The sequence below is a fragment of the Chelon labrosus genome (assembly GCF_963514085.1).
Source record: "Chelon labrosus genome assembly, chromosome: 1".
In the NCBI taxonomy this organism is placed as follows: Eukaryota; Metazoa; Chordata; class Actinopteri; order Mugiliformes; family Mugilidae; genus Chelon; species Chelon labrosus.
The window spans coordinates 20,763,641-21,889,726 of record NC_140337.1 but is presented as its reverse complement, the minus strand read 5'-3'; the positions used below and the strand labels follow the sequence as shown (position 1 = coordinate 21,889,726).

At 43.8% G+C, this 1,126,086-nt stretch overlaps 9 protein-coding genes across 17 annotated transcripts; 4 read left to right on the top strand and 5 right to left on the bottom strand.

The window, feature by feature from the left end:
* Positions 1–8,270: 8,270 nt before the first annotated feature.
* Positions 8,271–31,292, bottom strand: LOC311485724 (serine/threonine-protein phosphatase PP1-beta catalytic subunit). Its single transcript, XM_084541315.1, has 8 exons — positions 31,145–31,292; positions 14,174–14,305; positions 13,840–14,070; positions 13,593–13,697; positions 13,334–13,405; positions 11,315–11,466; positions 10,981–11,115; positions 8,271–8,941 (listed from the first exon to the last, which is right to left on the bottom strand). Exons 1-8 carry the CDS (start codon positions 31,194–31,196, stop codon positions 8,837–8,839), a joined length of 984 nt encoding a protein of 327 aa, XP_084397441.1. The 5' UTR covers positions 31,197–31,292; the 3' UTR covers positions 8,271–8,836.
* A 2,740-nt stretch (positions 31,293–34,032) lies between these two features.
* On the top strand, positions 34,033–49,387 carry rela (v-rel avian reticuloendotheliosis viral oncogene homolog A). 2 transcript variants are annotated; one of them, XM_084548736.1, is made up of 11 exons: positions 34,033–34,166; positions 35,946–35,981; positions 36,190–36,335; positions 39,475–39,620; positions 40,652–40,743; positions 42,435–42,569; positions 43,299–43,403; positions 45,798–46,013; positions 46,111–46,191; positions 46,285–46,368; positions 47,286–49,387. In XM_084548736.1, the coding sequence occupies exons 1-11, from the start codon at positions 34,160–34,162 to the stop codon at positions 48,155–48,157; spliced, it is 1,920 nt and encodes a 639-aa protein (XP_084404862.1). In that variant the 5' UTR covers positions 34,033–34,159; the 3' UTR covers positions 48,158–49,387. The 2 variants fall into 2 exon arrangements, with proteins under 2 accessions (XP_084404862.1, XP_084404861.1); XM_084548735.1 differs by having other exon boundaries at positions 47,283–49,387.
* Positions 49,388–51,210: 1,823 nt separating this feature from the next.
* Positions 51,211–51,963, bottom strand: LOC311490959 (UPF0696 protein C11orf68 homolog; the record flags this gene model as incomplete). Its single annotated transcript, XM_084548757.1, has 1 exon — positions 51,211–51,963. Exon 1 carries the CDS (start codon positions 51,955–51,957, stop codon positions 51,211–51,213), a length of 747 nt encoding a protein of 248 aa, XP_084404883.1. The 5' UTR covers positions 51,958–51,963.
* A 3,193-nt stretch (positions 51,964–55,156) lies between these two features.
* LOC311493888 (UPF0696 protein C11orf68 homolog) lies at positions 55,157–56,898 on the bottom strand. The gene is made up of 2 exons (XM_084552696.1): positions 56,827–56,898; positions 55,157–56,363 (listed from the first exon to the last, which is right to left on the bottom strand). Exon 2 carries the CDS (start codon positions 56,328–56,330, stop codon positions 55,587–55,589), a length of 744 nt encoding a protein of 247 aa, XP_084408822.1. The 5' UTR covers positions 56,331–56,363; positions 56,827–56,898; the 3' UTR covers positions 55,157–55,586.
* Positions 56,899–57,271: 373 nt separating this feature from the next.
* drap1 (DR1-associated protein 1 (negative cofactor 2 alpha)) lies at positions 57,272–65,339 on the top strand. The gene is made up of 7 exons (XM_084546889.1): positions 57,272–57,501; positions 58,107–58,179; positions 58,380–58,473; positions 59,080–59,202; positions 61,699–61,789; positions 61,942–62,030; positions 63,190–65,339. Exons 1-7 carry the CDS (start codon positions 57,460–57,462, stop codon positions 63,371–63,373), a joined length of 696 nt encoding a protein of 231 aa, XP_084403015.1. The 5' UTR covers positions 57,272–57,459; the 3' UTR covers positions 63,374–65,339.
* A 30,266-nt stretch (positions 65,340–95,605) lies between these two features.
* On the top strand, positions 95,606–126,939 carry LOC311493279 (mitogen-activated protein kinase kinase kinase 11). Of its 2 annotated transcripts, none has more exons than XM_084551847.1 (10): positions 95,606–97,419; positions 97,569–97,749; positions 102,731–102,879; positions 103,758–103,933; positions 106,339–106,585; positions 109,824–109,940; positions 112,792–112,963; positions 114,046–114,158; positions 114,360–114,974; positions 117,166–126,939. In XM_084551847.1, the coding sequence occupies exons 1-10, from the start codon at positions 97,410–97,412 to the stop codon at positions 117,765–117,767; spliced, it is 2,382 nt and encodes a 793-aa protein (XP_084407973.1). In that variant the 5' UTR covers positions 95,606–97,409; the 3' UTR covers positions 117,768–126,939. The 2 variants fall into 2 exon arrangements, with proteins under 2 accessions (XP_084407973.1, XP_084407972.1); XM_084551846.1 differs by having other exon boundaries at positions 95,606–97,443.
* A 40,877-nt stretch (positions 126,940–167,816) lies between these two features.
* On the bottom strand, positions 167,817–801,635 carry nrxn2b (neurexin 2b; the record flags this gene model as incomplete). Of its 3 annotated transcripts, XM_084551818.1 has the most annotated exons (21): positions 800,839–801,635; positions 688,028–688,057; positions 644,536–644,553; positions 564,983–565,284; positions 550,574–550,618; positions 540,441–540,602; positions 529,903–530,341; positions 527,510–527,893; positions 525,669–525,872; positions 522,074–522,100; positions 496,356–496,475; positions 495,104–495,485; positions 493,692–493,882; positions 470,521–470,694; positions 467,007–467,126; positions 279,618–279,799; positions 212,704–212,875; positions 198,391–198,480; positions 186,196–186,518; positions 178,331–178,409; positions 167,817–168,115 (listed from the first exon to the last, which is right to left on the bottom strand). In XM_084551818.1, the coding sequence occupies exons 1-21, from the start codon at positions 801,566–801,568 to the stop codon at positions 167,817–167,819; spliced, it is 4,473 nt and encodes a 1,490-aa protein (XP_084407944.1). In that variant the 5' UTR covers positions 801,569–801,635. The 3 variants fall into 3 exon arrangements, with proteins under 3 accessions (XP_084407944.1, XP_084407943.1, XP_084407945.1); XM_084551817.1 differs by lacking the exons at positions 198,391–198,480; positions 522,074–522,100; positions 644,536–644,553 and having other exon boundaries at positions 167,817–168,712; positions 550,595–550,618; XM_084551819.1 differs by lacking the exons at positions 198,391–198,480; positions 550,574–550,618; positions 644,536–644,553; positions 688,028–688,057; positions 800,839–801,635 and having other exon boundaries at positions 167,817–168,712; positions 564,983–565,171.
* A 273,064-nt stretch (positions 801,636–1,074,699) lies between these two features.
* On the bottom strand, positions 1,074,700–1,116,022 carry LOC311488298 (RAS guanyl-releasing protein 2-like). 5 transcript variants are annotated; one of them, XM_084544921.1, is made up of 17 exons: positions 1,115,586–1,116,022; positions 1,103,569–1,103,711; positions 1,103,278–1,103,380; positions 1,102,634–1,102,690; positions 1,102,266–1,102,397; positions 1,101,018–1,101,168; positions 1,100,025–1,100,198; positions 1,095,602–1,095,718; positions 1,094,886–1,095,167; positions 1,090,980–1,091,057; positions 1,090,626–1,090,748; positions 1,089,022–1,089,137; positions 1,088,790–1,088,931; positions 1,082,631–1,082,667; positions 1,079,324–1,079,482; positions 1,077,663–1,077,725; positions 1,074,700–1,076,869 (listed from the first exon to the last, which is right to left on the bottom strand). In XM_084544921.1, the coding sequence occupies exons 2-16, from the start codon at positions 1,103,636–1,103,638 to the stop codon at positions 1,077,667–1,077,669; spliced, it is 1,800 nt and encodes a 599-aa protein (XP_084401047.1). In that variant the 5' UTR covers positions 1,103,639–1,103,711; positions 1,115,586–1,116,022; the 3' UTR covers positions 1,074,700–1,076,869; positions 1,077,663–1,077,666. The 5 variants fall into 5 exon arrangements, with proteins under 5 accessions (XP_084401047.1, XP_084401048.1, XP_084401049.1 ...); XM_084544922.1 differs by having other exon boundaries at positions 1,090,626–1,090,745; XM_084544923.1 differs by having other exon boundaries at positions 1,095,602–1,095,715.
* A 1,394-nt stretch (positions 1,116,023–1,117,416) lies between these two features.
* On the top strand, positions 1,117,417–1,124,597 carry LOC311510036 (alpha-protein kinase 1-like). The gene is made up of 13 exons (XM_084574961.1): positions 1,117,417–1,117,839; positions 1,118,267–1,118,421; positions 1,118,553–1,118,751; positions 1,118,996–1,119,055; positions 1,119,137–1,119,223; positions 1,119,317–1,119,393; positions 1,119,511–1,119,606; positions 1,119,755–1,119,859; positions 1,121,163–1,122,600; positions 1,122,870–1,123,017; positions 1,123,097–1,123,259; positions 1,123,520–1,123,706; positions 1,123,798–1,124,597. The coding sequence occupies exons 1-13, from the start codon at positions 1,117,719–1,117,721 to the stop codon at positions 1,124,010–1,124,012; spliced, it is 3,051 nt and encodes a 1,016-aa protein (XP_084431087.1). The 5' UTR covers positions 1,117,417–1,117,718; the 3' UTR covers positions 1,124,013–1,124,597.
* Positions 1,124,598–1,126,086: the final 1,489 nt, after the last annotated feature.

The window sequence follows — 1,126,086 nt, the reverse complement described above, 5'->3', positions numbered from 1 at the left end:
AGATGGATGTCAGGCGTAGCAGCAGATTTAGATGCGTTGGATTTAATTTATTTATCACCATCGGTAAATTTAAATACTGACAGGTGGTTTGTAAATCCTTTCCCGGAGTCAAAACTCACATCATGTTATATTTTTAAAAATATATAATTTTTAGTATAGAGGTATAAAATGTGTGATATTAACTGACATGTAGACAGACAACCAGGAGAAAAGTCAGTGAATTTTAGTAAAAGTCATGTTTATTCTGTGCAAATATGCCACGTTTAGGGGTTTAATTTTTAAATCACACGATGCCTCCAGGTACGAATAAGTCTTTTGACCGATTACCAACAAATCCAGATTGGTTCGTTTCTGAAAATCCTAACAATGAATAGAATGAATGTCAATGTTAAACTGTCAAGTCTGTTGACTGTTTAAAGACCAAACTGTGGTAGTTTGAAAAAAAAAAAAAAATAATAAAATCACCAAAACATTAAAACCACTGACGGGTGAAGTGAATAACTCTGATCGTCTTGTTACAAGACAGTGTTGGTCCCGTGAGAAGTTTGTTCTTGCTTCTCGCTCTCGTTTTGGAGTTCTCGCAGCATGTTCTCCACATATCAACCTTCTGATTCCTATTCTGTGATTGGTCAGAAATTAATTTCGTTGTACCACAATGACAAATAAAGACATTCTAAATTGGAAGTGGGCGTGGGACAATGCGAAAAAGCAGAAATGTTAGCGGCCACTTTGTGAGCTCCCAGATGCTAATATTAGCAGCGTGACCGCTAATCTCTAATCACAAAGGAAGTGTCGGTCAATCTCCCGCATCTCCCACATTGCTCAGCGCGTGTGACGTATGCTGCAGTGGGAGGGGCATGTGAGGATTTCCTCGAGTTGCACATTCAGCAAGAAGCCAGAAATTTTCTCGGGCTGCGAGAACAAGAAAAAAGTTCGCCAGGTAATTTATACTTAACGAGAAACTCATGAACGTCTTTGCTGAGGCAAGACAACCCCCACAAAAGACAAACGAAAAATAGTTTGTGGACTGAAACTCCCAACATCCTGGCGCTGGACACCAACAGGACATCCTCAGGAGGCCATTCTCAAATCAATGAGAGGTGTTTTGGAGGCACAAATAAGATGTACACAACTGGAGGCATGTGGTTTATAGGTGGTAAAATGTCTTTTATTTGTGTTTCCCGGCTGTAGACCTGTTTGAAAAGTCTCTATTAGTGACTGGAGGCTGTCACGTGTACTGTGCCACGCCCCTTTTCTGCACCTCCTCCTCTGGCCTTGCTGTGGAGGAGGTGCTTGTGCTTGATTACCTTAACCAGCCACACCTGAGAAGATGTGTATAAATGGGAAGGGCGCTGTTGAAGAGGACCCCTCCTCAGCTGCAGAAGCTCCACAAGTCTCACCTGTTGCCTTTTTGTTTTTCTTTTAAATGAACTAAACCCTTGTTCCTGCATATTTTTGTTGTGGCACTTGAGCCGGAGTCGTAAGTGCGATATCTTTTGGTCTAAACTGAATAAACAGATTCTTCTTAGGAGTTAGTCGGCTCAAGCTGAAGTTGCCACATGAGGCAGATTTGATTTGTTTTATGACTTACCTGGTGTAGAAAGACTTATTTATTTTTTGTGTGCGGTAACTCTGGGGTGGCCCCTGGCGTGCCCGGGAAAGCCAACGAAGACTAGTCGAGGTCCAGTTAGTACACAGGTGTCAAACTGATCCATGAAAGGGCCATGTGTCTGCAGGTTTTCATTCCAACCATGCAGCAGCACACCTGACTTGGCTCAATCAATCAACTGAACTGCCTTCACGCAGTCAATTCAGGTGTCCTCTTGCTTGATTGGAACAAAAACTTGCCAGCCACACCCACTGCATGGGTGCTGCATGGTTGGAATGAAAACCTGCAGCCACAGTGGCCCTTTCACGGATCAGTTTGACACCCCTGAGTTAGTATGTCCATCTACATAGAGTCAAGCATAACATTATGACCACCTTCCTAATATTGCGTAGGTCTCCCTTGTTTCCTCCAAAACAGTTGGGACTCATCAGAGAATGGACATGGGCCATCTGAGGGTGTCCTTTGATCGTCCCACAGATACTTGATCAGTTTGGGATCTAGTGAATTTGGAGGCCAGGTCACCACCTGGTGCTGTTCTTCATATTTTTTAGTTGTTCCTAAATCGTTTTTTTGTGTGTGTCTGTGTCAGGCTGAAGTTAATTATCATGGGATGTTAAAATATTAACTTGAAATGTCTTGGGGGGGGAAAAAAAAAACAGGTTTATATTCACTTGCTGTTGTCAGGTTGCATTTCAAGTTTTCCAGGTTCATCTCATTTTACAAGCTGAAAATAAAAGTACCACGTGCAACCACCAGGAGGCGCCAACCCCCGCATTTTTTGTTTTTATTTCAAAAATAAGAGGCTCAATGTTACTGAAGATATTTTCATCCAAGGTGGAACAGTTGCATCAGATTTAGCAGACGATGAGTTAAGAGGATCTTTTTTAAATGATTCAGATTATGTTAGCCTCCTTAAGCCATGTTAGAATAACTTTAGCTCGCCAACGATAATCACGGCCGTCGCTGTGTTAAGAGCAGACTTGAAGCATTTAAACTTCAACCTGGATAAATGTTATTTGAGGCAGTAAAAGGGTAGAAAAGGTTAATATCTCAAATATAAATGTTGAACTTGGAGTCATTATTCGACATAACGTTGGTTCTATTTCGTCCCTCCTGACCGCCAGAGGCGGTGCTTTAAGCACTGGATAACTCCGCTCGCGCTAGCGCATGTCGAGTACGAATAACAACAACGTCACCTGTGACCCCTGCATGACCCCCGGGAGGCTATATCTTCCGGTGTCAGCAGGTGATCGGCTCCTTCATTCTTCTCGTGACCGCGCGTAGAGGTGTACGTAAGTAGAGTATAGCCATTCAATTGTACTGGTATGGTTATCACTGCCGTGCTGCTGGCTTGTGCAGTCTCGTGCCTCTGTAGCGGGAGTAACGGGCAGACGCTCGTCCTCCCAGAGGCTGTCGCCAGCAAATTGCACGCTGTATGTTACCTGCTCTGTAAAGGTGGCTGGCTGGTTTGGTGGTGTTTCCGCACCTCACCTTCCAGCATTGCATACAACTTTACTAGCAGGATGATGCTGTTTTGTGCTAATCTCTGCTTGTTTTGTGTTCTCTCTTTAGTGTTCACAGTATTATTGAAGGATTCAACTGTGTTATTGAGGTAGGGTTCAGCCCCTCTTCGAGCTCAGTTGGGTGTAAAAAAAAAAAAAAAAACTAGTTAAACTACTGACCTTGTTGGTGAAGGTTGCGCACCCGCCCCCTCTCCCAACTCGGCTTGGCGTTTCAAGGTGTTGGCGTTTCCGTCCCGGCGACGCGACACTTTGTCTTCTCTTTTTGTGTCTTTTTGATTTTTTCTTGGCTACCTCTCCATCCGGTCCCGGATGGAGCATGCTTGTAGCAACTGTATGGTGTCCCTGGAGCCTGAGGATGGCCATGATCGGTGTGTGTCCTGTCTTGGCATGGATCACCTGCGGGAGGCCATCACAGATGAAGCCTGCATAAATTGTGCCATCATGCCAAGATCAGTAAGGCTGGCCAGGCTGGCCCAACTGGACCCACTATCTTGCCTGCCTTCATTCCAGTCTGGGGGGGCGGATTCTTGTCGGGATGCACACAAGAGGTCTGCCTCATGGGGTGTGGATAGTGTCCCCGCAGGAAAACGACGGAGGAAGACAGACGATCAGCTCTCCTCTAAGGTTGACCGTCTGGCAGCTGATATGGAGGAGATGAAGGCACTTCTTCTTGGCCTGCAGCCTGCTGGTAGGATGCCACATGCTGCTGGTGCAGCTGTTCAGGGGTCACCGCTGCCAGTGGACGATGCCATCTCCATTGCAGCTTCGTCCAGCCAGTTTAATGATTCCCAGGCTGAGTTGGCGACTCCGACGGCGGCAGGCTCCTCACATTCTTCAGCCTCGGGTTCCCGGCGGGGCTCTGAGGACTCTTCCATGGAGGCAATCATCCGAGCTGCCCTGGCGCGCCTGCAGCTTGATCCTCCGAGTGAGCAAAAGGCTCCTAGCGCTTTCTACAGGCGCAACCCCCCAACGGCGAAGACTTTGGTGCCACACTCTCCTGATTTTTTGAAGGAGCTGCACTCCTGCTGGGGAGACACGTCAGCCCTCACCAGGCCGGGGTCGGACGAGCGGGCCTTAGCCGCCATGGAGGGTGCTGAGGCAGTAGGCCTTCTCCACATGCCATCGGTGGAGCCTGCGATTGCTGCCCTGATCGTGTCTCCGGATGAGGCAATGAAGTCGGATCCCCGGTGTCCTTCTGCCCAGTGTAAAGTTACGGATGATTACGTCTGTAAAGCTTACAACACGGCAGCGCGCATCGGCCGCCTTGGGAACACCCTATCCCACTTCCTTCTGGCTCTCTCGACTTCGCTGCAGGGGGCTCAGGTGGATGACTCCGTCCGTGACATCTGCGATGCCTCACTGCAGACTTTTGCCTGCCAGACGAGAGAATTGGGTCGACTCATGTCCACGCTCGTCCACACTCGTCGCCACGTCTGGCTGGCCCAATCACCCCTGACGGAGGTGACTCGTAGGGCCCTTCGCAGGGTGCCGGCGACACCTGGTGAGCTGTTTGGCTCTGCAGCGTTGGATGCACTGGACCGCACGGCTGAGGCAGATGAGACCAGGAGGCGGCTTGCAGGCCTGCATAAGAGAACGCCTACCTCCAGCGGGCCGAGGGCTTTTCCATCTGCTCCCCCACGTCCTCCACAGCTGCCTCCCCGGGGTGGTCGGCAGCCGTCGCGACGGGATGCAAAGAAGCCAGCGGATGACTTTCGCTCCACCGCGCGACGCTCACCTCGTCAGCAGCAGGCCTCCAAGCCCAACCACCGTTCTTCCGGTTCCTTCGGGGCCCGGGGGCAGCGGCGCTAGGGCCACGGGGCCGGTCGTCGGATGCTTTTCCCAGCAGCAGCTCAGCCACTGGGCTGCCTGCTTATCAGATCCCTGGGTAGTTTCCACCTTGACCCGGGGCTACGAATTGCAATTCCGACACCGGCCCCCTGCCTTCGGCCGGGTGAGGATGACCTCTATCGGCGACCCTGCCAAGGCCCAGACCTTAACCCAGGAACTGTCGTCCCTCCTGGACAAGGGTGCCATCGTACCGGTGGACCCCCTCCTTCATCCCGGGGGGTTCTACTCGACGTACTTCCTGGTCGGCAAGAAGGACGGCGGACTTCGACCCATCCTGGACCTGCGAGGCCTGAACAGGTACTTAAAAGTTCTGCCGTTCCACATGCTGACTGTAGCAGCTGTTCAGCGTGTAGTCAGCCCCAACGAGTGGTTCACTTCCATAGATCTGAAGGATGCATATTTATTTACCCGCTGTGTTGCAGCGGCCTTGGCACCTCTGCAGGCGGGGGGCATGAAGATCTTGCCTTACCTCGACGATTGGTTGGTGTGTGCGCCTTCCCGGGCCCAGGTGATTCGGGACACCAACCGTCTTCTGTCGCATGTGTCCCGACTGGGCCTCAGGGTCAACATTGCGAAAAGTTGCCTGGTTCCCACTCAGCGGGCTGCCTATTTGGGTCTGGTTCTGGATTCAGTTGCCATGAAGGCCTACCTGTCAGAGAAGCGCGTGAACGACATCCTCCAGCTCCTTCCTTCCTTCAAGAGGGGCAGGCGGCTGCCTTACATTCAGTTCCTGCAGCTTCTGGGCAAACTGACGGCCGCATCGACTGCCATACCTTCCGGCCTGTTGCTGCTCCGCCCGCTTCAAATATGGCTGAACAGCTTCCGTCTGGACCAGAGGCTTCACAAGCACAAGCTCATCAGAGTGTCTCGGGTGTGTGTCCGCGCCCTGGAGCCATGGCAGGACAGGGCGTTCCTACTGGGGGGTGCGCCTCTGGGGGTCCTTCCTTCATTCCGAGAGACGGTTGCAACAGATGCGTCCCAGATAGGATGGGGTGCAGTTTGGCGTGGCAGATCCGCCCAGGGACGTTGGTCTCGTTGGGACTGCACACGGCACATCAATGTGCTGGAGCTGCGGGCTGTCCACCTGGCACTCCGGCACTTTCTACAGCACCTGCAGGGGAAACATGTGCTGGTTCAGTCAGACAACAAGGCAGTGGTCTCCCAGATCAACCATCAGGGGAGCACCAAGTCGGCACAACTGTTGCAGGTGTCCCAGCGCCTGCTGACATGGGCCACGCCCCGTCTGTTGAGTTTGCGAGCGATGTGGCTTCCGGGGGAGCGGAATCAGGTGGCAGATTTCCTTTCTCGACACAAGCTTCCGCCGGGGGAGTGGAGACTACACCCAGAGGTGGTCGAGCTGATCTGGGGCGTTTTCGGCAGGGCAGAGGTGGATCTTTTTGCCTCGAGGGAGTCAACCCATTGTCCCCTGTGGTTTTCCTGGATGGAGGAGGACAGTCCTCTGGGACAAGATGCCTTGGGACACGAGTGGCCCAGCGTGTTCCTGTACGCCTTTCCACCGCTGCCTCTGATCCTCCCGACGCTGCAGCGGGTCCTTCATCGGGGCCACCGCCTCCTCCTGGTGGCCCCGTTCTGGCCAGGGAGGCTTTGGTTTCCACTGCTGCGGGAGCTTTGCTGCAGCTCGCCATGGCGTCTCCCAGGGAGGAAAGATCTCCTATCACAGCTGGAGGGCCGGGTTTGGCACCCCGACCCCTGCCGTCTCCAGTTGTGGGCCTGGCTGTTGCAGGGCCCGACACGCTGCTGAGCGCTTGCACTGAGCCTGTTCGACGAACCATCTCGCATGCTCGTGCATCGTCCACCCGTCTCCAGTATGAGAGCAAGTGGAGGAGATTCTCTGCCTGGTGCGCTGACAGGGGGGAGGACCCCACTTCTTGTCCAGTGGCCACCGTTCTGGACTTTCTTCAGTCTCTCCTGGACGACGGCCGAGCACCTTCCACTTTGAAGGTGTACGTGGCAGCGATTTCTTGGCAGCATAACCTGATAGACAATGCTACCGTAGGGAGCCAGCGGTTGGTGTCCCTATTTCTGAGGGGGGCATTGAGGCTGCGGCCCTCTGTGTCCCCCAGGGTTCCAGCGTGGGACCTCTCCCTGGTGCTGGAGGCTCTGTCTTCTTCACCCTTTGAACCTCTCGCCCGGGCTGACCTCAAGTGGCTATCATTAAAGACAGCCTTTCTTCTGGCTATCACCTCAGCGAAACGGGTGGGGGAGTTACATGCTTTGTCTGTCAGCGAGTCCTGCCTGCGTTGGGGGCCTGAGGGGTCAGGGGTGACCCTGTGGCCTAATGTTGCGTTTCTGCCGAAGACCTTGCCCCGTGACCATGTCAACCGTCCTATCCGCCTGGCGCGATTTGATCCCCCAGTGGCTGATGATGGGCTGCGTGTTTTATGTCCTGTGCGGGCCCTGGTTGCCTATATCAGTGCCACTGCACATGTGCGGCAGACAGAACAGTTGTTTGTTTGCTATGGGGGGCATAACAGGGGTTGTGCCCTCTCCAAACAGCGCCTTTCCCATTGGATTGTGGACACCATCTCTTGTGCTTACAGGGTCAACGGTCGAGCGTTGCCGGCGGGGGTCAGATGCCACTCCACTCGTGGTGTCTCCACGTCCTGGGCTGCCCTGAGGGGCGTACCCCTGGATGACATCTGTGCAGCAGCTTCTTGGTCTTCGCCCGGTACTTTTCATCGATATTACCGGCTTAATGTGGCCGCTCCCCACCCGCTGGGCGTGGTTCTTTGCCCTGGGTCTTCGACCTCTCGTTAGTAGGTGGGTTGTGGGATTCTTCATGACACTGTTGGTATATGTCATCCAGTGCTTAAAGCACCGCCTCTGGCGGTCAGGAGGGACGAAATAGAACGAAAGTTACGATGTAACTACGGTTCTATGAGTCCCGGATGACCGCCAGAGCGCTCTGTCACTCAGAATCCTTGCGCGCTCACGTGAAGATTTTGGGAGCCGATCACCTGCTGACACCGGAAGATATAGCCTCCCGGGGGTCATGCAGGGGTCACAGGTGACGTTGTTGTTATTCGTACTCGACATGCGCTAGCGCGAGCGGAGTTATCCAGTGCTTAAAGCACCGCCTCTGGCGGTCATCCGGGACTCATAGAACCGTAGTTACATCGTAACTTTCGTTTTATCTTTTCAACCAGTGAGGGATCACAACAGTAGAGGCTTCTTCTTCTTCTCTTGTTGAGCCCGTCAGTGTTTATTTTATTTATTTTAATCTGGAGACTGATTTGAAAGAACCACACAAACATCCAGGCAGATTTCTTTCCCTGTATTATTTATTGAAAACCCAGCAGTTGTCATTAATACCTGTTGTATCTGTACAGGCGGGGGAGGGGGAGGAAAGGGAGGGAAGGGGGGAGTAAGGTGATGTGGTAAACTAAACTAGCTGTCATTCTGTTGTCAAGAAAATAGGCAAAGGACAAAGAGACAAAAAACAAAAAAAACACTCCGATATGCGACAGAATGACACCCTGGTATCGTTTCTCTTTTTTATATTTATATATATATATATATATATAACACTCGTTTTTAAAAATGTTACACAGATGCAGAGGGAAGAAAGCGCTGAGGGGGGAGGAAGAGGAGGAGGAGGGTGTGACAGCAGTTCAGGAGATAAGAAAAGTTTCAATGAAAGACTGTTTTTTTAGGGGGGTGGGGGTGGGGTGGGGGCGTGTCTTTTTAAAACAGCCGACTTCCTCCTCTGCCGCGCGTGTGTTGCTTTTATTTCATTTCGTGTCGTGAAAAGCCAACAGGAGACAATCGTCGACAAGACAATCCGCTCTCTCTCTCTTTCTCGTTCTCGTTTCTCTCCGACGCCCGCCGTCCTCCTTCATCGTTTCTTGGGAGGCTGGGCTGTGCGGGGGGGAGTGACGGGCCGGCCGGAGTTCATCCCTCCGTACTGGTACTTGGCTTTCTTCTCAGAGGGCTTCAGGATCTGGGACACAAAGGGGCAGAGAAAGGCGTTAGAAGCAAAATGGATAAGACTGGCGACCTGTCCAGGGTGAACCCCGCCTCTCGCCCAATGACAGCTGGGATAGGCTCCAGCCCGTCCCATGATCATTTACAAGCGGTTACAGAAAATGAATGAATGAATGAATGAATTTTATCTCTCTGAGCCTGATTCTGTAAAGTATTAATTAGGGATGCATGATAACTTTTTTTAAAAACCGATACCGATAACTTTCCGCTTCCAAAGGCCTATACCGATAACAGGAAGACTAAGGAGCAAAAGCCGCGCGCTGGCGCCCTCATACGCCTTCGAAACCCCATCGAATCGATGGTTATGTTTCAAATGACTTTTCATGTTCGAGGTATTAAAGCTGGCGCTGATTTTTCCACCTCGTGGCACTTTTTCTTTAAACATTTATTACAAACAAGCCAGAGAAAAGTCATCCTCGGAAACTTTGAAAAAGTCCCACACCACACCACCGCCACCGCCGCCGCCATGTTGTTCGTTTACAAACGTATGCACGTTGTGCCGCATTCAAGTGGTGACGGAAGTTCCCCGTTCCCAGTTTGAGAGTCGTTTTTCCGACCTTTTTATGTTTCTGTGGTTTATGTGTAACATCCTGGGTAATGGCAGCTACTACCAAAATCATGACCGAGTTGACGAGTTGCTCTCCGACATGAGGGAGTATTTTAATGATTTTTTTTTTTTCAGCCAGAATGTTGTTTTTCCGATTATACCGATGCCACTTGAACGCAGCATTCACTTCAGGCCGTTCAGGTCTCATGTGGGAGTTGGAGCGATTGATTAAAACAACCACTCACACCACAGTACTGACAAAATATATATTATATATTATCGGGGCCATTCGTTGTGATATCGGACTTATCGGAATGACGTCATAATTTCCAGATATTGGACCGATAATTATCGTGCACCCCTAGTATTAATACTATATTCCACTTTTTCACTAACAGATCTAACCCTAAATCATACAAAGTGGACCTTTAAAGCAGAGACAGGAAACAGCTACAGAGTCTCAGAGGGATGTATTTATAGTCCTGCTGTTTGTATGAACTTTATCTTATTTAAAAATATGTGCAGCTGCAGGATGAGTCGCCGGCGTTGTCGTATTTATGTACGTGCATTATGGCGTCAGACGACAGCGGAGACTGATGCTAATCCAAAATAAACCAGTAGCTACGACTTGACTTGACAGGATGACTTTTATTATGAATTATTTTGCCGTCCTTCTTAAAAGTCACATTTATTATTAATAGCTACAACAACATGAACGTGTCGGGACTCGGGTTCAAGTAATCCGAGTGTGAATTACGAGGCAGTCGTGTCCTGACGCGTAATGGATCTCGACTTAATGACGTCTAATAAAGTCTGAACCTTGTTTCTAATAATAGCAGCCTGAGGCGCCGCTACAGGAATGACTGGTGGAGAGATAAATGAATGCACAGCCTGTGTGAGAGGTGAAGCACTAATGCACCAATGAGGCATAACATTATGACCACCTAATACTGTGTAGGTCTCCCTTGTTGCCTCCAAAAACAGTTGTGACTCATCAGAGAATGGACATGGGCCTTCTGAGGGTGTCCTGTGGTGTCTGGCAACAGGATGCTGATAGTGGGGGGGGGGTCCTTTGAGGGGAGGGGCCTCTGTGGATCATCCCACAGAGACTTGATCAGTTTGGGATCTAGTGAATTTGGAGGCCAGGTCAACACCTTGTGCTGTTCTTCATGCATGTTTTTTGAGTGGTTCCTGAAGTAATTTGTGTGTGTGCATTCTGCTGTGGGGTTCCTATGGGGTGGGGGGGCCTGGTCTGGTCTAGGTGGGTGCTACATGTCTAAGTAACATCCACATGAATGAATACCAGGTCCAAAAGTTTCCCAGCAGAACGTTAAATTGTCACAAGATGGTTCAACGTTATTCGCTTCTCCTATCAGTGGTTATAATGTTGTGGCTGATCGGCATATGATGTAATGTGGTACTACTACTACTTGTTCTCGGTTTAATACCTGGAAGGAGCACATCAGGGTTTCATCCACGCTCATCATGCCGCCTGCGTTGTCGAACTCTCCGCAGTAGTTTGGAGCCGAGAACAGAGTCACCAGCTGCCGCTTGGCAAAGAACTCATACCCATCTTCTACCACCTGGGGGCGCCACACACACAGAGAGAGAAACACCACACGTCACTGCTTGACTTCTTTCAGCGCTCCACGCAGATATGTAAAGTTTATGATAACACCACAAATGGATGTGTGTGTTTCTAGGAAGCTCGCGGTTAGGGAAGTAGCGCCCCGTGTGTGTTTGAATCGGCGGACAGGACAGTTTGTGTGTTTCGTTTCGTACCTGGTGGGCTCTACAGATGAGGTCCAGGTCGTGGCGGTTGAGGAACTTGCTGACCACGTCGGCGCCGAAGGTGAAGGAGACGCCGCGGTCGTTCTCCCCCCAGCCCTGGACGTCCTTGTCTGGGTCGGACCACAGCAGATCACACAGGAGGCCTGGAGGAGGAGGAGGAGGGAGAGGAAAATAAATAATATAAAGTAAAATACACAACACGTGAACCAAAGCTGGACAATAAGACGTCTCCGTGTGGATCAGACTCTACAGGAAGGAAGTCACCTTTATGTTACAGTTACAGTTTATCGTAAATGCAGACACACACACACACACACACACACACACATTCTCCACATCCACACACAGTCACCCTGAAACTCCATAAGAGGATCTGAGACAGCGTCTGCCAGGGTCTGAACACTGGCTGCCTTATAAGGACAAGAACAAGCAGGTTTAATGAAGAGGGGGGGGACAGAGAGGCTTCACGTCTGCCTGTCTCTCGAGATAAAACTTATTATTATTGTTGGAGAACAGTCGGTTTAAAAGCGTCTTTCTGAGCTAAACCAACCCACACCGACGGACCGTTAGGACTTATGGCAGTACAGGGAGAGACGGTCTTCAGGTTCTCACCTGGTGTTAACACCAGAGAACATCCACCGTTTGCCGAGCTGGAATCAGAACCTGTGTTTATGAGCCGCCTCAGAATCAGAGAGATCTACGAAGCTTTGTGTCCTGACCTTCAGTGAAGGAGGATCACTGCTCTGAGACAGTGGGACTACGCTTTGAGCCACAAACTAGAGATTATGATATTTTATTAGGTTGTCATTGCTATGGGGTAGGGTAAGGGTGAGGGTGCCTGGTCTGGTCTGGTCTAGGTGGGTGCTACATGTCTAAGAGGCGGTTTAGGCTTCTGTGTCAATTTGGCGACAGAGCCAGAGCAAGTGAAAGTAACTACAAGAGCTGTGATTGGTTCGCTTGGTAGTAGCGTGTTTCTGCTTTAGTATTTCCAGCTGCTTCTCAATTTTTTGCAATTTTTGAATTGATTATTTTGGATTAATAAGGATGGAGCACATGAAGGAAGGGCTAATGGACGAGGTTCGGCGATACAAACATTTGTACGACTCGTTTTTTCTGAGAAATTTCGGCTAAAGTTTCAGTCGCCAACAAAAATGAACCCGACGGGTAAAAAAAAGACACAGCGCCGACACATAGACGCCTCATTGAGCGCTGGACCGTACGTCAACGTCGCCGCCATATTGGAGGAGGCAGCTCTGTCCCACGAACCAAAACGAGTCAATGGAGTGAACTTTATTAAGCGTCTTCTACTAACGTACTATAATCATTTACACATTCACACACGAACGTATATATTCAGGAAACCAATAGGAACCAAAAACAATGTCTGTAATATTTAGTTAATGTTACAGACGTTTTTGGTTCCTATCGGTTCGCGGGACAGAGCTGCCTCCTCCAATACGGTGGCGACGTTGACGTATCGCAACAACGGGCCAACCCGCTCAATGAGGCGTCTATGTATATACGTCTATGGCGCCGACTATATGGCGTCAGCGCACAAGTATAAATGGCTCACACCAGCGTAGGTTACGTATCAACGTTATCCACTTCTCCTGTAAGTGGTTTTAATGTTGTGGCTGACTGGTGCGTCACTGCTTACAGTGTTAGAGGGGCTGCAGCAGCCTATCCCGGCCGTGATTGGTCGAGAGGCGGGGGCACGCTCGGCACACGTCGCCGGCGTTATCACACAGAGACACAAACAACCATTGACACCCACCACGCCAACGCCTACGGCCAATTTAGAATCGCCAATTAACATAACAAGCGTGTTTTTGGACGGTTGGGAGGAAGCCAGAGCACCCACGCATGGGGACAGGGGACGGGGGACGGGGGACAAAATGCTCAAACTCAAACACAAAGACAAGCCTGTGATAGACTCTCATAGATTAGACGAGTCGAGTTAAGCAGCAGCTTTATTCGCGATCTCTCTTTCGGGTCGTTTCTGAAACACACCTGTGTCAGGCACGTCTGTGGGTCTCATGATGCGTCTGATCTGTTCCATGGACTGCAGGTCAGGGGACAGGCCTGTGAGCGGGACAGGGAAATAAAAACAACACTTAAATCTCTTCAATCTCCCCCCAGGTATTAAATCACATCAGCTCTGACCCAATTTGCTTCACGTCAGATTAGTGAATCAAAAGATACCGGAAGCTTATGCAGGTCAGGCCAGATCGCCTACTGTCCGATTGCCAAAAACCCAAAAAAAACGTACCTCCGTGACAGCAGAAGATCTTCTCGTCCACTATGGCGGCGATGGGCAGGCAGTTGAAGCAGTCGGTGAACGTCTTCCACAGCTTGATGTTGAATCTGCGTTTACCTGCAACATCAACAGAGCAGAGCGTCAGCGCCCCCCCTTAAAAAGGCGATGTCTCCGATGTTTTTACGAGCTCGGGCCTCGAGTCTCTCCAGGGGATTCGTCATCCCGGAAATGAGGGAGCGCACAGCCGGCGTGAACTCACACTCATCGTAGAAGCCGTAGATGCGGTTGATGGAGGCGCACTCGTGGTTGCCCCTGAGCAGGAAGAAGTTCTCGGGGTATTTGATCTTGTAGGCCAGCAGCAGGCAGATGGTCTCCAGGGACTGCTTCCCTCTGTCCACGTAGTCTCCCAGGAACAGGTAGTTGGCCTCGGGGGGGAAGCCGCCATACTCAAAGAGCCTCAGCAGGTCTGTGTACTGTCCGTGGATGTCGCCTGGGATGGAGGACGCAAGCAGAGAGGTTAAGAGTTCAGCTGGCGACTTTTAAGATTGTCGGGGAATCTGCGACCGAGCAAAGAGGAGACGGTTGGTACCGACCGCATATTTTGAGCGGAGCCTCCAGCTCCAGGAGGATCGGCTGACTGAGGAAGATCTCCCGGGACTTGATGCAGAGGCCGCGCACCTCCGCCTCCGACATCTGCACGATCTTCCCCGGCCGGCATCCTCGCACTGGGTGTAAAAGAAAGAGTAGGGTTAAAGAACTTCTTTTCCCTGGATCGTGCTCAGTTGTTATAACCCCCGTGTTGTTCGTCACGCCACCCCTCGCCGCGATGAGTTTTTAAATCGAGCTAAATACGGGAGGAAAGGTTTAGGCAACACACGGAGGATAGAAATAGCCTGTGTGGGTATTGTTGATGTGTCGGGAGTGTTTTTGGAGGCGCTTCCTGTTGTGTAACACGGAGGAAAAGAGAAGAAGGGGGGAGGGGGGAACCGTAGTATCGACTGTGTTTAAGATTGGTATGAAAGTCAAGTTCAGCCAAGACTGGAGGATTATAGGCAGGGGGGCAATTAAGAGTTAAAGTATCTCACTAATTTGATCTTTACTTTATGTATGTTGGGGTTGGACTGAATAAAAAGGTCTGAAATAACCATATTTGGTGAAAGGAAACAAGGAAGTATGCAAATAAGACGTAAACTAAACTTAAACTGTGACTAGATGCCAACTTCTAGACCTTGACAGACACCTTTGATACCCGGAGTCAACTACAGCGGAGTTTACGCCTCTGCAGGAGGAAGACGGCGTAACCTACGTACGTAGCCTACGCTGGGACGAGCCATTTAGTTCAGTAGGGCCCTATGAGAAAAACGGAATCTATTTTTTTTTAAACGCGGAATTTGACATAATTTGCCGTTTTCATGTGCGAGAGGAACGTACGTCTGGGGAAAATTGCACGGAGGGAAGCAAATCTGGGCGGCACAACAAGCCCCTTTTCCAAAAGACTGAGCCCCTCCCCCTTCAAAACATTACGGCGAAGCGGCTGCTTATGGCTCCGTCTTCGTCGGCGAAAAAAACTGCGAAACTCGACGCTAACCCCCCGGTAGTACAGAGCCGAGCAGTTCCCTTATATAACGACTTATATGTGTCAGGCAGAGGTTGCGCTAGACTTTTTCGTTGTCGGTCATTTTGACTATTTTTACCCGTCACTTTAATTTTTTTTTTTAAATGATAATAATGACATATTCAATAGCATTTAATTTTCATTCATTTTTAATTAATATAGCGGTATAGTTTTATTACTTAAAACTTTGCTGCTTGTTTTTGACGCACTTTAATTTTGCCACATTGAGGAAAACGTGTCGTCTGTCACCTCAATAAAGTTAATTTCTACTTAATTTGTGTACATTTTAGTCATTTACGTTAAAAACACACTGTTTTTGATAGTAAAATAAGAGTAAAAGGTAAAAAAAAAGATGAGATTCGCAAAAACTATAATGGAAAAAACGGAATTTGGGAAAAAATAAAACGTATTTTATAGGGCCCTAGCTCAGTCTGGCTCGCTCTGTAAAAACACCACCCAAATGGCAGTCGGGTTCATTTTTGTTTCTACTTCCTGCTTCGCTTTCAACAATGGCGACTGAAGCCATCGCCGAAATTTGGCCGAAGTTGGAGTCACACAAATGTTTGTATCTCTTTTGTATCTCTTAACTTTTTCTCAACGTGTTCCATCTTTATTGATCAAAAACAATCAGTTTGAAAATTGCGGAGATGGAGAAGCAGACGGAAATACTAAAGAGGAAACACGCTGCTACCAAGCGGACCAATCACAGCTCTTGCGGTCTACGTGTAGCTACGTTTCTGGGAAGATGCAAATTAAAAACTGTCAAGAATTGTCCATTTGTACTCTCACCGACAAGATTTGCTGGTTTTCTGTTTCACAAAAGCCAGTACACTGAATGTCTTTGGATTTTTGTTGACTAGTTAGCTGCTAAGTTACATATAATGTAGGACAGGGCTTCAGCAACACTTGGACGTCGTCACATAAACACGTCATTTTGGTTGGAATAGATATCGCCGCGTTGCAATGTTTGTCCCCAACTCTATAAAAAGTCCAAAACCCAGCCGCCAAAGTATGAAGACTTTAAACAGAGATCTAGAAATAGGCGATTTGTAAAAAAAATGAGTTGTCCCACCACAGCAGGGCAACAAGAAAACATCCTGGGGCTTCATTGTGTACTGAACGAGCTCTCCACAGACGTCTGGTACGACCGCTTGTTGTGCTTGTTTACACACTTATCGACCTATAAAACTAAACGACTCCGACTTTCACCAACATTAATCAGCAAGTTGCATGATCAAATTCCATTTAACCTACTTTAACTCAAAAACCATCTTCCACACTGCATGGCCGACACATTTAACAACATTTTACAACACTAATTAACAGCGCTTCTGCTCGTCCGGTGCGAAACAGTCTCTGGACGACTCGCGTTTAAATGCAAAAGAGATAATGCATCATGCAAAACCTGCGACAACAACCACACGCGGCTCTTCCTGATTTGACTTTTTAAACTTTTCCCTGCATTATTTCCTCCACTGCCGCCCGCCGTCCTCTTCTTCTTCTTCTCTAGGTCGTAAAACCCAGAGAAGTGGGTCAGTTAGAGCTGACTGAGGCGGCCGCTTGACAGACGACACCGCGGCAACATGATGCAAATCGAATGCCGCCAAACATGCAGCGCAAACGGACGTGGTTTGGAAAAAGGAGAAGTTGAACGTGAGGTGGAATTCAAGGTGAATCCCTGCAGCTTTGACGGTGTGTGACGTCCACCTCTTAAGGACAACAGTGTGTGTGTGTGTGTGTTTGTTTGTTTGGGTGTGTGTGTTCAGCAGCAGCAGCGGCAGCAGCAGCAGCAACGTGACCTTGCTATTTCTGCCCCGGAGACCTTAGACGGGGACGGAAAAACGCTGCTCCGGCCGGCCGCAAGCCAAACACAACCTGCGTCCACGCACGTCCCCCACCTGAGACGGGCTATATTTAGACCGTCCGAAAAGGTAGGACTGTACGTTTGCGTGCGGCCACCTCTCCCTCAAGAGGTTACAACAACACGCGGCAGGCGAGGAGTGTCTGCGGCCGTCGGGAGTGATTTCACACCCCTTCCTTCTTCAAACATGACGCGCCCGCACGTCTGTGCTGCTGGCGGCTCAGCTGACGGGGGGGGGGAGGCTCGGCCTGATATAGGACTGACAACCTGCGCCACTCGCCTGGGAGTATCCCCTTTCAATCATACGGTGAAGTTAAGGCAGAGCAAAGGGAACACACTCCCTCTTGCACAAACACACACACACACAACGTGATCCGGTGACCTTGACTTCAGATCGTACCACTCCGGGGCTCGTGGGGGTGGTTTTTCCCCAGCATCCTTTTTAGTTCGTCCCGTCACCACCGCACTGCAGCTTCACCAGTAAACAGAAAGGAAAAGAAAGAGAGAGAGAGAGAGAAAACGGGAGGTTACCCCACCACCCCGCCTCCACATCTGATCACCATGGCAACCCAGCAAGACCAATTTCCAGCCTGCAAGGTGTTTGGGCGAGCGGAGCGGCGGCTGCTGCTGCTGCTGCATCACCGAGGAGGGAAAGGAGCCGATTTGCAGATAAAGCGGCACCTTTCGCCGGCCCACGCCCTGCATACTAACGCCAACTGCAGATGACTCCCACAGCAGATGACACACACACACACACACACTTATATATATATATTTAAATAAGTATCTCTAAAGCTCGCGGTTCTGCTCAAATGTTCAACAGAACACCGAAGCCCCAAGCACATCACCTGGAGATTACGATCTGACTCAGGCCGAAGCTATGATGATTCACCGAGACATACTCTAATATGATGCGCAGTCTTTCATCCCACGTGCAGCTCTACACACAAAACACGTGGAAGAGGAGCGGCAGCGACGGGTAGCGCCCAACTAAATATTCTGTTTTGGTTTCGGATCGATGTTCGTGGAGTCGAGAGAGCGCTAGACTCAAGCCTCCCATCGCACGAGAGAAGCAAGTGTTTGGGTTTATTATGTAATCATTCGTCGTAAAAGTTGTGTGGGTTCTCCGCCAGCTTCACCCTGTGAGGTTCAATTTAGACGTTGTGTGGAGTTGTAAACAACAAGGGTTTCAGAAATGCAGGAACTTAATCGTGCGTTCAATTAGTTTCGGACTTTTTGTAGCACTTTTAAGCAAATACGGATATTTTTTACAGTCTACCATATGTATGTCATGGACTGATCCCCTTGTTGACGTGCAAGTACTGGAAAAGTGTAGCTCAAGCGTCCCACATCAGGAAACGGGACCAGTGATTCACGCTGCGTTATAGAAAAGTGCAGGATTCGGGCGCATATCCCAATATTTCCATCCGATATCCCGAACCTGAAACTTAAACTCTGCTGCAAACGGTTTTGTCTCCACCGTCACACTAACATCTCTGATCTTTCTTAGATGTTGGTTCTTGTTTAGGACTTCTGCCAACATTTCAGGGTGGTGCAGGAGTCTCTCGTTTGTGTCCTTGTTCTGGCATTTTGCCTGTAGCTGACAGGCGACAGTAAAGAGAGAGAGACAGGGAGAGGAACTAAGGGCATGTCATGCAACAAAAACCCCCCGTGGCAAAAAGCTATTTTTTTCCTGCGACAAAGACCTAAAAAAATAAATAAAAAAATCCTACAGTAATATAGTTTCATAATCAAAAGATGAACCGGTTTATGAGTTGGATTTGTTGGCGGGTTTCTGAGAAGGGCTTCTAAATTTAGCACGTTAAGGTAAACTAACGATCACAACAATGTACACACAAGCTCAAAGACGCTCTCGCCATGACAGACGACCCCAAGCAGATGCGCGGCGTTCCTCGGTTGAGCTCTCCGTGAAAGATAAGTGAAAACCTCGTCTTTGAGGAAACCTTTTGCGCTCCGGTTCACGTCTCCTAATTTGGTCAGGTGTACATCTCTCTGAGCCTCTACGCCGTTCGGTCACACTCTGACCTCCTATTATTTGTGTCTCGTTCCCAGACCTCCCGTCCACCAACCCCCCCACTCCCCAGCTTCACCTCTTCCCTCCCGTCTATTTATCTTTTAAGTTGCATTCCTGTCTGTGGCTGAATTCCTGGGTCGCAGCCTTGCCAGTGAACTGCGCTTACGTCAGAGGCCCGGGCTCTGCCTAGAAACCCCCCCCCCCCCCCCCGCCGTCCCAGAGGGCTCTCTGTATTTTAGGCAGCTATCAAACCCTCCAGACCCAAACCAGCTCTGCTCGTCCTTGGCTTTCCTGCAGCCTCATATACCCCCCCGACCATTTCGTGCGTCTAGCCAGACCGCGTTTGCGTGACTGGTTTTGCGAGATCGAGCAAAAAGATAAAGTCTACGTGTGACGGGGGGGAGATCCAAAACACGCCAAGAAGCGTCAACTTTGAAAGCTGATGTGTGACCGTGTGATGACAGAAGAGCTGCACAAAAGCACCAGTAGCAAACACCCAGCTGCACATGTCGCTGGTTGAATCCAAATAAGGAAATAAATAATAAAAAAAAAAGTGACTAACGTGGTACGTCATTGAAGAAGCATGCTCGAGGAAACCACAACATGTGAACGGATATAAACCTGTACCGACACAACTGAAGGCAGCATTTAATTGGCGTTCCTCGGCTGAAAGAGTCCAACCTGCCGTCTATACACGTCTTGTTATGTCAAAACCGATCGTCCAAAACGCAAAGACATTTAGTTTACGACGACATAAAAAGAGATAAGTCATTTCTTTGCTTGAGAAATGACACTGAGAACGAGTATTTCCTGCTCTTCTTGGTCTTATACGAGCTTAAAATAGTTTATTGTCCTATATTTGGACTGCTTGTAGGATTAAAAAGAGGGCTATAATGATATTTTAGTTTCTGACAATCAACCATGCGATTTGTACATTATTATATTCTTATTTCTGCTCACTAAGCTCTGCTAACACCGGTTGATCTTTCCTACAAACGAGCCAGTGTTCTCAGAATAATAGCGGCCTGGAAACTTTCCAAGATAGCTGACTAAATATTTGGGAGGATCTTTGATTGGCGAAAGGGACCGGCCCACCATTGTGCTGCAGGTCGAGCCACGCCACAGAAACGTTACGACACACAACAACACACAACAACAACAAGGTGACAAGTGTGTGTGTGTGGGAGCACACACCTAAGCTGTGACAGGGTGAAATTAATCTGAAGGTGAAACCGGCGTAATGGCAGGGACGGGCCAGTCGGATCAGTTTTCCAGACACGACTGTAGACTTACAAAAGGGCAGGAGTTTAATCTTTAAGCTCTACGTTTTCTAAAAAAATGACCATTAGTCTGACGTTAGCCAGTGAAAGATGTTACTTAATGATTAGGAACATAAAGACGGTAGTTTTTAAGGAGTGCACGGGTGGTTACACAAAAAAAGAGTGAGTTGAGCTGTCAGTCATTGTTCCCTTTGCTTCACACGTTGTAAAAACGCTCACTAAAAGGTCATAGGGGGTCAACTGTTTTTCCATTCACAGTTCAGTTTGACAATGTGTTTAAGGGCCAAACACACAGAGAGAGAGAGGGAGAGAGAGAGAGAGGGAGATAAGTCAGATTGCTCCTGGAAGGCATTGCCATATATGGGCACAGCTGTAACGCAAGCAGGAGGAAGTAGTCAATCAGGACCAGGAGCTTGAAGGCTCCACGGCGGTACGGGGACGCAACGAGAACCAGACCAGTGAACTAACGTCCAACAACAATGTAAAGTCTGTCAACAGTACACAGACCAGGCGTAAGATTACGACCACCTTCCTAATATTGTGTAGGTTTCACTTGTTGCCTCCAAAATGGTTGGACTCATCAGGACATGGACCTTCTGAGGGTCATCCCACAGATACTTGATCAGTTTGGGAGCTAGTGAATTTGGAGGCCAGGTCAACACCTTGTGCCGTTGTTGCGTCGTTGCTATGGGGTGGGGGTCCCTGGTCTGGTCTAGGTGGGTGCTACACGTCTAAGTAACATCCAAAACGAAAGAAAGCCAGGTCCAAAAGTTTCTCCAGCAGAACGCTGAATTGTCACAAGACGGTTTAAATGTTATTCACTTCTCCCGTCAGTGGTCGTATTGTTACGCCTGATCGGTTTACGAGACGGTGTCTAGTTCTATCTTAGAGGTGCTTCGAAGGGAAGTGAGCAAGTCCTCTACGCTGCAACAAGCCCAAAATGTTTCCAAAACTCATCTAGGTGTGGCTTCTTTAAAAATTCTTTAATGTTGTGCAATTTGCTTTGGACCCAACCACAAAAATTTTGCTTATCTCTGACACCTGATATTAAGAAAGAGAAACAAACGGTGTGAGCCGCGTAACTCCCTTGATCTCCTTCATTTGTTCTCTGTAAAGCAAATAGAGAATTTTTACTTTTCAAAAGGTCTAAACTAAGGTTTGACTCTTTGTTTTTTTTTTGCAGAACACCTGGAAACAAAGTTGTCGAGACCGGATCAAAATGCTAAACTCGGTGCTCGGTAAGGCTGCGGTCAGTTTTTTTTCCTCAGCTCATATAAATATATCGATCGGTGAAGTCATTTATTTTTTCCCCCCGGTGGAAGAAACGGCCGAGATCAGCAAAAGCCTGATTTTTTCATTTCCTCTAGTTTCCAAGCAAAAGACATTCAAAGCGACGTCTAACGGGTCAAGCAGACTTCATGAATTTTAAGCAGGTATGACTGTGCATGTTTTAGTCAGCAGCACCAATAAAGATGCCCCGTCAGACCTTTTCAGCTAACCACCACCGCCATTCTCTCCGACTGGGCGCGAGGCCAGCGACTCCCCTCCACTCCACTCCCCTCCCCGGTCTAACCCTCTCCCACGCATGGGCCGATGGAAAACAGTGACCCCCCTCAGTGAACAAGAAGCGCACAGTAACTCGGAGAGCGACTCTCGAGGCCGAAAATCCCGACGAATGCGATGGCATTTTGTGTGCGGGCATTTTTTTTTCAGAGGACGTTTTGTTCGGGCCTTTAAGTGAATGGGTGTCTTTGTGGGGGCAAGAGAAAGAATGAAACCGAGAGGAGAGACCGGGGGGGGGGGGGGGGGGGGGGGAATAAACAGGAGGCTATAGACTTGGAAAGTGGGAGAGATGGCGAGGAGTAGAAGAAAAATAAAGAGAGAGAGCAGGCAGAATGAAACTGAAGCTGGAGACAGCAGGCGAGGGAGTGAATAGAAGGGAGGGTTTATTGGAAAGCCTACAGCAGGGGCAGCTGAAAAGCCTGGGTGAGCTCTCAGTGCCACGTTTGGTGCCAGGGGGCGACCGCTCCCCCCCTGCTTGCCGCCCCCCCCTCCGTCACACAGGCTCCACCATTGTTGTTTCCATAACAGAGTGCCACGCCAGCAGCCTGAACACCGCGCAACACAGCAGCAGGCCTCGGCATCCGACGAAAACAAGCAGGGTGACGCCGATGTGAAGTGCACAGGGGAGGTGCAGAATAAGAAAAAGTTGAGAAACCAAGACGAGTTCGGGTCCTTTAGGCTCGATTAAAATTTTGGAAAGGCTTGAAAAACCTTTAACTTAAAGACTACGCAACTTTTGAAAGATAAGAGCACGTTCCTCAGCAATAAAATATAAGCACTTTTACTGTTAAAGCTTGTTACATGCTCCACAAGAAGCAAGAAATTTATTCTCTCTCCTAGGGCTGCGAGAGCAAGAACAAAGTTCGTTCTGGCCACAGGTCCTTTATACTTCACGAGAAACTCAAGCGCCGAACTCCAGGGGAAGTTCCTCATAAGGCCCCTCCCACTGCAGCATACGTCACACACGCTAAGCATTGTGGGAGATGCGGGAAAAGGGATGTTGAGAGGCACCTTTGTTATTATTTTTCGGATGTCGGATCACGCCGTTCACCCACGCGCTGTATGCCAATCTCTACCCAGGAGAGATTAGCGATCACACTGCGAACATTAGCATCTGGGAGCTCACAGAGTGGCCGCTAGCGTTTACGCTTTTCCGCATTGGCCACGCCCACTTCCAATTTCCGACCAATCACAGACTAGAAACCGGACACCACAATTAGATTAAAAAAAAAAAAGTTCTGCCCGGTTGATGTGTCGAGAAAAAGCTGCGAGAACTCCCGAACGAGGGCAGCCTTAAGCCCGGGAGCCAGCTCAAACTTGCCCCGCCCTACGCTTTTCCGCATTGGCCACGCCCACTTCCAATTTCTGACCAATCACAGACTAGAAACCGGACACCACATTAGATAAAAAAAATAAAGTTCTGCCCGGTTGACGTGTCGAGAACAAGCTGCGATAACTCCCGAACGAGGGCAGCCTTAAGCCCGGGAGCCAGCTCAAACTTGCCCCGCCCACAAGTCGGTTTGTGATCTGGAGTTGCTCCGTTGAGAGTTGATTAGCCTCCTGCAAATCAAATTATCCGGGCGTTGATGGGACAGTGGCGTAGTCAGCCGCGTCATCCGAACGCCGGCAAGTCTTACGGCAAGATGTTTTACGACGTATTCAATTTGTACGTGCCCGTAACGAGTCATTGATTCATTGATTCTGGCAACCCCGGGCTACCTAGCTAGGTGTGGCTAACTGGCTGAATTTAGTTGATGTAATAAAATATTTTAAAAGAACTTCATGCCAGAAGAAATTTTAGCAAAGCATAAAAACAGAGCTGAGAGCTTTAAGTTCGCTATAAATGGCATTTATGTTTAAGGACAATTTTTCTTTTACAATGTGCAAAGTGTCGCCTTTAGCAACAGTTACTGGCCATTCTTGACATTTTTACACTTAAGCGTGAGTGGCCTTTGGGGATTACATGTTTTCGGTCATTGAACTCAGAGATTTTGTGGCGTAAATAAATAATAATCCAACTTTCCGTTTTTCCAGCCAGTCCCTGCTCTCACTGGTCAACGATCGGGGGCTGTGTGGCGTCGACGGTGCCACCTGTGCCGTTGGCGGGCCCAGACAGAGGGCCCGTTGTCACCAAAAGCCTGGGCCGGCGTGGGCTTAGCAACGGGCACGCTGGAAAAGCTGAGGACTGTAATAGCTCACTGCTTTGCTGGATCGCAGCACATGCAAAAACACAAACACACACAGTACAGCACTCGTAAAAACTAATGAGGAGGAGGAGGAGGTGAGGGAGAACACATCCAGACAAACAGAAAAACACGAGGCTGGTTCGGTAAACTGTACACACAAACATGCGGGGCAACACTGCTGAGGCACGCGAGAGTCGTTTCTTTCTGTGAAAAATGCGACGTCAGCTCATATGCTCAATACGCGCCGCAGAGATCTGGCCGAGCCAATCTGCTGTGGAGGGAGAGTCAAACCAAAACAACAGACGGCTGATTGATTTCCAACTGTGTCCTGCGGTGCAATGTGGTTGTGATGGTATTGATCTGTTCTCACCGCAGTGATAGCACGTTACACCCCTGTGTTTAGACATCCATCCATCCATCAATGAATGAATACCTTCAGAGGGAACCACCAAGACATTATGTATGACACGCATGCAGCTTGTTATTTAACACAATAATGTTATTATCATTATCATCGTCTGATCTGTGATGCCACATCTATGCTGTGGTGCAACCGCACGTTTCCTCGCCTGCCTATCATTCATCAATGACAGGAATGACGTTTGTGAAGCAGGCTTAACTTGTAGACTGTCCGTCCGACACACACAGACATCTGAATACCATTATATTACATTCAAATGGGTCCGGTAAGTAAACTACACACCGCTTTCTTGCGTAACTTGTCAACTGTGACTCACGAGATTGGTCGCAGGACGGCGAATGACAGGCCGACGTTATTCGCGGTGACACATGAAACCGGAGAGGCCGGGAACGTGCGCGCTCAGACGGCTGAGGAGGCCTCAGTGATTGTAAACCATGTTGTCGGTCGATCAGGTTTGGCCTGTCGGCTAGACGACGCCTGTCAGCCCCTCCTGTCAACCACTGAAGGACAGGCGCGCTCGTAGGCGTGCACGTCCACAGATTAGGGTTGATGCAGTTGACAGGCGGCTTTTTCACAATTTATTTTTGGAATAAAATCCGCAAACACAGGGGGGTTAGATGAGGAGAAGATAAAAAGTATGAGTGCACAGATAAGGTGTAGGGTGATGTTAAAGTCAAATTTCTGACCAACCGACTTCTCTCTGTTTAAGCTTTTTGCTGCGTTAGATGTTTTTTCTTCCTTTTAAAATTTGCACTGTTTGCAGCCGTTGACTTAAACTGCCCCTTGAAGGTGCTTTAAAATTATATTAACACCGACATAATCAACCCTTCAAAGGGAAAAGCATCTAGAAACAACCTGACAATACATATTATTACATTCATGTCCTATTCATGATAACAACTAGGACTAGTGGTGCCATTTTGAAGCAATTGAGAGGCCAAAATTACAAAAATGAACCCGTCAATACACTTTAATATATTAATTCGTTAATCATGAGTGCATGGCGTTTACAGGCTACAAGAATAATTTAATTTGTCGCATGAAATAAGGACTATTATTGAATATTTCACATAAAAAATGGCGGGAAAACAGTTGTGCAGTTGTAAACTCGCAAAAGGGAAAAGTTGATTTTGGCATTTTGCCCCATTTTCTACGTCTTCAATTAAGAATCAATCAGCACTGGGCCCCAAACGCGGGATTCCCCCGGACCTCTTATCTGAACAGGTGTGTTGCGTTTTGGCGTTGTCCGGCAAAAAGGGCAGCGTCGTCGACCTGCCAAAACAAACACTTGTAGGCGGTTTACACTTCTGCGTTAAGCTGACGCAGAGGCTACGGCGACAACCCAGACGCCTGCCCTAGTGCCGTGATTGGTCGTAGCACGCTTCTCCATCTTCGCAGTTTTTTTGAATTGATTGTTTTGGCTCAATAAAGAATCTGTAAAGTTAACTTGGGAGGTTTGGAGATAACTTGAGACATTTGTCTGACTATGTGTTCAAATATTTTTGCCAAAAGCTTCAGTCGTCGTTATTGAAAGTGAAGCAGGAAGTGGGAAAGTGAAGCGACTAGACTGGCTAGGCTACGTAGGTATGTCCCTACGCCGTCCATGTCCCCGGCAGAGGCGTAAACTCCGCTTTAAAAGGATCTTCCACGGCTCAGTAGATAAACACAACAAACTCACACAACTCTTAATGTATATGGTGTATTTAAGGGGTTTAATTGCACCAATTTGAGGGATATTCAAAGCAGAAAACAACAAGTCTACTGTATTACTGTAGGGTTATTACGCTTCATCTCCCCCCCCCCCGCGCCCCGCTGTGTTTGTGTCACCAAAAGGGTAGGTTAATTTCTAGCAGGGACAGCTGTGCATGTTGACATTTAATAGGAGATCAGACAGTGCTATGAGAGTATGTCTGGAACCCAGCGCTCACTGGAAAAAGGGAACATCAACGAGCGGTTGAGGAAATCACTACCGACATTGGGGAAAAATATGATTTTTATTTATGCAGAGAAGAAAAAACACACAAAAAAAAAACACGCGTCTGCAGCGTGGCGGTGTAATAACTGAGCTTCCTCATGTGACTACCAGGAAAAAGCCACAGATTGTGAGTAATAGTAAAAAAGAGTCTAATAGGGCGCAAGCTTGTAGATGCAATCTGGTTAAGTAAACCAAAATACCAAGATTTCAACACCGTGAAAGGTGTTTGTGTTGTTGAAAGGTCAAGTCTTAAAATAAAAAAAAAAAAAAAAGGTGGCCCTTACGAAGACATGCTGATACGCCAGGGACAAGATGAGAGCTTGAGGATTTGTATTTCTGCTGGTGAGTGGCCCAAATCTGTCTCTTGGTGTTTGGGTAAAGCCGTTTTGTCTTTTTGCTGGAGAGATAACCCCCGGCTCGTGAGCTCTATCCGCCCTGAAAGGTTTTACTTTGGAGAAACTATCGCTATGACACTTAGTACAGGGCCTGGAAGCAAGACAAACTTCCTGGAGTCTCTCCCCGTTGGGAACCGATTATGCTCCAGCGTAGATCTGTCGGACCAATAAGGGACTTTATGCAGCGGCGCAGTCGGCAACGTCATCTGAGAGCCGTAAAGTAAAATTTGTTTACAAGAAAATGCTGCCGATTGGTCGTAGGACGACTAGGGTGCATCCGAATAGTCAGTACATACTAACGTCGGTTAGAACGTACTACTCAACCGTCAATTTAGTACGTTATTTATGTATGCGAGCGAGTAGTAGGCATACAATTCGGACGTACTGGGCAGCCATCTTGCCTGTCCTTTGACCCCGGATGTTTACATGTGACGCCGACACATATGACGGATGCCGCGAAATTTTAAAGCCACCTCGGAGAAGTATTTTCGAAACAACCAACATTTTAAACTCAACATTTATCCTAATATACTTACATTTATAAACTTGGGTTGTCGTAGCTGTAGCTGTCACTAGTGTTGTTTTTGGCGGCCTGTTTTAATTTTAGTTTTAGTCTAGTCTTTGTGTCAAGCTGTCATTTTAGTTTTTATTAGTTTTAGTCATGTTCATACTCTTTTTAGTCTAGTCAAGTTTCAGTCAACTAAAAGTCTGAGCATTTTAGTCTTATTTTAGTCAGAATTATCCATGACTATTTTCGTCTAGTTTTAGTCAACGAAAACTGATGACATTTAGTCTAGTTTTAGTCAATGAAAATTGTATTTTAGTCTCTTTTTAGTAATGCAATTCTATTTAACCTAGTCAATATAGTATAAGTACCTTGTAGTATAGACAAAACCAAAATTTTCTTTTAGCCAAACCTATTTCAAACAAGGTTCTTATTATCTTATCTCCCTATCTTTCACCACAAGACATTCGGTTTTATTTTCCACTTCGATGTATTTAAAGTTTTTCCAAATGTCTTCTCTTCTTCTTCTACCAAAGACCCCCGGCTGGCCGGCCATCGTTCCCTTTCTCTGTCACGCTACTTCTAACTAATGCCGCGAGTGGAGCTTGAGGAAGTGACGTCGCCTGCGAGAGAAACGGGCTCTGGACACAGGAAACAGAAAAACTACAAAATAATAATAATAACGCGACTAAACAAGACAAAATTACGTTGTAACATTTCGTCTCTCGTCTCGTTTTGGTCAACGAAAATGGAGAGACATTTTAGCATAGTTTTTATTTTGTAAACCACATTTAGTCTCGTTTTTATTCGTCAACGATATTGCATTATACATTTAATTATAGTCATCGTCGCATGACCAGCATTTACGTTACGTCTCGTCTCGTTTTAGTCACGTGATAAAGGTTCGTTGACGACAATATTTAGTCATAGTTTTCGTTGACGAAAGCAACACTAGCTGTCACAACCGTCTCAGCCATTTTGTCTGATTTGATTTTCCCGGCGGCTCGTCTTCTTCTACGCTTAGCGGGCTCCCGCTGAATTGTGGGATAGCGTAGTGAGCTACCGTTGTATACTGTACTACTGTGACGTACTGCGTCTCGCCTACTGAACAGTACGTTAGTATGGGTATTCGGATGCACCCTTAGTTTGCGTGCAAAGATATTTTTATTTTCTTTGTACCGGTTGAAACGAAACACGTCCCGTGATGACATCCAAATGACATGTTCCTCTGATAACTAACCTCAGGCTGACTACTTTACTGCGCTGCAACGACACGAGATGATTCCGAACTCTCGATTTCCGAAAAATTAACTTAGGAATCGTTTAAATAAAACTGCCACAGCCTGGGACATCCCAACGCCAAAACAACGAGAAAGCAGCACCAGGATTTTGACCAACACTCCTAGTTTTGTCCCGATTGTCGTCTCGGGCGTCGCTGCCGTGTCTTTTATCTGTCGTGTGACAAACCGATTCCAACGCCACACTTTACCGCAACATGAGCGCAAACTTTTTATTAGCGCTGAACTCTCGATTCTGAAAAATGATCTTCGTTTAAATAAAATTGTCACGGCCTGGGACACCCCAAAGCCAAAACAACGAGAAAGAAGCAGCACCGAGTTTTGTCCGATTGTCGGCTTTGGGCGTCGCTGTCGTGTCTTTTATCTGTCGTGTTTCAGACAAGAACTCCCCGGGGGCAGATGCTAACGGTGCCGTTTGCTAGCTGTAAGCGGCTCGTTCATGCACGTGTAGACCTACAAACCTAAACAACACAATCCTACAATGAAAATACACTTTCTATATTAGGAAGTTGAATACCTTCAGGTTCGGTAACGCCATTTGGACGTACGTACAGCGCATCGTCAGAAGCAGCTCCAGAAACTAAAACTTACATCATCTAACTCTGGTCTTGTGTTTGGACTAACTTTTTTTTTTGGAGCCCTTGCAGAAAAACATTCGCAGGCTGTGGCACGCACGGCAAACTGCTGACATCAGATTCTTCCCCTGCTCGGACAAATCTTAAAACTTACAAGAAAAGGGGGAATAAAGCATTAAGACAACCAGCAGCGTTTCTGCTTCTCCTGTCCACAAACTTGGCTGTAGATGTGGAGAAAGTGACAGACGGGGAGACGGACAGACTCAGAGCTCACATCTGGAAGCCTTTAGGGCACCTCAAAGTTTCCTCCGCTGAGGGTTTCCTATTTGCTGCATTAAAAAAAAAACATAAGCAGCTAACCGAGCTACGGTACAGTACTGACCAGCCGCCGTGTACAGCTGCAACACTGAAGAAGCAGTATTACGTCACCGCCTCCCTCCAACCAATCAATCCACGCGATTGCGTTGTAATCAATTCATTAGCATACGGCTGCCAAAACCGAGTGCGTTTGACTTTCAGCACGTTGAATCCGATCGGTAAACGTTTGTTCGACACCGCTTCTGCGTCTTCTCCGAGTTCTCCAAAGAAAAAAAAAGAAAAGATCAGCCCAGTTAAGTCAGAGATCCCTTATTTGGCGCCGCCAAGAAAGTCACCCACTGTCGGTACCCAACACATAACAACAACGACGGAGGAGCAGGAACAGTCCTTTCTTAGAAACTACTGCTGACTTCTGCGCGGCAACGGACCCAAAATAATGGTACGGGTGTGAAAGAAAACAACCCACATTACACCCAAGCATGAAAATATACACAAATATATATATATATGTATTACAGGCAAAATTATGAATGATTATGATAAAATCCGGACGACACAAAAAAGTAAAACGTGAGTTATTGTGAAAACCTTTGTAGGGGGTCAGCTCGAGTCAAAACATTACAAAACTTATTACAAAACACAAACACACACAGGTTAAGGTTAACAAAAGTCAGTTTTGAAATTCAGTCAGGGTACAAACTGTGCAGGTTCACCTAAAAGTGGAAATATCATCAATATTTGCGGCCTGTGTAAACATTTAGCAATGGTCACAAAGAAGCATAACATAACCCCCTCCTCGCGCCAAACCCCCATTGAAAACTTGACGTTTTTTGCCTAAAATCGCAGCCAGACCTTGTGTATACAAAATTAAACTGACATTTTTTATCTCCTCGGGGGTGAGGGAACTTTGTGGAACATTTCGGCTCACTTAACTCAACAAGCTGCACTTTTTTATTTTTATTTTTTTTAGAAGAAATGTCAAGTTTTGGTGAAGACGTGCACCCGGGGGAGCTACCGCCCACCGTTGTGTGTTTTCTTAAGAGCAGCAGCTATTAAGATTAATGTTTTTTCAGATATTAAAATTCATTTAGGAAGTATTTTATGTTCTTAATATGAGTATTAATGCAGCATTAATAACTGCTGTAGTTTTAAAAACGACGCTGGACACAAACAGTCCTCTGGCTACAACTTTTCTCACCACTTCACAGCGAAGCTACTGTTTAACACTCAAACCGCCATGTTTAACAACACTTTTCTGTCTTTTAGCGTGAATTAGTTGTAACTTTACGGTATAAAGAGGCTAACTGAAGGCGTGCCCCCGACTACCGACAGACGGGACCGGTCCTGTTGGCTCCCAGCACCGGGGCTACGCTAGCAACTAAAGAAGCGGGGCCTTTTTTTTTTTTTTTTTCTGTCTTTTTTTTTCTTTCTCCTCCTCTTCTTCTCAACTCGCGGTCAAATCTTCAACCAAAACCCCACGTTAATACCGCGAATAACACGACGGTGTAGCGATAAAAAAATGTGGCCGCGAACTCACCCTCTAAAAGCCTGGAAATCAGCGAGTCGACGTCCAACTCCCCCTCCGCCATTTCTGAAAACGAACAGCTCTGCCCGCCGCAGTAGTCTGGAGGAGCAGGCACCGCCTCGCTCGCTCGCTCGCCGCCGCCGTTGTACACAAACGCACCGCCAGCCCTCCTCCCGTCCACGGGCCTCCCATTTAGGAACACTGCGCCGCGTTCAGGGGCTCCTCGGAAATTCCGGTTCGCCTCAGTAACGGTTAACAGCTTTAATCGTCTACTTGAAAAAAAGCTAACATATCGCCTACAAAAACATAATATTTCCAGTTAAACTTCAAGGATACAAACTAAAAGTATATTTTTACACAACTTGCTGTGTATATACAGTACATAATTTCGTGTTTCTTTCCAAATATAGCTTTTTTTTGTGTGTGTGTGTGTGTACAAAGTGCTACAACGACTAAATAGCCCAACCATTGTGATCAGTATTAACGGCTACCAAACAGATAAATAAGTAAAATAACAAGCTGATTTGCAGCTACTTTAGACGGTAAAGTATATATATATATTATATATATAATAGCTGTGAAAACAGGCGGACAACACTGTCAGATCGGTGCATTTTCTTCAGTTGAGCATGCGATTTCCGATAACACAAAAACGCCTCTTAAAGTGTTGCCATGGATGAGCCTTTGCAACAAGTTGCTGTAAAATGTAAATGTAAAAATAATACTAATACTGCAAATTACAACAATACTACTACTAATAATAATAATACTAATAATATTAATAATGAAAAGGCAACAGAAAAAAATAGTTAAGTCTACAATTTATCAATGTATTCATAAGATAATATATATATGTGTGTGCGTTTATATATATATATAAATACACACACACAAGGATATATATAAACTTAACAGACTTATTAAGACACAGTTTCATCAGACTCTGATTTATTTACCAACAGCGCCTCCTCCTGGTCTGGATGTGTCAACGTTTTTACGACTTCAGGTTTTTCTATGATTTTAAAAAAGTGATTAAAATCAAAGATTAACCTTATTTCCTGCAGAATAATGAAAATAACGAGTAAGTAACAGCTCATAAGGAGAGTTTGGAGCATTTTTTGTGTGTATACTAAATTAAAAGATACATATTTACAGTTACATATTTTTTTTTTGTCAGTGAAATTGAAACTGTAATCTAGGTCAGTGTGTGAAGAGGCTGCTTTGAGGCGCCAATAAAAACCCTGGTGAAACTACTGCAACCAGCCTGTCTACAGAAATCCCTGACAGCAGATTGAGCTGCTGGATACAGTCTGAAACCCGCTTCCAGGTTATGACTAAATTCTGAAGTTATGTTTTCGCCTCTCCCACTCACAGCCTATTTTTTTCTGTTCCTTTCTGGTGCGTCATCTGGGTATTTCCGCACTGTTTTGAGTGGGTGGAGGCAAGTTGCGCTGCAGAGGAAAAAGAGGCGCAGCCGAATCAAGCTGCCCGAGGGTGAAGGCCGGAAACACACACGTTGTCCCTTCAAAATAACAGCATGCAGCAAAGCCTCGACGCAGCAATAATGCCAGTATGCAATCACTGCAGCTGCAATAATAACAACAAAGAACGAATATTAATAATAATAATACATGCTATTAACTAATATCAGTCTATAATACAAGAAGAGAAAAGACATTTTTTTTTCCAAATTTGTAAAATTGAGAAAAAGAAAAGGAAAATAAAAATGCATCAATTTCATAGTCCTCAAGCTGAATTTGAAGATATTTTAACATCTAATTTTTATTTATATTCTGATCTGTTTTGCAAATTAAGAAAATAAAAATGTATTTTTAATGGTTAAATTCTGGCTGTAGTCTGGCGTAAGCGGCATTATTATTATTTATATGCCAAAATATTATTTTTTTTTAACATTTATGTTTTATAATATGCACAGTAGACTGGTTTTATTTCATTTAATTATTTTTTGTCATTTTATTTTATTTAGTATTTTATTTTATTTTATTACATTTTACTTTATTTTATTTTATTTATCGTTTTATTTTATATCATTTTATATTATTTATTATTGTATTTTATTTGATTACATTTTATTTGATTTTATTTATTGTTTTATTTCATTTTATATCATTCTATTTTGGCATGTTATTGGCATTTTATATTATTTAATTTTATTTATTATTTTATTACATTTGACTTAATATTATTTTATTTATCGTTTTATTTTATATATTTTTATATTATTTTATTTATTATTGTATTTTATTTTATTACATTTTACTTTATTTTATTTAATTTATTGTTTTATTTTATTTTATATCATTCTATTTTTTTGGCAATGTTGCTGGCACTTTATATTATTTTATTTTATTTGTTATTTTATTTTATTATATTTTATATAATTTTTAGTTATTTATTTTTGGCATTGTTGCTGTGACTTTATACTGTCACAGCACCGGATTTTATTTATTATTATTATAATTTTTTTTAATAAATATATATATAAACATATCTAATATTCAATTCCTGCGTTTCTGTAATTCTATCCCAAGAGTTGCCATGTCTACACTGCATGTGTGGCAGGTGTGCAGTTTTCAAATAAATCAGATGAATCAAAGCGAGAAACAAATAAACCACCATGAGTGTGACTAAGACACAGCGATGATGGGGGGGACAAGGTTCACGGACTGCACGGTTGCTGCACAAATCAAGGCCAAATGTTGACTATGACAACAGCGCATTACGCAAAACACCAAAAAGCTGCAACTCTCTGTTCCCCAAACACTCGCTGCGTCTCTGGAGACGACGCTCTTACCGGAAAACGCGCCACCGTGTCAGCAGAGCATCCCGGCGGCTTTACTATCTCGCCTCAGCTGTGGGTGGAGCGAAGGAGACCGAGCGGCGGCTCTGTCAAGAAGTTTTTCTGGAGTCCTCGGTCGTGTTTTTTTGCAAAACCAACAAACAAACAAAGTGCGGAGAAACCCAGCGGCTGGCGCGGAGAAACGTGAGCCGGACCCGGACACAGCCATGGATGGTAAGCGGAGCCGCTTTTATTTCACCCGGCCCTGTTTACTCAGTCCCGGAGTCTGGAGGTGAAACTGTACAGGGAGTTGTTTTTGCGCACAGGGGGAAAGCCCCGCTATCATTTTGAGTTTTGCGCTAACAGGAGGAGTCTCTTCCCGGAGAGTGAGCTAACGAACAGAAACACGTTTGACTTTATTGTTTTTTTTTTTAATGAAACAATAAATAACGAGCTAAACTCAACCCTGCTTTAATTAACCCACCCCCACGCTGTGCGCGTTTAACACACCTGGCACGGGGAGACCATACAGTGTGTCTCGCGCTGCCAGGAGGCCTGCCTCGTCCTTCCACCTCATGGATTCGGCTCTAGCCACCAGACACGCCGAACCCCATTCACAAATCTCTAAATTTAAAGTTTTCTAGGAACTTGAGCAACTACACCACGCTTAACCTGAATTTTAAACACCTCCCGGTTATTAACGATATATTTTCTCTTATTCGGCTGACAGTTAACCCGTCAGGTAGCTTTCGTATCAATTAATCTTGTAATTGGTCCTCGCTGCTCGCAACCGCCCACCTCAATTTTAATAGACGGAAATCATTTAAATAGCAGGGAAAAGAAACGCATTGTGGTAAGACGTGGGCCGCTTATGTGAATGTATATACAAGCAGATGTTAAGGATATGTTGTAAAGATAACATTTTACAAATGTGGTATTTTATGTCACATTTAATGTGTATTTTAACTGCAAAAACATTAAATTGTAAGATTTTACAATGGAGTTTTGAACGTAAGTACAAAAAAAAGCTTGAAACCGTTGCTAAGCGTGTATTCTCATGTGGAAACGAGCGAGACGGAAACAAACAATGTGTTTGACAGTCATAATAAGATGCCTAATGAAGCATTCGCTCAGGCAAACCGGAGCGAAGGTGACTCACTGGGTAGCCTCTGAAGCTTCAGCTGTGTTATGGTATTAGTACATTCAGTGATTTATGAGCGGTGGCGGCGTGGTACTTTCACATACTTTCACTTTCCGGTGCTAAATGACTACCCAACGGTGTCTTTTTACATAACAAGTCAGAACTGCAGGCCTCACATTTTGTATTTGCCTGCGTTCATTTCACGTTAATCTCGCGCTGAGTGACTGATTTTGGCCCTCGTTGCCTTGCTCTTGGAGAGCGGGCATGTCACAGCCCGGATCCTGCTTCATGCCTTTGCCTTGAACTAGTTCTGCTAGCCGAAAGGGTGGAGCTTTGACCACCTGATCTTTTGTCACATTTCACTCCTGAGCACATGAAACCAGAGCGCCGCCTGAGCCGCCAAGCATCCGGGCGGGTAACATGACACCAACACTGTCTGCCTGTCTTTGTTTGCCTTCTTCTTCTTCTTCTGTTTTTTTTTTTTTTTTTTTTTTTTCTTCACGCACTTCTTCTTCTTTTTTTTTTTTTCTTTTTCTCTTTCTCTCGGGCCGGGGCAAGTTCACGAGCCGGCAAATTATATTTAGCCGGGAAGCCCTTGCTTGTTGCGTCCCGGGCGTCCTTTGACCTCGCTGAGCGCTCTGCACTCCGTCTGGTAGATTTCCATCCCGGACCACGCCACAAATGACAAACTCTTACAAAAACCACAAATATGTGCTAGAAGCCGGCTTCTGGGTTTTGTCATGTGCGCTGCCACTGCGTAACTGCGTCCTGTAAACGTAGAGGCAAACCACAACTTCGCTGGGAGACTCTGACTAACTAACAAGCGGTTGCATTATTGTTTTTTTTTCCTTTTCTTCCTTGTTTCTGTCTAGGTGTGTATGGATGGAACCTGGCTCCACTCAACCCAGGTAATAAAACAAAATAAACAAGTTTCCTGTTCACAAACCGTCCCTTTGTTTGAGTTTGCCTGCACAGATTTCATGAGCAAACATTGCTTCACTGGTTTGTGCTGGTGATCGATCACCAGCACAAACCAGTGAAGCAATGTTTGCTTCTTTTGTGCCGTGTGTGCCAGACCTCAGCATTGTCTCTGTCCCGTGTCTCTTCTCCCCTCAGTCCAAGCAGTGACTCCCTTCATAGAGATCATCGAGCAGCCGAAGCAGAGGGGCATGAGGTTCAGGTACAAGTGTGAAGGACGTTCGGCCGGCAGCATCCCTGGAGAGAAGAGCAACGACACAACTAAGACTCACCCGGCCATCAAGGTGAGTTGTTGTATGTTTTGTGTACGCCACCCTACAATAATATCCTACACTGATCAGCCGTAACATTATGACCACTGACAGGTGAAGTGAGTAACATTGAGCATCTTGTGACAGTTCAGTGTTCTGCTGGGAAACTTTAGGACCTGGCATTCATTCATTCATTCATTGGTGTGGATGTTACTTAGACATGTAGCACCCACCTAGACCAGACCAGGCACCCCCACCCCATAGCAATGACACTCCTTGATGGCAGCGGCCACACACACAAAGACGATTTAGGAACAACTCAAAAAAACGTGAAGAACAGCACAAGGTGTTGACCTGGCCTCCAAATTCTCTAGATCCCAAACTGATCAAGTTTCTGTAGGATGATCCACAGAGGCCCCTCCCCTCAACCCATAGGACCCAAAGGCCCCTACTAATAACATTCTGTTTCCAGACATCACAGGACATCCTCAGAAGGTCCATGTCAGTTCTCTGATGAGTCACAACCGTTTTGGCGCCACAAGGAAGACTTGCACAATATTAGGAAGCCGGTCATAATGTTACGCCTGATCTGGATCAACAGTCCCTAATATTTACACAGTTATTGTGTACTTAGTTTGTGCGAGCACATCGGGGCAGGTCGAGACTGATTAATCTCTCGCTCCGACTGGAACATTTTTTGTCTGCTTTGTTTAATTGCCGCCGACTGACAGTACGTGATGACAGACACGAGTCTGGTAAGAATTGTGGGAAGAAAAAAACACCACAGAAAGTGTTGACAGATAAGCCAGTTCTGCGTAATCAGGTGTGATCAGCAGGCGTAGATGTGCGTGAGGGTGTTTCTGCAACCAAGAGCGAAGGAAAGTGAATGAATCTAATGATAAAGATCAAAGAAGCAGGGGAAAAAAAATTAAAACACGTGTCGCCTGTGAGTGTCAAAGCATCTGCTAGTAGATGAAGGTTAAGACCTTCAGATTTTGCACAGCATAACTAAATATATCAATTGCACTGAGACAGAACAGAGAACGTGTCACGCGCTGTATATGCAGTTGAAAGCGCATCAGGTATATGATTGCTACAGGAACATGAGACCGAAATACACTTGTGCAAAAGGTATAGGTAAAAAAAGAAAAAGAAAAAAAGTATAAAAACCACTGTGCATACTTTAGATAGATGTGCCCCAAATAGTTGAAACTCTTTTTTATATGTGCCCATCCGCCAGACATTATAAATATGGACGGAGGAACTGCTTCTTGAAAGTGAAGCCAAAGCAAGTAGAGCTCCTCCTGGTGGCTGGCTGCAGTATAGGTCAGAAGCTCCGCCCCCCCTTCATGTTAGTGGGCGGGACTTGAGCCGAAATAAAACACTAAAATACACGACAAATAAATTTTTTTTTACAAGGATGGTTTCTGTCATTTAAGGTAGTTAATATAATGTTGACGCATGTTCAAGTTTAATTTTAGTTGTTTGACGCTATAAAAACAGGATGTGACATAATGGCGACCGCTAGTTGCCATGCCAACCGCTCCGTAAAGCGTCCGTGGGAACGTGATAGTTGTAAAAACAATTTTTAAAAATAAGTGCAGCGTATAATCCAACATTTCCTTCCAACTGGTGGATGTAGGGCAGAGAGCAGTAGTAATTAAATGAAACGCAAGTGAGTCTGGAGGAAGTGTGGGCGGGGCATCGATATCGCGTCCTGCCCAGACTCCTGTCTCCAAAGTCGCAAAATGGCGCCTCCCGTATCCCCTGGAAAATGGCGTCAGTTTGGCCAGTGTAAGGAAGGAAGTGGCGCCGCATTGTCCATATTTATATACAGACTATGCTCTGGTTACATGCACTTGAAACCCTTTAAAGGGGAACTACTGTTTTTTACAACCTGGACCTTATTTCTGGCATAAAATACAATCGTTTACTCACCCACATAATTTTGGTGTTATTTGGAGTCATTCGGACGATATTTAGATCTGTATACATTCATATAGTGGGAGTGAATGGGGCACCGAAATGCAGCCTCTAAATAACGCATTATCTGCCGTGAAACTTGTTCATTTCACTAATATTTTGTTATGATACGCTAGTGCTATTCCCTGTTGAGTCCGGAGTTACCTTTAAGGGGTGCGTTTCAGACGATACAGAGGGAAAATAAATCTCTTTTCTGAATAGTCTTAACAGAATCAACTCCACGGTGCTCAGGTGACGAGTATCACTACGTCGCTGTTACCCTTCTTCAACACGATGCTGATTTGCTGACTCCAGAGAGACTCCAGACTAACTTTCTGCTGCAGATATTTTGTGGGCAGGGGCAAGGCAAGTTTGTCTGCCACGCTACGGTGCAACATGTGGCACTTGTAGTACTCGGTTTAGAAGTTACTTGACGCTCTTGTAAAACTTGCGGGTGAAGCGTTCTCAACACCAATATCTTTTTGGGCCATGGAAAAACAAGTGGTTGTGAAACTGCTGTTTATTCTTACATCGTGTTTGCCCAAGTGTCGTGGTAATCGCAAGTCAATAAACCGCTCGTAAACACGGCGGTACATATGGAGGTCAGGGTAATAATGCGTCGGATGAATGTACCGAGATTGGATCAAGAGTTTTAAGACATGCAATGGCGACGGTGTGCGATTTAAAGCAAGCATTTTGGTAAATATAAGAGTTGGATGCAGCTTAGCGCAAAGGAGAGTGGCTAGCCTGGATCTGCAAATAAAAAATGACTAAACCGGATCTTAATCTGTACAAACCAGTAGAAAAAAAAAAAGTGTGAGCAGATGGAAGTCAGACAAAGGAGAGCGGAAGATGGCCAAGTAGTAAAAAGCTTGTTAAACGGTAATGTTTGTGGCTTTGCTTCCCTTTGCACAGAGCCAGGCTAGTTGTTGTGCCCTATTTTCAGATAAATCTGCCGGCAAAGGGAAACCGCAAAAGGTCAAACTAGCTAAAAGCTTTTACTAAAGACTGCTGCAGCTTGTAGACGGTGAAAAAAAAAAAGGTGCAGCCAGTGCCGAGATCTACTAAATGAGGACTTACTGAGAGGCATTCCTGCAGTTTGAATAGTAAATAGCACCTTGCATGCATGTTTGTCTAGGCTGGCGGCGTCCCTAAACTTAACCTGCACCTTCGTATCAATAAACTGTGGCTCTTTTTCCCCCCCGGACAGGTGCACAACTACAGCGGGCCCCTGCGCGTCCGCATCTCGTTGGTGACGAAGAACGCGCCGCACAAGCCTCACCCCCACGAGCTGGTCGGCAAGGACTGCAAGCACGGCTACTACGAGGCCGACCTGCAAGAGAGACGGATACACAGGTAGGTGCGAGGGGAATGGTTGCAGGAAACGCCACTTGGTGCCAACTTACGCAGAAGTGCCTCGAAGAAAAACTGCAGTTTCGCTTTAACTCAAGGTGGCATGTTTTATTTTTGTGAGTGACCTAGATAAGGAAATCATCAGATTTCAGGGAAATTACGCGCTGTGGTGAAACTAGTCGCCGGACGTTTCTTGGGTGTGGAGCCGAGTGAAACATTAACAGAGAGAGTTTGACTGAGTGGGAGGCCTTGCTTCCTTTTAGGTCGCGTACGACGATGGCAAATTGCAAAAGTTGAAAGCAAAGAAGTGGATTTGTAAAGAGGGGCTTCGGTAAATGACGGGACACCTCTCGTTACGTAATGTTATGTTTAAACTTAGGTCTGCGTCGTTTGAACCAGTTGACCTAGCTGTGTTTAATCTGTGCCTTTATCACGAGAGCGAGGCCCAAATCAAACAAACAGCCTGTACAGCACACAATAAGCAGCGGTGTGACGCAGACAGACTATATTAGTCATTTGTTTTCACATTCAAGGATTTATATTTAGCTCCTGTCTGCAGTACAGGTTATTAAAGACACGTCTACGATAAAGCCATTGGGTGGCTTATGCCAGTTTGCAGGAAGATAGGAGTCTAAATAACATGCCTATCGTCTTTTAAGCGAGATAAACGACTAGATTTTCAGAGAAGAGGCGTTCACTACAGTATGTGGACATGGACTACCACTCGGGGATATGAGATCAGCAAATTCTTGACTAATGAGTTTAACGAAGAAGAAACGCAGACTGGGTTAAAGGCGGATGAATCAGTGCAGTCTTAAAAAACTAAAAGTTAATAAATCATATGCTCTTGAGTGCTCACCTCCCACTTGTCTTAAGCGATCCTCTGCTCCCACGAATGCAGTCATCAACGCACATTCATATATACTGATGTGTGGCTTTTCTTAGGAACTGGTGCGACCAATTCCTAAGAAAAGCCATGTCCGAAAACAAGTCTGAACGTATGCTTCAGTGGTCTCTTACGCTTTTGTCTGCAGTTTTCAGAACCTGGGCATACAGTGTGTGAAGAAGAAGGATGTGAATGAGGCCATCACTTGCAGACTGCAGACCAATAATAACCCCTTCAACAGTAAGTACTCGGGACACAAAGCCCTTCCTGTGTCGTTGGCATTTCTGTAAAAAAAGGGATTGTTCTGTGTGCAGAGAGATTGTCCCACTCATATCTAAAGAATGTTATTTTGCTGGAGTTTTACTCAAATAGACGGGGTTTTGTTTGATAAAAGCAGAATTTAGTGACTTTAAAAACACCCGTCACTCGCTGCTATAAAGACAGATCGCTAAACGGCAAATGGAGCTCGTGGGTTTGTGGTTAAGCCGAGGAAGACCGCTGCTAGGCAACCGTTGGCATCTCGAACAGTTCAGCAACGGCCGGGTTACCTTTACGGTGAGAAATGCGAAGGCAGAATTAAAATTGACTTAATAAGATGTCTCTGGAAACGTCAGCAACAGTTCAACACGTGAACTCGGACGTTTCCTGCATAAAATTGCCTCCATGTTAGCTTGCTAACTGTTAGCCTTGGTGGCTTGTAGATGCCAGCAGCGGTCATATCACGACTTGTGACTAATGTTAACACCTGAACTGCAAATATTCTGTGTACACGACGACGTCCAAAGTCCTAACCACAAGTTCACAAGCTCCATTTGAAGTTAACTGTACTCTGTTTCTGTCAGTTTAGCCTGAATTAGCTAACAAACTGTCAAGTACTGTCGGCGTATAAAAGCTTTTTTAGCTAACGTTAAGCTAGATACGCTAAAGGATGCATGAGGAAGAATGCAAACTCTGGAAATTACCATTTTTTTACAACCTGGACCTTATTTCTGGCATGAAATACAATCGTTTACTCAACTTTATAACTTTGGTCTCATTTGGAGTCATTCGGACGATATTTACATCCGCGTATATCCATATAGTGGGAGTGAATGGGGCACCGAAACGCAGCATCTAAATAACGCATTATCTGCCAAGAAACCCGTTCATTTCACCAATATTTTGTTATGATATGCTAGTGCTATTCCCCGTTGAGTCCAGAGTTACCTGTTTTCTATTCGCGGACGTGCAGCAGTTTGTTGTTCTTTGGCCAGCTGTTCCTCTCTCTGCCTCCACATCCTCCTTTCAACGAGCTCCTCATCCGTATACTCTGGCTCAAAATGGTAAGGACATCCATCATAAACAAAGTCGTCGTCCAGAATCGGAAAAATATTCAGCCATGTTGCAAAAAACTAGCAGTAGCAAATTACAGGTAAACAAACCGACCATCGCGGGTGTACATGGCGCTCAGAGATGACATCATCCAGGTCAGAGGTTAGTAGGTCAATCTACAGACCCCGGATGATGATAACTCCGAACTCAACGGGGCACTAGTGCATCAAAATATTGTTGAAATGAACGAGTTTCGCGGCAGATAATGCGTTATTTAGAGGCTGCGTTTCGGTGCCCCATTCACTCCCATTATATGGATATACACAGATCTAAATATGGTTCTAATGACTCCAAATGACACCAAAGTTATATGGGTGAGTTAAACGATCATATTTTATGCCAGAAATACGGTCCAGGTTGTAAAAAAAAAAAAACAGTAATTCCCCTTTAAGCTAGTTTCACTCTTACAAACTACCAAACTGACTCATTAGCATGAAAAGTAACAGAGAAACGGTGACCCTCCTATTTGCATTTTGAGCTAACGTGTTGCTGTGCTTTTCCAGACTGCTTTGTTGCCTGATTGTGCACCCCACCCTTTCCCTTCTCTTTCCTGGCTACAGTTCCTGATGCAAAGGTGTGGGAAGAGGAATTTGACCTGAACTCAGTCCGGCTATGCTTCCAGGCCTCCATTACTCTGCCTAATGGGGAGCTGTTTCCTCTGGAGCCTGTGGTATCACAGCCCATCTATGACAACAGTGAGTTCACAAGACACATACATAGAAGTGTTATCAAGATTCATGTGTTAAATGAATATTGATATGTGGCGTAGAAGTACTGTTTGTGTGTGTAAAGCTGATAAACCAACATCTCTGTTAGCTCTGTGTAGCCACACCATCACACGATATGAATCTCATACCCATCCCGCAAACTTCAATTCCCTCAGACACTCTTTGTTCCTCTTTTCTTGTCAGCCCGAAGGTATTTACAAGAAATTTAACCTTCGTTTTTTTTCAGTCGGCATTCAGCTGCGGTCCATTTATTTCATGGCAAGCCCCTCCCCGACTCGCTTGCTCAGTAGTGACAATTCAGTTTGAGCTTCGCGTGACTTTACATATTGCTTTTTCTTCTCAAAAACACGGTGATCAAACTTCCTGCGCATTCCCCTGAGGTTTGCATTTGCGACCAGGATGCACGCCACTTGGGAATTGACTACGTGTGTACAAATCACTTCAAATATCAGAATAAATGAACGTTTTTCCGTGCAAAATTTGTTCTATGAATTAAAAACTCAAAAATTAGCAGTAGTCACAATTAATCGAAATGGTATCACGCAAGTTGTTTCAGTAAAATGTGGTAGAAGATAAAGAGGTAGCGTTGACTTGTTGGCCGCAGCCCACATTCCTCTGCAGTAACCATTTGTGTGGTGTTAATCTAATGTTTTTGAGGTTTTTGTTTTTAATTTTTTTTTTATTTCTGTCTTCTAGGGGCCCCAAACACCGCAGAGCTGAAGATCTGCAGAGTCAACCGCAACTCCGGCAGCTGCAAAGGGGGCGACGAAATCTTCCTGCTGTGTGACAAAGTGCAAAAAGGTTAGAATGTGCCTGTGCTTTACTTAACGCCGCCCACCCCCAAACTCTGTACTTTCTATTTGATCCGTCTATAAATAGCAGCCAGGGTCTGACTAAGCAGATATAAAGCTCGCAATACTAAATCTAAATGCAGAAAAGGAGTAAACCCCTCCCGCCCACGCGAGATCAGGGGGGAGCTGTTGTACACAAGAAAGCACGCTGGCTCATTTTGAGTAAGTGAGCTTAATATAGAGGCCTGACTCTCACGACTGTAGCGGTGCGGGTTTCGCAGTGTGGGTGACGAAATAGGACGACCTTGTGAATTACAGCAACGACGCTCTTTCCAAATCGTGTTTCCTTCTTCAAAAGTGAAAACAAGTGGAAATGTGTGTAGGAAATACTGAGGCATGAAGGTTTTAACAGTTTGGTTTTTAAAGAATGAAATAAGAATAAGAGTTCTCCTCTTATGAATGAAAGGAGATTTGCTGCTACCCAGAGGTTGTGCTAGACTTTTTCGTCGTCGGTCATTTTGACTGGCAAGGTCATAAAAATCCCGTCATAATCTATTTTTATCCGTCACTTTAATTTTTTAAAATGATAATAAAGACATATTCAATGGCATTTAATTTTCATTAAAGTTTCATCAACTTTAAGTACTTTTTTCACAACAGTATTGACTTAAAGTGGTAACAAAAAAAAGTCTTGTCCGTACTCGGAACGGGACTGCTAGCGTAAACAGCTCTTAGACAGTACCGTAGGTTGAAGTGCTTCGGTGGTATGCAAATTCCATTTTGGTAGCCGTTAGCCGCATAGACATAGACTTAAATACATATTGTATTGTCTATGGTTAGCCGAGCTCTGACGTGTGCATCAGTGTAATCGGTGTACCAGGAAATCGTGCACCGACAAAAGTTCTGCGATGTTTGGAACGCAAACTGCGATGAGAGACAAGAGCAAATTAATAAGGTCACTCGCCACCAAGTGGTCAGGGGTGTTAATTGCAATCTGTCAAAATGACAGACGGCCTTCAGACCAGACACCTCCACCCCATAGCAATGACACTCCTTGATGGCAGCAGCCATCCCCAGTAGGAGAACGCTTTAGGAACAACTAAAAAAAAATAAAAATAAAACGTGAAGAACAGCACAAGGTGTTGACCTGGCCTCCAAATTCACTAGATCCCAAACTGATCAAGTATCTGTAGGATGATCCACAGAGGACCCTCCCCTCAATAGGGCTCCCCACTAACAACATCCTATTGCTGGACACCCTCAGAAGGTCCATGTCCATTCTCTGATGAGTCCCAACCGTTTTGGAGGCACAAGGGAGACATATATAATATTAGGAAGGTGGTCATAATGTTCTGCCTGACTGGTGTATATCTGTGGTATCAAATGATCCCATTTGCTAGTCGGTACCTCCCTCCAGTCCATTTGATTCATTAAACAATGGCAGCAGTTTTCAGTGAAAGAAGCAACCTACGGGGTCCGGCCCAAATTAATCAACCTGCTGATGAGTAAAGTAGAGAATTGGAAACTAAATAAACCATCTTTGTCAAGTTTCCAACTTGAACCACTGCGGCAAAAATAAAATAAATAAAAAAAAAAAATAACTGCGGCAACAAGTCTGAACAACCTTTGGTTTCAGATAACACGACTTTATTGCACGTGTGAGGTTTAGTTGTCGATGCAAAGCCCGCCTCGTTATCTCTACTTGTGGTTTCTATCACAAAACATATTTCTTCCTTTGTCGGATCTTCACTTCTCAATTTTCCAGTGTTTTTGCTGACTTTGGGAAAAAAAAGTGTTCTACTTTATTTAAAACGTGCTTGAAAAAAAAACTGGCTCACATGTAGACAGTTTCCTGTGTGGGTTGATCACAAGGCCAAAATCTTTAACCCTGAGATTTCCTGCTCCTTTGACTTTATCTCTTCCTCTGTTTCCATTCTTTTGTATTAGCTCTTCCTAATTAACACTCACACAAAGGAAAAGTATGTGAATGCTTATCAAAGATCACGCTGTGTGCTTTGTATTTTCAACATGGGAGTTGTGAGAAAATCCCCTGAGTACTTCATGGTGCAAGGATTACATCATTGGACTAATTTATAACACTCTAGGTCCTGATGTCTACTGGAGACAGCCGTTTTGACAACGAGCCAGAGCCGTCTAATTTTTACTTGGAGTCTCCCTCCCTTTTGTTTGAAGTTGTACATCTGAAGCCGGTTGCGAGGATTTCTGTTGCGCAGCGGCGAATGTGATGCAACACTCCTTGGGGGTCTTTCTGTCTGTTAATCATGTTCTTCAGAGCTGCTTGTGCGTTCAAGCTGCAGAGAAAAACGCCTCCGTGGGGCCGCGTGTTTGACGTTTGTTCTTCTTAAAAGTGACGAGTCCCATGTTTTTCTGTTTCCCCCCGCAGAAGACATCGAAGTGCGGTTCTTCCAGGACTCCTGGGAAGGGAAGGGCACTTTCTCCCAGGCTGATGTGCACAGGCAGGTGGCCATCGTGTTCCGCACGCCGCCCTACCGCGACACTAACCTCACCGAGCCCATCAGAGTCAAGATGCAGCTCCGGCGGCCCTCCGACCGAGAGGTCAGCGAGCCGGTGGACTTCCAGTACCTGCCAGCCGAGCTAGGTAAGAGGCAACGTTCCCACGCTTCCTGGTACTCTTATCGTAGGATTCATTTGTTGATCAAGTGATTTATTTATTTATTTTTAAATGACCCCTGCAGATGAATACAGGCTGAGCGAGAAGAGAAAGCGTACAGGAGACATGTTCCAGAGCATGAAGCTGGGTCCCATACTATCAAGTGGTACGTTTTTTTTTTTCCCCTCAATTTTTTAGTTTTTTACTTACTTTCGTTGTTGTTGCAGTGCAATGCTAACCACGTGTGTTGGAATTTCAGTGTCCATTCCACAAGATAGACGGCACATAAGCCCAGCAAGGAGACCAGTGGCATCCAAGCCTCCGTCAATCACCTCGCAAGTCGGTGAGTCCGTTTGATTTATTCGTGTCAAGTCTGCTGAGACTGTCTTTACTATTTCAAACTGAAGCATTAGGACATATTAGTCGGCTGGAGAGACAGCCAAAGGTATTAACTCCTTGGAAATTGCAATGGACCTTTTATTATATAGACTACTTGAATATTGATGTGGTTTTTTCATCTCCTTTTCTTTCTTTTCATGTGCTGCAAACATATACAACCTTATTTCTGCCATAAAATACGATCGTTTACTCACCCATATAACTTTGGTGTCATTTGTAGTCAATCTGGAGATATTTAGATCTGCGTATATCCATATAGTGGGAGTGAATGGGGCACCGAAACGCAGCCTCTAAATAACGCATTATCTGCCGCGAAACTCGTTCATTTCACCAATTTTTTTTTATTGTACGCTAGTGCTATTCCCTGTTGAGTCCGAAGTTACCTGTTATCATCATCCGAGGCCTGTAGATTGACCTACAGTAATTTGTACTGCTATGGTTCGTCCACAACCTCAGAATCGGAAAAAATATTCAGTCATGTTGCCAAAAACTAGCGGTAGCAAATTACGGGTAAACAAGCCGACCGTCATCCAGGTCAGGATAACAAAATATTGATGAAATTAATGAGTTTCGCTGCAAATAATGCGTTATTTAGAGGCTGCGTTTCGGTGCCCCAGTCACTCCCACTATATGAATATACGCAAATCTAAATATCTCCCGACTGGCAACCAATGACACAAAAGTTATATGGGTGAGTAAACGATCGTATTTAATGCCAGAAATAAGGTCCAGGTTGTAAAAAACAGTAGTTCCCCTTTAAACTGATCATTATTAGTAGCATCTGTATGAAGATTGTGTTGTACTGTAAGGATTTTCGGAAGTGGAACTCAAAACCGCTTCTTTCGTTTCTGTTTCCAGCAGGTATTTTGCCCCATGGTGCCAGTGGGGGGGTCAAACCCCAGCCCACCTACTCCTATGGTCAGCCAGGCCAGCTCTTCTCAGCCCAGCCCAAGGTGGAGACCTCCTCTTCCATCTCCGCGGCGACTACAAGCCAGTCATGGAAGATCATGGAGACTCTGAACCTTGGCCCCAAGCCCAAACCCAACCCAGTGGCCTCCTTCACAATGAGCCAGGGAGCTGCCCCTTCATCTTCCTCCTCTTCTAACACCACCACCACAACCAACCAGGACTACTCAACAGTCAACCTGTCAGACCTGCATGAATTCTTCCCCAACATTTCCTCGGCCATGGCCCAGGAGCCGCCGGCAGCTCCTCAAGGAAACACGGCCACCTCGCAGACCAGCAGCAGCTCCTTCACCCTCCAGGGCTCCCAGTTCAGAGTGGATCCAACAATCGATGAGGATATCCCAGAGTTCCCTAGCTTTTCTGAAGCCCAGGTCCCGGTCACCCTGGACAGCCTAAACATGGATGACTTTGAGGACCTTCTCAACCACCGGCTCATGAACGAGGGTGGCAACGGCGCGTCAATGTTGGCTCAACCTTCCTGCCCACCAGCTGCCCCATCCAGCACCTCTGCCGCTGTCCAGAACAGCGCGCCACCCCAGAACTCGTCCGACCCCGCCAGCAACCCAGGAAGCACCTGGATGAATTATCCCAACAGCATCGTCAACCTGCTCCAGGCCGAGGGCATGATTGACATCGCGGCCAACAACAACCACAGGCCCGCAATGCTGGATGAGTTTGACGAGTTGATGTCCGCTGATGAGGATCGTCTCATTTCCATATTCAACAGCGGAAGCCAAGCTGGGTTCGTCTCAGGACACCAGACTTAAAGGTTGTCCCTGTGATTGATTTTTTGTTTGTTTTTTTAGACATTTTTACAAAAACCACTTGTATCTCCCCCCTTTAGCCTTCAGAACTTAAGCTCCCTTGTTATTACTGACAAAAATGGAAAGTGGACATGAAGAGCTGGAGGACACAGAATGTAGCAAACCTCCTCACTGTGGACGTAAAAAGCCAGCAAAGACTTGTCGTGGTGAAAACGTATCTTGCCCTATTTCATATGCAGTTTCTCTAACGAATGACGCAAAACATATTCAAATTTCATCCCACACGTAGCGCCAGCCGCTAGCTTTTTCGGTGTATGTCGACTCGATGTTGGAAGACGTTGGTTTAAAAAAAATATATTTGGATCGGACGCTTTTTAAGGGCATCTGTTGCTTTTGGTGAAATGTGTCAAGCTTCGTCTTTTTGTGCTGTCATTATACATGTTTTGGTAGCTATGGTCACAGACGCGTTGAGGTATGATCTGTTTTTTTTTTTTTTTTTTAGGGATGCACCGAAAATTTTTGGCCGAAAACCGAAAATGCACTTTCGGGCCATTTTCAGCTGAAAATTTATCGCCGAAACAGGATGTTGAGATGATGCAAGCAACAACCGCAGCAATTTTCGTCCGAAAATGGCCCAAAAGTGCATTTTCGGTTTTCAGCCGAAACTTTTTGGTGCATCCCTAGTTTTTTTGACTTTAATCAAAGGACCTCGTATTCCTCGAGATTGTAATCCGATCCAGAGGCAAGTCTAAGCGAGTTAGGTCCACTGTTATACATATATATATATAAATATATATATATATATATATCCCTTTGGAATATAAATGTGTTTGTATGCGCTTGAAATGTTTGGCAGTAACCGTCTGAATGTGCGAAGAACCAAATGAAGGGCTACATGTAAATAACTATCAAACAAGCAATATAAGTACTGATTACAAAAAATATATATTTGTCTTTGTCTGGTGACGTAATTGCCTTTACGCTTTAATCGTTTTTTCTACAGTTTATTCACATTTTATGAATAATAGCTGCAGTCTAACTCAACGGGGTTTTAGACCTGTAGGTCGTCTCGTTATACGGTGTAGTAAAAGAAGCTTTATTGAGATTTTTTTTTTTTTTTTATGATGTAAGCAGACTTTTTTTTAGTATGATTATGTGTTTTTGCTGTCATGAATAACTAACTCTGTCAACATCCAGAACACTTTTCTTCACAATAAAAACCCACACCGTGTACGGACAGTCGTCAGAAGTACATTTTATTTGGCAACTCTTGTTCGTGATTGAGCACAAAGCAAAAAAAACAGAGGACGCAGACGTGTGTATTGTCAAAAAGAAGTGCTTCAACAGGATAAAATTATTATCCTCTGAAAGTGTGCGTACAAATCAAGAATTTCGGCTTCCCTGCCACTCAAGGTAATCTAATCTCTTGATTTAGTAGTGTAAGAGTCGGTTAAGTTTCGTTTCTCTGCCGGCCGAGTGAGTGGCTTCTGACTCGGTTAAGCAGGGATCCACGAGCAGCGGTTATGAGTCAGTTAAGTTTCGTTTCTCTGCGTATTGTGCGTAAGTGAGTGAACGTCTGAGTGCCTTAGTTTGCTAGTGGTCAAGTCGGGTAGTACATTTTGTTTCTCTGCCGAGTGAGATGTAAGATGTTGCCGTTTATATCAATCAAACACGGTAGGACTCAACTGAGCCGGTTAAATAGACTCTAGATTCATGATTCTTGAGTCGTCTTTGATGACCGGTTATATGAGCCGAATCTTTTTTTTTTTTCCCACCGCTACTGAATATTAATTAAAAATTAATGAAAATTAAATGCTATTGAATATGTGTCATTGTTATCATTTTAAAAAAATTAAAGTGACGGGTAAAAATGGGTTATGGACGGGATTTTTATGACCCTGTCAGTCAAAATGACAGACAACGAAAAAGTCTAGCGCAACCTCTGATCGTGAGGTACACGGCAGCAGTGCCATACGACAAAACATCAAAGCGACGGATGCAGTGGCGTATCATTTAGTGAAGGACATGTTCCCGCTCGGCACAGTTGAGAAGTCTGGGTAGAATAGGTTAAAAAAAACGAATCAATAATTATCGATGGTGCACTATTTGATAGTGTATACGTGATATGAAACACGTATATCGTGATACATTTTTCAGCCATGTCGCCCAGCACCATAGTTCGAATTACGGGCGGTACTGGGGGGTACTGTATCCCCCATTGAAGACCCAGTACCCCCCAAAGAGACAGAAATATCACTTTTGGGGGGGGTCAAGTAATTTTTTCTGATGTTGTGAAAATAATAATAATAAAAATAACAATAGCCTACAAGTTAACTCCCATTTTCACTGTAGGGATATTTTAATGTTGCTATTTCGGAACCCCCGTTTTGGACCATACCATTTTTCACCTCTGTGGCGTTATAAGCTTCCGACGCAGATGCCGCAACTTTCTCAAGTGCAGGAGGTAGGTATCATAAAACGCGATAAAAACGCCGGGTAAATTCCTGCAGTTGGTTGATTTCACTGCTGAGCCTGATGTGCATGGGTAAATGTAAGTTGCCAGCAGAAGTTTGGCTTGTTGAAAACGCGTGATTTTACATTTATTAAAGTGTTTTGTTCTTTCATAGCTCATGTCACGTCTTGGCTTACACTAACTACCACCATAGAAAATATAATAGAAATGTAATAGATATAATAGAAAATTGGTTTCAGTTTATCCCAGCATATGAGAAAGTTCTGCCTTACCTCCAGGTCTAATGATAGCCTATCTAAAAATGAACCAAATCAAGATTTCATGAAATAGGCAGTATTATACTCGTTAGAATAGTATTTCAGTGTATTCAACTATTCTAACTTTTGGAAGTTGATCAAACAGATCTCTTTGGATCTATAATAGCAATAATGAGATACTGATGATCAATTTGTCGCATGTTTAGACCTTGGATGTGTTTTTGCGATCATGGTGGGGGTTGATACAGTAGTAGACCATGATGGTCATAGAAGTGAAGGAGCAGTACCCCCCAAATATGGTGGGGTAATTCGCACAGTGCCCAGCACTATGTCACTTCAAGATTGGTGACTTTGTTGGTGATGTGGGAACGCCTGGGTACGCGCTCCAGGTCAAATTTGCTCTCGTATATGGTGGGGCAAAGCTTCCAGCGGTTCTTTCGGTAGATCCCCAGGTAGGAGTACGCGTCCGGCTTGTAGTAAAGGGGGCATTTGACCCCCGTGGCACGAATGACAGAATCCAGCTCCACAACTTCGCGCTCATCCGTGAAGTTTGTGTTGTAGACACAAATGATGTGCCTCTCATCGCCGGCCGTCGGGTCGAATGGACTGACTTTAGTGGCAAAGATCTTTCCTTCTAGGGTCGCTCTGGCCACGCACTCCCACGCTCGGTCCACCTTGAACCCAGTGTCCAAGTATATCAGCCACTTGCCTGAGAGCACTTGGTGGTTCAGTGCCAGCTCCTTGATTGTCTGGAAGCTGACCGGCCGGGAGCTGGCCAAGAGGTTCTCCCAGCTCTCCTGGAGACCCTCAACGTCCCCAGAGTCTGGGCAGTAGTGCGGGCCCTGCACGTAAATCCACCCCACAGGGCCCGTTCTACCCTCCTCGTCGCCATACCTCCGCACTTGAGAGGGCATGTTGCTCTCCAGCCAGTCATCAAACTCGCATCTGGGAGTTCTTCTCGAGTCAAACACAATCCAGGGGTCCATGTCCGCAGCCAGGGCCTCAGCAGCATACGTCTCTGATGGGTAGGGGGTCTCCACGTGACCTTCCTTGGGGGCCTCTTCCTCCTCCATGATGCTGTCAGTTCAGGACTACAACACCAAGCACTGGAACGAGAGCGCTGGAAGCTTGGTGTTAGTTTAAAGCACAGACAAGCTCTTTAATGGGGAACACAGCTATTTATACTGAAGCTAGCTAGTTGGTTAGCTAGCCGGCTACAGATTAGCAACACTTATTCGGCAGCCTCAGACTTTTCTTTGAAATAAAACAAGTTGCCATCTATCGCGTTCCGTCTACACCTGACGTGTAACCACAAAAAACACAACAACTAATAATAAACCGGAAGAGGCTTCAGTTTCATTATGACTAGCCGACCAGCTAGCCTAGCTAATTAACGTACACAATCCTCTTCTTGGCTCAGTTGGAAATAAATATAAGCCATTTACAGGAAGTAACACGAATAATTTCATCTAAGGAAAGTCGTCGTAAACTTGAGGCTTAATTTACCTTGTCGAAGTTTTGTCGTCCAGTGTTGATGTTGCCCACAAGAGCAGCTGCTACATTTGCTCCTGTCTGTCAAACGGAGATAGGACTGAGTCCAATGTTCGAGCCATTAACGCCAATTTATTTATTTATTTATTTATTACAAGTTCGTTGCACAAGTAGTATAATAAATTTAAATTGTTAATCCTAAAAAAATAATGAGGAAAAATAAAAGAGCTATTTTTAAGTCAAAGTTAATATGTATTTTTTTTAAAAACATGTTCTTCGATTCTGATTGGCTGGAGGGTGTAGGTTAAAAAAGTGTTAACGTAGCACTCCGAGGAAAGACGTCCCGTCAAATTGCCTGATGACAGCCCCGGCTCAAACGCTAGACGGTAACCGTGGCAACGGAGACTCAACGTTATTTCACAGTTTATTCACCACAGCAGCAAGACAGACAAAACATGAGTGATTTTATCACTTCTTTGAAACAAAATTTCGCAAGTAGTGCACGGTTCTTCTGAAATGATGCTTTGTATCACGTAACGTAAGGTTAAGCCATCATCTCACTTCCCATCACTGATCAACTGCTGCGGTCGGGTCGCTATGGCCACGTCGCTTGGTAACGCCTGCGACTTGTAAAAATAAATAAAAAAAAAATTGTAAAAATAATAATAATAAAAAAACCTCACGATTTTAACTCTAAAACACATTAAAGTATTATTAATTGATTAAATATTTATTTCTTTCGTGAGTGACCATGGTATAAGCGGGACAATGCCCTTCGAGGTGTCCATTAAGCTAGCTAAATTTCCCCCTTTTTTTTTAAAAAACAATTTTTAACTATTTTATATTTTTATTATTTTATTACTCTGTTTCTGTACAAAGTTGCGGGACTGTAGCGTGTAAGCAAACCCGACCCCGCCAGCAACCCAGGGAGCACCTGGATGAATTATCCCAACAGCATCGTCAACCTGCTCCAGGCCGAGGGCATGATTGACATCGCGGCCAACAACAACCACAGGCCCGCAATAGAGAGCCGAAGTCCCGCCCCTTCTACTTCCGGGCCATGGGACCCATCTTTCGAAAAAATATGAATGATGCCTTGGATTATACATATGTTGTTTTTCAGAATAAAAAATTATTTCACATGTCAAGAATGTCACAGTTTGTCGCAAGATAGTTAAGTAAAACGCTATGGAAAATACGTAATTAAACGAACTACAAGTCCCGCATGATGGCGCGTACAGAACCGACCAAAACTCCCTTCGTGTAACTACAGCTCTCGACATGACCCGATTTATAATGATTTTCACCTCGTTTGATGCTTCTGCCTTCGTCCTGGAAGAAGACGGTAAAGCTCAACAAGGAGACAGCCGTAGTTCTCTAGTGACGTACATTGTTCGAGACGAGAGATGTAGTTCACTAAGCGATCTCATACAAAACCTAATGTTGTTCAGCTTATTTACGTCAAATAATTTATCTCTTGACGTGAAAAATTATCTTTTAAACTCACACACATCATATGTGAAATTCATGCCACAATTCGAACGGGACCAAAAAATAATGACGATCTCTCCCATAGACTGCCGTTCATATTTGTTTCGAAAGATAGGTCCCATGACCCGGAAGTAGAAGGGGCGGGACTTCGGCTCTCTATGCTGGATGAGTTTGACGAGTTGATGTCCGCCGATGAGGATCGTCTCATTTCCATTTTAAACAGCGGAAGCCAAGCTGGGTTTGTCTCAGGACACCCTAGTTTTCCCTGTTTTTTTTTACTTTAATCAAAGGACCTCATATTCCTCGAGTTAGGTCCACTGTCCTTTTAAAAAACATATATAAATATATATATATATATCCCTTTGGAATATAAATATGTGTTTGTATGTGCTTGAAACGTTTGGCAGTAACCGTCTGAATGTGCGAAGAACCAAATGAAGGGCTACATGTAAATAACTATCAAACAAACAATATAAGTACTGATTACAAAAAATATATATTTGTCTTTGTCTGGTGACGTAATTGACCTTTGGCTAAGCCCCGCCCCCCTTGGTTACTGTTGCTACGTCCGACATTCTCTTCTGGGCTGTGGTTTTCTGGTTATCTATAAGGCTCTGGTATCAATATCAAGGAGCAACACTGTTCATGCAAAGCTGGGTACGTCTCTATTCACTTCTATAATCGTTATTACGAAGCAAACGGACTAACGTTACGCACGTATAACGTTGTATTTCTTCAGCGTGTGCTAGCGTATCAACAACTACGCAACTTAAGCTGTAACGGTGATGTTTTGGTTAGCTCCACAGGGTTTTGCGCGCACATCATTGGGCTTATCCATACCCTGGATGCTGGATATATACCGACAGTATAGCCTGCCGAGACCGAAAATATGAGACGCCTGCGTTAAAGTCAATGGAGCGCTGTGGAAAAAGTGTCGGACCCTTGTGGGAGCTCTCTTGGCTTTGATTGGTCAATCTACATTCTAGGGCGGGGCTTAGCCAAAGGTGAATTGCCTTTACGCTCTAATCGTTTTTTCTACAGTTTATTCACATTTTATGAATAATAGCTGCAGTTTAATTCAACGGGGTTTTAGACCTGTAGGTCGTCTCGTTATACGGCGTAGTAAAAGAAGCTTTATTGAGATTTTTTTATTTTTATTTATGATGTAAGCAGACTTTTTGTTTGTTTTTTTTTTTAGTATGATTATGTGTTTTTGCTGTCATGAATAACTAACTCTGTCAACATCCAGAACACTTTTCTTCACAATAAAAACCCACACCGTGTACGGAGTGTCGTCAAAAGTAGATTTTATTTGGCAACTCTTGTTCGTGATTGAGTACAAAGCAAAAAAATAAAAAAATAAAGCAGAGGACGCAAACGTATGTATTTGTCAAAAAGAAGTGCTTCAACGGGATAAAATTATTATCCTCTGAAAATATGTGCGTACAAATCAAGAATTTCGGCTTCCCTGCCACTCAAGGTAAGTGTTAGTGTCGTGTAAACAGAACCACTTTTATGCCAAAAATTATGAATACAATATATTCAAGATGTGGCTGTATTTCAGGTGATATTACAGCATGAGAAGACAAAATGAGAGTGCTTTAATTCGAGGTTTTTTTTTTTTTTTTTGCAAAAAGGAAGAACTTGAGATCAAACGTCCACCACGGAGCTTTCCGTATAGCGGTAGCTGTACTGCAAAACTACACTTGTTCGTTCCGGCTTATGTCACTTCAAGATTGGTGACTTTGTTGGTGATGTGGGAACGCCTGGGTACGCGCTCCAGGTCAAACTTGCTCTCGTATATGGTGGGGCAAAGGTTCCAGCGGTTCTTTCGGTAGATCCCCAGGTAGGTGTACGCGTCCGGCTTGTAGTAAAGGGGGCATTTGACCCCCGTGGCGCGAATGACAGAATCCAGCTCCACAACTTCGCGCTCATCCGTGAAGTTTGTGTTGTAGACACAGATGACCTGCCTCTCATCGCCGGCCGTCGGGTCGAATGGACTGACTTTAGTGGAGAAGATCTTTCCGTCGAGCGTCGCTCTGGCCACGCACTCCCACGCCCGGTCCAGCTTGAACCCCGTGTCCAGGTGCATCAGCCACTTGCCTGAGAGCACTTGGTGGTTCAGGGCCAGCTCCTTGATTGTCTGGAAGCTGACCGGCCGGGAGCTGGCCAAGAGGTTCTCCCAGCTCTCCTGGAGACCCTCAACGTCCCCAGAGTCTGGGCAGTAGTGCGGGCCCTGCACGGAAATCCACCCCACGACGGTTGCTCTACCCTTGTTGCCATACCTCCGCACCTGAGAGGGCATGTTGCTCTCCAGCCAGTCATCAAACTCGCATTTGGGAGTTCTTCTCGAGTCAAACACAATCCAGGGGTCCATGTCCGCAGCCAGGGCCTCAGCGGCGTACGTCTCTGCTGGGTAGGGGGTCTCCACATCGCCTTCCTCGGGGGCCTCTTCCTCCTCCATGATGCTGCCAGTTCAGGACTACAACACCAAGCACTGGAACGAGAAATAAATCTGAAATCACCACAGCTTCAAGCCTGGTGTTAGCTTAAAGCGCAGACAAGCTCTTTATTGGGGAGCACTGTGCTTTATACTGAAGCTAGCTAGCTAGCTAGCCGGCTACATTAGCAACACTTATTCGACAGCCTCAGACTTTTCTCAACCACAGACTCTTTAAAAATAAAACAAGTTGCCATCTATCGCGTTTGTCTTCCGTCTACGCCTGACATGTAACCACAAAAAAAAAAAAAAAAAACAACAACTAATAATAAACCGGAAGTGGCTTCAGTTTCGTTATGACTAGCCGACCAGCTAGCCTAGCTCATTAACGTACACATTCGTCTTCTTGGCTCAATTGGAAATAAATACAAACCGTTTACAGGAAGTGGCACGAACACGACTGCCGAATAATTTCATTTTATAAAGAAAGTCGTCGTAAACTCGAGGCTGCTGAATTTACCTTGTCGAAGTTTTGTCGTCCAGTGTTGATGCTGCCCGGACAGAGCAGCTGCTAGCTTTGCTCCTCTGTCTGTCAAACGGAGATGGGACGATGCTCGAGCCATTAACGCCCTTTTTTTTTTATTTATTTATTTATTTATTTATTTATTTATTTTTACAAGTTCGTCGCACATGTAGTATAATAAATTAAAATTGTTAATCCTAAAAAAAATATGAGAAAAATAAAAGTGTTATTTTTAAGTGAAAGTTAATATGTATTTTTTAGAAAAACATGTTATTCGGGTGGTGTATATTCGCAATTAGGCTAGCGAAATTTTCGCTATTTTTTAAAACAATTTTTAACAATTTTATATTTTTATTATTTTATTACTTTATTACTTTATTATTTCTGTACAAGTTGCGGGACCGTAGCGTGTAAGCAAACCCGACGGCGCTGTGACCCCGCGGAACCAAACTGCCCTGCCAGGCAACAAGGAACCAGTGACGACGACGACGTGCTAACGGGTTAGCCGGGTAGCTACCGCTATCCGGTGTGTGGATACACGGCGGCGGAGGCGAATTAATACATGAGATAGATTTATAATCCGGAAGCTGTTGCGTTTTATTTTTGTTTAGCCCTCCAGGTAGTTTAAGTATGCCCAGCAAAAAGAAGAAATACAACGCCAGGTTCCCTCCGGTAAGGTTGAACTTTTTCTCAAACCCGGCGTCGCAGCTAGCTAGCTAGCGTTAGCTAACTGTGAGCGAGCTAACTTGTTTAGCTAGCTAGCCGCAGTCGGATTCGGCCTCTTTTGTTGACCAGTCACCTAACAAACTTAACTACAAAATGCAAGCTATTTATCACACATTAAAAAAATAAAAAATAATAAACATGCATTAGTGGGACGTCTTTGGCTTCACCGAATTCGCTAGCTAACTTACCCAGAGTTTGCTAGCCTCTCAAGTTAGCTTGCAAAGCCCGTTGAAATAACGTTGTTTTTAGCATTTGATGCTAAGCCGAACAGAATGTCCTCAGCATTGGCGGGTCTGCTGTGTGTAGCTGCACAATGTTGCTATCGCTGGAGGTATTTACAGAGCACACGCTGCACAAAAAAGTCATCAGCATACATAGCATGAATGGGGTACGTGTTGGTCATTTAATAACGCCTCGCACTCTTAATTTAAACGGGCTACAGACACGTGACACACACACACACACACAAATCTGTTTTGAAGCGAGTTTGTGTTTGTTTTAAAAAAAAAAAAAAAAAAAAAAGTTTATAATTGGATGTTTTCTCTTTTCAGGCAAGGATTAAGAAGATTATGCAGACCGATGAAGAAATAGGCAAAGTGGCTGCAGCGGTGCCGGTTATCATTTGTATCCTTTCTGCCATAAACGTTGCAGGATCTCGTGCACATCCTCACGCATGCAAATGTTCTGAACTGAAACAAAAGGCCAGGTTGTGGCGTGACGCTCACATAAAGGTTGTAAAGCTGTGGACAGCATGTTTACAGTTTTCACAATCTCATAATGTTTTGAGACGTTGTCGTTAGTTTCCCTAACCGAGACGACGCCAGCGAGAGCGCTGGAGCTTTTTTTGGAGTCTTTGCTGACGAAGGCCTGTCAAGTCACCCAGTCCCGGAACGCAAAGACGATGACCACGTCGCACCTGTAAGTAGACCTGCAGGCCCGCTGACTGAATTACACAGAGAGACAGACGACCATTCACACTCACACCTACAATTTAGAATCGCCGATAAACCTAACTAGAGTGCCTTTGGACGGTGGGAGGAAGCCGGAGAACCTCGGAGAGAACCCACGCAGGCACAGGGAGAACACGCTGCGTCGGTACAGCCTCCACAAACGGAAACGCGATCGAATCAGCAAGCTCTCGGCGCTGATTCGATAATCTTTGCGAAGCTGAGATTTAGCGCCGCACGAGAATGCGCCGGTGTACCTAATGAACTGGCTCTCTTATCACTCCGCATTTCACTCTTTGAGAGACACCAAGCCGCCTCCTGCTCTGTTCGAGCGCAGATGTGAACTCGGGCCCAAACAGGAAATCTTATTTAAGTTATTAGTAATTTGATTTTGCTAGCTTGCAGCTGGAAAGGTGTTGCGGCGCCCTTTTCTTTGGATTTACATAAGGAAGCTTTAAGACACACTATTACATATCGCCTTAGTAGATTCCTATGTCCATTAAGACGTTGAGAATACATGTCGTTGAAATGCATACATCACTAATCCCCCTGTCTTGTTTGTTTTGTGCGTTCACAGAAAGCAGTGCATCGAGCTGGAGCAACAGTTTGATTTCTTAAAAGACCTGGTGGCGACGGTGCCCGACATGCAGGGCGAAGGGGAGGAGAACCACATGGAGGGAGGAGAGAAAGTCCCACGCAGGTATAAAACACACACACACACACATTCAAGACATGTTAAACGTGGCGCCGTAACACGGTTAAAACGGTCCAGGCTAATGTGAGCTGTGCTGTGTGCCGGTAAATCTGACTCGCATTCTCTGGAAATACGCCCCAGCCACAAAAAAGCAAAAAGAGAGCCTCTGTTATCAATGCAACGCTGCGTCATCATAACCCGATTTCGTTTAATTCTGTGGTTATAGATTAGCTGCCCAGCTTCAAAGAGTGAGAGCTAATTATCTGGTGGCGGCGGAGAAGAGAAAGCGGCATTGACTGTCGAATCAAAACGCTGGCGCCGCCGCTGATTTGTAGCAGAGAGCTTTACAGAGGATAAATTAAACGCCTAAGAGGGTCTTGTTTTCACCGAAGTCCGCGGCTGACTCGGTTCAGATTCAGTTTAAAGTTGTTGCCGCTTCCTAACATAGTTTAGTGTCTGCTGTGGGTGTGAGGCATGTGAAGCCAAAGCAGATGAGAGTACTCTGTTAAGTTTGTCCCCACAAGATTTCGTGAGACCCTATATGCAGTGTATGAAATTTCTGCGCATGAAATAAGAGCATGTTTTTTTTTTTTTTTATCAGTCCGTCTTTAAAGGAACAGTATGTAGGATTGTGACCAAAACTGGTACTGCAATCCCTTTCAAAATACTGTAGAACGGTGTATCCCCTCCAACCTCCCCCCTGACTCGAGGTTGCCAGGTTACCGAGGTAACGTTAGGCTACTCGATACGTTTCACATTGCCATAATCGACGTGCTAATGTTGTTTTCCTCGGCGTTTCAGCATAATGACAGAGAAACGGGCTCATAACGCATTGCTAATGTTAGCAATGACGACTCGCGGGTTTTTATTTCCCAAACAATTCCTTACCTTTTCAATTCGATGACCCACCCCCTCTGTATGCGCTAACGTAACGTTACTTTGCACGAACATGCATAACTTTGTTCGACTGTCGTGAATATTTGAAATGTCCATTTACATTATGTACAAGTAAGTTAGCCAGGAGAAAATTAGCAACGTTGGCGTCTGTCTTCAAATTCTTCTCCGTTTTCAGCCGTCTCCATCTTTCAAAGGCATCTCCTATACAAATCCTTGTTTTATTTCGGACTTTGTCACGACGTAGTTCGGATTCATAACGAGGTCTTAGGTTTCGTAACGTTATACATGTTTTATCCGACACGTTCGTAGCTGCAGCTGCGGTAACTAGAGCAGAGCTGGCAACCCGGATGACGAAACTCTACTGACTTCGTGATTAGTAGATAGGTGGAGGGTGGCGCCTCAGGCCAAAACACAACATGACAACAATAACATCAGTTGAGGGCTGCAACTCTCAATTTTAAATGACAATATCCTGGCCACACCACTGTTGTCAGTGATATAAGTATTTGAAATGAACATGATTTCTTCATGTCTAGTGACATATCAGGGCCATTTTATGATTAATTGAAATACATTTCTTACATACTGTTCCTTTAAATTACAGTAACAATTAGCAGCAGCCTGTGCAGCTAATCAGTTCACGTACAGGAATACTAAGCTGTTGAGACGTGGCGTTCTATGGGCAAAGATTAAATAAAGTATCAGCGAATAAATCTAATTTATACTAAACAGTTGACTTTTAATCTACCTTTGCTAGCTCTTATGAAGTTAAGCTAGTTCACGTTACGTCTGGAGCCGTTTCATCCTGGTTTTGTCCGGGAGGAAAGGGAGAGATGCTTTCAGGAGCGATAGGAAAAAAGCACAACGCTGTTTGAAACCTGCAAAAATATTTCTGATTCGTCATGAGACCACGGCGGAGTAAATTAGACCCTGGCGGGCCTCCGTAGTAGCAACACTGTATGGGAAACCCTGCGAACGGCTCGATCAGTCAGCACTGACTGCTACCAAGTCGACGCCAGTGGAGAAGGCAAGTAGCGCTCCAAGGCTATATTGACAACGAGTGAGTCATCTCATGATGCCAAACAGCAAAGAAAAAGTCTCAGAACGCAGGTTTTGTGTTTTCCATCCGTACTGTCCAAGTGTTTCGCTGTTTCCAGAACAGCTGAACGTCGCGTCACTGCAAAGTACGAGATTTAGGAGAAGTAACATGAACCCATAAATCTCTGTGAAGGTGATCGCCCAGCCTCTTCTAAAAGAAAGCTGACGTGGCAGTACGTCTAAACCGTGGCTAATGTTCGCATGTGGCCGTTTAAAACACGGAGGAGCGTTTTCAGAGTCTGCTCTTTGGTTTTGATGAAACTAAATCGGAGCTTGTGTTCTCCTAAACAACTAATCTGAGCCATTTTGTTGTGAACTAATAAGCTAATAAGTCGACGTTCGTGACTCTGCACTGTTGCTCTTACTGTCCATCACCTCAGACCAGCTTTCTACCGCTAAAATAAGTTTGTGCTAAGAGGAAGTTGGCAGCTTTTAGTAAACCTTAACCCACGACTACTTTCACACATCACCACGGCTTTTTTTTTTCTTTCTTTCTTTCTTCCTCAGGGGTCGAAAACCAGGGTCTGGTCGTAAGAATGGAGGGGCTGGCTCCAAAGGGAAGGACAAGAAGCTGTCTGGGACGGAGTCGGAGCAAGAGGTGGGAGAGGGTTTGCACACCGAGGCCTGACGCTTTACATTAGTGATGATTGTTGCGTCGTCTCGTCGCAGCCCTAGATTATTATTATTTTTGTTGTGCGTCTGCTTTGAGCCGAGAGGACTCACTTTTTCTGTTCCTTGTGGTGTAAACAGGACGACTCCGAGGACAGCGAGACAGACGGGGACGAGGAGGACGGCTCGCAGTCGAGCACAAACCTGCAGGCTGCGTCCAGGTTCCACAGGTACGAAACCTGACCTCGCCGTGTTGCGTTTAGAGCCGCGCGAGACCCGACGGCGCCGTTTATCCGCCGTTATCGTCCCAGGCTGCGAAATCGGAGCCAAGTGCTGACAATGTCGGTGTGTTTTTTATATTCTAGTGTCCACAAAGGTCCCACTGCGTTAAAATAAACCAACACGCTTCCCTTTACTGTCATTTTAATTTGTATTTCAATGTCAAAAAAAAAAGAATGACCCGTTTCTCATCCTTAAAACGTAAAGAATAATGTCAGGTCGCCCCTTTCTCCTAATAAAAAATATAATAACTGTGCGCCACCTGTTCAGACTGGATGACATTGCAGCCAAAATCAGGAAGAGGGCGCCGTTTTTCCACTAGTGCCAACGCTGCCATGTCCCAGATTCAAACTCACGTTAGTTCGAGGTGCCACATACGGCCTAATTTGACCTCAAGCGGGCCGGACCAGTAAGATACAAGCATAATAACCTATAAGTAACGACAACTCAAGACATTTTCCGTTTGTTTTAGTGCAAAGAAGAACAAAATATCCTTTAAAAATATGAGATTTCTTAAGAAAAATTAGTGTAACTTGGGCACGTTGCTGTCTGTCGTCTAGTCCTGAGTCTCAGTGTTGTGTTCTCTTTCTAAAACAGTGGACAAATTAGGGACAGCAGTTGTTTTCATTCATACTTGCCGGCCAGATTAGACCCTCCGGTGGGCCGTGGGCCGTATGTTTGTCCCCGTGTGCCCCACGCACTGATTCAGAGCAGGTGTATGTTTCTTTGTAACTGCACTCTACTTGCCAGTTCATTAGTTACGCCAGTTCTGCACTGAAAGGTGGTGATAATTTATCTGGATGATAAAGACTGGAGCGTACGTGTCAAACATAAGGCCCGGGGACCCAAAAAGCGGCCCGCCAGAGGATCTAATGTGGCCCGCGGGATAAATTTGCGAGTTGCAACAATTACGCCGAAGACATTAAATGCAAATTTTCCAATAAAAGTAATGATCTGGAGGATGTAGTTTGGTTCGTGGTGCCGTTAAACCGGACTGGATTAAGTGTTTCTGTTGTTTAGCTTGCTCCACTGACTAACGCCTGGTTTTCCTACCTCTGCCCCTCCCCCTCCCCCACCCCCTCCCCTCCCCTCCCCTCCCCATCCCAACAGCTCAAACGCGCCCCCTCAGTTCATGCACACGGGCAACATGGTCTCAATGGGCGGCATTGCTCCGGCGCAGCCCCCCGGCGGCATGGCCTTCGCCCCCCACCCCTCCATGGTGAGCGTGGTCCCGCCACCCCCAGCCCCCGCGCCGCACAAAAACGAGGACGACGATGAAGACTATGACTCTTAGCTCCCTCTTCTCCCTTACCCGCCACTCGCTCTCTCTTTCTCTCTCTCTCTCTTTCACACACACACACACACACACACACACACACAAACACACACTCTCTGTTTTTTTTTTTTTCCTTCCCTGAATTTTTAAGTTCTTCTTCCGGCGGCTGCTCTGAGCAGAGGAGGGAAAGACTCTTCATCGCAGCCCGCCGACGGCCGACCGACCGACCGCCACCGCCGCAAGAGACGGAAACATTTCTTGTACATGTTTTAATTTTCTTTTTCTTTTTTTTTTTTAAAAAAAGGTTTTATTTTATCGTAGAGGAGAATCCAAAAAAAAAAAAAAAAGGATTGTTTTTTAACGAGTCAGTCGTCAGATTTTTGACTAGAAATAATTGCCCCGCCCCCTCGCCGCCCCGCGCGCTGTTTCCCTCCCATCGCAGACAGGACAGGTGTGGTTTGTGTTTTTTTTTTTTTTTGGCACTTTTTCTTTTTGTAGTAGTAGAAGAAGAAGACACAGCTCAGTGGACATATCGGTCGTCACTCAGGCCTGAAGAGACGTAGAAGAAAGAGGTAGACGAAGCCTTACTCCTTTACGCCCGGCATAGACGAGCGAGTTCACGGCGGCGGTTTGTTTGTTTGTTTGTTATCGATCGGCTGTGAAATTTAAAAATTTGAAACGTGAAACACCGCCGTCGGGCTTTTGCCACGACTCGCCCCCTTCAGACCAACCATTTGTCAGGCTGTAACATAAACAAGGAAGCAGGTGTATTTTTACTGTAGGTTAGAGATAGCTGCCGCCGCCGCCGCCACTGCCGATGCTTTATCGAGTCCGTTTCTATTTTTAAGTCACGTTTTTATCAAGAGAACTGTAAAACCTCCACGGATCCATATCAGCAGGTTGATGATTTCCATTGTGTTTGTTGTTGTTGTTTTTTTTTTTGGACGACGTCATGGGGGGGCGGCGGCGGCAGCGTGAGCTTGTATATTATTTTATATGACCATTAAATTCCCCCTTGAATTGCCCCATCAGAACCATAACTTTGCTTTTAGAAAAAAAAAACCTTTGTCCTCTGATTTTCTATTCTGGCCGCCACCTCCAAACTATTTTCTAGCTCCAACATTATTATTATTATTGTTATAAATACATATATATATATTTTTTTTTTCCTCCTCCCCTCCCTATTTTAGATTGTTTTAAATGTATTCCTTAAAAATGCAGACATGGGGCTCCCATTCACGTGTCTCGGTATTAAATGGTTGCGAACAGGCAGTCGACTCTGTATTGTAAACTTTTAGCATTCTTTTTATTTTGTATGGGTGAAATAAAGTTCATATTTCAAATGAGAAAAAAACAAAAACAAAAAAAACTATAATGAAACGGCAGCGACCGTTTGTGTCGGTTTGTTCTCTCCACGCCAAAGACAAAAAGCTCCTCGTGCGCCCGATCCCGGCGGCATCTTTTAGGAAAGTATTTCAAAGTAGGGCTTCCCCTTTTTTCTTTTTTTCTTAATTCCCCACTTTCACAGGACATCTTGTGTCGTCCAGACCTGACTCTGTGGCTCTTTGCACTTCTGGTTTCCTCCCTTTATGTTTTTGCAGAAGTAAAAAAAAAAAAATGTTCCCATGGATTCGGTGTGTGTTGATTCGCGCAGAGTGACTCACGCGCGACCTGAAAGACAAGAAGCTGCTGTTTTATCTGCAGCCATCTCCTGGTATTTGGATCAGATAAGCGCAAGACGGCACAGGTTGTGTGGAAAGGCGTTCACAGGGAGGCGATTGTTGTGTCGCCTTCGTCCTCCCGAATGGCCGTCGCACACACACTCGTCCCAGCCCCTTTCCTCTTCCTCCTGCCTCCTTTATTTTAACGAGGAGTGTCGCCTTCTCTACCCCCCTCTCCCTCTCCTCCTCCCCGGCTTCACACCCACGCCTCCCGACTGACCAAGCAGCTCGGATCCGGGGCCGCAAAAACAACTGCATCCTTCCTGCGCAAGCGTTGACTCAGCGGACTGTGAGGCGGGTGGGGTTTCGGTGTATATGTATGTATGTGTGTGTGTGTGTGTGTGGGACGGGTGTAGGTGGTTGACTTTAGGAGGCTGGCGTCCAAACAAGCGGCAGCCGTGGGGAAGGAGGGGGAGGGAGGGGAGCCATCAAAAGGCCAACCGGAGGAAGCGCACTGTTTCCACACAGCAGCCGGCGGGGGTCAAAGGTGGCGCTCTGATTCCCATCCCCTCCCATGAGGCAGCGGACTTTTAAGACTTTTGGAAACATGGGAAAATGTACTGACCTTTTCTTTTTTTTTTAAACAATAAAAGCCTTTTTCATCGCCGGAGCTACTTGAAGAGCACATGTTTAAAATGCACCTTGTGTTTCAGGCCTCGATCAGAGGACGCTCCGGGTGCCGGCTCAGCGATAAACTCTCAAGTCTGTGCTGCGGGATTTTTATAAAGACTTTCAGAGTCTCCTCTCCAGGTGGTGTGATGGATATTTTGTCCCGTAATGCACCTGTATCGTCGGCTGCTTCTGTCGACCACCAACTAAAGTTTTATGTCTCTATAACCTGCACGTTAGCGGTGTCCTCCCAACAACGGACTACACATGGAAATTAGCTTTAAGCCGTATTTAACCCTTGTGTACCGTTAGAAAACACTGCCCCTTCATACCGTTAGCTTTGACTGTTGTAAAAATATATCAGATAAATATTTTTTTCAACTTTTTTTTGCTTAAATCTGTTAATCAGCTTCAGCCCTGATCAAAACTACTAAATATTAAAAATTAAATCAAAATTTTAACCCTTTTAATGCCAATGTAGAAAATAAAGTCACTGATATGGGGAAAATTACACACAAAATGAATGATTAGTGGGTGTGTGCTTGTAAGAGTGCATTTTGTGTTTTGATAATGTTTGCATGAAAGGGTAGTAAATTTGCCCACAGTGTATTATTGGCCTATTGAAAATTTTGAGATCATATTTTCAAAATTGATGTAAAATTAAGGTTCCTCGCCAAAAATCAGTCCATTTTCTGCAACAGAGTGAAAGTTATGGTCAAATTAAGAGCAGAAAGTGACTCCAAGTGGCTGTTTTCATCCCCAACGGTACACAAGGGTTAAAGAAATACCTTTTATTTTGACACAGACGACTAAATCACATATTGCAGCTATTGTAGTTTTTCACGGAGATGGTTAACATGGTTGTAGATTAGTCTCTGGAATCTACATAGTGATTAGTATCCGTGGAAGAAAGTTATTATCACCTCAAGATAACTATGAAGTACCAAATGGAGTTTTGTACCTTAAAGGTTCATTTAAATTTTAAAGTACCGGGGGACTCGACGCCGTAACCTACGTACGTAGCCTCCGCCAGTGCTAGCCATTTATACTTGTGCGCTCGTCAGTCTGGCTCACTCTGTAACAACTCCACCCAAACACTAGTCGGCGCTGTGTCTTTTTTGCCAGTCAGGTTAATTTTTGTTTCCACTTCCTGCTTCACTTTCAACAATGGCGACTGAAACTTTCACTGAAATTTCGCCCGAAGACGAGTCGTGCAAATGTTCGTATCTCCGAACCTCCTCAGTTAAGCTTTTCCTCCATGTGTTCCATCTTTATTGATCCAAAACCATCGATTCGAAACAGCCGGAAGTAAGTAAAGTGGAAATGCGCAACTACCAAGCGGACCAATCACAGCTCTTGTGGTCTGCGTTGCCTCATTTCTGGGGAGGTGGACGTCAGGCTACGGCGTCAAATTGACACAGAAGCCTAAACCGACTTAGATAGACTTTATTAATCCACAAGGGAACTGCTTGGTCACAGTAGCTCTGTTGCCCTTAAAAAGTATTCATAAAATAAACTCTTGAAAAACACATTCATTCATTCATTCATCTTCTATAACCGCTTGTTCCTGTGAAGGGTTGCCTGGTCTGCTGCAGCCTATCCCAGCTGTCATCAAGCGAGAGGCGGGGTACACCCTGGACAGGTCTCCAGTCTATAGCAGGGCTAACAAAGAGAGACAGACAACCATTCACACTCACACCTACACCTCACCAATGAACCTAACCAGCATGTCTTTGGACGGTGGGAGGAAGCTGGAGAACCTGGAGAGAACCCACGCAGACACAGGGAGAACATGCAAACTCCACACAGAAAGGCCCCAGTCGTCAAAAATAAAATATAAGCAAAAGATTGTATAAGATTTGCATTCAATTCAGTGTATTAGCCAGACTAGACGCAGTGCTTGGCGGACACCAGGCTCTGCACGTCCCCACCATGGAGCATGGCGGTGGCAGCATCATGCCAGCTACTGAGAAACCACCAGTAAATTAAGAGAAAGTCCAGAATAAACTTTGTATTCACAGAAAATGCCAGTTATGTTTAATAAAAATACATATAATGGAAATGGAAACTATATAACTGTATATAATGGTGATGAATTTAATAAAGAGATTTGTTTTTGTCTTTTTTATGGCACAAATGGGCTTCCGTAGGTTCAGCATTAAGTGTAGTAGTTAAATATCACAGAAGGCTTTTAGTTTAAATGCGTCAATTCAGTCCACTTTAGAAGAAACTCCATCTCACACTGTTAAAGGAACCGTTTTTCATTAAGAGGATCTGCTGAACCACTTACCTGAGCCGTAGTGCCTCCACAATAGGAAGAGGATACTGAAAGCACACCGTAGTAGAGCTCTCCCCCCCCCCCCCTGGGATAAAAGTTTTAAATTGCCTCCTTTGGCTTCATTTTAAGTCAAACAGAAAATCAGTAAATCCGACCCGAGCGAGTTTTCACCGGCAGCTCCTCCACCCCAGACGGCAGAGTATATCCACCGCATGAATCCAGACGAAGCTGCAGACTTTTAAATGTGTTGCCTTCTTTTGTTTAGAGCAACAGCAAAGAAACAGCAGGACTTTATCTTAACCCCATTTGCTGTGTTTGGGCGTTGGGACGCTTACTGTGAACTTCTGTCCATCATTAAGGAGTATTTGGACTGAGTTTGTGTCACTAAAACCCAATAACTCAACAGGAAGACAATTTAATATTGTGTTTAATAGCAGATGAGAGCAACAAATGTATTTAAAATGAACATATAGCTTATTAAATACCGAATATTTGTCATGTGTGGAATATAACATCACTGTAAGAACTTAATGTAGTTATTTTTTCATAATTATCAATAAAAAGTCGTGTTTGTAATATTAAAATACTTATAAAAACAGTTTTCGTGTTTTCTCTTTAGTATATTTTCTCCGTCACAAGTTCATTTTCCACCTGTTACCACAGTCATGTGAAAAACACGAGTGACTTTCAGAATAAAAGCTCGATTAAAAAGAGCCGCCAAACTAAATCTGATCTTGTATCAAAAGTTTCGCTTTTCTTCCCAAAATACCATAAAACGAAAATGGCGGTGTGAACTGAATATTCTTACCGCTTCAATACAACAATAGCTTACTTAATTTTTTGTTTTACTGTTGTTTATTATTTTATTGTGAAGGCGAACACTTCCTCTACGTCGTTGTTTTTAATAGGTTGCTTCCGCTAGCTTGGCGCACCGCAGTGGCTGTGTGGCCCGACGGCACTGTCAAGTTAACATGGATGTAGCCGCGGAAATACCGGAAACGCGTGACGCGTAAAAATAAAAGTCTGATGTATGAAAATTGATAAGACGCTTCATTTATTTATCCCGTGGGAAATTCGGTGTCTAGTAGCATCATTACACAGAGAAAGGAGGAATTACAGTCAGAAAAAGGGGCCAGAAATAAAATAAAAGTGAGGTACAATGTATAAAAAGTACGTATAAAATACAGAAGAATATACAAAAGTGTATAACAGCAAAATACAAACTACAAATATTTATAAATATACAATATATTATATATATGTATGATATGGTTGTGGAGAAGTCCCTTATTTGTAGATAGGGCACTGATTTTTTTACTTTTTCTAATAAATTGCTTACTATTCTGATTCTGCTGAAATAATATATTTGTACTGCAGCGAAAGGCAATAAAACTAGGTTTATTTAAAGTATATCTAATCTGACAAGACATTAGTATTGTCTTGTTATAGTATTGTTACATTGACGTTTCGCTTCCCCAGTTAAACGGCTTGTTTGCGGCGCTTTTATTTTGAAAGCCGAGCAACCCGGAAGCGCGGTTCGTTTCTCATCTCGCGCACCTTGACCGCGCGCTCCGCCTGTCATCTGACTCTTTTTCCTGTTGGGAGCAAAAAAAAAAGTTTTGAAACCCCACCCTCTCCGCTGACTGCAGGCACGGACGTAGAAGTGGTTCGAGGACCTGACGAGTGAACGGCGACCGAGGAAGAGGAGCGTAGCCGAGGAGTTATGATGGAGTTGTCGAGCCGTTTGGACACCAACGGTACCGACCGTTGCCCCTAGCTGTGGACCAGGCCACGCGCTGAACCCCGACCAGGAACTAACCAACTAAAACTATAACGGGATTTTTGTTGTTTTTGTGTTTTTTTTTTTTTATATAGTCCGTGTTCCTCTCGAGCAGATCTGGAGCGCTCTTCCTGTTGCTCTCTGCCGCAACTTTTTTTTTTTTTAAATTGCGTGTTTAATTCACTTTAAATGGTAAAGTTTGGACCGCTGCGCGCGCCGGGCTCTTGAACTCGCGAGCATGGATACGCTGGCGCGGCGGGATGCGGGATTTCCTGCGGGAGCGCCGCGGTGCTGCGGTCAGACGCGGCTGTTATCGGGGATTCGGGCTTGATAGCGCGAACTGGTCAGCGCCGAAGCTCGTCGTAAAACACTGGTTGGCTGGACTGAATGCTCCTTTCCTGCTATTCTTCTCCGCTTCTCGGCGCTTCCTGCTCTGTGGTGGCCACTGCACTTAATGGCTAAAAATACATAAAACCTGAAAATGGACAGCTAAAGTGTGTGGGAACCTGATTTATTATTATTATTATTTTTTTAGAGTTGCATTTGCAGCACTTTTTTGTTTTCTTCTTCTTCTTCTTCTTCTTCTTCATTCTTGTCCTTCAAAATCAGAACTCAACAGGTGGCAGCTTTTTGAATGAAGGGGCTTGAAGAGCTAGTTTAGCCACGATGAGGTGATTCCTCCTAAATACAAGGCCGGTGAGATGATATTGCGCTCAAACCATGTGTTGGCAAACCACACACCACATCACTTGAACAGAGAGAAATTCAGCGGAGACGTTGCCGCCTGTCTGAGCCGTCAATCTCTTAGCCCCAATCAAACATCTCTCGACTGAAATCCACCCCCCCCCCCCCCCCCCCCCCAATCGATGGAGAGGTTTGAATTCTCCCGTCGAGGCGAATGAAAGACACCTCGCTCATCTTCGAATCCTCTCCTGTGAGCCTCACGTGTTTGGGTCCAGCTTTTGAACACATTTCACTGGTCCCTGATGAGCCAACAAGAAAGACAGGAAAGGGAGCGAGGCGCAATAAAGTACTCCTTTGTACTTTATTTTCAAACCCTTGGGGTGCAAAGTCGGATCCAGTCAAAACATCTGCTTGAGGCTCCATGGAGCCGCTGAAGAACATATTCAGTCGCGGCCCACTGTCGAACTGGAAGAATCTGGATCAATCGCAGAAAGGGAACTTCACCAACCCCGTGTGGACGGCCTTGTTCGACTATGAGGCGTCCTGCAAGGATGAGCTCACCTTGCGCAAAGGTGACCTCGTGGAAGTCCTCTCTCTGGACTCTGAGATATCAGGGGACGAGGGCTGGTGGGCGGGAAAGGTCAACAACAAGGTGGGTATCTTCCCGTCCAACTACGGCTCCTTCAAGCCGAGCGGATACGCCAAACTCCCGGGCAGCGCCGTGGTCGGCGAGCTCAGCCCGGCCGTGGTGGGCGACTTCGAGCCCGAGGAATTGGACTTCCGGGAGCTCAGCCTCGAGGAGGTCATCGGGGTCGGCGGCTTCGGGAAGGTGTACCGCGGCACGTGGCGGGGCGGGCTGGTGGCGGTGAAGGCCGCCCGCCAAGACCCGGACGAGGACATCAGCGTGACGGCGCAGAACGTGGTGCAGGAGGCGCGCCTGTTCGCCATGCTCACCCACCCGAACATCATCGCGCTGAAGGGCGTCTGCCTGCAGGAGCCCAACCTGTGCCTGATCATGGAGTACGCCTCGGGCGGGCCGCTGAGCCGGGCGCTGGCGGGGCGTCGCATCCCGCCGCACGTCCTGGTCAACTGGGCCGTGCAGATAGCCAGAGGGATGTTGTACCTGCACAGCGAGGCCATCGTCCCCGTCATCCACCGGGACCTCAAGTCTAACAACAGTAAGTCTTTGTCAGTGAAAGCCAATCAAGTCTTGTCTGTCTGTCTGTCAGTGTTTGTGTATATAAAGCTTATTGTTCACAGCTGAGAACAAAGAGACGACTCACGCCAACAGCCTTGGAAACTGAATCATCTCTCCACCGTAATCTGTGCAGTATTTACAAGCTTTATCTAGACTAGAGTCCAAGATCATATAAAAGCACTTAGGAATAAGATTAGAGGTATAACAACAGCCCAGTCATGTGACTCCCAGGCCAAGGCTACACAGACTGAAAGGCCTTCAGATATGTGCTGGTGATTGGATAGAAAATGCCAAGCCAAGGATTAGGAATTCAGGAGGATGCTTTTCCATCCCGGGGCCCCCGTAACAACTCACACTTTGGACTTTGATGCCGTCCGTGCGGGGGGGGGGGGGCAAGCAGGAAAGGCCTTGCGTCGGTGTTAACGGGCCCTCGCGGCCGACACGTACGCATCGGACCTTATCGTTAAAGCCACGCTCCAGGGAGATGTGCTGCTGATAAAGAGACCTTTTGTCTCTCAACGGCGGTCTTTTACCCTTTAACGCAGAGCCACCTGAAGTTTTTTTACACGGCGACGTCCTCTCTGTTATTATCATTCTTGTGCATCCCTCTCGCGGCCCGGAAAAAAAAACCTTCCTCGGTTCATCCCGCTCATCTTTTATAGCCGCAGATCCCGATCGCAACCAAAAATAGAAAACGATCCCTCCTCGTTTGACGGGGGAACGACTTGACACGGCAAAGTAGGTTTTTAAAAATCTGGTTTTGGCCGGGAGCGCTGGAAGGTTGACTCCCTTGATTCAAGGTTTGCTCAGAGCAGATGACCCTTATTCAGATCATCCTAGGGACACGTAAGACTTTTGTTTCCATCGGTCGTTTCACTATCGACTTTTTTCCCCCCCACACTCCATTTCACCCCTCGCTGGCTTATCTTCACCCCTGTGTCAGGTTCTTCCCCAGCTGGAAACGCGTCTCCTGTAGCACAAAAGAAAGAGGAGTTACGTTAATAAAGTGTTTGTATATGAGGCATGCCAAGGGGGAACACAGTCCCTCGCTGTGCACGCCGGGAGATCGTATCGCTCGCCCGCCTCTTGTTTTTTAATTCTTCTCCGAGTCTTTGTCCCCGGCCTGCCTCTACATGTCTCCGTAACCCTGTTGTGCCGCTGAGCAATATCCTGTGGTGGTGGAAGAAGGAGGAGGAGGAGGGGGGGTGGTCTTTCAAAGAGACACTCTGTCAGTTAGGCTGCAATGTGCCGCAAAGGCAGTGTTGGGCGTTGACAGGTTTGACACACAGGTGCAAGAGCATCCCGACACGGGGCGGGGGGGTGGGGGGCGTCTCAAAAGGTAACAAAATGCGCCGCTGACAAATCTGAAAAATGAGGCAGCAACTCCGACAGGACAAAATGTACTTGCGCCTCAGTAGTAAACCTCAGATTATGGTGTCACTTCCTCAGAATAATGGTGCAAGTTCTTCTTTCTCGAGCTGCCATTTTGCGCCGGTTGCTCAGCCGTCGCACGGCGGGGCGGCGGGGGGGGGGGGGGGGAGGAATCATGTCGTAGAGGAGGCAGGACCCTTATTTCCCAGCCGTAGCCACAAGCGCAGTGGGTCATCCAGGTATGGGGGAAAAAGTAAGTAAGGAAACAATAACTCTTTGTGCGACGATTAGATTATGTAATGCATATCATAATCAAAAAGGCCAGGTGAAGAGAGCAACCGCCAGGGCATAACTTGAGATTAAAAAAAGAAGATTACTTCTCATAATTAGGACCATCTGTTATAGTGATGGATTAAGGCGAATAGTCATTATCCCCTGAAGGCCTTGTAAACCGCGGACAAGAGTTTGCTGTTGTAGCTAATGGCCAGCAGAAGATGCTGATTAAACAGGAGTGTCGGGGGTGGTGGGGGGGGGGGGCGGGGTCCTGGGTCGAAGCCAGCGGCCATGACTGGAATTCCGCCGAACACAAGTACACAACAAGTAGAGTAGAGTAGAGGCTCTTTGTCTTACTGTTGTGTCTGCAGGATGATGGGGGGGATTTTTCGCACCTTCTGTGAACTCTTGTTTCCTGCTTTGATCAGATGAGGTGTTTCACACTTTACATACAGTTCTGAAAGATAAACATTGAACCCTTTAATGGGAAATTGTTTTTTTTACAACCTGGACTTTATTTCTGGCAGAAAATACAATCGTTTATCCAACTTTGGTGTCATTTGGAGTCGTTCGGACGATATTTAGATCCAGTAGAGTGCCGCGTATATCTATGTAGTGGGAGTGAGTGGGGCACCGAAACGCAGCCTCTACATAAAGCGTTATCTGCCGCGTAAGAGAGTTACCTAGTAGGTCAATCTACAGACCCCGGATGATGATAACAGGTAACTTCGGACTTAACGGGGAATAGCACTAGCGTAGCATAACAAAATATGGGTGAAATGCAACCTGGATCTTATTTTGTTTACTCACACCAAAGTTGTCATTTGGAGTCGTTCGGACGATATTTAGATCCAGTGGAGCACCGCGTATATCCATACAATGGGAGTGATTGGGGCACCGAAACGCAGCCTCTAAATATAGCGTTATCTGCCGCGTTACGGAGTTACCTAGTAGGTCAATCTACTACTATCAAACTCCGTGCTCAACGGGGAATAGCACTAGCGTAGCATAACAAAATACTGGTGAAATGAACAAGTTTCGCGGCAGATAATGCGTTATTTAAAATATAAAATATTGGTATAATGCAACCTGGACCTTATTTTGTTTACTTACTATCGTCCGAACGACTCCAAATGACACCAAAGTTAGTAATGGCTAACTTTGGTGTCATTTGGAGTCGTTCGGACGATATTTAGATCCAGTGGAGCGTTGCGTATATCCATATAGTGGGAGTGACTGGGGCACCGAAACGCAGCCTCTAAATAACGCGTTATCTTCCGCGTAACTCGTTCATTTCACCAATATTTTGTTATGATACGCTAGTGCTATTCCCCGTTGAGTCTGGAGTTACCTAGTAGGTCAATCTACAGACCCCGGATGATGATAACAGGTAATTCCGGACTCAACGGGGAATAGCACTAGCGTATCAAAACAAAATATTGGTGAAATGAACCAGTTACGCGGCAGATAACGCGTTATTTAGAGGCTGCGTTTCGGTGCCCCATTCACTCCCACTATATGGATATACGCGGCGCTCCACTGGATCTGAATATCGTCCGAATGACTCACACCAAAGTTTGTAAAGGCTAACTTTGGTGTGAGTAAACAAAACAAGGTCCAGGTTGCAAAAAAACGGTAATTCCCCTTTAACCATCATTGACTGAATAATGGCCAGCGACGATGATTCATTCATTCATTCATTCATTCATTCAATGATTTGTTCTGTCACTGCTAAAACATACAGTCCCAACATTTCTAAAAAAAGCTTCTTGATTCAACGGGATGACTCTCGGGATTTACATCAGTCTTAAAGTCTTAAAGCAGCAACTGATGTTTTCTTTTTCTTTTTTTTTAACAACTAGAAGGCCAGAAGAAGAACAAAAGTGACGCACTGTGCACTTAGCATTTATTTTGAGTTATGTGCTTCGGCATCAAGGGAATGTAAGGCCACTATTTAGACCGCCGCCGCTCCAGAAAAGTATCTCGCTCTTTAGCTCCTAATTACCCCAATATGTTCAGCTGTCTGGTGTTTCAATATGCAGCGGGATTATCGGGGAATATTTACTGAAAACATCTGCCAACTGCAGATTTAAAAACTGAGATTTAAGGCAGGGGACACACACCGAGCCACTTTCAAAGAACCGAAGAATTCACCGGCTTTCATGTCGCCTCATGTCAGAATTTCCACTTGAACACACCGCAAAGAGTTTAGAGACCGGCGAGCGAGCTCATGCGCTCCGAGACCGGAAAAACCGAAGAGCTGCTATTGGCTTAGGAACCTAAAAAAGTAAAGTGTTGAACGGAGCTGGCCTCTCCTGAATCGCGCCAATCAGTTGGTCTACATTTTATTCGTTCTGGAAGATGCTGTGGTGAAAACATTCGTCTGTTTGAGCGTTTCAAGTTTGACGTTTTGTCTACCGGTCCTCTAACTGATCGGCTAATCGGAGCGATCTCTCCGACTGACTTGTTCTGCCACTGTTTAAAAAAACGCCGCCGACGGCAATCTGATTTGCGCCAAAAGGTTCAGGGCACACCCCGAAAAAATAGACGCACTCCGATGGTCCAATCCGGCAAACGGGCGATTGCCGTCGGCTTGTTGTGTGTCGCAGCCCTTAACCGGAAAACTGTGGTTGCGTGCCCTTTAATCCAAAACAATGCGCTGAAAGACGCCAAATCTCTCTGTGGAGAGGGTTTTCCTTGTAGAGCCCTTTCACGTTGCACACAGCAACTTGCACCGTCGTTTCTATAATAAAAATATATTGATTAGTGCAGCTTTAAATCAGTCAAAACCTTATTATCGCTAATCAACCTTCAAGAATCGCCGTCGTCCTCGCAGCCGTCCGCACACAAAGCCTCCATAGACCCAAAAACGGCTATAGGCATCACCGCACCGCCATAAAACTCTGCAGAGGCTTTAGTTAGAACCGGCGGTGGGGCAAGTGCCAAGCTAAGCACATGCCGGGCTGGAACTCACAGGCCCCCGTTTTTTTTTTGCTTCAGGAAGAAGCCACAGTTAGATCTTGGATCAACATGTCTTTTTTTTTTTTTTTCCACGAGTGGACAAACATCTGATACATGTCTCTACCAGCATGTTTTCATTCAGGGCCCCTAGTGCCCCACACTGCAGCGCACTCAAAACATCCCGTGTGTGTGTGTGTGTTGTCTGAGTGTGTACCGGCGGCTGGATGTGTGATCTTTGCATGTGCGTGGTGAACTGCGCCCACACATCACCGTTGCCTCTTTTAAGCAGCAGGGATAATAAAGGCATGTTGGTGTTTTTTTTACCATTTCTTTTGCCATTTTTTTTGGCCATTTTTTTGATTCTACAGATTTATATTTTGATCTGTGTTTTGTTAAAGCGGCTGTTTAATGCCTTATCGCCCAAACTAAACATTAGTTTGGGCGATAAGGCGAGGCGGTAAGGTGGGGTGGAGCTGATCCTTGGAGGAAAAGCGGGATAATAAAAGTTGTGAGCTTGATTTTGTTCCTTAGTCAAATAATTAATTGATTGCCGCTGTGTACTTCCAAACCAGTTTTAAATAACACAGAGGTATTTCTGTTGACTCCCAAGGACGTCTGGCCTGCACCGCACCACTGAAACTCCTCTTTGTTGCATGCGTTTTGCACATTTTGTGACTTAACTGTGATTTGGAAAGTGGAGCCATTCTGCTATACGCTGAGCCCAACGCAGCTGTCGGTTCGGAGCAAACCGACCATGAAACCTGTCCCCCCTTGATGAGCTCTAATAGTCTCTTTAATAGGCCGCTTTTTGGGAGTCGCTGTCAAGATGAGCTGTGGAACAAAGGGAATTGTGGTGTTGAGAAAAAAGGGCAGCGTTTCTGCACGACGCCGAGGCCTTGCGTCAGACGACAGCTATGCAGAATACACAGTCGCAGCAGTCCTGTGTGCAATACTGCGTGGAACGTCCTTTTATTATTTGTAAAGTCTGAAGCAGCACCTGCTGTATGCGCAACGCTCAGCGCCCCCGCCATTATCCTTAAACGGATGTCATCACACCCTCAAATCCTTGTGTCATAAGGCAGCAGCTGTGTAAAGACTGAACTCATGTTCATAGCACGATAAAGCACTGAATTTATGATCCAAGTAGATTAATGTTTACTTCCTCTCACTGATTTGAGTGTAAAAGGTGACTTTGAAAACAGCGACGTCATCTGAGCGCCGTGGAGTTGAATTTGCTAACAAGAAAATTGCTCTGATTTTTTGTAGGACTAACCAATTGCAATTCCAATCGATTGATAAGAACACGATGATTAGTGAGCCTACGTACGTCCCGCTGAAGAAAATGCAAACCAAACATTTTAACTGGCCAAACGCAGGTTGACCTTTAATATGAAGTCATTACCTAGCACTGGCTAGTGAGCTTAGCATGTACAGCTATTGTTTATTAAAAACAAAACAAAACAAGAGTTGGTCATTTTTATAAAGGCATATCAGATCAGGGAGTAGCGGATGAAGAAGAAGAAGCTAGGCTAGGTAGCTAGGCTAGGCTAGGCTAGGTAACCAGCTCCAGAACTCAAGCCATGACTTAGCCTAGCTTACACAGGTTGACCTTTACTATGACGTCGTCACAGTATTAGCATTAGCTAGCACTGGTTAGTGAGCTTAGCATGCACAGCTATTGTTTATTAAAAAAAAATGACATGGTCATTTTGTAAAGGCATATCAGATCAGGGAGTAGTGGATGAAGAAGAAGCTAGGTAGCTAGGTAGCTAAGCTCGGCTAGGTAACCAGCTCCAGAACTCAAGCCGTGACTTAGCCTAGCTTAGCATAAGAGTAAAGACTGGAAGGAGAGGGAAACACCTAGCCTGAGGCTGTCAAAGATGAGAAGATGAGAAAAGCTTCAGTTATGCTAAGCTAGGCTAATCACATCTTTTTTTTTTTTCCCCTGCTAAACTTGAACGACATGGTCAGTTTGCGATTAACTCACGTGCTTGCTGTTGTTTACGTTCTGAAGCACCTAAAAGTGAAATACAAAAGGTGCGTTAACAGACTCGTATCACTCTGATAAGAACGGACTCTTGCTACACCGCGTTAGCTGAGAACAGCAGTTAATTTGACATTGTAAACATAGCGTGACTCATATATGGACCTCTGGCCATAAGTGTGTCAGGATCTCATGGGACGTGGCCTCGTGAAATGTTTCTGAGATCTACACAGTGAATTGTTATTAAAAAAGAGAGAATTTTTTGTAAATTTTTCAATCATTCAATCAAGTGATCAAAAGATCTCCTGGACGATCGTTAGAAGCAGATGTGGCTATGACATCGACCTGCGTTGATACCCTGCACGGTTACGGTCTCCTTAAAACCCGAACGCTTCGGTTTAAAGAGGTCACGCAAATTCCCCTCCTTGATGTTATCCGTATCTCTGCCTCGCTGTCACTGCTTGATCACACTCAACTCAGCTGAGCTACACATGGTGTCAAGAATCTGTAAAAAGACAGGAGCCTTTTACGCCGTATATATGTCCAGTGGCTTTTGTTTTTTTGTTTTTCTAGTGTGGGTCAGCAACTGCTTTGCAAAGATGCAAGACAATAATACGTAATTTAGGTGATAGTACCTGCTTCTCCTTGCGGGTCTTGCTGGTTTATTCCATTTTAGTAAAAAAAAAAAGATGAATTCCCAATTGGCTTGACCTAGCCTGACGAGCCAGACCCACATTAAATGTAGGGTCTGGGCACTCTCCATAGACAGGGCTCAACCGGAGGGGTGGAGAAAAGCTTAACTTCAAGTCTTTCAGAGTGGCGACCAAAGCCGATTCGAAAGAAAGTTGTTCGCTAGCAGCGGCCATCGCTCTGGTAGTTCTAGCAGGATGGGGAATTCACGCGTAATTCACGGAACTTATGGTCGCAGGTCAGTCGTCATCACGTTAAGCCCGCCCACCGACTCGTGATTGGCCCGGTCCATCTTGGATTTTTCGAAATCTCAAGTCAACGGAGAGTAACTAGACTGCCCCTGGAAGCAAATGTAATTTGCTGCCGCTAGGGGCGCGTCTAGATTCTAGGCTAGGCTTGACCGCTTTCAGGTCTGGAAATCTTCTCTAACAAATGCTCGAGGTCCTGGAAGTCTGTTACAGAGCAGGGAACCCGTTTTCACTAAAGCAGACTCTTATTTGCATGCAAAGGCTGACAGCATCTGCAGTTATTTCCCGTCCTCGCGCACGGGTAAAACTGCCTAAATCAACGATAAGAGAGGATTTTTATATTGCGAGTAACGGCCTGTATGTTTTGCACGTTGTTGCCCTTTTTTTTTTATGAAACGGGCCCCGGCTACTGTACCGTCCTCTCCAAATAGCACGGCTGCGAGTAAAGTAGTAGCTTCTTTTTTAAGGTTTTGTGCAGTTTCCCGTCTTTCCAGAAATGTCTGCACTCTGGTTTTCTATCCGCTTCTGTCTTGCTACTGGTGGACATTGAGGTGTTTGGTGTCAGATTTATCTCCGAAAGGCAAATTGCTTGCAGGAGTGTATACTTTACGTAACGCAAAGCGAATTAAAAGCTGAAGTGCTTGGCAAAGGAAGGCAGCAGTCAAGTCAGTCAGTCAGCCCCGCTTCACATTGGTGCGATCTGCCTTCATTGCCAAAGCTTTAGGCCATGCGTAACAAACTGCTAATTAAAAACATCGTTTAGCATGAAAATTAAAACTTACTGTGACGGAAAAAGGGAGAAAAACATTTATCTACACATGAAAAAATAGTTTGACAACACCAAATGCAAGAAAGGAGATGCTTCTGAAGAGATCTCTGGGAAATACGTGAACACTGAACGTCAACCTAAGATGCAAAGTTATAAATATAAATGAAGAACTTGTGGATTAACAGTGAATTTCAGAATTAGAAGAATCTGCCGAACTAATTCTCAACTTCTTTAAATCTTCCACACTAAGAAGAGCAAATTTATGCACACGCTAAGTCTTTTTTATTCAGCATTAGCCCCCGAAGTGCACCTGAAACTGCATTGTCAGGAAGCAGCCCATCCATAAACACGGCTGCGTCCTCATCTCAGACTCTGCTGACTGGCACATCCGAGGGGGGGACCTTGGGTGTCCTGGTGGGGCAGGGCGGGGGGGGGAGTCGAGAGAGAGAGGTTCACCTGGGGTAAGGCTCAGCTGCTGTGTTGCTCCTGGCTCCAGAGTGTGTGTCAGCGGGCGATAAGGCGGGAGAGGGGAGTTTGCAAACCTAGCTCGGCGTGCAGCTTGGCGAGCCGCCTGGCCGCTTCGGTTTCCTGCAGCCTTTATTTTGCAATTTGGAAAAGACGGCCGGCCGGTATCCTGGGCTTACAGTGAAGAGCTGGGTGGATATAGAGGTTTTTAAAAGTTCATACAGGTTCAAACAGATGTCAGATGTAGGTTTTCTCAAAGCTAATACTGACAACAATATCAGATTTATGGTGCATGTACGTCTTTGAGGTTCAGTTGTCTGCTTTGAGAAGATTAATATTAAACTTGTGCCTTTAAAGTGGCAATCCTGACCATTTCCAAGTAAATACATACACCGACCAGGCATAACATTATGACCACCTTCCTAATATTGTGTAGGTCTCCTTTGTGACTCATCAGAGAATGGACATGGGCCTTCTGAGGGTGTCCTGTGGTGGAGGGGCCTCTGTGGATCATCCCACAGACACTTGACCAGTTTGGGATCTAGTGAATTTGGAAGCCAGGTCAACACCTTGTTCTGTTCTTCATGTTTTTTGAGCAGTTCCTAAACCGCTTTTGTGTACCTGCTGGGGATGGCTGCTGCACATCAAGGAGTGTCTTGCTCCTATGGGGTGGGGGTGCCTGGTCTGGTCTAGGTGGGTGCTACATGTCTAAGTAACATCCACACCAATGAATGTCAGGTCTAAAAGTTTCACAGCAGAACATTGAACTGTCACAAGATGGTCAGTGTTATTTACTTCTCCGGTCAGTGGTCATAATGTTGTGGCTGATGGATGTACATAGCGATATATGTCACTAGATAAGAACACAATGATTAGTGAGCCTGCGTATGTCCCGCTGAAGAAAATGCAAACCAAACATTTTAAACTGGCCAAACGCAGGTTGACCTTTACCATGAAGTCGTCACAGTATTAGCATTAGCTAGCACTAGTTAGCTTAGCATGTACAGCTATTGTTTGTTAAAAAATGCGTTCATCAAAACAAAACAAGACTTGGTCATTTTGTAAAGGCATATCAGATCAGGGAGTAGTGGATGAAGAAGAAGCTAGGCTAGGTAGCTAGGCTCAGCTAGGTAACCAGCTCCAGAACTCAAGCCATGACGTAGCCTAGCTTAGCATAAGAGTAAAGACTGGAATGAAAGGGTAACACCTAGCCTGAGTCTGCCAAAGATGGAAAATCACACCAACCAACATATCCAGTTTCGAGAAAAGCTTCAGTTATGCTAAGCTAGGCTAGTCACATCTTTTCTTCCTGCTAAACTTGAATGACACGGTCAGTTTGTGATTAGCTCACGTGCTCGCTATTGTTTACGTTCTGCTCCCTCTTTAGCCAACAAATGACATCGGCTTCCAGTCCGTACACTCCACACGTTCAGACGCTAGCTCAGTTCATTACACTTCAGCCGAAGCTTCAGATTCTCTCGGCCCTTTCGCTTAAACCAAAGCACGCTCTTAGCTCGGCTCTTACGCCAGAGTTTCATTCGGTGCCCTTCCTTTGTCGCTAATCGTATTTTGACTGCAGTTTGATTTGTTTCGGATATGCAGCTTTAACAGGTGCAAATTCTTTGTTTGCCTTTTCAAATGAAGGCAGTCGTGACATCTCTCTTCTTTCCAAGACAACACAAGACAAAATCAGTCGCTGCGTCCACGGAAAGAATAAAATAACGTCCGCGCCGTGTGGTGGTGTAACCTGTCTCTTAGCGTGCTCTATAGACCGCGTACTGCGAGTGTAAAGTGAGATGTGCCCACACACAATGGCCGCACGCCCACGCCTTGTCATGAAAAGCTGCAGAATATGTCTGGATTTGTGTGGACGAAGCAGGATGAGTGAAGGGGGGGGGGCTGAACAACAGAACTGCAGGGGAGGAAGAGGAGGAAGAGGAGGAGGAGGAGGAGGAGGGGAAAGAAAAATAAAATAAAAGCAGACACCAGAGGGTCAGAGCTCACAGGAAGCAAAGAGGTTTCCAAATCTCAGCCGGAGTGAAATCTGTTGTTGTTGTTTTTTTTTTTTTTCTCCTCCCCAATCTGAAACCTCATTCTCTGCCTCTTCCTCACCACACAGATCACAAGACAGCTCCCATGCGAAACGAGCAAAAAAACCTGCGTGTCTGTTTGCGGAAGAGGAAACAATCATTTACGAGGGTTGTATATCTCTGCAAAAAAAAAAAAAAATACATACATAACGGAACGATACCGACGAGAACAGATGTTGTCAGCGCAAAAGAATAATGAATAATACCCCGAGCTTATTTCCATTTCCATTGACGCCAAGTCCGCCAGACTTTATCAAGATGAACGCAGCGTTCGCTATCAGTCATTAGCATAAAGTAGATTATAGAAACTGTAGAACAAATTAAATGTTTATGGTAAAATACATCATAAACACACAAAGTCAGATTAGTTATACTACAGGCTCGTGTTTCGGTTTATTATAAGTTGCATAATTGCTCAATAATAAAGATTGGTCGAGCTGCTTCATAATCTAATGTCTAACGTGACAATAAATGTAATTACGCAGCAATTTGCCGATTGATTAGCACTGGATTACGTTGAGTAACCACAGCAAGAACCTTGGCAAGAACTCAAGGACCAAAGCTGTGTCTAAATTTAGTTCCCGAGCTGCCTTTCCTGGTTTTCCCGAAAGGCTTTTACAATTACAGAAAGATGGGTTTACCGTGGCGAGTGCCGCTGATTGGTGCTACGGCGAAACTGCGCGCATAGAAACTCAAATCTGTGCGGCTTTATAATGACTTATTCAACTGCTTCGTACAATGCGGTGCGTTTTTTTCTTTTGTGCCTTCCTGTGTTTGAGTAATCATATTTGCCCCGCTTCCCACCGCTGCCTTGACCCTCCGAGCTTCTGGGGTCAACCCAGTAATGACACCCTGTCTGCGTTTCTAAGCGCACGCCACTAATGAAGGTTAAATTTCAACACATGAGCTCCGGAGGCTCGTTAATGAGTGACCACTTGCAGAAGCGTGCAGCCTTTTACCTGGCACAGGACGCTTTGCACAGGGAATCATTTATAACCCCCCTCTGACAGTGTTAACGTGGGTGCCCAGAAACAGAATACTCCCTTTTGTGTGTGTGTGTGTGTGTGTGTGTGTGTGTTTGGACTCTTGTAGCCTATATGTCGGAAAACGCTCGATACAAGCAGGTTTGTTTTGGTCATGCAGCCAGGTTTGGTTGGGTTTTTGCGCCATAATTAGCTGTTGCATGCTCAAGTCTTAAAGATTTTATTTCATCTCTACTACAACAACCTGGTGGCCTGATACCTGGACCTTTGGCGTCACATTGGGTCACTGGTTACATCTGTCTTATAATTACGGCTTTTTGAGGTTGTTGCTGTCTTATAATTACGGCTTTTTGAGGTTGTTGCTTATACAAAACAGGACATAGGTTACATATTGTAACCCCGGTCTCTACGAGTTACAGGCAGTTCAGGCTTCTGCGTCAATCTGACGCCGTAGCTGACGTTCACCTCCCCAGAAATGTAACTACGCATTACAGGGACGCAAGACCGCAAGAGCTGTGATTGGTCCGCTTGGTTGTAGCGTGTTTCCGCTTTACTATTTCCGGCTGCTTCTCCACTTTTGCAATTTTCGAATCGATTTGTTTTGGATCGATAACGATAGAACACATCGAGGAAAAGGTTAACTGAGGAGGTTTCGGAGATACAAACATTTGTATGACTCGTCTTCTCGGCGAGAAGTTTCAGTTGCCATTGTTGAAAGTGAAGCGGGAAGTAGAAACAAAGAGTAACCCGACTGGCAACAAAGACACAGCGCTGACTTGCGTTTTGGGCGGTGCTTTTATTTAGAGCAAAAGTATAAATGGCTCGCACCGGCGTAGGCTACGTACGTAGGTTGCGGCACCGGTACCTTAAACGAGCCTTAAGGCGTAACCCTCTAAGCCTCTGCAGGCAACACCGACTCCCTCAATGTCAGCTGAACAAGAATGTTGGCTCACTGGGTACAGCGCTCCGGTCGTGCGGTTTTTTATAAACTACAGATTCGGACCGAACGGCCTCAGGATTGTGCATTCAAGGATGGATAAACCCAAGAGCAACAGCTCTCAGACTGCTGCTCCTTATGCCCAAAAATCTAAGTTTGCATGCATAACCTGAATATTAAATTAAGGAGCAGCAGACTTGGAGGGAATCTGCAAAGGATGAAGTGGTTTAATTTGAAGTAATTGCAGGGGTTTGTGCATAATGAAGCGCCGTTAGACTTGAAAAGTAGCCATCAATTGTAGTATTTTGGCATAGATGAAAACTGGTTTCACGTCGTGCTTTGTCTGGTGTGCCCAACTGAACTTTTACTTGATTGTTTTGTTAATATGAGTCATTGCTGAGAGGGCGAAACCAGAAATCAGTCACTTTATTTCTGAAACTGAATATAAAGATCGGTGTTTTCTCTTGGGACGGCACAGACGAGTAGCTGCAAACACGATGGTTGTAAAAGAGAAACACGGTGCGCTGCCAAATAAAACTCATTTAGCTTATACAACTGATTATAAACGCGACTGGCACACCTCCTGGCCTGTCAGTCACATGACCCGTCCCGTGCAGGTTGTAGCTGAAGTCCAACGTGTAAAAAACAAAAAAAAAACAGTTATTTAAGTTTCTAAGCGAGCTGTCCGCTTCATTTAAAACAGATAAATAAAAAAACAAAGTGCTGATTACTCATGACTTTGTAAGCAATGACATTTTGGCTGCGTTGTCAACAGGTGTGACTCGGCAAACTGATATTTCACAACAGGTGTCTTGCGGGAAGTGATCTGTTTTAATGCGCTTCCACATTCCCCGTTAAGTCGGGGGTAATAACTGTATTCTAAGTGGGGATTTCGGATTTAACCAATAACTAAAAGTGGCGCAGAGGGCGACCGGTGAGTGCAGTTGAACTTGAATCACAGCTTTATCTTCGCACTTATCAAATGCGGAAGTAGAGCCACCTCACACTGACTGCTGAGTCTTCTAATCATAGTTATCAGTCGCTCACGGCCTGGTATGCAAGCTCACTCAACTCAAGTTCCTACGCTTGGTAGAGATTTGACTGTACGTCCTCTGAGTTTAGGTGAAACCCCCAGAGGAGCGAGCAAGCGAGCGCTAGTTTCTACCGTGAGTTGACATCTTCTGCACTATGATTATGCCCTATCACTCTCTCTCTCCCTCGCCTCTCCCTCGCTCTCTGCCTGGTCAGAGGTTGCCAGACTGTCTGTCAGCCTATGGCCTCGTCCCTCGGGGGACAAAGCTCCCGTTCTTCCTGGGAAAGCCCCCACCCTGCCGGAATTCTCCCCCTCGCCTACGGGTGCAGGGCAGAGCGCAGGGAAAGGGAGGAAGGTAGAGAGAGAGCATTGACGAAGGCTTGGATTAACCCGATGTGGGCATTTGAAAAAGCCAGTGCAGATATTTTGAGCCGTGATCCGATATTGAGAGCTTTTAAATGTTTCCCCTGTCAAGATTTCTTTGTCTCGTCTTTATTTTCTGGTTAAAACAAAAATAAAAACGAAATACTGCATGGTTTTTAAGCTGGTATCGGCCTGGATATCAGTGCGACCTGGCCAGAGGCTGGATGGGGTGAGGAATGATAGCATGCATAAAAAAAAAATTTAAAAAAAATGCGGTGAGAGATGGAGATGTAGCTCCAGTGTGGAATTAAAGGGAAAAGATAATTAAATGAGGTGCAGAGTGAAGAGTCTGGGAGCTGACTTTTGCATCTGCCTACCACGGCCGCATGCTTTCTGAAACGTCCTTGAGCAGGGCGTTGAACCTTTTACTCTTTATATTGTGTGTCAGGTGCCGTAGATGTAATTGATGGTATTTATAGCTTTGATGCATGCGATGGTTTCTGTTCCCACACTGCACGCGATGCAGTGTCACAGCACGGTAACAGCGGTCGAGTTAAAACACTACGTTTCTGATCATTTCTGCAAACAATGGATTCCTTGAATTCAGACAAACGGGACGTCCGCAGACTTCCCATTTCTAATGAACGGCCGTCGAAGCTAAAAGTGCTGATTAAATTGTCAGGTCTTGCTCGCCGGTTAATTAAAGCGGCGGCGATGCTGCCTTTAAAAAGGAGCTGTGGTTACAGCGTGGGAAGTTGCGTACGGGAAACGGTAGCCACGTAGTGAAATCAGCTGTAATTTGTGAGAACACGGCTGCTAGGCAACCGTTGCCGTCACCAAGGCTAGCAGTTAGCAAGCTAGCTACAATGTGGCCTAATGTAGGAACTACGAAGGCATCGGCATTTTTCATCAAACATGTTGAAAAAATTAAATGAATAATTAACTTGCATGACTTCAGCCATTTCTGAAAATGTACTTTTAGGTAAACTTGTTAAATAAAAGCCCATTTGAAAGAAGTTTTCCTAGATGATACTGCACAAGCGGTGAGATTTAACCTGTAACCCGTCTTCCATTGCAACTTGATGGCTGGTGGTTAAAATACTTCGTGTTCAAGTGGTGACATTTGCCGTGAGGCGTGAGAACTGTCGAGGCTAACAGAGGCTAACAGTTTAGCATGCTAACTACCAGGTAACTTAAAGGGGAATTACAGTTTTTTTACAACCTGGACCTTATTTCTGGCATAAAATACGATCGTTTACTCACCCATATAACTTTGGTGTCATTTGGAGTCGTTCTGAAGATATTTAGATTCGGCAGAGCGCCGCGTATATTCATATAGTGGGAGTGAATGGGGCACCGACATGCAGCCAAAGTTATACGGGTGAGTAAACGATTGTATTTTATGCCAGAAATAAGGTCCAGGTTGTAAAAAACTGTAGTTCCCTTTTAATGTAGGTAATAAAAAGACAGAATAAAAGTGTGGGGTTGCCTTAGACTTTTTGAATTATAAAATTATGAAAGATGCATGACTAACTTACAATATATTAGCTTAACATTCACTTTAGCCATTTCCGCTAACATGTTACGACTTGAGAACAAGGACATCTCTAAAAAGTCCCAGTTATGAGCTTGTGAATAACACAAGAGGGCGCCGTTCATATGAAAGTTTACTCGTGAACACGACATATTTGAAGGCGTCAACTTTGTTTGTGACGTTGCGCTAAAGCTAACCGGTCGAGTTTATTGCTAACATTGGGCTAAAGACCAAGACTAGTAGATGTGCTGGTCATGGCAATTAGTAGATATTTTCTTCTAAAAATTAATCTCTCAATCTAGTTTGTCCCAGTAACAGTCCTTTCAAATGTGTTTAACACCCTCTTGTGGTATTTACAACCTCATAAGAGGAAAAATTGTAAGTGCGTTTGCTGACAATTTCAGAAATAGAAGACGTGGCTGGTTAATCATTATATTGTAATTTAGAAATATTAAGTTTTTCTAATAATTGTATGTGTGAGGAAAATGTCTTATTTCCTACATTAAGCGACTGGCTGTTATAGCTATAGTCTAGCTTAGCGGTTAGCCTCATTAGCTTCTAGATGGATCCATAATTGCCTATGACTGATAATGCCAATCGCTTTGTACAAAACAATTTCCGTGTCATGACCACGGGCTCGCAAGTTCCATTCGGCGGCGGCGTTAGTTAATGACGAGCTCGTTGGCCTCGGAACTACAACAAAGACGTAAGCTAATTAGCCGTGCATGCTAACAGCTGTAACGTTTAATTTGTTGTTTTGCAGAAGCCTTCCACAAATGGTTAGTTTAATAGTTTAAAGGCATTGCCAACCAACTGATTATGGATATGCGGTGATGCCGGAGCGAGTTTTTTTATTTTTATTTTTAGCGTCACTTGGAAGTTTTTTTTCTTTTCCAAAAGAGTTTGATCTGATTTTGCACGCTCCGCTGCATCTTACTCAGCGTGGCATGAAATTAAAATGGAACCAAAATGACTCGAGGAATGTGGGGAACGTAAATAGTTCATATTTGCCCGGGATGCACGCCGTTACTTTATCAGTCAGAGTAAAAAAAAATAAAAAATGGAGAAAGAAAAGCATAAAAAAAAAAAAATTCCCTGACTCTGGGATCCTCGCTAAGTTAAACAGTCGCAGGGTCTGAGTCAGTCCCGGCACACCGAGCTCATATCTAGGCCGCCTTTGGCAGGAGTCACGTCTGCAACTGACACACACACACACACTCTTGTCTCTGCACAACAAACAGTGACAAAACAGAGTCCCGTTGCCGTGGAGACCTGTCACGGTGTTTTTGTGGCGACATTGTTGGTTTCGCCTCTCGATCAGGAAGACGCTCTGTCTGGGCAAGACTGATCTAGTCCAGATTGCTCGCCCGTTACCCTCCGAAGGAGACGTGGATTTTTTTCCCCGACCGCGCGGCACTTTTGGTTTTAACGCACCTCGGAGATAACGGGGAATGCAGACAAAGAGAACGCCCTAATCCCTCCGCGCATTAGCTCGAAAACAAGTCATTCTTTGAAGCCCTGACACACACGCTCATCATACACTCGAGGCTATTTGTGTTGATATTGCCTCTGTAGCTAACCAGACAGCACACAGGTCATCAAGGACGTGAGTGTTTTTTTCCCATGGTCTCTCCCACTGTGGCCTGGAGCTACCCCCGTCCAGACCTAAGTCCACAGCTTTGGACTTTATTCCCCCCCTCCTCTACAAGCTTTGAAGATGTCAGCGGCAGACTTAATGTTATGTGGGTCAGCGGCGGCTGATTTGGACACAGCGGCGTTGCCACATGCCGTCCCGTAAGCAGCTGACTAATGCCGTCAGTTGCCGTCAGTCAGTGTGATGGCGGCGGCAGCAGCAGCAGCGGCGGCGGCGAGAGGAGGAAGCCTGAGCGCTCGCTCTGAACTGTAGATGCACTCTGCCTCAGCTCAGGAAGTGGAAGAAGAAGAATGTGGCGTGTATGTGTGCTGAGGCTGCTAAAACGATGTCGTGCGCGTGCCTCTGTGCCGTCCTGTAAGCGCGGACGCATTTATATAGCGCAGGTTACGTGGGTTTGTTGTGTCTGTTAGGAAACGAGCGCTTAACGCAGTAAATCTATCTGTGCACGTGTGTGTGGTGGGTTCATGCACACATCCGTTGCTTAAATTTCTTGATAAGTAACCAACCATACTAGTTTTTGTGTGTAGTTTGTCACGTGAAGCCAAAGCAAGTAGAGCTCCCCCTGGTGGCTGGCGGCAGTATAGGTCATAAGCTCCACCCCCTTCATGTTAGCGGATGGGACTAAACTAAAACACTAAAATACACGTCAAATAAATTTTTTTCAAAGATGGTTTATGTCATTTTAGGTAGTTAATATAACGTTGATGCATGTTCAAGTGTCAGTTCTTTGGATAAGTTTGATTTTAGTTGGTTATTTGACGCTACAGAAACAGTTTCCGCCAGTTTCCATGCCAACCGCTCTGTAACAGGGTCACCGTGAGAGGTGTAAAAATAAATACAGAGTATATTAAAACTAAAAGTACTGCACAGACCCTGACTGTAAACTCGCAATGGCGTCAGTTTGGTGACAGGATGACAGGAAGTGGCGACATATTTATATACAGTCTATGCCTCAACCAGTTGATGACTTAGTTACTGTTGAGTCGTGCAACTACACCGACAGAGCCTGGCTATCTCGTCCCCCCCCTCCCCCTTTTTGCTTTCAATCTATATGCTAAGCTACGCTACCTTATCCGCTAATGTAGTAGTCTGGAAGCCAGAGCAACTTCCCCAAAGTTGAGTCTCTCTGTTGGGAACTGATTATGCTCTGGTAAATATCGTTGCATTAGGCCTCTGATTGGTTGTAGGACTATCAAACACGCCCCTTAAAGAAATCCCAAATGCCGTGTTACCAGACTCATATTCTAATAAAATCTGGGAATGTGTGAAAACATTAACGACTGATCTGGATAGCCAAAGCTAATTTCCAAGCATCAGAAAGTCGTCACTGTTATTCAACAATGTCTTGAATGTAGCATAGAATCAAACAATGAATTTAAAACATATTTAACGTAAACAAGTAATGACTCGTTGACGTTACGATTGCAGCTCTAGTCCGGCTTCAATCTGGACTTAACTCCACCTAAAGGCTGATTTAGAGTACTGCGGGACATAGACGACGTAACCTACGTACGTAGCCTACGTTGGTGCTAGCCATTTATACTCGTGCGCTCGTCAGTCTGGCTCGCTCCGTAACAACGCCACCCAAACACTAGTCGGCACTGTGTCTTTTTTTTGCCAGTCGGGTTAATTTTTTGTTTCTACTTCCTGCTTCATTTTAGCTGAAATTTCGCCAAAGACTTCCATCTTTATTGATCCAAAACAATCGGCTTGAAAATTGCGTAGATGGAGAAACGGCCGGAAATACTAAAGCGGGAAAACACGCCAACTACCAAGCGGACCAATCACAGCTCTAGTTGCATTTCTGGGGAGGTGCCTGTCAGGCTACGGCGTTAGGCGTTAGGGTTGAGGCCTAAACCGCCAATAAAGTCACAAGTGAACTCACGTATTTGACTTTACTATATCATATAGGGCTTTGACTCCGAACTTCGTTATCCGAATATAATTCGATTATTTAAAAAACTGAAGATATTCGAACGAATTTTAGGGATCTCTTAATATTCGAACCTGTATGGGAATTATTTTTTGTGAATGTGTTTGCTTGTAAACGTTGTTTTCAATTCAGATTCCGAGTTTTTTTTATTTTTTTTTCACGCCTGGTGTGACAGTGTTTTTCTTCCGAAAGCATCATTGACTTACGAAAGGTTCCTGTAAGCTTGTGTATTTCCGATGGAGCGTTAACTGTGTCGTAACAGCGTCTTCTGTTATATTCTGCTCGTTACATCTTCATTCCGACACTGCATATCTTGTTTGCTTAATAATAAAAATTTTAACACGCATAAATACTCAGCCTTTCGTGCACGTAGTCTATTAACATTGACCGATACACTGCCCTCTGGTGGACAGAACATATAGAACTTAAGTTTGATACCAATATCAGTCTTACTGAAGACATTTAATGGTCAAAATATAATTAATAAATATTCGAATATGTTCGAATTTTAATATTAATAAACAAACGAACTTCGAATATGATTTTTGGACAAAAAGTCAAAGCCCTAGTCGGCGCTGTGTCTTTTTTTTGCCAGTCGGGTTAATTTTTGTTTCTACTTCCTGGTTCACTTTCAACAACTTTAAGCGACTGAAACTTTATCCGAAATTTCGCCAAAGACTAATGCCATCTTTCTTGATCCAAAAGAGTCAGCTTAAAAATTGCGTAGATGGAGAAACGGCCGGAAATACTAAAGCGGGAAAACACGCCAACTACCAAGCGGACCAATCACGGCTCTGGTTGTATTTCTGGGGAGGTTTCACATCAGGCTACGGCGTTAGGGTTGAGGCCTAAACCGCCAATAAAGTCACAAGTGAACTCACGTATTTGACTTTACGATATGACACACATGTTTATTTTTTTTAGCGTTAATAACCCGGGTTGTGAAAGTATTAAAAAAACATGTTGAGCTAAACTGGTGAGACTAAAATATTACACAACGATGAAAAGCTAGTTTACAATTCTGCAAATCTGTCATCAGCCTTTTGCATGTGTCACCACGTGTCATCCGTTATTTAGATAAAGGACTCGTTTTCCGTCATCAACAACGCAATGCCAGTGAAAGAAAAAACAAAAAACACCTTAGTCATTTAAATTATGTGAAATCCTCTCGACATTTTTGAACCACGTTTCATAATCCGTACCAACTCTGTGCGTCAAGTGTGAAGCGGGTGATTTTTTTTTTTTTTGGGTGTTTACGGTTCAGTTGTCACAGCACGCCCTTGCACCCGTGGGGACTTCGCCTTCGCCACGGTTTTTGTGGTGTGTGTGTGAAGTAGGCGGTTGGTGTGTAACCGTCCGCGTTGCTCAGCTCTACCTGAGCAGAGATTTCTCACGTTTGCTTTTTGTTCTTCTTAAACACGGACGTTAAATTCGATTCGAGTGAATCTGTTTAAGCTGTAAGAACGAGCGCTTTGTGTGTGTGTGTGTGTGCGCGCGCTCGCCATTATCTATAACTCTAGGCTTTCTAGGCCCGGAGCCACTTTTAACTGAGCCCTGTCTCACTCCATCATATGATAACAATCAGCATTCACCACCTCCCTTTCTCTCTCTTTCTCTCTCTCTCTCTCTGTTTCGGTGTGTGTCACCTCTGCCATGATACCTCCACTCCCCCCCCCCCCGCTAGTGTCTGTCGCTTGTCAGTATCAGGAGCCACGTGACCCCCTCTTAACCTCGGTTTTACTAAAAATAGCTCGGCGCGACCACAACGGCAAACGCTGGTAATGGTCTATTTTAAAGAATTAAACAAGATTTTTTTATTTTTTTTATTTATAAAAACGCAAAGGCCCGACTTGCCGGAGGAGAATTTAATTTGCCGCCGATGACGACGGCGTCACTTCCTGGAAGTGCGGTCGAAAAGAGGCGCGAGCGAGCTAGCATCCTGCTGGAAACAGGGGTGACTGACCGAGGCTTGTTTTTACCAGACGCTGACCGGTAGGAGGACAAAAGAAGTAGAGCAAGGGATCAGGGCCTGTTGCAGTAAATCCACTCCCAACACCATCACCCCTCCCTCCCCCCTTCATTTCCCTGAGGGCCTGTTGAACTGACAGAAACAATGACTCAGACGCAGAGCGGACAGAAATTGATTTTCTGCAGAAAGGTTAAACGAGCAGACGCTGCGGAGGTTTGTTTTTGTTTTTGGCCATCGGCTGCTTTTGCCATTTTATTATTGTTTTTGTTTGCATCTTCTTTCTGCGAGAGAGGTCGATACGAAAGTTTGCGATGGACGTGCCGCGTTGCGCGTATTTATTTTTTTTTCTTCTCCTCTCCTTTAAGAGGCCGCCCGGCTTTTAGACGGAAAACAAAAAAAGGGAGGCCTCTTGAGAACGGGAAGTGATGCACCTGTCGCCAGAGTCGGAGACGGGGTCGGACGAGGGGCGCGTTGATGGGTTTAGCAGAAATTTGTCGTGCAAGTGCGTTATGAAAAGAGGCGAGCCTCCCATCGCCCTCCGACGTTCTCACACACACACACACACACACACACAGCAGCACAGCAGCAGCAGCAGCAGCAGCAGCAGACAACACAACCTCTTGTGATGCATTCCTTTGTGACGTCAAACCCCGGCCGCTGCCTCTGGGCTGCGAGGCACAGCACAGGATGTCTGAACAAGAGAGACAAAGACAAAGAGAGGCAAGAAGAGAGGGAATCGTTTATATGTGTGTGTGTGTGTGTGTGTGTGTGTCCCCCCGAAAACAAAAAAAACAAAAAAAGAAAAAGCTTGAAATTCATATTTGTGTGGTCGAAGAAAAGAGAGAAGTTTTCAGCGAGAAGAGAAGAGAAGAGGAAAAAATGAAGGGAAAGAGTCGGCGGAGCTCGGAAAGTCGGAAAGTGACTGCAAATAGCAGGAGGCTCACTTCCCTATAATAAGTCAAATTCTTCGCTGCCTCTCCTCCCTTGCCTTTGACAGCCAGCCTTGCCCTGAGCGATGCCCGGCCTGCCAAGCAAAGGGGAAGACAGACAGAGAGAGAGAGAGGGAGAGAGGGAGGCACGGCTGCCGTTCATACTGAGACATGTGATACAGAGTCACACCGCAGCAACCGACATCCTCAGCGTTGTATTCTATTTTCACAGAAACTCGCTCGGCAAGACTTGCACCGCCACGAGATTGCGCAACAGCCATATGCTTATCAAAGTGTGTTTACTTGTTCATTTATTTCTCTTTTTTTTTTTTTTTTTTTAAGTTCTGTCTTTGTTTAAATGTCCCAATTAACCACATTTCGCCGGCCCCGCACACGTTAAACCCGCCGTGGAACCTATTTTTAACCGGCTGCTGCTGCGGGTTCGATTGAAGGAAACATTCTTTATCTCGCCGCGCACATGTCGCCCGTTCTGCCTGGCCTTTGAGCGAGCGAGCCTGCGTCCCGGCGTTGGCCAAAGTTATGACTACGGGCGAGGAGAGGGAGAGGGAGGGGAGTTGGGGTTGGGGGGAGGTGGGACATCAAATACGCTCCAGGAAATGCTTTGTCCCGTCAGAGCACCTTCCTCCCTGCGTGAAACCAAAAGATACTTGAATTTTCATGCGGGGCGAAACGGACAGTTAATCCTTTCTTCCTGAGGAAATCCACATCTCTTGCCTGATAAGTTGTAGGCACATGCATTTTTATTTTACTTTATTTGTATTATAAAAACACGCCACACACATACGCCCAGATACGCATGAGTTTAAAGTAAACAAGAGCTTACGTGGGAAGCTTAAAACATGAAATGTGAGATAATACACAAGCGGATACAGAATAAGGGGAAGATATGAAAACCGCAGAAAGCATGAGCCGAGCGAAGCTTGCCACATCATCATCACCACCACCACCATCATCATCATCATCCGTCAGTTGGTGTAGCAGAACAGAAACTCCGCAGGACGCCCGTTGATCTAACCCACCACGGTGGTTTCTGCTAGCTTGCTAGCGTGCATGTAGCTCGGCGGCCGCACGATGGTGGTCTGCAGGCCCGAGATAAGATACAGGAAAGATGAGTATCGCTTTGCTTTGAAGAAATAATGGGCCATTAGGTTGTCGGTCAGTTTATAGTCATTTGACCGACAGATTTGTGACTCTGTTGTGTTTCAACACTGAATGGCTTTTTCTTTGTTGGATATACATTTTGGGATATGGACGCAGGATGAGCGGTTGTGATTAGAGGAACAGTGTGGGTGGGTTTCCGTTTAACAGGGCAGCAGGATAGAAGACCTCCATCACATGTTGAATACAGTTAAATACCTGCAGCCCTTCATTTAAAATAAAAAAAATAAAAATCTTGATCTCTTATCAAAGCCAAATATTACAAGCATTGCAACCACAAAAAAAATAAATGTCTGCTTGGGCTGGTAAATATGTACCATGCTGTACCAGACAAACTGTAAAAATATACCTAAGTCGAGTATAATCGTGGAGGAGAAGCTTTAAATTTAATGTTTAGACCATGTATCGTTGAAAAGTGAAATGTTTTTAGCTTGTAACCTTCGTTTGAATAGAAAACAGTGACTACAGAACAGATTACAGATTTACAGAAATGTGTTTTCTTGATAGCCACTTAGCAACTAGTCGCCTGACAGCTAAAGAACAACAGTAGCTACCTACTTAGCTGGCTAACTAGCTAATTTGGGAGTTATTTTTATAAATTAGCATCAACTTGAAGTTGGAGCTAACATTAGCTGCTAACATTGTCTGGTTAATTCTGAGTATCCTCAGGTAAAGACAGACAAGCTGCTAGGTAGCAAAGCTAAGTTAGCCTCTAGTTTGTTAACGTAGCATTAGTATCGTTCTAGCTAACAAGAGTTTGCTAAGCGTGGTTGTAGTTGTTGAGTTTACTTACAGGTTAAGAAAGATAAGAGTGTATTACTGGTAAGAATAATAAAAAAAATACACACGATGAAATATATTGTAGAATATGTAATATTTATTGTCTTTCAGCAACATATCACCTATTAGCTAGAGCAACAGTGGCTACCTTCTTAGCTGGCTAACTAGCTAATTTGGGGTTTGAGTTATTTTTACAAATCAGCATCAACTTGAAGTTGCAGCTAGCATTAGCTGCTATCATTAGCTGCTGTCATTAGCCTGGTTAATCTGAGTATCTAGCTAGCAATGCTAACACTGGCTCTTCACCTTGTGGCAGGGTAACAATGAGGGCTTAAGTTGGCACAGCTAGTTATCCAGCTCTTGTTAGCCAGAACAATACTAATGCTATATCACAACAAAATTGAGCTTTGATTTAGTAGCAGCTAATATTAGCGGCTAACATTAGCTGGTTAAATCAGAGTATCCTCAGATAAAGACAGACAATCTTCTAGCTAGCAATGCTAACACTGGCTCTTCACCTTGTGGCAGGGTAGTAATGAAGGCTTAAGCCACCCTAGCTAGTTATCTCGCTATTTACAAAGCATAAGCCTTAGCTAACTCTTGTTAGCTAGAACAATACTAATGCTATATCACAACAACTACAGGCTAACTTACTGTTTTAATCATAGACACAAACTAAGGCTACGTGTGTTAGTAGACAGGAGTGTTTTACTCACAAGGATAATAAATAAATAAAAAAACTACACATAGCTTAAGATGAAACAAAAGCATCACCCTTTAGTAGCAGCTAACATTAGCGGCTAACATTAGCTGGTTAAATCAGAGTGTCCTCAGATAAAGACAGACAAGCTGCTAGCTAGCAATGCTAACACTGGCTCTGCACCTTATGGCAGGGTAGTAATGGAGGCTTAAGTCACCCTAGCTAGTTATCCAACTAGCATTAGCTTGTGTCTGTGATTAAAACAGTACGTTAGCCTCTAGTTTGTTAATGTAGCATTAATATCATTCTAGCTAGTCTAGTTTACTTATATCTTAAGAAAGATGGGAGTGTGTTACTGGCAAGGATTTTTTTATTGAAGAATATGTAAATATGTGGTAAACCTTAAAATAACAGCAGTTTTAATCATGTTTTTTCAGTATTTCTTACCTTCTTGGTTCATTTTAAATAATATTTTATTATTTGTTGTTGCACTTGTTGTCTTTTATTTGACTACTCTCTTTGCTGCCTCTCAGTTCTTCTGATTTTGGTTCATGTTCTGGTAACACAGCAGCAGAAGAATCCATTTTTTTAAAAAAAACGCCGTTTCCTCTATATTTCCCCATGTGACCAACGCGTTGAGCCAGTCCGCTGACGACACACAGCTTCGGTTCATTCGGGGTTAGACCTCACAGTAACTGACCCCTCTCCCGTTCGCGCACATGCTCGCCTCGACATTGCCGCACTTGCCAAAAACATCTAGACGCGTTTCCTGCGCCTTGTAGTCGCCAGCCACCCACCGCTCATAATTGAAAGAGGCAGAGATTTATGTACGTGCATCAATGAGTCGAAGTGGAATGTGGAAATGTGTTTTGTCGCTGTCAGTTCGGATTGTAGTGGCCTGAAAAACAAGAGGAAGAGGAAGTGAGAAAGAAACTGAGAATGCATGAATGTGTGTACGGGAGACGAAACTTCGGTCTGCCACTTTTTTTTTTTTTTTTTTTTTTCTCCTCGCAAAATTAGTCATAATAATTTAACTGTTTACAAGCCTAACAAGTATTTTTGCCTTTTTCTTTTCTCCCCTTTTCTCCCTACCTGAAGTCCTTCTGGCTCAGCCCATAGAGAACGAATGTATGGAGGGTCTGACGCTGAAGATCACCGACTTCGGCCTGGCCAGAGAGTGGCACAAGACCACGAAGATGAGCACGGCGGGCACCTACGCCTGGATGGCCCCGGAGGTCATCAAGTCCTCCACCTTCTCCAAGGGCAGTGACGTCTGGAGGTCAGTGCTTATGGGTTCACAATGTGATTCAGCTGAACCAAATCCAGGATATGTACTGTGTGCACATGTATAAGAACAGGTGATATGGATTGACCACCTTAATGGAATATATACCATATATCAGCCACAACATTAAAACCACTAACAGGAGAAGTAAATACCATTGACCATCTTGTGACAATTCAATGTTCTGCTGGGAAACTTCTGGACCTGGCATTCATTCATGTGGATATTACTAAGACATGTAGCACCCACCTAGACCCGACCAGGCACCCCCACTACGGGGTGGGGGTGCCTCCAATGACACTCCTTGATGGCAGCAGTCATCCCCAGCAGGATGCAGCCTGACCTCACACAAAAACGCTTTAGGAACAACTTAAAAAACACATGAAGGTGTTGACCTGGCCTCCAAATTCACTAGATCCCAAACTGATCAAGTATCTGTGGGATGATTGATCCACAGAGGCCCCTCCCCTAAACCCATAGGACCCAAAGCCCCCCCACTAACAACATCCTGTTGCCAGGACACCCTCAGAAGGCCCATGTCCATTCTCTGATGAGTCCCAACTGTTTTGGAGGCACAAGGGAGACCTACACAGTATTAGGAAGGTGGTCATAATGTTATGCCTGATCGGTGTATATTTAAACGTATTTGAATTGTTGCTTTCTTGCAGACTGACACCAATCTAATATCTGCATGCTAAATATAAAGCTGGAACCTGCAGGCTGTTAGCCTAGCTTAGCATAAAGACTTAATAGCATATGTCAGTCTCGTCATCTAGGCCTCAGCGAATAGTGAACTGGTGAATGCTGGTGAATGTAGTGCTACATAGTTTTCCCCGTACATCAGGAGATTAATCCAAGACTGCCAACGGTTTCCCTGATGTGTTTGAAGGCTCTGATATATAATATATAGAACAGAGTTTAATAAAAAAATGCCGTCAGCAGGGCCAGAACTGAGCTATAATGAGTGATGATGACTAATATTATTCACTTAGAGTTGCTAAATGACTAATACTAGTGCCGTGAAACGCTAGGTAATGAAATTTAAAGGAAAATGCATGTTTTGGAGTTGAAACTGACAGCTAATCCAGCCCACCTTAAAGCCTGTTATTTCAGTTACGCTTCGGTACCGTTTCTTCATTTTTGGCACAATCGTTCATTTGGGCTTCGAGGATGGCGTGATTTGAAACCCGGAGGGGGGGTCAAGGTCACCGTGTCCTCACAAAAATACAAAATGTTTGGCCCGAACGACAATTCACGCAAACTTTCAGACGTGTCCAACGAGATAAGATGATGACGTGGTGACATGTTAAACGCAAACGGTCACTGTGACAACAAGATGTTCCTCATAAGAATAAACAGATTCTTCACCACATACACTGATCAGGCATAACATTATGACCACCTTCCTAATATTGTGTGGGTCTCCCTTGTTGCCTCCAAAACAGTTGGGACTCATCAGAGAATGGACATGGGCCTTCTGAGGATGTCCCGTGGTGTCTGGTAACACAATGTTGTTAGTGTGGGGGCCTTTGGGTCCTATGGGTTGAGGGGAGGGGCCTCTGTGGATCATCCCACAGACACTTGATCAGTTTGGGATCTAGTGACTTTGGAGGCCAGGTCAACACCTTGAGCTGTTCTTCATGTTCATTTTTTGGGTGAAACTCACATGACCAGGGTCTGTTGAGGTAATGATGACATACTTACCTGTGACCGGTCTTGGATGAGTTTGGGAAAACCCTACAAGTCAAGCGACCCTCATCTGAGGGTTTTGTTTGGACATACCATGACCTGGATGACTGAGAATCATCACAGACGTAACCTTTATCATTTTATCTCATTTACGTCAATGCTTCTTTTTTTTTTATTTACACTACTCAGACTGTGAGCACAGACTTTCTAAAAAAGTCTCAAAAGTCTCAGTTAAAGCTTGAAGTGAAAAGTTTAATCTCCTGAAAAACATAAATGACTTATAGCATTGGAAAGTGTAGTAGTCGGCGATTCTGTTTCCTGATCGATACCATCCACGGACTAAAGGTCATTTCCCCATCGGGACATTCAGAGCTGATACCAGTCCATGAGTCGCACTCGTAGTATTGCTAGGTCTGAGCGCCGCTCGTCCTCGCGGAACAAGTCCGCGATAGAAATAAGGGGAAAAGGGTGAAAGTGCAGAGAGGTGGCGGTGGGAGAGTCGGGGCGATGGAGAGATTGAGGGCCGGAGTGATGGATTGCGGCAAGGCCGCGGCGACCATGTGATGGCGTCCCTTCAAAGAGCTGCTCTGTGCTTTGTTGTGGGACATATGTGCTGCACACTGTCCCATTGTCTCCAGTATAGACAGAGAAGGAGGCCACACACCAGACCTAACCACAGCCCTTTATCTGGGACTAGCTCTGTGTGTGTGTGTGTGTGTGTGTGTGTGCGCTCTCCTCATATATCTATTTGGCCACATCTACACAGAAAGAGAAGACTCCCTTGATTATGGTTTGCGGTGTTATGATAATGACTTTAACAGCTGTATGATTTGACGAGAGGGGCTTGTATACTAATTTGCATATGGAATAAAGAAGGATGTTTGTACTCGGCAATAGGGGCGTAAAAAAAGTAAATTATTAATACGATAACACGTTCACAACTTGTGTTTACAGCAGTTAACGCTCACAGGCTACGGTTTGATTTCAATCCTGAAGATTTGGACCATTTCATCCGCCCTTGAATCCACACGGAGGCTGTGTGAAACCAATTGAGCGCGTTGCTACAGAGAACTTTTTGAAGGCGTCCTTGAAATCATCAAAAAAGGATTCAGACGTGGCGCGAGGACATTTCTGGTCGCTGTGAGATTTTACCGCCTGAACGTTCCCACCAGTGCCATCTCGCTATCTCAAACACGCAAGCGTCTATCGACAACAAACCCACGCGTGCACGTTTTCGCAGTAATCGCCGCGCAATCTGGAAAACAACAAAATGAGCGAGTAGCAGGCAGGCAGGCAGGCAGGCAGGCAGGCAGGCAGCCCTGCTCTGAAAATGAAGGGTAATCTTTGTTCTAGTACTCTTTCTCATCTGTCCACGGGCCGCTCGTCTCCAAAGCCGCCACGCTGAGACGGCGGCCGCCTCGGGGGCGAGCCGGCGAGCGGCGCTTTCTGCTCAGTCACAGTGTGTGGAAGTTGTAATTAAAGAACTAAATAAAAAAAGGCTGCGGCCTGCGCTCTCCACTTAGGGAGCCTCCACAGTGCGCTCAGTCAGGTCCGGGCGAGGGCTAATTGACAGTGTGGGAGATCCAAGTCCTGCGCCACGCTTCATCTTCTTAGGACACAGGGCTGCTCCCATTGTGTGGGCTCAAAAGTCCCATGTGTCTTGTGTGGGTACGTGTTTGTGTGTTTGCACAAATCTTGCATGCATGAGTTCACGTCGACTTTTTCAAGTTTCACGAGGCAAAAATATTCTGTTGCTGTGCTGTCAGGCAGCGGTACGTATGTTCATGAACGTGTGAAGTGTGATCTGCAGTGCGAAGCAAGAAAGGCAGTTAAAGTTAACACTGACTAGAAATTCATCTAGTTCATCTGTAAACACAACAGACAGCCCAGTGTGTGAAGGAGCTAAACTGTATTTAAATAGTCTGGTAGCAGGCATGACTTGATTTGGAAAGTTACACCAATTTATTCGACTTTAGTTGCGATTTTAGTTTGGTCTCCTTATCAGCCTAACTTTTCAGCCACAAAAGGAAGAAGTTTTCACCATAGAAGCTCTGATAATCTCACCAAATAGCGGGCGCCCAAAGTCGGGCATTGGTCAGACCATAGACTGTATAAAGATGGACGGCGGAACTGCTCTAAAGTGAAGCCAAAGCAAGTAGAGCTCCCCCTGGTGACTGGCTGCAGTATAGGTCATAAGCTCCACCCCCTCCATGTTAGTGGGCGGGACTTGAGCCGAACTAAAACACTAAAATACTAAAAATATTTTTTTTTTCTGTCATTTTAGGTAGTTAATATAATGTTGATGCATGTTCAAGTGTAAATTTTTTGGATAAGTTTCATTATAGTTAGTTAATTGACGCTATAGAAACAGGATGTGACATAATGGCGATTACCAGTTGCCATGCTAACCACTCCGTAAAGCGTGAGAGTAGTAAAAAAAATAAATAAAAACACAAGTACAAGTGTATAATCCAACATTTCCTTGTAACTGGTGGAGGTAGAGCAGAGCGTAGTATTGATTAAACAAAAACTCGAGTGAGCCTGGAGGAAGTGTGGGCGGGGCATCGATACCGCTGCTCAGTGTGGCTCCACCCTCGGATCGTACTAATCAGACTCTCGCTCCAAAGTCGCAAGATGGCGCCGCCTGTATCCCCGGGAAAATAGCGTCAGTTTGGCCAATGCCAGGAAGTGGTGACGCGTAGTCCATATTTATATACAGTCTATAGTGGAGACCAAAACAGAGCTGAAAGGAGAAAAAACTATTAAAGTTCATTAAACTATGGAGGACCAGAACGGTCAAAAACAATATAATTAATAAATTCAAAGGCCTTAAACTAACAATAAAAATATTATTAAAAGTAAATGTAAGTTATAATTAATTTATAACTGAGACGTTAGTAGATATTTATGTATTTCTTCTGTACAGCACTTGAGTGGTTTTTAAAGTGCTCCATGAATAAAGTTGGACTGAATTTCTGTTTTGATTTTGTTAGTTTCGATCCTGCAGTCTGCAAATAAGCTAATACCAATTTAAATTATTATAAATATAGGACATATGGAGCTATTTGCTGGAAAACTTCAACTGTGAAGCAGCTCCGTGAACAACACACACACATAAAATTAGCCTTCTGTGCTAACTCTGCCAATACCCTGATAGCTATAACGGTATGTGCTGCATAAATATTATGTCACGAAGCATGTTCCAGGATACATCCTGTGTCTAATATTAGCCCGACCACGCCGCCTCACGCTTTCTCATCTGTGTTTTTTCCCCCAACGTGTTCAGCTACGGTGTCCTGCTTTGGGAGCTGCTAACGGGAGAGGCGCCCTACAGGGGGATCGACGGACTCGCCGTCGCCTACGGAGTCGCCGTCAACAAGCTCACCCTGCCCATCCCTTCCACCTGCCCCGAACCCTTCGCGCAGCTCATGTCAGGTGGGACACACTGTGTTTTGGAAACCCAAATGTGAAGGCCGTGACTTTCAGTTCGGTGTTTTTTTTTGTTTGTTTTTTTGTGCGTGAGATCGAATTCGTGCCCAGAGCACGAGCTCTTTCCATTTCCCCAAAATTGCAATGAAATTGAGAAAACCAATTCCTATGTAGCGTTAATAACGTGGCTATAGAGAGGAAGTGTTTTGCGCTGCAGCAGCCTCCTTGTGCAATGTATTTTCACGCATTTATGTTGATTTCCTGTTTAGTTTCAAGTCAAAACAAAATGCCCCACGTAGCACTCCTTGATGTAAAAAGCAGACAGCTCACACTCTTTTTACTTGGACCCCTTCCCTTGATGGTATTTTTGAAGCTGTATTTAAAAATCAGTGCAGCAGTAGCCACCTCAGAGGATTAATTAATTATCGGATTGGTTTTTGATCTGCTTGTAATGCCCAGAGTTTAACGGCAAATTATGCAAAACTCCCCGCAGCGTGATAATTAAGCGTAACACTCTGAATAAGTGATCAGCTTGATTCTAGATTGTGCTCGTACAAGTGCCTGAAACAGTAAATAATAATTACAGACGTCGCAGGGTACCCATTCACCATTGCGCATAATGTGTGCAGCGTGTATCGGTATATGTGTGTGTGTGAAGATTATGGCTCATGAGTGGCTGATTTCCTTCTTTCAGAGGCCTCGATTCAAAAAAAGTCTAAAAAGAAGTGAAACTGTGCTGGAAGCAAGTGAATCAGTCGGATGTTTGTCTCACATTTTACAGAGAGGAGAGAAAAAAAAAAACATACCACACTAAATACCACTGTGTGTTGTACTGAGTTGTACTTATTATGACCCCGAAAGTGTCCGCCGTGTGTTTTGAACAGAGTGCTGGGACCAGGACCCCCACCGCAGACCCAACTTCTGCTCCATTCTGGACCAGCTGACGGCCCTGGAGCAGCAGGTGAAGGAAGAAATGCCGCAGGACTCCTTCCACTCCCTGCAGGAGGACTGGAAACTGGAGATCCAGGACATGTTCGATGAACTCCGGGCTAAAGAGAAGGTGAGGGTTTGGTGAGCGTGCTGCGACGTCGGTGCTATGAAATAATAACAACGTTAAGGCTAACTGCTGATGCAAAAACAATGCGCTTTTAACTTTAAACAGATCAAAGTATCTTGACATTTAACCAATTTTGTTTCAGACTTGGCCATGTAATAAATACGGTACAAACCACATTATTAGTACAGCAAGTGTTGCCGTTGTACATTCTCCACAGCAGTGGTGGGCCGTGCATTTTCCACCTAGGCCTTCATTGTCAGCCAACCTTATTCAAAACGCATCTTAAAGGGGAACTACCATTTTTTTTTTACAACCGTGACCTTATTTCTGGCATAAAATACGATCATTTACTCACCCATATAACTTTGGTGTCATTTGGAGTCGTTTGGAAGATATTTAGATCCGCGTATATCCATATAGTGGGAGTGAATGGGGCACCGAAACGCAGTCTCTAAATAACGCATTATCTGCCGCGGAGCTCGTTCATTTCACCAATATTTTGCTGTGATACACTAGTTCTATTCCCTGTTGAGTCCAGAGTTACCTGTTGTCTATTGGCTGACGTGCAGTGGTTTGTTGTTCTTTGGCCAGTTGTTCCTCTCTCTGCCTCTGCATCCTCCTTTCAACAAGCTCCTCATCCGTATACTCTGGCTCAGAACGGTAAGGACGACATATCATAAACAAAATCGTCGTCCACAACCTCAGAATTGGAAAAATATTCAGCCATGTTGCAAAAAACTAGCAGTAGCAAATTACAGGTAAACAAGCCGACCGTCGCTCAGAGATGACATCATCCAGGTCAGAGGTTAGTAGGTCAATCTACAGACCCTGGATGATGATAACAGGTAACACCGGACTCAACAGGGAATATCACTAGCGTATCATAACAAAATATTGGTGAAATGAACGAGTTTCACGGCAGATAATGCGTTATTTAGAGGCTGCGTTTCAGTGCCCCAGTCACTCCCACTATATGGATAAACGCAGATCTAAATATCGTTCGAACGCTCGAAAGTTATATGGTTGAGTAAACGATCATATTTTATGCCAGAAATAAGGTCCAGGATGTAAAAAACAGTAGTTCCCCTTTATTACGATTGTTGTGGCGCCACTGCTATATCAACATTGTGCAAACACGCAACAAAACAGGACGTTGCATCGTAGAAGGGTATCTCAAATAGAAACTAAAGCTCACTGCAGCGGAAAATCCAGCAGAAGCACCAATGTCGACCCAATAAAATATCACAAATACACATAAAAGGTGTAAATATAATTCATTTTATTCACCAGAACTTAAGAAAAAATTTTGACTTCTCCTCTGAGCCCGTCACCTAAGGGTAGTGCTCATAGTTGCTGACCTGAAAGTGGCAGACGCTACCGTAGGCCACAGAGAAGGCCTAAGAATACGAACTTGAAATGTGATTAGTTAAAGGAACAGCGTCATTAGGATGTGTTTCAAGCTTCAGCCGCCTGCAGTTTTAGCTGTGAAGGACCAGGCAGATTTTTTTGACTCCGGCAACATGTGAGGGCTGAAATATGATTGGATAAAAGCTCTGAATGCAAAGTTTTGCTGCCAGAAGCACCGCAGCTGAGAGACAGGCGAGCCATAAAATGAAAAGCGTAGACTATTGGGAATAATTTAATAAGATTAATGGGAAAATATTAAAATGTAAGTCAGTGATTTTGATGAAGTTTAAGCCAGCAGCCAGCCCTGACGGCCCGCCACGGCTCCAGACACATCTTTGAAAGTTCAAAGTAAGGTTCCTGCTTAAACTGAGCTCAGACTACGGTGGTTTTTGGTCGATTTATCGCCGCTATTCCAAGCTTCTCGACCAGTCAGAGGAGAAATCCGGTCCAAAATCTGAATGATTGTGTCGGTACTTTCAAGAGAAGTTAGCCTAGAAGGACACGGAGCGGCCGAAGGTGCTGTTTAGCTAACGTGCTAGCTCTTGAGGCTAATGTTAGCTAGCATAGCACTGTAGACCGTTCAGAATGATCTCAAAACTCTCTCCATATATACCTAATCTTCTTTAGCATCTTTCGATAGATTGGTGCGTAGAGGAGAAAAGGGGTGGTGCATAGAAATTATGTTTTTAGCGTTCATGCTATTAGCAAACCTGCTAGTTGGGAGGGAACTGTGAAACTACTAAAGTCACAAAAACTTGTTTTTAGCTGAGCTAGCGACTGTTCTTTGATTATATATGGGGTCAAAGGTCGTAGGGTTGAATTAAAAGTTGAATCAGTGCAGTAAAAAAGTGACTGCCTTGTTATTTCCAGCAACTTTTCATTGATCCCCTATAAAATATTTAATCTAATATCTCTGGAGAAGATCCTGCATAACCTCAGTCGCCCCTGCTGGCATTGCTTTTACCTGACTCCTTCTCCTCCTCCTCCTCCTCCTCCACCAGGAGCTGCGATGCCGCGAGGAGGAGCTGAAGCGAGCGGCCCTGGAGCAGAAGTCCCACGAGGAGTTCCTGCGGCAGCGCGAGCAGCAGCTGGCCCAGTGGGAGCAGGACGTGTTCGAGCGCGAGCTCAGCCTCCTCATCCTCCACCTGAACCAGAACCAGGAGAAGCCCAACGTCAAGAAGAGGAAGGGCACCTTCAAGAAGCACAAGCTCAAGAGCAAGAACGGCGAGAAGATCAGCCTGCCCCAAGGTGCGTCTCTCCTCGGCTTTGTGCTCCGTCAGAAATGAGCCGGTCCTGACGAGAAATCCCATTTCAAGGCCCATTACTGGCTCGGTCTCAAGAAGCAGCAACAACAATATGAAAGAAAAGAGAGCGGTGGATGTGAGGGAGTTTGCGGTATTGTATTTTTATAGCTCGGCCTTGCTGAACGTTCCTATCAGGGAGGTGCTCGTGAAAAGTTCAAAGGCTGATATGTTGAAGAGGCATTTGGTGCTGCTTTCTGCTGACACGCAACAATCTTTTAAAATATCCAAAACAACTGACCCCTCTTCTTAATGTTTCCTCAAAATATATATATATTCTGGTGATCAGAGCTCTGGCTTTGTGGTGCGTTCACTGACCAACCCTCACCTGCCCAAAGGTGTCTTTCCACCGTCACAGAGTCACACGTCCCGTAGGAGTTCACATCCAGTGTTTCAGTGCATGTATGTATGTGTGTGAGTGTATTTTGGGGCTGAGCAAGCATGCGTAAATGCACCGTGTGTGTGTGTGTGTGTGTGTCAGTGTGTATGTTTGTGTGTGTTGTGGTCAGGCCTTTCCCAGCAGCAGCAGGGCGGTGATGTGGTGGTGGTGGTGGTGGTGGTGGTGGTGGTGGGGGGGGGGTTGATGAGAGGGGAGAGTGAGCCAACCACGCCTCGACACTTCCTGTCCATGGATCCACTGCTGGCTGGCCTCTCTCACTTTCTCTCTCTCTCTTTTTTTAAGGCATGCCTTCCTCACCCTTTCTCTCTCTCTCTCTCTCGCGCTCTTTTCCTCTCTCGCTCCCAAGTCAGTGTTTTCATTCTCCTTTTAACCCTATCTTCCTGAAACCCTTCCTTTTTTTTCCTTCCCCTCCCCTTCCTCTTTCCACCAGTAGTATTATTATCTTTCTTCTTCGTCCTGTGTTGCTTCTGTCTTCATAACCAGCAGTGACTTCTTCTATAGCGTGCTTCGCCCTCCAGAAGAGGAGATGAAGCACGCTCACGACGCTCAGTTTCAGGATTTGTTCGTCACGTGCGCAAACGTTGAAATGAAACAAAGGTCTTGACTTTGCGAGTGACAAGTGTGGCTCTGTTCACGGTTTGTCTTGTGGCTGAATGTGCAGAGAGAGAAGTGAACGTGCCTTTTGCTGCTTTTTATCTTTAGCCACGAGTTTCCACTTCTGTACTTCTGCAACACAACATTAGCTCCTCTAGGCTAACGACGCGGCTAGCTGCAGTAGTTTAGCTCACCAATATTAAACCTGACAAGAACGTACCAGCTCGTGTGTCAGCTAGAATCACAATATTCTTCAGTGTAAATCTACTTATTCATCCTAAATTAACAATTTGTGCCCTTGACTTAGACTCATTAAATAATTACCACCTTTATTCTATTTTTATAGGATTTGTCTTACATTTAAACACAGTGTTATATCATAGCATAACATGTATTTTTCCCACTTAACAGATCATTTAACCCATAAAACTGATGATTTAATGCTGGAACAATACACTGACAATGGTTGATAGTCTAACGTATTAATGCAATAGTACATTTAAGGAAATAAAAACAAAGTACGACCAGAATCAACACCACTAAATAGAGAAAAAAGCATAAAAATGACACTAATGAAACATGCTAAGCTTTGTATCTGTTACCACTTTTGCACAACATGTTTATATAGTTCGTCCTCTGCAGCAGTTCTTGCATAGTAGCATTGTTTACCAGTAGACAGATAGATAGATAGATAGATAGATAGATAGATAGATAGATGAACAGATAGATAGATGAACAGATAGATAGATAGATAGATGAACAGATAGATGAACAGATGGATAGATGGATAGATGGATAGATAGATGAACAAATAGATAGATAGATGAACAGATAGATAGATAGATGAACAGATAGATAGATGAACAGATAGATAGATGAACAGATAGATGAACAGATAGATGAACAGATGAACAGATGGATAGATGGATAGATGGATAGATGGATAGATAGATGGATAGATGGATAGATGGATAGATGGATGGATGGATGAACACATGGATGGATAGATGGATAGATGGATGGATGGATGGATGGATGGATGGATGAACAGATAGATACAAAAGCAGATAGATAGATAGATGGATGCATGGATGGATGGATGGATGGATAGATTGATGAACAGATAGATTGATAGATGAACAGATGGATTGATAGATGAACAGATGGATGGATGGATGGACGGATGGATAGATAGATAGATGGATAGATAGATGAAAAACTACATCCTCCAGGACGAACATCCAGTTAAGTCACCACCTTTAACATAAACCAAACATTTTAACAGTCACGAAGGCTCAGAATGTAGCGCAGGACCATTATATTAGAGTGCACCCATCTTCACTAGTGTACCTAATGTTTTGGCAGGTGACCAAGCATCTCCAAGTTTATATGGTATTCTGTGTCATAACAGAAGAAAAGAAAAGAAATAAAGAAACCAAATGTCCATATGTGTAAATGAAAATACTGCAAAATACTGAAAGTATTAACTGACGCCTCACAAAAAGAAGGTTCTGGGTTCTAATCCGTTCTCTCCAGGTACTCCAGCTTCCTCCCAACGTCCAAAGACATGCTGGTTAGGTTCACTGGTGATTCTAAATTGGTGTGAGTGTGAATGGTTGTCTGTCTCTCTGTGTTAGCCCTGAGAAAGACTGGAGACCTGTCCAGGGTGTACCCCGCCTCTCGCCCAATGACAGCTGGGATAGGCTCCAGCCCCACCATGACCATTCACAGGAACAAGCGGTTACAGAAAATGAAAGAATGAAAGAATGAATGAATGAATAAATGAATGAAAGAGTCAAGGGAAAGTTGGAACAGGAATTAAATGTTATAATTACAGATAATGTATGGGAATGTGTATTACTCACATGTATTATTGGGTATTACTCTGTATTTGGATGACTGATGGATGACTATGTGTTATTATAGGATTGTTTTGTTTCTCTATCATTGGTACAAGTATCTATTTCCCATTCTATTGCATTATATTTACTAGTATCTTAACTCATAGGGTCCTATGAATGTTTTGTTTTGTGGAAAAATAAAGATATCTAAATAAAAAGTTAAAAAAAAAAATCCCCAAATGCGAAACCAGGCTATTTCAGAGAAATAAGGAAGCTAAAAAACAAATTGTGTCGCAACCGTCTGACATCTTGTCCCCTATGTGTGTGTGTTTGTGTGTGTGCGCTTTCAGATTTCATCCACAAAATCACGGTGCAGGCGTCCCCCGGCCTGGAGAAGAGGAGGAACTCTCCTGACCTGGGCTCGGGCTCCTCGCCTTCCTTCGGCCCTCGCTTCCGTGCGATCCAACGTGAGTGCGAGTCCTCCTTCTGGGTTCGCGTGTTCGCGCAGGTGCACGCAATGTGTGGAAACCAGTCTTGCATTGCACACGCGGTTTGTTGCGGCGCATCTCCCGAGCCTCCAAATTCACTCCTTTCATGTGCTCTCAACCACCCACTCGTCTTTTTGTCTTGCCCTGTTTCCCTGTGGGCCCCAGCCCTCTCTCTCTCTCTCTCTCTCTCTCTCTCTCTCACACACACACACCCTTTTCCCTTTTCCCTTTTCAATAGTCTGTTCCAGTCCAAATATTATCTGACTTCCTCTGAGCAGCTCAGCACTTCTCAGCAGCATTTTTTTCCACTGTAGCCCTCCTCTGCTTCCCCCAGCCTGCAGTTCCCTCAGTGCTGCAGTAGGGGGAGCCATTCAGCTATACTTCCCAGCCCAAAACAGTCCACGGTTTTATATACATGTAGTGGCTACAGTGCGGTTTGCTGAATTAAAAATAAGCAGGGAGGAATTCAGGGCTCTGAGAAGGGTTGCAGCAGCAGCAGCAGAAGCAGCGGCAGTGGCAGTAACGGCGGCGGCGGCGGCAGAGATTTACTGCGCTCCTCTGCTCGTCAGGCTCTCAGCCAAACGCCCCGAGATCTTCTCCTTTTCCCTTCGGAGGGGAATCTCCGAGGCGGCGGGTCACGGGGGCGTCTCAAACAAAACCCAAAAGGAAATTTGTGGTGCGGCGTCAGGCAATGAAATGGATTTTCACTAAACAATTACCACTAGGGGGTTGACATAAAAGCACACATCTCAGTGGAAAAAAAGAAATGTGGTTAGTAAATCCAAAAACATCTGCTGGCTTCATTTATTCATAAAATAGTGAGGCTGATTTTCTTTACTTCCTAATGACTCTCCTTAATGGCAGCCACTAAGCCGTGAGTGTGCCCGTCATTAAAATGTGTTTAGTGCGTATTTATGCTCGCCCTCTCAGCGGGAGTGGTGATTTATCACCGGGGGCCTCTCCAAACGTGTTTGTCCAGAGAAGTGCCAAATTGATTTGCATTAGTCCACGTCCCGTTCAGTTGATTCCACCAAATCGGACGGCAAGGCAGTTTGAGAGACACGTATATTTAGAGACTTTTTTTAAACTCTGGCGCTGTAGACGTAGCGTTTTTAGCATCTCAGGAGGTTGGCAGCTTATGGGTGATGACGCCAACGTTTAATTTTTCTGTCTGCGGGGGCAGGATTGGATTTGGTTCTTGTGCTTCTTCTGGTGTTCCTTGTTCCTTGTTGAGAAATCTAAATACATAGAATAAACTAAATGTGAGCTTTGACAGCGATGCTAATGACCTAGCTCACCACCTAAAGACTTGATCCTCATTAGATGAACCATATCGACTTTGGTCACTGCAAACCCTCCAGGTTAAAGTTCAACTTCATCGATTTGAGTAAAAGGATTATTTGCCCCAACACTTTGATTTACGACCAGATTCCTACAAAACTAATGAATTCCCCGTCAGCGTCAGTCGTGCTCTGTTTAACGGATAATTAGCAAATGCTAGCATGCTAAATGAAGATGGTGATCAGTGACAGGAGCGTCAGCCAGGAGAGGTAAATAGCATTGACCATCTTGTGGACCTGGCATTCATTGGTGTAGGATGTTACTTAGACATGTAGCACCCACCTAGACCAGACCAGGCACCCCCACCCCCACCCCCACCCCATAGCAATGACACTCCTTGATGGCAGCGGCCAAAAACAGTTCAGGAACAACTCAAAAAAACATGAAGAACAGAACAAGGTGTTGACCTGGCCTCCAAATTCACAAGATCCCAAACTGATCAAGCATCTGTAGGCCCTTCCCCTCACCATAGGACTCAAAGGCCCCCCCTCTAACAACATCGTGTTACCAGTCACCACAGGAAACCCTCAGAAGGCCCATGTCCATTCTCTGATGAGTCCCAACTGTTTTGGAGGCAACAAGGGAGACCTACACAATATTAGGAAGGAAGGTGGTTATAATGTTATGCCTGGTTGGTGTATATTCCGTGTTGGAGTTTAATGAAACTGCAGCGTTGACGCCAATCACCTCCGATCATCTCTGTAGAGGCCAGAGAAACTGATGCAGCGTGTCCGTTCAGACGGCAAGTTTACCTTTCGCCCGTTTCTGAAGCTGAAGCGTAACGAATGTGGGAGTCACTAAAAAAAAAAATAAGCAGCACCAGAACTTGGTGAAATAAAAAAGCTTTGCAGTTTTCTCCTAGATACCTTTGGTACATTACAAGGATGCTCGTTCCGATCTGTTCGCCTCACACCGGCGTGCTACGTGCTATGCCGAGAACGATTCCCACAGGCTGTGCTATAAGTTGCAAGGTGTGACGACAGGAAGCCCGGCGCTCGCGGCTGAACGCTTACGCGCCGTTCGCACACTTTTTTTTTTGCGTTAGCAGCCCGAGCCGCTTGGCGAGGAGAGTGCTGCGATGAGACGTGTTGCCAGAGCCTGGCAGGTGCAAACTTTTATTAGAGCATCTGCATTTTCCCCTTCATCCTCTCCCAGGTGACTTTGGCTGCTTCTCCTTCTCACACGTCTCCGTCCTGTGAACTGCTACGTTCGCATGATCCGTTTTTAGTTTTAATTGGGACATAAACTTTGCATAAATATGAGTCGGGGAAATAAAAAAAAAAAAAAAGGCAAATTGACGTTTCATGAATTCCAGCTGCAGCAGGAGTCATTTTAAAGGTCGCCGTGTTGCAGATGATTGCAGGGCTGCATTGATTTGTTGGTGAAACCTGGCTTTTAAAATACTCACCTCATTGGAGTACAGCTAAGCAGTGTGCATACGAATGATATGCAAAAATATTAATGTTTTTTTTTTTTCTTTCCTCTGCAGTCAGTCCCAGTGACAACAGCAGGACGTTTGGTCTGAGTCCGGTCCGGCCCCTGGACTCGCCTTCTCTTAAACAAGCGAATGGAGACTTGAGGCTGAGCTCCCATTGGAGGCCCCAGAGCCCAAAAAGTCCCAAAAGCCCCAAAGTCCTGCGCCTTAGTCCCCAGGAAAGCAGGTACAGCCAGATTTTATTATTTTTTTATATAAACATTTTTTCATATAAACATTTCCAATTACTTACTTAAAGGGGAACTACTGGTTTTTACAACCTGGACCTTATTTCCGGCATAAAATGCGATTGTTTACTCATCCATATAACTTTTGTGTAATTTGTAGTCCTTCGTTAGATATTTAGATCTTCGTATATCCATATAATGGGAGTGAGTGGGGCACCGAAACACAGCCTCTAAATAACGCATTATCTGCTGAAATTAAGCATCAACAAACCATTTCAGTTGGAACCTTAAAGGGGAATTACCGTTTTTTACAACCTGGACCTTATTTCTGGCATAAAATACGATCTTTTACTCACCCATATAACTTTGGTTTTATTTGAAGTCCTTCGCTGCATATGTCCATATAGTGGTAGTGAATGGGGCACCGAAATGCAGCCTCTAAATAACGCATTATCTGCCGTGAAACTCGTTCATTTCACCAATATTTTGTCCGGAGTTACCTGTTATCACCATCCGGGGTCTGTAGATTGACCTACTAACCTCTGACCTGGATGATGTCTTCTCTGATCACCGCGCTTGTTTACCTGTAATTTGCTACAGCTAGTTTTTTGCAACATGGCTGAATATTTTTACGATTCTGAGGTTGTGGACGAACCATAGCAGTAGCAAATTACAGGTAAACAAGCCGACCGTCACGGGTGCACGTGGCGCTCAGAGATGACATCATTATTTAGAGGCTGCGTTTCGGTGCCCCAGTCACTTCCACTATATGGATATACGCAGATCTAAATATCTCCCGAACGATTACAAATTACACCAAAGTTATATGGGTGAGTAAACGATAGTATTTTATGCCAGAAATAAGGTCCAGGTTGTAAAAAACAGTAGTTTTCCTTTAATTCATTACTGTTCTTGAACTGGAATTCTTGTTATTCAAAATGCGTCCATTAACGGGCTACATGCATTTCTGATGTTCTGACGGCGAAACGTCTCCTCAACTCTACAAGACCAGTCACCCATTTTGGGTACGCCATAACCTGGATGACTGAGAACCTTCACTGGAGCTCTTGTTGTGTTTCAGTCTGTCGATGAGAGCCAAGCTCCTGGAGTCGGACAGCAACGAGAACGGAGAGTCCAAGGACGACTTCGAGGAGTACCGACCCTCCACGCCCAACCATCCCCCTGCTCTGAACGGTATCCCAAACGCCCTCCATCACCAGCCTTAACCAGCAGCCTCGCGTCGTCCATTAGCCGCCGTCGTAATTCACATTGGCACCAATGTGAATTATGAATTGAAGCTGAATGAATAATAAATATCTTAAGTGTTCCTTTTCTGTCTCTTTCTCCTTCTGTCTTTTCACGATACTCTTTCTCTCTCTCTCTCTATCTCTGCAGGCTCCTCAGTGAAGGACAGCCTTCGGCTTCCTATTCCTCCGGGAGACTCTGGCAGCGAGGAAGGGGGTTCCTCTCCTGCTGGCTCCCCCAGGCCTGAGAGGGGTTCTCTCGGTGGCCTGATTAAAAGCACCCACCGGGCCCTGCTGGGCAGCGGCTCCCTCCTAGCCTCCATAGGACTAGGCCGCTGCCTGGATGCTCCCCCCAGGGTGCCACCTCGAACTAACCCTTCTTCTCTAGAAGACTGCACCCACTGCGAACTTGAGATCTCCCTCCCTAGGCCCCTCATTTCAGACCCCCCGGTAGTGGATGATCTCATTACCTTCTCCTCCTCTGAGCCGATCCCCAAACCGCTCTGGGATTTAGCCCTGCAGTATCAAGAACTTAAACCTCTGCCGTTGACGCCGCCTCCGCCGAATCCCCGCGAGCGGAGCGGCCACCGGACCCCGCAGACGCCGCACAGCCCCCAGAGCCCCAGGACGCCGTGCAAGGCCGCGCAAGCGGAATGGACGTCCAGCTCCAACTCCAGCAGCAACGGGGAGATGAGCTGCGAGGCCTGGGAGCACAGGGCCGAGAGGAGGAGGAGGTGCAGCCAGGGTCTGAACGCCTCTCAGCTAGGTCAGTCTGAATCTGCTTCTCACCTTAAAAGGCCGGTTTTACAAGTCAGAGCCGGTTAACCTCTCACCAGAGGAACATAAACATCTTTCTAAGAAAATCTGTGTTATGAACCTGGGCTGTGCAGTTTCAAAAGAGCAGAGGAAAATATTCCATCAAAGTGTAGGAGTTTAGAATATCTCTCGCCTCTTGCTGGTTTGATTTGGATTCTTTAAAACATGTATTTCATGCGTGTCTCCCCGTTTAATGAAAGTGCAAAACTTAAATCACTGCGGTGCTCTTTTAAAAAGTACAGCCTCTTCCCAAGATCGGGTCGATGAGTTGGTTTTTAATTTATCTGCGTTTCCTCAAGAGCTGTTTTCGGGAGGCTCTCTACGGCGGAAGAATTCGGATCCAGCCTTTTAGCTCGAATAATGTACCTCCTCAGCATGACAGTCTCCCCTCACGGTTTCTTGCAGAATTTATTATCGTTTTTTCTTTTTTTTACGAGATCTGTCTGGCACGAGGGAGGAACGCCGCTCTAGCCTTTTTCATTTACATCAAAGCTATTCTTCGGCTATTTGCATATCTCAGGTGACAGCCGGCCCCTTCCCTTAGCTTCTCCGCTAACGCCCGCTGAGCAAACCTAGCGTGCGACCTTCGAGTTTTCTTTTAGCGCAAAGTTAAAGATGAACGCAGAACATCCGGATTCAAAGCTGCTAATAATACGTTCTTGACGGCGTCTTTCCGGGAGTTAGATGGGGCTCGGCGGCCTCAGGTTAGAGGACGTACGTTTATACGTGTTTCACGTGTTTGTGATGCGGTTTGTAAAGCGCACACATGACACACCGTAAAATATCACATTCAAGAGAGATTAGCTTTGATTTCCCCTCGTAATAATGTGTTTTTAATCCACGCGTCGAGATAAAGGCCTTCGTGTTCGGCGCTTTAGCATGTTTCTTTTTGTCCAAAGACTAATATACATTTCTTAGAAGCGCTGGCGCCGTTTTACAGCCGTAATGACGGAGGCGTGAGTATCGGCTGTTTCAAAAGCGAGTGGGCTTTTCAGAGGGCTTTAACAGCGCTCCCTCCGGTGACATTTCACAACCGCGTGTCTGCCCGCGATTGACGCACAAAGCCGCGGATTCTCCACGGAGAGAGAGGTGTTCTCGCGGCTCAACCCCCAGGTAGCGAGCGTGGCGCGTTCGGCTGCATAACGGCCCGTAATCTCACAAACCGCATGTGCTCATTACATCACACGCACGGGAGGCAAAGAGCCACGCATAATTAAACAGCGAGTGTTTTCGGCTTAAACCTCTTATTACGATTATTGACTGTAATGGCTCAGATGCATAGACAGGCTGCCACAAGGTTGCTGGCGGTGACTGTGCGCTTGAAAGAGAAAGAGATGAATTCCTTCCCTGGCTTCTTCTTCTTCTTCTTCTGCTCTCATGCGACTCCCGGTTGCTCTTTCTCCGTCAGCCGAATTGCTTCGCAGCCTTCGGAGAGTTGCTGTTGATGTAAATAATGCCATTTGGCAGACGCGTCACACTCGGAGACGGCAAATGTTCACTCGGGCTGATTTATTCCGAGTTTAATGTTCTTGTCGGCGCTAATTCACACTTTCTGTTTGCCGCTGTCGCGGCTCTGTCAACTAGTTACGCGGCACTACGTTAAACGTAATTTAGACTAATTGCGTCTGCGTTCTGGGCTCGTAATTGTTTCATTCCTTTTGGCAACGCGCCGCTCTCGCGTTTCAACACACAGGTTTACGTGTTTTGCAGAATATTAAGCGGGTGCAGAGCTGCGATTGGCGGGCGGTGCGTTACAGCACCACCAGAGCAATATTCCGGCCTTTTCTCCGTTTGAATGGAATGATTTTACAGATGAAGTTAACTTCTCACGAGGGGGGGGAGAACAAAGCTGTGAAAACTGCTGCTGAGTTCTGCGAGCCGGCGCTTTCTGAAGTCCAAGAAAATAACTCTGATGCTGCTTAAAGACTCGAGGCTTCAGATGCTCGACAGCAAAACCGGTCTTCTAAAAAATGGGCCTTGCATTTTTCATGCTCATACTTGGGAGTAAAAGTCAGGATATCTCATCCTCTTTGATTCTGATTCTGTTTGCCTTTTCCTCGTAAGCTCCTCGGTCTTATAGAAGTATAATACTGAGTTGCTAGAGCGCCACTGATCTTTATTTCTTTCTGCGTTCTTTCCAGTTTTGGATCTGCCCCTGTGCCAAGACACCCAGGACTCTGAGGATAAGCCTTCAGTGCCCTATGCTCTCCACCCCAACCCCGCCCTCTGGAGCCCCAAAACCCGGCGCCTGGAGGTCAGCGTCATTCCCAGGCCCCGCCCGTCGCCCATCCGCCACCGCATCGACCCCTGGAGCTTCATCTCGGCCGGCGGCGGGAACTCGGCCGGCGGCCGGAGCCCGCACCGCTCGGACAGCAGCATCCTCGGCTACCAGCCCTCGCCCACCAACCCGTTCACCAACTGCGACCCGTTCCCCTCCCCGGACTGCGACCCCTTCGCCCTCAAGGCCGACCCCTCGAACAGTTCCGACGCGGCCTCCCCCTTCGACCCCTTCTCCGCTCCCTTCCCCACCTCCCGCTCCGCCCCGTGCTCCGCCAACGGCTCCCCGACGCTGCCCTCGTTCCGCGTAGCGCCCATCAACGCGGCCGACTCGCCCCTCATCGACCTCGGCTGGGCGGCCTGCGGCAAGCCCCTGGACGGCGCCAAAGAGAGGGCGCACCCGCGCAGGACACTGGGGCTCAAGCCCTTCAAATCCCCGACGCAACTCAGAGACGATAGGTTCTGAATCCAGCCTTGCCTGTGCCACGCGGCCGACTCTCATCACTGGATGTTTAGAACTGCAGGTTTCCACGGCAGGAACACAGTCCAGGACCCTTTTTTTTTTCCACTACTATGTCGTGCATCATAACAAGGATTTGGAGTTTTAAAAAACAAAAAACGCACACTCATCCCACAACCCATTTGGATTTGGGGGCGGTCTCCATCGTGGGAGCACCAATAGTCGCAGATCTTATTTATATGCCGCCCTGCTGCTTTGGAAACCAGAAAAAGCCAGTGAAAGCCAGTGAAAGGTGGTACATTGAATCGTGGGATAGATGCCTGTGAACCAATAGCTGGTGCCCATTTCACTCTTCCTCTCTATCTCTGTTTCTTTCTCCCTTTGAAGGAGCAGAATACAGATCACTAGTCCCATCTTGAGATTCTATCAGACTGCTCGTATTACCTGCTTTCATCTACCCCCCCTCCCCTCCCCTCCGCCCCTCCCACCCAGCCACCCACCCCTACCTTTGAAGCATTGTGACAATGCAGAGGTGGATAAGGCGACTTGCACAGCTTCATCTGCCTCTACCTCTCTGCAGACTGAAAGCATTCGGGACAATGGAAAAAAAAAAAATTGGAGTGCCTTATTTCGTGAAGTGTTTTTTTTTTAATATATATATCTTTCCAAGGTTCCTTGAATGGTTAATCTGGTGCGTAGGGAAGACGCTATGAATTTGGCTTAAATTTGCAAAATCAGCTTAGCACCGCTGTGTGAGAAAATGTCGTCCGCGCGTACGTCTAGACTCATTGTTCAAGGAAAGCTTACGTTTTGTTTGTTGTTGTTTTTATGTTATGGTTTTTTTTTTCTTTGACTGCGTCCGCCTGTTGCATTATGGGAGAAAAAAAAAGCACTCGGGGTGGATATTCTAGGCCTCTGGCGCAATCCGAGGCGAAAGAAACCGTGACCCAGGCATTCCACTTTGAAGCAGATAACATTCCAGTCACATTCCCCGGGAAATGCCAGGGATTGGACGGATTCGCCGGGGCTGGCAGGCGGCACGGCGGCACAGGAAACAAGACGGGGGGGGTGGGGGGAGGAGGACCCCCTCTGCATTCCCTTCATATGCCAAAGAATGCCACTGTGACGGTGTGAGGGCCGGGACAAAGGCTGTTTGCAAATAAGTTGTTTTTAAAGCTCCGCAGAGAGAGAGCCAGACGGGGTCGGAGGATAGGAGGGCCGGCCGTCGAGGGGGGGTTTGCACACAGCACAGCACAGCACAGAGATCATTGGACCAGTCACAGATAGTCTTTAACTTAAATATACTTTTTTTCTGAGCTCATGTACTCGCACCGCCCATCCTTCACAAAGGTTCAGCCAGTTAAGTGTTTTCAAAAACTACAATACCCAGGCATGGAAGCTTTCATTTTTACATACCCACCACTGGTGTCTCGCAAAGCTAGCCCACAGTTTTCAGAAATGAAAAAACTGATTGACCAAGCGTTCGCCGCTTTCCAGAGTTTTTGTCGTCGTTGTCGTTGTCGTCATCACACTATCACTATTTTTGTGTTTTATTTATTTCCTCCTGAACAGTGGCATCAGATTTAGTATTTAAGACAAGAAAAACCCTTCTTGCCAAGAGTGAACTCACAGGATCAATAGTCAGGAGAGCAGTTAGCTTAGCATAGCTTAGCATAGCTTAGCTTAGCTTAGCTTAAAGTAATCGGAAACCGAAAGGAAAATCAGTACACGCATCTCCGAAGGTCACCCGTTGACACATCGTCCGTTTTATTCAATCAACAGTCACTTCTGGTCAGCCATGGTCGTCGCCTCGAGGTTGCTAGGCAACTAGCCCAGACTAGCTCTCAGAAGTCAGCGTTTCTGAGCCAAGAAATTGTTCCCCGCGTAAAACCCATAGCGATGAAACTCTCTGTGATTTACACTTAAGCTTTTCACCTGATTAACCTACGAAGTCGTGGCGTGTTGACTCGTGGCTTGTAGAGGTGCTGGTAGGCGCTAAGCTAATTGGCTTCATCTTTGTCCGTGCTCTATGTGGTGTTTACGTTCTAATCTGAACCGTGAAGGGAAATAATATCAGACCCCAAAACGTTTAAAATAATGCAGTAAAATCTCAATAATCAGCTGATTTAGCAGATGTTAAAGGCCTTGCAAGACTATAAGTAGCAGCAGTTTTGTTTTGTTTGATAGAAAGATCTGGTGGCTTCCTGTGGAATAACTGTGATGTTGAGATATTTTCCCGGAACAGAAGATTTTTAGACCCGCAAAGCACGGCAGCCGCAGAACCGAGGAACTCGACAATTATCACCGATCAGTCGACAAGCTAAATATAACGGCCCCGACACTTTCTCAGGGTTTTTTTTTTTTCCTTCTTCTTCTATTAAAATCATCAAACTCGCAGACAAAACAGTTCTCAGACTGATGAAGCAGAACAGAGTCCGAGGCGCCTTATATTTATTTTTTTTTATTAATGGCAGTCAGCAGGTCCCAAAGCGAGTAGCCCGACAGAGAGACCCACATACCCTTGTCTTGGCACGAACCCAAACGTCACAGAGCGCAAAATACTGATCGGCTTTGTCGCTGACACCGTGTCATTGGAAGACAATGACGTCTTTGTCCTGGCGAGGAGCGAAAAACGTCGTCTCCGAAGGGGGGAAAAGCTTTAGATTAGCCTAATAATCCTGCTGAGGAAACAGAGGAGGCTGATAGTGATAATTAGCCTCTTGATAAGAGCAGGGAGCATTAACACAAAGGGTTCGGATATTTTGGCTTAATTAATTTGCCCAGACGTTACAAAAAAAAAGAAAAAAAGAAATGTCCTGCATACTTCCTGGCTCATTCTCGTCTCGATTTAAAGCCCCTTCTCATGCATAAACTTGGTTGATCTGTCTTTCCTCCCTTTTCTATGTCTGTGTCTTTGTTGCCACTGGCTACAGCTACCGACTCCTTCTTCATCTTCATCGTCAAGGAGGCTCATCTTTTCCTGAATCCTTACCCCGCGGGTGATGTAGGAGATAGTTTCCCCCCCCTCCTCCACCCTCTTCCGATTTTTTTTTTTTTTTTTTTTTCTTCTTCTTCCATACCTCACACCCTGTAAAAGTTTTACTCGAGGGCAGTTCTGTCCTGACGCCGCACAGCATTCGGTTTCGGCGGCAGAGAGAGCGTTTAAAGAGAAAGTAATGGCGTTTGTTCTGGGAGGCAGTCCATTTTTACAGAGGCAATTTAGTTTGGAATTGAAACGGGAGCTTTTGCGCTTTGGTCCAAGTCCAAGTAATATTCAACAGTAATAAAGAGACAGTGTCATTATTCTCCTTCCTGCGTACATACGCCGATCAGACATAACATTATGACCTCCTTCCTTCCTAATATTGTGTAGGTCTCCCTTGTTGCCTCCAAAACAGTTGGGACTCATCAGAGAATGGACATGGGCCTTCTGAGATTGTCCTGTAGTGTCTAGTGGGGGGCTTTTGGGTCCTATGGGTTGAGGGGATCATCCCACAGATACTTGATCAGTTTGGGATCTAGTGAATTTGGAGGCCAGGTCAATACCTTGTGGCGTCCACACCAATGAATGCCAGGTCCAAAAGTTTCCCAGCAGAGACTCAATATTATTTACTTCTCCTGTCATTGGTTTTAATGTTGTGGCTGATCGGTGTATGCGTATTTTTGGACCTGTCCTCAGTTCAGCGTGAGGTGAATCGGCGCCGTCGAGAAAGCTTGACAAATTTTAGAGAAGCGTTTTTAACACATCTTGACTCTCTCCTCGATGGCGCTCGCGGTGAGTTGCAGTTTGAAAATCTATCGACGTGTCGAGAATGAAAAATGGGGAAATCTGTAGAGTCCTGAGACTCCCCGCCGTCACACCTCTGCAAACCGGCCAAATGTCAGAGTTCGGGAGTTGGGAAGCTTAAACCTGCTTGATTTTAACAAACGGACAAGCAGCTGCTCTGGGATTGCTGTATTTCATGTTACTTGTCTCGGCATGCGCCTAAAAAAACCAATGAGGGGGAGAAAAAGTGCATCCCGTGATCCCAAAGACAAGAATCGACAGTTCTGCTTGCCTGAACCTTGACGTCTGGTCAAATTGAACTACTCGCCAGCCGTGACCCGAGCGTAAGCGCTGCGTTTATATTCTTCATGGCGAGGCAAGCCCAGAGAAGTCTAATCTAGCGTTTCTGCCTCTCACGCGGCGTCCCCTACCTCCCCGCTCGGGCCTCGGCCCTCACCGTCAACATTTTTACCGACATGACAAAGTGATGAGTTATTGCCTTGTCTCTTCGCGTCAACACGCCGAGCCACGAGAGCTATCCTCTGATAGACATTACGCTTGGACGGCTGTTATTGTCAACAGAGCTCTGTGAGCAGAAGAAGAAGAAAAAATACATGAAGGGAATTGAGATGATTGAAACGCCCGGCAGATTATTTCTGTCACAAATTTCTGCGTACGTGTCAAGTATCCTCTTCAACCTGCCACTCATGTCTCGTCAGTGTGTTCTCTCAGAGCTGGGCTTTAATTTCTCCCTCCTCGGACGGTTGATGCAGAAAAGCGCATTTAGGAATGGACTACTCTAAATACTACTTGCCGTGACGGGAGTCGGTGGGCTTTTCACAAATTATCGCCACGTTATCACATGTAGTCAAGAGTGGAAGAGGTTCATTGAAGAGGTTCATTTGAGGTGGCGAGAAACCGTCCCGACCTGCAGCTTTTGAGGCGTCACCTGAATCAGACAAATACAGTTTGTTAGCGGCAGGAATAAACATTGCACATTTCGGGAAGACTTTCGAGGACAGGGACGTCCGATCCTTGGTTTTTGCCTGTCAGCTTCAGGAACAATAGCCGCCACTTGTCTCCCCGAGCTGACAGCCGGCACTCCAATAAGAAAGTCCTGATGAGTTGTTTGCGACGCTCCGCTCTTCCAGGCGGCGCCCCATCCGTCACCGCAAATCACCGTCCCGAGTGCAAACTTGACAGGGAGAATGGAAATCTACCGCGGGCGAGGGCTGATATCTGGCCCCTGGCAATCCACCTCCGCCGGGGGGAGCAGACTTGATTTGATGATCTTAATTCGAAGCTCTAGCGCCGACCGTTGCCCCTAATCAGCGAATGTCAAATGGTCGATACGTTACATGAATGAAATCTAATCAGACGGCACAATGGAGAAAACCCGAGGTCCTGACCCTCATCAGGCCAAGAGGCTACTTGTGTCTTAAAATTGTAGAGGTGAAAAATACGAGCCATTATCTTGAATAATAATAATAAAAAAAGTTATTTATTGGCTTTGTGAAAGAGTAACAGAAAGTCCAACCACGGGGTAAACTCGCAGTGAAAGCTCAATTTGGCCCTGAACAGAGGATATGTTTACATGCGCACTTATTACGTGATTTAGCTTGATTAAGCCATTGATTTGTAGCTGTAATCATATAAAGTCGTGAATGGGACTAATTCTGTTTAGGGACATTCACTTACCTGTAATTCTTTTTTTTTTTTTTTTTTTAAATAATAACAGTGAGACCTTAGAGACCTTCCACGTCTGTAATTAAAATTACTGCAACCGCCCAGTGTTGGAAGTGAAGCGTACCTTGATAATTCTCGTCCGTACAAACAAACCAAACTGATTCGCATTAGTTTAAGTGGTTGTGAAGTCAAAAGCCCAACGAAAAAAAAGAGGGTCAGGGTTAACTAAAAACAGCTCTATTTGTTTCCTGTACCTCCAACTGGTTTTAAAAATCAAAGAAGCAAAAAATTATTTCTTTCAGAAGCTAATTCTTGGCTGTGTGACTAGCTGGCTAGCTAGCTTCAGCGTTAAAGCAGCTAGCTGTCCTTGATGCTACGCTAAAGACACTGAGTAGCAGCGATTTAAGCTAACGTTAGCTACTAAAACCAACCTTTTTAAGTTCCATTTAAAATTAGTTACCTGTCGACATTATGATTTATTAGTATGTATTTAGTCATATTTTCGCTAGTTTCTGGGCTTCATAGTAGAAATGTCCCATCTTGTCGGCCAGTTTGATTTATTTTCAGCCTTTTAGTTTCTGGCAGATACATCAGTCGGATTTGATTAACTTTTAGAAATGTGTCAGAACGGCTACAGGGGGAAAATGACACGAAATTAAGCAACAAAATCATGCCTGGAGAAAATCTTATTTCAGCAACAGCCTTCTGGGTAAATAGTGAAGTCAAAAGCGCAACGAAACAGAGGGTCAGGGATGTACTTCAACTTGGTTTTAAAAATTAAAGAAGCAAACAGTAATTTCTTCCAGAAGCTAATTTTCGGCTGTGTAACTAGTAACAAAGCTAGCTAGCTTGAGCGTGAAAGCAGCTATCCTTGATGCTACGCTAAAGACACTGAGTAACAGCGATTTAAGCTAACGTTAGCTATCAAAGCCAACCTTTGGCATTAAACTAAACCAAGGTTTATATGTCCTTTTAAGTTAGCTAGCTAGCTTGAGCGTGAAAGCAGCTATCCTTGATGCTACGCTAAAGAATCTGAGTAGCAGCGATTTAAGCTAACGTTAGGTACCAAAGCCAACCTTTGGCATTAAACTAAACCAAGCTTTATAGTTCCATAGCTTCATAGCAGAAATGTCCCATCTTGTCGGCCAGTTTGACTTATTTTCTATCTTTTAGTTTCTGGCAGATACATCAGTCTGATTTGATTCACTTTCAGAAATGTGTCAGAACGGCTACACGGGGGAAATGACACAAAATTATGCGACAAAATCATGCCTGGACAAAATCTTATTTCAGCAACAGCCTTCTGGGTAAATTAACCGAGCTCTGGAATCAAAACATTTGAACCTTGGCTGCCCATCAAATCGTCCCGAATGCCTGAATGAAACCGGCTCCTCAGAGTAGCTGGAGCTTTTTGTCCGTAAACATCAGCTTGAAATTCACCAAGTCTAGTCAGTTGACGGTACGCCTCAAAGTGCTGCAGCTCCAGTTAAGACTTTTTTTATTTATTTTTTATTTTGTCCTTCATGGTTATTTAGAAAATTAGGGAGCGATTCAATAAGGATGGATGAAAAAACCCAGACTGAACATGTGTCGTATTTACTTTATTGATGAAATTTTTTACCTTGGCGGGTCAGTGAAGAGTAAATTCTGAAAACCACAAAATAGATGGCCTGGCATTTCAGTGGCTCTCACCCCATTTACCTTTGCTGCCTTCGCTCGCTTGTGTTCAATTAAGTGGATGTTACAAATGTACCTGGTTTTCAGCCTCGTTTCAGTTGTCTCACAGCAAGCTTGACCGCGCCAGAGACACATTATTGCTCGTTCTGGCTTATATTAAACCGCAACACCTGCCGGGGCCTTTGTTTGGCCTTAATAGGCCGAGACCGACTGATCAAATATGACCTTTTGTCGTACGTAGAGGAATTGCACGTCCCAGTAGGGATGCGGACAAAAGCCATGTCCGCAAGAGACGGCGCCAGGTGCCCAAACTAACGCTCAGCCTCCGAAACTGTGAATATTATTTCTAATTCTTTTCAGTCTGTGCATCCAAGGTCACCATCTGCTGTCCTTTTTTTTTTTTTTTTCCTCCCCGGTAACAACAAAAAACCGAATGAATAGCAGCCGTGAAAGGAGGACCGATTCGCTTCCAAGACCACAGCGATGGCTCTCGCAGAAAGCTGGCGCTCTGTTTAGAAAATAAACATGGATTTTATCTGCGAGGTTATTAAGTCCAAGGCCCACATACTCGTCCCCTCCCCGCACTCGACAGGCGTACAACAGCCCCGTGATTGTGATTACTGCTCTGTCTGGCTATTGACACTCAATTACCTTGTGATCTTCCTCCAATAGAAGCCGTTCACTCTATATATTTCTGTTTCTGGAGTGTCGAGTGGCGATGCTGCACACCAATTGGTTTCATAAACAGCCCCTCAAACACAGAAACGGGAAAACGATTTGTTGTTTGTCTGCTAAACGGTGTTTGCTGATAACAAGAGTAGCTGATGCATTTGGCATTTTTTTTCTACCGCATGATGTCTTACTACAAATCAGGGAGCATAAGCTAGATCTACATACAGTATGAAGCCTTAATCATACAAGAGGGCACAACTTACTTTGGGACCATTAGGCTTGGTGAACATTTACAGCTGCTCCAGTTTGCTCTTACTCTTCAGTACTGCTAACAACGGTTCAAACTCAATTTGACTCAAACGTACCCCAAAACCATTTGTTCCTATTCTTAATAATGCTAAACTACTGACACTACATTTAAAAAAAAACAATGTATTGGCATTATTTAGACTACTCTTTTTTTTTAGGAGGTAAAAAGACAGTTGCCGTGTTAGCTAGCCCCTGAAAACTAAGCTAGCTGTTTGCTGTTATCCGTATTATTCGTATATAGATCTCCGTTATAGATCTGCAAGGAAAAAAATAATTTGAATTAGTCAAAACTGCATAGATTTTGTTCGTATCCAGTGTAGACCTCCCTTCTGACGTAAGTTTTTGGTGCTAGCTAGCGGTCAGATTTTAGCCAAATGAGTTCAAATTAAATCAAACGCCTTCTTATAGTCTAAGCAACGCCTTAAAGCTTTGTCAGTGCCAGGGACAAATTATGAACAAACCTACCTACCTGCCTTTGTTTTGGCCTTAACGATCAAATGTGACCTTTTGTCCGCCGTACAACAGGAACGTTTTTATGTCAAGCGTCGTTGGGTCGATTCTAATAAAACGGATTGATCTCTCGTAGGCGTTGACGAAACTCGCCAAGTAAGGAAGGAAGCTGCTGAAAACTCGCAGGGCTGAAAACAGAGACGGGCAAAAAAAAATAAAAAATAAAAATGTGAAAGCTGCAACGGATCACTTAGCGCACTTAGCCAACAGCAGGTGTCCTACTTTTTTTTTGTAACAAATCAGTGTTATCAAATTTTCCGAACGCCTGAGCGAGCGGCTCGGCGAACGTCTTCTAGCAGATACAATTTGTGGCTGTTCGACTCGAGGCTCGGGGGGGTATTTTAACAGTAGGTGGTCTCTTTCAGGTGCTCATGGCTGGGCTTAAGTGACTGAACTCTAAATGATCCACAGAGGCAATTTGAAACGGTTTGGATGGTACAAATCCACAGCTCGGTGACCAAATCTCTTCCACTCACAGCATCTCAGTACTGTAAAGGCCTTTTCTTTCTGACGGCTTCCTGCCAGCCGGTTAAGGGCGTACAGAAAACTTGTACTATACGGGGGTGGGCGGGGGGGGGGGGGGGGATAGTGGATATTTATAAGTGGCCATCTTTTTGTTCTACACACTGGATTAAGACTGTTTTTCATTTCAAGATGGCCATGGACGCAGTCTACTTTAGGATGATGGATTGATTGCTTCACGTGAAGAAAAGCATTTGTTTTTATTGTTTTTTAAGGTTTTCACTGGAGTATTTAAGATGCTTGTATGGGTGCTTCACTCCGAGGAAGATGAAATTTCAATTTCCAAATAAATTCTCTGTTGCAAGCCCAACCTTGTGTTTGAGTTTTCCCGGTAGAGCTCGGTATTCCGGCTCTACGCGGACATCGCGGCAAAAACCCGCAAACTCCCAAAGCCTTAAATGTCCCCTCGGGGCACCCATACTGAAATTTTATGTGCATAAAACTGCTCGATTGGAGACGGAGGTGTTTGTTGACTACCTTTAAGGTAGAAGACAAGGTCCTCCTCTCCCGTCTCTGTATCTATTTGCTTTTTATTGTAATTGTTCCAGATTCGTTTTTCCCTTACAACCTCGGCGATGTGATAACGCCAACTGTTGCATTGGCGTTATCGCCTCCCCTCCCCCGCCTCCGGCAGCCGTTTTGACATCTCTCTCAGAGCTGTCTGCGCTCATGCGAGTTGGAGGTTAATGCAGTCCTCTGGCTTTTTTCTTTTTTTCTTTTTTTGTTTTTGGAAATTCGTTAAGTGTTGCATTTTTTGTGAAAATCTCGCACTGGGCTGGGCCTAATCAACTGTTTTTATTGTACGTTGAGAGGATTATTTCTGTATACAGTATGTGAAAAAAACAATGTTTTTATTTCTCTTGACTATTATAATGGGTTTTAACCTGTGGAAATAATTAAAAAAAAAAAAAAAAATACAAGGAAAAAAGCTCAAAAAAGAGACGAGACCAAATAAAATGTAACACTCCTGCTGATTTGTTTTGTGAACTTCTTGGTGTCGCAGAAATAAGAGAGTTTTTTACGATCTTCCTATTGTTCGGTCAACCATTAAAAGTTTATTGATTGCGCCGAGGCTATTATAACTGGCGTTGTCGTTTTAATGCACATCGCTGCGTTGTTAAGACGCCAATTAGGAGCGTTGGAAACCTTTTTCCGCCGCCCCGCTTCTAATCGGCTACGGAAAGGCTGGAGTGGACACGTATGTAATTATCCCGCGTGTGTTGTTTTACGGCGCCGTTATTACTTTTACCGTGTCGACATGAAAATAATGGTTACCTCCTTGACGCGATCATTTATTTTGTCGTTGGACGATAAGAAGGCGGGTTTGACAGCTTGTCGTAAAAAAATATAAAAAAATAAAAAAATAAAAATTGGAGTAAACAATCAAAAGACATTGTCTGTTTTATAGGAGGATTCAGCTGGAGATGGAGACGTTATATAGCTGCTGCTCTTCAGAGAACAAAGCAGCAGCAGCAACAAATGACTTGGTAATAATCTAACAATGCAAACACTGTGCAACGCCATCTATACTCATGATAACACAGACAAAGTGGAAATAGACATTGGAGCTTGGAAAAATAAAACCCTTTGCCAGTAATTATACTGTGCCAGTCAAACGTTTGGACACATTCCGGATACACCAATCAGGCATAACATTATGACCACCTTCCTAATATTGTGTAGGTCTCCCTTGTTTCCTCCAAAACAGTTGGGACTCATCAAAGAATGGACATGGGCCTTCTGAGGGTGTCCTGTGGTGTCTGGAAACAGAATGTTGTTAGTGGGGGGGCCTTTGAGGGGACCAGTTTGGGATCTGGTGAATTTGGAGGGGGTTTCCCAGCAGAACATTGAGAGGAGAAGTAAATAATATTGACCATTTTGTGACAATCCAATGTTCTGCTGGGAAACTTTTGGACCTGGCATTCAGACCAGGCGCCCCCCACCCCATAGCAATGACACTCCTTGATGGCAGCAGCCATCCCCAGCAGGATGCAGCCTGACACAGGCACACACAAAAACGATTTAGGAACAACTCAAAAATACATGAAGAACAGCACAAGGTGTTGACCTGGCCTCCAAATTCACTAGATCCCAAACTGATCAAGTATCTGTGGGATGATCCACAGAGGCCCCTCCCCTTATAGGCCCCCCACTAACAATATTCTGTTGTCAGACACCACAGGACACCCTCAGAAGGCCCATGTCCATTCTCTGATGAGTCACAACTGTTTTGGAGGCAACAAGGGAGACCTACACAATATTAGGAAGGTGGTCATAATGTTATGCCTGATTGGTGTAGATCATTATTAATATTATTTTGGTGTATGTTAGAGCAGATTTTACCGGATATGTACTGATATTCAAATAATAATAATAACTTATTAGGCAGGTGTTTTCTAATTCTGCTTTTGCAATGTAAAACACATAGAGACAAATAAAACCATTCATCCTCCCGGGCCTGTGTTTAGACCCGTCCCAATTATCACCTAAATGCCTGATTTCCAATTATTTGAACAGACCGTGATCAGCTTTGCATAATGTTTTCCATTCACCTGTATTTAAATGAAAACAGACATTTCACCGATGTTTTTTCTTCACATTGTTTTCCATCATTCATAGTCGAAGAAAGGCAGCCGGTAAATACAAAATGCGGCTGAAAGACGTTAAGAAGAAATGTGGTTAAACATCGACAAAGTTAATCACAGTTATTAGTCCTGACAACTTCTTGTCAAATAATATGTCAACGATGGTGACGGCCTAATTGCTCTGTGGTAGGACAAACGTACCAGCTGCAGGTGCTTCGTCCTCTGTGGACAATGACTACAGGTATGAACTTCCAGCCCGGTCGTTCTTGTAGTTCTTGTCCACATTTCTAACTAGAAACTAAATTGAAATCATGAAACTGCCTAGAAATAAGTTGGTTCTTGGTTTCCGTTGTCACCCCTACAGGGCGGATGGGGCCATTTTCCCTCCAGCTGACACCTCTGTTTGAAACTAAATATAACATAAAGCCAATCCTGCCGCGGAAGTGAAAGGAATTATTCTGTTATCACCACATTACAACGTCTTTTCACATCGTTCACGGCCCATAAAATGAAATGAAGACAAGCACGGTTCAGTGGAAATAATAGCCCCCCGCACGTGTGTTTATGTGACTGTTGTGTCAGCAGTGACACCCGGTTGGTTTACAGCTACATGACAAGTGGCGATAGGGCGAGGACGGCAGCGCTCCAAGCAACACACACATTTTTTTTTGTTATTATTTTTTTTTAGTCCACTCGCACACTTTTCTGTCAGAGCAGATGGTGTGCGTCTTGCACTGGGTGACGTCTCGAGTCCAGGGAGAGTGGAGAAGGCGGTATAGCGGATAATGAGGGCCTTCTTTAAAGGGCTCACCTCGAAATGAGTTCAGACCAGATTTTAGTCTGACACATGAAATACTTGTCAGAAAATTTAATTAAAAAAATAAAATAAATAGTGCTTAGAGAACTTTTAAATAATAATAATAATAATAAATTAAAATTTACAACCATGTCCACATGATTTTTTTCCCCACATCATATTTGATAAATTGGGCATTTATGTCAACTACAATTTTATTACTAAATAAATAAATAAATAAATATTTTTTATTTATTTGTAACATTTCAAACAGGTCTGTATTTTCTTGTATTTATTTATTTACATTTTTAATTAGTTTTTCATCTCTGAATTAGTATATATACATATTAAAATATAAAATTAGTAAAAATTAAAAAAAAAAAATTAAAATGATATTTTAAATAAATAAGTCACACATGCACATCCAAAAAAATAAAAATAAAAATCCACTAATATGGGAAAATGAATGCACGTTTTAAGATAAAATTTTAAATAATCTGTAAAATTAAATTGGGGAAAAAAGTCCACTGAGGTAAATTCCCATTTCCTGATTACGATTTTTACCATAATGTATAAAATAGTGCTTCAGTTAAGTAAATATAATTATGTATAATATATATTATTAATAATAAGATTTCTCTACACAATACTGGAAAGCTGCTACTTTGCTAACAGGTTTTCCAGTATTGATTATTTGGATAGTGTAGGGGCAGGTGTGTTTACATGTACCCCCCTCCAGCCCAGAGAGAGGGGTCATCGCCTCACGACTGAATCTGTCTGAAGAAATGGGTGGGGTGCTGCACTTTTACTACGCCTCCCCGCTCTCATCAGGACCGTCAGTCAGCTGGATAACACAGAGAACGGTGGTGATGGTGGTGGTGGTGGGGGTGAATCAGCAGCGTCTCTGCAGCGCCTGACCCTCCTCTACCCTGGCGCGGGTCTCCAAGGCTCCCGTTGCCATGGACACTGCGAGCGAGAGTCAGTTAAAGCGCAGTGGTGTGGCTCTGCAATGCCTTCACTCTGAGCACTCTTTTATTTTCCCCTTTATTTAGTCTGTGGAATTAAATGTCACGCATATGATTTGTTTTTGTGTATATATCCAATTCGGTTTAAACAGAGTAAACGTAGTAGAACATTTAATTAAAAAAATTGTCTTCCGCAAGTTTAGGCAGCAGCAGTTTTTATTCATTTGTTGACTTTTTTTTTTTTTTTTTTTCATGACTTGGGGGCGAGCAGAGTTCAGTGTCACCAAACTATTTCCTGTGCACACATCCAGCAGACACAGGACAACATCAGCACTGAAAGGAAAGTGTTTCATTAATTTTCTGTAACTGCTTGTCCTGTGAAGGGTCACGGAGAGGCTGGAGCCTATCCCAGCTGCCATAGGTGGGGTACACCCTGGATAGGTCTCCACCTACGGCCAATTTAGAATCACCAGTGAACCTAACCAGCATGAATTTGGACGGTGGGAGGAAGCTGGAGAACCTGGAGAGAACCCACGCAGGCACAGGGAGAACATGCAAAGTCCGAGGAGGGATTTGAACCCAGAACCTTCTTGCTGTGAGGCATCAGTGCTGACCACCACTCACTGTTAAGCTGTATTTTTAATACTTTACTAATTGCATTTTTCTTTTCGGGAACATATTTATATTGCTGTGAATGAATACATTCAAGCGACTTTAACTGCAGCTGCATTGCTGATAATGTGTCAATATTATATGAACAGTCCGATTTGCTGCCCCCCAGTGGCCGAACATGAATTCGAACAGCTTTAATTAAGCGAATATTTCTTTTGTGCCTCCACGTAGCCGTTGAAGATCAAACAACTTTTAACGTTTTTATTTTTTCCTTATGTCCAGGGTAATATTTTTAACTTCGGATCCTTCTCAGCATCAATTATTTGTACAGTCTGGTGTTAGATGCTCTGACATTTTGACTAAATTAAACAATTAGATCAGACAGCCACTGGTACTGGTACTTCTAAAGCACCTTTAAAAACTAAAGTAAAAACCCATTAATATAAAAACAAATAAATATGAGCTAATAGGCAATAAAACATCAAATAAAACACCTTTGGAACGCTGTTACAGAGTTTGGGGGCCACCACCAAAAAGGCTCCATCGCCTCTATGTCTGAGCCTCGATCTGGGCAGGTGCACCTGGGGAGTGTGGCGACGAAGTAGTAAAATTATATAGTAATAAAAGTTTTAAAATGAATCCTAAAATGGTCTGGAAGCCAGTGTAGTGATGCCAGTACCTGTGTAATGTGGTCTCGTCATTTTTTTCCCCACTTAAAAGACTGTTGCTGTTGCATTCTGGACGGTCTGCAGGCGACATATTGATGATTGGTCCAGCCCGACGTACACAGAGTGACAGTAGTCTAAATGAGAAGTAATAAAAGCATGAATTATCATCTCAAAATCATGTGGGGGGGACGTAGGACTTACTCTGGCACTGTCAAAATCATCTAAGAGAACAGGGTGTCCAAACAATATAATTTCAGTTTTGTTCTTATTTAGATTAAGAGGTTTGCCTCCATCCATGACTGCACATCCTTCAGACAATTCAGCAAAGCCTGTATTGAGGCATTGCTGCAAAACAATGAAACAAGATGTTATACTTTTTAAAAATGGGCTCCAATGGCAACGAAAAAAGTATGGGGCTCAAGATAGAGCCTTGAGGAACGCCACAGCCAAGAGGGGATTCTGTTGAAGGATATTAATATCTCACAATTTTGTAACTTTACCACTTTTTAAAACTGCTTTAGAATCTAATTTTTTATTTATTAGGGGATCAGATTCCCAACCACAAATGCGTATGTGCTTGTTGAATATGCAATCGACCAGTCACCAAACCTTAACTTTATATAATGAATAATGTTTTTTTTGTTTGCGGCCTCCAAAACATAATTAAAACAGCTTTAATGAAGATGATCCTTCTTAAAATGTTAAAATTCCACAAATTTTATTTAAACTTTTCACATCAAGGCTTCAAAGAGATAAAACAGCAAGCAACAAGCAACACCGCTTCACTTCTATATTAAGTTTCCTTATGTCCAGGATAAAATAGTTTTCAGAACGTCCTATTCAGCGTCTTTTATACGTGTCAGATGTTCTCACTTTTGGCTCACTTCAGTAATCAAGTCAGACAACCTCTGATCTTCTTAAAGGGAACATCTAATCAGCATTAATGAAGAGGGTGAATGCTCTTTCTGTCTTTTGAAGTGAAACACATTTCGCTCTGACAGGGAGACAAAACAAAGCGCTCCTCAAGACGGGATTCAACCCGATTCTAATCTCGACGCCTCAGAGATGAGTGTCTCAGATGTTCATTACTTTGTGACATTGTTTGGGCACTCGTATCTCTCTCAGTCAGGGAACCGCCGGCTCTTTAGCTGCCAATTTTCTGTTGGGAACGAGTGGGGAAAGGATAAATATAACCTGAGCCGAGTCACACCAAACAAGGCTGTGTATTTGTAGTTGTGAGGTTCTTAATGGTACATTAGGTAGGCCTTGGATTTCTGCGTCAATGTCATTCAGCTTGCAGAAAAACTAAAAAAATCTAGAGTAAAAGAACAAACATCTCGTATGCTTTTTACATATTTAGTTTGATTTAAAGACCTCTTTTAAGGCTGCATGCTAACCTTTAGGATATTGACTTTTATGAAGGAAGGTAATTGGAGTCATGTAAAACAATCATCGTCTTGACATTTGGATATTTACGTACGGGCTAAAGGTTTCTTGTTCGCCAAGCAGAGTTAAATGTGTCCTGATCAGGCCAGATATCAGAGGTTGAGTCTCAGAAGGCGAGAAATGGCAACACGAGCCACCGTCAAGACCCACGAAACAAACGGAGGAAATCTACCGCAGCCGGCCCAGCTCTCTTTGGGACGTGTTGTTCTGCAAGGGCTCACCGCAAGAGCTCAATTGAGATCTCAGTGTGACCAATCTGCAGCCTCGTAGAAATTCTGCACCGTCTAGCATCTGCTTCCACCGGTCCACAGAGAGAAAAAGAGCAATTGCACTAAAGCGGTCCTGGATTCACCACAGCGAGCCGTATCTGCAGCCAAAGCTGCACTTTAGGTAAACAAAACACACTAAATAAGTAAAAAAAATAAATAAAAAAGAGTAACGCTTATCTACCTGTAACCTCACCTTAGAGGTGAAAGTGGGGATTAGCTCTGCTGCTAACCTGCAACCAATGAGCCATCAATAAAATCTGATATCAGGGCAACAGATGACTCATCCCAGCATAAACACGAATTTGAGAATTGTTTTGAAGCTTTTAGAACTAGGATTCAGCTGAAAATCTCCATTCATGTTATTATTAACATATGCATAATCATATATTAGTATTATCTCCACTGAGATTAGTTAAGTGAATGTTTTTTTTTAGTTTTTAGGTTAAAAGCCTTAAAAGGGAATTACTGTTTTTTTACAACCTGGACCTTATTTCTGGCATAAAATACGATCGTTTACTCACCAATATAACTTTGGTGTCATTCGTCGTGCGGGCGATATTTAGCTCCAGGGGAGCACCGCGTATATCCATATAGTGGGAGTGAATGGGGCACCGAAACGCAGCCTCTAAATAACACATTATCTGCCGCGAAACGCGTTCATTTCACCAATATTTTGTTTTGATACGCTAGTGCTATTCCCCGTTGAGTCCGGAGTGAACTGTTATCTATTCGCGGACGTGCAGCGGTTTGTTGTTCTTTGGCCAGCTGTTCCTCTCTCTGCCTCCACATCCTCCTTTCAACGAGCTCCTCATCCGTATAGTCTGGCTCAAAACGGTAAGGACGTCCATCATAAACAAAGTCGACGTCCACAACCTCAGAATCGGAAAAATATTCAGCCATGTTGCAAAAAACTAGCAGTAGCAGCGCTCAGAGATGACATCATCCAGGTCAGAGGTTAGTAGGTCAATCTAAAGACCCCGGATGATGATAACAGGTAACTCTGGACTCAACGGGGAATAGCACTAGCATATCAAAACAAAATATTGGTGAAATGAACAAGTTTCGCGGCAGATAATGCGTAATTTAGAGGCTGCGTTTCGGTGCCCCAGTCACTCCCACTGTATGGATATATGCAGATCTAAATATCTCCCGAACGACTCCAAATGACACCAAAGTTATATGGGTGAGTAAACGATCGTATTTTACGCCAGAAATAAGGTCCAGGTTGTAAAAACCGGTAATACACCTTTAAGAAAACACACACATTAACCCATATGAGACGGCAGTGTGACGCTACAATGTAAACGCAAAGAAACAAGTTATACCGTTCTCATTTAAATTCTCCATATTATATCTTTAATCTTCTTGTCTCACAAGGGGGCAACCCGAAATTTGGATTAAGTAATAAGAATGTGGTCTGGTTTTAAGAAAAAGGCCCTCTGATGGATTGCTACCCAAAACAATATCCTGAAAAAACAATTAGATAGATGCAAAAAGTACCGATTATCTACAGTAATGATGATGTTAGATGAAGCACATTCTCCACAGTCGACAGTTAGGAGTTATAACGTGAACCATGATGTCTGCATCATGAGCAAAATAAATTAATTGTTCCAAAAAAACAGAAAAACTATATATTTAGATTTCTGGTTGTTAACAGTCTTGTGACTTTCAGGTGGATTTTTCGTCATACAACTGAGAAAGCTACTTGGACAAGTGTCGGAGCATCTTCGAGAAACCCTTCAGGTCCCGCTGTCCTTGTTTCAGCTTTGTTTTTTGGGATATATCACAACCTGGATGACTGGGAACCTTCCCATACAGACAGAACTGCTCATTACTGTGCAATCAGGTCCCGGTGGACGGCACTGGAGGAGGAAGAAACGCCTTGTTCGGCCTTACGATATTTACTGCAGGCTTGAGATTCAGCAGGTTATTGGCTTCTATGAGAGAGCAGCAGACTGGTGGGTTTCTATAGAAAAGAAATGGCTCAGTATTGGAAATAAAAAGCTGCTGTGCACCGATGTACCTGGAGTGAACATTTACCCATTAAATCATCTGGTGGTACATGTGTTTGGATTGCAGACGCCAAGTAATGGCTAATGGCACTACGTTTTTTTAATGGACACAGACATATTTTTTTTCCAACTGTGTGTACAGTCTGTTTTTCCACTAATGTAAGCGATGTGGTTTGCAGCTATTACACGATTAGGACTGCAACTACCTTTTTTTCCATTGTCGACAATTTGGTTAGAAAATTGTGTTCAGGATATCTCAGAAGATCTGGATGGAGCAGGTGTCTTGTATTGTCTCGGAACCGTCCAAACTAGTTGATTTGAACCGCTGGGTTTGTTAGTAGCTGCTGGTGATAACAAAAATGCAGCAAAACTAGCGTTGTTTTATTAAATAATTGTCCTTTTCTATTATTTCTTATAATTAGGATCAAGCCATGTGCAGTAATTCCCCAAAAATGTCTCGCCGGGCGCCGCATGGTCAGCTGCCTTATTGCTTGCTACGCTTCATGTGCACAAAAAGGGATGGACTAAATGTACAGAATAAAAATTTCAACATCAAATAACTCAATTGAAACTGATCCCCAGTCAAAAGACGTACAAAACACGTCCAAAACAACTTGGACTCAGTGCTAGTTTCTCTCACAAATGCATTGAATTTGCTGTGATTACGTCACAATAGAAAAGTGTTGCTAGTTAAAGACGAATTACCATTTTTTACAACCTGGACTTTATTTCATTTACTCACCCGTATAACTTTGGTGTCATTTGGAGTCATTCGAACGATATTTAGATCCGCATATATCGAAACAATGCGAGTGAATGGGGCACCGAAATGCAGCCTCTAAATAACGCATTATCTGCCGCGAAACTCATTAATTTCACCAATATTTTGTTATGATACGCTAGTGCTATTCCCCGTTGAGTCCAGAGTTACCTGTTGTCTATTCGCGGACGCGCAGCGGTTTGTTGTTCTTTGGCCAGCTGTTCCTCTCTCTGCCTCTGCATCCTCCTTTCAACGAGCTCCTCATCCGTATACTCTGGCTCAAAACGGTAAGGACGTCCATCATAAACAAAGTCGTCGTCCACAACCTCAGAATCGGAAAAATATTCAGCCACGTTGCAAAAAAAAACTAGCAGTAGCAAATCACAGGTAAACAAGCCGACCATCGTGGGTGCACGCGGCGCTCAGAGATGACATCATCCAGGTCAGAAGTTAGTAGGTCAATCTACAGACTCTGGATGATGACAACAGGGAATAGCACTAGCGTATCATAACAAAATATTGGTGAAATGAATGAGTTTCGCGGCAGATAATGAGTTATTTAGAGGCTGCGTTTCGGTGCCCCAGTCACTCCCACTACATGGATATACGCTGATCTAAATGTCTCCCGAACGACTCCAAATGACACAAAAGTTATATGGGTGAGTAACCGAACGTATTTTATGCCAGAAATAAGGTCCAGGTTGTAAAAAAAACGGTAATTCCCCTTTAAATGCTTTTAGCGTTAATTGAACTAGCAATTGTCTGATGTTGATTCAGCATTGTGCATTCATATCCAGATATGTATTTTTAGAGAGAATACGTTGGCAGTAACCTTATATGTATTTTTCTCAAATTCAAAATATTTCATCATGGGCAACAGGCTTAGCTACAATTTAGTTGCCTTATTCTGTGATATGTAGTGTCTTAAAAGATAATTATTCAAAGGAAAATCAGATTTTTGGGTCATTCATTAATTAGAAAAGAGATGTTTTGTCATTGTAATATTCAAAAATCGACCGATTTGTGGTGCAGACATCATCATAACTGTGATTTTATTGGCGATTGCGGTCACATCATCCTGTTTACAAACTTTTAAGAATAGTAATATTTGCATTAGGAAAAAAGGGATCTCAGTGCCACGTTCATTTACTCAAATCGGAAACATTTGCTAGGTTTTCTTTTCCTTTTTTTCCATCTGGCTGCTCCTCTAGCTGCTGCATCTTAAATTCCCTCTGCTTGTGCGGCGTGACCTGAAATGAGCCTCGAAAAGCGACACATCACTAAATTGCCAACGAACCGAAACCGTCTTTTGGCGATACTTCCCACTGACGACGAAATAAAAAATAAATAAAATAAAATCCTTTATTTTTCAACCCAAGGCTGTTTTCTTTGGCGGAGCCTGAGCCAAGTGTTTCCGTCAGGTACGCAGGTAATTCTCAGGAGGTCACGAACTCCTTCTCGGAAAGCGACGCCAATAAAATCTGCAAACTAGTGTTAAATAGAAATGAAAAGCTTCTTATACCATATTTTTTTTAAATGTCTGAGCTCCTTTTTTTCTGCTTTGAAAATGGCAAAAAAAAACAACATTCGCTTCACAGTTTGGATTCCAACTGAGTTTATTTTTTCCGGGTCAGTAAACTGATATTAGCATCACTGTCCAGCGGTGCTGAGTGATTCCATTTGAACAACAGCATTAAAAGCAATGTTTTTCTGCGTCCTATAGCGCCGAGCAGTCGGCTCGTTGAAGTGTCCGCATTCGCAAATATTTATCTCCGGCCCCCATCAGATCCGTTGAACACACAGCCACTGCAATTTAGAGACATTTGTCCCCGTGCCTGATCGTTATTTTGAGAATAATAATGATAAATAAAAAAATAAAAAATAAAAAAACACCAGTGTGCCCTGCGGCAGCACTGCTTCTATAAGAAAATTCATCCATAACGCCTCTGCCATTTGCAGACTGTTAGAAAAATGTCAGATCCCCGGGCTTTAAATCGGTAATGTGCCAATCTGATGTGTGATATGCGCTCGCGCAGCCAAATTACACAAAGTGCTTCTGAGGGGAGCGAGAGAGCCAGAGCAGGATGAAAAAAATATATATATAAATAAAGAAAATAAAGAAAAAGCCAATAGTCTGATAAGGCTGGCTCGTGGCAAATTGACACTGGAACAAAGATGTCCCTGGAGCTGCAATAATGAACAAAACCAAGACATCTCGAGCCGAGGATAACGGTTCAGCTGAGAGAGAAAGAGCAGTCATTTAGCCAGTGGATTAATGTGGTTGTCTGTTACACTGTATGGAACTATACTAATTTTAATGTCATGCTAAAGGTGAAAAATGCCACTGAGACCAAGCACATTTAGCCGTGCCCTGAAAACAGCATAATCCTCAGTCAGGGATGTGTGTTTGTGTGCAGGTGTGGCCACCAGAGGGCAGTGTGTAGGTGCAATGATCACATGAGACCTCGTGCACTGATCTATCATGTTTGTTGTCACTGTAGTAGTCTGCCATTTTGCCTCTGCGGGTTTCCATCTAACGCAGACGGCAGTGCATCAGGTCAGAGGTTGAGGCTTGTGATTCCTTTCTCCTCACTCATCTGGAGCCCAGCCTTTGATGAGGCTCTGTCAGAAATAACTCTGCAGCAGCGGCGGGAGTGGCGGCGGCGGCGGCGGCGGCGGCTGACTAATGATGTTTTTGGGGAGAGCGAGTCCTCCCACGTGTAACCGAGGAGGCCTGATTGACAGATTGAGATCACGGAAATTACAGACAAAGGGTCTTTATGGAAATGAATGCGGAATTAAAACGTTACACGGTCCCTCACTTCCTCGTCGTAACGGAGCGGGAGAGAGAAAAAAAAGGCTGCGCGACGAAAAGAGAAGTCCCGTTCAATCCGAGCGACTCCCGCCGTCGGTAAAATCGCACACTCTTTATTAGAAATGGCTCACTTCAGCCGTTCTTGAGGTGGCGATAGTTGCTGCTGCAGCCTCTCGCTGATCAAAGATTCATTTTGCAATTCGTCTCAAACATGCCTCGGCTGTCTCCGTGCCAAATTGCCACTGTTCTTGGTTGCCTTTGACATTCCTACATTGTTTTATATATATATATTTATATATTTGTGCATATCATCCATCCTCTTGCTTGATTTCACAACTAACGCGTTCCAACAGGAGCATGTCCGAGATAGTGAGTGAGACGTGCATGCCAGCCGGTGCACAAACAGCAACAAAAAAATAATAAAAAAAAAAAAAAAGAAAGAAAACCCTGCCTGTTTTGCAGAGGCCGATAAGAGAGCCACGAATAAATGTGCCTGCATGCATGAAAGACTTGAGAGAGAGAGAGAGAGAGAGAAGTGTTTGCAGGGTAAACATCGTGGTCGGCCTTCGTGCATGTGTACAGAACAATTACATGCTTCATTGTTGTAGCAAGAAAAAAATAAATAAATAAAAAGCAGAGACAGCAGCTATTTGCTGCTAATTTAGCCCGAGAAGTCCCCAACAGCAGGGGGGGGGGATAAATCTCATTGGATACTGCATAAGTTGCTGCAGGCTGCTGGCTCAAGTAGATCCACTGTAACTGTGCAGGACGAGGGGTTAAAATGACTGTATCCACCGTGGATGATCATATCTTTTGGTTCATTTTTACTAATTGCTGTGAGTTTAATGAGTTTTTCTGCACTGGGCTTGCCTTAAATCGGTTCGGCAACGACAGCAGAAGCAGAATCACCAAGACAAGGCACTCTAACGACTCATAAGTTATCTCTACTGTAAGTGATGACGACTATAAATCAAAGTGTCGCCATATCTCGCCTGACTTTTTGTTTTCCTAAGAGACGAATTTTCTTACAATCATTTTTTTTTTTTTTATGACAAAGAGTCCATTAGGGCCCGGGACACAGTTCCTTTTCTAATCACGGATGTGAGCCCGGAACAATCAGCTGGTACACTGACAATATCCGCACTCGATGTTAATCAGGTGGGTCAATCACCAGACTAACAGCGGTGTAAAATTAGCAGATGAACTGTGGTGAGGCGTGAAATATGAATCAGCGTGTGACCAATACGGGATCTTATTTTTTTGGGGGTGAGACGAATAAAAAAAAAAAAAAAAGGACGAAAGGTTTCAGTTGATGTTCTGAGCTCATTATTCTGTTCTGTTAATAAATGTCAAAAACAACAATGTTTATACTGGAGACGTCGGACAGAAACAGGAACATTTTGACGTGCAACCTGAGAACGGGAGCTTGTTAACCCAAGTTGTAGAACATATAGGGAGGTGGGCAGGTATGACGCTACCTAAATCACCAAGGCTGTGTCTCCTGAGGGGATCAGACGGAACTGCAGAATATTTCAAGATATGACCTAGCTGTAATAAATATAGGAGTTGTCACTGCTGCTTGAATGATTCTCAGATTCTGGGAAAACAAACTGGCCTCTCTGGATTTGAAGAACTGGACGAGATGTGTGTTAGAAATTGTATTATTTGAACACATGCTAGCTAGAGTAAATGATGAAGGGACCTAGGAGGTGGCCTTGCGGTACCCCACCTCTCGCCCAATGACAGCTGGGATAGGCTCCAGCACCCCCTGCAACCCTTCACAGGACAAGCGGTTACAGAAGATGAATGAATGAACACATGCTAGCTAGAGTCTATGGTGAAGGGACCCAGGAGGTGGCTCTGCGGTACTTTTTTTTTTTTTTTTTATTCTTATTGTATTGTCAAGAACTTTTAGTTACCGAGAGTTTTTGGTCTTACGTTACGTTTAAGAACGATGCCGTCGGAGTGCTCGTATTTGCAAGTTAACATACAAAGTTGAACGGCAAATGTCCGAAACGAGTGAAATCTGTGCAAAGAACAGTTCAAAATGATACGGTAATCAATTTAAAATAATATGTGGTATCAAATCAACGCATTTTTGAAACCGTAAGCGGCAAATTCACAACATTTTTGCTCAAAAATTGATCTAAACTTTGGCTAATGATGATTTTCTTTGTCAGTGTTCGTTCGGGTTTTGAGAAACGTTTGAGAAAATATTGACCATTTCAGTTTGTCTGAGCTTTGAATATGTAATTTTTGGAAACTTATTGAATGTAGCTGCTCAGTAAGTCAGTAGTTGTTTAGCTAGCTTTAAATGTGAGCAAAACACAGACCAGTCTTTATTTTTGAACAACAAATATTTTTATTTTGGCTAAATAAAAATATTTGTCATGAATTTACAGAGCAGAGAACGCACACGGTGCTCAAATAAAATAAAATAAATGAGAATAAGTCTCGATTTCTCTAATGTCAAAAGAACGAAGAATGGGACGATATCATCACCGCCGGTGCGCTGCGTGACTGCAGAGGGGCTGATGGTGCAGTTAATTCCTCTCCCCGAGACTTTGTCCCGGGGGGGGGGGGGGGGGTTATTCGAGAGTCCGTATCTTGATTCACGACCAGCGGTGGTGCAATTGAACATTTTAAGAGGAACCAGGGGTATACAGTAGAGCGTAAGCCTTAATAAATGGCGTTCTTAAGAGCCATTCACGGCCTGTCCTCAGCACGCGGAAATGATGACGGATCGGTTTTCTTTGCCGTGCCTCATTTCTTATCCAAATGAAATCCGGGGAAGTCCATTCATCCCCCTTAGGAGATAATAAATTGGCTGAGTTGTTGGCTGTATATATAGACCTCATGGGTTGACCCACCTCTGTGCTTACCGTGCGCCGGTATTCTTTACCCTCTTCCTCTGCAGTACCTCCTCCGTCTCTCTGTTGACTTCCTCCTTATAAATACTACTTAATAAGTAGTTCGGAGTGGCATTTATATCATACACACAAGAAAGACGAATGACCTACAACAGTCATTGCTGTTAAACCTCCCTGATGCTACTTAATCACAGGAGTGGTGGTTTTACTTTTGCTAGTTTTGCTACTTTTGCTACCATTTAACCTGCTGAATCCAAATGACCTGGATCCTATCCGACCTTGCGTTTGGCAAGCCTGCTAATCTCTGCACAAGCGCTGCGCAGCGGTACTTAAACACAACACTTAGGCCAAAAATACTACATTTTAGGCTTAAAACTCTAGATTATACACTGCAACAGAGACACGGCTGACCTGCTTCAAATGAATAATCCTCCTTTTAAAGTCACATGCGATTAGAGACGTGGCAGAAGGGTTAAAAAAAAATTGCGTGGTTTCTATCAGAATCTGTGCCCTTGTCAAAATCTATCACTAAATAAAACCGTTTCCGATCAAAGGGCTCCTGCTCTTACTCAATAAATCATTTCAGCCGAACTTGTTGGGGATGAGAAAGCCGGCGATGAACGTCTAAACACTGAACGTCTGGAAGGTAGTGTAACGGAGTTTATTGTTCCTAATATGACAGGTAAGTACAACAGATTCTTCTCACAGAGATGAAGGTACAAACTCTTCTTCACAAGCACGCTCTCTATAGGCTACAGTCGGTTCGGCTTTCATACTCAAAAAGTAGTTTTCTTTAAATCAGACGCTTCAGATAAAGCAGAGTGGCACACATTGCTGTATATGTCTTGACAAACAATGCAGATTAGTTGAATCATTGTATTTGAGAGCATGCCAGGTATCTATGGTGACATACACCAATCAGGCATAACATTATGACTATCCTAATATTGTGTAGGTCTACGTTGTTGCCTCCAAAACAGCTGTGACTCATCAGAGAATGGACATGGGCCTTCTGATGGTGTCTAGTGAGGGGACTTTGGATCCTATGGGTTGAGGGGAGGGGCCTCTGTGGATCAATCATCCCACAGATACTTGATCAGTTTGGGATCTAGTGAATTTGGAGGCCAGGTCAACACCTTGTGCTGTTCTTCATGTTTTTTTTTGAGTTGTTCCCAAACTGTTTTTGTTTGTGTCCCTGCTGGGGATGGCTGCTGCCATCAAGGAGTGTCATTGCTATGGGGTGAGGGTGCCTAGTCTGGTCTACAACATCCACACCAATGAATGCCAGGTCCAAAAGTTTCCCAACAGAACACTGAATTGTATTGTTACATGATGTTCAGTGTCATTCACTTCTCCTATCAGTGGTTTTAATGTTATGCCTGATTAATGTACACACTTTACATCAAGCAGCAATGGCAGCAACCAAGAGTACTGCAGAGCCTGAAGCCTTGTCCGCATATAGGGCAACTGACATTGTCCATTGCTGATGAAAAATGAAATGATATTAATAAAATAAAATATTGCTAGAGCCCACTATCAGCTTGGTGAAATTTGCTGGAAAGAAACCAAAGTGTTAAATACTGGGAGGAACTCAACTGTATCTGTACACAGTACACGGCCATCCCAAGGTTTTTTGCCCAACCTTGGTACATACAAGGTAAATTTCATGGTATCTTCCTGTGTCTGCGCCCATTTAAGAGTTACTAATGTAACCACGGTTCTATGAATTCACCACCTCTGGCTCAGGAAGTATAACACACGCTAGGGATAAAACAAAACACTTGTTACAATGCAGTATAGAAGACTTTAACATTCCTCAGTTGGATACTTGGAAACAAGCATTCATGCGACATCTCCATCATGTTCCACATCATGTAGCTCTCCAAGACATGGCAGCGTAATGGTGACAGTTTTCTAGTTAAACAATCACTAATTAATAAAGCTCATATCTTTGGTATGTTGTTGCGTGAGCGATGTTATTAGCGTCCTAAAAGACATCTTGATTCCGCTGAGTTTAATTATGTTTTTGTTGTGAATAACCGTTAATAAGTGCACTTCATCACGTTGGTGATGTATGTGCAACAGGTGGAGGAGTTGACAATTAAACATCCGGCAGTAGCTCAACATTAGTGAGGCACCGGTGATGAAATCCTAGTAGGTTTTTAATGAAGCAGCTTTCACTCCTTCATGTTTTGCTGCATGTGAAGCGTGCGTGATTACATATGGAGGTGATGATCAAATGTTGGAGTAAATGAGATCCCAGGAGACATGGGGCTGAGGTTTTACGTGATATTTATGCTGATTTTGATATATGGTAGACAGGCACAAAAGGGAAGACAAAGGGTTTACCAGTCTTTGTAAGTCAGGTCTAGTGTTTCTGTGCTGAAAAAGATAAACGTCCACACGAAACAGAATTATTCTGCCTTGGTTGCACTGCTTTGTCTTTATATTACGGTGTATGGAGGCTCTGACTTAGCCCTAGAAGTGTAGGGTTAGTTTATCTTGTAAATATGACTTTGTCTACCTCTGTGTTGACAAAAGGCGCGGCTGAAGGCATTATGTTTTACGGTATCCATCCACCTCTACTGTCCATCTGTGTAGTCCGTTCTCATGGACACAATATCTCCTTGATGCCTTGGGGAAATGTTTTTGAACTGGGAAAGAATTAACTGTTTAGAATTTGATTTTCAAAGGTATGAAGGGTCAGTGTCCCTGTGACCTCAAGTGAATCCCATTGTCAGAAATTTCACAGCTACACCTTGAAATTTGGCACAAATGTTCCCTTTTTGACTCAAAGGATAAAATTATAAAAACTCCAAAGATAAAAAGATCAAGGTCCAGAGATTTATGGTCAGAACTTAAAGGAGAACTACCTTTTTTGTACAACCTGGATCTTATTTCTGGCATATAATCGTTTACTCACCCATATAACTTTGGTGTTATTTTTAGTCCTTCGGAAGATATTTAGATCCAGCGGAGCTCTGCGTATATCCATACAGTGGGAGTGACTGGGGCACCGAAATGCAGCCTGTAATATCACATTATCTGCCGCGAAACTCGTTCATTTCACCAATATGTTGTTATGGTACGCTAGTGCTATTCCCTGTTGAGTCCAGAGTTACCCGTTATCATCATCTGGGGTCTGTAGATTGACCTACTAACCTCTCTTGTTTACCTGTAATTTGCTACTGCTAGTTTTTTGCAACATGGCTGAATATTTTTTCTGATTCTGAGGTTGTAGACGACGACTTTGTTTATGATGGACGTCCTTACAGTTTTGAGTCAGAGTATACGGATGAGGAGCTCATTGAAAGGAGGATGTGGAGGCAGAGAGAGGAACAGCTGGTCAAAGAAAAACAAACCGCTGCACGTCCCATAGCACTCGTGTATCATAACAAATTATTGGTGAAATGAACGAGTTTCGTGGCAGACAATACATTATTTAGAGGCTGCGTTTTGGTGCCCCAGTTGCTCCACCTATATGGATATATGCAGCAAATATCTTCTGAAGGACTAAAAATTACACCAAAGTTATACGGGTGAGTAAACGATTGTATTATATGCCAGAAATAAGGTCCGGGTTGTTAAAAATTATACTTTTTCTTTAACATGTGATCTTCAGAATTTTGAGAAACGTGAGGGAACTAATTCAAATTTGGGTCAAGGATGAACTGATTGGATTTCAGTGGTCAAAGACCAAAGGTCATTGTTGCTTCTCAAACCATGAATTCAAGAATTTATACATCAATTACGACATGAATTTATCACAAATGTGTAACATTTTATATTGAAAAGGACGAGAGTCTACTTCACTTTGAAACCAATGTATATAAAATTGTAGAAAAGCAAATATATGAGTCTGGATAGTCATAGAAAACAATACGATGACTTGTTGGTGGCATAAAATATGATCGTTTACTCACCCATATAACTTTGATGTTATTTGGAGTCGTTCATCAGATATTTAGATCTGTGTAGATCTATATAGTGGGAGTGATTGGGGCACCGCGACCTCTAAATAACGCATTATCTGCCGCGAAACTCGTTCATTTCACCAATATTTTGTTATGATACGCTAGTAAAAATCAATAGTTCCCCTTTAAGGGAGTATCTGAGGGTTATTGGCTATTGGTTAGCCAATACAAGACATTTTAAGACTGACATTAACCACTAGTTGCACCATTATATAATATTTATATTCCTTCAAGAAAAACATCTAAGATATTGTTGTTTTAAATCACTACGAAGAAAATACAGACATATTCTATCAAACATTAGTGTCAGAGCATTGCAAATGAAACAGCCCTTCTCAGGACGCTATTATCCAAAGACAATTAAAAAGGAGTTTAGCTTTCAATGCGGGGTTTAACTAATAGATTTAAAGATTAAAGCTTGACTGTGACTTTTCAGATAATTTAAAATAATATTTGGTCACAATCACAGCCTAAAACCTAAACGCCTGGTTAATTAATCGCTTTCTGTTTCAGTAAATCAAACCGGCACACCAGTTCGACTTTGAGCACCCCGCTGTGTGGTTTTATCAAGGTCATGTCAACAAAGCAGCTCATTCATACACTTGACTTTATTTGAAAATCCATTTTGCAGACAGGCCTAGTGAGAAAAATCAGGATAATTAAAAAGCAATATGTGTGATATGTGTAAAAACGATAACACAACTGGGGCATATTATGGATTGGCTATGGTAGCGCCACCAACTGTGATGTATAAGCACTTTTCACAATGTATATGTAGTTTTTCAAAATAAATTGTCAACCAAATAAAACCACACATATTTACCATCCATTAAATCTGTTATACATATTTTGTTTTAAATTACGGCATCATATTAATCCCAAGAATCGGGACTTAAATCTTAGAAAACTTTCTGTTACTGTCCCAAAAACCCACAGAAACAAACACAAAACCTAATTTTGCTGGTAATCAGGGCGAAGCGTCTGATAAATGGGACTCTCACTTAGTTTTGGTGCTTGTAAATGGTCGCAGTCAATAAGCCCTTAAGTTGAAATGGATAAACTGAGACGGGAAGTCTTTTCGGCTGAAAAACAAATCTCCGACGGTGACATGTGAGCTTCGTGAAGAGCTGTGATAAACAATCCCACACCGAGAAAACACAGCAGCGGTGATATTTCTCATTTTTAAGGTGTAATTCAATATGGCACGCCAGAATTGATCCCCATCCGGGTCTCGTTCAGCTTTTAAATCTCATCATTCCCTTCTGCTCAAGTGACTCATGTGTTTTCGTTCTTATTCCCTTGTGGTATTTTATCGAGAACATCTTGCAATTATGTCTTTGTCTGCAGAACCGTGTGTGATAAACTTACAAGGACAAACACACAAACAGATTGTAAATATAAAATAACACGGATGAAGTCGGCTGTGTATGTAACAGTTAAGAGGACAAAACATGGCCACGATCAATATAAGGATATTGTTATGAATCATTCACAACATTGGTGTATGGTTTATAACTCAATGCTTTCAACAACCGCTTAATTCAATGAACCAAGGCTGGGTCATAATGGCAAGACACATGCTGAAGTTGCATGAGGGACTTTAACCAGTCAACTTCTTAAAGGGGAACTACTGTTTTTTTACAACCTGGACCTTATTTCTGGCATAAAATACAGTCGTTTATTCACCCATATACATTTTGTGTAATTCGTATTCCTTCGGGAGATATTTAGATCAGCATAAATCCATGCAGTGGGAGTGATTGGGGCACCCAAACGCAGCCTCTAAATAACGCATTATCTGCTGCGAAACTAGCTACTGCTAGTTTTTTTGCAACATGGCTGAATAGTTTTCCGACTCTGAGGTTGTGGACAAACCATAGCAGTAGCTAAAAAAAAATATTTAGCCATGTTGCAAAAAACTAGCAGTAGCACATTACAGGCAAACAAGCTGACTGTTGCAGGTGCGTGCAGCGCTCAGAGACGATATTATCCAGGTCAGAAGACATCATCCAGGGTCTGTAGGTCAATCTACAGACCCTGGATGATGATAACAGGTAACTCCGGACTCAACGGGGAATAGCACTAGCGTATCATAACAAAATATTGGTGAAATGAATGAGTTTTGCTGCAGATAATGCGTTATTTAGAGGCTGCGTTTCGGTGCCCCATTCACTCCCATTATATGGATATAAACTGATCTAATTATCTCCTGAAGGAATACGATTTACACAAAAGTTATATGGGTGAGTAAAGGATCGTATTTTATGCCAGAAATAAGATCCAGGTTGTAAAAAAACGGTAGTTCCCCTTTACGATGACATAAAGAGTTCAGAATTTTCTACATTTCTACAAACAAAATTACCAAACTGAACTAATGAAAGAGGAATATTCCACTTGTGCTTTTATAAATTCAAGAAAATGTATATATTTTTTTTTACATTATGTGAGTTGCAAAAGTGTGTGAACCTTTGTTTTGTCACCTAAACAGCTAAAAAAAAAACAACTAAACGTTGCTGATCCAAGTTGATGCTGACACAATTTATTTATCTGTATAAGAATACAGCAAAACAAATAAAAAGGATTGGGGAAATAAAAAAGCAACCAGATACAAAAAGTATGATCCGTCCATTAGCGTGGTCTTGCCATGCCTCTGTCTTGCCACAGTAGTTCTATGAAAATTGTCAGCTCTACTTTGCATACAAAACAGGATTTGATTAATGTTTGGTAATTATCTAGGCTGGCATAACCAGACTTGAATCTTATCAGAATATGAATCTGGCATGTCACCAGACTCATGTTCTTATCAGGATATTAGTCTGGTAGCATGCCATTTGGACTTCATTACGGGTGGAGTTTCCATCAATACAGAGGAGAAAAAAATACCACTGCATGCAACTGGATAGTCCTCCAACCCATCAGAGCCATGTAGTTGTAAACAGCTTCATGGTGCTCAGATGATGTGTACGACTATGTCCCTGTTACTCTTTCGTCCAGAGATCTTTGCAAGAGCATAATCAGTTACCAAAGGGGGGAAAAAGGGAAAGTAGGGCTGGTTGCCAGGCAAGTAATCATCAGTAATACCTGATAATATATTGGTTGTTTGACACCAAGACTAATAAAACATCTAAACATCTGGATGCTGATAGACGTAATGATAGGCAACCCTGACCCTAAGATCTATTTGTAAGGAAGATCAGTAGTTTAATTAAGGTGTTGGACATTTTAACCTATAAATGTCTTAAGAGTGTCATCATTTAGTTGTTATACATGCAAATTATTCACTGCTGGAACTCAGAAATATTCACTTGCAAATGCAAACATCACAGGGAGAAGCGCAGGAAAGTCTTCTTTATCAACCAGCCGGGTCTGCGGTACAAAGTGAAACCAATTTCCAAAAAGCTCTTCACCCTTGTGCACACAAACCACTCACTCGTTAGCCCAGAGAGAGAGAGACAGAGAGAGAGAGAGAGAGTGCAGGGTGGTAATGAGTGGATCTTGGTAGGGCGATAGAGCTGAAGTGTCTTCAGAGGCGTCGAGGTCAGCTTGATGCTGCTTCAATGCCACAGCAGTTTAATTAGAGCGCTCTATTACGGTGGGGGCGGCGGCGGCTATCTGGAATAGGCCTTAATGAGCACCTAGTCATTCTATGTGTCCTTAATTTGTTCCACATAACTGAGGCCGCGAATAATCTCAAGCTGTGAGTGATTATCTGAGGCCGGTGGGTGCCGGTGGTCGAGGGGAGGTGGGGGGTGGGTTTACGGGTGAGGAGCGTTCCTTGGTGGTCACTTCAGAGCCGGGCGGGGGCGACGCAGCTTTTCGAGGTGTGGACAATGCAGTTACTGTGAGAGTTGACTTTACATTTCCCCCAAACACACACACACAAGCATAAGCATAAGGATGACGGTCGCCATGGCAACTGGGCAAAAATAGTAGGGGAGGGATTGGCGGCGGGCGCACACACACACACACACACACACACACACACACACACACACACACACACTCATCAACACGCAAACGCTCGCAGAAACGGAGTGATTATTATTTATTTCTTTCCCCCTATCGCTCAACACGTTTGTCTCCTCCCCCCTGACATCTCTCCATCTTTTTGTTCCTCACCCCTCTCTCTCTCTCTCTCGCGCACTCTGTGTACCGTGGGCGTGTCGGCGTAATCTGCCGACAGCCAGATTGATAGGTGAAGTGCGGTGTTGTTGGTACGGCTTCATTCCAGCGGCGGAGGTTTTGGAGGCAGCTACCTGTTCATCCATCATCCCTCCTCTCTGCCCTGCAGCCTGGCTTTTTTTTTTTTTATTATTTATTTATTTATCCCCCCCCTCACCCCCTGCAGTGACAGCCACTCTCTCATGCACGCACACACAGATGCTCGTGTCCCTATATATTATACACTCATGCATGGACACACACACACACACACCGCCTACTGTATAAAAGCCGTACTCTTGCACACCTAATTTCGCATGCATGCATCAGTGCCCATGCGCTCACGCTGACACGAGCACACCCACAGTCATAAATACAGAAGAAAACCACACTTCAAAAGACAAACTTCAGTGAGCAGCCTGCACACATTCCTTCTCACTGTATAAGACTTCCCTTACTCTCTCTCTCTCTCTCTCTCCGTGGCCCAGTTATAGCCCCTGCTCACCATATTGTATCCGGTTATTTTATTCAACACCCTGCCTTCACCCCCTTCCCCACTGCATCCACAGCTCCGCCTTGGCTCCCTTCCATTCACGCGCCGTTCCTTATACATATTTGACTTGTAAATTGAGGCTCTATTTGTGTCATGCCCGAGAGGTGCTGTCAATTAGTCTAAACACCGTGACGCAGCTTGTGAGCGGGAGAGTGAGAGATGAGAGGGGGAGAAGAAGAAGAAGAAGCCGGTGGAGGGAGGCAGTGCGACAGTTAAGAGGAAGACCAAAGAGCTGGAGAGAAAGTGAAGCAGGAGCAGGAGGCTTTTGCTCGGTGTTACTCCACAGAGAGACCTCCTGGCGTCAGAGCAGATCCCAGATCAGTGCGGGTGTCACCAGACAAAAGCCCCACTCCAGCCTGCTGAGCGTCTTGGCGAGAAGCGCCGATTAGACGCTCACCCACGAAAATCTGTGCTGGAAATTCCGCTCTGGAGAGGCGGCACATGCTTGACAATCCACCAGCATATGTTGAAGAGGGCCTGCTTGCACCAGAACGTAAACATTTAGTCACACTTTTAATAAAGGGGAAGTACTGTCTTTCACAACCTGGACCTTATTTCTGGCATAAAATACGATCGTTTACTCACCTATATAACTTTTGTGTGATTTGTTGTCGTTCGGGAGATATTTAGCTCCACTTATATCCATACAGTAGGAGTGAACGGGGCACCGAAACGCAGCCTCCAAATAACGTATTATCTGCCGCAATGATGTCATCTCTGAGCGCCGCATGCACCCACGACGGTCGGCTTGTTTACCTGTAATTTGCTACTGCTAGTTTTTTGCAACATGGCTGAATATTTGGTTGAGGACAAACCATAGCGGTAGCAGTTTACAGGTAAACAAGCCGACTGTTGCGGGTGTGCGCGACGCTCAGAGATGACATCATCCAGGTCAATAGGTAACTCCGGACTCAACGGGGAATAGCACCAGCGTGTCATAACAAAATATTGGTGAATGGCTACATATTTGGAGAACACAACAATCAACTACATCATCACAGACGTGGAGATTATACTGTTGGAAGAATTTAATTAGATTCTTTATCACACCCAAAATTAGTAGCAAATACTCATCTGTACCACAGCCATATCGGAGAAAATGTGGATATAAATGTAAATCATTCTTATGTTTTTTTGGCTCTGTCCTAAAATCATGGACTTTTGGGAAGATGTTCATCTAATTATTGTCGGAATTCTGGGTCATGGTATACCTAGGTCATGTATGCTACTGTATTTTGGCAGTATGACAGGAAATGTCATAAAGAGGACAGATATTTAATGAAAATCTTGTTAGTAGCCTGTAAGAAAGCAATCTCGAGGAAGTGGTATAAGCCAGACACACCAACGCAAAACGAATGGCTGAAAATTTTGAATGAAACATATGTTATGGAGCAACTGACTCATAAAATAAGGATTCAAGAGGAACAATGTTGAGAAAAATGGGAGAAGGGGACTACGTATATGTCAACGACAGGTCAAGGTCTTTTACACTGATCATAATAGAAAACAATCTGTAGAGACATAGCAATCCAGCTTGTTATTTTCTGATGTTAGTATTTGCTTTTATGTTCTGTTTTTGTCGATGTCTATATGTTGGAAAGGAAAAAAGCAATAAAAAGATCAAAATATTGGTGAAATTAATGAGTTTCGCGGCATTAAAGGCTGCGTTTCGGTGCCTCAGTCACTCCCACTACATGGATATACGCATATCTAAATATCTCCCGAACGACTACAAATTACACAAAAGTTATATGGGTGAGTAAACGATCGTATTTTATGACAGAAATAAGGTCCAGGTTGTAAAAAACGGTAGTTCCCCTTTGATGAGCAATGGAAAATGGAAAACCATGCATATTCCACAGACGTTCGGAGACTGTCGTGGCAGTGAAATGACCTTATATTCTGGTTTCTGCAACATAAACTGGCCTAGTTGCATTACTGTGTCCTGTGCAAACACTGGTCGCTCAGATACACTTGTTTATCTTAGAGTCATAGAATCCTACTTGTTAGCGTGTCATCATTGATCAGTCACCTCCACATGTCTGGTTGTCATCCAACCATAAAGAGCAAGGTATTCGCACCTTAAACAGAAGTGAGAACCATAAATACATACTGTACGTGCCATGCAGTGGAGCTCACAGTCAAAAAGTACAAGAAACGTCCCTGAGGAACCTTTTAACAGCAACCTTTTCAGAAAACCTTAAAAAATAGACACGTCACAGGAAAGAATGGACGGGAAATAAAGCGGAGAGATCTGGAGAAGCACAGGTCTAATAACATTTGCGATGGCACTGTTCCAATCACATGTTGCAGTAAGCCATGACAATGAGCTAACGTGCTCGGTACTAGGACCATGACACCGGCAAGCTTTAATGAAATTCATCCACGATTCGTCATTACCAACTGTCCTTTTCCTGCATTGTCTAATGTGGAGAACGTCGTTATGGGTTACAGCAAGAGTGGATGTGTCGCATGTCTAATGGCGCAGTAGATACTCCCTCGCTCCACTGTTTGATCTGTAGTGGGATGTATTTCTTCAGCACAAACTAATTAGCAAGCACCTATTTACAGTCTTTAACCATTTAAAAGGGTGACGAAACATCCCGCAGTTGCAGAAGCATAACCACGATTATGCAAAGGTTTTATTGAGTATTTAATGTTCTTGTGAATGCAAGGTTGGAGGAAAATGATACCATGAACAAACCATTAGATTGTGTGCCTATTATCATATTATCAGTGCTCAAAGTCATGCTATTATACATATTTTTTTAAACAAACTAAATTATAAACTAAGCCCTGATAAAACGTTGCTCCCTAGCACCCCTGGTGGTCAAAAACCACAAAAGCGTTCCTTTAATGCAAGGGCGTCAAACTCACTTTAGTTCAGGGGCCACATACAGCCCAATTTGATCTCAAGTGGGCAGGACCAGTAACACAACAGCATTACATTTAATGAATTATCCTTTTACAAAAACATTTATTTTTTGATTCATTAATTTTCTGTAACCGCTTGTTCTCTGGAGGGTCGCGGGGGGGCTGGAGCCTATCCCAGCTGCCTTTGGGCGAAAGGCGGGGTACACCCTGGACAGTCCATTGCAGGGCTAACACAGAGAGACAGACAACCATTCACACTCAGACCTACATCCATGGATGATCGGAGGAAGTAACTGGAGAGAACCCAAACTCCACACAGAAAGGCCCTTATCGGCCGAGGGATTCAAACCCAGAACCTTCTTGCTGTGAACCACCACCGACCTGAGATTGCTTTAGAAAAATAAATCCAATTTGCTACCATCCAGAGTTTAGATCTAGGTCTCAGTAAACAGTGTGAACCCTAGAGCACAAATTAGGAGTAGCAGTTATGTAATTTTTGCAAATTAATTCCACAGGCCAGGTTGGACCCTCTAGTCCGCGGGCCATATGTTTGACACCCCTGCTTTAATGTGTGGTGCAAGCCGACTCTGCATCCGTCTTTTCGGGTTGCAGTCATTGAACTGAGGCTCAGTGTTGAGTCTGTAGGTGTCTGTGGACTTGCTTTAAACCTGGTTTCCTTCGTGCCAAGACACAGAATATGAGGATTACCTTAAGTTCCTGGTTGTCTTTAGGGACTTCAAACTAAGTCTGTTCCTACGGGAGCACCCCCCCCAATCTCTGTCATAAAACACCGCTTTGGGGTGCACGATCACACACACGATTAAACTCTGAACAAGACACACACAAACACACACACACACACACAAGAGACTCACAGCTCATTTGAGGTTTTACTCAGGGAGGAGAAAATAACCAAATTGAGTCCGCGGCGGCGTCGCCTCCTCTGATTCTCACATGCGTCCACACGTGCTCAGACACACCACACACTCTTGCGCAGTGCTGATAATTTGCACGGCGAGAGCGGTGGCTGAGATTGCGTTGCTGCCTAACCGCTGACGCCACATTCGTCGTGAAAACCGAGCATCTTTGTCGAAACCGAGGCTCCGTCTTCGCCCTGTTGCTTTTTTTTTCTGATTTGCCGAACGTCGAGCAGAACGGGGTGGGAGAGAAAAAAGTCTGTGGGAGGAGCAGCAGGAGCGAGGAGGTCGTCTCATTTTATCAGGGGAATATTTGACATGTCTTATCAGGCTCTGATCCACGCATGTGTGCACATCATATTTTATAGATTGGCGAGTAAACTCCAAGAGTGGCCACGGAGTACAACTCACAGTGGGATAGGAGATTGGATGATGAAACAGGGAGGAAACGCCACAGTAAAATGGAGCAGAGAAGTCTCAGTCTTCTCTCCTTCCTTACCTTTAACGACCTCTGCTCCAGATTCGCAAACAGAGCCTTTTGATTTGCGTCTCAAGCTGATTCGATCCCTGCGGAGCGAGGGCTGCAAATACTTTTGACTGTTTAAAACTTGATTATAGGGGAGTCTTTTTAATCCCTTGGCGAATTGTTGGCGCAGAAACACACAAAACGCACGGGCCGCTCACATTTATCACAGTGAGCGATGACGGGACAAACGGCTTTAGTATATAACACGCTCTAATTGCCTATGATGAATTCATTGTGTTCCTCAAACAATAATGCATCAGACTCCTTGCCGGCTCTCGCCGTTTCCTGTGCTATAAATTGTCTTCTGAACTCCAAAGTTGTAGTAATGACACAGCATATTTACATTCACTCACATGCCCCGCTTTGTGTATAAATAACAGGACTCGTCTCTGCTTTCAGGGCCTGTCCAACTTTAGGCCGTATAGCGTTTTTAATGGCTTCATTTAAAAGATATACATTGTGTGCCGGAGGAGGCCTCTTCTCTGTTGCCAGCACAGCACAAAGTAGCTCTTACCAACTTGATCCTGAAATATTAATGCAGTGTGTACAGCTTGATTAAAGAAGACTGCAGCTCCTCGTCAAAGTGAGGGGAGAATGATGGACACCCTTGGACTGGTGCCCCCCCTTGTAGCCGTTCAACTAGTTTGCTGACGAATGAATTGCAGCAGACTAAACTTTTACGAAGTTGGGACACGTGTCTCCAATTTAAACAAAGAAATCAAGTATTTACTTGCTCAGTTGTGTAAGCAGGGATGCAAAGAGTATATTCTACCAATAGTTGGCTAGTTAACCCAGTGCTAGCTCAATTCAGCTACATTAAGAATCTAAGAATCTCTCTAAAAGTACACACAACCTTACTTGAATTATAAATCAAGTTGAGCAGAAATTGCATTAAAAAATGGTTATTAAATAATTAGCCAGAAGAAATCAAACGTATCTGCAGTTTTCCAAAGTAAATAACCTATAATGTATTAATGCCATTGCCAACATTTAGTCATACTGAGAGCAGAGAGCATAGCTGATATGCTTCATGCAGTTTTAAGGTTGTTGAAAGCGTGCAAGAGTCCGGCCGACCCTGAACGTTACCAACTGCGGCTTCTCTCTGTTCTCTCTCACATTAGCCTTAGGCCTCACGTAGCTAACTAACACTGGCAGCCTTTTTCACAACTTTTTGCATTGATGGGACTTTAGTCTTACTTGTGAATGGCAGGGAGGTTTCACAGCGAAAGACACCTTTACGTCTCTGACGTTAAACAGGTACAACTTGTTTTCCTGCCTCATCTGTTGAGTTTTTCTTGATCTGTTTAGTTATTACCAGCAACTATTAATGTATCTATGTGTAAACTGAATTGACAGCTGAAAAAAAAAGCCCCTGTGTTAGTGGTCTCTGCTGGACTACCTATGTAACGGAGATAGTGTTTCTGAATGACCTCAGACATACGCTGCCTGGCCAAAGAAAAGGTCGCCACCTGGATTTAACTAAGCAAATAGGTACAAGCCTCCTGTTGGATAATTATTGCATGGGTGATTATCTTTCAGCTGGCAACAAGGTATTTAACCCCAACTGATGCAATGAGTAGTTTCTCATTTCTTAAACAATCATGTCTAAAGACACATCCTGTGGTCGTGGAAAAGATGTTAGTCTGTTTGAGAAGGGTCAAATCATTGGCATGCATCAAGGAGAGAAAACATCTAAGGAGATTGAAGAAACTACTAAAACTGGGTTAAGAACTGTCCAACGCATTATTACAAACTGGAAGGATAGTGGAGGAACCATCGTCTTAGAGGAAGAAATGTGGTCGGAAAAAAATCCTGATTGATCGTGATCACTTAAACGTTTGGTGAAATCAAATCGAAGAAAAACAACAGCAGAACTCAGGGCAATGCTTAATAGTGAAAGTATTAACATTTCCACACGAACAATGTGAAGGGAACTCAATGGATTGGGACCGAACAGCTGTGTAGCCTTAAGAAAACCACTAATCAGTGAGGCTAACCAGAAAAAAGGCTTCAATTTGCTAGGGAGCATAAAGATTGGACCCTGGAGCAATGGAAGAAGGTCATGTGGTCTGATGAGTCCAGATTTACCCTGTTCCAGCGTGATGGGGGCATCAGGGTAAGAAGAGAGTCAGATGAAGTGATGCATCCATCATGCCTAGTGTCTACTGTACAAGCCTGTGGGGGCAGTGCTATGATCTGGGGTTGCTTCAGTTGCTCAGGTCTAGGTTCAGCAACATTATGTTGCCCAAAGAATGAGGTCAGCTGACTACCTGAATATACTGAATGACCAGGTTATTCCATCAATGGATTTTTTCTTCCCTTTGAACACATTTCTTTCACACATGGATTGTCCACCACAGAGTCCAGACCTTAACCCCATTGAGAATCTTTGGGATGTGCTGGAGAAGGCTTTGTGCAGTGGTCAGACTCTCCCATCATCAATACAAGATCTTGGTGAGAAATGAACGCAACACTGGATGGAAATAAATCTGGTGACATTGCAGAAGCTTATCGAAGCAATGCCACAGAGAATGCTTAAATCAAAGCTAAAGGCGGTCCGTTTTACTTAGAAGGAGTGCCAAATAATGCAAATTGCAGCAAAAGAGAACTGGACTGGATCTATAAGTAACTTAAAAGACTGTGTTCTGCAACTGTTGGGGCGTGTTGGTCAAATCAAACTACAGTAAATTCTCAAGAGGCATGCTCGTCAAATTGACAACTTATGGCTCTTGCCAACAATCTGGACCATTGTTGTAATTTACAGCTTTTTACAGTCAAAACCCTTTTTAAACAAAATCTATAAATTGCATGGAAAGGCAAATACAAAGAATGCATTAGATTTGTAAATGGATTTTGTACCCAGCGTAGTTTCTGAGGTTTCTACAATTTGGAACAGATGGGAACAAATACTGCTACCCTGCAGTTTGATAGAAGTGGTTTCATCGTTAATTCATCCGTCGAAATTATACTTCTAAATCTGTTATATATAAATATATATATAAGCAAAAGCAAACAGGGCAACATGTCGCTCTTGTCTTCTCTCATCTGGCCATACAAGACATCCAATCAAACCACCAGATGGAGATGAATGCAAAGTATACGCACTGTAAGTGTTAAGAAATTTGTTTCAGAATCAGCAGGCTGAATATGAACTTGATCTGGATTCAAGAAATTATGCAGCCAAAGCTTCATCAAGAGCAAATATGGCAGGTTTTGTTAGCCAAAAAAACAAACAAACTGCAGCACATGAGAGGTGTGGAATCTCACATAAGCCCTGGTGGTAATTGATTTGCTTTGGCAAGTTCTTCTATTTTTGTTTTTGCTACATGTTTCGCTGCTTGTGTGAGAGGTCGCTTCATTTTTTCCAGAATTCTGCTTCTCCTCAGTCCTCGCTGCCTCGCTCAGCGTCAGTATTTATCTGCGTCTTGATTTTGATTTGGCAGTAATAAGATCCAAATGTATAGTGTGGACAGGTGGAATTCTAGCTTATGATTCAGGAAGGACAGAGTAATTGGTCTGCTGTTGGAGGCAGGTGTTTTCGTCATGTCTGGGGGAGTCTATTAATTGCTCTGCATCCACCCAGGATTGGATGTCGAGCTTGCTTTACTTCTGTGTTGAGTGCCGGTTGCAAATTATCTCATCAAAGTACAGACCACTATGCTACAGTTAGTTTGCTATGTTGTGAGCACCCTGGTGAGCGGATCAGGGAAAGCAGTTGGACAGCTTGTCTCTCAGGGTACAGAGGGAAAGCCTGTGTCAGGAGAACATCAACATCTGCTCCCACTGCAATCCTTCCTCCCGAACAGTCGCCATGGCAGCATAGTGTGACTGGGCCCTAACTGAGATCACCAGCAGGTGCTGCATTTATATGGACACTAGTATTCCAGTAATAATCAGAAAAACTGCCCAGGCAGAATATAAATGACTCACGTAACCACTCCAGTCAAAACAGACCGACCCAATCGATATGACCGCCTATTAACCGTGTTCTCTCCATGTTTGCGCTACGTGGGGTAAAGATGGGGGAGACGTGACAGAAACACGGTGGTTGCAAAAGGATCGAGTTGTTCAAACATGTGCACGTTGGAAACATGGGTGCATTTTGGTCACATTCTTCCATCGCGTGGGCCATGTACACCGATCAGTCACAAGATTAAAACCACTGACAGGAGGAGTAAATAACATTGACCATCTTGTGACAATTCAGTGTTCTGCTGGGGAACTTTTGGAAATGGCATTCATTGGAGTGGATGTTACTTAGACATGTACCACCCACCTAGACCAGACCAGGCACCCCCACCTCATAGCAATGACAACTCCTTGATGGCAGCAGCCATCCCCAGCAGGGACACAAACAAAAACGGTTTAGGAATAATCAATAAGGCATTGATTCACTAGGTCCCAAACTGATCAAGTATCTGTGGGATGATCCACAGAGGCCCCTCCTCTCAAACCATGGGACCCGAAGCCCCCCCACTGGCCTGACACCACAAGACACCCTCAGAAGGCCCATGTCCATTCTCTGATGAGTTACAACTGTTTTGAAGGCAACAAGGGAGACCTACACAATATTAGGAAGGTGGTCATAATGTTATGTCTGATCAGTGTAAAGTATGTCATTTGCTGTGCTTTTGCCTTTGACCAAATATCTGCAAAAGTACCGGCTTTCGCTTCTACCTCAGCTGGATTTTGAGTTTGTTGCAATCAGCAGATGTTAGCATGCTAACATGCTAAACCAACATGTTTACTCCGGACTCAACAGGGAATAGCACTAGCGTATCATAACAAAATATTGGTGAAATGAACTTGTTTTGCGGCAGATAATGCGTTATTTAGGGGCTGCGTTTCGGTGCCCCAGTCACTCCCACTATATGGATATATGGGGATCTAAATATCGTCCGAACGACTCGAAATGACGCCAGAGTTATATGGGTGAGTAAACGGTCGTATTTTATGCCAGAAATAAGGTCCAGGTTGTAAAAAACAGTAATTCCCCTTTAATCTGGGTGTTCTGTGAATAAAGCAGATTCAGGACAATGCCATGGCTGCTAAATACTTTTTATTCAACTTGCTTTTTTTGATTCTCTTACTGAGGCTGTTTCTGGTACTTATCTTAGGATACACAGCACAGGGAGACTGACGAATGAATTAGGTATTTCAGTAAATAAACGCTATGTGGACAAGTTTTGCTGCATGTAGATAAGGTAATGTGTGTAGTTATACACTTCTGTTGCCTAAAATGCAGCATGACAGAAAGATTAATCGTGCATGGTAAGTAACGGCTCATAATGGTTTGTGTTCTTAAAATTTGACACTCACCAGGAGACCTGTCTCAATTCTTCTCAAACTAAATTCACCATGTGCTATTTTGCTTTCATACCCTCCCTGGTCCAGTGAACACATAATAGACTCTTGCCTGTCAAATAAATCACCAACAAAACATTAGAGCTCTTACCTGCGTCTTTCAAATACAGCCTTACATCCCCTGCATGTTTGATTGGAGAGGTGGTGAGGACCGTGCTTGAGTTGGGTGATTGCTCTTTAAAGTTTGGGACATTAGCATGATTTCACCGTTACACTGACACATCTTCACCAACTTGACTGGTGATGATCTCCGTATCACGCTGTGAAATGCGTTTTCATTTGGAGGCGCGGGGAAGGCCGATCACGAGGGCTCGTATCTAACCGATCTGAATTAAAAACTCATCAAAAGTGGCTGCCGTAAAATAAAAATCCGCAACTGAGCTGAAACTAATGTGCGTGGGATTTGTGTGAATTTAAACAGCGGCACTTAAGAACAAGGAATTTATTTTAAGGGGGCTGGAATCTGTTCGGGTGTTAGGATTAAAATTAAAATTAGATGTTTTTTTTTTTGTTTTTTTTAAATTTCTCCCAGTGGTATCGCAGCAAAGCAACACCTTCAGAATAACACTCCTGACTGAACATCTGTGCGCACGAAGGCATGTAACACCTTGGCAGGTCACAAAATAAATTAGTGTATTTAAAAAGCAGCAGCAGCGCCATTAACGGGAATAAATAAATAAATAAATAAATAAGACGGATTTTCTTTGTCCTCGGTTCAAAGAGAGAGCAGCTCCTCAGTGAAGCTAAAGTGATATTTCAGCACTAGAGTGAATCCCTACCAGCTCCAGACGTGCTGTCCTGCTGCTCCACCAGTCCTCTCTGTTGGAGTAAGTGATGCTAATAATCCCTCATTGCATTAATCTAAGAACCAGTTTCTTCAAACCGATTAAAGAATGATTAAAAACTCTACAGTACTCTGCAGCAGGGGATTCTGGGTAAGACACTTTGGGTCCCTCTTGTTAACCATGGTGTCAGTGTTGGTTAGCCGTGGGTTACAGATTGTACCACATTTATTTAAGAGGTTCCTTCCTTCAGTGGCCTCATGTGTGTTCAAACAGATATCACTGGATTACTTCGATAACCAAGAACATCTGGTCATAGGGGATGAAAGAAATCTGCGCTGAGTTAACTAAAGCAGCCACAAGGCATTGAGTAAGATGTACTCGATAGACTACTTAGCCTAAATGAAGTATAAAAAGACATAAAAGGTAGCATATTCAAGGATTATGACCTGATTATTTTTCTACTAAAATGATAACAGACTCAGAGCTGACCACTGTACCTGCTAGGGGCTGCACGAGATTGACTGTTTTATGATGAAAGTCAAGTCGACTAGTTGCTGATGACGTCACTAATAAAAACACAATGAAAAGTAATACTTTGCAACACTGACTGCGTTTACATGGTCTTTAGTATCCCGAATTTGAGGCTTATCCCGGCTTTGAGCATATTCGGGATATGGTGTTTACATGGAACACAGAGAAACCCGGTTATTCATATCCCCGTATACATGATAAATAACAGTATCCCGTTTTCCGATCGCTGCATCCTATCTGCGCATGCGTGTTTTACGTCTTTTTCAATGTTTTCCAACGCGACCTAACTTGTTCAACGGAGCGAGGTGGAAAACCAGCGTCACGTAGCTTTTCCGCAACAGATTTGAATACATCAGCATGTCGGTGTTTTCTGCCATCTAAACACGTAGTTGTGTTTAGTTCTTTCATTACTTTAAGGGAAAATTCTGTCTCTTCGTCGCTCCAAAAGTGAGACGTTCTCTCGTTGCCGCCATGTTGTTTGTATATCTAGTGCGTCACTTGGCGTCACTCGCGCCTGCGCAGACAGTGGGCAGCCGTCAGAAATCGGGATAAGGTGTATACATGCTTCAGTATCCCGGCTTCTATCGGAGTACTCCAGGTAGCAAAGCCGGGTTTCTTGAAATCGGGAAATGAGCATATCCCGATTTCTGAATTCGGGATATGGTGTTTACATGGACAAACACGAAATCGGGATACTTCAATATCCCGATCAAATTCGGGATACTAAAGACCATGTAAACGTGGTCATTCATTCATTCATTCGTCTTCTGTAACCGCTTGTCCTGTTAAGGGTCGCAGGGGGGCTGGACCCTATCCCAGCTGTCATTGGGCGAGAGGCGGGGTACACCCTGGACAGGTCTATTGCTAACACAGAGAGACACTCACACCTACTGCCCATTTAGAATCACCAGTTAACCTAACCAGCATGTCTTGGATGGTGGGAGGAAGCCAGAGTACCCAAAGAGAACCCACGCAGACACAGGGAGAACATGCAAACTCCACACAGAAAGGCCCCAGTCGGCCTGGATTAGAACCCACAACCTTCTTGCTGTGAGGCATCAGTGCTAACCTCCATGCCGCCCTACTTCGCAACAATGAAATCTATAGTCTTGACCTGAATAGAACAGACAGCTCAGGTGCTACATATGCACTGCAGATATGTATAGCCTGTATAAATCGTCACCATCAATAGTGTTTAATAGTACTCCACAGTAGCTGTTGAAGGACTTCAGATTATTTAAAGTCGACTAAAATGTCGTGAAAGCCGACGTTGGCTAGTCACTAATGACGTCACCAATAAAAACAAGTATGAAATCTGTATTCTTGACCTGAATACATATTGTCAGGTCTCACACAGAGGAAGCTACGGAAAGCTCTTTTCTGAAGCTTGAACACGGGCTACTGTCTTCCGTAGCCCACGGCAACGCCATAAACACTAATAATATGCGGCTCTCGCTCTACCGTAACTTATCGCGTGGTGCATTCACTGACATAAAGGACATAAAAAACACGCTCTACGACCACAGCAACAACGTCAGCTAATAGAACACAACAGAACTGAACATAAAGCTTATCAATACTGCTGCAGATATGTTCTGTCTATATAAATCGGCACCGTCAGTAGTATTTAATAGTACTTCACAGCGTGTTGTAAGACAGGATAGTGTTTTAGCAGATAAAGGTCTAATAACTTAAAGACAGTGATATTCGTTGTTAATTGACTGCTGTCGAGAGGATTTGGACCGTTCCTCTGCTAGCGTTAGCGGATGTCTTTTCAACACGAGTCTACATTGCATTAGTAGGCTACGTTTCATGAATTTCAAGATTGACTTACATATTCTGCATGCCACGGTAGAATGAGCTTCATCTTTAGTGAAGTATTTCCACACACTCGATGAACCGCTGCTACTTTGCCGCAACGACCCACTCATGAGCTCCTCACCTGGCGTCCGCGTTGTTATTGTCACGTGATCAGCGACTAGTCGACATGCTGCTTAAAGCGACACGGCACAGCAGTGAAGTCGACTAGTCTGTACGACCCCTTGGTGGTATATTTCTGGTATGTTCACATTCAAAGCCTCAAACGTTAAAACAAAAGATCTGTGCAACCACACTGCAGTTATCTGACATGGTGTTAATTAGTTTGCTCTGAAATTCAGCAAACATTAAATAAGTTAGACCACGTTTGTTTGAGTTCTTTTTCATGAGTATGGATTAGCTTTTTTCTTCAGGAAACTAACACCAAAGATTGTCTGACCAATAAAAATGTGGTCATATGAGAGTATGGCCGATCAAATTAACCAAGAGGCTTGCAGCCTGAGACACGTTCAGGAGTTATATGGAGCATCTTTTCCCCCCCTATGTTATGGATGTTTATTTTCCGTGCACTGCAGATATTTATATCGTCTGACGGCGTGACGTAGAATACCTAAAAATACGCACATCAGGTCTGTGCGCTCAGATATGACTGAGTTATGACGGTTTTTCAAACACCAGTGCACACCTTCATCTTAAGCAGTATCTTTGCCTCATGCCTCTCCCTGCACGTCCTTCTTGGTATGTATGCCTCATATTTAGAAAACCTGAACTTTAGAGACAATCTTACAGACATCACATTAATGCAGACCTATCTCGTCTACCGCTACTTCTGAAAAAGGACGACGCAAAAATGGTTTTTAAAACCTGAAAAACTGTTCATGGTTTGTAGATAAGAAGCAGATATTGTCTTCTGAAGTAAATGCTGTCACGGTTCAATATTTGCTCATTGTATTTTTTGACAATTTCTGACAAAAGGAAGATGAACTAAAACACCTTGTGGTTACCAGTCCAATCATCCACCCTTGCACTGCAGTGTGAAATATTGCAAGCGCAAACGTCCTTGACCGGATCCATTTTCTGTAAATACTCGCCTCATTTGGAAACCTTAATATCGCCAATTATGCCACTAAGCTACATCCACTGTGGAGTTATAAGATATGCCAGGATTGAAACCCACGATGTAAAGAATTTTATGTGATTATAGCGTCTCTGTAATTAGTTTGGTATTTAAAACTGTTGAAATCCTCTGCAAATGTCTCACACTTAAAATCAAATTAGAAGACTTTAAACAAACCACGCAACACAGGGAGTAAGAAGTATATAACCAAGTGTATTCCCTCTGTTAATGTACACATATTTAGAGTCATCTCACTGGAACACTTTACAATAACATTTAGAAAGAACAGGAAGATACTGGGAGGAGTATGCTTGGAGTGGAGAAAGAGATAAACCGGACAAACGTGGCAGGAGAGTGAATCGATGGAGCCCGTCAAACGAATTGGCTGCCATCTTGTCTCTCGCCGTATAGACAGAAATAGATAGAAGACAAATAAAAACCGGAGGATGGATAGGGCCTGTTTTCTCCACGGGGGGTATGGGGACATACGATCTGCCATACAGAGAAAAAGGAATGGATGCTGGACAAAAAAAAAAAAAAAAAAACAAGACTGAGGATGACGGATGGAGAATGTAAAGAGAAAAGAGGAACTTTTCTCCCTCTGGAAAAGGAGAATGCATGGTTTCATGTTCATAACCCAAATCACATTTGCTCAATTACCAAAAGAAAATACATAGAAATTTCAGTTTCCCAGAATCATGGTCTTTTTTTTTTCTCTCTCTCTCCAAACAGGAATGGTAGTAGGGAAAACACATTTCTCTTAGTAATGGGATGAGAGTCAAATATTTAGACATTTCACAAACTTTTTTCAGGATTTTTCTTTTCTTTTCATGGTACAGTTTTCTTTTTTTTTTTTTAATAGAGTTGAGAAAATTGGAATACTAGAGTTCAGTTGTACATCTTCCGGGGAACTGCCGTTCACCTTTTTATTTGTGTGTGTGCTCTTCCCACAAAGTTTGCTTTGCCCTTTGGCTGCCGTCAGTCCAGTCAGGCTAGAGAAGGGGCGAAAGACACAGTCGCTTATTCAGCTGCAAGGTATCTCTCTCCACAGTGGAACTCCAGCAAGAATGAATTCAGAATTTTCCCTAAAGTGTCTCTCATTTCTCCGGAGAAAATAATCAAATAATAAAAAAAAATAATAATAAGAGCAAAACATAGTGACTGAGTCTTGCAGCAACGCATTCCATCAGCCATACTGTTCATGAGAGGGGCGAGGGTCTAGGGATTGGGCGGTGGAGCTGTTCCGACGTCAAAAATCCTAAAGTCCGTCTTCGCTGTGCACTGTCAGCAAACACACTTTTAGACTCGCTCGCGATTTTAGGTCCATAGGTTTCTGTAACGTCTATACATATATTTATAATTATATAGAACAGAGTTCATCTTGTTTGCTGGAGGTTTTTTCTGTTTTTCAGTGATTAGTAACTGTGAGGGCGTGACAGTTTTTCTCTGCTGGGCCCCACTAGAAGGCGCCTCGGAGCCCCAGAAACACATGACACAGATCTGCTGGAACAAAGGACGACCAAGGGGTTTTGGCCTCAACGAGTTTTTGGCGGCTAAACGTACAAGTTAGCTTCCGTTAGGTTGGAGCGGTTGGTGTCTCACATAGTTGCTACGTTTAACGTTGTTATGATCATCAATCATCGTATGTTTTTTTTTTTTGTTTGTTTTGTTTTTTTAAACTCCACAGAAAGGTAAAATCAGTTTTTTATCTCTTTTTCGTAAATGAATACTACATGCTTGAAACACGGCAGAGTTCACGTTGCAGTCGGCTGCTGGGCACCGTAGACAAGGAGAGAAACAGAGTGCACGAGCAAAGCGAGGAGGAAGAGAGAGAGAGAGATATAAAGAGAGAGAGAGATACATATCCGACGAGAAGATCAAGAGATGTTGAACACTTCCAGAGGTGGGAGAGCTGGATTTGACACGGTGTTTCTGTAAGCTGGCAGTATATTGATTTTACAGAAGGATGTCAAGTTGCTAATTCGAGCCCCGGTTGGAAAATAATATGTTGATACTGTCTAAGGTGACGCATGCACCACGAGCTCGCCTCAGAACGAAGCACAGACCTTGACACAAATACTGATGGTTGTGCTTTCCTACAGTACTCGAGATATTAAATAACCTGTCTAACGCTCAGCCATAAATCACTGCTTTTATCAGCATTTGCGACACGGGTTGTTGGCACAGTTGTGTGTTTTGGGATCGGAGCCTTTTCGTTAAATCCGCACCATGGTTCGCGTTTAATCAAAGTTTAGTCAAATTGGTCAATCGAGGCAATGCTGAAAGGTGTGATCACGGTGCCATCTTATTTTGAGTGCAACTGGTAACACGTATGACCACCTGACAATACTGAGTTTTACATGAATTAGCCACTAGGTTTTGTTCCATATACTGCCTTTTCTCTCTCTTTCTCCCTCTCTCTCTCTCTCTTTCTCTCTCTTGTCTCTTTCCTTTTCTAAGTGTCTGTCTCCGTGTGTCGCTGCAGCACTCCCTCAGACGTAGTACTCTTTGTCTTTGTTCTTCTTGTTCTTGGTGACTGTCTTGGCAGTGGTGGGCTGTTTCTCCTTCACCAGGGCTCCGTTGCTCTGCGTGGCCGAGTTGCTGATGTAGTTGCGGCTCTGGTCCACCTGATAGGAGCCCTCGTCGCGGTTGCGGTACTTGTACATGGCGTATAGGAGGATGAGGATGCAGAGGGCGGCCGCGGCCACGATGCCCACCACCATTCCGGTGGTGCTGCTGGACTGCTGCACCTCCACGGCGCCGGGGAGCCCTCTCTCAGGAGACGTGGGGTCTGGAGTGGGAACATGGGGGAAATTAGGGGGGTAGGTTATTCCCGGGACTCTGCGGTGGCCTGGGTCGGACGAGGGGTGGGCCGGCGGCAGCAGCACCTGGTCCCGGGTGTTCATTTTCCCTGCGGGGATGTTGTTGTTGCTACTACTGCTGCTGCCGCCACCGGCCGGCTTGATGCGCGGGCCGAGCTGGTCGGGGTTGGCCGTGGGAGTGGAGGAGAGAGGTGGGCGGTGGGAGTTGGGGGAGCGTGAGAAGTGGCGGTCTCGGGGGTTCTGGACGCCACCCTCGACGGCCGGGGGAGGAGGGAGGACAGTCCTGTCGGTGACCAGGGGGGAGTTTTTGTAATAGTCCTCGTCATCCGACTCGGTCATCTCCCCCGAGCCGTACGCCGACACCTCGATGGTCTCCTCGCAGTCCTCCTGGTCCAAGGGGCATGGGGGCCGGCCGTTGGGCAAGGGGAGGGACTCTTTGGTGGTTTCAAGCAGGGTGAGGAAGGGGCGGTAGGTTGTAGGGGGCGGGGGGATTACTGGGTAGCGGGTGGCGATGGATGGGGGGTCTAGGGAGTCCACCGTTATTATGGGCAACACTAATTCACCTCCTAGGACAAGAAAGAGACAATGAAGAGAACGTGTTAGAGACCGCCTGAGAGAGAGGGACCACCTCCAAATCAACAAAAGAAAAACAGTTCAAATGAATACAGCAACACCAGTATTAGAACAGCACTACAACTTAACATGAGGTTAGTTTTACAAGTTTAGTCTGTTCTATTTAAAAAACAAATCTGTTGGCTAACTCTGAACTGCACTACAATACAAGATGCTAAGAAAGTACTCTATCCTGCACCTGCTCCTGACTGCTCTCACCTATCTCCCTGTCCTGCACAGGCCTACAATGCTACATCGCTAAAACAGGATAAAAGGCAGACTACAAAGAACACTGAACAGCTTAACATCTATTGCACTACACAAGCTATCCTATCACTGCTAGCTTTCTACAGCTCTTGCCTACGCTTGCTACGCTAGCGCTGTGATGTTCCTGCTGTGATTGGTTAAATAAGGTAGCAAACCACGAGGTTCAGGTCACTTACATCGACAAATTGGCCGCATGATTTTTGCATGAAAAAAAAAAATTACAAAAAGAAAGCTGTGTAAGATTGTTCTCGGATAGTGATAAACAACTTCCCCCCGCCCCCCACCCCCCTTTCTTCACCTCCTCTCCTCGTTTATTTCTTTTTTATTAATGGGTGAAAACTAATCATAATGTAAAATAGATATAGATATATTCACTGTGCCCCGCCCGCCTGCCACTCCCCTTCCTCCCCTCCCGGCCCCTAATTCTCATGAAGAATTGTCTCAATCTTATTCTCCCCCCTTTGGGGCATGGTGGCTTCTATGGCTCATTTCTAATTAGCTTAATCTGTATGCAGACCCCAAGGAGCAGCTGCGGGAAACTGATGCCCCTAATTTTTAACTCAAACTCTCAGCACGTCACTACACTACGCTGAGAGAGGATGGAGTGTTAAACGCTGCTCTGCTCTCGCACACATGAGCCCCTTTGCGCCCACATCCCTCCCAAACACTGCACATAAACATGGGGCGGTGGCGTTCTTCTCGAACGGCCACCGACACAAATCAACAGTTCATCTATAGAAATCATCCTAAACGAGCTGAAATGTCTCGTCACGCTTTCGGTTATGTAATCCAAGGCTGCATTCATTCTATCACAGGCTAAAACATATTTAGTGTGTTAACAGTACATAGCAGAACATCACTCTGTTTACACTCTACATCCTGTCTTCAGGCGGAGCAAATGTGTACGTAGAAAAGGGGGTCAAAGTCAAGGAAACAGTTAAAAGAAACATGGCAGAGGGGATTAGATTATACACCTTTTTTTTTTTGGAGGGGAGGGGGGGAGAAAAGGGGAACAGCAGCAAAACATGACGGAAGAAATGCCAACATCACCAGCATAAAATCATGACTCTGGCTCTTTGTTCGATTGATGAGGTAAATCAGAGCAGGGGAGAGAGGGGTGGGATTGGGCGGTCCGGGGATGATGGATGGGGGAGGTCGGGTCGGGGGTGGGGGGGGGGTTAGAGGTTCTGGGATTTGTAAGGATTCCTTCTGTGGCCCCTTTTTCAGTTCAGCTCGGCAAACACCCCAAACCCCCTTGTTAGTTATACAACATTTTCACTCAGAGAATGGCAGTGGCTTTGTTAAAAGGGTAACTGTAACACATTGAGTTAACAAAGCCACTACGACATGTTATCAGGAAATAACAATACACTTGAGGAAAAACAGGCCTTGAAATAAAGCAAAGTGTGAGAGCTGTAAAGGGGAAAAAAAACTTAGTAATTCTTCAAACCTTTCTAACTTCTTATTTCACTACTATTGCTGGAATGGCTAGTTTCCATGGCAATGCTCAAGTCATTTCTCTCCATTATGTATATTTATATATATATTCTTTCTGTGTTTGAAGGATGAGTTTCACCTTGAAGGCTAGAGGACAGCAGAGCGAGGTGGCACATTCAAGGAACGGAGAAAAAAAATAAAATAATAAAGAAAACAGCCTCATCGAGTAGGATCTCCCAAAAGGGGATCTTTGGTTTTGCGAAATAACTTGTCAAAGTCACAGAAGAAGGGACAAAGACAAAAATAAAAAAAAAAGATTTAGGGACCTCAGAGATAACTCCTCAGAGATACAGGATGTATGTGTGACTGAGGGTGATGAGACGCAAGCTTCACTATCTTTGCTCTGCCATCTGTCCGTGTGGCAGAGATGCTGCAAGTGCAATTTCAAGCTTTGTACCTGCTGCTCGGCGTGCAGCCCGGCCATTACTGAGGAGTAACTTCCACTCATGGTGTGCCCTACTTACAGGACATGCAGCTGACGCTGCAAACGCCCTCTTTTTATGCTAAACACTCAATGTAATCCTTCGACAATGAGGCACGCCGTGTTATATATGAACCCGAAGATTAGTTAAAAGGATTATTTTAGATATCGGAGAGGTATACATTCAACACTAATCTCTTTAAATGTATAAGATTGGTCCAAGAAATCACTCTGCTGTGCTCTCAGCATTTAATGAAGCCAAAGCCTGAGGGCCCTATGGCCTCATCCCATATGACTGGCAGGCAGCGGCTACTGGAAAAATAATGAATCTCAGCCCTCATACACAGAGTGAGCCACATCTCCACTCCAGGCAGTTATCAAGAGAACCATCTTTTCATTTCCTGTTGAGTGACCCAAGCCTACTGCACAAAAAGTTTAAACCAATCAACAACTTCATCTTGCTCTACCCTTTTCCACTACTGCACCGTATTGTCCCCGTATGCAGCTTTGATTCTTCAGTTGACACCCAAAAGGCAGGCCCAGAGAGTTGATTTGAGCTCAGGGAAATAAATCATGTCACCTATGTCCGCATGGATGGGTTCACCTGTTGAAAACTGCCAAGAACCCTCAGGCTGAATGTGTAATATGTATAAGAATACATGTAGATGTACTGTGCAATATGAGTAAGTTGGGTTTGCGATTTGCTAATGTATGAGCCATTGTTTTGTAATCATATCACAATAATACTGACCAAGGAAATGGCAATATCATCAGCATATTGTTCTTATATTGTACTGCATTATGGCACACCATCATCTCATCGTATTGTATCGTATCGTATCGTATCGTATCGTATCGTCCATTCATGTGTTCTCCTGCAGAAAGCTGCCAAGAACCTCAGACTGAATGTGTAACACATATAATATTACACATACGTAGATGTAATGTGTAGAATTTGTTACCGTGAGCTGCTATATTGTGTCATTTTGTTTATATGCACCTGTGTCCAAGACAAATTCCCCCATGTTGACTAAGTATATCGTATCTTATCGTATCATATCGTAATCATGTATCATATAACATATCTGTAGGTCAAATGTGAATAATTTTTGGTTGTGATCTGCCATAGTATGTGTCATTTTTGTATATATGTTATTATTTATTTGCGTTATATTACTATAGTGACACTTACATGGCACTAAAGTGTATCGTATTGTATCATGTCTTATCGTGTCATATTGTGTCATAATGTATCGTATTGTGTCATATCGTATCGTAACATATCGTACTGTATAATGATCGTATCGTATCATACGGTATCGTATTATACTGTATTGTGTCGTATTATACTGTATTGTATCGTATCATACTGTATCCTGTATCGTATCCCATCATATCGTATCATTACGATCAAAGAAATGCTAACATCACAGGCTTATCGCATCGCTTATTGGTCCACATTGTAGGACACCATCTCATATTGTATCGTGTCGTAATGTTGTGTACCATAATGTCACATATCATAATGTCCATGCATGTGTTTTTCTGCTGAAAGCTGTCAAGAATCTCAGAATAAATCTATAATAAATATAATATTACACAAAGATGAAAAGTGAAATATACGTAACGTAACGTTACGTAACGTAACATATCGTACTGTATAATTATCGTAGTGTATCGTATCGTATCCTACTTTATCGTATTATACTGTATCATATCGTAACATATCGTACTGTATAATTATCGTATTTATCGTATCGTATCATACTGTATCGTATTGTAACACATCGTACTGTATAATTATCGTATCATATCATACTGTACCGTCTCGTAACGTATTGTATTGTATCTTATATACTGTATCGTATGTAACATATTGTACTGTATAATTATCGTATTGAATCGTATCGTATCATATCATATCATACTGTATCGTATTATACTGTATTGTAATATATTGTATCACATCGTACTGTATCGTATCGTAACTGTACCATATTGTAATTGTACCATATTGAGGAAACGCAGGGTTTGATAGATTAGTGGAAGTGAGCACAATGTATTTGACAAAGCTTAACACGATGGAGGCTGTGTATCAGCCTTTTATTTTACATTAAAGGCCCGAGATTGAAAGCCTTGGAAAATAATACAGATAGCACAATTCCAGTGTGTGGGTGTTTCTTTAGGATTGCAACACCGCTTTAAACAACAAAGACTAAATGGTATTCAGCTTGATTGATTGAGTTTGACTCCATTGATTTGAGCAGCTGAGGCAGTGGAACCACGTTCGGTCCACGTGATGAAATTTCTTTATCTTTGCCCTCATGCCACTCCACCGCGCTGCCTGCGTGAGTCATCTGCCTTTTATTTACTCGAAATGAGAACCAGCCAGATGGATACTGATGCACGTATGTCGGCCTCCTGACAAACATCGCTGCCGATCAGGTCGCCCCGCTCGCATCCATTTGAAATATTTAGAGCAAAAAGGCTGTTTGGAGTTTGAGCGTTCTGTAATTCAGTTTTGATTAGGCTGCAGATGGAAAAATCCAACAGCGTGTCCGAGCATAATATATTTTCTCCTGCTTGCTTTTGAATCATTCTACAATAGGTACAATTATGGCCATATAATCTGTGCGACGGGGGAACAAACCTGTTTCTTCATACATGGGGCTTCATAAACTGTTTACTAATGCAGATTTTGCTGCTGTCGCTTCCAGGCAAAGTGATTTATTTTGACAAAAAAGGAGACAATGCCCTGCTCACGCTGTGTCTCACTCCGAGTCACATGTTGGCTACAGTCAAAGTCACCTCCCCACAGCGCTTTAGTACCTGGATCGTCTCCATGAACGTGGCTGGCTTTGTTTTTCTTGTGTTTCTACCTCACTGGGTTATAAATCTTAGACGTGCACAGAGAATATCTACAACTTCACCACCTAGAATGGCATTTCATCCTACATCACGGTCTTTCTTCATGGTCTTCTCATCATTGTGTTGCAACCATGTACATCTGATTCCCCTTTAAGTATAAGTGTTAAATTGCACTTTTGTTTTTAAAACCAAAGCTAAAGAAGAAATTACTAGGTCAGGTTTTTTCAGACAACCTGTGAACCGGCGTCTCTCCTCTGTGCTTCAGGGGAGAAAACTACAATATTTGCTTAGAGCTTGAAGTGCGAGAGGAAAGAGTCCCTGCAGAGAAAGCACAAGCGACGAGGAAAAAAAAAAAGAACCCATTCTTCATCCGCTGCTCTCGGTAAACACGAGAATTGAATTATAATTTAAAGCAGACTTTTTCCTTTAGTAAAAATGCACCACTGACCAGTAATGAAATAAAGTGAGTACGAGGCATGTGAATATTATTGAGTAATGAATTGTTCGTTTTTTTTTTTTTTTTGATAAGTGCATTTAAGGGGAGGCTGAGCACCAGCCACTGGCACAGCCCATTCCCCTGACTTATCTCCGTGAAGACTGTAATCCCTGTTTTTATTACCCAAACGCATCTCCAAGGTCTAAATAAAGACAACACCCCGAGGCTCGGTGGTAGCTGAAGTAAGACAAGGCTATATCAAAGCATCAGGTATCAGTAAAGGAAGCCAAACATTTTTTTAATTAGAGGTTTACGTAACATTTCTGTCTCACTACCAACCGTAAATACCGTATATACACACACAAATAGGTGTTTAATATTCATTAGCCATGATTAATTCAGTTTGTCTTTGCTAAATTATGTAATTAGCTATTAATAGTGTATGATATGATCTGAAATAATGAAATGAAAATATTATTTACATTTGATTTATTCATTTGAAGTCTTTTTAAATCCGTTTCTGCGTCCTCACGCTGCTTTGTATTTCTTTTACATGCCTGACTTACGTAACCGTTGCCGCTTTTTTTATTGAAAAGCTACTCACACAAATCGTCAACCGTTTTTCCTCCTTTCAGCGCCGCTGGGGGTTTGTTATTGTGCATTTATTACGCAAACCTCAAGCAGTTATCTTGTTATTTTTAGGAAAATGCTCACAAATCTGCACAATGGGAACAGAGCAGCGGCGGCAGCGACGGGGGGTTCGGGTAGGAAAGGTACAACGTTGAAAACCTGCTTTTCTAAACTACGGAAGGATGGAGTGCTGCTTGGAGATCATCGGGGACGCTGGTTCAAGCCTCATCGTTACTAAACGTCCAACCTGTGCAACCCGTATAATAAACCATGGGTGTGGGGGTATTTGCTCGTGGAGGATGGCTACCTAAGGGGGATCGATAAAGCATCACACTGACAAATAACCGACACCCAAACCCCGAGCTGGGCGTGGGTGGGTGGGTAGCGGGGGGTGGGGCGGGCGTAGCGCTGCGGGTCGTCCCTCATCTATCACCCAATCTCTTGCTTCTCACTCCTCGACCTCAAAACGAGCATTCGCGGGTTGTCTCCGCTGCCGCGTCGCCCGATGAATTATTGAGGAGCTCCTCAAAGCTCTGATCTTGTCAGAGTAAAAGCGGTATAGCGCCTACAACGTCCTAGGACTGATAAGTAGCTCGGAGGTGAGCGCGAGAAAAAAAAAAAAGGGAGGCAGGGTCACGCTGAGGTAGAGAAGAAGCAGAGAGAGAGATGTGGAAATGGAATAGGATCTAACGAGCAGAGCGCGTTGAGCAGAGAACGTTTGTGAGCGCGTTGCTGTGTAGATGTAGATGACTTCTTTTTATATATGTGAATTGTCCACACCAATATACAGATGTGTCTTCAAGTGTCATGTTCACTTTGTCGTTCTTTCCTGCTTTGAAATCTGAGTCCAGATTTCCAAGCTCCTTCTGACAGACGTGCATTGCCAGCGCCGAAGGATCCAAGCTAAATTGGGCTCTAATTAAAGCTCTCTAACAGTCAAAGCTTAATTAGCCTGGTGGGAAAAGCAGGAATGGTTCATGGGAATTTTCCCTCGGCTCGCTTTCTCAATTTCTTTATTTATTTTCTGCATCCTCTCCTTCGCTTCCTCTTCCTCCTCCCTTCTTCCTCTCACAAACCCCCTCTTGTATCTCCCTTTCTTTCCTCTCCCTGTTCCCCCGTTCTGCTCTGAGCGCAAAGGAACGTGACACCAATCTCAACGAGGGTCAGTCCATCACAGCGAGGCCCCTTCCCCGGGCCTCTCTCTCTCTCTCGCAGGCGTCCCGCGCTTTGACTATTTTGCATCCACCGCCGGCGCCCACAATCACCGTTCCGAGTGTTTCGCGTAGAGGGTTATCGCTCAGCGTTAGAAACTCCCGGGAGCAAATGGAGTTGAAGGAAAACAAGCTGAATCCCTTGAATTGCTGTGTGTTGGAGAATTACAGCTGCAGGTAAACACATCTGTAAAGCAGATGGGAGCTCCGCTGGCTGCATATAGAAAGGAGTTGTATTGATCCCCACAAATTCACAGCACTCATATCTAGCTCAGCTTAATGGAAAATCTACAGCTGTGCTTAACATTTTTTTTCCTCCTTCCTGAAGGCAGTTCAATAACACCGAGCCCTGTCCTCACATGTAATTGAAGACACGGGGAATCGGCCGTATCGCGCGACGGACGGCTTACGGGCCCGCGTTTGTGGAGCGCGGGACAGAGAGGGGACGGCGTCGGCCCTTGTCCACAGTTTTTTTTCCGTCGAGGCTTATCCGGGCCCCGCCGGCTCGCCTCGCCTGAGCTCTCGCGGCGCCTGGAAGGTGCGATACGGAGCGAGCGTGAATTTGTTGTTTCTCGAGAGAGTCGGGAGCTGCAGGGAGGAAAGTTTACACCCACAGAGCGAGCGAGACAAGTGCTCGTCTGGAGAGGTGAGCACGTCTGCCGCCGTATATGTGTGTGGGCATACGAAACACACAGACAGAGAGAGAGAGAGAGTTGCATTTCCTCATGGGAGATTAATCCTGGGCGCAGGATCCACCGAAAAACTCTCATTTCTCCTTTCGATAAGAGTGGAATTGAGTCTCTATTTCGGTCCCAGCCGCCTACAGAGAAAACCGCAGGAGAGCGCTACACTTGAGTTTCTCGACGCAGGTTCAGATCAGTTTCTCCTCACAAACACTGATACGTTCGGTAATCTCTTGCTATTTACAGTCTGACAAATTTGAACCGCTAATCCGCGTTCCTGGGGAAAAAAAACTTTTTTTCTTGGAAAGTGAAGTGCTTTTCTCAAAAAAAGGGCAAATTTTTTGTTTATAAAATTTTCCCTGCTGCTATTTCACCCCCTCAGGACATTAGGCTAGATTTTGGGCAAATCCAAAGCTTTATGCATAATTCATGGTGCAGCCATGCTAAAATTTGTAATACATTTGTTTATCCACAGTAGTTGCTACCACGGATGTGTTCAGGGAAGAATTGCTTATATGCAAAAATAAGCATGTTTAAGATTAGGCGTAGTAAAATAAAATTTTATCTCCAAATTCTACATTTTTAAATCTCAAATAGAGAAATACCCACAATAACACTCAGGGGCATCTACGTGAAGGCATTCAACCCAACGGGATTTGTGGTGATGAGCTAACCCTTCCCTTCACATAAAGCTGCACTTGACCGCTTGTGGGACGAAGTTGCCGGGCAGCAGTATGCAAATCGAAATGTGCATTTAAAAACCCAATTTGCAGTAATTACTCGTGCCCCCCAGGTGTCATTAATAATTTCTGCTACTTTAATTCCTAGACGTTATCGCCATAGCGGTGTGTATACCGGGGACGGTCCTGATGCGTTTCATCCCACCCACGGCAGAGTTAAATCTGTAAACCCATTTAACAATAAAAATCTTGTCAGTCAGGATCTTGCAGGATAAAATGTCATTAAACGTGGATTTGCATATCTCCCGGCTCCCTTGATTTTTCGAAGCCCCAGCGGTAGGAGTAATTTGAATCGCACCGCTTCACCCTGCGCACACGGTTCTTGGCAGTTTTCAAGTACGGCCAGCTTCGAAGAGCTGCTAGAGGCAGGGAGTACAACACGCGGCCTTTAACTTCCACCCCCTGTCATGGTGTCAGAACATTACTTGACCCGCTGTTCAGACTAGCCACCAGGCCTGCCAGGCTACAGCTGTGCGCCGTGCAGAACAAGCTGCGACTCCACGTTGAAACTGTCCTTCCTCGTTGAAGTCGGGGGCAGGAGATTGGTGCAACAGCTGGGAAAATGCCAGGTATTACCACTGGGCTGTGCAATTGACGGGACACAATGCCGCCGACGGCCTGCTGCTTTGAAAACCAATAAGAAATAGGCTTGCAGGGTACACATCTGGTCAATCAGAGCTGCATACAGGGGGGCTGTGCAGTCGCAAAGTGTCATTTAGAAGTGGAGTAAGGGACAGAGCAGTAGTTTAGGTAAGTCGCTGCCCTTTGTTTCTGGATAAAACACAACAATGAAGACAGAAACTCCCTGAGTTGACTCACCATTTCCAGGCTCACACTCCTCCAAATCTTCGTCATCGCTAGGACATTCAGCTGACGCTACCAAGAGGTCGTCCGCATTCTGGAAGAACAGATAGGGAGGAGGGGGAGACAGAGTCAGGACAAAATGTATGTGTGCAGAGGGTACAAAGAACATCTAAGAGGATTAAGTGTTGGCGGCAGTTAGGGTGAAGGTCTTTGTCTCCGCCGATACCTGCTTTAACAGAAGCTGAGGCAGCCACAAACTTTAAAAAGGCTGTAGGTGAAAAAAAAAAACTCTTTCTTCTTGCAACTTCTGGTTTTAAAACACGGAGATTCATTGTGAGCCAGTTTGTCAGCAGCGGCAAATATGCTGAAAATATTGGAGGTGGGTGTGCTTTATGAGTAGCACCTATGTGTATTTATGTAAGCAGAGATGGGGAGCTTGAGGGAAACACAATGTTCCTGACCAAACACCACCACCAGTCAAAAGAGATGTCTAAACAGTTGGTGTGGGCAATGAATTCAAACACTATTATCTACTTTTCACTGTATATACAGTACCGGTCAAAAGTTTGAACACTTTGTTTTTTTTTGCACAATCCTTGCATTCTCTGATTTGGCTTCATGAACTAGTGGTGTGGTGCAGAGCTAGGGTTGGTACCATAGACTGTATATAAATATGGACAATGCGTCCCCACTTCCTTGCATTCCTTGCGATTTTGGAACCAGAGTCTGATCAGTACGGTCCGAAAGTAGAGCCACGTGGAGCTGCGACATTGATGCCCCGCCCACACTTCCTCCAGACTCACTCGCGTTTTTGTTCAGTTTATGACCTATACTGCAGCCAGCCACCAGGGGGAGCTCTACTTGCTTGGGCTTCACTTTAGAGGAGCTGTTCCACCATCTATCTTTATACAGTCTATGGTTGGTACGCAGTTCTCTAAAGTCAATAGCCCTATTTTGACTGTTCCAATACATGTTATGGCAAGAACTACTCTTGCTCTCGAGAGGAGAGACCAAATCTGCTGCAGAGGAACACTTCATTAGCGTTACCAGCCTCAGAAACCCTTAACTAACAAGACCTCAGATTACAACCCACATAAAGTGGCAGACACATCTCAACATCAACTGTTCAGAGGAGATCTGCAAAGGAGCCACTTCTGAGGAAGGATGAGAAGAAGAGGAGGATTGGTTGGGCCAAGAAGGAAATCCACGAGGAATGGATGTTAGACCAGTGGAAATCTGGATTTAGTCTGCTGAGACTTTCGGTTCCACCTGCCATGTTGTGAAAAGGTGAGTGGATGGTTTCTACATGTGTGCTTAGCTGGTGACACTTAACCAGCAGAGACATGCCACCCCTTTCCCTAGTTGGACCAGTATTTGTTGGGACAATGGACGATGACCCCAAACACACCCCCTGTGTCTATTTGACCAAGAAGGAGACTGATGGAGAGCTGCGTCAGATGACCTGGCCTCCACTATCACCTGACCTCCAGGGGATGAGTTGGACCGCAGAGTGAAGGCAAAGCATCCAACGAGCACTCCACACCTCTGGGAACTCCTTTAAGATTGTTGGGAAACCATTGTGAAGCTCACTGAGAGAACGTGCAAAGCTTTCATCAAAGTAAAAGGTGGCTACTTTGAAGAATAAAATATAAAACATATTCTGGTTTGTTTAACACCTTTTTTGTGTACTACATAAGAGTTCCTTCATGGTTTTGACGTCTTCATAATATCTACATCTATATCAGGAGCCTTGTTTCACCACGAGGGTGCAGACATTTGAACAGACCGATAAGAAACTAGACATGAAGTCTGTGGTGCAGGGTTTAGGAGTACAGCAGATACAGCAGCGGGGGTCTTGAGAGGAAAACAGATTAAATCTGACAAGGTGGTTCCAATTTAGTAGCCGAGGTTTGTCCTCACTACTGCATGACTCATGGAGCTGCATGTCTAGACACCCAAACTCCCTCCCTCCCCTCCTCTCTCCTCAGCCTCTGGTTGTTATTCAAGATGGGGTCATCCGATAGAAAATGGAGGGCTTTTATCAGCATAATTGATTCGAGCGCCACACTGCTTCGCAGAGTTTTTCCCTCTCTGTTATTAATCCGCGGCCTGGCTGTAATCATTTATTAATTAGATCGTGTCAGTTTGAGTGTGTGTTCACATCACCTGGCTCCGTCAAATGGGCCTAATGATCTTGCGTCCGTTTCCCGGCAACGTTTCTATCAAGCGTGCACTTACATTTCTATTCCGCCCGTGCAGGCAGCTGCTCCACTTTTCCTAACTCGATATAAACAGCACATAATGAATTGTTTAAAATGTGCACTACTATAAACTATGGAAACATCAGTAAATGCGCACAGCAGGGTGTATTTGTAGTCGTAAAAACATGACATAAATCTTTATATGCTGCGGTGTCTTACTGGCTCAACGTCAAATGGCTGTTTTAGCCTCATGGATCTATCTGTGACAAACTTGTGCACCCCAAATCACAACCTGCCCCCTCCATCATCTAAAGCAGCCCACGGTGGCAGCAATGACTGTAATTTATCAGATGGAAAATTGTCACACAGCCCACTAACCCAGTGTACTGATTAATGCTGAAGGGGAACTGAAGGAGCAGCCCCCGAACTCCGGTCTGACCTGGTCAGAACTTTCTCCCGGCAGAATCCGCCGGCATGCCGCTTTGAACCATCCTGCATCCATCCAGACAAATCAGAGACACCGCAGACGCCCGGGAGAGCTCTCAGCTCAAGACAGCAGCAGCTAGCGAGGGCGCAGGTTGTGATGTTAGTTTTGTAACACCCTGACACCAATTTTGGATCGGCGCGAGACAAGCGGCGACTCCGACGGTTTGATGGAAGCCCACGGTATCAAGGGTTGAAGGAAAGAACAAAATCAGACCCCCGCATGCACATCAAAAGGTAGATCTTTTATTCAAAGCATCAAAGCGCATTATTCCTCCACGATCAAAGCTGCTGCACGGAGGATAGCCCAGAGCGTTTGGGAGAAATTGAAATTTAGGTTTCTGCTCGCTTGCTTTCTGCCACCCTGGCCCGTCTCAACTGTGTCTTGGTGGGTGATGGGGGATATTCATTAGGGCACTATAGTCCTTGTTACTTTTTTATCTGTCTGTGTGAGCTATGTGAGTGTCTGCATGAGCCGCTACTGCAATTTCTCTTCTCAAAGAAAAGCCTGGGCCTTTCCTTGGGTTACCCTGAACTGACATCTTCTTATTGTTTACCGTTCACACGCTGGCTATAACTGGTATACAGTTTAAATAACCATTAGCGCATTATCCTTTTCCTCTAATGTGCTGTATATGTTTAGATTAACAACAGCTAATTCAAACCAATCTGCCACCTTCGTTACTTAATATAGAAATCTTAGGGCTCTCCTGGAGTCTTAAAGATGTATGTCGCCATGGCAAAGATGCCAGTCATAGCTGTTTATTGATGTGGTAGTCGCCTACATTAAAGGGGAACTACTGTTTTTTTACAACCTGGACCTTATTTCTGGCATAAAATACGATCGTTTACTCACCCATATAACTTTTGTGTAATTTGCAGTCAGTCGGGAGATATTTAGATCTGCGTATATCCATATAGTGGCAGTGACTGGGGCACCGACACGCAGCCTCTAAATAACGCATTATCTGCCACGAAACTTGTTCATTCCACCAATATTTTGTTATCGTACACTAGTGCTATTCCCCGTTGAGTCCAGTGTTACCTGTTATCATCATCCGGGGTCTGTAGATTGACCTACAGACCCCGGATGATGTCTTCTGACGTGGATGATGTCATCTCTGAGCGTTGCACGCACCAGCGACGGTCAGCTTGTTTACCTGTAATCTACAGACCCCGGATGATGATAACAGGTAACTCAAGACCCAACGGGGAATAGCACTGGTGAAATGAACAAGTTTCATGGCTGATAATGCATTATGTAGAGGCTGCGTTTCGGTGCCCCAGTCACTCCCACTATATGGATATACGCAGATCTAAATATCTCCCGAAGGACTACAAATTACACAAAAGTTATATGGGTGAGTAAACGATCATATTTTATGCCAGAAATAAGGTCCAGGTTGTAAAAAACAGTAGTTCAATCGATAAACCGCCCATTAATGGCACACACAAACAGAATTCGAAGCTTGGTGACTGCATTTTTCTTGTACCTTGGAGGTGGTTGTCAGCTTCTGTGGACACGGGCATTTAAGAAGAACCAAATTATTTTCAAGTGGGCTATAGTTGTTCATCTTTGGGACTGATGATTTAACCGAGTCTCATGTTGTTCCATTCACTTAATGAATGGATTGTTCAGCCCTGTGGCAAGACTCAATTTATAAAAGATTGGATTTCACAGATCTTTGCCAGAACATAATCAGTTCCCAAAGGAGCGACTCCAGACCAACTTTCCGCCACAAACTTTTGCAAGCTTTGTCTGGCTTCCAGACTAGCACACGACAGCCTTCAAGTAATCCCAATTAATCAATACTGTAACCTACTTTGCCCATTCAAAGACACTGTTAATTTTAAAGCTACTTAAACGCTTTCCCAATGTGACCTACGTTGAACGATTGTAATTTTGATCGAGTTGCGTATAGTCTTCTTCTTTAGTGTGTTTGTATTCGGCCATGATACACACCGCCGCTCATGCAAAATAACCATTATCTTCCACTCTTTTCCAAACTACTACTGTATCGCTGCCACACATTTCAAAACAAACAAACCCTTCTCCTGTGCACCGCAGACTTTTTTTATCCCAGGACGCCCATATCAGACGCCGCTGAGTGTTCAGAAGAGCAGCTTTTAAAAGATTTCACACACTGTCTGGTGCCTCTCAGCTGTTTCAGAATCAATGGAAACCCTCAGCCCTTCACGACTTTTTTTTTTTTTTTTTTGCTTAATTTTACCAGAGTGCAACTGTGTCTACATTTATTCTTTTCGCCATGCTCACTGAGCCATTTCTGTTTGATGCGCTCTCTCTTCATCGAGGGGGAACCAGACGAGCTTGCCAGGCCTTCAAATGCCTCCCGGCAAATTAGAACAAATTTCAAGATAACAGAATTTTTACTCACTCTGGGGGCATCTGTATGAATGACAAGGGGTATGCTAGCCAACTGTGCACTCAAATAATGCTTTTATGTTTTTTTTCCGCGCACAGAACAATATCGCCTGTTTGTTTATTGCATGCGTGAGTGAGTGAGTGAGTCGTTGGGAATATCTGTTTATTCTCAAGCACATTTTCCTTAATGCAATTTCAGGCTTTTGCAATATTACACTATGTTCAGCTAGGGCCATAATAATAATACTAAAGAAGAAGCGTTAAAATATGTGTGCGCTGTTTATATAAAAAAAAGATTCTTAGCAATATAAGCACTCTAAAGGTGGAGTCTTGCTTTTTTTTTATGACCCAACATCAGTCAGCAAATGCAATGCACATTAAGGCTTGTAACAACAGAAAGGCACACAGCACTCAAAGCCCTTTGCTGTCCCAAAATGGTTCCAGATAATTTATCAAACGGCACTGTCTGCGGCTGCCAATTTCACATCACAGACCGCCGCTGTGAAAGCTTGTTTTACGCCCGAAACGCTGAGGGACGTTTCCGCCAGGAAGTCTGGAGGCCAGAGATATGATACTGAAGTGAGTGTATGGTCACATGCGACGTCTTACAGTCAGGTTCCACTGATCTCACGTTTGCGGAAAAGCCGTGGAAACGTTGAAATCACAGACTGTTCGTTTAAAAAACAAAAAAACAAAAACAGTGCCAATTGGCGGCACTTGAGACAACGTTGTCCGTAAAGGAGCTCTGGACGGCCTTTAAGTCCTAAATTATTCCTTGCTTGTAATTACATGGGATCCTCAAGCATGACTGAAAGCAAGAGCTTGGATGAACATTTCTGAACATGGCCTACCTTTCGTATTTTTCCCTAAGAACACTAGTTTCATGAGGCTGTGGAGGATTTATGAAGTGACTTTTAGAAATGTAGAAAAGGAAAAGGGGTTTGCAATACAAACTTGGCTGAATTGAGCCATTGTGTCATCACCGGCCTCACGTTGACTTTACTCTAATTGGTACTGCTGCGTTTATTCAAAATGAAAACAGATGGGAAGGGTTTGATGGTGAAAGGACAAAAATTAACCCCTTGACGCAGAGTGTCGCGAATTGTCGACGCACTGTTTCCGCTCAGACTGCAGACGTAATAACACATGTAATCCTCCAGTGTCGGTTTGTGCACATTCAATACACACCTAGGAACCTTTTGCAAGCACTAGTTTCTCGTAGGACCAGTCGGAGTGGGAAGTTCATTTGTGAATTAACGTTTTAAAGTTTAGAAGTCCTAAGTGAAACGCTTGAACTCTGTTTTAAATTGGATTATAATAGTTGGTGTTATAGTTTATAGTGTGTAATTTGAATTTGTAATGTATTTGTACATTACAAATTCAAAGTCGATTTTGTAATTTCAGTTAATGTTTTACCGTTTTTACCTTTCAAATTAATAATCTCCACTTAATTTAGCATCAGCTTCAAAGCACAAACACAAATAATTATTTTTTTTTAAATAAATCAAATCAGGCGTCAAGGGTTTAAAATCTATTTAGGATCAGCTGATCATGGTTGGCTTGCCGAGAGATCCCAGGTGAGCTTCTGTTGACGTGAATAATTGCGACTAACTTGTTTTTTTTTTTGCACCGTCTTGCCGTGCCACTGTTTTACCTTCACTTCCCCATGGGGATCAATACCTAATCTTATCTTATCTTATCCCTTAATCCTAACAAACACATCCGATGAAGAGAAATGCGCCGGTAACTGCCAGAGCGTCTTGGCGTTGCATGCAACAGTTGAAGTCGAAAGTGTGAATTGACACTTTTTAAAGGCAAGAGCTTCCAAGTAGTTCAAGTACAAAGTATTTGCAGTAACAGAAACAGCTGACATGACGCATACGAGCATTAACGTGGAAGAGAAGATTGCAATTTCCATTTCAACGGATGGTGTACATCACACGTGGTCTGCAGCAGATAGCAGAGTCTTTTTGCACAGCGCACACAGCTTGTGGCTAATGATACTGGGCGTGAACTGGAGGACCCCCCCTTCCCTAGCAAAATGGATCCTGCTATTAGATCTTTTTTTTTGGAGAGAAGCGGGCCCGGATGACCCGCCTCTTCCATCTTCATGCATGTGGGCAGCAGCGCTTCCCCGCTGTTCGCTAATTGTTGCCTTCCACGATGGCAATGCGTGCCTTTAGCGCAAGCGGATAATCATCAAACCATAAATCACAGCCTCTCACATGTGTGTGAAGTAAAGTTATAAATACGAGTTTATTGTACTTATTGCACCCTAAATTACTGTTTGTGCCGCTGGATTTCCTTCTCATGATGTTCCTTCCCTCCTCCTCCTCCAGCCTTTTGTTGATCTGCTATAATTTTCCAGCGTTTTCCTGGTCGGACGTATTTTCTTAAAGGAAATCAAAATTGTAGCGTGTATTGGTCTAAAAGAAGCAGTAGCTCTATGAGTCTCTTTCAGGCTTACGGCTGTTTGAACATCTGAAGTCGCTGGTGGCCAACAAAGAAAGGCTCGCAAACAACCCGGGGCTGAGGACGCGGCTGTTTGACCTTGAAGCCGAGTTGCGATTTCTTTTGAAACGCACATCTACTCGTTCAAGGAGGGCCATCTGGTAACTCAGCCACGCTGTTTAATCTTTCAAATATTGTTTTCAGCACTTTGCGATTTTTGGACGAACTTTAGAAAGCCAATTAAAAGTATCTGGCAGCGTTCCATGACCGAGAACAGCAGCAGAATATCTCTGCATCTCAGAAACTCTAACACCAGCCTTCTTTCTGGAGATTCTCGTAGCGAACCGTGCATCACTGCTTACCTGTGTGACACTGTCCCTCATGGTAGGCGAGCGCTGTTTGCGGGTGGTGGTCGTGGCCATGGTGGTGGTTGTCTCCATGATTGTGGTGGACATATCAGCGAGAGGGGTGGTGGAGGTGGTGTCGGTGGTGAGCACCGAGGGCACGTCGCCCACCAGCCGCAGGTTGCCCTGGGTCTGGACGTTGGGGTCGCCCTCGGCCGCCAGTTTGAGAACCTGCAGGCCGTTGTAGTACAGGCCTGAGATCTGGCCCTGGAAGTGGCGCCCCTTCTCTCCACCACCGATCTTGATGAACGCCTGGCTGTTGAAGATGGTCAACTGGCGACCTGGTGTGTCGAAACGAGGAGAAGAGAGCAGAGCAATGCGGGGAGAGGAAGCATGAGAAGAAGTGGAGAAGCCATGAAAAAAGAAGGGAAGGAAAGGAGAGAAAGGGCAAAGAATACAAATCAGCCCGTGGTCTCTGGGTGAGCTTTAACAGGAAACACAAAGTAATACACAGGCACAGTGTGAAACAAGGGAGATAGAGGGGCTGTTTCAATCACATGGGATTTCCTGGGTAACACTTTAGGGATATTGGACCTTGGCTAGCTGCAGCTGCAGCTATTATTGAGCTGGGCACGTGCCACATTTCCCCCCCGAAAGACAGCCCGAATCTGGCAGTCAAATAGATTGCAGGGGCAGTTTCGGATTGACCCTGAGACTGAAGGTTCACAGCGAAATGCATCTCATTTGCCCCGAGATGGAATATATTAGAACAATGCCGGGTTTGTGTCATTGACCTCCAATGCACCTGAGCTGCACAATGATAAAGTACCTCTGCCGGCAGAGAGGAGAAAAAAAAATAAATAAATAAATGTCGCCCCGGCTCTGCCATCCAAAGGAGGAAAATGAGATCCTCATTGGAAGGAAATGTTTAATTCAGCAGGGGCTGTTCCTCTCTGCGGTCATTACCATTCATCTGGATGGATGGATAGATGGATGGATGAAGGGAGGACGGGGCCGACCATTTAACCAGGGTCCAATACTAATGTGTTCCCAGGACTTGGTGGTGAAGGGGTTGGGTGGGCGCGGCTTGACAGGTGTGGTTTTTCTCCCTGTATTTTCTTGAGCTGATGTCTGTTTAGGTTTTATTTATACTTTTTTTTTTTCTTTCACCCCACATTTGCGTCACCTTCTCCTCGAGGACCGCTGCGAACGACGCAAACCTTGACCCCGCTATTATGAGTCGTGTGGATATGGGAGAACATGGAGGGCAGAGGGACACTCTTGGAAGGACGAGGGTTAAAAACAGACCTTATGAGGTAATTACTCAGGAGGAGAAGGATGGGAGAAGCCAAAGAGCTTTTTTATGGATTAATCAATCCCTGTAAGGAAAGAGGGAGTGTGTTTGTTTGTGAAAGGGATACTACACTAATGTGTGCAGTTGAGAGTGAAATATCGACTCTCTGGAGATGGCGGGCTACGAACGAACTTCTGAAATGCGAGAGCTGCTCCGCGGCCTGAAGGGGAGCGCGTCGTCCTGGATGCGTCTTTGCATGCACGAGACGACTCCTCTCCTGCTTGTGTTTGCGCATTTGCATCTCGCGCGCATGCCGTCTGCTGACAGCTGCCTCTGTGTCTGTAAATTGTGTCGAACGGTGACAAACGAATCCTCTGAATAACTTCTGAATGCCGCCATTGTTCTCGCCGGGCAAGGACGGCTCGGAGACGCTGGAGAAAGGCCCGGGTCCCGTTTGTCTCGCAATTAAGGGAGCTGAGAGGGCACTTCATCACTGTAATTATGATTTACCCTCCATCTAAATGGGCGCGCTTGTTCCGACACGCGTGTTACACCCAGGTGGGCGGGGACTATCGGACAAATAATGTCTATTAGCGCACGCGAGTTGGTTGCGGACGCATGGGCGTAAATCCACATGTTCGCTTGTATGTGTATTTGTGACTTTTCCGCCGAAGTGCTGGAGAGATAAATCTATTCCACTGAGATGGGCCATTACACATGTCAGCCCATTATCAGATCATTAGGCCCGTCAGGGACCCACAAGAGACCCAGCTCCCGTCCCCTAACTCCATAATGATGAGACTTAATGTCTGGCATATGCACTGTTGACATAATAGCCGAGTCTCTTTCTGCTATCTCGTCACTTCACGCGGTTCGGAGTGGGGATGCGGCGAATAGAAGGAGTGATGGACATTTTGCAGTTGTTGCTGTTTGTTAAAACTGTGAACATCAGCCAGGAAAGCACAGGGGAGAAACCAAGCTTGTGTACACACTTATACACACACACACACACACACACAGAGAGGTTAACATCAAGATTGAGAGCACAATGCACAAAAACAATCTCAGTGCACCTCACGCCCAGGCCCCTACATACATACATACATCCACATCCACAGTCAGCCCCGAGGGTCTCCCATTTCAAACCGCCTCAGTTGGTCCTGACTCTCCACTCAAAGGGTCATGGAGTACGGAGAGGACACACATCACGATCTATACTCTCCTATATTCTGTCAGTCCTCTTGGTTTTCCCATACAGCTCAAGTTCCCCCCTCCCCGCCCGCCCGCCCTGCGTATGAGCATCCAAGTTAGAAGATGATCCATCCAGGCAGGGCAGATTACTCCGGAGGAGAATAATGTATTGGTGTCGGAGTTCCACTCGGAGCCAGAAACGGTTATAAGTCAGCCGTATTGACAGGCGTCTTGTGGTTATGATGCAGACTAAGGGAGATTGGTAATACCTCCAAGAGCCACGTGAACGCGAATATTGTGACACGTCCCAGAATCCACTGGGGGGACCTATTTAATGCCGTCTCGTTTCTTAAAAAAAGAAGAGAAAGAGAAGACGAGCCTTGAGCGCAGGAGAGCACTGTGGCTCCATTTATGTGTTCATCCTATCTGAACGAGAGAGAGAGAGCGAAATAGAAGAAAGGTGCCCTCTAGACTAGATGAAGGGAAATCAGTGTTTGTTTTTGTCGCTGTCTGGTCGGGATGAGACTCTAACAGGGCCTGATGAAGTTATTGTTTCAGGGTCTGCCGGGTCAAATCAAAAGTGACATGCGGTTTTAGAGGCAATTTTGGCGGGCGGGCGGCCACGAGCGGGGTGGGGTGGGGGGGCGAGAGGCTCCGCGTGACAAGCAATCACGGCGCTTAATATGACAGAGCTGGATGTGGCGTCGCTGCGGAGAAGAGGCCGCGGAGGAGCGTGTGTGCGCATGATAACTTATGAAACGTGTCAATGAAATGACCTTTATGTGTGCGATCGTTGGCCTTTTCAAGCGGTTGTGTGTTTGCCCGACGTTTATTTACATGCGCCTCTCGATTCTGCGGGCGTTGCGGACAGGAGAGCACTTGGGGTTTGCACATCGATGAAGACGAGGGCCCGTCGGTCCAAATTCATGGTCGGCTGCTGCCTCTCCTTTAAGGTGAATGGCATTTAATGGGCAGAGGCTTGGGGATGCGAGGGGGAGGTGTTGCTTGTGATGCTGACAGCCAACCATTCATTATAACGGGCATTTGCAGGCATACACAAAGCCTTAATTAGCTGCAGTGCAGAGATCAGAATGGTCGGGATTCAGCAATGAGCCTCTGCAGATACAGAGCTGATACGTCTGTCTTACTTGTTTAGCCTTGCATGCATTAATCTGTCTGTGTGAAACAAAACTTTAGGCCTAAAACAGATGAATAGGAATAATGAAAGACCTGCATAAATGGTTATGCATATAAAAAGTACCAAGAGTCTACTGTAAGGCTATGTTAAAGCCAATGCAGTTGTTTTTTGTGTTCAAATGATTAATTCAGCGTATTTTTATGCTATCCTTTGCAAATTAGCATCACCCATAAAGTGGAAGTTGCGTCAGTCAATCTATCCGTCATTTTTTTAAGCTCTGTACATGCCTCCCCTGACTTCCTTGAGCTCCACATTACATTTAAATCCGCCGAGTATAGACTTTAAATCCATAGGGGGAAAGCGCAAAGCGGCACACATCGGGTCTTCGACTTCGTCACTACAAAGTGGAGAAATAAAAATAGCTCCGGGTGTCGAAGGGATATGCATTGGAAGAAAAAAATAAAATAAAAAACCCTGCAGGAAAGTGATATTGATAGTGAAGAGGCAGCCTGAAGAAGACAGAGCAGTCAGACAGTGCGTAATACTTTTTGTGTTTGTTAATCCCTTGTCACCCATAGAGACGGGCGAGGAGCATATGTTCGTTTTAAAGGTGGATGCTGCAGCTCGGTGAACGTTTGCTCCCGTTCCACTGCCTGCCATGTATCCTGTAAAGAAGCCAGTGCGCCCTTTGTTTCTTAAAGGGGAACTACTGTTTTTTACAACCTGGGCCTTATTTCTGCCATAAAATACGATTGTTTACTCACCCATATAACTTTCGGGAGATATTTAGATCTGCATATATCCATATAGTGGGAGTGAATGGGGCACCGAAACGCAACCTCTGAATAACGCATTATCTGCCACGAAACACATTCATTTCACCAATATTTTGTTATGATACGCTAGTGCTATTCCCCGTTGAGTCCAGAGTTACCTGTTATCATCATCTGGGGTCTGTAGATTGACCTACTGATGTCTTCTGACCTGGATGATGTCATCTTTAAGAGCCACGCGCACCCGGTCGGCTTGTTTACCTGTAATTTTCTGCTGCTATGGTTCGTTCTTCTGAAAAATATTTAGCCATGTTGCAAAAAACTAGCAGCAACAAATCCGGCGACAGATAATGCGTTATTTAGAGGCTGCATTTCGGTGCCCCAGTCACTCCCACTATATGGATATACGCAGATCTAAATATCTCCCGAAAGTTATATGGGTGAGTAAACAATCGTATTTTACGGCAGAAATAAGGCCCAGGTTGTAAAAAACAGTTGTTCCCCTTTAAAGAGGGTCATCTGGGAAAAAAAGGAGGCTGGCACGACTGTTTCTAAAGGCATTATCATCCGCAATCACACTCGCCTTCGGTGGGATCACAGGGCGTGAGGAAGGGGGGGCTTAGTGGCTGATAGCCCAGCGAGAGCTGTGGAGGAATGAAAAGCGCTCCGACTTTGATTTCCTCACAGAATCATCATGGTAATGACCCCTGGATGTCACAGCATCTTGTGCAGCTGGAGGAGAGTGGTTATTTTTACGTTTGTAATGCACAGTGGAACGCTCCTCACTAGTTGGCAGGTAATCGATATGAAGGGAGACTGTACTCCTTACGCCCGTCTCTCATTTTCTCGTGAGACTTTCCTCAGCTAATATGTCTCCGAATGTAGGATTTACATACAACATGTAATTAACTTTTTCCACTATCTGGCCACAGGGCAGCTCCCGACTCACCTATCCAGTGCTCGAGATCGATAAAAAGAGAGAGAGGGGGGAGGTCCGACGTGGACGTGAGAGATGACAGGAGCGAGGGAGGATGACGGACGAGGATTTTCAGAAAGAGCGAGCTCGCATGAGGGTAGAATGTCAAAGAGACGGCGCGAGGGCACGGAGGGAGGCTCGATGAAAAGAAGAAGAAGAATGACGCAGTTAAAGACAGTAGCTGGGAAAAAGAGAGACATACGATAGCAGATGGGTTAGATGGTGAGAAGGAAACAGAAGAAAGAGTAAGTGAGGCGGAGAAAGAAAAGGTCGAGGAAAGTCCCCTGCGTTTCTCCCATGTAAAGGATACTAATTGCCTGGTGAGTCACCACTAGCTTCCCACCCTCATTTTTGAGAACTGTCAGGTCGCTCACATGGTTAACTTTAAGGTAGTGATAGGGTTTAATGGTACGCTGATCAGGCATAACATTATGACCACCTTCCTAATATTGTTCAGGTCTTCCTTGTGCCTCCAAAACAGTTGTGACTCATCAGAGAATGGACATGGGCCTTCTGAGGGTGTCCCGTGGTGTCCAATGGGGGTCTTTGAGGGGAGTGGCCTCTGTGGATCATCCCACAGATACTTGATCAGTTTGGGATCTAGTGAATTTGGAGGCCAGGTCAACACATTGTGCTGTTCTTCATGTTTTTTTTTTTTTTTGAGTTGCTCCTAAAGTGTTTTTGCTGGGGATGGCTGCTGCCATCAAGGAGTGTCATTGCTATGGGGTGGGGGTGTCTGGTCTGGTCTAGGTGGGTGCTACATGTCTACCTAACATCCACACCAGTGAATGCCAGGTTCAAAAGTTTCCCAGCAGAACATTGAACTGTCACAAGATGGTCAATGTTATTTACTCCCCCAGCAAAAAAGATGCTCATATGGAGGAAGTAGGTATACGTTCATTTACACAACTCCCGGGAACGTTTGCCAGAAGACCACCTGGACCACCCTCTTTAGCTCGGCTCAGCTTGGTTCATTTGTTCCTGAACGGAGCGCAATTGCTCTGTTGACACCAGCCCAAAGGAATCAACCTGAGGGATAAAAGCTCCTGGTTTTCAGAACAAGGATTGAAGTGTGAAGGCACCCTTACTGTAAGAAAAAGTTCAGAACGTAAGTTGTAGTTGGAACATCTGAGGGGACTGAGATGAATCGTCCAGAACAGCCTATTGGACGCTGCAGTTTTACGAGCACATTGGTCAGAAGGGCCTCCCAAAGCATTGTGGGCAAGCAAAAAAAAATTAAAATTAGAAGCAGTGGTGGAACAGGAAGCTCAGTCTTCACCAGCGTCAATAAATGTCCATGGAGAGGACGAGTAATAATGCTAATAGGAAATGAACTGTAGTGTATGATTGGATTTTTGAATGTCCCTCACCTTACAGAAGGGCCTTCACTGTAATAAAAGTCAGGTGTCCTCAGTTTTACGTCCACATAAACAGAAATGCCTGCCTAGACTTTCGGCGACCAGATCTCTTGGTCCCGCATCCCAGCTTTTACTTTGAGTGTATTGTTGTCTGTCTGGTTTCAACAAAGATTAGAAAGGTTATGAGTTACTTTAGACATTTTCTTTGTCCGCTCCGTCTCGGCGGCTCTAAATTTTACAACCAACAATAATTTGTCACGGAGAAGATAAAAGGCGCCGCTTCTTTCAGTGTAATGCAGCTGCGTCACTCTCGTCAGTTACAAGCAGAAGGCGGTATTCGGTTGAGATGACTTCTTTGCACAAAAGCGAACAGCCCTTACAGCTGCTGCAGTTACAGTAAATTTCTAGCTGCGGCACTGATGCACTATCCCCCTCAACTTTTTTTTTTTTCTAAACAGAGAGAGAAATGGGTTGTCTCAGATGAGCTGTGGTTGGTAATTACTAGCTGAGCCGAGCCAAACTGACGAGTGGGCCGGGCTTGGGCCACGCTCGGCTTGCTAATGCACAGATTGCTTGTCGGAGGCTGCGGAATAATGGCTGTATGTCTGGACGTAGGTGGAGAGGAGGGGTGGGGGGAAGTGATGGTGACTCGACGCGCCGCTCTTCCCCCTCCCCTCGACGCGAAACCTCGGCAAACCCGGGGGCGATCGCTGGAGGGAGGCGAAGGGGAAAGAGAGGGGAAGGCTAATCGAAGTGCACACATCTCCAGCGGAAGGGGATGCGAAGAGAGCTGCATCTTTCTCCCGCCGCCGCCATCGTTACGCCTCTCTCATCCAACCTTCCAGCTCCTGTTATCTCGCAGACGGGAGGGATGCCATATGGTTTTGCGAGGAGCGTCTATCTGAAATGTTTTCTCTTAGTCGAGTCGGAGGGTGGGAGGGATGGCCCAGATTTCACCTCTGTCAATAAACGGCTTTGTGAACAGAAAGCTGGACTGCCTTTATGTTCAGAAATCCTTCATGCGCCTGCAGAACTTCTAGTATCTGCATCAACAAACAAGAACTCCCCCTATTTCCGTTTTCTTCCCATGAAGAACAAAAAAAAAGAGACTAAGGAAGGAGAACGTCAAAGAAGACTAGAGAACAATGGGGGTGGGGTGGGATGCTGACAAAGTCGATTATGACGTGTTCCCTGAGTTATCTCCTCGGCACAAGGCTCTCTTTGGTAATTAAGAGCGTTTTGCTTTTTTACTCCTCAGAAGTTGGGCCGGCTCGGGCAGAACGCTATGAATTAATTGTGTTTGACAATGGAGATGAAGGACCAAACGCGCCATGAAGATAGACCGGAAGCCTCGGGAGGCGGCGAAGAGCCTCGAGGCCCCTCGCCGGCCTCTCCCGGCTCGGGGCGCCGAGATTTGCGGTGGCGAATCTGCGGTCCTCTGGAGACGGCAGATCGGATTCAATCAGATGTGCCTCTCCTATCTGATCCTATATATCTGTATGTAGATCTTAAACCGGTGATACTGTCGAGGGAGACACAAAGACAGATAGCACGCCGGTTAGCCGGGGACAATCTTCTCTCTTTTTATTCTCCCGCAGCTGCGACTGTGCTGCTTTTAGGCCATTTCATGGTAGGGGAGCATGAAATAACAGTAAAGAGTCCCCTCTTTCCAGCTGCAGAGACGCTTTCGTGCCGCTCACGTCGCCGCTCGCGAGCAAGCGCGTTAAGAATTCATTAGTTTTCCGGCCCCGACTTCTTCGGGAAAAACCGAGGTAACAGCGCGGAGTGATCATATGCGAAACCTAGATGGTGACTCTGCGGGACGCGGAGCTCATCATGGAGTTGCCTCTCTCGTCTGTTGACTACAGCCAGATGTGAGAGAATCTCTGAAATGAAGCTAGGCATCATGAATAGCAGATCTGGACCAACGCCTGGCCTGGAGATTTGATTTAGGCTCTGGCCCCGCACCAAGTGGGAGGACTTGATTGCTTTCGATTAGGGAATGGGGGAGCTCACACCAGACCATTAGGCACTGAACATTAAACCTGGTCCTCCAGCCTGCTTTCCAGGCCACAGAGACCCGTTGTCCTAGTATTCATCCTCTTTTCTCCTCCCTGCACTCATGTAGCTCAACTCGGAGCTTGATCGTCAGGCTGTTGGAGAGCTCTACGGGGACAGACTCCTCGCCAGAAGAAGATGTAAAGCCCTAATTCTTCCGGGTGCTTTATTTGCTTCCTCGCTCATCCGCTAAAAGAAAAACACCTACGGGAAATCGATTCTTGCTGGTTATTTGTAATCTTTATTTTCGAGTGGAGCTCCCTGATGAGATCGCGAAGCCGCAACCACCTTATTAATGTTTGTAAAGAAAGAAAAAAGCTGCATTGACGTAGGGGAGCGCTTGCCAGGTTTTTGGCGAGGGCCGGGCGCTGAAGGTTTTTCAGAGGAAAAAAAAAAAAGCAAGGCGGGATAAAGAGAGGATATAGAGAGGAGAAAACCTGGGATGACAGATCCATCACAAGGAGGAGGGGAAAACGGGGATCTGAGCAAGTTTTGCCTTGGATAGAGCTGTTGAAAACTTTTGGGACTTGGGATTTTTCGCCGCTCCATTGGGTCCCTGTAATGGCTGCCGTTTTGGATTTTGTCAGCGGGCACGGGGAGTCCGGCGGAGATGCTCACTCCGATCTGCCTCACACACAGCAGGAGAGACGGGATAAGGGCTTCGCAATGAGATGCGGTGAGACAGCGGCGCAGCTCTCCTCTAGGACACACTGCTGGCTCCGATGACTTCCATTACATCCCGGTGCGACCGAAATACTGATTTGCGAGAGTGAAATGTGGCGGTGGCGATTAACGTTCTTATTTGCCTCTGCCCACACACGAATGCAGTAATGGCTCGAGATTAACGACAATATGTGGAAAGATGTGCTTGCTGAATTTTTCACAGAATTGATGAAACGCTAAAGGCACTCGAGGAGGAGACCCACGGGGCCGATTGTTCTCCGCACTCCGGTCAAGAACCCTGAAGCATGTTAAGACCCTCTGAGGCATTAATGTAAAAATCACCAGCAACTGGAGACCCAAACCCCACACTGGAGACGCAGCCTGGAACATTCGGAGGCCATCTATTACCGGACGAATGGTCCAGGCTGTTTACCACGCTCCCATTCAAACACACCATTCACCCTGCACGGGAAAACGACATACAAGAAGAATACACTGAAATACAGTACAATTCATATCCACAGTGGTGAAAACAATAAACGTTAAAGGGACCTTAAGTCTTCAAACACAGACCGCCTGAATGATCCAGAGCGGTTGTGTCGTTGCTGAATTTGGGCTTTCGTTTGCTTTGTTTTAACCCTCTGAGTTTTGCATTACATGGAGGTGAGGACAAAGGGAGGACACTTGGAGGTTTGTTGTTTTAGCAGGAGTTAGAACATGGTTAGCTTTTTTTGTTTAGTTTTTTTTGTCCCGAAACGGCTGCCGCAACCTGTCCAAGTTCTTCCACAAAAAAAAACAAACAACCGGTAACTTCCAATTCAAATGTTAGACGTCGTTTATAACAAGGTTAGAAACTGAGGGCTCTCCGAAATTTGCCACCAGCGGGGCGAAGCTGGGAAACATCGGTCGAATCGGAAAATTTACGGCCCGCGGAAGACGGAGAGTGACGAGAGAAGCCCTCAGCGGTTAGTGTGGGTGGAGTTTGGTTTGCTGTTAGGTGGTTAGATTCTGCTTAGAGGTTTCTTTGAGCTTTGAGATCTACCCGCTTCCTCATCGTAGCAACAAGCAGCTTTAACCCTTTGAGCTCAGAAATGTCCACTATCCCCTTCATTATCTAGACTAGCATGTCCTTCAGACACAAAGCAATCCCCTTCGCGTCTTCAGCCCATGACGCGCCGACGAAATTTAGTTAATGAAACCGATCATTAACAAATCTCTGTACGTTTCTTCCCGTGGATGCTCCCCGATCAAAGCCCGCACTCCAGATCTGAAGGGGTTTATTTGCTTATTTCTCCCGCCTACTTTCTCCCAGAGTGCTCTCATCTAAATGACTGGATACGGGCTTATTTTAAAACTATGGAAGAAAGAGAATAATTCATTCGCTTTCAAACTCGTTCTCCTTGGAGTTTCATGGCATGCACAAATCATTTCATAAGTGGGTAAGTCATTTTTTATTGATCCGCTTCTTCATTCAACTTTCATCTCCGAAGCCTTTTTAATTCTGATTTGTGTCCTAACTACTCTCTGCAAAAAAAAAAAAAAAAAAAAAGTGCATCCCAAGATGCGACAGAGGAGAAGCCAGCTTAGTTTATAGGAGCTGGAGATGAACGCAAGGATTGTTTTGTAGCCATGAAATAAATATGCGAGCGCTTCATTTATCTTGTTTGTCTGTCACATGAATACTTCATTTTGCTCGCTGAGACTAATTTTATCTTCTGAATTCATCCCAGCATGTGTTATCGGTTCACAATGCCGTTTCAAAGGAGCCCCTAAAGCCAGTTGGCTCGAAACGCTTAATTCATGATAATCTCGATTCGGCTCTCATGCAAATGGGAAGGCGAACGCTGCTGTCAGAGCTTTTAACATTCTGACAGTCTGCGACCGGAGCTGTCCGTTATTTCTGCTGTTCGGCCACGGCGAACGGTCATGTGTGTCGCTTTTATTCGATTGCGCTTTCTTTTTTCTTTTTTTTTTTTTTTAAAGAATCAACCACCTTCAGCAGCACAAACACACGGCACAAGACAAAGAGGTCGGGACATTCGGCACTCAAAGGGTTAAAGACTCCTGACTTCGATGGGACCACATTCGAAACGTTGGGCGGTAAAATGGGCGCCCACGCGCTGCAAAGAATGTAGACTGAACAAACACTCAACAACAGTCCCTTTAACTTTTAGTGACTTTCATGGGGGGAGGGGTGGGGGGGTTCTTTTTCTTGAAAATCCAGTGATATAATCATCCTCTTTTTTTTTTTGATTAAATATAGTCAATACAAGTTCACATTCAGTCAACAAAAGACACAGGAAAGAAGCAAACGGAATCAGTAGGCTGTTTACATGTGGTCAGGTTATTGGGGGTTATGTTGGGTTATTTGGGGGTTAATTCTCTGAAGGAGATGCAGCCCCAGTTTGAGGTGCTTTCGGAACGAAGGAGTCCCCTGGATATCTGCACACCAATGCCTTTTCATAGAAGGCCAATTGGTTACACATTAAAAAGCTTTAGCGGGTGAAATTAAACATCTTCTTACGATGCCTCAGCTCGGTCTCCACTGGAGATAGAGGACAACCGAAAGGAATTAGTTAATGAAGCATCAGCCAATCGGTCTCAGACTTGTTAAATCTGCAGTGGATTATTATGAGGGACCTCGAGTTAAAGAGCAAAATCACATTCAGCCCCGTTGTGTGGCACTGCACCTCCTCCAGAGTTGGTGGTTAACGGTAGGTTAGGCGGTTAGATCATTAGTGGAGTTAAAGGGATTTTATTACCTTTGTCGAGTAGCCACTCGTCAACTACCCGACCAAGTCGGTATGGGATTCTTTGTCTAGCAATAGCCAGGCGGTCATTATCAAAGTTCCCTTTAAGAAATTTGGAGAAGACAAATTAAGAGAGGTTACAAAGAAATCTGGAAGTTGAAAGGTTAGAGGTTAGAAGGGCAACATGGCAAATGTTTAGCAAGTTATGTACTTTAAATCAGCTTTAGTTAGGACAGGAAGAACTTGAGGATGTGTTTTTGGGCTGGTTTGTTCGGTTAGACAAGTTAACAGCATTCTAGTTACCTTGAGTTTAAAAATGATTTATTTTAAATGCACTAACACGTTAAACAGATTTATGAATTATTTAGATAGAGCATGATTGCATTTGTGGAAGTGCTAACTTATGATAGCTGTCCGCTCAGTGAATACAACTTAGAGAAGCATTAGCAGTAATGAAGTAATAATTCAAGGTAGAATCGCACACAGCAAAACCAGCAAATCACTAAACAAGAGAATTATTACACTGTGGAGGAATAAAGCAGGGAGAAAAGGACATTTCAAAGTCGGCAATAAAACAGTATTTCACATGAGATAATCACACAGTATTAAAACACATTTCATGGTTGTTTCAGGGAAGACATGTTTTAGCTCCCGTCGCGCAAAAAGAGTTGATTAGCAAATCACCACCTCTCGAATATCCAACGACGCGGCGGCATTTTTGCAGCGTGTATCATCACTCCTCCATTCAATCCTCCACTTCAGCTAAAGCGAAAAGGATGTAGTGAAACTGCACTCTTGTTTTTTTTCTTCCCTTTCTCCCTTACGCATTAATGGAGCACTTCTCAGTGGCACTTGGCAATTAGCATCACTTCATCAGCGCGTCAGAGAAGTTTCATCGCTGCTGTGCAAACTTATTATCCCTCACTTCACTTCAATCAACCTCGGGGTCACGCGGCGTACATTCTCCAGCGCCGCCAACGGAGACGGGAGCTGGAATTAGGGGGAGATGAGGGCTGATGGTGCCCAGGCTTGGGGGGTAGGGGGGTGGAAGGGGATAGTTTGATGAAGTCTAATGCGGTGGCAAAGTCAGAGGATTAATTAGGAGTTATTGTCCATGTCAAGCGGCAATCTTCGCAGATTATAGGCTAAAAATCAAAGAGCCGTGCCGGCACAGTGACTCCTCGAACTGGGGATCCCCCCGGTGTCCTTGAGGAGGGATGAACTTCTGGAGAGTTCCAAAAAAATTATGAAACGTGCTAATATTATTATTACTATTATACAACAAGGCAGGAGTGATCCAGTTTGGAAAATGAATGAAACAGAAGCCGGAGCTGTGTCACTCGCTGCAGTTTAATGTGATCAAAAGAGACTTGAACCACGGGAGCTTTGTGACGCAGAAAAGGCTGGATTTATTTGCAGAGAGTTTGGGGGCCCACATCCAAGCAGCAAAAAAAAAGAAAAGAAAAGAAGAGGCCTTAAGTATATCCTGCATCCTCCCTAGTACACTTTGATTTTGCTCCCCTCACCCCTCCCCCGTCCCCCCCACTGCTCCGCGCTGCTGCAGTGATCTAAAATAGACCACCACTCAGCTCTGCAGTACCTACTTCCACTCCCCAGGGGTCTCCCTACCCACGCCTGCCTGCGCAAAAAAAAAAAAAAGAGAAAAGAAAAGAAGAGGCTCACATAGGAAGAGGAGAAGCAGCGTTTGCACGTGTGCACGGCGTATATGAGCAGACGCAGCTGCTTGTGCGTGGGGACGAGGGCCGCTGCGGAAAAGGTAGCGAGAACAGGGACGGGCAGAAGACGTGAAAAAAGGTGGGGACGCAATTAACATGTAAGAACAGCAAGGCTCACATGCTCCGGATGACACATGACACTTGCGTCTGCAGACATCGTGTTGGGTGAGAAGTGAGTCACGGGCGCGGGCCAATGAAATATGAAAAGCGGTGCGTGTTTTGATCTTTCTATAATGTGTAATGAAACCTCAATTAAGCCCTGAAGCGGATTCAGGTTTCACTGAAGTCTACATGTGATTACAGATGTTTTTTTTGTTTTTTTTTGTTGTTGTCCTAAATTAAACAGAAACTGCACATGTTCGCATGGCACTTAAGAAGAGCCAGGTACAGCCTCCTGGAAAAGCAGTTCAAGCAATTACTTTTTTAGTAATGACGCGGGCGCTCTCCCCGCTGCAATCACCGAATTAGGGAGAGGAGAGGCAGACGCTGCCGGCAGCGGAGAGAGGGAAAAAGGCGGGAGACGTGGAAGGGGCGTGGCGGAAAAGGCGGATTGGGGGGGAGGGGGGCTGCAGAGAAAAGGCGATCAAAATTACAACGGGAGCGAGAAGGGAAAACAGTGGGAGGCGGTGGTCCTTGGTGAGATGAATCAATCCCGCGTGTCCCCCCTCCCCTCCTACGTCCACATCTGCTGTCTCGTCCACAGGCCCTGACTAAGTCTCCTCCCTGCCTCCTCCTCCAACTTTCTGAATCACACCGAGCGAGGCAGCAACTTCCAGCAACTTAATCCCAGGGAGGATCCATTTTTTATCAGACACATAATTGTTGACAAGGATTATCAGCTGTGGGGGAGATGTAGTTCTCCCTCTAGTGGCGGGGGTCAGGCGCTGCAGGCATTAAAAAGCACTTCTCTAATGTTTTGTTGTGTTGTTGTTGTTCGTGGAATTTCTCATCGCTCGCTTCCGTCACTCTTTCCTTAATCCCTTTTCCTTGTCTTGCTCACTTATTCATTCCTTCCGCCTCTGCTTTGCTCTGTCCTTTTCCTCACTCGTTCACCTTTAAGTCTTTGCGGCCTCTTCCTCATCCCTGCTCTCTCATTGTTCCTTCCCCCCTCTTCCTCCCGCACATCCCTCACCTGCCCCCTTAATTCCAGCTTTTAGTTCTGTTTCTTCGCCGTGTCCTGGTAACACAGTGAGTTTATTACTGGGATATTAAATGTAGTACATTGCATCACCGGCGCTGCCATCCATTACGACTCTCTCTCTCTCTCTCACACACACACATACACACACACAGTCTGACTCAGTACTTAGCAGGCAAAGTAATAAATGCTGAGGGTGAAGAGTGTTTGTACTGTATGCTAATGTGAGCGCGTTCATTCCCTCGCAAACGGCGGTGAGTGACAACACCATCAACAACCGAAGACAATGCAGGAAACGTCAAACAGCGGCTCTGCGTCTCCGCTCGAAGCAAAAGAGACAGGACGAGGTGAAGAAATTTTTTCCTTTGTTTTGTTTTGTTTTGGCGTGTCCTCTACGCCGCAGTGTCAGAAAATCTAAATTCCTCCGCGCCCTGCTTGTTTGTTTGCATCTGTTTGCGCTGGGATCCTTGGAGAAATAAGTCATTCCGCGTGAGCCGGGCGAAACTTCTCCCTTCCCCGCTCTTCTCTCCGCCAGCCGAGGCCTGCTCTGCATGAGAATGGGGAGGTTAGATTAAACAGCTGGGCCCCCCCTCCCCCGCACCTCCAACCCCCGCTCTCTCTCCTCCCCTATGGTTGCCGTTGCGCTCGCGCCGTTCCCGAAACTGTTCCTTTCTTTCTTGATGTGAAAGGCGACAAGGCAGCACTCTAGAAAAACTGATGTACGAGACAGAAAAAGACAGAGTAAATCTGACAGTGGTCCTAAGCTGTAGAGGTGAGTATTTTTTTTCTTTCACGACCATCCTCCACTAATGGACACCAGAGATTTGCATGCACGCTAATGTTCCCTTAAAGGTGTACAAGAGCGAGAACAAACTTCTCTAATAATGCAGGTTGAACATGATGGATGGGCTCAAAGGAAGGATCCTCTTGGCTGTATCACGACAAACTGAGGCTCTTGGGATCTGGAACTTCATCCATGCAGGTTTATCTCTTTGGCACCAAGACTTAAACATATAGTCCTTCATGTTTAAGAGCTGGATCTTTCTATAGTTTGGCTGCTCAAATAGCAGAAGGCGACACTAAAAGTATTTTTATTAATGACCTATTACAGCTGAAATAATCTGTTTAATTGAATAAAATGGAGCGCACGGTATGAGTCACGCACTAGCAGACTCTTTTCATGTCAACATCAGAGGGTGGTCCACGCTGTTCATGTATGTTTGCCCAGCCAACACGCCCGTGGCTCTGGACCACCCCCCGAGGCTGAGACATCCTGCCATTTCCACTCTGGAAGCCAGAGACGAGTCTGTCCTCCCCCATGTTTGCCGCCTGGAGCATCGTCCGGATTAACAAGCCCTGATGGGGCCGGTTCCGGGTGGGTATCACGGTTGCGGTGCTAGGAGCAGGGCAAGGGCACGTTGATTGACTGGCACCTCGGGGAGGCGCAAAGCAAGGTGGAGGACGGGTGAGAGTACCTTTTTCTGTGCCTGTCTGGAAGAGCTGGACCTGAGTGTGATGATTATCCCACATATGAATCATGTATGTCTGTATGACTACATGCGAGTGTGTGCGGGGGACTCTCCAAGGAGCCAACTGTATATCATGTAGCTCTGCAGGCAGCCAGATGCCCTTGTACAGGACACCCACATCGGAAATCCATCCACAAGAATGGAGATTACATTGGAGACGATTGGCCGGCGGCCATCGCGCTCTCCCTCCCTCTCGCAGAAACCTCTCTCTGTCAGACTAGCCTCATTCTGTTTTTCATTAGGTAACTTCAGATGGATCGCTCTCATATCCACTGGGTGTTTTTGAGAGCAGATGGGTCGAAGAAAACCGCTGGCCCGTGTGCCGTAACCTTGCGCTACTAAGTGCACCGCTGCAAAAATCATGTTTTGTTTGCAAAGTTTCTGTTTGAAAGTGATCAAATCTGCCAGTGTGGTAGAATACACCAACCAGGCATAACATTATGACCACCTTCCTAATACTGTGCCTCCTAAACAGTTGTGACTCATGTGAGAATGGACATGGACCTTCTGAGGGTGTCCTGTGGTGTCTGGCAACAGAATGTTGTTAGTGGGGGGGGGGGGGGGGGGGGGGGCTTTGGGTCCTATAAGTCATCGCACAGATACTTGACCAGTTTGGGACCTAGGGAATTTGGAGGCCAGGTCAACACTTTAAGCATTTTTGGGTTGTGTGCCTGTGTCAGACTGCATCATGCTGGGGATGGCTGCTGAACATCAAGGAGTGTGATTGCTCATTGTCCCCCCACCCCATTGTCACTGGGGTGGGGGTGCCTCGTCTGGTCTAGGTGGGTGCTACATGTCTAAGTAACATCCACACCAAATGAATGCCAGGTCCAAAAGCAGAACATTGCATTGTCAAAAGATGGTCAATGTCATAATGTTGTGGCTGATTGGTGTTGACCTAATAGAGAGCTTTCGTTCAGTTTCAACAGTGTCAGTATCTTGACAACTGACAGAAAACATCACAAGTAAAATAAAAAAAAAGTCATGCCATCGTGGAGGATAATTGAAATAATGAGTCGAATTTGAAAGAACAAGCATTTCGGTGCTCGAAAACGGATTGAATTAACGCGATAAGATGGAATTTTTTTCGTCAGCCAAGGACTTCTGACAAGCCGTTTCATGATGTGAACCGCCGGGGAAAAAGAGAGCGAATTACCCTGCCACCCCACTCCTTTGTTCAAACGTAAATACACCACTCATGCCTGCGCGCATTCGGAACCAGCGGTGTCTAACTGTTTTAACTGCTACCTCATCATTCATGTATGCGGCAGTTATCAATCCAGCGGCTCGTTTTCATTTCCCCCCACTCCCTCTCTTCTCGCTTCGACAGGATCTCCGCCACCTTTCATCTCGGCCACGGTGGATTTGTGCGAGGGTGGCTCCCCCCCCTCCTTCACCGCCGCCCCCCCTCTAACTCATGTGGAAATCAAAGTTGTCACTTCTCTAATTACCCAAAGCAATCTTTTCCCTTTCCTGATCTGCACTACTTAGCTGCCTCTCTCCACTTTCTCTCCCTCCTCATCATTACTTCCGTCACTATTTCCCTATTCTCTCGCTCTCTGTCTCTCTCTCTCTCTTTCCATCATCCCATAGCCACAGGCCAATAATTGGAGATACCTTCCAACTGTGCACGATCCAATCAGAAGAAGTCGCAGAGCACCAGAGGCCCAATAAGAACCAGCAGAACAAGCGGGGAAACTGTCATCAGTGACAAGTGACTAAGCTGGCTGACTTATATTAACGCTTGTGGACTTTTTTTTTCTTTTTTTTTTTTTTTTGCTGCACTCTCCTGAATATAATGAACATAATAAAAACCCAAATTATGACAAATGTCAGCCACGCATCATGTCACATTAATGGCCTCAGAATACTAGCATTTTTCTTTCTTTCTTTTTTTTTTCCAGTGGCATCATTAGACCAGAGTGTCGCTTAAAAAAAAAAAAAAAAAAATCTGCCTGTTTTCGTCAATATCCGCAAGAATAAACTATATATTTATGTGCTAATAGAATTTGAATCAAAATGATAACGAAAATACGACTTGCAGGGGACCAATGCACTTCTTGGATACCTTTATCTGCTGCCTTGTATGGACTCTGACACACTCTGATTATAACTGTAAATGATTTGTGCTTTTACAGTAGTGCCAGGGACTGTTGAAACCATAGACTGTACGTACCATGGTCGTCAAACCATAGCAACGTATCGTCACGTCCTTGCATTGGCCAAACTGACGCTATTTTCTCGGGGATACGGGCGGCGCCATCTTGCGAGTTTTGGAGCTTGTAGTTGCCTAAACTAAAATCTAAAAGGACAGAAACCATCCTTGGAAAAACATTAGTTGACATGTATTTTGGTGTTTTAGTTTGGCCCAAGTCCCATCCAGTAACATGTAGGAGGCGGAGCTTATGACCTATACTGCAGCCAGCCACCAGGGGGAGCTCTAGTTGCTTTTGCTTCACTTTTCCGGAGCAGTTCCGTCGCCCATCTTTATACTGCCTATGGTTGAAACAGTAAATGCGATAATTATCCTACCTAAAAGGACCCTGACTCTGCTGTTCAACTTAGCAAACCAGTGTAAGGAAAAGTTAACATAAGTGAAGAGTTTAAAAAGAAGAAAATACGGACCAACGGGTCACTACGGCCCCGTCAAGACCTTTACAATAACATGAGTCCTGGGAAATCTTAAAGTGCAGGTGTGAACACAGGTGTGAACACACTCAGGACACATCTACGCATGCGCTGTCAGTGAGTGAAAGAGACGCACACACAACAACAGCTGTTTGTGGTTCTGAAACAGCAGTAGAGATCCATTAGAGACGGCAGCCGTTACATTATTCTACTGCTTTTCAAAAGATGTCAACTTTTATTTGCGTACAGAGCGAAAAAATTAGATTGGACCTCAAGTACTGGCTAGGGACGCATGTGGAAACGCATTTTGATGATGCCAGGTGTGACCACAGGAACTTAAAGCTGGCCACTTGCCACTGGATTGCCCAGGTTGTATGGTAAAGCAAAGGTCTGAACTGGGCCTACAGCACAGGAGAGGCGAGCTAGCCCTAGCTCTTTGGATTTCCCTTTTCGTATGACAAATGCACTGGCATCTGCTGGTGTGGAGAGTTATATCCTCTCAGGATTGTTAAACAGATGTCCAGTGTAGTCTTTGTGGTGTCTACAAGTGCAGCCTTTCCGCCCAGACACAGACGACGGGAGGCGATGCAGCCACGGTCGGCCTTCGCTGCCATTTCGACGCCGGTTTTGGTGAGCCCTAACCCTCGTCTGTCATCTTCTGTTTGATGGACCGTTAAAGCCACGCTACACTGCTTCAGTTCAGACGCCCGAGCTAGTAAAGTGAAATCCAGTCCATGTTCAGCTAAAGTTGCTACGCCTCCGGTGATTTATTCGCCTGCGTTGTCTTTTACAGAGTGCCCCCCTCTCCTATCTTAATCCTGCTGCTATCCCCCTTACTTTTAGCTTCTGTAACTACTTTTAGAGTGCTCTCGTATTGCTTTTTCGCCAAAGGGGAGAGCGGTGCAGATCTTCTGGGTTGCCCATCTTCCTTGCGTCTTCACGGTTGGTTTTCCTGTCTTTCTGAGTGTGGAGGTCAGAAAGACAATGACGGATACCGTGAGACATAAAGGCGGTGATAAAAAAAATAAAAAAAGGGGAAAGAGGAAGGAAAGAGCACAGCTGAGAGCTTTGTTGACCCCTTTTCTTACACCATTTATCTGAGGAGTAAGAACATCTTAACAGCTCAGTCGGAAGAGCTGCCGCTGACCTCACCGGCACAAAGAGTCTCCCTTTTCATCTGTGAATCCACATCTCTCTCTCCTTCCTTTTTCTTCCCTCTAATGGCCAGCCTTCACGCTGAACCGATCCTCTAAATGCCTCGCCGAATGAAAACAGGGAACGACAATAGCCCTGCCTTTGTACTTCGTCTACGTTCCTGCTTCCTCCTCTTCCTTTTTTCTCTCCTTGATTTATGATCTGTGTTAGCTGGTCTTCTCAAAATTAACATAAGCGCATCCGGGTGCATTTAAAGCAGCAGGTAATGCTGTGAAGTTACTCTTGTCTTATGTATGTACAATGCATTGCATGTATACGTGCGTGCATGTGCAGGCTGTGCATGCGCTGCATCATGCCGTACAGACGATATGTAATCTTCCCCGCTGTGATGCAATCCAATTTGCGAAGCGCTTATTATTTCGTAACATGCGAAGCCTCATCATCCATCACAGCGGTGACAGTAGCTTACTTCCAGCATGTGTGCGGATCTCGCCTGTCTTTTTTTTCCCCCCACCAAACATCCCCTTCTCTTTCTCTTCCTCTCTCCATTATTCTTCACCGCCAATCCATCACTCTCCAGCGACGCATCCCCGCCACTTTTCTGCTTTCCTGCCTTTCCGCCTCCCTGTGCCGTCATCCCCCCCCTTCAGCCCACTGCTTTGCAACCGCTTCCTCTTCCTAATTCTTCCCCAATGAAGCCCTGTCAGAACCCAGAGTGACAACCCTTTTGTAGATCTGCCGCTTGTAAATACTGACGAGAGAGTGGGAAACGGTAAGTGCGGGAGCAAGACGGCACACTGTGCTCTCTCATTGGTCATAATGGCACTGTTATGAGGCAGCAAAATATGGTAATCGCAGCCAATAAGCTGCGGTGGTGACGATATAACCACGGTAGTAAAATGCGTAATGATTATCCAAAGCTCAGGGGGCACCGCAGTCAGGTCCAAATGCCAAGTGTGCTGTAAACCCGCAGGAAATGAATGGATTTTTCCAGAAGCCCCCCTTCTTTCCTTAATGTCATCATTTACTGGGGTGAATTACTATGATGACAAAAAAAAGGAAATGGAAAGTGATTTGCAAAGAGGATGATGATGAGATGGAGTGTAAGACGAAGCCTCAAAATAAATAACAAAACTAAACACTCAAGCTATCGCATACACTAAAGTCCTTTCAGCACTTAGAAACATTTTGTCCCTTGAAGCCTTTTCTTTTTCCTGGCCTGTTTCTTCAGGGCACAGCAGCAGCTGAAAATGCAGCCGGCTCCTGGTAAGATGGGGATTAATGCTGTAGCAGGCCCCCACTCAGTAAATCGGACCTCCCCTCTGAGTGCCTGAGCGCTATGATCAGTGCGGGGGTGAAGCAGAGGCTGCAGGGAGAGTCAGAAAGCCCGGGAGAGAACAGCCTTAAAAATAATGCGCGGTTTATATGTCTGCGTCAATTTGACCTCACGCAGACCTCAGTGCCACAGTCTGACGTGCACCTCCCCAGAAATGTAGCTATGCGTCACGGCGACACAGGCCGCAAGAGCTGTGATCGGTCCGCTCGGTGGTTCCATCTGCTTCTCCATCTCCGCAAATTTCAGTGAAAGTTTCAATCGCCATTGTTGTGCGTAGGTTACGTCTTCTATGTCCCACAGAGGTATAAACCGCACTTAAGAAGCCTTTCACTGGAGCCTATCCCAGCTGTCATCGGGCGAGAGGTGGGGTACACCCTGGACAGGTCTCCAGTCTATCTCAGGGACCGAGAGACAGACGACCAGTCACACTCACACCTACGGCCAACTTAGAATCACCAATGAACCTAACGAGCACATCTTTGGACGGTACCTGGAGAGAACCCATGCAGACACTGTGAGAAAATGCCAACTCTACACAGAAAGGATTCAAACCCAGACCCTTCTTGCTGTGAGGCATCACCAGTGCTAACCACTACACCGCTGTGCAGAGAGTTACCTTTATAGATACATCAAAACATGTTTTTTTAGTTCAGAGAAAGAAATTCTGCTGAAAAAAAAAACATAATTTATTTATGTTTTAGCATTTAGCAAGGTCAAATACATTTTGTAGTGTTGTTACCAAACTTGGCTAATCAGTTATACCGCAAAACAAAAGCAACTGCTAACACTAGACGCTACTGCTCATCAAGTAAGGTTGTAAATAAATGAAACCTTAAATTTGCAAGAGGAAACATATGTTTTTCTTTCAAAGGCTGCCAGGTTACTTTCAGGGGAATTCTGTCTGATGCAAAATAATCTAGATCTAATCTAAGAGAAGTCAGGCACTCTCTAAATTTTGGCAACTGCAACTCACCATAATCAACATATATATCAACATCCTCGAGGGCAAACAGACATTAAGGGTTTCTTGAAGACGTAGCTTGAAGACTGGTGGGGCGTTGGGTTTCAAATACGATCATCTGGGTGTTTCCCACCTGAATATTGACTGGGTAATGACCCACAAACGTCCAGAGACTACAGTCTTTGAAACGTGTCGTGTAAGTATAAGGTTAACGTTAACAGACACCACTCAAGGAAGTTGCTGATTGCACCATTGACAGTATATAAATATGGACAATGCGTTCCCACTTCCTTGCATTGGCCAAACCGACGCTAATTTTCCCGGGGTTGCGGACAGCTGCATTGAACTAGGAGGCGGAGCTTATGACCTATACAGCAGCCACCCACTAGGTGGAGCTGTATTTGCTTTTTCTTCACTTTTGAGGAGCTGTTCCACCGTCCATCTTTATACGGTCCCGTACAACCCTAACGTAACCCTAACCGGTCCTTTAGAACTGTAGAAGATACTTGGATGAAACGCATTCAAGAAACTCTTTACCTTCTTTAACATTTTTTTGGCTACAGTCTCAAGGTGTAAATGGAGGTGAAGCATTTTGGGTAGACAGACGTTAAGACTATGTAGTAAACTGATGGCAGATTATATCTCAGTCCACTTCCCTTCCTGTTCAGAAAGGTATTGTCCAATCTGTCGTAGATGGCCTCCATAGATGCTCTCCGCTTTTAGAACCAAGTTAGAATCCAAGGCTTCTTTGCATGCTTTGGTCAGTCAGAAAAGAATACTCTTAAAGGGCCTAAAATTATAAAACGCACCACTGCAGACTAAATAATTAGCCACATCCGATCTGCTACCTTTCTCACAACAGATGACCAGTAAATAAAGGGAGCCGGGTGTGAAACGCCGCAATTACAGTCCGTATGGCACCGCTGCTAACATCTGCCGGCTTATCTGTGACCAGGTTGAGTCGCTCAGCGCGATGCACGGATCCTTTTATTGAGCCATTGTGCCCTTTTGAGAAAACGAGAGCCCGGGACGGTGCCAATAACCGTTGCTGCGGGACCCACCGGGGACACCTGACACACCGGATTAGCTGTCCGGGGCGAGCCTCTGACACTTTTTGTCTGCTCTCTGTCCGTCAACGGCGTAAAAAAAATGTATGATACGCGCACAATGAGCCGTCAGACACGCACCGAGACACCCACAGACACGCAGACTCCCCCGGGGACGGCAAACATCACTTCGTGGGACATCAGGAGACGTGTTGCTTCGCCGTCGAGTGCGCCTGACCCGTGACGGCCGTGTTTGCTGTCAACATCTTGTCTCTCCGCATCATCACCTCGCAATGGCCTTCTGTTTATAAGTCGGCTGCTGGCAAGCCCGGGCCTTAATGGAGGCTTTGTGAGTAAAGGAACACAAACACTAATGAATCTAAGAGACATTTTTGGACCGAGGCCCCGGTTACAGTTTGTCGGGAGAGGATACACAAAGACAACCTGTTACTGTCTTTCTTGTGACAGGTGACACATTCCTTTAATCTCCAGCATCCTTCTCCTCATCCTCTGGGAATTTTAGGAGCCGAGGAATTGCCCCGCATGTAATTCTTTACACAAAGTTTTAGGCATCGCTCAAAACTGCAATGGCAAACGACGGGGCTGTCTAGTGTGGGTCGAAGCAATCCCTTTGGGGCAGGAGACTTCACAGGAAACTGCACTTCCATGTTTTGTTAGAAGGACCAGACAAATGTGGCACCTGTTACGCTTACGAGAAAACCCCATCGGAGGCGTCTTCCACGGCAGCTTGTTCTATTTTATTCCTAAATCTGGTTACAAGGACACTTTAAGATGATTTTAATGTTCTACCGGGACAACATGACAATGATGTTGCATAATGTGAGCGCGGAGGAAATGAAGGGGGTCTGAAGGCGTTCCGAAATCGCGAGTAAAGAGTGTTTTGCCCCATTTAGAGAACGGCGACATGTCTCCAATCTGGGTCACAGGAACTCGCGTCGACAAGGGAGCTCCTTTATTTTTTCCACCTCTCCACAAAATACATCCGCCATTCGCTTTTATTTCCGCGCCTCGCGTGTCAGGTCGGATGCTGCAATCCCCCCACACCTTCACCCCTCACTCACTCACTCTCTCTCTCTCCCCCCTCTCCTCCGCCCTTTTGTGCCCGAGCCCCATCCGAGGTTTTGCTTTCCTAATGTGTAACATCTCAGCCTCCCCAGGACGCCTCCCCCAACCAGACGATGACGACTGGAACCTTCAAAGCGGGCGCCCCAAAAATAGTTTGAGTGTATCTAGCACACATAAATGAATCAAAGCCATTCTGCCACCAGCTAGCCCTCCCCCCTCCCGCTCTCATCTCCATCCATTTCCTTCCCTTGGCCCCGATAACCTCCTAAAACTTCAGACGGGCAAACACAAAACTCATCAGCTAAACTAACAAACGGCAACAAAATAACACTCTTCAATTCTTGATCAGCAGAGGAAAAGGAAAGGAGCGTTTGATGAGGACAACAACAGCGGCGAAGGAGGGCGGAAGGGAAGAGGAATAAAAGGAATACAATATGGGCCGTGCATTAATGTTTCTTGATGAAACAAAACACAGATCTGGATGATGACACTCACTTGCCGACGCGAAACCGGCTCCTCCGCCGTTATTTTTTTCCTGAACGGCTCGTACTATTGTGAGGCGAAGGCCCCTCTGCGGAGCGCGTGCGGGGAAAAGGGCTGCATTTCCATCATAATAACAGCTGAAAAGAGTGAACTGTCACAGGGCGCTTCCTCCTCCGGCTGTGATGCATGCCCCTCGGTTGGGTCTCACTGTGCTGATGGATGAGCGAGAGAGCGCGCTCCTCTCGGAAAAAGCCAAAACAAAGCCTCAAAATATGGGATCACCGCTGTGACAGAGAATGTCACGGCCCCGTCGCGCTATATGTCAAAGAGAGCAAATATCAGGGCCACATTAGCGGCGCTCTCCTCGCCGCGTGAAACAATGACAGCGCTTTTTAGACAATGGAGACGGAGCGCGTCGACTTCTGCAGGAATGGAGATTTACAAGTTGGACAGCGACCGGTCCTGATTTTGTATTCAGGTAGCATTGACGCAGGGAGTCTAGCTTTTGCCTGGTTTGTGATGGGAACACAAAATGTCTTCCTTTGAAACAACCATGAACATTGGGGTAAAACACATTGGAGAGAGAAATTAAGCGAGAGCCTCTGTATGACCAAAAATAGCCTCGTAATTCCGGCCAAAATAGAATACCGTGATTACAGTTAAACAATTAGCATTAGGGAATTAGCTAACACTCCCCAGCAGTGACTCACCGGGCGTCCCCCCCCCCCTCGTTTGAAGCCTGTAAAGATGTTGCATCTTGAAGCCAAGGTCCAGCCGCAACCTGACCGGCGTATTCGCGGCACACCCTGGGCTATTCAGGGCCGGCCTCACAGTGCCAGGAGCTACAATGATAGACTAACTGCAGGGACCTGGGGATGCTCTTAGACAGGAGATTGCTTGCCTCGGGAAGGCTGTTTTTGCTCTTCCTGCCTCTTAGACCAGAACCCGACTTAATCGCCCACAATAATACAGGCAATCTCTAATATGAATGTCACGATAAATAAACCAGAATGTGTTTCTTTAAAAGGATCACTTTTAGAGGCACATTGCAGGCTGAAGTAATGAATATTTCTTTTCCAGGGCTCTCTCTTTTTTTTCTCTCTCCACTGCGTTATTCAGTTTATCAGAAAATTCAACACTGTGAAAGTTCTAATCAAACGCTGATTGCTCCCTCCCTCCCTCCCTCCCTGCCTCCCTCGGCTCAGAGATGAGGGCCCCTCCTCCTACCTGTGGGGAAACGTTCGATGACAGGCTGGTTGTCCACCTGTAGCGTGGCGTTGCCGCCACTGCGCGTGAATCGCACCACGTGGTATTTGCCGTCGCTCACCATCACCGCGCTCTCCTCGATGATTATGTCGTCCGTTCCCACGTTGAAGATCACGCCGATCTTTCCCCGTTCCTGAAAAATACAAAGAGGATTGTGAGGGGAGTCCACCAAAGTACAGAGATAACAGGTCTGGAAGATTCACCCATCCCTAACCTAACCCTAACCTAACCCTAGCCTATCCCTAACCTAACCTATCCCTAACCTATCCCAAACCTTACGCAAGCCTATCCCTAACCTATCCCTAACCTATCCCTAGCCAATCCCTAACCTCACCCGAGCCTATCCCTAGCCTAACCCTAACCTATCCCTAGCCTATCCCTAACCTAATCGTAACCAATCCCTCTATGTCTAAAGTCCTAGCTTAACCTCCTGCTTCAAATGACATTCAAACATTTTGAACGAAATATATATACATTTTTAAATCAAGCTTCATGAGATTGTGACATCTGCCCATCAATACAGATTCACTGCTCTGGTCTAAAGGTCATGTTCGCTTTGGAATGTAATACTTCTCATGATCCCTTAACCCCCCTAAGGGTTAGTGATGGTTATTTTTTACCCATCAATAACCCCGTCGAGTGTAGCTAGTTTCTGGCTAGCATCGCAGAACGACAACCGATTCACAAATGCATGGCAGGAATCATCCACCCACACCTGAGGGACAAAGGACATTCTCTTGAGGGCATCAACGTACACATTTTAGCCAGAGAAGACAGATGTTTTGAAAGAAAGAAGGAAGGAAGGAAGGAAGCCATCTATGTCCCCCCATTCACACCTTGAGACTGGGTTGTTAGTGTACCATTCATTGGGGGAACGAAGGAAAACAAGTACAGGTAAGTGGGCATCACCAACAGATGTTCCCAATAAAACCTCAATCTCTACCAGAACTGAAGATGCTGCTTCATGGACCGGCAAAACATCTTCTCGAAACCCTAGAAGTCCAGTTGCCAACGTTCCAGATTGTTTTTGGATAAAGCCAATCATGATGTCTTTGTGTACGTGAATGCATTACACTGGAGCACTTCCACTGGCAGCTGAACACCACTTACATAGCAGTGAAATGCAACTGAATTGCAGTCATCCGGCCGTGTAACAATCCCTTCTAACGCACACGGTTGCTCTTTTGTCGTCCCATGACAAAAAAAATCAAAAGATATTTTTCTTGAGTGAACAGAGAGACCTCACACACATCAGCCTGGTAAAGAACGGAGTACTTGCTGAGGACTCAGGCACCTTTAGTATTCATCAACCGGGTGACCCCCTCCCCTCTCCCATCTATTAGTGTTGACAGCCGCCCACTGCTTCGAGTTTATTACAGTCAACCGCCTACTCTACTCTCCTCTCCCGCCATCTCTCTCCTCTCCCTCTATGGTTCCTGTCCTCAGTCCCGGGAAAGGTCAAAGTCATTTACAGAGTTACAGTCTGAGAATGAGGCGCAGAACAAGGCTGAGAGAGAGAGAGAGAGAGGCAGAGAGAAGAGAAAGGGAAATGGTACATATCAGACAGCACCATTACAGACAACTTCTCTGTCTGGCTGCAGTAAATCCTCCGCTGCAGTTTTGTTCTGCACAGACCCGGCTCCGGTAACTGCCGCCCATGCCACAGACAGGAACACATCCCGGCTGTCACTATAGGTCAAGCTCATTTGCAGACGGGGGTCACATTTCCAAGGCGGCTATCTCGCTCGCTGCAGCTACAACTCCACCCCGACCCCATTACCTCATTAGCAATGTGCATTTATTTTACCACTCTCCATATGCTGATATATTCGGAGGTGAAACGCGTGGCTTTTTCGCCCGGCGGCGGTTTTCCATTATTCATGGCCGATTAGGCATTTTTAAAAAAGAAAATAAAACACCCTAATGTTAACAGAACTTTAAATAGCCAGTTAATTGAGTAAATAAGTGCAGAGGTTGTACAGTAAGTTAATGATCAGGATAATAAGACAAATTTATGTGCATCCTAAATGCTCTTTGGCGGCGTATAAAGCGGCTACAGTATTCAGCCAAGGCCACATTACGGCCATGCACCGATGACGGCCGTGATTAGGGTATTAATTGAGCATGCTCAGATAGTGGTGCAAGCGGACGTGCTGGTGATTAATGCTGCAAAGGTGCCGGGAAAAGGATGAGGAAAAGCAACTCACAAAACAACGGGAAACAGCTCTCCGTGACATGAAGATCCTAACTGAGCTAGACCTGGATGAGCTCCTCAGGGCGGACCTTGATGGACTGCTCAACAGATGATCTCACCCTCACAAAGATGCTCGAGCGTCTCAAATGGCAAAGTGCTTCCAGCGTCTTATGCACTCAATCAATTGATTCATGTTATAGACTGACTTTCCGCCCGCTCTCCCCATGCACGTCAGAATCCAATATAGGTTCTGAGACATGAATATGAATACAGTCGGAGAGCGATTAGCCAGGCGCGAATGAATGAGAACTGAATCAAAGCTTTGACTTTTGATACCTTTGAGATATAGAAGAGAAAAAAAAACAAAATGGAGAGGGCGAGCGAAAGGCTCCCGGACTGGGCGGAAATGCCAGGATCATCTCCATTACAGCCCACGCGCTAGGAAGCTTAGAATAATCATAACACCTTTGCTTGGAGAATTAATTTAATTTGCCGGGGCAAAGCAAGAATGAATCCGCGCCATTACGACTGAAAGGCAGAAGGGAGAGTGAATTTGAGTGATATTTACAGAGAGATTAGCATTTGTGTTCCGCAACATTAGGGTTTCTTCGCATTGCTGAGGGAATGTATCGAGCCCATTACGGCGGGAAGCCGCTGGGAAGAAGTCGAGCTTTTTTTTTTTTCAAAAAAAAAAAAAATGGTTTTAGTGTAGCGGTAATGACATTTTAATGGCCATTTCCCTTAAGCGAACATATCTCTGGAAACAGAGGGGGTAAAAAAAAAAAAAAAAAACCTCATTGAATGAGTGGAAGCAGTCAAGCCTGCAACATTGAAATGAAGGGACTGGTAGGTAACTTACAATAAGCCCCGGCTGCTCTTTAAACACCGCCGCTTCTCAACTGCCGCTTAGCCGTCCTTAATCTGCTGCAGCTGTCGGCTAATGTCACGAGTAAAAACGCTACGTCGTTTTCCCTCTCACATCTCCGAGGCTGGCTCACCTTACTTTCCCTTCTCCGGGGTCGATCTGTGGCACAGGTAGGGGGTCCACTCTCGACCAGAAGGAGGGAGCTCCACTGTATGATTTATTTTCAATTACATACGATTTAAACCTCAACTACCTGAGGAGGAGCTTCCGAGCTGCAGTTCAACGCTGAAAAAATCTACAATGGCAGAGGGTTGAAAGATATACCCACAATTAGTTTGGTGTTGTTGCACAGAGAGAGTTTTTTCTGGATTGAAGAAAGAGCTATGTATGGAAAAAAAAATAAAAAACATTTCCTCTTAAATATCAGAATAATTACTCAAGCACAAACTTGTTGTCCTTAGTACCATGGAAAAGATGTTTTTATTGCAGAGCGGGAACTGCCGATCCGCACGACGGTGAGATGATGGAGTTTCCAAAACAAAACAAAAAAAAAAGTTTGTGTAATTCTTTGATTAGACTCTCCACTTTCCTTTTCGCTCAAAGACAAAGAAAATTGGCTTTTGAATTCTGTGCAGCGGGCGCCGTAGCGGTAGAAAGAGCAGTTCTGGAATACGGAGAGCATTTCCGTCTGAAATATTTCAACATGACCTTGCAGCGCGCGAGTGCGCGTCGAGGTAAATGCTGCCGTCGAGAGCGGAATGAGAATGAGGCAGGGGGCTGCAGTGTGTGTGTGTGTGTGTGTGCATATCAGGGTTATCAGGCAGCCTCAGAGAGAGCTCTCGCTGATCACGTCGAGCAGAAGAGGAAGAGCGAAAAGAGGAGGAGGAGGAGGAGGAGGAGGAGCAAGGGGCAGAAAGAAACACCGTGCGATAAAAAGGACACAGGGAACCTTGATGATCCTCCAGGGCCTCAAGGTGCTTCGAGATCAAAGCTCCTTTTGAAGATGTCGAGATCTCGTTCTCTCTGCTCTGCACACACTGGTAGTCAATTAAGAAGTGGAGGGGTGGACTGGGAGGGAGGGAGGATAGACAAAAGCGGAATGTAAGTGCATTTTTGTAGGATTTGTTTTCTTGTTTCATTTCTTTACAGACAGCTCAATCACTGCTGCGTCTCACACAGCCTACAGCTCCACGCACGTCTTCTTGATGTATCCGCATTTCCTTTCCCCCCCGAAGTCTCTCCGCGTTTCCCTTCTTAGATCTGATACGCGAACGGCAAACAGGCGAATTAGTAAAAAGAAAAACAACAGAGAGACGACAACGACGCGAGAGAAGGGAAGTGGATTCAGCGAGACTCGGGCGGAGGCTGTTGTTTAAATCACTCGAGGTACGCTGCCTGTCCAAAAAAAAAGTTGCCTCCAAAAAAAAAAGGTCACTCTAATATTTCGTTGGACCGCCTTTAGCTTTCATCACAGCACACATTTACTGTGGCAATGTTTCAATAAGCTTCTACATTGTCACCAGATTTATTTCTATCCACTGTTGCATTCATTTTTCACCAAGATCTTGTATTGATGATGGGAGAGTCTGACCACTGCACAAAGCCTTCTCCAGCACATCCCAAAGATTCTCAATGGGGTTAAGGTCTGGACTCTGTGGTGGCCAATCCATTGTGTGAAAATGATGTCTCATGCTCCCTGAATCACTCTTTCACAATTTGAGCCCCATTAATCCTGGCATTGGCATCTTGGAATATGCCCGTGAACATCAGGGAAGAACAAATCCATTGATGGAATAACCTGGTCATTCAGTATATTCAGGTAGTCAGCTGACCTCATTCTTTGGGCAACATAATGTTGCTGAACCTAGACCTGAGCAACTGCAGCAACCCCAGATCATAGCACTGCCCCCACAGGCTTGTACAGTAGGCACTAGGCATGATGGGTGCATCACTTCATCTGCCTCTCTTCTTACCCTGATGCCCCCATCACTCTGGAACAGGGTAAATCTGGACTCATCATACCACATGACCTTCTTCCATTGCTCCAGAGTCCAATCTTTATGGTCCCTACCAAACTGAAGCCTTTTTTTCCAGTTAGCCTCACTGATTAGTGGTTTTCTTAAGGCTACACAGCTGCTCAGCCCTAATCCCTTGAGTTCCCGTCTCATTGTACTTCCACTATTAAATATGGCCCTGAGTTCTACTGTTGTTCCTACTCAAAGACGATGGTTCTCCACTATCCTTCCAGTTTTTAATAATGCGTTGGACAGTTCTTAATCCAATTTTAGTAGTTTCTACAATCTCCTTAGATGTTTTCTCTGCTTGATGCATGCCAATGATTTGACCCTTCTCAAACAGACTAATATCTTTTCCACGACCACAGGATGTGACTTTAGACATGGTTGTTTAAGAAATGAGAAGCTACTCATTGCATCAGTTGGGGTTAAATAACTTGTTGCCAGCTGAAAGAAAAATCACCCAAGCACTAATTATCCAATAGGAGGCTCTCTTACCTATTTGCTTAGTTAAATCCAGGTGGCGACTACTATTTTGCATTTTAGCTGTATCAACACGCCTCAAGAAACACGGCTGACCAGTTCAGGAACTTGCTGATGCCGATGATTTGGTTTGACAGACTTCATATTAAGAGTCCCGTGGGTGGTTGGAAATGCGAAGCATTCGTCGGCTTCTTTCTCATTTCCCAAATAATGATCTATCGCGGCCCGCATCTGAGCTTGAGCTTAACTTGACGCGCCAGTAGGCCGTTAGTATTTATTAGCTTATGCATCAGCCAGTGGAGCAGCATGGATAGAGTAATGAATGATAAATAGACTTTTACTGGACGCCCCGACGAAAAGCAATCAATTATTATATAGATGCACGCGTACATCTGACACTGGCTATGTGGCGGAGGGCGGCTTAATATTTCATACGCGGCCCGGGCAAAGCATTTCTTCTCGTATGTCAACTCTGCACATTAATGTTGATTTTTATGTCTTGCCGTTTTGCAGATGAATATCGGTGAATATTTTCCTAAGATACCCCATGGGCTTCTGCAGCTGAGCCTCCATCCTATAGTATCTCTGCATCATCTTTTTTTTTGGGGGGAAAGGGGGGTAATTTGGGCTCTGTACGACTAATCAGCTTGTCAGCATCTATGCATAATGCCTGCGAGAGGCGATCGGCTGTGGCATCTGCTACAAGAAGTGCAGCACAGCAGGGCTAATCTTCCACTCGGAAGCTGCAGCGTTATGTAAGAGAGGGAAAAAAATAAAAAATAGGCGGTTGCATAACGTGTAGACTCGGCTAAATCGCCCAGTGTCCGTCCGCTCAGCGTCTTAAGCGTGTCTGTGTGGGACAGAAGGAAGAGGGCTGAGGGCCAGGAGCCATTTTGAATCAAGAAACAGTTATCTGCCTCTCAGATTTCATGTCTCTCCCTGTCATCATTCACCTCGAATGACACGAGGCCACAGTCGAGCTACGTATGTGTGTGCGTGTGTGCATGCGCGTATGTGTGTGTGTTTGAGCAAAGAGCAAAGCAACGACAAAAAAAGTCATTTTCCGGGGAGGATTTCATTTACCACACCTTCTCTCTGTTTCTAGTCAGCCAGCTCATTTGTATGTGTTTGCCGAGATCCCCTGCAGTCACCTTGAGCAAGCCCCCCCACCCCTCCCCCACCCCCCAAACACACATACATACACACATCTCCTCATCTTAATAGCACTTTATCTCCTTTTGCCTCCTTCCTTCCCTCTTTCACCCCGACGACTCTTCCCTTTCTTGCGACAGTGGTTTCTTGCGACCATGTGTACGTCCGTCCCTTCCCCCGCCCAGAACTGACGAGTGGCCCCACCCCCGGCATTGAGTCAGATCTCATTAAAAAAAAATTAAAAAAAAAAACCGATGACTTAGGCAGATGAGGATGTGGGCGCAATCTCCCATCAGAGCGTGACTCACACCGGCCTCACCTATTCGCACCGGAGTTCACGTACACGCTGGCAGCCAGCCAAAAACGCCGCGGAGGGAAAAAACGGCATTTATGTTAAAGAAAAAGAGGGAGAAGCCGTAGCACTGTCCTCTATATAATCCCGACGATGTTGCCGGCTCGAACCGATACTCTCTCGTTCACTGTGAGTCAGAAAAACAACATACACAGCAGCGCACGGTGAGTTCATACAAACACAGTGGGCACCGCTGAGACTGTTGATGGATGGCGTCCTTCAGCGCAACGACCACCTGCACCTGTAGGTCTGAATCCGGCCCGCTCTCGCTCGCTACCAACACACACTCGCATGCAAACATGGGAACGTCCTTGAGCGAGGTCGCGCCGAGGCCCGCCGCGCACCGCAGCCTTGTTTACATAGCTGCTGGGAGCCGGTGGATGCATGAACACACACATAAACACACAGAGATGCAGGGATTTGTGGCCGGGATCCAAACGATTGTACAAAAGGTGAAGTGGGGTCGCTCCTGCTTTGTGTCTGACTGCCAATTGAAACCACGCTCAGTCACCGTTGTTCGTCTAAACGATAAAATTCACACCGCTGTTATTGGAAAAATCATATTATGCTGCGCCTGTGAAGCCGGTGATGCCCGCGTTTAGTTTATTTGTCGTCGGGTCACGCGGCACAGCCGGCGCCGTCCACTCAATCCAATGAGTGCAGCGATTCCACGGATAAAAATTGATTTTGCTGTGAATTATTATTATTATTTTTACTTAAACCTGCATCCACTGCTCCTTCAGCGGCGCTGTGTGTAACAAACCGTAAACAAATACGCAGACATATTGAATTATAAAGATGGATCGCTGTAAAGCAGGTATGCGGAGCTCAAATGATCGGCAGCGCCGGGCGTCGACTCTCAGTTGGTTTGTCACTGCGAGGGACACCTTTCACGCTGCACAGATGATATTAGATCCATTTTTCACATAAACATATCGATTCTAGAGGCTATAATAAATGATTGAGCGCCGCGTGAAGCCGTGCTCAGACCACAGGCGCTTTAAAATCCTACTAATACGACGTTTTGGTTAGACAAAAGCACCTCTAACCCCTCTTCTATCAAGTCCACTCTGTCCCCTTCAGTTTTTTTTTTAAGTTTGCACTTAAAAACAAAGTGATAAACTCGAGGAATCCATCAAGTGTAGCCGGTGTGTCCTTTTACCGACTTAACACGTGAAAAATTAGTAAATCATAGAGGTGATATTAAGGGAATATGCCACCTTAGTGCATAAATAGAATCATCATTTACAGCTCTGACTCCCTCGACGCCAAGAGAAGCGTTAAGACAGCTTAAACTTATCAAGATGTGCAAGAAAAAAAAAAAAAGCTGAGCGCTTCAAAGCGCAAAGATGTTTCGTGTCAGGTGTTTCAAGCCACTAACTGGAGATGGATGGAGGATACGGGAGATAGAGTCGACAGAGGAAGAGCATGCAGCGATGAACAAAAGTGCACGGGAGCGAGTAACGACGGAAGAGGGCGGTAGTAAGACGCAGGGCGATATGAAGAAAGAAAGGGCACAAAAAGAGAGGTTGCGGGGTTGGGAGCCGCCGCGCCCCGAGCCGCGGGGGGCGTACTCCCTCAGGCGAAGCCAGAAAAAGATCTCAGTCACAGTGGTGGTAGCAATCAATGTCCATCCACCCACCGATCACCGCTTTACCAAAAGCCCTGGCAGGCCCAGACACTGACAGATATTTGTCAGTGTGTGTGACTTATTATGGGACAAAGAGGATTACAAGACCAATAAGGTTTCCCATGCATGTCGATTTATCCCTTTTTGGTCTTTTTTTTTTTTGTATTCAATTATGCTTCGCCTTTACCAGCTCTGCATAATCCTTCATCTATTCATTAAACTCTAAGATATGGCTGTAATCCTTGTATCTGCCACCAGACCTCATTATACTGACAAAGCAAAGCAATAACTGATGACTGAGATGACATTTTATCAGGTTTATAAAACTATTAGACACTCAAGCAGCAGTAATTGTGTCGTTGCTATCTTGGTTTCCAAACTGGCGACACTGAGAGTGAAATTTCAGACATCGGGACTTTCAATTATAACAATGAAGGTTTTTAAAATCTTATTCTTGTAATAACAAGTGTCTGTTGCCTCACCTTCAGACGTCCTCAATTATAATTTCTCTCACTTTGGCATGTTCCCTTTTCTCTCCCTTTTTCTCAATTTTCTAATCTGTCTGCCCTCATCACCGGCTCTTTGACTCCCCAGAGGCTCATTACTGTGTTGACTGGAGTTGCTCACATGAGTTTGCTGGAACTCGATTGATCCGCGCATCCTCGTGAGCGATCTGAGACAAAAAGAGTCCACGGCTGACGGAAGAAAAGGCGCGTCGGCCCGGAAAAACAACACGGGGTTTGTAGATCGTTCCCGCCTGGCGGCGTAAATCTACTCGGCAACCTGTGAAATGAGATAGTCGAGTCCTTGAATAGTGCGTGTAATCCGTCTTTTGTTTGGTAGCGTTGTGCAATAATAATCCTTTGTGACATTGTATGGGTTAATTCTGTGGTATTAATTGTCTGCCTTGCTTGATGCTGTAACAAGGCCCAAAAAAAAAATGATGCTATGAATAAACCCTTATCACCGTGGTGTTGATCCAAACTGAGACGTGAGCCTTGACGGAATTAAACAGTTTTAACAGAATTTGTAAGAATTTGTGCCATTCTGATTATCCAATATTTCATGTTACACTCCAAAAATACAAATGATGTGGATACATTTGTGCGGGAAAACCTTGGACCTGGGTCAGAACCATAGACAGCATAAAAATGGATGACGGAACTGCTTCTCTAAAAATAAAAAGCAAGTAGAGCTCCCCCTGGTGGCTGAGTGCAGTATAGGTCATAAGCTCCACCCCTTCCATGTTAATGAATGGGAGTTGGGTCTAACTAAACCTTTTTTTTAAAGGATAGTTTCCGTCATTTTAGACATTTAAAATAATGGCGATGCATGTTCAAGTGTCAATTTATTGGATAAGTTTCGTTTTAGTTATTTGATGCTATAGAAACAGGATGTGACATAATGGTGACTACCAGTTGTCATGCCAACCGCTCCGTAAAGCGCTAACCGTGGGACTGTGAGAGCTGTAAAAACATATTTAAAATTTAAGCATAGCGTATAATCCAACATTTCCTTGTAACTGGTGGAGGTAGAGCAGAGCGTAGTATTAATTTAACAAAATCGTGAGTACCCTTAACAGGAATAACCGGGTATAGAAAATGAATGAATGAATGAATGAATGAAAAATCGTGAGTGAGTCTGGAGGAAGTGTGGGCGGGTCATCGATATATCGCGGTTCCATGTGGCTCCACTCTCGGACCGCACTGCACAGACTCTGTCTCCAAAGTCGCAAGATGGTGCCGTATCCTGTATTGCCGGGAAAATAGCATCAGTTTGGCCAATGCAAGGAAGTGGGGACGCATTGTCCATATTTATATACAGTCTATGGTCAAAACTGAGGTGAACAAGGCCTGGCTGAAACTAATGTGCTTGAATTAATTGTCAAAAGAGGACAGATTGGAAAGAAACCTGAGAGCAGTCAGAAAGAGAAGCAAGAATCCATGTTGGAAAAAAACATCTTCTTAAGTTTGGGCTGAGTTAATGACAAGGTACCAAACAGACACATGAAGACCTAAACTTTGAGTTACCCTGTCACCTGCAGCTGATCAGAGATGTCATGTGGCTGATTTCTTCCCATTGTTTCCTTTCACCTCGTCCTTTACAAACGTCCCCAATTCACTTCTACCCCAAGAAGAAGTTATTATCCTTTTACTGTATGCTACATTATGTTGGCAAATTGTGGCACTACAATGAGCGACTGTGCAAAAAAAAGAGAAGAACCTGTGGGGAGCGAACGAGAGAAATTACGGCGTTTTGCTGAGAAAATAGCAGAGTTTAGCGTGAAAGAACAGAGCCGAGACAGACAGGCAGACAGCGGAGGAGACGACGACTCCTCTGCTGTCGCTTTTCATCTACAGTTTGCACGAACAATTTGTCACGCCCGAGTATACACCGCGAGAAAAAGGCGATTATTTCAGTTTCTTTTTTTTGTTGTCTTTTTCTTTTTGATGTTTTTTTACACTTTGACTGTGTGACTTCGTGCGCAGCTACGGGCGAGACATGTGTATTAATGCTTTGTTTCTGTGAGCGCGTCTGCGTTTTGTGGAGCGGCCCGTTTCCTCTCCGTTGAAGGGAAGCGAGGCCGGCAGCTGGCCCCGAAATTGAAGGGAATGACTGCGACCTTCGGACGAAATCAAGAGCAAAGAGCTTTTTTCCGCGCCCATTGTTTTCACTCCTCTCCGCTTTTCCGTCCTCGCCGCATCTTTTCCTCCCTTCCCCTATCTCTTTCCTTCCTTTGCGCTCCACGGCCCGAACCTGCGCATAAAAAATAAATAAGTAAAAAAAATACGGAGCATCTGTTTTCTTTCCCTCACTTTTCTTCTCTTGTGGTTCCAAACTTCCTTCGATTGAAAACAGCAGTGGTGCATTTTGTGAAGGTGGCGGTTTGAACAGACTTAAACAGTGCACTTTTCCTGGTACAATAAAGAAAAGCTCTCAGACTGTAAGAGCAGGAAAATAAGTGGCGTGCTGTGCTTCCATCAAAAGACCTGAAATAGACATGCGCCATAAACTGCAGGCGTATGAAAGGCTATACATAAGTCCTCAATATAAGATCTATACCTAAGTACGCTCTGACTGTAAAAATATGGTTTATTTTTATTTGGACCTCAGAATGCTGGACGATTTCTCACATTGCCCTCTGTCAAACTCCTACTTCCTCTTTATTCTCTGCCATCATTTGGTCTCTGTTTACTTTCTCTTACCTACCCTTTGCTTCTCGCCATCTGTTACCCTGATAACTCTCCAACTGTTTCTCTTCCATTCACTCTCGACGCTCCCCTCGCTCCCTGTTCTCTTTTTACCTTTTTTGCTCTCGGCGGGGCGGGGCGGGAGGTTGAAGCCCAGCAGAGAAGAACGGCTGCCGAGCACATGGGCTAATATTTGCCCTGCGCTAAACTGAGCAAACACGGATAAAGCGAACACAATCTCTTTCTCCGTCCCTGGCTGTCTGCCTTGTTGTCCTTTCATTCTCTTCCTGTCTGCCCGCCGCCGCTGTAGAGACGACCGCTGGTTAATCAACGCACGCACTGTGCGCTGTGTTGTTTTTGAGCAAAAACACCGGGCGAAGGATAAATCTGATAGCATAATCCGTTTTCCGGCGTATGTCTTTTTACGTCAGCGTGTGAAGCTTAGGCACAGCTGTGCAATCCGATGTCTTCCAATCCACCTGGTCTGCGGTGAACCCTACATTTACGAAGCTTACAGTGGTCCGTTGCTGGTGGGAAAAGTTTCCCGGTTGTGTGCGTTCATAATGGACAATTGTACACCTCACAATTTATGGCCAGTGCCAACGTGTTTATGAGGATTCTCAGTGATCCTGGTCATCATCAAAAAAAAGGCAACTGGACATGCTTGAGATTGTTACTTGATCAGTTTGGGATCTAGTGAATTTGGGAGGCCAGGTCAACACCTTGTGCTGTTCTTCATGTTTTTTTTTTAGTTGTTCCTAAAGCATTTTTGTGCTGCTGGGGATGGCTGCTGCCATCAAGGAGTGTCATTGCTATGGGGTGGGGGTGCCTTGTCTGGTCTAGGTGGGTGCTACATGTCAATGCCAAGTCCAAAGGTTTCCCAGCAGATCATTGAACTGTCACAAGATGGTCAATGTTATTTACTTCTCCTTTCAGTGGTTATAATGTTGTGGCTGATCTAAGTGAAAGGCAACCGACTTGCTTGAGATACTTGAAGACGGCTGACAGTGACCCAAAGGTCTTCTTTACCTCTAACTGACTAGTGTAGTTCCTTGCCTTTATCATGACAATCCAGAAACTTAAGAAAGCCCAGATCTAAGAGAGACGTTTCACCTCTCATCAGGAGGTCTTCCTCAGTTCTAACCGACTGGTGGGAATACCCAGGAAATGATAGCAGAACTGTTCATGACAGACCATCGTGTCTAAACAGAAAAGGCTGAAATTTACACAAGAAACTCCGGCGGATGGCTTTTGTGTTGCACTCAGATATGTCCGATACCATTATGTTTGTAAAGATTCTCAGTCATCCAGGTTTACTGCAGAAACAAAGGCGTCTGGACTTGCTGGAGATTCTTGAAGACGTTTCACTTCTTATAACTGATCGGTGGGATACCCAGGAATTTAACATGACAAAAAACAGTTGAAACATTCCGAGCCAATGTTGAAAGTAATGAGACTATGTGATGGTTGAAACGGGAAAAGCAAGGGTGTGAGGCTGAGGCAGTAGATGGGTGTATAATGACTCACAGATGTAGGCTGTAGGGTGGTGTGGACTCGGAGGCCTGAAGCTAACATTCACCTTAACTATACCTATAGTCATCTTCTAACCTTTGGCTTTGTTTTGTTTAACCCTAGACATACCGAAACCATGTTTTGTTTGTTAGCCATATCTGCTATCTGCAGAATATTGCCGGCAAGAACATGGAAAATGTATTAACTCCCACTTCACTTCACACACATGATCTACCAATGAATCAAAACAGAAGAGGATGAAATATTGCAAAAGGTTTACATCCTTAGCTTCACTGGGAAGAAAAAAGGTTACGAACGGCCTTTTGCATCTTTACAAAGACTTGTCAAGCCATACTGTGGGACGTTGTTAGATCTAATATCTAGCAAAGCATAAAAAAAAGATGTACGTTTAGCGTCCTCGGGTTAAGTCGCCGCAGGTTAAATGTGGATCAAAAGAGACAAATACATATCAGCAGCGAAATGCCATGACAGAGTGGAGTGGCTTACTCTTGAGTATATTCACACAAAGGTCACGGAAGTAAGAAGGCTTTGCTTCACATTTTCTTTAGCCCACATCTGACGCTCAACATTTGAATGGAAATACCACTGTTGATTGGTGTTGTAGTGAGGGTTAGGGTTAGTTTACAACATGCCGAGTCAATTAATCAAAGGAAGTAGACCAAAAACCGGAACGAAAACCAGACTATTACATCCGAAAAGCAGCTTCAACACCTTGAACCAACAAAAACAATAAATAGACCACCTAAGGAATCAGACCTTAAGTGTTAAGTACACAATATTGATCAAACAACACAAAGTGCATTTGATTTAGTTGACAAATACACATTTATTTCTTCACTTGGAAGAAACCCAAGTCTCAACCCAAGGCTCAGAGTTTCCCGTACCTTTAATTCGTTGACGGTAATTGTCTGTGAAGGTTCTCAGTCATCCAGGTCATGGTATATCCAACAAAGGTTAAAAAAAAACGCAAGTGGACTTGTAGAGTTTTTTGAGAAGACACCACTCATCCGAGTAGCTTCTTCAGTTTTTAATGGTCAGTTCTTAATCTTCAGAGAACTGAAGAAGCTACTCGGATGAGTGGTGAAACGTCTTCTCAAAAAACTCTACAAGTCCAGTTGCCCTTTTTTGAACCTTTGTTGGGTTGACGGTAATTAAAAACAAGTGGAAATTCCTCACTTAACTACTCACTGTATTTCATATACGTGATGTGCAATCCTCTCTGGATACTCAAAATAACACTGCAGCCCAGACCAAGACGTGGGTTTAAATTAACAGCCATGAATCCAGGAAGAGAGAGTTGATTGTCAAATTTCTGATGCGAGATATTTGTGAAATGCCACATGAAGCCATTCGCTTGGATTTTTCAAGATGTTGCTCGGAGCGGGGAAAAAAAGAAGGTAATCTGACGTTATTTTATGCAAAGTGAGATAATAACTATTAATCACCGCTGTAGATGATTAGAACACTTGATCAGAAGAAATTGCTTGTTAAAATCTGCAGAGGCATATGAGAAATCCAGTGAGCCATTAGAAATATACAGAGAGAGTCAGAGAGTTGGGGTAACAAGAAAACACTAAATTTTAACAGTTAAATTAAAGTTAAATTTTGCAGGTTTGTGAAATTTTATGACATAAAAAAAAAAAAAAACCCACAAGCACAGTTAACTGACCACTATCCATTAATTCTCTATAAATGTTACGGAGAAATTTCACAGACTACTGATGAGAGAAGCATTAGTGGGAAGCTGCGGGTTTGCGGCCAACAAACAGCGCGTTGTGTATTAAATAGCCGCTAATGATCTCATAAATGTTCAGAGCCGAGGAGTGCACACTTTAAAAAATGAAACAAGCGGCATATCATCATGCGGCAAATTGCAACAGATGATGAATAATTAAATGTATAAATTGCTTTCTTCTAACCTTTAGCCTTTAGTGTCTCGCCGGGGCGAACACTGCCACAGTCATACATAATGTGGATGAAAAATTAACACCCACCGCGTTGACGCAATCACCCCGAGAAGAGGCGCGCGCATTAATATTGTACTCGCGCCACTCTCATTATTAGTACATGAACGTGGCACGGCGTTGTGATGCATGCCAAATCATTAAGGTGTATTTTTTTATTTATTTTAAGGCAGCGGTGAACACAAAAGAACAAAGCTGTTTGTTGACTGCATGCGAGCGCTTGTCTCTTCACAAGTGGCGGTTACAAAGTTGATCATCAAGTAGGCTTAGGCTGTCTCCTGTTCTTTCTTTTGTTTACAAGGCGGCTGCACAGTCTTCAAAGGCCTCAGTATGAACTAAATGAAAAGAAATAATCAAAGAAAAAAAGAGAAAAGAAAAGAAGCTCCATATGGATGTCAGGTTTTGTGCATCTTATTTGTCGCCGAGATGACACACAGTGGCAGGGTGAGAAGGCGAGACCAGACATTCACACTAACGACCTGTTTAAACCCGCCAGCTCATTAACAATAATGCTTGTGACTTTGTTTTAAAAAGTCTGATGATATGTTGTTGTAATCTTCAGTAAATGCAAAAACTTTTTTTCTCTAAACTCAATGCAGACACTGTAGATGAATGTGCAGCACTCATGAACTAAAAAAAAACAAACAAATTTCATATCATTTGACTAAGTCCTGGACACAGAAAGCCAATATTAAAGAGTTGTGATGTTCGCGAACGAACCAAATCTATCGACCGGCTCTTTAAAAAGGAACCATGGGAACCGAGTCGCAGTTGCAAGCTTTTTTTAAAAAAATTTTTTATATGCTTATGTGAAATGCAAATATCTGAGTTCTCCACACTGCTTTGACATGAGGTTCCACAGTTCGCAGCGGCTTTGAGAAGGGGGAGAACACATTTGAAGTGAGTGGCTTGCAATTCAAAAAGATAAAAAATTAGCCATAGTGAACGCAGCAGTATGTGGATGCACTTTTGTGATTCCCCGTCAACGCACAGGTCTTTACCGGATTTCCAACGGGATAAATCTATCTATCTAGAATCAATATTTCAAAATAATTCAAACACAGATATATATATTAGTGGGATATCTGCGTTTGAATGATTCTAATTCAGATATTACCCTATCATTCCTCCCAGTGATTATTTCCAGGATAAGATCAGTTAGCCCCATCTCAGGTGGAATTTTATAAATTTGTAAATATCAAAACGAGCCACTCTTTTGAACGGCTCTCTGAAAGGAACTGATCCACAATATCCTGCTCTCTTCACAGAGCTGTAAATCCCATCTCCAGTGTCTGCACATAGGAAAATAACACCTCATACCAGCAGGTGGCAGTAGTCTGTATTTGTCTATTAGTGTCTATGAGCTTGGAGGCTAGGAAGCTAGGAGTGTGAACTGCCTCTCTTTGACCGACTCAAAACGCTGAATCGGCTGAAAACAGGCTGACAGGGGTCAGACCAACGCCATCTGTACGGGACGCACAGCTAAAGCTATTGCCACAGATACTCACCCGACGGCCCAACACAACACTAGCCAACAGCCAACCATCAGCTCTTTTTTTTTTAATTATGTGAAAACATAAATCACACAATTCCCTGAACCTATTAAAAATGGTCTAACAAATGATATGTCAGGTTATAGCTTTTGTTGACCTTTTTAAACTGGACATCAGCAGTATACACTACATACACTCAGTTATGTTTCTCTTTTCCTCTTTGAATATCTTCAGTTGACTTGTAAAATTCTAAATCTAACTGTTTAACAAGACATAAAGCCAGCATTTCATCTAATTATTTCAGTGTTAAATGTTTAACTAAGGAGTCCAGAGACGACGGACCACAGCATCACGATTTCTGCACAAGCATTCATCATCTCCTGAATGGGCAAGCAACTCACCGTCTGATATCTTACATTTGCTCGAGTGCTGAAAACCATCAACGGCAAGTGTCACTTCATCAAACGACAGACGCGGCCTCGTCCGCTTTCTTAAACCGTTTTGTAAAAACCCTTCCATCTGAGCGAAGCGCGTGCATCCTGCGCGTGGCGGGTGGCCGGCTCGCCAGGTGCGACCCCCGCATCCCCCGGCAGGTGATAAACGCTGCTGTCCCGCCGGCCGCAGGTGCTCTTCCCTCTCTCGCTGCGTCGCCATAGCAACCCCGCCGTGTCAACTCAGAACGCCGCTGGCAGCGGGCCGTCAACCGTGATGACTCACGGGCCGAGAAAATGATAGGATAGTGATATCGAACACCCACGGCCTGGCCTTCAATTTGTTTCCCTCCAGGTTTTTCTTTTACCTCACCGTCCACATACCATAAGTTATAGAAGGTATATATATGAACACACACACTCTGCCTAAACACTAAATATCATCTATAGAAGAATTAGTGGCCGCACTAAAAATGGAGAGCAGGGCGTAAGTCAGTGCGAACATCATCTAGATTGTGCTGTCAGCAGGCAGCGACAATTTTCCCTAAGTGTCAGGCTTTGACACGTACACACATAAACACCCTTCATTACAGATAAAGCATGCACACACTCACACACACACACTCACACACAGCCTTCTCTGCTATCTGCAGCTACAGTCTGCCACTTTCCCTCCATAAGGCCAAGCCTGGTCAAGAAATATCCGTTTTCCATTTTCGACATCGAATCATCTGCACTTTCAAATTGTCTTCCATTGACTTTTACCAAACTGACTGTGGTAAAATGTGAATGTTCACAAAAAAAAAAAAAGACACTTCAATAATGCTTACCCCCATCAGCGGTTATCACGATGGCCTAGATAAAATGTTAAGGCTAACAGCACTGGGCGTGTGTTATTTTTCTTATTATTACATTCTTCTTCTTCTACTTCTTCTTCTACAGCAGCTTATTGCCCTCCCATGTCCTGGTGAGCTGAAAATGTCCCTTAGCCGCGTTACCCCAAACGTGGTAAATCGTGTGTAATTTTCCTCGCCACGTGTGCAAAGCATCCCGCGCCAACGGGCAACTTCATTACAAGCCACACGCGCGCCCTGCTCGTGTCCGGCTTCGGATTTACGCACCAGCGGGGCGAGCCCGCCTGGATCAGGTCGCCGGGAAGGACGCCAGCGACCGACTGCGCGCACATGTGCCCGTCTGACCTGTGATGGCGTGGAGCGGCCCAGACCGACGACCGGAGTGCGGGAGGTGAAAGTCAAGGAGAGGTCACATCCCTTTTGCTAAGAACTAAAGCCCTCGCTCTAATGGACACGCACACAAGCAGGTAGCAAAGCCAGGTTGGACAACTGGGGATAAATGTACACAAACAGGAAACATAAGGAGTAGATTTAGGGTCAGGGCTGATTATAATTAGTTCGCAAACACCTTTAAGCACACAGCTGCCTTTGTGGACTCATGGGTTGTGTGTGTGAGTGTGAGAAAAACCCACACACACGAACATACAAAGGATTTATGAGTCTGTGTTGTTGGTTATTTACAGGTAGTGCTCTGCTCTATTTACTGTCCATAACTGGGGACTGTTGGCCTTGTTTAGCACTGCTGGGGCAGAACCACTTACTGTACAGTCAGTGTGTGTGTGTGTTGCCCCCACCTTCCTACCTCGAGCTACAAAACCCACCTCTCCATAAATCCAAGATGATTTAACGCAAGCCCCTGCTTACTCTCGTGCCTTCCGCGTGTCGCCGACTTCGCCACATGTCTCCGCACGCGGGAAAAAAAATAAAAATACAAACGGCATTCGAGCTCGAAGGGTGAAAAGAAGAAGAAAAAAAATGCAATCGCACATCAAATATCAATCGCACGGCCAACCCAAACGGCTTCAACTTCCCCCATTACCGTTCCGAGGAGTGTGGGAGCGCATATGAAGTGAGGGTCTCGCTCGCTCAACAGCCAGACAGTGCCCCCTCTAGAAAAAAACACCCCAACCAGACATCTTATCAGCCAATCAAGCAGACAAAGCTCCCCCAGACTACACATCTCATCACCAAACCCAGAATAAATGTCGTCAGCAGCGGCAGAGGGTGCGACAGACGGATGGAGGGAAGGAGCATGAGGGAGAGGAAGGGCGATGTGAGCAAATGAGACGCTACAGGAGAGGAAGAGAAAAGGAAAGAAGATACTGGAAGAGATTGCATTTTCCTCAAACTTTCTCCCTCCACTTACGAGCGGCAGGAGTTGAAAAATGCCAGTAATATCATCTCTGATATGAACACTCACCTCTGAACCTTTTCGTGCCCGTGTCTGCGGCTAGGCTTAATGAAAAGGGAGGACGTTTTAAAGTGCAAGGTGCGCAGAAGTGTTTTGTCCTTGAATCACAAAAGTAAGCTACCTGAAAGCCAGAACGCCAGATATTCAATAAATTAGGGTCGCCTGCGAAGAGCTGCACGGCGAGGTTGAAATAAATCATATGTCAGGCCCGTTTCTTTCATTAACAACTGCAGCAATGGCCATTTAGGTGTGCTTACATTTTTGTCGCCAATTTATTTTTTAAGATTTTGCAACTTTCGTATGGAGGATTCAAATTGTGCAGTAAAAGAAAAGGGAAACATGCTGAATGTGAGGCTGATTATTACTGAATCTAACGACCAGGGGTTGTTTCTAAACCAGAAACGACCTCCACTGAAAGATATTGTGTTGTGTTTTTCGTTGCTACCTTTTAAAATTTTGCATATTTTGCAACGGCTCTGCTAAAAACAATTAAAGGGGAACTATGTTTTTTTTTACAACCTGAACCTTATTTCTGGCATAAAATGAGATGATTTACTCACCCATATAACTTTAGTGTTATTTGTATTCCTTCCGGAGATATTTAGATCCGCGTGTATCCGTATAGTGGGAGTGAATGGGGCACCGAAACGCAGCCTCCAAATAACCCATTATCTGCCGCAAAACTCGTTCATGTCACCAATATTTTGTTATGATACGCTAGTGCTATTCCCCATTGAGTCCGGAGTTACCTGTTATCATCATCCGGGGTCTGTAGATTGACTTACTAACCTCAGGTGATAATGTGTTATTTAGAGGCTGGGTTTCGGTGTCCCAGTCACTCCCACTATATGGATATACGCGGATCTAAATATCTCCTGAATGACTACAAATGACACCAAAGTTATGTGGGTGAGTAAACGATCGTATTTTAGGCCAGAAACAAGGTCCAGGTTGTAAAAAAAACCCAGTAGTTTCTACTTTAAATAAAATCATATCTTCATGAAAAATGCTCCAAATCAAGATTTGCCTCAAATGCTCTGCACCTCCTGCATAAACATCTGACGCATTTACGTGCAGTGGAACCTATTTTTCCAACACAGTTTCGTGCAAGAAATCCAGTTTGACATTAAAAATTTAAAAAAGGAACAACAACATCGGCTGGGGTTTAGACTCCTTAATTGAGATCATGCAGGGAATGTTACGGGAGATTTGTACGGTCGCACGGCCAAGACACCAAACACAGATGCTATGACAGGACCGCAGCTGATCGTGTGCTAATGCGTGCTGCGCGTTTCCTCCGCGTGCAAATCCAAACATGTAAACAATGCCACAGCGTTGTCATGCTGAGGTCTCTGGGCTCAGGCGTCGTTCATGATCTCTTCTGACATCCAGAAGTAACTGAATTAGATACCCATGAATACCTTACATGCTACAGTATATCAGCTTCTGTGGTAACACTAAAGGCCAATAGTTGGGCGGTAATGCAGTGGCCACAAACCGCAATATGGAAACCAACGAAAAAGTGGCAGCACATACTCATCGAGATCAGTGCCGGCCGTGATGCATCGTATTATAACACACTCTGTGGAGCTGAGTGAGCTTCTATGACAAGTGACAGGCCGTAAGAAGATGACGGCAAAAAGAATAACAGCTACAATGCTGGTCCTGGGGGAGCAAACTGTAAACTGCGGCGCCATATGCGAGCTAAACTTGCTTGGAAGCAAAAGAAAGGCGTCGCCAGAGGGAATATTTGATCAAGGGGAGGGGCGGTCTGCACACATCTTGTAGAGGGGGAGGAAGGAAAAGAGCAAACTAAAGCTAAAATCATAAATTCGGTGTTTTTATTTACTTGTGACCGTTTTGGGGTTATCGGCTCAGTTTTGATGCTCGTCTCAGAGAAACACGTCCTCCGGGACGGCGAGCTATCAACAGTACCTGAATGCGCGTGTGCTGAAGAGATAAAGACCCAGGGAGGAAAAAAAAAAAAAAAAGTGGAAATAGACTTGAGCCGACAACTCCGCCAGCACACATCATCGCCTATCTCGCACACGACACCACAACCTCCACTCAGGCCTCGCGCACCTGACACCCCCCCATCCCCCGCCCCGCCGCCCCACCACCCCCCACCCCCGCTGCACCAGCCACCCGTGACACACACCACCTGCTGCCTGCTCACGCGCACACGCTGATGGATGAAGACAGGGAGGCACGCCAACATGCTGTTATGAGAGGACCTGCTGTTTTTCTGCTTTTGCTTTCACTTTGATCTGAACCTAATGCACAGAAAATAACAATAAAACAAAACAACAACCAAAAAAACATCCTATTTTAGGGAGCGTTTCATTAGCGTTAATATCACAGCATCCTGTTTGATCTGTTTGAACAGAAATGCCGAAATTCTAATCCCAAATAAGCCCCCTTTGCTAGTTTACACACAAATGCATTACTGAATACGCTAAAAGTTCTTGAAAAACTGTTTCACACTGTAAAGTCAACTTTTATAATATTTTTGCGTGCCACTTTTAAGTTAACAAAACTTACAACTTCCAGATGTTTCATATTAAAAAATGCTGGCAGGGGAAGGAGGTATTATTCCCTCTGAGACTCTTAATGGCTTTCAAGTTAACCAACTCTGGAGGGGCTGCAGCGCCGCGCACGAGCAAGCTAGTTGGACGTGCTCATTTGTGACTAATGGGGGTAACGTGTTAACATTGTTAACCACTGCGAGTGCTAATGGCGCTAATGCACGGTGAAGCCAGCTCCTACGAATATCTGAAAGAGTTTTGTGGACAAATTAGTACAAATTCTTGCAGAAAAGAAAATCAGTCTGTGCACGCAGAGTCTCTAAAAACGAATCCAAACAACGGAACAGACACATCTGAAACGACATGTCGAACTGAAGCATCAACCGCCCTGGCTTTCTGTCTGTGTGGATCATAAACAGTATAAAGATGGACGGCGGAATTGCTCCTGAAAAGTGAAGCCAAAGCAAGAAGGGCTCCCCCTGGTGTCTGGCTGCAGTATAGGTCATAAGCTCCGCCTCCTCCATGTTAGTGGATGGGACTTGGGCCAAACTAAAACACTAAAATAACATTTTTCAAAAATGGTTTCTGTCGTTTAAGTAGTAAATAAGTACAGTGTATAATCCAACATTTCCTTGTAACGGGTGAAGACAGGGCAGAGCGCAGTATTATTTAAACAAAATCACAAGTGAGTCTGGAGGAAATGTGGGCGGGTCATCGATATCGCAGCTCCTCGTGGCTCTACTCGCGGACTGTACTGCTCAGACTCTGGCTCCAAAATCGCAAGATGGCATATCCCCCTGGAAAAATAGCGTCAGTTCGGCCAATACAAGGAAGTGGAGACGCATTGTACATATTTATATACAGTCTATGGAGTGGATCCATAATAGTAAACTGCTTGGGTCATGGCAGTGGATGTGTTGGAAAACAAAATGGACTGAGAAGTTCAAAATTCAGAGCAGCGAACTATGAGTGTGACCTAGTCCAATTTAACCTGTATCAAACAGAAAAAGACTGGTAAGTAATGTGAGAGTATTGTTGTTGCACTGACACAATCACTACTATGGAATATTTTGCCTCAGTAAAAGAAATTATTATAAAATATGATGCATATAACAAATCCCCATTGCCCCGTCTGCAAGCAGCAGCCAACATATTCGGGAGAAGATGAAGGCTAATGGGAGAGCTTTGGCAAAGAACACAGCAAGGGTATTTTGAGAGCAGGGTCAGTAAACAGAGCCAAAAGTTTCCAAAAAGCAAACAAAGAAAGATGCAAAGAGACAACAAGTCAATGAGCATAACATCAAGACCACACTCGGCTCCCTCTCGAGCGGCCGCGGAACAACAAACTTCTCCCCGGCTTGTTAGCTGCGGCGGCGTTTGGCAGACTCGCGTGTGTCTCTTTCTCATTAATCCATTTCTTAATTACACAGCAGAAGTAAAAACGCAGAGGCGCTTCTGCCCGGATTTCTCCTAACGAGCCTCCTCCCCCCTTTCTCCTTCCTTCAGCCCCCCCGTCTAATCCGCCTCGGCCTCTGGTTCTCGCCGCACCTGTGCCCGTTTCACGCAAATGCCAAGCAAATCGTGGGCGAACGCCGCAAAAGCGAAATGCTAATTAAATGTATTTTTATCAGGTAATCAGGCGGATTGATGAATAAACATTCATTTCATTTCACCTGTAGGAAGAGAGGCCTTAGGCGTGACCATATTTTATGTCGCTGAAAGAGTCGTAGAATTTGATTTCGGCTCCGTTTGATGCCTATCACATACAAAAGCTCATCTACGAACGGTTTTCTTTTTCTGTCCCGTCTTAATCATCAAAACACCCCTCCGCTCAAGCGACTGTAAGCACACATTTTCTTTCTTTTGTCCCGCCGGAGCCGTCTATTCAAAGTTTTCGGCTCCTGTTCTCCTCGGTTCGTTTTCATAAACGCTAAATGGAAATTTGCATAACTACTACCCAGCTGGTAGTTCTCTCCCTGCCTCTCTCTTTGTGCCCGTTATTGTTTGCGTCTCTCTTGAACTCTGTCGCCTTCTATTTATCCTTCTCGAAGCCTCCGTCTCTTCGGCCCCCCCCTCCTCCTCCTCCTCCCCTCTCTGCACCATTGTCATTAAATAATAACTCAATCGCGGCTCGGATTCTGGGAGTAAAAATAGCGTTTGACGCGCGAAAAGTCGGCGCTTCTCGCCTGTGGATTACTGCACATGTAACTGCAACAAACACGCGTCCACGTCAGGTGCTCGTCCGGTTTCTGTTTGGCTCCGGCAGACTGAACAGACGTTCTTTCTTTCTTTTATTTTTTTTGTGATTATAGATTAGCTGCGTCAGTGTGCATCGTGCAGTTCATTTGGTCTAATAAACAGAGCCAGATTGATCAGGATGAGCGCGTGTGCGTGCGCGCGTTTTACTTGATCGCGGAGATTATGCGTAATGGAGATTGATTACTGCAGCACTGATCGAGGCAGCTGATCCGATAGGTTAGTGTCTGTCCGTCTGTCTGTCTGCCTCTCTGTCGGGGCGTGGTTGGAAGCGCTTTACTGAGAGTTGTTTACGCGTAGGCTCTGTGACCGCACGCCGCACGTGTCTGATGTTCTGCCCCGCTTGCAGAGGCGCTGACGGCAAGCAGAGAAGAAGAAGAAGAAGAAGATAAAACACCTGATTGCTGCTTCTGCCTCTGATCTGTCTGAATGGGATGTGAGGCGAGCCGTGCATACGAATATGAAACAACATGCAGACACCAAATCATGTGCTCATCACGGCAACAGCAGGAGTAATGACACTCGGGACCACTACAGGGGGAAAGAAAAAAAACCAGCAACAACACACACACACAAAACACACACTTACGTGCTGTTTTGCGAGGCGATGACAAACACGAGATAAAAGTCCTCCTTTCCAAGATAACCCAGATGTCTCAGATGTGGCAGCGTACTGTAAATGTCCTGACAGTGTTTGTGCGCGCTTCTTTTCTTCGTGTCAGAGATAACGTCAAAAAACAGCGCCAACGCGAGGCGCCTGTGTTCGTGTACCTGCGCCGGTGTGGTTCCCGTGCCCTTTGGATTGTGCATTTGTGCGCCACACGTGCTTGCAGCAGTGTGTATGTGTGTCACATTAAAGGCCCTCTCCCCTTATCTTTCCGCGAGGATTAGAGTGCATAAGCTAAGCCCGAGGGCTCTGATTCCCCCCGTATCAAACGCTATCAACAATCGCTGGACGCCAGCAATGAGCTCTCTATTAAAGACCCCCTCATATCCAACTGACAGCAATCTAGCAAAGGTAATGGGCCGTAGATAGCCCGGCTGATTTGTGGCTGCTGAAATGGGATCATTCAGCCCCATTGTGATCATCGGAATAAAGGAGAAACAATGGGCCTCGTTGGCGGTTCGTGATAATTTGTCATTTCGGTCGGCGGCATTAAGTGAATTTGGATCATGCCTGACCAAGCACTGAACTCATACTCTAACTCAGGGGTGTCAAACATGCGGCCTGTGGACCAAAAACCGGGCCCGCCTGAGAGTCCAGTCTGGCCCGCGGGATGAATTTGCAAAGGAGAGTAAGGAAGGAGGAAGATGAAAAGGAGAAGCAAGGAAGAAGAAGAAGAAGAAGGGAGAATGAGGAACAGAAGGAATAGAAGATGAAGGAGGAAGAGGAGAAGTAGATGGGGAAGGAGGAGAAGAAGAGCGAGAAGGAGGAAGACGAAAAAGAGGAGGAAGATAAAATGAGAAAGAAGGAAACAGAAGAGAAGGGGGATTGGGTGGGGAAAAACAGGGGAGAGTAGAAGAAGGAGGAAGAGGAGGAAGATGAAGGAGGTGGCAGGAGTGGAAGGAGGAGAAGGAGGGGGAGGGGGATGATAAAAATGAGAAAAGAACGAAGAAGAAGAAAGGAGGAAGAGAGAAAAGAGGAGGAGAAGAAGGAAGATGAAAAGGAGAAAGAAGAAAGAAGAAGGGGAGGAGGAGAATGCGGAATAGAGGGAATAGATGATGAAGGTGGAAGAGGAGAAGTAGATGGGGAAGGAGAAGCGGAAGGAGAAGAAGAACGAGAAGGAGGAAGATAAAACGAGAAAGAAGGAAATAGAAGAAAGGGGGAGGAGGAAGAAGAGAAGGGGGATTAGGTGGGGAAGAACAGGGAAGAGTTGAAGAAGGTGGAAGAGGAAGAAGATGAAAGAGGTGGCAGGAGTGGAAGGAGGAGAAGGGGGTGATAAAAATGAGAAAGAAGGAAGGAGAAGAAGTAGAAGGGGAGGAGGAGGAGGAGAATGAGGAACAGAAGGAAAAGAAGACGAAGGAGGAAGAGGAGTAGTAGATGGGGAAGGAGGAGCAGAAGCAGGAGCAGAAGAAGGAGAAGGAGGAAGACGAAAAGGACGAGGAGGAAGAAGATGAAATTAGAAAGAAGGAAACAGAAGAGAAGGGGAGGAGGAAGAAGAGAAGGGGGATTACATGGGGAAGAACAGGGAAGAGTAGAAGAAGGAGGAAGAGGAAGAAGATGAAGGAGGTGGCAGGAGTGGAAGAAGGAGAAGGAGGGGGATAATGATGATAAAAATGAGAAAAGAACGAAGAAGAAGAGAGGAGGAAGAGAGAAAAGAGGAAGGGGAGGAGGAGAAGAAGGAAGATGAAAAGGAGAAAGAAGGAAGAAGAAGAAGAAGAAGGGGGAGTAGGAGGAGGAGGAGAAGAAGTTTCAGCAGCAGCAGCTTTTTTTGAAGCTACCTTGAAGCTCTGTATCATCTCTGGTGATCATACAGAATTCATAGAACCATGGTTACATCCATAACCCTCGTCTTTCCATCTTAAGAGTTCAATCATACTCCTGGACTGTCGCCACATGTGGCAGATATTAAATTTGGTATATTGGAAAAGACGGGGAGTTGTCTGGAGCTGATTGACTAAATAAGGCTTGTGTGATCATATTTGACAAGGGCTTCAAAGTACCAGATGTTCATTGGTCATGTAGAATTCCTGCACTCAAGTTTTAAGGTTATCGCAATGTTACTCTTGACAAGAAGTGTCAGGTAAATAGACAAGCAGCACTTTGCTCTATACTACATTGAGTTGTTGGATGGCTAGGCTGCGGTTGTGGCCGCAGAACCTTAAAAGATATTTTTAAACATGGACGCGGAAGGAAGTCGAGAAACTATTGGATTTTCCAAAGCTGCAGAGCTCTCTTGTCCGAGCGCAATGTGACTTTTGGTCCCAGTCCTGCAATGATCCGTCTGCACACCACACAACACTTAAAAGCAATAGGACACTATTGAGCTGTTATTCAGTGACAGAGGGAAGCTGGAGGGGCTGAACAAGTTGTATTCTGTGGAGGCTGAGTTGCGATCCCAGCACACCACCTCCTACTGGGGCCACAGTGATCTCAACATTACTGCGATTCAGAGGGTTCTTCTTTAACCTAATGCTGCCTTCCGGCCAGGCCCAGGGCACTTGGGGCCCAAGGCAGAGAGACGGGGCATTTCTGATTTCGGGGTTCAGATAGCCTTTTGGTAACGTGCACACCTGCAGCATGAGTGACCCTTTTCCTGGACAGCTGAGGCTTCAAAACAGAAGGCACAGCGACGAAGAAACAGAGGCAAAAGAGGGAACAGAGAGGAGGAGGAGGAGGAAGCGAGTTGAAAAGACTGGATTTAAACCCCCCGGGGAAGACATGTTTTGTGAGGCTTGGCCATAAGCGGGGACTGACAACACGGATAAATCCACCGCTGTTGACGCTGCCGGTCCGGGACGAGACTCCGCCCGCTGAATATTTCAGTATAGCTGTAAAACTTTGGGTTGGCTGCATAGCAAATGACTTTCAGTGCGCATTTTTGGGGCTATTTTTTGCAAAATCTTTTTATAGGACGGGTACAGCTGTCAGAATGAGTGATGCGTTTGTGGAGTGAGTGCATTGTGGGGCGGCACTTGAAAATGGACTGAGCGAGCCCGAGCGCAAGACTCGGTTTGCCGGCACCCAAACAGAAAAAAGTCCGGGGGAATAAACGTGAAATTGATGGATCCGAATGCAACGACTGTCACACCTTCTCCAAAAACTATTACTCTTTCTCAGACTTTATGGTTCATCTGTAGTTCCCAGATTACCCAATAATGTCGCCACTCAGCGTGGGCCTGAGTAAGATAGAGTTATATTTCGGCTGCAAAGCATTCTGGAAATGCTCGAGCAAAAAAAAATAAGACAAAGGCGCAATTCATCCTGCCTGCAGACATGAAAGGATGCTCTTGATGCCACTCTTCCTTCCTGCACGGACGTTTCAGCTTAGGCTGAGTGGCCATTAAAAGGGGGGAGCTGAATGCTTTTTGCCGTCTGTATTATGCTTCTCCTGGGACGTGCAGGTCCGGTGATAAATGAACAGCCACCTGGGAAATATTGCAGCCGATGGGAGCCATTTTGGCTCCATTATTCTCAATAAAAGGCGGGTCAACGCGCCTCCCCTCCCTCCTGTCGCCTCCCCCACGTCTCATTAAAAAGACCCCGGTGAGTGGTGCAGGAGGACGCCATTAGCCGGGAGATGAAAGAGAGGGCAAAGTGTCCTGAGAGGGAATGCGGTGACACGTCCCTCAGACTGACGCTCACACCGAATGAAAGACTCTGGATTTGTTTTCGGCGAGAGCTCGGCGTTTGCGTCGAGTGTGTGTGCATGCGTGACGTACGAGCTCGTGTGTTTGAGGAGGATTTGGCCCGGGAGTTATTGGTTTCTCCTGCCAGTGTTTTGAGCTTTGAGTTCCCCGCTGAATGCAGGTGTGCTCCTGCATGTTTGTCAGAGTATATATTTAGAGATGTTTCTCCAATCAGACACAAACACACACACACACACACCGCTGCACGATGCGTCGCCTTCGTGTCAGCGGCGGTGAATTGTTTTTCCTCCGCAGCCTCTCTCGCCGTGCCGCGGCTGGAGATTGGAGTCCTGACCCAACGTCTTGAGACCGGTCTCTATCTCATGCTGGCATCTGACAGCCAGTAATGAAAGCATTTGATGTCTTCATCTGAGACCTCTGTCCCTTCCTGCAGCATTTTTTTTTTCTCTTACAGTTTCATCTGCGTCCTTTGGCTCACAGCGACTGACATCATGCGTCTGTCCATCAGTCTCCCGGACCCTTGACTACATCCTCACCAGTGGAATAGTCTGTCTTGCAAAGTGTTGCCTATCAAAGGGCAATGTGACTCCCTCCTTTGCATTATTCCAGAATGTGCATCAGCGGAATATTTTGGAAAACCTCTCTTATGTTCCGCATGTAGGCTTCTACATATCAAACTTCAGCGATAATCCACTGCGGTGTGACATCCTGCACACAAGAGCCTTCGCAAGTCTTGAAGTGCAGCCACCGCTGAGCTGACAAGAACCCTCACGGCAGAAAATATCCCCTCCGGAGCACATATTGTGCTTCCACTGAAGGAGAATTGGCAAAAGACGGATCACCTGGCAAGCTCGATCCCATTTGGACTCCCATTTGCACCTGTCTGCTCTGCAGAGAGATTAAGTCATAAATAAGGGCTGCTTGCTCAGTCTGGACACACTTTTTTAAGGTATTAAAAAATACAAATGCGTCTTTAGGGTGCGTACTTTAGAACGGTCCTGATCTGTCCCTAGGTTTTAAAAGTCATTATCACAGGATGAAGTTTGATTTGGGAGTCAAGTTCCCGGGAGTTAGTTCCCGGGAGTTAGTTCACTGGATTCATTCACACTTTTTTAGGTATTAAAAAATACAAATGCGTCTTTAGGGTGCGTACTTTAGACCGGCCCTGATCTGTCCCTTGGTTTTAAAAGTCATTATGACAGGATAAGGTTTGATTCGGGAGTCAAGTTCCCGGGAGTTAGTTCACTGGAGTCATTCAGTTGTCAACTCTGATTGGACAACTGAAGCGTTACTGTGGCAGAATGGCAGTCGTTCAGGTCCTGGAATATCCTCCCAAAAAGACAAATAAAGCTAAGACAAAGGCAACTGGACTTTTGGTTTATGCCACATATGATCAGAAACCTCAGACTCCAGAAACAGGCCGATCTTGTTAATGCAATAAACTAATTTCGCAATTTTCAAGCAATTGCATTTGACTAATTCAGAGTTTCCTCTGGGAAAATAAATCCGTCTACGGGAAAGATAATCTGCGACAGAGACGTCTTGAGTTTATTAAAATTAGAACAATCAATTCATCTTTTTTTTTTAAGTTGATTACAGTTATAATCATCTAGTCTTACACCCACTCACTAATGTACTACTTACAGGGACATTTACGCCATGACGGCATGGCATCTTCGAGGCGGTCGATGAATGCGGCTTGACTAAATGCTTTGCGGTCGAGCTCCAGCGGTGCAGCCATGTTTTCCCTTGGCTGCCGTTCAGAAACAGCTCTGTGACAGCTTCAGCCCCAACCATGGTGAGCTCGTTTTGAGCATGTTTTGTTTATGTAATGAACCCCCCCCTCGCCACCACAACCGAAGCGCAATTATCATTTGGCTGACACCAAAATGCGCTCTCTCTCGCCTCCGGCCTCTCGCGATGCTATTTAGAATTTCTCAACTTTAGGCGAGGGAGCTTTCTTACTTTCTTCCTCGCTCTCCTGTCGTCCTACTTTTTGAGGGGGAGCCGGGAAGGAAGAGAGGGAAGAGCTACAAGAGAAAGGAGGAAGGTGAGGAGGAGGAGGAGGAGGAGGAAGGGGATGAGAGAGAAAGAGAAGCGAGGGAGAGTTTCTGGGAGGCGATAATGAGGACGGTTAATTCAGAAACAGGGCTTGTGAGAGGCAGAGATTAAGCCGGCAAGCGGGGCGATGCAGTCCACAGATTTTCTGCTCTGAATGGCTGTCAGTGAGGGGCTGAGGGGCTGGGACGGGCCATCGAGCCAAGAGGAGAGGAGCGACGGTTTTTAATTAAGGGAGTGTTTGGGTAAATATGCATTTCCAGGTCGCCCCGCACTGCATGGGAGGCGGGGAGGGCTAAGAGGGACAAGAAAGGCTTGGAAAACGATGAAAAACACTTTAATCTGTGCAATGATCCCTCATACTTTTACTCCGATTTACCTGGAAACCACTGACATTTTACTTATAACTAGATTCTTCGTTGTCTGTGAAAGCTCTCAATCATCCAGGTCATGGTGTAGCCAAAAAAACAAAGCTAAAACAAGGGTGACTAACTGGGCCTGTTGGGTTTAAAGAAGCTTCTTTAGTTCTAAAGCAGGACTAGATGATGTAACCTACACCAGTGCGAGCCATTTGTACTTGTGCACTCGTCAGTCTGGCTCGGTCTGTAAAAACACCCCCCAAACACTAGTCGGCGCTGTGTCTTTTTTGTCAGTCAGGTTCATTTTTGTTTCTACTTCCTGCTTCGCTTTCAACAATGGCGACTGAAACTTTCACCGAAATTTCGCCGAAGACGAGTCGTACAAACGTTTGTATCTCCGAAACCTCCTCAGTTAACCTTTCCTCGATGTGTTCCATCTTTATTGATCCAAAACGATCAATTCGAAAATTGCGGAAATTGAGAAGCAGTCGGAAATACTAAAGCGGAAATATGCTACTACCAAGCAGACCAATCACAGCTCTTGAGAGAAGCGAGGGAGAGTTTCTGCGAGGCGATAATGAGGACGGTTAATTCAGTGTTGCCGTGACGCGTAGTTATATTTCGCACGTCAGGCTACGACGCTAGGGTCTACGTAGGGTCTGGACTGATGACGTAGCTACGGCGTTATACTTGTGCACTCGTCAGTCTGACTCGCTCTGTAAAGACACCACCCAAACACTAGTCGGCGCTGTGTCTTTTTTGCCAGTCGGATTAATTTGTGTTTCTACTTCCTGCTTCACTTTCAACAAAGGCGACTAAAAGCTTTGCCGAAATGTCGCCGAAGACGAGTCTTCAAACCTCCTCAGGTAACCTTTCCTCAATGTCTTCCATCTGTATTGATCCAAAACAATCAATTTGAATATTGCGGAGATGGAGAAGCAGCCGTAAATACTAAAGCGGAAACACTACTAAAAAGCAAACCAATCACAGCTCTTGTGGTCTGCGTCGCCGTGACGTGTAGTTATATTTCTCACATCAGGCTATGACGCTAGGGTCTACATAGGATCTGGACTGATGCCTTAGCTACGGCATTGAATTGACGCAAAAGCCTAAACCGCCTTTAAATGACTAGAGGAGTGTTTAGGAACATCTGTAGGTGGTGCCCACCTGACTAAACTAAGCAGAGTACCAAAGAATGGTACTCTCATCAATTAATAGCCAACGACTCCAGATTTAAGACGTCAAGGGGGATGAAACCTTTTGGGGACTGATGCTAAAATGACGTTGCGTCCACCACTTCTAGCTTCTAGCTGAACGTAGAGAAGATTCTATCTACTTTTCAAAATTGAACCACAGTCTTTCCTTTTCCTCTCCTGGATGGATTTATTTTTCTGTTTCATGTAGTCTCGATGCAGTGGGGGGGAAAGTTTGCCACAGGAAGCCAAACAGCCATGCCTGACAGTCGGATATTTTATTTACTCAACTGGGAAATCATATAGGGTGCAGTGGATGCAAAGAAACAGAGCTTATTACTTAATTAACGAAAATGCATGCAGCCTGCCTCAGCTCAGCGGTTGCCATTCTCAGCCCCGACCTCTATCTGTTTATCATTCTGTAATTGCAACCTTCCACAGTCGTTTCTTCTTACACTAAAACCCCATGACCTTCACCAGTGTTGGAGGGCAAACTTCCGTCTCTCACGCGTTCCTCTACATCCTCCGCTTCATCCCTTTATCTCCGGCTCAATCCTCCCCTCGCTCGTCTCCGCTTATTGTCCCAGGCCTGTGCCTAAATGCAGCTCTTTCATCTTTGTTTTTATCTGTCAGATCAGTGAGGCGCTAGTCCCACTCCACACAACTCCTCAAAATATAAAGTTAGAAAGTCTCCCAAATCCGGGCAGATCAATGGATAAGGCTTGGCAGGCCTAGCTAATGGAATGCAGCTTGTGCCCTAGATTAGGATGTTTTCTTTTTTCGCTTGGCTGTCCTCAAACCACCATGATGCCATGAAAAGAAAAAAAAAGAAAAATGTCAGCGGCGGTGGAGTGGGAGAGGAAGAGTCAGACCGCGGGCCGGTTACTTGCTGAGACAGACAGGGAAATGGACGGACTAACAAGCGGAGACATTTGTAATCCAGCCACGAGCCAGGAAAATGACAGCAGACTTTAACTACAGCTAATCACAACATGCACAGTAATATTAATCTTGATCTATTGAGCACTTTTTAAAGCACAGTTACAAACCCATATGAATAGATAGCTCTTATAAATTAGAAGTAGAAGCTGTAAAAGCAATAAATGCACTCTCCCCATGAAAAAGTAGTTCTTCCTTAGAGGAATCAGTATCACTCATATACCACAAAAGCACCTTACCAAAAACAAAAAAATGTTTTTTGAAAATGAATTTTGCATTAATATTTTTGTTTACATGCACCAGGATTATTTTTCCTCTAGTGGCAACGTGAACCATAGACTGTATAAATACAGACTGTGGAACATCTCCTCAAAAGTAGAGCTCCCCTGGTGGCTGGATGCAGTATAGATCATAAACTCCGCCCCCTCCATGTTAGCGGATGGGACTTGGGATGAACACAAAACACTAAAATACATGACACGTCAAATGGATATCTTCCTTTCACCCCTTCTATTCCTTTCACTTCATCGCGCCGCTAAGAGCATTTCCAGGCAGGGCCCGAGCAATGAATGCATACTCCTGCATCCGCATTAATATTTTTATTTACATGCACCAGGATTATTTTTCCTCTAGTGGCAATGTGAACCATAGACTGTATAAATACGGACAGTGGAACAGCTCCTCAAAAGTAGAGCTCCCCCTGGTGGCTGGCTGCAGTATAGGTCTTAAGCTTCACCCCCTCCATGTTAGCGGATGGGACTTGGGCCAAACTAAAACACTGAAACACACGTCAAATATACTTTTTGTCAAGGATGGTTGCAGTCATTTTATGTTAAAATGTATACCAGTTGCCATGCCAACCGCTCCGTAAAACATCCTGTAAGTGCAGTGTATAGTCCAGCATTTCCTTGTAAGTGGCGGAGGTAGAGCAGAGTGCATGAAACGAAAACCAGAGTGAGTCTGGAGGAGTCTCGCAAGATGGCGCCACCCGTGTCCCCGGGAAAATAGCGTCAGTTTGGCCAATTCAAGGAAGCGGCGACACATTGTCCATATTTATATACAGTCTATGATGTCAACACAGCATTGTTCACTAACTCCATCGCGCGCCTTCTGCAAAAAAGTCGGGATATTTGCACAGATTTCTTCAAAGTAGTGGCTATGTCTCCCTACATCTGACCAGAAATTAGAACAGAAAGAATTTGCAAAACTACCGTGCATGAATAAGACACAAGGCTGCAAAGTAATCCAGAGAGGAAGATTTGCTCTGTAGGCTCCCAGGAATGAGAAGTGTTGCTAAAAGGAACAAAAAGCTTAGTTGACTACACGCATAAAAATACAGCGACAAATACGTGTACAAATCCACAGAGGCGTAGGCGGACAACTAATTGTCTGTAACACGACTGGACAAGACAACCCATATGAGACCCAACGAGGGGAGGTGAGTCCGACTGAAGTCAGTAGGAAATAAAGTGTCTTCGTGATGTAAGACTCTGCCACTGAGCCCACAAAGGAAGCGAGCCGGGCAGTGGAGAGTCCACTGGGCTTTCCACGATTAGATTCTTCCCTAAATGGAATCAGGGAAGACGTTATACAGTCGAACACACTCAGCCACTGAAAATCTCTTTTAAGAAGTAGGAAATGCTTGTAAAAGATGGATATCTTCCTTTCACCCTTTCTATTCCTTTCACTTCATCGCGCAGCTAAAAGCATTTCCGGGCAATCCTGCATCCGCAGTGCGGCTCCGACGCTAGGATTCGTTTGTGGGACAGAGGTCGGTCTGTCTGTGCCGGGAGGAGGTTCGGGTGCTGCAGGAGACCTCGTTGGCGTTCAGACAAGCTAATGCAAAGTTTCAGAGAGCCTCCTTAGAAGTTAAAGTCTAACAAAGCTGGTGCATTTTGTACATTTCCTGCAGTCTCTAACTCAAAATGAGTTTTCGAACAACTCTGTCAGGCTGAGGAGTCGCAGAGAGACAGAGCGAAAAACAGAACACTCTCCTTTGAGTGACTCTGAAGCTTTACTGTATTAATTAAATCTAAATTGAATGCTGAAATTGAGCACGGGGCAATGCCTCAGTGAGCAACACTGATGGGAGAGGAGAGACAGTTTCTTTGTGTTATATACAGTATTTAAATGGAGACTGGTAGAGTAGCCAATTTAAGGAAACAGGTACCTGTTAATTTAAAACTAAATAGTGGAGAATATTCTTAAGTGGGTAGGGGAAGAACGGCGCTGATGGGAACGATTGTCCAAAAACCCAAAACTAAACTAGGCGAAAGTCTTAGACCGCTCATTAGTGGGTGCACTCAGCGTGATTTGTCAGGAAAATTGTTTTCGGTCCGACTGACCTGGAATTATGGCACATTGTTCAGGAGCTCTAACAATTTCAGCGTCTAATATTTCAAAGGATGTCAAGTGCTTTTGTGGTCGGATTGAGAGGCCTCCCACTTCATGATCAATTATCCGGACTTCTTAAAAAAAAAAAAAAAAAAAAAAACCTCAACCACCGACGAGGATACCTACGCTCAAGGATAACAAGAGTGGGGACAAACTAGATACAAAATTGCGCGTGAAGTGGACTCTCGCCAAGATGCGAAGCCACTTCAGGTTTTGATTATCATCCCAATCAAGTAAACCGCTCTCGACAGAAGAGGCCTGCGTTGTCTGACGCGGAGTGATGGCGGCGGAGAGCGGAGAGAGGCAGGGGAAACAGAAATGAAAAGGATGATGACGAGGGACGGAAAGACTCTTGGAGCGGTGTTAAAGAGAGTTTAAAAAAATAAGTGTTAAATTTAATAGAATATGAGTTGAAATAAAAACCTACACACGAAGTAATGTTGAGACGAGGCAATGTGGAGCGTATCTGATATTTTGGGGAGTGAAGTTAAATTAATGCACAAATGACAAATAAACACCGATCAGGCATAACATTATGACCACCTTCCTAATATTGTGTAGGTCTCCCTTGTTGCCTCCAAAACAGTTGTGACTCATCAGAGAATGGACATGGGCCTTCTGAGGATGTCCTGTGGTGTCTGGAAACAGGATGTTGTTGGGGGGGGGGGGGGGGGGGGGGCTTTGACGGGAGGGGCCTATGTGGATCATCCCACAGATACTTGATCAGTTTGGAATCTAGAGAATTTGGAGGCCAGGTCAACACCTTGTGCTGTTCTTCATGTTTTTTTGAGTTGTTCCTAAACCGTTTTCCGTGGCTGCATCCTGCTGGGGATGGCTGCTGCCATCAAGGAGTGTCATTGCTATGGGGTGGGGGTGTCTGGTCTGGTCTAGGGTGGGTGCTACATGTCTTAGTAACATCCACATGAATGCCAGGTCCAAAGGTTTCCCAGCAGAACATTGAATTGTCACAAGATGGTTAATGTTATTTACTTCTCCTGTCAGTAGTCATAATGTTGTGGCTGATTGGTGTAAATGTACTTTAAGCCAGAATCAGAATCAGAATCAGATCTTCTAATTCTTTATGCAGCTATGCACCGTCCCGTGATCATGTGAATCAGTGTATGTGTGAGATCTCTCAGCTGTGGTGGGATGTGTCACCATGTTATCCTAGATATTAGTTGGTAGCCTGTTGCAGATAAGAGAATCGTTAAACATTGTAAAATAGTTTCTTTCAACTCAAACTGTAGCCAAAAAGACAGTGAAAACTAAAGTAATAATCCAAAAAGTTAATAACAAAAAGTCAAATACGTGAAGCGAGTCCCCGTAGCCCGCCGCAGTTCAAACGAAACCCAGCGAAACCAGAATTCCGCGAGAGTGTGGCGGCGCCAACGACGAAGCAATTATCACCAATAAATCCAAATCAATATTTTCAAATCCGAGTGATGTATTTCCCGACGCCGTTATAAATAGTGAATGAATTGTGTTATGAATTGGCACTGGAAGTGCAGCTGCTGCTGCGCCGAGGCGATATGATGTAGCGCTCCGCTCGCGAGGCTGGAATTAGTCAGCACAACTGCCACCGCACTGACTGGTGAAAATGAAACCATTATTCACAGCCTAGTGTATGTGGCGCGCACGTGGAAACGAGGGATGGGGGGGGGGGGGGGGGGGGGGCAAAAAAAAGTAATAAAAACAACCGACAGGGAGAACGTACGGAGCATGGACTAATTTCTAAGTATGATTTTTGACTTTTTGCAGCACTTTGCTGTTTCATTATTTCATTTTTAATCATTTTCTTTAATATAATTACGTTTCCTTGCTTTCTATTCAGCTACTGTGACTGTTTTATTTTATATCAAGCCCATTTTTTATGTCCTATTACTCAGTACAGATTTGACTAGTCCATTCATAATAGAAAACAGTGTGTGTAGTCTGAAGTAAAGAAATAAAATAATAATAATAATAAAAAAAGATTATTTAAAGCACAGGAGAGAACATTTATCCATCACAGTTTCAAATAAACCAGCCATAAAAGATAACTGTGTGTGACGTGTACCCGTTTCTAACGAAGTTATTTTAACGTAGGAAGTGTAGATTAACGACTGGAGGGAAATAAGGTGTCTGGAACGAGCCATTCAAGCTCGGGACATGTTAATTTCCTGCCTCAAAGAGACAATTAGGACATGTCCAGGTTCACATTTAGCAATAGAACCATCTTTAAGGTGTGCGCTGATACGTTTCTGATGCGTGCTCTCTGTGCCGACTGTTTGATTACACAGTGATGAGGGGAGTGCAGCGGACGCCGCTCGCCTTGATGGGCCGTGAATGCGTTTGCCGAACTGCACCTGCACCTTATTCTCGTCCTACGTTTTACGACAGGAAATGAGAACAGCCTTCCAGTGCCCCCCTCCCCCCTGCCGGTCCACGGGCCATCGGCGAGCGTCATCAGAACGTGCCTGCTATCGTGTTTGATCTGCAGTTCAAAACTAACTAAGCGAGGCTGTCCTTTCGGCCACGTTCTTCAGGGAGCGCTGCGGTCGGCGCTGGAAGCGAACCGGCGGCAGACTGACACAGCAGAATCATAAACAACTTATTTACATTAAAGCATTTAGCAAAAGCTCTCATCCACAGTGACTTCTGCTGACTGGCTGCGCAAATTTGTACCTGGGACGGCTCCATGATTACACAGTGAAGCCCAACCGTGCACTGTGGCCCCTTTCGACTGCCCTGATCCTTGATTAAGGTAGTGGCCTTTAAATATAGCAGAAAATGCTCTGAACCAGCTGCACACCAGTTTTACTTTATTCCTGGACTCTAAACCACCCTCACAATATTATTGCGTAGGTCTAATATTGCGTAGGTCTCCCTTGTGTCTCCAAAACAGTTGTGTCTCATCAGAGAATGGACATGGTCCTTCTGAGGATGTCCTGTGGTGTCTTGCAAAAGGGTAGATAGTTAGTGGGGTCCTTTGGGGTGAGGGGAGGGGCCTCTTGTGGATCATCTGTGGATCATCCCACAGATACTTGATCAGTTTGGGATCTAGTGAATTTGGAGGCCAGGTCAACACCTTGTGCTGTTCTACACATTTTTTTTTTTAGTTGTTCCTAAAGTGTTTTTGTTTGTGTCTCTGCTGGGGATTGCTGTTGTCATCAAGGAGTGTCATTGCTATGGGGTGGGGGTGCCTGGTCTGGTCTAGGTGGGTGCTAAAAGTCTAAGTCTAAGTCTAACATCCACACCAATGAATGCCAGGTCCAAAAGTTTCCCAGCAGAACACTGAATTGTCACAAAATGTTCAATGTTATTTACTTCTCCTGTCAGTGGTCATAATGTTGTGGCGGATCGGTGTATATTCCTTGCATGTGTGAGCACATGTTGCAAAAACATGAGCAGATTTTGGTAAGAGATAATTCTGTTTATCCAAGTTCTTGGGCCGATTATTGTTGATTTGCGCTGCACCTCTCTTTGTCTAGAAAGTAAAACATGCAGCCGTTACAGCATACAACTCAACAGCGAGGGAGAATGAGATCACCTTCTGCCTATCTGAGATAGAGAGGGAAGTGTTTTTATAATTGCAATCCAGCAAATTGAGGGAACGGATCTATTATAAAAAAAAAATGTAGTTGGCTGCAGACTGAAGTCTTTGTCTCTCCGTGTTGCGTAAGCTGACAGGAATCGACGGGCTCAACTTCAGGCTGTGGTCAATATTTACGAGTCTTTACAGAGTGTGGTTGACATAATCATTTCGTATTTATCTTTCCCCGGATCAGAAACCGAAGTAATATACACTTCCAGATGGGGGGGGGGGATGAAATAGTCCTTTTGTAGGGGGCTCATTCATTTTCTGAGTGAATCTAAAGGGCATTGATATATGTTATGATAATCACCCTTGGGGCGCCATTTACATTTAAGCTGCAAGTTGGAAAGGTTACTGATTCACAACGGAATGAACTGTCGAACCACCACCGTCCTCCCGACTTGCGTTCTAGGTTTCGTCTCAATCCAAAACTATCAATCAAAGTAATTAAAAAGACATCACTGAAATGCCAATGTGCTGTAATAAAGCTTATTAATGGCGCCCACATTTTGTGGCGGAGCCGTAAAATGATGCAGGGCCAGATGTTTGTGGGAGAGCGAGACCGGGAGATGAGCAGTTTAAAAGAACTGTGATCACTAATGGAAAATATCCTAGAGCCTTTTTTTTTTTTTTTTTTTTGTTGCTCTGGCTTAGATTGAGGGAAATGACAATGGTAAAATGTTTCCGAGAGGAAGCGGTGCCGTGTTGACGTGCCAGAGGCGTTCAGTTGGAAAAAGACGTGAGTGGAGAGTGAAGGGATGGTTGTCTAACGTCCCTAACCCAAAGTCACTGCATCTTTTCTAAGCCTAGAAGAGCCTGCATGTCAGCACCGCTACCTACCACATAGTCCTTTAGCAACAGGATCGTCATTAGTGATAAGACGGGAAGAATACTGCTCCGACACAATCGATCGGATCCGAATAAATTATGTCTCCCATTGGTGGAAGGAATGGTCTTCTGAAAAAGAGGAACAATTGGCAAACTATTGTACACTGCCACAACCAGTGACCCCCGCTTTGTTTGCTACCCTTTCATTGCTTGGGCCAACAAACTCTCCTGATCATATTCCTCTCCATGTGGTCAACATAATGTCGGGGAATCATTGTTTTCCGGTGGTACAAAGAGCGCTCTAGTCTCCTGAAATGCACTTTGCATTCTCCTGGTGGGTTTCAGCTTTGCTTAAAACTTTCCATCCCAATTTCCATATTTTCGGTGAAGGATTACCGGAAAGAATAGACTCGGGCCCACTGAGCTACTTTGTGCTACATGGCTTGCCAAGACGATCCTAAAGCGGGGGAGTCTGTAGTGACCGGTCTCAATGACGTGTTGCTCTCACAACACAAAAACAAAAACCTCCTCTTCCACAGCTGTTTGTCAAACCTTCTTTTCTTATCAAACTCCCACCAAGGTGTTGGGAATACCCTGGTTTATGAATCACTAAGCTATATAGCTATAAGCTTCTGGACTGTGTAGACTAGCTTTTTATCTTAAGGTATTTGTCAAACATGTACACATACGCATACTTATCTAGCAAACGTGGCACAATACGGGATTGAAATACTGTGGTTTTACTTGACTTTGAGATATTTCTTATGGTATAAACTGGAAAAAAAAACAAAACACAAAAGGTATTCTATAGGGAAAAGGTTTCGGCTCACATCATCATCCACACACACCTGCCACACGCACACACATGACAAGGTTTCGCAACCCCAATTACTCGACTGGTAAATATAACCATCCTACAGCCTGTGCTGAATAGGCTGGAGCCAGATGCTTCCATTTTGGCTCCAAGTAAGGACAGGACAAAAGCACGGCAGACGGCGCCAAGCAGCATGATGAGAAAATAAGAGCCAGGGAGCGAGGAGGGGGGGCGGGACGTGCGGGGTGGGGTACAGTCGAGCAGATGATGCAGCCTCAGTGACAGACCACACAATCACTAGAAAGGACCTGACAGATTCAGAGCACACGGAGAAAGCTCGGACGAGGACCGGATAGTACGGTGTAGAGCTGTGACGTTAGCGAACGAACCGAATCTATTGACCGGCTCTTTAAACATGACGGAGCTGGTGTAGTGGTGAGCACCACAGCGGACCAGGTTTTGATTCCCAGTCGGCACAAAGGTGTACCTAAGTTCTCACGCGATAACTGAAGCATCTGTCGATCTAGAATCTATATTTTAGCTAATATCAAAATGAGTCAGTCTTTTGAACGGCTCTTTGAAAGGAACCGATCCACAAGATCCAGCTCCCTTTAAAGAGCCGTAAATCCCATCTCCACTACAGTGGAATATGCTAAAACCTGACCAGCTGGGTTAAAAATACTTTTACAGTAACAACACGTGATAACATAATATGCAAAGAGACATCATTTTGTATAGGAGCAAATTGCCTTGGACTTGCCGCATTGTGGGTACATTCCTCTTATTGTATGTGTGTGGGAGAGAGAGAGACGCATGCTGCAGGGCTCTGCCATCAGGCCCTAGTGTTGACACTCTATTGTGCTGTAGTGACAACAGGCTCTTAGGGAGAGCACACTCACATGCAGTTACGACCATATACAGTGCACAGCGCCGTCCCTCTAAATTTAGCAGTATACGCTCTTTTGTGTTTTTTTTTTTGTGTGTGTTTTTGTTTCTCCTGCAGTAAAAAATGACATATCTGGAGATCAGTTAATGAGCTCATGCAAGTGATATGTTGGTGGTTGTCGTGTGACATAGGCAGCGGATGCCAGTTAATAGTGGAATGGCATACCGAGACACAAGGCACACGGAGAAATCTAATTTTACATTTTGAGTTTAACACTTTTGCCTGTTTGTCAGTTCCGTGAGGCAATCAACCTCGACACTACTGCAAAACCGGTTCCACACGCCCGTTGAGGCAAACACTTCGTATTTATACATTTGGCAAAAACGCATACAAGCGTGAAAGCCAACAGCATGGGAAGGTAAATTATATCCAGTGCTCCACTTGATTGTAAAGCTGCCATTTCCAGTGTGCAGCAGTTTAGAAAGGGTATCATTGCATGGTTAGTTAAAAAAAAATATGGTGCTGCAGATACGCACAGACAGTGCAGTACATCAGACGATGATTGCTTAATCCATTGAATGAACGTTTGGGAAACTCAATGAGACGTCCATAACCAGCATTTCCAGGCAGGCCGGCGGTGGGATGTGCCCTGTAAGCGTTCTTGGAAGCAATAAAGGATTATGCGTCGTCTCAAACATGCAGCTCACTTAAAATCAAGATTAAATTCAAAACAACATCCTTATTCCCTCACCGCTTCTCTTGCAACACGTGCACACCTATGGATATCAGACCCAAGTGAAAACTGAGAAGCCTTCACATGCACATGCATCCCAGACACATGCTCAAGGCGCTGTCCTCCCGACAGCTCTTATTAAAGCGCGTGTTATATCTGAGATGGCAGCGGTGAAGTCGCAGCCCAGGGCTCATTTATTTAAGAAGGGGAATAATGAATTCTTTGTGGCATCTCATCTTCCCATCACTATTAATCTGGCTTTCTGCAGGTATCTGCACAGCGATCCATACCGCACGAGCCTCCAGCCCGGCGCCTCACACACTCAGACGCTTGATCCTCACAGCAGATTTACGGCCTCTCACCCGGAGGATGCTAATTGTGAACGGGTTTCACAGTCTCCCCAGAGTTCCCCAAGCTGTTAAAAGTGTGATGCGCCTGTCGTCCACCTCACATTGTCTCAGCAGAGCGCACAGCTACGGTCGTTTCATGTTTGCAGCCTTTCATCACTACCCCAATTTTGCTTTTGCTTTTTACAACATGTGAGAATACCTGCGGCCTACCCTCATGTTAGAACCTTTGGAGTGCTATAATCTCTCACAGCGTGCACAGCACACGCAAGTACACACTGCGTGAACCAATTTGTGCCACCGGCTGACGAAGAAGTCATTTACCCTCCATTGAAAGTGGCTAAAAAGAAAGGCAGGGATTAACCACAGGCCAATTACAGAGTTGGCTAAACCCTGTCTAACTGGAACAAATACATGGCAGGCTGAAGGCTTTCTGAACATGAATTAAGTTGACCATCTTCAGGAGAACTTGAATAAAAGCAAAGGGAAGATAAATGAGGAGGCCGGGCTGACGAAAGAAACGAAGGACAATGTGGATGGAATTTCAGGGTGGATCAATAGATGTTTTTGAAGGACGACATAGTTTTAAACTAGCTGTTTGAAGTCCAACTCAAATTAAATTGCCTCTGTTTCTTTTTTTTTTGTTGTTACAGCATGCAGATTTCAAAACCTTCTCTGCCTTCTCTTAAGAAAAAATGAGGCCCCAAAGGAGTTATAGCCATGTGGTTTTTCCAGTGGTGGCAGGTGGGAGATTAACGATGGCGAAGCCTGTCTGAGCTCGAATCGGCCCGAGTGCTGTTGTTTCGCTCTCAGAGCAGCGAGAGATCGTTGCGTACGTACAACAAGATTATTTAATTTTAAACTATTTTGCATGAAGCAGTCACGTCACCAATGAGCTTCGAAGTCAGATAGTGGCCTGCTATTAGGGGGTTGAACCGACCGGTAGACTAGTCGACGTCACTGTTGTGCCATGACGCTTTAAGCAGGAAGTTGGCTAGATGACGATCACGTGACAATAACAACATGGATGCCTCCGAGAAGACAGGTGAGGAGTCCAGTGGGTCATTGCAGCAATGTTCAGTTTTGTTGCGTTCTATTAGTTGACATTGTTGCTGTGGTTGTAGAGCGTGTTTTTTTGTCCATGATGTCAATGAATGCACCACGCGAGATACGGTATGATGGTGCTGAGAGTTTGCCGAGCGAGAGACGCATATTAGAAGTGACAGACTGATGGTGTTTATGGTGTTGACGTGGGCTACGGCCGACAGTAGTTTGCGTTCAAGCTTCAATTATTTTGCAGAAAAGCCTCCGTAGCTTCTTTTGTGTGAGACACTACGAAATGTAGTACTAATCGACGTCGACTCGACTTTCACCACATATTAGTCAACTTTACAATATCAGAAGTCGTTCAACCCCTACCTGCTACACGCACTTGTGCAGGTGAAATGAGAATACAGTATAATCAAGGCACAGGGCAAACCTCATTTAGCGGGATAGATAATCCAGTTGTAGTACATTAAATGGCTTAAAGGAGTCGATTTCATACGGTGCATCTTAAAGGCAAGTTCAAGCAAAACTGCTGACTCTGCCCTTAATTGTAAGCTACAGTTACAAGTGTGTTTACATTGGGTTTATGTGCCTCCCTGTCAATGAAACACGAGTCGGCCCACTCATCTTTCACTGACGGTCCCAAGGTTTGGAGGATAAAGGACGATATTCTGTTATAATGGATCCCTCAAGACGTCTCCCTTCTCCTTTTCGGTTTTTGTTTGATACAGTCAAATGCGGGCTGTTATCACAGCAGTGTACGTAATTGAACAAGCAGTATCAGAGCGTTTGATCAAATGAAAATCTCAGTCGGATTATTTGAGCTACCTGGTAGGAGGAAAAAAAACAACTTCTGGAGTAAGTTGGAACAGGGAAACGGATGAGAAGCGATACGGCAAGATGAAGATGAGCGGCGGTGACAGCGTGTCGGTGTAAGTAACCCCAGGCAGGTAGTATTCATCTTGACTTTGATAGCGAGCGAACGGTTCCGCGACACCCTGACCCCGGCTGACACAAACCCATGCGGAGTGACACCGAACGGGGCGAGAAAGGCCGAGGACGAGGCGCCGCCGGAGGACACCCTGGGTCATGATGCGTTACGCACCCGAGTGACATGAAGGTCAACGACAGACGCTCGGCAGAAGACGCTGATTCGGTGCTGTGGGGGGTATCCGTCTGTCTGCTTTACGTCTATAATATGCACCATATTTCACCGCTCAGAGACTGCCCGACTCAAGCTGCATTCAGTCACAGGTAATGTGCCTCGCTTTGGCACTCTTGTCAGCTCATATTTGGATGCGAGCTGGGGGAGGAACAGACAAAAAAAAAAAGAATCTGTTCGGACGGCTCGATTTGCGCGCGTGCTGAATCACCTATGCTCGCTGGAGAATACATTCAGGGGCTACCGCTTTATCAGACGCGGCCGAAACACAGCGGCGGTGACATTACACGATTCCCATCAGATTCAAAGTCAACTCTCTTGACATTTCCCTCCCCCTCGTCTCGGTTGCAAAATGGCTGCTGCGAACAAATGCCCCGAGAGCTCTGAATCGAGGGTGTAATGGTAGCACCAGTAATTACAGAATCGGAGCCTTCGCAACAAACATACTCTCGTATTATAGCTATTAGCGCCGAAGCAACAGATTAAGCGTGCCGCAGGATGCACGGAAGAAGTTTACGGTTTAATTAAGGCTTGATTTAACCTTTGCGTTTGATGAGGAAGTTGGTGCTCGCTCTCCTTCAGTGGCCAACAGGGAGCGAAAGAACAGCACTGCATCTCTAAGTGCGAGCGTGAGAAGAAGCCGGCATATGCTGTTAATATCCTTGTAGAATAAAAGGAGCTGTAATGAGCGTCGCGGCTGCATACATTTATTGGAGTGTATGGGATTGCACCTTGAGGATACTGTAATGAAGTATTAAGATTCTGCAGCTGGCACATTTTAGGGGGGTGTATTTGCTGAGCAGGGGCGAGTTTAAAATGGAAAATGATTCTTTGACCTTTGATACTGATTGCACGCCGTGGATTGGATTGGCCTGGTATTTTCGTTTTACTTGTTGCCGTCGACACGCAGCAGTGTCCAAAAGGCTGAATATAATCAGTAAACGATAATTTGCAGGTCAGCAATCCAAGTAAAGCAATTTTGTGGCATTGACTCCTTGTACGATATAAGCATCCCTTCCATCCAAGAACATGTCTCTTGGCATCAGATCGTGTCTTTAAAAAAAAAAAAAAAAAACGAGGCCAGTGCAGAGAAAGTTCTATTTACGGCCGGAACCGAGCGTGAGATTTGCGGCTGTAGCAGAAGGGTGTACATAGAGACACGAAACAGGAGAGAGAATGATACCACAATATATCAAATCAGCAGAGAAACATGGCGCTGGCAATTTTCTAGTCCGCTCTTGAGTCAGACACCTGCACTGAATCAACTCCACCCGGACCAAGGAGAAATAGCACCCAATTCCCCAGAGACACACTAGACCCCGCCGGTCGGCGTCTTTGCGGGGAGAAGGATTCACACCGCGGAGGGGTAATGAGCAAAAAAAAAAAACGCACTTCAAAACTTTGCAGGCACTCGTCGGAGAGCAAAGAAAACCAGGGAGTGCTGGCTGTCCTCCACCGCGATCACTTGACCTCGGCGCCGCCGAACATCTTCGGGAGCGCTTGAAGACCGAGGAAAACAAGCGCGGCCGACAGCACAAGAAGATTGTTGGAACGCTGTCAAATCATCCTGGCACAACATGGCTTAGCAGCACAAAATGTGCACAAAATGTGCTGCAAGGCACTTTAATTTAATGTAAATTCTTTTGGAGTGTCACGTTTTTAGTATAAGATTTTATACACCAATCAGCCGCAACATTATGACCAGGTAAAGGGAAGAACATTGATCATCTTGTGACAAGACAATGTTCTGCTGGGAAACCTTTGGACCTGGCATTCATGTGGATGTTCCTTAGACATGTAGCACCCACCTAGACCAGACCAGGCACCCCCACCTCATAGCAATGACACTCCTTGATGGCAGAAGCCATCCCCAGCAGGATGCAGCCTGACACAGACATAAACACAGCTTAGGAACAACTCAAAAAAACATGAAGAACAGCACAAGGTGTTGACCTGGCCTCCAAATTCACTAGATCCCCAACTGATCAAGTATCTGTGGGATGATCCACAGAGGCCCCTCCCCTCACCATAGGACCCAAAGGCCCCCCCACTAACAACATCCTGTTGCCAGACACCATAGGACACCCTCACATGGCTCATGTCCATTCACTGATGAGTCCCAACTGCTTTGGAGGCACAAGGGAGACCTACGCAATATTAGGAAGGTGGTTATAATGTTATGCCTGATCGGTGTAGCTATTAGGACTCCTCTGCACGTAGGCTTTAATATAAGGGAATTATTTGTCGCCATCTAACTATACGTCTCCCTGGTTGACAAAGTGAAAGTGTGAGGCTGGTATGTGTGAGCTGCCGAAGCGAGTTGCCTGACACATACATGTGAGACCCCTCCCACCCTCCTCTCTGCGCCTGTCACGATATGTCGCCCCCGATAAGTGGCAGATTAGGTCGACCTTACCTCTCTCTCTCTCTCCCTCTCCAGACAGGCATTAGACTTTCTAATATGGCTCCAGACCGAGCGAGGGATCTCATTTTATAAAATGCTCGGCTAAATGACCCGCCAGCCTTCACGGCTATGGCTCCATCTTTACTATTTCTTTTTCATTTTCATCATTCCAGGGGATAATTAAGAGCCCGGGACTTGGCGGTGGCAGAGGGGTGTGCGGGTGTTTGAGGTGCTCCCCTCCTCTCAGCTTCACATTATGCCCCTTTAAATGGCCATTCAGGCCGTGCAGGTATACATCTAATAAAACCTCTCTCCTTTCAGATTCTGCCCTCTGAGAGCTGAGGGATGTGCAACACTGTAACTCAGGCATCATGCCAATATAAGGATTTAGCCTCGAGGGTGAATTCAAATGATGAGCTGCCTGAGTAACCCAGTTTAATAACGCAGTCCCTCATTTGGCTTCACTGCTACTCTAGGTCACTTGGTTAGTTCTTCACTACTGGCTGACGGTACCACTCACTTGGTATATTCAAGCAAACCCCTAGTCCTCCTCTAAAACTATATTTACAACATTTTAAGAAAGAGCAGACATTTAATACAGTCGCATGGCTCTGATTTATTAGAAGCCATTCCGGTTTTGCTTGTAGTACATTTTAAAGGACCACAGCACTAATGGCTATCATTAAAACGTTGTCTAACGCTGGTTTTAGATTAGATTAGATCAGATAGATACTCTATTTATCCCGTGGGAAATTCAGTGTCCAGTAGCTTCATCACAAAGAAACAGATGTAAAGATATTTAAGTTATATAATAATATGAATGATGTTGTGTAAAAATACACAGTATTGGTAAGTAAGTAAATCTAGTTGTTTCCTCACAGGGAGGCATTGTAGAGTCTTATGGCCTGAGGAACAAATGACCTCTTCAACTTGTCCATGGAGCAGGAGGACAGAGACAGCAGCCTGTCAAGCTTCTCTGTCTGACTATGGTGTAGACTGGAGGGTGGTGGATTTGCCACGAACAGCTTCAATCAATCATGAGCAACTACTCCTTCACCCTGCTTAAGGCTTGTTTAGAGTACTGCGGGACGTAGATGCCGTAACCTATGCACGTAGCCTACGGCGTTGCGCTCGTCAGTCTTAATTTTTGTTTCTACTTCCTGCTTCACTTTCAGCAATGGCGACTGAAACTGTTGCCGAAGTTTCGCCACGAGTCGTACAAATGTTTGCATCTCCCAACCCTAGAGGAGGGTAAATAAAAATTTGCTAGGTTCATTTTTAATGTAAACTGAGTCTAATTCGGATCAGTATCATGTTATCCTGTTGTATTTTTGAGGAATCAGAGACTGGGGTGTCAACCTTCTTGTTAAGTTGCCCCACTTTATGATCTGAAGCTAACACAGCTAGCTTAATTTGCTTCGAATCAAATTCATTCTTTCCTAAACAGTAAAGAAAGATAGATAAACTTTCACTTGAAATTTCTGAATCTGTTGATTGCTTTCTAACTCCTCTGCATCCCCGCATCTTCGGTCGACGCCCTCCGTTTGCAATGACATAGCGCGTGATAAAAATCTCTGGGTATGCATGAAGGCTAACTGCGTCGCCCCCACGCCCGCTCAGATTGCATCTGCTCTCAGTGTTTCAGGGCCCTCCAGAATCACACATTAAACACTAGTAGTGCTGCACCAGGTCGACTCTCAATCACCAGGCCAGATGTTCAAGCGACTGTCAAGGCAAGCGCTGCATTTCAACACCCGCCGTGTCAGCCTCCAGCACGGAGAGTGATTTATGTAGCGTGCGTCTGTATGCATGTTTGTGTGTGCATGTGATGTTCTGGGCGTTAAAACGTTCGACAATCTAAACACGTTGTCGCCGCTGAGCTCTTTTCCGATTATGATAGGCGCGGTGGAAGCCTGATAGCATTGGGCTTTTAGCCTAGCCTGGAAGGCATGAGTACACAAGATACCTCACTCACACAACCGCAAACCTGGCGGGAGGGGAGGGGGGGTGGGGGGGCACTGTGCTGAGAAGCACCACCCCCGGGCCATCTGACCCACCATAGAAGCCTCACTGATCTGGGCCTTGTTAAAACAGCAGGTGGGGCTCCTCAGAATAGCTCCTGGGTTGCTCTCTGTGTAACGGGTATCACAGTCAGTGCTCAGACCATCATTCCCAGGTGGGCTGAAATGTGTCTGTGTGTGTCTGTGTGTGTGTTTGATGCAGCCAGGAAGTGCCTGTTGTTTACGCATCTTATTTTCTGCCGGATGACAATACATCTGCTGGTTTTGGAAGCCGACCACTGTACGCCATCACGTCTGTTGATAAGCTAGCCAATTGCTTTTGATCAAGTGGATCCAGGGAAAGGCATTACTGATGCGCAATACGTCCCGCCTTATGACCGCCATCGCAAACAGCTTTGGGACTCGGCTGTGAGCGATTGCCGCTAATCCATCAGGGAAATGTTCTCCCCGGCCTCGACTATTGCTTTTTTCCTAATTATTGAGACTGCCAGCTTTGATAACTACACCCTATCCGTCACGTATGTATGGATTGCGCCCCGCATGACTGAGCGAGGATTGCATATGAGCGGAGGGCAGTGAGCAGGTGGAGTAAGCAAGACGGGGAGGGAAATAAAGCTTAATTTGTCAGCACAGACGACTGTGGTCTGCCTCCTCATCCATTTATCACGCTGCAGTAGCGGTGGTGTGGATCATGCAAATCCAATACAACTTTTTTTTTTTTTTAAACACAACACTCCCTATATGCCGTGTAGATGGATCAACAGTGGCAATTACGCAGGTTGACATCAAACCTGGTCACATCAGAAGGGGTTTAGACGCAGCAGAGTGGCTTGGAGAAGCTAATTTTCATCTGTGTATTCATCAAACAGGCATGTGGGTTCAGCTAATTGCTCTGGGAAGACGTCCAACGAGCGAGCCTTTTTTTTTTTTTTTTTTTATTTTTTCTCTTCCTCCTGGAGTTGGCCCCGGAGAGAAACAGCTTGACAGCTACAGCCCCAGTCTTAGCCGAGCGGGAAGGATCCGCGTGTCCGCTGGATAATTGTCGGAGCCGGTGAACCCTCTGTCGTGTTTCTCCAGCAGTCCCTGCGAGCCCGTGCCATCCCTAATAGCGGTCTTTAAATGTGCATGTCTGCTCGGGAATGTCAGATTCTCTAATCTGCCCCTAAACGCCTCACGTCGCGGCTGAAACAACGTCAGGACGATTTCTTTCTGTGCAAAAAAAGCCACTTTTGATGGTAAAACTGGGGACTTCTCCTTCCCTTGCCCCATCTCCCCCTCAGCCTTTTGCCATATCAGCTACGGATATAAGGGTTCTTATTCAGCATATCGCTTAGAAGCCTGGCTGGGTGTAAGTACAACCACTGACTCAGCAAGTGCGGAGAAAAACTGACATATAATAAAAGAACCGGAGAGGCCGAGTTAGAAAATGTGCAAACAAACAAGAATCACCTTAACCCGCTAGCCGCAGCTATGAATTCTGCTTGCACATTAAAGTTTTAAAAGGAGTTGAATTGAATAACGCCTGTGCTCGGTGGCGCGGTGACGTATAAGCTCCTAGTTTGCATGCAGGAGATAACCCTTTTGCTTTTTCCTCCTTCCGGCAGAGTGGCTTTTAATTTGCGCTCCACACGAAGGAGAGGAAATTTTGAAACTCGCACGTCAAGGTGCGGTTACAAACTAAACGACTGACAGCTGCTGATTCTGGCGCCTGACTATCCTGAAACCCAACCGGATGAAGTTGAGAAACCGTAGCACACCCAGTTCCCGGTGGCAGCAGCCACTAAATTAATGAGGCGCTTTCTTCTCTAACTAGATTGTGCAGGAACAATACAATGGCACCAATCCTTCAATCACTTCATTAGAGGTTCCTCCCTTGGGGCTTCGCTTCTTCTAAATATAAGCCAGGGAACATGTGGTACAGTGCGGCTCAGTGAGAATAAAGAGCCCGAGGATCGCCTTGGTTCCCGAATTCTTTGAATATCCTCAGCCCGACACATGTTTTTTGTTTTGTTTGGGATTCTTTCTTCTTTTTTTCTCCTCGCGTCTCATCTCTTCGGGTCCTGATCTCGAGCTAAGCGATACAAAAGCACGGCATCATTTGCATTTTTGGCCGCTCGTGGAGTTCCCTTCCGACTGACCCCCGTCCCAGGAGAAGGAGGGAGATGCTGAACGGCAGCTGGAGGAAATCAAAGTAAGTAAGGGCTGCACTCGTCTCTCTCTGTTTTGATCAAATTCAGGGCCAATCTTGACAGAAAAACTGACACAAGAGATGATATAGCTGATGAAGAAGCACTGTTGTTGCAGATGGAGATGGAGAGAGGGGGATTTAATTAGAATAGAAAGCACTACGCCGCTGCATAATTTTGGTGTTGTAACTGTTTTTATGAGATCATATGTAGCTCGGAATAGTGAACAGCTACAGACATACATCAGTTTGTTTATATTTGCAGCTCAGCCTTTTCATATTCTTTCTTTTTCTCTCTCTGTCCCTGTCCTCATCTGTCTCCAGCTGAATCACCGCCTTCTGTTCAAACCCAACCTCAAACACTCTTTACAGCAGATCCACCAAAGCGACACAGCAGCTGCAGCGACCGAATCCTATTTGCACCTTATCTGGCAGGTGATAGCACATGAAAGATTCAGCAGCGAACATCCATAGGACGGTCTCCACCGCCGGTTTGCACAGACCACGGGGGCCCATCACGCTCCGGTTATCGCCGACCTGACAGAGGGATTTCATCTCTCGGGGAAAGAGAGAGGAAGGCGGGACGGTTGACTTCTCCAGCCGCTTGGCGAGCTGAGACCCCTGGTCACCCGTATCAGGGAGGATGGATTACTGGTGAATTACTCCTCGACCCATAAAGAAGACGAAATTGAAAAGAGGAGAAGAGGGTCGCGGGTTAAATATGAAGCATGGGTGGACATTTTCATGGAAAATCATGACTATTTTCTTGGATCCGGCTATTATTTCTGACACTCAAATAACCAGCGGCGATTTCACCACAAGCAAATCCAATCAAGGGCAATTTGTCATTGGACAATTAAAGCTGAACAGTTGAGGAAGAGTTAAGAAACAAAACAACAAAAAACATGTCCTGGCACTATGGCCTCTTAAGGCTTTTGCATACTCTGCGAGAAGCAAGAAATGTGTTCTCGTTCTTAGGCCTGCAAGAACAAAATTACGTCATTTTACTCTCGTAGCCATCGTTTGGGAGTTCTCGCAGTTTGTCTCAACACATCAACCGGGCAGAACTTTCTTCTCGTGCGGTGTCCGGTTACTGTTCTGTGATTGGTCAGAAATTGGAAGTAGGCGTTGTTAATGCGGAAAAGCAGAGATGCTAGTGGCCACTCTGTGAGCTCCCAGATGCTACCGTTCACAGTGTGAGCGCTAATCTCTCCTGGGTGGGAATCAGCATACAGTGTGCTGGTGCATGCTGAATGAACGGCGTGATCCGACGGACGCGGCTGTCAAAACGACTCGCCGAGAATCCAAAAATAATACGAAAGTGCTAGAGTTTCCCGGGAAGTATAAATGTCCTGGCCAAGGAGCAGTCTTAGGAGCAGTCCGAGGAGCAGCCCAAGAAGCAGCCCAAGGTGCAGCCCTAGGAACAGCCCAAGGAGCGGCCCTAGGAACAGCTCAAGGAGCAGCCCAAGGAGAAGCCCTTGGAGCAGCCCAAGGACCAGCCCAAGGACCAGCCCAAGGACCAGCCCTAGGAACAGCCCAAGGACCAGCCCTAGGAGAAGCCCAAGGACCAGCCCAAGGACCAGCCCTAGGACCAGCCCAAGGAGCAGCCCTAGGAGCAGCCCTAGGAGCAGCCCAAGGAGCAGCCCAAGGAGCAGCCCTAGGACCAGCCCAAGGAGCAGCCCAAGGAGCAGCCCTAGGAGCAGCCCAAGGACCAGCCCAAGGAGCAGCCGTAGGAACAGCCCAAGGAGCAGCCCTAGTAACAGCCCTAGGAGCAGCCCTAGAAACAGCCCAAGGAGCAGCCTTAGGAACAGCCCAAGGAGCAGCCCTAGGAGCAGCCCAAGGACCAGCCCAAGGAGCAGCCCAAGGAGCAGCCCTAGGAGAAGCATTAGGAGCAGCCCAAGGACCAGCCCAAGGACCAGCCCAAGGAGCAGCCGTAGGAACAGCCCAAGGAGCAGCCCAAGGACCAGCCCTAGGAGCAGCCCTAGTAACAGCCCTAGGAGCGAGAACAAATTTCTCGCTTCATGCGGAGTATGTAACAAGCTTTACATTTTGTGATAACGTGTCCTCCCAGATCGCAGCGGCTACTTTTATCAATGAAACGACGGCTAAAACTCTGAAGATATGACCTCAGCTGTGACAAACCATAAATGCATAATGTGCACTGTTCTTTTCATCCTCCCTCTGTCCCTTCCTTTTGCTCCCTTTTTAATCACCCCTCTTCAGGCAACCAAAATTAATTGGCAACCGAACAACTGCTCAAGTGAGTGCGTATAAAATATATTTGGCCTGTAGACTAGACTGCGCACGTCAACCTCCAACGCGGCCACAGAGCGCATGTAACAGCGCTGATTTTTACCAGCGGTGACGTAGAGGTGCGACAAAATCTGCATACCAGAGACGCATCACGCAGCAGTCACTTTCATGCTTCTACCGCCACCACTTTTCCTTCTAGAGGGATGCAGCGTGGAATTGAACTCACTGTACAACACCTGCTGGGGCATTTATTAAGAGCTCTTTTACTCCTCTAAAGGAATTACAGTTAACAAAAAGGAAAAGAAAAAAGCTTTATCTCCTCTCCGCACCGGTCGCTTTTTAAGAGCTTCGCTTCTCCTTTCTAACCGAATTTATGCTGACGGCTCCGCGCATTCATTCTTAATGGCGTTCATTTTCAGAACAACAAAAGCACTGAATAATGAAACTCTTTTCCTGGCGTGTCAACGGCGGAGCGGTCGGCTCGGACAGGCTTGCAAAGTTAAGAGTGGCGACGGTGAAAAGGCGCATTCATCATTTCTGCCCTGAGTACACCACCAAAGGCAGGGAAACATAGACATATGCGCTCTGCATGGGTGAGCAGATGTAAACATCTTTTTTTTTTTTTAGCCTCGCAGCCTCCGAGACATTCTCTTGTAGTCCATCAGTCTCTCTCCGCCCCTCTTGATTTAGCTTTTTTTCCTGCCTCAGCCTGGAAGTCCATTTCTCTTTCTACGTTATTGTCCTTTCCCGTGCTGCTTTCAGTCTCTCCTTTATGCCTAACTGTGTTCACGGTAGAAACATCCTCCCCCGAGGTGGTCAAGTACGCTGGATTAAATACGAGAAAAACAGAGTTCGGCCCTTAAAGTGGATGAAGGTTTTACGAAAGGTGGAGAAACTCTTAAGCAGATTATGTTTGACACCGAAAAGTCAGACGATGTTGATTCTCCTCCCAGCGACACAACAAACTCACAAGGCTTGGGCAATAAGCTATGGATTAGCTTTTTTTTTTCCTGAGATGCAGGAGGCTCATTTAGAGGTCGATTGCGATATTAAAGGGGAGCGTGGACTCGTGGCGGCTAAACAATCAATAGAAGACATAAGATTTATTAAAAGAGTGCAGAAAGTCAATAGATAAACTTTCACGAAAAGGGCAAGAATAAATTAGGGATATGGTTATGAATCAATGCGGAAAGAAGACACGAGGGTCAGCCAAAGTCCAAGAAGTGCTAGATGAAACCCAACAGCTTTCAACGCTACTCAGTGTGAGGCGCAGCTGGAAGCCGAGAGACGGCATTAATTATGAAAATCAGGGGTTTGCGTAGACTGTGGGAATGTGTTGGTGTTGGTATGAGGATGTCTCAACCAGTCTGAAATTCAGGCATGTGTCAGCTTTATGAGTTAATCACGGAAGAGGAAAAGTTTCTAATGAGATTATTCGGAATAGTAACGGCACCTGTGCATTCAAACAGAAAATGAGTGTATTAGTCTCGGAGGAGCGTTAATAGCGGCGGCGGCGGCGGCAGCAATGTAGATGAGTCAGAATGCAAACGGAGGCGTCGCGTCCAATGACGGCGGCCGTTGAGCTGCATGAATTTAGAGCTGTGTTAAATAAAACGGGTCGCCCCGTCTGGCCCAGTGCTTATTGGAGTGAGTGAGGGGAGGCCTGGCTAAAGTGCATCCAGAGGGAGCTGAGGGCTGAATGTGCGGCGGTGACATTTGGAGAGGACTTCACAGTGGTCTTCTCCTCAGGGCACCTCACTTAAGACAAAGTAGACGAGATAAATGTACTCTTTTTTTTTTTGTCTCCCCCTTCTCAAAAGCTCTTAGTTCTTTGCTCCCCTTATCATCCCGTTCTACCGTGTTTTCATTTTGCAGAAGAACTATTTTCTTCAGGTTTCCATCTGAGTCACGTAGTCGCGTTGTTACCCCTGACATGTATTTGTTCAAATTCCCATCTCCAAAGATTAAAATTAAAGTGCCGAGCATCAATTCTTAAATAAAATGACACGAGCGAGTCCAATGCATCGCAACTCCCGGAGCATAATTAGTGCGGAGAAATTATGAAAACAAAAACACATGCATCATATTAGACGGAACACAGACAGGCGTTTATCACGCCGTGCAATAACAGAGCACTCACCGGGAGTGCGACGATAATCGCGTTGCGTACACACTGGAAATATGCAGACAAAGGTAGGTGAATGGGAGAAAGGAGTTGGCAGAATGGCAACGGAGCAGTTTTGCCTTCCCAGGTGATCATTAAAGGCAGGACTGAAACCATAGAGACAGGCCTGCTCTTGGACCCTAATAGCTTATTGATCCGGAAAAACCCTTCCACTACTCTGCTCTCACCGGATACATAGCCGGTGAGAGCTGCAAGTACAGTGACCTATGGGCACTTAAGGTAATTGAGGGCACCATGTTAACAAAAATATTTTGTTTCGATGGACTTATCATCAGTCAGCTGCAGTATTCCAAGTGATACCAAGGGCTAAGGGCTAATCCTGGCTTGCATACATCAACCGCCATCTGATGACTTTATACCTCTGGGGGCACCGGACACTAACACTAACACATCGATAACTCCACTGTACCTCCTTCCCCTTGGACGTCATCCTTGACAGCGCTTTGTCACTAGAAGCCCACGTCAACTACGTCACTCGGTCCGCTTAATCGACTTCGCCCATCCCTAGCACAGAACACCACTGCCATTCTTATCCAGGCCCTCATTCAAAACACATCTTTTTGTTCTAACTTCCAAATGTTTCCAGAAACTTCAACTAGTCCAAAACTCTGCAGCTCATATCATCAGCCGAACTTCCTCCATGGACCTCATCACCCCAGTTCTTCAGCAGCTCCACTGACTTCCAATTAAATCCTACACTGAGTACAAGATCCTTCAAGGCCCTTCACCACCAAGCTCCATCATATCTGTCTAAACATGTTCCCTCACCATCCACCATGGGTTCTAGAGCATTCAGTTGCTCAGCTCCACGCCTATGAAACTTGCCCACCTGACATCCGAAACATGGAGTCTCACTTATTCTTATGACGTCTCATGCATTGCTGTTTTAGGGAATGGAGTTGGAGTTGAGAGACGGCGCCGATGACTAAACAACTTTTAAACCACTACAACGGCTAAGATTAAAGCAATTGATTGACAAACCTGATGCGTTAGGTTCCCTGCCAATCTGTACGGCAGGGATCTCCTTTTACTTGCACACAACCAAAGCCTGCTCAATAACAGACTTGGGACGGAAACCTGAAAGGTTCTGGTGCCAGAATACCCTTGCTTACAGACATATTCAAATACAGATATATGTTCACAGAGAGTATCCCTTTTTAGAACTGGAACAAAGAGTGATGACTTAGAACCACCACACCAAGAAAATGTCCCAAGTGCCCTTGATTGAAATTTCTTACATGACGCTTGGTGGATTCGATCCACATGTCCTTTAACAAGACACTAAACCCCGAATTGCTTCCAATTTGTGAGTCAATTTGGTGGAAAGCATCTGGCAATTTACTCTATTGTAATGTATTGCTTACTTTTACGGGGCTCACGCAGACTAATGTGTAGTAAACCATGGCGATGGTCTTCCAGCTGCAGCTTAGTGCCGATCAACCTGTTCGATCTATATTCACCAACAGATAGGCAAACAAGTTCACCTGTATTTCTTCCTCAACACTTTTACAGGCCTCCTCTGTGCACGTGTTTAACCATGTTACGCCTCTGACACATCAATCAGTGGTTCTGAGCTTTTTCATCACCTGTCAAAGGCTTTGCACGTTACTGTTTGGGTGTAATACTGTATTTGCTTGAAATGTTGCACCAATCCGGTGCAATCGAGTACATTCCAGTAGTCTTGTGCGGTTGACAAAGTTAAAGACATGGAAATTTACATTTAAATTAGGCAAATTAACAAAATCACTCAGAGAAGTGAAGCCTGCCGTACGTTGAGTTACTTCCTGGATCTGCAGAGCACTTTGCATTTGAAAACCAAGGCGACGGACGAAGTTACGAGCAGAAGAACCGGTTTGAAGTGGTCGTCCACGGTGTTGCTTTGAGACTCTTAGGCAGCAATTAAAGCCATGCTGCGTGGTGCGCTCGAAGTCGAATGAAGGAATTTTCGTCAGACTTGAAAAGCGTCCACCTGTCTAACTGTCTAACTGAGCGAGCTGGAGGAATCTCCTAATCCCTTTGTCCGACAAAAGTTAGCCACCCATTAAGAAACCTCTAACACAACACCTGGCCCCCACCCACTTTCAGCTCACGTCCCGACTCCCCTCCGCTCGTGGGGACAATTAATTAGCGATGCGGAGGGGGAAGGATTAATCGATACGCTGTCAGGCTCCCGCCGGCTGGGGAGAGAGACCCTGCCAAACCCACCCGGACCCGATCTCATTACCGACGGTGGCCCGCGCTCCCCTTTGCGAGGCAGCTGCATTCATCAAAGCGATGCCTCCCTTTCTTCCTCAACCGTTCTCCGCGCTTCATCCCTCCATCCCTCCCCGACAAGATGGAGGAGAGAAGGTTGCAGAAGTGGCACCCATTTAAGAAAGGAACGACGGGGGAGGGGTGGGAGTTATAAATAAAGGGGGGAGAAAAAAAACAACATCACGATGTGCGGGGAAAGATTGTGCAGGTCTGTTCTTGTAGATTGCAACAGTGCATGGATCAAAGTGTGCACAAGGGCTAATCATACTTGTTTGTCTTGTACGTGAAGGTGTCCTTGCAGCAATTCTAGGTGAAATTCTAGGTGCTCACTGAGAGCAGTGAGTGACTCTGTGTGTTTCTGACAGCTAGTTAGGAGTAAAGGCATACCGCATGCCGTATATATGTGTGCATGCACGTCCTTGTGTGTGTGTGTGTGTGTGTGTGTGTGTGTATGTGTGTATGTGTGTGTTTCTGTATTACCAGGAGCTGGGAGTAGTGGATAAAAGCTTCTGCCTCTCCCTGACAGTTTTATCCGCATCACCATCTGCCTTTATCTGACGCCAGCATCTCTCAGCTCCCCACCGCACTCTCCATCCACCCCGTCCTCTCTCGCCACTCATCTTATCCCGGGCCGCCGTCGCGTGTCAGATCATATTTTTCAACCCGTAATTAAACAGTTGCCGGCTTCAGCCCTCGACAGATAACCTGTGGCCCCTCATGAAAATAAAAGCGAGGGCAGGCGGTAAATCCCCAAATTTCCTCTCATTCACCGAGATTGATGGAAAAAGATTCGCAGTGAAGTTAACATCTGAGCCAATGCGATGCTTCACGTTGACTGTGGGAATGCCGGCCCCGAAAAACCCGGCGTGCAGAAAATTGAATGCAGGGGTGCTTTATCCCTTTCTCAATCAGCATTTTTCACATGCTGGGAGAGGGGTAAGGGTGGGGTCAAGAGAAGAAAATATAGCCGCGTCCCTCTTGCGAAGCCCCCCCTCCTTCCTCTCTCTGCCCCTGCTTCAAAGCAGACAGTTGTGGTGAAGGATGACTCCCGAAAGTGTAATCAGAGGCAGCCCTTATTTAATGCTATGAGCCAGGACCGGACAAGCCGGTGATGGAAGTACTCGGGGAGGCCCGCTGAGCGCTGCGCACCGGCCCATAACTGCAGATGAGACACTTCCCACAGAGCAGTTAGTGCAACAACTTGCCAGCTGTAAATGTAATGACAGCAATGTGAGAACAGCAATAAATACAAACAACTCTGGAGGAAAAAAAAAAAAAAAAAGATTGTGCAGGTCTACGTTTGAAAGGTGCATCGTAACCGCCGCAACTTTATTCACCCATCTGTCAGACCATTTAGGAAGTTTTATGGGCAGCTCGTGAAAAGAGTGGCGCTGATATTTGCCCCTTTCTTCATTAACGGCTCATCTCCCAGTGCGTAACAGATGACCCCAATCTGCTGCTCTGTTATTGCGCCTTTATGGCTCAGAGGGAAAACAGCAACGTGATGTTAAGAAAGGAACATTTAGCTCTGAACCTGCACGGTAATTTCTGAAGATAGTTGAAGGTTTGTGACGTCCCACACTGTTCTGTTTCCCCCATGTTTAAACATTTTTCGGTTGAGGAAAGCAAAATTGAGAGACGGTCTCTCAATCTCGGTTTACCTCAGTGCTTTCAGTGTTTACCACACTGCCCGCAGTGCTGTCACCTGAGCCAGGGTAGCAGGGAGAAAGACAAGGCATTCCACCAGGCTAAAAATGCAAAGTAACACCTCTCGGGTTGCCCGGTTTTCAAATTGCCAATGTTTGTGCTGAGGCAAAAAACATGGACGAACTCCGAGACTATCAAGTCAGCACGAAGCAACCAAATGTTGCACTTTTGTTTGCGCTGAGATACAACCGCGGGGCCAGACATACAAATGCAGCTTTCGCACTCAGTCTGGTAAAGCTGAGACAGGAGGACCGTGTATCCTTACCACACTCAAACCGACTGGTACACCGACTGAAAAACAGTGTCACCTGCTTGCAAATCTGTTCTGGAAGCACTTGCATTTGATTGCAGGTGTTAAATGTTAAACTATAGCTATTCTCCCTGCACAGTTTTGGTGCAGCAACAGCGTATGCAGCTGAATCGCAAGGCTTCAACATGTTCCAAATCTAAAATATAACATGTTGCTTTTTATGACCAGCTTCCAAGGTCTTGCAAGGACATCTACCTTTTCCAGCAGCCACAGATGGGAGATTTAGCTTTCAGCCCACTTCCATATCTATCAGTACCCTTCATTCCCCGACTCCAACACCGCAGGCCCTGATGGTGGAAATGTCATGAAGATTGGCAAAAATGATGTCCTGCACTCCCCAAACGACCGCTTTTACTCCAGTAGACCCAACATCCTGTGAAATACGTAGTAGGCACAAGAGGACATGCCGTCCACGAAATGGAGAGAAATAAGAGTTCCTATTTAATTAATGTTTTGGGCGGTGAAACCAAAGAGTATTTTGAAATTAATGTAAGATTCATAAGTGATGAATCTGTAACATTTTAGTCATAACTTTTGATTTGGAATTCTACATGAATCAAGCTCATCAAAACTTTTCACAGATGAGTGGATGTGGACATAGAGACACATATCAATCAGGCATAACATTATGACCACCTTCTTAATATTGTGTAGGTCTCCCTTGTGCCTCCAAAACAGTTGGGACTCAGCAGAGAATGGACATGGGCCTTCTGAGGGTGTCCTGTGGTGTCTGGCAACAGGATGTTGTTAGTGGGGGTTTGTTGAGTTCTATGGGTTGAGGGGAGGGGCCTCTGTGGATCATCCCACAGATACTTGATCAGTTTGGGTTCTAGTGAATTTGGAGACCAGGTCAACACCTTGTGCTGTTTTTCACATTTTCTGAGTTGTTCCTAAACCGTTTTTGGGGTGGGGGTGCCTGGTCTGGGCTTCATGGTTGCTACATGTCTAACTAACATCCACATGGATGCCAGGTCCAAAAGTTTCTCCAGCAGAACATTGAATTGTCACAAGATCAATGTTATTCAATTCTCCTGTCAGTAGTCATAATGTTATGCCTGATTTGTGCATATCTGTGGCGGATATTCTAAAGGCAAGGCCCACTTCATTGACCCTGTTCAGGTGTCTTTAAGTACATTGGGTCTCAAGACCAAGGGTGTTCACAGAACTTCAGGACAGAAAAGGTTTTTACAGCATCGACTGGTAAAGTCTTGGCGAAGAGAAGGATCAATGTATTTCACTAAAAGTCTTTCATTAAATGAGTTCTCGTACTCAGCTGATGCAATGGGCAAGGTTTATTTGCTGTAGAACACCTTGAGGTATGCTTTAAAGATCTAGGAATTGTAAAGTAAGTATACTTTACTGTTCTAAACATAAAAAAAAGTCAATAAGGTCTTGCTTTTCGTCTCGGCACAATTAACTTGACGTGCCAGATGGTTTGTTGCAGAGGGCCATCTGAGAAGTCGTATTGGGAAACTGTTTGAAAAAGGGCAGGCACTCAGGAAAAAAATATAAAAACCGATTGGGTGAACCATCTGTCGATCATGGGCTAAAGACAACAATTGGCAGTGGATGAGAAGCTCCGAAAGCTGGCAAGCAATCAGTGCTGCTAGCTGTGTGTGATGATAGACGATCCCTGCAATTTTGGTGAGGAAGATTTGTGCAAGAACTACTTACTATTCTTATGAGTGACACCTAAAAACACAGCAATAGCTGCCAGTAGTTCCTCACAGGACATTCGTTGATCGACTCCTCTGAGGATCAGCCACAAGTTCCGAGTGCGCACTGGCGATCTCATTTGGTTTTCAATGAAGACGAACTAGGAAGGATAGGCATTAACATTTCATAATGCCTAGATAGACCAATCTGACAATACAACACCCACAACAGTGACTACCTCTCACAATAACACAACACAACAAATGCACTTCCAACTTGAGCTACAAGGTACCAACAGCACGGTAAGAGAAAGGAGACTAGAAGTTCTTTGTATTCTTGAAAATGTTGCGTCGTTCGTCCACAAAGCTTAAATTAGCTCTAGTGACTCTTGGGGAGCTATGTGGTATTTAACTTTTCTGGGCGATTAAATACAGGGAGCATGAGGGCTGATTGATGAACAGCAAATTGTCTCCAAGACTAGACCCAGATGTGCTTTGTTTACCACCACTCAATATTCTCTTTCCTGGATGACAGAGAATCTTTACAGACGACGCTGCACCGCAACAGGAATATGCACAGTCATGTCTTGGGTGGCTCAGCAATGATTCATTCATGTGGCATTTTCCAGATAATGCATTTCAAAGCTTTTTCATCTAGAACTTTCAAAATGTCAGCGAGAGAGTTTGCAGCACTTTTCAGACACGCCCAGGGTAAATAATTAGGACGGTGCAAGACACGAGGTTTTACGAGGACGTGATATGTCCCTTTTAAGGCAGCAGGACTCAGCAGATTCCGCTTAAGGAACATATCCCACAACCTCAACTTTACATCTTCTACCCCGGGGGCCCCGATGACAGCATGTCAGGAAGACGTAGTGAGTGATGTCCTGCCCTCTGTCAGGTAAACAGACAGAAATGGAAGGAGGGAGTGGCATGAAAGAGAAGAATGCCTGGTAAGGGAAGAAGGGTATATAAAGAGACGGGTGGCTTGTGCAAGATAAGGAATAATGCTCTATCACATCCTGGTGGCATGTTATTATCAGCCGTGCCCACCAGTGCCAGCATTTCTAGATAGACAGGCCGAGACAGCATCCGTCAGTGTTATATCATCTCCTGCAAGGACAAGATATTGTTGTGATTTGAGTCTGTGGGTCACCGGCTTAATGATAGAAGGCTCAGGGAATCCATGAGCCGTTTGATGAGCAATGGCGGATTTGCAAAATCTTTGAAATCTATGACTGTCAAATTTTAAATATGTCAGTCAGAGTAAAGACCTTTGAAATCAAGGCGGCCCGGAATGAAAAGGACAATGATGTTTTTGAACAACCAGCCAAAGCTAACGAGTAAGGGCCCCAGGTATTGGACCCCAAGGCCACCATCGCTGTTTGAACCGGCAGCTATTTTGTACTTTGATTGGGTCCGCGAGGCCCCCATCAGGTGGGATGATACGGGGGCCAAGGCTCGCAGGTCCTCGGGTCTAATTTGCCTGTACTTCTCCCCTCAAAGAGAGACAGGCATAATTAACAGGACCAAAACACCCACCACAGGCTGAACAGAGTCATTTAGGGGAGCGACTCGGGAGGAACGGCAGCAAATGAAATGTAATTGCAATGGGAGCACAGGAGCTGGGCTGGCGTGTCGGAGGCACTGGTGTGTGTGTGTGTGAGAGAGAGAGAGGACGGGAGAATGAAAGAGTCAGACATGAGGGAGAGAGGGAGTAAATGAAAGGCACAGAAGTTAGATAGAGAATATGCACTTGAGAGAAGAGCGAGCAAAAGAATGACTGATGAGGGATCATAAGCGACGGGCCGAGATAAACAACGACGAGCCACTCCTTCAGTTTGGGGTAAAAAACAAAAACAAATGCATCACCTAATGATTCACCTAAAAAAAAAGAAAAGAAACCCTGACATCATCTCATCATCCTCTATTCGTAGCCATGCCGAGAGTTCTGGTTTCATTTCCCCCAGGTGTTGAGATACGTGCTTCCGAGGTTTAGTGTAACACCCCCAATGCAATGAAGGCAAATGGAATTTTGTTGCAGCGCTCACAGCTTTTTGAAAATTACATTTAGAAATCCAACAGCAACATCTCATTACGGAGACTACTGCCTTGTTACCTCGAATAAACCGGAGAACACGCCGTCAAAGGTTCTGACAAGGATTAAGTCCTTCGATTTGGGAGTAATTTCAGTCAGGGTATATCTAAAAGGAAAAAAAAGGTCCGCTCATCTGAGTAGCTTCTTCAGTTCTAAAAGACAGGTAGGGATTGGGGTTTAAATAAGAACATGCTGGCTCATATGTTCAGATGCTCCTGTTAAAGCCCCCAACTCCCCACCAGTCTTTTGGAACTGAAGAACCTACTCAAATAAGTGTTGATACGTCTTCAAGGGGTCTGGTACCCTACAGGGTATAGGTCAGGTACCGTACGGGTACAGTAATCATATCCAAAAAAATGATAATGGGTCATTAGAGCACCATTCAGAGGGAAAGAGGACAGGGACAAATAGTCCCCCCTCAACGACAGGTAAGTATCTAGCCGTTAATGGACACTAGTCGTGCCAGTTTCTGGTCATTAACAGGAACAAGTCAATCCAAAAAAGGTTCGAAAGAAGGCAACTGGACTTGTAGAGTTTTTGAGAAGATGTTTCACCACTCATCCGAGTAGCTTCTTCAGTTCTGGGGGTCTCCCTAACAGTACGTCTGTGAAGGTTCTCTGTCATCCAGGTCATGGTCCGAGTACCTTCTTCAGTTCTAGGGTACTTCCTACCAGTACGTCTGTGAAGGTTCTCTATCATCCAGGTCATGGTCCGAGTAGCTTCTTCAGTTCTAGGGGACTTGAAGAAGCTACTCGGACGAGTGGTGAAACGTCTTCTCAAAAACTCTACAAGTCCAGTTGCCTTTTCTCAAAACTTTTTTGGATATACCTTGACCTGGATGTCTGAGAACTTTCACAGACAAGAAACAAGTCAAGCAAGTTTCTGATGGGCTACACTCACAGATGTTCCTATTTAAACCTCAACTCCCATCAGTCCCTTAGAACTGAAGAAGCTACTCGGATGAGTGGTGAAACATCTTCTCAAACAACTCTACAAATCCATTTGCCTTTTATTTTTGGATATACCATGACCTGGATGACTGAGCACCTTCAAAGACGTACAGGAAAGGAATGATGCAGTCGATTTCATTTGTGAGCACAAGGAGAAAATTCAATTCAATTTTTTCAAGTGATTGCAGGAATGTCCAAAAACATCCCGTAGCACAGGATACACAAGCGGCAAAAGAAAAAAGGTGTTTGCTTCTGTAATTTGGATAGACCAAACAATTGTCGCTCCGTGTTCCATGCTCGGGTCATTTTTTTCTAGTATTAAAAAGCAGCCGAACTACAACAACAAATTACAGGAGCTGACCCCGGGCATCGTTTATCGCGTCCATCGCATTTACAAGAGTAATTTTTCATCATTACAGTCATTATCATTATTTACCACCAATGTTAAAAGCATTCAAATTGGCCTTGACCCAGCGGGGACTAACCACCAGCTCTGGCCCTCTACTATTTCACCCATCCCTCTCCCTTTCCCATCATCCCTCCTCCTGTGACTCTCGTGTTCGGAGCACTGGATGAGACGTGACCCGGGGTCGACTATGTTCCTGTCGCTTCCAGGCACGGGCGGCCCAAACAAATTGGGGTCACTGGGATGTTGGAGTGGTGATGTGATCGCAGATGGCTGTGCGTGTAGATGACAGCGGCAGTAGTGTCTTATAACTGCGTACTTTAAGTGAGTGTAAAGGAACTGCCGGTACAGTAACAGCGCACAGTGCTTTGATGGTGCGACTCCGCCGACATGATTAGTGGATCGGACTAACCAGGTGTGGTCTGAGTTGGTAATTAACAGAAACCCCACCATCAAATTTTACCCAGAGCCCGGAAGGTAATATTGTGCAGAGGAAGCACAGAGGTCAACAAGACAATTTGGAGCTTGTGTAAATGCATTTTTAAATGCCTGCTGTCCCTTAATTACCATTTAAAGTTACCATTAGAGGTGGCTGCAAATGACCTTTTAGCCTAACATATGAAAGCAATAAAAGCAGAAATGAGGCTAATAACTAGTGTGACAGGGGATAAAACAAAATGCCAGCGCGTGATTAGTCATTTTCTGGACTCTGCACACGCTGGTTTTCTCTCGGTGACCCTCGCGACTGCACGGCTAAATCTAAATGCCACTCAAAGGGAATTCTTTAACGCTTGCAGGAGCTGGGCGTTTTCCACGAGCAAAGTCAGGTTGTATTTCCCAGTTATTTTTAAAAGCAACCTTAAAGGGTCGTTCCCATGCAAACGTGCAATCTGGGACTTAGTTTCATCATTCTGATTCTGACACTGTATTTAATTCCTGAGATTTAGAAGTGCATTGTCGATGCGTCGTATTATAAGCAGCAAAACAAAAGGCGAAAGTTGCAACACAAACCAGAATGATCCTTTAAGCCCCACAAATTCTGCTGAAATCCAGCCTATAAGCCAACGGGGTTCAGAAGAATCACGATTAAGCAAGTATATCAATGTGCACATATATCAGGCTTGTACTAATACCAGCCTAAAACATCTCATCCCATGTCAACATGCTGCATGTGTCACTTTATGTACAGGTTCATTCAAACAAAGTGGCTTTATACTTTCACTATACTCATTCTGCATCAATTACCTCTTGTTCAGCTCTGACTTCCATTCCCTTTTCTAAACCTTCCACCCCACCTTTTTAATCTTATCTGACTAGATTCTTCCCAATCCCCTTTTGTCTTTCTGGATTCTCCCCCTATTAATCTGACTGAACGTACAGTACTTCGAGGTACGTTAACACCCCTCCCTTTGTCATTTAATCGCCCCATAAACATCATCAGTTCGGTGTCTTACTATGTGCAGCTCCAGGTAATCGCCCAGTCCCTTGGCACTCTCCACCCTGACCAGAATGGCCTCCTTCAGCTGCGTGCTGAAGCCCACCGCCAGCCGGTCTGCCCGTGTGCTCGGCCGGTCATTGGGTGGCCAGGTGTATGTGATGAGGGCTCCGCCTCGCCCGAAGATGTAAGTTGTCCCAGCTGTAAAGAAAAAACACAACAAAAAAAACACAAGGTGAAACGATGAAAGACGAACGCAGAAAGAAAACCAGGGTGAAGATTTGCCTGCAAAGAAGTCTGTGAAGGTTCTCAGTCATCCAGGTCATGGTATAAGCATTTAAGAAAGGCAACTGGACTAGTAGACAAGTCCAGACAAGTCCAGTTGCCTTACTGGATAGTGCAAAGAAGTGTTAACGCTGACTTTACGGACGGAAACGTTGCCTTTTCCACCTTTGTGAGTTGTCTGTATGCATTCTCTACTGCTGGACATTCTTTTGTTGATGTGCACTTAAAATAACCTGCCTTTTTAAGCTTTATTAACTTACTTAAATTTGCCTTGACAGATATGATTTGGAAAAAAATGGGTTCACGGCAGTGGACTGGATTTTTATATGAAAGAAAGGGCTCATTCTGCTTAATAAAACACATGTGTCGTCGTCTACATCGGCATCATGTGAAGTCAGAACATGAGTGCTAGCGCTCCACTGGTGCTGGCTGTCACTCCCCTTTGTAATGGTAATTGTGCCAGGCCACTGTAGCTCCATTTGCACACAGTTGCCTGCAGTTGCGTTGCATTCAAACTGGGGCGAACTGACAAACTTTGTGCCGGCTACGCTGTCAGCATAACCAGCACCTCTCAACTTCAACAAAAGAAATTCCTCAGATCTCGCTGTCAAAGGAACTTTGCTTCAACAGTATTTTTGAGTTCTAGGTTGATAAAAAAAAAATAAAATAAAAAAAGCCTACCCGCCCCATACGCTGACGGATTCCGTGTCTGAACTGTAACGGAGGAGTTAGGACTTGGCTCGCCTCCAATAAGCCCGGTGGTAAATGAGAAATGACGGGCGTTGGCTGCGATTAGCATAGAGTAATGAAACCACGGTGAACTGCTCTCAACCCTGTGGGCTGTCGATCCTCCACGGATCATAAACACACATCCACGCAAGCGGTATGTCTTGATGCTAATGCGCGCACGTGTACGCAGATAAGACAGCCTGATTAAGACACATGTTTATGCACGCCCACCGCCTCCCCCCGACACACATTTCAACGTTTTCTTTCATTTTCTGCAATTTTGGTGATTCGGTGACACTAATATAAGGCTTCCCAGTCGAACTGAACCGAAATAATATTTGGAGAAAGCATTAAATCCGGCACGTGCTCCAGTTTTGTGTAGTTTAGCTGAGTATAGATCCGTAGGCTATATATCGAGCACGGTCATGCTAGCACACAGCACAGGAAAGCATATCCGCTTCCGTCTGCACGAACACAAAATGCACATCTTTGTGTGTTTTTTTTCACGCCCCACAAATCTCTCTCTAGGTGCGCTCGGGTCAGAGACGATGGAAAGCAGAGGCTGGGATGGCTGCGGGGGCAACAAGCCATCAAACAACAACCACTTCAACAGGCCGCGCACGCTCTTAGTCATACGCGAGGCTAAGAGAGCTAGCCGATAACGAATGGAGACACGAGCTCGCACAAACGCATACACGCCCTCAGTCAGCTACCTGACACTTTCATTATCTAACAATCCGCTAGCCATTTGAAATCGCCCGACACACACACACGCAGCTCTCCTCCCATCCCCTGGCCTCCTCTCTCGCTCTTTCTGCCTCCCACCACCCCTCGCTTCCTCCCTCCTTCCTCTCCTCTCCTCCTTCCCTCCCGGCGGAGCTAAGCCCTCTGCTCAGCTCTTGTTGTTTTCTCGAGGCTGTATTATTTTAGCGCTGACTAATTATCGCAGCATGGCAAGGAGGGCTATAAAGAGGTTGTGTGCCGGAGGAGGAAGGGAAGGAAAAAAAAAAAAAGAGAGAGGATGAAGAAAGGCAACAGGGTATGGAGGCAGGGGAAAGTGTGAACTGTGGATGGCGGAGGGAAGAAGTTATTTTTTTTTCCTTTCCTGTGTTTATTAACAGTGCAGCACAGGAGCTTCGCAGAAACTGGGCAAGGAAAAAACTCGGCAGGAAGGGGAGGAAAGATTTCTAAAATGGCCGACCGACTGAGAGGGAGGAGGGGGGGAGCCGTGCTGTAATGAATGAGAGTGAAGTCATGTGGGAGAAAAGGAGAAAATGGTCAATGAAGTCGGTGCTTATCAACACGCTCGGAATGTGGGAGAATTTTCTAGGGCATTTCAAAGGCAGGGACAGTTTAAGAAACGACTCTATCAGGCTGCACCGTGGTAAGCGTAGGATTCAGTATCTCAAAGTCAGGATATATCTGCAACTACTGCAGTCATTTTGGCCATTCTTGTTTATTAATTTGACTCCTTCTCAACTTCAATAATGCAGCAGTCAAATCCTGGAGTACCCAGCTTTTAAATACTTAGAGGGAAGACTATTTATTCTGTATTATAAATTAACAATATGTCAAATGTAACTCTCACGAGTACTATAAAATCCCTATCTACCCCTTGCTACTTGTTGGCGTGTAATTCAATGATGTGAAACAGTCATTGACAAACAGCTGTTTACTTGCTAGACAACATAAGAATAATAGACAAGTCTGATTGCTTCTGTTTTTGTTGTATTGACATCGTTTTGAGATTTAATTTGACTGTGGTTGGGCCACGAGTTGAAGATCGAGCATCGAAAAATTGGCAGGGACTCCAGTCTGAGACACAACATATCCAAACGAGGGGGGAAATAATTACAAACGGGTAACAAAGCTGACTTTTTGTATATGACACCCATTTCACACGTCCCATAGTAGACTCTGTTAATGCCCCTACATTACCGATTAGTAGTAACTACTTAGCCCTGAAGCCAAGCCAAACTTCCCCCAACCATAAAATTTCACCCTGTTTTCACCCTTTTGGGAACTGATTATGCCTGGCCAATAAAACTGTGTAGTTGGACCATATGTGGTGATAGACGGTGGTGAAGCAGCATGTATGACTACATGTCATCTGAGCGCTGTGGAGTTGAATTTGTTAACACCAAAGTGGCTCTGATTAGATTTAGGACTATCCAATTGCATGTGGAGGTATTTTTTTTATCTGTATTGGTTGAATCACGCCCCACACTGACATCCAAATGGCAACCTAGGTACTACAGAACGCAATTTCAATTTCAAATTCAACACCCAAGGCTTAAGAAAATATCTCATTCCTAATGGGAACTTAGGGTGTACCACGAATTAGACATGCAGCACGTATCATCGCTGCATATCTTATGTGTGTTCTCGCAAGTGAACTAATTCTCATCAATTAACACCCCTCTCATGCATGGCATCCACCATATGCTTTGCCTTCCCCAGCGAGTTGCATCCACGCCCGACGCACACGTCACACTTGTCACTTTTTACTTTGTCTTTATCGTCAGCACATTCACATTACTGGCATGGAAGTCCCAAACTGAGGCACCGATGTGTCACGGTTCCCGGAAAAAACAACATAAAAACAAACTAATAATAACTTCTACACTGCAATTATACTCAGAAATACTTTCTGCTTCCCTCTACATCCATCCAATGAGCTGGTGTTGACTTTGCCTGCTTTGATCTGTCTGGCTGATAGTGGCCACCTGCCGCTTTGTGCACTTGTATACGTGCGCGCACATGTTTGTGTGTACATTGACTCCTCTCCCCCTCTAAATGAGGAGACAAAGGAGGTGCAGAGTCTCTAATGAGTAGTCTGACAGGGCGCATCCATGTGTCACTGTTTCTTCCAGCAAACACCTGCTGCTCTGGTTGAGGTAAAATCCATTGAATGCTGCAGTGCAACACACACCAACGGCGGGAAGAAATGGAGCGAAGAGGAGAGAGAAAAGGTGTTTATCAAATCCAATAAGAAGGGTCTGGAGGGCATTCTTCCCTGGTTATCTTCAAAACAACGATCTGAAAATCAGGGGGCATATAGCTACTGTATATACTTCGAGGCGCTCGGTTTGCAGAAGATCTCTGAACACACCCAAAAAAGGAAGTCAAAAGAGTCACTGCTTGCTACGTATCTATCAAATGACCAACAGGAGATTCTGAGATTTCTGTCTGAAATAACATGAAAAGAAACACTAATATGGACCTTTAACTAGTCTCTTTAATCTTAGTGTGCTCAACACTTGACTATAATGCCACTAAGCACACATATTCTATAATAGATTTTAGTTAAAACTGAGGCATATGGCTCAGATTCTGTCAGGCAAGTCACCATGTGGTGCAAAGTTGACACAGAATCATATGGATAGGCTCAAAATGACCAGGTAGAAAATGTCAACAACACTGTGACTGCTGCTATCCCTAACTCATTTGTGATGAACTAAAAGAAGAAATCTTAATTTCTTATCCTTGCCTAAATTTTCTTACAGGTTAGACAATAGAAAACACCCTGACAACAAAGATATCATGCACACAGCTAAACTCATTCAAGGCCGCTAAGCACATATTTTCTATAATAGATTTTAGTTAAAATTAAGACACACAGCGTTCAGATTCTGTTAGACAAGTCACCGTGTGGTGCAAAGTGAAATTTTTGGTTTAGCTGTGTGTTTTTCTCTGTTGGATGAGGCTAGCTGGTTAGCGCTAGCCTTGTCTTCCATGTTGTCCAGCCTCACTTTTTGAATAAAAATACTCATAGAGAATTGTTTATTCTTTAAAGCAAGTTTAAAGCATGGTCTTTTGGAGACATTATAATATGTTTTCTTTATGGTCACACGGGTATTTGGATGCCATTAGCAAATGCCGTGTTTTGCTGTAAGGTATTGGACTTGCAGGCCCTTGAATAAAATGTGTACATAATCCTAAAGAGCAAATATTTGCCTTCACAGAAAACTAGGAGTTAAAGTAAATTAGTGCTGCTCTGGGAGTTGTCAGCACACAAAACGCTAGCTGAGTATGGATTCCTCTGACCTTCAGTCCACCATGTCAAGCAATCAGCCTGCCCACTTTCACTAGAGTAACAGTAATGATGGAAATGCCCTGTTGCATGTGTTTCATCTCCTCTACGCAGATGTTCAAAAAGAGAGGCTAAATATTTATTACTTTCGTCCAATTAGCTCTGGCCCCATCGATCCGACCAATCAATTCTACCTGCTGCTCCAGAGGTGGGGAGACTGCAAACAGATGAATCAAGTCATCGTGGGATGCCCCTTGATTATTACTGCCATTCATGCAGGCAGACTAGTAATTTGGTTTGAAGAAGAGCGGACAAAAAAAAAAAATAAAATACAATTTTCCTTTGTCCACGGATCCGGTGGAGAAATAATCAGAAATACTCATGAATCAAAACGATAATAAAAAACCTATTGATTTTGATTTTTACACCCCTCCCTCTCTTTCCTCACTCTTCTTCTCGACACTAGGGCAAGAAAAGACTGTTTTCAGGATTGAGTCTATCATCCGGGATGCTTTCTCGGCGAGAGGCCATTGATTTGGGATAGTGGATTCTAGGCCACTACCATCCACCGTGGGGATAAACAGGTCATATTGGAGAAAGCAGACACCGCAATTTTTCATTAAGGCCCGCGGTCAATGTTGCAGCGTCCAACGCCTGTCGCAAAGCCACATGGGAGCTGACAGTGTAAAAATTGCAATTTTTCTTGCGATAAAATGAAACCTCCGCAAAGAAAAGAAAAGAAAAGGACTGATAGTGGTGGAGTCAGTTTTTTCAGAAGCAATAAGCCCCAAGGCATGCACTGTATGCTCATGTAAATTTATACACACTTCTTATTTTAACCTCTCAGACAGGCTCTCAAACAATAACCTAATAACACAGAGTTGGTTCCTCCAACCTTCATACATTATTGCATCAGGGCATGCTGATTCTTTGAAGCAGTTAAGGAGAGAGACGGAGCTATTGATTCCTTTTAAACGAGGAGTCTGAAGCCTTTTTTCTGCTATTTTTTTGACACAACATACATTTCTGAGACACTTACAAAGGGAAGCGTAGACAGGGATGGAGAAAGGGGCTGAGATGAGACACTTGCCAAAAGTTTTCAGACTGCTGTTGATCTTTGAAGTCGCGGAGTTGCATGCACACATACTCCGACGGGAACTTGGCAAAGAGGCACACACTTTAGCTGACACATTTTAGCGCCTTTCCATGGCTTCCCCTTACTTGTGCGGGCATGCACATCAAAGGCCATTGGATGCAAACACTACTTTCTTTGTAGTCCAACAACCATGTCAACATTGCCACCCTTTGTCTGGTGCTTTTCACTTTGGCTGTATATAAGAAAATTCAGAAAGACATTGCAAAGGCTGGGTTCAAATCCATCATGGCTGACTGGGCCTTTCTGTGTGGAGTCTCCATGTTCTTCCTGTGTTTGCGTGGGTTCTCTGGGTATATGGCTTCCTTTCACTGTCCAAAGACATGCCGGTTAGGTTAATTGGTGATTCTAAATTGGCTGTAGGTGTGAATGGTCTGTGGTTTTACAAATTTTGAACCTTGAACTACAGTTGCACCTCAACCGACAATGCCACCAAGTAAAGCATGTGAGAAGATATGGTTTTGGTTGCTGGTTGCTGGTTAAGAACCCTGTGGAAACTGGACAAATAATCTAGGATCTGAATCAACAGGAAGCTTACAGCAATCCACATTGACAAGCAGAAGTCAGCTACTTGGACATGATCCCGCACTGTCTTTACACCTAAAATATAATAGCCAGTTGTATTTGTAGCAATCCACAATGAGTAACGTCTAACCTTGTGCCACCAATATATGCAATGGTGTATATCAGTGTACTTTATTTGCCCTTCATCCAAATTTATGTTCAAAAACGACAGGTTACAACAGGAGAATAACAGCGCAGCCTTGAGGTTCTGAAGAAAATTGAAATCACATAACTACAAATAACGTGGACAACGCTGGAGTGTTTGACGTCAGATGTGAGATACACTATATTACCAAAAGTATTCGCTCACCTGCCTTTACTCATTCTATGAACTGAAGTGCCATCCCATTCCTAACTCATAGAATTCAATATGATGTCGGTCCACCTTTTGCAGCTATTACAGCTTCAACTCTTCTGGGAAGACTGTCCACAAGGTTGAGGAGAGTGTTTATAGGAATTTTTGACCATTCTTCCAAAAGCGCATTGGTGAGGTCACACACTGATGTTGGTCGAGAAGGCCTGGCTCTCAGTCTCCGCTCTAATTCATCCCAAAGGTGTTCTATCGGGTTCAGGTCAGGACTCTGTGCAGGCCAGTCAAGTTCATCCACACCAGACTCTGTCATCCACGTCTTTATGGACCTTGCTTTGTGCACTGGTGCACAGTCATGTTGGAAGAGGAAGGGGCCCGCTCCAAACTGTTCCCACAAGGTTGGGAGCATGGAATTGTCCAAAATGTTTTGGTATCCTGAAGCATTCAATGTTCCTTTCACTGGAACTAAGGGGCCAAGCCCAGCTCCTGAAAAACAACCCCATACCATAATTCCTCCTCCACCAAATTTCACAGTTGGCACAATGCAATCTGAAATGTACCGTTCTCCTGGCAACCTCCAAACCCAGACTCGTCCATCAGATTGCCAGATGGTAAAGCGTGATTCATCACTCCAGAGAACGCGTCTCCACTGCTCTAGAGGCCAGTGGCGGCGTGCTTTACACCATTGCATCCGACGCCTTGCATTGCACTTGGTGATGTGTGGCTTGGCTGCAGCTGCTCGGCCATGGAAACCCATTCCATGAAGCTCTCTGCGTACTGTACTTGGGCTAATCTGAAGGTCACATGAAGTTTGTAGCTCTGTAGCAATTGACTGTGCAGAAAGTCGGCGACCTCTTTGCACTATGCGCTTCAGCATCCGCTGACCCCTCTCCGTCACTTTACGTGGCCTACCACTTCGTGGCTGAGTTGCTGTTTTTCCCAAACGCTTCCATTTTGTTATAATAGAGCTGACAGTTGACTGTGGAATATTTAGGAGCGAGGAAATTTCACGACTGGATTTGTTGCACAAGTGGCATCCTATGACAGTTCCACGCTGGAATTCACTGAGCTCCTGAGAGCGGCCCATTCTTTCACAAATGTCTTGTTTCACAGTCTGCATGCCTGAGTGCTTGAATTTATACACCTGGGGCCAGGCCAAGTGATTAGAACACCTGATTCTGATCATTTGAATGGGTGAGCGAATACTTTTGGTAATATAGTGTACGTCAGTAGCACGCACTTCTGTGAGTCATCCCCCAAACTGTCGGTTGATGATGATTGTTCTGCTCCCTAATTCCGTCAGCGGAGACTTGATAGACAACTGTATCTTGAACAATGTGAGGATTCAAATGTTGTTTTTGATGCCAGTGATGCGCTCGCAATGCTTGTTCGAAACATTTCAAAATTGTTGTTATGTCCCTGGAGAGGATGATACTATCAGAGGGTGATTTTTGTACAAAATACCGTTCCACAGTGAGACGCTACCCTTTTCTTTTTCTTTTTTTCCCAAATATCTTTAAACGAAGGGCTACGGCGGGAGTACTAAAAGAAAAGCAGTGGGGGGGTTTGGTATTAGAACATGGAAAGGGACCTTTGGAGGTCGTGTATTTATGCTGTTTTACACTCTGATAAGGAGAGCGTATCTGGTGAGAAGGACGGCACATCTACCCTGCGTATACATCATCTGGAAAGCTTATTGATCATCCAAAAATACCCTCCTCTGTCTGATAGCCTGCTCGATAGTCTGACGAGGTCCAGACAGTGATGCCCAGCAGAGCTGCTCGGACGAGAAAGCAGCAATTTATACATTTGTCAAAAGGTCCACATGCGCACACTAACTTACTGAGGTTTTCAGATTACACAGTGTGTAAAGCATTGTCACAGGGCTATGGAAAGACTAGTAATTTATTCCAATGAACATTTGCATAATACCCAAGACCTAAATGTAAGGACTAAATTTACTTGTGGACTCAAAGGCCTTGATAGACCAAGCCGACAGTCAGCTGTTGGTCAATGTAGGGCTGTCAATGATTGTCTAAGGTCCTAGGTTATGAAGAGTTCACACAGCACTGACACTAATCGGACCCCTGAGGCTGGTTTAAGACCAGATGAGGATGTTGAACCTGTGAGAGACTGAAGTTAAGCTTTGCAAATTTATGCACGAGAATAGAAACGAAGTGATGACGGCAACCAAATGTTGGGTAGCAATCGGCCCGATTCAGAAGAAGCCAACCCTGAGGAACAGTTTGTATATCCACAGCCCTAGCTCTTTCGGATTCCGGAATGTTGTTGCCTATTTGCCTGTTGGTCGTAGTCAAGCACAATTCTTTTGCCCAGAAACACGCCACGTGAGGTGACGTCACAGTCCGCCCTTCACTTGCGCTAGTTCGTTTGCCGTGTCCGGGGCCAACAAAAGAAACAACAGCAGCAGCATCGGTGGTAATAATGACTTTGCTATTGTGTATCTGTGATATTTGAATCAATGCTGCAGGGGAGGAATGCAAAACTATCAAAACGGCTCGAGGTGCTTCTTTCATGTTTGTTTTGCTGCGATTCACAGCAATTACGAAACTTTTGATAAAAGTTTAAATGAATGTCATTGTCTGCTTCACTTCTGTCGCCCTATTTAAACTACAACCCGGAAAAAACATTGCAGTTGAAAAGTCCCAGCGTGCCTCTGGAAAAGTTTTTCACCCAAATTCTAAACGTGCAGGATCGATTTTGAGGCTCGTGGGGCGGTAATATTATCGCCTTGCATCTCCGCAAAAAAACAAACTAAAGCCAAACAAGACTTGAGTGAGTTGCCTCATTTGGAAGTAGAACTAGCAAATTTGAAGGGCAATTTCTCTGTTTATCATAAACAGACTTCGCGCACGCAAAACCGACCCGATAGCACGACACATTAGTGTGCCATTTATTCGGCGGAGTGTTTTGCAGTAACTCTATTTACCGCGCTTTGTTTGCGTATGTCGTTCACGCGTGCAGAACATTTTTTATTTTTTTTGTTCTCCAGCTCTCTTTGTGCAAGGCGAGCTCTGAAACCTTTGTGCCGCTTACTCGCAATCAAACCAAGCCCCGGCTCAGAAACACATGCCGGAGCGCGCAAACCAACATCCAGTGCTGCAACAACGGCGGCATCTTTCCACATTAGCTGCTCTAATAACATGCCAATCAAACAGCACCAGCAGACAGAAACGTGTGAATATTTCAGCTGCTTGTTTTGCCCTGGGACTCCGCTGTTGTTTAATTATTCACCGTGTTTGCGGGCCGTGCGTCGACAGGCTGACCCCACCCTTCCCGACGTACCACCCCCTCGAATGCTCAGCCTGCAAAAATGTGATGAAAACAAATAATAAAACTGCAAGACTGAGACATAGCGGCGAACAGAAGCTGCAGCTGATAAATAAAAGGGGGGGCAGTCTTTGGAGAGCGAGAAAGAGGAAGGAAGTCATACCTTGCACATAAGGCACGGCTGAATGAAGAAATAATAGCGGACCTGCACGGCACAACATTATTTCCCACACAGAGTCATTAAGCTGTGATGCTCTGAAAAGGTCAGGCTGTTTTGTTGCTGCCGGGCTTGTGGGGATACAGGTGTGCGCTCTCGCGTGTGCGAGGCGAGCGGCGGGCGGGGGGGGCGGTTGGGGCGAATGTGCAAGCAAGTGTGTGCACTTCTTGATAATGTTTAATAGCCACGGGCCCAATTAGTGTTAACATCATCCTAATTACACCGGAGTGGCCTTCACAGTGCATAAACAAACACAGGCTGAAGCGGGTGTTAGCCGCCGCGTCCCCGAAAGCGGTGACCTTAGGAAGCGGTGGCTCGAACGGCAAGGAAACACAACGGGCGGAAAACTTTTTGTTTTTGCACGAGCGCGCGCGGGGGGGAAACGGTTTAAACGGATACAAAAGGGGCTTTGAGACGTTTTAAAAGCCAGAAACACAAAGATTGCAAATTAGTTTTCTTTTTTCTGAAGCTGTCAGAATAAGACATTAAGCACAAAGGCTAATGACTCTTTTTGTCGGCTACGAAACAGGAGATGATAATAATATCAAGGATGCAATTTGCAAAAGATGCAAAGTGACAACTTAAACAACAAACAAATTAAAAAATCATCTTGTTTATTTAACATGAAGCACTTGTGTTCCACCGGGCAAATCCCGACGAAACTACTTCTAAACTACCAGAACCTCCACACCGTGCCGGCGCTGCACACCGGGGGAGAAAAAAAAATGAAGTCTTCACCGACATAATGGCCTCTCAGAGAAACCACTTGTCAGAAATAGAGCGAGGGAGTCAACACCTCGCACAGCCGCTTCGTCCGAGCAGGCATCATCCTCCACTTTGGCAGCTTGCAGGCGAACATGAAATGGACCCCCATGCAGAACACTTGACCGGGGGTTGGAGAAACAGTCTAAATGGCTCTTTAATGAAATGAGCCGAGCGCCCTGCAGGGCATCAGTAACATGTTATCAGCGGCGCTAGGAGTGCGGGAAAGTGGACCGGGAGAACAAAAGGAGCGCGCGCGCGTGCAGCTAATGGAATAATTACCTTAATCTGGGACGGGTAGATGTTGAGGAGTGGTGGAGATGATGTAGGGAGTGATTGAAAGCAACAGAAAGAGGCTGAGAAAGAGAGAGGGAAAGGAGGGGGGGGATCAATGGGAAGCCTCTTCCAAGGAGCAAGAGCACAGATCCACTCTGTTTCATTCCCCAGGACTGTATTCCTCAGACTCTAGGGTATCCCACATCAAAGGCGGAAGGCGGATGAAGCGAGGAGATGAAAGAACGACATAGTCTGTAGTCGAGGTGTGAGGCGCATGCATTAAATGCGGCGTGCGTGCGCGCCAGAAGACACTCGGTTGAGCCGGCGCAGGTCAGTCCGCGCAGGATTTTTTGGGGGGTTTCTTGTGAAGCTTTGAGTGTTGTTGACACATGAAAGCCGCTGGGTGGAATTCAATATTGCACGGCCGCACAAACATTTTTTTTTTTTGCCCGCATAGAGGGCTCCATTATCTATTCACTCAGCTGTAAATATAAAGAGCTTGCACCCGTGAAGATTAAACCCTCGGAAGAAAAAGGGAACAAATACGAGCGAGGGTCTTTGAAGGCTGAAGGTGGTCCGGCTAACCCTCTGATCTCGTGAGACTTAAAATGTGCCACACACTGCTCTGGTGGTTATTGAACTGAACGGGCCAAAAGCTAAATGCTAAAAAAAAAAAGTAATAATAAAAAAAAATAAATAAGGGGGTTAGACCCCGCAGATGCAGCAAAGAGGCCACCGCACAAAATATCCACAAGCCAGCTCTCTGAGGACCCGGAGCAGTCGTCTGAAATGTCATTGGCGCCTCTGCTCTCTGATGTCGAGTCAGTGTTGAAGTGGCCGAATAAAGCCGAGGCGGTTGATTGTATTCTTTTCGTCTGTCTTCCCTCGTCTCGCGGGGCTCCTGAACGGGGACGGCTGTCACAGAGACGATATTCCACGTGTGTGTGTGTGTGTATAGAGGTGGGGTAGGGCGGAGGGGGGGCTGGCAAGATGGATGAGCGAGGCGAGGGAACAGGGAGATACCGAATAAATGACTGTCTGTACTTTTGCCGAGAACCCTTCCAACGGAAATAAAATCAAGCCGGACCGATAATGCGCCCAGAATGAAAAAGCGAACACGGGCAAAAAGTCGAGCAGATTTGCCGCGCCGTGTCTGGAACCGCGACATTTAGCCGAGGGCCCGTCGCTTACTCTCGCTCTCCTTCTCCAAACCGCCCGCCCTCTCCGTTCCCTCGTTCCCTTTCTTCATCCTCAACCCTCCCCTTTTGTTCCCCCATCCCTTCTCTTCCTCGGCAGGTTGGCGAGCCAGACATGCGGCTACGTAATAATCCGTTTGTTGGTTTGCGGCGAGAGGCTGCTTGGGCAGAAAATAAGGCCCCTTAACGGGGGAAAATGAGAATTCACAGACGCAAACAAACAAACACAGACGGAAAACAAACTGGGGTTACCAGCGGAGGGCTTACGCTTCTTCTTCTTCTTCGCTGGTGCGTCATCTAAGCCGAGGAGCCAACTGGACTCTCAGGCAATCTGTTGGACTTAATTATGTTCTGCCACGGCCACTGACATTTATCCTACTACAGTTTAATCACTGTTGCATATAAATACATATATGTATATAAAAAAAAAAGGCTGCTACAAACAGGAGCTGTGTATACACCGATCAGGCATAACATTACGACCACCTTCCTAATATTGTGTAGGTCTCCCTTGTGCCTCCAAAACAGTTGGGACTCATCAGAGAATGGACATGGGCCTTCTGAGGGTGTCCTGTGGTGTCTGGGAACAAGATGTTGTTAGTGGGGGCCTTTGAGGGGAGGGGCCTCTGTGGATCATCCCACAGATACTTGATCAGTTTGGGATCTAGTGAATTTGGAGGCCAGGTCAACACCTTGTGCTGTTCTTCATGTTTTTCTGATTTGTTCCTAAAGCGTTTTGCGTGGCTGCTGTCATCAAGGAGTGTCATTGCTATGGGGTGGGGGTGCCTGGTCTGGTCTAGGTGGGTGCTACATGTCTAAGTCCACACGAATGAATGCCAGGTCCAAAAGCTTCAAAGCAGGACATTGGATTGTCACAAAATGGTCAATGTCTTTCCAGTTCTCCTGTCGGTGGTTTTAATGCTGTGGGTGATCGGTGTATAAGTAGTTGTGGAAGGCGCAGACAACCACTATTGGAGAAAAGGGGGAAACAGTGTGACATAAAGGGAGTCCAGGTGCTCAACAAAAGTTCGATTCTTCCGATTCAGGCAGCTGAGATATTTTGGTTAGGTTACGAAAAAGATCACGGTTCGGGTCAAAACAGGACTTTTTGCTAACAGAAAAAACAAAAAACAACGCAAACTTCTCCCATTTAAGAGACGTTTATTAGCCTCTATTGCCCTGGCTACCAGTCTAATGAGTCCGACTTCGTCCAGGAGATTTTACGCTCAAGAATCGGTCACACATGTAAACATTTATGGTTTTAATCCTCCTTCCACAGTTGTGCGGGTGAAGTCAGGCTGCTGCTGTTTGTGTTTGGCTACTCTTTGTGGTTTCTGTTAACAATGACCATGACCGTACTGTTAACAACCCCATAAGTTTACGTACCTAAACCCAACAATATTGTTCCACTTGTTTCTTGAACCAAAAAGAAGAAACTGAATAAATTAAAAAACAAAATGGCCGCAATGTCGCCTTACAGAAGGCGTCAGAAAGTTTTTAAAGTCCTTGCTCATTAATCAAACGCACCTAAATTTGTTCAGCTACATGCATCTACACGCTTCTTCACCAAACACGCTCGGGGCGGTCTAACCTTCTGACCGTTCACATGTAATTCCTTCTGCTCGCAGCCCGGAGCGCTGCTTAAACCCAAAATAGCGCCTTTCGAATACAAAGACACTGGATTTTCATGAGGAGGGGAAAAAAAATAAAATAAAACACAGGCTAGTGTTTAGCTCCGGGCTATGTCCAAGCCTGTTGAGGGTGTTTGGACGATGCTTGGCAGCGCTGGTGAGATGGGCCGCGGCTCTCGCGAAGCCATTTACAATTCCTAAATGTCACGACGGTGCAATTCCGTATTAAAAGGAAGAATTATTCCAGCGCTGGAAACGACCAAACTGTGCCTCTCCCGTGCCAAGACATTTGTTCTCCTTGGGTGTCCGTTAAAGAGCCTTTAAGTAACAAAGGTCTGCTGACTCTCTCTCTCTCTCTCGCTCTCTCTCTCTCTAAGTGAAAGCAGACAGGTTATAGGAATGAATGGGAGCCAAGATGGCTGAAAGAAATGCTCGGAGGCAAATAAAGCCGCAAATCTTATTTCATCTCTTCTTATTAGTAACAGCAAGCAGATAACAGCGCGGTTGCCCCCAAAACACAAACAGAAATGTGATTTGATGCAACCGGGCAGCCATTCCGGCGTCCGCACACTCCAATGGCATCTCCGCCACTACTCCGGTACCCACGGACGACCCCGAACTCGTCGCTTTCCCGAGCTCATGCTTAAACCGCGTGCGCCGTGGGTAATGAGGGAAATTAGACAAATAACGAATACAGTTCACCCTGGATTTGAGTCAACACATCGCAGACAACAGCCAGTCTGGGAGCCCCTCGCGGTGGCAGGGAAATAGATTGTTTCAGCCAGTTCTCGCTGGTAAACAAACAGCAAACATTTTCTCTGTAATTAGCCGAGCCTCCCTGCCAAAGCGCGGACAGGAAGTGGTGATTACAGTGATCACAGCAATGCTCCCGAGCCTTCGAGACGGAAGGCGCGCGAGGTTTTCGTGGCTTATTTCTTAAATCATGCAGGGGAGGGTTGTATAACCGTCTCCCTGCTTCTTTTTCGGCGCGGCGATGCAGAAAGTTTGTCTGAGCACAGCTGCCAGCACCGAAAGTACAAGACCTCCTCTCGTCTGTCTAAAGAAGATGCACGGAAACCGAATGTAAAAAAAGCGAGTTAACACTAAATTAGCGACACATGTCTTCAGGCTCATCAAAGTAACACATCCCTTGCACAGTGCATTGACTCCTGCAAGGATTAGGATATCCAACCTTGCAATAAATGATGTCTGCTTTAAAAAAAATAAAAAATAAATTGCACAGGCATGATGGCTGAATGCCCATCTAGGCACGACCAAAAGAGGTGCCAGCAACACTCGCCTAAGCGGATCATTTTCAAACCGGAGCCGATTTTGTGCACGGAAGATTCAGGCAGCTCCTCCTCTTCCTGCTTCCTTCCCTTCTACGTTTCCTTCTCCTTCCCCGTCACTTTCAGTCGGCAGATTAAAACGGGGTTTCACGGATGTCAGGAAGTATTAGCTGTGAGGAAAATAGGGAGGGACCTCATCAGCTTGTACTCTTCTCTCTCTATTCCCTACATCACTCCAAAATGTTCAGTGCATGTACGTAGCTAAGTGGCGGCCCTCTAGCTTCCACATTGTAAAAGTGCACAACTATTCGTTTAAAGGTTTCCTAAGGGACAAAATAATCTTAACCCTTCATAACATACGCACTATATTCTGCTGTCATTGAGCTCTGACAGATTATTTACAGTTTGAGCACACAACTAAACTGAGCGCACCCTTTGACAATGTTGTCGCAATGATCACAAAGTGTTTTTAGCTAAAGACCAGGAGGAGTGAGGCCAAGCGGTGAAAATGAGAGGACGTGCTGATGTTTTTAAGGGACAGACTGAATCTTCCTTGATGTGGATGACATTAAAACGCACCAAAGTTTCCAAAGTTGTTCAAATGAGTCCAGGCTAGGCCACTACTAAAAAGCAAGAAAGGAAATTATGGAAAATATTTGTGCAATCAATTTTTAATCATTTATCATTTAAGCCAGGGGTGTCAAACGTATGGCCCGGGGGCCAAAACCGGGGTGCCTGAGGGTTCAGTTTGGCCGGCGGGATGAATTTGCAAAGTGTGAAATTTTTACATTTAAAACATTAACTACAAGTTTTTCAATAAAACTAACTGCTATTCCTGAATTGTCTACTAGTTTTAGTAAGAGTTGCAGACATGACACATCACAGAGACCCGGAACTAAACCGCAGATGGCAGCAGATGTGCTGAAATTGTGCTTATATATCTTAAGAAAGTTTCAGTCATTCATAAAATATTTTGTAAAAGAAGAGTTCATTAAATGTAAACATTACATTTTCATAGTGTACTTGTACTTCTATGCACCAGAACAAAGGGAACGTGTCCGGCCCATAGACCGTATAAAGATGGAAGGCGGAACAGCTCATCAAAAGTGAAGTCAAAGCAAGTAGAGCTCCCCCTGGTGGCTGGCTGCAGTATAAGTCATAAGCTCCGCCCCCTCCATGTTAGTGGATGGGACTTGGGCCAAACTAAAACACTAGAATACACGTAAAATTATTTTTTTTCAAGTCGTTAATATCATCAATGAGGCATGTTCAAGTGTCAATTTTTTGGATAAGTTTCATTTTAGTTAGTTACAGAAACAGGATGAGATATGGTGACCACCAGTTGCCATGCCAACTGCTCCGTAAAGCGGTCCAGTGGGACCGTGAGAGTTAAAAAAAAAATAGTTAAAAAATTTAATAAAAAAATAAGTACAGTGTATAATCCAGCATTTCCTTGTAACTTGTGAAGGTAGAGTAGAGCAGTGGTTTTCAAAGTGGGGGCCATGGCCCCCTGGGGGCCGCCAGGGGGCGCTAGGGGGGCCTCAGACAATTGGATGGAAGATAAGAAAAAAAAATTGCAAAAATAAAAAAATATAATCTAATTATTTTTAATCATTATATTATTATATAGTGAATAAAAGTAAGAAAAAAAGATTCTAAAAGTTGATGTTTCTTTACATATTTTGTAGCATTGTCTGTGGGTTTGCCAAGGGGGTCCTTCGGCCAGAAGCTAATGCTGTTTGGGGGGCCTTGGCATGGAAAAGTTTGGGAACCCCTGGAGTAGAGCGTAGTATTAATTAAAAGAAAATGCAAGTGGGTCTGAAAGAAGCACAGTCGGTTCGTCGATACTGTGGCCTCCACTTTCGAACTGCACTGACTCTGGCTCCAAAGCTCTAAAAAAGATGGCGCCGCCTGTATCCCCGGGAAAATAGCGTCAGTTTGTCCAGCGCAAGGAAGTGGGGATGCATCGTCCATATTTATATACAGTCTATGGACTCGGCCACTTGGGATCAAATTAGGCCCCTGAACTAAAATGACACCCCGATTTAAGTGATATTGCTCAGTTACTGTATATTACATACATACATATATATATATATTAATCAGGAGTCTGTCTTTCAGTACTACAGGCTCCATAAAATCAACGTCTTGTCTTGACCTCCGTTGCAGCTACAAAACCTGGGCTAATAAACGCACCGCATGCATCACACAAAATGTGATTTTTGTCATTCGGGGGAGGTCGTTAAGAATACATTTACAGTGACAACATGGAATGAATAGTTGGCACTAAATTTCATCTGTTTCGGTTACAAAAAACAAAACAAAAAAAAACAAAAAAAAACGTCATTAGCTTGTCACAGTGCTGGCTTCAGGTGATTGTGAGAATATGAAGGAAGAAGAAAAACGGAAGAAGATGGCAAACAGAGTTTATCTCTTGCATTTCAATGAGGGACCCAGGTGAATAATTTAGGCTGTTTATAAAACATTATCAGGTGGAGCGCTAGCAAGAGGAGATATAATGAAAACGAACGCCGCTCCATGGGATATTATAGAGTTTATGGAGCCGCCTTCACCATGTACTGCTGCTACACCCTATAGTCAGGGTACAGTATAGAATATGAGAAAAGAAAATTGCGGGTTCTAGTGATAGCAGGTTTGTAAGGTGCAGATTATCTTATATAACAAAACGAGAAATGACTATGCGGAGTCACAGGCGGCAGAATAAAGGACGGGGAGCGAGAGAGAGAGAAAGAGCTGGTGTCAGCCACGACACAGGAATGCTAGCGGTGGGTGCAGATGGAGCAATGAGGTGACATTTTGTCCCCCGTTTCCTCCCACAGCTGCTGCTAGCAGCCGGCGAAGACAGAAGGAGAGAGAAAAAGGGTTCGGGATGGAGCGTGAAAAGCAAGAACAGACGACGGGGAAAGGGAGGGAAAGACGGGGACGGGAGACTGATAACCTGCGCTTTTTACCTCTCGCTATTACTCCTGCCTAACCCGACCTTCAACTACCGCCGCCGCCGCCGCTGTTCTCTCTACTCTCGCCTCCTTCCCGACCCCGCTCGGCCTCTGCCCTCATTTTTATGTCCGGTCTCGCCGCGGAGCGCCGACACAAAAGGCCGCGCTCGGCTCGACCGGCAGTTGTGCGGCGAAAGGACTCGCTGTTTCTAATGAGACGCCCTCGGTGAGGTATCAGACGTCCTCCCCCGTCCTTTGCTTCCAGCGACGCCGGCACAGAGCAGGAGTGGACGGGAAGAGGTTAGAGTAAGGACTGGAAAGACAGCGGGATTCAGAGGAAGGGACGGAAGAGATGAAGCGTGAGATCGAAAAAGGGGAGGCAAGGCGGAGGGAGAGGCGGAGGGGGGGCAAGACCTTGTGTAAGGACAGTCAAGCCGGGTCATGTCCAACTTTTTTTTTAGTGGGAAGATGGAAAGTTTAGTGTAAAAAAAATAAAGAAACAAGCTGAGAACAAGGATACAAAGCGGTCCTCAGGTCTACAGCCAAACTCACTTAGAGATCTGAGGCTGCTCGCTCGCTCAGAGAGGGTTCAGAAGTGCACGACAGAACTCGAGGGCGAGGCCTAATTGCGCTTGAAAAATTGATCAGTGGAATCTTAAAACTAATCCTCCAAGAGGGAGACGGAGAAGAGACGCCATTACTACTACAGGGCAGCGTGATTTTACTCTTTAAATATATAAAAAAAAGTAGCTCCTGCTCAGCTGAAAGGGGGATTGAAAGACAAATATACTTGTGTTACTCGTGTGTTTTTCTTTGTGATTGAAGTGCGGCACCGAAGGGGATGCAAAAACCCGACAATCTGCGAGAGAGGGGGAGAAAAACAAGCAGGAAACACCTGATGAAACCATTTCGGAGCTATTGTTCTGTTTATCGGTGAAGTAGGCCGCCTTATTTTCAAAATGCATCTCGTACGGCTTAGTTTTTCTTTTTTTGGGGGGGAAAAAATAAGACTTAAAGAGAGTGAATTATGTAAAGGTGTCTGATATCGCTGAGATTAAGGCGTTCCTCATAAAGCCCGAATTTATGTCCGCAATATCAGGAGGCTAACGGTGTTAAATAAAACGCTTTAATTACATAATCCGCGTGTTTCGTACACAAACCGCTCGCGTGGGCGGGGATTGAACGGGAGGCAAATAAGAAATGGAGGAGCTGTGGTCTAGAGACGGAGGGAGAGGAAGATGAGGAGTGCTGTAATCAGGAGCCACGCTGAGCCGAGCTGTTGAGTGTATAGCCTTCGTTCATTTGACCTTTTATGACCAGAAACCACGTAGTAAATCCTGCAGACCACTCAATCAATCCATCATGAGGTGCCTTCTCACCCGAAACACTTGACCGTACGATTGTTACTGATCTCTCTGATTCTTGTCGAGGCTTAAATTATGTCTTTACAAGTGACCAATGAGAATTAGAAGCCATGCAATAGTGGCTATTTGCACATACACCAATCAGCCACAACATTAAAACCGCTGACGGGAGAAGTAAATAACATTGACCAGCTTGTGACGATTCAGTGTTCTGCTGGGAAACTTTTGGCATTCATATGTGTGGATGTTACTTAGACATGTAGCACCCACCTAGACCAGACCAGGCACCCCCACCCCACAGCAGGACACACACACAAAAACGGTTTAGGAGCAACTAAAAAACATGAAGAACAGCACAAGTTGTTGGCCTGGCCTCCAAATTCACTAGATCCCAAACAGATCAAGTATCTGTGGGATGATCCACAGAGGCCCCTCCCCTCAACCCATAGGACCCAAAGGCCCATTACTAACAACTGTAACCAGACACCACAGGACACCCTCAGAAGGCCCATGTCCATTCCTTGATGAGTCCCAACTGTTTTGGAAGCAACAAGGGAGACCTACACAATATTAGGAAGGTGGTCATAATGTTATGCCTGATCGATAGTGGCTGTGAAGGACGAAAAAAGTCTGAGTATTATTTATCAGTCACGTTTGAAAAGGCTTTGCTTCCATGCCAACAGTACACATGGAGAACAAAAGAGGCAAACATCCCTGTCCTGCCACATTGCCAGGCGAGCCACACTGTCAAGCCAAAGCCGTCGCAGTGGTTTTAAACTGCTAACTGAACTCCACCTCCTTTCTCACTCCACCTCCTTTCTCGTGTCTCGAGCCGCTAGGCGGTGGTAGGCTGTAAACAATGGCCGCCGCACGGAACAGGCAGCCTTGGCCCGCGTGTCCTCCGTCTGCTGTCTACGCTGGAAGTCCAGCAGAAACACTGGCGCCGGTCCCCCGAAGCAAAGTCATCCGACGACAGCCCGTCGATTTCCCAGATTCGCCACCCAAACGAGGCAGCAGATGCCCAAAAAAAAAAAAAAACGAGTGGAGCGACGCCAACTGTGCAGCGCTGTCAGAATGCCTATGCTTTCCACGGCAATCGTTCGCAGGGCGCGCGCCAGAAGCAACTGGAGGTCGCGAAACAGAACACGTATTGCAATCACGCTCAGATTCATTCAAATGTGATTTTTTTTTGGGATAAAGTGACTGTACTAGCTCTTACTCATTCCCTGATCCGCGAGCAAGCTTGCTTGGAAACTGGTGTAGTGGTTGGCAAAGCACATGAAGGCAGTGAAAGCATTCAATGGTTGCTCCGTCATGGAGTCATGATGCATCTGGAAGTTTAAAGATTAATACTCCCCTGCTTATGTTCCACAGGTCAGAATAGTTAGAGACAAAATAAAGTCCCACTGCCCCTGCACAAAGCGAGGAGTTAGAGCTTACTGGATGCCATGTCATCTCCAGGCACGGCAGAAGAAGGGCCGCTAAAGCAAAGTGGATTTTCGTCTTATTAGACCTTATTGCCACGGTTAAAAACCAACACCCCAAATCCCCAAACATAATAAAACTGTGACGCACGTTCGCCATCTCACCCGAAGTTTACCGCAATAAATCCGGTTCGATAATCCAATTTCGGATGCTTACCTTTGAATTGTTTACGAGCTCCGGCGTTCGAATTACAAACGCGCGCTCGGTGTTAATGCAATGTTCACATGTGGAAACGAGAGCCCGCTCGGAGGAAAAATCAGGAGCCGCGGCTCGTGGAAGAAGTGATTTACAGTGGTCCACAGTTCGTCGGCAGTGACCTAGTTATGATTTGGCAGGCGGGCGGGCAGGCAGGCAAGGCAGGCGGGGAGGGAGAGGGATCTTTAATAAATGCATCACAGCTCGCACCCTCATTTCCATAAGGTTTGTTGAAACTGCCAGAAGTCCTGCTGCTGTCGACACGACTCCTGTCATGTATGATTCTGAAGGTGGTGTAGATAGACGAGCTAATTCAATTGGAGAGGGTTGAGAGTCAAAGCTGGATTTTATTCCAAATACAAGTACCTAAAGAAGGTTCATTATGAGGCGATTGATTGGATCTGTGCTGGGGTGGGACCTGTCATCGTGGCAGCCGAAAAAATGGTGCACAAGCTTGTTGAGGTTAGGAGAAGTTTGACTTGTAACATCTGATGACTGAAAACGCAAATGACAATAAAGAAAATGGACTAATAACGAGGACTAAATAACATTGACCATCCTGTGACAATTCAGTGTTCTGCTGGGAAACTTTTGGACCTGGCATTCATTCGTGTGGACTTAGACATGTAGCACCCACCTAGGTCCAGACCAGACCAGGCACCCCCACCCCATAGCAATGACACTCCTTGATGGCAGCAGCCATCCCCAGGAGGACACACACACACAAACGCTTTAGGAACAACTTAAAAAAACATGAAGAACAGCACAAGGTGTTGACCTGGCCTCCAAATTCACTAGATCCCAAACGGATCAAGGATCTGTGGGATGATCCACAAAGGCCCCTCCCCCTCAACCCACAGGACCCAAAGCCCCCCACTAACAACTGTAACCATACACCACAGGACACCCTCAGAAGGCCCATGTCCATTCCCTGATGAGTCCCAACTGTTTTGGAGGCACAAGGGATGCCTAGACAATATTAGGTCATAATGTTATGGCTGATCGGTTGTCAGGAAGGTGGTTATTCAACTGTACGTTCATTTTGGAGGAAGTAGCTTGCGGTGCAGTTAAACTGGTTTGAATTAAACACTGAACTGTTTCTGTTATTTAGCCTAGCTCGCTGAATAAAATGGGGTTGTCAAAATCTTAAAAACATGTGTCGGTACAACACAATGAAATTTAACAGCACCACGAAACCACCAAGCCTCTAGAATGAAAACACAGCTCTCTGTTATTTTAAACACAGTCTGAAAACAATAAGCTCCATGGAGCTAACATTTAGTTCAGGACTGTTGTCTGGATGAAGGATGCCTTCACTTTCACTAGTGTGCTAATTAACTGATTTCAAATGAGCTGAGGCCGTCCACTCTACCTTGCACTACCTGGTACCTGCAGTTTTTCTAGCATTTCTGGTCGAAATCACAGTTTTAGAGTAGAAACAAGTTGCTTCTTTAAGCTCTAACTTCCTGTGCGACGCTCGGCGAACAACCGGGGAAGCAAACCGACAGCGTGAATCACAAGAGTGACACAATTAGACGGAGACAGAATGTGCGAGCATAGATGACAGAGAGAGAGAGAAAGAAAAAAACAACACAAATGTCAAACAGACTGAGTCAGAAGTTTCTCGTTCCGAGCGTCTTCTGTTACATGTGAAAAAAAATTAAAAAAAATAGGAAAATAGAAAAACCTCCATTGCCTCAATCAGTTGATCAGTCAATGCCTCAGTGCGTCCCCTCCCTCTCAGTTTCATCTCCTCTCCGTCTCTGATGCGCCTCTCCAAATCATCCTAACTCTCCGCGGCCCTCCCGCTCCACTTGACTCGTCATTAGTGCCGCACTAATCAACCACCACCTATTAAAATCCATTCTTTCCCTAGCGGAGGCACGCCGGTGACAAGAGGGGGAGACGGAGTGACGGAAATTGGCCTTAATAACGGGCGGCGCACAGTGTTTGCGGCGCGGCCCCGTGACACACCGCAATCAGAGGAAAAGGGAGATAAAGTACAGCATGGAGGAGGGGTGGGGGAGTGGAAGAGGAACCACCCTCTGTTGAAAAAACAAACAAACAAAAAAGAAACACTGACCTTTACAAAATGGGGATGCTCGCCAGTGAGAAAATGGTGGCTGATGCAACTGAGCCTCTAATCCAGAGGAAAGTCGCTGTGTGTTTGTGTATGTGTGTGTGTGTGTGTGTGTGTATAAGCTGCCACTAGCTACTTCTAAACTCAATTTATAGTCCTCAGATTTCTGGGGACAAAGTGACGCAATGACAAATGTCTGACTAAATATTATATTAAGGTCAAAGTGATAAATCATGTCCAGCTAATAAATCACTGAATGCAGGTCACTGAGGTAACACCCCAGAGGGAACGTTGGTGCCCCCACTTTGGGACACCTTCACTGGACGAACACAGGAAAGGAATAAAAATGTAACTTGGCCTCTCCAGGTAATATTTTATATCAGAATTGGCCTGCCGGTGTTTTGTGTGCGCACCATTTGTACTTGATATTGATAAATCCCAGACTGCCCGTTCAGCGTATCAGTAGCGTATCGGTAGCGTACGGCAGCGCGGCGCTCTGAAGCTACGTCAGTCCATATGGTTGACCCATAAAAGCTCAATCAACAAGCATCAGAGAACTAAATATTAAAATATGTTAAAATAGATTCTTACACAAAGACATAGTAACGCTGTACCAGTTAGCAGACAACGGGCTAAATCTGCTAGCCTACTGTTCCACGTTAAAGAGCTAAACAGCTAAACAAGGGGTCGCGTTAACCGAATATTTTCCGTCATTGACCGTTTTTTTAAAACTGTGACGGAAAAATCTGAAGGCCATCCGTCATTTTGACAGACTGCAATTCACACCCCTGACCACTGGGTGGCAAGTGACGTTAGTAATTGGCTCTTGTCTCTCATCGCAGTTTTCTTTCCAAACATAGCGGAACTTTTATCAGTGCACGATTTCCTGGTACACCGATTATACTGATGCATACGTCAGAGCTCGGGTAGCGGAGGAATCAGATGGAGAAATCGTGACAGGTAAAAGTAGATTATGACGGGGTTTTTATGACCCTGTCAGTCAAAATGAGAGACAACGAAAAAGTCTAGCGCGACCTCTGATACAGACATACTGAAAGTGTCCGTTAGCCAAATAACAGCAGCACGTTTACGACGGCATTAGCATGCTAACTTAGCCGCATGGTTAGCGCCGCTCTCCACTGTTTAGTAAACCACCACGTTAGCCCCGCTAGTGTCGATAGCAGCGAATTCCCACAACACACAGATAACGTTAGCAAACCAAACTGTGGACTGTTAATCTCACAATGTTTTATTATTAACACAACCGCAAGTATTACTCTAAATTAGTTAAATTCATATTTCTGTGTAATATGTGTCTCATTTTAAATAATTATCCATTCTGGTTGGCCTATGACTTGGAGTCAGTTCTTAATTTTGGCCCCCTCTCTGAACTGAGTTTGACACCACCGGTTTAAGACGACATTAAAGACTAATTATTCGCTCATAAACAGCCCTCTGCGGAGCTTATTCTTCATAAAACACAAAACCTCTCCCTTCTTCTTCTTCTTCTTTCTCTGAGAGAACAGTGCTGCTACAGCGGCAGCCATTTTGTGCCTGTGTTTTTTTTTTTCCTTTTCCCCCAAGCCTGAACACTGAGAGACTAAGGAGAGAGAGTTGGGACGGGAGCCAGGACAGCATTTTGGCAGGAGTACATGTACAGGCCAATGCATGACAAATGAGTGTGTCATGCATACTGTTGAGCCTGGGCAGGGACCTGCTTGGCTCATCCGTTTGGTGAACACGGCACAAGTCAATTTCACTACAAAGACCCCCTTGCTGGTGCTGCTGCTGCTGCTGCTGCTGCTTTACTCCCCACCCCAACCGTCTTCTATCTGGGAAAGGAAGCTGTCTTGATTGGATTCCAAGGAAAAGAAGGGCGAAAGTAAAAGTTCAAATGAGGTGACGGGAAGCATCCTGGTCCGGGAAAGAAACTTGATGGCAATGATCATCAGCAATCATTTGGAAATATCCTGCAGAGCGAAAGGTGCGGAAACAAACATGCAGCGAGAAGTTCAATCTGTAAACTTCGACCCCCCCCCTCCATTGTTACGATTTCGTGTTTTAGAAGTACTCTGTGATTGGGGCCACAACTCCATCAGAACACATACAATATGCATACAGAGCAGAGCCCTTCCTCGTTCTCCCCTGCAACAATAAATCATCCCCTTCTGACTGTTTTATGCTCAGCGGAGCACTGGCTTTGACGACAGTTCATTTCATGCCAATTGTTCGCTGCTTTTTTCCCTTTCCCCCCCGGCACCTCCACACCCCCCCCCCCCCCACCTCCAGCCCCTCCATTCTCTTTTCATTCGACAAAGACAGACTCCTGCATGCATCTGATTAAAAAGCTCGCTCCGACAAGAGGCAAGCTGTCGGCTGCTATGGAGAGAGGAAATCAATGGCGCCAAAGGGGTCCATATAATTTTATTTATTTATTAATTATTAATCCGGCAAAACATGTTGCGCACATAGAGACGAACTACACGTGTCGGAGGTGCAAGGCCTAAGTCAAGCGGCGCTCTCCTCGCCCCGAAATGTCACAGATGCTGAACTGTGCAGCGGCGCAGCGAAGGCAAACATCGTCTTGAGTGTTTCGCCCTCGCACGCCAAAAAAAATAAAAAATAAAAAAAATGGCTGCCAGACATGCTCTCCGTTTCCATATCTGTCACTTCGACTGTATCTGACAAAAGGAGATACACGCTGAAAGCTAACAAAGCAGGGCTCGGCAGAAGATGGAAGAACGCTTTGTACGTGGCGCAGCCTGCCTCCTCTGGTGCTGCTAAATCACAGCTGTCTGCTTTTGTTGTCAAATCAGTTTCCTCTACCGTCTACGTGTTTGTCGACGTGTTGGTCTTGCCAGGCTGGGAGCGCCGTGTTAAGCAGCAGATGCTTATGTTCCTGTGATGTGAGCTGCTTGTAAATCTTCTCTACAGGCAGTGGACAGGCAGCGGTCCGTTCGCCGTGGAGGCGGCTGTAGCGGCCCAACCCAGGTCAACCTCGCCTCACTGTCAACGCCCCGGTCTTTTGTCTGTAGGAGTCACCGAGGTCCAGCGTTGGAAGGGTGCCACCGACTTAAGAGCGAACCACCACCGCTGGTGCTTCTGCAGCGATTCAAGCGTCAGACATCAATCACCTGTCATGGAACTGACAAACCTATATTTCTCCAGATGTATCAAGACAGACTCTCCTTTTGTTGTTGTTGCTGCGCTTTGAGAACTCAAACACTGTGGAAATCTGCGCCTTCTAAACTTGCTTCTTTGAAGCCTGTGAGCGCTTTTGGAAATGTTTGATACATGTTCTTATTTGTACTACTACTTTCATTCCTGCTCATTACACTTTAGCGTATTGGTGTCAAATCTACTGCTTCCTCCATGTTGTGATCACGTCAAAGGATTTTAGGAAACACTTTTTAGGTTTTTAGGCTTTTATGCCAAGAGAGATGATGAGGTACACCGATCCGACCAGGCATAACATTATAACCACCCTCCTAATATTGTGTAGGTCTCCTTTGTGCCTCCAAAACATCAAAGAATGGACATGGGCCTTCTGAGGGTGTTCTGTAGGGGCCTTTGGGTCCTATGGAGGCCAGGTCAACACCTTGTGCTGTTCTTCATGTTTTTTTAGTTGTTCCTAAAGCGTTTTTGTGTGTGTGCATCCTGCTGGGGACGGCTGCTGCCATCAAGGAGTGTCATTGCTATGGGGTGGTGGTGCCTCGTCTGGTCTAGGTGGGTGCTGCATGTCTAAGTAACATCCACATGAATGCCAGGTCCAGAAGTTTCCCAGCAGAACATTGAATTGTCACAAGATGGTCAATGGTATTCACTTCAGTGGTCATAATGTTGTGGCTGATTGGTATAATTTCCACTTTCATTATGAAGACGCAACCAGAAGGCAGATTACCTTCATTTAACAGATGTTCTTACACTATATCTTGGCAGTGTTGCCAGCTCTTGCAGTTCGTTGGTTTTTGTTTTGCATGGAAATAAAGAGTTGGGCGGGCAAACCAAAAACTTGGCTTGTTGGCATAATTTTAGGGCTGTTTCTAATTACTACAAGTGTGTGTGTGTCTCAGATCTGTCAGTGATACAAGTAGGCTGATACCCTCCAACACACAGCCACTTGCCAGTTTTGCCCTCTGGCATGACGGGAGTTTTCCCAACGTATCCAGTGGACTACAAGACATCATAGCGATGGTGACCTCCCATTGCCCTCAGTTTTAATCTCTCCATTAACAGAAAAAGCTTTGGTTGGTTGGGAAAATAAATTATTTAATACATTCATAAAAATAAAGCCACATAGAGGTTTCTCTCTGCACACTTTTCATGAAGCCTATATGAGCCTACCGCAGCGATGGCAGTAACAAAGGTGAGACCCATAGGCTTTGGACACTGGTTCTACTCTAAAATCTGGGGCTGATTTAAAATTTAAAGGTGCACGTGGACAAAGGTAACCTGTTTCAAAACTGCCTGTGCTTGAATAATAAAGTGGACTGCATTATTAAAGAAGTAGAACTGCAATGCTTTTATACTTTGAAGTGCACCAACGGGACAAAAGAAGCAAAAGGATCTAATGGTTCGTCTTTGAATGGACGACTCATTTATCGCTGTTTAGGAGCAGTTTAGTGTTTTTATTAATCCCTTATTGGGTATCAAGAACATTTTCAGAATTTTCAGTGGGTGATTAAAGAAAAAGCCACGGCGTCTCTGGAGGCGACTCAGTAATTTAAGCTGATAAGACGACTTATTTGTACTTGAAAATCTGTCTTGCGCGGCGTTTTCTTTTTCAATTTTACGTTTCCCTCTCCTTGATTTATCCCCTTCTTGAGATTTTTACGCCCACGCGGCCCAATTATGTTCCTGCTATGTCATCTTCCCAATCAGCCCTCTCATTTAATCTCTGCTAATGCAGGTCATTGTCATTGGAGGAGGAGGCTTGACTGTGTCAGACGGCGTAACAAAGCACTAGCGACCTGCCGCCAAATTAAATACCTGTAATTGTAATCCCACCAGATGGGAGGCTTAATGTAGCATTGCTTCAAGACACAACAGTCTGGGACATCTGTCTGCAGGCATCGCTCCGTCAGTTGGTATGTGGTTAAATCATAGACTGTATATAAATATGGACAATGCGTCCCCACGTCCTTGCATTGGCCAAACTGACACTATTTTCCCGGGGATACGGGTGGCGCCATCTTGCAACTTTGTAGGCAGAATCTGCGCAGTATGGTCCGGGAGTTTTTACAACGCTCATGGTCCCACGGGACCACTTTACGGAGTGGTTGCCATGACAACTGGTAGGCACCATTATGTCACATCCTGTTTCTATAGCGTCAAATTACTAAAACTCAAAGAATTGACACTTGAACATGGATCAACATTATATTAACTACCTAAAATGATGGGAACCATCGTTGAAAAAAAAATATTTGATGTGTATTTTAGTTTGTTCCAAGTCCCATCCGCTAACATGGAGGGGGCGGAGCTTATGACCTATACTGCTATAATGCAGGCCAGCCACCAGGGGGAGCTCTACTTGCTTTGGCTTAACTTTAAAGGAGCAGGTCTGCCGTCCATCTTTATACTGTCTATGGGTTAAAAAGCTTACCCATGAGAGACACAAAAAAAAAAATAAACATGAAGAGATGGCTATGCATTGGTGTCCTCAAAAGAACTGAAGAAGAAAAGTTCAAACTAGGCCAAAGAAACAAAGAGCCGCTTCACTCAGGCTCCAGAAAAAAAAATTAAAAAAGAAACTTTTCACCTCCTTTCCCAGCAGACATCAACAACATTTTGGTCTGAGGAGGACACAGCTCATTGATGTCACTTTAACAGATTTTGGAGTAATAAAGTTCTCAAAGAAAGAGTAAAGCGCTCAGGGTCTCCCACAGGCTCCGTCATCTGAAACCGTCCCATCTAATTAATCAAAGGTTTCAGGATAGGGACCACCCCGAAGGTAAGTTAATTAAAAGCGCTTTTTTTTTTTTTTCCTGTTTTTTTCTGCGGGCTGTATTAAGTCTTTACCTCTGGAGAAGAAAAACTTCCCGCCTTGCCTCCGGCCCCTTCGAGGCATAATAGTGAAAAAGCCAACTGCTAATTTAGAGTTATTTAAGGGTAAGCGGATTGCAGGCGGTAAGGCTGGAGGCTTAGTGCAGATTGCTGGACAGTGTGTTTAATGCAAGAGAGATAGCGGGGTCATTTAAAGCACTGGTAAACTCGGTCTCTGCGCGATGTTCTGAGAATCCTTCTGGCTCTTTGCTGTTTTTCTGCAGTCACTCCGTATTCTTTATTTATTTGCTGATAAAACAGATCTTTGGACTCTTTGCTTGTAACTTCACCATTCGAAATCATTTGAAAAGAAACACAAACGGTCCCTAGGAGTTCTCCTGACCTTCTAACCAGTGACTTTCTGTTTTATGCATCGAAAGAGAACGCGCGGGCCTCCGGATAATTTCGTCGTTTGAAACCGACCATCAAAAACACAGCGCTTGGGAGTCTTCCTCCACGGGGGAAGCATGATTCTTGTCAAAGCCAGAGCAGGCAGTGGTGACTGTATTGCTGTGTTTATTAAAGATTAACCGTATGAGCACTTTACATGCCTGAACAAAGCAGGTGTTCTCCGGAAAGGCTGCTTTTGATTGTCCGTCATACCGGCAAATTCAATACGGCAGAAAATCAAGACTTGCATTTGACTGTCCGGCACAGATTTGACTCCGTGCAGACAAATTGGCCACTTTTTTTTGTGACTCAGAGCAGGAAATAATGTAATTCTAATGGCTTTTGTGCCTGCCTGCAAATCTTTTAAAGGCAGTCTCAGGGCAGTGGGTGAAACAGTCGTAAAATTTAATCAGTTGATTTGTATAAATGGAGAAAGATTTCCTATTAATGTCATGCGGCAGTACAGACAGGTAAGAAAACTGGCAGAAATTTGCCTTACATGGTGACGGTGGAGGTACCAGCAACGCACAGGACTCGGGGTTGGATTACCCAGGAGGATAATTGCTTTTCATGTTTTAATTCGTTTTGTGTCGTCCCTTCCTTTCTCTTTCAGTCACCGCTTGGCTGGCCGAAAATGACTTGGGTTTGGTTAAGGAAAGGATCACAGTTTGGGTTGAAATATGTGGCGCAGGCACAGGCAGGTGAAAAATTCAATATTTTCAAAACCGTGCTATATGTCACAAAGAAAAGGGGAAATTTCTCGCCCAAGGACACAAATCACTTCTATTAAATTTCTCGTGACTACTTCCCAAACTCCCATGAGAATGGGCCGGGCTGTCTCTTGCGACGTTTTTGTACTCGTGGTGGTGGTGATTCATCGAGTGGCAGATGCTGCACGGAGCGGTTCGTTTCCAGAGACAGATATCTCAGCTTTTCAGGCATTGTGAAGATGGATGTACTGTTATTGGCAGTAAAAGCAGCTATATAATAAAAGACAGTACATAATATAACATAAAAGCTTAATATATTACGTATATGTTTGTTCTTTCTTAATGCTGACATTATCCTGACACAATAATTACAACAATTCTGCAACACCCCTTTTCTTAATGCCTTTGAATTTGCATTTATTTATTTCTACGATATATATCTGCGCATGGAAACTGTATTGTATAAACTAACAATGAAAAAAAAGCATAAACACAAGTCTGGATCAGTATTGAATGATGGTGCTGGACTCTTTATCAGGATCTGTGAATCATCATGTATTTTCAAAATGGACAATGTCCCAAGCAGAGATGGAAACTGAAGCTCTTTTTAGCGGAAAGTGTGTAATAATCCCTGGGATAAGTGCTTTTCGTCTCTGGCCGGCTATTTCAACTAAAAACCTCAACAAGTTCAGGTTGTTGAGACTGTTTTCACACCAGTGATACACATCAGCAGCGATTTTCTTCACCGCCGCTTGCCCGGCGTCAACTCAACCATTTCTACCTCTCCGAGAATCCATTCTTCTGAAAGCGGTTTCGCAACACCTCCGATTAAACACAACAAGGTGAGAGGGTTTTAAGAGGCAAAGTAGCACAACGCTTTCTTTTTTTTTTTTTATCTCTTCATACCACAACGATAATGGCTTCTCTCACCTCTTTTTTCCTCCTGCACTGGAAGGCACGTTCTGGCTAAATGTAGAGGTGTAATCAAGGCCTGCCTGATTGCTCTCTCGCGGCTAAGAGATGTGATATTGCTGTGACAAGCGCAAAGTCTGTATGGACTTTTTGTTTTCTTTTCACTAACATATTTAGTTTCATCTCATTCGTGTCGCGTTTCTCCTTGGGGCGCAGAATTTATTTTCTGTGTCACAGATGTCTTCTCTTACACTTGCAGCAATGCATTAGTTCAGGTGTTGCCCACAGACCAGACATGTCAAACTGAAGGCCCGCAGGTATTTTGTGTGAGTACCATTGATACCACAAATCCCAGACTGCATTGCAATAGCTGAACTTTTTGGCAGGCAGGTACATCAATCAGCTCCACTCTCCTAACTTTATTGACAACTCATCAGAGTCTCATGGTTGCCTCGGCAACCATAAGCGTATCAGTAGTGTACGGCAGCGCAACGCTCTGAGGCTACATCAGTCCATACGGTTGACCAATAAAAGCTCAAGTCATAAAAAACATCACAGCACTAAATCCTAAAATATGTTACGGAGAGTCTTACACAAAGACGTAGTAACGCTGTACCAGTTAGCAGACAACAGGCTAATTGGGTTAGCCTAGTGTTCCAAGCTAGCACACACGACAAACAGAAAACTTCCTAAAATATAAATGACAACATCACTACAGCTAAACACCAGTCGGTTAACATACATACTAACATACAGACACACAGGAAGCAGCATGTTTAACACGACAGGTTAGCATGCTAACCTAGCCCTGCGGTTAGCTCCGCTCTTCACCGTCAAACTGTTGGGGCAGGCTTTGGGTAGCAGAGTAACAACAAAGCAGTCATATACGTCATCTGAGCGCCGTGGAGTTGGATTTGTTAGCAACAATATGGCACTGATTGGTTGTAGGACTGTCCAATTGCATGTAGACATTTTATTTTTCTCTATTATTGGTCGAAACTTAGACTAATATTCTCATAAGCATTTGAGGTGTGGCTATGCCAGGTTACAGATTTACCGGAGCTAGTGCCTAGTGACCACCTAAAGGCTCTTTTGCACTGGCTTCACTTTTCAGTCCATCTTTTATATACATGTTCTGTGTACAATCGCAATGTTTTTTATATATAAACGGACCAATTACCACAAGATGTTTGCAGCTTTGGTGCACTCTTCGTTTAAAAACTGTCATTTACACCAGACCCTGCTATCCAGTATGATTTTAGGGATTAAAATGAGGCTTCTCCAAAAGCAAAGTCCTTACACAAATTCCATGCCCTGCAAACTCAAATATTTTGCACGTGTGCCTGTGTGATTATCCTCGTTCTGACTTTATACCGCGGGAAAAGCAGAGCTGTTGCAGATTTTCTCGCGGCGAGGAGGTGCACTTTCACCCACTCACCCTGCTCGCACTGTTGTCGCCAATGAGCTAAGAGAGCATCTTCAAGAAAGTGCGTAAATGATTTCCAATTACGGGGCAGCACTCCGCCTGACCTCATGAATTTAAACGGGCTCGCGTATTTCCAAACCGAGCCGTTTGACGAGATCAAATGAGAAAATTAAATTGGAACACACGAGCAGCTCGTGAGTCGTGAGGCAACTCTAACGCCATCTTGCTCTATTTTCCCGCCCCTTATAAGGTGTGAGCCGAATAGCGGCGGCCGGGCGGGCCTGCTCCGACAGGCATTCTGCTGCATATAGAGCAGGGAGGAAAAAGATGTTATCATTATTGTGAAAAAGGACAAAAGGTGATGGAGAACGAGAAGCAAATAATGAAAAGACAGAAGGGCGGAAGAAAGCCACGCTGACAGACGAGCAATCTGCCTTTTGTGTCGGCGAGAAAAAAAAAAATGCGCACGGAAATGCAGGGGGAGACGCCGGACGAAATGAAGTCGGCTAGAAAATCTAGAGCGGTTTGCTGTGAGCTCTAATGAGCAACCCGGCGAAACTTTGCAAAAAGGAACCGGCACAAAGTGGGAAAGAGTCGAAAGTGGTTCGACATAAATTGGCCTATCAAGAGCAGTGAGGCGCCGGCGTGAGCTGCCCCCCTCATTTGCGCATATTAGAGGTAATTTACCTCTAAAGACTGTGGCAATTGCCCCCCCATTTTTATAATCACCATACGTATTAATATTGAAATCTCCTCTGACTGTTAAAATATGATATGCGGAGGAATAAGCAGCGGGGAACGAGTCAGCGGTAGACGGAAGTTTGATGCAGCTCAATCTCGGTGTCTATTAAACATTAATGCCGCGCCCAAATTCTGAGCCACGAGAGCAAGCGCGCTGAGAAACTTACAGTAAAGGCTTCCCTCGTTTTTTGAGCTAAATATGTAATTAAAAGCAGACTGGCTGGCTGGCTGGCTGGTCGGCCTTAAATCACCGCCCCGATTGACGGCGCGGTGATTTCCTGAAAACGCTGAGGAGCCGGCCAGTGAAGTCTGCCGTAATTACAATAACGCTTTCTTTATGATGGATCTATTTTACTTTACCGCTCCTTTCCCTGGCTTTAAAGGTGAGATATGACGCGTACACCGTGTTCGTTCTCATTCAAAGCGGGCCCGAAATCCCATTAAAAGTCATCAAGCGGCGGCGACGCCTCACTTCTGAAGAAATCCTCAAAGCCCTATCTGCTCTGTACCTGCCGCCCGAGCTCGCCGCCCGCACGGACCCTGCCTTTCCCGGCACGGAAAATGAACCAAATAACTCAATTTGACATTTTAGTGTGCAAAGTGGGGATTCTGTCACTTACCTATTTGGATGTTTTCGAAGTTGCGTCAGAGGGTGAGGGCAGGAGAGAGATGGGGGGGAGGGGAAGAGAAGGGCGGGGGAGGGGAGAGAGGAAGAGAAAAAAAAAAACACTGGTTAGTTCAAACGCACCTCAACGAGGCCGTGCATTAATCACACGGCGATAAATTCATCACTCGTTCATCACACTTAGCCGCGGCTTTCTCTCCTTCGGAGGACGTAATAAATGCCGTCCTTTGCGCAGAGCAAAGTCGTTCATCCGGGGCGAGAGATAGAAAAAAAAAAAAGCGGGAAAGATCAAGAGCCGAATCCGGGAGGCAGAGCAACAGCCGCGGGACTTGGCGTAAAAGGTGGGAGCCATTATTCTCACATCCATAACCAGCACTCACACTGATGGAAGAACAGCTCTGCGGCTTTCATTCTGTAGCTTTTTCGGCACAGACTACCCATATTTTCACTCATCCAAGGTCTGATGACCTAGTTTGGCAGTGTTGGAACGACATATAAGCAGGGCACCGTCCTCCTGTCTTACAGTGTTTCTCCACGCTTCTTCTTCTTCTTCTTATCGGATTGAAACGTACAGACAGCGTGCAGCGATGCAAGAAGTCAGAATCAGAATCAGACTTTATTGGCCAAGCATGTTTACCTGAAATCACCTCAGTGTGAAGAGTGGGCGCTAGAGAGAGAGGAAGTGTTTCTACGTGCAATCAAGACGATTAAAAAACAAAAAAAAGGGTTTAAACTCTTTTATTTGCAGCGTCTCCTCCACCTAAGACAGAAGTGAGGTGCAGCCGTGTCCCGGTTTTTGCTGCACACGCGACATAAAAACCAGACATCCTGAAGTCAGACATTCAAAGCCGGCCTTATTTAGCACAATAGGTGGGGTGCGGGTGGGGGAAGAAAAACCTGCGCGGGTTTTTCGGGAACAACAGCAACCTTTTACTATAAATACTGCCATCTGGAAGGGGGAGAATATGCAAGCGCCCGTCGAAGGAGCATAACAATAAGGCTAGTCGGCGAGGCCGCTGAAAGGCATTTCTGATTCTGCTGAAGTCACGTTTTTCCGGCTTTTTTTTTTCCCGCTATCTGGGTCAGCAAAGGCAGGTATCGAAGGGGAGGAGGGGAAGGGGGAAGGCTAGGCTGCCGATCGCTTCTCGTTTTCTCGACGACTGCCGGCGAAAATGGCGCGCAGATGGAGGGAGGAAATAAAAAAAAACAGGAGGGGAGAGGGGAGGCGGTGCTTGGCGCCCGGCAGGAGTTATACTTCATTGTTTATTAGCAGCTATCCTCCAAAAAATTTCCACATCAAACGCGAGGCGCAACAACTGCTTTGTCGAGCACTTTGGCCCGCTTTCAAGAGAGAGAGGGGGGGAGCCGCCGGTTGATGGAGCTGGAGAGGGGGTGTGATTGTGGTTTTGGGTTGAGGTGTACGTCTGTGTTTGTGATGGTGAAAGCGAGGGGGGGAGGGGGGAGGAGGGAGGCGGGGCAGCCATGTTGAGAGACCGAGAGTGCCAGCTTTTAAACGCCTATCTTCTGTCACAGAGCGTGTGGAGGGGAGGGGTGGGGGTGGGGGGGGGGACTCTTCTTCCACGTTGCCCCACTTTAATTAAAACCACCATCACGCATGCAATCATGCACAGGCGCACACACATGCACACACACACACCACCTGCCTTACTTCCTCCGCCCGCATTAATAGCCTGTGTGCTATCAGATACCTGCTATTTTCTTCTGCTAAATCCAATTTGCTGATATTTCCAGAATGCCTCCCCCTCCCCTCCCCTCCCCTCCTCTCTCCCCTCTCCTCCCTCCCCTCCCTCCGGTCCATCCTTCTTATCGGATTGCAAACAAACTGTCTGGCTCCATGCGGCCTGATTAGTAACACACTGGCGTGAAGATGGGAAGGTGGGAACGGGAAAGGGAGGGAGGCGAAATCAAGGGAGGACGGGATGGAGCGCATCCTTAGAGTATGCAAAGAAAACAGATAAGCCTCCTGCACGCCGTCGAGGTGGAGGGCGGCGGCGGTTGAAGCCTGATATCAACCAAACGATCGGATCAAAAAAAAATAAATAAAGGCCTAGCCCTCCCTCATATTAACTTATCATCCAGCAGAGATGATACAGCTCCCTTGCCAGGGGAGGCCTCTGTGGCCCTGCCAGCACCCACGGGCTTCGAAATCACAGCGACGCACCGACCAAACAAAGTGGCACCAGTGGGGCACGGCCTTCTCCATCTGTGTCGTACCAGGAGGGAACGCTGGGACCATAAGGGATTGCTGCGGGGTTGCCGCAGAGCTCCTACCATTTGCTGGCATTTCGGATGTAACAAGCCAAAGGGGGGGAGGGGTAAGGGGGGGGGCGAGGTGCGACACTATAAAACACAGTTAGCATGCAAATCAGGACGTTGTTTAGTCTTCGCAGTAAAAATGAAGCAAATGGGGGAAAAACCACTTTGAGTTTAAGATAAACTCTGCGTATATAATTTAAATTAGCTCTATCAAAAATGTTTTTTTAGGTGAGGTACCTCCAGGAATTTACTTTTTCTCAGTGTTTTGCTTGCAGGCCTTGTTGGTTATTTGCAACTCGGCAGAGACTGACATAGTCTGCTATAATTGCTCATTGCTAGGTAACTTCTACAGGAGTGTCCCATCGGGCAGAAGTTCCAGGTCGGTTTTAAAGTTCTGATGTGCAAACTACACCGTGGATGTGCATGCAGATTGGTTTTGCCACTGCTATGCTACCAGTTTCATTGTTATCAGAGGGCACACTGTCAACAGAGACCTGTCCAGGGTGTACAGCTACCTCCTGAGACCCTGCGTCCACATATGTGGACATTGAGTTTTTAGGTTTGTGGCAGCTTATTCTGCATTCTGCATCATGTAGACCTGCTGTCCTCTCAACTAGACCCTTTAGTCTGCCATCTCGCAAAAGGTCAATACACGAATCGGTGTAAAAACATGATGGTGAGCATCAGCGTTCAGGAATTGAAATAACAATTTTTATAATTTGTTACACGTTGGTGACTTTATTGTATTATACAGTGAAATAATCCTTGTGTCCGCATATTTTTACGTCCTGTTCAAAGATGATGCTTAGTTTTTATACTCAGGAGGTTAAACATCCTATTCAGTGCCTGTATTTTGCAGACGGTAGCCAACATCTGTATGCTTTATTTTTAGAAGCCTCTGGCTCAATCGCTAACCGGCCAGTTCACGCTAAGGTCCCCGGACCCTCCCCAGGTCACTGGTATCTCGCTAACGACTAGAAAATTGCCCAGCAGCCGCCCATCGCCCCTTTCGGCATTCGCTTCTTAGGCTCACATTTGACATTTTGCATGCCTCTCCATGTTCCACAGCGCCCATCCCCAAGCCCTCCCCATCGCCGCCGCCGGCAACCCTCCTTCTACATCTTTACCCATTTTTACCTCCTCCCCCCCTCCAGCAAACACTTCCACATTAAATGTCAGGAGAAGCCTTCTGGGGAGCGATGGTGTTTTCATGCCAAAGACAGAGCAACTATTTACCCGGTAAAAGGGTGCAGCGCGCTCCCTCGGGGTGTTTGAAAAACACAATTAAATGCTGGGATGATAATGGCAAAACGTGGAGGTAATCAGGTGGCGCCGGCGAGCTTCGTAGGGGATCCGCCCGCCGGCAGCGACGGCGAGGCTACCTGAGCGTGCACCGGGGGGCCTTTCGCTGAACTGAACTACAGGCGCGAGGGAGACGCAGGGAAAAGCGACCGCGGGACCTCGCATGTGCGCGTGTGCGTGTTAGTTCTCGGCCCCAGAGTTAACCGTGACCCCGGTCTCACCTCCCCGCTCGCTCGTACGTCGGTTATAGAAATGTATAAATACGCCGGATTAAATAGTAATGTGGCCGGAACTCCCGTAAGAGATCAAACTAAAATGGCCTTTGTTTGAGCATGTGTGTGCAAAGGAACAAAGGCCTACGTGTGTGTGTGTGTGTGTGTGTGTGTGAGGGCTTGAGTGAGTGTGCAGAGTGTGTGTGTGTGTGTGTGTTCTTTGCTATGAGACGCTGAATTATTTACAGTCTCAAACCCCTGACACTGCCGCCACTGCGCTGGGTAGGGCCTCGGGCAAACAACCTTCATCTCTCTTCCACCTTCCTGTTCCCTTCCGTCTACGGTGCTCTTTGGTGATTTTTTTTTATTTTTATTTATTTATTTTTTTGGGGGGGGGGGGGATTTAAAGCCCTGTCGTAACATTTCTGTTGAAATGATAACAAATTGGCGCTATAAAGGGAGCAGTGCATCAAATACGAACATCAGTTCTACTTTATTTGTCTCCCTAAACGTCAAAGCTGCGCCTCTTGATGCTGATTCACCGGGAAAACGGCGAGGCGGAGGGATAAATAATGAAGAGCCGATGCAAAACAAAAAGCAGCAGATGCTATATATATATATATATATACAAAAAAAAAGGACCACCACCCAGTAATTTGGTGATGTAAAGGCCTCAGCTTTATCAATTCCTCCATTTCCTTTACTACCACTGTAGTTTACGCCGTCCTGCCGCTCATCTTCACCCTCCGTCTCTCGGAGTTGGCACAAGTCAGGGAACCAGGACAGCGAGCATGGGAGGGAGGGAAGCGGAATACAAAAAAGAAGAGCGGGGAGGCAGAGAGGCGGCCAAGCGAGCCTCCATGTTTCCCTTCCAGGCCTTTGATGTGCTGGGAGACCGGAGAGAGGAGAATAGACGAGGGGGGCGGGGGGGGGGACGGAGAGGAGGAGAAGGACGGCGCTGTGGGGTAGGTGCGTGTCAAGGAGCCCGGTTTCATTTCTTGCCAGCGTGGGGTTTCTCTCCCAGCAAATTGGCTCCGGCGATTAAAAGTCAGCGAGGTGAGTGAGAGGAACAGGGAAGCCGAGGTGCTCGTGAGATGGGGTAGGAGATTTCCCAGGGCTCTTTCCCCGTTCTTTCTCTCCCTTCTTTTAGACACTTTCACCCTTTTTCTTCCCCCCCCATCCCCATACCCTCTTCAGTGCAGGATTGAAAATAACAGAGCCTCCCCGGCGGGCTTTCTTTCCCACGTTTAAGCCGGGTTTAATGGCGTCAGACGAGATATGCCGTTTCAGCAGCGCCTGCGATCACCTCAGTGACCACAACCGAGCCTGGTAATTCATTTAGCGTCCCCGTTTTTAGGTTAACAGGACTCCACACCTTTTAGTTTGAGTTAGCTTCCAGCTCAGCCAATCACGTCTTCTTCTGCAATTCTTCTCTTCTCTTTAGAAAGTAGGATTTTATTATAATTTTTTTTTTTAAATGTAGAAAATGTATGATTCTTTCTCGTGCCGTGATTCTTCATATCAAAGCGGTGACCTTTTATAGAGCTTTTTAAATCTTCTGCGCATTAATCTGAAATGTCAACTTGAAAATTACTGTGTGGTTGGTTGATGTAATGAAAGGAACCATTTTAAACTTTAAATACAATTAAATAAGAGTTTCGGGAATTTCCATAGTCGAGCAAAAGGGGAAAAAAAAGAAAAAAAAAGAGCATATTTGTGTTTGTTTGAAAGCTGGGGGCAGATCATTCTAGGTAGGTAATGAGTGCAGCAAAGAGGAGGAGGAGGAGGAGGAGGAGGAGTGATGGGTGGTTTCAGCACCGCGGACAGCTCCCCTGGGCCGCCGCTGCTGCTTGTTCACACTCGACAGGCCCAACACAGGTCTGGACCGGGGATAAACAAGCCCGCGGAGAGCCGCTTCGGCGCCGCGGCCCCCCCCCCCGGTCACGCGGCGCTGCCTGAGCATGCACGGGACCTTCTGGGAGAGAGATGACACGGCTTTTCCATTAGATGAAGAAGTAGCGGGGTGTCGGATGTGAGCGGCGCATCTCCGTGGCTCTCCGTCAGGGGCGAAACTCGGTCAACTCCGTGCTGGACCTTTGTAAGGAGGCGCTTTCGGGGCGGCGACCGTTGACTGTAAATAATATGGACAACGTGTTGCCACTTCCTCGCATTGGCCAAACTGACGCTATTTTCCAGGGGGTATGGGCGGCGCCATCTTGAAAGTTTGGGGCCAGGGGTCTGATCAGTGTGGTCCAAGAGTGGAGCCACGATATTGATGACCTGCCCAAGTTGGCATGGCAACTGGTAGTCGCCATTATGTCGCAAACTGTTTCTATAGCGTCAAATAACTATTATTTAGTTTGGCCCATCCGCTAACATGGAGGTGGCGGAGCTTATGGCATATACTGCAGCCAGCCACCAGGGGGAGCTCTACTTGCTTTGGCTTCACTTTTGGGAAGCAGTTCCTCCGTCCATCTTTATACAGTCTATGGGCACAACCCATGTTTCAAGCTGCGGCCAAGGCTACACTGCACACCAGCGCGACGTCCTATTTTTCACCTAACTGCGTGTTATCGGTAACTAACGAGGGGCAATGCTGGAATCAAGCGCCGAATCGATCCTGTCACATGTTTATTTGGGGGTAAACGGCAAAAAAAGATAATGATGTGAAAAACACAGTCCAAAGTTACTGCCTGCGCACGCTTGAGAGACCCCCAGCATGCGTTTTATAAATGATCGGGGCTGCCTTTTCTTTGTGCCTTGGCCTCATTTCTCTGTCTTCGCCTCCAGACTTTTGCCCAGATAACCACCAGCTGTTTCTCGGTCTCTCTCGCTTGGTCGACACGTGTCCGAGCTTCCCCTCCTGTCCATCTGCTTGCGATCCTGCGCATCCGTCTCCCCGTCTTTCGCCCGACTAAACGCAGAGGCGCGCGCACGTGTTGGGGGGGCGTTTCATTAAACACACCAGTGACAGCGCATGACAAGCTCTCCCGGCTTTTTAATTTAGCGCCGGTGTCCGCCCACCTCCTCAGAGAGCTGGTCTAAAACCTGTCACCGCCAACTGTCGAGGGATGACAAGGTAATTAATAGTGTTTCGCTACAATCGCAGCCAACTCTTTTAGGAGCCGGAGCGGCCGGCACAAGCTGGAAAACAGTGCGGAGAGAGAGGGGAGTTCGGGGGAGCAGAAAGTATCGACAGACGGCGCAGGCGAAGGAAGGGACAAAAATAGTTCGGTGAAACCAGACGGCTACTCTCGTCGCGATGCAGAGGACGCAGATGTAAATGTTTCAAAGCGAAGGCAAACAAGCACAAATCAGACTCAAGTCTTCGCGAGGCCCCCCCGAGCAGCAGATCCGTGTGACGGCGTCCCGTGATTGAAAAGCTGCCTAAAGATGAGGGGTGGCTGTGGGCATTTTATGAAGCCATTAATCAGCGGGGCAAGCACCCTCAGAAATATTTAGTATCTCTAATGCGGACCAAGCTTTCCAACCGCGTTTCATCCATCTCACGATAAAGCATCAAGCGGTGATGTATAGGCGGCATATATATGCACATTTGGCAGAGCGGAGGGATCAATGGCGTTAAAGGGCTGTCCTCAAGCTCTTTGATAGATTGCTGATGCCGCTCATAAAGCCAGCGGCTCCGGCTGAAACTAATTCAGCTCGGTAGGACCGGTGGAAATTTTTTTTTTTTGGTCGGCCGAAAGTGAGTCAGCTGAAAAGGCGCGGGGAGTAAATATAATGCGATTTAGAAAAGAAACCCTGCTGGAAAATAACAAAAAGCTCAATTGAAAGTTGTGATATTCCCGTGCTATAATGGAAAACCTTAAATGATGTAGCAGGCTTTTATTTTGTCTTAAAGCCCCATAAGCATTACAGCGTTCGGAAACCTGATACAGGAACACATTATAGCGCTATTACGGCTTTTCCCTGAAACGACTGGAGATGATTCACTGACTTCCTGTTCCTTCAGCCTAATGCCCTACCCCCGATTTGATTTCCACTCTGTTTCTTTCTCTCATAATGCCAATAAGATGAGAAACACCGGAGACGTCTCACTATCGGTACCCAGAGTCTCCTTTTTGGTTTATCCGTTTAAAAAAAAAGAGAAAAGAAATCATCGAAGTTCAAAGTTTTACGGCTTCCCCCCGGTGAGCTGCACGAACCCAAAATCGCGCTATGAGTCATGCTAAGTTTCAGAGGGAACAGAGGATTTAAAATGCCAATTTCAGCGGATTAATTCAAAATCAGGATCGCTGGATGAGTAATGAATTAGTCCAGAAGGCTTCCAGAGTCTCCTCTCCAAATGCCACAACATCATTATCACGCGGTATCGATCCCCGGCGAGGGCGATCCGTTCGGAGCCCAGTCGGGACGGGACACGACAGCTCTCTGGCTGTCCGGCCCTGGCTGACACGCGGCGTTGTTAAGTCTTTTCACGGCCGCAGATGGCCACAAGATGCTGGGATTTCCATCGGAAAAACATCCGCTGATTCAATTCTTGTCATTCCGATCTGTTCTCCTGGCCGAGAGCACATCGCTTCAGTGGAACAGCTCAGCTTAAAGAGGTCTGTGGTGTTTACAAATGTATATTAATAATCCTGAACTGTGGCGCGATACAGCAGCTGACCACTTGCCCCATCTAGTTCTACACCGCTGCAGGCATGTGGAGCTGGCATGAAGACGGAACAGAGGACAACACAGACGGGAGCTAATCAGTCCCAGTTACATCTAGCTGCATAGAGAAAGTGTGTGTTTATGGACGCGAGTATGGATCATTCAGTTTGACCTTTGATCCGAGCTCAAACAATGCTCGTGATTGCCGGCCACCGCGCTCAATCGAAAGTTGTGTCGCTCCGTACGCACCGCGTGACCGAACCTCGCTCGCTCTCCGGTTTCTTTCCTCCCTCTGATCTTAACGCAAGTGCAGATAATAAGAGATAATCTTGTCTCTTCTCTCAATCACTGTGATCTCGCCTATTCAGTGTCATTAGACCGCCAGACTCCCTTGTTTCCTTCAATCACTTTTACTATTTCAATTTTCTCTTTCCTCCTCCTCCTCCTCTCCCTCGCTCCCCTCTCCCCCGGCAGCGGAGCATTAGCATCAACAATGCCACTCAAGAGTTCAAGTGCTCTCTCTCTCTCTCTCTCTCCATTTCTCATTCTTCGCCTCCCCCTTTTGTTTCCCCGAGCCCTCCGCCGCCCTCCCAGCGGCAGCCAATCACGGGCAAAACCACTGTGCGGAAATCAAACTCCACAGCAGGTCACACTACCCGCACGGACACTCCTGCACAGATAGCCTCTATTATTACAAGTCTAGAACAAACAAAAGCACAAATGCATCTTGATTTTTCTCTGTCGAGTACACAACATATAGTAGATAACCACTGTGCAGGCTCTGTGTTCTGCCTATCTCGTTGAATCTTGCTTCCAGAGGGGAATACGAGGCCAAACGCTTTTGGCTGTGTTCTAAGGCTAAACTTGCACTTTGTTGGCGAAATATCGCATTTGAGTAGCGATAGTAAGCTGCTAATGAAGAATGCCGGTGAGTAATGTTGGGCATATTAAAAAAAATCAAACGACTGCCGCAGTCTGTAGCGAGGCTAACTGCCTCCCCGTACACAGACGCAAATACGGATAGCTGCATCTGCTTCGCATCAAAGGCCGAAGCGAGGAGATTCTCATTACAGCTCCTCTTCCGTTTCATCACTTTCATCCCAAGGCCATCCACCTCCCCAACACAGATAACAGAGGCACCCCAAATATCTCTTTTAAAGGAACTACTTAAAAATCCACAGTCGAACAGAGCGAGAGAGAATGAGAGAGAGAGAGGGACTGTGAAGAGTGTGAAGATCCTCTCAAATAATTAAGGCGTGGAGCATGCGTTGCAGATAATGAGTTTCTAGCATCACTGGCTACACAGTATTCCCCTGTCTTATCACCTGCTGTTGTCACTCACTAATGAAGTTGCTATTTCCAATTACTGCTCCCTATTTAGGAATCATTATTAGGCCTGGGTTGTTATTGTGGTTGTTTTTGAGGCAGGAGACGGAGACAGCGAACGCACAACGCATCAGTCAAATCGCAGCCGCGCCGTGCGAGAGATGAATATACATCTTGAGAAAGAACTTGAGCGCTAAGCAGTGGGCCTAATTAAATTAGCTGTGACGGTCACGTTCAAGTGGAGTTTTATGGTTGGATATTAAAAGTGAGATTAGACTGTGAGTTTCAGAAGAGAAAAATTGTTATTTTCCTTTGAAATGACAAGTAAAAAATACTTAAGCAATAAAATCCACCTTTGTCTAAATCAGAAAAAAAATGCCATTTTGCTGCAATTGTAGTTTATGGTAATTAATGTTTGCCATCTTTAGCATATGTTAGAAAACTTTAGAGTGTGGTATCTAATGCAAACTTTAATTTATGGTATCACATTTTAGCTAATGCTAGCAAACTCAAGCATATGGGAGCTAATATTATTAGACTTCAGTGTATGGTAGCTATTGAAAGGAAACCTTAGCTTATGGGAACTTTATCATATGCTAGCTAATGCATGCAAACTCTAATTTATGTGAGCAAATGCTAGCAACATTTAGTTTATGGTAGCTAATGCAAGCAAACTCTAATGTATGTAAGCTAATGTTAGCTTTGTTTAGTTTATGGTAGCTAATGCAAGCATACTCTAATTTTTGTAAGCTAATGTTAGCTATGTTTAGTTTATGGTAGCTAATGCAAGCAAACTGTAATTTATGTAAGCTAATGTTAGAAAACTTTAGTTTATGGTAGCTAATGCAAGCAAACTTTAATTTATGTAAGCTAATGTTAACAGAGTTTATTTTATGGTAGCCTATCTAATGTTAGCAAACTTTAGTTTGTGGTAGCTAATGCAAGCAAACTCTAATTTATGTTAGCTAATGCTAGCAGAGCTTAGTTTATGGTAGCAAATGCAAGCAAACTGTGATTTATGTAAGCTAATGTTAGCAAACTGTAGTTTATGGTAGCTAATGCAAGCAAACTCTATTTTATGTAAGCGAATGTTAGCAAACTTTAGGTTATAGTAGCTAATGCAAGCAAACTCTAATTTATGTAAGCTAATGTTAGCAAACTTGATGTTGAGAAACTTAAGCCTATGATAACTAATGCTAGCAAACTTTAGTTTATGGTAGGTAATGCAAGCAAACTCTAATTTATGTAAGTTAATGTTAGCAAACTTTATTGTATGATAGCTAATGCAAGCATACTCTTTTTTATGTAAGCTACTGTTAACAAACTTTAAGAAAGCTTAAGTCTATGATAACTAATGCTAGCAAACTTTAGTTTATGGTAGCTAATGCAAGCAAACTGTAATTTATGTAAGCTAATGCTAGCAAACTTTAGTTTATGGTTGCTAATGCAAGCATACTCTAATTTATTTTAGCTAATGTTAGCAAACTTGAAGTTAAGAAACTTTAGCCTATGATAGCTAATGCTAGCAAACTTTAGATAGATATTGCTGTCCATTTTCCAGTACACTAATGTTAGTGTACTGTAACGTTTTACCATTGACAATTTTATGTATCTGATTTAAAGGGGAAATAAGTCAAAATACTGCATGTTAAATAACTTAATTTTGCATTCCTTGGCATATTTTTATTTTCACTGAGATGTTTTCTGATTGCCAAGGTTATCTCGCTAAATACAGATGGCACCGTGTCGTGTTGAATTCCTTCAAAAAGAAGCTAGAATATGATTTGCTAGGAGACAAAAGATGTGTCATGAGGACACTAAACCTCCGCGCAGTGCATGAAAATGGTTTATCCTCCTCATCTCTTAACATGTACAAGAAGAAGCCTGTCATGGCAGGAACGGGCAGCGATTTCACACTGACTCTATCCTCGAACACCACAATCCAATGCAGCGACGAGAATTAAAGTTTGATTTCTCCACGACGCTTTGCAATGCAAAAAAATAAAATAAAAATGTATTTGAGAGGTATAACTAGGATTTTCTATTCATGTAGGGCAATGTAAATGTCATGTACTGTATTGTGTAGGTATGTCTTTATGCTGTATAGCTTAAAAAATGCAAAAATAAACATATTCGCAAGTCTCCTGGTGGTATATGGCCTTGATATTTAAGAACAGCACAATGGGAGCGCTAAGCTTGCCAGGGAGCTAAGTCCTCAAGAAAAGAGCAGAGAGATGATCTAATTCAGTAAATGCCACATTATCTTTACCCCGGGCCAGTCAGATCTCACACGCAATCTACAGTCTTCACGTCAGAGGAAATTCATGCACTGCCTTCACTTGCAGTTTTATCGCTTCGTCTTTGTTTGCGTTTAACCTGGACTTTTTTTTCTTTTTTTTTTTTGTGCAGCGGTGTGTGTAAGTGGGTGTTTCTGCTGAACACCTTACATGTGTGATCATTACTTTCTGCAATCACCGGCCTGTCTGGCGCGATGCGGCGCCTGATCAATCTCAATGCCAGGGACCCTCAGCTTCGCTCTGACATGACGCAGTCTTACGGGCGGCTATGGCTTGCTGCGTGCTCTAAAATCACTCCCGAAGGAGTTATGCAGTTCCTTCCTAATAAATATTAAAAGATTCGACATGATGTGCATGTGTTTGGGGATGGACTTTTAATAGCAAGAGTGTTGTACGCAGCATTCATGTATTTGTATTTTCCCCGGGGGGTAAAACTTCTTTAAATGTCATCTTCTGCGGAAATGAAAAGCAACGCCTGAACTTTTTAGATTCCATCGTTCGTTAAATGTGTTGGACGGCTCCATCCTGATTATTGTCTTCGCATACGAACTTGTTTGTAAAAGAAGTTGCGAGTTTAGCGCACTTCCTGATGGACGCGCCAATTTATCAGGGATCAGCGTTGCGAAAGGCGCGAAGGAACGCCGCCGCATCAGGGATGAGTAATTTAAATTAACATGCATTCTTCATAAATCTCAGTGACAGGAGAGAAGGGCGAGCGCGCCGCCGGAGAATGCAGATGAGAGAAAAGCAAAGAGAAGGGGGAAAACCTCCTCCGGCAATAAATCAACGGGACGTAAATGTTTTATGACGCCAAGCAAAGAGCAGACAGAGAGTCGCGGCCGCGCGGTCATTAAACTTCAACCGTGGGCCCGCCGCTCACTGAGCTGCTAATCCAATATGGCGCTAGCATTAACTAGAAAGCAATCCACTTTGTTGATAAGGCAATTAGCTGCTGTCTTGGTGAGTCAAACCCTAATTACAAACAAAAACAGGAAAAACGGTGGCAAAGTAAATCTGGAGGGGTTATTTTTTTTTTTTTCAGGAAAGGCAATCTGGTTAAAGCTGTTATTTATTAGGTGCCTGGTTGGTATTTTAATTCTATTTTCTGTGTTCCTCTCATTTACGTCAGTCTGTTTTTCATAGACGTGACCTTGGAGAAGCCTTCGCTGCGCTACCTGGAAACCAAGAAACAGCTGAAGACTTTAAAAGGGATGGACAATAGTGGAAGAGAGTAAGCAAAGAGAAGATCCTTGAGCGATTAAATCCTTCCACAATCAGCGCCCTGCGTATCTCATTCAGCTGACATGAATACGAGCGTTCAAATTGCTATTATGACATTATAATACAGCGGAGCTAAAAATTGAGCGCGGAGAATAGCGCAGGAGCGTCAAGGTGTCGGGTCAATGCGGCACTCTCGGAGGTTTAACACTCTGCCCCTTTGTTTAAAAGACAAAAGGGGAGATGGAGCGAGAGACGGGGCGAACAACGGCGCGCGACTACGCCGATGATGCATGAGTGGCTATTTCTGCTTTCAGAGCCTCCGCCTCCCCTGAAGGACGCGGTGGAGGGTATGAAGTGGGCAGAGCGCTCCAGGAAACAAAGCTTCGAGGCTGCAGAACGGGAGAGCGAGAGCAGCAAGAGCAAACACACGAGGCCATTACAGATATTGTTTGATTCAATTTGTGTAAATGGGGCACAAACCTGACTGAGAATGGATTGTTAATCTGTTTTTCATTGAGTTTCTTATACACATGCTTTGAATAGCAACCGCCTTCTCGAAGACGTAAAGGTGGAAGTACTGCAGCGAACGCCGTGGCGCCGCGAAACCTCTCGAAGCGGGTTGGAGGTTGGAGCGGAAAGGTTCAAAATCAGGACTCGGACGAGTGAACTCTGAGTTTGAGAGCGGTTGGACCCTGCGACAGCTCCTGTTGCTTTCCGCTATGCCACTTACAACAACCGATTAATCTATGTCAGAAAAACGTTCCGCCGTATAACTTTCCAGCAGCATTACAGCTCCCAGAAGATGAGTAAACAGTGAAAGGAGAGCTCGGAAATAGGCCTTATTTGTTGCACATCTGAAAAGAAAGCAACCCAAGACGCATTAACCTTAATGTCCAGCGCTGACCTCTAGGATGAGAGAATCGAAGGGTAGAAATAAAACATCAGGCACTGTTAGCAACTTCACAAGGAGAATGTTTTTTACAGCAGTTTCAACCTCGCTCTGAAAAGATCACTTTTCTCCAGTTTCAAGAATTTTGGTATTTCTTATTACGAGTGTTTTTTTTTCAACCTTGCGTTACCATTTAACGGGGAGATTTTAAATACATGTATCAGCCACAAATTCCAACTAAAACCGATAGTGGTGTGGACTTTTAAAACCCTCCACCTGCTACATTTAATGTGCAACACTATTTGCTCCAAAGAGAAAAACACTTACACAATAAGACAGCGATTACTCTGAGCAAATTTAATAAGGCCCCAATCTACCAACCAACTGCAACGTGTTTGGAAAAAAACAAACCACGAAATAGGCGCCTGAGTCAGTGAAAGACAGCCGATGCCACCAAGGACAACTGCTTTGCTTATTTCGCAGAGGGGCCGGGGCCCATCTGCCGCGTACCTACGCTACAGACGACAATAGGACGACCTCAGTCAAATCACTGAGCGCTACCGCTCTGCCTCCCCTCCCATTTAACGCACTGACAGATACGGAAGTCTTTGCCTTGGGGAACCGCTATGTCTTTGTGAGCAGAGGAGAAAAGGTCTAACACAGATGGAAAGAAGGGTCTCTTCTTTTTTTTTTTTTTTTTTTTTTTTTTGCCCGAGGTACAACGTCAAGTTGGGATTTCTGGAACAAGGGAAGTGATACAATTAGCGGTACAATTATGTAAGTCTTGGGACTACATCTCCTCCTTGATATACTCCTCGCCAGCTAAGACGTCAATAAAAAGCTACACGGACGGCTGCCTTTTCGTCCTCTAACCTGTGGTCACGTTGTATCATTTGCTTCTCCGGCGATCCAATAATCACTTACACTTGTGTGACGCCACCGGTCAGGGGAAGCTAATAGCCCGCTCGATACTGGTGATGAGAGCAGACGACGCTAGCCAGGTGTTTTGACCGGTGTCCGCTGAGATAAATGGGAAAGGCACAACGGAGGGTCCGCAGCATGCATGCTCAGGAACAGTCGGCAGAGAAAAACTTGGAACCAGTTCGATGAGGTTTTCTTTTTTTTTTTTTTTTTTGGGCGAGTACCCATTCTGAGCGGGTCAACGACTTCCCGTGCAATACAGCTCTGGATTAGAAAACAAAACGCCTTCCACCAACTTATAGATCCGAAGCATAAACGCACACATACGTCGATACAAGATGGGTCTGTTGGAAGCCCTGTTTTTTGTCCTAATAAGAAGGACACCAGCGGTTACAATTTTCCTGTAGCCGCGTCCTGAGATAAACATTGTAGTCGAATCAATGCCGTGTTGATTCGACCTCTACCCGCTCATCACGCCGCCTCACTTTGTCTCCTATTTGGAGTTTCATTTTCTTTACAGGGCAGATGTTTAGCAGGGGCCAGGAACAAAAAAATCCTAGTCCTTGACTGTGACACGTAGAGCCGTGACACCTCCTCAACCTCATATCTTTATTCTCGCACCGAATCAATTCCGTCAGTCCGACTAAAATAAATGTGCCGCATTCAGGGAATCTAATTTTGGGATAATGACTACACTGATGTTGTGCAGCAGAGACGCGTGGGCATCTTGTATGTGCTTCAGGGGGAGGAAGAAAAAGGTGAAAAACTGAGAACATTACGCGGTGGGTGGATGCTGTTGTGCAGTCTTGAGTGAGTGAGTGTGCACCTCCAGCGGCACAGCCACAACGCCCGAGTCCTGGGGAAAAGTGAAAAGCCTGCCTTCTTTATTTACAATACAAAGAGGCCGCGCTGTGCAGTCTGTCATTTTGCTATTGACTTAAATGGTAAATCCAGGCACCGCACGGCTACACATACCTTCCCCGGCCATCTTTGCACTTTGACGGAGCTAATATTGCCTCCGCACGCGGCCTGTTTTGGCTTTAAATAATAAGCGCGCATTACAGGCATGTCTCCTGCGGTAGCCTTCCCCCGGCGGAGGCTGTGTACAACTTTGCCTCTAATCTCTGCTTTGCAAAAGCTCCGTTTGAAATATGCTTTTCATGCTATTCTCTTTTTTTTTTGCCGTCTCCTCCCGCTACGCCCACAGCTGGTCTCACATCATTTATCACTCCTGTGCTCCGGCTCTCCTTTGAGCAATCAACCTTGTGGCGTCGCCGCGCCGCCTAACACATGTCACCGTCTGGTAACCACACCTGACGTTCCGTGCGAATCATGTCGCCGCCGTAAGATCATGCTTTGCGTTTGCACACTGGCCGCGCTAATGAAACGACCCCGCGACCCCCCCGGTGGGAGTAAAACCCCGAGCAGACTTGCAGCGGCGTGAGCGTTGGCCAAAAGCTTTATTTGCCACCTTGGACCGAAAACCAATCAAGTCCAAAAGTGGAGTAGCTCTGCCGGGCCTGCAGCCAAGGGGAAGAGAGGGCACTTGTGAATAATTCACCAGGCGGCTTCAGAGTTGAGACAGTGGCAGGAGTTAAAGGGAGGAATTTGGCCAGATCTGTGTTGCGTATGGCTTAAATAATTGATGGCTTCAATCAGGAGCTGACACGCTCTTGGATACGGCCCACGCAAAAAAAAAAAAAAAAAAAAATGATACATGATAAATAAAAGCAGCTACGAGATGAAAGACAGAGGAAGGGAAAAGGTGGGAAGTAAGAGGCGAGACGCAGAAGTGGAACACGGGGTCGGGAGGGGAGGACAGTGAGGGGAGGACAGTGAGGTTCAGCTCAGCGATGTGCTTTTATGTGTCTTCAAACTCGGCGGCCGGGCTCCCACTGTATTTTATGTACACGCTCGCGCGCAGCTGAATGCTTCGCCTCTGGTTTTACAGTTTCCCCCCATTTGTAAATCAATTTCCCCTTTTTATACTGGAACATTTCCTGGTTTATTGGCGCTATGAAGGTGAAGCGTGGCTGAAGGGTAGAACTTTCTTCTTTCTTTGGAACCAGTTCAAATCCCTCTCGGGTCCGATCTGGCTGCATCTCCGAAGAGACTCTCTCATGAAAATATATTCGCTTCCAGTTAATAATAAAGCAAATATGTGTTCTTACCTTCAGCGAAACCCCACGAACCCATGTATATATGCAGCCGCTTGTCTAAGAGTGTGATCATAAAGGAGCTGCACCTGTGTAATAATGTATGTACCGTGCTGTCTTGCCGCCTCAGTGCCTCCCCGGTACCCTGAAGCTCAATTGCATTTGCTATGCATTTCCTTCCTCCTCTTGAATTTCAGCGCTCGCCTATTGATCGTTCGGTGCTATTCTCGGCTTCCCCTCGACAGCGCGCGACTGCCAGACCTCACCCCGGCTGGGTTAGAGGCTGTTAGAAGCCTGGGTTGGAGATGTGCAGGCTCAGGAGCAGAGACAAAGCGCAGGAAGGGATATGTGGGTTGTGGAGGAGCGAGGTAGGGAAGATGGGAGGAAAACAGCGCCAGATATCCCAGGTCGAACCAACCAGTCCTGCTAATCTTACTTTAAGCGGAATTACCGCTACCGTTTTTTACAACCTGGACCTTGTTTCTGGCATAAAATACGATTGTTTACTCACTCATATAACTTTGGTGTCATTTGCACTCGTCCAGGAAATAATTATTTCACTGTATATACATATAGTGGAAGTAAATGGGGCACCGAGACACAGCCTCTAAATAACGCATTATCTGCCGTGAAACTCGTTCATTTCACTATTATTTTGTTATGATACGCTAGTGCTGCCGTGAACAACTTTCACCGCTGATGATGCATTATTTAGAGGCTGCGTTTCGGTGCCCCAGTCACTCCCACTATATGGATATACGCGGATCTAAATATCTTCCCAACGACTCCAAATGACACCAAAGTTATATGTGTGAGTAAACGATCGTATTTTATGCCAGAAACAAGGTCCAGGTTGTAAAAAACTGTAATTCCCCTTTAAGGAATGAGTTTAAAAAAAAAGAGTGACACCCTGGAAACGCTTGTGCGCGAGCTCATCAGCCAGCTGGACTAGACAGATGTGTCAGAGAGTTGAATACTGTTGCACAGTGCAATGACAAGCATGAAGTAATCCTGCTAAATCCCCCCATAGAAGGTCTGCGCTGAAAGGCGTCTCCCAGCACTGAACAGTCGACTACACATGATGAGCTCTGTGCATCTGACAATTAACTATTAAACAGTTGGACTGCAATAACACCGGGGACTTATGCAGGGGGGGAAATGGTAGGATAGCTTCTCTGGCCTGGAGTTATTCCACCAGCACGCGTGTCAGGTGCGCTTCAATATCATTCTGACGTAACGCTTTCCTTTGTGTCTGAACGTGGACAAAGTGACAGTGCAAAAAAAAAAAAAGAAAAAAAATGGCTTATGTGCCCAATTACCTTCATTGACAGGCAATTTTGCCTGGAGCTGGCAGCTATTAGCGAGCCATCACCTTCTGTTGGCAGGGCCGTTTCCAAACAAATCCCTCCCCACCCCCCTTTCGCAGAGATAGAGTAAGTGTAGTGACCTTCAGCACACTCAATTATGGAATCATAATCCAGGACGGTGGGCAGCCCCGACTAACTCCTAATTGGTGGTCTTTTTATGTATGAGGTTAGCTTTAAGATGGAGCGACGGCGCTGTGGGGAAATCAAGGCCTCTCGCCAGGCCTGTCACTCAAGCAGAATTGCTTAAGACTGAATTAATTTCCAGCCTCTAACAGATTGGGCCGTTGCTGCGCATTTATTCTTTGCTCTTCTTCATACCCAACATCATTATGGGCCTGCTAAAGGAAAACTATCCCCAAGGTATATTTATTATGTTTTTGAGTAAATATATAAACCAAAAGCAGATCACGTCGGAGATAACAAAAAAAAAGACGAAATAACCGAAAAGGGCTGATATCAGTTTTAGAGTCAGGAGAAAACTGTGAATTTCATAAATGTCTGCTGCTATTATGTTCCCTCGCAGAAGCACTATCCTTTACTTTGTATCACGAGATAAACTTTGATCGAGCTGGCAGTCTGGGCCGCAGATAGAGCTGAAAGCGTCATATTCTCAGTGAAGTCTGACAGGTAGAACACGCTGGATTGTAAAAAAAAAACATCTGAAACACTGTTGGACCTACGTGCCAGCTGTGATAGAAGTTACGTATCTCGTCTGGCATCGCAGACTCGGCGGTGATGCCCGGATACCAGGTGTGCGCGTTTCGCCACGGTAACTTAAAGACGGACGAGGACATTTGCAAAACATTGTGACATTTGCAGACGCGTGACGCGAGGAGATGTAAATGTACAGATTGCAAACACGCACACAAAAGGGGACAGGAATACATTTTCAGCAAGCTACGACGCATCCAGCCAACTCCTACGTGTGTTTTTTTATTAATATCATTATTATAATGTCAGCTAGCTGTTAGTGCTGAATCATTTCTACTGCCTACAGAGGGTTTTGTTTTGCGCCAGATAAAAGAATCATCTGTCCTTTACTGGCTGTGTTTGTCATGATTCCAAAACATTTGTGGATGGAAATCAGCTAATTTTCATGATTTAGACTTCAGTTACCACAACTGTAATAAAATGCAAATGGATTCTCTCTTTTGTAGTCACCCTGCAATCTTCCACTTAGGAAACTAATGAAAATAATGAATCTCTAATTGATTTGATTGGCCCGAAATGCCACAGTTTCTGGTGTGCAGTATCTGATACTGTATATTAGGGGTTGTACCGACTAGTCGACTTTACTGCTGCGGCATGGCTCTTTAAGCAGGAAGTTGGCTAGTCGCCGATCACGTGACAATAACAACACGGACGCCTCCAAGAAGGCAAGTGAGGAGTCCAGTGGGTCGTTACAGCAAACTAGCAGCGGTTCATACTACCGTGACATGTCAGTCCTGAAATACAACAAAAGTACTACTGCAATGCGCACTGATCTGAAAAGGCATCCGCTAATGCTAGCAGAGGAACGGTCCAAATCCTCAGGACAGCAGTCAATTAACAACTTCACCAAATGTCCTGTGGTAACAGAGAGAAGGAGGCTGTAAATCAACGATTTCATTGTCTAAAGTTAGTAGACCTTTAGCTGCTATACACAGGAAAGGATCTGGAGATATACCACATATTTTATTTTGTTTTTTTAATATCCCGGCTACATTAGCCTATCTTGTAGTTGTAGTACATATGCCTACCGCATGTAGTTTTGTTGTGTTCTATTAGTTGACATTGTTGCTGTGGTTGTAGAGCGTGTTTTGTTTTTTTCCTTGATGTCAGTGAATGCACCACGCGAGAGACGGGAGTTATGATAGAGCTGAGAGTTTGCCGCATATTAGAAGTGTCAGACTGACAGATTGTTTATGGTGTTCAAGCTTCAATTACCTTGCAGAAAAGCCTCCATAGCTTCTTTTGTGTGAGACACTACAGTATTATATTATAAGCAGCACTTTCTACTGTGTTTTTATGTGTGACGTCATTGACTAGTCAGTTTCGACACGACTTTCACCTCATATCAGTCGACTTTTAAAAATCTGAAGTCGTTCAGCCCTTACTGTATTTAGTACCAGTATAGTATCTGCAACACTGTACACACATCAGCTATCGGAATCTCAAGAAACTATTTGAAGGTGCAGGGGAAGGACACACCACTCCAGATTCTAATACCCACTTAAATGACCTTACAGTCTTGTAATGTAAAGACGCAAAGATGTCCGAAGTGATCACCGTGAGATGAATTCTTGCCGTGCAGACATCAGGGACGGCTTTCAATCAGTGAGGGAATGATAAACACAGAGAAAGAGGAGAGATCTCTGTGAAGCCTGGCATTTGAGAGAGAGAGAGAGAGAGAGAGGGAGAGATTGACAGACTATCAACACTGCAATCCGCCGGGGAGACGTTCTAATACACCTAACCGCCCAACTAATGGAAACCGCCCGACAAGCAAACCGGGGCTGATTCCGTGTATCGAGAGACGGGCGGCGGGGCGAACGCCAACAAAATGTCAGCTTCAGTCAAACGTGAATGACAGCCTTCGGTCTTTCGCTGACAGAGCGTTTACAAAAACCCACTCGCCGCCCGCCTCGGAAAAGATGTATCCATTGGCACCGTTCTTTTTATTTTTTTGTATTATTTTTGTGTTTTACTCTTATCCCTGCACTTTTCTACAGGGCATCTCCAGAGCAGACGCTGAATAATCTGTGGAGTGGCACTTGGCAGTCTGTAACCCACCAGCTACTTGACAGTAGCCACTTAAAGCTACACTGTGACTGCGAAGAGGAGTTCTTCAAGGGGAAAATTCATAAAACTATTGTGACAAAGATTTTGCCATGTATTGTAGACAGAATAAACATCCAGAATTAAATTAATATTAGACCAATATCACCAAATTATTACGATTAGATACAGAATAAGAAGAATTCAAGGTGTAGCTAAAATGTGTTTTCTGTTTTTTTGTATCTTAGTGTCATTCCTTTTAGTTTAATCCCTTGTGACACATACAGTATAAACACAGACGACTTTATTGTGCCATTAATTCAACTGAGAAGATTCTATTACTTGCATGTGGTAGGAGGAACAGCCTGTTTATCCAACACCACGCTGTGGTTCAATTAGTTTAAACAGTCGGGCTTACCAAGAGATGTATACCCCATTAAGCCATAGAACTAAGTCCTCCCCGTTTTTCTAAATTGCCACAGATCTGTGTATAAGCTAGGAATTACAAAGAGCTGCGATGGAGCTCATATTTTTTGCAAGAATTGGAGAATTATGTTGAATAACAGCAGAAAAAAGAAAAAGAAAAAAGGTGAGCATTGTACCTTTCTGTCAGTGGATCCTTTCATGCTGAAATTGAGGAGAAAAAGCAAACTGGGCCGGTGTTAAGAAAATGTCAAGGAATATAAAGGCTAAGAGGGTAGCTTATTCTCACACTTTACCGCCGCGCAGTCACGCAGCCAATTCCGATCTCGGCGATCCTCGCAGGTGACTGTGGACGGGATCGCGGAGAAGCGGCGGCCTAGATAAAAGCGCGAACTCTTCGACGCGCTGACATTTCCCAGAACGGCGGACAGGTGATGATGATTTGCGCCACGTGTCTCGATGCAAATGACTTTGGCGGCACGCATCGCAGAACACATTGCCCCGGGTTTTAGATGCATACGCAATGAGTCGGCGAGGTGTGAAGTTTATGTCCCATATACGGTGTGTGTCAAACATGTCATGGGATAAAGTGCAGTGTTGTACCTGGTGTAGGTGCTGAACTGCAAATACATCACATTCTTGTACTTGCAAGACAGTACGTGTTTAGTGATCGTTCTGGTAGTTTTCCCGTCCTGATTGTTCTCAATTCCTGCCCGTAGACACCTTTTGATCAGTTTTCAGTCCCTAAAGTTATACATTAATATGAATAAGCGGTTTATAATATCACCAGGTTGCTATTAGAAGGCTATATACTTCCAGTTACTGACACGCTATATATATATATAAACATGTTCATTCGGGAACACATCCTACGCGAAAGAAGATGAAAATCCCCTAAAATCCGTAAAATTTCTTTAAACAAAATGGCTGATTTGGCCTTTATAAAGCTCCGTGGCTCGCTCTAGGCCAACAGTGTAATTGGAAACGCTAAGGAAAGGGGTGCAGCATAATTAACAACACCAAATTGAGGGCAAATAATAACCTCAAAATGAGCACATTCCCAAAAGGCTATGGCACCAGCTGCCACCAGCCCAGCTCCGGCATCAGTCACAACAAATCCGTCATTTCTGTGTCCTTCTGAGGCGAAGGCACTCGAACAAATCCGCGGCGACGGCGCTCCTCCCCAGAGTGAACTGGCATCCACAGTGTGTAGGAGGTGCAGCTTTGCCACCAGCATATAGATGGCACTTTAAATTAAATTAGCTGCATCGTGCTGTAATAAAACTGTCCAGCGCGTTGGATTTATTGTATTCGTGTAATGATATTGCGAGCATAAACTTTAACGGATGTTTTTGTTTTTCTGTCTTGGACGGAGAGGAGAGGGGCGGTAAATACGGGAGGGTTAGGCAGGAAGTGATGAGACAGGCTCACAGCTGATTGAAATCATGGCCATTGTTGGTACCAGGTAATTTAAAAAAAAAAAAACAGATACCTATATTTTCCCCAAGGGGCGTATTTCAAAATAAGAGCATGCCCGAGTATAGAGTGCTACAATCTCAGCTTACGGCAGTGTAATGGGGTTCTTCTATTTCGCATCACAAGAACAGAAACACACATATCCGTGTCACGACAGGGACAATAGAACAGGAGGTAGAATGGGAGATATAAGAGCCAGGAGAACGGGGAAGTCAGGTGGAAAGCGTCCGCTAACTGCTGGCAGGGGATCGTGCCAAGCTTTGGCCTGGTACATCAGCGCACGGATTTATGGCTCGACTCTGCTAGACACTGCATAGGCCATTAAGTCTGGCTCCGATTCTCGCCCACTGCATTCACTCTCCTCTTTCTCCTCCCTATCACTATTAGCGCATACGCTGCCACTTTGCATAATCCCATTTTTCCTTCCTACGTTTTTGTCCGCCATACCTCGATGCCTAATGTGTGTTCTACATGTAAGAGGCAGGTGCATCGTTGTCTGTTGACACCGTACACGAACAGATAAATGGTATTATGGGATTTTGTATGACGTCAGATCATTGAGAGTCCTCCAAGAATTCTAATATTTGCATATAAAAATTAATGAAAAATATTCAGCGATTTAAAAGCTCACAAAAAGAGGTGTATCTTATGCAGCCCATGGTGGACTATGATCCCACAACCATTTGGAGTCAATAGATCACATGACCTGGAAGCTATTGAGCTAAAATGCTAATATTTACATATAGAAATTAATAAAAAACATTCAGAGATTTAAAATGTCACAAAAAGAGGTGTACCCCATGCAGCTAGTGGAGGACTATGATCCCACACTGATTTGGAATCAATAGATGACATGACCTGGAAGCTATTGAGCTAAAATGCTAATATTTGCATATAAAAATTTATAAAAAATATTCAGAGATTTAAAATGTCAAAAAAAAAAGAGGTGTATCTCATGCAGCCAATGGAGGACTATGATCCCATACTGATTTGGAGTCAATAGATGACATGACCTGGAAGCTATTGAGCTAAAATTCTAAATTAATAAAAAATATTCAGAGATTTAAAATGTAAAAAAAAGAGGTGTATCTCAGGCAGCTAGCAGGGGCACTCCAGCCCTCTTAAACCCCGAGTGCCCTTTAGTTCCCCCACGGGGACGGTCATTGCTGCGACGATGCCCCTCACCACTTTTTTATCGAAATGAAAATGTACGAACCGCTGATACAGGGGCCGTTGGGAAAATCAATTCTCATTTCGGCGGGAAACATTTGTCTTTGCGCTCCGGCGGCCCGCGGAGATCCGACAGCCGAGTTAAGCGTTAAAGGGTACGCACGCGAACCAGGGGAACGAGAGGCAAAGGAGAGGCGGAAGGTAGGACTCTGTGCTGCGCGTGGGTGTGTTTGCGCAACGTTTAGGGGGGGGGGGGTGATCGAAAGTCCCCCCCTCTTTTTTTTCTTTTTTATTGATTGCGAGTGGACCACAAGGGGCAGGGGACCCTCAGGCAAGGCAGCGGACTGGAAGGAACATTCAAAGCCAGTGTTGCTGCTGCGAGTATATCAGCAGAAGATTCATGTGGCGAGAGAAACAGTTCCTTAGCTCCGTGACATTTAACGCGAGCATTACTGCTTTATTGAAAGGCCACCAGAAACATCCGGTCGCACAAAATGACCTGGGAGGTAACAAAAACGGAGCCCAGCAGGCGAAAAGATTTTCAGCTGACGGCGCAGTTTTTAATTATACTGCTATTTCTGTCCTTGTTTGCATGTACGCTGTGACCTTCTAATCTGCCTGAACGCTGTTAAAGCTGGAAGACACAAGTTTTAAAGCTGCTTACCGAAACGAGCCTTTGGCCTGCTGAAGAGTCCTTGAGCAAGACACTTAGCGGCTTTAGCGGCGCTTGAGGATTTGGAGGTTAATGAAAATCCAAAGTGGCGGCTCTGTTCTCGGTTTACAGTAAGTGCTGTTCAACAGAGCTAGCAGTCTGGATGATTTGTGTGATGCAGAACAGAAAGATTTGGCGTTTTCACAGAGCAGCACCTGGGGCACTGGGCTGGACTGGCGTCGTCTAATTGTGACATCTGTTCTGGAGATGCGTTTGTTTTGACAAGAGGAACGACCACGCTTTATCCCGAGGTCTGAAACCACCCAAACACTGGTGGGAAAGACAAAAAAGAAGAAATAAGAAAAAGTCAAAAAGAACTGACAGCTATATTGGTGCCAAACGCAGGGCAAGAGAGAATTTTTCTTTCTTTTTTTTGTTTTCCTCTTCTTTGCTTTTGTGTTTTTGTGCGTTCACGTTCACTTCTTCCCCTCAATTTAACTGCCGGTGGCTCGAGCAAAACAGAAAAATATTTGACAAGAGAAAACTGCTGATCCGAGATGAACCCAAGCCGGCTGGCTCCTGGCAGAAGCCCCGGGACCACGTCTGAAATAAGACCTGAACGGGGACACGCATCCAAACACAAACACACGTATCTGCTGAAGGCGTCTGGTGCCGAGGAATAACTCACTTAGGTGCTGTTGCTAATGTGCGTTACAGCAAATGAAGGATAAAACCCTGGCAAGGGGGGAAATATTCGCCTTTCTAGGCTTCTTCTTTAATGCAAAGCTCAAAGAGCGAATCCATTTCACACACATAACTGCATTCCCCATTTTCCTCAGCTGCCTTTATCAAAACACAGAACACCTCTGCCTATTTAAAAAAAAAAAAGACCCTTTTCAACCACCATTATCTAGAAACACCACTGCAGCGACAGGTAGGCTGTGAAATAGGACTAATGCTATCATACCTCCTACAGATCAAAACTGCCAACAAAGCCTAATTCAAATCAAACGTTGCAAGGCTGAACACTGCTGCAGATTTAATGCCTTAAAAGTAAACACGGTTTAAAAGTAGGTGGAATAAAGACTCAAAATAATTCTATTTACATCCCAATTTCCTAAAATTAAAAGCAGCTTTAACTCTTTATTACTACGCCTTTGTGTTTATGTGTCTGTGTCTGTGTCTGTGCGTGGATGAGACTCAACCGGCTGTATCCGCTTACAGTAATAACTTATGCGTGGGAGACGGAGTGCAGCGCGGTGGGCTCCAACCTGACTATATCACAAACAAATGAGCAGCAATATCACGGGCACACTCCATTATAATGCATGTTATTAGTCTGCTGTGCATTCTGGCAAATCCAATATTGGAGTAGTACAGCCTGGATGTGACTTAAGATGCAGCATCGGGAGTAAGTAGGGTATAATTCTGTTTGCCGGTCTTTGTCCCTGTTTTGCGTGTACTGACTTAATGAGTTGGAAATGCAGTACTCGTGTTAAATGATATAAGAATTCATATTTTGTCACTTCCTGTATGATTGCGAAGAATAATAAATGGAATTTGCATACAGTAGTGGCCTTGCAGTGGTGGTATTTTACATCTAAACCTTCCTTTATCATTAACCCCAGGGCAAACAACAATGAAGGGTACATGATGAAGTGCAGTGTCAGTAATGGTCCTGAATTAAATGTGTGTATAATCTAGGGCTGTGCCGCAACTTCTGCAAATTCCTTTTAACGCTGTTTATTTACTGTATTTTGGGAAATCAGGAAGTGATCAAAGCGGTGCTAAAGCTGTGGAAAGCAAGCAGAATCTGAAGTGCGGACGTAGTAAACGATTTTACCCTGTAGAGGGCAGTAATACGCCCTGTAGTATTTTTGTACCAAAAACTCCAAAAGACAAAGAAAGCAGAGATAAACAAGCAGAAATGGATAAAGACAGGTGTCCTTGATGCTTTTCTCAAAGTTAACTGCATTTACCGTTGATGTAAACTCATTATTTAAAGCAGACGTGTGATTAATTCGATTAATTTACATGCATTAACTATGAAAATCGTGCGATTAATTGCGATTCAATATTTTAATCTATTGACAGCCCTTCTCCAGCAGTCAGTTTAACAGTAACTCCTCAAGTCATACTGAGTACTTCCATCTTGGCTGCAAATTGGTAGACTGGAAGTCCATAACGGTCAGTGGACTGAGCGGAAAGAACTATTTGTATATGGGATTAGCACACTTTGCTGAAATGGTCTTCCTCCCGTCTCACATGTCATCTTCACTGAACTCATTTGATCTGTCAACAACCGGTATAAATGTGTGTTTAGCTGAGATACAGAGTTCAAATTCAAACCCATTTTTCATTTTATTCAGCTCGTTGTGTGATTTGTTCTAAGGCAGCAAAACTACTCATTTAATATTCCGTTTCGGGAAACACTCCTTTCGTATAGTGGATACAGAGAGAAGTAAAAGATGGAGATGCAAACATGTATGAGGGATTAATGAGGCGAGCTGTTTTCACCGCATTGTGGAAAGCAAATTAAAGCGTGACCTCTAGCCTGACTGCGTGTTTGGGTACAATATGCGTGGGCGCCACTATCATGCAGGCATCTCCTCCTGCAGCAAGGATCTCTATTTTGGAATGCCGTCAATGTGCCCTCTCCCCGTGTAGCCTGGAAACACGGCGCTAGCTGCCATACGCTCCAGTAAAGTGAAACTGCCAAACCTGACTGTGAGTGCAGCTGCAAGTAAAATTAAACGGAAGGCACGTTCATCCTGAGGCGTATGCTATATGTTAACATACACAGTGTAGGTAGAGTGTGTGCATATTCAGGAAGCAAACCGTTCACATTAATTTTTACACTATATGTGCATAGTTTAAAATCCACCCCAGTACGTAGACGCGGTGTAACTGCTGGGTGGAGAGTGGGTGCTTATAGTATTCTCTTCAGCCAATACTCCGTTAATTAAACATAACTGCCATGACTGGCGAATTCCCAAAGCAGCTTACCGCAACTCTGCTCCTCTCCCTGACTCATTTTCGACTACTTGTGTGAATCTGCAAAACCGAGAATCGCTGCAGCAGAGAAAAAAAAAAACAACAAAAAAAATCGTGACCAGCGTAGCGTTTGATTAAAACCAAAGATAACCTCCTGGGAGAGACATCCCGCTTAGTTGCTTTTTTATTTTTTTCATCAGCAGTTTGTTTACAATGTAGCGAGAGACGCGACAACAACTTCCACACAGTCAATGAAAAAAGAAAAAACACTAATTGCTAGTGCATAATGTGGGTCATAAGGCGAATGACTGGATTTAACAAGGTGTTTTATGGGTGTCGCTGCAAGTCACATTTCCGCAGACATCTAGAGTACAGCAAATAAAAGAGCTTCCATGTCAGGGCTATAGATTGTTAACATAGATTGTAAAAGCTTTACACATTCATTTTCTGTGGCCGGTCATCCTCAGGAGGGTCACGGGGTGGCAGGGCTTGGAGCCCCGAGATAGACTGGGTCTCCAATCTATCAATTAATCTGACGAGGATGTCTTTGAGCGGTGGGAGGAAGTCGGAGTACCCGGAGAGAACCCACGCAGACACAGAGAGAACATGCAAACTCCACACAGAAAGGCCCCAGTCAGATAACCCTAAACCTAACCCTAGCCCTAACCCTAACCTAACCCTAGCCCTAACTCTAACCCTAACTTTCTCTTCAGGTGTAAGGTTACTTCCTTGTCCCCAAACCTAACCCTAACCCTAACCCGAGGCATCAGTGCTAACCACCTCGCCACTACATTAAATAAAAATGCATAACCTTTTCAGGTTACGCATATCCTTGCACGCCATCAACTGTTAGCGTGTGCGTGCTACACGCTGCAGCCTATCGAATCGGGACGCTTCTGGAAAAGCAACATCCACTCCTTCCTCGTCCCTCTATGATAGGTCCGCTTTTGCAGAAGACACGTCAGCGCCATGCAGGCACTAATTGGACACATGAAAAGGACTCGCGGCGCCTCTTCGCACCCTCCCGTCGGCTCCCATGATAGCACCCGCTGTGGCTGTCTGCGACTGATCTACGCGCAGGTGTGTATTGTGTGCGCAGCCTGTTCGGTATTCAGCATTTTCCGCTGACCTCCGTTTCTAATCAATCAAGCGCCATCGGGGTGGAGTTCAGCGAGAGCCCGTGCAGCGGGAGAAAGAAAAGTGACGAACGGAGAGGGAGGTGTGAAGGCTCAAGGGGGGGGGGGGGGGAGGAGGAGAGCTGGAGGAGCATAGCAAGTTCATCACCTTTCCTTCAGGGTTAATTGAAAAGACGTGGCCGTGAGCTGAGCTGCCACACAGGGGGGGGGACGATGTAAAATGAGCCGTGGATATATTCATCTGTTAATATGTTTATGTCTTTAATCGTTAATCTTATTTTATTTTTTTGTGCACATTTAAATCGAGAACTCCTACAGAGATTAGGCTCCAGTGGGCGCGATTGATGATTTAAATGTGTTTATCCCAAAGAGACCGCCGTTAAAAATAACTTTTCTCGGACTGCAATATTTTGGCCATTTCCATACAGAGAGAAAGATGACGGCTGCATTACCATAAGCCGCTGTTAAATTACGCCCGGAGCGAAATCTTCTGATGCCACAGTGTCCGTGCTTAGGGTCTTCACTGAACTGGAATCAACCCTAACTTTGGGGGAATTATAAAAAATAAAAAACAACAAGACAAAATAAGCCCAAATCTCACTCAAACGAAATAATCGTGCATGACAGCGACATCACACGCTAACGCCTCAAAGCTAAAAAAGGATAAGACAAAAACTATCAAAATGGAAATGAGAGAGAGGGGGCATGCAAAGGTCAAACATATGCCACTCTCTGCGGGCAAGCCGAGACCTCTCTACCCACACACACACGATGTCGAAATCTTGAAAATCCACCAAGTGCTTGTGTGACCACACAGATGCCCACCCGGGCTCCCGGAGACCTGGCTGCCAAAAGCAATCTGACTGGTAACAGCGTCCGTGGGAGCGCTCCCTGACCTATCAACACTAAACCCATCCTGACCTGTCGTGCCAAACCCGTGTCAGGGCTTGGCCCGCTGTTTTTCCTTTGCCCTTCTTCATTTCCAACCTCAGCAGGTGCCTCGTACTGCGGCTGAGCAGGGTATAGAGTGTGGATGACAGGATGGAGAGAGCATCATTCTCAGATTGACTCTGTTGACGCATGGATGGACGGACAGGTGGATGGATAGATGGATGGATGAATGGCAGGAGGAAAAAGGGCAACTAAAGACACCAAACAGGCTGACCTATCTTGTTTCACATTCTTTCTGCACGTTTAAACCTAAACTGAGGTCATACTCGCACTATGCAGGGTTGCCTTGTACTGTTCCCAAGTCCTAGCGTCCATCCTCCCCAGTGCCGTGCTGGCTTGCACTAGGACAATTCAATGTTCTACTGGGAAACTTTTGGACCTGGCATTCATTCATTGGTGTAGATGTTACTTAGACATGTAGCACCCACCTAGACCAGACCAGGCACCCACACCCCCATAGCAATGACACAAGGTGTTGACCTGGCCTCCAAATTCACAAACTGATCAAGTATCTGTGGGATGATCCACAGAGGCCCCTCCCCCTCAACCCATAGGACACCACAGGACGCCCTCAGAAGGCCCATGTCCATTCTATGATGGGTCACAACTGTTTGGAGGCAACAAGGGAGACCTACACAATATTAGCAGATGCCTGCTGTGTCCTATTCTAGCTGAATTGTGCCAGGACCCACGTCTGGACACGGTACGTTGAGCTATGTGCGGAACAGAGCAATCACAATAGTCGAACAAACCGAGTCTTGGGGTCAAACATGTTTGGGAACAGAATCGATCACCTAGTCTGAGTAGAATATGTAACACTATTATCATTTACAGACCCAATCACCAGTAAAAGGAGAATAAAGGCCCTTTAAATGCGTATAAACCTTTCTTGTGTTTCAGTAGCTGGAATGCAGAGCACACAAGAACACCACACATGGATTTAATACCAAGGACCCCTCAAGGTCTGTGTTGCGTATCTTATTACAAAGATAACCATGATGCATGTAAATCTATGAAATCAATATTTCACAAGGTGATTTTTTGCAACTGCGCCACATTCCACTGCGTTTATGCATATTGATTAATAATCTGAGCATGAAATAAAAAAAAATCTATGTGAGACTAAACAAATAAACAAGCGGTCCAATAAAAAAGAGCAGGAGGGAACAGGAGGGGGCCTGTGATGGAGCTACCTCGCGAAAAACAAAGTGAAGATCCGCGCAGTGGTGTTTCAGATCCTTGTCGCAATTAATTTGGATCACGCCTCGAAAGCTTTGCCTTTCTGAAGCCTGAGATCGCTAGGTGGGGAGTCCAGTGCCGGGGGCTGGAACAGCAGGTGTGGGAGGGCCCCGTTACCCGAATCATAGGAAGGTGGGATCGGTGTATGACTGGCAGCGTGGCAAGGGAATGACCCCACCCTGCAGCCTGGGATTGGGTTAATGAGAGAGCTGACTACAATCACCAGAGGGCGGAAAGATAACGGAGAGAGAATTATAAAGGCAGGGCAGAAAAGTACAACAAGGGGGAAATAGAGAGACGGAAATTGAGGGAAAGCAGCTGAGATCTGGAATACGTCAAAGAGAAATAAGATTATAAGAGTTCTCGTGCGCTCAGACGTTTCTGCGCTCAGTTCCACTATCGGTTCTGTATCCACCAAGGGTTTTTAGATGTAAAGAGTTGGAGACGACACAGCACGACACCTCGACATTTTAAATTCTGACTGGTGCTGCAGTAGTTTCCCCGCAGCCTCCTCGTCTCTTAGCCTCAGGTAAAGGAGTATTTCAGGGTTGCAGCTAATCTTTCCTCATGCTGCTAGTTAAAGTGCGATCGGTTTTGCAATTAACTTTATGATTATTGATTCTGCGTAAACTAAATACATTCAATTTGCAACAGTATGATTCGGGTAACATCCAGTGAGAAAGTGGCTAGTTTTATTTTTATTTATAAAAAAAGTACATTTTCTGTTGATCAACCAATTAAAGCAGCTTTCTGTATTTCTTATTTTTACTGTCGCATCTGCTGTAAGACTGTCCGGGTATAATGTAGGGGATTATACGCGGGCGCTATTATGACAAATATGCGAATATAGCATGTGTGGCCCAGAGCCCTCGGAATCTCTTTTAAATCTCAGCTCCCAAAACATATAACGGAGCAGAGCAGAGGGGAGGCACAGAGACTGGCAGGCTTTACTGGAGAGAGAACATTTCCATATTTATTTCCATCATCAGCCCTGTGGCCTAAATATTTCGCAGAGAGCTTGCTTCAAAAGAAGACCTCAAAGGCAAGGCCCTACACACAGCGCTGGTACACTCGCTACTCGTTAATATGAGCATAACCTGCGAAAAAAAAAAAAATATATATATATATAAAACATTCAGAGGGAAAAACAGATTGAGAAAACGAGACGTTCTCTTTCACGTAATGGGGATTTCTCAACAGGAACAATGTTCATTACGCCTACAGAGAAATAAATAAGATGCAGAGCACTGAGGCCTCTGTCTTCATTTGTATTCATTTACAGCGTATTGATTAGGATAAGATCTGATGGTAAATACAGCTCCGGCAGCCTGATTGATTCTTAGTGAGGACGGAGGATGGAGGTTTGACATTGATGTAGACAGACAGCCAGCTGATCATGGAGATATGTGCGCTTGATTTTATGTGAGCTATTTAAATGTCTTTCGTCGTGTCTGATTGATGTGTTCATGGCCTAAAGTAAAAGGAGTCAAAACCATGAATATTCATTTGTTTTGACATAGTGAAAAGACAGTAGCCTAAGAGCTTTCAGATTCCTTCTTTGTAGAAGTTGGTGTCTTGGGCCTTCCGGAAAGCGTTCTGGCTTTCTTGAGATTCCGGATGTTTCTAGTGTTTCATGTTGGTCCTTCATCTCTGGTTAGAACATGGAGGTGATAAGCTGTGTTCACCCCTCACATCAATTCCAAGGAGTTTGATCATTTGCAGGTTATTTTGAATAACTGCATGGCCGCGTCCCTGGGGGATACCTAGCTCTGCGGCAAAGAACCTTTGCGTAATTTGTCAACCGGTCAAGATCAAGTCATGGATCTTGAACTGTGAGGTGACAGAGGTTGGGTATTCTCTTCGCCGTGTTTGAATTCAGCATCCTAACTCTTCAGCGTGCTGTGAGAAAAACCTCATCCACGACTAGTGTTGGCACCATGTTCTTGTGGACCTATTTGGGCGGGGGGTAAGCCCTTGAGACTCAGGTAGTTGATGACTGCACATTTCCTCAGACAGTACTGACTTTTCATTTTCAATTACCCCAAACAGAAATACCACCAAAGTTCTAACTCCAAACTTTCTGCATAATCACTCAGAAAGTTGAAATCCATATGCATGCACTGAGAGCTGTACAACTAATCTCCTTCTGCCTTAGGCCAGAAACTCGGCAAGACCCACGTCTGGACATGGTACGTTGAGCTATGTGTGGAACAGAGTAGTCACACTAGTCGAACAAACCGAGTCTTGGGGTCAAACATGGTTGGACACAGAATCGATTGCCTAGTCTGAGTAGCAATCACTACTTTTATTGTTTAATACGCCCTCAAGCGCAAAGACATAAACTGATATGATACCTTGTTGGAGTTAAAACCTGCAGACCCTTTGGACTCGCAGGCTGTTTGGACGGTACGCTTGGGTTCAAATAAAGTGGAGTGAGGTATGGTGAGGACCTTCCCTGCTTTATTCCATATAATTGACCAAACAATCTATACGGAAAAAGGGGTATTTGCTGTTTTCAAAAGACTCCAAGAAAATCTAAGTACTGGGAAATTCATGCTGTGTTGCTGCCTTACTTCGACCAACTACTGAATTTAGCAACCTTGAGGCCCTGAAGCATTGGAAAGCCTAAGCTTGTGTGCGATATAAACAGGTTAAAAATATTCACGTACATGCTGCCTCAACAAAATGCAGCATCTAAACAGGAGTTTCTAAGGCATGCTTCTAAATTTCCGCATAGGCCTGTGATTATTATTCCAGTATCCCACTAGACCTAGGGTGATGCCTTGACTTAGTTCTTTTCTTGTGTAATCACCTCCTCCCTCCCTTTTTGTCTTCCTAGCTGCCTTTCTCCATCCCTCTCTCCCACCCATCTCCCTCCCTCCCTACCTCGTTTGCTTGCTTGCTTCTCTCTTGGCCGCTGTTAAGCTCATACATATACATGTCATCTTCCCCACAGAGCGCCGAGTGCGTTAAGCACAGCTTGGAAATTAATGGCCCCCGAGCAATGTAGCAGACCCAGCAACACCACATGCAATTTCTGGCTGAGGCAGTGGGGAGACGGTTAACGGAGGTGTGAACGTTAGATGTAAACGGATGCGCGCACCAATGTACACGTCTGTAAGCTACAGACAGAGATTAAAGCGAGTTCCAAAATAGGACTTGCATCATTTTCGAAAAAAGCTCAGATCTTCTTTTTTTTTTTTTTATTCTATCCTTTTAAACACAGTACAGACAGAATCTTATTACTGCTAAGGCTGGGACTGCCATACAGCCACACTACGGCTGTAATGAAAATCTATTTTTTGTCATATACTCATTCACTTCTTTCAGATTATTCACTGCAGAGGTGCCGGCACAATGAGCCCGGAAAGCACTAGCCATTATTTAGAAAACTCAACATTACTGTGCATTACCATTGGAAATGTCTACCAAATTGGTATATGCATCCAATGGTGTAAACATATTCCCAAGACGATGGGAACTTCAATCAGGAAACAAATGAGGCTGTCGCAAAAAAGAGACAAATTCTAACTGGATTGTCCCATTAAATGTAGAAGCTGTTTTGAATGGCAGCAAAATAATGACAGGAAATAACTAACATTCAAGACTGTAATCAAGGAAATGTGACAAAATCTGTCGTTTGGCCGTAGAACTAAGCTGGAAGTAAGCATAGGCCTAGATAAAAACGAGTGAATTACGCAAATCGTGTCAAGTGTCACTTCAACTACGAGTCTTACAAAGTAAGCCTTTGAATCTCAGTGACCGAGAAAAGGCCGCAAAGGCATCTGCAGAAGAAGACACGTTGCGCGGTCAGGCTTTCTTTTCCTTCTTCCAGCGTGACCTCGAGTGCCATGAAAGCAACGGGAGTAAATGAAGACGGGCAACGCGGGCGAACGCAAGAGTCGGCAATAAACAGAAACGCGTGGGAAGAAACCGAAGCCGCGCCGTGGCTGGAGAAGGGCCGCGCCGAGTCAATAAGAAGCAGGAGCGGGAGACAGACATGTGATAAAATAAACATTGCTCTTATGAAATATTCAGGTCTAATGTGAGTTGCAGAGATGTGTGTGAGCGAGAAACGCCAGGCAGCATCTCGCATTAGGGCCGAAGGGCTCCTTTCTTTTGTGTGCTCCACCGGCTTCATCTACGTGTTTTAAACACACAAACGCGCACACACTCCTCCAGCGTGCAACTGCTCAGCTGTTTCTGAAATAACAATGGACGGTTGCAAAATGGATCCCAATGAAAGGGAAGTCTTTTATCTTTTTGAATGAATCAGCGTCCATAACATCTCTTACTCTTTACCGGGCTCTCTGCATTAACCCGGACTCTCTTTCTGAATCCATCTCGTCGGACCGAGGCCGCGGTTCTTTCATTTAAACATTACACGCAAGGGAACATTAGCGCAAAGATGAATTCTTTTCCACCTCCGACTTCTTTCTATACCGTCTCTCGTTTAAATTCCCTTGCCGGCGCCTCTGTTTCCTCGCATTCAGCGCCCTCCTTTGTGTTTTGCAACCTTTACATCTTCCCTTTGTCGGCGCGCCTTTCTTCCCTCATCTTTATCTCCATTTTTCTTCTTCTGCACATCTGTGTCTCTTTCACAGGAGAGACGCTCAACACACGTTGAGACAAATGCGGCGAATAAGCAGCGGGGATAGACGACGACACATCTTTCTGTCACACACACACACACACACACGCATCCGCCGGCCCCCCCAACCCGAATCACCCGCAAATATGTCTGCATGTGGCACGGAGATAGCGGAAACACAAACACAGACGGCTCGGCTCCAGCCGCCCCGAGACCAATAAACTGTTCTATTCTTTTTCCCCCAAAAGTGATAATTGCTGCTATTAAATCATAAAAAAAAAAACAAAACAAAAAAAACAAAACGACACTTCACTCCATCTGATGCACTCAGACAAAGATGCACCCGCAAACAGACCCTAGTATTTTTAGGGCCGCTCTCAGCCCGACGTATTTTGGCAATGAAATGTCAAGAGAGCGCTCGCCGCATTGTTGACCGTCGGTGGCATAAATAAAAAAAAAAAAACCCGCTCACTCGTGGTCGTTATCAGGAGCTAACGATGTCATAAAAATCCTGGCAGAAAAAAAAAGTGCAGACGAGATTATCGCGCCTGGTGAAAGAGCCGTGCCGCCCATTTGGCCTGCCAGCGCGTGAGCATCACCAACAAGAATTATGTGGCTGTTTGTTCAGATAAGAGGGGTTCAGACAATGCGTGGCATGTGTGCGGACTGACTCACTGAGCCTGGTAGATCCTAGCCACTCACCCCGGTGCATGCTTCTGTCTATTATGCATGCAAATGCAATAACCATAATATTAATTATACTGCGGTGTTAATGGATTCCTGACTTAGGAGTCACGTTCCCTTTGAAACCGACATACTTCTAGGAGCAAATAAACCCAGCTCCTTGGAGACGCCACCTCACACATATCAGACAGGTCTCATGCTGCGAACGTCAGCATTGTGTCACAGGGATATCCTCTTCCCGGTGCTAAGAGGATTGGCCAGTGACTTTGAAGGCTGCAAACACCCTGACGAGGACTTCAGAAAGAAAGAGAGGGGCCAAGTCGGTGGAGCCGGGAAGCCGCCGAGAGAGAACCACGACCGGGTTTAATAATCGTATCGTCTAAAGTCGGCTACCCGGCGCAGCGGTGGAGCGTCAGGTGGTTAGCCCGCTGAGTGAAACTTTATCTGCAGGCGAGGCCTTTGCCTTGATCCAGCCACAGTGGAAGGTTATCTTGTTTTTTTTTTTTTCTTTCTGCCACAGCGAGCACAGTATTCTGTTTTCAACCTTTGAAAAACGGCTGCAGAGGGCCTTTTTCTTTGTCCGCCTTTTGACAATAACAGCATAATCAAGACAGGCAATTCACCTTTCGCTCTGACCCCGTTTCCTGGGGTGGTGTCATATTCTAGCGAACGCCAGCAGCAGGATAAGGAGGTGACTCTGTACTTTGAGAAAGCCGAGATAGTGTCTTTCAAAATGACATCTGCTGCGAGCCACCGAGGTTTGCCGTGGCAAGTTCAAAAGAAGGAACGAGAGGGGGAGGCTCGAAAAAGAGCCGCGCAGCGTGCATCTCCGTCGGTGCAGGTTGTGCACTCTTTAACTTAGAACTGTAACCAACTTTCTCGCACTGCCTCGCCCCGTGTGTTCCTGCAGACGGGTGATTAGCGTAGCCAAGCGTCGCGGGCATAAAAGAGCTCCACTCCACCTCAACGGGGGCGCCGAACCATCTCCACCGGCTATGCACTGCTAAACTAACACCGTGTTGTGTGCGTAACGACTCAGAGCCACACGCATTTACGCATCTTTGGCTTGAGCTCAACGTCTGTCTGTGGGAAAGTTGGACTAAATTAGACATATTCTGATCCTGTTCCTTTTTGCGTGGCGTGTGAGCTCCGCAGCTGCAGAAGTGAAACCTAGCTAGCTGGATCATTGAAAATCTGACAGGTGAAACGGCGGAACAACTGCTGTCACCTGCTAATGTACAGCGCACTGAGGGTAAACCTTTAACCAAACTATTCCCGTCGGAGAAGAGAAAATACTACAAGCCTTTGATTGAAACAAATATAATATGAAACCGGAAAGAAATGTGCTATGCCCATGAATAACCACGGCTGATTTCCCTACAACCCTTAGGCCTGTTTCTGTCCAAATCTATCCAAGTCTACAAGCCATTCCCCCATATCCACATTTATAATTTACCACAAACAAGATACAAACATCCCTGCGCAATGCATTACGCCCAGATGTCTATGTAGAACAGCATTAGGCATCTAATGTGGCTTTCTTCATCCACAGCTCAGTGCTTCCCCCCAATTCCTCCCCTCCCTCATCAACCTTCCCTGTTCCATATGGTTATATCCATCAGCTACCTAGCCATCGATCAGCCTTGGCGGTACTTTCTTCTCTGTCTGCCTGCTAGGTCGAGCTCATAAAGCATCGGAGACATTATTGTGCATTAGACAATAAAGACGTGCTTCAGGGAGAACCCATTAGCTTCTATAGAGAGAGAGGTGGCATGAATGGGAACGTCTAAGGGCCTCACTGAGAGGATCCATCTTGGGCTGACGTGCAACGGCTTTTGCGTGTTAGGTGAGCGAATACATGATACGACGAGAGGCGACTTCACAAGATTAAATTTGAATGTGGGAGATAACGTCATTGTACGGCCAAATTGAATTAATGTGACATAGAAGGAAGTGGTTGGGAGCCTTTTTCTCTACTTTGTTCTGCAGTTTGGTCCATATCATGCGGTCTTTTACAAGTTGGATTGCCATGTGAAGTAGTTCTGACATCATGTTCATGTTCCTGTTCTGACCTTTGACCAGAACTTTGGTGCTTCACAAAATATACCTCGAATTACAATAGACATACTAGCCATATCTCTAAGATAGTTGATATTTGAGGTGTCCAGAGGACTGATCACTGCGTCTCCATCTCCGCAATTTTCAGATTGATTGTGTTGCAATCAACTGTACCGGTGTAGGCTACGTACGTAGGTTACGACGTCTATGTCCCGCAGAGGTGTAAACCCTGCTTTACCCTCATGCCATTATTTATTTGTACAAAAGGCAAAATCTAGCAAAACCAGCGCATATTGTGATGTTTAATTAACCACACAGCCTCCAGGGAGCTTTAAATTGATTGTGTTCCAATCAACTGGGAGACGTTCGGAGATACAAACATTTGTACGACTCCTCTTTGGTGAAATTTCCGCGAAAGCTTCCGTCGCCATTGTTCAAAGTGAAGCAGGAAGTTGAAACAAAAATTAAACCAACTGGCAAAAAAGACACAGCGCGGACTAGTGTTTGGGTGGCGTTTTTAAAGAGTGAGACAGACTGATGGGCGCACAAGTATAAATGGCTCGTACCGGCGTAGGCTACGTACGTAGGTTACGGCGTCTATGTCCCGCAGAGGTATAAACCCTGCTTTACCCTCATGACATTATTTATTTGTACAAAAGGCAAAATCCAGCAAAACCAGCGCATATTGTGATGTTTAATTAACCACACAGCCTTCAGGGAGCTGTTAGCAGAGCTGCAGACCTTCAGCACTGCTGAACATTTATTTATGCAGGACAGTCAACTGAGCATGCATGCTCTTTTACAGCGACACTCTGACATTCACGCAGTCCTACTGGGAGCTGCCCAGAAAGATTAGAGACTGCCGATGCTGGTCACAGCCCAGACACGCGGCAACAGTTGGTTCCTCGGCTGCCCCTCTCTTGAGATACAACATTGGTATTCCTCCTTTTCCGCCGCACCCCAGCTTCTCTAACCTCGAGGTTGCCCCTGCTTACTTCCGCCGTCGACTCTCATTCATGTCTCAGCTGGTTATTTTCTCTGGCGTTGTCACAGTTGTCAAATTTCCCATTCTTTGGCTCACTTCATGCACCTCCCTGCCGTTGCGCTTCATCTGCGCTAGGAAACAAGAGATGATCCTCTGGAAACGGTTCTATCAGGTGGACGCACCTCATGTCTATTGCTTGTATTTTTTTGAATGACTGGGGACGAATGGTTTCTTTTCTCCCAGTAATGCTGCTCATTCATGAGGCTGCATCTGTAGAAAAGACTCAATATGGATGTCGGGGAGCCTTCACTGTTTTAAATTTAGAATTCGTATGTGCCTAAGGTGTAACGTACCACATTTAATGGGTATAGTACTTCTATAGATGCATTTATTAAGGTATACCTTACTGATTCTTAAAATGAAAGTCCAATTTAGAATAACTTATGGGACCTTTGTCACATTATCCTTTGTTGCAACCCCATGTCTCCTATTTTTCTCTTTCATTCTCAGTGATGAAGACAAAACTACAAAAGAAAATGCACTATATATGACAAGTAAATCTACATCTTAACCTATACCGTTGACTGACATTTTCCATAGTGGCGGCAGATGTTTTTGTCTATAACGTCGGAAATACTTCTAAGATAAAGGAACAGGATGTTTACTCATGGTTGAAAAAGCCTCCCTGCCATAAGCCACCGCTTCAAAGTGGCTTTCATTTCTCTGATTACAACATACAGAGTATGAACTCCCTTTCATGCCGTGCCCCAAACTTTGACCCTTTTTCGTCCGCCGTTCCATCTGTGGCGTCCCTTCCCATCGCACCCTCATCTGTCTCCAGATGGCACCTTCCATCAATCTCGGTAGTCACTGTCCCCGTCAGTCTACATCGACCATCACTCATCATTTAAGTCAGCTGCAAGTCACTGTAAGGTGCCCAACTAAGCCCCTAACTGGCTGGGCTAGCTTTGGTCTGAGACCTTGTGTTTGCCAACGGCTCTCTCCTCCCAACATTTTATTTTTATTTATTTTTGTTTTCCGAAACTCAATTATGTCTGCAGGTATTCCTCTGTTGGCACATTTAGTCCTCGTGCGCACTGAAACAACACTTAGACTAATGCGTTTTAACTGGGATCAGTCGAGTGCTACACTCAAACAATAATCAAACACTGGAACACGTATTTTACAAAAATGGGCTGCTGCTTTACCTCATTATCCGGCTAAATTAGCTGTCCTTAACATAATATTGGCCCTGCTTTGAGTGGTACTTGGCAGGGCCGGGGTGAGGATAATGAGCAGCCCGATCAAGTGGGTGAAAAAGTTCAACCGCTTAGTTGAGCAGACCCACTGACCCGGATCACTTACAAAAAAATACAGTTAAAACGTTCCAACAGTTTAGTGAATATTTATAATGTTAATTTGCTTTTCTGAGGCATATTGTCATCAACCGAAGAAGCTAAATTTTTCTCTACAACTTCACCGGATATAAATGTAACAAAGTAAGTGCAATGAATGACGTTGCTAATTGTAATTAAAGTGAAATTGCATTGATTACATCATGTTTAATGACTCAAGAGGGTAGTAATGTTTAAATCTGATGCTGCACAAAAACAAATAATGCATTCAAGTCGATATTTTAGCAAATCTTGGTCATGAACAAGATTGATTTGAAAAAAGGTGCCCCAGCCTCTCAATATTAGTTTTATGGAAAATAACAATTTTTTTGTGGTTTTCTTTTTTCGTAAAAAAAAAACAGCAGTGATTTTAAGTACATAAACTGCCATTTAAAGGGTTAAAATCCTCAAAATGTCAGTAGTTTTGTAAAGTCTGGAAGCGGTTTAAGAGATTTATGCAGAAAATTTATTAATCAGTTGAGTTTTTATAGCAGTTTTTTTTCAACGTGGACATTTTTGTCCTTAATGACTCAAGAGGGTAGACAATTAAACTGACGCCTGAGGGTTAAAAGCAGCGGTACACGTCAATAACTGTCATATTTCTGTATAGTCCGAGTCAAACAACTGCCGAACTGCTGGCTCGTTGTTGGCGAGTGTAACCAGACGCTTGCAGACAAGCTGCAGTAATGTAAGAGAAGCGAGTGAAACAAACCACTCAAACAAACAATTCCCAGTGTCCTACTGTGTGTCTAAAAACAGCAACGAGCAGAAAAGGCTGACGGCTCCACCACCGCTGAACAGAAGCCATCATTAATAGGGAACAAGAAAAAGCGCCCCTTAAAAATGAAAGATTTAAAGTTTAGTTTTAGGATACCATTGGCGGCATTCGTTTGAAATTTCCATTTCAGCATTGTTTAGAAGCAAGTGTTGGATGCTTTATTACTTCTAATGAATATTACTGCATTGCACTTTTTATGGCGGCACAGTGGTGTGGTGGTTAGTACAGATGCCTCACAGCGAGAAGGTTTTGGGTTTGACTCCAGGTTCTCTCCAGGTACTCCAGCTTCCTCCCACCGTCCAAAGACATGCTGGGTAGGTTAATTGGTGATATTCTAAATTGGCCGTAGGTGTGAGAGTCTCTCCGTGTTAGCCCTGCGATAGACTGGCAATCTGTCCAGAGTGTGCCCCGCCTCGCGCCCCAATGACAGCTGGGATAGGCTCCAGAGGACAAGCGGTTACAGAAAATGAATGAATGCACTTTTTATTTGCTACCAACGACAAGATTTTGGTCCCAGTGACAAAAGATCCTTTTTGTAAGCAGCCATGAGAGCTGTGCGTTTCTGCGTCTTTAAATGCAGCGTTGGTCCGAGCAGGTATACGTCCCCCGTGTTTGCTAACAAGAGCATAACATAATTCTGTTGTTGTGCTCTGAATATGTGTTTATGTAGCGTACAGTACGAACACACCGCCAGGGACTGACTGCGTGATACCCAGGGGTGCAGCCCTCTCTCCTCGCTCGGTTACTCACGGGGGATAAAAAAAAAGAAAAAAAAAGAAAGGGAAATACAGCCCCGATCCAACGGCAGCGAGGAAACAAATTGAGCTAAAAGGTCAATAACCCTCCCGCCGCCCCCACCAACTTTAATTAACAAATCAGCCGAAAATGCCAAGGAACCGGAGGCTATGAAAATATCACACCGTAAAGTTGCTTCTTCTTCCTCGCTATTCCGTGCTAATTGGGTACCACTTAATAGACCCTGTGGATGGCTGTTGATCATTAGCTGCGTAACGCGCCCAGGCTTTGTTCTTTGTGGAATCCCACCGATGTCACGCGGCCGTTCAGGCGCAGCTCGGGCGCATTGCACCGATTCTTTCTTTCTTTCTTTCGGAGCTAAAACGACCTGTCAGCTCGGATCAATCAAGTTAGGGAGTGCGATCAAAATGGAAAAAGAAAGTTTCGTGTGTGTTTTCAGACTCTGCAGAGACCTCAGCTTCCACACTGACACCTATGCTTGTCTAAGGAGGGAGTGGGGCGTATACATTGCGCCTGCCAATAGCCCCATCTCCGAGTTAAGCTAGGACACAGTCATTAGCGGGATTGGCAACGCTCTCCCATTCTCAAGTTATTCCCTCCAAACCTCCCCGATTGTCTCCCTTCTTCGTCTTCCATCTCTTCATCCATCTATCCCTCTGTCAACTCTGCGTCTCAATTATCAGCAGGAGAAGCAGAATCACACTTTCATTTATTCGGGGGCCCGCAACAACAAAGCTGCCAAATGAGTCCGAGCTGGACTACTGGGAATGGGAGGCAGAACGGGGGAAGATAACGCCTCTTTGCTGCAGCAGCAGACGAGGAGATTGATGGATAGATAACCAGAAGGGGGGAAAAAAAACGAGGGAGTGTTGCTGAAGGTATGGAGAGAGTGAATCTGAGGGCATCGGGGTCGCGAGGCAACGGAGGAACGCGGATGTCGGAGCCGAGGAATCAAGGTGAGGGAATTGGGACGAGGGGTTGAGCAGATGCCTGATTCACCTGCTCATCCCTCTGCTCTGGCGCTGAGCTGCACAAAGCCAGAAACACGGAGAAGAAGAAAAAATACGCCAGGGATAGATGTAATAGACGTAGATATATTAAAGGATGATGTAACGCTGAAGAAATAAAGACAAACTAAAAGGTAGAAGACTGGGTGAATGTGCGCAACATGTCAGGAGATGCTGAGATGTCTGGAGGGAATATGGAAACTATAAACTCTGGGTGATATCTATTAGACTGACTGGTGACATCTGATAATGGAAACTATAGAAATGACAAGCACGGCTGCTCGACTCATAAACCATGACAAAAAAAGTGGTAGTAAAGATGAATAAAGTTACAAATATGTATATATATGGTTTTAATCTAGGCCTGCATGAGCTCTCCGGCATGCCCCCACAGCTCCTGCCCCTGCTCCGCTCCACCGAGGGGACCGCCCCAGGGGAGCCAATTAAGAGAGGCCGCTGTGCCGCTGACAGCTGCTCCAGCCCTGAAAGCCTCCCAGCTCCACATCACCGAGAGGGGAATGCAGTGGAAGCGACCAGGAGGAGGATGGATCGGATGGGGAGTCAGAAGGGGAGAGGGGGTCAATGAGGACGGCGGAGGGTATGTTGGTGGAGTGGAAGTCTTTACAGGGAGTGGTGACCCCAGGTTGTCAGTCGGACCCTCGACGGAGCTGAAGATGGTGAGATTCACCAAGGTTGTGATGAAAAAAAACAAGTCCAGTCTAATAATACTCAACCGACAAGTGGTGCTCTCTAAAAGGTTGGTTTGGTTTGTGAATCTAGGCAATGTGGATATCAGATACATCCCCGGATGAGTTGTTTTTTTCCGCTCTACTCGATATAAGGACACTGTGAAACCCAACCATCTGTTTCAAGAATATAGCTTCTCTCTTGTCATATCGTTCCCTTGCGTTTGTTAGTCTGCACTACTCTTTTTTTTCTTCCACATTTCAGTGGAGTGAGGAGCGCAGGGTTCTTTGTAATACTTTTGTTTGTCTCTCAGAGAGACGGGAAAGATCACTGCAGCGAGGGAAGTGAGAGAAGAGAGGAGGGAAGCTGCACGGCGTTTTGATGTATGCTGAACAACGTTACCGAATCAGGAGAAGTTTTTAATTGGGGCCTCTGAGAAAAATGCTTATGTTGCAGATCACCAGCAGGGGTAGTGGTGGTGTGCATCGCCGGGCTCCTATTTACATACAGCAGCGAGTAAATCAAATCCCTGCCCTCTTTCTTTTTTTTTTTTTTTTTTTTTTCAGGTGTTCGCCTTAAACAACCTTGGAGCTCTGCGAAGGGAGATACTGTATCGTAATAACACCGCGTTCTTCTTCTATTTTTTTTACTTCCTTTATACTTTTTCCATTTTTTTTTACCGCTGACTGTGTAATGCAGAACAAAGTGGATTTTATTTGATCAAGCGCCGTGCCCCGAAGGGTAAAGTGCAAAAGCGCTGCGCCCCCTTTTCTGGCGCATTCTCTTATTTTTGCTCCGACAGCGTCTTTTTTTTTTTGTATGAAAAACCCTGACAGCTGCGTCCAGCCTATGTGACACCGGCTCTCGAAATTCAGTCACGCTGGCAGTCAGCCACGGGCTGGTGGCGGGATGAGAAGCTCCTCTGTGTCATGCGACGGGAGCTGGCTGCCATGCCAAGCACTCCTCCTCCGCTCGATGTGAGCAGCCAGTAAGAGTCCGAATGTCACCGGCATCGCCCCGGTTCGAGGGATTGTCCGAATGTCTGCTCGCAGCTTGAAAGGTTTCTTTATGGGGGATTAATCTTTACCCCCAAAATTCTGCGACAAAACTGGAGGCAGTCTTTAAAATAGGAGAATGTGCACGCTCAAGTAGGGAAATGCGGCACAGTCCTCTAAATACATACTCCAGTTGGTTTGATCTCTTGGACTGGTTTGCTTGGGCAGGTGGGACTATCGCGATCCCACTCGAATTCAGATCAACACAATCACACGAGTCTCTTGAGAGTAGCTGGTATCCCTAACGAAGCGGTTCGTTTGTGCTAGGAATGTGATCCGACCCTGATCCGACCCAGGTCCACCAGCTCCCTTCCTTCCATCGCCCGAAGGCAGCACGTCTTCTGAAGCCTCGCCTGGTATATTGCCCAGATAATTATCATGGTTATAAGCAAATGCCAACTCTGTGTTGCTCCATATTAAATTGCATGGCAATGTTTCTCTCACGGCTATGTATGCACTAGTCCAGAATACACGATCGTCTTCCCGTATCTACTTTCTTGCTCTTACACCACAGCCCAGTGTACACCGAGTGAAGACAATGGACATGGTCCTTCTGAGGGTGTCCTGTGGTGTCTGGCAACAGGATGTTGTTAGTGGGGGGCTATGGGTTGAGAGGAGGGGACTCTGGGGACCAATCATCCCATAGATACTTGATCAGTTTGGGATCTAGTGAGTTTGGAGGCCAAGTCAACACCTTGTGCTGTTCTTCATGTTTTTGAGCCTTGTGTGTCAGGCTGCATCCTGTTGGGGATGGCTGCTGCCATCAAGGAGTGTCATTGCTATGGGGTAGGGGTGTCTGGTCTGATCTAAGTGGGTGCTACATGTCTAAGTAACATCCACACCAATGCCAGGTCCAAAAGTTTCCCAGCAGAACACTGAATTGTCACAAGATGGTTATTTACTTCTCCTGTCAGTGGTTTTAATGTTGTGGCTGATCGGTGTATATGTGAAAATACTCCCAGAGGTCTACCCAGTACGATACAGTGCACGGTTATTCAGTCAAACTGTGTTTCCTTGGTTAACGGTTTCCCAACTGACCTGCTTCTCTTTCACGCTACCTCAACTCTTCCTAATCCCTAGCTCAATGACCCTCACAGCTTCGAGAATTTAAAAAGTTTTCAAAGGGGATAAAACTAATTACCTCAATAAATCAGAGCGTGAGCGACCGGGATCAGTTACTAATTAGTCAGCAAACATTTGTCATCCCATTCATTGGATGTTCTCAGCCAGGGGCACATAGACATCTACAGGGGCGACAACGTTGCATGAATTGCATTTATTTGTAATTCTCTTGCAGAATGACCCCTCGTCTCATCGCTTCTTTACAGCGGCAGATGTCCTTGAGCCCCGAGCAAATACCGAGAAAAGATTACCAGTTATCTCTCGCCACACCTGAAACGAGGTGTCTGCTCTCTTCAAGCATGCACGGCCTAATTCCTAATCAAACAGCGGCGAGAAGCGGGCTGAGTGGATGTCCTCCCGCCGTATCGAAGCTCCACTTCAACGCTTCGTCTAGATTGAAAGTTACCTGTCCAGATGCCGCTTGAACGCCGGCTCTTCTGCCCGCACACACACATACGCAGCAAACACACGGACACCAAAACATACGTGTTCATTATACAGAGCATGCACGTATACCTCCCACTCTGGCAGCCACTCCACTGTGCAATGTTGAATGACCTTCTGTCATGTGTCAAAGTGTATATGGACAAGTCTTAGAGGAGCAGTTTGGCGTTATGTGTGTGGCATGACTCACTAATGAGTTTGCCACTTGAATCATCTTTAATAAATTGTACTAACATACACAATATCCCAGACAGGGTCGCATCCCCCTTCATGTCCATGGCCGAGTCCGAATTGTTACCCAGAAGTGCCAGCCCCTTGCTCTGAGCGCACACAGAACGGGTCAAATGCAGAGAAAGAATTCCCCCTTTAGGGATCAATAAAGGAATATTATTATAATTATATTCCGCTCTTTGCGCTATTGTCTACAGACCTTCCTGCAGCCCTCAGGAGCAGATAAAGAAACCGCAAAACACCAAGTCCCCCCCCGTGCGGCCGGCTTAAGTCCGCCACACCGCTCTCCGTCCAGAGCCACAGCGTCGTGTCACCTCATCATTCACACGTCGGGGCTTGACGCGCTTCGGACGGCTTACCTCTGAAGGGACCTTCTGTCAAATCTGACATTTACCGCCGTTAGACATCAGCTCGGATGTGTGGGATTCAGGGGGCGAGGTTCACTCCCGTCTTGAAAAGCAGTTGATTGTGCACCGCTGAACGGTACGGAAGGTAAAGAATGTCAAGGCCCTTTTTATGAAACGTAAAGCCAGTGTTATCTGAAGGCCACGTCTGACGGGTAATTGCACGGATGTTGCGGCGGCTGCAGAGGCGCTGGCGGCGGTTCCTCCTGCTCCTCACTTGCTGCTTGCTTGCTACGACGAACGAGTGCTTATAGATGCAAACTGCCCCACCCATCTGGTATCAGCCATTTTTTTCCCGGGTAATCAAACATACTGAGATTTGGAGAGCTGTCATGTTCTTGGCGCCATCTCTACTCTTTACGGCTTTTCCACTTCTCTCCACGGCCATACTTGCAGTCCTTGATTCCTGGTTCCACAACATGGAACAGGGCCCAATGAGACACAGCTGGTGACGGAAATGGAACAGAAAATAAATAAAAATGCGCCTTGGCATCACTAGACAAGGGCACATTTTAGGTATTCAAGGTTTGTTGTCGCAATGATTTTCCATATAGATCCAATTTTCCTACAAGAAGCTTGAAATACATGTGTGCACAGAGAGGTCGGCAAACCAACAAAGAAACTATTATAGTTGCCGTCCTGATGGAGGAAGTCCTGGACAGCCTGGTCCTCCTCTGAGGATGTCAACAGTCTGATTAATACGTGTGGCAGATGAGAGAGAAAGGATATATAAAGGGATACCAGTCCCTTCCTTTACTGCCTCCTTGTGCACCGTCTGCCCACACACCAGACATTAATCAAGATGGAGAAGAATTGTTTTCTCTCCACAGCGTGGTGGCGCAAAAAATAAAACTTCATCTGCGTCTGGGGTGAAGGGAAGGGTAATGTTGCGTGACACTCTCTTCATATCGCCGAGCTAGAGGTCACCTCCCAGCAATGAGAAAGAAAGAAGAGAGAGAGAAGGGGAGGGGGGTGGAAATAAAAAAAAAAGAAAAGAAAACACGCTCTCCATCTCTCACCTGCTCGCCCACTGTGTCTGCATTCATCAATCCTCTCCGTGCTCCCGTCCCTCCATCTATCTGGCCTTGTGTGAAACGCACACACGCAGGGCAACGGCGCACCCATAGCATATTGTTATCTTTTGTTGTCGGGACAAATTGACCGGCGAGGCCGCGGCTTTGATTGCGATGTGGACCGACCGTCATCATCCTCTCCGGTTACGTTAAGGGAACGAACGGTAGTGTGCGCGAGTCGTGACATGTAAACTCCACACAGAAAGGCCCCAGTCAGCCCATGGATTCGAACCCGGGACCTTCTTAACTGATAATCACTCCCGTTAAAATGCATTTCCAAAGCTGTTTGTGGGAGCGGACGAGATCAGCGTGTATTCTGTGTGTCGGAGCAATATTTGCGCAAATGGAATGAGTCACGGCACACCGACAGGATACGGCGCGTTTGCAGCCTCTCCATCATAACTTGTGAATCATCTGCACACTTTCAGCTCGTCTGAATCACTGACGTCTCCGGGTAAAAATAGTAATGTGATCCCACATCCTCGGTACGTGTGAAAGGTTTAAAAATGATCTCCTAAAATAATGTGAAGGCTTTGCAAGGGCGTGAATAAAATTTCCAGTTTAAGAAAGTCTTAAATATTCCTATTGATGCTACGACAACAGCGCATCCATTATCTACTACTTAAAGGACCCTGCCAGAGTCCGCCATCAATCTTGTTTATAACTTTTCAATAACTCTGACCTGCTGATCTCCAAAGTAGGGCTTATGGACAATAGCGTCTACCTGTGAGTGAGAAGCAATCAATACCTGGACAGTTTTATGTGTCCCTGCACTGTATGAGAGGCCGCAGAGCTGGCCCGAAAAGGAAGATGGGGAAGATGTGAACGGAGGGAGGGAACTGACAAAGCAAGACAGATGACTGACAGGCAGGGAGCGCACTCTCAACATGTGAAATGATTCAAGTCAAGTGCGGTGCTGGGACCTCCACCTCTGCGAAAAGCTAAGCGCACATCGGCCATATATCACTCCAGCCAATCACCACAAACACGCTTTTTTCATCTGTAGGACAAAGGAAAGAAAAACTGAAATAAAAAAAACACCATACGACAGTGAGAGATGTTAATCAAGAATAAGAGGAGCCAGGGAGTGTTTCAAATGCAGACGGATGCAGAGACGAGTGGACGGGAGAAGGTCAAGCACGTTCCTTTGCATCTGAGAAATGTTAAATTCTGGTTTGGCAGTGCCAGGATGTAGCCCTAAGGCCCTTTTAGAGTACTGCGGGACATACACGCCTTAACTTAAGCACGTAGCATACGCCGGAATTTCGCCGAAGACGAGTCGTACAAATGTTTGTATCGCCAAACTTCCTCAGTTAACCTTTCCTCAATGTGTTCCATCTTTATTGATCCAAAGCAATCAATTGCGGAGATGGAGAAGCAGCTGGAAATACTGAAGAGGAAACAAGCTACTACCAAATGGACCAATCACAGCTCTTGCCGCAGCGCGTAGTTACATTTCTGGAGAGGGTTAGGGTTAGGGTTATAAGGCTTATAAGGTTGCATATAAGGCTACGGCGTTAGGGTCTTCTATAGCGTCAATTTGACGCACAAGTCTAAACCGCCTCTTAATTAGATTCATGCCATCTAACACTGATTCCACAAACAAGTCCTGCGGTAACTTGTACGTGTTTGTCCCGCGAAGCCAGGGTGTTTGTTTTGGTACCTATGAAGTAAAGAAGGCCTGTAATCTGATCATCACAGCAGCAACGAGGCCTAAAAATACAAACTAACCATGCAAGGGCCACTAATGGTACAATAATACTCTGCCTCTGTAGGATTTTGTTTCATGATGACAGTCAGCTGTAATGTAACCCGGGCTGTGGGTAAGCCTAGACCTCCATCAAAGCTGCAAAGGACAGGGCGGCGGTGGGCAGCCATCATCCTGACGGATGAATATGCGGCGAGATAGCTGCGCTCTAAATGAGGAGAGCTCCAAGGTTTTCGGGACACAAGATACACGAGTTTAATTGAAAAGGTTTCAAGGAGCCTAAATTACTTTGGAGAGTCAAATTAAGTGTGAATTCTCAGTATTTAGCCCGAGTGTTCGATGCCAGTTTCAATTTATTTGGCTAAGGGGCCATTTAGTCCTCCAGCATAAACAAATAGACCAATGAAATGTCATGTTTCTCCCTAATATATATATATATATATTCAGGATGACATTCTGCATTTAGTGGCGCAGTTAAAAAAAAAAAAAAAAGGGGGATATTGCGGGGAAAAAAAAACAATCCATTTCCAAATTCTCTGCCAGACTGAGCCTCTTAGCTCGCCCACGTGCCCTGCCATTGGCGGTCAATAATCTGCCCAATGAGGAAACATTAGCCGGCGTGTGGAAGAAGAAAAAGAAGAAGAAGAAGAAGAAGAGGCGGAGGTGGATAGGGTGAAGCTTGAAGAGGACGGGCGACTGAGCGATTTGCCTTACATACAGGCCATGAGATAAGCCTCTTGGTTTTCCCCTCGGTAGATAAAGGCTCCCACATTACAGTTATCATCGCGGACAGATTATAGACTCCGCTCTCTCTGTAAGTACAGGATGATGCCGGATGGGCCTTCAATGCCCCACCGCCGCCGCCGTTACCAACGCTCCGCTCGCATCGTCCTCCGCTGCAATCAATCAAGTTTACAGCCAATTCGAGTTATTGCTTTCACTTGACTCTCTCCGAGTAGATATTGACCTACGCCGTTCCTCCGCTCCGTGAGGGAACAAGCGCGCGCCCAATCTGAATGTCGGGATCCTATAATCAGATAAGTGCAAATACGCCATAAACGCCGCCATAAATTCCCCTACAGTTGCCCGATTACGGAATAATCATCCCTGTGTCGGAACCGATTGAACAGCCGGACAGAATCATCTCCAGCGATATACGACATGGAACAACTATTGATGTTTTTTTCTTTATCTCAGGTGCTTTTCTTTTCTTTTTTTTTTAAATGGCGGACTTACAAATGGGCCAGGTCCAGAAGAGCAAGTGGACAGAAAGGTAGACGTCCGTGGCCCCGCGGCGCTGAGTGTGGCTTTGGTTATCCTCAAATGGGACAGTCACCTGGGCACGCTTCTGAATAACCTATTTCCACACTGAAATGACTGATGGGCTCGGATAAGATTGCAGCAGTGCAGAGTGGAGGAGAGTGGAAAGTAGCAGGGGTTCGCCTATCTTTGGTTCTGCTCCAATAGCGCCTCGGTTCATCTCTGCAGCCCCCCCTCCCACAAAAAAAAAAAAGGCCCTGGGGAGGAGATTTAAGTGTGTCAAGGCTCTGTGTGCAAGAAGATGAGTTAGGGCTTCAAACACACCATACCACCACTCTATCATTCTCTGTAGTTCCCTCTTTCTCTCTTTTTCCAACCTTCCTTTGCCTCCCCTGCCGTGCAAGCTCTCCTTATTTTCCCTTCTCTATTAATCTCCACTCTTTCCACCAGATACCCCCATCTCCCTCCTCCTTCCTTCTGCGATACAGAAGCTGCATGCAGGGATGACTTGTGGGCACATTAGTGGCGGCGGCAGGAGGGGAGGGGGGGGGGCGGATGATGATGATGATGGATGCCTCGCCTGTCAGTCATCTCAGCCCTGACATGGATGAGTCAGGCGAAGGTGCCGCGATCTTTGAAGTTCACGTGAACTCAAATGCAAACTTATTTTCGACTGACGGGAACACGCGTGGGCGAGCGCACGTGTGCACCTGTGGATTTACGTGATGCGGTGTGCACACCGGCGCAGCGGGAGGTTCTCAAGGAGGTCTGTCAAGCTGACTCGGCGAACCTTCATGTTCACATCCCGACATATTGTTTCAACGCCGAAAAGGCGGATTCCGCCCGTGCCACGCATCACGTTTCGCCTCGTGTAAAAACACAATGCAGATTTACGGAACAATTAAGCCGTGGACTCAGCAGCCCCAAAGGAGCGCAGCAAAAATAAATCATCTGTAGCATATAAGCGGCCAACATACTGCCCACTCCCACGGGGTGCACCATCCTTGTCGACCAGATGGGAAAAAAAAAAAAAGACAAAGAAAAGCTGACACAAAAAAAGCAGAGACATGCTGCTGCTTGCTGTGAGTGCTCTCTGTCAAAGGAATTACATTTAAATAATTGAATCTTTTTTTTTGAATTCTATGAAATCCAACATGAAACTAGCTCTGTAGATGAATGAATATGAAATAGCCCATACAGTTTTCATCACAGAGGAATGGAAAGATGAGATAAACAATACTGGTAATGCACCACTGATTATGATTTTACTAATCCGAAATTCATATTTAATTTTACAAAAGATTTAGGTATAAAACTGGACCTTATTTCTAGAATAAAATATGGTGGTTTAAAATAACTTTTGTGTCATTTGCACTCGTTTAGGAGATAATTAAATCAACGTATATCCATATAGTGGGAGTGACTGGGGCACCGAGACGCAGCCTCTAAATAACGCATTATCTGCCGCGAAACTCGTTCATTTTGCTAATATTTTGTTATGATACTCAAATGCTATTCCCCATTGCTATCGCTATGGTTCGTCCACAACCTCAGAATCGGAAAAATATTCAGCCGTGTTGCAAAAAACTAGCAGTAGCAAATTACAGGTAAACAAGCCGACCGTCGCGGGTGCACGCGCCGCTCAGAGTTGTCCAGGTCAGAAGACATCATCCGGGGTCTGTAGGTCAATCTACAGAACCCGGATGATGATAACAGGTAACTCCGGACATAACAAAATAGTGTAACATAACAAAATATTGGTGAAATGAACAAGTTTCACAGCAGATAATGCGTTATTTAGAGACTGCATCTCGGTGCCCCATTCACTCCCACTATATATATATATACATTGATCTAATTATTTCCTAAACAAGTGCAAATGACACAAAAGTTATATGGGTGAGTAAACGACCGTATTTTATGCCAGAAATAAGGTCCAGGTTGTAAAAAACAGTAGTTCCCCTTTAAATATGCATCAATCAAAACAAAGTTTTTGCAAATTTTGTCAAAAATGCTCGAAAAGTTATCTCAATTTGGGACATTCTCTCAAATACAATGGCCATTCTCCAGTTTTCAAGTCGACACAGTCAAGGTAGAAAATATATATATATATATTTTGCAAGATGTCTAATTGTGTACTTAGTATTTGAAGGGCACAAGCTTTTAGCAGAAAAAGAAAAAAAGGAGGTTACTGTGCAGTTTACAAAGCATCCAAAGAGCACTGGCAAAAGACACGTGCATCGCCGCTTGCTGTCACAAGTTGCATCTCACGAACACAACGGCGCACGAGAAGTCATGTCGTGCAGCCTGATATCATCCAGCATGTGTATATTTAACACGCAAAGTCCTGTCACATCCTGGCAGTACACATTTTGTGCTTCAGGCGTGATACTTCACACCATATAATCACAACAATCACGCCCACCCATCTCCTTAGCCTCAACTCTGACGCGAGTCATTTAATGCTGTGAAATGACTCACAAAAAAAACACAAAGTAGCTGCCATGTCACACACAATGAGCCTGGTTTGCATTTCCAGGGTATCTAATAGTTGTATTGGTGCACCGCTTTGTGCCATCCCTAGCATAATGTTTGGTAATATTTCAGCTTATTAGTTCCTGGACAGCTTAATTTGGAAACAAATCACAACCAGAGTCCCCTTGAAAACTTAGGTGGAAGGCAGGGAATGTCATCTGAGGGATGAGGAGTGGCACGCGTTCACATAGCCGCAAAGCTCATGAAAGTGTTTTCCTCTGCCTTGTAAAACTCCTTCGGGTTGGGTAAAGTGGCAGAGGTGGCGGTTTTTCAAAGCATCAGTCATGCATAATATAAGCCACTTTGTTTATTAATGGCGAGCACTCCCGGCGGAGGGTGAAATAGTTGGCGCGGGCCCCCTAGTTGCGCCGCTTTAATATCTGACCGCTAAATAATTAAAGGGGGCTTACATAATCGCGCCCTCTGAAGATCTGGCCCCAGTCGCCTGCGCGGCCTACAAAGCCGAGGCGTTGCCCACGCCGCGACGCCCTCCCACTGATGTGCCCGCGCTGCTTTCATGTGTGCCGTGGCGGAGGAAGGTGGGTGGGAATGAGACAAACGGCCTCGCCACACTGCAGAATAAGCGTGTCACCTCACCGGAGATCAACGCCAACCTCTCACAGGGGTGGGGGCCAAATCACAAATCAATTGTTAAAACCCAAGAAAATCTGTGACACAGCTCGACCTGCTGCTGTTAATTAGAAGCACAAATATTCATGAGAACAAAACACCATTTTACAATTACATTATTGAAGTCAACAAATACACGTATTGTCAATGGCACAGCTTCAGCCAGGGTCTGTGTTAAAACTCTAATATGTAACCGGAACGCCATCCACATTCATATCTTTTAGTTTCTGACACATTGATTGACTCATGGCTTCTCCTGCATCGGAGGGGGAATTAATCAAAACCCAGGCGGAGGAGGTTCCCAAGCACAGCGGCCCGGCGGAGTGCTATCTTTCCTCTCCTTGCTCGGTCCTTCATTTTAATAGAAAAGCTCGTGGATGCACGTGTTGGGGGTGAGGGGAGCGTGTTCATCTCTTCCGCCCGCGGCAGTGCATGACACCTTATTTCGCATCTGCGCCTGAACATGCGAGAAAAAAGACGGGGCAAATCATTTTCCCTGGCAGGCGGGCGGGCGACGTGCTCGCTAGTTAACTGGCTGCAGAAGTGATCGGTGAGCTGATATGTACGTCAACGATTCTCTGCGCTGTTTTGTCCCCCACAGTTGTCTTTTACTACTACCACCTGAAACCAATAGGACGATGGGCAATTGGAGAAACCCTAACCTAAATAAGACAAATTAAAAACAAAGAGGTGCCGCCTGTTGCTGCACTCAATGATGATAATAGGTAACTCCAGACTCAACGGGGAATAGCACTAGCGTACAATAACAAAATATTGGTGAAATGAACGAGTTTCACAGCAGATAATGCGTTATTTAGAGGCTGCGTCTCGGTGCCCCATTCACTCCCACTATATGGATATACGCAGATCTAATTATTTCCTAAACGAGTGCAAATGACACAAAAGTTATTTGGGTGAGTAAACGACCGTATTTTATGCCAGAAATAAGGTCCAGGTTGTAAAAAACAGTAGTTCCCCTTTAAATATGCATGACACCATTGGGACGATGCACAATTGGAGAAACCCTAACCTAAATACGACAAATTAAAAACAAAGAGGTGCATATTTGCATGGAGGGTTACAGGTGATTTTCAGGTGCTTCCATTGACTAGACCTTTTATCCCAACTTTGTCTGGTTTACCTTTAAACTAAGCTAATCTAACTAACTTGAGAATGTGAATTAAACCTAGTCTCCAACAGCCTCTGGGTGACCACCTAGCAGCGCTGCCTGTTGCTGCGCTGACCTTCCGTTTCAATAAAACAGAGATACTACACTGAAGCTGGCAAATAAAGCCAAAGTAAGAGGGAGACAAACCCAAAGGGCCCATCCAGCCTTTGGCCTAGAGCTGTCAGTGGGGTATATTCATGCAAGAAAGCAAGACAGCCACCACAGAAAAACTCATATCCCAGCAAGCAGTATACATCTATTTTTTTTTTGTGTGTGTGTGCTTGAAACACCCACTTTCCTGCATCAAATCCAACAAAAAGGCAAAAAATGCACCTCAAGCATCAAGCAGGAGACAAAAAAAGTGCTGAAATAAAGAAAAACCTGCAAAACTATCTTCCCCAATTGTGAGCTCAACGCTCGAAAATCTTCGAAGTGACCTAAGTTGACGACCCACATGCTCCATTTTTGGTCTTGGCAGCCTTTCAGGAGGGTGTAGCCCGGCGCTCTCGGCTTATATATGTTCCCTTTCAGAGCTGCACAAACGCTCAGGTGTAAAAAGGTGGGTGGGAGGGTGGATGTGTGTGTGTGTGTGTGTGTGTGTGTGTGTGGGCGCGGGACAGAAAATGTCAAACCAGCGAGCTTATCTTAACTGGCCAGAACACCTGAGGCGTCCTTTCTGTTTCTCATCACGATGCGTGTGTTCGTGCATGCGCCTGTGCGCCTTGGACTTCGCGTGGAAGGAGAATCATGAATACTAATGGCGTTCTCTGAAAGAGAAGGGTTGTGACTTGACTCTCAAAGGAGAGCGCTCAACAGCTCTGCCCCTCAACGCCCCCACACACAGATGAACACACACACATACACACATTGCACCTGACCTCCCCCTGCAGCCCAGAGATAAAGTGGTGATTATCAAACATAGCGGCGTGTCATTAGCACAGTGACCAGTGATACGGGCAATTGGTGAAAGACCAGGAAAGGACTTGAGCTGAGACGGTCACACACGGGGGGGGGGTGGCTTTATTCGGTGGAGATGGCGCTTGAACTTCTGAAAACAGAGGGTTGGTGGCTCTTCTTCTTGCCCGGTATAGGGCGGATGGATGGATGGGTGGATGGTCGGATGGATGGGTGTGGGCTGCAGCTGATCTCATCAGTATGCATGTACTGTCAAGCCGAACAAACAGCAACACACAGAGGACCACAAACAGAGACTGTTCTCCCGAGGCAAGACGACCGTAGCATGCTGAAATCATGATTCCGAAAGAAGATAGAAAAAATAAGAAATCTTAGGGAATGATCATGTCTAGAAGATAAAGGTGATATAGTACACAGACCGAAGAGAGAACCAATAGTGATGAAGGATACTGTAATTTATCAGCATGGTAAAAATACGCCCAAGGTAAGGTAAAGGAATCTATGTCAAGGAGAAGAATGGGGTACTGAATTTTTAAAACGAAGTAAATTGTGTGCGAATATACAAGATGTCTTCAATTACTTTAATGGCGCTGTGCGGTGGGTTGCCGTGATTACCAAAGACCAGAGGAAAATGGAGGGAAGCATGCACCCACAGCTGCCCTCCAATTAACATCAACACACGGTTCGGTCAAGCAACGACCCCCTCCCCTCCTCTCGGCTGCAGGTTATTCCACGCTGCGATCCGACGTGGACTTTTGCCATCATTTAAAATGGCTGGAAGTTGTTTGTGCATAAATCCCATCAACACATCTAACCCTAGCCTTCCATAATTGTCTAATTTTCAATGTTCTTTTTGCACAACGCAACAAAAATCTAGCACGCTTTGCCTCAACAGCACAATACTGTTGTGTTGTTTTTTTTTTGGTTTTTTTTTTCACAAAAGCAGACTTGCTGTAAACAAAGCTTTCTCCGGGAGACGGCAATGGCTGCGTGTTTTCTTTTTGATGATCACATTGCAGGTTTTTGAACATAAAAGGAAACCATCTGTGTTTTATGGGAGAGCTCTTTTAAACGCAAACTCGAAGGCCTGGGCGACGACGTGCGAGCAGCTGTAAATACATCATTTAGATTTTTGCTCGAGGTGATCAAGGTTAAAATTTCATTTCCTGCCGTTTTCTCTTTTGAGTCCGTCCTCAGTATCCTAGCTGACCAATTATGAGTAGCGGCACGCCAAGAGATGAATGATTCTTGAAACTGAGGAGACGTCTCAACCTGCCTTTACATTTATGCAAACCTGAGCGCACATGCACATACACACCGGGCGCACTCTTGGAAACCCCCAGCGGACACATTCTGTCCACTGCCAATGACAACGTGATCCACCCAACTGTAAAATCTCTTGGAAGCCGTCCTTCTAAAACATAAGAGAGAGCCAGAATCAAAATTAGCTTTTTAATCCCTTTAGCCCCGTGCATCGCAGCGATCAGGTATGGATTACCTTGCACGGCAAATATTCCCTTTCTTTTTTAACGAAATAGTCTGCACAAAAGAGGTGTGTTTGCAAGAACAGATGTGCTGACAGATACACCGACAGGGCCGCGGCCATGCCAGTGGTGCGAAAGAGTGATGATCGCACATACAAACAAGCCCGGGCAAAGCTTATTGGCTTATATTTGGAATGTTGTGGGCTGTTAACACCTCAGTGCAATTACCCCGCTAATTGCAGCGCTTGTGTATTCACGCATGTACTGTAAATATCTTATCTGGAACCGGAGGAGCACTTAATACGGCACACATCCGTGCAGACTCGCAGATAATTATAAAATCGTACCCGAGCAACTAGAGCCATCGCGTCCCCCCGTGCATCTAGGAGGTCAGTGCGGGAAGCGTGCACATGTATGTGTGTCGTGTTGTGTGTGGAGGGGGAGGGGGGGGGGTCACTTATCAACAGGCAGACAGCCCGGTAAAATGCCACAGTTCAGCGGTCAAGACTCTCCAATTAGCTGTAATCAGAGCAAGGTGGGTGAGGCTTTGCGGCGTCTGAATAGACAGTAATGAACTGCTTTCCATATAGAAGGCTGCAATTGGTGGCTGTCTCTGACGACCTGAAAGGGCTATCTGAAACGGGCAGCCCTGCATCCACTGCCGCCTATGACGCTAACAATGGAGATCTCTAATCAGCGTGGCAAATGGTGGGTTGCGGGGCTGCCGCTCGGTCTGAATGCTGATGCAGGTCGCTGATAGCTTTAAAGACACTGAACGGAAACGCGGGCGGACTGCATGTGACAACGGAGCGGCTGCCAAAACCCTCAAAAGCTACACCCGTTTAAGTATGGAGCGAATGTACAGTATGCAACGCATTGTAATGTCAGCGCACGTGGCTTGCGAGTCAACTCCTGCTACACAGACTGCAATCGCCGCATGCGGTGTGCTGCGAAGTCATAGATGGGTTGTTGCAAGCCAAAATGTGAGCACAGCATGACCCTGCAGGAGCTCATCCAGACAGATGTGGCATAGTAATGACACTATGCCAAGGGAGTGGGCGGGTAAGGCTCGAGCCTTGAAGCTCATAGAGCTGATATGCAAAAACACAGGGGCGGGTTCAGGGCCGCAACGGCAGCCTAATGAATGATAGATGCCTGCTTTCCTGGCAGTAGCCGACAGCAAGGCCTGGTGTGCACGCTGCATGCAGGGGTTCTGGCTGGCGCTTTCGGAGCAAACAGGAGATCAGATCTGACCGAGGTAGCGGCAGCAAATGTCTACGCGTGTCGAGGATGGCAAAGGCTCTTCTACAGACAGTGTTCTTTTCAATGACACCCAGTCGAGAAGCTGCTGACTGAAAATGTTTTGAAGCAAGTGGGCTCTTATCACTGAGTGGGGTATTAGCGCTAGTAATAAGCTGCGCCACTCGGTTGACAATACGCGGAGAGCTGGCATTTCAGAGAAGAGAAGAAGAATTGGATACGCCAGGCGGCGATGGAAGTATTTACGATGGCGACCGAATTCGACTCCCCGCGCACGAGCGGCGCTCTAATATGTGTGCGCTGCCTTGTAGTAGATAATGAAAATGCTGGAAGTGTGCTGCTACTAAAAACAACACAAACCAAACGAGAAGGAGCCGTGTTTGCCGTGTAGGCGTACATTAGTAACTGCTGGAGCATACTGCCAAGGAGGAAAAAAAGAAAGAGGAAGAGCAAATACAGCCAACCAATCAGCCTGATAAGTTCTCCGTCTTGCTCGAGCTCTTGCTCTAGCTTCAACATCTTATTCCACTCGACGTGCACGCTTTTGTGCGTAACTGTCGAAATTGCAGCACATGAGAACAAGCGCGGGAGAGACTGACAGGCGTCAACGTGGTAGGATGTCATCCCGGCCCTAGCCTGAGCTCTGGGTTTGCCATGGAAATGCCACCTTTCCCTTTCCTCCGGGCAAACAGGCCCGTTCCTCTCGCAGGCCGATATCTTTTTGACAGCCATAAATCCACGCAGAGTGCCAGAGAACATTTTTATGTTAATTATGTCAATTTAAATAGCTTAGCAACTCGAGATGTGAGAGGTGCAATCCAATTATCCGAGCGAGATGGAAGAGAAGGCAGGAAAAATAAAGAGAGGACACTAGCTGGAGCTGCCATTTTAGAAGAGGAGAAACTGGCCGTGTGCTGTCATTCAGTGCTTCTCTCTGATTAACTCCCGTGTAGGAGTTTAATTCAAGATAGCACGCGCAAAAAGGCGTGCACCGGGATGGGACTCCTAACCCTAACCCTAACTCTATCATTGAAATACGTTAAAATAAAACAATAATAATTAACAACTTGCGTTCTTTTACAAATGCCAAATGTGGATATTGGAACAACCGCTGTCGACACTGAAAGGTCAAGTGCCGACAAGCTGGTTTGAGCTATTATTGAAACACAATTTAGACACTGCAAAGGACCACAAAAGGTCCTCCTGCTTGTCTCAGATCAAGGGTATGAAATAAAAACCACCACTAACATAGTAGAAGCACATAAAGGCACGCTCATAGGTGCAATAAAACCCAACTTGACCCAACATGTGCAATGGAATACCTTCGGAACTTGGAAATGCATGCATTACAGTACTTATTTGTTAGTTTTTACACTTGAAATGCTCTGAGGTTTAATGCATACCATGGAAATGTGCCATTCTGGTTAGTAGCACTTCATTATTTGATCATCCCTACGACAAAAATATAAACATCTTCAGTTGAGATCCAAAACCAAAGGAATATCGAAGGTATACCGAAGGTATACCGAAAGATCTGGTGAACCGTCACACAACTGTGAATGACAATAAAAGGTGAACTTATCGGTTTGACATTGACACGACACCGAGCATATTCCTTGTTAATAATGACACACGTCAGCCCTCATTTGTATGCCCAGGCACACTCTGACTGTGAAGACATGTGCACGTGACGTAGAAGAGCTGAGGACCAGGGAAGAGGTTGCGAACTGATGATGTCTACGAAGGACTCGCCAAATCAGACAAACCACTGCAGAGGGCTACGTGAGGCCCCTTTGCCTGCCCATGTGACAGCAGGTTGGTGAGATATAAATCGTAGGTATACCAAGGCCGAAGAAGAGAGAAAAGGTAGAAATTAGAGACAGAAACTGAAAGACAAATACACGTAAAGACGTAGGGGCTCGCAAACCGCTAAGTGGATGCAAATGGAATGAGATGAGAACGGACATGCTGGGGAATCAATAAATGCTATTAGTATCTCCTGTCAAAGTAATGCATGTGCAGGGTGTCGGAAAGCAGCAAGGGGAATAAATCCAGGGAAAAGGGGAAGGAGAGAAATTGCAGTGGAAAAAGGCAGAGCTGGGGAACATCAAAGGAATCATCAGTGTGAAACTCTGCCTTGTCCCTGACAGCTTAGGCTAAGAACAGTGCAGCGAGCGATGCACCGCAGAGCGCCGAGCCAAAGACACACTCTGTGGAAAGTAGGACAAAATAAGGAGTGTTCTGGCAATTATCAATGGATTTTTTATTTTTTAAAAAAAACAAAAAATTCTGAGCATACAACGCACCGTGACAAGCAGCAGGCGAGACTTAGCATCTCCACACCCGGTTAGGGCCGTCCTCTTTTTTAGTGGCTGCCATCACGCGTCAACAATTACACTATGGGTGGTGATTACATGAATTTAAATTGGCCACAGTTCAATACATCAATAGAACCCAAGATGGCTGCTCAGCTTGAAAGGCAAGTAGCAGAACCCAGCTGCCTGAGGACGCGCTGCAAAAAAAATAAATAAAGCCCAGAAGGGAGCAGCTTCTAGAAACATCATCTGCCAACTCAGGGACATGAATCAAGACACTGGCCTATGGGGAGCTGAGGAGATGAGACCGGTCCTGCAGGCCTGGCTCCTCTCGTCTTTCCAGAGATGACAAAGATCAATACATAGATGAACCAATTGCCTGGGCTTATGTACTCAACTTAGAGAACAGTGGCAGCGTAAATCAACCTCTTGAAGAAAATTAACTCCCACTAACCCCTTAAGTCCGTGTCATTCATCGCAAAAGAACTCCAGCGTGTACTTTTGCATGTTGCTCAGCAAACCACTGACTAATTACTGGCTGATCTGCAGGAGTGAATGAAATTAGCAGAAATAAAGCAACCAGATGATCTTACCATGGCCCCCACGTGTAAGAAAGGGCATCCGGTTGATGGCAATGGGCACAGTACCATGCTTGTTGTGGAAGTGGTGGACGTGGTGGGTGGTACTGAGGGAGGAGGAGACCCTGGCGGCCACGGCCGGGCATGGGAACACCAGCAGCGCCAAAGAGAGCACCAGCCTGAACAGGAAGGCCGGACTGGCCCACACCACGGGTGACGCCGCAGCTGGCCTGGACACCAGCAGCAACCCTCCGTCCACTTCCACTTCCACCTCCTGTTCCATGGGGGCGGGGCCCGAAAGACACGGAAGGCCCCTCCCCCTCATACGACACAAACAGGAAGTGATCATCTCAAATGAATCCAGGGCCCATGATCCCCAGCCTTCCAGCCCGGGGCGCGGGGGAGAAAAAAAACGTAAAAGAGAATGCAGGTTAAAAATGTAAGCCAAGAAAGAAAAAAAGATCCTTGTGTGAAAATCCCAAAAAAAAGAACGGAAAAAATCGGCGAAGAAGAAAAAAAAAAAAATTACAAAATCCTTCCTGAAACGAAAGACCCCCAAAAAATTCTCCAACAGTCCAGTGCTGATATCCAAATGCTTCTGATTTGATCCTCCAGAACCAAAACAACTCCCACTCCTCTCCTAAAACAACTATTACATTAAATTTAACCTCTTTTGTTTGACGTACAACTTCCTCGGCAGCCGTCTGAAACAAATAATCACAGCTTAGCAGCCACCGGTTTAGCGAACAAAAGACCCCATCTTAGCTCCTTCAAAAATATCTCGTGCACAGCTGTCTGAATTAATTGTTCGACAGGGTTTCCTTTCGCCTTTGGGGAGATCTTCAGAGGGTTTCTCCACCCATAATCCAAGCCTCCATCACGGAGAAACAGAAGACTCCCGCCATCCCTTCGGAGTTTTTCGGAGACAACTTAAACGGAGAGCAGCAGAATGGAAAAATACATTGGAGTGGAAGAAGAAAAAAAAAGGGAGAGGTGCAGCCAAATCCTGTTTCGGGGCTTCGAATCCCTGAAGGAGCTCAGAACACGTTCAGTCTGAAGTCGAGAGCAGGAAAACAAGGGATGAATAAATAGAATAAGGGATCGCAAGGACGGAAAGGGATGCTGAGGAGGACGGCAAGACGGTTTCTCCGTTTCCAAGTACGGCGGTGCTGAATTTCCTCTCCTGTTTTCCGGCGAAATAAATCAATATGGGTCACGCAACGCAGAGCAGCAGCCGAGAAGACACCTCAACAGCACCGAAAGACGACCACAGCGTCAGAGTGGTCGGCGCTCAGTTCCACAGAACAACCTTCCAACCCTCGGAGTTGCAAAAAAACGAAGCTCCGTCCCACTTGCGACCGCTCTTCACCCCTTTGAGAATACGGCTCCGTGCGCCTGCCACCTTCAAACGCCGCTTTCCGGGGTGGAAACAAACGCTGGTCCTCCGGCGCGGGGCGCAGCCGCTGGCTTGCTGGGAGAGTCTGACGACGCCGCTGCTGCTGCCGCTGCTGCTGCTGCTGCCGCTGCCGCCGCTGCCTCTGCTGTGAAATTCATGCTAATTGAATCAGAAGCTGCAGCAACGAGCGCATCCTTCCTGCCCGCACAGTTCTCCTCCAGTCTCCTTTTTTCCTCCGATCGAGTCAGCCAATCCCCCCCCCCCCTTGACGGCAAACGCGCACGCAGCTCCGTGCTGGCACTTACTCCGCAGGGCAAAATGAAAAGAAGAGAGAAAAAAAAAAAGAAACAAAGAAAGAAAAAAAACAAGAGTCAGGGGCAGAAATAAGAGCCGAGAAAGGGAGGGAACGGAAAGGTGGACACACTCGGATCCTTTGAATGCACAGGCGGCGACTATGATACATGGGGTAGAGCGGAGACAGTGAGAGAGTGTTTGTGCGTCTCGTTGAGGCGGAGAGAGAGAGCGAGAGAGAGAGAGGGAGAGAGAGAGTGGGAGGGGAATGAGTGGAGAGGACTGAAGAAGGGAGGACGGGAGGCACGCATGCATGTTGGGTTTGTTGCGCACACACACTTCTACGCGCGCAGAAGCCAATGATCCAAGTGGTGCACGCACATCCTCTTTATATATCACACCAAACGCTCGCACGGCTGCGAACGCACACCTTAATTGGAGGGTTGGGGGCAGCGAGGAACCCCACCATCAACTGTATTATTCACTAATGAGCGTATTTAAGGGCTATTATCATCTCCTCGGTCGCATTTCTAACATTCTCACGCAGCATTCCTCTTCCGTCCAACCCCCCCCCCCCCTCCCCTTCGCACCAGACGCCGGGCGCACCTCTAAAGCTTGGACCTCGGTTTACCCCTCCGCTTCTCCCTGCACACCGTGTACTCATTCTCAGCTATTTTTGTCAAAAAAAGAGGAAACAGGTCCCGGCGTGGGCAACAAAGAAGTGACAGGTGGGGATGCCAAGAAACCATGAGAGTGGGAGGAAGAAGGGGTTCAATATATAACGAGGAGGAGAAAGAGGCGCCGGCGACGGCGGGAAGACAGGAAGTATGAAGGAAAGAGAGGCAGAAAGGAGAGGAGGAGGGAGGGAGGCGGCGTATGTGACAAATCGCGGGGCCGATAGAGATCGCGGCCGGGACAGGGGCCCGGCGCTCGGCGAGACGAGAAGCAAGAAAGATGGCCGAAACGGGGGGGGAAAAGGCAGAGCAGGTCTTCTGCACAGATAGAGAGAAGAACAGAGCGTGGGCTATTACTCATTGACTCCCTCACACACACACACACACACACACACACAGAGAGAGAGAGAGAGAGCACACAAAGAATAGAGGAGCACCTCTGCCAGGTGGGAGCATCCCGGGGGAGGCTGCTAGAGATGCTGCGCTTGTCAGTGTGAGGGAGATGTGACACTCAGGTTGACCAGGACACATGTCCTGATGTTGCACAAACACCGAACTCCTGAACCTAGAGGAAGGATTACCAAAAAAAAAAACCCGTACACACAATCCATCTAATCTTTCTGTGTTTCCAAATCCAAAATCTTGCTCTCTTAACGTTTTCTGTTTTTGCTTTGGGCGCTTAATGTTTCACAAATCATCCTCCGCAGCCGAAGCAGGTCGAACAACTGAATTCAAAGATCTCTGGTAAGTATTTACCGTACCTACTGCGCAAGGTCGTTTTTTTTTTTCTTTCAAAAAGTATAAATGACGGCCTCGAGCAACAATATGGCGCTTAGTCAACGCCCCCGCAGAAAAAAAAAAAGGACAAATGCACCTCCACCACATCTGTCCCCAACGCTGTTGGCCAGACGAGTTAATGGTCGTCTGAACAAAACCATTAAATAAAGGTTGACTGTTTGAAAACGACACAAACGTATTAAATTAACTGTGGGCAGCGGGTAGGAGTACACTTCTTTTCATTTCAAACTCTTGCGCCTCCAGGACATTGGGCCAGACATAGTAGTCAACTTCTTTTTTTTTTTTTTCTGTTTTCAGCCGAACAGAATAGGAGTGTACAAGCTGTTCCGGCTGTTGTGTCTGGACCCAAGCTTTCATTGTATTCCTATAGAATTCTGATTTCCCCAGCACGGACGGCTTTGGATTTGCAGACAAGAACAGATTAGATTGTAATTTACTGGATTTGGACGTTGGCGAAGGGAGCAAATAAAACACCTATGAATTAAAATCTAATCTCCGCGAGCCCTTTTAGCAATTCAACTTTAATAAACCTTGTTTTGAGATATATTCAAATGCAATGCGGAAAACAAAGCGCCGCGCTTTATAATGAGACTGTCACTGACACTATAGATGCCTCCTTCAGAGGACAGAGTGCAGACTGGGAACTCATTATGAGGGAAAACACAGAGGACTGCCAGCACCTGCTGCTGCTGCTGCTGCTGCACTCCCCTCCGGCGAAGAAGAAACAAGGCGTACAGAGCGCACAAACACACACAGGTGAACAATCACTCCAGACACACATGCGTGCACACTAATTGCGCCGCACATACACATAACCGTCGCGTCACGGCGCCGCTGCAACGCCGCCGCTGCAACGCCCATGCTTCGGAGGCCGTAAGCCTTTACGCTTAAGATGTTAAATAACCCGCTGATGAAACTACAAACCCCAAAAATCCCTCAGGGAACGTGAGTCTATACGTGGAGGAAGTGGGCTTAGTTTACTGACAGACGTGGGATCAAAGCCTCGCCTCTACAGTCTAATCCTGAGGAAGCATTCTCGCCATTATACACCTAATTAATTGGACCTCAAACACAACTCCGCGTCAAGAAGACGACAGCAGCGAGACGTTTCCGTTCGGTTTTTTAATTCGGGGAAGTCACTGCGGCTACGCGAACGACGTCAACGCATGGATCTATTTAAAGGCGCCGAGCAGCGACAAGCACAGAGGAAAGAAGAGAAAAGGCTTGCATTTTTCCACTGGGTGAGGTCAGGAAACTAGGACACTTTGAATCTCTTCGCTCTCGCAGAGGGGCGGGTGGGGGGGGGAGCAAAACACAAAAAGCAAGTCATCAATTTTTAACTCCAGTCCTCTGTTTGTGCTATTCGGTAGCTTTCTCCCGCGCCGAGGCCCAGCGCTAGCCGCTTACGTAAGTGCACTGCCGGGAAACTTCCTCCAGACTGAGCCACGGTGTTGGCCCCTTATATAAGTGCACTGCTGGATGTTTACAATCTGGGAGGTAAGCTCGTCTGACTGGAGTCTAAACAGAGAATCCAAAAAAAAAGGTGTCTGGTATTAGCGGTTCTGCCTGTAAGCTAGCGGGCAGGCTATTAAAAACGACCTTTATGTTAAGAACCTGAGAACATACCTGAATTTATAGTCTATCAATAACTAAAACTGACTGATTGCGGTAGGAGTCATGGTTAAAGAAAACTGTTATAACTGTGGTTAAAACCAAACTACGTGCACACCCAACCACCAACCCCCCAATCTTGTTTCTACACGATTTCATGGTGAAACGCCGCTTTTGAGAGCAGACGCAAACCACAAATTTGCTTGTCAGGAAAATGTTACAGTAGCTCTTTGTTGAGCACGGAGAAAATAATTTTCTCCGGGAAGGGCTGTCTCACATACAGTATGCACTGATCAGGCATTCTTCCTAATATTGTGAAGGTCTCCCTTGAGCCTCCAACTTACCAGAGAATGGACATGGGTCTTCTGAGGGTGTCCTGTGGTGTCTGGCAACAGAATGTTGTTAGTGGGGGGCCTTTGAGTCCTATGGGTTGATCAAGAATCCCAGAGATACTTGATCAGTTTGGGATCTAGTGAATTTGGAGGCCAGGTCAACGCTTTGTGCTGTTCTTCACGTTTTTTGAGTCGTTCCTATACTGTTTTTGTGTGTGGGTGCCATCAAGGAGTGTCATTGCTATGGGGTGGGGGTGCCTGGTCTGGTCTAGGTGGGTGCTACATGTCTAAGTAACATCCACACAAATGAATGCCAGGTCCAAAAGTTTCTCCATCACAACATTGAATTGTCACAAGATGGTCAATGATATTCACTTCTCCTATCAGTGGTTTTAATGTTGTGGCAGATCGGTGTATACTATAGCTTTTCACAAAAAAAATTTGAATGACTACAAGCATTAAATGAAGATACTTTTGTATTATCTTCATTTACAGTATATGAGCTGTCAATTCGGATTGTGCACATTGTAAAATAAGTAAAAATTTATCACGTTTTCAGGATTAATTCTGTTACTTTTAAAAACTTGGTCAGAAAAAAAATACTGACGAATGACGGAAATCAAAAAGCAATCCCTGAAGTACAAGTTAATGTTTCACTTTCAGTAATCTACTTGGAGGAGATCTTAGACGTCCTGAAGGTCTGCTCTTGACCGGGTAACGTCCTTCCTGGACAACGCATATAAGAAGTAAAATGAAAACCTTCTCTGATAGCCGTTAGTCAGTTTCTTCTTTTAGAACTACTCCACATTAAAACTGCAATCATTTATTTATTTATTTTTTGCTTGGTTACAATATCTGGAGGCTGGTGAGCACCGAGGCATTCAAATTCAATTTTCAAAAGGAAAACTCAAAAGAAGATAATTTGCTTTGTTTGTTATAACCACTGCTCTCTCTCTCTCTATTTAAAGCAACTGCTAACTTCTGACAACTACTAGAAAATAACAACACTCGACAATCAGAATCGTAATAAGGCCCCATCTAGCATCAAATTTGCGCCATTCACTCTCATTGCCGAAGGATTTTTTATTTTTTTTGCCTTTTGTTATTTTCGGGAAGTTGACATTAACAGCGTCTCGGTAGACCAGCACAAAAACAAGACACAAAAAAACACAAATTAAAACACTATTCTATCCACTCATTGTTTAATTAAACGAACGGCATGAATATTTTTTTGTCATTGATTTCTAATTTTCCCAGTAATTCAAAAACGACCTGTTATTTTTTGTTTTTTTGTTGTTGTTTTGCCGCCTGCAGGTGGGGCTTCGCCTCGCCTGACCCAAACGCCCGATCGCCGTTTAACGGTTTAAAACCGAGCCTCTGCACTGCGCCGTCTGGGACGACAAAGACACAGTAACATGAGCCCGCAGCCATGGCTGTGGCTTGTAATGTGATTCATACTGTTTATTTACTTACTTTAATATGCTGCTCTCCGGGAGGTTTTGTAATTAAAATCTATTGGTTTTCCACTAAACCCAGCATCAATTATCCTGCCGGTAATCAGATGCATACATTTACCCCAACAATGCCTTCAAAGCAAGCCACAAAAGAGAAAAAGCAAAAAAAAAAAAAAACAAAGCAATGCAAATGGAAAATGAAAGCAAAATATTAAGTCATCTATACAGAGCTGATGGATGCATTAGAGTACGGCTATGGGCGAAGACATCCATTAATAGCGTTGTGGCTTTACCAGCTCTGAAAGCCAAGAATGTGTAGTTAAATGCATCTATGTGGTGCATGATCTGATTGTAACAGGAACTGAAGGGGTGGATAATGAAAGAGAGGTTCAGCACGCTGGCATTGATACAGCGGGGGAAAAAAAAGAACAGGTCAGGATGAAAGGCGGGCGAGGAAAAAGAAGGCAGGGAGGCCGCGTTTGGTAATTAGAGGGGAGGGATTAAAGGAAAAAACACGCGCTGCGGCTCAGCTAGGTATAAGAGAGGGACGATAACTAGCTAAGAGCGAGGGTTGGGGTTGGAGGAGGGGGTTGTCTCCTGTTTCGCTTGGATGGAGGAGCAGGTTGCACACATCTTAATCATGTGAAATGATATATCCTCAAGGGGAGTTCGAGGGAGACGGCAAGGAGATGAGGAAAATATATAAATCACCTATACCCGCACCCTTACCACATCACCCCGAGAGCCATTTGCTCTGAGATTTCATTACCGATCACACGCTGAATGACACCGTCTGCCAATCTGACGCTAGCTCTCCCTGTCCTAGTTAATTGGCTGCTCGGCAGTTACAAAGATCTGATACCTATCAGTAAGTCGGCATGTTGAATATTTAAACAGCGCAGGTATGGCTTTGCCCCTCAGGGTGCTGTAACAGTGTCTCATCGGCTGAATCAGCTTATTTATTTTTTTCCTCCCAGCCAAAGTCAGAATTATTCACCGTCTTGACAACACAGGGACAAATGAGACTGGCTTCACCCTGGGGTAACACCACGGTCGATGTTCCAAATGAGCGTCTTGGTCACTTTTTAACCAAGTAAGCATGAACGGATCTCTGCAGGGCCCTTCTGGTCGTGTTGGGAGGTTTGTTTCTAAATCTGTGCTGCTTGTATTTTATTTCCTGTATTTTCCAAATTTATGATCATACATTAGTAATGTGTGCTTTTCAAAACGGAGCTACCGTTGCTTGTTCGAATCCCTTGAGAATCCTCTGCACGAGTAGACCCGGCCACGAGACTCATTCATTCATTCATTTTCTGTAACTGCTTGTCCTCTGGAGGCTATCCCAGCCGTCGCTGGGCGAGAGGCGGGGTACACCCTGTCACCAGTCTATCAGGGCTAACACAGAGAGACAGTCAACCATTCACACTCACACCTACGGCCAATTTAGAATCACCAGTGAACCTAACAAGCATGTCTTTGGACGGTGGGAGGAAGCCGGAGTACCCGGAGAGAACCCACGTTGATTCTGGAGTTACCTGTTATCATCGTCTGGGGTCTGTAGATTGACCTACTTACCTCGCAGACGTGCAGCGTTTGTTGTTCTTTCGCATCCTCCTTCCAACAAGCTCCTCATCAATATACTCTGGCTTAAAATGGTAAGGACGTCCATCATAAACAAAGTCGTCGTCCACAACCTCAGAATCGGAAAAATATTCAGCCATGTTGCAAAAAACTAGCAGTAGCAAATTAAAGGTAAACAAGCCGACCGTCGCAGGTGCATGCGGCGCTCAGAGATGACATCATCCAGGTCAGAGGTTAATAGGTCAATCTACAGATCCTGGATTATGATAACAGGTAACTCCGGACTCAACGGGGAATAGCACTAGTTTATCATAACAAAATATTGGTGAAATGAACAAGTTTCGCAGCAGATAATGCGTTATTTAGAGGCTACGTTTCGGTGCCCCATTCACTCCCACTATATCGATATATGCGGATCTAAATATCATCCAAACGACTCCAAATGACACAAAAGTTATATGGCTGAGTAAACGATCGTATTTTATGCCAGAAATAAGGTCCAGGTTGTAAAAAACAGTAGTTCCCCTTTAATAATGAGTTACTTAGTGGCACAAGTTGAACACAAGTTTACCCATGACACCTGCAAAGCTGCGACGTGCGAAATTCTCCTTTTCCGCCTCACTTCCTCCATCACACAAAGGCAAACTGAGAACTCTGCTGGTAGGCCGGCAAACCTTTCGTCAACTCTTTCTCGCCTCCACTTCTCCTCCCCACTGCCTCTTTCCTCCCCCTCCAGACATCCATCCATCCATCTCCGCAGCTTAACACTGCGCGGTGAGTCAGCTGTCACTGTCTGTCCCTCCAGCTGTGGACCCAGCTGTCGGGGCCAGATGGGCTCATCTTCACTTCATCCTCCCTCATCCATGATGTCTATGAGGGGCCCCCGGCACAACTGGCCCTGGAGTGCGCTACTTTCCCTGAGCCAGGCCTATGTGGGGGAAAGGAGATGCTGTGGCTGCATTCTAGCAGACAGAAGAGTCGTTGGGTGCGACTCACTCACCGAGACAAAACTCCCGGCTGCAGTGGCTGTTTATTGTTATTAGCGCTAGCAGCAAAACATTGCTTGTTTTTTTTTTCTTTTCTTTTTTTCCCCCCTCAAGTGATTACTCTTTGCCGTGCAACAAATTCAGAGTGTGATTTACAGGTTTTCAGGGACCTGAAAACGATTCCTTTCTCCGCGCCATTGTGGAGGCAATAATCAGGGTACATGCTGAAAGGTTGGTGGGGAGGGAGAGTGCCTGCTAAAGCTATTCCAGAATAATACTGGCTCACAGTAATCTCTTGCACACAGGGAGAAATTCTGACAAGGATTTAAGGATTTTAAATACAATTTCTATACGCAATGAAGCCCCGACAATAGTGCCGGGGAAAGAGGGGACCAGAGCGCGGCACGAGAGGAAGTTAGTCAGAGGAGAGACGAGGGAGGGAGGGCAGGGGAGGGAGGGAGTGTGCATGAGAAAGAGAAAGAAAGAGTCATCATCTTTCTGGGGAGCCAGATTGCAGAGCTCTAGGGTACGAGACACCCCAGTGTTTAAAATGCCTGCTGAATCACATCTAATTTATCCAAAGCCTACGTGAAGAGGGAAGCAGTTAATGCGTGTGAAAGGGGGAGAAAAAGAAAGCTCGACAGAAAGACAGAGTGCACCGTATAACAGCTTATTTAAGACATAAGCCGTTTTTGATGGTGCGCATGTTCGATAAATGGAAGTGCCTATCGATTCAGACTGCAGATAGGGAGCGCCGAGTCCTCGCCGTTATCGCCGAGATTAACGCACAACAACAATGGGGAAATCCGCGGGGAACGGATCGGCCAGAGAATTCTCCCGGCCTCGTATCCTGCACATGAGAGATACATGGCTGGAGCTGCTTTCATTTTTCATTTACCGCCGATAGCATCCCACATAGTTATGCAATGCACTCGTCGGAGATGATGTACGAGCATAACAGGAAAAGACACAAGGCTCCTTTGCTAAACATCTGCAGAGGCGCACGCACCAAGCTCAGGTTTCCACAAAAACATAGTATTTTCTTCAAAGTGTAGCTCAGTTGTCAACATAATAAAAAAAAAAAAACCTTCAGGGTGAGCTAAATGTTATATTCTGTCAAGGGTTTTGCAAGAGACAAAAAAAAAAGAAGAAATCCGAGATCTGAGGCTAAACCTTTTTTTAATGCCACCTATTAGTGAGCATTAGTTCAGCAGGCTAATGAATACAATGGCCACTCTCTATTTCTTCCCCTCGTTTTCCCTCTGGGGCATGATACGTTTAATTGCAACGCGTGACACATAGAGACAGCAGACGAAAAAGAAGAGAGTCAGAGAGAATCCTTTCAATGAACCCTAAACCTGGTTGGGTAGCAGAATATACTGCATATTCACTTGTGTTTTGAAAGATTTTGATATGTTGTTGAACACTTTTTTCAGTTTTTAATGAGCATTAACTCAGCCGGCACCGAATATGCTTCTTTTTAAGGTGGAGTGAGCAGTTCTTATATAATATAAAGTGTATAGGGGCTGGGAGCTGTTTTGTTATGGTTTTTCAATAGATATTCAATAAATCATTTAATTAATCGCGATTAATCACGATTAATCGCATGATTTCTATAGTTAACATATATTCGCCCAGCTTTTTTTTAATCGTTTTAAAATGTACCTTGAAGGGGTATTTTTCAAGTTTGTATTAGTTTGCTCAGTAAGCTCACTGCTTTCAGTTCGTGACTCATTTCACATCGATAGTCAATGCAAATTACTTAATTCTTATTGCGAGAATCATCTGGCAGAAGCTTAGCGGCTCAACTCGTCGTTCAAAAGCTCTGTGTCTTTATCGATTTCTGCTCGTTTGTTTCTGCTTGCTTTCTTCTTCTGCGTCTTCAGGGATTTAATTTTATTATATTTTGCATTTTATTTTTTTTTTCTCAATACAGGGCGTATTACTGCTACTGCTTCCTGATTTTCCAAAATACGTGGCGGGCGCAGGACACGACAAGAGAAAGTGCGTACGTCAAAAACTAGCGGCATTTTGCATTTACGTGTTATTAAAGCATTAACTTTGACAACCTTAATATGGATTTACTATTCACATGTAATAATCCATTCAACTGGATGAGCATCATGTCAGACACTTAAACACACTAGTGCTTGTTTGTTGTGAGTATTGCTGTCTGTTGACTTCCTGTGTCCGTGTTTTTGTTAGTGTCGCTTCCTCCGCAATTTGCGTCCGTGAATTTGAGAGGTGACCTTCCGGAGGAGCGAGGAAGGGGAAGTTGTGCTGTTATCCTTTATTAATCCCTCACGGGGAAATTCATTCTTTCAATTTAACCCATTTTCGGGCAACCACGCATGTGATGCTTGCTATGTGTGCGGCGCCCGGGGAGCAGTTTGGGCAGTTTTAGGTGCTTTCTCAAGGCGCCTCGTCCATAGAGGGGACTGAAATCTCCTTCTCCAAGCACAGCTCCCTTAAAATAAATTGAGAATGAAAGTATCGGGTCACCTTCTGCTCATCAGAGGACTTTAAATTCCAGAAGTCTGACAGGAAAACCACTATTCTGTTTGTTGGGGCTGTTGAGTTGAAGTACAATACTCTGGAATGACTTACTGCACCTTTAAGCTTCACATCTGTGTGAAAACACCATGCTGAAGTGTGATGTATTATCAAACTGCCAACCTGCGGATACATAAAGGTTCTATAAAGACTTCAAAATCATAATTTAAAATGCTATATTACATGCAAAATTGTGGCAGAAACATCAGGGACATTTCAGTGAGAAAACCATGTAATGCCAGGTATTATTTATGGATTCCTGTGTGCATACATATCAGTTTCTACAGCTGCTAAGCACATAGTATCCTTTCGCAGGATGTCCCAATCTTTTCTTGATATTTATACCTGTCATTTTAATCCCCCCAGCCAAAAAAAAATAAAAAAATAAAAAAACCCCGCTCCCAGCTTAGACTTCTTTGAAACTCTAGTCTTTATCATTCGCTCCCTCTGGGAGGCAGTTGTTCATAATCCCTCTTTCTGATGTTTGCTCCCTCTTGTGTCATCTCTTATCGAGGGGAGAAACCCTTGAAATAAACACTTTCCACTGATTTTCCCTCGGTGGAAAATATTTCCTCCAATTTCCCTGCATACAGTTTCACTTATTACCGGAAAAGCACAACTTTTCAAAAAACAGAAGCAGAAAATATCCTTTTAGGGCATGTTTTTGGGTGAATTTGCGCCTACAACGATGCAGACTGTGCATGTGTGTGTGTGCGTGCTGTGTGGCGAGTGCAGCAAAAGTGCACAGCCTTTGCTGCAGTATAGCTGACTGGAATCAGGATTTCAGAGTTAATGGACAGGGTGACGGCTGCCTCCTCGATGTGTCAGCCTTCGTTACACGCTCTGCACACAGAAGCCACCGCCGCCGCCGCCGCCGTCGCCGCCGCCCGCTACAGGGCAACATAGCAGCTGAATACATTGAAGAAAAGCAAAAATACAAAGGAAAAACAGCTGGAACCCAAACCCTTGAAAGCCTTTTGTCTGATAAGTTTGATTACTTTGTTACTTGGCTTTGCCCTCAATTAACAATTGAAAGACATCGATTAAGGACACCACTAGCTTGTGTAGTACGTGTTGTTTACTGCACACTTACAAGTTTTGGTTGTGCTTTTTATATCAAAGGGACCAAATAAAGCCCATGGTGTTAAGTCGCTGATTCTGTTGGACAGCAAAGACCAGGGATTCAGCCATCTGAGTTGGCCTCTTACAAAGGTAGGCCTCCACACTCGCAGCCAGCCCCTAACTGGAATTTTCACAGCTACTATCACTCTTTAGGAAGAAGGTAAGAATTTATGGAGCTAGCCTACATAGGAAACAAGGTAGCTACACAGCGTATCTAATGTATATCACAAATTCTCGCAGTCAGCAAATGATTCTTTGCAGCAGAATTCGTTCCGCGGAGATTACATGCACACGCAATGACAAGCGGTTTGCCCTCCAGCGGCTGCAGTTGACTGTAATTTGTTTTTAGCAAACACAGACTTGATCTTTGTTCTTGGATGCCGCCTTGAAATCATGTAGAGTAGACAGTAGGCAAAAGAGGGTCAAGCCTCGGGGTGATTTCACATCTCGCCATTACCGCGCGGCCGAGAGAAAAAAAAAATGAGAGAATGACAGAGGGGAAGGGGGGAATAGAGACGCGTGAAAAGAGCCGTCCAGAAATGTCCTTGACGTTTTTACACCTCTCTCTCCCTCTCATCAGTCCATTCTCCCCTTGTTATCTCCGTCCTCTGACAGCAGCGGCCGCTTCAGCTCAATAGAGGACATTAACCACCCAAGTGCAGGCCTCCTATTGAGCGGCTACGCCAGGGCTCATTGATGAGGCCGCCGGAGACAAGTTTGGGAACTTATCTGGAGCCTTGCAGCAGCTCAAGGCTGAGGGGTTAACACGCCGAGGTTATCAATAGGCAGATGGAGACGCCTGCTTTGAATATGAGAACATGACTTTCCATCACTGCATCGACCTCTCGTTGCCAATCAGGGAGGCGCAAAGAAAAAAATAAGTGCTGCGCTGCACATTTTACCGGCCAAGCAATGATTGAGTTTTTAATTAGGACAGAGTCACCGGAATGATTATCAAACAATAAAGAAGCAAGTCGACGGGTAAATACATTCGAGGGTAATCTTTTACATTAGTGCCATTTTTTAAAAAAAACATTCTTTCTTCCAGTCATTCTTACATTCTTTACTTTCTCTCTGTCTCCCTCTCTCTGTCTCTATCTCATCGCCATTCACAATGAGAGCACAAGCGCAGAGGCAGGAGGTGACATCGCCAACATAATAATTAGCAGTGAAGCCATCGCCTTCTTCTCCCACAGACTTCATGACCTAGTGGCGGAGGCGGTTGTTATTAAATTAAGTAATTTCGAGCCACCGGGAAGAAAGAGGGAAACGGTGAGGACAAAACAAATCCAACTGGCGGCAGTGTCGCCGGATATATACGATGATTAGCGCATTTATGCGATAATTTTACAACAATTTGACGATGAATAAAGCAGTCATTTCTTTCAAATGCTTGATTCCTTTGCTTATTGCAGTTCCATGTACTTAAAATAACTTTGATTTAAAATGCAAGTGTCCTAGTGTGTGACATCTTTCAAGTTGTTTTAGTACATACAATAGCTTGGGTCAAAATACGATCATTTTAAAGCGACAGTACGGCATTTCTGCAGTTCCAATCTGGCAACTCTTACGGTACTTACGGAGCCGTGTCTAAATATTATCCACGCGGTGTGAGTTATACTGGTATTATGGCACTTTCACAACTTATTCCCGAAGAAATATTTGACACAACCTTTAGTTAAACTGAGGGCACAGTCAGAGGAAAGCATATAGGACGTAAGGTACAGTAACAGCTTGCACATTTCCAGGATTTACAACGCAGGAGTTGCAACTGCGGATGCGTAAAGATACAGTCGCCCTGCAGTACTCCCTGGTTGGATTGTGAATTTACGGGACGGTAAAATTACCACGATCTTTTTAATTGCGAAAAGCGTCCTCAACTGCAAAAATGAGAAAAATCAATAAATAAATAAACATCTCGACAGCCACTTTAGCAGCGAACGGGATGTTGAGGAGGTTGACATTTAATCTGCAGGATTGGAGCGTCAGGTGGAGGGGAATTGCGTGACGGGAGCCATCAAGGAAAAGGGTGACTAATCAAGCCAGGGAGCACGTCTCCACAGATCTCAAAGCGGCTAATGCACCTGCAGCACAAGTGCTCACATGATGCAGACATGCCACATTCTCATGGTTACATTCTTCTTCAAAGAGGCGTTTAGAACAAAAGACAAGTGCACGTGTCGTTTAAGGTTGGATTTTCTGGTGGATTAAGAAACGTTAGAAAGCGACATAGGACATTTCTGAGCTCTATGTTATTGCTTTAGATCAAGGAATGTCAACTGGCGGCCCGCGGGCCACATCCGGCACGCCAGAGCTTAATAACAGCGACAGGCTTTACTCATTAGTAATGTTACGCCTTACATCAGATTAAAGTAGCCTGTGAACAAATAAATACAAATAAAGTAAAGCCAAGAAAATCACAACACTGAAATACTCATGTTAGCTTAATGTGGGAAGTTACATTTCCCCTCAGACACTATTTTAATGTTGGGCTTAATGCGCAAGCAGGGCTCCAAAGACTGGTTTAACAGTCAGTTCTTGTCTTGCGTTTTTATAGTTTTATAGCTGATCCAAACATGGTACATAGTACACACATGGCCAATGTCTTCAGTGTGTCATACTCTTGGGGACAAGCCAAAAAATGCAAAGTGCAACGTGATGGACCGATTGACAGCCTCACAAATATGAAGCCTAAACTATTGCAATTGCCCCCTAGTGGCTCGCTGCAGTAGTACATGTAATATAAGTCCATCAAAGGGGAATTATCGTTTTTTACAACCTTATTTCTGACATAAAATATGATCGTTTACTCACTCTTATAACTTTGGAGTCATTCGGACAATATTTAGATCCGCGCATATCCATATAGTAGGAGTGAATGGGGCACCGAAACGCAGCCTCTAAATAACGCATTATCTGCCACGAAACTAAGAAATAACATAAATTTGGAAGGAAAATGAATAAAGCAAATAATAATATATTACGTCCAACAATATTTATTTATTTTACGAGAGCATCCGGCCCTCACAGTGTCTGCTGAAAAAAATTCTGGCCCTTGGAAAATTGAAGTTGTTGTTTTAGAGTTAAAGCACCTCATGCAAACTAGGAGTAGGTGTATGTCTGCATTCAGTAATGTTCAATTAAGGGTAGACTTCCAAAATGTTAGAAAAGTTAAGATTTTATTTAGATTTTATTTGAACTGACATAATTATTATTGAGTCAAGTGATTCAAATGAGGCTCATAGACTTGTTTGATAGCTTTGATAAACATAATGATCACTGATCAAAATTAATTTTACAAAAAGACTGATTTGTGTAACAGCCAATGAGATTTTTAATTTAAAACCTGCCACCTTTGTCTCTCTGCCTTCATACCTGTTTTACATGCTCCACATGTGACATCGCATTGCTTATTCATGAGGACATAGGCCAAGTAAACACATTACATGTATGCACTCAATAATTTAAATAGAGAAAGAGGGCTGTGCGAGCACTTTCTAGGCTCAATCCATATTTAAACGCATTCGAAGCGGCGCCGTTCGCCTCTGCTCTCAGATGTCAGATGTCGTCTGACGATTTTGAGAGTGATTTCTTTGAAATCCCCGCCGCACTGCTGACACATCATAAACTACACGAGGTCTCTCCGCTACTTACCACCATGAGAACATTGCAGAAATAATAGTTAATAAGTAAATGTGATCTAAAAATACTGCACGTACATGAAGTGAAACTGAATGTAGACACTTTTGACATCTACAAATATGGCGAAACTAAATATTTATACTGGAGAATTGTAGTAAATAAGTAATAAGTCACTAAAACAAAACTTATCCAAACATGCATCAACATTATATTAACTACTTTAAATGACTGAACCGTCCTTAAAAATGATTTGACGTGTATTTTAGTGTTTTAGTTTGGGACGAGTCCCGAGGGGGCGGAGCTTATGACCTATATTGCAGCCAGCCACCAGGGGGAGCTCTACTCGCTTTGGCTTCACTTTTGAGGAGCCGTTCCGCCGTCCATCTTTATGCAGTCTATGATTTTGATCAGTTATAACATCACATACTCAAACAGAGACGTAAGACCCGACCCACATTACGAGCCGGGACATTGGGAATCAACAATTCCTTAGATCCGCCCACTGCAGCTCACCAGAAATGCCAGACTTTACAGACGTACGATCATCATGTGCAGTATTAGCTATAAAACCGTGTGTTATTAGAGGCTGAATATTTTAGCTCTAGGCTCATACACTCGTGATCATCTCGTTTTTAGTCAGGTCTTGCATGCCGTTTGATCCTCTTTGAGACAAACATTCTGCTTCAGAATTATTTGTGAAATGTTAAAATTAAGCTAGTTTATTATTCAGATTGCTCTGACAAATCCTGTCTGCACACTTCACATCGACACAGTCTCATCTCCACATTGCCCATTGTCCTCTTCAACACACTGCACACCTATCTCCACAGTATCTATAGTACAGTAGTTAGGATTTATGATTTGTGCCTTGTTAACAGTAATGACCGCATGGTTGCTGTTTTTGAGTGTAATAAACCCCGTTTTAATTCAATAAGAAGTTCACCACTGGTTGCTGTTTTACATTATCCGAATCCATCCCGCGCCACCAAATTACTCACAACCGACTTCATTAGCGCTGTTTATTTCACTGGCGTCATAAAACTGGCTGTAATACACTAAACCAACTCAATCTAATCACTAATCATTTATCAAGATCCCCCATATTTATTGTGACCATTGTAATTACCGCTTCAAACTCCAAAGTGGAAAGTTAATTATCTATGAGGCTGATACTCGGATTTTACGAGAATGATGTGAATACCCGGTTGCTCCCATGGCTTTAACATAATCTCTCTTCATTTTATTTCTACTTCTGTAGATGATAACCCCTAAATGGAAAGCAACATTTTTTTTCCCCCAATTACATAATGGCTTTGTACACTTATTGTTACCCTCACTTCATTATTGGCATAAATGATCATGAAATCTGGTCCTGGGTGATAAATGTGAACGTAAATGTACTGGTTTGCTGACTTAAGTCATTTACTGCACATGTTGTGAAGCTGAGCGTATTTGATTATGTGTGTTCACACATCTGTAGGGTGCATTTTATATATATAGATGGGCACGGCAGGCTTTTCAGTCCGCTCTACGGCATCGTGTTCTATAGCTGGCAGCCATAACGCCCTGCTGTGCTTATCAAATGCCACGAAGGCAGATTTAATTAAAGACCCTTACACTCTTTACTCAGCTTGGCCCCGTGTCTGGTCCCGCTTACGCACTGCAGGGGTTTACAGGAATCACTCTGTGACAGGGTCTGATAAAGTCATTAGGCCTCCACGCTAATAATAGGAAATGGGCAGGGTTGTCCTTTTGTTAGCTGAGAGATAGGCTCCACCGCTAGCATGTAACACAGGAGATGAATGCTTATGGAAATGAGAGAGGAACGTGTAATGGAGGATCGCTAATCTAGGATGATTGGAAGTACAGAGGGAGCTGTAATATAAAAAAAGCGCATAGGATTAATGGCACACAAAACGACTGAGTTGAAATTTAATCAGGGAAGGAAATGGATCTCTGGCTCTCTGGGATTGGTTTGCAATTGAGCTCCAACTATAGGTTACATAAATGAATCAGTGAATACAACATTTAGAATTTAGGTAGTCAGTCTTAATCTGATGGCGTTCTTGTTTTTTCTTTTTTTTCCCCTCATAGCTGTCTGGCCGTGGTCCAAACAGGCTTTTTGAGCCAATGAGATGATATCTGACTGCCAGGGAGTGTAAAGAGTGGATCCCGCGGGGTCCAGCATTTGCAGCGCGACCCTTCTGCTTCAGCGGGCAGGGGAAACCTTGCATTTCAAACAACTTTGTTGAAGTAATCTAATGATTTTCTATGGGACAAAGAGCTTTAGAGTATGCATGGATGCAACGGAGAGTATGTACAAACATCTCACCACTCACACTAGCCCGGGACTTTTTCCTCTGTGTTCTCCCGTTACTCCGGTTCACTCGTTGGGTTTTCTCCTCGTTTTATTTTCACTCCCTTGGCCATGATTACAGTGCGTACATTTAAATAATTCAATTTGCAATGCCCAGCTACATAATCATATTCTTCCTCCTCTGCTTTCTTTTTCCACTGATGCTTCAACTCCCCGTGGGCAAATTTTCTACCCTGTCTCTCTCCTTGAGTGAAAAAAGAAAAGAAAACCAGGCTGGTTTGTTAAAGGCACAGAACTTTGACTCGCTGACAGTTATACTCTTGCCCTTCTCGTTGCTAATCGCAGCTAATGCTAACTTAATCCTAGCAACTCCTTTCCTAGCATTACAGTAAGAAGCTATTAATTACCCACTATACTCATTTCTAATCAAAACCACTTTAACTCAACCATGATTGACTTTTTTTTTAATCCTTGCTCATCCTTGCTCATTTCCACTCTTTCCCAATGTAATGAATACTACCTGTGATACGCTCTGTCTTTGTTTTGTTCTAAACGAAAGTGTGTGATACGACTGTTATCCAAAGTTATTGGTGCCTTTTAAACACCTTATGACCACTTAAGGCTACACTGACGGAGGCTGACCCACAAACAAGGCCGTCTCCTTACGTCACCTGTGCCTGGACCAAACAAGTTGCACTTGAACTCACCACAAAGAGTTCTACCTAACAGGAAATTACTCTCCATACCAGCAGGTAGCAGCCATCTGACATCCAAAGTGGGGAAACCGGAAGACCTAGGATAATCTAGGAAGTTATAAAAAAGCTACAAAGCGTTGGGGAGAATTGGACTCCCTTGATTCATGCTGTTTTCAATGTTTTTGTGGTATTTTCAGATCAAATGAAGAACAAGAAGAGCCTTCTGTGTCCATTAGTCCACAAAGCTGAGCAATCTCTCTCAACGTCAGGCTTCACCGCCGATTCAGCGTGCTGTTTGTTAATAACACCAGACTATGAAGGCCTATATCAAACAGCTACATCACTAGATTAGTGGTAAAAGAAAAAAAAAACTGAGCAAAGAAACACACAACTGAGGGAGTCGGTGAAGTCTGCTCGCGACGATAAAGCAAACAGACAAACCCACGCGGGGAATCAGAAGAAGTATGCAAACACCAATCCAACAAAGGCTTTGAGGGCAAGGGAGGCAGGGTTTTACCAGCTTTCCAATTACAGTTCAAACACGGCGACGCTCAAATGTATTTCCAGGACGGACGAGTCAGCAGGCGTCAGTAGATACCGGGTCTGCTTACCTGGACATTAAGCGAACACAGACCTTATACGCGTGCGAAGCAAACAAAGCAGTTTTTACGAGGAAAACTTAACTTTGCTAAGTGCCAGGACGCAGGACGCCAAGCCAGGCAATGGTGATGTCTTATTTATTGCCATTCTCATGATGAGGGTGTTTAGGTTCTTTGTTCTCAAAGGATCGCCACTGAAGAAAATGGTGACCATGAGCCATCTTGTGCGGCATTTATTTTTCCCTTTAGGGTTAGGCCTTTCGGTTCACATTACGTTCCATTATACGCGGCAGCCATAGATTGCCAACTTAAAAGCAGTGGCAGGATAAAAGAGGACAGCGTAGTACATGTGAGTAAACAGAGAGGGAGAGAGAGAAAGGGCTGGAAAATATGCCAGTCAGATTGTCCGCTGGCACCCCGCTATTGTGTTGGCACAGCATCAACAGCCTGATGGCCAATTAGTAATGAGTAGTGAGCAGGTGGAGGCCTATCAGTCTGCAATCTCACACGTTCCTTCACTTCTTCCTTTCATCCTTTGCTCCCTTCCCCCTCCTCCTCCTCCTCGTCCTTCTACTCCAGCGACCACCCACTCCTCAGCGCATCTCTCCGAGGGCCCGGCCTTTCCGTGGGGGCCGGCGAAAGCCAGATGGCGTTCACAGTTGTGTCACTGTCTGTGTTTGTATGTTACAGCGTGTTTACTGCTTCCCAGACAACCAGCCACCGGCCCACCAGAGCTGCAGGGCTTCGCTTGAGCTATTGGCACGGATTAAGACATGCCGGAACGTGCCAGACAATTCATGCATGCACTCATCCTCGCTCGCGCGCGCACGCTCACACTCTCCCCTCATTACGAGTGATCTTCTTTTAAGTTTTGACGCCGGCCTGCAGTCATGTTTCAGTGGCTTTTGGGGAGGAGAGTGTGAAGGAGAGCACTGGTCACACGAGATATGTTATAAACTACATCGACCAGGCATAACGTTATGTCCTAATATTGTGTAAGTCTCCCTTATACATCCTGAACAGTTGGAGAATGGACATGGGCCTTCTGAGGATGTCCTATGGGTTGAGGGGAGGGGCCTCTGTGGATCGTCCCACAGATACTTGATCAGTTTGGGATCTAGTGAATTTGGAGGCCAGGTCAACACCTTGTGCTGTTCTTCATGTTGTTTTTTTGAGTTGTTCCTAAACCGTTTTTGTGTGTGTGCCTGTGTCAGGCTGCATCCTGCTGGGGATGGCTGCTGCCATCAAGGAGTATCTTTGCTATGGGGTGGGGGTGCCCGGTAGATGTCTAAGTAGCATCCACACCAATGTCAGGTCCAAAAGTTTCCCAGCAGAACATTGAATTTTCTCAAGATGGTCAATGGTCTTAATGTTATGGCTGATCGTTGTATGCTGTTTTCTTTTTTTTTTTAACATGCAAGATGACGCTCTTGGGTCCTACCCCAGTCTACTATCTAGATCTGGGGACAAAAACCGGAGGACATGCTTTCTGATAAAGTCCCTTCCACTGCTTCATGATATTTCGGTACCCTGCAGCAAAGACCCGCCATCGCACTCCCCACTCATTAGGCTCATGCAAAAGGCTCATTTTAATTTATTTTAATTTGATTTCAGTATCAGGTGCTATAATCTGGGAAATGACTTGACCCCGAGCAGTTATACATGATCAATGAGAGTTAGTAGAATGCAGTTTTTCTCTTTTCTAACTCCAACTCCCCCTTGAATGCCTGACAGATCCTACAACATATGTGCGTTGCTTTGCCCCTACCTACAGTTCAGGCAATTTCTACTGCTGCTGCCAAAATGAAAAACTCTAAATTGAACAGGGAACACATGTATCGACAAATCACGCTCCTGCTCTCTGGTCTTTGCGGCCATATTCTTGTAAGGAATAATGATTAAAGTAGTATATTTCCTCAGTTCAATTAACAAAGTGGATGTCAGAAGTCTGTTAAAATTATTCCTACTGCATGTTTCATAGGTATTTAAAAAATAAAAGTGTCAGTTAATGGTTTAGAAAAGTATTCAGCGTTATTTCGAGAAAAATCGTGAGCTCGAATCTCCGCCCGCTTGTGGAATAGTTTGTATATTTTATATGGGGTTATTTAAATCACCACGCTGAATTATGGGTGCAATAGAATTGTCACCCTCTTTGACCCCACTACAGCTGTGACGCTGACGAGAAGAATATGGACATTTTATCTCCATTAGACAGACAGTGACCAGGCAGGCAGGCAGCCAGATGGTCTGCTCAGACTGCATCAGCACCTCAGCACATTAGCCTGCCTTGCTCCACTGCCCTGTAGAGCTGTTCTATCTATGCACAGTATAGATAATGGGTTTGCAGAATTAAAACAAAGACCACATGTGTGACCGGAGAACGCTGATTTGCCGAATGCCGAGTTGTTGTTGCTGCTCAGTGTCTTTCATGAAGAGAGAGAGAGAGAGAGAGAGAGAAAAAAAAGAGCAATTCAGATCCTTCCTCCCCTCATTTGTACAACAGTGCGCATGCTGTTTTATTTGCTGTTGTTTCCGCTGGCTCTGTGACCATTAGCGTGTCTTCCCCATCAGTCTAAGACAATTCCACTCTCTCGCGCCTTCGTTTGAAGGTTCCCATGCACTCCGTCTTGTTTTGCAGGAAACGGGCATCATCATAGTACGACACTATTCCGAATTTTCCAGCCCATTTCCTCACGGTGCCACTCTCATCTCTCGGCGCTTGTAGACGATGTTCCCTCCACCCTTCATTCTCCGCGTGATATATCACAGCAGGTAATCCATTGCGTGAGGGAGATACGACGGAAGGGGGTGGGGGGTGGGGCGGTGGCGGGGGAGGGGGTGCACAAAGTGAAACTGCAGATTTTCAAAACAGATGATGCCCTCATCTGCATCGACACCCAAATACATGTGTTTTGGTGCCTAGTCTGTATGCAAGAATAAAAACAACAAACAAATATTAGCAAATTCCTCTCGTGCACAAAGCCAGTCACGTGACTTCACAATACATCCAAACACTACGCAGATTAATTCACACTATCCACGATAATTAACCGAGATGACGTTCTCGTATGGCTTTAATTACATGAGTTGTACCGTTTTATTAGCAGTCTAATTTCATTCTCTCAACCAATATTTTCTCAGTTCCTTTAATTTTCCCTTTCAAGACGCATTTAGCCACTGAGCTCAGACGGGGCCATCGCTGAGCTCCTCTAATGAGCGAGATATTTCAGGCCAGCAAGTCACATTTCAATTAATAGTAGTAGTATGTGTCTGTGATGGTAATCAGGGACTTTCACCACGGGGCATGTACGTTCTCATCATCACAATGTATCCTTCAAAGTCAGCTCAGCAGTGGAACACTTTAATCAAGGGACCATAGGAATCAGTGAGTATACTGAGAATACGTACACTAGGAGTTGAACGACTTCAGATTTTTAAAAAATATGTGGTGAAAGTCGAGTCAACGTCGGCTAGTTGATGACGTCACACATAAAAACACAGTAGAAAGTAAAGCTTTTCAACAATGAAATCTATATTCTTGACCTGAATACATATTGTAGTGTCTCACACAAAGGAACACCGTCAGTCTGACACTTCTAATATGCGCCACTCACTTGGCAAACTCTTAACTCTACCATAACTTCTGTCTCTCGCGTGGTGCATTCACTGACATCAAGGACAAACTAACATGATCTACAACCACAGCAACAATGTCAACGATATGTCAATAGAACACAACAGAACTCAACATAAACACATGAGCTTATCAATACTGGGTGCTGAAGATATGTGTAGCCTATAAATCTGCACAAATAACATTTAATAGTACTGCACAGTGCATTGTAAGATAGGATAATGTAGCCTTCTCTGTGCACTGTAGATAAAGGTCCACTAACTGCGACAATGAAATTCACCAGCAAATTGTTGATGTGCAGCCTCATTCTCTCTGTTTGCACAGGGCACTTAGAGAAGTTGTTAACTGACTGCTGTCGAGAGGCTTTGGACCGTTCCTCTGCTAGCGTCAGCAGATGCCTTTTCAGATGAGTGTGCTGTAGTACATTTCTTGTATTCCAGGAATGACATGTCACGGTAGAATGGGCTTCATCTTTAGTGAAGTATTTCCACACACTTGATGAACTGGGCTCCTCACCTGTCTTCTTGGAGGCTTCGGTGTTGTTATTGTCACGTGATCAGTGACTAGTCGACTTCCTGCTTTAAGTCGGTACAACCCCAAACATACACCCATCAAACCACTTAATTCTCAGACGTTGTGCGCTGTGAATCCATACATTAAACTTTAGTAATACAAAACTATAATAACTCTGGTCTGGTACAACCGTGGTTATGAGACTGAATCAAAGAACTACATAACGTGCTTCTGAATCGCAGGAAATTCAGAGTTACTATAAGTGAGGAAGCACAAATACTCCGTGTGTCCACATCACAAGAACTGAGAACGACCATAGTTCATAGTAGAACTCCTATTTTAAGGCCTTTTTTTGGCTCAATCTTCGGGGTAGGAGGAACCTTTGGTGATGTAATCCTTCAAACACACAGAAACACCAAGAAGTATAGCAACAGTGAAGTCCAGGCTCTTTCCAGCCTATATGTGGCGCTGTTGGATACCAGGGGTGCCCACACTTTTTTATTTTAGCTTGCGAGCTACTTTTACAATGACAAGTCAAAGTCATCTACCTACATATATGTATATATATGTACCCTACCCTAAGTCATAATAAGTGTTGCTATCCATTTTTGTTTTTATTTTTCTAAGAAGAAATATTGTTGCACTGTCCCTTTAAGAGAGACTGTGGTCTTGAGTTGTTGATGTTGTTGTGCATGGCTGTGGATGATGTGTGCCACTGAACATAGGGCATGTTGCAATAAAAAGTTAAGAAAGTACAAGGTTTGTCTTGCTGTTCGTTCAAGAGGTGCAACACATAAATGCTCAAGGTAGTGCGGGTTATTAGACTAACATCTAATAACCCGCACTACCTTCGCGATCTATTGACGATCTCGATTGCGGTTGACGCATTGGGCACCCCCTGTTGTATACCATTCCAACCACTATCTGGCTGTTGCGTCACTTCACTGATCCTATTGGCAGAACCAATGCAAACGCAACAAAAGCCCTTGAGGGTAAATAGTTCTCAAGGAAGCTCTTCAGAGCTGTTTAGTCCGAAAGCACGAACAGTATTAAAAAAAGTCTAGCCTACAAAGGGGCTCAGGTCATGTTGCTTAAAACTGATTAAATGACAACATACTAAATTTTGCACTAATATGAATATGAGCATACCCAGTGGAATTAAATAGCACATTTCATTTCAAACAATGCCCCGTATCTTATCTTACATGTTATATCTGAGTGAGAAGAGAGAACGTCAGGTCCTTTGAGCATTAGAGCTGAATCTAGTGGCCCTCTGCGACTTCCCCAACATGCCCGCTCTTCTTCCCTCTATCCTCTGCATCACAGCCACAAAAAGATCTTTCCCAGCATGCCGGCAAGCCCGAACACCGCCTCACTCATTCTGCAGAAGAGCACACTATCTTGCCGCATATGTGAGGAAAATAGTTAAGCATCATCAAAATGAAAAAAGCCGTTGTTCGGGAGTTTTCATGTTCCAAACCTTGCCAAATCGATATGTATGCAGACGCCGGGACGTGATACAATGAGGGAAGAGGTAGTTAGTCTTGCAGCTGTGTGAAATCAATCGCCTCTTTCTCCGTCGGTGTGACCTACTTCTATTACTGACTGACTCCACTTGTGTGTGTGTGTGTGTGTGTGTGTGTGTGTATGAAAGCACTTTGTGTGTTCATAATGTTCCTTCATGTCCTGTAAGCGCATACTGAATGCGGCAGTGTGAAAATGTGTGTCGGTACGTTTGTGTACTTATTCTGCTCTGCATAATGCTGACAGACACCGAGGCCTCATCGCACACACTTCTCCTGCATTGTTTTCAAGTCTAGTCAGATATCCACACCGCAGCATTTCATACCGTTGTATTCATCATATCAATTCGGGGCTTACAGATCAATCGGGGGGTTGGGGGAGGGGGGCAAATTGAGGTGATATCTGTTGTATTTATTCATGAAATTACTGTCTAGACATTGGACTCAAGAAAAAAAGACTGCAAGGACAGAATGTTAACCAGAGCCATGCGCATGAAGAACTCCGCCGGTGCAAAGCGGTGGTTTATCCACAGAGTGAACGAGAAACAATGTAAACAGCGACGCCAGACTCTCTCAGACTCTAATCTGAAATCATTTATTTTTCAAAAAGTGACTGCCGCTGTGCCATTATGTGATCTACATCTTGAACGCGTGGGTGTCACATCTCATACCTGATTAGCATTTCATTTTTGTGGAGAACACTCTGCCTTTGCATTCTCAACAAGTGATTGAGCAAAAAGGTGTCCTGGCCACACTGTTCCTTTTAATGCTTGGTGGCCTTTTATTGGGGGACACTGGGTCCCTGGAAAGGGTTGGCAATGTCAATGGACGCCAGAACAACCAGTAGCAAGTAGCAAGTTGAATGCTTGTAATTCACTTCCTGGTTTTAGACTGAACAAGCCCACCTGTGTTGACCCCGTAATGGAGAATTGGCCGGCATGTAATTAAGGATGCGAATGTCCTTCAGGGATCCACTCCTTGAATTCTCCATCACCGCAGAAATCGTTTTAATTTCCTATCAAGCGCGGGTCAGAAGTTATCTAAAGCGTAGTGGGAGACTGATTAAACATCGCTATAGGAAGAAGTAATCACTTTGTTTTTACCCTGCTCCCATCTGCTAGGCCACTCCGGTGGCGTTCACAAGGTGTGGCAAGCGCCAGCCGGAGCTTCTGACGACACCGAGCCGATTCGCAGTGATAACCGGGGGAAACGGAAGACGGGGAGAGACATTTTTCTCTGTCACTTCAGTTTTTGGGCTTCATACTTCACTGCCTCCTGGTGTCGCAAGAACCGAGAACGCTTCTTACCCCGGCGCGTTCGGCTACCCATTACACCTTTAATCACATCTGTCTTGTGCTTTGGCCCCCCATCCAACCCCACCGACGCACACCACCCACCGCCCAACCTTTTCCTCGCCCCGGCCAGCTCCCTTGACGGTGACTGCTCTAAATTTGCTCCATCATTATTGCTGCAAATTAGACTGGAGGGTTGAAAAGGCCCGGAGAATTTGAAGACGGGCATCTCGGAGCAGTTGTCGCTTAATGGGTCTGCTGCCTTGAATTTGGAGACGGGGGGGTCATTCTGGGGGGACGGAGTCTGGGAGAGGGCATATCATTCACATATAATAATGAGAACTGCACTTTGTCACGAGGCTTGACATAGGAGGAATCAAAGCGTGTTTGCGAGTCCATTAAAGCGGCATTCATCTTCTGACCCCATCAGCAGAGAGCGGCTATTGACCAGGCGCCCTTTGACCTTTGAGAATTATTGACAACACTTTCTTTCATTAGCGCGTGAATACTCCTATGTTCCAATGTGTGCTTGTTTTTAATTTAGTGCCTTAAGTCAAAGTTCACATTAGATTCAAAGCTGCAGACGGGAGCTACTCACTTACCGCAAGTCACCCTCCCTTCGCCGGTGCCCTCGCAACCTCTGTCTGTCTGAGTCACGCTTTGTAAACTCCTGGTAAAATTGGCCGCAAGTAAAAGACCCTGGGTAGTAATAACCAGCCACGCCGCTCAGGCACAACACTCGAGCAAATACCAGGCGGGAGGAAGGTTCACGGCGGACCTAAACACAGCTGCCTGCTTCTCTCAAGATTCCTTTCAGGTGATTCACAATGGCACACGTGCAGCCGCATCCAGTTTCGTGCGTGCACCGGCGCATTTTGCAGGACCCCCGAAACAGACGCACACTCTGGCTTTTTTTTTTTTTTTTTCTGTCAATTTCTCTGAGGAACTAAAACCTGCAGCAATCATCACTGACCCCACTGCAATCAAACGCAAGGGGCTCTGTCTAGGCCGGCTCTCTCTTTGAAGAGCCGGCACTACAAAGCCAAGGACCAGTGGACAGAAAGAGGGAGATAGGCCGAGACAGACGGACAAAGATAGAAAGATGTGGAGGGGGGATAGAAATCTAAATGGAGTACTAGAGTAAAGGCTACAGTTTTCCTCTTACAGCAAGCGTACTGTACACAACCAAAACTGCACTTCTTTAAAAAAACAAGGAAATAAATAAATAAATTCAAGTCATGATTTCATCCTTTTCCGTCACTGACTGAAGTGTACCGAGCAGACGTCTTGAACAGATGTCTGATGATATCCACAGCGGAGACCGGGCTTCTTCTATCCCATACGACGCGCGGATTGTGACACTCGAACATATGGTTAAGATGGGAAATATTGTTTTTAAAATCAGCAAAACGTACGCTGTCGCAAAGGCACAAAAGACACGCAGTTGCAGAGACACACTTTTATCAAAATGTCCCTGCTAACGTTGAAGAGTGGCATTTATCTGCGACAAAGTATTGTGCTTAAAGAACTGAAACCAGACAATGTTAGACGGCCTTTTAACTTTTTCCAAAAGTGGATGTTTTAAAGGATATATATATATATACACCAATCAGCCATAACATTAAGACCACTGACAGGAGAAGTGAATAACGTTGACCATCTTGTGATAATTCAATGTTCTGCTGGGAAACTTTTGGACCTGGCATTCATTCATGTGGATGTTACTTAGACATGTAGCACCCACCTAGACCAGACCAGGCACCCGCACCCCGTATGGCAGCAGCCATCCCCAGCAGGATGCAGCCTGGCGCAGGCACACACACAAAACGGTTTAGGAGCAGCTCAAAAAAACATGAAGAACATCACAAGGTGTTGACCTGGCCTCCAAATTCACCGGATCCCAAACTGATCAAGCATCTGTGGGATGATCCACAGAGGCCCCTCCCCCCAGCCGACAGGACCCGAAGGCCCCCCACTAACAACATTCTCTGACAGAAAGAAAAAGAGACACAGCCACAGCAATGCAGTCTGAATGCAGAGGAGCAAAGGCAGAAGAAGGGGTGGGGGGTTGGGGGAGCAAAGTTGAGAAAACAAAACAAACAAAAAAAAAACAGGAGACAGTGCTGACTGTCAAGATCCACCGCTAGCATTTCCATCTGGCCCGCTCCCCGGTGACTAAATGAATAAGTGAGGGAGAGAAGAATGGAGAGGGGTAAAGAAGAGAGCAGGGAGGATGGATTGAGACAGGACACGCATGGCCAAGCATGAAATGTGTGCAGCCCTGCACTGGGTAACATAAGAGATGAGCGCTTGAGTGTGGGCGCCCGACATCCAACCGTGGATCCCAACCATCGGCGTCGCCGTGACCGCAGAGCACCACGATTACAGAGCAGGGCGAGGTGATGAGCAAGGCTGCACATGAGGCTCATCTAATTCATCACGGGACTAATGCTTATAGTCAGGATAAGAACGACGACCTGATAAATTTCCAGTGTAACGTTTTCTATTTCATGCATTGTTTGGTTATTTGTGTGTGCTTATGTGAAAGTATTCTTAATTTATCTATTTGGATTAGGTGCATATTTACACATGCAGGATTTATGATTCATATACGACTATTATATATCATGCACAGCTCCAGGCCTCCAGTGGCCGAAAACAAGGCAACGTGAGCGTTGGGAGCGCAAAAGAACAACGAGCTGAAACGCTAAATTAAGCTCTGATAAGATGAGGGGAGCAGCCGCTCGGTGATCACTCTATGTAGATAAGAGTCGCATTACACAGTGTCGTTTGATTTGTTTTAGCTACGTAATTTAAAGCTGATTTAAAGTTTAATGGGTATGCAGATCATACATTATGACAGAAAACTATTTTCGCAGCAAATTAAAAATAAAAAGCCATTTTCAAACGTGAGCTTCTCCTTGCAAGTCTTTAAACAAAAACGTCACATACACCGATCAGCCATAACATTATGACCAATATTGTGTAGGTCTGTGTAAATATCAAACGTGTCGCCACTTAATTCGGTTGGCAAAACTGACGCCATTTTCCTGGGGATATGGGCGGCGCCATCTTGTGACTTCGGAGCATACTGTTTCTGTAGCAACAAACAACTAAGTAAAATGAAACGTGTCAAAAAATTGACACTTGAACATGCATCAGTATTATATTAACTATCTAACATGGCAGAAACCATCCTTAAAAATGATTATTTGACGCGCATTTTCACATTTTAGCTTGGCCAAAGTCCCACCCACTAACATGGAAGGGGTGGAGCTTATGACCTATACTGCAACCAGCCACCAGGGGGAGTTCTACTTGCTTTGGCTTCACTTTTGAGGAGCAGTTCCACCGTTCATCTTTATACTGTCTATGGTAGGTCTCCCTTGTGCCTCCAAAACAGTTCTGACTCGTCAAAGAATGGACATGGGCCTTCTGAGGGTGTCCTGTGGTGCCTGTGTATCATCCCACAGATACTTGATCAGTTTGGGATCTAGTGAATTTGGAGGCCAGGTCAACACTTTGTGCTGTTCTCCATGTATTTGTTGAGTTGTTCCGGCTGCATCCTGCTGGGGATGGCTGCTGCCGTCAAGGAGTGTCATTGCTATGGGGTGGGGGTGCCTGGTCTGGTCTAGGTGGGTGCTACATGTCTAAGTAACATCCACATGAATGTGACAAAAACAAAAAGCAAAAACTGGACAATACAGGCGTATAGCCTATTTAAATATAAAGACCTAAGCTGCTGTATTAAATTTTAGCTATTTAAGCTTCCCTGTTTTCATTCAAACAGTTTTTACTAAAAGGCAGCGTGCTGCACGTACAGAAAAAGCAGAAAGACGGCAAACAAACCTAACATTTCACATCCTATTTTTACATTTGTCGCGCATCTTTCAAAGGGAACGACATCATCGTCGGCGCAGAAAACAACCTGAAGATGCAAAACAATCCGCCTCATGCATCCTGACAGGTGACGCGGCTCCACCGCGTGTCGCGAGTAATTGACATCCCTTCAAAGCCGTGGGTGCGTTTGACAGATTCACGGCGCCTCCGTTCATGCCGCGGCCTCGCATCTCTATAACCCTATACTGTCACCGAAAGGGAGGAGCCGAAGCGAGACCCAGAACACCTGATAAATGTGATGCGCTTTCACAGCTTCGCTCTTTTTTTCGTCTTGTTTCTCTTTTTGGTCTCCTTCACATCTCTATTTGATCACCGCCAGTCTTTTACCTTCCTCTGTCTCTATTACCTTTGCGCTCCTCTGCTTCAGCCTTTATCTCCTCTCGTCTTTGTACTATCACTTCTGCCTCGCCTCTCTTTTGCTCTGAGCCTATCCTGACATTTTTTTTTTTTTTCCTTTTTCTTTTTCCGAGCCGAGGTCTGAGGCCAGCTGTTGCCGTCTGATTTGAGCTGTTTCAAGTGTTCTCACAACAACGAGGAGAGATAGCGATGGTCCTGGCGGAGTGTGTGCGCGCCCTAACAGCCGAGGGATGTGGATTACGCAGTGGAGGGTGGAAAATTCTTGGAGGCTGAAAAGAAATAGATCTTTTATATCTAGAGTTTTAGTGGAGAACTCTGGTCCAAGTAGTGTTGCATTGACGGCAAAGTGTATATTTGTAAAGGAACTGGTGAAAGGAGGAGGGCTTGCTGGTGAAGATATAGTTAAAATATAACGAAAAAATCTAGACGGGTCTTAAAGGGGAACTACTGATTTTTACAACCTGGACCTTATTTCTAGCATAAAATACAATCATTTACTCACCTATATAACTTTTGGGTTATTTGCACTCCTTCAGGAGATAATTAGATCAGCGTATATCCGTATAGTGGGAGTGAATGGGGCACCGAGACGCAGCCTCTAAATAACGCATTATCTGAAGCGAAACTCGTTAATTTTGACAATATTTTGTTATGATACACTAGTGATATTCCCCGTTGAGTCCAGAGTTACCTGTTATCATCATCCGGGGTCTGTAGATTGACCTATGCGTTATTTAGAGGCTGCGACTCGGTGCCCCAGTCACTCCCACTATATGGATATACACTGATCTAATTATTTTATGCTAGAAATAAGGTCCAGGTTGTAAAAAACAGTAGTTCTCCTTTAAGGCCACCAAAGTACACAATGCTCGGTACAGCCCTAACTATTCAACATATTACCTTCAAAGATGGATGTGCTTTGTAGAGTGACTCATTTGAAGTGGAAAATATGTTGTTATTTATTCATAATTGGTAGTTAAGGATTTATTTAGAGTGTTTTCCTTTCTTGTGCGTTGTGAATAAATCACAGGTATCACCGCATCCTGGAAGTGAAAGCCCCTATTCGGAGGACACATCTAGCAGATGGCGCGCAGAAGCACTGCACCTTCTCGACCTCGTCCCCAACTTAACCGACTCGTCTCTAAAACTAAACTAAGCACGAATAATGAGAGGCTCTCGGTCTCACCCCGGGCTTTCGAAAGCTTTCGTGGAAAGAGTGGGAAAACCAAACTCAATTACGACTTTCTCGACCGATCGAAACAAATGTTTTGCGCTCCAAGTCATTTCGCCTCAAGCAGAGAAACGATGACTCCCTCTGACACAGACATGTGTCTCTAAGATGGATAAGGCGAGTAATTCCTCAACGAACTCTAATTTTCTCCTTTAGATCTTTTCTAATTTCTCAACCTCGTCCATCTGCGCGCCCACTTGCTCGCAGGGGTGCAGATCCGGGCAGTGAAAGGAGCAGGAGGAAATAGCTCCATGCAAACACACTCATTGTTCCCCTTCATTATTCATGGAGGCTAATGGAGGTTTTGATAGCAACCACCGGCAGACACACTCAGGAAAAAAAAAAAAAGGGGGTGGGGGGCTCTGAGAGCAGGACGAGTGTTTTGTCTCACCTCTTGTTTTGTCTACTGCCCTCCCTTTCTCTCTGTTTTCCTTTCTCGCAGTCCGTCTCAGTTGCTGACGCGGGGCTTTAACACGGTTTCAGTGAGTAAGAGCTCTCAGGCGGCTGCATGAGTAATGAGGAACCGAGAGCGTGCGGAATAAATAAAGGGGGCGACCGGAACAGCCCTTCCTGCCCCGGCTCATCCTCCTCCGTCGTCACCTGCTCCTTTCTCCACTCATTGCAATTCAAATGTCGCAGGTTGCAAAGCGATGGAAACCCTCTTCCTGAATTCTAATAAGACTTCCCGGTAAGTGTTTTTTTATTTATTTATTTATTTATTTTTCTTTAGGGGCCGCCAGTCTCAATCTTCAAAATCTACTATTTGTAAAGATTAAAGATTTTATTTACTCCCTATAAGTCACTTGACTTGAACTTAATCTCGGTGGCAGCTCCGCGACGGGTGCTGCCTGCTTTTATGCGTTCCCTACATAAGGTCAAAAAGAAAAACTGACTAAGCAGATACTTTCTCTGCATGAATTATTCAGCGGCGAGGAGAATGCTCTGATTCGTAGTCATAATGGGAGGTCCTGAAATGGCGCGCCGTCCCGCACCTCCTCATATATATTTCAGAGCTCGGCAGAGGCTCTGTCATGCAAGAAGTGGAAAGTGGGTTACTGTGGGGAAAACCTGCTGCAATGGAGAATGATTACTTTGGGCAAAAGCAAAATTTCACCCTTCCTTCCCATTGGTTGGAAAGTCGAGTTAACTTGAGGGTTTTCTCTTAGATGTAAGTGTCAGTGACAAACAAAAATCCACATTTTAATATATAAAAGATACCACGTCTGTTGTAGCAGCCCAAGGTCGAAGATGGAGTGTTTTCCTCCATATGCTGCCCTTAGATGACACATGTCAACAGTCCCTGAGATACAGAACATGCTGGCTGTAAAATAGACGCACTTCCTTTTTTATATTTATATAGATATCCCATTAGCTGAGAAAAAGGCAGCCTCTCAGACGCTTCTAAAGATGAAGCCGTGCAACATCCTTTCACATTTCAACTCGCCATTACATCACATCACTGCATCTTTGGATACCTCCTTCTCTCTTCCGCCCACACACTCTTGTTTTGCAACCCATTAAATTGGCCCTGTTAGTGTTTTCTCCACTCCCTTTCATTGCGAGGAGCAAAGACAGGACAGCCTGATGAGAGCTATCCAACGTGGAGAGCGGGGTGTCGTCTCCGTCTAGCAGGCTCCGTCTCTACGGGCGCCAGCGCCGCTCGCTGACTCTCGGACTCTCTCTCTAGATAATTGCTGTCAGGATTTTTCCCAATTCAGCAGATTCCTCCGAGTCATAATGAGGAAGAAGACTGGGTGTTTGCGCACATGTGCCCGTGTAAGGCAGGTGTACTGGCTGTTCTGCATGCACAAGAACAAACACGTACAGTAAAGTGTAGCGCAGAGCACCACAGCTAATCAAAGGATGCGTGGACTCAGCTAATGTTGAGAAATACAAAGGTACAGGCTGCTGTTACTGAATGGATTGCCACTAATTACAGTCTTGGTTAACAAGAGTAATTTCACCAGAGGTGGAGAGTTCAACATCACTTGTAATACGTGTAAAATAACTTCCATTACCTTTCTTCTGTGCAAAGAAAGAACAGTGGGTCAGCACTTCATTGAAGGCGTCCCTGTAGTTCAGTTAGTACACTTGACTACTGTAATAGCTAGATGACGTTGCTATAAAGGCTACATAGTTCAAAAGCCGGAAGGAAATTACTCGCAAACAAAAAAAAAAAACTCAGTTGTGTTATTTCTCATTCATTGCACAACACTCTTAAATATTTAAACAATTGTTCAGTGTTGAACAATGAATGAGGTAACACAAGCCTACGAGCCACTGATGAAAATATTGCAGTATATATACAAACTGGGTGTCTGTGGAGACATTCCTCTGAAAAACGCTTAAGTTACAACTAATGTAATCTCTATGAATACATATCCGGATATGAATGCCGAATGCCAGATTGTCATAAGGTGATAGCCAGTGATGATGATCCTACTGCTGCATTAAAAGCACTTTTACGAGGATAAAATTTCCCCCAAAAAATGCAATGTGTTTTGTTGCCGAGCTTAGCACTTCGTCGATACAGTCCGTCAAAACAAGTTCTTCTTTATGGTCTTTTTTTCTAAAAAGGATAAGTTTAAAGTGTTGCAGAAACTAATTAAACAACAAGACGCAACCACAGTGAGCTGTTACAGGCGGTTTAGGCTTCTGCGTCAATTTTACTCCGCAGCTACGGCGGAAGCGATTGGTTCGCTTGGTAATAGCGGGTTTCCGCTTTAGTGTTTCCGGCGGCTTCTACATCTCTGCAATTTTTGATTGTTTTGGATCAATAAAGATGGAACACATCGAGGAAAGGTGAACTGAGGTGGTTCGGAGATACAAATACTTGCATGACTCGTCTTTGGAGGAATTTTGCGGAAATTTCGAAAGTTAACCCAACTGGCAAAGGGTTAGGGTTGGGGTTAGGGTTAGATACAGCATCGACTAGTGTTTAGTCTAGCTCCGCAGTTCCCTAATAGAGCATTTGAATGAAGTGTTGGAGGCGACAGGTTGCACATTTCCAATTTCTCAACAAGGTAACCAACTTTCACTGCTGTGTGCTGTAAAAACTCCCATCGATCGATGAAAAAGGCTCATTATTGCCTAACTTCTTTTTTAATAGTTTTGCTTTCCCCAGAATTCTAGTGAATTGTAGCAGCAATTGTGTTTGTTGTTACTATCAGCTACCAAATCTGAGACTAGAACTGTGTATCTAAATACTTTCAGTGCATTCACCAAGGAAAATCACTTGCAATACTCCTGCCTTTGTCTAAATACACAGTACGCAGTAATATGGTTTAAACTCTCTCTGTAGCATAAATTAACTGTAACCCAGTGACTTCACCCCCTCCCCTTCCTCCACTCTCGTAGTCGTCTCATTCCATTGTTATCAATTAGTCCAAAGTTGTGTATGGGCTCGGCTAATGGGGGTTTGATTAATGGTGAGGACTCAGTACAAAGCCATTAGCTTGCTGACTCCCTCAGGAGAGAGTGGAGGGGATGGAGAAAGGTGTGGAACAGGAAGTAGGCAGATGGAGGAAGGTTTACAGAGAGGCCGGGACATACCAGGCAGGAGGCCAGAGGGAAAAGAGAGATAGCAGGGCAGGGTGAAGAGGATGGAGATGTTTACACTGTCACTGAGAACTTGCAGCCACCGCGGCTGAATCTATCAGGTATTGAATTATCTCTACAGGCACAAACTGCAGAGGGAGCCTTTTTGGCCACTAACTCCTTTGGCAAAGAAGTTTAATTTCACAATTTATATGGAGGACTGAGACGATTTGGAACATATTAAATGAAAGCGGCATCAAATATTCATGGCGCTTAAGATAGTGCTTTGATAGCCTAACCACTTTCAGATGTCAAAACCAAATTTATCAAAGTCACATTTCACATACTCGGAGGTAAGCAACAGTTAGAAAACTGCAAATCAGCAACAGTTAACGCACTTATCCTCAGCTCTCCCGGACTGACACGGATTCATTTAGATGCCTACCCCCAGGCCTAACAGATGCCTCTGTAGCGTCCACAGATGTTCTCATCAGATCAAGTCGTGGTTCTGTTTTTCGACATCGCTCCGTATACGCTTTCCCGTCATTAGATACGTCAGTTGATAAGAGCAGCAGAAAGGTTCATCGGTCTAAACTGCGCTCCGCCCCGGGCGCACCGAGATGTGCTGCCTTATTATAAGGCCATTCATGGGCCACACAAAGGATGTTTAAGTGTTTTAACACTATCACAGTGCCACAAGAGTGTGACTTGCAAGGCAAAGCTATGGGGGGCAGATTGCAGCAGAGCAGGGGTATGGACACAAGGGGCCAATCAGAGATACAGGGATTACAAATGCCATTTATATTATATCAATTCTTAGAATGAAGAAGACGAAGAATGATTCTCCACCACCGACTGCGATCTTTTCACGATAGCTCATGAAATTATTAAAATGATGCTTCTGCAGAGAGGCGGGTAAACACAGCAGGCCTACATAGGAAGGGAAGCGTATTATGGGTAATAATTGTAGGTTGCAAAGGCTCGCAGGGGAGCAAACACGCACAACTCCTTCATCTCAACAACGAGTCGCGGCGTTCTGCACGTCGAGCAAGCTCGGCCGTTGACGCAACTGCTGTCGAAACGGAGATGCAAGCTAATGTGCACGTGATAAGATAAAAGAAGAAGCGGGACATGGCGATAATGGAGCAGGTGTAAACTTGTATTCTTTGGGAATCACAAGCTTGCACACACTACAGGATTTGGAAATCATAGTGCTACATGCCACACACCACCTCAAGTGATCTGACAAGGGAACGTTTTTAAACAAAGTGTGCGGTGCAACAACTACTCGTGAAGTTACTGATCCACCATCTGGTCTTGGCGGCGGCAGTAATGCATCTGCATGCTGGACTGCCACCTGCCAATCAAAACCAAAACAAGAAAAAGTATGCTGTAACCTCATGATACTTTGCAGACTCGATTATTTCAGTGGTTATCATAAAAGCACTGACATTCATCACTGACACTGTAAATTTTAAATATCAAACTGTCTGCAAGGACGTTGTCCTGCTATTAATGATTTGCAATATGTGAATAACATATTTTTTTTCCATTAATATTTCATCCTTCAGGAGCCGTGTCTGCCGCAACACTGGGTGATTATGAGATGCTAGACGGAGAAAGAGTGATTGGAGAAAGAAAAAAACTTTTCATCTGCTGCAATCACTCTCGGGAGCAAGTGGTAGTAGTGGCAGTGATTGCAGTGTCACTCTCAAATGACAGGAGGAGCGCTGACATTGATTAAGGGGCCTCTACAGTGTAAACTCGTATTAGATTACCCATGCGCAGGCAAAGAAAAAAAAAAAGTTACGAAAAGCCCTGTGTGTGTTCCTTTTGGTGCAGCGCAGAGGAAGGGCTGATCGAGACATGCCTTGTCACGCTGGTGGGTGGCAATCAGATATCATGTCACCCGGATAAAGACACTGTCCTCCTCCTCATCTTCCTGTAATACCGTCTTGTTTGTTTTGTCATAATTCATTCTTTGGAACTGATTACGCCGCACCTGGAAATCATCACGACAGCCACGCACCAGAAAGTGAAACAGACAAGAGAATGCGTGCGATAGCGGGAGGGCTTGAGCGTGCCAAGAAGGTGCCGGGAATATAAAGGGATAAATGGCAAAATAGAAAAGAGAATATCAAATGATTTGTAATACTGGTTGTAAGTGCTGGCATGACAGGCTTTACATTGTTAGCATTTTATGTCACGTTGGTTATAATGGCGTTCGCATTTAGAAATCACTGCAGGAAGTAGAATAACTGCGAGCTCGGGGTGAGAACAATCTGTCAATTTATTCTGTCTATTCGCCTAACAGATCTTTTTTCATATGTCTGTAAATCACTCTTAAGGAAAGGGCCGGTCCACATGACGCCAAATGACAGAGAAGAACAAGAAAAAAAAGCATTTGGATTAAACGAAACAGACCCCTTGTTCTGTGCAAGGCTGCAATTGTGCTCATTTGCCCTAAATATGGGCATATCAATGCAAGGGTCTATGGGGATTGACTTTTGGAATCAGCCTCATGTCACCACTCGAGGAAATGCAGGGTTTGTCACTTTGCATTTGCTTAATTTCCCAGGCCCGGAGGTCGCTTCATTCTTTAAACATATTCTTAAAAGAAAAACTGTTGTTCTTAATGGATGCCATAAACACTGAAAGCAGTAATGTAATCTAATAATGCTTGACAGTGTTTTGTTTTCTGCCAAGTCTCGGGGGGACGTTGTTGCAGCTAAGGGGATCCCCTCAATGGTTAAATTAACAGCATGTTAACTAAACATCATCACATTGCTTTGAACTGCTCAGTTAGCAACACTGCCACAGTGTTCTACGTCTTAATCAAAGCCCTTAATTATGATGCTATCCAAGATTACTAACTATTAAAAACTATTTATACAGTATATGGTATATAGAATAAGATTATGAGTTGCGTATCAGTCCGTCTTTAAATTACCATAACAACGCAGATATTGGATTTAGCGACAATTAGCAACCGTTCATGTACATGAATACTAAACATAAACTGTTGAAATGTGGCATTCTATGGACAAATGTATGATTAGAATATGTAAGATTAAATAAAGTATAAGTAAAGTATAGTATAGTAAAGTAAGAAAACTGTTGAACAATCTAACTTTGCTAGCCAGTGCATACAGATTTAAGCTAGCTCACATTACGTCTGGAGTCGTTTCCTTCGGGTTTTGACCACCTCTCTATAAATAACTCTAAATCTCCATGGTGTAAATAATCCAGAGCACAAACACCGGGTTTTATAAAGTCGCTGTAACGTAAATTTTTAATAGCGAGCAACACAAATAGCTTCACATGCTACGTGAGAGCCGTTTTCTCCGTCAGGTTAAATTACAGAGCAGGTGAGTGGCGGTGTGGTATGTGTGGAGGGCCCGGGGGCAGTGAGAGGAAAAACACAACGCAAATACAATGTTGTTGAAAAGGTGCAAAAATATTTCTGATTTGTTATGAGACCACGGCGGAGTAAATTAGACCCTGGCAGGCCGCCATAGCATTAACATTGTATGGGAAACCCTGCTGCCAATAACCTCTAGATGATTAAATGTATCAGGTTAGCTCATTTGAATGCAAGGGCAACTACCTTGAAATTAATGAAAAATAATTGAACTCATCATAATCGTCTGATTCATCGCATTTCATTTTCGGTGCAGCGAATCAAGAATAAACAGCAGAGGTAGCGGGGTTGAGAATGTGCACTGAATTAAAACATTTACACCTGAACTATGGAAACTAATTACACCGTTAGTGCAACACATTTAAATTTTACTCTTCTGAACTTGGTTTCTCTTTCAAAGCAGCAAAATGATTAGTTACTCTGATCTCCTACGTGGAAAGGGTGTCCAGTGCATTCAAACGTACAGTAAATGATTCAAGCATTCGTTCGTCGCATGTCTATGAGGAAGGGAGTCTATGAATGGTCTTGGTGATTTGCAACCAGGCTGAAATCATTCAAAAGGGCTGGGCCAGCAGAACTCCATGCAATGCAGCTTTAGGCTGTCTGGACTATGTTCAGAAGAATGAGGACTAAATGTTTAAACAGAGAAAGCTGCTAACAGCTAGCCAAACACAAAAGATGACTGCGGTAAACATAATTCCCTGAAAAAAACGCCCATGATTAAAATCTGTGTAAAACTTTGCACAAAATTGTCATTTTACATCTGTCTTTAAGTGTTCACACAAGAATCCACAAATGCAGCTGAGACAATAAAAGTAGCCCTAGCTCCTAGCCATTTCCTCTTTATATGAAGACAAAGAGAAACGGTTCGGCCTCGGCTCTGCATCACGGCAACACTGCTGTCTAATCGGGATTAATTTGCCCACCTTTTGCCTGAGAACATCCGCTGAACTGTGCTTCTGACATTTGTGCGGAGTGACGGATTCGCATGTTCGTCTCCCTGACCTTTCCTCACCCGTTTGCAGCTTTCACCCAGGCATAGGTCCATCTTTCCCTCCCGCCACAGTTGCCGCTGATGAATGTCAGGGCCAGAGGGGTTCTACCTCCAAGTCGACAAGGTGCGCTCCTGCGGTTTACCGTTCTCTAAATAAGTTCTGCGTCTGTAAATAAGCACATCTGGTCGTGGCTTAATGAATAAATAGGTTAAGATATATTATGTCGGCAGTGGAGAACGGCACTCCACAGGACGTATCCATCTTGTGCTAAAGCCATGGCAGAGAGCGGGTCTCTTACCGTGTTGCTGCTGTGATCATACTGTGATGGTTACCAGTGAGCAAACATAGTGATATAATTTGGGGCAATCACTTGAGGGAAATGAGGTTCAGTAGGGGTTTTGATTGTCGACTTCAACAGGCCAGTCATTTACCTATTCAAACACCAAAGCAGAGGCGATCTTTCAAAGTAAATAGCCTTACGGACATAATAAATTCTGTAATCAAAGTGAGTTTTTGGTAGGGGTTGAACGACTCCTGATTTGTTAAAGGCGAATAATATGTGGTGAAAGTAGACTAGTCGATGACGTCACTAATAAAAACACAACAGAAAGTAATGCTTTGAAATGATAAAATCTACATTCTTGACCTGAATACATATCGTAGCATCTCACACAAAGGAAGCTGCAGAGGATTTCTGAAGGTTTATTGAAGCTTGAACTGTCGGCCGTGGCCCACGCCATCACCACAAACACCGTCAGTCTCCAATAAGCGACTCTCGCTCTGCAAACTCTCAGCTCTACCATAACTTCCACCTCTTGCATAGTGACATCAAGGACTTACTGCAACAACTAGTCAACTAGCATCAATGCATTATTGTAATCAGCAGTGGGATTTTGCTTTTCTGTTAATGTTTGCACCAAAACAGAGACGGAGAGTCAAGTATCTCCGTCTAACGATATATATATAGCTTACTTTTGCTGAAAATCATAGTAAGAGCGCATTAATATTTCATCCGGCCCTTCTGTAAATTTGCACTCTTGGCCGTGTTTTAATTGTCTCCAGATTTTTATCCGTCTGCCTCTTCTTTTGACTCCGCTCTCCGTGTCTCCGCTGTCACACCGGAACGTCTTTTTCCTAATGACCGCTTTAAGCGATCAAATATATTGAATACGAGAGTATATCTGTGTGAACCCTTCTTTTCTGTGTCAGCTAAAACTTAATTAACCTTTGAGCGTGTGTAAAATCTATCGGCCGGAATGTTTGACATTTCACGGAGAAGAAGAAAAAAAAAAATAACTGCAGACGTATTCAATGGATTGGCCATTAAGTCTCTGAAAGCACATTTCAGGTAGTCCTCTCTGGACTAGAAGTGACTATCTCCTTTTCAAATGTTCACACTGTGATTGATCCGGGAACAGGCTGCTATCTTCTACCATGAAAAGACAGCAGTTTTTATATATTTTTTTTATTTTTGGTATGAGTAATGTTGCTGCCTTTGGTGATAAACCACAGCAGAAATGGAAAATAGCGCCTTCCACTTTGCTGGTGTTGTACCATCTTGTTAGGAGAACGGCATTCAACTGTAAACAAACAGCATGTCCAAAATACAGATTACTTCTGCAGTTGGACTCTCAGAGTTGTATGTTTTCCGCTATATTAAGTCCGCTGCTGCACAAATGATATGTTACCAAACGGGATGAGAAAATTAATTCAGTTGGCTTTTTTTTTTTTTTTTTTTTGTTTCTTCTCCTCCTTCTCCTCCGAGTTTCTCTTGGGGAACAAAGTTTCCCAAAGAACAAAGGGAATGCAAAGCGAGTTAAGGGAAAAAAAAAACAAAAAACGGCATTCTGATAAGGAAAAACAGCATTCAAAGAAGTTAAAAAGGAAGTAGTGAAGTTTTAATTCAAAAGATGGTTGAAATAAACCAGCGGGGGATGGGGAAAGACAACGAAAAATAGAAATGTGAATTACGAGAAAGAGTGAGAAAGGAATACATGATTTCTATGGACTCACACCGGCCTGAACTGCACCGTCAACCGCTGCCCTCTGTCCTCATAGCGCCATCTATAAAGGAGGAACAGCGTCATATCCACCCAAGCGCCAATACTGACTAATAAAGTAATCTGAAAGGGCTTTTTGAAATGCAAAAAGTCAGTCACCCCAGATTAAGAAGGTGCTTAGTAGGCTCTCCTGGTTATCAGTATACAATAGCAGAGTGTGAACTATGCACCATCCTGTGTACTTCTTTTCAGACTAGCTTTAGTCTGGCAGGTGGTTCTATTTTGCCTTAGGGTCTCTAACACGGAGCCATTGGCTTTTCGTCTACGGCTTTTTGAAGAAGACTCTCTGCTGTGCCTTTGCTGTAATACATGTGAATTTTTGAAGCACATATTGCTGACTATGTGGTCGGGGCTTTGAACGTGAAACACATGCCGGTAAACACAAGATGTCTCTGTACTGTAAAACCCGTCCAGCCGTAGGAAAAAGCAGAGAAGTGCACGTATGAGTTGGGGGATTGTACGAGTAAAGGTAAAAACACAAGTATGTGGTTTTGAAAGACAGTTCATAGTAGCTAATGTGGACATTATTGAAGAAAAGACGAGGTTAAAGGTGCTATACATTTGCTGTTTTGGCTAGCTTGATGAATTTGGTGATTTGTGGCCTCACTGAAGAAGTTTTATAACACATATTAATGGTTCCACTGAATAAAGACATGCACTGTGTATGAAGACAATTCAGCCTTGACATAAGGTCAAACTGTGGAGGATTTATATTTAGTAAAACCATGTATTGTAAAGTGTGACCTTCCAGGAACAACGACCATGATCACAATTCTTCACTGAATTCAAGCAAAAAATTTTTAGTTTCTCAGTCTCAGTCTTACCTTTTACTGAACTGCATCCGTCAAGAACCGATTTCAGATGACATTTAAACTTTACTCTCACCGAAAGAGTGCAAGCCCTTAAGAACGAACGAATGAATAACTCTCAGAATAATTAAAGTCCTTTCATTTGATTTTTGTTCAAGATTACACGGTAAAGCCACGTAAGCCAAAGAACTATTTGTACGGCTGGAATGGAGTGCACTTAGTCTTTTCATTTTGAATATAATCAGTGTACGGACATAGAAGAAGTCAACATTTACGGTCATTTTGAAGAGCCGTCACTTGGGGAAACTCTGCAGTTTGTTCCAAGGTGACAGCTTGGGAACAATTTAAGCTTAACAGAAGCTACTGTAGTATAACCAGTGAGATAAAGCAGATTGTAGTGTGTTAAAGCTGGGGGTTAGGGTTTAGGTTTATGCAAGCAAAAATCTCAGATTATGCCGGTTTAGGTTATGTCAGACACTTAATCCTATAGGCATGTAATTATACGATGCTTTGGGGACCTATCATAATAAGACGTAACATAACCATAGAATTTTAATTCAGGGCGCATCCCTACCCAAAGCAATGGCCCTAGTCTGCTTTGTAAAAACGCACAGCGTTCAACAATCGCCGCATGACAACCTGAATTACGACAATGATTCCCCATAATGGCTTTGCAATTATCTCCAAGGGTCACAGTTTACTGAGAAGAGCGAGAATGTGTTAAAGAGAATTACATCAAATGGTTGTAGCATCAAACAAATTTATTATTTAGTTGAGAACGGCTACTGGAGGGGGAGCGGGGGGGGAGGGCACAGTAGGAGGTAGATATCACTGGAAAGCAAACACCAGTGCTTGAAGGGTAAAGAGGAGAGGCAAAGCAATTAGATGATGATAAGAATGCAGAGCTTTCAGATTGCACCAAGGAATGCATGTGTTGGTACACTTAAGTGAGACAAACAAATAGAACTTGTAGACTATCTCCATGTTTTTAGAGACATATCTTATTGCAGCAAATCAAAGGCGCAGAACACCCGCTGATAAGCCTCATCCCAAGGAGTGTGGTCGGTGGCTCTGACGGACCAGAACACCCCCGGCTGGCTGTAAATCTATCTTGCAGCCATAACAGAACCAAAAGGTGTGACAACTTAGCTGTGACCTTGAGAGACACACAGTCCTCCGTCTTGCTCAGATCATGTCAGCGTCTCTAGGACTGGGGCAAAGATGAAATCTCCAGGTAACAAAAAAAAAAAAATGGCATTACCCAGGAGTCTAAACATGGCCTCAGAGGAAGAAATAAAAGATGAAGAATGTGGCAGGAGATGGAAGAGGCTTGCGAGCATGTCAAAAGTGCTTTACTGCCATCAGTGTAAACTACGCTGCAGCAAGTGAAAAGCTGTGAAAAAAGGCTGAAAATGGCATTCAACGATACCTTCCTGGCATTCAAGATTTATGGCATCGAGGTTCTGTCAGGGGAGAAAAAAAAAAAATGGAAGACTCTGCTAGTTTGAGTCCGTAGGGAGGGAGTATGTACAGTAGCAATTCCCTTTATCCCTTCACAGCCGTATAGGAGTAATTTCACAAGTGTCCCAGTTAACGCCAGACACCTTTCTCAAGGGGGAACTCTCAGGCCGAGGGGTTGGCGCTTAAGATGGCTTAACCATATGGAATTTCTCCTCTCTCTTTCTATATCCACAAGTCTTCACGTGGGTCAACAGAGGCTAGTGATTGTCTGTTAGGGGAGCAAACATGTACGCCAACAGAGGGAGTTACAAATCTAAACCGGTACAAAGATCCTGATCCTGGCTGTATGCCTCAAGGTACCTCGGAAGTTCATTCATTCGTTCATCTTCTGTAATCGCTTGTTCCCGTGAAGGGTCGCGGGGTCTGCTGGAGCCTATCCCAACTGTCATCAGGCGAGAGGCGGGGTACACCCTGGACAGGTTGCCAGTCTATCGCAGGGTCAACACAGAGAGACCGACAACCACATGCACACCTACGGCCAATTGAGAATCACCAATTATCCTAACCGTCTCTGGACGGTGGGAGGAAGCTGGAGTACCTGGAGAGAACCCACGCAGACACAGGGAAAAAATGCAAACTCCACACAGAAAAGCCCCAGTCGGCCCATGGACTGGGGCCATGGATTCGAACCCATGACCTTCTCGCTGTGAGGCATCAGTGCTAACAACCTTCCCACTGTGCCGCCCAACCCCGGAAGTATTATCAAAACTTAAACCTGAGTTGTTAAGCTTGCATATTTTCCACTAAGTGTTTATTCTTGTGTGTGGTATAGCTTCTGTAAACCTAATTTCTGGATATTACATTACTGGGAAGTGCAAAATGAGGTCAGACAGAGACTGACAGGTAGACACCAACTGAACTCGCGTCTACAACACCACAAGTTCTGCCAGTAAGCCAGCTTGAATAAAGAAGGGCTGGCAGCCCTGGGGCTTAAGGTCCCATTTGTAGAAGCACCGATCAGGGCTTTTACTCCAGCCAGCTGAGCCTACATCCAGCCCGAGTGAAAGGGATAATCACGGAGCTTTGCATCCCCAGCACTCCCAAGACCCTTTCCATGATTCACTGTCTGCCAGGGCTAGTCAAACTAGACCCAGGCATGTCCCTGGCCGGGGCCCACCTCATGACAGGAGGAAAAAAAAGAAATTCTCACGGATGAGTGATGAAGTCATTAAATGAAGCCGTGAGGAAGGAGATTGAGGTGGGCCCCGGCGAGCGTAGCGGGGGCCTCGTAATTTGTATACGTGCATATCAGCGACAAAGGAACACGGGTAAGGTTGGCACCCGTAAGCCTTTTTTTGACTGTGACAGGCCACTGAATGCTTAATGGAGTTCCCAAGCAAAGCTTTACCGTGGTTACCTAAAAGTGCTTTGTGGTAAGCAAAATGCAAATGATGTGAATAATATTCAGGGGGATATTTTTTCAATGTGCAGCCAGGGTACAAGCACAAGTGTCCGGCTGTAAGGAGTGTTTCTCTTGTGACTCAAAGTCAAAGACAAAGAGTCTGCCTTCTGGACCATCCTTTATACTCTGACAGGAATAAAGCAGCATAACAATCACCGGTGAAACTATCAAATCAAGATTTATGTCGACTAGGAAACTGAAATATAGATCGTTTTAATTATTAAGTAATACAATAGATGTTATTCGTGTGGCAGCTGATATGAAACTAGCACAGAACCTCTAGTACATCTCCATGCCTGTCTCCATGCCAAAATCATTAAAATGACTCCTGTTACTGACACAGAAGACTCACTAAAGGTTACCTCAAGGACTGTGACTTACGTCCCCTGTCTGATTTTACGGGGGGGGGCTTTTATTTTTCTCAAAAGGTAACCGGGCCGTTCGGAAACTTGGCCTGACCAATCGCATTTTGGCCGGTTTGGGAAGGAAAAATATTATTTTTAAGGAAAAATAAAAATAAAAAAGGCAAATTGAGAACCATTTCTGTCACCTCCTGGGTAGAAAGATGCAAAGAAGTGTGTCTCCGGCTGCCTTGAATAAATTCCGGGTTCTTGAACATAGTGGCGAAAGGGTGGCTCCCTGACAGCACAAAGATGCTTTGAGGGCGTTGAAGTTACTTTAGCCCAAAAACTACAGTGTTAAACTACTAAATGAGCACAGTTTTCCCTATTTGATGCACAGAAAGCAGTATCCCTGCAACACAAGCAATATGCTTGCAGTCTCTTCTACACAGATCTCCACAGATTTTTTCAGTGAGTCATTGGACTTGATGAAGCGCTGTTCTTAGTTTTATGTGCGTGCCTGACAACCATGCAGTCAGTGTCAAAGCGCCCCATGTGTTTATCAACACTTTACCGTTGAATACCTGACACTTTTCTCTACCTGCATTCAAGCTACCAACTACACGGGCTTCAACATCCGGAAGAAAGCTATTACGGCCTGTATTTTTATATCTGTGTGTCCAAGTGTGCGTAAGATGCTGTGGACATCCTAGGGAGTGACTGACAACCAGAAAAGCCTTTGCGCAGGGCATCATTACAGTGCCACAAAGCGCCAGATATGATGACTGAAAATCAGAGCTTGGAAAAATTTAATAAAGGAGAAAAGACGAAAAGAAAAAAGAAAAAGAAAAGAAAAGAAGGAGCGCTTTGCTTCATCGGGCTAGTTCAGAGGTTCGGGGTTCTAAAATTCACCAAGACTAGCAGATCCTCCCTCATTACCGTAAAAAGGCTGAGGCTGCAAAATGTGAAGGCACCGCAATGAGCAGAAAAATATTAACACGCTCAATATCCATTAGCCCAAATAGCCCTGGAGAACTGAAAAAGTGCTTATCTTTAAATAAGCTGGGAGAACTCAAGTGACTGTGACAGGCAATTTACCGATCATAATAACGCAAGTGTGAAACGTGACACTGTAACTGTAACGGCTGTGGGACGTCTCAGACTGACAGCTCTATTTATGTCCAGAGCTGAGTCGGGAGGAGGGTGACTTCTTTTCTGACCAGTGTCGTGTTACTGTCGAGAGCACGGGAACGTCAATAAGATGGGTTTGACTTGGGAGGGGGGGCATTGATCCACAGCAGAGGAGAGGAAATAAGAGAAAGAAATAAGAAAGGGCGCTGTCTACAGTAGATATCAGGACGCTCGACCTCTGATTCAGAAATGATCCAGATATACTTTATGTGATTCAGCATTTTGAAGTTTATAGCACATTATTATGTGGCGACAAGGACATTTTAGCGTGAATGAACTGTTAATGTTGAATGTGCTTTTGTTATTATCTTTAATAATGTGTAAGTTTGATGATAAAGCCCATTGCTATTATTATTATTATTTGTATTATTATTAAAGGACATTTAGATAATCCATATGGCAAATGTAAACAGCATAAAAGGATGATATCAAAATCATATTGTGCATATTAGAAGTATAATTAATATATCAATTATGGGCCATAATCAGGATTGGCTTTGATTAATTATTTAGACTCAATAGGGGGTATCCAATCTGTTTTCAATTTATCATTTAATTTATACAATTTTACTAATTATGTTCTATTAGAATTTCCAGGAATGCAATGCAATAATAAAACTGTAATATAGAAAAAGATTAAATTAGTACTTTTGAAACTTGGACGGTTTCCGGACACGTCATAAATTGGGTGTTAAAAATTCATTGATTAATAGTTTCAGCACCAAACTGCACAACAGAAATTGTTAAAGGGGAATTACCGTTTTTTACAACCTGGACCTTATTTCTGGCATAAAATTTGATTGTTTACTCGCCCATATAACTTTGGTGTCATTTGGAGTTGTTTGGACGATATTTAGGTCCAGCGGAGTGCCGTGTATATCCATATAGTGGGAGTGACTGGGGCACCGAAACGCAGCCTCTAAATAACGCATTATCTGCCACGAAACTCTTTCATATCACCAATATTTTGTTATGATACGCTAGTGCTATTCATCATAAACAAAGTCGTCGTCCACAACCTCAGAATCGGAAAAATATTCGGCCATGTTGCAAAAAACTAGCAGTAGCAAATTACAGGTAAACAAGCTGACCGTCGCGGATGCGCGCAACACTCAGAGATGACATCATCCAGGTCAGGGGTAAGTAGGTCAATCTACAGACCCCGGATAATGATAACAGGTAACTCCGGACTCAAATGAAATGAATGAGTTTCGCGTCAGATAATGCATTATTCAGAGGCTGCGTTTCGGTGCCCCATTCACTCCCACTATATGGATATACGAGGTGCTCCATTGGAGCTAAATATCTTCCGAACGACTCCGAATGACACCAAAATTATATGGGCGAGTAAACGATCGTATTTTATGCCAGAATAAGGTCCAGGTTGTAAAAAACGATAATTCCCCTTTAACTTATTAGCATAACATATCATATGATCACATCTTAATTCTCTCCAACAAAAATTAAATGCAAAGAATCTGAATAATAAAAACAGTGAGGTTACAGTAAACAACACTACACCCAACCAGAAGGCCTCTAATGACAGCTAGTGCAGCAGCTTTGTCCTCCAGCTGTTGACTCACTGAAGAGGTCCTCAACACATTTTAAGGTAAATGACACACCAACAACCAACCGAAGCAGCTGCGAAGGTAATCAGTCGCGCTCATGAGTGACTCTTAGCCGGAGCATTAGCAGCAGACTGCAGCTCACCGTCCTCGTGTCACGTTAAGGAATCCGTGCGTCACGCATTTCAAAGAACCAACTGTTCTCACTCAGGAGAGAGCACGAGCCGGAGAATAATCAAAAAAATAAAAAATAAATAAACACACGCAATTTGCCCACAAGAAGAAACGCATATGCTCTGCCTCTCACTCACTCGTTCACACAAACAAACAGACGCAGAGTGATTTTAATATGCTAGAAACAGTGTTATTAAATTATTTCCTTCTGTAACAGGCCCTCGCAAACTGGCATGAGCTTGGCTGTCTGTGTATCTCGTACCGGTTGTATCTTTTCTTGCATGGTGAGTGATCTGAATTCATCAACCTTGCACAAAGTAATCAGAGTAACTTTGTCATGCTGTCCTCTCCGTGTACGATTAATACATCTGCACCTAAATGTCGCAGAACTCACCGCCTTAGCTTCTGATTGATGTAAGTGAGATGCAAACTTTGAGCAAGTAAAATGACTGAGGAAAAACTAATAAGTGAATAAAGTACTTTCAAATTTCAAAACCATATGTGCGCCTCCACCTTTGGACTGCCCCGCACACACGCAAGCAGGGAAGGAAGGAGCGTGAATATCAACTCAGTAAATAAGGAAACAAAATAGTTTATACATTCCTCCCACATATATATGCTCAGATTGTTAACTAAGTTTGAGAGTGGTAACTCAATTGAGCTGATGTATCACAGAAACCTGTTTCCCATTATCTCCTTTTAACAGAGCATCAGGCCTCATTGTGTGCAAATTATTTCACAACTCTGTGACAGAACCAAGGAAACATGAGCAGTAGATATTTCCTTCAGTTAGTTATCAAGTAAATAGTTATGACAGCGCGAAGGGCTGGCGCCGTCCAAACACTACTAACCAGAGTAATTTTTTCTCACGGTGGAACTTGTCCAGCTGTACGACAACTCACCTTTTCTTTAACATTTTTGCTCATATTATATTATTTTATTTTACTAGATTTGTACATATATTTTCTTTTTCTTTAATTTTAGTAGATTTTACTTCAATTTTATTTTGATTTTTTTAATTAACATATTTATATATTATATTTATTTTATTTTACTAGTTTTTTACTTAAAATGTATTGTTTTTTTATTTTACTAGGTTTTTTAATTATTTTATTTTTATTTTATTTTACTACATTTTACTTATATTTTATTTTTATTTTATTTTACTACACTTTTACTTATATTTTATTTTTATTTTTATTTTACTACATTTTTACTAATATCACTAGATTTTTTCTTATATTTTATTTTTATTTTATTTTACTAGATTTTCTTGAGTGTTTTTTTTTTTTTATGTGCGACTGAGCTACTGTGACCGAGCAATTTCCCTTGTGGATAAGTAAAGTCTAATCTAAATCTAAGTCTAATTACATATGCAGTCAAGTGTCCCTGTTTGCGACACGTATCACACACACATGTCACACGGTGCTGCAGTATCCATTACCTTCCAGAGTCTCCAGTAGCACACTTAAGAACGACAACAAAATCCTATATCTGTGCTTCTATTACAACCTAATTTATAACCGCTACTCAACCCTTTACCTCATAGTGTCAAATGAGTGGCGCTTTCAGACGGATGTGTGGGATTGTAACAGAAAAAAAAAACCCAAAACATTTTGCTCCTCCAAAGACAAGAAACAGATCTTTGAATAAACTGATCAAGATATTCACAAGGCGACGCCGACAGGGTTGTTTCGTTACACGAAATGAAATGCGCCAGACAAAGCAAAACATTTTGCCCCAGCTGTTAACGGCCTTTTTTTTTTTTTTCAAAATGGGGTTTTGAGCTGTTCTCCACTGCGTTCTTGATTACCCCGAAGGCATGACAATGCTACCTCGCCCGTCTGCATGTATCACTGTTTTGATGTGCGACTCAATTTTTTTTTTTTCACTCTCTCTTGAATAATAACCGCTCTAGCATAATGACGGCAATATCTGCTGCACACAACTTCGAGACAAATGACTCGCCCCGGGCCTTTCGTTTTTGACCAGGGAACACACACACGCACAAACACACGCCGAGGCCACGGATCGCTGACATGCAACACACGCAAACACACACTGAGATCACAGCACCAGCCTCGGGCACAATGAACCTCACAAGTACCTCTGACTCGCTGAGGTGGGTTAACCTAAGAAAAGCTGTGGATATGTAATTATTGAGCCTCTTTTGACTTGTCTTCGGCAGCAGGAGGTCTATGACACGACACAGCCAGCACCTTCTGCTGTGTCACTGAATCACTGTGAAGAAATGGCATATAAATATACGTTTACCGTGCCGGGAAAAGTGTGGTTGGCATGCCGTTATATCGCTATAGGACTCCACAGATCATTCAAATGATGATGCAGTTTCCCGACATGAGGGTAAAGTGAATGTAAGCATCCACAGGGTCGAGTGAGTTAAAAATGTCGACGTGCAGCAGCGAGGTATTTTACGACGACCTTAAATCCGTCAGTTTGCCGCCAACACAACACAGCCAGTGAAGCTGACTGCAGCAATCACCCTGTACACACGGCAGAGCGGGCCAATTCATGGTACGATGATGGCTTCAGGGGCTCTGATATGAGATGTAAAGTATCAATAAATTTGATGCTCCAGAGTCTCCAGAGTCTCCAGAGTCTCCTATCACCTAAAATGCATCTGCGACTGTTTCATGAACTCCCATGGGACTAGGCGGGCCTGTACCCTCCCCTCTCACTTGAGGCTGGTCCGCAGTACTCTAGAAGTAAATAAAACAACAACATTTCAAAGACCACATATGAAAAACGTTCCATCCATCCATCTATCTGATCTAGAACTCTTTCGAGGGAAGCGGGGGTAGAAAGACACCTGGGCTTCCTCTGCACCTCCCTGTAGTCTTCCTCCACCTTGCCCTAATGCTGACAAATGGACAGAGCGTGCCAGCAGTGGACCGAGAGAGGTGCTGAGACACCAGCTAGTCATCCATCTGCTCTATTCCCTCGGCACCGCCTTCCCCGTGGCAGAGGTCACAGCACTCGCTGGCTCAACTGTTACTACACACTTCCTCTGTAGCCGTCTCACATGGCTTCCCTCCCACACTTCATCTTCTTCATCCTTCTTTTTTTCCCCCCCACTCTCTCTCTGCTGTTGATGTTTTCTCAAACAAATCTCCCGCTGCCTTCCCCTCTGAATAATGCAACGGCTGCCATCCACCCTGCTCAAAAACCCTTTTCCAAATATCATTGCAACTTTCTTTTTTTTTTTTTTAAACCAACAAAGGCTGGTAGCTTCTGAGCTGAATTCAGCACCAGGGACAGCTCCCCCTGCCAAATATGCTCCGGTTCCTTTTATAAATTCAGGTTCAGCGTGTCTCAGTTATCACGAGGGGGGAAACAATAACGGGAAGGCCTTTCTTGTGCAATGCAGTTCTTAGAGGCAGGCGTGCAATGCATTATCAGAAACATGTTAAACACTTTAGGGGGCAAACATCATAATAAAAAAATATATCAAAATGTTTATACTCAGTTACACAGCTCAAACTAAATGATTTAGGTGTGTGAATTTGTTGGGAGTATGGGTTACTATAAAGTTTAAAGAAAAAAAAAGATCTAATTAAGACGTGTATGGTATAATTTCCAGTTCTTTGTAAAGTGATGTTTATAATGAATGTGTTTAGTTTTGTCTCTTAATTATCAGGTAGCCAGAGGTGGACGGTCCAACCTGCAGAGCAATTAAGGAAAAAGTAAAATAACACAATTAATTTGACAGAGATAATTATAAGTTGCTTTAATTATTTTGGTGTATATTTTGGTATATTTTTTTTTTTCATTTTACAGTCATTTCTGCTAAGTCATCTCCAGTTGTGCTCGCATGAGAATTGTTGTGAATGCATTCCCACATAAAATCCCACTCACATTAACCCTAGGACACTATAATCAGTAACACCATCGCTAACGTCAATCAAAATATATTGAATTAGAACAATACGTGATAAATTTAAGTACTTTTCTTTTATTTTCAACTATAAAACGTCTCATAAAACCAAAAGAAGTATCACGGGGTCTAAAATTTGCAAAAAAGTAGAGAATCTTTAACGAATAGCTCCTTAAAAAAATAAAAAATAATGGAGCTGGGAACTTGAATTTTGGTCCACCCTGTTAGGGAGGAATTTGTGGTGATGCCGATGAAGAAGAAGAAGTACCAGAGTCCTGTATGTCTTATGCTGAAGGAGTTTATTTAGGCTCGATCGAGGAGAACAGAAGCTTCGTCATCACAGCATAAGTGCATGAGTCCACCTCAATTCTGAGGGTCCAACAGTAAAGCTCAGATTCTTATACCAGAAAGGTGGGCCGAGGCAGCAAAGGGGAGATGTGTTAACATCCAACTGGCTATAGTACATAAACATGAAGATAAGGATTCACACCGGCTAGGAAATACAAAGTGTCCTCCAGTGACGGAGGGCGTTATCATCTAACTCTACAGCTATGTCTGTAGACAGCCAGAGAGTGAGACTGAAGACGCCAAAGAGGGACCATGGCCTTGGCATGTTCCTCAAAGAGAAAATAAGGCAGATAACACACAAACACTGACTTCGGGGGAGGACCCACGCAAATCAGATGGCGGCGACACAAGGAAAAATCACGCGACCACAATCGCGTGGGCGAAAATCACCCGACGCTGGCGCTCCAGGGTTAAACATATATTAACACTTTCGATCTCTAAATACATAAAGGCTGTGTAAATAAGCCGTAATCCACGTACAATTAGAATTATTATGTACATGAATCCACATCCATGTGCATGAGATGATTCGTGCCCCGCAGTCTGTGGCATGTTTGTGTCTCCTTGGATGCTTGAAAATCTTTATTACACAGCGCTGATGCTTGTTAATGGTTTGTTAAAGGCGATACGTTTCACTTGACGTTAATGAGGCCTTCATTTGACTCCATTTAGCGTGCGAGTTTGATACCTCGCCGCATACACACATACATGCGCAACAGAAGGAAACGGATAAACAGCTTGTTATGTATGTAACTCTCTTTTGCATGCCTCCCTCTCTTTAGCTCTCCCTTTCTGCCCGACACACACACACACACACACACACACCAATACTCACTGAGCAAGCTGCTCTTGAGTGACAGAATAATCAGTGACTATACAACTTCATACATGGCATTCACTGGAAAGTACGCTACACACAACTGATCAAAAGTTATAGACTCTATGTGAGGAAGCAGAGTGGGGACAGCGGGCAATTCTGCTTCATCTATTCTGCATTTTAAATTGACATAGAACTATTTCAATCACTTTCAAGAGTTCATCAAGAAGACAGATTGTGACGTGTACCTGAGGTCTACTGGAGTGGCTGCCGTGTTATTCCACTTTAATCAACACCTGTCATTTTTTGACAACACGATGCTAAATAAAGAGGTGTTAAGCACCTTATAGCGTGCTTAAAGCTCAAGCAGACGTACGCTAAGATGCCGACAGATTCATTAGAAGCCCATAGGCGCACCAACATGTGTTTTCTGTTTACTCACAGCAACAAGGAAAAGCACTTTAACCTTGTTTATTGCCTTTTATCCTAAGATAAAGGACCAGGGGGAAGTGGCTTCTGCGCCCTTAACGGATCATTGTTCTCATGAGCCCGTGGCGGATAGAATCAGTTAAGCATGAGAACCCCTCTCCATGAAATGACAAACTACCTTGGCTTTGAGGCAACTAAAACGACTTAAGTTGCATATTTCATCCTCGGCTCCTTTGGCTGCGCTGTGGCGGTTTTTATTAGTATGCCGTTTGAGAGGGGAAATATCTGGAAAGCTCAGATGACTGGAGAATGCAAAATGGCTTCCTCTTACTAGCGCTCCCATAACCTCCTGTGTGATCCCTGCCTCCCTCTCTCCCTCTCCACGCTCTCTATCACACACACACACTTGCGGTGGACTCTTCTTGTTTACTCCCTAAAAGCTAATCCACATGCAATCAGAGGCTTACCTTAGCCAAAAAGTGGAAAAGCACCAACCTGCAGGCACCAAACACTGACGCTGAGTCATCGGCCTGCATCATGTGGCGTGTTCCTATCAATTAGGGAAGTTGTTTTCCATGTCCAAGGGCGAGGCTGGGAATCATATGGGAATCTTTTAACACAGAGGGAGCATGTTTTGAGTGTAGGGACTCGCCGCACGCCAGCTTGTCTCCGTCACTAAGGCTGGGACGTATTCTGCAGGGATCGTCGCCACCCTTGAGAGGTGGGTTGTTGTGTTTTTTTTTAAGACTACCAAACAAGTTTTTCTCCATCTTGAGGCTTTGGGAATCAAAGCACACCAAAAAACAAAAAAGGGCTAGTGTTATAGGGAGTGATGAAATCGTTTCTGGCAAAACAAATGCTTGGAAACGAACAAAACCAAACAAATAAATAAAATCATTGGATATTTCTTGTCAATACTTAAATCTATGTTGCAGAAGATGCCAGATGGAGCAAAGCACATTTAGTGGGTATTCATGAGCTGAGATGGTTTGATTCAAAGTCAGCCTTACTTGGTGCACACGGTTCAGACGTAGCAGCAATGTATTCATACTTCAAAAACGACGACAGATCAGTCATGTAGAACAAAGCTGCTGGTTTCTCTGAAGCTAGCATATTGTTTGTTGCTTCTGTCCTGTTCACCCGGTGTAAACAAGAAGCAGTAAGAAAGAAAAACCAGACAGAATCTGGAAAGGCTCAAAGGCTGGGTCATTTTAATGGACTGAACAGACAAAGGCTGTAAATTTTCAAGTTCTCCCCATTTCAAATCCTTGAACAGTGTACCTGAGCTGGTTGTAAACCTTGGCTTGACACGGCTAGGCAAAAATAATAACTGTTTGTAGTATCTTCTTTGTAGTTGGAGTAGTAATAGAGGCAGAATGTCCTGTCATACATGTCAGAAAGCAAGCAATCATGTTTGGTCATAGAGTAATTATCTCAAACGAAGCAGTCGTAGTGCTACTAAATGAAAGTAAGCAGTCTGGTTGTCGTCTCTAAACTCCAACTCCATCATCATCATCCCAAAATATTTGACGACTGCCCCCCAGAGTCTTGAGACTTGGACATGAAATACGAATTAAGTCCCTAAAGTAAGGATTTAATACTTAGCCCACAATTGACTTCCGCGGAACTTGACTAACCAGAGACTAGGCTTGCAAAAGACTTCTCTTGAAACTTTCCTGTGTCTTGTTTTGACCCATAGACAGTATAAAGATGGACGGTGGAAACAGCAGCTCAAAAGTGAAGCCAAAGCAAGTAGAGCTCCCCCTGGTGGCTGGCTGCAGTATAGATCATAAGCTCCACTCCCTCCGTGTTAGTGGGCGGGACTTGGGCCAAACTAAAACACTAAAATACACGTCAAATCATTTTTTTCTCTTTTTCCAAGGATGGTTTCTGTCATTTTAGGCAGTTAATATAATGCCGATGCATTTTCAAGAGTCATTTTTTTAGATCAGTTTCGTTTTAGTTAGCTATTTGACGCTATAGAAACAGGATGTGACATAATGGCGACTACCAGTTGCCGTGCCAACCACTCTCGGACTGCACTGCGCAGACTCTGTCTCCAAAGTCGCAAGATGGCGGGAAAATAGTGTCAGTTAGGCCAGCGCAAGTAAGTGGGGAACGCAGTGTCCATATTTATATACAGTCTATGTTTTCACCTGGCCAAATCCAAAAAATAAAGGAAAATAAGACAGAGAAACATTCATTCAACCATTTCTTGAATACTTAAATATCAGTGCCAGGCGTTGGCAGTACTATGTAAACATCTTATCAAGTAAAATGCTCAAAGGCTGGGTTATTTTAATGGTCCGTACAGCTGCCAGTAGCTTATAACTTGCTACTGACTTGCAATTAGACTTGACTTGGGCGTAATCTAAAAAGTAGAAAATTGGCCTAAGGGGTGAAGAGTTGTGTCTCGTCTCCACTGCCTGGCCTCCTGGGACACGCCACAAATAACAGCTGTGACGCAAACCCGTGCAATTCAAGAGAGGCTATCGAAAAACCCAACCGACAACCCATTATTGTCACACCGCCTCTCGATACGCATCACGTGCTTTACCCCCGGGGATGTGTTAGTGATTTACGGGAAATGTCAGAAGAGCGAGAAGAGGATCGTGTCCATGCTCACGATTCCACGGATAACCGCCCGCAGTCCTCTTAGCTTTTCAAACTAACCACTAATCTAACACCTAACCACACACACACACATCTCAATACCTCCATTTCATCTGTCACCCATCACCGCTGCATATCAAGTGACACACCACCGATTAGAAACGCTTCCCCCCGTTTGGTGTGGCGGCTGGCAGTGACGAGAGGGTGCTGGGAGTCTAGTTAGCGGACAGGAGGGACCTGTGAGTGACGCTCCAGGACTTTGCTTACACAAGGTCTGACATGTGAAGAGACAGGGTGCATTAATTTAGCTGCTTCGGGCTGTTTACAGGGGATTTGGATGGGCTGCACGCATGTGGATTAAACTGTCATTCATCCTCATTCGCCATGACTACCAATCAATTAAGGACCGGATCTGATATCCAAGACTGAGTAGTATTGAGTTTGCCCTCTCCTGAAGATGTATCTTTTATAAATAATTACTCTTCAGACCAGTAGAGACAGCATTATTTACCTCTCTTGTATGCTAGTTCAGTTTAGTAAAATGATGGAGCACGGACATTTCTCAGGTATCCTAATCTCTCGAGGCTCTCAATCGTGCCTCATTCTCCGTGTACACAGTAACCCCCTTCAAATAAATGGGATGCGAATGTTAGTGCTCTCCCTTTGTAAACATTGTCTTATCGTCCTATTCTGCTAAAGCCCCTCTATTGTTTATCTCCTGCTCTGGTAATGGGACAGAGTAATTTCTCATTTGTAACAATATCAAAAAGCAATTACAAGCCTGTGACTAAAAGCCACTGAACAATGTCCACCATCAATCATAGAAGAGGAAAAAAGGCAGAGCGCGCCGAGACATTTCAACACGCTTATTTCCCCTGCCTCTTGCTCTGGTATTTGTGCTCAGATGAACTTGGCCCCGGCTTTACGGCTGCACGGGCGCCACCGTGAAAGGGTAGAAACCTGTTGCAGATAGCTGGCTAATTATTAGTCTTATTTACCAAGTTAAAATGTCAGTATCCGAGCAAGGCCCTCTGAACTTTGTCTGAGACCGCAACGAGAGGCCGTGGAATGTGAATGAAAGTGAGTTGTAGAGATGGCAGGCGCAAAAACCTGTGGAGACGTAAACTAATCTTACCTTCGAGGCCATGATCAGCGGGAACCAGTGACATAGCTGACTGACATACTCTAGTTCAACAAGCGTTTACTGCATGGAAACATCATCCACAGCTTTGGTTCCTACCACCAAATTCACCATGCTGATATTAGTCTTGGAGCATCAGGTGAAGGCTAGCATTGATGCCTTATCCTTTCCAAACAGAGAGAAAGTGATAGCATGAGGCGCTAGCTCTGAACAAACACTACCAAAAACTGCTTTGCATGTGGGCGGGGCTTAAGGGCTGCACGCCCATCTTAACCTTGTTAGATACTCTGCGAGAAGAGAGAAATTTGTTCTTGTTCTGAAGGTGAACGTTTGGATGCAGTGCTACATACTGCCTGATGACTGTTTGCATGTGGGTGGGGCTTAAGGGGTGCATGCCCATCTTAACCCTGTTAGATACTCTGCAAGAAGAGAGAAATTTGTTCTTGTTCTGAAGGTGAGCAAGAACAAGAACAGTCCGTTCTGTCCAGGTCAGTTATACTTCACGAGAAGGTCAAGTACTGAACTGCCGGAAGTCCTCATAAGGACCTCCCACTGCAGCATACGCGTCACGCGCGCTAAGCATTGTGGGAGGTGGACGACGAGACGACTTTTCTTATTATTTTTGGATGTCGGGCCAGTCGTTTTGTTTATTCACCATGCCCCCACACACAGTATGCATGCAGCTTCATGACTTCACAGAGGTCACAGACTGGCCGCTAGCATTTCCGCATATCCGCATAAGCCACGCCCATTTCTAATTTCGGACCAATCACAGAACAGTTGCCGGACACCACATAAGAAAAAAGTTCTGTCCGGTTGATGTGTCGAGAACAAGCTGCGAGAACAAATTATGTCATTTTGTTCTTGCAGCCCTAGGAGCAAGAACAAACTTCTCGGTTCTCGCCGAATAACTTCTGAGAAGCAACAACATTTCAAAGATTTCTCAGGAGCAATTTTTTTTCTTGATTAATGACATCTTGAGATATCAGAGCATCAAATAATCTTAACACCTGCCGAAAATTGTAGCTCACATTCCCAGTTTGCACACAACTGCTTCTTTTGCAAAGGTCGGTTGCCACTGCAGGTTGCATTTTTCAAAAAAACAAAAAACAACAAAATGGAGCACTGTGACTTTGAGGCAGCGTTGACCTGGGGCAGTTCTTCATCGATCAGAGCGTTATACCGGAAAGAGAGCACCCAGTGTCTCTCAATCCATCTGCCATGTCTGTCTTTGACATTTTCTCAGCCCAGGGCGTGTATTGACAGCCTATTTCCTTTCTTTTTTTTTTTCTCTCCATTCACCGCTAAACCCCCTCCCTTCGCCCTCGTTTTCACACACATCCTGTACATCCCTGCGGGCAAAGTTCATCAAGAAGCAGTGGAGGGTGTCCACACTTGATCTGTTAACAGTTATTTTTGTGTGTGTGTGTGTATCAGTGTTGAGGAGATATGACACCGCTGTCATGTCCCTTGAGGATTCCAGTAGACAGCAGGCTGCAGGACGGGGAATACGTGGGGGGGGTATGAAATCGCAACGTGATAAGAGGGGCGATCATAGAGAAGGGGCGGGTCAATGTTACGCATTGACCTTGGGGGATTCTGCATCACAGGGTACAGGTCAGGTCTGCGACCAGTGTCAGTGCTTTACGCAATTAGTCAACGGTCAAAAGGTGACAGCACTGAACACAAGGACATGGAACAGCAGGAAGGTCAGGCCCACACACACAATTTTTGTATGCACATGTAGGTTCCATGGGCGTTTGGATGCAGTGCTACATACCGCCTGATGACTGTTTGATGAGTTTTGATGCCGGTGTATTGTGAGCTTTATCAGAACCGGCAAGGGTACCCATGCATTTTAATGTCCTGTCTTTTTCCCACTACTTTCGTGTTTCCCTCCCACTGCCACCCCTCCCTCCCCCCCTTTTCTGGCTTAGTTTTTCCATTCCTCTATTGAACAAGCAAAGACAGAAGGATTATGCTGATAAATTCAACAAAGACGAGCCCGAAACACTGAGTCAGAGGACACAGGAGTGAAGGAGCGTGCAAGTGTGTTTGACAGAGTGTGTGTTTGAGCGACACGTGTCCAAACATGTGTGTCTAAGCGAGCGTGTGTCCAACGTGTGCACATGATTTTTGCGCTCGCTCAGCATTCGGGGGCATTTTCTCCCGCGCACGCTTTCCTTTTGAAGTGTCTGGTGTCACCCGACATTTCCCGCTGCCGACGACGTACCTCCGGGAGACCAGCCAGGCAAAGTTGACCGACGTAAACGTATGGGTTTAAGATGTAAAATGCAACTTGTTGTCATCTTGCTGACTCTGAAGTCGGTGCGTCCTCTGACAAAGCTGAATCACAAAATAAAAAGCTGGAGCCCGTGACAGTTTGATGTGATCTCATTCTGCACAGCAGGGGTGAATAGAAGCGCATGAATAATGCCTGAGTCTGTATTTTCATTTTGTGTCTGTAAATCCCGTTTAAGAATATCTTAGCTGCTGCTAACGCTGAAATTAAACTAAATTATAATTCAACTAATGAATAACAACATGATTAATTAATAAATAAATAAATAAACTCCAGATTATCACCGTTGTTGTACTTTGTATTGTAGGGAGCCTGTCTAGGTATTGAGGTGAATTTAAGACCCATTAAAATGCAGATTTGGAATTGAACTTCAATGCCTGTTTCAGTCTTAGCTATGAGAAAGGTCAAAAGCAACTTGCTTTAAACTTAAAATAGTTTGCTGTGCATCGTGTGTTAACTGTGGATTCAATTAGGGCTGTGTTTTGGTACAGATTTCCTGAATTGTTCCGTTTCCGATTCACAAGGTTTCGATTTGATTTATTTAGAAATGTTTCAGTATTCAGAACAGTACTGACTTTCAATGGTAAAAAAATAAAAATAAATAAAAGTTTGGGCTGCCGACACATCTTGTCCGTACTCGGACAGGGACTGCAAGCACTAATAGCTCTTAGACGGTACCGTAGGGTTGATGGTTGAAGTGCTTCATGGTATACAAATTCCATTTTGGTAGCCGTTAGCCGCATAGCTATAGACCTAGACATATATACATATGTATATTGTATATATGTCTATGGTTAGCCGAGCTCTGACGTGTGCATCAGTGTAATCGCTGTACCAGGAAATCGTGCACTGAAAAAAGTTCTGCGATGTTTGGAATGAAAACTGCGATTAGAGACAATTAATAACGTCACTCGCCACCAAGTGGTCAGGGGTGTGAATTGCAATCTGTCAAGATGACAGATGGCCTTCAGATTTTTCCCTCACGGATTTATTTTTTAAAAAAACGGTCAATGACGGAAAATATTCGGTTAACGCGACCCCTGGTCTTTGGTTTTGTCCAACTCTTACTTTTTAAATCCAAAATGCGGCCACACATAAGCCTTCAAGTCTGACGGTCTTCTTAGAGTTCTAGCCTTTGTCATGTTTTGGGATCTCCCTCACATATGGGGTGATCGTTGCACGATCTTGCAGGACTAATCATGCGATCCCAGTATGACAGGACTGATTTCCAATGAGAATGACTCCCAGTTGATTCTTTCAAGTGAAGATTGGTTTGAATCGGAAGCCAGATTTGATATACGATACATTTCAAAGAGATAATCAACAGTGCAACTGGTATATGAGATCTATCAGATGAATATGTTGGCAAACACAGTGAAACCTTACCTTTGGTCTTCCATATGCATTAATACCTGAACAACACCTTCCTCTAACACCACAGCTGTTTTGGCCCATTTCTCCTGACCATGTCTTTAATGCTCAGCAGCTTCTTTTTTAAACATAACAACTGTAATCTACGGAGCAAGCTCAGCTGAATCTTTACTCAGCTGGTTTTAAAGTGACTGAGTATTTCTTATAGCAGTTGGACAAAAAAAAACTCACAAAACTCACAAAACTCAACTTCCTCTCGACATCTCTGCATCCTCTATGCTTTACCCACTTGCTTACTATTTGCCGACATGGAAAATCAAAACTCATACGCGCGTGTTAGTGCTGCAGGTCTACGGGTCAACAAACACACTTCAAACACACCGAGAGGGGACCGGAAACCAAATTGACTCAGCCGAACAGGAGGCCGCCGTCTCTCTCTCTCTCTCTCCTTCTCTCTACTTCTATTTTCTCTCCCTGGGGGCACGCGCAATATTTTTTGGCCCCCGCTATAGCCTGTTATACCAGAAACTGAAGTGGCGATAAATAAAGGGAGAGCATGCCAGCATATTTTAAGGTAAGCAGGCTCAACATATTAAGTCCCTCTGTTTGCGTGCATACGGTGGTGCGTGCGTGCGAGGCTCCTGCGTCTCCTGCAGGATGAGAATCCCGATCACATCAGCAAGAATGCGTACCCCGCAGCATCTTGTGTGGCTGCATGCCGGCGCCCACATTTGCATTCCTGCGGGTTAATGCGTGCTCATGTGCGTGCGCGCTTTATGCTCCGGCACGTCTCCGTCAGAACGAAACAGATAGCTGTGATTTAAAAGAGCAGCGGTTTCCATTTTGCAGAAGCTCATTATACCTGCCCCCTGCCCTCGCTATCTCTCACTCCGGCCTGGGGACAGCCGCGCTCCCAGGACATTCCTCCACAATCCTTTCTCGGGATCTGCGCAATCAATATGCGCCGGCTACTTTTTTTTAATTATGCAATTCATCCTCGCCACATGCTGTCTACATCCCAATTTCCTTCCCCGCGCCCTCATCCCTCTCTGTTTCTATAGCCATTTTCTCTTTGTTTCTCCAATTTCTTTCCTTTTAAATAATTATCCCCACAGTGACTGAATGCACCAAAGTGAGTCAGCGCACGCAAACACACATTCAGACCTCTGCCTCTCAGCCAATGGCTAAAAGTTTAATTTAGACCTATTATTAATAATTTACTACTTGTTTGCCGGGCACCCTGCTGCAGCTTAATCGCCTCTACGGCTGATTGGCATGCATGCATAAATAAAGTCTGCACGGAAATGCGATACAAAAAGGGAGACCGAACCGGTTGGCGGCACAGGCAGAGCGTTTGCAGTGTGTCAGACGGTCGGTGATACAGGTAGGGTTAAAAGGTGAACTTCATTAAGTGTGACGTGACCTGGGGTCGGAACCTGTCCGGCTATTAGCGAAGAACGGGCATTCACAAGACGAATCAGCGTAATATTTTTTTAAATTCGCCACTACTAATTTGCTTATTCCTTCCTAATTAAGAGCACGCATCTCTGATCAACTCCTAATTTCCATTTCCAGAAAGTAAAAAGAAATAAAAGGGCTTTAAACCAAGAAACAAACCCAGTTAGTTAGTATGTTTGAAGCAAATCCAGCCAAAGCAGCCATTAGAAGTTGATATATTGTTCCCCTGTGGCTACATGAATGTTTTATTTGAATTAAATCTTTTAGAAATCAATTAAATAACCTCAAAACTTAAACTACTTTGGGTTTTCTACTGTAACCACCTTCCGGGAATAAAAGTACAGACAGAATCCGTGGCGATGTTAGATAAGTGATTACCAGATTTAAGGAAGGTAAGCAGAATTGATATGAAGACGAAGACAGAGTGGATTTTAGTTGAGCTCAGCTAGGAGTGGGGTCTCATTAACGTTAGAGCAGAGCACCTCGCCGTCTTCGCTTGCCCCGTATCTGATGAGAGTAACTTATCTTTCTCTCCTCACTCCTTTCTTCCTTGTTCTGGCTGAAATTCCCTGTGGCGCGCACACACACACACATACACACAAAGCTACTTTATGCATGAAACTTGAGTAAAGACAGGGTTCAAAGACTGAGTGATTTCTTGGAGCGGGGGGATTCTGACTGCATCTTAAACCCAAATCACCTGCTCTCTTTTCTTATCTTTTCCCACACTGACTCTCAACTTCCCTCGACACACACAGACGTACGGTCTGACAAGCAATACTCAACCACTCAGTGACACAACAATGTCCTATTCATAGGCCTCTCTCACACCCCAGCGTCTTTTTTGACCCCCTGAGAATGACGGAACTTTGTGTTTTCCCTTTTTCTTCGAGACAATAAGACACGGCTTTGTGGTCCCCAGAAGTCCCAGCTGTATTGTTAAAAAGAAAAGACTTAAGGAGTGAGCTCTGGCAGAGTGGTTGCAGCTATGCTATTGGTGGTATAATGCGCGGTTTATACCTCTGCGTCAATTTGACGTTAGCTCCGTAGCCCGACGTGCACCTCCCCAGAAATGCAACTACGTGCAATTTTCGAATCGATTGTTTTGGATCAATAAAGACGGAAAACATCAAGGAAAGGTTAACGGAGGTGGTTCAGAGACACAAACATTTGTAGGACTCATCTTCAGTGAAATTTCTGCGAAAGTCGCCATTGTTGAAAACGAAGCAGGAAGTAGAAACAGAAATTAACTGGAATGGCAAAAAAGACACAGCGCCGACTAGTGTTTGGGCGGCGTTTTAACAGAGCGAACCAGACTAGCGAGCACACAAGCATAAATGGCTCGCACAGGCTTAGGCTACGTACGTAGGGATGGGAAGGATAATAAGGAGGAAACAATGGAAAAAGTGGAGGAAAGAAAAAGACATATGTAAGGAATCAGCCTCATGGAGGTAGCAGATGAAGGGACGGAAAGTATTGAGACGAGGAGCTAAAAGGCGGAAATAAATAATAAAAGGTGCGTGAAGGAAGGATAGAGGTCACAGGAGAGACAGCAAAAAGTAAGGAGGAAAAGTCAAAAGAAGTAAAGGAGTAAGGTTAATGTAAAGATAAAGGAGGGAGGTATAGCAAAATAAGAGATGGGGAATGCGAGCAAGGCGGGTGAATCAAAAGAAAAGCTTTTAAAGCTTTCTGCTTGTTATCTAGTACCAATCTGAACAAGATGGAACTTAGTGTGTGTGTGTGTTCCGCTGTTTCATGCTCCTTTCTGCTGCCGCACTGCTGGTTCATTCTCAGGAGACCAGAAAATGAGGAAACAATCTCCTCCTCCTCCTCCTCCAACAGTATAGATTTCATCTATAGTACCTCTCACTTTTTCACCTTCCCTATTTGTCTCCCTGCCAGTCTGCTTTCGCTCGCTTCCACTCATCTGAAGCGCTAAATGCTCTTCGATATCTACTTAGAGGACAACAACAGGGTTCTACTGCAACGGATTTTTATAGTTTTTATATTAAATCTATATTAAATTCTTACAGTTTTATGATTGTTCAGGCAAAGTAGAATTGCCGAATGTCTGTCGAGACTCATATCATATACAGTTTGTATGGAAGACTATGAAGAAAGGCAAAAAAAGGTATATTAAAATTAATGGAATGTCACCACTATATTGACATATATGATTCTAGAGAATAATTTCCACTGAGAAACATGATATCGTCGCTATTTTTACAGAGCTCCGTCACAACAACCACCCGAAGCTAAGGATCAACAAAACCAATGAGCTTGGACTACAAGACGAACAAGAAGCCTCCAGTCCTGGTTCTCATCCAGTGAAGAGGCTGGACTCCTGTCTAATCACATCATCCCCGACTCAAAGTCAACATTTATACCAAATTCCCTGATTGGGACTGACAGATGTACAGACGACTGGAAAAATGACGCCTCTGGGCCAAAGCGACTGTGAGCGAGGATGCACGAAAAAGGGACACATGACGGGAAGTCAGCTGCGTTATGAAGGTAGGCCATAACTCGCTGTTATGCTTCTTCGAACGACAGCCGTATGCAAAGTTGTCACATTTCATTGCCTCTGAATGCTGCGGGGAGAGGGAGATAGTGGCTGCGTGCCATCAGAAATAAAAACTGTAATTTCACAACATCTTGAGTTTGCACCAAGCTTTTTTTAACGGTGGAGACGTGACGCAGAAATCTAAAACCTTATCTGCATATTCCTTTGCAAAAAAGATAAAGAAAGTTCCTCTTGATTGTATATCTTTTATTAACTGGATGGCACAACTTGGTGTACAGTGTACCTCTGTGGCTCTGTGTGGTTGGCTGATAGTTAAATGATTAGTGTTATCCTCATTTAACCAGAACTTCCATCTCTCGCATGGTGCATTCACTGACATCTAGGACAAACTACACACTTAACAACCACAGCAACAAAGTCAACTAATAGAGCACAGCAGAACTGAACATCAATACTGTGGCAATAGTGCAGTCATTTTATAGAAAAAAAGGAGTACAATAGGTAGTTTAGAAATAGTACATTTGCATATGAGTCACTTTATTTTGCAATAGCAGAATAAAAATCCCTTCCAGTACGTAGTAGGCAGCACAGCACGATCCTGTTTGATTTTATAACATCTTCAATATCACCATTTGTACTGTCGTCAAGAATCTGCAACAGGTCTGACAAAGAAAAAGAAGTACAACTGGAGCCAGAAATCCACCTTGTCAGGACATTTCTTTGCTCTCCCACTTGACAGGTCACACGAACTCTACAATACAAGAAAATGAAATAGCCCTCTCTCTCCCGCCATCCCCTTCTTACCGCTTCTGTCTACTTTTTTTATTTTATTATTATTCTTTAAAGGAAGTGCCAGCTGTAGTTACCACATGCTACCCGCTGCTCTTGTCTCCCTGTGTTCACAGTTTCACTGCTGCGATGAATCACTGGCACACTGGAGGAGGAGGAGGAGGAGGAGGAGGAGGAAGAGTGTCGCAGGGAGAGGGCGACGCCGAGGCAGAGAGATTCGGAAAAGAGGGGAAGAGAAGACTGGCTGATTGGTAGACACACATAGAGTAACGACATTCTCACTCGAATGTCGAGGCTCAGCGTTGTGTTCACACCTATAATGTCTGGATCCAGACTAGATCCAGACTGTCTGACTGAAGCCAAAGCAAGTAGAGCTAATGACTGGCTGCAGTATAGGTCATAAGCTCCATCTGCTCCATGTTAGTGGATGGGACTTGGGCCAAATTAAAACGCTAAATTACTAAAAAACAATTCTTGAGACCATCCATTTGATTACAGACCGCATTGCCGTTGCGTCTTATGTTGTCATTCTCACACCAGCACCAGCAAAAAATATGCTAGCGCGGGCAAGAAGCGCTATGAGGCGAGCGAGATACAGATAGAACGAGGAAGACAAATGGAGAGTCGTTAATGAGAAGGGGTGAGGTGAGGTATAACAGTCGTGGTGGGGTGGTGGGGTGGTGGGGGGCAGCTTTTTATCTTAAAGGAGAATATATGAAGAGCGGTGACCGTACTGTGAGCTGAAAGTCACTTCAATATTTTATTACTGGAGCTACGCCAGGCATCAAAAGTAGATTTTTTTTCCTCTTTTTTTTTCCCAGTCCTTGACAGCACCAAATGCCACCAATAATGAGTGTGGGCGGAGTGAGAGACACCGAAACTATACATAGAATCATTGCTTCTTTCCTCTCTTTCTGTTTATTCTTTTGCATGACTCTCCTTAATTCACAAATGCAAAGGCAGCTCTCATCACCAGCCTGTTAATCTTTATTTCCAAGATAATTCTGTGAAACCTTAAAATCTAGCCAACAAGTTTAAAAGACAACTCCCAGTGTGCTGCGACTTCAAATTGCAGCGCTTTCTGCTGTTAGCTCTTAAAATGATCAGAGAGCAATAATCTCCGCTCTCCGCTGTACGCTGCTGTTATGTGTTTACTAAGCTCCGGCTGGGGCCTCAGGGGGACCCGCGGGGTCACACATCTTCCTCGGCATGCCTGCCTCCTCTCCACCTCTTTCTTTCTTCGCGGTGTACGCTCGAAATCAGGCCACGGAATCGCTTTGCCGATGCTGGCCTTTAATTAAACTCCCGGTATCGGCTTGTTACTCGCGTCCACCTCCGACGTGATGAATGCATCCTCGTTTCATTATGAATTTATCGCCGAATTGATCCGTTCTGCGCTGCACTTGTCGTTTAACACAAGAGAAGCCAGTGCAATTTGGGATTCACGAAGCAAAACAGCGCACGTTTTATTTTATTGGTTTGGATGCAGAAATGAGCAAAGGCTAGAGGAACGTTTATGGCCGTGGAACTTTTTAAGCCGATGTTTCGGAACAAATGAAACATCAGCTATCTGTTCTTTCTCTCATTAGGAAGTAGCAACTAGTAATTAAATCACAATTACGGATGACTGTGAACATGAGTCATGTCAGCTGTTGTCATGGATTCCGCGAAGGCATTTCAATACCGGGAGCAATATGAATCACGGGATAAGACAAACACATTGATTTTGAATATGCATGAAGCCAGCTGAGCCACCAAATGTTCCAGCATGTATTACGTGAGCATGGAAGTGTGTCAGCGTCGCTAAGGTGAGGCGGGCATGCAGAGCGCAGCCACGTTAGTCAGCCTAACCTGGCTTAAATGGTTTCATGTGACCCTTCGGCCTGCCCCCTACAACACATTACAGCAACGCTGACGGCGCCCGGTTGTGCAAATCAGGGGTGAAGCATTGCACACCTTGCTACTGAAGATTTCTGCGATATGCAATCACGCTCAGAAGCCCTCACGCTTTGCATGCCTTCCCGCCGGCTTCCATCGTGGGGGGGGTCCTGAGCAATTGATTGAAAATAAAACCAAATGAGACTGATCAGAGCTTTTGTGGTTTCTGGCTTCTATCAGAAGTAATTCAGAGGGAGAGCAGGGAGCTGAGATACGTGTGAGATGTGCAGCAGGGGGAGAGAGACGGAGACAGAAAGAGACTATTGATCAGGTAAAGCTGCAGCCTGTCGATACAGGCCTCTCTCCAGGGAGTGGAATGACAAAAAAAAAAAAAAGGGAGGCAATATTTATTAGGCTGTGTGTACGTGTCTCTGTGTGTGTGCAAATGGACGTGAGCTTGTGCGCACATTTGCACACTGGGGAGAATCGCACTGATGGGCTTTTAGATCGAAACGCACTTAATGCCTGCATGCAGACTACTCATGCATGCTCCATCTCTGGCAAGTGGCGAAGATAGGCCAATTTAGCAGTCCCTAAGCCGTCTATTGGAAAAATCAAGCTCACAATAAAACAGAAAATCATTGGGAGGGAAGCGCGGAGATATTTCTTATTGAACAACAGCAGTATTTTATGATTTTCCATAAAGAATAAACAGAAAAATAAAACTTTTACGACGCTCGAGCAAGCGGGCCGAGAGCGGGAGGTTGGATATTTACCAGCCGTTACCAAATGATGTGATGGAAAAGGAGGAAACGCATTTCTCAATCTAATCTAACTTAAAGACTTTATACTCAGCTGCTTTTTGCCCAAAATCTTACTATAGCGTCTGGTCCACTAAAGTGCCGCAGAGGAGGATAATCACAGCTTAATAACTTAGTGGCTTAATTAATTAAAAGTAATTTACAAGGACGGACACTAAACTGAAAACAGATATAGAATAATGTTGGAAAAACAAGAGTGAGACAAAGAAAAACTTATTGGCAGAAAGAGGAGACTACAGGAATTATTTAACTACAGCCATAGCTAACTACAGGAACCATAAGCCTGGCTGTGTGCACTTGGAGACGATAGAAGAGAGAACGAGTGAGGCTTTTCAAACTTTTCCCGTGTCCTCTACAGCCTTTAGGTGAAACTGAAGCAGTCCTCAGGCTAATCTGATTTTAAATTCCCCTCCACGCCAGATGGGTGGACGGTTAAAACTTTCCAGCCCGCTCATTCGTGTAATATGAGGGGTGAGGAGAGCGATGTTCTTTTTGTGAATGGACAGAGAGGTCTTGGGACCACTGATGCTGTAAAAAACCTTCGCCGGGTTCATCGCCACAAAAAGGACACTATCCATCCCTTTACAGGAGGTTAGTTACTGAATTAAATACGAGATCCGGTTATCATTAAATTGTAGTTTTTCCATGCCCAGGGTTTATACCCCGCCTCTCGGCCAGTGACAGCTGGGATAGCCCAGACAAGCAGTTACAAGACATGAATGAATGAATGAAGCTCTAATCCAGAGTGACTGGACTGAATCAGGAAAATAAAGCAGCATACAAATCAAAAAAACACAATGTGCAAATGCATTATTCAAGAGCGCCACCGCTGTAGGCACATTTTCCAGCTTCTGGTCGAGTGGAGTGGGGGCCAAAATTAGCTTTCAGGTCCCGTTTGTTTAGCTAGCAGTGTTAGCTAAGGCACCATGTGGTGAGTGCGTGTATGTGTGCCGCAGACTTTATGTAGATACAGTGTTTTGTTTCACTGCTCACTCCCCTCCCTCCCTCCTCCCCAACCCCCTCCACCTTCGATTTTAAAAGCTCTTACAGTAGGAATGTTTTGTCAGGCCTGCCTACGGTGCCTCCAATGCACGCCGGCTGACTGGGCGGCCGGAGCTACTCTATTTACAAAGAAAAAGCCTGGCCATGAATAATACAGGACGTGCCAAGCACAGGGATGGAGACAGGGGAGTGAGGAAGAGGCTTGGGCTTTCTTCTATCCGGTCAGGCAAGAAAACACAAGATAGATACATCTGTAGTCAGAGGGAGAGATAGAGAGAGAGGGAGAGAGAGGGGAGAGAACGCAGGGCCGGATACTTGGCTACAAGATGATTCACAGAGACAAGAGGAATGTTCCAGCAGCATCTTCATCCTCAGCCTCCCCCTAACACGTATGAAAATCTTCATGATTCTCTGATGAGGGCCGGATGACAAATTTGTCGAGACGCATTCATTATCAATTTTTACAGAGACGCACATTCAGAGCGGCCGCATTCAGAGAGAAGTGGGCTGTCATCATTGGGGTTTATTAATATGCTCTCTGCTTTGCTCTCAAGGACACTCGTCGACTTTGTTATGCTCAAATGCCGAGCTTCAATCGATCCCCGGCCCACCTCAGCCGCACCGTGTTAGGAGTAAAAGCAAAAAGATAAAATAATAAAAATAATAAAATAAAAATCTCAGTCGTAATAGAGGTGAAACAGACTTCAGGACAAGAGAAAATAGTAGCAAGGTTTTCATTTTAAACACATAAAGCAAATGGAATTCTTGATCTATATGAGACGGCGAAGTCCTGAAAATGTACTTTAGCTGCACACTTTGGTCTCACACGCGTGTCCGTGAACTGATGTAACATCGAACCTCCTTCAATAAAACTGCACACCGCCATCCCCGTAGCAGAAAATGCAACTGGCATTAAAAATGTCAACAGACTCGCGTACATTTAAGTGAACATTTCACCAAAGATCCCGTTCGGCCACGCAACACCCCGAGCCTGCACCTTTATTTCTGTCTTTCCCGTAAGAACTACACCCTACATCTTTGACCTCGGTATTGAACGTTGGCCCCTAAAGCTACGTTAAATGGATAAATGTGTTCTGATGAAATATCTACTGGTGCCAGAGGCAAACTAAGCTCACTCTGCTTTAGCTAGATTAAGTCGTATGGAATGGATAATTAGTCATTTTACTTGTAATGACTGGGAAAGATGTCCAAGGAGGGATACGGTAACAGATATATTAATGTATGAATCTACTGCTGCCTTCAAATGTCAATGGAAGACGAGCTGTGCATCATTGTCTAGGGAATTGAAGGCATCTAGAAGCAAAGGAGGCTAGCGATTTAGCATGCTAGCAAGCAGGTGATGCAACGCAGGAAGTGCAACATAAGGAAAAGTAAAGGCTCCTGGGATTCTCAACAATCTCCTCGAGCATATTACACAACTAAATAACGATAAATTAACTGACCATCCACTGAAAAATGAAACTTCCACTGCCTCTGCCGGCTTCTGGAAACATTGGTGAACACGTCACAACTTGTGGCCTCTGAAATTTCAGCAAATTTATACGTGTAATCTCGTAGCTAGCCTAGTGGGAGTTGGTAGCTAGTGGTAGTAGTTCACATGAAAACCCTCGCCATGAATACGAAAAACATTCAGACCATTTAAGTGAAGATAAATATTTCATGAACGATCCCGTTTGGCCACGCAACACCCGAGCCTGCACCCTTATTTCTGTCTTTCCCGTAAAAACTACACCCTACATTATGGCCTCAGTATTGAATGCTAAATCTACGTTAAATGGATAAATGTGCTCTGATGAAATATCTACTGGTGCCAGAGGCAAACTAGGCATGCTCTATTCATCTCGCTGCTTCAGCTGCATTAAGTCATATGGAATGGATAATTAGTTATTTTACTTGTAATGACTGGGAAAGATGTCCAAGGAGGGATACGGTAACAGATATATAAATGTATGAATCTACTGCTGCTTTCAAATGTTAATGGAACATTGTCTAGGGAATTGTAGGCGTCTAGAAGCAAAGGAGGCTAGTGATTTAGCATGCTAGCAAGCAGGTGATGCAACGCAGGAAGTGCAACATAAGGAAAAGTAAAGTAAAGTAAAGGCTCCTGGGATTCTCAACAATTTCATCGAGCATATTACACAACTAAATAACGATAAATTAACTGACCATCCACTGAAAAATTAAACTTCCACTGCCTCTGGCGATTTCTGAAAACACTGGCAAACGCCTCACAACTTCTGACCTCTGAACTTTCTACGTGCAATCTCGTGGCTACTCCGGTGGAGTACACGATACGATATGAGATGGTGTCCTACAATGTGGATCACTAAGCGATACGATAAGCCCTTGATGTTGGCATTTCTTTGATCGTAATGATACGATACGATACGATCCGATACGATCCGATACAGTATGATATGATACGATACGATACAGTATAATACGATACGAAATGAGATGGTGTCCTACAATGTGGACCAATAAGAGATACGATAAGTCTGTGATGTTGGCATTTCTTTGATCGTAATGATACGATATGATACGATACGATACGATCCGATACAGTATGATATGATACGATACGAAACAGTATAATACGATACGAAATGAGATGGTGTCCTACAATGTGGACCAATAAGAGATACGATAAGCCTGTGATGTTAGCATTTCTTTGATCGTAATGATACGATATGATACGATACGATACGATCCGATACAGTATGATATGATACGATACGAAACAGTATAATACGATACGAAATGAGATGGTGTCCTACAGTGTGGACCAATAAGAGATACGATAAGCCTGTGATGTTAGCATTTCTTTGATCGTAATGATACGATACGATACGATACAGTATGATACGATACGATACAGTACGATACGATACGATACAGTATGATACGATACAATACGATACAGTATAATACGATATGAAATGAGATGGTGTCCTACAATGTGGACCAATAAGCGATACGATAAGCCTGTGATGTTGGCATTTCTTTGATCGTAATGATATGATAAGATACAATATGATACGATACGATACGATACAGTATGATATGATACAGTACAAAAACCAGTTTGGCTGCTGTTCACATGAATTCTCCTCATGAATATGAACACCTTCCTTCCTTCAACACTACCCCATCTGAAGGCACCACAGGTTCAATACAATGCTGCTTTAGGAAGGTTCTGCATAGGAACCGTATCGATCTATATTTCTGATGACGGCATCAGATGAAATCAGATACCGGTAATGATGCCGATCAACGTCAGACTCACTGTCTGTGAAGAACTCAAACAGAAAATATAGAAATATAATGGAAAAACTACAAACCTTTTTTTTTTTTTTTTCCATGTCAGATAGTGATGGGACTTGATTTAAAAGGAAAAGAGGATGGCTGACTTGATTATACAACTCTGACTTTCCCTCGACAGCTAAGGAAGGGGAGGGGGCTTTGAAGAGAGTGCCATCTCTCTCTCTCTCTCTCTTTGCTTCTTCTTCTCTGTCTACATCTTCTTCTGCTCTCTCTCTCTCTCTCTCGATTCTCTCATCTGCTCTTGGCCCATCCCCATGTCATCCTTCAGAGTACAGAAATCAGAGGCACTGAAATGAAGCAACGATGCAGTCAGACTCTCAACACAGCACATCCCGGCGTAGTAGCTCCATAAACCACGCGCAGGCACATGCGAGCGCACACACCACGTCCACATATATATCCACCACCGTGAGTGGAAGGACAAATATTGAAGACTAGTTTTACAACGCAACCCTACCGCGGCAGTAAATTAAATACTCTTGTCTTTAAAATAGATTAAATATCAATAAAACCTCTCTCCTGACACGTCGTTGTGAAAGGGTGATATGAAATACCACGCAGGGGTTTTAACGAAATGGGACTGAGGATAAGCATAGGAGGAGAGAAAAATAAATCTATTAAAATCTTTGCGGTGAAATTCACATCAACGCACGCTAATTCTTAAAGGGAGTGAGCGATACTCTCAATTTATCACCCCTCTTTGCCCGCCGTCATTTATCACCTCACTGGGCCTCTTATAAAATGGCCACTGCATTTCCGCTCCGGCGGTTCCATTACTGGTCGAGGGACAGAGAAGAAGATGTGAGTACAAAATGTGAGACAACCGAGAACCCCGGTTTCTATGAGTGTACTGTAAGAGCGTTCAAGCCCAATATGTACACTTAACACACTCACTTGCCACAGCCAGGGACTGAATGCATTCTAATAGAACAGTCGTGCACCGAATCTCAGCTTCCCGAAGGTTAAGGCACTCAGCGTTTATTCAAAATAACTGTGAGAGCTGTTGATTCAGCTGTGTTTTCATTTTGGAGGCTGCGGTTTGTTGTGCTGCTGAATTGCATTGTGTTGTACCGAAACATGTCACGGCTCGGCTGAATGACAGGAACACTTCAATCCAGTTTAAAAGCACCACAAACCACATCCTCCAAAATGAAAACACAGTTGAATCACCACCTTTCTGATGCTGCAACACAAACTGAACAGTACTGCACTGACTTAACAGGCATGGAGGGGAGATTGAGTCCAGGACTGTTATATTGGAAATGGACTCGTGACATTATTAATGCGTGAACATGAAAATTACAAGAGCTACACGGGCCAACTTCATTAATTCCATATTAAGACATCTGACATGGGTAGACATTTTTATTATAGAGGTCAACTGGGAATATTAGAACTACACCGATCAGCCACAACATTAAAACCACTGACAGGAGAAGTAAATAACCATCTTGTGACAATTCAATGTCCTGCTGGAGAACTTTAGGACCTGGCATTCATTGGTGTGGATGTTACTTAGACTTGTAGCACCCACCTAGATCAGACCAGGCACCCCCACCCCATAGCAATGACACTCCTTGATGGCACACACACAAAAACACTTTAGGAACAACTCAAAAAAACATGAAATACAGCACAAGGTGTTGACCTGGCCTCCAAATTCACTAGATCCCAAACTGATCAATTATCTGTGGGATGATCCACAGAGGCCCCTCCCCTCAACCCATAGGACCCAAAGGCCCCACTTTTTAAACCATTACTGGAGAGTTAACACACATTGTATTCAGTTTTAATGTCCCACTGACAATCAAAACTGTAGATTTGGAAGGGGTCCCAATGTAACTGTCTGGGCGTATTACCAAGATGGCTGCTGAGTAGCAAGCGCATTTGTATCACAGCCACTCTGCCACAGCAATCATCTGTGTCATTGATTCCTCATTTCCCTTTTTTAAAGAGGTACTGTGGAGGGGATAACGTCTAAGGAATCAGATCTCGGCTTTAGATGAAGTGAATGTTTTCAAAAAACACATTTTAGGCTCCTCGCTAACACATAATCAATGGTTATTTCTGGAGTTCGCGCAAATAAAACGCTCAAAGACACAGTAAGAATTTATAGAAATCCAGTGCGTGATAATTCACACCTTCCTTTTTCCACATTGCTTTACCGAAATCGACCCGTTTTCTTTGCGTTGTCTTTTGATTTCTTTGCCCCCAAAGTGCAGTGAAGAGTTGAGGAGGTGATGAAATGCTTAATCGTCTCCAACGTGTGTAAAACATTGTTGGAGTTACTCAGCTAGAAAGAATCTATCCTTTCATCCATGCTGCTATAATCATCAGAATAAACTGAAAATTGGGGGAAACTCACACCAAATATGTCAAATTTAGTATTTTATGAGAAGAAAGCTTGCTGCACACCTGTTACTTGATGATATTGAAATATATTACACATCGACTTTGCTGATATTGTACCCCGAACAAAGACCTTTTCCAGAGTCATGCTTGAATCGACTTGAAGAGACCACAATTACTGTAACATCCCACTACTAATGTCCAGCTTTCTCATGCTTTAAATGCTTAAGCCCCGTTACTGGCAGCGCGGGACTTCCCCCGACCTACAGGGAGCAGCAGCGGGGGAAAGAAGTAACGGGGAATAAAAGGGCAGGGAGGTAAGAGAAGTTGAGGAAGAGGACAGGATGCGGGGTAAAGACAAGGTGAGGGGGAGACTGTCAGCTCGACTTATCGACAGCTCAACCCCCACGGGGATAAATACAAGGATGGCGGCGTGTGGTTGCGCGCGTGCATGCCGTGCGCGCACGTGTCAGTCCTGATGATCTACCGTGTCAGCTTGAGTAAAAGGTCTCTCCCTGCGCCGACGCCCTGAGGAAACATTGACATTCTCAGCGGAGTCGCTTGTGTGTTCGCAGGTGTGTGCGCGCGCACGGAGGAGGAAGGCACAATCAAGCACAAGATAAAAAGACAATCTGAGTACACGGCAGCATTTCATCCAGCCAAATGTAGACAGTATTATTGGACATTGATGTATTCTGGGAGCTGAGCCATCCCTAAAGCGCCGGTTAATATTTCACCGTGCATCTGCTCGCAGTGAAGCCGCCGTCACTCATGCCGGCGAAGCCGATACCTACTTCTAAAGATGAGTCTCTTCCACTTTTGTGTGTGCTGCGGCAACATAGTGGGAGATTTGTCAGGCCAACTGCGCAGTCGTTTCTAATCGACAGCGTTGTTCATATTTTGGTGAATTGTGAACTGAACGCATAATTTTTCCAACTGTGAGCGTGAGTCTAAAGATCATGGAGGAAAAAAAATCACCTTTTTCTGCCGGGTCTGGAAAATACAAGTCCTGACGAGGCGGTTTATACTTCTGCGTTACGTTGACGCAGAGGCTACGGCAGACCCGAGCACCTACCCACCTCCCTGCATTACAACATCTTACAACACGCTGTGAAGTACTATTAAACACTAATAACAGTGCCAGTTTATATAGGCATATTACAAGTGTCATGTATTAAGTACTATGGTGTTGACGTGGTCTACAGCCGATAGTAGTTTGTGTTCAAGCTTCAGTAACCTTGCAGAGAAGCCTCCGTGGCTTCTTTTGTGTGAGACACTACAATATGTATACAGGTCAAGAATAGAGATTCAACTGCTGCAAGGCATTACTTTCTACTGGGTTTTTATGTGTGAAATCATCAACGAGTCGACTTTCACCACATATTAGTCGACGAAATCCAAAGTCGTTCCACCCCTATTTTATAATAGTGCACAGTACAGTTAATTTAGTTTGGGAAGTCAGTGGAGGCAATAATTGAGAGCTGGGGATGGATATCGAACAAGATTAGCTCGAAGTTGCTCTTTAAAAAAAAAAAAAAATGGAAAAAATGAACGTGAACTGTTCATTTTGGAGTCTATGAGCTTAGTTCAAAATTTATAGATGTGAACTATGAACTTGAACTAGTTCATTCAGTCATTCATCTTCTTTAGCCGCTTGTTCCTGTGAAGGGTCGCTGGGGGGGCGGGGCTGGAGCCTATCCCAGCTGTCATTGGGACCAAGGTTATAATAGTTTTGGATTTTTCATTTTAGTTTAGTTTTTATTTCGTTTTTACCTTTTTTCCCTCCAATTCAGTTAGTTTTAATTAGTTTTTAGTGTGGGTTTGCTAGTTTTTAGTAGTTTTCATATTTCCAAAAATGCTTAGTTTTAGTTTAGTTTTTATTAGTTTTATTTTTTTCATACTTTGGGTTATTTGTCAGGTGCAGGATTCAATAAGGTCAGGGTGAGTATTGTATAATAAAATTCAACAAAAGATACGTTTAAAAAATGAGGGTGAGTTAATGATGACTGACTTTTTATTTTTCAGTGAACTATTCCATTAATCCTTCTCTTTCGGGCGGCGGCTGCGGCGGACTCACAGAGGCTAGCTTGTTTTGGTACTCGACATTAGCCGCCTTGTGCGAGCTTCTTAAACGGACTTTGAAATTCGCGGGGTTTCTCCCCTTGAGAAGCCAGCCACATATTTTGTCACAGTCTGTTTCCACTACAAGACACTTTGTATCTTTCTCGTCGTCATATTCAAAAAAGTCCCATACAGGACTTTGCCGCTTTCTCCCAGCTTTTGCTGCAACCGCCACGGTGCTGCCAGGTGACGTGACGGACCGTGAGGTGCCGTAAGACGCTGCTGCTGCTGCTGCCAGCTGGCGTAAAACTGCCAGAGCGGAATAAATCGATCATATGAATCCAACCAGTCGAGGCTTATAATTAAATTGACAGAGACGAAAACGAAGGGAATCATGTCTATAATTTCAGTTCGTTTTAGTTCGTTTTCTGTGTTCACTTTCATTCTACATACAGAAAGTTTCACCACCTGTTGTGTTTGAACGTAAGTTTTTTGGTTTTTTTTTGGATGAGAACCTTTTACAGCTGTGATATGGATGATATTCACTACGACGTGTAGGTTCTGTTTATAGTTTGTCACGGTTTGATTAGTTTCTTGGGTTTCTGCTTATTGTATTTTGTTAAGTTCTTGGTTTTTTACAGTCATGGTTTAGTGTTTTCTGTTTCCTGTTTTATTTTGTTAAGTTCTTGATTTCCTGTTATGTGTCACTCCATGTGTTTTTTTCCTTTTGATTAGGTCATTGCCTTCTTGTGTTATGTCTTGATTTGTTTCACCTGTGTCTCATCACCCCTCTGTTCCTCATGTGTATAGCCCTGCCTTCCCCTTCGTTCCTTGTCATGTCATACTGTTTATTTGCCTCGTTCATGTCTTCCCATGCTATAGATGTCTTGTTCTAGTTTTCATAGCGTTTTGATTTTTGTTTTTTGGATATCCTGCCACGTCTGCAGCGCCTTTTGGTTTTTGTCAGCTTTGTCTTTTTTTTATTAAATACTTTTTCGCCTATTCCTGCCTCAGCCCTCTGAGTCCTGCATTGGGTTCCTAACCTCCTTACCCTCTACCCCCTACTTGACAAAGTTTAGGGATGCAAACAGTGCGACAGAGTATTAAAAAAAAAAAGAACGTTCCAGTGGACAAACAAATCCGTTCCCTTTGACCGTGAGTCAAAACAAATCACAACAATTGACTGCAAATGGATTGAAAAATGAGACGGTGGATGGACTTTTAGCACCTGCTCGTGATTGCCATCTTTACTACACTGACACAGAGTCCTTCAAAATGCATCACACACACACACACACACACACACACACCGACTCCAGCGTCTTTCCGAGTCATGTTTACACCAGTCTGATTGCAGGCGTGCACATGGTATTTGGAAGCGCATTTGCGGCACGGAATTCAATCAGGTCCAGAAAATTGGTAGTACTCAGATGTGCAACACTGATATTTACAAAGTGTGAATAAAGGAACTGACTGATATGAAACGTGTGAATTGAGTACCGGTGAGAAATACTTGCTTTTTTTTCCTCCTCTCCTCGTTTTTCAGCCTTATTTTAATATTTTAAATTCTCTCGACCACGTCCACACACAGAGAGAGAGAGAGAGAGAGAGAGAGAGAGAGAAACATTCCCTCCCACCTCTCCTGTTCATATTCCAAAGTACTGTAAAAAGCTTTTTGATAATGCCTGCAAGTGGCTGGAGTGGTTTCAATGCAATTACAAAGCCCCATTAATTGTCCTTTAATGCACATTCTGGTTTAAAAGCTTACGCAATCTTTAATTAAAACCAAGCAAGGGATAAAATTTAAAAAAAAAAAAAAAACTGCAGAACTTCCACACAACACAAAAATTAATCAAGACCAAAAAAAAAGAGTTTATAGTATCTTTAGCCAAAGCTGGAGGCAGATGTCTTCCCTGATGTAGAGACATAATATATATATATATATATATATATATATATACACTGCCTCGCCAAAAAAAAAAAGTCGTCACAAGATTTATTTCCATCCAGTGTTGCATTAATTTTTCACTAAGATCTTGTATTGATGATGGGAGAGTCTGATCCCAAAGATTCTCAATGGGGTTAAGGTCTGGACTCTGTGGTGGCCAATCTGAGCCCCATGAATCCTGGCACTGTCATTTTGGAATATGCCCGTGAACATCAGGGAAGAAAATAAATCCATTGATGGAATAACCTGGTCATTCAGTATTATTCAGGTAGTCAGCTGACCTCATTCTTTGGGCAACATAATGTTGCTGAACCTGGACCTGAGCAACTGCAGCAACCCCAGATCATAGCACTGCCCCCACAGGCTTGTACAGTAGACACTAGGCATGATGGGTGCATTACTTCATCTGCATCTCTTCTTACCCTGATGCCCCCATCACTCTGGAACAGGGTAAATCTGGACTCATCAGACCACATGACACTTCTTCCATTGCTCCAGAGTCCAATCTTTATGCTCCCAAGCAAACTGAAGCCTTTTTTTCCAGTTAGCCTCACTGATTAGTGGTTTTCTTAAGGCTACACGGCTGCTCAGCCCCAATCCTTTGAGTTCCCTTCACATTGTACGTGTGGAAATGTTCTTACTTTCACTATTAAACATAGCCCTGAGTTCTACTGTTGATTTTCTTTGATTTGATTTCACCAAACGTTGATCAGGATTTTTTTCCGACTACATTTCTTCCTCTAAGACGATGGTTCCTCCACTATCCTTCCAGTTTTTAATAATGCGTTGGACAGTTCTTAACCCAACTTTAGTAGTTTCTACAATCTCCTTAGATGTTTTCTCTGTTTGATGCATGCCAATGATTTGACCCTTCTCAAACAGACTAACGTCTTTTCCACGACCACAGGATGTGTCTTTAGACATGGTTGTTTAAGAAATGAGAAGCTACTCATTGCGCCAGTTGGCGTTAAATAACTTGTTGCCAGCTGAAAGATAATCACTCATGCAGTAATTCTCCAATAGGAGGCTCCTACCTATTTGCTAAGTTAAATCCAGGTGGCGACATAGTTTTTGGCCAGACTGAGTCCGGTTAGAAGAAATAAGGAACAAAATAAAACCTGACAGTAAAGAACTTTAGCACAAAGGCTTTTACTCAGAGCTAAACAGATAAGACCAGAGTGAACTAACAGTTAACATTTACAGTCTCTGTGAAATATTTGTTTTACCATCTATTACACTTGTGCTGAACGTTCAAACGCTGATTGAATTTTTTAATTAACACACTGCAAGTGTTCCAGCCAGTTAATCACTACAGCGGAAGTGTTATTTCCATCAAAGCCATATAAGTTGTGCCAAGCTATTACTTACACCTTCTGCCCTCAGCGCCACAGGCCACAAAACGCGGCCATCCACCCTCAACCAATCCCCTTCCGAGCTCTTGACACGGCGACTTCTAAAGTCCAACGGGCTTAGCGCTGCCCTCTTTTGGGGAGGCCAAAATTGCCTTTGCATGCTCAAACACCATTTCATTACCCCACTCGCGCTCCCCTTCTTCCCACTGCTTTCCGTCCATACTTCCACTCCTCTGCCCGTGCTTTCGCTGCCCATGTCTGCAAATGGGAAGATAACTGCAGCCGTCCCGGCCTCCCTCCATCTCATTTCAAGAGCAGCCCGCGATGACCGAGAAGTAGCAGGGGGGGAGATGTTGTATGTGTGTGTGTGCATGTGTGTGTTTATGGGCATGAAAGAAAGGAAAGCAAGTAATTATTCAGGATTCACACTGTGTTTCTGGCCTAATGAGGTGGCGGTTAATTGCTGGGTCTGGGCAGCAGCACTTTGGGGCCCGGATGGCAAACAGCGCAGAGAAGAGAAGATTGGAACCACGGAAAAAGAGGGAGGGAGGGATGAATAACAATTTTTGACAAAAAATGAAAATAGAGAGTCATAGAGCTTTTGAGCAAAAATAAATAAATAAAATAAAATGTCAGTGAGACACCTTCCAGGAGTTTTTTATGTGAGACCATGCTTGTATGTCTCCCAAATGGCTTCTTGGGTAAAAACTGTTTATTTCCCTTATTGGATCTGGGGGTCTGAGGCGAGACTGAGAGTTTTGCAGCTCTGCTTACTCATTCCTCCTGAGTTCGGGCAGGTGAGGAGAGTCTGAGAGGGCTAAAGCCTTCCCTTAAGTCTGTCCTGATCCACGCTGTGTTGCGCATGGAGTCCATGTTGAAGCCAGTGTGACCTTCATCACAACAAGTCGCCCCCGACAATCGATGTTAAGCCTAAACCAAGTGTATTACATGCACCGCGAGGCGTGATTGTATTCTGCACTTGACACCGGTAGCCATCTTTAAATCGTGTCTCTCTGTTTTGTTTATTTATTTTTTTATTTATTTGCAATTCACAAAACGTACCGAGCAAACGGTCACCTGTAGAGTCGCCGGGGAGGATGAGAGCGAATGCGTTTCGCCGATCAGGCTTCATTAAAGTTTCGGCGAGGAGCGGCGGCGAGGCGGCACCTCGGCGTGACCGGCGCCCGCTGAAGCCCATCAAGCTCATCCAGCATTAACAGTAGGCCGGCGAAAAGCATGGAGCGCAACACTTAGCGAGATGCACTTAGCCCTCCAGAACTGTTGAAGTCAATCCACTTAGTGTTATGGCTGTCACAAATAAAGGACTCAAGGAATAAAGAGCTGAAGTAAATGCGCACTCGAAAATAGATAACATTTCGTTTTCACATAATGGGGCGATGCAGTTTAAAAGCTGCCATAGCGCGTAGCTATGACTGTATTTTAAAGCAGTTGGTAACTGTTAATGGTGTTTAGTTGATGGTTAATTGTTTTGCAAACCCATAACAGAATCTTATTTTCTTACTGTGTATACTGTGGGTGAAGTGGTCAAATTTCAACTTCGCCGCATCAATAGTTCTGCAAAAAACTGTTCCTTCGGAGTCACTGTATACACCGATCAGCCATAACATTACACCTAATATTGTGTAGGTCTCCCTTGTGCCTCCAACTTTCCTTGGGACTCATCAGGGAATGTACACGGGCCTTCTGAGGTTGTCCTATGGTGTCTGGCAACAGAATATTGTTAGTGGGGGGTCTTTGGGTCCTATGGGCTGAGGGGAGGGGCCTCTGTGGATCATCCCACAGATACTTGATCAGTTTGGGATCTCGTGAATTTGGAGGCCAGGTGTTTTTAATGTTTTTTGAGGTGTTCCTAAAGCGTTTTGCCAGCTGAAAGATAGGCTGCATCCTGCTGGGGATGGCCGCTGCCATCAAGGAGTGTCATTGCTATGGGGTGGGGGTGCCTGGTCTGGTCTGGTCTAGGTGGGTGCTACATGTCTACATCCACATTAATGAATGCCAGGTCCAAAAGTTTCTCAGCAGAACATTGAATTGTCACAAGATGGTCAATGTTATTTACTTCTCCTGTCATAATGTTGTGGCTGATTGGTGTATGTGGGTTGAATTGGTTTTGGAAGCAGCCTCAAGAGGTCATTTTTTTTGGCATTTGTGACACAAGCTGTACAGCTGGATAACACCACATATACTCTATCCTGTAAGCCATGTTACTGCAGAACGCCCCTTTCTTTCTTCTACTCCGTATTTGGGAATGCTAAAGGCGAACAATGAAATAGAGATGAGGCGGTCGGAGAGGAGGCAGATTGAAATCAGCAGTGCTGCAAACGCGCTGGCACTCCGCACTCAATTAGTATGCCTGACAGCGCCATGCGCCAGCAGCCGGATTCATCGTACACACGCATGTGTTGCGTTGACGCCCAGCGACCGCGTACAGTTAAACAAAGAGTTGCACAGTCGCCTCCTTCCCCTCGTGGGATCTCCGTCCTCCCCCCCTCTCCCTCTTGTTTTCTCCCGGTCGCTCCCTCGCTCGCATAAACAGAGAATGAAAGAGAAACAAAGCCCCTCGTACCGCACGCACTTACACAGCATCTCTGTCTGAGTTGGTTCCAGATGAATAAGGCAGAATACCAAGTGGCCCACTTATACGCTACGCAGAGACAAATAGACCAGTCAATCACTGCAGGCTGCTGCTGAATAACAAATGCTCTCCGGTTTGTGTGTGTGTGTGTCTGCAAGAAAGGGTAGAAGACAGCCTTTTTTTTTTTCATGTTTTGCTCCATAAATGCATCTGTGTGCGTAAACATAGTGTTACAGCACGGGAAACAAAACAACCTCCAATTCCGACTGAATGCGGCGCTCATACGGCATATGCTTCTACTGTTAATAGAAAAGGCTGTAATGGGAAGGGAACACATCTGATTGGAAATAGCGCTGGAGAGTACTTGCGTTTAAACGTACCAATAAAGTTTGTGCACTGCTGTTATTGTGTTGAAAAGAGGAGACCAATTTCATTTATACATGATTATTTCCTGCAGCCATGTTCAACCTGTTGTGACCTCCCCCTCCACGGTGCAGAGCAGTACGTCTGTCGGAGTAAGCTCTCCAACAGAAAGGGGTCACTAAAGAGGTGCCGTTCTATCAAACGAGAGCCCCTCGACTGGGATTCAGTTTGACCTGTTGCACCTCTCGGCGGCGTCGCTACACAGACACTTGACAACTTTGCTCAGCGAGAGAAAGTAGCGCGGGGCCTCCCTTTACCCAAAGGCGAAAGGCAACGGTGTTAACCCTAGGCTACGGTGATCACTTCCAATATCAACTTTCTGTCAGTCAGACTGCCCGGCTTCCTCAGCGGTGTCTTTTCTTATCAGGTGAACGCTCATAAATAAGCAATGTCAGCGGTGGGGAGGAAGGAGTAAACAGCTTCCTCGGTCCAAGGAGGATGAGACAGCTCTCAAAAGTAGCTTTGAATTTATGGGCTATGAAAATGTACAGTTTATGTCAACGGTGTCGAATTCCTCTTCTGTGCAGTCAATTTCTAAGCAAGAAAATGATAATAATGACAATATAAAGTCTCAATATACTTTTAAAAGAAACAGCTTGAGGGAGCAGACCGCCTCCCGACAATGCTAGCGAACGCACCCAAGGCAGATCTATTTTAAACTAGACAATACTGCGAAAATAGACACATCAGCGCAGCCCTGAGCGCGGCCCGAGCCGCATCGACTGATCTAAATCCTCTTTGATCCCGTTTCAGTTGCCAGGATCACACTTAATTTCGTCTCCAGGTGCGCGCGTTTGCGACTTGTCAAAGGGGGCGCGAGGCAGCGACGCGCTCGGACATGTTCCAGCAATCAAAGGCTACCCGGACGCCATGTATTATTTATTGAGTTATTAATTCTCAGGATAGAAAGACTCCATTTAGAGCCATCTTCTTATTCAGTTAGGCAATTCTGGCATATATACAAAATAATTTTATTTAAAGCTTGACAGTGTGTTTGACAGCGTTTTCTGTAGCGGTAGTCAAGGAGTTCACTCAGTTCGTTATATCTCAGGTAGCAGACATGATTGACTGACGTGCAACTGGCGATAAAAACCCAATAGGGACAAATCCCTCGAGTCTATCCGGTACGAAACATCAGTGCTGTCTGAAAACAGAATCCGTTCTCTCTAATATCTCCTCCAATAAGCTGTGCATCTGCATTCATAAATAATAACCGCCGTGTCAATAACGCCGACAACCTTTCCACCTGGAGGGAAACAAACAACTCAAACGGAGGAAATTACACCCAAGTTCTTCCTCCGCCGTGTATGGTTACCGCATGACAGGCGACTCTTAATGTGTTACCGCGGCTGTGTTTTCACCAGTCCGTTTCATTTGTCGCAGACCTTCTTTATCAGGCATGTTGCATGTTTAGACCGCACACACACAGGGACACACACATATCAATAGTATGCACCCAAGGCCCCTCTGCTCTTCGTCTGTAATGGCCTTCCACAAACAACAGTTCAAGCAATAATTGTTACAATAATTATGCTCATTTATTTTTATTCCCCACAGAGATTGAAAAGCAGTGGCAATCACTCCAACTGACTACCGCGGATTCTACCGTCTATAAAAAAAAACTGTGGTGCTATCCCAACTATTAAAAAGAGTGCATGTGTTTCATATCAGTCCGTCTTTAAATTACCGATATTGGATTTAGCGACAAAGAGCAGCAGCCTGTGCAGTTCAAGTACATGAATACTAAACATAATGTAGTTGAGACGTGGTGTTCTACGGACAAATGTGTGTAAGATTAACTAAAGTATCAGTGAATAAAACTAATTTACAATAAACAGTTGACTTTCAATCTAACTTTGCTAGCTAAGTTTGCTAGCTTGCTCTTAAGTTAAGCTAGTTCACGTTACGTCCGGAGTCGTTTCCTCCGGGTTTTGACCAACTCTCTTTAAATAATTGTAAATCTCCATGGTCTAAAAAATCAAGAGCACAAACATCAGGTTTTAAAAAGTAGCGGGAATGTAAATCTTTAGTAGTTAACAACACAAATAGCTTTGTTATTTTTGTTAGCTAGTTAAATTCAGTACAGACCAGGTGAGTGTGGAGGGTCTGGTGGGAAGAGGGTTTTGGTAGCACTAGGAAAAACAACGCAACCACAGCATAGTGCAAAAATCTTTCCAATTCCTTACAAGACCATGGCGGAGTGGTCTTATCCAGTGGCAAACACTGGTGGACCTTTTTAATTCAGTGTAACATGTAGCCGCTGACAGAGTTGTGTGTGCTGTGTATTGTTCACAGCAGGAGATAAAGACTGTCACTGCACGGCAGGTTGTTTCTTTGTGATTTGTTTTACAGGCCTTACATTCACCCTCTCTTTTGTTGGCATGCATACGTACCTTTTGTAAAAACAACAAAGCAATGCGCCCAGTACAGATGTTTAGACAAGACTTATACGTATTAGTCGTGTAGACAGACAAGCGGGATTCAAGGTTTGCGATTTGTTATGGCACAGAAAACACTACAGAGGAAGTTTGTATAGTTTCATGTACAGGAGGTGAAACAATGGCGCATGGAAGAGAACAGGCGACAGCAGTTTTATGCAGGAAAGCTACTGAGCAACGGAGCGTAACCCTGCTGTTATGGTTTTGACGGGAAACTGCAAGGCTTCTGTGTCCAAGATCTCGATGCATCGGTTTCATTCTCATTCCAGATATGCTACCAGATGTAATAAGTCCTACCTTGGTTTTTCAGAGCGGGGCTCAAGGACAATTCCCTGAAGGCTTGCGTGTTCAGAACAAAAAAAAAAAACGGTTGATTCTGTGAAAAGCCTCGAGGAGACGGGGCTGCTTATGCAACGAGGAGCGAGGAAGCCAAGAAAGAGGAGTCGACGCGAAGGAGAAGGAGCCAAATGTTGAAGTTAGGGTGGGCTCTCAAGGACAGAGAAACTTGTTTTTTGACGTTTCAAGCAAGGCAGAAGCGACCCCGTGAGCGTGGAGATCAGATGATGGGCTGCTGTGGCGAGGGAAGAAAGGAAGGGCTGCAACAGAAACCGCACAACAATGCATGCACACTTGAAAGAGGCTGACATACAACTGCATAGCACATATGTCTTACCAGGCCTCGGTTCGCTCAAATTCAAAGAGGCAAACATGACATTGGTTGGACCTTCCAGACTTTTCCAGACAGTTTGATGTGTTATACTGTAGTATGGCAACCTCTCATCAATACAAAACATTGCACATTGTGTAATTAGACTACACGTAGCGTGGAGTGAAGTTTAACAAGCAGCCCATAGACCCATAGACCTACATAAATCAACATGGGTGACAAACAGGTGTCAGGGATTTTTACTGAGCCTGGAATTTAAAATGGAGACAAAAAAAGCTTCTTCTTTTCTTAGTCTCAAACCCATTTGATCAGGCTGCTGGTGAAGTCCTTCCCTCCACACACTCTCACATAACAGACACACTTCTCCCACGTCCTTCCGCAGAACACATGTTGGTTTGCTCCCCTGGCTCCGCGCATTTCCACTTGTCATCCCTGAAAGCAGCAACGGCAACGCTGCGAACGCTCCCCAACCCAACCCAACCTCTCATTTTCCCTCCTTTTTCTTCATTTGCTCTCCTCTCTCAAGGAGCGAAGGATCTCTGCTTATCTTGGCAGAGCTGTCACGCCGACGGAGCAGTTATTATCGCCTCCCCCCTCCCCCCCCACCCCCTGCTCGAGACTTCCAAGAGCCGGAGGAACACCTTGCTAATCAGCCCCTTACTGTCATGCCCAGTCATATTCTGTATAGCGAACATGGCAGGCAGCACAACGGCGGCGGCAACACGCAACGATCCGACGTAAAGCTCCATCGCAAACGAAATATAGGGCGGTTTGAAAGGCAGAAAGAAGGGAGGCAAGGGCGATGCGGCTTAACCCCGGCACCCACCACTTCATAAGCAAACAAAGGCTTATACAAACAAGTCTATTAGCCTGTCACCCCGGCTCTGCCCTTGTTTAAATCGCTCCTGTGAAGAGCGCTGAATGCTAATTGTACATAAGCTCCATGTTACCGAGCTGAGCTCTGCTACAGACACAATTCTTAAACGGCGTAATAAAGAAGGAACGTCTCCGCTAATGAGATGAGACAGCACCTGTCCTACGAACGCTTAGGCATACCGCTACATACACGGATACCAGGATGTAATATCACCCTGGCCTCGCAGACAAGAGTCTTTCAGCTGCAGAAGTATGTTTAGCAGCTTAAATCAAGTAACCGACAAAGTATCCGTCTTTAAGTAAAAGCTAATATCCAACGCTCTATACTGCAAAGATGAAATATTCTCAGACATATATATATATGTACTTCAGATTCTATGCTGCACCTTCAGTAACAGCATTAGCCACAATCACTTCACAATAAATACATACTGTCAGCCTAAGAGAGAAGCACTTAAAACCATTAACATAAACACTGCATTCGTGATAAACCTATTTCACCCTCTCTCCATACCTTTCATCATCCCCCTCCTTGGCTCCCAGCCACCCAGCAGGTGACCACATGGCAGCGACACAGGACTCAAAACGCTGTTACTCCGCGCAGCGTGTGTTTTTTCGCGGTGCCTCAGGAGCCGAGGAACCAATCTCACGGTGAACTCTGAGCACATGGCTTCGTCGGGAGCAGCGCGTAGCGCAATCTGCGTGTGGCCCCCGCTCGAGCGCGATAATGAGTCGCTGTTTACTAGGGTTTAGACGTTTAACTTGTTAGCAGTAATGGGCTAACGCGTTCCACTGTTTGCCTGTAAAAGCATTTGCCATTTAAGGAATAAAATAGCACGCCAGCGAGGCTCTAATGCGGTTAGAAGTGCACTAGGCGAGGTATTTATGCATGTAAAAATGCAATGCTTTAATGAACAAAAAATTAAGACTGCTAAAGAGTAGGGCATCCCATTTCCACTAATTGAGAGGCCACAGATTTGCACAAATGGCCTCCTGGAGAGCTATGAACGCGTGCTTTGGTGAGAAATAGCTGGACTCACCAGTCGCAGCTACCCAAAGAACGTGCACGAGGAGAAATTTTGTTGACTGACATTACCGTATACAATACAAGAGTCTTGGAGGATCCAGCAGCAGATTTGCAAAGTTGCCTACGGAGCTTGCTAGTAAGCACCAGCACCAGCACCAGCACCAGCACCGGCAGTCCACCAACCAGTATCTCCGCTGCACCATTCACTCCCGCCATTCGAAACCTTAACAATCAGTAGAAACGTTTCACTTACGGTCGTTGCAGAACGAGCCTCCATAGGACGTCATGGTGCAGTCGCAAGTGAAGCCCTCCCACTGCTGGAGACACACCCCCTGATGGTAGCAGGACTCCTCCGTACAGGTGGTACTGGGTCCTGAGGGCATGACCAAAGGCATTGTAGTGTTTTTAAACCGAAAAAAAAAAAGAAAATGAACCTACACATAGAGCACATAAACATACCGTTCAGGAGCATATTATAGCATTTTGAGCTGACCCAGAAGGAAAACCCCAGGGCGCTCTGCTGGCAGTCCAAACTGCTTTTTGAAGCTCTATTTAGCAATGTATGATATTTACATTCAAGCCCCCAATGTAATTTAAAAGGGCTGCCCTTTCTAGTACGACCACCGCCCCCATGGAATTGGCACATTTCAGCAGACTTCAGTTGACAACACGTCAAGCGTACTTGTTGATGAGCCATCTACTTCAAACAGCGTATTTGTGTCTGGGTCTCTTTGCGTGCCTCCATATTTAGACGCCCTCTCAAGTTGTTCTATTCCACCGTCTTGAATGGTGGAAGACATTTAAAATGTCAATTATAATCTCCACTGTAGTAATTTGTCTGTGGCGTTCCAGGCACTTATTCAAACTGCAGTGAACATCTCTGTTTCTGTATTGGATCATGAATACTTTCGACCCAAGTGGCGTTGACGTGTTTTTGCGTAAGTTGACTGGATATTATTAGAACTGACTGGTAAAGACAAGATCTCCATTAGTTTTCTTTCAGAGGACTCCAGATTTCAAATATTTGTTGACAAAATTAGATTGGGGATTAAAAGATATAAGATTGGAATGAAGTTCAAGTCTTGGGCAAAACAATAGTTCTAAAAATAAGTGTGTGTGTGTGTGTGTGTGTGTGTGTGTGTGTGGTGGCTGTGGTGGCTGTGGTGGGGTTTCTCATTAAAATCTCAATTAAACACAGACATTTTCAAAGAACCATGGTTCAGTGCCAGACTAATTTGTTTCTGCATAGATAAACAGACATCTCACTGTGCCATTTACAAATGGTCCAATTAAAAAAAAAAGAAGAAAAAAAAAAACCTCACCAAACCTACAAAAACAACAAATATATACATACATACAAAGTCTAAGAGATTTTACTTTCTGTTCTAAAATATTCACTTCATTTCTGTTTCTACTTCCATGCTAATTTGCCCTTTAATTACTCACTAATAAAAGGTTCCCCTGAGGAGCTAATTGAGCGTATTGTAATAATTAATAAGCATGCCATGTAATCACTTATTCACTCTTCCTTTATACTATTGATTGGCCAAACATTACCTTCAGACGGCTGTCTGAGAACCTCTTATTAGGTGCTTTGGGTTTGTTGGAGCATGAAACTCCATCTGTTGTGTTTGCTCCAAATGAAATGCTCAGGTACAATATTGGGGGGCGGTGGCAATCTTGCTACCACTGTAAAACCCAAGCTAACACGCGTCTATATTCCCTTGCTGATGTCAGCTGTGTGCTCAGCTAACAGCTTGGCTACGGCTGGAACATCTGCTGAGGTACTAATAGAGCAGAGTAGGCCAGGGTGCCTCAGTTGGAATTTAGTTTGGGCTTTTGTTTCATAACAAAATGGCGCTGAAGACCAGAATCTTTAGTTTGTTTGCTTTGTCTCTTCCATCAACACTGGTCCTTCAATACTCTCTGTCTCAGCCTACCTCCCATTTTCACCATCTTGCTCTATGTTTCTGTGATATGCATCAAACGGGATCCTTTGCCCTTGTTGGGCCTATGGTCTGGAGAGGCTGGACCAGCAGCCACCTTCACCACTGTCGAGCCCTGATACACAAGCTAACAATAGCATTCAGAACCAGTTGGGTGTAGACTTCAGAGAGTGATCCTTACTCAGGACGACAGTCATCTTCATTAGTCTTGCTCTGGATATAGTAACCACAATGTTGAGAAGGTCCATCAACTCTAAAGCTTGTTACATACTCTGCGAGAGGCAAGAAATTTGTTCTTGTTCTCGAGGTGAGCAAGGACAAGAACAAAGTTTGTTCTGGCCAGGTCATTCAGCATACACTGAATACCCAGGAGAGATTAACGGTCACACTGACGGAGCTGCCGCTAGCATTTCCGCTTTTTCGCATTAACCACACCCACTTCCAATTTCTGACCAATCACAGAATGGTCGCCAGACACCACACGAGAAAAAACTTCTGCCTGGTTGACGTGTCGAGAACAAGCTACAAGAACAAAATTCTCACTTCTTTGGGAATATGTAACAGCCTTAAAACTATACCATATGAAAGTCAACTTAGATGGAATGATGCACACGGTTTGGTTTCTCTGGTGTATGGCAAGGAATAATATTCTAAATTTGATTACGGTAAAATTAGATAACTAGTCAAAATTGTTTTTGATGTATTCCTGTAATATCAGCAGGGGAATACAAGCATTTCTAACAGCCTCAGGAGCAGGTATACTAATATTTGTCAAAAGGCTGCACCCTAACTGGTCAATTACTACCGCTCAACTCTCAGGCACATCCAGTCATTAACTATTATTAACATTTCAAGTGCCCACAGGACTTGATATGATATCTTTATGATATCTTCATGCAGCTTTAAACTGTGTTTAGAGCAAAGTAATTGTAGTGTATAACTGTAGGCAGGTAATAAGGCCGGCTGGCAGAAGTAGCAGCGTTGGGGAACAAGAGGAAGAAGAGAGAAGAGAGAGAAGAAAAAAAAAAAGCTGGATCAGTGCTGCACTGAGTCGGCCAGTGCAGCCCTCAGGGAAATCAAGCCTCTCCGTCGCTCGGTATGCCATAGAGATGTGGTGTAGGGGGGGTTAAGCTGGTGGGAGGGGCGCAAGGGGAAATGCTATAGCCAAAATCCACTGTTATACTCAGGATTAACTGCCCGACGCCGGAGCAGTGCAGCCTGAGACGCGGCGGCGAACCACGCACTGCGGAAGTAAAAATACGACAAATGGGAGGCTGATGACGCAGAAACCAGCGAGGGTGTTTCTGAGATTAGCCACGCTCACAATAACATTAGAGGGGAGAGATGCATCCTGCTTGCAGGTTTTATGGGGCAATAGAGAGGATATAGAGAACAGATTGTAAAGACTGGCTGGGGCTATGAGCATCTAGGAGTGGTAGCTGGAGTATTTAAGGGAAAAACTCACACAAAAATGCACCTTAGTTGCTTTAATTGTATGCTTTTACTAGAAGTTTAGTTAGAAAAGCAATTTTATGTATAACGTGGGAGGGGAACAAACTATTAAAAACTTCTGACTAAGCCAACCTTGATGTGTAATTGTTGAAAAGCCGCCGTTCTCTGTGAGAAATTGCTGTTACTTATAACAGAAACACTGGATTATACTCAGTGTTATTTGATTTCCCTTGGCGTGAAATGTGAAATGATTGTTCCTTTTTGTCTTACCTTCCAACAGGAGAGGGATTCCATTAGCACACAATAAGACTTTCACTCCGATTACAGCGAGTCAATATGTGACAGAAAGCTGCTTCCTCTACTACTCACCATCGCAGCCTCGTTCCACCTGGCCCACCCTGTGGAGGGCATCCGCGATCAGGTCAGGGAGTCTCCCATTCAGGTCCACAGAGGCCAGACAGCCCTGGTACCCGTCCCGGGATGCAATCAGCTTGGGCAGATTGCTGTACATGTTCTTCGTCACGCCACCGATGTACAGCTCCCCTGAAAAGATCGCACACAATAAGTACAAGTGAGACATTGACAAAAAAAGAAATGCTTGAGCAATTTGTGCATGATAATCAGTATTCTTACACTGTAAAACATTACAGTCCCATTAAGTTATGTGAACGTTTTTCTCCTCTTTAACTCCAATAGCCGTGACTAGTTATTGACATTGAACTCACTCTAAGTTTTCTAAACTTAAACTGTCTTCTGTCTTTTGTCGGTGTGGTCGATGTTCATTTAGCTCTGTTCTTTTTGTTCTGAGTTGGAAAAAGCAACGGGGGAGGAGGAAGTAGGACTGCATTTCAAAGTGACTGTTTTTGGTGGATCAAATTATAATGTCCTCCTCTCTGAACGACCTAAATAAAATAAATGATGTGAGGTTAATCTGTCTGAAGTTGACATAAACTTTACAACATGCCATTAGTTGTCAAGATGAGAAATCTAAGCAGAAGCAAAAACATTGGTGCTCTCGACTTAAATGGGAATTACCGTTTTTTACAACCTGGACTTTATTTCTGCCATAAGGTAGCTCTGGACTCAACGGGGAATAGCACTAGTGTATCATAACAAAATATTGGTGAAATGAATGAGTTTTGCTGCAGATAATGCATTATTTAGAGGCTGCGTTTCGGTGCCCCATTCACTCCCATTATATGGATATACGCAAATCTAATTATCGTCTGAAAGACTCCAAATGACACCAAAGTTATATGAGTGAGTAAACAATCGTATTTTATGCCAGAAATAAGGTCCAGGTTGTAAAAAAAAAAAGGTAATTTCCCTTTAAAATGGCAATTGATGTGAATTTAGTTGAAATTATCTTAACTTGGAAATGTGAGTTGATATAGTGAGGAACTGTGAGTTCATTTAACAAGGTAAACTGAGTTTTCTCCAATGAATGAAGTAACCTAATAAGTTGTTTAAACTGAATTTGTATCAATTTGAAACAAACAATGCTCATTTCTTATAACTCAGCTTTTTGAGTTGAAACAGAGTTTCCTCAAGTTTTACTGACTTGAAATGTTTTACAGTGTATGATATGCCATACTGAGATATTTCACAATATTCTGTATGAATGCAAATAATTAAACACATTCAAATTGTAATCACTCTCATTTATAGGTACAACCAGGACAATTGAATAGCTTGGGCAAAAATTGGACACATCATTCTCAACCTGTGACCCCAACTACTATAGTAAGCCCCTCTCATTTCTAACAACCGTGTGAGTGATGGAAGGCAAAAAACGTGGCATCAGAGTGAAAACAGGAGCCACTCTAAAGCGCAAGGTTGGTCAGCCAACAAATACTCAAATTGACCATCGCTGGACGCTGCCACAAGCAACAAGCATGTCGGCCACAAACCCAAATATTATGTCATTAGATCGTCTTGTGCATGGAAACTGCAGACGCACCACAGCAGGTTTGTTGCACCTAATTTCAACCTTTTGACCCGCTTATTTCGCAATTACATTTTATATGAAGCATTAACAATGATCTAATGACGGTGAAAAGGTCACACAATGGATTTTGATGATGATAAATTGTAGGAGAAGGAACCTACACCACTGCTACATGAGCAGTCTGTAAGGTGTCCTAATCACATCCATGTAAAATAGCTTCATATTCATATGTAAATCAACAGGCAAATAGCATGAACTTTACTACAATCGACCTTAAAGAGAAGAGCGCCAAAGGGCAGGGATTAAAACGAAATAATTAATCCGAACAGCACAAACCACAGTCATGTGCTGATTAATTCGCTCAATGTAAAAAGGTTCGTTAGTCACCGCTGGTAAATGCATGGCTTAATGGGGCTCCTATGAATCACAGCTTTTGCTTTTAGAGTGTGCTGCAGGGCCGATCCACTATCAAGGTGTGCATTATCATATGCATGAAGCAGATAGCAAAGATTATAGTCACGGATTGACATTTTCAATCCAAGCGGCGAGGGTGTTGGGAAGTAGACTCCTGAGAGACGTCCCCGGCAAATTGCTTGTCATTACAGAGGCGGCAAGAACATGTTTTTGACAATTACATGATTCAAAAAAAGTATCTTAGAACCAACATGAAGAGACTGCAACGCATCAAGCATGGAGTATTGGAAATGGCGTTTGATGCTTCACAGATTTATTCCATGATGAGCCTGTCCATGTAGTGTACTCCTCCGGAACAAGAGAGGAATATACACAGCAGCACTTACTCATGGAGGGAAAAGAATGTCTGAATCCTGAGCGAGGAGATTAAGCTGAGTTGTGGGAAATCTCAGAGCTCAAGTAAAATTAGGGTCTCTTTACATTACAACATAAAAGAAATACCCATCCACTTTTAAACCCAATTATTTCCCCTTTCTCCCTTTCTATCTCAGCCTCTCTGTTCTGGGGAGTTTTTTTTTTTTTTTTTGCAGAAAATGCCAAGTGAAATTATGAAAAACGCGAGCGAGGCCTTTGATGTAAGCGCGTAAGAATAAACACGGTTTGAAATGCTCCGGGCTTTTCATTTTTATCAAAACTCTTACTTTACGCTTTATCTTTAAGTAGGCATAAAATGAACATCCGGCAAAACCTTTCACACAGGGGCGAGATCCTGCTGCTAAGATAAGACATTCAGAAAGAAAAACCTTTCTACTCAGAAAAAAAAAAAAAGATTTTCTTTTTATTCTTTCCCCAGCTAAAAACAAGAACTTTCAACCGAGAAGCAATGAGACACAAGGTCAATTATATGTGGACTTTGTGTAATGGAATGAGTCAATGATGTTTGCCAACTCCTCTCTAGAATTAATGAGTTCTTGACACTTCATATTTCCCAGCCAGGGCTCCTGGGCATCATAATCAATACAATGAATTCATTAGCTGTCCGACTGAGTGATGCCCTGAAATCAGGGCTGTAAGAACCATTTAGCAAATATGAAATTATCGGTATGGAGTTAATCTCAAAAGAGCAAACAGCGCATTTCCGTAAAAGTCAACGGCGTGTTTGGGATTCCAACGGCTGCCTGCATAACGAGAAGGCTGCGGCAGATGTACAGTAAAAATTAGTCATGCAAGTTTTGTTTTCTTTCACTGAAGTTAAGGACTACAGCAGGAGAATAAGTATGCAGCGCGCGCCCAAACACACACACAAAAACACTCACCCACTCAGCGAACTGGGCGCTCATTGTGTTTAGTTTGGAGATGAACGCTTCCATTTGAATTACAGATTTGTTTGGGTAAAGTTTTGACTTCCTCGTTCATTTGGGCCGTGAATGTTTTGTTCCGCGGCATATATTAATGCTGCCTGCCTCCAGTGTTGTTAGGGCAACAAAATAAGACTCTCACGACGTCTCACCGTGTATTGATCTAAGCGGCGCTACATTCATTCACACAGCGTGCGAGAGCGACCCAACACAAACTTCAATTCTGTTAGTTTTAAATGACTTTAATTATAATAAGATTAAAGTTCATCTTGCGCCAGTTTATATTTGTTGACAAAAAAAAATCGCTCTGCATTGAAGTGGCAATCTTGAGGATTTACTTAAATGTCATTACCCACAGTAAGCAGCAGTGACATTCAACTGACTGATAATGCGACACATTAGCACTAGCTACGTTTACACAGACTCTACTATTTCGGTGATAATCGGAATGATAGCCCAATCAGAATAAAAATGCCTCATAAACACGTCCAAAACCAAACAAGACTAGCCCAATCCGGCTCGATTGGATTGGTGTAGACTTCTGGTAATCAGTCCAATAGTTCAATGTAAACGTGAGTTCTTCTGTCCGTCTTGGTAATGTTCTTCTATTGAATTAATTTGTCAATAAAGTGACTTCCAACAGATTTGCTTCTAATCTCTATCGGGTTGAAGAAAGATTCTTAATGTAGTCACAGTTTGGATCCCTAGGCACCGAGGTTAAAAAAAAACACCCCTGCAAAACCGATGCTAAATTGCCATTGGTGCAGCCAAAGAGAAGGAAACTGATATCTTGAAGCCGCCACTTTGAACGAGGAGTGTTTAGTTGGAGAGAGATGGTGTAGGAAGATGTGATCTAACACCTAAATGCACGTAAATACTTTATTCTGAAGTCTGTCATCACACAATGACTGCGATAGTTAAGCAGTCGCCCATCTTTGCAATGAAATCATGTACTGAGTGTTGATATAGCTTGAGAGTAAAGTCAGTGATCTGGATCAAAGTGATGTTTGAATGGGCTACGTAGAGTACACTGTTGCTATTTATACACCTTGACGAATCTTTTTGGACCGCTCTAAAGCAGGAAGGTTAGGGTGATGAGTAACCACTTTTCCTTCCAGCCAGAGTGTGTGCCCTGGTCTGGCTCAGCTGCCCCAGCGGTGATGCATGCCTGCGCTGCCTGAAGAGCTCAGAGATCCACAAGACGGGACCAATTACGGCGTCCCAGACACCACCAGAGAACACCGCCCCCACATCTCTACTGTTACCATAATGACCTCTCATGGGCTGGTGGGAGGAATTGGGATGCTTGGATAGGGGGCCCAGGAGAGCCTCTGACAGCACCATCTGGAAGAGCACTGACTTAACATTTACTCTGGGTAGTCAGGGTTTTCAGGGTGTTTTAAAGGAAAGTATAAATCTCTGCAATGATGGATTCATTTGTCTTTAAAGGTGTGAAAACCTAAATCTTACAGTTTTGCTGAATCTATTAGTTGCTGGAGAGGTGGGTGGATGACTTTAGGGCCCATGACGGCTATTAACAACTTGTTTTTTTATTAATTCTACAACTTAGACATTTGCTCTTTCAGCAGAAAAGATGGTTTAGTTGGATCTAGGCAAATGTGATTACTTTCTTGGACGTGCAACGTTAATATCCCGCATTTGTAGTCATACACGTCACCTAAGGGTTGTGAAATTCAGCTTGTTTAAAACACAATGGTGACTGGTTGTAGGACCGCTCCGTATCGGATGAAACCCAAACGGTGAGGTACCACACTCATATTCTGGTACAAATCGAGTCCGGTTATGCCACTCTAGAAATAATCCTAAGGTTTTAAAGATTTAGAAAGCACAGGGCTAGGGCTAGGGCTAGGGCAAGGGCTAGGGCTAGGGCTAGGGCTAGGGCAAGGGCTAGGGCAAGGGTAGGGCTAGGGCTAGGGTTAGGGCAAGGGCTAGGGCAAGGGTAGGGCTAGGGCTAGGGTTAGGGTTAACCCAAGCACATTAAGTTCTACCATGTAAAAAATGAAGTAGAAACATCAGAGATACTGTACTATTTCTAGGTCAACAATCGTCTTCAAGAAAATGTGTGTAATTGTCCACGTTAACACCCATGAAAGGTCAGTTTGCCTTGAGCTGTGTCCCTTCCTTCCAGATTAGAGTCCTCCATTGTTCAGCTGCCGTGAATGTGGCTGTACCTCAAAGTTCAGGCAGAGCACCGTTCACTGAGTAGCACTGCGATAGTCGCAAATGTTTGTTCAGAACTAAGTCAAAATGTCAGAAGTCAGGAGATTGTTATTCTAAGCTAAAAGGATCTTTCTCCGCATCGAATCCGAAGGTTAGACTGAAGGCTCAGAGGGGCAGCGCACGACAGTCTGAAACGCTTCGAGGAAACTCTTTCAGTTGCATCCAAAGCACGATCAGGAGGACTAAAAGGGACCACACCATCAGAGGATCAATGCACCACGTCGAGAGAGACAGAAAACAGACTTTACAACAGCTGTGTTTATTGCTTTTTGTCTAATTCGGCACGGCGCACACAACAACACCGAGCGGCACAAAACTGAAATGAAACTAATTGAAGGAACGTGTCTGATTTAAACATCAACGCGATCCACTCACTACCGGGGTGTTAATAATTTCATCCAGGCAATTTTACGCCTCGGCAAGGATTAAGCATGACAAGAGAGCGCTTAATTTCAGCACTTTTAAGGAGGAAAGGATCTTGTTTGAAGAGGAGGTGTAAGGGCACACAGACTTTTGGCCACGTCTGGATGTATGTAACAAAAAAAGCACAAACCTCACAGCTGCAATTTCACAGTTTTCATTATTTTTGAGTTATCTGCAAGAGGAATGAATTTTACGAGTGTAAGCCCACGGCACCCATCTTACCATCCCAGCATTGTTTAATATCTGAAGTACTTTGGCTTCTAAAAGAAAATAATGGCGTTTGGTGTTTTGTTATTTTGTTTCCTCCAAAGTTTACTTTTTTTTTTTTTTTTTGAAATATAGTGTTTAAATCCAATACCAGCGTTAAGCTATTCATTTTATCCGGTCAGTACACCTTGTCAGCTCAGGACAAGGCTTGTGTTTCATCCTTGCCTGTAATTGGCTCCCAAGTGAAGTGATGGTATCCAAGTCTTCGCCCATATCTAGCAACGCTGTGATATACATTATTTATACCCATCATTAAGAGAAGTCTGATAATGAGAATCATCCATGATGGCACGGTGCCTGGTCCGATCTCTAAACAATACTCAGGCTCCCTCTTGCCAATTCCCCGATGAACACAAAGCCGACCATTAACTTTCATTAAATGCTCTATTAGGAATCTTTGCCTCCCTCTCGAGCCGCCGCTCGCTCGTCTCTTCTATTGCTTGTTTTGCCTCACTATCATGCTGGCTGTAATTGACAAAGATTGAATGATTACTGATGAGAAACACAAAAACACATACAAACACACTAGGCTGAGGGCTGCGCAAATGAATGACTGTTGGGTGGGGGTGGTGTGTGTGTGTGTTTGTGTGCGTGTGTTTTATAGGCAGGGCTGGGACAATGGCAGCCAGCAGGAAGATGCAGGGAATCTGTGATTGCTAATTACAGAGGCGCTCCGATCTGCAAAGACGCCACAACAAGATGACTGGTGCAGAGAATAAATGTTGTCGCTGCTTGCGCGTTAATTGTCGATGCTAAATTATAAGTTGCATAATTATGTTGTGTGTGTGTGTGTGTTATGTCTTTGCGCTTTAGATGCGCGCTTCTGACAACAAATAATACAGCAATGTTCTGAATGCTGAGAAGAGAGGGAAAAAACAAATGTAGACGGCAACTAAAGCTGCAATTATTTGATACAATTGAGACAACAGGTGCATCCTTGCTCTGGATCAGTTCTACTGTAACCACAGGTGGTGAGACACATTTTCAGACTCTCTCTCTCGCTCTGTTCCTCACTCTTAATGTAGGCAGCTAAGTGAGAGACAAACAGACAACTCAAAACAGTGAGGGAAAATGAATTGGTAAAAATATATGTATATTCGTATGCAGTCGGCGGCAGAAAGCCATCAATATTCAGAGTGAATGTTTAGGAAATGATAAGTGAACCCTTGTTACAAAATTACTACCTTACGCTGGGAGCCAGGCTACTAATCTTTGATTGTGTTTGTCATGCACTAATTACAGTTTTTGCTTCGCAGCCTGTAGTGTGGCAATCATTACACTTTTTTTTTTTTTTTTCGAAAGTGACTCATTACAATTGAGTCTTTGAAAGGCACATCAACCCTTTAATAGAGGCAAACTTAGATCAAGACAGAAGGGATAAAAAAGGCTTCTTAACTTGCTATTGATTTGCAATCAGCTCATTATTGTTTCGTCAGCAACCGACACTTTAGTCTGCCTAACCTTCGATACGTTGATAGCAAAACTGAGACCTCTTCAGCTGCCAAAAAAGCAGCTCCTAAGGGGTTTTTATGTGTTTTCTAAAACACCTAGTTTGACCATCTGAGGCTTGGGGTAAATTCCAAGCACGTTTTGGCATTTATTGATATCAAGTCATATAACCTGAGGCACACCAACACCAACAACTGACTGAAAGCACTGCCTGCTATATATTTGCATCATATATCACATCTGTATTATGTTTAGATCATAGACCGTATAAAGATGGATGGCAGAACAGCTCCTCAAAAGTGAAGCCAAAGCAAGCAGAGCTCCCCCTGGTGTCTGGCTGCAGTATAGTCTGCATAAGCTCCACCCCCTCCACATTAGTGGATGGGACTTGGGACAAATTAAAACACTAAACTAGACGTCAAATACATTTTCAAGGATGGTTTCAGTCATTTTAGGTAGTTAATATAATGTTGATGCATGTTCAAGTGTCAATTTTTCATGTGACATCATTTTGGCTACCAGTTGCCATGCCAACCGCTCTCTGAAGCAGTCCTGTTGGACCATGAGAGTTGGGAAAAAAAAAAAATAATAATAAGTACAGTGTATAATCCAACATTTCCTTGTAACTGGTGGAGGTAGAGCAGAGCGTAGTATTAAATAAACGAAAATGCGAATGAGTCCGGCGGTCGTGTGGGCGGGGCATTGATATCACGGCTCGGCGTGACTCCACTCTCGGACCGTACTGCACAGACTCTGGCTCCAAACTGGCAACATCGTATCCCTGGGAAACTAGTTTCAGTTTGGCCAATCCAAGGAAGTGAGGACGCATTGTCCATATTTATATACAGTCTATGCTTTAGATGACCACAAAATCCTATACGTAAACCTGTATCACATAATTACCTAATCAACCAAATTAAACAAATGTTGTCAAAAGAACAACACATGCAGGACGTGTTGTCCCTCTCAGCTTTCCTAATCACTATTTTCTAGTTGTCATAGTGACAGAATGCTCCAAAATGTGTATTTAACTCAATTTAAAAACATAAATGTGTATGAATATGAATTTCTCTTAACTGCTCTAATTAGTGGTTTCAATAACAACCATGATTACAACATGCTCCAGTGATTTGTTCCAGTTCTCCTGCTGTCACAATAAATATAGCGCCATCAAAATAAAGTATGTACTGTATATCTTTGAGCATCCTGACACCTTATTCAGTATTCTAATATTCAGATACTAAGAGGATCTCTCCCTGCGCTAAAACTTGGCCGATACCAGCAGAATATTCAGTGGAATTTAATCAACTGCACAAAGAGCGCACTTTTTTTTATTTCGTAGGAGTCCAGGGCCATTATGTGTCCAGTGACCAGATAATATTTCAATTAACATTACTATCATGCCCACAAATCACTTGTTTTTTTTTACCCACCAGCGCTGTAACGCCAGTATTTATGTGATATATTTTGCAGAGTGTGTTTATCCACTCACGGAGAACAGGATTACTTGATGTTTTCATGTCTATCAGATCTGTGCTGTGTCTAAGCTGCGACACGTGTCGTTAATAAACCCCCTGTCGCCATGCTTCACAGCATATCTAAAGTCTCTTATGGCATTAACAGTTGCAAGTAATTATCCAGTTAACACATTACACCGCTACAGGGATGTGCATCTACGTTAAAAGGGAAAATATACCTGAAATAATTATGTATCAAACTAAAATACTGAATGAAAGATGCAATCGCTTGTTTCACTGACTGAAACTCAAGTCAGTTTTCATGCTCTTGTTCTGGAGAGGACCTCGGCTGAAAGATTGTATAGTGACACAGACAGGCATCATTACACACTTTCATGCTTCCATTCTCCCTTTATGAAATGTCACTTCGTATTCAGTGTCCTTTCGCTTCGCCTTGGTCGGACTCACCTACTGCACTTCAGCTTTCCCCACTTTGCTCGGTCGCCATCCTCTGCTCTCCATTTCCCCCCCCCGTATTTGTCTTCATCTCTCTGCCCTCTCATTTTCCACCTCCTTCCGCTCCTAATGTCCCCAACCTTGTACTTCTTTATCTCGTCTTTCTGTCCCCCCGCCGCCCCGCTTTACTCAGTCCTGCCTTAAACGTTATCTGGTGTAAAATGCCAGGACAAGACGGACGCCCGGACGTGCTATGTCTGTTTTACCGGTCGAGCTTTTAGTGCGCCCGCCAAAAACTGCAGATGGTGAATGTGTAAAGGCTGCACTTTGGAATTAATGATGTCTTCTGTTAAGACTTTCTGGGGTTAGTCCAAGCAATTGATGACTGACTGTGGACTCAAAGATACCACTTTTGCTGCTATAGCGTCAGCGTTGCAGGGTTTCTAGCTGTAAATCAGACAGTGTGGCCAATGGCTGCTGTCACAAGTCATAGCAGTTCTATCATTCCCTGTGAATGGAGCGACTCTAAATTGCATTCTTCCCATTAATTCTAGCCGAAATAAATGAAGATGCGGCGACAGCGCAGAGCATACGCAGACCCTAACGCCGTAGCCTGACGTGCACCTCCCCAGAAATGTAGCTATGCGCCAAGGCAAGAGCTTGGCACAAGAGCTGTGATTGGTCCGCTTGGTGGTAGCGTGTTTCCGCTTTAGTATTTCCGGCTGCTTCTCCATCTCCACAATTTTCAATTTGATTGTTTTGGAGGAAAGGTTAACTGAGGAGGTTCGGAGGTACAAACATTTGTACGACTCGTCTCTAACGTTTCAGTTGCCATTGTTGAAAGTGAATCAGGAAGTAGAAACAAAAATTGGCCCGACTGGCAAAAAAGACACAGCGCCAACTAGCGTTTGGGTGGTGTTGTTACAGAGCGAGCCAGATTGACTAGCGCCTGACTATAAATGGCTCGCACCGGCGTAGGCTACGTACGTAGGTTACGTCATCTAGTCCTGCAGTACCGTAAGTGAATCTTTAGAGTTGTTCTGTTGGGAAGTATAACTTTATTTGGTGATGGACAGAAGACACGGCACAAATGGTTTTAGATGTACCTTGACGTGGCATGGTTTTGAAGTCAGTCAGTGGAAAATTGAACAAATTATTATTAGTGATGCATAGGCAAAGTGAAACAGTAACCTTGACTGGGCAATGCTTAAGGGAGACTTTTCGGAACCAACGGGAAGATTTTGGTTATGTATTAGTGTACATATATATCATTGTCATTGATGATTCGTGATCTTAATTAAACATAAACCTGATGCCGTCAAACAGGTCTTCCAGATAAAACGCGTGGGACTGCGCAATGTCTTTTAAGAAAATGGCGTTTATTCACCAGCGCAACACCACCGTCGCGTTGTCCAGAAGGCCGTAGGTCTGGATGACAAGGAGGTCACCGAGTTATGATCCGGGCTTGGATACCGTGAGGCGAGATGGCATTTGGAATGACATCCACCGAGAGACACGACGACCCTACCTCAACACGTCTTGCCATTCGATAGAATCCTGTCTTTTCACCGTGGACAATGCGCCATGCTACGCCTACACAGAGCACCAGTGACTGCTCGGTTGCTATGGGAATAAAAGAACGGAGGAGACATGGTGTGGCCGCTGTCACCCCCCTGACCTCAACCCTATTAAGAACCTGTGGAGCAAGGAAGATCTACGAGGGGTGCGTGGCTGCATGCTGGACTGTGTAAAGGATGAGACGTTTAGGGTTTACATAGAAATGATAAGCTTGTAAACAGTTTATATTAAAATTTACTTCCGGATGCAACAAATAGAACAGATATCGGAATGTTTTTTTTTTTACAAATACAACAGTGTTTTAGTTATATTGGCTGAGATATTTGAGTATTAAATTGTCCTTAATCATCTGGCAGCTATAGGAAAAAATGGGAAGATTACTTGAGAGAGCCTTTCTGAGATGATGGAGTAGGCGACCTGGGAGGGTGGAGGAAAAAAAAAAACAACAAAAACAAACGCACCCATGACAATATCGCATTCATCAGGGGCATTATTAGTAGTCGGGTGACTGCCAGCTAAGCACCGGCAAGCCAATGAGGCCTCTGGGATTTATGACGGTGCAGATGGAACAAAGCCAGTCCCGTTTTCACCCAGCTGAATGCAGCCGATGTGTTGCTGTAATTTGTTCGTGTAATTTTGAAAAATAATAATAAAATTACGAAAATAAAAAAGTGAAAACTGAGGGAGCGAGGCCACTTAAGGTTGGCCTGGTGCTCCAAGTGTATTTCCAACAATCCTCGTGTCGTAATTGTGTTATTTTGTCACCCATTACCACCTTTTTTTCCCACACGAACCATCTATTGTACATTATTGGAACATTTCGCAGTCGGTCCGTCCTAATTGCTTCGTTGATTTTTCTTTTTGAAACGTTCTACTTTTCTCTCCGTCTCGTCTGGCCGCGTTTATAAATACGACAGAACAGAGGTATTTATAAATGTTCTCTTTTCTACATTGCTGTTTGTGCATGTGAGGATTCAAGCCAGCTCTAGCTATTTGCATACGTCAATGCAGTTGCTCTCCACAGATTCTAATTACATGTGTCAATTGCAATATCTACAAAGTCTGCAAAGGGCTGCAGCGGAGAGCACTGGACGTGTTCATTGCACCGATGTGGAGACGTGGACACACACACTCAGGAGATGCTGTCTCTATCTCGGCTCCACCACCGGTGAGGAAGCGGTTCTTTTTTTTTTCTTTTTTGATGAAAGGGAGTGATGAAGCGGGAGAAAGGGGAAGGTGGGGTGGGGAAACGACCAAAAGCTCTGAGTAATGCCATAGTAAATTGTAATGTAAGACAGGTCAGCGCGAGGGTGGAGGGAAAAAAAATAAAAAAAAGCTAAAAACACACTGCTCTATTGCAGCACTCAAGCCTACCTGGGCCATCATTTATTGAGAGCACCGGCGCTGAGCAGAAAAATAGAGGAGGTAGAGACGGACACGGGAGGGAATGAATCAAAAGGAAACAAAAGGAATCTGGAAGGGAAGGTGGGGTTTTACGGGACTACGTGAAGGACCCACAGTATATAGTTGTCTTTGTAGAAACTCAGTCATCCAGGTCGATACAACACTAAGGTCGACCTACAGCCATGATCAGCCATAACGTTAAAACCACTGACAGGAGAAGAGAATAACATTGACCATCTTGTGACAATTCAATGTTCTGCTGGGAAACTTTTGGACGTGGCATTCATGGGACATGTACCATCCACCTAGAACAGATAAGGTGTTGACCTGGCATCCAAATTCATGAGATCCCAAACTGATCCAAGTATCTGTGGGATGATCCACAGAGGCCCCTCCCACTAACAACATCCTGTTGCCAGACACCACAGGACACCCTCAGAAGGTTTTGGAGGCAAAAGGGAAACCTACACAATATTAGGAAGGTAGTCGTAATGTTATGGCTGACACCGAGTCCGTAGATTATAAAAAAAAAAAAATCTAATGATGATGTAAATTAAATGATTGAATTATTAAGAAGAGATACTGAAAATGGTCACGATGAGAAAAAAAGGATAAGAACAGTGATCATCGCCGCATCGCCCGCTGTGCTGTTGATGATCTATATATTGTGGCAAATTAATTCTATTCAACATCTCTCCTAAATTGCTCCCATTGTCTTCTCCTTCGAGAAGCATACGTGCCACGTGCGGAGGCTGAATTTAACCGCTCAAGACGTTCACACTGTGTGATGTCAAATGATAATCCAGTTATGCTGCGTGTGATTTGTTTAGTTATTATTATGCAAATTTTCCAGGCATTCCTTTGGCAGTTCTTTATTATATTGCCTCTACCCCCCTCCTCCTCCTCCTCCTCCTCCTCCTCCTCTGTCATTCACAACCCTACACCAGGTGCAAAGTGAAGCAGAGTTAAGGAGGAAATTGAATACAGTACACATGTTGTGATAGATCCTGTACACATGTATTTCTCACCGTTGTCTTCCCCCGAAAACGCCACGAACGTTAACACACTCCTGGCTTCCTGTTCATTCTCACAACTCTTTGTGCTAACAAGTCTCAAGTGAACAGTGTGAAGTGTTTACAATATACAGAGACGAGCTATCATCAGTATTAAACATTGTTAAAATAATGATCATTAAACAAACATTGTGTCACACTGATTTGCTCGATTGGAAAGAGTGGTACAGCTCTCGTTACATACATAAGCAGGAAGACTGGAGTTAATAACTTAAAGGGGAATTACCATTTTTCACAACCTGGACCTTATTTCTGGCATAAAATACGATCATTTACTCACCCATATAACTTTGGTGTCATTTGGAATCGTTCAGACGATATTTAGATCCGCATATATCCATATAGTGGGAGTGAATGGGGCACCTAAACGCAGCCTCTAAATAACGCATTATCTGCCGCAAAAACTCGTTTATTTCACCAATATTTTGTTGTGATACGCTAGTGCTATTCCTCCGCATCCTCCTTTCAAGGAGCTCCTCATTCATATACTCTGGCTCAAAACGGTAAGGACGTCCATCATAAACAAAGCCTTCGTCCACAGCCTCAGAATCGGAAAAATATTCAGCCACGTTGCAATGACATCATCCAGGTCAGAGGTTAATAGGTCAATCTACAGACCCCGGACTCAACGGGGAATAGCACTAGAGTATCATAACAAAATATTGATGAAATGAACGAGTTTCGTGGCAGATAATGGGTTATTTAGAGGCTGCGTTTCGGTGCCCCAATCACTCCAACTATATGTATATACGCAGATGTAAATATCGTTGTAATGACTCCAAATGACACCAAAGTTATATGGGTGAGTAAACGATCATATTTTATGCCAGAAATAAGGTCCAGGTTGTAAAAAAACGGTGATTCCCCTTAAGTGGTATGTCTGGGAAAATGGACATCACTGGCCTTTGAGCAGTTGTCCACCACCTCATTCTCAAGGGCTACCCACCTTAAGAGGAACAAGATAACACGGTGGCAAGACCAGGAGGTGAGGAAGTGTGCTGCTGAATTAAACATTTCTGATAGACTCCAGAAGATGACCCCCATCCCGGAAGGCCAACTTACACCAAGAAGAGATCTGTACACTCGTGACCGCCAGACTAAGTGCGCAAATGTATTAGCGGACTGTATTGAAAAATCAATGTGCAAGGTTTTTCTAAAATTGACTGCTTCTGCCACAAACTTATCCTTTACAACTCGTAGCATAGGAATTTGAAATAGCAACATATGAAGGGCTTAAGGTTAACACTGTGTACTCCTCTGAAGATTATGAGGTCAAGAAAATGTCTGATGGAAAACATGCAATCGATGCGGCGCAGCACAGCCTTGCTGCCAGATTCAAATCATTTTCTGAGCCATCTCCACGTCGTCTGAAGTAGAAAAGGGAAATTATTAGAATTTTCCGTTGGACTGTATGATTATGTCTTGTCCTTCTCTGAATAGATCTTCACCATCCTCTTGCTACTGTTGCCCCAGAGATGCTGATCTTAAAGGCTATTCACATTGATATGACACTATGGAGGAGGGCAATAATAAGGAGCAGAAGCAGCGGGGAATAAAAATGTATTCTTCTTGCATAATAGAGCAGGTCCTGGCATTATGATAATGACATTTCATCCACACGCAATGCAATGTAATAGAAGGACAGTGAAACCCTGGGGGATGTAACCGTGTATGTATATTATCAAGGGATGACTAGATTTAGATTTTCCCACTTATTCCTTTGAATGAATGATGTTACACTGGTGACAATCCACGCCTGAACACAGGGGACGGGCTAGCGCAGTGGTATTGATGATTTACAGCTCAACCCAAGCCATTGTTGCCCTTACAATACCACCTTTCAAGGGCAAACGCTGGGCAGCGGAAAGCATTGGTGTTATATAAAAGTCAAGCATAAGCTACACACTGCTGCGTCCTTGAGCAAGACAACGAACGCCCAGCGGCTCCGAAGCTGCCTCGACTGTTTCTCACGTCGATCCTCTCAGAGAGGGGGTTAGCACATTAACAATCTCCCCTGTCGCGAGAGGCGGCAGGCAAAAATTATCTATGTAGCATGACATTAAGATTATCCTCGAAATGCTTGAGTCGTTTTTTTTTTTCCAAATAGTATCACATACCACCGGGTGGTTCACACTGGGTGGTACGTGTGATAGTGGAATGGTAAGCTATTAAAATCCTCTCTCTTGTAACCTTTTCTGAGCGTATTCTGAAATGTTACAGAATAAATATATTTTGTAATTCGTTTATCATTTAAAGATCAAATTTGAAGATTTTGTTGTCTTTTTTTTCCACATAGAAAAACACTATTCTTACACACAGCATAGAGCAAACCCAAATCTCAACTCAACTAATCTCAACTTGCTAGCAGTTATTATGCAAAGTGTGGATAGAGACACTGTTTTGTAGCCCAGCGTGGATGAACATTTCTCCAGCATTTATCTGTGATATTTCTGGATGAACTCAAAAAGTTCAGTAGCCCGAGAAATCAGACAAACCGAAGAGCTCATGTCATTAGCCATGACAGAATACGTCTACCCCCTCCAGCGCCAACAGATTTCCACCTGGCTTTTCCCAAATGGGACCAATCACAAGCATTTATCTAACATGGGACAAGTCCGATACGATGACTGCACCAAGAGACACTGCTGAGGCACTTTCCGAGACGGCTAAATATCAAGTTTTGTTTCCTCTGATGATCCGATTGCACCTAGAAGCATCCTGGTTGCCTTGGAAATGGACAATGAACTGAGATATTCTAAACTAATTAACATTTGTTTTGTGATGCCAGTTGGAACTGTTAGACCATCCATTAGCTTTTGAAAGTGGTACAGCCGAGTGTGTTCCGTGAGGTTTTTGGCTTCCCAACTTGGACATTTCTTACAAATGCAAATGCAGACTCCTCACCATAGGCACATGGCCGAATGAAAGAGACTTCTAACATCTTGAACCTTTTCCTTAATAACTCTTAAAGCCTGCCACATTGTGATAACTGCCACATCCACTGACCATCACCTAGCCTTTAGCATGTGTGCCTCTGAAAAACTTAAAATTGTCAAGATTAGCAACTAGCTTAACAAAAAAGCTCTGGGGTAATCATACAGCTAGTCTCAATTTTACTGCTGGCAGGAGCAAAGCTCATTAAAATTCGTGTACCTGTCCCCCCTAACTTTCTCTCTCTCTCACTTGCCAAACCTGTCCTCCATATTGTGTTTCAATTTGTTCTGCTTTTGTTGCAAAATGGAACACATTCAATGTCATCCCTTTACAATTCTAGACAAGTACGCCTCATTAGCAAGAATCTTCAAAAGAAAGGGACAAGCGCGGTCTGAATATGGTATGACAAATTACTCCTCTTTCCTGCGTCTCCTCAACCTGAAAAATGCTTCATTAGATTTATTGTCATGCTACTGATATTCCTCATTTACCATCACGGTATTTGATAATGACATTAATATCTTTGACATTGTCATGTTCTTTGTGTAGTAAACACGGTTGTTTTGTTTTCCCTGAGGGCAGTGGGTGTGCGTGTTTACCTCCTCTTCCCGACACAGTTTAGTTCAAGTTCAACTTTAAAAAAAAACACATGATCAGGCAGCAGCAAAACTGAAGCAATTTGTTAGATTTAATTCTTTACCTCTGTTTTAAGAATTTAGTCATTAGACTTGTGGTCTGGGACAAAACCAATTAGCGGTTTTATAAATAAATCAACTCGGATTGACATTTTTTATGTGTAATGGAATTTATAAGTTTACTACAGTACAATATTAAGATACTGTATGTACTAAGCCAGGTGATGCTATGCGATGCTATGCTATGCTATGCTATGTTACTGACATTAACCAGAAAAAGATGTTACAAGATACAACCAAGGGCATATATCCTCATTGTCTTTAGTCAGAGAACATTCACTAATTAGTCGTCATTGGTTTAAAGCTGCTATGTGTAAAACTAATGAATTAATGATCACACAGAATTACACATTTACTACAGTACAATATTAAGATATCTACTATGATTTACAATGTGACAGCTATGCAAGGCTAGGCTAGGCTAGGCTAGGCTAGTCTAGGTTAGGTTAGGTTAGGCTAGGCTAGGCTAGGCTATGCTATGGTACTGACATTAATTAGTAAAATATGTTGTGACTGCTATGCTATGATAAGTTAGGCTAGGCTAGGCTAGGCTAGGCTAGGCCAGGCCAGGCCAGGCTATGCTACGTTACTGACACTAATTAGTAAAAGATGTTACAGGATACAACCAAGGGCATAGATCCTCATTGTCTTTAGTCAGAGAACATCCACTAATTAGTTGTCATTGGTCTAAACCTGCTATGTGTAAAACTAATGAATTAATGATCACACAGAATTATATGTTTACTACAGTACAATATTAAAATATCTACTATGACTTACAAAGTGACTGCTATGCTATGCTATGCTATGCTATGCTATGCGACTGACATCAATTAGTAAAAGATGTTACAGGATACAACCAAGGGCATAGATCCTCATTGTCTTTGGTCAGAGAACATCCACTAATTAGTTGTCATTGGTTTAAAGCTGCTATGTGTAAAGCTAATGAATTAATGATCATTGTTAAATTAATTGTGATAACTTGAATAATTACCATAAACAAATGGGCCTATTAGCCTCTGTCCATCCCCGGTTGTGGTAAATGGTGCAAGGCGGATTTTTTTTCTTTTCAAAATGAAGACTTATCTTATAAACCCTGTTACAAAAGAGGATGCTGCTAATAGTCTTTGCTATCTCCCCAAGAGGAGAATGCATAATCTTGTTCTCTTAATTACACTGAAGGCCTCAAAATGAACATGGTAATTACTAATATCAACATGAAGCGAGCGTCACCTGGCAACCATACAACGCGTATCTGCATCGACAACTGAGGAACAACACCACACTATGTTATAGTTAGGACTAAATATCTCTCACGTTCATTTCGCACCATTAATTTGAGAGCATTAATGCAACACTCGATCAGATCAATGTGGCAAAACACTGAACCACTGAAACGGGCGTCAACAAAAATAGTCTGTCTGACACTTCTGTGCAGAGATTAACATAATGTTTGATGAGTGGAAACACCTCTCATGTTTTAATTTATACCGTGCTAATTAACACCATTATATTCTGGATCAAAGTTGTTTTCTGGGGATGGGTGTTTGTGATCAATAAGAGTTTACTCTGTGGATCAGCGGTTCCCCAACTCTTTATCCACTGAAACCCCCGCTGCTTGTACCTAAGACAAGCTGAGCCCTCCAGCTCGCAACACACACGTACACAAATTTGCACTCCCGTTTGTGCACAAAAGAATCAGGAGCGTCTTAGCGCTCCGTGATATTAGATTCAGTGTTTTAATCGAAAATTGTCATTAGCTAGCTTCTCACCACAAAGTTAGGGAAACCCTTGAGACATTGCCCTACTTTCTTTTATGACACTGATGAGTTGTACGCACTGTCACAGAGCTGTGGTAGACCAAGTACTCTTCAAGATATTATTGAGAACCAAAAAAATGCATCATCTAGTAAATGTGTCATTACAATTTTCTTTAACATGTGCATACATAAATATGTTATACAAGCATGGTACATTACAAACTGGGACTTATTCTTTGGGCCAATTGACTCTCTTTTACTCACCCATATAACTTTGGTGTCATTTGCAGTGGTTCGCACAATATTTAGATCCGTGTATATTCATATAATGGGAGTGACTGGGGCACCGAAATGCAGCCTCTAAATAACACATTATCTGCCGTGAAACTCGTTCATTTCACCAATATTTTGTTATGCTACTCTAGTGCTATCCCCCGTTGAGTCCGAAGTTACCTGTTATCATCATCCGGGGTCTGTAGAGGGGTCTGTATGACCTACTACCCTCTGAACTGGATGATGTCATCTCTGAGCGCCATACGCACCCGGCGCCCGCTTGTTTACCTGTAATTTGCTCCGGACTCAATGGGGAATAGCACTGCCGTATCATAAGAAAATATTGGTGAAATGAACGAGTTTTGAGGCAGATAATGTGTTATTTAGAGGCTGCGTTTCGGTGCCCCATTGACTCCCACTATATGGATATACGCAGATCTAAATATCGTCCAAACGACTCCAAATTATACCAAAGTTATATGGGTAAGTGAACGATCTTGATCTTGAACTCCACCGAAAGCATACATCCTTGGAGAAATTGACTTACAGGCTAAGTCAATTTGGTCTGGTTAAAGGGAGAACAAATCGGCCCAGAGAATAAGTCCCAGTTTGTAATGAAGTACCATGCTTGTATAATGCATGCATGGATGAAGGGACACTCTTTCTTTTTAACACTCTTTTCATCACTGAAACTTACCATGAGCAGTTTTGTCATCTATGACCAAGGCTGCAGTCAAATCTGCTATTCATAATGTAAAATTAACAAGCACAAGTTCCAAAAATATGCTCTCACTGTGTTATCACACTCAGCTTATCATTATTCGTGGTATCTTTCACCTCCGTTGGTATAACTAAAGGATTTCTCCGCGTTATCACATTTTACCATCATATTGTGAAGTTTCTCTGGCATATTCGATAAGGATTCTTGCGCCGTACAGTCCACGAGGCTGCTTCAGATTGCAAGTATGGTAATAACTAGCTCTCATTGTGTTCTGTAGGTTGTCAACAGGAATGACAGAGCTGTTTTCCTCGCACGGTGCACGTCCAACAACGTCGACCTGTTGCGTTCGCGACACGAAACCGCATCCACTCAGCGCTTTTCTCGTGTGCGTTGTCCCCTCGCCGTACTTTAGCTGACAAAGAGGGACGCCTTGAAGATTTCTTTTATTTTTTTCGCCTGTCCAAAAACAAAGAGAAGGAAGATGGCGAGCACAAAACCCATTTTCCCAATTTTCTCTGCGCAATTACACAGATAAAGCTTGGAGAATTGGTTTTTTTTTCTCTCTTTGAAATGCAGGCTGAAACGGTGTTAAAACTGAGCAAAGAGATTGTGAGAAATTGGTCAGTGTTGCCATTTCTTATGCAAGTTTTGTGTATGACTACCGAACAGGCAGATAAACTTACATAAAAGGTCTGGGTGAGTCTGAATGTACGCACATGTAAGAGAGACAAGCTACTTTGCCTATTGAGTTTGGTAGTGTACATGTTTCTCCACCTACACACAATTGGTCGTGGTGCTTTAAGTGTTTGAGCTGTTGAGCACAATATTTTGGCAGGGTAACCGTCACAGTGGAACCACAGAGACAGCCCAGCGAATGCCCAATTGGACAAGGGAATTGAGGACAGACACGTCCCCTTCTCCCCTCTGAAGTAAGATCTACAACCATTATTCTTCCCACTAGCACAAATCAGCCCGAGTCTCCATCCTTTGCAGGTACGATTTGTTTTGATAAAGAAAGTGAAAAATAAAGACGTTTAAAACTCAGCAGCTCACAGACGGAGCTTTTCCTCCTCGAGCCGTTGATTGGACACTGCAACGCTGCCTTCTGCGAGCCTGATTCAGTGGAGTGTCTGTAATTTTGAATATGCAAATGGAGGCGTCGTGTCTGCATGGGTCCGTGCTGGGCAGCCGAGGGATCTTGTTATGCTTATTTGTCAGCATTTCACGAGGAGGAGGTACAACTGTCTATTGATCACCCAGGCAGGGGAACAGCGTTTGCACTGCTTGGTAAACAGGGTTTATTCCAATAATGGGAAGATGCATCGTGTTCACATTTTGTAAAACTGTACTAACAGCTGGGGGCGTGGATCCTTCAGGTTGAGGGGGGCTGATTGTAGACCTTTTCTTCTTGATTAGACGGGATGCAATTCAGATGGTTACAAATAAATCTGAAGTTGGCCCAACACCTGCGAGACCACACCACAGTCTAATAAATCCTCACTATCTGTCTCTTAATGATTGTCCTGTCTGTCTTCAGAGCTGACTGACAGCAGTCTTTGCCAGACAGAAGCAATCATTCAAAAACAAACCGTCTTAATTACAGACATTAATTACTTCAATTAACTGCGGGGGATTGTTAGTTTAGAAACACACAATGAATAAACACATATGCTGCAGCTCGCTATGCTCCAAAGCCTTGAAAGCAAGCATTAATTATATCTCATAGTTACATTACATGCGTTCTTTTGAAATGAGGATAAAGTACACTGGCATAAACCAAGTGACGAAGATACATTAATCCTCCAAAGCATATGTGACCAGCTTGCTAACTGCATGTGTCACTGCCGGAACCACTATGGCTTCCAGCTTTACGCCCTTCGTTCCCTGTGTTTCTGGCTTATATGAGCTTGTTCCACGTCCACGACCTTTGTCTGTTACCCAGGGAAGGCGAGGACACTGGCATAATGCCATTCCTCTACATCCCACACCAACACCTTATGATTATCCCGCTGGATAACCCAGGGGATGAAACTAAGAAAGGAGCCGGTCAATAAATCATGACTTCCCCGAAAAGCCTGGGCTGCGTCTTGATCTTTTGACTCCTTCCAGCCTTCAGTCGTCCCAGGGGCTAACCTCGACTTTTGATGTGTCTTACACCACCACCCGCGGTCCCGGACGGAAAAATCAAAGCGAATCTTCACAAGATAATCTTAATATTAGTGCATACAGGCACTTAAAAGAGTTTAATATCAGTGATGATACCGTCTGTCCACTTTTGTACGTGTTTAACATCATAGTGCCTTTTCCTCTTCTTCCTTTTGGTCTTTTATTTCCATACTGTCACTCTTGAGACAATCTATCTCAAGCATCCGAATAACACGTCCGAAAGCCTGGCTTTTGAGGTCTTAAGCCTACAATTACCCAAGCTTCCGGTTCCAGTTTCTCAGCGAGAAACTGAGATACCCATACGCCCTTAAGTGCTTTGCAACCGCGGCTGTTATTTCAAAATGACTCACAAAGACGGGGTGCTTTGAGGTCAAAGAAATAAAGGTACCTCCATGAAAAGACAGCCATCATATCGCAGGTTAAAGTCATGTGCATGCAGTGTGACTGTTTTTTTCCCCGGCAGCCAGGCAGCTGAGTGGAAACAGGCGAGTGAAAGCAAAAAAAAAAAGCACAGATGGATGAAGTGTCTGGATGATAAGCTGTTATTGTTTCTTCTTTCCCCCCCCCCATGCTGGTCTGTGATGTTGGATTTTTGTTGAATTGGGATTCCTACTGGTAAAGGATATTGCTCTATTATTGCCCTGCTCCTGTAAAGCCAACATCCGCTGAAAAGGGAGGGTCATCTTTTAAGGTGAAGCAGAGAGGCTATCAAAGGTGCTGCCGGCCTTCTGTTAACACTTCAACTACTGTCCACTCGAGTTTGGCCCACACACACACCTGGTTCCAAGGCTAAACAGAGATTTCATTTTCTTTGTGTACCCTTGAAAAAAAACGACCCGGTAATTCAAAAACTGTGGATTGCCTGAGTCATTCTTCTTGAGGCATGCTACAATAAGAAAGAGTGCCATCTGGAGCACCCTTACCTTTGAGGTCCAGGTTGCGGGCTCCATTGGAGTGCTGAGTAACGGTGCGTGAGTCGATCTTGAGCGTATGTACATTGTTGGGATCCCGGGACACCACCACGTTGTGCCACTGGTTGTCGTTGAGCGGTTTGTCCGAGTTGCCCTTCATCAACGACGGGCCGTTGCCGAGGTCAAAGACGTAGTGGACGTACCTTTGGAGAAAGGCGTTAGGGTTAGCGGTGCGCTTGAGCTGTCATTGTATTTTAATTCAAAAGTCGTCCTTGAGGGAAATTATATCCAGTCATTCAGGGCAAGACTGATTTGGATTCAATTCAAACTATCTTTTTCATTGTATTGTGTTTTCTTTCAAGGATTGACACTGACGACAGGTCAAAGCCGACACCACTCCCAACGGTCATGATGAAGTCATTGGAAAGCAGTCATGTATTTTCTTAAACGTCTCAATCCTGTTCTTGGAAAACACATTTCTTTTGAAGAAAATACTGTGTAGCTGCACATGCGCTTTGGTTTTCTCACCGGTTTGACGTGTAAATATAGAAACGTTCTTTTGTCCGAAAGTTCTTGTTTCCCCAAAGGCAGCCGAGGCGGCACACTTCCCTCCTTGTGACAAATATGGTCGTCTTTTGTGTTTTGGGTTAAGGCTATTGTGGCTCTTTCATTCAAGGTATGTGTTTGTTTTTTTGTATTCCCCCCCCCCCCCCCTCTACCTCTATCCCAGCTCCTTTATGTAGCCTCTTGTCTTTGTGTGGCAGAAGCAGATCAGGCTTTTGTGTTGAATACAGAGCGCACAAGAGGAAGCGAGATACACAAGCAAAGCCTCTTTCTGATACTCTAATTATGAGCAGCTTTTAGGGCGATACAATTCGCGGAGTCGGTTTATTTGTGGCGCGTGTTGGCTTTGTGAAGTCTGCACAGAAATTTCACCGAATGCCTGGTCAGAAAAACACGCTGTGCTTGGAATTATGCACCGACGGTCACCGGTTAACCGGCCGTGAAATAAAAGTAGAAGGGTTTTCAAGAAAACCGGACTCCGTTCTCTGTTTACTAATCAAAAACGGGCTGTGCCGACCTTTTAGGAAGACAGATTTTGATTGGTCAAGGTACATACTAAACCACTTACATCCAGTTGTTTTAAATTCAGACTTCTTTAGTTCGTTTCTCAAAGCTAAACCCAACACCTCATTGTACTTTACACAATGTGCAGCTGGCTTAGGCCATGCGGTGGAGTGCTTTGTGAACTGGGATGAATTCATAGCAAGAAACTGAGGCACAAAAACAATAGTTTTCAGTCTTGACAGATTGCAGAAGAAGACCAACTGGAACAATAAACTCTATGTCTTGTTAGCAGTAAAGGCAAATGTCCAGGGACCAGTTGTGGGAAAAGCAAAAGCATCTCTATTCCCTTAACTCACCCCTTCACCAGCTCCACAACTATGAAGTCGCTCCCGTCCCCAGAGTTGAAGAGCATCAAGCCGTCCGACGTGGTGGTTTTAAACTGAAAGAAGAGGTGCATGGAGGCGTAGGCCTGCAACGTGGCCAGGGCCAAGTAGCTGCCTTTCGTTCGAAACGTCACCGGGTCGGCGATGATGTGGCGCATGCCGAAGCGGGCGTTCAGCTCGCAGTAGGAGATGTCCCCGTTCTTGCACTGGTCGAGGTACGGCACGCCGTTGAACGCCAGGCCCTGGAGGTGGCCGATGAAGTTGGAGGGCACCACGGAGATGAAGCGGCGCTCGGTCATGATGCCCGTCTCGATGTTGTGGAACTCGAGGCGCGTGTGGGCGCCGGTCATCTGGCCTGCAGACGGGTCGCGATAGAGAAAAGAGACGGCGTTAACAAAGGTAGTACGGTAATGTTTTAAAGACGCTATATATTAAGGAATATGAGACAATGGAATTTGTGAAAGGATAATAACCATTCTAAGCAGACAAATAAATAAAACTTGCAGACTCTACTTTCTGTGGATGAATAACCCATGAATATTAAAATGCACTGAGCTGTAAATGCATGCATATTTAACACAAGTACGCTTGTCCCGCGCATATCTTATACCTTAAACTAAGTGGCTGTACAGTACATAGCTCTATAGTTGGGCCTGCTTTTCATACCTGCTGTGAAGTAAATTACACTTGCAGAAAATCTACTGCTCATACACACCACAGTTTATATTGTGTTTACTCAGAGATGTGGATTAATGATCTTGGTGAGCTGCCAATAGAAAAAAAAAGCCTGCCCGGTCCTGAGAGTACTCCCTGGGCTTTTCCATGAACCAGTTTGTGAACCAGTCACAACTTCACAAGGTCACTCCTCGCTTCTGGCCTCAGCATGCCAACTCTTTTTTTCCTTTATCTAGCTCACACCCTTTTCTCACCTCTTCTCTTTCTCTTCTTCGCCCTGCCAACTTTTTACCCGAGGCCAGAATGCTGTGAGTGCCCTCGACTCCACCTGCCTCGTCTCTTGACCTTTCATCTTTCTCTTGCTACTTCCTTAGCAGGTGACAGAACCTATTCCTCTGTACTCTGGTTACAGGGAGGACTCCTCTCTTCTGCCTAAATTACATATTGTTTTCATACAAATCTGCAATTTAACACTCTTACATGACAGTATGGTCTCCTTCGCTGCCTCTCACCCCAAACTGAATCCCTCTGTGTCCCAAACAGAACCAACCTTCCACTGTGACATTGTCCACAGACAGCTGCAGGCTCTTGCCTCTCCGCACCACCTTCACCGCGTGCCACTCGTTGTCGTTCAGCTTCTGCCCCGCGAACAGCGTCTCGGGTCCTTTGCCTGCAGCGGGGGGGGGGGAATTCAAATCACAAAACCGCACAGGGGACGTAATCTGCGCGGCTACCCATGCACCCCAACCCCCACCCCCACCCTCCCCTCCCCCGCTCCACAAACACAACGTTAAAACACAGCGGGCGACAGCGCTAGTGGAGAAAACCTGCATGTTTGCAAAAACAAAACAAAACAAAATAAAAAAACACATTCGCACAATGGAGTTTCCCACTATTTTAGTGAAACGTCAGGAATCAAGCATCCGACCTTACAGACTGTAAAATGGAACGTCTGCTTAAAAGCTTGCAGTCTGTCAGACGAGAACGTCAAGACAATGAGACAAATCCGTCGCAACCGCGGGGAGACGAAATCGAGTACGGGCGCCGGGGTTGCAAACGTTACATGAAGGCGTGTTCTGCTTTCACAGAGCGTTTAGTGTCTCAGTTCAGCACACAGAGGAGTCTCTTAATGCTCCACATAAGTGGTTGAGTTGATGGGCGAGACCGGGCGATTTAGCTACTCCATAATTCCCCCCTTTCCACTTCCCTACTCCCAATCCACCCTCTCCTATCCTCTGCTCTGCTCTCATCTCTTGCCGTTGCCGCCGAAGGAGGCAGCGCCATCGCAAGTGGCGTTGCAGAGACATTTGTTTGTGAAATATTTACAGAAGCGTCTTTTCAAAGTGGGGGACAGGGCTATTTATATCCTTGCATCAATAGCACAGACTGTTAGCGCGAGGTGGAAACCGAACATTTTGATTAATCGTGAATTCCTACTTCAATGACGAGTTGATCTGAATGGAAAAGTTGGTTCATTTTTATTATTAAAAATAGACGTACAGGAGTGGGAAAGTACGGGGCGCGAGGACAAAAGGGGAATCATTAATCACGCGGCTTCTGAGGTCGTGTGCCGGCGCAGAGTTGAGTGGCGCTGAGATGATGAAGGTAATCAGCGATCAGAGAGGAGGAGGCGAATCCTGTAAACAACAATATAATGAGGGGAAACTTCCACCTCGCTGGCGGCAGGGCAGCCCGAAATAGCAGAGCGCCAGAGGCCACCGGTCGCTTCCATTAAGCCACCTTTAGTCCGGAGCGAGGGCCGCCGCGGCCGGGAAGAAGTAAAGACGCCAATACATCAAAGGATAGTGACTTTCTTACACAGTTACCGCGGGTTATTTGTTTATTAGAGGCGAAAATTTGCAATCTCGCCCCACTTCCAGGGTTCCGTGGCTCTTTTCTGACTGGTTAGCTGGCCGCAGCCGGAGTGTATTATACGTGCCACTCGAGCGGATGATGTAGTATAGCTGGGCGAAATATGATTGTCCCCTTCCCAGTTGTGTGTGAAATTATTTAGTCTAGTCGGAAGAAAAAAAAGGCCCCATCAATTGATGGCCCCGCCTGGCAACAACACACACACACACATGGCCCGCCGGAGAATTGTTTTCCCATTTACTCCTATTACTTTTTTATTATATTGTTTTTTCATGGGCTTTTTGTCTTCAGCCACATGAAATTGGAAGGAAAGACTTTTGATCACACCGTGTGTGAAGTAAATACAACGGGAAAGGGGGATGCCGCATCGCGGATGGGGGCCGCCAGCCGAGAAGCGAAAGCCGACACGAAGGCAGACGCGAGGATAGATCGGGCTAAAGTATAAAAACTGATGATTTAGAAAAAAAAAATAAAAAATAGAAAGAGGGTGCAACAGTGGAGACCGCTAGCTGATGTAAGACCGTAAAAGTTTCAAACAGCCGAGTGCAGCACAAATGAATGGGAACAGCCACCCCAGAATGGAGTCCATGTAATATTTATTTCGGCTGGCTGCTACAGGCCACAGGAGAGCAAGGGGCCACTGCTGCTCATGTAGCAAGAGCCATTTGGCCATAATACCACTAACAATGGGTGGATGGGTGGGAGTGCAAAAGATATATATATGCTGGTCAGGCTGGGTTTGCCAAGCAACAGAAGCTCGGGGCAGAAGGTGGTAAAAGGGCAGCCGGGGACACGTTAGGACGCATGGGCAAAGTGTGAAGTACAGTGGCAACAATTGAGGGTAAGCACAGGGAAAGTTGGTGTGCCACTGTCAGACTAAAAGTCTTAAAGACTAGTTTTGCAGACTCTCAAACGTGAACACTTATAATTAGATCATTTAGCATGATTGTGAATTTTCTACCATATTGCCGTAAGCGTTGCGTAGCGTTGGTGGGTCACTTCACCGGCAGTCAAACGAGATAAATCCTTCCTTCGCTGTCCAGGTAAAACAAAAAAAAAATAAAGCTGAGAACGAACTGCGTAGGGATAAATGAACCACTAAGTCTTTAATGCAGCCACTGGCGGAGAAAGTACTCATTGCTGAAATAGCAGAAAGAGACAAAGGGCCTCATTAATAAAAGAGCGGGCAATTATTAAAATGCAATTAATTCCCATGCCACTCGTGCCCTCTCACTTTGTCTTAGAGCTCGGCCAGGGCAAAGGGCCGCGATCGCATAAACACGAGCTCAACCTCCCGTCGCCTCTTTTCGCTCGGCGTCCCTCCGACCTCTTCTAATTGCCGAAGAGACGTCAAGGAGACTTCTTTAGCGGCGCAAACACACCCGCGACTTTTGGACTCCTTTCATTGACTGCGCCGGCCTCGCCGCGAGCGAGAAGTGTGATGTTTTCGGGCTGTTGTGTAATTACCGGCAGCCATCCATCACTGGCCGCTGTGCTCTTTCTGTAAACAACCTTGATTAATGCAATCGGATCAATGCGACGCAAGCCCTCAACCAGCGACTGCAGGTCTGCGCGGCTGCAGCTGCAGCCGGCGAGTCCGCTTGTGCACAGCTGCATAATTATTCTGTCTAAAATCTAATCAAAACAACTTGAGGGAGCGAGGCTGATCATCAGTCTGCAGCGGGAACGCTTCTGTCGAGGAGCGAAAGACGAGAAATGTTTGTTTTTTCTCGCGCCCGGTGGCACGGAGAGCCAAACATCTCCACACCGCTGATGATAATGTCCAAACTCTCAAAACTCCAAGGTGCTAAAAGAGGCTGAACATCTTGCTCAGCGTAATGAATCCTCTCGCTCCTGTCCGTGCTCGTCAGAAACCACTCCGAGCCCCAACACGGACGAAAAATGCTCAAACGCGGCCACGAGGCGTGTTTCACTTGGACTCTTTTGCATTCTGCATAACGCAAAAAAAATGATTTCCTGTTAACATCCCCCGCTGTCACTCGGAATCATCTTCGCCTGAAGATAGCCGCGCACTAAAGCACCCCTGCTCGTTACGCTAACCGCCGCACCAAAGCCTGACCAGAGGGACCAAAGGAGGTCAAAGAGGAAGGATCATTAGCTTTAACGTAGCGGCCACAACGCCACGGGAAGATGGGTAGCGGCACATAACAACAGGAGCAGACGTGAGTCACGCGGTCATACATGGAGGCGAGCCATCGAGGCCGGTCGTTTGTCTGGGTCACTCAAGCATGCTGCATGTAATTAGAGTTGCACGGATCGAGGGTGACTGCAGGGTGTGTCTGCGAGTTAGAGGGTTAATATCTTCTAGGAGGGATTAAACGTGATGATGTGTTACAAGACGGTTTATACCCCCTCCCCCCCAAAAAAAAAATAAAAATACTGAGTCACACTTATGGAGCCCCTGAGAGAAAAATATCAAGGACACGTTTTACCGCATTATGCTCTCAAAAGGCTAATGCATGCAGAGGACATGCAGCTCATTCCCACTTCTTGATTCATCTGTGTGCACAGGATAACTAAAATGTATATGGATATAATGAGAGAGAGTGAGACAACACAACAGTCTTTCTCCCTGAAGCATGAAGCGCACTGCGCCCACGTTAAGCAGCGTATTCTAGAATAGACTCAAACTTTGGGGATCAACAAAATATTAACACACAAATGATGCCTCGTTCTAATTGTGGCAAGGCAGACGACATCATTTTCATCAAAATGAGCCATCCTGTTAACTTAATTTGCCCCTCGGGGACAAACAAAGTGATCTGAATTTAATTGAACTGAATTAGCTGGGAAAGGAGTATTTAGCATAACTTATTTAGCACATTTTGTTGTGACTACACTTCTTAAAATCATTTAAGAGCATTTAATGCACAGTAGAGACGATTTTCCTAATTAAATGTCGGGGTGCAACAAGAGGGGATGTGCGCTGATGTGTGAATTTTTGCGGTATATTTTTCCAGTGCTGATGTTGTGGACCTCCACAGCGCGCTCGTTCGGCTCTTTTTGATAAAAAAATAAAAAAATAAAATATGTTGTAGCACGTTGTCTGTAAGGCTGGAACGAGGTGTTTTAACAATGGTTCACTTAGGGGGTTTTGATCTAAAAGGTTCAAACGAGAATATATTTCCAGCCTTGCTGAAGCACTGAGCAATAGGCAATTTGTAGCAGGTGCAGTGCACTTAATGCTTTTCTAGAGAATAGGTGGTGTGTTGTGCTGGCTCTCTGTGTATGTACACCTATCTTGTGTGTACAATGCATAGACTGTATATAAATATGCATCCCCACTTCCTTGCATTGGCCAAACTGACACTATTTTCCCGGGGATACGGCCGGCACCACCTTGGGACTTTGGAGCCAGAGTCTTCGCAGTCGAGTCCGAGAGTGGAGGCACATAAAGCCGCGATGTCAAGGCCCCGCCCACACTTCCTCCAGACTCACTTGACGACCTCCACCAGTTACAAGGAAATGCTCGATTATACACTGTACTTATTATTTTTATTTTTTAACTCTTACGGTCCCACTGCTTTACAGAGCGGTTGGCATGGCAACTGGTAGTCGCCATTATGTCACATCCTGCTTCTATAGCGTCAAATAACTAAACTAAAATTAAACGTATCCAAAAAAACTGACACTTGAACATGCATCAACATTATATTAACTACCTAAAATGTATATATTGTGTACATTAGTCTTTTAGATTGGCCCAAGTCCCTTCGACTAACATGGAGTGGGTGGAGCTTATGACCTGTACCGCACCCAGACACCAGGGGGAGCTCTACTTGCTTTGGCTTGACTTTTGAGGAGCAGTTCCGCCGTCCATCTTTATACAGTCTATAGTAAAAATCTCGAGCTGGCTAAAGTGACAAGGTCATTTGGATTTAGATCAGAGGTAACCATATATTTATGCCACAGCATCAGAGGAGAGTTAGAAAGTCTCTCATTAGCATGATCACAATAAATGCAACACGAACAGAAAATAATAAAAAAAAAAGCATAATAGAACAATACTGTGACCTGAGTGTGCCACTATGTACTTTTTTTCCCCCCATAACACTAAATCAATTAAAAAGGAGGACCTAACATACGTTGTTTGTCAAATACTCTTTCCATATTCTCTTTACAAGATACGACAGAACCTGAATGCCAGCTCGAGCTCTTTGATTTTCCCTGCAAGAGAACATGACCATGAACAGCCGAGGTCAGGGGCTGCCACGAAACCACACAAATCCATGCCTGTACCCACGCTTGCAAGAGAAAATAAAGCAGAAGAGGAATGCTGTCTAATTAAACCGGGGCTGAGGAAAGAGCCACTCTCCTCAGCGTCCTCGTTCTTGGCTCAGCAGCCCCACTCGGAGGAAAAGAAGAGAATGCTGATACCGTCACTGGGCAGAGGGAGCGAGAGGAAGGGAGGAAGGAGAGGGGTACGGGGCGGGCCTGAAAATGCAAAGACGACGGTGGATACCAGATGACTGAAATGGATTTTCCATGCAGCGCAGACAATAAAAACAGCTAGAGAGGCCAAGTGCTGACCAGGGGGAATTGTAATTTCTTTGTGGATTCATATGGAAGACAGAAGGACGGTAAAAAAAGAGAAACAAGTCTTTATAAAGCCTCGGTTTTGCAGGATAGACACGCGATGCCATCAAAATGGGAACATGTGTATGCGCAGTGTGAGCGTGGGAATCCTTACTATTATCATCTTATTTATGTTCATGATTAGCATTTTACTACCAGGTGATGGACCTCAGGCAGCCCCCTGTTGTGAACCCATCTGGGAAAGCACACTGTGTTCAGGCTGTTCACGCCGCCGCCGCCGCCGCCTGCAGCTTTGAATGAATGTAAAGAGGATATACGCTCTGTACACCTGAAGACACGAGAACCACCAAACATGAACAGTTCTGTGCTGTCATTCCTTGGCTGGAATGTTAATAATAACATGAATAACACAGGGTCATTCTTGTCGGAATTACATTATGCACTGGATTTAACCAAGCAAAGAGGTATGTAGGTAGGTCCTCCTGGATAATTACTGCATGGGTGATTATCTTTCAGCTGGAAACAAGTTCTTTAACGCCAACTGATGCAATGAGTAGCTTCTCATTTCTTAAACAACCATGTCTAAAGACACATCCTGAGGTCATGGAAAAGATGTTAGTCTGTTTGAGAAGGGTCAAATCATTGGCATGCATCAAGCAGAGAAAACATCTAAGGAGATTGAAGAAACTATTAAAACTGGGTTAAGAACTGTCCAACGCATTATTAAAAACTGGAAGGATAGTGGAGAACCATCGTCTTCCAGGAAGAAATGTGGTCGGAAAAAAATCCTGATTGACCGCAATCGGCGATCACTTAAACGTTTGGTGAAATCAACAGTAGAACTCAGGGCTATGTTGGAAGTAAGAACATTTCCACACGTACAATGTGAAGAGAACTCAAGGGATTGGGACTGAACAGCTGTGTAGCCTTAAGAAAACCACTAATCAGTGAGGCTACCTGGAAAAAAAAGGCTTCAGTTTGCTAGGGAGCATAAAGATTGGACTCTGGAGCAATGGAAGAAGGTCATGTGGTCTGATGAGTCCAGATTTACCCTGTTCCAGAGTGATGGGGGCATCAGGGTAAGAAGAGAGGCAGATGAAGTGATGCACCCATCATGCCTAGTGTCTACTGTACAAGCCTGTGGGGGCAGTGCTATGATCTGGGGTTGCTGCAGTTGCTCAGGTCTAGGTTCAGCAACATTATGTTGCCCAAAGAATGAGGTCAGCTGACTACCTGAATATAGTGAATGACCAGGTTATTCCATCAATGGATTTTTTTCTTCCCTGATGTTCACAGGCATATTCCAAGATGACAGTGCCAGGATTCATGGTATTTGCTCTTAACACTGGAAAATTAGCAATATCTCTTTCCTTACCCAATGCCCTACATTTGTATCCAGCTAATTAACCACGGTTGATCATGTTTATAGATCAGATAGCTGCCTTTAAAAGGTGGCTCTGAAGAAGTCACATTAACTGTAGGAAGCAGGAGCTGGTGGGTGTCTTAGGTGCACTCTAGCCTATGAACTAAGACCACACGGTTTCTCTTCTTTCCTACGTCTGTGGGAGGCTGTGTGTGTCTGTGTGTGTGTGTGTGTGATGGAGAGGAAGAAAACGTGTGAGAGCTTGCTCTTCCGTTCAACCTTGCAGAGGAGAGCAGTACACGCTGTGCACAATAGATACCTCTCCCACACACAAACATGTTACACTTTTTTTTCTTGCTGCGCAAACAGACTGCTGTTCCTAATTGGACCATAGGGGGTCTGAGTGTGTGTGCGGGTGTGTAGGTGTGTGTCTGAACGGCGTATAAAGAGGATGAAAGAAAGTGAGAGGGACCCATTTTCCAAAAAGATGTCGTTAAAATTTTAATTTCGGTCTTAGGTTATAGCGCCGGTGCTGGCGAGGGGTTAGAGGATGATCGTAATGGGAGGGCAGTGTGTGTGTGTACGCTTGTGTAGCTATGTTTCTGAGGACGATTTTGAGTTTTACACCACTGCTGTGAGGACATTTTTGCCAATCCTCGTTTCTTTACAAGACTGTTTGAAGGTTAAGACTCGGTTTTAGGGTAAAGGTTACAATTAGGTTAGGGTTAAGGGGCTAGGGCACAGGTGTCAAACATACGGCCCGTGGGCCAAAAGCGGACCGCCAGAGGTTCTGATCTGGCCCGCAGCATGATTTTGCAAAGTGCGAAAATTCAATGAAAATAACTGATATCCCTAATTTGTCCACTCTTTTAGTCAGAGAAGTGGACAGAAGACAACACTGAGACCCAGGACTAAACAGCAGACAGCAATGTGCCCAAACTATACTTATTTTACTTAAGAAATTTCTTTTTAAAAAAAAAAAAAAAGATACTTGTTCTTCTTCTTCTTCTTGTCTTGTCTTCTTGTTCTTTGCACTAAAACAAATAGAAAAGGTCTGCAGTTGTTGCTGCATGTGGCCCCCCAAACTAAAATGAGTTTGACACCCCTGGGCTAGGGAGTGCATTACGTCACTGGATGTCCTCACTTAGATAGCTGTACAAACGTGTGTGTGTTGCAGAAGGTGAGATGTGCAAAGGATGATGGGAGAAAATGCAGCGTCAGCACTGTTATGTTCCTGGCCAAGAAACCGGCACGGTTAAACCACGGGATAACTGGATGACACGTGTCTTTGTGTATTCGTGCGTGTGAGTGTGTGTGGGCAAGCCATCTACGCAAGGAGGGGTGAGGGCAACATCTACGCGAACGTGGCCGTCTGTTCAACCTGTACTTTACGTCGTAATTATTTGGAAAACATATTGAGCTTCGAGGACCTATTCTTTGGATTTACATACTTTTTTATTACGGAGGCTCGAGCGCGCCAACGCATGTGAGTGTGTGTTACGGTTTACGTGCCAATCCCATGCCCCCTCTCTCCTCTGCCATCTGTGCTCCTGGCATGGCTCCTTAGTGTCGGTAATGAAGAAGAACGTCCCCTCCCCTCACCCCCCACCATCGCCTCCCCGCTCTCTCACACACACTCGAACATCCTCTCTCTGTTTCGTCTCCGCGTCTGGCCCTGACAATCCTTTTCTCGTCCAACATCTCCTCTTCGCTCGCAAATGACTCCGCAGCAGCGTACGGCTGATCTGTCCCAGGTATATCTCTGCTTCTGAAAACTCCTCAGCTGCATCCGCTTGACTTGCTATTGATTTTTTTTTTTTCTTTTTTTTTAACAGAGCCTCTCAGCATGTTGCCTCTTAGGTTCAAACGCTTGAACGCTTTCCGCCCACCCCAAATGAACAAATCCTATAAATACTGCACGTCTCGTTGCTGCACTGAAAGGGACCTCTGAAGTGTTCCGAATCATGCCCCGATAACCCACCCTAACCCAACCCTCAATTACACAAGTTTACACACTCTCATACACAGAGTGGTAAAGTGTGTTTTGAGGAGCTGTACGGACCCGAGCCAAGCTGCCATATACCTGACCTTAATTCTCATATTGCTCTTTCCACAAATAATTCAAACTAACCGTACTGCACGGCGCTGCATGCAAATGTCAAAGTTGTCCCCTGCCAGAAAAGCCCTACTTAGCATTTATGTGACAAACTATTACCGTATTTTTTATCTCCAGCTCAAATGGCCCCACTCCCAGAACCTCCATTCTCCCAACCTCCATAATCAACGCAACCTTAGACTGAAAACCTCAAAACATCTATTGAACTATTACCGTCAGCTTTGTCCGATTGTTGGTTGGTGGTCAGTGCCTGGGAACCATTGTCCATCTGTTGTTTTCCGGAGAAAAACTCAACAAAGATCGTATACTGCTTTCCGTTTGGAAGTCGTAAGCGGCGTTTGAGCGTACGGACCCGTAACGACGTAGGTTTCCGTTCAGATTGCGCTCTGATTTGGTGCGAGCAACCTTTGGCAGACGCAGTAAATAATACAACGGCATTTCCAAATATAAAAAAGTCGTTAAAGTTAAATGGTGCTCAACACCTTCTTTCATAATGAATGGCAGGCTGTGAAGACAGAGTGAACACCGTATTAATTAATTAGGTATGCACTGCGTAAAATTTAAAATTTGTGTTGAAGAGTAGCACTGGGTAAAACTGGGTATTACTGCATTATCTATCCATCTATCTATCCATCTATCTAACTAACTATTAGCATATGGTATACGTTATACCAGGGGTCGCGTTAACCGAATATTTTCCGTCATTGACCGTTTTTTTTAAAATGTGACGGAAAAATCTGAAGGCCATCCGTCATTTTGACAGATTGCAGTTCACACCCCTGACCACTTGGTGGCGGGTGACGTTATTAATTGGCTCTTGTCACTCATCGCAGTTTGCGTTCCAAACATCGCAGAACTTTTGACGGCGCACGATTTCCTGGTACACCGATTATACTGATGTACACGCCAGAGCTTGGCTAGCCATAGACCATAATATATATGTATATATGTCTATGTCTATGTAGCTAACAGCTAGCAAAATGGAATTTGCATACCACCAAAGCACTTCAACCCTACGGTACCATCTAAGAGCTGTTTACGCTAGCAGTCACGTTCCGAGTACGGACAAGACCTGTCGGCAGCCGAAACGTTTTTTTGTTGTTGTTGTCGTTTTTTTTTTTTTTGTTACCATTTAAAGTCAATACTGTTCTGAAAAAAGTATTTAAAGTTAATGAAAATTAAATGAAAATTAAATGCTATTGAATATGTCTTTATTATCATTTTAAAAAAATTAAAGTGATGGGTAAAAATAGATTATGACGGAATTTTTATGACTCTGTTATACATTTTATATACTTTGTATATTGTTGTATATACAAAACAACTAGTAGCCAAGGGTAGTGCTCATAGTTGCTGACCTGACCTGACCTGACCTGATCTATCTATCTGTCTATCTATCTATCTATTAGCATATTGTATATGTTATACATTGTATATATACGTTGTATATTGTTGTATATACAAAGCAACTACTAGCCAGTGGTAGTGCTCATAGCTGCTGACCTGATCTATCTATCTCTTTCACTTTTAGTGGCATAAAGTGTGCATTTCTTTTATTTTAAAGCATTCAGCTGGACCTAGTAAGCTGGACAACGTATGCCCTGACATGCCATCACACCCTTGTTTCTCCGAACCGTCTCGAGGGCAGTAGTTCAGGAGACTTCTGGATGCCGTGTCTTGCCAAACCCCACGTCCGGTGCCCTTTTTCCTCGCTCTCGCCCCGCGATGAGATTTCCCCCCCGCGCGAGCTCGGCCTCGAACAGATGGCACGGTTCAGCATGGCATCGCACCAGCCGACACAGTGGCATGTCAAACAGGCGGTCGCGGGCCCGGGCACGCCGAGCGCGGCCATACTGTACTGCCATATGGGAATAATGCGCGGCGAGATCACACTGGATGGGCTGGCAGAGTGAGATGCACGGCCCGATTTGCACGCAAATCAGAATGAAAAGACTTGGAATACCAGAAGTATCCTCGTATACGTGCAAGACTCAGACTGCACACACACACACACCAATGGCTATTCACCAGACTGTGGCCAAGGCCTCGAACTTAAATGCTCCGAGCACCGTTGCACACACACATGCACAAAAACACTCTGCGGCCAAGAGATGACACTCCGAGCAGCAGACATGCACCGCACACTCACAAACACACACACACTCATTACACATTAGCATTAAAGCGCACACACACACAGTCCCGTTCACACACCAGCGGCAACACACAAACACACACTCCCTCGAGTCCTCCGCCCGACGGTGATGATGGCCCGCGTTCAGGAGGTTAATGGCTGTTTGCCCCTCGCAACCTTCACACTTGATTACTCAAGCCGACTGCTGTCTGGACGGCGGGGGACATCTCCAGGACAGCAAAGCCCTCCCCGCCGCCACTCTCACATGCAAACCGTGTTCATTAGAAATGTTAATGCGGGGGCTGAGGAGACCCCGGGCGAAAAAACGGTACGGGCTAGGCTCTTGTAAAAAGCAAACAGGATTTAGAGACGTCTGCCAAAGTGGAAACAACCCTCGGCTCTTTTTTGTTTCTTGTTCTGATTTTGTTTTTTAAGCAGACCACAGCGACGGAAATGGTTTATTACTGCCTTGACTAGTAGACAAACAATCTTGTTAATGAATTGCTATTTTTTACTTAGTTTTTAGGGAGGTACATTGCTGCACTGTTCACTGGAAGAGCGAAATGCCTGGCTGAATGAGGAACCTTGCTGAAGGAACCTTGCATACAACGAGCAACTGGAGAATGCACAAGGACGAGATGGTTTCTGTTCATGCAAAGCTTTTGTAACATGTGCGCTGGGCCGCTGGATTGACGCCCACTCTTCTTTGTAACCATGCAGTGCTGCCCTTGCACGGATCACAGTGCTTAAACAAAGCCGTCACGATGGTGAAATTCCAGGCGACGATTAACTGTCACATAAATAACTGAGATTAACAATGTGTGCCTTTGCTGAAGGTTTGCGGATTTTCTTTGAACGCGCTCCTCCCGCCAACTGTGTTCAAAAGCCGTTAACACGCTCCACCTTAACCCACGTTAATTAGACACTTTATTTATTTCGCAGTAACTAACTGCCGGGATGAAACTGCCTCTGCGGGTGTCTTTCCAAGTTTGGTGGATCGGACGGGGTGAGAGATTCGTTGATGTCTTTTTAGATTAGTGGTATTAGCGCCTTTGACTGTAAATCCGACAAATTGCCTCCTCCAAGTCATTGGGCTCTCTCTCTCTCTTTTTTTTTTTTCCCCATTTAGCTTAGAACCAAAAAATGTGCCCACAGCACTGTGGTGTTTGGTTTTGCAACTAGAACATTAAAAGTCGTAACTGCTTTCTGAAATGCCGTCTTGAGATAAGTAGTCGGTGGCACTAATTCTCTGCTCAGAAGCCGCTAAACCACGGCACAAGATGGTGTCATTGAAAGAGCCGGCATCAAACAGGGGAAGATAATGCCTCAATATTGATGGGAATAAGTTTCATCGAGCTTGTTTTATACAGCTGGAAGTAAATGACTCTGAAGATATGCAAAGTAATCAGGAGATTGAGTAAGAAATGTGACTGACATACAGCGAACAGCCACAAGATATTGATGTTATGACCACTGACAGGAGAAGTGAATAGCATTGACCATCTTGTACAATTCAGTGCTCTGCTGTGAAGCTTTTGGACCTGGCATTCATTCATGTAGATGTTACTTAGACATGTAGCACCCACCTAGACCAGACCAGGCACCCCTACCCCATAGCAATGACACTCCTTGATGGCAGCAGCCATCCCCAGCAGGACGCACACAAAAAAAAAAATGCTTTAGGAACAGCTAAAAAAACGTTGGATACGTCGACACGAAGAGGCAACTGAAACACTTAAAAGATGCAAAGTTATAAAAGGAGATGTCGTGATTCCTAATTTCTTATTCACCGCTTGTTTAATCTGCACAGTGAACATATCACTCTACGGTTGATTAATTATAGCCACAGGCACACAATTTAACTTTATAAATAATAAATAGTAATGGTGTGAACAGACAGACTGCATGCCACAGACATATTTCTCATTTGGGCAAGCGATAATAAATAATTCGTTGTGTAATTTAATTTAATGGAGGAAAAACAAAGGCGAGTGACTTGCAAAAATAAATAAATAAATAAATAGACCAAAGAAACAGATTGAAATGAAGCAAATCCATATAAAAATTATCCTTTATTACATTTAGTTTTTTTACATTAACTGTATTACTCAACTGAGTTAATGTTCACTGGGTTATAAAATGCTTTCCTTGACATACCATGTATTTTTTTTTTCTTTCTTTCTAATGGAAAGAAATCTTACTCAATCTGACTCCACACTGACGGCAAAACTACCCCCTACAACCCACCGGCCCTGGCTGTTACTGATATACGTGGCTAAAATTGAATTTACGGAGGTAGGACTATGCAAATGATACCTTATTCAGAAACCCAGGGGTGCCACTTTATGATTCATGACTAGTAACTCTGTTAAAAGCCTTCATTGACTTTCAGATGCAGTGAAGAGTCGTGTTTAAAAACGAGCCCAGCGACAGCTAAATTAGAGAGCGCGTTTTGGCCGAGCCACAGAGGCCATTAGTGTATACAGTGTATCAGTGGAGGGCTGTGCATTTTCAACCTAGGCCTTCAATGCACTCTAACTTTATTCAAAACACGTCTTAATACGGTCGTTATGACGGTGACCATCAACATCATACAGATACACAATAAAACAGGACGTCGCATCGTAGACGGGTGTCTCATATAGCGAGATGAATGCCATTACTAAAGGAAGAAACTCATTTAGAACAATTCGGAAAGTCTCCTCTCACTCACTGCAGACCCAGCGCCACATACGCCAACTACAGCACTAGCATCAATGTCGACCCAATAAAATGGTAAAAATATACATAAAAGATGTAAATGTAATTCATTTTACTTGTCAGAATTTAAGAAACAATTTAGAGTTCTCCTCTAAGCCTGTCAGGTAAGGGTATCGCTCATAGTTGCTGACCTGAAAGTGGCGGACACGGCCTTTTCCCGCCTAGCTCAGGCTAGCTAGCTTCAGGGTTGGGCGGCTGAAGCTAGCTAGCTAGCTAACTCCTTCAAAGTCCGCTGTGAAAATGTCTTTATAAGAAGATCTGCAACCAAATCGATAGCGTCTCCTCCTTATCGTGGGTTCAACAAATAGCTATCAAAACGTTAACGGGGACGATTTGCTCGCAACAGATGAACACGAACCGCTAGCTTGGCTTAAACTGAGCAGTTCTCTGACCCTTCAATAAGAGGATGCGAAAACGCTGACGCTACCGTAGGCCACAGAGAAGGCCTAATAATACAAACTTGAAATGTGATTGGTTAAAGGAACAGCGTCATTACAAGGTGTTTCAAACTTCAGCCGCCTACAGTTTTAATTGTGAAGGACCAGGAAGATTTCTTTGACTCCGGCAACACATGACGGCAGAAATATGACTGGATAAAAGCTCTAATACATAGTTGACTGCCAGAAGCACCGCAGCTGAGAGACAGACAAGGCATAAAATGAAAAGCACAGACTATGGAGAATAATTTATTAAGATTAATGGTAAAATATTAAAATGTAAGTCAGTGATTTTGATATATATTTAGGCCAGTAGAGAAGACTTACTGCAGTATATTATACATGTGTGTTTGGATATAGGTCTTTCTGTCTACTATTTTTTTGTTATTATTTTTTTCCTTAGTCACTCTGCAGGCTCCACTGCAGCATGGTTTACCAAATGGTTATTATATACACATGCCATATGTGGGAATGGAAGTAGAAATGGCTTTTCTACTGCTGTGGAATGTGGTTTATAGAAGGGCTGAGGGTTCTTCAATGGAGGCAAGTGACCCTTATAGACTCTTTATTTTCCTGCAGAAGCCCGGTCTGATTGCAGAAACAGTTACATAAGACTGCAGGAACTAATATCATTTCTACGGCAAGAGACAGGATTTACTTTGCTCTTCGGAGTTATCTGGGTAAGACCTCTTTTGACGCTAATGCCATTTGGCTCCCATCTTAAGATATCATATTTTCTAACTCAAAGGAGCGCGGGCCTATCGCTGCGGATCTGATGAAAAGCAAGGGCGTGTGTGTGTTTCTGCGTGCGCGTGTGTGTGTGCGAGACAGAGTTCCATGATTTCCATCTAAATGGCAGCCATCTGCTAAGAGCAAAGATGCAGTGATGGAAATGAAAGATATAAGCAGATAACGCGGATAAGAACGCAGAGAGACATCTCTATCAGAGCCCTCCTCCATCCATCACTCGTTTCCATTTTCTTTCTTCTTATTGCCGCTAACTATATTTCCATCCACTTCTTCCTCCATTCCAACCCACATTTGTCCCCCTTAATCTATCAAGTCCTTCCTCTCCCCCCTTTAAAGTGCCTCTCGTTTCTCTCTACTGTACATGTAGTAGCATGCGAGTGAGTGCATACAAGATGTATTTGCAGCGGGCGTGGGGGGATTTGGGAGCGATATAGTAAGTAGGGGGTCTGGCAATAAGATGAGGACAGTGTCCCACGCTGGCACAACAGCCCCCCTAGGGCCGCAACCGAAAAAAAAACCCTCTCCCGCCTGGTGCTGCTTTGCAAACAGAGGTGGCCCGAGTGTGTCTGTGTGTGAGAGTACTAAACTGTGTGTGCGTGTGTGCGGTTATGATGGCGACGGAGGGGTCGACGAGAGAGGAGGAATAAGAAGCAGGGAGGGGAGCGGCACACAGATTATGACCCCCAGCCATGATTATCTACGCCTGCCGCTCTGACCCCCCCGTGCCAATTACAGAGATAAGGCAGCCTGTGACTGTGTGTGTGTGTGTGTGTGTGTGTACAAGAGAGTGTCTACTATCCTTTTTCTGAGGCAAAATACATGTGTGATGCTTGCTTGCACACAAGACATCTGTATTCAGAGGTTGCTATCGGGAGCCACACACTATTTCTTTCCCAATGTTCTTGCCCCTACGCGAGAGAGAGGGAGGGAGGGAGGGGAGGTAGAGGGGAGGAAGGGGGGCTCTGGTGCTGTAGCACAACAAGATAACTGCAGTTGATAGCTTCTGGAATTGCAGATGGCCACCGCAGGAAGACGCATTTGAGTCGGGGAGATGTTGAGAGGACGCCCGATTGATATCAAGAAGCAGGTAATGAATCATACAATTTACCCGTCCTCTCCAGAATCTCACAGCTCCTGCTGGAGCTTCAAAGACAGGCAACGTCCTCTCCTCCCCCCCCCCCCCCTTCATACCACCATCTGCACCCTCCATCTTTTTTTCCTTCCCCTCGCGTCCCCCTGCTTTCTTCTTATCGCTTTCCTTCGTCCCCTACTCACATCTCTCTCCCTCACACTCTAGGAAAAAGGTACCGGGGGTGAGTGGGGAGGGGGAGAAGGGGGGCCGCTGATTTATGATTTGAAGCGAATTTGCCAGCGTGCTGTGGCAAGAGGGTATGGTCCTCTGGGACAGCCATCACTCCTGCAAGGCAGTATGGGTCCGGACAGCTCCAGGCTGCTGCTGGTTCTCTCATTAGAGTCTCTGTAATGAGTCCACATCTAACCTGTCGCCGGTGCCACATAGCACTGAAGAGAGGCAGACTCATCACGGACTAAAAGGGTGTGCCATTGAGGCAGCCTCAACCCCTATTCAACACAGAAGTCCAGTCCTGAGTTCAGGTTTTTTTGACGTAACTGACAAAGAAGTAGATGCAAAAGAACTCAGCACCCCCTGGGGACAAGGTAAATATGTTACTGTTGATGATACAAGCGGGAACATATTGTATACCTTTGCATGTGAGATCTTAACCTAACCTTTGTTGAGCTTTTTGCTTTAGATGTGTTTTTTATTGTAACACTGCAAGTACTGCAACGCTGCTAGTAAACAAAAAGGTTCCAATTACTGTTCAAATTTTCATGAAAAGGCTACAAACAGCAGCCTAAAAGACTTTCTAACTATTTGCCAGACTTTAATTTCAGCACTGCGTACTCGTCAGGCCGGGAACAAAACGTCCAGATGCGTATTACATAAAGGACGGATTCCTCAATGGCTGCAGTAACCAGAGAAACACACAAACCTGAAGTCATTCTCACCATGCAAACAGGTGTGAGCACGGGTAACAGTGTTGCTGGTAAACGCAGCTTGAACTACTTGGCTAACAAAAGCGGAGACACTGAAAGGTAGACGTACAAGGCCCTCGACAAGTTAAAGATTTGAAACTGTGGCTGCAAGCAGACACTTGGAACACTGACGGGAACAATTTGTATTAGACAAAAAAAGGAAGTAAGTAAGTGAGGAAGGAAGGCGCTCTCTTCACCTGGTTAGGCCTGGCGAGAAGCAGCTTGCCTCGAGAGTCTTCGAGAGCGGAGGCAAGAGACAAGAGATACGAAGGAAGTCAATAGAAAAAGAAATAACTACAAGGCACAGTACCACCCTCGTTAGGGCTCCTACATTTGCTCAGCATTAGCAACCGCTCCGACCATGGCTCATCACCCCTCCCTGCATGTACTCCAGATAGACTAATGCCCTTTAGTTTTGCAGTAAGAGCTCTTCTGCTCATTTGCACAATTGTGTGCAACCATAACTTGGAATTGAGAGCCAAATTTTCTCTCCTAATTAAGCCGCTATTCTTCATTTTTATTTTCATATTAAAACATACACCGCATCCAGTTGCACGTCTTTGTATTTGTGCTTTGACGTGTGGCCTTGGCTGTGTGGCGTTCTGACAGATAGCGGCCTCAGCTATCTCATTAACATTATGTACAATGACAGCGCTATAGGTCACAGTATAGCCGGGCGGAAACGAGCAGATAGAGGTGTACCCGTACGGCATGTCCTGTGGCGTGTGTCCACGCAGAGACACTAGCGCGCTCAACTCCTACTCTAATTAGAAAAACGATGTTATCGCGTATTTACTTGAAGGTTATTTGGGTTTCGAAACACGTCCTTTCAGTCAATTTCTATTAAAACATGCAAAGAGGAGAAGGGTACTCCAACGTACCATTTACATCCATTAATGTCCAGTCTCAAAGTGTGAATTGGATGCACCATTCACATCCATTAATGTCCAGTCTCAAGGCGTGAAATTGACACACCATTTACGTCCATTTAAGTCCAGTCACAAGGTGTGAAATGGACGCACTATTTACGTCCATTAATGTCCAGGGGAAAGGGCTGCCTACAGTATATCTAATGAGTACTTTGGCGCTCAGCAATGCACCAATATCAGTAATATTGAATTCGGTAAGTACTGGGGAACATGTAGTTAATTTTTGGAACCTATTGCCAAACTATATTATTGTTTTTGAACACAAATCCATTCAGATAAAATGATGTATCCATCTGTGAGGGTGCACAGACATCAGGCATTATGTTAATAATACGCTCATTGGCTCACTGCATCACATTTGGCCTGGAGTTTCTGAGAATAAAATGAACATTAAACAAAAAACGGATATCCACCACTGGAGCATTAAATTGCCTTTAAAAATCAAACCTCACTCCGAGCGTCTCCAATGTACATTTTATGCGGAGTAAGTGATACGCGCCCCAACTTCACCGAGTTGGGGGCGCCGCATATGCTAAGGGCATCTCCGAGAACCTCCTGCAAATCCATCTTTGACGTCCGCTTGGCTCACACTGGACGCGATGATTCACGATTTAAGCGAGCGATAGCTGGAAATTCATTTCAGTTTAATAATATTTGTGATTCACTGAGAAATTAAGAGAAAGCCATCTGCTCGGAGGAAACTGAGAAAGTGTCGGCGAGGCAGATACGCGCCGAATTCCTCACATCACTCATTCAGACTCAAAATGGCCGTGACATCTGCTGGTTCTGAACATGTGTACTTTATCTACCGTGGAGAAGGGGTATGAGTTTGAGGATGTGCGCGCAAGTGTGTGTGTGTGTGGGTAAAATCTCAGATTAATTTATCCGCCCACAATGTGTGTCAAGTGATGCCTGCATCTGCGAATGCATGTGTGTGCAAATGTGCGTCTGCGTTTGTGGGCGTGCACATTGAAAGCATTGGACAGAAGCTGGTGCTATGAGTCATCAGTGTGCTATTCTTATTGACCTACGTCATTGTTCAACTAGAATTAGCAAGAAATACCTCATTTGGAGTTTACATCTCTATATGCCTGTTCAGACGTACTGTATAATATATGTAGCGAAGGAATTTAAATAAAAATGTGGATGTCACATTGAAGCTGGCCTTGAACTTTTATGAATATAGAATATTCCAGAAAACCCGGATGCAATGCCTCTGGACGTGGCTGTCAAATGATTTGAGGCCTAATAAAAAAATCCCTGAAGTGAAGAGTGCTTGGTTATATGTCAAGAAGTAGATTACTAAAAATAGGTACATGTATATTTAGTTTCTAGTAAGTAAATATATGGGATATACCAAACACCTGAATCTAGGGCAACCTGACTTGTAGTGTGTTTTGAAGATGATTCACCGCTCATCAAAGTAGCTGCTTCAGTTCTAAATGACTGGTGGGGAGTTGGGGTTAAAATAGAAACATTGGTGGGTGTTGCCCACCTGAAATTTGCATGACTAGGGTCACACCATTTACGTCCATTTAAGTCCATTCTCAAGAAATGAAATGGACGCACCATTTACGTCCATTTAAGTCCAGTCTGAAGGTGTGAAATGGACGCACCATTTACATCCATTTAAGTCCAGTCTGAAGGTGTGAAATGGACGTACCATTTACATCCATTTAAGTCCAGTCTCGAGGTGTGAAATGGACACACCATTTACGTCCATTAATGTACAGTCTCAAGGTGTGAAATGGACGCACCATTTACGTCCATTAATGTCCAGTCTGCAACTGAAGAAGCTACTCGGATGAGTGGTGAAACGTCTTCTCTAAAAATCTACAAGTCCAGTTGCCTTTTTTGAACTTTTTTGGATACAGTCTCAAGGTGTGAAATTGACGCACCATTTACATCCATTTAAGTCCAGTCTCGAGGTGTGAAATGGATACACCATTTCCGTCCATTTAAGCCCAGTCTCAAGGTGTGAAATTGACGCACCATTTACGTCCATTTAAGTCCAGTCTCATGATGTGAAATGGACGCACCATTTACGTCCATTAATGTCCAGTCTCAAGGTGTGAATGAATGGAAAAATTCTTGGTGAGGAGTGGATGTTAAAGCTTGTTACATACTCAGCGAGAAGTGAGAAATTTGTTCTCGCTCCTAGGGCTGCGAGTAAAAGAAAAAAGTTTCGTTCTGGCCGGATAATTTATACTTCTGCCCTGTTGATGTGTCGACAACGAGCTGCAAGAACTCCCAAACGAGGGCTGCGAGAACAAACTTTTCGCAGAATATGTAACAGCCTTACACACCAGACTAAAAAACCCAAAAGAACAGACAGCACGTGGTCAACATTAATCAGGACGACCATTACATCCAAACTGTTAGGCTATGAACTGGTAAATTCAATCAATGATGACTTAGTTTACTACTTCCATATGACCAGATACCGTTTTGATTCTGCTTTCCTTCCCCAATTAATGGCCCTCTAACAACCTTTTAGTAGCCAATAACCCTGCAAGTACAGTTGCCCTTGCTTCAGCCCCTTTTGTGGATATACCATGACCTGGATGACTGAGAGAGAACCTTAACAGAAAATATGGTAGTGTCTATTTATTTAGTCATTCTACACTGCTTCTGCTAACGTATCCCTTGCCAAAACCAAGCTAGCAGCTCAAACAGCTTTGAACATACACTATATTACCAAAAGTATTCGCTCACCTGCCTTTACTCATTCTATGAACTGAAGTGCCATCCCATTCCTAACTCATAGAATTCAATATGATGTCGGTCCACCTTTTGCAGCTATTACAGCTTCAACTCTTCTGGGAAGACTGTCCACAAGGTTGAGGAGAGTGTTTATAGGAATTTTTGACCATTCTTCCAAAAGCGCATTGGTGAGGTCACACACTGATGTTGGTCGAGAAGGCCTGGCTCTCAGTCTCCGCTCTAATTCATCCCAAAGGTGTTCTATCGGGTTCAGGTCAGGACTCTGTGCAGGCCAGTCAAGTTCATCCACACCAGACTCTGTCATCCACGTCTTTATGGACCTTGCTTTGTGCACTGGTGCACAGTCATGTTGGAAGAGGAAGGGGCCCGCTCCAAACTGTTCCCACAAGGTTGGGAGCATGGAATTGTCCAAAATGTTTTGGTATCCTGAAGCATTCAATGTTCCTTTCACTGGAACTAAGGGGCCAAGCCCAGCTCCTGAAAAACAACCCCATACCATAATTCCTCCTCCACCAAATTTCACAGTTGGCACAATGCAATCTGAAATGTACCGTTCTCCTGGCAACCTCCAAACCCAGACTCGTCCATCAGATTGCCAGATGGAAAAGCGTGATTCATCACTCCAGAGAACGCGTCTCCACTGCTCTAGAGGCCAGTGGCGGCGTGCTTTACACCATTGCATCCGACGCCTTGCATTGCACTTGGTGATGTGTGGCTTGGCTGCAGCTGCTCGGCCATGGAAACCCATTCCATGAAGCTCTCTGCGTACTGTACTTGGGCTAATCTGAAGGTCACATGAAGTTTGTAGCTCTGTAGCAATTGACTGTGCAGAAAGTCGGCGACCTCTTTGCACTATGCGCTTCAGCATCCGCTGACCCCTCTCCGTCACTTTACGTGGCCTACCACTTCGTGGCTGAGTTGCTGTTTTTCCCAAACGCTTCCATTTTGTTATAATAGAGCTGACAGTTGACTGTGGAATATTTAGGAGCGAGGAAATTTCACGACTGGATTTGTTGCACAAGTGGCATCCTATGACAGTTCCACGCTGGAATTCACTGAGCTCCTGAGAGCGGCCCATTCTTTCACAAATGTCTTGTTTCACAGTCTGCATGCCTGAGTGCTTGAATTTATACACCTGGGGCCAGGCCAAGTGATTAGAACACCTGATTCTGATCATTTGAATGGGTGAGCGAATACTTTTGGTAATATAGTGTATGTTTATATACATGCAGGTAGCCGAGTCTGAACTGTGTACTCTGTACTGGACTGTAATGTTGCTTTTGTCTACACACACCGACACACACCGCGGATCATTCCGTTTTGAAGTGAGCACCTCCAGGTAGACGGGCCAAAGGGTAAGACTTTAGCAGACGGAGCGCTGGCACCCCACACGCCGGCCATATGTCATGCCAAATCTCGTCTCATCTTGCACTAAGAGAAGGTGCCGCTGGAGGCAGAAAGGCCACCTTCCAAACAGATATCATCAGCTTGACACGATGACCTGACCTGACTGGAGCTGAGGGCTACGGCTCTTCTCTGTATCATATCTAGATGCACTAAGTTGGGAGAGCTGGGTCGCAATACACTGCATTAAAAATACATCCTTCACTTCCTAAGTCTCACAAAGCACTCCAGCATTTCAGTCTTGAGTTGTATGTATCCACCAACCAGACAAGTAGCACTTTTCATCTGCTTGTATTCTGATTCATATGAAAAAACAGATCAGCCACAATATTAAAACCACTGACAGGTGAAGTAAATAACATTGACAATCTTGTGACAATTCCATTTTTCTGCTGGGAGACCTACACAATATTAGGAAGGTGGTGATAATGTTATGCCTGATCGGTGTATTCAGTGACTCTGAAGGAACAGTTTTTTGCAGAACTTATGATACAGCGAAGTTAAAATTTGACCTTTTGGATAGAAAATGTCACCACTTCATCAGTGCATCCAGTTAGATTTGCGAGAAATTTAATTAGGCTATGAGTCACAATGACCTTTGAGCTTTAACCACCAAATTAGAATCTTTTCATCCTTGAGGCCGAGCGGACGTTTGTGTCCGGTCAAGGTGTTTCCGAGCGTCGAGGAATCGAGTTATAGCTGAAAAACACGGTTTCGTGAGGGCACTCGACCTTGACCTTTCGCCAACAAACTATAGATATAAATAGGGCACAAGCGAATATTTGCGCCATGTCTGAGGAAATTCTTTGATGGCTTTCCTGAGATATATCGTGTGCTAGACATATTGTATGTACTGTATGACACAGTTTCCCCACGCGCTCAGGCATATAAGGAACAAGAGGGTCGATAGCTGACATACTGTAGCTGTAACACTAGAAGGAGTCAGTCAGATGCATTAATATTTTGTGCATTCTACTCCATATTCGCCAATACATTTCACCATCTCCATTACAGTGACATATTAGCAGTGCTGCTTCCCTATAAAGGCCGTGCTAGCTATCTGTATTCATGGACTAGCAAGCGGAGAGACTTGGGCTCCTTGATTTTCTAACTCAAATTCAAGGCTTTAGTTACTGAAGGGCTCTGGAGGAGGTATCGACCGGGAGATGTCACGGCACTGAATAAATTGTTGTCCACTAGTTCTGCCTGGTTTCTTCGTTCTCTATTTTTCAGACGCCTACGGACTCGCAACTCCTCCTTCACGGACGCACGCGCTTACGGTTTGAGATACCTGACTAAGAGGGCACGCTTCTGCACGAGCATGCTCAGCCACCCCCAAAAAAACATATATCTAAAAAAACAACACAGAGTTCAGTATTTGTGACAGATTGCCTCTCGAGCAGAATAACCAGATCAATATTTAAACTTAACAGGTGAAGGGATTTTTTCCATCCAGCTAGAGGTTATATGACAGATGTAAAATCCAATTCTCTGACCGCGAAACCTTCCTCCCACTTGAACACGCACGTTGAAAACTTTACAGTAATGAAGCCGTCAAATTCCAACTAAAAGAGAAATGGTTTTCGACCCTTGTGCAAAAGGAAGAAGAATATGCTTCAGTCTGCAACTCCTCCCTTCTGCAGGGAGACCACGCAATATTCCTAGAGCTTCTGTGACATCTAGTGGTTAAGCGGTGGTACTGACATATGCCAGTGGTACAGTGGTACATAATACAGGATGCAGTTTGTCATCCGCTCCATACCCTGCGGAGGCTTGGGACGGGTTTTGGATTGTGCTCCATAAACCCGGACATAGCCTGCATTCGTGTGCAGTGACGTGACACAGTTACGGTGCAACCTGAACCTGTGAAGCTGACCCTGCAGGAGCAACACAAGTCAAGTATTTGGGGAATAATAAAGCATCCACAAATCAATAAATACATCTGCAAACTACTTACTTTCTGTCATGTCCCCCTCCCCCGCCACACACACAAACGTTGCAAACATGAGGTCTTCTCCGTTTTCTCCGGCACTTACCTGTGGGGCTGGCTGTTTCAATTGTCAGCGGCCACGATAGAAATAACAGTTTGCTATCATTCTGTCAGCGCGAGGCAGAAAACATTAGCTTTCTCCGAAAACAAGCACACACCAGGTGGTGCCGTCTCTCGGCGGATAAGCAATTAGCTTTCTGGGGGGGACAAAGCTACAGTTTGTCCCACATAGAAAACAAGCAACACCTGCGTGTGCAGCCGCGTGGAGCCGAGGCTCAGCGGCACATAATAGAAAATAGGAACATCCGACGGGGGGAGTGTCAAGTTGCCCTTTTCTGAATGCATTTTTGACAGGAAAATGACTAGAATGGGTAATAAGCAAGGGGAAAGGCGATGGGAAAATAAACAAATAAATCATCGCTGGGTGTGATAGGCAAGTGAGGAGGGCAGCGGGATGGAAAACCCTGATAATTATGCAAGTGAAACATTAATTAAGTCAGAGAGCGGGGAAATTAAAGTGACATAACTTATGGATGGGAGGAAAAACACACAAATGAAAGAGAAAAAACTGAGGCATAGACTGTATATAAATATGGACTACGCGTCACCGCTTTCTTGCATTGGACAAGCTGACGCTAGTTTCCCGGAGATACGGGCGTGGCGGCATCTTGTGAGTTTGGAGCCAAAGTCTGAGCAGTACGGCCCAAGGGCGGAGCTATACAATGTTGCGTTACCGATGCCCCGCCCACACTTCCTCCAGACTCACTGGCATTTTTGTTTAATTAACACTACGCTCTGCTCTATCTCCGCCAATTACAAGGAAATGTTGGATTACACACTGTACTTGTTTTTTTTTTTTTTACAACTCTCACAGCCTCATGGGACCGCTTTACGGAGCAGTTGGCATGGCAACTGGTAGTCACCATTATGTCACATCCTGTTTCTTTAGCGTCAAATAATTAAAGTGACGGAACTTATGGATGGGAGGAAAAACACACAAATGAAAGAGAAAAAAAATGAAAATTTAAATGAAAAAATGTGCTTCAGAGGTGAGTAAATAGCGAAAAGAGATGTCACGAATCATGGGCACAGGAGAGAGAAGGAGGCGCCACTGCACAGAATCAGGATGAGATAGACAGAAACATTTTTAGTCAGAAAAATGGATAGAACCACTTACTGAGGCTACAGTCTATCCTGATACAATCTGGCGGGAGAGAGAGCGAAATGGTGAGATCAAACAAAAAGAAAAGGAGAAAGAGAGAGACAGGGAGAGGAAGAAGAAGAAGAAGAAGAAAAAAAAAAGACAGACAGAGAGAAGAGAAAGGATAAGAGAGAGAGAAAAAAAGACATTTTACATCCTTCAAGGTACATTCTGCAGACAACCAAACATTGCTCTGGGGGCCACCATCCGGGGACAGGCTCTGAGTCAGGATCACCCTTTACCTCCATCCTTTTTTTTCTCCTTCCCATAATCCATCCCTTGTTGCCCGATACTCTCGAAGCACGGCAGAAAGCAAGACGTACACGGCACGGTCTGTGCAGTAGGCGACGGAGGGTTGGGGCGATATGAAATCTACTTTCACCAGATTTCTGGACATAAATGATGCAAGGTTTCAGCGTGATATGCAACAAAAACCGATGCATTTTTCATACTTTTTGGAATGTTAAATGATTTATTTTTCTTTATAAACATATAGACTAGTAATAATTTCAATTACAGTGAATTTTTTTGGCCGTAATTAGACGAAAAAAACTTCTTGATTTCAATTAAAAGCTGTCATGGCGTGCTCACGCTAACACTAGAGCAGCTGCAGCATCTCACACCTTTAACTTTAGCCCCGTTTCCTCGCAATCTCTTGCCTTCTGCAGCGCTTCGGGTATGAGAAACCCAACGGTGTAAATGACGAGGAAGAGTGATCTGCACATCCCAGCCACCACATGCCTGGTGCACACAAGCTGCAAAGTAAATAATAAGAGTCTACTGCGCTATCAGCTACGAGGGGTTCGTCGTTGATAAGCCTTTTGCGGCCGGTGAGCGCTCACTCTACTGGAGCAAGAAACTGAATCTGACATAAACCGACCCCTGACCCTTCTCTGGATGAGGTTATTAGCAAAGAGACACTTCCTTCCTGCAGAGATCGTTGAAGTATCACATTATTATTCCCCGCTGAATCCCACGTCTTCATATTCATCGACTGCTAGCCCCGCCCCTCCCCCCTCCATCTAGAGCTGTGAAGCAAATGTGCATGTGGCAGTGTGGTTGGGTTGTGGTCTCGAGCTGTCAACCGCTACAGAATAGTGGACACAAACAGCCAGGGACCGGCATCACTCTGTAGAGACGCGGATGTCGTGGCAGGACAGATCCATTGACATGCATTCATTTTTTTTTTCTGAAATTCAAACCGTTTCTTTTGTTGTTGTTTTTTTGGGTCAAACAAAAGTAAACAGCGTCGCTACAGGGTGTTAAACTAGAACGTGTAAGTTGTCATCTGACAGTGTTAGCATGGCAGACGTAGCTTTAGCCCGCACACTGCACACTGAACAGGTTATCGTCATTATCTGTTGCTAATACGTATCATTAAGGCTAAATCTGTCCAATTAACGCTATTCCTACTGATGAATTACCAGGATTTTAATTACCTTAACGAGGACTAAGGCCTCAACAGATGAGTAGGGCTCCTTTCAGATTGTGGGACATGTCTCACTTTAGCTGTTAATTAATTTTCTCGGAGCTATAACGAGCCTTAGCTGAGGTATAGCGTCAGACAGCAGCCGTGTGAATTTTCTTCCCGAGGTGTCAAAAGTGCAGGCGGATCGCTAGCAGGTCGAGGTGTCGCCCGGGCGCACCGGTAAGTACAAATGCGCGTGACAGCTACAGCTGTGAGCCGGTCTCTCTGGCTGTTTGATCCGAGGGCCGCAGACATACAGGCCATTGAAGGGATGAAAAGTTCCATCTTCTGAGCTTGGCCAGGTGGGGTGTTTGAATGCATGACGGAAATAGAGATAGGGTGAAGGAGAGAGAGAGGAGAAGAGAGAGAGAGAGAGAGGAATGGCCACTTCTTTTACTTTATTTTTTTATTTTCTTCCCCCACTGCCGCCCCCCCCACCCCTCCTTCCTGTCTCTACGGTGGCTCATATTCCAGGGTGCACCTCTGTCATGCTCCTCCAGGTTCACTGCTGAAAGTCTGGTTCTTTATAGGATCGGGACAGGCTTATCCAGCGAGGGAAGGTCATACTCATCTCCCCCGGAGCGCTAATACTCGTCGCAATGAAATTTTAATAAGTCAATATCCCACCATTCGGCAGCAAGTTATTAGAGGGGATGCATTTGCCCCTTCTATGATTCTATCCATCTTACAATCTGTTCTCTATGTATAATTTCACTGACCTTCTTCCTCATCCCTATTGCATCCTCTTCTTTTCGGCATATTGGTAATTTGCCTAGGACAGCGGTTCCTCGAATTAGCACCATAGCGGAGCAGAAATGGACCAGGCATAGACTGTATATAAATATGGACTACGCGTCCCCACTTCCTTGCATTGGACAAACTGACGCTATTTCCCCTGGGATACGGGCGGCGCCATGTTGCGAGTTTGGAGTGGGAGTCTGAGCAGTACGGGTCGAAGGGCGGAGCCACGCAAAGTTGCGTAATCAAGGCCCCGCCCACACTTCCTCCAGACTCACTCGCATTTTTGTTTAATTATTACTATGCTCCGCTCTATCTCCACCAGTTATAAGGAAATGTTGGATTATACACTGTACTTGTTATTATTATTTTTTTTTTACAACTCTCACAGTCTCATGGGACTGCTTTACGGAGCAGTTGGCATGGCAATTGGTAGTCACCATTATGTCACATCCTGCTTCTATAACGTAACTACAATTAAACTTATCCAAAGAATTGACACTTGAACATGCATCAACATTATATTAACAACCTGAAATGGTAGAAACGATCCTTGAGAAAAAAATATTTGACTTGTATTTTAGTGTTTTAGTTTATGCCCATCCGCTAACATGAAGAAGGTGGAGCTTATGACCTATACTGCAGCCAGCCACCAGGGGGAGCTCTACTTGCTTTGGCTTCACTTTTTGGAAGCCGTCCCGCCGTTGACCTTCATACCGTCTATGGGACCAACTAACCAGCCCCCCTTTTCCATAAAAATGCAAAGAGCAGGAACCATGAGGGGGAGCGAGACAGAAGCAACGTCACCTTGAAGCTTCTAGAGACAGGCGAGCGGGTTAAGGCTCAGGGGCTGGGCCAGGAGAGTTGTTAGAGATGGAGCTTTTTTTAAGAGGATGAGAAGCTATGGGGATTCACAGGAGGGCAGGAATGCAGAAAGGGGTAGTAGTCAAGAAAATATGGAACACCAATTACTGCAGGGTCAATTCTTGTTTTTTCTTTTTTTTGAATGTGTCTAATTTTCCTGCAGCAAGCAGTTTGTTGAGCAGAAGTTTCTCTATTTGTACCCCAGTTTTCTCAAATAAATAGACTCTGAGCACTGTTGGCGTCCCTCAGCTAAATCAACAGACAATGATGGCCAAACGCTACCGTACCGCCAACCGTGCCCATTTAATTAAAGAAATCTGACGTAACTGAGGGACAAATTTAGAAACTTTCCCCTGCCCAACTATCCGACAATAGAAACTACAGTTTATACTTTAAGGCAAACAACGCTAAAATACAGAGACGGCGAGGAGACAGGGGAAGGGGCAGGGGCAGGGGCAGGGGGGGGAAGGTTGGCATCCACGATGAGTCAAGGAGGCCTACCGAGGTTGACGGTGAGCTTGACGCGGCCCCCGTCCAGCTCCAGCCGCAGGGTGTCCGCCGACTCTTTGGAGGTGGTGGCCATGAGCAAGCCGTACGCCCGCTGGGACATGAAGCGCAGCGCCACGTCCTCGGCCTCCGTGTGCATGGTGACCGGCATGATGATCTTGAGGTACATGCTGCCGTCGTAGCTCAGCACCGTCGCCTCTGCGCAGGGCGGAGGAGAGAACGGGTGTAAGGTAAAGCGTAAGACAGGAGGAAACGCTTACAGAGCGATAGACAGTGATGAATCCACAACCTGATTACGTTTGGAAGAGATCTGACTACTTACACTGATCAAAAAAGTTTGGAAATGTAAGTTTTTTTTCTTCACGCAGTCAGATAATTTGTTTGTTTTGTTTCCAGTTCTTGCCTTTCAACTATTCCAAACTGTATTTGGATGTCGTATCTACCCCACGAGATCAAGGGAACACTCGGTAACGGAGAAGATCAAAGCCACGTGTGTCTGGAAACTTATCACGCCGATCAAACGCCGTCAATCTTGCCGCACTTCTCAGTCGCCTAGATGGGCTTGGTGACAACGCGAAGACAGCGCAAGCTACACCTCTCCGTCTCTTTCCGTTTTCTTTCTCTACATTTGACCCATCAAAAACTGCTTCGCCAACCTCTCCACCTCAGTTTCTCCCAGCTTCACGACTTACGCGTACAGTATCAATCGCAGGAAAATGTCGGCAGCGGGAAGCGAGGCCGGATTCCAAAACATCCTCGTTCACACCAGGTGCAACTGTGTTTACTGCCTTGCCATAAATAGACCGCTATGGAGACCGCTCTTATCTCGCGGTGTGGGTTGAGATGTGTCACCGTAGGCCAACATGAGTCACTGTCAGAGAGCTCCGAGCGCTTGGGTTTAAGAGAGCGCGAAAGCTTGACGTTTAAAAGATGCAGAAAATCCCTGCCACGGGCGACCAATCAGGTAAAAGCAGTGGTCTTGTATTTTATAGCAGATTCACGCACCCTAAACAAGCGGACATTTCGCTCCTTAGCAAAAGCCCCCTTAAAAAAAAACCGCCATCACACTCTGCTGTCTATGAATTAAGTGGTCAATCACTTGCAGTAACGCAAATTTCCACTAGATGGCAGAAGAACATCAGAGAAAACTCACACATCAGAGCAGCCAAACTAAACTGTTAAAACATCAGCTCTTCAAAATAAAGGTGTTTCATCCTCTGCCTCGACTGTCCCGATCTGGACCCAGTCTCTCCTTCCCTCATTACCTTCCTTGTCCCTCAAAACTGCATACTGTCACGGCTCACTCAACCCCCCCCCCCCCCCCCCCACCCCCCCACCCCCCCAGCACACACACACACACAGGCGTGCAAAGGCAAACCGTGGACCGAGGCGCCCGCAGCTAATTGGGATGAATCAGACAGACGTAGTGCTATTTGACTAGCTCGCACCGCTCCACCGCGGCGTGCGTGCCACCCGGGTTCGCGTGATTGGCACAGATGGCGGCGGTAGGCCTGGCTGCTCTGTCACATAGCTGCCAGAGCCTCAGCACTTTAGCCTGGATGCCCCCCTCACCCCCTCTCCCTCCCAGCACAGATACAAGCTGAGAATCTGCTGGCATTTGGTCCACACGTCTCCCTGTGGAGCTCTCACTCCTACTATAGCAGCAGCTGCTTGATTGTGTCGAATACAAGCAGGAATGTTAGCAAATATGTCCAAATGCTCATTCTACATCGGTTGTCTTGTTCTGGTTTCTAATTTAGTCATTTCATTGCCCCATACTGGGGCCATCGCTGATTACCGTTTGCATATTTAGTTTATATAGCAGACACCCTCACCTATCTCGCAGTTGGTTCCCAGGTACCCGGTGCCGATGCAGTCGCAAATGTAGCGGTTCCAGCCCTCCTTGCACAGGCCCGCGTTGCCGCAGGGGGCGCTGCTGCAGCGCTTCTGCAGCTCGCGGGTGCAGAAGCTGCTGACGCCCAGCGCGCTCTGGATCTCGGCCAGGCGGCGCACGTCGCGGCTCTTGCCGTCGATGAAGAGGTCGCGGACGCAGCCCACGTAGCCGTAGTTGAGGAGGGCCGTCCACACCTCCGGCGGCAGGATGAGGTCCGACTTCGACTCGGGCAGGCCGCCCAGGTACATGTCGCTGTCCAGGTCCAGGATTTCGCTGCCCTCCGGGGAGCTGAAGGGCATGCTGCGGCTGTTGACGGAAATAGAGCCTACACAGGAGGGAGGAAAAATAGGTGTTATATCAGGCTTACATGAATAAAAGCAGCTTGTGTCCGTGCTTGTGTCTGACTGAGAGCATGTCCAGTATTTAGTGAGTGATCGAATGTGTGTTTTAACGCCTCAGAGGGACAGTGCAAATGACTGAAGGTGTGTGTCATCTGAATAGGAGGGCGAGCGGGTGGGAGGTCAAGTGGCTGAGCGAGTGGGCAGCAGTGTGAACGGATGAGAGGGAGGGGCGGTAGGTGGCTAATTTAGAGACAGAACGGAGACAGAAGGACGTGTAAGAAATAGAGGGGATGGATGACAGGGGAGTGTGTGTGTGTGTGTGCGCATGTGTGTGTCTAATGTGTCTATAATAGGCTAAATGGAGGAGAAGGGAAGCAGAATGCAGCAGGGAGTGGGTGAAACAAAAGGCCCTCTCGCTTTCTGTGATTAACGACTCCATCTTAATTTTCTATTAAAAGCCAATTACAGCAGGAGCAGCGGCGAGATCGCGCACGTGCACGCACACGCACGCTCGCACACACACCCTTCTTCATTAGAAGACACCATTACGGGGGAGATATAACGTCCAAGGTGCTCGCCCACCTACGGATCATTCATCAGACGCCGCACACTCGGGGCACGCAGATGCTCCTGCTCGCGCCCACAAGCGGAGACAGAGGCAAATTGGAGACGTCGCAGCGATGAGAAATACATTCAGGCTGCATCACGCTCAGAGTGTGTCGCTATTCCTTCACTCCGCTTGAGACCGCGAGGGGAGAGCGAGACGGTTTTAGACTGTGTCGGTCAATTCCTCCTAATCCCGGGATTCAAATCTGCTGCCTAAAGATGCCGCTAAGTATGAAGACACATTCGGGGAGAGAGAACTAATCTGTGTTCATTTCAAGTGCACATCTGTGGACCTAGCAACGGATACTGAGCTCACAGTTGTAAAGCTGTAACTGTAAATGTACTTCTACTTTTTAGTTTTGGGGGACTTCCTCGCCTACGTACACTGGAGTGGATCTGTGCACGCTGAAGGCTCATTTAGAGTACTGCGGGACATAGACGCCACAACCTACATACGTAGCCTTCCCGCTTTACTTTCAATAATGGCGACTCAAATATTTGCCGAAATTTCACCACAATTTTGCCGAAGTTTGTATTCCCGAACCTCCTCAGTAGGGATGCACCGAAATGAAAATTCTTGGCCGAAACCGAAAACCGAAAATGAAGGGGGAACACAACTGACTGAGCATATTTGTTTTGATTTTCATTAAGAAAAATTGGCGCACTGCACCTTTAGAAAAATAGCGCTGTCCCTTTAAGAAAGACGGTCGTCTTAATTGAAGCTGTTGCACGGCTGTGGATGTGAGCCGCTGAACGGGCATGTCGCGATAAAAAGTGAAAAAACAAAACAAAAAGATGAGCTTTTTTGTCTTGCTGTTTGTTTTGGAAGTAGAGCAGATAAATGATTAGACTAAAATTTAGAAAATCTTTTTTTTCCCAATGGCACGCGATCTACCGGTCATCACGATTGACGTACTGGGCACTCCTTTTGCCTTGGCACCATCACTGGGAATCTTCTTTGCTTGGATGTTTAGAGTTCAGGTGACATATTAAATGCAAATCGCTGTCAGTGGGTATTTATATAATATTTATATAATACAACATCCTGTTTCGGCCGTGTTGTTTCGGTGATAAAAGTCTTTCGGCCGAAAACCGAAAATACACTTTTGGGCCATTTTCGGCGGCCAGATATTCGGTGCATCCCTACTCCTCAGTTAGCCTTTCCAGGATGTGTTCCATCTTTATTGATCCAAAACAATCAATTTGAAAATTATGGAGATGGAGAAGCAGCCGGAAATACTAAAGCGTAAACACGCTACTACCAAGCGGACCAATCACAGCTCTTGCGGTTTTGCGTTGCCTGCGCGCGTAGTTACATTTCTGGAGAGGTGCAACGCTCGATCAAAGTCTAGATCAGTTGTCAGTCTCAACATGAAGCCACACTCACCTTTCCTTCCTTCCCTCTGGAAATCCACATGGCACCATTCCCCATCGTTGACCTTCTTGTTGCTGGCCTTGAGCTTTGTCTTTCCGGAGCCCATATCGATCAGGAGGTACAAATACCCGTCGAGGAGCTCCATGGCAAAGTAATCGGTCTTCAGCTCCCTGCCGGGCTTCTGCTCCTTAGGACCCTGCGGGCGTCCGTGGCTGAACAGCAGGAGGCCGCTGGGCTCGGTGGTGCGGAAGTCGAAGGAGATGGACCCCGTCTTCTTGGTGTTCCACTTGGGCAGGGAGATGTAGGACTCGGGGGTCTCGAAGGTGACGGGGTCCAGGGCGGCCACGTCCTCGCAGCGGAACACCAAGTCGCCGTTCAGGGTGATCTTCGGGTCGCGCTCGATGGCCAGCCGCGACAGCTCCAGCTTGAAGTCGTTGTTCTTGTACACCACCTGCGGGGCAAAAAGAGCAGCGGTCGGTTTGAGATGAAGAGCCGCGACGTGACGCAGCTGCAGGATCGAGCCTGCAAATTCATGCTAATTGCTTTAGTTAGTTTCAAGTGTAATCTATAGCAGCTGCTGGGAAATCTCCACAGCAATCGAAACGTGATTGAAGGAAACATGACTTTCTCTTTAACGGCAGCGGGAAAGCAGCATTAGTAGTGCAGAAGCTGCTACTGCATCTCCTATCCACGATCCCCCTGACAAGAAATTTAGGTCAGACGAGCCGCTCAGCTTACTGATGTTGAATAATTTGGTAAGGAAATCCTTCACACACAGAAACTGACACTGAGCGACCACTTGGGGCCCCGGCAGTTGCCCAGGGCAGGATTTCATCGATCCTACTGATGTCTGCGAGGGCCGGGGTCGCGCGGGTGCACAACATACGCAGAGGTTTAAGCTCTGACACTCGGTCAAATCCATAAAAGTGTTGTAGAAGAAAAAAATGTAGCTCAGAAATGAAAGTAAACATGCAGAATTAAGTGAAAAAAAGAGGCTTCGGGGGATATTCATAAAACAGAAAGAAGTGAATGTTGCCCACAGCCTTAATGCAAATGTCTCCCGCAACCTTTGATGAAATACAGCTCTATTGTTTGAGCTCAAAGTGTGCGTTTATGCCTCGCTGTGTGCATTCATAATGGATTAAGAGCTAAAGGCAAAGTAAATTACTCTTGTCTTTTATAGTTTCGGTTTAACTTTTATTTGCTCAACACTGTGCGCGCAGTGTTTTGAAAGGCCGTCCTCAAGGTAACAGCGTGAACCAGCCGAGGTCTCTTTGTTTGCGTGTTTTCTCATCACGCTCTCGCACACCTACACACGGTCGCTGACAGTCAATGAAGGAAAGAAAACTAATAATAATAATAATAATAAAAAAAAGTGGCTTCTCTATGTTTCTCCCTTTGTTTCGTGTTGATGTCTAAGCTGCGGAGATTCTCAGGTTTGATCCTGGCAGCAGATGTGTTATTGTTGAATTGAGTACAACAAAAAAAAAAAGCTTTTTGTAGACAAACAGAAGAATTAAATCAGCTGGACCAAACTGCATTGAGCTTAGAAAACTAATCCATTTCCTCTATCCACCAACTAGTCGACTTCACTGCTGTGTCATTACGCTTTAAGCAGGAAGTTGACTAGTCGCCGATTACGTGACAATAACAACACGGGCGCCTCCCAGAAGACAGATGAGGAGCCCAGTGGGTCGTTGCGGCAAAGTAGCAGCGGTTCATCATACTTCACTAAAGATGAAGCTCATTCTACCGTGACATGCAAGAATATGTAAGTCAGTCCTGGAATACAACAGAACTACTACTGTAATGCACATGCATCCTCTAATGCAGGGGTGTCAAACATACGGCCAGGGGGCCAAAACCGGCCCACCAGATTGTGCCAATCTGGCCCACGGGATGAATTTTGTAAAGTGTAAACATTACATTGAAGATATTAACTGCAATTAACTGTTATTCCTAGGGGGCGGCACAATGGCGCGGTGGTTAGCTGTTGGCTAGTTGGCTTTCTGTGTGGAGTTTGCATGTTCTCCCTTTGTCTGCGTGGGTTCTCTCCGGTACTCCGGCTTCCTCCCACCGTCCAAAGACATGTTCATTAGGTTCATTGGTGATTCTAAATTGACCGGTGTGAATGTGAATGGCTGTCTGTCTCTCTGTGTTAGCCCTGTGAAAGACTGGAGACCTGTCCAGGGTGTACCCCGCCTCTCGCCCAATGACAGCTGGGATAGGCTCCAGCAGACCCCGCGACCCTCAACAGGAACAAGTGGTTACAGAAGATGATGAAGAAGATGTTATTCCTAGGATTTACGCCATTTTAGTACGAGTTATGGACATAACACAACACTAAGACCTAGAACTAAACTAAACCTTCTGTTGCTCCTTATATGTTTTGTAATAGTACAGTTCATTAATGTGAACGTTTCCACAACATACTTGTTCTTCCTTGCACCAAAACAAAGGGAAACGTTTGGAGTTGTCATTATTTATAGGTTAATACGCCGTTGTGTTACTGGTCCAGCCCCGTTGAGATCAACTCTTCATGTATGTGGCCCCTGAACTACAATACGTTTGACACCGCTGCTCTAACGCTAGCAGAGGAATCGTCCAAATCCTCTCAACAGGAGTCAGTTAACAACTTCACCAAACGTCCTCCAGTACCAGAGAGGAGGAGGCTGCACATCAACTGTTTGCTGGTGAATGTCATTGTCTAAACTTATTAGACCTTTAGCTGCTATACATGGAAAAGGCTACACTATCCTGTCTAACAACACACTGCGAAGTACTATTAAATGCTACTGACGGTGCAGACGGTCTATGGCCGACAGTAGTTTGTGTTCAAGCTTCAATTACTTTGCAGAAAAGCCTCTGTAGCTTCCTTTGTGTGAGACGCTACAATATGTATTCAGGTCAAGAATATAGATTTCATCATTGCAAAGCATTACTTTCTACTGTGTTGACATCATTGACTAGTCTACTCGACTTTTACCACATATTAGTCGACTTTAAAAAATCCAAAGCCATTCAACCCCTACTACGTACAGCCTGCATTGTTTTTTTTGACTACCTAATGTGTCCAGACTGCTGCTGTCATCCCTCATTGTCTCTCACAGTGTCTCTTTCAAACGCCCTCCAATCTCACCTACTTTTATTCTCCACACACATGCACACTCTCTCCCCCTCTCTCCCTCTCTCTCTTTCTTCCTCTCTGTCAAATACTACACCTACACACAGGCACTGAATGCTCAACCAGAACACAGATACACTGGGTTATTCTTGAAGCCCAAGCCAGTCTCCCCCTCTCTTCCCCTCTCTCCCTTCCCCCCTTTCGGTTATCTCCTGCATTGGCCACGCCGCCACATGTACTGTACACCTCATAATGTCGTCATTAGCGGAGATTAGTCCTGGTAATTAGCCACGATAACGCTAAAACTGGCAGCTAATAAGGCGTGAACTCGCCTGGCTTAAGGTGTTAGAAAAAGAGTGTTAGGTGTGGGAGCTGAAAGGCGGTGGGAGGAAGGAGAAGATTTATTTTTCTTTTATTTATTTTCAGGTATTTTTATTTTTTTTTTTGCCATTCTGCCTCCAAATAAAAATAGAAAAAAAAACAGCCTGGTGTTAAGCTTTATACAAAGGATCATGCTGGGAAAGGATGAGGCAGGAAATCAAGCCAGAAACATGCTGCATCGGATCAGGTCAGTATCTGCAATGTGGCCCCGATGACTACATCTGAAAACAGACGAATCTAAACCACCGTCTGGTGGCTGTGATATAAAAATGCATTCTGACGTCAGCGGTCACGCTAACATGAAATCTACTGTCTCAAGGAAACGACGAGCGCTTGGCAATCGAGGCAATCCTGATCCGCTTGAACAACAGCAAACCTTGTGCGCAGGTAACAGCACAACTGCATGACAGCCGCTAGCATAGACAACCAGGTCAAACAATGTTGAACCAATCAGGTATGGTTAATGTGTTTCTTCCAACTACACAAAGGCAACGTGATACTGCTGTGACAAATCAGGGCTGGAGCCCATCCCAGTTGTCATTGGGCGAGAGGTGGGGTACAACCTGGACAGGTCAACAGTCTATCGCAGGGATAATACAGAGACAGACACACTCACACCTACAGCCAATTTAGAATCACCAATGAACCTAACGAGCATGTCTTTGGATGGTGGGAGGAAGGCGGAGCACCTGGAGAGAACCCACGCAGACACAGCATCTTCCGTTCACCAAGGGTAAAGCGTACAAGACCCACTCAGAGACATCTAATATTCTGCACCTTGGTAAAGCGAAGGGTCAAGATGATCTGCGCTGAGTCAAAGCCAGAGCCAGGTTCCGCATAAACCCCTTGTGCTGTTTCTTCTATTCCTTTCACACCTGGAAACCCTGGATTTCCACATCCACATTGTAAAACGACCTTCTCGGTATTCTGTATAGCGTACGAGTGTGTGTCTGTCAACAGTGTGGCAGGGCTAACAAGCCAAATCATAGCAGAGTGGAGAGCGTTTCTGTCCACAGAGAACTGAAAGGCCGCTGTCAAAGGTCAAAGTCCGGAACATAGCTAATCATACTTTAATTATAAATACAGTTGAGATGTTGCTTACTATAGAATCTACTATACTTTACTGGATGGTGTCACTTTTTAGATATTTGCATTTCTGACCTGTTGTTTTTCCCTCTGCTCTAACAGTACAGCTTACACGGGGCCAGTGCCTCCCTCAGGGGTGACTCCATTGATTTGTTTTGTCATTGAGAAACTACAGGTCTGGAGAACGAGAATAATCATTTTATTTTTTCCCCCGATATACTCGGGGTTGTGAATGTTTGACGAATCCATATCCCGCCGACAGTTCGAGGCTGCCTTTGCGCAGTTGTCGCGACCGATTGACGGACCACCCGTCAGCTACGTACGCTGTTATCCGTGCACTGATTTAACAGAATACTGTACGCATTCATCAACTCCAGTGCGATTTACTGACAGTTTCGGGTGGTGCGTCCGCTTCAGCATGCGTTCTACTGACGCTGCCGTTGCCTCGGCAACAAGAAAACAAGAGGAACAGCGGCGCCCTTCCGGCGGCAAAGTCAAAGCCGAGTCAATGACGGCGTGGTGGGTCAGGCGACGGGTGAGTCCAGTGGATTTTATAGTGAAAGCAAAAGGTGAGGCTAGCAGGAAGCCGCAGCCGAGGAGACAGAGCATCAATATGAAGTTGGGAGGGCAGAGAGGGGAAAGAGAGTGAAAGAGAGCGAGGGCACGGAGGAGGGCAAGAGCATTCATCCAGTGCATGGAATCAGTCGAAGAAATCAATTTTTAATTTGGCTGTCAGGATGGCAAAGCTGGTGCACCAACAGCGCTACCGTGGACGTAATTACACAAAAAACTGCCCCCCGAGAAAGGGAGGGAGGACGAGAGGGAGGTGGGGAGGTAGGGAGGGAGGGGGAGAAGCGATGAGAGAGGCAGGACAAGAGTGACAAAGACGAGCAGGAGTGGAGAGAGGCCGAGATGGAGAGGGTAGCGCGAAATGGGCGATAGCAAGGTCACTGTCTGGGAGAGAAATAGAGCGGCGGAGGTTGCAGTGGAGAGACAGATGGTGACATGCGGGAGAAGAGAGGAATCCGTGGAAACAAGACCGGGGGATGAGCAGCAAAGAGACCTGATTTCACACACCCCCCCCCCCCCCCCCACCTCTCCGAGGCGAAGCCTTGAAAAACACACACACACATCAGACAGCGTATGATCATAGCATGTGGGCGTCTTTGAACACACACACACACGGAGGAACCCACACACACACACACACAAATACAAACTTCATAGAGCGTCAGCGTCTCTCTTTTCTACTCCTCTTCTGCTGCGCTCTTCCTTTAGATTTCTGCCGCCTGGAGGGTGCTGGCCAAGCGTATCAAAGGCATTTGACCACGGTGGCGGCATGAAAGCTTTGCCCCGGACCATAACACCACTGATAATCCAAGCTGTGCTACGGAACCCGCACAGGATGAAACACACCACTGTCTGCCCCCCAACCACTCGCTTTCCTCTTTACTTTCAGCCGCTACTACTACTACTCTACCTGCTGCTCTCGTTTACTCTCATTGCCGGCTTTCTCAATGCCTTTTTTTTTTTTTGCGTGGCTACCTTTCTGGCTCGGTTCAGCTGATGTAGTCATTACAGCCTGACCGCAGCTTCGAGAAATTGGAGACCTTGAGACTGGATGGAGGCCTCAAGCTTCTAGTGAGCTCGAGTCTGGATCCAACATATATTTTTTAACCTGTACTGAGCCTTAAATGTATTACTTTAAGTAAAAAAAAAAATCTGCAAATGGATTGCACATGCCCTTAAGTGACATCCCATTCTTAATCCATAGGCTTTAACATGACCTCGGCACAACCTTTGCAGCTGTAACAGCTTCAACTCTTCTGGGAAGGCTTTCCACAAGGTTTAGGAGTGTGGATATGGGAAGTTTTGACCATTTTTCCAGAAGCACATTCCTGAGGTCAGACACTGATGTTGGACCAGAAGGCCTGGCTCACAGTCTTTGCTCTAATTAATCCCAAAGGTGTCCTATCGGGCCATTCAAGTTCTTCCACACCATACTCGCTCACCCATGTCTTTATGGACCTTGCTTTGTGCACTGGTGATGTTGGAACAGGAAGGGTCCATCCGCAAACTGTTCCCACAAACTTGTGAGCATGGAATTGTCCAAAATATCTTGGTATCTCTTGGTATTAACATTATTAATGTTAATGGACACTACTGCACCTTACACCTTACCCTGTATATATAATTTATATTTATATTCTTCCATTTCTTGTACATTTGTTCATATTCTAATTTGATAATTTGTACATTTTGGCTTATACTATTTCTATTTTATGTTACTAGATCTTATTCTACTTATTTTTTATTTCTATTTTATTTAATTTAATCTTTTCTTTTTATCTGAGGTTCTTAAGAGTGTGTTTTTTATGGACAACTAAGCTACTGTAACCAAGCAATTTCCCTTGTGGATCAATAAAGTTTATCTAAGTCTAAGTCTAAGTCTATGCTGAAGCATTCAGAGTTCCTTTCAACTGGAAGTAAGGGGCTAAACCAAGCTCCTGAAAACAACCCCACACCATAATCCCCCCTCCACCAAACTTCACACTTGGCACGATGCAGTCAGATGAGTACCGTTCTCCTGGCAACTGCCAAACACAGATTGGTCCATCAGATTGCCAGATGGAGAAGCGTGATTCATCACTCCAGAGAACGCATCTCCACTGCTCTAGAGTCCAGTGGCGGCATGCTTTGCATTGCACTTGGTGATGTCTGGCTTGGATGAAGCTGCTCGGCCATGGAAACCCATTCCATGAAGCTCTCCACTGTTCTTGAGCTAATCTGAAGGCCACGTGAAGTTTGGAGGTCTGTAGCAATTGACTCTGCAGAAAGTTGGCGGCCTCTGCGTATGCCTGTGAAGGTTCTCAGTCAACCAGGTCATGGTATATCCAACAAAGGTTCAAGAAAGGCAACTGGACTTGTAGAAGTCTTTGAACCTTTGTTGGATAGACCTCTGCGTACTATGTGCCTCAACATCTGTTGACCCCACTCTGTCATATTATTCGTAGCTGAGTTGCTGCCGTACCCAGTCGCTTAAACTTTGTTATATTATAACACCACTGACAGTTGACTGTGGAATATTTAGTAGCGAGGAAGTTTCACGATTGGACTTGTTGCACAGGTGGCATCCTATCACGGTACCACGCTGGAATTCACTGAGCTCCTGAGAGCGACCCATTCTTTCACAAATGTCTGTAGAAGCAGTCTGCATGCCTAGGTGCTTGATTTTATCCACCTGTGGCCCTGGAAGTGATTGGAACACCCAAATTCAATTATCTGGATGGGTGACTGAATACTTTTGGCGATATAGTGTGTAATGCTTCATATACTTTTACTGCGCTCATAAGCTAACCCGTGCAAACACAGACAGTGAAACGCTACTCCAAAACAGCGGCTTCTCGTTTGTAACAGCACTCATCTCAGAGGAGAGCAACGGGTTTTTATATTCTACGCTCGGCCAGACGAAACTTTGAAACATAAGCTGCTAAATAACAAATGCAGCCCTTGGCGGAAGGTCAAACACGACTAACACCACTTCCTACCTGATTCCGTCTGGAACTTACTCCTTTCCCTTTTCTCTCCAATATCTCACCTCTGCCTCAAACCTATCACGTTCCATTCTCCTCTCACGTCGCCTGCACTGATGCAATCCATTAAGATCCGCAGCCAATAATTTCACCTCCGTAATTCCTCTTTCTAGTACTATGCATATTTAACTTGCATTTTTTATTTATTCCTCCACTTTCCACTACTTCGTTCTCGTATCCTCTTTAAAGAAGCAACTCTCGCTAATCAACTGCTAACTAGGAGGATTCTCAGTCTAGTCAAAAGTCTCAAAATTATCAGATTCCATTTCCAGAAGCTTGCTTCTTCACGTCCACGTCTATTTGTTGCCGCTACCTCTGGCCAGTGCCTGTTTCTCGATCACTTCACACCCCATTCCCTCTTCCCTGTACTCCGTCTGTACACTGACTGTAAATCCAGCCTTGTCTTGATGAGAGAGGGGACAGTTAAACGCCTTGGGAACTTTAAGACCCACTAGGGATCCCTCCTGATAGCAACCCAAATAATGAAAATGTAATTCTACAGGCGTAATTAAGTTAGAGATAGGGTGATTACGGCGCGATCCATTAAAAGTGATGGCAAAAGTAATTACTTATTCAATCAGCGTGGTTTTATGAGGAAATGCAATGGCACCATGCTGCGTCGCCTCTATACAAGTCATTACATTTACAAGGGCATAATACTTTAAGCTGTGATTGGTCCTCTTGACAGCTTCTTCAGCCATGAATTAAAGCCCTGGCGAGAATAAAAGTCAGCTTCGTTGAAGTTGGGTTGAAGTTTTTTTTTATAAGGCAGCTGTCCCTTACATGTCCATCCATCACTACGTGTGGTTGTATATTATTACGCTCGTGTGAATCGGAATCTTTCTGTTTTCCTGCAACCCACACACTGTGTGCAACTCACAGTGTTTGGTCTGCGTGCGTGGTTAGAGGAGAGCGAGGAAGCGCGGAGGAAATAAAACACTTGAAAGAGTCACGGGATACCGCGCGTCTGACACCTCCTACTCTCACATACGGGAGTTATATCTGCCCATACTGATGAATCTCAAGAGACTGTGTCAGTCAACGCGAATGCGACGGTGCGACTGTGTGTGAAGAGGACGCTACGTCAAACATGTCACACGTTGTCACTGTTTGCGTGATTGCTTTGCATCAGAATCACCCAACATACCGGCCCGATTGGAAGGACTTCTATATAGGATTCAGAGCGCTAGGGTAAACTTTTGATAATCTGTTCACTGGGATAACATTGGCGCCTAATAACCAAGATGTTTGAGAAGGTTCTCAGTCATCCAGGTCATGGTATATCCAAAAAAGGTTCAAAAAGGCAACTGGACTCTTTGAGAAGACGTTTCAGCACTCATCCGAGTTGCTTCTTCAGTTCTAGGGGACTGGTGAGAAGTCTGAGGTTTAAATAGGAACTCCTACTGAAACCACTATTCATAGGGAAAGAGGACAGGGACAAAAACAGTCCGCCCCCTCAACGACAGGTAAGTACCCAACCGTTAATGGAAATTAGCTGCAACGGTTTCTGGTTGTTAACACAATCAAAAAAAAGGTTAAAAAAAGGCAACTGGACTTGTAGAGTTTTTTGAGAAGACGTTTCACCACTCATCTGAGTAGAAGCTACTCGGATGAGTGGTGAAACGTCTTCTCAAAAAGTCCAGTTGCCTTTTTGAACCTTTTTTGGATATGCCTAATAACCAAGTAAACATGGATCCACCTTACTACACCTGCGTGCTTAAGATACCTCTGGACATAGACGACATAGTCTATGTACGTAGCCTATGCTGGTGCAAGCCATTTATACTTGTGTGCTTCTCAGCCACCCAAACGCTAGTCGGCGATGTGTCTTTTTCGCCAGCCGGGTGAATTTTTGCTTCTACTTCCTGCTTCACCTTCTACTTCCTGCTTCACTTTCAACAATGGCGACTGAAACTTTCGCCGAAATGTCACCCAAGACGAGTCATATCAATGTTTGTATCTACAAACCTCCTCTGTTAACCTTTACTTGATGTGTTCAATTGGTCTGAAGAATGTTCTTCCATATACATGTTGCCCCTGTTAGGCAACCATACAACATGGGCTGCTGGTCAGAGTAATAGGACACTGGCAGCGTTGTGGCAACAAGAGACCATGGAATAATGAAGAAAATCAGAGTTGCAGTGATTATTGGTGAGACAAAGACAAAGAGGGAGGGTACCAAGCTGAACTAATCTCAACTTTTGAGCAACGTGATTGAGGCGACAACCAGTGGGACAGACTGATACAGTTGGATACCAAGGCAACCAGAGCCTGGAACCTCCGCTGGAGTCGAAAAGTCAGCCACAAAGCAATATGTGATGAGCGCAATGTTTTATATGTGGACAGGGCTTGGAGTAGCCACTTACATCTTTAAGGCAGCCCATGAAGTTGTTGCTGACTGGTGATCCGGGCAGGTCCGCCGTGTTGGGGCTCCCTCCAATGTAGAAGAAGTCATCGGAGCCCAGCATGGTGTAATCCTCCTGGGTGTAACCAGTGGTGGTCAAAATGCCATCGACTGAGATAGTCACCTGGCACAGGCATGGCCCAAAAGAGACAGAAAAGGACAGAAAGATAGACAAATAGAGAAGGAACAGACAGACATAGAGAAGAAATTAGAAGAAATGGGAGGGAAAAACAAGGAAGAGATTGGATTAAACGCCAGTAATAGGTGGGGGCTGTCCCTTAAAGTGTATCGATTGGTCGGTTTCTTTTGGTGTCAGTCAGACTGAGGGCTTTCACTCTGGAGTGCAGTTGCTAAGAGAAAACCAATGGAACAATGATTGAAGGACTGAAGGACTGTGAAATCACTGCCAGTGGTAAAAGAACAATCCTGACTAAAGGCAGAGTAAAGCTTTAACTGTAGCCTGCACTTGAAAAAAGACGTTCAGAATGCAGCAGTAAAGGATAAGCAGCGAGCATCTGCAGACGTACCGGATCACGTGCTATCTGAACCTTTGTGCTAAAGCTTGAACTTTCCACGTGGCGCTACATTCCGAATGCTAACTGGGCTTTCACCGTGATCGCCGTAGCTTATTCTGCTCCATTCCTCCGCTGAACCAGCCTTTACTCGAGTCAAAGCATCAGTAAAAATAACTCCTCTTTCAATATTTAATTGGCTCAAGTCTGGTATTTTGTGCAAGGTTACACATTTTTGTGCTGAATGTTTGATTGCTGACAGAGCAGCGAGCGCCAGGTGGAATCAAGAATCAAACACACAGCCGCGAGCGGATGGCGGGAGACAACTTTTGGTACATTTCCGAGGCTCTCCCAGGCTCTCCCGGAGTCTTTTTGAGCTAAAAACGATATTCCAGCGCCTGAGATGTGCAGCCTCCGCGCTCTTGCGCCCGTAGACCGCTTTTGTAGTAATGCAACGCCGAACCCCAAAAGGACGAGGCAAAGCAGCTGTTTACACCAGACCTCGTCAGCTCAAACAATACCTGGAGAATTAATAAAAGTGAGATCTGCTCAGCCGGAATTAAAACGCACCTCTCCTCCGCGCAGATTTTTCCAGGGGTCATCACAAATGAAAGCGTTCTGCTTTTACATTACAAAGCAGCACAATGAAACACTTGAGGAAATCACTTATAGCTGTAATTTGGTTAATTGCATTACATCGCGGACGTATCTGCTGTCAGTCAGTACAACAGCCACGCTGCAACGCGGACGTCCCGCCGAGTTTTTTTAGATCCGGGTAGAGACTCTTGCAGTCAGCGACCAATTTATTGTCTAATTATCCTAAAAAGAGCCGGCCCGGGTGAAAGTGAAGCACTCCAGTCTCTGATTCGACATCTGCTATTCTGCATAAACGTACAAATACAGCCCTGCCGGGAGCCGCGTACACAACCATCTGCCTTTCATTACCGCCGCATACTAAAAAAATGTGAGGCGAAACGCTCAGTGCTATAATTTCGCCGAGGTCGAGCTTTACACTTTTGGTCATTTCCAGGGAGGTTTTGCATATGGCGGTGCTTCTTTCTGTCACGGCGGATCTAGAGACTCTGCTTTGCATTAGCATAATTTTGACAAGGCTAATTTTTCACTCATGAGCACAGGTACTGCTTTGTTGTTAAATAACACACAAAAAGGCTGATTTGAAAGAGCGAAAACAGCAGCTATCCACAAAAAATAAATAAGAATGCTTTGATTTGATGCGACGTACAGGTCCACAACCATGGCAACGTGCGTCCTAAAGCCCTGGGCTGAAGTGAAACCTTAGCAACTGCACTCCACAGATCAGTCGCCCCAGCTGAGTTCTCATCTTCTTCTGTTTTTTCTTTTGTCTTTTTCTTGTACTTCCCCTCTTAACAGGGCAACTCATTTTTATGTCTGCTGTTGCTACTCGTGAAAAAAAAAATCATATTGTCCAGATGTATTTGGCATGAAAAAAAAATCTGCAGTTCACAGTGCTGGTATGCGGGGTCGTCTTTGGAGGTCTCGGACCGGGCTTTCAGCAGGACCGACTTCGTTTTGTCCTGTAGTGATGAGAGAGACCTTACGGGCTAAGGAGGAGAAACTGCTTGGAAGGGGGATTTATTGGCGCCGTGAAGCGTCAGTGCCGACTTCGGTTGGGCCGTCTACCTCTAGGATAAGCTCGAGATATAACGTGCAAGGCTTCGGAAATTAAACAGTTGACTAAAGAGTTGAGGAATATCAATACTGTTAACGGCCAGGCTAGGCTCCTGAGAGATTGTGGGGGAAATATTTTACGGACGGTTGCTGACTGTACATCTTCAGGGGCTGAATGTACTCATTGGGGCCGTGAAGGACTAGCAATGGCTAGCTGCCAGACACCTAGAAAGCTCCCAGCTCAGAGGGAAAATCAGAGATTAGCTATATGTTCTTTCTTTCTCTTGCACTGTATTTTATCCCACATTCCACCACTTTAAAGATTCATCAAAGCCTTTAATACATGCAGTTTCCTGGAGCAAGTATATTCTATTCAACAATTTGTCCCCAAACATAACAACATGAACCGTTTAAAAAAGGGCACAAAGAGACGAACAGATGCATCGCTAACTTTGTTGCCGTTCACAAGAGTTAGCTGTTGTTTGCTGCAACCGGACCGCACATCCATCCCACCGACAACATTGCAAGCGCTTGCATCACTGACAGTAAGGAGGGAAAGGGTAACGAGATCACAGGTTGCTAGCTGAAAACACCATGCACACATTTGCATCTCAAATAGTTTCTTGTACAGTGCAGACACGATTGTTTCTTTAAAAAAGAAAATCCTTTGAAAGGGTGAAATGTAACGACTCTGACAGAAAGATCCTGGCAGGGTTTTGTTTCTGTGGTCATTCATTGCGAAGAGGTTGTAATTGCGGCCATTTAACTTGGTCCTGTAGAACTGATACAAATAAATCAGACACCCTGGATGCAACTGTTATAATTAGGGATGTCCCAAACCTGCCTCAGAGGTCGAGTCCTTGTGTGTTACCCATATAAACGGCAGACCAAAGTATATTCTGCTACCCGTTTTAGAATATTTTTTAATCCTTCTCAGAGAACGATGCCAATCAACAAGTGATTAACGAAGGGATCTCTGTGGAAGCTCTACACCTCCTGCACATGTTTGTTCTGATATTATACATGGTCCGCAGAGGAACAAGAGTAAGAGAGGTAGATCAGTGCGTCTGCGAGCCTGCACCAAAGTAAACCTGAGGATGCTTTTCAAAATTAAATTAATAACGTAAAATAAACATTAAGGAAGAGCGCTTCAAGAGCTATTCGGTCCGAAAGCGTATGCAGAGCAGTAAAAGTAAGGACAGGGGACCAAAAATAAACGACTGGGACATCCCTAATCATAACGGTCACTCTCCTGCTCCCTCCCAGTCGATCTGACTGAAGCGCAGCGGCGGCTAACACCAGGTCACGGACGCAATAAATCACCCGAGGGTGAAGATTCACTTTGATGAAACGCTGTGGCATCCTCACGGGTAAACCTCCTCCGGCATTAGCTCCCTTTGTTATTTGTCTACGCTTGACAATAGCTCGCAGGTGAAAATAATGGGTGGTTGAAATCCAGATTCAGGTCACTAGATGAAAACCTGACCGTGTCTGCGCGTTTCCTTGAAAGAATGCTTTCAAAGTAACGAAAGAGACGTGAGTGAGGGCATCCAGAGCAGCCAGGGTGAGAGTCTAACACTCCCATGCAAGAGTACTGGATAACTTTGCAGTGTATATATATAGTTATATGTAATTAACATAAAAACCCATTATTTCTGCATGAAAAAAATAAAAAATGTATGATTTCTACTGCTGGGGGAAAAAAAACCTTTGAGATCCTGGCGACAACATGGTTTGAAAATAATTTGCCGCAATTGTGTGATGACAGTTTCCATGTTGCAACAAAGCCTAGTGTGACAATGTAAGACGCAGAGGAAAACCCGATAAGAACAAAAATACAACTGACTAATTAAGGCTTTTACAGCATCCTTGTCGACTGTTTTTCAAGTGTGAAATATTCGACTGGCTTTGTTCTCCCTTTTTACACCAACCTCGAAACAAGCAGCGAACACAACGCGGGCCTATTTAAAGAGGAAAACACTCAAAAGCTCGACTGCTGTCTCTATTAGATTCCAGTTTTTCACACAGCCGGTCATCAAATATTTCTTTAGCCCGGAAAACACACAGAAACTAAACAGAGCTGTGTTGAACCGAAACTGCACCGAAGGCTGAATACACTGCGAAGCAATTGACACACTCACTGGAGTTCAAGCCATGAGAAGCATTCGGTTTCATGTACTCGTGTAAGCTGCTGAACTGGCGGCGTACGTTGTCCTGCGATGGAGCAATGCCTCCTTTTATGCTATTAACCTCCCCGTTCAAGCCGTGTCTGTAGAGACTGATAAATCATCAACCACCGACAGATTAGCAAAGCTCCTGTAATGGGGCTCCGTGTGAAGTGTACGGTGAACTAGGACTCTTCTCTGTGGAGCCCTGAGGTGTGCTCAGCTGAGTGTGTCACTAGCTCATTGACCATTTCTTACTCTATGACTGCAGCAGGCTACCGGGGGGCTAAGTAAAGCGGATCTGCCTTTCAGGAAGTAAACAAGGGTGAACATTAGTCAAAACTGTGCCGCTGATTCCACCAAAAACACACTTTTTGAATGCAGCTTGGTTAGCCCTATCATAAGATTCTGTGGACACTTAAACTTTAGCGAGCTCAAAGTTCTTGGAGATGAATTTGGACTCACATTTGTGGACACAATCCCTCAATGTACCTCGGCCATAGACTGTATAAAGGTGGACGGACGAACTGCTCCTCAAAAGTGAAGCCAAAGCAAGTAGAGCTCCCCCTGGTGGCTGGCTGCAGTATAGCTCATATAAGCTCCACCCTCCCATGTTAGTGAATGGGACTTGGGCCAAACTAAAACATTAAAATACATGTCAAATACTTTAGTATATTTTAATTTAGTTATTTGACACTATAGAAACAGGATGTGACATAATGGCGACGCCAACCGTTGCCATGCTAATCTCTCAGTAGAGCGGTCCAGTGGGACCATGGGTAAAACAAGTACAGCGTAGGATCCAACATTTCCTTGTAGGTGGTTGAGGTAGATTAGAGTGTAGTATTAATTAAATGAAAACGCAGGAAAATAGCGTCAGTTTGGCCAATGCAAGGAAGTGGGGACGCATTGTCCATATTTATATACAGTCTATGCCCTCAGCACTCACAGCTCATCCACTGTCTGTTGCGCTTCAAATGTGTCTGGGAGCAACTTATGTGCTGACTCGTGAAATTCACGTCCCAACGGTCACTATTCCAAACACCCAGTCTGTATGTACTGTAGGTAATTTATTTGTGGACCTATACAGCACAACGTGTCTACGTACGGACACCTTCACTCTTTAATGTCGTAATCCATGCCGGCTTACTTACCATTGTTGGTTCTACATCTGATTACTGCCAGAGATCTTTTGCAGGAAGAAACAACGTGTTATCATTTGGTTTTAAAACATCACACATTTACACAAGTCCCCGCCCCTCCCCCCACACCATTTGCTCCGGTCAAGCCAGGTGCACAAGAAAGAAAGTTGCTCAGGACAGAAAAGGAAAAACAATTGGCTCCCATCCAGCATTGGACTTTGATAGGTGTCTGGCAGCTTGTCCAAAGTGTCGTATCAGGGCGCAAATTGTGTCGAGATGTTGGCCTTGTAGGGTGGAACACTAAGCCGTGGGCTTCGGAAAATAAGCTACGCTGAGGTTAGTAAAGACATGAGGGAGGGCTGGGAAGCTTGGGGCGGTAGCAGCGCTGTCTGGCAACAGTTCTCAAGAGGATGGGCAAAGAAAGTGGGGGGGGAAGTTTTTCTTTGTATGCCGAAAAGAGTTAAAAGGGTTGGAGGGTGAACGGAATCGGTTAGTACTTTTGTAAGTAAGGGAAAGTCAGACACAAAAATGGTTGTTAGTACAGTTACAACAAAGGTTTGATTCAAACAGTTAATTAGTAACACTGTTTTAGTAAATTTAGTCAAGGTGGTAAGAGTGGGAGGATTCTTTAAAAGTCCTCTGCAATTTGATTGCTCAAACCGGATCCAGATTTGGACTGAATGCGTTATTTCATGTGACGAGGGTTTGTTTTGGTTAAGAAGAAACAAAATGAACCCATCCAAGCTCACGGGGTGACACACAAGCCATGCAACTTTACAGTGGAAGGATGACACAGTGGAGGATGGCGGATGGGGAGGATGGGTGGAGGAGGAGGGTGCGGGGGGTGGGCTCCATTAGACACAACACAAACAGTTCAACGGTTAAAGCGGAAAAATAAAAGAACAACCATCTGGCAAGATGCAGCAAAATGTTGAATTGGAGTAGATGTAATTGCAGGGCACCACAACACCAGACAAATGGAAACAAAAAAGGAGAAGGGAGGGATTCAGTGTTAAGGGTTTTGGTTTTGGACAAGAAGGCAACATAAAAAAAACCCATGTAGACACGTGTACAACAGACCGACACGTGCTGGGCTAGAGCAGCGACTGGTCACACCCCGACGGGATGCTGATGTGGAGACGTTCTAGCCGACAGAAACATGCAAAGAGGGTGCGGGGGGCACGACCACTGGATACTGTCAGTTTGGAGGTGGACAAGATGGGAGCAGTTGTCGACAACCACAGATGAAATCGAGGGGAATGAGAGGGTTTTTTTAAAGAATAGGGAAAAATTGAGAGGGGAGAAAAGACGTCTCTGTTTTTGGTGAATAGAGCAATTAGTATTGCAGCAGCGGGGGCATGTCGTAGCATCGCTGCCCCTGAAAAAAAATCTGCACTCAAAGTCGTGATTGCAGTTCTCATTATGCCTCTGCAAGATCTTCACCGTGGTATTTCTGACGCCGGCTGGAAATTGCCTCATCACTTTTGTCAAATTTGAGCCAAGACGGAGCGAGACGCTACCAGATACAGTGGCTTTTCCGCGGCAGAGCACTCCACTCCACTCTCGCAGCCCGCCGTGCCTTATGATGGATTGGCCGGATTTATTCCTCGCGGCATCAATCCTCTATTCACCAGAAAATGAAAATCAGTCTCCCCTCTTCACTTTTTTTTTTTTTCCCTCTTTTCTTGTTTCAGCAAGATAGGGAGTGAGGTCATTATTCGTTTTAGTAAGTTAATTTTGAAGATAAAACTCATAGAAGTAATAAAATAAAGTCAAAGAAATAAATCAAATAAAAGGAAACAAATCAACAGGGTGTGGCTAAATGTCTCATGGCCGTATTGATTATATTAGGACAACTCATATATGTATGTATATATGTTAGCCATGATATATACATATACATATATACTCAATGCAATCTCTATATAAAAAAAAACAACAACGACAATAAGAGATTGGAAAGTGTTTGTTGGAGGGAGGGGGGGGGGGGTCTCTTCATGCAAGAGGGGGTGAGGCCCGTAAAGTATAAGAAATATATAAGTTAGTGTTAGTGTTAATGAGGGGTCGATCGCACACAGTTCAGAGTCTCTCAGGTCGTTCTCTTTACGGTCCGCATCAACGGGCAGACAGTTCGGTTTATTGATCGGAAAAGTCCAGTGAAAGCAAGTAGGACTGAGCACAGTTACGCTCTAGTTTTAACCAGGTGAGTGTGTTGGTCAGGGACATAAATGTCTAGATCAGGGGTGTCGGGGCCATATACAGCCCAATTTGACCTAAAGCGGGCCGGACCAGACTTTTTCCATTTCTTTTAGTGCAAAGAAGAACAAATAAATTAGGAGAACGTTCACATTTAATAAACTATCTGTAGTGGCTAGTCCTGTACTTAGCCGCTTCCGGCTGATGGTGGGCTTGAGGCTGTGCTGGGACGTGTACTCAGTTTAAAAGAAAATAATAAACCAATAGTCCGTTTTCTGTGATTTACTTAGAATGTCCTTTTATTTGTTGTGACAGTGCCTTTGGTTATAATCAGAGGTGGCAAAAGTATTCACATTCTGTACTTAAGTAAAAGTACGGATACTTGTGTAAAAAAAGTAAAAGTACTGATTCACCTCCTTTACTCAAGTAAAAGTAAGAAAGTACAGTCTCTGAAATGTACTTAAGTAAAAAGAAACAATTTATCCGTTGATAATGTTGCCAAATGAAACAGTTCTAGCAGAATAATCTAGACTGAATTGACCAGATGTCCTGCATGAGCATCTGGATAATTTTTAATAATAAATTGAGGGTTATTGGGTTGTTGTTTTTAAACCGCTAGCTAGTGTTAGCTATAAACTATCAAAACGGTGTGTTTCCATAGCATTGCTAACGTTGTAAACTAGCTTCCAAAAAATCCTCAAAAAGCTAATGATAGCAACAGAAACCACACCATATTTGAATTTTTTCTTTCTTTTTCTTTTTTTTCTTTTTTCACATTAGCCCAGTAGTTCTCAAATAGTGGGGTCAGGTGGACTTTCAGTATTAACGTCTTTATTGATGCTTGAACGATAAACAAGCCTCCAGTCACTAGGTGGCAGCAGAGCTCAAACTAACCAACAGGCTGCCTGTTCCAAGCAGTAGAAGAAGAACATAGTACACAGTACTTAAGTACAGTAACAAAGTATTTGTACTTCGTTACTTGCCACCTCTGGTTATAATGAAAACATATGGTTGAAATCATAAACTCGAGCACAGTCGAAAACTGTTGGGCTCCTTCCACTTCAGCAAACAAAACACATAATTAACCCAAACTTAAAACACCTGTAGCAACCTTCGACTGGCATGAAATTCAACCACTGCATGACGCCTTTGCCGGCCCCTAGTGGCTCGGAGGAAAACAACCCTCTTAAAGAATATGTGGCTCTTACACTATCCTTTAAAAAAAAATTAATTTCTTTAGAAAACTAAACGCTTAAATGTTTAGTCCTAGGTCTCAGTGTTGTGTTCTGTTCACTTCGCTTTCTTAAACAGTGGACAAATAATGGAATAGCAGTTATTTTCATTGAAAATGCTACGGGCCGTATTAGCCCCTCTGGCCGGCCGCTTTTGGCACACCTGCTATTTTGGAAAACCTCCTCCTGTTCGGGGGTGACTGACAACTGTGTAACTGATATTTCACGTCAACTACGCTCCGAGGTCGCTTAAAGCGCTTCGTTAAGAGTGCACGGTGTGTGTGTATGTGTGCACGAGAAGGAGTGCTTTCTTGGAGGAGCCCCCCCCGCCGGATCATAAATCAGCCTAAGGCCGCTAATGGGATCAAGCCCTCATTTGAGGCCTACTTTACAGCGGAGGGCTTTGACCACTAAATCAAGAGTTGTAAATACTCTTCATGACTCCATAAAGCACGGGATGGCAAGCCTAGATAAAAGGTCGCTCCATAACAGCGGGATGGGGGGAACAGGTGCAAGTGAGGCGAACGAGCAAGAAGGTCACTTTGGTGCCATTTCTCTCATTTTGGCAGAAAGCTGGGATTTATTATTTTATTTATTTTTATACTTCCTTTCACTGGAATGGCCATAGCACACTTCTTTTTTTTTTTTTGTATCGGCATGAGAAGTCTGCTGTGTGCGCTCAATTCATAGGGTTATTCTAAATAAAAAGCTGAAAATAAATAAATAAATTAACCAGTAAGGGAAGAGGGATTAACAAAAAAACGTAAAGGTAACTGCTAAAATATTTTTAATTGAGAAAATATCTTGCATTATGATTCTTTATTTCTTCACACGGATAGTGTTTTTGAACTAGAAGAAGAAAAACAAATGAAATTAAAAACAGAAAGTAAAGAAAAAAAGTTAATTGGTATAATTTACGTCTCTTTTTTTAGGGCAGACCTCTTTGGATGAAAACTTTTAGTCTTTTTTTCGGGGGGGAAGGGGGATGGCAATAATAAAAAATAAAAAAAGCAGTAACATATATATAGATATATACAGAGAGAGGGCTAAAAGAACGAAAAAAACAGAAATGTAGGAGTTTTTCCGGCTACCTTGGATTTGATGGAGGATTGTACTTTCAGTAAAGCAAACAGAATAGAAAGAGGTAACGGAAAACCCAGGGCAAACCAAAGTGTAAGACAATTAGAATGATATCTACCATATAATGCAGTTTGTTTACCATAGCGTGTCCAATGCCTGCGTGCTTCAGGAGAAAACAGGGGGAGGAGAAAGAAAAAAAAAAATAATGACAAACCTTAAAAACTCAAGAAACCACACCTCAACCCCAAAAAAGCGGGTAAGAAAAAAAGTTTAAAAAAAAAATAATCGCCTTGCGCAAAACCAGCTTCTCCTTTTAACAGGCGACTTTGATTCTAAAGAAAAAATATATATTATTTATTAATAGGAAAATATAATTTAAAAAATAATCTTTACTCTGCATCCAAATAAAGAAATAAAGAAAGCAATCGTAAGCAATTATTTTGTTTAAAAGGGTCGTCTATGTAGTAGAAAAAAATAAAAATCATAAAAAAAATAAACAAATAAAGGGAATAAAAAGGATAACAGTACATTTGTTAGTGTATGTAAGTCGCAAAGTTAAGTAGAGAAAACAACAGATGGTTCACATTCCGTGAGTGACACAGTGTTAGTCGTTGAAATCATAAAGGGAAAAGAAAAGTCCACCAATGAAAAGAATCAAATTGGAAGAAGTCTGAAGCTTGTTAGTAAGAGAGACAAGAGTTAGCAAATCAACTTCCACAGAGGAGGGGTTTGGGCAGATCTGATACGGGAGGGGGGGAGGATGCTTATTTATTTTTTTTTTTAAGAGGGGGGGAGGAGGGAGGAAAAGTACATCAGTATTAGTATTCACTGTGAGAGGCTAGCATGGCCGGCGGCAGGGGCCTGCTTCTCGGTGACGTCTAGCTCATTGGAAGTGTATCACTGGGCGTGGCCAATTGGATTTGACGACTTGATAAAGAAGGAGGAGGAGGAGGAGTTGAGTAAAATTCCCCCCCGCCCCGAGTAGTAGTAGTCATTAAAGGGGCTATTGTGGTGCATGCAAAACAAATAAATGAAACAAAAAGAAAAAGAAATTATTGCATTGTTAAAAAAAAAAAAAAGCATCAATTATGATAAAGGGCACTTTCAGCGCTAAGGTAATGACGGGGGAATCATCATCGTTGTTTAGGAAAACAGAATTCATTTGGTCCATTCTTAAAAACGAGAGAAAAGGCTGAAGGATAGAGAGTAAATGACATTAACCGTCCCGGTATCTGCGGCGTCCTGAAAGAGAGAGAAAGGTTAATTTAGGCGCTTCCACGACGCGGCGCCTAGAAAGAGAGAGAAACAAAATGGACATGAAATGGAAAATAGATAAATGGAATAACGTTGAGCAGCCGTGGCACGTTTTAGGCTTTCAAGTCGCGGCGTTGAGGCTTTAATGTGAAAGTTGGCAAAAAAAATAAATAATAAATGGTCGGGGTGGGGAAAAAGATCAGATATGTGCCTGGAGTTTTCCCTCAGGACAGAGTGGACATCTAGAGGACATCTTACATCTTGATCTAAAAAAAGCTGAAAGTGAGCGCTGCTGTGGGGCGGCCGAATAAGTCACGCAGAGTCTGGGGGGAAATGTTAACGCAAACGAGCTTTAATCTTTTCCCGTATGTGATTATTTAAGTTATGTACAGTAGGTACACTGCTGTGGGGGTGTTTGTGCATGTGTGGATTCAACTCCCCCGTCTGCGTGGGAGCTGAATCCAAGTGTTGACAATAAGCAAAGTTCCTCTTTGCGAGGCTAACCGGCCAATTTGAAGCTTCACGCACGCCCACTCTTTGATCCGGGGTCACGGCGAAGCACCGTTTCCAGTCATCCCTTTTGTCTAATGACTCCTCTAATCCATTAATTAGGTTAAAAAAAAAAAAAGCGGTGGGTGTGAATTTGCATACCGGCACCACACCGCACTCCTCACAGCTTACAAAAAAAAACAAAAAAACAGCTGAAAAGTCAAAGAATGGATGCGATCAGAAGCTTTTCAAATCAGGGAGCCCGGCGAAGAGTTATTAACTGAGACAAAGGTGACAACGACTTGTTTGGGCTTTCAAAGCTCATTCAGAGACGGCCCGCGATACGGCGAGGGGAAAAGAAATTAGACATTATTAGATGGGACGTTTTCAAATTGCGTTACGTTTCAGAATCCCTCGCAGGCGCTTAGACGCCTGGGTTCTGAAAAATGATCTCTCTGAAACGTCGTTCCTTTGACAGAAGCGTCCTGGAACGGTTGTGACAAATGCATCCCTCACAAACTGCTGATGATCTCTGAAATAACACATGAAAGTGGAAAGAGACTGTAGGTGGTGGAAATGAAAGGGAAGAGATTGCATTCTGGCTTCTCCGTGCTCGGAGCCCGCTTAATCTTATGTAACGCGTGTGCGTCAGTGCGTGAGTAAGCAGTATCTGCATATGCTGTGAGGGTGCCACTTTGATTGGATCTTTTCTGAGCAGCTCTCTGTAAAGGGTTAAGTCTACAAGGTCGTGCCGACTGAGGGACAACAGGAATTTAATAAATGCACAGAATATGGATGTGGTTCTAGTTCTTTTTGTACACTGTCTCATCTATGCTATAATTACTGTACATAAGCTAGCAAGAAAACTCTACCAGGGTCCTGATTTGACTAATAGAAAGTGGAAAAACAATACACTTCCAGATAAGAAGTGATGTGTGAAAGTGGAAGGTGTAGAAGATCTAGAGGCGTAGCTACATGTATTGCACAAGTCAGACGTTTCGTCGCGGGCTCGAGAACTGTAAGTACCGCCGAAACTAGCGCCCTTTTTTTTTCGAGACCGATCGTGCGGAAAATTAAACTTTTTGTTTTAGAGAAGGGTCTGGTAGCTAGTCCGCTTTAAAGGATTTCTGTCTCCGTTTTGCGGCGCACCGGGGTGTTCACGAAGAGGTGCGCGAGGTGCTTTTGCAGGACGCGAAACAAAAGTGGGACGTTTTTTTGACCAGAGCAAACTGTCTGAGAGGACTCCCTTGTTAGCCCTGTCAGAAAACCTTCACAGGAGTGTGCTATTGTCATTGACTAGGAACCTTAAATTGAGTTCTGGTGAAACTGTTCTCGTCCCAAAAAATTCCCTGCTCAAGAAGGGCAGTTTTAGCAAAGCTGACCATTTCTGACTGGTATTTCTAATCAAGTATTGGTAGCACTTTATGTTATGGTTAAGATGGACTCCACTTCCCAGCACTACCTCAGTGCCATCATTTGCAAAGCATTAGATCACGGCTTGAATTTGTTCATTATTTTATGATGAATCTCCTTCTTTTATGATGCATCTCCTTTCTTTCTGATTCCTGTGATGTTTTTGTGTAGTCATCTGCATAACCACCAAACAGCCGACACTTATTCATACAGCCAATTTACAAACAAGGACTTTAATCTCTTAAAAAAAGTTCCTTGGACTGAAAGTTTTAGGAACTTTGGATAGAAATGTGCCTTAAGTGAAAGAAAGTGAGTAGATGGATGCCGGTGATAATCCTGAAGAAATACACTGGGCTGATATTAAGCATACAATAGCCAAGCTCACCCATTTCCATATGGCAAATTTAGAAACAAGGACTTTAATCTCGTAAAAAAGTTCCTGGGACTGAAAATTTGGGTAGTTTGGATAGAAATGTACCTTTAGTGGAATAGAGTGAGTGGATGGATGCTGGTGATAATCCTGAAGAAATACTCTGGGCTGATATTAAGCAAACAATAGCCAAGCTCAACCATTTCCATATGGCAAATTTAGAAACAAGGACTTTAATCTCTTAAAAAAGTTCCTGGGACTGAAAGTTTTAGGTGCTTTGGATGGAAATGTGCCTTTAGTGAAAGAAAGTGAGTAGATGGATGCTGGTGATAATCCTAAAGAAATACACTGGGCTGATATTAAGCATGCAATAGCCAAGCTCACCTGTTTCCTTACGGCAAATTTACAAACGAGGACTTTAATCTCTTAAAGAAGTTCCTGGGACTGAAAATTTGGGTAGTTTGGATGGAAATGTACCTTTAGTGAAATAGAGTGAGTGGATGGATGTTTTATGATAATCCTAAAGAAATACACTGAGCTGATGTTAAGCAAACAATAGCCAAGCTCAACCATTTCCATATGGCAAATTTAGAAACAAGGACTTTAATCTCTTAAAAAAGTTCCTGGGACTGAAAGTTTTAGGTGCTTTGGATGGAAATGTGCCTTTAGTGAAAGAAAGTGAGTAGATGGATGCTGGTGATAATCCTAAAGAAATACACTGGGCTGATATTAAGCATGCAATAGCCAAGCTCACCTGTTTCCACACGGCTAATTTACAAACAAGGACTTTAATCTCTTAAAAAAGTTCCTGGGACTGAAACTTTGGTTGGAAATGTGCCTTTAGTGAAAGAAAGTGAGTGGATGGATGCCGGTGATAATCCTAAAGAAATACACTGGGCTGATATTAAGCATACAATAGCCAAGCTCAACTCTTTCCTTACGGCTAATTTACAAACAAGGACTTTAATCTCTTAAAAAGTTCCTAGGACTGAAAATTTTAGGTACTTTGGATGGAAATGTGCCTTTAGTGAAAGCAAGTAGATGGATGAATGGTTTATGATAATCCTGAAGAAATACACTGGGCTGATAGTCAGCATACAAGAGCCAAGTTCACCCCTTTCCATGCGGCTAATTTAACTCTCTCCCCTGTGCACCTTATTGCCGCAAACCCAACAAGCCCGACGGAGCTCCCGCTGCGACAGCCCATCACCCGCTCTGTAATTGACCCATGTGGGAAAACAAAGACTATGAATGCTGATGTCTGCTCACGGAGGATAAAGCTCCCAGTCATGTAAACAACCGCACGCCCAGACAAACAACTTTGTGTTGCATCAGTCTCCAAGGGCCCTCTGGGCTGAGAAATTTTCATGTATTAAATATGTATTAAACACTGGGAGACAAAGTGGGGAAAGCAGGGGGAAATGGGCTCCTGGAAGTACTGCGAACACAGCGCTTTCTAGCATTTCACATGTACAGGACACCTGCCGGATGCCAGCTGGTTTTTAAGTGAAGATGTAAAATGATCCTTTGTCGAGTTCCCGATCTTTTACGCGCTCATCATGGTGGCCATTACTGAACTGTGGCCACCAGCGAATAAGCTGAATAAATATTTAATGACAAAGCTGTGAAAATGATCAATGGATAGTGCAGTGGAGCCAAGATTCTCAGTCCGGATAGATTTGTCATTGTAACAGAGAAAGTTCTGAGAGTGATGACCATTCTGCTATGGATTTCCAATCTGACACATTGGAAATAAGAAAGAAATGTAATACTGTAGCATGGTATCATGGGAAGGGAAAGGGTGCTATTTTTCATTAGCTGAAAATTTCACAGTATGAATTAATAATTAGCGACACATGGAAATATCAGCGTGTATTTACATTATTCCAGCCGGAATGTGACCGGCTGCAGAGTTATTGTATCAGGTCCGTCTCCGGTAACGCGGGCTCTGCGGGGCGACCCTGTCAGACGGCGTGCAGCTGGGCTTTTTTTCGGTTTTAAAATAGCTCTTTTCAGGTGCATTCGGTTCTGCGTTCACTCCAATCATCCGGCGTTCGGTCTGGTTCGCGTCCTCCTCTCCGCGAGGCCGGCTCCGAGTAATGGAAACCGGCAGACAGGCTTCAGGCGCAAATATAAATGTCACTGCAATTACGCCGGAGAGAAGTCTGCAAACAAACAGCGCGAAGTTGTTTGCTTGTGTGTGGCTGCGTGAGAGGGGATCTGTGCGCGGAGAGACGCTGTAGGACACGGGCGACGCGGCGTAGGATGGACGTCATTCTGTTTCTGAGTCCCGTCTTTCTCTTTACCAAGAGTAAGAGGCCGCTTTCAACTGCTGTAATACCATTTTAAATATGGTTTTATGACGCACCGAACACCGTTTCCTTGTTTCAGTGCCTATAGAAGCAGTGCTTCATAGCTTCAATAAAATACTCTGTGGACAGAAGGCCCATCTATCTAAACTGATTGTAATTTAGGAATTTATAACGACTCGGGGGGGGAAAGAGATTAACTGAAGAGTTGATGTTTATTTTCCAGCTCTTAAAATACAGCGATACAGTTTGTGAGACAGCTGAATATGAATATGCATGTCTCAGAGAGAGTACCTCCAGCTGTTCTTTATCATTTTTTTTTTTTGTTGTTTGTTTTTTTGCGTATTAGTAACAGAAGAAAAACTGTCACACCTCGGCTAAAGAATTGCACATTGTTAGGAAATGAGAGAATGCAGCAAACGTGAGAAAAGCTAGCGGGAAAAAAAAAAACGTGCGAGGCTGTTTATTTCCCAGAATTAAAGCGAAAGTGTGTCTTTTCTGTGTCTTCATAGTGACAGGAGTTTCTCCAGCAAGTTTGGTTTATTCACAACTAGATAATGAGACGCGAACAACTGAATCAAAAGCACAGAAGGAAGACGTCTCAATTTAGACGCAGGTAGCAGCTGAGGATGCTTCAGTTTGGCTCGGCGGTGCTAATGCACTATAAATACTCGTCGTATTTCTTTCGCGAGGCCTCCTCCGCCTCTACTCTGCTCCTCACCCCTCCACTCCGCTCTCTCGTCCCGCGCTCGGCTATGATCTCGGTTTCAGCGTCGCGCCGTTTTCCCCGTCTCGCTAACGTTTTCGTTTTCCACCTGTTTGAATGTGCTAATGGCGCAGAGATTTGTTATCTGATTACAGGTCCGTGAGGCAGCGGGATGAATAAACATTAAAGTGCCCGAGCGAGGGAGTGGCAAATGAGGCTGATGAGTGAGCGAGTGTGAGAACGCCGGGCCTGATATGTTAATGCGGTGGAAATGCGATGCAAATTAGATTTTCTCCCCCCCTTGAAATGCACAGGATCTCTCGGTATTGGCACCAAACAGCTGGGCAGGCGGGCGGCGGCCGGCGGCGTTTGTAGTTTGGGCAGGAGCTGCACTTGAGGTGTGGACCTCTGATCGGCGCAGGGGGGAGAGGGAGACATGAAAAAAATAAATAAATTATAAATATGAAATGCAAATCCTACCATGACTGCGCCCCCACTTCCTCTCAGCGTGGCAGGAGTACATTAGGAATACTTGAAAATGCCATTGGCAGTACACTGGGAAAGGATTAGCTTGGTTTGAATATTAATTCCTATCAATAATCTAAAAGCTGGCATTTTTGATTGGTCCAGAATCTGTATGTTTATCTAGATGCTAACATGTGAGCAGGCGCTAATCCACATGGTTCCTATCTTGGTTGCACTTGTTGCTACAAACACAACAGGCCCACACACCAAGATATTAAGAATCCAAAACCCCGGATTCCCAGTAAATGGGAACTGTTCCGACTTTACTTTATCAATAATATCACAGTGTTTAACTGGAAAAACTCGGTTGAATGGAAAAGGTTAATACGGGACTGCAGCAAGGGATGATTCACTACCCAGCAGCCTTGCAGACACCGTTGCTAAGTGACAAATTGCTAGCAAGAATGGAAGCGAGAGATGGAGTGAAAATGAGGGAGAGAGGAGGAGGAGGGAGGGGAAGATGAGCGGGAGAGGAATTGATTGGCTCTCTCTTAGGGATTCTATCTGCCTCTCGGAAGGAAGGCTGGATGAGAGGGGTGGGGGATGAGGGATGGATGGATGGATGGAGAGGGAGGAAGAGGAGGGAGGGAGGGTAATTGCAGCTGATCATGCCTTTCAGAAATGGGTGAAAAACACTCTGAACAAGTCAAAGATCGACATAGAAAGAATAAGAAAGGGAGTGGGAGTGTCCGGGCAACTGGTATTGATTGAACGGGAAGGGGTGACAATTTTATTCAGTCGCCTCATAGGAGAGAAAAGTGGGGGAAAATGACAATTTCGGCAAAACGCCCCGCTTTGCGACTCTTAAATGTGGCGACGTGGATTACTACGCGGCATGCGGGGGAGGGGCGGCTCCACATGTGGCAACACGCTTCCGAGATTCTTCATTTTCAAAAGGAATTATGCATTTACAAGATTGCGCTCGCACGCCGAAGAGCTCGCTCTGAGCTAATAAACGGCAAAAAGGATTCCGCGTGATGAAATTTTCAGCCGTGACAGCAACTCGGCCGCGACGGGGTTTCAATTCGAAACTCGGACGCCGAGTCTATTTTTAATCAAACGCTTTTCCGTCCCCCCGACTCGGCCCATTTCTCCGGACGGCAACCGCGCGGAAGTGGAGTGAAAGGAGGACATGGGCGGGCTAAGTGGTTGTGAATACGTAGAGTTGCTCAGGCGGCGGTTTCAGCAATTTTGAAACTAAGTGTGTTGACTGTACTTGCTGCCAACTTTCAGCTAATCCAAAAATTTCCCACCAAGCCCTGACACGTAACTATGCTTAACTTAAAGCCTTGATAAAATGTAAACAAGTGAAAAAATGTGGTTTAAACATGTTTTAACACCGAGGTTTATGGGGTTGACTCGTTTATTTAAGCAAGCCTCTAGTGGCCATTTGAGGAAATGCAGTTTTTACCACTTCACCTCATTGGCTTCATGCTTCAGCCCTCGGGGTAAATTGCCTGCTTTAACCATTTTATTTAAAGCCAGTGTTGGCTTGCTGCGTGCAAAAATGTGTGTGTGTGTAAAGTTTTAGTATCCATTATTGACAATCAGGCTGTGCTTGAAGCTTAGCAATCATAAACAGTAGCTCGCACGCCTGCTGATTCACAATGAGTGAAAAATTTCAAAGTAACACAGCGGTCTTGTTCACGCTCTTGCAGCGGTGTGCGTTCTTTTTAAAAAAATGTCAGAAACAAACAATGGTTTGTTTTGCATAATAGCGATAATTCTATATAATTCTGATCCTCTCTGGATTTTTAAGGGCGGCTCATTTTCAGCAAATAAACACGTTTACTTTCTTTCACAATCACAGCATCTGAGTGGATTGTGATCTGGTTCATAGCGGTCGTAGTGGCCTATGTGCGATAGATAAGAATTCGTAATGTGACCTTTGATGAACTCGATCCTGATACAGATCAAAGCTCGTGTTCTCCAGCTGAACTCTGGGCCGGCAGTTGAGCGGCAGGGCTGTACAGTCAGCTTTAAAAGAACGTGAAGACTTAATCATTAATCCTACAGCTGCTTTAGCCCAGTTACATGGAAATGAGATGTGCACAGGCGGGAAGATGGCACTGTAGGTGAGGTAGAGGGTGACGGCTATACAGAATGAAAAAATGAGAAAGGCGAAAGAAGTATTGAGTTCAAAGGTCTCTCTCCCTAGATGCTGGATAAGCTACTGACCCAGTTCCGTGACACAATGGATGCAGAAAATGTTGTGGTTGTAAAGTCACACTGGGGAATTAACAGAAAGCCTGCCTCTCTGCTGGAGTTCACAGTGGAGAACAAACTGCTGTGCTAGTAGCGTATTTCCCTTTTTTGGTATTTCCGGCTGCTTCTCCATCTCCGCAATTTTCAAATTGATTGTTTTGGATCAATAAAGATGGAACACATCGAGGAAAGGTTAACTGAGGAGGCTCGGAGATATGAACATTTATATGACTCATTTTTGGCGAAATTTTGGCAAAAGTTTCAGTGAAACAGGAAGTGGAAAGTGAAGCAGGAAGTATAAGCAAAAAATAACCCAACTAGCATAAAAGACACAACGCCGACTAACGTTTGGGGGGCGCTTTTACAGAGTGAGCCAGACTGACGAGCACATAAGCATAAAAGGCTCACACCGGCATAGGCTACGTACGTAAGTTACAGCTAGTCTAGTCCTGTAGTACCCTAAATGAGCCTAAAGTCTCACACAGTAGCACTACACTTCATTTCCCAATCTCTGTTGCGTAAACAACCACTGTTTCACTCTCTGAAACCACAAAAATATAGATGTATAAGCACACGTTTCTTCCCGATGTCAGCGTGTGTCTTCCTGGTGCTTCCTCTGACTGTTTTTTCCGGGAACTTCAACAAACCATGTAAAGGGTTTTAGCTAATGACGCTAAAGCAACGACATTATAAAGGCTGGCGGCCGATGATTGCTCAGTGTACCGATTTCAACCAAGTGATGGCGGTCTGTTGAGGAAACAGCAATGCATGCTGTACGTGCTTTGTGATTCTCCATTATAATGACTGAACAAATGATGCTTAGCTATCTGCGCCAACGAACGCCAAAGGAATAGAAATGAGCTTAGAAAAGGGAGTATAATCAAAATTGACTGAAATTCACTTGGACTGGACTCCAATAGGCTGACTTGAGCAATATTACCCACAGAAGCTCTTCAGTGTCCAATTACTGCTACAGTCCTTTTTAACTGGTTGGTTTAACTTCATGACGGAGAAGATCGTTGATAAAAGTAATCTGCTCACCGCTGCCAGATCCTACAGTGCTACTGTACTGCTGCAGCCCCCTTCAACGCTCGAAACTGATGCTTAAATCTAATTAACTGTCACAAATACATTGAACATTACCAGACCAGCACTCACTCTACACTGCTACTCTGCAGTACGCACAAACATGATGATGGCATTGAGTTACTCCAATGACAGCGATGTGCATGAACTTAATATCACCGGCGCCAGTGGCTTTAGTTTCTGTCTAAGGGATTTTCAATTGAGTTGTGGCTTCCAGTTGTCAACGCTAAAACACACCCCTGTTAAGGATATAGCCACTAGTCTCTTTGCGAGTCCATGAATATATGCCGATGTCCCTGAGTGCATCCACTCTCCCCTGATTTGAGTCACAGTGCAGCTTAGACGTCGCGTTTAAGCAGCGAGGAGAATTGAAACGCCCTTTCCCGTTTTTAAATCTCAATCTCGGTGTGAATTCTGTCCCTCGTCCGTTTAGGCGAAAGTGCAGCGTCAGATGCGTCCAAACACGAGACAGATTTCCAGCGAAGGGGCGTGTCTGTCCTGTAAAAGACGCCCAGGCGCGAAGGCTGTCATTTGGGCCGCCAATCTCGCTCCTTAAGGCAGAAATAAACACGCTGGAATGGCCCTCGTGATGGCAGCTCATAACAATTTCTGTGCGAAGTGGGGAGCGAAGAACGATCGGTTAAGGAAAATGGCGTGAACGCATCGTGCCTGTGGGGCTTCTGGGACAATCAAAGTGGGATTTGAAAAGATCAGGAAATCAGTTACTGAGCATAAAGTGTGGCAGACAATGAGTAGTTTATATTTTCTTGTTTTGATTTGAAATGTGAGGATGCTTTTAGACATGGGCCTAACTTGCTGTTTGTGCTGACCAGCGTCTACTTAATGTTTGACGCATTTTATTCTTTTGACGCCATCGTTCTTCCTTCTGCACTGTGTTATAACAATAATCCCGCAAGGAGGAGTATAGACGGCGCTGCTGAAGTCTGCAAGCTGTCCATGATTGCAGATCATGTCAGGAGGAGCAGAGGGAGGGAGGGAGGAGTCCTGCAAAGGAGGGACGCCATGCTGTTTATGCTAACCAGTGGGCACGGCGAACAGCGTGGGACGGGCGGGGATGCGTAGTGGGTAGAAACTTGAACCGATGAAAGGTCAAGCCAAGTGTGCTTGCCTGCCTATCAAACCTAAACCACAAGGGTTAGCCTGAACACAGAGCACCTTCTAAATGCACACATGCAGCACCCCGAGCCTCCACCAAGGGGAGCTCTGGAGCTGTGATCATCCATCAGGCCTCTACTCTCCCCCACCCCTCCCCGTTCCACTCTCTATCTCCCTTCCTTGGCGGAGAGTCCCTATCACCTCACCTAATTCTGTCTGCTTCATTTTATCCCGCACAAAGCTAACAAATTCATAGCTTTTTTTTTCTGTGGAGAAAGACAGCAGATATACACGTTCAGAGGGAGGGAGAGGCGGAGACGGGGGAGGCCGGTTTGCTACAGCTCGAAGGCTTTACTTATTCCGGAGCGCGCCGATGCAGCCATAGATATGCACGACGCCATTCCATTAAGAACAATAAGACGGAGAGTAGATGAGAGTTTGGAGGCCGCTGTGGCTGTTTGACAACCTAAGGTAGAAGCTAATGCTTTCTTCATGAACTGCAAGCTATGAAGATATCACGTTAGGTACGGAGGGCCGCAGGAAACGACAATAGCATGTGCATGGGTGCCCTGTTTACATCTTCAGCTGTATTTAACAATTTAAAAGTAGTTAAAGCTTATAAAATACAGCAAGAAAAGCAATATATATATGTATAAATGTGATGTGCATCAATCTTTTTAAATATGCAGAGCTATTAAGATGCAGGAAACTTTAATTTTAAAAAAAATTCAAAAAAATACAAAGAAATTCGCGCAGCTGTTGCAGTTTGGAGCTCTCATTGCAGTTTGAGTAAAACCTTTAGAGCATTTTTTAGACTGGAACTAAAGTATATTTTTATTGATTCATCACTTTCCTCAAAATTCCCAGTATTTTTGAAATGTATTTTTATATTTTTGGCCACTATGTTGCATTAGAGGCAACCCTGCAGTAAACAGGAGCAATGGTCAAAGCTTATTAGACTGACTCGGGAAGTGTTAATTCATTTATTTTTTAGCCAGAGTTTGTAGTGTCTTTACTTGCTGCGCCGGTCGTCCCAGGCGCAAACACAACTTCAAAACCATGCGAGCGTTCAGCCAATCGATCCGCCGGCTATCAGCGCGGCAGTAAACGCGGGGTCAGGGGTGGTCAATGTCGTCGATGCCTCGCGCCTCCGCGGGGACGGTCCAGTGTAAATCTAGAGAGCTCTTTAACACTTAGGTTGCCCGTTGAGTCAATTAGAACGATCCGCCGGGGATTCAAGCGGCTGCGGGAGTTAATGGAGGCCGGACAAGGCGGGGCGGGTCGAGTCGCGGGTAAGTACAGTCATTTGATATCTGCTCAGCCGCAGATCAAGCTATTTATTATTACGAGTATTTTTAGTTGATCGATTCACTTCACTGCATCTTTTTTTTAGATGATCGTGGAGGTCTGACAAGTTTTTTTTAATGATTAAATCAAACAAAGATCTATATGGATTCCCAAAGAACATCAATATTAAGTGACTTTGTCCTTCTTCCCGTTGTTTATCTGTGAATTTTGAACTTTCAACAAGAGAACTTTATTTAATTTACTTTAATTTTTCCTTCTTCCAGTGGGATGTAGCAGTTTCCACGACAAACTAATGACCTGAACTACAGCTAGACGGGCAGGCAGACGGATAACAACGGCGCCTCGGTTTGGCTGGCACGTGTGCGCGCGCATTTGCCTAATGATCATTACGCCGCACTCTGCGGTAGGTGCCTCGGCTGTAAATCTTTAAAAAACCGCGCCGGCCTCCCACGCCCATTAAGCCGAGCCTCGCACGGCCGTGCACTCGCAGCTCCGCTAGCGTGACACATCTGACCCCGGCCGTGCATGAGCGTGTGTGTCACGGAGACGGCGTGCGATCATTTGCCCTCGTCCTGAGGCGAGTACAGTATATGCTAATAGAGCATCGGGCTATATGCACGTCTACGGCGGCATATATAATAACAATATGGCAATGTGACATAAATTGCAGAGTCTGGTTGGCATGGAAATCTCTCCCTATAATTTAGCAGCACTTAGTCCACATTAAGAAACACTTTGCTCTCTGGGTTTTTTTTTTTTTTCCAGCGTCTGTAAGTACGGAGGCTCGATACAAGCGGCTGCTTTTCATCCAACTTTCTCGAGATGTTTTCGCGGGCACACAAAAAAGAAGCTGATGCACCATCTTTGCGTTAATGCATTCACATTAGCCCTTTTTTTTTTTTGCATTCTCTGCTGCTTACAATGGCCATTATTAGTTCTGACAAGCCATTCATTCCAATTACATTTACCCCGCTAAAAAAAAAAATAAAAAATGTGAAGAAGTAAGCACGGCGAGCCTAAGTGAAATTGATCGTATCTCACCTCCGGTATCTGCACCTGCCAATTGACGACTCGGTGCATCCAGAGGGTCCGGTGTTGTTGCATGTACTTTGTGGTGTTTGCACACACAGGCATACACACACACGCTTCCACACGCTCGCAGGCATTAAGGTTGCGGGTGCTCTTTTGTTTTCCATTAGCTACGATTAAAGGTTTGTGAAGATGTGTCGGGTAATTTGTTCAGAAAGGTTTTAAGCGCATTGTCACCTTTGATAAATTAGGCCGCATTCCATTTGTGTAGCCGAGTACATTATGTGCATACACACCGAGCACGGCCCTTTCTCTGCTTGTTCATTAATAAGACCGAGGAGCAATGCCCTAGAAGAAACCTTAAATATGCAGAGCTGTCTTTGATTTCATTACGATATGCAGTGTATTATACTGGAATCTAAATACAGCTGGGGTTGTGCTTCTCGTTTTCGTGCAGACTTTGCTGACTTTGAATGACCTGAGCGACAAGATGAGATGGATCGTTGGTGTCAAAACATGAAATCAAAAGAAAAAAAGGAGCTTCTGTGCAGCTTCTGTAAAAAAAAGAAACTTCTGTTATGATGTGCGGGAAGGAAAACAAACAAGAGAGACAAACAGCCTTCGCGTTCTCCATACGCTAAGAGAAAACACAGCAGAGACAGAGCGGCAACCATCCCGGCCGCAGCGGCCCCCCCGGACCACGCGCGCCGTGTTTACCTGGCGCAGGTTGCGGGTGACGCGCACGTCATGCCAGGCGTTGTCGTTGAACTTGCCATTGACGGGCTCCACCAGGGCCTCGAAGGCCCCCGAGCCCAGGTTGATGACCAGCCAGACGGCGCCGCTCTTCAGGGAGAGGTTCACGTAGTCGGCCGACTTGCCGGTGTGCAGCATGAGGCCGTTGCGCTGCAGCGTGCGGAAGGAGAGCGTGATCTCGTCGGTGCTGCTCTGGATGGGCGTCAGGGACAGGTCGTAGCAGAAGAACTCGTTGCCCTTGAAGGTGGCGACCGACTCTTCCTTACCTGGAGGGAGACAGAGAGAAAGAAAAAGTTAACTTGACTGTGAAGGAAACACAATATCGTCTATCGTCTGATATTTGAGCTTCACTGTGTAGGATGATACTGGGCATGAGTCAGTGTCAGTTTGCATCTTGGTTTGAAAAGTCGAAAATTACCCAGGCGCCACGTGTAAACAGTTAAGATTTAAAAATAAACAATAAGTGCATTAGGCGTGGCTCAGTGACACCTGTCTTATGGTTAACACAAAAATAAACACTCTCTGTAACACCAGTGGAGCAGAACAGATCTAACGTCTATATAGGAGGTGAGGAACTCAAAGTGGTACTGCACAATTTTAAACAAATCAGGTGTTTTATCTCAGCCAATGCTGCCCCGTCATACCTCCATTGTACGAGCCCATCTCGTTTGCTGGCACCACTATACTAAAACCCACAGAACAACTTTATAAAAAAGGCATCAAGGTAGGGCTGCTCGATTAATCGCGATTATTTTGATCGATATTGAAATCACGATTATTAACTGATTTGAGAACAAGCATTTATTGAACTTTTAATTACGTTGGTATTTCTTTTAACACGATAAGTTTGAACTGAAAAACAATAAAATGAATTAAATAATATGTAAAAACAAAAAATAAACACACACTAAGACTTTGGTAGGGCCAGCGTGGTGAATTTTTTTTCAACAATTTATTTTTAATACAAGATTCGCAAGCAACAGTACCTCGACCAATGAGGTGAGTGGGATTTCCGCTGTCAGCTCATTGGTCACAGAGCAGGAGATGGCCTCGGAATAAATTTACCGTAAATGTTCATATAAAGCGCCCGGTTAGTCCGGGCGCTTTATATGAACATAAATCCTTTGACATTTTACACACTATTTCTTATTTTCACGGTAATACGGGACAAAGCGCGTCCCGTGCCAACTCAATACGGGACGCGTACTTTTGTTTTTAAATACGGGACGATTCCGTTTTTCAAGGGACAGCTGGCAGCCCTAGTAGCGTGGCATATCTTGCACAATATCTTCATTTGTTCCGAGTCAGGCTTCTTGAAACCGAAGTGTTTCCACGCCACAGAATTCGCTTTACCTTTCATCCCGCCAAAGCCAAAATCGAAATTCAATCAATCGCCCAGCCCTACACCAAGGTGTTTGCCAAAAACAAACATATTAATTTCAACGCTGTGTCAGTACCAGATCAGCCTCCAGGGGGCGCTGTAAGACGCAGTTCAGACAAACTACCACAGGTCAAAACACCACGTCTGTCAAAGGTTGTCCGAGCTGGAATAGTCTCCCAACTACTATTTGAGAAAGTTCCACAGCTCAAAAAAGGGTTCAAAACAAATCAAACGTGTGAACGTCACTTTTATACTCTAAAGTAGTAGCCCACTTTTAAGCAGTCTTTTATTTATTGTTGTTGCTTTCATATAGTGTTGCGTATGCTGCTATGTCTGCATGTTTATGTTAGGTTTGTTTCCCAATGTCTGAGAACTATGGATGGAAATCAGCTGTGATGTATTTGTACCACGTATTCATTAATTTGCACCGTCGTCACCAAATGAACAAATAAATAAAAATAAGCACAGTGTGTACTACGACGCTACGACCGGAACTTGTGAAACAGCTTCAGCGTAAAGAGATGCAGAGAGATGAGCTGGAATAATACAGCGCTCTGACAGTATATTGTGCTGCAAAGCCAACAGCTGACTTAGAATGAGACACAAGGTTATTTCTGAATTATAGGAAATGTTAGGCCGACAGAAAGGGAAGAAAAGGTGCTGACGACTTCGCTAATGCCTGCCAGTCCGTCTGGCAGCACCCGGTCTCCTTCCGCTGCGTTCAGCGTCTTCGCTCGCTCGCTACCAGTCAAAACAGACAGTCTGCGGGACGGACACATGTCAAATGGCAGCCCGTCCATCAAGGAGCGAACAAACACCTGCAGCTGTCACGGGGACATTCACAGCACCTTCAATCACAGCATGATTGAAGGTGCTGTGACCTTAACCTTTATCTGTTTCTCTGCATTAATTCCTTCACATACAGCCTGTTTATGCGTGTTATATATTCACTGGAACACATCCTGTGTTTCCACCTTGTTACAGTCATGACCTTATTTATATAAATAACAATACGAAGGCTCATCACCAGTCAAATAACAGTAATCTTAAAATTGGTAGGATACCCAGTGGTAGGGTTGGGTAAAAACAAGTTCAAACGTTTTTTCCGATCTTAATTTATAAGATTCAATATATTTTTTTAGCATTTTTATATATATATATATATATATATATATATATATATATATATTTTTAAATCTCATGCATGCTCTTGTTGGATTTCACATGACCAGTCTCGCAAGACCAAGCCACAAGATAAGTCCACGTGTGAAGGAGATCCTAAACATGGTAAAAGATATAATCATAGACTGTATAAATACAGACGAGCTCCCCCTGGTGGCTGGCTGCAGTATGTATAGGTCATAAGCTCCGCCCCCTCCATGTTAGTGGATGGGACTTGGACCAAATTAAAACATTAAAATACGTGTCAAATACATTTTTTTTAAGGGTGGTTTCTGTCATTTTAGGTGGTTAATATAATGGTGATGCATGTTCAAGTGTCAATTTTTTGGATACGTTTCTTTTTAGCTAGTTATTTGACGCTGTATAAACAGGATGTGACATAATGGCGACCACCAGTGGCCATGCCAACCGTGAGACCGTGAGAGTTGTAAAAACAATTTTTTTAAAGAATTACAGTGTACTCGCCGCCCGTTTCCCCTGGAAAATAGCATCAGTTTGGCCAATGCGAGGAAGTGGGGATGCATTGTCCATATTTATATACAGTCTATGCCTACAACTCTGAGAGCATCATTGCGCCTGACATCTGATGTAGAGCTGCATTTTGGAACCAATGACAACATTGTGATCATCTATTGCATAACTAAACAAAATGACATTGAAACTAGAATATCTCTAAATGAATTAAAGTCAAATTGTATGGAATCAGGACCTTGTGACTGGATTCAGGAAGTCAGCAACGATACCCCGCCATACTCAAATAACTCCCTCCTCAGTCTGCAGCCATACAAATCAACCGGTTTTCCTGACACGGACCGTTATCTGAAGTGACACTCCACTTCCTGTGTTCATTTGCCCCTCCACACCTCTGTTTCCCCCTGGAGAGACCAGACTAAAGAATCAGCCTCGGGTAATGAGGTTTAGGGGCTCAGACGGGAGGGAGAGAGGGCAAACCCAAACCGCCCCGACCGAGAGGCCACCGCATGGGTGGATCATCAAATCTAGTTTATCCTGAAGTTCCATTACAGCGAAATCACTCCGAGACCCCGGTGCATTTCCCTAGGGAGAGAGGCTGCTCTGGCCAGAGGGGTGGGTGGTCCGTCGGCAGATTGAAAGCCGAATCTCAGGGGAGAGCGAGTTCACCGCCGGAGCAATCTTGGGTGAGAGGGGAAGAGGTGGATAATGGCGTATCCATGTGACACCTATGCAGTCTGAGATGTGACGACGGATATCAGAATGTGGGAGGGGTGGGGGGGCGGCGATGGTTAGAAAAAAAAGTTTATGACGCCATTCGGTTGGCAATAACCGCTGCGGCACAGAAGGCACGTGGCAAAGGAGAGGAAAGAAAGCCCCGGGGCCGTCGAGCGCTAAGTGACATGCTAACTGCTATACTTCTGGAACATTAAAGAGGATGATGGCGCTCACTCTGAGACAAACACAGCCACATAATATGGGTGGATGCACTCACATAAAAGAAAACATTTCAGGGGCGGAGGCGGGGGGGAACGAGGAAGTGAGGGACGAATATCACCCAGACGCAGACAGCTACTTAAAAGAGCATTTTGGCTGAAATCGAAATTTAGAGCAATCTCAACTGAAGTGTGAATTGTCATGGAGGGAGAAAAAAAAAAAAAAAGAAGTGGCATCAAACAAGAAGAGAGAAGAGAGAGAGAGGAAATAGATGGAGGGGAAAAATGACACACAAAGGCAAATCCCCCAAGAGCAGCATCCTGGCGGTGCCTGTGATGCTGATGTGGGAAGAACAAAAGCGTAGCAAATGGACCACGGCAACTATTTTCAATTATGTACTAAGTTGCACCCCTCCCCTCTCTTCCCCTCCCCTCCCCTCTCTTCCCCTCCCCTCCCCTCCCCAGCCCACCCCTCCTCCCCGTAGCATGGGCTGTTAACGGTAAGCAACAGCTTGCGATTGCCTCCATGAGCTCAGCGAGACTGAACCGCATGCAAGGGAAAGACACGAGCAGCAGCAGCAGCAGCAGCAAACACGAAAGGGAAAAAAAAAAAAAGTTTTCTTTTGTTGATGTGTGTTTAATGAACAGAAGGCTGAGGGGGGGAGATAAAGCTGGAGACGATCGGAGAGTGACAGGAGAGGATGTGTGTTTGTGAGGGGAGGGGAGGGAAGGGATGGGGGGGGGTTTTACGCAACAGTGCCCCTCAATAAATAATTTTAAGGTTAACACAGTCATATGGTTTTTGTTTGCGACTTTAGAGCCAGAAGGAGGAGGAGGAAAAAAATCCTTGGCAAGTCGGTACGACACTGCAGTGCTATCCAAAAATATCTGAGTGAGTCAGGTTAAGCCATTTCCTGTATCCCCCCGTAGGCTCCAGGTGATTGGTGATCCTCCTCCACACTGCAGAGCGCTGGGAGAGCCCTCCTCCCAGGTCCCGGCAGCGACAAGATCACTTCAGCCGAGATGCAAAAGCTAATATAAAGAAGAAGGAGTCCTTTCTCTCTTTTTCCCAGGGACCACTTCAGCTCCCGTGAACACGCTCTTGCTCCTATATGTCTGTTTTTCATCTTACACTTACAGTACATCTCCCGTCCTCCCTCCTCCCTCCTCCTCCCTCCTCCCACGACGGCGCTCTCGCGATTACGCCTTTCGCTCAGATCAAATCTCTTCCTGCAAAGCCCAAGAGCAGACACTCTAGCCAGAGGAAAGACGAGACGCACAGGCGCGGCGGAGACTAAAGTGCTGTCAAGGTCTCAATTAACCCTCGCGGAAGGCCCTGACTGCATTACAGCAGTGAGTCATTTGAAATTTAGCCACCCCCCGTAAGAGCGTCTTTATTATTAATTAAACGTCCAGTTCCTCTGATATTTGATTTTACGGCGTTCGCTCGACGGACCTTTGGCTTCTGGGTGTTTTTTCGGGGTCAAAACGATACTCCCCGCGTTAGAGGGAGTAACCAGACCTGTTTCATGAATGAGCGTGGACGCGACGAGGCAAGCTGGTGTCTATCATCTGCCTCTGTGTGTGTGTGTGTCCAACAATCAAAGCGCTGCTAAATATGTGTTAAATCTAGAAGATTGGTGACTTAAACAATTAAATAAGTCAAAGGAGATTAAAGAAAATACTAAACGGAACTCTTTGAAATAAAACATCAAAACTCTTTTAGCCGTCGATGTGAAATTGATTACTTTGGAAAAAACAGAAGACGCAGCTTAAGCCTGGAAATCAGTGCAATAGCACACAACCTATTATGGGTACTCCTATCAAAAGGCCATTGACCATTATTGGCTGATATTCCAGCGAAATTGTTTGACGGCCAACCTCTATGATGGCCGGGAAGAAAAGTCGATCAGATGGCGCAAGAATTGCAAGATCATTTCCCGGAGCACACCCAAAACAAAATGTCCTCAAGCACCAGATACACGGTCTGATTTGTGATGTCCTGTTTTGTCGGCTGAACCGGAGCAGTAGAACGTAGCGGCCTCCAACGCCAACCGGAGAAAGTACCACCGACTGGCTCCTTGTATCTGGCATCATCAGCCGATCAGAGGCAGTCATACCTCAAAGCGGGCAGACACTTGTTTTATTTCAGGACAATAGAAGCCACTTTTTAGCACAGAAGGTCATGTTGTTGACAAGAAGGAGGCTGTTTTGGGTAAAGCAGGGCAATACGTCAATCAGGCATAAGTCAGAAGACATAAATACCATTGACCATCTTGTGACAATCCAATGTTCTGCTGGGAAACTTTTGGACCTGGTATTCATTCATTGGTGTGGATGTTACTTAGACATGTAGCACCCACCTAGACCAGATCAGGCACCCCCACCCCATAGCAATGACACTCCTTGATGGCAGCAGCCATCCCCAGCAGGATGGTTTAGGAACAACTCAAAAAAGACATGAAGAACAGCACAAGGTGTTGACCTGGCCTCCAAATTCACTAGATCCCAAACTGATCAAGTATCTTTCCACACAAACTGATCCACAGAGGCCCCTCCCCTCAACCCATAGGACCCCCACTAACAACATCCTGTTGCCAGACACCACAGGACACCCTCAGAAGGCCCATGTCCATTCTCTGATGAGTCACAACTGTTTTGGAGTCACAAGGGAGACCTATGTATGCAATATCAGGAAGGTGGTCATGATGTTATGCCTGTTCTACTTTCTATCAACTATCCAAGTTCAGAAGTCCAGAGAAACTGATGTATAAAAAACACACACCCCTAACTGAAACTACAGTCTGTTCATTTAGTCAAAGTAAGTATTTCTGAAGCACCTTCAGATTGGTATTGACCAATAGCGTTTCCAATGTTTCGGCCAAGCTGATGGGGTCAACTCTACAACCTGTGTTTCCAAGCACTCCCGATCCAATTTGGTGTAGAACGCATCCCAGAGAATTCAGTTATTTCTTCTTTCTCTCCCCTCTGAAGCGACACCTCACACAGAACAGATTCGCTCACCTCAACCTCCACCCGCACGCCTCAGTCACAATCACACCGCCTGCAATAGCTAAGGACTTTCCTGCAGAGGCCAGGCAGTTTGTCCCCTGCGATCTGTGGCCTTCATTGTTCTTGAGGGTGCGTTTCTTTTCTGTGAGCTACACGATGAGGGAGGGAAATAGAAAGAGGATGGAAATCCGGCCCGACTGGAATCGATGCCACTGACGTGGACCGTCACAGTCGCGCTGTAGCTTCACTTGAGAGGTCCGCGTACATAGACACGCCGTCAAGCTTGCAATTTACAATCGTGGATCAAAGCTTATAACTGAGTATCATAAAAGGCGATAAAATGAATACAATATGTTTGTCAGTGCGCTCCCGGAAGTTCCATTTTAGGCTAATCTTCGGTGGATATTACAGTAATAAAAGTGCAGTGCAGCATGTGTTATTAAATTGGATTTAGCTCAAACTGAGAGAGTGAAGGTTTAATAAGATGAGCTGCATGAGTGGCTCCATCCAAACTTGTGTGGTGCATTAGTCAACGCATAATGAACCTCAGCGTACTGCATTCTGGCCGATTGGATTACATATTGGGAGTGATTAGGTAGTTTTGGGGGCATTAGTAAAGAAAGCACGGGAGAAGGCGAAAGTGTGTGTCCGTGCATGTGAAAAGCTCCGAAATCTAGATGACCGCATGCTGGCAAATCCTCTCGTCACATCACATTACCTCGCTATCTAACACACACACACACACACACACACACACACACACGTGCATATACAGTCACCCTCTATTAGCTTTCGATGAGTGCCATCCACCCTGCAGAGAGAGTATCCGACAGCTTCGGAGAAACGATTCAGCAGCGAGATGAGAGCGAGCAGTGGGAAATGTAAGGGGCATATGAATGCTTTGATGCCGCTTCATGAATCAAACAGGCCTGCTGGGTCCTCAGACGGCGGCTAGTCTCCCATGCTAGCTGCAAGGCACGGGCGCGGGCTTGTGAACTGCTGTGAAAAACGCTTGTTTGCTTATTAAACATTTGGCCGGTTTTAAAGAACGTGCGCACGCTCGAACGTTCGGGGGAGAATAAAATAAAAATAAAAAATCCTCACCCCGTAAGCAAACAGACGCAAATGAATACACCAACTCATCCCCTAGGCAGTGATAAATAAGTCATGCACACGCAATGTCCCCCTCTTATATTCATAGCTGCTCACGAAGCGTGCCGTGAAAGGAAAAGGGAAAGTCGTAGAGGGCTGAAACAAACCCGGAGCAGAGTAAAAGAAGATGAGGCAATGCAGATTTTTTATTTATTTATTTTATTTTTTTTTTTTAAAAGAGGGATGTGTTCCAGTGTCAGAGGGTGGGACGCAGAGAAACTGCTGAGGCGGGATGATTGAGCGATTGCTCAGATCTCTGCGGCCCCTACCTGCTTCACTCCTCATGGATTTTACCCTCTTTGTCTGGCTCACACATAAATCACAACCGTCAGCTGTCTGTAACAAAAATAGTTATGGTATCCTAAGCGCAGGCGAGAGCCTATAAATTACCGTCCCCCGGCCGAGACCAGTCTCGCAAAACCGGTTGTGCGCTAGCTCTGTGTCGACCATCGTGGGACGATGGTAGGGTCATCCAAAAAAACAAAAAAACAAAAAAAACAGCAGCAGATACAGACATAAATATAGACGTTTTGGGGTTGTTTTTGGTTGAAAAGATGAAATGTGAAGCTTAGGAGTTCACATGTTGTGTCTCTTTGTCCCTCTGTGGGCTGTTTCTGCTGCTCCATTATCTTTATAATTTAACCTACACTGTCAAAAAATTTTCTGAAAATTTTATCGTCGCCAATCGGCTCAGAGTCCCAGTTTTTTTTTTTTTTGCAATTCAGGTCTGTCTTCTGTCTTCCTTCCCTTCTCCACCCCATCTTGGGGGTCCTGCCCCAATCTACAACCATTAGCTAGGACTTCTCTCTTTCATGTTGCTTCCCAACAAGTCAAACTGCCAAAATATAAATCTCACAAGGTCTTACTACTAGGGATGCACCGAAATGAAAATTCTTGGCCGAAACCGAAAACCGAAAAAAAAAAAAAAAAAGAAGAATGCGGGGCCGAAAACCCGAAACCGAAACACCGAAAGAAATTATGGCTATGACTGTGTACTAACCTCACTAAAATCAAGGCATTGCAATTTCATAAATTAATATTAATGTTTCAAAGAATAAATCGATTATTATGACAATATTTATTTAGCACATTCCAACAATACAATTCAGTAAATATTACCCTTTACTTTTTTTTGCGCCTCATTGAAATCAGTGTGCAGCTCTTTAAACATGACCTTAGACTTCGCTGCCTTGCGCTGAGCTTCACATGCTGCTGTTAAAGCTTGTCGACGTACAACACGTGCATCCATGCAGCGTAACCTAGCTTGCTACAAACCCTCTGCAAAAGTCAACAAACGTAAGCTCCATATACTATTAAGTACGTGCAATTGTTGAAATTACGCATTTTAATTGACACCTCTTACAACAGTTTGCCATTACAGATGATTCCTTTCTACAGCGCTGGCCCGCTCTGAGAACAGTTAGCTGTATTGGCATTTTGTGAATGCAGTTATGGATCTCTCTAATCTCTTGTTGAGGCTGAGATGCGGGAACATTGTTCCCACCGCTGGGCCCCTTTCATTCACGCTCCTTTCTCCGCACAGCCCGTGATTACTGTATGCATCGATCCGCGGGCTGATTGTAATCCTGTAACGAAGGCGCTATAATTTGCAGTCTCCACGGCCTATTTGCTCGGGAGCAAAGTTCTTTTGTCGCGCCGGCCGTTCCTCCTCCTCCGCTGAATGTGCTACCACGCCATTCGGTGTTCGGATTGTTCTGTGTCGATACTGAATGAGAACAGTGAGGAGATGAATGGGAATGAAAAGACATTTAAGTTATCCCTAATGCCTTTTTTTGTTTACTTATTGAGCCTCGCAATATTTATACCAAAGTCTTAGTGGGCCAAGGTTTTCATTGATGGTGCTTCGCAATTCCTAGAGATAATACAGGTGGATGAAGAGCTGCCCGATTCGGAGACAGTATTTCTGAGCACACATACGGTGGATTGTATGTGGTGAGAACTCAAGTAGTTTAAAATTAGCTCGGCCAAACTAAAAAGCAATATCGATATATTATCCAAATTCGTTGACGTAATTGCTATTCCGCGCACTCGCTCGACTTTATTAACAAAATTCATGTCTACAAGGTGTCCGCATACTTTATTCCGAGCCACGGCTAAGTGCATCGCAGGACAAGACATGGACGACATGCATTTTCGCAGCCCTCCCGGCGTAAAGACTCTTGATTAGATTCTTTTTTTTTTGCTCCTCCAGTTTTAAACGTTGCTGCAGGTCACATTTTAAGTGTGCACGGTTCGTTGTAATTTAATCCCTACTGCCATCGCCTTGATTGACAGTACTTGAAGGGCGCTGGAGGAGCGTGCAGGTGGTAAAAAAAGGGAGAAGTATATCTTTCCGTGGAGTCGGTAGGAAGTGATTTGCATACTAAATCTACTAAATCTGTGCGATTTTCAGCGGTCGGCTGGTAGTGTGCGTCGGGTCACGACGCCGAGAAATAGATCTGTTTGCAGTTGTGGTTGAGGGCTGGTGCACTGGTTCGGCGTTCTGACTTCACCTCAATCTCCGCTGGTTTATATTTAGCTTTTTCGCGAGCCCTCTGTTCCTCACACCCTTCTTCTTGAAGATAATTGGAGGTAGAAGAAGAGAAGACATAATGGGGATAAAACAGTCGCCTTTAATTGTCTGTCACCTTGGAAACAATCCATTTTGTAACCACAGTATCAGACACCGTGGCAGCCACCCCAAGACTCCACTCCACCTCTCCTCTCTCTCTCTCTCTCCCTCTCTCATTTGCACTCTTTCTCCTTGTTCATTTTTCCTCACTCATTTCTTTTCTCCCTCCACCGTGGGTGTCTGGCAGGTGACTATTATCACAGCGGAGGGGCTGCTCAGTCTCCGGGCTCAAGCGGGACACAGGAAAATGTCACGTAAACTGACACTAACGATGGGCTTGTGTGCTCCTGAGTCGCGGGGGCCCCCCCTCGGCCAACAGGGAGCCGACTGTAAGACCGGCGAAGTACATAATGAGCCCTATTAACTTGAGCCAGAACATACCCTTCACTTGAGCAATCTGAGACCCCCCCACCCACTGTCATGTTGCACTTACCCACACATCTTGTACATTATATCACATTACAGGGTGCCGTTGCTGCTAATATGAGGCTTGTTTTTGAGAAAACTGTGTCGCTGTGATGTTAGCATGGAGGGGGAGGCTGAGCTAGACGGAGCTTGCCCGCCTACTATTGCATATTACTCACATAGTTTTCCATGAAGACAAAAGTGAACTTCAGATTTCAGATTTAGAGCATGCAAACGCGACAATTTATCCAATGACTGCAGAGTTACTAGATCCCAAACTGATCAAGCATCTGTGAGATGATCCACAGAGGCCCCTCCCCTCAACCCATAGGACCCAAAGGCCTCTCTACATCTAGAATCTGGTCGTCAATTAAAACAACCGTATAATTCCACAGCAGCAACTCAACAGGAGCCGTGTGAAATTCAGAGTCACGTATTTTTTTCCTCCAGCGAGCATAGGTCGAACCGGGCTCATTAACTCCACTTGAACCGCGGTGAAAGCGTTTCACAGAAAACACCAACCCATTTGGAGGTTTGACAAAACACCAGCAACCCGGTCTGCAAACGAAAACATAGCGTAAGTTACTCTAGAAAAACGCCACATATCCGCGCGTACGCCGACCGCCTGAAGAGAAGCATGCATCAACTTTAATGAACCGCACTCTCGCACATTTTTATCACAAATTACCGTCGATAAGGCAGGAAGGAAATGAAAAACAATGTGGCGTTCGTTTTGGAAGAGTGCCTGATGTTGTTTTATGTGGGTGCTTTTAATTGTATGAGAATCCTTGGCAAATTGCCTGAAGAATTATCCACTGTTAACTGCTTAACTTAATATGTTAATGTCACTGCCAGCAGTAAGGAGCAGAGAGGGTGTGCCACCATTACATTAAATCCATCGCAAGTTACTCTCCTTAATTCTTTCCTAAATTGCTTTATGGCCCGGGTCGGACCTTGCATTAAAGTCCGTCCTGGGAAATCTGATAACGAGAGGCGTGAAGTGAAGCCAAAGCAAGTAGAGCTCCCCCTGGTGACTCAGACTATACCTCAAACCCTGGAAGCTTCCATACCGTTAAGAGTATGGAAGTAAAAGGTAAGTAAATACACCGGTAGTTGAAGAAATAGTAACTTAACTTCACCCAAGCGCCTTCTGACCGCATCATTAATTAACTACATGATGTTATGTTGTTTAACGACAGAATCACACTCGTGTATTCTTATTAAATCCTTTCATTTCTTAATACTCGATTAGATTTATTTGTTATTAGGTTTAGTCAATGGCCACAAAGGCAAAATATTTCAAAAGGCTCTCATTACTAATGAACAGGCATCACTTACTGTGCTTTCTCTTTTTCAGGCGATCACAATTAACGGCGGCTGTGTGTTTTGTTTTGTTTTTTCTTCGAATGAATGAGGCAAAGCTCCACTGACGCGAGAGCACCCCTGCTGAGTAGGAGATCTATAGCGTGACTCAGGACGCGTACACTACATTGCCAAAAGTATTCACTCACCCATCCAGATAATTGAATTCGGGCGTTCCAGTCACTTCCATGGCCACAGGTGTATGAAATCAAGCACCTAGGCATGCAGACTGCTTCTACAGACATTTGTGAAAGAATGGGTCGCTCTCAGGAGCTGTGATAGGATGCCACCTGTGCAACAAGTCCAGTCGTGAAATTGCCTCGCTACTAAATATTCCACAGTCAACTGTCAGTCGTGTTTTAACAAAGTGGAAGCGATTGGCAACTTTCTGCAGAGTCAATGGCTACAGACCTCCGAACTTCATGTGGCCTTCAGATTAGCTCAGGAGCAGTGCGTAGAGAGATTCATGGAATGGGTTTCCATGGCCGAGCAGCTGCATCCAAGCCATACAGTGTCGGATGCAGTGGTGTAAAGCACGCTGCCACTGGACTCTAGAGCAGTGGAGACACGTTCTCTGGAGTGACAAATCACGCTTCTCCATCTGGCAATCCGATGGACGAATGTGCGTTTGGCGGTTGCCAGGAGAACGGTACTTGTCTGACTGCATTGAGCCAAGTGTGACGTTTGGTGGAGGGGTGATTATGGTGTGGGGTTGTTTTTCAGGAGCTGGGCTTGGCCCCTTAGTTCCAGTGAAAGGAACTCTGAATGCTTCATCATACCAAGAGATTTTGGACAATTCCATGCTCCCAACTTTGTGGGAACAGAGCACATGATGTGGGAGGACATGACCAGTGCACAAAGCAAGGTCCATAAAGACATAGATGCATGAGTTTGGTGCGGAAGAACTTGACTGGCCTGCACAGAGTCCTGACCTCAACCCAACTGAACTAGAGCGAAGACTGCGAGTCAGGCTTTCTCGTCCAACATCAGTGTCTGACCTCACAAATGTGCTTCTAGAAGAATGGTCAAAATCTCCCATAAACACACTCCTTAACCTTGTGGAAAGCCTTCCCAGAAGAGTTGAAGCTGTCATAGCTGCAAAGGGTGGGCTGACGTCATGTTAAACCCTTTGGATTAAGAATGTAATGTCACTTAAGTTCATATGCGTGTACAGTAAAGGCAGATGAGCGAATACTTTTGGCAATATAGTGTATGTGCGTTCACACTATCAAAGGAATGCAACAAATGTGGACACATGCGACCCAGACTAACTCCAAATGTGGTGATGGGATTGGACTTCTTCAATGGGGGTGTTCACACCTGATGGATGTTAATGCAAGGTCTGAATGTGGCCTATAATCAAGTAGTCATTTTGGTGACCAAGAATTCGGTTTTTATAAAGTAACAGCAGTTTGACTTGAGTGGAGTTTTTGCCCATTCAACCCACCGCTGACAGTTCCATTCAAACTCAGACTAAAAAGCTCCACACTGGGAGGTAAAAGTTGCTACGAGTAAGAATGACAGCTTGGGGGAAAACACACACAAAATAAAAAAAGAACCAACCTCAGTTTAGGGTCAGATTTGAGTAAATGCCAACGTTCAGAGAGGCAAACCGTAATCCAGCATGTTGTGCCACTAATAATGCATTCGCCCAGCAGAGAAACAGTTTTAATGAGCGGGACTTGTTGCTAACGGCGGCTTGACCTCGTGATCCCGGTACTGAAAAACAGCACAACTGCCCACAGAGAAGACGGAAGACTTGGCTTTTTGCAGACGGGCAATGAGTTTGGTATAAGACAATGAAATTTTGCATTGTGTTCACTATAACTTTAAAAGTATATTAATCAAATAAGGGTGACATTCCCCCCGGTAATTAAAGTACGTTTATCGCCCCTGAGGACAAATTGTTGAGCGACAATACAATAGTTTAGAAAGTAAAATTCTGAGGATGACTTTAACACTTGATCAATATTCCACTGACATTTGCCGGTGAATGTAGAATTATCAACTCGGGAGGGTTCACCGGCGAGACAACAAACAGAGAGCAAGAGCTTAGACGGGATTTAATCCGCTGATGTATCGGAAAGCCGTTAGCTAAATGCTAGCCTTTACCTCCCGAGGCTCGTCGGTGATAAACGCTGAAACATGAATCAACCAAGCGTATGCCAGACAGTGAGACAGAAGCATCGAGCTGGTGAGATAACTGCTTCCCAATATTAGATTATAGGACAGCAGAAAGCGTTTTGGCTTCTGCCCGATCAAAACAAGACTTGGGGAAACAAGATGCTGATTTCGTGTTTTTCGAGTTGCTTGTGGAAGTCCTTAAAAGGTCATGAGGAATGACAGGAGAAGTCAATAAAATTGGCCATCTTGTGACAATTCAATGTTCTGCTGGGAAACCTTTGGACCTGGATGTTACTTAGACATGTAGCACCCACCTAAACCAGAGCAGGGACCCCCACCCCATAGCACTGAGACTCCTTGACGGCAGCAGCCATCCCCAGCAGGAAAAACAGTTTAGGAACAACACAAAAAAAACATGAAGAACATCACAAGGTGTTGACCTGGCATCCAAATTCACTAGATCCCAAACTGATCAAGTATCTGGGGAATGATCCACAGAGGCCCCCACCCTCAACCCAAGGGACCCAAAGGCCAGACACCACAGGACAACCTCAGAAGGCCCATGTCCATTCTCTCATGAGTCACAACTGTTTTGGAGGCACAAGGGTAGACCTACAGAACATTAGAAAGGTGGTCATAATGGTATGCCTGATCGGTGCATGGGGCTGCTCAGCTACTCCTCTGCTATTCTAACTAGAGAGAAAGAAATCAGACATTGAATTGATTTTTTAGCTGTATGTGTATGTCTCAGCAGACTCTTGGTGCATTTAGAGGAAACCTAAGCTTCTCTTCACAGGATTCTGTTCATAAATTTAGAAAACATCCAACAGTAGACCGGAAACCACCCTCAGACCAGTTTGTGACAGATCCATTTTCAGTCTACCGTTTGTTTGACTTGTTCTGAACGTGCTCTGTGTGGCGATTTCTCCTTTTCATCCATCCACCGCATACGGTCTTTTGTCATTCGTACGGGTACTCCGGGAAAAAGCAAATTAGAAACCTAGTTGTGCGAACGGCAGATAAATCGGCGTTCTCCGTGAGAAAGCTACCTGTGGAAACCCAGTTTGTCTTATCCCCTACGCTGATTATGGAAACGTGGTTTCTCATTTACATGACAGTTACCAGAATGCGGTTACCGGAGAAAACGTGAACACAGTCTCCGTCGATGCGGATTGGACCCCGGCAGAGTGTGTTTATTTGTGAGTGGGGAGGGATACTGACTCTTCAAGCACACAGCTCTTCCAAGCTCAGCCTCCAGCAAGGCTCAGCATTGTTAGGCCAAAGTAATCACATTGAAATGTTACCGGCCCGCTGCGATTTCTCCCGATCCTCGTGATTATCGCCCTGCCCCCGGTCGTTCCCCGGCTTCATTTAAGGTAGGCGACCTCGTCCTACCTCACTGCCTGAACGACTTCCTTTAAAACTCAGACACTATAAGTTAGTCAGTCTTAGTCTTAGATCATTCCATCTGTTTCTTTCCTCTGGCCATGTTTAGCACACCGTAATAAACTTCATTCAGTTTGTCCAACACTGGCTTTGTCAGTGGACAATAAACTAATTCCGTATTGAAGATTTTAACTGGAGCGTACCCGTGTTGCACAAAGACCGTCAAAGTTAATAACGCCTAAACAAAAGTTCCTTTTAATGCCACTAATTTGTTTTAACAAGAGGTAAAGGCGTCCACGTTTGATTATGATGACCTCGGCACAGTTTGGGAAATCAGGAAGTAATCAAAGCAGCAGTAGCTGGGGAAGGCAAGCAGTATCTGATGCTTGGTTGGAGTAAATATTTTTGAGGTTGTGCGGTGGGCAGCTAATACGCCCTGTAGTGTCAAACTGACAAAAGTCCCTAAAAGGACAGAAGAAGAAGAAGAAACATTGACTGACGATGTGAACCAAGTTACCACCGGCTCAAGCAGCTGCTTCCTGCAGCTGAATGTGACAAAGACAAAGGAGCTGCTTGTGGACATGAGGACGTAAAAGGCTCCAGTGACCCATGTAGCCATCCAGCGGGCCCATGTGGACATTGTCGAGGATTGCAAGTATCTGGGAGTGCACACGGGACTGGTCGAATAACATCTATGGGATGGGCCAGAGTCGACTGTACTGTCTGAAGAGACTGAGGTCCTTCAACTTCTGCCGGACAATGATGAGGATGTCTTATGAGTCTGCGGTGGCTGGTGCGCTCCTGTACGCCGTTGCATGCTGGCAGACGGACGCTAAGAGGCTCAACAAACTGATCCGCAAGGATGGTGATGCCGTAGGGGTGGAGATGGACTCTTTGAACCCAGTGTCAGAAAGGAGGACCATCCAAGAGTGGACAACCCTCCCATCTGCTCCACAACACACAGGCCAGTCTAAGGAGTACCTTCATTAACAGACTCATTCTACCCAAATGCACCACAGAACGCCACAGGAGGTCATTTCTGCCTGTGGCTATCAGACTTTATAACTCCCCCCGCTGAGTGTTGGACACTCTTAAAACTCTTTAACACTTTTACTTTTTTATTCTATTCATATTTGACAGTCACCCTGCAACTGTTTCCTTACAATTTCCAAACAATTTCCTTAATAAAGTATTTTGATTCTGATCATTCTAAATTGCAAGAGAGAGGCCTTTTGAAGTATTAATAACATATGAAGCAAGCATATATGTCCATTCCCATGCTGATAAGATTAATAGAAGCCTGAATAATATCCCTTAATGACAAAACAGATAAGACAATGTGTGATTAATTTGCGGGAAATCATATGATTAATCGCGATTCAATATTTAATCTACTGACAGCCCTTATTATTCATAGTTGTATATACACACATGTGCTGTGTATACACACTATAGCTATAGTGTAAATGTATATTTGTATACCTCTGTCGTCGGGTTAATGGATTCAAATAGAATATTTAACCACAAGTCATGTTTCCATTTGTACGGCTGCTAAGGATTAATATGTCGCACTAATGTAGCCTCGGTGATGTATACTGACGGCGCCCTAACGCACACATAAGCCTGCACAAGCCCCCCGTGCACCTATGGGCACGCACGGCATTCGCAGCTCCTCCTAATCAACAAATGAGTTGTGTTGTTAGTTGACGCTACAGTGGCTATTGACAGTGAACTAGCAGTACGGGTGATAGGCTGTTTGTCTAATAACCAAGGCTGCATTTCAATTTCACAACTCACTGAACAGCCTGCTTAGCCACACAAGACTGATATGACACCGGGCTTAGCGAGAGGCTCTATTTCCGCGTGCTTCTGCCGAGGATGATAATGGTAAAAAACAAAACAACAATGAAAAAAAAAAGAAGTTACACATTAACCTTATGGTCCACAGCGATGACTTCAGCTGTTTAGGCCAACCTTGAAACAGGTTGAACACAGGGAGGCTGCTAAGATGAACACTCACAGATATAGAAATGAACTTAAAAAAAAAAAAAGCATCTACCCCCTGCTTGGCCCCACGAGGGCCCCATTATATTAGTGGAGCTTGAAAGTGACTTTCCCTTTATACCACTCCCTTCAGGCCTAGCCTGTGTGATACATGCAGAGAGCACTCTATGTCTGGTCTAATTAAAGGCTCTAATTCACTGCTTCCCCCTGCCCCTGCCTCTGCATCTCTTCCTGTCTGTCTTCTGTGTCTCAGCGAGTTTGTTTTTCAATCTCCCACAGAGTGATTTTTGCAGCCGCGCTAGCTGTCAACACTTGCCTTTCCTTTGCTTTTCTTTTTTAAAAAGAGACAAATACTGTAGATGTGGCATCGCGGGGAATTTCACTCAACTCAGAAGGCGAGCGAACGCCCATCAGGTGTTTGCCTGCAACATTCATGTCGCGGGCGCTCTCCCCAGAAACGTCTGGCTCGGGTTTTCTGTCTCTTCATCGCTCACCGCGCGCGAGCCAGACTTTTTTATTTAATTGCTGGCAAACATCATCACCGCAGCCAACGTATCTTCCACATTTTATTTCGCCGTACGGCCGCATGAAGGCTTGCAGTTAAATTAGAGAGAAGCAGGCAGGCAGACGGAGAGAAGAGACGAGAAGAGACGAGAGCGCCTCGTAAAAAGAATCTGTGTCGGGATTCATCATGTACATGTTCAGCAGTAGACTTTCACAGACCGGTTTGTGGACTGTAGTCCTAACATGTGTTGCTCTGTGTAATGATTTTATTTTTAATTGCCGGGAGGCACGGTCAACACAACCAAGAACATTCCTCCGCATTTCTTGGTTTAAGAACGAAACCCTGCCCGCCTGCCCTGCCTTTACATTAAATATACATTCACTGCTTCTTTCTTGCACAGCAGTGCTTTCTTTCTATGTCACGGCTTAGCTGCACCCCCCTTGTCTCTCTCCTCGCCTTCTCCCCGGTGGTCATCATTTGCCTTGGATTTGAGGACGCACACATTCTCTGAAGGCAGTAAGTTAATTAGACATCGGGCCCTATCTGTCCCACTCAACCCCTCTTTCTCTCTCCTCGGCTATCAGGCTATTGCTGCTTCGCTGAAACCGCACGTGCGCACACGCAGACACTTCCTCTGCGTTTCGTCGCTGCAGCGTGCGTGTGTGCATGCGTTTCCCCAGGCCTGCGGCCATTTCTAAAGATTGTCGAGTTTCTTTCTAGGCGCGCGGTCCTCGAACCGAAAACTTCTCCTCGACCGAGTTCGCCTCGCCTCGCGCCGCGCGGTCTGCTTTTTTTTTTTTTTTCTCGTGGCGGCCTCATCGCAACCTTGTCAAGCGCGGGAGACGTGACTCCGCCGTGACTCTCGTGTCAGTGTCACTACTCTTTACGCTGTAGACGTCTGAAGTGTTCCCCGAGGCGCAGTTAGGTAACCTTGAATGAGGAACTCAAAAGATAAGGTACGTCCGACGCCGCAGGGGGCATTGGGACGGCTCCAGCCATTGTTTACGGGGAAGAGACGGTGACAGTCCACGGCCGAGCAGTATGTGAAAGTTCATTAAATATTAATGGGGGGGGGGGAAGAAAGTGGTGTGTAGTTTGTTTTGAAGTTAATGGGTTTCAGAGTCGTTACCTCACCCAGGTATGCAAGTGGCCCAGATTTTTGGCGGCCGATAAGACTCCCATTATTCTCCGCTACGGCTCAGAAGCCAAGTCAGGACGTGGAAGTAAAAAAAAAATATATATAATTATCTTGTTATTATAATTAAGCAGGTTTTAGGAGCCTGCAATTAAGTTTTACTGTTATTGTGAGCTAGAATTTAAATTACACTCGCTTTACACTTGGTTTTAGTCATTTAACAATTTAGTGATGAATGAAGGAAACCCACTGGAGGAAGTCTGTGGATATTAGTTGTAGGCGTATGTTTGTCTCATTTAGAGTTGAGAAAAAAAGCAGCATTTGCAGGTGCGAGGTGAAATAATACCAATATTTAGACTTAATTGTGTTTTTATTTCTTAACCAGAGGAGACGATTTCAGACGGTAGCCCTTCGTTTTGCATGGAAATGCTTACATTTGCTGACATTATGCTATCAGAGGAGGCAAATTCACCTTTGGAAAGACGATGCCTTAGCTTTGAAAACATACTTGGTTTATGCTCCTTCATTAATTCTAATCTATGCTGCCATCAGTTCTGTTGTGTAGTTAGGGTTAGGGTTAGGATTAGCTTAATTAGACCCACTTTTGTCTCAGAGACGTACGGCATGTCTGAATTTTTGAAATAAACTGAACCAAACGTTTCATATTAGTCACAGCAAAACGCAACTGAACCCTGGAAAAGTCAACAAGTGTTAATGACAACAAAGACTGGGCTGGTAGCGTTTGTTAGAGACCCCCCCACTCAGGGCAGTTAGCATCTGCTACTTCACAGCACGCCAACATACAGTATATATGTAGAGAATGGACCACACAGGGATTCCTGAGTCTCGTTGCTCGTGGTCTTGGGACAAAAACGGGGTCATTTTGACGTATCCAAACCATTTCTAACATCAATTTTTGGACCCCTTAAAGTGGAGCCATGCATGGTAACGTCATCCCATAATGGAGAACAGTGATAACTGTGCGGATATTACAATACAGTGATAAAGCTTGTGAGTGTGCTTGTAGGTAAGGCATTCATACAGCAGCTGGAATAGAAGAATAGAAATAGCCCTTAGAAGCAGACAGACATTCCCAGTCTGCGGTGGTGCAAAGTGGCCACCCAAAAGCACTCTATTACTCACACAGAATGTGGTGAATTAAACTTCCTATAACTCCAATTTAAGGAGTTGCTGCCTTTTCAGCCGTGTGGGTTGGTGGCACCTTACAAGAAACACAATATAATACATTTTTTGGCAGAACTGGACAGCCTATTTGAGGCTGAAATTTTCTTTTGGGGTTCCTGCCTTAACCCTAATGCATGCTGCAGCCATGTAAGAATAAAAGGCTTTTGTAGTTCGTGAGCCTCCTGTCTCATCATTATTCAACCCTCATGCCCTGTTAGGGGCAAAAGGGTCCTTTGCAAGTTTAATTTTTTTGATAACTTAGCGGTGGTTATTCTTTTGCTATAACATTAGGCAAAGGTGTGTATTTTGTTTTTTTTTAACAAATTTTTATATTCAAAAACAAATCCCAAAATACTCGTAAATCATCACCATTAAAGGGGAACTACTGTTTTTTACAACCTGGACCTTATTTCTGGCATAAAATACGATCGTTTACTCACCCATATAACTTTTTGGTCGGTTTGTTTACCTATAATTTGCTACTGCTAGTTTTTTTGCAACATGGCTGAATATTTTTACGATTCTGGGGTTGTGGACAAACCACAGCAGTAGCAAATTACAAGAAACAGTAAACAAGCCGACCGTAGCAGGTGCGCACGGCGCTCAGAGATGACATCATCCAGGTCAGAAGTTAGTAGGTCAATCTACAGACCCCGGGTGATGATAACAGGTAACTCCAGACTCAACGGGGAATAGCACTAGCGTACGATAACAAAATATTGGTGAAATTAATGAGTTTAGCAGCAGATAATGCGTTATTTAGAGGCTGCGTTTCGGTGCCCCAGTCACTCCCACTACATGGATATACGCTGATCTAAATATCTCCTCAACGACCACAAATTACACAAAAATTCTATGGGTGAGTAAACAATCGTATTTTATGACAGAAATAAGGTCCAGGTTGTAAAAAACAGCAGTTCCCCTTTAAGGGACAAAAGTGTCAAAAACACCATACAAATATAAAAAAAAAAATAGCATACGTTAATGTTTTTTTTATGGGGGGGGGTTACAGTCTACATGTCAATGATTAGCAACAACATTGATGCCATTAATATTTCTTTCTACTTTTTTTTTTTTACATAAATCAATTTATGATGGCATCACAAAAATTTCTTAAAAAAAACAAAAAATAGAAAATATATGCAAAGTGAATTTTTCTTGAGGGGATTATTACAGTCTTGGATATTTTAAGAATTAGCAACAGCATTGATTTTGATGGATTTTTGGTTTTTGTAGTGTCAGATTTAAAAAACAACTCCCATTGAAACCCATTAAAAATGCAAACTGGATTGCATTTTTGAACAGGGCACCTTTGTCCCTCAATGGTATTAACATAACTACTTTAAAACAGTTGGTACAATACTGTACCAGGAAGCACAGAAGCAAACAGTATCAATGTGATTGATACTCAATAGAGGGACAGGGAGGATGGAGCAGAGGCGACGTCCTGATGTCATCTGCTTCCCAGAACGAGGAGGGGAAATGTTAACAGGAAAAAGACAGAGAGCTAGACTTCATGTGGGAGTTGAGATGAGATACGGAGAGGAGTTCATGCGCAAGTAAGAAAGATGTTAACCTTCCACCTACTGCCTTCCCTCACTCCCATCCGAAGTTCCCCTTACAACCAAACTCCCGGCATCAATATTACAGGAGAGACGCTTCTATCGGCCCCTCCGTCTCATCTCGAGCACCTTCCCTCTATCTCCTGTCATTCATATTTCATTAATATTTTAGCACAGAGAGTCCCCATCTCACCGCCTTCTCCTCCTCCTCCTCCTAGCTCTCTCTCTCCTCCGCCTCGCCTGCTCACACAAGCTAAAAATGAACCAAAGGAGCTCTGACACCAATAATTAAAGAGTTATTGAAATTAGCATTGACTGGCCATCTTGCCGCTGCCGAGCGCCGGCGAAGATTCTCTCTCTGCTTTGATCGCCTAAGCTTTCTCTTCATTCTATTAAGCGGCGCTCTTGTGATTGAGTCGGGCGGGCAGATATAAACACACACACTGTACAAACACTGACTTCAAAATATATGATCAGGCCATGAAAAAAAAACAAAAAACGGTTTGTCTTTGAAATTCTTGATCAAAACCGGGAAATATATTTTACACAGCGTGCTGCTACGTTCCACTTTTAGTTCGGATGAGGAAGCTTGTAGTACAGGATTGACATCTGCCTGTAGACGCTGGTGCTTTATGCAGTCGCCCGTCAAAAGAAGTCAGGGATGTAATGTCATGTGGCGTGACTTCTCCGACTCCCCCGCCCCCCACACCCGCCGTGGCACGTCAAATCTGACTCCGTTTGCTCCCCATGCCAGCATCCCTCCTTCCTTCCCTCTCTCTCCCTCTCTGCATATCGGCAAAGGATTGACATCTCCTTCCCTTGTCCCGTGCGCGTCCCTCCCCGCGTTTTGAATCCCCTCAAAGCCGGTTCCCTTTAGCGCAGCCCTCACTTCCTGCGTCCCATCTTTTCTCCCCACTGTCAAAGCCCATTCTCTCCCTCCTTCACCAGCTGCGTGGAACAGAGGCCTGCTGTGCCAAGTGCCATTCGATTAGCCTCTTTCTGGCAGCCGCAGTAATTGCACGGACATTTCCTCTCTTCCTTCTTCCCCATGTCATTTTCTCTCTCTCTCTCTCTCTCTCTATCAGCTGTGCAGGAGATGCATCATTGCCATCAAAATCATCGCCCCTCTCCCTGTATATATCTTTCTGCATTGTCTCCATCGTCTCTCTCCCCCCCTCTCTTCCTGAATGTCCCCTCCATGACACGTCGCCTCCTCCCACATCTCCCTTTCCTCCGTGCCAGAAAACTGCACTCGAATCCCTCCCTCTCTCTCTCTGGCAGCATTGTATCTGTTCCTCCCTCTCCCCAAGTTTCCTCCGCTCCTTCCTTTCTCTCCATCACACCCTTCTTCCGCCGAACGTCCCCCTTCACGAATTCGCGTCTCCTCACCAGGGCGAGCTCAAAAAGTGCCAACTTCACATGCTCCCTCGGCGGCGAGGCGAGCGCGCAAATGAATTCAGCACCTGATCACATTTAGCCCCGCGTACACAAACCCAAACGAGCCGCGAGTTTGGGTAAAATTTCAAAGGAGAGGAGACGGAGCCGCAGATGAAAGCGGGGAGGATGAGAAGCTGTTGGAGGGAGAAGTGGGGGATGAGAAGGGAGGAGGGGACGGCAATTTCAGGGGGGAGGCGTACGACGTTCCAATGGTTCAATATTCACAGGTACAAAACATATTTCTTGTAAGTGTTTCGTGTAGTGTTGCCATTGCTTTATCCCTCTGCCACCAACTGTGACACACGCAGCCAACTCTGCAAGCGCACACATGAAGGCGGGGAGGCTGGAGCATTCTCACAAAGTGATCATCATCCGTCAATGCGAGGCTTCTGCGGTAATTATATAAACAAACACGTAACAGACAACCGGCTCACGTCACGCGTTTACATGCGCGCACAGAAGCGATCCGATAATATCCCCTTTCTCACATTCTGACAAACAGCAAGGCCTTATCCTTTGCCTGCACCATATGCGAGCCTGTTGTGTTTTGTCCTACATCTACATCTGGCCGTCCCTGTGGGCGAGCAGAAATAAAAACAAAGTTGTTTCGTCAGCCAGATCAAAAACCACAGCCAGCGAGCTGTCAGTTCAGGGAAAAAAAAGAAAAAAGAAGAAGGGATGGTCTTTCAGGAAAAGGGGGCCGACTGTCAGCGTTGGAGAAGCTGCTGCAGCTACATGGCTGGTGGAGTCAGGAGCATGCACCGAGCCGGGGTTCATCTTTGAACTGGAATTTTCTTTACGCCGGAGAAGAGAGCTATTTAGTGAGGAAGATGAGGGGGGAAGGGTGAAAAACGGTTCAACATAGGGGGAGGTCGGTTTCTTGAAAAGCTTTGAGATACATGCACGATGCTGGAGGAAGCCAAACTCTTAGCCATTACCGCTTTAATGTAATCCTTTAGTAGTTTATGGTAACATCCCTTTGTTTCTCTTGTGCATTTTCCAATACAAATCAATAAAAGTCATCATCTAAGCAATCAGCATGGGGCTTTATTTGTGGGAATCATTCGACATTGCCCAATGCCACCAACATTCAGGTTTTAGTATCATTTTTCCTTGTGGTAGTGGTGTTTAAGAACGCAGTTTGGAATAATTTGGAACGCTCAGGTAGATTATTTTCTATTCCTCCATAATCCCTTTGACGTTTCAAGTCCTTTTCTTTGGGTTTCTCAATCTACATTTCATATATAAAGGCCTTCCGTGCGTGTGCCGATGCACCGTCTGTGTCAATCACGACTGCCTGACAAACTTTTGACACTCAGTGGTCTTGACACTGATGGCTGGAAGGGCAGTTTGGGAACAAGAGATTGACTGAGGGAGCTATTGTGAGTAATCACTCTCTGTTTTAGTCATCAATCTGTGCACACACTCTCCTTTATACACACACACACACACACACACACACAGACATGTGCGCAAACACAATGTCACCTCTGCCCCGGAGGCTCAGAATTGTAGTCTTGACAAGTGAGTAGAAAAAAGTGACTCCTGCGCAGTGACTCAGTGCAGACAATCAGTAAAATGTTCGATGATTCAAGGTTGGATCATCCCACAATGACTGTACTACTGGAGAGCTGAAGCCCAGGGCGTTTGGACTGTGTATAATTACAATTATTCTAGATGAGGGGTGTCCAAGCCTGTTTCACAGAGGGACGCATACGGGAAAATATGCAAAGGGCTGGGGCGCTCAGGTGAGGTACATCGGCAAATGCATGCAACAAATTTGTGCAAAATTTACATTTGTACATTTACACCATACAAATAATAGTTGCACTCTTTTTACACCATATGTACTCTACCCAGTTTATCACACTGGGCGTCATGTATTTCATCTGGCCCTGGTTTGTCAGCCATGAAATGTGTGGATGTCTCTGAGAGGCACCTGCTTTCTCTCCATTACTATTTGTGGCTGCTTAGAGAAAAAAATAAAAATAAAAAATCAGATGCACGCGCCGATCAACTTAAACACGACAGCTGCATTTCTGGCACTTTGACAGAATGATACGCTTTACAGCCAGCCAGAGTGTCGTTATAAATATTCATGACGAGAAAAATATGTAAGACAACAACAACAACAAAAAAAAAAGGTGACTGACCCCGGTTATTGAAGCAGTGTGAAAACTAAGTCAAAGACAATATAAAGAGTCAACTCTGAAACACAACGCAATTGCTTTCTTTTAAATAATCCTTTTAAGACAGATTGGGGATTCGGTGTCTTTGTGAATGACAGCTCAGTGGCGTTGCAAAGCATTTCCACTTCCCACTTCATTCATTCATTCATTCATTCATTCATTCATTCAACATGGACATAACAGTAGCATTAAATGAGAACTACTGTTTTTTACAACATGGACCTTATTTCTGGCATAAAATACGGTCTTTTACTCACCCATATAACTTCTGTATCATTTGTATTCCTTCAGGAGACAATTATATCTGCGTATAGTGGGAGTGACTGGGGCACCGAAACGCAGCCCCTAATTAACGCATTATCTGCCGTGAAACTCGTTCATTTCACCAATATTTTGTTATGATACGCTAGTGCTATTCCCCGTTGAGTCCGGAGTTACCTGTTATCATCATCTGGGGTCTGTAGATTGACCTACTAACCTCTGACCTGGATGATGTCATCTCTGAGCACCTGCAACGGTCAGCTTGTTTACCTGTAATTTGCTACTGTTAGTTTTTTGCAACCTGGCTGAACATTTTTCCGATTTTGAGGCTGTGAACGCACCACAGCAGTAGCGAGTTACAGGTAAACAAGCCGACCGTTGCGGGTGCGCGGAGATGACATCATCCAGGTCAGAAGACATCATCAGGGGTCTGTAGGTCAATCTACAGACCCCAGATGATGATAACAGGTAACTCCGGACTCAACAGGGAATACCACTAGCGTATCATCACAAAATATTGGTGAAATGAACGAGTTTCGTGGCAGATAATGTGTTATTTAGAGGCTGCGTTTCGGTGCCCCAGTCACTCCCGCTATATGGATATACGCTGATCTAAGTATCTTCTGAAGGGATGCAAATTACACAAAAGTTATATGGGTGAGTAAATGACCGTATTTTATACCAGAAATAAGGTCCAGGTTGTAAAAAAACAGTAGTTCCCCTCAAATACTGCAACATTCGATTAGCAAAACACAATTTACAGCGATTCCTCAATGACCTGTATTGACAAACTGTACCGAGTCAAATTCCATTCAACAGCAGAGCAAAACCTCCAAATCCATTACAAATATCTGAATAAAGAAAGCACAGAAGAACAAGTTTATAAGAGTGGCAACATAATGAACAGCAGTAAATGTAATTAGATCCTTCCACTACTGTTTGCCCCGTGGTGATTACACTCCGCTGCATCACCAGCACAACGGACCGCCAATGAGCTGTTCAAGTGACTGGCGGGCAGAACTCCCGGCCACTTCTGCCTGGTATAATCCCGCGTGTGTGCACCCACCCTGGCGTGACCATTCTTCTGCCAAACAACAGAGAGAAAGGCTTTCGGATGCCCAACACAAACCGCCACCTGCCATCGGGCCCATTATCCGGCGCGCTAGGGCTCCCTCTGCACAGCCAGCCAGATGCTGAACAAAGACCATGATACTAACTTCATCAGCGACATAACTCATTTGTATAGCACTGGCTAATTATGTCAACATATGCAAAAAAGGCCGCTAACAGCTCAAAGCTGGCACCATGTGAAGTGCTACTAAAATCCCCAAGGTATTCCTGAGCCCACCAGGTATCATTATCAGTAATTGAAATGAAAATTTTAAACAAATGAAAAAATGTTGTACCTAATGGATGTTCCTGGCGAGGAATAACATACTGTACATGTCTCTAAAATTTTAAACTCATTAAAACTTCATTTATACCAGAAGTGGGCTGACAGGGCCAGCAAAGGCTGCTCTGCTGGCCTAAACTTTATCAAAATCTCTGATTAACATTTTAATATTTTCCCATTAATCTTACTTAATTATTCCCAATAGCCTATGCATTTCATCTTATGACTTGTCTGTCTCTCAGCTGCGGTGCTTCCGGCAGTGTAACTTTGCATTAGAGCTTTTATCCAATCATATTTCAGCCATCATGCGTCGCCGGAGTCAAAGAAAGCTGCCTGGGCCTTCACAATTAAAACTGCAGGCGGCTGAAGCTTGAAACACATTGTAATGACGCGGTTCCTTTAACCAGTCACATTTCAAGTTCATATTCTTAGGCCTTCTCTGTCAGAGGATCAGAGAGCCACTCCGTTTAAGCCAAGCTAGCGGTTCACGTTCATCTGTTGCGAGCAGCACAAGCAAATCGTCCCCATTAACGTTTTGATAGATGTTTGTTGAACCCACGATGGCGGAACGAGGAGAGGCTATCGATTTGGTTGCAGATCTTCTTAGAAAGACATTTTCATGAAAGAAAACCTGGATATCGTGAGGAAAGACCGCCCAACCCTGGAGCTAGCTAGCCTGACCAAGCCGGAACAAGGGTGAGTCCACCACTTTCAGGTCAGCAACTATTATTGGGTCGAAATTGATGCTTCTGCTGTAGTTGACGTATGTGGCGCATGGGCTGCAGTGAGTTAGAGGAGACTTTTGAATTGTGAGTTTCTTCCTTTAGTAATGGCATTCATCTCACTATGTGAGATACCTGTCTACAATGCGACGTCTTGTTTTATTGCGCATCCGTATGATGTTGATGGTGTCTATAGCAGTAGCGTCACAACAACCGTAATAAGAGGTGCACTGGATAAGGTTGGAGGGCGTTGAAGGCCTAGGTGGAAAACGCACGGCCTTTCCCTGATTGATACAGTAGACTGATAATTGGGTTTGTTGGTTGTGGAACAAGCAAACACCCCTCTTGCATGTGTACATGAAGGTTAACCACGTGGGATGTCATCAGCTCTGGGAAAAACCCAAGTTGCGAGCTGGCAGCTATTTAAAAAAAAAAAAAGGACACCCCATCCATTTTTCAAAGCTTAGCAAGCCTCGCCTTTTTTTTTTTTTTTTTTTGGTGTGTTCTCCACTGACAACAAAAATAGAAATCAATGCGTCTGAGGCAGCGATGAGTTAATGTGGAATCGATAGCTAATGTCACAGTCATTTTTCCTCATCCAACAGCCGACGGGATGCAGCAGGAAGGCAAAAAGGTGGTCCGCACCACTGGGGAGTGGCTAAAGGTTGGTGGGCGGAAAGAGGAGGGAGGCTGCAGAGATTCCTAACCAGGACTCGGTTCACGGTATCCCTTTCTTCCTCACTCCTCCCAAATTCCTGTTTAATATTCCACCGCTGTCCTTCATTTGATATCACGTCATATATTAAAGTTGGGTCAGGCTGCGCTGCTCTGAAATACATGTAAATATGCAAGATAGCCGCCTCGCGTATCCTACGTCCATCTCAAAAGGTCAGCTGTGCTTGTCCTGAGAACTGAAAGCTACACGTCTACAAGAATACACAGCCGGGGCAATGTGAAGGCAGCATGAGGCTGAAGTGTTAAAGGCAAGTTTATTCTATTAAGTCTGCAATTACTCCGTCTGTACAATGTGTCACTGTCACCGCACAGTGACAGACATGCTCTTCAAAACAGCTGGTGAGAGATCGGAGTCTATTTTAGAAAGTGGGAACTTAAATAAACAGAAACAAACCCGAGACCGTTACATCCCTGCATGGTGGCACACACTGAGCCGGGAGGTGTTTTCATCAGACGCCTGAGCCAACAAAGCAATATTATGTGTCCACCAAGAGCAATTTCCCACAAATCCCAATTTGATAAAACGATAATATGGGATAATGCAAACGCATCCAGTAACTTGCATAATATGGAAACCCCTATGTGGACAATTACTTTAATGACGGAGCAGATTATTTATGCAAATGTGAGGTTAAAAAGCAAGCTAAGTAAAGACTTACGCAACAAAATGCTCCCAATTTGTCAACTATGAGAACTAAGCCTCAAACCGGCAAGCAAGCAATCGTCAATCTTTGATCTTCTGGGGTCTAAGGTTCTGCCGGAGATCAGGGAAATACAACACACAGGCGGCGCAACTGTAGGACGTCTTAGGAGATCATAAAAGGCAAACAAACTCGTCGCCACAAACGTTTTGGCACGGCGCGCCAAGCTTGGTAGCACGGCCAGCCAAAATGTGCGCACACATCCCCAGAATCCCTCCAAGCCACCACAATTAGAGTCGAGGCTTCCCATAAAACGCAACTCTGTAATAATCTTCCAGTCCTTAAATATTTATAGGCCGGCGTCCCCAATTCCCCACCTCGCCTTTATTATTATTTGTCAGCAGAAATGATTTAGCCTCCGGACGGCAGCTACACAAGATAGTCGGATTCCGAAAATTACAGGGGCCCCCCGCTCGTCATTGGTTATTGCTCTCTTTACACCGCTACCACCGCTCTAAATAGGGTAAACAAAAATCTTCAGAGTCCACAGAATTGGAGCAAAGCAGTGTTTTGGGGGCAAGGAGGCAGACACCTCTCAACCGTGATTGCCGGGGCGGGAAAACTTTTGGATGGGATTTGCCGCCGCGTTTTGAACGCAGGCGAGCCGTTACGCCTGGGTGCGCCGCCGCAAAGCCGGTGTCAACTATGGCTTCGCGATAAAAGCACAGCATGGGAGCTTGATGCTGTTCAAAGGATTTTTGTTTTTAACCAAAAGGCTTCTTTTTTTTTTTGTTCTCACCCTTTTTTTTTGTTGTTTGGGTGACGACAATCAAACGCTACCCTCGCCAAAGCCGAGGTGGGACATTTTCCGAGACGACGGCTCCCAAATGGTTACAAGCAAAAAATAGCTTTGCGCTGGCTCCGGTTCTCTTTCCTGCTTGTGCCTCCCCGCCACTTCCGTAGTCGTGCCACTGATAACTTTCTAACATCTACAGTAAATAACATTTGGCACAAAATGATGTTAAAGGACACGTTTCCGCAAAAAAAATGACACCGCATCGTCAAGGAGAGAGAACGGGCCTGCAGACATGCGACGTGTGGTATTTGGAGAAGCGTGAGCATGCGCTAAAAAAAAAAGAAAAAATATGTCTTTTGAAGTGGCCCACAGATTAAATTACTTTCGGCATGGATGGTAGGGAGGGGGAAATTGAGAAAATGATTAAAAAATAAATGGAAAAATGATTTCCCATTCTGGGCCCTGTCACAATGGAGGGAGAAGGCAATGGGGCGACTGCATGCTTATTTGTCTGGTAGGGGCCAAAGCACGCCTGTCGTCGCTGCTCATTATAAGACATTACCAATTTATCCTTCTCTATCTCTCCCGACCACTGCCGGGCTGGGGACTCCTGGGCCAGATTACCTAAATGAAATAATCCTAATCTCTACTTGCAGTTAATTACGGCCACAGGAAAACAATCCCAGGCACGCCGGCGCCCTTTCAGCTCGCTCAATCGGCCCTCGCGTGATACCCGGCGAGTCACCTTGAAGCTCTGAAGCTACATTCTAAGATTGAGGAGGTGTTTTGTAGGTTGTGTTCAGGTTTAACGCGCCCGTAAAGTAAAAAACTAAGCAATAAAGAGTCCGCTGTAGCATTCAATAGCTGCGGCATTGTCGTTTAAACGGCGCCTTTCACATAAAACTACCGTATGCGAACCCCGCGACTCTTTCATCGGCTTCAAATCTACTGTAAACCGTTAACCCTGAATCCGGAGATCAGTCACACACGCGGCGTCCCCTCCGCTGCCCTCTCCTTGCACCGGGCCGCGCACTCGTCGCCTCAACCTCCGTGTCACCGTCATTCGTTTATTCTAGTCGGCGGCGGGGCCTTGGAATTGTGTGTGTGTGTGTGTGTGTGTGTGTGTGTGTGTGGGGGCAACGGGATGGATGGGTTGTCATCCATTAGAAGCAAGTCCGTCATAAATCGCCACGCCGGCATCCACACTTCACCAATCGCCACATAATTACATTTCAAAGACGTTGCATGTGTTGACCTCCGAGAGGAGCTTTCGGCCGTAAATAACGGGGCGAAGCCGAACCTCCGCGAGCTTCCCGGCGCCTTGTGTCGCACCTACATGCAGCGGTGCAGAGGACGAAGGTATGCACGTGTCAGAATATTTACATGTTTCATTACAGCCGACTAACTTTTTACTCTTCCCAGCATCATTCTATCTCATTCTGGCCTACAAGCGATGATAACTTTCCTTTTTAGCGTCATGGAACAAGTGGTTGGTCAATAAAACCTGCAGTTAACAACTAAAGAGTCATCTGGCCTGACTCACTTTATTGCATTTGTTTGAATCGGGGCTTCTGCTTCACAGTCCTTCCAGCCCTGACTGCGTTTTATAGGGAGAATTATAAACAGTTTATGTTTTGGCATTGGATAAAGGCACAAAATACTGCATTCTGGCATCACGACGCCGTCAAAACTTGGGTATCTGTACGAAACCAGTTGTGATTAATCCCATTAAGAGACTCCAAAATGAGGTTACCCTTTTGCATTTTCCAAAAGACGGCTATAGAAAGCCTTCCAGAGTGTGCAGAGGCTGCGACAGAGCAAGGACAGGGCGCAGGGGGAGGCATTGTTTATATCCCCCGTCTCTCCCCTCCGCCCTATCTGTTTGCCATCTATCAGTACCTGACAACCTTGACAGGTTAGAGAGAGATAGCACCTCAATACCACTGGGATAGGAACGGGGGCTAGATACGGGCGGAGACCCGGTGCAGATTTGTGTGTTTGTGTGAATGTGTGTACAAGGGGAAGGAAGGGTCATGTCTTCCCACTTAGCACTTCACATCCTCATTCCACTCTCACGATATGTTGACAGACCAAGAGAGAGACAAAAACAAAAGGGCCAAAGATCACACCCAGGGAATGTGTGTGTGTCCGTCCGTCTTGTGGGTCTTTATACTTGATTTCTGCATGAAGTACGTATGAAACACAAACGTGGTGCTCGGTTAAGACACAGTAGAGGTTTCACCACACGACAATACAATTAAGTTCTTCTTTCTTCTTTAGATAACGGTATTACTTTGTAAACACGGGACACGATGTCTTGTTTTCCGCGACTTCCGTCCACCCAATGTACCTCTGCGCGTTCTCATGGGATACAAAGATGGATTTGTCCTGACAACTGCCTGCAGTAGGAATATAAATTATACTAATTGGGGTTAGAGCCATGTTAAGGACGTAAGCATGTAATCAAGAGCAAATGAATGCATAAAGAACACAGCTACAAGAACTGTACTTAATTTATGTGTCTCTTCAGCCTACTGCAACTCTGAAACGGTGAAAGACGAAGTCTGCTTCACATAATTATATATTCATTAGCCTCGTATACACATTCACATACTTTCACGTATTTTTCCGCCATTTCAATACTGGAGACTACGACGAATGACTTTGAATTGTTTAGCAAAGAGTGCAAGGAAACTCCCGAGTGATCTCGTGTGAGATTTTACGCAGACTGAGAAGGATTTCAAATGATGCACTATATATATATATATTTATATATATGTGTATGTGTACACACGCACAGCATGCTCTGTGGATGAGTGTTGGTGGAGCCATATGGACTAAATGGATTTAGCGACAGTGGATCGCGCTGGCGTGCTGGGCAGGTGAGTTTACACTCCGAACTGAGCAGATGCTTCACAGAAGGCTGGGGTGTGGATGTGCGTATATGTTGAGTGAAGGAACATGTGACGTCTTGGCATGTTTCGTCGGGGAGGGGTGGGGAGGCAGTTACGAACGCGGCATATGCGAATGCCCACCTCTTCATGCAAACACTTATGTGCTTGTGTAGGTATTCACAGTTCTAGTTCTCGTATGAGTGCTACACTGAATACACACCGCCCGGGAACCACAACAGGAAACCTTTGCACTCTTCTCTTGAAATGCGATGCCGAACCCGTCATCTTAATAAACATATATTCACCCAAACTCTGTAAGCTTTTCCGACGTGGCATCCGGAACGCCCAATCACAGCTAATAAAGGAGGCTAATGAACTCCTCTCATTATGTAGATGCTAATCATGTAACACAATCTTGTAATTTGACACACTTGATTTATGGAGGAGTGCACCCCTCCCCCACCTCCCCCCCTACAAGCCACCCCACCCCCAACCCCCGACACCGCATCGCTATCCGCCCATAATCCTGCACCCTCCGCGCAGACTATCTTCTACCATTAACAATCTGAGCATGTCACAGTTTGAAGCACGTAGAGCTGCAACGCGCATAATGAGTCGCTCAGGCGACTTATCGCACACTGAGACGACACAAGAGGGAACGAGAGGAAGAACAGATCGCAGTTGGAGCTGTCAGTGTGAAGCGGAGAGATGACAACTTTAAGGTGACCGGAGGTTGGCGCTTGAGTAAATGTGAGACTATACCACTATATACAGTATATACTATAGGTGTGCACGGATACGCAGACACAGACGTTGATGTTGTTTGCTATCAGTATGAAACAAATCCCCTCCCCCTCAAGATGGAAGCACAAGACGTGCAGATAAGAGGCACGTTGTCAACTTTTCGTCGGTCTACTGAGGCACAGAAGTGACGTTGTTTGGCTGCGTGAGACGTCTCGTCTCACGCGCGTCGTCTGAAGGAACACTTATTCTTATTTTAGGCAATCCGTCGCCTACGCGGGCCATGTTGCATGTGCGCTATTCACTTGTAAAAAACGCCAGGAGCGGAATTGCTTGTTTACCAGGATGTTACTGGAGCTGTCTCATCCGTGCACAATGTGGGGTTTATTATTTTTAGCTGTGACACATGTGAGTTTAGGAACAATCGCGTGTAAGAGCACGCTCAAAAACAAAGAGCGTTTCAGCATGCTTGCTTATTTTTTTAGCATTTGTCAGTTTCGGTATGCAACTAGGACACAGAACCCAGCTGATGACAATAGTGTTGAACCTATGGATTATATATATACATATATATATATATATATATATATATGCCAGCGATAATGACAGGGTTGGCGTTGATGCTTCTAGATCAGGAGTGTCAAACATACGGCCCGCGGGCCAATATCGGCCCACCAGAGGGTACAATCTGCCAAATAACGCTTTCATCCATTTTTAATAATGCTTAAGTAAGGGTGTCGTTTTTCTGCCTAGTCACCAGACTCTCTTCTCTAACAGTCTCTACAAATAAAATCCAGACCTGTGAAGTGTGTCGATGGCAAAAAAATAAAAAAATAAAGAAAAGTTTACTCATGCAAACATTTCTCTGTGGGTGTAGAACTTTTCTTAAAGAAGAAATAGATCTAGTGTAAACTTTGCCGTAGAGCTTCTGTGGGAGGATAGTACAATGCACGTAATTTTAAAAGCTGGAATATGGTTATTATCTTTTTTAGATTTTTATTTTTATTTTTTTAAAGATTCAAACAGGCTGAAAGTCTGCTCTTGTTTAAAATCATGTACACATTGTTACTCCGTTTATACAAGGGGTGTCAAACATAGGGCCAGTGGGCCAAATTTGGCATTAACTGAAATTTCTCAATAAACTTGAAACCTATTCCTAAGTTGTTGAGTTTTGGACAAAACACAACACTGAGACCCAGAACTAAACAGCAGATCAAAAAAATTCAACTCAAATTTCTTGAGAAACTTCAGGTTATTCATAAAATGTTTTGTAAAAGGATAGTTCATTAAAGGTAACTATTTTAATAATGTACTTCTTTGCACAAAAACAGAGGATGCTACTGGTCCGGCCTGCTTGGGATCAAATTGGGCTGTATGTGTGCCCTGAACTAAAATGAGTTTGACACCCCTGGCCTAAATTGTTGGTGATAACTGTAACTTTGATAATATTGATGATTAAAATTATAATACTAATCTGAACAAGTTTATTATCGCTTCCTGTACATGTAAGAATGCATCCAGCTTGAGGACTATTGAATCCATGACACCGACCTATAGGTAATTTACGGTTGGGGTTCCAGTTTGACAGCATGAGAATAGCACATAACCGCGCTTTGTTGATAACACGCGGGGAACACATTTCAAACCCCTTTCAATTGCTATTTCGTGACAAAAAGTGCTTCAGCTATTGTGTCTGATCCAACCTCATAATCAGCTGTTGCGGGATCAAATCCAATTTTCATGTCAACAGTGGCAGCATTATCCCACACCTTTCAACACACTGTCACAATAGACGACACGGATGTACTGTACACCGTTTCCGCGGTGATTCCAAGCTTAAAGGCGTTATTTTAGTTTATTTAATATGGTAAAGGTTGAATTTGAGTCGGCACCTAATTATTATGTGTATTCGCAGTATTAGTCCAAATCTTTCAACATGCTGTCACTAGATAGGCGGACATTGACAACATGTTTCTGACTATTTGCACCTTTATATAATTAAATAACAGTTGTCACCTGATTATTATGTACTGTATTTTGGCACTGCATACATTTTATTTTATACATGACTATTTAGAATAATTATTCATTCTCTAGTCTATGTTTACCTATTTATTTTACTGGAACACAATAAGATATCGGGAAAAAAAAACAAAAAACAAAAAAAAACTGCTGCTGCAAATTGCCATAAATATTTTGTTAATTATCATGTAAGGTAAACATAAGGAGAAATCAGCAATTGTTGGACATTTATACAGCTCAGTTAAAGGGGAACTACTGTTTTTTACAACCTGGACCTTATTTCTGGCATAAAATACGGTTGTTTACTCATCCATATAACCTTTGTGTAATTTGTAGTCTTTCGGGAGATATTTAGATCTGCGTATATCCATATAATGGGAGTGAATGGGGCACCGAAATGCAGCCTCTAGATAACGCATTATCTATCGCGAAACTTGTTCATTTCACCAATATTTTGTCATCGTACGCTAGTGCTATTCCCCATTGAGTCCAGAGTTACCTGTTATCATCATCCGGGGTCTGTAGCTTGACCTACTAACGTCTGACCTGGATGATGTCATCTCTGAACGCCACGCGCACCTGAAACGGTCGACTTGTTTACCTGCAATTTGCTACTGCTAGTTTTTTGCAACATGGCTGAATATTTTTCCGATTCTGAGGCTGTGGACGAACCAAGCAAATTACAGGTAAACAAGCTGACCCCTTTAAGGGTCTGTTTTATCCGTATTTCTTCAAATTTAGTCAGTCAGTACAGGGAGTAAAGCCGTATTACGTGCAAGAAATATTAAGTTGAGTTAACAGGACGGAAACATTAATATGTGTGAAGTTGTGCCATGTTTGACTAAAATAGAAAATAAAGATTAGATAGAGCAAATAGTAACATTTCAGAAAACACTAGATTCTCTGAAGATTCTCTGCTATCCAGGTCATGGTAACGTATATAAAAAACAACACTAAATGCTAAAACAAAGGCAACTGGGTGCTGTTCGGTTTAACTTTGTATTCCAGATATTCCACATCTTGTTTAGCCGCGTATCAGTGACCCAATCTGGGATGCGGAAAGTTTGTGGTTTGAAAAAAAAACAAAAACTACTCAAGAAAATCAGAATCAGTCCCTCTGAGATTGCACAACCAGACAGTGGCAGTAGTCGGAGACATTGCAGGACAAGTTAAAAGGGGGAGGGAGGAGGAAAGGAAGAGGGGAGGGAAGGGAGGACAGGGAGACAAACAAGCAACAGATGGAACAGTCAGACGCTGAGGTCATTTTCACACATGTCAGAAATGAAACTGCGACTTTAATGAGAGGAAGCCTGTCTAATCTTTCCCCCTGTCTGTCTCACCTACGGAAACTGATGCAAATGTTCTATCATACAGAAACGTGCCTGTTGGACTGACAGGTGAACAGAAATAAAAAAAAGTCATGGAATAATTCAAAGCGCCTCGCTATCAGTCAAAGGCAGCAGCAGCATTTGTTTCAACACAGGCAGCCGTTCTGTGTGTGTTAATGAGGATGTGAATGGGATTGTGACAGAGTCAATATCAAGCGCACCCCTTTATCTACAGTGTGGTGCAAATATGTTTCACTGCATCTGTAGTGTTAAGACACTGTTATATTCTTATTATTATTAATGAAGCTTCCAATACAGACACAAAAGACATTAGGTTTGGACTTTGTATTACCTTCATTAAAATGGCAGCGTTCTCCATGTTTGATGAAATGCTGTTGTTTAGGTATCGACTGTGGGCATTTCAAATAGTTGATCACAGCCTCTGCTACAGCATAAGTGGGGATAATTCATATGTAACGCTAAGTAAAATACTTTCTTAGCATAGACGTTCATAGCATAGACTGTATATAAATATGGACAATGGGTCGCCACTTCCTTGCATTGGCCAAACTGACGCTATTTTCCCAGGGATACGGGCAGCGCCATCTTGCGAGTTTGGAGCCAGAGTCTGCGCAGTATGGAGCAGAGCCGCGATATCGATGACCCGCTCACACTTCCTCCAGACTCACTCGCGTTTTCGTTTAATTAATACTACGCTCTGCTCTACCTCCATCAGTTACAAAGAAATGTTGGATTACACATAGTAGTACTTTTCTTTTTACAACTCTCATGGTCCCACGGTTGGCATGGCAACTAGTAGTCGCCATTATGTCAAATCCTGTTCCAATAGCGTCAAATAACTAAAACGAAACTTATCAAAAAAATGGACACTTGATCATGCATCAGTATTATATTAACTACCTAAAATGACAGAACCCATCCTTAAAAAAAATAAAAATAAAAAAATGACGTGTATTTTAGTGTTTTAGTTTGGCCCAAGTCCCATCCACTAACATGGAGGAGGCGGAGCTTATGACCTATACTGCAGCCAGACACCAGTGGGAGCTCTACTTGTTTGGCTTCAATAAACCCATTTATAAAATTCACTGTTATAAAATACACAAACGGTACAAAAGCTAAACGTAATATTCTGCTATTTTATATTTCTCTATATATCCATAGACTTTTTCATGTACCAAGCCATTAAGTGTGCAACCCCTTTGTATTATCACTTCATTAGCGTGATACTCTGCCTCTCACCCATCCATGTAATATTTTCTCACAACTGCTCCATTAGCATGTATGTGCCATATATTGTATATTAAAGGTAAAGCATTAAACCACCAATCACCTTGAACCAAGGGGCTGAAAAATTAAACATTACCAGAAGCTGCACTTCCTCAAACTGCCACTTGAGGCCATCTACGTGTTAAAATGCCCAAGTATACAGCGGCGGAAAATGAAAACTTTTGTAAAGCTAACTTCCATACGCGTTCTCGGCTCAAACAAAGGGGTGATAGAGCTTTTGAAGTTGCTGCTCCACGTCTGTGGAACCAGCTCCCCCTGGATATTAGATCTGCCCCCTCCATTTCTGCCTTCAAATCCAGGCTAAAAACTCACTTCTACTCCCTGGCCTTTCTTGTTCCCTAATCCTGTACTCCTGCTTATCTTATGTGGTTCCTTTTAATTATGTTTTTATGACTAATGGTCCAATGTGTTTTTCTGTATTATTTGTTTTAATCCTTGTTATCCCCTGTACAGCACTTTGGTCAGTCTATGCTGTGTTTAAATGTGCTTTATAAATTAAATTTACTTTACTTTTACTTTACTTACATATTCTTGAAACTCACAATTTAAATGAAATCAAAGCTTAAGTGTGTGCATAATTTAGTGCGTGGTCATGCACACACCTCGACTTCACTCAGGCTCCACCTCTTTGTTCGTGTTTGAATCAACTATGAAGTAGGCGGAGTCGGGAACAGCCAAGATGGCGACTTCCAACGTCAACCACATTAGTCTTTAAAACCAAAAAAGGCCTATTGGTGACCTCACGGAGAGTTTGGCTGTCTTTAATACAGCTGGAACCCAGTGACTGCCAGGACACATTACCCTCATTCACTGCCAAGTATGTTCAGACAAACAGAAATGAGTTGTTTATCATTTATTTGGTTAATACAACAGTCCTTTCTAAAGTTTCTAACAAATTTCTCTGCGCTATGATACTAAACATATTCCAAAGTCAGGTGTCACATCCGCCACAAAGCTGCAGACAACTGCCTGTGTGTCAGTCATGGATTTAAAAAGTTTTGCCAGGGCAGTACACTGGCACCTGCAAAGAGGCAGCCTTGGCAGCAAGCCCAGCGAACAGCAAATCTCTGGAGTGCCGATGCCAGGCAGTGGCATGGCCACCCTGTCACCATGGAGACCGGGGCCTGACTGGGAGGCAGGCGACATCATAGCACAGCCACGGGAAACACACAGCGGTGAGAGAAAGGAAACACGACAGGACACCGCTTCTCTTGAAATCTCTTTCCAGACACATGCTGGAGACGGTTTGAGTGAGAGAAGTAAAGACAGTGGAGGAAGTACGTTAGCTCCTTCTTTCAAACTAGACTGAAATTTGGTGGCACGCTGACTAAAGTAACCATGACAATATTAAGTCAGTGTGTACTGCAATTAAATGATAGAAAAAGGTCTGATTTAATGGTGAATGGCAGCCCGTCTCCTTCCACACCTACTGATAATTACTCTTGATGACACAGTGTGCCACACAATTATCAGACGGCGTCTGTGATGTACAAAATAGGTCCCTTACGAAACTGGAACGCGCCGGAAAGATGTTTGCCACACAATGAACGCCACCCAGAGAAAGCCGGCTTGAAATTAAACTAATTAAAGAAACAGTTCAGAGAGAATTTTGTCTTTTTTATTTGTCAGGAAAACACAAAACAAACTCCATGTGGGTCCGTGGGACTACAAATTAGAAGATTCTGCATTTGTAAGTTCTTGAAAAACAAAGCAAAAGCTAGTGGCTCTCTCTGGGAAAGTAAAGGAGCTTCTACAATCTGATCCGCAACCGCCTGCGCCCCTCAGAGACCTCCGCGTTCAGCAAGCCGGAGAGGACGGGAACACTTCCATAAGACACTAGCTTAACAAGTCATTCTCAAAATCCAAATCCGTGAAGTAAACATCCATAACATATTGTGATTTCTTCTTTTTTTTTTAAGGTGGGCTTGTTTTATTTCTGTTCTTCTTTTCAGAACAAGAGCTTAATGTGTCAGCGCTTTCGTGACTGCAACCAAATCCCGTAAATAAATTCCACGTTTCACTCCCGGCAACTTTGAGGGAGCTATTTCGGGGGGGAGGTGTTGTCGGTGCTGCAGAACACCTTTTGGGAAGGCATTGTGAAATATTCAAAGTGAGTTGCACATCTGATAATTGCCTGACGGGTTTTAATGACTAAAGTGGCATATGACTGCTGCATTTGAGGACGCTGGGAATTTAACAAACATGGACGACAAGTGATGCACCTTGAAAGAAATGCATGCAATACAGTTTTTAGATCACAATTTTTAGTGTGGCGAGTGCCATCTGTGTGGTTTAAATGTATTTCCCAGAGCGGGATGCAGTGCAGATGAAGGTCAACAGCAAACTTTAAAATAAAAAAAAGAGAAGATCCAATGAAGTTTTTATCACTCCCTGAGGATAAAAGCCGAGCATGCACCCTATAAAGCTGAATTCTGAAAAAATATTAAGGATTAAAGTATTAGGAAGCACTCAGTGTAGTTTAAAGAGGGAGACTATTATGTGAAGGGTTTAACAAATTGTCAAATATTAAATATCAAAACAACAAAAAAAAAACATGCAACAGCTTTTGAGTTGCAGGTTCCTCTAACTGAGAACCATCCCCGCCACATTCATTTCAATACTCACCACAAAATGAAGTATTGATTTCTTTCTTTTTTATTTATTTATTTTTTTTTTAAATTCATCGCCAACACCACCGTACCCACACTGTAGATCATTTTAATCAATTATGCATACGCTATTCAAACACCATCCGCACATTTCTAATTGCCTCCCCGCCGGTCTCCATGGCAACAAAGGCTGCAAGCGCCACAGCCGAGTTCCTTCCCCCCCTTCTCCGGCCCAATCAGTCTTTTTTTTTTTCCCCTCACCCCTCGCTCTAATTTCCCTCATTAACTCCAAATCAGATATTGAAAAAAGCAAGTAACGCTTTCATCCATTTTTAATAATGCTTAAGCAAGGGTGTCGTTTTTCTGTCTAGCCACCAGACTCTCTTCTCTAGCATTAGTCTCTGCAAATAAAAGTCCAGACCTGTGAAGTGTGTCGACGGCACTTTGGGTTTAAGGAAGAAAATAAATAAATAAATGAATAGTAAAAGTTTACTTATACAAACATTTGTCTGTTGGTGTAGAACTTTTCTTAAAGGAGAAATCGATCTAGTGTAAACTTTGGCGTAGAGCTTCTGTAGAAGAATAGTACAATGTAAGTCATTTTAAAAACTAGAATATGGTTCTTATCTTTTCATTTTTTAATGATTTAAAAAAGTTTCTTTTAAAAAAGATTCAAACAGGCTGAAAGTCTGCTCTCATTTAAAACCATGCACACATTGTTACTCCATCTATGACGGGTTGTCAAACATAGGGCCTGTGACCCAAAACTGGCCCACCGGAGGGTCCAATCTGGCCCGCACCATGAATTTACACATTAGACATTAATTTTTTCAATAAAATTTGCACCTATTCCTAAATTGTCCACTAAGGGTCTTGCTGTTTTAGCAGTTTTAGCTTCGTTTTAGCTTAGCTTAGCAGTTTTAGCTCCGGACATAAACCGGAAACTAAACAGCAAATCACCAAAATTGAACTCATATTTCATAAGAAATTTTAGGTTTTGTTAAAAGGTAGTTCATTAACCACTTGACGTAGAGTGTCGCAAATTGGCGACGCACTGTTTCCGCTCAGACTGCAGCCGAAATAACGCATGTAATACTCCAATGTCGGTTTGTGGAAATTCAAAAAATACCTAGGAACCTTTTGCAAGCACTAGTTTCTCGTAGGACCGGTCGGAGTGGTAAGCAAAAATACAAATAATTAATTTCTTCATATAATCGAAAAATTCATTCAGGCGTCAAGGGCTTAAATGTGAACATTTTAACAATGTACTTCTTTGCACTGAAACAAGGGAAAACAAAAATGGAGTTGTTGTTATTTAGAGGTTGTTATTGTGCTACTGGTCTTGGCCCACTTGGGATCAAATTGGGCTGTATGTGGCCCCTGAACTAAAATGAGTTTTACACCCCTGATCTATACAGTGAAACCATAGTGGGCAGTGTTTCTAACTCGGAAATTGGGAAGTCATAGAAGAAAGTGGCCGAACCAAACAATAAAAAAAAAAGTGGAAAGTGTATGAATTAGATTATTTATTTTGCCATGTGATACGAGTCAGGCTAGACATCCCATTAAAGAAAAATACATAAATGTGTGTAAATGGTGCCGGTTATTATCTCTGTATTGACGCTTGCCCACAGTTGCTTCCATAACAGTACTATCCATTACATTTTGAACTCATTACGCATAATTACAGCTTCTGTCTCCATCGGTTTGTAAATAATGTTCACTCAAAGGAATCCAATTCTAATTATTGTGTTGGGCAAACCTTACCATGAAATTGGCGCTACAACGACGCAATCGCACAGCATGATGTCCAGCTTTTGTCCACTGTGTTTCAGACAATGCTACATGGAATCATTTAGAATAATAACCAAATAAAGTCAGAGTTTAGATATATAGAATGTCTGAATCCACAACTTGGTTCAGATCTGATTTTCTAAATATGTATTCATAGATGCCGCAGGTATGACAAGTGTGTGCCTGAATCTTGATGATCCTGCCCTTGCTTTTATCTTCTTGAACTCACGCTGACATTAAACACACCCACCTCCCATCCATCCCACAACCAACGCTCCTACATCATGCAGGCATCTAAGCAGTACATGGCCGCTAACAAGCTCTCCCTTCGGCTCCGACTGTTGATTAGGCCAGGTAGTCAATAAAAACCACAGCCGGAGCCGTGGCATGCCACACACACACTCTCCGGTGTCTTTTATCAGTCTCTCCCCAGCCTGCAGCTTCACCAGAAGTCAATAGCTGGAAGAGACTAATCCATAACTGCAGCGGCAGCAGGGTGTCTGACGTGAGCCACCATGATTAAGAGTGAACAGTCGAGCGGCGTTAGCACCAACATCTGCTGAGCCGGGAGCGACACTTGTGTCCCCCGTATCGTAAATAGGCCGACCGTGGAGGAAACAGATGAACAGGCCTCGGTCTGAACGTGCGCAAACTCCCTCACCCACACAGACGAGTGCGAAACACACTTATTTCCCCCCCTCTCCTTTTTTTTTTCTTTTTGTGTCACGTACGGCTCACACATGCGGCTCATTTGACACACAGCTGTGTGAGTGTCAGGGCGGCTCAGATAAATGCTTGCCCTGCAGTACGCGGAAAACAAAGGTGTTGCCTCCAAGGATAAGACACTCTCGGTACTGAAACAGAAATCGCAAGCATTCACATCAGAGCATGAGAGCATGAGAGCATACACTATCCAAGTATGCTATCCTCAAACCACATCTTCTATTTCATAATAATAATAATAATCACAAGAAAATGAAATGGTGAAAATGAATGCATACAAATTAGGGGTGGGACTTTAACACGTTCATTACGATTAATTAATTACAAAAAATTAACGCGTTAAAAAAAAATTAACGCATTTAATCGCAGTTTGCATTCCAAACAACCGGAACTTTTGTCAGTGCACAATTTCCTGGTACACCGATTACACTGATGCACACGTCGGAGGTCGATTTCTCCAAAATGGAGGAATCGGATGAAAGCACATTGCTAGGACTGAGGAAAGGCAAATTTTATTTTAAAAAAAACTACCTCTACCTAGTGGGGTTTTGTGCAAATTTTGCAAAAAAAAAGTTAGCATACCACCAAAGCACTTCAACCCTACGGTACCATGAGTACGGACAAGACGTGTCGGCAACCCAAACTTTTTTTTTTTTTTTTTTTTTAACCATTTAAGTCAATACTGTTCTGAAAAAGTACTTAAAATACTTACAGTGGCACTTTAACTTTGGGTCTGTTCAGTTTTGGATATGGATATTTTCTTTCTTTTTCTACTGTTTTGAATTGAAATGCAATTAAATGCAAATTCCAGACTTTAAAAGAGCTTGAGTTTACAATATTCATGTCTGTGTCTATTATTTGATTCAGTCGTCCACAAAAATCCATTTAAATTAAAAAATGTTGCTTTTTGGGGCAACTATTGTTATGCGATTAATCGAGATTAATTAATCACAAAACCTCTAAATAATTAGATTTTTTTTTTTAATCAGTCCCACCCCTAATACAAATATAACAATCCTGCACTAAATCGTATCTTCATGAAGGCTACAGTATAAAACATTAGTTTACATACAACTGTGTTTTCCTTCTGGATGCTGTCGTTCTTTGTACAACTGAATTGTATTGTTTTGTACCTGCACATGGTTCTATTATTTTGACAGCAACATTTTAATTAGTGGGCTAAGCTAAAACAAAAACACCTTTGTGTTTAATTTTAGTAGCCTGGAAGCCAAGTTGCTCTGGAACCATCTCCATTGGGAACTGATTACGCTCCAGCAAAGATCTGCAAGGCTAATCAAATCATTTGGGCGGGCTTTGGACAGAAGAGTATCAGAGGTGTAGTCATACTTGTCATCTGGGTACCGTGGAGTTGTACAGGAAATTGGCTGTGATTGGTTGTAGGACTAATTTGCGTGCAGAGGCTTTTTAGTCTGGCTAGGCCAAGCTAGGGATTTAGCCCCGTTATATCAGAATGCATTTGTTTCTGCTAGTGTACCTAATGTTTTGGCATGTCCTTTTATCATTAAGGGAATGGACAGCGAAAATTGGACAGGCAGAAATGGGTGCACTTGTTGTACCTCATAACCAACAAATAGCCACTGCCGCACGCCAAGATTGCCCATCATTTTATCACGGTACTCGACTTTGCATCATTAAACAAATGGCACCACGCAATAAAAGTCATTTTTAAACCAAGATTTAAGAATTAGTAATTAAAGAACCATAAATAGAGTAAAGAAAAAAACAACAACACAAAAAGAAAAAAAAAAGAAAAAAAAGTACATGGAAGTCATCACATTCCCGCATCTAATGGCACCATAAAAACAGTGCAGTGGAACATCTCCACGGTGTAATAGAGTCTGCTGGGGGATGCTCAGTCGTCTCTGGCTGTGATCACTGTGCCCTTTGAGAGAGCGAGCCCAGCATGTGAGCGGTGTGTTTCTACGCCCGTGCATTTGTGTAAAGCACCGCCGCCTGCCTGCGTGATGGATGCCCCTTTTTGTAGCACAGGTTAGAAGGCATCCTTGATGGGATGGGCCAACTGTTCATCACTCTCCAGCCTGCACCTCTCTCCGGCCTCTCCTTTCGCACCTCCATCCATTCTCCCCTCCTCCTCCCTCCTCCTATTCCAGCTGCATATGACGAATGGCCTACACAAGAAATGTGCTCTCCGATATCTTGCTATTTTTCCTCCGCCACAAGCTTTTCTTCACCCTTTCATCTGATTGCTTCTTTTACTTTCTGCGCCTCGTTTTTTTGAAATTCTCGGCCATTCGTCTCCAAAGGAAGCTCGGCGGTTAATGAATCTCCACTGTTTTTCATTTGGTTTCAATCTATAGCCTGACAAGTTGAACCCATCTTTGCTGAACTAAGCCAAATTACTTTACCTTTGTTCAGTTAAGCCAAAGGTACTTTATCGAAACACTTTTTCTTAGCGGTTCGAGCTTTTAATGGTTATTTATTGGCACTTCAGAGCCTGACAAATGCCCAGTTCTGCCGAAGCGTTTTTGTATTCGGGTAGATTTCTCCTTATTGTTAGCATTCATCATTGTGATTTTGCGATCAGTGATTTCTCCCAGAGACAAACTTTGAATTATCCCTCGAAAAACTTCAACTGAACAGAGCCGCCGTATCCTGAGTACATCTTGTTTATCTAAGCAGACATCCTCTCTGATGTATCGGTCGAACAACATTAATCTGTGTTTACCCTCAGCTGCCAGAGAAGATACCCAGGGATTTATGCGCACTCTTCCTTCCTTACTTTGTATAACTGCTCCTTCCGCCGAAACTCATCCACTTATCTAACCAGTGAGATGTTAAGTAAAATGCATTAGGGTTCGGCATCACACCTAGCCATTACTACTGGAGCTTGGTGCAGTTTGACTTTTCACTCAGACGACAAACGCGGGGAAGGGGAGGAAAATATCAACGGGATCCAAATTGCCATCCGCCGAAGCCAAGGAAAACATCTTCTGGGAAGGAGACGGCGGCCGTCAGCGGGCTTGTTAATGGGGGCGACTCGATAAACGGAGTAATTCATCATCAATTTCCCTGGCACGGCTCTGCAGAGACAAATTCCGAGCTCTTCTGGCATGGGGAGGAGGGTGCCCTGTCCTTGATGATTAATTTGAATAAACACAGCAACATCAACATTAATGCTGATTGCTGATGAAGTTCAGATCCATTATGTTCCCCCGACTGCGAGGCCTCCCCCGCCCCCTCCGCGTTCCGTCGCCTTGCAGAGATCCCTGTTCGTTTTCATCATCCACACCTTAAATTTCTGTTGAACCGTGCGTTTCGTTAGCATCAAGTGCAAAAAGGTTCAGACGCGAAGCTGTGAGCCAATTTTGCTTGAACGCAATGCCCGAACCAATACAACCAATTATAGATGTATTCTAGCAGCCCAGATTCACTGGTTGCCATACTACTTTTTAGTTTACTTCCTCCCAACTAATTGAACTGGAAAGAAAACAAGTGGAGTTAAAACAAGACGCTAACAACACCTGTAAGTCTGGATACGAGTAGAAAGCTACATACGGCTGACCCGGATTAGTGCTCGTCTAGTGGACGCCGAATCCTATTTGTGACAACGAAGCAGAGCCTATAAGGAATACGCGGATAAGGCTTGCTTAAAAGGATCCCAGAGGGCCGTCGCGAGGCAAATCCGCCATTATAAGCGCAGAAGAGCGCCTTAATTTGAAGGAGAAATCCATTCTCGCGCTTGTTGTTTTGTTCAAAAAACCCAAATCAGTGTTATCGTATGCATTGCCCCGAAGAGATATATATAAAAAGAAAACAAAGACATATGTCATTAGATCCAACGTCATCTCTCCCCCATGAGGAGCCTGGAGGAAGGCCAGTAAAGCAGGTTGAGTAATACAGGCAATCACGCTGTAAAAGCCAAGTTGGTTCAAAACGTCCACACTGAGAATATTGCCTTACAACAGCGCCAGCGTGCTGACAAACAGACAAATCAAAGACGTAAATTACAGAGCAAAAGGGGACGTAAAATCAATGCAGTATGGCGAACAGACCCCCCGCGCGAAAAAACTGCCTCTGGTGATGTGACGTTCAGGAGCAAGAAAAGTTGAATGAGTCAGTGTGGGCCGCAGACATTTTGGTATTACAGGTGTACTCAGGATGTCTTTAACAGCCTTTCGTTATATATATATTGCTGTATATCACCTACCTCCCTCGCTCTGCTTTCCCTAACCAAGATATATCGCGAGCAATTGAAAGTGCATCTTTCAAAGTAGCGGCGGCCGTTTAAAAGCGAGGCGAGCGCAACGGGGTATTTAAATCTACCGAGACGCGGGGCAGGTTTATCACGCCGTCACGTGGCAGCTAGTGCTGATCACTAGGACCAAAACATGATCTCGTCCCGACGCTGAAGCCTCTGCAGGTTCTTAATCTCCCGGGTTAGCCCACCCCGTGACAGTTAGAGTGTTTCTGTGCATACAGATTGCTGCTCCACTCCGCTTTCATCCAATCATGCGATAAGTGGCTTTGGCTACCGCTGCAGCCAGACAACTTTTATTAGGGTTTCAAGGCGAAAATAAGTGGATCCGGGGGGGGGGGGCACGCACAGGTCACGGCAATTCGGATCCTATAGGAAGCCTCATCTACAGCTAGGTATATGCTAAATTGTGTACCGCGCGTGCACGTCCTGCATACATACAGCCTTCTCCATGGGAGCTAGCTTGTCACTCACACGCGGGCATTGCTTTTGCACACACAATAAAAAACACACATATTCCACATGATTTCCTAAGTGCCTGGGAGGCGGAAGGCGCCGAAATAGCCAGAGATGCCCCCGAGTAGTTTAATTCTAGTGTTGCCATGACGATGGCGGAGTCAAGACGTGCCCTTAGCCCTAATGAGCTGAATGGGCTGACATGGAGGGCGATGAAGAGGTTTTGAAAAAAAAACAGGAGCACATGCAGAAAGGTAGACTGCAGATAGGAGGCCCAGAAGCATCTATTTATTTATTTTTTTTTTTTATTGACTTATAAGTTAAATATCTAAAACATATGGATTTTTGAGTCCAACCCCCAGCTGTGCTCTCTCTCTCTCTCTCTTTCTAGAAGCCCTATAGTTTCTTCACTCTGGTGCATGTAATTCATCACATGCTCAATCATGCATGCATACACACAAATCCATAAAAAAAAAAGGTAAATTAGACCATAGCAGTAGCTTCAGGCTTTGGCCTTTATTATGCAGCGTGGATATAATGTGATTACAGACCAGTGCTTGGCAGTGCCTAAGACTGGATGCCGATCCAAGACCAGGTCCTGCAGAGTCAGACCACCTGTGGTATCCTGCAATAATATCCGATCTCCCCCTAGACTATCTCTTTTTTTAATTTTCTTTTTTCTTTTCTGCAGTCAACATTATAGGCTCTGAAAAGACTAATGATCACTGCTGATGAAATGTTATTTCCTCATGCGCAGTTGGCGAGCGAAACACCATTACGGGCCTCAACTTCAGAGACCGGACCTTAAAACAAAGACGGTGGATCAGCGTTTTGTTTTTTTTTACTTAATTTACTTCCTTTATTCCCTCTCGTTGCCAGGTTTGCTGAGGAAATCTCCATACAATTAAATCGGTCTCAGCAGAGCCTCCTTTTCGACTTCTAACCGAAGCGCCGGAGAAACAGCAATTGTCACACACCATCGCGTAAAGTGAGAAGAGGAGAGAAGAGGTGGCCAGTGTGAATCAATAATACCCTGTATGCATATTTAATAAGGCGCAGTGGTTACGTCTGTCGCCTAACACGAATGGCTGTCTGTCTCCATTAGCTCCGTGATGGAGCTGGTGTACCTTGGAGTTTGCCAAATATTGCTGGGGACACGCTCCAGCATTCATGACCCTCTACAGGATAAATCAAGTAAAGATAATGGATGGATGTGAAATATAGTCTTGTTAGAAACTACAGCTTTGTATGAGGTGAGACTGTGTGCAACAGATATTGAACTGTAACAGGTGAAGGCCTGCAGATTCACGTGGGATGAAAAGAAAAAAAAAAAAGGTGACAGCTGTGACAATAGGGCTGAACTCCGTCTTGAAGTCGCGGCGGTGTCATCGCGGTGTCGCCGCCGCTGGGGCAAACAAAGCTTAGGGAGTTAAGCTCGCTCTGGGCAAAGTTAACTGAAGCTCAGGAGAACAGCCGCATTTTCAGTCACATCAAAGGAAAACTTAAGGAGAAGTTAAGCAGGGTCCTTAAGCAGGGACATCTAAATCTATCTATCTTTTAACCTTTCTTTTAATCATGTCATCCCCTGTTTCTCGCCTTATTGCTTCCAGTCTCTCTCAGCTATCAACTATCAAATAAAAGGCCAAAAATAAACAACTTAATCAGATTAAATGATACAAAAATATGAATATATGGATGATAGTTTCAATGCAGGAATGTGGCTCTCTTGGAATAGCTACCACTATCAAATCACACCGGCAGATGTATGCAGAGTGATGTTTTTTCTTTACCTTGTGAAAAATCTCTGGCTGAGAACAGACCGTGGCTTGAAGAAAGAAGGAAAAACTCAACAGCAGCCAAGTTCTATTTTGGCCACAATTAAAATTATGTGCGGAATTAATGTTGATTGCCGAAAGCCGGTATGACAGAGACTTTCTCATTAAAGCTGTGGTCAACTTTGCTTAATGTTTTTTTGCTAGCAAGAGGGAAAAAAAAGACGGCTCGGTTACCGTTTAGCAAATCTGTGTATTATGCCAACACAAACAGCACAGAGGCAAACAACTGAATGACTGTTCACATTCACACTCTAAAACTTTCACTTGGAGCTTAACAGCTTCTGTATACTGCGATTCAGCATAGCACAGCAATGCTATTTGATGCAGGGAGCAGTGGATGCTTATAGTACAGTTAGATTACTACATACTGTGTTGGTGCATCAGTACAAGAACAACGACAGGAGAAGGGGGTCTTTCTACGTGACAACAAAAAGCAAAGAAATGATAAAATACTTAGTTACAATAAACATAAATACAGCCTTGGCAAAAGCATAGACTGTATAAAGATGGACAGCGGAACAGCTCCTTAAAAGTGAATCCAAAGCAAGTAGAGCTCCCCCTGGTGGCTGGCTGCAGTACAGGTCATAAGCTCCGCCTCCTCCATGTTAGTGGATGGGACTAAACACTAAAACACTAAAATACACGTCAAATAATTTTTTTCAAGGATGGTTTCTGTCATTTTAGGTAGTTGATGTATACTCAAGTGTCAATTTTTGTGTCAACAGTTATTTGACGCTATAGGAACAGAATGTGACACAATGGCGACTACCAGCTCCGCAAAGCAGATCCGTGAGACCGTGAGAGTTGTAAAAAACAAAACAAAAAAAAATTATTAAAAAACAAGTACAGTGTATAATCCAACATTTCCATGTAACTGGTGGAGGTAGAGCAGAGCGCAGTATTAGCTAAACGAAAACGCGAGTGAGTCTGGAGGAAGTGTGGGGCGGGGCATCGATATCGCGGCTCCACGTGGCTCCACTCTCGGACTGTGCTGATCAGATTCTGGCCCCAAAATCGCAAGTTGGCCAGTTTGGCCAGTGCAAGGAAGTGGGGATGCATCGTCCATATTTATATACAGTCTATGTTCAAAAGTGGCACCTTATCCCATTAAGTAAACAATTAGCCTATTCCACAGCAGAGCTTTTGAGATTTGCCCAAGTGTGTTAATGATGGCTCAGTTCAATTAAGTGTCCATGTGAACGATGACAGGGGACGCCGATGCACAAAAGCGGGACCTGCCCTAAGTGGGACGCAGACGCGATTAAGACATCTGTGGTCTCACGACTGTGACAAGTCAAAAGGTCTATAAATGTTAGAATAACGTTCTTCAAAACAACTTCTGAGGCTTGTCAGGACCACTGCTTCCCTTCTGTTCCTGTTGAGAAAGGTAATAATAGGTGCAACGCCAAGGAGCCAAAGTTCATGAATAAAAATACATCATCAATGCAATCAACACTTACCCCTGAGAGCCGTCCTAAAACACTGGGGATAAAATTTGCCACGGAGAACAACCTAATCAAATCAAGCCAGAGAGACTCCAAACATAGTCTCTCCCTCTCTCTCTCTCTTTTTTTTCTTTTCATCAGCTCCGTCTGGCTGGATGAGTACATGAGCTTGGCCTTAGGCAATACAAAAAAGATGTAGGGAGTCTTCAACATTGCATTCTCACTACTCCTATAAAAAAATCATCCTATTCCTGAGTTCATGCCGGATGCCAGAGCTATATTTCTGAATCCCCACCATGCAGATGCGCAGTGACAGCCATGGCGAAGTTCTCTATGCATCCTGCATTAGGCTGCTTATTTCTTCTGGGTCATACAAAAGAGGCAGCCTCATTTTGGCCTTTCATTACACTTGTAAAGAGAGCAAAAAAAAAAAAAAAAAAACTACATTTCAGTTTTCTGCTCCAGGCTGGATAACGTTGGCTGCATTCATATAAATCTGTTTGAATGCATTTCTCCAGACAACTTCATTTGGCAGATCATTAATGCACAATAGGTAGTAAATTCAGATGTTTGAGTTTAGTGTGTGTGTGTGGATCCAAAAACAGCTGCACACGGGCAAACTTGGGCAGTAAGTAGAGTAATTAAATGCACAGTACAGGGACGGTTGTGAGCTAATTCACAAACATGTAGAGCAGGGTAATGCCCACTTAATGAGCTGTATTTCTCTGTACAGATTAGGGTCGAACCATTTGGAGAAAATAGGTAATTGCCCATTTTTTCTTTTCCTTTTCTGACAGATACTGCAATTTGGTTTGCGATATTATAATTACATAAAGTCAAGCTTCAGTTCAGTTTTCATTGTGTAATGAAGGTTATGAATATAACTACATGGGATACCATCAGTATTAAACACCATCTATTCTATTCTATGGATAAGATCAGTTCTCAACATGTATTTATTACAAATACTGCAACCATATTCAATAAATGATTAAAACCTGGGTCAGACACACTAGACTGGCTTATTCTAAATAGCATCTTTTATAATTTGGTAATTGCATTGTTTCAGATTACAATCTAGATTTGTAATCGATTAATTGTTCAGCACTTATAAGCTAAGATGATGTGATTTGTGCTCAGAGATAACATCATCCAGGTCAGAGGTTAGTAGGTCAATCTGCAGACCCCGGATGATGATAACAGGTAACTCCGGACTCAACGGGGAATATCACTAGTGTATCATAACAAAATATTGGTGAAATGAACGAGTTTCGCGTCAGATAATGGGTTATTTAGAGGCTGCGTTTCGGTGCCCCATTCACTCCCACTATATGGATATACGCGGATCTAAATATGGTTCGAAAGACTACAAATGACACCAAAGTTATATGGATGAGTAAACGATCGTATTTTATGCTAGAAATAAGGTCCAGGTTGTAAAAAACGGTAGTTCCCTTTTAAGTTAAGCTACGCTAAGACAAGATCAATCAATTGTCACTTGCAGTGTCTTGAAAGTGTACAGTATCTGGTGTATACTGTACACAGATTGTCACCCATACAGAAATAAGTACACGTACATTAATGCTGATCTCATGCAGTACTGTGGCAAATCCAACCGTTATCACCCCTTGTTTTAATATATTATATTTAACTTCCAATGAGATGAAAAAGCGTGTAATGTAATGACCATAAGTTTTTCTTTAGGCTAATAATAGCATCCAGCTAAAGTTGTACTCTGCAAAATCACAGTAATTTGAGTTGAATACAGGTTTACGTTAAATACGGTCATGCTAAGCTAAGGCTTAATACAATTTGTCATAATAGAGACACGTTCAGTATCTATAGCCAAACAACAACACCCCTGTTTCTTGCATGAGTTAATTGAATCATAGAGTGAGTATGCTCTCCTGGCCTCCCCAGCCCTTTCCTGCCCTACTCCCCTCCTCCCTGACAAGAGAAGAAAGCTGCTTCAGCCGTTTGCCATCTCCTCCTCCTCCTCCACCTCCAACACAATGCTGCCACATCACCTCTCCTCTGTCTATTCACTGCTCTCCTCTCCTTATCCACCTGTCCACCCACACAAGCTTCCTACCTGCAGTTTTATCAGGCACTTAACCCCATCCATAATACACATTTTGTGGTGCCATTTTTCTTCATGAATTCCTGATGCTTGCCAGGTTGGGTTTTTAGTATTTTATCAAATAATTGCCTGAGGGTTTTTTTTTGTTTGTTTCGTTTTTTTTTGTGGCAAATACAAAAGCTGTATCTTGGAAGAATCTACTGCATGATTGGGCTGCAGTAGCTCAAGTATAATAACACAAAAAGAGCACAGTGACCAAGAAAGAGTATTGTCTGAATCACTTCTGGCGTAAATGAAGGAGAGAGGAGCTCAAATGTGCATGCAGTTTCTGGAAATAATCTTTGTCATTAGGGCTGTCAATGTTAACACAATAATAACATGCCAACACAAAATCAGGAAATGAGGATGCAGCGACGCTGTGGAAAGCAAGCAGATTCGAAAGTGCTGCCGTAGTAAAAAGCAAACACAACAAACAGAAGTGGATGAAGAAATTAGTAAATGGCAAGTTCAGCTTCAAAGCCCAGCCAATATGCTTCTTTCAATAAGAACTTGGTTGATCAACTTGGTTATGAATCTGAGAAGCAGAAGAAACTTAAAATCACGATTATTCATTATACAAATTTCGTAATAATAAAATCATCAGTAAAATCTTGCTGATCTCACATATTTCCAGGGATGTAAGTTGACCTTAAACTTAACAGGCCAGTTAAAAAAAAATACAATAAAAGGAGTATTTAAAAAAAATGGATTAGTTTTTGCCAGATTGCTGTTCTACAGAAAGTTCTGTGGAGCAATTGAAGTCCACACATCCCTGGTCTGTTCTATGCCGCCGTTGCCTCTGCCAGCTAATTGATGAGGATGATAAATCTCTTCTTTTCACTGACCAAATGTCCAACTTTAATTAAACTGCCTTTGTTAATCACTCCTGCTGAACAAAGCAGTGTCTTTTTCCTCTTTATCTGCTACTTCCTAACAACAGAACACCGTATAATTCAGAAACAAACCCTCCATATATAGAATAAAAACTAAGATTGCTTTTAGAGAAGGTGTGTTGAAAGAAAGATGAAATGGAGTAAAACACGGCTGTGATGATAACAACGGACGTGATTTGAATATTCATTTCCTGCGTCTGTTCCCAGGTACCTGTATTGCCTGAAAGCTGGCAAGGCAGCTGAGCAGATCCATCAAATGCATCAGTCTCGCAGAGTCTCGGTGTGTTTTGATATCGGCAAAGCTCGGAGCGAAGCCTCATTAGTCTGGAGACTTCAACACATGCAGGCTCGCGACAATGCATGAGCGCACCGACGCCTGCGTAAACGCTTTGTGTTCTCCGGCTCAGATTCTGCGTCCAATCTGATGGAATGCCTTTGTTTATGCCGCGAGAACGAGGACACAAGAAAACACATATTGAGATCAAATGGGTCGGGCCTCAGCAAATCAATGGCGACACTGAGAGAGTCTTTGTTATGGACTCGACGGTTTTAACTCTCGACCACAACCCCATCTTCCACTAATAGAGCCGAACAGATTAGAAATGGCTAGAAATGAGACCGCTGAGCAGGGGGAGACGGCGAGCCAAAGGGGCAGCTGTTAGGTGTGAGGCAGGGCATCACGTCCCTGATGGGATGCCATTTGCGAGCCTGTGTATTCATACTGGCCTGTTCTCATTGTGACAAAGAGGGCCAACAGTCATCTATCACTCTGTCTGCCTAAGCGCGTATCAAGTGTTTGGGTCGCACCACCTGCTGCAGGTGGTATCAGTGCAGAGTGGCGGGCAATGACCAGATAGCGGGCTTTTAATCCCGGCTGTGTTTCATCTGTCGGCTTCCTTTAACCCCCCATCAAACGCCCCCGTCATTCACTGTGACCTCAACAAAGTGCATGTTTAGTGTTGTATGAGCTTCCAAAAAATTTAATTTAAGATGCAAATTGAGCATAATAGATTCTGCAGGGGCTGAAAACGAGTGTTGATCAAATTCCGGTGACTCTGCATTTTGTGTGTCAGGTGCTGAGATTACTTTCTTTTAAAACTTTTCTAATCTCTGTGTTGTCTCAAGTCTAAAGCTGCACTCACTTTCCAAGCAACATGTAATCACAACCTGCACTGATCAGGCATAACATTATGACCATTTTGTACCACCCACCTAGACCAGACGAGGCACCCCCACCCCGTAGCACACACACAAAAATAGTTTAGGAACAGCTCCAAAAAATCACGAAGAACAGCACAAGGTGTTGACCTGGCCTCCAAATTCACTAGATCCCAAACTGATCAAGTATCTGTGGGATGATCCACAGAGGCCCCACCCCTCAACCAACACTAACAACACTGCCAGACGCTACAGGACACCCTCGGAAGGCCCATGTCCAATCTCTGATGAGTCACAACTGGTTTGGAGTCGACAACGGAGACCTACACCATATTAGGATGGTGGTCATAATGTTATGCCTGATCGGTGTATGTGTGATCCATCAATAAGTTACAGCAGCACTGTCATTAAAACCTTGGAATCAAAATTACATATGTAGATAACAGCAAGCAGAGAGGCAAATGGAGCCTGTGCACCTGTATTTCAGACTCTGCGTGGATCATAATTATTAAAGTTGTGGCTAAGGCTTTTTCTGGAAAGAAAAACTGAACAGGCAGAGAGTGTGAGAAAAAAATAAAAAAAATAATTTAAGAGCCAGCCACCCACAGATAAACACAACCAACCTCAATATGGAGTGGCTCATGAGGAGGATGTTGACGTCTTCCCCTGCCAGAAGTCAGAAAGTCTGCTCTGGTAGCAATCACTGGCCAAGTGGCTCAAATCACAGCGCTATTGTTTGTCCAAAACCACAATCAGAGCTGTATTGTCAGAAGCCCTGTTGCACGAAAAAAAAAAAGCATGCGGCCAACACAATTAAAAGCCTTGAGACAGTGAGCCGCAGCACTTGTAATGCGGCATCAAACACGGTGGAGGTTTTTTTTTGTGTGGACGACAATGATGGACTACATCTGAGGTGGCCTTGGTGTGAATGACCCCAAAGGAATGAGACTGAGAACACTAGTCAATAACCATTTTGAGTCTAGGCCATGAATAAGTTTCAAAGAGAAATTTAAAGGGGTGCTGAGATGGCTACAGACAAAATTGAATTAGGCAGTATTGCAAACTCTATTTTGGTTTGAGTTCTGGGCTCGAGGTAAAATTGAATTATATGAATTTTGAAAATTTACTTTTTTATAGATTATATAAAATAAATGAAATACTGGTTGCTAATAAAGACTGACTGACAAGCCCTAGACATGAGGAACACGAGGAACAATGTATGATGTATGACCAGAGACCACTGAATGTCAATGAAATTCAGCAAGTTGCATTGGTAATGATTGAAACAACCTTTGGCCACTTAAATTGAGTGTTGAACTAACTCTCTCAACTGTGAGGCAATGACCAATTGAACTAATACAGTTGATTGACATGCAAACACAAAGGATTCCCCCAAAGGTTTACAGCAAGGAAACACCGTCCACAACTTTGGGTTCTACCATAGACAGTATAAAGATGGAACTGCGGAACTGCTCCTCAAAAGTGAAGCCAAAGCAAGTAGAGCTCCCCCTGGTGACTGGCTGCAGTATAGGTCATAAGCTCCACCCCCTCCATGTTAGTGGAGCCAGCCAAACTTAACCAAACTGCCCATATCCCCAGGAAAATAGCACCAATTTGGTCAATGCAAGGACGTGGCGACACATTGTCCATATTTATATACAGTCTAGGGTTTCTACCACCAGATTCAGCATAACAAGCTTGGATCATCTGGTGAACCCACGGATGAGTGCCCAAACTGTTGACAGTATTTTCTGTTCAACAAGAGAGCGGCAAAGGCAAGATGAGTTGGCTATGTCCACACACTAGAGATATTTTCAAGTTCTGCTTGTTTCACTCATTGGTAACAAGGGGTTTGTTGAAGTAACCATAGGCTGGAAGGTCTAAAGTGACCAACCGTCTGCTACAAGGACAAGGGCAATGTGATCTGTCACTTCTGCTGGTTATAGTAGTAGCTCATGTGGTTCAGATAGATAAGTAAATAGAGATATACGGGACGTAATCAAAATATCTACACTGCATGTTTGTGATTCCTAAGGACAAGTAAATGTACTAACATGAAATACTCCTGCAGCTGACTTTGAAAACAATAAAGGACACAAAGGACTCCCCGAATGGAACAGAATCCAACCCCAGAGAGCCTCCAGCTACAAGAAACAGCCTGCTGAGAAATAGCAATGAGCTCACCGCCTCTAAGGTGAGAGCGAACAGACTGAAAGACCCCACATCAAAATCTGCAGCTCTCCAAACATTACCTTGGCATTGTCAGAGAAAGAAAAGAACAGACAAATACAAAACTGTAGCCTGGAGTTCTCTCATTGGTTGCCCGCCTCGACTTGGTCGCATTTCTTTATGTAACCATACATGATAGTTGCATTTTAAGCTTTGATGTTACTGTCAGAGCTTTGTTAATAAATAAAGAGGACTAAGGTAAAACTGGCGAATGATTAAGGTTCCTGCTAAGAATATTCACATTCTTTGCTATTTTGATGTCCAATATTTTTATCTTTTACTCTTTGAAAATCCCTCAGACATCTGCATTTTATTTCTTTCTTGTATTTTAGTGCGTTCATAATTCCCACACTGAATTTCTCATAGTAAAAAACCTATCCTCATGCCAAGCATCTCTTATATGCGCCCTGTTTCTGGGAATACAAAAAGGAATTCATAAGTGGCCCAGCCATCAGCTGGGAGGCCGACATGTTGTTATTCCCAATCAGAGCAGAGGGTTCATATTCAGCTTTCCCCCAGCCACACTGATTACAGCCTGTTTAGGATGGTGATTACACAGAAACCAAGAGGTGGCTGAGTGTTTAGAGTAAAAAAAAAACAAAACGCTATGTCTTTTGGAGCATCATGACAAACAGACGTCCATTCATCGTAAAGCCATTTAAAATGTGTTGTTTTCGCAAAACTGTGACGGAAACATAAGCAAGGTTGATGTGAGACAAGGCTGTTAATTGGGAAATAAAGAAAATAGACACTTAAACAGTAAAAACAAGTAGTCGACTCTGAATTTGGTCTTTTTTTGGGAACAGATTTCCTCCCCCGGGATCGTTTCTGTTCATTAGCGATGCACAGATCCGCTCTGACATCACCCAGATACGCATCCACGGTCACAGCATCCACTCCCAAACCCTCCACAGGGAACAGTTTTTATAGATTCAGATCCGCACCCCAACGCACATTACCGCTACATCTCTGCAGGATGCATGTAACATTTCCCAGAAGTGGGCTTTGAATAAATGGAAATGTTGCTTTAAATAAATAAAAACCATTTCAAAGCAAAAGTTGTGTTTTGGTAAAAAGGAAATGGCAAAGGATACTGCCCGAACCAAGACTGATTTCGTTAATCCGCCCAAGCTTAAATTCTGAATGTCTGGATATTGCTGCTCTAAAAAACAAAACAATAACAAATGCAAACAAAAAAAACCCAATACAGTTTATTTACATTTTTATAAATCTAATTAAAATGTTGTCACTCATGTCTTATTACACCAACCCACAATGAAAGCGTTAATGAAAATTTTTATAACGCGACTTGTCAGGTCCACAGACAAACAACGGTGCCCACGGACATCATTGTGGTAATGTAGTTTATCTATTGCTCTCTACAATGTTAACATGCAACAGAAATAAATAAAAGGAGCATTTATAAACTAGCAACAGTTAATTATGTGTTGATAAGGCTGAGTATACCTTGTTCCTGATATTTCACAAGGTATAAAGCTAGCGTAATCTGGAAGTTGAAGAGATTGGTTCCTTAGGTTTGGTACAAATGAAATTCTGGCCATCCACTGTCCCTAGGAAACTTAGTTTAAAGGTGAAAACATCATATGGTTAAAAGTATTAAAATTTTTTGGAGGGGCATCTTTAAGGCTGTTACTCCGTGAGAAAACAAAATGACGTCATTTTGTTCTCGCAGCCCTTGTTCGGGACTTCTCGCAACTTGTCCTCGAAACATCAACCGGGCATAACTTATTTTTTTCCCTTGTGTGGTGTCAGGTTACTATTCTGTGATTGGTCTGAAATTGGAAGTGAATGAACGCCGTGATCCGACGGACTGTCGTCAAAACGACTGGCCGACATCCGAAAATTATAAGAAAGGTGCCACTCCTTTCCATCTCCTTCGTCTCCCACAATGCTTAGCGCATGTGATGAATACTGCGGTGGGATGGCCCTATAAGGACTTACCCGGAGTTTGGCACTTGGATTTTATCGTGAAGTATAAATGAAGTAGCCAAAACGAACTTTGTTCTTGTTCTTGCCCACCTCGAGAACAAGAACACATTTCTCGCTTCTTGCGGAGTATGTAACAGCCTTTACCCTTTATTGCCCTTTTTACTACCTTTCTACCATCTTTACTACCCTCTGGTAGTATTTGGGTTTATGAAAGAAAGAACGGTGAAAGTATAGCCTTACTTGCTTACTTGAAACTTGGGCTTTAAGCGAATAATGCAAAAATGCAATACTGTAAATATAATTCTCAACTCCGCACCATCATTCAAGTCCTTCAGAATAAAAAGTAAACTGGATACTTTGCGTACACGTTTCAGTTGTTGAGTGTTATCTGTAACTATATTATAAATGTGCTGTCAGAGAGGATGACAGACAGACAGGCAGGCAGCATAAAAAACCCGGACTACCACCCACTCTGCAGGAGCATGTTGTCTTGGTGAATAATGAAAGTGCAGCCTGCCACTATAGGGAGCAGCTAACTGTCAAACCTTGCTCACTGTAGCCTGATTAGCTTCAGCGGTGATGCTATGTGACACTAATGGTGGCTATGGTGCCTCGACATTTCGCCGGAAATCCGAACGAGATGAAACACGATATGCAACTTTAATCGCAGCGGCACGTGGGACCGGCCCGCCGTGCTCTTTTGCAATATTCAATCGAGAGCGTGATTTTTTCCAGTTATTTTCATCTTCTTTGACAACATACTCCTGTCTCACTGTATTTCCATAAACTCTGCTGCAGGCAGTGTTGTAACCTCTCTTCTGAGGGAAATTAGCTGCTGTCACCTCCAAAAGTTCCTACAATTTGTCACATGGCGTCATATGCTCAGTAGCACTGCAATGTGTCTGCACGGCCAACCTGATGACCCCGAGTGATGGAGCAGAATTGGGTTGCATTGTACTATAAATGCATCATTCCTAATATTGGGTCACATTCATGCTTATTAGGGCAAAAAGTCTGAACTGTTTGCCCCACTAGTACCAGTGTATAAATCATGTATGAATTCAATTGCTTTACTTGCAACAACATCTGACACTGACAATTACATTACTGTACATAATGGTGCAAAATCTATTGCCAAGAAATTCAAAGTATTCTGTGTATTTTGTGTATTCTGGACATTGTGTAAAGACCTCTGGGAGTAAGAATTTCTGTCTCCGCAGAGCAAAACTACGAGACAGTCGAAAAGACACTGAAATTGAGGCATTGCATGTGCAAACGCCCTCGCCTCAACATATAGCTTTAACCCCTTTCCTAAACAAACACTCACGTTCATAATCACACAAAAACAGACCCCACACAGCCACGCGGCACAATGATGAAGATGTTGTGAGCGCCGCGCGGAAGGTCGTCCACGCTAATGCCCATTAAACCATGTTACGCGGTAAGGGCTGTTTGTCACCGAGGCCCCCGTGAATCAGAGCAGTCCTTGGTCCATTTATCAAAGGTTGCCCGCTGATGGCACGGTGTCCTTGTAAGAGAATTCATTCTTAAGGCCACGATGCACGGTAAAGGTCAACAGCAGCCGTCTTCATGGTTTGTGTGGCGCGGACAAAGTGTTGCATATGTACAAAAGGGATGCCAAGTGTTTGGGTTTTCCAATGCAAGATATAGATTGTTTGTGCTTAGTTAAAAATAGCTAGTTTTTAACTTGTAAACGTTATTCTATTCTAGAGAAAGCAAAAGGAGACATCAGTTACTTAAACTGTATTACAACGAACAGTGTCTTCTTGCAGGAAGTAACAGCAATGGGGAAGATGGGAATGTTCTATTTGGTTAAATGTGGCAATGAACATTCGCTACACCAAACTGCTTTTAAAAAAATCTAGGAAATTTTGGGTCAGTGACAACCAGAAACACTTGCTACCAATACACAATATCCAATGCGAAAAAGCTGCTTGAAAAGGCAGCACTATATTACACAATCCACCAGTTTTTAAACCAGTACATTAAAGGGGAACTACTGCTTTTTACAACCTGGACCTTAATTCTGGCATAAAATACAATATAAAACATATAACTTTGGTGTTATTTGGAGCTGTTCGTCAGATATTAACATCCGTGTATATCCATATAGTGGGAGTGAATGGGGCACCGAAACGCAGCCTCTCAATAACGCATTTTCTGCAACAAAACTCGTTCATTTCACCAAAATGTTGTTATGATATGCTAGTGCTATTCCCCGTTGAGTCCAGAGTTACCTGTTATCATCATCCGGGGTTTGTAGATTGACTTAATAACCTCTGACCTGACTGGAGGCTGCGTTTCGGTGCCCCAGTCACTCCCACTATATGTATATACGCGGATGTAAATATCTGACGAACAACACCAAATAACACCAAAGTTATATGGGTTAGTAAACGATTGTATTTTATGCCAGAAATAAGGTCCAGGTTGTAAAAAACGGCAGTTCCTTTTTAAGCAATTGGGAACCCTATATCCGGAGCAAGGAATCACTCACACACTGCGACACACTGACGGGACAGCCGTCGACGCCTGTACATGGCTTAACTGCTTTTATTTTCTGGCCGGGCAGCAAGGCTGAAACATTTTGAGGAATTAACTTTCAGGCGCCGTGACGGAAGTCAGAATTTGGCGTCTTCTGTCCAGCAGCCGTACAAATCTGAGCACATATCAAAACCTTTCAACACGAGTGGAAATGTCAAATAAAACAAGTGGTGCCGCTGGGAATGGACGGAAGGAAGATTTCCTTTCTTTTTTCCATTATTATTATTGGCAATTCTAACGGTAACGGGACACAGACACCTGTCAGCGCTCTACATGACACCCGAGCCTGTTTTGAATTCCAGTCAAGGCATTGATGGGGCCAGAGCAAAATGGAGCTATATCGCTGTCAGGGGCTGTCAACGCTTTTATAACCGAGAGCTCCTCTGCTGTGCTCATGCGCCAACAGGAATGCAGATATTTCCTTTTGTCTGTTTTACTGTCCCCCCTCTGTCTGCTTTTGTTTCGCTTGCCCCTCATTCCTCCAGTGCCACCATCCACAATCTATTTTTTTTGGCTTTACCTTTTTCTGACTTTGTCATTTGCATTTTTTTTTTCACTCCTGCCTCCTCCTCATCCTCTTCTTCCTCCTTCTGTCACTAAGCATCTACTCTCTTTTCTCCACTCTTCTTCTCTCTCTCTCTCTCACTCCTGATCTGTAAGGCTGCTCATGTCTCTTAAGTCACCTTAATCTTACAACATCAGCTCTGTAATGCGTCTCATTATGAGTAGTGGGCATGGCAATCAGAGTTATAAACCCTCACTCTCCTCCAACCCTCGCCAGCCTTAAATCCACTTTAATTCAAGCTCCTGAGCGATGCGCAGGGGGTATTTTTCGGGGTGGGTGTTATATGTATTCAAGGCCCAGACCATGCAGCTCACACTTCAGCCTCCGTTGTGACTCCTCGCATACCCTCATGCCGATAAAGACGTACACGTCAACGGAGTCACTCCTCAACAGCATGGATTATGTCTCATAAGCAGACCGTCATCCCTCACATCCAAAATGAGTGGCGGCCCATTTTTTGATTCACACATGAAGCAGCGAGTGTTTCAAGCCATCGCTGCTGCTGCTGCTGCTCTGCAGTTTGCTAACCGCGTGCACATTTCAATTTAATTATCATGTCTGGTGTTTTATAGCGTCCTCAGCCCTCCATATGCCTTACTCTCCCATGTGACAAAAGGTAAATAAAGCTTTCCTCTCCAGAAGCTAGTGTTAATTAGAAGCCATGCGAATGGGGGAAAAAAAAAAAAAAGAGGTGGAAAGTAAGAAATAATAGGATACCTACAGAGGCAGGAGGAAATGTGCTGGTATTTTGTGTGCTGGTATGAGAGATGCCGCCAGTGTATGCGTTACAGGCTAGACAAGCGCATACTTGTTCTCTTAATAGTGTTTCTTCTTCACCTTCTGTCATGTAGAAAATAAAATCCCCGGCCACGCTGCTTCTAAATCATTAACGCAATGATGTGTGACAAAAATTAAGAGGCTTGCCGGAAGGGCACTAGCTCACATCTTTGCTCTGGCGCTTTACAAAAAGGCAGCTCCTCCACCTGAAATCGAAGTTTAGGAAATAAAGTTAAAGCCACGCCGGGTGGCAAGGATTGGATATTGACTGTTCTCCCGAACGCTCTAAAGTTGACAGCGCAGCGCGGAGGGTTACCCGCGCGCCAAGAGGAATCAAGCGGTCGTGGAGAGACACGTTTTAAACAAAAAGAACAACAGAACCCGACGTCGTCTACAGAGGAGGAACACAGTCAAGCTGGAAAAAAAAATAAAAAAATAAAAAAAGGAGAGGTGTTGCATAACTGTCTTGTCTACGTTAATTACAAACGGAATATATGCTGAACGAGAGGGGACAGAGGACAGAAATGGTGACGGATAAGAAGTGGGGTTGTCTTTGAAAACATGACAGCAGATTTGATCTGCTATTTCCTGGAGGCTGTTTATGTTACCGAATTACATAGTAGGTGGGAGTAGGATGTGCCTGTTCAATGAAGGGGTGTTTTAAGGTAAAGAAAATAATGTAAGGGAAGATAATGTGACATAATGAGGTTTTGTTTTTTTTACAGATTGCATACTGAGCTGCGTGAAAGTTAATTCAAAGAACGCTTAACATACTCAGCACTGATTAATTTGGTGTCATTCTGACAAGATATTATAGATTTTTTTCTCCCACTGAAATACTCTAGTCCAAATGCAGGCTAACACACAGGTTAGAAGAGTAAATCCGAAGGAGGAGGAGTGGAAAACAGACAGGTGGAAGATGAAGTCGTGAGCAGAAGAGCCTTCCTTTCCACTGGAGTACTGCATGTGTGTGTAAGTGTGTGTGTAAGTATGTGTGTGTGTAGCGCACTTTTATGATGTCATCTGTCCTCTGGAACAGATTGGATTTAATTGGTCGGTTGTTTCACAGCGCATGCGTTCCTTTAACAAGCACATCTATCAATCACAAACGCGCGCAAACATGCGGCCCCAGTAAAAACGCAATCAAATGTACAGTGCTTCATCTCGCGCTACCACTCAATGAAGTACACAAAATTTTGTGTGACTCGCATCAAACCGCACAAGGACACGTACATAAATTTCTGTCCCTCCCTCTCTCTCTCCATAAACAGACACACCTGCAGCTACTGGCCCTCTTGCTCTAACAATGTTCACCGGGGCCTTACAACACAAATCCTATTGTGACTGTGCAATAGATCAGCCATAGCCTCGTAGCCCGGCTTTGTCCTATCCCAAAGCAAATACTGTGTTCTTCTTAGTTTGCAGGCCTTAATAGCACTGATAACACTCGGGGTCTAACGCCGCCTCCATTTATCACCTCCGAGTACCAGTTCGCCGGTTGCTTTACACCATGAAGACACCGCAGGATTTAAGGGGAAGGTGCTCAGTGAGTTAGGGAAGAGCTGATAAAATTTATTTCAAATAACTTCAATTTATCTTTGTAGCAATTAAATAAAAAAACGGTTAAACCATGATATATGCTTTTTATTTGGACTAACCCACATGTTTATTACTATTTACACTGGTAAAAAGCCTGTAGTTATTGGTGTTTAATGAAAGAGCTGTGTCTTTGCTCTTGTGTGTTCTCGTTATTTTGCAAGTCCAAGGCAGGCGCACAAGTAAAAGTGGCATGCACATACTAACAGTGTTTATTTTCAAATACATTCACTTGCACCTACAGTTCCCATTCTTCTATACATGTTTTCTAATGTAAGTAGTAACCATCACTTAGCAGTGATTATAGTACTACTGAACTCATTTCATGCATCATGTAAGTATATGATCTGGAAGAAAATGCCTGCATGTGAAATAACTACTGCATGTATAGAAAATGACTACATGTAAAGCTAGTCACTGCAAGTAAAATAATAACTGCATGTAAAGAAAATGACTGCATGTAAAATAATTACTGAATGTAAAGAAAATGACTGCATGTAAAATAATTACTGCATGTAAAGAAACCGACTGCATGTAATAATTACTGTATGTAAAGAAAATGACTGCATGTAAAATAATTACTGCATGTAAAGAAACCGACTGCATGTAATAATTACTGAATGTAAAGAAAATGACTGAATGTAAAATAAATACTGTATGTAAAGAAAATGATTACATGTAAAGATAATCACTGCGTATAAAGAAAATGACTGCAGGTAAAATAATTACAGCATGTAAATAAAATGACTGCGTGTAAAAGAACTACTGCATGTAAAGAAAATTACTGCGTGTAAAAGTTTTTCTTTTGATTGTGCTTTGAGGATTTAAACTAGAACGTGCTCACCTATATGTGAGTGTAAGTGCACTTTTTTTTTGAAGCAGTAACATGCAGCAGGGAAGGAAACTTTGATGTCTTGTTGTTCTTTTCTCCCACATAAAGCTGGCTCATCATTTTAGCAACATCCTATTGTCTGTGAATCATCCAGTGAGAGAAAAAAAAAACATAATAGATACAGAGAAATGAAAGGACCGTGATGACATTCTGTGCCAGCCACTGACATCCAAATATCCATCAAGGAAACATTCACACTCTGTATGAGACCGCAAGCATGGAAACCAGGGCCCTATCAACGCCAGCTAGTCCCTCGTAAAATAGCAGCGCAGCCTCGGTCACACAAACCAACTAGGCTCCTGGCTCTTGTACTGGTAGCTGTGGAGTTCTTTTGTGCTGGTTTATGAGATGGAATATAACAAAAAGTTGGCTGAGGAGATGGTGTTGCACAGACTTTTTAAAGATCTACTGTGTGTTATCATACAATGTAATAGAGATGAGCTACACAGTACTTTAAAAGTGTAGAAAGTTGTGACAACTCTACAGACGTATAGAACGGAAACTAGACACGCTATAATGTTTTTCCCAATTATTATGTGGTAAAGCTTTTTGGTTGCTTTGCTGTTTTAAAAAAAACAAAATGCCATCAGCACTATGTTCCTTCAGGAATCCATTTATATTAGCTGTGAAGGCTTTGCTTTGATAAATATTGAATTTCATGTCCATTTTGTATCCTACCTGAAAGGATGTAGCGCAAACACAACCTGCAATTATGTACATAATGAGATTCTGTGCAATGGAAGCTGCAGCCATCACAAAAGATTGAAAACCCATTTGTGTTGCATGACAGAATGTATACAGCATTTCTAAATGTCAGTTTATTGCACGTTTGATTGCTAAAGGGAGGCTCTAAACTAACGAAAAATAAAATAAAACTTCATTAACAGCTTACTTAGACTCTAATCAGGAAACATATACTTTGTATGTGTACAGTGGTAGTGGGGGTCTAGTCTATGTATGGATAATTTCTCTTTACGGTGCATATACACTCCTGTGTACGTACAGTTCTTTTGCTCGGTGCCTACAGTAATGTGTGCTGCCAGGAGTGTGCATGTGTGCTGGTTCATATTCAGACAGGTTGATTCATGGGCCTCATCCTGCCTATTGGGTTCCCTATCGATCAGACTGGCTGTGGGCTGCTGCTGACCGTGGCCTGGGAACCACAGAGCAGTTATTGCTAACAGATACACAGTGGCTGGGGGATACTGGGATCTGTGGGACCGGAGAAAAGGGGAATGTGTGAGAAAAGGCCTGCACCGGTGTCTGCATTAAACAGGGTTGGGTGAGATCGCATGGTGTCAGATACTAACATGGAATAAGGATGGCATTAGCAACAGGACAAATTAATACATGCAACAGAAAATTAAACACTTAGATTTTTATTAGATAGAAATTAGACAGGTTTTGGGAACCAGCTTCCAGTTTGGGTTCACGAGGCATAACAACCTCTCTACCTTTAAGGTAAGGCTTAAAATGTTCCTTTTTTGATAAAGCTTATAGTTAGGGCTGGCTCGGATGACCCTGAATTATCCTTTAGCTACGTTGCTATAGGCCTAGGTTGCTGGGGGACCTTCTGTGATGCGCCTATCTATAGCTTGTTATTAACCGTGTGTCCCCCTCTCCATCTCCCCTCCCACCATGTTCTGGTGAGTGCCCCCGGCCTGCAGCTGTGTTTCTGATCTGCTGAGCTGCATACTATTCATCTGTGGCCTCGGTCCCCATCGACCTGTCCAGTGTTCGTTGATTATAGTAAACCATTCCTACCTGATATTTTGTACTCTAGTTTGTACACTGTGTATACGCTGCATTAATGCTAAATTCAGACGTACGCGTAACGGCCAGCCTCAGTAAGCAACTGGGTCCTCCTATAAGAACTTAAGTTCACCCAAAGTGAAAGGGAAGATTTTCATCGCCACCGTCGCCTTATTGCTAGCTCTAGGCGGTATTTCTAATTCTTTTGTCACAGGAGTAGTTTTTCATTTCCGTCAGTGCAGTAGCAAAATGACAGGATCAGATTTTAACATTAGCTTTAACACAAGTTCAGTGCAGAGGCTCTGTACGTCGCCATGTCGGCAGAGACTGACCGGTCTAATTACCCGTTAATCAAAAATGGACTAAAAGGCAGAGTGTGAGAGGAGCTGCGACGGGCAGGTGGCACCCGGGGAGACAGCTAGCAACCTGCGTCAGCCCCGGCCTGTCACTTGAGGTGGCCATGCCGAGCCTTAATATGATTTATATGGGCTAGTTACATAAAAATTCACCTCCACCTTACATCTGTAATGAATTGGGAAATTACTAGTTACTCTAAATTTGGACACTGTAACATGGGGGTCTATCGGGATTGGCGCAGCCATCAAGTGGCCATTTGAAGAACTGCAGTTTTGGCCTCATCAGCATCGACGACATTTGGTTTCTGCTAGTTGTGAAGCAGCGCTACCAGAAGTCGTGTTGTCTGACGCAATAATAGTTTACCTATTTGTATCACTGCACATTTTTAAAACAAACATAGCCACGTGGAGTGTATGGCGCTTTACAGACTTGAAAGTTGTCTGCTTAAAGGTCAAGTGTGTGTGATTTAGTGACATCTAGGGGTGAGGTTTCAGACTGCAACCGAGTGAAAATCCTTTCCTTATCGAGTGTGTTGGAGAACATGTATGATGGCCACTATATTTGGGTTGAAAACTAGTTATATGCTGATCAACAGTTGTCTTTTGCATGTTGAGTTTTTTGTTTACTACCGTAGCTTCCCGTTGTTTTATCATCTCATTTCTGTGTCTCTTTTATTTACTTGGTAAATAATTAAATGTAAATTCATGTAAATGCGTTAATGAGAGTATATTTAATTCTATTTTATCTCTGATTCCATTGTGGCATTTGATGATGGCTGATGATCCGAGTTATGGGTTACAGATACAGTATGTGTGTAATTTATAAATGTCAGTGGAAGTGCTCCAACTGATTACAGCCTCTCCTTTAAATAAGCCTTGAAGGTATACACTTGTTCAAGTTAATTATACAGTTTTGGAGCTAAGGCGGCTTCCCATCTGAATATGTTTATGGCCTATCAACAAATTATTTTGAATTCTGTCATGTGTGAGGTAAGATGTCTCAGCCAAACATCCACAAAATTAGTGCGGCTCGTCATAACGCTGCAGTGTTTATGTCTGCCCGAAAGCTGTTTGTCACAACTCCCTGCCTCTCCTGCCACGGTTTAATTTGACTCACTTTTCTTTTTATTTCACTTATTAATACTTGAGTCACAACATTATCACAGGACTCAATTAAAAAATTCACATTTGCATTAGGCTTACATGATCTCCCCCTGTCACAGACGAACACTTATATCTGCACAGTGCTGCTGTGTACAGTTCAGAGGCATGCTGCAGGAGTGACCCTGTCTGTCATCGCCTCCTCAGACCCACAGTCGCACTGTCACGACCCTGAGGCAACACAGACACATTTGTGTGTGTGTGTGTGTGTGTGTGTGTGTGTGTGCATGGAAAATAAAACCAGATTGAGTTTTAAAGGCTCAGAATCAGAGTGGGGAATATGTGTGCAGAGAGAAGTCGTTCCCTTGTCTGCAAGGGAGCACTTCAGGGCTTTACAGTTAAAGTTACATTAAAGATTAGATTCATGCACAGTCATGCATTTATAACTTCCTCAACACTCATGGCAACAAATGTCAAAAAAACAAACTCAAATACAGTGATTTGTGCTGTGTTTGCAGCCTTAAAGGGGAATTACCATTTTTACAACCTGGACCTTATTTCTGGCATACAATACGACTGTTCACTCACCCATATAACTTTGGTGTCATTTTGAGTCGTTCATCAGATATTTACATCCGCGTAATGAGTTTCGTGGCAGATAATGCGTTACTTAGAGGCTGCGTTTCGGTGCCCCATTCACTTCCACTATATGGACATATGTGGATCTAAATATCATCCAAATACACAACACCAAAGTTATATGGGTGAGTAAATGACCGTATTGTATGCCAGAAATAAGGTCCATGTTGTAAAAAATGGTAATTCCTCTTTAAAGAACATCAAGTACAGATATTTTACTTCTATGAGCAGGAAATCAACTGCAGCACGCCACTGACTGAGCTCAGTCACATGACAATATATATGAAAAACGAGCTGAGTTAAAGTGAGAAGAGTAAAGGTGCACGGGTGTGATATGTAACGGTGTGCGATAATGTATGCGGATGGCCCCGGGCTGTACCCAGCACCAGCTGTTGGTAATAAGCTGTGGCTGTTAATGAACGCACTCTCTAAGCTGTGGAGCTACAGGGCACCGAGGCCCATCTACAGCAGTGGTACAGCCCTATACTTAGCAAACACCCCTGCTGCTCCCGTAATATAACCACATTAATCTGCCCTTTTTTTCTCTGCCCCCAACACCATTTTTTTTCAAGAATGCTAGCTCTTTCTTAACCCGCTCGTGGAGTTAAATCCACTTAATGGACCCGCAATGAACCTGCAGCGCGCCGTAATGAAGTTCAGCCTCGAGCTCCACGCGAATGGCAAAGGGCATCATGTGATCTAATGTGAAGGAAATACGTTTTTTGTGCAAATTAAAACAAAGGGGGATTAGCGGCAAAAACAAGTCCAGATGGAAAAATGAATTGTATGTTTCTGAGCTGGATTTCTCACAATTCTGCCACTGTTTCTTACAAGAGTGAATGTGTGCATAGAGTATACCAAGCTCACCTCCTTCACATGTGTTCCTCTGTTTGAACCTTTAATCTCAGTATACTGTTTTGTCCACAGACAGTGTAAAGATGGAACTGCTCCTAAAAAGTGAAGCCAAAGCAAGTAGAGCTCCCCCTGGTGGCTGGCTGCAGTTTAGGCCATAAGCTCCACCCCCTCCATGTTAGTGGATGGGACTTGGGTCAAACAAAATACTAAAATATACATCAAATATTTTGTTTTCAAGGATGGTTTCAGTCATTGTCAAGTGTCATTTCCTTGTAAATAGTGGAAATAGAACAGGGCGTAGTATTAATTAAATGAAAACGCAAGTGAGTCTAGAGGAAGTGTGGTCGGGTCATCGATATCGTGGCTCCACTCTCGGACCGTACTGCCCAGACTCTGGCTCCAAAGTCGCAAGATGGCGCCGTCCGTATCCCCGGGAAAACAGCGTGAGTTTGGTCAATGCAAGGAAGTGGGGACGCATCATCCATATTTATATACAGTCTATGGTTTTGCCAGAATCTTTCACTCCGTGCTCTGTGTGCACACTGCTAAACCCACTCTCACTTTGTCAGTAGACTGAGGGTTTTTCCTACAGTGAGCTGTATATCAGAGCCCCACTGCAAATTAATGGATCTCCAGACTCATAAAAACATCACCTCTGTCATAAAATCAATATATTTACTTCCACAAAGCTTGCATTGATTGAAAAAGTCTTTCAAGGACTTGGATCAAATTCCGGCTAATTAGTTAATACAGGAAGTAAGCAGCCACTGAGCTGTGATCTCTGAGCAAGTAGGAAAGATTAAGTCATATTTTTATTTTTTTTATTTTTTTATTTTTTTAAAGTGAAGGAAATCAGATCTGAACGCTGGGGGTCTGCGCAACATCTCTTTGATTTGAAGATTAGAGCTATGGACTGTTCATCGCTGTCTTAACAATTACCCTGAGACTAATGGAAGCGGATGCCGTTAATCTTCACACGCTGGCACCAATGTACATCTAGCGGTGCACTCTACCTCCCGCTCCTAGTTTTGCGGTGCAGTTTCACACGGCTCAGCCTGAACGAACGGCCAGAGCTCGGCGATCGCACGCCATCAACTCGCCATCATTTATAACAATCCAGCGCAATTTCTCAGCAGTCAAGATATCGCGGTTTAATTTATTCATTTTAGATGGGACGAGGGTGAAATATAATGGCAGCAGCTTTGAGTGATTGCCGTGTCAGGGATTACTACGGCATCCCAAAAAGGAAAAAGGCAGAATGTCAGCAGAGCAGTTAGAGAGTCGCCGTCAGCAACATAAACATTTTACAAGTCAAGATTTATTACCATTAGCGTTAATGATGGCGTTTTTAAGCGACGCCGCAGTTGCACTAGAGTTGGATATTTATGGTTTTATGTACTACGAGAAAGGGTCAAACACGCTATCATTCAGACAGCTGTATTCATGTCCGGTGCTTTGAGTGATCTAGTCACAAGTGGACAGCCCCTTGGTGGCATTAGAAACCACAAGCAACGCAAGTATCGCGTTATGCTAATATGCTAATGATCACATGAATACTTTTAACAAATAGTAGTCGAAACTACCCACCAGATCATAAAGAAAATAATAGAAAATAAAAACTCATTAGCCGTCAGATCCTGATTGAAACCGTTTCTACGTCGGTGACAATTTATAATTATCCATAACCGAACTAATGAAGTTACCACCACAGAGCATCTTCGCACCTCTCTCGCTCATATGGATCCTTATGCTGCGCGATGCTGCTCTAATGAACTTGGAGCAGACACTCCTACAAACAGCTGGAAGCAACAAACTAACTTCAGCTCCTGTTACGTCAACGCCCAGACTACACACATTATTAGAGAGTCTCATTAATGTGCCTTGTCTCTGCCAGACTCTGTATTCACCGCAGTGGAGTTGTGTTTTTAAGAACATTTCAGTCTCGGGCAGTCCATCGGTGTGGCCCGGGCCACCTTCGAATGCAGTCTGAGTTTACAACGAGCGCACTTAACGATCAGATCCCCTACATTCCGAGCAGGGCTCTGAATATCTGGAAGTTGATGAAGAGCTACTATACGGCCACTTCCTGAAGGAAAAGTTTACATGAACAAAAACTTTATGTACCGTGTCTCAAATCCGCGAGACCCAACAAACATGTAACAGGACTGAGGTGGATGCAAAAATAACAAGGCATTCACTGACAATGCATCAATCAGACATAACATTATGACCACCTTCCTAATATTGTGTAGGTCTCCCTTGTTGCCTTCAAAACAGTTGGGACTCCTCAGAGACTGGACATGGGCCTTCTGAGGGTGTCCTGTGGTTTCTAACAACATGTTAGTGGGGTTCTTTGAGGGGAGGGGCCTCTGTGGATCATCCCACAGATACTTGATCAGTTTGGGATCCAGTGAATTTGGAGGCCAGATCAACACCTTGTGATGTTCTTCATGTTTGTTGAGTTGTTCCTAAACTGTTTTTGTGTGTGTGCCTGTGTCATTGCTATGGGGTGGGGGTTCCTGGTCTGGTCTGGGTGGGTGCTACATGTCTAAGTATATCCAACAAAGTTTCAACAAAGGCAACTGGACTTGTGGAGTTTTTTTTGAGAAGACGTTTCACCACTCATCCGAGTAGCTTCTTCAGTTCTGAACTGAAGAAGCCACTCCAGGTCTACCATGACCTGGATGACTGAGAACCTTCACAGATACATGTCTAAGTAACGTCTACATGAATGAATGTCAGGTCCAAAAGTTTCCCAGCAGAAAACTGAATTGTCACAAGATGCTATCTACTTTCAGTGGTTTTGATGTTGTGGCTGATCGGTGTAAATCACAAGAGAAACATTCTTTTAATGGGAATGTCCATTTTTCAATCAGCTTTGCATGTTATTGAGCTAAACTAGATAAGGACTTGGTTGTAATGTGAAATGATTATCAATGCCACTGGTGATTTGTTCCGTTTAAATGAAAGTAGTAGGCGCACAGATGTTTCCAGTGTGTTCCATTAATCAGAAACAGAACAAGGAGCTTAATGTATTACTCTTACACGCCCGTTTCCAGTCCATCCACGCATCCCTTCACATTTACAGGTCCAGCTTTCCGCTATTTAAGCCACCGCTCTGTTAAGACACAGCGGAGCATAAAATGGCATAAATGGAGCAAATGAGTGGCCATTTAATTGTAGTGAGTTAAACTGGTTCCCTGTGGTAGGGGATGAGAGCCGGACGCCTTAAGTAGTAATTATCTCAGGTAGCTATCTCATTACTGTCCTCCTCTAGTATGTAAATGTGGCCGCAGGCTCTGGGTTTTATGCCGCGGATTGCCCGTTCTGTTGTGCTCTTCGGAGGGCTGTGCTGTTTATCAGCAGGCAGGGAAAATATCTTAAGTACCGGTTGCATTTCCGGGGGATAATGGAGTGTTTTCATTGTCTCGGCTTTCGCGTTCGTCGGCCGTGTTCGTCTTTCGGCAAAGTTGCCAGGTCGCCGCAATCAAACAGAACACGGCGCTCGGTGTGGAGCATTTTAATTATCGAGGTGATGAAATGAATTCTTAAATTAGGAAAGTGAGAAGGAAGTGGATAAATGAGGCACGGCGTAAACGCAACTGTGACACGATACTGTTGATGTAGATCCAGAAGTTTAACATGAATTCATAATAATATCGATAATTAACCTTTTTAGTTGGCTGAATTATAAAACAAACGGCATTTTGTAGAAGCTAGTCTACTGAGGATAGACCGGGAGCATGGAGAACAACAATACGCTCAACCAAGTGCCACCTTCAGCCCAACACAGAGCCTGAATGCTTCATTTTTCTCCTCCAAATTGTAGATGTGTGTGCGTACCATGTGCGGCAAGCAGGCCAATCCCATTGCAGCATCAGCATGAAGAGGCTTCTGCTGGCTCTGACTAGCCTGAGGTTGGCATTAAAGGGAACGGGAGGGGGAAAAAAAAAAAGGGAGATGCTAATCATCTGATCTGTTGAGAACAAGGCTTGAGAGAGACAGAGACAGACAGAGAGATGTGCACAGAGAGATGTCTCTGCCTCTGCCAGCCGGCACTGGCTGTCTTTTTTTTTTTTTTTTTTTTTGGAAGCCGGGAATGAGATTCAGCAATAGGATAAGGATCTTTGCTTGTAGTCGGCCTCCCTGCTTCTACATCTAAAGGACGACAATTATCTCTGCCACTACCTGCCTCATAAGCCCGGCAGTGAAATGAAAAACTGGACCGTCTAGAAAAAAAAAAAAGAAAAAAGGCAGCAATATTAACTCCCAGAAATAATGTATTTTCAACGCCGACTGTCGCATTCTTTGACTGGTACGGAGATGGATGTGACATTTGCTACCGTGTGGGTTTAACAGCACTTACAGAATTTTGACAAAATCTCAGGGGAGTGATGTTTGTGTGTGCGCGTGTGAGCATGTGCGCTACACTCGTATTTTGAACAGCTCATCTAGTCTTGATGAAAAACCATGCACTGTATTAGGTTTGGACCAATAAACTGAACGGGAAAAGATTATTACTGACTGCCTTGCAGCAAAATGTGACTTTGTAGAGTCAATAACTCATAAAGTACTTACAGAAGTTGTCACTTTATATACATTTTATGGGGAAAATATATATATATATTCACTGCTGTTGGCTTACTGATTAAACTTCATTTGGACTACTGAGCCACTGATCTGCCCGGTAATAATGTGTGCTACAGAACCAGGTTGTACAGTATATGGGATACCTAACAGGGTTTCCCATACAATGTTAATACTAAAATACTCCGCCATGGTCTCATAACAAATCGGAAAGATTTTTGCGCGTCTCAAACTAGGTTGTGCTTGCGTTGTTTTTCCTATTGCTCTCCCGCTCCTCCGCAAAGTTGCCCTAGAAGAAGATAACTTCTTCTCCGCCATCACATTTTTCATCTCGCACGCGCCCCCTAGAGGCAGCTCGCGCACCCCCACCACACTTTGGGAATCCCTGCCTTAGATGATCAGCCGTTCTCTGTCGTAGAAGATGTGGGATTTTGTTGGTGTAATAATTCTTCGTTAATTCTTAGTTTTTCGGTTTCGGCCAAGAATTTTCATTTCGGTGCATCCCTAACAATTATTAGAGAGTTGGTCAAAACCTGGAGGAAACGACTCCAGATGTAGCGTTAACTAGCTAAACTTTATAAGCGCTAGCTAGCAAAGTTGGATTGAAAGTCGACTGTTTACTATAAATTAGATTTATTTGCTGATATTTTATTTAATCTTACATGCATGTCCATAGAACACCACGTCTCAAAATCATTATGTTTAGTATTTCCTGTACATAAACTGCACAGGCCACTGCTATTTGTCGCTAAATCCAAAAATCTGCGTTATAACGGTAGTTTAAAGACAAACTCAAAATTCACGTGCAGACATTTTATATGCTGTATAACTAGTCTTTATAGATGGGATTGCATCATAACTATATGCCTTTATTAAGACAGTAGAAAAAAAAAAAACACAAAATCCTGTGGGAAATACTTCATAATATACCAAGAAACCGTCAGATGGCTGGTTTCCTCACATAGGGTCTACAGAACCGATGCCAGCCATGACCCTGAAACAGCTTGTATCTCAAAAGCAAAACTGATTTATCCCCCTCTTCTTGGCCTCGTGGTTTTAACGATGATAAAACTCAATTTGCACTAGCCTCCCAGATCAAATTTTAATTAGTTTTAATTCCTTTCCCCCCCTCTCTGGATCTTGAGTCTAGCAGGGGGGTAAGAAATGAGCACAATATCTTGAACATGTCTCAAAACCAAACCTCCGGTCCCCACCCAGTGTCCCACGCTGCCGCAGTCAGACAAAACCTGGCGTTGGTATTCAGACAACGTCACATTTCTGGGCCAAACACTCACTGGACAAACCTCCACTAGCACACACACACACACACACACACTCAAATAACTATTCATGCTAAGAATTAAGAGGCAAGCGTGAATTATCACAGGGCAGAGTGGAAAATGTACACTACGGGATTGGTTGAAAACCTGTTTCTCATCAGTATGTGAGAATAGCTGCATGTTTTTCTCATTACATGCTACACATTCTGCCGTGCTGTAGATTACTATTTCAAGTTCATAATGCATAGTGGGTACCGCAGCGAGACAAAGCTAATTATAAGGAGGCGAGCGATAACACTGACACATCACTAAAGCAATAGTTTGCTGCTGCAAAGTGCTGTGAGATAGAGTTTTAAACTCTAGGCATCTCATTTCCCTACGAGTTTGAGTGAGGTGTTGATATACCCCATTAGTCCGTCCATCGCTGCTCTCATCTTCCCGTCCAAGTGCCTCCCTTGCTCGTGTCTTCCACCCCAACTGATGCCAAATGATATGCTGATAGAAAGCTAGTGTGCTGTGACAAGTCAGCATATTTACAGATAACGTTTTATTTATTTATTTATTTTTTAAGTCTGTAATAGGCCACAGGACGAGAACAGAACAACAAAATAAACTTTCGCTTGCATGAAAGCACTTGATAGTTCAGACTTGACACGTTTGATTCTGAGGTACAGACTGAAGGACACAGTAGAGTCACTTAAATGGAATATGAGTGTACTTGATGACGGCTGTGAAATGCATTCTGGGATAGCTGGCTATCAGAAGTCCACACACGTTACCTCCAGATGCATCTGAGTTAAAACGGGCAAGGCAAGAACACACCTGGGTATTTGTATCATATATGTTCAGATGGTAGTGATGTGTCGTTCATGAACGAGCCGACGACATAGACATATATACTGCCTCATTGAGCGGGTTGGCCTGTTGTTGCGATACGTCAACGTCGCCGCCATATTGGAGGAGGCAGCTCTGTCCCGCGAACCAATACGAGTGAATGGAGTGAACTTTAGTAGTAGTTAATGTTACAGACGCTGTTTTTGGTTCCTATCGGTTTCCTGAATATATACGTTCGTGTGTGAATGTGTAAATGCTTATAGTACTTTGTAGAAGACGCTTAATAAAGTTCATTCCATTGACTCGTATTGGTTCGCGGGACAGAGCTACAACCTCCAATATGGCGGCGACGTTGACGTACGGTCAAGCATTCAATGAGGCGTCTATGTATATATGTCTATGGCCGACGATTCTTTGTAGCGAACAAGAAGAGTCGATTCCTGTTGGGGCTCCTGTGAATCCACGCAGGCAGGGGCGGGACTTAATTGTGATGGCCCAATCGCAAGCGTAAAAAAAAAATGCTTAACAACACACAAACCATTTATAATCGCTAAATTAGGATAAAACATAACGCTCAGAATTAAACTAAATGAAGAGCCATTTGGAAGCCATAAGAGTCGGCTCTTCTACGGGAGTCGAGCCAAAAGAGCCGAATCTTTAAAACGATACGAACTTCCCATAAATATCAGATGGGTACACTGAACTGGAACACTGTGAGATGTCATCACTACGAGACCACAAGTACATAACAAGAACGTCCAACCTCTTCAGGCAGATGAACAATCAACAGATGAATTAAAGCTGGATAACCACATGAACACAACAGCTGAGGCCTTACACAGAAATCCATACATCTGAATCGCGGTGCATCATTTGCACAAACTTCAGCTTGAAAATGAGGGAAAAACTCATTCAGTCCTGGGTCATGATAAGCCACTGCAGCATAACAGCAATCATTATTCAAACTGAATTACGCCTGGATTCCCAGACTGGCTTGTCGTTCAATGGAACTTTAAAAAATTAGCATTTACATTGGAAGACAATGAAGTTGGTGAGACGCGCAAAGGGAGGAGTTAAGAGTTCTGTCTGTACCTTCAATGTACAGAACAAAAAGCTGGGAGGTAATGCAGTACACAGATTAAATAGCTGCAATGCATCGATAATGAAAGTGAGAGAGTGAGGGAAAGGCAGGAGAGAGGGAAAGAAGGAATTCAGCACTGATTTCTATCCAGCAGTTTGTGTTTTTTTTTTTCCTAAGTCTGAAATTAAAAGGGATAATTGGTGGTGTAATAACTATAGCCTGCTGAATTGTGAGTGTGTGAGAACGAACTGGCAAAGGTGGCAGAAAGTTTAGAAAGATGTTGACTTACCAACTTGAGATGAATCGCCTGTAAGGAAAGAAAAAGAAGAGAGAGAGACAAAAAAAGAGCGATGAGTTCAAAGCACCAAATGTTACTTGCACCGCACACCTGTTCACATCAAAATGAGATATAATAGCGCAGCGAGGAAAAAGAAAAGTCAGAATGTAATTAGCATTTGATGCGCACAGGAGCATTGTTCCACACGCAGGCCTCAACATACAGCTGCTAATTGAGATGCTGGGGAAAAAAACAAACTGCCAAGCATGTTCAGTAAGCAGCATCCATATTTTCTTTAGAAAATTAGTCTTAAAGGTCAAAAGAGAACCTTTCAGGCTGCAGCTAACTTCTTGGCATTCACCTCCCTCTCTCCTCTGCACAACAACTCATCCTAGGACTCATTAAAACGCTGTGTTGTTAAAGAAAATACTCTCCCCGGTTGTATTTAACGTGTATTTGTGACTTTCAAAAGCAGCAGATTATTCAATTAAGCTTTTTGTATTATTGAACGAAAGCAACCTGACAAAAGAAAAGCAGGACAAACTGTAAAATACTAAAAAAATAAATAAAAATAAACTGAAATTTCTGTACAATAAATACACAAATAACTTGTAATAAGTAGTTACTTGGTGCAACAGAGAGTTCAGAGTAGAACCAGTCTTCTAATAAACAACCATGTACAGTTAGTGTCAGGGTAAAAACCAAATTGACTCTAGAGCAAGAGGCAGAAAAAGAAACCACCTATGACCCAACTGCTTTTGGATTCCTTCCAGCGCCCCAATTGATGACTGAATGAAAAATAAATAAATAAAAAGTGCATAATTTCCATTTGAAATATTGATCCGCACCCTAAAGTCAAACTCCCAATTAAGGACTGAACCTGCTACATTGGTCGGCAGGTGATACGTATACGGTGGGTTTAAGGATCAATTCAGATGGGACGGAGCATCCAATTAAAAAAAAAGAAAACTCAGATTAGCTGAACACACGGTACAATTTCTGCACTTGCTGCAAGTTTGGAAGAGTCTAAACACCTGTCCTGGATCGATGGGGCTTGTTAGGGACCTGTTCAGCTTTACAGCAGGTTTGCTTATTTTCCCTAACATACGTATGGGAAATGTTTTTTGTTTGTTTATTTTTTTTGTTGTTTTTTTTTTTTTTTTAGGTTGGAAGAAGAAAGAACAAAACTGTGCCGTTCAAATAAATTTGAGTATTTGACATCAAGACCTATATGCAACACTTTTAATTAAGCTTGTGACATAATCCGCGAGAAGCGAGAAATTTGTTCTTGCTCCTAGGGCCACGAGAACAAGAAAAAAAAAATCGTTTTGGCCAGGTAATTTATACTTCACAAGAAGTTCAGGAGCTGAACACTGGGGAAGTCCTCATAGGGCCCTCCCATTGCAGTATAAGACACATACGCTAAGCATTGTGGGAGATGCGGGAGATAGACGAAGAGAGGCAATTTTCTTATTATTTTCGGATGTCGGCCAGTCAGTTTGACGACCACGTTGGATCACGCCGTTCATTCAGCACGAGCCCACACGCAGTATCCCGATCTCTACCCAGGAGAAATTAGCGGGCACTGCAAATATCATAGCATCTGGGAGCTCACAGAGTGGCCGCTAGCATTTCCGCATTAACCACACCCACTCCAATTTCTGACCAATCACAGAATAGTTGTCGGACACAAAGCTCTGCCCTTTTGATGTGTCAAGAACACGCTGCGGGAACTCCCAAACGAGGGCTGTGAGAACAAAATTACATAATTTTGTTCTCGCAGCCCGAGGAGCGAGAACAAACTTCTCTCTTCTGGAGTATGCAACAGCCTTTAGGTTTGTGACCTTACTCAGTCACACAGTTCGGAGAGGATGGTTTATGCCAGGGCTAAATGAGCTGCTGGTTCCCTTGTATTGTGCCAGCTATAAACAAAGTGGCCCAGGATAGGCTGCCATCCATACTGGCAAGATAGCTGCCATTCCACGTCTGCGGCAAAAAAAAAAAAAAAAAGCCTTTTTCAGTCCCAACACATGGAGCAGAGCAAGAATCCCAGCCAGAGCAGATGGAGCACGGGGCGCTTTTTGCTTGCAGTGTCGGCCTTGTTCTTGATCTAAGGTCCAGACACAAGAGCTGAGACAGAGCTTAAATGTCCACAGTAGTGGATGAAGGCGATGGTAGAAAAAAGGCGCCAGAGGAATGAACGCAATCAATACACCTCGGTCTCCCAGGCCTTGTTTGTTAATATCCTGGATTCTGACAAGGATATCTCCAGCTCCCGAGTGGTATCAGCTGCCCTGCTCGCTCTCACATCGACAAACAGGGTCTCGCACGCGGGGTATAGCCAATGACAGAGAAACAGAGGAAAGAAAAGACGTGTGTGAATCAGACAAGGAAGGAGGCAAGGACAGTGGAACGGAGCAAATGAAGAGATAGCTGGTCAAACACAGCTCATCTATCATGCCTCTTCGCTTCTCCCAGGCCACTGCGTCCACACCATAGGAGAAATAAAGGTGTATAAAGTGGCATACATGCTCCCATGTAATATCATGTCAGGGCAGCTGTGTACAAATATAAAGTTATGGCAGCTGTGGACAGAAATGGAGTAACCATGTCTTAGTGAGTATATATCATTCTGGAGAGTTGACAGGACCCAGGGGCAGAGCTATAAAGTTTATAGTGACCCTGTGGTATAGTAAATAACCCCAGCTGGATGCCAGCGACATCACGGTACTCCTGAAGGTATTCCATGAAAGGAAACACATTGAGGCCATGGCTGGTGATCTGCGGCGTGCTGAAAATCTCTGGAGCTGCATTGGCTTTTGTAAGCCCGGCGACGCTTCCTGCACTCCTCGTACTGCATGAAACCCTTCATTACACCGAACAACCGATGGAACTTTTTTTTTTTTTGTGACCACTGTGCCATCAGAGGAAAAAGCAAGTTGGAAAACGCCCTCTCCTTTTTTTTTAGTTTTTCGGCAACTCAGCCTCTCAGCCGAGAAGCAGTGACCCCTGTCTGCTGTCGATTTACTTTCCATCTCTTGACGCACTCCCCACACCTCTCTCTCTCTCTCTCTCTCTCTCTCTCTCTCTCTCTCTCTCTCTCTCTCTCTCTCTCAGCACCGCTTAGTTGTCAACCTTTCTCGCCCATAAATGCGGAAAGAGAAATGTGTGGAGAGAGCGGGACACACATGAACGAGTTGGGCGCAACAACACACGTACCCTCACACGCGAAAGGGAACAGTCAACAAGGACGTTAAAGGCAAACCATCTGGTACACGTTTCAGGTTACCAATCATAAAACCAAACCAGAAACGCAGACGGAAATCAAGTTGTTTTTGGTTTTGCAGGGCAGAAATACTTAAACCACCACACCGTTTGCGGTTATTTGGTTGACTATTTAACCATGTGTGTATTTTTTTATTTACGAGAATGCAAAAAAGTAATCCTTCCATTACATGTTATTAAATATTCAAATCAGTTTCACCAGATAAGATTATTTTATCAGTTATTAGTCTTTTTGATCATGGCAAAAGCTGAATGGTCAGACTACTTTTTTAATCCTACATGATTTTGTAATCTGGATGCATCACACACTTAAGGAGAAACCTGACAGATTATTTCTAATCTTAAACTACAACAACGATTTGCAAACCATAACACAACACACCACAGGATATTACATTGACTATCCGGCCAGATCAGGGGACACTTAATGCACTCTCACAGGAGGGCGGGTGTAAACAAAATGTGGACTGAGATTGCGGCGATAAATCTGCTAATCCACCTTCCAGTATGATAGATGGGGTAATGCGTCCGCAAACTGGCTCGCCAACTGCTCAACAAACCAAAAGGAGAAACAGCTAGAGATGCAGAGGACCTTGCATTAACGCTATATAACTTTACAATGAAAGTGGTCAGGGAGATGAAGTCAACACCCACATGTTTTCTTCAGCGAGACACAAGATTTAACTGTCAATTTAATATCTGTCTATAGTTGTATAATAGCTAATGTTAGCCTCAAGGATTAGTATGTTTACTGTTGCTTGACAACACTGTCAGCTGCACCATGTCCTTGTAGACCCATTCCTCTTTCTTGGTTGGTTATTGTGGGAACTCTGACGTAATCTTCCTGATTTTAAATATTAAATATCAAACATGTTTGATATTGATCGGGGTGGCCCTAGTTAGTCTGCTAGCAGATTTAATCTGTGAGGCTGTGAACTCTCACATTACCAGATAATCTGGTGACGTCCCCTCCGATTGTAGGGAGGGGTGAATGTGGGGACAAATCGACACTAACTCCTTTAGTCTCAGCCCAGCTCAAGTCATGTCCAGAATAACACTTTGTCTCAGAACGGGCTATTTGAAGCACATAAGTGCATTTACAATGACAAATATAGGAAAATGCAGTGCATGAGCACCGGGGTGGTGTGTTCACAACGGGAAAAAAGATGAGTGTGAAATGACGGACACTTCTCACCTTCTATAGATGCAGTGATAGCGTAGCAGACGAGTGAGTACAGCTAAGGTACTATAGGCGCTCCATACAAATCTTATTACTTCCACTAGCACTACCAGTACAGCTACACTGTTGTTGCGTAGAACCCATCAGTATTTGCCATGGCTGCATCTAGCTGTAGCTCGACAGATCAGCTGGTCAAACGTTGATGTAATTTCAAGTAAGTGCACATTTTACTATGTTCAGTTCTAAGCAACACTTCCCTGTCCCTGTAAAAATTCACACACAACACGAGTAAGTACATAGAGTACATAGCGTGCTACATGGAAGTCTACTAATGGAGGTATGCCACTAGGGACGTGGTCTAAGTACAGCCAGTACACCTTTTTCATCACAGACTTGTTTTTATTTATTTATTTTTTGTATTTATTTATTTTTTTGCATGGCACAACAGGGCAAGCACTGGTGTAACTCATGACATTAACGCATTACATCAGGGAATTGAGTTTGCCTTGATAACATGTAAGTCAGCGGTTTCTGTTTCCAGTTGTGAGAGGTTAAAATCTGATGTTAAAAAAGTCTATCAGGGTCGTTGAAATGTTTTTTTGTTTTTGTTTTTTCTCTGTTTGACGAGTCTAAAACGTAGAATGAAAATGGTCTACTGATAACAAACACATATCTCATGAAGATAAAGGTTTTCTCATCGGGAAAACAGTTCATAGTTGGTTAACTTATGAAAAATGCAAATGAGAAATGGCGAATAAAAAAATAAAAATACGTTTAAAAAAGTTTATCAATTCGAGGGTTAGTCTGGTGTAGCCAGACTCAATTATTATCAGAATATGAGTCTAGTGAGATGCCATTTGGATTTCATTATTGTGAGTTTGTACTGATGCAGAGAACATAAATAATACATGGATCAGGCATAACATTATGACCACCTTCCTAATATTGTGTAGGTCTCTCTTGTGGCCTTCAAAACAGTTGGGAGCTTGGGATTTTGGGATCAGTTTTTGAGTTGTTCCTAAAGCGTTTTTGTGCGTGTTCCTGTGTCAGGCTGCATCCTGATGGGGATGGCTGCTGCCATCAAGGAGTGTCATCGCTATGGGGTAGGGGTGTCTGGTCTGGTCTAGGTGGGTGCTACATGTTTAAGCGACATCCACATGAATGAATGCCAGGTCTAATTGTTTACCAGTACATTGCATTGCCACAGAATGGTCAATGTTTTTCACTTCTCCTGTCAGTGGTTTTAATGTTGTGGCTGATCGATGGTATGACTGCATACAATTGGACAGTCCTACAACCAATCAGAGCAGTTGTGTTGTGAACAAAATCAACTCCATGGCACTCAAATGACGTCCATGACTACATCTCTGTTACTCTATTGTCCATCATCACATGAAGCCTGCTGGAACAATTGGCCCGGCAGATTTTTGCTGGAGCATAATCAGTTCCCAAGGGGGCCAGTTCCAGACCAACTTTCTGCCAAAGAAACAATTTGTGGGCAGAGAAGTTGGTCTGGCTTCCAAGCTATAACGAGTCTAAAACTAGACTGAAGATCTTTCAAGCTACTGCCTTTTTACTTTGTGCTGCTTCTTTCCACTAGCGCTAACTTAAAATCACAAACAAACAACATCATTTACGCTTTTGGAGCTGCTACGTCTGAAAAACACATATACAGTGTAAAGACAGAGACGGTGGGTGTGAGAATATAAACTCCACGTCTGAAATCAATGAATTCTGTGAGAAACTCCACCTCAGCGGGACTCCCACGTGAAGTATTCCAGAGTTAATATTTCATATCGACACCCTGCCCCTCACGGCCGCCAAGAAACAGCAGCTAAAAAGCTTCCCGGTGAAGGTTCTCGCAATGTGAATATGACTATAAAAGTTTGACAATGCTGTGTTTGTGGCATCTACACAGTAATGGAGTCCTCCCCTATGGTGGGCAAAGTATGAAAACAGAAAATATGATTGTGCATTTACCAGAGTCCCCGAGAGACTTTGGGAAAAAATCTATACTCATATTCCCACATAGAGGTGACAATCCACCTGATGGAATTACTTTGTGCTTATTTTCTACAACAGTGAGCAAACAAGGGGGAAATGCTGGCATCCGGCCTTGATCAAGATCTTATTACTGGAGGATTTGACCTAAAACAGTTAGATGCTTAAGCTATCACAGCACTACAGAATTCATGAGGTTCATCACAGACAATGGACACCTATACAAGGCTTATAGGTAGTTTAGCATTCTGCGTCAATTTGATGTCGTAGCTGCAGCGCAGATGCTAACGCCATAGTCTGTCATGAACCTACCCAGAAATGTAACTACATGTGGCGGGGATGCAGACCGCAAGAGCTGCGATTGGTCCGCTTGGTAGTAGCGCGTTTTTGCTTTAGTATTTAAAGCTGCTTCTCCGTCTCCGCAATTTTTGAATTCATTGGTTTGGATCAATCAAGATGGAACACATGGAGGAAAAGTTAATTGAGGAGGTTCGGAAATACAAACATTTGTATGACTCGTCTTCGGCGAAAGTTTCAGTCGCCATCAGAGGTTGCGCTAGACTTTTTCGTTGGCTGTCTTTTTGACTGACAGGGTCGTGAAAATCCCGTCGTAATCCATTTTGACCCGTAAATGTTATTGTTTTAAAATGATAACAATGACATGTTCAGTAGCATTTAATTTTCATTCATTTTTAAAAAGAAAAAAAGATTCGGCTCATATAACCGGCCATCAAAGACGACTCAAGAATCATGAATCTAGAGTCTATTTAACCGGCTCAGTTGAGTCCTACCACGTTTGATTGATATATAATCAATAAACGGCACTACTACATCTCACTCGGCAGAGAATCAAAATGTACTACCCGGCTTGACCACTAGCAAACTAAGGCACTCACTCACTTAAGCACAATACGCAGTGAAACGAAACTTAACCGACTCATAACCAGTACTGGTGGATCCCTGCTTAACCGAGAGTCAGCAGCCACTCACTCGGCCGGCAGATAAACGAAACTTAACCGACTCTTGCACTAATAATCAAGAGAGACAAGAACCAATTAATATGCTCACTCGCCACCAAGTGGTCTGGGGGGTGAATTGCAATCTGTCAAAACAAAATGGCAGACTGCCTTCAGATTTTTCCGTCAACTTTGCCATTATTGAATGAGAAGCAGGAAGTAGGAACATAAATTAACCCAACTGGCAAAAAAGACACAGCACGACTAGCGTTTGGGCGGTGTTTTTGCAGAGCGAGCCAGACTGACGAGCGCATAAGTACAGTGGCTAGCACTGGCACAGGTTACGGCGTCCATGTCCCGCAGTACCCTAAATCAGTGGTTCTCAACCTTTTTTGGGTCCTCGACCCCCTGCATATTTTTGATCGACTCTGAGGAACCCCCACCCGATCTGGGGGGTGTCGGTGCAATTTGATAGAAACTGCAGAAACTGCATTTTAAATTGCATTATGGCATTTATTCTCTCTTTGAGGCAAATATGAGCTTTCAGTTGTGTCTCAGTCACATTTGAATAAAATAATGCTATTTCTATAAATGTCATAGGATCTTTTTTAAAAGATATTTTATTTTCACAGACCCCTTGCAATTACACCACGGACCACTAGGGGTCTGCGGACCCCGGTTGAGAATCTATGCCCTAAATGAGCCTTTACACTACTGTAATGTGTCTCAGTTTATTCAAAACTAAATACATTTATTTATTTTTTTTCTGGTATGAAGATATAAAGAGCTGAACTGAATTTCAAACAAGAGCATAAAATGAAAATGTGACTACATGCATCATTATCCCCGAAATCTCATTTTGGGAATTTATAATGCACTGACTTAACAGACTCTATTTAACAGCATGATAACTGTTAAATGCTTTAAATACAACATACATCCTTATTGGATTAAATTACACAATTTGAAATCAAGTTGCAGAAGTAATTTGCTGTTTCCCTGCTCCTTCTCCTTTTCCCTTCTCTGTCGCTTCATTGGCGTGTCCATTATAAACTCCGGGCAAAACTGTATGACATCCCCAGTTGGTGCTCAGAAAATATTACTAATAAGCTACAGTTACTTAGGCAAATTGTGTTCTTCACGCTTGGCTGGTTTTTGCCTCATGTCAAACTTGCAAAGCCTAAGTTACATTATTTAAAATGGGACTTTTATTCAGTTACAGAGCTGAAGAGATGTGCATAAGACATTCTGTGAATTTGTTTCATTTCAGATGTCACAAGTAATTATTCAGTGTTTAGCCTATAAAACAGCATCCTCTGCTTAACACTGATCAACGTGTCTGTGAAGATTTCCAATCATCTAGGCCATGGTGAATCTAAAACAAAGCTAAAAGAAACAAAGCTATACTCACACAAGTCCGGTTACACTTGTTTTAGCTTAGTTGTAAATGTAAGACAGGCTAAATGAAAGTGAATCTAAACTAATCTAATCTAAACAGGTTGGAATCTATATATAGGTCTGTGATGGGACTGTTAAGACCTTTCGATTTCATTCACATCACCACAGTGATTCCTCGAGAGGCGTCATTCGCAACATTTTCATTTTGGAACATGATTATACGCGTGAAAATGCACATGACAGCTTCAAAATAGCACAGAAATCTCACAATGGTGAAAAGTCCCGCTGCAACAATTAATTTAATGGCTCTCTTCGGCGGTTATGCTCTATAGGTGCCTTGGTGTGAACTTACAGGATGTGTGAACACGACGCAACGATTGTCAACGCTGCGCATTTGTGTCTCTATTTAGTTCTGAACTTTAGTTCTCATTCTGCCTCTTGATTTCATTGTTGCCAATGTTTTCAACAATGTCCCTGCTTTAACTGTGCTATTTTTTCCCAGTCCAGAGAGAGCCATGGTTATAGCAAACATGTCCATTTGACCCCATGGACATGCATGCAAAGTAGTATGCCCACAATAAGTGAGAAATTTGTTCTTGTTCTCAAGGTGGACAAGAACAAGAACAAAGTTCGTTCAGGGGGGGTCATCCATACTTCACAAGAAAATTCAAGTGAAGTCCTCATAGGGCCCTCCCGCTGCAGCAAACAGTACGTCACACACGCTAAGCATTGTGGGAATTGCGGGAGATGGATGACGAGAGGCAATTTTCTTATTGTTTTCAAATGTCGGCCAGGCGTTTTGACGACCGTGTCCGTTGGATCACGGCATTCATTCAGCATGCACCCACGCCCATCGTTAGCATTTCCGCTCTTCTGCATGAACCACGCCCGCTTCCAATTTCAGACCAATCACAGAATAGTTGTCAGACACCACAAGAGAAAAAAGTTCTGCCCGGATGATGTGTCGAGAACAAGCTGCAAGAACTCCCAAACGAGGGCTGAACAAACAATGACGTCATTTTGCTCTCACACCCCTAGGAGCGAGAACAGATTAACAAGCTTAATGTACCGCATTTTGACTGGTTTAGTAATAAACCTGAATCCAAACTAAGAATCTAAAGGATGCGTGAGGACAAACAATACTATCCTGAATTCTGGAAAGGAGGTTGCGTGAGTTATAATTACTTCATCTGCCATTTCCGCCTCACTGCATCATCCAAAGGAATAACGGGGGGAGTCTTGAAGGGGAGAAGGCGTAAAAACCAACCCCATGTGGACCTTAATATACTACTTCAGAGGTGGGCTGTTGCTCCTCCGAGTAAAAAAGAGAAAACGGCACGCTGTCACCCTCAAAGCAAAACCTGTAAAAAAAACCTGGGCTATGTGATTCAGCACCAGATTTATTTCGATCAGATTAGGAAGGAGTCCTCACTTCCCTAGGTTCAATCCTTCTTCAGAGATCAAGTCTCCTTCTGCCTCCAGGAGAGTTGGGGATGAGCCAATTGGTCTTGGTCTTTGTTTTGTTGGCAGGGTGACTCCAATAAAAAAGAAAAAAAAAAAAAAACATTACTCTGCGAGTTCAGGTCCAGGGTTAGCAGGTATCTCTGGGCACAAGTGTACAAACGGTAAGTGGAGACTACTCGGACCACGGCTGCCATCAAGCCCATGTAGGAAAGGCACTGAGTTCATTAACACTGAAACAAACTGAAGAGCAAAAATCCAGCGCTTCTTTCCTACTGTTAGCAAAATAACACTTGTATTCATGATATACAAAATTGGACATGAGCAACCTGAAGGTACTTTCAATAACAATGGAGTATAAATGTCCCTTTGTTAAGGTTAATGTTAATGATGATTTAAAGAACTTTGTCTTGTAAATTGCAAGGCTTTTCCCAAGATGAGGCATGTTAGAGCCCAACCACAGTACCCAACCCCTGCTTTTCCAATTCTGAGAAGCATGCACCTTCTAAAAGAGTCAGATTTCTTTTCTTTTTTTTTTTTATCATTATATCATTATTTAGTCTCTGTAAGACACAAGTACCACTCTGTCTCTCCTTTCCCTTTTATTCCCCTTCGTTCTTGGTTCTTTTTATTTTGGAGCTTAGATCGAATGATAATTTTATATCGGTCCCCTGCAACATGTGGTGCCCAGCACACAAAGACAACCGCACGAAAGTTTCACAAATCCGTAAAAACATGTGGCGTTACAATGATCTGTTAAGATGACATCTGTGGCATTATTTTCTTTATGTATACTCTCGTAATAAAAAAAAAACTCTAAATATGCTACTATCCCAACTATTAAATCAAATAGAATATAAACATTTTTTTTTAAGAGTCCATCATTAAATTACCGTAATGATGCTAAAGCCGATATTAGCGCCATTACGGTAATTTAATGAGTTAGCCTGTGCAGTAAATATACAGGAATACTAAACATAATGCTGTTGTGACGTGGCTTTCTATGGATAAATGTACGTAAGATTTAATAAAGTACTAGCGAATTTAACTGTACTAGCAAGTTCTTATAAAGTTAAGTTAGTTGACGTTATGTCCGGAGTCGCTTCCTCTAAACATCGGGTTTTAAACGGTGGCGGTTACGTGGATTTTTATTAGTGAATGCTACGTGAGTCCCGTATGTTGTCGTGCCGTTTTCTCCGTCAGGTTAAACTCAGTACAGAGTACCCGGAGAGAACCCACACAGACACAGGGAGAACATGCAAACTCCACACAGAAAGACCCCAGTCGGCCCATGGATTCGAACCCAGAACCTTCTTGCTGTGATGCGTCAGTGCTAACCACCAGAGACCTGGGCTTCAACTACAGCTTTAATCCAAGTGAAACGTACGTGACTGTTTCAACAGATTCATTTTAACCAGCCTTCAAATCATTTAACACCGAACAATGAAACACAAATTGAAATTCTTTCAACACAACACTCTTCAGAAATACGTTTATCCTATATGAAAGAAACACTTAAGCCTCTGAAAATATTGTCAGTCGTGGAATCCACTGGGGTTAAATAATATATGTGCGGCTGCCACAACAGCCAGGGTGTGGTAAGAAAAGAAGCAGGACAAGGACACTGTAATCGAGCCCTGTTTTGACGGAAGACACTAGAACCACTCCGACGAGCAGACTTTTGCTATTTGAAAAGGAATGCAAGGTTGGACACATCAGGGTGATGGCATTGTCCTGATGTAGAAGAGACTTAGCATGAATTTAAGTCACAGGAATACTGTGAGTTTCAAATACTAGTTTCTCCTCTCTGTTCGATGACTCAATCAGCCACCCAAGAAATCTACCTATAATTCATATCTATTTTTTTTTCTTTTTCTTGTAGCAACCACAGGAGACAAGAGAAAGCTCTGTTGCCAGGTAACAGTGACACAGCTGAGTGATTGGGCCGGGTTGATAGCTGGAGTGGTTTTCTGAGAAACCATTGGTCCTCTGGACCCTCAGAAGCCAACGTACTTGAGTGGCTCTCCCAGCAGAAAATAAGACTGATGGCCGCAACTGTTATCACAGGCCTATTTGAGCTCAATATGGGAGAAGACAGCGTGCTGGTAAAAAAAATAATACAAGTGGTTTCAGAAAAACAATGTAACAACAAAAGGTATGGACGTAACAGAACGCGGTTGCTTTGGTTGTGGCTGACTGAGGAACCAATTTATGTATATATATATATATATCAGAGGTTGCACTAGACTTTTTCGTTGTCGGTCATTTTGACTGACAGGGTCATAAAAATCCCGTCATAATTCTTTTTTTACACGTCACTTTAATTTTTTTAAATGATAATAAAGACATATTCAATAGCATTTAATTTTCTTTAAAGTTTCATTAACTTTAAGTACTTTTTTCAGAACAGTACTGACTTTAAATGGTAAAAAAAAAAAAAAAAAAGTTTTGGCCACCGACAGTCAATGCTGCCGACACGTCCTGTCCGTACTCGGAACGGGACTGCTAGCGCTAACAGCTCTTAGACGGTACCGTAGGGTTGAAGTGCTTCGGTCGGTGTTATGCTAATTCCATTTTGGTAGCCGTTAGCTGCATGTCTATGGTTAGCCGAGCTCTGACGTGTGCATCAGTATAATCGGTGTACCAGGAAATCTTGCACCGACAAAAGTTCCGCGATGTTTGGAACACAAACTGCGATGAGAGACAAGAGCCATTAATAAGGTCACTCGCCACCAAGTGGTCAGGGGTGTTAACTGCAATCTGTCAAAATGACGGATGGCATTCAGATTTTTCCGTCACTTTTAAAAAAAAACGGTCAATGACGGAAAATATTTGGTTAACACGACCCCTGATATATATTTATATATATATAGTATATATATACAAATCAGCCATGCTTTATATGATCAGACTGAACTTGCACATCTCCTACAACCCTATGTACTTTTAAAAGTGTATGTGCATTGTCGTTAAAGTGCAGTTTATGTACAACTTAGTGACCTTGAGGGGCGCTCCCCTGTGATACGACAAGGTGCCTCTTCGTAGTTGGGTAGCGCTCGAAGGCAGTGTTTGACCAATGCCTCACACACACACACACACACACACACACACACTGATCCCCTTGTCCTTGTGTGTGTGTGCACATCTCTCTCTTGGACCCCAGTTCCTGCTCTAATCCTCTGGACTCGATGCTGATGCTGCAGCCTGGTAATTCACCAAATCCCCTTCTGCCACCCTCAAACCATACCTCTCACTCTGATGTCAAGTGCCGCTTGACAGTGCACACGCGAGCGCGCACAAACAAATATACACAAGCACATACTGTACAAACAGGGCCAAAACACGTAGAGGCTACACGCAAACAAATTAAATCTCTACAAAGAGCCTCAACATTCAGATGTTAAGTCACGAGCTTTCCTCATCCTGCCTTGGATTTACTTCTTATCCAAGGCTCTCGGTTGGTGAAGCATCAGCGCTTTCAGGTCCGCTCCCTGCCTCTTTCTCTATAATGAGTCGCTTTTATGTCTCCATTCTCCAAACTGTCACCGAGAAACGTCCACATTTGATCGCTGATTTCATTAAACGCTTTGTTTTTTCCTCGCGAAAACGCCAAAGTGCTCCCAGATTTGCCATTAGAGAGCCCCCACAGGAACAATGTGTAATTTTAGCCTGCCACCGAAACTGTCTGAGGCGTCAGTCAAGAGCCAAATGTTGACGCTAAATGCAAGATACGGACCGAAATGTTTTTCTTTCTTGGAAAAATGGAGATTGCACACAAAGATGAATGATGAAATGGGCACACCGAGAGGGATATTTTCCAATTCTCATGTCACCCACGGCTCTGTTTTAAAACGCCAGCCTCATCCTGTAACATGCTGAGAATATTTGTGTGGTAAAAAAAATACATAAAGTAGTATTCAAATAAAGAAAACAACTGTAAGCAGACATAATTACTCTAATTACTGGAGGCAAAACACACTGCATACACAGTAATACTTCAAGTATTACTGTCTAACAATTTTACAGTCCCCCGTGTGCATGTTGTCTTTCCACAGGTTTAATTTAGTTAGATTTGTAATATCTGTATGATAAACAGATTTAATTAGATGCGTGGTTGGATACAGCCCACAGTGGTGTTGCTCATTTGAAACTAGTTAGGGAGGGCACCTGACTGGGGCGATGAATGTCATGAGCAATTTCTAAAGATGCCCGCTGCACATTTGTTGAGCCGTCCAGCCGGCTGAGCAAAGACGTCGCGGGTTAACATAAAAGTCTGGCAGAGAGAGAAGACGTAAAGATAACAAGAGAAGGCGCTAAAAATAAAAGGGAAGTAAAGGACTGACACAGTGTGACTCGTCTACGCGTATGGGTAAAATAAGGACGTGAAGGACGCTTTGAAAGCTCTTGTGAGTCCGGCAACGTTTCAGCGTGCTTTGCCGCCTTCTGAGGGGTTAAGAAGAGGACTTTGTATATGCTGGAGTGGCCCGCTATCAAGGCCTCCTCTGTTCCTTTATGATTAGTGTGCTTGTTCTGTTAGATGTGATTAGGGTAATGCTGTAATGCTGTACCCGAGTTAATGGCCTGTGGTTACTGTTTCCAAGCCCTGATGCTTGATTAAATTAGTCACTTAATATTAGTATTAGTCGATTAATCTGCCAATTAATTGACTGGGTCAAAGTGATTGCAACTTTGTGCAACAGATGATTTATCAAGGGAGGTAGTATTTGATTTGATATTGCATCCAGAAGTTGTCATGCTAATCAAGTCATACAACAAGGCGTCAATATTAGAAGTAGTTTCCTTGAAGTTCAAAGTCCTTAAATTGGCTATTACAGTCCATGATGTACATTTTAAGTCAAGTAGTCATAATTTACCATCATGATTTGAGGCGTAGCTATTAAAAAGTCTAGCTTTGGGAAGTCCTGATAGCTCAACTTGCTGAGCAAGCACCCCAATTAAAAAGAAAAGAAATAATGGTAATTCTATTTTGGACATTGACCAATTTCCCTTTAATCCAGTTTTAAAATGTTAGCGTGATTATTACAAACTCTGATTCCTGATTGACAGACCATGCCAGCCAACGTTTGCTGGTGAAAATGCAACGTAATGCAAGAGAAAATGCAAGTTCTGTTGGTGTGTAGTTACGTTCAGGCTGTGTTTTATTACCTCCAGAGTATATACAGCCTACAAAATCACATTTAAGGTAAAACAATGGTAATATGTGGTAGACCATGCTTGACAGTATTGCATCAACCTCCAGCAAATAACGGTAGCAACTACTAAATGGACCGCTACAGCACACTGCCCAATTTACACCGTGGAGGACGGAGAGCTGCACAACAGAAATGATAACTTGGGAGGTTCACGCAGAGAGCTGCAGCTGGCACTAGAATACACAAGCTTTATGGAAAAGAAAAGGCAAACTAGCCAAGTAGGTTACAGCAGCAGTCTCTGTTGGACGTCACTGGACAAACTTCCCCTCAATGATTAGTATATCAGTATATGTTAGCTTAATACTGTTTTAGCATGAGTGCCACATTAAAGTCTCGTCCACATATAAAGTGATTCGCTCATTAGCTGAAAAGTGGTCCCTAGTGAACAATCCAGGGTGTGGTTGCCTGGGTAACACTTTTAGATATTTCTGACAAGAAGAAGTGAAACTGACACGACTCTAAACATGCAATGAGCGTTGTGAACATGCTGGTCACTCCCATTGGTAGTTGCCAATCGCATTGCCTAAAGGCTCTTTTAGGGTATTGCGGGACATAGACGGCGTAACCTACGTACATAGCCTATGCCAGCGTCGTCAGTCTGGTTAGCTTCACTTCTCAAACGCTAGTCGGCGCTGTGTCTTTTTTGCCGGTCGGCTTAATTTTTGTTTCCACTTCCTGCTTCACTTTCAGCGGTGGCGACTAAAACTTTCGCCGGAAATTCGCAGAAGACGAGTCGTACAAATGTTTGTATCTCCGAACCTCCTCAGTTAACCTTTCGTCAATGTGTTCCATCTTTATTCATCCAAAACAATCAATTTGAAAATTGCGGAGATGGAGAAGCAGTCGGAAATACAAAAGAGGAAACACGCTAAGTACCAAGCAGATGAATCACAGCTTTTGCGGTCTGCGTTGCCGTGGCGCATAGTTGCCTTTTTGAGGAGGTGCACATCAGCTACGGTGCTAGGGACTGCGTATTCTCTGAGTCAAGTTGTCGCCGTAGCTATGGCTACAAGAGTTGAGGTTCCCTCATTCTACTTTGCGGCGCCACAGGTTTTTCCGCCAACCACCGCTACAACTAGTTGAATTTCATTAGAATCCAGTGGTTTCTTGTCTCCACATTGCTGCTTTTCCCCCCGTGTGTACGCACTTTAAGTCAGAAGAATGGCATGACTCAAGGTTGGCACAATGCAAAACACTGCTGGATGTTAGAAACACTTCTTTCACACATTGTAGTCTGTTTACAAGTGCTGCATGTGTGAAAGAGATGTATAGGGCTTATTTAGGCCCCAGAAGAAGCAGCGCAAATTCTGATAAACCTCTCGACATCTCTGCTCGAAGCTAGTGGTTCAAGCAGCACAGGCCGCCGAATGAGCTCCATTGTGGGTGATGTTGGCTTCTTTGAGGAAGAAGAATGTATGGAATAAAAAGAACTCTGTCTCTCGGCTCGGCCTGCGATGCATCAAATCTGTCACTGAACAATGGAGTACTAGTTCGTTGGTCAAAAACACTTATCGAAGCGCTGGATGACTATCTGCTGCAGCCTTATGTTCAGTACTTCAGTGTCAGAATCTTTACAACTTTACAACTATTTTAATTGAGCTATGAGATATTTTACACGGATCTTCATGGAGACCAATCAGTTGCTGTGTTTACGTGGATGCTAGCAATCCACTATCAATCAGAACAAAAGCTCCTTCAATCGAAAATGGCATGTCTGATGGGAAGGAATTTTCGGACTGAGACGGGTGGTGTAAAAGTTTGATAATCCATTCACATGTGAACGCTTGATCTGATTGTTTCTCTATCGTTACAATAAAAACATGTTTCTGCTCACGTTTGCCTCATCCGGTGATGTTTCCAGGAGGAAGAGACAAATGGGACGAAGAAAATGGACTAAGCCGGATTCTGTCTGGTCAGTCTTGGTCTTATTCCTCTACTATATACACCAACCAGCCACAACATTAAAACCACCTGCCTTTTATTGTGTAGTTCTCTCTATTGCCTCCTACAAAGTTCACGTAAATCAGGTAATGGACACAGGCCTTCTAAGGGTGCCCGATCGTGTCTGGCACCAGGACGTTGATAGGGGAGTCTTTGGGACCTCTGTATTGAGAGAAGGGGCCATTGTGGATCAAGCTTGTAGTGTAGAAGGCCACATTTTCAGGTTGGGGGTGGCTGCTGCCATTAGGGAGTGTCATTGCGATGGGGTGGGGGTGTTTGGTCAGCAACAATGTTTAGGTGAGGGGAACTTGTCTAAATAGCATCTACATGAATACCAGGACCAGATTTCTCAGCAGAACGTTGCATTGCAGCAAGATTAATAAAGTTATTCCCTTCACCTGTCATTGGTTTTAATGTTGTGGCTGAAAAATGAAAATAAAAACTGCAACACAGTCGCAAACCCATGAGAAACGTTTGCTCGTTTAGTGGTATTAAACCCTTTTAATGTGCAAATGTGCTAGGGAATATAAGAAGACAAGACAGACATCAGCCAGGTCTAGAAAAAGCTAATGTTCCGTAAGCCTGATGAGCTTATCCCCAAGCCAAAAAAAAAAGATGGTCGTAAGGGAAGAATCTGAATAATTAATAAGTGGATGCAGGGCAGGAATTATGGGATAAGTGGAGTGGAGAAGGCATCGACCCAAATCTCCTTAAGTTGCACACAGCACAGAAAAAAGCGAACCCTCCCGTCGCTGTGGCAACTGATCTTTTAAAAAAAAACAAAAAAAACAGGTCCACATAAAAATCCATGCACTTACGACGGGTGTTTCATTACAGAGTTCGGATAAACGTTTGGCTTTTGACGGAGACACAACGTGATCTCCTTTAGTGTTGAAGGCGCAAAGTCAATTCAGACATATGTTCTCTCAGGATCTCTTAGCGCTGTTCTTGAACTCTTATGAATCTTTAATAACACATGTTTGTCATTATGGACTTAGTGCATGAGTTTCTTACGTTTATTATTATTATTCTTTACGATTTCTTTGAGTTTAATGCTTTACACTGTGGTTAAAACCTTCAATTACTTCCTCTTTTTGCTACTTATCAGAAAATTAGTGCTTTCATTCGCCTCGATACAAATCTAATCAGTGGGAATCCTTCCCACTCAGCGTAGTCAACCCGTCTCTCATTTGTCATCTACACTGACTCAGCGTAAGCAAATGATGCATCATAAAGAAAAAAAAGAAAAAAAAGTACGAGTTGGGCAATGTCATTACAATGTGAAGGCAGGGCAAGAATAAATGTCATGTCAGTAGAACGTAAAATGTCTTTATTTGTTTCTGGGAAGGATAATAAAGGTCACTGATTAATGTCCCATAGCGTTGCATGCTTTCCTGAACGTCATCCCAGTCCTCTCACTGCATTTCTTTCCAGTGAGGAAAAACACTAGGGCCGAGGTTGGAGACAGCATGAGATTTCCTGTCACTAAAGGCCCAAATGGACTAAGATTATAAATTTATTTAATGATATTAAGCGTTTAAGGCTGGAAACTAATACAGCAAGTGAACAGATTGAATTTAACAGTTCTATCTGTGCATGCTCATAATGATCCAGATATCCAGAACCAGCACGAACACTGATTTGGCAATGTGGAATCAAACTGGATAGCTAAACTGTGACAGACATAAAGAGATAAAGGTAAAAGGAGAAACTGAGAATGACTGATGCATACACAGATTCTGAAGGGTTGCCGCCTATGCACTGTTCTACTCTAAATTTCCTCAGGAGGGCATTGTTGTAAAAATCTATAGCCTCACACAGAGGTACAGAGTAGTGAGGTGCAGGTGACACAAGCCCGCTGCAGCTACGCGAGGAAGTGGAATCAGGCTCGTTGAACGTGTTTTATGAGCCACCAGAGTTAGAAGAAGTGTTTGTGTGGTGTGTGTGCGAGAGAGAAATTAGATTAGTGTAAAATTAGATACATTAAAGTGCCTATCAGTTTTGACAGCCCCAAGTGAAGCTCTCAGAGCTCATAGCCTATTCTGTTTGCACATAATGTCACAGGCGTACTAATTTGTACTGTAAGTGGCTTTTTTTTTTTTTTTTTTCCTCCAAAAAGCAAATGTGCTTGATTAATCGTAGGAATGAAAAGCGACTGCAAACTAGCTTTGGGAACTGAGAATGCAACTAATGCACTCAGAGAAATAGCTGTAATATCTTATTCATGGGGATGTTTTTGCAGGGTTATAAGTTACGGAGATAGACAGCACGTCTTTTGTTCGCGGCTGCAGTTAAAGCACCGAGTCAACATGAAGGCTCTGTCTAGGGATGCACCAAAAATTTTCGGCCGAAAACAGAAAAAGCACTTTCAGGCCATATTCGGACAAAAATTGCTGCGGTTGTTGCTTGCACCTGTTGTTTCGACGACAAAAGCCAAAAAATTTTCGTCGACACAACACGGCCGAAACAGGATGTTGTGTTGATGCAAGCAACAACTGCAGTAATTCTTGGCTGAAAACCAAAAATGCGCTTTTGGGCCATTTTCGGCCGAAAATTGCTGTTGTTGTTGCTTCCACGTGTTGTTTTGGCGATAAAACCCCAAAATTTGTTGGCCGAAAAACGAAAATGCACTTTCGGGCCATTTTCGGCCTAAAATTTTTCGTTGACACAACACAGCCGAAACAGGATGTTGTGATGATGCAAGCAACAACCGTAGCAATTTTTGGCTGAAAACCAAAAATGCACTTCTGGGCCGAAAATTGCTGCGGTTGTTGCTTACCTCATAAAAAAAATAAATAAATAAAAATTGCAAAATTTTTTGGTGCATCCCTAGCTCTGTCCTTTACTAACAGCTTCATTTGATGTTTTTTTCCAGATCCTCATCCCCAGTCCTGCCACCGCCTTGAAAATCTACCCCCGCCTTGCTCCGGTCCCGACATTTCTTACGTGATCTCGGCCAAGAAGGTGTTCGCCGGAGTAGCCCTACGTCTTCGCTGACATTTGGAGCAACAGTCATTAGTTATGCTCTTGATCAGAGCTGCCGACACATTCCATTCGCCCTCCTCCACACCCCATCTACCTTGCAGTTTCAAACAAGGGGGCTCTAATGTTATTCCACTTGCCTCATTGCCTCCGCTTGTATGCTCCGGCGAGCACAAAACCACCCACTGCCCTGTGAATTCTCAAAATTAGCAAAGGGCAGAATTGAGGTGGAGAACGTTACCCAGCGTAAGAGGTTTGATTCAGAGAGGTTGCGACCACCTTTCACCAGCTTTCTTTTTTAATTTACCAGAATAAAGTGTCTGTGTAATCTCTTGAGCAAAAGCTCTGAAATAAAAGGTTTAATTTATAAACAAAAAATAAAATCTAAGATAATTTAAGTCTTTCAGCTATTGATTCAAACATGCACTTAGCAATTGCACCCAAAAAAAATAAGCTAATGAGTGGTTAACTTTTAAAATGAAAATAAATTTCCCGTAACCTTGATGAGGAACTTTGGTCTCCGGCTTATTAAACCGTTCACCTTGCTGCAGAGAGAGCAGAACAAATGCACTGAAAGCACTCCAACCACTAGGCACTGGCTTCTTATCTTAACTAGAGGGAATTATTTTGGTTCACCAAGCCTCAGTAATATGTTAAAGCCTTTCACTACGCAAATCATCTGCTCAATTAGGCTCATTTGGAGATAAGATAGGTAGCTTTGATCGGTGCCGAGTTATTCAGAGGACAAGGTCATTGTGATTCATTTCTCCGGCGTCCGAGAGGAATTTTAAACCGTGCGGCTTCGGCTCGGAAAGATCACGACCGGCAACACGCTGCGCCCGCTCTCTCTTGTCCCGCCGACACTGATGGGTTCCATCACGCTCGCGGGTTTCAGCGAAGCGTTTGCGATGAAATACATATAATTGCTGGGTTCCTGTCACTAGTGAGAAATCATCGACAGTCAGCGGGCATATTTACATATAAACAAAGTCCTGATATGCAAATCGCGCCAATTGACAGCCATCTTGGCAACGCTACGGAAAAACCTGGCTCCTGACTAGATGAATGCGGAGAGGTAGGACTCTTTTCACAAAGGCCATGGTATGCGGATGTACGGAGTCACCGCTAAAATGGTCGTTTGGCTCCTCCACAGAAGGTTTACATCTCAATCCTAAGTGAAATGGCGGTACATTTGATACGTTCATGACTCACGCCACTAGAGAACATGAGCAGATGAAAAACTAGAAGTACGCTTGATGCTCAAAATCCCTTGCCCCTACACAGCTGGAACACTTGTGATACGCACCTACTTGATTGGCTTGATGGTTTGTACTTTCAGCTGAAATTTTTGTATTGCTTTCTATGTAAGATTCTTTTGAGCGCTTTGTCTTTCAGAGTGTTCCCAACTGTTTTTTTTTTTTTGCACACCAGGGTCAATTTACAATTTCAACGGTCTTTATTTCCTTTCTTAAATATAAACTACAAATTATAAAGATGATTCTTTGGAATCAATACATTGAAAAGCGCCAACCTACAGAAACCTGGAACTATATTGAGATAAGAAATGATGGTGTTACAGCGATAGGGTTAATCAAAGGTTGAAGCGGAAGTGGTAAGGAGGCTGCATATACATAATGAAATACATGAATGAAGACAAACTCCAATAGGAGTTGCACCAAATATTGCATCAAAATGACATGAGGTATGCAAAACAGGGATGAGTTGGTATAGACAGATGTATTATGTCCCCTAAATGTCCAAGAAGTGGTGCTAAGAAATACTAATGTTAAAGAGTCTAACTGCTGAAGGGACCCCGGAAGCAATCCTTCAGCAAAAAAAAAATGGCGGCCACTGCCATTGTAAACAAATGCGAGAGATGAAACATTTCAGCAGGTTTTGATGTGTAGAGTTGTAAAGGTGAGGCAAGGCATACGGATAAACTCTGGCTTTTCCACTGTATTAATGACCATTGCATATTGAGTGGCATGAAGGCCAAGGACAGTACCGGTAGCGTAAGTTAAAGTAAAGCACGAATTCGGATTAATTTACTGATTGACCAGCCCTAGCAGTGAAATTAACAAACTTTGATCAATTGTGGACATTAGCAATAACATTTGAAGATGAATCAGACATGTAAGTGACATGCAGAGGGGGTCCATGGGAGGAGAGCGTAACGCAAGGTTTTGAAAAGTATGAATTTCCCCTATGTGGTCATATTACTGAAGTACTGAATAGTTAAAGGACAGAGTGCATTCACAGGATGGTAAATAATGAGCCACATTGGGCTTAATCATCAGGTTCATTTTAGTGCCATCCTGTAATCTCACCTAATGTGTGGAAGAAAAATGTGAGGTTGTAGCACCTAGTACCGTCTTTTGTCACCATATGTCTTCTGTCACCTTTTGTCACCGTATTTCTAGGTGACTGCTGACTTTATGTTTTGCTTTTAAATAAGGCAAATTAAGCTTTATAACAGTTAGCCTTGCCCGACAATACATTTGATTTGGTCAAAGGTGCATAACTTGTTTTGCTTCTTATAATTTGCAATATTTTTGGCGCACTTCTCACGTAACACTACTTAACTCGTAATACAACCGTTCAATTAAAAAAAAAAAAAAAAAAAAAAAAAAAGGAAAGAGGTGTTAGTGACCCTCTCAGACGTCGGATAATCCTTGCACATGTAAATGTTAAGCTTCTTCTTTTCTGCATGACTACTGAGTCAGTTAATTATATTCGGACAAATATGGTGTTCCAGGAATGTCTTAATTAGTGTGACGGAGAAGGTATTATTAGTTGCAGCAACAGTTTGTGATTCAGAGTAATAATATGTGTGCATGTTAAGATGAAGTTGTGCGTTCTTCATTTTTAAATCTTTATATAAGATTTAGTAGGATAAAAACTCGCCCTTAACTTCACGGTAATCATATGTGCTACAAATGTAAGGGAGGCATGAGTTCAGGTCAAGATAATGTTGAGTTGTCCATCAAATATCCACCAAACTAAACAAATACATACAGCCGCACGACGACTACCAAATAAGTGTATTAAAGCAGACATTATATTTTGGAAGAGAAAGGGTGAGAGACACTTTTTCTTTTTGACATTTTGCTCTTTACCTCCATTAAAACTGCAGTTTGGTCAAACCGAAGGACAAGGCTTTAGATGTGACATTTATAAATGGGTTTCACAACCGCTACAACCAAAAGAAAAACCGTCACAAGGTCATTTCAACTCACCTTCTGTCATTTTCAGCTTGGCATTTGGCCCGTTCTCAAGCGGCGCAATTAGGCTACTGTATCCGACGTTGTGTTGAGCTGCATCATAAGCAAGTCCATCTTAGCTAAATGTCTAAACCATTAGTCTCATGTCCCATCATTGAAAAGCATATTTTAATTACGTCGCGGTTATGATGGCATTAACCCTGCTAATATTACCTTGGCATGAATAATATGGAATTACCGGGGGGCTAATATTAAGTCGGAACTTTGTGTGAGGAGCTCAACTTGTGTTGAAACGTGGGTAAAATTGATAACACACTTAACACTGCATTCCAATTGTGATGGCTAGGATTCACTAAATGACAACACATTTATCAGAATTACAGCCTAACAAGCCAATTGAGGACAGAGTAACACTACAGTAAGGTTCAGTGCAGACCTTGGATTAACATCCGTCTAAGGAAATCCGATGGCTAGTAGCCATTTTCAAGTATCTGGAAACACCTGGCATTAAAATGTGTCCCTAGCCACTAGCATTTGAGAACTGATCTCAAGATCTGAACCTGACATCATTTGGAGCGCAGCAGAATAGCTATTGTCTATCACTCGTTCAGCCCCGTTTTTTGTGTCTGCATCATGACTTGGGCACACAAGTTATTAATTATTTATACATCAACGTGATGGCATCAGTAATTAACCACATGCCAATCCGATAATTAATAACAGAATCACACAGAGAGAACTCATTAAATACTTTCAATTTATTAAGGATTGTTTAGATTTACTTACTATTTAGTTAGTCAACCGCTAGAAGGATGGGATATTTTAAAAGGCTCTCATTAGTAATGAACAGATGTCGCTTAGGGCAAGTTTTCCTTTTCAGGCAATCATTTAGAAAAATAGGTGTGTGCTGTTGTTTTTTTCTGAACGAATGAGGCAAAACACCCCCGCTGAGTACAGTAGCTAATGTGTCGCAGGACGCAAAGTGTGTTCACACCATAGACAGTATAAAGATGGACGGTGGACAGCTCCCCAAAAGTGAAGTCAAAGCAAGTAGAGCTCCACCTGGTGGCTGGCTGCAGTATAGCTCATAAGCTCCACCCCCTCCATGTTAGCGGGCGGGACTTGGGGCGAACTAAAACCCTAAAATACACATCAAATAAAAAAATTTCAACGATGGTTTCTGTCATTTTAGGTAGTTAATATAATGTTGATGCATGTTCAAGTGTCAATTTTTTGGATGAGTTTCGTTTTAGTTATTTGTTGTTGTTTGACAGTATAGAAACAGGATGTGACATATCATAATGGTCACCATCAGATGCCATGCTAACCGCTCCGTAAAGCGGTCCCATGGGAGTTGTTAAAAAAAATAAAATAAATAAAAATACGCACAGTGTATAATCCAACATTTCCCAGTAGCTGGTGGAGGTAGAGCAGAGCGTAATATTAATTAAAATGGGTGGGACATCGATATCGTGACTCCACGTGACTCCACTCTCGGACTGTACCGCGCAGACCCTGGCTTCAAGCTCACAAGATGGCGCCGCCCGTATCCCCGGGAAAATAGCGTCAGTTTGTCCAATGCAAGGAAGTGGTGACGTGCAGTCCATATTTATATACAGTCTATGGTTTACACTACCAAAGGAATGTGATCTGAGATTGGATCTATCAAATGCGGCCTTGGGTTCGTTCACACTTGTGCTTTAAGCTGGTCACTTGCGATTGGATTCCCCAGGACAGGTGTTAATGTGAGGTCTGAGGTCTATGAGACTGAGAAATGAATACAGTTCTGGTTTCATTTCCTGGCACATAAATTCTGCACCTGTGTTAAAGGAAAGTTATTTCTGGGAACTGGTCCACAGTTTATTGCAGATGATGAAGTCGTTGCAAAAATATTTTTGTCTGTGAATGTTCTTCAGTGATCTCTCTCACCTCTTCCGATGACAAGGGTCCAACTAGTGTTAATGGGAAAGTACATTTAATTCAAGATAACTTGAAAGAGCCTTTTTTCCACCCGTATGGTTGTACTCACTTTGCCTCACCTCTGTTCTCTGCCCTTTTAAATCCCCATGTATCTCAATAATGTTATCTCTCCTTTCCAAATCCCCTTATTCAATTATGGCAGCCACTAATACACGTGTCAACATGTTTCATTAGTCCGTCCTCCGCTCCCACCAAAGAGATTAGCTTCTTCTTTTTTTTTTTCCTTCTTTTTTATTTACTAAACACAGAAATATCATTTCCCCCAGGACAGGGTGAGAGAAACTGTGAAAGAAGAAGTGATTATTTCTGTTCATTACATTTCATTCTGGTCAGCCAGCCAGAGCTGCTGCTTCTTTTTTTTTTTCCCCCTTTACTGAAAAGAATATTAAATATGTGGCCTAAAATACACTTATCCAGCTTTCAAGTTTGCTTCCGTTTACATTTAAGAGCTTAGAGAACATTAGAGGGAGTGTGTTACTAGAGCGCCGTGTTAACTCTTGGCTCTCTAAACTCAACGGCGTCCCTTCTTTCATCACAGATTGAGTATTCATGAGCGTCATTCAACTGAACAATGGTAGGACTGTAGAAATAAGATACGAAACAAGACTGCTTCATCTCAATAAGTGTGCGCGGAGCGTATGTGTGTCATAGAGGGGGATGATTAATTCTCAGAGTGTGCGATCTCTTTGATGTTTCGTGTGGTAATTCCCGGTCCCTCGAGGGTTTTATAGCTGCCTCTGTATTGTTGAACTGAGTAGGAGAGTATAGAGGCCATGTGTAGGCAGGGACTAGATTAGATGTTACAGTACACGCGTGCTCTGCGGATTTTCTCCCTGTGACACCGCGACTGTAGGGAGTCGAGGGAGAGCAAGGGCTCGCCGGTCATTATCATTCTACTCCTGTTCCGCTCGTCACCTGACGGGTCTCATCTCTGCACCCCCTGCATCCCTTTCTCCCACATAGTCTCGTCTTCATCAGTCCCCTCATTACTCTCTCTGAAGACTAGATGAGAACAGAGAAAGGGACAAAGTCGAAAGAGAAAAAAAAAAAAAAAAGACGAGGATCTTTAATCACTTTGACTATGCTTTTGTTAGCAATATTTTATCAGACTTTGATTTGTCGATGTAAAGAAATATGCTGTGGCTTTCATTGCTGCTTATTCCAATTATCTTCTTTATTCCCTTTTTATCCAGTTCTTAGCTGAAGCTATATGAGCTAGTATGTTTTAGTAATGAGGAAGAAAGTGCATCAACATGCCAGTTAGACTTCCAAGATACACATAGTGTGTTTTTCATGAAGAAACTTCAATCTAAAAATAACTAGCTTGTTTACAAGGAAACTCCACAGGGGACCAGTGATTGATTTTTGTTTGCGCTTCTATGTACACATACTATGTAGTAAAACCAACTGGTCTGATCTTGATCGTAGACTACGTTACGCTGTCAGAGTAAGAAGACTGAACCAGAGATTTGTTTGCAAGCTTGGTTGCTAAAGCTAATGCTATCGGTTTGGGGCATAGACTGTATATAAATATGGACCATGCGTCCCCCACTTCTTTGCATTGGCCAAACTGACGCTATTTTTTCTGGGGATACAGGCAGCGGCATCTTGCGACTTGGGAGCCAGAGTCTGCATCAGTATGGTCCGAGACTGGAGCCACGCGGAGCGGCGATATCGATGTCCCGCCCACACTTCCGCCAGACTCACTTTTGTTTTAATTTAATTAATACTAAGCTCTGCTCTACCTCCACCAGTTACAAGGAAATGTTGGATTATACACTGTACTTACTTTTTTATTATTATTTTTTTTTTACAACACTCACGACCCCATTACTGCATTACAGGGTGGTTGGCATGGCAACTGGTAGGCGCCATTATGTCACATCCTGTTTCTATAGCGTCAAATAACTAAAACCAAAAAATTAACAATTGAACGTTCATCAACATTATATTAACTCCCCAAAATGACAGAAACCATCCTTGAAATGAAATTCTTTGATGTGCACTTGTGTTTTAGTTTGGAGGGGGCGGAGCTTATGACATATAATGCAGCCAGTCATGGTAGGAGCTCTACTTGCTTTGGCTTCACTGTTTGAGGAGCAGTTCTGCCGTCCACCTTTACACTGTCTATGGTTTGGAAGCACAGTTATACTTGGTGTTATAGCAATGTTTTCCTTTCAAATGGCGGAAAAAGGTTGTTGTTGTTGTTGTTGTGTTTCCAGTCTGTATGGGTCACCTTCACATTTTGCAGCAGAAATCGGTTTTCAAATGTTGTGGGACCTCGCTTCCAGACCGTTTCTTTGTCAGCTCACCTCATGGTCACTTATTTTTAAATTTCGAACAAAGCGTGGGTGATTTCTTTCATTTCTCTGGTCCAACACAAGTCAGCGTGTTGCTGTAGCATACCTCGGTGACTGCAGACAAGGGATGTCAGTTTATCATCATTAGTGAGGGACTTGTTTGTGATTATATAATGATTTTTCACATTCTGGGACGCCTGTTCTTTGCTCTCATCTTTTATCCCATTTTTTTCCATTTTCCTTTCTTTTACCACTCCTCCAAAACAGCTGCATTACCCACTACTGCTTCCAGGCTTCTCGTTCAGTTGTGTCTCCATCACCTGCTCTGTATTAGTATGTTATTCTCCTTCCCTCCCCCCCCCCCCCCCCCCCCCCCTTCTTGCCCCCAGTGACCTTAATTACAACATGTAAAAACCTGACCTGGATCCAATTTCCAGCCTCTGACCACAGTGCCCTAAGATTAATACCCAGTGGGCCAAATTCAATTAAACTGCCCTCTAAGTAAGAACTACAAAAAAACAACAAGCTGGGGGGATGGAACAATAGGTTCATGACATTGAATCTCGTAAAAAACTAAAATATTGGGGTCAAAGGTTAACAGAATTAAAGGAAAAAGAGAAAGGCCAATGGAAACATATAAACAATGACTGAATGCACTAGGCATTAATGGCCTCTATCCATAAATGAGTCTATTGGGTCTATTGACATATTCGGTTGCCTTGGTAACATGTCAATCATGCCTGAAAGTATCCCGTCCTATTAGAAATTCACAAACTGTTAAATCCCCATCATCATTTGGTAAATGTTATGAAACTATATTTTGTTCTTTAGCAAGCTAAATTTGGTGGTTACTATTTGTCGGAACTGAATATTTAATGATGCCTTGCAGCAAACTAAAAGCCAACCTCATATCTGCAAACTGTGTAGACGTGTCCATGGACGGCTTGGTGATTATTGGTATTAACACAGTTTTTGCTCGTGTTGAAAATAAATGAATTAAAGGGGAACTACTGTTTTTTACAACCTGGACCTTATTTCTGGCATAAAATACGATTGTTTACTCACCCATATAACTTTTTATATCCATATAGTGGCAGTGAATGGGGCACCGAAACGCAGCCTCTAAATAACGCATTATCTGCCGCGGAACTCATTCATTTCACCAATATTTTGTTAACGTAAGCTAGTGCTATTCCCCGTTGAGTCCAGAGTTACCTGTTATCATCATCCGGGATCTGTAGATTGACCTGCAGACCCCGGATGATGTCTTCTGACCTGGATGATGTCATCTCTGAGAGCCGCGCCACACCTGCGACAGTCGGCTTGTTTACCTGTAAGTTGCTACTGCTATGATTCGTCCACAACCTCAGAATCGGAAAAATGTTCAGCCATATTGCAAAAAACAAGCGGCAGATAATGCGTTATTTAGATGCTGCGTCTCTGTGCCCCAGTCACTCCCACTATATGGATATACGCAGATCTAAATATCTATATAAATAGTAAACGATCAGATTTTATACCAGAAATAAGATCCAGGTTGTAAAAAACAGTAGTTCCCCTTTAAGTAATGCAGTTTAACGATACACCAATTTTAAGGAAATTTCATACACTGATTATCAAAGAGATATACTCAGACTTTTGACTGGTAGATAGATTTTGCACAGCACTAGTGATCAGCTCTAGCCTGGCATAGTCGGACTAATTTCTTATCCAAATTCTGAGCCTGGGAACACGCCATTTGAGTTCCATTATGGGATGTGCTTCAACCAAAACTGAAGAAAAAAAAACAAATAAAAAACTCTCAACTCAGCAGGGCTCAGATGCTGTCTTCCATCCGTCACTGCACAGAGCCCACACAAACGATTTGATTACGCCCGGCAGATCTTTGCCATCATTGACCTGTTCTGAATTCTGCCTCCTGTCAGTTAAAAGCCTCACACGTGAGTTCTACCATTAACGCTACCTTGTTGTACAATTATGATCCGGGCCAAGCCAGGAGTGCCGCAGCACTGATTGACTTGACTCCGCTTGCGCCAGTAAAATAATGTTGTTGTTTTTTTCTTCTTTTACTTCCCCTTCATCAAATTGAAAGAACGCTGATTGGCCAAATTTATATGGCAGTGTACATATCTGAAGTCAGCAGTTGGCTTAACTGCTGCACTGTCTGGGCGGTGTTCACTCACCCGAGAAGAGTGGTTTAGAGGCAGGAAATAAACAGGGAACTACTGCGGCATTCAATTCCCTGATTTATATTTCATATACTGCACATTATTGAGGATTATGAATAACAAATAAACAGTTTACTTACAGAAAAAGAAGCCTTATCTTCTCTTTGCTTCTGTTTTATAAAGTGTGTGTCGAGGCTTCAGCCGCCTTGGAGTTTAAAAGGATTGTATATAATCTAAGTATGCTAGAAGAGTAATTTAGCATATATTGCATTTGAATTACAGCTAAAGATTGTAGTAAACACTGTCTTCTTCATGTACTATTTCACTATTGTTAGATCATAAAAGGGGTCTACCCTCATTATCTGTAATAATACATGCAATTTACTGAAATATTGAACTGGGGTTACTACATCTGCCCCCCGGCATCGGAGGCAATTTGTATGCCATTTAGACGCTTGTCAGGCTGAACTTGTTTGTTCACATTTACACATGAAATATGCATAAATGAAACAACGTTGAACTTAGCATCAGGAAAATGTATTTGTCCTCCTTGAGGAGAAAGTCTCTGATACAGATTTAGTGTTCCTCTCAGCGGCCATTGTGATTTCCGTTAGTGATGACGGTGTTAAATTGCTAGGGATAAGAAATTAAGTGCCTCAGTTGACGATTTGATGATGAACTGCCGTACTTTTGCAGCTTTCTCTAGTTCAGATAGGAGCCGTGTGCTGCTTTGCCTACTAGAAAGACATGGCACGTATCGTCTCATGCTGTGCGCCGCCATACGGTGATGATCTGTGTTTTCATTACAAATTCACGGGAGGGGATTCCGAAGCCAACCCGCACTGTTAACGTCCTGCTCGTGAAAACCGCGCGCCCTCGGCCTTTAAGTCAAGTTCCGCTGATTAGCGAGGAAGAGAAACAGAGGACAACAGAGAAGGTTTAACTTACAGAGGTGATTTGCTGCAGTAAAGTCGCTGTAACATAACTCCTACGCTTGCAGTTCTTACAATTTATCTAACAGAATTGAATCCTTTCTGATCCTCTTCCGTTTGTCAAACTGCAAATGTCAAACCCATTTCTCTAATGCAACGGTGATATTAATAACAAAAAAAGGAAGGTACAATCTTAACCTTATGATTTTAAGCTTTGTTTGCATGAGCAGGTTTAGTTTTTTGTGGTATCACCTTTTCTGTAAAGCAACCTAAAACCTGGAAAACATATTATACCTAACAGTGTTACAGACATCTCATTGATTTTAAATTTTTTTGTCAAAATGTACGATTTTTCCGACTCACGTTATTGTTCCTGAACAACCCTTCACCTGTTTTCCTTCAAAAATAAAGTCTTAAAGGAATACCTACAGTATAGTAAGGGAGTTTGCCGTGTAAGTGTGTGTGTTAGCAGCAGTGTGCATAGTATAGTGGGACTTCTCTGGGCGTATGATGCCTCCTGTCAGTTTCTCTAAGTGAAGCTGCCAATAATGAGGCGTGACTAGCCTGGAAAACACAATGCGGGCCTCCAATCAATCTCAGACGGGGGGCACGGGGACTGGGACTGTCACACACCTCACACTCTGCCATTTGCTCCACCCAAGGGGCTCACTGAAGGTCACGCAGGGTAGCCTCAGTCCAGCTCCGTCAATCAGCATTAGCGTCATGACCGTGATTACAAGTCAGGACTGCCACAACACGACATTAACTACGAAATTCTGATATTTCTAATATTGTTTAATGGATGGTTAATTAGATGGCATTTTTTTCCCACACCTCCTAAAGTGTGTGTGCATGGGGGGGGATTCTTTCTACTAAAAAAATAACTAATAAAACCCCCTAATTATGACGCTATCCCAACTATTACAAACTATTTTAACAGTATATGACACATGCGTAACACGGAAATTGGATTTAGCGACAAATAGCAGCAGCCTGTGCCGTTTATATACAGGAATACTAAACATAATACTGTTGAGGCGTGGTATTCCTTGGACAAATATATGTTGAAATAAAGTTTAAATAAAGTAACAGCAGGTAAATCTAATTTATAGTAAAAAGTTGACTTTCAATCTAAATTTGCTAGCTAGCGCGCTAAAGTTAAGCTAGTTCGCGTTACGCCTGGAGTCATTTCCTTCAGGTTTTCAACAAATCTCTTTCAATAATTGTAAATCTTCATGGTCTAAAACATCAATAGCACAAACATCGGGTTTTAAAAAGTGGAGGTAACGTCAATTTTAACAAGTGGACAGCACAAATAGCTTCACATGCTACATGAGTGCCGTTTTCCCTGGCGGGCTGCCATAGTATTAACACTGTATGGGAAACAGTGCACCTACCAGTGTGATAACGTCTTACCAACGTGTCAAATTTTAAGCATTTTCATTTTAGTTTTGAGGAAATACTTTGGGGCTTTTGTGCGTATCATTTTGCCTCAATGTAACTGGCTTGGAGTTTAAGAAGCATCCTCGAGCGCCAAGTCAACCCGCCCACAAATTTTTAGCGAGTGTGCCGGGCCAATCAAACCATTCGGGCCTTCTTACGGTGATGGACAAAAGAATAAGAGAGACGTTAGTCATATCTGCTGTAGAACTCCATCCACTCTGAATTGCTTTTGTTTGCAACTAAATGGTTGCCGTCTGAGAAGCGAGATGTTTAGATTCTGCAGTAACTAACCAACTTTAAAGTCTAAACCTAAAAGTCAACTGAGATTAAAGCCCTTTTTCACACAGGACTAGATTGAGCTGGGAACCTCTAGTATTTTGTAATAATTGTGGACGTCGTCTGTGATGTTAATCCCGTGTGAATCGGCCACGTCCGTAATTTCTAAAATACAAATTATGCCGCAGATTACCTACCCTATTTCTCCTAACACAGAGGTCCTGTGATGGTACCCATCCAATTTGAATCTGCATCTCTGTGTTGTTTTTGTTTTGTTTTTGTTACTTAAGAATTATGATGAAGGATTTGCTATAAATCAAAGTTTGGACAGCTGTTAGGGTGCTAAGTCGAGATGTCGTTGACCCATTCAGACAGATGACATCATTAATTCAAGCAGTAATGTGTTCATCGGAAAAGGCGGGGCTGATTTAAATACCGCCAGGTCGTTCAAGATTGCTCCCCCCGGGGATATATTTATGTATTTATTACTAATCAGATATAAAATGTCCTCTGACATGAAGTGGAGTGAAACTATGTTTGGTAAATCTGAGTAAAACACAGTTTGCTTATCCCGTGTGAATGCGGCACACAAAACACAGATGTAGGGGGGGTAATTTCTAAATCACATGACGTCCCCAGGTACAAACTAATCCCGTGTGAATGAGGTTTAAGCCATTTGCTGAGAAGCAGGATACATAATTTGTTCCTCTGACTGGTTGCAGGACTATCCAGTTGCATGCAGAGGTGTTTATTTTTTTTCTCTCTATAGCAGCTGACACACGCTCCATAATGAAATCCAAAATGGTGCGTTAACAGACTCAAAGTCTTACTCGGAGAACAGAGTCTGGATATAAAAATAGTACAAAGGCATGGACAGGGAACTGTATGCACAGATCTGCTCATCCCCGGCTCCTCTTTCTACAGTGGAAACCGAATGGAGCAGAATCAGTCTGCTGTAGAGCTCCGTCCATTTTAGCCCGCCGCTGCTGCGTCAGGAGAAATTTCTGCCTGTGTGAGGACTTCTGTCAACCTGGTCTAATGTCTCTGCAGTAGCCTCGCAGGCTACAAGCCAGACAGCCACCCCCACCCCCCCACCTCCCCTCCATGCCCCCGTCTGCTAAACAGGGTGGAAGAGGTCACTGCTAAATTTTAAATGATCCCTTCACATGCACGACGAGGATGAATATTTCAACAGGATGAAATCAAGCTCTGTGAATGACTGTTGTAGTGGCTTAAACCGAGATCAGACAAGGTCCTGTTTAAATCTTCATCCTACATTAGTTTCTAATGTAAAGCCATTTACTTTGTTGGTTCATTTATTTAGTTTCTGCGTCACTGACATGTTCATTCAGGTTTTATTGTGAGATTAACGGTTAAATTGTTAAAGGCAACATTTTTAAGATCTGAAATGAACATATGCAGACAAACCTTCACCTAACCAGCAATTTAATCAAGGCTGCTGCAACTTTTCACTGTGGTAGATTTGTTAACTGCTCCCTTTCTAGTATTAAAAGAAATACAGGAAAAAAAAATTAATATTACAGATCCCCTCCAGACAAGTTTAAACTTATTTAAAAAAATATTCTGCTCTCAATAAGCATTACTGTCTGATACCTTTTTTTTTTTTGTTCCATAAAAGGGATTCATTTAAAAAATTTAAAATACGATTTACAAGTAAGAAATATAAAATATATGAAAATGAAATTATTTTTAATTTCAGCTGCTGGATGGGAGACATCTCCAACATCAATGGAGCTCGATTCTGCTCGATGTACATGCCAAGTAGGCCTGAGGTTTTTATATCCCTCTCTTGTGTCCTTGCTTCACCTGGGCTTAGCTGACGTGAGTTTTGGGCTGATTTATCTTTCATTTCACACCTTCCGAGAACTGGAGGAGAAATCCGGTTTGGACCTGACTTGGTAACGAAGGCTCGGCCCATTCATTTGGCAATGTGAGGCGTCAGCAGATCTGATCTCGAAACCTCCGAACCACCCGCAGAATCATTAAAATCACAGCATAGACTGTATATAAATATGGACAATGCAGCTCCACTTCCTTGCATTGACCAAACTGACGCTATTTTCCCGGGGATACGGGCGGCGCCATCTTGCATATTTTTGTTTTTACAACTCTCACGGTCCCACAGGGCCACTTTACGAAGCGGTCGGCATGGCAACTGGTAGTCACCATTGTTTCACATCCTGTTCCTATAGCGTCAAATAAATAACTAAAACTAAACTTATCCAATGACACTTGAACATGCATCAACATTATATTAACTACCTAAAATGACAGAAACCATCCAAATTTATTTGACGTGTATTTTAGTGTTTTAGTTTGGCCCAAGTCCCGCCCACTAACATGGAGGAGGTGGAGCTTATGACCCATACTGCAGCCAACCACCAGGGGGAGCTCTACTTGCTTTGACTTCACTTTTGAGGAGCAGTTCCGCCTTCCATCTTTATACTCTCTATGTATCACACATGCTGATATTTCGGTTTCAGGAACCTGGAGAATTATGCCAGTACTTTCACAATAACTAATGCGAGAACGGAGTATGCGAGGACAAGGCGCAGCTGGGGGTGCTGTCTAGCAACGGTGAACATTCCTTCTGATGTTTGCAAGCATATGACTGTCGAGAGATTAAAAGTTTAAATCTCACTTCCAGTCCTCTCTATGTTGATCACATCTCCCCAACCATGTTACCGTCTCCTCTCGCTTAGTCTTCTGCTTTTTTTTTTTTTTTTTTTATTGTGTTCTCACAGCAATGTCTTACAAAAGTACAGCGCGTTGTTGTACCACCCTCTCTGTTTACCTGTGAGATTAAATGAGGTGGTACATTCAAAGCTCCCAGATCTAATCTAAATAATATCCTGTAGAGCGTGTCCTGCTGTTATTTTCAAAACTTGTAGTTTGTGTAAGTAGAAGAATAGATATCTTTGGGGCTTGTGTGCTGCAACTTGATTTTACAATTGGGAAGGGTTTTTAAACTTTTGTAGTGCGAGCCCAGATAAAGACTAGACTAGATAGTACCAATTTCAGGAGATACGTTTCAAAAAATATTTTTTAAAGGTTAATGCATGCTAATAAAAAACAAAATATTAGTAACCAGGTGCTTTACTTTAATATTTAATCCCTATTTATGTAAATGAGTATGGATTTGAAAAGCTAGGATTCATTTTAATTCAGTTTTTACTCCCTGTTAGATTAACCCAGCTGTATTATTGTTATTTTATTTTTTGCTAATTATTCCTTCAGATCAAATCAAGCTGTAACACACAGGTAGTCATCACAGCGGCGTTGGCACCTCCTTGGCCGCCCATTAAAATGACAGAAAACCAATGCGACCTGGCAGGAGACGCAGCGGTAAACACTCGATGGTTGGGAGAAAATGACAGCGGTACGTTTTCACCTTCTTAGATAATTAACAGAGCTCTAAGAAGCTGTCCCTCAACGAGACACTTTGACTGGGAAGTTGTGAAAGAGGAGAAGGAGCACGTCTGAAGGCTTTAATGTTATTTTGCGATATTCAGATAATTGCGTGTATTGTATTAACTTAACCTACATTTGGGGAATGGACTGTTTTTAAATCAGTGAAAAATAAATATTAATAGCATTTTCTCTTCAGCGTTAATACTGAACCATCTGTTAAAGATGTCAAGCTATAGCCAATTAAATTAGTTATTTCGAGGCAGTAGCAGAGTATCTATTTAACATCCACAGAGATTTGATCCATTGAATCAGTTGAATTCTAAAGTGCATTATTCAAATGAACTGATCAATATTCAGACAAATTCATGTTAAAAGTGAGGTCAATATTTGGAGTGCCTTTAAAATAGCACCAATCCTCTGAGGTACTCGAAAGCCGGGGATGCACCAAGCATCTTGGAGGACCTGCCACAGTTCTGAAGATTTAGGTTGCCTCTTTTTATTCTGTCTATTTATGTAATTCCTCTTAACTCTTTAATGCTGGGATCAAGGCTCCGAGGGGGGCCCCCGTGCCATATGCTGCAGGACTCTTTGGTCTTCTCCGTCACTGAAGACAGCTCTTTATGAGACGGGCAGGAGTCATTGCCAAGCTGCAGGACGGATTTGGAACCAATCCAATGGCTCCTTCTTAGTAAAACAGATAAAAGAAAAAAAAAAAAAGCACTTGAAAAGTACAGAATATGATTGTTTTATTTTTAAATTAAAGGTGGGAAGCTTTGACCTGAAATTGATTAATATTTAACATTATTATTTAACAATTTATGCTTTACTAAAATTTAAAAACCATCTTAAAAAACATTTATAATATATAACCTACAAAACTAACCATTAGCATTGCTCATACAGCACTAGTAAACTCACATAAAAGAAGTTGGAGTGATCATCTGTAAACTTAATGAGACTGCTGTTTATTTTTCTGCTATTTAATGATTATACTCTTAAGCTTGTTACTCCGAGAGAAGTGAGAAATTTGTTCTCGCTCTTAGGGCTGTGAGAACAAGAAAAAAGTTTGTTCTTGCCAGGTCATTTATACCGCACGAGAAGTCCTCATAGGGCCCTCCCACTGCAGAATACATCACACACGCTAAGCATTGTGGGAGATGCCGGAGACCAACAACGAGAGGCACTTTTCTTATTATTTTCGGGTTTGTCGGCCAGTCGTTTTGAGGACCGCATCCGTCGGATCATGCTGTTCATTCGGCATGCACCCACATATAGTATGCCGATCTCTACCCAGGGTTAGGGTTAGGGTTAGGGCTCTAGCATTTCCGCTTTAGCCACGCCCACTTCCAATTTTTGACCATAGACCACATAAGAAAAACGTTCTGCTTGGTTGATGTGTCAAGCTGCAAGAACTCCCAAACCAGGGCTGCAAGAACAAACTTCTCGCTTCTTGTAACAGCCTTTAGTAAGATGTACAATGTTTTGTGAAATAAATACTGTATTGTTGTGTTTCACTGCACTTCAGTGTTTTACATAGCCTAGTCTAAAGCGGCTCCTGAAACTGCCCTCAGTGAGCTGAGACAGAGATGGCTATCTTGGCCCGAACCTGGTCTATTACATTTGAGGTTAGATACAGATCACGCTGGATATTCCCTTCATTTCGTGTCCAATATCTCCAAGGAGATCTACATTAAACTTGCCAAGAGACAATCTCCCAGGGCCTGGTTAATTTGATTCCCAGTATGCGTCATGCTGGCCTCTCCAAAAGAGCAGGACGTGGTGGTGGTGGTGGTAGTAGGAAAAATCATGTGAAGTTCCAAAGCTAAAAGGCTGGAAAGATTCCCAATTTAGAGCCATTAACTTGCACAGATTTTTCTATTAATAAAGGTTTATTTAAAGCTCTTTAATTAGTTTGTCAAAGCTAAAGGGTTGCTGTTTGGAGCCATACGTAAACACCTTGGAGACTGCTGGGCGAGGGAAATGGGCTACATCTATATTTAAATACAGGACAGTGTGAACTGCACATTAAAGTTGATTACTATAAAATGAGTTTCATGACATGAACACAACTACATATTAGATTAGTTTGTGTGATGCCACAGTCGTCTGCACAGAGTTAAGTGCGTGATTCTGTAGTTTTAGCTAAAAGGAGAGCTTTGTGCACATTTGTTTTTTGAAAGCTAAAACAGATACTTAAAAAATTCATGTGTGCATATCCTCTGAGTACTGACCTGTCTAGTCTCTGACAGCGAGATCTACTCTTTTAGAACAACTTACCTTTTCTTAAAACTACAATGCACGGCTCAGACTGGACCACTGCTGTTTATGTCTGGGCTCATGAATTTAATTGTTAAAATTCTGAATCAACAGATCAAGATGAATGTAAATGTCTGCCTTTTTCCGACATTTGTGAATGTTGTCCAAAACATACCGATTGCCTTTTTGCTGCAACAATCAAGAACAATCTCCCTTGCAAATAAGTGTGTAATGCATTTAGTTTTATATATTTATTTCAACTTTTTAAATGTTAAATATTTAAATTTCAGACTGAATTAATTTTACAATGTCATCTAATTTTTTTTTTGCATTTTTTTGAGGCAAAAATTTGCCAGATTTTATGTAAGCATCTGTTTTTTTCTGTCTTTATAATTATTTTATATAAACATTTCACCCATTTAATTTACTCTGACTACTGAAAAGTATTGTTAGTAGAGTTTACACGGATCAAAGTTCTTCTTAAACGACTTTAAAAAAAACTATTTATTTGTAAAATAAGTATGCAGGCCAGTGTTTGTGGTGGGCAGCAGCAGTCTTAGAGGGAGGCAGATAGAGATCAGCAGCGACTGAAGCCTGGGGTTTGTCCTTCCTACAGCTGTGAAGGACAGCCTTGGGTTTGAGAGGAGACTGACATTGATTTTCTTGGCCTGGTTATGTGATGGCTGAGGCGCCTGCCTCTGATCACTCAACCTGACCGGAAACCTTTCTTTTTGTTAAAAACGTACATATCCTCACACGCATGGACGTGTCGTGTGCATGTGCACACATGTAGTTAAGAGTTGATGCCTTGAAAGCTGAAGTGTACCTAAATACTCCAGTAAAAAAAACATATTATAATAGGTTTATTGATTTTCTTTTCTCTTTTAAGATGTTTTTGGCCTGTCCCTTGGGAACAAACACTGTATTAATTCTGGCTACAGGGTAAATCAATATCAGTGGCTAGCCAGGCACTGCTTGATGAAACAAGTATAATCAGCTACTTTACTTTGAACTCTGATAATATGGCATCAATCCTCCTGGTTATTTACCTTGTGACATTCTTTATATAACTTTTATTTAACTTAGGTCTCATGAGGAAATAATACAATAAAATAAAAACACATTGCTATAGTAGTCCTGTTATTTAATCTCCAAAGGAGCTGTGTGTTGGAGCTCCGACGGAGGCCTGTGCTTAGTTTGGTGGCTATTTTCTTGAGGAAATTAAGGACAGAGAACTGGGTGACATGGACTTTAAAGGAGCTCAGCTGTGCGTTCGATAGATTCCATTTATCTTTTACAACTTTTACCACAACAATTCCCTTGCTTAAAAAAAAAAGTTACAGTTTCAGTCACCATACGAGTTTAGATGCTGCTACTTTTTGGGGACCGAGTGTACAGGGATTGTAGAGCTGTGCCCTTGACATAGTCTGGATGTTGAGATCAGGGCACGTCTCCGGGGAGATGATGGAGATGGCTGGATGCTCTAATGTCAGATTTCCTATTCCTCTGCTATGCTCTATTATCTCCGTGTGTGCTCTGCTCGCTACGAGCGTGCGGCTGGAGTAAACAGTCAGCCCGGTTTGGGATGGACTGCGGACCAGGATAGAGTTAAATGGCAGTTGGCTGCATGAATTGTCGAAGCAGGGCAGAGCTGGGGCTGCATAGAGATGAAGGGATTATGGTTATGATTTATCTGCTTGTGGCAGTGAATGTCTGTGGGGGCACGTGTCCCGTCTTTGTGTTAAGCCATACAGGAATAATGAACTGGTCAACATCTAGCTCCAGAAGAGTGGATACAACTGAGAGGGAATCGTTTTACATAAGTTTTCTCCTGGGGTGAGCTTTGGAGAAGAACTTGGGATTTAAAATGCATCGGATTGGCAAAAATTCAAGAGATAAAAAGAAAATGTATTAAGATAAAAGTGAATTTTTGACTTCAACTAGAGTTAAAAACTTGGAATAAGTAGACCCTGTGTGTAAAAATAGTAGAGCATAGAAAAGAGGAGGCATCCGGCATGGCTGACAAACTCATGCAGATACACTGGTTGGAATCAAGCAGCGGCAGACGGCATCTGGAGAATGGACGTACAAGTTTTTGTCATATTGTTATCCATATCTGTTTAAAGAGTGTCTCTCGGACCATAATGTGAAGACTCTGGCTCCAAACTCGCAAAATAGCGCCGCCCGTATCCCCGCAAAACTAGCGTCAGTTTTGCCAATGCGAGGAACAGAGGCGATTGCTCTAAGACTACAGGGGAAGCTCAGCCTCCCCTAAAATATCACTGGCAATTTCGTCAAATACTACGAATTTACGTTACTACTCAAACTAAAATGTGCTAGAACATGATCGACTTCATGGCTACTTCTTATAATAACACAATCGTTAATAAGTTTTAGCCGTTCGTCTATCGTGATTTTTTTTCTCATATCACGGTCCGTTTAAAAACCCATTGAGGCTCGGCTTCAATGACTTTCAATGGGGCTTCAGAATGGGCCGATCTCAGGGCAAAAAAGCTCGACATTTATTGGACAAACGCTCCAAAATCGTCACTTCCAGGGAAGCCGGGCGTCTCTGGGAGTGAATGGGCAGTGGGATGTACCAGGACGCCGAGCTTCTGTATGATGATTGGATGAACTGTTAACGTGGCTGGAACTCGTCGTGATTGACAGCGCTTTAAGCCTATACCAGAATACTTCTGCATCGAAGGATTTTAGGTCAGTCCCATGCGGATGGCGAGTGAAGTTACAGTAATACCATAGGGTTAATACTAAGCTACTGCTAATTATTTGTTGCGATATATCGCACTATTTCCATCTGTCAAAATAAAATCGTGAATATATAGCGTTATTGAGTTTGCTACTTGTTTTCATTTTAGTTTTAAAAAGTTCGTTTATTTGCAATTGTAGGGGGTAAACTAGCCAGCCAGCTAGCTGCACCCACTGTAGTTTAAAAGTTGATAGCTTAAAAGTTGAATGAAGTTTCTACGTTAAACGATTCAAGCTGAATTAATTAAATTAATTTTGGTTAGAAGAATGATAATAATAATACGAAGAACACTTCTGATAACAGTAGAGTGCATTTTCATGCACTGTAATTAACTAATAATAACTATAAACATAGGCCTATACAATATAAGGAGAATTAATTAGTAACCCTGTTAAATTTAATGATGTAATATTTGGCCAATTTTACAAAACTGGGCTTCCCCTATTTGAAAGACCAGCAGCCGCCACTGGCGAGGAAGTGGGGATGTGTAGTCCATATTTATATACAGTCTATGGCGCCATAAAACAAATCTCAATGTGTGTCTCAAATAACCACTTGTGATTAGATCTTAGTTTCAGTAGGACACTGGCAAGCAGTGATTTCTTGTTTTGTACAATGATTCAGAACCATGAACAAGAAAACTCTCTGGTCGTAAAAGAATAATAAAGGACCCGGTCATTATTGAGGAAATACAGTAACTTACCTCCACATGGCTACTTTTACTACTGCTTTTTAATATTTCATTTGTGATTTTGTTTTCAATGTATTTATTACGTTGCTCTCTGCTGCAACACTTTAGCCCTGGCAATAAACAATGTGGTCAGACGCCATCTCCAAATGTGGTCTGAACAATCAGATATGATTTCTTTGTTGCATCTGTACTCTAAGCTGGCCACTTGTGATTATATATTGATAAGAGGTCTGAACAAGGCATACGAGCCAGGACGAAGACTTGTCACTTTTGAACTATTCAGTGGAACATTTTTTTCGGTTTAGTGTCTTAACAAATGACGAGATAATAGGAAAACTATCTGAATATAATGTGAAAAAGTTAAACTAAGTAAGAAGAGACAAAGCTGTTTCCACTCTAGTAAAGGTCAGAACATGCACCGCACTTTCTTCCTCTCTTGTGAACTTTGCTTTAACACTCTTTTTTTTTTTTTTTTATGTGCAGTCCTCTCTGGGAGGCCAGAGGCAGAGAAAGGTCAGAGAACGAGGAGAACCAAACTGTGAGGGGGAAAGAAAATAGTCCTGCAAAAGCGTGCAGCTTAAAAAATGCATTTTTTTTTTTTGGCTGCAGCAGTACACAAGATGACATCAAATGTTCACGTGAAATCTGAAGCTTGCGATTTAAACCGCTTTGAAAAAATATTTCAAAATGCACAAAAGGTCATGAGATAAGGAGAAGGAAATCAAAGAGACAGGAAGAAGTGTGGTGTGGCAGAGATTAAACAGCTGTCGTGGGGCGTGTGCTGTAAATGTACACAGAATAGCATCGATAACATCAGGTGTTCATAACAACGTCAAAACAATTTCAGAAAACATTTGCTCTTAGAACAGGAGAACACATATATATATATATATATAAAAAATTCAAGGTTTCATCAGAACTTGAACTGTTGCCCTTTGAAAAACTCTGAATGCCAAACAATAGGAATGTGAGCAGAGTGGTGATGACAAACTCTGCACATTCGACAACACTTTCACCTTGAAGTGTTAGTGAATGGAAGTCTGGACACAGTTTGCTCTTGGAGCTTTGACCATAAAACACATTTCCAACAGAATCAGCAGTTTTTTTTTTTTTGTTTGTTTGTTCTTCAAACCCAAAGCAGAAGGGAGAGCAGAAAAGTGTTACCTTCAGCCCCTGGGGTCAGGTCGTCGGGGTCAAAGGTGGTCAGAGGTGAAGGTCCAGGACGTGAGCCATAGGACAGGACAAAGGGTGGGACACACATTGGTGGAGGTCACAGAAAAGCACAAAGATATGGCGGCGGGGGAGAGGGAGGAGAAGCAGGAGGTACAACCCAAAAATAAATAAATAAATAAATAAAATGGAGAGATGTGGAAGAAGGTGACGAAGAAGGGGACACCAACCGGGTCGGATGTTGCAAAGGATTAAAAGGCAAGGGAGGATTCTGGTGGGGGAAATGGAGGGATATGGCACAGAGGGGAGGTAAAAAGCAGAGGAGGAAATCGTGGGGGAAAAGCGGTACTTTCGAGGGGTTGGAGGAGGAGGAGGAGGAGGAGGGGGGGAAGAGGCTGATTCAATTCCTCTAAAAAAACAGAACCAAAATAAAAAAGGAATGAACCCATACCTTGGTCGTTTAACGTCAGGTGCGCCAGACCTTGAAAGGGAAAAAACAGAAAAAAAGAACAGAAAGAGGAAGAAAAGAAGGTCATAAAAGGCACGGGAAGAAAAAAAGCATTGTCACAACGTTGGACTGCAGTTTGTGACAGACATCCTGGGGCAGACTCGGATGTCAGAGTTCAAATCAAAGGTAAAAAAAAAAAGAGAAAGAAAGAGAGAGAGAGAAAGAGAGAGAGAGCGAAATAGTAACAGAAAACAAGCAAACACTTCTTGAGTGAGGTGTGGGGGGAGGGGGGTTTAGAAAAAAAAGCATTTTCATTTGGCGCAACCCCCGAAGGCTATTGCTCTCACAAATGCTTTTTTTTCCTCTGGAATACTTATGGAACACACAGAGAACTGTTTGGCACAAAAAAGGCTTGAACTGGTTCCTACTCTCCTACTGTACTTGAATCATGAAAAGAAAAAAAAAAAAAAAAGTCTGAGCTCTGCAAGGTCTCACACAGATAAGGTCAGAGATAACGCTACAGGATAAAACATTACCTGTGGGAGTACAGCAACACAACAGCCACTTAAAACAGTTGGCTAACTGTAGTATAGTACTGCATGTGGTGCATACCGTGCATAGATATGCCCACACTAAGATCATTAAACAGCTGTTAGGAACAATCCATAAATATCCCAATAAATATTCAAAAAATAGTCAAAACTGATCAAACACAACTGCCGTCCATTCAGTCAATGAACAATTGCCTGCAAAGAAAATGGAACCAAAGGCTGAGAAACACCAACCTATTAAAGATCATTCCTTAAGGTGAAGTAAAGATATTAAAAGATGACCTTACTGTCTCAGAATGACCACTAGAAGTAACAAAAAGTAATTTCTAATGACTTAGCTGAACTCAAAACAGCTTCTCTTTAGCATCTGTTAGGAACAAATCCATAAATATCTCAATAAATATTCAAAAAATAGTCAAAACTGATCAAACACAACTGCCGTCCATTCAGTCAATGATCAATTGCCCCCAAAGAAAATGAAACCGCAGGCTGAGAAACACCAACCTATTAAAGATCATTCCTTAAGGTGAAGTAAAGATATTAAAAGATGACACTAGAAGACAACAACTTAGCTGAACTCAAACCAGCTTCTTAGCATCTTAAAAGCCAACCATATAAGAGAGAAATAAATATAATGCAGAATTCATTCTCAAACACACCGAGCGGCTAAAACAGATTTGACCCCAGGTAGGCAGCGGCGGAGTATAAACAACATTATGTCTGTTGAACTAGAAGACTCAAAAGGTCAAATCTTTACAGGTCGACCTGTCTTTTGTCGATCGATACCGTTTCAAATGGTACACACTTGGCACCACCTGCAAATGGCTCTTAAGTAATCCCTTAAGAATCAAGGAAGAGCAGGAAGTGCTTTAGCCTTGGAGTACTGTAGCTTTACTCCTTGTTCGAATGTCATCATTCACCGGCGTGAACAAGAGTCAAACAAGCAGGAAAGTAAAGCTACTTGTCACATGGCTGCAGCTGATGAATTAGTTATTGAAGATGTTTTTATTTTCTTGATACAGATTTAAAGTTTGGTAAAATATGGTTAAACAGTATATTCATTAATACACAGGATTGAATGTTACAATCCCTTGTGCCAAGATCCCAGGCAAAACACATTTAGAGGCCATGTCCAACTGAGAAACCCTAACAAACCTACAGTCATGCGATATGAGGATTAAACCTACAATCTAAATGAACTAAGTAAATGCTGCTGGCTTGTATGGCCCGCTCAGCAGCAGACGCTAACTCAAACCTTGTGAAATATAAGCTAACCAAATGCTGCTGGCTAGCTTAACCTACAATCTAAATGAACTAAGTAAATGCTGCTGGCTTGTATGGCCCGCTCAGCAGCAGACACTAACTCAAACCTTGTGAAATATAAGCTAACCAAATGCTGCTGGCTAGCTTAACCTACAATCTAAATGAACTAAGTTAATGCTTGTAGGCCCACAGAGCAGCAGAGGATAATTCGAGCCTTGTGAACTATGAGCTAACCTAACGCTGTTGGCTTGTATGTCCCGCTCAGCAGCTAACCATAGCTACCAAACAACATGAAGGCATCAGGAACCTGGCCTAAACAACACTATACACTATATTATGACCTGTCTGCAAACACTGATTTCAACACGTCTTTTAATTTAGTAGATATGCAGCACACTATAAATGGCAGTGGTGGGCCGTGCATTTTCCACCTAGGCCTTCAACGCCCTCCAACCTTATTCAATGCACCTCTTAATACGATTGTTATGACGCCACTGCTATAAAAACCATCAACATCATACGGATACGCAATAAAACATGACATAGCATCGTAGACGGGTATCTCATATAGCGAGATGAATGCCTTGAATTGTTAAGAACAATTCAAAAGTCTCTAACTCACTGCACACCTGGCGCCACATACATCAACTACAGCAGTAGCATCAATGTCGATCCAATAAAATAGCAAAAACATACATAAAAGATGTGAATATAATTTAGTTTACTCACCAGGTCTAAATTTAGAGTTCTTCTCGGAGCCTGTCAGTCAAGGGCAGCGCTCATAGTTGCTGACCTGAAAGTGGCGGACACAGCCTTTCCCCGGCTGGGTCAGGCTAGCTAGCTAGCTCCAGGGTTGGGTGCCCTTTCCTCACAAAATCCAGCTTTTTCTTCAAAGTCGGCCATGGAAATGTCTTTCTAAGAAGATCTGCAACCAAATCGATCATCTCTCCTCGTTCCGCCATCGTTTGTTCAACAAATAGCTATCAAAGCGCTAACGGGGACGATTTGCTTGTGCAGATTGCAACAGATGAACATGAACCGCTAGCTTGGCTTAAATGGCGCAGCTCTCTCTCTCAGCCGCCTGCAGTTTTAATTGTGAAGGCCCAGGAAGATTTATTTGACTCTGGCAACACATGATGGCTGAAATATGATTGGATAAAAGCTTTAATGCAAAGTTACACTGCCAGAAGCACCGCAGTAATAGGTTATTGGGAATAACTTGGGGAAAATATTGAACAAAGCGGCCCACCACTGATAAATGGTAATTAGTCAGTCAAGTTATGATGACTACATACAGGTTTTCACTTGCCCTGTTACATAAAGGATGCGCTAAAACACTAACAACAAGCTTTAAAGCAGCACTAATCTACAACAAAACTTCAGCTCTTATGACGGCAGCCACATGTAGACCACCGACTGGTTAACGGAGGTGCTCGACAGCTAAGGTTACCTCAACATTCAGCGCCTTTTTTCCCGCAGACAGCAAGAAAATGAAAGTCTCTAAAAACAAATTAGCACACAACTGGCGTCTAGCTGTTAGTCCACAGTATGAATGCACAAGTACATCTTTGCTGCCGCCAGTAGGCAGGCAAATCAGAATGCAAAGGCGACAAAAGCTAAAATGACTCTTAACTACAAGCTGTTCCTATTGTCCTCCTCCTTAATAACATCTGTGATTCAGGGACAGAGGAAATATACAGGCAGAGTGTTTTATTTATCTGGCTGCAGTCCGTTTCCTGCCGGCCCTTTGCAGGGAGTCCAATCATTCTCACTCTGCCTCCTTCTGTTTTTGTTCCCTTGCTCATAATCCATTAAGGAGATAAGGCGAAGGCTCCTGCAATGAAACAGAATGGCGCTGTCGCTGCATACCAAATCATTCAAATGCACCCCCCACCACGGCCTCATCCAGCTCGGGCGGGCAGGCGAGCAAAAAGGCAGCGGTGCAGTTTTATGGAGAAGGGCGACAAGAAAAGGCAAAGAAAAGAAAAGTAGCGGCAGCAGGTTGTCAGACGACGACGACTCCACAGCCGGTGTTAACCAGAGATTCGCAGACAGGTGTGCGGGTGACAAACAAAAGCCAAGGATCAATCAAACCGACTCATTCATTCCAAGATACGGTATCAGAAGGTACATTTGTAAAGGTGTGATTCTGTCTGTGCAAACTGCAAACCGTTTATTTTCACACAACATTTCTCCCAAAAACAGAGCGCCTCATCCACACGAGCAGACACAGCCAGTCACACACGTTATGTCGCGTTGGCACAAAACACTGGACGGCAGACTCTCAACATGCCAGACCCTGATCGGGGTGTGACAGCTTTCGCTAGCAAGTGGTTTGAGAGAGAGAGAGACGAGGCGGCATGACGGAAAATTTAGATTACTGATCACTGTGAGACACCCGAGCACGACGGGCGTAAGGAAATGCTCTGCGTCTCTTTACTCGCATCCTGCGTCAATACTGGAGCGCAAATCAGATTACCAGAGCCACGAGCGGCATCGCTTGACACGTGTCGAAACCCGAGTCCAAACTATGAATTTCCCCCCATCTCCTTGACATCTGAGCGTTTGATTGCATCCCTTAATTCCGTGGCGAGTACAGATGGGAGTTGCCTAACGGAACCGGAACGTTTTTGGGGGGAGAGCAGGCCGTGATTGGCTGGTGGTGATTGAGTGGCAGATGGAGCAAGGTCATAATTCTGTCATTAGGAGGACACGTGCTCGCGTCTTATCCGGCCTGCCCTCTGTTTTTTTTCCGCTGTTCTCCACCTTTTCTTTCTCCACATGCAGCCTTCCATTAGCCAGCTGCAGCCGCCTCCTGCTCCCTTCTTCCATCGTCTGCCACGTTCGTATGCTCCTCTCTCAGGTCCGATGAACACGGCCCACTATTGTTTCGCAAAGTACTTACTTCATTCAAATGACTGCCGGCTGCTAAAAAACAACGGTGTCCTACCGGGGACTACTACGTGATAAAGACGCACGAAGCTAAATGCATTTATCAAACATCTACAAATAATTACTGTGGATTTTTGCAAGAACATGAAGGATAATTGAAGAGCGCGCAGGAAAAAAATGATTGAATAGTGAGCTAGCGTCAACAATCACTCTGAAATTCTCCCACCCCAATAAAGGATGAATCAAGACTAATTACGGGACCTTAAGTTGTTGTGACATCTTATTTGGACGCACGCATCCTAGCACGATGACGGTGGAATGAATAAAGACATGTTTGGATTTGTTGTGGGACGTATTTGACATGTGGGGAGAATTAAGCGGGGACGGCGCGCTTCCTGGACGACTTTCCAGACGTTAATCCGCAGCAAACGCTCCTCGGATATTTACAGATTACGGACGTCATCGCTCTACACGCATATGCGCGCGCACGAACAGATGCGTTGGGTCTCGCACACTCGGGAAGAAAAACGAGGGGTCGGCGCCGTTATCTCTTTCTACCCCTTTCCGCACTTCCCCCTCACTTTCTGCATCCCTCGTTCATCAGACGGACACGCAGACGAAGTCAGAAGGAGGAATGTGTTTGCCTTTCAGGCCCCCTGTGGTGTTGGGATGGCATGTTAAATAGCATTGTCCTCCAAGGACTCTTATCAGCATATGGCCACTGCAGTTTAAGCGCCTCCTGAAAGCACATACCATACTGACACAAAAGCCTCCTCTTTACCAAAATGGCGACCCCCGCAACAGCAGTTAAAACATATTTTAAGGACACCGTCTTTGATGACTTGAGTTTGCGCGAGCATTAATGAAAAAGAACCGTCGGAGTATATAAACGTCAAGAAATGTAAAAGAAGAACAATAAATCCTTTTACGGCCGGCTTATTGCTTGGTGCACCCTTGGCGCAAGGTATAAAACGGCGCGCTATCCAAAACATTTGACGCGTCCACAAATCAATGGCTTTTACTAGGCCCGGGCCAAGATAAAGTTTCACAGTGTGATCATTGCTGTATATCGCTCAATGGGAAGAAGAAAAAAAAAAAAAAAGTAAGTACGGGCACGGGTCTTGAGTGCTCCGAAACAAACCAGGGCAATTTGTAAAAACACCTGCTTAAAGATGTCGGAAAGTGGTTCTGATTGAGCGTGAGCAATATTCATCAGAGCAGGCTGTTCTATAATGCAGCGTCTTTGAGCAGCTTAATATTGAAACTGTGGCAGAATTTAAAGCACTTTAATAATTCATCGTGGATATATATTGTGTAATAGAGAGAAGAATAAAGAGAGTTGGAGGTAAGGGGCTAAGAACACCTCCGCAGTCTTGCTTTCATGTATTTCAGTGGTTTGAATTATTAACACGGAGCTCGCCTGTTTCAAAGAAAAGAGAGTTGTAGTTCTATAAATTAATATCAGGTGCAAATACCGCTCGCCCGGGCCCACGGAAACCTACAGACATTGTACAGTAATCGACCGCAGCTCAGGGGGAAGCCTTGTCCATCACCTGGTGTCCACACCTCGCGAGGCAGCTGGTGAATCATGAGACCATACGTACATCTCGCCAGACAAGCTTTGCACTAGTGGCAGACCGATGTGCATCCCATGAGAAAACACTGGCTGCTGGAGGATGTGTTTTAGATGCAATGACAATCTGTTCACACAATGATGGCTCCCAAAAGGGTTAGCTTGGATACTAAAATAGCATTAGTTGTATCAGAACTGGACAGTAGTAGCTCATCGAAATAAAAGCAGAAGAACGGCATTGGAGGTTTTTCTTGTCGGGAAGGCACTAGAGGTTGAACGACTTCGCAACTATATTCTTGACCTGAATACATATTGTAGCGTTTCACACAAAGTAAGCTATGGAGGCTTTTCTGCAAGTTCATTGAAGCTTGAGCACAGGTTACTGTCGGCCGTAGACCACGTCAACACCATAAACACCATTAGTCTGACACTTGTAATATGCGGCTTTCACTCGGCAAGAAAAAAAAAAAAACATGCTCTACAACCACAGCAACAATGTCAACTAATTGAACACAACAGAACAGAACATAAACACCAGTACTGTGAGCTGCAGATATATTTAGCCTATATATAAATCGGCACTGTCGATAGCTTTTAATAGTACTCCACAGCGTGTTGAAAGATTGAATAACGTATCCGCGTCAAAAAAGCATCTATGTTGTTATTGTCATGTGATTGGCGACTAGCAACGCTAACCCTAACCCTGTAATTTGCTACTGCTATAGTTCATTCACAACCTCAGAATCGTAAAAATATTCAGCCATGTTGCAAAAAACTAGATGACATCATCCAGGTCAGAGGTTAGTAGGTCAATCTACAGACCCCGGATGATGATAACAGGTAACTCCGGACTCAACGGGGAATAGCACTAGTGTATCATAACAAAATATTGGTGAAATGAACGAGTTTTGCGTCAGATAACACGTTATTTAGAGGCTGTGTTTCGGTGCCCCATTCACTCCCATTATATGGATATACGCAGATCTAAATATCTCCCGAAGGACTACAAATTACACCAAAGTTATATGGGTGAGTAAACGACCGTATTTTATGCCAGAAATAAGGTCCAGGTTGTAAAAAACAGTAGTTTCCTCTTTAAAGCGTCATGGCGGAGCAGTGAAGTCGACTAAAAGATATTCTCTGCTTTGAACGCTGAACCACAGCTATATGATTACACCAAAACTCAGATCTGATTCCTTCTCAGCTCACCAGTGTCCAAAGTAAAGCAAAACTATAAAGGTAAATCTGATGTATTTCATCGGCTGTACTAGCTTTACCTGCATTATTACAGTCACCGTGAAGATAAGATATAAGTAGTAGTTAAACTTTCGAGGATTTAATAAACTTTATCATAAGACAATGTACCAATAAATCTGAATGCAAGCATAATTCTTGGTTTGGTGTCCAGATGTCTGGAAGCACGCCGGTCGGTGGGTTATCAGTGTATCTGAATAAAATGTGCTCTTTTAAAAATCTGTGCAGAGTTCTCGTCTGTATGTGGAAATACCACAGGGGAACCGTTGAGCCCGGGCGAGGCACTTAAGCTAAGCGAGCGGGGCATTAAATCTTTATGGTCACCTTCCACTTTACACAGCAGCATCCGCCATCATCTGTCAGGAACAATGCACCGAGTTGTTGGGAAGCCTGTCAAACAATGTGATTTACTACTTGATTTTACAATAACATGTAGCCGCACAACATAATTAAGGTAACAGACGTTGTTGAAACCAACACTACACATGATCTAAAGAAATACTATATTGCTTTAGGTTGGCTAATTACTATAAGCACTGTGTAAATAAAGCGTAAAATTAAAGATATAAAGCATGAGCGTGCCTTAAAGCCTCTCAATTCAGCATGTGTACTCGTATTACAAACACTTTGAGCGTTGTTTATTAACTTAATATCTTTATTCTGTATGTGGGAAGATCATAAAGGATCACAAAGGAAAATATCTCATAACTAGATAACGTACTCTGCCGTATCACCTAATAAACACCACAGCGCTCAGTGAATCACTTTGACTCCCACTTTCTGTTCATTAAAACGCGGCTAATGCATCATGGAATATGTTTGCGAAAAATAAATCGGAGCGTCTTGGAGTCTGGCGAGGGGCAGAGATTGTGCAGTTGCTGTTCCATCTTAATTAAACTGTTCATAAATAAATTGGACCTCCATATGTCAAGCCGGAGGATTTGGACTCATTTTAATGTTTTAGCCATCGAAGCTAAGACACAGAAGGGAAGTTGATGATTTCTTCGCTTATGCTAATTTGCTCGAGACAGACTAAAGATGCTCGGAGGAGCTCCGCCGTTTAACCGGCTCTGAAATAAAACCACATTCACTTCAAAGGAGGAACGCTGGCAACCGTAGCATGGCAAATGTAGCACCCTCGTGTCCTGGAGTGGGCCTGCAGCATTTAAACTGGTACTACCTTCTGTCCATGCGTCCATTGTTTGGATTTTTACCATTTACCAAATGTTATGGGTTTCTGGCCTGGCAATGCAATGCTAGGTTCATCTCGTAAAATCCAATATGTTCTCTATCTGACCTCTATTTTCCTTTCATTTATGAGGTCAAAACTCATCAGTAGTCCCCACGGAGGTCTAGTGCACCCTCTCAGAGCATCCATCTGTCCTTCCTCTTCCTCTTCCTAATCTTCATCTGCCAGCGCTGCAGATGTACCCTACAACCGTTCCCCGGTCCATCCGCCCTCTTTCAACAGCCAATTTCATGGAATGAATGCCTCTGATTGCCACTTCTGGACTCTGCTCATTAGAGAAGCTTAAAGAGGCTAGTGGGCAAGAAAATGCACAACGTCCGTAACAGGATTTTTTTTTTCTTTTTTTCCCTTCCTCCTCAGAGGTTGGAAACTGTAATTGCAACGTCAGAAGTGATGGAGAAACCGGCAGCATTGATGGGAGGAAGGAAGCCAGTCCTCGAGTGGATGATTAGCACATGATGCAACCACACCCCCTTTCTTAAGTACAAAGCTATTGAAGTACCTCAACCACCCACACGCACAGACTGAGTCGTCCGTTTACGAATCTTACTCTTATAATATTTCTGATCATGTGGTTTCATGCTGACAGTCATTAAAAGAAATCCATAATATAATGATCTCCACACTATAAAACGTTACAGCCACATTAAGTTACGCTTTTCTTCTCTTTAACAAGTTTTTGATATTGAACTTTTGTTTTGTCTGTGTGGTCAATGTTCATTTAACTCATGTGTTGAGAAAAAGCGGCAGAAGGAGGAAGGGTGATATGATTTGAATACCGGGAAATCTAGAGGACATCATTTTCACATTTTTTAATTAGAACTATTACCACAAAATGATGATACCTTTGAAACAAGGCCCTACAAAAGAGGATTAAACCATGGTAATACGACGTCAGCAAAAATACTGGTGCCATAAGCGTAATGGACGGGTGGATTTTAGAAGCCGATACTTTTTGGAGTGGCTGTTTTTGGTGGATTAAATTTTAATATCCTCCTCTCTAAACGGCCTAAATAAAATAAATGTTTAAAACATTGCTGGCAAGATGTGAGTTGAATCTGTCTGAGGTTGACATAAACTTTAAAACTTGCCATTAGTCGTCAAGACGAGAAATTTAAGTAGAAGGAAAAACATTGGTGCTCTCGGCTTAAAATGGCAATTTATATGAATTTAGTGGAAATGTGAGTTTGAAATAGTGAGGAATTGTGAGTTCATTTAACAAGATATAGAGATTTTTGAGTCGAAACAGGTTTTCTGCAGGTTGAGTTTACTCTCATTTCTAAGGCAGCGGGTGCACTTTCGATTCTAAGTGCTACTGACTTGAAATGTTTTACAGTGTAAGATATTAGCGACAAAATAAATGATCATCCCCTAACAGTAACGTAAATGTTCAACTCCAAAGTTGAACATGTTTTTGGTATTAAAGGGGAATTACTGGTTTTTACAACCTGAACCTTATTTCAGGCCGGGTTTTTGTAAAGCGTCTTGAGACGATTTGTATTGTTATTGACGCTATATAAATAAAAATTGAATTGAATTGGCATAAAATACGATCGTTTACTCACCCATATAAGTTTGGTGTCATTTGGAGTCGTTCGGACGATATTTAGATCCGCGTTTATCCATATAGTGGGAGTGAATGGGGCACCGAAACGCAGCCTCTAAATAACACATTATCTGCCGCGAAACTCGTTCATTTCACCAATTATTATTATTTTTTTTTATGACACGCTAGTGCCATTCCCAGTTGAGTCCTGAGTTACCTGTTATCTACACGGTTGCGCACGGTGCTCAGAGATGACATCATCCAGATCAGAGGTTAGTAGGTCAATCTACAGACCCCGGGTGATGATAACAGGTAACTCCAGACTCAACGGAGAATAGCACTAGTGTATCATAACAAAATATTGGTGAAATGAACGAGTTTCGCGGCAGATAATGTGTTATTTAGAGGCTGCGTTTCGGTGCCCCATTCACTCCCACTATATGGATAAACACGGATCTAAATATTGTCAGGACAACTCCAAATGACACCAAAGTTATATGGGTGAGTAAACGATTGTATTTTATGCCAGAAATAAGGTCCAGGTTGTAAAAAACGGTAATTCCCCTTTAAGGCCACTTGAATTGCAAAAGTAATCCCACATTAGTGAAACAAAGTAAAAACAACAACAACAGCTCCTGGTCCTCTGAGCTGTGGAAGCTTAAGTCAGAGGCAAAGTGATCTACACGGACATTAGCGCGAAAAAGCACCTTGCCTTGAGCGCTTGTTGATGTTTAATGTTTCATTTTGACAATCGCCCCCCCCCCCCCCTTCTTTCAGCCTGCGTTTAGGAGCTCAATCCTGTTTCTCTCCACTAACAGCACCACACTGTGTACTGAAGATTTGTCTTTGTGGGGGAAAAAAAATAAAATTGTAATGACTTTCTCCAAAATCGTGGCTCCCCGTGAGCCTGCCTTTGACAGGGCGACTTCCTGTCTTGTATCAGGGGGTGGGTTCTCAGCAGGTAACTACAACAACATCCCATAATGGAAAATTAATGTCTTCCAACTGAGACAAGGCGCTAACTCCATTTAACTCGTTGGGTCGGGTAAACACCATTAGACCACGGAATCTGCAAAGCTCCTGGAAGTTCAGTCATTTGAGAGAGCTGAGTAATTGTGGCAAAAATTAATGGAAATTTGTGTAACAAACGTTTTCATAATTCATGAGTGTATTTCGAGAGGATGAAATCCTTTTTTTTTTGCGAACGATGATAAGCTGCTTGATTTGACTGAGATTTGAAAGCCTCAACTGGCGCATCCTCCTCGCTCACAACGGCATAATGGGGTGTTTCTTCGCCGCACAATGGTGAATAAAAAGGCTGTGAAGGAGTTGCTTCAACAGGCTCTCCAGCGAGTTCAACAGTGCAGAATTCAGCTCTTAATTGTCCTTAAAGCCAAAGAAGTGGATAGCAGATGATTTCAAAATAAGCCTATGCATGGGGGCTGTCATGAGGAGTGTTCTGTAAGTGAGAGATGTAAAATATCAGAAAGAAAATGTCTGTCAAGTGTGAAAAGACGTGACTTTTGTTTCAATTATTTAAAGAAAGCAGAGACCACTTACAGACAATCTGCGAGAAAGTGATGCTATGCCACAAAATGGAAGCACTCAATCCCAAATGAACAATGTAACTCAAGTTGCTTTTTTTGCGCCGAGACACAAAAGTACCTTGTTTAGTTTCGGCTGCTAAGCAAAAGGCCCCGCTGCTTGCTTTCATCTCGCCAAACTCTAATTAGGCAAACTGAACAAATAACAGCGAGAGAGAGGAGTCCTCTGCATGTTCAAACAAAGGGGCTCCCGAGTTCGAGCGAGCACGAGGAACTCGGGAGAGAGAGAGAGAAGAGAGAGAGAGGCGATCACAAGAAAATTAAACGGCACTGAACCTTGTAAACAAATATTTCAACAATGCTAAACGCAATGTAGGAGACGCCTGGTGCTGCTGTGGTGTGAAATAGCCCGGCTCTGTTCGGAACGGGGTTTCATGTACGACGGACATGTGACCTAAAATGTATCTGACATTATTTGTGAAGGGCAATTAATAAAAAACTGTAGAAAAGAAAAGGTTGCGCACACATGTAACAACTGGAGCAGGGTGAGGCTTCCTCTGCTTAGAAGGTTAAAGAGAATCCATATTCCCGATCGCCTCCCCACTCGCCTGGAAACACCTTAAGCCTGGCATCGCCTTCATTAATAACTTTCCCGTTACTGATGCAGAGTGTTCCACCTTGAAGTGTCAGCCATATTTCCCTGAAATATATCGAGCCACTTGTAGTCCACTCAAGAACGTCGGGGGTGAAAGAGAAAAGACGGACACAAATCAATTCCTAACCCCTTCGACGTAGCGTGTTCTTTTTTTTTTTTTTTTTTTTCCCAAGTTTGGTTCTCTTGAAAGTCATCCATCACTTTTTAGGCCTTCTGTGGACAAACGATGCTGCAGCCAGACCCTGGTTGGCATGGCAACAGGCTCCGGCACCTTTCTTTCCATGGCGACGGCCGCAACCGGCGTGTTCCTCGGCTTTCTTTCTTCCTCCGTCATGCACGTCTATTGATGCCGACCTCTCTCCTTTTACTGTTTGGCAACTTCCGTCACCCACTCTTCTTCTGTCTCTGCGACTTCGTGGAGCTGACTTCACCCCTCCTCCTCCTCCCAGAGAGAGAGAAGCATCCCATTGTGTGTTTTATTACGTTATTCACCCAAATACATAATGCTCAACTCAGAAAAGGTCAAGGGGGGATTCGCATTTGAAAAAGGTTACGTAACTGAATAAGACAATTCTGTAATTATATTAAGGGGACGCTGGAATATGCAGAGCTATTCACATAAAAAAAAAAAGAAAATACCTGTTCATTGCCAAGTGAGATAAACTCTGCAGGGATTGCAGGTATAAAGCCAACCTTTTCAGATATTTCTCACTGCGACACTTTTTGTACAGTCAGGAATTATGTATCTCATTAAGTCCACATTGCAAGGACTGTATTGTTTAACTGTAAGCATTTCACATGAAGTGTGAGTGGTGCATGCACTATCTGGTCTATTAATTTGCATTTTGTTACATTAACATCACCTAAAGCAAACAGAAATGCAAGCTGTATAAACTAAACAGAGGGGCTAGAGTGTAGAGTGTGTACTATACCATTGAAAAGACTAGATATATACAAGTTTTTTGTCTTAACTGTGGAACAATATTGAGTGTACATCCCACATCTATTATATAGCATTCTGGATGTATTCAACTTTAGATTCTTCTGATAGTCCCGAACGCACTAAGGCAATAAATTCCACTAATTAATTTTTGACAAGCTTCACTTGCTAATTGAAAACCGAAAGGTGCCCTTAAACTTTAAATCGGAAGTCTATCTGTTCTACAACACAGGTGTCAAACATACGGCCCGCGGGCCATAAGATGACCGCCAGAGGGTCCAATCTGGCCCGCAGCGTTTTCTATGAAAATGACTGCTATTCCTAATTTGTCCACTGGTTTAGTAAGAGACGTGGACAGAACACAACACTGAGACCAAGAACTAAACAGCAGACAGCAATGTGCCTAAATTGCACTTAGTTTTTGTTAAGAAATTTAATTTATTTATTTATTTACTTTTTTTTTTAAAGGATAGCTTTCATTCATTCTGTCATCTTCTGTAACGGCTTGTCCTGTGAAGAGTTGCTGGAGCCTATCCCAACTGTTATCGGGCGAGAGGTGGGGTACACCCTGGACAGGGTCTCCAGTCCATCACAGGGCTAACACAGAGAGACAGACAACCATTCACACTCACACCTACGACCAATTTAGAATCACCAATTAACCTAACGACCATGTCTTTGGACGGTGGGAGGAAGTTGGAGTACCCGGAGAGAACCCACGCAGACACAGGGAGAACATGCAAACTCCACACAGAAAGGCCCCAGTCGGCCCATGGATTCGAACCCGGAACCTTCTTGCTGTGAGGCATCAGTGCTAACCACCTCTCCACTGTGCCGCCCTTAAAGGATAGCTTATTAAATGTAAACATTCTCCTAATTTACTTGTTCTTCTAAAATAAATGGAAAAAAGTCTAGAGTTGTCGTTACTTATAGGTAATTGTTCCGGTATGTTACTGGTCCGGCCCACTTGAGATGAAATTGGGCTGTGTGTGTGGCTCCCTGCACTGTAAAAAATGGTAAAAATAAATAAAAACGAATACGTTTTAGGACTGCCGTGTGTAGATTCTTCAAATATAATAAAACAGAAACACAGAACCACATTATCATATCCATTTCTCTGGCACCTGGCTGTATAAAACAACAAGAGAAAGCCTGTTACACCGAGGAGAACTCTGGAAATCAACACAAGACTCAAGAGGTGCAAGATGTCCATACTAGCTCACCAACTACACATGATCCGTACGTGTTTGCAAAGGTGTACTTCTGCCAGCGCCCTCGGGAATCCGAGTAAATATTGTCGTCGCCATTGACGCCAAAAACCACCAGCAGCACCACCAGCGTCATTTTGGCTAGCACTCCTAAAGTGTAGGACTGCTTAATCAGACAGGGCTGTTATGCTAGGCTCCACTGATCCCATCTGTCACGACTTCATCCTCGGATCCACCATGCTGTTTCAAGCCCCACGACAGCTCTTTAAGAAAACCACTCAATCTGTTCTCTGGGCTATTTTTTGCATCCTTTACATTTTTTATTTTTTTTTTTCTCTCAGAATTGCAGGAGAAGGAAGCAGAGAAAAACATAGCTTGACACATTTTCTCTTCGCTCGAGGAGGTGAGCAGGCTGACCCCCCTTCGATCCGCGATCCCGCCCCCCTCTGCCCCACATCCACAAACCTCCACCTCCGCACAAAGACCTGGCGGTAGATCAGAGGGGCTTGGCGCTGACGGAGTCACCGGTTATTTGGCACCTATGGGTCCTCATCCCCTCCGTGCCAGCAGTTCCTACTAGTGTGTGAGCGGCTGAACACTAGTCCCTGCTGGATCAGCTCATCCCCAGGGAGCCCAAAGGAAACAGGATTAGTGGCTCAGAATGCACATAATAGAGAGACCCCTAAATGTGGTGCTTTTGTCCCTTATTGTGTGTTCAGGAAGGCGGTCATTACTTGGTCACCGGTTTAAAAGTTAGAGAGGGCAGATAAGACATTTAAGTAGGACGCTGGGTGGATTGTTCCACTCCAGTTGTTAGGGACTGTATTGATATTAGCCTGGATTAACAGCATATCTCCTCTTACAAAGGTCCGGCTTTCAATCTCCTAAAGCTTGTTAGCAAATGGAAACTTTGCAAATGACGATGGGAAATTAGCACAGCCACAACCGATTAGTCGACTTTACTGCTGCGCCATGACGCTTTAAGCTGGAAGTCGACTAGTCGCCGATCACATGACATTAGAAGTGTCGATGTTTATGGTGTTGACGTGGTCTACGGCCAATAAACCAGAGGTGGCAAGTAACGAAGTACAAATACTTTGTTACTGTACTTAAGTAGATTTTTCAGGTATCTGTACTTTCCTTGAGTATTTCTTTTTCTGACGACTTTTTACTTTTACTCCCTACATTTGTACACAAATATCTGTACTTTCTACTCCGTACGTTGGAAAAACAGGCTCGTTACTTTTTTAACCTCCACAGATGAAAAGACGTAAAAGACGTGACGTGATCGGACATGACTAGAGCATCGGACTAGAGAAGGAAAGTCGACGATGCGCGTCCTGTGTTCTTCTTCTACTGTTTTGAACAGGCAGCCTGTTGGTTAGTTTGAGCTCTGCTGCCACCTAGTGACTGGAGGCTTGTTTATCGTTCAAGCATCAATAAAGACACTAACACTGAAAGTCCACCTGACCCCACTATTTGAGAACTACTGGTCTAATCTGAAAAAAACTAGTTCAGGTATGGTGTGGTTTCTGTTGCTATCATTAGCTTTTTGAGGATTTTTTGGAAGCTAGTTTACAACGTTAGCAACAAACACATCCTTTTGATAGTATAGCTAACACTAGCTAGCAGTTTAAACAACCCAGTAACCCTCAGTTTATTATTAAAAATTATCCCGATGCTCATGCAGGACATCTGGTCAATTCATTCATTCATTCATTCATTCATTTTCTATACCCGGTTATTCCTGTTAAGGGTCACGGGGGTCTGCTGGAGACTATCCCAGCTGTCATCGGGCGAGAGGCAGGGGTACACCCTGGACATGTCGCCAGTCTATCGCAGGGCTAACACACAGAGACAGACAACCATTCACACTCACACGCACACCTACGGCCAATTTAGAATCTGGTCAGTTCAGTCTAGATTATTCTGCTAGAACTTTTTCATTTTGCCAAATTATCAACGGATGAATTGTTTCATTAATGGCAACATCATTTTTACTTTTTACTTAAGTACATTTCAGAGCCTGTACTTTCTTACTTTTACTTGAGTAAAGGAGTTGAATCAGTACTTTTACCAGAGTATTTTTTTCCATACTTTTACTTAAGTACAGAATGTGAATACTTTTGCCACCTCTGCAATAAACTTGCAGAAAATCCTCCTGAGACGCTATAATATGTATTCAGGTCAAGAATATAGATTTCATTGTTGCAAAGCTTTACTTTCTACTGTGTTTTTATGTGTGACGTCATCAACTATTCAACGTCAACTCGCCACATATTAGTCGACTTTAAAAGTGAGATTGTGGCTAAAACAAAGGCAAGACGGCGACTTTAAACAGATGGAAAAGAACAGCATAAATGGAGATGCCACAGTAGCGGCTCAATCCTTCGACACGGAAACCCAGTCTCTGTGAAGTGCAGTGGAAAAACACTGAAGCTGTGACAGTTTAGCACCACAGATATCATGAAAATCAGGGAAAAAAACAATCTTCGCGAGGATTACCTTTCTAATCCAACGACACTCGACGAATGTTAATGTGCCGGCTGGAAGCACAAAGAACTCAAATCCCTGTTAGCGCTAACACACCGCTTGTTTCCTTTCCTTATTAGAACTCTATGTGACGGAATAAAAAATTGATCCTGGTGATCCCCAAGATTGATAACATTAGCATGTGATAAGCAGTCAGGGCGTGTGCGCCGCTCTGTCTGGACTAGCTAAAGACCTGACATCAGTTCTACAGAGATCAGGCTGGCATATCTGCCTGGATCAACTTGTCCCTCATAGGCCTAAAACACACTCACTGACATTACACTCTATCTACACCCGCAATAACTCCCGCCATCACCGACACCCGCCCTCTCTAAGTCCAACAAATTGACCACAAGGTCGCTGAATTATTAAATCCAATTATACGCAATTATCCACTGTAGACCAAAGGATTCCTCTGACCTTATGTGACCACTCAGAGGGGAAAACTGAAAGAGGAAGCAGTTTTCTCAATGGGATATACTCATGTCGCAATGAGTTTCTCTCTGGCGTGTCTCATTAAGGAGGTCTTTGTGTGGCGTCAGTGTGTCTCTTGCACGTATGAGTGACTGCCTGCCAGGCGCATCCAAATCACACGACCAGTTTAAGACGATGTAGCAGCAAGACGAAGTCTCACTGAGACTCCGTTTCAATTTGTGTAGAAAGCGCTAACTTCAAACTATATACCAGTTTTTAAACTGTGTTGATAGGCCAAGTAAAACTGGACTTATTAAAACTAATATACGGCATGCTTTTTCCTGAATATTGTCGTCATGTTTGGTGCGCGTTTAGTGCTGTAAGATACGGCGAAAAGGAAAACGCTAGCAAGCGGAGAGCGCTAGCCGGCTTCAGGTGATCAAAAGCAAAAAAAAATAATAAAAAAACATGACACCCTCTTTCCTATTGGTGGAAAAATGCATCACATCAGCCAATCAGAAATGTATATGTTAATGGTTGCTAAGGAAGAGGGAAAATTGGTGGGAGTGACACTATATACAATCTATGGAGTGACGACGGTGAAGAATCGAGTTTTGAGATTTGAAACATTTGTGACCTTACTTATTAGACATTACTTATTGTGACGCCTGATAGTTTTGCAAATGGTTGTAAATAGTTGTGCAAAAAATGATGCATTTCCTGCATTTCAGTGTAAATAGTTGTAAATAACTTTGTTGTTTGCTAAATTTTTATATAAGCTTTTGAAATTTACAGTTTAGATTTGCATTCTAAGTTATAAAAATGGTTCGTTAAATATGTTTGTGGTTTTCACAGTGAAAAATCTAGGTTTTTCCGACTCGAATTTTATGTTTTTTGTGTGATTTTAGGTCCACTGTGTTAATACAGTATGTCAGAATGAAAAAATAACTGTAAAATCACACGTGAGGTTGTGCTGAAAAGAATGATACCCAACAAGGCAAGGTGTTAAACTGTGTTTAAGATGAAATATAAAGGTAAACCCAAAAGTAGTAAAAAACGGCCAATTATACGAGGTCTACCTCAGAGGGTTAATGCAAAAAAACAATCAAACTGCAGATTTGTTTAACTTATTTATGAATTAAAAGTATGTAATGCTTCTTTTTTTTTTTTTTGAAAAAATCAAACAGCAGTTGGCGCATAATGAAAAATATACCATATGAATAAAAGTATGCTATAACTACTCAAGTCAAGACACTGATCCATCCAATAAACCAAAAATAATATATATATTGGAAGCATTCTGCCTGCTTAAATGCTAAAACGTTGGCGTCAAACCAAAAGACTAAAAAAAAAAAATGGTTAACAAAATGTTTATAGTTTGTAATAAAGAGTAAAAAGTGCACAATTTCGAGACTAATGTACTGCGTTTTATTTAAACAGTGAATTAGATACACGGTGTTAATTTTCCCCACAAAGGAGAGAGTGACTTAGAAGCAGCCCCATATCACGGCGATCCAGATCAATCAATTTTCATATAAGCTCCTGTAATTAAAACTAATTGCTCGGCTAAAGAAGGCACCCTAAAACTGGAATAAAGATTGATACCAGCTGCAGACCCATGGATCTGCCTTTGGAAAAAGAGTCAGGCAGCCCGATCGATAACTGTTTGAGTATTTCATCAGTGTCAGTAACAAAGGCATATAATTAGAGATGCCTCAGAAATACCAAAATCAATCAAGAGGTGTTTTTTTTTTTCTTCTTTCTTCTCAACATTATCACTGACAATTCAACTCTTTTGCCAGTGTTGCTGTTTGTTAACAAGCTGGTAGCAGTGCCTCGTCTGCATCCAAGCAACCAATACTGCCTCCATGTAAAGACTCTGGTTTGTTTGCATTCATGTCCCACACTGCGGTGGTACTCCTTCCCCTTTCTGCACCTTAAGTATAGCTCGGCGCCTCCGCATTTATTGAAAGCGCCGGAGCTCGGGGAAGAGGCGAAGAGTGATCAGTGTCATCTCCACTTCATTTCTATGATCAACGGCGCCTCTCGGGGCTCCAACCAACAAATCTGGGTACTCTGCACTTCAGAACAGGCGCCATCTGCCGCTGCCGCCGTCCCCAAGGCGGAGCGGCAAGCTGGGGCGCTACGCTGGCGCTTTGGTATACGTGTACATGTGTGTGAGCATATCTCTCTGAGTTACTAGGTGTGGTTGTACATGATAATGAGCATCTGTGCCTTGTGGGGAGCGCTCGTGTTGAAATGCTTTTACTGTTGTGCGTGCTGTTGCTTTTGCACGTGTTCTGAAAATTCTGCAATTTAACAGTATAATGAAGTCACCGTCTAGAGTAGAAACCAATAAAGAAGCATGCCCATGATGCTCATGCAATACAAATAACTTTTAGCTTATTTTTAAGGGTGGTGAAACTCTTAGCTGACGGCTTACAGACTTTGTCGGTAAGGGTATGTTGCGCTAGTTTTTGCAGTGTGGGACTAGTCTAACAGCCGTTGTTGGCTTTTCGGTTGATTCAACCTGTTCACAAGAGAGTCAGATACAGAGATCATTAGAAAATGGAAGCGTTGAATGTTGAGAATAGGCCAAAATTAAGAACTGACTCCTAATCAGGGGCCAACCAGAATGAATATTCATTTAAAATGACACAGAATCGGTCTTTTCAGATGTATTATCAGAAATCATTCATACAGAAATATGAATGATTTCTCTATTGTTTGTGGCTTGAGCTTTTAGCTTCAGAGCGCCACGTTGCCGTACTCTACCGGTACGCTGAGCGGTTGCCGAGGCAATTGTGAGAGTCTGATGAGTTTGTCATTAAAGTTGGGAGGTAGAGCCCCACATGCCTTGAGTTTGACATGAATGGTCTAGAATGAATAACCTATAGAACAACTGATGAGCATGATTGAGGAGAGGCCAGCTCTGTCCGACGGTTTGTGTCTTTTCCTAGCCTTGTAGCTAATAGTAGCTCTTCCAGTTTCCACTTTTGAAAAAAATAAATAAATAAAAAAACAGAATACAGACTTCCACCTGCTGCTATGAAACGCTATTCCCCTTCATGAAGGCATTGAACGTTGGGTTGTAGTCTTTACGGCGTGTTCAAGTGCAGCTTCTCTGGCCCAGACCCAGGCGACATGAGGTGACACTGGGCCTTCTTTGATGTTTGTTTTGTGTGTCCAGGCCTTAACGGTCACATTTGCATATCACTTTGGGCAATGGCAGACGCCGCTGTCAGTCGATTGCGTAACTGCTGACATCAATGCATAGCAAAGAGCTTGCGCACGAGGTGTGTTGTGGGTCTTTATTACACAAATCACAAAGAAATTTGCAGAATAATACCAACGCTTCTTTTGTTTCTGGCTATGGAGGTCTCTGTGTCCTTTTTTTTTTTTTTTTAAAGCATGGACAATATGCATGCGTGTGTGTGTGTGTGTGTGTGTGGGAATGTGTGCGGCCTCCTCTCCTTATCTCCTTCTACCAGGCCACTCTGCCGACATACACTCCAAAGGGCCCCTAGTTGTCATTCATGGCGACACACAGCTTCGAAAAATGTCACCATAAGGGGAAGGTGAGAGACAAAGAGAGAGAGATTCACGCAGAGAAAGTGGCAAGTGGTGTGGGTTTGAAGCCCAACAAACCACCCCGTTCCCTCCGTGGGGTTCCGTTATCTCCTCTGGTATACCTCATCCTTCCTGCAGCACCACCCACGTACAGAGTGCTCCGGGGCAAATTTGGTGTGTGACATAGCTCCAATTGGAAGCAAAGGCTTTTTCTAAATACAGCGATGTGATAGCAAAGTCTAAGAAGATGTTTGGAGTTGGGTTTTAACGCATCTGATCAAACCGCGTCTACAGGAAGTTTATCAGTTTGTCATTATGCAAATGAAACACTGGAAAATGGGATTAGGAGTACTCTCAAACTTTTTCGATGTGCCGTAAATGCCTGAAATCAAAACTGTTTTAAAAAGATGGAAGGAAGGAAGGAAGGTCATATTTTACAACAATCGAGTTTCTAGTTTCTTTCCAAATTCCTTCTCGACATATTAGATAAAAGAAAAACAGCAAAAGCAGTAAATGCTGTTTGATTAGCGCGCTCCTCTTCAAACAGCGGGGAGTCTATGAATTATTTCTAAGCTTTTGAAATGAGAGTGGCAATTGTGCGAAATCATCCAACGCCACCCTCAAGTATTTTATTTGCCTAATGTATCTGAATACTTTTAAACCTCTTTCTTCTTCTTTTTTAGTTTTCTAAAGTTAGACAAGTAAATTCCTACAATGCAGGTGACAGAAGTTCTGACTGGCAGCCAAACAACTTTGAGCTACTACCTGAATGTACTAAGATAAGAGATAAGACAGATCTTTGAAACTGAATTAATCCTCAAGGAATTCTTTTTTCTGCCAAATCTGCTCGGTGTTCACAGTTAAAATAACACACATGCAGCAGCAGGAGTTGTCACATGTTGATTAAATGCCTATTTAATCCACTGGTGCATCTAGGTTTGTAGTAGCCACTTGCTCCTTGGTGTTTGATTCTTAACTAAAAGTTAACAGAATAAATCGTTTATCATTTTTAACTGGGGGATTTTTGTTTTTTTACAAGAGAAGACTGTCTCACTCTGTTGGAAGCACAGAAACACTCAGCATTCCACTCTCACTGCAACATGGTGTGATAGAGGTGTCGGCAGAGCTGAGACAGTAAATTGTGAAACTAAGGTTAGTTAGCAACAGTTGATGTCACCTGCTGTCCGTCAAAAGTGAGAAGCTGCTGCTGTTCTCTACATTTAACCTATCATACTGTACACACAGAAGGAACTCAGAAGGCGGACAAGGAGCCAGGGGAGCAGGTTTAGGAGTGGGGTGGCTTGCTCAAGGTTACTTAAGTTATGGAGTGACCTTACAATCCCTAACCTACTGATTCAACACAGAAAACTCCATCCCAGGGTGGGCTTGAACCACCAAGCTTTAAGTTAAAGGGAAACTAATGTTTTTTACAACCTGGACCTTATTTCTGGCATAAAATACGGTCGTTTACTCACCCATACAACTTTGGTGTCATTTTTAGTCCTTCGGAAGATATTTAGCTCCAGTGAAGTGCCACTTATATCAATATAATGGGAGTGAATGGGGCACCGAAACACAGCCTCTAAATAACGCATTATCTGCCGCGAAATTCGTCAATTCCACCAATATTTTGTTATGCTACGTTAGTGATATTCCCCGAGTCCAGAGTTACCTGTTATCATCATCTGGGGTCTGTAGATTGACCTACTAACCTCTGACCTGGTTGATGTCGTCTAGTCTTTTGCAAGGCTGAATATTTTTTCCGATTCTGAGGTTGTGGACCAGCTGGCCAAAGAACAACAAACTACTGCATATCCGCAAATAGATAACAGATAACGCCAGACTCAATGGGGAATAGCACTAGCGTAACATAACAAAATATTGATGAAATGAACGAGTTTCGTGGCAGATAATGCGTTATTTAGAGGCTGTGTTTCGGTGCCCCTATCACTCCCACTATATGGATATACGCGGCGCTCCACTGGAGCGAAATATCGTCCGAAGGACTAATAATGACACCAAAGTTATATGGGTGAGTAAACGATCATATTATAAGCCTGAAATAAGGTCCAGGTTGTAAAAAACGGTAGTTCCCCTTTAAGTTAACAGTCCAACACATTCAGTCCAGCACGGTGATTGTGCTACAGACAATAATTTGCTCCGTTCGCTATGAATCCCTCTCACATCCACAATAAAAACACTAACACTGTAGAGTCCTGTGAAAATTATTCCTGACATGTAAATAAGGGCATGGCACGTAAGGCCAGATACCCATAAGCCGCACAACGATGCCAATCCAGTATTAAAAACTGCAGTTCAGTGTTGTGAAAGCCATTCAACAAGGTTACTGCAATATATGAGCACGTACCTGTAAAGTTCACAGAGGTGAATGTGCAGTACACACTGGCACAGAGACTACAAAAAGCCCCCATAGTGTTGCTTGTTACAATAATTATAAAGTGAGAAAATGTTATACAGGAGACACAACCACTCTCAGCTGAGCGTCACCCTCAGGCTAAAAGCCTACTCGGATTTAAATTGGAAATCTAACATGGGAGATGCATGCGATCAGAGTGGAGAAGACTCTGTCCACGGCATCTCTCTCTCTCTCTCTGTTTCTCTCAGGGAGACACATGGACAAGCAGCAGAGCACACCATACTGCTATTTACCACCAGCACCAGGTTCTAGCCAAATGGTATTTGCGCGATTATCATCTCGTGGCGGCTGACAGCTCGCGTGGTGACACAAGGCGCATTGACGTGTGGACGGCATCATAAATAATGGGTGCCATCCATTCCGACTGTCAGGACGAGCAGCCTCTCATAACAGGCAGAGAAGGCACGGAAAACACAAACATATGCTCGCACACTGAGACAGTGATTTATAACCCTTTTACCTTTCAGTGCAGGTACATGGGCAAAGACCAACAAACGCACACTCCTCGCACATATAATACGCAAATATACCCCGAAAATACAGAAAAATACCCCGACAAAAGAATGTCTTCTTCAGAAAAAGGTTTCCCATTCAACGTTAATACTATGGCGTCCCGCCAGGGTCTAATTCACTCCATGGTCTCATGCTGAATCGAATTTTCAAACAACACTGGATTGTGTTGTTTTTCCTATTGCTCCTGGAATCATCTCTTCCTCCCTGCCCTCCCTAAAGCCGCCAACCCTAGTTGGTTAAAACCCGGGCGGCACAGTGGAGAGGTGGTTAGCAGTGATGCCTCACAGCAAGAAGGTTCCGGGTTCGAATCCATCGGCCGACTGGGTCTTTCTGTGTGGAGTTTGCATGTTCTCCCTGTGTCTGTGTGGATTCTCTCCAGGTCCTCCTGCTTCCTCCCACCGTCCAAAGACATGCTTGTTAGGTTAATTGGTGATTCTAAATTGGCCGTAGGTGTGAGTGTGAATGGTTGTCTGTCTCTCCTAGTTAGCCCTGTGATAGACTGGAGACCTGTCCAGGGTGTACCCCACCTCTTGCCCGTTGACAGCTGGGATAGGCTCCAGCCCCCCCGCAACCCTTCACAGGACAAGCGGTTACAGAAGATGAATGAATGAATAGTTAAAACCCAGAGGAAACAACTCCAGACGTAACATGAACTAGCTTAACGCTGTTAGCGCTAGCTAGCATTTATTTGCTGATACTTTATTTAATCTCATATACATTTGCCCGCTGCATGTCATTTCTCAATTGACTTTTGTTTCGTATTCCTGACGATGAACTACACAGGCTGCTGCTATTTGTCGCTTAATCCAACATCTGTGTTATTACGGTAATTTAAAGACGTACAATCTTATTCTATGTGCCATATACTTTGTAAATAGTTTGTAATAATTCGCAGGGCATCATAATCAGAGGCTGTTATTAAGACAGAAAATAAAAACTTTGTTGTCCGGTTGAAGAATCACAGCAAAACTATTCAATCTGAAACTGATTCAAACTGAAATATCTATTTTATTTAAAAAATAAAATAAAAAAAAAAAGTAATAACAACAAATAGAGGGTATGATGCATTATTTGCAAATCAGATTTTTTAAACACGTTTCATTGCTGTTATCGTGGACTCTTGAATGCCCTTTGTCTCCTTTCCACTGCTGGAATTGATTGAAACATTCTCTGTTTGTCACTGATTTGACTTGATTGACAGTTCCATTACTATCTCTACCCAGTCCTTGATGTATGGATATGTGTGTGTGTGTGTGTGTGAATAACCTATAATCTGATCACACAAGCAGGGATTGCAAATATTCACACCGGTAAGACAGTTTAGCGGCAGCAGACGCTGCAGAATGTTTTTCTCTTCCGTCGTTTTGGGGATGGTGAAGCACATCACGGCCAGATAATACCGAGTGGTAGTGATGATGGTTATCTCGTAATTTCGCTCGGCAATATTTTTTTTCTTTTTTTAAAGCAACAACACTCTTCAACTGATGCCCTTATCTCCAGCCGCCTTAAACACGGACTGACGTGTGAGCATGTACGTGCAATCACACACTAACAACGGCATGCGCACACATTTAGGGTACACTACTGCAGCGTACTTATCTCACAGTTTGCTCACACTGTGGTGGTTCTTCCTCTCAGTTTAAAAAGTTCTATGTATTGCAGAACATATTTAGATTGAAGTAATTAGGACTGATGCCTCACAGCAAGAAGGTTCTGGGTTCGAATCCCTCGGCCAACTAGGGCCTTTCTGTGGGAGTTTGCATCGGTTCTCTCCAGGTACTCCAGCTTCTTCCCACCGTCCAAAGACATGCTGGTTAGGTTCATTGGTGACTGGACGTAGGTGTGAGTGTGAATGGTAGCCCTGTGTTAGACTGGAGACCTGTCCAGGCTGTACCCCACCTCTTGCCCAATGGACTCCAGCCGCCCCACGGCGCTCCAGAGGATATCTCAGTGTTCCAGTATCATTCTGATTATTAGTGGAATATTGTTTGTTGAGTTGGCTCCGCTCTTGTTGAGAGTTTTTTTGATTGTAGCTTGCTCAGCTCCATTTAGCCATCCTTTGTTCTTTGTTGTTGAGTGGTTGCACTGGTTTGGTGAAGATGGTCTTGCTAACTTTTCAAGAGTTCTCTGACATTTATTTTTTTTCCTATTTTACTATTTTATCCTGTCTTACGGTTAGTTGGGGAGCTTGGTGTTGTTTTTGTTGTGTTTCTTGTTAGTGTGGCCATTTCCTTTGTTATGTTGGCCTCAATATCTTCATGTTGTGTTGGCCAAACATTTGCAAAGGTGTTGGGTAAAACCTGTTTTGAAAAAACAGTCAGACTTAAATGCTTGTAACTAAACCTGTACAAAGTAAATATGATTATCTTCTAAGGATGAAGACTAAGTGTTGAGGTCTTCAACCAAAGCATGCCCCATTTCTTTTTGGCTGGTGTAAGAGAATTTACATTATTCCATATTATGGATGTTTATTTTTGCTTCATATAAGTCATATATCCAGTCTTGTTAAGCCAAAACTGATAGCCCCTGATAGAGGGTAGCATAGGGCTAATCCATCAGAAACCAGACCTACTATATTTAATAGAGAACAGGGTCTAGAGCAGGTGTGTCAAACATGCGGCCCGCGGGCCAAAAGCGGCCCGCCAGAGGGTCTAATCTGGCCCGCAGCATGAATTTGCGAAGTGCGAAAATTGAAAAATAACTGATATCTCTAATTTGTCCACTGTTTTAGTAAGAGAAATGGACAGAACACAACACCGAGACCCAGGACTAAACCGCAGACAACAATGAATTTATTTATTTATTTTTTTGATGGATAGTTTATTAAATGTAAACATTCTACTAATTTACTTGTTCTTCTTCTTTGCACTAAAACAAATGAAATAAATTTGGAGTTGTCGTTACTTATAGTTTATTATTCTGTTATCTTACTGGTCCGGCCCGTTTGAGATCGAACTGGGCCGTATGTGGCCCCCCGAACTAAAATGAGTTTGACACCTCTGGTCTAGAGGGTCATGGAGGAGTTAGAGCCTATCCCAGCTATAATTGGGGCGAGAGGCACTAGTTTGCCAGGCACTCGCATGCACACCTACAGCCAACTCAGAATCACCAGTTAACCTAACAAGCATGTCTTTGGACGGCGTGAGGATCCAATTCACGCAGGAGAACATGCAAACCCCGCACAGAAAGGCCCCAGATGAACGGCGGTTTCAATGAGTACAACTTGTAACTTCAAATTGTACGTTGCAGCACCTTTGTGATACAGCTTTTTCCTCCCTCATATTCTCAAACATCCCATCAGTGACACATGGGGGGGAAAACAAAATCGGCAGCGAGACACTTTCAGCTGCCGCGTGAACATAGCCTAGTTTTCCCTAATGATGGCTCCTCTCGAGCTACACGCTGTCAGGGCAGGCCCGCAGCCGACAGGGTAGCGATAAGATAAGGAACTGTTTATACAGCAAAGGCTGAATAAATCCCAGAGTAAGGACCTCGCTGTGGCCCGGTGTGTCAGATTGCCAAGTTGGTCTGATCTTTGTCAGGGCATGGGGGTGTTATTATCCTGTTGTGGAAAGAAAGAAGGAAAGCGCCTCGCCCCGCAAACCAAATACCACCTCTCCCATCAAGGCTCATCCTCGTCTGTTTCTGACGCCTCCCGAGCAAGCTGTTAAGAGGAGTCCTCACCTGTGTCTCTGTGGCGAAAAAACTCGCCAGTCTACCTGCCCTGCTTGAGTCTATTTTCTTCTTTCAGATGCTCTAAGATATTCCGGCAGATAGAAAGAGAAACTGGGTTAAATGTCAAGGCTACGACGTGTGGGTGGATCCAGAAAAACAAAACAAAAACGTCTGGCCTTGTTGTATACTGTGTATGATTAATTTCAATTGAAAAGATGGAGATATATTCACTCACGAATATGGATGAGTTTCTGAATTTGCATCGCAATCAAAAGGATTTGTCGCCGCATGTGTGGATTTCAAAAATGGAAGTCAATCACAAGTGATGCAGACACCGTGGGTGTCTCACTCTTGCCGACTTGGAAACATTAGAGGAAGCCACTTGAACAGTAAATGCTTTAAAGGCACAATGGAGAACACATGAATTCATTTGCTAACAGGGTGATTTATGCATTCAGAGAAGTGTGGGCTGATTGCAGCCGCACAATGAACAATCACATATTTTAAATCCCATTAAATGTGTGGGCTTTCGAGAGACTGCCTTCTGTATAATTTGAGTCTGACCTATAGGTTAGCGCACATATGACTGACTCTGGACGTACTCCGTGAGCCTAAGAGGGTGTTGACATGTGTGAGGTAAGGGGAGGCAGCACGGGAAATAATTGCCTTAATCAGGCCACGGGCCTACGTCGGCAACGGCTGAAGTGGATTTGATTTGAAAAGCGTTGGCTGATTGGGCACTCATGGCGTGTGAGATTTCCTCTGCTCTATGTGTTAGTGTCCATTAGCTATTGATTGGCCAGTGTGAGAAGAGGAAATAGAGAGACACTTGGAATAAACACTGTAATAGTGCTCAAGTACCTATTTCTTGAAAAAGTTTGTTTCAAAGGTACTATATCTGAGGACATTTCACTTGATAAAATATATTCATATTCACACAATCCCAAAGAGCTTTTGATTACCTCAAGCTGAGACAGGAATGAGCTGTCTTGGCTTGCACATAGCCATGTTCATGGACATATTTCTACAAGACACTACATTAGGTTTTCAGTATTGTTTCAGTATGGTTTATACAGTACAGCTATTTCTACCTGCATCCTGGATCCAAATCATTTGTTTCACTGCAGTTAGGTCATTGTTTGTTACATAGAAATCCAAATCAATAAAAATGTCAGATAATTACAGGGAGTCAATCAACATTATTCACAATATAATATATTTTTTTGACTGATTGACTGATAGCCCTGCAGTAGACCGGCGACCTGTACAGGGTGTACCCCACTTCTCAACCCGATGACAGCCGGGATAGGCTCCACCCCCTACGTGACCCTCCAGAGGAAAAGCAGATGGGGCAGCACAGTGGTGTGGTGGTTAGCACCGATGCCTCACAGCCACAATTGGGCCTTTCTGTGTGGAGTTTGCATGTTCTTTGTGTACTCGCTCAATGACAGCTGGGATAGGACCCTCCAACGGACAAGCGGTTACAGAAGACAAATGATTTATGATTGATTTATTTTTATTCTGGAGAAAAACATAAAATTTTTTGCATTTTTTTGTTTGGTTAAAGCCCTGTCCAGGGTGTACCCTGCCTCTCGCCCAATGACAGCTGGGATAGGACCCTCCAACGGACAAGCGGTTACAGAAGACAAATGATTTATGATTGATTTATTTTTATTCTGGAGAAAAACATAAAATCTTTGCATTTTTTTGTTTGGTTAAAGCCCTGTCCAGGGTGTACCCCGCCTCTCGCCCAATGACAGCTGGGATAGGCTCCAGCAGACCCTGCGACCCTTAACAGGAACAAGCGGTTACAGAAGACGAATGAATGAATGAATGTTTGGTTAAAGTTCAATTGAAGATATGGAGCACGGATATTTCAAGTCTGGTATTAAGGCACAAGTGGAGTGGATCCATCTTGCATGCAATCAGTGTATTTTCACAGACTTAGTGTGAGTGACCAGGTTACATTTGGTTTGAAGTAGTATGCTGACTTCTAAACAGCAGTCCCTTCAGAATTTCTACAAAATAGTAGCCTCTAGCAGTATGAATAATCCGATTTCGACCACTAAGCATCTCAGCATTTGTAGGAATTCAGACACTTTCATGCTGTGAGGAAAACACAAAAATAACCCGGCGCAGCGGCGAATCTTCTATCGCAAATACGGGCTCCAAAATATGAATACATACATACAGATTTACCTTTACCAGATTACTACAGTGCATGTGAATGTGTTTCTATGCAACCACGCACTAAATGTCCCCGTGTTCAACTGGCACTACAACATTACCACCAAAGGCATCAGACCTCACAACAGTTGCCTGAGAGCTATGACAGTCATCCAATCCAGCGCCAAGCGAAGACACGGAGCGAGGACATTTTAAATGCCCCCTTAATGGCCTGTAATAGCTCTGACTTGCTATTACACCACACCGTTCGCCGCGGCCGGGAAGACGTTGAGAAGCCATTTCTTTCTTTGCAGCAAATCACCGCAATACAATAAGACAACAGAACAATACGCTCAAAGTGAGACGTTGTCACACCGAAGAACAAGGGACGGGAGATAAAAGCATGTTTAAATAAGGATCTCGCAAAGTCATTTATAATAATTATCTGCATCGCCGCTTTGCCTTCCACGAGATAAAGGCGAAACAAAAGGGAAAGAAAACTTGAAGCTGGCCGGCATCACCCTTGAATAAAGGCCAAGTTAATTTGGGAACTAAAACCCCGGGAAAGCTTCACATCCGAGCCAAATTTACTCGACGTTTTATGAGTGGAGCTGCTGCTGCACCGAATACCTAAACATAAAAGGGAACGGAATCAAGATGGTTCCTTCCCCTTCTAGATAAAAGTGAGGCAAGTAAATTGACATTTATTTTTGAGCCAAGGCTACGCTTGCACCATGGAGGAACAAAAAAATGCCTTGGGGATGTGGAAATGCAAAATATTGAAAATTAACTAGGGTGCAACTGAATGCTTGTGCAGTTCGCTGCAAGGTGTAGTGATCAATAAAAATGCTATTTAAAACATGGTTGGGGTTTGTCGAGCTTTGTAAATCTTGCATAGACTCAAATATTACGATTAGACAATGACACATAAAGCAATGCAACAAGAAGCAATAGGAAAAGAGCTTATTCTTCAAACTAACAACCTCTTATCAGTGCTGTTTTATTACAATGCATCACGGACCACATATTCATGTCTTATGCAGTGAGCTTGGGGCTACCCAGCTAGGGCTATGACGAATGTAATGGGACAGGGGAGGTGGGTGCGTGTGCCGCCTGTTTTTTACAGCGTCTATTATTTGCTCAGGCGCACGGAAACGCCATGAAATATTGTTTTGCTGTCTGATGTCACTTCCTGCAGACAGAAGAAGAGGGAAAAGCAGAGTACAAAAACATATAGAGGAGAGGAGGCAGGAATGTGTCAGCACAAGGTTCTGAGTGATGCCTCTTTTTATTAAAAACACCAACGGGGTTTCCGTGGAGCGCTCCAGATGAATAAACAGGGAAGCCGCCTTGTGATATCTTCTGCTCCACCGCTTCCCGCTTCATCCCCAAACACCTCTCATGTTCTTACGGCTTCCCCCTCCCCTCTGACGTCAACCTACACTTGGTGGGGGATCGGGGCTGCCGGTTTGTCGGGGTAAAAATACTTGAATGTGGATGAGACACTTGAGATAACAATCCTGCTTCACGGCATCTTTCAGCTACTTTTCAACCATCAAATGTACATCCCGGGTTAGCAGCCCAAGAGTTTTATACTAAACATGTTCAGTTAAGCACTTCACTCCTTGGTTACCTTAAACGAGTAGGGTTAAATATGGCGGCGTTAATGTTGTCTCTCGCTGTTGGATTATCGTCATGGTGACATGTTCAAATGCGAAAGCCAGAAGGTCTCGGAAGAGGATGTTCCCCCCGGGAGAAAGAGTGGCACGGCTTCCAAAAGCTGATGGACGCTTTTAAAGTCTTTAAACATGAATAACCCGTCTACACAGAGGAAACATTCATCATTTTATGTAACCGCTTGTCCTCTGGAGGGTCGCCGGGGGGAGGGGGCTGGAGCGTATCCCAGCTGTCGTTGGTGCGAGAGGCGGGGTACACCCTGGGCAGAACCCATGCAGACAAAATGCATGTAATATGTCTTTGTAGAAAAGGTAGAAATAGCAGAAATAGGGTCAATCCAAAATACATACATAGTTCCAAGATGATTTCCATGCATGTACTGCCCAGGTCATACTGGCCATCCTTATCAACTAAACCTTCAACTTCTTCTTCATGAGAAGATTTGTGTTCACCTCTGGATTGACTTCAACTTGGGGAAAGAATGTCCCACATTACTTTCAATCACTCTCATAGTAAATAGATAGAATGTGGAATTCATTGCTGACTGTAAGCCATTCTGTCCTTGGTGCATCTTAGAAACCCTGCGACATTACATCCCTACCCATCATGCTACCCAGTTGGTGGGCGGCACAGTGGCGAGGTGGTTAGCACTGATGCCTCACAGCGAGAAGCATGGGTTCTCTTCAGGTACTCCAGCTTCCTCCCACCGTCCAAAGACATGCTGGTTAGGTTCATTGGTGATTCTAAATTGGCCGTAGGTGTGAATGTGAGTGTGAATGGTTGTCTGTCTCTCTGTGTCAGCCCTGAGATAGACTGGCGACCTGTCCAGGGTGTACCCCGCCTTTCGCCCGATGACAGCTGGGATAGGCTCCAGCAGACCCCGCGACCCTTAACAGGAAGATGAATGAATGAAGATGCTACCCAGTTGGTATGAGGTGATTATTCTGAAAAGCTTTTAAGATTAAAAAAAAAAAAAAAAAGCCTGGTCGTTGTCTGTTTGTTCACAGGCAAACTGTAACTTTCCTCCAATTAGCACACTCTCTCTCTGACTTCACCAAAGGCTGCAAGAGCTACCTGCAGGTATTATGATATGACTTCTTTTTTAGTAGATTATTTTCCTGACAGCAGAAAGATTTATGTCAAAGGATTCCAAAATCCTTTTAAATCCATGCTGGATTCAAAGAGAAACACAACTTTTTTTTTTTTTTTTCTTTCCCCAGAAGAAATTGGAGAGTTCTTTAGATCTTGGCATGATGCAATGACACCCTTTGATGGAGTACAGCAGACCATAGATGACGGGGGTTTTAAAGAGGACAAGGTTCACCTGCCACTCCGTAGGGAGGGTCAAATCATTGACACCTAATCTTGAAAGTTAAGATAAAATGTATGAATGCACTAAAATATATCAATTGTATCCATCATATGCAGGGTTTCCCATACAGTGTTAATACTATGGCAGCCCACCAGGGTCTTATTTACTCCAACATGGTCTCATAACGAATCTGATTTTTTATTTTAGACCATGGAGATTTACAATTATTTAAAGAGAGTTGGTCAAAACCAGGAGGAAAAGACTCAACACGCAACGTTAGCTAGCTTAACTTTATAAGCGCTGGCTAGCAAAGTTACGGTAATTTAAAGACGGACTGATACAAAACGCATGCTCTTACAGTATTCTACGTGCCATAAACTGTATAAATAGTTGTGAATAGTTGGGACAGCATCATAATTAGGGGCTTTTATTGAGACAGTAGAAACCCCGTCCCCTCGACTCCCAAAAAAACGCCTCATGAAAGTTTGTGGGAATTTGTTTAAGGAGGTCAGGTTAAGTAGGTGTCTGTAAAAATCCTAAACTTTGTAATAATAATAATAAAGTTCCAGCTAAAACTTTAATAATTGCATACAATCATTTCCCGCAGGTTATTATTATATTACATTACAAATGTTATGCATCTATTCAGAAACTTAATTAGCAGACAAGCAGGCCAACCTTTTTCAAGCTGGTTACCTTGGCGCAAGCACTCGGTACAACTTTCTAACATGTTTTTTTTTATATATATTTTACTTCTCATCTGCGATTTGTGAATTAATAGGGATTAAACACACAATAACAAATGTTTATTCCTCTTCTATTCAATGTCTATGAGTAAAAATGGACCATTCAGTAAAGGCAATAGTAAAATTTAGTCATATATGTCTGGCTTTCATAATTTATGTTTTATTTTAAAGTTTTATGTCCAGACAGAGAAGGTACATTATGTATAGCACATGACAAAGGTCAAATAACAAGCATGGAGAGTAATGAGCCTGATTCCAATCTAGAGTCCAGTGACTGGAGCAGTCCCACCTACAGGACTATCAATTAATCAATAAAACTCGCATACAGATTACTTCGCTATGGGCAGCACTGTAATGTTACAAGTAGTGAGGCGATCCTGATATGGATTTAAAAAGTTACACTTGGGCAACAGCCGCAACACAAAGTGGGATAAGTGGAGAACTTTAAACATGAAGTGATGCTAAATTACCTACTATGTTTGTGTGTTTATTTTGCCCAGTGAGAGAGAGCAAACTGCAGAATTCACAAGAGAAAGGAAAACACATAGAGAGAAAAATGGCTACTGGAAAGTATGAAAAACAGTAGTACACCTGCTTCATAATTGAGAAGGTCACATGAAAGCAGCATCGGATTTAATGGCCTGAGAGTCAGAGCGCGGCGGTCGCTACTCACTATGCATTTAGTCAAGAATAGCCGCAGTCAAGCAGACCTGGGTCCGGCTAATGGGTACGATACGATGCTGAATAATAACCAACGGCTGTTATTCATCTGATCCCGTCACCCATGACGCACACAGTGAGAGGAGTGAGTACGAGCGAGGCGCTATGCTCAAAATCATACGTTTCAAAAAGGACGGAAAGTGCACCGTTGTGACGTAGCACATGCTCGGGAAAAATTGCTGATGAGTACATTTTGGTTTCTATAGAGCGCCTTCGCTGCAGGCATGGGGTTTTGCTAATTTTCCACGAGAGGACAGTCACATCTGCTGGACATGGGGATGAAGATTCAGCTTATTTCTGCCTACATCTTGATGGGAGTGTAGACGTTGTGGCAATTCATTATGGGAAACAGTAATGGCTACTATTAAAACCAAGTTATTATACAGCCCCATCGGGGGGAGGGGGTCAAATGGTGACACCGCAGTAATTGCGCACAGAAATAGCAGCGGAGATATGGCATTTTGGGTGCCCTCTGTCTCCCATTAAAGATTGTTGTGGCTGTAAATAGCAGGTAAATTGGACTCTTCAGGGTCTTTGGGATTGCTCGGCGAGCTAATGGTTAGTGTGGCCGTCTGCTTCTTTCTGATACACTTGTGTGGAAAAACCCCAATTAATTTCTGCAAATGCCAAGTTTGGCCACCGCATTTCCACCTCTGTTAACAGTCAACAGTTTTCTGCCGGTAATATTTTTTAAAAAAAAAAGGTAATAGACAGCTGCCAAGAGCAAATACAGAAACAGGGTTACCGCAGCCCTCCGTGACACATTACAAAGATTACCTGAAATGGAAAGACAGCAACGCGCGATGACAAAACGGCATGCCACTTTTAAGTGGAGTACAAAGAGTGCTTCCTCTTCTGTTTAAAACTCAGATCAATGCTGCAGGGAACGGGGATCAATATGAATTTGGTGAAATAATAGCTGAGGTCCTGAGAAAGCAGGACTTCTAGCCATTACTTCCACGCTAATTACTTAGAGCAACAACATTTTACCCTCTTGTTTTGCTTTCTTTCTTTTGTGCTGGAGCGAGACGACAGGCTGCACTTACTTTTCTTTTAGCTGATTAACACACAATAGCAAATCTGCATAAAGGTCGACAAAAAGTGTCTATCATGCACGATGTGGATATCATTTTTTTATTTATGTTGCGTTTTAGCATTTTAAATTGGTAAAATTGGTTAATTGCGCCTTTCAAACCTCATTGATCCATTCTATTTTTGAATGTGAAAAGGTTATTTAAAAAAAAAAACAATACAGAGAAGCAATGGGATTGTAAATCAGCGCCATTCCCATGGAGACTGGTTTGTTTGCTCTAATATAATTAATTTTGATTCACAAAAGACACAGAGGGTATGAAGCATTAGGGATCTGGATGCAAACCAAACACACACGTGTATTGTTTGCTGACACACAGGCAGCAGCCCGGACGGAGAAGCTTCGCTGTTTGACTCTGCACTTTTTTTTTCTGTAAACTCAAAGAAATATGAACGGATTACATCCATTTTCCAGGATTCAAAAGCTGGGCAGGGGAGGACATTTCTAACGGACCACCAGTCCAAACATTGGGTTAAAAACAAAAACTAAGAAAGAAAGAAAAAACAAAAACTCAACTCCGATCATTCATTTTATCCACCTGTCTGGCTGCTGAAAATGAAAACCCCCGGCCCGGCGAGATGAGGAGCTGAAGGGCGAGAGGCCCTGAGTGGGCATGTGTCTGGCTTGTCGTGGGTCGGTTGAACTTGCATCAGTCATTAAACACTGTCAAAAGGTCCACTAAACAAACAGTGGCAGAGCAAAGAGCACAAGGAGAATGCCAAATAGTGTCCTGAGGCGTAATCTTGATTGGCAGACACCCAATAACAACTCCCATTAATTTTCTAATCTTCTTTTTTTTTCTCTCTCTCTCTCTTATGATTTGTGGTGCTGTTAAACTGCTTCGTTGCTCTGTTATTATTTTATCTAATCCACACCTGAATTAAAAATGGTCGTACATTTGAATCCAAACGGTTTCAACCTCTACTAAAGTGTTCATTTTAGCAAGAGTTGTACCTAATAACCCGGCAAACTGAGCAAACGTCACGGTGTCAGTGTGACCTTGTCCTGATATATTATTTAATAATCAGTCTCAGCACCTATACACTAGTCTTTACATGACATTTATAATAGGCAGGAGTCAGAGAGTGTGATTCATTTGCCCTTAAAGTAACAGCACTTTCTGGTGACCTCATTTGTGGATTCATATTCTCTTTAATGTGGCGCTACCCCGCTGGAATCTGGCCTTGATAGTAAAAAAAATCGGAGGTTTAAAGGCTGAAATTGTAGCACAGCGCTTCTCTCTGCTTTCTCTGCTGAGTCCATGTGTGAGCAGAGTGCATAATGCAATCAGTCGTTACGCCATATCATCAGTGGGGTAAAACAACAGCATGCCAGGTCTTCATTGACAAGTTTATTGTGATTCTGTTGTCCCAGAGACGACAAAAGGTGTTTCTGTGAAGGGGGCTAATAGCAGTAGTTGACAAATCGGGAGGCAGCCCGAACAAGCTAAATAATAAAAACGACAGGAAATGAGTCATGCTATTACCTAATCAGAGTTCTCTTTATCATAGAATGAAAAAAGAATATAAATATATTAAAAAAAAAAAAATAAATGGTGCAGGAATAAAAATCAACCTTTTTTTTCTGTGCTTGCATAAACACAGCCATTATCTGGGTAAATAATTATTCACAGTGTGTGTGTGAATGTTGATTACAGCGTCCCCCCCTCTCCCTGCCCCCCCGTTGTGTGTAATGGGAGGGAGACGTTCGCTCATCAAATATGGATGAAATGGATGTTGATGCTTTCCATCATAGCACTTAATCACGGCCTTTCGGTAAACAGCAAGGGCCGGCGGGATGTGATACGGTGACTGCAACTGCTCGGACAGAGTGTAAATATTGGGAGGCTTGGTAGGTGGGTATGCAAATGTGGTAAGAAGCGACGATCTGTGGATGTGGACGCTTATTAGACTCTATGTTTAAAGAAGGAAAGACCTAAGGAGAATATTACATGTCAGGGTTTCCCATACAATGTCCAGCCAGGGTCTCATAACGAGTTATTTTAAGAGTTGGTCAAAACGACTCCAGACGTAACCCGAACTAGCTTGACTTTATAAGCTAGCTAGTACAGTCAATACTTTATTAAATCTTACATACATTTGTCCATAGAGAGCCACGTCTCAACGGCATTATGTTTAGTATTCATGCACAGGCTGCTGCTAATTGTCGCTAAATCATTAAATTATCGTAATGACACTAAATTGAATATTAGTGTCATTATGGTAATTTAAAGGGGAATCACCTTTGTTTTTACAACCTGGACCTTATTTCTGACATAAAATCTGATCGTTTACTTTAATGACTTTGGTGTCATTTGGAATCGATTGGATAATATTTAGATCCAGTGGAGTGCCGTGTATATCCATATAGTGGGAGTGACTGGGGCACCGAAACGCAGCCTCTAAATAACGCATTATCTGCTGCGAAACTTGTTAATTTCACCAATATTTTGTTGGTAGTCTGGACTCCGGACTCAACGGGGAATGACACTAGCGTATCATAACAAAATATTGAGTTTCGCGGCAGATAATGCGTTATTTGGAGGCTGCGTTTCGGTGCCCCATTCACTCCCATTATATGTACTGTATATACGCGGATCTATATATTGTCCGAATGACTCCAAATGACACCAAAGTTACATGGGTGAGTAAACGATCATATTTTATGTCAGAAATAAGGTCCAGGTTGTAAAAAACAGTAATTCACCCTTTAGTGACGGATAGTATTATAATTAGAGTCTCGCGAAATCTTGTGGGAAACACTGCATGTTGTCTCATTTTATGCGCATACGAGCTACGACGCCGGCGAAAAGCTGACCTCAGCCACCAGTCATCTCGCGCATCTGTTCACACGCAGCACCGTCATCTTGAGCACACAGATGACGGCGAACAATGACACTCACACGTCTGCAACCCCCTTACTTAGCAATATGTTTATCAGCCTGTCATAGATTTCCTATCAAGCTGAATGATGAGCCGGAGCTGGCTGCAAACAGGCACACCCCCAATTACGGCGCAGGTTTAGCGTGCGGGGACTCATTGATCCACAGAGCAGAGACAAACACTAACCGCAGACAGCGAAAAAGAAAAAGAAGGAGTAGAAGAAAAAAAAAAAAGATCCTGTTATCACCGGAGCGACTAACCCCTTGATCTGCACTTGATCTTCGCTTGTCTTCAAAAGGCAGGATCAGTGTCAGGCTAAGGTCAGAAACTAAAGGCAACGGGGCTATGGGGAGAGGAGATCAGTTTTTAGGCCTGAACCACGAGATACAATCAAGTTCAGGCAGAGGACAAAGCGGTAGTGAAAGTGAACATAGGAAGTGAGGGGGATGCCTTTATAGGCGGAAGGATCGGGGTGGCTAGCTAGCACAAAACGCTTAAGCGCTAAAACAGTTTTCCCACTCCCACTTAACCAACATCTACGCTCTCTGAGCAAATTTGTTAACTTATATTTTGAGTCTAAACGTGCTTGATCTTGAGCAAGTTACACTCCCGTTCAGTGTATGAAAACGTCCCCCAGCATTTACACATGCGCAAAAAAAAATAAAAAATAAAAAAATGTCTGGAGTAGCTAATTGCTATGCAGGAATAACTAATGCTTTCTGAAAACAGTGGTGTTTATTTTAAAAAGCCATTACGTAAGGTAATGAATATGCGTAGACTCTGGGGGCCAGCGGCTCGGCGAGCTCAGTGTTTACTCCGTTTTTAAAGGGTGCTGCTTGCATTTGGGCTCATTATAAGCTGCTCTATATTCAGGGTAAAAGTGGGTGATAGTAATTCAAGGATCTGTGATGTATGGGCTGAATTGGGGCAGGGATAAACAAAAGGATGCAGGGCAGAGCGCTGTGGAGAATTTTTTTCTTTAATTCATTTTTGAATGAGAGGGCTTACGTACAGTTTGCCTGGGAGGAAGGCTTTCGGAGGAAATCGAACGCACGGCTGAATGTTTGGATTGCATTTGATTTTGAAGGCCGTGTTTCTCAGAGTGGCCTCATGCAATTGTCTACATACTTTCTTAGCTTTAAATGTAATGGTAATGTAAATATTGCACACTTTATCCTGATGAGAAGCCTGTAATATTAACAGAAACAAAAATATGAGCATGGTGGTGGTGGTGGGACTAAAAGGGCAGGTACATTGTGAAAAAGCAACCTATATATATATATAGGACTAGATTTTGGGCTTAGCATGGCCGCGGGTGTGCGCGGCGCTCAGAGATGACATCATCCAGGTCAGAGGTAGTAGATCAATCTACAGACCCCGGATGATGATAACAGGTAACTCAGGACTCAACAGGGAATAGCACTAGCGTATCATAACAAAATACTGAGTTTCATGGCAGATCATGCGTTATTTAGAGGCTGTGTTTCGGTGCCCCATTCACTCCCATTATATGGATATACGCGGATCTAAATATCGTCCGAATGACTCCAAATGACACCAAAGTTATGAATGTTTGGACTGCATTTGATTTTGAAGGCCATGTATCTCAGAGTGGCCTCATGCAATTGTCTACATACTTTCTTGGCTTTAAATGTAATGGTAATGTAAATGTCTGCACACTTTATCCTGATGAGAAGCCTGTAATATTAACAGAAACAAAAATATGTGCATGGTGGTGGTGGGACTAAAAGGGCAGGTACATTGTGAAAAAGCAACCTATATATACACTATATTACCAAAAGTATTCGCTCACCTGCCTTTACTCATTCTATGAACTGAAGTGCCATCCCATTCCTAACTCATAGAATTCAATATGATGTCGGTCCACCTTTTGCAGCTATTACAGCTTCAACTCTTCTGGGAAGACTGTCCACAAGGTTGAGGAGAGTGTTTATAGGAATTTTTGACCATTCTTCCAAAAGCGCATTGGTGAGGTCACACACTGATGTTGGTCGAGAAGGCCTGGCTCTCAGTCTCCGCTCTAATTCATCCCAAAGGTGTTCTATCGGGTTCAGGTCAGGACTCTGTGCAGGCCAGTCAAGTTCATCCACACCAGACTCTGTCATCCACGTCTTTATGGACCTTGCTTTGTGCACTGGTGCACAGTCATGTTGGAAGAGGAAGGGGCCCGCTCCAAACTGTTCCCACAAGGTTGGGAGCATGGAATTGTCCAAAATGTTTTGGTATCCTGAAGCATTCAATGTTCCTTTCACTGGAACTAAGGGGCCAAGCCCAGCTCCTGAAAAACAACCCCATACCATAATTCCTCCTCCACCAAATTTCACAGTTGGCACAATGCAATCTGAAATGTACCGTTCTCCTGGCAACCTCCAAACCCAGACTCGTCCATCAGATTGCCAGATGGAAAAGCGTGATTCATCACTCCAGAGAACGCGTCTCCACTGCTCTAGAGGCCAGTGGCGGCGTGCTTTACACCATTGCATCCGACGCCTTGCATTGCACTTGGTGATGTGTGGCTTGGCTGCAGCTGCTCGGCCATGGAAACCCATTCCATGAAGCTCTCTGCGTACTGTACTTGGGCTAATCTGAAGGTCACATGAAGTTTGTAGCTCTGTAGCAATTGACTGTGCAGAAAGTCGGCGACCTCTTTGCACTATGCGCTTCAGCATCCGCTGACCCCTCTCCGTCACTTTACGTGGCCTACCACTTCGTGGCTGAGTTGCTGTTTTTCCCAAACGCTTCCATTTTGTTATAATAGAGCTGACAGTTGACTGTGGAATATTTAGGAGCGAGGAAATTTCACGACTGGATTTGTTGCACAAGTGGCATCCTATGACAGTTCCACGCTGGAATTCACTGAGCTCCTGAGAGCGGCCCATTCTTTCACAAATGTCTTGTTTCACAGTCTGCATGCCTGAGTGCTTGAATTTATACACCTGGGGCCAGGCCAAGTGATTAGAACACCTGATTCTGATCATTTGAATGGGTGAGCGAATACTTTTGGTAATATAGTGTATATATATAGGACTAGATTTTGGGCTTAGCATGGCCGCCACGTCCACCACTCTGACAACTAATTTGCCCTAACATTTCAGCAAAAAGGTCAGACAACCCTCTGCCCAAGTTTATGAATAGTGTATAGGGGCTCTGGCTGATGGAAAGGAGAAACGGCGAACAAGACAGGTAGAAGGTCTCTTCATTGACTTGGCTTAGAGAGGAGAGGGAAGCTGCTCTTGTCAGTGTCCAGACGGAAGCCGCTCTGTATCCTCTAAATCTGGAGTGGAGTTCTGACCTTATCTCATTCAACTGGGCCACTCGCTTAAGGCGCTGAATTGTTCAGCCTGCACTCTCCGGCGCCTGCAAATTTTACAATAGGACCTTTGACAGCGGTGAAAGAATTAAAAGATAAAACACACACACACAGAGAAAAAAGAGAATGGCCCGATTGTAATGAATTCAGAAGTGACGCCCTTAGGCGGTTTGCGGCTTTGCCTTTGGTCCTGCAGGATGTAAATAAATGTGCTTTCACACTCTCTCCAGTGCTCTGTTTTCATATCACAGGGAAGTAAGGGCCACAGCACAATCACAGCCTTCCCTTTGGCTTCGAAGTCGGGAGAGAAAGTGCACTTCCAATTGAAGAGGCGGTCGGCTGGACTCGATTTAAACAGCCGACGGTGCAACCCACCTACACTGGTCCTGAAAGCCGGAGATATGGCCGGCGACGTAAAAGAAACTTAAATGGAAAAACAACCAAACGAGAGCACGTCTTTCTGCCCGTGTGAGATTATCCGACAAAAACACAAAGTGGGAGAGTTGTGAGGAAACCCTTGATGAACTGATCAAATAACCACTGAATAAATTATAATATGTGCGAGTGCAGAAGTACAAGCGCAAACATTTCAGTCAAGGCTGTGGCGACTAAACCTGTAGTTACTGGTGGTACCAACAAAGCTAACAGAATTCTGGGGGCAGTAAAAAACAACTATTGCTATTTTAATGAAGAAATCAGAGAATAATTGGTCACACTGTGGACACTCCTTCTTGTTCCATTACTGCAATATCTCAAATTGATCTGCACAGACACATTTTTGATGAACAACAGTGGTAACGGCTCAGTTTACTGACAAAAAAGTTGGGCATTTCTTGTGCAGAATTCATAATTTAAGTTGAAGCAGTGGGAAATGCTCGGTTTGGATTATTCTCGGCTATCGTCTGATAACAATTTAGCATTCTGTACTCACATCCTGTTTATAGAGATCACATCAGCAGTAACTTCACACTGAGTGTTACGACCAGAGGTGGCGCTAGACTTTTTTGTCGTCTGTCATTTTGACTTACAGGGTCATAAAAATCCCGTCATAATCTGTTTTTACCCGTCACTTTAATTTTTTTAAATAATAATAATGACATAAAATTTTCATAAAATTTTCATTAACTAACTAAGTACTGACTTTAAAATGGTAAAAAAAAACAAAAAAGTTTGGGCTGCCAACACGTCTTGTCCGTACTCGGACCGGGACTGCTAGCGCTAACAGCTCTTAGATGGCAACGTAGGGTTGAAGTGCTTCGGTGGTATGCAAACAATTGCCATCAGGTAGTTTTTTACAAAGCGGTAGTGAAAGCGAACATAGCAAGTGACGGGGGTGTTTTGATCATGAGTAAACAGAAAGAAAAACGGCCCTTATAGGCGGAAGGATCGGGGTGGCTAGCTAGCACAAAATGCTAAGCGCTAAAACAGTTTTCCCACTCCCACTAAACCAACCAATAAAATAACCAATAAAATTTGCCTTTTATCAGTTCTAGCAACGTGCTTTCTTCCGATTCCTCCATTTTGCTAGCCGTTAGCCGCATAGACGTCGATGTATATATTGTATATATGTCAATGGTCTATGGTAAGCCGAGCTCTGACGTGTGCATCAGAGCGTCAAAATGACGGATGGTCTTCAGATTTTTCCGTCACAGTTTTAAAAAAAACGGTCAATGACGGAAAATATTCAGTTAACGCGACCCCTGGTTGCTCCAGAAATTATGTTTGTAACTGTAAAGAACCTTGCAGACGTTTATTCATATAAAATTGTTGACATTGTTTCCCAACAGCTCGGTGCCCCTCTGCTGCCTCCTGAGTTAGTCAGAGGATCACACGGCTCCGAAGTTACTCTTCCTTTACCAGCCAGTCAGACTACAGTGCGCACAAAAACACCCAATTCCCAGGATGCTTTCCGTCCAGATGGGCCGAGCCAGCGACACTTGTCCAATTAGAGGCATCGGGGAGACCTAACCACTTTATTATCTGCAAGCTGGCCCCACATTGATCAGCATGTCTGAGACAGCGATCCGGCCCGCGCGACAGCTTAATCTGCGCCCTCGCACATGCACCAACGCCGTCTTTCACTCACGCACACATGCAAGCCAACATGCTCGATCCATTACTGGTGGCGACGACGCCCGTTTCGGTACGGATCTCGCACAGGTGCTCGCATTTGTCTGCCTCAAGTCAGCAAAAAAGAGAAAGAGGTTCCGGGGGGTTGGATGGGGGTGCATTCATTGCCGACTGTCAAGCCCCGAAAACAAATGGTTGTATTTCTTTCGGGTTTCCCGATAAAACTTTCCAGCAGATATCAAAGCGCTGATTTAAAGGTCCAATCTGGAGCACGGGCTTAGTGACCATCTGTGGTACTAGGATTGGTACAGCAGTTGCCTTTCACATTTTCATTTTGCTGGACCGACGACTCAAACGAGCGATGACTCAATTAAGAAATGCTGGACCTGTTACTGCAAGGACTCGTCGTCCAAATTTTAAATAGAAAAATAAACAATACAAATAGTATTTAGTTAGAGAGGGTCCAAAAGAATAAAGCAATAATATAGTTTGTTGTGAAGACCACAGCGTTTTACATGTAAAATTCATAGCTACAATAAGGTTGACGCACTGACAATCATCTGACATTAACACACAGGGCTGAGAGGTCACGTGGTGTATAATAACATTTTGCGTACGACGCTGGCTTAGTTGAAAAAATGAAACCCTGGCGTAGCTGAACAGTCATTAACAGTGAAGTATCTAGGCCACGTCTCGCTCAGCTGAAACAGACTGCCGGTTTGACGCCTCAGCTCTCCAGATTACCATTCCTCTTCTTCACTCTAAACCCCACGTCTGTTTTTTCCCCTACCCCGACCTTGTTTCCTTTCGTCCCCTTCACCCGTCCTCACCTTCCGACCCCTGTCCTCTTTTCACACGAGGGCTTCTCCAGGAGAAATCGGGGAGGCCGGGGCTAAGCACCGAGCGTCCGCGGCATTAATGCCCCTCCTCAGCGGCCCTCTGAGAATCAGGGAGGCGACAGATAAATAAATAAGAGCTGCAGGGAGTGAGGCTTTGTGGCAGCTGCTGGAAAAAAAAACGTTTGGCGTTTCTGATAACAACTCGTCACAGCGGTTAGACCGCACTGACAGCGGAGAGAAAAAAAACGGGGGAGTCCTGTCTGCAGGGATGTTGTAAAAGGGACAGTTCAACTATTTATTTTTCTCCGAGATGTCTGTTTTGTTTATCACAAACTAGTCTGTAACTGCACATAGGGGGGCCACGAGGAGCAGGGCTTTATATAAGAAGCCTGAGCTGAGCTAATGAATCCAGGGTGATGCTAGGAAGTCTCTTTTGGTTTGTTTGAAACCGTGTCAAATAAACCCTGATGTGAACTTCAAACTCAGTTCACACTGTTTCACAATGCTGCTATATAACTGCTATAGTAGATAAATGTAAACTGAGCTTTTTATTTAATAAGTGGTGTGCAGACCGCATTAAATGATGCAATGCCGTTATGTGTTCTGCAGTGTATAACAGTAAACAAATATCCAGCTGGGATGTATAATGCAGTGCCTTGGTTTTATTAGGATGGCAGCCATATTCATTTTACACCAACTAATGACTTTATGCGGGAGAAGACGGCACTCAATCAGAGTCCGGTTCCCACTTCTGCAACAGTGCAAGTGACATAATGGATATCAGGTTGCAATCAGTGGTTTCCAGAACGGTGCTAGATATCTTGTTTGGAAACCCATTTCAATCAAATGTTTACATTTGTCTTTAGCATCATTTTCCGTTACAGAGAATTTATACAAGAAAATGATAAATGGTGATGATATCAAACGTCAATTTGTTTCTGTAAATCTAAAAATCACTGGCTTTAATCTAAGAACGCTCAACCCTGGGCTTGCTTTACACGCCTAAGGAATTTCAAGCACTATAGGCGTCAACATCACATTTTGTGGGTTGGTGGGTGCTTTGATGAAAACAAAAAAAAAAGTAGGATTAATCAAATCTAAAAAGGATTTAACGGATAATTTAGAATCTAATTAATCTAGTTAATCTAATTACCAGTTTACGTTCATTGCAGAGATAAGAATACTGTGTTAACTATAAGACAAGACTATAAGGATTGGTCAGTTGTATACGCCCAATTCTTTGAGAAGCTTCACACAGAATCAAAGTCTGGCAGTGTTTTCAGTCTATTTGACAGTCGTAATTCTTGTCTGTTGGGTTGGTTTTCTAAGTTTCTGCAGGAACCTTAACATCGTAGCATCTTACATGAGCTTTCAGAAACTGCAGTATTCACCATTGGACTAACCGAGCATTTTTAGGGCTGATCGATTCTAAATAAACTTCAAAACACAGATGAGCTCAGAAACATTAAAGGTACAAACTATGCAAATAAAATATCTAGTGTTATTATTACCACCAGTAATAATCTCCAAAAAAGATTATCATCCTATAGTACTCATTTAAAGTACTGCGGGAGTCGATGGCGTAAACTTCGTACGCAGGCTACGCAGGTGCGGAACATTTATACTTGTGCGCTCTGGCTAAAAACACCACCCAAGTCGGGTTATTATTGGCAGTCGGGTTAATTTTCGTTTCTACTTCCTGCTTCACGTTCCACTTCCTGTTACACTTTCAACGACGGCGATTGAAAGTTTCACCGAAATTTCGCAAAAGACGGGTCAGATGAAAGTTTGCATCTCAAAACCTTCTCAAAATTGCGGAGATGGCGAAGCAGCCGGAAACACGCTACTACCAAGCGAACCAATCACAGCTCAGAAAGGTCAATATTTCTGGGGAGGTGCACGTCATGCTCCAGCATTAGGGTCTGGGCTGTGACCGTAGCTACACCATCAAATTGACACAGAAGCCTAAACCGCCTATATAAGCCTCAATTTTCAGATTACACCTTTTGGATTTGTAAACACCACAGTATACCTTAATGTTCACATGCTGCGTGTGAATGCATGGCATGTGTTCAATCAAAAAGCACCCGAAGCACAAGTTGTTTATTGTGCATGTGCTTCATATCGATTTACTGTCAGCACGGGTGGTGAGCTAAAATAAGAAAAACCAAAAAAATCAAGGCCATGCCAAGAAAGTAAAAGCTCCAATAAAAAAAAAAAAAAATGCAAAATAAAGAAACCTAGACTGCAGCAGAAGGCCAAAGCAAAAAAGCGGCAAAATGAGAAAGGGGGAAAGAAAAAAATAATACCTGCTTCAATCCCAAAAGAAGATCATTTTACATTCAAGTAGAGGGAGGTCCTCGGTGGCAAAACAAGCCCACTCAAGTGTTACTATTTTCCCATTATGAAAGGAATGAGGGGAGAATAGCTTTATTCCCTGTTTCCCTTTCTTTATTGGTCTTTCTCATTCATCTCACTTGCCTATTGATCTCAATTCTGACAGACCGTGATTCTCTGCCACCGACAGACCTTCATTCATAATAGTAGCCCTGGTAAATTAATGCTGGAAGACAGCTAAAACCACCAAGAGGTGAATGTATCAGTGAGGAATCTGCTTGCTTTGGTCTGAGGAAGAAGCAGTTTGGGATGAGAAGGTCGAGCCATGGACAAGCTGTAAGTGATGGGAAAACACCCACACCAGTGTACATGAATGCATCACACATGTCTGCCTTGAGGGGAACACACTTGTGCATGCACGCACGCATGCATGAGAAAGGAAGAAAAAACGTGGCAGTAACACTTTCCTCAACCTTTTAGTTTTGCAGTCAGATGGAAGTGAAAGGCTTTTATTTTCTTCGCACTTGCTGTCAGCTGAAGGATGGGCAGGAGATGGACTTTTCACTGAGCTCTGCCCAAATGCAATCTCTCACAGTGTCACCCGGCCAGCCCGGGCTCATAGCTTTACAGTCAGTGGCATTTCATGGCCTAATTGAATTCAGGAAGAAAAAAAAAAAAGAAAGGCTGTAGGTACATGTGTTTTGTGCAAAGAGAATAAGAAAATAAGAAGCAGTGACTTTTGACTTGGGCGCTGGAACAATCTGGTTATGAAAGTGACAGTTGGTGTCGTGCGGAAAATAGGAACGTGTCGGCTTCTACATATAGCCCCAGCAGCAAGCTATACATACACAGATACGCCACTTAGATGTGTGCTTTGGGATACTTCCCCACACCTATCTGTGACTAATTAAACCTGACCTGGTGTAACCCCGCACTCATGCGGTATTTTGCGTTCAGTGAAATTAGACGGAGATTCAAAGGAAGCGGAAATTACTGAGGTGCTCAGGTAATAATTATATTAGCCACCTTCATCTGTTAATATGTTCCCACCGGGGCTCAGGCTGCACACCGACACCGGCATAGCTCTTGGAAATTAATCACGTTCTTGGACTTAACCTCTGGTTGCTATGATCTCTTACGAGCTTTCTAAAGAACAAGGTCAAACGTTTATTGAGGACACAATGGATGCTAAGATGGAGATGTTGCCTTTGAATTTACGCTATTACATTGGCAGTCAAATTCATAATTGTTTAAAGTGTGTTAGAATTTTAATGTCACGCTATGAAGTAGTCACTGTGGGCTCTGGTAAATAAACCATTGACCACCTTTTCTCCCTTTAAGTGGTCTCCTCCAGTCCGGTCTATACAGTATATCCTTTAATACTGCAGTAAAGCTGCATTTCACCTCCCTCAACACAGGCACCTCTTCAGTACCCCTCTTAGTTACAACCTGTAAGTTCGGCTCTTTATTTTATGAGCAGTGTATGCTTTCTTCCGATGTATCCAGCCAGCCTCAAGCAGTTGGGTCCCTCCCCAAAAGAGACACCCACATGTGGGTTCTGCTTAGGTATTCTTTCTGTTAAGGAGGTGAGGGGTGCCTTACCACCTTCCTTTCAAGAAGCTCTGAGTTTTGTGAACCTTCTTGAGGCAATCTGGATCGTCATCTGCACTTTAATAACAAAACTAAATTGAATCGGCCTCAAGCAGTTGGGTCCCAACCGAAATAGATGCCCACATGTGGCTTCTGCTTAAGTATTCTTTCTGTTAAGGAGGTGAGGGGTACCTTGCCACCTTCCTTTCAAGAAGCTCTGAGTTTTGTGAACCTTCTTGAGGCAATCTGGATCATTATCTGCACTTTAATAACAAAACCAAAATTAATTGGCCTCAAGCAATTGGGTCCCAACCGAAAGAGACACCCACATGTGGGTTCTGCTTAAGTATTTTTTCTGTTAAGGAGGTGAGGGGTACCTTGCCACCTTCCTTTCAAGAAGCTCTGAGTTTTTTTAACCTTCTTGAGGCAATCTGGATTGTCATCTGCACTTTAATAAGAAAAGTAAACTGAATCGGCCTCAAGCAGTTGCCTCCCCCAACAAAAGAGAAGCTCACATGTGGCTTCTGTTTAAGTATTCTTTCTGTTAAGGAGGTGAGGGGTACCTTGCCACCTTCCTTTCAAGAAGCTCTGAGTTTTGTGATCCTGCTTGAGGCAATCTGGAAAAAACTAAATTGAACCGGCCTCAAGCAGTTCTGCCCCCTGATATGAGCGGGATTCTGCACAAGGAATGTTTCTGTTAAAAAGGGAGATATTCATTGCCACCTTGCTTTTAATCTATGGTTTCTAAAACACATCTCGAGACAATTGGGATGAGTTTTAGCACTATATAAACAAAACTGAACCGAACTGGCCTCAAGCAGCTGTGTCCCCCATACCAGATAGATTCTGCTCAAGGTTTCATACTGTTAAAAGGGTGTTTTCATTGCCACACTTAACCAATACGCAATAGTTCCCCCATTCCTTTCGAGCTCTGGGTTCTGATATAAAGATGAGAGGACAGAACATAAAAGAGTGATGGATCTGGTACATGGTAATAAAGGAAGAGATATCGAGAGCAGAGGAAGGTGAAGACGACAAAACAAAACAGGAGACTGATGAGACTTGAATAAAGCTCAACATAGGTGTAGGGATAAGGGTGATAGATGTAAAGACATCAAAACGAGAGGAGGATTAATAAGACTCAGTCCCTGACCAGGCATAAATTAGAGGGTGAAGATAACCAAATTAAGTATATGAAGCAATATAAACTCCAAATACCCCGCAACCTTAAGGTCCTCTGGGAAATTATTCAAAGTCGTTGTTTATTTTTTTCCTATTTTAAAAAACAACACAAGCACAGAGGTACACAACATATTTTCATTGTAGTAATGAGTACTTTAAAGAAACCGTTCAAATTCGTCGTAAAGCTCACCAGGGATGGCAACACGGCAGAAGTGCTTAGGTTTTGACTTGTGTGATGGGTAGAGGGAAAAAATGTCAGTTAAAGGGGGCTGATTTCAAAAAAGTTATGAAGAATATAATGTGATAAAAAATAGTGGTCTTGTTCTGTCAGTTCAAAGGAAAAGAAAGCCCGAAGCCTTTCACTTTCTCCGCAGAACTATCAAAGGAGTCAAAAGAATCTTGGGGAACAGTTCAGCAGCACTGAAAACTACCACGATAACAAAGTCAACAGTACTTCATGAACAGATTTCTGTACTGTTACTAGCAGAGCCAAAAAAACAACCTTAAGCAGTAAATGCTGGCGCAGCTAATGTTCTTCATCAAATGCTGTATACATATATATATATATATATATATATATATATGTACAAAGTAAATTCAGACTCCGAACCAGAACTCCAGGACAATCCATTCCTCTCCATCGCAGCAGCTAGTATTGCCTAAGGCCACCCATGCTGATACTGAAGCATCTGGAGCAGCTCACAAGGGCATGCCCACTCCATCCCAGCAGAAAACGTTATCACAAAGCAGAAAAATAAAAAAAATAAAAAAAGACAGAAAAGACTGACGGCTGTGCGGGGGCTGAAATTAACATCCTGTGAGAACAGGCATGGCTGGACTTTGTCTCCTCCAGGACCTGGGGAGGCTTAATCTCACTGCAACATCTGGCAGAGGCCGGGCAGGCAGAGGAAACATCAAGGCCTCCTACTGTCTAAAAGGCTCTTAAGCAATTTCTGAACTGAAGAGAGACGCCATTTGGTGCTGTTTCATCTCGACTCTCGCTGGTCACTTTTTTCCTTTCACAATGATGTTTAAGTGAGCGCATGTGTGTTTGTATTTGCAGTCTTTCTTTCTTTCCTTCTTGTTTTTTTTGCTGCTTGTGAGCAAAAAGCAAGCCAACAGCCCTTCAAAATCAATTGCTTTGTTTGAACACTGCAAATCTCCTGCGCGTTCAATAAAAAATGCACAGTTAAGCTTTATTGATTGCAAACGGCATTGTTATGCTTCACTGTTAAATATTTAAGAGGTAAAAACTCTTTCGTGTTGTATAATCACGAGCATTGTTTGTATCTACAGTATAACAGAACACCACAAAATTGGAAAGCAGTCATTCTATGTTAACAAGGGCTGACTGTGTTCTTAAAATATAAAGGTTTTTGAATTATATGCACATATATATGGTATTCATATTAACATCAGCAGTTGGAATTTGAATATGGATCATGTACAAGCTTCATTTGTTCCAGAAGACAAACTTAATCTAGGTTAATACCACGCTGACATCAGTGCATTTAATATTTGCTTTACTCTGTGTTTTATCCCTCTGTTGCCTTCAAACACACATACACACACATTTATAAAAGAGAAAAAAACATTAAAGTGTTTGGTCTATTATTTTGTTTTATTTCTCCTGATCAAATAAGAACAAAATCCATAATCTGGTTTGGATGATCCAAAGTAATCTTCCTATAACTACAGGCCTCACTCAAATCTCTAATCCTGTATCTCCAGCTAACGTCAAATTGTTATGCTGGGGAAAGAAAAAAATAAAAATAAAAAATGTAATAAAAAGTTATTCTCCTTCCCCGAGGGTAAGATTAAGTTGGAGGTCTGCGTGGCTCGGAGAGAAAACAGATCATTAGCCTTGATCAGATTGATTAAGATCAGCGTGGGCGGCTCAAAACATTATTCACCCAAACAAAGCAACAGGTCACTAAATCTAGAAGCCGGTCTCCGAGGGCGGAGGCAGATTTCATCTGTTACCGTCCGCCAGCCTTTGAGCCATTATTTTTTCTCCCAGCCATGTTCATGGTCACGGAGGAAAAATTAAAAATCCTTCAGAATTTGAATGCATTTTTATTGCTACTGCCTTGGAAATGTACGATTTCTTCAACTTATTTAGTAACAACCATTCCTCAAAAACGCTTATTCAAATAAAAAAAAAATGGCATGACAACAAGGTAGTCAACAGATCCTTAACACCACGGTACAATCTTGTTCATAATTCCTTAAACAAGCGAAGACAGCTGGTGTTTTGCCAATAGATCCAGGTGGCTCAAATGGCTACCTCCAGGTCAAAAGCCTGTTTATTATAATGATTACCGGCTAGCACTGCCTTCACTTTTACTAGCCTCTACAGGAACAACACCACCGCCACCAGACACCGAGGTAAAGCCGCGATTACATAATGAAACTATACATCACACGTACAGTCCTCCAGGGAGAGGACAAGCTTCGCTATCAGCACACAGATGGCGGAGCGTGGCTGGCTCGCCGCTAAAAACAGGTCAGTGTCGCAGGCACATCATCAATCGAGGGCCTACGGCGCAAGAGCAGGGGGGCCACCAGCCACCTTCCAGGGGCACCGGCCTCTCCGGGGCTTCGAGCGTCTCCCTGCATCATCAATCTCAAGCAACCTTTGAACACATGGTCACCAACACTAATTAGACCAAACGCGGTCACGGGGAAACCCTAAAAATAGAGGTGGAAGAATTGCAGCGGCACTCAGAATTCGCTATTAGAGACAACGGGCCATTAAATAAACCTATCGAGCTGTCTTGTTGATACAAAACACATTGGCAACTGGGAACACAATTCCTTGTTTTTAATTAAACTGCCTGACTCTGGAGAGAATAAATTAATTGAGGTGTTAGTGTTTACAATTTAGGACTTTTGAGTTTTAGTAGGTATTTGAATAAAACAACGTACCCTGACCCTAGAGTATGCTCGGGAGGCAAAATAAACTCCAAGGCTGTTTTTAAATTCCTCACCGACTCGAGGGGCCTTTTATACGGGAGTCATAGTACGAAAGGTCTCGCTGCAGAAAACATCTAGACCCCTGTCTGTGAAGGTTCTCAGTCATCCAGGTCATGTTGTATCCAACAAAGGTTCAAAAAAAGGCAACTGGAGTTTTTTTGAGAAGACGTTTCAAGTCCCCTAGAACTGAAGAAGCTACTCGGACGAGTGGTGAAACGTCTTCTCAAAAAAACTCCAGTTGCCTTTTTTTTGAACCTTTGTTGGATATCTAGACCCCTGCACAAGGAGAGATATTCCCTTCTCAAATTGCTGGGAGTTAGCATGATTAGCAGGACGCTAAACACATACACACCGACAACACATGCCCTTGCCCGGTGCTTACAAATGTCTGTATATACTGTAGGTACTGTGGGTAAAATGTGAGGCCTTAAGGCTCTTTTAGAGTCCTGCAGGGCCTAGGGCCTAGGGCCTAACTTATGCACCCAGCCTGTGCCGGTGCCTTGCTTTACATGCTGGAAAACCGGTTGCCTGTAGCCTGCCCACTGCACACTTGAATAGGTCACCATTATCCATGTCTCTACGCATCAGAGTAAACAAGGACAGCTGCATGCAACTTATCGGAAGCAACTCCAGTCAAAGGAACTGAACCATCATGGATCTGCAGCACATTCTTTACCTACTGTGGAGTCGTCAAAACATCTGTCATCTCAGTTGGACAAAGTTTTGCAGGAACTCTAGGACTGCCGTCTTTTATTGCTGCTCCCAGCCCTGACATTTACCCATCAATGGTCCTTTGGTGGTACTGTTGCAAGACTGCGACGGCACTCACACACATATAGAGATGCAAACACACACACAGAGATGAAGTTGCTAAGAAAATGCCAGTTTCACACCATCTACAAATCAACTCCCTTTTTCTTCTTCCAAGTACAGACCACAATTTAAATAGAGTTCACTGGGTTAGCTCACACCAATGCTATGAACTGCTATATTTCCAATATGCCACCAGAAAAACAACTCATGTTTGGTATAAAGATTGAGAAATAAACTTTTTTTTAACAGCTTAAAGACATCCTGGGGCAAGAGGGTGTTTGTCATAGTGATTTCCCCTGCTAGATATGGCAGCGTGATAGGTAATCCATCACCTGGAACTCGGTAAGGAGGAAATGCTCCTCCAAAAACATGCAAACACACATCCACCTACACCTAGACGTCTACTCGCCACTCAGAGCAAAGAAAAAAAAAAGAGCCTGGTTTCTGTCAATCTGAGTGTCTGCTTTGACTGACAAACAGATTCAGTCAGCCGGTGAGTGAGCCTCTTCCACTGCAGAGTGGAGAGACGGGAACAGTCTGCAGACGGAGGAGTCTGCATCTAGCGCCGACTTTGCGCTAGCCCAGGGGCTAATGAGGTCCCTCAGGGGGCCCAACTAGCAGAATTTGTTCATTTTTTTTTTTTGTAGGAGACAGGACAGGATAGGAAGGAAGGCAGGGAGACGGCAACTCAAAATCATCATGCCATATCTTGTTAGCTTTAACAAAACTGGTAAAATGACTCAAGTTCGCCAAGCTGCCTTGACAGTTTACCATTTCCAAGAGTATAAATATATACTCTGAGTGAAATACACAACCATATGCTTGTATGTATAGAGATTAACTATAATCAAAGTAAAAGAGGAACAAAAGGAAAAAGAAAAATAGCAATAATTTCAAATTTGGTTGTAAATCCATCGCAAGTGTAATTTAGCCCCCTGGAAGTCACTTATAACCGCAGTCCAAACTGACAATGCCCCTCCCCAGAGGGAGGGCACATAGCATTACAAGCATCCAGCATCAGCATCCATGAGAAGCATTAAGGGAAGTCATCAGGGGGCCTGAGGAGTAAAGCATCGGTCTTACCTTCAACAGCGTACTCTTCAGCTTCAGGATCCAAAGGGAGTGCATGGGAGAGAAAAGGGGAGAGAAAGACAGAAAAAGTAGGCTCAGATTTAGCATTTCACTTTTTATTTTTTTTTTCAAACAAAATCTATAAAAGATAATAACAGCCGAGACATCCCGGAGACTTGACAGGAAAACGATCCGAGTCTGCTCCCCTGAAAATGCAATATGAAGTCTTTAATCTGCTGGCGTTCTTAGAAGGCCGTGGATGGCCAATAATCCCGCAAATGCCATTACTCTTAAAGAAATGTCCATTAGAAATGTGCAGAAGCACCGCAACCGCACTACGTCCCACAGTAAAAGGGAAGTCTGAAATGACTCCCCAGCTGAGGGACTGTGGCTCTCACACATTTCTCCCATGTTTAACGATACAGCAAGAAGATCGGGTTCCAGCAGGACGCTTTAGTTAAAAAAAAAAAAAAACTTTAGCAGCAGCGGCAGCAGCCTATCTGTAATGGAAGAAAATAAAACTGCAGCCGCCTGCCACTCTAGAAACCCCCTGTTGGAAGATGAGGAGCTACCCCAGAATGTAAAACAGCCTCAAGCCTGGCACGGCATCCCTGCGGAGAGCTTGCCAGTTTGATCTGCCGCTGCGGCCGCTGGGCCCGGGTCTTGGTGCGATGCTGCTGTATTAACTTGTAGCGTGGTCGATAATATTTTAATGTGGCTCTGCACTGCACTGGTTGTCTGGCACGGTGTTTCAGCCAGAGCGGCACAACACTGGAAGAGGAAGCATGCGGTATCCTCGCGGGGACATATGTCACAGCGGCGGCGCAATTCATGGCAAACTACGAGGTCAAGCAAAGAGAAAAATACGCCGCGTTCTGCCAAGGACAAATCTATTTTTTATATACGGCCGTGTGTTTTTTTGAAGCCCGTATAGCTCAAGTGGCTTTTAGCATTAAGATTTGATGATAAGAGCAGCTTAAAAGCATTAAGGGCATTTAAAAATCTGAAACGCACCATTGGGAACTCAACAGGGCTGAAAAGTAAGCAAGTCAACCAGATTTCCAATGAGAAGGAAGTTCCTGAAAAGGGATTCTCTTGAATATTTTCAGCCATTTGTGAAGAAAATCTTACTCTGCTCATGAATTCTTTACAGCCACTCTCCTTTGAGAGATTATTAAAGGGGTATTGATCTTAAATAATAACATTAGAGGCAACTGAAACCACGTTCTTAACAAATAATGCCTCCAAGAGATACGATGTTCAGCTTCCTCTGTCGTCCCCCATCCACATGGGGCTTTCAGATCAACTATATCTGATAACAACCCTCAGGGACAATCAAGACGCTGGGACCGCTTCGAGCTGAAGGATGGTCCCACTCCGCAACCCTGCCGCCTAATCTGACCGGAAACGACTTCAACGGGTCAAGGCGGTTGTCACGAGTGCCGTCGCTTACCATAAAACCGCCATCATACTTTGTGAGCCGTCAAACCGCTGAGATTAAACCTCTTTAAACGCACTATGAGATGCATTTAAACGGCACAAAGGATAGCGGCGCGCTGACTGAAAGCCCTTTGTGAATGACAGAGCGTCTGCCAAGCACGGGGACTGTGTTTTCTGATGTAAGGTTGCAGTTGTTTATATAATCACTGGCCGTGACTCTGGCTTTCCTCTCTCACATCCCTGATCATAGCCCATCATCTGCTCTCTCATTGTGCACCCGCCTATGCTCCCTCTCTCTTTCTCCTCTGAGCTGAAGCAAAGGATGTTTGATGTACAGTGGAGGTTGTTTATATCATCACCGGCCATGACTCTGCCTTTCCCCTCCACTAATCTCTCAACGCGGCCCCTCATACTGCTTTTCTTTGTGGCCCATGTTTCTCTCTGTCAAAACTCCCAAAACACACAGTTTCGGGGATAGAGGGAAACTTTTTTTTTTGAAGCGTATAGTCTGGATGTTTGTACATTTGAATTCAGCACCCTGTGTCATTGCTATGGGGTGGAGGTGCCTAGTCTGGTCTGGTCTGGTCTAGGTAGGTGCTACATGTCTTGGTAACATCCACACCAATGAATGAATGCCAGGTCCAAAAGTTTACCAGCAGAACATTGAATTGTCACAAGATGGTCAATGTTATTAGCATTTTCCGTCAGTGGTTTTAATGTTGTGACTGATCCATGTACGTACAGTGGCTTGCAAAAGTATTCATACCCCTTGAACCTTTCCACATTTTGTCACATTACGACCACAAACATAAATAGATTTTGTTGGAATTTTATGTGAAAGACCAACACAATGCGGCACACAATTGTGAAGTACAAAGAAAATTATACATGATTTTATTTTATTTTTTTTACAAATAAAAAACTGAAAAGTGCGGTGTGCAAAAGTATTCAGCCCCCCTGAGTCAATACTTTGTGGAACCGCCTTTTTTTTGCAAGTCTTTTGAGGTATGTCTCTACCAGCCTTGTACATCTAGAGAGCAAATTTTGCGGATTCTTCTTTGCAAAACAGCAAAACACCTCAGTCAGCTCAGTCAGATTAGATGGAGAGCGTTTGTGAACGGCTGTTTTCAGATTTTGCTACAGATTCTCGATTGGACTTAGGTCTGGACTTTTCTGGGCCATTCCAACACATGAATATGTTTAAACCATTCCATTGTTGCCCTGGCCTTATGTTTAGGGTCGTTGTCCTCCTGAAAGGTGAACCTCCGCCCCACTCTCAAGTCTTTTGCAGACTCCAACAGGTTTTCTTCCAAGATTGCTCCGTATTTGGCTCCATCCATCTTCCCATCAACTCTGACTATCTTCCCTGTCCCTGCCGAAGAGAAGCACCCCCAGAGCATGATGCTGCCACCACCATGTTTGACAGGGGGGATGGTGTGTTCAGAGTGATGTGCAGTGTTAGTTTTCCGGCACACATAACATTTTGCATTTAGGCTAAAAAGTTCAATTTTGGGCTCATCTGACCAGAGCACCGTCTTCCAGATATCACAAGAACAATCCCTTCAGAAACAATTGGTCATTGTCAGATGTATTCCACATTTCCACATCTCAAGGTTGATCCTTACTCGACAAGATATTTATTTTGAGCAGTCATTGTTTCACTCTTACAAAATCTAGCCTTAAGAAAGACGCTTTCTTCAGTCAGACCCTCGCTGAGATCTCCCAACATCCTTCTGAGATTGTCTCTTTTATGCCATTTATAGTTCCTTGTATTCTTTACCACCCATTACCTTTATTCCAGAGATTTCCATTAGGGTATATCCCACATAGCCTCAGGCTTTCAGCTCCGCTGGGATCCTTGCCTTTTCACTGTACTTTGTGATTCACATGGGAACGTGCAGAACAATTTTCAAAGAATGAACAAAATCTTCGCTATGCATCTTTGCATAATTTACCCGTGTGCAAAAATGGGGTGCACTGCGGAGGCTTACAATCGAGGATAGTTTAGGATAAAAAGAAGAATATGTATTCAGCATTTTTTTTTCTACCCTTTGAAACCCATTTCACGAATAATAGAAAATCAGACGCTGAAATGTCGTAAACCTACGTAGAAATTGATAGTCAGTCAAATGTGACATTTCTTCCCCATATCTTTAAATTAGTGTGCAGTACCCCCAGCAACAAACGCATGAAAAAAAGTCTAAATTAATCAAAAAAGACAGTCGCAGAATACAAAGGAGGGGAGAAATCAGACGTGGGCTGCAATAAAAATAAATAAATACCAAAGTAAAATTCAAATGGAAGCGGTGGAGAAGCTGAATGTCTTCACCAATGAATCCCTGAGGGCTTTGGAGGCAAATGAGAGACTTTTCAGACCTAATCCTCACCAAGCTAACGAAAGGATTTACCGAGGGGAGAAAAGCATGCCTGCACTGAAAAACAACCTCCTCACAACGTCTGTCCTCCCATTTCTTTGCACAAGCCACGCAATTAACTGTTGGTCGGATACCACCGTAAATGGACGGAGTGTAAAACGTGTGTTTAATTATTACAGAAACATATTTATTATGAAACAACATAATTATCGTGAGTTCATCAGTATAATTGAAAAAAAAAAAAACAATCAAGTCCACATTAAGTATCATTAACAAGCTTTTAGGAACTACATTAAAACGAATTATGACCATTTTGATATGGTTGCACAAAGAACTGTTGGGTGACCAATTACTTCTTCTCAGTCATTCTGAAGGCAAATATTCAGTCAGTTAATGAGAAAATCAAACGGTGTGCACCGTAAGAAAGAAAATAAATTCTATTGTGGCTGTTGACTTCTTTTAAAAATAATTATCTGTAATTTCCCGAATAATATTCTCATTAAAAGGGTGAAGCACAGCAGCAAGTCACTGCAGAGGGAGTTCAAACTCAACGTGGGAGGCGACGAGACAGTAACTGTAAATCGTTTCACACTGGAGGAGCACATTCCTTCAACACTGTTTTGCAAATTGAGCTACAAAGTAAGTTACAGTATAAAACGGACTTGTATTTTTGCATAACAGCAATCATAATAATATTATTTTGCGTTAAGATTCAGCAGAACGAAGTATTCTGGTACAGTATAACAATGACATGTAGAATGAATGGGATTTGGGGGAGGGGAGCTAAACGGTCTTAAAACTTTAAATATGATGCTATCCCAACTATTTAAAACAACAACAAAATATACTTTTAAAAGTATATATTTATACAAATTTAAACAGTTCACCATCAACCTAACTTTGCTAGCTAGCAAAGTTAGGTTATAAAATTTAGCTATAAAATTTAGCTAGTTCACGTTAAGTCTGGAGTAGTTTCCTCCGGGTTTTGATCAACTCTCTTCAAATCATTTTAAATCGCCGTAATCTAAAAAATCAGGAGCACACACTGGATTTTAAACGGTGGCAGTGACGTACATTTTTATTAATGAACAACCAAATAGCTTCACATGCTACGTGAGATCCGTACGTTGCCCGTGCGCGGTGGGGGGTTTATCCCACCAATACTATGTGCAGGTAGCAGGGAAGTGGTGATAGTTGCAGTTGACTCATCAAACCAATTCAATTCTGGCGAAGACTTTATGGAGAATTTACATGCTTGTCATTCTAATCATCATTGTTGGTAATTTCACTGTGATCATTCTTGAGCTTGCGTTTTCATTGGGTCCCAAAGCTCTTCAAACTTTCATTCATAAAGGCCGACACAGCCTTCATAAGTCTTGTGTGAAAAGAGACAAAAAATAAAGCTGCAGAAAAAAGCTGTAAATGACACAACACTCCCTGAAAAGGTTGTAAGTGTAATTTAACTTTACAAATTGCAGACATTGTTGGGTCAAGCAGGATTAAGATTACAAACTATTACAACCGCAATTATTACTAATTACTAGAGGCCACCAGGTAATACTAGTCCCGTGTGAATAGGGCTTAAGACACATATTACACTAAGAAGTCTTTACCTACTATATGGCCTTTAAAAATAGAAGTGAAGGGAAGTGGTAACCTTCCTTGCCATGCAATGCAATCCATGGCAACAGCACTGCTATGACACTTAAAGGGGAACTACTGTTTTTTTACAACCTGGACCTATTTCTGGCATAAAAAAAAACAATCGTTTACTCACCCATATAACTTTTGTGTCATTTGTATTCCTTCGGGAGATAATTAGATCAGTGTATATCCATGTAGTGGGAGTGACTGGGGCACCGAAACGCAGCCTCTAAATAACGTGTTATGCGAAACTCATTCACCAATATTTTGTTATTGTACGCTAGTGCTATTCCCGGTTGAGTCCGGAGTTAGCTGTTATCATCATCCGAGGTCTGTAGATTGACCTACAGACCTCGGATGATGTCTTCTGACCTGGATGATGTTGTCTCTGAGCACCACAGATAATGCGTTATTCAGAGGCTGCGTTTCGGTGCCCCATTCACTCCCACTACATGGACATACGCTGATCTAATTATCTCCTGAAGGAATACAAATTACACAAACGTTATATGGGTGAGTAAACGATCGTGTTTTATGCCAGAAATAAGGTCCAGGCCAAGTCTTTACCTATTATATGGACGTTAAAAAATAGAGGGGGAAGTGGTAAAGGGACAAAACAAGAACCTTCTTTGCCATGCAATGCAATCCATGGCAACAGCACTGCTGTGACACATAAGAAGCACACGTTACTGAATTCTTCTTTGGACAGCGAGAAAGTGTCGCTTTGCAGTAATATGATACGTTTCTTATGATGAATCAGGCACAGTAAGGCAACTTTGCAGCCTCTGTACCAAGCTTTGAATGGACAGGGTATTTTCTCCACTAGGCGTGCAAACCTGTAAATATTCTGTCCAAATAGTGGTTTCGGTTTGGATAACAAATGTTCTATTTGCTTTCCAGCTGCTGTTTATGCACCCTGTGTTTCGCAGTTAAAATGTGCAATAAAGCAAATATGTCACTTTGTTGGCAAATAACCGCCGACAAAGAGGACTCCCAATGCTTTGAACAACATTGGCTAAGCTGTCTCGTTTTGTAGCTACTGTACTGAATTTTACGTCTCTTTCTCTGCACTGAAATCAGATTCAAATGCAAACCTTTTTTTTTTTTTTTTTTCCTTTTTCCTCATGGGCCTCGTTTTCTGACTAAGGCTAGTAGCAATGGAAATTTCAGTGTCACTCGGAAAGAGCTATTTCTTCTCTTGAAATTGCAGTGCACCGAGGAAGGCTATTTGACATGACTACTTTGAAGCACAGAGAAAAAGATATGACAACATGAGTGAAAAAACGGATATGGCGTATGTGAGACAGGCAGATGGATGGAAACATGTGTGCACACGTACATTCTCTACACCCGTTTTCCTTTATCAGAAAGCTTCGTCCTGAACTTTGCCAGATTGTTAGAAAGTTTCTCTCTGAGTGACAAGTTAATCCGCAAGACATGGTCTTTGCTGATTTCACTACAAATCTCTATCCCGCAACACAGAACTTTCACCCAACAAATGTGCAAATGTAAGTGAGGCTTTCTAATCCTGATAAAAAAATAAATAAACAAATTGACTGACTTATCTAGCACTTTATTCACCTTTTAAAACAGGATGTCAGGATGGGAAATAAAAAAAACTGAGTGCAAATGGTAAGGATTAGAGTGACAAAAACCTTTCACACATGTATGGGGTTTTCCTTCACAGCCCTGAACAGTTACTTTTTTAGTCTCAGTTGTACTAAAATCTCCTGCATTTGAAAATATGGTATACTCTGTTGTACTGCCAGTTGACATACATAATGCTATGACTACCTTCCTAATATTGCGTAGGTCTTAAAGACTGTTCATGCCAGACGATAGACTGTATATAAATATGGACAATGCATCCCCACTTTCTTGCATTGGCCAAACTGACGCCATTTTCCTGACCACTCTTCTGCTCTAGTCCACCAGTTCCAAAGAAATGTTGGATTATACAGTGTAGGCTTGGCATGGTAACTGGTAGTCGCCATGATGTCACTTCCTGTTTCTATAGCGTCAAATAACTAACTAAAACGAAACTTGACCAAAGAATTTACACTTGAATATGCATCCAACATTATATTAACTACCTAATATGTCAGAAGTCATGCTTGAAAAAAAATATTTGACGTGTATTTTAGCGTTTTAGTTTGGGGCAAGTCCCATCCACTAACATGGAGGGGGTGGAGCTTATGATCTGTACTGGAGTCAGTCACCAGGGGGAGCTCTACTTGCTGTGGCTTAATTTTTGAGGAGCTGTTCCGTTGTCCATCTTTATACGGTCTATGTGCCAGACTTCTGTCAGCACTGTGGTTGTTCCGGGCAGCTAAGTTTTGCATTTTCTTTTGGATATTTAAAATAATTGATATTTATGCTGAAGGGAGCTTGTTTTTCTGCAATCCCTACAACACAGAAGGTGCAAAGTTGGCATGGCCCATAGAGCTACATTAATAGAACATACAACAGGATTGGGGGAGGATAGTTTTTCTTTTACATTTGTATCTAGAGTAAGTCATGAACCTCCTAGTTGAAGTATAAAGGATTTATCATAGAGGGATGGTATTAAAAAACAATTTCACCCTGTTCACATCCAATTCTGTGCCTGAGGATTTTCTATTACCATGTATTTTGATGCACATCCAGATGCCAGCGTCAGATCTGATATTTCTAAAGATCTAAATACGTATAAAAAAATGATTCAGCCTATGCAAACCGACGCACACCGGGTGCATTCTCGTTTCTCTCAAGTCTCTTGCCGACAGTGATACACAAACTGTATATAGTTTGTCTGCGGAAGACATAAAGAGAGACGAGCGCAACCTCGAGGTGCGCTGACTCATAAAGCAAAAGCGGGTTTCAGGCGGAGGTCAGGGAAAGGTAATAACTTGAGAAATGAGTAGGGGTGCACCTCGTCTGCCAATGTCACCACGGCGCTGAGAGCGCTAAAGTAAGGGGACAAGGTAAAGGCAATGGTTGACATATATCAGGGCGCTTAAACGGGGTTCAACAAGGACAAGGTCAGTTGGAAAAAATAGGAAACAAATGTAGAATAAAACAGAAAAAAAAAACACTCTTTGATTCAGTGTAAAAGAAATAATCAGAGCCAATTTATCAGACCCTGTGAGGAGACAGCAATGCAGAACAGATTCCAGTTAGTTCAAAGGAGATGTAGGTCAACAAGGCATGATTTCTTGTGTAATTGTTGTCGACTGGGGACAGCGAGTAGAGGCAAAAAAGAGTTTGAGAAACATGATGTTACTGAACTGAGGTCAAACCTAGGTCGAAATATCACCTAACATACAAAAGACAACCTAAATAAAAAATAATTTGTGTATTAAGAAGTCAAACAAAGGTTTCTTATTTGCAGAAATGGATTATCTGCCTATTGTTTCTCAGAACATATTGTGATTGGTAACAAATGACTGCTTATGCATGGATTTTTTAAAATTTCTTTCCACATTTCATTAATATCAAAGACCCATTTATTCACCTCTGTAATAAAAATGTGTGGAGTTCAAGGCAAGGGTAGTATAAAACCATTTCTAAAGAGTTCAATAAGTGGAAAATGGAAGGACTTATTAGGTCTTCTTTTCCGTCCAACTAAACTGGCAAAGAATGAAAGGCCTTGAAACCAAACAACCACTCTAAGAAAACTCTGTAGCGGTGGATGATCGCGCAGGATGGATGACTATCGTAGCAGCACTCAGGATCAATCAGGATTTTATAGTGAAGTGGATAAACCATAGCTGATCCAAAGTAAAGTGCACATGACTGCTTCCTCTGAATTTTTCAAATGCCGTTTAAAGGACACTGAGAGCATCAGGATGAGCCTTCTCTGTCTGATAAGAGACAAACTGAACTATTTTGGCCATCAAAACAGTACGTCCAGCAGGAACGAGGCACCTTTCACCACCTTGCTAATATACACCACCTACAATGAGGCATGGTGGTGGCAGCATCATGTTGCATTGAAACATGGGGCTTTCCCAGTAACGATGCTGTAGGTTTATAGCATAGTTACTAGAGCCCGACCGATAAAGGATTTTGAAGGCCGATACCGATACAAATATTTGTTGGTTTTAAAAACCGATATGCCGATATATCGGCCGATATTTTTTTTTTCAGAAACGCGCAACAAAACATTAACTGATTTCCCTAACATTAGTTATTTGTAGTTATTTATGAGTTTTAACTAAAATAATATGATAATGCATCCCTTTACCTGCACTTTTTAAATTCTTTCCATCAAGCTACATCAAACCATTTTCAATCATCAGTTGCTGCCTGCCTTCTAAAACCTACTATTTAGCAATCTAAATCCATTATGTGACTCGTTAATGCTGCGGCTGAACGACAGTCTGCAACGCACACTTGGCGTCATTGGATTTCACACACGTGTAAAAGAAAAGCTAACTTTTATGCACAAGCTACGTTTGATACTTTTTCTCTATGTCTAAATGTTCACTCCTCGCAAGTCTAACTTACATTTTACAATGCAGGGACTGTAACTAGAGATATGCTAGTTATAAATACAGTAATCATTACAGTACTTTATTTAGGCAGAATAAGTTCGTTGTGGTTTCCAAGCTCATTAATGTTAACGTTAGTGGTCTTCCACTGATAGTGGCATTAGCTAGCTTTGTGGTTAGCTAGTCTATGATGAGCCATAATTTAGCAATGGATAACGTCATACTGCAAATTGTAAAACATACATTTTCAATATAACAGGCCAAGGAGAGATGATACGTCTCATTGCTATAACTGTCACGCTATTAAAGAAATACTTCAGTCACATTGTCAAAAGTTAAAAGGACAGTCAGTCAACTACACTGTAACAACGTAACGTAATTAGCTAATTCCGCTTCACTCTCGGCTTATTTAACAGCAGCAAAACTGGACATGATAGTCACGAATTTTGTCATGCTTATTTGAGTTAAGAGAACTGATGGGGATGTTCTTTTAATTGTTATTCAAGCAATGTATGTCTCGTGACCAACTCACCATGAACACACTTCACCGATGATCTTACTCGCGGATAACTGGTTCTCTCTACCCGACTCTGGCTGGATCAGCACGAGTTATACACGAGTGTTGCCAACAGGGACGGTGTAGAGTGCCCTCTGGTGGACAAACTAAACTATACAACGCCAACACTCATGACATGGTTGAAGGGTGTTTCGTTTTTATTTTATTTTTGAAATATTCATTTATCGGCCATTATAAATGCCGATACCGATAGTTTTGAAAATGCCTAATATCGGCCGATAATATCGGCCTGCCGATATATCGGTCGGGCTCTAATAGTTACCTATTCTCAAAACCCTAATCTTTAGCTTTTAGGAGCTCACATCATGTTTTATCCAAGAGAATTAATGTTTCTTGACAAAACTGACAAAAAAACTGACAAAGTTCATGTAAAAAAGCTTCAACGGCCAGTGTTGTCCAGAGTCCACTTTCCATCCGCTTTCCAGTTCATCAGCCAAAGACAACACAGGAGTTGCTTAAAGGCGAGTCTCTGACCGTCCTTGAGTTGCCCAGCCAGCGATGAAACTCCAATCAATATCTGTGGAGAAGCTGGAGGATGGCAGTTTACAGATTCTTCCCATCTAATCTGATGGCACTTGAGAGCATCTGCCAGCAAGAGTGGGATAAACTGTCCAAATCCAGGTGTGCAGAGCCCGCAGAGACTTAACCCAGAAGACCTCAGGCTGTAATCGCTGCCTGGGGGCCTTTATAAAGTACCCAATTAAGTGTCCTGCTTTTTCTTCTTCTGAGAGATTCCACTTTTCACTTAGAATTTTAAAACATATTGGAAAAAAATACAGATTTTCTTCATCATTATGGGCAGCTGTGGTTCAGTAGGTAAAGTGGGTTGTCCACGAACCCTAACCCCAACCCTTTCTTTTTATTTAAAACTGACTCTATAACACAAAGTGTACAAAAATGAAGGTGAGCGAGAGAGTGAGTCCTAGGAATGAGTGTATCTTTCACCAATCGAGCATTGGCCTGGCATGGCTGCCTTCCCGTCCATTAGGGCCCTCCAGCTTGGCGGACTTAATGACATTTGATTTTCCACGCAGCTAATTTTTCACTACATTTAACCTTGATTTTAAACTCCATTGAAATTTGTATTAATATCATTCACGTGTCACTGCAATTAAACTCCCAAGTAATGACTGGTGCTCAGTTAAGTAAAAGATTCATTTAAAAGCAGAGGAGAGGCATTCCTCATGCCTCCGTTCCAGATGCGTCGATACGGGACACGGCGGGCTGATATCTCTGCAGTCACTGATGACCGTGGGATGAACCGGAGTTTCTAATATTCTTATCACTGAAGGAGACGCCGTTCGTTTTTGCATATGCGACCCCACGGCAGTGTGAATGAAGCGCATGTAAAATCTCTCAGCCGGGACGATGCTCATCATCGTGGTAACCAAGAAAGGATTGACAAGTCAACTGTGAGAAAAGGTAATAGTGGAGCCCCTCCCTTCACCTCTCCTCATCAAAAACTGTGCTTGTGTCTCTTTATGTTACTTTGCAAGCCACCAAATAACCATCATACTTAAATAAATAAACATATACGTCGTTTTGGGAGTCACTGTCAATCGACTTACGGCATTGTTTATGCATGAGGACGTGTTTTTAGTGTACTCCCAATGTGTCAGCCGGTGATTTCTTACTTCAAACAACCCCTCAATGCAGCAGACTGTACGTACAGGTGGAAACAACAACAGCTGCGCGTATTCATTTCTGTCCGATAAAGAAAAGGCGATAAGTGCTTCACACCCTCCAAACACAGTATGGCATTCTGACCTGTTAAGGCTAATTTCACCGGGATATGTCTGCCACCCTGTAAGGCTCAACACTCGTGTAAAATAGCGCTTTGATTTAAGAGACTTAAGCCCAAAGCTGACATTCACGGGTGGAATTTCATATTGCCGGTGTTTCTTTTTCTGCAATTAAACAGTTGTGGGAAAGGCGCTCGACAGGTTGTAATCTGTATTTAAACTATTTCAATGTCTTTTTATTTGTACAGATGAGCAAAATATAACGTGATTAAATAGCAGATATGCGAGCGGATAATTCAGGGGTTGTTAAAAGAAAATGTGTATGTGCGCGTTGTAATATTTTTTTTATTTAGTTTATACTGAAGCTTTTATTTTCCTCGAATAAAAACTATTCTCTCTTCCACCCCGGACGACAACTGTGACTTTTTATGAAAATGTAAAGAACGAGTTCTCGCACTCTAATCCTTGTTCAAGGTGACCTAAAAGAGATTCGCTTCCATCGCTCCCGGAATCTCTACGATCACGAACTCATCAAATAACACGGAGCGATCATGTTTCTTTGTCCCGCGCTCAAATCCTCTCCCAGATTACTTCTCCCAAAATGACTAAAACAAGGGTTAGACAATTATGCAAATACACAAAGAAGGCTGTTTGGATTTGGATTGCCGGAGAACAATTTTTTTTTTTTTTTTTTTAGTATTTTCATCTGCATGTGATGTACTACTACAGGATGTTATTCTCGACTCTAATTCCACACTGAAGGCACTGTGTGTTCTCTGCAGAGGCCTCTGGTGTTCATGTACTGGATTTACTCCATTCTGAATCAGTTCTCTACTTCCACACATTAAAAACAAACAGTGCATGATGAATAATGATCTAGAGCATATGTGGCAAACATACGGCCCGGGGGCCAAAACCGGTCAGCCTGGGGGTCCAATCCGGCCCGCGGGATGAATTTGTGAAGTGCAAAAATTACACTGAAGGCATTAAGCACATTTTTTTTCAAATAAAAGTAATTGCTATTCCTGGGGTTTATCCAACAAAGGTTCAAAAAAGGCAACTGGACAGAAATTAGCTGCACCAGTTATTAGCATAACAAACAAGTTTTTCAGGAGGAGTTCCTATTTAAACCTCAGACTTCCCACCAGACCCCTAGAACTGAAGAAGCTACTCGGATGAGTGGTGAAACGTCTTCTCAAAAAACTCTACAAGTCCAGTTGCCTTTTTTTGAACCTTTGTTGGATATACCATGACCTGGATGACTGAGAACCTTCACAGACATATTCCTGGGGTTCACACAGATTTAGTAAGAGTTGTGGATTTCCTTTTCTTAAGAAATGTCCAGTCATTAAATGTCAACATTTTCATAATGTTCTTCTTTGCACTAAAACAAAGGGAAACATTTGGAATTGTCGTTATTTATGGTTAAATACGCTATTGTGATATTGGTCTGGCCCCCTTGACATCAAACTGGGCTGTATGAGTTTGACACCCCTGATCCAGAGGCAACATTTTTGTCAGTCAAAATAAACTTTTCTTTCTTGCAATCTACTAACAGACGTAAATAGATATTTGAAGCACAATCCCAGCTAAACAGAGGCCAGTTTCTCTTACAGTAAGCTACAAGGGGCCTGTAATAAAACCTCCAAAACTGACAAGTATAGGCTGTAAAGCTGGTCTAAAGGGAGAAGCTGAGACAAGGGATGACATCATTGGCTGTTCGAGACAGTCTGCTGGCATCATCTCCGCGAAGCCGCTGTCTATTTGAAGCCACTTTCCGAGCCATCAGCATGATTAGACATCAATTGTAAGCGTAACTGCCACGCTGAGATTCCACCTTTTTAAGTTTCATTTCTCGCTCCAAGACTGCGCGACTGGTTGAGAAGAAAGTCAAGCGACTGTCATTTGATGTCAAAGAATCGCGGTGACATTTCACCCCGCTGGGTTCAGCATCTCAAGTCTCCTATGGCAAAGGCAGCCTGCAAAGTCATCTCCATGCGCGGCAGTAAGGACAAAGTGTGAAAGTAATGGTGCTGATGTTTAGGATTTGGCTCCCACCGGGGTTCCCCAGTGCTAAAAATATGCAGGTGATGTGGATAACGGGGTTCACCAAGGCGACACTTCTAGTTAGGCTCAATCAGCAGAGGTAAATCCTCCTCGTTGATGTCACTAACTGTTGGCTGGCAGTGGCAGGCACTCAGCTCCCACCCTGAGCCTAATAACACATCAACGCACATTAAATGACATGTTTGCTGCCCCACTTCTCTGCCATACCCCTCACCGAGTGGACTGATGCCTACCGTAGCTCCGAACATGTGCTCTGTTGTGATCCAATGATGCACTTCTGTCATTTTTCACTCAGCTATCTAGACTGCCTTCATTAGAAAACTTAAAAAAGGTCCATAAGTCTATTTTAGGCCAGACTTAAAGATGTACGGTACTACATCTGTAGGGCTTTATCTTCCTTATCACTGTCAGTGACGTAAGCCAATGTCCTAAATCACACAATGCATGTAAATGTCATTACTGACTGAAAAACACCAGTAAATTATGTGCATCCCTTCGCCATTATCCTGTGCAGCGATCCTTTTAATCTACATCATAACAAAAACCTAGGTTAAATGCGCGATACAAAACACATTATCGATACGCATCAAACATTTCCAGCTGCATTTGAAGCATAGCAGCAGACTAGGAAGTCTCCTGATGTATTTCTTGTTTGTTTTGAGGCGTAACCTCTCAAACCCTAGGCGTCTATTGAAAATGATATGCCCAATAGAAAAGCGACAGGGTTTATTTGTATTATTTCTAATTTTAGTGTAGTGGAAGAATCTGCCTGTATATTACAAGGTCAGAGTAAACGGAACACGGTAACATTACCTGTGCCAAGACTCACACTAATAAAGTGAAGCAGAGAAGAGGTTGTACTAGAGGAACATCTCTAACATTTAATGTTTTGGCACATTCAGGAACCATCTATGGTTGTATGTGCAGCTAGGGTTGCAGACAGTTTTTTGTGCAGCGTTCATTTCGTCATTAATACTTTTTCTTTAGTTTTGCTGTTTTCAAAGAATCAAAGCTAAACTTGTCAAGAAGGAGCTGACTTGTTGCACCTAAGCATCACTTGCATTCAGTCACGTGTCAGTAACGATATCTGGTGTTACCGGTTCTGGGAAGTGACAGATTTATTAACTTAATTTCTTAACAAATTACAAAAAGCAGCACGACCGACCATAGACTGTATATAAATATGGACAACGCATCCCCACTTCCTTGCGTTGGCCAAACCGATGCTATTTTCCCGACTACTCTTTTGCTCTACCTCCACCAGTTACAAAGAAACTGTTGGATTATACACGCTTTATGGAGGAGTTGGCATGGCAACTGGTAGTCACCATTATGTCACATCCTGTTTCTATAGCATCAAATAACTAACTAAAACATAATTTAGCCAAACAAATTAAGAAAAAAATGACTTGAACATGCATCAACATTATATTAACTACCTAAAACAACAGAAACCATCCTTGAAAAAAAAAAAAAAATTGACGTGTATTTTAGTGTTTTAGTTTTGCCCAAGCCCCGCCCACCAACATGGAGGGGGTGGAGCTTATGACCTATACTGCACCCTGACGCCAGGGGGAGCTCTACTTGTTTTGGCTTCACTCTAGAGGAGATGTTCTGCCGTCCATCTTTATTCTGTCCCTGAGCACAACAACTGAGCCGCACCATCAATATCCAAGCAGCATCTGACCTTTACGAAAAGTAACGGAAATTGTGGTTTCATTTGGATATCTTTGGGTCAAGTTTCAGGGAAAATGTTTCATATAATAACAATAATAATGGATGTACAATAAAGGTCACTGTGTAAATTACATGTAATCATTCAACATCTCTTGTCATGTTAATGTCAGACATTAGTAGACATAAGAAAAAGTTTCAGGGAACATGTCCTGCTGTACAGTGAATACTGGTAAAGCTAGGTGAGCAGGACTGACAGACAGGGAGAGGAGTTCTGTTCCAACAGTCAGATCTTGGAAAGGACACAGTTAACTGGATTTAGTGAAGAGAGTCCATCTGTTGTTTCACGGCGGAGCAGACGGACACAGTGCGTGTGAACACGTAAACTGGGCTTAACCTTTCAATTGATAAGCGAAGCTACTGTAACCATAATGGGGATGGCTATAAACCCTTAAGAGTCATAACAATTAAAAATGTTAGAATTATTAAACTGTGCTCCTGTTAAAAATAGAAAGTTCTGGACTAAACTGTCGCGATTGCTGCTGTCGAGTTAAGGAGCAGAACCAGTAACAACTCGCTTCTTGTTTTTTAACGCAACAAAATTGGTCTGCTGCTTCAGCATGTGAACCGAAACCAGCACAATGAGGACATTCCTGGTAACGGAGGATAACGGTGGGAATTACAGTGCATTTCAGGAACAATCATTTCTGGGGCAAGTTCCCTTTCAGTCATAGCCCAGTGTAAAAGAACTGTGTGTTCCCATGTTTGCTGGACCATTTGCAATACAATACTAATGATGTTTGGGCTCTGGTGTGATATCCAGAGGAGCTGAATAAAACACAGACAACAAAACGGGATTGTACCGAGGTGCATCGCTCACAAGCTGTGTCTGCACAGAAAGGTTTTTCCAGCCATCCAATCTAAAATGGACATACACTGCTCTATTTGAACGGACACAGATATCTAGACAAGCTAAGTGAGAGCTCAAATGTCACAGCTGAACTTTCTACTAATGCATGACTTTAAATGAATCGTGCTGACTGGCTGTTCACAATTTCAGGATTTCCCCTACGATGGGAAAACTACGGCGGCCTGCCAGTGTCTAATTTACTCCGCCATGGTTTCATAACAAATTGGAAATATTTTTTGCACGCCTTAAACGACGTTGTGCGTCCCAGACCCTCCATACACATCGGTTGCTCACCTGCTTTGTACTAATTTAACCTGACGAAGAAAACGGCAAGGACAACGTATGGAACTTACGTAGCATGTGAAGCTATTTGGTCATTCACTAATAAAAATTTACGTTACCACCACCGTTTAAAACCCAGCGTTTGTGCTCTTGATTTTTTAGAGCATGGAGATTTAAAATGATTTTAAGAGAGTTGGACAATAAATGTAGGAAACGTCTCCGGATATAACGTGAGCTAGCTAAACTTTGTGAGCGCTAGCTAGCAAAGTTAAGAGAAGAGAGAGATTAATTAAGTTATATTCAAAGTCAGCTGTTTCTAAATGTGTTTAAGTTGCTGATACTTTATTTAATCTAGCATACATTTGTCCTTAGAATGTAGATGAAATGCCATAGGCTGCTGCTATTTGTCGCTAAATGCCATATTCGCGTCACTACGCTAATGGCGCCAGGGTCTCGCAAAATATTATGGTTTAACACTGCAGTTTGGAATATTGAACACTATTTTCTTCTATCAAGTTATTACCAACTATTTAACAGTATGCTGTTTGTTGTACAGTCTGTGTGCGTAAAAAAAAACAAATCTGGTGAGCCAAACCAGAGCTTAAATGCCAATTAAATGTAAGACTTTAAGACGGAAAATCACTACAGATTTTAAGCCTGAGAAAATCGACTCTTTAGCAAGTATTTACATTTTTTATTTGATACTCTCATTCATTAAATTAAATACATAACAGCTTTGTGAGGTGTGTCTGTGTGTGTGTGCATCAAAAGCCCCTGCACATCGCCCCACATTTCACCTCTAGGTGACAATAGATCCCATCTGAACTGAAGATAATCACAACAAACGGAGCATGCGGTAGTTCAGGATTAGAAAAGTGCCGCAATCGCGTGTCAGCGAGTGTCACTAGACACAAGAGCCCACAGGAGTGCCGCTTAAAATGTTTTCAGCACAAACAGCAAAACTCACGCATATTATGTAGTCTGCTGCTTCTATATTTAGTTGCATTTTTCTGACAAGTGACTGATTTGCACCAGAGCTTGTGGACACTCCACGATCAAGAGTGTAAAGCCATGTACTGATGCCACTGTCTGTCTGTCTTTATAAACGGTTTGATTAAATGGTTTTCTTTAATAAAACTACAGGGCATGAGTAATATCCAATATTCAAAACATAAACAAGACTGGGTAGCATGTTTTGCTCAATATGAAAAGGCAGTTTCTGTAAGTTCCTTATCAGCACTGTCTTGTCTTAAGGGCGACACTAGACGATAAGGCAGCTGAGGTCGTTTCAGATACTTCTTACACATTATGTCGGACACGGAAACGAGATATACATTACATGTTACTTCACAGAAAGTGAAGTAAGACTGAAAGTGAAGTAACATGATTCAGGCATTTCTCACATCATTCATAATTCCATATGTGGCACAGCCCTTGATGTAAACAGTCTCGAAACTCGCAAAGTCACACGACACCGAATAAACTGCAAGGTATCGCAACACTCGATTTTACACGTGTGTCGTGTTGCTTTGATACTACTTGTTAAAGGAAATTAAATACTTGTAAGGATGCATTTAGATCATTTTCAATTCAGTACTTTAATACTTTTACAATCCGTTGCTGTACCCTACACATTCACCACACATAGCCGTGTCCAGTATCTTCAACCTGTTAGCAACGGTACTGTTTGTGTTGATATTTAACTGTGCACTGCTGGGCACATCAGCCTGCAAACTGCCTCCTCAGACTCTGGTGTCTATAACAGTTTGAAGTATTATGCATTATGTATTATGTTATATCATCAGACATGTCATTTTTTTGGAATTTGTGGCATGGAGAAGAACATTTTAAGAATTTAATTTCCATTCACCGGTTTGCTGTGACATGCTCGAGCAGGAGGGTCGGAAGTGAGCATTTGTGTGCAATTTAGTTGCTCGAAATGAATGAGAATTGCCAAAAACAACAAAAAAACAGTCATTATTGCTCAATAAAGGCACAATACCAGTAGTTAGGAAGGTCTTATCCCGTGCAGCTGTGTAATCTAATAACATGAAAGTTGCGGCTGGGGCTTCCTGCGTCTCGTGGAATTATTTTTCTATGATTGCTGCAGGAAGGTCAAGAAAGGAATGGCGCAGAATGGGAGGAGGTGGTCTGACAGTTCATCGATGATAGCAGCACATTAGTATCGACACCAAGAACTCACATGGGAGAGCAAATCTTATCTTTGCAAAGCTAGGAAGACAGAGGAGATGGAGGAGAGGGGAGATAATGGGAAAAGAGAGGAGTGGGAGAGAAGCAGGTGATAGAGAGAGAGAGAGTATGTGAGTCGGGTGGGGGGTGAGGGAAGGGAGATATTAGATGTTAGAAGCCTTGGCAGACGGCTTATCATACATAGGTGAAATTAGAAGCAGGATGCAACTGAAGGCTGTTGTTTAAGAGTCCGGCACCGAACGGAACAAGACAGTATTTGAAGCAACACCTAATCTGAAGCTTTAAAAACAACTGTTAAATTTCATGGGGCAATGAAAACTAACTTTCCTCGCCATTTAGTTGCGCAATGATATACTGTAAGTGTAGAACAGCAGAAGGTCCCTGCAGGAGAGTCTTAAACCTCCGCATGGAGTTGCAGACTTCATGATAAATCCACATGGATAAAAGCTGAGGTGGCTGCCATCATCTCCCCTCACCCCTCTGTGACCTTCACTCACGTATATATGTTTTGAAGACAGACAATAAGAGACCGTTCAAGGTGCTAATACAAATGTTCATCTCTTTGGCCAGTGGAATCTTTGTCGTCATCACTTCCAATATCCTCTGCAAGTCAAGATAAAACCCATCAAACGAGGCAGAGAGTCAATCCTCTCACTCAATGCAGCTGTGCACCAGCGACACATACGTCAAATCCAGCTGAAGCGTCAATGTCGACCCAATAAAATGGCAAAAATATACGTTAAAGATGTAAATATAATTCATTTTACTCACCAGAACTTAAAACATAATTTAGAGTTTTTCTCGGAGGCTGTCAGCTAAGAGTAGCGCTCATAGTTGCTGACCTGAAAGTGGCAGACACAGTCTTTCCCCGGCTGGGTCAGGCTAGCTAGCTAGCTCCAGGGTTGGACGGCCTTTCCTCACAATATCCAGCTTTTCCTTCAAAGTCCGCCATGAAAATGTCTTTCTAAGAAGGTGCGCAACCAAATCAATAGCCTATCCTTCCCCCTCCGCCATCATGGGTTCAACAAATAGCTATCAAAACATGCTTGTGTAGCTCCCAACAGATGAACATGAACCGCTAGCTTGGTTTAAACGGAGCGGCTCTCCGACCCTATGACAGAGAAGGCCTAAGAATACGAACCTGAAACGTGATTGGTTAAAGGAACAGCGTCATTACAATGTATTTCAAGCTTCAGCTGTCTACAGTTTTAATTGTGAAGGCCCAGGTAGATTTTGTTGACTCCTCCGGCAACACGTGATGGCTGAAATATGATTGGAGGACAGACAAGCCATAAAATGAAAGGAATAGGCTATTGGGAATAATTTAATATGATTAATGGGGAAAATATTAAAGCAGAGAAGGCTTTGCTGGTCCTGACCCTGAGCCATGTACCTAAATAGCACAAGAATGATAAATAAAAATTAAAGTTATACACTCTTATTTTATTTTCTAATAGCTTCTCGGACTTGTATTGGAATCCTAGATTCAAGAGAGCAAATATAAATTAAGTAAATCATTTCTTAGCCTGAAATGTCGATTTCAACACCAAGTGAGATGTAGGGCTCTAGATAATAGCTAAAAAACAAACAAAAAAAGCCACTGGATTCATCCGTTTTTGATGCGATCCCTCAGGCTTCTCATGGACAGGAAGATGTATTGGTACTCTCAGTGTCACTTGAACATGTAAAGACGAAAACTGTCAAAATTATGGGAAAATATTTAATAACAAATAACAAATAAACTACCAGATTGTGAAAAGATATGTTATTTCTTTTCCATTTCTATTTCTGGAAACTCATAGTACACTGTAAGTTCTTTGAAAGGAACCCCTTTAAGCATTTTAAATGTATTTTGACATTTAGGAACACTCTGAAAAAAAAAAATAAATAAATAAAGGTGGCGGATGAGATAATAGAGTTTGAATATCAGTCTCAGTGGAGGACGTTTGTGAGGAAGCAAATATCTAAAGAACTAAAAAACACATCAGCCTGGAAGACCAACAGCATCCAAGACAGAAGGGAGATGAGTGGAGTGAAACAAACAAGCCGAGAACAAAAATGGAAGGACAATAAAAAAAAGGAGGAACAGTGGAGTGGAGGGGGTGTCGATTGGGGGGGTGACAAATCTCTTAATCTCTCACTCTCGCTCTCTCTGGCTCTGTTTGTTTTGTGCTTGGGTTTTGGCCTCGAGTCGGCTGTCGATCCCCTCGTAAATTGCCTGTGTCGATCCAGCCTTACAAGCTTCCACACACTCCCCGAGTCCCTGTTAAAATGGTCACGCCAATAAAAGCCCATTCACTCGTAATGAATTGAAAAGAGAAGCTAAAGACTAAAGGGGCTGATTTAGTGACAATTGTTGATGATCCTCGATTGAGTTAGGATTGAGCTAGCCAGCCTCCCCAGTCTTGCGACATGGGCTGGTATTGTTGTGGATTTCGAAATGGAAAGAGAAGGCTGACAATTCCTTCTCTGAAACAGACCTTTAGGTAGAGTACAGTATGAATGGAAGCCCCTCACTCTGGAAACACGGTAACTAAATGTAAATAGGTAGGGGATTCTTAGAGCTGGATTATGTGCCTGCAGATGCAACAAACCAACCTAAGAACCTAAACGTCGGGCATATTTCACCCAATAAAACACACTTCTCATCAAAATATGGTAAATTAAGTTTTATTTTCAACTATAACACGTCTCATAAAACAAAAAATATGAAATGGCTCTAAAATTTGCAAATAAATTAGGGAATCTTTAACGCGTATATCCATATAGTGGTAGTGAATGGGGCACCGAAATGCAGCCTCTAAATAACGCATTATCTGCCGCAAAACTCATTCATTTCACCAATATTTTGTTATGATACGCTAGTGCTATTGCCCGTTGAGTCCGGAGTTACCTGTTATCATCATCCGGCGTTGTTATCATCAGCGGTTTGAGTTCTTTGGCCAGCTGTTCCTCTCTCTGCCTCTACATCCTCCTTTCAGTGAGCTCCTCATCCTTATACTCTGTTTATGATGGACATCCTTACGTCCTTTTGAGCCAAAGTCGTCGTCCACAGCCTCAGAATCGGAAAAATATTCAGCCATGTTGCAAAAAGCTAGCAGTAGCAAATTACAGGTAAACAAGCAGACCATCGCGGGTGCGTGTGGTTTTTTAGAGATGACATCATCCAGGTCAGAAGTTAGTAGGTCAATCTACAGACTCCAGATGATGATAACAGGTAACTCTGGACTCAACGGGGAATAGCACTAGCGTATTATAACAAAATATTGGTGAAATGAACAAGTATTGCGGCAGATAATGTGTTATTTAGAGGCTGCATTTCGGTGCCCCATTCACTCCCACTATATGGATATACGTGACGCTCTGCTGGATCTAAACATCTTCCGAATGACTCCAAATGACACCAAAGTTATATGGGTGAGTAAACGATCGTATTTTATGCCAGAAACAAGGTCCAGGTTGTAAAAACCAGTAATTCCTCTTTAAGGATCCTCCTTAAGTGTGTGCTGAAATGGAGAAACCACAGCTCCATCTTTGCCGTTCTGATAACTGCCTAGGAAGTCACTCCACTGTACCACAGATAGAAAACAAACCCGTCACTGCAGGGTAATGGCAGTCAAATCCTGTGAGGTTGTATTGTATTGTGAACTGCTGATGCTTTAATCTCCGAGCAAAGCCGTCGCAAGGCCCGCACTCCTTGCTCCTCACTCTCCGCCTTGCAAAACTATTAACGATGAGCATGGGACTCTTGCAAAACACCGACCACCTGCCTCTCCCCAGAGTCGATTACAGCTGCGAGGTCAAGAGAAGCTAATGTGACTTTGTCTGGAGCTGCCTGGCGTGGCCCCGAGGTGCCGAGCAGCACGCCCCCAACATTACATGGACGAAGGGTTTCTAAAATAGAAAGGTACACAGCGCAAGAATTAAATACAAAGTGTGTGGGGAGGGAGGGGGGCATATTTTTTTTTTCTTTGTTTTTCAAACGCTAAAGAAAGAGCGAAACCTTACAAACGCCGGCGAGCTCCGATTCTTGTTTTATTTCTTGTTTTCTGTATCAACAAAAGAGTATTGATTTATTTTCCCGCAGCTTTGTTGTAGAGAACACGCGTATCATTTCCCCGTGGCTTGGGAGTGTGTATTTGTCATCTGCAACGGCAAACATATAGGGAAATACGAAAGAAAATAATAGCACCAACCACATATGTAGTACGGTGCTTTGCTAAAGACCTCGAGCATGATTAAAAGTTGCTTGAAATCCTCTGATAGAGCCTAATCAACAAAGCAAGAGGGCCACTTTCAATCCCCCAAATCCCCAAAGTGATGTGTCACTACCTCTATAATGTCCTCTGAAGGTTCCCTAGTTGGGGCCGAGTTAGCGTAAGATGAAAATATCTTTGGATCTATGATTTTTATAGCAACTTAACAAGAAAACTGAATTAAATTACATGCTTTCATACATATTTTATGCATTATTGCAGATGGTTTGCATCTCCTTAGTTCCACTTTTTTTCCCCAGATACATGTTGGGTTTTGCAGCACACAGCGGTATATATTAAGTTTAGCAAGAAGTGACATAATATGACGTAAAGAGACAATGATTCTGTGGTTAGTAAAGCACACCTCTTTATAAAATGCAGGCTGACTCATTGGAAGGTATTAACAGACAACAATAAAGCAACACTTTCAAACATATTCCTGTCCACAGCTTAAAAAAACTGATCTCAGCCACATATATGAGCTAAAATTATTAGCAAAGGGTTAAATATAGTAAACAGCAGCATAACAGTACTGCAGGTTTATCTATTTTTTCCCCTACAAGAAAAGAAATGTGAAAGACGAGGTTTCATCTATGTCAGACACAGGGGAAAAAAAATCTTTAAAATGTAGCATGCCCCCCAAAAAGTAAGCAAAACCAAAACAGCGCAATTGTCACAACGATTGCCTCACAGTGTCGACACCCAGTTAACCGCCTCGCCAGGTGTCAATGTGTGTTCAAGTCACAGTCTTCGTGAGAGTATGAATTCACAAAGTAAACAATGAAGGTAACCTGAAGTTTTTAGAAAACCCCCCTCCCTTCCTCCCTCCCTCCAAGGAGATGACAGTAAATCAATACCCTTTGTGCGTAAGTACAGTAAATGCGGGTACGCGCCGAGTGTGCGCTGACCTATATTATCTCAGTGTGTGCTGGCAGAAGTGTCTTCTTGGTTTCAGGTATGTTGCGCCGCACGCTGTCATAACCCACCTGAGGTTTCACATCTTAAAATGGATGGAGCTATTTTAGAGAAGTATGTCGCTGCAGGGGCTCGCTCTCCCGTAGAGATCAAGTGGTCTGGTAATAAGGCTGTTGTCTGGCATGGAGATGATCAAGGCCAGCATGGATCACAAATCGAAACTAGCTAGTGTGTGTAATGTGAAAATAATTTCTTCAAACACAGGGAGGCTATTCAGGGACTGTGATTGATCAAAAAGTTATTAACCAAATAACAAAGAGGTTGTCATTCCATGTTTAATACATATAATGGCTTAGGATCATTTATTTTTTGATGACAAAGAATACTTTTGGTTTTACCTTTATATTTTAATTTAAAAACAGTTTACCTTGCCTTGTTTGGTGTCGTTCTTTTCAACACAACCTCACTGTACAGTTATTCTTTCATTTTGACATACTGTATTAACACAATGGACCTAAAACCACACTAAATACATAAAATCAGAGTAAGAAAAAGTTAGATTTTTCACTGTGACAACCACAAACATGTTTAACGAACCATTCTTATAACTTGCAAATCTAAACTGAAAATGTCAAAAGCTTATGTACAAGTTATTTACAGCTATTTACACGACTTACAAAACAATCAGTAATGTCTAAATGTCACAAATCTCTGAAATCTCAAAACTCACTTCTCTCTCTTTTGTGGCCGTCACTCCCACAACTTCTCCCTCTTCCTTAGCAACCATTGCCGTATAATTTTCTGATTGGTTGATGTGATGCATTTTTCCACCAATAGGAAACGGGGGGTGTCGTGTTTTTCTTTTGTTTTGTGTTGTTTGTTTTTGGGCACTTGAAGCTTGCTAGCGCATTCCGCTTGCTAGCATGTTCTGCTTGCCAGCATGTTCTGCTTGCTAGCATGTTCCGCTTGCTAGCATGTTCCGCTTGCTAGCATGTTCCGCTTGCTAGCATGTTCCGCTTGCCAGCATGTTCTGCTTGCTAGCATGTTCCGCTTGCTAGCATGTTCCACTTGCTAGTGTGTTCCGCTTGCTAGCGCGTTCCTTTTCACCGTTTCTTCCTTCACCAAAGAACAATATTCGGGAAAAAGTAAATTAATCATAATGAGTCTAGTTTTACTTGGCCTTTCGACACAATTTAAAAACTGGCATTTAGTTTGAAGTCAGCACTTTCCACACAAATTGAAACAGAGATTCAGTGATGCTGCATCTCGCTGCTACGTCGTCTTAAATCGGTCATATGATGTGGACGCACTAGCACGTCCGTCGACTCCAGACGTTTAATATTATTGTCCAAATTATTAGTGTGACAAAGGATTCTAACATCTTAAATATTAAATTCACGGTGTATTTCGTTGAAACTACTACATACCTCTAATGCTGCACAGGGCAGATCAAGATATATATTAAAATCCTACAGCTTACAATACTGTCAAACTGAAAATATAAACAGGTTGTGTCCTTTAAGAAGTGTTTCCAGCTTTAATGAATTATACAATCAGTCCTGAGGTTGAGGTATAGAGTTAAAGGTTAAATCGTGAATTTAAAATTACTATACGGGTCAATAAAAGGAAGGTTAGCATGCCAATACACAGTATTAGCCAGCTTTCTTATATGTATTCTGTACAGTACTAGCGAGCCATGAATACTAGATGTACATAAATATACAATTTGTTTTTCAGTAGGAATCGAGCTTATACGTAAAAAAAAAAAACTTTGCTGCAAGTAACAGGTCATTATGGTGATCACCTTTGCGGCGCATAATGTTTCCGAGTGGCCGCATGAGTCAGAAGACAACCTCACCTCATTGAAACGTTTGATGAGATGAGCCGGGTGATGTGGATTCTTACTGACAGGAAGGTCAAGGTTGCGTACTCTGTGGCGACGCATCGTGTTCGGGACAACTTGATATAGCTGAATATGTCGGCAGATGCAGTATAAGACAGCTCATCTGCTGGATTTGAGTCGTAACGATCAACGCGATTTTCATAGAGAAGTATCAAGAGGATAATCTGCCTTTAGATATCTCCAGATCTGTAAGATGTACATTTGTGTACAGATGTGAGTTTAGGTTATTCTTCCCGTTTCTTTCTCTAAAAACACTCTGACTTTCATAAGATATAGGGACACATGCAATGAAACTATATGGAGCATCTGAACCAATTTAGATTCCATTGTTACAACCTTTACTGAACCCTTGCAACTTATTAACCTGGAGGTGTTTTTCAAACGTCTCCCTGCCACCAGAGACAACCCTCAGAGTCCTCCTCAAACAGTGTGCTCCGGATCTGAGAATTGAATGTTGTGACATTACCTTACAGCACATATAGCGCTCTGAAAAGGTCAGTACAACAGGGTCCGTGCGAGTTCAGAGACTCAGAGACTCACGGGCGCAGATACATAGGCTTGGCGAGAGAGCGGAAAAGGCAGAGGAGAAGAAGAAGAAGAAGAGCGAGGGCATCTGCTTTGACCTAGACAGGGAATAAACAAACAAACAAGCTGCCAGGCTATCAGCGCATGCGGTGAACAAACAGGGGAGGCTGACAAATCTCCCTCATATCTGTGGAAGGGAGCCAGGTTTCAGGCAGGTACGGGAGGTGAGGTGCTGAGACGACAATGCAGCAAATCCACATGATCTTATGTGTATCATCTTTAGTTCACTCGCTAATTTTTAGAAGATATGAACCATTACTCTGATGGCCGTCTCATCTGAAGGTTAACAGAAGGTATTAGACCATTGAGGGTGATTTAGCTGGTTGATAATAGATACTGTTCTCTATCTTAAAGATGCAACTTTAGGCATCATTTATCATTTATGGCCTGCTCCTGTTAATGACAGATCACGCATAACATTATGACCACCTTCCTGATATTGTGTAGGTCTCCCTTATGCCTCCAAAACAGTTGTGACTCATCAGAGAATGGACATGGGCCTTCTGAGGGTGTACTGTGGTGTCTGGCAACAGAATTTTGTCAGTGGGGGGCCTTTGAGGAGAGGGGCCTCTGTGGATCATCCCACAGATACTTGATCATTTTGGGATCTAATGAATTTGGAGGCCAGTTCAACACCTTGTGCTGTTCTTCATGTTTTATTTTTTAGTTTTTAGTTATTCCATAGACTGTATATAAATATGGACAATGCATTCCCAAGAGTCTGCGCATCGCAGTCCGAGTGGAGCCACGCGAAGTTGCGATATTGATGAACAGCAACTGGTAGGCGCCATTATGACACTTGAACATGCATCAACATTATAATAACTTCCTAAAATGACTGAAACCATCCTTGGGAGGGAAAAAAAATAAATATTTGACATATATTTTAGTGTTTAGTTTGGTCCAAGTCCCGCCCACTAACATGGAGGGGGTGGAGCTCATGATCTATACTGCAGCCAGACCCCAGGGGGAGCTCTACTTGCTTTGGCTTCCATCTTTATACTGTCTTTGGTGTGTGCCTGCGTCAGGCTGCATCCTGCTGGGGATGGCTGCTGCCATCAAGGAGTGTCATTGCTATGGGGTGGGGGTGCCTGGTCTGCTCTAGGTGGGTGCTACATGTCTAAGTAACATCCACACGAATGCCAAGTCCAAAAGTTTCCCAGCAGAACACTGAATTATCACAAGATGGTCATTATTGGTGGTTGATGGTTGTTCATTTTACCTGTCAATGGTCATAATGTTGTGGCCGATGGGTGCATGGTGGTCTGCATGTGCTCCTGAACACTGCAAATGCGTTAATTAGTTCTTTCTACGGGGGTTCAGTCGATCATTCATTCTGTTGGACTTCGTTAGCATGACACTGTGGTGCCAGAGTATCTGTGCTTTGTTCTGTGAGCCAGGTACGAGTTGAGCCACCCTCACTATTAAATCTGCTAATAAGTGACAAACGTGAGCTTCTGATTGCTCATTTTTATTGAACGAGTAGTAGAGAGAGCCAGTTCGATAACTTGCCATTTGTTGAAAATATATTGTTCCACTTCCTCACTAGCAGGCAATAATGGGTCCAATAAATGAAGGTCGGAGCAGCAATAAAAACACCTCGCAGTTACTGTATCACCCTGTCACACACACGTAGACACACACTGGAGGACACCCCTGTGTGCTCAAACATCCGGCACGCAAATGCATGCATGCATGCAGACGAACCCACGCCTTGTAAAACACACCTGGGGATCTACCTCAATCTTCTTCAAAGGTCACCTGACAATAATGCGCAATTAAGTCTCAGACTTAGCGTGAGCTCTGCGTTATTATTTTTTGGTTCCACACCACCACTGTTTATTGTAATTTCATTAGCTCAATCTCTGTTATTCTAATTACACGGACATCTTTTTGAGCAAATAAAAGTTAATGAGCTTTTATGAAAATGGCTTGACGTGACCTTTTTATTTATTCATTTAAATCACACCTCCGCCTCCGCCTCCTCCCCCTCCGTCCCTGTCAAACTGCACTATGGTATGTCCGGGATATTGCTAGAAGAGATGGCGGGTGGCGCGGTGGGCGCGGGGGGCGCGGGGGGCGCGGGAGGACTCGGCCCTCTCGGCCCCAAAAACCACTCAAACACGTTTTTCCAATCAACATCAACAACTCTTCACCCGCTCCCTGTTTTCCATAGATCATTTAGCCTTGTCATCCATAAATCTGCAAAATGCCCTTTTCAAGCTGCTCATAAACACCCTCATAGATCTCCAAAAATGCCACCACTCTGAGGCGAGAGCCGTCGACGGCGGTGCGCCCGCGCCAGCTCAGTTGCCTACAGTCAGGAAGTGATGAATGTTGGAAAGAAAGTGTACATTACAGGCTGCCAGGCGAGGCCGATGAATTTTGGGGTTGAGGTGCACAAGCGAATGAGCGAGGTGTCGATCACGAGGGGTAAATCTAAATGTTATTTACAAGTCTGGTCCGTGCGCTTATGCGACTCTGCCGCAGAGCACATCGGTCTCCGAGTTTAATTTATATCGCGCACGGTTCATTTTGGGAGTAATCTCTGCACCACACTGTGCTGCATTAGGGCAATTAACGACTTAATATCTAAATAACTTCAAAAAGTGCTTCACCAGTTCATCATGTGTACTCTGACTGGAGGCTTAGGGAGTCATTTTCAAACTAAACTTTCGATGAGTAATAAAAGGCAAATACTAGCCGAGTGCTTTGTCACCATCTGGAAAAGAAGAGGCGCACAAAATAAACTGTTTTAATAACCGTATTAAAATATAATTATTTTTTAAAAGGTGACTACTGAGAGTAAGTATAACAAAAAGAAGAGACGTCTACAAAAAAAAAAACTCTTCAAACTCCATTTCCCCCTCTCTCTTTATCTTTCTGTAAATTACTCCGACACTGAATTATTGCCATCAAAATCATTATGTGGTCCAGGAGACGGCCCTGAGGTTTATTAGCCAGCTCTCTGCTAGCAAAGGAGGGCCATTATCTTATTGCCTTTAATGTCAGAAAAACAAGGGGGCAAGGCGGGTGACGGCCGCCGCTCTGGGGCCACCGTTCTCTCGACTCGGAGGGAGCCGAGAATCCAATATCGCCGGGGAAGATAGATGTCGAGGAGAAAAGATGGATCTTAACTCGAAAGCTATTACAAAGTCTATTGTTTTTCAATGCTGATGTAAATTACCTCGAGCAGCTTCGGGCGCCATTTTGCATTCCATAATTCATGTTTGTTGCGAAAGGAGTAAAGTAATAATAACTTTATGTGCACAACACTTCTCTAAAACAATATTGCATGCTTTCATAATCAAGACAAACCACTGAGGCATAAGCCTATATAACTAGGAAGACAAAAAAAAAGTATGCCTAGTACGTAGTTTTGGGGTGAATACTGAGTTGTCCATATTATATTTTAGTTAGGACCACATGAAAGAAGAGCAGGATATGGAAATCAGTCTAGACTGTGGCTTTCCAAGGTAAATCAGAGGCATTTTCTCATGTGGTTTTGCACCCATCAAGCAGAATGCATTCTCCTTTTCTCCTATAACATGACTCAGTGTCACACTTTCAGCCGACTAAGTGCAGTTATTTGGCGCCACCCGTATCAAAAAATAGCGCGCGGCATTGTTCTGACCCGCCTCGGCGAACCACGCTAATGGAATAAATGTTCCAGGGTTCAAACGGATTCCAAAACGCTTTGTACGAACACATCCCGAGACGGGGGTTTACACATACGGCGACGCACATCCACGGCCGCCACCGACGGAAAACCTCAGACACGGAAAGATCACAGAAGCAAGAAGGCGGCAGACTTCAAACCGCAGCCGTTAAAGTCAACCGCCGCGGCGTAAAAAACAGAAAATCATTGGAGATTCCTCAATATTTTCGTGTTTGAGAGAATGAGCTTTGCCCTGTGGCGGTGCTGCACCCGAAATGAGACCAGTTTCTTGCTTGGGATTCGGGACGTCTATTTCTGCCTGAGATTTATGCATTATTGTCTGGACCGGCTCCTGACCTTGTCTCCAGCCCCTCATTGTCCCCCAACTGGATTAAAACATTCATCATTCCTTTATGTGCATGTGGCAACGGGAACACAGGCTCTGCTCCATCCCTCAATGAGACAGTATTCATTGAACCATAGGGAGGGAATACAGAGTTGTCGGCGGTGGGTTACACCAAGTCGCTGTTTCGGCCTTAGTCACCGGAGTGGAAGGGAAATTGGCTGTGGGCAGTATGAAGAGAGTCAGTGTGCAGGTTTGTACGTGAGTAAGGGGGGCAGTGAGTAACCAAAAGTTTGCAGCGAGAAGAGCCAACGCAATGATAGTATTTCTATCAAAGGCCAATACAGACGCTTTCTGGCAGAGGTCAAGTCCAATGTCAGTTCAAAAAAACGAGTACCGACGCTCACAACGCAACTGCGCAAAAGGAATACGCAGCTAAAACACAGATTTGTGGCCGTCTTCCGCTGGTTCTTGCAAAGTTTTAAGGCGTCCTGCAGCATCCTCTGCATAGATGCAAAGCACAAAGTGTGCCGCGTATCGTACCGGACGGAGAGCTATTTCCCCCCTCGGTCCAGGTGGAGTTGATTCAGCGCAGGTGTCCCAACTCTCACTGCAGGTTTGAGACACTGCGGTATCATTCTCTCTAGTTTTCTTTGGTGCATCCTTACGTTACCGCTAGAAATATCTAACCGGGATTAGTCAGGGCTTTATTCCTGTCGTCCTTTGTGAATTGCTGATATATTGTAGTCCACTTACCCCTTCCGGCAGTTAAGGTAATCTACTTGTCCTCTGAGGCTGCTACTAAAAGGCCTTCTTTCAACTGGACTTTTATATAGTTGGAGTCTTTCATTGGTTATTTAACACATTTTGTATAGGTCATGAAGTTGCTTTTCTATCTCTCAGTGAACAAAGCTTGATGTGTTGACCGATACTGTGGTCAATTTTTGGTCCGGCTGATCTAGGTGTGTCCACTGCCCCCTTAGAAACATTCAATCTGGCCCTGATTTGACATTTTGCCGTTACCACGATATGTCTGTGAAGGTTCTCAGTCATCCAGGTCATGGTATATCCAACAAAGGTTCAAAAAGGCAACTGGACTTGTAGAGTTTTTTTGAGAAGACGTTTCACCACTCATCCGAGTAGCTTCTTCAGTTCTAGGGGACTGGTGGGAAGTCTGAGGTTTAAACAGGAACTCCTCCTGAAAAAAAACTTGCTTGTTATGCTAATAACCAGAAACTCGTGCAGCTAATTTCCATTAACGACTGGACAGTTCCTATTTAAACCTCAGACTTCCCATCAGTCCCCTAGAACTGAAGAAGCTACTCGGATGAGTGGTGAAACGTCTTCTCAAAAAAGCTCTACAAGTCCAGTTGCCTTTTTCAACCTTTGTTGGATATGTTATCACGATGCTACTTTCCATGTCCTGCTGGAAACTACTGGAAGGAGGGACACAACTCAAGGAAGTCTGACCCCCTGCACAAAGACGTTAACATGGTCAACGCCACAAGAGGTTCGATTCATGCAGTGCAGACCTAATTGGGAAGATGTTATTTGCAGTATCTATAATGAGTACACACTTATAGCATAGCATCAGAGCAAATCAACAATGGTTAGCATGGTATAAATAGTTCTACATTAAAAAAACTGTTTAAAATTTGCAAATGCACAAGAAACTAACAGCAACTGCTCTAGGGAGTCTTCACTAAGTTCTTGTCTGAACACAACAGATAAGGATGCTACAACTCCTCCAAGGTACCAAGTATTACTTTAAGATCAGTCTACTACTCTAACCTGGTACCCAGCATTCCCAACTATCTGTCTGCCTGATGATCTATGCCAGAGGTTTTTATTTATTTTTTTCACCTCTTAAGTGACAGCTTGAGCCAAAGGCGGTCCTTACAGGATACCCAACGCTGGCACCTAAACTCGCCCCTCACTTCACCCCTCTAAACTCTCCGAGATGTGAGTGTCGAGCGGCTCTGCGATGCACTGAACTGTCACTGACAAATCACTGCCGTGAAAGTTGACTGGGCCTGAGGCGCCCTGCCAAAACCCTAAGAACAAAAGAAAGGTCTTTCCAGGAGACAGGTCGGCAGCCTCCTTTATTTTTCTCCTCCTCGCAGCAACGTCGTCTAAAAAGCTTAATCATATATGTATACAGGTCAGACAGAGTCAAGAGCATAATGTATTTTTTAAAAGGCTCTTAGTGGGGTTTATTTTGGTACCAGCCGGTAACCTATTCTGATTTCTTGAGTTCTCCTTTAGCTGGCAGAAGTCCACGTTTGGGCCAATCACACTTTGAGGCTACCTTGTAATTGAAACTTTTGGACAGTTCATGATTTCCTTTGGCAGTGCTGCCTGTCTAAGATGTAAGAAAAACAGCAGCTGGGCTCTGAGCTCAGCTTCCGGCGCCGTGTGCTGGCTTTGGTCAGTGGCAACGGGTGAAACAATGGCCATGGACGTTTCATCTTACAGCAGAACAATAAATCTTCCAGAACACAACAATCAGATATTAAATAGGAGCCCGGTTCTCTCAATAATTAAATGCTACTTTTCAACTTGAATATTGCATGTTTAGCTAAATATCATTCTTTGGGTATACCACAGTTTCCTGGATATAAAATCAGCCTGTATAGGGGGGTAACATCAACTAATGATAATGCATTTAATGTCACGCAGCAATGGCATAATGACTGAGAAGTTGCCTTAAGGTGTAGAGAATATAGCTTACATTTGTAGTATTTTTCTGCTAAGTCACTGTCCCTTGGAGACACTTAGCTCTGCAACACAACACTGAAAGTGTCTCCTAGTCATTATTACGGAGAGCTTATTAATATATTTTGTCCCTGTCGCTGTTAAACTAACTAAACTAATAATTTAACCTAGTTTAGATGGATTGAATATGAGTAGGCCGTCTCATTAAAGGTACTGCGGGACATAGATGCCCTAACCTACGTACGTAGCTTACGCCGGTGTGAACCATTTATACTTAGCTAGTTGGCGCTGTGTCCTTTTTTGCCAGTTGGGTTAATTTTTGTTTCCACTTCCTGTTTCACTTTCAACAACGGCGACTGAAACTTTCGCCGAAGTTTCTCTTCCGAAGACGAGCCGTACGGATGTTTGTATCTCCGAACCTCCTCACTTAACCTTTCCTCGATGTATTCCATCTTTATTGATCCAAAACAATCAATTCGAAAATTATGGAGTAGAGGGTGACAAATTTTCAGGACTCAATTTCACTGTTGGTAACGTGATAGGGACGGGATAGAGCAAATAATCAACGGGAGCGGGACGGAGCCGGAGATTAAATTTAAAAAATGGCGCTGCAATGCGGTGAGTGCGCCCAAAGATTGTGAGGCATTTCGTTTTAGAAAAGAGAACCACTTACAACCCACAATACGTTTGTTGTTGAATGGTATCCTATCAGAGCAAGACAAAGCAGCTGCCCTGTTCACAAGTCAATCAATCAGCTTCAGCGACTACACACGGCAAAATGGATTCTGGAAAGAAGCAGTTACAGGCGAAAGTGTCATCAACGGACCCCTCAATTCAAGTTGGGCAACAGAGTCTGATAGCTTTGGACAACAACATAGGGAGCGGGACGGGATTTGGGAGTCTTTCTCTCGGGATTTTGCGGGATTTTTGAGGGGGGTAGTCACGTGATCGGGAAATGACGGGAATATTTTTGTGGGCTCGGGATGGGATAGGAGCGACAATTGATTCCCGTGTCATGGAAGCAGCCTGGAAATACTAAAGCGGAAACACACTACTAACAAGCGGACCAATCACAGCTCTTGTGGTCGCATTGCCACGTCACGTAGTTATATTTCTGGGGAGGTGCATGTCAACTACAGCGTTATTGACACAAAAGCCCAAACCGCCTATAACAGTGGTTCCCAAACTTTTCACAGCCCGTACCCCTTCAGACATTTGACCTCCAGCCATGTACCCCCCTACTCTCACGCACTTCAGACTCCTCATTGCCGTCCGTGGCTATGCTAGCAGCTTCGCTAGCCACATCTGCTTCTAGCATCCCGGTCAAAGTTAGACATACGTAGAAGTTGAGGAATAGCCTGGGTTGTCGTCACTGGCATGTGCATCTTCGCCTGTGGGCTGACTGGTGGTAGCAGTTGAGGTCTCTCTGGAAGGGCAATCTATCAGTTTTAGCCATTTATCCATTTTTGGCGGTTAGCCAGGCGACCTAGTTTACCTCAGACTGATGACTTGACAGCTCAAATGACAGAAAGTTATCAGAATTGTTGACGACATAATTTAAAGACCCAATCAAGAACGAGATTTGCTTGTTTCTGGGGTTTCAGGGAATCGGCATCTTTCTTATTTAGGTGACCTAGCGCTAGCTACATTAGCAGCAAACTGAAATATAGCTTCAAAGCCAGTTGTCCTACAATCTAGCTAATAACATAATTGACTCACATGAAAAACAGTCTTTTGATTTTTCATTTAGGTGGAGAATCAACCCTTTTGCATACCCCTTACGTCACTTTGCGTACCCCTGGAGGTACGCGTACCCCAGGTTGGGAATCATTGGCCTATAAGAAAGCAAAGGATTGCTGAGATCACAAAACACATTTGGAATATTGTCAAGTCATGCATCCATGAAGTCCATGGCAGCTAAAGTTCAACAGGAATATGGATCAGTTGTCGAATTAGCTGTCCCATTTGTCTACACTGGTACTGGCAAACATCCACGTCTTGCCCAGATATATACCAACCCACACGGATTCACTTGTAGCAGATTTTGTTCAGCACAAGGGGAGCAACAGTGTGCGGTCAGCTCTACCTGCAGCATTTCATGCCAGGCTTCTCAAAGCAGCAGAAAGAGTCCAGACTGTTATTTCCACCTCAGTGGTATTCTACCTGCTCACTGGCCTGCTCCCGTCCCTGCTGCCCGCCACCTGTGCAGTACGACTACACACAAACACACGCACACCCAGTCTCGTGGACACATGGCAGCGAAACCAGGCCAGATCACAGTGGTTTGCTTGGCTGAAGACAGACGGAGGAAACACATCCATCTCTAGCTCATCAGCTTGTGTGGAATCTGAGTCTGGGTAGCGTTTTTGTTATTTGTTTTTTTTTTTGCATGCATGTGAATAAAGTATAAGCCCTCGTATGAATTTATAAAAACAAACGTCTCACACTGGTAAATATCCACTATAGTCACAGCTCAACATTAACACCCTAGTGGGAGAGGATAAAGGGATAATACCAGGTTGATCATTCATTACCAGCCATGTGGGTGTGGCTATTGTGTCTCGTAGCCGCGTACGCATTGTGACTAAATATTTATTCTTGAACATCTTTCCTTCTCTTCAAGACTGCTTCCCCCTCTCAAGACCCGTCTTTGTCAGCAGCAAGACAAATAAAAAAGCAGGGAATTAATCCTTGCTCCCATCTGCCATTACTTTACAAAATCGCCCACACAGTCATTCAGGGATTCTTGCGTCACGGTTTAAACTAAAAGCAACCCAGCGGTGCAGATGGCGAGTTTCTGTGTGTATGAAAAAGAAAAGAAAACAGCGCTGAATAGAAATAGATAGATGGGATTGGAGCTCCAGGGGGAAGCAGACTGCAGACAGTTCTGAGTTACAATGATCTCGGTGCTCTAACCACCTTCAGTGGCAATAAAAAGCCAAAGAAAAGAGGAAGAAATCCTTGGTCATACAGCACCAACAGAGACATACCAAAGGGCTGAGGTAATATAAATGTCGGAAGCATTACGCTGGATTACAGTATCAACTTCAATCAATCCGTCCCACTACATATTTGATGGAAGCTTTGCGTGGCGACGCCGGATCATGTAGCTAAAGGTCCAACAGGGAAGATAATCCAATCTGTAGTCTGCACGAGCTGGCGTCCCTCCACTGTTCTATGTTCAATGAAAAATAATGAGATTTATTGATATTCAATCGCACGCTGGATCAACCAGCGCGATTCCCGGTGCCTGCTTTCAGGTAAAGAAGTGAATTTCCAAGAGCAGGGTGAAATGAAATCGCACTAAAGCCCAGCTCTGCTTCTTCTTCATCACAACGAGGAGGTGTGTGGGGGGGGTGGGGGGGCATGTATTATCCTCTGGCAGGGGAAAAGGGAGAGGTGAACTGTTGGCGCGTAATAGACCTGATGTGGTAAAGTGCTGAAAAGGTCAGTGCATCTTCCAGAGTTAAACCAGGGAGAACAGCTCCAGTGACAATAAGGTAATAGCATTTTTAAGCTTGATCAGACATGTAGACAGCAGAACAATATTCTCTCTGAGACCGGGAGTTCTTTCATCCCCCTTCTCTCTTTACGCTCTCTTGTTCTTGGCTCCATATTCATGAGCTTTAACTGTGATGTCTCTCAATATTTCACAATTGGTACTCATGACTTTGTGTGACTTTGTTGTTCTGGTGGACCTAAATTAAACCGAGGCTACACAACAAGCATTGGTAGGGGGAAGGCATTATCTATATTGTAACTCTGAGCTGTAACGATAATTCAAAAAGAATAAAAAAAATAAATAAATAAAAGGCTTAGTGAAATACAGAGACAACAGCTGGCAGAGAAAACGGGGACTAGGAGCCGCGCTCATTGTATGAACTTGGCGCGAATCCCAAGCATAACAAGATTAACCCTGTTTTCGCGCGAACTATGTTTTCTGCGTTTACAGTGAAATTGTGTAATTCCTAACATCCGAGATGACCTCCAATCTGATTCGACGCTCCGGTCTAACCCGTCCCTTGGCAATGGGGCCCGCACACGAGAGAGCGATGAAGATAAATGCCGACCGTTATCATCGCCGGCGCGCAATCGCCCCTGGCGTTCCACCGCTCGCAATTAGCGTAGCATGTGTCCTTTACGGGCGTCGATAGTCAAAAAAAGGCCTTTAATGAGAAGACACTGAGTCAATATTTACCTTCCCTGCTCGGCTCGCGAGCGGTGACGCCAGAGGATGTGTGTCAATGTGTTTGTGTGTTTATGGAAATGTGTGATTAAGTTCTTTTGCCTGGGAAAGATGGCTGTGAATAAATGCGGCGCTATGTTGTGATGACTGCTCCAAAATGGAAAGACTGAATAATTACAATAATTTTTTTTCTCTGAATGTGAAAGCCAAGTCTGTTTTCTTGCATCACATTATCTGATGAAAATGAAAACTGTCATCAAGGTCCGTGTGTGGTACAGCATCAGTGAAGTCAGTGGGGGGAAAAAATGGATGCCGAGAGGAGAAAAGGTGAAACGCTATTGTACCTTTCTTTGTTGTCTCTTTTTTGTAAATATCTCCATACCATCTGTCAAGCTGCCCGTGACACAAAGAATCCCCGCTGAAGGCTTCACCTCTAACCGAGACCCTCCACTTACATATTGATTGCTATTTCTATGCATTCCTACAGACGCGCAATATACTGACATGCCTCTCAAGCTGTTCCATTTTCCTTGACAAATATCACCCGGGGCTATCCATCAGCTCATTCATAAGGCGATGGCAATTTTGTCACGACCACTCTCACATTGTTACATGACGCAGCATCTTTCCGTCTGCCAATTAGGTACTCTCTTTATAGCTCTGTAATAACTGCACCATCAATGTCATCCTTTCTAAGTATGTTTCCTATTCTTTAAGGTTCATTTAAGGTACAGCAGGTACAACTTATACGTAACCTACCCACATAGCCTACGTCGGTGCAAGCTATTTATATTATATTGTGTGCTCGTCAATCTGGCTCTCTCTGTAAAAACGCCACCCAAACCGCTAGTCAGTGTCTTTTTTGCCAGTCGGGTTAATTCTCATTCATACTTTGTGCTTCACTTTCAACAATGCCGACTGAAACTTTCACCGAAATTTCTCATCTGAAGATGAGTCATACAAATGTTTGTATCTCCGAAGCTCCTCAGTTAAAGGGGAACTACTCTTTTTTACAACCTGGACCTTATTTGTGGCATAAAATACGATCGTTTAATCACCCATATAACTTTGGTGTCATTTGGAGTCCTTCAGATGATATTTAGATCTGCGTATATCCATATAGTGGGAGTGAATGGGGCACCGAAACGCAGCCTATAAATAACGCATTATCTGTCGCAAAACTCGTTCATTTCACCAATATTTTGTTATGATACGCTAGTTTCTGATTCTGAGGTTGTGGACGACAACTTTGTTTATGATTACCATTTTGAGCCAGAGTATACGGATGAGGAGCGCGTTGAAAGGAGGATGCGGAGGCAGAGAGAGGAACAACTGGCCAAAGAACAACAAACCGCTGCACGTCAGTGAATAGATAACAGGTAACTCCAGACTCAACGGGGAATAGCACTAGCGTGTCATAACAAAATATTGTTGAGTTTCGCGGCAGATAATGCGTTATTTAGAGGCTGCGTTTCGGTGCCCCACTCACTCCCACTATATGGATATACGCGGATGTAAATATCTGACGAACGACTCCAAATGACACCAAAGTTATATGGGTGAGTAAACAATCGTATTTTATGCCAGAAATAAGGTCCAGCTTGTAAAAAACAGTAGTTCCCCTTTAACGTTTCCTCCATGTGTTCCATCCTTATTCATCCAAAACAATCAATTGGAAAAGTGCGGAGATGGAGAAGCAGCCAGAAATACTAAAGCGGAAACACTCTACTACCAAGCGGACCAATCACAGCTCTTGCGGTCCACCTATTACTCTTTACTCTGTGCCTGTTCACTTGGCTTCACTTCACGGCAACGTCTTTGTTACTTTGGTCGAGATTTGGGCAGTGGCCTGACCCCTGTCGACTGAGTATGTTGGCAGCAATGAGAGTCAGTGAGAGCGATTACTCCGATTGGCTGTTCATCTTAGCAAACCAGTGACCGAGAGGAGAAACGGAAGTCACAAAAGTAAGCAAACAACAAAAAAAGCATGATTCAGGAGTGGCCAAGTAGTGCTAGTTAGCTGTTAGCTGTTAGCAGCAGTCTTTACAGTGTGTTTAAGTTGCATTATATTCAGCCTTTTTTTTTTTGCAGGTTAACTTCTTTGATTTCAGCTTGGGGTCTTTGGGTCCTCTAAACTCAAGTCTGACAATCTTATAGCAATGACCAGTGAGCTATCAAAAACTATACAACACAGCATTTGACTGATAGAGAAATTAGGTCACTCACGAAGAACAGAAAGGTAACAGCGTCGCGATTTTGCGCATATTTCTTTTCCAGTTCTTTTGTCTCCATGCTCTCAATATTACCACAGTCCTTCAGCGAGACTAGTTACATAATCAAAATATGCTAAACTCAAAATGGAAGTAGTTGAAAATAAAATTAATGAGAGAAGTTTTATTCTCTGTGTTGTGAAGTCTCACTCAGCAGCGAGGCAGGAGAGCGTTGATGAGCAGCAAGCACAAACAGCTTGCAACTTGAGTGACGGCATTACAGCAGCAGGCACATCAGCAATCAGACCTCATTTCCGAGTAATTTGGTGTCGCCGGTGCTGCATTAACTCCATAGGTGGTCCCGTCTGTTTGGAAGGCGAAATTAATAAATAAATGTCACAGAACTAGCCCGGTTCAGAGGAGATCTGTGGAGTAATAACGAGCGCCGCCCTGTTCGTGCAGGAATCGGCGGCGACGGCACCTTAGTTCCCGCAGGCAGTTTCAAAAGGCCAATTTGTGACACACATGTCGTGATCAAGGCCTCTCCTTTTTACATGCTTGAGTGTAGTGTATTTTGCACCTGTATTCGCAGTCACACACTCAGCGGGGGCCGTGGGATATGAAGCGAGGCATCAGAACCTTCCGCACTTCATATATCAATATTGTCATATTACAGTAGCAGGGGTCTTTGGCTGGTTAAGGAGAGGGATTGCAGTGCTCTTCTGTAGCTCAGCTGGCAGGTGTTTGATTCAAGTGGGGGGGAGAAAAAAAAAAAGGGGGGGAGGAGGGACTGAGGAAGGTATTCCTGCACAGTGTTGACAGCAGTGCTTTGGTTCAAACACTTTTTTATGCTTTCACAACTTTTTCACCTGACGCTCGTTTCCCTTCACGCTCCTTCCTTACCTCCCCCTGCATCTCGTATCTCATTGAATGCACCAACTGGCTGCTCGGAAAAGGGCCAAAAGGGGGTCATCTGATGTATGCACGGATATATTATCAGCATCATATCATATATCTGGATGATTTCCTCTACATTTTTTTTTTAGAAACAGTTTCTCTCAGGTTTAAGGTGCCGTAGCCCCTAAAAACCAGAACTAGAGATGCACCGATACCAATACTAGCATCAGATATCATCCAATACTGCACTCATATGTAAAGCTGTACAGACGCCGTACAATCCTGGCAGTCTTCCGAACCTTCTCGAGTCATTTGGTTTCACCGACGATGACCCTCGAAGAGCACGGTCACAAAAACGGTCCAATTACAGGTGTGTTCAGTTGAAAAAGACCAATCACGTTGACAGATCGAGGCCAGAGTATTCCATGAAACCTGTAGCCATTCTGGTCGGTGGGAAACGTGTAGTCGTGGTTGCAGCTGCAAAGAGGGCAAGCAACACAGCACTAGAAAAAAGTAGTAATACTCAAACAGTAAAAAAAATAAAAAATAAACTGTAAATATTTTATGTGAGCCTTAACGTAATATTGTTGACACATAGCCAGCAATATCCACGGTGAAATTGCATATGGGGAAAGGAATGGATTGCCAGTAAGTGTGGTGTTCTTTCATGATTACAAAGCATTCTAATAAAACAGTGCAATAGTTAAACGTAATACTGCATGTCGGGCGCAGGAAGGAATAAAGTGACACTGTGCACAATGGGCAACCATACCTTAAAGCTACTACTAAGTTTTATTGCTTTAAACTTGTCACTATTTGTTCTTGCTCCTAGGACTGCAAGAACAAGAAAAAAGTTCTGGCCAGGTCATTTATACTTTACCAGAAACTCTAGGGAAGTCCTCCCACTGCAGCATACGTCAAACGTGCTAAGCATTGTTGAAGTTGTGCGAGATGGGCATAAACTGTATATAAAAGAATGAAGGGAGGCACTTTCTTATTATTTTTGACGGTACACCCACACACAGTATGCCGATCTCTACCCAGAAGAGAAGAGATTAGCAGTCACAGGGTGAATATTAGCATCTGGGAGTTCACAGAGTCGCCGTATTTCCGCTTTTTTGCATTAACCACGCCCACTTTTAAATTTTAGGCCAATTAAAGAACAATGGCCGGACACCACACAAGAAAAAAGTTCTGCTTGGTGTTGAAAACAAGCTGCGAGAACAAACTGACGCCATTGTTCTTCTCGCCTTAATTGTCAACCTAACATTGTGGCTTTGGATTCTCGTGACCTTTTTGGCTCACAACAACACTGATAGACGTGCAACTTGATTGACTTTTTACAACTGACCAAGGATTTCCCATTGTATTATTTCCTTATTTGCCTAGTTTAATCTATAAAGTAACTGCAGCTGGAGATGCGATTGACCCTGCATCCTAGCATGCATGGCTGTTTTTGGCAAGATGCACTGGAAACTTCACAAATTACTGCAATAACTGCATCATCACTAAAAAAAATGTTGTTGATTTTGTTTAGGTTATCTTCATTGTGATAGATTTGCTTGCTTGTTATTTTGCCCTCTGCCCACTCTCAATCCTTGTACTATCAATCGGGAAACGCATTGTAAATAAAGGCAGCTGCTGTGAAATCTCAGCAGTCTGTTTGTGTGGCTTTACAAACCTGGGGGCAGATACTGGGTTTTAAACCTTAACTTCCACTTGATTTCATTATTTACGATGTTATTGAGCGTAATATTTAATTTAGTACACAATAATTAGATTTTGAAATTATTTAAGAGCATAGTGAGTAGAGGGTCATGTATTAATGGATTGCTAAAGAGAAAAAATACCTCTGAAACTAACAGCACAATATGCTACATATCAGTGTTTCTCATAAAATATCATGAGACCCTGGCGTTAGCTTTTATCAGTCCATCTTTAAATTAGCGTGCAGTTCATATGCATGAATACTAAACATAATGATGTTGAGACGTGATATTTTATGGACAAATGTAATAAAGATTAAATAAAGTATCAGCGGATAAAAAGTATTTTAAGAAAACTGTTGAATTTCAAGCTAACTTTGCTAGCTAGCGCTTATAAAGCTTGGCTAGTTCACGTTACGTCGTTTAGTTCAGTCTTGACCAACTCTCTTTAAATAACTGTAAATCTCCATGGTCTAAAAAAACAAATGCATCACCACTAAAGAAAATGAATTATTTACCTATAATTTTAAAATAATAAAAAAAAAAGTCACTTATAGCTTGGCTGCAGGAGGAGCGAGATCTCAGTCAGGTCCCAAAAGGCAACAAGCGTGAGCAGATCCTGAAATAGAACGTATGACTCTGCAGCTGATAATACCTGATTTTCAGGTGACTGCTGCACGTGCGAAGCCATCCGTCTGTTAATTAACAGTTTACGCAAATAGGAGACCTTAAAGCTTGAAACAAAAACAGAAAGAAAGAAAGAAAATAAATCAAGACTAATCGCATGAAGCTTTGCAACGAGTCCTGAAAAATCCATGCATATGCAATTTAAAACAATTGATGCGAGCGCATTCGGATAACGATGCCGGACAGTTAACGCAGTAAAATAAGTTATTGATTTGCTTTGCCGTTGCATTACATAAGCTGCCAAATGCTCTCCTGAGGAAGTATGTATTAGTTTAAGTCTCATTGTAGATCATGTTTGCGTTATACGGTTAAAAAATATTGTCGCAAAGCTTTCACAAAGGTTACCTTCACAGGCAGTTCTCTTTCTTTGTTTTGTTTTGTGCCCGTTTCTCCTACAGCTCTGCGATAATGGGGATGGATAGCAAGTGACATGTGACGGCGACGTGCGAGCCAGACCTCCCGCTCAATTTTCTACTTGTGGAGTGACAGCAGGGGTAGAGAGCAAGCTTTAATTGCATTTGACGGCCGACCGCATTGGCAGGGACCTTCATACCAGAAAAGACTCACCTGAGAAAAAAAAAAAAGGGGTGAAGGAGAGGAAGGGCAGGAAGCATCAGACTTGACACCCAGCCGCCCGCGCAAACTTACATCCTACGCTTACCACCCCACGGCAACATGCAAGTCAAAACAAATATGTTTTGAGAGTCTTAACGCTCACCGGATCCTTTGAGTCAGGCAATTTAACCTCACTCTTTAATCCAGTAATGCTTGCTTTTTTGCCTCTGCAAGGAAAAGCAATCTGCATAAAAGTATTCACTCACATTCAAAAAAAAACTTGGAGGAATTAGGGGATTAGGGATTTAAGGAAGTCACTCATCTGGAGCAATTGTTACCGGATTCTTTTTTTAGTTCACCAAAGACCAATTTAACACTGGATCAGAATCAGCTATTGGAGTGTGGATGAATATATACGGTGAGGACGCTTAAACGGTAACCGAGGCCGAGATACGTAACACCTCTCAAAGTAGAAGGGATTGAGGAACATTAGAAACCCGTGTCTAAATAGTGAAATTTGGCCCCGCTGTCTGTTCGAGGAAGCTGGAAATCTATCAGCCGCAGAACGGAGGCCCCGGAGCATGTGTCCTTTGAACTTAGGATTGCTCAGCCAGCAAAATGGTTCAACGCAGCTGAAAATAAAAAAAAGAAGAGAGAGAGAGAGAAGGGGTGGGTGGTAGAAAATGGGCCAAAAAAGTTAGACTAGATGGTTTTATTGTATTCTTCTAGGCACCAGCTAAATATGTTCTACTGCAAAGCACTACACTTGGTTAGATCCATGATGACATTACACCAGCACTAACAACAACTCATTTAGCATTGAAATAGGTTGCTGGTGTTTGGTTTCTTTCCTAACCTACACCGACAGAAGTCTGCAAGATGTGCATCAGGAAGCGGCTGATCAACCGGCTGCTAGCCTGCAGATGATTGCCGACAATATAAGGAGCCAAGATGGCGCCGCTGCAACGTCCTTTCCCAAACCACGTGCTCTCAAATCCTTTCCACATATAGCTACCAATGTGAGGAGGAGGGCATATTTTTTCTATTGGGCTGCCGTTCTGTCGACCTTGCATTCTCCTGTTTGTGTTAGCGAGGGCGGTGAGATGCTGTTATGTCGTTTGTTGATTTTGTTTAGGTTATCTTCATTGTGATAGATTTGCTTGCTTGTTATTTTGCCCTCTGCCCACTCTGAATCCTTGCACTATCAATCGGGGAACGCATTGTAAATAAAGGCAGCTGCTGTGAAATCTCGGCAGTCTGTTTGTGTGGCTTTACAAACCTGGGGGCAGATACTGGGTTTTAAACCTTAACTTCCACTTGATTTCATTATTTACGATGTTATTGAGCGTAATATTTAATTTAGTACACAATAATTAGTTTTTGAAATTATTTAAGAGCATAGTGAGTAGAGAGTCATGTATTCCTTGGATTGCTAAAGAGAAAAAATACCTCTGAAACTAACAGCACAATTTACTACATATCAGTGTTTCTCATAAAATATCATGAGACCCTGGCGTTAGCTTTTATCAGTCCGTCTTTAAATTAGCGTAATGAAGCAGATTTAGCGACAGATAACAGCAGCCTGTGCAGTTCATATGCATGAATACTAAACTTAATGATGTTGAGACGTGGTGTTCTATGGACAAATGTAATCAACATTAAAGTATCAGCGAATAAAACGTATTATAAGAAAACTGTTGAATTTCAAGCTAACTTTGCTATCTAGCGCTTATAAAGCTTAGCTAGTTCACATTACGTCGTTTAATTCGGTCTTGACCAACTCTCTTTGAATAATTGTAATTCTCCATGGTCTAAAAAACCAAGAGCGCAAATATCGGGTTTAAAAAAATCGCAGTAACGTAAAATTTTATCGGTCAACAACACAAATATGCTACGTAACATGCTACGTGAGTGCTGTTTTCTCCGTCAGGTTAAATTACAGAGCAGGTGTAATGTTGTTGAGACGTGGTGTTCTATGGACAAATGTAATCAAGATTAAATAAAGTATCAGCGAATAAAACGTATTTTAAGAAAACTAATTTTCTAGCTAACTTTGCTAGCTAGCGCTTATAAAGCTTAGCTAGTTCACGTTACGTCGTTTAGTTCGGTCTTGACCAACTCTCTTTGAATAATTGTAAATCTCCATGGTCTAAAAAACCAAGAGCACGAACATCGGGCTTAAAAAAGTCGTGGTATCGTAAAATTTTATCAGTCAACAACACAAATATGCTACGTAACATGCTACGTAACATGCTACGTGAGTGCTGTTTTCTCCATCAGGTTAAATTACAGAGCAGGTGTAATGTTGTTGAGACGCGGTGTTCTATGGACAAATGTAATCAAGATTAAATAAAGTATCAGCGAATAAAACGTATTTTAAGAAAACTGTTGAATTTCAAGCTAACTTTGCTAGCTAGCGCTTATAAAGCTTAGCTAGTTCATGTTACGTCGTTTAGTTCGGTCTTGACCAACTCTCTTTAAATAAGTGTAATTCTCCATGGTCTAAAAAACCAAGAGCGCAAACATCGGATTTAAAAAAGTTGCCGTAACGTAAAATTTTATCAGTTAACAACACAAATTTTTTTGTTGCAATGCTACGTGAGTGGCGTTTTCTCCGTCAGGTTAAATTACAGAGCAGGTGAGCGACCCGTCTTTGTCGAGGGGAAGATGCTTTCAGTAACAATAGGAAAAACAACATAAGCACAGCGTTGTTTGAAACGTGCAAAAATATTTTGCGATTCGTTTTGAGTAAATTAGACCCTGGCGGGCCGCCATAGTATTAGCATTGCATGGGAAACACTGCATACACAACAAAATAAGTATGCTGCAGTCTTCCCACCTGAAACTGAGGAAACTGCTCACTGGTTAACTAGCGAAACAGAGGGAAAAAGAGAAGTATAATGGTGGACAGCTTCACTGGACATCCGCAGTGTAGTTACTTAGCGATAGGGTAATCTATGGAATCTCTTCAGGCGGCCCTACAGTCTACAAACCCCTCATTAGCTCTATACTTATTTATGTATACAGGACAAGATAATTGGGAGTTCAGTTATCAGTGGCACCCCTTCGCAACCGTACACTCCGCCAGCTCACCCCTCCCTCCTCTTCCTCCTCCTCCCCCTCCCCCCCTCCTCCTCTTCCCGCTGAGGTTGCCAGTGGGGAGATGCAATTATCACCATGATGTATGACTCCTCGGTATCCTTTGGCACAGCCCTGTTCTGTCACTGCCACTGTCCGACTGTAATATCGCCACTAAATTTCAGTGCCCCCACCACACCGAACTCTCATCTATGAGACATTAACGTTAGGGTCATTTAGACCATTCCTGCACTTTGCATTTTTAAATCGTCATGCTGGAAAATCTGCTTCTTTATTAAAAACTGTTATACTGTTTTACAACCAAAACAGACGGGAATATTTTTCTGTCAGAAGAAATTCAGCTTGACACGTCCGGGATTACAAAATGAAACGGCTAAGGGTCAATCACGGCGTTGCGGTAGAAAATGCCGAGGCGTCGGAGCTTTCCCGTTCGAGCTCACCTTTCTGCCAGAATGGAATTTAAGGTTTAAAAATGAATCCAGAGCTGCGATACGTACAGAATGTCAAGTTCACAGGTGTTGTGGCGTTAAGAGGCGGGCGAGCCCTTATCGTTCATGAATTACAACAGCTGATAAACAAGATTACTCTGGCTTGTCAGGGGAAAACGGCATCTGTTCACGACGTACACTGCTAAAACATCTCCACCGGCTATATAAGGTCGGTGAGTATATGAATGCCTCCCTCCCTGCCTCCCTCCCTCCTAAAGACTTGCCTGAAGTCACAGCTTCTTGCTTTAAGGAGGCGGGGGGAGGGTGCAGTCCCAATATGCAGGGCCCGGGCCAGTTAACCGCAGGACTCCTGCTTTAATCCAAAATATATAATAAAAAGTGATGATGAAAGTGATTTGGAGGTTGGTGAGAGGTAATGAGCTAAGCAGCTGTTTTTCAACACGTCTTTATTCGGAGCTGCCAAGTGGAGAAAAAAAAAAGGCTACCGCGTCAAACCAGTTTTTCCTCATAAATGGTGATAAACTGTGTATAACGCTGCCAAAAAAACGGACATCCAATTTTCTGAGACACTCCCGGATAACATTTTTTGTCTAAAAAAAAAAGAGAGAGATGTAAAGCTTATGCAAATTAACCAATTAGATCATGGAAGCCGTAAACAATAGGTGACTGTCTATCATCTCCTAAAAGCAACACAACGCTCGCGCACATAATCCAATAAACACAACACACCTCTCATTTATAAAGAGAACTCACTTACATGTCTGATATTACTGCTGTAGGTAAATCCTTAACCATATTTTCTTAACTCCTGACTATTACATACGCCTTTACATAGGCGGCCCGATGAAAGACACGCATTAGCAGCTTTGTCAGAGTCATCACAAGATGTGTTCAGGCACAATATGTAGGTCACCTGTGTTTCAGGAGTGCTCAAAGCTCGATCCTTATAGTTGTACACGTCAACCAGAATGACTTATGTCATATACACCGATCAGGCATAACACTGTGACCACCTTCCTAATATTGTGTAGGTCTCCCTTGTGCCTCCCAAACAGTTGGGACTCATCAGAGAATGAACATGGGCCTTCTGAGGGAACAAGATGTTGTTAGTGGGGGTCTCTGGGTCCTATGGGTTGAGGGAAGGGGCCTCAGATACTTGATCAGTTTGGGATCTGGTGAATTTGGAGGCCAGGTCAACACCTTGTGCTGTTCTTCATGTTTTTGTTGAGTAGTTCCTAAGCCATTTTTGTTTGTGTACCTGCTGGGGATGGCTGCTACCATCAAGGAGTGTCATTGCTATGGGGTGGGGGTGCCTGGTCTGGTCTAGGTGGGTGATACACATCTAAGTGACATCCACATGAATGAATGCCAGGTCCAAAAGTTTCCCAGCAGAACAATGAATTGTCACAAGATGGTCAAAGTTACTTACCTCACCTGTGATAATGTTATTCCTGATTGGTGTACCTTGGTGATGTTCAAAATTGCAACCAACTGAATACCTGACCTTCCCCAGTCCTGCCAGTGAACCTTCTGTGGCACCACTTGATCTAAAACCATGCCCAGACCATCTCTAGACCAGTGTTTGGCTTGTCCTCTACTTGCTTCAGTAGAAATATAACAACGTAACACAGTGGGCTCCGTGGAAGAAAACCTGCTCCCTACCCAGATATGAAGGGTTCATTTAAAGCTAAGAAAAACAGTTACAATATCATACAAACTGATGAAAGCATATGTTCCATTTTTGCTGAAAGTTCTCGCCGAATTCTACACACTGGTTCTCTAAAAGGTGCTTCAGGTGTGTGCTCACTAGGCTGCACAACCTCAAAAAAACATGTCAATATGTCTACAACACCATGGAAATTCCCTACCTGCCTTAACTGATACAGTGAATTTAAGAGAGATCAATAAATTCAGTATTTGTACACTGATTATAGGAGTGAAGTCCAGTCTGAAAGGAAGTTACGGCATGCTGAATTGCTTGTTTTTCAAAGAATGAGCGGGCTACGATGCACGTCTAAACAGTCTGTTGGCTTTAAAGTAACGTGTCTCGTGGCAACCTGAGAGGCTGTTCACAGTTTGCCGAGTCAATGAACGTATTAATATCACAGCAGTCGTTTTTTACGAAGTCATTTAACCTCTAATTACCCTGACGTGAGGGCTCACAGCTGACCTACCCTCCACTGCAGTTTGGAGGTCGACACCAGCACAAAGCCGGGGTCAGCGCCAGTTATGAAAACAATGGCCTACAGTGACACGCAGCGGTTTAATTACCACCCCTAATGGTAAAATGCCCGCTTATAACTATTACAAAATGCAAGCTAATAGGATGATTACGACAGGGAGAATGCACCTGCATAGATACTGAAAACACATAAATGTTTCAAGCAGTGTGCAAGCTGAGAACTCAAAGCAGTTTTGATGTAAAATGTGACCACATGGTGTTCATCTTCCATCATTTATCCTGTCTAACCAACCTCCAACTGAACAATATTAGCGTAAACGGGCAAAAATATTAAAACCCGTTAGAGCCAGACATGGATGAAGGTTGCTAGGAGGAACGGAGCGAGATCACTTTTGTTCAAACCAGTGCAAGAGGAGGTATGGACTCAACAAAGCAAAAAGCTGTCCTTAAGGGACACAACCTCCTTAGGTTACAAAACCTCTGCTGTCATTTTCAATTTTCACTTTAGACTGAGTTTCATCATTAGAAAGTGTTTTTTTTTTTTTTTTGTACTGAATTAAGCTTTTTACCTACTTCACAAGAAGCAAGAAATTTGTTCTTGCTCAAAGGGTTGCAAGAGCAAGAAAAAAGTTTGTTTTGGCCAGGTAATTCATACAAGATGTCCTCATAGGGCCCGCCCACTGCAGCATATGTCACATGCGCTAAGCATTGTTGCTAGGAGGAGCTTAGCAAGATCACTATTGTTCAAATCAGTGCAAGAGGAGTTGTGGACTCCACAAAGCAAAAAGCCGTCCTTAAGGGACACAACCTCCTTAGGTTACAAAACCTCCGCTGTCATTTTCAATTTGGATTTTTTAATTCACTTTGGACTGAGATTCATCATTACAAGGTGTTTTTTTCGACTGAATTAAGCTTTTTACCTACTTCACAAGACGCAAGAAATTTGTTCTTGCCCATAGGGCCGCAAGAACAAGAAAAAAGTTTGTTTTGGCTAGGTAATTTATACAAGAAGTCCTCATAGAGTCCTCCCACTGCAGCATACGTCACATTCGCTAAGCATTGTGGGACAAGCGGGAGACAGAGGGTGAGATTCACGTTTCTTATTATTTATGGATGTCGGTTGTCATTTTCACGCTGTTCATTTAGCTCGCACCCATGCACAGTATGCCTATCTCTACCCAGGAGAGATTAGCGGTTACGGGGCGAAGATTAGCATCAGGGAGCGGCTGCTAGCATTTCCGATTTTCCGTATTAACCACGCCCATTTCCAATTTCTGACCAATCACAGAACAGTAACCGGACACCACACAAGAAAAAAGTTCTGCCCAGCTGGTGTGTCGAGAACAAGCTGCAAGAACTTCTCACGGCGTACGTAACAGTAATCAGACCTTCGTGGCTAACAGCTTCTATTTTAATCATCCGTCCTCGCTGCACTACAGCGCGGATGCTGAACGGGGATCTTTCATGTAACACAGTGCGGTTAAAGCTCGGGCTCTCCGCTCGCTTCAGGCGGATTTTTAAAACAACTTCTGGTGTCAATCTCTGTTGGTATGCTCTAATGTGCACATCAAAGCCCCGACTCTTCCGAAGCATTATATTCATGAGCGCGCAGCAGCTATCAGTGCGGAGGACGGTAGGGAAAACCAGTATGTTTCTGATCAGCGAATCTCTCTGTGTCTCGTCTGTCCAGCGGTTAATAATGTTAACACTGCACTCAAAGGGAGTTCTAATGCTTTGTTTGCCATCATCCAGGTTTTATGTCGCTTTTTAAAATCCAATCGTCTCTGTTGCGCAGCCTAGCCGACCTAGGATACGCATGTCTAGCAAATAATATCAAAGTTTGCTGTTTTAATAAAGCAGATCAATACATCATGGTTATTAAAGTGTTTTTTTTTTTTTATGTTTTGCTTGGTTTATGGGATGAGTTTGGTGTATAATTAGTTATGAGAGGCTGGAAAATGTTCAATACTTGAATTTTACGCCGAGCCAATTTTGTCTATCGACCTTTAATCTTCTGACTGGTGATATATCGCACCGGTTTTCGAAAAGGTGCGGCATTACAACCGTTAAATTCAGTTGTTTAACACTGTGTCAAAGCTTTAAGCCAGAGCAGCAACTGAACAACTGTAATGTGTGCGAGCATTACACACATTACATTAACACGTATTTTCTCCCTTCAAGGACCTTTATTTGGCTCTCTTTGAAGAAGCGCTATCTTTCCATGTCCTGCAGTTTTGTGTAATTATGTGGGGTCCATGAAGCGCGTCGGTTTTATTTATTTACTTTTTCTGCCCATTAGCTGCTGTTTTGGTGATTCACATCCCAGTGCTTCTTCTCCGCCTACATGTGAACAGGCTGTTTTGGTCTGTTTCTGCATAAACAGTCCCTCTATTATTTAATTTGCTGCACTGAGTGGCAGCCGCTGCATGTTCAGGTTGGAGCTGATCAGTTTCAGACAACAAAATATTAATTTATTGTTATTATATACTCAAATTCAACACAACTACTACTACTTTTGACTCCTAATATCTGCTCCCTTCTCCCTGAACCTTTATGGTTTGATATTTCCTTTGTTACATTTCCCTTAATGTGTGTCCTTTTGCCTCATTTGCTGAATTCCTGGAGATGTTTTGGTCTTGTTTTTCTTCCAATTTTAGGTAAGTACTCTCTCTCTCTCGCTCCTACTTTTATTTGCACAGTATCCAGTAACCATGCAGATGCTTTAGACCAGGGGTGTCAAACTCATTGTTGTAAAGGGGCCACATAAACCCAGTTTGATGTCAACAACTCCAAATGTTTCCCTTTGTTTTAGTGCAAAGATGTTCATTATGAAAATGTTTACATTTAGTGAACAATTGGATATTTCTTAAGAAAAAGAAATGCAATTTCTGTTTAGTTCTAGGTCTCAGTGTTGTGTTATGTCCACAACTCTTACTAAACCTGTGTGAACCCTTGGAATAGCAATTACTCACTTACTTATTGGAAAAATTGCAGTTAATGTCTTCAGTGTAATTTTTGCAATTCGCATTTTCATCCCGCGGGCCAGATTCGACTCTCTGGCGGGCAGGTTTTGGCCCCCGGGCCGTATGTTTGACACATATGCTTTAGACTTTTTGTGTTTCCCATAAAATTTCATGAGATCCTGCCATTTATTTATTTATTTATTTTGTTTTGCATCAGTCCATCTTTAAATTACCGCAATAACGCGGATATTGGATTTAGCAACAAATAGCAGCAGCCTGTGCAGTTCATACAGCAATACTACTATATACTAAAACATAATGCTGTTGAGATGTGGCATTCTATGGACAGCTGTATGAAGGATTAAATAAAGTATCAGCCAATAAAACAACATCATAGAAAACAGTTGACTTTCAATCTAACTCTGCTAGCTAGCGCTTATAATGTTAAGCTAGCAGCCTGTGCAGTTCATATACACGAATACTAAACATAATGATGTTGAGACGTGGTATTCTATGGACAAATGTAATTAAAGATTAAATAAAATATCAGCGATTAAAACGTATTTTAATAAAACAGTTGACTTTCAATCTAACTCTGCTAGCTAGCGCTAATAAAGTTAAGCTAGTTCACGTTACGTTTCAAGTCATTTCCTTCGGGTTTTGACCAACTCTTTATAAACAACTGTAAATCTCCATGTTTTAAAAAAATCAAGAGCACGAACATCGGTTTTAAAAAGTGGCGCTAATGTAAAATTTTAATAGTGAACAACACAAACAGCTTCATGTGCTATGTGAGTTGTAAAACGATGCATGACCATCTAAGAGTGGGGTGTCAAAGTCATTTTAGTTCAGGGACCACATACAGCCCAATTTGATCTCAGCGGGGGCCAGACCAGTAACACAATAGCTTATTTACCTATAACTAATGACAACTTCAAATGTTTCCATTTGCTTTAGTGCAAAGAAGTACATTATGAAAGTGTTTACATTTAATAAACTGAACTATTACAAAGCATTTCAGACATTTGTTAAGAAAAGGAAGTGTAGTTTCTGTATAGTTCTAGGTCTCAGTGTTGTGTTATGTCCACAAAATTTTAATTAATCTGTGTGAAACGTAGGAATACCAGTTACTTTTATTGGAAAAATTGCAGTCAGTGTCTTCAATGTAATTTTTGCACTTTGCAAATTCACCCCGCGGGCCAGATTAAACCCTCCGGCGAGCCGCTTTTGGCCCGCGGGCCGCATGTTTGACACCTGTGATCTAAGAGAAACAGTGGCATGACACCAGGAACAAGAGATGAATATTTCAAATCTGGGAAGAAAATGACTGAAATCTGACAACTGACAACTCTGAAGACGTGAAGTTTGGCATGTGTCGAGAAATATAATACAGAATATGAAAGCCATGTAGACTCCAGTAGTGCACAACTGTCACTTTAATTCCACTGTATATTGTTGCATTTTCTATTTTCTATTTTCTATGTTTATATTACTTGCTTGCCTATTTTTTTATACTTAGTTAGCTAATTTTATTCTATTTTTATACTTTTACCTTTACTGTTTCTGCTTTGGCTTGCACCGGGAAGCAGGGTAACTAATTCCGTTCCAAAAACTACTTGAATCCTTGAATCCTTGAATGTAGATGTGTGGATAAATGGTGAGAGGACTTGGAGAAGATTTATATAAACACTCAAACACATTCAATAAAAACAGGTTTAACTGACTCCAATATAAATGGGCTGTGTAGATCCAAATATAACATTTTATTTAATTGGACTGCCCAATTTCTGAAGCTTTCTGTGTTGAACCTAAGTTGTCAGTACATTCAATCTCACCAAAAGCACTGAAGCATTTATTAGCAGAAACCCATACTGCAGCCAAGCTTCGTAAAGAAGTTTAAAGACCAAGAGTACACCAGGGGCATTTAATTTAATTAGTATTCAAATATTTTTTTTTAAGAAAATATCAACATATCATCCTCCCTACCTATCTAGTGTGCACTCAAGTGGAAGAAGACTTCTAATAAGCTTTGAAACTTGAGCACATACAGTCAAACTAATCTATATTTGTAAATACCGTAGGTCGTACATAGGGGGAAAACTATTTTTTGTCAGTTTTTAGTCTTGAAAATGTCCTAAGAGACACATATTAATGTCCCAAATAAAAGCTTAAAAAATAAAATTGCTGCGGCATCCTTGCATCGCTAATTTTAAATTGTTTTTCAGACGTCCAGGAATTGAATATTTTTCCCACTGATTGTAAATCTCTCAGAAGAAGAGCATCGGCTAAATGCCTGAGTGATCAACGAGCACATCATGAATCATCTGGAACTAGACAGATAAATATATTGCAAGTGCCACATCTCATCATTAAAAATGTTCCCATCAAATGATGCCTTCTTCCTCTCTGAAGAGAGAAGGCAGCGGCGGCGGCGGAGGCAGCGGCAGCAGCTCTTTAAAAATAAGCTCTTGCTTTGACACGGCCCCTTCACCAGAGAGCTAACACAGCGAGACATGAATTTGTTAGTGCAGACATCTAAAGGGTCTTAAAACCAACTGAAAGAGAGAGCGAAAGACCTTTGCATTCCCACCCACGTGTTAGATAAAAGGAATAAATACACCGCGGCACTGGCAGTCAGCCATAATGACCCAATTTAGAGTCCTCAAACCAAAGAACATCTCAGGAAATAAATTAACACTGAGCAAATCTTGCCCTCCTTATTCCTCTTCCGCTTCTGACTGTTGCCGCCGCCGCCGCCTTGTTGTGCCCCCCTCTCTCTCTCTCTCTCTCTCTCCTCCTCCTCCTCACCTCCATCTCCATTCTCCCCCCTCTATCTTACTCTCTCCATTTCAAAAGGACAAACGCTTCCTGCAGTCACTGTAGCACTGCATTGGTATTCTGCTCTCAATTTAGCCGAGAGCCAGGCGGCGGTATCTGCTTCCAGCAACCGCACGAGCAGCAATCTGACACAGAGATGGAAAAGGCCGAAGGAAACACAAAGAGAGAGCGAGAGAGAGAGAGAGAGAGAGAGAGAGAGGAAGAAGGAAAGACGGACCTGCACGGCTGTCCGGCAGTAACATCATTTGCGGCGCTATAGGGTCTCTAAACAGCTATAACTCATCCACCAAGAAGAGAGGGACTCTGCTTTTGATTGGCTCGGAGGGAAAGAAAGAAAGAAACAACACAGCCTCACAAGGTGTTTGAGACCGTTCGAAACCTCCCTACATCAAAATAACTCCAAGGCTTTGATCTAAAACAAGTCGCGCACGCTGGTTTTATTCTTATTACCGCAGCTCTATCAAAAGCACTAACAAACAAATTGAACCGAATATTTTGTTTGGGTTGATTACTTTTCTTCGCCGCAGCCGACGCTTATCTGCGGCGCGCCACAAAGATGCCACACTTCAAACAATCGGGCGCGTAACTGCTGGCAAAATAGTTATCTACCTTTTTGAACGTCGTGTAATTACAAGTCATTTCATCACGCGGGACAAGGTAGGAGCTACGGAGCCCCGATTGATTATTCTGAAAGCAGAGATGCAATATTTATAGGGCACGGGCGATAATGTGGGATGAAGAGCTTTTCTCCCGCTTTCCTCCCCATTACAAATGATGAAGACAGAGACAGAGGGAGAGAGAGAGCGATTTCTGATGGCTGCACGGGGAACGAGACAATTCGCGAGCAAAGTGTGGAGATGCGGACAGGATGAAAGAAAGAGAGGAGGGAGATAAGTGCGGGGTGGGGAGGAGCGGCGGTAGTACGAAGTGCTGACAGCGGGTAAAGGTGAAAGAGAGATAAGTGGAGTGAGGGAGTGAACTCGGGAGAAACGGAGACGGGAGGGAGGGATAGCCTTGAGAAGAGGAGGTGGGAGGAGAGCGAAAGGAGTGCTGCGGGACGAAGGGAAACGGAGATGGATGAACGTGAAGGAAAGGAGGAAAAAGCATAGATATGGAAATGGGATGTGTCAGTGAAGGAGGGAGCCAGAGGTTTTTAAAAGAGAACAGAGTTTGACATGAGCTGACAGCACGGGGAGCACAACCCAAGAGCAAATGAAGGCGAGAGCGGCGGAGACAATAGGCATGGAAAGAAGGAAACCGAGGGAGAGGAAGCAGACGTACAATGTATAGCCGTGCATTTGAAATATTCAGCAGCTTTGATGTTAAATATTGCTTTAAAAATAAAAAATAAAAACAGCAGCCACATTCAAAGCAGCACCTGTGCCGTGTCTCTTGTATGAGTCACATAATCCCCAAGAAAGTATTCTTCAACAATTTAATCCTTCGAGCAAAGAAACTTCTTCAGAATATCTTTAATTATAGCGTGCTAAAATAAGTAGTCTTTACAGAAAACCCCCTCGCCTTCCCTCAACTCTGACCTCTGGGTCAGCAGAGAAATGAGTCTCAGTTCTGCACACTTGCAGCGATATATGAGCATAAACCTTAAAAGGGCTCAAACAATGCAAATGCTACGGATGAGTATTAGGGATGCACCGAATATTCGGCCGCCGAAAACTTTCGGCCGAAAATGGCCCAAAAGTGCATTTTGGCCGTGTTGTTTTGGCGATAAAAGTCTTTCGGCCATTTTGTTTTGCCGATAATAGTCTTTCGGCCGTGTTGTTTTGGCGATAAAAGTCTTTCGGCCGAAAGTCAACAAAAGTCTTTCGGCCGAAAGTCAACAAAAGTCTTTCGGCCGTGTTGTTTTGGCGATAAAAGTCTTTTGGCTGTATTGTTTCGGCAATAAAAGTCTTTCGGCCAAAAGTCAACAAAAGTCTTTCGGCCGTGTTGTTTCGGGGAAATGCCCGCCGTTTTGGCCGTGTTGTTTCGTCCGTGTTGTTTTGGCCGTGTTGTTTCGGCGATAAAAGTCTTTCGGCCGAAAGTCAACAAAAGTCTTTCGGCCAAAAGACTTTTATCGCCGAAACAACACGGCTGAAACAGGATGTTGTGATGACGCAAGCAACAACCGCAGCCAGCACGGGCATGTCTGCCGCGTGGACGTATTTCAATATATAAAGTATTATATAAATATTATATAAAGACCCACTGATAGCAATTTGCTAAACGTGTGATGCTGAAATTTCAAGAGGCGTGCATCTTCAAAGAATTTCTCCATGTTGGGTTTAATTTATCACCTGAAATTCAAACATCCAAGCAAGGAAGCTTCCCAGTGATGGTGCCGGTGACCATTACGTCGATTGCGATCGAGGGGTAGATCGCGAAGGCAGCGCGGGTAGATCGCGTGCCATTGGGGGAAAAAAAAAAATTAAACCCTTGATTTTAGTGAGGTTAGTACATAGTCATAGCCATAAATGCAATGGCACTAATAACTGTCATAATAATTTCTTTCGGTGTTTCGGTTTCGGTTTTTCGGCCTTGGTCTCTTCGTCTGCGGTTTTCGGTTTCAGCCAAGAATTTTCATTTCGGTGCATCCCTAATGAGTATTCCCAACAATGTCACAGGAACAAAGCAACACAATCAAGGTAAAGCAGGTACAGCGTGATGGTTCCTTACCTTCCTTGCAGTACTTCCCCTTGAAGCGGGTATGGGTGCAGTCACAGTGAACTTCTCCGTACTGAATAGAGCAAAACCCTCCATTGAAGCACGGGTTCTGTTTGGTGCAGAGGTACTCCAGGTCGCTCTGAATGCCCTGGCTGTTTAGCAGAGTGGGAGGCATCTCCCCCACCTTCAGGTTGGAGATCAAGCCCAGGAACGGCGGCTCGTACTTCACGGTGCTGGACGTCAGCGCGGAGAGGCGCACGTCGGGCGGGATGCCGCCGACGAACAGGTCGCTGACCACCGCCATTTCCTTCCTCTTCGACTTCACCTCGGCCACCTTCGTCTCCCCGTCCACCATCAGCAGGGTGTCGCGGAAGTTGCGGGTGAGCAGGACCATGTGCCAGCGGTCGTCGTTCACCCGCGTCTCCATGTGCAAGGTGGCGGGCTCGGCGCAGTGGATGGCGAAGCGCAGCTGGAGGCGCCCGCCGGCTATCAGCAGCTCCAGGAAGTCGCAGTTGCCGCCGTCGTCCAGGTAGAGAACCAAGGCTTTGCTGATGTTGGTCTTGAGGCTGAAGCTCAGCTCACCCACTGATCCGGCTTCCCAGCGGCCGTAGCGCGCCCACTGGCCCGGTGCGCCGCCGAACTCCAGCATCTTCACCGTAGTGAGCAGGCTGAGGAGGGCCAGGGGCCACAGGGGCCAACACAGGAATCTTAACCCCCTCGTCATGCTCAAAGTTCGGAATTTTTCCCTTCTCAACTTGATTCCTTATAGGTCTAATGAAGCACAGACCTAGCTCCACTTGTGAGTAGCAAATTATAAATGTAAACAAGTATAATTGTATACCAGTGGTCTGGGATTTAAAGCTCGATGGGTTTGTAATCCTCACAGGAGCCCTAGTCCCAATTTTCCTGACCAATAAGCAGTTTTTCCTCTTCTCTCTGAAGCTCTAATTCTTGTTCTTATCCTGACTCTCTCCTCCGTCTCTCCATCAGTTAGCGCCTCTGGGACCGAGGAACAGCAGAGGAGTAAGAAGAGGAGGGGGGATATGATAATTTCAACACAGCCGTTTCTTCAAAAGCCTCTCGGTCTATCCCGGCCCGAAAATAGAACGTTCGTCTCCAGAATCCAGATCTCCGAGCAATTTCCAGGAAATTTGAGCCGCCGCCAAAAGCTTTGGGGGGGAGATTGTGATCTTTCTTTTAAGAGGAGTGCAAGCAGAAGAAGAGCGGGAGGCGAGCCGTTGAGCAGGCGGGTATCAGAGCTTGCTGGTGTCTGCCGGAGCATGCAGCGCGCTCATCGTTTCAGCACAAACCCATTCTTCTCCCGGGTACTTGTGGAATACAAAGATTTACGCAGGTATGGGCTCCATGATTATGGAGGCAGGAAGCGATCTGGAAGAAACAAAGACAACAAGGAAACTTTAAATTGCGGGAAAGTGTTTTCAAGTGCAACTATATAGAGCATTTCCTACAGTTTTAGGCAAAATGTTCTATAAATAAGTGTTTTGCATGTACATCCCAGAAGGGCCAGAGCAATATGAACGTCTTTTTTCCATCTCCTCGCTCTCAAGCCCAAGACAAGCAACGCACTGAACTCTGACATACTGGCTTCATATGCGGAGACGAAAGCTGTCATCCATACATTTTCGTCGGCGGCGCCAGCGCTCATTTGATAAATCGCACCATTCCACTGTGACACACACACGCTATGGAGACATGCGTATGCAAACACACACATCATTAAATCAAATGGCATTCAGAGTGGAGCGCCGCAGAGTCAATAGCTATCTGAATAGCTGGACTTGACCCCGGGGCCTCGACCTAATCCCTCGCCATTAATTCTTGAGTGAGATTTAATTTCCATCGCAGACGGGCTACAATTAAAGCTAGCCTCACCCCCTGCTCGCGCTCCCCTTGTGCTACGCTGCCTGGCTTCAAAGTGACAACAGCGGCGGTGACGCTGGCATACGAGCAGGGGAGGGAGGGAGGGAGGGAACGTGACAGAGGAGGCTGCATAATCATGATATCACAGGGGCGAAGCTTAACATCGATGGAGGGATATTACGGAGGGCCAGAGGGGACGGACGCAGCAGCAGCGAGAAAACAAATAATATAGGAGCAATTAATTATTGAGCGATGTTCATGATGCTGCCTTCATGTTGAACTCATGAGTCTATATTTACAAGAAGGGAAGCATGGAAGGCATCGTGATTTGCATCGTTTTCGGTCAGAATTTGCTTGGACAATTTGCAAACGCAACTCACATTTGCAACAGAAGCGCGAGTTTGCCGTCGCTTGCCGCTCAGCCTCGTCGTGACAATAAACCCGACCATCCTGGCCCTTCCAACGAAAATCAAATACGCTACGCGGGATGATGTGCTTTTAGGTCTAGTGTCAAAAATAGATCAGCGTCTGCGCTGCTAAATGTTAAGACAGTCAGACAAAATCTCTTCTAAGATGCAGCAGACACACAGCATGCCTCTAGGGGTGATAAAAAAACCAGGCTGGTTTATTTTTGGTCTCTGAGTGACAGAGCCCAATCTTTGAACAAGTCCTGCTTACGCTCACATGCACTGTACGCCACTTTATTAACCGCAAACATGTGACACCACTACAGGACCACTATTCACATTTACCCCCCCAGTACATGAAGACATGCACGGTACTAGACAGGACAAGAGTACAGAGATATTGTAATTACTACTGAGAACTATCACGCTGTTTTTATAAGTCTGTCTTTAAATTACCGTAATGACTTGAATAAAGACTCAGACAAATAGCAGCAGCCTGTGTATTTCATATACAGGAATACTAAACACAAGCTGTTAAGACCTGTAATTCTATGGACAAATGTACGTAAGATTAAATAAAGCGGATAAATCTAATTTATAGTAAACAGTCGACCTTCAATCTAACTTTGCTAGCTAGCGCTTATTATGTTTAGCAAGTTAATGTCACGTCTGGAGTCGTTTCCTTCGTGTTTTGGCCAACTCTCTTCAAATAATCGTAAATCTCTAGTCTAAACAATCAACACCGCAAACATCGGGTTTTAAAAAATGGTGGAAATAGTGAACAACACAAATAGCTTCTCGTGCTACATGAGTTGTCCGTGCCATTTTCCCCGTTAAATTCAGTACAGAGCAGGTGAGCGACAGGTGTGTGTAGAGAGTATTTCCCATTTGTTACGGGACTGACAGGGTCATAAAAATCCCTTCATAATCTATTTTTACCCGTCACTTTAATTTTTTATGATGAATTCAGTAGCATTTAATTTTCATTGAAATCTCATTAACTTTAAGTACTTTTTCAGTATTGACAGTATTGACTTTAAATGGTAGGAAATCAAAAAGTTTGGGCTGCCAACACGTCTTGTCCGTACTCGGACCAGGACTTGTAGCGCCAACCGCTCTTTGATGGCACCGTGGGGTTGAAGTGCTTCGGTGGTATGCTAACTCTTTTATTTTGAACAATTTGCACAAAAACTCATCAGTCCTAGCAACGTGCTTTTCATCCGATTCCTCCATTTTGGTAGACGTTAGCCGCATAGACATAGACATATATTCGTCAATGGCTAGCCGAGCTCTGACGTGCGCATCAGTGTAATCGGTGTACCAGGAAATCGTGCGCTGATAAAAGTTCCGCGATGTTTGGACCGCAAACTGCGATGAGAGCCAATTAATAGCTTCACTCGCTACCAAGTGGTCAGGGGTGTGAATTGCAATCTGTCAAAATGACAGATGGCCTTCAGATTTTTCTGTCACAGTTTAAAAAAAAAACGGTCAATGACGGAAAATATTCGGTTAACGCGACCCCTGATACACATATATATATATACCAAAGCAAAGAAACTTCAAACTCACAAAACCTGCCGTTTAGCACACTCATGAAACTCATCACGACAATGTTTTAATCGCCGTAATGAACATCAGGGGGTTTTATCGTGTCTTTGTTGAACACCTGCTTCTCGTAAACAATGAGACCTTACACTTGTTCAATCAACCAGTCCTCCAACCAGCATTAGCGCCTTTGCCTTTATTGGCAAACCCGAGTTGGAATATTCCCCGGCCAAATTGAACACTCACCGAGTTATTTTGGTCTAGTTGGGGACTCTCTACTGCAAGAGACAAAAGCAGCATTTCCTGCTCTTTTAACACTGTTATATTTTTTGTTTTTTTTATATCCTTGATGCATCCTGTTGGTAATTATTAGGAGATATTGGTTGGCTTGCCTGGTAGTACTATTAAATCCCAAGGACGGTGAGGAAACGTAACAAGCCTCAAGAGATGGCTGGAGCTCTGAGGACTGCACATTGTGTGGTCGTGATTGATTCTGGTTGCGTGTGCAGCTTTCTGCATCCAGCAAAGCAAATGTCCTTGTGCGACGGCGTTCATCTGGACCGTGTATGCTCAGTACAAATGTATGCGTGCGTCTATATTTATACCGGCATTCGGGATTATATGTTTTGTCACAGTTAGAGTCTACAGTGTCTCCTCTAACGCATTTGGCTACGACAATCCAATGACAATATTTGGTTGTTGTTTTTCTTTTAACCAACTGCCAACATGGTGTCCGTCTGCCTCAGACCTTACCCGAAGAAAAACAACAACTCTCGGTGATTGGCTATTATGCAGCAGATCTGGGCAATGCGATGTGTAGACAGCCTCGTACACCCCCCTGACCCGACTTCTTGTCCAAGCAAAGTTCTGAAACCCCCAGGATAACTGCACGGTCATGTGAGCCACCACTGACCCATTTTCTCTCGCAACCATCCCAAGGGGAACGCTGGCACAATCATGACAGAAGCTCTGCTCCAAATGTTTTAGAGTATTTGGCTACATCCACGCTGCTACGGATACTGCCCCATTTATTATTTTTACTGCACTCACTTGGGACAAAGATAGGATGTTTTACAATCAACAACAACAATAGCACACCGAACCACTTCCCTATTTCTTTTTTTTTTTCCCAATTCTGACCTCTGTGTGCTCCAAATGTAAAATTTAAAAGGTAGATAATTCACTTCAGCCAGCTGATGAATTTAGTGCCAACAGCGTCATAGCCTGGCCAGCCTTAGCACAGAGCCAACAAGACAGTAATGAGAGAAGTCTAGCTGACTTGATTGGTATTTAAGGAGATGCCAAATTTAATTAAATCCAAGTGGCAACCTCCAGGGCACTTGAGGCTGACTCAAAGTGAGTCAATGCCATAGAACCCCATGTTGAAAAAAAACAACTGCAGAAATAACCATGTTTACAAGCTTTAATGGGTCTAGGTGTGTGAGCCGTCTGCCCGCCTTGGTGTCACCCATCAGCCTAAGTTCACCCCTTTGGCCATTTTTGACTTCGCCGACAGTTAGGCGGAGCCGGGCCCTGCCTGTGACGCCAACGGTTACAGCCACCACACTGAGAATTAACAGCTTCTCAGGAGTGTCCAAGTCCATTACTGCTATTTCAAAAAGGCCAGTAGGATAACCAGACAACAGAAATGTGTAGATGATTAACCTTATGGCTTCTGTTTTAAGGCAAATGTTCCCTGCAGTTACTCTGTATACGGTTTACATTCTTGTTTATATAGTATTTAAAGAGCAAGGTAAAACTGGGAATAGAGGTATTTTATATTAAACGAAATTAAATCACAGACAGTATAAAAATGGACAGCGGGACAGCTCCTCTAAAGTGAAACCAAAGCAAGTAGAGCTCCCCCTGGTGTCTGGTTGCAGTATAGGTCATAAGCTCCACTCACTCCATGTTAGTGGGCGGGACTTGGGCCAAACTAAAACACTAAAATACACGTCAAATTTTTTTTTAGTTAATATAATGTTGATGCATGTTCAAGTGTCATTTATTTGGATAAGTTTCATTTTAGTTAGTTGTTTGATGCTATAAGAAGCAGGATGTGACATAAAAACTAGTTGCCATGCCAACCGCTCCACAAAGCTGTCCCGTGGGACCGTGAGAGTTGTAAAAAAAAAAAAATCTCGGACCGTACTGATCAGACTCTGGCTCCAAAGTCGCAAGATGCCGCCGCCCGTATCCCCGTGAAACTAGCGTCAGTTTAGCCAATGCAAGGAAGTGAGGATGCATCGTCCATATTTATATACAGTCTATGCTCAAAAGTGGCACCTTATCCCATTAAGTAAACAATTAGCCTATTCCACAGCAGACCTTTTGAGAGTTGCCCAGGTGTGTTAATGATGCCTCAGCTCAATTAAGTGTCCATGTGAACGATGACAGGAACCCGAGTGGTTTGGGTGAGTCGGTTGGTATTCGTTTCGTTTCTTTTTCTGTTGTGGAACTGTGCGATTTTGGTACGTGTACACACATTAGCAATATGCCTCGGCATAAACGTGTGTGTTTTTTATGTTTAATCCATCTATTGCAGAGCTCCGCCTTGGCCCCAGGTCTTCAGATTCCCCACAGACCAGACTACACCTGTTGTGTGGAGCTGTGCCAGCCTTTCATCTTCCGTCTCCTGCAAATATTCAGCTCACAGACAACCAGGTGAAGTCTGGTTTGAATACTTCACTGCCCATCGGTGCTATACAGAGTTCAATGCTGCGCTTTTTTCATATATATATATTTTTTTCTCCTCTGAGGCTATGCCGCTATATGTAGAATTTTAAATATTACAACAGAACACTTTTCCATAGCGCCGTAAAAATGACTGAATCGTATGAAATATTTATAGAGTACAACAATCTAGACAAACGATACGAATCCCTACATGTGCAGACGCTTGTCCTGGGCGTTAATACACCTGCAGATATGCATTATACACAGAGCTTCCACATGGAACCAAGCAGACGCACATACACAAACACAGCATATCCCAGCCAGGCAGGAGCCATTAATCCTGGCCCGTGAGAAGCTCAGCGGCGTACCATCCGTCAGCGTGAGGCTGCTGCTGCTGCCACTGCTGTGCTCTAATTAACCAGAGAGACACGCTGAGCCACTTTTAATATTCCTGGTCAAGATGGAAAACAGGGATTTGGAAAAAAAAGAAGGAGAAGGAACAGCGGACACATGGGAAGAGGAGGCCGGCGCCAAGTGATTTCAAACATCAAAGATGGAGAGACATGGCAAGATGAGTGGAAACCAGATGTTTCAAGTGAAGTTATAAATGAAACTCGCATGTGTTTAAAGGTAAATTGTTACCAACAACAGGCAGAAAATAGAAAAGACTCCTTTTTTTCGCGTTGGCATATATCCTCTGGTAAAGCTGTCTTATTAGCAAATTGTTTAATTTTACAGCTAATTATTTGACGTCTTCATTCTCGACTGGGGTTGTGCAGCTTTCCTACTGAAAAGCCAAACGTCTGACTGACATCACTAGAATTGAGCTGTAGGATTAAGGGGCAGATTTATGACTCAGGGATTGAGAGAAGGAGGAATTACAGAAAGAGGAAAAAAAAAAGAACAAACCTACATATCAAAGACGAAACGAAGGCACAAAACCTTAAAGCTTGGATGGAAAAAAAATGAAGGAATCAATATTGCGAGAGTGCAGCTATTCAGCACGGCGCTCCAGTCGTGTGGACTGCATGCGCGCCGACACAAAGGTGAGCGGGCCTTTATTCGACATCAGATTACTGCCTTTGATCAGCCTCGTCAGCCGTAAGCCGCTAGTGACTAGCTCTGGCTGTTAGTGCTAACTGCATTTAGCCCTGATGAGGAGATGCTAATGAAACAGATCAAGGGCTTTACCCGCGCTGTTAGATGCGCAACAGCCAGATTAATATTGAGTTTAGCGGGACTCCTTGTTGCTCCTTTTTGCTGTGACACCTTGGCAGGATGAATCACGGGGAGTAAATGAATTTGCTCTGATACGTTGCACGGGTGAAAAGGGAAGGCAGTCATTGACGGTGAATACAAAAGGCTGCTTGCTCTGACGGATAACTGCACTGGCGACAAACTGACTACTGGAACGTGCAGGAACAGGTCACCCAAATTTAGGTCAGTCCCTATCCAAGGTTGTGGATAATGAAGGTGGTATTTTAAATTGTCTGGCTTGTCAGATACCAGTTAAAGACATCCAGGTTTTTCTGGGTCTATTTGCCGGAAGGAGCAACCCTCTCGGTGTTAGCGCACCTTCCTGAAACCCACCGTTACATCCATAGACAGTATAAAGAAAGGCAACAGAACTGCTCCTTTAAAGTGAAGCCAAAGCAAGTAGAGCTCCCCCTGGTGGCTGGCTGCAGTATAGGTCATAAGCTCCGCCCCATCCATGTTACTGGATGGGACCAAACTAAAACACTAAAATACAGGTCAAACAATTTTTTTCAAGGATGGTTTCTGTCAGTTTAGGTAGTTTATATAATGTTGATGCATGTTCAAGTGCCAATTGTTTGGATTCGTTTCGTTTTAGTTAGTTATTTGACACTAAAGAAACAGGAAGTGACATACTGGCGACTACCGTAAAGTCCGCACCGTAAAGCAGTCCCATGTTACCATGACAGCGCAGACTCTGGGTCCAAACTCACAAGATGGCGCCGCCCGTATCCCCGAGAAACTAGCGTCAGTTTAGCCAATGCAAGGAAGTGGGGATGCATCGTCCATATTTATATACAGTCTATGTTCAAAAGTGGCACCTTATACCATTAAGTAAACGATTAGCCTATTCCACAGCAGACCTTTTGAGGGTTGCCCAGGTGTGTTAATGATGTCTCAGTTCAATTAAGTGTCCCCGTATCCCCGGGAGACCGGCATCAGTTTGGCCAAAGCAAGGAAGTGTTGAAACGTTGTCCATATTTGTATACTGTCTATGTTTACATCCCATATCAGGCAAACAAAATGGCCGACAAAGGGAAAGAGCTGAGGCATGAGGAGCAAGCACGAAAGAAAATGAAAAATAGAGTCGTATAACAGTCATACTACTCGAAAATGCAATCACACCTCTACGCAGCGGTGCCATTAGACCTGCGTGCCTTCTGCCGTGTTCATCATACGACAGTGTGATGTACCAATCAGGGACGAGGGAGACAAAGAGACACATGTACCGTATAATAATCATACAGCTGAGTGCTCATCCAGGCTCTAAGCACACGGTTCCTTCTACCCTTACTCCCAGTTTGACACTAACCTCCTCATAATGTCTTTCATTTCCCATCACGCCCCGCCCCGCCCTCCCCCCACGTCTCGGTTTATCCAACCGTCCATCACCGTTACACTTCGGGTTCCACCTATTTCCAACCTTTCAGAGGAGGGGCTACAGGCGTGGCCGGCCTCTGAAACTGCAAATCCAAATCAGAGTCAGACTTAAACGCGCTCTGAAGCGGGGGTGAATCGGCAGTTTGTTTGCTGTCCCCGGGTCGCGCTCCGTCACGTTATCGCTGTTGCGCGTGATGAAGATAATGTGGGTCATTATAAGTATAGAGGCAGTTTAAACACCTGCAGGGGTACACAGTTTCATTTTGGCAGCCCAATCGGTACCAAAAGTAACGCGTATGTTGTGACAATCAAAGGCAACTCGGGCAATTTAGATTATGTTTACAGTTTAGAAGTTTAGATACGTGCATGCCCCATTTGAGTTTCCTTGAGTGAGATACTGAACCCCCTACCTGCAAACCCGATCTATGTTGCTTTGCATGCGTGAAATGTAAAATGTTTGCTGGGGGGGGGGTGTGTGAGAAGATGAATGAATAACTGTGTGTGTATATGCCCGGCAGCATGCGTGTAGTTGTCCTGGCGCCCGGAGATGTTTTGGTAGGAAGCGCAAGGCTCACTGGCCAGGCCTCGAGACACTCCTGTTCCAATTAACCAGACCAGCAGCCTGCAGCTCTGCTGGCCTTATCGGGGAGGAAAGGGAGGAAGAGAGAGAGAGAGAGACGAGGGAGTGAGACAAGACATCGGAAAAGACAGAGAGGGTTGGAAGGCAACCGAAAGTAAGGCTTGAGAGGTGGAGCGACAGAATAAAGGGAGAACTCACTCCACACACACACACACGTCTTGCCAGGCAGTGCTTCTGCAGACGCCTGCTCGCTCACCATCTTTCAACTCCTTCCCTGTCACACAGAGACGCACTCTTTCATTTCCTCCTTGCTTCATCTCTCCCCATCAGATGTGGGGGGGGGGGGGGGGGGGGGGACACCATCTTGGTGAGAAACAAAGACCAGCCGGCGCCTCAGTGCGGGGAGGAGGAAGTGATGGCGTGCGGCTGACAAGGTATTGTGTCCAAAACGCTGCACTATCAATACAAGCCAATGGGCAGTTTCAATAGCCATTGTCGACTAGAGGATGGGGAAAGGACACTCTTTCGGTCACTTGATCACACCGCGCTTCATAATGGCCAGAAGGACAACTTTGGGAAATGTCAAACCGCAGATAACGTGAGGAGAAATTTTATTGCAGAGCAAAGCGTGGTAGTAAATGAGTGAGAATTTTTTTTTTTTTTTTTTACGGCTTTAAAACGAGCTAATTATGATTTACAGAGCTTCATTTTGGATGCGTGATTGTGCTCGGTGGGTTAATTATTCAGGATTACATAAAGAAAGATGATATTTGTTGACAAGCCAGATGCATAAATACATCTAAATGCGTCCATCCCGAGCTCGTAACACGATATGAAAATGAGATTCTGTTCTCTCATCATACAGTCATATAGGAAAATAATGGTTTAATTTGTTAGGAATGAGCATTTTAAGATTTTGTGAGACCAGATTCAATGTTACTCGTACACCTTAAAGTGTGTTTATGCTGCTAAGCTTGCCTCTAAAAAAAAAAATATTGGGGTGCCAGTAGCAACTGCGCGGTGGCTGCCGTCCCATCTTTCCTGCGTGCAACCGAGGCGATGGCAGGCATTACTGGAGGCCATTTCTGGTTCTTGAGTACCCAGTAAGTATTTCAGCAGCAGCCAACGAGAGCAAGGACCTTAAAATTACACACAGCTCCCTATCTAATGTTTGTTTCATGTGTTTTGCATATCAAATAGCACGTTTAAAATGCAAATATGTGTAAAAACTGGGCAATTTTTAACATACACCATTATGAATTTCATTTTTAAATGTCTTGACACACACATCTACGTGATTTGTTGCGTAGTTACACGTACTGTAAACGGCTCCTCTATAGAACTGAAGTACAGAAGACACCACCACAGCCAAATAACAGTCACCTTAAGCCCAGAGCGATTGCCGGATTTATGAATATAATATTGAATTTCATCTATTATCGGAGGAACAGGGGAGGGGCCCGTAAGTCATTGGTGAATTATGGAAGAATGAGACAGGAAAAATGAGAGGGACAGCTGATAGAGAGAGAGAGGGAGACGGAGCCCGAGTGGGAGGAACGCTCGGGCTCACGTAGCAATTCAGAGAGAATTGGCTGTGGTAAATGACAGTCGATTACCATCTTAAATATACTGTCAAAAAGCAATTTGCTCCGCTCGTGCCACAGGCCTGATATTTGCACCTTATTAGGGAGTCTGCCCTATATTCTAAGAGGCCAGCGTCCCAACCTCCAGTGTCCACGTACCCATAAGCCACCTGTCTAGCAGAGGACATATTTTTTGAGTGAAAGGTGGCCGGTGAATAGAGTTGGACATGTTGATTGTTGATTCTACTGTCTTAATAAAAGACCCTAACTATGATGCTATCCCAACTATTAACAATTATTATTTTTTTTTTTATCCGTTCGTCTTTAAATTATCGTAATAACATATATTGGATACTGGATTTAGCAACAAATAGCGGAAGCCTGTGCAGTTAATCTACATGAATACTAAACAAAATGCTTTTGAGACGTAGCATTCAATGGGCAAGTTAAATATCAGCGAATAAATCAAATTTGTGATAAACTGTCAACGTTCAATCTAACTTTGCTAGCTATTTTTTATAAAGTTAAAGGGGAACTACCGTTTTTTTAACAAACTGGACCTTATTTCTGTCATAAAATACAATCGTTTACTCACCCATATAACTTTGGTGTCATTTGGAGTCGTTCGCACGATATTTAGATCTGCGTTTATCCATATAGTGGGAGTGAATGGGGCACCAAAACGAATCCTTTAAACAGTTAACTCCCAACTCAACGGGGAATAGCACTAGCGTATCATAACAAAATATTGGTGAAATTAACGTGTTTTGAGGCAGATAATGCGTTATTTAGAGGCTGCGTTTCGGTGCCCCATTCACTCCCACTATATGGATATACATATCGTCCAAATGACTCCAAATGACACCAAAGTTATATGGATGAGTAAACGATCATATTTTATGCCAGAAATAAGGTCCAGGTTGTAAAAAAAACAGTAGTTCCCCTTTTAAGCTAGTTCATGTTACGTCCGGAATTGTTTCCTTCGGGTCTTGACCAACTCTCTTTAAATAATTATAAATCTCCATAGTTTTAACAATGTATAGGAAACACTACCTGACTATTAATAACTATTCATACAGCATATGAAATGTCTGCACGTTACACAGTATTGTATCAGTCCATCTTTACAGTATATTACTGTCACAACTTAGATATTGGATTTAGCGACAAATAAAAGCAAGCTATACTGGAATACTAAAACATAATGCATAATGACAAGTAATCTAAATCTAATTTATAGTAAACAGTTGGCTTATCAGTTTAACTGTGCTAGCTCGCTCTTATAAAGTTGCGCTAGTCCACGTTACATCTCCACGGTCTAAAAACATCAAACACTGGATTTTACACAGTGGTGGTAGAGTGATGCTTTGCAGGAAGAATAGGGCAGAACGTAACACAAGCGCAACGTTGTCTGAGACGTGCAGAAATATTTCCTATTCGTTACAAGACCAAGGCGAAGCAAATTGGACCCTCACGGGCCGCCGTAGTATTAGCAGTGAACGGGAAACCCTGGTGTTTTATTCAAGATGCAATGCTACAACAGTGAGCAACAACGTGACCTGTTTTACCTTAATCCATATTACTTCCCCTTAACATATCAAAATAATTTAGCCCTGTATTTTTTAGTCACTTTTACAAAAAGAACTACTTTTCTGCATTAATACAGGGCACATACTGAATGTTGAGATTTGGTTGCGGTTGCAAGGACGTGGCAAAGTTAAAGTTTAAAGCTAAGGCACTTATATGCAGGGTGTGACGTACAGCCGTAGTGGCAGCTTTGTGTGGGAGTCAATGTTGAGTCACACGCTGTACTTCCTGTCTTGATTTTGAAAACACAGAGCTCAACCTGTGCTCTCTCCATGGCAAAAATTTTGGCGGTGCTTGACATTTGTTGAAAACATATATTCTGTATGTGAATTTATATATTCTTCTAATCACCATTTCTTATAAAGGATGGTGTGGGGATAAGAAAGTAGTTTAAAAATTGGATTTATTTGGAGGGAACGCGCAATTATTGCCGACTTCTTTAATATTTATTTTCTTTTACACCTCACAGCTTGTACACTCAGCAGGTGGAAGACACAAACTGAAAAGAAACTTGCCGATTTGTAAATGAAACTGACATTTCAATATCCTAGCCGCGGCTGACGAAGGCTCGTACTGGTGCAAGCTTATCAGAGGCGCATCGGAGACCTGGGGACCAGCCGAGGCAGTAAACGGCGGTTTGGATATTCCACTCGACGTTCCAGCTTAGCGATTTCCACCGATGTTAGGGCGCCGATATGATTACCGAGAGTCAAGGCCCCTGATATCTACAGCAGGTGAGCAATGTGTTTAATTTCACAGAGCTTGTAGACTCACTGAGCTCATTATTGGCCTCTCAATTCACTCAGTGCACTTCCTATGGTGGCATATTGATCTGGGCAATATGGCTGAAAGCCGTGTCTTACAAAAGACCTCTCACCAAGCTCCTCTTGTACCCAGTCGTCAGCTTCACGTCCGTCTCTAGCCGGCTCTCTTTTCTCTTTTGACGCGGCATGAAGGAAGTAACCAAGAATAACTGAGGGAAAAATGGGAGCCGACGCCGCTCAGAAAACATTGATTCAAGTCCTCCTTTAGTTCGGCTCTAAATCTGAAGGAGAGGGAACATGCACGGGCGTGCGGCGCCGCTTTGTGACTCAGAACAAGAAAGTGGCGAGAGTTTGGTTTGAAAAGATATGAGGCGACACGCAGCTTTGTCCGTGCACATGCGTGGACACTCAGACACACACAGAGAGCTGTGAAAAAGGGTACAGAAAATATGCAAGTATTTGCAAGTCTCTGGGCAAAAGTAGGTTAAGCAGAAGAGAGCGAGCAGAGGAGACTTGAAGTTTTATTTATTTATTTTTTACAGGGGGGAGGATGGCGGGCAGCTGAGAATAAAGTATCAGATTATGCAAGCTAATGCTCACTCCCTATCTGGAAAAAAAAAAAACACAAAATGGAGGGAAGAATTTTTCGCATCCAACAGGAACTCACAAGACAAACTGCATCCTCCAACAAACAGCCTCAGTGGGGATATTACAGACAGGATAAATTATGACCCCCAGAATAAAATAATATTACACCGGCTGCCTTTGAGGCCAATTGAAACCACTCAGTGCCTCAGGATTTACTACCCAAAGCAAGTGGAAAGGCTAAAAGACAGCGGCTCGGGTTGATCAATACAAAGAAGCAGCGGCTATGACCTTGTAAAAAAAAAAAAATCTGTCCGGGAGACGGGAGAACGTGCGGCTGCCGTCTCAGGTGCGTTTGTTTAGTAACGGAAGATGCTGATGATCACGTTATTTTAAGATGAAGTCGATACCGCTCACCTATTGATTTGGCATCACGAAGGCTGCCGAGTGCTGTGTGTGCTTTCGCCTGTGTGTGTGTGTGTGTGTTCACATCACATCAACTGTAGCTTCTCCTCCCCGTCCATGTAATATCCAACACACAGTATAACGGTCACGCTTTGATAATTCGGTGGCAATCACTGCATTGTCGCAGGGGGAAATAAAATGCAGTAGAGATAGCCATTGCTGCAGACATGAAACTGCGATATTAGTTATGTGAGGGGAAACACGGCGGATGTAAAAAAAAAAAAAATAAATAAACAACAACTCTGATGAGTTCATTTTACAAAACAGTCTGCAATTTAATTTTGAGAGTGACCATCACGGTTCGGCGTTTTTGTCTGCGTGATTGCTCATCACAAAAATTAATGATTTCAACTTCTGTTATGAGCCATGTGCATTTTTAGAGTGATGATATATGTTCATGGATTGTGTTATGCATTATGAAGTGTCTGCGTGCACATGAATTGTGCACTTATAGCCGATGAATAGGTTAAAAAAGAAAGAAAGAAAGAGAAAATGGTTAGGAAGAGACCGTCTATGGATAAACCTGTGTCCTTTTACAACAGTCGTGTCAAACTCAAAATTAAGAACTGACTCCAAATCGAGGGCCAACTAGAATGGATTTATTTATTTAAAATGAGACACAATTTGTCTTTTCAGATGTATTATCAGAAATCAATCATGCGGAAATATGAATTTAACTTTTTCCAAGCCATAATTGACCTTTGGCTAAGCCACACCCTAGAATGTAGATTGACCAATCACAGCTCCCACAGGGGTCCGACACTTTTTCCACAGCGCTCCATTGACTTTAACGCAGGCGTCTCATATTTTCGGTCTCGGCAGGCTATACTGTCGGTATATATACAGCATCCAGGGTATGGATAAGCCCAATGATGTGCGCGCAAAACCCTGTGGAGCTAACCAAAACATCACCGTAACAGCTTAAGTTGCATAGTTGTTGATACGCTAGCACACGCTGAAGAAATACAACGTTATACGTGCGTAACGTTAGTCCGTTTGCTTCGTAATAACGATTATAGAAGTGAATAGAGACGTACCCAGCTTTGCTCCTTGATATTGTCAGTCCCAGCCTCCGTCTCGATTAATAGGATATGCGGTGGTTCATTTTTTGACTGTGACCGGTATGCTTTTGCCTCTATTTGGATGCCTTGTTGTTCGTTGCGTTTCACTTGTATGTCCTGAATATAGCCTTCGAACGCATATTGCAGCCCCTTCTGCCTACTTCTATCGGACACTTTATTTGCTGCTTTATAAAAGTTTGACAAAAGTTCAGCAGGAAGAGCTGTCACAGCATAAGCCATGTTGATACCAGAGCCTTATAGATAACCAGAAAACCACAGCCCAGAAGAGAATGTCGGACGTAGCAACAGTAACTAAGGGGGGGCGGGGCTTAGCCAAAGGTCAATTGAGAATTTACTTTAATAAAACTTGAGGTTGTGTTCCAAGCACTTTTACTCGGACTGTTTTACCAACTGGGGCCAATACGACTCTATTTTTAATGAGACATTGTGAGATTAACAGTCCACAGTTTGGTTTCCTAACGTTATCTGTGTGCTATATGAATCAAATCTACACTTTGAATCGACGCCAGAATAAAACGACACTAGCGGTGCTAACGGTGGAGAGTGGAGTTAGCATGCTAAGTTAGCATGCTAATGCCGTGTTAAACATGCTGCTGTTATTTGGCTAACGGACACTTTCTGTCTGTATGTTAGCATACATGTTTACCGACAGACTGTAGTGGCGTTGTCATTTATATTTTATTATATTTAAGTTTTCGTTTGTCGTGTGTGCGCTACCGGGGAACAGTAGGCTAACCGATTTCAGAGCGCCGCGCTACTGTACGCTACCGATACGCTGAACGGTTGCCCAGGTAACCATGAGAGTCTGTCTCACGAGCTGATTGACGTACGTGCCTGATGCCAAACGTTCAGCTATCGCAATGCAGTCTGGGATTTGTAGTATCAATAGGCCAATTCTGATTCTTTTAGTTTGACATGTCTGCTTTACAAATTGCACCGTTTTCATTACATACAAAAACAACCAGTGAAACAATGTTCCATCTTTAAAAGGATCGTGCTATAAACAACTTGCTCTCAGTAACGCGTTCACCACAGAGCCACCTGCGAAAGTTAAAGAGTCGCCACATATTTCATTTGGCTGGATCGACTGGAACGAGTACACACTGTGCCCGTGCACCAACAGTAAACCAGCTATAATGCGGCAGTAATATGATATTACATAATGAGACTCTCCATGTTGAGCACGTAAATAGCGGTCCAGATCTTTATAAGAGCCCGCAGTAGTAATAGCGTGTGTCAAATAAGGCTGGCGCCATTCGAAAGAGCTTGCAGGAGAATTATGATTTAAAAAAAAAACCAAAAAAAAAACCACGTTCTTGCTTTCTGGGACTTCAACCTCCAATGCTGTCCGTGCTACTTTTGCAGAGTGCCTACTGCTGTTCTCCGTTATATTTCTGCTAAGTCAAACACCGAGTCGAAATGTCATGTTTGCATCTTTCTTCTATGATCCTTACATAAAGTGTCACTGTCAAAGAGAGTTTATTTGGTGGTTATGTGACTTGTTGGCCCGGGGCAATGCCTGTGGATTTTTTTTTTTTTTGTGGAATTGCTGTATGTTAGAGAGTTAGAGAGAAAGAAAAAAAAAAATAAAATAAAAACTGAAGAGAAATAAACTGAAAATCGCCAAACTGTCCAAGTCTGAATCTGCAGCGTCTACAGTTCTCGTCCGGTCACCCCCGTAAAGGGTCCACATTTTTATTTTATTTTCCCGTTCAGCAGCCGTGCTCATTGCACCCTCCGCTGCAAAACAATACTCCCTCCTTTTCCTTCTTTGATTCCATCATATATTATTCATCATACTCCACCTGCTGTTTCTTTATCATCTCCCTAAATAAACCCCCCCCCCCCATCCCATCCCTTATATTCTCTTACGCTCCCGTGAAGCCGGCTGCTTGTGTTTACCTTTAAGCTCCAGCTAACCGCCAAAGTCGCAGTAAAAAATAGTAAGAGAAAGGTGAGGAGCTGAGGCGCTGGTGAGATGAGACAAGCTCTCTCTTTCATCCTCAACCATTACCAGGAGAGCAGAGAGAGAAAGAGAGAGGGGTTGGGAGCTGGAGGAAGCAAATGCATGCGACTAAAGCACTTGGTAAGAGCCTAAGCGTGTTGAGGGAACACAAAAGAGCACCCTGCTACGGAGACGTGATCTGGCGAGAGCGGGATCTGCGTCGATTTCCCTGATCGGCAGAGAGGCCATGTGTGAAGAATGAGGCAAGGTCAGGAGGAGTCACACGCTGGAAACGGGGACAAAAACCACCCTGAAAGACCAGTGCTTATGATTGTGGCCGTATAGGAGTCATCTGGAGAGGTGTACAGGGAGAGCGCTCGGTTCCACAATAGAGAATTAGTGCAAATTGGTGCTGTGGATGCAGCAAGAGGGGCCTTTGTGTTGGATGAAAATGGGAATGTGTACGTCTGCCATTCATGCTGCAGCAAAGTGGTATGTTGCTACTGTATATGAGCGTGTAGCCTATTATGCAACAAGGTGTGGAGACTTGGATGAGAGAGCCTTGGAGCGCTTGCATACGTTCAAAAAGCATTGTGACAAGGAACGCGGGCAGATAATGGAGAAAGCCCGAACCGTGTTGGGAGCAGGAAGGCAAGAGGAACAGAGCGGGGAGAGAACATCCAATTCAATTTCCAAACGGCGCCGGCTCAGAGTACAAACACAAAGGCTTCATTACAGACAGATCCCTGTTGAAGGCTGGAGCTAATTCGTCCCGTCTTCGAGCGCGAGGAGAGAAAACAGCAGGGGAGGGAAGGTGGGGGCGCATCCAGGGGGGAGCGGCGAGGAGATCTGCGAGGTGACATGAGGAGGGAGAGTCAAGCTGAGACCCTGCAGTAGTTAGTGTGTTCTGAAGGAGAGGATGTTCAATACAGGCCACGCTGCTGAGAGCATACTAATGCTCCATTAGAACGGAGCGCGAGGCAGGAGAGTAATGACATCCATTATGTGTCTCCACACATGTGATGACCAGAGGCATGTTATTGCATTCATAAATCTAGTTTCACATTAAGTGATCAACAGTATACATAAATTACCGGCACTGCATGCATGCAGCCAAAAAAGACAAGCTTCTTTTTTGTTGATATGCATATATCTTGATATCATGTGCCAGTTTATTAGGTACAACTGGCTAAAACTAAGGAAACATTCCTGCAGCAGAGGTCAAGCTTCATGAAGGTTTCAGCTTTTAGACGTGTTTTGTGTAAATGTTGATTCAAGTTTTTGCGGTGCTGCAAAACGCTATTGAATAATAGCGGCGGGCGATGTGAGTGGTGCTTTTAAATAAAAACGTTCATAAAGGCTGAATTTATTGCAGGATCGTTGTTAGGGATGCACTGAATATTCGGGCACCAAAATTTTTTTTTTATCGCCGAAACATGGTGCCGGTGCTCATTACGTCAATCGCGATCGGCCGGTAGATCGCGAAGGCAGTGCGGGTAGATCGCGTGCCACTGGAAAAAAAAAAAAAAAAAAAGTCTAATCCAGTGGTTTTCAAAGTGGGGGTGCGCGGCCCTCTGGGGGGCCGCCAGGGGGCGCTAGGGGGCCCTCAGACAATTGGAGGGAAGATGAGCAAAAAAATTGCAAAAATAAAAAATATATAATCTGATTATTTTATGAATCATTATTATAAAATATAATTATTAATAATATATCAAATGAAATGTTATTTGCCGTGCTCGTCTTTCTGATTGGCTGCCAGTCAAAACATCGTTCATGACCTCATAATCTGTGTGGACCTGGAAGTTTGCGCCATTTATCAAGCTGCTTTGCTCCTCAAGCTAGCGTGTAGCTAGCGCAAAATGGACAGGTTTTTAAAAAGAAAGAGACAGCGGGAACAGACCAACAGCCCAACCTACGAACTCCTGGCCAACTACAATCAGAAAATATGAGGCAGTATTATACTCAACATATGTAATACTTATTGAATAGTGAATAAAAGTAAGAAATAACATTCTCAAAGTTGATGTTTCTTTACATATTTTTGTAGCATTGTCTGTGGGTTTGCAAAGTGGGTCCTCAGCCAGAAGCTAATGCTGTTTGGGGGGCCTTGGAATGGAAAAGTTTGGGAACCCCTGGTCTAATCATTTATCTGCTCTACCTCCAAAACAAACAGCAAGACAAACGTTCATCTTTGTTTTATTTTTTTTCACTTTTTATTGCGACATGCCCGTTCAGTGGCACACATCCACAGCCTTGCAACAGCTTCAGTTAAGACTACTGTCTTTCTTAAAGGGACAGCGCTATTTTTCTAAAGGTGCAGTGCACCAGTTTTTCTTGATAAAAATAAAAACAAATATGCTCAGTCTAACTGCTCAGTGTATCGATGGTGATTTCCAGCTGCAAAAGCTTCTGCTCCATTATTATTTAACATGAGTGGAGTCAAGTTAAACATTTTGAATTTTATTTTATTTTATATTGTGCCTTGTTGGAATGTGCTAAATAAATATTTTTATAATTTTGTAATTGATTTATTCTTTGAAACATTAATACTAATTTATGCAATTGCTATGCATTGATGTTAGTGAGGGTAGTACACAGTCATAGCCATAAATGAAATGTTACTAATAATTGTCATAATAATTTCTTTCGGTGTTTCGGTTTCCGGTCCTAGGGTTTCCATTTTCGATTTTCGTTTCCAGCCAAGAATTTTCATTTCGGTGCATCCCTAATCGTTGTGTTAAGACTCCATTAGTCGCCGAACTGGCATCAGCCTTAAAAGTAATTAGAAATGAATCAAACAGTGTGCCGTTATTCCACAAACTGTGACAACATTTTTGTCAAAAGAAAAACTTCATCAGAAAAGCGGATGCGTTTAGCTTCTGCCAGAGATTCTCATTTTCTCAGACAGCGACGCTAAATATCTGCCAAGTGTCTTATTGATGAATCCATTGATCTGTTCACACAAGAGACTGTTGTCAGCTGGCAACCAAAGGTCTTCGGTAATAGCGCCATTAGTTTTATGAATCGACATCTACCTGCGGTGGACAAAATGCCTGTGTCTGTGCGAGAGCAAATGAGAGTAGCCTCTCGCTAATGACTGAAGGTCAGTGGATGCTGACCCCCCCACCTCCCCTCCTCTCTTCCCCCCTGCCTGACACAAGCTGTGAAACCCCAAAGCACACAGCAGAGGTTTCTGCTCTTCACACACACACACACACATATATATATACACAAGCACACATGCACACGACACAAGCACCAGGGCCAGGCTGAACACTGAGGTTTGTGGTCCCAGGTGTAATGCCTCTCGGCTGGGTGTAAATCAAGCTGTGGCCAGTGGACAGGATGCCGATGGAAATAGAACACGAAGACAGAGAGAGGCGACGAGAGAGAGAGAGACAGACAGCGAGAGAGAGAGAGAGAGAGAGAGAAACAGAGAATAGTGTCAGAGCAGATTAAAAATTCATGGCATTGCTTTAGCTGACGTAACAATGAGTGCCTTCATTCGTTGCCTGTCACCTCTGGGAACTCAAGGGATGGAGTGGAGGGGGGGGTGGGTGAATCCAAGAGGAGAGGGCGTACCAGCGGCTCACAGAGTAGGAAGTAGAGAGGTGGACGTAGAGGAGAATCGCAGGTGAACTCCTGATTCACGGCAGGGGTGTGAAAAGGGGACGTGAGGGATTACCGTGAGAATTTATGATGTTTGGTGGTGATGGCATAAACTAAAATGGATCAATTGAGGCCCGGGGCCATCAGGATGTGACACACAGCCCCATGAAAGGCGCCATTAAGGAACACTGCCTTTTGCAAATCACCGCTTGCACTCTCACAACGACTTGGTTAAACACTTTGCACTCAGGGAGAATACGATCAGCGCGGCAGCGGAGCAAATGCCACCTTCCGCCATGCTCGAATGGCGTCGGCACAATCAGCCAAGGAAGAGAAAAGGGACGGCAGACGGCAACGGATGACAACAGATGACAACAGTCATCTAGGACCCTGTCCTCAGTGACCTTGGCAAAAAGGAAGATATCACCTGCAGTGTGATGAAAAAATGCCCCACACAATGGGACACATTGGGGGTTTTTATAAACCGATAAACCACACATGATTGCTTTCCAAATGCTTTTAATTGCATTAGGAAGAGAGCTGAGGCCACAGTGCACTGAAAGACTCCCCTCAGAAAGGCGAGTAAAAATGAGCGTGTGTTTGGAGAGTGACCCGGTAAGGTCGCGAGGTGATAATGATGGGAATAATGGCACGCATTACGCCCGTACATGCGCCCCGTCTTTCGTTACCAAATGCCTACTGCTGACAATGTGACATTAGATGACACCCGCAACACCCAAGAGAAAGTCATGCCACCTCTGAACTAACTGATCCCATTTGTTTATCCATTAAGAATAAATGAACTGCTAATGCCCTTTGATTGACTGGCAGTGGGTCCATGGTATACCCCCCCCCCCCCCCCCCCCCCCCCGGCCCCCAACCACCACCACCTGCCCCACTAACATCCAATGATAAACAGGAATAGCTAATGAACGGATAATCTAATTGCCGGCTTCTACATTTCACAGCAAACTATTTAAAGGAATATCAAATGTTCATGAAAAAATCAGCGAGTCTTCATTAAATAATAACAGAGAGGGTTTCTTTGAACATTTAGCCATTAATAGTGTATAACAATTTCCTTTTTGGGGAGTTTTTACAAAAAAAAAAAACAGGAAAGAAAAGGCGGCCTATAAAACATCTCCTCTATTCAAGTATATCAATTGTTAAAAACAGGCAAAAACAAGTTTGTCAAGTGCTGGTTTGACCTTGTAATGTAGATTGTTCACAATTACCTGAACTGTTATTATATTGTTGGGATTCACACGTATAAGGACACCTGGACGACAGTAACAGAAATGTCATATTTCCACACGGTTATCCACAGTTAAGAGATTAGTCTGGCATCACATCGCGTCCCCTTCTTGCGCTATGGTTTAATGGCACCTTGGGGGAGAATTAGTGTCACTAACTGTTTATTTTGACGCTTTTAACTTTCAATATGGCGACGGTATACAGTTTAATGTGGCTGGAAGAAAATTCAAGAAATGCTTGGCTCTGTTTCAGCCCCCCAAATGCAAATACGTTAAAAATGCGATGGTCTTCTTGTTATCCTCTTTATTACCTAAAACTGACCAACATTAAACCCCCCCGGTGCATCTGACCTGAAGCATTCAAATGAGAGAAAAATTATTCGCTAAACCCGTAACATCAAAGTGCAAGAGACAGAAGAACAACCGGGATTAGCAGACACCTTCTGACAGAGGTCTGGCGAGACTTAACCTCTCACAATGAGCCGGAGAAGCTTCATTGTGCAGGGCAGATTAGAGAAAGCTCTCCAAACACACATTACACGTCAGATTCCTCTGGGATTTGATGAATTAAGTAACAGAAGACAGAGAGGGAGGAGTGAAAATCTTCATGTATGTGTTTGTGAGTGTGAAATGTATGTGTAGTCGGTACATTAACAGTCTATTTTGCATCCGGAGAGGATTAAGGTCGGTAGATGTTAAAAAAAAAACACACACACCAGAGTAAATATACCATCGAAAATCCACTAGCTCTCAAAAATGCCACGAGGCATGTCTATTTAAAGAGGAACTTATAATTATGACCTTATTCAAACATAGTACTTTCCCTTCATTTCTCTCATGAGTAATTATTTACATAGCGCATGTTACAATGACCAAATTAAATGTGACCATTGTTTTAAATAATGAAATAAACCGTCAAATCCCAGGTTGAATTTGAATGGATCTGCCATTTCCAATCAAGAACAAGAAATATTTTTTAGTGGGTTTACAGTTTGCCCCAGCTCTACTGTAACTTACGTCTCTCGTATGGTGCATTCACTGACATCTAGGAAAACTAGAAACGTGCTCTACCACCACAGCAACACTGTCAACTAACAGAACATAAATACAAGAGCATATTAGTACTGTGTGTATATAAATCGCCACCATCTGTAGAGTTTATTGGTACCTCATAGCGCGTTGTAAGAAAGAATAATGTAGGCGTGATAAAAAAAAAAAAAAAAAAAAACAGTATATCGCAAAAGAATTTTCCGTGTATAGCAGCTAAAGGTCTAATAACTTTAGACAATGAAATTCACCAGCAAATTGTTGATGTGCAGCCTCCTTCTCTCCGTTATTGCAGGTCGTTTGGTGAAGTTGTTAACTGACTGCTGCTGAGAGGATTTGGACCGTTCCTCTGCTAGCGTTAGCGGATGCCTTTTCAAATGAGTGTGCATTGCAGTAGTACTTTTGTTGTATTTCAGTACTGACATGTCACGGTAGTGTGGGCTTCATCTTTAGTAAAGCATCTGATGAACTGCTGCTAGTTTGCTGCAATGATCCACTTGGCTCCTCACCTGTCTTCTCAGAGGCGTCCGTGTTCTTATTGCCACGTGATCGCCGACTAGCCGCCTCCCTGCTTAAAGCGCCGTAACGTCAACTAGTCTGTACAACCCCTGGTGCTCACACGCAACGCATTTTGCAAAATCTGCCAAACAAAACACATTGGGCTTTTTGGGATGTGGGCCTAAAGAGATGGAGCTAATATGTCCTGTTTGCAGGCAGAAACACAACTGCGAGGTTTGCAGAACAAAAAGTATGAGATAAATTGTTTGTTTCTCTTAACTGTGAGTCATGCAAAACTACTCTAGTGGAATCCCTGGATAAAAATATAGAGATAGAGATATAGAGATAGAAATTAGCTTAATAGCTCCTCTGTATAAGTAAAATTCTCAAACCTAACTTCTAAAAGTTAAAGTGAGTCAAAAGGCAACCTTTTACAATCTAACAGTGCACTTATGTGATGTTATTATCTTATTTACTTTACTATTTACTTCCACATTAAAATTAAAAGTACAAATAAAGGGCAAGGACAGTACAGAGTCATTCAGAAATTCATCCATAATATATTCACTCTTTTTCAACAACGGCACATCATCAGCCAATATGCAAATGGCGGCGCTGTAAAATGGGAATCACACCAGTTCCTTTGCCTCTAATGACCAGAGGTGTCTTGCATAGCCAATCGAGCATGTCTCCGGTAATGGGATCCAATGACACCTGTAGGGCACTGAGGCTTTCCAGTGGCGGCTAAGTTAAAAGGAATGGACAACCAGCTTAACGCAATCAATGCCATTCCTTCACCTGGGATTGGACAAACGTCACGGTTACATTCATGAGGCGGAAATTGGGACCCACGTTCACCTTTGATTCTTGTGGGATTTGGTGACAAATGGAGTTTGATCTTAGAAATGACTAAGACAGAATCCTATTATGGTATATAAGTGATAGAGTGATGTGTGGATAATTAAAGATAGATTAAAGGTCTGATAAAAGCTAGAGTGCAAGGCTTCTGACCGCGGGTGTTTTTCTCTGGGTTTATACCAGAATTAGGGTGAACAATATCATTGTGTAATACATAAAATGGTGCCTCTGTGACTTTACCAAATGAGGTCTAACTTAGCATATTAAATGTTTTCTCTGTATCCAGAGAACTCGTCCTCTGAGACCAGCTAACACATTGCATATGCCACTGGGTAGACGCTTGCATTCAGAGTACTTAGAAGCACTGTAAAGGCACACATTTTTTATCATACTGAGCTCAATTGGAATCAAGCGCTTTTAATGTATCCCAGTTAGCGCAGTCCATTGAGAAATAGGACCGCAGACATAAAGCACGATCTTGGAAAACACATGCTATCTGGAGGTTTTGTTTCTTTACAGAAGGGGCCTCGATAGAGAGTCAAACATTCTGGCTGCTGCTATGAGAGTCTGGTATTTCCTACCTGTTTTTAGAATGTGACCTTACGTGACAATAGCCCAAAGCATGTGTTTTCAGCAGCTCCGAAATGTTAGAAAGAACAAGCGCTGAACTCTTGCCAATGAAATTTCAGCTGGGATGAGTCGGAGACTTGGTGGAAAGTATTGGCAAATGCAGGTGGAAGACCAGAGTTATTCCGAGACCTTACACCCTCTTCTTTCCCTCCACGGTATGCAAAAAGTTGTCTACGCCAGCTATGCTAGTTTAGGTAGGACAAAGATCTGCCTTCAAGAAATTTGTGTATCTACTCCCTCCCGCTGTGATACAGTGTGTTTTTTCATTATCGTTCCTTTCTGGTGCACAATACCTCCTTGTTGTCCTGACGCTCTGAGAGAGATCGTAATCTTGTGCAGTCTTAAAGCGCCGAGACTAACAAAAGATATTTTACATTAGGAAGTGCACCCAAAGGCAATGGATGAATGATATACAGCAAGCAATGCGCACGTAAGTCACTGTGTCTTCTTGTGAAGAGCGCATTTAGGCTTAAAGATTTGCTCTTACAAATCACTTCATAATATTTTGTGTAATTCATTGTTGACTCGTTATGAGTTTGATTGCTTGCACAGCCATAAACTACTACTTGTGCTGACTACACTGGTGTAATAAAAAGTCAGTCTATACTTAGAAGATGAAGACATGAAGGGCAGTCAACGAGGTTAGGGACTGAAAGGAAATAAAAAAAGGAAAAAAGAGAAGAAGAGAAGCCTGGGGCATCAAGAGGAGCTAAGGCAGGGCGAGAAGATGTGGATGATTAATGAGTCCAGCTCCAACGGTATAAAAAAAAAATATATATATGGCTACTGTCCGGTTTGCATTGCCGAGGAGACCCAGAGGCAAAGCTATACGTAGCTGATGTTGACCCCAAGACAAGGGTCACAACGGACAGGGAAGCAACAGTCCTTGGGGGATCCGTCCTCAACCGTCCTCAACCGTCATCACTCTCATCGTCTTCTCTCCCTTACAGCAGAGTAACTCAAAGATGACCTTTCAACAGCAGTGGTAGTCATCCCTAACGTACCTCCATTTGTCTTTGACACGTGGGCAAATCAGCTTTTGATCAAAAAAAAAAAAAAACACTGTATAACTTATATTCGTTTGAAATCAGAGGATGATATGAAGATAAATATTACATTTCAGCATAATTGCCATTTAACTTCTTGGTCTTCGCATGTTTAGTTTGATAAGAGCTAGCAACAACAAATCATTAGGGAAGGCGAGGAAACAAGATTTCATGGAAGCTGTAGTTTCCTGAGGAATGGGGATGAGGGAGTTGCTCAATCGACGGATCGCTGCTTTTGAAGCTGATGGACTTGATTAATTTTTAAACAGGATCTTTTAACGAGGTAAAGTGCCTTGACTGGAGGCTATAAACCCAGGTCATGAAGCTATGTATAGCATTGCCTTGCCAGAAGAATAATGCATACTAAAGCTAACTATATGCATTTTTTATGTACGTCGAGCAGGACCTTTGCACATCAGGGACAGTTGCTTGTACCTGCAAATGTTTCATTAACCTCCGACTTCCGAGTGTCCCGGTTATGCAGTCAAGGTCAATGCTGATCTTAAATACGCGGTAGAGACCATAAAAGAGACGGGAATGTGCAGATGCTGTTTCTTTTCACACCATACACTTGCATATGCTTCTTTCCACGCTGTATGTTCTGTTTCTAACTACAGACTTGTATATTACACTTTTTCTTTAGATCATGGGGGAGTGGGCATTAATCGGAATGAATAACCTCGGCATTAACCCCAAGGATTGCCGTCAATAACTGCTGGCATGGATCTGTGTGTCCCTTCTTTGTCCAACTGGATTATACAAACATGCTCTCCAACTTTCCTGACAATAGGACAATATTCAATAATCCTTTCCCCCACTGCTCCGTCTGACTGTTGTAGGGAAAATGGGAACTGTTTCATAATGTGATTATAAACCGAACTTTCACTGTGAAACATAAGTCATTGTGCTGACAATCACAATTTCATACTTGTCCAGGTGACACTGGGTTGTGTCCCCTTATAGTGCTCTCTTTTAGTACTGTTTTGTTTTGCTGTGGTCTGTGCCTGCGTGGGCTTAACCTCAGCAATGCGAGAACCTGCCAAAAGATTGCTTATTGGCTGAGAATACACCGCTAACCAAGAGTCAATTATTTATTTAGTCAACGGCAACTATGATACAGCTAAATTTATTATTTTTTTTATCAGTTTTTACAGAATTTTATGTTTATGGGTTGATGATAGTTATGCTTCACCCAAACTAATATCCTCTTTTGCAATCTGCCACAATTATCCTATATGGATTTCATCCACACGCCTTGAATGGACTTTAAACATTTTAAACAACTCAAAACTCCTTTCTTCTGACCTAACAATTGCTCATATACATCAGGGTTTCCCATACAATGTCAATACGGTGGCGGCCCGCCAGGGTCTAATTTACTCCGCCGTGGTCTCGTAGCGAATCGGAAATATTTTTGCATGGTTTCGTTGTTTGTCCTATTGCTCCTGAAAGCATCTCTTCCTCCCTTTCCTCCTCAAACACTCACCTTTCGCTCACCTTCTCTTATCCTGACGGAGAAAACGGCACGGTCAACTCACGTAGCATGAGAGACTATTTGTGTTGTTCGCTAATAAACATTTACGGTACCATGACTTTTTAAAACCCAGTGTTGGTGCTCTTGACTTTTAGACAAGGGAGATGTACAATTATTTAAAGACAGTTGGCCGAAACCCGAAGGACATGACTCCACACGTAACGTTAACTAGCTAAACTGTATAAACGCTAGCTAGCAAAGTTAGATTGAAAGTCGACTGTTTACTATAAATAAGATTTATTCGCTGATATGTTATTTAATCTTACATTTGCCCATAGAATGTCACATCTCAAAAGTATTTTGTTTAGTATTAATTTACATGAATAGTTTTTAATAATTGGGATAGCATCATAGTTAGGGGCTTTTATTAAGACAGTGGAATCCCCCCCCCCCAAAAAAATAAAACAAACAAATAAAAAAACGCCAGGGTCTCATGCCTACACAATATTTTTGAATGCATTTAGATAAATGCTTCTGAATATACTGTATATCTTGGTCTATTAAATGCTGCACACGTGTGAATCCTGCAAACCCCTACAATGTAAGACTCCACATCCTTCAACCTTTTCTAGACATTGATATGCTAGTTTTTATTGTAATTAATTTAATTATATATTGGACAAATAGGTGGTTCGGTATATTTTATGAGACTGATGCTGCCCCGCTGCCACGTTGCTGCTTTTCCCCGTCACTGGCAATTTCTTGGTTCCTCATCTTCCTTTTCCATTCTCTGACCGTATCAAAAATACGCGTATAAAGGCCATTCCAGAAAATGAATGCCAAACAAGGCAAAAAAAGGAGCATAAGTGAAGGAGCCTTGTAATTGCCCGACAACAAAGGGGGTTTGTGTTTGACTTTAATGGCGCAGAGGCGTCTAAGGAATATAATTAAGGCATTTTCACCTTGTTTTCAGCACTTAATTGCAACAGACTGGCACAATACCTGACTGAACAAAAGATGTGTGGAGGAGGCTGCAGTTTTGTTTTTGTTTTTTTCTTACTACTGGGTACAGCAGACATCTAGGCTGTGGTTTAATTAACAAACAAGTGTTACGGTTAATGTTTTTGTATAGCCCGTAAACAAATTACAAATATGCCTGTTGCATTTTCTTTCTTTCTTTCTTAAAATGTATTGTTAGACACTTTTAAATGAAATGTATTGCATACACATTCTGGACAACTTAAACAAGATTTGTTAAGACTGAGGTGAACCAATCGTCTGTACAAAGTCAGGCAGATGCAGGTTTGTGTAAACTAATATCAAGTTTCCAATCCATCCCTTGTTCCTCCAGGGTTTGCCTTCACACAACCACCATCTCAAATGGAGACACGCGTACATCTTTCCTCAGACCTCAGACTGATCAACAGGGCTATCAGTTTAGCCCTCACAATACCCCTTCTAAGAAGTTAATCAATAAGACATTGCTAATGCCAACACTAGAGGATTTGCCCGACGCCAAATCCAGTCCTGCTAAATCTACATCAGTCACACCGATGGGAAGGCTCTTTACGTTGTGGCCGTCAGGGGACATTTAAAAAGAACTGCTGAAGGCCATTTTGCTTTAAAATATAGTTGTATTTTCTTGCTCCTGAGAATCTTAGCTTATAAAATTGCAGCACGACATAAATAAAGAATGTATGGCAGATACTGCATGTCAGTTCTTGCCGGTAGATGCTTAAGCAGAGGCTGGAGCACGTTCAACAGTTTTACTTTGAAAGCACCAGGACAGCGGCTGGAACCAGCATGTGGTAGGCGTGCTGTCCAACCTAGGAAAATCAGAGGGGCTGTGGAGAAAGACTGACCTTGACGAAGTCCATACACAGCAGATGCATGCTTCACTGACATCATTTTACATAACAGGACCATTCTTCGTTCAGAATAAGACTCGGAACAGACAAATAATATACAACACTGAGGTCTGGCGTTTCTTTTCAGGGACAAAAATGATTGATTCATTTATTAATCGACAAAAAAATGAATCATCCAAAAAAATGCTCTCTATTTTTACACAAATACCTAACACATTCAATTCTGTATTAGGCGTATTCTACCTTCTTTTGACTGTAGTTAAAAGGATAAAAATGTACTCCATGATCTTTCATTTTCAGTCGTGACTGCCAAAGCTCCATCTCCGAGGCGCCATATATGATTTCAAACATGCATCCGGACGGCGCAGCGAGCGAAGCGAAGGTCAACGTGGTCGGAGCGGAAATCATTAAGCTTGTATTTCCCGACTTCATTCGCCTGCCTCTCACAGCGCACTTTACCAAACACGCCTCCACAACAGTCGGCTCGGTTAATTGAACAGGGGACAGTGAGCAGGTTGGAGGAAAAGATTAGATATAATGAGAAGAAGAATCTGTCGGCGCAATTACAGCTTTAATTAAAGCCAGGAAGCGCGGCAGGGCCAGCGAGGCCACCGGGCAATAAATGTAAAGGTTATCTTTCTGGTAGGCAAACATGAGGTAAAAAATAATCACCTATTTTGAGAAAAAAAAATGATAAGTGTATGGATAGTCTAGTCAATATGCGAGTTAAGTGATGCTGCTGGCAAAGTAAAGACTTGAATGGGAGTCCTTTCCATACTCAAATCTCAAAAATGTTCTCCTTCAGATATTTGAAGTACTTCACCTTGATAATTAATAAGGCATTGCTGGAATGTGCTAAATATTTTCATAATTTTGTAAATGATTTATTCTTTGAAACATTAATATTAATTTACGCAATTGCAATGCATTGATTTTAGTGAGGTTAGTACACAGTCATAGCCATGAATGCAATGGTACTAATCAGGGATGTGCGATATTCTATCGTCAAAACATTCCCCACGGTAAGAATATGTCATCCCGCGATAAAAACGATAAATTCCCATTGATGACGTATGTATGTGCGCGACACACTCGCAGCCCAACACGTATGGAATATTGACAAATTGACAACGGCGGAAGGCGGAGCAGATACGCTGGGCAGCGAGGAGCTCGTTCCTAAATGAGGCTCCACCTCCATTATCTGGTTTGGTTTTAACCCCTTAACGCCTGAATTGATTTTTCAATTATATAAAGAAATGAAATATTTGTATTTTTGCTTACCACTCCGGCCGGTCCTACAAGAAACTAGTGCTCGCAAAAGGTTCCTGGGAATTTTTTGAATGTGCACAAACTGACATTAGAGTATTATATGCGTTATTTCGGGTGCAGTCTGAGCGGAAACAGTGCGTCGCAAATTCGCGACACTAGGCATGAAGGGGTTAAAAAGTCTGACGCGGAGCAGCAAATTACAACATGCAAGGTTTGCAAACAAATAGTGCATAAAAAGGACAGTAACACCGCTAATTTGTTCCACCACCTCAAACACAAGCACAAACCAGAATATGAAGAAAGCCAGAAAATGCGCAAGGATGCAGAAGCACCGTCGACTTCATCCAAAGAGTCCGGTAAAAAAACAACAACTCAGATAAAACTTGCCGATGCATTATAGTCAAAAAGATTAGGCTGAATTGTTGTTTATTTATCGTCATTTTTATCGTTACCGTGATAAATACCAGAAATTATCGGGATAAAATTTTTTAGTCCATATTGCCCATCCCTCATAATAATTTCTTTCGGTGTTTCGGCTTTCGGCCTTCATTTTCGATTTTCGGTTTCGGCCAAGAATTTTCATTTTGGTGCATCCCCAATAATTAATATCAAATTGTACCTCAAAACTGAAAACTTATACTACTGTATATATATATTTTTTACACAGTATTAAATGTATGCTTTTGTTTTAGTAATATGGATTAGTAAAAACTCACTATATATTATATCTAATTCATATAGCTCCTTCCAAGAGTGGTGATTTAGAGCTGTCATTTTTCGGCCCAATAAAACAACAACAATAACCACAGGCTGACATGTAGGACACAATGAGGGACCTAGGAATTGGCCATAATGTGGGTTTATGCAAAAAACAAATAAATAAAAATAAAAAAATAAACAGTGGGGTGCTTCAGCTCTAGTAGGAAGCAGGAGTGGGGGCTTAGCAGAACCTCAAGCCACTGAAACACGGGCTTAAAACCGAGTCCCCAAGCCAGATGCGAATCAAAGCCACCAATCGAGGCGTGCAGCAGATAACCGAGCAGCAAACTGCTAATTCATGTTCTCCGTCCTTTGATCAAAAGACTAGGCACTTCAGTCCTACATGGCAGGATATTGACATCCTAGAGGAAATCAACAAAACACTTAACACACAGTAATAGATCCCACTGATGAACTCTCAGGAGAGCGATGCTTTAATGTCTCCTTTAAGGCTGTAAATAGTGTTGTTGTTGGTTTTGTGGATCAATTAATTTCTGAATGAAGGAAACAATTTCAAACTTTAACTTTCAGCTTGTGGTACTATTCTTTTTATAGCTTTGGTTTTTGGATATACAATGACCTATATGACATTTCATGCCATTCAATATCATTTGTTAATGTAGGCTTTCCAGCTTCTTAAATAGCATACCACCAGTACAACAAAACAAAGAATGCATATCATCATTTGTAGGCCGTCAGACATGTTTTTATCATTAGCTAAAATGCCTATAGGCTTAATGTTTGAATAACATCCAAGTGGATAACATCTAAGTACTAATGGAAGCAACAATTTCTCTTGCCGGGAACAGCAATCAAATTAAGAATCGCTAACACAGAGTCCATCCCTTGATTGGGAAGCTAAGGCTTGCACAACTTGCTGCACAACTGAAAAAAAATATCCTACAGAGACGCCTTCTTTTGACCTTTTTGTCGTCGTGACACAGATTCTCAAATGAATTCCCATTTGTTTGTGCGGCTGCGCTTGTCGTCGGTGGAGATTAGGCTCATGAATATTCATCTAGGGACAGGTGGTGAGCCACAGACCAGTCAAATGTCAAATCCCTCGTGAGCGTTCGCACACGGCGTTGGCTATTAGTGTGGTAAACCATTTCACACATAATCATTCGCGAGGATTGCAGTGTGTGTTCTGTGGGTGTGTGTGTCCATCACAGAAAGAGCAAACCGCTAAGGCCAACTGCAACACCAGCTATTCACTCACAGGCATCTGTGACCCACAACGATTCTTGACAGGATGTCAAAAAGCAACGGGGTAAGTTACACGGAAAACGTGTAAGGGCATCATGTGCAATCTATACTGATACACCACTCAATAACTCCCCCCCCACCCAACTTAATACATGTGCTTACAGTATGTTGCTAGCAGCCTTAAAAGCTCCGTCTTAAATCTTTATGACCGGTATCCTCATAAACTGCACCGCAAATACGTTTCTCTGGGGAGGCTTGGCTAGTGCCTCGGAGATAGCTTTTATTAAGAGGTATCCGAACCCGTGAACTTGAAGGAAGATGATGGCGGGGGTGAGAAAGTATCACTCATATAAAACTTGAACTTCAGTTTTTATTAAATGAGTTTTCCAATAGCTTCTGCGGGAGACCATTACGATATGACAATAGAGACAGAGCGGAGATCTGTCCAAGATCATTTCAATTACGGTTTGTGCAGCCATAGTTGAGCAGTTGCACTATTGCACTATTTCAAGAAAGTGTAAAGAGAAACCACTGGATTATTGACTGCGTTTACATGGTCTTTAGTATCCCAATTTTGAGGCTTATCCCGGGTTTGAGCATATCCGGGATATGGTGTTTACATGGAACACAGAGAAACCCGGTTATTCATATCCCCGTATACATGATAAATACCAGAAACCCGTTTTCCGATCACTGCGTCCTATCGGCGCATGCGTATTTTACGTCTTTTACGTCTTTTGTTTACAACAGATTGCGGTTTTCCAACGTGACCTAACTTGTTCAACAGTGCGAGGTGGAAAACCAGCGTCACGTAGCTTTTCCGCAACAGACTTGAATACAGTTGTCCCTCCCTATAACGCAGTTCACCTTTCGCGGCCTCGCAGTTTCGTGGATTTTTTTAGTGCAATTTTGCATGCTTTTTTTTTTTTTTTTACAGTGCATTGTTTTCTGCATCCTGATTGGCTAAGGGAGACCATTGTCAATCTCCTCCATACGGTGTCTCTTGTACAGTACAGAATGCGTTCAGCTTGCCAAATTTACATATACAGTATCTTTGATCGCTGGCAGTGTGACTGAAGTGCGGTATGTTTGCAAGTTTTTGCACGAAGAGTAATGGTCAGAGGAACTGTGAAATACGCGCGAGTCACTACTGTATTGATAATTTCTAATGAGTTCAACCTCGTACGTTGCTTGTTAACATTAAATTCGTTATTTCTAAAAGCCATCATAATTATTTATAGGAAAACGTTTATATTTTTATTTCTCAAACAAATGTTTGGGCCTGAAAACAGGTTTTGGTCTTTGGTTTCTTCTATAATGCTGTACTTATTTTTCTATGACTTTGAGAGTGTTTAAACAAGAGAGAAATGTGAGAAAATGTTAATGCCTGTCTGAGAAAAGTGTATAAAGTGTGTAGTGAGGGGTTTTGCAACCTTAAAACATTTGTAATCATTGTAAAAAATAAAGCTGACTACTTCGCGGATTTCGCCTATTGCGGGTTATTTTTAGAACGTAACTCCCACGATAAACGAGGGACCACTGTATGTCGGCATTTCTGTGTTTTCTGCCATCTAAACACGTAGTTATCTTAAGTTCTTTCATTATTTTAAAGGCAAAATTCAGTCTCTTCGTCGCTCCAAAAGACCGGCTTCTATCGGAGTACTCCAGGTGGCAAAACCCGTTTTCTTGAAACCGGGATATGGGCATAACCCGGTTTCTGAATTCGAGATGCGGTGTTTACATGCACAAACACAAAAACGGGATACTTCAAAAACCCAATCAAAACCGGGATACTAAAGACCATGTAAACTCAGTCATTGTTAATCTGATATTCAGCAGTTTGTTTAAGAACTAAAACCCATGAAACTGAGTTTACACAGGACGCTGACAAGCAGTAGGTCAAAATCCCTCCAAGATTCTCCTTTCAGCAGTGTAACCCATATTGTTTGAACTTTAACAAACCCATACAAATCCATATGATTAGGTGCAATGAGGGCACACTATGCAAATAAGTGGATCATTACATGGTCGGTCTCCACAGCTTGTATTACACTGAGTGCATGTGACCCTTAGTCACCTTTGTTTTGCCCCCTGCTAGCAATTTGCAAGTACGAGGAAGAGTCCGGCCAAGCGTGTCGCGGAGTCAGGGCGAATGCCATCCACCCACACATAAACAAACTCATTAATAAAGCGCCTTCTACGCTGTCTCGCATTGCATCAAAATGTAAAGTGCTGATTCGAATGTACCCTTGAGGCTGCTCCATATTCCACTTAATTATTGCCTCGGAGTTAGTGCCCTCTGTCTTTCCCCCATTCTTCCCCATTTGCTCTCGTTTCCTCCCCCCCTCCCAATGCTCTACGATGCATATTTGCACTGACCCATTTTCCGAGTTTCCCCGTGGCCTCCAATTTACTTCTTAAAACAACAGCAGAGCGATAAAGAGATATTCTAACGAGTTGACATGGGAAATTCTACTGTCAAGACTAAGATGAAAGTAAATTGTGAAAGGTGGCAGTTGTTCCCGCTGCGATACAAATCTTGTAATCCCTCACCAAAAGCTGACAAGATTGGGCAAGAGGAGGCCTATAGGCTACCAAAGAAATCCAAGAGCAGTTTGGCAAAGATATCTTCTCATAGACTAAAGTCTGCGGAAAAATGTGTATAAGGAGGTCGACAGAGATGTACAGTTGAGGACGGCAAAGGAAGACAAAAAAAAAAAAAGACATGGAACTTTTTTTCTTTAGCTACAATCAAGAAAAGAAGCGTCGTGATTGTATATATATATAGACGATTAATCTGAAGAGGAAAAGAGGGAAGTAGAGGCAGTATTGAATGGAACCAGCCTTCAAGAGATGGCTCTGATGAAACAAGTGTTTTATTAATGAGTGAAATGATTCTTAAGTGAACTGGATTTGTGTCATCTCCAGACTACGTCAATGTCTCCATTATTCCTGCATCCTATCCTCTCTCATTTTCCTTCGCTTTATCTGCTGGTAGAAAGCGAAAGTACAGTTGACACAAGTGCTGCAAAAACAGACTTTATTGTAATCATTGTTAAGTCAACAGTATAATGCCTCGCAGTACTCGCGGCACTCAGATAGGTTGTGAAGAATCTTAATCCACGGAATATATATATAAAAAAAAAAAACTTAGGCAACTGTACTTTCTCACCTAACTGGTGGGTTCACACACAAAAGCTGCTCTTCCTTCACAGATTCATGATAAAACACAGACAAAACGAAAAATAAGACATTTCTCTATGATATTAATATTGCTACCCAGCAAGCACGAATGAAAGTTTATCAGCCAAAAAACAAACCTGTTTCCCATTAGAGAATGATCTCATCCATGCAAAAAGTTGATAAGTCTCCCAAAAAACACAAAATCTGCCCGCATATTAAATTGAGATTAACAAGGTACGGTGTTTCCCACAAAATTTTATGAAACCCTAGCGTATTTTTTTTGTATGTTTGTTTGTTTTTGCATTTTGTATCAGTCCGTCCTTAAATTACTGTAATAACACGGACAAATAGCAGCAGCGTGTGCAGTTTATATACATATAAAGTATCAGCGAAGAAAATGCATTTCAAGAAAATTGTTGAATTTCACTCTAACTCTGCTAGCTAGCTCGTATAAAGTTAAGCTAGTTCTCGTTACGTCTGGAGTCGTTTCCTCCGGGTTTTGGACAACTCTTTTAATATTGTAAATCTCCATGGTCTAAAACACAGGTGTCAAACATACGGCCCACGGGCCAAAAGCAGCCCGCTGGAGGGTTTAATCTGGCCTGCGGGGTGAATTTGCAAAAATTACATTGAAGACATTAACTGCAAATTTTCCAATAAAAGTAACTGGTATTCCTACGTTTCACACAGATTAAGTAAAACTTGTGGACATAACACAACACTGAGACCTAGAACTATACAGAAACTGCACTTCCTTTTCTTAACAAATGTCTGAAATGTTTTGTAATGGTGCAGTTTATTAAATGTAAACACTTTCATAATGTGCTTCTTTGCACTAAAACAAAGGGAAACATTTGGAGTTGTCATTAGTTGGTCTAAAAAGTCAAGAGCACGAACATCGGCTTTAAAAAAGTCATGGTAACATAAAATTTTATTAGTGGACAACACAATTAGCTTCACATGCTACGTGAGTGCCGTTTTCTCCGTCAGGTTCAACTACAGAGCAGGTGCATACAGTCTATGATGTGAAGGATCTTATATATCTTATATATAAAATATTTCTGAATCGTTATGAGACCCAGGCGGCGTAAATTAGACACTGGTGGGCCGCCGTACAATTAACATTGTATGGAAACACTGAAAGTATACATTTCCAAATAATCAAATATGACTGCCAAAAGCTGAGTGGGTAGTTAATCTTTTCAGGCTACGATTTAACAACAGCCAATTCCATGCGCTGCCTTAATACCTGCACATTCTACATTAATTGCTCAGGTTGTGTTTTTCTGACCCACTATGTGATCAGGACATGTTTAAATCAATAAAGACTGGTTTGTGTATGTCACTGTGCAGAAAACAAACAGCCGTGGCTGTAATAAACATTCCCTCCATCCCTCAACTTGACCCTGCAGATGAGAAGCTTTCCATTTTCAGTGCAGAACTACATTTGTTGTGTCTAGAGCTCTGAGCCAGGATAAAACATGGATGACACATAACTCAATACTCGAACACATCCTTTGGAGACGCACAAGGACAAGTGATGTCAGAATTATGCTTGATTGCCGATACATGCAGACATCTCCACGGATCTATGCAGAAAAGGGGTATTATTGGTTACTGGAGCTTGTGGAGGCTGGCGGGGGAGCCAGCATGCACGGCTACAAAATCCCAACGAGTCACGCAGACCTGCGTGCCAGGCAACCGTAATTCATGTCCTCAGGAACTCAAGAACCCAAAATAAAAATGAAAGAAAGTGTAAAGATATCACGGAGTATAAGACATAAAGGAGCTCTCTCTCAGAGAAGTCTAATTCAGAGGTATAATTTATTTGCTGCTGCTTTAACATGCTGCTCACACTGTGCCTCCTATGGATGTTTCATGTTTAATAGATAAGGTGTCGAGGAATGGTGGGTTAACACATTCAGAAATCTTTGACTGTTTATCATAATTCTGAAAATTAAGTGTGATAATAAAGAATAATTAATAATTCTACTAGTTCATATAAATCCAGGCTGATGGCTTGAATGTTTCTCATGCGCCTCGTGTGAACGAACTGCGCCTTTTTAGGAACTTAGATCGGATTCGGATGTGATTTAAGTGTTCGGCGTGCTAAAGCATTAGCTCAACCATGGGTGGAAATGCTAAAATTATACCCACAGACAGGGAAAAAAACAAAACATCTCATGCCAAGCATCCACCCACCTGCCCACCCATATACATGCAAAACATGCCATTTGTGCCACAAAACACATTTCACGGCACGGCCGCGCGCGTGTGCCAAACACAGCGCCGCTGCTGCATGTGTGTCACGGCAGATAATACGGAGGACGAGGAGCGGAAGCCAAACACAGCAGCTGTTCCTCGGTGAATGCCCAGAGGCTGATAACGTGAGACTCCGAGAGACCTGTGACCCCGAATGTGCTCTCTCATTCTGGGCAGGAAGAGCATCTGAGGGCTGGCCACTCCGGTCATGAATTATTCCACGTGTATGCCTCCCCGAGTACCTGTAGTCGGCTCTGCGGAGACGGGAGTCGAGGGGCTTTGACCGACAAAGCCTTTGATCCCACAACAGCCACGCACTCTATGATCAACGTCTCTCAAAGGGAGGGAAGACCAGAGTTCTCTTGACACTTCCTCCCAGCGAGCTCCCTCTCCCTTTTACTACTTCGGACTCTTTCTTTATCCGTCTCTTGCTCGTCATCTGAACTCTGACCCCCCGTGTGTGTAGCAGTCTGATACAACAATCAATAAAAGTCCAGCGTAGACTATTTTCGTTAGCTTTAATTAGCTGCAATGCTAATAGTCGGTCAGAATCCAAAACATAGTGCTCGATTCAAGAAGCATATCTGGATCCCCTGTTCTGATGTTCTGAACTTGTGACCGCATAAGAGCGCTCCTTACTGATGTTCCTCAATACACCCACGGCTCTGCCTTTTACAATGAGGCCCCTTCTCTGACCTTTTGCCTCCACAAAACCCTTGCACCACAAAAGCCTATTTCTTCGCTCCTCCTCGGCGATTCCTTTTAATCCGAGTCTTACATAAAGCAAACATTTATCTGTCCCTGACGCCATCTGCGGCCGTCCTTCCTTTCAGCCAAACAATTCTCAACTGACGCGGCTTACGTTCATGCTGTCGGCTTGTTTGTTATCCGCCATCCAAAAGGTGTTCAGGTAGGTAGGAGAGCAACAAATTTTTGTATCGGGGATATTTTGCAGTGGTCATAACAGCTGCTGTGCACCAAAATAGTCCACAACCACCCCAAACCGAGCCAAAACACATAAGCTGACAGATAAATTGCTGTATTTTCAGAAAGTAAATGTCGCCCGTGACACATATTTTGTTTTAAATGGTGTGTTACTGTTTGGCATTGCATTAAAGCCAACAGCTGGACTTCAGAGGTTTGAATACAGGGAGCGCAGCCATATTTTAAACCCAAAGTGATCCCGTTTCATTTGCACATTATTAGTATGGATATAATTAATGCTGTTCGACTACTGGCTACTATTTATGTGGCACAAAATATGTGTTACGAAACCAGGGTTTCCAGGGTTTCCCATATAATGCTAATGCTGTGGCGGCCCACCTAGAGTCTAATTTACTCCGGGGTGGTCTCATATGGAAATATTTTTGCCCCTTTCAAACAACTTTGTGCTTGCGTTGTGTTTTTCCTATTGCTCCCGAACACACCAAACCCCACACCACACCGGTTGCTCACCTGGGGCCTCATGTACAAAGACTTGCGTGGATTTCCTACTAAAACGTGGCGCATGCTCAGATCCAGAAGCACATTTCCTTTGTACATCCCAATCAACGTGGAATTGAGCGCACATGTTGTACCCGACCCCTCCCTATCCACGCACCTTTTAAATATGCAAATTATATTTCAATTGACCCTGCACCTGAGATTCCCCTCTCTGCACGATCAAAAGAACGAAAACATAAGAATGAGTAAGACGGGAAAAAAGAAGAACTTCACAGAAAGCGACTTGGAGATGCTACTCACTGGAGTTGAGGCAAAAATGTACTCTGAGCAGGGCCGACCGGCACAGTCCCGATTGGTCGGACTAATTGTTTTCACATTTATAAAAGCCTCTAAGTGTCGCCAAAGTATCAACAGCGGTAGAAGTCATGAGGTTGGCGTGAGGCACGTACAAGTTTGCGGTCATTTCACTCTTGATGCATCTGAACTTTTCCGTCGTAAAAAGTACGTACGGAAAGTTTTTGGGCGCACGCACCCTTCATAGATGAGGCCCCAGCTCTGTTCGTAGCATGTGAAGCTATTTGCACTGTCCACTAATAAAGATTTTACGTTACCGCTACTTTTTAAAAGCCGATGTTCGTGCTCCTGGTTTTTTAGACCCTGGAGATTTACAGTTATTTAAAGGGAGTTTGGTTAAAACCCGGAGGAAACGACTCCAGACGTAACGTGAACTAGCTTAACTTTATAAGAGGTAGCTAGCAAAGTCAAGTCAATTGTTTGCTATACATTACATTTATCCGCTGATACTTTAACGTTACACACATTTGTCCATAGAATACCATGGCTCACCTGCTTATGTTCAGTATTCCTGTAGATTAACTGATTAACTGCACAGGCGCTAAATCCAATATCCGCGTTATTATGGTAATGTAAAGACGAACTGAACAGAAAGTTTTTTTAAGCCCCATGCCAAGTACATGTGAATTTAAATTATGTCAACCAAATCACTCTGAAGCATGATTTGAAGGTGGGATATCCTTTTTTGACACATGGTCACAAGAGGACATGATGTGAGAAGATAGGTAAGAATGTTTACCCTAATAATCTTATTTAAAATGACATAAACTGTAAATAAAAATATATTTGTGTGTATGAAGTTGTAGAGAGGGTTTTTGTCAGGTTTTATGAAGTATTTTTTATTTTGCAAGTTCAGAAATTCAGTTTTTGTTTTTGTTGCCTCAGGGCAACGTTGTTAATGGTGTTTTTGAATGTGATCATATATTATGTCATGTATTTATTCACAAAAGTAGTTGCAAATGCAATAATATTTGACTTCTTTTAACACATTTTGACAGAAAAATGGGAGGACCCACTCCAAATCAGGATGTCCGCTTGGACAACACATCACACTGGCCAACAATGTGTGACAACAAGGGAAGATGCAGGGTTCCTGGGTGCACAGGAACACCAAAAGTGATGTGTAAAAAGTGTAATGTGCATCCCTGTTTCATAGCACAGAATAACTGCTTTCTGAAGTTTCACACTGAGTGACAGCAATGTCTAAACACGACATGACGATGAACTGTACAAAGCTAAGCCTGTATTAAATTAGATATGTAAATACAGCTCTGGAAAAAAATAAGAGACCACTGCAAAATGATCAGTTTTGCTGGTTTTGCTATGTATTTATTAAAATGAACATTTTTGTTTCATTCTATAAAGTGCTGACAACATTTCTCTCAAATTTGAAATTAAAATATTGCCATTTAGAACATTTATTGGCAGAAAATGACAACTGGTCAAAATAACAAAAAAGATGCAGTGTTTTCAAACCTCGAATAATGCAAAGAAAACATTTCTTAAATAACACAACACTAATATTTTAACTTAGGAAGAGTTTAGAATTCATTATTGGTGGGATAATCTCAATCTTTAATCACAGCAGTGGTTTTTATAATCTTCCTCATAAAATAAGATTTGGTTCAGGTGATCACCTGATCAGTGTCTTATTAAGTAGAATGAGGAGGCTTGTGTTGGAATCGAACAAACACTGGAATGGACTGGCTGCCATAGATGCAGAGATGCTGATTTAAGAAACATTTGTGGGAGTGGTCTCTTCATTTTTTCCAGAGCTGTATGTTTCAAGTGTTTTAAATTCTTTGTTTCATGATTTGTTGACATTTTTTGAAAGATTTTCTGATGTTTTTATTGTTAACCCGAACCCTAACCCTCTCTAAAATTTGCCTTATAATGTATGAATTTAACATTTCCTCTGTTGTTTTGTACCATTGTTGCACAACGTTGCCCCTAGGCAACGAAAAAATATCTTGAAGTGGGGGGGTCTGAAATATAAAAAATAAATATGTTGACAATAAAATGGTCCAAAATGAATCAGTAAATGACACTGAGTCATTTTTACCATGTACCATCAAAATGTGTGCAGTAGAGGGTTGGGATAGCATCATAATTAGTGTCTTTTATTAAGACAGGGTCTCCTGAAATCTTGTGGGAAACACTGCAACAATAATAAAAACAGGACCAGACATAGTATGTATATATAACATATCCCCGGTGACAAACGCACATGGATGTACTGTAAATAAGTCAACAGCATGTGGACTAGATTAATGTCTTTGAATACACTCTACACATGGCCACATATTATCAGCAATGTCCTCCTGTTTGGCCCACAAGCAGGTCTGTGGAGACAACTACTGTGTGTGTGTGTGTGTTTGTGTGTGTGCACTTGTCAACCAGCGTAACAGTGGACATCGGCGTCGTTACACACCAACAAACAGGGGGCTTACAGTTGAACAGGGCACATTTTTTAAGTCCCCTGTTTGTTATGCCTTAAATCAAGCTAAAATCATGTCTAAGACGCTCTCGTGAAATTTTTTAATATTAAGCAAAGTGGGGACTTGCAGGTATGTGAGTGTTAAACCCCATACTCAGCGGTGCCTCTGCTGACTGGAGCATGGATTTTCACACGTCATTCACACGCGTCGTTTCTTAACACTCCTCCATTGTCTGAATGGCTTGCAGCCCCAGCCAGTCATTCAGATAGTAGTAGGGCTATTCATCAAACTACGTAGTGAAGAAACCACTCTATTGAAACACAATTCATCATGCATTTGAAACAAAATATAAAGGTTCAGCTTTAGAAGATATCAAGTAGATAAGTTTCGAGCTTGACACTATTAAAATAAAGGACTGCCCAGGAAGCAGGAGATTAAGTAAATTGGAAATAAAATGGTCAGACGAATTAACCTCTTTTCGGTTTTAAGTAAGCAGTAATACCTTATTTAGAGTCTGACTTAATATCAGATTTTGACTAGACCGTAGACCATTTCAAAATACTCACCAAACCAGTTTTCACAAGGCCTGGATGTCAGTTTTCAACGTGTATGCTCAGTCTTTACCTAAAGGAATATAATTTGTTTGTTGTTGTACATTACGGAAAAACGTCCACACTTATATAGCATGGATCGACACAAGTCCACTGATAGCTGACGAATAATGACACAAGTTCGTTCTTGGATAGCATAGAGCAAAAGGCACACTCCAGCATGGATAAATAAAAGAAACTAAATTTAATTTATGATACTTGTGTGAAACTAAAGCTTAATGTGCATTTCCTAATCAGTTTCAAGCTTATGACTGTCTTAAACAAAATGCTACCCACAAGGCAGCAAAATAATTTGTATTATATAATAATTAAGTATTATAGTATACAAAATAGTATACAAAATAAAATAACACCCAATATTTAATTAATAAGTATTTAAAAATTAAACGAGAAGGAAAAGAAAAACAACCAGGATGAAGTTACAAATAAAATGGGTAAGATTATTTATATTTTTATTCACTCTGATCACTTTTATTAGACATTCAAAGCTGTCTAATCCAAATCTCAAAAAACTGCTGCTGAGATTTTACAAGCCCTGGATTCCAGTTTATAATAATAATTCACAGATATAGTAATTTGCACATACAGGGATACAATATTTGCTCATACACATTACCAAAAACAAAAAAGGTCCACTGTTGGCTGGCGAATTATGACACAAGTTCCCTCTTGGATAGCACAGAGCGACAGTCATACTCCAGCATGGGTGAAAAGAAGAAATAAGCGAGAATATTTAAAACTTAACTCAATATCTCAACTAAATAATTAAATAAGAATTAAACATGATTAGTTAATATGTTCTTTGTTTTTGTTTTAAATACAGCATGATGGCTCTATTAAAGCGGAATTAAAATGAAGGGCTACTCAAAGGGCAACAGAGTGATAAGGACCTGAAAATCTAAAAATGGGCAAAGAAAATAAAAAAAAAATAAAATGGTTTATAGCCAGATCTTCTATACTTATAGAAATCTATTTTATTTTTTCATTTGCATTACAGCAAAAGGTCCACATTTAAATAGTGTGGAACAACACAAGTCCACTCTTGGCTTCCGAATAATGACACAAGTTCCCTCTTGGATAGCATAGAGCGATACTTACACTCCAAAATGGATGAATAACAGAAAAAAGCAAAATGAATGGTAGTTTTTTGTTTGTTTTGTCGGATGATTTAATGTGTTTTTTGTAACAAAACACAAAGACATTAATGTTTCAAGACAGAAAGGCCTGCATGGCCACCATGAGCATATTATTTACATCTTAATATTAACCTGAAAACTTAGGTCACACTGTTTGAACAAATTTGTCTCTTAAACTAGTAATGTCAGCCCTGTGATGGACTGGCGACCTGTCCAGGGTGTACCCCTGCCTCTCGCCCGATGACAGCTGGGATAGGCTCCAGCAGACCCCCGTGACCATTAACAGGAATAATCGGGTATAGAAAATGAATGAATGAACTAGTAATGTGAATGTTATTTTGACGGTTGTTTTGAGAATAGGGGAATAGATTATTTATCCTCTTCGTATGTTTCTTATAATTACCGAGATAGAAAAGAAAACTCTACATCGAAACGGTGAAGTGACACAGCACAGATCCCAACTTTTAATGCTGAATCGTGGTGAGTGCTTTAATGTATGCAGCTATACATTCCTAAGCATGTAGATTCTTTATTCTCTTTGTATGTTTCATATAAACCATACATATGTTGTAGTAAGCAATGTAATTTTACTTAATTTTTTAGGAGGAGTTGCATATTTTTTATGGGAAACAGTGAAGTGACACAGCATCCAAGGTCTTCACAGATCTGAACTTTTAAGGTTGAATTGTAGTGAGTGCTGCTGTCTAAAAGTGAGTGACATCAAGCAGGGAGAGAGTGTGAATCTGTGGTAATGAGGTTATCAGTCCTTCAGTGTCTGCATTGTGGGGGATGGTAACCATTGGGCCTTTCTACCAAGGGCTTCAGGGCTGCTAGCTACTCATAGCCAAGACGACATTTCCAACTCAGACTGAGACACAACTCACGTGAAATGAAAATGATTGATTTAACACAGAAAGGTTTGCAAAAAATTTCACACAAGCTTGCATGGCCACACGAACTTCAGTAGACCAAAAGCATATTACTCATATCCCAATATTGACCTGGAAATTTAGATCCTACTCTTTGATGAAATTAAACTTTTAAATTAGTGTTACAATTGCTTTTAAAATGTTATATTTGGATGGGAATAGAGTGTTGTGACCCATCGCTGGAAACACAAAATATTTCCCAAATACTGGAAGTACAGGGTTTAGGAAATTAAATATTTTTTGCTATTTTAGGGAAATGTTTATTTCCCTCAGGAGATACAGAGCAGGAAACACAATAATCAACAATACATGGTTTTCTGTCCTGAAGTATACATGCAGGAGTATGAGTGTTCCACTATTGCATGGGAGACCTATGTCAATTTGTTGATCATTACATATTTCTGGGACTTTCTTTAGTTGTATAGGATAAAGTTCAAAACATTGTTTGACACACAAAGCTCTTTGTGTTGGCTCTGAGAGAAATTGATGAATTACATGTCCATATTTATAGTGTATACAGACAAAAGTTGATAATTACTGATAATGATAATTACTAAGCAAGGAAAGAAATTTTCCTCAACCAATATAAATGACCCAGTACAACTATGGTCCTCACCAGTGTAATCCAACATAAAACCCAAATTTGGGAGGAAGTTTGTTATAAGATTTGCTTCACAGTACCAGGTATTAGTTAGCAATTTGTGCTTCATCCAAAGGACCAGTCACTGTCCAGATAGTTGGCCAGGATGGTATATATTCGCTATCTCACAGAAGGTTCACAGGAGTCTTTGTTGCATTTTGGAAGTTTTGCACTAAACGACACGTGTCCCCTGTTAGATGGTGAGAAGTGACATTCACACTCCCATAGTACAGAAAAAGACATAGACAGCCCTATTTTATACCACCAACAATCACAAACCTGTCCCTCAGCAAAACTGGATGCTTCTGTAGCCTATACTGTATGCTGTCAGATGCAGTTGTTGATAAGATAGAGTACTGGGAGATGAAGGAGGCAGAGGGTCGACCAATGATCACAAACCTGTCCCAAATATTAAAGTACCAGTGCACCGAGCTTGTAAGGGGAATGGGAGATAACACTATGACTGTTTTAGTTCATGTAACGCCCAAAACACTCCTATGATTAATTAAGAGACTAAATGCAACACCTTTGGACGTTGTATCTTTCTTTGCTCTGGGCTTATGCACAGTTTAAAAGTGGAGTTGGACATTGTACACATTGAAATGCCCTAATTCCCCTGTTTGATAGAACTAAAGGACACGTGTCCCCTGTTAGATGGTGAGGAGCGACATTTACACTCCCATAGTACAGAAAAAGACATTTAGAGACTGAACTGAAACACTTAATCAGACGAATAAAATGCTCTAGTATAAAATATTCTGTGGCTGATGTGGACAATTGGAATAAACATTAATGATTCAAGACACGAAGGCCTGCATGGCCACCATGAGCATATTACTTATGTCTTAATATTAACCTGAAAACTTAGGTCACACTGTTTGAAGAAATTTGTCTCTTAAACTAGTAATGTGAATGTAATTTTGATGGATGTTTCGGGAATAAGGGAATAGATCATTTATCCTCTTCGTATGTTTCATATAATTACCTAGCTAGAAAAAAAACCTCTACATTGAAACAACGAAATGACACAGCACAGATCCCAACTTTTAATGTTGAATTGTGGTGAGTGCTTTAATGTATGCAGCTATACATTCCTAAGCATGTAGATTCTTTATTCTCTTCGTATGTTTCATATAAACCATATATATGTTGTAGTAAGCAATGTAATTGTACTTTTTTTTTTTTTTTTTTTAGGAAGAGTTGCATATTTTTTATGGGTCTACAGGAACCTCTACATAGAAACAGTGAAGTGACACAGCATCTAAGGTCCTCACAGATCCAAACTTTTAAGGTTGAATTGTAGTGAGTGCTGTCTGAAAGTGAGTGACATCAAGCAGAGAGAGAGTGTGAATTTGTGGTAATGAAGCTATCAGTCCTTCACTGTCTGCATCGTGGGGGATGGTAACCATTGGGCCTCTCTACCTTGGGCTTCAGGGCTGCTAGCTACTCATAGCCAAGATGACATTTCCAATTCAGACTGAGACACAACTCACGTGAAATGAAAATGATTTGATTTAACACAGAAAGGTTTGCAAAAAATTGAGTGTTTGGAAAGAGTAAGTGAGAGATAGAGCGGAGGAAAGTCTGCGATAAGGAGGGTTAAATGGATGGCAACGAAAACCCAGGTGGTAGTGGTGAGAGTCATCCACCCACCCGAACCAAACTCATGCCCATAAAAGGTTGTCATTCAGCAGTGTGGAAGTATTTTGGATTTAAGCCACACGATGACAAACAGTGTGAGGTGCATAGTTAAGTGTGTTTTGCCCTCGTTGCAGCATTACAAGTTTCCTCAGTCATCTTATGTTTTTTTGTTTTGTTAAAGTTCATCAGTGCAATAAACATTTCGTGAAAAAAAATTGCACCAGAGAAGCGTGATCTCAGTTCTAAGCAAACTTTTTAACTGCAGTGGTTCACTCCACACTTTTGAAGTGTGAGGTGAAACACTTTAAATGAACTATACACTTGTATCTCAGTGGCACACAATACAACTCTAGTTAACCAAACTCAGTGAATAGATGAAGTTTCAGAATTTGTGCTGATCCTGAAAGAAGCTTTGTGTGACTCCTTCAGAGGTCCGTTTTAGCAGCCCATTTCCATACAAGTTAAACTATACAAGTCCAGGATTTAGGATTAAATATTTTGTGTTTCTTGTTTTACTGACAATATTTCAGAAGCAATTGCAACACTAATATATGAGTTTAATTTCATCAATAAGTGTGACCTGTGTTTTGAGGTTAATATTTTGGACAACAGTAAGATGCTTATGGTCTACTGGAATTTGTGTGGCTACGTGGCCCTTTCTGTCTTAAAATAAGCCCCATCAGTATATTGTTGTCCTAATTGTTTCATTTCAGATTTTCTTCATCATATGTGCCCAGTATTGTGTGATACAGTCTATCGTGATCAGAAAAAAAAAATTAACTAAAGGTTAGTGTATTTATACCCATGACAAAAATGGAGATGGATAGTAAGAAACAGCAGCAAATCCAATATCTTATGGTGGTAAAACATAATCTTGCAGTTTTTCATCAGTGCAAGTCTTGGGGTTAATCTAGCCTCCATCTGATTTGTCCTATATATCATCTCTAATAAACTTATAACATACTGGTCTTCCAAGGCAGTACTTACTGTATCATGGACTATATCAACTTATACAGCAATCCCTACAAGGACTGTCCGCTGTTATCCTAACAACAAGCCTTGGATCACCAGCCAGATGAAGGGTCTGCTGAACAAGAAGGAGCAGGCCTTTAGATCTGGAGATGAGGACAAGTTGAAGAGGATACAGTGGCAACTCAAGGTCAAGCTGAGGGAATGTAAAGCTTGATTTAGGGTTCTGCGCCGATTTGTCTGCGAAGCTTCGGCGAACATGATCGCCGTCACTTGGCATTTATGCTTGTGCGTCGGTTTCTTTGCAGTGCGTGGTAATTTACAGCCACAACGCTAGGGGGCGCTGAGTCGCGAAATCTCCTGAATTCGTGCGTGGAGTGTTTCATTTCCGGTTCCGGCTTTTTTCTATGGTTGCGGCAGAGTGAACAGCACAGTGAACAATGGCGACTGAGCGAGAGAGGACACTTTTGGAGCTGGAGCTGATCGATATTGAAGAACAAATGCTTCTCGTGGAAATGCTTAAAACTAAACGAAAGAGAAGACGTGTGAGGAGGTGGTCTGTACGCGCCCTTGTATACAGAACGAACCGGAAAAGCTGAGAACCGGAAATGACGTAAAGCGGACCAATCACAGCCCTTGAGGTCTGCGTCGCATGTCCCTGCTGTCGGCGTCGTTTCGACGCGTAGTCAGGATTTTTTGGAGGTGCGCGTCAAGTGACGCAGACTCTCTGCGAAGGGGGTTCGCGGCGACGCAGACTCTCTGCGTACCGACGCAGACGATTTTTCGCACGAGCATAAATCAAGCTTAAGGACGACTATAGGAGGAAGCTGGAGGCCAAACTCCAACAGAACAACTCCCGGGATGTGTGGAGGGACATGAAGTTGATCACCGGCTTCAACATCAAAGCCAAGCAACAGATTCAGCTCTGGACCCCCTGCTGGCCCTCCACCCCCCCACCACTCCACTCTAGTCTTTACACCCCACCCCCCACCCCCAGACGGTCAATCAACAACTCACCAACTGAATATCCTGCTGAAAGCAATCCAAATTCAGAACAATTTCAACAAGTTCAGAAACTTCAAACAAATATAGTCCTCTCTATTTTAGGCAAATGTTTATTCCCCTCAGGAGAAGCAGAGCAGGAAACACAATAATCAGCAATACATGGTTTTCTGTCCTAAAGTATACATGGAGGAGTATGAGTGTTCCACCATTGCATAGGCGACCTATGTCATTTTGCTCGGAGAAAGAGTTGAATTTGTTGAACAGTACATATTTCTGGGACTTTCTTTAGTTTTATAGCATAAATAATTCACACATATAGTAATTTGCACATACAGGGCTGCAATATTTGCTCATACACATTACCAAAAAAAAAAAGGACATGAATCCACTGTTGGCTGGCGAATTATGACACAAGTTCCCTCTTGGATAGCACAGAGCGACAGTCACACTCCAGCATGGGTGAAAAGAAGAAATAAGCAAGATTATTTAAAACATAACTCAATATCTCAACTAAATAATTCAAGAATTAAGCATGATTAGTTATTATGTTCTTTGTTTTTTGTTTTTGTCCTAAATACAGCATGATGGCTCTATTAAAGCGGAATTAAAATAAAGGGCTACCCAGAGGGCAACAGAGTACCTGAAAATCTAAAAATGGGAAAAGAAAAGAAAAACAACTAGGAAAAAATAATAAAATGGTTTATAGCCAGATCTTCTATACTTATACAAATCAATTTTATTTGTTTATGTGCATTAGAGCAAAAGGTCCACACTTAAATAGTGTGGAACGACACAAGTCCACTGTTGACTGGCGAATAATGACACAAGTTCCCTCTTGGATAGCATGGAGCGATACTTACACTCCAAAATGGATGAATAACAGAAAAAAACTAAATGAATGATAGTTTTTTGTTTGTTAGTTTTTTTTTCCAGCTTAATAGTCTCTTGAGAGATGATTTAATATGTTTTTTGTAACAAAACTCAAAGACTTCCTGACCAGTTTCAAGTTTGAGACTGTTTCAAATGAAGGGCAACCCATGAGGCAGCAAAGAATTTTTAAAACTTAGAAGAAAAAAGATGACTATGAACAATTCAACTAAATGGAACCTGTAAATCCACGGAATTATCCGTTTAAGCATTGACAGAAGCATCTGTAAAAGGTACAGCGAATAACCTGTTAATCTATGGAATCCGTTATCAGGTTGATGAAAGGTGTCCGTAGAATCGAGTGCCAAATAAACAGAGATGGACAGAAAAAGGTCAAAGCCATCAGGTGCCCAATTTAGGACAAAAAGAAGAGGAGAAACGAGCAAAAGATAAAGGTATGCTATGTACTCTCTGTTTGATTACAGCATCCATGTCATGAATGGAGGGCTAATGTTAATTGGTGGTATACGTTTGTTACACAACCAGCTGCTTTGCCACTACCTCGAACCAGACAGGGACCACAAGGGAGACGGGTTCAGTTCCTTACCCCCTAACCTTGATAACCTGTATGCAGAACCAGCTGTCCTGAAATGGATCAAGGAGAACATCTCTGAGTGGAAAAATTGTAGCCAAAAGGGTCACCTCAATAGCGGACAGGCTGAATGTGGACTTTGCCTTTTTTCTCTCCTTGTGGATAAGAGCAAACAATGTCAACCGCATAATTTCAAAGCCAGGACCGGCCTTCATGGGACCTTTTACCTGTTTTTCCCTTTGTTTGAATCATAACAGTAAAGTTTAGTTATTTTATTTTATTTTCTGCCTAACCCCATTCCAATATTAAGACTTTGCTGAAAGACGCCAGAAAGCCATCATGTCTGACAAGAAGGCAGTGATCAAGAACACAAATATGTCTGATGAAATGCAGCAGGATGCCATGGAGAAGTACAACATCGAAAAGGACATCACTGCCTTTGCCAAAATTGTGTGTTGGCTCCCTTAAGCTCACTTACATTTCTAAGGTCAGCGATGTCACTAAGCTGAGGCATAAAGCAGAGTTCTGCTTTGTTATCAATGCCGGGATGAGGAAGTTCTTCCTGCAGGCCAGTGATCAGCAGGACCTTGTGGAGTGGGTCAGCGCTCTCAACAAAGCCACCAAGATCACAGTGTCAAAGGTGCCCGATGGCCACCAGAACTTGGAGATCCAGAAGGCTTTGCTTGATGTCTTAGGGCCCAAGAAACAAGTCTAGAGGGGTCAAATATTTGCACATATTTGTATTTCCCTATGTATACATATCAATCTGCTAGAAAAATTTCCCACCAAAACTTCTAAGTATGGGACCCCGAAAATCAGTCTTCAAAATAGTGCACTCCTTTGTCCTCCATGGAGAGGACGGGGACCTAACCATCAACCTAACCTCCGCATGCACGACCAGAGGAGTAGGGAGACCACCAGGAGTATGGACTTACACAGACAGAGACTCCAGAGAACTACATGGTCGTCCTTGACAAGGAGGGATTCAAAGAGCTGCAGCCATCGGACCATCTCCAAGTAGAGAGCTCCATTTGGCTGCCACTTTACGTGGTCTGCAATGGCAACGCCTGTTCCTCCTAACCATTTTAGGGGAGTTGGGACAACATGAGTATTGTTTTAGTGTGTTTTATTTTAAATGCATGTTGATTTGATGTGATTTTATTAATATTTTAATAAAAATATTTGTATTGTGCATGCTGATTTTGACTTTGCCTCACCATATGAGTTTCCTTATTTATTTATTTATTGGAAAAATACCAAGTTTAAACGGTCGCAAAAAAAAATGTTTGCTTCCGTCTTCTTCCCACAGGTGGGGCACCGATGTGCCAGGTCTACTTTTATTATGGCTCTGTTTATTATGACAAATTTAGCAAGGCTGTCTCTCTGTAACCATCACTAGGTCAGGACCACCTATTAGACAAAAGTGTATGTAATCTTATTATTGCCGGTTGACTCTGTACTTGCTGTAGTGCATGTGTCAACTCCTTGCTGCAAGTAAAACTTTTAAACGAAACTCCAGTGACTCTGTGACTCTTGATAAAAGAATTTCCGTAACATTTATTTATTTATGTTAAACCCACAGAGAGGAATTATCTTTTTAGTCACCCCAATTTCCAGGCATCAGCTTTCAGAGGGGATCCCCTACCATGGAATTTTATTAGAAGCTCACCACAACACCCTTGTGTCTTAGAACCATTAATATGTTTGTCTATTTTATTACTAACTGTCATTACCTTTTTTTATTATTTTGATGTTGTTTTTATTATGTTTATAACTTTTAATATATTCTTTTCCTACGCTTTTTAACCAGCATTGGTTCATCAAAAGGAGCCAAACAAACATATTTTATACATTTTATTCCCCTGTCCCTCTGCAGCATTTTCTTTCCCAACCTAACCCCCCTTAACCCTACAGGATGTTACTTCAATGCACACACAAAAAAAACACAGATCATGTGAAACTTTTTTCTTCTAAGTTTTAAAAATTCTCTGCTGCCTCATGGGTTGCCCTTCATTTAAAACAACTCAAACTTGAAACTGGTCAGGAAGTCTTCGTGTTTTGTTACAAAAAACATATTAAATCATCTCTCAAGAGACTATTACGCTGGAAAAAAACTAACAAAACAAACAAAAAACTACCATTCATTTTGCTTTTTTCTGTTATTCATCCATTTTGGAGTGTATCGCTCCATGCTATCCAAGAGGGAACTTGTGTCATTATTTGCCAGCCAACAGTGGTGCCAGTGTTGCAGCCCTTTATGTGCAAATTACTATATGTGTGAATTATTATTATAAATTGGAATCCAGGGCTTGTAAAATCTCAGCAGCAGTTTTTTTTAAAATTTGGATCAGACAGCTTTGAATGTCTAATAAAAGTGATCAGAGTGATTAAAAATATAAATAAATTATCTTACGCCTGCCCATTTTATTTGTAACTTCATCCTGGTTGTTTTTCTTTTCCCTCTTGTTTAGTTTTTTGAACGGTGACATGTCCTCTTTACGGTTGTGCCTCTTGTTGTACTAGCTCTGACAGAGGTTGTAATTGATTCCATAGGAGGACAGATCAGATCAGGTTGGAAACATGTTCTAATGCAGGAAAGAGTGATTACTATATGCAAAGACAGATCTAACTTGGCTCAGCGTAACTCAAAATGACTGCCTATTCCACATCAATATCTTATGGCTTATCTTGCCTGATGTGTTCTGGCACATTTTGTACACAGATTTGGGAACATTACTACTCTGCACCAGTGGTTAAAACACCCCAGATGAACTGCACACTTATGTTTAGTAACTTTATTATTATGAATCCCAGATAAAAGTCAATTTTGCTGCTAATACTGCAGCATTTGAAATTAGTGCATGCAGCGAAGTTACTCCTAATTTGAAGATAAACATTTTTTATTCTCAGAATTCCAGTGGCCATGATTATTTAATATTTGTATCACAGAGAAAGGTTTAAATGTTGATAACATTAAAGTTAAATTATCATTTGAAAGAATCAAAGGCTTGGCAGTAAACAGGCACTCATTAGGTGAAACAATGGCTGCAGATAGTGTCACTGTAGCAGTGGGAGGTCCCCTGCTTGATAGGTAGAGATCGCTCAAAGATGCAAGTACCCTCTTTGCTTTTTCTTCAAAAAAAATTAAAAAGCACATTTTAAGTAATAATGTGGTAAAAGGCCTTTAAAGTAAATTTTCTATGTAATTGTTTTTGATTAAAAATGCCCAGAAACCCAAGTCCCCTGTTAGCCAATGAAGAATGACAGTCCACTGTTAGCCTGGTTCACGTGTATAGGTGTGTGTGTGTGTGTGGGTGGGGGGGGCTTATAAACGCTGGCTGAAAATGGGGTGTGGGATTTTTTTTTTTCCTTCTCCCTGATAGTATAAGGATAATAGTATACTATCAGCTCACCACCCTCGGTTTAATTTGTTCTTCACTTGCATGATAGCCCTTGTAGCCAAAGGGGGCTCTGTCACAACCCCAGCCCCAGCTGCATGGCCCGATAGCAGGCAACAGGAAAAGGGCTAGAGGGAGTCCGCTTGAGCCGCTGAAACGGAAACGTTGCCAAACACAAGGACAAAATGAATATGGGTGAGTGTGTGTGTGAGCATATGCTGCCATTTTAGAACATTTAAGTAGCGCAAACAAACTCCGAATTTTAGGCAAAAACCAACAGCATGTGAAAGCTTCATCCACCCCACCGGGGGAGTCGAGAACTACTTCCAACATAATGCAATACTCAGCAGACGAGTCCAGATGATTTACTAGGACCAGGAATGAATCTAATGTATGAATAATATATGACGACACACTCTGGAGCAATTTGGTGTAGGACTGATGGGATTCTGAATGATGTAATGGAGGCTATATTAGTGTAATAAAAGCAAAATTATAAAACTTCTAAAAATATTCTTCTATATTTTAAGCCCGTCTTTAAAATATACATTTGAACTTGGAGCCACTGCCATTTATGGAATATATTTCAAAGGAGTAAAACTTCCAAAACACTAGTGATGCACCGAAATTTTTCGGACAAAACCCGAAGAAAATGCACTTTTGGCGATTTTCGGCCGAAAATGCTGCGGTTGTTGCTTGCATCATCACAACATCCTGTTTCGGCCGTAAAATTTTGTACTTTTATCGCCGAAACAACACAACATCCTGTTTTGGCCGTAAAATTTCGGACTTTTATCGCCGAAACAACACAACATCCTGTTTCGGCCGTAAAATTTCGGACTTTTATCGCTGAAACAACACAACATCCTGTTTCGGCCGTAAAATTTCGGACTTTTACGCCGAAACAACACGTGCAAGCAACAGCCGCAGCCATTTTCGGCCTAAAATCCCTGCGGTTGTTGCTTGCATCATCACAACATCCTGCTTCGGCCGTAAAATTTGGGACTTTTATCGCCGAAACAACACAACATCCTGTTTCGGCCGTAAAATTTCGGACTTTTATCGCCGAAATAACACGTGCAAGCAAAAACCACAGCAATTTTCGTCCGAAAATGGCCCGAAAGTGCATTTTTCGGTTTTTGGCCGAAATTTTTTCGGTGCATCCCTACACAACACAGTGGTTCAATTCATTTTTCATTGACCACTGTATTCGTGCAAGTTCAAGAACACAACCAGAAGCCAGTGTTTATCGCCAGTTTTATCACATATTTCAACCCCTTACAGTGGTTTTCACGTCTTGTGATAACTTATTCTTACTGTACTGAGAGCCGACTGTTTCCCCAGCTGACCTGAGTCTTTTCTTTAGTCAATTTTTTTTGGCGGTGAAACAAAGCCTTCAGGACAACAATCTTGTTAAGCCCTGCAAATTCATTTGTTGTTATTATACTCTTATCCATGAACACATCTGTTTTCCCAAATATGACACCAACACAGTTACCAAGCTAACGTTTTCCTCTTCAGTTCCCTGTGGCTGCCTCCGTTCAACACGTCTCTTCCTCCATTTGATTAAGCTCCTTTTCCGTTTACTTTGCTACAAGTAAATAAGCTCGACTATCGAAGCGCAGCGGCTTGCGATCACTCTCAAAATTGTCCACAGGACCACACACCAGTGTTTTTAGCTTTTGAAGACGGACCAGCCACAGCGAAAACCAACGTCAAAACATGTAAACAAACCAGTGTGTGTGCGGATCGATGTGCAGGTGTGATTATGCCGCCCAGAAAGCTGCCCGAGCTGTGGATTCCTCTGCAGTTATCCATCATGGCTGCTGCAGGCAACTGCATTCTGTATTTACTTTCAGTCAAAGCAACAGACAAAGGTAAAGATCTGTTTGGAAAACTGTCAGCGGCGCGCACTGTTATGAGTTCTCACTTTCTCTCTTCAACAGCGGTGGAGTGCATATAGTTAGCATCAGCCGTAAAGCCACAAAGGCCCTATTTATAGGATATACAGCGATAAGTTGGACGCCATTAAACCACTGCAGAGTGAGAGGGTGCAACAAGACGATGTAATTACAGGATCACCTGTCAAATCTCAAACAGTGGAAAGCAACATAATTGAATACCGTGTATTTATGCTCGTTTCGTCATCGCTCTGAGCAAATTAGATGTTTTTAATTGCTGCTTTTTTGGAGTAACACAAAAGTAATGCGTTCGGCATGCAGACAACAATAATGCACCTAAAAAACAAGGGGATTTCTACTCATGTCTGTCTCCAGCACAGCGTATGTGCCTTTGCATGCCTGAGATTGTGTAAGCGTGACTTCCAGTCATGTTTTAGTTATCTCTCTCTCTCTCTCTCTCTCTCTCCCTCGCTCTCTCTCTCTCTGCAGGAATTTATAACACATACCTTATATTTCCTGTATGCTGCTAAAGATAGAAACACGATTAAGTTCAAAACAGCGAATCCTCAAGAAAAGGTTCAAATAAGTGGCAGCGGTGCGGAAAAAGCTCAATAGGGAGCAGTAAGTGAAAGACTTTTGGGCATTTTGGATGAAGTTAGGGCTTTATGACCTTTTTACCAGTACATGCAGTTGTCTTATGTATAGGGATGCTCCGAAAAGTTTCGGCCGAAAAACCGAAAATGCACTTTCAGGCCATTTCGGCTGAAAATAAATACGATAAAAGTCCCAAATTTTACAGCCGAAAAAACAACACGGCCGAAGCAGGATGTTGTGATGATGCAAGCAACAACCGCAGGGATTTTCGGCCGAAAATGGCTGCGGCTGTTGTTTGCACGTGTTGTTTCGGCGATAAAAGTCCGAACTTTTACGGCCGAAACAGGATGTTGTGTTGTTTTGGCGATAAAAGTCCAAAATTTTACGGCCGAAACAGGATGTTGTGTTGTTTTGGCGATAAAAGTCCAAAATTTTACGGCCGAAACAGGATGTTGTGATGATGCAAGCAACAACCGCAGCAATTTTCGGCCGAAAATGGCCCAAAAGTGCATTTTCGGTTTTCGGTGGAAAATTTTCGGTGCATCCCTACTCATGTACATACAATGCACATATGCATGGCAGTTTGAAATGAACCACAAAGGGCAATGAGGAAAGGGAAAATCAGCCCTATGTTGGAGGAACAAAAGCAGACGTGTGCAGACAAGAGAAACCCCATATAGATAGATATAGAGAGAGGCTACTTCAGAACACTGTGGAGTAGTTTTAAATTACTTTAAGGAAATGTTTGTCAAAGAATATGAAGACTGCATATCCAAGAATAGGGTTGTAGCAGTAGACGCAGAGCAGAATCAACACGGCAGCCAACTGCATGCGTACACTACCTCAGCTCCATGTGCCTCTTTTAATTTGGTAACAACCTTGGTTAGGAAATCCAAAGACCTGAAACATTTAAACAATTTAATTTGAGATTTACTTAATAACAAGAGACGTCAAACAAATGCTTTTGAGTCTGAACCAGATATTATGAGGCAGTGCAGGGCTGGAGCAGAGAAAAAGAATGAAAAGAAGGGAAAAAGCTTTATGTGGTTATTCCACGATACTCCACTATAAAGAGCACATCATGGCTGCTTTTGAGATTGCCTGGGTTTAAGTTAAATATAACCTTTTAAAGACGTCAGAACCAAACAGGTTTGTCAGTTTGTATTGTTGGTGTCTGTGTACCAGCCGTCAGCAGCGTGTAACCTGTGTTTTAGAGCTTCGCGGCCTTCCACTCGCCACTTAAACGCCGGTCTACCGCTTTTATAATGTCGTAAAACAGCAGACCTCTACGCATCAAAGGTCACCACAGAGTCCGTCAAGATCCATTTAGATCGGTGCTGTGAGATTGTTCTGAATAGGCATGATGAGTGTTTTCCTTCATGTCCATCATCTTCATGTGCACTGACAGTAACACCTGACCAATATAGGGCATGCATTATCGTCCCTTTCCCACTAGAATACACCCCCTCTGTGAGAATGATGTCCTTTCACAGATAATTAAATCCTACAAACCAATGTATTATAATAATTAAACTAACGCCAGATAAGACAAAAACGTAAAAATTAATCATCTCTTCTTCAGATCATACTTTACCCCTCTTTAATGCTACAATTAGCGTCAAGGTAGGTGCATTTTGACGGCATCAAGGTAGCCCTCATATTAATTCCATTCGTCATGCGGCCTAAAGAGTTGCCACACATGGAAATGGAAATGATAGGCTCAATCTTGCAGATGAGGTAGGGTCAATTACAGTGCAATGCATAATCCCAGTGGAGTTATTACGGTTATATTGCCAGAGATAAGTCAGGGATGATGTCTGTTTTTACGACTCCGCACCCAGCGTCGGCAAAAGCGGCAGTAAAACTTGCCCTTCATACGGAGCGTGCATGTGTGTTCCTGCCCCACGGGAAAACACACACACAGAGAAGAAGAAGAAGAAGGGTGCCTAAACGCAGAAATAAAACAACATGAATAATTCAAGCTGAGTGAATATAACGTGCATGTGTGCACATGCTACATGTTCAAAGATGATACAAGAGCGTCGGCTACATCAAAGAAGAAAAAAAAAAGAGAGACTTCGCATGAGACGGTTAATGAAGCAGAGAGAGGGTGAGGACGGAAAATGAGGCAGAGACAGACAAGAGCACAGGTTGGCGTGCTGATCCAATACGCCTGCCTGCGTCCCCCCCCCCGAGAGAGCTAAGCCTATTAGCTAATAAAGAGGAAGTGGATGAAAACAAGGCAGAGGTGGCATAATCAGGTTGGCCTGAGGTGTCAAGGCTTAAGTGGCAGCGGCTGGAGACCCCGAAATGTGTAAAGTGTGGACCTCGCTCACAGCCGGGCGCCTCAACACTTCATTCACGCAAACTGACACCTTACTGTATGTGGCGTAACAAAGTCTCCATGTTGTGAAACTCTGAGAAACTTCTTTTTTTTAAATTGTTCCAGTGCACTGTAATGGTCAAGTTTCTCGTTTCACCAACAGAGCAGTTAGAATGAATAGAAACGAGCCTTAAAACATCTCAAGACACAGACATGGATGAAGATAACCCAGTAAGTTGTTCTTTACACATTACTGGCTTTGTGCCGACATGGATTTACCAGTCTAAATGACAGGAATTACTGCATTATGCAAATATATTAGGTACTTAAGACTCTTATCTGTCATGTGACATCAGAAAAACATCAGAGCAATCTCTAATTTATTCTGCAGCGTGACCCCAAAGGTCATAAAGTGTCAAGGACGAGACATTCTTCAAAGGATGGTCAATAAAACAGAAGACTTGACACTAACTGAACCTAAATCCACATAAAAAGCTTGCAACAACCTACCAAACAAAAACCTGACATTACTTTTAATACCTAAAACTAAAAAAACAGCAGTGCATAATTTCACACAGTTTTGCTAATTTGATGTCCTTTTTATGTAAAGTGTCTTTGAGTATCTTGAAAAGCGCTTTTAAATAAAATGTATTATTATTATTATTATAAATTATCAATTATCCATTATCTGACATTACAATTTGTTAATACACAGGATTAGATGTTACAATCCCTTATGCCAAGATCCCAGGCAAAACACATTTAGAGGCCCTGTCCAACTGAGAAACCCTAACAAACCTACGGTCATGTGATATGACGATTAAACCTACAATCTAAATGAACTAAGTAAATGCTGCTGGCTTGTAGGGTCCGCTCAGCAGCAAACCAAACAAAGAAATATCACTACCAACCAACATGAAGACATCAGATACAGCAGTATGAAGCATGTCAATGGGGTTTTCAAGTGGGCACTAGTGGTGGGCGGATCAATCCTAATATCGATAATATCGATACCAATGTAATGAGATCGATACACAGGTGACCGAACACCGCCCACCGCTACCAGCCAGGCCCGGCCAGCAGCAGCGCATTACACACAACGAGAGAAAGAGTAGGGCTGTTTGGTTATATTTTAGGGGCCGTAAAAGAAGCAAGTTGTACTATTTGTAAAAAGGCTGTAAGATACAATGGTAACACAACAACAAACTTGTAAAAGCATATGGAAATTTTTTAAATCCCCCGCCCACCTGGCCCCAACACACACCCTGAAAAGAAGAAAAAGAGTGCACTAAAGGGTAGAAATGTTGTCTTATTTTTGTATTGTATTGTACTGCCCAAAACACTTCTTTACATTATTTATAGTATTTGTTGTGGAGTGATAATTTTGTACACTTTGTTTATTTAAGAAAAGAAGGTGCAATAAAGGAAGAGATTTAGTTTTTATTGTAGTTTCTAAACACTCTGAAAAATAATTTGTTTTTATTTGTCCTCAAGTGATCATTTTGTGTTGTTTCTGAACAAAAACTTTTATTCTGTACTGGATTTTAACTGATTAATAATCCAAAAGGCAAATCACAAAAACACTTAAAATGTCATGAAAATTCATTCAGATTTAGATTGATTCAGATTGATGGTGCATCCACTTTAATTATTAAAAAGTATCGATATCGGTATCGGTATCGGCGATACTGGCCCCTCCCTTCACCGATGTTTCGTGAAGTTACGAAAGGCTCTAGAAGGCTTAACAGTGAATTCCAGCGTCCTGGAGTCACCCCCCTCCACGCTGCCACTGCAAAACCCCATTTTTCTCACCATTCAGTGACTATCAACAACTAATATTTCAATAATTCAGCCAAGTCCTTTTATGAATCACGACCCAAACGAACAAATCTACCGTGGTTCGCCCCGTTGATGCGGACTGAACCACGAACAAGACAACCACATCTATCTGATGTCTACAACTAAAACAACAGCAATGCCTATATTCCACTATCTGACCTCACAATGATAACACTTAGTATTGATTTCTAATGTGATCGTAAAGCAAAAGAGACGGGACTAAAATGCACGACCGCGTTGCATTCAATTGTGTTGAAAAGCACTTGATTTTTGCTGCCTTGCTCGATAACGAGAACCAATAAAAAGCACGGACGTCTGCCAACGCGGCTCCGCATAATGGATTTTTACCAAGGAGTGTTTTTCATAAAGAGAAAGCTCTCTGCGTCATGTTAAATCTATAACAGTAACTCGGGTGAAAGCATTCTATGCTAAAAAAAAATCTATTTTTGACACAGCACAGGCTGCACATGTGTGCGATTCATGTGTGAGCGACTTGAGAGGTGAAGCGACACAGACAACACCTGTCGGGGCTGGTGTGAGGTCACCAACTGACAGGCTGGAAAAATATGAAACAGGAACTGCAGGACGAATCAGCAGAGGGGACAGAAAGATGTTACGTCCACGTTCGTGCAGCCTTGACACAGAAGAACGAGACGGTTATGAAAAGAAAAACTCTATTTGAACGTCTATTTCTGTGCACGGTCTGTACAGCCGATACAGACCGTGCACAGAAATAGACGCTCAAACCGAGCATATCCCACCTGCTTAAAAGACTTGAGTCTGCACAGAGAGTGTGTGCGGACAGTTGAGTGTAACTAATTCTGTCGTACATGTATTAATACGCCACTGGAGAGGAAAGGGAATTAGATAAGGCACAAACGCAAAAAAAAATAAAAAGTGTAGGGCACTTTTAAGTCCCCAACAGGAGAAGGCACTCAGGGATCTCTGGCAACACGATGCATATTTCAACAGGGGTAAGAAAGAGAAAAAAAATTAAAGGGACAAATGTCATCTTTGAGGCAAGGAGTTCCACGTCACCGTGAAAGATTCGTCCCCGCATGCCCCGTCAAAGTAGAGCTTGAAAGCCATTTGAAAAGAAGCCATCCAGGCTTGGGATCTGTGAATAATTTCAACGGGATCAAACAGGGGCCGGCATGCAGAAAAAATAAATAAAATAAAAAAAAAAAAATAAAAAAAAAAGAACTGACTGACTGACTTTGGGACAATGATTGATTTGGCGTAGTCAGTGGAAAAGAGGCAACCATTAAAAATTGACACCGGCGTCTCTGTGGTAGACGTTTCATGTATTATTTCAAGTGGAATGAAGAAGTTTGATATTGGCAGATGGAAATGAATTATTTAGGGGCCTTAACCATCTCCCCTCCCCGTCTCTTCCACTCCTTGGGACAAGTGGCTACTGGGGGTCTGCTGAGGACGACCGAGTGCTATCGGTGATGTGCCCGAAGTCAAAGGAAAACTAGCATTTGTGAATATTAACACAACTGCCATAAGATATGCACTTTTTGTAAATGGTACTTCACAGACCAAAAAAAAATTTAAAAAAATCACACAGCATTGGTGAAATTACATCTGCAGCCTTTTAAAGCAAGCTCTGAAAGGGTTGGATTCTTAACAAGGTCTTTTAACAGGCAGATTTAGGCTATCGATTTAGTGCTTTGAGCCAGAGCTCTCTTTTTGAGTGTGTTAGCGCTCCAGATTATTTTTATTTTTTACCATTTATTTACTTTTGATTTACTTGATTTTTTATTAACACTCACATCACCTCACTAACCCCATTATCCACTGGTTGCTGCTTGAAACAAGGCAGGCTATAAACAATATTTGCCACAGCACAATCTGTTGTTAATGGCCGAAGCAGAAAGGTTAGTTAGAAACACTTAATTTTAACATTAGTCGCCACCTATTGGGACAGTTACTCATTTATTTCACAGGACTAGTCTGTGGGCTTTTTATACACGCTTCAAATGTAATGCTCGTAATGTTTGAATATTCAATTACAGCTTCATTACGGAGGTAATGGAGGTGGCGTTGTACTAAATCACAATATATTTGGGTATTTCAGATATTCTGAGCCCTTATATGTGTGTAAAAGAAAAACAAACTCATTTTGTGGGTCAAGTGCAGCACAACACTATTAAACTGTACGGGGGTAAGTAATTACAGTGAGTGGCTACTGTATATGTATTTACATACCATAACATTTCTAACTGGTTTTGTTGTTTCTAAGCATTAATTATAGTTTGACTATGTTTCAAGAAAGGGAAAAGAAATGTGAGGTGGCGAGACACGGATGGACACAGTCTGGGGATAAGCCAGGCAACAGAAGCTTAGCTAAACTAAAAACAGAGCTACCATGTTATGGAGCATAGAGTGTATACAAATATGGACAACACGTCGCCACTTCCTTGCTCTGGCCAAGCTGACGCTATTTTCCAGGGGATACGGGCGACGCCATGTTGCGAGTTTGGAGCCAGAGTCTGTGCAGCGCGGTGGGATATCGCAGGACTGCTGTACGGAGCAGTTGGCATGGCAACTGGTAATCGCCATTATGTCACATCCTGTTTCCGTAATGTCAAAATAACCAATTAAAACGAAACCAAAAAATTGACAATTGAACATGTATCAACATTATATTAACTACTTAAAATGACTGAAACCATCCTTGAAAAAAAAAAATATATATATATGACGTGTATTTTAGTGTATTACTGTATATGTTTTGGCCCAAGTCCCATACAACAACATAGAGGAGGCGGAGCTTATGACCTATACTGCAGCCAGCCACCAGGGGGAGCTCTACTTGCTTAGATAGATAGCTAGATAGATAGATATACTTTATCACACAGAAACATATATGAAAGATATTTAAGTATATAAGAAAAGTCGTATATATACACGACCACAGTCCAGTTGGTTCCTCACCGGGAGACGTTATTCATACAACCATGAATCTTTGAAGCTGGAAAACTATGGCAAGCAGACAGCAACGTGTAAACGAGTGAGTTACACCACAGCTATACATCCAGCGTTTTATTGAGATAACAGCTGATATACTGCAGGTTTCTCCACAGTTATTTATTTTCCACAACAGATACACCGTCTACCGCCCTTCCTGCTGAATGCGGAACAGAAATATTAGTGGAACATTAAGTTTAATTAGCCAAGTTAACAGCTTAGTATGAATATTTGTTTTCTCTTTTTTTTTTGGAATAAGAACAACAAGTGGAGTATTTATATTGTGCAAGTGTAACATAAAGGTGTTACTATGGTGACAGCGTTTACAGGGATCTTCACAGACGGCTATACTGCTGCCAGTAACAGAAACGTCTCTGTTTACTATACATACACTTTACACTTTGAAGCAGCAGCAATCTTACCATTTTCCATTTGACTCAGAGTTCCACTCATCTCTTCAGCTAAAGAAAAAGCACTCTGTGACACTGCACGATTGTCAGTCAATACGGTGCCCTTTCAAACCGTTTTTTTTTTTTTTTTTTTTTCCAAACCATACTGAAAAGAGCATTTTCTGTTTCCGCGGCAACCGCAAGCCAAAACCTTACCCTCATTAGAGGTTACTGGAGAACAATGTAAAAACAAGTGCCTTCCCAAAACTCTTCAACTTCAGCAACTATAGAAAAAAAAAAAAAAAAACAAGAACAATGAGACCGGCGTCAACTGCTAGAGTTAAAGCTAGAGTTGTTTAACAATCAGTCCGCTTGAGATAAAGAAGGGATCAAGTTGCTTTGCAGTTCCCCTGGGAGTTCTTCTGCTCCTCGTTTCCTTGGGTGTTATTTTTATTTTATTTTTGTTTTACTCGTTTTTCATCGTCTCTCCCCCTACAGTGTGTTTTGTGGGCCTAAATCATTTGTCACACTCCGCTGAATGCGGTGGTGGGAAGGTAAAACTTGATGATGAAAACATGCCCATGACGAACCATGAATAATTCACGAGCTTTTTTTTTTATTATTTCCTACAAAGCATTTGTTTTTTTTGATCTGTGAGTATGTATTCTACGAGAACTCGGCTGCATTCAGCTCCTGTCTTGTTGGGGATGAACACAAAAACCTGTCATCTTTGGCCATGACTCACAGCTTCATCTCATAGCTGATAAATCACACACCTGGCTCCTGCCACGGATAACATTTTTCAAACCCTCAAAAGGATAAATAGTCGCAAACAAGGAAAACATCAAAGAAATGATAAAGCAATGTGTGATCATCTAACAGTAGAAGAAATAAAAGCAATTTAAATCCTGTCTAATGCATATTAAAACACTGCAGCCCCATTACTCATTTCATTCCTATTTTGACTTTAAATTGTTAGTTACCAACTCAAGATTGTAGCTTGCGGTGAGCCCTTACATGTCTACGGTTTCCTTTAATGAGGATTTTTGCGACCGTGTCTAAATAGAGGAACTTAGCAAACAGTCTATTAAACAGGTAGAAGAAAGAAAAGAGGGAAACGCTGTGGCAACCCCAAAGGAACAAAACATGTTCCTTCCAAGGCAGCTTCTCGGGCTGCTAATAGGTTTGGCTTCTGTGCTGGCTTCTGAGCTGGGCCCAAAAACAAGGAAGTACAGTCCATAGCTTGAAGCCTTCAAACTAGTGACGTGCGGATCGATACTGAACTATCGACACTTCCGATACCAGATCTTTATGCTCAAAAATCCATTCTCAAATCAAAACATCGCTACGTTTGATAGTTCAGTCATCTATATCATTAACAAGAACACAGTGGAAACTAGCTATAACTATTGAGATCTTGTCTAAATGATACGCGATTGGTGGGAACTATTTGTCTTCCGCCCGGGTAAGTGCGTAATGCGGCACAGTCAGTCAATCAATCAGTCAGTCTGTAGACACAATGGCAGACCGTAAATGGAGTCATGTGTGGAGCTATTTCAGCTCTTGTATTCTATATGAAGCTATGATTTGAAGTACACTACGTTTTTCAGATTTACCATTACCATTAGGTGTATTAGGTACCGGTATCGGATCAGTATCGCCAATACCAGCCAGGAAATCGGTGGTATCGAACATCACTACTTCAAAAATTCTCCAAATTTCAGTAGAGGCAACATAGAGGGAATTACAATCTGTGCTTTCAAAGTACATTCTACTGGTATAATCAAAATGATATCATATCTATCCATTATTCAAGGTTTCCCGTACAATGCTAATACTATGGCGGCCCGCCAGGGTCTAATTTACTCCACCATGGTCTCATAACGAATTTTTGCACATCTCAAACAACATCATGCTTGTGTTGTTTTTCCTATCGCTCCTGGAAGCACCACTCCCTCCCTCTCTTACTCAAAGCCGCCTTCACCCCAGACCCTACACAAACACCAGTCGCTCACCTGATCTGTACGGAGTTTAACCTGACGGAGAAAACTCAACGGTCAACTCACGTAGCATGAAAAGATATTTGTGTTGTTCACTAATAAAAAAATTTGACGCCACTTTTTAAAACCCGATGTTTGTGCTCTTGATTTTTAGACCGTAGAGATTTAGAATTATTTAAAGAGAGTTGGTCAAAACCTGGAGGAAACGAGTCCAGACATAACGTGAACTAGCTTAACTTTATAAGAGTTAGCTAGCCAAGTTAGATCCACATGGCAGACATGCCCGTGTTGGCTGCGGTATTTGCTTGCGTCATCACAACATCCTGTTTCGGCCGTGTTGTTTCGGTGATAAAAGTCTTTCGGCCGAAAATTTTCGGTGGCCGAATATTCAGTGCATCCCTAATAGTTTCTAATAGTTGGGATAGCATCATAATTAGGGGCATTTATTAAAACAGTACAATCACACCCCCAATCAAAAAAAAAAAAAAAAAAACACCAGTGTCTCATGGAAATGTGTGGGTAACACTGCATTATTATAGACATATATATATTGATATTAAACAGAAGCTACTCTCTTGTGTGGTGACAAATATATTCAAAATGTAATGTTAAAATCAGTTTTCTAATCCAGTGCTTTGTGTTCAGTCCAGGCATTACTAGCGCCTTGACACCGTGTTCTTCTTTATATTCAAGTCCAAGAGCATAAAACCTGATCCCCAGAGCCAAAACCAGTGTGTACCACAAACAACTGTGTCCATCTCCTCAACCCTTCACTAAGAGTAATGTTTGTTTTTATACGTAATGGGGCACTGCTGGGCCGGCAAACAGCCTCCCCCAAACTCTGGTGTCTGCAACCTGTTTAACTTATAATGTGTCAGACCATTTCATCATCGGAGATAAATACATCTTCATTATTTGGCATCTGGAGTGAGGAGAGGAAAAGTTTATTCTCCAAAGTAACTGATCCGAATACATAAAAGGGTACTGTGTTTCTTTGCAGTATGTCCAAGGTCTTAAACCTGACACACACACACACACACACAGAACTATTTCTTCTCCAGCTCTCCTGAAGATTATGATTATTTAACCTACACCTGAATGCAACAGCAAATACTATACTTCTTGAGGGACTGATGACGCTGAATGGGTATTGTTTCAAATGAGGCACAGCCGCCTCCCTCTGTCTCCAATCAGTTACTGTAATAAATCTATCAGAGCAGTGCTACCTGACAACTCAATGCAAAAAAAGAAAAGAATTATAATAAAGTAAACCTTTTTAATGGAGATTTAAATGCACTAGAGCCCTTCAACCACAACAAAAGAGCGCTATTCAAGCAGCGTGGTGGAAACACTCGAGTGTCACGACTGCATCTCACCTCTCTCCCGCGAGCACAGAACACTGTACAAAACATTCAGGTTGCAATTTCTGACCGTTGCCTTTTGCTGAATAAAATGACAAACGTCGCCAGCGGCAGATGATCTCAGCTGTCACCAACATTAATTCCGTGAGTAACCTGATGACAAGCCAAAATCAAATTTGGCTGATGTCAGGTTTATGTGCTCTCTGCAGCTAATGTCCGTGCTCAGCCGAAGCCCCTTTTCTCAGGGCCTGCAAAACCAAATGAAAACGTTCATTAACACACAGGATTAGATGTTACAATCCCTTGCGCCAAAATCCCAGGCAAAACACATTTAGAGGCCCTGTCCAACTGAGAAACCCTAACAAACCTACAGTCATGTGATATGAAGCTTAACCTACAATCTAAATAAACTAAGTAAATGCTGCTGGCTTGTATGGCCCGCTCAGCAGCAGATGCTAACTCAAACCTTGTGAAATATAAGCTAACCACATGGTGCTGGCTAGCTTAACCTACAATCCAAATGAACTAAGTAAATACTGCTGGCTTGTAGGCCCACAGAGCAGCAGAGGATAATCCAAATCTCGTGAAATATAAGCTAGCTAAATGCTGCTGGCTTGTATGGCCCGCTCAGCAGCAGAGGCTAACTCAAACCTTGTGAAATATAAGCTAACCAAAAGCTGCTGGCTAGCTTAACCTACAATCTAAATGAACTAAGTTAATGCTGCTGGCTTGTATGTCCCGCTCAGCAGCAGAGGCTAACTCAAACCTTGTGAAATATAAGCTAACCAAAAGCTGCTGGCTAGCTTAACCTACAATCTAAATGAACTAAGTCAATGCTGCTGGCTTGTAGGCCCACAGAGAAGCAGAGGATAATTCAAACCTTGTGAAATATAAGCTAGCTAAATGCTGCTGGCTTGTATGGCCCGCTCAGTAGCAGAGGCTAACTCAAACCTTGTGAAATATAAGCTAACCAACTGCTGTTGGCTAGCTTAACCTACAATGAGTAGGTAATGCAATTTACATTGCGGACCTACTATAGGAGACGGCATTCAGTCAAAAAATATCCCAAGAGTGGGCTGCATAGTGTTAATCTGGGGGATAACTTTAATATATTGTAGAAGCTGCCAGTGAATTAGTTTATAATGCAGCAAACTAACTTATTGTACTTTTGACATCTATTTTCACAAAAAAAATAAAAAAAAGTTTGGCCTCTAAAGCTGCTCACTCATTCATGCAAATCTTTCCCCGCTGGAGGAGAAGGATTAGTGGGTGGATGAAGCATGACTGCAGGAGGAGGGGATACTAAAGATGATGTCAGCTCTGTAACCCGAGTGTCCGACCAAAGATCCCCTAGTGGAGGAAAGCAGGGATCAATCCAAGGGTCCTGTTACGCAGCTTGAATAGGTAATGTCCTGAGATGATCCCTGCCAGCGGTCTCGGGATGACAAGCAAGAGACTACCGACAATGAGTCAGAGAGGAGAGGAGGGAAGAGGAGAGGAATTAAAGGGACAGGAGCCAACTACAGAAAAGTAGCACTCCGTGATGTAGTCCTGTGGTATCAGTAAAATTAAGCCAAGTTGATTAGTGAGACCTAAATGAATACTTTGCCTCAGAACAAACACACAACGCTATTCACATCCCTACTTGCTGGTAGGTACAAAATCAGAGCATCATCATGCCCACTTTGAAATCATCAAACACACATATACTCCAAAGCGAACTACAGGGTGAAACACAACACCGCTGCGCCCCAATAGAGAATGTGCAAAAGTGATAACAATGAGTCGTTTAGCTGCATAATAGAAAGAGGAGTACTTACAAGCTTTCACTCTCCCTTTCTGTCTATTAGCCCTCCTCTCCTCAGCACCGTCGCTGCTCGTGTACATGTGTACACTGGGGGAAACGTGAGAAGGATCCATTACACCCTCAGTCACCGATGCCAAATTCTCCGTGTGTGCAGGCCTAACCTCAGATGAGTGCGCGTCCGCTTTTGTCCATCTAATAGAGCTCAAGTAATGGCACAAAGGAGCCATAAAAAACATCCACATAAATCATAGCGCTGCGCACGGACATCCAGGTCCGAGAGAAAACGAGGGAGCGAGAAGCATGTGGGTGCGAGTTCATAACGCTGTCTTGCAGGTCGTTTTGCAGGAGGGGTTTGTTTAGTGGAGAGTGAGCAAGGCTCATAAAGACAAAGCCCTTCTCTAACTAGGTTATAGGATTTTCTCTTTGTCCATTAGCTTGGTAATGAACCACTGGCCTTTTATGACTGTGGTGCATGCTTCCCTATCAGTGTCTCTCGCTTGGTGTTCTTCCCACCACAAGTGTAGGAGAGCGGTTTAAATAAAAAGTCTTATCTTTACAATAAAAAAAACTGAATTTATTCATATTCTCAGGATGTGACGGTGTAGCTTTCAAAGTATAACACGTGTACAAGTAAGTGTGAAAAGGCAGATGGCCAAAATTTACAGAAAAACATGTTTTCTTCCTGATGCCTTTTGGCACCTAGCCTGTCTAGGAGGGAGAAATATTTCCACCGAAAACTGTTGGCAGGGCACCGTTGAATATTCTGAATATCTAAGACACTGCATAAAGAGACATTGAGGTTGTATTTATTCATTGCATTGTGCAGTACAAACAAAACTCCAGAGGTACTTATCTTACAAAACCTCAGCACAAAAATCTGAAATATTCATGACTAAACAGAAGTTTGGTTTGAAAGACTTTATTTTTTATTTTTAGGCAAATGAACTGACCCTTCGAGTGTATTCCTCACACATTATTATACACAAGAGGGGGGAGTGGACATGCTGGTGCCAGTGTGGCGAGAGTTTTACTTACAGTATTTCATGTTCAGCTGAAAGACCCCCTGTAGCCAAGTGGCGCACCATAGCCCCTTTGACATGAGTGCACCACATAGGAGTCAGCAATAAGATGATCAGATCAATAGCAGTCTAGCAGATCGCTTTTGTGTGTGTGTTGTGTTTGTGTGGTATGTGCACATGTGTCTTTCTCCCCCATCTACCCACAGCTGGATAGCCGCTTATTCTGCCCTAAGGCTACATCAACTTCAACGGCTCACCGTGGGAGAACGGCTCCCAAACCAACATTGATACAGAGCATGCTGAGACAGAAGGAGAATGACTGATTGAATGAAACCTTAGACTGGTATTTGAGAGCAAAGCCTCTGACAACGGCAGCTCAGGCTGTCAGCCTTCCCGAACAGACAAAAAGCCCCGACACAAAGCTCCAAGGTTAAAAAGAAGCAAGGAGGAAAAAAAAAGAAAAAAAGAGGATGATTTTGTTTGAATGAATGTTATTACTATTAGCTGGGAGGCGAAAAAGACAGACAGCACATATATCAAATACACAACGGTGGTTTGAGGCTTTAATACTGTCAACTACAATGTGTGCTCTATAGAGGACTAATCAGTGCTTGCAGTGTGGTGTCAACTGATCAGACTGTGTAAATCCACTCATTGTAGTTATTTTTAGGGATGCACCGAAATAAATTTTTTTGGCCGAAACCGAAAAAAAATTACGACGCATTACACGTTTTGCAAATCGCTATCAGTGGGTCTTTATATAATATTTATATGATATTTATATAACACTTATATATTGAAATACGTCCACACAGCAGACATGCCCATGCTGGCTGCGGTTGTTGCTTGCATCATCACAACATCCTGTTTTGGCCGTGTTGTTTCGATGATAAAAGTCTTTCGAAATTTTTTCAAAAAATTTTCGAAAATTTTTTGAAAATATTTATTTTATATCTATATATATATAAAATAAATATTTTCAAAAAATGTTCGAAAATTTTTTGAAAAATTTTCGAAAGACTTTTATCATCGAAACAACACGGCCACTTGGCTATATATATATATATATATAAATATAGTTATTTTAGCAAAAAAACAATTATAAAGCTCCAATAACCTAAAAATTCACACAGTTTTATTAAATTTACAGGCTGTCTTTTAAATTATTGTTTATTTGAAAAAGCCATTTCGTTCATTTAGCAAACATTCGTAATTATTAAAACCCCGAGTCTGACTGTCATATACAATACCTACCTATACACGGATGATTTTTAAGGTCACGGAAGATAAAACTTTCTTTTCATTTTTGCTTTTTCTCCCCCTCCTGCCAGATTGCAGATAAATCCAGACAATCACATGTGTGCGCAATAAAGTAAGCAAAGAGTGCACAAAAGGTCAATTAATATAAAGCTCTGTAGATTTGTTTGAGTTAAACTACAGCTTAACAAAATGAGACGACGCACGTTGCTAGATCTGCTTGCAAAAAATCTTTGTGCTTCTATAAAAAGACACAGCAGCAGCAGTGGTGGTGACTGCTGGAAAAATTCAACACTGGCTCAGACCAAGAGGAGGGAAGAGACCAGGCCAGGGCTGGCCTAGAATCACAATATTTTTCTTCAGCGTTCAGGCAGACCTCTCGCTGCACATTAATAAATGAATAAAACGGATTCAACTATTTGTTTCCATCCATCAATTTTGTATTTAACAAGTCTCCAGGAAGGCTCAGATTCAGCGAGATCCAAATGTCATCATCATTTTGCAGATTTTAATCATTTAAATGGAGGGATTATGAATGAGATCTGATCTCCCTGGTCTTTATCTCTTCTGCTTCTTAAAGCAACTGAGTGAACCATTTGCAACGTGGCTGGAACAATCACAAGACACCAACTGTATAATAAAAATAAGGTTTACTGCACTGCACTACTATTTCATTCTGTATGTAACAAGGGATGGGTAGCATTTTTTCACTTTTCTCTTAGTAGGTTGTCCTCTTATACTACTCTATTACTAACAACTATTATTATTACTACTAAGGCAACTTGTGATGGCCTTGTAAATGTCTTGTGGCTGAACAATAAGCTTCAAGATATTAAAAAACATACTTCATGTTTGCATCCAAGAAGAAAAAAATAAATCCTCAGGCTATAGTTGTATTACAAAATTCCATTTTGCCGGTCAAATCTATGACAATGGCGCTAGGTTGCAAGTGCAATAAATATCTAATATTGTGTGCGTGCGTGTGAAATTGTGTGGTTTGTGTCATTGTAAAAATCAACAAATTGATTAATCATCAGTTACAACTATAAGTTGCACCGCTTTGAAAAGCTGATGATGGAAATAACGGTTTTATTATGGATACGTAGCATGCATCCAACATTATATCTTGATAACCTGAAGGGCTTTTAACAAAACATATTTGTGTATAACATATTTCTCTGCAATTATGATAAAAATATGTTTTTGACTTTATCTACATTTCCTTAACTCACTCATATGCGTAGACCATAGACTGTATAAAGATGGACGGCAGAAGCAAGCAAGTAGAGCTCCCCCTGGTGGCTGGCTGCAGTATAGCTCATAAGCTCCGCCCCCTCCATGTTAGTGGGCGGGACTTGGGCCAAACTAAAACACTAAAATACTCATCAAATCAATTTTTTTAACGGTTTTTGAACGGTTTCTGTCATTTCAGGTAGTTAATATAATGTTGACGCATGTTCAAGTGTCAATTATTTGGCTAAGTTTCATTGTCGTTACTTGACGCTATAGAAACAGGATGTGACATAATGGCAACTGCCAATCGCCATGCTAACCAGAGGAAGAAAAAAACTTAAAAAACAAGTAGCGTATGATCCAACATTTCCTTATAACTGGTGGAGGTAGAGCAGAGCGTAGTATTAATTAAACAAAAACACAAGTGAGTCTGGAGGAAGTGTGGTGGGGTCATCGATATCTCGAACTGTACTGCGCACACTGTGGCTCCAAACTCGCAAAATGGCGCCGCCCATATCCCCTGGAAAATAGCGCCAGTTTGGCCAATGTAAGGAAGTGGGGACACATTGTCCATATTTATATACAGTCTATGGAGTAGAACAAGTAGGATACAACCATATATATAAGACCTCAACAAAATCCCCATTGAATATTTCTGTAAAGTCAAACACTCATATAAAGTCTATTACTTTCACTATACTGTATTAACTGAAATTTGATCACTACTGTGAACACAAATAAGGCTTACATTTGTCTGCAGCTTTGCCAGGATTAAATTCACATGGATCAAACTGTGCCTCAACTGTTATTTAAGTGCTTATTCTATTGTTGTAGTTACATTATCAGTTAATAAAGACTCAGCATGCCCAGATTAAAAGGTGGCCGATAGTAAAATCACATTACTGCTGCTGTTGTTCGGATAACAGAATTGCAGCCGATAATTACGTCTACTAGGAGCGTCGGCTTCTGAGGTGATTCCTGGCTTTCCCTGCATGTCACTACCTGTTTACACCAGCTGAGGCTGAGTTCCTCTCTCTCACACGCACTCAGAGCTATCGTGAAAGAGATGTGACATTGTGCATTACTTTCAGCCGATGACAACAATGCTTGCTCGACAAAAGTGCAACAAAATCCGCCAGCGGGACAGAACGAGCAATTTATCAACGAGCTGAAGAGAAACTTGCAGAAATCTCTCCGGGCAGGTTAACTGCTCCCAGCTCGGTAAACCTCACCTTCCCTCTTTATTCACAGCCGGTAGGTTTTTACACAGATATACAGAGCTCAGCAGTGGCAGTGGCAAAAACTGGCTAGATCAGACTGAAACAAACCGGACCCTAGCACAGGTGGCAAGTAACGAAATACAGATACTTTGTTACTGTACTTAAGTAGATTTTTCAGGTATCTGTACTTTACTTGAGTATTTCTTTTTCTGACGACTTTTTACTTTTACTCCCTACATTTGTACAAAAACATCTGTACTTTCTACTTGGAAAAACATTGGAAAAACAGTTTCGTTACTTTTTTAACCTCCACGGATGACGAGACATACGTGACATGATCGGACATGACTAGAGCATCAGACTAGAGAAGGAAAGTCGACGATGCGCTTCCTGTGTTCTTCTTCTACTGTTTTGAACAGGCAGCCTGTTGGTTACTTTGAGCTCTGCTGCCACCTAGTGACTGGAGGCTTGTTTATCGTTCAAGCATCAATAAAGACAGTAATACTGAAAGTCCACCTGACCCCACTATTTGAGAACTACTGGTCTAATGTGAAAAAACACAAAACAAATTGATGTATGGTGTGGTTTCTGTTGCTATCATTAGCTTTTTGAGGATTTTTTGGAAGCCAGCTTACAATGTTAGCAATGCTATGGAAACACACCATTTTGATAGTTTATAGCTAACACTAGCTAGCAGTTTAAAAACAACAACCCAATAACCCTCAGTTTATTATTAAAAATGATCCAGATGTTCATGCAGGACACCTGGTCAATTAAGTCTAGATTATTCTGCAAAATTATCAACGGATGAATTGTTTCATTAATGGCAAAATCATTTTTACTTTTTACTTAAGTAAATTTCAGAGCCTGTACTTTCTTACTTTTACTTGAGTAAAGGAGTTGAATCAGTACTTTTACCAGAGTATTTTTTTTACACAAGTATCCATACTTTTACTTAAGTACAGAATGTGAATACTTTTGCCACCTCTGGACCCTAGTGGCAAATCGCACCTGCAGCCGTCAATTTATTCCAAAAAATGATGACAATTAGTCAAGTAGAGTGAGACTAGGCGATAAGGATATAAGGTCTGGTATTAAATAGGCAAGTATTTTTAATTCTAGTATTGTGGAAAGCTTTTTTTTTGGCATTGGCACAAGAAGTAAACACACTGTCCTCCCAATCATTTGCAAAGAACACAGAAACTCATCATCTGACCAGTTGTAGGAGAAATATGACAAATACAACTAAATGCTCTAGCTTCATAGATGCCTCTTCAAAGATGGACGGCAGAACTGCTCCTCTAAAGTGAAGCCAAAGCAAGTAGAGCTCCCCCTGGTGGCTGCCTGCAGTATAGGTCATTAGCTCCACCCCCTCCATGTAAGTGGGCGGGACTTGGGCCTAAAACTAAAACACTAAAATACTCATCAAATCAATTTTTTGAACAGTTTTTGAACACAGAAACTCATCATCTGACCAGTTGTAGGAGAAATATGGCAAATATAACTAAATGCTCTAGCTTCATAGATGCCTCTTTAAAATGTTAGTGACGCACAATTTAACAGAGAACAGGACAGGGCTGTTGAAACCCCCGTCCTGTTATGTGCAACAATACAGAGTAATAGCAAGCACTGGCTCAGTACAACTGGGTACGGTAGTAGTACAAATATATATATAGTCATCCAGTCTTCCATGCCAGAGTCACCTGAGGGATCCCACAGGAAGATCAGCCACAAAGCAAAGAGGTATCTGAGGTATCTGAGCCGGTGCAGCCCTCGCCGTCATCTTTTCCTTGTGCTTTCCAGCCAGCTAACTGCTAACCACCATCACAGGGGGGAAAGGCGCCGAGAACAGAGAGCTGGAGAGAGCGGTGATGCCCAAGTTCACGCGGAGTGACAGCTAATGCCTTTTGAAAAAGTGGCCGTGGTGCCACCAAAGGGAACTCGGGGATACGCAGTGAAAAGTTCAGCCGTCTCATCTTGGCTCACCATCGCCCACCTCCCCTCCCCCGACTCCGCACTAATCTGACAGCTGATGTACGCCGGCTTTCCTCAGAAGCCTATTTCGCTCCGTGCCCGTCTCTAACTCTTTATCTTTACACTGAAATGTATTTTCTCACCTTATTTCATGCTTTTATGTTTCTTGCCTATTGCTCTTGCTCCTTGCAAGACAGTTGACCAATATCGATTGATCCAAGGAAAATGCAAACCGATAGGGTGGTGAATTTAAGACTAGAAAAGCATATCGTTCTTATATTTTTATGATTATTATTACCTCACAATCAGATCAGAATGAACGTCCTTGGTATTCTGGTAAATGACGACATCGCCACGCACCGATCTGACTGAGCACGCATTACCTCAGCCGCTGCAGTGACACACACACTGCTCATTAATCTGACTGAAAGGTTAACAAAGTGAAATGGCTCCAGTACGGCAGCGCCAATTGATCAATTCATTGACTGATTGATTTCAGGGCGTGGTGCCACTGTTTCCAGTCTGAAAACGCTGATGCAGTGGAGTCACTTGGTCACGGCTGTCAAACCAGCATTGATTTATACTTTTCTGCCTTTGAGGGGAAAAGCAACTCGAGTCCGCACAAACTGTACGGCACAAGAGAACCAGAGAAACATTAATTGGTGTGATGCAAATGTTCCGTCTCTCCGTCTATCTCGTCTCGTCTTCCCTTTCTCAGCTCGCAGCCCATCTAAACTATGCGCTGAGGGACCACTAACAAGATGTTGCCTATTAGATCTTGGGATGGTGGAAGTCTTTAACTATGATGTGTCATCAGCATGCCGCTTTTATAGCAGCGTGGCGACGGGAATATTCCCCTCCACTTCTCCAATAGTCAGCTAATTGAGAACGAGGGACTGATGATTAATTATCCCGTCCCCGTGCGCTGTTTACCTAGATGATCGCCGCAGACGAGGGTTGATTAAAATTGAACTGCCACTCATGCTCAGGCTTGGTGTCAACCATTGTGCATGCAGATCTGGGGCCGTCAGCTGTTCTGTAACTCCCCCAGCATGGTTTCTGTTTGTACAACAGTCAACACGTGTGTATTATATTTCCACGTTATTCCGATAAGTCCGATATCATAACGAGTGGCCCCGATAATGTATAATATATATATTTTTTGTCAGTACTGTGGTGTGAGTGGTTGTTTTAATCAATCGCTCCAACTCCCACATGAGACCTGAACGGCCTGAAGTGAATGCTGTGTTCAAGTGGCGTCGGTATAATCGGAAAAACAACATTCTGACTGAAAGAAATCATTAAAATACTCCCTCATGTCGGAAAACAACTCGTCAACTCGGTCATGATTTTGGTAGTAGCTGCCATTATCCAGGATGTTACACATGAACCACAGAAACATAAAAGGTCGGAAAAACGACTCTCAAACCGGGAACAGGGAACTTCCGTCACCACTTGAATGCAGCATAACGTGCATACGTTGGCAGAGGGGGAGGCGGAGGCGGTGGTGTGGGACTTTTTCAAAGTTTTCGAGGATGACATTTCTCTGGCTGTTTGTAATAAATGTTTAAAGAAAGTGCCACGAGGCGGAAAAATCAGCGCCAGCTTTAATACCTCAAACATGAAAAGTCATCTGAAACGTAGCCATCGATTCGATGGGGTTTTGAAGGCGTATGAGGACGCCAGCGCGGCTAAAGAAGGTAGCAAGCTAGCCGGAAAGAAGACACCTGGACTTGTACCCATTGGTACATATGTTATTGGTTATTGGTATCGGTATCGGCCTTTGGAAGCGGAAAGTTATCGGTTATCGGTATTGGTTTTTAAAAAAAAGTTATCGTGCATCCCTACCAGTGATGACAGTAATCTACCATAGTAATACATGTCTGAGATGAACTTGTGTACTTTCACAACAGCGGCTGAAGGACTTCTGTGTTTTTAAAGTTGACTAATATGTGGTGAAAGTCTAGTCGGCTGGTCGATAACGTCAACACGGTAGAAAGTAATGCTTTGCAACAATGAAATCTATGTTCTTGACCTGAATACATGTTGTAGCGTCTCACACAAAAGAAGCTACGGAGGTTTTTCACACGCTCTACAACCACAGCAACAATGTCAACTAATGGACACAACACAACTGAACATAAACACATGAGCTTATCAATACTACACGCTGCAGATATGTCTAGTCTATATAAATGGGCATCGTCAATAGCGTTTGATAGTACTTTCCAGCGTGTTGTAAGACAGGGGGAAAAAAAACGGTATATCCCTATATTTAACATGAGTGGGGTCAAGTTTAATATTAACATTTTTATTTAGAATTTTATTTTATTTTATATTGTGCACTGTAGGAATGTGCTAAATAAATATTTTCATAATTTTGTAATTGATTTATTCTTTGAAACATTAATATTAATTTATGCAGTTGCAATGCATTGATTTTAGTGAAGTTAGTACACAGTCATAGCCATGAATGCAATGGCACCAATAATTGTCATAATAATTTTTTTCAGTGTTTCGGCTTTCGGCCGCGGGGTCCTTCATTTTCGGTTTTCGGTTTCGGCCAAGAATTGTCATTTCGGTGCATCCTTACCTGTTACTATTATTGCATTTAATATCGATTAGAGGCATCCTTTCGGGCGTGTCTTACTTAGCATAAAATTATTTTCTCAAGCAAAATAAATCATTTTTTATTTTCTATTTAAGCATTACAGTCTATTTAGTTGCTCACTCAAACCTTGAAAACAAACTAACAAAACTTAAGTTTCCACATTTCATTACAAAGGACTTTAAATAAATTATTCAAATGATGTTCGAATTTAAAAATATGAACAAATATCGCAAAAAAAGGCGTCCTTGTTTCAAGAGCGACATGCAAATGTGTTCGGGAAGAGTGCACGCCAAGGACAAAACAGGACTATGATAGGACTTCCATCTTCCTTCATCCATCTGCGGACTAAAACATGTTGGCTGAAGCCGCCAGTCTTGAGGCGAGTGCGGCCTGGCCCCGGTTTTTGGCCATTAGGCGTTTGATGAATGTCCCCGGGAATGCCACACGGGGAGGGGACACGTCGCCCGAGCGGCGGGCAGCCATAATGACTCGGCGCGGATCACATAAACAAATCAGTCATTTGCCAAACTAAACAGCGCCAAACCGCGGGTGACACAACACAGAAGGGGGGGAGGGGAGGACAGTCTGTGCGAACTGCTTGTTTATTGTACTCGTACCCATTATTTGAAATTTGAACATTAATGGTATGCATTTTATTTTTGTTTAAAAAAAAAAAAAGGACACAAGATATTGAGTCACTGTAAAACGACTACACCGCATCCGAGCTCCTTCATTAACACTCCCACGCGCGGTTGTACGAATGGAACAGATGTTTATTGTTATGAGTAATTTATTTTTAGTTTGTTCTGTTGTATTCAGAAGGTCCGGCAATAGTCGTCTAACATTTGTGGCAGCACTACAGAGTAAATTGAATTGAGACGAACGGGGAAAAAACAAAACCGGCCACATAGATGCAGCATAGCCGGCTGCTGCTGCTGCTGCTGCTGCTGGATGCATCACAATTAAGCACAGACACTGCCCGTGAGAGTAAAAAAAAACCAAAAAAAAACCCTTGAGCTGTATTAGCCCAGAAATAAGACGGTGCTAAGAACTTAGCATAGTGGGAGAGGAGAGACAAAACATCCAGATAAACCAGTGGAGGAAGAAGAAGAAGAAGAAGAAGAGACGAGGCAAGGATAGGAGGCCAGGGGGACTGGAGAGCACAAGCTTTTCATTTGAATATTTTTTATTTTTTTTGAATATCAAATGATAGCAATTTTCTCTGCCGCTCTCTCTCTTCTGCAGGACTCGCTAACACGGAGTACTTTTGTGGAAATCAGTCACCACAGAGAATTTAAGCTCTACTTTACACGGCCCTTCTGACAATGAGTTCAAACCTCATGTCTCGCCAGTTTTATATTTTATTTTTTCCACCCATCCTGTTCATTTCCTCTCCCCCTGTTGCCTCATCCATTTTTTTCCCTCCTCCCCTCTCCAGGTCTGCATCACACTGCGTTGAATATTAACATGGCTAAATGATTTTCTTTGTAATTAAAATGGTCTTAGGAGGCTCAAGGCTTGTGTAGCAGAATGTCTTCGCACAACCACCAAGATGTGGTACTTATGCGAATAGAGCTTTTTTAGTATATACGCTCATTATATCACTAAATGCAAAATTTCACTACATCTGCTCCATCTTTGGTGGGCCTGACTTCCACACAGCTCACATGCCACGCGTTCATTTGCAATCCACGGTTTAGATTAGCCCACTCAGGCAGATCCATTCCACACGAGTGAACTCTCACTTGATAACAATCTCAGACATCCATTTCACACGGCGAAGGTGCACGACCAACAAAACGATTTGTTCGCGCTAAATTATGCACAATGACATCTTACACGTGCGTTTGTCTTTCCGTGCCGCGGGGGCTTCAAACGACCCGGCCTCGGCGCGCGCGAGCGAGCTAAAATCCGAACCGCAGCAGCAGCAGCAGCGTCTCGACGGCGTCCTCGGAAAACGCTCCATCTATGATTTAATCCTTATTATGCATGCTGACATCCTCCACAGTAACGCCGTTTCAAACCGCGGTCTACCAAACCGATTGCGGGCCATTACAAGCGAACGTATTACTGCGGCCGCATTGTGCGAGGCAGAAATGTATCTTAAGCGTATTTTAGTGTGATCTGCCGCTAGGTTGCAATAAAAAAAAAGAGGCACCCGGTGAAAGCAGCCAGTGAGTTAATGCAAGAGCAGAGCCATGCAAATGCGCAGATTCCCCGACACCTCCAGCAGCACGGAGGAGATGCCTGTGAGAGGAGAACGCAGCTGAAAAGGACTGTAAGGGGATTTGATGGATGGGCCGTGGTACATTATCTCAGAGTGATGTAATGCAGCAAACACAGTGGATCAAGGGAGGCAAAGTGCAGTTTTGCCGATATATCTCTGAGTAATGGCAAATCTGCATACATTTTTCTTCAATCCTCAAGTGGTTATGCTAAACTATGCTAAACTGACAGAAGGCCGATTGAAATAAATGATTGTGCCCCAGCATTTTCAGCTGTGGCCAGCACCTGTGGGCAACTGCTGCGGACTGAGTGTGTGTGTCCGTCAGGCCAGTTTGACTGTTCGACCTTGGGAGTGAGGACATTTGGGGAAAGTGAGGGGAGTGTGGCTGGCTAGTAAAATTTGACACACATCCAATGGACCGTGTGAGGGTTAAGACTCGGCTAGAGGGTGGTTGGAGTCAGGTTCAGATTAGGGTAAGTGAGGCATTTAGTGGTGACAGTTAAGGTGAAGGTAGAGTGTCCTAGTTATGATGCTATCCGAACTATTAAAAACTATATATATAGAGAATATGGCACCTTGAATAAGGTAATGCGTTTTTTTTGTGTGTTTTTTTTAGGGATGCACCAAAAATTTTCGGCCGAAAATGCACTTTTGGGCCATTTTTTTTTCGGCTGAAAATTTCTGCGGTTGTTGCTTGCATCATTACAACATCCTGTTTCGGCCATGTTGTGTCGGCGAAACATCTTTGACCGAAAAAAAAAAAAAAAACCAGCCCAAAAGCACATTTTCAGTTTTCTGCCAAAAAATTTCGGACTTTTATCGCCGAAACACCACATGCAAGCGACAACCGCAGCAATTTTCGGCCAAAAACCAAAAATGCACTTTTGGGCCATTTTTTTGGCGAAAATTTTTGGTGGGTCCCCAGTTTTTTTAATCAGTCCGTCTTACAGTAATAATGCAGATATTGGATTTAGGGACAAATAGTAGCAGCCTGTGCAGTTCATATACAGGAGTACTAAACATAAGTCTGTTGAGACGTGGTATTCTATTGACAAATGTTTGCAAGATTAAACAAAGCATCAGTGAACAAATTTAATTTATAGTAAACAGTTGACTTTCAATCTAACTGTACTAGCTAACAGTTATAAAGTTAAGCTAGTTCACGTTACGTCTGGAGTCATTTCCTTCGCGTTTTGACCAACTCTCTTTAAATAATTGTAAATCTCCATGGTGTAAAAATCAAGAGTACAAACATCGGGTTTTAAAAACTGGTGGTAACGTAATTTTTTGTTAGTGAACAACAGAAAAGGCTACCAAGCCGTTTTCTCTGTCTTTGGTTAAATTAATACACAGCAGGTGAGCGACAGGTGTGTGTGGAGACTCTGGGGGGAGGCGGCTTTAGGTAGGAGAAGGAGGGAGAGACGGGAGCAGTAGGAAAAACGACGCAAGCACAACAATGTTTGAAATGTGCAACAATATTTCCAATTCATTATGAGACCCTGGCGGGCCAACATAGTACTAACATTGTATGGGAAACTCTGGGCATTTTAACACAACATCGTTACTTATCGAACTACAAAGCTACTCTCTGTTGGATAAAACACATCAGTGCTCAGGCTCCCTTAACGCCCCCAGAGTTCTGAACGATGGACACGTCCATCCGCCATCCAGCATTTTAAGATTTACAAAGGGTCTGATGATTTGCAATTATCGCCACATCCAGAGCGCTGAAGTAAATCCAGCAGCCAGCCAAAACCAGCACACACACACCGCATGTGGTACAAGGGCAGGGCACGCCTGGTGGGAAAATAACAAATGGATAAATTTGGACCTTAAAAGTACAAACGCTGGCAATTTCTCCCGCAAAAATAAACACGCCATCACACTTTTCCATCTTTAGCGAGTACAAGGACTCTCATTTTATCCTGACCTCCTTTCATAAATCATGAGTGAGCAGTGTTGCGTTGGAAGTCAGCGTGCCTCCAACATTAGGCCATAAGGCGTGCACTAATTCAATTATAAAGCCTTAACATACCAATGGGCAGCAGCTCTGCGAAAAGCAGCCTCCACTGTGAGACATCGCTTTCCTGTAAACAAGAAAATATCACGTTTCCTGCCTATGGGCTAAGATCCATGACTACTTCCTTATATCAGCTCACACACAAACACATACACCTTTAACCACACACAAATATGAACATATATACTATTGGACACAAGGACACACACAATCCCCTGGGACCATTAAAGTAACGCAGACTAAGGCACAGACGCACAGCTGCACGAACACGCACCTGAGTAAGATGACGCCAAGTTCAGAGAGGAAACCAATGAAGCATACATCCACTGATGGTTGACCTTTTAATTTGGCACTGCTGGGCATGTTTTATTCAACATTACATTTGTCAAGTTTATGACAATGCCGATGGAGCCACAGGCACTAGGTTTGATACGGGACAAACGCTGCTGTGTATTTTAAATTAGCTCCAAATCAGGATAAGAACCAGAATCAGATGGCCCCTCATTGTTTTGTCTTGTGATGCTTGAAAATACGGTGTTTTATCTTATACTAAAGGTTTCTAGAGTCTGAGTGGAGAATCACACTCTGGGTATGTGTATTCAGACTAATGGATGCATGTAAAAGTCTGTACATGCGTCCCATGTTTTCTGCAAACCCTTTCTGCAATTACAGAAATCACTGTGAGTAAATTGGTGCAAGAAAAACACACAAACTGAAGCGGATTGCCGGTCTCCTGATGTTTTTCAAGTCCTGACTTCCTATGCTACTGTTAGACTGTTGATAGGTTAGACAAACAGTAGCAATGCAGGGATCTACGACTACAAATAAAACACTAAAAAAACAGTAATCTCAGTTAGCATTAAGCTCATAGTTGTGATTCATCACAGTCATACAAGTGTGGATACAGTGGAAGAAATAAACATACATAACCATACATGAACGCTGAAAGCTTAACATGTATAGACTTGTAATATTTCCGATGTCACGGCAACATTAGCTATCTCGCCTCCATGTTGCCACTAGACTCCATTATTACAGGTTTTTGAACATATCTCTATGAGAACAGTTCCCACATGGCTATTGTTTGTCTAACCTAGCAACAGATAGATAGATAGATAGATAGACAGATAGATCTCCGATAAGCCACAACATTAAAACCACTGACAGGAGAAGCAAATAACATTGACCATCTTGTGATGATTCAATGTTCTGCTGGGAAACTTTTGGACCTGGCATTGGTGTGGATGTTACTTAGACATGTAGCACCCACCTAGACCAGACCAGGCACCCCCCACCCCATAGCAATGACACTCATGCAGCCTGACACAGGCACACACACAAAAAACAGTTTAAGAACAACTCAAAAACAGCTCAAGGTGTTGACCTGGCCTCCAAATTCACTAGATCCCAAACTGATCAAGTATCAGTTGATGGATCCACAGAGGCCCCTCGCCTCAAAGGCCCCCACTAACAACATCCTGTTTCCAGACACCACAGGACACCCTCAGAAGGCCCATGTCCCATTCTCTGATGATTCACAACTGTTTTGGAGGAAACAAGGGACACCTACACAATATTAGGCCATAAAGTTATGCCTGATCGGCGTATATACTACATACACAAAGCAACCAAGCAAAAAAAGGAAGTCAGGACTTGGACTAAATCAGGTGGACGACAACTGGCACAAGAGGTTTCACAATTAAAATTATTAAAATAAAAAATTATACTGACCATGATTCCATTTATAAAAGCAATAAAAGGGCAAAAACATCCGAGAGGAATAGTCCTTCAAAATAAGGTACCACCAGTCAGAGACAGGTGCCTACTCTTAAGATGCCTGCTAACATGAAAGCCAAGCCCTTGGAAGTTAAAGCTGTTATGGCTCAGAGACAAAGATTCACTCATTGAGGAAGATTGCTTTTTACGAGTATGGCACTCAACACTGCCCTTGCTTATACAGTCTTTTCACGAATGTATGAGCTAGGGAAGACTGCTTTATTGACATCAAAATGACCTGTTAATATACTTTTTGGAATTTTGAATTTTTTTTTTTTTTTTTTTGAATTTTTGGCAAATTTTTGTTTTGAGTGTTTAAAAACACAGGCCCATCCCACACTTCCGGTTGCGCATAAGTCTACCTATCCAGCCACAACTGAAAACACATTGGTCAGCAAAAAGGTAAACGTATTGCTTAAGACGAAAAAAACAAAACAAACAAAAAAAATCATTAATGTTGCTAATATGAGTATAGAGCATGTCGAAAAATATTATATCGGTTTCTGGTCGTTATTTTGTCTTTGTACAACATCGACGCTAACTGCGTCACGTTGAACTTTTAAGCTAACAACGTCCAAACTTGATGACGCAAGAGACGTTAATTTTTATTTATTATTTTTTTTTTATTATTTTTTTATTTCATCTTTTTAACCTTGACTGTCACGGTACAAAAAAAAATAAAAAAAATTTCTCGTTTTACTATTTAATAATTAATCAAATAAATACTCACCAGCTCCAGGCTGACCGTCCGTTATTTTTTTTCTCTTCTTCTTAAAACGCCATATTGTCGCACGCGCTTCCCGTTCAAGCTCGCAAACTTAAAATAAACTGACTCTGTCAACAAACATTTCACGCTAATACTATTCATTTATACCTAAAAAAAAAAAAAAGAAAAAAATAAGAAAAAGAAATGTCACTTCATCCTCCTAATTTGTTTCATCTGCTCGTGCTATGGTTAATATAGGCCAACGGTAGCAGCGTCTCCAGACGTCAGGTGAACATAGGAATGTACCACTATTAGAATCAACAGGGGGGTCGCCCATTTTTGGTAATTTAACAGTTTTTTTTTTTTTTTTTTGGCCCCAGTGTGATTTTAACACAATATGGCATCTCGTACCTCTATTTTCTTCCACTTGTACAAAACGCCTGCCACCCAGCATCACTAGCAAAACCTTTGGTGCCATGTTCTGGACAAATGTCAGCGAATACTGTCATGGTATATCCAAACAAATACAGCTAAGGCAAAGGTTGAGTTGAGTTTTCATCTTTTTATTCCAGCTGTCATTGGGCGAGAGGCGGGGTACACCCTGGACAGGTCTCCAGTCTTTCTCAGGGCTAACACAGAGAGACAGACAACCATTCACGTGCACACCTACTGCCAATTTAGAAATACCAATTAACCTAACGAGCATGTCTTTGGACAGTGACAAACCTCAACAAGTCCAGTTCACAGAAATGTGTTATGGCTGGATTGGATTTAAATGAATGTAAATCAGCTGTTCGTCCAAAACGACTCTGTCATTCTTTCATTCCCAGTACAACCTATCAATTATTCTTCAATTCTACTATACTGTGCACTTATACAGCTGCCAGTACCGCAGTGTTTGTCTTCACACCATCTCAATCTAATGCATATTAAAAAAACAAAAACACCTGGATGGAAAATACGTCAAATTAGGAAATGGTTGCATGCTAACTGAACCATGCTAAGCACAGAAAGACAGAAAGCAAGAAAGCAAGGGAGATGAAGTTCTCAGCAATTTCAGTCAGGCAAGCAGCCTACAGCTAGCTTAAAACCCAACGCTCTGCCTCCCCTCTCCTCCTCCTCCTCCTCCTCTCAGGAGTCAGAGGCAAGGAGAAGGCCCGAAGGGTTGAGAAAGCCGTGCTCTGCAGTAAGCAGTAACATGCTTAGCATTTAACACTGCACATGAGCTAAAGGTCCTCTTGTCTCAGGATTTTAGTCCGTCGCCGTCTTTTTCCCCGTCCTCGTTCTCTGTTCTTATCTCTCATCCTCGAGTGATATGAGTGATCTGTGCCTCCTTATGTCGCCATATTCTGTCCCCTCTCGGTGACTTATTGTCTCTTTCTCTATCTCTCCCCACCGGGCCCCTGACCTCTCTTTTCTCCTCTAATAGGAATTGATGATCGCCGCATTGCATTCGCCTCCCTCCGCCACATCACTTCCCACAACGGATCAACTGCCCCCGCACCCTGCAGCTCACCATCCCGTCTCTCTGTGGATACTTCCCCCCCCCCCCCCCCCCCGAGTTCACGGCTTGCCTGTTTGACGCAGCGCAGTCAGCGGAGCATATGAATGATGGATCGGATGGTTTGGTGGCGGCAGTCCAACCGAGGAGGCGAGGAGGCGAGGAGGCAGGCAGGCAGGCAGACGGAGCGGAAAGAAAAGCCTCCACCGACGCGAGGAATTCACCCAGGTATTTTGGGAACTTTCTCTACACTGTCCTGTTATTTGATGCCGGATTGTTTTTTACAGGAATCTGCTAACGCCGAGGGAGAAGCGCCAAAGGTCGTGATTTGGATTCAAACCTGCAAAACGGCAAAACGACTGCACGCGAGGCAATTTGGTTCCCTATTGGGGGAATCTCCTCTTTCCTCACCTCCATAAACAAACGCCCTACCCGCTGCCGAGGCCTCAGTAAATTCATTAGAGCGGCAGGGAGTGGACCACAGGGAGACGGATGACCCCTCCTTCCAACTGACTGACAGTCAAGGTCAGCCAATGTTAAACCACAGGTTGCACCCTCTCCAAACCTCATTTCCTCTCTGTCTCTGCCCGTCTTTCTAGGACTTTTACTGCGTTAAGCTGGAAAGGGTAACATTTTCTCAGTCCTCCCCCTCCATTCCTGCCCTCCTTCTTACCATATCTCTCCTCCTCCTCCTCCTCCTCCTCCAAAAGTCATTTCCATTACCTCGGTCCATTTCTTTTTTTTTTTTCTTTATTGTTATCGCCTCTCTTTCACCTTTACCTAATTTTTCCCATTTTCTGAGCTCATACCTCATTTGCCTCTGACTCGACATCCAAGCTCAAGCTAACATTGACTCCAAAGAAGGTACTCTTCACTCACTTTTTTTTTCTGTGGCTGTATATTGATATCCGACATCACAAGAACACACTATTCCTTTAAGACCTTGACAACTCAAACATCTTCAAGCACATAAGAGAGAATTCATATTTTAAAGGAGACGTCTCGCACCTCCGAGGTTAGCGTCGCGTAATGATCGGCTTAATTAGTCTCACTTCCCCTCCAGGATGTTCACAGAGCACTAATGTGTGGCAAGTGCAGGGGTATGGATAATAAGAAGGGTGTAGATAAACGGGCTCTGAGCTGCGCAAACACAAACGCCACCCTTTAAAAGGTCCCCTGCTCCGGCCTCCCTCGCGCCGTCTCACCTCTTATTCCCTGCCTGTCGCCGTGACACTGAGCAGCTGTCCCCCGCGCCGTGCCACGGCCTATCAGGACCATCTGCAGGGACATCGGCCAACTTTTTCCCGCTCGCTCGGTCACAGGTGGCGCCCGGGGACACCAGCAGGGCACACAGAAAATGCACAAAATGCGTATACATATGCATTTGCATTCACATTCATATGCAAAGAAAACTTCTCCTAAAAGCACTTGCAGGACAACGTATGCATATAAGCCTGCACAGTGAATACCTAAACCTAAATTCTCTAATTTGATGCAATCAGTAGATGCGTCCTCGCCCCCCCTCTACCCACACAGCCACGTCCCACGGCGCCGCACTCTTATTGCACGCCGAGCACAACTGCAGCGCCATGATGCTCCATAAATCACTACAGTATTTCCTCCCGCCGAAAAACCTCCGACGTTGCACATGCCATCAGACAAAATTTATGCACTTCAAAAAGAGCTTACGTAGATATTCCGCCGCTACCTTAAGTGCGCTAAGAGGCTCGGGCTTAACATCCCATGACCTCAACACAACATTTACACCATGACCTGACGCAAAAAAAAAAAAAAAAAAAAACAGCAAGCCCCAAACATCAAAGGACTCCAGTCAGCGGTTCTCGCCCCTAAGCCTCGATTATGCCTGTCTCGAGTCTGGCTTGATTAAAGATAAATAAATAAATAAATAATGCGACGCTAGGTGCAACGCAAGAGGAAGAAAAGAGAGATGTGGAAGAGGAGAAAGTCCTGCGCAGTCATCACTAAGATGTCTGAGGGTTGTAAATCAGACATAATCATAGCTGTCTTATCCCGCAAAGGCTGCAAGTCCTTCCCACCGGCTTCACATTAGTCAATAATTAATAAAAAACAGCAGCCTAGGCTACCGCCAGACCACACACAAACTGACACACACACACTTAAGACACACAAACGGCTTTTGTATTGTATTTTGAAAGGGGCCTGACTGGGTCGTTTCATGCTTGTTTACTTCCAGCGGCCTGCCATTAATTTCTGCAACGGCGGGGAGTAAAAAGTATAAGCACAAGGTAAACAAAAACCCGACTCGGACTCAGAATTTGTGGGGAAAAAGAGACGGACGCAGAGAGGGAGAAAGAGATCTCGGTTCAAACGTGCTATAATCCATCACAAAAAGCCAGAGCAGCAGTCCTTGTTCGGGGATCCGTCCAGGGAGCTCTACCAGCAGCTAGCTCGGGAGTGCACAGTCGGATGCGCACACTTGCATTCGTGCACACGGAGAGAGTGAGAACTGTTCTGGAAAGTTTGTGGAACAAGGTGCTGAAAGAAAGAACAGCTCCTCTGCGCCGAGTAGAGCGGCGGCGGGCCAGGAGCTGGAGCTCTGTCCAAGGTGCTGAATCCCTCTCGCTCCCTCAGACACAATGGGCCGGTTTAGAGGAGAGGAGCTGTCCAAGGTACAGAATCAACAGCTCCTCATTGTGTATCCACGCATGGAGTTGTCTTCTGTCAGAGTGTATACCTTTGACAGGAAGGTAGCAACGAGCAAAAATGCCGACTGAACATAACGGGCCGTCTGACTGAGCAATCGAAGCTATCTTTGTAATTGAATTAGCTTAAGCGGCGCCAAATGACAACATATGTCAGCCCACTTTACAGAAAGAGTAACGCCACGAGAACAGCGAGGAGGAAGAACTGCAGGAAGAAGCCTCAGACAGAACCAGACTCTGGGTGGGCGGCCGTCTGCCTCGGCCGGGTTGGGTGCGAGCAGAGCGGAAACGCGACACGTGTGCAAGCATCGCGAATTTAGAATACTATAAAACAGATGCTACATGAACTACGCTAAGCTACTGTTGCGCCCACATTGTTCTGTGCAGTCTGCGCTGTAGTGTTCAAAAGTAAAGACAAAATGTTTCATGAGCGAATGTGAAGCTGGTGTGACGTGTAACTGCACACTGTACAAACACATAAATAAAAAATGCAGCATGTATTAGGAAAAGAAATCACCACTTCTGCGAGGTAAGCACCGCTGCACGACAGGAGCAGATGGCGTAAACGCATAAATCAAAACCCCTCCAGAAGCACAATATTATTAGAACACAGTGGACGTGCTTTACTTCCCATTAATTCTGCACCGCGTATTGATTCTGTAAAAAGACTTCTATTTAAAAAGTTGGTTTCATGTTCTCTCCCGAGCTGCGATGATGAAATATGAGTGCAACAGTTTACAGTGGACCAATCGATGCTGGTAGTGTTGTAGCGCAATTAATAGGCTAAATTTAATTCATTATTGATGTTCGTGCGCGACCAACCTTTGCCTCCTGTTTGTCGTGTTGTGAGGGGAGTAAAATGATCACATGTCGAAGCGTCGACGGAGGTTTTCGGGTAGAAGTTGTGCTTTAATCTCGAACTTGTGAGCTACACCGTATTGCCAAAGGTATTCGCTCATCCGCCTTTACACGCACATGAACTTAAGTGACATCCCATTCTTTTTTTTCTTTTTTTGAAACTTTATTTTTCAAAGTTTTCACAATACAATTATACAAACAACAGCCCCGATCCCACCCACCCACCCAAGGGTACACATAATACACACACATACATGGTTAAAGAGAAAGGAAATTTAAAAAATTTTATACATTATGTAATTGTACTGCACCAAGCTTCCCGCCACACTGGCTGTCCTGTGTGCAGTCGAGGATCAGGAGAAGGGTAGATTGTCTGTGAATTGCATGAAAGGACTCCAGGTGTTGTGAAATTTGTCAGAGGATTTGCCCCTAGCGTATCTGAGTTTTTCTCGGGGTAGAAAAGCAAGGACTTCCTTTTTACCCAGCAAAGGAAAGATGTGGGATTCGCAGACTTCCATTGCCGTAGAATAAGTCCCCTAGCTAAAAGTGAAGCAAACGCAATGGCACGTGCTTGGGATGTAGAGATCTGAACCTCCCCAGCTGTAACACCAAAGACAGCGGTGATAGGGTCAGGTGAGATGGGCCTGCCACATATATGTGTAAAAGCCTCAAAAATCTGGATCCAGAAATTTGTCAGTGCTGGGCAAGACCAGAACATGTGCCCAGTAGTACCTATAGTGCCTTGATGACATCGCAAACAATGAGGGTCAGTGTTTGGATAGATGGCAGCCAACCGATCCCTAGAGAAGTGACGCCTGCGTACGATCTTAAATCGTATCAGATTGTGTCTAAGGCACAAAGAGGAAGTATGGATGGAATCTAGGCTATCTTCCCAGGTCTGCGCTGTGAGTTGGACGCCAAGGTCCTGTTCCCAAGCGCATCTAATCTTCTCCGATGAAGGCATACTGAAATTGAGAATAATGTTGTATATAAAAGAAATGTTGCCCTTAATGATTTGCTTGACAGAATATTGGGGCGTGATCCAATCCTTATCAGGTAGGTGTGGGAATGGGTAGTGTTCTCTGGCAAAACTACGGGCCTGTAGGTACCTGAAGAAGTGAACCTGAGGTAATGTGAAATCCTTACGCAAAGTCTCCAATGAGATGAAGGTGCCGCCTACAAATAAATCGTGACATCCCATTCTTAATCCATAGGGTTTAATATGACGTTGGCCCACCCTTTACCAAGTGAACCCCAAGTGAAACCCATTCCAAGAAAGCTCTCTACTGTTCTTGAGCTAATCTGAAGGCCACATGAAGTTTGGAGGTCTGTAGCCATTGACTTTGTGGCTGAGTTGCTGTCGTTCCCAGTCGCCTCCACTTTGTTATAACACCACCGACAGTCGACTGTGGAATATTTACTAGCGAGGAAACTTCACGACTGGACTTGTTGCACAGGTGGCATCCTATCACTGAGCTCCTGAGAGCGACCCATTCTTTCACAAATGTTTGTAGAAGCGGTCTGCATGCCTAGGTGCTTGATTTTATCCACCTGTGGCCATGGAAGTGATTGGAACACCTGAATTCAACAATTTGGATGGGTGACTGAATGCTTTTGGCAGCGAGGTAAAGGTATGCAGCGCAGGAGCAGCGAGAGAGTCGGTGTAAAAACCCAAGGTCAGCCGACGAACCTGGCAGTCTGGCTCTGTGTGAGAGAGTCGGCAGCGTGGGGGAGAGACGAAACAATGCGTTTTTACGTGGAGAATTGACAGCCGTCCTGAATACTGTCTGGGGAAACACGTGGCGGTGGAGGCGGACCGTGTGCACGAAGCACGGCCTCACGCGGCGGCCGCGGAGTCCTTGTGATCTGTTCCGCTGTGCGTCCGGCACCCTTTGTTTCAGGTTCAGCTGCGCCGCTAAACCGGAGAGGCAGGAGGTGGCAGCGCACAGTGGAACGTGCCACAAGCACTTAGTGACACCGGGGGAAGGTCAGAGAAAAACTCGGAGCTAACGGTCGGCCTCTGACTGCAGGTAGCGGATAGAGGAGAAATGAACAAATGCATGAATGAAAGGCGTAGGCGTAGGGATCTTTCTGCAATAAATGAAGCAGAGACATATTCTACGGGCTGTCTCTCTTTGTTAGCCCTGCGATAGACTGGAGACCTGTCCAGGGCGTACCCCACCTACTGTCCAATGACAGCTGGGATAGGCTCCAGCCCCCACACAACCCTCCAGAGGACAACAAGCGTGACTCCTGGGCAAGGGCCTTCCACTATAACGCACTAATCGGAGCACTTTTCAGGGTTTACATTATATTCTTTTCCCATTATCCCAACTCTTTCCTTTAGCCGCTCCCTTATACAGAGTTAAATCAGCATTGAAGTGTAGCTCCCTGCTCTTAAATAAGCAATGCTGTTCATCTCTTATGAAATAATAAAGCCCAGCTTCCAGCTTTTGAAGCAGCATAGCTTAAGCTCGGCTCAGATTTCCAGCAGCAAGCGATCGAACCGCTCTGTCTTTGGAAGTGTAGTATTCTCTAGTTCGTATTTACGTAGCCACACTGTTGAAACTATTAGAACACACCCCAGCAACAAGAATCTCCAGTCTTTAGTTACGTATTCAGACATAATCGACAGTCTGGCATTGATAATGATGATTGACAAAGTCCTCATTCCTGCTTCTGTCTCCCGCTAACAACCCAGAATGAATAAACCTGGGGGGAGAAGATGGAGACGTTAACGCTAGGAGGAGGAGAGAACAGAACAGCGCACTCGATCTCTCTCCTAACCCCGCTCGCTCCGGGGCCACACAGGTGTGACTAAGTCTTATAGATTCGGGGGTGGGGGCTGACGGCGGAGCGGGGGTTAGCGAGTGAACGGTGGGGTAACTAGAGCAAAGTGCGCGGCTTGCAGATACCTGCATCCTTGGAGAAAATGGCTTGGCAGGAGAGTTAGCTTCGGATCGATAGCGCTCCGAGGAAGTTTGAAAAGGGGCTTCGGAGGGGAGGGGAGGGGAGGGGCGGGGGGACTTTTCAACGCGGTGTTTTGAAGAGAGGTCTGCTGGGTTCACATGCCTCTGTTCGTCTTTTTTTTTCCGTGTTGGCATCGTTCTCTTGATTCTCCGTCGGCCTGGAAGCTATTCCCGGCGATGATTGCGGCCTTTATTCTTTCTGTAAAGAGGGCATTATTATCCGGTTGTATTTCTGGTGTTTTATTTTCTTTAAGGGTACTTCTCAAATGAGCTTGTTTCGTTCAAACCTCTTTTCTTCTTTGTCTTTCAATCCCGCGCAATGTCTTTATTGTAAAACGGCAAATCTATAAACATATAGCAAATAACTAGGACTGTACGAGCACAGTTAAACACAAAGACGTTCCCACATTATTGAATGACCCCGTGCTCTTAATGGGTTCACGACTTAGCGGGATTTAGCGCCGTCATGGATTATTATTCGGCTTATTGTCACACTCAAATTGGAAGAATCTTGTGTTCGCTGACGCCAAGTCCAAGCCTCCAAATTGAAATATGTGATGTCGCAACCGCCAGTGAGTTTTAATTCCAGAAAACTGCCGCTGACGTACGCCGCGACGCAACCTCCACCTCGCAAAAAAGAGAGAAGCGGAAATCCCCGATACGTTCCGGGGGGGGGGGGGGGGGGGTCTGCTCTGTCAAAACAGGCATAAGTATCTCTGCTGCTTAAACCATCTGCGGCACACACACACACACACACACACACACTTCCCGTCTCCTACACTCTACAGCTTGCCGTGCACCAGGGGCCATGTCAAATCGCAAGAGTTATTCCAGGGACTCGCTGGGGGAGTGGGAGGCACATGTCGCCATACATGCCAGTCCCCAAACGCCCGGGCCAAATGGTGTGTCACACCAGCTTGGAAAAGAGGGAAAACACTGATGAATCCCAGACTGCTCCATTTGGAAATGGAAGAGAGACGCAGACAAAGAGAGAGAGAGAAGGAGAGAGAGAGAGACTTGGAAACCTGGAAAGTGCTAAACCCCCACAATTAGCACCATTGATGGGGAGAGTGGCTCTGATCCCAAAACAGTCAGATCTGGGCTTATTTAATTTCTGGGCCATGATGTGAGAGGCTGCAGCTTCAGCCGACATCCGGGCCGTTGTAATAAAAAAAAAAAAAACAAAGGCTGCTTTAAAACACAATCTATTCTTAAAATAGCGCCGGTGAATAAGATGATTTTAGGTTGTATTACAACATGCTCTATCCAGTAATATGATATGTGAGGTTCAGATTTTGTATCCAGTGCCAGCCTTTAAAACACCTTCGCCCAGGAGTTACTCTTCCCGCTCAAACAAATCATTTCAGACGGAGCTGGAGATGTTCACAGGATTTTATTTTTTTTTCTATTAAACTGCCAGAGCATTAAAACTCTGCATCAATATTTAAATCTGTCGTAGAACTGATCGCTACCCTACTCGTAGGGAACGGCAACCTGACGCTGGGTTTGTAGATAAGCTGTTTAAAATGTGAATGGTTCCCCGATTTGTCATCAAAAAGAAGAAGAAGAAGAAGCGTAGGAGAGGAAAAAAAAAAAAAAAAAAAAACTTACGCAACAGCACTAAACCGCTAAAAATGTCCGCGGAGAGCTACGCGGTCCAAAAGGCTAAAAGAAAAGCCTGCACTGCTGCAGAGCAGTTAGTCAGCAAGTCTGGCTATAACGCTGTCTGGATGGATGGCCGGACTGAAACAGCTGGACTGAGATGGAGGGAGGGATGGATGGTGTGTGACGCCGCTCTCCCTCTTTCTACTCCCTGCTCATTCTCCTTCCTCCTCCTCCTCCTTACCATCATCCTGACACATTTAGCCTTCACGTCTCTGCTTTTCTCCTTCAAACCGGGAGGGGAGGGGGGGGGGGGGGTGAGCGGCAGCCGAGGTGGCAGATTGGCACAAATGTGACACAGGCCTCATTTGGCCCCGACGAATAAGAAAACAGGGGAGGGAGAAAAGAAAATCTGCATCAAAGAAGCAGAAGAAGGAGGAAAATGAACACCTCAGCTGTCGTAAATCTAAATTTCCACCAAACATCTTCAAAGCAACACGCCTAACAACTATTATTATTATTAATGTGATTTGTGATTGAACTGGAGAGCCAATTCCATTTTGTTTCTCCTTTGAATCGCAAAAAAAAAAAAAAAGAAAAAAAAAAGTGGTGCCAGCAGTCATCAGTCAACGATGCTCCTCTATTCCTGGCTCATTACAACTGAGAGAATAGCGCCGGGTAATAGTTTGACCCTGCGTGCTCAACCTGCGTCCTTGGCTGCCGAGAGCGCTCCACGTGAGGGTCCTGTGGGATAAATGGCGGCCATTCCCGCATCCCGCCCGCCAACGGAGAGCCGTCGCACATCGGCGACAAGAGAAGCCCGATGAAGGTACGCCGGCTGCGCAAACCCAAAGCGAGCCCCGGCAGCGGCAGGACCACCTCTCTAAAAAAGGACCCATTGTGCCCTGCCAAAGCCTTTGCCTCTCTCCAGTGAAGTGGCCATTGTGGCTCGGAGAATAGCCATCCCCTCTCCATCGCCTGGTGGGGAAAGCGCCGCCGTGCCGAGCGCCGAGTCGCGAGCCGTGATCTCGGCGGCAGACAGTGTCTCGATATCATGACCCCCATCAGCAGCAGAGCACCCCCTCCCCCCCCCCCCCTGTTGCTCAGCTCATTCATCCAACAGGTAGGGGCAATCTAGACCTAATTTCCGGCGGCGAATAGAGCGTGAGGAACAGGTGCATTCTGGGACTGAAAATATCAACAATTCAAAACGTAGCTAGAGGTGAAGTCGCACGGACAAGTCTAGCACGGATTTCTCGTATTGATTCGACTTCAGGGGACGTTCGCTGCAAATATATTCATTTATGACAGGACGCGCAAAAGCCTTATGGATTTCTGGGGGAGGAATAAACTGTGGTGGAGCAAAACTATTCTCTTAAGGGTACTCGACGGAGAGCGGTACTTACAGTTTTTCAAGCTGCTCTGGTGAGACTTGTCGAACAAGGGGAGAGGAGGAGTACAAAACAAAAACAAGACGTGGACAGTGATTCTTCAACCACACTGAAATAACTCTGATTAAAGATTCAAGCTGAACATTAAATTATAAAACTTGTGGGTTTCCATGTCCCAAAACATCAGAATATTACATTTTTTTATTTTTATTTTTTATCCCTGCTGTAGAGAATAGACTCTGACAGAAAGACGACAGGAAAAGTTATTTGTCCCTACATTGTTGACAACATTAAATTCATTCAGAAGAAGGACGCGAGCAAGATGGAATGAGACAGACCCGTGTTTTCAACATTCATTCGTCTTTTCAAACATTTCTTTGAACGACTCCTCGTTTCACTTCAGCCGTGTTTCTGTCTCGCCTAGAAACTCATCACATCACAATGGTTTCGTTCTTGCGTCGCGCAAACATGCACAGAAAGGACGTATTCGTTCATTGTATGAAGCCTTTACATGGTTACTAGCTGCTAATACTTTCTGATTTATTCATTCGTCGTCTGTAACCGCTCGTCCTCGGGAGCGTCACAGAGGTTTCCGGAGCCTATCCCAGCTGTTATTGGGCGAGAGGCGGGGTACACCCTGGACAAGCCTCCAGTCTATCACAGGGCTAACACAGAGACTTTGAGACCTACAGCCAGTTTAGAGAAAACCTGGAACCTTCTTCGCATATCAGTTTGTACTAGGGGTTGAACGACGTTGGAAGTCAAGACTAAATGGTGAAAGTCGAGTCAACTAGTCGATGACCTCACACATGAAAACACAGTAGAAAGTAATGCTTTGCAACAATGAATTTATGTTCTTGACTATCTTCATACGATAGTCCTTTCTTCAGTCATTAAACGTGTGAACGACAGGGAAAGAAGACAAAGCTTAATATTGTGCAAATTAAGTGCAAAGTGGCGGTGATAATCCAACAAGCCCAAAACAAGCTTTAGGGAACCCGTCGGCTGTCTAAAAGGCTGTGCAAAAAAACTACAGAGCTACCAGTAGGACAAATTTCAATAGTACAAGTGCATAGGGTTTCTGGGTCACACACAGGTCACATTAAACACATACAGAGTTGATGCCTGATTTGATTTACAATTATATAAAAAAAAAAAAAAAATATATATATATATATATTTGTGTTTGTGCTTTGAAGCTGATGCTAAATTAAGTGGCGATTGTTAATTTATCTATAGTACACAGTATAGATATAATTTTAGGCATGAAAGGTAAAAACGGTAAAACATTTACTGAAATTACAAAATCGACATGTACGAATACATTACAAATTCAAATTACACACTATACACTATAACACCAACTATTACAATCCAATTTGAAACAGAGCTCAAGCATTTCACTTAGGACTTCTAAACTTTAAAACGTTAATTCACAAATGAACTTCCTATTCGTTAGCTTCCATTAACCGGATGTAGTTCCCACTCCGACTGGTCCTACGAGAAACTAGTGCTTGCAAAAGGTTCCTATGTATGTATTGAATGTGCACAAACCGACATTGGAGGATTACATGCGTTATTTCGGCTGCAGTCTGAGCGGAAGCAGTGCGTCGACAATTGGCGACACTCGGCGTCCAGGGGTTAAGATGTTACACAAATAGGAAATCCCAATGTGGTCCTTTACACCATCAGTAGCATTTAATAGTACTTTGTGTTGTAAGAGAGGATAATGTAGCCGGGATTAAAAAAAAATGCAGTATATCTCTGAAGCCTTTTCCATGTATAGCAGCTAAAGGTCTAATAACTTTAGACAATGAAATTCACCAACAAACTGTTGATATCCAGCCTCCTTCTCTCTGTTACCAGAGGATGTTTGGTGAAGTTGTTAACTGACTGCTGCTGAGAGGATTTGGACCGTTCCTCTGCTAGCGTTAGCAGATACCTTTTCAGATGAGTGTACATTACAGTAGTACTTTTATAGTATTTCAGGACTGACTTACATATTCTGCATGTCTCAGTAGAATGGGCTTCATCTTAAGCTTTATAACCACTGCTGGACTCCTCACTTGTCTTCTAGGAGGCGTCCATGTTGTTATTGTCACATGATCAGCAACTAGTCGACTTCCGGCTTAAAGCGTCACGGCACAGCAGTGAAGTCGACTAGTCGGTACAATCCCTAGTTTGTACCTTGTCCTCGTCTGTGAACACAAATACATTTAAATTCTCTCAACCTCTTCCTTGGACTGTCTACACGCGTTTGCTATTTATTGTAGTTGAGGGAAAAACAGTTTCACGATATGCGCTGATGACAGCAGGATAAATGGATTAAAGGTTCCCTAAGAGGAACCCAAATGGCTTTTCATCAATTAACTCGCCGTTTTATTGCACGAGGCTAAATAATGTCCAACAATCGCCTTCGGAAGCAAAACGCAGTGGAGCAGTTAGATATGCAAGTGTTATGCAAACAAATTGCATGATTATGCAAAACTAGAAATAATGTGGATGAGTGATATCCCACAGCATAAGGATTAGTTACTAACACCCACTCTTCAATTATGAGCATAAAACTCTTATGTGGGGTTTTTGTGTGTCCCATATCCCCGTTATGCAACCTGCTCCACTTTGAAATCTTTTCACAGCTAACTACATGTTAGCATACCCTGGTACGGTTGAAGGATCAATGTCGCTGTTTGCGTACGATGACGCCAATGTAAATGGGGCAAGTTGGCCTAAGGGGCTCTGCTGTGATGGATTCAGCCAGTGTTTTACTACAGTGTCAGAGAGGAAGGACTGTCTTCATGTTGAGGATGAACACGATACATCATCATCATCATCAACGGTGAGGTTAAGGCGGCTGGTTTTGTCCAGAACACGCCCTTCCAATGTGATATTTTTAAACCAGGGTAAACAGCGACTACCTTTGCACTGGAGTAATTTACGTTAATCAGCTCTCTGGCAGGTGCTAAAGAGACACGTCCCACACCTGAAACACAAACCGGCCCTGGACGAGGGTCGACTATGGTCCAGTGCTGAGGTGACACTTGAGGGAGATGACATTTGAAGCGAAATAACAAGCGGAATAAGAAAAAAAAAAAGCTGGAAACGGCCGTTTTAGTTGTGTATTATTAATACTCCAATATTCTCTTTAATAAATTCCAGCTTAACTGTAGCACCAAGGATCTTGCTGGAGCCCGTAAAAAGGCAAGCAATATGGTAATGCAAATATTTCAAATCAAGCTCTCACTGGAGGCTACAAAGAACATCTTCATTAATTCACTGGCAGAGTCTGCATTTTCTTCTTTTCTTTTTTTGAGGGTGGGACGTGAAGCAGGGGTTACTCAGATATGAAAAAAGGGGTCTGGGATTACATTACTTTTCAACCGTTTCTGATTGTCAAATGCACGTCAATTCAATCTTTGCGGAATACAGCGGGGGACGTGGCTCAGATCCAGGATTTTCTCAATTAGAGACAGACCAAAGGGAAGCTGGTGGAAACCACACAGAGCTTTGAACGCAACCGGTGCCATCACATGACGATTTTTTTGCGCCTTTCCCCCCCGCATCCCCACAGAAACACAAGATACATATTAGCGTTGACATGCTCAATAATAAATGTCTTGCTGGGCTGACTAATATTAGTCTCAATCCAGACGTGGATATCCTACCAGCAAGGCTGCGCAGGAGGGAAGGGCGTAACTTGATAGGATCGATAAGCCGTACTGTATCCTCTCTTCTCTCTGCATGCTGCCCCCTTCTCTTCCTCTCACAGATCCATTCATGCACAGAGACAATGAGAGGCGCCCCGGTCCATTTTTATTTTATTTTTTTTGCAGCCTAGTCTTTTCTTACCTCTTCATCAAAAGAGCAAAGACTATGGATGGGACAAATACAAGGCCATCTTTTCTAGGGATGCACCGAAAAATTTGCAAGCAACAATCGCAGCAATTTTCAGCTGAAAATGGCCCAAAAGTGCATTTTTGGTTTTCGGCCGAAAATTGCTGCGATTGTTGCTTGCATCACCACAACATCCTGTTTCGGCCGTGTTGTTTCAGCGAAAATTTTTTGGCCAGAAAAAACGGCCCAAAAGCGCATTTTCGGTTTTCAGTCAAAAATTTTCAGACTTTTATCGCTGAAACAACACGTGCAAGCAACAACCGCAGCAATTTTTGGCCGAAAACGGCCCAAAGGCACATTTTTCCGTTTTCAGTCAAAAAATTTTGGACTTTTATCGCCGAAACAACACGTGCAAGCAACAACCGCATCTATTTTTGGCCGAAAACGGCCCAAAGGCGCATTTTTTGGTCAAAAATTTTCGGGCTTTTATCGCCGAAACAACACGTGCAAGCATCAACCGCAGCACTTTCTGGCCGAAAACGGCCCAAAAGTGCATTTCCGGTTTTCGGTCGAAAATTTTCAGTGCATCCCTAATCTTTTCTCATCGTCACGTCCCCCGTGGTTTAAATGGAGGACACGACGAGAAGTAGGATACGTCTTTCTATTGTATTTCTCTCCCCGCTGCTTTTTTTTTTCCTTACAGAAGTGAAAGCCTTCGTTATAACTCCCCTAAGCTCCTTTAACCTCTCCTCTCTCCAACTTTTCGGGGCGGGTGGTGGACGAACGGACAGGAAGATGGATGAGGGCCAGGCGGCAAGCAGCAGCAGAAGAGTGAGTTAATGAGGCAGATTGCTCTCTTTGCCGCCGTTGCGAGGGATTACGGAAAGATTACCCATTCTGATTCTCTTCTCTTCCAATTTTGCTCCTCACTCTCTTTGGTGGTAAACTGCAGGGGCAAGGCAAGGCAGGGCGGGGGCGCGGGGGGGATTGTGGCTGCCCGTGTTTTGATAGAGGTGAGATAGAAGGCAGCGCCTCGGCTCTCTGTCAGGGGGAAAAATGACAGCTGCTCAAAACACCGACCTGCGAACGGATAGAGTTTCTGACTGACGCCTCCAATCTGACAGCTGCTTCAAGGGCTGCATTCGAGCTAAATATACCCAACATGAGACTGAATATCTTATTAGCCACATGAGATCCGACCACTTCATCAATTTCACTCCCGAACAGCAACTCCAAGAAACTGTGTCCACAGACATCTCCCACGTAAACACAAGCCGGTCGGACGCTTGACAATGAGCCGCGTTATACATTTTAAAAAGGTTATTTTCCTCTTGTGCGCCAAATGGCACGCCGACTGCGTGTTGACCCGGGAACGGTGGCATTTTGAGTTGAAAAGCCGGGAAATTTGTATTCGCGGAAAGTTGTTTGAAACCTGGTGTCAGAGAGACGAGCGAAAACAAAAGAGAAGCGCGGGACCTCGAATCCACTTTTTGAGCTCGCTGAATACCAAACAGTGGAAAGGTCTGGAGAAATTATTCAAATTGCGGAGGAATTTGCAATTATTATAAGTCATCTCAACCCACAAAGGCAATGTTAAGCACCCTTCATGCGGCGCGCTGAAAGCTTTGAGAACAAAAGTGGAGCTCAAGCATGCATGGGGCCATTTTCCGTTGAAGGTGTCTGCACGCTGTGTGTATCGCTACAAAGGAGGGATTTAGGTATTTCCAAAACCATTGTCAAGACTAGAGCTGGATTCATTTATGTGTTTTGTTTCCAATTTTGGAATTGACAGGAAAATGCCAAGTTTTGTTGAGGAACAGATGCACGGCTCGAATTATGACATGAAAACGGATTTCTGACGAAGTGTTGGTGTGACTCCTTGTCCTAGCTTCGTGAGTCTGCACACCTCCAGCCTGGCCTTGGAGAAGTAACCAGGAAATGACTCATCCCTCTGGCCTTGGTTGATTTCTGGCACCAGGCTTCATTTGCATTAAGAAGACATATGGCTCAGTAAGCACTTCTGTGCGGTCCACCCCTCAGAGATGTTCAAGCTATGAAATGAAGTCACCCAGCATTCAAACTTCTTATTCCTCTGATTACAGTGAGCATCCTCTTTCTTGGGTTGCAAGGTCAGAAAAACGTAACCCAAACTAACCCACAGAAATGTCACACACCGGGAACAAGTAGCGTGGGCAACTTGTTTTTGGACACGTGTTCAATGCTGTGAATAAGAGCCGTCTTTCACGTTTGTTGGGTTTAAAAAAAGAATAAAAACGCAGCTTCATTATGGAATAATTCAGAGGTCAGCCTTCCCATTGGCGTTGACAGAGACTCTCCTCATGTGGCATCTGCTTTCCCCTCATCCGTCCCTGCCTCTGCGCTGCCGCGTTACTCCACAAAGCTGCTCAGTTTAAACGCTGGCGCTACGACAGTTTACTCACCACAACCCGATTTTTATCTCCTAATCTGGGATTTGTAGTACTTGTTAATTATCCTTTGGTTCGGGATCTTTTTTTTTGCTTTTTTTTTTTTCTCATCTCGAGACACCGTTACGCACCCCAGTGGGCGTTTGGCGACACGGTGGCGCAGGAGCGGCGCATGCAGTCGCAGTGCACTCGGAACAATATAAATTCCCAAATATCTACGCACTTGCGAGAGTGCACATCCAACACGACCGATTCCGATGACATTTATTTATTTATTTATTTATTTTTGTCTGGGGAGGGAAGGGGGCACTTCTGAGATGGCTTTACGCAGGAGAGGGTCACATCACTGCCATTCTGCCCTTCGGCAGATGTACATATATAATGCAGCTGCCCGTTAAAGAAAGTGTACCCTCCGGTGGCCTAATTTTCCGTGCCATAAAAGATTTTATTCGCAGTACATGATAGATAAACGCAAATAATGCCCCCGATTAATTGTGCCAACATCAGGAATCGCCTCCCCGGGAGACGGAGAGAGAAATTCCAGCAAATTTATATATTTCAGATATTTGGAGTAGAAGGAGAAGTACAAGTCAGAGGAGGGGGCTGTGTGTATTATGCCTCACCGGCTACAGTTCAAGCCTCTATTCGATTCTGAACCGAGGCTGATGTTAAACTGAAACGATACCTCGTGTTTAACGAGTGTCAGAACCTGTAAGAATAACCCCTCACAAGTCGTCCGGTTCATTGCGTAAACACATCCACAGCTCACCGGAGCACAAGAACTGACTTTCTCTTTCGCCGAGCATTTTTTTCCATCTTCTTTTTTGTGCTGAATTCCCACACTCTAACCTTTTGCTGTTACGAGCTGCTCCAAAACATACATGTCCATCATCTTCCCCCCCACCCTCGCACTGAATTCAACGTGTCTGCTCCCAGAGCCGCAGAAAACAAACAGCGGACCTCAGACCCGCTCGCCTCCCAAATCTCCTCCAAATATTGACCCGTTACGCATCATTTGCTGGCGACTTTTCCTCCCAAACAGAACAAAGCAAACAATAGATCATTACTGGGATGATTTAGTGTATACATATATATATTTATATTTTAATTTTTTCCTCCCCGACACCACCTGTCACCATTTGGAGAGCTGCAGAGAGGGACGAATCCTCACAACCAGGAGAAAAGAAAAACACATAGAAGCGTACAGTCACCACCGGGAAGAAGGAGAAGAAGAAAAGTCCTTACTTGTATTTTGCGGCAATCCCTTCGATATTATTCCCCAGACTTGGGAAGGTTTGTAAATATCCCTGGGTATAGCCTGGATGTAGTTCACGCTTCTGTGCGTCTGTCTCCTTTTTTTTCTTTCTTTCTTTATTTATCCAGAGCGTTCAGCAGACCAGGTTTTTCCTCCCCCCCTCTCTCCTTCAAGACAGATGTGAACGGTCCTGGCCGAGCCGCTCCACCTGCATCTCCGCCGTCAAGCCAGCCGGAAGCCAGGAAATGCAACGCGAGATCCGTCTTTTCAAATTAAAACCCGCGCCCTCGCGCTTAGGCGCCGCGGCTCTTATTGCGAAGGGAACCGCCGCTCCGCTTCTCGCCGACGCTCCCGGGCAGTTTGACGCACCGCCACCTGCAATCCGCTGGAAGAGGGAGACACAGCAAGAAAGCGAGCAAGCAAGCAGCGGCACCGCACTGGAGAGGCCGCCCACGGAGACACGCCCCGCTCCGGCTGGAGAAGGCTACTTCACCCTGAGGCGACGGAGACCTATAAGGAGTTGTGCCAGATCAAGCGGTTTCACCAAGCAGGCAGTGGAGATGTTAGATTATAACACGAAAGCGTATGTAATTATCAAATTTTGGCGCTGCAGCTTAAATTAGTAATTCGGATATATTCGGGGGATAATTAGATCAGTGTATATCCATGTAGTGGGAGTGAATGGGGCACCGAAAACGCAGCCTCTATCTCCCGAAGGAATAGGAATTACACAAACGTTATATGGGTGAGTAAACTACCGTATTTTATGCCAGAAATAAGGTCCAGCTTGTAAAAAAAAAAAACAGTAGTTCCCCTTTAAGGCAAAGCTTTCCAACCTTTTTAGCTGGTGACCTCTTTTTGTTACCATCTTTCATAAGACATTGGTTTCTGATCAGTTTTACTATGTTTACGGTTGTTTTGTATACTATATGGGTGTTTTTCACCTTTTCTACACCATTAATCACTTACTGTATGTAAGAGGACTGACTCTCAGGTTTGAAAACTACTATATCACATCAACAATCAAGGTGAGATCGGACAAAAACCCCTATAATCAAGGGTGCAAAATAATTGGAACATACATGGAAATAGTCCAAATTGCTTTAGCTGCCATTTAAAACAAAGAATTGTCTTTTCTCATAAAGAACATTGAACATTTTCAATTAATCAGCACAGTTTTCCATAAAAAATGCCATTTTTTAAAATTTTAGAGATGAATGATTTGAGTGAGGGGATTTTCAAGAAAGCAAATGTCAAATTAAGCCGCCTCCACTCTCACAAAGATGTCAGCCTGTGTAAACTACAATGTCTGAGTCAAAACGGAACTGCAATGAGTCACAAACTCTTAAATGAGAAGTGCTCGGCTGCTAATTTTGTTTCTAATGACTGCCCACACCCTCAAACTTAAACCTTCCAGCGGGTCCAGTCCTCAATCTCCAACTGAACATCAACACGAAAGGGGAAAACAACATTAAAAAAAAGGATCTACACCGCAGATAGTTTTACATTTAATTTATTTGGATGCGCCCCGTAAAGATTTATGATACCCCTTAGTGAGATTTATGTCTGTAAACATTATTACATTATTAAATATTGGTTTAAAAATGGAAGTAAACAAGGATATTGGATAAATATAAGACTTATGCATTCACCTAAGTGATTTTAATATCTCTGAGACGCTCAAAATAGAGTTATTAGAGAGTATGCAGTGTCTCTAATAATGTCAGCCCTGTACACACATTTCATACTTGGGATGTGATAAATGTGTCATTTTCAGATGTATGCATTCGTACGTATGGTAATGCTGAGAGGTAAGAGCCGTTTGTTCAAGTGGAATAATTTCGCTGAGATAAACTGATTATCCGCCGCTTCATAGCTTCCTTTTGTGTGCCAGTTGGATCCAAATCTGTCTTTTTTTTTTTTTTTTTAAAGTCAATAGGCCTCTCTGCCTAATTTGAATTCTTCCAGTTGCTTTTACTTTGCTTTCTGGCTGTAAATCAGCACCTAATCAATAGCTTAAATGAAAACCGTGAACTATGCAGAGCCCCCCTCAAAAAAAAAACAAAAAAAAAAAAAAAAAAACACACACACACACACAGTTATAGCAGGTTTCTCTTGTGGGACCAGACAGGCCCATTCTGGCCCGTCGCCATTGCTCCTGGCGAAACTCGAGCGTCACCTGCACAAAGCGGGGCCATTTGATCTGGGCAGTCATTTCGGCTGGGAAGACCATTTGAAGCTGAAAGAAAGTGCATTCCCTTTTTTTTTTTCTCTCTCTCTCTCTCTTTCTCTTTTTTTTTGCTCTCGCTTTCTTTTCATTTCCTCCGCTCATCATGTCAGGCGCCGGGCTGACAAAGTTCCTCATTAGCTGCCGTCCGCGGCCTTCCGCTGCGTGGTGTGTAGCTCTGTCTTCCTCGGCAGGGGGAACGGCCGGGTCTGCTCATCATGTCCGACATCATGTCAGCAAATTGCCTTCATTTCAGCCTGTTATGCTCATTTACGGGACGTATTTGCTCGGTGGTCAGACGAGAGTGAGTTTTCATAGGACCTTTTCACCAAGTTCGCTACTTATTAGATTGCCGCTAGATATCTGTGTAGATAATTCAAAGGTGTCTTAATAAAGGGCTAGTTCATATCTTTGCAGGTGATCACTCAGAAACAATCGAACGCGGGCTCTCAATTGACACGTACGTCAATAAAGTGTCTTTGGAGTACTTTTACAGTTTATTCCATCAGTCTATCCATCTGCATGTTCTGCCTTAAAGATCCGTGTGTCGACAGAGAAATCCCAGTCCCAGTCAATGAACTCAAGGGGGTGGGGGGGCATCAATCACTGACTTATTGAGCAGTATGGTGCAAGAGACCCCTGTCAGTTGTAGGTATTGGCGCCTCTCAGAATTCATTTCTCAGGCTAAAACGTCAAAATGTAAAATACTACTAGTGGAGGGAAGGTAAGCCTCACACTCTGTGTCACAGTGACCTTTTAAAGATGCACCTGCATGTTAGACAGAGATCAATCAAAAGGGGACAAGTACTCCTTTTTGAGTGGCAAGAACTTGAGACGTCACTAGTCATATAAGCAGAAATTGGAATATCTGCAATTAAACGCAAAATTTTGCTCCAGGAATATCTTACGTTATGTCCAATGTAGCCAACTGGGATGCACTCACTCATTCGGGTGGTTTTGGGACAATATATACAACGATCAGCCACAACATTAAAACAACAGAAGGGTGAAGTAAATAATATTGACCATCTTGTGACTTCATCTCAGTGTCCTGCTGGGAAACTTTTGGACCTGGCATTTATGCGGATGTTACTTAGACATGTAGCACCCTCCTAGACAAAGACCAGGCACCCCCACCCCGTAGCAATGAAGGCAACTTATGGTGTGGTATGGAGTTGCTGCCTGTTTTTATACAGGCTATACATACAGGCTACACAGTTTAGGAACAACTCACAAAAACATGAAGAATATCACAAGGTGTTGACCTGGCCTCCAAATTCACTAGATCCTAAACTGATCAAGTATCTGTGGGATGATCCACAGAGATCCCTCCCCTCAATCCATAGGACCCAAAGACCCCCACTAACAACATTCTGTTACTCGACACCACAGGACACCCTCAGAAGGCCCATGTCCATTCTCTGATGAGTCACAACTGTTTTGGAGGCACAAGGGAGACCTACACAATACTAGGTCATAATGTTTTGCCTGATCGGTGTATATACACTGGTGCCCAATCATTTTGTTTTGAGACACATTCATTTTTTTTAATTCCTATTTCTGCACATCAATATTTAATTCCAACTTTACGGGCAACAGTGTATTTGTTCTGGCTGAAGGTAAAAAATTAAAAATGGCATTTTTATGGAAAACTGTGCTGGTTAATTGAAAATGTTCAATGTTCTTTATGAGAAAAGACAATTCTTTGTTTTAAATGACAACTAAAGTAGTTTGAACTATTTCCATGTGTGTTCCAATTATTTAGCACCGTTGATTATAGGGGTTTTTGCCTGATCTCACCTTGATTGTTGATGTGATATAGTAGTTTTCAAACCTGAGAGTCAGTCCTCTTACATACAGTAAGTGATTAATGGTGTAGAAAAGGTGAAAAACACCCATATAGTATACGAAACATCCGTAAACATAGTAAAACTGATCAGAAACCAGTGTCTTATGAAAGATGGTGACAAAAAGAGGTCACCAGCTAAAAAGGTCGGAAAGCTTTGCCTTAAAGGGGAAATACTGTTTTTTACAACCTGGACCTTATTTCTGGCATAAAATACGGTAATTTACTCACCCATATAACTTCTGTGTAATTCGTATTCCTTCGGGAGATAGAGGCTGCGTTTCGATGCCCCAGTCACTCCCACTACATGGATATACGCAGATCTAATTATCCCCCAAAGGAATCCGAATTACACCAAAGTTATATGGGTGAGTAAACGATTATATGCCAGAAATAAGGTCCAGGTTGTAAAAAAACAGTAGTTCCCCTTTAATACTATGCAAGTTTTTGTTTACATAGGTGCCCTTCTCAAAAAGCCGCAATGTCTACTGAGATGTATATTGAAGCCTGAGTTGTCATTATAAAGAGAGTGTGTTTTTATGTGTATATGACATTTCGTCACAGCCCTGCCTTTCACAGCGCTGCCGCTGGTCTCTGCGGTCATAGTTAGACGTAACCATCAATCAAACGTGAGTCAGTGTTGTTTGGGCGCAGCCGGAGTTTTCCATTCAACGGCAACATCTAAAAATAATGGAAATATCTCGCAGCAGACAGATGTCAAGTGAGTGTACAACCAGACAGCATCAAATAACTGCAAGCCTGTTATCGTGATATGATTTGAGTCCAACAGAGATTTCATGCCTTTTAAATATCAGTATAACTCATTGCAGTCATATGTCTTCCAGCGCCGTGATTTAATATTCTCTACATATAAAGCTGGCTGATTTGATAAGCTTTCACTCATGAGTAATTCATTTCATTGTTGGCGGACCCTGTGAGGTTGTTGTTTTTTCCTCTTTCTCTCCATTGCGCTAATTAAAACTAATTGAATTGAATTGATGGTACGGAGCCCCTGAATCACAGTGCTACCATCTCAGTCCTGCTCATCCCTGAAATGAGACAAATCAAGTGCGCCGTGTAATCAGAACATGGAGGAAGAAAAAAAAAAAAGAAAGGCAACACACCCAAGAAGTCATCTCCCTTGTTTCCTGTTAGCGCATTATCACATTTCAAATCAAATTCTCAAATAATAGCTTGGCTTGAAACGCAGAGGGGGAGTTGTTTGAACACCAGTAAATCTGGTTGCTTCAGACGTGACTGAAAAAAACTTTGGGTGCATTTAGTCTTGGCTTGAAATAACTGCTTCATGATTACCAAAAACTATACGCTAGGTTAGATTTTTATGTACAAACACTATGAGGTGGAGGAAACAAAAAATCATTACAGCATGATATGCAGTGTGGCAACGCTGGATCAGTAAAGTTAGATATTTGAACAACTGCAAACTAGATTTGGAAAAAGTGAGTCAATAGCAATATTTCCCAACGTTTACAATAGTATTGTTACGTGACTTGTGTATCATGACAGTATTGTATCGTGATATAGTTTGCAGCTCAAAAAATAGAATAAATTGCCATGACCCTAACTATTGTCCTCCGGGTTAATCACTGCCCATAGATTCTGAAAAGAAGTGTTCAATATATAGTATTAACTGAGAAGAAGTTGGCTAAACATGTGTAACACAGAATTAGGTGATACATTTTATTTTAGGCTTTATAAATAGTCCAACAGAAGGCAAAAGTTGCATGGTTGATGGGAAGACAACACAAGGGTTAAGTATCCTGATTACTGTATTGCTACATTACTTGAAAAAAGATGATTATATGTTTGCAATGATTATAATATTGTGATCATATTCTATTGTGGCCTAATCTGCAGTTGAATAAATCACAACATAAAGCCACATAAAGAGTGTAGCTCCGGCACTGACGAATAGTTTTATGTAAATGTATGTAATGTATGCTGACTAGAACTGTAGTGCTGCGTGGGTGTGTGCATACCAGCTGACTATATATGTGAAGTGTTTTATGAGGACACAAACGTAGGCTGACACGTACAGTATTCATGTTTTTTTCAGTAGCAGTAGGTTAGGTAATGCTAACTTAAGCTCGAGACTGTCATATTTGTGCTTTAATTGTGACGTTTTTTTTTTTTTTAATAATTATCATGATTTATACTCTGATACTAAAAAAATATCTTATTTTGAAGTATCCTAATTTTGTGCATGTTACTGTGTATATTTATCTAAAAAAAAGGTGAAACTAGTCACCCAAACACTAAAAATGTGTTGAAAATATGCGATTGTCTTCTGTTGTGTATTAATAATTTCGCTGTATCATCTCGTAGGGACAAACAGTGAGACAGTGTTTCTCAGAAAATAATATTTCTGTTGTCACATAACGTTCTCGAGTTCTTAACAGTTATTTTCTTTAAATTTATAGACATATATACAACGATCAGGCATAACATTATGACTTTCATTCATTATGATGAATGGGAGAAACAAATTACATTGACCATCTACATGACCATACAATGTTATCCTGGGAAACATTAGGACCTGGTATTCATTGGTGTGGATGTTATTTATACATGTACCACCCACCTAGACCAGACCAGACACCCGCACCCCATAGCAATGAAGGCAACTTATGGTGCTGAGTTGCTGCCTGTTTTTATACAGGCTATACATATCTGCAACCTGACGCAGGCACAAACACACAAAAACGGTTTAGTCTAACTCAAAAAAACATGAAGAACAGCACAAGGTGTTGACCTGGCCTCCAAATTCACTAGATCCCAAACTGATCAAGTATCTGTGGGATGATCCACAGAGGCCCCTCCCCTCAACCCATAGGACCCAACCCCCCCACCACATTACACCCTCAGAAGGCCCATGTCCATTTTCTGATGAGTCCCAACTGTTTTGGAGGCACAAGGGAGACCTACATAATATTAGGAAGGCGGTCATAATGTTATGCCTGATCTGCGTATAATATGTCAACATCACTTTATGACCAGCTCTAGCTATCGTGTCAGACTGACTCTACATTTGTAATATCTCTGGACTGCGATGTATGTTACAAACAGCAAAACCCTTGCAAATCATCGTGTGAAATAAACCGGAGAACAAATAAATGTGAGGGGAGAAAAACATCAAACTGAAAGAACCTCCGATATATACAGCGAGGAGTGTTAAGTAGTTAGATCAGACTTGTTTGAGTCTGAAGGACATTTCTTTCCTGAAACCTATTCCATTTACCATTACTGTATTCAGCAGGAGCTCGTCTTGTGAAGTGTATGTTACGACGGCAGGCTAGAACTTTAAATTATCATTATACTCGCTGAGCTCCTGCAGGACACAGTAATTGCAGGAGTCGGGCAAGTGCACTGCAAAGTTAATGCGTTGCTATTGTGGTGGTGACTAACCCAAAAGCCTCCGTTCAGATCATTAACCAACAAGTCGGAGGACGTGGGTTTTGCTGCAGACACGCATCACTGGTCAGAGAAATGAGTCTGTTTACACCGTGTAGGATGGATGCTGATTAGTGGTCAACAAATGAGGAAGAAAAGGCAGAGTTAAATATTTCATTGTATTACAAATCTGGGCAGCATAAGTGGTTGCGGTGAATGTGTATTAGTTAGGAACAATAAGCATGTCTACGCAACTCTATATTATATGGGCTATATACAGTAAAGTGCACATTTTCTTTTGTATAGTCTAATTTTTTAAATGCTGGATTTTCTGATCAAGAGATGTGATTAGTCAAGATTTAGGAGCGTTCTTTGGCTACAGCACGTTCAGAATAAGTATTTCGGACAAGGTTTCTACGGGACTTTGTGATACAGGGCTTTCCTATTCAAGATAAGCTACAGCTACTCGCCAACATACAATCAAGCCAATAGTTTGCATGGCTGGGATGGAGATGCATGTCTAAATCAAGTCTTCTGGGTTTAAAAGTCAACATTATTAAAGACTCAAAGGTCAACTACCACAATGCCAACTATTTTCCAGAAGGTGGTTGAAGGAATTAGCATCAAATAGAGCAGCAAAGACCAGATGGAGTATGTTGGGGTCAATGGAGGGGTCAGTAAAACGTCAGATATGTTGTGTGTGGTTCCTAACACATGCAGTAATAAATCGAAGTGATGTTTCCCTTATTCACCGCAGCAATGTCGCTTCTCATTGTGGTGTTTCAGATGGAAATTACAAATACGTATGTTTTTGTTTCATGGAGGACTTGTTTGAGACAAAATGCTGCAGGAAATTGGCATGGTTTCGCCCAAATTACTGTATTCCCTCCAGCTCCGTGATTTAAATTGAAACATCCCTGCACTCCGCTTAATTCTACACCCACCTGCTAGTTTTTTCGTCGGACGTAATTGGATAATGGGCACCAGCATGGGTTAGCTTCCCGATCTCGTATAGTGGGAAGCTTTATTGATTAATGAAAATGTGTCCCAGATCGCGTTTTATGAACAAAAAGAGCATATTAGGTTCAAAGAACGAAGACGACTGTAGTTAAATCGGGACATGTGAAAAAGGAGACGGTTTTTGGCAAGTTAATTAACATCCTCTTAAACACAAACTGTGATACATAAAAGTTTACACCTTCAGTGCTGGCCCTGGTTTAATGGACACCGCTGTGCGTGACAATTCTCCTTACAAGGATGCGTTTGACGTTTATTCTAAGCCACTGATCGGCCTGCTGATTGGGTTCAATTAGACAGTCACTCTAAATTAACAAGCATTTCTGCTAGAAGGATGTTTAATGAAATTTTGGTTTGGTTTTTTTAAAGCATAAGAGAACTGCGATGTAACCACAAGCAAAAGGAAAGGAAGATTGTCGCAGCAGCTCTTCACTCAGTCAGCCTTTATAGCAATCTGAGACATGAATCGGTAGTGATGAAGGGCGTTCTGGGAGGACTGTGTGATCAGCATGTATGGCGATGGGAGGAAAAAAAAAAACGCATGCGTTGCCTTCTCCCTAAAGGCCTAGTCATGATTAGATGATCAGGCATGATGGCTCCGAACATATTTACCCTACAGAGCCCTTTGGACATGGTATGTGTGCACGGCCGCGTGTAATGCAACTGTGACAACATCAGCACATTTTCAGATAGCGGCGAATACACGAGAGAGATGCGAAGATACGCCGCAGACTTGATTGAGTGTTTGCATGTGAATTTCATGTTAGTGTTTTTACATTTGTTTACAGTAGGGGGGAAAAAAATTGCCCTAAAGACTGAAATGTGTGTGCCGTATTAACAGGTCTCTCCAATCCCTGAGCGTGCTCCACTCCACAGCATGTACACAGATCTATATCAGGGGGTGCTATTTTCCAGGGGCCTCTAGTGACGGCTGTTGCGGCACCGAACATGGGCAGCGGTGGCTTGTGTTTGACGAATGTGGGCGAAAGGGTTCGCGCCGCTACCGCTAGCATCGTGCCTCGCTGCCAAAATCAGACACACTCTACACACGGTGTGAGGGTAAGCAATTATTTCCTCTCTCTTTTATCCCCCCGGGACGGAGAGAGCGCCAGCCACTGGTGAACAATGGCGCTTTTGTGCTGCACTATCAAAACTGAGAAAATCAGCACAGAGCTCCCTATGGTCCCCTCCTGCGCGGCAGCATGTGTACTCGCCCTGTTTGTTTGGATGAGTGTGCATGTATATTTTTGTGCTGCATTCTTCGAGTTCTATTCTTAGCGGAGGCGGTTACGTTTTCGAGGTTATGTCATTTGGTTAGTCCTGACCCCTCCTTTGTTAGAATATGATTGCTTAAAACCAAGGCTGTTAAAGGAATATCGTAATGTGTTTGGAAAATACGCCAATTCATTTAGGCTTCTGCTGATTTGTTGTTGACAGACACCATTTGTTTCTGCCACAAACTTGGTACTAGCGTATGCGGACACCTACGAAACTGATCTTTCCATATAACTCGCAGATAAATAGCTGAGTAATTCTTCAGGAACTAAAAGGCTGCAGTCTAAACATGGTAAAAGGTAAATAGCTTGCATTTATATATGGTGTGTTTTTCTACCCATTGGTACTCAAAGCGCTTTACAGGCACAATGTCACCACTCATTCACACAACAGTGTCATGCACTGGGAGCAAGTTGGGGTTTAATGTCTTGCTGACACTTTGGCTTGTGGCCCATGTGCCGGGGATCCAGCGCCAAGCTCCTGGTTGGTGGACAAGCTACTCTACTCACCAGGCCACAGTCTAGGACTCTAGGACTAGGGATGCACCCAAAAATTTCGGCCAAAAAAACGAAAATGCACTTTTGGGCCAAACTGCCGCGGTTGTTGCTTGCATCATCCTGTTTCGGCCGCGTTGTTTCGGCGAAGTGGCCCGAAAGTGCATTTTCGTTTTTTTGCCGAGAATTTTCGGTGCATCCCTAGTTTGGACATAATTTCTGTCTGTGCAACAACCTGATCTGCTCCAGTCCAAATAGGTGGCAGTGATGCAGAAGACTTTACAACACCAGCACCACCACTGATAGCAGCGGCTTTGCAACCGCACTAATCAAGCCGTGCTGCTTTGCAAACGTGGTCGCATCATCATGGTAGAAGCAGAACACAACGAGAACTTCAGACTTCAATAGGTGTTGGTTTCTTTTAAAAAGGAGTTAGGCAGGATATATAATATCCAGGAGATAGCCAGAAACCAGGATCAGAAGAGCAGCGTTTGGCGACAAAAAGACATGTTAGTATTCAAGGTCAACGTGTCTACAATGTGACTGAGACTACAATCTAGCGATGAGATGGAGTGGAAGGCTGGTGTAAGTGGTGCCGTTGATCGAATGGCGGGCAGCTGGTAAACCACTCCCAACGCCTGACTCCACTCCTGTAATTAAGCACAAGAAACAGAGGAAAAGAAAATATTAGAGGGCGGAGGGCGTGACACATGTGGGAAAAGAGACGAGTAGCGGTAGTGATAGCAAGCAAACAGATTTTTAAAGCTGTTGTAGAGATCAGGCACAAAATGCTGTGAGCACACCACCACCCAATCAGTAATCTTTGAAATTAACAACAAGCGCGCCATCTCTCAAAAAGGTTTGTTGGGTCGTGTGATCAAGCAAAGTGCAGTGATCATGGAGCAAGTCATCGCTTGGCCCTGCCTCATCTGTGCCACACATCGCCCTGATTGTTGTGCCTTCAGTTTAGAATCGTCATTAGGTCTGGATTAGGCTGTGGCCTCACTTCATGCATACACAGGGAAAGCAGGGCTGATACTCGGCATGACAAATGGACTTTCAAAGCATTATAAGGCAAACTTGAGCGTAGTTTCAAAGAGAAAGTGAGATGACTTCCTTTAGCCCTGATTGCAAGTCATTCCTTCAATCTCTCGCTCAATCTTCCTCTCGCTCTCTTTCTTTCGTTCTTTCTTTCTGCGGGCCATCTCTCACTTAATCTCCCATTCTTTCACTCTCCACCTTCAATTCAGTTTAATTTGCTTGGCTGGCATGGGAAGTATGCATTTATGTCAGCCAGGCATCCGCAGGGGTAACGGATGGTGCAATAACCATAGGGAAACAATGCTCTGAAACAGGAGGGAGTAGGTATCGCTATTGAACCATTAAATAAGGGAACGCTCAATGCTCCGTGTGACTTTCTAGGAGGGAAATGACTGTCTTTTCCCTCTAAATGACTCCGCTAGCTGCAGCGGGACTGGCTGGGATCAAAATGTAGAATGATGAACTAAGATCTAATTTGTGCAGTTTTGCTGTTGTACCCTATGAAAACCCATTTGTGATGGCGGATGAGCTGGACGGCGTGTGGATACACTGCATGCGCGGCTGAAACTGATGTACTGTCTGAGGGGTGGCTTCATTTTGAGTCGGGAAATGGATGCATGGATACATAATGTATGACGTGCAAGTCAAGAAAAAAAGATTAAGCAGGATTTTATATGGTGCACTCCCAAATTCTGTTAAATGTGGTCCAGTTGAATTGGGTTAGACAAGCCCATTCACTAACAAAGAAGACATATTACATTCTGCATTAACGTTTCCTGGAAGCTTTTGTTGGTCCCTTCACAACAAGATATGGAAAGAAGACGTGCTCAATCTAGCTTAAGAGTAAATGAAGAGAAGGAGCAGCCTCTTTTTTTTAGCTGTTTCAATCTAAAGCACAAATTCAAAATGTGCAGCGCTGCTAGAGGATGCTACATTGTTGGATTTTGTGAGAGGACAGCCCTAGGGCACGCTTCTTCTTGCTCGCCCAGGCCTCTCTGCTCTGCGTGTTGCTCAGCCCTGCCCTTGGACAGACAGACGGACAGCAGCCCTTTATACATCTGTGTTGGCAGGCAATTGGCTGTGGGCTACAAACCCAATGTCTAAAGCTTGCATCCCAGAAACACAACAAAATAAGAAGAAAATAAGAATAAACAGACAGAGGTCAGGATCTCTGCAGAAAAATGCACAACCACAGACTTCCAGTAGGTCATAAGTAATGGCTGAGAGGGATTATTCTTGTATTAATCTATCCATTTTTTTATTGGAAACTCCTACGTACATTCATATTTCACATGTTCACATGTTTAACAAGATTTCAAAACAAAGGGTGCAGGCCAGAGGCTGAATCCAGATTGGTCAAAAACCAATAAACCATGAGCAAACTCAATGGATGGAGACTGTCTACTTGCTAGTTTTGAAGAAGATTTGGATCGTGCAGGCCTCCTGGCTTGTTCCGGTCAATGGTTGTACAACTCTACCGGGATTCCTTCCTTTGGTCCTTTGCGGAAGTCCTTGTATGGTTCGTTTTCTTCATCAGATGGACTTTACGTTTGTCTTGGCCGATGTAAGCTGACCTTCACACAAGCTGTAATATAGGTTTAACAATTCTTTGCAAGATCAGAACAACTAGCAAATCTCCAGAGGTTCCCAGTGGTGTCCTGTGAGGTCGACCAGCGCTAAAGCTAAGGCACGCTTCACCTCTAGGGACGGATCACCATCACGCATTCCCTGTAGGTAGTCTCAGCGCTGTGTCAGCTCTGGAGAATGGTCTGGCTACACGAGAGCGCCTACGGGGAATCAGAAAGCACTGTATGGCACGAGGTTCAAAGACAATCTTGCAAATGTTGCATGAAAGTACTGTAGTGGCATTCACAGAGGCATTAAGTACATATGAAATGGTTGCGATTTAAACACAATTGGTTTAAATGGATTGACTGTTGTTCCATTATCAGTTTTATTACATTATTTGCTTCCACACTGCTTTTATTTGGGGCTACCTGACTTCTGGAAGTCTCGGATAAGAAACAGGTGCAGATTTTCTCATTCATTTTCGCAGTTTTCTTTCATAGAAATCATAAACATCATGTCTCCCTGCATGCACACTTATTTTTGATAAGGTCATTCTAAACTGATGCATGCATAAAAATCATGTATGAGGCCCAGAGAAGGCTTCCCTGATCTCCATTATCACTTCATTTGACCATGACAAGGGAAAATGTGTTTCCCATACATTCACTGGTTTCCGTGCGATGATAAGTATGACTGGCATTGCAAATCACTCGCGATGCTCATTAATAGCTCTACTAGGATTCCATCTATACCAGCCGTTCCCATGGTTCACTCCTTGTCCCTATGAGCCAATCACTGATCAGCACTGATCTGACCTTGGACTGGCTAACCAGGTCTTCTACATACCTTTAAGCTGTCCCAATGCCCTACATATTCTGCAGAGAGGTACTTTCACATGAGCTTATATGTGTTAGTCACCCTCACACATCTCATGAGGCAGGTTCTGGCAGTTTCCTTTCCCCCGCTCCTGTAAAATGTGCTGTAATTGTCTGTTAAGTACTAGTGAGCGTTCACCAAAAAGCCGCAGATAAGGCTACGGGAACGGAGCCAAGTGGGATTTTTTGAATTTTATTGTAGCGGGTTTGAGGCGCAGCAAGAAATGGAGAGACAGAGCCGGAGGAAGGTGATACGGGGAGGCGATGCTGTTAAGTTTTTATCTGTCATTGTGTCACGAAATGGAATTTAGGAAGCTACAGAGCCGCCAGTGTGCTTACAGGTAGAGTGTGCCTGACACTCGCAGTCAGAAACTGCACACACGGAAACCTGGAAAACTTTTACAAGCATACCCTTAGTCTCCCCCTAAAATGATGTTTAATTCAGTTTCTTCTCTTATTTTCCAGCCGGGTTTTTAAGTACAGAAAATAAATAACAGGCCCATGCACACAGCAGCGCTGGTAGAGCCATAGCTGTGTATTTTTTGTGTTTAAAGGAAACTGCTGAACTCATTTCCATACTTTAAAGATATTTCCTAGACAGGTCTGAAAAGCCTCAACAACAAGGCTCCCACCGAAGACATTTATTTACTTTTGGAATTACAGTAGGCCATTTTATTTTGCTCAAGGAAAGGAAAGCTGGATGCTCAGAAACGACCCCGGGTAATTTTCGTTCCTGCAATTTTTTTTTCCTGACCATTCTCTTAGAAAAGAAAATAGTTCCAGGTAACAGCAGGGGGTAGAAAATCCCTATTGAGCGTAATGGGCGTCTTCTTTCAACTGGAGTGGATATAAAAATATATGTAGAGCACGTATACATGGGAGAATAGTCAAGAGCCGCTTTCTGTTTTTGTAGTTGACTCGGGTTTGCTCAGCCAGCGGGACACGGGGTCAGCGTCTGAACCCAGGAGCATTCTGTTCCTGGTAGCGAGACATCTTCAAACCCATGGCCTACTTGTGTTTGAGTTTAAGGGAGCTTCCGATCTCCTCTTGTCCCCTTCTTTACTGTCTCCTTAATCAAATTGTAGATGGAAACATTTAGGGCTTATTCTTGCCCCGAGCAAAATGTTTTTTTTTTTAGTTGTTGTTTTTTTGCTAGTAGAACTTCCAAACCTGTGACAAAAAAATATAGCACCAGGGATACGTAAGAACAAATGGTGACTGACAAGCAGTAAGGATGACTCAGAGCCAGCAGAGTCTTGAGTGCTGATTCATATATACAGTATATATATATATATATATATATATATATATATTCTACATATTTTCACAAATCTTTTCTCCTTTCTACAAAGAGTCCAGGATCTAATGTGCACTCACGCCAGCAAAATTCAACGTGCGCATGTCTAGTTTTCCATTCCAGCACGACGCATGCTGTATGCAGTTTACAGTGATGACATGGGCACGATGACTACTCCAGGCTCTGTGCTGCTGCAGCACGCTTAATTTGAAATGAAATAAATGGAGGCTACATTAACGTGCCCTCATCTTTAGAAAGAACTGTGTGGGAGAGAGAACCCTTTTAACATGCAATTCTTAAAGCAAAGGACATATAGTGAAGCAAACGTTTAATATTTTGTGGAAAATCCAGTCCAGTTGCCAGGTTTCAAAATAATTCTCAAGCAAATGTTAAGGGAACTTTGTTTAAAATATGTAAACATTAGGAAATATGTATAATTAAGTGGGTTGGACCAATCATCTCCTTGCTTTTCTCCTCCACCACGTTCAACTCCAGTCTTCACACCCAGGGTCAAGGTCAAGCTCATTAGACACCAATCCCTAATCCCATGCAGAGCTCCAACTGTATCCCCTCATTACCACCACTACCAGTGTCTAGGCCAACAGTGGGTTTCCTACACTAAGCACAGTCTTATCTTCTACCCCTTAAAAACCTACCATGTCTCTGTTGGATCTAATTGCCAAAGACTTTTACATTTCAGTTGGAACAAAGTCACTCCTGATTGAAACATCATGTCAAGTTTCATGATATCTGGAGACGAAGATGAAGAAATGCAGGAATTCTAGTGCATGTGGGAAGGACCACTTGATGACGGTTGTCAAACCCACAGGAGAGACAATTATTCTCTAAAAGCTGAAAAAGTGGATAGACCCCCTGAGTGAATTGATGCCTACATCAGAAGTTATTTGTAAAGAGTGTTTCCATTTCACGTTAGGCGCGTAAAAATACGTTATGGCAACATGGCTTCCTTGAAGTCTTGGACCCACAGGTATCAGCGGACACTTTGCATCCTTCTGAGTGATGTTGTTATAAATCACATCCTGCTCTGGACTTTAGTCTGGTTTAGGATTTTTTTTTGTCTTGCTTAATGCTGAAGCCCAGTATGTTTGGATGCATTTGATGCTCCTGTACACCTCTTCATCGTGTTAGTCCAGTTAGGTCTGAATTCACCAATAAATGGCCAGAGTGCCAATTCCATTGGCCTAAGCCAATAACATACATACAAGATGAGGTGTTTTTGCTTCAGCCTACCCTTCAGTCTAGCCTTAAATATTGCGATAAATCCTCAAAAGGTCTGAAATCTTGTTTGCAGACAAAGAATCTTGTCCCCCTACATCCAGGAGATTCCATGGCTTAGCTTTCTAGGTTTTCTAGCCATATGAATCCAAGTCAAACCAACCAACCAGTGTGTTTCTGAAGATTCTCAGTCGTCCAAGCAATGGCATGGTATCTAAAATAAAGCTAAAACCAAAGCAATTGGACTTATCTTGAAGATGTTTTACCACTCACTCAAGTGGCTTCCTCTGCCCCAAATGACTGAGGGGAGCATAGTAGTAATATACTACATTCTAATAATGAAACACCATTCAGCATCATGTGTTCCATCCAAACCTTAAGACTTTTTATGTTGCCTTTTTCTACAAACCTGATGTTGAACAGGTGATTTCTCTCCTTTCGTTTTTGAAACAGAGATCAAAATAGTTTTTGACACTCGGATGGAAACATTGCCTTCCCCCGTGCTCCTTCTCCTTTTCCTTTCATTTCCCCTCCCTTCTGCTTTGAAACAATGTTCAGAGGCTTTCTAATAAGCTCCATAAAGAGAGGGGTTTCACTGTAGTGTCATGAGGGAGCATGGTGCATTTCATGCTCCGTGGCTTTAGTGGGAATAAACAGGTTAGTGGAGTCGATGTTTGCATTGCTTTGCCTCCGTCTGGCTGTAACTATGACCCAGTTATTCCGGCGTAAGGGAGAGAAAACCACACTCGTCTTGGAGATATTAGTAGTCTGTATTTAGCTCTAAACGCATGAGTGTGTAATCATTTTATTTCATGATTTTTGAGAAGTACTTAAAATGCTGGACATGATGTTTTCAAAATGTATTAGTCCAGGCTCAATGTGTAAAAATACAACAGCCAAAAAATTGCAAATTAGATCTGTAAAAGAGTGTCCTGCTCTACTCTGTGAGATGATATAGATTAATGCAGATTTTCTGCAATATAATTTCGTGAGAAGTGTGTCAGGTCCCTGATTGGAAATCTATACACGCAGGAAATGACAATTTAGTTTTGCTCCAAAATGGCAGAAAGCAAGTTAGTAAATTGTACTGCTGCCAAAAAACTTTCACCAACTAAATTTTAGATGTAAACCACTCTGGCAGCCATTATTGAAATAATATTTAGAGCCAAGGAATGGTCAGTGGACTCGGAGGCTATTGAGCCCTAGGCTAAAAACACTTCGAGTGAGGTCGCAGTCGCCCCCGGGACGCCAGTTGCCCATCCCTGTCTTAGTACATTGCCACTGCTTTAGTTTAAAGGGGGCCCCCTTCTGGCCTGGAGCCCCGAGCATTTACATGCATTGACTGTTGACAAGCTGCACCTCTTAATGCACTTCAAATTAATGCTTCTACATCTTCTGCAAAGCATCATAAAACCAAATAGCTTAAAATACATATATATCTTCCACATGTGATCTACTGCTCATGCACCAAGTTTGAGAAATGTCCTATATAAGCATCGTTTTAGACAGTATGTTGTAACAGTGAGAGTTTGTGTTGATTGTTGACTGTATTATTGGCAAAGTCACGGCATTGTGTGTGTGTGCCTGACTCCCTCTTAGTATTTAAAGAGCTAACCTTTCTCCGTCAGGTTCCTCATAACAGGTTTGCATAACTACTTATTATGCTAATTAGCAGTGGTAATGAATGCAGTAAAACACTTTCCTCCCTCGTGTTGTGCTGTATGTTTTTTTTTCCTTTTTCCAAAGCCGCCCCCATGTTACATTTGTTTGTCACTTTTATAGAAATTGCCACTCATTGCATCTGATCACAAATCACAGAAAGAGGAATATGAGCTGTGTAGACACACAAGGAGACCTGAAGCTGCAGCTGCTGCTGGGTTGATGTGCAGCTTATGCTACACCTCCTGGGCAGACATGGCGCTGGATGATGAATGTATTTATTTTAACTCGGTACCCACAGTGGATACTGTGCAGGACTCTACTTAAACAGTCAAGATATCGCAAGCCCTCTGGTAAAACCATCATTTAAGGTCATAAAGAGAGATGTTTGTTGTCCTCTCTGGCTTGTATATCTCCTCTTCAAACAAATTCTAATCGGAAACTGTTTTGCACATGTGAACTGTACATTTCGGGAAGTGCGCTGGCCTCCTACTTGTACTGGCTGATTGGCACCTGCTGTTTGCAGTATGCTTACGATGATTGGCTCATTCAAGGCTGAGTAGCTAGAAACATACCATTATATCCATTCAGGACTGTCGCTGCATTCACATAGAATGCAGGAGCTTGTGGTTACATCAGCTGGAAGACGCTGCTGTCGGCTGGTGTTGGAAGAAAAAGAAAATGCAATGATTTTAATGCAAGCAGCAAAAATCATATGATAATGACAAGCACCTTCTTCTTGTTTCTAATCCAACTTGGGAACTGAATGCCTGCAACACAGATTTACAACACCAGATAGGAGCTCGTGTCATCTTGCTAAGGAGGAGATCTCAGAAAGATTGCTGAATGTGCAGCAGATACAGGACGACCAAAGAAAAGCATCCAGGCAATGCAAATTACCTGGAACTCCCTCCCATATGTTGACTAAAGTTCAGTTTACGCCTCTGCGGGACTAGACGCCGTTACTTACACACCCAGCCTACACTGGTGCAAGCCATTTATACTTGTGTGCGCGTCGGCCGGGCTCGCTCTGTAAAAACGCCATCCAAACGCTAGTCGGCGCTGTGTCTTTTTGCGGATCGGGGTAACGGAAACTTTCGCCGGAAGTTCGCGGAAGACGAGTCGTACAAATGCTTGTACCTTCCAACCTCCAATTGGAAAATTGCGGAGATGGAAAAGCAGCCGGAAATACTAAAGCTACTACCAAGCAGACCAATCACAGATCTTGCGGTCTTAGTCACCGTGACGCGTGGTTACATTTCTGGGGAGGTGCACGTCAGGCTTAAGGGTGTGGGCTGTCGGCGTAGCTACAGCATCACTCACTAATTAACCTAACGAGCATGTCCTTGGATGGTGGAAGGAAGCCGCTGTACCCGGAGAGAACACACGCAGACACGGGGAGAACATGCAAACTCCACAGAACCCAGAACCTTCTTGCAATGTTCTGTCAGTGCTACTGATGTTGACATAACTGTAATGAAAAATGTGACATCTAAGACTTCTTTACGTATATGTGCTTCCGTATTATTGCTGAGCGTAGCCACGCCTGAGTGAGATGGTTGCAGTTTTATAATATTGCAAAGGTTCCAAGGTGCCAAAACAGCCAAGCTTGTCATGCCACATCTATTTATCAAATCCGTTTGCTGTAACCGCTCACTTCTGCACCACTGCATCTGACTGAACCATGTCTTAAAGATGATGTCTTGGCAGGATGGACACCAGAGGTCATAATACCCCCTTAGCAATGGATAATCCACAATAATTCAACAGTTGGGAGGTTAACAGTGGGGTACACACTACTCACCCTCACTGTGGCCCCCAACACATAAACCTGTATGGCTATACCCCTTGCCTCATCATCACATTAGAGCAAACAGTCACCTGAAGAGTGAAGGAACTGGAAGTGGAACAGAGGAGACTGGAGAGTGGGCAGCTCGCTGGCGGTGATGGTGGTGGAGGTGCAGGGGGGCTCCGAGATTGGTAGCGGAGGCGAGATGAAAGGGATTCTTCACTCACTCACTCACAAACAAGCACACATACATGCACACACTCCAGTCTCTGAGACACACCACTTGCAGCAAAACTGCAATATCCCCATGCCAAATGTTAGCCGTAAGTAAGTGAAAGTTAGTGCACTGGAAGGAAGGCGGTCGTATGTGTGCCTCTGCGTATAGGTCTTTTTTTATTTTTTCATACCGTTGGTGTTAGTCCTATCTCCCGCCTCCCACTCTCTCGTCTGTCTCCATGAAACTGCTGATGCTCACTCGTTTGCCTGCATCGCCGTCTTGCCTGCGCAGGAGATCTCCTTGGAACAGCATTTTCCTGGCTCATCCCGAGGATCATTGAGGATTGGAGGTTGTGTCTCTGAGGCCGGCAAAGACCCACAGGGCACCTGTTCAAAACTCCAGGGACAAGGGGACTTCTCTTGGGGGCTGCTGTCCCCAGTGCCAGGCACCTTTCCAGGGGATTAGCGAAGAGCAAGATAGCCTGTCAGAACCAGAATGAGGAGAGCCTGTGCAGGCGATTCAGTCTCAGGGGATCCGCTTTCTTTAAGTGGGTCCAGTGGTAACCGTAAGCCTGAGGCGCTAAGCCGGCATGCCAAGATTTTAAATACAGGCAGTGATTGCGGTATCAGCCAGAGAAATAGGACAGAGAGAAAAAGCACATACATACTGTATACTAACACACAAGGCAGGATTACCCACAGACAGACTAATCATGCTAATCATACTCTTTCCTCATTATTTCCCCCGGGTAAGAGAATAAGGCATCAGTGGTGAATTTAGGTCTACAAGAGATTATACGTGAACCTCCATCCCTCATCTTCTCCTCTCCTCTGTGCAATACAAACAGCCACATTATTGAGAACAACAAATATTTTTGGCAAAACAATTCCCTCAGCAGGCTGGGAGCCTTATTGCCTTGGACGTCCTCTCTTGGCATCGCGTTGGGTTTAAAAAAAAAAGGGATGGGAGCCTTATTCCTTGTTGTTCCTTTAATTTCCTTCCTCAGAGTTCCTGTGCTGAAATAGAGCCAGAGAGTATTATTGGTGTGATTATTCTGCCTCGCTACGTAGCAGAGAGCCGCGGCGAAATGAGCTCGCGGTCGCGACTATCTCTGCTCTAACCGAGTACTAGTAGCCCCAGTGGACCGACTGATAGCGGCTGCTGCTGTATATGAGATTCACACTGGCCTCTGGCAACTGGCCCCGTTAACTGGACGGCCTGAGAGGGACACAGGATCCAGACTTGAGCTTGAAAAGCTGCTTATCGTGCAGTTGTGCTCTCAGCCTCGGGGTGGGGAGGTCTGGCTAGGGGTCAGTGTTTCCATGGTGATTGCATAGGTTATTTGTTTGGAGGCAGTGTTCGTCCCCCACACGCGTCACACCTCATAGAGATAGAGAGTCGCCGCAGAGCTCCGTGCAGAGCTCAATGAACATCACAGAGAATTGAGTTACAGGCACAAAGCACTCAGAGTTAAGTTAATATAGATAATATTTTCTTTTGTGATCCTTTGATTGGATAAAAAGCATCTATGGCCAACAGCACACTTTAGGGATTGCTGCAAAGGAGGTTGATGTGACTTGAATCTCTTGAGGAGATGTTGGCAAATGATCAATTTGCTTATATTTGAACATTTCTGACTTTGACGACTCTTTGTGATCGTGGCAGTATCACCTAACCTTCAACCTTCAACACCAACATACCTGCACAGCATTTCCACAGTCCAACTGTCCAACATCAATGCAAACTGGACCCTGGGTATTTTCTTTAAGACGGTAGATAGGTCCAGCTGTAAGGCTTCAGTTCCACGCTGAACTTGTGGAGGTGCTGTGAGAAAACAGAAAATCTGTCACTGGATCATTACTAGATGTTTAAAGTTGATTGCCCACATTGAATTCAAGGTATTTTGTTGTGAAGTCTCGGGAGTCCTTACCAAAAACACTCACAAGAAGAATTTTGACAATAAAACTCTCTGGAACAGATAAAGAGCAGTTGTAGAGTAATAAAAAAAGGACAAAGAGGACGTTTTCCTGAATTGAAAGAGCGCTGGAAAACGGCTCTCCTACTGCATAAGCACTTGTTTATAGAGGCCCATTCACCCCGCTGGCCTCTACATATTTTTCACGGCCAGCAGACTTCACAAAAAAGTTTTACGAACATAAACCTTCTGTGGATTAAAATAATATAAAATAACTGACATAACTGACCTTGCCTGAAGTCGGTCGTCGTCAGCGTTTTTTTTTTTTTTTTTCCCGACACAGTGGTGGTCTAAGGGTAAATGCTTTGTGGGCCGCGGGGGATGTTTCTTTAGCTCCAGTGCCATGAATAGTATTACTAGCATAAATTAGCACTAGCAGCAGTAAGGCTCAGTGCCCACCCACCATGTGCAGTTCCTTGATTGATGTCAGTGCAAACCACATATCATCAAAGGCAGCGCAGGATCTCCTCTGTAATCACGGAGTGGAGTACTAATCAGCAGCAGCGGTAAGTCTAGTGGTTGGAAGCTGTATTACAGTAATACCTTGTTACAGTATGATTAGGCAGCCTCCTCTATCCTGGATATCGCCAGTCAAACTCTGATCCTTGCATTGTTCCCGAGATCAAAGCATGTCTGTCTTAATTGCGTGCATGTCTGTTCGGATGCATTCAATGAACATGATATCTACATAACACCCTTTTTCCTGGTGCTCATATTTGATCTGAATAAATTGACGTATGAGCCTAATAAAGTTAATTTCTTATCGCTTCCATTACCTCCTAATAACTTAACACCCGGAGAATTTATTTGAGCGGCTACCTGGTGTGTTGTGAAGACAAGTATTTTAAAATATGCTAAATTATGCATTAATTAGCTTAATTGCGATCCCGTAACTTTGGCAGAACTGTGTCATGCTTGTTTGATCATTCAGGATTGGGAACAAAACATACAGTGATACAAGAACTGTTGTTAACACACGTTTGGTTTTATTAATATACTTTACACAACCAAGATGCAAACTTGCAAATTGTGCAAACTTGCAAATATTTTTTTCCCCAACTGTAACACGTTTCATTTTAAATTATTGCACTTGAGTAATGAGAGATCATGTGGAAGTAAAGAAGTAACAAGACCTGGTGAGACTCAGCATCTAGAGCAGAGTCTGAGATGAAGGTAGGAGATAGAGACAGGATCTCCTGGAGTCTAGAGACTCGAGACCCTGCAAGACCAGGATGAGGTGGACACGGGGAGAGTAGTGGCGGTGAAATTAAGAATGAAGTGATTCTTACAGCGTGGAAAAGTGGAAGTGACGAAGATAATGGAGCAGAAGAAGTAGCCTAAACTGACCGTGGAGGGTTTGACACAGAACATGTGAACATATTTTCCTTACTGAACTTTCACCTAAGCTTTATCTTTTAATTAATGGAGCATAAATGAGATTTAATGACATCAGAAAGAATGAATCTATAAGCTTTTGTCCTGTGCTTGATTCATCTTTGCAGTCTTCTGCAGGTACATCTAGACATCCAGCATTCATTGTAACCAAAGGAAGGCGTCTTATCATGGTCCTTGTGATCATAACCTTGCCATCTCCGTCAAAAGAAGAATTCTTGTTGAGTTGCCACTGAATGTATTTTGTGTCAAATGCAGTGAAAAGCCCTATTGACTGCTCCTCCTCCACAAGATTTGTGAGTTGTAACTCATAAACATTTTCTAAGGCAGCAGCAGCAGCATGCCCAAACTATTAGAGGGAAACACAGGTATGGAAGGACACAGCTACATGGATGAGTAAACACTGGAAGCTTTCAGCGTGTCAGTGCTCTCTTGGTCTCTGGCCAGCCTGGTTATAGATCTCACCAACGCAGGTGCTCGTGGCAGCTAGGCTTTAGCCTCTGCACTAATAGCTGTACTGAGCCTTGGGAAATTAGCTGCTCGCCGAAGCATGCGGCAAGTGGCTTGGTGAACCTTGGTCGGAGGAAGAGCAGTCACACGTAGGTCAGAGGAATCAATGTCCTTTAGGGATGCAGGGGCCAAGCTTGAGAGCGCTGAACTCTCTCTAACCTCAGCCGCTTGGCTACGGTGTGATTGTGCCAGTGTAGTGATGGGGATAGGGTGAAAACTGTCAGAGGCTGAAGCTAAAGAATCCATGCAGATAGGTCTTGTTTGCTTGGTGGTAGGACTCCATGTCCTAGATATGTGAGAGATGTGAAAAAAGAAGCCTTTTGTCCCATGAGTGACTTGTTGAGGAGTTTGTTTTCCAATCACAGTGTTTCCCATACAATGTTAATACTATGGTGGCCAGCCAGGGTCTAATTTACTCCATCATCTCATAATGAATTGGAAATATTTTTTCCATTGCTCCCAAAATCATCTGTTTGGTCAAAACCTGAAGGACATAGCTAGCTAGCTAACTAGCTAACCTTTATGAGAACTAGCTAGTACAGTTACATTCCCCAATACTTTATTTACAGACATTTGTCCATCAAATGCCGCATTGTGTTTAGTATTCATGTATATGAACTGCGCAGGCTGCTGCTAATTGTTGCTAAATTCAGTATTAGCGACATTACGGTAATTTAATGACGGAGTGCTACCAACGAAATGCTCTTATTCTACATGCAGACATTTCATATACTGTATGGATTGTTTTTAATAGATGTGACAGTATCATAATTACAGTTTTTATACCCCAAACACCAGGGTCTCGTGAAATCTTGTTGGAAACCCTGAGGACCAACGTGTAAGCTAACTTCTAGCCTCACACCAGGATGATGTTCATGACGTACTTGGAGCCATCCTTTTAGTTAAATATAGCATCTAAGTTAGTTTCTGCCAAGGGACAAGACATTTTGAGACATATTGACTGTCCTGGGAACTCATATTAAGGCCTAACTAGCTCAAGACATCAAGCAACCAAAGTCTTAAGTTCTCCATCTGAAAGGGGAAAAAAGGCTTGTAATTTGGATTATTCAAACCTTAATTCATATAAGAGCTTACATTTCCTCTATGAGATTTGAGCCTAGCTATGACATATTCGTCCCATTCCTGTTGGACGTATTTCCTTTCCTGACTGTACCATTTTATCTTCGCCCTGAACTGCAGCTGACAAGCTGTCCACTGCAAACAGCTGATAACTGTGCTGAACAAATGGGCAACAGTCAGCTGAGTTTTCCCACCAGAGTGTTGGCAAGTGAGACGTCCCCAAGCGAATGACCCAGGCCTGGTTGTGCTCAGTCACCCGAGGAATCCCTCCGAGATGGCGTCCACTCAGGCAGAGAGCACCAGGGAGGTGACTGGGGCACGGGCACATCAGCAAGACTTCGGCTCCCATCGGCCACCGGGGTCAGAGATCACAGGCTCGGACAGGAATTAAGGCAGTGTTTACAGTTTGGGGAAGGAGCTGATGGAAATGAAGGATGATGGTGGCAGAGGGGAGAGATGCGGTCATCTTCACGATACGGTACGATACGATGCAGTACGATAAAATAAGATAATCCTTTATTTACCCCACAGTGGGGGAGTTTGCAGTGTTGAGGCAGCATGCAGTGTAAAGGATTGTGCACACAAGAGATAAATACAAAAAAAAGTAGCAAAGTGCACAGTTGAGTGCACACAGAAGTCTGTTATCAAGTACTGACATTGTCCATTGACTTCCAAATAATCCACTTTGGGGGGAGCTACACAAAAGGAATGGATTCAGATACTGTTTTTGGCAATGGCCTCATCAACTACATTTATGGTTATATAGACTGGGAATCTTTTTATACTGTTATCTTGAGATAATGGGTTTATTATTTTGTCAATCACAAGAAAACAGAAGGTTGTCTATACAGTGTGGTAAAGTCAACACTGGATAAAAGCAGGACTAAGGGTTTATGCTCAACTTTGATTGAGCAAAAGGTGAACGCAAATCCAATTTTTAGTTTAAGTTTTAGTTTTAGTTTTCACAGTTTGGTTTGGTTTCAATCGTGGTTTTGGGAACATTAAAGATCCTGCCACAACTCCCTACTAGAACATTTATCAGTGCTTGTCACTGAGAGTGAAGACTAGGCTGGTTTCAACTTTGCGGGGTAATACACCTCCAGGTTTCCAACTGTTCAGTTTAGGGATCCCACAGCAACAGCCATGACAGCTATCCTGAAGACTGAAACAGCTGTGACTGAATGAACCAGACACTCATCTTTGAGTTCTCGATAAAATAGAGCCAGCTGACTTATTTTGTGAAGAAATCGACCTTTTGTTCTCTTGAGATAAGAAGGAAATGAGCTTTGTTATCTTGAGATCGTAAAAATTATTAACTCAATCGTGACATAACAGCGTTGCAGTTAATTGCAAACACGGCTGTTGTGCAAAGTGGATAAGTAGTATGTTATGTAGAGGTCAGAAGCTTCAATCAATACGACATGTTCACATCCAGGTTTGCCTTGGCTGCATGTTTTCAATGTTTTGTAAGCGTTTGCAAACCAAATGTGTCTCTTTTTTTTTTGCCGTTTTAGTTTGACTCTGTGTGTCAAGTAATTTTGAAACCTCACAGCTGATTGGACAAATGTCTACAATCAAATGAGAAAAATTATAATATCCTGATTACAATGAATGCAGCTGGGTCGGCAGGTTGTCCTTAAAGCCTTTATACTATATATTTTTGGCTGTAATCACTAGGGCCTATTCCTTAAGGACACAGATGTAAATGAAAGTTTGCTCATAAATACGTACACGCTAGAAAACATCTGGATTTCCCACCGGCTATGTACTTACAAATCGGCCTCCACCTTGCAATCAAACTACCTGGTACTACATACTTTGCATAGCTGCTATTCTTATTTCCTGTTCAGCCTTAACAAGTTACAATTCTCATTACACGAGTGTTAGATTTTCCTGGCATGTCAGCTCCAGTAACCGAATTAAAGTTTCTGCTCTTGGCACAGCAGCGTGAATGAGATTCTCCACATAATCTGATCAATTAATTCATTTTTTCTTTTTTTCTTTCTTGTTTTTTTTACGCGTCACATGAAACAGGCACCACATATGTTTCAAATCTCAGTGGGAGCTATTTACCGGGGATACGAAACCAGACGGGCTCATTTGTGATGCGCATTCTTTTTGGCAGCGTGATTAATAAGCCGGAGTTGTTGAGCTGGGCTTGCTAACAAGAAGAAGAAGGCAAGAACGACGAGCAGATATTAATAACCGCGTGGTGAAGGTTGCTTTCCAAAACTCAGATGCAGAAGTGCCTTTTATGTTGTTAGAGGAAATGTAGGTATTTTAATTGCATGTATTTCAACTGTGTCCAACCGCTTGAAGGCCTGTGTTTCTGTAAATATATTAAAGAACAGATTTTTTTTTTGATTTTTTAAATATTTAGATGTTTTTATGACAAAGGCATTGGCAGGTTTGAATAATAGCACAACCACGAGACATGCCAAAAAATTCTGGCTCTGTCTTCCACAAAAAAAATAAATAAATATCAAATGCTGAACATCAAGAAGCTTAGAGGGGCAGCAGCGCCAAATGTCAAGAAAACAGGTCAGAAAGGTGTTAGTACAAATATTTGGGCAGAGAGCAGGGATGATGAATGCCTCGCTCATCTAAAGCGGCAACCTCTGAGATATCCCAGAGAAAAACATTTAACCTGCGTCCCAGCACAGCTGTTTCACTGGGTCAAGTGTAAAGTTTCAGCGTGGATTTTCTGCGTCTTCCTTCTGGCTGTAAGAATAACTACACAAACATGTATGATATATACCTACAGGTAAAGAAAAAGAGAGAAAAGGCTTATATCCTTCCTCTAAAATCTGAGTTCCTTCACTATTTGGACCAAAATGAAGGAAAAATGTGTCTCAGTTCATTCTTTTCTTTCTTAAAGGTCCACCCATATTCATAGTCGCTGTAGGGAACCATCTCTGGGACTATGGTTGCGCCCACTCTTCAGCTCCCACAAACCAATCGTTGCTGGTTGATGTAAAAACAGGAATGTGGCCAGAAACACAACAATGTGGCCACATTATCTGGCAGCAATGTCTAACCTTGGTTGGTGATGGCTTGGATGCAACGGATGTTCAATCATGTGTAAAAGCCTGACACCGGTGGCCGAGGATGGTACTGCATCATATAAACGCATGTTATATTTTCACAACCTCTTTAATAAGATGAAAATTCAGTCCACACCTATGCTAACTTCATCATCACCACACTGCATACTGTAGGTGTATTTATATATTTATATAGATGCACCGATCAGCCACAAGATTAAAACCACTGACAGGAGAAGTCAATAACATTGACCATCTTGTGACAATACAACGTTCTGCTGGGAAGCTTTAGGACCTGGCATTCATTCATGTGGATGTTACTTAGACATGTAGCACCCACCTAGACCAGACCAGGCAACCCAACCTCATGGCAATGACACTCCTTGATGGCAGCAGCCATCCCCAGCAGGATGCACACACACAAAAACAGTTTAGGAACAACTCAAAAAAACATGAAGAACAGCACAAGGTGTTGACCTGGCCTCCAAATTCACTAGATCCCAAACTGATCAAGTATCTGTGGGATGATCCACAGAGGCCCCTCCCCTCAAAGGCCCCCACTATCAACATTGTGTTGCCAGACACCACAGGACACCCTCAGAAGGCCCATGTCCATTCTCTGATGACAACTGTTTTGAAGGCAACAAGGGAGACCTACACAATATTAGGCAGGTGGTGATAATGTTTTGCCTGATCGGTGTCTTTATAAGGGAATTGGAAGCAGTCCCAATACCATGGTCATCAAGAAGCATACTGCACAGAAGGTGTTCTGTTAAGAAAGTTTTGTTCTTAGATCTTGCTGATGATTGAGATGTCTTCCCTAACAAAGGTGTTAAATCTTTGATGAGGTAAGTTACAAAACTTGATTTTTTTTTTCCCGTAAGGCTCGCAGTTCCAGAGACAAACAAAAAAGCCTGGCAGATTTCGGCACGACTCAGTCTTCAGTCTTCATTTTGATGACAATGTCAGCCACCGGCCTAAGTGTATCTACGCAGGCCGTGTAACAAGAAATCAAACTTCTCCGCCAAGCCAAGCGCATCATGCGAGTGCGTTTTTCCCGTGGAGGGGTGGACAGAAACCCTCCTGCTGTAACGACAGGGGTGACATTGCTCTGAGGCTTTCATTTCTACCGGTGACTTCTCTGTCTGAGTGCCGGCTCTGACTGTCTGACATTAATCTGATTTCTGATTCGTTTTATGTGCGTCATTATGTGCGGGGTCACCCGGGTCCTTCCATGTATTCACTGGGCCATCAGAGGCAAAAACACTGGCAGCCTAAGTGTGACTGTGTGTCTTTGAGGACTGGTTCTCTGAAATCTTTAGAGTGTGTTCTGACACGACCCGTCCCCTCACATCAGCCCTCTGTGATGGACACTGTCAGAGAGGCATGTTTGCATTTGTCCGTGACTCATAAATCCTCTTGCACTTCCTCGTCCGCACACACACAAATCACCTATGGCTGACCAACAACCTCTTGTTTCTTTCTTGCACCACCCGAATGTCAATCAACGTTTCTGAGAAAGTGAGATGAACAAATCTGGGAAGAGACAGCAGATATTTGACACCTTGGACAAGCCTGGGCCTGGACATACTTGCACACACTCGACTCTGCGTGTCCACCTGCCTTTGAAATTCAAAGATCACAGAGTCAGGCGTTTGTACACAAGCGCTGCAGACATGCCTGCTTTCATATTCAATCACACATGCCTGGATGCCCTTTTTTCTTTTGATAAAAACACACAGCTGAGCCGTGAATGCTGCTTGATTGAAGCCGGGCCTGCTCTACAGCTAATGGCCGATAAAAGTCCCCTTTATCCACCGGCGGCTTGCTTCCAAACATTTTTCTAAGAGGAGGAGCAGTGATAGCATATAGGAGGAGGGCAGCGAGGAGATGTTGTGTCAAAGCAGAAAGAAACCTAATACAGCATCATAGGTTTTGTCCAAAGGGGATGGGAAAGACTGAGTTTTAAATAGACTTATTTTTTCTGTAAATGGTGTCTGATATCAGAGGAATGCTGATGAAGTACAGTGAGATTTCAGCTGATCTATTTAAAAGATGCCTTTGCTTGGCTGTCATTATGATTATATTCACTGTAGAGTACAACTGCCAAACACTGCTGCAGTATCTTTATTTTATTTAGATGCTCTGCTCCATTAAGGCTCGGGACCTTCGCTGACACTAGCACTAAGCAGAATGATTCGTTTCGGTACGTCACATCATTTTTTTAAAAAAAAATGTTTTACAAGCTGCAGTAGTTTTGTAAAGATTTATTCTGGAGAACCGGGAACCAAGCACTACTGAGAGGTGAAGGCCGCCGTGGGTCGCAGTTTGTCGTGCAGCTGTTGAAGTGTAAGGCTACGGTATTTTTCCTGAGCCACTTACTGTTAAGATTTAATTAAGTCTTCGAATGGGGTCTTGTTTGCTTTGTTCACGAGAAAAGTCCATGTGAACGGCTCTCTCTTATGGTATTAATGATCTTAGATGTGGAAACCTTCAATAAGTTGTCACACTTTGCCCGGTTGCTAGCTTGCTAACTCTCTAAAAGGCTCTTTAAGAGTACTGCGGGACATAGACGCCGCAACTTACGGACGTAGCCTACGCTGGTACGAGCCATTTATACAACGGCAGCCACATGCTAGTTGCTGCTATGTCTTTTTTGCCAATCGGGTTAATTTTTGTTTCTACTTCCTGCTTCACTTTCAACAATGGCGACTGAAACTTTCCCCAAAATTTCTAGGGTTTCGGCTGCCGACACGTCCGTACTCGGAACGGGACTGCTAGCGTAAACAGCTCTTAGACGGTACCGTAGGGTTTAAGTGCTTCAGTGGTATGCAAATTCCACTTTGGTAGCCGTTAGCTGCATAGACATAGAGGTATATATCGTCTATGGTCGTCTATGAGCTCTGACGTGTGCATCAGTGTAATCGGTGTACCAGGAAATCGACAAAAGTTCTGCGATGTGTGGAACGCAAACTGCGATGAGAGACGAGAGCCAAATTAATATGCTCACTCGCCACCAAGTGGTCAGGGGTGTGAATTGCAATCTGTCAAAATGACGGATGGCCTTCAGATTTTTCTGTCGCAATTAAAAAAAAAAACGGTCGGTTAACACGAAAATATTCGGTTAACGCGACCCCTGGCTTCTAGATGTCAACAGTTGCCTGAAATCTGTGTCTGTAAATATCCTCACCTCTTGTGTCTCATCACCTGCTCCTCTGATCATGTTTCCTCATTAGCCTGGAATGGAAGAGACACCAACTTCAGGGTTCAGGATCTAAATCGCTGAGGGTTCCTCTTGCCCCTCACCCCTCACCTTTCACTTCCGCCGACAGCTATAGAGTGAATAAAGTATTCCCTTTTTACCCCGTTTTTTTTGTCAGCCGTTTGATGTGCCGTCTTGCCTCTCATTGGAAGACAAAGCAGTGAGCAAGCGCCGGCTTTGAGGTTTTTTTGATAGCGCGAGTACAACCCTGATGGATCGTTCCTCTCGGAGCCGAGCGCTTTAATCAGCGCTCCTCCGATATGTCGGAAAAGGGGCGGACTTGGAAAGAGCCTGAAATAGTTACCGAACAAACAACAACACACTTGTTTGTGTCCTCGGTGCAGGCTCGCCTCCCAGGCCTGCGCTGCACGGATGACAGCGCGACGGCAGCCATGTTGCTGTCAACTGAGAGCGAAAAAGAAAAAAAAAATGTGACGGACGGATTGTCTCGCATAAACATGTACCTCTCTCTCAGTGACAGTTTGAGAGGTGTCAAAGAGTCCCGGATGCAGAGAGGGGGCAGGAGAAGGCAGGTTTCTGTCCAATCCCACTCTACTCTGTATACCGCTGACATGTGACATTTAATGAGAGGCGTGTATTTGACTACTTTGTCTGCCAGTGTTGTCTTTTTTTCATCACGTGCTGCAGAGATACTACGAGTCTGGCTCGTGAGGAAGTTGAGTGAAGGATGTCAAAGCTTTAACAGGATGTATCAGCTCGTGGTAGGGGATGTATTTGTTGAGTGATGGCGTCTATCCGTTTAGAGCTGTGAGCCGAGTCTACAATTTACTCCAGCGTGGAGTAGAGCAAAGAATCAGCTCTGTGATCTGTATCTCCCCTTGAGTCAGACCCTCAGAGACCCAGCGGAGGCTGTGATCATCCTGGACCCCTGGTACGCCTGAACACTCATGCCTCATGTCTCTGATCTCACTCACTCTTTTTTTGTTTAATTGCCGCAAGTCTTCTCTAGTGAGGCAGTGTTTTTATTTATTTATTTTTTTTAACCTGTGATATTCAAAGATGTTATTACCGGGAAAGAAGAAAAAAAAAACTCAAAAAGCCGGTGTAACGTGTCCAGATTTTGCTTAACGGGCCTTTCACGGCTGCGTGCCCTCAGATAACAATGCTGTCACTCATTTTGCTTGTTTCATTGATTGACAGCCGGCGTTTCTCTGACAAAAAAAATCGCTGTTTCGCGCTTATTTCCCCGGCCGTCCTTAAGCTGATAGGTCAAACGGTTCATTACGAGGCGGCAACCCGAAGACCGGGCGAGCCCCCGCTTTTCAAGAAGAGTGACCGTAATCAGGCTCTCCTTGTGTGGTGACCTTTCGGAGAAACAATCATTTCTTCAGATTGAAAATGGAACACGATATTGATTATGAGTGGAACTGGGAGATGATGAAGGCGCCGACGGAGGCGGACACGAGCTGCATGGTTGACTATCATTCAAAGGCCAATTTCTGTCTGACAAGCTGTTACAGTTTAACTAGAGGAACGAGGGTATGACCGTGAGTAAGCACGAAGCAGTTTAAGGGATTATGAGATTTTTACAACACGATTAAATATCATCTTGGTATATTGTTCCATTGCGAAGCAGAAAACGCGGCGTCAACACCGCACACGCCCAATAAAACGACTCGGCGGGGGGTAAAGAAGTTCATGCCATCTATAATTTTGCACGAGAACATATCAACCCTCCAGGCGGATCAATTTTCTGCCCGACCTCATCAGGTTTTAAGAGGTGAGACTCTGCTCGCAGTCCATTAAGCTCATTAGGAAATGAGTGAGAAATGCTACGTGAGAGGGGAATAATCTGAGTGAGCATGCCGTGTGATATCGCGGCTTCAAAACCCCGCTCCCCCTCCCTCTCTCCGGCTTGATCCCGTCATTCCGTGTAAACGCCCATGTCATGTGAATTCCTTAGATTACCTCAAGCATGTATTCTTCTCATCTGGCACGGGGAAGGTTTCTGTCAAACCGTAGTCACACAACACGCCTAAAGGAGAGAATTACCATGTTGTTTGTTTAACGTTTCATCATTTAACAGCAACGCCGCTTGTCATTAATGGTACGTTTAAAAGGCCCTAATCAAATCTCCCCCAAGAGTTAACCCTGCAGTGGGGTAAACAATGTGATATAAAGACCTGACGGGAAGCACGCACTGCATTAGAGCAACAAGTCTGTCTGGAGAAGGAGAAGCGGTATTTCTGTGGCTGTTTCAGCTCTCCCTCGGGGACACGTCTTCTGTCTCTCTCCTTGACCACAAACAACGCCTGCATGATGAAAACCGCTCGAGGCTTTGACACCTCCGTCTGCAGCAAGATACCTTTTGAGTAACGTAATATGACAACATGGTTAGCAATCTAGTTTGCATTGGTAAAACAACAGAAAATCCGTGGAGCTATGCAGTTTGACTACAATTTATGTTTGTTTTTTTTTAATATGGAATAGTATGATAGAGTTTACACCGATCAGCCATAACATTATGACCACCTTCCTAATATTGCGTAGGTCTCTCTTGTGCCTCCAAAACAGTTGGGACTCATCAGGGAATGGACATAGGCCTTCTGAGGTTGTCCTGAGGTGTCTAGCAACAGAAAGTTGTTAGCGGGGGCCTTTGGGTCCTATGAGTTGAGGGGAGGTGGCTGATACTCAGCTGATACTGAGATCTAGTGAATTTGGAGGCCAGGTCAACACCTTGTGCTGTTTCCAAAAAAGGTTAAAAAAAAAAGGGCAACTGGACTTGTAGAGTTTTTTGAGAAGATGTTTCATACAAGTAGCTTCTTCAAATTAGCTTCACCGGTTTCTGGTTGTTAACACAACAAGTAAGTTTAAGTAGGAGTTCCTACCAGTCCCCTAGAACTGAAGAAGCTACTCAGATGAGTGGTGAAACGTCTTCTCAAAAAAATTTACAAGTCCAATTGCTCTTTTTTTGAACCTTTTTTGGATATACCATGACCATGACCTGGATGGTTGATTGTTGTAGATGTCATGTAGTGCTCATGTAACACATGTCATGTAGTCCTCAGAAACTATGGAAAGTAGCACAAGCAGCTACCTTCTGCCATTTTTGGCGAGCTGTTATGTCAGACACCACTTGTGATTGTTCAGCTGTCAGAGGAAAAAAATAAAAGTTTGACGTGGAGCTCTTTTTCCAGAGCTGCAGAAAAGAAAGAAAACGCTCATGGCAGCAAATTCAAAAAGTGCTGTATTTATACTGGGTCCAGTAGCTGTTAATACTGTCGGCTGGTTTAACAGTGACTCCATGTCTGTCTCTGTCTGTCTGTCGACCGAAATTTCAGTTTGTGATTTCTCAAAGCAACACTGAACACCAACATCCCGTCAGACCGCCTGCGCTTAAGCAGGTCTAAAAGCACAAACTGATCAAGTATCTGTGGGATGCACTGGAAGAAAAGCCTGATCCACAGAGGTGATAACAAGGAGATAACAAATTTGAAAGCAGCATATTCCTCCCATTTTAGCTCCTTTACACTCTATTTTAAGAAAGATTTCAAGGTGTTATCAATCCCGTATAAAAACCTGGCTTGCAAACGGAGTCATTTTGTTCATGCAGAGACCCCCAAAAATACAAATTGAGCAAAGAACTTTATTGCATGAATAATATTGTCTTCCTGTTTCTTATATAAGAACCCTTTTAGCTTTTGTTTTTGTTGGTGTTTCAGCCGGGCCTTTGAAAAGTGTATCATAGCTGACAAAGCCTCATCAGTAATGCTGTAATACCATCAGTGATTCCAGCCTGGAAAGAACCCGTTCCAGTTATCTTAACATGCAGGCAAAGCACAAGATGAATGAATACTAATAATACGAACAAACAACGTTTCCATCCACCGTGTGTTTACTTAAAAACCATTAAACATGAAGAAAGAGAAGAGGAGAAAACCATGCACACAGGAAAAGGACACCAGTTATATTTGCTCTCAGAAAACATTGTTGTGTGTAATCCAATTATAAATCAAGGTCATACAGTATACATTACATTGTATGAACAAGAGGCATATTTACCAACTCTGAACCCATGTAGCAGCCACAGCTGTAATTGAATATAATGCGTTTTTTCTTCTTTTTTTTCCAGAAGAGGCATACTCTTTCATTCATACACGTGCAAACATAATAAGCGAACTACACAGAGACACTCTGGGTCCAATTCATATGCTAAATAGGGAAATGATGGTAAAGAAAAAGGCAATTAGAGAAGCCACAGAGGAGGGAGCAGGGGAGAGGTGGTGAAAATTAGAAAAGTGGAGGCGCCGAAGCAGAGAGATTGAGGCGTTTTAAGAAAGAGCCAGTGCATGCATGCTCGCACAGACGCCAAATATACAGAACAATAGCATCTCCAGGGTTCGGTCCCAGACAGATGTTCTTCTGCAAAGCAAATGCCAGCGCGCCGTGTGAAAATATTAATGAGTAGTTAAATGGTATTTAAAATATTTGACTTCCCATCAGGGGTCGCGTTAGCCGAATATTTTCCGCCGTTGACCGTTTTTTTTTTTAAAATGTGACGGAAAAATCTGAAGGCCATCCGATTGCAATTCACACCCCTGACCACTTGGTGGCGAGTTATTAATTGGCTCTTGTCTCTCATCGCAGTTTGCGGTCCAAACGTCACGGAACTTATGTCGGTGCATGATTTCCTGGTACACTGACACTCGGCTAACCATAAACCATAGACATATTTACAATATATACAATATGTATATATATCTATGTCTATGCAGCTAACAGCTACCAAAATGGAATTTGCATACCACCGAAGCACTTCAACCCTACGGTACCGTCTAACAGCTGTTTACGCTAGCAGTCCTGTTCCGAGTACGGACAAGATGTTGGCAGCCGAAACTTTTTTTTTTGTTACCATTTAAAGTCAATACTGTTCTGACGTACTTAAAGTTAATGAAACTTTAATGAAATTGAAATGCTATTGAATATGTCTTTATTATAATTTAAAAAAATTAAAGTGACGGGTAAAAATAGATTATGACGGGATTTTTATGACCCTGTCAGTCAAAATGGCAGACAACAAAAAAGTCTAGTGCAACCTCTGCTACTCACACTCACCTATTTTATAATAAAATGCTGATACACACTTGCAGCCGGCAACTCGTAGGCTGACACACACACACACACACCCACACACACACACACACACACATGAAACACCCGGCAACACCTGATGGAAATGCCAGTCTTGATCTGGCAATCTGCTGGAAATAAATTAAGAAAAAACTTCAGCCCTCTGTTGAAGTTCTGATAAGGCTGCTGTCTCTCTCCGGGACCGGCCCGCCCGCCTGTTTAGCTGCACGGCCGCATCAGCGCAGATAACAATATCCTCTCATGTTCCGCCACACATCAGGTGAGCTTCCGCCGCCTGCGATCGGTTTATCTCAGGCGCTCCTCGCACTTACATGGTATCTTTCTTGCTGAAGGTCTGCAGATTAATTAAACACTAAGAGGCGTGTTAAAGTTTATCCAAACTCTAGCTGAGGCTTTGCTTTAGCGGGGACACAATAAAGCTCCTGTCTGTTAAATCCCAGCATAACGAGTTTAGCGCGACATGTTTCAGTTTGTCTTTTATCAGATGACTGAACAGATGTCAGAGGAACATCTGAGCAACGACAAAGAAAATTGCTGTGCTACAAGGAAGTCGGGCTTTCTTTCTTTCTTTCTTTTTCTAACAGAGATCTTTCTTGAAGCCAAAAGTAATGTGGTGGTGCACATTAAGTAAAGCATTTTGTGTCTCTGATAGCCACAGCTGTTGCTTTTGAAATAAACCGAAGAAGTGCATAGTTGGCATGAAGAGCAGCAGCCTCTGTGGATTAACAGACAAAGAGGGTTTCACTTCACGGTCACAAGCACAGAAACCAGTCAGATTCCTTTTAACTATTAGTGTCAGCTCTAGCTTTACTTTCTTAAGAGTCCATGTGTGCATGGTCACCATGTCATGTCCCCATACTGTACCAGACTCTATCCATACAGTACATGATGTTAAAGGATTTATATCCATTGTCTAAGTGCAGCACAAATACAAGGACTGCCATTTATGTAATGAGATGGAAAAGAGTGTGGAGATTGGAGTGCTTGAAGAGCTGTGTATCTGTGATAACACTTTTTATCCTCTTTCTCTACCCTCTGGTGTTTGATTTAGTTGCAGAATCTTAACCACAATACACTCATGAACAAGTGTTTTAGATGTACAGCAGCAGAGTTGTAGATTAAAGTCATATAAGCTCAATGGATTTGATGACTTTAGACTCAACTTGACAAAATCAGTAATATTTTGAAACTGAACTTCAGGACGTGAACACAGATGACTTGTAACTATGGGAAGCCATCTCACTTTCACTGGATGATGGGTCCGAATCTATAACAGCAGGGGTGTCAAACTCATTTTAGTTCAGGGGTCACATACAGCCCAGTTTGAGGTCAAGGGGGCTGGACCAATAACACGATGTTTACCTATAAATAACGACAACTCCAAATGTTTCCCTTTGTTTTAGTGCAAAGAAGAACATTATGAAAATGTTGACATTTAATGATTGGACATTTCTTAAGAAAAGGAAATGCAATTTCTGGTTAGCTCTAGGTCTCAGTGTTGTGTTATGTCCACAACTCTTACTAAATCTGTGTGAACCCTAGGAATAACAATTACTTTTATTGGAAAAATTGCGGTTAATGCCTTCAATGTAATTTTTGCACTTCACAAATTCATCCCACGAGCCAGATTGGACCCCCTGGCGGGCTGTTTTTGGCCCCCGGGCCGTATGTTTGACACATATGCTATACAGTCAATGTTTCGCAAAATACCGGAGTGTGTGTTCATGCTAGAGTCCGACTGTTGCTTCGCCTTCACGTAAAAGCATCCAATTTTTACGAAACTACTAAACACTAGCTGCGTGGGTTGTGTCTTGTGTAAGAAGATGCTCTCACACAAGACATTATATGGTGTTGGAAAGCAAGCAGATCTGAAGTGCAGTTGCAGTAAATCATGCTGCCCTGTAGAGGGCAGTAACATGTCCTGTACCGTCAAAGTGGCCAAAAATCCCTAAAGAACATCTGGTAGTGTCACGCCTGCCGATGTGATGTGGACACAAACCTAAAGCCAGTGGTTGTGGCGATTTAACCGGTTTATTGTGGAAAACTGAGAAAGCAAGTGGGAGCAGATTAGCAGGTCTATGGAGATGGATCAGAACCAGGTTGAGGGGTATCAGGGGAGAGCAGGGGTAGAAAAGCATGGAGGAAGGCTAGCGGACTGGTGGAGCCGGTGACGATTCCAAGGAGAAAACGACGGAACTGGTGAGTTGATGGATCCGAGAGCTGAAGACAGGGAAAATAAGTAATGCAGCAGTAGAATTAACAACTAGAGACATAAGCCACAGCACTATACCACAAAGGTAAGCAGACAATCCTGACAGGGAGGTCCTGTCTCTGGACCGGGATGAAGTTAGCTGCATTTGCTGTGGACGTGCACCGAGTTATGAACTGAGCAGAGATGCTGATAAGAGTAATACAAGCTCCCAAAATATGCCTTCTAGGTACGTTTATAACTGATATAGAACAGTGTGATTAATTAATGTGGGTTAACTATGAAAATCCCGTGATTAATCGTCCTAATATCTGTATAATTAGTTGTTTTTTTCGGGGGTATTAGGATTCAGGATGACGGGGGGAGGGGCGCTGTAGAAGAAAAAGCATCTTTTGAAGTTTTATGGAGAGCACATGGTGCCGTGGATCGGGCAGAGCAGGTACGACATGGTTTCAAGTTTGAATATTTCTCTCACTAAAACAGATTAATCCAAGAAACCTTTGGCACCCTAAAAGTCGTCGTCATGAAAGAGCGCATCCTCAAGTCGGCAGGCATTTCGGCAAGTAAATCGTGCTTGGTGATATCGCCGTCTGTAGAATCCCAGTAGTTCTGTTTGTCTCTACCATCTAGTCTGATCGTAGATCAGCCTAATTGCTGGCCACTTCTCGGTGACACCGACAGCTGTTAGCCCCATTGGTAAAACAACTGAGCCACCAGAAGCCTCGTGGGTGGTACTCTAAAGTTCAGAGATGACGCTTGACAGGTTGTAGCAGAGGCCACCGCCGACGGTTAGATGTCACCGATGACGACAGAACGGACGGGTCTTCCTGAAGGTCAGTAGATGCTAATACGTTAAGGCACTTTACAACCTTTTCAAACAGAAACCTGCCACAACAAAGGGACATTGACTAATGATGTTAAAATGTAATCACAATTTAGTCTAGTCCATTGTTTCCTCATCTTATAATTAGCTTCTCCGGCATATTTGAACTTGAATTGAATCTTTTCCTTTGCCGCCTCTCCCTATCAAGAAGGCACTTTGAAGCCCTAATGATTAGTTCCATTTTAATTGTGAATAATGCAGAGGAGATCGTTCACCCTGCCAACACACTAATTGTCAGGTGCTGCGGTGCCAATGCACTGTCGTGAAGCATATTGGAATTTGCACGTTTTCTCTAGAAATGGCCTTTAGCGCGATTCTCGGTTGCATTCTGGTGCACAAAAGACGCCCTCACAAATGCTGCTGAGACGCTGAGCCAAGTAAACTTTGCAGATTTAACACACAGCATGGTTTTCTTGGCTGCAAAATCCATACACCCTGAGAAGCCATGCAGTTTTGATGGTTATAAGTCATTTTTTTTCACCATTCGCCATCTTATTACTGGCACTTAGAGGAGGTTTACTGGTAAAAAAAAAAAAGTGAGTCATTCTTCCTTCAGCGTTATGGTTGCCCCCCTGTTTCAACAGTCAACAGATATTTTCTTCATTCATGAGCCTCACATAAATCTCTCAACACCTGGAGCACTCCTTTTAACCTCGCAGCAGACAATATGGGGATCCAGAAGAATCTCATGAATGTTTTACTGAATTTTACATCTTATTTTTTTTTTTACGTCTTGGTGGGCTAAAATCCATTCTGTGTACTGGATTATCTAAAAATGCCCCAACTTTCCATGACTTCCCCAGTTTGACTATTTCATGAGGTGATTTGTATATCCTCCTGTGCAATTTTCAGAGCACCTCTGCTCTCCCTTTGGGGAGAGTGATTTTTGCAGCGATCCCTGCAGGGTAGAGATGCACCGAAAATTTTCGGCCAAAAACCGAAAATGCACTTTTGGGGCCATTTTCGGCCAAGAATTGCTGCGTTTGTTGCTTGAATGTGTTGTTTCGGCGATAAAGTTCCAAAAATTTTCGGCCGAAAACCGAAAATGCACTTTCGGGCCATTTTCGGCCAAAAAAATATCGCAGAAACAACGCAGCTGAAACAACACGGCCGAAACAGGATGTTGTGATAACGTAAGCAACAACCGCAGCAATTTTTGAAAAACCAAAAATGCACTTTCGGACCATTTTCGAGCCGAAAATAGCTGCGTTTGTTGCTTGAATGTGTTGTTTCGGCGATAAAGTTCCAAAACTTTTCGGCCGAAAACCGAAAATGCACTTTCGGGCCATTTTCGGCCAAAAAATTATCACCGAAACAGGATGTTGTGATGATGCAAGCAACAACCGCAGCAATTTTCGAAAAACCAAAAATGCACTATTGGGCCATTTTTGGCTGAAAATTTTTGGTGCATCCCTACTGCAGAGCTCCCAGCTGATTGAATATAGCCAAGCTTTTTCTTTTTCTTTATTTTCAAAGATTCTGCGCACTTACAACTTGTAATTTTCTGATGCATTTCTCCATTACTTTTTGAATTTTGCTCCCGAGTACAGAGCTCTTGAGTTCTGCAATGCCTTAAACTCCCTGCATTGAGCGAGGTTGCTCGGTCTATTAACAAGCCTTTCTGATCAGTAGCTGTAAGTGTTGAGTTTTTTTTTTTTTTTTTTTTATATTTTGTTAAAGCCTGGGTAAGTAACACATATCTTGTGTGGTCTCGTGTGTGCTTTGCCATTTCTGCCCTGGTGACTTTGACATGTGTCTGCTGCATGCTCCCAGAGACTTGGCTGACACCCTGGGGGGAAGGAGGGAGGGGGGGAGCGCCAGCACGCTAATGTGCATCGCCACAAGCTCCACAGTGCAGTTTCTGTTAGAATTGCCACACTTTTTCATCGTTTCCGAGGCCTACAAACGGATGCGGAGACAAATGATATGAGGAACAGCAAGGAGTTGAGTGCTTAAGTGAAAAAAAATAGATGAATTACACAGCGTGTTGTACCATATTGCTAATGAACTGGGGTTATGCATTGGATGGTTAATACCAGAATGAAACATTTTGGGACTTTCATGAGATTACATGATAATGGAGGCTGTTGCCAGACATCAAGCTATGCTCTTCTGGCGGCTTTGGGCGCGTTTTAAGCGTGACAAACCTACTAAGAACGCCTTTTATGCACAACTGTACAAAGGCGGCAAGAATTGTCTTCCGATGTGCTTACTGCATGACAACCTGACAGCAGAGGATTCTGTGAAATAACCCTCTGGTGTCATTCATTCATTCATTTTCTGGAACCGCTTGTCAGGCAGGTCGCGGGGGCATTGGAGCTTATCCCAGCTGTCATAGGGCAAGAGGCGGGGTACACCCTGGACAGGTCTCCAGTCTATCTCCAAGTCTATCCAGTCGATTGCACGTGATCTATCACATGCACACCTACGGCCATGGTGTGTGGCATGTCTTTGGACGGTGGGTCGAAGCCGGAGTACCCTGACACAGGGAGAACATGCAAATGGATTCAAACCCAGAACCTTCTTGCTGTGAGGCATCAGTGCTAACCACCACACCACTGTGCCGCCCAACCCTCTGGTGCATCAGGTTAAAAACTTAACATCAACGCATCGACGCAGCATTTATGAAGTGTTACCTCCAGCCTAGGGGAACCAAACGCAACAGGAAAAAGGATAGATGCTCCCCTCTTTCCCCACTCCCAAGGAAGACTATTGCCACAAAGCTGCAGTCCAACTAAAGATCATTTATTTACAATGATGGTAGCATAGCAAGCTTGAGGGTGAGCATGGCCTAAAACAACAAACAAAACAATCTGACCCAAAACTAACTTACCGAACCGAAAAACAAAGAAAACTAATTACAGGTTTCTAACCTGACTCCCTACAAAATAAACAAGAGAAAAAGGAGATAAACAAAAAGAGCTACTCACCCCTACTACTACCTGGACTGCTAAACTAAACAATACAAGCACAAATTCAACACAATACAGTACAGTACAACAAAGCCTGGTGCAGTTGGGAGTACTGTCAAGAGAAGAGACCGATGTCTCAAGCGGCGGCCATTTATAGCAGCTCCACCCGTCCATTCATCCAATCAGCAGCCAGCACCTGGAGAGACACCAATGGTGGTAGCACCACCACCCTCAGGCAGGGAGGAACAACAGCACAGAAAAATCACATCACGACCAAAAGAAATACTAAATTATGACCCTGGGTCATAACAGAAGCGTGATGGAAAGGTGCACTGAGGCACATGTGCAGGGGTGTTACCTAACACTGCCCCTCACGCGACGCATACTGTAACGGAGCTCCAGAGTCCTGTACATCCACAGCAGAAAGCAGGAGGCAAATACTCTGCAGACAGCTCTTCAGCACTCTGAGATCCTCTTACAGTAAGCCTCTCACACACACAGGTTTCCTCAGAGTGATAACAGTCCAAACGGTTCCTCCTGCATCAGTGGAGCCTCCAGCAGGTCCAGCCTGTCTCGCTGTCGAATAGTCGGATGGCTGTCGTCGCTATCATCCCTCGTCCACGGGAATATAAGCTGCTAATCAGCTAATACACTGCTCTGGCCTTGTCTTTTACTTCGACCTTGATGCACGTTTGTCTGTAATTCAAGGGTAATTTGAGCATTTGGCCAGATTCTTCCTCTCATTATTATCTCATCTTTGTACAGACCAGTGACATTATCACACTGAATGTATTCTGTATGACCGCTCAATTATTATTCAGTTGTAATGTACTTTACATGGTCAAAAATGACAGATGGGGCTTAAATGGCCATGTGGTTTTATTAATAAATCAGGCTAGTTAACATTTGCTTTAGTCCAAACCAATTGCATGTTACTCTAAGCCTTACCTTTATCTCTACGGACAAGGGTAAGGCCAGGGCAGTAACATTAAGCAAAACTGTCCATCTGCGTTTTATTTCACCGTTTGCTGATCTTTGCTTTATACGTTCCCTTCTCTCCCTCTCTCCCCCCCCCCCCCCCCCGTGCCCCCTTTCCCTCCATTTCCCGTCCGCACTGTGGGCGCCGTAGTTAGTGGATCGCCGTGAAATGCCAGCTGTCAGGATGACAGACGCAGTGTCACCTCTGCGCAGTCACGTCACCGAGGCGACAAGCCGTCAACATGTGCACGCACGAAAAGGGAGAGACAGTTGGACAGCGAGCGCGGATGTTTGTTTGCCCCGCCGCGCGTGACGGGAGTCGGGTTTTTTTTCTTTTTTTGCCGAGTCAGGAGTTTTTTAAAAAATATGTAGGCCGGTATTAATTTAAAGCCGCGGAGATTGAACACGTATCGGCTGATGAGCGAGAACGAGGAGGCGCCCGGTTGCGGTGATATGTACGTACACGCATATAACTGATGGTAAAGTGAGAGCCGGCGAGCCCGCGGTGAGGGAAGAAAAGGTCAGGACGGGCGCAGGCTGAGGAAGGAGTTGGATAAAGGGAGGAAAATTGCCTGGTTGCAGGGCAGCAACAGTGGAGGAGTAATGAATAAGAGAATAAGGGGGTGAAGAAGAAAAAAAAAAGAGTGATAAAGAGATGAAGCACCGAGACAAAGAAACAAATGCATTATACGGAAGCGCAGTCTGAAGGGTAGCTGAGGGTAGGAGAACAAGAAAAAAAGAAGAAGATATGCAGAACAGAAGGTCAAAGGAACGGGTGAAAACAACAAGTACTCTGAATAGAGAGAGAGAAACTGAATGTACTCTTGAAAAGCTAAAAGACAATGAAGAGTGAAGGGATTAGAGACTAAGTGAGGACAGAAGATAGGGACGGCAGTGAAGTAGATGGATTAAAAAACAGTAGGACGGAGGGATTAGTTATGGTTGAGGACGGGAACATGAGCCACTGACCGACGGCGGTACTGGACTGAGCCGGGGTGACAGTGACGCCGCTCACACCGCGCGCTTTACTGGAACTGGTTGATCGTATAAAGAACAGAAATCACCCAGCTATGTGGACATCTTGTCTTTTAGAAAAAAAAATAATCTGTATCATCTGCATGTTCTCCCTGTGTCTGCGTGGGTTCTCTCCGGGTGCTTCCTCCCGCCGTCCAAAGACATGCTCGTTAGGTTAATTGGGTGATTCTAAATTGCGACCCTCCAGAGGACAAGCGGGTACGGAAAATGAATGAATGAATGTATGTGGATATATTAGCATACCTGCCGTTGCTACCAAAGTGTGGGTGCACTATACATACACAGACCTGATGTCTGTCAGAGGCTGTTGATTGAACCTGTGCAACACACTGTGCTGAGAAATTAATAGCCAAGTCGACAGGTTTTATACCCGTGCAAACAAATAGGTTATTTAACGGCTGTCTAAAAGTCAGTTTCACATACAAGATTTTGCGTTCCTTCGCCTGCATTGTGAGTTTTTGGTTGTTGTTTTTTTTAGCCTGACTTCTACCGCCCTGTTTATAGTCTGGGGTCGCTCCATTGGGATCTGACTATGCCCCAGTAAAGATGTCCTAGGCCAAACAGGTGCCGCATAAGTGATGATGATTGGCTACGGTAGGGTAAGATTTCATGGTAGGCCAATCAGCGGCAAGGCAGTGTTCAGTTGGGCGGGTGTTGTTTCCACACAAACGCGCGCATAGCAGTATCACACAAGCGATCAGATCAGATAGACTGCAGCAATGGCGAGATCGGAGCATTCAGAGGTAACGTTTCCGTTTTCAAGGTGGAAGTATAGGCACTACTTCAACATCATTGAGGTAAAAGGAAAGAGCGTACATTACGCTCCAAAAAATTGTATTTAAACATTTTTTTTTTTTTTTAAAGTAACGCAATAGTTACTTTCTCTGGTAACTAGTTACTTTTTTAGTGGATTAATTCAGTTGCTAACTCAGTTACTTTTTGGGAGAAGTAACTAATAACTAATAATTAATCACTTTTTAAAAGTAACATGCCCAACACTGCGGACGAGTAACGCCGACATGGTCGTACTCATCACCTGAGCGCTGTGGAGTTCAACTGACGGTCAAGGGCCCTGGATCTGGGGCCACTGTCAAGGTGCACTCGGATGTGTCACAGTGTCACATACTGTATGTGTGTGACAGCGCATCACCGAGATACACCGGGAAAGTGGTTTAAGGAGGTTGCAGCAGCGACGGTTAATCAAGATGATATCGTGGTTTGACTCAACATGGTTCTATCTTCTTCTGTAGCCGCTCGTTCCTGTGAAGGGGTCTGCTGGAGCCTATCCCAGCTGTCACAGGGCGAGAGGCGGGGTACACCCTGGACAGGTCGCCAGTCTATCGCAGGGCTAACACAGAGAGACAGACAACCATTCACGCTCACATTCACACCTACGGCCAGTTTAGAATCACCAATGAACCTAACGAGCATGTCTTTAGACGGACATGGACATGGTTCTATTATATTGTTACATTTTTATTGTGTTTTCTGTCACTTTGAGTCTCTGCTCTGTTAAAACGTGGAGTAAACTGTGGTTTTGGTTAAAATCAACCCTTTCGGACCCCATTTCTGCCGATCCTTTCATGCACAGGTGACGCAAAACATGACATTACCAGTTCTCCGTAGGACTGGCAGATCTACTACACATCTTCCTGTGTTACAAGGCTACACTAATGATATAGAAAAGAGTTTCAACAGCTAAAATAACACATAAAAGCTGGATATTAGAATGAATCGGCTGGCATTGTAAGTCTTCATTGTGAATCTGTTCTGTATGATATAAAAGTCGGAACTATTTGCAGTTGTGACCTCGCTCGCATGAATCCCAGAATATATTAAAAAAGCCCTTCGTGGTGGTGGAGCGTTCACAAAGAATGATTTTCGCGGAGCGGGACAATATCTGATTTACTCACGTACTGGTGAGCCGGGTTTATCGGGGCGAGTATTTCATAATAAAAATTCCTCCGTAGTCTTCCGTGTTAAGCGCTAGCCTAATATTTTTGTACGACATTACGCTCCATCTGGGAAATCATTTTGGAATGATGGAAAATAGAGTCAAGTCGGTTTCGCTCGAGAGGAAACGGCGGCGCATAAATAATGACGGAGCTCTTGGCGGGAACGGCTCGTCCTGCGGTGGAAATCTGGCGAGTGATTTCCATAATGATAAAGAATAAATAAATAAATAAGCAGTGTAACCTTTTTAATAACTACGGAGTATTACAAGCTCCAACGCTGTGGAGGCTGTTCACTTCAGATTGAAATCTTACAAAAAAAAAAAAAAAAAGAAATCTGCAAAGTCTCAAGTGGTATTTGGCTTATTCATGAGCGCCAATCACTCCTGGGGTTCCTGACCCGGTCCTCCTTGAATACTAATGACCGCAAAATGATAGAGCGGCGGTTTGCTCCCTTAGCAACCAAACAGAAGGGTAGAGCAGATATGAAAATAAGGCGACCGGCGAGTCAACAGAACGCCCCGACGCCTCGATGTGGTGTCAGACGACGCCGGCTTCCCCCTCAAACCCCCACCCGGGGTGCTGGGAGAGAAAACCGAACGGCTTTTATTTACCTGGGAAACCGGCGAAAGTGCAGATAAGTGCAAAAAACAAGTAGGAGCGGGGAATTAGAGAGAGAGCGAGAGGGAGAGATAATGATGAAAGGGCTGTTTTAGCCCCAAGAAAAGAAAGGCAATGAGTCATCCAATCACGCTCCCTGACTCAGTGCGGCCCCGGACGCATCCCCAGCCTGCCTGGGGGACGGCTGCTTCGGTCACCGTGGTTACAGGGCACGAGGGTTACGACGCTCCGGAGAGGGAAGTAGGCTCGGGAAAAGTCTAGCATTCGCACGTACGTTACAGTGCACGCGTTGGGCTTTGAGGACGCCCGAGACAAGACGTGTAGGTTGTCTAGAAGCAGCGGGCAGCGTTTATAATTGCTCTGCGGTCGGCGGTTATTTCAGGATCCAGCCAGCCAGCGGGGAGATGCACTGTCAGTATTGACAGACAGACCCTGAATGACAGCCCTGCTGCCTTCCCCCTTCCCCCCTTTCCCCTCCCTCTCCATTATCCCTCCTTCTCCTCCTCCTCCTCCTCCCTTGACATTGCCCGGCATCTCCATCTCTCTCTCTCTCTTTCCCCTCTTCTCTCTGTTCCAGGGCCTTATAATGAAATTCATTACTGTTACAGATAGGAGAGTAACACCCGTTTAGAGATCTGTGTAGAAAATCAATCACCGGCTGGTTCAGCGTGGGGAAAGTTCACCGAGGTTTCTCTCTCTCTCTCTCTCTCCCCCGCGCGTAGTCGTGGTTGAAGCCCGTGGCCTCTCCAGCTCTGTGTTGTTGTTTTTTTCGCCGTTATCAGAAGCGGGATTTCTTGCATCGGCGAGATGATGCTCCCATTGACCTCGGCCACCCGCGCCGTGCGTCTGCACAAGTAAACGCAGGGAGTTGGGGGAACTGTTGGATTTGAGACAATGAGACACGTTCGTCAGTTTTAGTGCCGCTGATGTAAAAAAAAAAAGAAAACGGCATCAAGTTCATAGTGTGGCTGCTAGAAATAAACCAAGGGAGGAGATTTAAAGGCAAAGGTTTACTCTGGTTTGTTATTTTAATCAACCAACATCAGCAGACAATGATGCACCGCTGCATGCCACGAGTAACCCTCACCTTCTTTCAGTGTCGTTCAGTAATAACAGTAACACACCTTTGTATTTTTCCTTGTATATATATATATATATATATTTCTTTTTGAACCTCATAAACTCATGATTCATCGCGTGGCTGCTTGGTTCAGTTACACGGCAGAAAATGAGAAAATTATTATGTACTCTCTGGGCCTCTGAGAGAAGTAGGTGGCGGCGGCCGCTCTCTCTCTCTCTCTCTCTCTCTCTCTCTCCCTCCGAGCGCATAGGTGGCCGCTCACCTCCAGCCTTATATTAACAATCACATTATGACCACGGGGCTTCGTTCATATACACCGGTCAACATTTTATTATTGCGCCTCGGCCTGCTCTGACACCACCCCGCGACGCCGGTGCAGGGGAGAAAGCAAAGCAAAGGCGTAAAGGCATAATCAGTTGGAATGTGAAAACAAGTTGCGCGTAACATTTGGGTGAACTGTAACGAATGTAATATTCAGTGCATCGGCTTCTACGCCACATATTAAATGTTGAATCCAAACGTACGGCTGGAGAAATGCTGGAGAATCTGTGCAACAGATATTGCACAGTTTTGTATTTGTACAAATACCACAGCCACACATACTAGCCGTGTTGTAGCATGTGTTTATATACACAAAGATTTATAGATGTGCTGCCTCTGTGGCTCTTATTCCACCCGCTGTTTAATGTTGCTGTCAGTTTAGCAATGCAACGCTGTAATAAACTTATTACATATTAATATTAATTTGCATTTTGGGTAATTTTTCCTGAGGGGGATAATTTTTTTTTAGGCTTACTGTAACTTTGCTTGGCTGTAGTATACCAGTGAGATAACAGAGGATTGCTGTAAATAGCAAGATGTGACACCTGACGTCACGTCACAGATCTGTCAGCAGTTACTGGAGGAGTCCTAATAATACGCTGTAGATTTCTGGAAGTTTGATGAGTTTGGTTTGTTTTCACTGTTCTCACTGGAAGACTTCAGACTACGCAGGTACTGGCCTGTTGGACACAGGGCCGGTTTTTGCTATGGGCAATGTGGGCGACCACCCAGGGTGCAATCTATGTGAGGGCGCACGAGCTGAGAGTCATACAGGTTGTGTGTGTGTCAGAAGAGACAAGGGGAGGGGGGCGGGGGATCAGCTTGCGTCTGGAGAGGTTGGCAAGGGGGAGGGGGGCGAGGGATAGACTGATCCCAGGCCACACAACACAAACTGCTTCCAAATAAATTGTATTTCATTCCTAAAATTAGCATAGACCCATACCTACATGTGATTAATTGGGTTATATGAAAAATGAAAAAATAAATAAAAAAATAAATAAAATCTGTGCAGTCAACTACGTGACTCACGTAACTCCGGTTGATTGGCGGGCGAACGGAGGGTGTTGCAAAAGTTAATGGTGTTGAGTCTTCATCTTCATCATGGATCAAAGTAAAAGACCAACGAAGCATCAGGTGCCCAGTTCAGAAAAAGAAGAAAAGAAAAAGAGGAGAAATGGGCAAAAGATAAAGGTATGCAGATTTCTATTAGTGACGTGAGTGACAATCGGCTATAGGCTATTTATTAGCCTCTTGCTAATATGTTGCTATTAGTCACAGAAGACTGTATTTGGTTTTTATTTGGTTTTATTTATTTGTATTTGGTCAAGTTATTTAAGTGTTCAACAATGAACTGAGTACACCGTCGGTACACTGAGTTTACCCTGTACATCACGGACATCAAGTACAACACAGAGTCATGTCACATGCAGAAGTTCTCAGGCGACACTGCAATTGTGGGGCGTATCAGGGATGGACAGGAGCAAGAGAATCTGGTGAACAACTTCATCTCATGGTGCAGAGCAGCTATACAGCTAAAACCAAGGAGATGGTAGTAGATATCCGTAGATCCAGGCCCCACCTGCAGCCGTAACCATCAATTGGGAGTGTGTAGAGGTGGTTCAGACCTGTAAGTACCTGGGTCTACAGCTGGATCACAAACTGGACTAGTCAACTAACATAGACTCAGTATACAACAAAAGGTCAGAGCCGTCTCTATTTCTTCAGGAGGTTAAGGTTGTTTAACATCTGCCGGAAGCTGCTGGACATGTTGTACCAGACTATCGTCACCAGTGTCCTCTTCTACGTTGTGGTGTACTGGGGAGGCAGCAACAAGAAGAAGGGACCTCGCAGATGGACAAGCTGATACAGAAGGAGGACTCTGTAGTAGGGGCAGACTCCGGACCATCATGAACAATGTCCACCACCCTCTACACGACACCATAGTCAGGTAGAGAAGCTCAGTGACAGGCTGCTGTCTCTGTCCTGCTCCACGGACACGTTGAGAAGGTTGGAGGGACATTTCTGATGTCTAGAGATCATAAATACGATCCTCTGGCCACCGCTGTTAACACTTCTGGCTACGCAAACAGCAGCCTGCTCTACGAGTTCACGACTTTCTTGCAGTACATCAGCTCCGATCTGTCAGCTCCTTTGTCAAATAGGTCTAGTCTATTACAAACACCGAGCAGCTTCTAAAACACTCCTGAGTCTCTTGACTTAACAGACCGAAAGGGGACTGAAGCGGCACAAGACTTTCCTTTCATTCGTTTTCCGAGCAAAGTAACACCACAGTATTTAACGGCGTGCTTAATTATATCAAATGTGTTTCATAGCGCACTCAAAAAAATTAAAAAAAAACCCTGGTATCAAAGGAGGCGATACGAAAGGCTAGATATTCTGCATGGAAGAAAACGAACTGCGGAGACACTCGTGTTCCTTTTTAGAGAAAGTGCATTAATTAGTTTGACTAATTGAGATTTTTTTTTTCTTTCCTCATGAAAACAAGCCCAGTTGTTATCCAAGAATTACAGTAATCAGAAACAAATATTCTTGCAGGATCAGAATATGTAATTCGTCTTCCAAAATAGATCATAAGAGGAGAGCACACAAACAATCTTTTCTTTTCTTTTTTTCATTTCATTCAGTCTCCTCTTTGATTGATTTTTGCAGTTTTGTACCAGCACAAGCTTCCCGTCCTCTGGGAGACTGCATTGAAAACTGTTACTTTATGGCAACCATATTTTGCAGAGAAGAAAGAGGAGAGGCAATAGTGAGCAATAATAAAAGACATAATTGCCGCAGTAAATCAAGACTTTCAGCCTCTTTAGAATGTTAAACACTTACAGCACAAGCATGTAAGTTCATAACAGCGCGACAGATTTTATTAAGAGTCTATTTCTTGAATAGGAGCGGCGGTAAAAAAGTCCTTGAAATTCCAGTCCTGCAGAGACAAAGACGGGCCTTTCTTAATTCATTCCTTTCCTTCGAGCTCCCCATCGCCATTTGAAGAGCTCGTCTGAGTGAAGTGACCCCGCTTTTTAATAACCGTGACTGTAAATGTGTGATTCAGAATCCCGGTCTTATCAGCTCCCGGGGACTAAAATAGGGTCCATCACTCTGTCTGCTTAATGCTCACCCCGGCACCTTCAGGGACAGTCCTGGAAGTTTGTCACCGCTTGTCAGCTCTTCCATCAAATCCCCAGAGGGCTCAGCAGTGGCAAGACTAAAACTATATTTCTTTTTCCTTTTTTAAACCCTATTGTAAGCCTGTGATGATAAGAGAGCATGACAGGTCAGGAAGCTTTTTTATCAACTGTATTTTCTTGTTGAAGAGAGAGGAATAAAGGCTTATTTTATAAGAGACGCTCCAGTGACACTGTGTATGTGACTGATTGAATTACTGCAAACATTCTTTCAGAGGAGCGCCGACGAGAAAGGATGCAATACTTTATAAGAAGTCTATGACGAAAGTGAAGATGGCTCCGATATGAAACGAGCTACTTTCATTCTTCGTTGCAACCTTTTTTCAGATTTTGCCCTTTTTGCAAGTTTGCGACAAGGGGAAGGACGGCGAAACAGAACGCACAGACACAATAGCAGAGGCTGTATTACCTGCATTACTTTCTATTCATGATTAAGGATGAAAGACACCAGGCGAGAAAAGGAAAAATAATAATTCTCGGCCTTAGGCTGAGTGGTTTGTTTATGTGCTTGCTACAGAGAGAGGCCCGATTTGCCAATCTCACTAATGTCACCGCTTTTTTTTTTCTCCCCCCATTCCTCAAGTGTATTTTCGGACTCAGCCTCCGCAGGTAAATAAATGACAAATATTCCTTTGGCAAATGTGTCAAGACGAACTGCAAAATGTGCCAAAACTCAGCCAACAAAGGGTATGATGTAAAAGTTTTCTGCTGCAGGAAATATATTCAGAAAGCATCAAGGTGTAAAAATAAAATGAATAAATAACACAATTGCCAGTTATTCCCTGTGTTTTTTATGAATACATCAGGGCAGTATTTTCCACAAAGTTACTCGCTCGTGATTTAAATCTCAGATTGATAGATTGCCCTGAAATGAATCGATCTTGTAGCTGTAGTGCTTCAACCCTTCAAATACCCAAAATACTGGTAATGTTTAGTAAAAAAAAAAAGCTCTCATGGCGAAGTTTTGAAGTACAGCATTAGAGAGAGGTTATTGAAATGCCCCCCAAAAAAACTAAAAACAAATCCGCAATTGCACAAAAACATAGACTGTATATAAATATGGACAATACGTCCCCACTTCCTTGCATTGGCCAAACTGATGAGAGTTTTTGCCAGCGTTTTTGTTTAATTAATACTACGCTCTGTTCTACTCCACCATTTACAAGGAAATGTTGGATTATACAGTGTACTTGTCTTTATTTATTTATTTATTTTACAACTCTCATGCCTTTACGGAGTAGTTGGCATGGCAACTGGTGGTCCCCATTATATCACATCCCGTCCCTGTAGCGTCAAATAACTAACTAAAACGAAACTTATCCAAAAAATTGACACTTGAACATGCATCAATATTATATTAACTACCTAAAATGACAGAAACCATCATTGTAGTGTTTTAGTTCGGCCCAAGTCCCGCCCACTAACATAGAGGGGGCGGAGCTTATGATCTATACTGCAGCCAGTCACCAGGGGGAGCTCTACTTGCTTTGGCTTCACTTTAGAGGAGCTGTTCTGCCGTCCATCTTTATACGGTCTATGCACAAAATGTACAAAAGGGGAGATTTTCACGAAGCTTATTACTATTTTTAGCTTTTAGGTAAGTGGTCCTTGCTGCGTGCTTCAGAATCGTTACATTTCTTTGTGTTTGTCTCCAGGCTGCATGAAACATGGCTCAAAAAAATAAAATAAAATAAAATCCTGAAGCCATCTCTGTATTTTTCGCTTGTATAATTTATATCTTCTGCGTCTTCTTCAAGGTTTTCCTCACATCCTCTACTCTGTTTATTATAGTCGTCCGTAACATAGCGTATACAACCATGCACGGCCGCCTCTATTTGCTTCTGTTGATGGAAACCTACAATGAGAAGTTTGATTCAGAGGTGCTTGACAGTCACTGTATATCGACATATGACAAAGTTGAATTAATATTACATCCCCATTCATTTTATGTGTTTTCAGGTCCTTGCGCATTCACATTACCAAGAATCTGACACAGTCCACACAGACAAACACGCACACAGATGTCTTGGCGAGAAAGTTGAGGCGAGACTTTTATCACTTCAGACAGTTTGAGAAATTCTCTTACAGTGTCTTACTTCGGTTCTAAATTCGTCCCACTCTGTGTCAGTGGACAGCATCCTAAAGGGGATGGTGTCAGGACGCTGCTCTGATCTTACGGAGAGTGGTGTACAGTCTGATCTCCGCTTCCTACTAAGTTACTCCACTCTCAGTGCAAGCTTCTTTCCCCAGGCCTTCTGCATGGTGACCTCTCACTTCTGAACTTCCATCTGTCATGGTCATATTTTCTGTGACTTCTCCTTATTCTCTTATGCTGATATATTTTAGTTATTTTTGTAGAATTTGTTCATATTTCAACAGTATTGGTTCATGATGGAAGTTAAATGCAATACACAGCAGAGGAGCACCATTGCAGTTATTTTCTATTGGGTATTTGAATTCCGCCTTTAAACTTCTGCCCACGAGCATTTGCATTATTTACGATTTCACATAGTTCACAAAGAGACTATTCTGCAAACTGTTTTTTTTTTTTTTTGTTCGTTATGTTTTGTTGTTTTACGTATTAATATTCAAAATGCATAAAATCTCCATGTTACGACTGGCCTAGGGGAAACTACTACGCAAACCCCCTCCCCTGTTCTCTGTTTGCCCAAGTAGAACCAGTGCTCAATGAACTTGTAGTCCAGGATAATCTTCATTCATGAGTATGCCCAAAACAAAATAAAATACAGCAGTCCTTCTCTGTGCTCCCTAACCAAAAACAGGACAAAAAAAAGGAAGAAACAGACCCCCTCACTTGGCTGAACCGCAATTGTCACGTTAAAAATCACATGTCTGTACAAGATACTCAAATGTAGGACTAAGACATGAGATGGTTCAGCTGTCTGGTTGGTAAGAGGCTAAAAACGAAGAGCAACCAGCATCTCCACAAAGGCCCTTTTAAACTGGAATTCATCAGCTCTCCTCCAATCACAGCCCAGCACACAGGAAGCTGAAAAACAACAAGAAGAAGAAAACAGCAACCCCTACAGGCGGGGAGGTAGCACAGCCCTAAACAGGCACAGAGTGAGCACTATTAAAGGGGAACTACTGTTTTTTACAACCAGGACCTTATTTCTGGCATAAAATAGGATCGTTTACTCACCCATAAAACTTTGGTGTCATTTTTAGTCCTTCAGAAGATATTTACAGTGTTTCCTCTATGTTGATTTTGGAGCGGCGGCCTGCCATGGTTTAATTTTCTGCCGCCGCTGTATCAGAAATGGGGCAGACGCACAATAGTCGCGGTTGCCTTTTAAATGATCCTGCCGACATAATGCACCCCCCGTTGGCTGCCGCTCACGTTGCAATTTAACAAGTAGAACTATTCAGAGGTTATTGGGGCTGTTCAGTTTAACTCCACATAGCCTACTGTTGTGTTGATGTAGCTTTTTGTGAAAACGTTAGCTTTCTTCTGAGTCGACTACCGTATTTTCCGGACTATAAGGCGCACCTGAATATAAGCCGCAGCAGCTAAATTTTGGGGAAACTACAGATTGTGCCATATATAAGCCGCACCCGACTATAAACCGCTGGTGTTTTAATGTTTAATTACCGTAAGGGTTTCTTCTGCCACGGAGGGGATTGTCGGGACAGAAATGACTGTTTGGAAACGCAAAGCGTCCCATTTATTTACATTTGACAAACATAAATCTTTCGATCAATCAATCAAAAAATCAATCGATCAAACTTTCACATCTTTGACATTACAAACAGCATTCGTGCAGTGCACAAATAATACAACGGTGCGCTCCTAGCGCACTTCCTGCAGTCATAGTACCGTAGTAGTGCAGTATAACAACAAACAAAGCTTACAACGCTCGACGAGGCAATAACGTTAAATGGCTAAATTTAATTCGTTTTTAAAAGTGCTTGCCTGTGACACGGCAGCAAAAGTGCAGTAACCCGCTGCTCAACTAAATAACCAGCATCTTTTTCGAAAACAGCCAACACAGCAGTAAAGGTGCAGTAACACGGCCGTTTCCTGTATCAAAATAACCAGCCTACTATACCAGAAAAGTCAGTTCTTAATCCTCGTGTCATCGTCTATGACATAATAGTGCGCCCCTGGTGACCGTTAGCTGTAAAAATCCATCCGCCGTTGTATAAGCCGCAGGGTCCAAAGCAAGTGACAAAAGTAGCGGCTTATAGTCCGGAATTTACGGTATTAAACTTAACAGCTCCACCAAAAACGTCACCGCGGTGGGTCCGTTTTAATTGGACAATGTTCAACTTGTCAGTTCTGTCAGCTTTCGGCAGGCCTGCCCCCACTGCTAAAAAAAATCCTAGAGGAAACACTGATTTAGATCCGCGTATATCCATATAATGGGAGTGAATGGGGCACCGAAACGCAGCCTCTAAATAACGCATTATCTGCCACGAAACTCGTTCATTTCACCAATATTTTATGATATGTTAGTGCTATTCCCCGTTATCTGTTATCATTATCCGGGGTCTGTAGATTGACCTACTAACTTCTGACCTGGATGGTGTCATCTCTGAGCGCCGTGCGTACCCCGCGCGGCTTGTTTACCTGTAATTTGCTACTGCTAGTTTTTGGCAACATGGCTGAATATTTTTCCGATTCTGAGGTTGTGGATGACGACTTTGTTTATGATGGACGTCCTTACCATTTTGAGCCAGAGTATACGGATGAGGAGCTCGTTGAAAGGTGAATGCGGAGGCAGAGAGAGGAACAGCTGGAGACAGAACAACAAACTGCTGCAAGTCAGCTAATAGACAACAGGTAACTCTGGACTCAACGGGGAATAGCACTAGCGTATCATAACAAAATATTGGTGAAATGAACGAGTTTCGCGGCAGATAATGCGTTATTTAGAGGCTGCGTTTCGGTGCCCCAGTCACTCCCACTATATGGATATACGTGGATGTAAATATCTGACGAAGGACTCCAAATAACGCCACGAGTTATATTGATGAGTAAATGATCGTATCTTATGCCAGAAATAAGGTCCAGGTTGTAAAAAAATAGTAGTTCCCCTTTAAAGTCCACAGAAATCAGTGTGTACGTATGTTTATACTACATAATGTACTACATACATTACTACAATGAGTAGATTTTTAAGAAACTACTGTCCTAGATGTCACTGCATGTATAGTAAATGTATGTGAATGTGCAAGTATCATGGAAAACAAAGCTGAGAAAAATTTGTTGAAATCTGTAAAAGCTTGCTGAACAGTGTGGCAGCTGATGTAAGTGGTACATGTATTGCATTTAATTGTAAATTGGTTCTGTTTCTGCAGCTGTTATATCACTCCTACTTGTTTTGATTACTTCAATAAAGCCATTGTGGAAGACAGTAAAGTACATTAGGATTGACTGCATGATTGATTTGCCCCCAAGTGTGCTGTCGGAGGAGGTATCTGCGCTACCTGGCAACGCCGTTAGAGACATAATTAGACCAGACTAAGCAGTTTGATCAATATCATACTTAAGGTTTATAAAGCGGCGTGGTCATTTCTAGAATAACACGAAGGCGGATGTGTATCCATCACACCTTTGTTGTATATGAACATAACAACCTAGGGGTGCAACTTAACACGTATCAATGCAACCCAGGCAGGCTCGGATATCCTCCGTGGCTAAAAGCGCCCTTTGAAACTCTGTCATTGCTCACATTTGCATTCCCTCTCGCTAAGGTCATCCCAGATTTGCCGGGAAAGGTCATCTGTGTTTTGTCGTTTCCCCTACGATTTACATCTCCCCTCACAATCGCATATGTCGCGGCCGGAGTTCTCCCGTAAAGCAAAAGGGTGGAACAAACGGAAGGTGCCGGTCGCTGAATATGCATGAGCGGCGCACATCGTGTTCCGGATGCCTAGGTGTCAATGATTTCCTCCCGAGTCATTATCATAAACTGTGATTTATTGCAATAGTAGCGCGGCTGCAGCGCTACATGATTACCCAAAGCAGCGGCACATAATATCCTAACCTGCATAATCAGAATCTCTCTCAAGAAGCAATATTACTTGAGAGGTTCTGACGCTTAGTGTTGTTTCAATTCCACACTCTACCTGAAGTCTGGAGGTGGGAGGCGGGGGGAGGGGGGAAAGAAACGCCTGTCAATTTTCATATCGCCTCTTGATTTATTTTGAGCAGTTATTAAAGTTCACCTCCCTCCGAGAATTTCCATAATGATCTCTCTTACACTGGTATATATGAGGCGCATAGACTGCCTGGGCCCACCAGCACGGCTCTTATTAAATCTGTTGAGCTGTGAATTTACTCAAAGGCATGTATGATTAATGAAGGGAAGGATTCAATACAATATTTGCGCCTGTTTCACAGCTTTGCAACTCGCAGCTCCGACGCGGTTGCTCTCATCTTGTCCGCAGCCTTTCGAGGTGCAGCGGCTGCTTTTGTTCAATACCACAATCTGATCATTACTCTATCGATAACTACGCTTCTTGCTCGTAGACGGTTAAGTGTGCCGGTCCCCCCCCTGACGACGCCTCCATCCGCCGCTGAGGCCCAAGTGCACAATGATTGCATGATCTGTTTCATGCGTGCATCCGACGCTGACGATGATAAACAGCCTCGGCATTCAACACTCAGAGGGCCCCCGGACTTGATGAATGCTTTTCCTTTGCGTGTAACCAAAGCAGAGCAGTGCCCGTGGTGGCGGGGGCATCGCCGCTGCACCGCGAGCCTCTGCAAAGTGCTGAAAACCGACTTTTTCCCCTTCCTCCTCCTCCTTCTCCTTGTCTGCCAGTCATCTCTCAGCGAGAGACCAATCCCACGTGGAGGAGAGAAACAAATTAAGCAATACGTAAACGCTCAGAAATGCATATCTGCCGCGGTGGGCCCTCGCCTCATATTTGTCAGGACTCCCTGGGAGCCCGGCGGAGCTCTTGCTGGGGCATAAACAGATGAAAACATCTCGGCGTTCAGACGTGCCTCGCCTCCAGCTCCCGCAGCCCTGCGAGCTTGCTAGTCGATGCTGGATGCAAGGCGTAGCGACTGATGCTTTGTTACTCCCCCGGTCAATAGAGCCAGAGCCCCCCGTGGCGTCCCACTTCGTCACCTTTTAATTACAAGCCTTTAATATTTAAACAGAATCGAGGGGGGAAAAGTTCAAGCAGAAGGAAACACCAACTTTCTAATGTACTCTCTTGATCTGTGCAGGACTCCCTCCACCACTTTCCTCACTCCACTCTCGGCCTCCTCCTCATTTATCCTACAAGCTTGATTCCTCCCCAACTTTCAGCGATGAGTTTATAAAGGAACAACAAACAGACAGATCTTCACAGATGAGTATTTGGGGAGAAAGCCGGCGCGCTCACCTGCATCCATCAATGTCACTGTGCACAGTTGGCGAGCCCCCGCCAGCATCCTGACATCACAGCAGGAGTTACAAATGGATGTGACACTCTTGTTCCTTTCCCCACAGCCCCTCTCTCTCTCTCTCTCTCTCTTTCTCTCTCTCTTTGCTTGCGTGCCTCCCTCGCCGCAAACACTCCCCGAAATACAGTAACCATCTCTCGCAGGCACTGCCGCGAGGATCTATTTTCAATCTTTAACCTGCAGCATTTTAGAGATGTGAGCTTTTACCCCGGTTTCCCTAGCGTTTGGGTTTTATCAGGGGAAATGATAACACTGTCGCATCTCTCTCTCTTTCTTCTCTCTCTCTCGTTCTTTCACCTTTCGAAGAAGCGCCACGTGTGAATATTTGGAGTCTGAAAGCGGGGGATAATGCGGTGACCTTCAGGTGTAATAAGGTTTGATTCTCATAAGATCAAATTAATGTGTAGACAAGACAGTGGAGAGCGCTGTGTGGGAAGGAGGTAGAGCTGTAGGATCCACAAAAGGTCATGATTACAGTCATTAAGGAGACATAGCAGGCAGAGGAAATGAATTAAATCGGCGGCTCTCTGTTGTGAAACATATTTCTGAGAGGAAATTAACAGGTCAGACTTGCTGTTGTTAGTGGTAAATAGTTTTTTTTTGTTTGCCAGCGTTAATGACTACGGAGCGACAATGGTAAAGCTGTGCCGCGGCTCTCGCTTTAAACGATGCTGCTCATCAGTGGAAAGTCAATTCTCGAACTTTCCTGCTGCTCGTGGAAACATGAAAACACCACCGGAGAACATAATCTGTTAAATAATAGGCTGAAGTTACTTTTTTAATTTTTTTTGCCTGCTCATCGTTCTGCCATCGAGTGCACGTTCACCTGAAACGCAATGATCTGTCCCAGTTAAAGATTCCTCTCGACTGTTGGCCTATCCACAATCCAGATTCTTCACCACGAAACATTACCCATGACACGCTGCAAAAAGTTTAAAATATTAACACAAAGAGGGCGGCACAGTGGCGAGGTGGTTAGCACTGATGCCTCACAGCAAGAAAGTCCCGGTTCTCCCTGTGTCTGTGTGGGTTCTCTCCAGGTACTCCAGCTTCCTCCCACCGTCCAAAGACATGTTTGTTAGGTTCATTGGTGATTCTAAATAGGCCGTATGTGTGAGTGTGAATGGTTGTCTGTCTCTCTGTGTTAGCCCTGATAGACTGGAGACCTGTCCAGGGTGTACCCCGCCTCTCACCCAATGACAGCTGGGATAGGCTCCAGCAGACCCCGCGGCCCTGAACAGGAACAAGCGGTTAAAGAAGATGCATGAATGAATGAATTAACACAAAGAACTAAAACCTGCAGTGCAATGCAAGAATCAACTGGAGCTGTAGTCTCCCTGACGACTGGTTAATACACTCATGTCTAACCTATCAATTACCCATGATACTTTAATCGAGACAAAGTTCTGACAACACCATGCGCTTGCAAACAATTTTATTATTTGTCACAATCTGGAAATAGTGGAGCATAGGCAGCAAGTGTGGGCACTGGCATTTATTTCTGTTCCGTGGTTCATGCTGAACAACATGATCAAGCGTCTAGGCTACATGTCTATATGTTGAGAAGGTGCATTGCTGCAGCCACACAACTCAAAAAAAGCAGCAGTGATCTTCCAGACACCTCAGGTAAATCACTTGGTTGCATAATAATGAGGTACTTGTATCGGTCCGCGGGTGACGTGGTGTTCACACTGCAAATTAACCTCCTTGTGATGCTACTGCCATCGGCCACAATCGTAGAGACCGCCCTCTCTAAGCGGGCTCAGCTCGGTTCATTTGGTCGAGAACGGGGTGTGATTGCTGTGTTCATACCAGCCCGAAAGCGACTTTATTAAAGGACTTCCTCACCTCAAATTCACTGACATCAAGTCAAAGAAGTCGGTTAAAACAAATGATCAAAAAGTCATTTTTAAAATTGCATATAGCATAAATCAACAGTTCAGCAAGCAACACAACATTCATTCATTCATTTTCTGTAACTGCTTTTTCTCTGGAGGGTCACGGGGGACTGTCATTGGGCGAGAGGCGGGGTACACCCTGGACCTGTCTCCAGTCTATGACAGGGCTAAGACAGAGAGTCAGACAACCATTCACGACCAATGACAGTCATTCACCAATGAACCTAACGAGCGAGTCTTTGGATGGTGGGAGGAAGGAGGAACCCACGCATATGAGGCATCAGTGCTAACCACCAGACCACTGTGCTGCCCCCTGCCAAAATGGTTAAATTTATGGTTTTTATATGTTTTTCTTTAATTTATTTATTCATTTTTGACAGTGTGATTGACTTATTTCACGTTAATCTAGAGACAATGTGCCATTTTCTGCCACCTCTAGACTTTCTTTGGTTGATTTCTAGCCTGGATTAAATGTGATAAAACCACATTGTGCTTGGTAGCTATGGTTAGCTGCTGAGCGGGCCATACAAGCCAGCAGCGTTAGGTTAGCTCATATTTCACAAGGTTCGAACTATCCTCTGCCGCTCTGTGGGCCTACAAGCCAGCAGCATTTACTTAGTTTACTTAGATTGTAGGTTAAGCTAGCCAGCAGTATTTGGTTAGCTTATATTTCACAAGGTTTGAGTTAGCGTCTGCTGCTGAGCGGGCCATACAAGCCAGCAGCATTTACTTAGTTCATTTAGATTGTAGGTTAAGCGTCATATCACATGACTGTAGGTTTGTTAGGGTGTCTCAGTTGGACAGGGCCTCTAAATGTGTTTTGCCTGGGATTTTGGCGCAAGGGATTGTAACATCTAATCCTGTGTATTAATGAAAGAACACAAACAGAAGAAAAAGATGTTAGTTTTTTAAAAATATGACGTTTAACTCTGTTATTACAATGATAAGCTTAAAAATGTTTTTCAAAACCGTGGTTGAAGGGCAGCAATTACCAGAGACCTTAACATTTTTGCAACTAAATGACAGCCGCTAATTTAATATTTGTCAGCGCCGACGTTCAGGTCTTGTCAGCCGTCCCGGCACAAAAACAACAAACAGGTGCTTCTTCTTTTATAAACACGTCGACAGCCCGTGTGGGAAAATAATTACAAAAATAATGATGCTGCCGGTTGTCAAGGCTCGTTTTAGGGGGAATTCTTCAGTGAGTGCCGGTGAACCTAAATCTGCTCCTCGTCACAAAGCAGCAGCCGCAGTGTGCTGACCTTGCGTTGCTTTTATATGTTCTCCGCAACCTTATACAACTCCTTAACTGTGCTCACCACACCTCAGCCTCTTTTTGCTCTGCGGGGCGCGGGATCCGTGCTGTGGAGCTAAAATCAAAAAGACATTAAGTCCAACTCTGTGGTAGACTCAGAGCAAGGCACACAGGGCTGAAAGACCCTGTAGTACTCTTGTAACTCTGAGATTCAGAGCGCCGCCAGATGTTTAGTGAAGTTCAGCGCTTGTAATATGAAGTTTTCCATGACTGTCTGCTAAATGTCTCGCTGGCTGATACACCCCACCGTCGCAGATGTTGTTTAATGCAGATTACAGTGTCCCTCCAGAGTTAAAAGTAACTCTCAGGCAGCGCGAGAACCTTTAAGATTATGTGCTACATCCTAATTTGTTCCCCCTGCCTTCCCCCCGCGGAGTTCCTCTGTTCATGATGAATGCTATAGGGGGGGTACCTGGATCCCCAGTGGCGCCAGATGGTTGCCAGTTTTCCTGGTTGCTGTCTAGTCAGCTGTTCGCGGAGCAGCCCGATTGCGCGCGTGGGGAGAACAAGCTAACACCTGAGGCCTTTCAGACACTGACGGAGGCAGTGGAGCTAGTGAGCCATAGAGTTTGCAAATGTCCTTCTTTATTCCTATTATGAGGCTCTTAATTGACTACATCATGGTCTAAACCATTGCTCTGTGTGCTTAAATCTACACTATAACATAAATTTACTCCTAAGTGCAACCCTACTTAGCTTTATCTAAAGCCCAGGCCCCTACCACCATCACAGCAATCCTAAAATGTCCCCATCTTTTCATTTCTGTACATGTTTCTAAATGTAATATGAGGCGAAGGAGTATTTCTTTTCCTCACTCTGATGATGGTATAGCTACCGTCCTCATGCGCTCCCCAGGTAATGCATCTACAGACCGTATTTAGAAGGAACACGCACAATTAGATGCGCACAGCCATCTCTGTGCAGCTGGTGGACCCTGAGAACTAATAGATGCTTTTTAGTGAGTCAGATAATGTCTTGCCGGTCCTGTGCTTTTGTGTCTGCTTTACCTTTGAAACAACTTCCGTCAGAAGTAAGAGAACTTTCAGAAGGAACTACGCTGAGGATTCTTCAGATGTGAGGTCTGTGAACCCTCATGTCTGCCTGAGGATAATGATCTGAAATGGGTGAGTTTTTACTCTCAGATATTTAAATTCAGGCCGATAACAATTAGGGAACCGTTTTCATATCTAGTGTGTATGTACTACAATCAGCCATAACATTATGACCTAATATTGTGTAGGTTTTCCTCCAAAACAGTTGTGACTCATCAGAGAATGGACATGGGCCTTCTGAGGGTGTCCTGTGGTGTCTGGCAACAGGATGTTGTTAGTGGGGGCCTTTGGGTTGAGGGGAGGGGCCTCTGTGGATCATCTCACGGATACTTGATCAATGGATCTAGTGAATTTGGAGGCCAGGTCAACACCTTGTGCTGTTCTTCATGTGTTTTTTGTGTGCGTGTTCCTGTGTCAGGCTGCATCCTGCTGGGGATGGCTGCTGCCATCAAAGAGTGTCATTGCTATGGGGTGGGGGTGCCTGGTCTGGTGTAGGTGGGTGCTACATGTCTAAGGAACATCCACACCAACGCCAGGTCCAGACGTTTCCCAGTAGAACATTGTATTGTCACAAGATGGTCATTGTTATTTACTTCACCTGTCAATGGTTTATGTTTATCCATGACAACTATAGACACAATATTCTGTAAAGTAATGATGAACAAACCATCCATGACACCATCCATTATAATTTCCTAAAATGTTTTGAAGCTCACTTTGGTGACCCTGGCCAGTGCCTGACTCTGCGCTACTCCCGGTTAAAGGTGGAGCTGAGGCAGGTGGCTACATCTAGGCAGACAGCTATCGACCTGTGAAAGCACCTATCTGTCACTCAAAGAGGCCTTGTCCCTAATTATGCATCATTTTAAGCCTCAATACAATTTGAACAGGTGAATTATAGAATAACTCTAGATAGAACATTATATGTTGTGTAGCTGGCACTTTTACATGGGGGTCTACTGTATCAGGGTTTGGCATGCTTTTGGAGACAGCCTCAATGGGATATTCAAGGAAGTTCAGTTTTTGGCATTTCTGCTTTGGCTTAATTTTGCACCCTACTTGTGATTACTACACAGGAAGAGTGGTAAATGACGATAACTAGTACAGTTGCAAATTCAAAACTGGTGTTAGGAACATAGAGAACCTTCACAAATGTTCTGTACTGGGCGTGTTGTTTTCATTGTGTAGTTAAGTGTCACCTCGGTAAACAACACCAGCAAATACGTCCAACTCTAGCCTGTTATCCCGACACGTGTTGATTTATGCGTGCAAAATTCAACCCGTGTACACGCACAGACTTGCAGAAATTACAGACGTATACGGGAGAAGGCTCAACATCTAAAACCTTCCAGATTTGGGGCTCCTCTCAGGAGAGGCAAACCAATTAAAACCGACAGCAGAGCCTTATCCATGTTCTGTCTTTGTGTTGCTCAAAAAAAAAAAAAATCTCCCTTTCCCTCATTTCTTTCTCCTTACCCTTCTCTCCTTCCCGTCATCTGTGGGAGCCGGCCTATAGTTTTAAGGCCAGGGTAAGGAAGGGGGAACGAGGGTAGGTAGCAGGAGGGAGGTGGGGGCATCTTTTGTGCCTTCGCTGCCCGTGATATTTGAGTGTAATTGCCGCACTTGGTACTAATTAACGGTCGAGCGGAGATAAGCTGGCGAGAGGCTTGGAACAGTATCTGTGTGGATTCACTGATAAAGGGACACTTTCAAGAGGAAGCAGGAACCCACATGACAACCTATCAGACGTGAACTAACTGAGAAGGAACACTGCTTTCATTATAATTAGGTGGGATGCATAGGTTTTAGGAGACTGACAATGAAAGAAAAAAAAAGAAAGTTTTGTTTTTTTATGCTCTGTTTTCTTTGGAAGTACTTTAAAACACCATAAGCAGTTTTGTGGACTTCTGCTTAGCTTTGGTAGCTTTGGTAGCATGTTTCATTCCATAGTAACACAACGTATTATTTTGTATTTTGTGGCTTGAGCAGGTCAAACAGTCAGCGTGAACCTTGAAAACCAGCTGTTTTTACTGGCAAATGTGTTTCTTTTTTCCATTCTTGTTCAAAGCTTCTTCCTCTTCATCATCATCTAAAACAGGGGTGTCAAACTCATTTTAGTTCGGGGGCCACATACAGCCCAATTTAAAGGGGAATTACTATATTTTACAACCTGGACCTTATTTCTGGCGTAAAATACGATCGTTTACTCACCCATATAACTTTGATGTCATTTGGAGTCGTTCGGACGATATTTAGATCCGTGTATATCCATGTAGTGGGAGTGAATGGGGCACCGAAACACAGCCTCTAAATAACACATTATCTGCCACGAAACTCGTTCAGTTCACCAATATTTTGTTATGATACACTAGTGCTATTCCTCGTTGAGTCCAGAGTTACCTGCTATCATCATCCGGGGTCTGTAGATTGACCTACTAACCTCTGACCTGGATGATGTCATCTCTGAGCGCCGCGGGCACCCTGCGCAACTTGTTTACCTGTAATTTGCTAGCTTTTTGCAACATGGCTGAACTCTGGACTCAATGGGGAATAGCACTAGCGTATCATAACAAAATATTGGTGAAATGAACAAGTTTCGTGGCAGATAATGTGTTATTTGGAAGCTGCGTTTCGGTGCCCCAGTCACTCCCACTATATGGATATATGCAGATCTAAATATTTTCCGAACAACTCCAAATGACACACAAGTTATATGGGTGAGTAAACAATCGTATTTTATGCCAGAAATAAGGTCCAGGTTGTAAAAAATGGTAATTAATAACCTAATATCATAAATAACCTGTAATAACCCTTTAATAACCTATAAATAACGACAACTCTAGCAGTTCTTTTTCATTGAAAAATCGCACTCTTCTATGTAATTTTCGCAGAATTCATGCTGCGGGCCACTTTTGGCCCACGGACCGTATGTTTGACACCTGTGATCTATGAGAACTAGATGTAGTATTCACACTGCAAAGGGCCACTGTAGCGGCTGTGACAGTCAGGCATAGTTCATAGCATGTTTTAGCTCCGTATCATCCCTGAGAAGTTCACAGGAGTTAATCCGCCAGTGACGACGGAGCCTTAATATAGAGGCCAAGGAGGAGAGGGAACGTGTGCTGAGGGATTATGGGTAAGCAGATGAGCAAACATTAAACATTATAACAGTAAACACTGACGGATTGGAGAGAAAAAAATAAAAAATAAATATTGAAGGATCATAAGAGGAGCTACAGCTGAATCCGGAAGGAGCGGAGGGGAGGGGCTGTTGGTTTGATGAAGAGTTTCCTCCCGCTGTTTGCAAATGTAAAAACGTTGTTTTTCACGGGAGCAATTTTTGATAACATAGCAATCTGGGAGGACTCATCCCCAGCTATTTCCAGTCATTACAGAGCAAATTATAGCTGAATGTCAAGGCAATTTCCAGATAATCACTGGTGTTGCCGAGATAGACATTGGTCCCTACTCGTGTCCTTTTTTTCTGCTGATGGCCGTACATTTCACTCTGCAAGTCGAAACCTAAAGTGTAGCCCCCGCTCCCTATTATTCCTCGCCTCGGCGTTATGGGGATTCAATTCCACAGTCGGGTCTGTTGAACTTGGCATGAACAAAGGGTGGCCCGTTCCCAGCGGACCGCTGCTTCCTCCTACCCATCTTGTGTCTTTCATTCACACGTCGTCCTCTTTCCGTCCCTCCGTGATCGGGAGCGATAATGGGAATGAGCTGCAGCGCGCAGATTATTTTTCTCCACATTTTACCTTCGCAGGGGGGGTTTCAGTTTCACTGCTGCGATTATTATGTAGGAATGAAGGGTCCTATGGGCGATGTGACATATCAACTACTGCTTAATTTGGCGTCCGCTCGCCGCGTATCAGATGAAATAGAAATTAAGCTGCTAGTGATACATTAAATTGCAAAAGTTTTTGGTGAAGAGTGAATCCCAGACAAGGCAGGGGACCAATTACGAGGTAGCTGTGACAAGACGGGGAGGTGGTGGAGTATCGGTGACGGACAGGTGAATTGTGTCTGAGGCAGGGGAGGTAGCACTCGTCCCCCAGTGCTCGGTGACAGGGCTAGGAAACAAATGTCATCAACGCAGCACAGAGGAGAGCAGCCGGGGCAGCTACTGGACTCTGGGAGACAGTCGTGACATGCAAAAAGTAGAGTGTTTGTTAAAAGTGGGCTGAAAGAGACCAAGCAACGTGTTTCTGCACCTGTTAGCAGCAGCCACGTTAGTTTTTATGACGGTAGTCATATAGTATCACGCTTAACAACTAAATGCAGAAAAGAAGAAAAAAAAAACTCCTCTTGCCATCTGTCTCTCCTCCACCTGCAATGCCTCCTCCTTCCCCTTCACCTCGCCACTTGTTTCACATCTGCTTTCCCCCCGCAGTGTTTGTGTTTACTCGTTCTGCGGCAACAGTTTCCCTTTCCTTCCTCTCTCCCCTTTCCACTTCCATTCTTTCCAAGCCACTGGCTGGGGCCTTTAATCGTCAGTGGCACCTGTCCCCAAGAGCCGTAATGTCCCCCATCCATCAGTAGTGGATGACGGGCTGTATGCCTCCCCCATCTCCGCCTCTGACCGAGCCGGTTGGGGTGGGTTCACACTCCACCAGACCAGAGCGGTTGGATAGTGTTTGCGTTGTCGAGGCTGACACTCATGGTCACCGGATCTGGACTCTTAATCATCGAGGCCTGATGCGTGCGCCTCACCCCTCCCACCTCGGGCCCTAAAGCACTTCCTGCGCATCCCCAGGGGGTGAGGATGGGGGACGGAGGAGGAAGGAGGGTAGAGGACACACAGGACTGTCCTTTTGAAGGATGAGTCCTTTCCCAGGGTCCGTGGTGTCCACTAATGAACTGATTGATGCTGCCCGTCAACAGGAAGTCGTTCAGGTTTCTGTCTGATGATTGGTGATAATACAGTCGAATCAATGTATTGAAAAATAATGAAGGTAATTTAAATAGGATTTGTTTTTTAACATAATAAATTCCAGTTAACTTCTAAATTCAAGACCTGTAGTCAAGAAGATTTTTGGTCAAATCCAACTTGTCTCTATGTGTTGTCTCGGCTAAACATCTACTATATTAACAGTATATGAAATCACACTAAAATGAGACTAAAATGATGATTAGCGTGCACCAACACACTCAGAGCCTCACAAAAGTGTAAAGAGCATCAGTTCCTGAGGTGCAGTTTGCAAAAACACTCGCCGTTTTGGTAATTCATTTTAACAAAAATGCCGCCACACTGATAACTTCATTGGCGTGGTGTCAATTGGTTTTGCAACCTAATCCACGTAATAGTAACGGCCTAATCCCGATGTGACATTTTTCTCCACATTATACGAAAAGCAATTGTCCGACCAGCGTGAATTTGTTTGGACAGAAGCGTATTGACGAACCAATCTGCCTGATGATCAGGACGCAACAGCTCAAAAAAATATCATATGCCATTTTGGAGTGTTTATTTTAATAATTTTGTCCATATAGGAGTATTGCATTCAAGAAAGTTAAAGCGTTAATTTTAATGTTGCATTGGTTGATTCATTATCTGCTAGGCCAACTTCAAACTAGTAATGTGGCCGCTAGTGACCCCGATTATACTTTTCACCGACAAAGATCACGGCTTAATTGATGCAAGAAAGTTTATTGGTTCACAGGATGTGAGGCAAAATGGATGGACTGATGAGGGGGTGAAAGCATAGACTGTATATAAATATGGACAATGCGTCCCCACTTCCTTGCATTGGCCATACGGGCGGCGCCGTCTTGCGAGTTTGGAGCCAGAGTCTGGGCAGTGTGGTCCGAGAGTGGAGCTACGCGTGGCCGCGATATCGATGATACAACTGTATGGAACGGTTGGCATGGCAACTGGTAGTCGCCATTATGTCACATCCTGTTTCTATAGCGTCAAATAACTAAACATATCCACAAAATAGACTCTTGAGTATGCATTAACATTATATTAACTACCTAAAATGACAGAAACTATTTATTTGACGTGTATTTTAGTGTTTTAATTTGGCCCAAGTCCCATCCGCAAACATGGAGGGGGTGGAGCTTATGACCTATACTGTAGCCTGCCACCAGGGGGAGCTCTACTTGCTTTGGCTTCACTTTTGAGGAGCAGTTCTGCAGTCCGTCCATCTTTATACAGTCTATGGGTGGAATGTGTAGATGGATGATGTCCTTCAGAGGCGGAGGAACCAAGGCAGTGAGACAGGGCCTAGTCCCCCTGGTTCCTGTAATGAAAGATGGAAGAGGAAGTAAAGAAAAGAAAGGGACAGGAAGGGTAGGGATTGAGACGAACAGAGAGGGAAAGCGCTAAGACACACCTTTACACAGTAGGCAACCCTATGGGCTGTGGTTTTTCTGCAAGTTCCATGTTTTATCATTATAACCATGTCCTTTAGTCAGCACCAGCGCATTAAAATAGTATACACACTGCTCTATTTCCACCACAGAAACACAAGCACGGAAAAAGACTGTCACATCCAATTTAGCCACACTGTAAACAATGACAGGTAGGAACCCAAATTGCTCTCAGACTGGGGAAGTCATAAATAACTACGGAAATGTTCCACACACAAATAAAGAGCTGTAGCTGATAATTAAACATAATCCTGCAAAGCCATGAAATAATATTTCACAGCTTATACGTTAGTATGATAAAAAGGCATAATTACAATAAGCCACAATGTAAATTGCACAACAACAAAGGTTACTTTAGTATTATCTGTAGATGTTATGCCCAATGATCTCTACTGAATATTATTTTATGCTGTATAACTCAATAGTTAAAGAGCTAGGTTGTACAGTATAATACATTTTTTTTCTCTTGATACTTGTCAAATAATAGATATTCTTGTCAATTTATTGTGAACTTTTAAGTACCGGACCTTTCTTTAACTTTAAAGAGGTTTGAAAACACATGAAATCGATTGAATCTAGTCTATTTAAAACCAACAGTGGTCACCGTAAACCCATTGTTACACATTTAGTTGTTACGAAAACGACAAAAACTCTTCTATGACAACACGATTAAAGCTGAGCAGGCGTTTAAAAATTTGTATTTCATTTCGTCGGGGGCTTCTGGGATTTTCTCAAAGATATCTCCGCTTTCATCTGCCTTCTCGCAGATATCGCATAAAGAGACGATAAAAAGCTCATTAACTGCTGTTTGCGACGAAATGAGCGCCAACAGCTCCACCATTTGCCACACTGCGTGTCACTCAGCCGTAATTGGAAAAATCTGCACAAGAAAAAAAAAAAAAAACAAGAAAAAAACAGGATCTGACAAAATGCCAGTGTGAGATGGTTCTCTTTCTCACTTTCACTCACTCTCTCTCTCTCTCCCCCTTCTTCTCTATCTCTATATTTAGACCCAGGAGATGAACAGAAAACAGGTTTTGCAGTATGAAAATTGGTTGCTGAAAACACACTTGAAAGAACACGGTACTCTCAGCTTGGGTGGATGTCAGCAAGAGAAGCATTTTTATATCCTTTTTTCCCCCCCCCCACCACTTCATTCCTCCTTGTTACCATAGGGACCCCTTTACTATTAAAAGACTAAAGAACTGTCTGTAAATTGCGCGTTGTTTGACCGTGATCACATACTGCGGCTGCAGTGAAAATCCAAGCTGCAGGTTGATCCATCCGAGACTGTGTGAGGAAAAATATATAGCATGAATAGTGCATGGGAGATCAAGACCTGTGCTACTGTACTATTCTATACAAACATCTTTTAACTTTATCAAATAAAGTTGGTTCCCCTTCTTGTGAGTCCAAACATCTTTTATAGCATATAACTTTTGTAAATAAAATAATGAATGTAGTGTTAATACATTTGTATTTGTCTAATAAATTCAAACTCAAGCTTTCACTCAATGTGAAATGAAATCTGTGCACACAGGCAAACAGAGGTGGACTTCAAATGCAATCAGTATTACGCAACAAGTTGTTGCAGCTATTTAAAATGCAGCCAATGCGATGAGGTATCAGTCACCTGTGTGGGTTTATTAATATACACGAATATTACGTATATAATGAAATATGATGCTCAGCTACAAGACTTATTGTTGTTAAGATATAAACACGCTAAGCGACCATGCAACCATTTAATGAAAATCATACTGTGCACACGATGCACTTCATTCATTTCCTGTAACCACTTGTCCTGTGAAGGTTTGCAACGGGGGGCTGGAGCCTATCCCAGCTGTCATTGGGTGAGAGGCGGGGTACACCCTGGACAGGTCTCCAGTCTATCGCAGGGCTAATACAGAGAGACAGACAACCATTCACACTCACACCTACGACCAATTAGAATCACCAATGAACCTAACCAGCACGTCTTTGGACGGTGGGAGGAAGCCGGAGTACCCGGAGAGAACTCACGCTGACACAGGGAGAACATGCAAACTCCACACAGAAAGGTCCAGTCGGCCCATGGATTCAAACCCAGAACCTTCTTGCAGTGAGGCATCTGTGCTAACCACCACGATGCTGAATAAAATTCAATGGGAAAAAATTCCATAAGGCGACACATGGCGTCTGACTGACACGTACAGTATACCCCCCCCTCCCCCCCTTAAGCGTCAATCATCTGCTTTCTAACAACTTAAGTAGGACGCGTCAAGCTCGGTCCTTGTACTTCGCCGATGCATGTGCGTAGCTGAGGTCCACAGCTGTTTGGTGACAGGAGCCCGTGTAGACAGGCTCTGAACAGTAAGTGTAATCACTGTCTTCCTCTGTTGGGTACCCATGTTTATTGAGGTGCTCGTATTGTTCCTCTATACTCTCCGTATTCAAGGACACAACGATCAGGATTCTGCAAGACAACTTTTCTTCTTCTTCTTCTTCTTCTTCTTCTTTTAGATAACTCTCCTTGTTGTATACAGTGTGCCACCTGTGGCCCTAACTGGCCATTACAGTGCTGACACTGAGTCATAGCACGGAACTGATTAGGTCTCATTTAGAGAGTAGCCACATCCTGTTAGCCTGACACAACTATTGCCACCTTGGTAATGCAATCAGTGCATTACTTGCCTTTAAGAAAAGCAGTGCTACATTGCAGTGTGCAAAGTCCACGGGTATGGCTTCCTCCTCTTCAGACTTTATGTTGCTTGTCTACCACTCCTTCTATTCTCATTGCTATCAAGACTATTCTTTTTCTAACAGCTTGCATGCACATCAACTGCTGTTTCTTGCTTTACACATAAATTACGCTACTAAGCTTGTTCAGCAGTCAAGAGTGGTCAGTCAGAGTGGCATTCGTAGAAAAGGTGTTTACTTCTGTACCCACTTTAACTTTTAAGGACATGATTCACCAGAATCTTTCTGCTGTGTTGAGTTACAGCAGTTTTGTTCTTCCTTTGAACAGCTACCTTGCCATCAGTTTTGACCTTTTATTAAATTTGCGTTTTCAAGTATGTTCTCCTTTGTGGAGATTCTCATTTCTGTCTTTCTGCTGTTTATTTATTTATTTTTTTTTAGTTCCTTTGTGTTTTCCTCACCTGTGTGATTGTTTGCTCCACCCTCATTGGTTTTACCTGTGTCTCGTTACCCATCAACCCTTGCGTGTGCATACATATAGCCCTGTCTCTCTCTCCTTTCTGTTTGTCTTTTGGCTTCTTTGCTTCGTTGAATTATCTTTTCTTGATCGCACCTTTTCTTGGACTTACGTTGTGCCATGTCCCTACAGCGCCTTCTGCTCTCCATTTTCATGTAAATAAACTATTGAGCAGAATACAAATGCATTAAAGGAGGCGCCAGCTCCGGTTACTTGATGCTGGTGGATAGTAGTGTGTTCTTTTAGCGGTGCGCCGTAATTTATGAGCTCAGGTTATGCTTTGCTTGTAAGGTATTAATCTAACCAGCAACTACACCGCTGGGACAAAAACTGAGCGTAATATGTCCCATTGAACGTGAGAAGAACTGCAGAGCAAAGGGAAAATCACTTTTCCAATTTAGTTATTATATCGTGAATTAAAAATGTATTGCCATTCATCTCCAATTCTCAATCATATTTAGTTCATATTTTAAAAGGACCCTTAATTTCCATTCGTCTGTGCATTGCATTTCTGAGGTATTTTTCCACTACGTGACTTCTCATTCACACTAACATACAGCGTGCTTGCATGTATCCATGCAACAATAGCTGCAGTTTATCCAGTTGATCTAGTAGTCCAGTCAAATCACCCACACCGTGATTATTATTCCTCCCTTGTCAAAGCTAAAAAGATCTCTGCTTTCACAGTCGTCTTTTATCTTTGAACGCAGAGACCAGCTTGTTCACGAAATTGCTCAGCACTTATCTCCAAAGCGTAGGCTTAAAAAAAAACAAGCAGTCATCAAGCGGGCTGGCTTTCAAAAAGCTGAATATGAATGCATTAGGACTGCCGTTTGTGCCGCACAGCAGACACTTATTTGAAGAATTCACTTTTACAATCAATCAAAGCCATGTTGTTATGTTTTTTCTTTTTATTTCTATCAAGCATAACCACAAGATTTAGAAAAGGGGATCAGGGAAGTGTATGTACAGAAAATATTAAACAACATTTGTGGTCTCTAAACTTGTCGAATCAAAAGATGTCAAAAACTGCATGTTGGTATTCCAAAATGTCTCCAGAAATACAAACTCTTGGTCATTTTCTGGCTCCATGCTAGACATCGTTACTCGCAGAAAGTGCCAAAAGGGGGTTGCAATCTGAGAGGATTTCCCACAAATCACATAACATGGTTAATGGTGAAACAGGATCCCATGTGCAGGCGTGTGTGTCGTGGCTGCTGCTCCCCGGACGCCGGCTAATGTGTCGTCATCAGGGTTTTTTAAAGGCGGGATCGCTTTCCCACGTCCTTCAGGAACCACTCAGACGCGTGACCTTCAACACCACAGGTGCCTCGGGTCCCGGCTATCCTTTCGGATTCACTCACCTCTAGATAGGATGACACATGTGTCTGTGTACCGTGCACCATTATCCCAGCAATTTTCCAGCAATTTAAAATGGCATGCAACTTGTTTCAAAAAAATGAGTTGGGATAGCTGTGTAAAATGAAATGCAGTGATTTGCAGATAGTTTCAACTCCATCGCTCATTAGAACATGTTACGAAAACGTCGGACTGCTTTCAGTTAAATGAAGGACTGCGTAATTTGAATGATATTCCCCTTTATCTTTTCTTCATCCCCGACTTTAGTCTGGTTTTGGAAATTTGAGGCATACCATGCCAACAATATGGAGGCAAATGGGAAAATAAATGGACTCCAGATTGTGGTGGTTGCTAATTGCCACTCTAAGTCACAGAGAAGATGTTTCTGGTGACTACAGTGTATCTGTCACCATTTCTGCCATAATGACGTGTAGCTGGTAGTTTTCAGTTTCAAATAAGTCATGGCTGAGTCTCTAATAATGTCAGACAGCAGATCCACAGTGTGGTCTTGGGTATCATTTTTATGCCTCTGCATTGGCTGTGGCTGCAAACAATATGTCTTCAAGAGGTTCGTCTCATATTTATGAACACCACATCAATGGAACGCCTTCCTTCAGATTTGCCACAAATGTTAAAGGATGAACTCGTTAGATATTGGAGGTCAAAGGTCACTATGAGGTATCGAAACATGAAGAATTAATATGCTAGCTGGGAAAGTTGGTCTGGAGTTGCTCTGTTGATAGATACTGATACCTATATTGTGTGAGTCTGGACCATAGACAATATAAAGATGAATGGCCGAAGCACTTCCTTAAAGGTGAAGCCAAAGCAAGTAGAGCTCCCCCTGGTGGCTGGGTGCAGTATAGGTCATAAGCTCCGCCTCCTCCATGTTAGTGGATAGGCCGAACTAAAACACTAAAATACACGTCAAATTATTTGTTTTCAAGGATGGTTTCTGTCATTTAAGGCAGTTAATATTAGGGATGTCCCGATCCGATCACGTGATCGGAAATCGGGGTCGATCACGTGGTTTCAGACTCGATCGGAATCGGACGTTACATCCCGATCAGGGATCGAATATATATATATATATTTATATTTATTCTCATTATTTTTTTTATCAGATCTATAATATTTCAAAACAAATGGGAAAAATAACAGCTTAGTTGCTGTTATGTGGTGGTACAGAGTCAGACCGTCTCAACTCCACACAGAAACAACGTATGCGGCATGACGTCACTTTGCTGCGTGCTGTAAAGGAAGCAGAACACGGTAGCAACTTCAAGCTAGTGGCGCTTTTTTTTTCTTTTTTTTATTACTTGATTATTTTATTGTTCAAACTACCTCACAGAAGTGTTCTGTTGTGTTGATATCATAGATTGATAAAATAAAAAATCAGGGATATCCTGGATCTGTTTCTTCGCTGTTCTTCATTTTTTTTAATGTACTGTAGAAGTATCGGATCGGGACTCGGTATCGGCAGATACTCAAAATCAAATGACTCGGACTCGGATTCGGGGGCAAAAAAACCTGATCGGGACATCCCTAGTTAATATAATGTTGATGAATGTTCAAGTATCATTATTTTGAATGAGTTTTGTTTTAGTTAGTTATTTGACGCTATAGAAACAGGATGCGACACATACCAACCGCTCCGCAAAGCGGTCCAGTGGGAACCATGAGAGTTGTAAAATAATTTTGTAAAAGAAGTACAGTACATAATCCAACATTTCCTTGTAACTGGTGGAGGTAGAGCAGAGCGTAGTATTAATTAAACAAAAACACGAGTGAGTCTGGAGGAAGTGTGGTCGGGCCGTCGATATTGCGGCTCCGCGTGGCTCCACTCTCGGACTGTACTGATTGCGCCGCCCGTATACCCTGGAAAATAGCGTCAGTTTGGCCAATGCAAGGAAGTGGTGATGCATTGTCCATATTTATATACAGTCTATGCTCTGGACAGATGTGGATGTAAACCAAGGTGACTTGTCGATCGAGGCGGTAATTGTACTTGTGAATGTAATCGGCCCACGTAGAGAGGAATAAAATGGAAAGCAAAAACTTCACACCTTCAAAGTTTGGAAAATAAATATCAAAAAGGCCTCCACTGAATACTAAATGCAAGTGAGAAAATATGTCTTTGGCTTTAGCAAATTTTACTACTTGGTGTAGTGCCACCAGCGTGGAGTGTTAATATGTGAAGAGAACATCTGCACACTCTCATGCATGTGCGGTTGCTGCCTGCTGCCCGTGGCCTTAGGGATGCAGAACGGGAACGTGTCTGCCCGGTGCTCACTGGGCAGTCGGAGTCAGTTAAAAGCAGTGCGATCTCAAGGTCAACCTCCGTCAGAAAACTAAAGCCAATCATGCTTGACATGACCCTGCCATCACCACATGGCTGGGCACTGGTACAACAGCCAAATCCTCCTCCTCCTCCTCCTCCGACTCGCCCTTCTCCTTCCCTCTGCCCACGAAAGCTCTGCTTCTGCCAAAAACCTGCTGCCCTCAGCACTGGTTGAGGCTTGTCTCTCAGTCAGTCTCGCACTAACATTTGCTTACTCATTGGATTGCTCATGCGCAAACATGCACACACAAAAGCAAGCACACATATTTTTCTACTCTTAGGTATCCTCCATCACATTTCGTTCCCTCTTCCGTCTCTCTGTGTTTCTGTCTCTCTGTGACCCCTACACCCCCACACCGCCGCCATCGCCAGCCAGAGCTGCCCACCACGCCGTCCGTGAGCTTATCGTTTTGACAGCTAAGTACAAACAGAGGCTTTGCTTAAGTTGATCGGAGTGCATGCTGCGTGAGTTACTGCAGCTGATTCTGTATTATCAGAGTACCCCAGCGCCAATCAAGAGAAACTGACTTTTATTTCTGGCACTCACCTCAGTATGTGTTCTTTAATACGAGGTTCTTCTCTTGGGCAGCATTTCTTCCTTGCAATCAGAGTTTTAAATAACAGAAAATTGCTCCTATTTGCCTTTGGAGACTTTTTCTTCCTTGGCTGTGGTGCTTAAAATGAGAAACTGCAGTAAGTTTCCTTACCTTACGCCAACTCATTGATCGAGGAAAGGCTTTAGGTTTATGGCTCTTACTCCGGAACCTAGATGGCATAACCTGCGCACTTAGGCTACGCCGGTGCGAGCCATTTATGCTTGTTTCCACTTTTATTTCCACTTTCTGCTTCACTTTCAACAACGGCGACTGAAACTTTTGCCGAAATTTCGCAGAAGACGAGTCGTACAAATGTTTGTATCTTCGAACCTCCTCAGTTAACCTTTCCTCGATGTGTTCCACCTTCATTGATCCAAAACAATCAATTCGAAAATTGCGGAAATGGAGAAGCAGCGGGAAATACTTAAAGGGGAACTACCGTTTTTTACAACCTGGAACTTATTTCTGGCATAAAAAACAATCGCTTATTCACCCATATAACTTTTGTGTAATTTGGAATCATTCGGACGATATTTATATCCGCGTATATCCATATAGTGGGAGTGACTGGGGCACCGAAACGCAGCCTCTAAATAACGCATTATCTGCCGTGAAACTCGTTCATTTCACCAATATTTTGTTATGATACGCTAGTGTTATTCCCTGTTGAGTCTGGAGTTACCAGTTATCATCATCCGGGGTCTGTAGATTGACCTACTAACCTCTGACCGAGATGATGTCATCTCTGAGCGCCACGCACACTCCACAAGGCTTGTTTACCTGTAATTTGCTACTGCTAGTTTTTTGCAACATGGCTGAATATTTTTCCGATTCTGAGGTTGTGGATGACGACTTTGTTTATGATGGACGTCCTTACCGTTTTGAGCCAGAGTATATGGATGAGGACCTTGTTGAAAGGAGGATGCGGAGGCAGAGAGAGGAACAGCTGGACAAAGAACAACAAACCACTGCACGTCAGCGAATAGATAACAGGTAACTCTGGACTCAACAGGGAATAGCACTAGCGTATCATAACAAAATATTATTGAAATGAACGAGTTTCGCGGCAGATAATGCGTTATTTAGAGGCTGCATTTCGGTGCCCCATTCACTCCCACTATATGGATATACACGGATCTAAATATCGTCCAAACAACTCCAAATGACACCAAAGTTATATGGGTGGGTAAACAATCGTGTTTTATGCCAGAAATAAGGTCCAGGTTGTAAAAAACGGTAGTTCACCTTTAAGCGGAAAATTGCTATTACCAAGCGGACCACCCACAGCTCTTGTGGTCTGGATCACCGTGGCGTGTAGTTATATTTCTGGGGAGGTGCACGCAGAAACCTAAACCACCTATTATTTAACTGGCATGCTCTCGTAAGCTCATCAGATGTTGGAATTCTGGCTTGTCTGGTTACAACGAGAAGTTTTGTGTAGGAGATAATTTGGTAAAGAAATTCCAAAGATGAAATCCAAGACAAACCCTCTAGCAGCGTTAAAAATTACATCGCAATTTTCGAACTGGTCTCTTGGGATCCGAAACCAGTGGACTAAAAGTGCTCTCAAGTAAAGTACCTTTTTTTGTCAGGTACGACAAATCCATTGTCATAACTAGGGATGTCCCTTTCAGGATTGTTTTTGCGTTTTGAACTACAAAATGGATTAAGACTTTCAGGTTCCCTAGATGATGATGAGCTGTTGATGGCTTTGATAGCCCCGCTAGCACCACAAAGAGGTTTTTATGTTTGAGTGAAATGTTTTGGCAATTATACGATAATTTGCCATAAATTTTGGAACAGATTTTAATGAGTAGAAATCTCCAAATCCATCCTGACTTTCCTTCTTAGTGGCCCGAAGATTATAGGGAATATTTCAACACCTATTGGATAATTCAGAGAAAAATAGTCTTTGTGCCGTCATTCATGGTCTCCAGAGGATAAATATCAAAGATAACGTTAAGCCTTTTAAATAAATAAATCCTATTTAACAGATTAAAATGAGATTAAACGTGTTCACAACGCCACATAACATGAAACATTAAAGTTTATTGAGAAAATTCAAGAAACATCTTTTCATGGCAGAGGATATTTCATCAGATACGATGTGAAATCAAAACACATCATTATCTCATTGACGTGATCCGCACTCCAGTGATCAAAACATCGTGCACCCCCCTTTTATTGCCCATGAGAACGCACTGATGTTGATTTCATTTGTTGTATACCGCCGGCTTCGTAATACTTAAGACTCGGGGTTTAAAACCAATTTCCGGGGCAGGCTATTACTGAGAGAACTCCCCCGTCTCTTACAAAAGCAAAGACTTAAATAAGTGTTGGATTCACGTGTTAAATCTTCGCCTTGATATGGTTAGACAAGAACAGCTGCTAAGAGCTCCCTAATGAATTGAAGACTGCCTTGTGATTTAGGAGATTCACTTAACCATGCTGCGCGCGTGTACGTGGTGACAATGTGAGTCTTGCTCATTTCCTTATTTCTACATGCATCTTAGCCTTTGCGTGTGAGCGTGCACATGCGTCTTGTCAGTCAATGCCTGCAGGTGCATAATGTTTTTGGTCCTCATACGAGAACAATAACCCTTCCCCACTCTCTTCCTCCCTCTCCCTCTCCCTCCCTCACCCTCCCGCTCTGTCTCTCCCTCCGTGATGACAGTGTTGTCTGCTGGAGTGTGCCGCTTCTTGTCTCTCAGCACATTGTGTACCCATTAACAAGGCCCCGTGTGCCACCCCCATCCCGCCCTCCAACCCCGCTTCCTCGCCATCTTCCTCGCCTCTCAGTCGTCGCATCCACTGAGCGCCGACACGTCCCGGGCGAAGCTAAGTGCTCTGCTGCGGCGCGTTTGCATGAGGGAGCAGCTGCCCAGCCCAGTTGAGAAGCTGGTTCAGGGGGTTGGGGTTGGGCGGGGTGGCGGAGGCTCTCTCTTTAGTCTTATTAAAAGATTAAATTTGGCCGAGTTCATGCTTGTTTCCCTCCCAGGCTAGACAGCAAGACCATTAGCATCGGAGGAACACACAGCATGTAGTGCTACTTAGTCTCCATTAGAAAGCTGAGCTACGATCGAGGAAAGAGGGGTTGGGTCTTGATGGATGGGGATGCCCTTGGTTTTGTGATGTGTGGCGTCAAGGGATTTGATTCAGCTGCCGATGTGGCATGTGTAATTTGCTGATAGCATCTGGAATCAGAAATGGTTCCTCTTTGAAGATATAAAGAGGATTTACTAAACAAAAACGAAAATGAGTCCAACTGGTAAAGAAACGACAACCACAATAACTGGAATGTCAGGCAAATTGTTGTGCCTTGCACCCTCCTCACATGGGGATTGGGCATGTACAGCTACATGTAAGTATTGTCATGCACAAACACACTTGAACGTGAGCCTTGTCTTTAATTATCCTCTACTTGTCTCCTGAGCATAGCAGCAGCCGAAGGCCACTACTTCAACAACAGCTATCCTTTAGTGCTGCTTTTTTTTACACATGTTAAGGAAATTCCATATGAATACTAACCCTACATATGAAACCAGACAAGATCAAGGTACAGAATTCAGTAATTGTAGAAGGTTTCGGGAAGAAAGAAGCAAGTCCCCTGAAATCCTGCTGACAGCTCCGGCTAACAAGTTCTGTGCCCGGCAAAATCCCAGCAGTGCAGGGGAAGTATAATAGGTCCGGGTCTGTCCACTTATTAGAAAAGAAGTTAAAAGATGTCGAGGTTTCAAATGTGATTCCATACCGTTGTCCTCCTTGTGTCAAAATGACCTTGCGTATGTATAAAAGGGCTAAAATTACTGTTGCAGCAACAAGATTTTCTAAAATGTACTAGAAACACTAAGCCATAATAGTGCGATCACTTTGTGCATGCATGATGTCACTCCTGAACAACACTGTATACGGACGTGTCCTTCAGTTGTTCACCGAGAGGAGAAAAAAAAAAAAAAAAAAAAAAAGTCTGATGGGAGACTCGATAATGCCACTCTGTACTGCAAATGCGTACGCAGTCAGATTGAGAGATTCGCCGTTCTGGAGTACAGTCAACTTGAAAGTGACTCAGGAGAGGCGTATAATCTGCAGCGTTATCTGTGACAGGATTCAAAGGCAGCAACGAGAGGGGACCCCGGGACATTATGGGGGACTAAGTAGCTCTATCAAGCCTGGGCTATATCAACACACGGTGGGGTAAAGACGATTTGATCACGCATGCAATGGCTGGACAGAAAAAAGATGAATGCTTCGTCACTCCTCTCGTGCAGTTCATCCCAGGCCCTTAATAAGCTACACAACCCTAACCCTAACCTTAACCCTAACCCGGGTCCAACTTATAGAAGATACAACCTGTGCCTGCGCCTAAGTAACCTTCTCTTCAGGAATAAGGTTACTTCCTTGTCCCCAACCTAACCCTAACCCTAACCCTAAGTACCACAACATTGAGAGGCACGTTAACACAAATGGCACGTCATCTCAGCCCAAACAAAGAAAATATGTACTAAAATACAAAAGAGGCTCAAACAATATCACTGCATTGCTTGTTGTTTAGATGCTTGCCTTCTATTCACCGAACAGTCCTCCTCTTACCAAAAACAAAAAGACTTGTTTGTGTCTTTGATCCACTGTTTTGTGTGCACCAAGAGGCAGTTTTATGCCGACTTTCCTCTCGGCAGGATAAACTTGATTCCTGTCACATGCAAAGAAAGTAAGAAAAGCCACAGCGTAGTCACAGAGTGCACAGCCATTTCGCTGCTTTTAAAAGTCTTATTGTGTGGAGCAAAAGGAGGACGGGAGGTGAGAAAGGAATCAGGGATGGCATCAGACAGGGGGTCCGGAGCTCAACCCCGAATCGCAGCGACGTGAGGACATGGTATGTGCCTTAGCCTGTGGCACCACAGAGGGACAGATGTGTTGTGTATTTTAAAAATGCATCATAAAATGACACAACTGGGGCTTCATTTATTCTGCATGAGACGCACACAGGGGGAGGATTTTTTATTTTACATGAAAAATTGATAGTTTTGCTCCGGAACAAAAAAAGGGAAGGAACCCCCCTCTGGAGGGATCTCAAGTGGAGTTCGCTGTTGGAGCAAGACACTTTAGTACGGTCCGACAACACAGCACAAAGACTCAAATGAATTGTCAGTTCCCTTTCCATGGAAACGCGGCAGTGTTTTTTCAAGAGAACGCACAAAATCAAACACGAAACAATGAAGAAATCTTATAAGGCCTGCAGACATCACAAAGAAGGATTTGCAGGGATACAGCAGGTGCTGAGAGAGAACAAACAATGATTAAATGTCAATAGCAAGAGGGAACATGAACAAAGCAGAGAATAAACTCGGTAGGAACAGTTGGGTGAACATCAAGGAGCTCAGAGAAACAAATCAACTTTGTGTTTATTGTCAGTGTTAACAAGAAAAGGCAAAAAATAGTCCACAACCATGCCGGAGGCTCTGTAAGACAACGCTAATATCAGCATGCTAGATCCAAAAAAAGGCCTGAAACAAGTGCAACTGGACTTACAGGGGTTCTTTGAGATGTTTTGTCTCTCATCCAAGGAACATCTACAGTTCTAAATGACTGGGTGAGTTGGGACTATATGAGGAACATCTTTGGGGTGTACCATGACCAGGATGGTCTAACCGGCTCAGAGTGATAAGGCTATGGCATGCAAAGATTTGCAGATTAGCATTACACAAATGTAGAGAGAGACGTCTTTAGATTTGTGGGGAGCCGGTCATAAACAGCAGAAAATTGAAATGATGATCCTTCTTTGTGAAACCAATTATCATGATTCATCCTGAAGGGAACACAAGTGCATTTAGAAGCACTGTCTGAGTCAATATTAATAGCCATCTGTCTAATGGGAGTCGAGACACAGAACGGTCGACCTCGTGGTGAAAGCCGGATGAGAAGTTGAAGGGTTCACAAGGATTCATCACCTGGGAACCTCAATAGTCTGTGAAAGAGTTGCCTGCACATCAAATCAAGATCAAGATTGCGCTGTTGTGAGTTGGAGGAGGAGAAGAGTGATGTGGCGTTGGACGTTTGAATGGAAATATTAAGATAAAGGAAAGTTAGCTGTCTACATTTAATACTATATAGGCTCACCTTCACATCAACAGGCCTTACAGGTTACATTGCTTCATAATACATTTTAACAGATAATGTTGGAAATTGAAGTGTAACTGGCAACAGGCGAATGATGAAGAAAAAAATCCCAACATAAATCCTGATCTTATCCTGATCAAATGTTCTGCTGGGAAACTTTTGGACCTGACATTCATTTGTGTGGATGTTACTTAGACGTGTAAAACCCACCTAGACCAGACCAGGCACCAAAAACGTTTTAGGAAAAACTCAAAAAACATGAAGAACAGCACAAGGTGTTGACCTGGCCTCCAAATTCACTAGATCCCAAACTGATCAAGTATCTGTGGGATGATCCACAGAGGCCCCTCCCCTCTACCCACAGGAATCAAAGACCCCCCCACTAACATAATTCTGTTGACAGACACCACAGGACATCCTCAGAAGGCCCATGTCCATTCTCTGATGAGTCACAACTGTTTTGGAGGCACAAGGGAGACCTACACAATACTAGGGAGGTGGTCATAATGTTATGATTGATCATTGTATGTCATTAATACAGTATGGTATTTGCAACAACCTTTTATTGATGTCAAGGCCCTCCTAATAAGATCTAAAGAAGCTTTTGACTCTTCACTTGGTTCCCCAGACACTGAGGGCTAAAATCCTTGATATCACAATGGACTTATATTATTGAAAGTCATTTGTTCTCATCATTAGTCGTTTTACAAATACCAGATAGCTGTGGTGCACTATTTATGATGGCTATAAGAACTGAGTGAGTGTTTCTGGCTACAAAACGTAATATATAGTATACAGTAATATATAGCGCCTGTCAGTCAATGCAGTTTAGTGTGCTTTATGCCTTCACTTCCATTAAAATAGCATTCTTGTGCACCACATACATCACCGGCTACAAAGGAAGTGTATCTCTGACACATAGTGGAAAAAGACTCAGCGCGCGATCCTCTTCTTTGCCAACGATGAAGCGATCCAGCTCTGCTCCTCTTCAGGCCTCTCGGAGGTGAAAGATGGTGGGCGTCTCACAGAGAGCCATCTGTTATGATTATGGAGACCCTGAAGGGGTGAACGGTAACTAAAGTGGGCTTCTAATTGAATTGGGTGTAGAGGTGATCTTGTCAGAGTGCCGGGGCGGCTGGCACCGCTGCCAACAACTCCTCCACAGGCCTCTCTTTACCCCCGTGCTAAAATAATGTAAGACAGAACAGTTACAGTAGATGTGTACAATATGGTCTGTGTATGAGTGTCTGTTGGAAATGCAAGTGTGGTACAGCAATGAAAAAGGGAAAACAGCCCCACAATGTTTATGTCAGGACGAAGACAGCCCTCTCTACACCTTTATTAGTCCATTATTTTGATGCCTGACAATCAGGGTTGTGTATTAGGTTGTAGTGTCCGTGTATAGCTTCATCTGGGCTCATTCACGTGTCCTGTATTGAGTTAAGTGGTGGCAGAAAACGTACTGAGCGCGTGCCGTTCTGCCGAGGAAGATCTAATTATTCTAGATAACGATGATGTTACATGTCACAGCAAATGGAAAAAGACATCCGGTCCACGGGTGAGATGCAAGCAGAGGGTTCAAATGTTGTTTTGTCAAGACAGAAAGGAAAGTAGAAAGGAAATGGAAGCTGATTATGGATAAGGACGAACTTATAATAGAAAACCTTGTAAACGTTTATGAAAGCTGCATTTTTTTTTATTTTTTTTTAATTTGCTCACAAATTGTTGCATGTTTGACTTTCAAATACAGCAGATGCTATAGAGGATTCTTGCAAACTAGTTCTGGTTGCCTTCTGCTATTCAGACTTTCTCCGTTGTTTCAAATGACAGCATACACTCAAAAACTCACCAAGAGGCATCAGACTTACAGGCTCTCCTTTATGTAAGGTGTAAGACATGGAGAACTCTTCCCAACGATATTAACTGACCCCTTGGAGAAGTTTCTTTTGATTAACGTGCACGGCTCTCCTGCACCGCTGTCCATGCTTGACCTTAAAGTCGGCTCGTTACCGGCCTAATTGGAAGCAAAACAAAAAAAAGATTTCAATCCCTTGATCATGCACAACTTTTATGATACATGAACAAGGTGCTCTGGCATGCATAAACACACGTGCATTCGTTCAGACAGTTATTACTCTTCATCATACATCGTAGGTTTAAAGGGGAATTAATTTTTTACAACCTGGACCTTATTTCTGGCGTAAAATACAATCGTTTACTCACCCATATAACTTTGGTGTCGTTCATCAGATATTTAGATCCAAGTATATACATATAATGGGAGTTAATGGGGCACCGAAACGCAGCCTCTAAATAACGCATTATCTGCCGCGAAACTCATTCATTTCACCAGTATTTTGTTATGATACGCTAGTGCTATTCCCCGTTGAGTCTGGACTCGGTGCCCCAGTCACTCCCACTATATGGAGATCAGATCTAAATATCGTCCGAACGACTCCAAAGTTACATGGGTGAGTAAACAAACGTATTTTATGCCAGAAATAAGGTCCAGGTTGTAAAAAACTGCAATTCTTCTTTAAGGATGCATCCTCATTAATGCCCACAACCATTGCTATAACACACATGAAAATAACTTCTATTCCTAGTTTCTCCACTGTTTAAGAAAGAGAAGTGGACAGACCACAACACTGAGACCCAGTGTTGTTGTGATCAGGTCTAGTCTTAAAGACTAGACCTGATCATTCTGAAACTGGAAAGAGTTTCAGTTCAACTCTCTGGTAAGAAGATGTTGAGAAATATCCAGACACGCTGTCCTCACATGTCCCCGACCACGGAACAGTGGGGGGACAATAGTCTGGGTCCTCTACATCTGAGATGTAGAACAATACTGTTATCTACTGTTAGCTAACACAATACTGTGTTACCTACCTAAATACAATACTGTTAGCTAACAACAAAGTAGGCTAATCTGATCACACATTTCATACATTTGATCACTAATTTGATCACACATTATAATCTGTCAATGAAAAATAAGTTCATAAATGGACATAATACTTACATGTATGTTGCTGTGTAAAAATGACCTCCTGGGTGGTGAGACTGCTGACATTAGATGTGTAAGTGGGACAGTCAGAGTCGCTAAGAATTAAAGGTTCATAGAAGATTCCATAGGAACTGCTTGGGGTAATTTTTGACCCCACTTGTGGAAAAGTGGGGTAGTGATACAAAAACTGCAATTTCTTAAAATTAATGAAAAAATAAATGAAAATGCAAATGGCCTCATGTCACAAACGGGTTGTGCATCTAAGGGTTAATTATTAAAGACAAGACCTGATCATTCTGAAACTGGAAAGAGTTTCAGTTCAACTGTCTGGTAAGAAGATGTTGAGAAATATCCAGACACGCTGTCCTCACATGTCCCCGACCATGGAAGCAAATGGCCTCATGTCACAAACATGTTTTATGAGGAATACCTGGAATATGAATATATTACAACTCTTCGTTTTAAAGATTTTGAAGACTAACAACCCAGTTTATTGCAAAAATACATTAATTTTAATTGGGGTCATTTTTGACCCCACTCGTGGAAGAGTGTAGGTATTGGTAGGTTGTGCATCCAAGGGTTAAGGACAGTTTATTAAATGTAAACGTTCTCCTAATTTGGTTGATATTCTTTGCACTAATACAAGCAGAAAAAGTCTGGAGTTGTCGTTACTTGTGGGTTATTTTTCTGTTTCGGTCTGGCTGGCTTGAGATCAAATTGGATTGTATGTGGCCCCCGAACTAAAATGAGTTTGACACCCCTGCTGTAACAGCAACATGCTAGTACACCTCTGGCACAACTGGCTACATCTGTAATGAATACAGTTTTTAAAACACAAGTAAAGCAGGGGTCCTGCAGATACTTTGGTGCAAGCTGCCATTTTGAACAATGAAGCAGTAGCACCACTCCGTGCTCCCGCAGCCTCGTCCACATTCGAAACTGACCTTCCTGGAAGTGTGCACCCTCCCAGGAGGCTGTCATCCAACTTTTTTTTTTTTTTTTTGACAAAGTACCAGTGGCCTGGCTCCAGGTCTCCTCATTCATGCCGTCTGGCTGGGGGCTGCAGAGGCCACATTGTATTGTGCTAAGTGAATAGTGTAAGTCATCCACGGGAGCATAATGCAGCGGCGGCTGAAAGAAGTGGAGGTGATCACCCTGAACTTTCTGCAGCGAGACCCTTTTCATTTCCTTTCCGTGAACTGACCTTCATAACAATGGCTTCTGTGGAGATGTCAAGCTGAGCGCGGAGAACAATGGCCAGTAGGATGGACAGATAAATGTTTATAAACCTCTCAGTTTTGAATCGCTGTCATTTCTATTCTGTTCATTGTACCCGTCGTTTTACCATGCTTTCCTCAAGATCAGAGCCCTTGATTGTTATTTTCGCTGCTGGTTCTGCATTGACATGACACAAAAGCACTGTCATCTGCTTTGTGTGCCCTGTGCATTTTTGTTTTCAACCATGTTGTGAATAATTGTTCCTGATTTTAGGCTATTTATCAGTACCCATTTGGAGAATCGGTAATCAGATGCAATTTGACTCCCCTTCCTTTAGCTGGTCTTGAATTACTGTTTCTTTGGAATTTCCCCACCTGTAATTAGCACTCACGCCGCTGAAAAGGCTGGCTTAATTCAGGTGGTTTTAATACCAGAGTCATAATGAAAAAAATCCAGGCTTTAATAGTGCCAAGGCTCATTAAACGGCGCACTGGTTGGTTTTCAGTTCTGCTTAAACTGAATAAATGTCAGTTTGTGCAACTGGTCCCGATAAAAACTCTGAGTTAAAGTGCTCTGGAAAAGGCTCCATCGCTTCATCGGTATAAACGAAGCACGTGCGGCTATGCTGACCTTGTTATTCAGCTAAGCCTCACGTTTTCACACTCCATTGCTCATTATGCCCATACTTCACTGGACCACTTTTGGAGAATGAGATTCCGCGGCTGACCACTCTGCGCGCCGGTCCCTCTGAAGGCATGTGCGCCTTAGACTCGCTGACATCTATAAAAGATGACTGGTTGGATAGATAAGGTGGAGCTCCTCTGCCCTAAGCAATCGTAAGGCCGCCGCTAATTGATAGGAGCATTTAAAGCTGGGAATAATACCGCAATCTGAATGAAGGGCGCTGCTAACTGTCTGTGTCAATTATAAATGGATGCATGGAGTAGAATATTCTGATTGAGAGTTTAGAGGCCCTTGAGGACCACAGCGGTCAGCTTTCGATTTTTATTTGAGGAGAAAGCACGGCGGTATGTCATAGTGAAGGGTACCTATTTTCCACACATGGGCGAATAGAAAAATATACAAAGAGAGAGAGAGGGAGAGCCATGGAGGCAACTTAAAAGCAGGAGTGAGAAGGCACTGGGAAGGGATTATGGTGATTTAAACCTACCTGCACATCCCCTCTCAGCGTTTTTTTCAGAAGAGGACTGGAGACGTAATGAAGCCAGTCCATCAGTCCATCCGGCTTTTTATTTGAGCTTTCCATTTTACACAGTGGCTGCAATTACGCTTACCGTCTAAGTGCGGCGTGTGCACGTGAGGCGCAGAAAGGAATCAATTTCTTTGCATGTGGGCGCGCGGGCGGCCGTTCCAACCGCGTTCTGTACCCACAACCTTTCGCGTGTTTCCTTTGTCTCCGTGCGTGCCCGTGCGCGGAAATCCGCGTGTCATCCCTTTGTCTCCTCGCCGTTTTTCTTTCCCCTCCCTCCATCTTGCCTCTTAACGGCTACGGGCAATCGAGTGAAACGGCAGGCAGGAGCAGAGAACGAAGAAGCAGGCAAATTAATGATCCCGCATCACTGCTCAGATAAGAGCTATAGGAGATGTATTTCCTTCTATAAAAGGAGAAAAAAAAAAAACCTGAAACCTGTGTTGGATTATCTACCCAATCTTACACTCTTCTTCTCCTTCCTTGCTCCCTCGTTCTTGTGTTCTTAATGCATTGCTGCCCCCGCGCTGAAATTGGGTATTTATTTTGTTGATGGGAAACAAAAAGAGAGAGGACTGTTCACTCCAGTGATGCTGAAACACAGGTATTACTGGCATGCTGCAGGGTGACATAGTGTTTACAGGGAGCACAAACATTGCACTGCACTGACCATCATTACCATTTTAACAATATGTGTTTGGGTTTTTTTTTTTTTCGCTTGAAAACAAAACACTTAGGGAAGCTGCCAGGAGCAATTCAGCCGGGCGCTTTTTAACATTCGCCGCCATATTCTCATCCGTCAAACGCCAGCTCTTAACTTTTACTCACCGGCGATTGTTGCTGCATGCGGCAAATGAAGTGCCGCACATCAAACAAACACAAGCTTCTGCATCCGCTCGCCATGTAAACGACATGTAAAGCAGGAGATCGCAAATGCTTCCGAATGCGACCACGATGGGAGCAGAGCCAAGACGCGGCCCTCTGTGGTAGTGTATTAAGCAGAGGGAGCCGAGAGAGATAGCCCCGTGGCGTAAATTGATTGCTAGAGACATATGTTGGCAATGCTGTATTTCACTCTGTGTGAAATCTCCCCTATGGGGCAGAGAGGGTAAAACCGGGAGGGCGGGGAACGGTGCAGTGGCTGCGGAGGAAGCTAGAAATGAGGATGAGGAATGGGCTTCGGAGCAGGCAGGTGTGTGTAGCGTTTGTGCGCCCGCGCATACGTTTGTCTGCGTGCGAAAAGATGGACGCATATGCTAACGCGCAGCCTTGCGTAAATCCTCAGCCGCGTTCTTGTGTGTTTTTTTTTGTGTGCGCGGGCGCGACGTCTGCGCGGAGAGCAGACCTTGATGATGAGCGAGTCATCTTGCCGTGCTGAGTGGGCCATTTAAAAGACAGCCATTTTTCTCCGCGGAGAGAAGTATGATGGAGGGTGGTGGTGGGGGGAGGGGGGGGGGGGGGGTTTAGACAGGCTGGCTGCTGGAAAGTGTGTGTGTGTGGTGCAGAAGAGAAAGAGAAAACATACACATCAAGTGGGGGAGAGAGCAACAAGCAACAAAACACTTCACGGTTTTTATGTTCCTCTGGCGTGATCATGCATTGACACCGTACGCATGTTCAAATCGCACAAAACACATGCGCGGTCGGAGTATTACATACAGGCAAATTACATGTCAACATGTAGTCTCCACCCACACATAAAGACAAACACACAGAGGAAAGTGACATATCCCTTTCATCCATAACAGCCCAGCTTATCCCCCCCACCTTCCTGCACGCACATTCACGTACCACACACTGTGCCCCCATTAGTGGCCCTTTTATCTTAACACCCTACATTACGCACATGCTCGAGAACAGTTTGTGACGGGTTCGCGTTGACTTTCGTGGCAGCTGCACTTACAGAAGTTTCCCCCCGGTTGCCGACACGGCGGCGTTTATGTGTGCACGTATGGACGCGGTCTCTGCGGAGCGTTAATGTGTTTTCTGTGATTTGCGAGCACCCTGCAGAGGCTGTTACGTATGCTAATCACCCATGTACATATGTGCCAAGATAGTATGTGGGGTGAATTAAGACAAATGGGGAGGGATTTGAAAGGCGTGTAAATACTGCGTTTAAATCACATGGATTGTTTTCTAGATATGAGCATACTAGTTTGATCCTCCTGGTGGCCGTTATGGTTAGGAAATGTGAGCTACTGCCTTGACAAGTTGACTTGGGTTAACTATATGTTTGATGTCTGTTTGATGTCTTTGAGGTCAATAATACTAAAAATAATGTACAATAACCGAATATTTTAGTCACAATCAGTGGTTGTAATCCCAGTCTTGGGCAGTTATCTTCATTTCATGTTGTGAATTACTTCCACCCTTTGAGTTGTAGTACAGATCTGAATGGGTCTTATGGTATAGTACGATGAAATAATGGTATAATATGTTTTTTTCTTATCTATCTCTCTTTGGAATAGATAGATAGATAGATAGATAGATAGATAGATAGATAGATAGATAGATAGATAGATAGATAGACGTATGGCCTGAGGGACAAACAAGCTTCTCTGATTGTCTATGGACTCGTGTGCAGGGTGGTGGACATTGTTCATGATGGACCGGAGTTTGTTCAAGGTCCTTGCATCTGAAGGAGCCTTCCATCTGTATTAGTTTTTCCATCCATGAGGTGTCCTTCTTCTTAGTGCAGCCTTCCCAGCACACCACAGCGTAGAAGAGGACGCTGGAAACGATAATCTGGTAGAACATGTCCAGCAGCTTCCGGCAGACGTTAAACGACCTTAGCCTCCTTAGAAAACAGAGATGGCTCCGACCTTTTTTGTACACTGAGTCTATATGTTTGCCGACCAGTCCAGTTTGTGATCCAGATGTAGACCCAGGTACTTATTGGTCTGAACCACCTCTACACACTCCCCGTTGATGGTTACAGGCTGCAGGTGGGGCCTGGACCTCCGGATATCCACTCCCATCTCCTTGGTTTTAGCTGTATTGATCAGAAGGTGGTTCGCTTCGCACCATGAGATGAAGTTCTTCACCAGATTCTTGTACTCCTGCTCCTGTCCATCCCCGATACACCCCACAATTGCAGCCAATGCGACGAGTTCTCCCTTCTTGAGCTCATAAGTAAAGCATTTTATTTCATTTTCATGTTTTATTTGAGCGAAGAATACATCAGTGCCTATTTGTTCACCTGTTCCCTTGAGATTATATATCCTGCTAATGAAATAACAAACTCTTTATATCCTGGTCTCTTATTATTACAATGGCAACAAGCATGGAGTAGGCTTTTGGTGTATTCAAGCGTTCAAAAACATTTGGTTATGGTCAGTGGTGGAATGTAATTTAATATATTACTTACACTTTACTTGAGTGTTTCCACTTTACGCTTCTTTATACTTCCCTGGTTTCACCACAGTGGGTGTTTTTCACAGCAGACATCTCAACATTTTGTTGAAGGTAATGCACAAGTGTCACTTTTGTTTGTGAAGCCTTTTGTCGGATGGTGAAAGCTGTGTGCAGCACACGTAACAGAAAAGGTCCTCTACAGTCGAATGCACTCGTATTACTATGTAAGGAACACTTGCTGCTTCTGCTGCAGTATTTTTGTTCTCGTGCTGGTGTGTCACAAGGGTTTGAATTCTCAAGGCTTTGAAATATTGCATAATTGAGTTCAGAATTGGGCGATACCATTGAAAATACAGTTGGAGGATTTTCACAGGGCCTGTAGTGGATTAGAGCATGTGCAAAAAGTATTGGTCAAGGAGCTGAATGATCTACAATTTGAAGTTCTGCAGATGACCAGATCTCCTCAATTTAACACACAATGACTCCTTAATGTAGGTTTAACCATGGCTAACATTAGCCAGTACAAACTAAATACCAGAAAAAGCAACTTCAGTAATCCTGAATTGGTTTAGTAGGAGACACATTTCTCCTGCTTTAAACTTCAAAGTCTTTCATTAAATGCTAAACCAGTACAGCATATCAGCCCCATCATCCAACAACACATGCATGTCAATTGCTATCAGTACGCATTTTGTGTTTTTGATGTGTTTGTTTTAATCTCAATGAAGTCCCTTCTAACCCTATCCATAGCCCTTAAAATCTCAGTTTAAATGCATTGCCTTGACACGTAAAATGTGCCTTCAGAGGAATGCTATTTATACACAATTCCATGATATCAAGAGGAGTGTTTCAACTCTTTTGTATCCAACTCTCCCTCAGTATTAATAAACTTGGCTGAAACTACGCTACAACTAGTAGCCATTAGTAGCTTATAGCAAACAAATGGGATGCTATGTAGGTCTAAGATGTTCTCTGAAGAATAATTTTGTTTCAGTAGCAGGTGAAATCTATGGTAAGCAGCAGCAGCACAACACGACTGGTGGCTGTGGTCTTGAGTTCTCATTTACACGAGCATTTGCAAGTTGCAATTGCAGTTACAACGTGGCACGAGAATAATTCCTATCATCAGGTTATTACATTGCCTCTCACATGATGTTAACATAGCAGAATGTCCTACCTGTGGCAAATATACAGTATAGGTTATCAATCAGTCTTGTTTATGATGTACGCCAAAAGGTATGCCATAGGTCTACACCAAAAGGTATGCCATAGGTCTACACCATAAGGTATGCCATAGGTCTACGCCAAAAGGTATGCCATAGATCTACACTGAATGTATGCCATAGATCTACACTGAATGTATGCCCTAGGTCTACACCAAAAGGTATGCCATAGGTCTACACCAAAAGGTATGCCATAGGTCTACACCAAAAGGTATGCCATAGGTCTACACCATAAGGTATGCCATAGGTCTACGCCAAAAGGTATGCCATAGGTCTACGCCAAAAGGTATGCCATAGATCTACACTGAATGTATGCCCTAGGTCTACACCAAAAGGTATGCCATAGGTCTACACCAAAAGGTATGCCATAGGTCTACACCAAAAGGTATGCCATAGGTCTATGCCAAAGGTATGCCATAGGTCTACAGCAAAGGTGTGCCATAGGTCTACACAGAATGTATGCCATAGGTACGCCATAATTCTGTACTCTATATACAGCCTATGCCGTAGCCTGACATGCAACTGACAATCTGGCATCTGGGATTGGTGTAAGGAGGAACTGGTTGAGGAGTGCTCAAACGCACGGCAAAGACAAAGTCCAAAAAATCATGAAAAACAGAGAAGCACAAAGCACAAAGAATGTTTCTGACATGGAGTACTGGCAAAGAGGGATGGAAACACGGAGACAGATGGGTTAGTAACTTAAAAAAATAAAACAGGAAACACCAAAAACACAGGGATACAGTTAATCACAACCAGGTGCCACAGAGCTGGATGTGACAATTGTTCCACTTGCATTTCCTTCATCCATGCACAGAAAATTCCTCCTCCTTCTGCCTCCTGCACACCGTCTACTCAGACATCTCCTCTTTTTGTGTAAAAGTAACAGTTGTTCGGCACCTATTAGCTCCAACTCTAGCATGAGCTGCTAATTTCCAGACTCTATTGTTTGGGGTACACGGCTAAACTTAACACAGCTGGCTAGTTTAGTAGCCAGCTGTGGCCAGCTGTAATTACGAAACAGAGCTGACACATCCATTCACAAGTATAAATGCTCAGGGCACGAGCGTAAGCTACAACGTAGGCTTTGTGTAGAACCATTACTGTACTGAACCGTACTCAAACTCCCACTACCGTAGCATGTAACTGTAGCGTACTGGATGTGTTGTATTCAGAGGTCCCCATAACTATGAGAGTGTGCAGTACCAGGAGATTAAGAGTGAAGGATTCAAATGGAATTTAAGTATCATTCATTTTACAGTTTACACCTTCCCCTGCTGTGATATGACAAAGGCCTATTAGCAGAATGTATTTTGGTCATACCTGCAAAGTGTTCCTAGTGAACATTTTCCAGTGTTTTATTTCCACTGTAATGACTCCGTAAAAGGAGTTCTGAACATAAAATCACAATTCACAGACAAGGCAGGTGGAATGAAGACAATTTTCTTCTTTTATGAGGCAGGTGAACAGTCAAAACAGGCAGTCGTGTAAAAAAGAAAGACTCGAGACTGGGGCATTTGGATTTGCCAGGGACCATAAATACTCCACGCCGCGGGCTATGTTCAGGGGACAATTCAGCACCCGTGGAAGTACTTTCGGTGCAATCATCAAGATCAGAACGAGTATGGAAAGTTACTGTGGAGTGGTGAAATCCCTCACAACAACAGATGTTACGCTTGCTGCAAGAGAGCTGATCCAATTACCAAAAAAAGTTAGGGCACAGTGGAGTGTAGAGATGACATATGGAACACTGAGTTCTCCTCTTTGTTGGTCAAAATACTTTCCTTCTGGCACATGATTCAGCGGATGATGCGTGTGAAGGCAGAGATGAGGGGCTTGGTATGAAGATGTGTGGGAGAGAGGAGCGGTGCTGTCAGGAAATACAGCAGGTGGGTGTAAGTAGGTGGGTGGCTGGGGGGTGATGAGGAGGGAGGTAGGCTTTGAGTTTGTTCTTTGAGATCCAGAGAAGAGGAACAGGACTAGGTAGAAGGAAAAAGGACTGAAATGAACGACGCTTTGGCAAATGTTCGCACCTTTTCTCTTGCTTTCTCTTTTTCATTCAACCCTTATAAGAGCAATTTAACATTTTGATTAGTTGTCCTTAGCTAAGTAGGTCTTTTGGACGGAGGTCAGACACTCTACATACTGTCTGATGACTGTTTACAGATGAAAAGCCTCAGATCAGCGACTAACCCTGAACGCGTCCCCCAGCCTACAGCCTACAGCATGCCAGTGAATGTATCCCAGCTGGACTAACTCTGACAACGACGGATGGAGAGTGTTTCTCCCACGGTTATAATTTCCATTTCATAAAAGAACGAAGGCGATAAAGAGCGCTTTGTGAAATACCCCCCAATGCCTGCGCCGGCATAATGAAAAGCAGAAATCAATGGGAAAGGACTGACTCTCTTCATTTCTCAGCGGCCGTGCGAGCGAAAGTGCGCGCCGTCTGCGTGCGTGCATCTCAAAGCACGCCGTGCAAGGATCTGAATGTGCGGAAAACCCAATTAAAAGCAGACTCAAAAGTAGGAATACATAAATGAATGCTATTTCAGACACTCTGCCTTTGTGCTATTGAAGTCAGCAGCGTGCGGTGGTGGAGTCACGGAAAAACCGGTCCCGATAATACTCAATCTGCGCTCTCAGAGCTGACAGACATGCAGGTTAATTTTGATCCTACCCTAACACGTTCTTCTAGCTTGAGGGAAGAAGAAAAGTAGTGATAAGGACATTTTTTTTTTTTTGTTTTAATGAAAAGAATATGAAAACAGCATCTTTCCAGTGACATGACAGAAAATGTTCCCTTTGTCTTCCATGATACTGAAAGCTTGTAATTGCTTTCTGTCATTTTCTTTATGATAGACGTTTTTATTCAGCGTGCTACATTTCAAGTTGGAATTCACACTGAGCAGTCTGAGTATTTTTTTTGCCCTTTGAAGCTTTCTTTGATAGTAATATTAACATATTTTACTTGCTTTGACCACATGGACAGTATCTGGGAGCTGCAGACAGACAAGTAAATATTATGTAACCTTGCTGGGTAAGTACTGAGGAGACTTTTTTTTTGGTTAAATAGTAAAACTTTAATCAAAAGTATATTCTTTGCAACTCACAAAACACATTTGCTCCACTTACTCCTAATGAAATATCATATAAATATGTAAGGTCTTATTGAACAACCAGTTGAATAATGTAGCTTCAGGGAAAAGTAGGTTAGGACGTCACCTTAGTCTAGACTGTTATGTCTTAACCACTTGAGCCCAAGGCTTTTATTTGAAATGGATGAAACGTCCACCAACTCCAGCAGTGAGGCCGTGATGAAACAACTTCAGGCTCGATGGAAAAGAGGCACGTTTCAAAATACAACATGTGTCCTCATCTGTGTCGGCGTGAGACTTGAAAAGAATTTTACATTTTTGCCTCCGCCTAGAGAAAACTATCATTTAGAGCACAGACGTCGTTGCTGTTGGACTGGTTCAAAAACTGCAAATCTACCAACATTAATCCAACAGAAACAAAGAAAAACAAATGTTACATTCACTACGCTGTGGTGTGCTAAGAAGAAGGGCACCTCGCGGCTGGGGAAAGTGATGCAGAGGGAGGGCGGAGCTGGAGTCCCTGACATCGGTGGCTGATGAAAGGACCTTGAACAGACTCAGGACCAGCAACTTAAATATCTTTCATATCTGTTTCTATGTTATGAAGCTACTGGACACTGAATGTCCCTCAGAATAAGTAAAGTATCTATTAGGGGTGTAACGGTATTTGTATTCGTCCCGCGGTGTCACGGTACGGTCGTCACCGTCGGGTGCACGCAGTCATACGTCTGAGTAGCCTATTAAAAAAAAGAAAAAGTCGAGTCCTCACTTCAGTCCAGGTGGTGGTAATGAGCCTAAAAGCTGCCAGTAAACGTCAGTAGTCTACAGAGGAAGAAAAACAAACGAAGAAGAAAAGTAATGGAGAGTGTGGAGCATAGATGTACTAAGAGAAGTGTGGAGTTGGAAGAGCCGCCGGCTTCATTTAAATCACCAGTGTGGGAACACTTTGGTTTCCCGGTGCAACATAACGGCGATGGCACGCGAGTGATGGACCGGACAAAGACTGTCTGCCGACGATGTTTCGTGGAGATGCGGTACGTCGCTGGAAACACATCAAACATGCTAACGCACATAAGACGACATCACACCGATATGTGTATTTTTTACTTTTAAAGCAGGAGGTGGTTTTAGTTTTTTCAGTCTATTGGTGTCTGTTCAAAATAAAAAAAATAATAAAAAAAATGTTTTATACTTGTGTTCTTGTTGCTTTTGGCCCGTTGTACCAAACCGTGACCCCAACACCGAAGTACGTACCGAACTGTGACTTGTGTGTACCATTACACCCCTAGTCTCTATCTATCTATCCATCTATCAAAACCTCTTTCAATAAACCATGCTTGGCAACATTCAAAACGAATCTTTATATTATATTTTTAAAACTGATGTGGTCAGGTTCTGGTACAGAGACCTAGAAAGTGGGGGAATTCTATTTAGCATTTGATTTGTTTTTCTTTCCCACGCTAGCATAAATGATAACGAACATGATTTTTCGATTGATTATGTTAACAGTGTAGTCAGACATGTATCTGGCGTCATGGCGACATCCTTCTATAAATGTCAGATGTGATTATCATGACTCAGTGGCAGCTGGGCTCAAAAGCACAACTCAAAAAGGTAAGTGACAAAATCAGGTTTATTCTGCACTGGCAGTCAGGAAAAAAAGGCAAGACTTACAAAACACGACCGTAGAAACACTTGGCTAAACAGACAAGATGAACTGGCAAAGACAAACACCAAGGACAAGACTTAAATACACAGGGGAAGGACAACGACACAGGTGTAAACAATCAGGGCGGGGCTGCTGCAATCAGCACAGGGGAGAACACGAGGGCAGGAAGTCAAGACACCTGAAACGAAAGGAGAGGGTAAATACAAAATAAAACAGGAAGACAACATGCAAGAAAACATGACCTCATAAAGGACGAGACTTGACAGTGACAAAAAGATGACAGTTGGATTGTTTGAAGGTAAACCAAAGGTTGGCGTGCTGTACGTAATTCGTCTTTAAAGCATAGAAACACTGTCTGTATTATGAGTTTGTAGGTCAGTTGGTTAAAGTACGTCTGTAATCTGTGGTGGATGAGTAGATCATGATGGCTTCCTTTCTTTCTTCTTCCGAGTAAACCTGATAATCTGGATGTCTTTGCTTGTATTTCCCGACATTTCTTATTCTAATACCTTGGCTAAATCATAAAAATATCAGTTGACATCAAACCTGTGTACGTTATTGTTATTGTTCATAGATATGCAGATAACCTGGTCATATCGCTCTATGATTTCTAATTAAAACCTAAATCCCTCAGATTAACAGCAGACAAATATGAGAAGGCGACTTAAAGATTGATTTGTTTTGTTGTTGTTTTTTTTACTTTGAGACAATTGAGATGAAAAATGTGAATCTCAGCCCTTATTCTCTTATGAGAAAATGGGCTTGAGTGCATCAGACAAATATACTCCATACACCAACTAATACAGGTTATTGCTTGGCAGGAAAGTAATTGAAAACCATTGTAATATTTTGCACATGCATGCACATATTGCCACCCAACAATCGTACGCACATCTAAAAAAAAACATTCAACAGCTTATTTCCCATAACACCGAGGCTATGAATATGCTCCACGTCACGTTTGAGCGGTCGCAGCGAGGGCCCGAGACAACTGGGCGAACGCGCCACGTAAAAGATCCAACGGTCCGCGGTTTTTCCAGAGTCTTTCATAACGCGGCCGCCGTCACAGAAGACGTCGGGGCGCTAAGTGGAGAAACGCTCTTTCGTCACCCGCGTCTCGAATGAGTTTCTCCGAGGCCGTTTGTCACTGACGAACCCCCTCAGGCACAGCACGCAGACGTACGCCTAATATGTTTTCTCCACCGGTTGAAGGCTGCGAATGTTTGACAGCATGACTGCAGCTTTTGTAGCACGGAGAAAAAAGAAAGTCACATCTGTTCACTGGCATTCAACTCCTTCACCATAATGCAGTATATTGTGCCTCTCGGGGTGTATTATTCACTACAGAGGCTTCATGGCTTAACATTTTCATTGGAATCCAGCCCAACCTTGTGATTTAAAAAATACTCTATAATATCTTATCAAGATTAATAGTAGGCCTATATATATTTATTGGATCAGAAGCTTTCTGATTGACCTTTTCAGTCCAGATAGTAATAGTGAGCAATCGTATTTGAGGGGCCAAACAAGCTACCACCTGTCTGTGAAGGTTCTCAGTCATCCAGGTCATGGTATATCCAACAAAGGTTCAAAAAAGCCAACTGGACTTGTAGAGTTTTTTTGAGAAGACGTTTCACCATTCATCCGAGTAGCTTCTTCAGTTCTACGGGGCTGGTGGGAAGTCTGAGGAGTTCCCATTTAAACCTCAGACTTCCCACCAGTACCCTAGAACTGAAGAAGCTACTCAGATGAGTGGTGAAACGTCTTCTCAAAAAACTCTACAAGTCCAGTTGCCTTTTTTGAACCTTTGTTGGATAAGCTACCACCTCTTCCGCAACTTCTGGAAAAAGCAAAACAGGGTAGCGTTTTTTTAGTAATATAATTTAATTTAGTTTAAACTCTACTCTTTATCTTTATCAGTTGGACCTCGACCATGGAACAAGCAGTCCCAGCTCAGATATCCGTTATCTTATATTTGGAAATCTGCTGGCCGCACCGGAAACACTGGCCAAGTCGTCAGACAGCAGCCAAAGGGTTCCCAGGTTGGTAACGTTATATAACGGAGCAGTATCTTCTTACAGCAAAAACAAATCCCTAGAAAGATAATTCTCATTGAGCCCTCGCTGTTTTACAACAACGTGACACTCGCTCTTTGTTCCAGTTGACACATGTGCAACAAGCTAACGCGCCGCCGCCGCCTCGGTCTCAGACTTCAAAATACTGAGCAGGCTGATTCGAGCAGCTGGCGCCGAGATGCTTTTCTCAGTGGAGCAGACGTACTGTAGATGAATCGGGAATAGCTTCACACTTGTAATCCAAACACTGAATTTGTTTGCAGGTTTTTGAAACTAGGTTCTTAAAGTAGAAAAACAATATTCTGACGTGTCAATAGCTATAAAATACTGTATCGGTGTTGCCCTCTCTCTCTCTCTATACACATATATATATATATATATATATATATATATATATGTATATGCACATACATAAAAGGTCGACTGAAGGGTCTAAACAGGTAAATAAAAACTAAATAACCTAACCTGTTAGCTGCTATAACATCTTATCTCACCAATCAGCGTATCTGTCATTCCTGCAATCGTATTCCTTTCTGTCATTTAGAAGTTATATACTTCCAGTAAGTCCACATTTGCTGGCATATCGGCCGGGCTGGTCAATCAATCGGGCTTTGATCACAACTGACATTTTAGAGTCAGACACAACAATCCACACGTATAAATAGTCAAACGGGACAAAGCATTATACAATTGTAAGCGATACTTTCAGTGGTGTATTAAAAAATTGACTGCAGTGTCCTTTCTGCAACCCAGTTTGGTTGGTTGTCTTTGCAGTACCAGCTATAGACCGTGATTACACTGCAGCCATTTTCCTCTCCCGACAAGGATTGGTGAAAATCATTCAGTTATTTCCTCTGGTAGCGCTGCATGATGCAAAGGGAAAGACGGGAATTCATTTCAAAATATCAGAGCACATCCTGGGCACGTGCATTTAGAGTGTAAAACTCACTGGGTGCGATCAAGCCTGCACATGTCACATTAATTGTCTTTTCATCCAACCTGACAAATGTTCCGGTTAAGTCAGTAATGTTAAATGATGCTCGCTGCAACACTGCTTCTGCATAATGTTCAGAAACCTGCGTTCCTATCTCTTCAACAGTGAAATGCTGCCATCAAGGAGTGTCATTGCTATATGGGGTGGGGGTGTCTGGTCTGGTCTGGTCTAGGTGGGTGCTACATGTCTAAGTAACATCCACTTGAATGAATACCAGGTCTAAAAGTTTCCCAGCAGAACATTGAATTATCACAAGATGGCCAATGTTATTTACTTCTCCTGTCAATGGTTTTAATGTTATGCATGGATCTAAGCTTCAGTCCAGTTCTTGCATCCTTTTTTGAACCCTTTTTGACGCTTTGGCATATTTATTTACCTTTCGTTGACAGAATGCATCATAATTGTGACATCAGATGAAAATGGCTGATCTCAGTACGATTTGTTTGAAGCAAACGTTGCGTACACTGAACCTCAGTGCAACCAAAATGCTGACAGAGTCCATAGACGTTCGTATTACATATGGAGCATTACACACAATCCCATTTCCAAATGATCCTCAGCGTATTAAACATTGATTTTATGCACATAGTAATTTCATAACGACGTGACACAGAGTGGGCTGGAAATTTCACTTTCATTAAAAACCAATCCGTGAGGCAGACAGTTCACGATTTTTGTCTCTCAAAAACAGGCTTTGGTTTACATTATCTATCCACCAAGGGCCACTTTTTTTTCCATTTATTTTATTTTATTTTTTTTTAACATGACCATTAATCCATTTGCCATTGTGCCACGCTGTATATTCCAGTCCATTAGGAATGGAGCTGTTTGAGAGCGCCTGACAGTAAATACGGTGCACGGCGAAAGCATAATTGCCAAAGGAACCGTGATACGATGTTGTGACAACATCACCGCTGATAAGAGATGAGAGAGAGAGAGGAGTCACTTGTGTGTTAAAATTGCCATTCAGACTTGGTCAATCAAACGTGTCGAGCGTTTAAAGGTTAACGGTTAAAGATGAACATTGTTGGTGGGGCTTCCTAGTCAGGAGTGGTTTTTTTCTTAATTGCTGACAAGAGGAATGTACCTTATAGTAAAACTACTAGACACTATGAAATATGTTATTTTTCAAATGAGAAATCACTGACTATAACATCCACCTATGCTATGGAGGTCCTGCATTTATCATTACATGACAGAGATTTTTGCCAGGCATGGGAGTGTTGCACACAGAACCCATTACCATAAGCCACACAGGCGTGGGAGCGTAAGTTCAGCTTCTAACGGGTTAACAATATAACGGCGTGATCTCAAACACACAGTGCTTCAAATGTCACCGAAAGCCGACCGCTGCTTGTGAACCGCACAGCCGCACGATACGCAACGACGTCAAAGCCAACCGTAGCTATACAGAAATGGGAAAACCACACAAGAGAAGCCCTCGCTACTAACAGTCACTTCATATTAGGAGCAAAACCCAACCGCTACTTTCAGGCGGCGGGCTGTGACGAGCGTCCGGAGCTTTCAGTATAAGCCACCCTTGACGGGGATGTGTTTCAGAAAGGATGAGGGCTGAACAAGAGAAATCCATTAGACTCACCCTCTAAGAAGACTGTCATATTTATCTTTTGTACCATAAACCACCCCTATATCTCCTCCCTGTCCCTTCTCTCGGCATCCTTCTAACTCACCACTTTCACTTTTACGCCGCCTCTTTCTTCCGGCTAAATGCTTTGCACCTGCCCACCTTTTCTCACCTTTTCCCCAATACCCCCCTCCTGCATCCTGTCACCACCCGCTACTTGTTCTCGTGCAGAAAAGAAACGGTGCTACTTGAGGAAGAGATTCAGCTCTGCCCACTTCCAGGTTGCGCCTCATTCTGCTCCCTCTGTCAAATGTCCTCTTGACCTTTTAACATTTGCTTAATAATGTGCGGTAAGTGGTCTCATGGAGTGTGTATATAATATAAAGATGAACAAAACCTCTGCGACATCACCCATAGGGGCCGTCTTTGAATCTCAGTGTGCCGACGTCTTGGCGGTGCCTGAGCGTGAGTGGAGCTGAAGTGGTTGAGTTATATAAAATATTCACCCCCGTACAGTTGTCATGAACAGGGAAATCAAAACTCTAGAGAGCAGAAGTGCTTTTGTACCGGGCTGTAAACATGTTTATTTCTGCTGTCAAGTTGGACATTTTAACATGGACGTCCACGGGGACTGACTCCGGCTTTTTTGGAGGCAGCTCCCTCAAATGCCCATTGAGGGATCTGCTGTTTTAGGCGCTTTGATGTCGGCTGAATTTCACAGTTTGGAAGTTTGCTGCGTGACAAAAGCAAAAAAACAAGTGGAGCAAAGTGTGTGAAGTTTGTTTGTCGTGTACAATTCAATCCCCAAGTTAAGATTCTAGCCAGTACACTATTTTAAATTGTCATGAGGAAAAAACTATGTGGACAAAACTGCAGTATTATTTTATATTTACATGTATAATTTTGTTTTGCTTTTGAAAGCATTAAAAGTAGATGATATATAGGGTTATAAAAAAACTAATATGTAGAAATGGTGCAGGACCGACTTAACAAGCTTACCTACAAAAATGGAAATATGGAGGGATGTTTCAAATTGCGTTCTTTCTACCCACTAAATGACCCCACTCGGGTTTTCAGTTACTTAAATGGAAGAAAAATTCACTAAACATCCATTTTAAGATGAAATGTATTCAAATGCACAGTATTTTTAACTGCAGAGTAACCACTTCCATCGCATAGCGTGGCCCTTGAATGCAGTATGCGGTTCAAAAATAATTGTTCTCTCTTAAATCAGTCTTCCAGCTGCCTCATTTGGTTCAGACATGTCTTTTTTAGTTGCCACTTTATGCAATTTAGCGAAGCAACGGCTTGCAAATATGGTAGGAATTGGCAATAGGTGTGGTCAATATGACCCAAAGATAAGTGTTATGCATTAGAACTGTAAATATAATAGGCGGTTGAAGCAAAGAGGTTGGTGGAGGATGACAAAGACGTAGATCTCACATCGTTAGAGATGACTTAGCTCCAGATGAGTCAGATTTTGCTGCTGATTACTACTGACATGTGTTCACCAATCAGGAGAAGGAGAAGTAAATAACATTGACCATCTTGTGACAATCCAATGTTCTGCTGGGAAACTTTTAGACCTGACATTCCTGTGGATGTTACTTAGACATGTAGCACCCACCTAGACCAGTCCAGACCAAGTACCCCCTTGATGGGGGTACCAGGGGGTACCTAAGAGGTACCCCTTATTTTGAAGTATCCTAATTTTGGGCATGTTACTGTGTATTTATCTAAAAAAAAAAGGTGAAATCACTAAAAATCTGTTGAAAATATGCAATTGTCTTCTGTTGTGTATTAATAATTTCGCTGTAGCGTCTTGTAGGGACAAACAGTGAGACAGTGTTTCTCAGAAAATAATATTTCTGGAGCTCTTAACGGTTACTTTCTTGGTATTTTAAGCAGTTGAAGACTTAATTTATAGACATATATACAATGATCAGGCATAACGTTATAACGGGAGAAGCAAATGACATTGACCATCTATGTGACGATACAATGTCATCCTGGGAAACCCACCCACCTAGACCAGACCAGGCACCCCCACCACATAGCAATGACACTCCCTGATGGCAGCAGCCATCCCCAGCAGGATGCAGCCAAAAACGGTTCAGAAACAACTAAAAAAAAAAACATGAAGAACAGCACAAGGTGTTGACCTGGCCTCCAAATTCACTAGATCCCAAACTGATCAAGTACCTGTGGGATGATCCACAGAGGCCCCTCCCCTCAACCTATACGACCCCAAGTCCCCCCACTAACAACATCCTGTTACCAGACACCACAGGACACCCTCAGAAGGCCCATGTCCATTCTCTGATGAGTCCCAGCTGTTTTGGAGTCACAAAGGGAGACCTACACAATATTAGGAAGGTGGTCATAATGTTATGCCTGATTGGTGTACACTTGAGGAAGAAAAAGTGTAGTTTTTAAAATGTTTGACTGTGATATGCCACATGCATTTGGTTTAGCTGAGTATATATATTTTAACGTCAGGCGCAGAGCACAGCTCTACTCTCAGGCTTTCAGTTCTGCTGAAGCCACCCGCGTACGCAGAAAGATTAATTCGCGACGGAGCAGTCATTTTCAACTCTATAAGCCACAATTTGATTGAATTGTTTGGAATGCGATTATTTGTGTTTATCCTGCTCGTCTGCGGCACAGAAAATAGAACAACTTGCCATGCTTCGTCTAAGATGGTAGAAAACAGATATTGCCATTCTTTCTCCGGGAAATGATTACAGCAGTCAGGCAACGCAATAGGATGCAACACACACATACAAATACACAAAGGCTGTGCTCACATCTGGAACAAAAAGGGTTAACTCCTCGGTAAACAAGCTGTAATGAAAGAGGTGGCTTGCCAAGACAGAGCGGAGCGATGGAGTGATGGAGGGAAAGGAAGAAGGGGCAGGAAGGGTGTTCAAAGGGTTTGTTCTAGCATTTGAACGGTGGATTTACAACAGCCAGACAAACAACACACAACAGCGGCGCTTTTGAAGTGTCTGGCTATGTGTGGAGATGCCGTTGCTTACATGCCTTGATTAGGTGGAGAGCGTCTCACACCCCCTGCTGCACATGTTTTTGCTGTGATACCCACACCAGGCAGGGGATGTGGTGATCGTCAGGGAATCAGCTGGAGCCGTCTCCATAGGTGTGTGTGAGTAGATGTGCCTATAAATGTCTGCAGCCTTTGAGCTTGTGCACACATTAGCATATGTGTGCGACTGACGTGGGCGGCGTGTAGAGTTGGGATGTAGAGGCGGGGAGTGTGTGCGCCGGGTGTGTGTTTGTGGGCCAGGCTGTAGCCATAATTGGATTGACAGCTCCCACTGTGAAGGGTGCAACAGAGTCAACTGGTGTGTGTTCCTAGAGAGCCCCCCCCCCCCGATGCCCTCTCCTCCTTCCTCCACCTCCTCCTCCTCCTCCTCCTCTTCGTTCATGTTCTCCCCTCCCCTCCTACCTCCTTCTGCAGTGATCCTAATCAGGAGAGAAGGGCCTGCAAAGGAGCTTCAGCTTGTGGTCGCTGGGCATCTTCCTCATGTGGATGTAGAAGTAAGGAGGCAGGGGAGAGACTCACAAATACGTATACAAGTGTCTTCAAACCTCAGAGTATAGGATGTCATGACAAAATATTAAGTTATATAAATTATGGTTTATTACAACTCGGATCAAATTTTCATCAGACTTGCTGATTATTTCTTGCCCTGTTGGACTTATCTGTGGAAATGCTGCTGTCCTCCCAGGTTGTAGCAATTAACCTGGTGAGTCCAGACTCATTGGGTGAGAGGTGGGGTACACCCTGGACAGGTCTCCAGTCTATCTCAGGGCTAACACGGAGAGACAGACAACCACACCTACGGCCAACTTAGAATCACCAATGAACTTAACCAGCATGTCTTTGGACAGTGGGAGGAAGCCAGAGTACCCGGAGAGAACCCACGCAGACACAGGGAGAACATGCAAACTCTGCATGGAAATTCCCCAGTTGGCCCATGGATTAAAACCCAGAACCTTCTTGCTGTGAGGCTATTTAATTCAACCCAAATGATAATATTCAGAAAATTAGCATAATGTTGGAGGGTACAACAAACCAAACAAAAGGATCAGGATGACGAGGATGCAGTAGTCCTGGCTGGGAGAGACAAAGACACTGAGAAGGGTCGTCCTTAATGGCCTTCTAAGAAGCCGAGTCCACATGGGCAGGTACTTACAGCAGCAGAGCCCTCCCAGCTCCACCTGAAAACCAGCATCAAAGAAGGAAGAGAGTGGGAGGGGTCGTCACACAACCAATGCCAGTCGACATGCCTAATGTGGTTTGACATTCATTGTGGGTCTTCAGATTCATTGGTGTTTCTAAATTGGCCGTAGGTGTGAATGTGAGTGTGAATGTCTGTCTCTCTGCGTTAGCCCTGTGATGGACTGGCGAGCTGTCCAGGGTCAGTGTACCCCGCCTCTCACCCGATGACAGCTGGGATAGGCTCCAGCAGACCCCGCGACCCTTCACAGGAATGACTGAATGACATTCATTGTGTTGTGTTCAATGGCACGTAGGAAAAAGCAACTGCATAATATCATAATACACAGATCTGACCACCTTACTAATATTGTGTAGGTCTCCCTGGTGCCTCCAAAAAAGTTCTGACTCATCAGAACCCTCTTCTGAGTGTGTGTCCTCCAGATCCACTCGATCCCAAACCGATCAAGTATCTGTGGGATGATCCACAGAAGCCCCTCCCCTCAACCCATTGGACCCAAAGGTTCCCCACTACAGGACACCCTCAGAAGGCCCATGTCCATTCTCTGATGAGCAGTTTTGAAGGCACAATGAAGACCTAATAGAAGGTGTACATTGTTGTTACTCTTCTGTCCATCTATAACCAACTTTAGGACACCAGAAATTTGCAGGTGAGGAAGTTGATTTGCTTTGCAGGCTATTGAGGACATCCTTGGAAAACCAGCCTGTCAAGAGAACCTGCTGGATCTGGAGGGAGCAGGGTCAGAGTAGGCACTCTTGTCTGTAACTGTAAAGCGCTTTGAGTACCAATACGTAAAAAGGCGCCACATAAAAACAAGACCATTTACCATCCCTAACCCTGAACCTGTATTTCACACAAAAGAACAGGAAACCTGCACAGAGAGCGAGAGAGGCCGACCGACACGCAACAGGAGGAGATTCAAACAGACGTTGTGGCTATGGCACGAGTGGCATGTAACCACTCATCTATCAGAGCACTCCCGCCTGGACTTTTTCCTTTTGCATGCGAGGCTCGGTTCACTCTGTCCCACCATGACGCTGCTGTTAAGAACACTGCCATATTGGATGTGGAACAGTGGGATGCTAGTTAGCCGCTCTGCGTGCAGCTGATGGTCGGGGTCTAACAAGAGCCATGGGTGATCGAGACTGATGATGGGAAGATGGAGCTGCGAGTCCTTTCATTGCTGCGGTTCCTTCATACTCGCCGGGGCCCTGCCGGTAACTGCCAGCTGAGTGTAGTAGGTTTCTCTCTGCTCTTATTTGCCTGTGAGGCTCTTTGTTGTTGTTTTCTTTTCTCTTCTCAAATAGTAGGTTACTCCTTTTTCTTTTTCTTTCTCCTCCTCCCGAGTGCCGTCGACCTTTCCCCATTTAGCCGCGTTCCGTGTCTGACTCATTCATTTTGTGGAGTTTCTTGCAAAATGTCACTAACCTCCACCTCCAAATTCCCCACAAAACCCGCACGCCTGGACCTTTTCTTGCACGGTCATTAGCAGGAGGGAAGCTCTACCGCTGTCTGCCGGGCCGTTCGGGGGAAAATTTGTAAATTCTGAAAAATGCACTTGACCTCCAAAAGACAATTTTACGGCAGTGGTGTAAATTCAGTGACAGCCGTTTGCCGCCTTGGCTTTTGTCGGCAATCCATTTCAAAACTTCACACCCAAAGCCCCCGCCTAAATACAAATCTTTTTTTTTCCTCCACGGTGCAATATGTCCTAATTGATTCATATGATGCATTGCAATATTCGTAAATCAAAGTCATGAGGTGGCGAGACAGCATAAAGATCCCGTACAGTTATTCGGAAACTGAGTAAATGTCACAGCAAGAGAAAGTCTCTTAGAAGGCAGTTCTGCTACGATGGCTGTGTATTTAAATCTAAATGACTTGTCAGTGATGTGTTTGCATTTGATTTATGAGATAAAAAATTTACATCAAAGCACAGTCAATACATTTTTGGAGGTAAAATAGAGGCATTAAGGCACACAGCGCGCAGCTCAGCTTACTCATAATGGCTCTGCTGTCCCCCAGCTGTCCCCTCCACAGAGGCTCTGTGTGTGTCTCAGTGTGTATGCATGTGGTGGTTATTATGTTTGTCTCGCATGCTCTCTCCTTGACAACCTAATTACTACTTTCAGCGATACACTGACGTACAGATCGAAAACTGCAATCGGGAATGTGGCTCATTTTTGACAGGGTGGTGGTTTATAAGATGTTTGTGTTGGAGATTTTATTTTTTCTTCTCCTCTCTCTCTCTCTCTCTCTCGTTTTTGTTTTCCATTCTCAGTACAATGGGTAATTATTTACATTGCTGGCATGACAGAGAAGAATGGAAGAGAGAGACTGAGAAGGGAGATATGTGGGGGGAAACATGAAAGGAGACGACTTCTTTTTTTTTCTTTCCTGTCTGACTTTGAGTGAATAACTGCGTTTGTACTGGAAGCAACGCGAATGATAGACTGATCTGTCCTCAGCCGTCGTGACAAGAGTTCCATCTATGAAATTACATCATCTTGACGGGTAACATCGCAAGCTAGTGAGTTATGTTAGGTGGCAAAAACCGAACAAAATAAAAAAAAACGTATATATGGAGGACAGAAGCTGCCAAAATTTAGAAATAAATAATGCAGAAAATAACTGATAAAAACTAAATAAATTCATTTAAAACTGCTCAGAACATTAAGTAGAAATAGAAAAATACAACTTGATGCAAATTGTGTAAATACGGAAGCGAATGAACACAATTTTTTTGACTAATTGATTAATGTCGATGTTTATTTTTGTTACAGAATTGGGTAGGGACAGCGTGGGGACATGTCTCCACCAATAATTGTGACACAAACGATTAAAAGATCTCGTTCCCCACCACGAGCCGTTCCTCCTTATCCAGTATCTCTAATGGGATTAGCTTTCCTGTTTTTCCTGACGTGTGACGTTAGCTACTTCTGATTGTTAGAAGCGGCACAACAGGAACCCGTCAGTTTGATCTGCAGCAGAGACTAAGTGGGGAAGAGACAGTTGTTCTGTTCTGTGCACAGAGATACTGGATCATGCCTGCGGCGCCTCACATTTAGCAAGGGAAAGTGCATTTTATTTTATTTTTTATTTTTTGGTTGGAATCTCCAAACATGTGAGTGTGTGTTAACAATTAGCCAAATTTATGTGATAGGCTCTGGCAGGATGGCAGCCAAACAAGGAAGGAGTTACGTAACATTGCAAGAATTTTTTTTCAGCATCTCATGAGACTTCAGGAACAGTAATGATACTAATAGGCTGTAGAGTTACTCAACTTAATGTTTAACCATCCATCAGTGAGTGTGTTATTTTGTCAGGTGACAGAAGCAGGCCTACTAGGTATTAGTTCATGTTTATTAATGACGAGCATAGGAATGTTTGTCCCCCAAACTGAAAGCAATGGACACCGATAAGCGGTTTAAGCTTCTGCATCAATTTGACGCCGTAGCTATGGCAACAGCCCAGACCCTTACAGCATAGCCTGACGTGCACCTCTCCTGAAATGTAACTACACTTCACGGCAACACAGACCACAAGAGCTGTGACTGGTCCGCTTGGTATTGGTCCGTTTTATTGTTTCCAGCTGTTTCTCCATCTCCGCAATTTTCAGTGTTTTTGGATCAATAAAGATGGAACACACAACCATTTGTACAACTTCTCTTTGGGTTTTTTTTTGCAGAAAGTTTCAGTCGCCATTGTTGAAAGTGAAGCAGGAAGTAGAAACAAAAGTTATCCCGACTGACAAAAAATACGCAGCACCGACTAACGTTTGGGTGGTGTTTTTACAGAGCGAAACAGACTGACATGCATAATGTAGCTTGTGGATATAGTTAACAATATCCTACTGTTTAAGTCAGAATGCATGTCAATAAAAATCTACAGGTAACTGGTTGGAGAAGGTAACTGCATCAGATGTGAATCCCTCAACGTTTCATTTGCTGTGTTCTCTGATTATCATGGTAACCGATTATTGTCACGGTTTCTGATGAAGTAGGACCCAAATACAGGACACAAGGGAAGGCTGAGCCAGGGAGCAAAATTACTGCCAAAGGCACTGCAGGAAAGGCAGGACATCCAAATACACAACTCTTATATATATATATTAAAAAAAAAAAAAAAAAAAAGGACCAACACTAAGATGAGAACTCTGGAACATAAGAAATACAAGGAAGCATGAGTGTAGGACCAACGGGTGTCGTCACAATCGACTTGACAGAGAACAAAGGGAAAGGCAGAGCTATATATATATATACACACCTGGACAGGGGGATTAAGGAGACACAGGTGAAACTAATGTGGGCGGAGCACACAAGGAGAAACCAATCCAACAATCAAAGAAGGGGGAAAACACAGGAAGTAAAGCAAGACAAGAAACACCAAGGAAGACGAAACAATGAAAACCAAACAGGGTGACAGAAAACATTCAAGATTGGAGCCTATCCCAGTTGTCAATGGGTGAAAGGCGAGGTACACCCTGGACAGGTCTCCAGTCTATCTCAGGGCCAGAGAGACAGACAACCATTCACACTCACATCTACGGCCAATCACCAATGAACCTGACGAGCATGTCGTTGGACGGTGGGAGGAAGCTGGAGTACCTGGAGAGAACCCATGCAGACACAGGGAGAACATGCAAACTCCATACAGAAAGGCCCAGTTGGCTGATGGATTCAAACCCAGAACCTTAAGTCGTTTTTTATGAAGTCTTGCTTTAGGTGTTCTGCAACAGGAAGCTAAACTGTAATGTTGGTAGTTAGTGTAATCAAAATTGCTTAATCACTTACATGCACTCACTTGACTCTATATTGCATAGCATCAAATTGCAATCAAAAGTTGACCATAATTGCGAAAGAAAAATAAATAAAATAGTCCAATTCAAATCTAAACCCTTGATTGTGTCCATTTTTATCAGAAAGAAAAGTGTTGGCTACTTCAGCAGCGCTTGGAATCACTGAACCTTTGATTTGAGGCTGTGTGAGGACACAGCATGAACCGCACACCCTCGGCCGCGCACATTCTGAAATTGAATAGAACATTTGAGCTTTTCTTGTCCAAACACACTCTCTGTTATATGTCGCGGCGCTTGATATTTGACTTCACAAGAGCGCTATGGCTGGTGGTGTTGCCAAAATGCTGAAAGACAGGGGAAACAGCAGTGCTGGTAAAAACCGGATACGAGTTTTATGAAAGTTATATTTCATAGAGAACGGTTGAAAAGGGTAAGTAAAACAAAAAAAAAAAAAGAAAAACACAAAATCCTTCTTGGTAACAAACTCAAGACAGCACAACTCATTTATAAGAAACAAGAAACTTTCGCAGCAGCATCCTGCACCCTTGTTGAATCCGGCTACCTCTTTATTATCGGTTCCAAGAGATGCCATCCACACTGCATTTATTTTTTTTAAATTTTTTTTTACCAAGCTAAATGTGCAGGACAACACAGTGTGAGAATGAAAAAAAAAAAAAATCAATGAGTGTATGGGTTGAATTTCTCTCTCGGGCTCTTAGCGGCTAAAGGTGTTTCTTTTTTGTGGTATCAAGATGACTTCGGGCTGCCAGACAATACCTTCCTCAGTGGAGGAACTTTTTCTTTTTCTGTGGCTGGCCCAAAATTGAATGAGAGGGTTTGTGGCTATCAGCTCATTACATCAGGAAGCAGGAAGACAAGAAGATACTATAGAATCTGCTGTGGGAAAGTAATACTGAGCTCTCCAACCTCAAACTGAATGAATGGCCAAGGCAGAAGAAGATGTAAACCATAGAAGGATAGAAAATAAAGCTCATTTGATTTTATAGTAGACACAGCCTGTATTCATGTTTTTCCGATTATGTTTTTGTGCATGCTACTCTTTGCTTAATACAGTGGACAGTGGAGGATTGCACTTCCTAATAGGGTTAGGGTTAATTTGATGCTGTAGCTACGGCAACAGCGCAGACCCTACACGGACCCTAACACCATAGCCTCCCCATAAATGTAACTACACGGTGTGACGATGCAGACTGCAGGAGCTGTGATTGGTCCGCTTGGTAGTAACGTGTTTCCTCTTTAGTATTTCTGGCTGCTTCTCCATCTCCGCAGATTTCGAATTGATTGTTTTGGGATCAACAAAGATGGAACACGTGGAGGAAAGGTTAACTGAGGAGGTTTGGAGGTACAAACATTTGAACGACATATTTTTGGTGAAATTTGGGCAAAAGTTTCAGATGCCATTGTTGAAAGTGAAGCAGGAAGTGACAAAAAAAGACACGGCGCCGACTAGTGTTTGGGTGGTGTTGCTACAGAGCGAGCCAGACTGACAAGCGCACAAGTAAAAATGGCTCACAGCGGTGTAGGCTAGGCTGTGTGACATAAAAATGGCATAAAATACGATCGTTTACTCACCCATATAACTTTGGTGTCATTTGGAGTCGTTTGTCAGATATTTAGATCCGCGTATATCCATATAGTGGGAGTGAATGGGGCACCGAAAAGCAGCCTCTAAATAACGCATTAGCTGTCGCAAAATGTGTTCATTTCACCAATATTTTGTTATGATACGCTAGTGCTATTCCCCGTTGAGTCCGGAGTTACCTGTTATCTATTCGCGGACGTGCAGCGGTTTGTTGTTCTTTGGCCAGCTGTTCCTCTCTCTGCCTCTGCATCCTCCTTTCAACGAGCTCCTCATCCATATACTCTGGGTCAAAACAGTAAGGACGTCCATCACAAACAAAGTTGTCGTCCACAACCTCAGAATCGGAAAAATATTCAGCCATGTTGCAAAAAACTAGCAGTAGCAAATTACAGGTAAACAAGCCGTGCGGGGTGAGGTTAGTCCAGGTCAGAGGTTAGTAGGTCAATCTACAGACCCCAGATGATGATAACAGGTAACTCTGGACTCAACGGGGGAATAGCACTAGTGTATCATAACAAAATATTGGTGAAATGAACGAGTTTCGCAGCAGATAATGCGTTATTTAGAGGCTGTTTCAGTGCCCCATTCACTACCACTATATGGATATACGCTGATCTAAATATCTGATGAACAACTCCAAATAACTCCAAAGTTATATGGGTGAGTAAATGATTGTATTTTTTGCCAGAAATAAGGTCCAGGTTGTAAAAAACAGCAGTTCCCCTTTAAAGCTTGTGCCTTTCCAAGAAAACATCCAGAATATAAGGGATTTGTGATTCCCTCCACACAGCCAGAGCAAACAGTGCCTGGGTATAGAGCTACACTATATTACCAAAAGTATTCGCTCACCTGCCTTTACTCATTCTATGAACTGAAGTGCCATCCCATTCCTAACTCATAGAATTCAATATGATGTCGGTCCACCTTTTGCAGCTATTACAGCTTCAACTCTTCTGGGAAGACTGTCCACAAGGTTGAGGAGAGTGTTTATAGGAATTTTTGACCATTCTTCCAAAAGCGCATTGGTGAGGTCACACACTGATGTTGGTCGAGAAGGCCTGGCTCTCAGTCTCCGCTCTAATTCATCCCAAAGGTGTTCTATCGGGTTCAGGTCAGGACTCTGTGCAGGCCAGTCAAGTTCATCCACACCAGACTCTGTCATCCACGTCTTTATGGACCTTGCTTTGTGCACTGGTGCACAGTCATGTTGGAAGAGGAAGGGGCCCGCTCCAAACTGTTCCCACAAGGTTGGGAGCATGGAATTGTCCAAAATGTTTTGGTATCCTGAAGCATTCAATGTTCCTTTCACTGGAACTAAGGGGCCAAGCCCAGCTCCTGAAAAACAACCCCATACCATAATTCCTCCTCCACCAAATTTCACAGTTGGCACAATGCAATCTGAAATGTACCGTTCTCCTGGCAACCTCCAAACCCAGACTCGTCCATCAGATTGCCAGATGGTAAAGCGTGATTCATCACTCCAGAGAACGCGTCTCCACTGCTCTAGAGGCCAGTGGCGGCGTGCTTTACACCATTGCATCCGACGCCTTGCATTGCACTTGGTGATGTGTGGCTTGGCTGCAGCTGCTCGGCCATGGAAACCCATTCCATGAAGCTCTCTGCGTACTGTACTTGGGCTAATCTGAAGGTCACATGAAGTTTGTAGCTCTGTAGCAATTGACTGTGCAGAAAGTCGGCGACCTCTTTGCACTATGCGCTTCAGCATCCGCTGACCCCTCTCCGTCACTTTACGTGGCCTACCACTTCGTGGCTGAGTTGCTGTTTTTCCCAAACGCTTCCATTTTGTTATAATAGAGCTGACAGTTGACTGTGGAATATTTAGGAGCGAGGAAATTTCACGACTGGATTTGTTGCACAAGTGGCATCCTATGACAGTTCCACGCTGGAATTCACTGAGCTCCTGAGAGCGGCCCATTCTTTCACAAATGTCTTGTTTCACAGTCTGCATGCCTGAGTGCTTGAATTTATACACCTGGGGCCAGGCCAAGTGATTAGAACACCTGATTCTGATCATTTGAATGGGTGAGCGAATACTTTTGGTAATATAGTGTATAACTGTTAATGTCTGGTTGGTTGGAGCTTACTGTGTGCCGTGTCACAGTGACCAGCATGCGTCTGTAATTATCACTGCATCCAGGCAAATAGTACACAAGCAAAAGCACATGTTGGTTTTTATTTACTGTCTCGTTATTTATGACGCTTGCATTAACACCAGTTCCAACCACATTTAATCTGTTCACTCTCAAGCTGAATCATTTTGACCCGTGTTTAAGATGCCGCGCTGATCCAAATTAACCTGTGTAATTTTCTCCATGAACTAACTACTTCAACTACAGTCTGCAGCGAGGCTCAATTAGCATACGGCGCTCTGAAGACCGGATATTTGCATTAATTGGCTGCGGGGGCATTGCACAAATTCGATTTGCGTGCAGCACTATGGAATGCTGACTGAATGTCTAAATAAATAAGTGTCTACCCCAGGAAATAAAAGCATCTGCTTTCTCCCACTACATGGGGGACATTAAATTTTCAGCGCATGCAAGTATGAGTCATCTCATACTGTATGGTTAAGGTGACAGGTGTGAACGATCCAGTTGTCCACGATGATGACAACTGGATGATCCATGATGTGATGACAATGCCATAATCTGCTTGACTGTTTGTTCGTATGTACACCGATCTGACATAACATTATGACCACCTTCCTGATACTGTGTAGGTCTCCCTTGTGCCTCCAAAACAGTTGTGACTCATCAGAGAATGGACATGGGCCTTCTGAGGGCATCCTGTGGTGTCTGGTAACTAGGAATGCACCAAAAACGGCCAAAAATTTTCGTAAAATTTTCATAAAATTTTTGGCCAAAAAAAAAGAAAATGCACTTTTGGGCCATTTTCGGCCTAAAATTGCTGCGGTTGTTGCTTGCATCATCACGACATCCTGTTTCGGCCGTGTTGTTTCGGTGATCATTTTTGCATTTTCGGTTTTCGGCCAAAAATTTTCGTTGCATCCCTACTGGTAACACAATGTTGTTAGTGGGGGCCTTTGAGGGGCCTCTGTGGATCATCCCACAGATACTTGATCAGTTTGGGATCTAGTGAACATAGAGGTCAGGTCAACACCTTGCTTTTTGAGTTGTTCCTAAACTGGGGATGGCTGCTGCCATCAAGGAGTGTCATTGCTATGGGATGGGGGTGCCTCGTCTGGTCTAGGTGGGTGCTACATCTCTACGTAACATGATCAATGTTGTTTACTTCTCCCCTCAGTGGTTTTAATCTTGTGGCTAATCGGTGTATGTGTGTTTTGTGTGTGGTAGGATTTACCACACATGGGGCGCTGACTGCTTTCCCCTCAGTTGGTGTTCAGACAGGAAAACATCTCCTCGTCCGTGAGTCACGAGAATGAGTAATGACACTTTGGGCTGAATGTTTGCTCGCGGAGCCCCAAAAGAATGGCAATTTAAAGAAGGCAAAGTGAAGGACAGCCCACTCCTTGCCTTGAGTGTTTTGAAGGGCGGCAGGCGACGACAGTACACACACACACACACACGGTCTGATCGGGAAAGTAATATGTGCTGTGGGCGGAAAATAGACGTGGAGGATGCCCGTGTGCCCTTAGAAAGTTAAGAGAAAGAAAACAGGAGCGAACGTGAATATAGATCAGTCTAAAGCTGTGAAGTGAAGAGCATGACGTCGCTCCCTGCAGAGGCTTACTATTTTAAAGAGGGCGGCAGATTCACTTCACTATATTTGACTGTGTCTGTTTACACTGCGCCGCTGTGCACTGATTCGCAAACATGCTCCAGCGCGTGAGGCATGTGTGTGCGCGTCTGTTTGTCCCGGCGCCACCTGCATCCCCGTCACCTCTCCGTGACAGATTTTCCACTTAATATGATAGAAACGCCTTCGGCCATGAATAACACATTTACTTTCTACTGTACCTCGGGCTAAGCGTCACATGATCGTGTTCCCTCTGCCGGGATGTGTTAAAAATGGAAACGCTCTCTGTTCCTTTAGGAAGCAGAAGCTACTGAAGCGGCACGATTTTTAAGGATCGGGAAGAAAATGCTGCAAGAGACAGAAAAATAAGATCAACACACACGCGTACACAAAAAAAAATAAAAATCGCCGCAGCAGTCAGTAATGATTTGTGTCCCCTCCACAATCGCAGCGGCGGCCGGGAGGGGAGTGTGCATTTGTGCGTACATGTGTCTGCCTGCCCATGTGTGTGTCTGTGGGTGTCAGCGCATATGTGTGTGTCTTAGGGCTGAGTGTGGAGGGGCTAATGGAGTGTTGATTGCCTGGCGGTAAGCAGGCATCAGTGGGTAATTGCGGCTCTACGGTGTAACAGCTCCAAAATGAAGACGCATTTCACATTCGATCACTTTGCCTCCAGTACGGATGCACGTACGCACGGTGGAGGATGAAGACCGTGGACGCGGCCTTATATCTATATGGAGCTAGACTGAATAATTGGCAGGGGGATAGTGAGCTGCAGGCCACAAACAAATGACCCCTACCTGCCTGGCTCGTATATATACCTACAAGCCGCTCTCAGTATGCACCAGGTTTGGAGTCGGCAAATAAATTTTGTCACGGTTAACATAGGCGTGGTGTGAAACTGTAAAAAAAAGAAAAAGAACAAGTAAAAGGCTGGAGGTGGAGCCGGCGTGTCCTTCCTGCCCTTTTCCTTTTTCCTTTCCGCTTTTCCCTCCCTTCGCGCCCCGGTCCAAGTCTCCCCTCGGTGAACCTCGCTCGTGTTGCCAGGCGACAAGGTTGCCTGGGAGCAGGGCTTTGATGAACAGTCGCGAGCGTAATGGAGGTAGCCTTGCCAACGCGCCGAAACACGGGGACAGACAGGTGGTCGAGACGCATGCGTGTGTGCAAACAGCGTGGCATGTGTACAGACAGAGCGGTCGGGACACAAACGCGCCCGGTGGAGACATGTCCCCACAGGTGCTTTTATGGCTAAAACTCTGCATGTACAGAACACAGGTTTTTAAGAAAAGCACGTAGCTGTTTAGCTTCCCCTGGTTAATGATGAATAGAAGCTGAAAGTCAGAAGATATGTGAAGCTAAACCTCAATGAATCCTGCTACACTTTTTCCGTGACCTCCTGATGTCATCTGCTCCCTGCGTTTAAATAAAAATAGATGTTTTTTCCTAGCGTAACTCTTTACAGCATTAGGGAAAGAAAAAAAACAATCACTAGGCAATAGGCGGCACAGTGGAGTGGTGGTTAGCACTGATGCTTCACAGCAAGAAGGTCCTAGGTTCGAATCCAGGCCGACTGGGTCCTTTCTGTGTGGAGTTTGCATGTTCTCCCTGTGTCTGCGTGGGTTCTCTACGGGTACTCTTGCTTCCTCCCACCGTCCAAAGACATGCTAGTTAGGTTAGGCCCCTGACCCGCCTCTCGCCCGATGACCCCAGCGGTTACAGAAGATGAATGAATGAATGTACTTGCAATATCCCTGACAGAAAGCTCACTGATGACCCAACTTAACACCATGAAAAATCCACAAACACCAAGAAAGATGGATGGGAAGCAGCGGTCAACACCATCAAAGCATCAGCATCACAGTCTGTTCTAGCAAAACGGCAGACTGAAGGGAACCCGTGGATGTGGTAATTAAAAAAACGTTTGATCAGCCCAAGTAATGAAGTGTCTACCCCCCCCCCCCCCCCCGCACACACACTCCTCTGCCTGAAGCTCAGTTGCTAACATGTAGCTCCCCTATCTCTTTGCATTCTTAAAGCAAAAACCCTAATCTATAACTTCCGCACATTCTCCGTCTTACTCTCTCTCGCTGTTCGACACGATTCAAACGCCAGACTCCTGGTTAAAAAAAAAAAAAGATTTACACTTTCTCTAGGAAATGTTCCTCTGGCGCACACGAGAGATGTGTTTTACATTTCTAATGGCTGCAGCAGCACTTTATTTGCCGCTGCAGGCGCACACCAGCAACCCCTCTCAGCCTTCAGCAGCGCACGCAGATGCACACGCCACTGACTGTTCTGTTTGGGGTTATGATAAGGGCTCGTGAAAGTGCTCCCTGCAAACATGCAGCTGCTGGTGGGGGGAAAATAAATAAATAAATACTGAATTTAACTAGTAAAATTGTCATTATGAGGGAATAAAACTCCCTAAAGTGGTTCTGTATTTAAGGTTCTGGTGACAAGTCGTAAACACAACATTGACATAAAGCAGATATGGCGTACTGTTAGGATTCTGGCCACCTGATCGTGTCAAGAGGCGGCTGGTCACCCATTGTGGGGCTGCATTGCTGTGTGTCTTTGTCTCCTCTCTGCATCAGGTGTTGCCATTAGAGGGCTGATAACTCACCTGCTTCTCATCATCCAATCAAGCCTGGGACACTACTTAAGGACTTTCAGCTCTCTCACTCATCCCCTGCCAGCTTCTGCTTCAGCTTCTTTCTCTTTTGTGCTCAGCTCCAGTTCTGTTAACCTGTTTCTGTTTCATTAAACTCTTTCTTTGTGCCTAAACTCCTGCACGCAAATCTGTGTGCAGTTTTTGCATAAAACTCTCTACCCCTAGCTTGTAATAGCTGTGCTAAATTCTTGTCAGATTATAAGTCAAACAACACCAATCTTGTTTCGGCTTTCCTGTAAACAAACAGATAAACTTAGTGATATTTGCCGTATTGTACGTATTTAAAACAAAGCAACAGGCCTGATGCACGGTCAATTTGACGCCCTAGCTACGCCGTCAGCCCAGACTCTACCCGGACCCTGACATGCACCTCCCCAGAAATGCAACTACACCGTAAGAGCTGTGACTGGTCCGCTTTGTAGTTTGCTTCTCCATCTCCAAAATTTAAAATTGATTGTTTTGGATCAATAAAGATGGAACACAATGAGCAAAGGTTACCCGAGGTTGAGAGATGCAAACATTTGCACGACTCATCTTCGGCGGAATTCTGGCGAAATTTTGTCGAAAATTTCAGTCGCCATTGTTGGAAGTGAAGCAGGAAGTGGAAACAAAAAATGAATCTGAATGGCAAAAAAGACACAGCGCCAACTAGTGTTTGGGAGGCGGTTTTTACAGAGCCAGACTGATGAGCGTGCAAGTATAAAAGGCTCGCACTGACGTAGGCTACGTACGTAGGTTACGCCGTCTGCCTCCCGTAGTACTTTGAATGAGCCTTGAGTTTCTTAAAGACATTTTACCTCTCTTCGGGGTATCCCTCTGTGGATTAACCCTAACCCGATTACCCCATATGTTTAAAAAATCCTCAGACTCCCATCACCCTGTTTAGAACGGACAAATACTTTTGAATGAGTGGTGAAACAAAACATCCTTTATCACACATTAGTGAGACAAAGTTCTGTTGGTCCACTCAGGTTGGACAAAATATTTTTGTAAGAATGTTCAGTTGAATACTTGCAGAAATGGAAAATGAATGGTGTTTGTGAAGGGCAGTGTGGGTAGATATGAACTTGTGGGAATGTCTGTATCTGTCGGCCTTAACTGTGATTACGGCTTTTAATTAAGCCAGATGATTTCCATGTCTGAAGAAACCATCAGAGCTGTGTGTTTGTGTGTGAACATGTGTGTAGAGTGTGCTCTGTGCCGTTCCTCTAAGGCCAAGGATGAAACTCGCTCTGTGTCTGTGTGTCTCACTGCAGGATTAGCTCCGTGTCATCTCTCTTGAAAAAGGAAAAAAAACTGTGTTGACACTGGAATCCTCATCAAATCATCAAATATCCTCTCACTAAAAATAGTCACCTCATGTCAAGCCAGGAAAACATTGGCATCTCCTCCAGCAGCTGCACCTCACACAGACGCAGACGAGATAAAATGTCACCGTTGTCACGGCGAACAGCTGCATCACCCACCGTAATAACCGCATAACCCCTGTTAAAGGAGTTTTCTCCAACAATACAATGACAATAGAGCTGTTTGTGGGATTTGACAAAAGCCTGACTCCCTTCTGGCAAACTAAATGACCTGTGAACGCTCGTATGGGAAACACGAAGTTGTGATACATAAACAGATGGAACTTTTTACAGGCATACATTGCTAACTAGCCAAGTGTGAATACGGCTAATTGGAATAACAGTGATGTAAACATCCCCACCACATATGTGTGGGTGTACTGCGTTTATAGGTTTGTCATGCACGAGTGGAGAAACCTAATGTGGGCTTTTTTTTGTTTTGACTGTCGGCAAAGGCGTCATGTGGTATTTTAGCTTTGCATGCCCGTTTATAATTCTGTCAGCATCAGGTCTAAACACGGTTGACTCATGAACTTTGATTTTGCAAAGAGACAACGTGCCAAACATTAGCTTAGAGAGTTCAGTTCAGTCTGTTTACTGCAGTATGCTGCCTGTGTTGTAGTACATCATGTGCATATTGTGTACAAAGAACATACAAATAATACTTTTCTAAAATTGACAGCAACTCTTTTTTATAGGTAACTCCGGACTCAACGGGGAATAGCACTAGTGTATCATAACAAAATATTGGTGAAATGAACGAGTTTCGCGGCAGATAATGCGTTATTTAGAGGCTGCGTTTGGGTGCCCCATTCACTCCCACTATATCTTCCGAACGACTCCAAATGACACCAAAGTTATATGAGTGTGTAAATGATCATATTTTATGCCAGAAATAAGGTCCAGGCTGTAAAAAAACGATAATTCTCCTTTAAATGACAGATCCACTGAAGTTATTACATGTGTACTTTAGTAAACTAAACTCTTATTGATCCCAGGTTGACAAACTGTTTTTCATTAATAGTTCAACCTTTTCAGAAATTGTGCATTTAGCTTTATACAGGTCTTTGATATAAACTGAATTTGTCATTGATCGTATTGAATCTAAGCTAATGTGTTAACACACCGCAGTCACACAATAACAGAAAATAACTGTCCTGTGAGGTAAAATGACTGTTTTGGAGTTTGGTGAAGAGATAAATGAGCTTCAGTTTCCTGTCAGAAAAGGCTGTCTGACCTGATGGCTGTGCAACTTTCGTCGTTCCAGGTCAAAATCTGGGTCTGTTGGACTAAAATATAATGTATCACCTACTGCTGTTTTACACATTTTTAGCCAACGTATTTTTACTATATACTTTTCAACCACATTTATATCAAATTGTGTGATATAAAAACATTCTGAAAGCAGGTCAATTTTGACCCGCAGGACAACAGGTAGTGCTACTGAGCTGAGTGGAAGAAAAACACAACGATGCAAGCATAAATAAACAAACAGCAAGTCCGCCTGTGCTGTGACTTTCCTCACCACAAGGGGGAGATTTATGAATTTTGAGGGTGAGGAAAAGATCGTAGATTGGCTGAAATGTCCAGAAAGTGTCTCAAGTCAGCGCAGTTAAGAAGTGACTATACAAAGCAGTTGCTACTTGTGTGCTTTGTTGTTAAATAGCAATTTTTATTTAAAAAAAAAGACTGTGTTGATTTTTATGATGAATCATTACCTCTTGTTTTCTTAATATAGCGTCTGACTCATTCCTTAGTAACTGCTGTTGATTTTGTGTACCGCATTATAAAGTGTTACCAAGGGACAGTGAGATGCATCTTTCTCAAGGAACAAATTCTTATGGTTAAAGATGAGTTTACCAAACTATTAATGCAGGCAATCTGTAAAATCCTCTTGACAACTTTTGTTCCGCCATTAGCTTTGATTACAACACACATTCAGTGTGGCATTGTTTTGATGAGCTTCTGCAATGTTGCAAGATGTATTTCCATCCAGTGTTACATTAATTTTTCACCAAGATCTTGTATTGATGATGGGAGAGTCTGACCTCTGCACAAAGCCTTCTCCAGCACATCCCAAAGATTCTCAGTGGGGTTAAAGTCTGGACTCTGTGGTGGCCAACCCATGTGTGAAAATGATGTCTCATGCTCCCTGAACCACTCTTTCACAATCTGAGCTCCATGAATCCTGACATTGTCATCTTGGAATATGCCCGTGAACATCAGGGAAGAAAAAATCCATTGATGGGATAACCTGGTCATTCAGTATAGTCAGGTAGTCAGCAACTGCAGCAACCCCAGATCATAGCACTGCCTCCACAGGCTTGTACAGTAGGCACTAGGCATGATGGGTGCATCATTCATCTGCCTCTCTTCTTACCCTGATGCGATGGTTCTCCACTATCCTTCCAGTTTTTAATAATGCGTTGGACAGTTCTTAACCCAGTTTTAGTAGTTTCTTAGATGTTTTCTCTGCTTGATACATGCCAATGATTTGACCCTTCTCAAACAGACTAACATCTTTTCCACTGTCTTTAGACATGGTTGTTTAAGAAATGAGAAGCTACTCATTGCATCAGTTGGCGTTAAATAACTTGTTGCCAGCTGAAAGATAATCGCCCATGCAGTTATTATCCAAAGGAGGCTCGTGTCCATAGTACAATATCGCTGTCTAAATCCAGGACTCAGCCCTTGTTCTGCCGTTTGTCTTTATGATCCTTTATCATGTGTGTCTTTGGGACCTTGGAGAACGTGTACTCTGCCTGAAACCACAAAGACACTCGCAGACACGGAAAGAGTCTACCTTGGGGAAATAGAGTAGAGGAGTAAGGAGGAATGAGGGATGAGGGAAGGACGCCCAGTGGCTTCTACTCAGTTGCTAGCCCAGCAGCAGAGTACTCTGAACTAAATCCAATTTGGATTTAGTCTAGTGTACCCACTGTGACTGGAGGTCTGTTTGTTTAACTGTCAGATAATAAATGCCATACCTCGCAACCGGAATGTAATATAGACAAGCTGGTGCTAGACTTGTTGGATACGCCGCCAACGTTAAAGGACAGTTTCTAACATGAATCAATTGTGCAGTGAGCTGAGAAGACATTTGGGGATTTATAGTTAAAATAGTTGCTAAAAGAAAGTCAAGAAGTGTGTCCTGAAGCAGTGAATTCATTACAAATTAAAAACAAACAAAGTGACAGTATTTCTTCTTGAATAAGATATTTTAGTAGTCGTTCCCATCAGCGGCGGTGTCCTCCCTAAACTGACCCTCCCTTGTTTTTCTCTCTTTTTCCTCTGTCCTGTCGTCATCTGACAGCAGCAACAACGGGAGCGGCGGTGGCAGCAGTTGTGACAGTGCCAGAGGCCACACTGCTCTGCCACGCAGTGATCTGGCAGTCTGTTGCCGCCTCCCTCCTCTCCTTCGCCCTCCCGGTCTTCCTCCCCTTCCATTCCGCAGCCTCCTCCGCCTCCCCACCACCCCTCCCTCCGGCTCTCTGCCTGTCTCAGGAGATAGACACCTGAGCAAGACGAGGGGTCAGCGTGGCCACCGAGCACGCTGGCCCACTTCCATCTTTCGAGGGAATGTGAGTAACTGTGTGAGTGTGCTTGACGCAATAGAGGGGTTTATATATTTGGCAGGTCCTTTGTCTTTCTGTCCTCTTTTATCTTGTAGTTTTGGCCTTTTTGCGCAGCGGCTCCTGTCTCGCAGTAGGTTGCTCCTTCGGTTTGGGTACCTTTTTAATTTTTGCTTTACAAGAAGCTTTCATAAAAATGCTGAAATAAATACAAATGTTTTATTGATGGCTAAGATGGTAGCTTAATGACGACAAGATCAGAAAGCCAGGCGATGGTTCTGTGGTATCTGGAGTTCTGTTCTTGTCAGGGCAATCACGGTTTCTGCTCTGAGCCACTACAGAGGCCCTTGCTGCACCTCTATTTCAGTCCCATTACTGATTAATAAAAGCACTATTGTGCAGATCATAGGTTCCCAACCACTGGACCATGGACTGGTGCCATTCCACAAAGCATTAGCTACTGAGCTGTGTGGAAGAAAAACACAGCGATAAAAGCATAAAACAGACAATGGATTACAAGAGTGAAACAATATTAGCTGTTTGGTAATTACACTAAACACGACACGACTCTCTGTGCTGTACTTTCCCTCACCACAAGGGGGGGGCTTTACGAACTTTGGTTGAGGTGAGGAAAAGATCGCAGATTTGCTGAAATGTTCAGGTTTCAAGTTTTTTATTTTATTTTAATCCGTAAATTTAAGCAAGAAATGGAGTAATGCTGTGGTCTATACAAGCAAATATTGTTCCAGTTAGATTGAAACGGACACAGTTTCTAGAAGGCACACAGCAAATTCAGCATACCCAAATCAACACTACCAGAGTTAATCTCAACACTTTTAAAGTGTCTATATGGGTCCACACCACAGAGTGTTAATTTGACTCTTTTTGAAGTGTTGGTATGTTAACACTCCCAAAGTGTTATTATTGACTCTTCTTAGAGTTAAAATTTAACACTTCTCGACACTAACCAGTGTTAGTTTCTCTCAACACTAGTGTATAGTGTTAGATATCAACTATCTCATAGTGTCAGTTGCTAACTACTACAGGTGTTCCACCTCCATATTTACACTGCATGGTGTAAATATTGTTTTCAGTTACATATTACATGTAAAATTAACTATGATGAAATAAAGAGGCCATGTTAAGCTTAAAACATTTATTTTAAAATGCATGTAACAACACATTAAATGCCACATGAAACTTTCCAGATACTTTGTTCCCAGACATCAGGGTGAAGGAGAGAATTAGTCCTGTAGCTCCTACAGCAGGTGTTGTACTGCCTCAGGTCATAGCAGAGTTCCTGGTTAAAGAAACGCATACAAACACAAACAAACACAAAAAAAGTTGAATTAAAAGAGAAATACAGTCAAATGACTAATACAGAGTTTTTAGACTTCATGTGAAACGCTTGCTCTTCGTTAGCGTCGGCACAGACAGTGATGGGCCCGCTAACATAACATGGTTTAGCCAACTTAATGCTAACCGACAAGCATGTTAACACCACCGCAGTTATAGTCTTTGTCTACTTGGTCAGCTGTAACAACTGAAATAGTCTACTTATGTTAACCTTGTAACTGAACATGAATTAGCATTTACTGACTGTAGCATACGTGTAAACTCGAATGTTAGCGTTAGCGTTAGCTTGTTGTTCGGACACAGCGCTGTACGGGGCATGATGCCGCATGCAAGATTAAGAGTCAGTATTTACGTCAAACACAACATTATACACAAAGTGAAACACATTTACTCACCAAACAACGTTTTCTCATCAGTGATAATCAGTCGGTAGTTGTCGGGATGGCTGTCCAGGTGCGGGTATAATAAATGGGCGGGGTTTATAAATTAACACCTTAGGTGTGTTATATCCAGGTTCAGAGCTCGTCGTAAAAATGAAGAGAGTTAAATGTGTTGCATTGACACTTACAGAGTTAACACTCTATTCTGACACTCTATTTTAACACCAACTATTTGTCCTCAGAGAGTTATATATAATACATTTAACTCTACAAAGAGTAGAATTAACACTACACTTGATAAAATTTCACCAACACCAGAATTTTAACTCCACAGCATTTGCTGTGCAGGTTTTTGGAAACATCGCAAAGACAAAAATACAAAATAATCTCTAAGTAGGTGGCTTGTGCTTCTGTGTCAATTTGATGCCCAGCCCTTACACAGACCCTAACGCCATAGCCTGACATCTGGCAGAAAATTGGGAGATGTCATCTTACTGTAAACGCAGACACGGGTTGAACAGAACCAAATTTAAGTTGTTAGTTGGGAGCTGAGTTACGCCTTAATACAAACAAAAACCAAACAATCTGGAAAGAAAGAGGTGAGATTGAGACATGTACTGCATCACCATATCCTACCTGGTATTCTGGACATCTCTAAATAGATGGTATGTAAGATGCATTATGCCAGATGTACGAGGATACTGGATATTTGATTAAGTTCAGGAAATATAATCCTGGTTTGTTTTCTTTCTAGTCACCTTTTACAGCGTTAACCAAGTGTTTGAAAGCCTCTCTCCGCCGCTGGCTGTGGACATATGGGTGCAGATAGCATCTGCCCTTTTAAATCTGGGCTAAAGCAGAGGCCTGACAGATGGACGACCATGCCATCCACTGATCTTCAGCTGATGCATTTTCGCTTAAGCATCTAAATCAAATCTTAGTTTTTCCATTAACTCATTTTTAGTAAAGAGATTTTTTAATTTGATTTTAAGAGCCCCATCATGCTCTTAAAATAAAAAAAACACTCATGAAACGTGCAGTCACCCGCTGTCCTTCAGCAGCACTACACTAGAGAGGCAATCTGGGGATGAAATGCTTTGCTCATGGGCACACAGATGATAGTTGATGGTGCGGAGAGGGTTTTACATGCTCATTTCCCCCCCTACCAAAATATTTCCAGGCCCACTTGGGTTCCAGTGTGCCTCCAGTCAAAAGCCTGCATTTCTAATTCGCTGTGGGCACTGTTGGTTCATCACTCTCCCTCTTCCACACCACCAGTGTTTATTTTCCCTCCCTGGGCCAGACAGATGGGAATGTTCAGGAATAAAAGCGTCAGTATTTACCATATTATTTACTAGCATCAGTGCTGGACCCTTTGGCCATCCCAGTCTTTTCCTCTTTCCTTCCTCCCCTCCTCGCCCTCTTTGGCTTACCTGGATCATTTAGGATTTATGTGAGACAACTATCCTGTTGGAGCCATTTAGTGGCTTGATCAAAGATGTGTCAGTGCCGCGATTCACTGCGCTGACCCACAGGTTCAGAGTGTGTTTCGTACACTGTGTAGTGTATACATCATACTGTGACAGACGAATGGTTTTGTATCTCTTGTGGACGAGCCGAAACCAAACACGGACGCTAATGGATTTCTCTCTGCAATGTGACAAAGTCATAAGAAGTGAGTGACTGCACTGATACGGTACAGACTGGCTGGATGATATAAATCTGGACGTCTTATAGCAATGCAAACTCGGGGGGACCAGAAAACCCTAACCCTAAACCAGAGGTTGCGCTAGACTTTTTCATTGTCGGTCATTTTGACTGACAGGGTCATAAAAATCCCGTCATAATCTATTTTTACCCGTCACTTTAATTTTTTAAAATGATAATAAAGACATATTCAATAGCATTTAATTTTAATTAAAGTTTCATTACCTTTAAGTACTTTTTCAGAACAGTATTTACTTTAAATGGTAACAAAAAAATAAAAATTCGGCTGCCGACACGTCTTGTCCGTACTCAGAACGGGACTGCTAGCGTAAACAGCTCTTAGACGGTACCGTAGGGTTGAAGTGCTTCGGTGGTATGCTAATTCCATTTTGGTAGCCGTTAGCTGCATGGACATAGACATACATACATATATACATATATATTATATATATATGGTGTATGGTTAGCCGAGCTCTGACGTGTGCATCAGTATAATCGGTGTACCAGGAAATCGTGCACTGACAAACGTTCTGCGATGTTTGGAACGCAAACTGCGATGAGAAACAAGAGCCAATTAATAAGGTCACTCGCCACCAAGTGGTCAGGGGTGTGAATTGCAATCTGTCAAAATGACGGATGGCCTTCAGATTTTTCCGTCACATTTAACAAAAAAAAAAACAGTCAATGACGGAAAATATTCGGTTAACGCGACCCCTGCCCTCACCCTAACCCTACTTATCAGATAAGGTTCTGGAGGGACTTTTTGCATCTATTTTGCATATTAATAAACTCAATTCCTCTAAATTATTATTCTTTTTGCACATAAAAACAAGTTGTACTCAGATTATTTATTAACTCCAGGAATGAGCCATGTGCATAACAACAATCTGTATTAAAGATGGGCAAGTCACTTGTTAGAGTGTCTGTTGCCATGGGGACAAAACATCATCAATAAACTTGATGTGTTTTTTTTTTGTTTGTTTTTAAGGCCGAACAGGGCGGCGCGTCTTTCTGTACAACCTTGTATTTCTGTGCATGTGTCTGACGCTTGGAGTGTGTAATTATGGGCAGATTATGGAAGAAGCGGACAGCATGAAGCAGTCTTTGATGGGATTAAGCACTCAATTACCCAGCTAAGTCTACCCTCCCCACCATCACCCCCATCGCCGCCGCCGCCGCCACCACCCTCCCAACTCTCAGGTTCAAACATTTGTGAGTACACAAATACACGCAAGCAGGAGGCTTCCTCTTCTCCTGCAACTGAATGTACAATCCGTGCGCACCTTTACGAAAACGGTCTCTTTCTTATTCCCGCCATCGGTCCGTCTGCTAGTCAATTTGTCTCATTTTGGGTGTATCATACATTTCCCTGCTCCTCTGATAAAGGGATTCAGGAAAAATACACTATGTTGCTTCTTCAAATTTGAGATCCACTTTGATATGAAGTTTCCTCGAATCCTCTAAATACATTTCTCTGCCCCTTTATACCTTTACTGTTAATAACGGCCGCTCCGCTTCCACCTCCCGGTAGAATCTGCGCCCGTCAGTGCCCTTTCACCAACAAATATGCCTGACATTTGAATGCACAAGCGCCATACGCCGTGTGTGTCCGTGCCTGTGTCCATGCCTGGCTATATAGACACATAGATGTAATGGTGACTCCTGAGGATGCCTATTATTCGCCTGTATGGGCCTGTGGGCTGGCAAATTGAGGGCCAGCTACTGCGGAAAGGTCAGGTCCCCAGTCAGGAAGAATCGGCAGTCCTTGTTTGTTACACTCTTTGGACCTGCTCACGTACGATAGTGAGCCAGAGTCATTAGTGTCTTTCATGCTGTCTTACATGCTACTCTGTGATGATGATGGGAAGCTTTTTTTCCACAATGTATAATTTGAAACTATTTTCAGGCACATGCATTAAAATTGAATCAGTCAGGGTGACTCTAATTTTGTTGTAATGCAGTAAAGCAAACCTGCTAATCTAGCGCAGTGTTGTAGTACTTGTCTTTCAGGCAAGTAGCTTTGGTATAAGCAGCATGTTATGTTTAGCTTAGTTCCAAGAAATCTTTCAATTTTTTTAAAGATAAAGTAGAAATCTAAAATAGTTTTTCACTTAAATGTCACGTCAGCATCTATCACACAATGGCGACTGAGCCTTTGACTGAGCCTTTGAATTGTCGCTAAAGCAAATGGAGCATCTCCTACTGATGCGACTTCTTACTAAAATCCTTTAGTTTTACACTGCATGTCCAAAAAAAAGGTAAAAAAGTCCACACACTCTAATATTTCGTTGGACCACCTTTAGTTTTGATTACAGCATTCATTCTCTGTGGCATTGTTTCAATAATCTTCTCCAATGTCGCAAGATTTATTTCCATCCAGTGTTGCATTCATTTTTCACCAAGATCTTGTATTGATGATGGGAGAGTCTGACCACTTTGCAAAGCCTTCTCCAGCACATGTCAAAGATTCTCAATGGGGTTAAGGTCTGGACTCTGTGGTGGCCAATCCATGTGTGAAAATGATGTCTCATGCTCCCTGAATCACTCTTTCACAATCTGAGCCCCATGAATCCTGACATCGTCATCCTGGAATATGCCCTTGAACATCAGGGAAGAAAATAAATCCATTGATGGAATAACCTGGTCATTCAGTACATTCAGGTAGTCAGCTGACCTCAGTCTTTGGGTACATAATGTTGCTGAACCTAGACCTGACCAACTGCAGCAACCCCAGATCATAGCACTGCCCCCACAGGCTTGTACAGTAGACACTAGGCATGATGGGTGCATCACTTCATCTGCCTCTCTTCTTACCCTGATGGTTCCCCACTATCCTTCCAGTTTTTAATAATGTATTGGACAGTTCTTAACCCAGTTTTAGTAGTTTCTACAATCTCCTTAGTTGTTTTCTCTGCTTGATGCATGCCAATGATTTGACCCTTCTCAAACAGACTAACATCTTTTCCACGACCACAGGATGTGTCTTTAGACATGGTTGTTGAAGAAATGAGAAGCTACTCATTGCATCAGTTGGGGTTAAATAACTTGTTGCCAACTGAAAGATAATCACCCGTGCAGTAATTATCCAATAGGAGGTTCTCGTACCTATTTGCTTAGTTAAATCCAGGTGTTGACTTGTTTTTGGCCAGGCAGTGTATAATGGCATAGACACGAGACATGAACCGAGTTTTGTTTAAGACATATTTCTTGGAGTAATGGAACTAGAAGATTCAGCCACAGTGAGCTGTTAGATGAAGAGCTGCAGGTTACAGGCTGCGAACCTGAGTTAGCCAACTCCTTTCAATGTGTCCTGCTGTTTGCAGACTCATAAAACCATACTGCTTAAAGACCAATGACTAAATTGTTGGACCGTGCCTTATTTAACCCTAGGTTTGGAAACACAGGAGTCGAAAGTGATTAACTAAACTAGCTGAAGCGACTTTAAACGCAGCTTACACATTGACACTCTAGTAGTAACAGACTAGTAATGTTCTATATTGTATACATATACAGTATGTTTGAGTCTTGTGCAAGGGCTCAGGGGTAGAGTTTGACTAGTTCAGACAATATTTAAGTAGGAAACATCAAGAGAAGTCATATGTTTTGAAAGGTGACTACGATGCAAGTTCAATTTTGGGCACACATGAATATGAGTTGATTTTGTGCTCTATATAGCCATGTTTGTCTTGGGGAGTCTTATTCATGAGCCTTGAGCAAACCATAACCAAAGAAAATGTCCTTTAATTACTGACGTACGACGAAGCGCAGTATCTCTTGCGTTATTGTTGGCTTAATAGAGCCAAAAATAGAAAGCCTGTCTCATTAGCTTTTTCTGTTTCATGGGATGACACTAATCTCCCTCTGTGTAGTTTCCTGTCAACAGTTTACCTAGAGGTACCGGGAAGTTACAATTAGCTTCATTTGCAGTTGTGGGCAAATCCTCAGCTGAGTGTATGTGCCGCATGCAAAACAGAAGTGTGAAATGACAAAATTATCAAGTTCATCATAGACTGTCGTGTCCAATTGTTCACCGTGAAACGGATTAAATCACGTGAGCCGTCTCACCGAGGAGTCCGGTGTCTGCTCTTCAGTTGTCTGCCACATCTCTGTGGTCTGACCGAGACCAGGTATACTGTAGCATGGTGCTGTTCTAAAGTGTTCTACAGTAGAGCTGTGTGTGTGGGGAGACTGGGAAGATTTACAGCAGAAAACAATACTACTTTCTGCACATGAAAGCTGATTGTTTGCTGTCTGCCTTGGGTTTTCTCATCTGTTGAACCATTTTCATCGGCGATGTTCTTTGTACATGTATTTATTACGGTTATTCTTGGAAGCATTTTAGAATGTATTGGAGAAAGAAAGAAAGGAAGGAAGGAAGAAAGAAAGAAAGAAAAATTGCCAAGCAGGGGTCGTTTAAGGGTGGCCAATCATCCAATTATCTGGATAAAACAGGTGGCACCTCATTGGGAAAGCTCATTAAAATGGCGTTCAATCTTGGCTCTCGGCCGCCTCTGGAAATGAAAGCACGTTTCCTGTTTGGCCTGCTCAGATTTTTCAAATGAAGTCAGGCTGGGAATAGGAGAGGCTTTCCCTGACGCTCAATAATTGGTTGTTTGGACCGCAGCCAGTCAAGATTTACTTGCTATTCCTTCTTGGTGGAGTCTACGCTGGACTGGTCATCATGATGGAGTCTGGTCTTAGGCCTTGGGCTTTATCAGCAGAGCAAAACATCCCATCTGTTCTGGGGTTATCCTTTTAATGCAAGAGCTGTCTTCGCCTCAATCTCGCGAGTTTACAATGTCCGCTTGATGGCTATTTATGGAGCATGAAAGTTCAAATTGAAGTTGAGGATAAAAGTATCTCCACCGAACACACACACGCACATACTACAATGATTTCTTTCCGGCACTTTCTGAGGGCTGTTGGGTTTTTTTTCTTCAGTAGCTCTGGAGATAGTTAGGGGAATCACACTATGACATTTTTATTTTTTTTTTTCTCCATATCGCAAATGGTCCATAAAACCAAAGGTCAGACATTTTTTCATAGCGATTGCTCACCAGTGTGGAAAAGAGAGGTGGATTGGGAAAAGCGGGAATTGTTTTGCAAGCGCCTGCTTTACAGTTACCACATCAGGGGCAATAAGTCTTAATGGGCGTATAGGGGCAAACATATACAGTGCATGACACACCTAAGTTCTCCCTAGCTTCCATTTAGATAAATACTATTATTATTATTATTACTACTACTATTATCATTACACTTTGACATCTGCCATGAAATGTACTGATAATTATATGCATGCGCAAACGCGCTTATATGGCAAAAAAGGAGTTGGCAGTTTAACCAATTACCAATTTAAATAGAGCATCTAAATTAAACCATCACCCTACGCGCCTCTGAGTCAGCACCTGAGCCCGATAACGCTCCAGACAGCAGAACTTTGGTGTGCTCCCCTCATTAGCATCGCACCAAGCGACGTTCACTGGTGTCATCCTCAACAAGGGAATAAGTAACACCAAGGAACAGACGACATTCACAGCAATGAGGTGCGACAGTGATGTGAGACACACGCATACGCTGTACATACAATATTTTAAATAAAACGCATGTGTGCAGTATGCATTTGTTTACTGTGCGCTTTGCATATCTAACTTTGAAAACACTTCTGACGAAACAGAACTTCTATTCACATGCGTGACACTTTACAGAATAAAATGAAGAATATTATACTGGATTTTAGTAGAAGATTACTTTGTCTCGCTTTTTTTCCCCCACAGGGCCCAAAAAGATTGCTTTGTCCCCCCCCTCCCAAAAAAGAGGCCATAAAACTGCTGTATAACAAAAGCTACCACTGTGGCAACCAGCACTGACTTGACAGAAAAAGCTTCTGCTTCCAAATCGGAGAAATAAATCTGCCAAGTTGTCAAAAATATCAGCGCATTCATCAACATCCATGTCATTTCTTTTAAGCGTTTTCACAGGTTGCTCCAGCGGGCTTGTCTCGAGTTTGTCCAAACATGCTCCATTTTAGACTAGCAGTATGCTAGCAGCCTTTATCCAGGCACCCATTTGCAAACAAAAGGGAACTTTAAAAAGGAATTCATTTGACGGTTTTCTTTGTCTGCTGTGGATTGCTGTGTCAGGACACGCCGTAACTGCATGATGACTTTGAAGGATACGACTGTTTCGTATGCCAAGAGGACACAAGATGCAATTTGGATTTTAGGTATCAGTCACCGGTAACAAAAAAACCCAAAAAACTTTCTATTGAGGTTGAACCGACTCCTGTAGTATTCAGCTAGCTTGTTGCTCTCTTGTGAGTTTGCAATCTGTATCCATCTATCACAATCAGGGCTGCACACGATCAACGTGTGTCTTAATGTGGAGGAGATACTGCTATTTGCAAAATAATAGATTGACATGTCTCATCTGGTTTGGGTACACGCACACACACATATATTGTCCAAAAGTGCCATTTAACTGTACCACAGCATGTCCAAAATTTTTCCATCTCAACTTGTCGTACCGAAAACAAATCACTGATTGACACAAGTCGAATTTTATTATGACCTAGACACGAGACAAGAACCGTGTTTTGTCTGTGCAGTTTAAGATATATTGCGTGGAGTAAAGGAACTAGAAGAGGCAGCCACAGTGAGCTGTTAGATGAAGAGCTGCAGGTAACAGGCTGAAAACCTGAGATAGCCAACTCCTTTCAACGTGTCCTGCTGTTTGCAGACTCATAAAACCAGACTGCTCACAGACCGATGACTAAAATATTGAATTCGTCCTTATTTTGTTCATTTTGTGATTGGTCTGACCCTTAGGTTTGGAAACACAGGAATGGAAAGTGAAACTAAACTAGCTGAAGTGGCTTAAACTTTTAAACTCTTGTATTAACAAACTAGCAATACACAGTATGTTTGAGTCATGTGCAAGGGGTCAGGGGTAGAGTTTGACTAGTTTGGGCAATATTTAAGTATGACATTTATCTTGAAATTATTGTGGCAACTAGTATTGAAAAAGGTTCTGCTTCCAAACTGGAGAAAAAAATCCAATGGAGTCCTCGAGTTTGTCCATTTTAGACTAGTCGATAGAAGACGCGTGATATCAGTCAGCTGTTTGGTTCCATTAAACAGTTCACATGCATTAGCATAATGCAGTGTGTAGGCTGCCAGTTGTCCAGCAGTCTTGTTTGTGTGCTGTAATTACACTAAACTCGCACATTAGTGTTGTAATTTATCTTAAAAAATCATAATAAATGGATGCAGCACCTCCGGGTTCCCCTTGGCAATGTACCATAAACACATAATATTAATATTTGACTGCAGTTAATCACAAGTGTTTTAGATGGATGACGAGATAAACTACTGGTGAATCATTTCTATTGGTATTCGGGTCTATCGTGGCGGACTAATCTACCCTGCTACGTGGAGAAGACCCTATAGAAGCCAGGTACGGGGGGCCACGAGGCATCCCCGAGTCATCCTGGAGGAGGAGACCTAATCCTCCCAGACAGCGGAGAACGGCCGCTATCCTGGCCTGTCACAACCACTCTGGGCCCTCACGGCTGAGGCCGTCACATTGGAAGCCGCCGCTCTGCAGAGAAGAACAGGACATAGGAAACTGGAGGAGGAGGGACAAAAAGGGTATAAAGGGGAGGATTTAAATGCTTGGCTGTTCTTTTAATGCCACCCAGAGGAGTCGGGTGGAGCAGGAGGATTTATGACACCACCTGAGAGGACAGGAGGCTGCGGTGGGCGTGAAGGTTATTAATAGTTTTATTGTTTTGTCTTTTATAGGTGATACACCTTGTGGTCATATGTACTTCTTATGTCCTTGTCTATCTCTGCTACTGATGACTTCTTAAAAGTATACAAAGGAATGGCCTCATCATAGTCAACTGCACTCTGTGATCTATGACCCGCTGTACAGAGTCTACCCACTGATATGGTCCCTCACGGTCACCTTGGTCCCCTTTTCAGACCAAAGGTGATGAAGATGGACTCCCAGTTGGACCCACACCTTAAATAGGTGTTACCACATATGGATAAGGTAGCTCAAACAATTAGTTAACTGAATGGCATGTAAACAAGTACTTTTATACCAACAATAGGTCACGAACCTATGAGGATGAACCACCGGGAAAGTATCACCAAACTCTAGAGGTTTAGCGTGTTTTAGGTTGTTAATTTGGTTTTAATCATTTTCATTTTTAATTGTATTTGTATTATTTAAAGCAGCTGAAATGATAAACTAACAAAAAGCCACAACAACCTCTGATTAATGCAATAATATGCCTTCTGGTGAACATAGTGGAGTATTTAGCTGCTAAAGAGATATAAAAAAAATTGTGAAAACCAAACTGAATACTGGACTTAAATTCATTCATCATGTAGCAGGCGACAAATGGACAATAACTTGCCTCTTTCTCAGTTGGACGTGTAAGATTGAAACAAACTTTAACCAGCTAACTACACCAACCTCTTGTGATAATGTCAATGTTGCATTAACAGCTCTCAGTGCTGCCCCCTGGTAGCCACAAATATATCAATGCAGCTTTAAAAGCAGGCAATTTCAAATATTATGGTTGAGGCTCCATGCCTACCATCATTATCTTCTATCCTCATCGGACCTTTATCAGTATCAGCCTTTATGTGTTTTAATTGTTGCTGCTTCTTGCGGTTATACTTTGAAGATCAAATAAGGAGACTTAAAAATAAAACAAGGGTATCTGAGTGTTGTTGTGAGTTATTTAGAAGAGAATCAACTAGCAACACAGGTTACGTCACTACTTTATTATATGCTGCTGGGAACCTATACTTGGACATACCTGCTGAAACATGGCTGTGCAGTCTGGGTGGATTAAATATATGCACTTAATCCAAAAATTTCTTTAATTGTATTTAAAGTTTAGCTTAATGTAGTACCCCTCACTGGCAATCCCTGATTCATATTTGAATGGAAGAAAGTGGTGACATGACAGAAAAAGAATCCTGACTTTCAAGATTCAAAATCACGTCTTCCTTCATTTTGAGACGCTACCACTGAATTCACAAATAAATTAGGAACACATTTACAATTTCCTGCTTCTGCATTCTGCTTTCTATTGAAGGGGAATTACCGCGTTTTACAACCTGGACCTTATTTCTGGCATAAAATACGATCGTTTACTCAACCATTTAACTTTGGTGTTATTTGGAGTCATTCGTCATATATTTAGATCCGCGTATATCCATATAGTGGGAGTGACTGGGGCACCGAAACGCAGCCTTTAAATAACGCATTATGTGCCGCGAAACTCGTTAATTTCACCAATACTTTGTTATGATACCCTAGTGCTATTACCCGTTGAGTCCGGAGTTACCGGAGTTTTGCGGTAGATAATGCGTTATTTAGAGGCTGAGTTTCGGTGCCCCAGTCACTCCCACTATATGGATATACGCGGATCTAAATATCTGATGAACGAGACCAAATGACACCAAAGTTATATGGGTGAGTGAACGATCGGATTTTATACCAGAAATAAGGTCAAGGTTGTAAAAAACAGGAGTTCCCCTTCAAAGTTGGGAGCGACAAGCGACTATAAACAACTTTGTTGTGTGATTTAGTGCATCCTGATTATATATGAATTTGCTGCTCTGTGACATTACTGTATGCAACTTTTTTAAAATTATGGACGCCACTTTTGTGTTTGTGGCAACCATGCAATGTGCAGCAGCTTTCGTTGCACTGGACAAAGAGAAGTAAAATGCGCAAATTGGTGAGTTAGGAAAAAATAAAAAATACTCTCCGCCCCAGTGCCCTTAATCCACTATGTGAAACGCTTACCCCTGAGCAGTCACATTTGAGATTCCATTGGCAGTGGTCTTCTTATACATAAAGAAAAAAAGAAAAAAAAAAAGAGGATGGGGGTTAGAACGAAGAGAGAAAAATAGATCAATATTTAATTTTCTCCCCAGGAGATATGTTCAGGCACTAATCAGCAGCGACTGGAAAAGATGACACCTGGAATAGCAAGCAGTAGAGCCGAGCTGTCCCCTCTTCTCCCTGCGCCACGTCTTTTGCCTCCCAGGGCAGTCTCTCACTTTGGCTCGGCTGTCTCCGTCAGTCTGCATTTCTCGTTTACTCAGTCAAATCTATCTCTCCATCTCTCCGTGCTTCCTATTAACCCATCGCTTCTTTCTCTCACTTGTCTCTCACCCTCCTGCCGCCCTCCCATTTTCCCCATGTTCCTCCACTGTTTCACTTCTTCTTCTTATTCAGCCATGCCTCTTGCCCTCACTACCCTCTCTCTCTCCTTTGCCAGCCTCTTCGTCCAATCTCTCTTTTTTTTTTTTTTTTTACTTTCAATCTTTTGCTCAATAACTACTTGTCCAGCATGACAGACCAGCAGAGATTGGTCTTGGAGGAGAAAGCAGAAATTCATTCAACAAAAATCACTGTATGTGCGGCAGGTATCATTCACAACAGGCCTTCAAGCTGTGCGTGGAATTGGTAATCCTGCATTGTGTGCTCTTTCTTCATTACAAAGCTCGCTGATTGAGCTCGCTGCAAAAATGAATCTCGCCCCGCTCGCATGTACAGTACCCTTGTCGGGGCTATATGGCTCTTTAGGATAAAATAAACCGTCACACATGGGTGAAATTTCCTGAAGAGAAGAATTGCAGCGCTGTAGTGATTTCACCACACCAGGCGTGATTTGATTTGCAAGGCTTTCACATTTTCATTTAGCAACACAGAGAAACCCATCTGTATTTCGAAGGCATTTCAAATTCATGTTCCTTCTCTCACTCAGGGTCTAACAAGACCTCAAGTATAATGAGCTTCATTTCCTACTTGAACAAATTTATACAAATTGAGTCTTATCGCTTCAGATTACTGCTCTGATTTCAGTGCCGAAGATGCCGGCCTGATAGCAACAATAGCATTGTTTTTAATATTCCAGACCAGTGGTGGAGGAAAGGTTCAGAGTTTTATGTAGAAATGCTACATTACAAATAAAAGCATGCAAAACATCTAAAAAAATAAATAAATCCAAATGCAAAATGAGGTGCATCTCAACAAACTTCAACAGTAAAATCCTGCTTTTACATAAATGCATGAGCATTTTTTTTAATGCTTTAGGTATATTTTCCTTAACATACATTTGCTTAAAGGGGAACTACTGCTTTTTACAACCTGGACCTTATTTCTGGCATAAAATACGATTGTTTACTCACCCATATAACTTTGGTGTCATTTGGAGTCGTTTGTCAGATATTTAGATCTGCGTATACCCATATAGTAGGAGTGACTGGGGCACCGATACGCAGCCTCTAAATAACACATTATCTGCCGCGAAACTCGTTCATTTCATCAATATTTTGTTATGATACGCTAGTGCTATTCCCCGTTGAGTCCAGAGTTACCTATTATATAGCAGCTTGTTGTTCTTTGGCCAACTGTTCCTCTCTCTGCCTCCGCATCCTCCTTTCAACAAGCTCCTCATCCGTATACTCTGTTTATGATGGACGTCCTTTCCGTTTTGAGCCAAAGTCGTCGTCCACAACCTCAGAATCAGAAAAATATTCAGCCATGTTGCAAAAAACTAGCAGTAGCAAATTACAGGTAAACAAGCCGTGCAGGGTGCGTGTATCATAACAAAATACTGGTGAAATTAATGAGTTTCGTGGCAAATGCGTTATTTAGAGGCTGCATTTCGGTGCCCCAGTCACTCCCACTATATGGATACGTGGATCTAAATATCTGACGAACGACACCAAATAACACCAAAGTTATATGGGTGAGTAAACGATCGTATTTTATGAAATGCCAGAAAAAAGGTCCAGGTTGTAAAAAAACAGTAGGTCCCCTTTAATGTGATGTATTTCCAGTAAAGGATCCGAACACTCCCTCCACAATTCTGAAAGCTGCATTATTTAAAGTGCAGCTCTAAATCCTTTAAAATGTACAAATCTCTAAACGCTGCCCAGCTCCCGAAAACATAACTGATTGCACACTGTTAATGAGATCGAAAGCAGCAAGGCCACCGCGAGCCACCTACACTCAGAAGCTTCCTGCTTGAGAGTTGTTAGTGTATGAGCTCATGATGCAAATAGGAGCGTTATCTCCGAGTCAGTAAGCGCCCATGTTCATTTATTTACTATAAATGCACATTACAACTGATATTCTCCACAGCTTCCACCACTTCACAGTGCATTCAATCATTTCAGCTTTGTCTTTTCTTAACTACTTGGTCATTTCTCATAACATCCGCACAAGAACGCTGCTGCTCCTCATAGGAGATGAACGACATCTTAATGCAGTGAATCAACAATGGGCCAACTTTCTGCTATAAATACATACTGCATGCCGTAGGTTTTGATTTCTAGTTCAGCATCACATGACATCACATTTGCATCACTGCAGCACAAAGTGAGTGACCGAAATGATCAGGCCATTCCCCACAGTACGGGGCTTATATTCTTTAATTCATACCGCTCTAAACAGTTGCACTGTCTTTGTCACAAACTTTTTAAAACAGTTTCTTTTTTCATTTTTATCTCATTTTCTTTTCTTGCTGTGTAGTTCTGAGCAGAGCAGAGTCTTCCTTTAAGTCTCCACTGGCGTTGGAAACTCAAGAGAAATCATAAGCCAACTAATCACAGCTCTTGCTTTCTTCACCTCGTATCTCCACGGCTGCCGGAGAGTCTTGATGTGTAATTACGTTTCTGATATAGGCACACATCAGTTACAGCTACCAGTGGCCAAGCTACGCCATACCCAGGGCTATAGCGATAAAATAATGGGTTGTGCAAGGACTCAGCTTATGGTCTCTCAAAAGTAGTTCTTAAGATGCGTTTATAGTCATTCTGAGCGGTTGCGGTGGAGGGCAGAGTGAGTTGCCAGCTGTGATAAAGGGAGTGCAGACTAGATAGCTTCTAAAAATGGGAAATCAGCACACATTTTCAGACAATCAAGGCCTGAAGTGGAGGATGTGAATGTCAGATTGTATGTATTTTTTTTTTTTTTTTTCGGAAAATGAGAGACATTGTCTTCAACATGATGTGCATTTCAGACAGACCAAACATTTGTTACTCTGATAAAAGAGGTGGACCTGTCCATCTTGAATCTAAGTCTATAGTGTCTCTGTCATAATCTGGTGTTTGGTATACTGACTGATATGTGTCTTTTGAGATCATCAGTGTCCACGAGTTATTTAGATAGTTTAAAGGTCCAGTGTTTTGTGTTTAGTGCCCTCTAGCGGTGAAGTTGCAAATTGCAGTCAACCTAATACCCATCCATTTCCAAATGTGTAGGATGACTAATAGTGGCAGTCAGGGAGCAAATGTAGAAATAAAAATAAATCCCTTATTGATTCCACATGGGGAAATTCTTTTTCTGCATTTGACCCATCCATACATACTCTCAGAGCAGAGGGCAGCCACTTGTGTGGCTGCTCGGGGAGCAAGTTGGGGGTTGGGTGCTTGTTAATGGTTGTGAGGGGAGGCTGGGACCCACCGGTCCCAAGTTGCATCTCTAACCACTATACCACAGCTCCTCCCAAAATCATCATGTCGGAAGTGGGATTCGAACCCATGCCTCCATGGGAGACTGCGACCTGAACGCAGCGCCTTGGACCGCCCGGCCATCCTGACTACATGCGTAGCACTAATGTGCTTTTCAAACAGACCAAAAATCGTCCTTAGCCACTGGGTGGACCTATATTGATGGTCTCAAAAGACCCATGACTTAATTGGGTAGTTTAAAGGTCCAGTGTGTTGTATTTAGTGCCCTCTAGGGGTCAAGTTGCAGATTGCAGACACCGCTCGGGGAGCAAGTTGGGCATTGGGTGCTTGTTCATGGTTATGAGGGGAGCCTGGGACCCACCCAAAAAATGATTTTGTCAGAAGTGGGAGGGCAGCCGCTCGTGTGATGCTCGGGTAGCAAGTTGGGGGTTGGGTGCTTGCTCAGAGCAACTCAGCCATGGTCCACAGCTCCCTACAAAAGGCTTTTGTCAGAAGTGGGATTCGAACCCACGCCTCCATGGGAGACTGCGACCTGAACGCCAGCTGCCGAAGGATCGGCCGTCACAATGTTGGACGCCACAGCCAATCTCGTTCGCAAGCTCAACATTCGGCAGCCAATCGCCATCGCGAGTCATCCAATCACAGCGCAGAAATGTTGGAGCAGAGAAAGGGGGCGGAAACTTTGCGCGACACCGGTGTCAGAAGGCTAGCAACTCATTCATTCATTTTTAAGCGGAATATCGACACAGTAAGTATTTTTAAACATATATTACCGTGCCGAATGATAAATCATTAGTGATTCAGTCGTGTTGTCATGTTTGTTTATCCGGCTTTTTACGCGATCTGTTACGTGTTTGAATTACCTCGTTAAATTACATTTTCTAATATTAACTGTTGGCGTTGTTGGACTACTACTACTACTGCTACTACTACTACTACTGCTACTGCTACTACTACAACTTCTTCTACTACTGCTGCTACTACTGCTAATACTACTACTGCTACTGCTACTGCTACTACTACAACTTCTTCTACTACTGCTGCTACTGCTACTACTACAACTTCTTCTACTACTGCTGCTACTGCTACTACTACTGCTACAACTGCTACTGCTACTGCTACTATTACTGCTACAACTGCTACTGCTACTGCTACTACTACTGCTACAACTGCTGCTACTACTACTACTACTACTACTACTACTACTACTATTACTACTACTTTGTTGTGGCAAAACTTTCTACAATGATAGCTCTCTAGTCAATATATTTTATTTGGAGTAATGACTGTAATATGATATGATGTATACGTATGTATGCATTAATATATACAGTGAGAGGGGGCAGCAGACTTCTTTCATGAGGCTAAATTACATATAACACATTGCATGAGTTATTCTGGTAACATTTATTAATGTTTATGAATATAGCCAATAATATCTGAAAATTAAATTTTATCTGCGATGGATTGGCGACCTGTCCAGGGTGTACCCCCGCCTCTCGCCCGATGACAGCTGGGATAGGCTCCAGCAGACCCCCGCGACCCTTAACAGGAATAAGCGGGTTCAGAAGATGAATGAATGAATGAATGAATTAAATTGTATTCCTGATATCATGACATTAATAAATGCACATGTGGATTCCACACTCAGAAGGTAATGCTGGTCAATTAGAAACTCAAGTGTGTGTATATCAGTTCAGAGACAAAGTAATGATATATCTGCTCCGTCATAAAGCAACTGGTCTTCCGGGCACCATGGATCCACCCATTTCACCGGGCAGCAAGGTTTATAAGAAGCAACAACTGAATCTGTCAATGATACTAAGTGTTGAGTATGTGCTAATCAAACCTTCACAAACTAAATAGTGTCATGTCTTCTCCATCTTAAAGAAACAGCCAGCTGCTGCACCAGATGTTGCTCAAGCTCCAGTGGTACCATAGGTCAACAAAGTCCAGCAGCCAGCGATACCAGGAGAAAATTGCCCTTGACATTGTCAGTGGTATTTGGATAGCTATTCACACTCACAAATTGACAATAATGATCTGACATTTGTTAACTTTTATAGTTTGAAAATACATGACACCCTCTTGATGTGGTCCTTTGCTTTATTGCATTTCAGTTCACCAAACCAAGATTTGGTGGTACGCATGTTGCCGCTGCAAAGTTATGTTAAGTTTTTTATTCCAAGTAACTTAAACCTTATGCTTTACAGACACAAGTCACCGATCCAACAGGAGATGCCACCACCAGCTCTCCAGCCAGTATTGCTGCCCCTGTAAGTCAAGACACAAAGTACTTTCAAATACAATTTAAGTGTTTATATGTCAGGGAACTTTAAAAAAATATATGTATAGTTTTATGTAGAGAAACTGAATGAAATAACTTGCAGTTTGATTGTGCTGTAAATCTGATTACAACAAAAGTGAGTGTGTTCTTTTCCATTTGCCTACAGGCTCCACCAGCCCCAGAGATGCAACAGGACACCTCAGCACAAAAGAGTGTGCCACAGTGTCCGTAAGTGATATAACATTTCATTTTATACTGTCTAGAATACTATAGGTTTTTGTTAATAGTATCACATGTATCCACCATCTCCTCCACAGCTACCAGCACTACAGCATCCAGCTCATCCAGCACTCGTCCCTCTTAGTCTTAGTTTACTTTAGAATATGTATTAATATGAATATAAACATGAGTATAGCTCTTTACTATTTTTCAGTACATATTTACACTAGTCCACAATATCAATAAAATGTCATCAAAGTTTCTTTTCTGTAGTTTTCTTATCTAAAAATGTTTTATCATTTGTACAGGCTGTTGATGATGCAGGCACAGGGAGAACACCAGTACCAGCTGCCAGAGGTGTGCCACAGGCTGGAGTGATTCAGGGTTTTCTTCCCATGGCAGCTGTCCAGGGTACCTACACCACCCCACAAACCATGGTACCTTCCACAGAGGAAACTGGGGCCAAAACAAAGAGGCCATATAAGTGCACAATACAGGCAAATATCTGCAAACAGTGTGGGCAGTTTGGCACTGCTAAGACAGGCCACAGGCAATACCGTGACGAGGTATATTGTCCTGTGAAGGAGGCCCAGACAAAAAAGCAGTGGCTAGAGGAAATGAGGAGAAAATAAACAACGAAAAGTAAATAAATAATGTAAAGTGCTTGTAAATAGTATAATTATTGTTATAATAATTGTACATTTATTGTAAATAGTAAAATATTTTTTATAAAAGGATTGCTGTGAATAATAAATATTTGTATTCGTGCTTTCAGTGTTGGTTTGGTTTTTGCCATTTTCTGAGGAAATTAGACTTGGAAATACATTCAGTGGGACAAAAAGTTCTCTTTCCTTCTTCTTTTTTCTAATTTTTTTCCCTTTTCCCTCTTTTTTCTCTCTTTTTCCTTCTCTCCCCTTCTTCCCCCTCTTTGACGGACGATTGTTCCCCAGCCTGAACGCAGCGCCTTAGACCGCTCGGCCATCCTGACTATAAAAGGGCACAAAACTGATCAAAACTTCTCCTTAGCTACTCTGATGAAAGGGTGGACCTACACTATATAACTTGAATCTAAGTCTATAGTGTCTACTTTATAACCCCTTTGTTTGGTAGTTTAAAGGTCCAGTGTGTTGTATTTAGTGCCATCTAGGGGTGAAGTTGCAGATTGCAGTCAACCTAATACCCATCCGTTTCCAACCTAATAGTGGCAGTCAGGTGCTAATGGATTCATCCAGCCTGTGCTATACTGCCAACAATTTCTAGCCACAGCTTTAATGTAAAAGCATTAGAGCCAGTGTTTGGTTTGGTGCCCCATGGAGACTCATTCTAAGCTAATGAATTATACATATATGATTAGGTGCTAAGCAAAACAAAATCACACATATTATATTCCATTTCTGCTAACAGCTTCCTGTAAATCGTACGCACTGCACCTGTACAGGTAGTCCCATAAGTGTGGTGTAGAGGAAGAGTGAAAACAATGAAAAGTATTATGTACGTCGCGTGATTTGTGTACACTTAAATTAAAGTCTTGATGCCTTTCCTCCAAACGTGCTGTTCTGTTAATATACAAAGCTTTCAAACCTGAGCCACACTGCAGTATCTCCTCACTTTCTTCACCGCAGTGAATGAGTGAATGAGATAAGAGTTTCTGGAGGTAAGTGGACCTTATCAAGTGGACAGAAAGGTTGTTCAAGGTTGATCTGTTTTCTGCAATTTTGACATCGGACGGGCTAGCCAATCAAGCTGTCCTGCAGATAGCCAAAAAGCATGCGCACACACACGCACACACAGACACACATAGCTGGAGCAAAACAGAACCTCAAGAGACAGAATTACCATACTAGACTTCCCTTTCAATTTCTCACTTTACAGTGTATTTCTTTTGACACTCAGACAACCATCTGCGGCCTGTTGGTGGGCGTAGAATTGGTCGGCGATGGAGGAAGAGTATCTATATGTGTGAGTGTGCGGATGGAAGTCTCTTCTGTCTGCACAAAGCCTTTGGGGGATGAAGAGAGCGAGGCAAAGAGACAGAAAGAGAGGCAGGAAACCTTTGGCCCCGAAGGGAAGTCCCAATACAGCTGCTGCCTGCCTGCCTGGCTTTCTTTCTGTCTGACTCTCTGCATGCACTGTCAACCTGTCTGCCCACACACACACACACATAGTATACGATGAAAACAGACTATGGCCTTTGCATTGCAGTGACTGTGTGTGTTTGTGCGTGTACGTGATGTTGGGAAAAGCACTCATATACAGTCGATTTTCTGCTTAAACCCTCCCCTCGGCCCGTGATGCAGAAGGTAACTGATCACACAGCTACACAAACACACCCACACAGCTTCTCCCCTAGTGGGAGACAACGTGTTTAATTAATACTGACACTCATAGCAGGAAAGTGTGTGTGCGTGTGTGCGTAATACTTTATCTATGTGTGTGTGTGTGTGTGTGTGCATGAGACAATATGAGCCCAGAAGTCGCTATACTAGCTATGCGGAGCATGAGTGGCCATTAAATATTATGCAAAGCTCATTGTCACACATAGTGAGGCCAATCTCGCTCTCAATGTCACCTACACAGTCTTAAGAAGCCCGCAATTAACTTATTAGCAATTCTGCAGAGCTTAACATGGGTGCTAATGAAGGAAGTGTGGAAAGGAAAGGAACATAATGGGAGGAAATGAGAATCAGGCACACTGGATTTTTTTTTTTATTTTTTTTATTTTAAATGCGGTGCTCTGCATTGTGATGTGGTCAAAAGGAATGACTTGCAGATTTTTTTTTTTAAATGTTTGCTTTCACATTTCAAGCTAAAACAATGAGAGTTGTACTGTATGCAACGTTGGTGTAGGTGAATTCACTTTGTTTTCTTTATTTTTTTGCTTCAGTTTTTCACTTGCTGTAAAACTCTGTCCAAAGAAAAAGTTGCCACCTGGATTTAACTAAGCAAATAGGTACGAGCCTCCTATTGGATAATTACTGCATGGGTGATTATCTTTCCGCTGGCAACAAGTTATTTAACCCCAACTGATGCAATGAGTAGCTTCTCATTTCTTAAACAACCATGTCTAAAGACACATCCTGTGGTCGTGGAGAAGATGTTAGTCTGTTTGAGAAGGGTCAAATTATTGGCATGCATCAAGCAGAGAAAACATCTAAGGAGATTGAAGAAACTACTAAAACTGGGTTAAGAACTGTCCAGCGCATTATTAAAAACTGGAAGGATAGTGGGGAACCATCAGGGCAAGAAGAGAGGCAGATGAAGTGATGCACCCATCATGCCTAGTGTCTACTGTACAAGCCTGTGGGGGCAGTGCTATGATCTGGGGTTGCTGCAGTTGCTCAGGTCTAGGTTCAGCAACATTATGTTGCCCAAAGAATGAGGTCAGTTGACTACCTGAATATACTGAATGACCAGGTTATTCCACCAATGGATTTTTTTCTTCCCTGATGTTCACGGGCATATTCAAAGATGACAATGTCAGGATTCATGGGGCTCAGATTGTGAAAGAGTGATTCAGGGAGCATGAGACATCATTTTCACACATGGATTGGCCACCACAGAGTCCAGACCTCAACCCCATTGAGAATCTTTGGGATGTGCTGGAGAAGGTTTTGTGCAGTGGTCAGACTCTCCCATCATCAATACAAGATCTTGGTGAAAAATGAATGCATCACTTAATGTGACATTGCAGAAGCAATGCCACAGTGAATGTGTGCTGTAATCAAAGCTAAAGGTGGTCCAACGAAGAGTGTGTGACCTTTTTTTGACCAGGCAGTGTATGGTATTTATGCCCGCCATTTGAACATTTAAACTCAAGCTTATTAAATCATGGAGGGCTGAGATACTCCAATATCCAGGTCTAATTAGAGTGGGTTGGAATTCAGTTACAGTTTTACCTGTGGTAAAACATAGCTTAGATAACAAGGCCATACAACCTCTCTTTGTATGTTCCTTTTAGTGAAGTCGTCATCTTTCCACATCTTAGCAGTTTCTTTGGTGAATGCAACATTATCACAATGAACGACTCAAGAAGCTCAAACCTGGCAGATGTATAAAAAGCCCACTCTGGGACCTCAGGGACATCATTATAGTTCCCATTACTGTTGTAGACAGTGCCCCTCTTGTGTGTGTAGGGACTGCAGGGACTGAACATGATTGTAGTTCTTAGAACACAACTTTTAGGTCATGTTTTAAGGTAGGGGGCATTCCCTGCGCAAGAGGAACACTGAGTGATCTAAGTGTACATTTATTGGCTGGACAGGTGTTGGCTGGTGCCGAATGAATAACCAAATGCCGCGGTTAAAGAAACATGCAAACAACAGCTCCTTGGAATTTAAAATGGAACGAAACACAGAGAAATGGATCGGCAGTGATGCAATGTTGCAGTGTATCGCCCAGAGCCGACTGATGTTGCTATACCAACCGCTAGCCAGCCATTAAGTCAAGCATTCGTATTGGCAGCATGAATGTAGAAAGAAGAAAATACCTCGAAGGTGTGTAGTTGTTGGGGGAGCTCCCCAGTGGGTAGTAACTCTGAGAGAGTACCCAGAACAGTTCATTCCCTAAGGGGCTACTTTCACAATGTGCATGGTGACACCGGGTCTGAACAAAATATCAGTGCATTTGTGCAATTGTGACAGTAGCATCTATATCTATCACACCCCAAATCACTTCTTTATTTTATAAAGGTTTACATATTTTAAACAGGTTTTCAGCCATCTTCCTCAGATTCTGCTCCACCTCATCAATTATTCCACTATCTGTCACCACCTATCCTGTAGATTTTACATATGCCTTCCTTGTGACTGCACATCTGTCAGAACCAAACGGTTGCAAAGTCACAAAAAGTTGTAAAAAAACCAAATGAATTATCCCGCGTATGCTCACGTTATCTTATTTCTGCCCTCTCTTTATTCACATTATCTCCTCCTTCACCCCCTCTGCTTTCTCTTAGCTCCTCTCTCTCTCTCTCTCTTGTCGTTCCTTCCGCTCCTCCTCGCCGTTTGTTTTCCTCCTCTCCTCCTTTCTCCCTCGTTCCCTCCCTCTCTCCCCCTGCAGGCAGCAACCGTCTTGCACAAAGTGACGCGATGGTTGTAATTGGCTGCCCTCTGCTACAAATCAGATCACAGCTGGCGCTGGGAGTGCTCCGCCGATTACCCATAACCCCCACCCCACAGATCAGGGGCTAACTCCAAAGAGAGTTGAGGACAGACAGGAGGGAAGGGGTCAGAGACTAATTTTGTTCATCAAATGTGTTTTTTCCTGTCGTCCGCCCCTCCCCCGCCCAACCGCCCAACCGCCCCCGCCATTGTACCACATTGATAGCGGCTGTCCATCGATTGACGGTATTATAAACAACAGCTTGTTCTGAAGTGGCTCCTTTTCAGATTAGCACTGGACTGATGAAACGGAGCAGTGAAAGGGTGAACGATGTTGTTTTTAAAACATGGGCTGTCAGTTACCTTTCTCCTCCGTCTTTTTCTCATTCCCCGTCCCAACCCCTTTCTTTCTGCAAAGAGAAAAGAGGCTGATGAGATCTTTGAACCTGTGAGCAATTGACTCGAGATTGCTCGGGCTTCTCAGACACTCCATCGACCCTCCATCCTCAGCGAGGGGGTCACGCTTCATGTGGTCCTTTATTAGCTCAAATTAGGCCTCTGTGTCTCGAGGAAGGGAACATCCATCTCCTTATTCATTTGTTCTTCTTGTCCCATTTATTTACTTAGTTGGCAAGGCAGCGGGCTGTTTGGACAGAGAGCATCGGTCGCCCCGGGCAGGGACACAAATAACATCTTATGCACATTAGTTACAAATCACCAATGTGGGGAGAAAGGTCAGAAAACAGGAAAAAGGTGAGACTGGAAAAAAAAAAGAGAGAGAGAACGTGAAATGCAGTTGACTGGAGCTCAGACGTCACGGCGGGTTAGGGTTAGTCATTTTGGTCAGTTACAATGGATGGTCATTTATTATATGTGAACAACCTTGATGAATAAAATAAAAGTAATAGCCCCTAAAAAAAAAAAAAAAAAAAAAAAAAGCACCTGCGAAGGTAACCTGTTATAGCCAGACTAATGTTCTTATTACGTCTATATTCTATATTCTTATAATGATAAGAGTCACCAATCAGAGCCATTTTGTCGTAAACAACTCCACTGTGAGTTAACTCCACAGCGCTCGGAACGTGACTACTTCCTGTTACCCTCCTGTCCATCACAAAGCATAACGCCCGTCCCAACGATTTGATTGGCTGGGCAGATCCTTGCCAAAGCATGATCATTTCCCACCGGAGCTGTGATGGTTCTGGTTTTGTTTCACCTGTGTTCATGTTTTGAGTTTCGTTCATGTTTCATGTTTTCCTGTTTCCTGTTTTATTTTGTTAAGTTTTTGATTTCCTGTTGTGTTACGTCCGTGTTTTCCTTTTGATTAGATCATCGATTTCACCTTGTGTTGTTTCTTCATTTGTGTCACCTCCTGTGTCTCGTCACCCCTACTGTTCCTCGTGTGTGCATATATAGCCCTGCCTTCCCCTTTGTTCCTTGTCGCGTCGTTCTACTGTGTTTTTACCACCCCTGTGTGTCTCCAGTGTTTCGAGTGTTTTTTGTTTCCGGTCTCACGTTGCATTTTTGTCTTTTTGAGAGTTTGGATTTTTAGTTTGCCTTTGGAGTTTCCTGCTGTTGCAGCAGCGCTTTTGGTTGCCTTTTTGTTTAATTAAACTTAGCTTTTTTTTTTGCCCACGCCTGCCTCCTCACTCACTCTCCGCACTTGTCCTGCACTTGGGTCTCCTACTTTCCCCGGATAAACCGTAACAGCAGCGACTCCAAACCAACTTTGCATGCAAGGAAATCTGGTCTAGTTTCGAAAATGTACCTTAAACGTGCGTTTGCGTCAGATGATAGAAAGACCCCAGTCAGAGTGTATATTATAATATTAGTTCAGGTGTAATCGGACTGATCTGTTAATACAGAAGCTGCTTTAAAAGTCAACTTTATCTACTTTACACTGTTTTCTAATTTTCTAAGCTTCAGTAAACTTGAGGAAAAGCCTCCCTAGCTTCTTTTGTGTGAGACGCTACAGTATGTGTTCAGGTTAAAAATATAGATTTCATTGTGTCAAAGCATTACTTTGTACTGTGTTTTTTTTTGTGCGACGTCATCGAGTAGTCGACGGCGACTCATATTAGTCGGCTTTAAAAAATTGTAAGTCGTTCCACCTCTAGTAGAAACCACACCAAGACTATCAAGTAATCATAGCGCTGTAATGTACCATATGCGACGTTTGAGTCGTTGTGTTATAACTGGGACCTTTCATTGTGGTGATTTAATCATCAGTTCCAGCTGGACTGTCTTTGAACACAACAAGTATTGAGTTTGTGATTAAATAGGTAGCTCATTTTTTTTTTTTTTGTTTCCGCTCACACAACTCTTTCATGCGTACCACATCTAAAGGACGGGCTATAACAGTTGTTTCTCTATTTTTGTTAACAGGCAATTTAGGTGTAATTGAAAAACTGCCGCACATTTCGCAGCACAGTGTCTCCTTTTGTTTCCTTTGTTTTCAAGCCGAGGGGTATAAAGCTCAGATCTTTCGTCAATGACTTGCCATTGCCCATTTCCACAGCTGATTCATGACTCAATTATTGGCTCATTAACTCACCATATCAATTTATAGATTGATGGCCGTGAAAAGCAGTGAATCGAGGGCGCGCCGAGGAAGCCGGCTAAAGAAACACTGTTAAACATGAGCAATTTGGTGAGACGGCGGAGCATTTCTTGTAAATAGAGGTTTAAGATGCCTCGTGGCTCATCTGCAGCTGTACAGTCCAACAGATGGCAATAATCGCGGGGACATTTCCTCCGCGGAGATCGATGTTTAGTGCGCGGTTAATGTGTCGCTAGAAAGTCGCTTAAAAAGAAAGTTTCCGGCGCGGGCGATGCATCAGGGATCGCCACATCCACAACGCTGGCGGCCTCCCAGCGGCGGTTATTCACGGCGGCAATGATATCTTTAACCGACCACCTTTGATTGTTATGACGGCGGAGGTGCGACGGAAATTTCAACCGCCCTGCCTCCGCCCTCGTGAATGCGCAGTGTCACCTGGCTCGCATCGCTCGGGCCTCGTGTCTCTTTCAACGCAGCGGGAGGGCTCGGGCCGAGCGATGAAAGGTGAAGAAGAAGCGAACGAATGCTGTTGGTGTTTCTCTGCAGCGAGCGGCGTTTTTTTTTTTTTTTTGCTATTCTGTCGTCTCCCACCGAGGCCACGTCTGTGTCTTCTCCCTCGGCTTTGGTTCTCTTTTAAGAGCCTGCATTTGAATTTAGGTGAAAGAGAGGTGGAGGGAAGCAAACGCAGAGTAACACGGGTTAGCGTCAGACAGGGCGCCTCTCTCCTCTGCTTATCTCGAATTCTCTCTCTGTCTGATAACGAATCATAGCCCCGACTTCACTCGAGCAAAGAGGAGAAAAGCTGGACCCCCTCAGCTATCTTCGCCGCTCATACCCCTCCCTCCCTCCTCCTCTCTCTCTCTCTCTCTCTCCAGCCATCCGACTCGGGGCGGCGTGCTGGCCTTTAAAAAGGCAAACTTGTAATCTGATAATTAACAATCTGCTAAATTTCTCAAAAGGAAAACAGTCATGAGAAATGTCTGCCTCGTGCCCGTGAGTAGGGTGACCTTTCGCTGAGGCTGGAATGGCAGGCGAGGCGAGGCGACTCACTTAGAAGCATTTAATTAGCTCTGCTCACGGCTGTGTGTGGACGGACGCACGGAGGAGGGAGGAGGGACGAGATAGCGAGGGTGGAAGGAGCTCTAATTCTTTATGCAACGATGCAACCCGGTGACGTCGGGAGGGGAGTCAGACTTATCTGGATTTCTTTTTTCCTATCACTGTTGACTCCACGGCGTAACCTCCAGGTGGGGTGGATCGGGACTCTTTCATTCTGTCCTCCTCTTCCGTGTTTGTTCTTCGCCTTTCAAGGCGAGCGCAGGCTACGCGCTAACCTCAGCTGCAGTCGTCTAAGGAACATATCAGCCCTTTGGCATATTCAGCGGCTTTCCCCAGTATGTCAGTGTTCATCTGCTGCAAACAGAATAAAGCTGTAAGAAATGCTTTGCCCTCTCTGCATTTGGAGGAAGCTACAATGAGTTGATGAATCCACTGTCTTTATCCCATTCTTCATATATACTTTCCCATATACTGCATCCTACTTGCTTCGTAATGACACATTACCCCCAACTGGCATCATTTAACTTTTTTTCTTTTGCTTCATTGCTCTTTTATAAGACGCGCCGTGGAAATACATTTCTTAAATCAAACACATCGCCGCAATGTAAACCCGAAGTTTCGCCGTGATTTATCGGCGGAGGAAGGGGAAGTAATATATTTCATAAAACCGAAAACGAAAACAGCCAGAGGAAACCGACGCAAGTCAATCCAACAAAGTCAATAAAGGATCATTAGTTCCCGCTCGTTCCCGACGAGCGCGCGCCGACAAACAAGCGGCGAGATGGCGGGATATTAGCGCGGAGCAGCCAGAGCTAATGCACTTAGAGGGTTAATCACGGCATTTGTATGCAAATATGTATTTAAGTGTGTCTGCCCTTATGGGAGGGTTGAACGAAGGAATTGGGGGCCCAGGCGGTAGGTGACATTCAGTGCCAGCGTAACCTCTTCCCTGACGCTATTTGTGAATGTTAATTGCTTTTTTCGGGCTGCCGCCGCCTCCCCGGCCTCCACCTGTCCCTCAGCAGCCGAGCGACGCGGGGCTTCTCTCCCGCCATTTAAGTCGAAAGCTGTTGTTTAAAACAAATAAAATGACGTTTGCTGTGTTGGTGCTTCATGTCGAAACTGATGTCTTCATGATAAATAAATTCAAAAAATATTATGTAAAGCAGCAATTATTAGAGGTCTGACCTCTTTGCTATGGTGCCTGTGTGTTTGTTGCACAGATAAGAGCGACATCTTCCCCCGGCTGCCCTCGTTTTCGTACCTTTTTTCGCCGCCGCCGCGCAAAGAAAACGCGGTTGCACATCCAGTCGGAGCAGAAAGAACGCTAATCCGTCCAAATATAATTTAGCGTGACAGGACAAAAAGAGACCACGTTCCATATATTAATTTAGCCACTTCCTCTCATCGTGCAACAGCAAGAGAGACGAGACGAGAGAGGAGAGAGGAGAGAGGAGCAGGGGGAGTGAAGATAGAGATCTTTCCATTTCTGACAGGGAGCTTTGAATTGAGGTAATCCACAGAACTGTGAAAATTAAAACCTCATCTGTTAGAAAAAAAAATGCAAATAGACCTTTTGATTCAGCTGCAGAAGGAAATTTGCCCAAATCAGAAGATTACCACCAATAGTTATAGATTACACGTTTTATTATCGTCAGGCTCCTCACTCCCCCTCCCGCTTCCTTTTTATTTTTTTTATTTTTTTATAGTGCTTCTCCTTCTTCATCCAAATATCTGTCAGGGTATTAAGATCTAACCGTTCCGCACAGGTGCAGAAAAGGAAAAAGGGAAATGATCTGAGCCTGAAATCTACCTGTGATCCAAATTTAGCTCATAATGCCGACGTTAGGCACAGTCCATAATAAGCTCTTTTCTCAGCCTAGTTAGTGAGATTCACACTAAATCCAGTTCTTCTCTAGTTGCAAGGGGAAGGCTTCACTCGTAAATAAGCAGCGGATGCGCCGCTAAATTACCCTAGCTTGTGATTGGTTAAAAGTGACACTAAACATTTATGAATGCCATGAATCTGAGTTAGACCTCTAACCATTTAGTCTGGAGTGCTGCTTAATGGACTTTGTTAAGTGGACAGCATTGCTTGCGCTGTTTCGCGGAACAACACCTGCTAAAAACAACGTTTTTTTGGTTCGTGTTGCTACCTCTCAGCTAGCGATATGCAAGGAAAAGCCCATATAAATGCTAACAGCAGCCCATTGATTTTTCTCCTTTGTGTGTCTCCAGTCCTATCTGGCGCATCAATCTTTTTAACATGGCAAGCTCTGGCTGGAGGTCTCAGCTTGGCACGACGCGAGACGTAAATCCCGACTGTCTCCCGCACAATATAACGCGGTGTAGTGAACAACGGCGTCCGCGGTGTGTGATTATTTGCTCCCGTTAAAGCGGTAAACATAAAAGAGCGGGGATGGGAATATCAAAGGCGGAAGTCGGTTTATCTCCCCAAACACATGAAACTTAACAACGTGGAAAGCTAAGAAGTGTCTGTAAAAGAAGAAGAAGAAAAGCAGACTGCTGAAAGTTGTCACCATGGTGCCATGACATTAGACAGAAAGGGCACAGGGATCACACGGATCAGTGTGCTTATTCACTTGCGCGTGCAGATGCGTATGTGGTTGTGGGAAAACAGCGTCTCGACGACAACCCTTTCACACATTATTGAGCCCAGAGAAGTAAGCGGCTTCAGGGGGGTTGTCGGGCAAGATGCATCTCACAACAAAGGGAGGTTAGATAACAGGAGTACTTGGGAAAAAAAAGCTTCGATAACCTTTCTGAATGATGTTCTACAAAGCTGTACAGCAGTTGGTGTGAGGCTTCTAAAACACATGGAACGTGATTGGTGTTTAAATAAAATATGACCAAATAATAAAATAAAAAATGACGGTGATGGTTGAATTTTTAAGGCCTCAAATGACCAGTCTCCAAACAGAGTCAATCTCTACACAGATCAAGCATAACATTATGACCACCGTCTTAATACTGTGCAGAGGTGGCAAAAGTATTCACATTCTGTACTTAAGTAAAAGTACGGATACTTGTGTAAACAAATACTCTGGTAAAGGTAAAAGTACGGATTCAACTCCTTTACTCAAGTAAAAGTAAGAAAGTACAGGCTCTGAAATGTATTTAAGTAAAAAGTAAAAATTATTTTGCCACTAATGAAACAATTCATCCGTTGATAATTTTGCAAAATGAAAACGTTCTAGTAGAATAATCTAGACTGAATTGACCAGATGTCCTGCTGCATGAGCATCTGGATCATTTTTAATAATAAACTGAGGGTTACTGGTTGTTGTTTTTAAACCGCTAGCTAGTGTTAGCTATAAACTATCAAAACGGTGTCTTCCCATAGCATTGCTAACGTTGTAAACTAGCTTCCAAAAAATCCTCAAAAAGCTAATGATAGCAACAGAAACCACACCATACCTGAATTTGTTTTTTTTTTCAGATTAGACCAGTAGTTCTCAAATAGTGGGGTCAGGTGGACTTTCAGTATTACTGTCTTTATTGATGCTTGAACAATAAACAAGCCTCCAGTCACTAGGTGGCAGCAAAGTTCAAACTAATCAAAAGGCTGCCTGTTCAAAACAGTAGAAGAAGAACACAGGAAGCGCATCGTCGACTTTCCTTCTCTAGTCCGATGCTCTAGTCATGTCCGATCATGCCACGTCTTTTACGTCTTGTCATCCGTGGAGGTTAAAAAAGTAACGAAACTGTTTTTCCAATGTAAGGAGTAGAAAGTACAGACATTTGTGTACAAATGTAGGGAGTAAAAGTGGGTTATTATCTTTGGGTCCTATGGGTTGAGGGGAGGGGCCTCTGTGGATCATCCCACAGATACTTGATCAATTTGGGATCCAGTGCATTTGGAGGCCAGGTCAACACCTTGTGATGTTCTTCATGTTTTTTTGAGTCCCTGTGTCAGGCTGCATCCTGCTGGGGATGGCTGCTGCCATCAAGGAGTGTCATTGCTATGGGGTGGAGGTGCCTGGTCTGGTCTAGGTGGGTGCTACATGTCTAAGTAACATCCACACCAATGAATGCCAGGCCCAAAAGTTTCCCAGCAGAACATTGCATTGTCACAAGACGGTTATTTACTTCTCCTGTCAGTGGTTTTAATGTTGTGGCTGATCAGTGTTAAGATATGCATAATTAAGATTATGGTGCATGACTAGAGACGCTTATCAATATGTATTCTTGTCTGTACTTGTACTCGTGCTCCGTTCTCCAGAGCTTGTTCTTCATATGAGACTTTTGCAGCAGCACCCTCTCCTCCTTTCCAGTTTGACATTGTTCCTCTTTATATTGCCTCCTCTGCCCCAGTTGTATAACTTGGTTGTGCACATTTCTACAAACAATGTTCTATGTTGTCTTGAGAGACATTCAACCTAGTCTGTTTTTTTGTGTGTGTGTGTGTGTGTGTGTGTGTGTGTGTGTGTGTGAGCACAGTTGCACAGAAAAGTTCAGTCAGACATCCTTGTGATACTGTCGCTTTTTCTAGTCGAGGAAGCCCACAAGCTGCCATTTAAACTTTTCTGCTTTTTTGCATTTGTGTGACGGAACAATATGTGTACACCACAAGTCCTCCACTCTGCGGTGGAAACATTTTTCTCACCACATGCATCTGAAATCCCACATTTTAGGATTCTGAATCTGGCGCTGACTGCTGGCTTCATCCCCCGTCCCCTTCGTGTCGTTTCCTCCCCTCTTGTTCCCGACTGAGTGTGGAGGACAAATGCGTCACGGCGGCTCATAAGCCTTTTTAATCAGCGTGAGAGATTGCCCACATATCTGTTAACTCTGTCACTAATGGCTATTCTTCCTCATTAGGGAATGTTATCGCTCCCTCCTCCACGTGCAGGCGTGATCAATTCCTCTATCATTTAGGAACGGATCAATCTACTCTTCTTTTTTTTTTTAAACTTCAATATCTCCCCTTTCCATCGTGATGCATTACAGCATCTAATTAGTCACATAGCCTGGGGAGTGGAACCAGAGCAGGGGGACGGGTCTGTTCACTCAAGGTGGGCTCGTGTAGTACAGATAAGTCTAAATTAAAGAAGCAAATCCCATATACCTACACACAGTATGCAGTAGTACAGACATATCTCTGTAGATATGGGCTGTATGTAGAGTCGATGTGTGACGGTTAGTTTGTATTATTATCTTCCTTTTTGAGAAACCCTTCAAGGGGAACTACTGTTTTTTACAACCTGGACCTTATTTCTGGCATAAAATACGATCATTTACTCACCCATATAACGTTTGTGTCATACGGAGTTGTTCGTCAGATACTTAGATCTGCGTATATCTATATAGTGGGAGTGATTGGGGCACCGAAACACAGCCTCTAAATTATGCATTATCTGCAGCAAAACATGGTAATTTCACCAATAATTTATTATGATACGCTAGTGCTATTCCCCGTTGAGTCTGGAGTTAACTGTTATCATCACTCCAATGATGTCTTCTGACCTGGATGATGTCATCTCTGAGCGCCGCACGCACTCGCGACGGTCGGCTTGTTTACCTGTAATTTGCTACTGCTTGTTTTTTGCAACATGGCTGAATATTTTTCTGATTCTGAGGTTGTGGACGAACCATAGCAGTAGCAAATTACAGATAAACAAGCCGACTGTAATAGTAATATTTAATAGTTTCTTTGAAAACTGGTTCGTCCACAACCTTAGAATCGGAAAAATATTCAGCCATGTTGCAAAAAAACAACATTAGCAAATTACTGGTAAACAAGCCGACCGTCGCGGCAGATAATGCGTTATTTAGATGCTGCGTTATATGGATATACGCAGAAACAAGCCGGCGCTCAGAGATGACATCATCCAGGTCAGAAGACATCATCCGGGGTCTGTAGGTCAATCTGCAGACCCCGGATGATGATAGCAGGTAACTCCGGACTCAACGGGGGATAGCCCTAGCATATCATAACAAAATATTGGCGAAATGAACGAATTTTGCGGCAGATAATGCGTAATATAGAGGCTGCGTTTCGGTGCCCCAGTCACTCCCACTATATAGATATACGCAGATCTAAATCTCTCCGCGAACAACTACAAATGACACGAAAATTATATGGGTGAGTAAACAATCGTATTTTATGCCAGAAATAAGGTCCAGGTTATAAAAAACAGTAGTTCCCCTTTTAATTAACATACAGCACAAATGGAGGACCTAAACTGTCATAATCCAAAATAAATAAATGCATAGATCATTAAAATCACCGTAAATAATCTCGTAAATTAATGTAGTAATTGTCACACAATCCTATATTTCTGTCTTATTTGCTTCTGTATTTTTATTTACTCACACAAATGGCTATTTATTTATTACTTGTTTAATTTATGAGTTTTTATTTCCATCATCTTATTTATCTGAGTTTTCTTTTTACATTTCTTGGTTGCTTCAATATGCAAATTATTTTCTGCAAATTATTTTCCGTATGTCCAAAAAAAACCCAATAAATCTCATCCTGTGATTAGCAGATAAAGCCTGAAAAAAACCAAAATTGTTCAAGATATGCAGGGGCTCGCGGCTTAAAGCTGTTAAGTTGACATCCTAATAGTTTTAAGGTGCGTGCCTCCTTTTAGCAGACTGAAGCCTCGCCCTTTGGGTGGAAGTGGATGAAGAGTATGGATGGGCAGGCTTTTAGCGTGGGCGTCTGGGAGCCATTGTTTCCTCAGCGTTTAGCTCCGTTATAAGGTCAATACAGCTATGAAAGCTTCAGAGACACATAACGCACTTATAAAACCGGGGTGTAAAGTCTTGCCTTGCAGGGCGACAACAAAGCAAGCGCTCGCAGCTGAAAGCCGCTGTAAGTGAGAATGAAAGATGCACTGGATTGTGTTGTTTTTTTCGAGAGGTGGTATTAATTTCATTCACAATAATGATTACGCATACTGTTTTGATTAGGGTTTAATCAAGATGACATGATTGAACCTTCTCCCTCGCGGCGCAGAATCTATTAACTTGCAGCACCAGGTTAAAAAAAAAATAAAACAACACTCAACCCGATGATAAAGAATAAAACGGAAAACAGTCCTTTGAAATATTAGTAAGCGTGGATTGTATTTTATCCTTTGACTACAAAGGTGGCTGATAAAGAGCAATGAATTTCTTTGCCTTTTATTATTTTTTTGGAATTGCTCTGTTGGTTTAACCTCGCCCTGCTCTTTCTCCTAAGCTTGAGTATTGTAGGTTACCTAAACCTGTTGTTTCCTCTCTGTGACGTTCCTCTCCATCTCACTGCAGACCAGAGTGCGAGGTGAAGAAAGAGTGCAGGGGGGACGTATTATTTATTAATAGTCAGTCTCCCCAAAGCTGTGTAAAACATCCTGTTGAGCTCCCTGAGGTGAGCACTCAGCTTCAAAGCAATTAAAACCGAGGCTATGAGAGCGGGATGAGAGCGAAAGAAAAATGAATAGTGAAGGAGAAAGAGCCAGAGAGAGAGATATAGAGAGAATCCTGGCCGGCAACAAGGCCGCTGTAGATTCAGCTTTCATGCCTGGGAGAGCAGGAGCCCTGAGCAGAATCACCTCCCCAGGTCAGGGATCCCTTGTCAGGGTTTAAAGCCCCACTGAGCTTGGGGACAGGAGAAAACCTCTCAGGGGGATTATACAACCATAATAAGTGGATGTAGTGACTCTTTTCTGTCCCTCTGAGTCATTTTAAAAAGTTTCAGAAAAAATAAAAAAACACACACAAAAGAAAGGTTAAGCCTCTTGACGGTCCAACTTTCGTCAAAAGCCTTTTATAATTGTTTTAAGTATTAAGTGATGTTCAAACTGATCAAATGTACTTAAAGGGGAACTACCGTAACTAACTCACTAACTCAACGGGGAATAGCACTAGTGTATCATAACAAAATATTGGTGAAATGAACGAGTTTCGCGGCAGATAATGCGTTATTTAGAGGTTGAGTTTCGGTGCCCCACTCACTCCCACTATATGGATATACGCGGCGCTCCACTGGAGCTAAATATCTTCTGAACGACTCCAAATGACACCAAAGTTATATGAGAGAGTAAACGATCATATTTTATGCCAGAAATAAGGTCCAGGTTGTAAAAAAAATGGTAGTTCCCCTTTAAAGTCTACATGAAATAGCTAATAATATGCCATTTAGGCTGCGCTGCGGCTAAAGTTTCAGTCGCCGTTGTAGAAAGTGAAGCAGGAAGTAGAAACAAAAATTAACCCGACTGACAAAAAAGACACTGCGCCAACTAGCGTTTTTACAGAACGAGTGCAAGAACAAGTATAAATTTGTTTTGTAATAAATTTTGCTCGCACCAGTGTAGGCTACATACGTAAGCTACGCCGTCTATGTCTATATCGCAGTACCTTAAATGAGCCATAATGGAGTGCTGTTTATTAAACCCATCCGTGCTGCTGGTGGACACAAGGAGAGGGAGGGACATAAAACTCAGAGAAAGCTTTTCATTGGACGCGAAATGAGCACACGCTCTCTTGTGCAGGATGAGTCATCATTATTTTTAAATAGCCTTACGGAAACCTCTCCAATACCATTAACAATGCCCTAATTGTTAGCAAAAAACCAGAGTGTCATGTAATTAGAGACGTGTTATACAAATCATTTAAACAATCAAACACGTGGTGGTTAGCACTGATACCTCACAGCAAGAAGGTTCTGGGTTCGAATCCATCGGTCACCTGGGGCCTTTCTGTGTGTGATTGTGTAATTGGTGACTCTAAATTGGCCGTAGGTGTGAGTGTGAATGGTTGTCTGTCTCTCTGTGTTAGCTCTGCAATAGACTGCCGTCCTGTCCAGGGTGTACCCCCCCCCTCTCACCCAGCTACAGCTGGGATGGGCTCCAACCCCCACCCCCCCACAAAACTTGATGTAACATTAATTAAGGTTTGACTGTAGGACTATCACGTGTATATGAGCGTTTTTAAATCGTACTGTTGCTGCTTCTTCCGCCACTGCTAAATTACTAGGTGTGACTGTAAGCCTGAATGATTATCTGCTCTATCATTTACTCTATCATCAGCTGCATGTTTACCCTGGCAACCCCTGCAGGGTGTTTACCTGCCCACTGCTGCATGCTGGGAAATGCTCCAGCCCCAGACGGAATCTAAATAGAAATGACTAGTCGAGCAAAAACAGATGAGTATCTAACAACATGTTGGCCGAGGTAGCCTAAAGGCAGCCAATAGCCGCAATGTGAGCTACTCAATACATCTCAGGGCCTAAACCACTACTCTTAAATGCAGGAACAGTTGCACGCTTCCTCACGCTGACTTCAAACTCATCCTTCCCGTGAACCACGAACCTCATAAACCTGCGTGAAGTTAACGTTAAGCTTATATCCATCAGCAAATGCTATTAGGGGAACCTAAATGGAGCTTAAGTGGTCTTTAATAAAGGTAGGTTTTACCTGCCTCTCGGGCATTTACTCATAAAAACCTGAAAGGTTTTGGTGAATCATTCTCTCTTATCTCTTTGTAAATCCTTAGTATCCTCCTCTGACCGCGATGACAATAACAACATCTTTGGGAGCCATTTTTTTTCGTGTGTGTGCATCAAAGAGCCCTCAGATGGTGCAATGTCCTAGAATACCCTGTCACCCTTTCCATTTTTCTGTCAGTCCTCTTCGTCACTCGCCATCTATGATGAAATTTGTCATGAGCTCGATTTGATCAGAGAGTAGAGGTTTCTGTGAATAACGTATGAGTGCTCCCCTCCTCAAAATTGAAGCATTATGATAAGAAATTAGTTCCACTGCTTTGCCATTCAGTGCCCACCGTCAAGGTGGGTTATGCAACTGAACAGGCAGAGACAAAGCAACTATTTTAGGCACAGCGCCTGTGTTTGCCTCAGAGGCATGAAGGAGGAGATGCCTTGCCTCCAGGACTAAAAAGACACACACATACACACACCAAACACACACAAAAATGAAGTAGCCGAGGAATTGGCAGGCACCTTTGAGCAGTGGCGAAGGCAAACATGTACTCAGAAATGTAGTAACCGGAGAGGAGACTGAGTCCGCATCCTTCTATTCATTTTCTGTTTATTCAGGTCCAGGTCTCAGTGGCAGAAGGCTAAAAAAAAAATCCTTCAGCTCTTCCTGAGGCATCCCAAGGGGTCCCCATGCCAAAACGAGACATGTAATCCCTTCAGAGTGCTCTGAGTCTGCCTCAGGGTCTCCTCCCAAATGGTTGCCCATAGTTTCAAGCAAAAGGGAAGGTATTGAGGAAAAAGCTGATCATTTTTCTCGAACTACCAGAACTGCTGACTGTCCGATTCCTGCCTCCTGCTAGATGTCCCTCAGGGTGAGACCAGACACTCTGCTTAGGAAGATCATTTTGACCTCTTTATTTAGTCTCTTTTGTGTCACTCATAACCTACAGTATAGGGGTACACCACAACACCGAAGAGGCATTTTAACCCAGACAGTCTAGCCATATTAATATTTCATTACCGGTATAGCTCAGAGATTTCTGACTGAGAGGCCGACAATGTTTCCACCAAGATCTAAATTTCTGCCTCATCTCTGCTGTGGTGGAGAGCTGTCAATGGCATCTGCAGAAACTCCACTTCTGAGGAGGTTAAAGGGGAACTACCGTTTTTTACAACCTGGACCTTATTTCTGGCATAAAATATTATCGTTTACTCACCCATATAACTTTTTGGTCATTTGGAGTCGTTTGTCAGATATTTAGATCCGCGTATGTCCATATAGTGAGAGTGAATGGGGCACCAAAACACAGCCTCTAAATAACATAAGACATAAGACATGTTTATTAATCCCACGTATGGGAAATTTCCTTGTCACAGTAGCACGGAATTTGGCAAAAAAAATACATATACAGAAAAACAGTGACGACTTCGACAGGGAAAAAACACAAATACAAAAATTTTGAAAAATATATACAAAAAATATACAAAAAAATAACAATACTCTGACAAAAGCATTCTCTGCTGCGAAACTTGTTCATTTCACCAATATTGTGTTATGATACACTAGTGCTATTCCCCGTTGAGTCTGGAGTTACCTGTTATCTATTCACGGACGTGCACCGGTTTGTTGTTCTCTGCATCCTCCTTTCAAAGAGCTCCTCATCCGTATACTCTGGCTCAAAACAGTAAGGACGTCCATCATAAACAAAGTCGTCGTCCACAACCTCAGAATCGGAAAAACATTCAGCCATGTGGCAAAAAACTAGCAGTAGCAAATTACAGGTAAACAAGCCGACCGTCGCGAATACGTGTGGCGCTCAGAGATGACATCATCCAGGTCAGAGGTTAGTAGGTCAATCTACAGACCCCAGATGATGATAACGGGTAACTCCGGACTCAACGGGGAATAGCACTAGTGTATCATAACAAAATATTGGTGAAATGAATGAATTTCGCCGCAGATAATTCGTTATTTAGAGGCTGCGTTTCGGTGCCCCAGTCACTCCCACTATATCGATATACGCTGATCTAAATAATGTCCAAACGACTCCAAATGACACCAAAGTTATATGGGTGAGTAAACGATTGTATTTTATGCCAGAAATAAGGTCCAGGTTGTAAAAAACGGTAGTTCCCTTTTAAGTCTGTTGCAGAACTTTTGCATAAGAGGTTGGGTTTTCTATCTTTTGTTGGACCGTAACTTTTTTCACATACTTCACTTAGTAATACCCTTTTTCATTTTTAATTTAGATTTCTTATTATTGTCACAGCCAACTTCTCCCATCTGCAACAAGCTCCCCAACCATTTTCTTGGACATCATGGTTACGAGTCCCAACCCAGCTAGGAAATATGAGTGTATACGACCTTCTTTCAAACTCCCTCCAGGTGCATGCATGTAAAAAGAATTTCTTTTAACCAACTGCGAGGCTCTGCTGCGTCCCAAGTCGTCTTGTGAAATGCAATCCTCAGACGACCCTCCGGCTATAGCTCCGAGTATCTGTGGCTAGACTGCATAACTGTAAATGGTATTTTTGTGTTTTAATGCTTAATAAAACATCAAAATGAGTCCGTTAATACATTTGGATTTCACACCATATGCATGGGGTCTGCTGGAAAGTGCACAGTGCACGATGCATCATTTAGCAACTCCGCTACCTAATAATCCAACATTCCTCTGGGTATTATTTATTTAAATAGTCGGGAACTGGCCATGAAAGTAGGCCGGGTAGATATTATCTTTTACATTTTGGATTGCACATGTTGGAGCTTCATGAATGATCTCTTAGTCTTTGCCTAATGTGTATAAAAGGGGATGGTTCCAAAATGGTTCAGTTGCCATGTTGCAGCCAAATGGCAAATGTTGTCGTTCTTGGACAGCAAACCTTTTCAAATGGATTTTCTTCTTGGTGTTTTTTTGTGAAAAAAATACACAACAATAAAGAAAACTTCCAAGGTTGATACGAACTAAAACCTCCACTCATTCATCAGCTGTGTAACCTCCACCACAACATCATACAAACCGAAGAATCAATGAAAGCTAAACCTGTAGAGGTTAGAAATAACAAAATTGTTGACGTGTTCTGGACTAAAAGAAGAGTTTTTGATGCATTCTCATCCCCTGCATTTAGAGAAAGCTCTTTATTGCAGTCATTTATGCACGCATACTTTTATAGCCTATCATATCTGCGCTTTCATGAGTACCTCAAAGCACTAATGTTATATGCACCAAATTTCACAAAGGGAATGAAAGGCAAAACGAGGCTGTGGAGTACACCCAGAGATGAGCTTGTTGTCTTTTTTCGTTAGGTAACTCCTAAAGACTGTGCTGACCCGGCTGTGCAGGTTGGACACAGATAAGCCCGAGTTGCATTGCTATCAGCGATGCCACGGTCACAAGATACAATCTACCGGCCCATCAGTCAAAACACACTTGCTCGCCGCTGAGCTTTACTTCCCTCCCTTCCCTCCCTCGCTTCGGCCTCCCGTCCTGCCGCGTCAAGCATATTAAATATGCGAGCCGTCCCCGCTGCTGTTGCGGTGCCATTGATTTTGTGTCAATCCAGTAGCTTGATTCGGTATCAGCGAGGGCTAAATGAGACTTCTCCAGGCAGCAGTGGAGAGACTAGAGGAAAGGGGTGAAGGGTTGGCGGGTTTCTAATTCTGGATGGCTTCATATTTGCAGGTAGGTAGGTAGGGTGAAACGCATCAATAAAATGAGGCTAACGATCCCATCCATCTTTGCTTTAGCATCAAAAGGAGCCTCTTGTGTCGCCTCCTTCCTCTTAAGCAATCTGAGACTTTACAAGGCGTTTAGAAGAGCACATAACCTTGGCTATTGTCTCATGTTCCCTTTAATTCAGTGCGTCATTAAAAAGCCCTAAGCGTAATGAAACTGTAGAACTGAACCTGATGACGGAGGCGTTTTATTTTATTATTATTTTTTTTTAAAGTTACGCAGCAGAACTAACAGGTCTGGGCCACATCCCACTGGGTTCCTTTGGCGTAAGTTACATTTTCTTAAAGCGATGTTCATCATCATAACCGATTCCACTCTAATGAGGATTCCAACCCCCTACAGTGCCGAGCGCTCCACCGGAGTCAGCACTGAGCTTAATGCAATTAGGGCCGCAGCCGTCTGACGGAGCTGCTTCGACTTTGACGGAGACTGTTTGCCCAGCTGCTCCTTAAATGTCGACAGAGCCAGATAAGCAGGGCTCAAGTGCTGGAGGCGCATTCACTTGAGCCTGTTTGACTTGTTTTACTGATGCTGTTTGACTTTGACAGTTACTTTGAACAAGAGGTGTCTGTCGACGTAGATTTAACACAATCAGAGCTTCTTGCTACTTTAAGTGTGTGCCTTCTTGCTCTGGAAAGCCACAAAACATCTTCTGTAACCGCCTGTCCTGTGAAGGGTCGCGGGGGGGCTGGAGCCTATCCCAGCTGTCATCACGCGAGAGGTGTGGTACTCCCTGGACAGGTTGCCAGTCTATTGCAGGGCTAACACAGAGAGACAGACAACCATTAACCTAACAAGCATGTGTTTGGACAGTGGGAGGAAGCCGGAGTACCCGGAGAGAACCCATGCAGACACAGGGAGAACATGCAAACTCCACACAGAAAGGCCGCCTTCTTGCTGAGCCACAAAACATGCAAAACACAATTAATCTGTCCTCTGAAGTAGTGCAGGAGATCATTCTTCTGTGTGTGCGAGTGAACGAAGGACTGCAGGATAACTGTCAGCTTGTGAAAAATATATTTCATTAGGTTTACAGTATGCATCATCCCTTGCACACGCTTGATTTTTATGGAAAGTAACACATAAACAACAGAGAGACGTGCCGTTAGTCGTCTGCATTGTGATGCTGCAATTCTCCATGAACCCTGATAATGGCTGTGTTTTTTTTTTTTTGCCACATCACCGGCACAGCGTCCCCACCTCTTCTTCCAGGAGGAGTCCTTCCTCTGCACACAAAACCAGTCCTCCATTCAACAACTCAACATTGCCACCAAGTGGTGCGCGCGGTACAAGACAACCACGACCTCTCTCTCCGGCATGAGGTTAACAGCACCAGATGCTTGCAGGCCGTGCACCGCAGAGGGGACGGGCCCTTGCGGACGCGGGGTCAAGAAGATGAGCGGACGTCAAATCGTGGCGGGGGCTTGGCTGCTTTCCCGCTTTTTGACGGGCGGACATCAAATCGATAATTAGTTGTACATGAGCAAATCTATGCGTGGAGGGGGAAGGGGGCGTGCTAAATCATTTTCTCCATCAATACGTTTGTTTATGTGTGTTTGTAGCTGTACAGCAAACACCTTTCTCTGTGGAAAGGTGCTTTTCGTCACTTTCTAATTGAACAGAACCGTAGAGCTATACCATCTGTTGATGGGGGGGGGGTACAATGTGCTGCAGCTATCAGGCCCCCAAATCTTTCCATTCTTTGCAATCAAGGTCACAGTGTGAGAGTGCTAACAATGTGTGAGGTTATTTCCCTCCTGCCTTCATTACTATGCAATTAGCCGCGGTGCTATTCAATTTCCCTCATTTCAGACTTTGCAGATCAATATCACTCGGGCTGCCGGCTAAATAGCCTCGTTGCTAGGAGGGCTTTTCTGTGCGGCTGAATGGGAGGTATCAATCTCTTTCCGGGCTAAAAGAGACGCTCGATGCTGCAGTGGGTGATGACCGCGCGCACTTTGCAACAGACTCTCTGGTGTAAGAGAGAGAAAGAGAGAAATGGGCCTGCTTTACATTGAAAGTTGCACCATCGCCGTCTTCAGGCATTTGTTTGCTTGCTTTGGAACCTGTGTGCTACACAGCTCAAATGAGGACGCAAGCATGTCTCAGCATCCGGTGCTGGTGACACGAGAAGCTAGCTGTGCTAAATGCATCGCAGTTGCGCAATCATGTGGTCAACGCTTCGTGCGCGAACCTGGGTCGATGAGCGCGTCACCTCTGCAGTTCATCAGCTCTTTGTTAGCCCAACACGGTCCCACATGAGAGCGTTTAGCAGTATCACAGCCCTGGGTGAGATATGAGCCCGACTCAAAGGCTGCTCAGGAGCCAGATCAATGTCCTCCCATTGAGCCGGACGCACACGGGGAGGGGGCCGGGGCAATCAGAGACCCAGACTGACTTCATTTCTGAGAGTAATTAGATGTGGCATCGACTCCAAGGCTCATTCACGGCTGGTTATTAATGTCTGTAATAGACAGGCAGAGGGCACTGGATCATGGTCACATGAAGGATGGCAGAAGTGTGTGATAGCAGTTAAGGGTTTTCTTTTTTGTTACTCATTTGGAAAATATCAGTGTTTTAGTTTGCCTCTGGCTGCACATGTAGCATTAAAATTGTCTGTTTTGCATTAAACGCAGGAAAATGTGCCATCACATGCGGCCGTATCGCAGCCGACTGAATCAGCTCGCGCCTCCCTTGTGCTTGACCTCCTCCTCCTCTTATGTTTTATTCAGCCCAAGTCACTGTGCAGACTCAGACGGTGGAACAATTACATTATCATTGCTAAAAGTGTCCTCTTTTCATGAACAGAGAGAAATGGCAGCGCTTTTAACTCGGCGGCCGCACATTTTCTTGGGTTGATTTTAAATTTGGAACAGTGCCGTGGTGGTTAGCACTGATGCCTCACAGCAAGAAGGTTCCAGGTTCGAATCCCTCAACCGACTGGGGCCTTTCTGTGTGGAGTTTGCATGTTGTCTCCGGGTACTCCTGCTTCCTCCCACCGTCCAAAGACATGCTTGTTAGGTTCATTGGTGATTCTTGAAATGCGATAGACTGCCGACCTGTCCAGGGTGTGCCCCGCCTCCCACCTGATGACAGCTGGGATAGGCTATAGCCCCCCCGCCACCCTTCACAGGACAAGCGGTTATGCAAGATGAATGAATAAATGAATGAAAGAGAAAGGATTTCCCAGAAGAATTTCCCAAAAACCCAGGGAGAGTAATTCTTCGCAGATGTTAACTCTCCAAGTTAAAACATGAATCAACAAAAAAATTGCCAGCTTTCACCTGAGATTACCAGTGTACCAGTAATGATATATAATTTGGAGGTTATTTTTTTGGAAGTTAAAGGGGAACTACTGTTTTTTACAACCTGGACCTTATTTCTGACATAAAATATGATCATTTACTCACCCATATAACTTTTGTGTAATTTGTATTCCTTCGGGAAATATTTAGATCAGTGTATATCTGTGTAGTGGGAGTGACTGGGGCACCGAAACGCAGCCTCTAAATAACGCATTATCTGCCGCGAAACTTGTTCATTTCACCAATATTTCGTTATGATACGCTAGTGCAGAGTTACCTGTTATTATCATCCGGGGTCTGTAGATTTGACAGACCCAGCTTGTTTACCTGTAATTTGCTAGTTCTTTACAACATGGCTGAATATTTTTCCGATTCTGAGGTTGTGGACTAACGGACCCCAGATGATGATAACAGGTAACTCCGGACTCAACGGGGAATAGCACTAGCGTACGATAACAAAATATTGGTGGAACGAGTTTGGCGGCAGATAATGCGTTATTCAGAGTCTGCGTTTCGGTGCCCCATTCACTTCCCACTATATGGATATACGCTAATCTAATTATCTCCTGAAGGAATACAAATTACACAAAGGTTATATGGGTGAGTAAACGATCGTATTTTATGCCAGAAATAAGGTCCAGGTTGTAAAAAACAGTAGTTCTTCTTTAAAGGTATTGGAGAAACATCCACAAAGAGAACGTGACCGCAAAAGTTTTAGAAAGACAACACCAAGCCTTGTTCATTTTAGCATCATTCTTATTTGTCACAGAATCTTTGAACAAGAACACATATTAGAAAGACGCCTGCTGCATGTTAATACTGGGGGGTGGGGGGTGTCATTTGGGGACCACAGAGAATAGCTTGACATCACTCTGAGTAACAACAAACCTCCTTCATCAGGCAAGGAGTATTTATACAGGAAGAAAAAAAAATAATAAATACCAGCAAACGCGAGGAGTCTCATTCAGTGACAAAAGCGGCGGTTAACAATATGGCACTCGAAGTCTGAATTCATCTCTCCACTGGCACGGGGAAGCAGAAACACTTCCTCTGTCTGTAAATTTCGAGAAATCATGTTTCCTAAATAAATGATCATTTTGGCGTGCTACATTAAAAATGAAAACGAAACAGAGACGTCTGGCGGGAGAACACAGGATGCATGCGGGATAAAAACAGCACAGCACTACTCGCTTTAAAAACAGATTCTCAGAGAAAGTTCTTTTTTGTTTGGTTTTTGTTTTTTTAAGAAAAAGAAGAAGAAAAGCTGCTGTCAAATGAAAATCCTCATTATTCCGGTTTCTGTGTCGCTGCTTCGATTATTTGTATTTGAAGAAAACTAACAGAGGAGAGGTAATCTGGTCTCCTGCTAATCTCTGCTGTTGACACATTTCTAAGGAAAGGACGGGTTCTTCATCTGACAGCGGCGTTTCACCGTCCGTGCTACATTTACAGTACTGTGAGAAGATAGGTCATCTATCAGTGCACCGGTACAAAACATCACCACGGCAAGAACTACAGGACAGTCACTGATATCCAGGTAAACATGACAGAAACATTGTTCAAAGTCCCTCCTAATCACAGCCGTCTAGTTATTTGTTGGCAGACTTTTGTTGTCACACTTTCCGACGGGCACCACAAGCCAGCGATATTTTATCTGACATCAAAATTGGTCCTGGTACAGGTGCACCGAAATGCGTTTCAAACCAAGAAGATGAACAAAAGGAAGAAAAACACGGTAGCTTAGTCTGGGTGGCAGCTTTACATTCTTGGCAATAACAGCACCTCTTTTATGTCCTTAAAGAAAAGTGGACGGCCTTTCCAATCTGCAGCGAAGAGGGCTCAAATTATAAACTGCACTTTAAACATTCCACGAGAAAATACAATTTTGTGGATTTCTTTTTCTTTTTCTGAATATATATATTTATATATATGTAGTAATATTTAACACTCTTGGCTGACACGTGGATCAAAATGCAAAGACTTGACATAGAAACCATACAAAGGCAATTCCATTCACATTGGTCGTCACATTCGTGTGAGATGGGTGGAGAGGAGTGCTGTTGCGGCGTGCGTCCACTGTGTGGCAGCATGTGGGTGATCCCGGGCATGTTTCTCAGTGCAATGTCTCCCTGGCGTGTCGAGGGTCGTAAAAACGGTCACGCTTGTGGCACACTCTCTGTCCGTCCGTCCGCCCGCCTGAGGCTCCTCCGGCGGCCTCCTCCGGTTTTGCTTCTCGCACACACCGACCGTAGGGAGGGATTCTGAAACGGAGAAGGCTGAAGACTGTCACTGGCCTGTTCAAGCATGTGTGAGACGCTAATCTTAAACACTTTGGCCTGCTCCTGATGCAATCTAAGAATAACTCTGCAAGGGAAGTTTATTGTAAATATTTAAAGCAAAGAGAAACCTCACAGCCATGACCAGGATTCCACAGCCATGGAGTAGTTTGGCACACAACCAGCCGCATGTTGTTTTTATACTAGTACGCAGTTTATAACAAGATATACTGCGTCTCTCACACGGGGCTGTAAATGTGCAGGTAGCTTAATCTAATCGTTTGATGGAAAGACACGAGGGCGTAATCAATTTTCTCAACTGACTCTCGGCGAGAAAGCAAATAAATTCCCAAAAATGTCAAACAGTTTATTCAGTGCTCGGCCATAAAACAAGCAGATGTTCAACAAATGTGACGGAGGTGTTTTTTTTGGCTGGGCTACAAACCAGATCTAAACGATGAGCGTTGATTTTACACTTTTAAGTCTGTTTACAGTTCAGTAGCACCGTGTGGGGGGGGGGGTGACGTTGTATGGATTCTCCTCAGGCCCCTGATCAATCTTCTCAAATAATGCAACTGGAGGTAATTAACTGTGCCTGACCTTAGTGACACCCCGGCATTCTTCTGGGTAAAACAGGAAGTTATTAACCCGAGTGAAAATTGATTACGAAGCCTAACGATCATTAAAAAAGAAAAAAACACACACAGAAAAATTGACGATCATCAGTCAAAATGCATTGAAGAGTGAACGCCTCCATGTCCCTCTCTCTTTCTCTCACCTGGTTATAGGTGGACATCAAATACTCCTTCCTCCACGGCCTCTATGTCCTCCTCTGCGATTACTGGGCGGACGGAGAAGAAGGCGAGGGGCGAAGAAACGAGAAGTTAGATTGGCAAATCAAATGGAAATGCAAAAATGTCGCCTAAGGCCCGGCAAAATGCGCGGCCTTCCGTCTATTTGCCATTCCAATTCATTTGCCCGGCATTATTGTCTGGGCCCCGCTGATCAAGCGGGTTCACGCTGATATGAATATACAGGCGGGCAAGGGCGCCGCTTTCCCTAATGTCTGATGAAAACACTGCATCTATGAGTCACTCCACCGTTCGAGAATTTATTCCAAATGTCAGTGTTCCATAAGCTCGGAGGAGGGCTTAAGCGCCCTTCTAATTCCTCTATCATTTTCTGTAAGGATGCCTGCATTAGGCTGTGATTTATGAAATTCTGGGTTATCAGCTTGGGTCCTAAACTGTAAAGTTTCCATCCAAACATCCTGATCCTTGGAAAACTCATGCTGCATTCATGGCCTGTGGGAAAAATCTTATCTTCTCGGGGGTGAGTTGAAAATACTTTGCTTTTTAAATGCTTTTTGCTCGAGACTAACGCTTGTATCCTATATGAAGCAACAGCCTCTTCTTTAGCCTGGCATATAAATTAGAAACGCCTGGCTATGTCCAAGGTTTTTTTTTGTGTGGATCATAAATTATTAGGGATTCATACATGCTGGTAGAGGCACATATCTTTATTTGGTGCACATCCATGACAGCTGTTTTGAGTCTTTGTGCAAAATTGTCTTTAAAGGGGAACTACTGTTTTTTACAACCTGGACCTTATTTCTGGCATAAAATACAATCGTTTACTCACCCATATAACTTTTGTGTCGTTTGGAAGATATTTAGATCCGTGTATATCCATATAGTGGGAGTGAATGGGGCACCGATACGCAGCCTCTAAATAACGCATTATCTGCCGCAAAACTCGTTCGCTGCACCAATATTTTGTGATGATACGCTAGTGCTATTCCCCGTTGAGTCCGGAGTTACCTGTTATCATCATCTGGAGTCTGTAGATTGACCTACTAACCTCTGACCTGGATGATGTCATCTTTGAGCGCCGTGCGCACCCCGCGTGGCTTGTTTACCTGTAATTTGCTACTGCTAGTTTTTTGCAACATGGCTGAATATTTTTCCGATTCTGAGGTTGTGGACGACGACTTTGTTTATGATGGACGTCCTTACCGTTTTGAGGCAGATTATACAGATGAGGAGCTCGCTGAAAAGAGGATGCGGAGGCAGAGAGAGGAACAGTTGGCCAAAGAACAACAAACCGCTGCACGTCCGCAAATAGAATAACAGGTAACTCCGGACTCAACGGGGAATAGCACTAGCGTATCATAACAAAATATTGGTGAAATGAACGAGTTTCGTGGCAGATAATGCGTTATTTAGAGGCTGCGTTTCGGTGCCCCATTCACTCCCACTATATGGACATACGCAGATCTAAATATCTGACGAACGACTCCAAATAACACCAAAATTATATGGGTGAGTAAACGATCGTATTTTATGCCAGAAATAAGGTCCAGGTTGTAAAAAACAGTAGTTCCCCTATAATGTCAAATTTAACAGATAGATATGACAAAGATAAGACACGGACACTCACCAGTATTCTGCAGGTTGGGTGGAGTGTTGGCAGGCGGAGGGAAGCTGTAGGATCGGGCCTGGAGGGCTGGCGGCGACTCGTGGCTGATGCTCTTGGTCCTCTTCCGGCACTCGACGGCCAGGCGACTCCGGCAGGCCTTGTGGCAGTTCACCCCGCAGGCTGTGGCCGAGGCGTTCACACGGCGGGACAGAGTCGGAGGCAGGGAGAGGTGCCGGGAGAGGAGGGGAGGGCGGGGGCGTCGGAAGAGAGGAAGGGAGAATTGGCGGGACAAAAGGCGAGACGGGAAGAGAAAAGGGGAAAGGCGGGTGCGAGGGGAAGACGGGGAACGGGGTGGAGAGAGAGGGTCAGACAGCGGGACGGGCGCGTACAGGAATATTGGGGCAAACGGGAGAGGCGGCGGCGGCGACAGAAAAGTGCTTTGACACGACATGCAGACGCACGAACACTGGCATGCGCACACGGTCAGGCCTACAGTCCCTGACAACAACTCTGCCAACTGGGGGGTGTCTAAGAGGAGAGGGGTGATGGGTCATCCAGCGGGGCAGCAGGGAAAACATTCACACCAATTTATGCACAGTTGTTGCTTTAACAGAAACCGGATTTCTCCATGACGCCTCTGCACAAATAATTTCCTTAAAGTCTGAATTTTAGAGACGCTGGCGCCGAGAGTGGTCGCACAAATTAAAATTCCATGTCAGTGCCACCTCTTCACAGATGAAATTTTTTTTCTCCTTCATTCAGGTTAGTGTTATCATCTCGCCCCTTTTTCAGTGGTCAAGTACTCTATTCATAATGAGCTGCCTTCCAAATGCTTTTAACAGCTCTGATAAATATATATAAAAATATTCCCAAATATCTAGGATATGGAGGGATTTGCAGTAAAGCGTGGTTGCTGCAACTCTCCTCCATCTCCATCCATTACATATGAAGTGTTTTTATGTTAATCTAAGTTGAGCAGATGTTAGCAGATGTCCGTTGAGTTTCATTCTCAAACTATGACAATAGCATCGCCTAACTTAAACTAAAACCTGTTGCTATGATGGTGATACTGTACCATATTCATAGTTCACACTACCCCCACTCAGACTCTCATATTTAAGTCTAAATACACGACGCCTGCTGCCCCGTAGCACACATCCAGCCGCACACACAGGCCTTCAGAGTTCTCACACTCACGCACTGCAGCGAGTGATTCATTTCAATTATGTTCCTGCCGCTCTGTCTACCTTCCTGAGCATTGGGCTAACAATGGTAATGGGGATGAATGGCCGCGGGGCTCTCTCTCATTGACTTCCTCTGGTCTCATTAATGGAACTGGCCGGAACACTCCCAGTCAGACTTGCAGACAGCACTTCACTTTAGAGTGGAGAGGGCACGGGGGAGTGTGGGGTTCAGGGGTGTGTGAGGGTTATGTGAGTGTGTGAGTGTGTGTGTGTGCTCTTTACAAAGCAATGCATCGGTCTGATTGTGTTTGCGCCGCCATTTCCTCTACTTTGATCTCAAAGGCCTTTAAATAACTCACCGACCTTCTGATCGTTTCCAAACGTTTAAAGCGTTTAAAATATACTGTAAATAAAGATGGATGACGGAATTACTCTTTAAAAGTGAAGTCAAAGCAAGTAGAGCTCCCCCTAGTGGCTGGCTGCAGTATAGGTCATAAGCTCCGCCTCCTCCATGTTAACGGATGGGCCTTGGGTTGAAACTAAAACACTAAAATACACATCAAGTACATTTTTTTCAAGGATGGTTCCTGTCATTTTGGGTAGTGCTGATTCATGTTCAAGTGCCCATTTTTTAGTAGTACAGTGTATAATCCAACATTTCTTTCGTTTCGGTATTAGTCAGTTGAAAACGCGAGTGAGTCTGGCAGAAGTGTGGTCAAGTCATCGATGTCGCGACTCCGCAGGGCGCCACTCTCGGACCGTACTGCGCAGACACTGGCTCCAAACTAGGGAAAATAGCATCAGTTTGGCCAATGCAAAGAAGTGGTGACGTATTGTCCATATTTATATACAGTCTATGCTTTAAACAGCTAAGATTTTTATACAAAAGACTTTAATATGCTAAAATTGATAACCCACATCAGCAATTTATTTTAGGTATAAAATTTTTATACCTAAAATTGCTACACTTACTCCCAATAAAACACGTCTGTGCTAATTAACAAATTAGCCTGCGATCAGATAAGTGTCTTTTCTTTGTTCTACACACCAGGTGGAGGACGCAGCGGAGGCCGCTAGTAACAGACCTCAAAGAGCCCAAGGAGCATTAATTACTATGGTTGCCATGCAGCTCAAATGTTTGATGATAACCTGCAAGCTTTTTAATGAGCATTACTTATCCGAGCTGAAAGCCTGAACGAACGGGGGAAGCAGTTAATGCCGAGACGGAGAACGGACAAGAAAGAGTTGGTAATTGAAATGCTTGTTTTTCGAGACGAGAACGAGGGGAACATGAATGCATTACACCCTCTGACACACGAGGACTCTGCGTGCACGCGTGTTGCCATGTTCCTCGAGCCATTATTAAATTAGCATAATACTTAACTTCTTCTGAAGTGTGAGAAACCAATGCCTGTGCAACCAAATAGCTGAACAAAGGTGCACGGGCACGCGAAAGATGGACGCGTTCAACACTGACACTGTAAAATAACTGCTTACTCCAACTTCTCCCATTCAGAAGGCCTAGCTGTAATCAATCATTTTCAGAAAGCCTCCGACAGATGGAAACTTGCACGATTTGCATTTCAGATCTGGCATCATTTGCAGAGGCTTTTGCTTCACATCTGGACCGAAGCATATGCAGTGTGAGTTATTTAGTGGGCGTAACATCTGCAGATGATCACTACTTACTTCGCAGTGTCGGCACAGACCAGACCACCGCGGAGGAACAGAAGCTAGGGCGAGCGTGTGTTTACGAAGCTAATGGCCAGGCGTATGAGCTGCCCCGCGTGTATGCACATTTGAGAAATGAACCACCTCCTTCAAACAGAGACCAGGAAGGGCAAATAATTGTCCTTTGTCCCCAGAGTGGTCTCGGCTGATGGAGCTAATCCAGCTGTTAGTGAAAATGCCTTTGCAAGTGGACATGGAGTAAAAGAGTGTGATACGTGTTTGCCATGGTTTCCGTGCTGTAGACATTTGCTGCTGTGGACCTACAGAGGGTGTGTGTGTGTGTGATGGGGGGAAAGGGGAAATCGATGGCTTCAAAAGGAATCAGTAATACTCTGAAGGCTGGAACAAGTACATCTGTGCAGCAGACATAGCGCAAAAGACAATCTGTAAAGGTGAGGGAGCAATTTTCTTACCTTTACACTTGTAGCCTTGCTTGTAGAAGCCCCATATCTAAAGGAAAGAATAATAGAAAGAAAGAAAGAAACAGAAGAAAGAAACGGATAATTGATTCATCTGAAATAACAGATAGATGCCTTTATAACTTGGAGAGCACATTAAAATAAGACTTGCTCTGCCTGACATGACAAATAGGAGTATGGCGCCGTGATATTTCACTGCTTTGATTTTTGACCTTTCCGGTGGATGGGTAGAGCCCAAAACACATGTGCAGTGAGTAATGCCAACCAGATTATTTATTATAAGACCGAGTGTCTCCTGGCCTCTTCTAAAGTTTCCACCCATTTACTCCTTTTTGTGTTCTGTTTTTGACGACTGTCCTCAAATTATCCACATTTTGGTTTTAATTTACGCTGTTTTGTTTATTAAAAACATTTAATAAATGTATTTATTAACAAAAAAGACAAAGCCATGCTTGCACTGAGGTCAATCTAACTCACGGCAGTTGCTTTAAACAAAAACAAAAAACTCCCAAAATGCAACACTGCAAAATTAGTATACGCCTCCAAGTGCGGGATGAGTCATCAACAATTTCATACTGTTTTCCAGGAAGTAAAAACTGCTAAACTCTAAATCACAAATAGTATTTGACAAAATTGTGATGTACACTGATCAGGCATAACATTATGACCACCTTCCTAATATTGTGTAGGTCTCCCTTGTTGCTTCCAAAACAGTTGTGACTCATCAGAGAATGGACATGGGCCTTCTGAGGGTGTCCTGTGGTGTCTGGCAACAGGATGTTGTTAGTGGGGGGGCGTTTGGGTCCTATGGGTTGAGGGGAGGGGCCTCTGTGGATCATCCCACAGATACTTGATCAGTTTGGGATCTAGTGAATTTGGAGGCCAGGTCAACACCTTATGCTGTTCTTCATGTTTTTTTTTTTAGTTGTTCCTAAACTGTTTTTGTGTGTGTGTCTGTGTCAGGCTGCATCCTGCTGGGGGTGGCTGCTGCCATCAAGGAGTGTCATTGCTATGGGGTGGGGGTGCCTTGTCTGGTCTAGGTGGGTGGTACATGTCTAAGTAACATCCAGGTCCATAAGTTTCTCCAGCAGAACATCGAATTGTCACAAGATGGTCAATGTTATTCGCTTCTCCTGTCAGTGGTCATAATGTTACGCCTGATCGGAGTATAATGCAAGGCATCTCATATGAAAACACTTGAAAATCTAATTGGGTTTTGAATAGAAGAGACGGCTCCGATGGAAGAGGGCGGACAAGTAAGGTGAGAAAAATAGACCGAAAAAAGGGGGAGAGAGCGGAGAGGTTAGCGGGACAGAAGGGGGTGGAGGGTCACCAAGATCAAGCGGGACGCAGGGAGCGCACAAGCAGTGGGGGGAACAATGACATGAAAGAGCCGAGCTGAAGATCACACACCGCACTGGCACATCTGAGGAGGCACGAAATATCCTGACCTCTCCGCGCACACACACACAAACCTACATGCGTGAATGCAAACACACACATACACCTGTAGATGCACACAAACAAACCAAAATAAAAAGTCTCTCGCACTCACACAGCCAGAGGCTTTACAACAAAGGGAAGTCGGTTACGAGGAGAACATCTAAACACAGCTATCATCACAGCTCTGCCTACACCGACTGACCTTTACTGCCTCTGTAGACTGTAAAACACAACGCACTACAAACTAGAGCTGCAAGCGCGCAGACTTGTTAAGATTCCTTTGACGGTATAAATATAACGCTGTTGGAAAACTGCCACTTTTACCACCAGCCAGCAGTTTGCACCTACAATACTGAAGAAGCGCTCTGTGATTTATTTGGATTTACTTTAGAAGGCTTTTGAATCAGCACACGTCTATGAATAAGTGTGAAACACGGACTGTCATGTCTTACGACAGGCAGAATGCATGCGTTTATTCAGATCCGCTTCAACCTGAAAGGGAATTTCAAAGCAGGGGAAATATTCTTTTTTCTTTTTTTGCAATTTTACCGAAAATCAGTGTTTCCTTCTCAAGAGTCTTCTGACCTCAATACTAACAATAATCACATGTCATTCTGTTCTCGCTGAATTGTTATTTTTTTTTCATAACAGAAAGTGCAAGAAGGTGAAATTACGCTTTCATTCCCTGAACTCACATTAACCTTTTTGTTGTTACCACCCTTTCTGGTTTTCTCAGGACATTAGCGGCGCTGAGGAAAGACAAAGTGTTCTAATTCGACTTTTTTTTTCTTCCCGTAATGCGACGTCGGTTCATCTTGTACTTTACGCGTTGTTTTGGAGATGAATTCAAAAAAAGCTCAAGTCTTAACCTTGGTGACCTTGTCTGCGTCGTAGCCCTCTTGTTCATGCTTGCTACAAGTGCAGTCGCTGTATGGTATGCATGTAGTCCCTGTCTTTTAAATGTCATGGTTATGGACACTGGCACTGGAGTGTAGGACGTTGATTGGAGACTTTGTAGAGTGGTCCCAGGCAAACCACCTACTCCTGAATGTGGACCAAGGAGCTGGTCGTTGACTTCAGGAGGAAGAGGCCTGGAGGTGGAAGTAGTGGACCACTATAAGTACCTGGGAGTCCACGTGAACAGCAGACTGGACTGGAGGGACAACAGTGATGGCCTGAGTAGACTCAGGTCTTTTAATGTCTGCAGAAAGTTGCTGGAGATTATCTACCAGTCTGTTGTTGCCAGTGCCCTGTACTTTGCTGTGGTTTGTTGGGGGAGCAGCACCGGCAAAAAGGATGAGGACAAGTTGATCCGAAAGCCTGGACATGTGATCGGCAGAGAGTTGGAGACATCTGCGTTGGCGAGGGACAGGAGGACACTGGACAAACTGCTCTCCATCATGGACAATCCATCAGACCCACTACACCAGACTATAGAGGGGCATCGGACAACTCACCTTTCTGATTACTCCATGTTATTAATGTTAATGCATTACTGCTCCCTATATATATATATATATTTACTCTAAACTATATTTATTATATTTATATTTACTCTCTATTTCTTATAAATTTGTTCATATGCAAATTTTGTAAATTTTTGCTTTTACTATATTTTATTTATAGCTTTACGTTTTTATTTTACAATATTTTTACTTTTCCTGTATTTTATTTTATTTTACATTTTTTTTTACTTATTTTATTTTCATTTTATTAGATTTTTTATTTTATTAAATTATTTATTTATTTATTTATTTATTTTTTACTTGTGGTTCTCAATAGTGTTTTTTTTCTGAATAGAATAAAAACTAAAATAAAAACTATTTATGCAGGCCTATCTATGAAATGAATTCATAAATGCTAGGGTTTATTTACCTATATCTATGCTAATATTTACAACAGCACCATAAAGTCATAAAAAGGCAAGGGAAGGGTTGTGGGGGGAAGGTCAGGGTGGGGGATCAATTTAACTAGCCTACAAGTACCGCTGAACCTCACTAATTAACACACCTTGTCAAATCTTGTTATCACGCTGGGCAACCAGCTGAGACTCCAGGAGGTAAGGCCACTATGCCCAGAAATAGTCCAGGAGCCCTGGTAAAACCACACGCTGTCACTAACACCTTTTGATTTATGTACGACACTCAACACGTGAATTAGTGGGGAATTATTTAGAGCTGGAGGTTTTTTAACCTTCTGGACAGAGCCAGTCTAGTTGCATACGTGTAGAGATCATGCAACAATGACTAGTAGGATCTCCGTCTTAGATGAGCTCTTTCAATTTCTCTTTTTGAGTGTTAAAAATAGACTGTTGACACTTGTTACAGACCGTGCATGCTAGCTGGGTGTTGGCTGTAGTTTTTTGTGGTGTCTTCAACTTTTGGCCCAGAAACAGACGACATAAAGCGAGTCGGCCTCCATCACCCCTAATTCTTTGATTTCTCTTTTCTGCATCTGGGCCTTAATGGGGAATTACCGTTTTTTACAACCTGGACCTTATTTCTGGCATAAAATACTATCATTTACTCACCCATATTTAGATCTGCGTATATCCATATAGTGGGAGTGAATGGGGCACCAAAACGCAGCCTCTAAATAAGGTATTATCTGCCATTTCACCAATATTTTCATCCAGGTCAGAGGTTAATAGGTCAATCTACAGACCTAAGATGATGATAACAGGTAACTATGGACTCAATGGGGAATAGCATTAGTGTATCATAACAAAATATTGGTGAAATTATTGAGTTTCGCGGCTGATAATGCGTTATTTAGAGGCTGCGTTTCGGTGCCCCAGTCACTCCCACTATATGGATATACGTGGATCTAAATATTGTCCAAACAACTCCAAATGACACCAAAGTTATATGGGTGAGTAAACGATCATATTTTATGCCAGAAATAAGGTCCAGGTTGTAAAAAACAGTAGTTCCCCTTTAACAGACAAATAAATAGACAAAGGTGTGTCAATCTTCTCTTCTAACTCTTAGCAAAAGTAAACAAGTTTCCCAAAAATGTAATGACGACAGCGCCGTCTTCTACTGGAAATTACCACCGTGGTTGTGGATGCGACTTCAGATCCGTGCAGCTTCTTCAAATGGTTTTAACACCGGAGGAGTAACAAACAGACGATCCCATCGTGATTAGCTGAAGTTACAGAAGTTGGCTTTTTTCTCACCGTCTGGATGTTGCAAATAAACTGGCAGCTGTGATCGCGAAAGGAGAGCAAGAGACGTGCCGGATTTCTCGTTCTATTATAGGACTATCCCCGGAGAGAATCCGAAACATCTTTCCCAGTCGGAAACATTTTAAACTCTCTAATTGACTCTTTTACAGTGAAGAGTCTTTTATAGTCGCACCGTGTGAACACTGCAGCATTAGAAAACAAAATAAGACACACGTGTCGACCGATTCAATCCCGCTCATTTTGATTCCAAGCAGCTAAACTCTTCAAGAGCGCATCAGTCTCTGGCGTCTCGCTCATAAAAGTCCTCAGAGTCTTAAGCTAAGCGCTCGCTGCATCCCCCTGGGATGTAAAAAAAAAACAGGCATCTGCTTTTATGCAACTGTTTGAAAACTCATCTGTGATCCATTCGTTAAGACGTAAGGTTAAACAAGGCTGCAGGCAAAATATCTTGAGATTATAAAGAGCCTTTGAGGGTGGAGGTGATGGTAAGAGGAGTGTTTACAGGAGGCCCAGCTCGGGCATGTGCGGCATGTTTGAGACAAGTGTTGAAAAATGGGCTGCAGGAAAATATTGTTTTTGCACAGGAGCCAAGAGGAAAGTACAAAGCAGGGAGATGAGGAAGCGGCTGGTGTATCTGCCTCTGCCACACACACACACACACACACACACACACACACACAGATATATTCAAAGGAAGAAGCAACGCTGCCAGAGCCCTTATCTTTCCCGGCTCTCTACTCCCGAGTTTCCCCTCATGATGATTTGAAAACGCCAGTTTCCCCTAGAGAACATGCGTGTGTGTGCATGAGGGTGTGTGGAGTGTTATTGAAAGTCTAATACACATAATCTATGCCGCACTTCTGTTTTCTGTGGATTCTGTGGCTTATATGCAACAACAGAAAAAAAAAACTTAAAGTCTCCCGTTCTCATTACAGCCGAGTGCTGACTCACTGTGTGTGTCTAAATAACTGAGAGCTACTTGGGGGAGTTCGGGGAATGTTAAGGGCCACAGGACACACACACACACACAGATGTGACTCTGCCACAGAGCAGGGTTATCATCTCGCCCAATTACCTTCCTCCCATATTTCCCAGAATGCAACTTCAGCAGCTTCACGTGGCTGCAGCTCAAAGTAATTGGCATTGCCCTAACCCGACAGGAGGAACCTCCGAGCGATGCGCTATCACGCGCCGCCCCGCGACAGCCGAGACAAATAATGAAGTGCAAATAGTCTTGTGCAGCTTCGTGGCTGTGGAACGTCGGTGTGAGCACGCCCGACCTCTGACCTTTTAAACAAACTATGACTCTCGCTATCGATCGAGGCGCCGAAGCGATCAATAGGTTTTAAAACATGAAAGCTGAGATCAATACTTGTTTAAGACCTTCAGTGAAGCTGGAAGGGTTTATAAAACGCGCAGCGGAGCATTTAAAAGCATCGCATGTACAGTGTTAAAAAAATTAAGCGTCATCAAGCTCACAACATGCTTTATCGTTCACAAGGGAGTAGAAGGTGTTTACTCACAAAGCCAGCGCAGTGCTCGCAGAACGTGGGCTTGACGTAGGTGGCCTCGGTGAACGTGTGGATGAAGCCCATCTTGCAGTTTAGCAGAGAGCTGGCTTTCATAAAGTAGTCTATCATCTCGTCTCTGCTGATCTTCCCGTCTCTGTGGGAAGAAGCACAAAGAGCTGAGCTCCGCGCGAGGCAGGCCGTGTGCGCGAATTAAGTGCCGCGGAACAAATCTGCCGGCGCTCACTGGTTCTTGTCCAGTTCTCCAAACTTGCTGAGGTAAGGGAAGTTGTTCCTGATGGCTTCAAATTCATCCCTGGAGATGTTGCCATCACCGTCCGTGTCGAAGTTCTTGAAGACGGACTGTAGGCAAGAGAGTTATGCAATAGTCAGGGCCAAGAGGAACATTTTAATTATCATAACTGTCATACGGCCACTTTTAAAATATATATATATATCTTGAATCAGTCATTCTTAATAGGGGTTGACATGTTTCTGAGCAGTTCAACAAGCATGACTCTGTAAAATCTGTTGCAGCTGTGGCCAAAAGAAGTGAAAACTAAATTTGACAGGAAGTGTAAAGGAGGGTAACCTCAATCAGCTGCAGTAAAAACTCGCGGCTCCACAAGGAAGTGGCGACGCTTTGTCCATATTTATACAGTCTATGGTCTACTTATGTTTTGTGCTCTGTATGCAAATAAATGCTGACATCAATTGCACGGCAGTAGAATATTTTAGCTGCCGTCTTTAATGGATCGCTGCCCGCCGCCGTATCAGAACCACAAACCGCAGTTTTTTTTAAGTGTGCATCATGACGTGGGGAAGTGATAAACATTTTGGAACCAGGTGTGAAGTCTCTGGCACGGGGGCTGAAATTCTTCTTCCACATGCTTTAAGGCATGCCAAAATATAATGTAAAAGCAGAACAAGTAGAACAGAGGCAAACAATGTCTACAGTTGTATATATTGTTTTCTATGAATGGCCGCCATAGACTGCTACGCTAACAGGGCTATAGCAGCTGTGACTATACCCACAAACCCACGCCCAGGGTCCTGAGTCTTGGTTCTTAACAGGGGAACTACCGTTTTTTACAACCTGGACCTGATTTCTGTCATAAAATACGATCGTTTACTCACCCATATAACTTAAGTGTCATTTGTAGTCGTTCGGGAGATATTTAGATTTGCATATATCCATATAATGGGAGTGACTGGAGCACCGAAACGCAGCCTCTAAATAACGCGTTATCTGCCGCGAAACTTGTTCATTTCACCAATATTTTGTTATCGTACGCTAGTGCTATTCCCCGTTGAGTCCGGTGTAACCTGTTATCATCACCCGGGGTCTGTAGATTGACCTACAGACCCCGGGTGATGTCTTCTGACCTGGATGATGTCATCTCTGTGCGTCCATATAGTGGGAGTGATTGGGGCACCGAAACGCAGCATCTAAATAACGCATTATCTGCCGCGACGGTCGGCTTGTTTACCTGTAATTTGCTACTGCTGTTTTTTTGCAACATGGCTGAATATTTTTCCGATTCTGAGGTTCTGGAGGAACCAGTTTTCAAAGAAACTATTAAGCAGACTAGGCGAAAAAAAAAAAAAAAAAAGGAACTGAATCCTTCAGTTGTAGTTCCTGAAGATGAAGAACGGCCAGAAACACAATTACACAATTTTCAGTTGAAATCTATGCCGAATGTCGTAATCTCCACATGTTCCACCCACTTGCAGTTGGCGGACAACCACAGATAACAGTTCATCCTTACATCCTTGCAGTGTACTGCAGGGCCCCATAAGTCACATTTAGCCCCGGAGGCGGGGGAATGGGAAGCCAGGAGGGAAACTCACCTCCACCATCTTCTCTATGTGTTTCTTGATGATCGTTGGGTCGGCGTTGGGCTTCACCGACACGGCCCACTCATCGATCATCGTGGGCTTGGGGTCAGGTGCGGCTGCGGGGCTAGAGTTCTGCTGCAACCAATGCACATGAGATCAATATTAACCCTTTCCACACACAAAGAGAAAAAGCTGAAGATTTTGGATTTGTGGTATTTGTAATTAAATCTATTACAGAATACAACAAACAAGACTTCTCCAAGGGTGCATTGGAAATCGGCACTATATCATAGTAGAGAGTATAGCTGCCACATACACCGTATAGGATATTAAGCACAGGGATGTATACGTCATTGTGCTGCTTACTGCTGCTGACTTGCGAGGTTCTCTTTGTAAAGACATTTGGTAGATCTCCTCCTCTGTGTGATACTGGTCCAGAGACACCTGCACAGAAAAAGAAAACAGTGTGAGTGAAGCTTTGGTAAAACCTCCAGGCCTCCAGTTTGTGCTTTTTTCTTTAACTAACCCTGAGACCCTTTTTTTCCTGCTTTTATATAGTGACAAGTGGTATTTAGTGGCTGTTTCTATCGTTTCCTGTGGCGTACTATATAATACTGCAACCTTGAACACAGGCGAACCTCTCAGTCATCGCTTGACTCAAGTTCCACAGTCTGTGGCAGCTTAAAGCAAGTAAATTTGGGATCTTGGAGCGTCAGTTAAATTGTTATATACACATTCAAGAAATAATCGACATGCTCGAGTGATGCAATACTGCATTTTAAATCGTAAAACAATATGTCTGTAATGTTTTTAAATACATTTTTTCCAATGCTGTAGCACACCGTAATCAGTAAGTCTTCATTTGATTTCTCTTCAACTGATCAATGTTTAACCCCTAAAGCTTATAGAAAGCATAGTAATGACTCTGAATGTAAACATTCATATAAGAATATACCAATGTTTCCGATACAGTGTTAAAACTATGAGATTTTTGCACGTTTTCAAACAACGTTGTGCTTGCGTTGTTTTTCCTGTAGCTCCCGAAGGCTGGCACTCACGTAGCATATGAAACTATTCGTGCTATTTCACTTTTTGACGCCACTTTTTAAAACCCGATGTTTGTGCTCTTGATTTTTTTAGACCACGGAGATTTAAAATTATTTAAAGAGAGTTGGTCAAAACCCGAAGGAAAAGACTCTGCACTTAGCGTGAACTAGCTTAACTTTGTAAGCGCTAGCTAGCAAAGTTAGATTGAAATTCAACAGTTTTCTTGAAAATACGTTTTATTCGCTGATAGTTTATTTAATCTTACATACATTTGTCCATAGAATACCACGTTTCAACAGCTTATGTTTAGTACTCCTGTAAGTGAAGTCCACAGACTGTTCCTTTTTTTCGTATGTACTGTATTTTTTTTACGTTGCAGTTAAAGAGTGTGTCTTTTCACCTTACAGCTCAAAATACTGCACAGACATACCACACCACATGAAGCCCGTCCAGGCGATTTGAATTGGCCTGGCAGATCTCTTGTCGGAGCATAAGCAGGTCTCAAGAGAGAGGTTCCAGATCAACTTGAGAAGTCGGTTTGGCTTCCAGGCTAGTATACATCTGGTTTTAGACCCATTCCAGAAGTGTTCAATCCCTTTGTAAAAGACGGCAGCTCCTTTTCTGTTGGTGCCATTCACACCCGGAAAAATACCCGGTGGCATATCTTATCGTGGCTTGTGGCATCCTAGCCAAACATAAATGGCTCTTTGCACTATTTTTAGCGACGGAGAAAGGATGCAAATGAACAGATGGTGTTTTCTCTATCTAAAAGTTTGGGTTGCACGTGGTTACGTTCATTGAGAAGGCTGAGAAAATGGAGAAACTACATCCTCGTTAACACAAAGGCCCTGTCAAACCAGTAGCAATTGCTAAGCAGAGCCACCGTACATTAACACAGCCACCATGGCAACAGGTGAGGGAGCAGCCTCTATTATTTTTCGCCTCTTAGTACATTGCAGCCAGCCGCCACACATAATTATCCACTACATTATTGTTGGACTCAGATTGTTTTCCTCGATGCTGCTCTCTTACTATAATTGTGTTTCCTGTATTTTATTGAGTTGAATGGGTGAATGAGGAAGGGGAAAAAAAACAAATTTATCTAGTTTATCTGAAAGATTAATCAACGGGATTCAAAGAAGAGGTAAATAACAAGTAAAATCTGTGTTGTTTACTTATTGTAGCTCTCTATACGGGCACGCTTGCCCTTTGTCGGTATTTTGAAGGATTTATTGACTTTCTTTCCGTCTTATCGCAGCGAGCCAAGCAGGACTCAAGCTAGCTCAACTTCAATAAGGACTGGCATAAGATAATTGGGTATTGACTCTGTCCAGCAAACATTCCTGGAGCCGCTCAGCTCCAAAAACCTGTCAAGCTGTTTTCTCTCATTTTCGCACAAGAGAAAAAAAGAAAAAATGTGATGGCAGCTGCAATCTCACACAAACACCTTCAAGCCGGATCGGGTAATTGATCTCTTGGGATTGTTTAAACTTCCGAAAGCTCTCCTTCTCAAATTTAGGAAACTCTTATCTGCATCTACCAACAGTACTGACAGACACGCGTAGGCTGTAAAGTTGTGGATCCCCTAAGGTTTAAAGCTGAGGTTTCAAAGGCGCAGGCACCGACAAATTTAAACATCTCACTAAATATAAGACGCAGAATCCCCCTTATGCCACAGAATGTCTATGTTATATGTGTTGCACTAAAATATTTGCTCAAACTCTCACTTCAAATGTGAAAAGAGTCATTTTCGTGGCATTCGTTCATTCATTCATCTTCTGTAACCGCTTGTCCTGGACCCTGGACAGGTTGTCAGTCTATCGTAGAACATTTTCCTAGCATTATTTTTCTTAATTCATGATTAGCAAAATTATGCCTTTTCCAAATATCATTATTTCTTTACTTAAACCAAATTTCTATGCATTTTTATTGTTTTGTTTTTGTATTTTTATGTATTTTTATTATTTTTTTATTATATTTATTACCCAATTTACCTCTGCAATAACGTAAATATATAATCCCTGTAATTCCTGTTTACATTTGCACATACATATTCACATATTTGCTCTGACAGTCATGTTTACATCCTCCATGGACAGTTTGGATAGTTTATGGCATACGTGTCAAACATAAGGCCCGGGGGCCAAAACTGGCCAGCCAGAGGGTCTAATCTGGCCCGCGGGATGAATTTGCGAATTGCAAAAATGACATTGAAGACATTAACTGCAATTTTTCCAATGAAAGTAATTGCTATTCCTAGGGCTCACACAGATTTAGTAAGAGTTGTGGACATAACACAGCACTGAGACCTAGAACTAAACAGAACTTAAGACATGTCCAGTCATTAAATGTAAACATTTTCATAATGTTCTTCTTTGCACTAAAACAAAGGGAAACATTTGGAGTTATTCATAGGTAAATACGCTATCGTGTTATTGGTCTGGCCCCCTTGACATCAAACTGGGCTGTATGTGGCCCCTGAACTAAAATGAGTTTGACACCCCTGGTTTATGGCATAGTTTACATACTTATATATGGATATACTTATATATTAAGTAATAATAATAATAATATAATTATTCTATTTTTGTTTTGTTTTTTTGGTTCCTTAAAAGTGTCTTGTACTTGCACGTCATGCAATTGGACATGCAAGACTTCTGCTAGGGTCTAGTAGTAGACTTTCTGCTGTTTACTGGTCAAATGAATTGAAATGAGTATGTAAAGTATTTCTCTTGCATCTATTATAGCACGCTTGTTATTTTCAACACATCAAATGTTTCAATTACACACTTTCCAGCAGTCATGAATAATTCATCTCTTCCTCTCCTGACCACTCTGGACCACATCGGTTTAAGGCGTTTGAGTGCTTTGCGTTTTGTAGGTTCGTGTTTTAACAGCTTTGGTTACATCTAAGGTCGAGCCTTTGTCTGCTCACAGACTTTGTACCAGCTGGCTGCAACAGTCTGTCCGACCACGAGCCAGTCAAATCCCAGCAGAACAAAGTCTGCGTTATCAAACGGGGCCGCCTGTTTCACTGGCTGGACACAAAGTGTTTGTCCCTCTCAAAATGTTTCCGCCTAGTTTGTTTCCATCATGGTGAATAAACTCCCAGTCAGGCCTTCATTCATGGTCCAGTGTTGCTATTGCTGTTGTTATTTGGAGGTGAATACAATCAGGCAAAAACATTCATCTTGCACACACATACACACACTCTGCACAGCTCACCGTAAGCAAGTTGAGCAGGTCTGTGTTCGCATCGATGCTAGGCGGTGTGGTCTGGATGAGCGCCAGCTCTTGAAGTATAGCATACAGCTGGTGGGTTTTAGCCAGGTTGACCCGTGTCTTCTCTTTGTCCGCCCAGTCCGGCAACGCCACGTGCACAGCTATCAGGTCTTTCAGGTGCACGCCGAGGATGGGGAATCGGAAGCCCGAGCATTCGGAGAAACGCTTGCGGTACTGACTGTAGTTCCCGCAGGATGTCACCAGCTCAATTAAGTTGTTAAAAACCTGCAGTCGGGGGAACGAGGAGGGAAGACATTGGTTTGGTGGGAAAGGATGGACGTGAGACTTGGCTGGAGAGGAGCAGCTTGTCTCAAGAGAGATTTGTTTAGAAGAACCACAAACATTCTGCAAAACTTTCCTCCAGATGGAGTTACATAACTGAAGGGACACTGTAACTCCACCAACTGTTGCATTTAACTTTCTTGTCATGTGGCTCAAATTCATATAGTTCTAAAAAGACACCGCGTGGGAGTCATCGGCACAGATAAGAAGCTTGGCAGCTCTCACAGGGGAGATGTGGATTACCGAATAAAGATTCAATATCACTTGTTAGCTAAGTGCATCGACATGCTGTGAACATTGAATTTGTCGAGTAGTGTCTGGCCGTGGACGCCAGAAATAGATTAGCCACGGATAGAGAGGAACAGCAGCTACTGCACCTTGTTGGTCTCGGCGCTGATGTGGGACTGCGTGTCTTTGAGACGAGAGATGGAGCTGTTGCTGAGGCCGCCCACCACCGCCATGAGCGTGTTGAAGTTCTGCAACTGTAGCAGCTTCTGTCGGCGGAGAAGGAAGACATATTAGGGGCGAGGGTGAAAGACGAGGGAGTTTATAAACGCGCGAGCCGCTGCCAAGAGCAAGTAGGCCTAAAAGGATTTTAGGGAGAGAGAAAAAAAAAAAAAAAAAAAGAAAGAGGGAAGGTGGCTCAGGTTAAAAAAGATTTACGAGGAGTAAGATAGACGTTATAAAAAACACAAAACCAGAGACTTTTGGAGTTCAGCAGCCCACGTCCGTGCATGAAACAGATCTGTGTGCGCCGAGATTTTATTGAATGTTCAGACCTGTCTGTGTCAAAGTTAGGCTAACTCTTTGTGAATGGCACTCTACGGGGCGCCATGCTGCCCTTCAGCCTGCTGGCATCTCACAGAAAATCAATGGAGTCACAGCTGCGTGGGAGGGATGCCAGAGGGGATCATTTGATTGAGCTCAAACACCCTTTGGAATCAATTTGCAAAGCAGCGTAGAAGGCAGACCATTATTTGCAGAGTAGGTTTCAGCTACACTGCACGTGCACGCGGGCCATCAACGAGGGCCTGGGAAAGGTTTAATTGTCAACATGCCAGGACTATTCAATTGGTGGAGAAAAATGCTGCTGCGTATAATAGGTTTGGGAGATGGGGTTCATCCTCTTGTCAACTAATTGTTATCGTGCGGTCGATTGCGGCGTTATCAAAGCCAGACGGCGAACGCGCGGAGAACAAAATGTGAGATGAATTGGAACTGAGCTTTGTGTAACGTGAAAGAAGGCAGCTACCGTCGTATTTTAAATCATACCGAAAGTCTGCAGTGGAAGAAAAAAAATACTCGTGACTCATTTGTAATGCACACTCAATAGGAAGCTGAAATGGGACACAATCAGCGCGCCCTGAGGGAAGCTTTGGGAAATGTCAAGTACATTAACACCACCGTCTGTGCTGCCTCTGAATACATCTGAAAGCAGCTTGAACTAAAATGTTTTCGCCGCGTGCGCCCCGCGCGCTGGGCTACTTTTCTGAATATCGAACTTTGAGGCGTGTTAAATTGGCAAAGGATTAATGGGAGACATTTTCAGCAGAGATGATCTTAGACGTCGGCGCGGCCCCAAAAAAACGACCTCCATGCACGGACGCAAGAAATATCTTCAGGTTTGATTCTGACTCAGACACTGATCTGGAGGCAAAAATACAAATGTGCAAAGGGCATCGAAGAAGAAGCTTTGGATAAAATTTGGCGACAGAAATTAGCAAGACGACAAAACCATTAAGGACAAACTGAACTAGAGGGCATATACTAAATCTACAACTAATGAGATGCGTGCACTGGCTTTTCAGGATTGGGGCGACCTCCCTAGCTCTGTTTTTTTGGAGACCACACACAAATATGCAGAAATAAATTACTTTGCTATAACCGTTTCACGGGGTATTTAAACCCAGAGTCCTCTTAAACCCTAATGGGAATGTCATTAGTTTTGTGGAACTCATCTACAAAACCATTAAAGTAAATTAAATTCTGCATTGCATGAAAAGAAAGGGGATCACCAAAGGTATTATAACCAAATAAAATGTACAAAATTGACCACAAAAGTCATTATGATGCCAGAAGGCCCTTCTTTGCTTTTGTGCAGAGCTGAACTGCAGTTGTCATTCAACTCGTTCAACAGTGGTTGTCAATATCAGCATCTGCCTTCACCTCTACAGCGTCAAAGCTTCGTGAAACACTCAAACAAGTCAGAGTGTTCTCTATCAATGAGTGTGAAACACTTCCCTGACAAGAGCCCTACTGAGGCGTTACAGCGCTGGGCGTACTCTAACAGAGAGAGGTGAAAAACAACCTGCTGAGACCCTTCTAAATAAATAATGCCAGACTGGCATCTGTTATGCAGATAAAGAGAAGGGAGGCGGCCGTGACATCTCACAATGGCTTAAAACAATCCAAATCTAAACTCGCGGAGCAAGGAGTTGTTATGATGGAAATTCTTCCTCTGCACTTTCCACAGCTGACTGACGCTGCCTCGCACGGTGGAGACGAGCGAGTTGTCGCATTGGAGGGGAAAACTCAGCCCATATGGCAGACGGCAAAGCTAATGATAACATCAAGATGAAATGAAATCAATTACAGCGAAGCCCGGGACGCCATTTAAAGAGATGTTTTCCGTGGTGAAAAGGATGACGGTCTCCAGGCATATGGTCGGAGAACCATATAAGGCAGCTGGCTGGTAGGTTTGTTTGGGAATTTGCGGGGGGAGTCGAGATTAAATTAAGATTAAGATTAAAGGCATCTTGACCTGGAGATGCCCATAGACACTGGCTGCATATACACTAGCCCATAGATGATTATAGTCAGTGAGTGTGGAAATATATGTTACAAGACTGCAAGAGCTGTGATCTGCTTGGTAGGAGAGTGTTTCTGGCTGCTTCTGCATCTCCGCAATTTTCAAATTGATTTGTTTTGGATCAAAAAACACATTGAGGAAAGGTTAACTGAGGAAATTGGGAGATACAAACACTTATGTGACTTGTCTTCTGTGAAATTACGCCAAAATTTCTGCAAAAGTTTCAGTTGCCATTGTTGAAAGTGAAGCAAATAGAAACAAAAATTAACCCGACTGGCAAAAAAGACACAGCGCCAACTAGTGTTTGGGTGGCATTGTTGCAGAGCAAGCCAGACTGACGAGCACAAAAGTATAAATGGCTCGCAACGGCGTAGGTTACGTCCGTAGCTTACGCCGTTCACCTCTTGCAGAGCTTTAAATAAGCCTTAAAGGGGAATTACTGTTTTTTACAACCTGGACCTTATTTCTGGCATAAAATACCATCGGTTACTCACCCATATAACTTTGGTGTCATTTGGACGGTCCGCGTATATCCATATAGTGGAAGTGACTGGGGCACCGAGATGCAGCCTCTAAATAACGCATTATCTGCTGCGAAACTCGTTCATTTCACCAATATTTTGTTCATACGTCATCCGGGGTCTGTAGATTGACCTACTAACCTCTGACCTGGATGATGTCATCTCTGAGCGCCGCGCGCACACCATGCGGCTTGTTTACCTGTAATTTGCTACTGCTAGTTTTTTTGCAACATGGCTGAATATTTTTCTGATTCTGAGGTTGACTCCAGACTCAACGGGGAATAGCACTAGCATATCATAACAAAATATTGGTGAAATGAACGAGTTTCGCGACAGACTATGCGTTATTTAGAGGCTGCATTTCGGTGCCCCATTCACTCCCACTATATGGATATATGCTGATCTAAATGATCCAAATGACACCAAAGTTATATGGGTGATTAAACAACTGTATTTTATGCCAGAAAGAAGGTCCAGGTTGTAAAAAACGCTAATTCCTCTCTAAGTGAGCACTTACCTATTAGCCTAGCATAACATAGCAAAGCATAGCATACTAAACTACGGTCAGATGCTATGTACTTTAACCTACAGCCATGTCCGCTCGAGCAGCTAACATGGTTGTAGTCCTGTTTTACCGTCGGCACCCTTTCTAGCCAAGGAGCTTCATTTTGAAAGGATTCACCACATTTTTCCAATAATTGCATTCTTCATTCTTCTTTAATTCGACCTTCTATAGGTAGAGCGAGAGTCAGCAGCTGTGAGTTATACACAATACGCACAGCCCTATCCAGATTTAATTAAATTTTCCATTAAACTTCATTTATCTAGCGTCAAGTGCAATCCAAATGGTCTCAAGACGCTTTACACAACCCATAGCCTGAAACTATTCTCTTATAAAAAGGATTATTCCCACATAATGTTAATTTTTATATTGTTTTTGCAGCAAATAGTTCATTTTAGACTGTTTTACAAGCTACATCGTTGTTTGAGACGATTTTAAACCTCTTGTGGCTAAAAAATAAAAAGCTTTTGTACGTTGCTTAAAATGCATCACCACTCAGCAAGGCTGTTCTGTTTTTGTTAATACCAAGAGATGCAGGGATTCACCCCCCTCCCCTCCGACAGCAGCGTTATCTTAAGAGGCCTTAGCAGGGATCTTAAAATGCTTATTCCTTCAAATCCCTTTTAGATTCATTTCATTTTCCTTTCATCCAGATTTGTGCCACCTAATAGGAAATCACAGAGTCTTAAATGTGTGGAGGCAAGACATATAAACTCCACAGTGGCTTTTCCCCTTCTCTCTGCACCTCTTGGCTTTCACTGTCATTTCTAATTCACCTTTTTTCTCCTTTCTCTCTCTCTCTCTCTCACGGCCCCCGAAAAAATCGCCGTCTATCAATCTGATTTTTCACGCACCCTGAACCCCCGTGACATTCCCGAACCTGATCTTAATAGGCCCGGCAGACAGACCTGTGCCACTCTGATGAAATGGGAGATGACAGCAGCTCTCTGCGGGGCGGTGGGCTTGCTGAGCACCATAAGCTGGATCCACTGGGAGACGCTGTTAAAGAGCGTGATGAAGCGCTCCAGGATGGGGTTATCCACCGTGCAGCCGTGCATCACGAAGCTGTGGTAGTCCTGAAACTAGAAAGGCGAAGTGCAACATTGAAAACTTTAATTTACTCAAAAGAAAAACTACAGTTTACACACATCCTGGCAGTTTGTATGATCACATCCGCACGATCGATGATAAGATCCTCATCAGATTTCTAATTACGGATATGATATGATCTGAACTTAACCACTGACACTAACCCCACCTAACCACCAGTTTACCATAAAGGGAACAAAGAAGAAAAAATAAATTCCTCTGTGTATTGTGCAACAAACTGAATGTGAGCTATTTAAAACAAAAACAAAAAATGCATCTGCCACAGATGGTACGTCTGAAAGATCCAGTGTTCTGGGGGCTTTATGGAGAGTAGAGACTAAAAATACAGATATTTCCAACCCAGACTTACATGAGAATATTGAGACGACTCATCGGTATATTATATAACTGTGGGCATCAGCTTGGCTTAGCATCAACACTCTCAATCTTTTGTGTCATTAAGAGAATCTCTATTAAAAGAGGAACAGATGCAAAGCGGAGAGAAATGGTGCATTGCCACTGCCTCCCCCCCACCTCCCTATCCTGCCACCATTTACCACCACACTGGAATAAATTATCTATAAAAAAAAAAATCTTCTACCATTTAAGTCTGCCCAAACCCAGTCATTTCCTTTGCCTCCCAAAATAACACTCGAAGGGGGGAAAAAAACAAATGTTTCAAGACAACAAATACAATTACTGCCCAGTGAAATTTTAACCACTATTGCTTAGCAACTAAAATTACCCCCATAAACACCGAATCGCTTTATACAGGAAATGTGAAACGCCATATGCACCGCTGGCTCACTGACCAGAATCTTGCAGAAGGATTTGTACTCCAGGTAGGTCAGATGTTCGGCCAGTTCGCAGGAATCCAGGTGATCGAACAGCAGGGACATTTTCCTCTTTTTGGACACAGATGGGACACGCTGAGTCACCTGTCGCTTCCACTTATACGATGGCCTGAGAGGGGCAAAGAAGAAAAGCACACTTTTCTCTTCTCAGGTCTTTTGGAACAACACCATCAGCAGCAGCAATATTATATGAGGGTGAGCTTTATAGCTACTAGGGGTAATACCGACTAGTCGACTTTACGGCTGTGCCACGGCGCTTTAAGCAGGAAGTCGACTAGTCACGGACGCCTCCTAGAAGACGTGTGTGGAAATACTTCACTAAAGATGAAGCTCATTCTACCGTGACATGCAGAAAATGTAAGTCAGTCCTGAAATACAACAAATTTACTACTGCAATGCACACTCATCTGAAAAGGCAGCTGCTAACGCTAGCAGAGGAACGGTCCTAATCCTCTCGACAGTAATCAATTAACAACTTCACCAAACGTCCTGCGGTACCAGAGAGAAGGAGGCTGCACATCAACAATTTGCTGGTGAATTTCATTATCTAAAGTTATTAGACCTTTAGCTGCTATACACGGAAAATTCTTCAGAGATACACCGCATTTATTTTTATCCCAGCTACATTATTCAATCTAACAACACAGTGAAGCACTATTAAATGCTATTGACGGCGCCGATTTCTGTAGGCTGCGGTAACGCACAGTATTAATAAGCACATGTAGTTCTGCTGTGTCCTATTATCTGACATTGTTGCTGTGATTGTAGAGCGTGTTTTTTGTCCTTGATGTCAGTGAATGCACCACGTGAGAGACAGGAGTTGAGAGCTAAGAGTTTGCCGACTTGAAAAAAATCATTCAACCCCTAATAGCCACTGCAAAAGTTAGCGCTGGGTGCCAAAGCAGAACTGTGGCCTTACAGAGCGCCCACTTACATTCCTACAGAATTGTAAATATTCAGCTGTAGAAAGTCGCGAATCAGCTCCACACATTCATCTTCCTATTGTGGACGGAAGGGGAGTTGAGGTCACTCAGAAATAGCTTTTATGCGAAAAAGAGAAGTCGCTGACCCCCCGCTTTGCCCAGCTCAGCAATTCCGAATAGCAGGCAATAAAAGGACACGCTGACATAAACATTCACAGGGGACAGAGACGTTCATTCACGGCGTCAACAACAAGCGCAGCATTCAGCGAATGACTCCACTCACACACTGTCGAGGTCAATGAGCTGACTCTGTCTCTCGTTGCCTTCAGTGGTCAAGAGGTCTTTATAGTCTTTGATCTGGTCGGCCAGCTCCGGGTTCAGATTGAACTCGGCGGGGAACTCAGAAATCCAGTACCTGGAAGCGACAACAAAGGGAGAAAGAGAGAGAGAGAGGGGGGTGACATATACTGAAAGAGCAAGAGGAAATGGGCTTCTTTACACCTGCAAAATAATGGGGCTGTTACCAATGCTAAGACCTTTCCAGCTCTACGTACGTACGGTGTTTAAAAGTAACCTTTGGCCAAATAATTTCTGTATGCAACGCAAATCAGACAGAGTCAGAGAAAATCAAGAAGAAGAAGTGGTGATTACTTCAGAAGGTGGCATATTCTTGTTCGGCGTTCGGAGGTGGGGCTCTCCTCTTGAGATCTGGACCTCAAGTCAAGAAGCAATATTGCTGCAAATTTTCCCCTTAAACACTCATAACGTCCGCTAAAATTGACATTAAGGTTAAACAGATTTAGGGAATCTTCATTCTTCCCAGCCTGCTCCCATCCCCTGGGTGAGCACTGTCATCCCAGAGATATGTACTACGTGGTGCTCCTATGTTCAGCCCCCCCCCCCCCCATCACCGCATTATTGGACCCAGCACAACAGCAAGCACAAACAAAACTTGAGTCCCAAACTAAAATCTGAGGGGAAACAGTAGAAAAATAATGGCTCCCAATGGGACCCCAGTCTGTGGAAGTTCTAGTTGAGCGCCCTATGACTCATGCATCCAGCACCCCTCCTTTTAAGGGTTTTTGTTTTGTGTTGGAGGCGGAAACGGAGCATTTGTTCTCCGCATCTAACGTTGCCCTGGATGGGTTAAGAATGGAGTCAGCTGCAGACCCCAGTGCGTCAAAGGGCACCCAGTGTAATCTTAGCTACGCGGGTGGCTTTAACAAAACTGCTTTGTTCTGTATATTTCAAATTAATTGCAGTTTGCGTAAGCAGAAACCAGATGTGAAGGATACTTGAGCACGAGCTTCTTAGCCATGTCGGTTGAAGGGATGTACCACGGGTGCATCATGAGGAACATGCGGACCAAGGAGACATCCTTCAAGGCGCCCTTCTCATCTGCGAAAAGAAAACAGGCTGTCACTCACCATCAGGGACATCACCTGCTCTCAGTCAGTGCGTATCTATATTTGGTAGCCAGGTAGTGATGATGATTGGCACCAATTTGTACAACAACACATTTCTACAACAGTTATTTTCTTAATTTATACAAAAATCTACATTAAAAAACACATTAAATGACCAACCGAAAGCCTGGATGCACAATTCCACCAGTTCATCCACTGTGGCCGACTGCTCCGACGATGTGGACTCCATCGTTTCCGTCCTCTCTGTTTTCCCCCTCGTTTCCCTCTCCGCGGTTTGACTCTCTCTCTCTCTCTCTCTCTCTCTGAACAGAAGAGAAGATGAAAAGGCAGGATCAAAAGGCGAGCAAAAAAACTGAGTAATTATGAAGCAGAATTCACAGTAGCCGCCGCTGCATGTTTGGAATAGTTGCGTGGCCACTTCTTGTGCGTTCTGCTCAAGTCTGCGGCGAGATAATCAGTGAGTGTTTACCTTACAGTCAGTCGGGGCTGGTTCGATCTGATTCGATTTAATTGGGATGTGTGTCAATCTCATCCCCTGATCTGACCTAAACTCATTTCGAGGTGTAAAATCTGCACTGGAAGTCGTTCTGCTCGAAGGAGCACATTTTAATTGGTCAGAGTTCAAACATCTTGTTAGCGCCGAAAATGCTAACATCCCTTTTCAGTCTTCGTTTTTATTTGGTGGTCCGTATTCAAAGAATTCTACTTCTCTAGATCTGGGAAATTACATTTCCCCACTGGTACCAGGAGCTGAATTGAAAACACGAGACTGGCTAACTCCGCCTCAAACGGCCAATTTTCAGTATTGCTGCCATCTTTGCTGATGCAGCTTAACAGATTTGTCCATGTCCCCTTTGTGTTTGGAGCTCAGTTATGAAATCTGTCGCTCTTCCAGGAACCGTTGACAGCCATCATTGGTTCTCAGAGGGACTGTTTCCACTTCCTTATATATGTAAAGAAATAATGACTTTTACCATATAGCATGATTGCAGAGGAGCAAAATACTTTTTACGGTGTGGTAGCTGACTCTGATGGCCAGACAGGGTGTTTACATAATGCAGTGGAGAGAAGTTGAGGCTGCAGCTGCATGTTCCTTCACACATCATATGGCCAACAGGGCCTATCTATATATTTAGCTCCTAAGAGTAAACAGTTACCAGTTAGTGCTTTCCAACGCTACAAGAAACTGAATAACTTTGCTGCCTTAAAATTCATCACGTGCATTTTTTTTTTTTTTTTTTGCATGTTGAAGCTGACGTCAACCCAGAGGTAACCATTATGTGCTACATACAATGACAAAAAGCTTGATTCGACACTTGGACAGAGGTGTAATGGAGATGTTCTTCAAAGGCGGAACAGAAACCAACGCCATTTTGGCTCACAGAGGCAGGTTCTAGTCAGGTCACTCTCATACAACTCTCATACATTCTGGTAGGCAGTACAATAACAGCCGTGCGAGTAGAGTAGGGCAACTTAGAAAACTCACAAGCACTGACTCAGTACCCACATATACATACAGTGTCAAAGTTTCTCATGAAATGCTGTGACGTGAAATCTATTTTACGTTCACATGCGTGTTTTTATGAGTGTGAACTTTGGAACCAGTGATGGTAAACGCAGAGCAGCGATGCCTGTCTTGTCAAGAAGGCCGATAGAAAGCCACAAGCATAATCGGCAGGAAACCTCATTTTATCTGCCCGAGACACGCTTCAGTGCAGTCTGTGGTTGTACAAGTTACAGTAAGTTGGCGAACGCCTGGACATGCACGAGTCCCGTCTTGTTCTATCGCGCATTTGCCGCTGAAATAAAGAATGAGAAAAATAGGAATGAAATGTACGCTGGTGTTTTTTCTGGATGTATGTACCTTTTCTTCTGGACAATTGTGGTTTAAGCAGAGAGGTGTGTCCGAAGCAGTACACTAATCCTACTTTCTATAAATTCTGACACAGATGTTTGTTAAGAAATCAGCAGTTATTTTGGTCCAGTGCTTGTAACTGCGACAGTAACGCTGCGGTTATTTGCAAGTGACAAAATTCACAACAACACACCCCGACGCCGCATCTACATAGTTACTGCCTTACAGTGTTGTGGTGCGAGAAGGATGTGATGAGCGTGCGCACGCATCTATTGTGTCTGACACAATGAAGCCTTTCACTGCACTGTCTCTGCTGCAAACGCGGTGGGAGGACACACTCAATTACAGGCTTCACGAGCTGTCTCAGCCACGCTCACTCTTGCAGGGATGGAGGCAGAAGAAAACATATAGAGAAGCAAAGGGGGGGGGGGGGAGGGAAGTGCGCGTAACCCTCCGGCTTCGATCATCATCGCACTTCGTAATGGAGCGAGTAGCTAAAGCCGGCGTGGCGATGAGTCGGCATGATTCAATTAGTAGACTTCAAATCTGTGCCAGATAAAACGGGGAAGATAAAATGTATTTAAATGACGGACAGCAGTCAAAAAGTCATGTTGTGTTGCTATATATAGACATGAAAGTTCCTGCTATGGTCGCCACAGGAAACAAGTTAGAGCAGCGTCGTATGTTAAGAAACCTCAGACAAAGAAAAAAAAAAACCCAGAGGCCTGCTGTGACACTTCTGAAAATGCAGCAATGCTTCTAATTCCATCTGTGCAGGCTATCCCAAAACAGACACCACTGCTCACATCTCATGAATATAATGACGGAAAATGGCCTTAGGATCTACGACAGTACAGGACTCATTATTAGTGATGAGAGTCATCTAGATCTGAGATGGAACGGGCATCTGTTTCACTTCTGCATTTCGACTGTTCATTTCAGAGCAGCCTGTCCTCGAACTGATGAGTACGTAAAACTATTTTCTCCAAAGACGTGCGGAGGGCTACTCATACTTCCCTCAAAAAAAACTAATAAAATAAAACAAAAAGGCATGAGTGTTTTCCAGTGCCACCTGTGCAAAGACTGTGGTGCTGCCTTTAACTGAATCCAGTCTGGCACTGCGGCACAGCCTGTGCCCGTCTTGATGATGATACGATCTTGCCATTCCATGCGAATGCACCATTCATCATCCCACAGACGGGTAGCGCTGTGTCGCGACCCAGGGAACAATTCTCTGTGTGTTTGCAGCGGAATTCAGACTCTCATTTATTCTGAACAGGTTCCCGCGAGCTGTCTTTTTTAGCCATTCCTTCAGTATTTGTCCCCACGGCGCCATTTCTGATACAGTTTCTAAAGCCGCGAAGCAGTGGATTGATTATTAAGTGGCGCACACTGCGCGAGCTTTGGTGTCATCCTTGGTTGCCTGGTGACGACAACCCAGGGTCATCGATCAGGCAGATTAGGGGGTGGGATGGGGCCCAGCGGGGATAAAGGGAAGTTGACGGGTGCCTGGTCAATCCTGGCCGTGCACACATCTGCAGTGTGCTGCCGCTTTACTGGGCAATGAAAATGTCACATCCTCTTGCTAGACTTGCAGGCAGCTTCAAAATACTGTCCTTTTCAGGGCTGCACATGCTCATAAAACAATATGGGAACCGGTGTTTTTTAAAGTGCAATGCATAACAAGTATTAAAAGTCGGGATATTTACATCTCTGCTGCTTGAATATAAAAGGTTCCCTTTGATCTATTTCTTGAGTGCATCTCATAGATTCATTTTTCAGTCATATCCACTCTTCAAAATGCGTTGTTTTGTCTGATACAATGATAAAATGCATGCAATGATATACACCTGGGAAAAGCAGCGTAATGAAATTTTGGGTCAAAAAACTAAACCAAAGGCAAACGGACGGGTTCAGTCGCCGCAAAAAAAAAAAAATGGTCGAAAAAGAATCTTCACCAAAGTGTTGTTTTCTTGTCCAGATGAAATCTTTTCACGAGGCATCCCCGTTAGATCTTCATTGACAATCATCGTCTTGAAATCGACGCGCTAGCGCAGATTGATGGTAAGACGCTAAACGCATCATCCTGTTATCGGTATTTCCTTAATGGACTCGTTGCCATGCAAGTAAATACCCCATGCTAATGCACAGCCTCCGTGCCGCCATTGATTTTGTTTTATCCAATCCTCCTGGCATTTGGGTGTTTGATTGATGTTTTCATAGATAGTGGTCATTAGCTGAAAGACACAGATTAGTCACTGAAACACACACACACACATGTTTGTATGGCTATCTCTGTGAGGACATTCACTGACATAATGCATTCCCTAGGCCCTTACTCTAACCATCTCAACTAAGTGCCTAACCCTAATCCTAACCCTAACCTAATTGTAACCTTTAAGCAGAGTTTATGCCTCTGCGGGACATAGACGCCAATACGAGCCATTTATACTTCAACGCTGTGTCTTTTCTACCAGTCGGGTTCATTTTGTTTCTACTTCCTGCTTCACTTTCAACAATGGCGACTGAAACTTTTGCCAAAATTTCACAGAAGTCGAGAAATACAAATGTTTGCACCTCTGAACTTCCTCAGTTAACCTTTCCTCTATGTGTTCTATCTTTATTGATCCAAAACAATTTGAAAATTGTGGAGATGAAGAAGCGGCCGGAAATACTACCAAGCAGACCAATCACAGCTCTTGTGGTCTGCCTTGCCGCGATGCGTAGTTATATTTCTGGGGAGGTGCACGTCAACTACGTCGTTAGGGTCTGGGCTGTTGCCGTACCTACGGCGTCAAATTGATGCATAAGCATAAACCGACTATTGCCCTAAAACCGAGTCTTAACCCTCAGATATCCTTGTAAAGAAATGAGGACAGGCCAAAATGTCCTCACTTTGCCAAATGCCCTCACTCCGATGGTGTAAAACTGATACTGGTCCTCGGGACGATAGCTGCACCAGAGGACACACACAGTCTGTTCATTCTGCCTCAGACAAATCTTTTAACATGTTCCCGCCACATTGTTGCAACATTGTTTTGTTGTTGTGTGTCGCACAGAGCTTAGGTGACGCTGGCATACTAACCACTGGACACATAAGTTCATATTCACCCTTGAAGGTATGTAGGGAGGTTGGAAGTAACCTTTAGAGAGTCCCCAAAAACAGCTGGGTCCTCGGTTGGTCTAGGTCGAGTGTCTGCTCAGTCAACCACTTCCGTCTCAACAACTACTGCAATGACTCAGCGCAAGATTTGATAACACTATTTGTGGTTCCCATTGACTTTGGTACATACAAAGTCAATGGGACATTACATTTCCTCGAGCTCCACCAACACACTTGCACGGTTCCATGTCACGAGGTTGTTACATCCCGATCAACCTTGGCGAGACTTGTGTTTGGTGCTAATTAGCAAATATTAGCATTTTAGCATGCTAAAAAACAAAAGTAACAGGCTAATGTTAGCATTTAGCTTTAGTTTTAGTTTGACCCACAGAGTTGTCAGTTGCTCGTTAAGTTTTAAATATATTACAATCACATAGGTCGTATACCGCTACTGCTGCTACATTAGCATAAGATGCTAAGAGGGAGTTTTACTTTGGATTGCATCATTTTAACACTTGTGTATTCTTCGAGAATGTACTAAACTTACTTTGAGAAAAAGAAAAGAGCCAAGCCGATATCTCAAAATGAAAGGCGTAATTGATTGTAACAGTTGACAAACTGAGAAGAAGTAATCCTTAGTTTAGCTATTCTATCTGATCTTTCTGTCACTGCGAAACCACATACAAACATTTTTTTTCATATTAAACACACAGTAGTCTTATCTCTCATTCAACACCCCTCAGTTTGTTACAGGAAGTTGTAGTAAGGGTGCTGCACGATGGGACAGATATAGTTCTCCAGAGGAGCCGACAGAGCGGCTGGTGGCAGGCTCTATTTACAGACTGCAGGGTACTGAGAGCAGGAAGGGAAACATTTCCCTTTCCCTGGACACGTAGAATGCCACATCAGTGGGGGGGCACCGGCTGCAAACTGAGATTAGCAGCCACAGTTGCTCCTTAGGGAGGGAAGAGGTTGAGGCGGGAGGGAGTAGAGGAGGAATGGGAGATAACGAGAAAGACTGGGAGGCAGGAAGAGAGCGCTTCAGCTAAGTCAAACATGGAAAGATATAGCTGGCCGAAGAAGGAAGGAGATGGGAAACACTATAAGAAAATAACATGCAACTAGAGTACGTCTGCACACAAATGCAGCCGGACAGCACCTTTTCATGAGCGTGAAATAACAGAGGGAAGTAAAGGAGAGGCGTATGTAAATTTCTAACGTCTTGGTGAGACGCAGCAGCTGCCAGAGTACAGTATAATGTTTTATTACGTCCTCAGAACCGAAAAAAAAGTCACGCATCCTGTTCCACATCTGGCACACTCTCGTATCTCACATCTCGACTTTCTGACTTCAAATGAACAGCTCAGAGTGCGAGGCAGAAGGGGCATTGCTGCGGATCCCATGTGCCGTTACGATACGTGCCTCCAGCCTCCCCCAACACAACAATGCATCATTGTGTCAGGCTGTTTTCACTGCTTTGTTTTGAGGCTTCCTGCTCAAACTTCTGTCCTTTTACCAGATGTGAAAGTTTGTTTCATAACAAATACCGGAAGGGTGTGATGGCATGCAAAGCCTATGTGAAATGTGCTGTGTGTATGTGCGTGTCCACACTTTTTTTTTTTTTTTTTGCAAACAGTTTTAGGAGTGAGCTCCAAGACGCAAGTGTGAGGAGTATTTTTTTCACACAGTTTTCGTTCTCCTCTTCAGAGTTTTCCCTCACTCTGTAACAGATATCTCCCTGCCCCAACAACTTCCTTCTCAAGCTCTTGCCGTGTGATTGTGTAAAAGACCAAATATGAGACATCGCCTTTTGCAACACTGCATCGGGGCTCGTCTCTAGCAGCGAACACCCGAACTATTTCTGCCAACCGTCATCTGTTGACTTCAAAGCGTGCCTCGCCTCGGTCAGAGTTCATTTTCTGGTGTTCTGCGACGCTGAAGTCAGGAATCTCACATCCTGTTGTTACACAGTTACACAGTATCACAGTTAAAATTTAAAGCAACAGGCCTTTTGTGAAATACAGTGAAACTAAATATTATCTCATGTCTGTGCAGCAGTCATCAGCTGGTTAGCTTTAAGTAGATTAGCTTGTCAGATTTTATTACATCTCGTCCAGCCATTTACACTTATTACCAGGTTTAAGAAAGCATCACAGTCGTTTGCTTATTTAAAGTTACTTAATAATAAGATGTGCTGCCTTCAGATAGAATTTGTGAGCTTTTGTTTCCTTCGAACGGGATCCACATGAACGGCCGTCTCTTGCGCCACTCGCATCCTTGTAATTGGAAATTTTGACGTTTCTTGAGGTGTATTGCAATTAGTTATATAGATAAGATAAGATAAGATAAGATCCCCATGGGGAAATTAGGGTGTTACAGCAGCAGGAAACAACAGTGCAAGATGCAAAAAGATACAAAAGAATACGGCAAACAAATATGTTATGTACAAAAAATATTTACATATTGCATCAGGTAAAAATTACAGTGGCTAGTCAGAAGTTGAAACAACCAACTTGTTTAGGTTGAGAGTTGAGGTGTTAATTAGGTTAAATATATATAAATATATATAGAAGCTGTTTTGCAGAATTACTGTATGTATGGCAGTGAACTCATCTTTATGCCTGTACATTTCCTACTTTAAGTTACCTGGTCGTTAGCTTGCGTGTTAGCCTTTTTGGCTTGTGGATGCGGAGTTCTCAAGAATTAAATGGCCCCGTTTGAATGCCAAGCATTTCCTGTACAGCACTCATAACCACAAGTTCACAAGTCCTATTTGAAGGCAACCATGAATTGTGAAATCGCTGCTGCCAGGCAACTGCCGATGTAAAAGCCATGGAGGCAAACAGTTTAGCAGGTTGACGAGTGGATAATGCAAGGGCACGACGGAAAGTTAGAAAGTAAGAATATTAAAGGGGAACTACTGTTTTTTACAACCTGGACCTTATTTCTAGCATATAATACGATCGTTTACTCACCCATATAACTTTGGTGTCATTTGCACTCGTTCAGGAGATAATTAGATCAGCGTATATCCATATAGTGGGAGTGACTGGGGCACCGAAACGCAGCCTCTAAATAACACATTATCTGCCGCGAAACTCGTTCATTTCACCAATATTTTGTTATGATATGCCAGTGCTATTCCCCGTTGAGTCCAGAGTTAGCTTTTATCATCATCTGGGGTTTGTAGATTGACCTACAGACCCCGGGTGATGTCTTCTGACCTGGATGATGTCATCTCTGAGCGCCGGGTGCACCCGCGACGGTCGGCCTGTTTACCTGTAATTTGGTACTGCTATGGTTCGTCCACAACCTCAGAATCGGAAAAATATGTAGCAAAAAACTAGCAGTAGCAAATTACAGGTAAACAAGCCGACCGTCGCTGCAGATAATGCGTTATTTAGAGGCTGCGTTTCGGTGCCCCAGTCACTCCCACTATATGGATATACGCTGATCTAATTATCTCCTGAACGAGTGCAAATGACACAGAAGTTATATGGGTGAGTAAAGGATCGTATTTTATGCCAGAAATAAGGTCCAGGCTGTAAAGAAATGTTAGAAAGCCAGCCAGGACCTCTAACAGATAGTGTGTAGCATATTTGTATTAAAACAACTATTCTCTCCACTAGATACCTGGCAACCCGTTTCCAGTGTGCTATACTAAGCTAAGCAGCTGTTGGCTAGCATCCCATTTACCATTGCAGAAAGTTGCAAAAAAGTTCATAAAAAAAGCAGCCAAACAAGGAAGAGCTTCATTGCTGTGTGGCTGAAGAAAAAAAACACCTACTCAAAACTTCCCTCAGCTTAGGGTCACACATAAAGTGTTACAATAGTTTTTCACAAACTCTAGATTTCTAAGTGAAGCCTGTGAAGGCACAAACCATACGTTTTACAGACTGATTTGTTCTTTGCAATGTTGTTAATCTGCTTCATTTCCTCCTGCCTGTCTTGTGTTGTGCTCACCGAGCTATGCAGCGGTTTTTAAACGACAGTCATTCTGAACTTGTTTTTTGTGTGAGAATGCTGGGAGTTTCACATTTACCCAGAACCAACCTCTTCATTACCCCTAAAGGCTTTGGCTAGTTCCTGTTTATGTATTCCTCCCTAAAACAGCTCGCATCCCTGAGCAGACCACAAAACCGTCAGTTTCCTGCAGTCATACATGATTAATGATGCAGGTCGGGTAAAAACAAGATATTACAGACAGCAAACAGAGTGAACGTGGGAACTGATTTGAGGAAAACGATGCACTTTTTGACTACAGGATGCCACAGGCATGTTCAGTTCCCTTTCTGAAACTGAGGCACGCCTAACACCTGCACCGCCAGATTGATGCCTATCAACTGCAACCTCAACTAATCTCCATCACTGTGGATTCATTGTCTTTGGTAATCACTAGCTAACATACAGCAGCGGCAGCGAGTTTCGATCCGCCCTCCCACCAGGCTCATCCACGATTGTGTTTCACCCTGATTTAATTCAATCCACGGTTTGATTTATAGCTCTCCAGGTCTGAAGCGCTCCCTCCTCTCCTACAGAATGTCTCCCAGTCCTCTGCCTCTGCCCCTCTGCATGCCTTTAAAGGAGAGGAGACCATTAACAAGGCTGAGATTTAAAGTGTGCGTGACCTTTCACTGGGGCTGAGGAGGTGGCAGAGGAAAATAAATGCCCACAGAGAAAGCCTAGAGATTACCATTTTCTACACCCGAGTCTGTAGTCTGTAAATTGGCCTAATACACAACAAGAAGTGACATAAGGAGATGTCGCAATTAGATCCTTTATTGTCAGAAAAGTAGAACTACTTCTGTCCTGCCGAGTTAGTGGGAGTCAAACCAGATCTGATTCCAGCTCTGCCTACGCTGCACGTCTTTAACTTCTCTTTTTCTGCTCTTTAAGTCAGACAAGAACAACTCCACAGAAACAGCTCAAAATGAGACTTGAAAATGCAGGTGGCTTCTGCTCTGTGCAGGTAATTGAGTGTGCACACAGCTGACGAAAGGCCACAACAAAGGAAGGCAAAGGACGGGCAAAAAACAAAAGTGCATGGGACTGTTCCCAATCTCAGTGATGGCGAGCGTCCAGAGCATGTGCCCGAGCTGCTTCCATTTGTTTGCTCTCTGTAATTATTTCCTCCTTTGCTTGATTTTCCTCTTGTGTAGCTGGATGCCTGCTACATCCTTCTCCTCTGCTTTAGTTTATTCCTCCCTCTCCTCCTCCTGCCACGTTGTTGTTTGCTCTTGGTCCGTTGGCGTTAAGCAACGGCGTTTCACAATGGAGCCAATTATGGCCGGCTTTCCTGAGAAGTTCCACGTTACACCACTGCAGGTTGAGGCGGAGGAGCAGGCGACCTGAGCTGATGTTAAATATCAAGGGTGGCCGCCAAGTAATTGCACTGCGGCAGCGGGTGGGGGGGAGAAAGGAGGAGTAGAGATGCAGAGGTTTTCTTGTTTTTAAATCTCCTGTGATTGATTTTTCCACTATTTTGCAGTCGCTTTGAATCTTTTTAAAGCGCTACATCTTTCAAGTCAAGCACCACTTCAGTGGTCGGGTGCACGAGATCACAGAGGCCACGGGTGACTTTGAGGTGACTGATGATCAAATAAGCCCGCATGTGATGAATTGGACTTTGGACTATTTTGTGTTATTGACTTGCGCTTTGCTGGAAGATCCATCCGAGTGGACACTACTCATATGACGGCTGCCTCATTTGCATTCTCTTAATCAGACGGTCGTCTGGATCAACAAGTGCACAAAAGCAAGCTTGTACAATATTCAAAACAGGCACCGCTAATCGCCAACACGCAACACCAACCAAATCAGCTGCAGGAAAAGCACCGAGGGGACTTTTCCAGCTCCCACAGGGAGGAAATGTTTTTGCTGCAAAACTGCAGCCGCTAATGCTCTCAAATGTCCAGACGGGCAGCCCGGTTGCAGCTTACAAGTCAAATCCCGCTGCTCTGACGCCAGAACATGATTGGGTGAGGCCCGGGGGCGAAGTAGGCAAAGAAGCCGCTGCAGAGCAATAATCAGCAGCCCCGCACTCAAAGATGCCTCGTAATCCCCGCTGCTCTGAGGGCGGGCGGGTAGAAAATCACCTCGAATCACCACGGCGAAGACAGCTGCAGCCTGTGCAAGCGAGCAGGTAATGAGGGGGTTGAGTGAAGGAAAAAAAAATCAAGGGAGCGAGGTAAATGTGACCTCTCGCTCGTTTAATTCAGCAGCCAAGGATGAATCACGATGCTCTGGGGTGGGATGGGACCTGCCTGCAGTGTTACAGTCAAAGGTGTCCCTTGGCTATTAGGGCAGACCCCTGGCAGCTCTGCATTGTAATTTGATGGTTAGCTCTCAGCTGCAATAGATATACCAAGGTAAAAAGAAACCGATTCAAATTGAGTTTTTTTCTTTGCAACTTAAGCTTTGAACTTTGCGTGACAGCGGACTTTTTTAAACCACGCTCATCGTGCCAGTCAAAGCAGGATAAAGACCCTGCCCCTCCCACAGTCAGATTTTAGAGAGAGGTGTTCCTCCATCCTCCTCTACTCTGCTGCTCTAATGCTCCACCTTTCTGAAACTGACAGTACACAGGCCTGGTTGTTCCCCATTTTTGACAGACTCACAAAACCATGTGTCACGAGTGCAGCTTCAGATCTGACCACCTTAGCCTCCTGTTATGGTTACAGTACCTACAGACTATTAATAACCATAATCCATTACAGCACTCATTCTTCCGTAGAAGTCATTTGGTTGTTTGTGTGCCGGGTCTAATGAGCTCTGTGATGGCACCATCCCCGGCGCTGCTCAACAAGTAGATTAATCTCAAAGTGCTGGACTGTAACTCCCGTCTTCTGCAAGTCTCCCATCTGTTTACAAGGACCTTTTTCTCTGCAGCACAACAACAAAGCGCACAAGCGTTTCATCTAGTGATTCAACATGAAACTATCACCCTGACACTGCAGTTGCTGAAATTGTGCAATAAGACAAGCCCACGCGTGATCTTATTATTGCAAAACCGTAGATTCATAGTACAAGTGCATGCACTGTTCATGTGCATCCATCTATGAGGAGGTGAGAGGACCTCAGACAGGCGACGCTGCGTTTGGCTTCTTGAGATAATAAGAGGCGCAACTTAGAGCCGCCATGCGTAAAAACGTTCCAAAATGAGCCAAAGTGGCATCAGTGTCAAGGTTGTGACACGCGGAGCTGTGACACATTTCCTACCTTTAGAGTTTGAAGGGTCCCATTGCTCTGAGAGGAGAGGCTGCAGTGGTGGCTAACAGTTGTGGAGTGGTGCTCTGAGGCGAGGAGCGTTACATCACCAGCACCACCGAACTCACGGCTGTCTGTTCGGCTACTGAGTGGGAACGCGAGATCCTGCGGCGAGAGGCGGCGGCGGCGGCGGCGGCGGCGGCAACGATCGGAACCAGTGAGAACTCATCAGAGGACGCGCCACTCGAACGCCCGTCTCAGTTCATCCCCCGCGCGAGTCCTCTCCACAGCAACACTCGGAAGCAAGTTGTGGATGCGATGCGCGTCGGCGCAGTCATCTGGTCGCAGCTGGACCGCGTGCCAGCCCCTCTGCTCCTGCTCCTGCTCCTGCTCCTGCTCCAGCTGTGCGCGGCTCGCTGTCACACTGCAGAGCCACAGTCCCGCCTATTGGTAGCATCACAGCAACGCCACGGTCCTGTCCACATGCTCGCGATCAGCTGAACGCACCGCTGCAGACAACCCAGTTAACAGTTCATCACCCTTTCCGCGACACCTCCCTGTCCTATCAGTCAAGATCATGCCTTGTTAGCCTCAAGTCTGCTGATATAGTTTTGTGCTGCCTTCCTCATAAAGTTAAAAAAAACGTGTTTCTGGCGGAATGATAGAAGCAGTGTGCGTCTTTATAAGAGAAAAAGGTGCAGCATGTGAGACTTTTTTAAATAAATTAAAAAATGCAGTATTTTAATACATCTATTTATGTCATATTGCTTCGTTTCTGTTCATGTGTTGGGGTAATAAAATGTTTCCATGTCGAATAAATCTTATATTTTAATGTCATACATTGAACAGACAGTCCAACTACCTGTTGACTGCTGCTTCGGGGCACGGTACCGCCCCTTTCTTTGCGTCACGTGTTGCATTCAGGTCGCGCAGGAGAGAACGAAACACCCCCGCCTGAAAGAACAAACCTCCAAACTCGGTCTAAAAATAGCTCAACAGTCGCTATCCTATCCGCGTGATTAATTTATTTAATTGATTAAAATGTCCTTATAACTACACATCTTCTAGTATTACGTGTTGTTTATGCAATTTGTGCTCTCAAGTCGCAGCTGCTAATGATATTTCCGATAGTTTTTTGAAGGCAGCATGTTATGACCCTCCCCTACCAGGAAGAGGGCAAAGGTAGTTCTCGATGAGTAGCTTTCACTATCGTTTATGACCTATTGTGTTTCATGAATTGTAGGTTTAAACAACAGCGACATTCAGGTAAAGTGAACCATATTTACCTGGCGTTACTGATTAGAAATATCTACTAGTTAGATACAGTTGTGGTAGCCGTGTAGTTGTAGTCTTGTTGTGTTGTACATCCTTGAATTGCTGTGCATTTGTTCATTCATTTTCTATACCCGGTTATTTCTGTTAAGGGTCGCGGGGGTCTGCTGGAGCCTATCCCAGCTGTCATCGGGCGAGAGGCAGGGGTACACCCCGGACAGGTCGCCAGTCCATCGCAGCTGTGCATTTGTAGTTTTTAAATATATAAAAGCACAAACTGTAACGACAACATCAACACAAATTATTGTTTATTTCTCTTCCTTTATGGTGGCTTCAGCTAACCTTAGACTTGAAGTAAATAACCTAAATAACTTTTATATATTTTGTATTAACCTCAGTTGCCTCTAGGGGGAGACATATCGCTTGCGCTGTAGCTTTAAAGTGATCTCAACAGTTGCAGATTAACTGCGCGTCCTGTTTCGACTAATTAATTCAATAGATTTAACTTTCCAAGGACCAGAACCAAAAGTAAATCTTTATGATTTGAGTCAGTATAAGTGATAATGGAAAACGAAACTAACACAAGAATTACAATGAGAGAAACAGCAGAACTGCATTTTTTTTTTTTATTATTATTATTATTTTCACTATTTCATTTGAGATTGAATTAACTCATTCATGTTTTGAAACTTAGAAAAAGGCCTGATGGTGCAATCCTTTCTCAACAGCAGTTTGGTCATTGCATGGGATTCCCCCTGTCTTGAATTACTCAATGTAGAGGACCAGCGGTGAAAAGACCAAGAAAGACAGGCGTACTTTTTTTTTTTTTTTTTTTTTCACCCCAGCCAACACCTATAGCATCTGTTAACCAGAATGGACAGCCAGGAGGTGGGGCGTTTACTGGAAGGGTGCTTCACAGCTGCAAAAGCAGCAGCAGCTCACAAGTCCACTCAGCCGTCTGAAGCACACAGGAAGAACTACTGTCGCTGCAGAGGTCAGACACAAGATGGTGCTATTCGGTCAAATGTTGGAGATGTTTTGGGTTCACACACATAGTTTGTGTAGATAGTGAGTGACAGAGGCATTCTTTCAGGCATGAAAACAACATGTTTTCTTTTGTTTGGCTTTAATTCCTCTGTTCTCATGTGCGTACAAGGGCGTGGAAAGTCAAAAACATTATCAGTTTGCTTTGATATTGACGCAAGTTTTCTGCTTTTGACAACACACAAATTGTTAAAACCCAAATCTTTACGCAGGGAGTGAGTTCTGTTCTTATTATTTTTGTCAGGTTTTGTAGTCAAGACTGAAGTTTACTATGTAAAACCTTTATTTAAAGGCTGACTTCAAGGTATTTTCAGTCCATTAATGTGTGCAGTGGAACCGTTGTGCAACTTATGAAATTCCACTTCTGTTTCCTGCAGACTCGCTGTGTGAGGAACTGGCTTCCTTGCTGCAGGAGGCCATTGAAATGAAGTGGCCCTTTGTGCCAGAGAAGTGGCAGTACAAGCAGTCTGTCAGTGCCAATGACAAGACCAACCTCAGTGATCTCATTAGCAAGAACCTACCTCAACTACTGGTAATAGTATAATAACAATAATAATAATAACAATCACACAACAAACAGAGAGACTTGTGGTGTTGCCAAATGTTCAAAACTGCACAAGCCCCTCCCCGTTATGCATGAGATGTGTTTTGTTGTGCTGCCAGGCTGTACTAGAAGCATCCATCATGGCTCAGGAGGCACGCTCAGCACTGTCCGTGGCCTTCCTAGTGGACCGCTTCCTCTACTGGACCGACGAGTCGAGCCGGCTGCTCAAGATCATCAAGCTGCTCCATAAACAGCACCCTGACACCCCCATAGCCCCCCAGTTGGTCATACGGCAGGCCAGGGTCTATCTTAACTCTGGTACGGCGTGCGGGCATTAGTTTTATGGGCTATGAATGGTGTGACTGGATGAGTAACACTTCATACATCATCCTAATTATTGTTTTGGGAAATTAGTGATTGATGCGAACTCATAGCGGGGAAATTGCACGTGGAAAGGCTTTCATTACTTTGTCATTTTCTCTGCATTTTCATTATAACGGTATTTGATGCTTGGCTTAAAGAGAGATGGATAAATGTGAACATAATTATCATCTGCCCTCAGGTAAACTGCAGAAGGCTGAGTACATCCTGTGCAAACTGATTAACGACAGCGGGACAACAGGTAATCTCCCTTATGTCATTTTAAATGCCTTTAATGCCTACGAACAAAACAGTTGCCTTCACATTTATGTTTGATACACAGGTTGTTGGATATACCAGTGTGAAAGTGACAGTGTTCTTGTGCAGGCTGTAAGCGTTCAAGTGCGTGGAATGATTTTGCAAAAGCTAGGTAAGAGTGTATTTACCAAGTGGAAAGAAAACGGATACTGCTCTGTCACTTTTTTTTTTTTCCTGTGTTTACGGTGTCTGTGCTCTGTTTCAGGCCTGTGGCTACAGGCTGCAGAGCTAATCTGGGCTTCTCTGGTTGTATTTTACTCACTTCCTCAACCTGATAAAAAGGTAGCACAGACTGAACCGCCATACTTTCACAGCAGTTGTCATATTATGACGTCGGGTCTGGTCCGCCCTGTTTAAACACCAATAAACCTATGATAAACTCTGATGTTTATTTTATAGGGCATTGGAACCTCTCTGGGCTTACTAGCCAACATATTGGTATCTATGAATGATGAGGACTTCCATGCTTTTAGGAATAATCCAGACATTGATTTTGTAAGTCCAGCTGAGAAAAAAAAAAAAAAAAAAAAAAAAATATATATATATATATATATATATATATATATATATATATATATATATGTATATTGTTTATTGTTTATTGTTTATTTCTTACACTATTTATGTTTTTAAATTTGATCAGTCTTTACTTGGGGACAGGAGTCACCGTCTTCTTTCAGCAGCCCAGGCGGCTAAGATGGCAGTGGTGTACAGTCAATACACTTCACTCTTTGTGTTGACCAATGTGGTAAGTTGTTCTACTGAAACATATCTGGCACCACTCAAAGTTGCCAGCCACTGACTTAAGTGACTAATCTTGTAGTCACTTAGGTCAGTGGCTCTGGTTGCTTCGGTAACACTCTTCCATATCCCTCACCCAGTGACACAAGCAGAACATAAAAATATTGCTTGGTGTATGGACATAGCTGACTATTCTTTCCACCAAAGGCTAAATTTAAAATTATGTACTGATGCCACTTTCTGTGTCATATTATGTACCGATGTCTCTCTTCCAAGGAGTAGTAGGCGAATCCAACTGCCATTGCATCAATACTTGTCCGAGAAAAGCATTAACAATCAGAAACATGTTAACAATCATCTACCCTGCCTACCTATCAACTACCTGCGCAGATAGTGTTGGTTACATATTGTAGCCCCAGGCTCTACGAGTACAGAGCAGTAATTTTACAGGGGCCCAGTATCTTTAATGAACTACGTATCAAGACTGGGGAAACTCATGAAGAGGGTCAGCTCCATCCTGGGATGTCCTCTGGACTCAGTGGAGCAGGTGGGGGGAGGAGGATGTTGGCCAAGCTGTCAAACATCAAGAACAACCAACTGTATGAGACAGCTAGGACTTTAAGTAGCTCCTTCAGCCAGAGACTGCTGCACCATCAATGCAAGAAGGAGCGTTTCCAGAGGTCTTTTGTCCTATAGCATTTCTTAGCACTGGAGCTGAGATTCTTTCTTGCACTCATCCCTGTATTGCTTCACATCAGTACCTCATGTCCAATAAAGGTTCAAAAAAGGCAACTGGACATGTACCTCCCTCTAAAGTTTTTTGAGAAGACTTGGGGACGGGAGTCACCGTCTTCTTTTTTGAATCCTTATTGGATATACCATGACCTGGATGACTGAGAACCTTCACAGACCTAGTACCTCATGTCATTTTGGTGCAATACTTGGTGCGACTCCAACAGGAGACCTGCGATTAACAATAGTTGGTTAGGTACTTAAACCAGATGCAATATGTAAATATTTTTTGTACCTTAACATATCTACTTTTATATCGTTTCTCTCTTGTCTTGTCTCTCAATATTAAGTATCTGCTCTTGTAGCACATTCCAAAGTATGCAGTCTTCAACAGAATGTCTTTACTGTTTTGAAGATTTGCTTCACCAAAGTTCACCAACTACACACAAAATAATCTCCGCTTTGAAAATTACTTCCGGTTAAAGACTGGTTTGCAGATGTGTGAAAGTACTTATGTAGTTCTTCGACTTGAAAAATCACCGGTAAGGTCCTTCAGTTCTGCTTCTGTGTTTCTTTAGACAGCTCAAGGGACCTGCTTGCTATCGTACAGTTTCTCATTGGAGTGCCCTGCCCCTCAAAGACAGACATTCCTCCTGGAGGCTAAAGAAGCGTTTGCAATTGGCCTGCTCACCAAAGAAGAGGGTGATCTGGTCACCAGCAAGCAGGAGCTTCATACCTTCCTCAAGGCTGCCTATTCCCTCACTGTTGTTCACAAGTGGCTTGGCATTCCTCCAGAGGTTGTGACACAGGCACAGCAAGCATGTCAAAAAGCTTTGGCGAATTTCTACGACTACTGCGATGAGAATACCCAAGACAAAGACAGCCTCTGTACTGAGATCATGCACCTGGTTGCCCAAGTGAAGCATCTGTTGCAAGTGGAGCCTTTTCCTAATTCAGATAAGGGGTCATTTATCCCAGACAGCTACAGAAACATGAAAGACACCTCTGTAAACTTCACTCTGGCAGGGTTCTCAAAGATAATGAAGAGATTTCAGAAGTACCATGCATCACTATACGAGACTATACGAGACTATACAGAAAAGCCGCCCAGCCTATGTTCAACTCTTGGAAGCACAGATAGCCTTGGCTCCTCATGGCAGAACTCCTCCTCAAGTAATTCAGACTCCCCTCAGCCCAGTAGCAGTGACTATGCAGGAAGCATTGATGTTGGACATGGAGCGAATGCAAGCAATCAGAGCTGTCTGACCACTGAGGCTGACGATGACAGGTCAGACAGCATGTCGCAATCTGCAGAAAAAAACAAGAAGCAAAATTTACAGGGTTTGAACCCGAGCCCTAGTTCCCACACGATTCCAATATCCGCAGTACCTGCAACTTCCTCCTCCAGTGGGGATAGCGTTTCAAAGAAGTTTGAAATGATGCAGGCTGATATAGACACAGAGAACAGCGACGAGGAATGGATGACTGATGTTGTTGGTGTGGGACAAAAACTTGATGTAGGAGCAGTGGAATCTTTATCCCAGCTATCTCTTAAAACATCCTGTAGCTCTCTTAGTGATTCTCTTAGTTTCAGTTCCCAATCATCATGGGAGAAAATCCCAGCCGACCTGAGCTCCTCCACAAATGGAAAACCACAGCTGAGTAGCCGATCAAAAGCAGGAACTGGCCCACTCAGCCCTTCCTGGGAAGAACAGTGTGCCGACACAGAAACGTCCTCAGAGAGTTCCTTTGAGATGCTGGAGGAGAATCAAAGTGGACACCAACACAATAACGTGACTAATACAGAAAATGGGAGCGTTCCCCAGAGGAAGAACCCCTTGTGCCACAGCTGCCTAAACCACAGCACAGTATCTGAAGTGGACCCCGCGAGACAGTTTTTATTGTCACAGCAGGACTACCAAGCTCTCCTGGCCGGAGTTTGCCATGAATGTCTGCTGAGGAGGTTGCACAGTGACAAGGCGAATTTCAACCTCAAGAAATACAGAACTTCCCACAGTAAGTTTGCATTTTCTTTAGTATATTCTTTAAGTCTCAGTAGTAGAATGGCTGTAGGGATTCCAGTCTCTTTAAAATAAGTTTAGGATTTGACATTCATGATCATCAGAGGATGAAGCCTACTGTCTTTGATACTTCCCACAGTTTCATGTGGCAAATATTGTCCTTTTAGTGGCACCATTAATTCAGATATTTTCTATGTAGAAAGCCTTGCAAGATGAATAAAACATCACAACTATCGACTTATACCTGCGTTTTATCTCTGCTAGGTGCTCTTCATTTAAAGTTCTCCAAGGCCACGGGGCTGTGGACAGCCTGGGAGACGTGCGTTTACATCGGAGAGCCAATGGGGATGCAGGGCATCCAGAAAACAGCAATATGGGTGCAGTTTTTACACCAGGAGGAGAGGTTAAGCAGGTATGCAGCTGCGCGGTGTAAGGATTAGCCTAAATATGATCACCTCACGTCTCATTTTGTCCGTTATCCGTGTCCTCAGTTACGTCGGGAAAGATTACCTAGAACCAAGGGGGATCCAGTTTCACCTGAAAGATGTGGAGGGGCAGATGACAGCCCAGTACTATGTGACTGAATTCAACAAGATCCTCTTCGACAAAGAAGTCATGGCTCAGATCTTCTTCATTCCCTCAGAGGCACTGTTGGTGAGGCACTGTTTGTGACCGTGACAAGCCATACATGAAATAGATGTGTAGGAGTTAATTTAGAGGGAGGTAAAAATGGCGCATATTGCATTCAAATTAATATTTGTTCATTCACAGTTTCGAGTATAAACACATAACGTAAGCTATATATTCATTGTGAAGAACTAACAGAACATTTTAAATCACCATTTTCAATCTCTTGATGAGATAAATAAGCAATGGGATTACTGAAACTGAGTTGCATACGTATTTGTGAATAGATTTTGGAGGGAGACCAGATTGTGGCCTGTGTGACGGTGGAGCCCTTCATGCTGGGAAAATTTGTCAAACTGACCAACAACACGATAAAGAAGGACATGAGTCTTCAGGCTACAGAATATGGGCTCGCCTTTGGACACTTCACCTACCTGCTTTCCAATGGCCAGGAAGTTGTCGTAGACTTGCAAGGTACGAGCTAAACTTACTTATGTGCGATGAATTTCCAAAGTCGAGTGTGCGTGGAAAAGATTGGCCTTTTTTTTTTCTTTTTTTTTTACAGGATGGGTGACAGCCAACGGCAAAGGCTTAACCTACCTGACTGCCCCCCAGATTCACTCCACCAGGATCCCCGAAGGGCGCTCTAACTTCGCTGACAGGGGGCTCAGTTACTTTGTGAAAGAGCAACATGGACCGGAGTGCAACGAGATTTGCAAGCTGCTCAAACTGCCTCCACTGACCACACATCCACACGTTGTTCCTCAGAAGAGTTGTTGAATTGTTGTGTAAGAGTTTTATGTTGACAAGAAACAATGTGATAAAACCATAGACTGTATATAAATATGGACAACACTTCCACACTTCCTCGCATTGGCCAAACTCACACTATTTTCCCAGGGATGTCACCAGATATGTTCTGCCTCCACCAGTCCCATGGGACCGCTTTACGGAGCGGTTGGCATGGCAGCTGTTAGTTGCCATTGTTTCACGTCCTGTTTCTATTCCGTCAAATAACTAACTAAAACCAAACTTATCCAAAAAATTGACACTTGAACATGCATCAACATTAAATTAACTACCTAAAATGATAGAAACCATCCTTGGGAAAAAAAAAAAAAGTCCCATCCACTAACACGGAGTGGAGCTTATGACCTATACTGCAGCCAGACACCAGGGGGAGCTCAACTTTCTTTGCCTTCACTTTTGAGGAGCTGTTCTGTCCATCTTTTATACAGTCTCTGGTTAAAACTGAACACGTGACTTAAAAGGCTATGAAAACAAAATATCTGCACTAACTATTTAACTAGAGTACATTCATATTACAAATCATAAACTACATGCACAGACAGTGAACAGGCATAACATTATGACCACCTTCCTAATATTGTGTAGGTCTCCCTTGTTGCCTCCAAAACAGTTGTGACTCATCAGAGAATGGACATGGACCTTCTGAGGGTGTCCTGTGGTGTCTGGTAACAGGATGTTGTTAGTGGGGGGGGGGGGGGGGGGGGTCTTTGGGTCCTATGGGTTGAGGGGACGGGCCTCTGTGGATCATCCCACAGATACTTGATCAGTTTTGCTGTTCTTCATGATTTTTTTTAGTTGTTCCCAAAGCGTTTTTGTGTGTGTGTGTATCTGAGTCAGGCTGCATCCTGCTGGGGATGGCTGCTGCCATCAAGGAGTGTCATTGCTATGGGGTGAGGGTGCCTGGTCTGGTCTCGGTTGGTGCTACATGTCTAAGTAACATCCACATGAATGAATGCCAGGTCCACAAGATGGTCAATTTACTTCTCCTGTCAGCGGTTTTAATGTTGTGGCTGATCGGTGGCGTGGTTTAATTCTTAAAGTATCAAACAAAAATGAAAAAACGTTGTGCGGATGATGCCTTGATAGTCTGAATGCCTGACAGATCAACACTGAAACATGTTTATGTTTTTTTTTATTTCCTCTGTGTTTGACCATTTAGTTAATGTTACATGTGAATTTATGGAAAACTGAAGCTGAACTATGCATTTTAATAGTCTCCCCTGTCATAACTAGACCAACGAGAGACTGCATATAAAATGATAAATGGCTCTGATAACATTTCGTTAAATCACAATCATCTCTAAAAGCGTATGTTTCAGTAGCTTCGTGTGTCGTCTGAAAGCCACTGGAGGCCGTTTTGAATGAAATCTACCTGTCAACATGGTGTTTTCATTCTAAACTTTGTACTGGAAACCATATTGAGCTTTGCATATTTGTTAAATGTACAAATGCGACGCCAACGTTAAACGAATCAGGTTTATGTGCTCACATGTCATCTCACAATGAAACAGTAGGTAATGGAGTCATATGACTGCAGTCACACACCTCCGCAGTCACATGACAGTGATGTCACGAGATGTGACCACCAACACAACAATATATTATATTATTTGTATTATTTCATTATATATAATCTTAAAATACAAAAACGTAACAAGAACAGAGAAAAAATAAGCTAAATAAATGAATTACAGTACATAAACACCAATGTAAATTGCACAAATCCCTCATCACAGGATCTAATAACCATGCTTGAAAAATCCCTGAAGAAAGCTAAAATAAAAATAAATAAATAAATAAAAAACTACATGAAAAAGATTCCGGCTGTAAACTATTTCATATTTTACATACGAGTTTTGTTTTGCATCATCCTAATACCGTCTGAACCGTTCCAGTTATGATAACACACCAGTTTTGTACATAGAGAAACAGCAGATAATTAAAATAATCTGAATCCAGTGCTCAGACTGTATCAGATTTTTCAACCTGGGTTTTTCACCCAGTTTACAACTGGCGTTAACATTAACAACAGGTGTGAAGTGCA

Excerpts from the sequence above, each read along its gene's own strand:
- LOC311485724 (XM_084541315.1), bottom strand. The coding sequence starts at position 31,196 with ATGGCGGAGGGGGAGTTGGACGTCGACTCGCTGATTTCCAGGCTTTTA. Across the intron at positions 14,071-14,173 it reads GGCTCCGCTCAAAATATGCG|GCGACATCCACGGACAGTAC; the intron begins GTCGGTACCAAC and ends CCTCCATCCCAG. Across the intron at positions 8,942-10,980 it reads CCCTGATGTGCTCCTTCCAG|ATCCTGAAGCCCTCTGAGAA; the intron begins GTATTAAACCGA and ends TTTGTGTCCCAG.
- rela (XM_084548735.1), top strand. Across the intron at positions 35,982-36,189 it reads CCTGGCTCCACTCAACCCAG|TCCAAGCAGTGACTCCCTTC; the intron begins GTAATAAAACAA and ends TTCTCCCCTCAG. Across the intron at positions 43,404-45,797 it reads GTGTGACAAAGTGCAAAAAG|AAGACATCGAAGTGCGGTTC; the intron begins GTTAGAATGTGC and ends TTCCCCCCGCAG.
- LOC311493888 (XM_084552696.1), bottom strand. The coding sequence starts at position 56,330 with ATGGAGGAGGAAGAGGCCCCCGAGGAAGGCGATGTGGAGACCCCCTAC.
- drap1 (XM_084546889.1), top strand. The coding sequence starts at position 57,460 with ATGCCCAGCAAAAAGAAGAAATACAACGCCAGGTTCCCTCCG. Across the intron at positions 58,474-59,079 it reads ACGATGACCACGTCGCACCT|AAAGCAGTGCATCGAGCTGG; the intron begins GTAAGTAGACCT and ends GTGCGTTCACAG. Across the intron at positions 59,203-61,698 it reads GGAGAGAAAGTCCCACGCAG|GGGTCGAAAACCAGGGTCTG; the intron begins GTATAAAACACA and ends TTTCTTCCTCAG.
- LOC311493279 (XM_084551846.1), top strand. The coding sequence starts at position 97,410 with ATGCATGAATGTGTGTACGGGAGACGAAACTTCG. Across the intron at positions 97,750-102,730 it reads AAGGGCAGTGACGTCTGGAG|CTACGGTGTCCTGCTTTGGG; the intron begins GTCAGTGCTTAT and ends CAACGTGTTCAG. Across the intron at positions 103,934-106,338 it reads AACTCCGGGCTAAAGAGAAG|GAGCTGCGATGCCGCGAGGA; the intron begins GTGAGGGTTTGG and ends CTCCTCCACCAG.
- LOC311488298 (XM_084544921.1), bottom strand. The coding sequence starts at position 1,103,638 with ATGGAGTCCACATCGTCGGAGCAGTCGGCCACAGTGGATGAACTGGTG. Across the intron at positions 1,101,169-1,102,265 it reads CTCATTGACCTCGACAGTGT|GCCATCGTATAAGTGGAAGC; the intron begins GTGAGTGGAGTC and ends TGCCCCTCTCAG. Across the intron at positions 1,095,719-1,100,024 it reads ATTTCATCAGAGTGGCACAG|AAGCTGCTACAGTTGCAGAA; the intron begins GTCTGTCTGCCG and ends CTCCGCCGACAG.
- LOC311510036 (XM_084574961.1), top strand. The coding sequence starts at position 1,117,719 with ATGGACAGCCAGGAGGTGGGGCGTTTACTGGAAGGGTGCTTCACAGCT. Across the intron at positions 1,119,056-1,119,136 it reads TAACGACAGCGGGACAACAG|GTTGTTGGATATACCAGTGT; the intron begins GTAATCTCCCTT and ends TTTGATACACAG. Across the intron at positions 1,119,607-1,119,754 it reads ATAATCCAGACATTGATTTT|TCTTTACTTGGGGACAGGAG; the intron begins GTAAGTCCAGCT and ends AAATTTGATCAG.